Raw genomic sequence first — 1,153,433 nt, forward strand, 5'->3', positions numbered from 1 at the left:
ATTTTTAAAATATTTAAAATTTAAGAATAATCCCTAAAGTATGGCTACAGTGTTAGATGACACATGAAATATGAATTTTTATAAAGATGTGCCATGCAACATTTATTGAAAATCCACAATATGAAAGTTATATGATTTTCAAGTATCTTTCAGTTTTTGCAGGGGAAATAGGGTTGGCAAGCATCCCAACAAGTAATGCAAAAAAAAATATTAAAGCTGGTAAGTCTATAAATAAAGTAAAAATGGCATGAACAGAGACCCTGTCCATGTAATTCATTACATTAACAGAGAAAACAAATTAAATTATATGATAATCTTAATACCTACAGAAAATAGGTGCAGAATAAAAATTATCTGATAAAATTCAACAGCTATTCCTGATTTATAACTCTCAGAAAAATACCAAAATTCCTTCCTAAACTTAAAAGAAGGCAAGTGCCAGGAGCTAAAACAAATGTCATGATAGCATAAGAAACAACCTCAGTTAAATAAGAAGCAAGTTAAAGTTCCCACCGTAATCATTACTATTGTTCAACATCATACTAGAGATCTTATCCAATGATGTAAAACCAAATAAACAAACAAATCTATTGATTAGGGAAAGGAAGTGAAAAACTCTCATTATTTGCAGATCAGCTATCAAGAAAATCCATGAGAATCAACTAACAAAATAATGAAAAGAGTTCAGGAAGATGGCTACATTCAAGATCAATAGCTCTCCTAAACATTACCAATAACCTATCAGAAAATATAATATAAAATAAAAATCCCAATCACATTAGCAACCAAAACTATAAAATTGCTAAAAATTCAAGAACTTTATGATTTTACCATAATACATAAGCATCTGAAAATAATGGAGAGATAAACAGTGTCCCTGGAAGGGAAGTCTCGTTGTAAATAACCAGTTCTGTGTAACAGGAGAACAAGGCAGCTATGTGCATGCCGATACACAAGGATCTTCAGGACATTTTGTTTAATGAATAAAAAGTTGCAGAATAATAAGAAAGGAAAATATTCATTTTTTTTAAACAAATGCATGTATTTCTTTGTGTGCATATATGCAAGCAAACACCTACAAAAATGAGTGGGACTGGCAAATACCATTATTACATGGAAACTTGAATAGGGGATGAGATCTGGTTGGTTTGTACAGGCTAGTGTGAAGCCCCCAATACATCCCAGAGTAGTTTGGGCAGATAATAAAAAAGTATTTGCAAAGTCCCCTTGAGGGACTGGGGAAAATGTGGAAATATTAAACTTCCTCACCTGGGGAATTACTGATATTCTCACAAGCATTGGGAACCACCAATTTAGAAGGCCGAGCCCTCTATCATGGGGTTTGCCCTTATGAAGCTTGTTACTGCAAAGGAGAGGCTAAGCCTACTTATAATTATGCCTGAATGTCACCCCCAGAGAACCTCTTTCTTTGGTCAGATGTGGCTTCTATCTCTAAGCCAACTCTGCAGGTAAACTCACTGCCCTCCCCACTACGTGGGACATGACTGCCAGGGGTGTAAATCTCCCTGGCAACATGGGACATGACTCCTGGGAATGAGCCTGCACCAGGCATTGTGGGATTGAGAAAGTCTGCTTGACCAAAAGAGAGAAGAGAAATGAAACAAAGTAAAGTTTCAGTGGCTGAGAGATTTCAAATGGAGTCAAGAGGTCATTTTGGGGGTTATTCTTATGCATTATATAGATATCCATTTTTAGTTTTTAGTGTATTATAATAGCTAGAAGGAAATACCTGAAACTGTTTGTGCTGGTTTGGATATATTTTGTCCCCCAAAAAGCCATGTTCTTTAATGCAGTCTTGTGGGGGGCAGATTTATTAGTCTTTTGATTAGGGTGGAAACTTTCAATTGAGTGTTTCCATGGAGATATGACTCACCCAACTGTGGGTGATATTTTTGATTAGATTATTTCCATGGAGGTGTCAACCCCACCCATTCAGGGTAGGTCTTGATTAGTTCACTGGAGTATTTAAGAGAGAAGCTAAGAGCAGACACAGACCCAGATGCTTGCTGACATTTAGAGAAGCTTGGAGATGCAGACAGAAGGATGTTTGGAGATGCAAAGCTGAGAGATGAAGCCCAGAGTTTGTCCTAGAGAAGCTAAGAGAGGACTCCCAGACACTTAGAGAGAAACATCCTGGGAGAAAGAAGCAAGGACGTAGAGGAGCTGAGAGAGAGGAGCTAAGACATATGCCCAGAGACATATTGGAAAAAGTCATTTTGAAACACAACCCGGGAGCAAAGGACCAGCAGACGCCATCCATATGCCTTCCCAGCTGACAGAGGTGTTCTGGATGCCATCAGCCGTTCTTCAGTGAAGGTATCCTCTTGTTGATGCTTTAGTTTGGACACTTTTATTTGCCCTAGAACTGTAAATTTGTAACCAAATAAACCCCCTTTATAAAAGCCAATCCATTTCTGGTATTTTGCATTCTGGCAGCACTGACAAACCAGAACACTGTTGAAGTGCAATCCAGTAGCCTTGATTCTTGGAGACAATTGTATAACTGTGTAGCTGATACAGTGTGATGGTGTGATTGTGAAAACCTTGTGGCTCACACTCTTTATATCTAGTTTATGGACAGGTGAGTAGAAAAATGGGAACTAAAAGTAAATGAATAATGGAGGTTATGGGGGGAATGGGATGTTTGGGGTGTTCTTTTTACTTTTATTTTTATTTTCATTCTTTTTTTTGGAGTAATGAAAATGTTCAAAAATTGATTGTGTGATGAATACACAACTATATGATGATACTGTAAACAATTAATTGGATACTGTGGATGATTCTATGGTATCTGAATATATCTCAATAAAATTGCATACAAAAATAATGGGACTGGGGCTAGGACTGGGCACAGGAAGGGAAGGTTGAGCTTATTTTTATCCTTCGTATTTCTCTTAACAATATATATTCGTGTACCACTTGTGAGAACTGTGACTACTAATGAGGAAAACAAAAGAAGCATGGGAGAGGAGTATTTCTTGGAGCAACCTTTTGAAAAACAAGGATGAGAATGAAGCAGCAAAACATTTCAGGAGTGGGGAAACACATGAGGAAAGGCACGGAGACATAAACATGAAAGAAACAAACATTGTTCCAAGTCCCAGTTCGCACTGTGCTTTATAGTTTACAAAGCATGTTTCATGCATGAGGGAAAACTTAAAGCGCAGGTGCCCACATAAGACGTTCTCACCTAAAATTCTGGATAATTTCTTCCTGCATATGAAAATATGAAAACATCATATTTGCCCATTTTCTATCTTAGGAATGATCATTATTTTTATCTGAATAATATCTTTACTGACCCCTTTCCCCAAGATGCCATGTAATGAATTTTCACTAGACAAACATACACGTTGCATTCCTCTAATGCACAGGAGACAGGTCAAGGAAGCTCATTATGAAGAAGCCTCTGCAGCATCTCTCTTCTTTTCAATTTGCTATAGATTGGGCCTTTCCTCTCCTAAGTAGGAGGGAAAAAAAAAAAAAAAAAAAAAACAGGCAAAAGGATAAATGAGAACTCATAAGGCAAGCCAGCTTCCAAAGAGAAAATCATTCACAGATAAGAAGGCAGAATTTCTCCCAGTGTGGCTACAGGTGAAACCAAAGTCAGTAACTGTATTTAATATTTTAACAAGGATGTGGACATAAATAATATCATTACAAATACATGATTCCATAAACCAGAGAGGTGTGCCTGTGAGTTTTTGCATGATTAGGCTTTTGGAGAATGGAGAAGGAAGGGGATAGAAATGCACTCAGATTGTTATTTTATCATCTCAGAATTACAGGAAAGAAATGGTGAGCCAGTAGAGCACAGGAATTAGTGTTCACTATACCAAGTGAATTCTATATGTATAGAAAAACCCTCATATAGATTGTATACAATTAAGAAAATATCTTTCCTAAATTATGCATATAGGAATAGGATCTTCCAAAATCTAAAAGGGAGAGTCACTGATTTCTAAGAACTTGAGTTACATTAATGCGTTACCATCCACTTATTTTTCCCGTGGCTATTCTCTTATAATCTGCAACATCTATTCATCAGTTCCGGCAAAAAGTCAACGTTATCAGCAGCTCCCAGTTAACTTTAAAATCTGTTTAAGGATCTCACCTAGCCCATAAAATAGATAAGTTGATTAATTTTCAAGAATATTGAAAAAATATTAGATGAAAAACTTCATGAGTTTACTTCTGTGCTCAACCATCCTTCCCAATACAGTTTATTATCTTTGACACAATCCTTCCTTGTTGAAAATTTCATGTTAAGCTCTTATGAAAAAATAGCATATTATGCGCTAGAGCAATAGAGGATGTGTAATCAACACGCTCCTGCCTGGCAACATTTTCTCTCAATTCCACTGCCCCTGCATGGACAAACCCACGAGGGTTTTTAATAGCCTTAAGGTCCTCTGAGATACCAGATTCCAAGAAAGGCTGGAGAAATTTTTCAGCCTGCATCTCATTAGCATCCCTGACTCCTGGCTTCACCTGTCACAAGGCCCTCTGTGGATGCCAGGGCCAACCCTGAGGGCCCCTAGAGCACTGGCCACATTATACATTACACTCAGTAGCTAATAAGTCATCCCATTGTCATCAAAGGCATTTTTCAGCATCTTCTGGGAGGGGGGGGGTTGTTTTTATTTATTTCTTTATTTCATTAGAGAAGTTATAGGTTTACAGAAAAATCATGCATAAAAGACAGAGTTCCCAGTACTGCCCTATTATTTACACCTTGCATTGGTGTGGTGCATTTTTTACAATTCATGAAAGAACATTTTTATAATAATACTATTAACTATAGTCCAGAGGCAATATATAACACAGAGTTCTTGCTCTCTGGGTCTGTGTTTCAGTGGCAGGCCTGGGAAATTTTACTGGAGCAGTAGGGTCCTTAAAGGAATTGTAGGGTTAATAGTTTGACACAGGTTGGGTATCACCAGGTTGCCCTGTGATCAATCCTCAATCAGGCCATATTGTGCAGTGCTTGAGGTTGGACCTAGCAGACTCCAGAACTAGTATGACTGAGGCCAGATTTTATCCCATTGGAGTAAGAAAACACTGCACAGACTCAGCCATGCACAGTAACCCCTCATCCAGCCAGTCCTTTATAGCTGCCTTTTCTTGTTTGTGATGGCATAACCGAGAGCATATGAATGGCTTCACAGGGCCTCTCATCACTCCTGGGGACAAAAGCAAACAAACTCACAGAACATCTTCTAACAAAGATGAGAAAGGAACCCTGGGCTTGGAGAGAACAGACTTTATTTGTTGGAGTTGAGACTCCCTATTCACCTGCATATATCTTGAGCAAAACCCTTAATCATGATGAACTTCAGTTGCTTCCACTGTAAAATGAGAGAATGGCAACTAACTACCTCACAAGGTTATATGTGAAAGCTCAAATTTGGTAATGATTGTGAACATGCTTTGTAAATTACAAAAAAAGTTACACACACACTTATACATATATTTGAAATTACTTGTATCATATTACCATTATTGTCATTGGTGAGTGTACTGGATCAACCAACCAACATTGCTTAGTAAAGTCCTCCTAGTATTTTAATGTATATAAAATCTAATGTATAGAAGAACAACCTGAGGATTTTTTTCAAATGCAGTTGCTATTCAGTAGGTCAGGAGTGGGACCCAAGAGCCGGTAGTTCTAACAAGCTCCCAGGCGATGTCTGATGCACACACTGGGTAGCAAGGACACAGTAGAACTTTGGACTCTCAAAGGTGATGAATGTATAAAACATTTCCATACAGGACTCTGGGAGCAAGAATCTGAACATCTTAGCTTATTTATTCCATGTTGAACAGAAACGCTGTCTTTGCTTTGCCTTGATTGCCCGTACCGGGGGCACAGGGGTCTGTTGCATAACTTTGGCTGCGTGGACATTGGTTTATGCTGCTGTAAACCATAAACTCCATCCTGGAACATTGATGAATGTCTTCTATACATTTTTTTTTTTCCTTTAGAGGTTTTGTTTTGCTAAATACTCAGCTACCCTTTCAAGAAAATTCAATTTGGCAGCTTGTTCTTGGCAGTCCTAAGAAATCACTTCCAGGAGAGAAGAGTTATGACTGAATGGCCTGAGAGGGGCCTTTTCCTTACAAGTGTCCGCCAGCCCAGCAGCCTCTCTGAAGCTGTGCTCACTGTAAAATTCATCTTTGTCACAAATAGCAAATCACAGGCTATGGAATATCACAATCTCATTATGGGATGTCATCTTACAGCACAAATACATATTTTCACCAGATTTACGGACGGTGCAGCCCACATCACTGCGAGCATGTGATGGATGGGCTTTATCTGGATATAGTGGGAGCATGATTTACACATAGCAGGACCCTGACAGACGTGGACTGCAGCCAGCCCCAGAAGGGCTGGGAAGGTTTCTCCTTCACGGTCTCTTAAACACAAAACCCAGTGGCTGGAAAATGTTATGTCACCTACTTTAAGGGAAAGAATAGATCACAACACCAATAGCCTCACTGTTACACTTTTCTTTGCTTTTCATATATTAAAATTTAGACTTCACTGCAATGAGAACTTAGGTGGAATTCACATGCAATTTCTTTGGGTGGGCTCACAAGGAAACATTGGGTATTAAATTCTATCTATGGAGAACTGTCATGGAACAAAGAATTCAATCTTACACAAGAAGAAGTATAGTGCAATAGTGTTTAGGACTTTCTATGACAAGCAAATAGTCTTACCAAGAGAATAAGACCAATTACATGTAATCTTTTACTTGTGGCCATCTTATCTCCTTAAAAAGAGAGAAACAAATCTTGAGGGGAAGCAGAGCAGTGTAAATCTCATAATTAGAGAAGTGCCATTTAAAAGGGATGTAAAAATCCTCAAATCCTCTACTCAATGCTTTAATCTCTTCCCTGTATTGTGGTTACCTAATCTCTGCTTGAATACTTGAGGTATTGGGGAGATTCTCCTCTCCAGAAAAATTTATTTTTATTTCTGAAATAGTTTGGAACATAGGAAAGTTCTGAGACATATTGAGTCTATGTCTCTAATTCTCACCCACTGGTCCTAGCTCCAAATCTTATGGGTTCACAGAAGAAATTTAACTCATCAACTTCCTAGCTCTTCACTTATGTAGAGTCTCTGACATTTCTCCTGAATCTTCCAGTACCCAATCCAGCCAGACAGTTGCTTGGAGTAAATGTTCATAATGGCTGCCAAATATGGAATAATTGAATATTTCAGAAAATGGAATAATTCAGAATATGGTGCCAGTTAATGCAAGCTTCCATACAAAACTGACAAAATGTACATTGATCCCACTACTGTATAATGCATATAATAAATCCTTGATATTGAATTAACTATGTGACAGAAAAAATTATACATGCACACTGAAGAGGTAAACTATGAAGACTAGAAGAGTCTTCTTTTTTTCAGACTGCAAACAAAATTTTATTTTGATCTTATGACATACTTAAGAACTGTATTAAGTAGCAGTAAGGTACAGAAGCTCAAAGACAGATATTGAAAGACACCAAATTTCTATGCATAAGAAAGCGGAAAGACCTGAAGGAGGAGGCAGGGACTTTTTAAGAAGACAATGAAATTTTGTGTAGCACACAATGTACTAATTCCCTTAAAAGTCTTTGGTAAATTTTATATTTCTCTGTGTTTTTTGCACACAGAAGGTTTTGTTTTTGGTAAACTTGAAGAAAAAGAGAAAAGGTTGGAAAGAAAGAAAGCAACATACAACTTTTATTAATGGCAAATAAGTTTCTCTTCACCTCCTATAAACACTTGGTGAAAACAATATTTAAAGAGTATAACTTTGATGTGTCACAAATTTATTAGCCTCCTGTGAATGCCGACAGACTTCAGCCAACCCTAGTGCTAATGCTTTCTCAACCCCATAATAGCTACACCTATTATGACAAGATTTTGATTCCCCTAGGTATTTCAGCTGATCCCCTCTGAACACACTTCAGTTACCTATTTCAAAGTCTTTTGACCTTTTCTCACTTCTTACCCCAAGTCTCACCAATCATTAAATCATTCTTTAATATAACATCCCCCCCCCATCCCTCCACCAAATCATTCTTCCTAAGACACTGCTTTTTATCAGTGCTGGACCTTGATTTATTTCACTACTGATACATGCCCAGCTATCCATTGCCCACACTCAGCTCCATCTCTCTAAACCTTACCCTCCACCAAAAATAATTCCAATGCCATATTGGCAAACAAGATTTTGCAGGTCACAGTGGTGAACCTAATTTTTTGAAGGTGTAGCATCACATATTTAATTTTTAAAAAATTCAAATTCAACTGCATGTTGATGAGAGAGAGAGAGAGAGAGAACAGTAAGCAAGGAAAAGAGCAAATAACACCCTAACTAATAAATAATGCTGGTGATTCTGCCTACCATTTGCCCCAGCCTAACACTTACCCTGGGATAAGATGAGAATCTATTTCCTACATTGGCTTAGTTCCCAGACATCTATCACAGGATAGGCAACTCACCAAACTGGGTGCTTTCGGTAATTAAGATGCATGTTTTCTGTGTGTTTAGTTTTGTTTTGTTTTGTTTTTGGCATAACATCTCACTTAAACCATGAGCCAATTACTTCATTTGGCTCTCAACTGAAAAACAGAAATCAGTTCCAATTCTGGAGAAAAATCAGGATGCATTGGGCCTGTTGAGAGATGTATGCTGGTCTCCAACATGAAGCCCTCCCTAAGAAATTAGCAAGGGAAATTTTGGCTATGCATGAGTTTTGTCTTACTAAACTGAATTTAGAATCTATGCCCTCATTTGTTTTCCCACATGCATGAAAATTATTTCAGGTTATCAATTAAGAGCTAATCTCTCAATTTTGCTTTTTTAGGAGGAAATAAACAGGTCTCCCTCATCTTAAACTGCCACCCTTGTGGTCTTAGTAATTTGTATGGCTTGGCAAGAAAGCAGGTACAATTCAAGCCTATGTGGCCTTATGCCATGACCCAAGAAAAGCAATATTGACACCTCCAATTCCTTAAAAAGGGCACCTTGATGGAGAACAGATCCGCTAGTAAATACGTACGTTAAGATGCTACTTGTATTTCTGGTGCAAAGGATAATAATTATGGTATTATTTTTTTATGTCAAGGTGTCATCTTAGTCACTCCAGTTAGAGATGTTTCATCAGATTAAACAAGTATTAATTTTGAATTAACTAACCGTATTCATTTTCTATCACTGCTGTAACAAATTACCGAAAACCTTAGAAGCTCAAACAGCATGAGTATAGTATCTTACAGTACTAGAGGTCAGAAATTCAAAAATGGATCATACAGGCTGCAAGCAAGATGTTCTCAGGGCTGCATTCTTTCTGGAGGTTCTCCAGGAGGATCCGCTCCTTGCCTTTTCCAGATTGTGGAGGCCACCTGCATCCCTTAGCTTGCGGTCCCTTCCAGCTCTGGCTTCACTCCGACCTCTGCTACTGCTGCAGCATCTCCTTTTCTGCCTCTGCCTTTCCTGCCTCTCTCTTATAAGAACCTTTGTAGATGTGTTAGGCCCACCTAGATAGGACAGAGTAGTTTCCCCACCTCAAGATTCTTAATTTAATCACATCTGCAAAGCCCCTTTTGTCTTAAATTCACAGGTTTCGAGGATAGGATTTGGATATGGACTTCTTTGGGAGGCCAATATTCAGCCTACTGCACTAAGTGAATGCAGATGCAGGTCTGTATTTTCCAAGGTTGAGCCTCTATTTTCTGACCTATAAGGAGAGTAGAGAGAGAAAAGCACAAGGGCCCCAGATTCTGATCTTAGCATCCCTCCCCTGACTTCTTAACTATCTGATTTAGGATAACTCATTTGTAGAGCCAGGAATAGGTGAGGCAAGTGAGGCACCTAGGGCACAAAATTTAAGGTGGCACTCAAACTCTGGTGTCAACCTGCACTTGCACAACCCCAACAGTAAGTGCCTCTTTCAAGCTCTAGGCACCCTGCTAGCCTCATCCTCAGCCCTGTATCATTTTTTCTGTCTATGCCTCTGTTTTTTCATCTGTAAATTTGGGGTATAGAGCTAATAACTATTGCTCTTTTTGTTTTGCTTTTTCTGGTTTGCTTTGCTTCATAAGAAACAAATGAACTAATGGGCATGAAAGCACTTTGGCCATAGTAAAATGCTATGTATTTTGACAGCTGATTTATGACAATTAAGTTGTTTTTTTGTTTGTTTGTTTTTGTTTTTTGTTTTTACAGCATGAGGGTAGAATAAGTGATACTTCTCAGTTTTTGCCCAATTATTATAATGGTTAATTCATGTAAACAAAAATTATTAGCATATCTGTTTATAAAGATAAATTAGGAACATCCAAAAGGAACTGTATTAATTTAGGGCAATGGTTCTTCACCCTTGGCTGCACAATGGAATCACCCACGGAGATTTACAAAGGGCTGGTGCTTGGGTTCCATCCCAAAAGAATCTGATTTAAATGGTGTGGGATGCAGCACAGGCATTGGGATTTTATAAACTCCCCAGGTGACTCTAAAGTGCAGCCAAGGTTGAGAATCATAGGGTTAATGACTACTTTAGATGCCTCAGAAATGTGTTTTGAATTGATTTAAATTTTATGGTGAGCAGAGAAAATGTTTTCCCATTAGCAGAATGTATTCCACAGTATCAAAAGTGACAGGCAAAATTCACATAATCATACCCTGATTCATACACAAAACCTTCCTGTTAACATATAGGAAGCATCTAAACATCAAAGTCCAAGTGCTTATTTTTGAGGAAAAAGTATTGTGAGCAGGTTAAAAAAGAAAAGAACAACTAATAAAGTGCCTCCTATAGATTAAATCCCATCTAATGCGGTGATTCTGGATTTGGACAACACATTGAGTTGTAGATCTTGGCCACATATAAGAACCACCCAGGGAGCTTTTAAGGTACCCAACTGCACTTCAGATCAAGTATGTTAGAATCTCTGGGGGTGAGACCCAGGCGTCACTATAGTTTTAAACCACCCTAGATGATTTCTATGTGCAGACAAAGTCAGAGCCCCTAACCTAATTCCCTTAAAATCAAAATCAGAACAACCAGCACTTACTGAGTACAGGCCGTTTATTGCCAGGCATTGCAGAAAAGACGATTCCTACCCTCAAAAGGCAGCCAGTCTAATATTATGTACAGTCAACAGAGATAAGAACACAATGCCAAGGGAGCAAGCATGCAATGACTCCTTTGAACACAATGCCAAGGAAGGCAAGCATGCAATGACTCCTTTGACAGGGCATATAAGAGAGGAATAAAGCAGACAACAAGGTTCAGCAAGGAGTTTTGTGACAATGAGATCTGAACTGAGGTCGTTGTAAGACGGACACTTCTACAAGAGCAGCTAGCATGTGCAAAGGATCAGAGGCCTAAATGAAAGTAACTATGTCATGTAGCATTCCTAATTTTCTCAGAAACAGAAAAGAATTAATTATCTAAACAATGCCTTATTGACTAAAGAGCATTTAGCATTCATCAGCATATTTAGACATAATTGTTGGGACACTACTCAGCAGTAAAAAGGCCAACTACTGATACACTCAACCAGGACAAAGCTCAAGGGAATATGTTGACAGGGGAAAAAAAGCCAATCTCAAGATACTGCATACTGTATGATTCTATTTATATGACATTCTTGAAATGACACAATTACAGAGATGGAGAACAGATTAGTGATTGCAGGGGTTAAGGGGGAAGAGGGCAGAGGGGTGGGTGTGAATATAAAGGGTAGCGAGAGGATCATTGTGGTCATGAAATAATTGGGTACCTAATTGACAGGTACCAATGTCATTTTCCTCACTGTGATATACTTAAGTAAGCGGTAACCAATGGGGCAAACTGGGTAAAGCGTGCACAGGACCACTCTGTTCCACATTTGCAACTTCCTGTGAATCAACAGTAATTTCAAAATAAGGTTTTTTAAAAAGTGAATTAATAAAATGGATTGATGCAAAAAATAACCTACAATTCTAATATTACTATGCTTCAAAAGGCAATTTAGGACCAAGCAAAGAGGAACAAAAAATTTCTTCCTTTTCCTTATATTCCTCTCTCCCCCATTCTCTTTTCCTCTCCTTCCTGCCTTCCTTTCATCCCACCTTCCTTTCTCTTACTTTGTCTTCATTTCTCCTCCCATCCTAATCTTTCCAAAACTATAGCTGGAAGGAATACATTTTAAGATTATTCCAAACCATAGAAAGAAGGTAAAAATAAATAAATAAAGGGGCTAAGATAGAGAAAAGGTAGTGATGTTCCAATAAGTTTCAGTTGTTACTAGGCTACAAGCCCGTTCTGAAAATTTAGCTTACAATTTACACAGCAGGACACTCATATGATGTTTTATTAATATGCTAACTTAAGGCTAAAATAAGAACCAAATAACATCTCAATTATAACCACTTTACCTCCTTTAATCTAATGGTGACATATTAACAACAATGAACAAACTATTAGGAAGAGCATGAAAAACGCAGCTTAGATTATAGAATTTAGAAAGTTTATGTATTTATAAAGGTGACTACAGAATAACATTTTAAATTGTTTTGTTTAAAATGTGTTTATATAGCAAAAATAAAATGGTCATGTATGGAGAGAATTCCTATGCTAACCTCTCTAATACATCAGCTAAGTGCTTCTGAGAAATTATCTATAAAGCAAAACACATTTTTTTTTTTTTGATTTCCATTTTATAGCAAAAATAAGTTCTTCTAATAGTTCTTGCCAGACTCCAGCGCATAGCGAGACGGAGGGTGATTAAAAGGCCCCCCAAGAAACAGCAGCCTCAGGCCTTGGTCTACACCCAGGGAGATGGAGGCTTTCCCTCTTCCCATTTGATGATTGATGTTCTTGACAATAGAGATATGCCGAAACTCAGCACCTTCTCAATGAGATATCAGCACTGTAAGTAGATCGATTCCTTGATCTTTGAAGTTACAATTTCTATTTTCATGTTTTCAAGTAAGCAAGAAACATGAACCTAAAAATATTGAAAGGGATAAGTAGGCTTTGTTCAAACTACAATAAAGTGGAGCTTCTTCTTTTACAAAGGAAATGACATAGTTCAGATAATCTAAAAATACCTTCAGTTGACGAGAATATGAATATTCCTTAAGGAAATAGAGATAGTTAATTGCACTGAGAAATTTAATGAGATTATCACATACTTTAATGGTTCTAGAATCACTGTGGAGTTTCTTTTTAATTGTTGGAGAAATCTGCACCTTTGCTGACTTAGAGAAAATGGATAATGAACCACTAGGTGATTGGGAAGCTACTTTATTAAGTTCTTCCAATAAATGTCCCCCTCTTCCCTAGGAAACAGTTTCCTCGCAGTCCGGGGCACTGCACTGCATGTCCTACAGCCAGCAATCCCTTGCTCCAGGCAGCCATTTGACTGCTATCCCACAGCACGCTGTAGGAGAGCTCTGCCAGCTTCCTTCTCCAGGCAGGGCAGGTTCTGGGATGGCAAGGCCCTTGGGCCAATGCCAGACGCAATGAGGCAAACATACCTGATCCCAGTATGTGCACAAGGGCTGCTCTGTTCCCTCTAGAATCAGGCCACGGTAGCTGCACATGGAATGTGGGCCAGTTTGGCCCCAAGCCAGTGAAGAGTATATAGTAGCGGCCAGCCAGGGTGACACAAGATCCTACTGCTTTTCAGTTGCTTTTTTCTTGATTGAGTGCTTGCTCTGTGACTGCAGTCCCTTAACTCCTTTCTGGGACTTTGAGAAAGATGTTTCTGCCAGTTCTTGGTTGTTCAAAGCTTCTATGAGGGGATGGAGTCCTCAGGTTTGTCACTCTGACTGCTACACTGGGGCAGGGGCCCCCCAGTTACATTTTGAAGGTAAACCAGTGACTCTTGTGGATGGATTGGACTTGAAAGATAAAAGAAAGAAGTAGAGAATAACTTGGTATTTGGGGACTTGAGAACTATGATAGTGGCACAAAGGGGAAGACTGGAGAAGAAACGGATCTGGGGTGGAAAACAGGATTTGTATTTTGGACGTTGATTTGAAATATCAGTGGAATATCCAAATATGAAGTGTAAAGCATTATGTGAGTTGAAATCACCACTGCTGAAATCCTACCCATTCATTTATCTATCTACATTTAAATAAGTACCCTTGGAGCAAAAAATTCCAGTTCATGGTCTACGTCTTCTAGGAAATACTGGCATATATGCACAAAGAATTATGTATATGATATATTTTTTTTAATCTTCATTTTATTGAGATATATTCACATACCACGCAGTTATACAAAACAAATCGTACATTCAATTGTTCACAGTACCATTACATAGTTGTACATTCATCACCTAAATCAATCCCTGACACCTTCATTAGCACACACACAAAAATAACAAGAATAATAATTAAAACGAAAACAATTAAAGTAAAAAAGAACACTGGGTACCTTTGTCTGTTTGCTTCCTTCCCCTATTTTTCTACTCATCCATCCCTAAACTAGACAAAGTGGAGTGTGGTCCTTATGGCTTTCCCAAACCGATTGTCACCCCTCATAAGCTACATTTTTATACAATTGTCTTCGAGATTCATGGGTTCTGGGTTGTAGTTTGATAGTTTCAGGTATCCACCACCAGCTACCCCAATTCTTTAGAACCTAAAAAGGGTTGTCTAAAGTGTGCATAAGAGTGCCCACCAGAGTGACCTCTCGGCTCCTTTTGGAATCTCTCTGCCACTCAAGCTTATTTCATTTCCTTTCACGTCCCCCTTTTGGTCAAGAAGATGTTCTCCGTCCCACGATGCCGGGTCTACATTCCTCCCCGGGAGTCATATTCCACGTTGCCAGGGAGATTCACTCCCCTGGGTGTCTGATCCCACGTAGGGGGGAGGGCAGTGATTTCACCTTTCGAGTTGGCTTAGCTAGAGAGAGAGGGCCACATCTGAGCAACAAAGAGGCATTCGGGAGGAGGCTCTTAGGCACAATTATAGGGAGGCCTAGCCTCTCCTTTAAAGCAACTGTCTTCCCAAGGGTAAAACCTATGGTAGAGGGCTCAACCCATCAAACCACCAGTCCCCTATGTCTCTGGTTATGTTAGCAACCATCGAGGTGGGGTAGGTGAATACCCCTGCATTCTCCACAGACTCCTCAAGGGGGCACTACATATTTTTTTTTCCATTTTTTTTTTTCCTTTTTTTTTTCTTTTTTAAATCAACTGTAAGAAAAAAAAAAAAAAAAACAACAATAAAAGAACATTTCAAAGAGACCATAACAAGGGAGTAAGAAAAAGACAACTAACCTAAGATAACTGCTTTACTTCCAACCTGTTCCTACTTTACCCCAAGAAAGTTACATAATATAGCAACATTTCTGTGAACTTGTTCCTACTATATCCATCAGAAATTAACAGACCATAGTCATTCCTGGGCATCCCCAGAATGTTAAATAGCTTATCTGTTCTTCTTGGATTATTGTTCCCCCTTCCTTAATTGCTCTCTATCGCTAGTTCCCCTACATTCTACATTATAAACCATTTGTTTTACATTTTTCAAAGTTCACATTAGTGGTAGCATATAATACTTCTCTTTTTGTGCCTGGCTTATTTCACTCAGCATTATGTCCTCAAGGTTCATCCATGTTGTCATATGTTTCACGAGATCGTTCCTTCTTACTGCCGTGTAGTATTCCATTGTGTGTATATACCACATTTTATTTATCCACTCATCTGTTGAAGGACATTTGGGTTGTTTCCATCTCTTGGCAATTGTGAATAATGCTGCTATGAACATTGGCGTGCAGATATCTGTTCGTGTCACTGCTTTCCAATCTTCCGGGTATATACCGAGAAGTGCAATCGCTGGATCGAATGGTAATTCTATATCTAGTTTTCTAAGGAACTGCCAGACTGACTTCCAGAGTGGCTGAACCATTATACAGTCCCACCAACAATGAATAAGAGTTCCAATTTCTCCACATCCTCTCCAGCATTTGTAGTTTCCTGTTTGTTTAATGGCAGCCACTCTAATCGGTGTGAGATGGTATCTCATTGTGGTCTTAATTTGCATCTCTCTAATAGCTAGTGAAGCTGAACATTTTTTCATGTGTTTCTTGGCCATTTGTATTTCCTCTTCAGAGAACTGTCTTTTCATATCTTTTGCCCATTTTATAATTGGGCTGTCTGTACTATTGACATTGAGTTGTAGGATTTCTTTATATATGCAAGATATCAGTCTTTTGTCAGATACATGGTTTCCAAAATTTTTTTCCCATTGAGTTGGCTACTCTTTACCTTTTTGAGAAATTCCTTTGAGGTGCAGAAACTTCTAAGCTTGAGGAGTTCCCATTTATCTATTTTCTCTTTTGTTGCTTGTGCTTTGGGTGTAAAGTCTAGGAAGTGGCCGCCTAATACAAGGTCTTGAAGATGTTTTCCTACATTATCTTCCAGGAGTTTTATGGTACTTTCTTTTATATTGAGATCTTTTATCCATTTTGAGTTAATTTTTGTGTAGGGTGTGAGGTAGGCACCTCTTTCATTCTTTTGGATATGGATATCCAACTCTCCCAGCCCCATTTGTTGAAAAGACCATTATGACTCAGTTCAGTGACTTTGGGGGCCTTATCAAAGCTCAGTCGGCCATAGATCTGAGGGTCTATCTCTGGATTCTCAATTCGATTCCATTGATCTATATGTCTATCTTTGTGCCAGTACCATGCTGTTTTGACACCTGTGGGTTTATAATAATCTTCAAAGTCAGGGAGTGTAAGTCCTCCCACTTCGTTTTTCTTTTTTAGAGTGTCTTTAGCAATTCGAGGCATCTTCCCTTTCCAAATAAATTTGATAACTAGCTTTTCCAAGTCTGCAAAGTAGGTTGTTGGAATTTTGATTGGGATTGCATTGAATCTGTAGATGAGTTTGGGTAGAATTGACATCTTAATGACATTTAGTCTTCCTATCCATGAACAAGGAATATTTTTCCATCTTTTAAGGTCCCCTTCTATTTCTTTTAGTAGAGTTACGTAGTTTTCTTTGTATAGGTCTTTTACATCTTTGGTTAAGTTTATTCCTAGGTACTTGATTTTTTTAGTTGCTATTGAAAATGGTATCTTTTTCTTGAGTGTCTCTTCAGTTTGTTCATTTCTAGCATATAGAAACATTACTGACTTATGTGCATTAATCTTGTATCCTGCTACTTTGCTAAATTTGTTTATTAGCTCTAGTAGCTGTATCGTCGATTTCTCAGGGTTTTCCAGATATAAGATCATATCATCTGCAAACAATAACAGTTTTACTTCTTCTTTTCCAATTTGGATTCCTTTTATTTCTTTGTCTTGCCAGATTGCCCTGGCTAGCACTTCCAGCACAATGTTGAATAACAGTGGTGACAGCGGGCATCCTTGTCTTGTTCCTGATCTTAGAGGGAAGGCTTTCAGTCTCTCACCATTGAGTACTATGCTGGCTGTGGGTTTTTCATATATGCTCTTTACCATATTGAGGAAGTTGCCTTCAATTCCTACCTTATGAAGTGTTTTTATCAAAAACGGATGTTGGATTTTGACAAATGCTTTTTCAGCATCTATTGAGATGATCAACTGATTTTTCCCTTTCGAGTTTTTAATGTGTTGTAATACATTGATTCTTTTTCTTAAGTTGAACCATCCTTGCATGCCTGGAATGAACCCCACTTGGTCATGGTGTATGATTTTTTTAATGTGTCTTTGGATTCGATTTGCAAGTATTTTGTTGAGGATTTTTGCATCTATATTCATTAGGGAGACTGACCGGTAGTTTTCCTTTTTTGTAGCATCTTTGCCTGGTTTTGGTATTAGATTGATGTTAGCTTCATAAAATGAGTTAGGTAGTATTCCATTTTCTTCAATGTTTTGAAAGAGTTTGAGTAAGATTGGTGTCAGTTCTTTCTGGAAAGTTTGGTAGAATTCCCCTGTGAAGCCATCTGGCCCTGGACATTTATTTGTGGGAAGATTTTTGATGACTGATTGGATCTCTTTGCTTGTGATGGGTTGATTGAGGTCTTCTATTTCTTCTCTGGTCAGTCTAGGTTGTTCATTTGTTTCCAGGAAATTGTCCATTTCCTCTATATTATCCAGTTTGTTGCCATACAGTTGTTCATAGTATCCTCTTATAATTTTTTTAATTTCTTCAGGATCTGCAGTTATGTCACCTTTTTCATTCATTATTTTGTTTATATGGGTCTTCTCTCTTTTGGATTTTGTCAGTCTAGCTAGGGGCTTGTCAATCTTGTTGATCTTCTCAAAGAACCAACTTTTGGTGATATTTATCCTCTCTATTGTTTTTTTGTTCTCTATGTCATTTATTTCTGCTTTAATCCTTGTTATTTCTTTTCTTCTTCTTGGTTTAGGATTGATTTGCTGTTCATTTTCTAGCTTCTGCAGTTGATCCATTAGTTCTTTGATTTTGGCTCTTTCTTCCTTTTTAACATATGCGCTTAGTGCTATAACTTTCCCCCTCAGTACTGCTTTTGCTGCATCCCATAGGTTTTGGTATGTTGTGTTCTCATTTTCATTCATCTCTATATATTTAGCAATTTCTCTTGCTATTTCTTCTTTAACCCACTGATTGTTTAGGAGTGTGTTGTTTAACCTCCAGGTATTTGTGAATTTTCTAAGTCTCTGATGGTTATTGACTTCTAATTCTATTCCATTGTGGTCAGAGAATGTGCGTTGAATAATTTCCATCTTTTTAAATTTATTGAGGCTTGTTTTATGTCCTAACATATGATCTATTCTGGAGAAAGTTCCGTGAGCACTAGAGAAGTATGTGTATCCTGGTGATTTGGGATGTAATGTCCTGTATATGTCTGTTAAATCTAATTCATTTATCAGATTGTTTAGGTTTTCAATTTCCTTATTGGCCTTCTGTCTGGTTGATCTATCTATAGGAGAGAGTGATGTGTTGAAGTCTCCCACAATTATTGTGGAAACATCAATTGCTTCCTTTAGTTTTGCCAGTGTTTCTCTCATGTATTTTGTGGCACCTTGACTGGGGATGCCCAGGAATGACTATGGGCTGTTAATTTCTGATGGATATAGTAGGAGCAAGTTCACAGAAATGTTGCTGTATTATGTAACTTTCTTGGGGTAAAGTAGGAACATGTTGGAAGTTAAGCAGTTATCTTAGGTTAGTTGTCTTTTTCTTACTCCCTTGTTATGGTCTCTTTGAAATGTTCTTTTATTGTATGTTTGTTTTCTTTTTAACTTTTTTTTTCATACAGTTGATTTAAAAAAGAAGGGAAAGTTAAAAAAAAAAAAAAAAAAAGAAAAACAAGGAAAAAAAAAGATGTAGTGCCCCCTTGAGGAGCCTGTGGAGAATGCAGGGGTATTCGCCTACCCCACCTCCATGGTTGCTAACATGACCACAGACATAGGGGACTGGTGGTTTGATGGGTTGAGCCCTCTACCACAGGTTTTACCCTTGGGAAGACGGTTGCTGCAAAGGAGAAGCTAGGCCTCCCTATGGTTGTGCCTAAGAGCCTCCTCCCGAATGCCTCTTTGTTGCTCAGATGTGGCCCTGTCTCTCTAGCTAAGCCAACTTGAAAGGTGAAATCACTGCCCTCCCCACTACGTGGGATCAGACACCCAGGGGAGTGAATCTCCCTGGCAACGTGTAATACGACTCCCGGGGAGGAATGTAGACCTGGCATCGTGGGACGGAGAACATCTTCTTGACCAAAAGGGGGATGTGAAAGGAAATGAAATAAGCTTCAGTGGCAGAGAGATTCCAAAAGGAGCCGAGAGGTCACTCTGGTGGGCACTCTTATGCACACTTTAGACAACCCTTTTTAGGTTCTAAAGAATTGGGGTAGCTGGTGGTGGATACCTGAAACTATCAAACTACAACCCAGAACCCATGAATCTCGAAGACAGTTGTATAAAAATGTAGCTTATGAAGGGTGACAATGGGATTGGGAAAGCCATAAGGACCACACTCCACTTTGTCTAGTTTAGGGATGGATGAGTAGAAAAATAGGGGAAGGAAACAAACAGACAAAGGTACCCAGTGTTCTTTTTTACTTCAATTGCCCTTTTGCACTCTAATTATTATTCTTGTTATTTTTGTGTGTGTGCTAATGAAGGTGTCAGGGATTGATTTAGGTGATGAATGTACCACTATGTAATGGTACTGTAAACAATCGAAAGTACGATTTGTTTTGTATGACTGCGTGGTATGTGAATATATCTCAATAAAATGAAGATTAAAAAAAAAAAAAAAAAACAGGTAGGGGTATGATGGGATCCTCATGGAGGCTGAGGAAACTGCCTCATTTCCCTACACCACATCACTCTTTGTTAATTGAGTTCAAAAATGGATGTTTCATTCATTGTCTCCTGGAGAACTTTAATAAAATGGTTTTGTAGCTTCTGTCTAAAGTTCCATCCTTCCTCTTCATCCCTTCTTCTCTCTCACCTCAGCTGTGTCCCCAAAGCACTTAATCTAGAACCCTTGCTACATCAGCAATTTATTGCTGCGGGCCCTGGTTTATCCTACACTGACTGGCTAAAGAAGCAGTGTGGAGGCTCAAAATGGCCCCTGAGAAGTCATCTCAAATTAACTGTAACAGTGCAGCTCTGAGCCTAAGAGGTGAGAACTTGCCACTTCCTGTCATATCTCAGTGCTCACATAGGCAAGTCTTTGCCCAACTCTGCAGCTCAGTCTCAGCTCCAGTGGAGTGGGACCTGCTGAATGAGTGTGATGAGTGGAGTACTGGAGAGAGCCCAGCGGTGAATGTGAACTCCTTGGTCCCTCCCTCTAGTCCCAGCTCTGCTGCTATCTCCACATTGAAAAACCAAGTAACTTTCTCAGCTTGTTCCTCTGTTTTCCCATCTGTAAATAAGATGGTTGGACCTGGTGACCATTTTGACATGCTAATAAACGACAGCTTATGTAATAGAAATACTGAATATTAATTATTTTGGCCCTACTTTAGTCTTGTTTGATCATTCAGATAGGCCCTGTATAATTCCATGTTCATTCGTGCATTCAAAGCTTGAGTCCATTTAACATTACACAATCTGAGCCATACTAATATCAGACGTCCTATTCATATGCTTTCAAGATAAAAAAGGGCTTCCTGAATGCTCACCTACCACAGTAAGACAAAGCCAGGGACTGAGAATGAACTAAGTAGAAGCAACATTCATTGTTCCTGGTGGAACATCCAGACCTGTAGCGGAAATTCAGTAACCAAGGAACTATTTCTGTTTTGAGCCATGATCTTCTCCTTGGCTGAGGAAATACACTGAAGCACTGGATTTTATCTGACTCTCAGGGAAAATCAGGCTGCCAAAGGAGTAATAGAAGAACTGGTTTTTGCATTGCAAAGTAACAGAAATCAATCTGACTTGAGCTGCAGGAGGCCTATCCATTGCATATTTCGCATGTGATAAATTGCACCCCTTCTTCTCTCAGTGAGAAGCTGGGTTTAAGTTCATTGCATTAATTTTATTGATTTACAGTCTGTGGAAGATAAAAGCCATGGGATTGCATGACTAACTCTGCTGGTAATACTCCCTGTTCCTTAACAGATTTCTGGTAGGTCTAAGAGTTATGTTTTCCCCCAGGCCACATCTTGAATAGCCAAACTCAGCATTTTCACAGGATCTCAGTGATGGAAGGTATCTCATGGTCTACCCATGGTAACTCTCCTCCTGCAGTATAAGGATTCAAACTTCCTTAAAACTTCTCTACGTACCATCCAACTTTGGGTAACACACCCAGTGACAGGGAACTCATGACCTCTTGAGTCAATCCCCTTCATTGTTTAGATTACTCTAATGGTTAGAAAGTTCTTAAGAATTGTAAGTCACAAATCCATCTTCCTACCTAGATCCCAAAATGTTACCTTAATTTATTAACTCTCCTTGCACATAGCAAGTATTTAACAAATAACAAGCTTACACTGGTATTACACTGAGGTAATTCACTGTAGTGTAGTAAGATCACACATGTTGGAGGCAGGCAGGGCTGAACTGCAGTGTAACTTTGCACACAGTATTCTCTAAGCCTCAAATTCCTCATTCGTAAAATGTAGATGATAATAGCTCCTACCTTACAGTTTTGTGAACATTACAGGAGGCAATGCAAGACAAGCACTTAGTATAGTGCTTGACAGTAAGCACTCAAAATATTTAGTTATTATGAATATTACCATCGATAATTATTTCCAGCAATGGTCTCAGAAATTGAAAAACCATCAGACACATACGCTGAAAGAAGACGAATGAAATAACCCATTGAGGGAGTTAACAGTAGAAAAACTCTGATTGATGGCAGGAATTCTGTCTGTCTTAGTTCATCTCTGAATCTCTTGTGCATAACACAGCACACAGCATGTGCATAACATGATGGTGTTATACAAATATACTAAATATTATAAAATATACTAAATATATTATAAAAATATATAATATAAATATTATAAAATATACTAAATACCAAAAATTGAATTGAACCAAACTTTCTTTTAATGAGGGCTTACCAAGTGTTAAAATAAAATATATTTTTAAACACATTAATGTTCTCCCATTAATGCAAATGCACTGGTGATTGTTAAAACCTTTTTGTATCAATCCATTGTTATCCCTCTTGTCTTAATTTCCATATCCTCTCGGGTATTGACCTATTTTTTACTTTTGTTTATGTAGATGGATATCACTGTCTATCAGCTCTACCAGCTCAGTGGTCGCAGAGTTGAAAAGGGCCTTGAAGATCTTTAAGTTCATCCTCTATATTTTACATATATTGAAACTAAGACCTAGAGAGGGGAAGTGACTTGTCCACAGTTATCCAGATTTTTAGTAGAACTAGAACCAGAAAATGACTTCTGACTCCCAGACTAGAATTCCTTTTATTCTATCATGCTGTTAATAGATACCAAGAGATTAATTAATGTATGGCATCTTTGGTACTTCCGAACTCTCTGTTCTGTGAACAATGCTAGGTGTGCAGCCCCCCTTTATGTTTGTTAGAGGCATTTAGAGATAATGGCTATCCTCTCTCTCTCTCTCTCTCACACACACACACACACTCACACACACACACAATTTCCACAGATTTCAAACTAATCATCCAATTAAATCATATCATTCTAGAACAGACCTCTTTGGATACAGGTGACAGAAAACCAACTCAGATTAACATAGGCAAAAGGACATTTCTTGGTAAAGACTTCAATGTGTCTTCTAGACTGAAGGAAGTGTTGACTTTGGAAAGGAAAGAAACTTCTGGAGTTCATGGACTTCTGCCCAGAGCACTGCCATTCATGCAATGTGACTCCAATGGCATCCAGTCTCTCTCTTTCATTGTTAGTTTTAACAAAAGAGGGAGAGAGAAAGTGGGGTGGGGATGGGGTGATAGATTGGCCAGGTTGGATCTGATATTTGCCCTTGGACCAGAGCTAACTGGTTACCCACATAGTGTAAATCCACTAGAGACCCTCCTCTGTGTGATAGGAGCTATATCTAGAGAAGAAGGAATCACTGTAGACAGAGCAAGTTCCCCAAAGCTGTGTACTACATTCCTCTGTGTCTTCCCATTCTTGCCTTGTGTGTAGTCAACACCCAATGAGCTTCTGTGGATTTGAATTTTATTGTATCTGCAGTTTCCCTTGGTCCAAGCATAATGAACCAAGCTGAGAATGCTATAGTGTACAACTAGTAAATAAGAAAGAGGCCTCTGCAATGATTTTGGTCACATGGAAAACCTGAAACACAAGTAAAACACCCAAATCCAAGGAAAAATATCCTCACCATGCCCCATCCCCACCTTCCTATAAGGGAAAATAGAGCCTGTGCTGTTTTGGAACTGTTATGTACCCCAGAAAATGCCATGTTCTTTTAATCCATTCTTCTGGGTGCAGACCTATTGGGGAAGGGGGCGGGGCTTGGATTCAGTTATTTCCATGGAGATGTCACCCAGCCCATTAATCCTTTACTGGATTTCTTTAAGAGAGCTCAAGGAAAGGAGAGTTTAAAAAGAAAATGCTCCAGGAGAAGCAAGAAGGACCCACAAACTGAGAGAGCAATTTTGAAACCAGGGCCCAGGAGAGAAGGACCAGCAGATGCTGCCATGTGCCTTCCCATGAGACAGAGGAACCCTGGATGCCAGCAGCCTTTCCTCACAGAAGGTATCTTCCTCATGATGCCTTAATCTGGACATTTTTATGACCTTAGAACTATAAATTTGTAACCTAATAAAACCCCACTGTAAAAGCCAACCCAGTTCTGGTATCTTGCATTCCGGCAGCTTTGGCAAACCAAAAATGCCCCCAAGAGAAGCCAAAAGGACCACAGAAACTGAAAGAGCCATTTTGAAACCAGATCCTGGAAGAGAAGGATCAGCAGAAGCCAGCCATGTGACAGAGGAACCCCAGATGCCATCGGTCTTTCTTCAAAGAAGGTATCCTCTTGTTGATGCCTTAATTGGGTCATTTTCATGGCCTTAGAATTGTAACTTGTAAATAAATCCCCATTGTTAAAAGCCAACCCATATCTGGTATATTGCATTCTGGCAGCTTTAGCAAACTGAAACAGGGCCTCTCTTCCTCAGGAATCTTCTGGTTGGAACCATCTCTCTCTGACATCCTGGCATTTCCCCACAGCTGAGTCTTCTGTGTTTGAAATAGGGCTCTGCTGTGCTAGGGCCATTAGGATCCCCATCTTCCCTCTTCATCTGATAGTCATCAAGAGGATATATTCTCTTCTCCTGAGAAAAACCCTCAATTAAGTATGCTCATTATAGCCCTGTGATTCTCCTGCTTTCTATGAATGCACAACAAAAATGAATCATTTTCTGTTGACCTGAAACCTGGCCAGGGAGTGCTTGGCCCAAGCTGAGGTGTGGGCTGAGAGCCAGAATCTTGTGGGATGTACTAGGCAGTTTTCACTGTCAAATGCCAGACTTTCACTACTGCCCCGCCAGCTGGTTCTTGGATGCTGGCAAGAAAGTTGCGCAGAGAACCCTGAACAAAATATCACAGTTTACCCAGAATCAGAAGGGTGATAATGAATTAAGGTGAAATTGAATTCAAATATGCCCAACCCAGCCCCTAATTGGTTTCATTCACCCATCCCTGTCTTTTTAAGTCTAGGCTATCCTGTGGTATGGTAGGAAAGGCACGGGAAGGAAGTCATTACACCTGAGTTTGCTCACAGGCCCTGCCACCAGCTATTGTAGACATTCTCAGCCCCAACCTTTTTGTGTGATAAAAGCATACTGGACTTGATGATCACTAAGATCTTGCAGTTCACAATTAGCTAATCTTTATAGGATATAACTATAACTCTGACATAAATTAATATTATTTTTCTTCCTATTTTACAGATGAAGAAAATGAGGTTTAGAGAGTTACCTCACTCAGGGCTACACCAGCTGGTAAATGATGGTGCTTCATCACTCACGTACTTCTCTTCTTTGGTGCACTGCCTCCCTAATAATATATCAGTCACCAAAACCAATATGGTGATGTTAGGCTTCCATTCTGGCCCCGCTCTGCTGTAGATGCTTGAATTCTGGTCCTAAGTACATGATTTTATCTCCTTCAAATTGATTCACTCTTTTTGTACTAACAGACCACTTTGGAGGTCTTATCCATTTAAAAACTAGCCTTCTCAAATCCATCAAGGTGTGGCTAGTCTGTATTTACCATAAAATCACCACCATAAATTCACCATCTACAATCATCCTTTGACAATGAATGTGCTGTCTCATTAAATCACTTCTTTTATTATTGTCATTTATCTCTTGATCATCTTTTGCTATTTATGCCCTATCTCTCCAAATCAGATTTGAACACCTGAGGATCAGGACATGGATCAATCATACTTCTTTGAACGCCTCTTCGCCGCTGGCACAATGCCCAGTACCAATCACTAAATGTTAATTGGATTTGTTGTAGCTAATTCCTGGTTTCAGCCTGAACTATTTTCCCCATTCGTCAGTGTCTTTATGGCTATATGTGTCTTCTTTGGAAGCTATGGGATTAGAATTGTCAGCTAAAATCCTGGTGGCCCCCTCTGGGAGATATTCAGCTTTCATTTATGCAGGTAGAACTGGGCAAGGGCACCCTGACCTTCACCCAAGCTCCTATGCCAGTTTCGGTGCATTACCTGTGTCAAAGTCTCATCAGTTCTGCATGCTAGGCAGGATAAACAGCTGGCAAATGTAGAAAGGATGGTACAGGTATCTGGTCAATTTAGATTGGCTTTCTGTGCCAGCTTCATATTTTGCATCAGGCCCCATGGTTAAGGTAGGAAATGACTGTATCTTCTCTTGTCTCCAAAGCTTGTCTGTTGGGGCCAGGTTCAAAATGGTCATCTGTTAGGCTGTCTGTCCACAACACCTGCAGCTCAAACAGCCAGATCCAGATGCTGCCAAGATCTTGGCACTCCCGGGGTATAATGGCAATGCCAAGAACAGAGATAAGTGTACAAATTATCGCGTTACCTCCTCTTAGAGAATCCAATTGCAAAGTGCTTAAGGAAAGCTAAAAGTTTTTCCAGTTGCATTGTATTTTACAAACATCATGTATTTCAGCAAACAGCAGATACAAAAAATGATTCATAAAATTGTGAGGAGCTCAGTGATTTTTTAGGAGGGATGATGTCCTTTTATTGCTTCCACAATTCTGGGTTATTAATGACTCTCGATGTGCTTTTAATAACCAGCTGTTCCCCCCGTTTCAACAGCAAGGCAAGATAAACCAACTCTAGCTGCAGCAAGACAGGAAAGCTCCAGCCGTAGTTTTAAAGTGTGCTCCTTCTGAGGCTTCTTGAGGGAGGGGTTATAAGCAGAGTGCTCTCAACACTAGAAATGATAACACCTGGTGAAAATATAAAAACATTTTTATTATTATGTATATCTCTGTAAAAGGTAGTCAACTTTTTAAAACAAAAATAAATAACAATGTGTTGTGGGGTTTATACCATATGTAGAAGTTAAATATATGACAATGATAGTATAAAGCCCAGGAGGAGAGATATGGAAGTATAGTTTTGTAATGTTTGTATATTTCACATAAAGTGTTATATCATTTGAAGATAGACTGGATAAGTTTAAGATGAATACAATAAACCCTAAAACAGCCACTAAAACAACACAACAAAGAGTTACAGCTAATTTTCCAACAAAATTAAACCATTACGCAAAATACCATAAACGGATTGGCTTTTATAAAAGGGGTTTATTTGGTTACAAATTTACAGTCTGAAGGCCATGAAAATGTCTGAATTAAGGCATCAACATGTGTATACCTTCACTGAAGGATGGATGATGGTGTCCAGAAAACCTCTGTCAGCTGGAAGGCATGTGGATGGCATCTGCTGATCTCAGGTTGTGTTCCAGCTCCTCTCTCAGCTTCTGTGCATTCTTGGTTCTTTCTCCCAGGACGTTTCTCTCTAAGCACCTAGGGGTCCTGTCTTAGCATATCCCAGGGCAAACTCTGGGTTTCAACACTTAGCTAAACATCTCCAACATCTTTCCATCCAAATCTCCAAGCATTTCTACATGTCAGCAAGCATCAGCAGAAGTCTGCTTTAAACAGCTGTCTCCAAAATGTCTCTCTCAGCTGCAGCACTGAGCTCCTTCTGTCTGAGCTCTTATAGTGCCCCAGTGATTTAATTAAGACCCACACTGAATGGATGGGGTAATACATCCATGGAAATAATCTAATCAAAGGTATTACCTACAGTTGGATGAGTTACATCTCCATGGAAACAATCAAGAAGTCACACCCTAATAAAAAGGATTAATCAATCGATACCCACAAGATTGCATTAAAGAATATGGCCTTTTCTGGGGACATAAAATACACAAACCAGCAGAGGTTATAAAATAGACCCTTAAAAAACACTCATGTAATCCAAAAGAAGGCAGAATAAGAGGAAAGCAGGAACAAAGAACAGATTGAACGAACAAAGAGCAGATTTAAAACCAATCATACTTTGATTGTATTCTTTGGATGGATTATATGGTTTGTGAATATATCTTAATAAAATTGCATTTAAAAAATAAAAAAAAAAAAATAAAGCCAATATACCAATAATAGCATTAAATATAAATGGTCTAAATACCCCAATTAGAAGGCAGAAATTGTCCACTTGTATTTAAAAAGCAAGAAACCAGTTTAAATATATAAACATAAACAAGTTAAAAGTAAAAGTATGGAAAGATAAATGATGTTAATATTAATTGGAAAAAACCTGGAGCAGCTTAATTAATAGCTAATAATGAATATTTCAAAGTGAAGAATATTACCAGGGATAAAGAGGATCATTTTTTGGGTCAATTCATCAGAGGATATAACAATATATCCTGGTTCTGGCCAGTGGAATAAGAAAGGAAAAATAAATAAAATACATCAGATTGAAAAGTAAGAGTAAAGCTGTTTTTATTAAGATGATATGCCTGTCTGTGTAGAAATCTTATGGACTACATCAAAAAGTTCCTAGGACTAATAAGAGACATTAGCAAGGTTTCAGGATACAAGATAAAGATATAAAAATAAATTGCACATCTATATGCTAGATATAAACAATAGAAAATTGAAATTTAAAATAATAATGCCACGTGCAATAACATCAATCTATTTGAAATACTTAGAGATGTCCAACATCTAATATCCAAAAGAATACAAAATATGACTGAAAAAAAAATAAAGAAGACATAAGTAAATGGAGACATACACTATGTTTATGGATTGAAAGTCTCAGTACTATTAAGATATCAATTCCCCTTTAAATTGATCCACGAATTCTAAGCAATCTCAGTCAAAATTCCAAAAAGCATTTTTTTTTGTAGAAATTGACAAGATGTTTCATATGGAAATGCAAAGGACCCGAATAGTCAAAACAACTTTGAAGAAAAAGAGAGTCGCAGGACTTAAATTACCTGACTTTAAAATTTATTATAAAGTTGCACTAATAACTTTACATTATATTGGCATCAAGATAGATAAATAGGACAATAGAATCCAAAAATAGACCCAAACATATAAAATCAATTGATTTTTATAAGAGAAAAGGTAATTCACAGGAGAAAGGAGAGTCTCTTAAGCAAACGGTGCAGAAAAATTGGATATCCATAAGCAAAAAAGTGAACTTCAATCCATACCTCACAACATAAACTAAAACTAACTCAAAATGGATCATAGACTAAATGTAAAACCTAAAGCTATAAAAGTTCTAAAAGAAAGCATATGAGAAAATCTTCAAGGCCTTGTTGTAGGCAAAAATTTCTTAGCTATGACACCAGAAGTAGGATCCATAAAATAAAAATTTTATAAATTATACTTCATTAAGATTGAGAGCTTGTGCTCTTCAAAAGACACTTAAGAAAATGGAAAGATAAACCATAGACTAGGATAAAGAATTTTCAGATCATATGTCTGACAGCAGATTTGTGTCCAGAATATTTAAAGAACATTCAAAACACAAAAATAAAAATAACAAACAACACTTTTTAAAAAATGGGCAAATTAACTAGAATAGACACTTTCACCAGTGAGATATATGGATGACAAATAAGCACAAGAAAAGACATTTGACATCGTTAATCATTAGGGAATTGAAAATTAAAACCATAATGAGATACCAACTACACACCTCTTAAAATGGCTAATAAAGAGATTAAACATAACAAATTTTGGCAAGGATATGGAGCAATTTGAACTTTCATACACTGCTGGTGGGAATGTGAAATGGTATGTCAACTTCGGAAAACAGCTTGGTGGTTCTTTAACACATTAAATATACCCTTACCATATGGCCCAGGTGAGGCATTCCACTCGAAGGTATTTACCCAAAATAAAAACATATGTCCATATAAATATTTGCACACAAACTTTCATAGCAGCTTTATTTGCAATAGATCAAAACTGGGAAGAACCCAAATGTCCATAAACAGTGAAGGGATACTCAGTGGTGTATCTTCCACACAATGGAATATGCTATTCAGCAATAAAAAGAATGAACTGTTGATGCACACAACAACGTGCATGAATTTCAAAATAAATATATTGAGTGAAATAAGCCAGACCAAATAGAGTACTGTATGATTTCATTTGCATAGCATTCTAGAAAATATAGCCTAATCCATAGACAGAAATCAAATTACTGGTTGACTGGGGTTAAGGAAGGGGACAGGGAAGGGTAAGGATGGATTACAAAGAGACATGAGGAAAATTGAGGGAATGATGAAGTTTCATTTTCTTGAGTGTGTTGATATTTTCACAGGTGTATATACATGTCAAAACTTACCAAATTATTTCCTTTAAATCTGTGCAATTTATTGTATGTCATGTATACCTCAATATAGCTGTTACACATACATACATACACACATACATACACACACACACACACACACATATACATACTGGAGAAAGCCAAAAAGTCATTAAATAGATCAGCTGAAAATCAGGTATGTCACAGGTAAGGGCTAACAGAAGTAGAACACACAGTGTTTCAATTTTCCTTTTCCAGCTCAGCAAACTTGTTTCTGTTGCTCTCAAGTCACCTGTTTGAATCTGTAACATTTAAATCAATGCTACTCATTACTAGTGGTAATGGTACCTGATTTAGTTATGGTAGTGACAGACTGAAATAAGAGGAAAACATCTCTCAAATTTTCTGAAAAGAGTATGAAATAAATTCTAAGGGTGCTTTTCCAGTTCTCCCTATGCATGAACTGCTGTGAACACTAACCTGAGAATAAGATCTGAAGCTGCTGAGCCAGTCCCATCCACGGCAGCTAAAAGGGCTGCACAAGATTCAGGGCTTCTCTGGTTAATCTGAAATACTGGCAAGTAAATGGACGCTGAATTTATTAGTTGGTTTTGAGGACTGTGAATAAAGGAGTCCATAGAAATCATTTAACATCCCTGAAGTCACCTTACATTCAGTGAGCTCTGAATTCATAACCCCAATTAATTAGCCAAATCACTTGACTGTAATTATTAGCCATAGACTTCACTAGTCACTGCTATAGGGAAAAGAAAGGAAATGCAAGTCAGGTGTGCTTACTTTAAGGCATCTCACATCTAGCAGGGAGATAAGGCCAATACGATCCCAGTGACAGTAGACCAAATAGAAAGAACATGTCCTTCCCAAGGGACGTAAACTAGGCAAGTCATCTGACCTCCTTGTGGCCTCAGTTTCCTCTGTATCCTTGTGTCCCTCACTCACTATGCTTCAGCCACAGTGGCCTCTTGTTTCTCCAATGTGTCAAGCTCTTTCTTGCCTCAGTGCTCTTAAATGTGCAGTTTCCTCTGCCTGGAACAACTTACCCTTCACATGACTGACCTTTCTCTTTCAGGTCACCTCAGAGAAGCCTTCCTTGACTCTCCTAGGTAAAGTTATTCCCCGTTCCACCCCATCTCACCCCCAACCCTAATTACTCAATTGTATACTCTGATTTTTGCTTTCATAATAGCTCATCAAACTCTGTAATTAATATTTTCTTTATTTTACTTGCTTATTGTCTGCATCTCCATGTGAACTTTTTGAGGGCAGGAAATTTATCAGTATCTGTACCCAAGTGCTGAGATGAGTGTGTGGCAAGTAATAAGCCTATTTGTTGAGTTAATGAATGGAACTTTAAAAGGAGGATACTTCCTACCCTGCCTAAATCACGGGAGAAAAATGGCTCTGAAACACTACTCATTCAGAAATATAAGAGTATTGATATTTTTATTACCAAAGAGAAATGTGATGCAGCTCAGAAGTAAATGCTGATTGGGTAATGAGTACAGTTTAAATTGTGCTGTAATGATTAGGGACAGCTTCCTGGAGTTAGGATAGAGTCTAAATAGCTGAAAGGAATTGTACCTCGCTTGCCTGGACATGTCTAGATCTAACCTTGAGACCTTTCCCCTTTTGTATTCACAGGCAATAATTTCACTTGCTCTCTTTTATTAAGGATGCATTTTCCCTTTCCCTCAGAAGTCAAAGAGCATATGGGGTTGACATTTCTGAGGGAACAGCCAAGAAGCATAACACCCAGCGCATTTGAAGAAAATCTTCTCCTCTGCCATTTGAAAAATTATAGCATTGAGGCCAAGCCAGCAATAAACTCTGCAGAAGGAGAAACATTCAGTGTCGCTAAGAATATGGAAACTCATTGTAAGATCTCTTCAAGATTCCATTTCAATTCAGATGTGGCCTAACTAAATCAGGTTGGGTTTTAATCCAGATTACTGGAGACCTTCGTAAACAGGGTAAAACTCAGACTAAGAGAGAAACCGCAGGAAGCATCCAGAAGTGGAAGCCAATGGAACCAGAAGAGAAAGGAGAAGACATTACCATATGCATTGTCAGGTGACAGAAACGCCAAGAAACCCCCAAAATTTCCAGTCAGCCAGAAGATACTGACCCCAAGAGGAAGCAAGCCTTCTAGCCTCTAAAACCGTGAGCCAATAAATTCCTGTTGCTAAACCAATCCGTTGTATGATATTTGTTTTAACAGCTAAGAAACTAAAACACCCTCCTTGCATCCTTGAGGCTTGCTGGAGGACCCTGGCTTTGTCTTGAAATTTAAAGGTTAAGCCTAGGTAAATGCCATTTAGATATAGGAATATTGGGATGGGGGTAAGAGATAAGTAAGAATCCTGAGTTAGTGGGTACAAAAGGGGACTCAATTTAAAGAAAGAAAAATTTGAACAAATAATGTAGATTCTGCAGACTGACTAGAGGCAGAATTTTTGGGTAGTAACAAAAATCCTGAAAGTGTGTTATGGAGTCATGAGTTCTAGACCCACCTCTGGATCTGACTGTACGACTATGCAAGCTATTTCCTCTAATAACTGGGTTTGATCTTCTGAAAAAATGAGAAACTTGGATTACATTATCGCTCAGGTCCTCTCTAGTTCTGTCATTTCTGTGAAACTCATCTATCCTTCCTATGAAAGTGGTAGAGATTCAACAGTAATAGGGAGACTTTAACCACATATGTTTAATCTCTTCATTGACTCCAGGGAGGAAGTAATTTTAGGACTTTCATGCCCTAGTTTAACCTGGTTTTTTGAATCAGAGTTCTTATTTGCAGGAGGGTGAAAAACTCTGACAAATCTAAACAAAAAAGGAGCTCTTTGAAAGGATATTGGGTTGCTCACGGAATCACTAAGAAGATTGAAGAAGCAGGAGCAAACATGGGACCTGGGGTCCAGCCTGGAGAATGCCACAGATCTAGTGCAGGGAGGACCCACCCCTCTCTCCACAGAACACTGGGTGCCAAGCGGATGCACTGCACCTTTAGCCTTGGACACATGAGATCACAACTGGCAGCACAGGATGCTGCTGCAGCAGCTGCCACCACCACCTGCCACCGCCACCTGCCTCCGGAATGGAGTCTCAGCTGCCCCTCTTCTCGAGTCACAAGCTCCTGTTTCAGTCTTAGTGACTGAATCTGATTGCCCTAACTTTGATTATGTTACCTGGTTCCAAGCACAAGAAAAATGAGAAAGTGAATATTTGGGTGTTTCAACATTTATAATGGGAGACAAGTTCTATCTCCCACCAAAACTTATGATGTGGAAAATTTTTCCACAAATAAAGGGGATTCCAATACATTGGAACCACAGAAGAGGAAAGGTTTAAAGCTCTATAACATCAGTAACTACAAATTCTAAAAATCTAGATCTGGAAAATGTACTACAGACCACCTAACCCAGTCCCTTTGTTTTACAGCTGGGGAAATGGGTTCAGAAAGGGATGAAAACCAGCCCTAGTTCACAGCTGGACCAGGACCTAGGCTTCCTGTTTTCAGGCCAATAGTCTTTCCATGACAGCTTTACAAGACTTCTTTGTCATATGAGATGAGAAGCCAAATGTTCATAAAACATACTTATTTATGCAACTTAGCTTGGTTTGATTTACTGTGAAGATTTTGAGATTAAACAGATTTAGATATGATCACCTTCCCTCAAGATTCATATGCAATTAATATTTATTAACCACCTACTGTCACTGCAGACATTGCACTGATGTTTTCCTTAATGTGGCTGGAAGTGCAGGGATTTGTTGTGATCTCCATTACAACTGGTAATGGAGATGGGAGTGCCATTGAGTTTCTCTCGCCATCTGTCATATCTGCTTCTCTCTGATCATCATCTTATTCTGCCTTTCTGATAGATACATTTGCATCTGGTTGTCTTGGCTGAAAATAAGACCGGGAACAGCTGTGGAAAGATATGTTACGGTGTTAGTTAATGGCCCAGCTTCCTTAGTCACAGTACCGAAATCCTGAGGAAAAAACAACTGGCCCAAAGTGTCCATCCCTGACCCATCAACCATAGCCAGGGAATCAGAGGCACATTGTACAAATGGCTGCTCCTGGAGTGTTCCAGTTTGCTAATGCTGCCATTATGCAAAACACCAGAAATGGATTGGCTTTTATAAAGGGGGTTTATTTGGTTACAAAGTTACAGTGTTAAGGCCGTAAAGTGTCCAAGGTAAGCCATCAGCAATTGGGTACCTCCCCTGGAGAAAGGCCATTGGCATCTGGAAAGCCTCTGTTAGCTGGGAAGGCACGTGGCTGGCGTCTGCTTGCTCCCAGGTTGTGTTTCAAAATGGCATTCTCCAGAATATCAGTGTTCTAGTTTGCTAATGCTGCCAGAATGCAAAACACCAGAGATGGATTGGCTTTTATAAAGGGGGTTTATTTGGTTACACAGTTACAGTCTTAAGGCCATAAAGTGTCCAAGGTAACACATCAGCAATCAGGTACCTTCACTGGAGGATGGCCAATGGTGTCTGGAAAACCTCTGTTAGCTGGGAAGGCATATGGCTGGCGTCTGCTCCAAAGTTCTGGGTTCAAAATGGCTTTCTCCCAGGATGTTCCTTTCTAGGCTGCAGTTCCTCAAAAATGTCACTCTAGTTGCAGTCAGGGTATTTGTCCTTTCTTAGCTTCTCCAAAGTAAGAGTATGTTTCAATGGCCATCTTCAAACTGTCTCTCACCTGCAGCTCCTGTGCTTTCTTCAAAGTGACCCTCTTGGCTGTAGCAGCTTGCTCCTTCTGTCTGATCTTATATAGTGCTCCAGTAATTTAATTCAGACCCACCCTGAATGGGCGGGCCAATGCCTCCATGGAAATTATCCAATCAGAGTCATCACCCACGGTTGTGTGGGGCACATCTCCATGGAAACACTCAAAGAATTACAATCTAATTAACACTGATAGGCCTGCCCACACAAGATTGCATCAAAGATAATGGCATTTGGGGGGACATAGTACGTTCAAACTGGCACAGTCAGCTTTCAACACTGTCTTCAAAATGTCTCTCTGCTGCAACTCCCCTGAAGTCCTTCTACTTCTGAGCATTTATAGGGCTCCAGTAAACTAATTAAGGCCCATACTGAATGGGTGGGGCCATGCCTCCATGGAAATTATCTAATCAGAATTATCACCTACAGTTGGGTAGGTCACATCTCCATAGAAACAACCTAATCTAAAGGTTCCAACTTAGTCAACACTAGTATGTCTGCCCCCACAAGACTGCATGAAAGAACATGGCATTTTGGGGGACGTAATATGTCCAAACTGGCACACAGAGTAACCACAGAGATGGGGGAGGCAGTTCTAGGAAAAGCTGCAAAATACTCGGACAAAGTATTGATTCCATGTTAATTAATTTAATACATTGACGATAAACAATAATAATAAATAAACATTAATTAGTTTAATACTTACACTAGTGCATTTATTCACCAAGTATTTCTTTTTTTTAAAGTCTGATCTTATTTATTTGTTACTGTTAGAAAATCTTATTTTTGACTGGACTCAAATTTAAAGGTAGAAGCTCTCAGTGAGGACAGCCTCCATCTCTTGGCAATCTTTTCCTAGTATTTTTCTTTGGCCTCCTTCATTCTCTTGGCCAAAAGTTTAGCATATTCTGCAGCCTCTTCCTCATTTTTCTTTGTGCACTGTTTCTTCAGGGCAATACACGAACATTTATTCTGCAGGGCACGTGGAGTAACAAGTCACTGAATCTTGGGAGCTTTGGTCCTGAGTTTCTTACCTTCTTTGTTCAGAGGCTTTCTTACAACATTCTGGCAGACATCATCTTCTTTAGAGAGATTGAAAAGTTCGCGGATTCTACGAGCTTCTTTGAGCCCCAAGCAATGAGGCACGGTAGTATCAGTCAGTCCAGGAATATCCTTCTCTCTTTTTTTTAACAATAACCAGGTTGAGAACACACAGATTAGCATCCACAATGCAGCCCCCAACAGATTTGCCCTTTCTTTCTCCAGTTCTCCTTGGAATATAACAGGAATGCCCCTTACTCAGTAAGAGGTGGACACAGCCACAGGTCAAGACACCCTGTTTCATGGGGAAACCTTGTTTGTCATTTCCACCACTGATTCGGACAACATAATCCTTCCACTCTTCACCCAGAGCATCAGCAGCAACTTCTGTGGCCATATGCTTATAAAATGTATGACGTTTGCATTTATAGTCCACTTCAATGAGCTTCTGGCAGCCAGTGCCTGGGAAGGAGATGTTCAGCTTCATGCTGAAGCAGCCGACTGCCTCCGAGGCACCACGAAAAACAGCCAAATATTTCTTAAATGCTGTTTTGAATACTAGGGATACAGAAGTAAGCAAAATAAATAAAGAAGATAGAAATAAAGATAAACAATGAAGTATACCATGTGTCAGATGGTGATAAATGCCATCGAAAAAATAAAGTGGGGTTAATGAAGAGGGTGGATATATGTATATACATGTACTATTTTATATAGTGTAGACAGAGAAGATATCAATAAGAAGGGGATATCTGAGTTGAAATCTGAAGGTAGTGAGAGAGCAAGTCATGAGGTTACTGGGATAAAAGCACTCCAGGCAGAAAAACAAGTGCAAATATTCTGAGGCTGGAAGGTGTCTTGTATGTTCAAAGCAAAGCAAAGAGATTGAAATGGCTTTAGCAGAGAGTGAGAGCAAAAGTGACAGGAGAACATGCCTGACTTTGGCTTTTAGTCCAGATGAGATGGAAAGTCATTGAAAGGTTTTAAGCAGACACGTAATACAATCTCACTGACATCTACTGTATTGAGAGCAGGTCACAGCTATGCAAGGTGCACACAGGGAGAGTAGTTAGGAGATTACTGTGATCATTTTAACAAGAGATGGTTTTAAACAAGGTGGTAGTGAGAAAGCTATAAAATTCTAGGTTTATTTTGAGGGTGGAGCTGACAGAATGCACTGATTGATTGGATACGGTAAATAAAGCAAAGGGGAAAATGCCACTGAAGAAGTAGAGTTGCTATCTACAATAATTGGGAATATGGGGGAGGGGAGACAGGAGGTAAAGAAGGAGAGTGGGGTGAGGGGAACTGAGAATTCCGTTTGGAGCATGTTAAACTTGAGATGCATTTTAAACATCCAAGTGGATGTTGAGTAGGCAGTTGACTTCATGGATACTGAGCTCAGGCGGGAGACCCTACTGAGATATATTACATACATACATATATATAATGGTGTTGTCAGCACATAGATGGTACTTAAAAACTTGAAACTGAATGCGATCACCTTGGAAGTGATGCCTATAGGAAAGAGAGAAGGGCAGAGTAGTGATCCCTGAGGTACTGTAATACACAGAGACTGGGGGAGATGAGGAGGAACTGCAAGGGATATTAAACAGGAGTGTCCCGTGAGGTAGGAGGAGAACCATGAGAGAGTGCTGTTCCAGAAGCCAGGTGAAAATAGTGTTTAAAGAAGGAGGGAATGAGTAAGTGGGTTAAGAGTTCCTGATACTTCAATGTAGATTAGACCACTGGACTAAACAACATGGAGGCCACTGATAACTTTTATAATTTTTTTTTCAATAAGGTGGTAGGAACAGAGTCCAAGGACAATGAGTACCAGGGAGAAAATGTGAAGAGACTTTTGCAAGGGAAGGGACCTGAGGCAGGTCTTGATGAATTGACAGGACTTATAAAAAGTAGAGTGGGGGTGCTAGGGAAAGAGGGCTTTCCAGTCAGAGGAACAACTTGAGCAAAGGTGTGGAGAAAGGAAAAGAACAAATCACGATGTGGAAGTAGGGAGGAGTCCAGTATGTTTGGATTATAAGGATATATAGTGAGTAAAATAGGAAGGGATGAGTAGTTGGAGTTCTAACTCATTGTACACAGTTACTAAGATGATTGGATGAGATAATGGATATGAAAGTGTTTTGTAAACTATGAAGCGCTTAGCAAACTACAAAGGTTTTTACATAGAAGAACTTTAATCAGAGATAGCTAGTATAGAAAACTGGAAAAAAATTGCTGTAAAAGTGAAAAGAGAAATGGGATTGAAGGTGGGGTCAAGAGAGGTAGTTGGTTCGTTTGTTTTTGTGATGGGAGCATTGAAACATCTTTGTGTGCTTATGTGAATGATCCAGAAGAGAAGAAAAAACTGATTGTATAGGAGATAGAGGGTAGAATTACTGGAGTAGCTGTATTAGGTCCCTGAGTAGGTAAAAAATGACGGGATCTAGCATACTGGTGTAAGAATTGAGATGTTTCAGCCTTAAATAAATGGAAGAAAGTGGATCTTATGGGTACAAATGCAGGTGAGGTAATTGATGTGGTAGTAGAGACATATGGGAGTTCCTTTCTTATCATTTTTCTTCTCCAGGTAAAATAAGAAGCAAGTTCATCAACTGAGAAAGAGGATGGGGGAGGAGATTTGGAGGTTTGAATGAGCCAGGAGAGAGTGAGAAATATAAGCAAATGGGAGATTAGATGGACTTTGGAAATAGGATTGCCAGGCTGAACTACAGACCCTTTCGAGTTTTCGATCATGAATTTAAAGTAAGACAGAAGTCATGGTTATTTATTATTTTCCAGCCATATTCTGTCATATCTGTGCAGGCAATTTATTACTTTCCAGCCACATTCAGTCATATGTGTGCAGGCAGAGTAGGTGGCATGTTGAATTTAATCAGATTTGGGGTCTTAACAAGCAAATTTGATGAAGGCAGGTAAGGAAGGGAATTGAAGGTGTTGCCAAAGGGAGATTATGGAAACTAAACTGAGTAAGGTGGGAAAAGAAGACACAAAGGGGTGCAAAAGAGCAAAAAGGTGGTTGGATTGATGATAGTGGATCCCAGTGGGGTTGAAAATTTTTAAGAGATGGTGTACAAGGACTATGTGCAAATCTAGGAGGTTGAATAGGGAAGTGAAATGTTTTACACTGAGACAATGGGGAGATTGCAGTTATCAATGATTACCATAATATGACAATTGGTGGTTTGGGTAGGGGGAGGACACAAATATTAGTAAGACTGGAGATCAAGAAACTCAAGGTCAGCATATAGGAAGAATTACCTATTCAGATATTGGAATTAAGACAGTAGCCCATAAGGAATGGGCTAATAGATGTTATGTAATTTACCCAAGAGCTGGTGAGTGGAGGAGCCAGTTTCCATTCCAGGTCTCCCTGATTCCAATGACTTAGCCATCATCCACATTCTCCTGGTGTAACTACAAGTGCTTATAACTCCAAGTGCTTTGGGTGCTAAGCTAAGAGGCTGGAAAATTCCTCTTTTCTCCTAATTTCCTCCCCATAGAACATTTCCTACATGCACAACAGGAAGCTGAGGCTTAGAGAGGGTAAAAAAACAAAAAAAAAACACTGCCTACCATCACACAATTAGAAAATGGAATCATTTGCTAGTCAGAAAGTAGGATGAGACACATGCCAAAGGGTTTAATGCCAGAATCAAGAAGAAAATGCTCCCCGTGAAGGAAACAACAGCAGCAAAGGATTCAGACCAAGGAAGAGCAAGTTTTGTGGCAGTTTCAAATCCTTCGGGTTCCCATTCATTTGCCCCCTAAATGTTGCATGATGAGGGGTTGGCAAAGGTAGGCGTTTTGAAACATTTCATAATTTTGTAAAAATCATTACAAAGTGCTTTGCAATTGTCCAATTTTATCTTTTAATTCCTGTTTTTGAGAAACAGGAAGAAAAATAAACAGGAAAAGTGCATGAAAATCCCCAGTGGTATCTAATTGAATAAAAATAGTACTGACAGGAAACAAACATCTTAAAATTTTAATGGGGGTTGGAGTAGTATAAGGATAGAGAAATCTTGCAGGACTGATTACTTTCAACTGGTATGGAAGTCATCCTTCACTGTTAAACGGAATAGTGACCAACATTTGGGCAACAGCTTATCACCTGCTAGCAACCCCTTTCTGCCATGTTAAAGATTTCCCAAAACTGCTATCTGCCAATATCCTATAAAGGAAAGGGAATCAGACCTGGCAGTGCCTCTGTACTAGTGGCCAAGTTATACTATTTTACCCTTTCCTAATAGGCAGGTGCCTAAAAATAAGAGCTAGCATTTTTTGAGAGTTGGTATGTATTAGACACTGGACCACGGATTTTACATGCAGTACTAGAAAAAACCTGCCGTACCTAAAGATGAGTTCTGCTTTCATTCAAAACATTCCTACTTTATCAATTCTAAGCCTTGGTTGGCTTTTAGTGCCTTGAATGTGAATTAATTCATCAGTTTACCCAGAGTTTGTCATGTGAATATTTGTTGAACACTACTGTATTTGGGGCAGCCAGCTCATCACTGTGAATACAGAACTAAACAAGACAGTTCTCAAGGAGCTGATAATCTAATTAATGTTAAAGTTAGGATTTCTCAAATCTGTATTACATTGCTTCCTGTTATGTGTTTCTTAGTAAAAAGGACACTTGATTGGAAATCAGGAGTCCTTATTCCTAGTTCCTTCTCTGCCACTGTGAGTGAATCATTTCCCTTCGTTGGAACTCTAGTGCAGCTTAAAAGGAGTAATTTGGCCCGAGGTCCCTACAGTCTCTTCCAGGGTTGACAGTATGTCTACTGCTATTTTATTTTTATGTATTCAACAAATCCGTTTGTAGCAGTTTCAACAAATACATATAGCTGACATTGTTGTAGGAACTTTACAAATATAAACCTACTTACTCCTTATAACAATTCCATTATTGTAAATACTATTATAGTCCCAAATAATATAATTATGCTAACACTATTGTAAAGCTATTTTTATCCCATTTTACAGATGATGAAACTGAGGCACAGAGTCATTTGAGACACACCTAAGATCTATTTTACTCTTGAGACACTTATAATTTGTTTACTTTTGCTTTGCTAAGTGATTTACAAGCAGCCTTTGAAATTTCACTATGGGTAGGTTTATGTTATCAGTTTCCTAGAATCTGTTTCCTACTTGGGTAGAACAAAAATCTTGGGGAAGACTGCAATCATCCACCAGAGACAGTGGGGCAGCAAAGAATCTGTCAGTCACAAATACAATCATAACACCCACTCTTGAACAACCAATGGGAATCTGTGGGGACCACTTCATGTCCCTTCTATTCCCCAACACCTATTCTATCTCTATCTTTCTCCTTGGAATGAAAGGAGGTATGTGAAAGTGCCTAACACAGAAAGCAGCTCATTTTGCTTTCTAAAAAATCCTCCCCTTGTTCTCTTTCTTTCTCCTTCCTTCCCTCCATCTGCCCTTCCTTTCTCACTCTCAGCCTTTCAATCCCACCAGTTTTATAATGATATTCTTTTCTGTTTTTCTAACTATTTCCTACCTCTCTTTGTTGTCCAAGGTTTCTGTAATGAATACCACAGACTGACTGGCTTAAACAACAGGAATTTATTGTCCCATAGTTTTTGAGGCTAGAAGTACAAAATTAAGATGTGGGCAGGATCATACTTTCTCTGAAGTCTGTAGAGTTCCGGTGGTGACTTCTCAGCAGTCAAGCTCTGCCTCATTCACATGGGTGTCTGCCTCCTACTAGGTCCAAATTTCCCATCCTTATAAGGACTTCAGTCATATTCATCTAAGGGCCACCCTGATTCATTTTGACCTCAGCCTAACTAATAACATCTTCAGTGATGCCATTTACAGATGAGCGGGCATGCACATGACCAGGGATTAGGAATTGAACATGTCTTTGTGGGGGACATGATTCAATCCATACCACTTCCCAAATCTGATGGCCAATTTCAATCCCTAAACCATCTAATATCTCAGAATATGATTCTAAATTCCTCTCTACTTCCCACTCCATCTACGTTCAGAGTCCATTTGTCTACTGCTAGCATGATCAACTGCAACTGGGTCCCCCATCACAGCCCTGCAATCCTAACCCCAGGGCTCCCCTATCCTGCTACAACCCCCTTGCTCTCTACCACCCATGTCCCTGCAATTCCTTCTTTCTATGTTGCCCCTGTGCTTTGAAATTTCTACATCAAAGGGATCTTGAACTGACCTTAACCTATTTGACGACAAAAAGAGGAATTTTTTAAATCTGAGTTCATTGATATATTATTGAGTGGTTATCAAAAGACACCAGCTTTAGGCACAGCAGTATGTGCAGAGTAACAGTTTTTCAGAAGTCACTTGATACAAAAATTGGAGAAATAGCAAGACGATATCTATGTTAGTGTGACTTTCACTTGCATCATGAGATTGTTCTTGAGTGGGAGGGATAGAGGTGGTGCTGGACTGCTCTCTCTGGCAATTGCATATGACTCTGGCTATGCCCAAGGGAGAGCCTCATTAAAGAGAATATTGTCTATCAGCCATGTCATAGTGGGAAAAAGGTTTTGAATGACTGCAAAAGATGAAAGACTGTGGACTTTGTCAGAAGATCGAGGATTAGACACAAATTCTTCATTCACTTACATTTTAACTTTGGACAAGTTACTATCCCCATTTAAACCTCGGTTTTCTCATCTGCAAAATGAAGAATTTGGTATATTAATCCCTAAGAGGCCTAAGGCTTTCAAGTTCTGAGATTGCATAATCCCAAGCTTATTGTCCAAAATATGAAGATTACATTTTGTGAGATTAGGTATAACAGCAGCAATTTCTAAGTGCCCTCTTAAGTGGTCCTTAATCATGAATACAACTATGCCAGGGTCTGAGAACATAAAGAAATATGTAAGATGTGGTTCCTTGTCTCAAGGGGTCCAATCTATTTGTGGAGAGAAAAAATGATAATGATAAGTAGCATGAGTAAGCAGGAAATTAAGTTCTACTCACTCTAGTTTCTCCTGAAATTTAGAGAATTAATAACGGAGGACTAGGATGATCCTGAGGAAGGATTTCAGCCCCAAGCTGTGTTTTACAGAATGAACTGAAAGTTATTTGTGGATGAAACAAAAGAAAACTTGTGGGTAGAAGGAAAGCAAATAATGAGTATTTGAAAAGATATATGGGAAATACTACTGGATAAAATGGAACTACATCATGGAGGAACTAGAGAGAGCCAAGTAGAAAATTTTTGGATTTATTTCTATGAATGATCAGAAGACATTGAAGTTCTTTTGAACAGATTATAAACGTACAAACAAAATGACAAATTAAAAATATCAAATATATGTCTATCCTGAAAGACTTAAATGAGGCAGTTTCCAGAGTCAAAGGAATTGAGTTTAAAAAAATATAACAAAAGAAAAAACACAAGAATGGAAATCTGCCTCTCATTTTCTGGTACTCTGATCCGGGGCCATTAGCTGGAGCAGTGCAGAGTTTTAATTGCCTTTTATTTGACACTGAGTGGGGAGGGAAGCCATTGCTAAGGTAGCTAGCTCCCAAACCATATGGGGCTTTGCAGAGTCGTTCCAACACCTTGAGTACCCTTGGAAAGAAACAGGCAGTCTTGTTAGGCTGCTCAGTCCACAGAGGAGCACCTGCTTCTAACAATCACCTCAAAGAAGGCAAGACAGCGGTCTGGGACAGCTGACATCTCTGGCTGATTTTAAAAGAGAAGTTTGATACTGAAGTCTCATCAGGAAATGTGAAAAGCTAAACTTCTTTCATCAAGCTCCAATCTCTCTTCCAACTGAAGGTGGCCAAAAACAGTTTTAACTGGGAAATCCCAGAATATTTTCAGCAGAATTTTGAAGCCACAAGTTGGAGTGAAATTGTCCTTAGATGCCAACAATTTTATTTGTCACATGGGAAAACAGGCCCAGAGTGGGGAAGGAAATTCTCCAAGGTCAACGGCAGACCTGGGATTAGACCCCAGGTTTCACAGGTCCCAAGCAATGACTTTTTCCAGTTCACCAAATGGCAGCTCATATTCTTGCTTGTTGAATAAAATATGGAATCCCAAACAATTTTCAAGATAAGTGTAGTAGATAGCAACTGATGGGGTGGGTGGCGGGGGACCTCTCTAGTTCATTAAAAATTCTCATGCATGGTCTGTGAAGAGGACTTTCCAATTCTGCCTATCTACTTAGATACAACTACAAAGTGAGGAATTCCTTAAATTCAGTGATCCTATAATCAAAAGTTAAATCATTCCTTAACAGATCAACTTCTATACCTCTGGATATTGTGATAAGCTGCCCTATTTAAAATTAAAAATTTCAAACCATCTTTTCTGACTCCCTATTCTCCTTTTACTCTGCTCTACCTTTTTTCCCTCATAGCACTTATGACTTTCTAACTTACTGTATTAGTTAGGGTTCTCTAGGGAAACAGAATCAACAAGAGATATCTGTAAATATAAGATTTTAGAAGTGTCTCACTCTACTGTGGGTATGCACAAGTCCAAATTCCGTAGGGGAGGCAACAAACTGGCAACTCCAATGAAGGTGTTCAATGAACTCCTCAGGAAATGCTTCACTGGCTAGCTGAAGAAGAAGTGAAGGTCCTCTTTCTTTCTTGTTTAAAAGCCTTCAACTGATTGGATTAAATCCAGCTGATTGAATTCTCTCATTGCAGAAGACATGCCCTTAGTTGATGTAATCAGTCACAGCTGCATTCAATTGACTGATGATTTAATAAACCAGCCACAATGCCCTTGCATTAATGGCTAGGCTGGTGCTTGCTTGACCAGACACCTGGACACCATCACCTGGCCAAGTTGACACATGAACCTAACCATCACACTTACCATGTAACTTTTATTAAGCTTTTCACACATTATCTGACTCCCCACACTAGAATGTAAGCTCCACCAAGGATCTTTGTTTCATTCACATATGTATCCCAAGGACCTGAAGTGTTCAATAAGCATATTTGAATGAGTGAATGAATAACACCTAGATCTAACCCTACTTTAAGCAATTAACATACTTTAAAACTACAGTTTCTTATCTGCAAAATGGGTAGAATTCCTAGTTAACAAGAATGTTGTGGGAATCAAATGGAGTAATAAGAAAAGTATCTTCCATGATTCTAACTCTGAGGTGACACTCAATAACTACTGACTCTTTCTCCAAACATCCAAACTCATGACCACCATGAGTGCCATCTCATTCCTTTACAGATTCCAACCACACCAGGTTCTGTAGATCTTCCTGCTGGATGACCTGGTATTTCTCATGTGGCTTCAGAGTAATGATGCCACTCGGCGGCATATGGGGCAGGGACAGTGGTGGTAGTGTGGCCTCTGGAGGGAGGCACTGGATTTAGAAACAGGTAGGTCCCATGTCAAATCCTGACTCTGCCACTTTCTAGCTATGTGACCTTGGAAAATTAATTTTTCTGAACCCAGTTTCTTCCTATGAAGAATGGGGCAATTGTGCCTACTTTGCAGAGTCAGTGAGATTTGCAGATAACATAATGTTGGTAAATTACCTACACAGTAGTAGGTTTCAGGGGGGGAAAAGGCAGATGTTATCCCTGGAAAATGGATTGATTTATTAAAAAGTTATCTTTCTGAAAGAAAAGTTATAAATCAGCATTTCTGAATCCCTCCATGATTCTGTATGACATATATCACATCAAGGCTTGCATATTCAGGAATTACAGAATTTTATGGCCAGATTTTACACTCACATTTCTCATTTTGCAAATGATGAAACATTGCAGAGAATGCTCATATTAAAAACTCAGTCTAGCAAGGAACACTTTTTTTAAAATTAAAACCATTCATATTGTTTTAATTTAAAACAATTCATCCTTGTAGTTTGCTAAGTACTTCATAGTTTACAAAACACTTTCATATCCATTATCTCATCTGATCATCTAAGTAACTCTGTACAATGAGTTAGATCTCCAACTATTCCTTCCTAGTCACCCCTTCCTATTTTACTCCCTATATATCCTTATAATCCAAACATATTAGACTCCCCCCCACTCCCATATCATAATTTGTTCTCTTCCTTTCTGACTGGAATGCCTTCTTTTCACTAGCCCCATGTCCCCCAATCTACATTTTAAAATCTATTGATTCATCAAGACCTACATGAGGTCCCAAGCCACCCCAGATCCTTCTAGCAGATGTCTATAGAAGGTATCCATAGTTTTTGCTTGTATATTATCCTTTCTCACTTCTTATGGTATGAATATCTTCTATTCTAAATTGTCCTCTTGGGACCGTCAAATGCAGTGCCCAGTTTTGCCCCTACCTGCCCATCCAAGTTTCCCACCATCACAGAAAGAGGAGTTATGATTAGCATTACTGAATCCCTCCATCAGTGCCTATTGACATCATCACATCAAGGCTTGCTTCTTGAGGGAAGTGCTTGGTTTAGGAACCACCAACTCTACACACACACAAACACACAAGTTGGGCATGTGATCTAAAGCAAAACAAAAAGACTCTCTATTATATTTAAAATAATGATAAATGTTGTACTTCTAATGTATAAAATAGTTTAAGTCTTTCCTGTATATCTCACATATGAAGTGATATGAAAGGCAGACGGGAAAAAACAGTATTTATTTAGTCTTTGATATATGTTATACACTTCTATTTTACAACCACCTTGCATGCAAACGAACCTAGATAACAGAAGCTTTTTTGCCCAATTACTTTTTTTACTAGATTTTTTTTTTTAATCATCAAAATGTTTATGACCAACAGTGAAACAAGGAAGGGAAACTAACTATAGAAACCTTTTTTTTTTGACACAGAAAAAGACATTTTATTATCTTGAATGCTGGTGCATAACGAATAACAAAGCTTTAATAAGAGGAGGAGACAGAGGAAAACATCAGATAATGAAGTAGATTTCTGGACAAGTTTAAAACCTTTAAAGGTTGATGGCAAAATTGTTCATAAAGTCTTTTTTTTTTTTTAGTTCAAGATGTACAGCTTTCCTTTTCCTGACAATTTTCACTAAGAATCTTATAATATGAAGTTCAACTAATCTTTTGCCTGACAAGTTAGATGAAAAATAGAGAAGGAGCAAAACAGAAAATTTCCCTAATATATAAGAGTGCTGGAAATAGTTTATTTCCCTTGTTCTTCCACATACATTTTAGTGTTTACATTTGAAAAATTATTAAGGGCATCTTAATTTTTAATTGGTCTTAATTTTTAAATGGTCATGATAATTGATTCTCTTGAATTATAAATCATGGTAGCTTTATAAACGATCAAGATACATGTACAAACAAAATTTCAGATGCTCTTGGAAACATATTTTAAGATATATCATATGTGGTATATACTTTGGAGGGGTTTGTTCATACTGTTGGGATACTGAAAACTTTATCTTACAGAAACAATGTAGCCTTTGATAACTATAGCTTGAATAAATCACAAAGTTGGAAATTTCAAAGTTTTCTCAATAGGCTTCCAGTCCAAATAACTCAAAGACATCTTGTGTCCTAAGACGGACATTTTGCATTTTTTTTTCCTCAATGCAGTTAACATTAGTGGGTTCTTTGTTGGCTGTTTGTCTTGGTCATGACTTATTCTTGTAAAAGCATTCCTTATTGTGAAGCAGATAGCAAAGATTTTCCCCAATGCAAGGAAAATAATCTGGATCAATAAAAAAATCAAAGGCATAAGTGTTTCAGGACATTCTTGAAAAGAGGGTTGAACAGTCCACAGATCCTTTTTCCTTTTCTTCCAACTGTGCAGTCACTGCCCTATTCTCTTCTATTCTCCATCTGCGGAAGGTCACTCTCGCCATGCATCACATCCATCTGCAGGTCACTGCTCTCTTCATACAACTTGGACATCATGGACTTTTCAGACATCTTACAAGCTGCCCTACCACTAGCAAAGCAAGCTATAGAAACTTGCTATCAACTTGGGAAATGACAGCCAGGTACAGAAGTAAAACTCTGGCACAAAAAAAACACAGGATGGTGCAGCTCCTCACCCTTCCCTGTTTCCCAAAACAAATCTTGAGGAAGGTTTCTGAGTCACAAATGCCTTCTAATTTGGAGGGAAGCAAACTGAAAGGGTGAGGTGTATGTTCTGGGAAAATTCATAGAAATGTTTTCTACAGCTATAGATGTGCCTAACACCACAGACTTCAAAGGCTACCAAGGCTTGTCGTCTTGCAGAGCATTGTACTGAGCTTCAGATGTGAGGTGCTGGTCAACAGGGTGAGATATGCCCATGGCTGGGTGGAGTGGGCCCCCTGCCAGTTAGGAAGAAATGAGTGCAGCAAAGAGAGCTTTCCTCTTGTCAGCTCCCTGCCACTGAACTGTGAGTATTCGAAGTAATGGGATAGAAACTTCATTAATAAATTAGAATATCATCTGTATTCATTAACAAAAGATGAATCTGAATGGGGCTTGTTATCTGGTTTGAGCCAAACTGCCCTGTGTGGATGGATTACAAAATAAATCAACCATGGCCTTAGCTGAGGATCAGATGCAGGCAAAGGAGGCTGATGAGGATGAAACCAAACCTGCCTCATTGCACTGCTCCAAACCCCACAGTCAATTTACCAAATTCTAAGGTTTCAATTTACATTCCCACCAAAAGTATGGACATCTCTACTCTCTTCCACTTCCCACCAACATGGTATATTATCAAACATTTTTTTATCATTGCTGTTTTTTGGTAGTTAAAAAAAAAGTATTTCATTGTGTTTGCAAATAAGATTTCTCTATAAAAGTAGCAGAAAAAACATAATGAACTTTATATAAAAGATAACTTTGAAATGGGGAGGGTTCTTTAACTATAACACAAAACACAGAATCATAAAAAAGTAACAAATTTTATTACATGCAACATGGAATTCCTGCATTTTGAAAAGAACATAAGATCAAAAACAGATGATGAGGAGATGAAAGAAGATGATGGCATAGAGAGAAGTGGGAGCTAGTTTGTCCCCCTGGAACAAATAATAAACATCCAGGAACAACTAGTAAATAATCTGGAATAACTGCAGGGGAACAAATATGACTGTCCACTCATCATACACCAACCTGAATTGGGAGGAATGCCCAAGATCACAGCATAAAATCTGTAAGTAAAAACTGCAGATCCAAACTGCAAAGCCTCATGGTGCTAGAGAGCAGCACTCTCTGAGCAAGGGAATACAACTCAGCTGAGCTCCAACTGGGGTTTTAATTAATAAACATAGACTGCTCAATACAAGATACTAATCCCCAACAAGCATACAGAGGCTTTTGGTGATGACTGACCTTGGACAGCTGGTGGGTGGCTGTGCATTGGCCCTGAAGGGAGCTTTCTGTCCCTTTTTTGGCTCAGTGGAGAAAGTCTTAGCCATTTTCAGTTCCCAGCACTCTGACCCAGACAAGGGTGGAGATACCAGAGTCAGAGAGACTATTCAAATGTAAATGACCTCTCCCTAGGGGTGTATCTTCCCTAAGAGGAAAGCCATGAGGCCTAGCTCTACTACTTGCCTTCCATTCAGAACCAGACCCCAGAGTCTGGGAGAAAACAGCCCCAGGCTACACCTCCTTATGCCAGTATGGAGCTACAGGCTGACAGGTGCCAACTGCTGGGTGAAAAAGCACAGTGACTTGAGGCCTCACAGCGTGTACCAATCTTTTAGGACATCCTCAGGGAAACCAGATACTATTTCCATCTTCCAAGACCTGAGCCGGTTCTAGTCTGGGAAAACCTGATTGGGGTAACCAAGGAAACCAGATGCCTAGACAACAGAAAGCTACAACCTACACTAAGATAAATGAAGTTATGGCCCAGTCAAAAGAACAAACTTACACTGAGATACAGGAATTTAAACAACTAATACTAAATCAATTCAAAAAGTTTAGGGAAGATATGGCAAAAGAGATGACGCATATAATGGAAACATTGGCATACATAAGGTAGAAATTGAAAGTTCAAAAAATCAACTGGCAGAATATATGGAAAAGAAAGGCACAGCACAAAAGATGAAAGGCACAATGGAAACATACAACAGCAGATATCAAGAGGCAGAAGAAAACACTCAGGAACTGGAGAACAAGGCACCTGAAAGCCCACACACAAAGGAACAGATAGAGAAAAGAATGGAAAAGTATGAGCAACATCTCCAGGAACTTAAGGACAAAATGAAATGCAGGAAAGTACATGTCATTGGTGTCCCAGAAGGAGAAGGGAAAAGGGACAGTAGCAATAATAGAGGAAATAATCAATGAAAATTTCCCATCTCTTATGAAAGACATAAAATTATGGATCCAAGAAGCACAGCATACCTCAAACAGAATAGATCTGAATAGCCTACAGCAAGAAACTTAATAATCAGATTATCAAATATCAAAGATAAGCAGAGAATTCTGAAAGCAGCAAGAGAAAAGTGATCCATCACATACAAAGGAAGCTTGAAAAGACTATGTGCAGATTTCTCAATAGAAACCTTGGGGGCAAGAAGGAAGTAGGGTGATATATTTAAGATACTGAAAGAGAAAAACCACCAATCAAGAATCCTATATCCAGCAAAATTGTCCTTCAAATATGAGGGAGAGCTTAAAATATTCTCTGACAGGCAATGACAGTTTGTGAACAAGATAACTGCTCTACAGGAAACACTGAAGGAAGCAATGCAGACAGAAAGGAAAAGACAGGAGTGAGAGGTTTGGAAAACAATTTTGGGAGACAGTAGCACAGCAATGTAAGTAAACTGAACAAAGATGACTGTGAGGATGGTTGAAAGAGGAAGGTTAGGACCACGTGGGACACCATAACGAAAGATGAAAGGTAAAGACTGGGTCTATATAACTCAGGGAAACCTAGGGTGCTCAATGATTGTAATAAAAAGTACAAATATGTTTTTACCTGAGGTGGAACAAATGAATGTTAACATTGCAAGATGTTAAAAGTATGGTGGAATTGGGGGTGGAGGGGTAAAATGAATGCAAACTAGAGACTATAATTAACAGAAACATTGTAGTATGCTTCCTTTAATGTAACAAAGGCAATATACCAAAGCTAAATGCACATGGGGAGAGGGACATAAGGGAAGGGTATGGGACACCGGGTATTGGTGATATTGTCTGATTCTTTATTCTACTTCAGTTTAATGCTGTCTTTCCTTTTGCTGCTTTCTAGCTGTCATGATTTTTTCACTCTCTCTTTCTTTTCTCTTTTTCTTTTGTCCCTCTACTTTTTTTGACTCTTCCTCCTTCTTTGTGGAAGAAATGGAGATGTCCTTATATAGATAGTGATGATGGTACTGAATACATACAAGTGTGACTATATAGGGAATGAACAATTGTTTACTTAGGACAGAATGTATGGTGTGTGAACAAAACTGTCTTTAAAAAAAATGGGTTGATGAAATCTTGAGTACACTATATTGAGTGAGATAAGTCAGACACATAAGGACAAATACTTCAGGGTCTCACTGATATGAACTAATTATAATATGTAAACTCATAGACATGAAATATAAGTTACCAGGATATAGAATGAGGCTAAAGAATGGAGGGCAGTTGCTTATTATGAGCAGAATGTTCAACTAGGGTGAACGTAAACATTTGGAGATGGATGGAAGTGATGGTAGTAGGTTGTGAGAATAACTAACAGTGCTGAATGGTGTGTGAAGGTGGTGGAAAGGGTAGGCTCAGAGTCATGTATGTAACCAGAAGGAAAGTTGGAGGTTAAAAGATGGAAATGTATAAAACAGTGAACCTTGTGGTAGACAATGTCCATGATTAACTATACAAATATTAGAAATCTCTCTCATGAACTAGAACAAATGTATGACACTATGACTAGAAACTAAAAATAGAGGGGCATATAGGAAAAAAATACCTATTGCAAACTATATACTACAATTAGTAGTATTTTAACACTCTTTCATCAACAGTAACAAATGTACTATACCAAAACTATGAATCAATAATGGAAGGGGGTGGTGAGGAGTATGGGAGGATTTGAGTCTTTATTTCTTTTCTGGAATAATGAAAATGTTCTAAAAATTGAAAAAAAAAAATTTAATTGTGGTGATGGATGCAAAGCTGTATGATAGTACCATGGGCAATTGGTTGTACACTTTGGATCTTTGGATAATTGTATGGTATGTGAACAATTTCAATTAAATAAATAAATAAATAAATAAATAACAGATGGTGAGCTAGGAAAAATACTAGCATCACACATAAAACACAAAAAAATAATTTTATTAATTCATAAATCAATAAGTAAGAGTAAATAGAAAAATAGAGGAAAATGAGTGAAATTACTTTCTTTAGTTGAAACTAAGTATGTGTCTCTTCTCTCTTATACTCTTAGTTTTACTCTGTTCTTGGAATAAAAATAAAAATCCTTTGTAGCTGTCCTGGTTTGCTAATGCTGCCATTATGCAAAACACATGAAATGGATTGGCTTTTATAAAGGGGGTATATTTGGTTACAAAGTTACAGTTTTAAGCCATAAAGTGTCCAAGATAAGTCATCAATAAGGTACCATCACTGAAGGATGGCTGTTAGTGTCTGGAACACCTCTGTCAGCTGAGAAGTCACATGGCCGGTGTCTGTTTGCTCCCAGGTTGTGTTTCAAAATGGCATTCCCCAAAATGTTGCTCTTGGGACATTCTGTCCTCTCTTAGCTGCAGCCCCTCTTCAAAATGTCACTATCAGTTGTTCTGCATCTGGGCCTTTGTGGCTCTTCTTAAGGTACTGCAGTGATCCAATAAAGACCCACCCTAAATGGGTGGAGCAGCACCTCCATGGAAATAATCCAATGAAAGATCTCGCTCACAGTTGATTGAGTCACATCTCCATGGAAACACTGAACCAATAGGTTCCAACCTAATCAACACTAATACATCTGCCCCCACAAGATTGCATCAAAGCAAATGGCATTTTCTGCATGACACAATATATACAAACTGGCACAGAAACTTACCACCCCATTCCCCCACCCCTACCCACCTCTCTAATTTCATTCATTGCCGTTCTTCTCTTTGCTTCCTCATTGCAGTGATATTGGCCTTTTTCTAGTTTCTTGACTTCATCATGCATTCTCTCCCCTTGGAATACACTGCCTTCCTTAAAAGTAAAAATAAAGTAAAACTCTTATCTTTTTTAAAAATAAATTTTTATTATTAGAGAAGTAGGTTTGCAGAAAATAAAGAATTCCCATATACCCCACACACATGCAATTTTCCCTATCTTTAACACTTCACATTAGTATGGTCTTTTTGTTGAAATTAATGAAAGAATGTTATGATTGTACTATTAATTATACTTCACACTTTACATTAGGATTCATTGTTTATGCTGTATACTATGTTGTTGTTTTTAATCTGCACTCTAGTAACAGATACAAAACTTTAAACCACATTGAAATATATAATTCAGTGATGTTAATTACATTAACAATGTTGTGCTACCATCACCAACATCCCTTACCAAAACCAAAACTTTTCATCACCCAGAATAGAAATTCTGTACCAGCTAAGCACTAACTCCCTATTCCCAACCCCCACCCTGGCATTCTAGCTTCTGATTCTGAATTTGCTAAGTCAAATTATTTCATATCAAAGAAATCATACAATTGTTGTCCTTTGGTGCCTGGCTTATTTCACTCAACATGATGTCTTCAAAGTTCATCCATGCTGTCACATTTATCAGTACTTCATTGCTTTCTATGGCTGAATAAAATTCCATTGCATGTAAATACCACATTTCATGTATCCATCCATCAATTGATGGACACTTGGGTTGCTTCCATTTTTTGGCAATTGTGAATAATGCTGCTAAGAGTAACGGTGTGCAAATGTCTGTTTAATCCCTGCTTTCAATTATTTTGGATATACACCTAGTAGTGGGATTCCTGGATCATATGGTAGTTCTATACTTACCTTTCTGAGGAACCAGCAAACTGTCTTCTTCCATGGCTGCTCCATTTTACATTCCCACCAGCAATAAATGAGTGTTGTTTCTTTGCAGTCTCTCCAAGACTTCTTGTTTTCCATTTTTCTAATTAATAGTGGCTGTTCTAATGGGTATAAATTGATATCTCTTTGTGTTTTTGATATGCATTTCCCTGATAGCTAATGGTGTTAAGCATCATTTCATGTGCTTTCTTGCCATTGGTATATATTATTTGAAGAGATGTATGTTCAAGTCTTTTGCCCATTTTTTAAATTGGGTTGTTGGCTTTTTGCTGTTAACTTGAAGGATTTCTTTATATATTCTGGATATTAATCCTTTATTGGATATGTGGTTTCCAAATATTTTCTCACATTGTGTAGGTTGTCATTTTATGTTCATGATAAAGATCTTTGAGGAACAAAAGTTTTTAATTTTGATGAGGTCCCATTTATCTATTTTTTCTTTAGTTGCTTGTGCCTTGGGTGTAAAAGTCTAAGAAACCATTGCCTAGTGCAAGGTCCTGAAGATGCTTCCCTACATTTTCTTCTAGGAGTTTGACAGTTCTAATTCTTATATTAAGGCCTTTGATCCATTTTGAGTTGCTTGTTGCATGTGAAGTAGGGGTCCTCCTTCTTTTTTCTGGAAAGGGAGATCTAGTTTTCCTAGCACCATTTGTTGAAGAGATTGTTCTTTGCCAATTGAGTAGCCTCTGCCACCTTGTCAAAAATCAGTTGGCCATAAATGTGAGGATTGACTTCTGAGCTCTCAACTCTATTCCATTGGTCTATATGTCTGTCTTTCTGCCAGTACAATGCTGTTTTGGTTACTGGGGCTTTATGATAAGTTTTAAGATCAGGAAGTGTAAGTTATCCAACTTCCTTCCTTTTCAAGACGGCTTCACCTATTTGGAGCTCCTTTCCCCTCTATATAAATTTGAGGATTGGATTTTCCATTTCTGCAGAGAAGGTTGATGGAACTTTTTTGGGATTACATTGAATCTATAAGTTACTTTGGGTAGTATTGACATCTTAACAATATTTAGTCTTCCAATGCATGAACATGGAATGTCCTTCAATTTATTTAGATCTTCCTTAATTACTTTTATCAATGTTTTGTAGTTTTCAGTGTACAAGTACATTACATCCTTGGTTACTTTTATTCCTAGATAATTGATTCTTATAGTTGCTATTGTAAATGGAAGTTTTTTCTTGATTTCTGTTTTTGTTTTTTTTTTTTTCTTGATTGTTCATTGATTGGGTATAGAAACACTACTGATTTGGGGGTATTGATCTTGTATTCTGCTATTTTTCTGAATACATTTATTAGCTCTGGGAGCTTTAATGTGCGTTTTTCGGTATTTTCTGTATATAGGATCATATAATCTGCAAATAGGGAAAGTTTTATTTCTTCTTTTCCAATTTATATGCCTTTTATTTCTTTTTCTTGCCTAATTGCTCAGGCTAGAACTTCAAATACAATGTTGAATAACAGTGGTGACAGTGAGCATACTTGTCTTGTCCCGGATCTTAAAGGAAAGCTTTCAGTCTTTCACCATCAAGTAGGTTGTTATTTGTAGGCTTTTCTTTTATGCCCTGTATCATATTGAGGAAGTTTCCTTCTATTCCTAGTGTTCTAACTGTTTTTCTCAAGAAGGGGTGTTGGATTTTGTCAAATTCCTTTTCTGCATCATTGAGATGATCATGTAGTTTTTACTCCTTCATTATATTAATGTAGTATATTATATTAATTGATTTTATTATGTTGAACCACCCTTGCATAGCTGGGATAAATCCCACCAGATCATGGTGTAGAATCCTTGTAATGTGCTGTTGGATTCAGTTTGCTACTATTTTCTTTTTTAGGAGTTTTGCAGCTATTTTCAAAAGGGATACTGGTGTGTAATTTTATTTTTTTGTTGTATCTTTACTTGGCTTTTGCATTAGGGTGATGTTGGTCTCATAGAATGAGTTAGGGAATGTTTTCCTCCTCTTCAAATTTTTGGAAATGTTTGAGCAGAATTAGTGTTAACTCTTCTTGGAATGTTTGGTAAAATTCACCAGTGAAGTCATCTGGTCTTGGACTTTTCTTTTTAGGAAAGAGTTTGATTACTGATTCAGTCTCTTTACTTGTTATTGGTCTGTTGTGAATTTCTATTTCTTCTTCAGTTAGCACAGATAGTTTGTGTTTTTCTAGAAATTTGTCTGCTTCATCCAGGTTACCTAATTTGTTGGTGTACAGTTGTTTATAGTATCCTCTTATAATCCTTTTTGTATCCACATGGTAAAGTAGTAATGCCCCCCACCCCCTTTCATTACTGATTTTAGTTATTTGGGTCTGTCTCTCTCTCTCTTTTTTTTTTTTTTTTTTTTTTTTTGTCAGTCTAGCTAAAGATTTGTTGATTTCATTGATCTTTTCAAAGAACCAACTTTTGGTTTGGTTGATTCTCCCTATTTTTTTCTATTCTCTATTTTATTTATCTCTTCTCTAATTTTTGTTATTTCTTTTATTCTGTTCATTGTGGTTTTGTTTGCTCTTCTTTTTCTACCTCTTCCAGATGTGAGGCTGTCTCTGACTTAAGATCTCTCTTCTATTTTAATGCAAACATTCAGAACTATAGATTTCCCTCCCAGCACTATTTTTGCTGCATCACATAAGTTTTGGTATGTTGTGCTTTTATTTTCTTTTACCTCATGATACTTCATAATTTCCTTTGTGATGTCTTCTTTGACCCTTTGATTGGTTAACAGTGTATTGTTTAATTTCCACATAATGGTGATTTTCCAGTTCTCCCACTGTTATTGATTTCTAGCTTCATACCATTGTGGTTGGAGAAGATACATTTTATGATTTAAGTATTTTTAAATTGATTGAGACATCTTTTGTGACCTAACATAGGTCTATCCTGGAGAATGCTCCCTGTGCACTAGAGAAGAACGTGTATTCTGCTGTTGTTTGATGAAGTATTCTATATATGTGTATTAGGTCTAGTCAATTTATAGTATCATTCAAGACTTCTACTTCCTTATTGATCTTCTTTCTAGATGGTCTGCCATTATTAAAAGTAGTATATTTATGTCTCTTACTATTAAAATAGAACTATTTCTCTTTTCAAATCTGTGAATATTTGCTTCATATATTTTGGGGCTCTGCCATTAGTTGTATGTATGTGTGTGTGTGTGTGTGTGTGTGTGTGTGTGTGTGTGTGTGTATAAAATTGCCATATCTTCTTGCTGAATTGACCCTTTTACCAGTATATAACAACCTTTTTTCTTCCTTTCAACAGTTTTTAACATAAATTCTATTCATTTGATAGTAGTAACTTTTGATTACTATTTATGTGGCATATTTTCCACCCTTTCATTTTCAACCTAGTTGTGTCTTTGCATTTAAGATGAGCTTCTTGTAAAGAGCATATGGTTGGATCATGCTTTTTTATCTATGTTGCCAATCTCTGCCTTTTGAGTGGAAAATTTAATCCACTTATATTTAAGGTAACTACTGATAATGTAGGACTTTCTTCTGTGATTTTACCATTTAGTCTCTTTTTAGGTCTTATAGCCTTTTTGTTCCTCAATTCTTCCATTAATGCCTACTTTCATATTCATTTGATTTTTTTCTTATGTTTCATGTTGAGTCACTTCTTATTTATTTCTGTATATATTTTTCATACATTTTCTTTGTAATTACCATGGGACTTAAATTTACCATCCTAAATCTGAAACCATATGTTTGATTTGCTACCAAATTAACTTCAGTACCATATGCATACTGTTCCCATATCCCTCCATCCCCCATCTTTTTGTTGTACTTATTACAAATTATATCTTCATACACAATTTTTTCGAAATCCTTTAGCATTATCATTAGCTTTTATGCCTTTGCATTTTAGAACATGTAAGAAGTAAAAAGTGGAGCTACAGAACAAAAAATACAATACAATAATAATGGCATTTATAATTGCCCATATAGTTACTTTTCAGTTAGCCTTTATTTCTTTATGCCACTTCAATCCACTGCCTGATGTTCTTTCCTTTCAGTCTGAAGGACTTCCTTTAGCGTTGCTTGTAGGGCAGGTCTACTATTGAGGAACTCCCTCAGCTTTTGTTTATCTTGGAATGTCTTAATCTCTTCATTTTTACTCAGTAGATATAAAATTCTTGGTTGGCAATTTCTTTCGGAATTTTAAATATTTCATCTTACGGGCTTCTTGCCTCCATCATTTCAGATGAGAAAGTGACACTCAATCTTACTGGGATTCTCTTGTACATAACTTTTGCTTTTTTTCCTTCAGCTTTCAGAACTGTCTCCTTGTCATTGGCAGTTGACAGATACTATGCGTCTAGGCATGGTTCTCTTTAAGTTTATCCTGTTTGGTGTACATTTAGTTTCTTGGGTGCACATATTCATGTCTTTTGTTAAATTTAGGAAGTTTTCTACCATTATTTGTTTGAATAGTCCTCTGTCCATTTCTCTCTTCTCTTTCTGGCTCTCCCATGTTACCTGTATTGGTATGCTTAATTGTGTTCCACAGGTCTCTTATGACCTGTTCACTTTTTTATTCTTTCTTCTTTCTGTCCCTCAGCCTGAATCCTTTCAATTATATTATCTTTGAGTTCATGGATTCTTTCTTCTACTAGTTTCAATCTGCTGTGGTTTCTCCCACTGCTTTAGCTGCTTCTGCCTGCACGGCAAGTTCTGAAAGGATAAACCCAAGAAGAGTTTCCTGTTCAGTCTTTCAGACTGCCACCTGATAAGATTGGCACTGACATACAGGCACCCCAGTATGCACATAGGAGTTACTTTGCTGCCTCTGGAACAGGTCCCTGGGCCCACAGTGGAAGCACAGGCTGGCTCCATACTGCACAGGAGGGGGGGTAGTAGAGAGGCCAGCAAGGGCACCACAAGTTTCTCCCACTATTTTTAAAGCTGCACATTCTTGATTCAGCACTTCCCAGTCACTGCAATCCTTTAGCTGTTTTCCAGAGTTTTAGGGAGAAGGATCTACCAGTTATTGCTACTTGTTCAAAGACTCCATGGGGGAATGGCACCCTGGAGCATATTATGCTGCCGTCTTGGTAACTGGAAGCTCAGTTACCCCAAACTCTCATCTTTTAATGACAACCATATATTACCTTAAAAACTCTTCCCCTCTGGGAAGTCTTTAGTGAGCACTACCAATCTCTCCAGACTAGTTCTTCTTATTTGGTCTCTGTTATGGTTTGCTAAAGCTGACAGAATGCAATGTACCAGAAATGGGTTGACTTTTTCAGTGGGAATTTATTAGGTTACAAATTTACAGATCTAAGGCTATGAAAATGTCCAAATTAAGGCATCAAGAGGTGGATACCTTCTCTGAGGAAAGACCAATGGCAGCCAGGGTTCCTTTGTCACATGGGAAGACACATGGTGATGTCTGCTTGTCCTTCTTTTCCTCAGCTCTGGTTTCAAAAATGGCTTTCTCCAGGGGCATTTTCTCTTAGCTTCTCTGAGCTCTCTCCAAAAATGTCTCTGCCTTTTATCCTCTCACAGAGGACTCCAACAAAGGGATTAAGATCCACCTTGAATGGCAGGGTCACATCTCCATGAGAACAACCTAATCAAAAGGTTCCAACCATAATTGGTCTGTCCCACAAGACTGGATTGAAAGAACCTGGCCTTTTATGGGGTACATAACAGATTCAAACCAGCACAGTCTCATATCTCCCTAGCCTTTTCCCTCGTTCTACGCTATTGTCTACTATTATATATCTGTGCTGATTAATGAATCTCTCTTCCACTAGAGGGTGGAGAGAACCGACAATTCTATCTCTAGGACGTAGCATAGTGCCTGCCACAAAAAGCAGTTGAACAAATATTTACCAAATTAATGCTTGGCTTACAGCATTCTTACTCCTCAGATCAGATTGGTAAATATTCCTCACTTGACTCCTTTCTGTGTTATTGCATTATCTCAGGCAGTGGTTGCCGAAGTGTGGTCCCTACACTAGCAGCATCAGTAGCATCTGGAAACTGGTTAAAAATGCAAATTATTGGGCCTCACTCCAGACTTACTGAATCAGAAACTCTGGGTTTGTGGCCTAGCAATCTGTTTTAACAAGATCTCAAGTGATTCTGATGCCCACTAATGTTTGAGAACCACTGTTGTAGGGTATCAATAGCTTCAGTGTCCAACAAATCTCAAATATCAAATGGCTTCACCCTCCAAAATTTTACTTCTAACTTGTATAAAGATACAACATGGGTGCTCCACAAAGTCATTCAGGGACCTACGCTGGCAGAGGCTCTTCCATCTTCAATATGTGGCTTCCAAGATTGCCCTGGACTTTGGTATCCAGGAGAAGAAGGAAAATAGAAAGCCTGGAGATGGTGCACTGGATTCTTCAAAACCATGGCCTGAGGGTGACATATAATTCTTCCATTCACATTCTGTTGGCCACAACCAGTCATGTGGCCCCATTTAGATATAAGGAGGCTGGGAAATACAGTTCTCTTCTGGGCAGCTGCTTCTCAGCAACAAGTCTCTACCATGGAGGTGAATACAGCTAAATTTCTGATGGATTGCTGGTCATCTCTGTCACAGTTATATCATGGAAAATGCCACTTTTTAAAGAAATGTTCTAAGGGCATATCAGTAGTTCCCTGCCTCCGCAAAAATCTCTTGGAGGCACACTCTAAGTTTTTCACTCTATTTCCCATGGTGTGACTCACATGGGCTAGAAAGAACCCATGTCTGCTTCTTACCAATTTGGGAGTATGTGCTCCATCTCACACTCTGTCCTAGCTACAGCTTCAGTTCCTAATGCAGTCCTTGTGATAAGACAATCTGATATTGCCATATCCATGCTGCCATTCCATTCTCATGGCCACCATTATGACAGGAGGGCTGGGCCCTTTCAAGCATCCAGTGGTTCCCCTACCCTAGTAGAGGAAAAAAAAATGTTCCATGCTGATCAGGGTGGAGCAACAAGCAAGATACAGATCTTCTTCGCCTTCTCCTGTCCCATCTAACACTACACTCATTGGCCACCAAACAGAAGTGTCTTGGTGTTTAGGTTTATAGTTTCAAAATTTTGTTTATTGTTTTAAGAATCTAGTAATTACCCAAATTCTGACATACATGCCCAAGGCAGTAAGTTGAAAGATAATCTCAATGATCTATCCTTCTGATTTTTAACCATTTTCTTCCAATAAAGCTAATATGCCTCTCCTCTCTTTTCTCAGGGAATTCTTTTTCTCTCTCATGTGTTCTGTAAGCAGCCTGAGAGGTACAAGGGAAGGCCTATTACTCACTGGTGAAGACCAGAATTTGACTCAGGTCTGCTCAGTCTCTGTCTACCTCATAAAGCTCCTTAATCTAAGCCTCATTAAAAGTTCTCCTGTAGGAAAATAAAAAAGTATTTCAAAGTCCCCTTGAGGGTCTAGGGAAAAATGTGGAACTATTAAACTTCCCCACCTGGGGAATTCCTGCTATTCTCTTAAGCAATAGGGGCTCTCAATTTAATAAACCAAGCCCTCTATCTAGAGGCTTGCTCTTATGAAACTTCTCTCTCCGATGGCAAAGGTAAGCCTACTTATGACTGAAAGTCGCCCCTGGAGAACCTCTTTTGTTGCTCAGATGTGGCCCCTCTCTTTAAGCCAACTCTGAAAACTGACTCACTACCCTTCCCCCTATGTGAGACGTGACTCCCAGGGGTGCAAGTCACCCTGGCAACATGGGATGTGATCCCTGGGGATGAGCCTGGCCCTGGGATCATGGGATAGAAAAAGCCTTCTTGACCAAAAAGGGGAAAATAAATGAAACAAAATAAAGTTTCATAGACTGAGAGATTTCAAAAGGAGTTGAGAGGTCATTCTGGAAGGCATTCTTATGCACTATATAGATATTCCTCTAAGTTTCTAGTGTATTATAATAGCTAGAAGAAAATACCTGAACCCATTGAACTGTAATCTGGCAGCTTTGATTTTTGATGATGATTGTATAATTATATAGCTTTAATCATGTGACCATGTGATTGTGAAAACCTTGTGACCGACACTCCCTGAAACCAGTGTATGGGCAGATAAGTAATAAAATAACCACAAAAAATATATATAAATAATAGGGTAAGATAAGGGGTATGGGATGTTTTAGGTATTCTTTTTCATTTTTGTTTTTTTATTTTTGTATTTTATTTTATTTTTAGAGTAATTAATATGTTCTAAAATTGATTGTGGTGATGAATGTACAACTATATGATGATACTGTGAGCCATAGATTGTATTCTTTGGATGGATTATATGGTGTATGACTATATCTCAATAAAATGGCATTTATTAAAAAAAAGTTCCCTTGAAGCACATATGTGTACACAGACCTAAGTTCCTGTGCTGGAACAACTGGATGTCCACATGCAAATTAACTCAAAATATACCAACAACCTAAATGTTAAAGCTAGAACCATAAAACTATTAGAAGAAAGCATATGGGAAAATCTGCATGACTTTCGATTTGGCTATGGATTCCTAAATATGATACCAAAAGCATGAGCAACAAAAGAAAAAAATAGATGTGCCGGTTTGGATGTATTATGTCCCTAAAAGCCATGTTCTTTAATGTAATCTTTTGAGGGCAGACATTAAACTTTTGATTGTTTTTCCATGGAGATGCAACTCACCCAACTGTGGGTGATACTTTTGATTTGATTATTTCCATGGAGATGTGGACCCTGCCCATTCAGGGTGGGTTTAATTAAATCACCGGAGTCCTATAAAAGAGTTCACAGACAGAAGGAGCTAAGAGCAGCTGAGAAACACTTGCTGATGCTTTGAGATGCTAGCCCAGAGTTTGCTCCAGAGAAGCTAAGAAAGGACAAAATGCCCCAAGAGCAGCTGAGAGGAACATTTTGGGGAGAAGCCAAGAGCTGATACTGATGCTGAAACTTGGAGATGCTTGGAGACATTTGGATTTGCTAGCCCAGAGTTTGCTCCAGAGAAACTAAGAGAGGCAAGCCCAGAGACATTTTAGAGAAAGACATTTTGAATTACAACCTGAGTGCAAAGGACCAGCAGATGCCAGTCTCATGCCTTCCCAGCTGACACTGGGATTTTGAATAATGGCAGCATTAACAAACCGGAACAATAGATAAATAAGATTTCATCAAAATTTAAAACTTTGGTGCATCAAAGGATATTATCAAGACAATCTGCAGAAGGGAGAAAATATTTGCAAATCATTTATTGGACAAGGTGTAATATCCAGAATACATAAAGAAATGTCACAATCCAACAACAAAAAGACAAACAACCCAATTAAAAATGGGCTAAGAACTTGAATAGATGTTTCTCCAAAGAAGATACAAATGGCCAAGTACATGAAAAGATGTCCAACATCATTAGTCATTTGGAAAATGCAAATCAATACCACAATAAGATACCACTTTGCACCCTAGGATGGCTATAATTAAAAATCAGAAAATAGCAAATGTTGGTAAGGATGAGAAATTTGAAACGTCATACATTGCTGGTGGGAAAGTAAAATGGTTCAGCTGCTGTGGAAAACAGTTTCACAATTCCTTAAAAAGTTTAAGAATTATCATATGACCCAGCAAATTTACTCCTAGGTATATACTCAAATGAATTGAAAACAGGTACTCAAGCAAATACATGTACATATATGTTCACAGCAGAACTATTTGCAATAACAAAAGATGGAAACAACCCAAATCTCCATCAATGGATGAATGGATAAACAGATTCTGCTGTATATATATATATACACAATGGAATATTGTTCAGCCATAAAAAGGGATAAACTGATACATGCTACAATGTGAAAAAACCTCTAAAACATTATGCTAAGTGAAAGCAGCAAAGCAACGTCACCTATGGTAAGATTCCATTTATATGAAATATCCAGAATATGTAAATCCACAGAGACAGGAAGCAGACCATGGTTTCCAGGGGCTGGGGAGAGTGGAGAATGGGGAGCAACTGTTTAATGGGTATGAGGTTTCTTTCTGGGGTGATGAAAATGTTTTGGAACTGGACAAAGTGGTGGTTGTACAACAATATGAATGTATTTAATGCCACTAAATTGTTCACTTTAAAATGGTTAATTTTATACTTGATGAATTTCACCTCAATTTTTAAAAAATCTAAAACATCTGAGACCCTCGCCCTAATATCCTAACTACATTTTTAAGAGTCTCTAATTAATCATTGATTTTTTTAAAAAAGAAAAATAACAAATCAAAACCAACTGAACAAAAAACATGTCTTTTTAATAAAGGAGCTAGTTAGCTGGTGTGTGATCTGGGCTGTTGTAAATAAAGATCCTGGCACTAAAAATCAGTGAGAAATATTTCCAAGCAAAAACAAATAAAAATACATTAAATATATTTGGATTAAAAAAAGTACAAGCTAAAAAAAAATACTTCCTTTCTTCTTAAAAAATACTGTAAAATGTTTTAAAAATAAGCTTACAACTTATTACAAGATACTGGGATATGCTGAGACCCTATCTCATCATTTTGACATAAAATACTAGAAGACTGAATAACTAAGGAAAATCTGTGACAACAGATGGTGAAGGGCCGTGTTTGGATATCATAAGTCTATTATAAATAAAAGAGATCTGAATTAATTTGGGGGGGGTGTGGTCCTTGGATATCCTGCAAGTATGTCTGAAGGAGACACTACTGGGAGCCAGCAGTTCTGCAGGGATTAGTGACCTGAGCAGCCTAACTGACAAATGTGATGTCTATAGTATCGTAGGCAATGACTTGCTCTTGGCTACACTGGACTAGTGTTTGATCAGACATAATGATGCCCAGTGATTTGAACTCAAAATGATGAAGCTTACTGGAGATTGATATTTTTCCTCAAATCTTTATTGACTCTCAGTAGGGATACAATTCAGTTGATCTCATAAGAAATAGTGATTTATTATAACATTCTCTGCTGCACTTTGCAGCGCATCCTTGCCACCTCCATTTATTTTTGAGCTCAGACTAACAGAATGGTTTTCTCTCTGTCTATGCCTTCTCACTTTCTTTCTCCTTTTTCTCCTCCTTCTCCCATTTGTTTATCAGATGGTTTTGATGCCAAGGTTGGGGGAAGGTGTGTATTGGTTGCTACCAACGATCACAAAATCAAACCTGAGTAGGTAGTCAGGACAAATCATAAGCAAAATGGAAACAGTCCCCCCTACCTGCCCCCCTCCCCTACCCCCCCCCCCACTAAGTTTAAGCCAGCTTTTGGTATTACAAATTGATAAAGAGGGTCACTGATAAAGAAAACTCAAAAGTTACCACCAAAACTCATCTTAGGCTCTCATTTTGATATGCTCAGTCCCAAAATGTTGAAATGGATGAATTTTACAGTTTACCTCTTCTTCAACATCTCTGAGAAATATAAATGAGGGTTGAAATGAAACCAGGAGAAAGGTAAGAGGAAAAAAAAAAAGGTTCTGGACTAACCACAAATAGAATAATCCTCTTCTAAAAGACCCAGAATGAATATTTTGAGCTCCTACGTTGAGCCAGGCAGTGAGCTAGGCACCTAGAGTGGGTGGGACAGGGTATTCCAAAATAAGTAAGGATGCATAAATCATGGACACTGCCCTCCAAGAGCTAGGACTTGAAATCCGTGATTTTGACAGTCAGTACATGAAAAGTGGTTCTGTCACTCAGAAGCAGTAGCAGGCATGTAATACCTAGAACTTCAAAATTTTGAAATTGACTCTTTCTCATTTCAAGGCTGATTACCCAGTCTGTTTATATTCTTTAGTCATCATACAATGTAAGCTTTTTCTTTTGCTGCAACAGATTTTCATCATTCCAGGTTTGTACATATTTTGGAAATCTAGTACAATCTTAAGCACTTGCTGATTACAGCTAAAACTGATTCTCCCAGGCAAAGTAATTCACTCCCTCCTCTGTGTTCCCATAGCTTGCTGTTCACACCTTTATCTAGCATAGATTGCACTGTATATTAATTATCTGTCCCCTGTTCTGGCTCCTTTGCTGGAGTGAGAACTCCTCACAGACAGTGATCATGTCTTGTTGAGAAAGGAAAACACAATGGTTAGGCATTTGGGCTCTCAGCTCATTCTGCCCAAGTTCAAATCCTTCCTCCACCTTTTCCTATCTGACTGTATAACCTTGGACAGTACAAACAAATAGTTGTTAACTTCCTTCTGAATAATAATAAATCTTCCTCATAAGGATGTGTTGTGGTTGTTAGGTTAGATACATAAGGTCAGTGGTTACAATAAATGGATTTTCTTATCCTGTAGCCCATGGCTCTTAGCATACAGTAAGTATTTAATAAAAGTTCATAGAAATATTAAGTGAATGGATAATTTTACAAGAGCTGCCTTGGTTGGGGTATAGTTTTAGCCTGTTTTTCCTGCCCCAAATTTCCTTCAAATAAAAAGGGAAATCCCCTTTCAGACATTCCGTGATGCTGGGATGAATCACTTGTTTCCCTTTGGCTTGGTAGGGAAATGACGATAACTGCTTCTTCCTCATCTTGCCCAGAAACTACTGGACTCAGCTGAGAACTGAAGACAGGGAGGACTCATCAGAGGTACAGCAGAAAAGGAGGCCCTGGTCCTGCAGTTCTCTGAGGGTCACTTTTGATCATCTTCATGGAAAGAACATACTGTTTCTAGTGAAGGTCTTCAGGCTTTCTGCAAGAAAAATGAGATGCCACAAGAGATGGTGTTACTGTGCATCCTGATTTTGTTAACACAATGTAGGTTTTCACGTGCTCCCAAGATGAGATAATGCTCCTCTTTTGTTTTCCCTTAATACCCAAATCACAATTACTAATCTTGATTGAGCACATAGTACATGCTGGTTGCCAAACAAAACACTTCACAAGTATTAACTCATTTAATCCATGCAACAAATCTATGAGGTGAGTATTATAAGCCCCATTCTAGAGATGAGGCGATTACAACACAAAGAGTTGAAGTAAATTACCCCAAATCACCCAACGCATAAATGGCAGCGCTGGGATGTACACAGAGGCAGTCTACCAGAGTTCATGCATGCGAACAGTAGGCAAGACTGCCTCCCCCACTACTTTCATGTCACTCAGTCCACACTTCTGTACAAATCCTGTAATTGTAGGTCTTCCGATCTGCCTTTCCAACCAGAATGTGAGCTTTTGAGGGCATGACCTACATCCTCACTGATTCCCCAGCTTCTGTCACAGTACCTGGTGCATAGTAGGTGTTTAATATACATTGAGTAAATGGATGAACGATTGGATACTCTGAATGGGTAGGGCTTTAGACAGAAGATATTTTGTTGAATTTGAGGAAGATACAGAAAGCCAAGGATTGTGCTGTCAAGCCTCTCTAACTGGTTGAGATCCTCTCAGAAGACTACTCAACTCTCCCAGAGCCAAAGGCTTTCGGATAGTCAGACTGGAGCTCTCCTCCCCACTCCTCATCAAAAACATTTTTTTCAGGAGGCGGGGCAAGATGGCAGACTGGTGAGCTGTATGTTTTAGTTACTCCTCCAGAAAAGTAGGTAAAAAGCCAGGAACTGCGTGGACTGGACACCACAGAGCAATCTGTCTTTGGGCATACTTCATACAACACTCATGAAAACGTGGAACTGCTGAGATCAGCGAAATCTGTAAGTTTTTGCGGCCAGGGGACCCACGCCCCTCCCTGCCAGGCTCAGTCCCGGGGGAGGAGGGGCTGTCAGCTCCAGGAAGGAGAAGGGAGAATTGCAGTGGCTGCTCTTACCGGAAACTCATTCTACTGATTCAAACTCCAACCATAGATAGACTGAGGCCAGACACCAGAGACTCTGAGAGCAGCCAGCCCAGCAGAGAGGAGACAGGCATAGAAAAAAAACAACACGAAAAACTCCAAAATAAAAGCAGAGGATTTTTGGAGTTCTGGTGAACACAGAAAGGGGAAGGGCGGAGATCAGGCCTTGAGGCGCATATGCAAATCCCGAAGCAAGGCTGATCTCTCTGCCCTGGGCACCATTCCTTAATGGCCCTGGTTGCTTTGTCTATTAGCATTTCAATAACCCATTAGATCTCTGAGGAGGGCCGTTTTTTTTTTTTTGTTTTGTTTTGTTTTTTTTGTTTTTTTTTTTTTTTAAATCCTTTTTGCTTTTTCTAAAACAATTACTCTAAGAAGCTCAATACAGAAAGCTTCAAAGAATTGAAATTTGGGCGCGTCAAGTCAAGAGCAGAACTAAGAGAGCTCTGAGACAAAAGGCAATAATCCAGTGGCTGAGAAAATTCACTAAACAACACAACTTCCCAAGAAAAGGGGGGTGTCCGCTCACAGCCACCATCCTGGTGGACAGGAAACACTCCTGCCCATCGCCAGCCCCATAGCCCAGAGCTGCCCCAGACAACCCAGTGTGACGGAAGTGCTTCAAATAACAGGCACACACCACAAAACTGGGCGTGGACATTAGCCTTCCCTGCAACCTCAGCTGAATGTCCCAGAGCTGGGAAGGGGGAGCAGTGTGAATTAACAGAGCCCCATTCAGCCATCATTTGAGCAGACTGGGAGCCTCCCAACACAGCCCAGCAGCCCAGAACTGCCCTGGGGGGACGGCACTCACCTGCGACATAGCACAGTCATCCCTCAACAGAGGACCCGGGGTGCACAGCCTGGAAGAGGGGCCCACTTGCAAGTCTCAGGAGCCATACGCCAATACCAAAGACTTGTGGGTCAGTGGCAGAGACAAACTGTGGCAGGACTGAACTGAAGGATTAGACTATTGCAGTAGCTTTAAAACTCTAGGATCATCAGGGAGATTTGATTGTTAGGGCCACCCCCCCTCCCCGACTGCCCAGAAACACGCCCCACATACAGGGCAGGCAACACCAACTACACACACAAGCTTGGGACACCAATTGGGCCCCACAAGACTCACTCCCCCACTCACCAAAAAGGCTAAGCAGGGGAGATCTGGCTTGTGGAGAACAGGTGGCTCGTGGACGCCACCTGCTGGTTAGTTAGAGAAAGTGTACTCCACGAAGTTGTAGATCTGATAAATTAGAGATAAGGACTTCAACTGGTCTACAAACCCTAAAAGAACCCTATCAAGGTCAGCAAATGCCACGAGGCCAAAAACAACAGAAAATTATAAAGCATATGAAAAAACCAGACGATATGGATAACCCAAGCCCAAGCACCCAAATCAAAAGACCAGAAGAGACACACCTAGAGCAGCTACTCAAAGAACTAAAGATGAACAATGAGACCCTAGTACGGGATATGAAGGAAATCAAGAAGACCCTAGAAGAGCATAAAGAAGACATTGCAAGACTAAATAAAAAAATGGATGATCTTATGGAAATTAAAGAAACTGTTGACCAAATTAAAAAGATTCTGGACACTCATAGTACAAGACTAGAGGAAGTTGAACAACGAATCAGTGACCTGGAAGATGACAGAATGGAAAATGAAAACATAAAAGAAAGAATGGGGAAAAAAATTGAAAAACTCGAAATGGACCTCAGGGATATGATAGATAATATGAAACGTCCGAATATAAGACTCATTGGTGTCCCAGAAGGGGAAGAAAAGGGTAAAGGTCTAGGAAGAGTATTCAAAGAAATTGTTGGGGAAAACTTCCCAAATCTTCTAAACAACATAAATACACAAATCATAAATGCTCAGCGAACTCCAAATAGAATAAATCCAAATAAACCCACTCCGAGACATATACTGATCACACTGTCAAACATAGAAGAGAAGGAGCAAGTTCTGAAAGCAGCAAGAGAAAAGCAATTCACCACATACAAAGGAAACAGCATAAGACTAAGTAGTGACTACTCAGCAGCCACCATGGAGGCGAGAAGGCAGTGGCACGATATATTTAAAATTCTGAGTGAGAGGAATTTCCAGCCAAGAATACTTTATCCAGAAAAGCTCTCCTTCAAATTTGAGGGAGAGCTTAAATTTTTCACAGACAAAGAAATGCTGAGAGAATTTGCTAACAAGAGACCTGCCCTACTGGAGATACTAAAGGGAGCCCTACAGACAGAGAAACAAAGACAGGACAGAGAGGCTTGGAGAAAGGTTCAGTACTAAAGAGATTCGGTATGGGTACAATAAAGGATATTAATAGAGAGAGGGAAAAATATGGCAAACATAATCCAAAGGATAAGATGGCCGATTCAAGAAATGCCTTCACGGTTTTAACGTTGAATGTAAATGGATTAAACTCCCCAATTAAAAGATATAGATTCGCAGAATGGATCAAAAAAATGAACCATCAATATGTTGCATACAAGAGACTCATCTTAGACACAGGGACACAAAGAAACTGAAAGTGAAAGGATGGAAAAAAATATTTCATGCAAGCTACAGCCAAAAGAAAGCAGGTGTAGCAATATTAATCTCAGATAAAATAGACTTCAAATGCAGGGATGTTTTGAGAGACAAAGAAGGCCACTACATACTAATAAAAGGGGCAATTCAGCAAGAAGAAATAACAATCGTAAATGTCTATGCACCCAATCAAGGTGCCACAAAATACATGAGAGAAACATTGGCAAAACTAAAGGAGGCAATTGATGTTTCCACAATAATTGTGGGAGACTTCAACACATCACTCTCTCCTATAGATAGATCAACCAGACAGAAGACCAATAAGGAAATTGAAAACCTAAACAATCTGATAAATGAATTAGATTTAACAGACATCTACAGGACATTACATCCCAAATCAACAGGATACACATACTTTTCTAGTGCTCACGGAACTTTCTCCAGAATAGATCATATGCTGGGACATAAAACAAGCCTCAATAAATTTAAAAAGATTGAAATTATTCAAAGCACATTCTCTGACCACAATGGAATACAATTAGAAGTCAATAACCATCAGAGACTTAGAAAATTCACAAATACCTGGAGGTTAAACAACACACTCCTAAACAATCAGTGGGTTAAAGAAGAAATAGCAAGAGAAATTGCTAAATATATAGAGACGAATGAAAATGAGAACACAACATACCAAAACTTATGGGATGCAGCAAAAGCAGTGCTAAGGGGGAAATTTATAGCACTAAACGCATATATGAAAAAGGAAGAAAGAGCCAAAATCAAAGAACTAATGGATCAACTGAAGAAGCTAGAAAATGAACAGCAAACCAATCCTAAACCAAGTACAAGAAAAGAAATAACAAGGATTAAAGCAGAAATAAATGACATAGAGAACAAAAAAACAATAGAAAGGATAAATATCACCAAAAGTTGGTTCTTTGAGAAGATCAACAAGATTGACAAGCCCCTAGCTAGACTGACAAAATCAAAAAGAGAGAAGACCCATATAAACAAAATAATGAATGAAAAAGGTGACATAACAAAAACATTTTTTTCAAATCATCAAATGGGAGTTATTTAACTTGCCTTTCCCCGCACATGTTTCAGACTTCCTGAGGAAGTGTCATCGTAGGCTTGGAACAGTCCCATGCTCCCTTCAGTTCCTCCTGGTATGGTTCAATTTTCCCAAACTCTGTCTTTATGGTAACTGAGACTCTGCACATCTGCAAAATTTTCTGGCTGGAGATATAGTGTGTCTAAGAATTGGACTTATGAAAGTCTTTCAAAAGAAGCTCTTCAGGCTTTGGTCTTCCTTTTGCTATATATATTTACCCCAAAGCTTGAGCTGTTCCTCTTGCTTCTGGTACATTCTCTGCACACATGTAAGAGGGGAGAACTTGACTCTTCTACTGAGCTACCTGTTGGCTGAAAATTTCATTAATAATTTAATGAGGATTAAAGATCCCAGGGTATTTTCCCAAAGAAAAAGCTTGGTTTGTAGCCAGAAATCTGAGTGCTTGCAAAAGACCAAACCTAGATTTTCTCAACAAACTCTCTCACTTCCGCCTGGGAAATTTTGTCATCCCTGCTCAGGTTGAAGTTCCACTTCTTTCCAACCCTCTATGACCATGTGACTGTTAAAGAGAATTCCTTTCCCAAGACACACACATATACATACACACTCACACTATGACCTGCTCCAAAAGTTGCATCCAGGGCTCACTTGAGTGATTTTCATAAACTTGTAAGTAAAGTGAAATAATCAGGCAATATTTAGTAGTGTATGCATTTTTTAGTAGCTTCATAAAGTATTTTTTATCATCAAACTTCATAAAATTGAGTTAGTTTAATGCAACATTCTCAGAAAATACGTTAGTGTTACTTAATTTGTGAATAAAAAAAGAAAAATTACCAATTCACTTTTTTTTCTTTCAAATTTTCCTTCTCCATGGTGAACTGACAGTAAATAATGAAAATGGCCCTTTTCTTTCAGCCTTCTTTTTCTCATCAAATATTTATTGCCCCCCAATGTGCAGAGCATGGGATACTGTAGTGGTATTACCAATTATTCTGAGCAGCCAACTTAGAGACTGAACTAAAAGTGAATTCATATTAACAAGGAACTAAAACTAATTTATGGGAGAGTACCCTAACAAAGACATTTAGAAAGACTCATGGAGGACAGCTATACCAATTGCTTTCTAAAATTTTCTTTAACTTCTAAAACTCTTCACAGGGTGGTGATGTCAGCAAGATGGCAGAACAAGAAGCTCCAAACACATACCCCCTCCACAGAAACATAAAAAACAGGCAGAAACTGTTGGAAAAAACTTTCCCAAAACAGTCAAAGGTATACAGCAACCAAGTGAACAATGAATCAGGGAAAAGACAGCCTAAAAATGGTAGGAACCTGCATAACACTTTTACTTGCCCTGGCCCTGGCCCCAGCTCTGATGCTGTCTGTGAGATGACAGTGCATGCCCCCAGTGCAGACCACTGGGAGAGAGCAAAGCACACTTAATGCACAAATTTAGCATGTGTGTATGTATGTTCCAGCCCATCTAGTGGCTTCCTAAAAGACTGAATCAAAGTACTCCTCTGTTTCTCCTAATCCAGAACTCACTCAGGATGGAGAAGCAAAGCAGAGAAATGGCATGGAGCCAAGCAAACCACAGATGGCTGTGGTGACAGATTGTGGTTGAGACATACAAAACAATGGGACCTAGGAAGAGAAGCTGGTGAGAGAGATTTTGGGGGAAAATTAGGATATCCAGGAGCATTAGTACATACTGGGAAATTTGAAAGCCACTGTGTATGCCTAGGGCAAGACACATACTCAGAAAGATCTGAAAAGACTCTAAGCATTCCCTTAGGCTAAACTATAGCTCAGTATAAGCTGGGCAAAGCATTGAAAGAGATCCTCAACACAAAGCTAATTTGCAAAGACGGGGAGATTTGTTTATTTGTTTTTGAGTTTTATGGTTATGTTTGCTTCTCTTTTTTTCCTGAGCTGCTGACATTCAAGGAAATGTCTGTTGAAATACTAGCTGAATAACAGCTAAAGGAACATAGACTTTGGTGATCATATATCATATGACAAGGAATACAGACTTTTCAAAAGTCATTTGTAAAAACCATTAAACATTAGAATACCACAGACTTCAATGTTCAAAAAAAATATCAGCAAGACCTGGAGAAGGTAGAAAATCTAATTGCCTGACATAATACATTCAAATTTCCAGATTTCAACATAAAAATATTCACAAGGCATACAAAGAAACAGGAAAGGATGACTCATTAAAAAGAACAAAATAAAGGGACAGAAACCATCACTGAGGAATCCCAGACATTGGAAACACTAAAGAAAGACATCAAGTCAACTCTTGATGTTGGTGTAAACAAAGAAATTAAGAACAAGGAAAATGGTACATGAACAAAAGGAGAATTCAATAAAGAGATAGATATTTTTTAAAGGCACCAAACAGAAATTCTGGGGCTGAAAAGAACAACAACTAAAATAGGACTTCGCTAGATGGGTACAACACAAGATTTGAACAGGCAGAAGAAAGAAAAAAGAACCTGAAAATAGAACAACTGAAATTATTCAGTTTGAGTTACAGAAAGAAAAAATGAAAAAAACAAAAAACAAAAAACAGGAACAGAGCCTAAGGAACCTGTGGGACACCATGAAGCACACCAACATATACATTACGAGTCCCAGGAGGAGAAGAGAAAGAGAAAGGGCAGAAAGAATATTTGAAGAAATAATGACACAAAATGTTCCAAATTTGACAAAAGACATGAATATATACAGCAAGAAGCTCAAAGAACTCCAACTAGGATAAACTCAAAAAGATTCATGCTGAAACACAGTATAGTCAAACTGTCAAAGACCAAAGACAAAGACAGAAGCCTAAAAACAGCCAGAGATGAGTAAGTCTTCATGTTCAAGAGATCCCCAACAAGATTAAGTATGGATTTCGCATCAGCAACCACAATGGCCAGAGGCAGAGGGATAACATATTTAAAGTGCTGAAAGGAAAAATCTGTATCTGGCAAAGCTGTCCTTCAAAAATAAGGGAGTAATCAAGACATTGCCAAAGCAACAAAAGTGAGGGAGTTTGCTACAACTAAAACTGCCCTATAAGAACTGCTAAAGGGAGTCCTTCAGGATGAAAGAAAAGAATGCTAGAACATAATCAAAATGTTTCACTACAGAAGATCAACTAAACACAAAAAGGGGTATAAGACATGCAAAAACAAAAAGCAAAGTCCTGCCTTGCCAGTAATTTCTTTAAATGCAAATGGATTAAATTCTCCAATTCAAAAGTGGAGGCTGGCGGAACAGATAATAAAGCATGATCCTACTTGAAAGTCATTAAAATGGGAAACGCTATGTTATATATATGTTACCACAATAAAAAATTTGCAAAAGCATGATCCAGCTATAAGTCTACAAGAGACTCACTTTAGATCCAAAGACACAAATAAGTTGAAAGTGAAAGGATGGAAAAAATATCCCATGCAAATACTAACAAAAAGAGAGCCAGGGTGCCTGATATATTTCTATATAATTTTATATATTTAACATCAAATAAATAGACTTTAGTCAAAAACTGTCATAAGAGACAAAGAAGGGCATTATATATTGACACAAGTTTCAATTCATCAAGAAGATATAACAATTATAAACATGTAGGAACTTAACAACAGAGTCCTTAAATACAGAAGCCAATACTGGCAGAATTGAAGGGAGAAACAGACAGTGCTACAGTAATTGTCAGAGACTTCATTACACCACTTTCAACAGTGGGTAGAACATCTAGGCAGAAGATCAGTAAGGAAACAGATGACTTGAACAATATTACAAACTAACTAGACTCAATAGGCATATATAGAACACCCACCCAACAATACAGAATATACATTCCTCTCGAGGGCAGATGGATCATTCTCCAGGATAGACCATATGTTAGGTCACAAAAAAAGTCTCAATAAATTTTGAAAGATCATAATCTTACAAAATATCTTCTCTGAACATGATGGAATGAAGTTAGAAATCAATAACACAATGAAAACTGGGAAGTTCACAAATATGTGGAAATGAAACATTACACCCTTAAACAACCAACGGGTCAAGAAGAAATTACAAAGGAAATTAGAAAAGTCTTAGAGACAAATAAAAATGAAAATGCAAAAAATCAAAACTTATGAAATGCAGAAAAGTCAGTGTTCAGAGGGAAATTTATAGCTCTAAATGCCTACAAAGCCTTTAAATATTAATTGAGAGCCCTCTATATCAAATGAGAGTTACTCTCATTGAATTGTCTGTATATGGGGGGGAGGGGTTATGTAAGTTTGAAAAATACAGAGCCCAGACCCTTTGCTTCAAAAGCACCCTAGGAACTCCTTAAACTCTGAGGAACTATATTTATAAATGACTGCTCTATTCCAACTTGGTCATTTTATAGTTAAGGCAGCTGATATCCAGAGAAGAGTTAAGTCTTAGTCAGCACCTCCAAACAAGTTCAGGGAGTGCAATCAGATCTAGATCTCTTATCTGTACCCAAGAGAGGTTTTGCTTTCCTGTTGAGTTACATACTCCCTTGTTGCAATAAGCTGAGTTTTACAACACCATGAATAGTCTATAGACTTTAAATCCTGCATTCTGACTCTTGGTTCTTGCTGCATTTACCAACAAAATACCTAATTAGAATGAGAAGTATCCCTTTCAGGGTTTAGAGAATGTGTCTAGTGCTCAGAATATCTTTGTCAATTTAGTGAAAAATATTTAGATCCTGGAGCATTTCAAATAGGACTAGAGTTAGATAGAGAGGACTGCTCAGTTAGATGGCATTAGGAAGACTGGAATATTATCTGTAGAAATAAAAACTGGTAGCCCTACCTTATACCATCTATGAACATGGGCTCCAGATGGATTAAGGACCTTAATGTTAAAGTAAAACTATAAAGCCATCAGAAGAAAATGTAGGCTATCTTTGTGAAAGATAGGGAAAGTCCTCCTAAAGAAGACCCAAAAGTACAAACTGTCAGTTGAAGAGTTGATGGATTTGAATCCATCAAAATTATGAATACTTACTCAGTAAAATACACAATAGACAGAGTCAGAAGACAGAGAACAGACTGGGAGAAGATATTACAACATCTATAAATCAAGCAATGAAGAAGATATACAAAATTTCTGTAAATCAACAAAAAAGAGATAGGAAACCCAATATGAAAGTGCTCAAAAGACATGGAAAGGTAGTTCTTAGAAAGAAAAACCTTAAATAGGTAATTTATAAAGTACAGGAATGATGCTAATAATCAGAGGAATGCGAATGATACCAATGTGCTTCCATTGTACACTTAACAACAAAATATAAAAGGAAGATGGAGTATTGGCAAGGGTATGAGGAGATGGGAACAATCAGGCACTGCTGGTCTGACATAAAACATACAGCCTTTGTGGAAAGAAATCTAGCAATACTTGGTGACATTAAGAAACTGTATGCCCTACGACCCAACAATACCACTAATGAATATTCCCAGAGAATTTCTTCCATGAATTCACAAGGGGACAATACAAGATGTTAATAGGGCATCATTTGTGGAATCAAGTATAGAAGTTACCTGGTATCCACCAGAGGGGAATCCTAAGGAAAATGTGATACGTGAATACTTTGGAATACTAGGCCATGGTCAGAATTATGAGCTAAATAAACATATAGCCAAATGGATAGACCTAAAATATAGTGTTGAATGAAGATTTAAGCACTATGTATATGTAAATTAAAACACACATACAAACTTGGTGTCTGAGTGATTCCCAGGGCCCAGCAAAGGGACCAAGCTTTCAGAGCCCTGAAGACAAGGGGAAACCCCCCTAACACGGACTCGTCTTCCACTCCTCTTTCATTGGCCAAGCAGCTGCCAGGAAAAAAAGCTGCATCTCCCGACACCTGGCAAACAAATGCACCATTGCCTCACAAACTGATTGCTTCTCTGAAGTACCATAAGTGTATTTGGGGAGAAGCTTTGTGAGCAGGTCAAGGAACAGCTGTCTTTCTGTGAGACAGGAGAGATTCCACGCAAGAATCTGGATGTCATGAAGAAGGCGACGTTTCAGGTCGAGGAAGCTGCTGCAGAGATTGCTAGGAAGCTAGAGAAACAGGAGAAGAAACGCTTGGAGAAGGAAAAGAAGCCACTGGCTGCAATTGCTCTCACATCTTCAGAAAACAGCAGTACTCCAGAAGAGTGTGAGGAGGCAAGTGAGAGACCCAAGAAGAAGAAAAAGCAAAAGCTCCAGGGGGTACCTCAGGGGAATGGAATGGAAGACCTGTCTGTCTCTTACTCCAAACCCAAGAAGAAAAAATGCAAGGAGGAGCTCATTAGTAGTGAGCTTGAAGAGACAGCTGGCAGCACAATAATCCCCAAGAGGAAGAAGTCTTTACTCAAAGAGGAACCAGTTAGCGATCTTGAAGAGGCAACCAAAAGCAGGAGTGCCTCCCAGAAAAAGAAGAAACTCTCCAAGGAGAAGCCCATCAGCAGTGGACTTTAAGAGGCTGTCAGCACTAAGAGCAGCTCCAAGAGAAAGAGAAAGTTGCAAAAAACTATCCCAGGAAGATTAGAATGGACATTCCCTGAGTGGCTAGGCCCCAACCCATCTCCCATACCCCAATAAAAACAAGTTCGCAAAAAAGAACCCCCCCCACACACACACAAAAAGTATTTGCATATTTAAGGACATATTGAATACAGTAATAGAGCAAGTGTCTACTGGGGAAAAAGGATTAGGAATGAAAATTATGAATGAAGGAGAAAAATGTATAATGAAACAAGAAAGAATCTTTGCATGAGCTAATGATGATAGTGTTCTAGGAAAAAATGAGTGTAATTAAATCAACTCTGTGGACATGTGGTTGAAACATAGAAAAGAAAAGAGAAAGAAACAGAACAAAACAGGGAAGGCTACTGTAGTGGCAGTGAGATGATATAAGAGGAGTAACCCGTCCTGTGGGCACACCTGAGTTCCCGTCCTGACTCTGCCTCTCACTTCCAGGTACTTCCTTCTCTAGATTTCCATTTCTCCTTTGATAGAATAAAATTATTAGACTAAAATTTCTAAGCACCTTCCCAACTTTGTACTTTGAGTACTCTGTTTTTCTTTTGCCATCAGCTTCCATGTCATAAGCAACAATAAAACCATATCAGCCATTTCAGAACATTTTTATTCCCATTGAAAATTAATCTAACTTACGAGAAATGTCCTGCTGAAGGTGTGTTTTTTTGTACATCTGGCTGATAGACTGATGTCCTTTCTTAAAATTTGCAGGTTTGCTATCTTAAAGCAATAATTTCCCTCTTCTTTTTGTGGATCCATTAACAAAGGGAAGAAGTGAAAAAAATGGCTTAAAGAAAATTCAGGAAGCCTGGAGGTACTAAGAAACCAAAGAGCCCTTTTTGGATACAAGAGCCTCATTGGAGATGATGATGACAATGATGGCAACAACGACAGCAAACTAGACAAACATAAATCCAGGAAAACTTCTTTTTGTCTCTAGACACCTAACCTGCAGAGGCCACTAGGCCCTTCAAGCAGGACCTATGTTCCTTTGGGTCCCACTTTAATTTACTTTAAAATACACCCCTGAACTGGTGGTTTGATGGGTTGAGCCCTCTACCATAAGTTTTACCCTTGGGAAGACGGTTGCTGCAAAGGAGAGGCTAGGCCTCCCTATATTTGTGCCTAAGAGCCTCCTCCTGAATGCCTCTTTGTTGCTCAGATGTGACCCTCTCTCTCTGGCTAAGCCAACTTGAAAGGTGAAATCACTGCCCTCCCCACTACGTGGGATCAGACACCCAGGGGAGTGAATCTCCCTGGCAACGTGGAATATGACTCCCAGGGAGGAATGTAGACCCGGCATCGTGGGACGGAGAACATCTTCTTGACCAAAAGGGGGATGTGAAAGGAAATGAAATAAGCTTCAGTGGCAGAGAGATTCCAAAAGGAGCTGAGAGGTCACTCTGGTGGGCACTCTTATGCACACTTTAGACAACCCTTTTTAGGTTCTAAAGAATTGGGGTAGCTGGTGGTGGATACCTGAAACTATCAAACTACAACCCAGAACCCATGAATCTCGAAGACAGTTGTATAAAAATGTAGCTTATGAGGGGTGACAATGGGATTGGGAAAGCCATAAGGACCACACTCCACTTTGTCTAGTTTATGGATGGATGAGTAGAAAAATAGGGGAAGGAAACAAACAGACAAAGGTACCCAGGGTTCTTTTTTACTTCAATTGCTCTTTTTCACTCTAATTATTATTCTTGTTATTTTTGTGTGTGTGCTAATGAAGGTGTCAGGGATTGATTTAGGTGATGAATGTACAACTATGTAATGGTACTGTAAACAATCGAAAGTACGATTTGTTTTGTATGACTGTGTGGTATGTGAATATATCTCAATAAAATGAAGATAAAAAAAAAAAGATATAAAGACAGAGAATGCCCTATAGCAACAGGGAAAATAAAATGCATAGGAATAAAAAAAAAAAATCTTAATGATTAAAAGGCAAATTGTGAACAATAAAGATATTTAGCCTTATACTATTTTCATTTCTAATGTAATTACACAAATGTTGCTTATATCAAATGAGGTCTTGATAATGAACTCTGTGATACAGCTGATCCATATCTATACTGTGATCTTTTAAATAAGAAGTTTCAAACATGTTGTTGTATATTATTCCCCTATTTAATTAAGAAAATAAAAGAGTATAAATGTAACTACCATAAAAAAAGAAAAAAAAGAAAAAATAAAAAATAAAAAAATAAAATAAAATAAAATGCACCCCTGAGATGAGAGATGGAAAGCATTATGAAATGAAGAAAACTTTATTGATCTGTGGGCTCCATTTGCAAATTAAAGCAACAAAATGGAAAAATTCACACTATCAGAGAAAATGTATCCTGCACTGTGCTAGGAGGAATCCTTTTGCCCTTTTAAAAGCTCATTAAAATGCAACTGTTCTCATTTCACTGAATTAATATTTTGACTATGAATAGGAAAATATATGTGAATGACCAGTCCAGTACAAACTAAAATATTTGCATAACATCAGCTTTTTCTTTGGTTTCATAATTAATCATTTGGGATTATCATCTTTAAGAATAATTTTTCAGTGTCTGAAGAAATGATTTTTTACTTATTGAAACCTTCTAAATCATAATTACAGCTATCATTTATTGGGCACCCACTAAATGCCAGGCATTATACATATGTTAATTGTTATGCTCACCACAATACTGCGAAGTAAAAGATTATTATCTGGTTTTGGATTAATAAACTGAAGTTCAGAGAGGGCAATTTACTTGCCCAAGATACAAAGTGATTCAAAGGTAAGTCTGACTGACTACGGAGCTCATGTTCTTTTTACCATTACATGCTACCACTTCTGAAAATAGTGACCCTCATTTTAACAACTAATATTTATTGTATGCTCACTATATGTCACCACTCATGCAATTCTATATGCCTTGTCTCATTTACTTTGCCAAACTTCCGTGTGAGATATGGATACTCTTATCTGCATTTTAGGTAATGAGAAAACTGAGATTTAAAGAAATTAGTACTTGATCCAATATCACACAGCTAAAATAATGGAATTGGGATTTACACCCAGGTCTCAGTAATCAGTTCATATTGCTTAAATTTTGTTTTGTAAATGTATATATAATAAAACTGACCTTCATGGTGTGCAGGTCTTTGCATCTTAATACATGTATAGACTTGGGTAATTACCCCCATAATCAGGATGCAAAATGTTCCATCTCCCAAAAAAGCTTCTGCATTTTACCCAACTACAAAAGTTACACCCTCCTCCCACCACATGCCCTGGCACTCACTGATGTGTCCTCCATGGCTATAGTTTTCTCTTTCTTAGAATATCATAGAAGTGAAAATCATGCACTCTTTAACTTTTTGAAACTAGCTTCTTTCACTCAGTATAATGCCTTTGAGCTTCATCCATGTTGTTGCATATAACAATAGTGTGTTCCTTTTTATTGCTGAATAGAATTCCATGTTATGGGCAGATCACATTTATTTATTCATACACTTGTTCAAAGAAATTCAGGTTGTATTCAGTTTTTGGTGATTATGAGTTGAGCTCCTGTAAACATTTGTGTACAGGTTTTTGTGTAAACATGAGTTTTTATTTCTTTAGGGTAAATGCCCAGAGTGGAGTTACTGGGACAAATGATGAGTTTATGTTTTACCTTATCAAACTGTTTTCCAGAATGGTTGCACCATTTTGCATTCTTGTCACCAATATGTGACAGTTACAATTGCTCTACATGCTCCATCATCACATGGAATTGTTAGTTTTCTTTTTTTTTATTCATTGTAATTGGTGTGTGATGGTATCTCACCATGATATTAATGTACATTTTCTTAATGGCTAATCATTTGAGCATCTCTTTATGTGCTTACTTGCCATCTATATTTCATATTTTTTGTCCATTTTTTATTGGGTTGTTTGTTTCTTACTACTGAGTTTTGAGAGTTCTTCATATATTCTAGATAAAAATTCTTTGTTGGAAATAACAGTTAGCTAATATTTTCATCCAGTCTGTAGCTTGTCTTTTCATTATCTTAATACTATCTTTCACAGGGGAAAAGTTTTTTATTTTAATGAAGTCCAGTTTATCATATTTTTATTTTTATGGATTATGCTTTTGGTTTCATGTTTAAGAACTCTGTCTAATCCCAGGTTATAAAGATTTTCTCCTAACTCTTTTCTTCTAAAAGTTTTATAGCTTTATGTTTTACATTTAGGTCTCTGATCCATTTTGAATTATTTTTTGTATAAGGTGTGAGGTTTAATTCAAGATTCATTTGTTTTGCAAGTGGATGTCCAACTGTTCCAACATGAGTTGTCAAAAAAGACAATACTTTCTTCATCGAATTACACTTGGAACCTTGTCAAAAATTGGCTATATTTCTTTGGGTGTATTTCTGGACTCTCTTTTGTGTCCTATTGATCAATGTATCCATCCTATCACCAATACCACATTTTCTTGATTATTGTAGTTTTATTCTTAGTCTTCAAAGATGGTTGCTTGTCATTCTTAACCAACAAACTATATAGCACATGTAGATCTGCCTGAGTGTCCTCTTTTATTGACATCCCTGGAGGGTGTTAATAACAGATTTTTTGGTGTACAAAGGGAAGGAAAAACAAAGTAATTAGCCTACTTTCCAGGTCAAGAGTGAGAAGTGCTGTCATTTGCAGCTTCTCTTCCAGAACCATTTGGAAGCCCCTCAAATTATACTCACTGTGTATTTTCACATTTATTCAGCATATTTGTTCAGTCCTTCTCTGGGTTGGGAATACACAAGAGAATAGGACATACAAAGGTCTCCTTCCTACGCATCATATAACAATTAGTAAACAAGTAACATCTAAACAAAGAATGCAAAATCAGATAGCTATCTTTCAAAGCACTAAAACTGGGGCAAGCCTAAAAGAATATCTCAATGATCTCAGGTTGGGTGGCCAGTGAAGGCTTCTCTGAAGAGGACACATTTACACTGAAATCTGAATGACAAAAAGAAATCAGGGCCCAGATGCTACTGCCGCTGTGAGTGACATTTTGGAGAGCAACTGAGAGTGACATTTTGAAGAGAAGCTGCAGCTGAGAGACACATTTTGAAGACAGCTGTTGAAAGCTGACATTTTGGAGAACACCATTTTGACACACAACCTGGGAGCAAGCAGATGCCAGCCACGTGCCTTCAGAGCTAACAGCGGTTTTCTGGATGCCATTGGCCATCTTTCAACAAAAGTACCCTATTGTTGATGCCTTAGCTTGGACACTTAATGGCCTCAAGACTGTAACTGTGTAACCAAATGAACCCTCTTTATAAAAGCTAAAAAAAGAAAAAAAGAAAGAAACCATGTGGGTTAAAGATCCAGGGGATGACTATTCTGGGCCTTAGGCATGTTTGAGAAACAAACAAAAAATGACTAGTATAGCTGGAAAGCAGTGATCCAGGAAGACAGGTGTGAAACCAGGTCTGAGAGGTAGGCAGGGGCAGGCTGAAAAAGGGCTTTGCAACCCTGATGAGAAGTTGGTTTTAACTCTGAGTGCAATGGGAAGTCATTAGAGAGCTTTAACCAAGGTGGGTCCTCTGACCGAACACAGAACTGGACGCATGGACAAATGAGAGGGAATAGAGAGCAGAGTGAGTCTCCCCAATCCCCATCCTCACAGAAAAGATATTCCCTACCCACATTAAGCTATTCACTCCTCGAGGCGATGGTAATGCAGTTCTAAAGAAGCCAAGATCAGGGCTTCAGTTATCATAATCTGCATACCACTTCTTCCTAGCTTGGACCTCTTGGGTGCTGAACCAGGTTAGCCTCAGTTTAGCTAAACTGGTGATGTGCTGAGGACCCACTGCAAAAGAGGCAGGGCCCTGAGTGTGAGTCAAAGCAGACCCTAAAGGGAGAGCGCATAGTCTCCCAACCCCATCAGTTTGAATTAGTTGTTAGATTTTAAATATAGGTCCAGGTGGAGGTCAAGGACAACACATAGGAGATACAGACAATAATGTATGAGAAAAAAACAGTTTATGACTCACACATTCCAGGGACAGAAGGATGCTAGGAGGAGTCAACGGGAAGCGCTATTGGCCCGAGTGGTTGCTTCTGCTTGTGGGGAGCACACAAGCAGAACAAGAGGGACCCCAGGGACTTGTGCCTTTATTGGAGTCCAGAGGTGGAGGTTAGTTGATTTCCCGTGGGAGTCAAGGATTGGTTAGTTTAAAGCAAGCAAGCCTGGAAAGGGAAAGGGACTGGGGGCTTGAGGGTGATGGGGATGGTTAACTTATCATTTGGGGTTGATGAGCTGACAGCTGTGTGGGTTTGTGGGTGTTGGGTGAGGCATGTGGGTAGTGGCCTCAGAAGTGGGTTTGAGCTCTGGGGAAGTTTATGCCCCAAGGATGGAAAACTGTTTATTAACTAGGCCAAAAGTCAGTGTTGAAGCAAGTGGCTTAGCCGAAGTGAGGTGGATACAGAGGCAGCACACAAAATGTTAATCGTTGGGACCCTCATGAAAAGTAGATGCAAAGATCCCTGTTTGCAGGTAGAGTGAGTCATATCATCACAGCTACTGCTCTATGGTTTCCAAACCTCATAAACAATGAATTAAGGAAATTTGCTTAAAATTATGGTATAAAAAAGAAAAGTCCTGCAGGCAAAGATCTAAAAATGAGAGCTATAAACACCAGATTAGATTTCTGAACAGAGGTATGTACAGTGTCTCCATAAGACTACATTCATTCTGTTAGTTTAAACTTCACTTTTGAGATATAACTGCCTCTGTGGAAACATAAACACAGCACCTCTTCCTCATTAAAGAGTCACGATTTCCAACTCTATGTCATCCCTTCTATCATAAGTGTGTATGTGTAATTTTTATGGAGTTATAGTCCATATGATGCTTTCTTCTTAGTGTTCTACATTTTTTTTCCTTAGCATTATTTCACATATAGTTTTCCATGTAGCAGCACAGTCTAAATATTACCATTTTACAGAGCTACGTAGTGAAATAGTATCATAAGAATAGCTCACACTGATAAAGTAATTGTTATATGTCAGGCACTGTTGTAAGCACTTTACGCATTTTTTTTTAGTTAATGTTTCCTCACTATACCCCTCTGAGGTGGGTACTATTTGTCAGTCTAACTTCAAAAGAAAACAGAGCCTGAAATAAAGAGTTTCTGCGCTCCTACTGCTTTATTCTGGATGTGATCCCAGGGAAGCAGGAGTGAGGGAAAAGTGAAATGAGGCACAGAAGGAAGGAGGGGTCAATTTGAGGGTATGTTATTAAGCTGGTTACCACAAAGTGTGATGGATTGCTCCATGTCTTGAGACCATCCTCCTGCAAGTCCATCCTTCAAAAAAACTGCGTAAACTGCAACACTGTCATAACAGGACAAAAAAGGAGGAAGAGTTTACCTACCAGTTCCTATCTGGCTTTTTATCACCTCCTCACCCTACACACACACACACACTTTTCTGTTGGTACAATATCACACCTCACTATCAACAGGGGATCCTCGGGGTAGGAAACAAAGGACAACCATGAGGCTTGAAGTTAGGGCCGCTGCAGTTTCCCTTGACAAAGTCAGAGTCAGTTAGAGCCCACATAAACTGGTTGTGGCAGCAATGGCAGGAACATATAAAAGATTCTGTTATTACACTTGTTTTACAGATGAAGCACAGTGAGATTGAGTACCCTTGTCCTAACCCACCCACCTAATAACTGAGAGAGCCACAATTTGAACCCAGAAAGCCAGATGCTTAACAATTATACTAAATTTTCTCCTTGATTTGGGGAGATCTAGTTTGTTTTCCGTTATGCTTCAAAGCATAATGGAAAGATCATTGGACAGGAATCTTTGATTGAATCTTTGAATCTTTGATTCCTGTCCTGGCTTGGACCCTGGGAAAACCACATCACTATAGGTCTCCATTTGCCTGTCTGGTTTTGAAGGAGCTCAGACTACATGGTATCAGAGGTTTCAAATTCTGAATAACATTATTCTAAAAATATTTGAATAATACTGTTTCCTTTAAAAAGATCTATCCTTAGGATATAAGTCCAGAAATTAGATTAATAGATCATAAGGTAGGATCCTTTTTATGACTCATGGTTTAAATGAGCAGATTGCCTTTGAAAATAATCATACCAATGAATTTACAATATCTTCCTTGTAGTGGTGTATTGCTTATCTTGCAGACGATCCATTGTTGGGATTAAATAAAATGATATATAAAATATATACTTTGGGGTGACTTTGTAGATATGAAGTAATGTCTCAAAATTGTTTAGTGTTCTATTTTTTTAGTGATGGAATAAGCCAAACATCTCTCCAAGCTTTTCTCATATGATTTTCCTCTTGTGTGAATTTATTTTTGGCAAGTTACTTTCCCTTTCTGGGGGATCTGTTTCATCATACCTAAAATGAAAAGGATCTCTAAGACTGTTCTGAAGGTTTAGGGAGACAACATAGACGTAGTACCTACCAGAGTGCTTAATAGATGAAGTGAGGGGTTTTCTGTCTTCTGCATTTCTATGAGTCTACAAACCAGCAGGCATGTCCCTTAACCAGTGACTCTAAGAAATATCTTCATCAACAAGATCCTCTTCTTTCTGGAATGGTTAATATTTTAGTGCTTTCTTGGGAATGAGAGATGAACTTAAATGACCTGCATTTTCTTTTTCCAATTCAGTTAGTTTGTAATATCACCAAATGGTGAGAAATGTATTAAATGCCCCTCCTAAGGTAGTGTTTATCTAAGCTGGCTAACACTTCTGGTCTTGCTCTAAGGCTGGAGCTTCTGAAACATTGACACATTTGTTCTGAACTTGTTGTGACCTACTTATTCTAAATTTCAGTCTTTTAGCAGAGGAGACTTAAAATGGCCAAAGAACTGATGTCATCATTGTCATTTTTTGGAGATTTAAAATGAAATAGGACAACTTTCTCAGACACTGGGGTGGAGTGAAGGGGCTGGGGAACTGGGGATCTGCAAGCAGATTAGCATGCTTCCATTGTGGGACAAAATTTAAAAGGCAGGGGCTGATCTTCAGGGAGCTCCTATCTCCTCCTCCATTCCATGGCATCCTCTTCACTTTTATTCTCCCTCTGTGAAAATCTGCGTTTGGATAGGTTCAAGTTCAGTTCTGCCACTTTATACCTCTGTGAATTTCAAATGATTCTCAGTTTTTTCACCTTTTCCCATGATAACAGCTTTTTTCATTGATTGCTCTTAGCCTCCATTAATTAATTTGTGAGATTCTTGAATAAGGAGCAATGCCTTATCTCTATGCCCCCCACAAAGGCCCTGTACTGGTTTGAATCTATTAAAAGCCATTTTCTTTTAATCCAATCTTGTGAGGGCAGACATATTAGTCTTTGATTAGGGTGGAATCTTTTGATTGAATATTTCCATGGAAATGTGACCCTGCCCAGTTACGGTGGGTCTTAATTAGATCCCTGGAATCCTTTAAGAGAGTTCACAGAGAGAAGGAGTTCAGAGAAGCAAAGAGAGACATTTTGGAGAGAAGCTAAAATATGTAATCCAGAGTTTGCCCCGGGAGAAGCTAAGAGCTGACACAGACTCAGATGCATGTGTTAGGTCTGGGCCCTGGGCCCCTCCCCCATCTCCCTGTTTTGCAAAACCACACTGCAGATCAGACATTGCTGCCCCCTCCCTTTCCCCATTTTCATGCCACTTTCTTTGTTCTCACCCATCACTGCCCCCCCTCCCTTTCCCTCACAAATTTATTCCCTCCTTCACCTCTCCTGTTCAAATGCAGAAACCAGGCATTGCCAAAGTTACAAGATTAACTATGTGTAACCCCCTATTGGCCAAAGTTCACAAACCTTACACCATGTAATGTCCTGATTGGCAAAAGGCCCTGTAAAAAGAAGTCCTGCCACCCGACTGTACACTTTCTCCTCTGAGCAGCCTTTCCACCGGCGGGGGCTGCCCTGAGGCTTCTCTTAAATAAAACTTTTCTGTATTACCTGCCCATTTAGCTTCATTGCCCTTCTTTTGAACCAAACTACCTTACAGCTTGGAGATGCTAAGCTAAGAGATGAAGCCCAGAGTTTCTCCAGAGAAGCTAAGAGAGGACCCCCAGATGCTTAGAGAGAAATGCCCCAGGAGAACCAAGCAGAGAGCTGAGAGAAGCTGAGAGAGACAGAAGCCCAGAGATGTTTTGGAGAAAGCCATTTTGAAATGCAACATAGGAGCAAAGGACAAGCAGACGACAGCCATGTGCCTTCCCAGCTGACAGAGGAGTTCCAGATGCCACTGGCCTTCCTTCAGTGAAGGTATCCTCTTGTTGATGCCTTAGTTTGGACACTTTCATGGCCTTAAAACTGTAAATTTGTAACCTACTAAATCCCATTTATAAAAGCCATTCCATTTGTGGTATTTTGCATAACAGCAGCTTTAGCAAACTGCAACAGGCCCACCACAGAGTTTATCATACAAATGCCCTCTCTCCTCTTCAGTATACTGCGTTTTTATGAATTCCTCTTTTCCCTGAGAGTGAAAGCTACCATACCCTCTTTCTAAGTTTACAAGGGGAATCTCTATACCCTTACTTCCCCTCCTCCCCCATAGCTCTGGCGCTTGTCTCCTGCTTTTGTCAGGAAGAATCCTTCCCCCAGCAGACCCTCATTGGAGTCATGAAGGTCACTTCATTGTTCTTAAAAATAAATTCTTCATCCTCCAATCCATGTTCCACTGGAGTCTATTGTCAAGCTAATCTTGTAACACAATAGCTAAGATAAATTTACTCTCCTCAAAAGCCTTTTGATGGTCCCAATTACCTATAGCACTTCCTCAGAAAGGCATTCGCAGACCTTTTTATATCATCCCAATTCATCTTTCCCTTACCACTCTTAAGACTCCCATCCATGCATACTTGTGGTTGCCCTTTAGCTCCAACGCCTGCCATTTTCCACCTCCATGTTCATGCTCTTCCCTCTCTGTGGAAAGCCGTTGTCTCTATCACAGCATTTATGAGTCCTGCTGTTTTAAAAGCCACTACTCTTTTGATTAAAATTTGATTAAAATTTGGCCAGGGTCCCTTTATCATTCTCCCAGTTCCTGGTTCTTAGAAGATGTTTGTACATGTTTCTAAGGACAGAAGGAAGGACAGAAGGAAGGAAAGAATGAAGGAAGGAAGGAAAAATAGAAGGGAGGAAGAAAGGAGAGAAGAAAGGAGAGAAGGAAAAAGGAAAGGAGGGAGGAAGTAAAGAAGGAAGCAAGTCAGGAAGGAAGAATTCTATAGCAATAGTTTTCAGAAGGGGCTTCATGGAATATACAAATATTTCGTAGTTCATGAATGGTCAAGATGTGAAGAAATAAAACTGTCATCCTTACTGCTAATTTCAAATTTTCATATTTAAAGAAACAGCTCCTTCCTTTGTAATAAGCAAATGCTATACTTTTGAATTTACCAAATAAATGTATATGAATAAAATGTGTTTCCATCATATCTGTAGGTTCTGGGTAAGATTTTATTTTTCAAATGATTGCATTTAAAAAGTATGAAAACTACTACAGCAATGAGGCCATGTTTTGTCCCTGGCAGATGAAGTATTTGCATTTTGCTTTAGATGCTCTTAATCCTTAGAACCATAATGATGGTTAAGACTTTTTATGTGGTGAGTGAGACTTAAAGGAGAGATATGCTGGAAGGCCAGGTAACACAGCAGAAAGATAATGAGCTTTGGAATCACAAAGACTGTGACAACTCTGCTATTTATTAACTGAGTGATTTGGGAGAAATTACTTAATTTCTCAAAACTTTTTTCTTTTTTTTTTTTTTTTTTGTTAAAAGAGGGATTAGCCCTAATGCATAGGGTGGTTGAGAGGATTAAATAACATCTGAAATGGCTAACAGACGAGACACTTAAAAAATGACAGCTACCTCAATTATAAGGGCTTGTTCTGGTGAGAGGTGCCATATTTTTTTTTTGACCGTGAATTGCAGTGTAATTCTAGTGGAAGCTGAGAAAGTGGATGAGTAGCATCCTAACCTCTAAACTGCCTCCAGGGAGAGTTAGCTAATGAAAAGCCAGAGAGTAAATTATCTGCTGGCTGCACTCCTTTGCAGAGATACAAAATTACTTTTGTATAGATATCCAGTTTGCTAATTATCTTTTAAACTTCAAATGAGAGTGCTTCCTATAGACCTGGGAGTGGCCAAGTAGATGTATTAAAGGAAAAAAGCATCTGATTTCCCCCAAGAATCAAGAAAAGCTCATTTGGAAATAAAGGGCTTGAACACATAGTATTTGATATGACTACAGAGAAGATAAAATATTGTCTTGATTGTGATACCCCTCCCCCAAGATTTGGAGGAAAGAACAAAATTTGAGAGACAGTCCCAGAAAGAAATAGAAAAACTCACTTGTAAATTAATTTAAGATCCTTAAAAGGAAGCTGATGACTGATTTCTTCACTTACCAGTCTGGCTTCGAACAGTCTTTTTCTTCATTCATGAGATTGCCCTTCTCTGTTCTTTTGTGGGCACAAGTGTTCATGGATGTAGGAAGCAAATGAATGAAGGTTCTCTGGCTCATTAGCAACACAGCTTTCATTTCTAGGAGAGTCTGGATTCATGTTCTTACAGCATGTGCTGATTTGAATGTATTAGGTCCACCAGAAAAAGCCATATTAGTGGGGATTAAGTTGGAACCTTTGGATTAGGTTGTTTGCATGGAAATGTGCCCCACCCAACTGTAGGTGATAACTCTGATGAGATATTTCCATGGAGGTGTGGCCCCACCCATTCAGGGTGGGCGTTGATCAGTGGAGCCATATAAATGAGCTGAGGGGCAAAGGGAACTCAGTGCAGCTGGGAGTGACCTTTTGAAAAGAAACTACAGCCAAGAGGGACACTTTGAAGAAAGTACAGGAGCTGCAGATGAGAGACATTTTGAAGAGGGCTGTTGGAAGCAGACTCTTGCTCCAGAGAAGCTAAGACAGGACAAATACCCCAAGTGCAACTAAGAGTGACATTTTTGAGGAACTGCAGCCTAGAGACGAACGTCCTGGGAAAAAACCTTTTTGAAACCAGAAGTTTGGAGCAGATGCTAGCCACGTGCCTTTCCAGATAACAGAGGTTTTCCAGACGCCATTGGCCATCCTCCAGTGAAGGTACCTGATTGCTGATGTGTTACCTTGGACACTTTATGGCCTTAAGACTGTAACTGTGTAACCAGATAAACCCCCTTTATAAAAGCCAGTCCATTTCTGGTGTTTCACATACTGGCAGCATCAGCAAACTAGAACACAGCACTTGCCAGGAAACCACTCCTCCCATGCACCGTTGATTTCCAGGACCATTTCTCAGACCTAGGACCTCTTTATCTTGATTGCCATAGATGTCAAGAACTTAATCCACTCCCTCTCCCCTTCTAAATGTTGCCACCATTTCCCACTCTATCCTTTGGATAAGTACCAGGTCTCTAACTTTAAGGGTTTTACACCAACCAGAATAGGGAAGAGACAGTATCTAACAGAAGTTTCTAGCTTCTTACAAAGTACCTACAACCAGTGGTCAGAGCTGGTATTGATTTCCTCATCTCCTTTTTGAGAGCTTCTACCCTTTGCTTTCATTATTCCAATAAAGCAATACCCAATTTCCAATTTCCACCCATAGGCTGCATGTAGCTTGTATGCACATACTCTGACACACACACATACTTACTTAAACACACTCTGGAAGAAGAAATCAAGATAACCTAGGTATTTCTGGATCTTAAGTGTGTCTGTTTTTTCTCTGTAAACTCCAGATGACGGGGTATCTCTGAACTTTTCATAGGAATGACTGACAGGTCATTCTCAGAACTGTGAAAATGACAAGACTAAAATGACTAGGAGATTAGATTAGTTGGATGGATTTCATTTTGCTCATTCTTTTTTTTTTTTTTTTAATTTTAATTTTAATTTTAATTTATTTTTTTATTGAGATATATTCACATACCACGCAGTCATACAAAACAAATCAAACTTTCGATTGTTCACAGTACCATTACATAGTTGTACATTCATCACCTAAATCAATCCCTGACACCTTCATTAGCACACACACAAAAATAACAAGAATAATAATTAGAGTGAAAAAGAGCAATTGAAGTAAAAAAGAACACTGGGTACCTTTGTCTGTTTGTTTCCTTCCCCTATTTTTCTACTCATCCATCCATAAACTAGACAAAGTGCAGTGTGGTCCTTATGGCTTTCCCAATCCCATTGTCACCCCTCATAAGCTACATTTTTATACAGCTGTCTTCAAGATTCATGGGTTCTGGGTTGTAGTTTGATAGTTTCAGGTATCCACCACCAGCTACCCCAATTCTTTAGAACCTAAAAAGGGTTGTCTAAAGTGTGCGTAAGAGTGCCCACCAGAGTGACCTCTCGGCTCCTTTTGGAATCTCTCTGCTACTGAAGCTTATTTCATTTCCTTTCACATCCCCCTTTTGGTCAAGAAGATGTTCTCCGTCCCACGATGCCAGGTCTACATTCCTCCCCAGGAGTCATATTCCACGTTGCCAGGGAGATTCACTCCCCTGGGTGTCTGATCCCACGTAGCGGGGAGGGCAGTGATTTCACCTTTCAAGTTAGCTTAGCTAGAGAGAGAGGGCCACATCTGAGCAACAAAGAGGCATTCGGGAGGAGGCTCTTAGGCACAATTATAGGGAGGCCTAGTCTCTCCTTTGCAGCATTTTGCTCATTCTTATTTTCCAACTTCTGGTCATCCTACAAATCCCACCATGATGTTTGGTTTTGAATCAAGGCTGCCCCTTCCTGGTGGTTCTTAAGCTTCCTGGCTTCATGTCTCTGAGAGGTTTTTCTCCCACCCTCAAACCATACCTATGGCCAGAGGATACTCAAAATCACAGAATAAACATGACATATCTTCCTGGTCCTAAAATTCTACTCAATGATAAGGAATTTAATTCCTACCTTTATATTAAAATAAACTCATGTATACTGTGAACAGAAAGCACAGTTTTTATGTTAGGTTGAACCATATGAAATTGCTAGTATCCAACCATTTTTGACCTACAAAAATGACAATTTCATACAGTTCAACTTAATATATTTTATAGTAATAAAAATATTTTTCTTTGGGCTTCATCCCCAGACCTAGGAATAAGTCTTCTCTTTCCACTGACATTAGGGATGCCTCAAATAAAGTCTGAGAAGCAACATTTAGTACAGTTTAATTTACTCAGTGAAATTTGAATATTCCCTGATATTGGGGATATTGGCTCTAACTCAGAAGTGGCTCTTCCAAGCTAATTAGCACTAGATTCTGAAAGCAAAGGGAAAGTGACAGGTTTCACTTTCTGAATTCTCCCAAAAGCATCAGCTCCTTCAGAGCCCTTCATTCTCCCACCCTGTGGTGGTTTAGAAATGTATGTACCAGAGAGACAGAGTTGGGGGGGGGGGTGTGCAACTGAAGCAAGAAGCTGAAAGCAGGGAAACCCAGAAGATAAGGGAGAGACCAGCAGATGCCACTGTGTGCCTCGCCATGTGGCAGGAGACCCAAGGATTGCAGAAAGTTGGTCTTCTGGAAGAAAGTGTCATCTTAATGATGTCTTTATTTGGACATTTTCATGGCCTCAAAACTGTATAAGCTTGTAAGCTAATAAATTCCCATTGTTAAAAGCTAACCCATTTCATGGTATGTTGCTTTCAGCAGCCTAACAAACTAAAACACACCCCATACCAAACATTTCCCCTTTACTTTTTCACAGCTCTTATTCATATAGATCTACTCAGCTTTTCTGCTTTTTTTCTTTCCATTACCCACAACCTACAAATTAGTGAAACATAAAAGAATCTACATAATTTCCTACACATGTCTCCAGATAGATATCTTTCTGCTCATTCTCCTGTGAGTGAGGCAAAGACAGAATTTCCTTAGAGGACAGAGGGAGAGGAGAAGCTGTGTTGGTGAAAACAAGGTGTCTTTATTAAAATTAGACAGGGCAGACTGTAGGAAATCTGAAAAACCCTCACATATTAAATTCTGTTGCATTCACATTTGCATTCCATTTTTGGCCATGTGATCAGGAAACTGTTACTCCATTCTCTCAGCCTCTTTTTCCCATGTGTAAAATGTAGGTATTTAACTGTATGGGATAGCCCTTGTGGCTCTGGCATTCTAAGATTCAACTTAAAAGCATTTATCCATGTTAATAAAGCTAAGAACCAAAGGGAAAACACGTCAACTGGAACCGCCATCAAGAGGGAACATCAGCTGTTGTCCTTGGTCATGGGGCCATCATATTTTTTTCATATTCTATCACATGTTTGCTTTGTATGTGTTAGGTTTGAGCTGCTTTGCAAAGATTACTAATCCCTAATATCTATTAAATGCAAAAACAAGAAAATACTGGAATTGCTAATAAAAAGAGGCATATCATAATTATGTAAACAAAAATAAGATATAACTTAAAATGGCATCATTCACTATACAGCAGGAAAATTTCTGAAGACAAAGAGCTATTTCTGAAACAGGTGAAAGGATCTGTCTGTACCTTTGCAATCATCAGCAATCAATAAGAGCCAAAGAAAAGTGACTGAAGAACCAGAATTCTATTCAAGAGAAGGCCAGGAGTTTGTTAAAGAATTTAAAGGCAAATCGTGGTAAACCAGCTAATAAAACTTCTCATGAGCCTTGGATAGTTTGGGGGTTTAATGATCTGAGTAAAGAAGGAATGAGTGCAGGCACAGCAACTGCTGGGGGTTCCCTATGATATTTGGGAAAATTATCAAGGAGGGAGATAACCTTACTTAACAGAACTTCCTCATACAAAATAAACTGATTATTTTTAAAAAAGGTGCTGGAAGAGAGGTATATTTGTAGTAAGGAGAAGAAGTGAATATCTGTGTTTAAAGCTTTGAAGGTCACATGCACAGTCCTACGTGGTGGAAATTAGGGTATGGACTATAAGATAAGGCACTATTTCTCATGGGCTTAATGCAATAAATTTTACTTCTCACTCGTATAAGAAAGAATTCAGTGTGGGTGATGCTGGTTGGGTGATATTTCAGGTGGCCATTCAGAAAGCCAGGAGGCCTCTATCTTGTGGCTCAGCTCCCCTGTAGGTCCTAGGAATCTTTTCCATTCACCTAACAGAAAAAGGGGCTGTGCAAAAGACCCATCCACCTCTTAACCATTCCATCCAGATGTGACAGATCACTTCCTCTCACATTCTATCAGCCAGAAGTAGCCATATGCCTTCTACCCCCTGGCTGGACATCACTTCCTAGCAATAGACCTCCGGAGGTCTTTGGTAGTGAGCTATTCATCTCCGCAACGCCTTTTTAGAGAACATTCAGTTATGAACAAGAGGATTTACAGCTAACTTTTTAAAGCCTAACCTGTTTGCATGTAAAGGAATACAGAAATGTCTGTAGTAGGTCCTCAAAATAGTAGCTATGACTCATAACACGGACTGTCTATAAAGCCAATGAATAGTAACAATTTTTTAAATAAAGAAAGGAAAAAGAGGATCTCTATTTTAGATTGTAAGAATGTTAAAGTCAGGCTTAGGGAATGCACTTTTGTAAGTCTGTGTGTATGTTAGCCCCATATCTCTTCCATTGGAAAACGACTCCAGCTTCATTCTGTAAATATCTTACTCAATTCATGTGGTTACAGGAGATGAGCAGAGGACTGACCAGGTTACCTCTTCACCTAAGGCTTGCAAATCACCCAAACCTGGTCAAATAGTCTCATTCCCCTGGCCAAAGTGAGTTTTTCAGATATAAGCACATGACCTAAGCTGGGTCAATCAGAGCTCCTTCAGATACCTTTTCCAGAGGCTATTTCTCTAGGCCATAATCTCTAAAACCCATGAACCTGCAGCTGTTGGCTGCCATCTTAACCACTACATGGAGGTAGTCTAAGAATGAAGACAATTAGAGATGTGATGACATTATTTTAATGCCTTGAAATCCATGACCATGACCAAAATCTACTATTTGAACTTTCTTGTTGTGTGAACCAATAAATTTCTCCATCTACCTTTTTTTTTCTTAATTTGATTTATTTCTTATACTGAAACCTTCAATGTTAAAAGGGTCCTATCTATGACATTTGGTTTGGGTTTTTCATCTGTTTTCATCCATATCATTACTCTACTCTAAAGCCTTTAATGGGCTAATTAATCACCTACAAAGCCAAATTACAGCTCCTCTGCTTCAATTTCAGAGCCTTGCACAAAAGGGTCCACCTCTCCTAATCCAAGAACATAAACGTTAGAATGCCCAGGTACTTGTATCTTATACTGACATCTGGTTATAGTTCATTTCTGTCTTAACTTGTCTCAACCTCTAAAATCCCACATATGTTAGCCCAGCTTCTGTGAAAATTATTACTGCTATGAGGGTAGGGACCATGTCTTACAGACAATGGTATTTATTTAACATTTCCACACATGTCCCTACCCCTTGTAATAAGCCAATTCTTAGCATGGTACAGAACCCATGAAACACTCAGCAAATGCTTGTTGAGTTACATTTCCACAGTGATATTTCTCTGGGAATCAGACTTTAATTCTGAAGAGTCTGCATTTTTTTTTTTTTCTTTCTGAGAGAGGAAAACTACCTAAATAGACAATTTAGGGAGTGAATTTACAGCTTGCAAAAGATGCTGAATTGACCAAAGCCGCCTTGGAGGCCAGCATTAAGGTCACCTTTTTCTTTATTTCATTTTCAACACAGTTATAACTCAGGATGCAATTCAGACAAGGTTTCCCGGTAACTGGCCTAAGTGGTAATCTCTTTTAAATAGGAAAAAAATCAAATTCTTCACACATCAGCTATCCTGAAGCTGTCAAATACCTGCCTTTCATTATTTCGGGCACACGGGGGTATACAGTATTTGCTGAGTGACTGAATGATCCCTTCCTTCCCTCTGGTTCTTCCCCCCAACCCCAGACCACATCAATTCCTGAGTAATAAGGGAAAATACAAAGTTAGGGTATAAAAATTTCTCATATTTCTCACATCTACATGGCATTTTTATAATTTTTCTTCATATTCCATTTTTCTATATTCCTCCCATACTACTTTGTAACCAGGAGGGCAAAGTAATATCTATTTTGCAGAGGAGAAAACTGAGGTTCTGAGGGGCCAGGGAACCTAAAGTTCACACAGCAGGCAAATGACAGATCTAAGGTGTCTGGCTTCCTAACTCAGCTGTTTCATTCCCCACCCACTGTCTCAGCACATCCTCTGGGAGGTGACCAGGAAGGCAGCATAGTGTGGCGATCAAGACCAGAGACTTAGACTCAAGCAGACTCTGCTTTCTGTCCAAAGGGATGTGACCTTATCTTGAGTCTAGAGTGAAAAACAGTAAACTAAACTACATTACAATAAATACCCACTCTTGGAGAGGGGATTTTCTTTAAGGAAAACCCTTAGTTTGTGTGATGACCACTTTTATCTTCACCGATAGCTCCATCCATGTCTAACTCTCCACTCATGTCCTTCTGAGGTACACACTGGTCACACTCTAAACACACTCCTATCCAGGTGCTGTCGACATGCTGCGGAGGGTTGAACTTTGCCCTCCAAAACGTGATCCAATAGTCTGTGGCTGTATGGTTTGTCTGTCCTACAGGTTTGTTGTGGGAATTAACATTAAAATGAGACAGTATACAATAAATCTAAACCATTAAGTAAAGTATTATTATGATTCTAAAGCTCTAGACATCTTCTAGATCTTTCCATCTTTGGAAAATAAAAGAAGAATGTCACCACAAGACAAATGTTCAGTTACTCACTGAGGAAGTTGAACTTGGATCACCCTGGGGCATTCTACTGCTAACATACACTCCCCTGGTATGTCCATTTATTTAATACCTCTGATCAATAACCTCATCCCCTACCCCACTCCAGGAATCCCTGTGACTAGTCCCTTTGACAGATTTAAATAGAGTAATGCACTTTATGGGGATATGAAACCAGGCACTTGATGATGTCACTTCCTGATTTGGGTTCCCAGCTTCCCTTTTATAAAGTGAAAGTAGGATTCGCAGTAGTATACCTCTGAATAAAGACTGGTCTGGAAAGTGTCTGTAATCCTGTAATTCCTTCAATTTTTAAAAATGTTTAAAATTAGCCTCAAGGCCAGCACGTTGTTTTGAGTGTCATAAAACCGTCAATTTTGGAAACAAACCCATGAGTGGTTAGTTCATTGGTAGAAAGTATGAATTCCTATATAGGCAAAAGGATGATTGCATTTAATGCAAGCATCGGAGAGGCCAGCAGTGGAGTAAGGCAGGGCCATGTCTATTCAATAGTGATTTCTAAATCAACAGCTATTCTTTGAAATTAGGGAGTGGCCTGGGGCATGGAAACTTGAGAAGAATTCACAAGACTGTGACAAAACAGGAGTCTTAGATGACTTGTACTTTCGTGTGAACCCTGTGGCTGCTATATGTATTCTCTCTGTGCACACCATTCCCCTCACCAAAGCAGTTTAATTATGGCGCAAAAACCAAGAAAATACCCTGGGGTGAGTGATGAGAGCAATAACATTTTAATTTTATGATATAAAAATCCCTGAGCATGTTGTTTGGGGCATCGGCATCTATATTTTCATTGAAAGTTAGGACCTAATAAATTTCTTCTTTTTATAGAAGAATAATGTGACTTTTTCAAAGATAGTTAAACTGAAACAACAGATATAAAGCACAGTGTTCCTTCTTCAGAGATGGTAAAACTCATTTTGAACAGTTAATCAGTATCTAGCTTCTGGAAGCAAATGGCATTGGCTTGAGTTGTGTATAGTGCCCTGAAGGCTTTCTGCGTAACTTTGGAGGGGCCTCTTGATCTCTCTGATTCATCTGTAAATGTGTTCATATCTTTGGAATGAACACTTGAACAAGCGCTGAGTAATCACTGGCTAAATAAAAGAAGTTTTAATGAATGCTCTGATATTTCCAGCCAAACTGAAACAGTCAGTGATTCTATATACTTCACACATTTCCCTGACTCCACACTTTCGCTTATGCCATTTCTTCCACTAGGAATGCCTCTCTCCTGTTTTCCTATGTTCTCCTTTTACCCATTCTGCAAGGACAAGGTCTTTTGTGTTTTGAGCTTTTCCTGATTTCTTTACCTGGATGTACTGCTGCTTTTTCCAAACCCACCAGGAGAGCACTGATCTTTACATATTTTTATGCCTTTATTTAAGTAAATACACCCTTTCTTTAGAGGGCAGAGACTGGGCAGAGACTGCATGATCTATCTCTGAACTTGGCACATGACAAGCACTTAATAAATGTTTTTTGGGTAGACGGAGAGGTTAATTTATGTATTTATAATATATTCAGTTTATCATTCAAATTAAGAGGCTTACTTGAAATATAAGCTCCAGGAAGACAAGGACTTTTGCTCTGTTCACTGCTGTATCCCCAGTGCCTAGAACAGACCCTGACACATAATAGGGGCTCAATAAACATTTGTTGAATGAATGAAGAAATAAAAAGACAGCTTTAGAGAAAACACCACTTTTGGCTATTTACTAGGTTTACAACATTTAGTTATTGATTGATCACTGATGCACATGCCCTCATATGTTTTGGCTCTTGTGTTGATAACTATAGTGCATTCTTTCCACTGTCACTGTCACTCTGTGTGGTCCCATAGGCAAGTCATTTCCTTTCTCTGCACCTTGTCATCCTCATCTGTATGATTAAGATGTTGAACTAATAGAATTCTGAACTCCTGCCACCCTTCTCTAATATCTGTGATTTTTTATGCATGGCTATAATACCTAATTTTGTGTCTATTTTCATCATACACACTTGAATATGATTTATTGCATAATGATAGTTATTTCTTTCATTACTATTCATTCTCTCATCAGTTGCCACCTGAGATATACAAAGTTACTCTTCTCCAAAATACTTAAAACTGCAACTCAGATTTCTTGGACTAGACATCTTCCATATTTTTGTTGTGAGGAAATGAAAAGACTCCTTAAGACATTTTCACCCAAACCACAACCCCCTTGTCCTCAAGTGATTTATAAGCCTGGCTGCCCCCATATATACAATCATCCTGCACCTGGGCTTCAGAACATCACACCCTTGCTTCTAATTTTATAACTATTTTGCAGCCTCTTGTAAATACTTCCTAGGGTTTTTTCTTTAGGTACTTTTCGTTTCCTCTCATCCTGTAGGGAGAAAGATTCAGAACACCCCTGCTGGTCTCTGTTTGGTCTGTAAGGATGAAGAGGTCTGCAGAGGTCACCTATCCATGCCCCAGGATGAACTGCTGAGTGAATTTCAGCAGCCAGTTTTGCTTCATCCCCTACCAGCTGAGAATAAGAGGCTATTAGCCAAGATGTGCCAAGGAGGGGGTCTAAATGCACTTGAAGATTCTCTTCTCTTTTGATTTCAGCCTAAAGCAATATAGAGTAAAGGTCCCCCCAAATTTCTAGAATGTTCAACTGTGGAAAATCAAGCTGTGCAAGGATAGACTGGGGAAAAAATAAACAAATAAATATAATGTATGTTAAGAATTTGTACCAATCATAAGATTGCTTTATTTGTCTTTACACATCAGAGTTGCTGTCTCAAAATGTCATGCCTCTATGACAGTTTCTTCTATTCATTTATACACAAGAAAGAAAAGGAGGTTTGGAGAAGATGAGAGGATTTTCCTCTGGTCACGGAACTAACTGATGCCCAAAGCAGGGCTAGGACAGAAAGTGTCCTGACTTTCTGGTCACTGCTTTTATCCGCATTTATTTATTCATAATGTACATCCTGTATGCCCCTGACCCCACCCCACCCACAAATTTCCGAGACAGTTCACAATAAAATACACATACTCATACTCATTGGGTAATTTAAATGGACATGAATCGTCAGACATTAATACAGTAAGGAACTGTGTCTTTCCTTCTGTCCTTTCTTTCTCTCCTCCACCCCCCTTCCTTTCTTGTTTTTCACTAGACTGTGTGGTAGTACCAGGGAATATAAGGGGTTTGAGGTTAATTTTTTTTCTGCCTAGAAACTACTAATAGAGGAAACGGAATTAAAAGGCATGGCCCAGGAAGTATATTTATGGCTGTATGTGATAATGTTGTCAGAGCTGAAGGAACATCAGCACTTTCCTCAAATGCCCTCTCTCCAGGTTTTGCAACTTGGAATTTAAAATGAGCTTTGGACCACAACTCAACACAGTAGGTCATGGATCAGGGGAAACAACTGCTTCTATAAATGTACTGCACTGGGCATGGTTGGAAAAAACAATAACAAAAAGCTGAGTTTTTCAATAAACTTGTTATAGGGCAGGCTTGAGAGAAATCATTCTTTGACAAGTTTCAGAAAACAAAACAGGCATCCTTACAATTCCCTTATCAATTTTATAGGTCTGCTCAGAGACCCAGCTTCTCTGATTATAAAATGAGGGTGTAAATTAATGGACAATGCTGTTAAAGGAGGAGACTTTCTTTTCTTTACCCAAGAGCATCTCTAAATGTGGATTTGGGGTGTGGAATATGTGCGTGGTGATTGTGGTATGCACCCCTACCCCAGAACTTCTTTTTTACTAGGTGAAATGAAATAGCCTGCTAGAGGAGGGCAGCAGGAAAATCAGAAACAATGAAATACATATTTTTAAGCCTAGAAAGAGAAAAGACACAGTCCTTGATCTTGGGCATTTATGTGAAAAAGGATATAAAACACACTGTGTTTAGAGTGCAGAAAATAGTTCTGTCACAAGGTGTGCCTTTACAGGAAACTAGTTCTCAGTTATTATGTTAACTGAAAAAGCTTCGTGGAGTTGTAGCTTCTCAGAGCGGAAGGACACCTCAGGGGTCATCTAGTCTAAGCCCTTACCAACTCAGGACCTCCTCCAGCACAACCCTGACAGATGGGTTACATGTCTCTGAGCATTTCCCATGATGGGGAGTTTACTAATTCATAAGGCAACTTAGTCTGTGCAGAGCAGTGCTGATTGTGAGAAAATGCTTCTCTATACTGACCTGAAGCCTTTCTTTCTGTAACTGCCAGGATCTCTTCTGATTCTACCCTCTGCACCCTCCTCCACCCCCAAAATAAATCATTTTTTTATGCCCTTCCTTTAACTGAATACAACAAGGCAAGCCAGACATTTCCAGTCTTCGCATGACACGTCATCAAGCCCTATCCTCTGCACACAGTCCAGTCCCCAAGCTACATACAGGGTAGGATATGGATTGCTGTGGAGGACCTAGAGCTGGGTTTTTCGAGAAGTTCAAGGGTTACAGGGGGGTGTAACAGTATCAAGGGATTGGTCATGGGGGCCCCATAGTTTCCCCAGAACAGCTGATGGGGATAAGGCATTCATAGAGAAAGAGGGTTAAGGCAATTTCTTGCCCTATGTGGAGAAATCAAGTAGACTGGGTTTCCCCTAAAGATGGAAGTGTCGTCAATTTAGAATTAATTTTTTTAAAGTCATTTTGTCATAAGGTTTATTCAGCAAATGATCTGAGCTTAGATTTTAAGGTAGAGAGAAGAGGAACAAAAGGCTTTGTTTGTAGTGATGGAACTTGAATCAAGTTTTGGGTTCAGATTATGAATGTGAAATGCTGGGTAAAGTGTAAAGCTCTCTATAAATGTAAGAGATTGTTGGGGCTATTATGGATGCCCAATGGTTGCTCACAACAGTTAGTGAGGTCTGATGGAGAGACTTGGGTCTGGAGCCTGAGTCATTCATTTAACCTTTCATTTATCAAACATTTACTGAATATCTACTGTGTTTTCGGCCCACTGTTAGGCAGTGGGGATATATCTGGGATCAAGATAGACACAGTGGCTGCCCACACAGAGTTTACATTTTTGTAAGGGAGACAGATAAGTTATCAAAGAGCTACAATGCAGTGCGAGAAAGCATATGATAGTCTTCCAAAAGCAACAGAGAGTCATTTAGTAGTCTATCTGACCTAGATTTGGGTGTGTGGGGGTGGAGGAGATTCAGGAAAAGCCATTTGCAGGAAATGGCATCTAAATAGAAAGCTGGGCAAAGGAGAGGCTAGGCCTCCCTATGGTTGTGCCTAAGAGCCTCCTCCCGAATGCCTCTTTGTTGCTCAGATGTGGCCCTCTCTCTCTGGCTAAGCCAACTTGAAAGGTGAAATCACTGCCCTCCCCCCTACGTGGGATCAGACACCCAGGGGAGTGAATCTCCCTGGCAACGTGGAATATGACTCCCGGGGAGGAATGTAGACCTGGCATCGTGGGACGGAGAACATCTTCTTGACCAAAAGGGGGATGTGAAAGGAAATGAAATAAGCTTCAGTAGCAGAGAGATTCCAAAAGGAGCCGAGAGGTCACTCTGGTGGGCACTCTTACGCACACTTTAGACAACCCTTTTTAGGTTCTAAAGAATTGGGGTAGCTGGTGGTGGATACATGAAACTATCAAACTACAACCCAGAACCCATGAATCTCGAAGACAGTTGTATAAAAATGTAGCTTATGAGGGGTGACAATGGGATTGGGAAAGCCATAAGGACCACACTGCACTTTGTCTAGTTTATGGATGGATGAGTAGAAAAATAGGGGAAGGAAACAAACAGACAAAGGTACCCAGTGTTCTTTTTTACTTCAATTGCTCTTTTTCACTCTAATTATTATTTTTGTTATTTTTGTGTGTGTGCTAATGAAGGTGTCAGGGATTGATTTGGGTGATGAATGTACCACTATGTAATGGTACTGTAAACAAGCGAAAATACGATTTGTTTTGTATGACTGCGTGGTATGTGAATATATCTCAATAAAATGAAGATTAAAAAAAATAAAAATAAATAGAAAGCTGAGGGACGACAATTACTAGCTGGTGACATCACAAAATCACCATCTCTTTGAACCTTAGTTTGTTTGCGTCTAAAACGGGATTATAAGGGTCTTGACTAAAGTACTTTAGTCAGAGGTTGTGAGGGTGCAATAAGCTTATTTTTATGATAAGTGGCTTTATTGAACTGTTAAGTGCTCTATCATTGTAAGGACTTATTTATAATTATTATTATCTCCATTCCTAGATTTTTTTTTCTTCTTACCACATGTACCCCTGACTACTGCAGGTACAGAGAATTTAATGACAGATTTGGATGGAAAGGTTTATATTGCTACAGTTTAATGAATGGCTAGACCACTAGGGACCTTGGCTTTATGGGGGAAGATGCGGGGAGATCATTGGCAGAAAGGGTGTGAAAAAGGCTCTCTGAACTGCATGGATGTAACAGAAAAGGAGGTCTGCACTTGGGGCCCACTGTGTGAGAACTGAATCCTCTCAGTGAAGAGGGTTATCCTTATTGCTCTGGGGTCCTCACTAACATTTCAATTGTCTGTTGTCACCAAAGTCAGAATTGCCCAACTTGCCACAAGCAGGAGTTTGTGAACCTGAACCGCTTTGTCTGTGAAGTTCCAAGGAGGTTCAACTGCAGTCCTACTGTCCACCTACTGTCATGAAAAAGCAGTAGCCAAGTAATTCCGAATGTCAGCAATTCTTGGTTTATTGAGATTTAACTTTCAAGTGCAGTGCATGCATTTTGCCCAAAGGCTACTCTCTTCTTTTTGTTTTACCCTGATTCTGGTCGAATTTGATGGCATTTTCCATGGCCCTCCTGAGGGTCTGGAATCGATGACCATTTGTTGCAGATTGAATAAGCCAAGGTTATGGGAAGTTAACTATGACAGTAATGAAATTCTCATGGAAATAAGATGCTACCATCTCTGCTATTGTTATTATGATTTTCCTATTCAATTATTATAATTTTAAATATTATCAAAAGAAATATAAAGAAAAAGCATGTTTTCTGCTTTACCTAGTAACATCAAATTGCAGTTCTGGAAACAATGAATACTTACTAAATTTGAAGTTGGTGTGAAAGATAGAAATAGCACCATGTCTACTACTTAGAAAGTCTCTTTGCCCATTCTGTATGCCACTTCTATCTGTAAAATAAGAGAGGTGAATGGGCTTTAACTCCCACATCTCTACCTTCAACATTCCAACGTCTCTGACATTGGCCTCTTTTTCCTGCCTACATTTTCAAATCATAAGAAACCTGGGCCAATTTCATATGCTAGACTTCTCTTGAAAGTCCATCTGCCCAGGAAGCCCAGATTTTATAACCTGGGCTGCTATTTAAATCTTGGCCAGAGCAGAGAATCTGTTTAAAATTATATTTGTTATTCCATCATGCGGATGTGGTGCTTGCTATTTTTAATACATGCTCTGTACAGTCCAGTTATTCATGGCTGAGACTTTGCCACAGAAACTTCAGAGCTGTATTTAAAAACCAGCACCTCAAGAGAAGCAATAGGAACTTTCCTTTCACAAGTTGATAAAATTTGGTGGTGGAAGCTAGGGAGCAAATTCTACCTTTAAGTGGGACAGCAGTTTGGAAACGTGGGGAATTTTTCTGGTCTGTTGGATACTGCAGGAGCAGGTGAAGGAAGGGCCTGTGTTAGTGCTTATTTTGATGGTAGGCTCCATTGCCTTTGCTTAAGTCATTTGTCAAAATTCTAGAAATATGTACTTTTATTACAAGGCTCAGACACTCTTTACATTTTCTGATAATTATTCTCTTTTCTCTCCACCTTTCTTCTCATCTCATAGAAATTATACCCAAAGAAAAAGTATGAAAATAGAAGCATTTGGTTAAACCCAAGCAGAAATATCCTCATTTATAACAATTCCTGAGTGATAGTTGGGAAACCAAGGAAAGCTTTGTGAGGACCCAGGGCCAAAAGCCCCGCCCCCTCAGCTGCATGCACCGCCTACATGACCAGGAAAGACATTGAAGGTCAACAGGCCCCTCCCCACTGTATTAAAACTTCCCTCCCTTAATCGCTATTAGTTACCAAATCTCAGGAGACTATGTTGTAACCAAATCTCACAAGAACCTGTTGTAACCAGTCTCCTGAGATCCTGTTGTAACCAAATCTCGGGAGAAACTCCATTGTTACAAAACTTTGTGAGCGCCCCCTCCTTGGCAGTCTGCTCTCTCTCTCCCTGCTGAATGCTGAATTTACTTTCCTGATCTGCCGCCATCGGCAAGGATCACCTCCTGTTTTTTAAGTCCCTAATTAAACTCATGTGTAACTCAATGCCAGGCCATGTTCTTTGGTCTTGGGGCTAATCTGGGTTGAACAAGTTTACACTGAGATATTTAATTGCAGCAAAAATCGCTTAAATGCTGCCTTCCTGGACTTTGGGGGATGACATTAATTCATTCATTTACACATGTTAATTAAGGTCATACAATGAGCAAGGAATTATACCAAAGGCAGAGATTATAAAAGTGAAAAGACACAGCTTTTGCCCTTGAGGAGCCCATAGTCTAATTGGGCCCAGAGTTTAAAAAGGCTCCCAAGAGAACAATCCAGGGAATTATGGTTTCTGACCCACTTTCCAATTTTGCCAATTCAATGAGGGATATTTATACCATCTTATCAGAGTTCTATAAGATCCTATAAAATGTACTTATTTTTTACTATTCAGCTAAATTCTCTAAATATAGTTTCACTGAACGCCAATGATTCACAGTTCTGATGTGTCTGATGGAAAGTGGAACACACAGTGTAGAACAGAGAGACTGTTCTTCAACACTCACTCAAAACACCACAGGCCCAGAGCTAAGGCCTAATCAGAGCAATTCTTGTTAATTACCTGTTTTCTCTCCATGAATGTAAGCATTACAAGGAAAGGTAGAAGCAAGGGAAGAGCAATAGCTCTTTCATGCTTTTGGAAATTATGAAAAAAAGTGTTTTGACTTTTTGTCCAAAGTATTTCTAACTGTACTATGGAGGTTGGAGGTTGTTGCCTGCATGGGTGAACTAGTATCCTTCTGATCCAATGGATTACTCTGCTCCAGCCAGCTGTCTCTCAGATGCTTGCTGTTGAATAGCAGAGAAGCATTGACAGACAGGAATGGATCAGTTTGTGCTGGAGGGCCGACCACTTGCACAGTTTATACCACTGCCCAGGTAATGGTGAAGCCCTTTTAGGATGAGGCAGCGCATCACAGCAGAACTGTAAAAGCCAAAAGTTTTAAGTTGCTTCCTCATTGGTCCACCAGCACTTTTTGAGCATGTAACCTCCCTTTTTAATATTGAGTGGATGAGAAAACTTGTTTCACAAAGTAGGAAACCGAAGTAAGAGAAATTAACCGGCCTTGCCAAGGTTCTTCACTCATTACTTGATTCAATAAACAGAGGACCCTCATGCCAGGCAGTGGGAAATACAGAAACGAATAAGATGTAATCTTTGCCCTCAAGGATCTCATAGTCTGAAATTTGTATAAGCAATGATAAGGCAAGGTCAAAATGGATCAATGCCTTATGAAAGGCTCTGAAAGGTACAATGGAGAGGATCACAGCTGAAGTTTCTGGAAAAACAGGTACAAAATTGGCCTTGGGTTAAGGTTGGGGGAGAAAATGAAGAGGACAGGAAATCCAGGGAGGAGTTAATGACCAGAACTATGTTTTGTAAAGATCACTGTGGCAAAAATGTGGAAATAGATTGGAAAAGAGAAAGAATTAGGCTGATAACAACAATAGCAGCAGCTGATAATAATTAACGTTTATCAAGGACTTATTATGCTAGGCATTGTACTCTGTGCTTTAATCTGTTTTACCACATAATCCTTAAAGATAGGAATAATTATAACAGTTTTACAGGGGAAGACATGGAAGAACCTGGACTTTCTTCCAGGCCTAACAAAAGTTTGTATTCTTGGCCTTGAGACCCAGATAAAAATGCAAAAGACCCGATCTAAACCAGGGACTGTAGGTTAGAGAAGAGATGGTTTTGGAGAATTAAAGTAAGAAGTTAACCTTTGTTTCTAAGAGTTGGTGGGTTGCCTAAGTGTTTGAGTCAAATACTTTATAACCACTAAAAACACCCCTGAGATCCTATTCTGTCTAAACATCTGTGATTTAGATGGAATCTGCCATGTCATGTGAGTGTACCTCCACTGCAGGAACTCTTCCCTTTGGCTTTTCATTATCTACTAGATTCTGGCACTGTGCCTGGCAAATAGTGGGTGCTCAAACGATTTGCTGAATGAGAGAATTTTCACCTCAGCATTCAACACTCATTGGAACTTGAGGCAATTCATACTGCCTACCCCTCCCCCCATACCCCGTCCAGGCTTACTCTTCTGTTTCCCTATTTTTATACAAGGGTAGGTTGGAATTCATTAATTCATTATATGTTCAAGTTGAATAGGTTGTTATCTAGGAAAATTAATCATCTGGAGTAAAGGTAAGGCTACTTTAGTGGCTAATGGGAGCGTCTACCCGTGTCAGGGGGGCACTCTCTTTTTTGATACGCTTAATCCCATAATGCTTGGCAATCTATGCAAAAAAAGGGCAGAAGATAGGCTTCATATTCCTTGACGCGGGTTCCTTCACCATCTAAGGGCAGTGGAGTTCTTGGGATAGCGATGGAAACGCTCAATATCTTCGCCCAGGACACCGCCCTTAAAATCAGACCTAGGGAGACTCCCTTCTCTTTGAATGCATTTAACAATTCCTGCCCCAAAGGGGTGTAGGTGGAGAAAGAGTACGCCCCACACCTCGCGCATCTGCCAGAGTACAGATTGGCAAGTGGCAGAGACGCACAGACCTCTGTCATTTATTTATTTTTCTTTCCACTAGGTGCGCTGTCCCTTTAAATGGGGACGCTGGTGCTGGCTCCGTAGCACGGGAGCCGGCAGCTTGTTGATTTCAGAGCTGGTGAATTTCACATTGTTTCCACTTCACTTTCCTCGCCCGGGGAGAGGCTCCGGTTGGCGCTACCCACAGCTGTCGCTGCTGCCAGCTAGGGCCAGGGGAGAGCAGGGACCCGCAGTATCGCGGCGGGCGTGAGGCCGGAGGAAAGGGTGTCGGGGCCACACACGCACCCTCGCTGCAGTCCAGCTCCTCCCGAAGCTCGGACGCCTGGAGCGCCCCGAGCCAGGGACCGCCCGCCTAGACGCCCGCCCGCCAGCCCGCCCACGGGCCGGGGCCCCAGCCAGGGAGCCTACGAGGGGAGGAGGCCCAGGGGGGCGGGGTAGGGGGCGCGGGTGGGTGCTGCCGCCGCCGCGGAGCTGCTACTCGGCGCGTTTTGCATGAAGATGGCGGCTCCTACCGCCAGCAAGACAGCCTCCCTGGGCTGTAACAACAAGCCTTCGTTCCCGGAGCTGGATTTCAGGTCGGGAGCTCGGGTGGAGGAATTGAACAAACTCATCCAAGAATTCACGAAACATGACCAGCGGGAATACGACGATCAGAGAGCGCTGGAGATTCACACAGCCAAGGATTTCATCTTTTCCATGCTGGGTAAGGAGGAGAAAGGGGGAGAGGTGTGGGTATGTGGTGGGAAAAGGGTAGAAAACCTATTCCCCTTTCTCGCGCCCTCTTTCCTCCGTGGTTTCTTTCCTGGAGCCTGTGCCTGGGGTATAACGTCTCTGTTCCGCCCCTTCCCTTCTTCGTCGCGGGCTGAGCTGCCTTCTCTCCCTCGTTACTATACTTTGCGCTCGGTCCCTTTTTTTCCTCGTTCGCTGGCTCTTTTGTTAATTTCTCACCCGCCGGGGTCTCGTGAGCAGGTGAGGTGTTGGTAGTGAAATGACTCAACGTTGAGCGCAGTCCAGGTGAGACCACAAGGCGCCTATAGGGATTTGACTCCCTGAGGCTCTGACGTGCGCCTTCCCGTTGCCAGCTCTCGGGTCCTCTCCAGAGCCTGAGGCGCGGAAGACAGCTTGGGGCTCTGGCTCCGAGCCCGAGCGACAAGTTGCTTCTTTAATCATGCGGCGCGGCTCTGTCATGCCGAGCCCCCGGTGGCCAAACTTGTTGGGTGTTCCAGAGTAAACCGCTGAAGTAGGCTGGGCGCCCGGAGTTCCTGCAACTTTGATTTACAAATCGATTTCCCTTTGAAGCGATCGGAAGCGTTTCCGCTGCTTCTCCCGGGTTCTTGCTGAAGTCGGCATTCTTAATTCCCTCTTCGAAAATGTCCACTCTCAGAGCTCTGACCCTAAAGGAGCGCCGGGCGCCTTCCCTTTGTGTATTTATTCCAAGCGCTGGCCGAGAGAGGTTCCCTGAGTTTCGAACCCGGCAGACATCGGTGGGAAGAAAATATGCCCGTCACCCAGACTCCCCCGCCGGGCAACTACGGATCCTTAAACTGATTGTTGAATTGTGTGTAAAGGAAAATAATTAAGTTAGTCCTGCGAGATCGAACCCCTCCCCAGGTGTCCTGTTGGGATTATTGGTATTGCGGTGTAGTGCGAGTGCCCGCTGTGGCAGCCTCGGGTGCAGTTTGCGGGTTCCGCCAGTGGCCCCGTGGCTGTCATGTAGTACGTGGCCGGGTCGTTAACATCCAGCAGAACCGGAACTCGAGTGTAGCGCTGCCCGAACGCGCGTGCCTCTGCGCGCTCCGTAAATACCTCTTCAGCTAATTTTCCAGATAGTGGACAATTTGATTGGAAGGGTTCTTTTTGACCACAGAGGAAGCAGCTTTTGCTTTCCTTCTGCCAACTACTTCTATTCAGCTGGTTGTTGCTGGCTCTGTCCTGGGTTGCATTCTTCTCTCTAGACTTTTGTCTCCCCCACAGCTCAGGTGGGGGTGACACAAACTGAAATGGGAGGCCAACTGTAGTAGTTAAGCTTTGGGAAGTTGTGTGAAACATATTAAGGCTTGGGGCTGATTTACCTTTTGCTCTATGCTCCCCAAGAATATCCTAGGCTGTGTATGGGGTTGACAAGTTCTCTATTGAGATTTTTGATCATTCAACTATTTAGATAATGAAATGTCCTTTTTAAAAAAAATCCCTAACCTGGTGGAAGGGAGCTCCTTGGGGGAACTTACCAAGGTTACAAGTCTTCTAGATCTGAAGACCAGCACAATTATTGTCAGGAAGGTGGGGACACACAGAGAAGGCTCACTGGCAGTTATTTAAGTTGCTTAATCATGGCCTTTCTCTTTACCATAAATAATGGAAGTCTGACAGTATATTATTTTAGCCTGTATATCAGTTTTCATGTCTCCTTTCCTAAGTCATTCACTAGAAAAGGCACTGGGTCATGAACAGTCAGGATAGTCATGGATCAGAAAATGGGAGGATGGAGGAGGAGTACATTTAAATGCCTGGCTCATTAAAAACTATGCTAAACGCACAGCTGACACACTGAATTAGAAAACCTTTATTCCGATATGAAGGATAAATTATTCCAGGGTGCTTAGTTTATACATGTGTTTAATGTCATTGGTGGTGGCATTGTGTTGACAAGTAAACTAAATTTGCTTCTAATCCTTTGTACCCATTTGACCTTGCCACAGAAGTCTTCCTTGCTCCCTGGGAATTTGGTAGTTCCAACTGCAGGAGAAAAAATTCAGGAGTGTGTCATTTAAACCTCTTGCCCCTCTGGACACTAGAAGGCAGATGGTGAAATGAGCTTGCCTGTGTGTGGTGCTGCATTCATTTGTGAGTTCCTTGCTTTTCTTTAATGAGGTCCTGGCTGCTTTAGATGAGTGAGGGTTTGGCAACAGCAAGGGTCCCTGTGTGGGTTTATTTTTTCTAAAGCAGACTTTCCCTTGTTTTAAAAAACGAAATCTCTTTCCTGTGCACTTTGTTTCACTTGCCACAGCCTTGGGTCTTTCATGAATATGCGAATGAGGTGTCTTAATGAACCCTGCCATGTTAAGGTGTCATTGAGTGGCAGCAGGCTTTCATTTCTGGGCATTGTGGGGGGCGAGTCCTCTGGGCTTTGTTCTACCTCTGCTTGATCTGCACCTGAGGATAGTCAGCAGCTTAAAAACATTATCCTCTAACACAGAATAAAATAGCAGAAGAAACACTGCCTCCGTTTTCAGGCAGTTGGTGAGGTGGGGAGAGCAATCACTTTTTCTGTACAAGATTGTTAGCCTGGGCAAAGCCCCCAGCTTCCGAGGGCGTTGGGATTTGTCTAGTATGGAGGCAACTTTACGCAGAAGAGTAAAGTGGTGGTAGACAGATGTCATAATCAGTGACCTCTCGCCAGCAAGAAACCCCACTGTCCTACCAGAGCAGGGTTCTGCATAGACCGTGGTCTCCACGGTTTGTCCTGACATTGTCTTTTGTACAGTGATTCTGATTCCTTTGGAGGCAGGTGTTAGCTGGAATCACCTGGACTCACACTTGTTTCTCTACACCTTGGTCTTTAGGAGAATGATTGTGCTTATTATCTAGTTAATATTTGAGAACCCAGATTGTGTGAGAGGCTGGCAGTGCATAATAAACACTATTTATCAAAATTCAGGGAAATTGCCAGAGTTCATTAATGTTTTAATAATATTTGATATTTGCATAATGTCTCTGCCAGCTCTTTTGTTATCTTCATTCCCTGGTGAGGTCGGCTGGAGATTGGTTGTGTCCCCATTGAGCAGATGCAGAACGGGGTATTCAGAACCTAGAAGAGGCAGGAAGGAGATGAGCAGTTGTTTAATCTACAGACCAACTGGTCTGCACCACAGCATGTTTATTAGAGTAGCTATCATTTACTGATCCCTTTGCAATGTCACTAACTAATCTTCACACAGCTTTAGGGTTCGGCATTGCTTTCCCATTACTCAGATGAGGACGTTGAAATTTGGAGTTAATAATATTCAGGGTTACATGGTGAATAAAAGGTATTGATGTTGCTAAAACTCATGGCTGCCTGACTGTATAACCTGTTCCTTTTCTCTTATTTGAGACTATTAAAAGTAGAGGCATGAAATCCAGAGAAGGTGCTTTGCTTTAAGAAACATGAAATTATTCCCTGTTCTTCCAAGATTTGTTTCTGATTTCAGCTGTAAGTATTAGTGTAGTATGGGTAGCATCAGAGGTAGCTTCTGGAGCAGTCTGAGTTCAAGTATTTTGTTCCGTAATAAGATCACTGTGCCCCTTTGAATATATTGTGTCCCCCAAACGCCATTATCTTTGATGTAATCTTGTGTGGGCAGACGTTATCAGTGTTGATTAGATTGTAGTTCTTTGAGTGTTTCTTTGGAGATGTACCCCACCCAGCTGTGGGTGATGACTCTGGATAATTTCCATGGAGGTGTTGCTCTGCCCATTCAGGGTGGGTCTAAGTTGAGTCACTGGAGCCATATAAAGGAGCTGATGGACAGAGGGAACTCAGTGCAGCTGAGAGTGAACTTTTGAAGAGGAGCTACAGCAAAGAGGGACACTTTGAAGAAAGTACAGGAGCTGCAGATGGACACATTTTGAAGATGGCCATTGGAAGCAGACTCTTGCTCTGGAGAAGCTAAGAGAGGACAAATACCCCAAGTGCAACTAAGAGTGACATTTTTGAGGAACTGCAGCCTAGAGAGGAACATCCTGGGAGAAAGCCATTTTGAAACCAGAACTTTGGAGCAGACGCCAGCCATGTGCCTTCCCAGCTAACAGAGGTTTTCCAGACGCCATTGGCCATCCTCCAGTGAAGGTACCCGATTGCTGATGTGTTACCTTGGACACTTTATGGCCTTAAGACTGTAACTGTGTAACCAAATAAACCCCCTTTATAAAAGCTACTTCATCTCTGGTGTTTTGCATTACGGCAGCATTAGCAAACTAGAACAATCACCTATTCCAATTTTTGATTGAAAAAAATGCCACCTTTTGCTGACTGTGATCTTAGTTTTCCCGTCTAGTAAACATGAATCAACAGTAATATCACATGTCAGAATTGTTGTGTGAAGTTACTTTGTAAATGGAAAAGGAATGTATACATGATTTTATTATTTATCCAAGGAAATGTGCTTTATTAGAAACTCTGGTGGATTAAAGCTGAACTTGTTTCTTCAGCTTGGCATCAGAAAGAACTGTGGAATACAATTAGGGATATTGGGTCTGTCTGTAGAGGGTATGATTAATTCCTATATGCATTGCCATTTGTTAAGCACATACTGTCTACTGACCATTGTGTTAGTGACTTTGCAAGGATAAGTATCATTATGTCTATTTTGGAGGTGAAGTAGGTATGTTATTATCCCCTTTTAGAGATGAAACACTGAGGCTCAAAGAGGTAAAGTGTTTGTGCCAAGATCACACAGGTAAGTGACAGAGCTTGAGTTTGAACCCATGTATATCTGACTCAAAAGCTCATGTTCCTTCCATTGTTCCATTGTTTGTGAATCCTTACCAGTATTCACAAATGCATTAGATTTCCTCTTGGCAGTCAGTTTACATAACTCTTGTGTCAAACAACCCAAAGGCCCCATTCCCTTGGGAATGCTACACTCAGTAGCCTGCTTAGCCTGTAAGAGCAGGCTAGGTTTATCATTGTCTGTCTTTCTCTCTCTTTCATGTATTCAACAAGTATTTACCGAATATTTACTCTTTGCCAGGCAGTGTGCAGGGTTCTGAGGATAAAATAGTGAGCAAAAACTTGGAGAAATTCATAAGAGCTTTTGGAGACCCTTTACCGATATCCTTTGCCCACTAACTCCAGGAGAATAGTTTGTTGACTATTGTCTCCTCCCAGCCAATAAATACCATGGGGCCACTTCTAAGTTCTAAACTTCTGGTGTGGTGCTTCTGAATGCTGCTGAACCTACTGTATTTTTAGGCACTTTGTATCCTCATTGTAAGTCATTTTGAAGCCTTGGCCTTTCCAGTGTTTGAAGGCTGCTTTTCTCTTAATGAATTAACCCAACAGTGTTTACTGAGGGAATTTATTGTGAATTGGTCCTTTGTGGGCCTCCAAGTACTTGGTAAGTTCCTTGGAGTTCTTGTCACTAATGTGCTGTGTCTATATAAAGGACAAGATAATCTCTGAAATCTGTTCCAGTTCTGAAAAAAGTCATGTATCTAGGGTGGGGAAATCCCTCTGAATATTTATTTTTGTTGCTAGTTTGGGTCAGTTTCCATTCTTCCTACATGGTTCTGGGCAGTTGTCAGAAGAACCCTAGAACTTGATGATCCTGGGTCTTCCCATGAATGCTTGTTGTGCTACCCATTGGATAATGCACAGTTTGAGATTAGGCTGGGCCCATTAGATTTCCTCTTGTCTTGTCAAACGGAGAACTTGTCCTTGAATGTTAGTCCTTCAGACTCTTCTGGGGAGCATTTTAACAATTCAGAATTTCAGGTCCCATTTCAGACCTATTGAATGAAAATCCTTAGAGATCCCCAAACTGACTGCTCAGCACTTCTACATCCAGTCCTGTGTTAGTCTTAATACTGTCCATTCTTCATTTAATAGAGCTGCTCCAAAGCACAATGAACATGATCCCGGTTCACTTTTGAGACTAGAACTAAGCTGTCGAACCTCATGATTAGACATGTCTGCTGGATGTTGGAAGGAAATACTGGAATTTCTACCTTGGAAAGAGAAGGGAGGCATAGTGAATTCGCATGGTGATGGTATTTGTTACCATTTGTTGAGTGTTCACTCCATGGCAGATGTAGTAATGGCTTTACTTCACTGGATCATTTCATCCTTGCCAGTACTACAGGGAGCCCCAGGATTGGGTAAATTCAGAAATTTGTCCAAGTTTACCAGCAAGTAAGTGGCAGATCTGGGACTTAATCAAGGGCAGGCTGATGCCTGAGCCTTTGCTTTAAACAATGGCAGTGTTCTGACCCCAGGAGGGCAGGTTACCCCAAGTCTCACCCTTACTTCTCCAGTTACTTGCTGTGTGACTTTGGACAAGTCACTTAATGAACTCTGAGCCTCAGTTTCTGAATATGTAAGATGAGATTAATAATTAGACCTACCTCATGGGTTCAGGTGCATTTAATACTGAATCTGAAATTTTTTGTGTAGTACAGTACAAGGAAATTTCTGAGTTCTAGTACCCACTCTGCTCTGTACTGTGTATTACCCTGAATAAGTCTCCTAACCTATTTTGGTTCTTTTTTTGTCCATTTTGCAATTATGTAAAATATAAAGATGAAAGCAAAATCACCCCAAATTCTAATCACTATTAATACTTTGATTTGTGTTTTTTCTAGACATCTTTGTTTATACATATGTTCACACCCACACATGTTTACATGTATACAGTTTTACATAGGGGAAAAATTTTCTGTTTAAAAATTTAACGATATGCTGTCATCTATCATATTTTAAAAGAGGAGCTATAACCTGAAACCTGTGGAATGGTCTCCCAGCTTTTTTCATTCATTTCCTTTTATTCCAAAAGAAGTTATCATTCTGGATCTAGGAGCACCTTCTGTGATTTAATAATTGTGGGTGATGAACACTCAGGTGGGTTTCTAAGGGTTTTACCTGCCTTTCAATGCCATCTCCTTGCATGTTCTAACATAACTCAGCCTATATTTCTCACCTTCTTTCTTTGCTTAGGCTGTTTTCTCCACCAGAGGTTTGTAACCTGCGTCCATGCAAATGATAAGGTGGAGTCTGTGGACTTAAGTGGAAAAAAAGTTCTTTATTTTTGTTAACCTCTAACTGAAATGTAGCATTTCCTTCAGTTATAAATGTAGGTTACAAATCATAGTAGTATTAGCAATATCTTCATTTTTGTTGACAGTAGAGATCACAGATATTTTCATTTCGGTATTATAGTTGTAAATATCTCAAAATATCATTTGCTGCTTTGAAATTATGATGGATATTAAACTAGCTCCTAGATTTTCTTAATACATTATTTTATCAAATTTATTTTTAAAACACATTTTGTATAATTGGTTTTCTTTGAAATCCAGTGTATTTTATTATATTCATTTAAATATACTGTTCTGTGCAAGACTTTTCCAGCCTGCCGAGAGGATCCATGGCATAGAAACAGTTAAGAACCCCAGCTTTTACAGCTGCCTTCTGACATCTTATCTCTGCAAGAACCCCAGCTTTTACAGCTGCCTTCTGACATCTTATCTCTGCTTCCCCTTCCTCTCCCAGCTGGAATGCCACTTGACTCATGAAGCATTCCTACATCTCTGCAAGGAGAAAAAAAAGTTTACCTTTCCTCTGTGTTCTCCTAACTCTAGGTCCCCTTTTATAACCCTTAGCACATTCTTTCCCATGCTGTAGATTAGAGAGTGCCTGGCTTGTATGGAGTCATGTACACTGAAGATGCTCACTAAGTGTTAAGTGACTTGATTCGCTCTTTGAAAGAGTTTTCTGGATGAAGCTTCTTATTTCAGGCATTATTTAAGGAATAGGCACTTTGTAACACTGTCTTATTCAGATTTTCCTATTCCATTAAGCTCTGTTATATCATCCTTTCAGGAGTCAAGAAAATCTTGATCTCACTTCCTTTTGTGGCAGAGAGGTGTAGGGGGCAGTTTTTTCCACTTTTCATGAATAATACTCTTGAAACGATCCTAGGTCAATTAAAGAAATGTCCAAAGTGATTGCTGTAGCTTGTTGACAGGGAGCAGCCAGCAGTGACTCCTGGGAGTGTTCCCTTTCTCGTGGACACCACTTTTCTTCCGCGGCCATCCAGGGCACTTGTGGCCCTCTGTCCCTCATGCCCACACTCCGGGCTTTACAGAATGCAGAGAAAGGGCATGGTGATCTTTCCCATTAAGGCATTTGATGTGCTTGCAGTCAACTGCCAAGTGTTCAGATGTCTGCTCTGGATTCCAAAGTGTAGCAATTCTTTATTATTACAAACTACTGTTATTTGCAATCAGTGATTTACTTTTTGCACAGTGCTTTATAAATTATAATACATATTCACATCTGTATGGTATTATTCTTGGGACAGGGCTTTGAGAAAGGTTGTGTAGGAAATATTAGTCCTCATTTACAGGTGACAGTACTGAGACCCTTGTAGGTGATGTGGCCTAGGCTGAGGTCATAGAGTAAGTTGTAGAACAGGACAACCTAGGTGTAGAGTGTCCTCAACTGCTCTGCACTGCCTGTGAAAAGCTTATAGGGTATTCTGCTCCCAGAGATCTTGTTTTGGGTTGCTGTGGTGGTGCTAGATTCTTGGACAAGGCAAGGGGGTAGCAGCTTTCTAACCATCCCCTCCTCCTCAGGCTTTTCTGCTCTCCCCCTGAGCTGATGTTAAATAGTGGGTGAGGATGGCTGTGCGCAGAATGGCTAAGTATGTGCCCTGTATATGCATTTTCCAGGTCTTCATTGTAAGGCCTTGCCTGACTGTTTCTTAGGGTCTGCAACAGTGTTTACAATGGACCAGGGTAAGTACTTGCCAGCTTGAGTGATCTCTTAAGGATGTTCATAATTATGGCATTATGTGAGGCCCTGTCTCTAGGAAACAGCTGTCTGTTTTTTGTCCATTTAAGTGCTTTTTCATGAATTCCCTCTGCACGAGATAAAGAGACAGATAACTAGGGACCTGACTACCATGAATATAGCTAGCATAGAGACCTGTTGTTCAATTTGTGTTTTTATTTTTTATATTTCCTCCCCCAACAACACAAGACTTGATTACTATTTATGAGTTGAGTCCAGTCAGTAGTGAGAATTGGTATAAAGTCTTGTTCAGGGTTTTGTTTCTTCCAACCGTATTTGAATATCTACAGTGTTCATAGCATCGTGATAAGCATTCATTCATTCATTTATAAATTCACAAAACATACTGGAGTGCCTGTTGTGTGCCAGGCACTGGGGTAGTTACTGTGTAAATGCACTGTGGCGGACAAGAGGAGCAGGGTCGCTACCTCTATAGGACTTCTGTTCTCTGGGGGATTCAACAAGATTTAAGCAGACAAATCAATCAGGATATGTGCTATAAAAGAGCATTATCAATGACTGGGTAGAATGAAGTAAAGAGTGATAGAAAATGCCTCTGAGAAATTTGACATGGAGAAATAAGAAGGAGTTTACCATCTGAAGACTTAAGAGTGGTGCAAGTAGACACAACAGCAAGTGCAAAGGCACTAAGGCGTGTGTGTGTGGGGTGGGGGGTAAACTTGGCAGGTTTGAAGCACAAAGAAAAGGCCAGTGATACTGGAGTGGAGTAAGACAAGGCATGATTTGTAAGAGACAGATCAGATAGGTAGATTGAGCAGCTTGCTTATTTGGCCCTTATAGACCATTGTGGGGATCCAAAAGGTTTGAAACACAGCCTCTGAATTGAAGGAGCTTGTGTTCTGGCTGTGGGGCAAATGGGGATAAATACACCACCAAATCATATCTGATTGGATGCCATGTGGAGGGGTCTGGGCGGTAAGTGTTTCAGGAATTCAGAGTAGGGAGGGAAGCATCGTGATCGGAGAAGAGTGACATCAGACAGTAGCTTAATCTGAGATTTTTTTTTTTTTTTTAATTCTTTCCAAGGTTCTGTGATCAAGGAAAGTTTGAATGGAAGAAGTAGAAAGGTAGAAAGAGATAGGGAGTTCAGCTTGAGCAAAGGTTTCTCTATATGGCAGAGTCCCAGAGCTGAGATGTGTAAACAACACAAGGGACAAAAGACCCAGTTAATAAATCTAGGGAGAATCTGGCAGGAGGGCAAAGGTGATCAGTTTAAAATGAGTTGAACTGAGCATTTTAAGGGTAGCCATGTTGCCTTGGACATTTGGGGTTTTGTTTGAAATTCGTGAGTCTGAGTGAGTGTCTTCAAATTCCCCAAGCCGTTAATTTGCCTGTCGGGAAATAGAAGTTAACATCCAGAGAGAAATTCTGATCTTGCTTTCAAGGCTGCTTAAATTACAGCAAGTCTGATTTGGCCTCCGTTAGGAGGGAATGGTCTCATGTTCAGATTAGATTTAACCTGGAATGGGCTGCTGCCTTGGATTGTAGTGAACTTCCTGCCTGTGGAGGCTTTCCAGGTGGGATGACCTTTTGGCTAAGTCTTTTCAATAACATTCAGGGTCTGGAGGAGGTAGGAGTAGAGAAAGGTCAGGTTACAGGTTCTCTAAAGGCCCTTTGTAGTCAGGTGATTCTCTGATTTTCCCTCTTGATAGCCCTAGACTAGAAATAGTGAGTATTACCTTAGATGATTTTGGGGTCCAACTGCAGCTTTCATGGGATGATAATAAGCCTTTATATTTATTTAATCTGTCACATAAAATGCTTTCATATGCATGATCTCATTTTGATTTACTTGGCAGAACAAGCCGGTGAAGCAGGTATTATTATCTCTATTTTAACAGAGGGAGAAATGGATGATCAGAGAGGTTAACTAACTCATCCGAGGTTGCTAATTGGTTGAGCTGGAAAGTCCTTTGAAGCTAACTCCCAATTCTTTGTATCAAGCTAATTCGAAAAACATTCTTCCTGACCCAACCCTATCACAAGATGTGGAAGGAGGAGGATTTCTGGTTTGGAGGATCAGTAGAACAACCAAGCTAATAAGTCACAAGTCTGCACGTGCCTGTTTATGAGTATTCAACTTGTAAGCATTTTTCCAGGCTGCTTCAAGATCACCCTTTTAGCAGCTGCAGCTGTTCTTAATAGAGCTGGTTGTGTGGATTGTGTTGTGATTAATAAAGAAAACTCAACAGTTTGTTCTTTCAGCTATGCCCTTGGTGTGCACAGCCTGCTTCCATACAGGTTATGTCTGTGATTTGGAACAACACAATTCTACCAGCATACAGTGCCCAATGGCCATGATCCTGTTGTGAGAAGGAGGTGGTGCAGCTGATCAGAGCTGGTGAGCCAGAGGCCCCCCAGGGATGAGGCGGTAAGGATGGTGTTTTAGTTTCCAAGGTTGCTCAGGCAGATACCATGAAATGTGTCAGGTTAAACAACAGGGATTGATTTGCTCACGATTTTGAGGTTTAAGAGAAATCCAAATCAAGGTATCATCTAGGCGATACTTTCTTCCCAAAGACTGGTGTTCTTAGGCTGGCTGCTGGCGATTCTTGGTCCTTAGCTTGTCACATGGCAATGCACATGGCAGTGTCTTCTGGTCTCTCCCTTCTCTTCAAGGTTCCTTTGTACTCAGCTTCTTAATTTTGCTAGTAAAGGTCTCCAGTAACAGAAGTAAGACCCATCCTGACTGAGGTGGGCCACACCTTAACTGAAGTAACCTCATCAAAAGGTCCTACTTACAGTGAGTTCATATCCACAGGAATGGATTAGGTTTAAGAATGTATTTTTATGGGGTGCATACAGCTCCAAACCACCACAGATGGGTCCTGCTGGCTGCTTGGTAAATGCCAACTGGTCCTCAGTGTCGGAGACAGGATGCAGGAGAGTGGAGCAGTACAGTGCTGAGCAGATCACCGCTCACCTCTTATCTAAAGGGCGCCCTGCAGCCTGACACCTGCCGATTGATCCTCCACTGCATTGGTTCTTGGATGTCCTTCAGTGTGTGTAGACTCTCCTGCAGGGCTTCTTAAAACACAGATTGCTGGACCCCATTCCCAGAGTCTCTGATTCAGTAGGTCTGGGATAGAGGCTGAGAATTTGCATTTCTAACACCTTCTCAGGTGCTGCTGCTGCTGATGGAGGAATCACACCTGGAGAACCACTGTCAAGGGTTCAGGGTTGATAGAGGTTTGAATTTTTATGTGAAATCTCCAGGTTTTTAACTATTGAGAACAAAATCAAATTTAAAAGAAATACCATGTGGTCCAAAACTGCAGGCTGAACTTAACACAGTGTGACTGTAAGTTTTTCACCTCTGACTTGAATCCTTGTGCTGTCTTGCCTGGAAACTGAAGCCCAGAGAGGGGTGGTGGTTCATCTGTAATCTTACAGCTGGTTTTTGTTCAACTCATACTAGAACCCAGGTTTCCTGCCTCCTAGCCAAGTGTGTGCCTGTGGGTGTTTGTCTCTTTTAGCCTTAACATGCTGTCTCTTGAATATATTGTCTCTTTGAGTAGAAAAACTAGCTGTGCAACTTTGAAGAAAATAATAACCACACTACAGTGTTTCCTCTGTGCCAGGCACAGTTCTAAGTGCATCATTCCTTATTTACATATATTAACTAATTAATCCTGACAACACTCCTATGAGGAAGGTACTATTATCCTTATTTTATAGATGAGAAATCTGAAGCATAGAGAATTGAAGTAATTTGCCCAAAGTCAGAGTTAATGGTAGAATGAGGATTTGAACACAGCTCTCTAGTTTCAGGCTGAAAACAGCAGATAGCTATGAAGTTTATTTTTAACCTCATTAGAAAAACAAACAAAAAACTTGTCCCCTGCAAAGTAGAAATTGTAGATGGAATCCTGTAATTTGAATGCTGCTAGAAGACTTGGAGATTAGGTGGCTTGACTTCTTCCCTCTCCCATTTTACAGAAGTGGAAACTGAAGCCCGGAAAGGAAAGAGGATTTGATCCTGAACACTAATTTTACTTGTGGACATAGTGGAGGTTAGGTAAACATTGGGGAAGCTACTGCTTCCTGAGAAAGGTGCTTGGCATCTGAAGCAGTTAACTCCATAGCATTTGCTCCCATGGGGTGGGCCTGCCTGGCTTTGAAGAGGAAGTGGGGTCACTGGGAGAGGGCTGTGCTTCAAGGTAGGGAACATTTTCCCTGCTTCAAAGCTGCCTGTGGTTCGAAGTTTTCTTAATTGCTGTTAGATGGAGGACGCGAAATCATAACCTCATGGGCAGAGTGTGTTTCTGGTCTGTTGTGTTTGCTTTGGTCTTTTGATTGTTCCTTGCCTTCCCTTCTCTGGTTTCTTTCCTCTGAAGTGTGTCTTTCGCACACCTGTGCTGTTTCCACAGCTTTGAGTATTGTGATGAATATTTTGAGTCTGAACAATCCATCTCTGTAATAAGGAAGGGGGCTGGCTGGGTGGACCACTGGACTTGGGATCCAGCTTGAGATTGGGAGGAGTTGAAGCTGTGTGAAGTAATGTACCTTCCTTCCTTGCTGCTGGTCATATAGCTCAGAGTCAGAGAGAAGATTTAGAGGGTTGGAAAAGGATTCAAAGAATTATTGAGGAGTTACACCAGTGGGGATCTTCCTAAGATTAGTTCATTCAACCCATCATTTTATTAATGGGGAAAACTTAACACATAGTGGACAGTGACTTGCCAAAGTTCAAACAGAAGTGGTGGTGATGATAATGGTAATATGGGGGGGCCCTTATAGAATACACTCCCCCACCCTTGCTCCCTGCCTCCCCCACTGCTTGCCAGGCCTTGTGGCAAGCACTTTATGATCATTAACCCACTGAGTCCTTGCAACAGTCTTTCTGTTACCACCCTCATTTTACAGATGAGGAAATGAAAGCAGTTAGGTAACTTGCTCAAGCTAGTGTTAGAGGGTGGATTCAACCCTAGCTAGGCACTCTGGCTCTTTCCCTCCTACCTTTCCAAAACATGTCCTGAGCACCCTCACTATGCCAGGCTCTGTATTTGTTGCTGGTGTACACACAGTGGTTGGTACTAAACCTGGAGTGTGGAAGTGAGAGGATGGTGGGCAGAGTGGAGACGATAGTGGTTTTGCTCTCTTGGAAGGAAGCCAGTTGCTTGTATGGTTCTTCTGGCTCCTGATGCAGAGTCTTTTCATTCTATCACCAGCCTTCCTTGGCAGCCCTCAGGGCAAACATTCTTTTGATGCTTGTGGTTTACGGTTATTGAAAAGTCCTTTGTATGAAATCTCATTTAACTCACAGCCTCCTCATTTTGAAAGTAAGAAGGTGTGTCTCAGCTCATTGATTGATAGAAGGCCACATAAAGGTCAACTGGGCCCTTGATGCTAAGTAAATTTAGGGCAGAATTAGGAAGGCATGCTTCTCCCTCTCTTCCCCACAATAGGTTTCATTCCTTATTTAGGACATTTAATTAGGGCATAGTTAATGCAGTCTGTCATTGTGGAGAATGGGGAGCAGATCTTTTAAAATTTTCCATAAAAGGCAGATGCCAAGTGCATTTTTAAGATAGTTACTTTGAGATCAAAATGTATAGATTGCATTGGGTTTTATGTAATCTTAAGGATGGATCTGCCTCTTTAGTGCTTTGACTCTTTTTGAAAAGTATTTCTTGAAGTAAAGAACCCTGTCAGTTTCTCTGCTTTGTAAGGGCGAACGTCTGTACATTGCCTTGTTTTCAGGCACTGAAGCATGCTGCTACAAACTCAGTCATTGGGAAGAAATAACTTCTTGAGCTCCTGGGTGCCCATGATGCAGACTGTTGGAATTGGAATCCTGAGAGAAGCCTCATTCACAACCTACTTACTCATGGATTTTCTGCAATAAGATCATAATGAGAATGGGAACATCCTGGATTAGGGAACCCAAATGTGCAATATAGAAACTCCATCCAGTCTCTTCCCTTTCTTTAAAGCTTTTAGACCGGAAGCATCCCTGAGGAGTCAGCCCTTACCCTCAGTTTGCATAACTATTGCCAAAGTCATGTCTCAAGCAGAGGGCAATTTTGACCCCAATTTCATACTTTGAAAGGAAGCTGTTAATGGGAGAGAATTTTATAATTTCTGGTTCTTGGGGAGGAGGGTTGAAGGGAAATGATCCCGCTTAGAATCTTTGTGTCATCCCAGAGCAACCAACCCCTCTTCCTGTCTTTTGGATCCCATTTTCTGTGCTGTCTTAGCCTTCTCTCCTGGTGTTATTCCTGTCCCCCCTTCATCTGCAACATTTCCTTTATTACTGGTTCCTTCCCAAAGCATCATGCATCATTCTTCATACATTCCATCAACAGATACCTTGGAGAGCCTTTAAGCAACAGGCTCTGCCAAGCCATAGGCATACAATGGAGAACACATCTTCATGCTGTTTCCCCAATCTTAGGAGAAGATAAACAATGAAAAGAAAATTTTAAAGAAAGCAAACTTTACTGACCATTCTTTAAACACTTTCCTCCCTTGGCTTCCATGACCACAATCTCTTTTTGATTTTTTTCCTTTTTCTCAATTTCCTTGTAAGTGGTGGACTTTTATTCCTTTGCCTGACCTTTGATGACTGCTCTGTCTCTTCTCCCTTCACACTTTCTCTGGTCTATCTTAAGCATCAGTTTCTGTCTCTCTGCTGCTATCTCCCAAGGCTGTGTCCCAGCCCTGACCTGTCCATTGCCTCTTAGACATTTCCACCAACATGACCCAAAGGTGCCACAAATTGAAGGTCCAAAGTGAATTTGTGCTCCAAACCTGCTCCTCCTATCTCAGTTGTCCACACGGTGATTCACCACGGTGCCCAAGACAGGAACTTGGTAACCATCCTGGGCTCCCCCTCACTTCTCCACCCCAAAGCTAAAAAGGAACTGAGGCCCTCTCAATTCTGTTTCCTAAGTACCTTCAGACTCCGTTGTCTTCTCCATTACCACTCTCTCAACCTTGTCCAGGTGAGTGCTTCCCGGGTTGCTGCAGTAATCTCTTCACCAGGTTTTCTGTCTCCAATCTTACATCCTTTCAGTCCATTCTCCATGTTGTCAACTTTAAAATCTCCCTAAAGCCCTTCAGTGGCCTCCCACCATTCTTCATATGAAGTTCAAACTCCTTAGTGCATTTTACAAGGCCCTGGGAATCCTAGCTCCTGTCCACATCTCTAGCTTCATCTCCTGCCACCACTTCAAATATTTCTTAAATATGTGCTTTGTGACAGACGTCCCTAACATGATTAGAAGGCCTCAGTGCCCTGTCTCCCACCTCTTCAGCCTCATATCAAACCTCAGATACCCTCACTCTTGGTTTCACCCACACTGGCCTTGCAATTCTTTGAAAATACCACGTCCCTGCCCACTGCATACCGGAATGCCCCATCCCACTTATCACACACCCTTAAAAATCTTGGTTCAATCAAATCGTTACTTCTTGAGGAAGACTTCCAGGCTAGCTCGGAAAAGGTTAAAATTCTCTAAAATGCCATTATAGCCGCACAGATTTCCTAGTTAATCTGATTGCGGTTAAATTATGACTTGGCAATTATTTGTGATTAAGGTCTGACTTTTCCTACTGTGGTAAAGCTCAATGAGGAGCTATCCTGTATCTGTTTTTGTTTGTTTGTTTTTACTTGCCTGAAACACAGTTGTTTGATAAATATTTGGGAGGTGTGCAGTAAATATTGGTAGTGGTGTTGGCTAGTTTGCTTTCATTCTTGAAATTGGATGTGTGTGTGGTGCACAGTTCACATGAGACATTGAGAGGGCGGTGGGTGAATTGAGTTTTAAGTATATACCTTGGTGGGTATAGGGTGGGCCTTCTCTTCCTTTCCCAGTCTTCCACTTCTCTGCAGCATATAATTATGGAATTATAGGAATGTGGACTTTAGAAATTATTTAGTCCAGTCATTCCCAACCTTTTCCACATATGAAGATCTTTTTTTTTTTTTTTTAACCCCTAAGCCAGTGAGGCCTCCCATCAATCTCTGCAACACTACAGAAGCTTGTGAGCAGAAAGAGCCCTGGGCCAAGCATCAGGAAACCTGGGTCCTTGTCTATCCACTGTTACTGACTAGCTTGGTGACGTTGAACAAGCTGTGCAACCTCTCTGAGCCCCAGTTTTGTCTTCTGTCACCAACCTATAATAAATACCTCCTGAACCCTACAGAGTTGATCTACTGAGGAAAAGTCATTTAGTATAATGGAGTATGCTTGTTGTTAACTCTCCTATCTTCTCTTTCGTTGTCTTGTCTCCCTCTTTCTCATGAAGGAATTTATCATTTATTGTTGTACCTTGATGGTTCATTTAGAAATATGAGAAGGAAGCTATTGCTTCTCCCTCCCTTTCTCTCCCCCACCATTTCTTCTTACCTGGTCACGTCTGGAGGCGAGTACAGCCCTTCTCCTTTCCTCCTACAGCCATAAACGCATGCTCCCGGAGTGACCCCCAAAGCACCCCAAAGTTGGCACTTTTCTCCGAATACCATAGAGTGGTAGCTGTGATATTGTCTGTTGAGAAACTCAGTAACTAGCCAATTGTAATTACTGTGGTGTAGCTAATATCCATGAAATGCTAACAGGATATCAGGCTAGCATGGAGGATTTAGTTTTCAGTTACAGTATCCTTGTAGGCAAAATTTGTGGTGCTTTTGTACTTTGGGATCTGAAAGGAGGGTAGGTGGCAGTGTCACAAAAGAGGAAACAGGAGTGTCATTGTCTGAGATAACAAAAATCAGGATGTTGTGGTAGAGAGGCAGAATGTGGACTTTAGGTTCCGAGCTGAGTCTGCCTCCTGGTGGCTGTGTGCCCTTGGGCAAACTCTTTATCCTTCCTGCGACTTCGTTTCCCCATCCATGAGATGGGGACAAAACTGTTTCGTCTCTTAATTTTATAACTTGCTTTATTTTTTAAAGCCTTTGAAGAAAATGCCAACTTTAGAGGCTTGTTGTAAGGATTAAATTGGTACATATGCAGGATGTTACATGAGCAGCAAAAGGCTGGGCATTTCAGGGCATGGTACTGCCCTTCCCTTCCATGTTTTTGCTGAAAATCCTTGTTTTACTTCCTGTCTAAATAGGATTAGTGGATGCCCTGTGGACAGAGGAGCAGCATAAAGTCATCTGAATAAGGTCTAGCAGTGATTCTTTGTGCCAACATTTTGGCTCAACTATTTCTTGAGTAGAATGGAGCTCCTAATGATTTAAGTGTTGTAACTGGACAAAAGCTAGGTTTTCCTGGAAACTAAAAGAAATTTCTCCTGCCTTCAGTATAGTTTCCTGTAGACTTAGGAAAGTGTCGAGTTGACCCAGTAGGAAGCTTATTGCAGCCCAAGCCGCCTTCCGCCTTTGGGAGAGAACGGAGTCCTTCCACTCAACCGTGATGGGCGTATGGACAGAAAAGTTCTTACCTGGCTGGGTTAGAGTAATTGAAATAAAGAAGAGGTTTTACAATCTGATGTGTATACTAATAATTTTTACTTAGAAAAGAAGAGAGAGATAATTTAGAGGGGACGTGACGGGGAGATGTTTGGGACATTTCAGTTTAGGAAAATGTGAGAACTTCCACTCTAAGTCTGCATATGGAGTTTAAGGTTAAACAGTAATCCTCTTGAGGATTTAGGAGTGGGCTTGGAGGTTGGGTACCTGTTGGTAAAATGAGGAAGGTCGACTCTGGACCAGAAGTAAGAAAACTCTTCTCCCCCAGTTCCTAGAGAAGTGGAGACCATGGAGAAGTTCCCTAGCAGGTCACCCTTTCCCCCCCACCAGCCAGTTCCCTTAGTTCCCTGCTTCTGTAGAAGGACACCATGATTGGTTGTATGGAGAAGGCTGATGAACAAGCGTTGATGATGAGTTGGATACCAAAAAGAGCCTTTTTAAAGAGACTGAAAAGAGCAAGGGAATGGGCTTTGAGATTTCAAACAAAGAGGAGGCTTCTTATCGATGCTGATCTTTCCTATCAGTTCTTACCTTTTGTGCTGTGATTAGGTGAGGAAAAGCCTGAATCCAGTCTTTCCCAGGAGGGTCAGCTTTCTTGTGAAATAGGTGCACTGTTCCTTAGAAGCCAGAATGCATGTTCCTATTGTTCAGGCGGGAGATAGAGGGATGGGGTGGCAGGTAGGAACAGAAAAAGGCTTCTTAAAGAATGGAGCAGAGTAGAGAGCTGGGGGTTCATCTTCAGTTTCAAGAGAAGTGGAAACTCTGAATACTTTCTTAGAAAGAAAACTATTCAGTACGCACTATGGCAAAAGTTTGTAAGATTCTGGGCACTTTAAAATTTTTTTCGGGGTTGTTGCTTCAGTTGCCTCTTGCCTCCCTGTCATGATGAGTCTAAAGACCTCTGAGATGAAAAGGCCCGTGTGCTTGTCTTCAGGGGAAAGCCAGGTGGGTGGCTGGGCAAAAACCATGCTCTACTCAAAAACTAGGCTGAGAAAAAAAATCCTAGACAGGGGATAGAATGGGAAGAAGATGGTAGTGGCAGGTTTGAAGAAGAGAGGAAGTCAAGCCATGCATGGGGCAAATGCTTGGACTGGACCATGAGAAGGCTGCCTCCACAAAGCCAAGAATTGTTAAGGACGTTTCCCAGTTATTTCAGGAAATAGAGTGTTTTCCCATAATCTCATAAGGTGCTTGAGACCTTGCTCTATTACTGATTGTGTCATCTTCAGTAAGTGATTTCCTCTCTCTAGCCCTCACTTTTCCTTATCTATAAAATGAGGAAATTGGGCTCTTCTTTGCAGTCTGTGATTTTGGAATTTCCTTATTTATATCAGAACTTGTGCCATATAGCTAATACTTTTGAAATTTCTGGGATAGATTGGGAGATTTGCTGGGGTGGTTGGTTTGGGGCAGTGATTTTACTTTTCAAGGGAATGTCTGGAGAGCAGTTTCTGTTCCCCTTTGAGGAAGTCAGGGTGTCATGTCACATGGCCCAGAGGAAGCCCGGAAGGCCTCCCATAGCTCTCAGAAGGGAGGCCCACTAAACTCCAGGGGAGCCTAGCCACCTGTTGGAGGGTCCCTAACTCTCCCGCACTGCTGCTGGTGGTATGAAAGCTCAGGGCTGCCAAATCAGCATATTCAAAGGACCAAGAAGGCCCTGTGCAGTTTATACTGAAGGTGACAGCCACATATGTGCAAATGAAGCAGTACACCAAATGGGAAATTCATCTTAATCTGCTTTAAGTACTTACTGTTCATTTGCCAAGGTTCTAAGTAATACAATTTTTGAAGGTCCAGAGGTGCCTCATTCATTCCCCCCCACCCCCTTGTACATAATTCTGTGTCCATTGTGTAACTGTTAGAAACATTAGGGTAATTAGTGAGCTACTTTCTGTTTTGCAGTTGCTGTAATGTTAGCCCTGAGTCTGTCTTTACTGACCATATTAAGACCACATTAATAAGCAATGACAGAATATTAAAAAGAGTTGAGCAGGTTCTTCAATTAAGGCTTTCCTGAGCCTTTCTCCCTACCATTTATGTGTTACACCAGGCAGGCAAGGTGGTACATGAGAATGGGCTTTGGGTTAAGAGTTCAGAAACCTAGTTTCTAAAGCCTCATCTGTAAAATGGGGATGAAATTGTGTGAACTCTGTTCACTGGTGGTTATGAGGACCAGTGAGCCTGTTGGGTGCAAAAGCTCTTTGGAAGCTGCTCATGGACTGTACACGTGTTCTTCGCACAGTTCTCGAAGATTGGACAACCACTTCCAGATGGGATTCTGGGCAGTCTTAATGTTTGTGTTTCTTGTGTTTCATGGAATAGAAATGTGCTACTATAATTGGGCTAATTATTGTTACATTTGTTTGACATGTTGTAATATGCAAAGTGCTTTTATCCCCAAGCCCCATGATTTTAATGGTTTTCTACAACCAAGCAATTAAAGAGTAATATGCCTAAAATGAAACTGTTTGAAAATAATTAGGCTTGTGGTTCACAACTTTTGGAACTTTTGTTTTCTCATTTATCACATTTCACTTGGGAAGAGCCTCCATCACCTCAGTAACAATAATAGCTGACATTTATTGAACCATGGTCCGTACCAGCACATTTTACAGATGAGAAAACTGAGGCACAGAGACTTTAAGTAGCTTGATGAAGGTTACACAGCTGTTGTTGCAAGTCCATTGGAGCTTTTCCTACCCTGATAATAATAAAGCATTAATATTTCTTGACTGTATACTAAGTGCCAGGTGCTGTATTAGGCAATGCCCATTCAGAATCCCTTTGAGGGGAGTGTGGTACCTTGTGAAAATGTTCTGCAGATGGCGAACTCACTTTAAATCCCATCTACCATAGTGGATATGCAGATATCCCCATCTTGCTTTTCTCGTACCCATGGGAGACAGCAAAAGTCAGTACTTCTTATGATACTTTTTTTTACTCTCCTATTATATTCATTTATTGTAATCAAGATATTATAAATCAGCTGTCTGCAGCCTGGATTTGGCTAGCAGTCCTATCTTGTTTGGCCCTCACTGTATTAAGTACAAATAAGCAATCAAATTAGATGGCAACATCTAAAAATTTAGGTGATTTTATATGAATCTGGATTTATGTTTTTTTATGAAAAATTGTAGCAATACTGGGTTTACTCACCTGCATAGCAGCACCAAGTTGCTTCCTTTAGACTGGAAATGATCTTCATTTTTTTCTCTCCCTCTCCTTTCTCCATCCCCCATCCACCTACCAGACTGAGGTCCTTGGGAGTGTGTACTTTGTCTTAGATAGAAAAATAAATAATTATTAGAGAGGAAATTCAATGACCTATGCTAAATTGAATCAAAGTTGGCAGCTTAAGAAATATACTTAGTATGGTAACAGAATATTTGCTATTTGTGCAGTGGCTTGTTCTCATGGTACTTTTTGCACAGATATTAGGCTTAGTCTGTTATGCAAGGAAAGAAGGTCCTGTCCCTCTAATCTGAAGGTCTGTGACTCACTGAAAGTTAAAAGGTTGCATACATCTACTATCGACAAAATTATTTTTACTATACTATCCAGCATTTGCAGATATGAGGAACAATATTTTCTTTGAGCAAGCCGTAGAATTGATGAGTTAATGAGATAATGTATGTGAAAACATTTTGTATTGAACCAATAAGTTATTAGACATGTTTTGAGGGCAGTATCACCTCATCACCACATCAAGATTAAGAGAGGCTTTTTGGATCTTTGATCTCTTGCCATTTTGTACCTGGCTGCAAAAGCCACTTAACCTCTCAGAGCTTTTTCCTTACATATAAATTGGCTAATGTTATATCCCAGCACTGAGTACAGTGCCTGGCATAGAGAAGGTGCTCAAAATTTATGTTGGATAAAGGAATAAATAAATAAATATGAGGATTTTTGAGAGTCTACTGATATAATGAACATAAAACATCAAACAGAGTATCAGTACATAATAGTTTGCAGTTTTTAGTAATAGGCTTTTTTGTAAAACTTTCTCCTGGATTCAGGCTGGGGGATGATCTCTATTGTTAGATGAAGGGAACTAAAGGCTGGTAGGTATGCCTGCAGGCAGGTAACAGGAGGCCACAGTGTTCCAGCTATGTGTGAGACACTGGATGGTTGGAATATTTATTCAGGTGCCAGAGCTACCCCATGATGTTGCTCTCTTTCCTCAGTTTCTGATCCCTGCCCTTGCTGGTCCAGGCAGGCCATAGGCAAAAGATTCGGCAGGGGCAAGATGGGTATGACTATAGAATTCTGAAACCTGGAGATGGGAACTATTAGAAATAATAAAATGTTAGCCCTAGAAAGGCCTTTAGCAATCATTAGGCTCAACACTTTCTTTTTACTAATGACTGTGTAGAGATGTGGAAAGAGCAAAGAGCAAAGAGCAAGGACTCTGGAGTTGACCTGTCCTTAGTCTGAATCCCTGCACTGCCTTTTCCTGTCTGTCTAACTGTTGACTTAAGTCTTTTACTTCCCTGACCCTCGTGGCAAATCACTGGGTATTTATAAGGCTTAAGTTAAGTGCAAAACATTTTAGCACAATGCTCCACACATTGTGAGTACTAAGAAAAATGGCATCCATTGTTGTTACAGAAAGGAAATGGAAGCCCAGAGAGATGGGGGTAGTTGATTGAAACTACCAGGTGATAGAGTGTAGAGCTGGGGCTGACAAGGAGGGCTCCTGACAGGGGTGGGTGCAGGGAGGCAAGCTGAGGGCTGAGAGAGATGTGTATTTGTGTCCATGTCTGGGATGGAATTGTCTCTTTTGGGGCTTGAGCTAAGAGGGTAAGTTTAGGAATATAAAGGCAGGACCTTACTCACCTGTTTGAGGTAAGACGGTTAACCTAATTAATTTGAGCAGGAAACTTACAGAGGAACGGAACTTTGTACAAGTCGGAAGATGATGTATATTTTGTATAGTAAATAAATCTTTGCTTTCTTCTTTCCCTGGAGTAGTGGTGTTGTTCCTAGGGATATGCTATTAAGAAATGATGAAAATGACCTCTAAAAAGATAACTTTAGACTTGGATACAGCATGTCACCATTTTTCCCCCACTCAAGAAAATTTTTGACTTTTTGTGATATTTTAAAATCATTCCCCATTGCTCTCTTGGACCTGCTATTTAGGGACTGCTGATAGGCATGTACAACCTCTATCAGTACCACCTGCCATGGTGGATAGGAGGGTGGCTATTATGACATAATGCCATATCCTCATAGCATATATCATTTTTGCAGAAACTCACTTATTTCAAAGGTTTTTTTTACAAGATAGCACAATCACTTGGCTTCATGGTGTTCAGAATTTATGGGTTTATACCTGTGCAGTCAGGAAGAGGCATGCCATGCCAACTGTTAACTTTATAGCTTAGGTTTTTTTCCTTTAGTCATCTCTTACAGAACAGATTGCATCAGACTTTTTTTAATACCTAGAAAATTGTCATGCAGGAGGCTCAGGGTTACATTTTGTCATGATGTTCCCTAAGTCATTAAAAGCTAAGACTGCTATCCTTTAAACCCAGACTTTCTTTTAAGAACACACTTTTGTTTTTCTGATATTGAGTTTCCAAGATTCACCCAAATCATAATAGCCCTAAGTATATTATAGAAAAATCTTCTTAGTCCTGTTATTTCTGATGGGAAATTCCCCTGTGATCTGTGAGAATAAGCTGTTTGTTTGCATACCACTTTACTATTAACAAATTACTTTTATATATTATTTGATCCTCACACTTGTCCTGTGAGGAGGCAGAAACATGTTCCAGTTATTTATTACAAGGAGTTGTTTTTCCAGAAACACTGAAGGATGTAAAGAAAGGACTGCTCTTGAATCTTGTTTCTATGTATTCTGAGACTATATAAAAGTGAAAAGAACTGTTTTTCTGACAAGTTCTAGCTTCAGAAATAGCATTAGACATTTCTTATTTCTTGAAATCCATGCTTCACAGAGAAGACAAGACATTTCTAAAGTCCACCTTGGGATTCTTTTGGGATTCTTACTGACTTAAGCAACATTTTTCGTGGAGAGGTGTTGCTTTGTTTTGGTAACCTGGGCGTTGCTATCTGATTGTGGGTGTTGAGGCCTTTAAGTCTTTACATCTGAGGTCTTTGGGCTGGGCTTATTTTTATGAATGATGGGGTTGTTTTTCATTGTTGATGAAAGCTTCTACTTTTACTGTTCTATTGCAAATTTTGCAAATAAGCCACAAAACACTAGAAGTCCTTCTGTTCTGGATGCATACTTTTTTGCTTCTCCATCAAGTAATTTGGGTGACATTTTTAGCTCAGGCTTGAGGTACCCTGAAACAAGCATCTGGTATGGATGAGTTTCTTTAAAAATGCTCTTAACACCTGTGATCAACTATCAGCCCAGGGAGGGTAGTGGCCTGGCTTGGGCAGATGTCTTTGAGTTTCCTTGGAGGCTGCAGCCTCAAAAAATTGCTTCTGCCACATCTGGGGCTAGGTACACCAAGACTTTTAAAAAAGAATTATTCTTATCAAGTAAAAATTCAGTATTAAGTATAAAATTAGAGACTGAGCCAAGGAACCTCTTGGAATAACCAATCCATTGCTTTCTCTTCTTCCAGGAGTCCCAGCAGTGACTGGTTTCAGTTTTCATGTACTTCAGTACCTTATTTCAGATTTTTCCTTCCACCTAGAATGCCTCCTTTCATCCATTGTAAGTACCTGTCTTTCAAGGCCCAGCCCCCAAATCATCATCTTAGTGGAAAACTTCTTGATCTCCTAGTCAAAGGAGTCTCACCTCTGCCCTGTATGGAATATGTGGTGTGTGTGTGTGTATGTGTCGAGTAAAGAAATAAATATATTTGTTTTTCTGCCTGGTGATTTTTCCACTGGACTACATGCTTGTTGAAAGCAAGGACTTCAACTCTACCCCTTTTAGTGGCTGGCTGTCATGCTTGCATGAATGGAGAGGGGCATGGTCTGGGCCATTCCTCCAGACTTGGGACAGCTGGGGACCTGGAGTTCACAGGGCAGAGGGTGCAACTCCTCCTTTACATAATTTCCTGCAGAGAGAAACAAGAATTAACATTTCAGGGAAAAAAAAAATACACCTTTATAAAGAGGGGAGGGACTTAGACTCTTATTATTTGATTTCAAAGACAGTGAGTGAAGACAAAACATTTTAAGTAAAGTAGTTCATATAAATGACTTAGCACTTGTCTAGCATGTAGCAAGCTCTCAACAAATGGGAACTTTTATGATCATATGGTAATGACTTAATCACATAGAGTATAGGCTAGGCTAAGCTTAGGTACTTGCCAGTTACAATCTTTATTTTCTGGGAACATGTAGTCTAACAGATAAGAGAGCAGTCTTGAGGAAAGAAGACTTTGGTTAAGTCAACCTGGCGAACATAAAACATTGGGGGAAATAAATCTGTATTTTGTGGACAAGATATTTTTATGGGTAGATACTCTTTTTTTTTTTTGGTTCTTTAGAGATGTGATGGTTGTTTAAGAATAAGCATGGTTAACTGAATTTTATTTTATGAGATGGAATTTGCTAGATTGCCCAAGATATTTCCTCTTTTACCTTACTCTTTGTTAATGATATCCAAGTCTTGGCTGGGCCTCTGAACTTTGACTTCTAGACATGAATCTTTGGCTTAGCCATTACTTAATAGATTTGGCAGCAGAATCTATCAGGCTGGTGATTTTTCACTGTAATTTAATGAGTTTAGATATAGAAGGCTGGGCTTGAGAAAACAAACCTGACTGCTAGGATTCCTCTGCTTTTTGTACGCCTGTCATCTTGGTGGTTACCACTAAGTGGATAGTGTACCTGGTGCTGCAGTCCAAAGGGGGTGAGGAGACTCTTCTCCAGAACGGAGCCCTCTGTGTGGTGTCCCTAGGCCCCAGCTAAGCAATCAAAATAAAGCTTTGTTACAGGACAAAGTTAGTGGATGCACTCAAATGATCAATTTCTGAGACACCAGGGTTTCAAAGAGAGAAAGTGTTTATTGCTAGGCATGAAGCAGGAGATCTGAAGGCCTATCAGCCTAAAAAAATCTGTCTCCCTGAGTCTAGGGAGATCAAGGTTTTTATGGATTCTAGCAAAGGGAGATGAAGTCATTACAATTTCAATAGCAAGTATAAGCAGAAAGGAAGAGAGACAAGTATAGGTAGAAAGGAGGGGAGATGGGGTTATTATCATTTTGATAGGAGGTATAGGCAGAAACAATTTACAAATGCAAAGGAGTGAAACTGTGCTGGAACCAAGTTAATGGTTAATTCTGAGCTGATTCAAGTTCTTCCATTAGCATTAGGGGGTTTGCCCTTGTGATTACAAGTTTTTAAAGGGAGTACCATCTTTACAATCACAGGGACTCAAGATAAAGGCTTTTGCAATCATTATTAGAGATCCGGGCAGCCTGAGTACAGTTCAGACATTTTAGATATTTCCCTCTGTCTACTCTAATATACCAGAAAGTAAAAAAGGAATATTTATATAATGATTCAGTAGTCGTATTCATTTGTTAATTCCTAACTGCTCGGTTACAGCTTTGCTGGCTTCTTTCCTTGCAAACGCTTGCTGCATCTAAGTCCTTGATTGCCTTACTACTCAAAGTGAGACCCATGCACCAGTTGCATCACCTACGAACTTGTTAGAAATGCAGCATTTCAGGCTCCACCCCAGACCTACTGAACAGAAACTGCATTTTAATAAGGGCCCAAAGTGATTTATATCCATGATCTAGAACCACCACAGGTGAAGCAGGTCGCAGGACTGTTAGTATATGAAAAATATGCTGCCTTTTTTTTTTTTCCTATTTAACAGCAAAACAAATTGTTAATGAAATAAAAATTTTTTTTGTCATTAAATCATTTTTTAAGACTTGACTTTGGAAAACTTCAAACATATAAAAGTAGAGTGTTAAATAAAATGAACCTCCATTTACCTGTCACCTGGCTTCAACAGTTATTGACTCATAGCTGTTTTTGTTTCATCTATAATGCCTACCCCATCCTGGATTATTTTAAAGCAAATCCAAGATGTATAATTTCTCCTTAAATATATCTTTTTCCTTTTTAACATAACTACAATACCATTATTGCACTTCAAAAAAGTTAACAGTAGTTCCTCAATATCATCAACTATCCAGTTGGTATTCAGATTTCCCAGATTATAGTTTTGCTTAAAGAAATCCAGGCATTTAGTTCAGAGGCCTTGTTTGTACAGGGAAGAATCTAGAGACACTGGTGACAGTGGAGGCTTTTCTCCTTTCCCTCACCTGCTGCCTGGCAGGATTTTGTCTGAAGACTGTGATTTCCAGGCTACTTCTCTTTTTGGAAATAGAAAGGACTAGAAAGCGGGTATTGGAAAGAGCAGGGACTTTGTGTAAGAAGAACTGAGTCTTTTACTTTATCATCATCTCAGTCACAAAATTATTGTGAAACTTGAATAAAAATTGGAATACCATACAGCAATTAGAATGAATGAACTAGAGTTACATTTCCAGCATGGGTGAATCTCAAAACCATATAAAGTTTAGAGAGGCAAGTTGCAGAAATATTTGCACAATGTGGCACCAGTTATTTAATGTTAAATGAAAAGCAATACTGTAAATTATTTCTGAATATGCATATGTAATCAAAGTATGAAAACATGCATGAGAATGACCTCCCCACTACACATACACATATTTCAGGGTAGTAATCACTTCACTAAAGGACAGGAAAATGGGATGGAATAACAGTGATTGGGTACAAGGATATTCATTATATTATTTTTCTTGTTCATGTTTGGAAATACTGCAAAATGAATACTTAAAAACTGGTCAAGTTATGTGAAAATATTTTGTAAAAATGTTAGTTTGTGTGATTTATTGATACCCCTATCCCATTACATACATTTTGAGACGGTGTACAAAAATTATGAAGATGATTCAGCTGGTAGGGTTCCTGGTGGGATTAAAGCTATAAAAAAATAATTCAAAGAAGCCCCTTTTTAGGTATGGACTAGTCTTCTGTTAATCCTCATATGATCTGCCCTTGTTAGTACGGTGAAGATCCAAAGAGTTACAGTGGTAAGGCTGGGCCATTTTTGTTATTATTGGAATTTATCCTCGGAATTTCCAAGGGAGATCTGAGGTGCCAGAGTCCCAGCTCTGCTGTGGCCTGGTGACCTAGAAAGCATCCTACCATCCCAGAGCCTGCACAGACCTCTTGGTGTGATTTGTTCCTGTCCTATCTCTAGACAAAACTACTTCCGAACCATCTGAGATAGACGGTGGTTTTAAAGATCGCTGAGAGGGGGATTCTTCGAGCTTCTTGGAGGACTGTTGAGTCTGTAATCACCTTTCCTGTCACGATGGCCTTTCTCATGTCAGGGCATTCCCCACTGTGCAAGTGCAGGAGGCTGATCAGCGCTCTGTTATAATAGTCTTTCCCTAGGGGATGTGCTGAAGGTCACAAATTTTATATTTATTCATGAGTATAGAACTGCAGCTGGTCAGTGTGGATGCTCTTTCTGACAATGGTATAGCTTTGGAGTTTTAAACCAAAGTGTGTGTGTGCTGAGGTTGGGGAGCAGAAATATTGTTAATTAATCCACGTTGATACAAATGATAGACTGTGTCTTCCTTAGAGTTTAAATAATGTGCTAATTCTTCAGGTTGTCTAGCGTCAGGATCTGTTGGTTGTGGATTTTTGATTGTTCGTAATTAAAGTGAGCCTACAACTGTAGTCGCAGCCGAAACCTGAAGACAGCCCTAAGGTCTGCCTCTGGTCAAATCTAACCTTTGCTACTATGATTTTATTTCCCCCACAGAACTGATTTTTGTCCCCTTAATCATATTTATTGCTCTTATCTCAACTCGCAAGAACCTCTAATCTTCCAGAAACATATATAATTATCTTTTAAGGGTCTGAATTGTGCCAGATGTAGTGGAAGAATTGCCTTCTGGCTCTTGCATGACACTAAATCTTTTTGTATCAGGTTTTACTTCTGTAGAATAGGAATAATACTCTGTTCTTTTCTATCTCAGAATGATCCGTGGATTTGTCCTCTCATTCAAATATTCGTCACCTATGTATTAAGCTCCTCTTATGTGCAGGGTGCTGTGGTGGGTGCTAAAAGGGAGAGAGAGTCATGGGAAGGGGGAAATGTACACGGACACTTCTGAGAAGACATTCCCAATTCAACCTCAGAATTATTGTTTGGCTTTAATCAGGATAGAACTGTTGCTGGTTTTGAAACAAACCAATGTACCACTGTACCTCTACTTACCTCAACTCCTTAACGCTGTAGTGGTTCACTTTAATTTTCTATTGCAAATAGTTAATAGAGAGAGAGAGACAGAGGGTTGCTGCAAAATCAAAGAATGATTTACTATGTTTGAATGCAGGAGGAGTTAAGGAATAACTGGTTTAGAATATAAACAAACAGCAATGAGGAAATGCAATACAATTCAGTCTTAACATCACTGCATAGACACTGGACCCTGACTTTTAAAGGGAAAGGAGTGCCCCATCTACTAGATATTCATGCCAAGGGCTTTGGACTTCGTTTTTCCTGTTTGGGAGCCTGTGTCCCTATAAGTGGTTTTGAGTCATGTCCAGCCTCTTTGCTGTGACAAGAAGTCTCAGATGCCCAGTGACAGAGAAACAGACCAAGCCTGGGAGGGTTGTGAGATTTCATCCAGATTTGATTGTTGCCTTCAGCAGCAGCCTCACCAATGAGGGGACTGATTTTTAGCAAATAAAAGGCTTCCCTGTGTCTTTGAGGGAGCTGCCTCTAAAGGGGAATGAAAGAAGCTGAAATTTAGGTGAATTAATTCTCCCAAGTGAGGCAACCACTCAGCAGTCATATAACCTGGAGAGGAAAGTGGCATTCAGAGAGCAGTGATTCCCCTGTTATTACAAAGGCATCCTTGGGACTGGAATATCAAACTACTAACCCTTCTCACTAAACTATAGCAGAGGTATAACCACTCTCATGTTTCTAGGTACCTCCTAATGGCTTACTTCCCTTCCCCCTTTCTTTTGGGGAATGGTCAAAGAGTTATATTCCTGACAATAAGTACTAAACCTAGCTGTGAACTCAGCTGGGAGCGAACTCTTTAGCTCTTTATATCTTATCTCCTGCACTTTCCCCTTTCTAGCCAGAAATATAAATGTATATGTATGTGTCTTATGCACATGCTAGGCTACAGCCTAGATGAAGTTTTTTCTTGTGTTTCTCTTTTCAGTGTATAATTTTTTAAAAGTTATAAACTTAACTCTCATACAAATATAAAATGAGCATATATCAAAGATGTATTTAGCTCATGAATGAGGGCACCAGTAGGAAGATAAAGCTGGTTCAAAGAGCATTTGAAGAAGTGTGTAGTTATAGGCACTGAAGAATATCAGAATAAGATTGCTAGGTTAGAAATGAAACATTAGTGTCCTATAGGGCAATAAAACAAAAACATTTGGAGTCATCATTTCTACCAGTCAGAAATCATTTCGCATCCCTAATGGATAAAAACCTACAAGTTACCATGTCTGAGACACATCAGAAGTCTAGACCCTAATCAAGCATGAGTACATTTCCTAGAGTATCAGATGTCCTTGGGTGGGCCTATTAGACAGTACTCCAGTATGGCATTGAAAGGACATGCGGCCTTATTTCCAAATGATGCATAATGTTTCTTAATACCCTTAGAGTCATAGCATTTAGCTAAGGAACACATGCATCATTTGTTTGTTTTGTTCAATAATTACTGAATGTCAGTTCTTTGCCAAGTAGGCACTAGAGATATAGTAGTGAATGGGACAGATGGTCCTTGCTGTCATGGAGTTCAGAGGCTACTCTGTTAACATCCAGAAAGAAGGTCTGCACGATTTCTCTTCAGGAATGGAGTTTTATTGTGGGAGAAGCAATGGAAATCATTCTGTTCTGCTCACAGTTCCTTGAAGTCCCAATGCTTATAACGTTTGGGAAAAATGCAGATATCACAGAGAATGACAACTGAAGCCCAATATATTTTGGAACAAGAGCAAGACAAACACTGATTCTACTACTCTTTGTTCACCTGGCATTTATACCTCCCCAGTGGCGAAAGTTCACAGGATCAAGTTTTTGCCATCTGACATGAAGAGTCTCTATTGGCCAGATCTGCCAGGTTTTTCCAGAGGCCTCTGCTGGTTCAGATGTGCTTTTCCTGATTTGGCCAGTTCACGACAAGCTTCAGCAACTTCTGTAGCAAAAACCTGCTAGAGAGACTGCTTTTCCCCAGAATGGTTATGGTAGTTGGCTGACACCTCAAACTTTATAACTGTCAGTACTATTTTCTTATAGCAAATCGATATATTTATTTAGGGTATTTTGTGTGCTTGGCAGTATAAGTTAATTCCTCATCTCAAAAATAATGGCGGAGGTGAGATGGTGACTGACATTTGTCTTAAAGCCATAAACCATTGAGCTGGAAGGACTTGCAGAGATCTTCTAGCACCCCTCTCCCCCGGTTTACATATGGGGAAACTGAGGTGTAGATTGGCCTGAGATTAGCAGCCATTGTCCCTTGACGAGTCACTCACTGCTGGATTCTAGACTGGTGCTTAGTCTTGGTTCCTTCCTCTGTGTCTCACTTGGAGACATGTGAGACTTGGAAGTCATCTAGAGAGGACAAAGGATTCTTTTGTTTTGAGTTACATCTCTGTATCTGTTTACAAAGATAGTTGCTTGAAAATTCAACTAACACTGAAAGATATTAAGAAGAAAACAAAATTCTTGAAATGATGGCACTCAGAGATAATTACACCAATAGTTTTTGGGAACATCCTTCCAGATAATCCTATAAATGTATACATCTTTGTCTATCTATAAATGTATGTATCTCTATATAATATAATTTTCAGTAAATGGGAAGAGCAAAATTTTCTTGCATTTGATTTTTCTTTAACTGAAAAATGATTGTCAACTCATTCTAAGTACAAATGGAAATATTTTCCTTTTAGTTTATATTTTACTCACTAATATAGTCCCAATAATATAACTCAAACTTTTACTGTTCTTAAATGTAATATAAATAATACATGTAAATACAGGTTATGTCTTTGGAGAAGGTGGATGTGGTAGTCACAGAGGCATGCCACTCAGATTCCTTTCCAGGGAGGTCTCCTGGCCAGCTGCTGTGGACAGCCTCCAGCTGTCAGCTCCTTGAGGGGCTGCCTTAGCTGCAGAGAGCTGTTTGCCCTAGGTCATGCCATTTGTCATGACCTTCCTGGGACAGCCGCTGCTGGTGACTGAGTGTGGTTGGAGTTTATATGCCCTGTTGGATTGGCTGAGAGTTGGTCTGCCCTATTTCACAGTTCAACCTCTTCCTCTGCCCAGTCCTGTTTCCTTCCCCTCCCTTTACACGTAAGTGTTCATCCTTAATAAACATTTTGAACCCCACACTCTGTTTCAGCATCTGCTTCTGGAGAACCCAGTTTGCAACAGTGGGTTTTGTTGTTTGTTTGTGAAGTGGTACAGTAGTGATTGGTGTGCAGGAACAACTACTGCAGCCCTTCTTGGGCACCACTGGATTCTTGGGGAGCTCAGGATCTCCTAATCTGCTCCTGCTTTCCCAGTGAGCTCATCCTCTCCTTCTACCCCTTGTCAGAGGTTTGGTATTTGAAGAATTTGGCCTTGGGCAAGGTGGTGAAGCTGACTGCTTTATGGTTTTAAGCTAAAGCTTAAAAGGCTTCCTTGCTATGGGTATACCCTGCAATGAAGACTCACTTTAATCGTCTATGACATTACTCAATTAAAAATTTATTTACTTTGGGAGAATGTCTCTTGAACAGCTGAAAGCTCCTGTCCCCAAGAGTTGGTTGAGGGACTTTCGCCTCCAATAGATACCCCCTTCTCTGCTCCCCCCTATTTGCAACCTGCCACTTGGTGCGTGGTTTCCTCTCCTGGCCCCCTATTTGCACAGCCTCCCTAATCACTCTTTAATTTTCAGCAAAAGTTACAATCTCACTAATGAGCTAGCAAGGGGATTACTATAAAGGGATATAGAGATGGGAGTGTGAAGGAAGCAGTTGAGGCCTTTTTTTTAGTTTAATGGGGACGTGTTCCAGTTCCTGCCTTTGGTCAAGTGCTTTGTCCTCTTGGTTCATGCTGGGAGCATCAAAGGACCCTGACCCTCCCCATCTTCTCAAGGTTTCTCGGGGGACCCTCGCTTCAAGACTATTTGTGGTGCCAACTCTTGTGCTGGTGGCATCTTGTTTAAAGAGTCACATGGGCTCTTTGGTCTCTTGGAATCTCTTTTCATTCCATGCCATTAAAGGGCAGAGTCATTCTTAAGTCATCCCCTCATCCCACCCCCCAAACTCCCATGTCTGGTTTTATTTTGGTGCCTTTACTGCCAGCCTTAACCAGCAACTGCTGTGTGGAGTTTAGAATCTGTGTGAATTTTAGGGAAATAAGGAAGGCCCATGGAAGGGTTTGGCCATTTCTGCTTCAGCTCCTCTTTCTTACTTTTTTTTTTGTTCCCACTTCCCCACTTGGAATTACGCTGACAAGGAATCTTGTTCTTCAGCAGAGTGCCCACCACGTGATCAGCATGTTACCTAGGACTGAGATTTTCACTGTAAATTCTGCAAGTCATAGATCACATAAATGTAGACATTCAAAAGCCTCACTTGCTTAATGGATGTTTTTTAAAGCTATAAAAAGTTAGCTTTTCATGAAAGGGCAGACTGGACCAGAAGATGCTGCTGAATAAGTCTTTGTTCTATAGAAGGTAATAGGCAAAGACCTGATACCAAAGAAGTTGTTAAGCTTTTTATTTTGTGTCTAATTTTCTCTGTAGAGAGAGAAGGGTCTATAAAGGCACTCATCTGTGTTTACCTTCTTAATAACAGTCCTGCCACTGAATTTGCCTTGGGTCAGAAAATGTGTAAGTAGAAAATATGCTGCAGAGTCAAAAATGCTTTTTGAAGTCATTTAGTTCATTCTCTTCACTTGGGGTGTGGGGAGGTGAGAAGAGGGGAAGGGAATGCTTGAAGACCCATTTGGTAGGGGGAGCCCCTACCTATTCCATGTCTTCTCCCCACCATCATACTCCTCTCAGCATTTTTTCCTTTTTTCAACAGCAGGTTCATATTGTTAGAAACAAGCATTATACCTTAAAAATGCTCACCCGGTTGTGTAGGAGAAAAGAATTTATTCATGACCTTGCAAAAACAGACGCACAGCCAGGAGCATGGCAGGTGTGCTGAACAATAGAACACAGCAAAAATTTATATCCTAGGCCTAAACGCAAGTCCCTCCCCTGTTTCTCCATTGGCAGGATACTCCAGAGGTTACAGCCTATCTGAGAGAGCTAACTAGCCTGCCTTTGGGATTTTGAATTGTACAGCCTATCAGAGAACTCATCCAGTTTAAATTTCCTGCTGAGAGTTCCTGCCTTTGACCATACCCCCACATTCTTCTACATTCCACTAACCCTGGTTATCTTTCCCACAAAAGGAACTGGCGCTGATTCTAGACTTAAGTCACGATGCTTTCTCTTTTTCCTTCCCCTCACTATGGGGCTAGTTGAAGCCAGCTCTTCCTCCCAATCTCCTTTTTCTCTATTCCATGTGGTCTTTATGTGAAAACTAAACTTAACCCTTTCTTACAATGTGAACGGAGGTGATAATTTATTTGGGAACCCAAATCCAACATCTTATATCTTTGACTTTCATGTTCTGACAAATGAAGATACTCACCAGAATTTAGGAATAGCAACTTCTGGAGAGAAAGATGTGCAAGACACATGCATCAATCTGGAATACTTGTATGTGAGTTTACCATACCCTCAGCCACACATCTGAGTAGTTTGGTATCACTCAGCTGTTACTGGGGTTTGCAAGTCTCTTAGGTTTGGTAAAATTGTTTCCCCTGCGGTCAGCCTTTGTTCAGGGGGAGCAGACTGCCCTGGGCATATTTCTAAATGGTTACTTCCTCTCCCTCCCCCCTGCTGTAACCTGGCCAGACTCTTGGAGTTGCACATTAAACTCAGGAAAGCTTGGGGACCCCCACAAAACTGGCATCACTGGAGACTTTAACTCTCAAGCCATTTCACACTGAGACTCCAGCAATCCGTCAATTACAGTTCAAGCATTCTTACTGTTTGGGCTCCAGCGGAGAGTTTCAATTCCTAGGTTTCTTATCCAGAAAAGGTAGGGTTTTCTCTATTGTCTCACTCTGGTTTTCTGGCCATGGTTTGCCCTTTTACCTCAGTTAACTGATGGATCTAAGAGGAGTTGTTGTTTTTCAGTTTGTTCCTTTTTTGGGTGGTTGTTGGGAGAGGAGAGATGACTTCAAGCTCCTCGGCTGTTGCTTATATTAATAAAATTGCACTGGATAGGAGTTTGAGCTTGGTTCCTTGAGTTGTGCTGTATGTGTGCAATAGATAGCTACAGGTAAATGATGCATATTTGAGTAACTGTAGATAAATAGTGTGGGCTGTAGGAAGAACTCTTTGAAGTACAATAGGAGCACAGCAACAGGGACTAACCTACCTTTAGTGGAGCTGACACCGCTGGCCAGGGAAGCCTTCGTGGATAAACAAAAATTTGAAATGGGCAGAGCTCACAGCAGAGAAACAAGTTTCAGATGTGAAAATTCACACATGACGTGTTTGAAGGGTACTAGTTTCAGATGGTTCTGAAAACTCTGATTGTTAGATTTCATTAGTGTGAAAGTTGCACTTAAGATTTCTGGATAATTATGGCTGTTCCTTTAAAGATGATCTTAGAATCATCTGGAATGATTTGAGGATAATACTGTTTAAATACAAAATAATAGTTATGGTAATTAGAAAACTAAGAAAATCTAAGTATCCAACCAAGGTCTTTGTGGAATCCTGGGTAACACAGCCGTGTTGTAGTACAAAGTCTTGGCCCTGCTTAAAATTTGGTTGCTTTTCTTTATCCCTTTCCTCTTCCTCCTTCCCTTTCATGCACTCATCCAAATAAGTCATAATTTCTCTCTGTAGGCCGACATGATTCTAGGCCCTGGGAATAAGTAACGGACAAGTCTCTGCCCCCAATTACAATTCTGAGTAATAAGTATCAACTGCAATGGCAGCTCATAGAAAGAGCACGTAGGTTGGAGACCTAAGGAAGGTTTTGGAGAAAGCTGGGGTCTAAAGGCAGGAAGGAAGTAGTAGGAAGTAGCCAGACTAAGGTGGAGGAAAAGAAGTGCATTCTAGCCAGAGGGCTTATCATGCTCAAAGACCAGGAGCTGGAGAACATGGCCACTAGGGAACTGCAAGTAGCTTAGTCTTAACTAGGCCTTGGAGTGAATGGGTGAAGTGGCAAGAAGTGAAGCCAAGAGAGTAAGCAGGGGCATGATGAAGAGCCTCCCATGCCAACTTAAAAATACAGGGCATTATCTTCAGACAATGGTTTCTGTTGAAGGATCTTAAGCAGGGGATGAAATGCACTTTAGGAAGCCCACTATGGCTGCAGCACCAAGAGATTGGACTGAATAGACTGAAGGGAGACCAGTTTGAAGTGTGTTGCAACAGTCCAGGAGAGACATGATGGGAGCCTGAACTGGAATAGGAGCAGCAAAGATGAGAAAACTGGACAGAGTCACAAGAAAATTAGAAGGTAAAATTGATTAGTTTTAGTGTTTTGATGTAGTGTTAAAGGAGGGGCAAAAATCTAAGAAGATGACCAGAGCAGATGGTGGAGTCATTTCAGAAGGAAAAAGGAGTAGAAAGAGCAAAAGGGAGCAACTTTGGGGGTGAGATATACAGTTTGGCATTGGTCCTGTTGAGTTGGCAGTGCCTGGGGGGACAATCAAGAAAATCATTGATATTCTTCCTTTGCCATCGGGGGTCCTAGCACTAGAGGTAGCAAGCATAGAATGCCGGAGCTGTGGGGCCTTGAGGATTTCAACAGGAACCCCTACTTTTACAAATGAGGAAAGTTGAATTCAGAGAAGGGGACAAGGTGCTTAGGGTCACACGGCTACTTACTGATTGATCTGGGGCTGGTATGTAAGTCCCCAGTGTCTCAGCCCAAGATTGTTCCCACTCCTGTTGTTGTTTTAGTAGCCTCAGAAAAACTTGTAGAAATAAGTTTACAAGGCCATGCTGTCCCTTGCTTTGGAAGAATTGCTATCAGTGAAAATGTGGGCCAATAATTCACGTGGGGACTGTGCTCCATTTGCGTCTCATTTGATTCCATTTGCCCTGTCTTAACGTGATTATGGCAACTTTGTTAGGCAAGTAGCTGCTTAACACAGTGGAGAGCGTTAATTACTCTTTAATAGCTATGTACACAGGGAAAGTCAACTTTTAATGCTTAATCATTTAGTTGCCTCTTGAAATAGCTTATTTTAGTATTCTATTTGTGTATCCATAAAATATATAAACCATATTTGTTACTTTTCAATTTTCATTCCAGGTTTCAGTGACACAAAATATTTTCTTTTTAAACTATTATTGCTGTATAAACACAACAAATTCAATGAAAATTTAAAAATCCACCCACATTCTTTCCATAATAAGAACAAAAAATGAAGCTTTATGTTCTTTTACTCCCTTTCTCTACACATCCATAGGATAATCTTAACTTATAGTCACTTTTTTTGTACATTTTTTCCATCAGATATTTTACTGTTCATTTGTTCATTCATTCATTCATTCAACAGCATTTTAAATGAGGTATAACTTACCTTTGATAAAGGACAAAATCTTTGTGGTCAATGAATTTTTGCGCTCGCGCGCACACACACACACACACAAATCTACCTATGTAACCGGTATCCAGATTTAGATATACAAGTTTCTAACGTTCTAGGAGGTTCTTTTTTGCCCTTTCCCATTTACCCCTTCCTCTTCCTCACAGTAGGTATTGTGGGGATCTTTATCAGCATCAGTGAGTTTGCCTGCTCTTAATCTTCATATAAATCCAGTCACATAGTCTACATTCTTTCGTGTCTGGCTCCTTTCCCTCACCAGAGTGGATCTGTAACATTCTTCCATGCTCTTTGCATGTAGCAGTTCTTTTTTTTTTTTTTTCTCCCCTATTGCTAGTGTTTCCATGGGAAGTTCCTGCCTGACATTTTGTTTTTCTGAATCCTGAGAAAAGTCAGTTAAGAATTTGGGAAATGGAAAAAAATATTATAATTGTCCTGTGAGAATTAAAGCTTGACAATTGATATACAGATATTACTGGTAGGAAGGTATCCACTCATGTCCAGTAGAATGCAAGAGCAGCACTTGTGGAGTTGAAGAAAGTTAATAAGTTCAACATCTCAGGGAACTGGGACAGCGGCATGTAGGAGAGAAGTGGTCACAATCTCACCAGTCAGCTTGCTTGTAGCCTAAGTGTGTGCTCCTGGCCCTCCCTGCCTCTAATGGTGAGTCATTTTTGTGAATGAAATAAATATTAATACTTCTATATGCATAGTACACTGTATACAAATCCATGAATGGGGGGTCAAGTAAGTAGCAAGTTTTGGAAGCAATAGAAATCCTTCCGTTGGCAATTTCATGATTCTTTGCAGGGCTGTTAACCTGGCTAGGAGATACTCATGTTATTATTGCCTATTACCCAGTAATATTCACTAGTATTTTCCAGTGTTGGAATATTTGTTATAAGCTAAAGTGCTTGGTAAATGATACTACACTTAATATTTCTTATTTATTAAACAGGTTTTATAGATATCCTAAAAATGAGTAAAGAGTATGAAGAATGTTGTATGTTAAAAATAACTTACGATTTCAGGATTTCTTGAGGATTCCCAGGAATTCCATTTTCTCGCTTCTGATTTCTGAAGATTAATATCTGTCGGGAATTTGGAAACACCGTGGCTGTGTAGCATTACAGTGTATGAATGTACCATTATATTTATTTATCCATTCTGTTGTCGGTGGGCCATTTGCGTTATTTCAGTTTGGGGCTCTTATGAATAATGAACATTTTCGTGCATGTCTTTTGGTGGACATTTTTAAAGTACCTTCTGTGTGTTAGGCAGACATTTTGCTCAGTGCTGAAAATGAAATGAAGGAATATTCTATGTGAGCTTTCTGCCTCCAGAAGTAAAGCTGACAGACTGACAGCAGGTAGAGAAAGTGGTAGAGGAGGTATAATAGGGGAGAAACACAAAAGAGGCTGCTTGATTTCTCTAGCTGTAAAATGGACTGAATGGTGGGGCTGGGAGAAGGGGAATGGAGGGGAAGACTGGATTGAACCTAGTTGTTCCCTCAGGCACATCTTTTCAGTCTTGTGCTATGGATGGATCATAGATGGGGGAGCAGGGAGGCACAGGGAGGCCTGCCGAGACTCATTACTTCTGGCCCTGAGAAACCCGTTCCCCTTCATCCCAGTATCATACAAATATGGTCACAATCTTTTTTTAAAACAGAAACAAAAACTGTTTTTACTGTGAAATATAACATATATACAGAAAAGTGATAAATTTCAAAGTACAATTTAACAAGTAGTTATAGAGCAAATTTCAAAGTGTAGTATGGTTACAGTTACAATTTCAGGTATTTCCTTCTGCTGTTCTAATATACTGGGCACTAGAAAGAAATAGCTATAAATGATTCAGCGGTCATAATCCTTTGTTAAATCCTAACTTCTCAGTTACAACTCCTCCCTCTCATTTAATCTTTTTAAAAAAAATCTTTTTTACAAGTCCTCCCTCTCATTTAATCTTTTTTAAAAACAATCTTTTTTAAAAACAAAAACAAAAACTGTTTTTACTGTGAAATATAACATATATACAGAAAAGTGATAAATTTCAAAGTATAATTTAACAAGTAGTTATAGAGCAAATTTCAAAGTGTAGTATGGTTACAGTTCAACAATTTCAGGTATTTCCTTCTATTGTTGTAATATACTGGGCACTAGAAAGAAATATCTATATAATGATTCAGCGGTCATAATCCTTTGTTAAATCCTAACTTCTCAGTTACAACTCCTCCCTCTCATTTAATCCTTCTCTCAATTTTCAGGGTTATTTGGGCAATGACTCTTCTAAATTCTTCTTGTTGAAAAAGGGGTGTTGACATTACAGGGTAGGGAAATGCAACTGATTGATGTTCTTGGAGAGACCAGTACTTCTGAATTTAAAGGCTTATCTGGCATAGGAACAATTTGGAGGTTTAAGTTTCTGAAAAATTGAACTTAATAAGTAAAACTGTTATAGCATCCTAGATAGAACCCTGGGTATTCTTTAGGATTTTCAGGAAAACTGTTGGTTGGGGCTTGGCATACCATGGCCATTTGCAATATCTGGCTGAAGCCTGCATAAGAGTAACCTCCAGAATGACTTCTCAACTATATTTGAAATCTCTTAGCCACTGAAACTTTATTTTGTTTCATTTCTTTTCCCCCTTTTAGTTAAGAATCATTGTCAATCTCATGATGCCAGGGCCAGGCTCAACCCTGGGAGTCCTGTCCCACGTTGCCAGGGAGAATTACAGTCCTGGGAGTCATGTCCCATGTAGTGGGGAGGGTGATCAGTTTATTTGAAGAGTTTAGCTTAGAGAGAGAGGCCATATCTGAGCAAGAAAAGAAGTTCTCTGGGAGTGACTCTTAGGCATAATTATAGGCAGGTTTAGCTTCGCCATTACAGAAATAAGTTTCATAAGGGCAAGCCTCAAGATCAAGGGCTTGGCTTATTAAATTGGGAGTCCCTAATGCTTGAAAGAATATCAGGAATTTCCCAGGTGGGGAAGTTGAGTAGTTCCATATTTTTTCTCCAGTCCCTCAAGGGACTTTGCAAATACTTTTTTATCTTCTGCCCCAAACATTCTGGAATGTATCAGGGTATTATATTAAGCTATATGGAACAACAAGATCTCATTTCCTATTCTAGGCTCCATGTAATTAGGTTGTTTAAATAAACTGGCCAGACAGGTTAAGTTAGTATGCTACAAAGAATTTAAATTTTGGACCAAGTATACATCTTTTCCTTTGGTCTCACACAGAAGTTGAAGTTTTGAAATATAGACACTATCATCCTTTACCCTGTATTCTGCTTTACCTTAGTCTCAACCAGATCAGCTTCATTCATATCTCTAATTGAAGTCTGATCTCTTTTTCAGCTTCTTTAACAGTTGCTGTATGGAGTAATGCTGACTTTCAGGGCTGCAGAACCCTAAATGAGTCTTAGGTATCACACAGGTACCCAAAGTTCCAGGTTGCTACCAGGTTATACACAAAGAGCTCAGCATCTCAGAATTTAGAAATAATGCTTAAAACTCAGGAATAAATGTGACTGCTGTAAGAGCTTATAGTCTAGGCCCTAATTTTCTTATAAGCATTTTCTAAGTGAGACCCTACAATACTTGTCCTTTTGTTTCTGGCTTATTTCACTCAACATAGTGTCTTCAAGGTTCATTCACATTATAGCGTGCCTCATGACTTCATTCCTTTCTGTAGCTGCACAATATTATGTAGTATGTATACACCATAGTTCACCCTTCCACTCATCAGTCAATAGACCCTTCGGCCACCTCCATCCATTGCAATCGTGAATACTGCCACCATAAACATCAGTGTGCAAATGCCTATTCGTGTCCCTGCTTTCAGTTCTTCAGAGAATTTTCGTACTATGGTATTGCATGATCATATGGCAACCCTATATTTAGCCTCTTTTGGATCTGCCACACTACTGTCCAGAGGGGCTGCGCCATTCTACTTCCCTACCAACAGCGAATAGGTATACCTGTCTCTCCACTCTTCTCCAGCACTTGTGTCTTTTTGTTTATTTATTTTTAATCTGCAGATTTTATTGACATATATTCACATACCATACATTCTATCCAAAGTGTACAATCAATGCCTCACACTATCTTCACTTAGTTGTGCAGTTGTCATCAGGTCACACTCTTTTGTGTGCTATGACATGATGAAGTTGGGAAAGTTCCAGGGGCTTTTCTAGTCATCATTTTTCACCATTCTAGAAATTCTCCCTGTAGGGTCTGAAGCTATACTCTTGAGTACTGTTACAACCATCATTTAACTTATAATCATACCAATAGTAATACTTGGTCTGTACAGTGGCCTTTCCATTGTAATCATTGTAAAGGTGGGGGGAAGCAGATGGGGCAAAGGGTGAGGGATTCCTGTTGGAGAGTGTGTGGGGGGAAGCATACAAGTACCTTTCCCACTGATTGGTGTATAGGACAAGGGGGTAGGGGTGCAGCTTTCTGGACTGCTTACCTGGTGTGTGGTTTGTTTAGCACTGGCAATTTTGGGATCTGTGGGCTTGTACCCATGGGAGCTATTGGATCACTTTTGCTGAGGACCCTAAGGGAATAGGGGGCATGGGTCAGAATCCAGTGGCACCTTTAGTGGCTGTGTGTGTGTGTGTGTCTGTATTTGATCCGATGAATGAAAAACCCTGGCTGTGACCTTTGCTCTCTAAGACGTAGGTTGGGGTCTTTGCTGCTATCAATTTAGTGACTTTCCATTGTTTTGTTCTGTTTTGCTCTCCCAATTGGTAGTGGAGTGGGGGTGAGTTGTTATCCAGGGGTGAACCTAGAAGAAAACTTGGAAGCTGATTCTGTTCCTTAATTTAATGATCCCCTTAGGAGACCTTCCCTCAGCTATGATTCTGTATTGAAATTTTCAGTCATAAAGTCAGAGCTTTGCAACTTTTGATCCTGAGGCCCCAGGGGTAGTGCAGAAGGCCACACAATTAGCTCCCCTTTACCTTGGCCTATATTTTGGCTTGTTTGTATCTCTCCTTACCATTTTTTTTTTTTTTTTTGAAGTGGTAAACTTCCTTAAATCCCTTTTGGAAATAGGTGGGGGTTTAACTAATAAATGAGTGAACTTTCCTTTATCCAATTCCAGACAGCTAGAAAGTCAGACAAAGATTATTTCCAAACCTTGGTTTTATGAGAGACAGAAAAATTGAGATCAGGATTGTTAAAAAAAAAAATACACACACACACATATAAGTGAAACATCTAGAATATGTCACAAGATTTGGGTCAGCTATGCCTCAATCTACCACACTGTTTGACTACTTTTCTTTATATTTCAGCACCATTTGATGTCTTTATCTAGTGCCCAAAGCTATTTTTAGTTACTGAGGTGCCTTTTGAACCATCTAAGAGAATCTAAGTAATTGCTCCCCCCAGACATAGTTGCCACACTACCTCCTCCCCGTCCCCCACCATCACCCCAATCATGTCACTCCTCTCCATATAACCTTCCATAGCTTCCATTACCAGTAAGTTAAAAACCATCCCTGTTAATCTGGCCTCTGCTCACCTCCCCACCCTCATCTTCTGCCACCAACCTCTTCTCTCTCCGCATTCTTGGTTCCTTTAAAGTCCTTTAGCCTGTCTCATTTTCTCTTGACTTCAGGCCTTGCTGCTGTCACTGTCCTTTCTCCTTATTCTTCAGGTCATCTTTGGCCCCATAGGTAAGGATGGGTTTTTCTGGTTTACTCCTACCTCTCTACCTTAGATATATTCATCAGTGTTTCTTCATAGAAGGTAATCTCCAGAAGGATGGATATTTGGTGTTCTTGTTTACTACTGTAACCCTAGCATCTTGCTCAGTGTGTGGCAAACAGTACATGCTTAGGAAAGATTTAATGAAAAAATGAAGTGTGTGCTTTGCAGTAGTCAAGATCTTGACATTAGCAATCCATGTTTGCTAGATCCCATCAATTCCTAGATAACTTGTTTTCTTTAACAAGTTAGTATTCTTCCTTTTTCAATCAGCAAATATTTGTAGCTTTTCATGTGAGGTGGTTGTCATTAGGGTGTGGTGGAAGTGAGTTGCACACAGAACTGACCAACCCTAGCCCCGCCTTCACAAACATACTCACCTTCCACTTAGCTTGATTGCAGCTTTCACTTTCATAATCTCCCTTGATGGCCTCAGAGTAACCTCTGGAACTTGTCAGAACAAAGGTCTTTATTCCCATTTTACAACTAAGAGATGCCCCTTGTTTCAGTTTGCTATAGCTGCTGGAATGCAATATATCAGAGATGGGTTGACTTTTACAATGGTGATTTATTAGCTTAAAATTTGCAGTTCTAAGGCCTTGAAAACATCCAAATTAAGGTATCAATAAGATGATACCTTTTCTGAAGATAGGCTGCTGACACCTGGACACCTCTGCTGTCACATGGGAAGGCACATGGCCAGCATTTGCTGGTCCTTCTCTTCTGGGTTTCATTGCTTTCAGATTCTGCCTTCAGTGGCTTCCTCTCTGTTTCTGTGGTAGTGTCCTTGTCTCTCAGTTTCTCTGACTCTCTGGATTTCATCTCTTAGCTTCTGTATGTGTTTTATCCTCCTAAAAAGGACTCTAGGAAGGTGGTTAAGACCCACCTTGAATGGGGTGGATCACATCTCAATTGAAATAACCTAATCAAAAGGTCCCAACTACAATAGGTCTGTACGCATAGAATGGGTTAAAAGAACATGGCCTTTCTCAAGTCCCGGATCTTGGGGCTTGCCCTTATGAAGCTTGTTACTGCAAAGGAGAGGCTAAGCCTATTCATAATTGTGCCTAAGAATCACCCCCAGAGAACCTCTTTTGTTGCTCAAATGTGGCCTGTTTCTCTCTAAGCCCACTCAGCAGGTAAACTCATTGGCCTACCCTACATGGGACATGACTCCCAGGGGTGTAAATCTCCTTGGCAATATTGGACATGACTCCTGGGGATGAACCTGGACCCAGCATCATGGGATTGAGAAAACCTTCCTGACCAAAAGGGGAAAGACAAATAAAAGAAAATAAAGTTTCAGTGGCTGAGAGATCTCAAATGGAGTTGAGAGGTCATTCTGGAGGTTATTCTTCTGCATTATATAGATATCCCTTTTTAGTTTTTAGTGTTCTAGAAGAGCTAGAAGGAAATGCCTGAAACTGTTGATCTGCATTCCAGTATCCCTGATTCTTAAAGATGATCATATAACTATATAGCTTATATGGTGTGACTGTGTGATTGTGAAAACCTTGTGGCTCACATTCCCTTTATCCAGTGTATGGACAAATGTGTAGAAAAAAGGGGGACGAAAAGTAAATGAATAATGGTGGGGGGGGGGGAGTATAAGATGTTTTGGGTGTTCTGTTTTTACTTTTACTTTTACTTTTTATTTTTATTTTTTGGAGTAATGAAAATGATCAAAAAATCGATTGTGGTGATGAATGCACAGCTATGTGATGATACTGTGAACAATTGATTGTACACTTTGGATGATGGAATGGTATGTGAATATATATGAATAAAATTGAATATTAAAAAAAAAAAAAGGACACAGCCTTTTTGGGGATAATAACAGCTTCAAACTTCCGCACCCCTGAAGATAACAGAAGACCATCTGGTCAAGGGGTTGCATCAAACATTCGCTCTGAGGATGGTGCTGACCAATCAGACCACACTGGTTGGAAGGAGAGAGGTAGAGATTGCAATAGCCACAGGAGGCTGTTCTGTTTGGAAGTACATATTTCAACCTTAATGAGGCATATGGTGAGGAATTATCTTTGGCCATGTTTCAACCTGAGTTTTTTTTTTTAAGTACAGGGGTGAGCATTCAGCAGATCCGGAGCGCTCACTGGGCTCAGGGCTTTAAGTCTCCTAGTTTATTTACCCACTTTATAGATGGGGAAGCTGAGAAGTCAGACAATGCTGTTTACCTGTGTGACTCAACCAGGAAATGGAGCTGGGCTTCAGAACCAGTTTTCCTGACTCATGTTAGGGATTCATGTTAAGGAAGTCCTCTCTATAGACCAAGAGGGAGAGGCAGCCCTGACTAAGTGATTTGGGGGTTGTGTGTCTCAGCAGTTCTCGGCTAAGGTCATCAGTATGTGGTTGTGTAATCTATTTCCTGATGATTATTATTAGCCGCCTTCTTCAGCTTAGCCTTTCTGATAAATCTCAGGACCTTGCTCCACTCTTACAAGCATCATCTATCCAAGTGCTATTGCTGTACAATTTATTTTCCTCTGGGAATTGCTCTGCATGGCTCTAATACAACATGAAGGCTACAGCAGCAGCCTTGTTTCCTGCTGTTAGATTCTCTTTCCTAGCTTGGTTCAGCAGGTTGTAGACTGTGCTGGTGGCTGCCCAGAGAGCAGTGGTCTTCTCCATTATTCATGACGTCAGTGGCATGTTGGCTCCTTTGGCCTGTGCAGGCTGGAAAAGGCTCACTGATGGCAGCAGAGGCAGCTACTCTACTCTTCCTTTCTGTGGAGCGGGCCCCAGCTTCAAGTGGAAGCCAAGGTCAAATGGCTTTTGTGGGTGATGGTGGTGCAGAGCAGAGCCTAGCTGTGTGGTTGGCAGTCTTTGCTCTCCTTTGGCACAGCCGGGAGACCAGACTGTGATCAGAGACTGGTTAGGGTCAACCACCTATTATGTGACTCTGGACAGTTGTGCTGGGGTTTGTTTTTGGTGATGGGGAAGACAGATTGGTTAGAACATCAGAGCTCAGATGGAGCCAGCTTTAAGCTGGTTTGTTTCAATCATCATGCCATTGTCTCCTCCACCACCCAACCCTACAAAATGATTCCTTTTCTTATTTTATTATCAAATACAGTGCATTTATTTCAACAACTAGTCTGTGGCCTATTTAATCACTTAGTGTTTATTTCAGGGACATATTTTCAGTTGGTAGCATCGTCCCCGAAGTTCCCATTACATTAACTACATCATTTCCCACTGTGCTTTGCATCTTAGTTTGCTTAGCTAGCGAGTAATGCTGATCAGCTGCATTGCTTCTGTTTTTTCAGTTTTTCATTATTATATGCAGCAGTAAATAGCATGGAAGAGTCGTATCCACAGAATCCTAGAGGTGTAAGAGTCCGACCCTTCTTGGGCATAGTGGAATCCAACTCTTATTTGATAAATCAGGAGATGGATCCCTGATGTTTTTAAAAAGTTTTCCTGCATGTCCCCTCTCCTTACCTCCTTTAAGATGATTTCTTTCTTTGCAACTGATAACTGATTGTCCAGTATGGTAAACTGAATAGGGTACTCCCCAAAAAGGCATGTTCTTAATGTGTGTTTCTGCAGGTGTGAACCCATTCATAAACAGGACCCTTTGAAAATGTATTAAGGTGTGTACTCACTTGTGAATAGGATTGTCTAAAATCCTATTTAAGTTGGCCAAACTGAATCAGGGTGGGCCTTAATACATAATATGATGGAGGCATTATAGAGAGACTAAATTCAGATGCAGTCAGTCAGAGAAAGCCTCAGGAAGAAGCCAGAGGTCAATGGAAACCAGAAGAGCAGACACAGGAAGAGAGAGGTTGCATGTGATGGGGGGAGAGATGCAAGCCAGGGAACCACAAGGATTGTGGCAAACCAGCACCAGAATGCTGCAGACTTTGGGACGAAAGCATGGCCTTGTCTATGCTTTGATTTTGGACTTCTGGCCTCTGAAACTATGAAACAATAATTGCTGTTGTTAAGGCAACCAGTGTGTAGTAGTTTTCATGGCAGCCATGGCAAACTAGGACAGCTAGGAATGGAAAAAAAAAATCAATGATCAGTGTGCCAGTTTGAAACTGTTATGGACCCCAGAAAAGCCATGATCTTTTAATCCAATCTTGTTGGGTGGAACCTTTTGATTGAGTGTTTCCATGGAGATGTGACTCACCCAACTGTAGATAAGACCCTTTGATTAGATCATTTCCATGGAGGTGTGACCCTGCCCATTCCTGGTGGGTCTTAATTAGATCACTGGAGTCCTTTAAGAGAGCTCATGGAGAGAAGGAGCTCAGAGAACCTGAGAGACATTTTGGAGAGAAGCTAAGGTATTTAATACAGAGTTTGCCCCAAGAGAAGCTAAGAGCTGACACAGACCCAGATGCTCAGAGATGCTTGGAGATTCAGACAGAAGGACGTTTGGAGATGCTAAGCTAAGAGATGAAGCCCAGAGTTCGCCCTGGAGAAGCTAAGAGAGGACTCTCGATGCTTAGAAAGAAACATTCCAGGGGAACCAAGCAGAGAGCTGAGAGAAGCTAAGAGAGACAGAAGCCCAGAGCCATTCTGAAATGCAACCCAGGAGCAAAGGACCAGCAGATGCCTGCCACGTGCTTTCCCAGCTTGAAGATATCCTCTTGTTGATGTCTTAATTTGGACACTTTTGTGGCCTTAGAACTGTAAACTTGTAACTTAATAAATCCCTTTTATAAAATCCAATCCATTTCTGGTATTTTGCATAATGGCAGCTCTAGCAAACCAGAACAGTCAGTGACACCTCTTCAAACCCCATTAACTGGCAGTTAGGTGTTTCATCAGCAGCAAAGTACTAAAAAACTCAACACAAACTTGCTTAGCCAAAATAGCAGCTTATTGACTTGTGTCACTGAAAAGTCCAACAGTAGCGGTGGCTCGATCAAGGAGGTCAAATGATGTAATCAGTCCTTGTTTCTCTCCTTTCCCTGACTCTGTTTCCTACTGCATTGATGAGAGGGATGATCAGGCCAATTGGCTTAGTGGGTGTAATTACTCTTGGAACAATGGAACAATGGGAGGTGAGAACCCCCCTTTTGTGGACTGAGTTTGGGAAAGGGGTTGACCCCCAAATGAGTATGGAAAGATAGATGCTGAAGAATCAAACAGAGAAGGTCCAGTATAATCCTGCACCCAGCTCCTCCAACTTCTGGATTTGGCTGTCCTGGTGAGGATGGGCTGAGTGGTGGAGGACCACTGAGATGCATGAAAATCAGAAAATCATAGAGTTGTTAGAGCGAAAAGAGCCTATGGGTCACTGTTTCAGTTACTGACTGCTGCCTAAAAACGACCCCCAAACCTAGTGGCTTGAAATGATGACTTCTTATTAAATCTGATGATTCTGTGAGTCAGAACTTCAGGCCAAGTTTGTAATTGCTCCATGATTTCTGTGCCTTTTTCTGGGAGCTGACCAAACATCTCTCACCCACTTTAGCCCTTCTATATGACAAATTTGGTTTTCTTCATGGTGTGACAGCCTTAGTCTAGGTGAGATTTCTTACATGGGGCTCCCAAAGAGGCTGCTCGAAAACACAGGAAGTGGAAGCTGCCAGTTTCTTAAGGCCTGGGCCTGAAAGCTGGCACTGCATCACTTCCATGGTATTTTTTAAATTCAATTTTATTGAGATATATTCACATATCTCTGTACAGTCATCCCCAGTGTACAATCAGTTGTTCACAGCACCGTTATATAGTTGTGCATTCATCACCACATTCAATTTTTGAACATTTTCATTAACATACACACAAAAAAATAAGAATAAAAGTTAAAGTGAAAAAAAAAAGCCACCCAAAACATCCCATCCCCCCATCCCTCCCTATTATTCATTTACTTTTTGTTCTCATTTTTCTATTCATCTTTTCATTCACTGTATAGGGAGTGGGAGCCACAAAGTTTTCATAATCACACAGTCACAGAGTGTAAGCTATATAGTTATACAGTTGTCTTCAAGAATCAAGGCTACTAGGTTGCAGTTCAACAGTTTCAGCTATTTCCTTCTAGCTATTCCAATACACTAAACACTACAAAGGGCTATCTATATCCCTCCAGAATAACCTCCAGAATGACTTCTCAAGCTATTTGATATCTTTCAGCCACTGAAACTTTATTTTGTTTAATTTCACCTTCCCCTTTTGGTCCAAGAAGCTTTCTCAATCCCACAATGCCAGGGCCAAGCTCATCCCTGCGAGTCATGTCCCACATTTTCAGGGAGATCCACACCCCTGGGAGTCACGTCCCACATTGGGGGAGGGCAGTGAGTTTACCTGCAGAATTGGCTTAGAGAGAGAGACCACATCTGAGCAACAAAAGAGGTTCTCTGGGGATGACTCTTAGGCACAATTTTTTTTTTTCATTTTTATTGAGATATATTCACATACCATGCAGTCATACAAAGCGTACATTCAGTTGTTCACAGCGCCATTATATAGTTGTGTGTTCATCACCAAAATTAATTTTTAAACGTTTTCATTACCATACACACAAAAATAATAAGAATAAAAATTATAGTGAAAAAGAACAATTAAAGTAAAAAAGAATACTGGGTGCCTTTTTTTTTTTTTTTTTTGCTCCCATTTTTCTAGTCATCCATCCATACACTGGACAAAGGGGAGTGTGGTCCATATGGCTTTCCCAATCACATTGTCACCCCTCATAAGCTACATTTTTATACAATCATCTTCAAGATTCATGGGTTGTGGGTTGTTGTTTGATAGTTCCAGGTATTTACTGCTAGTTATTCTGATTCATTAGAACCTAAAAAGGGTTGTCTATATTGTGCATAAGAGTGCCCACCAGAGTAACCTCTCATCTCCTTTTGGAATCTCTTTGCCACTGAAGCTTATTTCATTTCCTTTCACATCCCCCTTTTGGTTAAGAAGATGGTCTCCATCCCATGATGCCGGGTCTAGATTCCACCTTGGGAGTCATATTCCATGTTGTTAGGCACAATTTTAAGTAGGGTTAGCCTCTTCCTTGTAGTAACAAACTTCATAAGGGAAAGCCAAAGATCAAGGGCTCGGTCTTTAGACTATCATTAATTCCCCAGGTGGGGAAATTTATTATATCTACATTTTTCCCTCAGACCTTCAAGGGGGCTTTGCAAATACATCTTCATTCTCTGCCAGAATTATTCTGGGATATATTGGGGCTTCGTACGAAGCTGCACAAACCAACCCGACCTCACTTCCCAATCAAAGCTCCAGGTAATTTTTTTGTTTGAATAAACTGATGATACAAGTCAAATTATATAATGTGTTACAAAAAATATAGATCTTGCACCTAATAAACATCTCTTCCTTTGGTCCCATACAGAAGCTGAAGCTTCAAAAATGCCATCAATATCATCCTTTACCCTTCCATCTGATTTACCTTAGTCTTAACCAAATCCATTTTGTTCATATCTCTAATTAACATCTCATCTCTTTTTCAGACTCTTTAGCATTTGCTGTATGGGGTAATGCTGACATTCATAGCTGTTGGACTCTGGCTCTGAGTCTCTGGTGTCACACAGATAACCAAAGTTCCAGGGACCGACCAGGTTATACACAAAGAGCTCAACATCTCAGAATTTAGAAATAGCCATTACAACTCAGGAATAGATATAACTGCTGTAAGAGCTTACAATCTAGGAAACTTTACAATAAGTCTTCCCCTGTTAACCTGTGCTTTCAGATTCAATTCTTAGAGCTTGCACATTATAGTTAGTCCATATTAATGAAGCATTATTATGTTTTTCTTTTCCTTTCTGGTTTATTTCATCCAACATACTGTCTTTAATGTCCATTCACCTCACAACTTCCCTTCTTCTTGTAGCAGCTCAATATTCCATTCAGGTTCACCATTCCATTCATCAGTCGATGTACCTTTAAGTCACTTCCATCTATTGCAAAATATGAATACTGACACCATAAACCCCACTGCGCAAATGTCCCTTCATGTCCTTCTTTTCAGTTCTTCCAAATATATACCCAGTAACCAAGTTGTAGGATCATATGGCAACCCCATGCTTAGCTTCCTGTGGAACCACCACACTGCCCTCCAGATGGGCTGCACCATTCTAGTTCCCTACCAATGGTGATAAGGTGTATCCCTTTCTTCACATTTTCTCCAGCACTTCTATCCATCTGTTTATTTTTTAGATGGTTTTATTCACACAGCATACATTCAATCCTAAGTAAACAATCAGTGGTTCCCTGTATAATCACATAGTTATGCATTCACCACCATTATCTATATAAGGACATTTCTGTTTTTTCTACAAAGAAAGAGGAAGAGGTGAAAAAAGTAAAAAGAAAAAAGAAAAAGAAAAAAATTGACAACTAAATAGCAACAGAAGAAAAAATTAAATTAAATTAAAATACAATAAAAAAGTCAGAGAACAACACCAACACCAAGAATCCCCATACCCCTCCCTTATATCCCACTCTCATAGACATTTAGCTTCGGTATATTGCCTTTGTTACAATTAGTGGAAGCATATTATAATGATACTGTTAACTATAAACTCTAGTTTGCATTGATTGTATTTTTTTCTCCAATACATCCCATTTTTAACACCTTGCAAAGTTGACATTCATTTTTCTCCCTCATGTAAAAACATGTTTGTACATTTAATCACAATCGTTGACCACTCTAGGTTTCACTAAGTTATACAGTCCCTGTCTTTATCTTCTATCCTTTCCCCTGTTGTCCCACATGCCCCTAACCTTCCTCCCTCAACCTTACTGAGAGTCATCCTTCTTCAGTGTACTTACATTATTGTGCTACCATCCCCCAATATTGTGCTCCAAACCTCTCTCTCCTTATCACACTTCCCTTGTATGTGATGGATCACTTTTCTCTTGCAGTTTTCAGAATTCTCTTTGTCTTTGACATTTGATAATCTGATTATTATGTGTCTAGGCATAGATCTATTTGGATCTATTCTATTTGGGTTACACTGCTTAACTTGGATCTGTAATTTTATGTCTTTTCATAAGAGATGGGAAATTTTCAGTGATTATTTCCTCCATTATTGTTTCTGCCCCTTTTTCCTTCTCTTCTCCTTCTGGGACATCTGTGACACACATTCATGTGCTTCATGTTGTCATTCAATTCCCCAAGATGCTGTCATATTTTTCCATTCTTTTACCTATCTGTTTTTTAGTGTGTAGGATTTCAGATGTCCTGTCCTCCACTTCATGAGTCTTTGTTTCTGCCTCTTCAAATCTGCTGTTGTATGTCTCCATTGCTTTTTTTATTTCTTGTACTATGCCTTTCATTCCCTTAAGTTCTGCCAATTGTTTTTTTCACATTTTTGAGTTCTTCCTTATGTTCACCCAGTGTCTTCTTTATATCCATATCTTCCCTCAATTTGTTGATTTGAGTTTTGGATTGATTTAGGAGATTTGTTTGATTAGTAATTATTTGTTTCAATAACTGTCTCAGTTGAAGTATAAGTTTATTCCTTTGACTGAGCTATATCTTTGTTTTTCCTAAGGTGACTTGAAATATTTTGTTGTCTAGGCATCTGGTTTCCTTGATAACCCCAGTCAGATTTTCCCAGACCAGATGGGCCCAGGTCTCAGGAGGAAAGTATAATTAGTATCAAGTTTCCCTGAGGAGCAGGTTGTCCCACTTTCCCGTGAGGCCTCTAGACTCGGTGCTTTTCCTATCCTGTCCAGCCAGTGGTGCTTGTCAGCCCACGGCTCCCCACCAGCATAAAGAGGTGTGGTCCCTTAATTCACAGTGGACCCTATCCTGACCAGGGGCTGAGGGTGTCAGAAGCCAAGCTTAAGTTGTTTCTGGTTTGTTTCTTTTCCCCCAGACCCCTGGAATCTGAGTTCTCTGAGGGAGGGTAGCCACTTGAGCTGTGCCCCACCCCCTTTTCTTAGGGAACATACAATCCCCAGGGAATTATCTTCTACACTTAAATTTCTTCTTTGTCTCTCTGACTCTCTTAACTCCACTCCTTGTCTAGGTCAAAGCTGAGAATTGAAAATGCTTGAGGCTTTCTCTAATGAGCTGCTTAGGATGCGAGAAAAAAAAAAGGGGATAAAGAGCAAAAGTACATTTACAGAGCCAGTCCCCAGCCCCTCAGTTTTGCTGGTTGACTGGTGTTTGTACCCAGTTCTTTGTTCCCCTTTTCTTGGGACATAGCCGTTTTCCAGCATTCTGAGCTCAGCTGTCTCCAAAAGCCTCTGTTTTTATTTAGCTACATATTTTTTGTTTTTGTTTTTCAGCCCTGCCTCCTCTCTGCTGAGAGGAACTTCAGGTTCCTGCTTGCTCGGGGCTTATTGTGCTTGTAGCTTGTATTCAATAGTCCAAATTTGTTGAATTAAAACCACAATTGGAGTTTGGTTGAGCTACATTTCCTTGCTCCCGGCTGGGACTGCTTCTTTCTCTTGCAGTGAAGTTTTGCAACTCAGCCTGCTGTACCCGGGGGGAGGTGCACCGGCTCCACAGTTTTACTTACAGTTTTTATGCTGTAATCTCAGCCATTCCACCTATTCCTGACTGGTGTACGATATGTGAACAGTTACAGGTGTCTCCCAGCAGTTGTTCCGGACTATTTACTAGTTGTTCCTTGCTGTTTACCAGTTGCTCCAGAGGACTAACTAAATTGCACACCTCTCTATGCCACCATCTTGCCCTGCCCTCCACTTCCATGGTATTTTGTTGGTCAAAGCGGTCACAGAATCTGCTTAGGTTCAAGGGGAGAGGGCCTGGAAGCCACCTCTTAATGGGTGAGTGTCAAAGAATATGCAGCCACAGTTTAATTTGCCACAGTCGCCTCATCATCTAGTCTTCTATTCCCAGTTGGAAAAAATGGAGGCCATGGGAGGAACAGTGATTGATCCAGTTTCTCAGAAACTTCCTTTCAGAAATAAAATGGAAAATGAACAATAACCAGAACAACAGCCATACCCTGTTCAGTTGGAATACCTGCACTCACCATCTTTTGCTGCCTTCTCCTTCTGCAGTGTATCAGTGAGCCTGGGGGTGGGGGTAGGGGAGCATAACAGAGTGAACCAGGGCATATTGTTTCTTCTTTGCAAATAAGAGGCTGACAAAATGCTGCTTGTCAATTTTTAGGAAGCTGCTTTTGCATCAGCCTCAGGCTGCTTGACTCTGATGAGATTCATCCCTCAGCCAGGAACAGAGGGGGAGAGCCTGATTTGATTGTATGGAGTATTTTTCCCTCTGCTTGTTGCATCTCCCCACCCTAGGAGGGGCATGGAGATTGGGGATGGAAGGGGCTGAGGCTCCTGCCTCTGCTTGTTGTCTGAACTGCCTCTTCTCTCTTTAGCCCAGCCCTCCTCCCATCACTTAGTAGGCTGCTGGTACATTCCTATTTGAAAGTCAGTCATTTCGTAACCTAGTATTACAATATTTTCTGGGTTTATTATCTCCTTCCAACCTGTAGCTTCACACCATCTGGTGTGCCTGCCTGCACACAAGGGAGGGAGATGAGAGGAAAGGGAAATATTTAGCTTTCTCCTTTCCTTCTCCATTCCCTTGCCCTTCTGGGAAGGGAAAATGTACAGCCTTTACTCACTTAGGGTATCTAGGTGTGGGAGGCAGGAGGAAAGAGATAAACAGAGAACATGGCAGTCCATGCAAAGATGGGAACTTTTTTCTCTTTTTTTTTTGGGGGGGATGTTCAATATAGAAGTAAGCTCTTTTTATTTTTATTTTCATTTTTTATTGTGGAATATGCCATATACATAAAAGTGAAAATTTTCTAAGTGTGATTTAACAATTAGGTAGAGAGCAAATTTCAAAGAATGTTATGGGTTATCCTTCTACAGTTTCAGTTATTTCCTTATTATGAAATATAACATATACAGAAAGGTGATAACTTTCCAAGTACAATTTAGCAAGTAGCTATAGAGCAAATTTCAAAGAATTTTATGGGTTACAGTTTCACCATTGCAGTTCTTTCCTTCCAGCTATTCTAATACCCTAGCAACTGAAGAAAAAAAATTTATATATATATATTTATATATATATAAAGATTCGGTATTCATAATCCTTTGTTAAATTCTATCTTATTATCTGTTACTACCCCTTCCTCTAGTTTAATCGTTTTCCCGATCTTCAGGGATGTCTAGGCAGTGACGACCCTAAGTTGTTCAGGTTGATAAGGGGTGTCAAACATTATGGGAAAGGGGGACACATCTGGTTGATGTTCTTAAAGAGGCTGTTGCCTCTTGATTTGGGGAGAGTTATCTTATATCTGCTGTAAAGACAGATTATCTTTTTATATCCTTCAGTTTATGTGGTTACCCCAAATGCCTCAAGAGCAGCACCGATGTCTCCCACGGATAGACAAATCAATTAAGTAAATTTATAATTCATTTATGACCTGGGACACTTGGAACAGAATACATTGCTTTACAATTCAGAATCAAGTGTGTGTGTGTGTGCTCATGCATGCATGCACTGAAACACACTGTCTCTTTAAACATTACAGAGCAGGCAAGAAGAAATCCCTAAACCACATATTGGGTTGGGGGTAGCTTGAGGTGAGGGGATTAGTTAAATGTGAGATTCGTATTTCCTTATATCAGTTTCCTTCTTAATTAGAGAAAGGGAGATCTTATAACCAGGAGAAGCTATCTAATTGATGCTCTTTTTGTTTTTATAATCCTGGAATTTAAAGGGACTTCACCAGTGGTGTTTTCACTTCTTTCAGGAAGAATGTGATTCTTGCTTATGCTTGTACAATGTAATCTTAATATATTTAAAGTTTTCTGTTGCTTTCTTAACCTGAACACTGGAGGGAGTGAAGTAGGGATGGGGGGAGATTCCAAGCCCTGGAGATGAACAGTGATGTATATTCATCAATAGAGTGAATGGTTCTGTTTTCAATTTCTGATGGATTTATTTCATCATGACTTTTGGTGTCAGCTTCTTCTAGGCCCTTGGTTTCTGAGCAGTGCAGGGGTGTCAAGGAGTGGTGGGTGGTCGTGGCTAGTGCTCATTGAGCTCTCTTGCAGCTGCATGTATCCCTCAACCTCAATTCCTTACTCTCCCAACCACTCAATTTCTTTAAGACCCCCAAATTCAGAATGGAGAGACATGGTTATGGGAGTGAAAGGTCTCTTACTTATAAGAAGGAGGAAAGAGGACTTGCTTTTTTTTTTTGCCCTTCCAGTGGAGTCTTCATCCATGTAATCAGAATGATTTTTCACTTGCTCCTGAGTCTGGAAGCCTTTTTACCTGCTTCAAAAGAGAAAACAAGCAAAAATATAAAAAGGGTGACAGTGTCCTGACTTCAGGAGACTGAGTTGAGTCAGCCTGTAATGTGCAGTTTGCCTAACCTGGGCTTCTCCCAGCTTCATCAACAGTGTTCAGCTGTCTTGGTTGCTAGAAGAATAAAACCCAGTGACATTGTGAGAGTGCTCTGGAAGGGTGGAAAGCACTCTGTGCAAGAGGTTATATAATTATGTTTTAAGAATGCTCGCAGCTGTCAAGTGTGACACATTGACATCTCTTATGCTCCTCCACAGTTGGGAAGCAGCTGTTAGTTTCTGCCTCTCCCTTCTCCATATGCCAGAGTGAGGGAAAATGAATGGATTAAATATATATTGGGGGATGGGGAAAACCATGTGAGGTATCTTCTGTCTAGTTTTTCATCATCGAGTATTTTAATTGTGATATCCCCATTGAAACAGCAAAGTGGATATAACCAGTATAGGAGGAGAGGATTGCAGTGCTCTAGCCACCCTAAAAATGAAAAGCGGAAAACAATGACAATAACATGGTGCTCTGGGAGTGGGAGGAGTAATTAATAGGATCCTTAAAAAAATGGGTGTTGGTTGTCTAAGTACCTGTGGAGTTTCCTAGAGTAGCTTGGCTACACACTGAGGTGCTTCTACATAGTTCTTATCCTTCCCTCCTCATAGCCTTTATCCACCCATATCTGACTGTGAGTAGTTATGCCAAGTCCTTGAACATGGTTTGTCATGCCTAGAAAGCATGAAACTTTCCTTGTTCACCAGGAGAATGCTTACTTATTTTAGATTTAGTGCAGATGTAACCTATGCAAAAGGTCTTCCCCAATATCCAGTCTCACAGATGCTCACTTTCTTGTGCTTTACTACTGTTCGCAAATGCTTCAGTTACAGCATCGGTCATGGATATAAAGACATTGGTCGTGTGATGGATACCTTGGTGGATGGTGAGCCCTTGGAGGGCAAGAATCATCTCTCCTTCATCCTTGTGTCCTAAGGGCCAAGCAGAAATCTTTGCACATGTTAAGTGCTCAGTAAATGTTTGATAGTAAATGGATGACTTAGAAGAAAACTAAACTAAACCAGTTTTCCTAACATTCCTTTCGACTCAAGAGTTAATGTTAGTGCCCATCAAAATTCCTGCTTGGAAAATAACTGTCAGTTGCTAGGACATAGAAAGAATGTCACTAAGTTCAGATGTTGTTACAGTGCTCTCTTAGGGACTCTTGACTGCTTACTTCCTCAGCCGCCCTTCCAAGTGGTTGTTCAGCTTCTGCCTCAATGTCTCCAGCTCTGGGTGGTTACTTTTTCTGTAGCCAAATTTTTATATATTTGGGAGTGGTAGCTTTCAAGAATTTGTCTTTTTATTGAGCCCAAATCTACCTCCCTGCTGTTTCCATCATTCTAAAATTAGGGGGAATATGGAAAAATAAGTTTATACCGTTTTTTGGGGTATGGGGAGCTTTCTGTTTTTGAAGATAATACTTCCCCTCTCTAAATATTCCCATTCTTTTAAGTCTTCCTCCAGGGTATAGTTTCATTACCACCTAATGGAACTTCCTGTTTGTCAGCCTGTTCTGTGAAACCTTACACAAACCTTCACCCAGGTGTGTATGAGCACCCCAGGCTAAAGCAGACACACCTCTTTCCAGGGAACTGACTCTCTTCAGGAGGCCTCAGTCACACTAATTACCTTGGAGGTCACAGCACATCTTTGAAACCCATTGAACTTACTCTTGTTTGCATGTGGTGCTCCTAAGTTCTGTTCCTCTCATTTAGCATTTTGACCCTGAGATATAAGTGTACATTTTACCCTGTTGCACTTGGCTTATTGCACTGCCTTGCAGCTCTAGCCTGTGGAAAGCTCTTATCACAGAGTTGTCACTGCACATTGGATCTAATGAGCTGTGATGCGGAGAGAGTGAAGGAGTCCATCACTGTAAATAAACCAGTGTGAGAGGTCCCCATGCTGCTTCTCCATTCCCAGATGGCAGATCAGAACAGGACCCAGGTGTAATAGGGGGAGAGCTGTGGAAAAGGCTTTAGGATATTCTGCTACTCCTGGGCTACTGAGGTGGGTACAGCTCCTTCATATCTTTATTTTTGGGGAGGGGGGGCTCCTCTGCGACTTATATACTAATTCGGTAGTAGACTCCGGTAGTCCCATTTCTTTCTATTTGAATGTATTTACACAGATGATTAAATAAATACCATAGAGTCAGAATTAAGAACATGAGCCCCGAAGTCAGGCAGACCTGGATTTGCAATATGGCTCCACTTTTTGTTTGTGAATTTGGAAATATTACTTTGTAGGATGGGGTTAATAATTGTTTCTACTCAGAGGATTGCTGCAATTAATAGTATCCATTCAATTTTAGCTAAGATGCTGTCAGGAAGGGAGTAGTCGGATGATTTGCCCAAGGATGTTTTGTTGTGTAATACCCCAAATCAGGGATGAGCATCCACTTTTGATTCCTACTTTAATGCTCTTTCCTTTAAACCGCTGGCAGCACTTCAGAACTCATCAGTGTATGTTATTTATCAACCAGTCTGCTTTTGTTTACAGAATAAGGGAAGGAAAATAAATAAAATTGGCTTTTAAAACATGATCACCAGACCACAGTCTGTCTTTATTTAATGGATTTATTTTTAAAGTGTCTGGATTACCTGTGAAAAAATTTTGCTCTCTGAGACAGGAACATAAGTGAAAAAGTTGCCCCAGACCATGGTTTCTCTGAAAACTTTGTCCTGCCTCCTGCTGCTGGCTGCTTTGGCAGGGCCGGCACCCAGGGAGGGCTGGCCTGGCGCAGAGGCTCTCTGTGCATCTTCGGCAGCTGCCTGCATCCTGAGGTCATGCTGTCTCCCTTGAATACGCAGTGTAGTTTATATTTTCTTTCAATGTCCTGTGAATTGGAGGGGTACATTGTGCCGCCTTTCCTAAATTGCCACAGTCAATATTTTACTGCCTTTATTTTTCACACATGCTAATGAATGCTCTCCTTCTTTTAAAATGTACTTGTTTCCCTGATCAGTCTTTGCAACATTAAGAAATAAATAAATTAAATAACTGTAGGTGGCAGGGGGTGGGGTGGGGTAGGGGTAGGGCTCTCCATTAGGGTGAGTTTCTGCCGGGAGTTTTATGGCATGAATTGGAATTGGAGTCTGAAACACTGCCCTGCCTTGCAGGGTGACTGGATGGCTTTTTATGGCTTGTCAGGTGAGGAGGGGGAGGCCGGGCTTTGGCACAGAGAAACACAGGGCTACACCGGGAGGAGTAGTTGGAAGGCCTGTGTTATTCACTGGCTTTCATTTGTCCCCACCAGCTGAACTGCTTTCTAGGAGGGCCCATGTGAGGTTTGGGGGCACCAAGATGTTCTCTTGAGATTGGGTGGTGGCTCTGCACCCCCTGTTTATACAGAATTATGCCCATACATTGACATTTTGGTCAGATATTTTGGCCTCCATTCTACATTGTCTTTGCTTTAGTTTTCTTTATAAATCTTACATTTCAGACTAAGGAATGCTCACTGGTCTCATTCTGGCCCCAAGCATCGCCCTATCTAAATACTTTTCCATATGGTTTCCTCCACCTGTGGTTTCTAACTCTGGTGCCTACTTCACTTCAGTGTCTGCTTTTTCCACATTGCATCCATTATGTAAGGATGAGCTCAAATGCTACCTTCTCCCTGAAGCCTTTTTTGATTTCTATTTTCATTCATTAATTTATTCATTCTTTTCAACAAATATTTTATTGAGTACTTAATATGTGCTAGGCTCTGTGCTTGTTTGGTTCTGTGGATAAAGCACTGAAGAAAAACAGACCATAGCCCATGGACCTTACATTCTACTCAGGGGAGAGAGAGAGAGAAAATTAAAAACGGATGTCAGATGGTAGAGGAAAATAAAGCAAGGGGTGAGAGAGATTGGACATGCTGGGATGGGGATTGTAATTTTAGACAAGATGGTCAGGGAGGGAGGCCTCACTGAGAAGGCAATAATTGAGTTGGTCTGAAGATGGACACGCTGTCTTCTTCCTCTGACCCACATCTGTCTTTCTCGGTTCTGTTGTGGGAAGGGTCTGTGGGGGGGGGGGGGAGGAGGAGAGGGGGAGGGAGAAGGAGGGGTAGAGGGGGAAAGAGAGACAGAGAGAGAGAGAGAGAGAGAGAGACTGAATGTCTGTCTCCATGCACACACACATCCCATGCCACCTAGCATTTGCCTCAGCTGTGCTTAATACATAATTTTAAAAGGACTATTTTGACTATTGTTTACTGCTGTCCTGAGTGAGGCAAAACAATACATGTCCTTTATTCTGTATTGTGCAATATTGCTCACGGATGGATCAGAGGTCCCTCTGGGTCCATGGGTTTTGGAATGATGGGGCTGGTGTCAGCCGACCATGTCTTTGCTGTAGAGTTGCTGTGTGAGCCCAGCACACCGGGCCCCTTCCAAAGTCTTCATTTTCTCGACTTTAAAATAAGGGAGTTGAATAACTCACTAGCAAGAGCTCTCCCAACTCTCAAGTCCCTCCATTCTGTATTCTAAAATCCTGGTTCAAATCTCACCTTGTGTTGGAATCCTTTGCTGATGATTTCAGCCCACAGATGACTCCATTTTTTTGTGATTGTGGTCTGTACCTTGTGAGTAGCACCTATAGGTATATTGTCTTCCTCACTCTGTGTCCTGGAAAGTATCTTTGCCAATTAAATTGTGAGTATTTACCTGATGGGGCTGGGAACATATCTTAGCCTCTTTATAATCTGCAGTAATAGACTCTGTATTTAGGGTTAGTTGGTTCATAGCTTTGTCCATCTGCCTGTCCATTATTTACTGAGTGCATAGAAAATATGATAGGCCCTGGGTTAGATCATGGAAATAAAGAGGGAGGAAAAGTGTGAGCCTGCTCTCAAGAAGTTATCAGCATATCAGATTAATAATAGTATGTGTAAAAGGCTTTGTGGTTTGTACAGTGCTTTCACATCCATTTTAACATATTGATCTTCAAACGAGGCTATGAGTGAAGCGGACTTACAATATGAAGTCACATTATGTGCCCTTTAAATTTCAGGAATGTAATAATATAGCATAGAAAAAAAACTGAGAAAGAGAACCATTTAAAGGTGTCAGTGACTTGGGGTCTGGAGTCCCACCATGAGGCAGTATCCTAAGGGGCAGGAGGTGGCTGACAGATATAAATAAGTCTGTTTTCTCCTTTGGCCTGGGTTCCCATGCACACCACTTATGGCATATGCTTTTAAACAGCTTGACCATACCTCTTAAGTGATCGTTTCATTTTCCATCCCCCTTTTGGTCAAGAAGATGTTCTCAATCTCATGATGCTGGGTCCAGATTCATCCCCGGGAGTCATATCCTGTGTTGCCAGGGAAATTTACACCCCTGGGAGTCAGATCCCACATAGCGGGAAGGGCAGTGAGTTCACCTGCCAAGTTGGCTTTGCTAGAGAGAAAGGGCCACATCTGAGCAACAAAGAGGTACTCAGGGGGAGACTCTCAGGTACAATTATAAGAGAGGTTTAGCTTCTCCTTTGCAGTAATGAGCTTCATAAGGGCAAGTCCTGTGATGGAGGGCTTGGCACATCAAACCACCAGTCCTCAATGTTTGTGAGAACATCAGCAACAATCCAGGTGAGGAAGCCCAACACTTCCGCATTTTCCCCCAGCTCCTCAGGGGGGACCCTGCATATATATTTTTATTCTCTGCCCGAATTACTTTGGGATGTGTAGCTATTTCACACAAACACATGCAAACCTACCAGGTATCACTTCCTATTCAAAGTTCCATGTAATTATGGTGTTTGAACAAACTGCCTGTAGAAGTTATATGGTTTAGAAAATATAGATCCTGCAACAAATAAACATCTTTTCCGTTGGTCTTACATTGGGAGTTGAAGGTTTAAAACACAGTCAGTTTCGACCTTTACCCTTTGGCCCAATTTGCCCTAGTCTTAACCAGATCTGCTTCATTCGTATCTCTAATTGAAGTCTGGGCTCTTTTTCAGCTTTTTTTTTTTTTTTTTTTTTTTTTTTTTTTGACAGTTGCTGTATATACTAATACTGACATTCATATCTGCTGAGCTTTAGTTCTGAATTTCAGGTGTCACACAGATACCCAATGTACGAACAGACGTTTTTCCTTATTAGCCTTATTTTGTTAATTCCATGGTGATTATATGCATTTTTATTAGTAATGCTAGCATTGGAGGAAACACATTCAGCAGCTGGGCGAGATATGTATGCTGGAAGGGTTAATAAAAGAGTGGGTTTCCCTTCGAGTCTCCAGTGGCTTTGGGCTGCTTTGGTTTCTTCTGAACCCAGGTTGGAGTTGCCCATTTGAAAATCTGCTTCTTTTCTGGCATCTAATGAATTCTGCTTGGCTTAGACTGCTCCTTCCAACTCGATTGCAATTCTTTAAAGCCCATTTTCCACATTTTGGCAGGTTCATTTAATTGTTTGGAAGCCAGATAAAAATGCTTTGTTCTTTGTTCCTATATTATGTCTTTTCAAAATATCTCTTCTCCCACATATTGCTGAGACTGTTCAATTTGTACCTTCAGTTAGTTCTCTCTGAGCAGATACTTCAATTTGTACTCCAAAGCCTATTCTTTGTGATTAGACATTTAGGATATCACTTAGGGTTCTTAATCTATTCATTCATATTTCTTTTTGCTTTTCTCTTTTCTCCCTTCAAGTCTATTCCATTGTGAAAAGTAAACGGTCATGGCAGCTGTAATGAAATGCAAGTGCTTCTTTTTCTTGTGTGCCCACAATAGTGAGTGGCCTATTTTTTTTCTTTATATATATTTGTTTAAGTTTTAGGGTAGTAATAATAAATTGTTTTTCTTTTGCAATTAATTACTACTTAAATAGACTGAAGTTTATTAGAGGACGAGAGAAACATCAGAATACCTTGATCCAGACTTCAGAAAATATGCCAAGCACAATGCCAGGTGCTATTGTGAATGGAAAACTGGGTCTCTTTCCTCACAGTGCTTATAGTCTGGTTTTCTCTATGTTTTCTCATTTCTCCTTGTAGCAGTCCTGTGAGACGAGCATTGTAATTCTCGTGAGGAAACTGAGACTCATTGCTGACGTGATCTGCTCAAGGTTGCACAGTTAAAAAGTGTCAGAGCCAGATTTTAAAAACATATGTGGAGACTGCAGGTCTAGTGTTGAAGTCTGTGTGCTAAAGAAAGATATCCCATGTGTTACCACTTCAAACTTGACCTCTAGTAAGATGACCTGGAGGCAGCTCCTCCTTTGCGTGCCGCCATAAATTTCCTGATTGAGTTCATTCTGCACATTGGGAATATTAAAGTATGGAGATGTCTTTGTCTTGCTTTATAACTTCTCTGAAGCTTCATTTTCTAGCCATTAAATGGGGAGGGGAGGATTTGTGGGGAGGGGCACAGGAAAAAGAGCTTAATATTTAACAGAAGGGGTTCTGATGTCGACAGACCTGGCATTGAATCCTGGCACTGCTACTCTGACACTGATGTTGGAGACTTGAACCTCCATTTCCTTGTTTGTAAAATGGAGATGATAGTACCTATTCGAAGGGCCACTGGAGATGTAATTTAAAAAAACAAAACAGAAATGTATGTGAAACATTTAGTATAGCACCTGGCATGTAGCATCATGCCAAAAATATATTAGCGAGTATTATTTTTCTACTGGGGTCATTCATTCATTCATGCATGCACTCAGGTTGCCACTCATGTTGGAACTCTGTTATTATTGTTGTGACCTGATTTTGGCCCATCGCAGGTTCTCAATTAGGCACTGTAGATAAGACATGGTCCAGTCTGTAGTGAAGTGAAACTTTGTAGGTGTGAAATGATGGAAGTCACATTGCCTTAAATGCTACATTAGTGTGAAAAACCACTTGTCACAGATGCACCTTGTAAAGAAAGGAATCTTGAATTCTGACAGGGTCATCATAGAGTAGAGTAACTGCTGTGTGATGTAGGGATATGGAGACAGGTGGCCTGACATGAGAGAAGAACCAGGGAAGGTGATGTGATTGATAGCTATGGTAAACTTTAAAGACCAGGCTGAGGAGATTAGGCTCCATTCATTCATTCATTCATCATTCATTCATCATTCATAATGCTGGGGCTGTGTGGAAGATCAATTAGAGAGTCTATGTTCTGAAGATGAACCAAGTCAAAATCTATTAAATGATGTTTTCAGAGGGAGAGAGATGATGAGGGCTGAATTCAGGGCAGAGGGAGTGGGAAAGGAAGAGAGAGATAAATGAAAGAAGCTGCAGAGATTTGATTTTCTTTTCTTTTTTTTTTAAATTCAGTTTTATTGAGATATAGTCACATACCATACAGTCATCCACAGTGTACAATCAGCTGTTCACAGTACCATCATACAGTTGTGCATTCATCACCACATTCAATTTTTCAATATTTTCCTTACTCCAAAAAAAATAAAAATAAAAATGAGAATAAAAAGAACACCTAGAGCATTCCATCCCCCCCATCTCACCCTATTTTTCATTTAATTTTTGTCCCTATTTTTCTGCTTATCTGTCCATACACTGGATAAAGGAAGTGTGAGCCACAAGGTTTTCACAATCACACAGTCACACCATATAAGCTATATAGTTATACAGTCGTCTTCAAGAATCAAGGATACTGACTGGATTGCAGTTCAACAGCTTCAGCTATTTCCTTCTAACTATTCTAATACACTAGAAACTAAAAAAGGGTATTTATATAATGCATAAGAATGCCCTCCAGGGTGACCTCCCGTCTCCATTTGAAATCTCTCAGCCAGTGAAACTTTATTTTGTTTCATTTCTTTTCCCCCTTTTGGTCAAAATGATTTTCTCAATCTCGCGATGCCGGGTCTGGGCTAATCTCCAGGAGTCATGTCCCATGTTGTCAGGGAGATTTATACCCCTGGGAGTCATGTCCCTCGTAGGGGGGAGGGCAGTGAGTTTACGTGTAGAGTTGGCTTAGAGAGACTGGCCACATCTGAGCAACGAAAGAGGTTCTCTGGGAGAGACTCTTAGGTACAATTATAGTAGGCTTAGCCTCTCTTTTGCAGTAACAAGCTTCATAAGGGCAAGCCCCAAGATGGAGGGCTCAGCCTTCTAAACTAATAGTCTTCCATATTTGTGAGAATATCAGTAATAACCCTGGTGGGGAAGTCCCACATTTCCACATTTTCCCCCAGTTCCTCAGGAGGGCCTGCAGAGATGTTTTAAAAGCACTTTTAAGAATCTGCATTTCAGGGTGGTCATGGAGGGGTAAGCAGGGCAAACCCAGGGTAGTTTGGAAATGCAATAAGAATGCTCCAGAGAAAGGTAATGGTGGCTTGGAAAGGCTGCACAGAGGGTCTATGGTGGGAAGCTACTTCTGAAAATCCTAGGGCACAGTTGGATGATTTGCTAGACAACCAGGCTTCCTTGGTTCCTAGTAGTTGTCCATCTTCTAATTATATGTCCAACCATACTGAAAAATGGACCTTGGCTTTTATTTTGGTCTGATTGTTTTGAATTTCCCAGATTTATAGCCTTTGGATTCTGAAAAATGTGACAAAGAAAGTATTTTTATTTTATTTCTTATTTTATTTTCTTACCTCTTATTTGAGGCTGTATCTCATCCCCATTCTCCCTCCTTTTAAAGTTTTCTGCTAAGAAAATGACCTCTAGAACATGTATGTGGAATAGGTTGCAAAGATGTTTCTGTTGAATGCTGGAATATATTCAAGAATTTTTTTCTGACTGCCAGTTCAAGCAAAGAAACTGTTGCTTTGAAATATGGGTCTAGTTGTTTTCCATGGCATTCTCTCTCCTAACAACCCTCCTTTCCAGTTCATTTATTTTCACAGCCATTAGAGTTATTAGAGAGCCTACATAAATAGGCCTGCATGTTAGAAATTGATGCTGTGCATGATGATTGCTGTCTTTGATTATAAACCTTATTGAAAGGGTGAGGTAGCTCCTGTGCCCCCTTTTTTCTCCCTCAACTGGTTTGCCTAAAGTCTGCTTTTTGATCATTTCTCCTCACGGCCAAACCTGCCTTTGACCATTAGCCACAATGACTCAGGTAAACTGGCACTATGCCAAACGCCTCAGGGATAAAACTTTGTCCAAGTTGGCCAGTCATTCCAGCTGCTAGATGGTCTTAGTTTTTGTTGATATTTCCTAGAAATTTCTGGCTCTGCATTTATGATTATTTAGTTGATTTGACATTTAACTTGCCTTGCGTTGTGTTGGGCACATTAGGGCTTATAGAGATAAACAAGAACTGGGTACTGTCCTGGAGTAACTCATAGAGGAAGAAAAGGAGAAATAAAATCATTTTTAAGGGTGTAGTTTGGTGGTTTTTAGTATATTTTAAGAGTGGCACATCTATCACCAGTATCTAATTCCCGATTATTTTCATTACCCCAAAAGAAACCCTGTATAGTCACTTCCCATTCCTCTCTCCTCCCAGCCACTGGCAACCACCAATCCCATTTTCTGTCTCTATGGACTTGTCTGTTATGGACATTTCATGTAAATGGAAGCATACAATATGTGGCCTTTTGTGTCTGTTTTCACTTAGCATAAAGTTTTCATGGTTCATCTATATTGTAGCATGTATTAGAACGTGATGGATAAAACACATTTTGTTATGTGTTATACATTTGGAGCAATTTTGAATGTTTGCTTACGATGTTTTGTATGTTCATTGTTTCATGAGCTTTACCTTTAAAATTAATTTGTCCTCGCAATACCCTGTACTTGGTGTAGGTATAATGATCATCTCCATTTTCCAGATAAGGAAGTAGTCACAGGGTAGATCACACAGCTAATAAGTGGCAGAACAAGCTTGGTTTAACTAGGGTCCATGCTTGCAACCACCATAGTTTACCCATAAGACATTTTAAAATGGGGATATAAGATGTTTTAAAATGATTGTACAACATGGGAGAAGTGACAAAGGTCTTAAACGTCTGAAATAAACACTGTGGGAATTCATTAAGTCAGGGCTGGTCATGGCTGATCAACCATGGGTGGGGCTGAGCCGGAGGCCAAAGGTTTTCAGACAGTACCTGTACCTGGGTTGGGCCGAGGCAGGCAGGAACTTGATAGCAAGCAGTTCTTTTCAGCTGGAATGCAGACAAATACCTGCAAGGGTAAGCACACAAGTTTAGCCATGGCCTGCACCCACCACACAGGTGATGAATGAAGGAACGAATAAGAGAGAAGGTGGGTGCGTGCCAGGTTTGAGAGCCTTGAACATCAAATTGAGCAGTCCGTGCAGCGGGGTGCCTGGGAAGATGTTGGACCCTGCAGTGGTGCATTACTTGATTTTGGGCTGCATACGTGTTGCACAAGTCCATCCATGTTCCTTTAACTGTGTCTGAACTTTGTATCCAGCACCTGCCAGGTGATACTGCCCAGGACCTTTCCTAAGGCGTTGTAGAGTCTGTCTCCTGGGAGGTGAGGTTCCCCAGGCCTCGTCTGCCTGAGTGGGGCCCCAGGAAGTTGTCCTGTGACTTAACACTTCTGTTTCTGTCAGTTCAGTCATTTGTTCAGTGGAAATCTGAGGGCTCACCATGTGCCAGGAATTGTTCTAGGCACTCGGGACGTATCTGTGAATAAAATGGAAAAAGATCCCTGCTCTCCTGGCACTTAGACATTCTACCAGGGGGAAACAGACGATAAGGAATAGACATAATAAGTAAATTATATCGTATTTTTAAAAATGTGGCATTATGGGAACAAAAAAAGGAAATGTAGAGTAAAGCAGAGTAAAAGGGAATGGGAAGGGACTGAAATTCTAAATAGAATTAAGAAGGTAACATTTAAGCAAAAACTTGAAGATGGTTAAAGAGTTAGCTATGAGAATATTGGCAGGAAGTGTTTTCCAGCCAGAGCAGAATTTTGCAAAGGTGTTTAGGGAACAGCATGGAGGCAAGTGTAGCTAGTGGCGAGAGTGGTGGGGAGCAAGCACCAGGCTTTTCCTATGAGGGAAATGACAGCTATCTCAGGGCTAAGCCAAGGAGCAGTGTAAGGGCACATGTGTCTTAAAATGAACTCTCTGGCGGCAGTGTTGAGAACCTTATAATGATAGTGAATCTTCATTGTGTTCAGTGTACTTCTTAGAGTAGACAGATCAGCTACTCAAGAAATAAAAAGTCACACCTGTGTTGGACCCAGAACCTGTGGAATTCTGGAGTCAGTCTGTCAGGCTTGCCAGGGCACTCCTGGTTTGATTGCTTTTTTTCCTCTTTGGTCAATCAGGGCCGCGGGGGGAAGTGAGTGCTCTCTAGAGCTGAAGGGTAGCCATGGTGGATGAGTTTTCCTGCTGCTGGCTGTCCTTGGATCTTATCCATTCTGGGATATTTAGAAATTAGTACTGAATTATTTGCATACCTCAAGTGTATTCTTTCAGAAATACAAAAATATGTGAATAGCAAGTAGCTCCAGAATGTTTATATACAAAATTGTTACAGGTTTATTCCATTTCACAAGGCTCTCTTTAGGTTAGAAATATGACATCAGAAGCATACTTTCAGCCTGCAAAATACTTGGGTCTATTACACAATCCCAACTTACTCCTTTGGGAGGAGGACATGGGTCAGACAGTACTCACAGACAGTGGCTGCTATATGAATGGGCAGCTCTTGTGGCTTTAATGTGTAACAGTACATGTAAAAGTGCTGGCATCCCTCATTTTATCTGGCTTGATTTGGGACCTTTTCTGGGCCAAAATTATTTGAAAGTTGCCTCCAGAGTTGGAGTTATTTTACTCCCTTTCCTCCTCTCCATTAGAGATTTGTAAGATAGCTCTGGCAAAATGTCAGTGCAAACGTTTATAGAGGTGGGTGAATGTATTAAAAAGCAAAGTAGGCATTTAACTGGCAGGCTGCAAGGAAAATGTCAGTTTCCGTGGGTTAAGCAGGATCTTTGCAACATATTTAGCAATTGACTTCTTCCAAATTTGCCTACATAAAATAACCTCTCTCTGTTTTCACACATGAAATATTTGAATAACTTTAAAATATGTGTGTAATGCTGGATATGTGACCAGATGGAAGAGCACATCTTGGCCGATAAATGTAAACAAGCTGCCATCAGTGTTAATGTTTCAGCTGTAGACATCAAGTATATTTTGGTTTTATTTTTGAGCGTGTACAGTACTTTGAAGTTAAGCCCAAATTGAATTTCCGTTTGAATTTTTTTGATGTTGCTTCCATATGTCTATTTTAGCTGCTCTTATTTGCTAGAAAATGTAAACCCCGTGTGAAATGGACACAGTTGTTTACATTTTTCAGATACTGTCCAAATAATCATTTACTTCTCCAGTTCCCTTGGGAAAAGTGCTATCTAAACAGCCTCGGGATATTGTAGTTAATTCAAAGTAAAGGTCGGCTAGACTGAAGGGTTACTGAGTTTGTAAGGTCTGGGTAGCTGACCTGTTACTGTGTTGAATTGGGCTCTGGTCGTTTTGTCGTGGGTGTCATGCTGAATGGAGATCCAGTTTTTTAACCTTGAAATGAAGGAAGAGAAGGCTCTAACACGATAATGCATTGACCATGTATCAAGAACTGCACTGTGCCGTGCCATCTCACTTAATCTTAACTTTTCATGCAAGTTGCTTTTATTTCCATTTTATAATAAGGAAGATTAGTCTTTGAGAGACACTGTTCTCAAGATCACTGATAGCTTGTGGCAGAGCTAAGATTTGGACCCAGAAAACTCATGCTCTTTTCACCGTTTCTCACTGCCTCTAGGGAGGGAGCAAGGTCATGATGTTTGTCAAGTATGTCCCACATGATTGGGTCTGACAGATCAAATGCTTCCTAATCTATAGATAATTAAATGGAGAACATCTGCCTTGACCTGATTATGAACTTACTTTCAACATTTAATCAGCAAAGTAATATTGTGTCTCTGAGTCCCAATCATTTTGATCTTGTTTTGACAAATGTAATTGTGTTACCGTGTGGAGGACTAATGAAGTCTTAGGTTCCTTCCAGCTCCAGTGACCCTAAGACCACGAACACTCAGGAGTGACTCCTTCCAGTGTATTCTAGAGCATCTGCCTCCAGGTGGCAGCAAGTCTTTCCCAATTCAGGTCTAATTGTCACCTCCAAATTAAGTATTCCGGCAACCCCTGAAACCAGGTCACCTGGAAGATCTTAATTGGCATTTAATCAAAATGTTTGCAGGAATCAGGATGCACTGCACACAGTTGCCTGTGTGTACCCACCCCCTAGCATCTCCACACAGGGATGAGAGGAAAGTGAAGATGAGAAGTTCCAAGAAGATCAGCAGACTAAAATTGATGCTAGGAGGAGCAGGAATGATAGGTTATCCTTGGCTTTGTTTATTCTAGAGAGTTCTTTCCACCAGTGCATGTTCAGAACATGGCTTGGTCAAATAACGGCTGTTTATCTTAATCTAAATGAAACTGCATGTTGAGGGTATTTTTTGGTATGTTTCTGATAGAAAGTGGTTTGTCTGGGATCCGAAATCCCTGAGTTGCATAGAGGAAAGCGATGAGTAAGCTAGGGAGAATTGTGAGAACAGTGTGGTCAGTGATCCCAGGGTGTGCATCATGAGCACATTGATCCAAAGGTGTGGTTTTTGCTATGGGGAGTAGGGAAAAAGGAGCAGTAGACTAGATAATTAGATCAACCATTTTAGAATAGTTTTAGTTTATAAATATAAGTGCTTTAAGCATGGTGCCTGTTAGTTTTGTTTTTCATGTTATTACTATTACTTTTATGACTGTTATTTTATGTATATCAGATACACATGGGAGAACCACATGTATGAATTAATGAGAGATGCTCTTTAGGTGTTATGAAATTTGTAACTGATAGAATTAAATGATGACTGTGATTAGCGTCTAACTAGACAGGTTGGAAAATTGGGTACCCAGTCAGAATTTTGTGATTTGGCTAAAGGCATCATTTTATAGAATAAAATGAATGTGGACTCTTGGTGCCACTCTAACCCTCTGGTGGGGAGAAAAGAGAGTGGGTCAAAGTGAAACAGCGAAATTTGGCACTTCAGTCTCTGCACTGCCATTCCTGTGGGGCCCTTTCACAGTGTTGTGGGGAAAGCAGAGAGTATCAGCTCATCAGGGTGCAGAAACATTAACAGCTGAGGTGAGAATTATGGGAAAGGAGTGGTGGACAAGGATTTCCTCACCTTTGTAACCCTTTTATAGCTTGGTGAAACTTTATAATTAGAGCAAAAAATGAGGATGTTCATCTGAACTCTTTGGTCAGAGAAGCTCAGGAAATAATTACAAGCTCAGCAAGTCAAAGGAAACATTTTCTACATGGTAGTTGTGATTCAGAGTTGCAGGCTGCACCCCTCCCCCCAAAGAAAACAAAAAAAAACAAAAAAAAAAAAAAACACAAACTCACCCTGTCCTGTGAAATGAGAACTTTTTGGATGCCTGAGTTAGGAATGGCACCTTGTTCTTCCTGTGACTGGTAACTGATGAAAGTGTTTGGAGCTACTTTTTCCCTTCATTCTTAATTACAAAGGAATAATAATAATAAAAACCTTAATAAATTATCTCATTTGAAGAATATGTGTGGGCACCCTGTAATCCTTCTTCACAGTTCTCTAGGTTTTTCCATCACGTAGTCCTCAACTTCCGGACTTCCCAAGGGAGTGGGAAAATGAATACGTGTGTTTCTTTTCATTTTAAATCAAATTTACTTAGCAGCCAAATCTACAGTGAGTAGAGGATCACTCTTGTTTAAGAGGCTGTTAATCACCAATTGTAAAAGTTCCAAGTGGGAAAGAAAGGGTAGAGCTTTAATCTTGTTGGCCTTCCCTTGAAGGAAAAAAGAAAAGCGGCTGCCAACCGGCTGCCAACCGCTTGGCTGCGAGATGGGAGGTTCAGAAGTGGACTTTCTCTAGCAGATCAAAGGGGGCTCTTTGCTTATTCGGGTCTCACTTTTTCAGGCAAAATATGGCTGTGTGTGAATGATGTTCTCATGAAGGAAGTGGCTGGAACTGGGCCCTTGGAGGTCACAGCTCCTGTGGGGAGTGGGTCATATTGGGAAGAGGGGGTTTTGAAGCATTTCATTTTCCTCTGGCTTCACCAACTGGTGATAATTTGAGAGCTTTGATGTAGAGATGACTTCAGCCTCTACCTAATCTCTCTGATGGGTTTTGCTATGTCTTTTTGCCAGAAAGAACTGACAGGGGAGGTCTGTTTGTAAACACAAGTGGGTGATGCCGTTTTGTTCAATCCTTCATCTATGTTTTGGGATTGCATTTCAAGCTTTGGCATCATGACAGTGGTATGGCATATCTACTCATCCACCTCTTAGTCCGTGAAAGCGAAGGTAATGAAAAGGTGAGGAGCAGTGCAGCAGGAGAGGAGATTGGAGATTGCCGAAGGTTTGCGGGAAAAGGTACTTAGGCCTCTGAAAGAGCTTCATTAATGTGAGCCTCCAGCTTAGGGCAGTGAAGCTAGAGAGATTAAAATGTGAGCACTAACTAATACTCAGGGGCAACAAAAATGGTTCATTCCCTCCAAAAAGTTTGAAAGTAAAATAAACTGTTGATGGACTTCATATGTTTATGCCCTGTCATCACTGAGGTAGAGACAAGGTAAGTGAGACTCTGGTTGCATTAGATGTTCCCTGGGGCTTGGCTGTGTGGACAAGGCCCCATTCGGGTGGTTTCAGGGTAGGTTTTTGATCAAGGGAGGCAGAACTAGAAAGAACAAAGCTGAGCAGAAACCAAAGTTTGAAGGATTACACCCTATTTCACAATCAGCTGATGAAGTGAGCGTGGTATGGAAAACGGAATGGTGATTTTGGAGCTGAGAGATGGGAGGTAGGATCAGGATCTGTTGCCCAAGTCTAGCAGTTTAGGACTCAGGAGGCGCCTTGTCTGATGTGTGCTTGGAGGATTGCTGTGGCTGTGTACTGGCCTGGGCTGGGGACTGTGTAAGCACTTTTTCTGTTGTCTTCTTGACAGGTGGGCAAAGTAGAGGCTATCTATTTCTGTTTTACAGATGGGGAAGCCAAGGCTCAGAGAAGTGAAATAACTTACAGGTTATATGGCTGGTAAGTGGCAAAGCCAGAATTTAAAGGCAGGTTTTCTGTTACAAAGTCTCGGGTTCTTTCTTCTATCTCCCAGCTGTCTTACTGTTTATACGTACATACTGTACACACTTTGGCAGATTTCAGTCTGTTTCCCAAATAGAGATACACTTTTGTTTCTAATTTTCATATTCAAAAGTCCCTACCTCAATTGCTTTTGAGCTAGAAGGAGGCTTAGTGTCATGTCTCTATGGTTCCAATACAGTATGGTGTTAGCAGAGCTGGCCCTTAAGCTGTGATGACAGTCCCCTTGTCTTATCATAGCAGGTGGAGAAGCCCAGTGTACTAAAGCTGGGTTCTCAGCACCTTTCCCTCCTGGGAAGACCGATCAGCATTCCCCTGGGACACATCAAAGTCAGGAAGGAGCTTGCTTTCAACATTTCTCTCTTGCAGTTCCACTGATAGAGCTAACAGTGGCAGATAATCCTTTAGCAAGTACAGATGTGGATGACTGAGCCTCTCCCTGTCCAGGGTTGAATCATGTTACTCCCTTAGTTAATTGTCTGTAAGGTAAACTTCAAACTTTGTCTGGAATTGAAAGCCTTTGCAATTTGGCTTGAGCCTCCTTTTGCTACTGATCTCCCAGCCATCTCCCTGCCAGGCCTTCTTGGATGCAGCCTTCTTTCCACATCTGCCCTTCTATGTTTGCTGAACCTTTCTAGGCAGGAAAGGCCAAAAATGCTTTTTTCCTCCCACTCCAAAGCCATATTGCTTCTTTTTCTCAAGTCCTTTAAGGCTTCTATTAGTCAAAAACCGCGTGTCAAAAGGCAGGGCCTGTTCATTAGTTTTTCTGCTAAAGTTTCACTAGAATGGCCCTAATAGCACTTAACATGAGCAGTGGATTTGACAGCCTGTGAGTAATTGGGCAGTGTCTCCTTTCCCAGAGTAGAGTACCATTAAACTAGAGAGCCCCAGAGATCCTAGGGTCTAACAGTTCTTTGAATCTCCATGGGCATTTTGATGATTTTTCCTCTGTTACATAGGATGACTTGACAAGATTGATAACACTAATATTGTTTCTCACTGCCTCCTCAGAGCCGTCACAGTTGTGGAGGATTCTTTTTTGAATTCTGTGTATCACTTCCTAGTATGTTCTCTTTTATTATTACTATTTGACTTTATTAAAGAAAAGCGTAATTTGGAGTAAGTTCTTGCAGTTGAGGTGATTTAAGAAGAAACGAAGCTTATGCATTTCCTATAATTTTGTGTCTATAACATCTACAATATTTATGGCATTAATTTTGTAGTGCAATATGTTGTATACCAGAGCAGCATGTTATATACATGAATGGTGGCACTTTGACTGAAAAATGTGTCCCGTGGTAGCTTTGTCCTCAGGCATGTAGCTCAATATGCACACAGATTAAATGACCAAGTGAGTGTTCAGAAACCTCAGGCTCTGGCAGGCAGCCGTGGGAGGCCAGTGTTTGACGTGCTGGACAGTGTTCACGATTTGTCTCTCTTTCATCTCTTCTCTCCATTCTGTCTTCAGCTTCGCTCTATTCTAGTTAACTCCTCATTTCCTCCCCTGGAACATGACAAAAGGCTCGTCTGAGTTTGTTTAACCTCCCTGCCTCTGATCCTTATGCATCTTACCCATCTTCTACATTCCCACCAGCGGGTTATTGTCAATCTTGGTTACTGCCCAGACACCCTCTTGCTCAAGGACCCTGCTTGCTCTCCATTGCCTGAATCAGGTGTAGACACTGGCTCGGCATCCATGTCCCTCCACACACTGTCCGTTTGTTGGGTACTCTCCTGCCCCTATGCTTGGTTCACTCTTTCTCACATTCGAACAAATTATCACTCTCCCACCTCTCACAAATTCATCTTTCGTTCAAAACCCAGTTCCTTGACAGAGAACCCCCAGCCTGCAGGGATCTCTTCTTCTTCTAAACCTTGTAACTCGTAGTGTAGCCTAATGTGTTAGTTGTCTATTGCTGTGTAAATTATTTTACAGCTCAGTGGCATAGAACAACAAACATGTATTATCTCCCATAGTTTCTGAGGGTCAACAATCTGGGAGTGGCTTAGCCAGTGTTTCTGGCTCACAGTCTCTGCTGAGGTTGCAGTCAAGCTGTCAGCAGGGGCTACAGTGATCTGAAAGATTTGCTGGGACTGGAGGACCCACTTCTAGCTCATTCACCAGGCTGTCGGCAGGAGACCTCATTTCTTCACCTTCTGGGCCTGTCGGTCACATAGCCTTTCAATGACATAGCAGCTGGTTACTCCAAAGTAAATGATGAAAGAGACTGAGAGAGAAAGAGATTAAGAGATTGAGAATAAGAATGAGTAAAAAGAGGGAAGCCACAGTGTTCTAGTTTGCTGATGCTGCCTGAAAGCAAAACACCAGAAATGGATTGGCTTTTATAAAAGGGGGGTTATTTTGGTTACACAGTTACAGTCTTAAGGCCATAAAGTGTCCAAGGTAATGCATCAACAATCGGGTACCTTCACTGGAGGATGGACAATGGTGTCCAGAGAACCTCTGTTAGCTGGGAAGGCACGTGACTGGTGTCTGCTCCGGAGTTCTGGTTCCAAAATGGCTTTCTCCCAAGATGTTCCTCTCTAGGCTGCAGTTCCTCAAAAATGTCGCTCTTAGTTGCTCTTGGGGCGTTTTTTTCCTCTCTTAGCTTCTCCGGAGCAAAAGTCTGCTTTTAACGGCCGTCTTCAAACTGTCTCTCATCTGCAGCTACTCTGTCAGCTTCTGTGCATTTTTCAAAGTGTCCCTCTTGGCTATAGCTCCTCTTCAAAATGTCACTCTCAGCTGCACTGAGTTCCTTCTGTTTTGCCCTCATTTATATGGCCCCAGTGATTTAATTTAGACCCTCCCTGAATGGGTGGGGTAACAACTCCACAGAAACTATCCAATCAGAGTCATCACCCACAGTTGGGTGGGGCACATCTCCATGGAAACACTCAAAGAATTACAATCTAATCAACACTGACACATCTGCCCACACAGGATTATATCAAAGATAATGGCGTTTTGGGGGACAGAATATTCAAACTGGCACACACAGTGTCTTTTGTAGCCTAACTTTGGAAGTGCAAGCCACCACACTGACCCACCCTGGTATAATGTGGAAGGTGGCTACTTGAGAGAATGAATGCTAGAAGGTGGGGATCATTGGGAGTACACTGGGGCCTGGCTACCACACCAGCTTTGTCCTTTTGCATGCATATACACTATTTTTTTTTTTTTTTCCAGCTAGCCCGGGAACTGTTTGAGATCAGAGGCTGGTGTCATTCATTGTGTGGCTCTCTCAGCCCTAGCACTTACTTCATACAAAGTGCTTTTCGTGAAGATGCTTAGGGAGCTTTCACAACAACCTGTTGGCCTTAAAAAACAAAACAAAACAAAACAAAAACAGAAGGGGGAGCTGAGGCTCAGAGGGTTTATATCCAAATGAATCAGCTAGTATGTGGTGGAGCTCATGAATTCACTTCTAGATCTAAACCTATGTTCTTTACGTTATGCAAATGGTTTGCTGATAAACTGATTTTGATTTCTCTAAAACATTTTCTACTATCTGCTTCTTTTCTATTAGTTTTGGTGATAATTAGGAAGGACTTCGTACCATCTAATGATTGCAGGGAAGTGTTTGTATATATCAATTCTAAGAAGTTGTCTTAACTAACTGAAATCTCATTTTCCTGGCCTTCATTTACTCAGCAATTACCTCTCCAAGACCCTTGATTTATCTGCACTGTTCTGTTGAACAAGGGAACTTAAGAGGCCCATATGAGTGCCATGTTTCAGCAGGACTTTTTTTTATTGGGTCATTTGGGGAGATCTGGCCTATTACTGCCTACCACAAATGCTTTTCTACCATAGGTAGGCCCTTGCTCATCTGTTTCAAACAGGGAAGTCCCCAAAGAACAGAGTTGGGATTTTCTAGACTTGGTGGAATTGGGCTGTAATTTAAATTGAAACATCTCCTGATAAACTGTCATGCAAAATGTGACTCAGCTTCAGAGGGAGGGTCGGGGGTGGGGCGGTGGGGAGCAGAGAAAGAAAGAAAAGAGGAATGAAAGGAAAGAGAAGCCCTTGCTATATCTCTAATCACAAAGTTATGGTGGTTGAAACGAACAAAGGAGCTTTGATTTCTTTTTTCACTTTGAACAAAATTCTGGCCCCCTTTAGTTGACTTTCAAAATGTGGAATGGGTGTAATTGTTTCTAATTTCAGTCAGTCTTCTTTTATTCTCTGCAAAAAGGGGACCACTGTGGGTGGCTTCCTAAAACTCAGACACCTTGAGGTTTTTGTGTTCCCTCTCATGATTATCTTTTATGTCTGCAGGGGACATTTAGACTTCTCCTTGGAATTTTTAATATTGGCTAAAAGAACTTTTTTCTTTTTTTAAATATTCTTTATTCAGTTGTGTCTTTTAACCTTTACCCTCCATCCCCAATGGTTGGAAAGGTTTTGAGTTTTGTTTTTCAAGTCCTTTTCTTATCTCTGCATGAGTATGTTTTTTATTTTTATATTTTTTCCTGTAGTAGTCATGGGGTGGTTTAATATTAGATGTCTCACCACAATGAGTTTCCCCCAAAATGTGAAATTTCTTGGATCTCTTTAAAGTGTCTGAAAACAGTGGGGAAAAGGAGAAGATAAGAAGAGGGTTTGAAAACGAATTGGAAATGACCTTTCTCAGGTATATTTTGATATTCCATGGTGGTTATATAGTTGTTTTCTGCGTAGACTGGCATTTTCTTTAGTAGCTGTATTGAGTCAAATTCTTTTCCCCAGAGCTCTGAGGAAATTCCCATTTTGGTGGCAGTAGAATTCTGCCTCACTATTTTGATTCCATTTTTGCTTATTATCTATATCTTGATCTATGTAATAATACTTAAATATACATGTATAGACACAAGCATGCAATATTTCCAGAAATGTTCTTATTTACTTGCAGTTCCTTTTCACTCTCATCTTCAATATGAATGGACATTTGAAAATTCAGGGGAGTCATGTAAGTCCTTGAGAAGAGTGCCTGATGAGGTAGCTTTGGGCATTTGCTTAGGAATGTTTTACAGGGCCTGTCCAGTCATAGGGCAAAGGCAGGGCATTTCTACAAGAAAGAAAACACAGTTTGGAGCCTGGAGATGAGTGTCTCTCTGGGTGGAATTTCCTTAGAGAACAGCAAAGAGCTGCTTTGTCCTAGAAGGAAGGTACACAAGTCCAGAGAGGACATATGCAAAGAGAATTACAGTGACCTGAGTACCCTGGCCTCACACTTGTTCCGAACACCTTTGCTTCCGGTAGGTGTGCTAATTATCACAGTTGTTAATGTGTATAGCACTTGGTGGTTTGTCAACACTGGCATGGATTTTATCTTCTTTAACCATCACAAATCTACCTCCCACTCCCTCACTCTGAGGTCATAAATGATTTTTGACTAGCTTGACTTCATAAAAGGAGAATAATATAATAGTCCTCAGTTTCTCTCTTCTACCCTGCTCCCAGATTCCATGAGGCAGGGACACCACCATAATATTTCTGTATCTCTAGTTTCTACTTAATTCTTACCATATGACAGAAACATGGTATATTCTGGTAGTTTAAAATATGTTCACAAATTCTTTGACACTTCCTTCAAAAGATGGATCCTGATTCCCCTTGAACGTGGGTTGGAATTAGTGACTTGCATCTAATGAATAGGAAAAGGCCTAGGTGACTGTACAACTTCAGAGACTAGATCATAAAAAGCACTTCACTCCAGGGAAGTTAGCTGCCGTGTCATGAGGACGCTTAAGACATCCTATGGGGAGGCCCAAAGGCGAGGAGCTGAGACCTTCATCCAGCAGCCAGTGAGGAATTGAGGCCTATGGTCAACAGTTTGGAAGTGGAATCTTTGAGCCCCAGTCGAGCCTTCAGATGACTGCAGTCCCAGCTGATGACTTAACTGCAGCCTCATGAGAGATCCTGAGCCAGAACCACCCAACTATGCCACTCTTGGATTCCCAATGGACAGAAACTGGGGGTGATAAATGTTTGTTGTTTTAAGTCACTAATATGGAAATGGATAGATGGATGGACGGATGGATGGTCCCTCAAGGGGCCCTAGGCTTATAATGTTTCATATCGTCAATGCCATTGACTCTGTGATACTAACTGTGATCTGTAGACAGCGGCTACGTCTCAATTGTTTTCTTTCAACTCTGAAAAATGTATGGCAGCTGTGAATGTTTCCCAAAGTAGATAATACATCATAATCACCCAGGGAGCATTTAAAAACACAGTCTCCAAAGCCTTCCCAGACCCAAGAAATGGAACTTCCTATGGGTGGAATTGTTGAATGTATATTAAAAAAAACAAAACAAACAAAAAAAAACCTCTAGATGATTTGGACATTCTTGAATTTATTCAAGGATTGTCATTTGGCAACTACAGAACCAGAACTTTTTCCTTAGCTCAGTTCTGACAGTCGAAGGTTTGCTGTGGGACCATAACATTTTAGTTCTCTTTCAGGAACTCATTGTACTGCCTTCTTTGGTAGGGGAGCTTGCCATGGAATGATGAACTGCAACAAGTTCTCTTCCTTGATCCCCACCAATGTGCTCTGCATGGAGCCTGTGTCATCCTGAGATCAGGAGACTGCCTCCTCAGGCATTGCGTCTGACCAGGACTGGAGAAGGGGGACAGGTTCCAGTGCTAATGTTGGGTCTGATGCCTGGTATTATTTTCATAAACAGGCATGTTAATATGTGAGTGTCTCTCCATGTACACAGACTTCAGAAAGCCCATTTGGGAAAGAAAAGAGCACAGAAGAGAGTAGGTGGCTATGGAGAACACTCTCTAGAGGAAAGTTGTTGGCCTTTCAGAGTGAAGAGAGAAGGACTGATACCTACTGCATTCAACAGTTCTGGGGACAAACAGCAAATTTTAAGTTTGCATGTTTAGTTTCTCAATAAAATGCCACAATCCAATTTTAAAATTGGTTCTTCAAGCATCATGACTGTATACTGGGCCTGGTTTCTTTGATGTGTCTAGTTTAGATGTTGGTGTTGAGTGTTTCAGTATTTCATAGTATGATCTGTATTTTTGTAAAGGGAAAAAGTCTAGGTGGTTAAGAATACCTATTTCTCTTTTATGAGCTCTGCTCTAGGTCCTCTCCTGGCACTAGAAAGCTGCATGACCTTGGAAAAGTTACTTTCTTGCATTAGGGCTAAAGTCCTATCTTTTCCTCAGAGAAAGAAGAGTATTAGACAGGGTGATTGTTCCAAGTTCTCATCTGTGGGTAAACCTCTTTGCCATCCAGGTTGCCTTTGGGTGTTAGAGGTGCAGCGTGAAGCAGCAGTTGGGGTGGTGGTGGCGCAGGGCACCGTATGTGCAATGCTTTGGGTCTCTATCGCAGAGGTACAATAGTCAGAGTGAGCCCACTAAGCTGCATCTGGTCCTTTTCCTGCTTTCCCAGAAACAAGCCTTGAAGGTATCTCTGTATTTTACATGGGATCATAGCTAGAGTCATAGAATGCTGGTGATGAGGGGGAGCTTTGCATAATGCCCCTAATTTTATATTAGAGGAAGCTGAGGCCCAGGGAAGGTTTGAGCTATGTCTATAACTAGGTCTCTTGATTATAACCCAATTCCTTCCACTCGAAGACAAATAAGAACATACAAACATGTGCTGGCCTCCTCTTGCCTCATCCTAACACCTGGGGACACCCCAATTAATGAGTGATATGCCATTTTTTTCCCAAGCTCCAAGGAGGGGAGGACATGATGGTACTTCCTTGGAATGTGCTGAAAACATTCTAAAAATAGTGGCATCCTATAATCAAAAGCTTTTTGTCTAAGGGAGTGCTTTCTTCAACATTTTCTTATTCTTGGTCTGTTACTTAGCTGAGCCCCTCTTGCTACTCCATAATGGAACATTAATTTCATTATACACACAGGGCCGATATCATTCCCGTTCATTGTGGGCCTTTTGTATGGTAGGTGATTGTGTATGCATTACATATGTATTGTACAAAATTGACACTGATTTGTACATGTTGGCCACCCTTGATTGATAGTCCAAAAATATTCTTTATTCTGGGTCACAGATTTGAACCAGAGAGGAGGAACTTCTATATTTTTCTGCTCATGTTTCTGAGGTGACATTTACTAGATTACTGATTTGAAGGCCCCAGATGGCATTGTGTGTCTGGATGGAAACAGCTCAACTACCAAAGGAGGACAGGTTTCTCACTATGAGCTGTGGGATCAAGGCTAGTAATTCTGTAACTTGCCAGAGTTTTGTTATATTTAAACAGATGAAGAACAGAGACAGACAATAATACAAGCAATCCCTTTTATTTTTAAATTTTATTCCAGAGTTAGGACTGGAAACGATTCCTGATGTCCAGTTTAAATTGTTTTAGATCTGACAGGCTTTTAAAATGTTTTGAGGAATCACATCAAATTGTCATCAAAATTATTTGTTTCTGAAATCCATCAGAAACTTGGGAATCAGAAACGTGACTTGGCCCTTTATCTGGGTTAAATGAAATAAAATTAGTAAATATTGTTGGGTGCTTTTTTAAGATGCTTTCTAAGGATCTGTGGACAAATCAAGTAAGAACAATCCTCAAATATCTGTGTCTGAGGTAGAAAGCAATTGTATACATAATCCAGTGTACCTTTCAGTCCATCCTTGGAAGGAAAATCTGTCAGCAGCATGTTGGTGTTCCCAGTTTTTTTCTTTTATTCACATGATGGAAAAAAGAGCATTTCCTTGTTGTGAACCCACTGAAAGAGAAAGGCTGCCCGGACTTTTGCCAAGAGTCTGAAGCAGAGACAGCTGAGTTTAAGCACCTGTTACATGTTATTTATAAAGTGAATATCTGCATGAAAATAATCAAGGTATCTTGTAATGTTCTACTGTTTTATGAGAATGATTTGCCATTTTTCATTTTATCTCTGCCATTCATGAGACAGAATATTTGTATCACAGACCCATCCTATTTAGGAGAATTCCTACATGATTTATTCATTCACCAAATATTTATCGAGGCCCCCTGTGCTCGGCACTGGGGATATAACAGTGAGCAGCAACAACAAAGACAGGGTTCCTGTTCTCAGAAGCTTACATTTTAGTGGGAACAGTGGTCATTAATAAAATAATTTCACTTTTAAAAGTGTAACTGCAAGTTGGGATACATTTTCCCAAGGAAAGGAACATGATTCTGGAGGATATGGGAGTAGATAATAAAGGATACAGTCCTGGACTGTAGGAGCTAGGGAAGCCTGAGGACCGATTCTGGGCTGAGAAATGAAGTATGAGGAGGGGTTAGCCAAGCTGGGAAGGGCAGGGAGGCCATGGCCAGAGAACATTCAGGCAGAGGAAACATGTTGCACACGCAAAGAGGTGGCATAATGGAATAGCAGAGGGTTGGGGATAAGAGGACTTTGATTTTTGTCTGTTTTGTTGGTTTGTTTTTTTTTTTGTTTTTTTTGGGTTGGGTTGGGGTATAATTCTGGGAAAAATAATTACTTCTTTGGGCCTTGTGATGGTTAGGTTCATGTGTCAACTTAACCAAGTGATAGTACCCAGGTGTCTGGTCAAGCAAGCGCTGGCCTAACCGTTACTACAAGGACATTTGTGGCTGGTTAATAAACCAGAAGGCTGGTTTATTAAATCATCAGTCAGTTGGCTGCAGCTGTGACTGATTACATCAATGAAGGGTGTGTCTTCCACAATGCGAGAATGCAGTCAGCTGGATTTAATCCAATCAGTTGATGACTTTTAACCGAGACAGATAGAAGACCTTCACTTCTTCTTTGGCTGACCAGCGAAGCATTTCCTGAGGAGTTCATCAAACACCTTCACTGGAGTTGCCAGTCTGCTGCCTGCCCTATGGAATTTGGACTCGTGTGTCCCCACAGTTGCATGAGACACTTCTATAAAATCTTATATTTATAGATATCTCTTGTTGATTCTGTTTTCCTAGAGAACCCTAACTAATACAGGCCTCATATCCTTATTTGCATAATTTCAGAATTTTTGAACCACAGACTCTAAGCGACCTCAGAGTGGCTGAACTAGATTCATTAATTCACACAAACTGACTGAGCCCCTCACGTGTACCAGGCAAAGTGCTTGGATCCTGGGATTCCAGTATGAATTAACAGGAATCACTGACCCTGAGGAGCTTGGTCCAGCAGCAGAGACAAATCCATGAGGCAACTAATTGTGGTGATGTGTGATGAGTGTCAGGGGAGCACAAAGAAGGACAGGGTTAGCCCTGATGGAAGGAAAGGGACAGTCTGAAGGGCTTCACAAAGTGAAATACTTTTCATCAAAGGAGAGGAGGATGGAGTCAGTCTGGGCAGCCAGAATGGTATGAAAAAATTCATGGAGATGGGGCTATTCATTGGGGCTGCAGTGAGTAACACTACTCCATACTCTGAAGGATTGATGACTTTCCATGTCCTTTTGAGAATCCACATGCACTCAGATCTCCAGGGTAGATCAGAAGGTTGATTAATGCAGTCCTTGCCCATAGTCTCCTTGCCCTGTAAAGCTCGAGAAGTGTAGAAACTGTTTGTGTGCTCTGGCATACTTTCCCATCTGTCAGAAAATGCCCTTTCCACAGCAGGGTTCTTGTGACTTAATTATTGTTTGTGGGATATTTAGAAGTTCAGGTCAAGGATGAATTTCTGCTGCAAAACTGAAGGCACATGAGTGAGATGTTTAAAATGAAGTGTAAGTTGTGTTGTTTTTTTTGCAGGGAAGGATTTTAATGCCCCGAATGCAGTGCCATAGTAGAGTCAGATTGTCAGAATATTATGTTGTACACCAGAGAGAGACAAGAAGAGCCTTTTGAGAAAGTGCCCTAAGATTATTTTTTGTTTGTCCTCTTAGTTATAGGGTATGAATGGGGCATAAAAATTGCTTTATTCAGATAGGGTTAGCATTCCTATACTGTTTAAAAGCCTGGCCAAAAAATTGGCATTAGAAGGGACAATCCCAAGCAACTTGCAGAATGGCTGCTAGAAATTTGGGTTGTAGTTATTCAGTCTAAATGTGATTAGAAACAAAACCAAACTTAAGTAGCATTATTGATTTTAAAATTCGTTCCCAGCTTTCTTTCACAAGGGTTTGAGGACCTTAAGGGAAAAAAACATGACTATAACATGGCCATTAAAATATTGGGCAAAGCCAAAACCTCACAAGCAGACTTGTGCAGCAGCAAATATGTTTTCTTTGACCTAGTTATGTAGCTATTGTGAAAGTTGTTATTGTTTTGGGCTGAGCATTTTAACTGAGAGATTCCTGGCAGTCTAAGCAAAAAAGGGAAATATAGACAGCAACTTTAATTGACTGATAAAAAGGAAACAGTTCAGCCCTTCAGGAGATATATTCTTTAGTGTATGTATTATGTGGATTTTTATACATATATAGACATTCTATACATGTATATAAATATTGAATAGTATAGTTTGCTGTGTCTTCAGTAAGTTCTCTAGCAGATGGCCCTCTCCTTGAAGATCTTGCATTGACTTTCAGTAAAATCTTAAACCTAGTTGAGCCTTCTTAGTGGGGTCATGGCTAAGGCAGTACAGGTTTGTGGTTTTCTATTACAGTTTGATGCAAGGGAAGATAGTAAGTGGGTAGATAGTATGTTGTTTAGTTCTGTGTTTTAAAACTGGTCTCTTCATGAGAACATCTCCAGGGTCCTTTTCAAAATACAAATTCCAATGCCTGGCCTAAATTTACCGAAACAAAGTCGCTAAGCATGGGGCCTGGGAATCTGTATATTTAGCAAATACAGCAAGGGATTTCTTATACTTAAGCAAGTTTAGGGAACACTGCCTTAAATGGTTTTCCTTGACTACTTTTCACTCTCTGCTGTGCCTTGTAGCAGTCATTTCAAGCATAAATTGTGTTAGGAGTCTGGGGCAATGGTATTAAAAGTGTGGTGATGAAACCCAGCGGAGCCACTTTAATTAGCTGGCCTGGACAGCCATAAGGCAAATTCTCTGATCACTGCTTCAGGATACTGCTGATCAGTTCCTTCCAGTACCTTCTCATCTCTTATTCCAGTGGTCCTTACAACTTCTCAGTGTGGTGGGCCATAGAAGCATAATAACTGTATTTCATTAATTTTAAAATGCACATTTTCCCACAATTTTATATTTTTAAAATTTGTATCCATTTAAGATCGTCGGTATGTGAATTTGATGGAATTTTTTTCCATCTTATGGTTCATCTTATAATCAAAGGTGTTGAAGATTTAATGGACTGTAGTAGCTCCTTTTATAGATGAGACATTTGAGACACTCAAAAGGTGATGTGGCCTTGGGGAGTCACTAGTAGTTGGGGGACCCAGCTCTCATACCCAGCTCTTTGCCCATATTCTAGTTGCCTACTGCCAAATAACTACTCCTGAACTTAGTGGCTTAAAACAGCATTAAACATTTATTATCTTACACAGTTTCTGGGGGCCAGGTATTTAGGAATGACTTAGCTGAGTCTTTCTATCATGGGGTCTCTTGTGAAGTTGCAGTTAAGGTGTTGGTTGGGGATGCATTCATCTGAGGGCTTGACCAGGGCTGGAAGTTCTGCTTACAAGCTGGCTCGCTTACATGACTGGCAAATTGGTGTTGGTCGGTGGCCTCAGTTCTTCCCAATGGGGACCTGTATCATGAAACGTTCTTTGGAGAAACAAAACCATCAGAGTGTGTGTGTGTGTGTGTGTGTGTGTACACACAGAAAGAGATTTATTCTAAGGAATTGGTTCATGTGTTTTTGAGAGCTGACAAGTCCCAATTTTGTAGGGCAGGCCAGAGGCTGGAGATTTTGGTAAGACCTGATGTTGATGTCTGAGGCAGAAGTTCTTCTGACCTCTGGAACCCTCTGTTTTTGCTGTTGAGACTACCACCTATTTGGATGAGGCACTTTATGGAGAGTAATCTGTTATACCTAAGGTCAACTGACTGTAGCTGCTAATACCATCTACGACATACTTCCACAGTAACAACTAGACCACTATTTGACCAAACAACTGGATGTCATAACCTAGCCAAATTGACACATAAAAGTAAGCATCACAGGGCGTCTACACAAAGTTCCTTTGCATGTCCTCACAGCACAGTGTTTGCCTTCCCACCACTGCCCCCCAGTGAGTGATCCAAGGGACAATACCTTTTATCATCTAACTTCAGAAAGTCTTATACCATCACTTCCCCCCAATCTATTTGTCACACAGACCAATCTTGATTCAGTGTGGGAGGGCTCTACACAAGGGCGTGAATACCAGGAGGTGGGGCTCATTGAGGGCTGGCTGTTTCCTTCACACCACACACCTCCAACATAGTATTGTCCTGATCAGCTTGTCCGTCTTAACTTTAGGCCAGGTTCTTAAATTGAATGAATGCTCCCTCTTTGGGGTAACACTTCTGAAACTTACATATGTCTACAAATCCCCGTATCTCCTGTTAAAACACAGATTCTGATTGAGCAGGTCTGGGATGCAGCCTGAGAGTCTGCCTTCCAACAAACTCCCCGGTGCTAATGCCCTGGTTTTCCTGGTCCTTGAATAACTCTTTGAGTAGCAAAATGAACTGAACCCAGCAGGCGTCCTGTAGCACTATCTCTAGGGCTGCTCTGCAACAAAAACTCCTTTCTTCTCCTCAAGGAGTACGTGCCTTCTCTTTTTATTTTGGCAGAAGACAAATGGTTTGAGGGGAAGGAACTGGGAAAAACAGAGCCGTCTACTTGGTGAGGTTGGTTAAGAGAAAGGGAGGTAGCAGATAAGAGCCCATACGTTATTAGGAAGGCAGCTCGCTGTGGCTGTGAACCTCTTCACAAGGTCAGGTTTCAGACAGCAACAGCTGGGTTCTCAGAATGGCGAGGTAATTAACTTTGCAGGGTGTGAGGGTGGGGGTGGGATGGAACACAGTGTTGAAAATGAAAACGTGTCAATGTCTTCAGAGCTCAGATGCCCATGGGTGATCCATCCTTTTCCCACCTCTCTCCTCTCTCCCTCTTACACACACACACACACACACACACACACACACACACACACACACACACACCCACACACACACACCTTCCTGCATTAGCACTCAGGAAAGCTCTAGATCCACAATACATTTCTCTGAATAAAATGAAAATTAGAGCTGAAACAGTTCCCTAAATGCTGCCGCACTTTAAACTGCCTGGCCGAGTCCCAGAATACTGTCACTGGCCCTCTGCCTTTTTTCTTGCCTGCGGCCAAACCTCTGTCCTGTGCTACACATCAGTTAAGGAGAACACATTAGGCTGTGAGCTCAACAAGAGGGGAGCTGTGTCTGTTTTGTTCATCTCTAAATCTCGGTATACATTCATATGTTTGTAAAATCAATGAATTAATACAGGAATGAATAAACCATTGTGATAGGTTGTAAGAGGGAACTTTTGAACCTGATGAATCTGGCAGGAAACATGGTGAGGTTTCTGCAGTGGAATGCAGGGAACTCCATTTTCAAATTCTTGTGGTTGGTGGGAACCTTTGGAAGGGGTTCAAGTTCATTACCTACTGCCTTCTCATTAGCCGTGTCAGTCTATAACTGTAAAAACTGAAAGTTAGTATTTACTGAGCACTTACTATGTGCAAGATGCCTACATTTTTTTCATTTAATCTTCTAATTTAAGAGGAAGGTAATTATCACCCCTAGTTTGCAGAGCCTGTGAGAGATGAAGGCATTTACCTTACCCAGCTGGTATTGCAATACATTCCAGATGGGGTTCAGCCTAATCCAGTACTTAGTGGCCACTGGGTCACAGAATGAGACATTCAGAGTTGAAGATAGGCTGCAAAAACTGGAAGTATTCTTAATGTTTAGTCTACACAAAACATCTGACCTTGGTGCAGTGGGCAGAGGGCTTGTGTGTACAGAGATGCATTTCATGTGCCTTCTGCTCCAGAAGAGTCTACATTTTAATGGGAAATTGATTTGTCAAAGGATCACAGTCATCTGAGGCTACTCATTAAATATCAACCAATCCCTTTCTGGTTGGTGGGAATACAAAATGGTGCAGCCACTTTGGAAAACAGTGCGGCACTTTCATATTAAAGTTAAACACACACCACACACTTACTGAGTGGCACAGCAGCAAATCCAGTCCTAGGTATTTACCTGAGAGAATGGAAATATATGTTCACACAAAGACCCATGGTCAGTTGTTTACAGCAGTTATGTAAATACCTGGAAACAACCCAACTTTCCATCAACTGGTCAACAGATAAACAGTTGTGGCGCATGCATACAGTGGAATACTACTGATCAATAAAAAGGAGCAAGCTACAGATGAATTCAATAATGTGGATAAATCTCAGAAGCTTATGCTAAATCTAAGCAGCCAGCCACATAAGGCCACATACTGTTCCATTTGTGTGCCATTCAGGAAAAGGCAAAGCTGTATGGACAGAAATTGGATTAGAGATTACCTGGAACCTGGGAAGGGGATTGCCTGCAAAAGGATGTGAGAAAACTTTATGGGCTGATGGAGATCCACTATATCTTAATTATGATGGCAGGTATACAACTATATATATTTGTCCAAACTCATGAAATTATATCTTTGAAAAGGGTGTGTTCATTTGTCAAACTCTGCTGGGGATTAAATTGTATCTCCCACAAAAGGCATGCTCAGGTCCTGGCTCCTGGCCCCTGGTCCTGCAGGTGTGAACCCATTTGTAAATAGGACCTTTGAAAATGTTTTTAGTTAAGATGTGCCCAGACTGAATGAGGATGGGTCTTAATCCAATGTAGCTGAAGTCCTTATGAGCAAAGGAAATTGGATACAGAAGGAGAAGCCATGGGAAGCAGCCAGACACTGGAAGTCATTGGAACCCGGCAGAGAGAGCCACGTGCATTGCCATGTAACAGAAAAGCCAAGGAACCCCAAAGATTGCAGCCAGCCAGAAGATGCTGTCTCTGGGAAGAAACAAGCATTTGAAACTGTGCGCCAATAAATTCCTGTTGTTAAGCCAACCCACTCTATGGTATTTGTTTTAGCAGCTGAGAAACTAAAACAAACTCAAAAGGGGTGTATTGTATATAAATTTTACCTCAGTAAAGTTTTAAAAAATATATCAACCAGTCTAAATCCATCATTTTCCAGATGGGGAAACCAGCCCCAGATGAGGAAGTGGCTGGCTGTCGCAGTTGTGAGTTGTGGAGCACAGGTTTCTTGGCCTGCAGGTCTGAGGCAGAAGTGAGCTGGAGCCTGGGCCGCCTGTCTTAATCCAGAGCACATTCCAGAAAGGATTTGAGTGCTGATGCTTAGCTCTCAATTCATCACTCTGTGTGTGGCTTTTTAAAACCCACACTCTATGGTGCTACTCATCAGGCTTTTGACCTGCAAATTGGCTGGAGGGTTTCTAATTAGTAAATAAGATAGATTTGCATTCAGCCACAATCCAAACAATAAAAAGCCCCAGTAATGAACTTGTATGGACATACGCCATTCTACTTTCATGAGATGAGAAAAAGACAAAACTGTATCATTAATTTATTTGGAAGAGTACCTTGTTAGGGCATTGCTACCCTGTCAGTCTAGAATGAATGAGAGATTTACCAGAGATTCCACACCAATACCTTGTAGCAGAAAGCAGATGGGATTTGGAGAAATCCAGACCAGGTTTCCACTCCTGAATCTTTTACTTCCTAATTTCATATCTTTTACTTCCTAATTTCATATCTTTTAAAGCATATAAACCTCTCTTTCTGCAGAATAGTAACCATAATTCCTACCTTGAAGGGGATGCTGTGGGGTTTAAATGAGAGACTGGAAAATAGAGCTAGGTGAAATTTCTCCAGTGTGTGTGCCACCAGGCCACATGCTTTCCACAGGTTCTCTGTATCCTCAGCAGTTGTTATCCCCAGTGTAGGGATGATTCAGCCCAGGGTAAATAATTTGTCAGTGATTGTTTCACCTGATCAGAACTATTGGGCTGCATGTAGAATTCAGTAAATGGTTGTGGACTCTGAATTAAACCTTATTTATAAAATAATTGGTTTGGGAGGCTATCATGGGGTGAGGTTCTGCTTCTTAATTTGAGAGAAAGCCTTATTTTATACTTTTTGTCTTTTACACAAGACTGGGAAAGCAACTGAGGCCAAAGTTTGGACCCTGAGTGAGTGCTAAACCTCTGGTTGAGGAGAAGCTATCCTTCCCAATCTCCTTTCCCCTCAGCCTCCTCAGTCTTCTATATGTCCAGGAAAAAATGTCCCAACAACCCAAAAAGACCTTGTGCTCTTGATTTAGGCCCTAGCTAAATTCAGACAGCCAGGGAGACTCTCTACTTATCCCTCAGCAGAGTGGCTCTCTGGATCATTCTCTGTCATCTCAAACCCTGTCTGCTCTCTAAGATCTAGAGGCTGGTTTAATACTAACTGATACAGCATCAACTAAGTTAAGGGTTGACTTTTGCTGAATTTATTTATTTTTCCTCTTTTGCCATTGCAGTTTTCTACCAAGTATGTTTTCCATTTTTACTTGAAAACACATCTCTCTCACATAGCAACATAAGCGTAGATTTGGAAAACATCAACTAACTGTAACTAGCGTAAGTAAAAGACACCTGGCCAAATAATTCCTATATGAATATGAGTGTAAACGTACCAAGGACAACAGAATTGGTTTATGTGTTATGCATGTTTAAATTTCTTCATGTGCCTTGACTCAACTTTCCTTTCTTAACCATTGTCATCCAGTATTCAATGGTTGTCAGACTTAATAGATCCTAAGGTGCCCTGCCCAACCCAGTGTACCATTTTGTGTCGTGGATTATATCAAAGGACATAATTTGGGCTGAAAATAAGCATCTAGGTTCCAGAATACAAAGATAGTGATAAAGGTGAAAATGCTGTGTGGAAGCAATAAAGCACATGATTATCTAGATGCCAGGGATTTCTCTACTACCCAGGGCAGAATTTTTTTTTTAATTCAATTTTATTGAGATATATTCACATACCATGCAGTCATACAAAGCGTACATTCAGTTGTTAACAGTATCATTATATAGTTCTGTGTTCGTCACCAAAATTAATTTTTGAACATTTTCATTACCACACACACAAAAATAATAAGAATAAAAATTAAAGTGAAAAAAGAACAATTAAAGTAAAAAAGAACACTGGGTGCCTTTTTTTTTTTTTGCCCCCATTTTTCTACTCATCCATCCATACACAGGACAAAGGGGAGTGTGGTCCATATGGCTTTCCCAATCACACTGTCACTCCTTATAAGCTACATTTTTATACTATCGTCTTCAAGATTCAAGGGTTCTGGGTTGTAGTTTGATAGTTTCAGGTATTTACTGCTAGCTATTCCAATTCTCATTAGAACCTAAAAAGGGTCGTCTATATTGTGCATAAGAGTGCCCACCACGGTGACCTCTCGGCTCCTTTTGGAATCTCTCTGCCACTGACGCTTATTTCATTTCCTTTCACATCCCCCTTTTGGTCAAGAAAATGTTCTCCGTCCCACGTTGTTGAGTCTAGATTCCTCCAGGACAGAATTTTTATCCTCTTGGATAGTTTAGGAGAAAAACAGGAGTCAAGTGGTCCAAATGGAAGAAAATAAAGACAGCCTGCCACAGCCTGCCAGCACCAGCCCAGAGCGCTTTCCACTAACCCACATCACATTCCCTTTGTGTAGATTATTTAATAAATTCATTTCACAACCCGTAGAGCACAGTAGGAAACAATGCAATTACTGAACCATAGGAACACAGCTGCCAACATCTTGTTGATTCAGAATTGTCCAAACACTTCCATGTGGGGGCGGGACTGATGCAATTTGCTGGTTCAACAGTTGACATTGATAAATTGGAGTTTCATTTCCTTCACCTTCTGTTGGAGGTGCTAATGAGCATTGAAAGGCTGGAGAAATAGAGAAAGGAGAGGAAGGAGGATCGTAACCTAATCTGCATACTAAGTAATTGAGCCTGGATGATGTAGACTTGACACCATTAGGTAACAGGTGGAGGAGGACACATTTGAAGGCACCAATAAAGGCCACACAAAATTAGCATTGTGAAAATTTTAAATTATTTAAGTTCCACATGTAGATTGTATAAGCTGTTATCTTCATTTATTAGAAGAAAATGTTGGCTTTTCCTAATATTCTTTTATATGTTCCCTTGAAATGTTCTTTTATATTTCATGGGGCAAAATGCCAGAATTTCTTGACTTCTGTTAAATGAGGAGGCTGGACCAGATGATCTCTTGAGATCTCGTCCATGCTTCATTTTTTGACTTGTTCCGGCAGGAGAATTTGCCTAGAGTGAATTGAATTGCTTTACACACACACTTATCCAGGCCCCTGTTTTCACCACTCATTTTCTCATTCATTCAAGCATTTCGGATGCTTACTATGTGCCAGTTACTGTCCCAGGAAATGAAAAGAAAGTAGGGAATAGGCTAGACACCACCAGACCCCTATACAATACAAGAGTTTATGTTCTAATAAGGAGACAGGCCAGTATCTAGTAGAGTGCCACAGGGATATGAGAGGGGGAGTGCAGAGCTGTATGAAAGCACATATGAGCACCCAAAATCTAGACGTAATCAAGGAAAGCTACTTGACAAGGTAATATCTTAGGCTGACCTTGAAATAAAAAGGTGAAGATTGGGAGGGAGAAAAAGAGTTTGAATAGGCTTTGTTCTGCATACCCTCAGGGATGTCCCACCTCATCCCTGTCCCTGGCTTTGCCACATTTTGAGCACCTGCTCTGTGTGAGAGCATCATAAAACACAGGCTCTGCCTGGTGTGGGAGCACAGCATAGAAAGAAGAGTAAATACTTTTTTGAGAATGGGTGGCAAAGGGTTAACGCTCAGGGAGCTGACATTATAAAAACAGCTGGCATGACACAATTTTTGAACTAAAATATTTTTAAATATATATTTTATAATTCCCACCTTAAATACAACTGTGAGCCACAGCTGAACTCAGCACATCTTTATGAATATCAGCTATTTTAGTCAAGTTGTTAAGAGTTGGAAAGTATGTAAAAGTTGTCCCATACTTATTTCATATATGAGGCAACTAATGCCCAGAAAAGTTCATTATTTTTTTTTCCAAAAAAAAGGATGGTGGATCCAGTTCTAGAATCACACTCCTTCCCTCCACACTAACTTCTTCTTTGAAGGGTTGACTCAAGATATTCCCTCCTCCTGGAAGTACTCAACTCCACTCTTTCTCCTTCAAACCCCAAGTGTTTTTCCTCATTTAAATTTAAAAAAAAAAAAAAAAAAGGGAATTTTTGCTAAATTATTCAGGGGCTTATTATTTCCTGCCCCCAGCATACTTTATTCATTTATTTTTTCTTTTTTTATCCAAAAAGTGTACATTGAACATTTATATACAGGGACTTAGGTTCTGGGGAGCACTGTTCTTGCTTCCAAAGAGCTTGCGGTCCAGGAGAGCAAATGGATAATATGGTTTTAAAGGATGAAATCGTAAATTTTTCTAGAACTTAAGTCCCTCAATGATCTAAGGCTATTCTTACTGTCCAGGGTTCTGGTAAACCAGATGGATATGTTACCAGTACAAAGGTTGCTGCTTTTACTTTGCAGACTCACAAAAACAAATTTCTTCCAAAATATGCTGCAGAGACAGGAAATATAGTGAAATGTAGTGTTTTTTAATTGTCTTTTTGCCCCAAAGGTCATTAGACTCACTGCAGGTTATTCTCAGAAGTATTTCTATTATGTTTAACATGTTTTGGCCAATTGTTATTTCTTTTGGCTTTTGTAGTTACTCATCCTTTTAATCTGTGAATTTTATTCAAAAAGAGAAATGCATTTAATGAAAATTATGACTAAAAAAAAAAGATGCATTTGGCTATAACAGGTTGGCCTGAGTATCAAACTTTTAAAATTAACTTTTTAAATATATGAATATGTGTCTCTAGGTTAAGTCAGTCATGAGTGCTCCTTTTCCTGACTATTCATCTCTCAGCCAGGTGAGTAGACTTGTCTAGGGAGATGCATTTTGTGCAGCCGTGAATAAATACAGTTAGGAATTCTATAGCTATAAGTTGTTTTAGAGATTATCAGACACTTATTTTACTCAAAATATGTTTAAAGCAAATTGAATCTGTTTTTGAATGGCATTAATTAAAATTGATACCTGTTCATCCTAAACAGAATTTCTTTGCAGGTAATCTTCCTATTATTTTTAACATTTTAAAAATCTTCATATTACTTTAACATTTTAAAGCCACCTATAAATAAACTAGAATTCAGGATATTTGTTTAAAAATGAATGACTACTGGCCTTAAATGTGTATCAGATGATAATAGTGTATGAAAATGAATTTTCACCGGGCAAGGTCAAATGTGACATATTTTATATTCTCATATTCTGTTGTCTAATGTGTGCTTAATAGAAATGCCGTTTGGGCTGACTGTTGACATTAGTGTGATGGTCAGAATTAGTGTGATGGTAAGAATTTAGGTTTATAAATTTATATCTTATCCCACCCCCTCTCTTGTGGCCATGTCCTCGGAGCACTGGTTTAAGACTTAGGAGACCTTGATCTGGTCTTGGCTCAGGCACTAACTAGCTATGTGGCTTTTAATTACTAGCAGTACCCCTCTGGGATTGGGGGTTCCTACAAGTGGTTAGCTTTGGTGTCCCAAGGGCCCGTGCAGCTTTGAGATGGATGAGAATGAGCAATAGAATGGTTTCTTCCATTTTCACCCAGTAAAGATAAAGCTATAAAAGATAAAGTGACCCACTCATGGCCACAGTGATAGCCATCAGCTCAACAGAAATACGTCAGGTTTTTTCAAATGTTTGGTTCTCTCCAGCTCTTTGGCCCTTATGCCCTCTTCTGGCCACCCTGATAGCACCTACTAGGTATAGGACTATTGTTTACGAGGCCTGATCATTTGCATTTGCTTTTGTGTCTGCCTCCTCCATGCCTGTGAAGATTGGTGTCTGAGATGAATTTATATTATCTTCTCTATTGATTCTTATTTTGGGGTAACCAGTAATTAAAGTGAAACAGTATAAACCACCCTCCTGGGTATCATGGGCTCGCCTCTTCTACTGAATTTAAAAACAACTCTTATTAGGAAAGGGGGTTTGCAGATTCCCCACTCATGCCCATACCTTTTTCCATTGGACTAATACCATTAAGGTTGGTTTAAGCACAGATAGTTAGCTTCTACGTTATTTGCCGTGAATAATGTCTCCTGGTAGCCTCATATTTAAGAATGTGATAGGTACAAATTCATTTGTTTAGAATCTGATCATGTGTCCATGTAAAATGTTGCAAAGAATGCACAGGTTCACAAGTGCCATTTTAACTAAATTTGCAGCTGAACTGTAAGACCTCATCTCATTAGCTTGGGTTTGGGGAGTTGGAGGCAGGCCAGGGTAGAGGAGGAGAGGAGCTGAGCAGTTTTAGAATTGATGATGTCTTTCCCTATCACTTCCTCTTGTCCCTTCTCTTCCTGAACTTCTGTCCTCAAGGGCCTTCCAGCATCCTGAGGTCCCACCATGATACTTTGTTCATTTCCAGATCATTCAGTCCGTTCTGTGAGTCAGAGCTCCCAGACTGACAGGGCAGGTGAACTCAGTTGAGGTGAGACTGGCACACTTGACTGAACGTATTTTACTAAGGAGCAAACAGTGATTAGTGCCTTAACTTCCAAGAAGCAATTAACATTTTCTTTTTTTTTTTTTTTAATTATGAAAATGAATCTAATTGGTGGAATTTGAGGCAAGATGACAGGGACAGGACAGAAAATGCAAGCCTGAAAATCTGCCTCTAGGTTCAATTCCCCATGTCTGTCCCTGGATTTCCCGGCTTCTTTCATATCTGGGTCCCCTAGTGTTTTTTTTGTTTGTTTGTTTGTTTGTTTTTTGTTGTTTTGTTTTGTTTTGTTTTGCTTTATAAAGGGGATTTATTAGGTTACAAATGTATAGTTCTAAGGCCATTGAAGTGTCCAAACTAAGGCATCAACAAAAGGATACCTTCACTGAAGAAAGACCGATGGCATCTGGAACACCTGTATCAGTGGGAAGGCACGTGACTGCAATCTGCTGGTTCTTTGCTCCAGGGTTGCATTGTTTTCAGCTTCTGATTCCAGTGGCTTTCTCTTTAAGCATCTGCAGGTTCTCACTTAGCTTCTCCAGGGGCAGACTCTGGGCTTCATCTCTTAGCTTACATTTCCAAATGTCTTTCTCTCTGCATTTCCAAGTGTTTCAGTGTGTGTCGGCTCTGAGCTCTGTCTGTCTCTCTGAGCAATTTTTTTTTTTTAATTCAGTTTTATTGAGATATATTCACATACCATACAATCATCTATAGTGTACAATCAGCTGTTCACAGTACCATCATATAGTTGTGCATACATCACCTCAATCTATTTTTTGAACATTTTCCTTATACCAGAAAAAGTAAAAATAAGAATAAAAAATAACAGTAAAAAAGAACACCCAAATCATCCCCCCCCACCCTATTTTTCATTTAGTTTTGTCCCCATTTTTCTACTCATCCATCCATCCATGGATAAAGGGAGTGTGATCTACAAGGTTTTCACAATCACACCGTCACCCATTGTAAGCTACATTGTTATACAATCGTCTTCAAGAGTCAAGGCTACTGAGTTGCAGTTTGATAGTTTCAGGTATTTACTTCTAGCTATCCCAATACCTTAAAACCTAAAAAGGGTTATCTATATAGTGCGTAAGAATGCCCACCAGAGTGACCTCTCGACTCCATTTGGAATCTCTCAGCCACTGCAACTATTTTGTTTCATTTCTCATCCCCCTTTTGGTCAAGAAGATGTTCTCAATCTCATGATGCTGGGTCCAGATTCATCCCTGGGAGTCATATCCTGCATTGCCAGGGAGATCTACATCTATGGGAGTCAGGTCCCACGTAGTGGGGAGGTCAGTGAGTTCACCTGCTGAGTCGGATTAGCTAGAGAGAGAGGGCCAAATCTGAGCAGCAAAGAGGTACTCAGGGGGAGACTCTGAGGCACAATAATAAGTAGGTTTAGCCTCTCTTTTGCAGTAATGAGTTCCATAAGGGCAAGCACCAAGATAGAAGGCTCGGTATATGAAACTGTCAGTCCTCAATGTTTGTGAGAACATCAGCAACAATCCAGGTGAGCAAGTCCAACACTTCCGCATCCCCCCCCCACCCCGGCTCCTCGGGGTGGACCCCCTAGTGTTTTTGAAAGTTTCAGTTTGCCATCACCTGGGCCAGTAGCAGAGTAGCAGCGATGTGGGTTAGGAACGGGGGGAAGAAGGTGTGGGTGGTAGCCACCGTTTACCTGGATGAGATGCTTGTAGGTCAACTCTGTCTTTGGAGTCAGACCCCTGGTGCAAATACCAGATCCACTAACTATTTGACTTTGGGCCATTGCTATCCTCAGAGCCTCCATTTCTTCATGCTGCCCAAGGGTATCATCAAGATAAAGATAATTTATAAAAAGCCCTTGGCCGAAAGTGGATATTTAGTAAATGGATTATGTTGGTAAGAGGCCTGGGGTGGTTGGACAGTGACATTAGCCACATCTGTAAGACAGCAGCATCACTGAAAATTTTCATATAAATTATTTGTACATTGTTATGTGAGGGGACCATAACATCAGGAACTATTCTGTTTGCCTTAAATAGATTTCTGAGTATGGAAAACAGGCAGCTGAGCAGTGATGTGGGTACCACTGAGGTACACCCAGATGTGTGCTCAGGGGCTGTGAGAGCTGCCCTGGAAGGTGGGGGCCTTCGCAGGGCGGACCTGGGGCACAATGCAGGAAGAGCGTTGCAGGCCGCGGCCTGAGCCGTCACTGAGACGTGTGCACTGTCATCGGCTGTCATCTGTCGTCTGTTGAGAGGAGACTCAATACCAGAAGGAGAGGGTGGCAAGTGATTTCATTGCTAGGAGACTGGCTGTAAATCCAGTGCCCATGATTTTCTTTCTAACCACTTTAAACAAACTTCCACATAAGTCATTTCCCTGTAACAATGAGCTGTATCCTTGGACTTGAAGAGCTCTTCGAGAGATCTGAAATTACTTTTTGGGTTATCAGGAGTTGCTATCTCAGTGAGATTAAAGCTGTTTCATACTGTTTAAGTTACATTGGCATTCATAACTGTTTTGGGGTGTGTGTGTGTGTTTAAATCCTCGTTACTTACAAATTTTAAAGGAGTAATCTCTGAGGGGTCTGTATTTGCCTCTGTGTGGGTCTGTGGGACATGTATTTTTTTTTTTTAATCTTCATTTTATTGAGATATATTCACATACCACGCAGTCATACAAAACAAATCGTACTTTCGATTGTTCACAGTACCATTACATAGTTGGACATTCATCACCCAAATCAATCCCTGACACCTTCATTAGCACACACACAAGAATAACAAGAATAATAATTAGAGTGAAAAAGAGCAATTGAAGTAAAAAAGAACACTGGGTACCTTTGTCTGTTTGTTTCCTTCCCCTATTTTTCTACTCATCCATCCATAAACTAGACAAAGCGGAGTGTGGTCCTTATGGCTTTCCCAATCCCCTTGTCACCCCTCATAAGCTACATTTTTATACAACTGTCTTCGAGATTCATGGGTTCTGGGTTGTAGTTTGATAGTTTCACGTATCCACCACCAGCTACCCCAATTCTTTAGAACCTAAAAAGGGTTGTCTAAAGTGTGCGTAAGAGTGCCCACCAGAGTGACCTCTCGGCACCTTTTGGATTCTCTCTGCCACTGAACCTTATTTCATTTCCTTTCACATCCCCCTTTTGGTCAAGAAGATGTTCTCCGTCCCACGATGCCGGGTCTACATTCCTCCCCGGGAGTCATATTCCACGTTGCCAGGGAGATTCACTCCCCTGGGTGTCTGATCCCACGTAGGGGGGAGGGCAGTGATTTCACCTTTCAAGTTGGCTTAGCTAGAGAGACAGGGCCACATCTGAGCAACAAAGAGGCATTCGGGAGGAGGCTCTTAGGCACAACCATAGGGAGGCCTAGCCTCTCCTTTGCAGCAACCGTCTTCCCAAGGGTAAAACCTGTGGTAGAGAGCTCAGCCCATCAAACCACCAGTCCCCTATGTCTGTGGTCATGTTCGCAACCATGGAGGTGGGGTAGGCGAATACCCCTGCATTCTCCACAGGCTCCTCAAGGGGGCACTGCATCTTTTTTTTTTTCCTTGTTTTTCTTTTTTTTTTTTTTTAACTTTCCCTTCTTTTTTAAATCAACTGTATGAAAAAAAAGTTAAAAAGAAAACAAACATACAATAAAAGAACATTTTAAAGAGACCGTAACAAGGGAGTAACAAAAAGACAACTAACCTAAGATAACTGCTTAACTTCCAACATGTTCCTACTTTACCCCAAGAAAGTTACCTAATATAGCAACATTTCTGTGAACTTGCTCCTACTATATCCATCAGAAATTAACAGACCATAGTCATTTCCGGGCATCCCCAGAACGTTAAATAGCTTATCTGTTCTTCTTGGATTATTGTTCCCCCTTCCTTAATTGCTCTCTATTGCTAGTTCCCCTACATTCTACATTATAAGCCATTTGTTTTATATTTTTCAAAGTTCACATTAGTGGTAGCATATAATATTTCTCTTTTTGTGCCTGGTTTATTTCGCTTAGCATTATGTCTTCAAGGTTCATCCATGTTGTCATATGTTTCACGAGATCGTTCCTTCTTACTGCCGCGTAGTATTCCATCATGTGTATATACCACATTTTATTTATCCACTCATCTGTTGAAGGACATTTGGGTTGTTTCCATCTTTTGGCAATTGTGAATAATGCTGCTATGAACATTGGTGTGCAGATATCTGTTCGTGTCACTGCTTTCCGATCTTCCGGGTATATACCGAGAAGTGCAATCGCTGGGTCGAATGGTAACTCTATATCTAGTTTTCTAAGGAACTGCCAGACTGACTTCCAGAGTGGCTGAACCATTATACAGTCCCACCAACAGTGAATAAGAGTTCCAATTTCTCCACATCCCCTCCAGCATTTGTAGTTTCCTGTTTGTTTAATGGCAGCCATTCTAACCGGTGTTAGATGGTATCTCATTGTGGTCTTAATTTGCATCTCTCTAATAGCTAGTGAAGCTGAACATTTTTTCATGTGTTTCTTGGCCATTTGTATTTCCTCTTCAGAGAACTGTCTTTTCATATCTTTTGCCCATTTTATAATTGGGCCGACTGTACTATTGTCATTGAGTTGTAGGATTTCTTTATATATGCAAGATATCAGTCTTTTGTCAGATACATGGTTTCCAAAAATTTTTTCCCATTGAGTTGGCTGCCTCTTTACCTTTTTGAGAAATTCCTTTGAGGTGCAGAAACTTCTAAGCTTGAGGAGTTCCCATTTATCTATTTTCTCTTTTGTTGCTTGTGCTTTAGGTGTAAAGTCTAGGAAGTGGCCGCCTAATACAAGGTCTTGAAGATGTTTTCCTACCTTATCTTCTAGGAGTTTTATGGTACTTTCTTTTATATTGAGATCTTTGGTCCATTTTGAGTTAATTTTTGTGTAGAGGGTGAGGTAGGGGTCCTCTTTCATTCTTTTGGATATGGATATCCAACTCTCCCAGCCCCATTTGTTGAAAAGACCATTATGACTCAGTTCAGTGACTTTGGGGGCCTTATCAAAGATCAGTCGGCCATAGATCTGAGGGTCTATCTCCGAATTCTCAATTCGATTCCATTGATCTGTATGTCTGTCTTTGTGCCAGTACCATGCTGTTTTGGCAACTGTGGCTTTATAATAAGCTTCAAAGTCAGGGAGTGTAAGTCCTCCCACTTCGTTTTTCTTTTTTAGAGTGTCTTTAGCAATTCGAGGCATCTTCCCTTTCCAGATAAATTTGATAACTAGCTTTTCCAAGTCTGCAAAGTAGGTTGTTGGAATTTTGATTGGGATTGCATTGAATCTGTAGATGAGTTTGGGTAGAATTGACATCTTAATGACATTTAGTCTTCCTATCCATGAACATGGAATATTTTTCCATCTTTTAAGGTCTCCTTCTATTTCTTTTAGTAGAGTTATGTAGTTTTCTTTGTATAGGTCTTTTACATCTTTGGTTAAGTTTATTCCTAGGTACTTGATTTTTTTAGTTGCTATTGAAAATGGTATCTTTTTCTTGAGTGTCTCTTCAGTTTGTTCATTTCTAGCATATAGAAACATTACTGACTTATGTGCATTAACCTTGTATCCCGCTACTTTGCTAAATTTGTTTATTAGCTCTAGTAGCTGTATCGTCGATTTCTCAGGGTTTTCTAGATATAAGATCATATCATCTGCAAACAATGACAGTTTTACTTCTTCTTTTCCAATTTGGATGCCTTTTATTTCTTTGTCTTGCCGGATTGCCCTGGCTAGCACTTCCAGCACAATGTTGAATAACAGTGGTGATAGCGGGCATCCTTGTCTTGTTCCTGATCTTAGAGGGAAGGCTTTCAGTCTCTCACCATTGAGTACTATGCTGGCTGTGGGTTTTTCATATATGCTCTTTATCATGTTGAGGAAGTTTCCTTCAATTCCTACCTTTTGAAGTGTTTTTATCAAAAAGGGATGTTGGATTTTGTCAAATGCTTTTTCAGCATCTATTGAGATGATCAATTGATTTTTCCCTTTTGACTTGTTAATGTGTTGTAATACATTGATTGATTTTCTTATGTTGAACCATCCTTGCATGCCTGGAATAAACCCCACTTGGTCATGGTGTATGATTTTTTTAATGTGTCTTTGGATTCGATTTGCAAGTATTTTGTTGAGGATTTTTGCATCTATATTCATTAGGGAGATTGGCTGGTAGTTTTCCTTTTTTGTAACATCTTTGCCTGGTTTTGGTATTAGATTGATGTTAGCTTCATAAAATGAGTTAGGTAGTGTTCCATTTTCTTCAATGTTTTGAAAGAGTTTGAGTAAGATTGGTGTCAGTTCTTTCTGGAAAGTTTGGTAGAATTCCCCTGTGAAGCCATCTGGCCCTGGGCATTTATTTGTGGGAAGCTTTTTGATGACTGATTGGATCTCTTTGCTTGTGATGGGTTGGTTGAGGTCTTCTATTTCTTCTCTGGTCAGTCTAGGTTGTTCATATGTTTCCAGGAAATTGTCCATTTCCTCTACATTATCCAGTTTGTTGCCATACAGTTGTTCATAGTATCCTCTTATAATTTTTTTAATTTCTTCAGGATCTGCAGTTATGTCACCTTTTTCATTCATTATTTTGTTTATATGGGTCTTGTCTCTTTTTGATTTTGTCAGTCTATCTAGGGGCTTGTCAATCTTGTTGATCTTCTCAAAGAACCAACTTTTGGTGATAATTATCCTCTCTATTGTTTTTTTTTTCTCTATGTCATTTATTTCTGCTTTAATCCTTGTTATTTCTTTTCTTCTACTTGGTTTAGGATTGGTTTGCTGTTCATTTTCTAGCTTCTTCAGTTGATCCATTAGTTCTTTGATTTTGGCTCTTTCTTCCTTTTTAATATATGCGTTTAGTGCTATAAATTTCCCCCTTAGCACTGCTTTTGCTGCATCCCATAGGTTTTGGTATGTTGTGTTCTCATTTTCATTCGTCTCTATATATTTAGCAATTTCTCTTGCTATTTCTTCTTTAACCCACTGATTGTTTAGGAGTGTGTTGTTTAACCTCCAGGTATTTGTGAATTTTCTAAGTCTCTGATGGTTATTGACTTCTAATTGTATTCCATTGTGGTCAGAGAATGTGCTTTGAATAATTTCAATCTTTTTAAATTTATTGAGGCTCGTTTTATGTCCCAGCATATGATCTATTCTGGAGAAAGTTCCATGAGCACTAGAAAAGTATGTGTATCCTGGTGATTTGGGATGTAATGTCCTGTATATGTCTGTTAAATCTAATTCATTTAACAGATTGTTTAGGTTTTCAGTTTCCTTATTGGTCTTCTGTCTGATTGATCTATCTATAGGAGAGAGTGATGTGTTGAAGTCTCCCACAATTATTGTGGAAACATCAATTGCTTCCTTCAGTTTTGCCAGTGTTTCTCTCATGTATTTTGTGGCACCTTGATTGGGTGCATAGACATTTACGATTGTTATTTCTTCTTGCTGAATTGCCCCTTTTATTAGTATGTAGTGGCCTTCTTTGTCTCTCAAAACATCCCTGCATTTGAAGTCTATTTTATCTGAGATTAATATTGCTACACCTGCTTTCTTTTGGCTGTAGCTTACATGAAATATTTTTTTCCATCCTTTCACTTTCAGTTTCTTTGTGTCCCTGTGTCTAAGATGAGTCTCTTGTATGCAACATATTGATGGTTTATTTTTTTTGATCCATTCTGCGAATCTATATCTTTTAATTGGGGAGTTTAATCCATTTACATTCAACGTTGTAACCGTGAAGGCATTTCTTGAATCAGCCATCTTATCCTTTGGTTTATGTTTGTCATATTTTTCCCCTCTGTCTATTAATATCCTTTATTGTACCCATACCGAATCTCTTTAGTACTGAACCTTTCTCCAAGTCTCTCTGTCCTTTCTTTGTTTCTCTGTCTGTAGGGCTCCCTTGAGTATCTCCAGTAGGGCAGGTCTCTTGTTAGCAAATTCCCTCAGCATTTGTTTGTCTGTGAAAAATTTAAGCTCTCCCTCAAATTTGAAGGAGAGCTTTGCTGGATAAAGTATTCTTGGCTGGAAATTTTACTCACTCAGAATTTTAAATATATCGTGCCACTGCCTTCTTGCCTCCATGGTGGCTGCTGAGTAGTCACTACTTAGTCTTATGCTGTTTCCTTTGTATGTGGTGAATTGCTTTTCTCTTGCTGCTTTCAGAACTTGCTCCTTCTCTTCTGTGTTTGATAGTGTGATCAGTATATGTCTCGGAGTGGGTTTATTTGGATTTATTCTATTTGGAGTTCGCTGAGCATTTATGATTTGTGTATTTATGTTGTTTAGAAGATTTGGGAAGTTTTCCCCAACAATTTCTTTGAATACTCTTCCTAGACCTTTACCCTTTTCTTCCCCTTCTGGGACACCAATGAGTCTTATATTTGGACGTTTCATATTATCTATCATGTCCCTGAGGTCCATTTCGATTTTTTCAATTTTTTTCCCCATTCTTTCTTTTATGCTTTCATTTTCCATTCTGTCATCTTCGAGGTCACTGATTCGTTGTTCAACTTCCTGTAGTCTTGTACTATGAGTGTCCAGAATCTTTTTAATTTGGTCAACAGTTTCTTTAATTTCCATAAGATCATCCATTTTTTTATTTAGTCTTGCAATGTCTTCTTTATGCTCTTCTAGGGTCTTCTTGATTTCCTTTATCTCCCATACTATGGTCTCATTTTTCATCTTTAGTTCTTTGAGTAGCTGCTCTAGGTGCTGTGTCTCTTCTGGTCTTTTGATTTGGGTGCTTGGGCTTGGGTTATCCATATCGTCTGGTTTTTTCATATGCTTTATAATTTTCTGTTGTTTTTGGCCTCGTGGCATTTGCTGCACTTGATAGGGTTCTTTTAGGATTTGTAGACCAATTGAAGTCCTTATCTCTAATTTATCAGATCTACAGCTTCGTGGAGTACACTTTCTCTAACTAACCAGCAGGTGGCGTCCACGAGCCACCTGTTCTCCACAAGCCAGTTCTCCCCTGCTTAGCCTTTTTGGTGAGTGGGGGAGTGAGTCTTGTGGGGTCCAATTGGTGTACCAAGCTTGCGTGTGTAATTGGTGTTGCCTGCCCTGTATATGGGGCGTGTTTCTGGGCAGTCAGGGAGCGGGGGGTGGCTCTAACAATCAAATCTCCCTGGTGATCCTAGAGTTTTAAAGCTGCTGCAATAGTCTAATCCTTCAGTTCAGTCCTGCCACAGTTTGTCTCTGCCACTGACCCACAAGTCCTTGGTACTGGAGTATGGCTCCTGAGACTTGCAAGTGGGTCCCTCTTCCAGGCCGTGCACCCCCTGGTCCTCTGTTGACGGATGACTGTGCTATGTCACAGGTGAGTGCCATCCCGCCAGGGTGGTTCTGGGCTCCTGGGCTGTGTAGGGAGGCTCCCAGTCTGCTGAACTTATGGCTGAATGGGGCTTTGTTAATTCACACTGCTCCACCTTCCCAACTCTGGGACAATCAGTGAGGTTGCAGGGAAGGCTAATGTCCACGCCCAGTTTTGTGGTGTGTACCTGTTATTTGAAGCACTTCCGTCACACTGGGTTGTCTGGGGCAGCTCTGGGCTGTGGGGCTGGCGATGGGCAGGAGTGTTTCCTGTCCACCAGGATGGTGGCTGTGAGCGGACACCCCCCTTTTCTTGGGAAGTTTTGGTGTTTATTGAATTTTCTCAGCCACTGGATTATTGCGTTTTGTCTCAGAGCTCTCCTAGTTCTGCTCTTGACTTGACCTGCCCAAATAGCAAGTCTTTGAAGCTTTCTGTATTGGGCTTCTTAGAGTAATTGTTTTAGAAAAAGAAAAAAGGATTAAAAAACAAAACAAAACAAAACAAAACAAAAAAAAACGGGCCCTCCTCAGAGATCTAATGGGTTCTTGAAATGCTAAGAGACAAAGCAACCAGGGCCATGAAGGAAAGGTCCACAGGGCAGAGAGATCAGCTTTTCTTCGGGATTTGCATATGCGCCTCAGGGCCCTTCCCCTTTCTATGTTCAGCAGACCTCCAAAAATCCTCCACTTTTATTTTGGAGTTTTTCGTGTTGTTTTTTTTCTATGCCTGTCTCCTCTCTGCTGGGCTGGCTGCTCTCAGATTCTCTGGTGTCTGGTCTCAGTCTATCTATGGTTGGAGTTTGAATCAGTAGAATGAGTTTCCGATAAGGGCTGCCACTGCAGTTCTCCCTTCTCCTTCCCGGAGCTGACAGCCCCTCCTCCCCCCGGGACTGAGCCTGGCAGGGAGGGGCGCGGGTCCCCTGGCCGCAAAAACTTACAGATTTTGCTGATCTCAGCAGTTTGACATTTTCATGAGTGTTGTATGAAGTATGCCCAAAGTCAGATTGCTCTTTGGTGTCCAGTCCACGCAGTTCCTGGCTTTCTACCTACTTTCCTGGAGGAGTAACTAAAACATACAGCTCACCAGTCTGCCATCTTCGGGATATGTATTTTTAAACCTATTAGCTCTGATGTGCTGTGTCTACACCGTCTCCCAAGCACCAGCTGCAGGGAAGGGAGGGTCTGCTTTCCTGTCTGCTTCCACAGGTGCATTTCAGGTGCCTCACAAGCCCCTGAACCACCTTGGAATGTCTAGAAGTGGGTGGAAATGGTCAAATGAGCAAATAAAGTTGGTAAAAAGTGAGCTCTTTTTAGACAGCTTTGGAATGGTCAGAGCGGGGAATTGGGGACCCCCAGCCTCGTTCTGCATAGAGTAGATCTTCTGTAAGCACTGATTTATTTATCCCCTGAGGGCCAGCCTCAGGCAGAAGTGGGAAATAGACAGCTTGGTGTGATGAAGTGATTATCAAACCTTTTTTCCCCCTCTTTAAAACTGTGGGACTCTCTTGCAAAATACCAAGCCCAAGATGTGAAACAGATAAAAGTAGTTCAAGTGGGGTGGGAGGCCTGGGGTTGTGCCCATTTGGCATGCACGTTCTTTTCCTTGCACTTCTGGGCTTTGTGGTTGGTCTGTCGACTGGCCCTTAGCTCAGTTGGGAAACCACCATTGCTGTGAAAAGCCAGAGTGTTTTGGATTAAAACAACAATGTGTTAATCATCTTTGGCAAATCCTTCAACCCCTCTGAGCCTCACTTTCTTTTCTTATTAATTGAGGTTGAGAGCATCAAAGATTTTTGTATGTAAATATTAAGTGAGAGAGCTTATGTAATATTCCTGGTTTATAGCAGATACTCTGTAAGCATCAATTCCCATCTCTCTATCTTTTCTTCCCTCCCTATTTCTATGCCTTTTCCTCCTTCTAATGTCATCTCCCACTTCAGGATCCCAGAGATCTCAGCCTCTGGCCCTCTTCAGAGATCCTCAGGTCTCCAGGAAAACTATGAGTCACTTACTTTGTCCTGTCAGATCAGGTCAGCTCTGTCTTCCTCAAGACAACTTCCGTTGGCAGTTCCAGATTTTAGCAAAGAGCTTAGTCCCTGCCTCTGTGATACTCAGTTAGTTGAGAGCTGGCCTGAACAGTTGATAGATACTCAGGGGAGTTAGGTTGAGGGACCTGTAACCACTCCTTTCTCAAGAAGAGCAGGCTGGCTTCTGTCCTGGTTGAGTGTTAGTCTAGGCACTTATGTAAAAATACAGTGTGCACATTCTTTAAAATTCTCGTGTTCTGAAAAACTGTGCAGCTTGTGGGAAAAATAGGGTCATGAGCAGATCACTCAGAACCTATTTGACTTTGTGATCAGGACATTGACAAAACAACGGTGCAGAAAAATAAAGAAATACCACTCTAATGTAGGACTTTGCCCTTAAAAAAAGGTTGAAACAGCTTGATGAAAAGGGTTGAAAGAAAGGGATAAAGTTGCTGAATTTTGGAGACAAGGACAGAATACATTAAACTCTAAGAAAACCATAAAAACAAAAGGCATTTCCATGACAGACCACATGCCAAACTGAGCAAAGAAGAACACGGGCATCATTCTCTCTGCGGGTTGCTGCATTGCTGCTGTGCTAGAGCATGTTTTGTTTAGCTGCTTGTTCCTGGGTTGTACAAAATATTAACATTCTGGGAAAACTGCATATGAAACCAACACTACTTTTAATCAAAACGCTGGGTAAGGAGAGAAAGAAAACAGTATGTCTGCTTGGGGCGAGGGTAGTGGTGATTAGGAGGCAAAAGCTTTTCAGAGGGGGTAGAATTGGCAGGATTTCGGCAGGCAAGGAGGGGAGGCAGAAAGAAGAGAATGAGCAGTGGCTTGGGACCTGGAAAGCACAGGATATATTTGGGGGGCCAGCATATTTTGGGGATCCACTTTAGGGCTGGAGCCCAGGAGGAGCATAAGGGAGCAGTTAACTCAAGCGTTGAAGTGGAGTGGAGGTTGGCATCAGAAAGTGGGACGCCTTGACTGCGGGAAGTAGTCCGGTAGCCTTTAAACTGGGCAGGGGAAGTGCCTTCCAAGGATTTTGAGCACAGAGTGATGTGATTCGAGCTGTCCCTTAAAAGGCTCTCTGGTCGTTTGTGGTGGGTGATGGTGGTGGGGAGGAGAGTCCAATTAGGAGACTTTGGTTTCTCTGACATGCTGAGGGCCTGAGCTGGACAAGAGATATTTTAGAAACAGTCTCAGGCATTTGCCAACTGAATGAATGTGAAAGAACTCCGGTGGAACTGTCTAATGATGACAAAATTTACTGCTTTCAGTACTGACAGCCAATATGGGGCTCACTTTTAGAATATTTGAGGAGCTCATGCTCAGGGCTGGCAGGGGCTACTGTACACTAGGGTTCTGTGGCTTGTCTGGACTGAAGTGTGGGCAAAGCTTGTGACCCTCAGGCCACTGCCAGATGGTGCATCCAGACCAAAATGAAAGTGCTTGCCTCAGTTCCAAATGGGGAGATGGTGTTCCCTATATGTAGACCTGCCCATATGGCCCAGATCCCAGTCCCAGGGTGACTCTTTGCTCATGTTCTGATCGTAGGGCCGTAGCATTTTTACATATGAAAGACCTCAGGAATCATCTCATCATGCCCCTTGCTTTCTAGATGGAAAATGGTCCCAGAAAGGTTAAATGTCATGTCCAAGGTAAGTCAGCAGCAGAATCCAGATTAGACCTAGGACTTAGTCACTCTCTGATCTTCAGAAAATCTTGATGTGATCGCTATTTTATCAATGCACGTGTGCCATCCCACCATTTCAGTAGTATCGCTGCAGACAGCCCGTGGGCATTCAGGATTCACTAGCAGGAAGCAGTTTCTGAAACCCAAATCCGTTTCTGACTCACTTAGAAAGCCTTCCAGTAAACTCAGGTGTGACTCTTTATATCCAACTTTCAGGTCTTTTTCCTCTCCATACTTTTTGGGTTGAAGTCTGTCCAACAACTGTAAAGAAAACTTAGGAAGTCACAACCTCTAGTGGAAACCTTAAAAACTTCTAATGAATTTGCTGGAGGATTTCCCTCCAAACTACCTCTCTTAAACAGAATTATGGAATATTTCGTCTGAAAGTTACCCTCATAAGAAGCCTTGGGTCTGTTCCCAAATGTCAGTTTTATAAGAATTTCTGCATCTCACAATCACACCACACCTTGGGTTGAGTCCTTTAATAGCCTCTCTCAAGCAGGCACTGTCTTTTAGAAGAATGCATGTACTTTAGTCTTCTCCCACTTAACTATAAAATCTAATCTAACTGGATTTTTGGAAGGGATGCAATATCAGTATGGGTGCCTGTATTTAATCCTTTGTGTCTAAATTCACCCCCGGAGCAATTGATAGCTTTGGAAAGTGTACACCTCAATTCAGACTGGGTGGCTTTGTTTCAAGGACTGAGCTGTAATTGTGTTCACGTCCGAAGGCTCCTTGCTCAGCTGCCGTCAGCCCTACACGCAATCCTCGGTGACCCACATGTGCTCCGGGGTGAGGAGTGGCATGCTGGCCAGTTGTCCTCAAGGAGTCTTGACTGATTACACCATTGCGTTGTCCATGCTTAATATTGAATACAGGACAAAATAAGCCATTATCTAATGGGTGGAGGCAGGGAGGGGGTGTGGAAAAATAACAGGAATCTAGCAAAAAGGTACTTGTTTTTTTCCACTGCAAAATGAATAACTGGGAGAATAGAGACGTAAATGAATTCCCCGGTTGTGAGGAAATGAGAGATGCTGTTATCTTTCCTGAGTCTCAGTTACTGTCAGGTTTCCCAAAGTCACCAAGGTTTGTGTATTTACCGATTTGAAGAGCAGCTAATCTCAGCTCTTCAAGATTTTAGAAAATTATTGGTACAGTAAACTCCTTCCTTTAACTTGGTAGATTTGCCTTTCTTGATTTTGTGCAGTTAAACTTTTTGCCTTGAAATCGATGGAGGGAGCAGACAGTCTTAAATTTTAAAAGCATTTCAGCATTGCTAGTTTAAAGCATACGTGTCTCCTTGGAGATAATGCTTCACTCCTAGAGTGGAATGTAGGGACCTGTATTTTTGTTAGAAATAAACTCTTTGGTTAGAGAACCACAAGTGGAGCAAGAGAGCCCTGGATTAAGAATCAGGGACTTTGGATTCTGTTCCCAGCACCTGCACCAAGTCTCTGTGTCTGTCACTTGTCTTTGAGGCCTCAGTTTTCTGATCTGTACCATGACAGCTGGAGTAAATAAACTTGAAAGTCAGTTCTGACTCTAGTTATCTGTGATTCATTCATTCTTTGTGTGGGGACAAGTACAACTTAGACTTCATCCTCTGGAGTCTAAGGGTTACAGAATTTGCAGCTGATTGGAGCAGCATCCTTCTTCACTATGAAGTAAAATAAAATCTCTTAATTTTTCTTTTAATAGATGCCCTTTTAGTTCATAATCTCTGCTAGGATATTGAATTCACTTTTCATCCCCATACCACTACTGACTTGCTACATATTAGATGTTGGGAGAATATAGGCAAACCTTCTGTCAAAACATAACCTTTTCACTTCAGTATGAAGAGGCTCTCAACACCCACTCTTTGACTTTTACTTCTTTATTGAACCAGGTGTGGATTTAAAAACACTGCAACAATTGTACCCTCTTTCAAATGATCTACTTGAGCTTTTAAGCAGCAAATTTCAACCACCTGATAGGGCTTTGAAAAGTTGTGTTTTAAGTCTGATCTCTTTTGATGTGAACATTTTCAGGCTCAAACAATCAACTAAGTTTTTATCCAGATATTTGAAAGTAATTATCAGGTAGACAATTGTGTCTCAGAAGAATAGTCTGCACTTTATTAGTCTATCAGGTTGTGTATACTTTTTTCTCACATCTGTTTTCTTTGAAAAAAACCTTGTTTGATCCTTAATCCTTCCCTAAAGTAAAGTTGTGGGTGTAGTTGTACGAATTTGAATTTTTGTATGGAATTCTCCAATTTTATAGAACAGAAAAAAGTTTTTAAGACTTATTAATGAGTCATTATTTTTTGAAATAGGTTTTCAGGATATTACTATTTTGTTGTTTGGAAACTAGATTGAGAGGTTATTAGTATTTTGAATAAATTATACTGGTTTTAAATGAAGGTAAAGACAATTTAAGTAAGGGGTCGTTATTAGTATGTTAGGTATTAAAACAAGGAGCTACATGAAAAATTGATTAATAACTTTTAAGTCTATGATTATCTGACACTTGAAGATAAACAAGTTATTTCCAGGAATGATATGTGTTTATTTTGCTGGTATACAGAAGGCAAGGGGCATCTCATAATTTTTATCCAGCATAGGCAAAACCGAGTACTATCTGTATGCCTCTTGATGTACCATCTATAGATTGCCTCCAGTAGTGCAAGCTTTACATTTTATATTTACATTTTCCTTCCTGCCCACCCTGCCACAAAGTAACAACTTGGTAAAGAACCCAAATGACAGGCTACCTTCCTTCAAAATAACTGTGTGTGATCAGATTGTTTCTTCTAATTTAGGCCAGAGAACTATGTGGATATTTTGTGTCCTCTTAGCTAGTTGCTTAGCCACTAAGAGACTCAGCTTCCACAACTGTTCAGTGAGAACTATAATTCCTTGCACAGAATTGTTAGAAGCAAATGAGTAAATGGCTATGGCCATTCTCTGTGAACTGCACAGCATCATATACTGCAAGAGAATGCTTGTTTTGATTCTTTATTGATTGAAACTAGGTAGTTACAAAATCAGTTTCCTTTGTGTATTTATTTGTAGTCAAAATGAAACAGTTTGGAAGAAAGAGTGGTGCCTTAATCAAGGACTAATTCCCCTGCCTCTTATTCTTGGCACCTGTGATAGTTTGAAGCTGTTACATGTCCCAGAAAAGGCCTTGTTCTTTTAGTCCATTCCTGTGGCTGCAGATCTGTTGTAGGTGGGACGTTTTGATTAGGTTTTTTCTATTGAGATGTGACCACTTCATCCAAGGTGAGTCTTAATCCTCTCACTGGAGTTTTTTATAAAAGGATAAAACACATAAAGAAGCTAGGAGATAAAAGTAAGAGAAGCTCACAGAGGCAAAGTGCTCACTTCCGTCTTTCCCGGCCCACTGCCACCGTGGAACAAATCATCTCCACAATGTACCCCCATGGGCTAGCTCTCTATATGAAATCACCTGAAGTAATTTGCCTTCCTCCCTGAACTAGAAGAGCACAGTTTCATTGCCCTTTTCCTTCCATATTGATTGGACATTTTCCTAGAGGCTGTTTTGGACCTTGAGGGAATGGCATATCCAAGAACATGATCTGGAGAAGAGAATCAAGAAAATTCTGGAGCATAAATGCTGGACCTGAAATTCCACTAGATGTAGCAGGAGGCTACTAGGTACCTGAGAAAGGAGAGATTCTTCAAGGATACTGAGGACAAACTGACCATATGAGCTGAGGAAAGGCGGCATTTATGCACTAAAACCTTTCGATCCATCAATTATTCCTCTCTCTCCCATACCTTCAACCTAGCTCTCTCTTCCTGCTTATATTATTTTTAGCCATAGGCCAAGATTCCCCAACAAAGATTACCCAAACTACTGTGGGCTAAGCAGGCTAGGAGTTTATTTCTCTCTCATAGGGGTACAGGCTGGAACTGACAAGAGGCTCTGTTCCATATGTTTTTCCAGCCAGTCAGGTTCTTCTATCTTTTTGCTCCACCGGTGGTTCCTTAGGGTCGGTAGTATATTATTACACATTTAACAACCAGAGTTCCAAGTGTAGTTCCAACATGAATGTTGGTTTTTATTTCCTTTACGTGAAGAAAGACCAAAAAAAAAAAAAAAAAATTAAAAAAAAAAAAATGAAAGCATGAAAACAAATGTCAGAACTTCACTCATTGGTCAATGTCATGAATGACTTCTTTGCTAAATCAGAGAATAGAATTCAAAAACTGCAAGACAATTTCCTAAATTTTTTGTGCTATTCACAATGTAATTAATATTGACAAATTTTAAGTTTAATCTGCATTATTCACATTTTCTCCATTACTTTCTGTGATGGTTTGGAGCTATGTACCCCAGAAAAACATGTTCTTAGACTTGATCCATTCCTGTGGGTGTGAACTCTTGTAAATGGGGCCTTTTGACTTTGGTTCAAGTGTGGCCCAGATGAGTCCAGATGGGTCTTAATCCTATTACTGAAGTAATCCTTATTACTTAATCCTATAACTGAAGTCCCAGAGAGAGAGAAGGCTAGAGGGAACAGCCAGAAGTTAAATGTCAATGGAAACCAGAGAAGAAGGAAGAAGACACTATGTGCATTGCCACATGACAGAAAAGCCAAGGACCAAAGATTGCTGATATCCAGTCCCAGAACCTCACAGTCTTGGGGACTGTCCAGTTTCAGGGGCTCACTTATTATTAGTTCAAGTTTATAAGCCTTGGAGTTTGTGTTAGAGATTGAAAAATAATAGCCTTTTTTCATCAACTGTTTTTCAAATTAGTATTAATATCAACCCTATCACCACAATCAGAAACAGGTAGTATGCAATTGCCTCCTTTTCTCTCGGTTGAAAATAACTGTTGGAACCAGTTCCTAATTGGTCCCCCTAACTATACCTTCTTTTATTTAATTCATTCTCCAAATTATCAGCTGAGATCACTTTCTAAAATCCAAGCCTGGTAATGTTGCTCCTCACCAAAACTTACCAACAGTTGCCCATCATCTGTTGCATAAAGTCCAAATTCATTAGGAAGACACTCAGATTGTCTGCTCCTTGACTCTTCAACAAGCCTACCCCTCCCCAGCTTGTAGCTTGATTTGTACACTACAGATAAAGAAACATATTGGCAATTTTTTAATTTCTTGAATATATATGGTGTTTTTTTTTTTTACATTCTTACATGTTTTCATAAGCAGAAATACTTTGCCTTCCAACTTCCCTATCACTCTCCACATGTTCAGCCTTCAAATCATAGTTCAGAGCAATTAAGGGGAAAAATGCAGTAATAAGCTGCTTTGGAACTTGTTCTAGAATACAAGTTAATCACTTCCAGCTCTGGTTTACAAAAAATATTGCACATATGTTCGGTACTGCTCTTATTATAGGAATTAGTTTTGCCATCTAGATTATAAAATTCTGGAGAACCAACTTCTGTCTTTGGCTTTATATCCCTTACACTTAACATAGCTGACCTGATTTTTGCATCCAAAACATTAGTTGGGGACAGCAAAAAACAGTGGTAAGAACTTGCACCCAATAGTAAGACAAACAATAGTTTGAATCCCAACTGTACCACTACTAGTTCTGTGGCCTTGTATAATTTACTTACCCTTTTCAAGATGTAGTTTCTAAATATATAAAATGGGAATGATGATAGGATTGGTCACAGTTAGGATTTAGTAACATAAATTAGTTCTTTAGGAAGAACTAAGCATAATTCCTGGCATATATTAGTACCTTGTATGAATTGAATTGTAATCTTTTTGTTGACTGAATTAAAGAATTATCATATTGTGATTCAGAATTCTTCATAAACAAGACCATCTTGCATACCACTTAAGGGGTAAGCTTACTTGAAATTACAGGAAGGTCTCATAACTGGTAGAAGTCCCATAATTATTTCTACAGCCATCCTATAAGAAGTGAATTTCTCATACTTAAGACCAGCCATGTTGCTACTGTATTTATTATTGTTGAGCCTGTAATGTCCACAGGGAGACAGGCTTTACAATCCAAGTTGGTAATATTGGTAGGAAACTGTTTTATAATTGGTAGGACGTCAGTAGTGATATGGGAGGGAACTAGTGAGATGTGTTGGGTAGCCATAACCAAAACTTACATTCTAATCTTGAGTTTTCATTTTGTCTCATTTATTTCAAGACATATTCATGAGTAATGAACACCTCATTTTTTTTCCCACAGAAAAACAGATTTTTCAGGGCTGTTACGGGTATTATGAGGGATTATATCTAATGAATAAATCATCACTATGCCCCTTAAAAGTATCTCAAGAAATGGAATGATGCTGCCATCTCTAAAGCCAGGATTTGTAAGGCATAGGGATAAATAATATATTTCCCTTTTATAGTTATCTCACACTAACCTTCAAACATAACTCACTAGAAATGGACAACACCACCATTTCTAATATAAATACAGTGACGCTAACCTATTGTAGAACCCTGGTCAGAGAGCTGCTAACATGACTCTTATTGCTTATTCAGAGCTACCTTTACTCCTCTTACTCTACCAGCTGGCACAAGCTGTTTTAATCCATCAACAATTTAATGGAGCAGGACAGACAATCAAAGCTAACTTGTATTCTAGAACAAGTTCCAAAGTACTGTATTACTGTATTGTTACCCCTTAATTGCTCTAAAAGAGTAACCATGGAATTTAAAGTAGGATCTTTCTTGCTATCCCTGAAGTAGGTACCATAGTTCAAACATGTATTAAACATCAAAAAGAAGGATCCCTGAGCACGCTTGATGGAGCGCATCCCCTATTTTCATATGAACATGACTATCAGACCAGTCCCAACAAACAGATGATGCTCTTGACCAAAAGGGCAGACCCCATTGAAGCTGGGCTAGACTGTTGCAGGCTGTGTTGTTCTTGGTTTGGGAAAGGTGTATCTGAAGTTGAGAACTTTCTTTGAAGTGGCTGGATGATCACGGTAATGGAGAAGAACTGCAATAGCAAGGTTATGGTAATTTTTCTTTTCTGAATCTTTAATGAATGTCTTCACATTTTATGAAAGAGAGAGAGAGAGAGAGAAAGTTCACAGAAAAAGCCCCAGAGAAGCTGTGAGGAAGCCACTGAAGCCAGAAGCTGCGAGCAATGGAACACTGAAGAAGAGGCCAGCAGATGTCATCATGTGCCTTGCTGTCTGACAGAGGAGCCCAAGCTCTCAGTAACTGGTCTTCAGAGGAGGTATCATCCAGTTGATGCCTTACTTTGGTCATTTTGATGGCCTTAGACTGTAAGCTAGTAAATCCCCAGTGTTAAAAACCAGCCCATTTCTGGTCTGTTGCATTCTAGCAGCTTTAACAAACCAAAAACAGCACCTGAAATGTTAATCCTGACGTTTCAGTCACAGCTGCAGCAAATGTGAGCTGCTACAAGGGCTTCAGTGTACATTGGGAATTAATTTTAACCTATTTTGCCTGCCACAAAAAAGGATTTTTCACTCTTGGCTCAACCCAGACTGAGCCTGTCAACTCCTGAATTACCAGGAGGATTTCCCCTGGAGAACCACAGGGCAGAGTTATGAGTCATTGGGTGGTACCTGGGGACAGTAGACCCACAGTGATGCTTTTAATGTAGTTTTACCAAGTTTTAACTTCCTACTAGACCTCCATGCGTTCTAGGATTTTATCCTAGGACTTTGGATCCCAGCTAGAAACCCTTAGTAAATGAGTGGCATGTGGGTGCCATCTACTGGCAATTTTTGAGAATTGGTTAGTATGAAAGAATTCATTTATTTACAGGTTCCGCTCATGCATCAAATGGTAATATTCTTTTTTTTTTAAGGTGCATGGGGTATAGGGTTGGGTGGGCAAGTGTTAGACTTTGAACTCAGACCACACTTTAATTACATAGTAGCTTTTCTCCTGACCCTTCTAAGATTGTTGACTGAAAATTGGTTCTCTGGAGAATGCCCTGAAGCTAAGTTATTCTCAGAGAACAAGAGGAGATGCCTTTAAGTAGCTGGTTAGTTCATGGTCAGCTCATTAAGAGGCTGCTAGCTTCTCCTTTCCACCTCTTCAGTGTTTGTAACAGATTCTTTTGCTTGCATATTGTTCTGGTTTGCTAATGCTGCCGGAATGCAAAACACCAGAGATGGACTGGCTTTTATAAAAGGGGGTTTGTTTGGTTACACAGTTACAGTCTTAAGGCCATAAAGTGTCCAAGGTAACACATCAGCAATCAGGTACCTTCACTGGAGGATGGCCAATGGTGTCTGGAAAACCTCTGTTAGCTTGGAAGGCACGTGACTGGTGTCTGCTCCAAAGTTCTGGTTTCAAAATGGCTTTCTTCCAGGACGTTCCTCTCTGGGCTGCAGTTCCTCAAAATGTCACTCTTAGTTGCACTTGGGGTATTTGTCCTCTCTTAGCATCTCTGGAGCAAGAGTCTGCTTTCAATGGCCATCTTCAAAATGTGTCTCATCTGCAGCTCCTGTGCTTTCTTCAGAGTGTCCCTCTTGGCTGTAGCAAGCTCGCTTCTTCTGTCTGAGCTTATATAGTGCACCAGTAATTTAATTCAGACCCACCCAATGGGCAGGCCAACACCTCCATGGAAATTATTCAGAGCCATCACCCACAGTTGGGTGGGGTGCATCTCCATGGAAACACTCAAAGAATTTCAATCTAACACTGATAGGTCTGCCCACACAAGATTACATCAAAGGTAATGGCATTTGGGGGGCATAATGCATTGAAACTGGCACACATATATAGTGGCTCTGGGGTCTCTCGTAGTTCTGGAAATGACAGTGTCAGATTAACACTGTCAATCTAAATGTATCACTGACAATTTTCCTTCTAGAAGATTCCAGTAAGCTATCTTTAGACCACACCATTTATTTATTCCACTGACATCTTTTGAACCCCATTGTGTTAAGTTAGGAGATACTTGGATTCAGAAGACTGACAGGTAAACAAATAACTGATAGATTGGGATTAGTGCCACCTCAAAGAAAGAATGAACAAAATCAGTGAATGGAGAGAATAAATATATTATTCAAAAAATTTTCTATACAGATTAGAGAGAAAAGACAGAATAATCCCAAACAGAGGCTGAATGTGAAATGTTTTGGCTTTTGAATGTGACTTAAAAGCTTTTGTATATGAATAAGTGGGTCCATTTGAATAAAGCTCTGCTCTGAGGGTTGGGTTCTTACTGTAAACTGGAAATTGGGCTCCCTTTGTTCTCACTTTCCCTCTTCAAACCATATTCCCTGTTGTTCTCTCTGGGATTTGAGGAAGAAATGCCACTTTTTAAAAAGTATATGAATCTTCAGCTCTCCAAAGTTCTCCAGAGCTGGAAGAGAATCTGAAATGCCCTTCAGGAAACAAAGAGAATCAAATATCAACAATGCAATAAATAAATAAAGTACTCACTATAAATGTGCTGGAAAATGCTTGCTGAGCTAGGGAAGCTGATGAACACTTTGAAAATTGTTTTTATAGCTAGTTTCAGAAAATGTTCTGTTACTTAGCAAATTAATTTTGTGGGACCCTCTGTGGGTTTTAGAATTGTCCCACCAACACTCATCTTAAGAGCTATCCCAGCTGGGGAGGCTGGGGCAAGTGTCCACGGATTCCTGTCCTCCACTGGTCGAGGGTGGCTCCCAGCCATGTGTGTTCATTCTCCTGGTTAACTCTCCTGTACTTCTTGGTAGTGCCTGGAGCAGAGCTGGCCCACTGGCAAAGGAATAGATTCTCTGGCTCTTGAGGAAGGAAACTGCCAGCTTTCAGGAAACTGCCTACTTTAGCTCCAAGTGAACTTCGGGGTGGGCTGGGGACATAGGGCAGGACATCCACAGCATCTGCTACACACACACACACACACACACACACTCAATATTTTCATTTAGCAGGTATACACACATTTTAGGAAAAAGGTAAAATTAAATGAAATCTGTTATATAAGGTATTATTAATTTTGTTTTGATGTGAGAATGGTGGTTACATTTTTTAAAAGTTCTTTATCTTTTTAGACATAATAAATTATCTCTTAATATAATTAGAGAAATATTTTAATATTAGATTAATTATTTTAGAGAAATATGTTAATATGTTTATGGTTGAAATTATATGTTGTCTGGGATTTACTTTGAATATTACAGCAAAAAAACTTGAGTGATAAGCGAAGCAAGAGTGGCAAACTAATTGTTAAAGTTTGATGGTGGGCACATAGAGATTCATTATCCTGTTCTTTCTACTGTTGTGTGTCCTTGAAAGTTTCCAAAGTAAATTAGTTTTAAGACAAAGTCTTTGACTAGCCAATGATAGTTTTTAGATTTTTTTTAGAGGAAGCATCTAAATAAATTGGGATCATTTTTAAGCTAACATAGCAAATCTGAGTTTGTAGCACAGACGACACTTACAGTGTCCACTTTTTAATGATAATAAATTTTTTTTTGGCTGGTGGGTCACAAGGAGCATGTCTCTGATCACAGGCTCATGGATACCAGGTTTTTGTTTTGTTTTATTTTTGAAAGAGGTCTCAGAATTTTTCATGTTTCTTTCTCTATGTCTCAGTGTGCCTGAGCTGAGTTTTACACAGAGAAGAAATGTGAAAATACTAGACACTGCTGTATCCACAAAGAACTTCAGAACGCATTAGGATCTTCTGGCTTTGTGATTAATATTTCCTTTAGTAAAAGTAGCATTATGTTCCCCTCCACCCTCTACCCTTCTCCTTAATCTAGTGGTGGAAACTCAGGGGATGTGACCTTAACATTAAAGATCTGCTATTGAGTTAAAATAAGCAAATTAGACTATGCATTTGAATATGTGGGAACATTCCAAGGGTTTCTCTCAGGACACCTGAAAGAATTCCAAGGATGCTATTGTGATTAAAACACTTCTGGAGTGCTCTTTGAGTTTTCCAGGAGGTGAGTATGAAACGCACACACAAATGCACACACACACACACACACACACACACACATACCAGTGTGTCATAGCACTCGACAATAAAATTTTTGTCATTTATAATCATCCCTTTCCTATGACAGTGGCCCTGTCATATACTTACCTATATATACACTTCATTCTCCAGAGATGGCAAAAATTAACTTTTATCTGCTTTAAAAATCATCTGACTCCAAAATGGAAAATGTTTCATTTTTGGATAGGGAAACAAGCTTCATCTTATTGTTTTCTATAGTGTTTCATGTGGTAATTTTAAAGGCCCAAAGATATTAAACTATGTATTCTCCTAGGAGACCTCATTTAATGCTGGAAACCAGCATAGGGGGTGTTCTGGTTTGCTAATGCTGCCGTTTGCACAACACCAGAAATGGACTGGCTCTTCAAAGAGGGTTTAACTGGTTACAAACTTACAGTCTTAAGGCCATAAAAGTGTCCAAGCTATGGCTTCAACAAATATACCATCACTGAAGGAAGGCCAGTGGTGTCCGGAAAACGTCTGTTAGCTGGTAAGGCACGTGGCTGGTGTCTGCTGATCCTAGGTTGTGTTCCAGCTCCTCTCTCAGCTCCTGTGCATTCTTCAAAGTGCTCCTCTTGGCTGTAGCTGTGTCTGTGCCTGTGTGGTTCTTTTTAAAGTACTCAAGTGATCCAATAAAGACCCACCCTGAATGGGTTGGGCAACACCTCCATGGAAATAATCCAATGAAAGGTCTCGCCCACAGTTGGTTGAGTCACATCTCCATGGAAGCACTGAACCAAAAAGTTCCAACCTAATCAACCCTAATACATCTGCCCCCACAAGATTGTATCAAAGAATATGGCTTTTTTCTGGGGGACATAATATATATACAAACCACAGGGGGGTAAAAAGGATATGAAATTAACTTGAATTTGGGTCCCAGCTCAGTTGTTATGACCATGAACAATTTATTGAACTGTTACTTATCTCAACTTCCACATCAGTAAAAGGGGGACAATATCGCCTACTCGAAAGTGAGGATCAAGACAACATAAACAAAGCATTCAGCCTCTTGCATAGTGCATAGATGGGCCAGGAAATGTTGGCATCTCACAGAGCCCGTGAAAAGAGGTGCATGTGCTTTGAAACTATGCCCCATAAATTCAGTGTTTCTTTTGCTGTTATATGTGTCATCGCTAGTCCTATGCCCTCTGCTTTAAAAATTTGCAGAGTCATCCCTGTTGGTTGGAGGATGTTACAGCATCCGGACTGCAGATTAAAAAGGACACAGGATAAACAAGATGCAAGAGAAGAGCAGCCCATCTCCCACATTTGAACCTTCGTGCATCCCACTACCTCAGATTTCTTACTGCCATTGTTAACTACTCTCTTTTACCCACCATCCTAAAAGTATTTGCTTAAACAATAGAGGTGTGAACCCTGAGTTTCTTTTTTTTAAGGTAGAGAATCCAAGAAAACATTAGCGTTTAGGTTGAGATTTTGAGATCTGTCTTACAAACAAAAGGTTGGGTACAACTGTGGTCACATTGGATGGTCATGGGTGGCTGCAGGAGTCTACATTTTAGTCATCTCTCTTTACTTTAGACTCTTGTGATGAAAGATACTGTGCCAGTTTGGATGTTATTATGTCCCCCCAAACGCCATGTTCTTTACTGCAGTCTTGTCGGGCAAACGTATTAGTGTTGATTAGATTGGAATCCTTTGATTGAGTGTTTCGATGGGGATGTGACTGTATCAAGGTGGGCGAGACCTTTGGTTGGATAATTACCATGGAGGTGTTATCCCATCCATTCAAAGTGGGTCTTAATTGAATCACTGGAGTCCTATAAAAAAGTTCACAGACAGAAGGAGGTGCTGCAGCCAAGAGAGACACTTTGAAGAACGTGCAGGAGCTGAGAGTGGAGCTGGAACACAACTTGGGAGCAGCAGATGCCAGCCACGTGCCTTCCCAGCTAACAGAGGTTTTCCGGATGCCATTGACCTTCCTTCAGTGAAGATATACTTGGGTTGATGCTTTCATTTGGACATTTTCATGGCCTTCAGACTGTAACTTAGTAACCAAATTAACCCCCTTTATAAAAGCCAATCCATTTCTGGTATTTTGCATAATGGCAGCATTAGCAAACTGAAACAGACACCTATACAGACTCCATCCCAGGTTTGTATTTTTAGTCTTCATCCCTGCTGAAGATTCTGAGTGATCATCCTTCTCCTGGGACAAGAAATCCACTGCCCCCACAGGCAGCATTGTTTGAAAATTCTACCAGATAGAAGAGTCTTCCATTCACTGCATTAGGCTGAAATTTCCTCTCTATACCTTCTACTTAGTGGAACCAAATAAATGGAGTCCATTTCTTCTTTACCAGGGAAATTCATTTAATATATGAAGATACATGCAGGATAGATCTTTCAGCCTTCTTGAATTTTCTTTTCTCCAGGCTAAACAACTTTCACTCTTCTTGTTCTTCTGCTTTGACTAGGAATGTTACTCATTTCCTTCAGTGTTATTATCTCAGTTAATAATTTTATGTTCACTAGCATGTGATATTTGATTAGTGTGAGAACCGTGTGTGCTGCCTATTGAATATTTCTGGCTTTCCACCTTCCCGGCACATGGAAGAATTACACTTCCTCGTTCTCTGGGGTTGTGTAGGACCATGGGACTATCAGCCGGTGATTTGGAAATGGGAATGATACATGCCACTTCTGAGCCAGAGCATTTAGCTGCTAAGAGTTCCCTGGAGCTGTCTTTTCCCCTAATGGAGTGACTGGCACAGTTCTAGAAAGGGGCTGCTCTACAGCCTGGGTCCTGGAATAAGCAAAGAAGAGCCCACAGCCAACCCTTGATGGACATGTAGCGTGAGTGAAAAATAAAACTGTTGTTTTAAGTCACTGAGATTTTTGGTTTGTTATTCAGCGTAACCTCACCTACCCTGATTGATACAATTAGTGTCTGACTTTTTCACTAATGATAAGCATTATGTGGAAGGGACTGTGTGTGCTTCCCCTCACCTTTGCATTTTCAGTATGTAGCACAGTAGTGGCTCAGACGAGGCACTAATATTTGTATGCATGAATAAAGGAAACTTGAGTTTTCAATCCCCTCTCCATGCTTGTTGCAATTTCCTGGCCCACTTAATTATTCTTTTTAAAAAATGTAGACTCTCAAATCAAACTCAGCTCTCCAGTTTCAAAATAATTCAGTAGTTTGCATATACACATCAAAATGAGAAAGGAATGAAAACTAGGCTCAGCTGGGTCACAGGCAGAGGTGACCGGGGCACAGTTGGAATAATAATTCTGAATGTCTTGCCGTCAGGGAGAGGTATACTCATCGCCACTGAGGCATTTCTCCTTTCTCCGTGTAGTCATTTGATACTTCATTGGCATTGCTCTTGCTTTGGCAATTGTTTTTAACTTTCAAGAATGACCCTTTTAAAGTGAACAGTCCTCTTGTAAATGGACTATCTGTAGCCTTTGTGCTCTGTTCCAATAGCTTAGTAGACTTCAACAAAGTCCACCAATTTTTAGAATTTTAGTTTTAATTTTTAAGAAGGAAGATAGTGAAAGATCAGAGAGGCCTTTTTTTCCTACCTGACTTTTGGATTATTAGGAAATGATTTTATAGACATATGCTGACACATTTCACAATGGGTAGCAAATACCACGATCCCCAGGGTGTGGTTAATAAGGTATTTGGGTTGATTGAAGCAAATATGATACAATCAACAAGCGGTTGCTTTTTTAATGCCAAGATGTATCCTTGCCAGTGCAGTAATGGAAGGTTGACTACAAGGATCTATCTAATAGACTATTGTCTCTGATAGAATCTCTCATTTGCTGAGCTTCTCTTTGCCAGTTTCTGTGCCACCTGCTTTATATTGGTATCTCATCTGGAAAGGAAAGGAAAGTGCTCCATGAATACAGCCCACCAGGACGTTAGATAGAGAGAGAGCTGATGTAAGAGTTCAGATGAACCACACACACCCCCGCCCTGCCTCTGCCAGGGGCGTGCAGGTTCTTCATCTGGGGGAACGTGGACGAGGGAACAAGGAAGGGCCGAGTTCTGGCCTGTCCTCTGCTTGCCAACCCGTGTCCCCTGTCCCGGGATTGTACCCATGCAGAGGAAGCACCCTGGGGGCTAGCAGCTGTCCTGACTCAAGCTGGGAGAGAGAACGTTCCGTTCATTTCTCTTCATCTAACATACTTTGTGTGCCTTGCATGTGCTATAAGCTTTTGATCATCTTATTTAATTAAATCTTCAAACCAGGTCTGTGGAATAGGTGTTGTTTGCTATTCCAGTTTTATAGGTGGTGGAGGAAGGGAAGAACGTGGGGGTGGGGGGGTATTAAATATCCATTTGTGCTAAGGCATTTTATCAGCCATTATAAAGAATGTTTTACCTTTTTTTTTTCTTTCCTATTTTTTAAAAAAATGAGGAATCAGAAACTCAGAGAGGTTAAAAACTCATTGAGCCCACTTAAGTAGCAAATGGCAAGCTCAGGATTCAAACCCAAGACTGCCTTATCCTGAGTCCACTGCTTTTGCCCACATATTATGAAAATGGGGAAAGATCAAGGAGACTCTTTTGAGAAGGCATTTTTAAAATCAGACCTGTATACTGTATTCTGGTTAATAGGACATTACATGCATGAGTTGATCCATTTTCTGAAAGGTTAAATAAAGTTACATGCAATAATCTCTGAAATTATGCCAAGTAAAACTGACTGTTTGACTTATAAAACATATTAATATTGATGTGAATCTCAGTGGTCACTGAGCAGAAGATTATTGAAAAGCTGGTAAATTCCATTTGGAGTCTTCTGTATTTGCACAGTATCTTCTATTTATTTGGGAAGACTAATGGCATCTCGTGAAACAGATCAGGCTTATTCCTCTTTGTGCTAATGTGGCTGGTTAGACACATTCTGCGTCTTGCCCAAGGTCACACTGAATCTTTGATCAGTGAAAGCACAAAGCTGGCATGTTGCCCTAAAACTTCGGCTTCTTCCCTTCCAAACATTCTGGCATTCGTGTCAAATTGGGTCATTGTCACAGGGAGAAGAGTGTGGCATTCTGACCTTCACAGCAAATGTGGGAATGTTGAAAGACTGCTGTTCACCTGTCACTGAGACAGTGTGACCTTGGATAAGTCATTTCTTCTCTCTGAACCTCAGTTTTTTCACCTACAAAGCAAGAGGCTTCATATAGGTGATTTCTAGCCATGAACTAAGAAAAAATGCCAAAGCTTTCCATAAATTGGTGTCATTAAAAATTACACAGATTGGTGACTTTCTAAGAAAAAGGTGGTCATACCCATATCAGAATATTTATTAGAATGTCAAGTAAGCTTGACAAAAATATTTCCTCCTCTGAAGAATACAGCATAATATTTTTTTATTATTGACATTTTTTAAATGTAATTTTATTGTGATATGTTCACATGACATACAAGCCTTCAAAGTGTACAGTCAGTTGTTCATAGTATCACCATATAGTTGTGCATTCATCACTACAGTCAATCTCTGAACATTTTCATTATTCCAAAAAATAAAATTAAAATTAAAATAAAAAAAGAACATCCAAAACATTGTATTCCCCTCCTCCCCCCATTGTTCATTTACTTTTTTTTAACACTCATTCATTGTTTTTGTTTTTTATGTTTTAAATTCAGTTTTACTGAGATATATTCATATACCATACTGTCATCCATGGTGTACAATCAACTGTTCACAGTATCATCATATAGTTGTGCATTCATCACCCCAATGTTTTTGAACATTTTCCTCACCAGAAAGAATCAGAATAAGAATAAAAAATAAAAATAAAAAAGAACACCCAAATCATCCCCCCATTCCACCCTATTTTTCATTTAGTTTTTGTCCCCATTTTTCTACTCATCCATCCATACATAAAGGGAGTGCGATCCACAAGGTTTTCACAGTCACACTGTCACCGTTGTAAGCTGCATTGTTATACAGTCATCTTAGAGTCAAGGTTACTGAGTTGGAGTTTGGTAGTTTCAGGTATTTACTTCTAGCTATTCCAATACAGTAAAACCTAAAAAGTGTTATCTATATAGTGTGTAAGAATGTCCACCAGAGTGACCTCTCAACTCCATTTGAAATCTCCCAGCCACCGAAGCTTCACTACATTTCATCTCGCATCCCCCTTTTGGTCGAGAAGATGTTCTTAATCCTACGACGCTAGGTTCAGATTCATCCCTGGGAGTCATATCCTGTGTTGCCAGGGAGATTTACACCCCTGGGAGTCAGGTCCCACGTAGAGGGGAGGGCAGTGAGATCACCTACTAAGGTGGCTTAGTGAGAGAGAGAGAGGGCCACATCTGAGCAATGAAAAGGCACTCAGGGGGAGACACTCAGGTACAATTATAAGCAGGTTTAGCCTCTCCTTTGCAGTAACAAGCTTCATAGGGGCAAGCCCCAAGACAGAGGGCTCAGCATGTCAAGCTGTCAGACCCCAGTCCATTTTTGAACATTTTCCTTACACTAGAAAGAATCAGTATCAGAATAAAAAATAAGAGTAAAAAAGAATGCCCAAACCATCCCCCCCATCCCACCCTATTTTTCATTTAGTTTTTGTCCCCATTTTTCTACTCATCCATCCATACACTGGATAAAGGGGGTGCTATCCACAAGGTTTTCACAATCACACTGTCACCCCTTGTAAGCTACATTGTTATACAATCGTCTTCAAGAGTTAAGGCTACTGGGTTGGGGTTTGATAGTTTCAGGTATTTACTTCTAGTAAATAGTAGGTATTTACTTCTAGCTATTCCAATATAACGAGTGACCTCTCGACTCCATTTGAAATCTCTCAGCCACCCAAGCTTCACTTCATTTCATCTCCATCCCCCTTTTGGTCAAGAAGGCTTTCTCAATCCTACGATTCCGGGTTCAGACTCATGCCCGGGAGTCATATCCCTGCGTTGCTAGGGAGATTTACACCCCTGGGAGTCAGGTCCCACATAGTGGGGAGAAGCATAATATTTTTATAGGAAGATTTTATATTGGTTGTCAACCAAGGTGACCACTCCCCTCAGGGATGTCTGAGAATCACTGAAGGGCTTTGTCAACATCTTCCCATCTTGTACCTTTACCCTTGGCCCCGGAGTCATCCTAGTGTTGAGAATTACTAACATAATGAGATGCTGTTATTGGTGTTCACCACATGAATTGAGGCCAAAAAGAGGTAACATTTTTATATGAAACAATAATATTAATTGTAGTTAATAATGGTATTTCAATAATATACTCAGGTACCTAGAACTAATCATTTTTATGAACATAGTCAAAGATATAGAGACATAAATAAAATTTATCTAATTCTAAGCTTTAATTACATGACAAAAACTTTACCTCTTTTATGGCTCTTTCTCCTTTCAACATAGGTAAGCTTTTTATAAAGGAATGTATACAAGTAGTGATTTCATCTACTTAGTGTTTATTAAGCCACCTACTTAAGTTGAAAAAGGAGGACATACCTACTGGGATGGGGTTGTGAAGATGGGAGAGGGCAAAAATATGATACTTAGTTCTTGCGCTCTGGAGTTAAAAATCTGATCACATAAATTTGAATGATGTAGATTATGTGATTTGAATTCAGTGAAATGTGATAAAGTTTTATTCACTAGAAGATGAGAAAACCAAGGACAGAGTCACAGTTTTTCCTTGAAATTCTAGAGATAATCAGCACAGAATTGTTTAACATGGAACTTACTCCTTAACTTGAGGTCCCAGTACTTGCATAAAAGAATAATATGGTCTTAAACAGAAACTATGAAATAAACTGAAATCCAAGGAGTGAAAAACTACAGGAAGGGTGGCTGGGAGGCAGCTTTCCTTTAGTGTTTTAAGAACAAACATTTGCCAAAACTTCCATGAAAAGAACAGACCCACTTAAGGAAAACAGTTATTTCTCCATCTCCTGTTTTCTTCACTTCATACAGGCTCAGTGGTGTGTGTACACTTTCCTTTTGTTCCCACTCATGGTTTTGGATAATTTAATTAATATCTAAGCAGCCAGAGCCCGTGATATCTTACCTTCTCATAATTACACAAAAACCAGTGGATCAGTTAAGTGACGGCACTTGTTGGAACTGATGCTCAAGGTCAAAGTGTAGTTGAGTTTTTTTTCCCTTCCTCTGTCTCCCCCCCCCCCCAGCCCCTGGCCAATTCTGTAATTTAGTTGCTTGGCAACCCCTCTGTCATGATAGCTGATGTCTGTTCATTTTCACTTAAACTTAGCCTAGGAAGGTTCTCCGGGAGGACATCTGGGTTTATAGAATGCTGGGGAAGGCTCCAGCATGTGTCAACCAAATCACTTGTAAAACTGCAAACTAATGGGCTCAGGTGGGACAAATGTAAATGTGAATGTCACAAGGGATTAGTTGCTGGAACAATGTGGCCTTAGGGACTTTGTTTCTAACTTCTAGTAGCTTAGCAAATGAGTCCCTGTAATATTCTCTATGCTGCTGAAGTTCTTTGTGCTTTAAAGGAATAAGAAGCTTAAAAAATTCCCCTGACTCCTGAATATTAGAACTTAGCTTATTTTATATGGCCTTTTTGAAACAAGTACCAGCATTTTAACAAGGTGCATAAACAGCAGTTTGGAGGAAAGAGAATATTTTATCATTGGCAAGAAAATTCTAGTGTATAAAATAATAGATTATACCTTCTTTAATCCAGGAGAGGGCAGAAGAGAGTTTTAGCTCATTTCTTGCCTATGACTATCCAAACAAAATCAAGGGAAAATTCAATGGCATGTGTGTAGACTAATTATCCCCAGTCTGTTAATGTACACGTTTCTGTGGTTGTATAGATAGGTCCTAGCTGGTGTGCTCAGAGACAGTTTGCTTTTGTCTAGCCAAAAGGACATATAGAATTTTGAGTTATTTATTCCTAAGAGGGGACTGCAATGTGGTGTCCAAATAATACCACCTCAAATCTAATTGGATCTCATCTGATTTATAAACCACGACACAGCATTTCATGATTTTTCGCATACATGTTTATGGCTCCCCAAATGCTAAAATGAAAGATTATTTGAAACAGTGATGAGATAATTATTTCATTATCAAATGTATCTCTTTGAAAGTAACTTCCTATAGGTGAGTCTATAAAATAATGAAATTGATTTTCACAACCGCTTTGGCATCTGAGACATCAATTGGCTCACACCTGGGATGGGAGTGTTTTTTGTATTGTAAACATGAGGTTAATATTGAAACATTATGACAGTTGAGAAATAGAGGTGGGGTTTTTTTTTGGTGTTTATGATAAATTTCAATCTTGATTGTCATGTCCTGCTTTTTAAAAAGCACTAAAAATGAAAATAAATTGTCTATGCTGAATTTGCTGTGAAGGTTATTTTTGTTTAGTTATCATGTAATACCATAGGTTGGGTTCCTCAGGAAGCAGCCTCTGGAATGGGGTTAGCTGGGATATTTATTAAGGAGCACCCTTAGGATCAACACCTGTGGAAGGGAGAGGAAAGAAGCAGGATCCAGCAGAGGGAGAAATTGAGTTTCCTTGCGGGCCCAATGTCAGCCTTAGTTGACCCCCTGGAGAAATCTGGGTTAGACTGTCCCTTCAGTGTATCCTGAGTTGCGATACTTCTGCAGCCCCACCCCTAACCATGGGGCATGACCTTGGTTGAAGTGGTGGACATTTGCAGCTGAGACATTCCCTGAGGGTTTGGGGCTGTCTCCTGACAGCACTCTTAGCAGCTGGCACAAGCCATTTATCGAAGGGGGATCTGGGTGATGCAACACAGTGTCCAGCACATGTGATCTGAGAAACAGCACAAGAGGCCGTATAAACTGGATTCTCTTTCTGATTGATTATTGACTCTATAACATTGGATAACTTATGGAAGGAAAGGGTACTAAATAGAAGACATTTTCGTGCTTGATATGGTTTGGAAAATGTAATTTTAAAGAATGAAAAGAACATATTTTTATAAATGAATACTAAATTTTGAAATATAATGATAGAACAAACAGTTGATTCATTTATTTGCATTGTGATGGTGCTATAAACAAACTGTTGATAAAAAGTAATTGCAATGGAATGATGGAATAATAGTTTGGTAGTTTTTTGTGATCTTTGGGAAAAAGCTGTTAAATAAATCTCGATAGTGATGCTGGGAGCTTGCCAGACAATGAAAAGCAAGTAAGTATATAATAAAAAGGCAAGAGGCCGGAAGTGTAAATGTGTAAGTTGTTTGTGGAACAGTCATTTAAACTAGCCTCTATAAAGCACTTAGTATTTTAGCCCTGTTAATTCCATCCGTTCCTTCCTTTATCATTCAGTTGTAGCTTCAGTTCTGTGCCTCCTGTGGGAGACTATGCCTGCTTAATACAATTTGAGACCTGGTTCTCACCCTTAAAGAGCCCACAGTCTCATTGAAAATCACATTCATTAATATCACCAGTCTCATCAGTAAAGTCTGGTTTTGGAAGATGTCAAGCTCACAGTGAAGGACATGAGTTTTCCAAAATACAAATTTTCTCCCAGAAGTTCCAATTTTTATCATTGTCATTAAATAATCAAATCTTTTTGTGAAGATGGGCCCATTTTGTTCATTTTTAAAGAAAATGTCTGCCAACTGCCCAAGTCTGGTAACCGTATTTTGTTTAGCAGCCGTCCTTTAAAGTAAAAATGGTGTACTGTGAGCAAGGAGGCTGGTGCAGCTCATGACCCAATCACATAAGTGCACTCTGGTGTGCAGAATTGTTTTATGGTTACTTCCCATGTTACTTCCATGTTGTCACGCAGGGTATTAGAAAGATGTGTGTGCAAGGGTTAGGTTTTAATAAAACGAATCATTTTTCTTCTTCCTCAAGGACTTTAAGTGAAACTGCCTTTTTTTTTTTTTTAAACACTAATGCATAGTGGTAAAGAATACAATGACCCCAAAAATTGGTGCCACTCTTGATTCTGCTGGGGCACCAGCAGTTAACCTTCCTTGCTTGTGTGCTATCAGTGCAAACGTCATCAGAGTGAAAAAGCCAAATAATGCCTTATTGTGATTATGAAAAGTGTTGTGTCCTCACAGCCTCCTGAAAGGGTCCCGAGGAGCATCCGTGGTCTGCAGCCCACATTTTAAGAACTGCTGGTGTAGAGGAAGGTTTAAGCAGGGAGAACCTGAACGAGGGAGACTGCTTAAGGAAGAGAGGAAAAGAGCCTGACCTCATGTGATAGCACCAGAGATGGAGAGCAGAGAAGGAAGCAAAAGACATTGCAGAGTTATAGCAATAAGATTTAACAGTCCAAGAACCAGAAGAGTTGAAGCTTACTGGGATTTTCAGCCTGGGTGACTGGTGTAGGGCAGTGCCTTTAACTGAGGTGATGACTGTGGGAGGAGAACCCTGGTTTATGATTGAATGTGATATTGCTTTGCACTGTAATTTGTACATTCTGCCACTTGGAAAGGGTGGAGGCTAGCACTGGTGAGGGAGAACAAAGCACTGTTAGCCAGGTCTCTGCAGTAGCCTGAGATCCAGTTTTCTACAATAACAAATGAATGAACAGTGGTTCTGGAAGCTCAGAACATTCTGTATAAATGCAAAAGCCTCCTTTGACAGTGCTTCTTATAATGGTGTTTTCTCTTTCTGTTCCCAGGAATGGTGCAAAAGCTGGACCAAAAACTTCCAGTGGCCAATGAGTACCTGTTGCTCTCTGGAGGAGTCCGGGAAGGCGTGGTGGACCTGGACTTGGATGAGCTTAATGTCTATGCTCGGGGGACCGATTACGATATGGACTTTACCCTTCTGGTGCCAGCCCTTAAGCTGCATGACCGTAATCAGCCTGTGACACTGGACATGCGCCACTCGGCCTTGTGCCACTCCTGGCTGAGCCTCCGACTCTTTGATGAGGGAACGATCAGTAAGTGGAAAGACTGCTGCACCATCGTTGATCACATCAATGGTGCTACCAACTACTTCTTCTCCCCAACCAAAGTGGCCGACTGGTTCTACGACTCTATCAGCATTGTCCTGTCAGAGATACAGAAGAAACCCCAGCGAGGGATGCCAAAGGTGGAAAAGGTAGAAAAGAACGGGACCATCATCTCCATCATTTTGGGTGTGGGCAGCAGTCGCATGTTGTACGATATTGTCCCCGTGGTGTCATTCAAAGGCTGGCCTGCAGTGGCCCAGAGCTGGCTCATGGAGAACCACTTTTGGGATGGGAAGATCACCGAAGAAGAGGTCATCAGTGGGTTTTACTTGGTGCCTGCCTGCTCCTACAAGGGTAAGAAGGACAATGAATGGCGGTTGTCCTTTGCCAGGAGTGAGGTGCAGTTGAAGAAGTGCATCTCCAGCAGCCTCATGCAGGCTTACCAGGCATGCAAAGCCATCATCATTAAACTCCTGTCTCGGCCCAAAGCTATCAGCCCCTATCACCTGCGGAGCATGATGCTCTGGGCCTGCGACAGACTTCCTGCCAACTACTTGGCTCAAGAGGACTACGCAGCCCACTTTTTGCTGGGTCTTATCGATGACCTGCAACACTGCCTGGTCAACAAGATGTGCCCCAATTATTTCATCCCTCAGTGCAACATGCTGGAGCACCTGTCGGAGGAGACAGTCATGCTCCACGCCCGGAAGCTCTCCTCTGTGCGCTCAGACCCTGCAGAGCACTTGCGCACTGCCATCGAGCACGTCAAGGCCGCCAACCGGCTGACGCTGGAGCTCCAGAGGCGGGGCAGCACCACCAGCATCCCTTCCCCGCAGTCGGACGGGGGGGACCCCAACCAGCCCGATGACCGTTTGGCCAAAAAACTACAGCAGCTAGTGACTGAGAACCCGGGGAAGTCCATCTCTGTCTTTATTAACCCTGATGATGTCACGAGGCCCCATTTCAGAATTGATGATAAATTTTTCTGAGCTTTTGGCTGACTCCCCTCCCCTCAACCCCGGTTCTAAAACTCTTCATAAGGTGTAGTGTGGTTTGTGATGCTGTCTTTCTGTTTTTTACATATCCATATAATGGATCTGTTAAGAACAAATTTTAAGTTTCCTGGTTCTGCAGGATGGTGCAGGCTCTGAAACAGTATATTACTATTTCATATTCTGCCTCTGATGTTTTTGTTGTCATTATTATTGTTTACTTTTAATGGTTATTGTCATTTGGTATTTTGTTTTTTAAGGAGAACTTGAGCCATAGATGAAAATGCCCATGAATCCTCTTGCATTTTTCTATTTCATACTTTTGGCAAATGTGTTAATGGGGTTAGGGAAACAATCTCTTTCTGACATTTAAGGATTCCATTCTTTTTGTTATTTGTTTTGTTTCGTTCTTTGTTTTTAGTGAGCTTTCATTCACTTTGGATATTTGAGAGAATCGTCTGAACCTGGGGACTGACTACCTGGCACGTTAGCTGGATTTCTTTCTTTTGATCAGTGGCCAGAGTGGTTTCCCCCTTTTCCACCAAACAATGTAGACTTTATGTGTGAATATGCTACAAATGGTGTTTTGGAGCAACTTCACTGAATGTAATTGTCCTCAAATCAGAACTTTGGGTGGTTTGGAGGGTGTGTTTGACAACTTTCCAAACAGAACTAAGGTTTCCAAATGTTAGTTTTAGTGTGTGTAATAATTTGAAGCCTTATTTAAATCCTGTTAAAGAACATACCATTATAATTGTTATTTGCACTAATGAGATCTTTGCCCTTGTCAGAGTTCCCATGTGTGTGTCTCAATCTAAATTAACATCCACTGTTAAAATGCTGTCATTTTTAGTTGTAGCCCATTTCTCTCAATCACTTAGAATGCTTTTTTGCATTGGTTTAGTTCTCCTTTAATTGTAGGGTCCCGTTTTGCCCTTTTTGATTTTCTGGTTCCTTGTCTTGGAGAAATTTTTCAAGCTTTATACCTGCTAATTGACTTTGTCTAAAGCTGGAGGAAATATCTACTTGATAAAATAGGTGTCTTTGTATTTATTACTTTCTTGCCTCTATAGAGGTAAGCTTTTTTTTTTTTAATGTAAAGTCTCTTTACCTTTACTAAGAGTTTTGACAAATACTGGCAGGAAGAATTATAAGCTCCAAATTGAAGATATCATGCCTGTTAGAAAGTAGGCTTTGCTCTAGAGCAGGAACCAGAAATATCTGTGAGTGACAACCTTGGTGTAGGGGTGTCCAGTCTTCATGAATGAAATTACTTGCCAGATTGAGGTGCTGTGAGGCATTGGCTCCCTTATTTGGTGTGGCCTCATGTCAAACTGGTCTTTGAGAGGTCAGAGGCCTGTCAGTCTCTCAAGGACACCCGTGATTTCTACTCTTGAAAAGGTCAAGCAACATTTTGGTTTTGATCTTGATTGTCCAGACTCGTAGGTTGAATTTTGGCTGATTGAAATCAGGCATATGCAGTCTTGGTTTTTGCATGGGAATTAATGTAATGCTTAAAAATGAAAATGAACTCATTCAACCGTCTTAAGTCAAACACACAAAAAGTAAAAATAAAGCATACTGGCCTTGGAATTTGTTGTTGTTGCTAGTTTTGTAATCTGGAAATTATTTGCATACTGGAAATACTGACAATTTTCAATGAATAGAGCCCTGGGTTTGCTATTGTCTGCAAGCCAGATGTCCCTGTATGGTGAACATCCAGCATTCATTTTTTTCTTTCCCTGGATTTTTCCTATTAGTATCTACCCATCTTCCACATAATCTAAGTTCTTCTCAGGAAATGATTCCATCCCCTGCTCCATATATGCATCCTGATTGCATAAACCAAACAACAAAAATCATCTCCCTGGCCACAATTATTAATTGGGATTGAGCATGTGATGTAAATTGCTCCAATCAGGAAGACACTCAGGATTCCAGCTTGGAGTGCTGGGGCAAAATCATGCAGTCTACTTGGATATGAAAGAAGAATGCACTTGGCTTCTTTTGCTTCTGGTAACCATGACTGGAGCCAGCCTTAGGATGAAGTTGACATTGAGTGGTACCATGGAGAGATGGGAAATAACATGAGCCAACAGATCTGCACCACCATCCCTCTAGGCAATTCCCCCCTTCCCACTGGACTTTTAGTTAAGTGAGTAAACAAATCTTCCTTGTTATTTTAAGCCAACTTGAATTTGGCTTGATAATCAAAATACTTAAACTGGTATACCAAGCTATTTCATTACATTTAAACTTTTGCAATTGATGTTTGTCTCTTTTCTTTCTGGGAGTAGATATCAGAGATACCCATATATTTTATCTAAGATTTGGTTTATGCTATCTGATTTGATTAATTCCAAGGAATAGCATAGCCTCTATCACTAGTAGCTATGCACCTGAAATAATCTGTTAAAATTTATTATACATTGGTCTTTAGGTTAAACTTTGTAGTTAATAGAAATTGTTATAAACCATTGAAGTAGTAAGTATATTCCAACAGCTATTGCTTTAAAGTAAAGTATAAATTGCTGTAAATGTGCTTTGATTGGCATCTTGAATACATTTAGCAACATCTACAATATTTTAAATGCTGTGATTTCAGACAAAATTTTAGATGGAAACTTAGCTTCAAAGACCCTTGCACATTTTTCCTTAGTTCCATGGCACCTCCAGTCCTAGTGGAAGACACAACAAATTCTCGGTTAAACTTCAGAAGAAAGTCCAGAGGCCCCTGGGCTCTAGTAATTTTGAAACCTATTTTATTCTTTTTAATTTCTGGAACTTTTTATCAGTACCTTAAACCTAGGATTCCTAGATAAGGTATTATTGGGTGTGGGCAGACATGGGGTATATAGTCTGATATGTTTTCTTGTCTGAAATTTAAGCAAATCATTGAATTACTAACTAGTCTTTCCTTCTGAATCCCAGAAAATTGGTTTAAAAACACTTCTGCTTCAAGTACAATTTAAAACACCTTAAGCCTGGAGTAATAATTTCAACATTATTTATGGCTGAATTTTTTGGGTATGGGAATTTACAAGCTGTAACTCAACAGAGTTTTAATCCTCTGGGAGGACCTATTCTATTTCCAGAATAGGTTATTCTCTGCCCTCTGCTTTTCCATCCTTCTAAAATGGAAGCTGCAACGCTGCAAGTAAAAGTTGGTTCTGAGTAGAGCCAATCAGAACAAGACAATTTGAAAATAAGAATATCTCTGAAATTACTCTATAGAATTATTTCAGGGAAAAAGAGAGGCCGGCTAATTTTGCTTTCAGGAGGAGATAGGAAAGCTGGGAGCAGGCTTCTGGGGCTAGTTTAAGAGCCCCTTAGCACTTCTGCGCCATCCCCCTCCACAAATGCATGCACACACACACTTGCTTTCCCATTACCAGTTCTATGTTAGGCCATTTGGGAATTAAGCCCATTGACTGGTCACAGCCAAATGTTGATTGTTTTGAGTCAGACCTTGCTAACAAAAATTTCCTGACATGGGTTTCGGCTTTTGATGGAACTGCTGGGAAAGAAAAGGAGGCAGCTACTGGACTTCTAGGGTCAGGTGGCTTCCTACTGCTCCAGAGTTCCCCAGTGGTCTTTGGGGAAGGTAACTGAACTTCCTTCCCAATAAAGTTTCTCCAGAACCTCTTCCCTTGAGTTGCCCAAAGGGCTGCTTGTATAACTATTTCACTTCCAATCTGGTTATTTTTGGGATCTTAGAAAGACTTCATTTCACCACTCCCCATATTCTGACCTGGAAGGTAAAAGTGCTTGCCATTAAGGGGAGCAATAACTGCTACATGTACTAAAAGAAGAATGGATATCATTTCCTATTTCCCTTGCTTTATTAATATCTAGTAAATACAAATGTATTTTTTAACAGATTAAATTGATGCAATTAATGCTACCCTGAGAAAAATGGGTGATTTTAAAAGTATACCTCTCATACTGTAATTTCAATAGATAACAAAAGAATGCATGATCTAAACACTTTTTAGAATAAATATTTGCTAATGGAGAATTATTTACAATATGTCTGAAATTTTCTTCTGGTAATTAGCTGGGGAAATGCCTTTTTTATTTTTAAAAAACATTATATATGGTAGGAATCAATTTGTAATAATCTAGCTACACATAATTCTGGTGTTTCTCTTTCCCGCATATATAGTAATATACTATTTGTAAATTCAAAAGCTGCATGTTTCCCGTTACCAATTCTATATTGCTATATTGGTTTGCTATATTGCACTGAACTTTTCTAAAGATAATAGTGTGACCCTGATTTTCTAAGTTTGGGTTGACAGTTTTCAATCCACAATTGGGTCCTGACATTCAGAAGTAGAGAAACCAAAGGGGCTAAGTGTGGGTAGAGGAAAAGACTGCTTTCTTTGACTTTACATCCTTATCTATAAAATGAGGGATTGACGTGGCTGTTCAATAGTTTCCTACTTTTGCAATCTTAGATTGCCTCAGTTTCCAAAATAATCTCAATTTTAGATCTATAAACCCATCTATTTAAATATCTGGAGGATTCCTCTTTAAAATACAAATGCTTATACACAATTTGTTCACTATTTTTGATGCACCAGCATGTACAGTGGGGTACAGTCAACAGATCATCTATTAGTACAGATATTCTTGCTAGCTGCTAGATTCTTTGTACTCTTGAAAAAATTTAAGTCTCACAATAACTCAAATAATTCAAATAATGTTTAAGGAAACCAAGGCTCAGAAGTTAGGCAACTAGTCCAAAGTTGCATAGTAATCAAGAGGTAGGACAGAGGCAGGATTTGAACCTAGTTGTCTGTTTCTGAAATTAAGAACTTTTCTACTATGCTACCCTGCCTCTAGTATTAGAAGCTACTATTTGGGATAAATCCTATTATGTTCATTCTTAGAGGACCTGCATTTAGAAAAGTGGTAAACCACAAATAACATCTGGGAGCAAACTTTCCTTCAGAGCTATTCTTTAGCAGAATAGATAGATTGTTTAGAGGAAACTAATTTTCTATCAGATAATTACTTGTGGAAAATTTTGTTTGGGGTGGGGAAATGGACCAAATGACTACCCTTACTTTGATTGCTGAGTTCAGAGGAGTGGACAGTAGAAGATCTGTTACTGTTAGCAAAATATTACTTTCCTCTTTTTTAAGATGTAGGAAGACTAGTGGTCTCTTGGAAGTGGAAAAATGTATAGTTAGGAGATAATTACATTTTAAAATTAGCTAGTAATGAAGGGTAACCAACATGTTTTATGGACCTTTCATCTGACATTGATGTAAAAATAAAAGATATGCAAACAGACCACTTTGTATTTAAAAAGTTATTTCTTTAGTATTTTCGAATATGATGGGATGTTAAAAATTTCTGGGCATTTGTTAACAACTTTGTAGACTAACCCTACTACAAAATCTTACCATTTGCATTTTATTAATCTATGCATTTACCATTTATGTTTATAAATCTTTTTGTAGGAATCAGAATCTCAAACCAGCTTTTAGAGCCTTTCATCAAGTTAAAAATTATGAGGTGCTTTTCTGATGACCTATGTGATTAGCTCAAGGGACAAGGTGGCATCCCTCGATTATACAACTGTAGCTATCTTAAATAAACAGATGCTTCTTTCTGATCCTTGTTTCTTCCAACCTTGAACAAAGTCTACGTTTGGCGGATTGAAGCAAATATCTGTCATCATGAGCCAAACCCTCTCGTTGATAGAAATAAATAAATGCAAAGAAGTTTCCCATTTCACATGGTAATAGGGTGATTAAAAATAAAATCAAACACATCTAATCTTTTGTTGTGATTGGCAGGTACTTTCTATAATGTTTGTTGAAATTCACCAAATGATTGTCTTCTGAAGAGGACTCTATTGAAGAAAGAACATTCTTTAGCAAGTGGGGAAGATGAGGCTGAGACACCTGGGGGACAATTAGAGAGGACACTAGAGTAGGAGCTGAACCATGTGGATTCAGTCAGTTCTGACATTAGCTTTATGACTTTGAGCAAATCTCTTCTCTGAGTCTTGTTTACTCTTATCATTTGTAAATTCAAGGGTGATCATTGTGACTGCCAATGACCCCCCTCCATGAAGAGTTGGCTGTAGAGGGAGAACAAATACAAAGATGAAAGGTGGACCCAAGGGAAGATGAAACAATTGCTGATGATGATTGGCAAATGATATCTGCAGACCCAGGCAGGGGCCCAGATGAACTGAGATGGATAGGAGTGGCAGGGAGTGCTTTGCTGGGTTAGAATGATAAGGTGACATTGCTTCCACTTACCTTGTTGTTGGTTTTTTTTTTTTTTTTTATTTCACTCTGGTAGCATAGTTCTGAGAGCTCCCCAAGGCCAGTCTCATGGTCATAGGTACAGATCTTGCTGTGCTCTCCTCACAGCTGTGTTTGCAGCATTTTTATAAAGGCATTGCTCACAAAAGGATTTTATTGGAAAATTGAAACTTTTTTTTTTTTTTTTTTTTTGCTGTCAAGTCACTAAATGTAGCTCAAGAATTGACCTTTGCTACCTCACTCATCAGTTTTGTTTTGCCTTTCTCTGTAAGAATTCTGAGAGAAAGTCATTTGGGGGGTTGCGTGACAAGAAGGCATAAGACCAGAATAGGTGTATAAGGATTCTGCCTGTCATGAGTTCACCTCGTGGTGAAAACCTCTGGGGACAATGTCTCTCGTCATAATCCTGTGACTCTGACAAGATAACAGCAGGACTCCGGCCGCCTGAACCCTTCCTTGCTAGCGTATTGACCTTCCAGTCATCTTGATCTTGTGTTTTTCTATGCTAATGATGTGGACAAGAATCATGGTTCTAACAAAGCAACAGATGGTCTAAGAATGACTTTCTCACCTTCACAGTGAAGGTTCTGGACTAAAAGATCTTTGAACTTCAGCATTGGCTGCCTGTTTATTTTTCATGGACACAGTCTTCTTAATATTGTTCTTCACAACAGCTTTTGAGGACATTGAATGGGTGAGGAGACCCCAGGTCATTATGGGAAGTTCCCTGTTTTATACAAGTGTGTTATTTAACCTGATATCTCCCAACCTTCAAATATCCGGTAGTCTTGGATCAACACAATCTCACACTTCAACCTCTCCTCCGGTAAGAGTCTCTTAGACATCCCCACTTACCCCTTCCTATTACTTGCTGGAGAATCACTATCTTCTAAGTAGTCTCACCAACTAGCCAAAAATATTTTGACAAGCTGTCTGAGGTTTGTATTATGAAAATTACAGATATTAGAGGGGTTTAAAAATAAATTTAACATATGCAGAGAGGTGATAACTTTCAAAGTACAATTTACACAAGTAGTTATATAGGTAATTTCACAGAACGTTATGGGTTACAGATACACAGTTTCAGTTCTAACATATAAATATATGTGACATTTCACAATAAGGAAATAACAGAAATGGTGGAACTGTGACCCATAATATTCTTTGAAATTTGCTCTCTACTTGTTAAATCGTACTTTGAAAGTTATCACTGTTATGTATATATATATTAAATTTCACAATAAAAATATATTAAAAATAAATTTATAGACTATGCTTTTCAAACTACACATACTCCTAATACCAAAATACCATTATGCAACCCCCCCATTAAAAATCATTTATTTACATGGAAAGACAAGTGGATACTGAAGGGCTTTTCTAAATTTCTTCTACATAAATTCATCTTACAGAAAAACCTGTCTTATACAAAAGAATGTTTCACAAAAAAAAGTCTCTATAGCTAGTTGATCCACAGATTTTGTTCAAGTTTTGAATGTCCTGTGGTGGCAAGAGAGGGCAGAGGTTCTCACTTTATATATATATTAGCATAGTATATTGTTAGATTCATTTGCAAAACAGGAACCTTTGTTTTTCACCTGTCTTTCATGGTACTTAATGAATAAAAGCAGCTTCAGGTAGTGAGCTAACCATCTACCACTATCTGGCCATGGGACTTTATTCCAGTTACTTTTTCTCTTTACTTTGGGTTTCCCTTTTGTTATATAAGGAGATGATGTATGGTTTGTGGTTTTTGCAGTGCCCACCAGGGGATATCACAACGTTTTGGCAGTTGGACTCCGGATCCCTCAAATTTGACTCAATGGAGAAGCTCTATTTTTAGCTGTCTCACGTGATGGAATTTCACATATGCTATTTGAAGGAAAGGTGTTAATATTTTAACCAATACTAAAAAGCATGTAATGAGATTTGTCTGTCAAGGCCCCTATAAGTTTCTAAAGGGTCAATATTTCTAGAAAGCAAATGTTAAACCCATGTGTTTGTTTGTTGGGGACTGAAGGAAGAGTGGCCAACCCTTCCATACTTAATTATTCATTCAACAAACATCTACTGAGCACCTTGGCAAAGCAAAATTTACTGAGCACCTCAAAGAAAGGGAGGACCAGTTCTGCCTCAGGGAACTTTTAGTCTAGTGGAATGGGGATGAATGTAGGGGAAGAACATCAGTCCTAGAGTGATATATATATGTATAACAGCAGTCATAGGAAAATTTCTGATTTGGAAGAAGAAAACAAATATTGAAAAGTTCTTCACCTATATAAGCCCACATTGGCACAGTAAATCAGGGTTTCTCAATCTCAGCACTATTGACATTCTGGTACTTCTTTGCTATGGAGAGCTCCCTGGTGCAATACGACGGTCAGCAGCCTCCCCGGCATCCTGCATCTCCTGGATGTGACAAACAAAAATGTCTCCAGACATTGCCAAGTGTCCCCCGAGGAGCAAAATCCCCCTCCCCCCCACCCCAGTTGAGCACCACTGCAGTAAATAATTCTACCTTACCTATTATTTCTTAAAGATAGTAACAATTCCAGGTTCATCTCTGACCAGCCAAAAGTAAGTACATGCCTAACAAATGTTGGTTGAATTAAATGTGTTAGAGCTGAAGTGTTAATGAGTATTTCCATGATCCTTTATCCCTTTTACTTTTGTAACCATTAAAATACTTGATCAATCAGTTAATCAACCAAAAGTTTCCAATGTGCCACGTACTGCCAATAGAGGCTGTCAGTTATACTATTCAAGATGTAGCTTTTTTCCTCCAGAAACTTACAAGGTATACTGGAGAGATATTGACTGTGCAGGTAAAAATACAATAAGCTGCGAGGGGAGCATACAGAAAAGATCAAATGAAAAACCGGATAATAGTCATTACAGGAGTTGAGCTTAGAGGGAAATTGTAGGTTGGGATGCTTAGAGATGGCTGGGCAAGAATGAGAGAAGTTTAGAGAAGGAGGCGGGGAGGGGCCGCAAATGGGAATGAAGGACAAGAAAGAATAGGTAGTCCCTTTCTTTCCTACACTGAGATCTGAGAAAAATGCTGCTGGAGCTGTAGTTTGAACTCTGAAAATATATCTGCTGTAAATTTGTGTGAAAATGGAATCTCACTTCTGTTTTTAACTTTTGGCAGCATGGGAAGTGGATAGAGCAGATTGACATTACTTGAGATTCAAACAACAGTATTTGTGACTTTACTGAAGAATAAGTTTCACATATAAAAGTCCTGGTTGGCCCTGTTATTTGTGACTGAATTCATTAAGAGACATGAAGTCTGCAGCAACAGCTAATTTTCAAAGCCTTCAGTGTTCAATAATAGTGGTGGAGGGCGATTCTTCTCATTCAGAAAGATTTCAATCTCAGCCCTGTGCTCAAAAAACTTGCAAAAACATGTTACCAGTGCCAAGCTATTGAGCTGCTCTGTGGTAGGGCAAGCAAGGATATTCAACTTCTATTTCTAAGCAAAAATTCCCAGAACTGCCAAGGGTTAAATCCACAAGAGCAAATGAAGTTCACTGTTGATGCTACTGGTTCAATAACACATGAGTGATTAAAATATTGTCCCCAAAGTACCTAATGATGAATAGTACCATGAATAATAATAGATTTAAGCAGCTTACATTTCCATACTGTAAATCTGTTCAACTAAACTTTGTTCTATGTCACACGTTTTTACCGCCATTAGTTATAATATATCTTAGCAGATTCCACTTCAGGTTGTACAGAATTAGTTTTTTCTCAACTTTGAAAATATTCTCACCTGTGGTGTTTCAGTTAGACTAATAGAGGCTAATTCTTTAGTCATGTCAAACTCAACATTGATTTCTCAAATAAACAGCATCAGCTGAGAAATATCAGTAAGATCTGTGGACTCTTCAAAAGCCAAGGAAAACCTCTCAAAATCATTTGTCTTATTTTTTAATTGACTGTTGATTTGCTCCCAGTGTCATTTTGTCTTTGGCTTTTGCTTGGTGCCCCCCACCGCCACCCCCCCCTTTTTTTTTTCCATTGGCATTAGCATTAAAATACTATATTAGGATATTTTTGGTGTTGACCATTCCTGGAAAATTTTACCAGTACACTGGAGTTTCCCTTCAGTATATATATTCAAGACTTTTTTTCTTAAATTTCAGAAGAGGTTTCTTGAGCTATAGTTTCAAATATTTGTTTTATATTTGACTTTTTCTCTGAGATTCTGTTAATACACATATTGGATTTCCTTTGCCAGGCTTCCATATCTGTTGTCTTAAAATCTGTTTCTTTTTCTTTTTGTTTTCTCTTTTATTTATTTTTTCTTTCATGTCGTTTTTCATTTTCCTTACTGTGCTTTCTATGTGACTATCTATTCTTACCTTCCTTCTAATTTACTCTGCTAAAAAAGAAGTCAAACATACAGAAAATTTGCTAGTATACAATACAAAGACTTTTTTCCTGAATCTTTTGAGAATAAGTTGCAGATATGATGCCAGATCACCACTAAGTACTTATGTGTATTTCCCACAAAAAAGGACATTTTCCTACATAACTGTGATACAACTTTCAAAACTAGGGAATTGGCATCAATACATCTAAACCTCAGATGCCATTCACGTTTAAACAATTGTCCTAATAATGTCCTCTGTAGCAGAATGATCCAGTTCAGATTCGGACACTGCATTTAGTTATCACATTTCTTCAGTCCCCTATTGTCTGGAACCATTTCTCAGTCTTCCCTTAACTTTTAGGGCCTTGAATGTTTTGCAAATGACAAAACTTCTCAAATATACATGACTTGGGGACATGGATGTTTCCCATTTTTGTCTCAGAACAAATTTTTGCAGTTTTTTTCCACTTCTTTTGTTGCTTTCACTTGATTGTTGAAAGCAGTTGAGCAAAGACATCTTTATTCACCATCTTACAACTCTTTAGTTGATTGTTTTTCTTGTGTGTTTTTTTAGATAGAGAAGTATGGAGTACTGATATTTTAAATATAAAATCTACCAATATTTTCATTTATGATACCGTTTTAAAATTTATTTATTTTTAATGCAATTTTATTGAGATATATGCACACACAATAAAAACTGTCTGAAGGATACAAGCACTGGCTTACAGCATCATCACATAGTAAATTTATTTTTAGAAAGGCCTTTGATTATAAGAATATTCACATCTATTTTCTTTTAGTTTTTTATTTTGTACCTTTTAAAAATATTTACTTGCCTAATTCTATTGGAGTTTGTTTCTGTGTAATTTACTTATTTTCTAAATTGTTGGTCTGTTTTCCTTGTACCTTTTGTTTATATCTGCCCTTTCACCACTGTTACATGATGCTACAAAATGTATTAAATCCTAATGTAGACTTTCTGTACCTCAATGTACTATTCTGTTCCAATGATGTCATTCTGTTTCTATTTCACTCGGATTATTTTAAATACCGTATTTTGAATATTTATTTCATTATAAGAAATAACTTTTTTATTTTTCCAAAATTCATCTTAGCTATTCCAGATATTCTTGAGATATTTTGTTAAATTAATTAACTGATATTTTTATACACCTGAGGGCCCCTTTCAGAAACATTAATTGCATTTCCATTATGTCAGTACATCAGTAAAATTTTCTGGTTTTATTGATAGTTCCTGTTTCTGTAGATGTGATTTCCACTCTTGCTCCATTGTATACTTACGCAACAGTTACTTCAGCAAAACAGAAAATTTATTAAGTATAGTATTAAGGTAAAGCTGGCCTTGAAAAATTAACTGGAAAGAGTTCCATATTAAAAAAAATATTTAAAGGGTTTAAATAATATAAGAATTATCTATTTTATGAACATTTGAAGGAACATCCATTAAAACTAAGACTGATGCATTTTTAAAAAGTTTTTAATAGATTTTTATAGGACATAAGAAAGACAAAGCCATCCACTTAATTCAGTCATTTAATAAACATCATATGCCAGATGCTATGCAAACTGTTAGGAATACAGAGATAAGACATGTTCTTTGCTTCCTTGCTTCTTGGGAATTTATTTTAACTGATTAAACTGACAAATGTTCTGATACTGAGTAATGATTAAACTGGCAATCTAAGTCTAAGTTCTTTTGACAAGATATTATTAATATTATCACTACTTAAACGCATTCTGGTAGGTAGACTGCTATACTCTTACAGTGCTTCATTGAGTAGCTTCTATTTGAACTGCCACTATAATTTCTACAGCAGCATTTTCTATCTTATCTCCATCCCAACCAAGCCTACCCAAGATATGTTAAGCAGTACTATTAACAGCAGTGGCTCACTGGGGTCATGAAGCTCCATGTTGTTTCCCCATTACCAACCCAACATTAATGAAATCACTTTTCTGGAGCTTGGAAAACACATACAAATTCCTCACACACATTTTTTTTTAATTCATTTTTATTGAGATATACTCACATACCATGCAGTCATACAATACAAAGCATACATTCAATTGTTTACAGTACCATTATATAGTTGTGCATTCACCAAAATTAATTTTTGACATTTTCATTACCACACACACATAAATAATAAGAATTAAGATTAAAGTGAAAAAGAACAATTAAAGTAAAAAAGAACACTGGTTGCTTTTTTTTTTTTTTCTTCCCCATTTTTCTACTCATCCATCCATAAACTGGACAAAGGGGAGTATGGTCCACACAGGTTTCCCAATCACATTGTCACCCCTCATAAGTTACATTTTTATACAATCATCTTCAAGATTCATGGATTCTGGGTTGTAGTTTGACAGTTTTAGGTATTTACTGCTAGCTATTCCAATTCATTAGAACCTAAAAAGGGGTGTCTCTATTGTGCATAAGAGTGCCCACCACAGTGACCTCTCAGCTCCTTTTGGAATCTCTCTGCCACTGAAGCTTATTTCATTTCCTTTCACATCCCCCTTTTGGTTAAGAAGATGTTCTCCATCCCACGATGCTGGGAGTCATATTCCACGTTGCCAGGGAGATTCACTCCCCTGGGTGTCTCATCCCACGTAGGGGGGAGGGCAGTGATTTCTCCTGCCAAGTTGGCTTAGCTAGAGAGAGAGGGCCACATCTGAGCAACAAAGAGGCAGAGGAGGCTCTTAGGCACAATTATCGTCAGGCCTAGCCTCTCCTTTGCAGCAACAGTCTTCCCAAGGGCAAGTCCTGTGGTAGAGGGCTCAGCCCATCAAACCACCAGTCTGCTATGTCTGTGAGCACATCAGCAACCATCAAGGTGGGGAAGCCCAACACCCCTGCATTCTCCATCAGCTCCTCAAGGGGGCTCTGCATATTTTTTCATTTTTTTTTTAATTAACTCTTTGTTTTCTAAATCAACTATATCAAAAATAAAAAATAAAAAAAAACATTTCAAACAAACCATAACAAGGGAGTAAGAAAAAGACAACTAACCTAAGATAACTACTTTACTTCCAACATGTTCCTACTCTACCCCAAGAAAATAACTTAATAAAGCAACATTTCTGTGAACTTGTTCCTACCATACCCATCAGAAATTAACAGACCATAAGTCATTCCTGGGCAATCCCAGGATGTTAAATTTGCCCACAGTAGCTTATCTTTTCTTATTGAGTTATCATTCCCCCTTCCCTAACTGCTCTCTATCGCTAGTTCCCCTACATTCTACATTATAAAACATTTGTTTTAAATTTTTCAATGTTCACATTAGTGGTAGCATTTCTCTTTTTGTGCTGGCTTATTTCACTCAGCGCTATGTCTTCAACGTTCATCCATGTTGTCATATGTTTCACGACATCGTTCCTTCTTACAGCCGAGTAGTATTCCATTGTGTGTATACCTCATTTTGTTTATCCACTCTTCTGCTGAAGGACATTTGGGTTGTTCCCTTCTCTTGGCAATTGTGAATAATGCTGCTATGAACATTGGCGTCCTCACGCACATTTATCCTTTGTGATCTATAAGATGAATTCACAATTATATTTTCATTTGCCTCAGAACATCCTATAGGATAGTGAGGGCAAAGATTATTTCCTCCATTTTGCAATTGACAAAACTCAGGGTTAACCAGAAATGACTTTTCCAAGGCCACACAGCTAGTGAGTGGTGGGTAAGAGACATGGATTCCAGTCTCCTCACTCTTAAAAGTCAAGTTCTTTCCACTAGATTAAGGGCAGAGCCATTTTGAGTTCCTTTTTAAGAGCTGTGAAGAAGGTGTTTTCAATTCATGTAACTTCTGCTACAGGGTGTGCTCATTTGGTTGTTTGGGTCTAAATTCTATGGTGCCTAAATTACCTTTTGAATTTTCTTGTAACTGGGTGGTTATTTTCTTTGTGTATGCTTGACAGTGGTTTCTATTCTTCCTTCTTAAAGATGAGCCCCAAAGAGCAATGTGTTGCCTTCTGACTCATCATGCGGGTCCTGGTGAAAATTGCAGGAGTTGCTTCTTCGTAAAGACATCATATCTTTTCTTACTAACCTTCTAGCTGTTGCCCAGTTTTAGTGCAGTTTTTCTTTTTTTTAATTCAGAGTCAAATTGTAATTTTGTGTGTGTGTGTGTGTGTGATGAGGAAGAGGATGGGAAGTAGGCTGTGTGAAAATAGTGGCAAAAAAAATTATTGAGATGTAATTTTCTCTTCTATTTTATAGTGAAAGAACTCTAAAAATATTTCCTACCTTTGGGATTATAGTGTAATCTTTAAATGAATGAGATAGCACTTCCAAGAGTAAGCATTGGGCAGATAATGAAAACATAGTTCCTATAGAGTATATTCACACTGTCTTTATTGTGAAGAATAATATCGTTCAGAAAAATGCACATACAGTAAATATACAGCTTAATTTTAACAAATTTTTAAAAAAGTGAACACCCATGTACCCACCCCCTGGTCAAGAAACAGGACATTGCCAGTACCCTTGAAGCCTGTCAGTCTTGTTCCCAATCACAATCTCCTTTCTTCCTAACAAGCCTAACTCTGCTAATTTTTATGATACTGATTTCTTGGCATTTATTTATAGTTTTACCATCTACCTCTGCATTTTTAAGTTCTATAGTTAAGTTTGTTTGGGGGATTTTATATAAATGGAATCATTGTTTTGTGTCTGGCTTCTTTCACCCAACTTTATGTTTGTGAAATTCATCCATGTTGTTGCATTAATCCACCGCTATTTGATTAATTATTCCACTGTAGGTAAATACTTAACTTGTTCCAGTTTTTAGTTATTAAAAATAATACTGTCATAAACGTTACTGTCCATGTTTCCTGGTACTCATATGTATGAACTTCTATTGAACATACACCCAGGAGTGGAATTGTTAGTTATAAATATTTCAAATATCTTTTCCCACTCTGTGACTTGCTTTTCATTTCCTTGATGATGTCCTTTGATAAACAGAAGCTCTTAATTTTATTTTATTGTAGAATTTATCAACTTTTCATTCCATTTAGGACATTTCTTCTGGGCTTGATGTCCCTGTATTGTCTTCTAAAAACATTATGATATCGCTTTTCAAATTTCTGTCCACAATTCACCTGAAAACATCAGGTTTGTTTCTAGTTTTTCCTTGTTTTTAGCAATTTTTTTATGGTAAGGTTTAAAGTTGCTGTGTACATCTTATACTTGTCTTTTTATGTACTCATTCTTCTTGGATATATATATATACAGCAATGGAATTTCTGATTCATAGGATGGTAGATAATTCCAAATATTAATTTAAATTGTTGTACCATTTTACACTTCCACCAGCAATGTGTGAGATTTGCAGTTGTTCCACATCCCCCTGTGGTAATTTCCCTGAAAGATATCTTAATCCTAATCCCTGGCATCCATGAATATTACCTTATATAGAAAAGCAGTCTTTGCAGATGTGCTTAGGTTAAAGATCTTTAAATGTGGAGTTTATCTTGGATTATCAGGTGGGTCCTAAATGCATCACAGGTGTCCTTGCAAGAGAGGCAGAAAAAGACTTGCCCACAGAAAAGGAGAAAGTGATGCAACCACAGAGGAAGAGATGAGACTGATGCAGCCACAAGCCAAGGAATGTCAGCAGACATCAGAAACCAGAAGGGGCAAGAAACAGAGTCTCCCCTAGAGCCCCTGGAGGGAGTGTAGCCCTGCAACATCCTGATTTTAGCCTATGATGTCAGACTTCCAGCCTCTCTGAACTTCTGATTTTGTGATACTCTTCTTTTAGTAGAAGAAAACATAATTTTGGATTTGATCTATGAACTTTGAATATGTATTTCTGTATATATCCTTTACTCTGTGAGTGCTGCCTATTCTAATTCAAAATTTGGATGACATCAAATATAAGAGTAAAAAATTTTCCCATATTTGGGAAATTTTACACATTATACATTACATTTAAACATTAAGCATTACAAAAATATGTGTTACTTCTTTTTCTTCAGGTTTTACTTTAAATCTCTGGTAATATATAAATGTCCTAGTCTATACTCCATTCCTTGTTTCTGTTCTTTCTGTGACAGTTATTGAGATGCAACGATTTGAAGCTCCTAGTCTCCACAATGATAATATAGAAAATGCTTTTGCATTTATATACAGTAGTTCCTTTAATTTGAGACTCTTAAAGTACTTTATAGGCATTGTCTGGTAGAGAGTATTATTAGAAAAGATCCACCACCAATTTAGATTCTTCCCACAGAACTTCATTGTGCCTTTCTTGGCCAACAGGAAAAGAAAAAAGAAACTAAAGTCTCAGGAAAGCTGGAGGTCTATTCTAGTGTTTTATCGTGTATACTTCTTCTGGGCTCAAGAATTTGGAGAAATTATTTGAAAATGTTGACATTACCCAGAAAGGAAATGTCCAGATAGCGAGGAAGCCCAACTGACACAACTTTATTATCCTCTTCGGGGTCTGAGACACTTACAGATAAGCTCCATATTACAGGAAGCAGTTCCAACCCCTGAGGCTTAACCTACTATATAACCATTGTTTTTAATCCCACGATTCTGTTCTGATAGTTCCATCTATTGCTTGGATGCTTCCCTCGATGAAGCCCATTGCGTCACCAATAGCAGAAGTTCACCTATGTTGGCTGAAGTCCCCTAGGGGGCAGCAGAGTAGCAGTTGCCATCTACTTGGCGGTTACTGCAGGAGTCTGAAGGGGCTGTAGGGAAGCCCAGGCTTGAGAGAAAGACCAGAAGACGACCACGAATGGAAAAGTGTCAGGATGTCAGGATCAAATATGAAAATGTGATAGTTAAATACAGAGGGTGATATTTACTCTTTCATCAAATGTTTCCTGAGGATCTGATCTGGGACAGGCCCTGGAGGAGTATAAAAAGGAGTTCTCTAGGCTCCATGTGGTATTAAGACAAAGAAACAAGAAATTAAGCATTAAGTGCGTTGAAGAAATCCACAAAGTGCTGTGGGAATTCTAGAACAGTGACCAGTGGGTTGGGGCTAAGAGGTGGGTGATGGCAGTGGGAGGCTTCATCTGTGGGCCACATTGGTACCAGGTCTTAGAAAATGAGTAGTCAGAGGGAGAGTAGGGCGCGGTTAGAGTCCATGCCGCATGTCTGGGTAATGGTGAGCTGTTCGGCTGCCGTGTCCACGTGAGGGAGTGCCATCAACTTTGCCCCCTATGATCTCCCCTCTAGAGCATGAGGAGCTCTGCTAATGTCCTCTGAGGATAAGATCCATGACCTCCTTAGTCAGTATTCCTGATGGCCATGGCTCTTTGGGATTCTTCCTTAAGAGAATGAAGACTAACACGGTTTGCAGAAATTTGGGAGGTTTTATTAATTAGTTGAAATCAAAACGCTCCAAAGGAGATAGGAAATATGAGCTCTCATGTCTGTTTCAACATTGCAAGGCAAGGACATGTGGGTGGAGAAGAGGGATGTTACCAGCAAAGGTCAAACATGTCAGCTCATCATACAACTTTCATTCATTGTTCCCTTTGTAGCTTCTCTTTGTGAGCTCTAGGCATCTTGTGATTCTCTACATTTAGGTACTAAAGACATTTTGACACTTGGGTTGTTTACCTTCACTTATCATCAATGGATCAGAAAATTATCCAGGAAAACATAGATCTTAGAATCAACTAGGAGAGAAGTGACACGATTTCTGGTAAAAAATGAGTGCAGATTAATACTAGTTAGCTTGTTTGATATTTGATCTAATGCAAGATAAGGATAGTAATATTGTTTTATTACAGAAAGCTAAGACTCCAGACTCCCATTGCCTAAGTGAGGGATTCCAGAATCTCTCCCCTATTCCAGCTGAAACAATTTTAAGGCTAACCTTAGTACCTGGCACAGAATAGAAACATGATCAATGTTTGTCAAATAAATAAATGAATGAAACCATCATCAATCAGTTGGCTTATTTGAAACCAAAGATGTTTGTGAGGGTTCTTAGCCCTGAATTTGCTGCTCTCCAGCTCTTGCAAAAACAAATTTGGTAACATCATACTTATAAAAGACATAGAGACATGCTAAAAGACAAGTTACACAATTCCCTAAAGCAGAAATACCCAACCAGTGTGTTGTGAATGGTTTAATGTATACGCTGTGAGGAACTGATCATATTAACTCTGACCTTGATGTGGTGAGCAAGTTCTGGCACAACTGAGATTCTGAAGCCAGTTGCCTCAGGTTATAAACGGCCTCACCTGAAGCTCCTTAGAGGGCAGCGTGATTGGAGAGGAATAAAAGGGTATGCCCCATGATCCACATAAACTTGAAGAATTTAAGCCAGCATTCTTTGCTCTGACAGGAAATGCTGAGTGGCTAAGGAGGTGAGTTTGGTCCTGGATTTCTACCTCAGCTACTAACTGTGGAGTGTGACTGCCTGTTTTGGACAAGAGGCATGGAAGGTGAAGAAGCTTATGTTCCAACTGGCCAAGGTGCAGCCAGTTGGGGATTGCGAGTTGCTGTGGGACCCTGGTGGTACAGTTCTCTAATCTGTCTTCACTAATATCTGATACCTTTGTTGGTGGCTAGGGGATGGTGGACACCAAGTCAGCTCCAGTGTGACTGCTCTAACAAGGCAAGTACAGTCTGCAAGTTAGAGCATCATCATTATTTTGAAATACTTGATATGAAAAAGTTTTATTGTGTTCAAAACCCACTTACACAATCGCAAGAAAATTCACCATGACGTGTCAATGGAAGTTAAGGAAAAGTTGTTAGATTTTTTAAAACGTAATTTCAACTGTGTAAATATTTAAATGGTTGTGAAAAAAACAGTGGCTTTAAATTTTTTATCATCTACTTTTGCAAAGGGTTTCTCATCAACAATGACTATCAAGAATTTAAAGAGCTCATCAAGAAGTCTTGCCAGAAATGGGTGAACAGAGTTGCAAGCATGAAACCTAAATTAAAAGTTTTATGTCCATTTACAAAACCTCAAATATCTCATCAAATTTTGGGAAAAATTTTATTTGGAAATTTTATCAAATTTAATTTTTAATATCAATTCCTAGTATATGATTTTATTTTTCTTATTTTTATATATTAAAAAGAAAATCTAACAAAGCCTTTTCACCAGGCTCTCTACAGAATCTCCAGAATAGCTTCCAATTTTCTTTAGTGTGCCATACAAATATTATCACTTACTATGATGTGATGGTTTGAAGCTGTATGTACCATAGAAAAGATCATGTTCTTTAAGCTAATCCATTCCCATGGCTAAGGACCCATTGTGAGCAAGAACTTAACTTGAGATGTGACCCACTTCATTCAGGGTGGGTGATAATCCTCTTTCTGGAGTCCTTCATAAGGGGATAAAAGACAGAAGCTGAGAGAGAAAATCCAGAGAGTCTGAGAGAGAAGGACACACAGAAGCAGAAAGAAGCCATAGAAATAGAGAGGAAGCCATTGAAGGCAGAAGGCAGAAGCAACGAAACCCGGGAGAGAATGACCAGCAGCCACCGGCCATGTGCCTTGGCATGTGACAGAGAAGTCCCAGAGTGTCAACAGCCTTTCTTCAGGAAGAAAGTATCATCCAGTTCATACCTTGATTTAGACATTTTCATGGCCCCAGAACTGTAAACTCATAAGCTAATATATCCCCATTGTTAAAAGCCAAACCATTTCTGGTATATTGCATTTTGGCAACTTTAGCAAACTAAAACATATGAGTACCAAGATGTACCCCCTCCTGCCAAAAGGAGGAAAATATTCTCTAAATCTGAGACCAGCTTGACTTCTTTTGCCCCTGATAGAACTGTCTTTAGATCTTATGATTCAATTCTTTGTATTTGGCTTATGTCAAAGATCAGAAAACTGCTAAAACATTTTGAGAGTTTTACACATTGATTATTAAGTTATCCAGGCTGTATGTGATAGGTACATTTTTAAATGTCTTATTCTTTTAATGGACTGGTATGATCTGATATGAATTTCTTTTATCATGCAGTGAGAACTGAGTAATGATTTGATTTCCTTTCAGCATTGGCTTCCAGGACATTAATTTAATTCTCAACCACAGTATTACTGTTAAGACATATTAGAGCTATAGAAGTTTGATATTAGAGTAGAATAGAGTAAATTATGCAGGCAAGCATCAAGAGTTACAATCCCCCAATCATTGCAAAGAACTTGATGTTATCTAAAGATAAAATAGCTTAATCACCCAGATTGATCTGAATACTGATTTTTCTTCTCTTTCTTCTGTTTTTCTCCCTGATTTTAAAAATAATATCTTGCTAATATCCACACATCTTCCTTGCCTGATACAGTCCTAATAGGAATACATACTACTCCCTTATCCCCCAAATGTATAAAAGTCAGTTAGCTTAAGATCTGTAAAAACCAAGCTGCTGATTGTGAAGGTTGAAATGGTCTGAAAAATTGGAATATGACTTAGCACTGATGCTTTCAACAGAAAAAAGAAATAAGATCAGACCCTATAAAGTAAGGACATTGAAATTCATGTCTCCTGCTGCACTTAGGAAAGAATTTTTAAATTTATAAATTTGGGTCAAATTGTGTATATTGGAGACATGCTAAAGATGTCACGTTGTCACACTGTGTCTTTCATGGAGTCCCTCATTATAGGAGCATAACAACATTTCCCAAACAATAGTGAAACAGCTTTGCCTTTTCTAGGTTGACCTTGGAACCACTTGTTTCTCACATCTTTCCCCTCTTCTGTTTTATGTCTAATATATCTGTCCTCCTCTGTGTGTGGTATTTATTTTAAGAGATCTCAAGTTTTGAGAAATTGGTGGGGCATTTATTATTAAATAACTATGTTTCATAGGATTATATTTGCTTTAGATAGTGTACCACTGTTTCCTTCTGTTACTCTAAATAATTTGAAAGGAGCTGCATTTTATTTTCTCTGTCAAGTGTGTCTGCCTGAGTTCTGTTAGATTACAGTTCTGACATCAGTGCTTATGTTTCTTCTTCAAAAAACTAGCAGCCAATGAGTCTTGTATATTTGGACAAAAATAATAGACGTATTCTGCGTAATGGAACATGACTTTAAAAGAAGTTTGGGCATGCCAGGAGTTACAGTTTGGGGAATCCTTCTAGCCCTGGGTTCTCCAGGCAAGCAGCTTTTTGGAAGATTTCCCCATTTTCTGGTTCTGTTTTCCTTACCTGTGAAAACTGAGAGATTCGGAGAGATTTGGACTAGATGTTCTCTAACAAGTCTTTAATCCTATAGTTCTGGGTAAATATATTATTACACATCTCAAATATCTTTGATTAGCACTTTTTAAAGTGGATATTGAAACCTGAGGCTACACTTAAAAAAAAAACAAACTAGGAACCTTGAGCACCTAGTAATTTGTTGACACAAGTGCTTTTGAGAATGAAAGATGGATTAAGCTAAGCAAAGGAAAAGGTTAGTAAATATTTACATACCATCATTTACCACACAATTTAAGTAAATATGTACTTATCTGTGTCTAGTCATTTTTAAATGGCATCTATATCTTAATTAGTTTATTAGAAGGGGGAAATAAAACTTTCCTTAATACTTAACTTTTTCTTTTAATAGTTCCAAGGGTGGTTAGCTTATACCCTTAAGATTAAAAATATTTATTATAATAAAATACATTCGGTAAAAATATTTTCTGTAAAAAAAAACGGTGCTTATTTAAAATTGTGAACTGTTCATTATGGAAGGTTGTGCATGCTCAAAACAAAGTAATAATTAACCTGCTGTGATCCCACTGATTTTGTGTTAATTAACTCAAGTATCAAAACTGTGTAGATTCTCTTAGAATGAGAACACATCTGAAGTACTGTTCCTAGAAAATAGTCATTTTACAAGTAAAATAAATGTCTGTAATGGATTAAAATGCAATGCAGAATATTAATTTCTTAAAATTGATGCTAAAAAATCTGACAGTCATCTCAATGTGTTGTTGAAAATAGAACAACCTAATGTCCTCCTTTTTTTTGACAAAAAGTCTTACACTCAGAATATCTTTGATGAATTTGTTGTATTTCCAGAAAAGAAAAACAAGTTTCATATTTGGTTTATGATAATTCAAAAACAACTGGTAAATATTTATGATACAGACCTCTTTCCTCATCACTCACCCCCTGGGAAAACACTGTTGTTGTGGCTCTTGCTACAAGGGATATAGTGTTAGCCTCCCCTCATCCTCATCACACTATCCCAGCTGCTAGTCAGTGGCTACTGTAAACCATGCAACTAGGAATGTAGTGGAGAGAAGGGGTACTGTTGGGGATTGACTCATGTCCCCTAAAAAGGCATGTTAAGGTTCCAGTTCCTGGTCCTGTGTAAGTCAGGCCTTTGAAGATGTTATTACTTAAGATGTGCCCAAACTGAGTGAGGGTGGGCCTTAATCCAATATCGCTGAAGACCTTATAAGCAAAGGAAATTGGACACGGAAGGAGAAGACACCAGGAGCAGAAGTCAGTGGAACCCGGAAGAGAAAGAAGAAGGCACTACCATGTGTATTGCCTTGTGACAGAAAAGCCAAGGAACCCTAAAGATTGCTGGCCCGTCAGATGGTATTGATCCTCAGAAGAACCATGACTTCTAGCCTCAGAAACCTTGAGCCAATAATTCCTGTTGTTAAGCCAACCCATTGTATGGTATTTGTTTTAGCATCTGGGAAACTAAAACAAGTGCTCTGGTATCAATAACAGGATATTTACTGATACCAGAGCACCCTCCTGTTGTCATGGGCTGCTATTTTAGCTCCAGCTAGGTAGGGGAAAGGAAGTTGAAAAAACGTAGGAGAAAACTTAGATAACCTGTGAGGGAATATAAGAAGTATATAGTTAGTAACCATATTTTTGAGAATATATACAAGAATTTGCTACTTCACTTGAAACAGAAGGTGTTGAAAATGAATTTTTAAAAAAAATCTATTTTTCCTCCATTGTCAATCTTACATGCAAAACAGTTCTTCCAATCCACTGAATTAATGACTACAAATCTGCTTACAGTTGAACTTCCAACCAGACCATTGTTTTTCCCATTGCGCCAATATCCCAAGCTCACTGTTATCTTTAAATTATTCTAAACACTGCAGAAAATAAATAATCTTTCCCTTGATTGCAAATACCAACTGCGTACACATGAAACCAAGAACTTGACTGATTGAATGGAAACCTAGGGATGGTCTTCTAAGGACCCTTTTTCTGTAACTGCCTTTTTCCTCATCTACTTGCATTTCAAGAAAATCATTGTATTAGTGCCACATGACTCTGAACATTGTCTCCAGAGGTGGGCTCACTTAACCCAAACCAGTTCTGAGTCTCTTTCCTCTGAGATTTTTGATCTTCAGGCTAAGAATAGGGTCACCATCCCTCTATAGACCTTAAGGTTAGCACGGAAAAACATCACTGGCATTGGCCGCCATGTTTTCCAAAGTGTGGAGAAAACTGGTCTCTAGTAAGAGAGTGAAGAATGAAACCAGTTCCTAGAAAGAAGTAGAGAAGAGGGGTGGAGGGCATCCTGAAGACTCTCAAGTTCCTGATTCTAGCTGTTCCTGAGGTTTGTTTGCAATCTATCCTAGCTATGGCTTTGCTATTCAGTTATTTCATATTTCTGTATCCTTCTATTATATTTCCATTTTGCTATGCCAGATGGAATGTTGTCAGTTATACCAATCAGAATCTGATACAGCTTACTTTTTTACATAATTGTGTCTGGTTATCAATAGTACCTGGTGGAACTAGACCAAAATAACATGTTATTAGAATGTGATACATGGTCTCTACAGCATGGGCTTCAGTTTGAAGTTGTGGGTTATGAAAACTAATCCACCAATATTTCCCTACTTATCAGTATATTCATAACTTTGAATATTGAGTTAGAGTAGTGGAAATGAGTATTCATGCATAAGAGGAAATATAGATGTGGATGTGAATCTATGTGTGAAACAATCAATTATCTCTTTAGGGGTTAGAAAAATTAAGAAAAATTGCATTAAAGGTGGAAGTGCTGTTAAATATCATCTAATTCTTCTTTTCACTTTTTCAGATGATAAACTGAGGCAATAATAGGGAATTGGCTTATAGTAATTGGTGGCAATTTTACTGTATTTCCTCAATTTTTAGCTCAGTGTTCTCTGTGCATTTCTCTGTAGATGGGAGAATACTAACTTGCTGTGTGACCTTCTCTCTCTGGGTCTCAGTTTGTCCTCTATCAACTGAGTGGGTTATACCAATCACTAAAATCCATTCCAGCTCTAATACACTGAGTGAATGAATTTATGATGCATAAAATTATTATGTAAAGTTTACATAATGTCAGAGAACTTTGATTTTTAAAAAATATCAGTCTAGATTGAAATTCTATTTGAGAGAGAGAGAGAGAGAGAGAGAGGGAGACTGAGCGAGGAGTAAAGCTAGGCCAAAGGGACGAAGAATTCAGAAATGGTACAAATTAAGACTAAATGTTATTGATTTATTTGTTGGCAATTTACAAGTAGAATCATCATAGGCTTTTGAGGAGTCATCCTACCATTTACATCTGGCTTACAAACAGATTTTGCCATTTACTATTTAGCATTTAGTCTAAGTACAATGTTTTACAATTGAAAATACATCAGAATCATGTTCAGGAAATAATTCAGTGAGGAATACTGATAGCCTCATGTCATATCATATTCTAGACGGAGAGAGTGTTTGTGGATATGGGGGAGTAGACACATGATGCTCCCCTCCTCCCCAAGCCAATGTGAATTCTTTCCCTGGAAATTTGGACTCATAAAAGAGAAAGTTAAATACGTCTGTGTCTGAGTATCTGGACTAAAATATGCCCCACTTGGGAGATGATGGTGGTTGCATTCTGCCACTGAGGAGAGGAGAAAGTCTGTCTTAGGTAAGACAGAAAAAGTGGATATTCAAGAAGATGTGAGACTGAAAGAGTCCTGAAGGTAAATTTCTGGTTGTTCTTGAACCCAACTGCATTCTCTCTTGGAATTCCATGACCTACTCCAGTGTTTTTACAATAAATCTCCCTTTTTATGGTTGAACTAATTAGAATCATATTTTTGTTACATACAACAAAGATATGTATTTAATATCAAAATCAAGATTAAAGCCAGGAGGGTGCTGCTTCTATAAGCAAGAAACCAAGATTAATGTTTTCTAAATATAATCTTAGGCTGTTTGCCTAAGGAGATTGGGAAGCTTGTTAAACTTAGGATTCCAGGGCACCATCTTGCAGTGATTCTGATTGAATATGTCTGCAGTTTGCCCTGGAAATCTGTATTTTTAACAAGCTTTTCAAGTGGTTCTGATGCTCAGCTAGAATTGGAAGCCTCCAGCGGAAATACTTTTGTAAATGTTTCGAGGACCATGTCAATGTGACCTAAACATGGTACATTCTGTGCCAATTACCATACATTATATGGCAGCTTGAGTGCAGATTAAATGGTAAAATTAAACATTTCTTCTTAGGGGGAATTATCCCTTTGATCTATTAGGATGAGGAGAAGAGAGCATTGAAGACCTGGGGATAAGGGATTTGGAGGAAAAACAGTGAAAAACTGAAGATCTCAATGAAAGGTGTTATGCAGGAAAGGAGTAAGAATGGGTGGACAGAGGGAATGGAGGGACTCCTCTCTGGAGCTCACAGGAGCAATCGCAGCGTTCAGCATCACTGGCCAGAAGCAAGGGGGAAAGCAAAAGCAGGATAAAATCTCTTTGGCTGGAAGTAGTCATTTCCATAACTTTGTCTCCTTCCAGGTGTCTCCACTGGGAAGGTAGTTCATTGATGTAGAGGATATTTACCTGATCGTTGTCTCCTGATCTCATGGACTATTGTGAGATGGGCATCATGGGAAGAATTACTTCCTACTCCAAAACTGATACATCAGTGATTTTTAGAAGTTGGGGCCATCAGCAATGAATAGAAAAGCTCTAACCACAATCAAGCTGTAAGGACACTTGTGAGAAGCTTTTCCATCTGAGAAGCAAAACAGCTCTATCGATCTTACTAACACCATACAGTAAGTGTGAGAACAATAAAAAGTGTCTTGGGGGAAGAGTGGAGAGAAGGGATGACATAATGATTCTTGAATTGTTTCCTGGCTTTGCCAAAAAGCATTAATGAGAAATGGAAACTGGGTGTGGTTAGAGTCTCAGTATCTTTGAATGCTATTGCAGGAAGGAACCTTAGAGATTATGTAGACCATAGCTCTCTTTTTACAATGAAGGAACTGAGCCTGAGAGAAACAAAGTCACATATCCAGGTTCACATATCTAGTTGATGGCAGAGTCAAGTCCAGAATTTAGATCTCCCAACACCCAGCTTAGTGGCTTAGCATGGCACTGTACTATGCACCCTAAACAAAATTACTATGAGTAAGACCCATGTCTGTGTATAAGGCATGAGATGCAGAGTTGTAACAATGATAATCTTCAGACTATTCCTTATCCTTCTGTCCCTCTGCATATTCCATGTCGCGGTCACACTGATGATTTAGAGGGAGGCAGCTACTTGCACTCACTGCCAGCAACAGAGACCCTGCATTGGAAGCGAAAGAGGAAGCAAAAGGACCTAATGCTTTATGTCTATTTTATTTTCTGTGGTGTTTCTTATGAAGACAAGAAAAGTACACAGGAAAAATCAACTCACTTCAAGTCAATTAACATTGATGACCTTTTTAGATAGACAAATGGAATCATCGTATTGATGTTAGTTGACTCGAACTGAGTGGTACAAACTGTATACAGGTCCAGAATCCCTTATCTGCAATTTGAAAACTGCAAAAGCTCTGAAATCTGGTTATTTTTCCTGTAAATATGAAGCAAACTCACTTAGTGTCAAAACTTGACCTGTCCTGATGTGAGGCTGTTTACCATCTTTATTTATTCCACTTATCGAGAATATTCATATATTTTTCTGAAGAAATGTTAAAACATTTGATTACGGGTCCTACCCTAGACCCTGCTGTGGTGTTATATAACATATTTAGAAAGGCACTGTTTTATCTTTGTAATATCCAAATAAATATAAATTCTTAAAACACATCTGGCCCCAAAGGTTTTAGACAAGAAAATTTGGGTCTGTACTACAGTGGATACTCTGTTCCAAGGATTGAAATTATGCATGATACGATAGGGAAAAGGGCAGGTTTTAGCAAAAGCCATTGTTTGCTCCAAGTTCCCAGGAAATGAGCAGATGCCAAGGCCGACAAAAAGGATGTGGGTGAAAAGGTGACTAAATTGTGCAGAATTGCCAATTCTGTATCTGCCTGATTCCAGTTATTGCTAGTGGCGTCATGGAATTCTTCAAATGAAATTGTCAGATCAAAATATATGGATTAGTATTGTATAGGCTTCTGAGGAGGAAAGTCATCATGATTCAAAATAGCAATAGAAGTCAGTCAGTTCAGGAATTTGATGGTGTCTTGTGAAGCAGGTTCATCTCCAGCGAGAAGCTGACTTTCTGCTGTTTCCTTATTATTCCTTTCTCCTTGTTGGAACTTGGCCAAATCATTTGATCTATGTACCTCCTTTTTTAATTTTAAGTGTAGATGGGGCAATGGCTTTCTTTTACTATGTTCAGGATCAATACATCAAATATAATTTGATAAAAACTTAGGCTCCCACCTAGGTCTCTTTTGGAAGATTACTTGATAGTGCAGCCTTGCATTCTAGAGGGGTGACCTCTGGGCTTAGAGTCCGGAGTCATGGCTTTGGTTTCAGCCTTGATATTACTTTCCAGTGTGACTTTGAGCATGTCACTTCTCCTCTCTAGATCTGTTTCCTTATTTTGAAAGCAAGAGGCCTGTACCTGATGATCTCTAAAAGTCTCTTTTATGGTAATTTCTGAAACTTTATAAAACAAGATGAGTAATGGTAATTATACCAGGACCTCAGATTGTTTAGCAATTTGCAGTTTACAGACAACTTTAATAGCCATTGAGTCACTGGATCCTTAAACTTGTTAAGTGCATGCTAGTCAAGTAGGTATTACTATTGTCTTATAAAGAAGTTCAGACGGAAGGGAGGTTACTTGACTAAGGTCATAGAGCAAACTACTGTCTATTAAAAGGCCAGACTGGATCTCCTGACTCCCTAACTGCCTGCCTTGCTTCACTGCTTCACTGATTTCAGTAACACTTGTTCTACAGCATCATGAAAATGCAAGCAAATTTGTGTATTCACAACAGAAAAAAAGCATGGGTTTTGATGAGTTATAGGCAGGAAAATTACCTATACCATGTTCTGGGCTTCAACAGTTGGTGCCAGGCTCAGAGCAAGAGTTTGGGTAGTTAAAAAGGATATGAAGTGGGACCTAAACGCTACTGCTCCACTGACATGCTCAACCAGAGAGCACCAGTGAAGTGGATGGAAGGAGGTGAGGAAGTTCAGCATGGGGAGGAAGGTCCCATGGCCAAGTGAAAACAGCTTTAAGATATACAAAAGAGCACCCAGGGAGTGGGGGTCTACTTCATAGGGAGCAGATGGGACATTTAGCTTCCTGTAAAAATAGGAATTCCTAAGGCCACAAGCAAGCACAAGCCCAGGACAAGATTCACGTGCAGAAAAGACAGAAAGGACCTTGCACTTCACTTTTGCCTTGGACTGATATTCTTCGAAGGAGGGAAACTCTGAAGAAGAACACCAGCCAAAGCAAAGCCAATTTTCAAAGACAGTGAAAGGTGTTTTGCATTGGTTTGCTTGTTTTTGTCAGCTTCTGGCACTCCAGGAAATCCCTCTCATATCACTAGCTATATACAAACTTGAGGAGTAGACAATTCAGGAACCAAATCCCAGGGTTAACACATTAAAATATCAAATTTACAGTGTGCAACAAAAGATTACAAGGCAAACAAAGAAAAAGGACATGACAGCTAATCCAAAGGAACAAGGTAAAATCTCAAAAACCATCAGTGAAGAAGTCCAGACTTCAGACATACCAGAAATGTGAAAGGAAAACACAGAGAACAAACAAAAGGATATAAAGGAAATGATGAATGAGCAATATGAGAATCTCAATAAAGAGATAAAAATTTTAAGAATGAACCAAATACTGGACTTGAAGTAACTGAAATGAAACATTTCAATAACTGAAATGCAAAATTCCTTGAGTGTTTCAACAGCAGATTAGAGCTGGCAGAAAAAAGTCAGTGAACTCAAGTCAATTGAACTGATTCAGGCTGAGGAGCAGAAAGGACAAAAGAATGAAGAAAGTGAAAAGAGCCTAAGAGACTTGTGGTACCATGAAGGGTACCAATCTTTGTAGGACGGGTGTGCTTACAAGGAGAAGAAAGATGGAAAGGGAAAGAAGGAATATTCAAAGAAATAAGGACAGAAAACTTCCCAAATTTAATAAAAGTTATGAATATACACATTCAAATGAACCCTAAATAAGATATACTGGAAAAGAACAATGCCCATGCACATAGTAGTAAAGCTTTCGAATGACAAGGACAAGGATGAAATTCTGAAAGGCACAAGATAAAAGTGGTGAGTTTTGTGCAAGGGATCCCCGATAAGATTATGTGCCAATTTCTTACCAAAAAACATGTAAACAAGAAGGCAGTGGGATGAAATATTTAATATCTGAAAGAAAAAAATTGTCATCCAAGAATTTTATATCCAGTGAAACTTCCATTATGTGAGAGAGATTAAGATATAGCCACATAAACAAAAGCTGAGGGAGTTCATCACCACTAGACCTGCCCAATAAGCAATGCTAAAGGACTTCTTCAAGCTGAAAGGGAAGGACAGTAGATAGTAGATCAAAAAGGCATGAAGGAATAAACCTGCCAATAAGGGTTAACTGTAGTGACTTACAGCTATGTACCCCAGAACAACATATCCTCAAATTTAATCCATTCCTGTGGTGTGGACCCATTGGAAATAACATCTCTTTAAGATGTTACTTCAGTTAACATGTGGTTCAAATGAATCAGGTTGGGCTTTAATCAGGCTTACTGGAATCCTTTATAAGCAGAGTAAAAGTCAGAGGGAGAAAAGCCGCAGACTGAAAGTCAGAGGAACCTGGGAGAGAAAGGAGAAGCCAAGAGAGGCTACCATGTGCATTGCCATGTGACAGAAAAGCCAAGGACCAAAGATTGTTGTTGTTAGCCAGCCACAGTCTTCTGGCAGAAAGCATCATCCTGACGGTGCCTTGAGTTTGAACCTCTCCCAGCCTCAAAACTATGAGCCAAAATGTTCCCATTATTTAAGCTAACCCATTGCATGGTATTTGTTTTGCCAGTTAGGAAATGAAAACAGTAATGATATGGATAATTGTAAATGCCAGTATCGTTGTATTATATTTTTTGGTATGTAACTCCACTATTTATTTCTTACAACATACCAAATTTATGAGATGCAGCTAAAGTATGACTGAGAAGAAAATTTTTAGCTCTAAATGCTTATATTATAAAAGAATAAAGATCATGAATCAGAGACCTAACCTCATAACTCGAGGATCTATGAAAAGATCAGACTAAACCTAAAGTGAGTAGAAGGAAGGAAATAAATATTAGGGCAGAGATAACTGAAATAGAGAATTAAAAAACAATAGAATTCAACAAAATAAAAATCTGGTTCTTTGAAAAGATCAATAAAATCAACAAACTTTTAGCTAGACTGACAAAGGAGAAGAGAGGGAGGATGTAAATAACTAAAATCAAAAATGAATGGGGGAATATTACTACTGACCCTAAAGAAATAAAAAAGAGCATCAGAGGATATGATGAACAACTATATGTCAACTTATTAGATAACCAAAAGAAATGGACAAATTCCTAAAAACACACAGACTACCTAAACTGATTCAAAAAGATGGAAGAAATTGATAAGTAAAGAGATTGAATCAGTAATCAAAAACCTCCCATCAACAAAAAGGACAGGACCAGATGGTTTACCTGGTGGATTTTGCCAAACATTCCAAGAATTAACACCAATCCAAACTCTTCAAAAAGAAAATTTAAAGATGAGGGAATACTCCCTAACTCTTCTATGAGACCAGCATTATCTAGTATCAAAGCCAGATAAAAATACTACAAGAAAAGAAAATTAAGACCAATATCCCTTATGAATATAGATGCAAAAATCCTCAATAAAATACCAGCAAACCAAATCCAACAGCATATTAAAAGAATTATACACTGTGATCAAGTGGGATTTATCCTGGGTATGCAAGGGTAGTTTAACATTAAAAATCCATGATTGTAAGACACCACATTAATAGAATGAATTTCAGTTGATGCAGAAAGGTGTTGGAAAATTCCACTCCAAATATAGGCTTTCATAAACAGCACATTAGGCTAGCCATTTTGTGCTAAACTTTCTGGTGGCCAGAATAACATACCACAGCCTCTGCATCCTGCCCCAACTCCCCCTTCCCCAGCTATATACATTCCAATCCTTAAAAGGACAACAAACCCACTACTCACTTTTCCATTGGCTCAATGCCATTCCTTCTCAATTCCCACCCAACAGACCCCCGGGTCTAATCATCACTTGACCCATCAGCTAAATCTTTACCAACTGACCATCCCTGAGAGCAAAGCATAGATACAGCTCTCCCTTTGTCTTGGGTGGGCTGAAGATTTACTTCAGGCCCCCACCATGCTGATAGCGCCTTTCCTTCTGACCCCCGCCATGCTGATATGTGAATAAACTTTCCTTCCTGAAGTTGACTGGTCTCTGTGCCCTCTGACTGTGCACCAAAATTTCGAACAAAAGGGCCTTTGACAAAATCCAACACCTTTCTTGATAAAAACACTTAGAAAACTAGTAATAGAAGGAAACGTCCTCAACGTGATAAAGGGCACATATGAAAAACCCATATTTTTTTATTTTTTTAAAGTAAGCTAACATCATATTTAGTGGTAAAAGACTGAAAACTTTCCCTTTAAGATCAGGAAAAATACAGGATGCTCACTGTCATTACTGTTATTCAACATTACTGGAAGTTGTAGCCAAAGCAATTAGGCAAGCAAAAGAAATAAAAAGTGTTCAAATTTGCAGCTGATGTGATCATACATATAGGAAATCCTGAAAAATCAACAACAAAGCTCCTAGAGTTAATAAACAAATTCAGAAAATTGGCAGGGTACAGAGCAATATGCAAAGATCAGTAGTGTTTTTATACACTAGGAATGAACACTTTGAAGAAGAAAGGAAGAAAAAAATTCCATTTACAGGAGCAATGAAAAGAATCACGTAGCTATGAATAAATTTAACTAAGTATGTAAAGGATGTGTACACAGAAAACTACAAAACATGGCAAAGAGACATCAAATAAGACCTAAATAAATGTATGGACATTCCCTGTTCATGGATTGGAAGACTAAATATTGATAAGATGTCAATTCTACCCAAAGCAATTTACACATTCAATGCAATCCCCATTAAAACTCCAACAACCCACTTTGCAGAAATGGAAAAGCCAATAATCGAGTTTATATGGAAGGGTAAGGAGTCCAAATAGCCAAATTATCTTGAAGAAGAAGAATGAAATTGGAGTACTCACACTTCCCAATTTTAAAACTTATTGGAAAGCTACTCTGGTCAAAACAACTTGGGATTGGCACAAGGACAGATAAATAGACCAAGATGGAATCAAATTGAGAGTTCAGAAATAGACCCTTATATCTATGGCTAACTGATTTTTGGCAAAGGTGCCATGTACACCCATTTGGGAAAAATATTCTCTTCAACTGGTACTGGGAAATTGGATAGCCATATGTAAACATATGAAGGTGGATCTCTACTTCACACCATACAAAAATTAACTCAAAATGGGTCAAAGACCTAAATATAAAAGCCAGAACTATAAACCCCAGAAAGAAAACTTAGGAAAGCATCTTCAGGACCTTGTGTTAGGCAATGGTTTCTTAGACTTTACACCAAATGCCTGAGCAACACAAGAAAAAAAATGGGACCTCATCAAAATTAAAAACTTTTGTGCCTCAAAGGACTTTATCATGAAAGTAAAAAGACAACCTACAAAATGGGAGAAAATATTTGGAAACTACATATCCAGTAAGGGTTTACTATCCAAAATATGTAAAGAAAACTTTCACCTCAACAGCAGAAAGTCAAACAACTCAATTACAAAACAGTCATAAGACTTGAATAGGTATTTCTCCAAAGAATATATCCAAATGGCCAAAATCACATGAAGAGGTGCTCGACATCATTATCCATTAGGGAAATTCAAATGAAAACCATGAGATACCATTTCACACCCACTAGGATGACAATTAATAAAAAAATGGAAAATAACAAGTGTTGGAGAGGATGTGGAGAAATAGGAATACTTGTTCCTTTTGGTGGGAATGTAAAATGGTGCAACTGCTGTGGAAAACAGTTTGGTGGTTCCTCAGAAAGTTAAGTATAGAATTACCATTTGACCTGGCAATCTCATTTCTCGGTATATACCCCAAAAACTGAAAGCAGAGACTCAAACAGATAACTGAGTACCCATATTCATTGTGGCAATATCCATAATTGTAAAAAGATGTATGCAATCCAAGCATCCATCAACAGATGAATGGATAAACAAAATGTGGTACACACACACACACACACACACACACACACACACACACAATGGAATATTATTCAGTCATTAAAAAGGAATGAAATTCTATATATGTGACAACATGGGTGAACCTTGTAGACATCATGTTGAGTGAAATATTAGCCAGACAGAAAAGCACAAATACTGTACAATTTTACTGATATGAAATAAATAGTATAAACAAATTTATAGAATCAGAAACTAGAATACAGTTTACCAGGGGCTGGTGTGGAGGTAGTGAACAGGGAGTTAATGATTAATTGGTACAGAGATTTTAAATGGGTGATGGAAAAATTTTTGTAATGGGCAAAATTAATACCATTGAATTATATATTTGAATGTGGTTAAAAGGGGAAAGTTTAAGTTGTATTTTTGTTACTGGAATAAAAATTCCCATACAACAATAGAACCCTATACAACAGTAGAAACGGTGACTTCTATAGTAAACTATTGACAATAGTTAATGTATAATTATAATAATATTGTTTTATCAGTTGTAACAAAGGTACCATACTAGTGCAAATTGTTAACGTGCAAAATTGGATCTATGAAGGTGGTTATATGGGACCTCTGTATTTGCTGTGTGACTTTTCTGTAAGCCTACAACTTGTCTAGTAAAAATAAATAAACAAAATTTTAAAAATCCATTTAAAGGTAGGTGTCAATAGTAAAAGGAATATTGCCCTGGGATTTTTCTGGGGTGAGTTATTTTGAGACCCTGTCCTCTGTTTTAGTAGCTCTATGACTCAAGACAAGTGATGTCACTTTTCTATGAGTTTCTTCAACCAAAAAACAATGATATCTGTTTCACAGGGTTGTTGGGAGAAATGCATGTGCTAATGGATGTGAAAGTGTTTTGCAAACTGAAAAGGACTCCACACATCAAAGGGGTTATTAGTATCATTATTATTTTAGAAATCACTTCCATGGGATATAAATGTAGTCTCTATAGCTCCTTTGGGCCTCTAAGTGTACAGATAGTATTTACGTGCATCAATATCATTTCCAAAATGGGGTTGAACAACAGCCAATGAATGTTAATAGCCATGAGTCCAATTTATAGAGTACCTTTCCTCTGAGACCAAGAGCTGTTAAAACTGCATTAATTATTCCTTAATTTCCATTCAATCACTCATCCAACAAGTTTTTACTGTATGCCTACTATGTGTCAGGTGGTATTTTAGACAGTGGGTGAGTCGTTGATATTACATCCTGGTTACCTTACGGGGAACTGCAGATCCATGGAAGATGACAAACTTTCACAAAAGCAAGATAGGATGGGGTTGGGAAGAACAACTCAGAGCTTAGATGGGTAGCAGCCTATCTTATGCTAAGAATTTGTTTCATGAGCTCAAACTAGGCATCTTTGGTTTGCATTACACATCTTCAGGCACAGCAAACTGGGCCTTGGCTTTATTTGCCCAAAATGAGAAATGATGTCAGTGGCTGACTCCTGAGAGGCACATTGTGTGACTAAGTTACATGGCTTAGGTTTCTGAACTGCTTTGGTCTGCTCAATTTCAGACACTTTGGAAAGGAAAGTTTAAACGTAGCTATTGACTGGGGAGAGATTTGAGTCTGTCCCAGAGCTGACCCCTGCAGAGTCCTGCACCTGGCTGCAGGCACATTTCACAGAGTTGCAATTTCACTTTAATCCTCCAGAGAAAACAGGCTCTTCTTTCAAGTGGAGGATTTTTAAGAAGCTGGGATAAAAGCTCTCTTTCATGTGCAGGTGACTCAGAGAGCAGGGAGTCAGCAAGAACGTGGTGACGCCAGCCCAAGGTGCTAAAGGGGAGCATTAGGCATGTTTTCCATTTTCAGCCTTGTAGCTTCTCAAAGACATTTCCCACCAAAGGGTTGAATGAACTTCCATTGCTTTGGAATATCCTTAGCATTTTTATACAGAGCAGGAAAATAATACAGATAATTTATACCATTCTCAGTGGTACAATTTTTACAGTCAATTTGACACATTTGCTGCAGGATTATGGAACCTAAGGAAGACAGAGGTGATGGGGCCATCTCCTTCCCAAAGCTCACAGTGGGGCTGGTCAAGAGCATATAGAAATAAATAGAATAGAAGGGACCACTCATCAACAAAGAGTTCTTGGCAGAAGTTGTTCACCTAACTCACTCTTTAAAGGATGGAAAGGATTTGTTGGAGCCAGGAAAGGCTTTGTGTTGTTTTGTTTTGCTTCTTTTTTTTTTTTTAATTATGGTATTTGGGATAGTTTTGTAAGTAACAGAGAGAATTTGGGAAGAAAAAAAAAGACAGGATGGGAAGGGATGCATTCCAAAGGTGAGCAAAGACCTAGAGGCAGGTAAGCACAGGCTGTGTCTCGGGACCCAGAGCGTTCCAGTTAGGACAGATTGGAGGGTACAACAGGCAAGTGATTAGAGAATAGGTCCTTACAGGTAGCCTTGATAACCAGCTTAACTTCTGCCTAATTGGATAGGCAATACTGTAAAACTAAGAAAGTGTGATTTGAAGGCATTTAATAACTATCTGTGTTTAACCTAAATCCTCAGTCTAAAGTTACTATTGCACTATTTGCCCAGCTTCCTATACATAAAGATTGCTCTGAAAAACTGAAAATCCTACTTCTTCTCAAATAATAAGTGCCATTGTAATTCCTGATGAATGAAATCTAAGGAAAATCTACCACAATGGTTTTCCAAACATTACTTTATTTGGAATTTGATATGACTACCATGAGTAATTATTTTGCTTTTGGCAAAGTAGTCTGGAAAGTCAGTAACCATAATGGGTCATTGATTTCATTTAGATAAATAATATATTGGTTTGGATGAGACAATTAAAAAAAGAAAAGAAAAGAAAAAGAAAAGAAAAGAAAACTCTTGTCTCTTCCTTTTGATTATTTTTCTTTGAAACACAGAATTGCCTTTCTTCATGGTTTAAATATAGGTAGCCATCCTGATTTTGGAAGTAGTTTCCTCTCGTTCTTCACTTGACTGTTACAATATTCACAGTGATTTAGGAAGTACTGTATTTATCTAGCTGTCTAATTTTTATCAAAATAATATATTCAGTTTTAGGTTTAAATGTTTCTGTTTCTAATTTCTTAAGTTTATCAAATATATACATACATGTTACATAAATGTTGTGTGTGTATATATGTGTGTGTGTGTGCACATACATCCACTCTTTCAAAAATACCCAGAGCCCCAAACTAGCTACAGTCAATACAGTATAGTAAAATAGTTAGGACCCCACCTCAGAACACAGTAATGACTCTGCTACTTAGCAACTCACCTCCCTGCTCTGGGCCTTAATTTTTTCCTCAGAAAAATACCCCACCTCCAGCCCCAACTTTGCTGCCTTCAACTCCTGTCTGTTGACTGTTAAATGTGACATACTGTACTAGCTACTGTGCATACAGTTGGATGATGCATTCCCTCACAGAGCTTAAAGTCTAAAGGGAGAGACCAAAGGTTACCCAGCATTTTAAGTTATGAGAGAGGAATGCTAAGGTTCTAGGAGAGCTGTCCTAGTTTGCTAATGCTACAGAATGCAAAACACCAGAGATGGATAGGCTTTTATAAAATGGGGGTTTATTTTGCTACACAGTTACAGTCTTAAGGCCACAAAGCGTCCAAGGTAACACACCAGCAATCGGGTACCTTCACCGGAGGATGGCCAGTGGTGTCCGGAAAACCTCTGCTAGCTAGGAAGGCAGCTGGCATCTGCTCCAAAGCTCCGGCCTCAAAACGGCTTTCTCCCAGGACATTCCTCTCTAGCAAGCTTGCTCCTCTTCAAAACATCACTCCCAGCTGCACTCACTGAGTTTTCTCTCTCTCAGTCAGTTCATTTACATGGCTCCACTGATCAAGGCCCACCCTGAATGGGCGGGGCCACACCTCCATGGGAACATCTCATCAAAATTATTACGCACAGCTGGGTGGGGCACATTCCAAGCAAATCCAACCAGCACCAAAACGTCTTTCTCCCAAGACCACAAAGATAATGGCATTTGGGGGACACAATACATTCAAACCGGCACAAGAGCCCAGGGTGAGAAGAATGGAATCAAACAGGAAGACAGGAAGATATGAAAAGGCTTACCAGAAGAGCTGGCATTTGTGCTGAATTTTGAGCAAGCTAGAAAGAGAAGGGGCCATGAAGTTTCACAGGCAGAATGGGCATCATAGCTGAATGCACAGAGGCGCAGCACAGCATGATGCACTTGGGGTAACAATGGGAGGCTTGAGGTTGTAGAGAAAGGTAAGGGTGGGGAGAGGTAGGACATGGGGCTGGAATTGCAGTGATGAAGGCTATTTTAGGCTAAGCTGAGAATACTACCACTGCAACAATAGCTACCTTTTATTGAATGAATTGAAAATACAAGTTAAGCACATTTGGAGATCTTAAAACTTGGCAAAACTAGTATTTCAGAATGCCTAGCTTTTCACCAAAAGCCACTGATGATACATAACATACCATTTCTTAGATGTAAACAGGTATTAACCTGGTCTGCTGGGTTAGCTGAGATTGATTAACATTGTCAATGGCTGAGGAAACATGGAAATGTTGATGTCCTTCCACCATATCAAATTTTATGACTGTTCATTTGAATATTCACCAAAGTGCTTTAATAAATTACACTAACCATAGCATATTCTTAAGCACAATTAGAGTTCAACTAAATCGTATTTATACTACTTCAGTTCTCCTGAGCAAAGACACTCAGGATATTTTTCATTTCCTGGCACAATTTTATAGGCATTCACATTAAAACTATTTTTTATTTTAGTAGTAACATTAAAAACTAAACAGAAAACAAAAAGGAAAGAGAAGTTAAGGTTAGAGATTGTAATGGGAGAGATATGTTAAAATGACTATTGAGTCAACCAATGATTACCAAATCCAACCACATGTTAAGTTCAACCACTTTTGTTAGCTCTATTTATTTGGTCTACTTAACTTATGAGCCTTAGTAATCATCATCTGCAAACCTGAAGAGTTGTAAGGATTAGAGATAATACATACAAAGTACATAGTATATAGAACAAGTGGTTAATATATTTTACATATCACTTATCAGGTACAGTTCCAAGCGCTCTCTTGGCCTTGCCTCTGGGCAGGGCAGATGGGAGAAAGAGGGCAATGGAATTCTTATGGGAGCAGAGGCCTTGAAAGAGGTAGAGCTGGAAGTACTCCTATCCTGAAGGTTATTCCTGACCACAACAGTTAAGGAAGAGAGAGAACCGCACAGCTGGAAGAAAGGTGAGGTCAGAAGTTGGGTCTTGAATCCTGCTGAGTTAGCCTCAACTATTTAGAAAGTTAGGGTTAGATCCTCAAAGAAGCAGTCCTGGAGGCAGGTGTTAGAGCAAATATATGTGCAAGATTTGCTTCCTGCAGTGAAGGAGCTGACTGTGTGATAGGACAAGTGAACATGAAAACAATTAAAGCCAAGTCCAAGGGACAGCATGCTAAGGACTCCAAAAGAGGTAAAGTAAATAAGTCACACTATTTACTAGGCAACTCCTCTGACCCACCACTAACAATAACTCAAAATAGTCAAGGCTATCAGGGCAGAATTTAAAATCAGCCCCTTAAACACTGTAATGGCTGTACTTTAATTGGGATCCTGAGTGTTCAGGTCCCTTCCTCAACCCATATCTACCATTTTTCTTCTCATCTTTTCTCCACTCTAGAAACACCAGGCTATTTGCCCTAACTCAAATCCACTGAGCCTTTAAATGTTGAAACCTCTCCACTTTTAATGTTGAAATCTTTCCCTGCTAAGCCTTTAGTGCTAAAACCTCTGACAGAGAGGGCTTTCTCTTTTTCTCTGCTGGAAAGTCCTTTTCATCCTTCATCCTGCTCCTTTCTCAACTGATAAAATAATGCATCCCCTTTCTTGTGCTTCTGTAGCACTAGTTTGTCCAAATATTAGTGGAGGAAGAAGTTTCACCTGCCAAATATATGTCCTTGAGGCATGGTACAAAGGCCAAACATTTAAATTCTGTAAGTTATTGGAATTCTGACTCTACAGCTCACTTATTCTGTTTTTTGGTCAAATGATATATGTTCATTGAGTCTCAGCTCTTTATCAGTGTTATAATGGGAATTTAATAAGATAGTGGGTATATACACCCAGCATAAGGTTAGACAAAAATTAGGATGCTTTGTTACATTCACTTTGTTGAATTCATAGTATAAATGAGCCTAGTTAAGTGCTTTATCCTGGATTTAGGCATTACCCTCAGCTTAATAAATAAATTTGATTTCCTAAATCAACACTGTTCCTTTGATGAATTCTCTGATACCATATAAGGATAAATTATTCTCGTCTCTTGGCAGTTTTACTATAGTGATAAAATGCTGACACATTAATCTTATTGGATATATAAGCCCCAAAGAAAGATGCCCAAGTTAATTTCATAACACTATTTGATTTTCTTAGTGTTGATTTCTCTTCTGAATTCTGATTTTCAGTTTATCTTTATGATGAATGACCTACTCCATTTCTTGGTTTTATTTCCTTCCAGTTTGGGTGCTTTCAGACTCCCATGATCCTTCACTTAAAGACCAGGTGATATCTTTTGCATGATCTCTACCCTTTAAAACAATTTTTAAAAGAACTAAGTGTAAAGAAGTCACCATTTCTGTTGGCAACTCTCCCATCTCCATCTGTGCTGCCCCAAAGTGTCTGCTTCTGTACTTAAAAGACATTAGTCTTTTGGCACTATTAAACAGAGCAAATAATGCTGAATATAATAATAGCAAATGATTTGGCAGGCACATTAATGTGGGAATAGTGTTCACAAATGCACAATAATGTATACTGCAAGGATGCATCATTATTTTAAATGCACTTCTTAAACATACTTATGTTCAGTTGAGAAAACACCACAACCATTATTAGAAAGGTGGAGCTTCTCTTTGGACTCTGGGAGGATTCCTGATAGATGCTTGCTATATTTAGCCATGGAGCTAACATCTCACCTAAGGGGGAAAAACCCCTCTCTGTTCAGGAAGAAAACCAAGAATCAAGACATTTTAAACTCCCTGCTTAAAAGGATAAATAATCACAGGAACAAAACTGTAGGAAATGGGTAAAAGGATCAAAGAATAACATTCAACTACTTTCAGGGCTTGGAAAACTGAAATCTGTGGATCTGTGGAATATCAATCATTCATGCTTTCCTTTACTCAAATCATCTCTTCTGTACTTGACTTGGGTAAGATACTGGCTCAGCTCATGGAGGTCTGTGGGGCCAAGCAGGGGGATTGTTAAAGATGATTGTGAGCATGCATACATTCTCATGCACGTCTGTGTGTGTTGGGGAGGTGGGAAGTGCCTTGACAGAGGGAGAAGAGAGTAAAGAGTCAAGAAAGCTCAAGTCTAAGAAGGCAAATCTCGAGAACTTTGGGTCTCCAACCTGGAGTTTCAGGGAGAAAAAAGCAAGAGTAAAGCAGCTTGAAGGACAAGGGACACTTGTTTAGGAAAACGCTGCTCTTCAAAGCTCACTTTTATTTGCACCTGGGGTAAATGTAAGAATGAATCAGCCGAATTTAAAGATTGTTCCTGTTTGCTAAAGCTGCTGGAATTGCAATATACCAGAAATGGATTGGCTTTACAATGGAGGTTTATTAGTTCACAAATCTGCAGTTCTAAGGCCATGAAAATGCCCCAATTAAAGCATCAACCTGACAATATCTTCTCTGAAGAAAGGCCGATGTTATCTGGGGTTCTTCCGTCACATGAGAAGGCACATGGCCAGAGTCTGCTGGGCCTCTCCCGGGGTTAGCTTTTGGTATCCATTGCTTTCTCCAAAATGTCTCTGGGCTTCTGTCTCTCTTAACTTCTCTCTCTCAACCCCTGTGCATCCTTGCTTGTTCTCCCAGGACATTTCTCTCTGAGCATCTGGGGAGCTTCTCTTAGCTTCTCTGGGGCAAACTCTGGATTTTATCTCCTATTTCTCTCCTGGTTCTGGTTCAATGGCTGTCTCCAAAAAGTCTCTGGGCATTTTCTCTGTAAGCATCTCTGTCTGTGTTGGCTCTGAGCTCTCTTTCTCTGTGAGCTTTCTTAAGGACTACAGTAAACTAATTAAGACACAACTTGAATGGGCTGGGTCACATTTCCATGGAAACAACCTTATTGAAAGATCCTGCCCACAATAGGTCTGCCTCCACAAGACTGGATTCAAAGAACATAGTCTTTTATGGGGTACATAACATATTCAAACCAGCACAGAGATCCAGGAACGGTCTGGATTTCTTAATTAATTTAGTCACTTAATGACTGATTCATTAATGACGTCAGAATATATTTATTCTATATGTTCTGTCTTTTTTTCATTTTTTTATTGTAGAATATAACTATATACATGAAAGTGACAACTTTCCAAGTGCAATTTAACAAGTAGTTAGCAAATTTCAAAGAATATTATAGGTTACAATTCCACAGTTTCAGTTATTTCCTTATTATGAAATATAAGATATATACAAAAAAGTAATATCTTTCAAAGCATGATTTAACAAGCAGATATATAGGAAATTTCCAAAGTTATTATGAGTTATAATACCATAGTTTCGGTTATTTCCTTATTGTGAAATACAACATATATACAAAAAGTTATAGCTTTCAAATGACCATTTAACAAGTAGCTATAGAACAAATTTCAAGGATGCTTTTGGTTACACTTCCACCATTTCAATTTTTTCCTTCTAATTATTCTAATACCCCCAGAAAAGAAAGTTATGTAAATATTCAATATTTATAATCCTTTGTTAAAGTCCATCTTGTCTGTTGCTACCCCTTCCTCTAGTTCAATCACTTTCCTGATATTCAGGGATATCTAGGCAGTGACTACTCTAGCCTGTTCCATGTTGAAACGGGGTGTCAACTTTATAAGCAAATGGGACACATCTGGTTGATGTTCTTGGAGAAGCCATTGCCTCTGGGTTTGGGACTTAACTGGTATAGGAGCACTCTGAAGGATCTAAGTTTCTGATGAATTAACTTAGTGAGTGAAACCTTTATAGAATCTTGGATAGGGATCTGGGCATTTTTTTTAAGGTTTTGGAGACTACTGTTGACTTGGGACTTGGGCTTATGATATTGTGGTCATCTGGAATATCTAGGTGAGGCTTGAATAGGAGTAACCCCCAGGACAACCTCCCACCTCTATTTGAACTCTCTCAGCCACTAAAACCTTATTTTGTTGCCTTTCTTTTTCCCACCCTTGGTCAAAAAGCATTCTCAATCTCCTGATGCCAGGGTCAGGCTCATTCCCAGAATCCATGTCCCACATTGCCAAGAAGGCTCATTCATCTTGGGGGTCCTGTCCCATATTGGGGAGAGAGTGATGAATTTATTTGCTGAGTTAGGCTTAGAGAGAGAGAGAGTCCATATTTGAGCAACAAAAGAGGTTCTCTGGAGGTGATTCCTAGGCATAATTATAGGTGGGCTTAGCCTCCTCTCTACAGCCATTAGTTTCACCCAAGCTAGCCTCAATATTGAGGCTTGACTTATAAAGTAGGGGGTTCCTAAGTTCACATACCATATGTTATATCCATGATAATCTATGTGTTCTGTTATGGGTTGAATTGTGTCCCCCAAAAAGAGACATTGAAGTCCTAATGCCTGGTACCTGTGAATGTGACCTTTTTTGGATATAATCAGGTTAAGATGATGTCAAACTGAATTACAGTGGACCCTAATCCAATAAGACCATTGTTCTTATTAGAAAAAGAGAAAGGATGCAGGCACAGATACACAGGATACAAGACCATGTGCAGGCAGAGGCAGAGGCTGGAGTGATGCAGCTACAAGTCATGAAGTGCCAAGGATTGCCAACTACCACCTGTAACTAGGAGGGGAAAAAGAATTCCTTCCACAGAGCCTTCAGAGACAGCATGGCCCTACTGACATCCTGATACCCTGATTTCAGACTTCTGTCTTCCAGAACTGTGAGAGAATAAATTTCTGTTGTTTGAAGCTACCAAGTGTGTGGTACTTTGTTACAGCATTCCTCAGAAACCAATATGCCTACCATGTGCTGGACATTATGCTATGTGATAGGAATACCCCACCCTTATAGAGAGACAGGCATATAAGTAAATAGACATGAGTGAAAAATACTGAAAATACCATGAAGATTCAGAGAAGGCTTTTCAGGGAATATTTCTGACTGGGTTTTGAAGAGTAAGCGTTTCTTAGGCTAATGAAGACTGAACCCAAAGTTTCTATCCAATCCTATGATTCTATGAGAACAAATTTGTCCTCCCTTCTTTATTACAGCCTTGAATCCTCTGCCAACTTGGGTTACTGGAAAGTATAAGTGGTGAAAAAGAAAAAGGTGAAAAGATAGAAAGGAGAAAGGGGTAGGGAAGCAGGTAAAAGGACACAGTTTTGATGGATTTGTATCTCTTCAATCACTGGTTGATTAGCATTAATGGGGCCTAGTAAACTATTCTTTCTTCCCTTGAATGGACTTTCTATTTTGTATTCATCAATACAGGGAAGGGTCAAGTGGTGAACAATAGCATAAGGTATTGGTAGGAAAGCCAAAATTATTCCCCTCTGTGGGCCTCAGGTTTCTCACATATAAACTGACGGGGTTGGAGTAGAGGTGCTCTAGCCGCTCTGCCAGCACTGCCACTGATACCAAAAGGGACGGGACATTCCTGTGTGGTAACCTAGTGAGGAGTGATGCCGTGGTGCACATTCAGACCCTTCTAGTGCTAGGGCTGAAACGGGCCTTACAGACTGTTCCAAGTCTCTTCTTTTGCAGAGGAAGAAACCAGGATTAAGTCTCAATCCTTCCCAATTTTCTTCTGTTATATTTACATATTAATAGCTTAAGATTCTTCAGAGACAAGAAAAGTGTGTATGAATGAATTTGGGAGTTATTGGATAAGCTGAATAAAAGGTTTGCCAGTCATAACATGTAAGTGTACATTTAAAATCAAATGAAAAGCCTAGGTATTTTAAACTGAGACAGACTTTGGAGTGACTGAGAGAGGGCCTAGGAGCATCAGTAGCTTTATCGTCTTCCAACATCTAGGCTTAGAGATCAGTATAACAAGAGAGACTTGTGCAGAGAAGCAGTCTTGGTTTTGCCTCTACTAACAAACCTCGTCCTGTCCTTGCTTCCTCAGCAGCTAGGCCAGTAGATTTATCTCACTGGGGTAAGATGATACAGAGAAAGACAGACAATATAAGAAGCTCCGGAAAACATTTTATTTTTTATTTTTTAAAGATAACAAATATAAAATCCAATTGTCTTTTTTTGGGGGGGAGCTGCGGAGTGTCAGTAATACTAGTAATTGGGTCATCCACCTCCAAGCCCCGGCTAGTACTGCCCTTGGGTTAATACACCTGAGGGATCCATTATGCTACTGTATTCGTTTGCCATTATTTAATTTCAGTTGGCTGAAATTACTCATTAATCTTTTCCTCCCTTCTTAACAGCAGGTTTTGGGGTACCATAACATGGCTAATTGCTTCATTTCTGCTTTTCACTTTGCCTGGTTAGCTATAGCTGCTATGTGAATTGGGATTTGAATATAAACATAAACCAGAAAGATTTTCACCAAGTAAGAGCACTGGTAATGACAGAAAGCTTTGTTATTATTCATCACACAAATAATACATTTGCGTCACCTCCATTAGGCATCACGTAGAAAGCATTATGGAGGGTCTTTATCACTGGCAGAACATTAAGTATAGTTACCATTTCCCAGCCCTTCAACAAGGTCTTCTGCTTGTGTTTACCAAGTAAAATGAATTGAGTTCTGAAATAACAGTTTACCCTGCAATACAAACAGGACAAGCCCTCCAGACAAAGAATGCACTCAAATGTGAATACAGCTAGGGAGGAGGCAGTAACGAGATGGGGCATCAGCAGACTTAGCTTCTAGTTTTGTTTGTAGCTGGCACTTGACTTGGGAAAAGTTGTTTTTTTCCTCCTGTGTGTCCACTTTTGTCTAATAAGAATTTGGACTACAAGGTTTATGAAGTGTCTTCCTGATGTAAAACCACAGTGCAAACTCTATGAGTTCACAGATTACTGGTATACCTTAACACCACAACTAGTCCCTGTCTCATAGTGAGTTCTCAATAAATATTTGTTGAATGAATGAATGTCAAGCTTTGGTTCTGTTTGCTGAAAATAAGTTTGTTAACGTATTCATGTGCTCCTTTTGCAAGAAAAGTATCAAGCATCCATGTATTTGACATTTTGGGGGTGGGGGGAGGAGGCACAGGATGAGGAAATGGCATTTATTGCAAATGTCTGCATTCCCTTGAGCCAGCATTTTTACAGGGCCTCTTTGGACTGAAACTCGATGTACATTTGGTCTAATTTTAGCACCAGAATTCTAAAATTGGGTTGGTCTTCATAATGATCACAACCAGATTCAAGAAGTTAGTTTTGAATGGCTGTGTTTATTTCTTATCTCCTGAATGAAAGGGGCAATCAGCTGAAAAGTGTTATTTCCCAGTATCATGTCTGGACTGATTATTTTAGTGTATCTACTCAGGACCTAAACATTAATGAGTTCACACATCCCATTTTAAGCAGGCATTATGCCATTGTAACAGATGGGCCTTGAAAGTGCCAGCTGATAGCTTATGTATAAATCTCTAATTCTGTCAAGTGGACAATGCCCTTAAGAAGAATTTCAAAAATGTTTGTCGGTTGGTCTCCAGAAGCTTCACCCATGCATCAATGCTCTGCCATACTTCTCTGCAAGTTTCTTTAAAGCCCCTAGAGAAGTCAGGTAACTCCTTGGCAACATATACCCAGATGACCTGCATCCTCATTCTTTGATAGAATGCTCCTTTACCAACACTCCATACCTGCAACCTGAATCATCTCTATTGAAACCATATTACTTGTCATTTTCTTCTTAGGAAGACTGTTCTATCATTCTCATCCAAGGAACAGAATGAACACCTTGCAACAGTAGGTAATCAAGATAGGTTTTCTCTTTGAGTGACACTACTTAATCTCTACAGCATTGCCACTAACAAGTGGTTTTGCCACAATGTCTCATTGTCTTCTTATCCTTTGAAATTTTTGTCATCTTCCCTATTATTTTATCTTCTATAACTAATTTCTTTCAGCTTCCTGGGTCTTTGTGAAGGCATGGCCTACCTCTTAGCCTAAGAGGAATACCTCAACTCAGGTTCAGAGATACCTGAACTTGGGCTTAATTATTTATGGCCTTTGCCTAGCAGTAAATACTGATCACATTTGTTACCAGACTTCCTGCCTCATTATGACCTTGCTACCTCTTGCAGGTTACTTATGCCCCCCTTTATATGTCAGGATTGCTGATCAAACCTCTCAGTTGCCAGATGAACTGGCTTTGTGGCCATGAATGTAGCTTTATCTCATTAAATTCATACATTTTCTTAATAGGTATTAAATACAACCTTCTAAGTACCATACACTGTTCTAGATACTACAGATACAAGATGAACATGGATCCAAGTGAACAAGATGGACATGGTCCACATTCTGGTGACAGTTTGGAATTAACATCCTCACTGGAGACTGTGAACTGATCATGTGTCCTATCTTAAATGCTTAGTAATGGTGAGTACCCATTTATTGAGTTGAATTGACCTCAGTATCATCACCAAAAAGAGTTCCAAATGGTTAACTGTTATTTTTTATAATAGATCATCCAGTTATAAAAGATTAATAGTAAGAAAATAATTGGGAACAAAGAAAAAGTCACAAATTCCTCTCAACTTATATTCAGCATTTCTGGAAAAGCACGTAAGTATATAAAAAATGTATGTGGGCTGTTCATTGATTTGACATGTTCACAAGGCTCTTTAAATTGTTAATTGCAATGTAATGCATTGCTGATAATTAATTCCAATTATTTATATTGTTTCTGTCCATTTTATTAGGAACTAAAGCTAGAAGAATCTGAATATGCACATGCAGCTGATCAATTGTTAACTAGAAATGGGCTGGAATCTCGGCATTGGTGGTGCTACACTCACTCAATTTTGTAGTATAAATATCATGACCACATAATCTATTGTCCAAAATAGTGGTGACAATGGGAGTGAAACGGGAATATCCTGATCAAACCAGGAAGAAAAGTCATCCAAATACAAAGGACCTATTTACACTTACGTATTGACAGTCTGAAATAGCTAATTGTCAGGCTACTAGTTTATTTATCCTTTTTCCATTTGTTTCATCAAAAGTAGTTCCAGAGGAAAGGATTGTAGGAAGATGGTAGTAGGAAGCTCTACAATTCAGTCCTTCAACCAGAACAACCATTAAACAGGCAGGAACTGTCTGAAACATCTATTTTGAAACTCCAGAGGCCAGTAGAACACTGCACAGCATCCAGGAAAGAATGGGAGGAAGAAACTAATAAATTACAGTAAAGACCAGTAAATTGTTCACTGCCCAGCTGTTACCATGCCCATCTCCTAATCTCGCAGCAGACCCCATGGGCACCAGACCCTTGCTAGCTCACTGGTGACAGAAAGGGATGTAAAAATCCTTTTCCTCAAGACCAGAGGTGAGCATGGCAGATCACTTATCATGGCTTTTGATTAGCAAATTGGATCACTGGGGTCCTGGGTCTGAGGGTGGCCATTGTTCCAACCTGCCTCTGCAAAGGTGGTGATGAAGGAGACTTAAAGATATTATGCTTCCTCAGGGTTGTGGGGGACAGTTAATTGAAGGGCTGCATTTACTGGGCAGGTCAAGAAAGCTCAACTTTGAAGAGCCATGTTAGAAGTTCCTGGCACACTTCTGAATCCCTTCCTCAGGGCACTTTGGAGCCAATCTGTGCCCCTTCATGGCCCTAATTCAGCTGGGAAAGACTGGCTTGGGAAACTCCTCACCTGTGTGCTTCCCTCCTAGAATTTGCCCTCCAGGTGAAAGCAGCTTAAGACCATGAAAAAAGTATAAGAAACTATAGAGGATGACAGTCTGGGGCAAAGGATTGCTTGTTTGAACACACAGGAGAGGGAGGTCTGTCTCCTGGGACATAGAGGGGGCATTCAAACTCCTGTAAATGGGGAACTACAAAACAATAAACAAGTCTAAGCCCAGGACAAGACACAGGCCCAGAAAAGACAAGGAGAGCCCAGCACACTGCATTCGCCTTGGGCAGACCTTCTTGATAGGAGGACTGAAGCTCAAGAAAATTTCTGTCTTATCACGAACAACTTAAAAATCAAGAAGCAGACATTTCAGAGAGTAGATCTCAGAGTTAACATTTTAAAATATTCAAATGTACAGTGTGCAACAAGAGTACAAACCAGACAGAAAACAGGAAATGATAGCCTGACCAAAGGCAGAGGATAAAAATACAGAAAACACCAATGGAAAGACCAGAATGTGGATATATGAAACAAAGACTTTAAAAAAATGATCTTAAAAGTGCTCAAGAAGATGAAAGAAAATACAGAGAAAGAACTAAAGGATATCAGGAAAATGATAAATGAGCAATATGAGACTCTTAGTAAAGAGATAGAAATTTTAAAAAGGAACAAAACAGAACTACTGGAGTTGAAGACCGCAAAAGTGAAATAAAAAATTCCCAGGAGGGTTTCAAGAGAAAATTGGAGTCGTTAGAAGGAAGAACTAGTGAATTTGAAGAAGATAATTGAAATGAGTCAGTATGAAGAGTAGAAAGAAAAAAAAAATTATAAAAAGTGAAAATAGACTAAGACATCTCTGGGACACCATCAAATGTACCAACACATGCATTAAGGGAGTCTCAGAAGGAGAAGAAAGAGAGAAAGGAGCAGAAGGAATATTCAAAAGAAATAATGACAGAAAACTTCTCAAACTTAGCAAAAGATGTGAATATGCCCATTCAAGAAGCCCAGAGAACACTAGGCAGGATAAACATGAAGAAAAACTGTACCCCATCATTTATTGATCACACTATCAAATGCAAAGGACAATTTGAGAGTTCTAAAAGCTGCAAGAAAAAAGCAATGTGGTATATACAATGGCATTCCAATTAGATTGAGTGCTGATTTCTCATAAGAAACCATGGAGGTAAGATAGCAGTGGGTTGACATACTTAAAGTGCTGAAAGGAAGCAACTACCAACCAAGAATTTTCTATCCAATGAGAGCTTTGTTCAAAAATGAGAGATTTAGACATTCACAGACAAACAAAAGCTGAAGGAGTTCATCATCACTAGACCTGCCCTACACGCAATGCTAATGGGAGTTGCTCAGACTGAAAGGAAAGGACCCTAGACTGTGCTTCAAAGCGGCATAAAGAAATAAAGATGTACAGTAAAGGTAACTGTCACAGCCCAAGAGGGCCATGCCAGTCCAAAGGCCAAAGAAGACAATGAGCATTTCCTGATACATGAACCTTTATTCAGGGCTTACTTACAGGGTGATAAGTCGTGGAGTGATCATAACTGCTCTCTCAGGCTGGGCAGGCATCACATTCACAGGAAAGACAACTGAGCAATGCAAAAAGGGCAGAAAGCCTTTTATAAGTGTTTGAGACAAAGGGCTTCCTGAGGGTGGGGGGAGCCTAGATGCAGGAACAGGTTACTTTGACCTGGGGGGTGGTGCAGGAAGGACTAGAATAACATTTGAACAATTACATTTTGCTCTTTTTGTGAGACTAAGAGCCTCTCACTTCCTGCCTGCTTACATAAATTTACATTTTAAGGCCTTACTGGCTTAGAAAGGCGATGGGTTAAACATTTAGCTGCCTAGGTCATGCAGACTGCTGTGCACCAAAGATCTGCAGGCCTGTTTTGCTCAGGCCACGGGCTGCTACAGTAACCATTTGAGTAATTATAAATGCCAGTATCATTTTATTTATTTGGTATGTAACTCCACCTAATTCCTACAAATGCTAAAATGCAAATGCATAAAAAGTAATTATAAATCTATAGTTTTGGACATACAATGTACAAAGATATAACAGGTAACAAGTTCAAAAATGGGTTGGGGGACAGAAGGGTACAGTAAAAGTATATATGTGTGCTGTTGAAGTTAAGTTGGTAGGTATCAAACCAAATCTGATTGGTATATATTAAGGTTATTATATTTTAACCCAATGGTAACCACGAGGAAAATAGATGAAAAATATATCCAGATAGAAAAGAGAAGGCATTCAATATGTTACAACACAAAAAAATCAAATAAATATAAAAGTAGGCATTAATGGAAGAATTGAGGAACAAAACATGTATAAGACTTAAAAAACTAAGTAGCAAAATGGCAGAAGAAAGTCCTGCATTATCAGTATGACTTTAAATGTAAATGGATTAAACTCTCCCATTAAAAGACAGAGATTTGGAGTATGGGTAAAAAAGCATGACCTAACTATATGCTGTCTACAAGAGACTCACCTTAAATTCAAAGATACAAGTAGGTTAGAAAGTGAAAGGATGGAAAGAAATATACCATGCAAGTAGTAACCAAAAGAGAGTTGGGGTAACTATACTAGTATCAGATGGAATAGACTTTAAGTAAAAAACAGTTATGAGGGACAAAGACAGTCAGTATATACTAATAAAGGGATCAATTCAAGAAGAATATGTGACAATTATAAATATGTATGCACCTAACAGCAGAGCCCCAAAATAAATGAAGCAAATACTGACATATTTGAAGGGAGAAATTGACAGTTCTACAGTAATTTTAGGGGACTTTGATATGCCACTTTCAATAATGGATAGAACATCTAGTCAGAAGATCAATAAGGAAAGAGTAGGCAGTAATTTTAGGGGACTTTGATATGCCACTTTCAATAATGGATAGAACATCTAGTCAGAAGATCAATAAGGAAAGAGTAGGCTTCCATGATATTCTAAACCAACTAGACCTAATAGATACATAGAGGACACTTCATCCAACAGCAACAGAATACACATCTTCTCAAGTGCACAAGGATCATTCTCTAGAATAGACCATATATTAGGTCACAAAACAGTACTCAATAAATTAAAAAATATTGAAATCATACAATGTTTCTTCTCCACCCACAACAGAATGAAGCTAGAAATCAATAAAAGAGGGAGAAATGGAAAATTCACAAATATGTGAAAATTAAACAACATGCTTTTAGCAAATGAGTTAAAGAGGAAATTAGAAGCTAAATTAGGAAATATCTTGAGGTGAATGAAAATGAAAATACAACATAACAAAACTTAAGGGATACAGAAAAGGCAGTGCTGAGAGGCAAATTTATAGCTCTAACTGCTTACATTAAAAAAGAAGAAAGATTTAAAATCAGAGACCTGACCTCAAAACTGGAAGAACTAGAAAAAGAAGAGCAAACTAACCCCAAAATGAGCAGAAGGAAGGAGATAAAAGAGATTAGAAATAAATGAAATAGAGAACAACAACAGAAAACAATAGTATCAGCAAAACCAAAAGTTGGTTTTTTAAAAAGATCAATAAAATTGGCAAACCTTTACCTAGACTGACCAAAAAGGGAGAGGATATAAACAATGAAAATCAGAAATGAAAACGGGGACATTACTACCAACTCTGCTGAAATAAAAAGGACCGTAAAAGAATACTATGAACAACTGTATGCCAATCAATTAGATAATCTACATGAAATGGATAAATTCTTAGAAACACATAAACTACCTATGCTTACCTATTAAAAAATAGAAGATCTCAACAAACCAATTACTAGTAAAGAGACTGAGTTGGTAATCAAAAACCTCCCAAAAAAGAAAAGCCCAGGACCAGATGGCTTCACAGGAGTATTTCACTAAACTTTCCAAAAAGATTTAGCTCCAATTCTGCTCAAACTCTTCCAAAAAATCAAACAGGTGAGAACACTCCCTAATTCATTCTACAAGGCTGACATTACTCTCACAACAAAGCCAGATAAAGATACTGTAAGAAAAAAAAAGGTTATAGACAAATATCTCTTATGAATGTAGATGCAAACATCCTCAACAAAATACTAGCAAACTGAATCCACCAGCACATAAAAAAAATTATACATCATGATTAAGTGGGATTTATTCCTGGTATGTAAGGGTGGTTTAACATAAGAAAATCAATCAATATAATACACAACATTAACAGAATGAAGAAAAAAAAAACCCACATGATCATCTCAGTTGATACAGAAAAGGCATTTGACAAAATCCAACACTCTTTCTTGATGAAAACACTTATAAATCTAGGAATAGAAGTCATCCTCAAAATGATAAAGGGCACATATCAAAACCCACAGCTAACATCCTCCTAAATGGAGAAAGATTGAAAGCTTTTCCTCTGATCAGGAACAAAAGAAGGATGCCCACTGTCACCACAGTTGTTCAACATTGTACTAGAATTTCTTGCTACCTCAATTAGGCAAGAAGAAGAAATAAAAGGCATCCAAATTGGGAAAGAAGAAGTAAAAATTCCCGTATTTGCAGATGACATGATACTATACACAGAAAATCCTGAAAAAAAATCCATTTACAATAGCAACAACAACAAAAAATCAAATACCTAGGAATAAGTCTAACAAGGGATATAAAGGACTTGTATACTGAAAACCAGAAAACATTGCTAAAAGAAATAAAAAATGACTAAATAAGTGGAAGGACATTTCCTATTCAAGGTATGGAAGACTAAATATTGTTAAGATGCCAATTCTTCTCAAAGCAATTTACAGATTCAATGAAATTCTAATCAAAATTCCAATAGCCAATAGTGACACATCCCAGAGTAATTTGGGCAGATAATAAAAAACATATTTACAGCCTCCCCCTCCCCAGCCCCGAGGATCTGGGGGAAGGTGCGGATGTGTTGGGAATCCTCACCTGGACTGGTGTTGATGTTGTCACAAACATTGGGACTGGCGGTTTGATGTGCTGAGCCCTCGAGCATGGAACTTGCCCTTATGAAGCTCATTACCACAAAGGAGAGTCTAAACTTGCATGTAATGGTGCCTAAGAGTCTCCCCCTGAGTACCACTTTGTTGCTCAGATGTGGCCCTCCCTCTCTCTAACTGAGCCATCTTGACAGGTGAACTCGCTGCCCTCCCCTCTACGTGGGACCCGACTCCCAGGGGTGTAAATCTCCCTGGCAATGCAGAATATGACTCCCGGGGATGAATGTGGACCTGGCATCGTGGGACTGAGAGTATCTTCTTGACCAAAAGGGGGATGCAAAATGAGATGAAATAGTTTCAGTGGCTGAGGGATTTCAAATGGAGTCGAGAGGTCACTCTGGTGAACATTCTTATGCACTATATAGATAACACCTCTTAGGTTTTAATGTATTGGAATAGCTAGAAGTAAATACCTGTAACTACCAAACTCCAACCCAGCAGTCTGGACTTCTGAAGACAATTATACAATAATGTAGATTACAAGGGGTGACAGTGTGATTGTGAAGACCTTGTGGATCACACCCCCTTTATCTAGTGTATGGATGAGTAGAAAAATGGGGATAAAAACTAAAGGACAAATGGGGTGGGATGGGGGGATGATTTGGGTGTTCTTTTTTCACTTTTATTTTTTATTCTTATTCTGGTTCTTTCTGATGTAAGGAAAATGTTCAGAGATAGATTGTGGTGATGAACGCATAACTACGTTATCATACTGTAGACAGTGGATTGTATACCATGGATAATTGTATGGTGTGTGAATGTATTTCAATAAAACTGAATTAAAAAAAAAATTCCAATAGCCTTCTTTGCAGAAATGGAAAAGCCAATCATCAAATTTCTATGGAAATGCAAAGGAACCCTGAACAGTTAAAGTCATCTTGAAAAAGAAGAATGAAATTGGAGGACTCACACTTCCCAGTCTTAAAACTTATTACAAAGCCACAGTAATCAAAACAGCATGATACTGGCACAAGGAGAGACATATAGATCAACGGAATTGAACTGAGAGCTCAGAAATCAACTCTTACATTTGTGGCCAACCGGTTTTTGACAAGGGGACAAAGACCACTCAATTGGGAAAAAATAGTCTCTTTAACAAATGGTGCTGAGAAAACTGGATCTCTTGCTTGCAAAAAAAGAATAGGGATCCCTACCTCACAACTAATACAAAAATCAACTCAAAATGGGTAATATAAGAGCTAGAACTATCAAACTCCTAGAAGAAAACATATGGAAGCATCTACAGGACCTGCTGTTAGGCCATGGTTTCTTAGACTTTACACCAAAAGCACAAGCAACGAAGGAAAATATAGATAAACAAGACCTCATCAAAATAAAAAAAAAAAACTTTTGTGCATCAAAGGACTTTATCACAAAAGTAAAAAAAAAAGACAATCTACTGTATGGGTGAAAATATTTGGAAACCACATATCTGATATGGGTTTAATATCCAGAATATATAAAGATATCCTACAACTCAGCAACAAAAAGACAGACAGCCCAATTAAAAAATAGTCAAAAACACTTGAATACACATTTCTCCAAAGAAAACACACAAAAGGCCAAAAAGCACATGAAGAGATGACTCAGCAAAACTACAATGAGATACCATTTCACACTCACTAGAATGGCTGCTATTTAAAATCAGAAAATGACAAGTGTTAGGATGCAGAGAAACAGGAACACTCATTCGTTGCTGGTGACAATGTAAAATGTTGCAGCCGCTGTGGAAGATGGTTTGGCGATTCCTCAGAAATTTAAATATAAAGTTACCGTATGACCTAGCAATCCCGCTACCAGGTATATACTCAAAAGACCTGAAAGCAGGGACTTGAACAGATGTTTGCACACCTATGTTCATAGCAACATTATTCACAATTGCCAAAAGACGGAAGCAACCCAAGTGCCTATCAACTAATGAATGGACAAATAAAATGTGGTATATATACATAAAATATACTATTCAGCTGTAAAAAGGAATGAAGTTCTGATATATGCAACAAGATGGATAAACTTTGAAGATGTCATGTTGAGTGAAATAAGCCAGACACAAAAGGACAGATGTTGTATAATTTCACTGATGAACTAATTAGAGTAAGCAAATTCATAGAGTCAAAATCTAGAATATAGGTTACCAGGGAATGGGAAGTTAAGGCTTAAAATGTACAGGGTTTCTATTTGGAATGATGGAAATGTTTGGTAATGGATGGTGGTGATGGTAGCACAACATCGTGAATGTAATTAACAGCACTGAAATATAAATCTGAATATGGTTAAAAGGAGAGATGTTAGGTTGTATATATGGTAACAGAATAAAAGTTTTTTAAAAAAATCAATATCCATGGAACTGCACTACACAAACAGTGAACTGTAAGTCAAACTATGGACTACAGTTAATAATTATAAAGATGTATTTTCATCAATTTTAACAAATGTTCCACACCAATGCAAGGTGTTAATAATAGGGTGGTATATGGGAATCCCATATTTTATGCATGATTGTTCTGTAAACCTATAACTTCTATAAAAAAGAAAAAACAAAATGAAACAACAACAAAAACAATGAAATAGGAAAAAAACTAGGTCCAATAATTTCTTGTTAACATGAAGCAATTCTTCCCTTAAATCATCTCCCACTTTGGGGAGATTAGACTTTTTGTTGTTAGAAGTGTGTTGGGGTGGGGGAGACCCTGAAGGCTCCCAGTCTCTATTCCTTAGCCCAGATGGATCAAGACCCTAAAAATGGTATTAATTATTGAAGGACCAGTGTGTCTTATATCCTTTGTATGTATTACATCAGTCCTTAAAGTAACCCTGCCTACAGGATGATATTACTTCCTTTACCAAATGAAGACACGAGGACTCATGGTGATTAATTAAATTGTTAAGGTCATACAATGAGTAATAATGAGTGAGCTGTATTTGAACAACGTCTACAGGGTTCCAAAACAATGTCTACAGAGTTGTATTTGAACAATGTCTATAGGGTTCTTTTCATCATGCTAGAATATCTCTCTTCCCAAATTTATAGCAGAAAGTAGAGATGAGGTAAGATTTGATCTTTTCAAGTCACTCTGGGATGGGGGTTCTGGTCCCAGACCAATACTCTGCAATCTCTGCCTCTTTCCATGCTCCCCTTACACATCGGAAGTTCATATCTTGTGGAAAAACCTGGACAAGGACAATAACTTTTTATGTTCAAGAGTTCTTTAGGAATCTCATGAGGTCCCTGCCCCTTACCCCACCTAAACCATCTGAACCTCAGGCTTCAGGAATAAACCAATGTGTCTCCTCCAGGAAACTTCTGGCTAACTACCCTCTCTTCTGGGCTCCTACTCTATCTGTGCCCACCTCAACTTCTATCTTATACCTTACCATATCTTTTGAATTTTTTTTATGTTTCTATCATCTTTAATAAGCTGTATGCTTCTGTAAGGCAGAGATCATGTTTTATCCATACTTGAACCTCTCTGAGCCACTGGTTGCTCATCTATAAAATAGACATGATCATAGTACTAACCTCTTAGAATTTTTTTTTCCTTATAGTTTTATGAAAATAAAATTAGTTAAAACAGTTGGAACACCTATAATGGTTCCTGGCACATAGTATCAACTCTCAGTAGTGTTAGTTCAATATTATCATTATCATTATGTGCCTATAGTCAATGTAAATCACATGAAATTCTGTATACTAAATATTACTCATTCACTAAACATTTAATATTGTTTCAGATGTTCAAGACAATGTATGGACTACAAAGATGCCCCAGGATCCCATTTTAAAAATCAGGGTGGGGAATAGGAATGGGATATGTACACAAAAACTATGATACAAGATAGTAAGTTATAAATGTTGTAAGAGAGGTAAAGATATAGTAACACTGGTGTTCCAACAGAGAGAGAACATTTTCAGATTGAGAAAATCAGGAAAGACTTCAGGAGTAGAATGGAATTTTAGTTCTGTCTTAAGGAAAATATAAGATTTGGGGATGTAGAGATTTGTGGTAGTGTTGTGTGTGTTGGGGGGCATATTCCAGGGATAACTATGCAAACAAAGCTGTGAAAAAGAAAAATCTTGTCATTTGTTTAGGATAATGGCAATTATTGGTTTGGAGTTAAGCTTGGAGAAGACTAGAAAGATTAGTAGGATCCAGATCATGGAAAAACCTTGAATGTCAGGCCACAGACTGTGCATTAAATTTGATTTATTTTCCATTTAATAAAGCATCTGGGTTTTAAAAATTAGAATTAAAACAATGAAAATTCATGAATAAGGAGGCTCTCTCTGTTTTCCTTCACCATTGATAATGGAGAGACAGTTAAATAAGAAATCATCATGGAGTAGATGGAGTGCTAGATGCAGTGCCCCTGGCTGCAAGGCAGGACCCCAAGGTTCTGAGCCTGGTTCTGTTTCTCTAGGCAATGCTTATCATTTCAAGTTCCCTCCCTGCCTTTGGTTTCCCCATTGTAAAATAATTAATATTAAGGGTTGGTATAAATAGACTCTAAAGATATGTAACATGAGAGAGTATTAGGAGCAAACATTACTTATCTCAATGAAATAGGCTATTATTCTTAAGGAACAACCCTACTCCCACCTTCAGCCTACTTTCCAAACCTATTTGACATTTAAAAGAAATCATGAGTTTTGTGAGTCTCTCAATATTTACTTGGGCATACAATTGGAGAGCCTAAAGGTTAGTAGAACCTGGGCTGTGGCCCCTATAATCCCATATGTGAGTGTTTTAATTCTTGGGTGCTCAACAGATGCAGGCTTTGCTGAACCACAGCAGTTTGTCAACAGCTCTCCATTAATAAATGTCCATGTATGATGGAACCATCATGATTATATTTGTAATCATGACCCAAAGGCGGAAAATCCCAGGATGCTTTCTGAGTCACTAGAAAAGGATTAAATTATAGTCCGTCTCAGGATTCTTGTTGGGAGTACATTTTATTGTATTAAAATATTTTGAAAAATGGACATAGAAGTATATTGTGTAGGGATTTTTATGTAACCTGGAGTGTGTGACTAATCTACACATCTCTTTCCGTAGCCATTCAGATATCAGTGTTTTCTGGATTTGCTTTTATGCATGTTTGGAGAATCTGGACTATTAAAAAAAATGAGGGTAGTGAACACACATTTTTTTCCTATTAATCATTTTGCAGATGAAATAAATACAGTGTGAGCTTTTAAAATATGCCGATATGAAAGTAACATTTCCAAGGAATTCTGGCTTTGCACCTCTCAGCTCTTCTCTCCACCTTCATAAAAACAATGATGTATTTTGTTTTAAAATAGTGATTATCAGTAAGGTGCCTTCCCACCTTTGGGGACTCTGTTTCTTGGTAAGGTGTTGTTAAGAGGTAAAAAGAGCACTTCAAAATGTCCTCGGTAGTTATTGTTTGGAGAACTTTAGAAGTCCTAGAGCCTGCTCATGAACAGTTCTGAGGTGAGAAGGCAAGGGGATTTCTGAGAAGAAGGAAACCGCGGAATCTAATTGCAAAGAAGCGGGAAATTGTTAACCTTTGGAAGTTCCAGGATTACTGCCACCCTACTCTCGAAAAGCAAAAAACCACAGATACAGGAATGCAAAGAGAAATATGAAGTTAGTGGGGGTCCAAAGGTGGGATGGTGGTGGGAGCAGATACCTGGAAAGTTACTGCAGCAACTAGGAAAAGAACCCCAGATTATGACCGTTAAATATGATTCGTAAATCCCCTTCTCTCCCCTCCTCTCTCCTCTGCCTTCTGAAAAGATTTTATTCAGCTAGTACCCAGCTAGGAGGCACTCATCTCCTCCACGTCTTCCGTAATGCCTCCTGGAAAATCTTATGGGACTGATGCACACACCCAGTGCAATCCATTCTCTAGTTTGCAGAGGAAAATCCGGTCCGGCGTTTATTTTTAGCAGCGCTTCCCTGTGACCGAATGCTACAGCTCTTCAGCTGGGATAACTGAGGACCGTATTGGGGAGAGAAGCAAAGGGAGGCGGGGTGGCGGGAGGTGGAGAAAAGGGGAGGGGGACGCCTTGCGCATGCGTGCCAACGCCCATGCAAATCCATACATCCAGAGAGCAAAGTGGGATGATCCGTCACTACACCTGCAGCACCACTCTCGGAGGACAGCTCCTGCTTGCAGCTTCTAGACCCAGGTAAAAAAATAAAAATAAAAAACATTAAAATCTGAGCGGGCACTGGGCATGCCTTTCTAAACCAGATGCGCATCGCAACCTATCCCCTGTATAGGCAATCTGCTGCTGCTGCTAAGTGTCCTTTGGTGGCTGATTGCAGCTTCAAGGTTTAAGAAATCCCATCTTTCAGGAAGCCTGAAGGGAAGGAAGGAAGTACGGGCGAAATCATCAGATTGGCTTCCTGGCTTTGGGAATCTGAAGCGGGCCCACACCTTCCGGCCAACTTCCATTGAACTTCCCAGCACTCGAAAGGGACCGAAATGGAGAGCAAAGGTATGTGACTGTCCCTATCGGGGGACTTCCCGCTGCATGTGCGTGTGGCCAGGGCAGTCCTCGGCGAGGGGACTGCAGTGCTTGGGGAGCAGGCATCATACTAGGTCGATAGGAGGAGGACATGCTATGTCCGTTGCAGCATCGGGGAAGTGTGGCAGAAAGGAGACTTCTTAACTCCCCCAGCTTGGAAGACAGTGTTTAATATTCCGTCAGTTGCGTAGAGAAGTGTGATGAGTTGGGTTTGGGGTTTTTTTTTTTTTTTTTTTTTCCTTTTGAGGGGGTAATCTTTAGATGGTGGGGGCGGAGAGATATCTTGGTAAAGCAATTTCTTTTCTGTAGAATGAATGGGCTCAAATAAACACATTTCACTTGCTTCAGGTTTGCTGACAGGCACTTTTGTATCTGATGTTCAATAATACATTGCTAAAAAAATGTTTGGAATTTTCCACCCCCACCCCATGAAGATGATGTTTCTGGGTGTGTATGACCACATCCTACTGCATTTTGAATATATATCGGCAGAGAAATTGGGTCTATTTGAAACAGCGTGCGTTAGAACTGACCTCTAAGAAAAACAGTGTATCAGAGTACTGCTTGGCTCCCAATCATGATGCATTTACGAGTTCTGGATATGTATATATTAATATTCTCCTCAGCAAAGCTGCATATGTACGTATACTAACTGGTAAATGAACTGTAAAAATAATCTACCTCTGATAGCATATTTAATGCACATAAACAAAGTGACTGTTAAAACTCTAAGACTGGGTATCCTTTGGATTTAACCCCATCAGTGCAGGTCTCAGTGAGCTTCTCCCCCTCTTCCTCCTTAAAACACCCACTAGGCTTCAAGAGCCTTGAGTGGTATGATCAGATATCCAGTAGGAATATTGGATGTGTTTAATTATGGTGAAACCAGAAGAAATTATGTCAACTTTTATGAAACTATATTCATTATCCAGAACTCAAGAAGCTATATTTGAAACAAGGTTTTATTTTTAAACCAGAGATGTCAGTCATCGTGGTAATGTGCTAGGATCGGGAGTGGTTGTGGGCTATCTATTTCTGGGATGATTAATAAAACTGGAGTGTTGAATGATAGCAGATATATGTTCAACAAAGTACTTTTATCTTTCATCAGTAAGTTTAAAGAATGTGAACCTAGGTAAGCATTTACAGTATGAAAATAACTGAATCAACATGGATCCAGAAAAGCTGGCAATTTTCAGTTTACACAAAGTATTCTTAGGATACACTGATGGGCTTGTCTATATATGACAAAGATATACGTGTTTGAGGAATCCATATGTATAAATAGACCTGAGGCATGTATTTATTACTTTTATTGTAGAATCCATTTTAAAACAAGAAGCCATTCTTTCTTAATTCATAGAGGTCTGTAATATTTCTAATTGATTAGGTCTCTCAGGAACATAAACAAAAGAAAGAGAGAGTGTTATTTACTATGAAGTAGTTTTATTTGTGCTTAGACAGCACCTGCTATTTGGTTATCGAACTTGATTATTTGTCCAGGGTTTCTGGTAACATTTTTGCCTCCAATTTATACACTAATTCCTAGATCATTCTAAAAGGAGGCTGTACCTCTCAGTAATAATCTTTTATTTCCCTAATTTGTCAATAAAATATCCCACATGCCACTCAAAGATCCAGGTGGTTTATATCTCAGATTGATTACAATAGAGTTTTAGCTGTTCTGTCAGCCTTGGGAGTTTGGGAAGAACAAATCTCAGAAATATATCTGAAAAGAATCAGGCCAGAAGTTATATGCCATTCCAGATAGCAGCAATGCAGGCATGAATCACAGCACTGACCCAAAGGCAGTGAAGAGTTTTCCCACAAGCCAATATTGTGGTCATTTTGCAGCGGTCCCATAATTGCCTTGGGAAAAAGACAGGATGGGAGTCCTCAAACATATTCATTCCTGGATTCTCTTTACGAAGAAGCTGTTAGCCAGTTAGAGATCACATTAAGAATGGCTAGTTATTTACTCATTGGTCTCACTTTCTAAGTCGATGCAAATTGCCCAGCTAAGAAATGGTAGCTAACGTGAAAATTTTATTATACAGAGAAGCTGTTTCATTCTCATTGGTATTTCTTTCATACTTTATTCTGCTGTGTACAGTCTTCTTCCCCAACAGATTCAAATCTAATTCTAGGAAGCCATTCTCAAGTATAAATTATTTTTTCTGTTGGAAACTCATTTTAACTCTCTCCTCTTTCTCTTTCTCCCACTCCTGTCTGTAGAGAAACTTTCATTGTCTAGCTAGGTAGCTAAGTTTTCTACCTCATGCTGGCTGCATATTAGAAACACCTGTAGAGTTTTAAACAGTAAAGATGTTTGGGCTGCATACCTTGAGGTTCTGATTTAAGTGATTTTGGGATGGGACCTCAACATTTGTATTTTTAAAAAAAGCTTCCCAAGTGATGATAATGGATAGCTGGAGTTAACCTCTGGTTTACATCCTTGCTACTCAAAATGTGGTCCATAGATCAGCAACAATAGCATCACCTGGGAACTTGATAGAAATGCAGACTATCGGGCTTACTGAATCAGAATCTGCATTTCAACAAGATCTGCTGACAATCCATATGCATATTAAGTTTAAAAAGCACTGATCTAGATCTTAGGGAACTGATCATACCTGAGAATGATACCATTTCAGGCATCTAGTAGAGAAGATTTGATATTATCTAACTAATCAACACAGCGGCTCATGGATATGTGATCACATCTAGGCCTTCTCTTTGCTTTTGGAAAGAAAGGAAAGGAAATGAAAAATGCCTACTTCAGGGTTAGATTAGAAAATTGACTCACTGTTAAATATCCTCTCTCCTGTTCTTCAACTACCAATTACCTTGAACATTTATTCTCTAAGTCCACTTTGAGCTCCAATGTCCTGCTATTAACCCACTATAGTGTGATGATATGAGATTGCTTAAATCAAGGCACTTTTTAACAGAGTGAGTGTAGCATTAGCCTCTTCCCATTCTCATGTGTCTCTTCTCAACTTCTTTGAGATTTGTTGGATGTACTACTTGCTCCATGAAATCTTTCCTGACCTCCTCGATTTCTAATTAATATTTTATTGGCATCCTTTATATGACCTAAGTACTTGTTTGTTCCTAACATAGGGAGGGCATTTCTTACAATCAGCATTGCAATTTTTGTCCTCTTTATTCAGAAAAATATTTATCGAATACCTTGCTATATGTCCAGTGTTCCTAGTTCTGAGAATGTAAAAGAAAATTACTATGCAATCCGTGATATTTAAAATCTCACTCTCCTATCTTAATAGTTAACCTCCTTGTGGGCCTAATCTGAGTCTCAAAGATTCCCACAACCACCATCTGGCTACTTCTGGTAGAGCATTTTAGTTTACATCGTAGGGACTTATCATATGTGTTGAACTCAGTAGCTGTCATGAGTTTATCATGACATTTTCTTCATGCATACAGGAAACTGCAATTGGGAGAGGTGAAAGACGTTTGGCTGCCACAGTTTGATTTGAGGACATAGAAGTCAGAAACCTGACTTTCTCTCTAGAGACCTGTACATGCATTCCCAATGAAGGTTCAACTCCATGTTCATGGTTTTGCACCAGGCCTGAGAGTCCATCCAGGGCATGAGCTAACATATTTAAGGTATAAAATAGTTGTTTCCCTGAAATCACAATAGCTGGCCCTGCAGGGGAGAAAGGGAATGGCTATGCAGTCATCAGTTTAGCAGAACTAGAAAGTGATTTTTAAGAAAACCTACCTCGTGGATAAAAACAAAACAACAGTAGAACTGAGCCAATGTGCTGGAAAACGAAAATACAATGCAGTAAAAACATGTTGTAATAGAATAGGCCTCGGGCATAGGAGATCTGGGTTCTTACTCAGTTCTAATAGTGTAACCTTGGATAAATCACTTCTCCACTTTTGCTCTCAATATTCTTAAACATTAAAAAAGGGAAATAAGTTCATTTTAGTTTGTAGTATTTACTGAGATGCCACATTGTTCTAGGCATCTGGCTAAGTGTTCCGGGTAGAGATATAAATAGAACATTGCCCTGCCCTCCAGGAGCTCACAGTCTGGAGATATGAGCAGGCTGGATGCTTACTCAGGAGCTGTCTATTTCTAACATTCTATGTCTTTTCTTCATTCATTTCCAGAGTTCTAGTAGGTTACTCAGGAGGCTAGAATATAGTCTTAGTGATTAATGACCTCCATAGGGGCACTTAACATTTCACAGCAATAATGTCTGCTTTTGTTTCTCTTTTGGCTTCTTTAAACAAAATTGTTGTGTGGGAGAACATTTGAACTCAAGTTATATCTACTCTATAAGCTGTTAAGACTGGCTAGCTATCTAACTAGTAACCTATTGTGTGACGTAGGTGGTTATTATAAGGCTCGCTAGTATCAGTAATGAGGAGGCAGTGTGTTATCTTCTCCCATTCCCTTATCCCGTTCCTCCTACACTTTTAAGCTTCTGAAATGCTGACCCTATTAGGTTATTAGCCAACCAAGTGACCAATACAACAGTTTATTGGATATGTTTATATTGGGTTACCTGATTTGTCACATTTTAACAACCATAAATAGTATTCATGAGATACCTTATAGTTTTTTTCAAAAGGCTTTTAATGTATGTCATCTCCCTTAAAACCCAGTGACTAGCCATTTTAACTTCATTTTCTAGATAAGAAGACAGAAGCCCAGAAAGACTTAGTAACTTAAGTAACTCATTTTACCTTTGTTTCTCTGCAGAATAAATGTTATTATGCCCATCCCAAGTCCCATACCGTTATCATGATTATGAAATAAAAATCATACCAATAAAGCATTTTGAATTCTTTTGAATCAGTCTGACTTTCATCATTATTAACTGTGTTTATCTTTTCCATTAGACAGTAAGATCCTGGAGGTCAGAAATCGGTCCTTTGCCATCATTGTAGTTTTGGCAGCAAGCAGACAGCTAGACATTCAACAAATCATCTTCATTGACTTCCACAAAGGCTTTAATTTAACGAAAGAGATTTATTTTGTACTTATTCTACATTTTAGAGAGTAACTTCTCTAATACCTGAATTTGTCTCTATGTTGCTGGCATTTAATTTAGAGGCAGTTTTAAAAAATCTGTGGGTTTGGGGATGGAAATACATTGGGTGAAGTATTCTGCATTGGATGGTTTTAAAACATTAACTGTGTAAATTCTGGCCACTAACAGGGATTCTCATTCAGAGGTGCCTATCAGAATCACTGAGCATCCCATTGCATGGGACCCAGATGTTTGATAAGTGCCTCAGGTGATTAGAAAGTACACCCTCAATTATAATCAATGGATAAGCTACAAGATGGTTATTCTGAAACTGGAATGAAGTCCTGTGTACCTTACCAGGAGCACTGGAGGAGTCCACTGCCTGGGACTTATCTTTTATTATCACTGTATTCAGTGTTGAGAGAAAAAGTATATGTATAGGAGACCTGATTCCTGTACTATAGGGTTGGGATAGAAAACAGATGTAAAATAGATGGTGAGTGTCTAAAGCTAAGAAGACATGTTATTGTTCCCAAACTCTTCATCCTTATCTCCTTATTGACATCCTTGCATGCAAAGCATGGTGGAATGTTTTTCAGGATTTGTGTTAATAGTTCTAATTTTAGTGTGCTCTTTTCTCTCACACTGTTTTGACATAGTCTTTGTCCTCTTGTCTTTGGGACTGTGGATCCCACCCAGGGAGGCCATGGTATGTAGCTGCTGTGATGCAAATGATGGTATCTTGGCAGAAATCCCAAAAGACACCTGTGCCGCCCCCACAGTCCTTTTCTTTTTCATTAGCACATACTGTTGCCTGTTTTTTTTTTTTATCTTCATTTTATTGAGATATATTCACATACCACGCAGTTATACAAAACAAATCGTACATTCGATTGTTCACAGTACCATTACATAGTTGTACATTCATCACCTAAATCAATCCCTGACACCTTCATTAGCACACACACAAAAATGAAAAGAATAATAATTAAAATGAAAACAATTAAAGTTAAAAAGAACACTGGGTACCTTTGTCTGTTTGTTTGTTTCCTTCCCCTATTTTTCTACTCATCCATCCATAAACTAGACAAAGGGGAGTGTGGTCGTTATGGCTTTCCCAATCCCATTGTCACCCCTCATAAGCTACATTTTTATACAACTGTCTTCGAGATTCATGGGTTCTGGGTTGTAGTTTGATAGTTTCAGGTATCCACCACCAGCTACCCCAATTCTTTAGAACCTAAAAAGGGTTGTCTAAAGTGTGCATAAGAGTGCCCACCAGAGTGACCTCTTGGCTCCTTTTGGATTCTCTCTGCCACTCAAGCTTATTTCATTTCCTTTCACATCCCCCTTTTGGTCAAGATGTTCTCCGTCCCACGATGCCAGGTCTACATTCCTCCCCGGGAGTCATATTCCACGTTGCCAGGGAGATTCACTCCCCTGGGTGTCTGATCCCACGTAGGGGGTAGGGCAGTGATTTCACCTTTCAAGTTGGCTTAGCTAGAGAGAGAGGGCCACATCAAGCAACAAAGAGGCATTCGGGAGGAGGCTCTTAGACACAAATATAGGGAGGCCTAGCCTCTCCTTTACAGCAACCGTCTTCCCAAGGGTAAAACCTATGGTAGAGTGTTGCCTGGTTTTTACCTGAAACACGCCAGGCCACCAATAAGTCAGAGAGCACAGGTAATTGAAAGTGGGGCTTTAAACTCTGTAAAAGAAGTAAAGGGAAGCTACTATTCTGTGGTTAGATTTTTGTTTCTCTCCTATTTGTGGACTGGACATTAGCCTGGGAAGTAGCCCAAAGGGACTAGACTACAGAAAAAAATTCAGAAGCTTTCTGAGGCCATTCCAGAAGATATGTAAACACATCAAAGATTCCCTTAACAAGAGGGCAAGAGGAACGCCAATCTGCCAAAGATGGCATCCATCTCTCCCTACCCTTTTCACCCCCACAACCATCACTGAAGTGGAACAATTCGGTTTTTCTCAAATCTTCAAATGCTGGTTACATTCAGACAGATTGAACAAACTTCAACATACGGCATTTTGGGAAATTCCTTTTCTGCTATTTGGATACTGAGAATCTAGATATATTTCTGGCTTCAAAAAATGTTGGGGTATTTTTGCCCTTAATCTCATTCACATACTAAATTGTGTTGTGATGCTCTATAAATAAGATAATTATACAGTAACTTATTACATGATCATTCTAATTGTTAAAATCTGGAAAGTTAAAATAAGATTATCGAAATAGTTTTCTCCAAAGACTTGTCTTTCATTTCAAATTTATTTTCAATATTTACAGCACCATTTAAAATTGAATTTGGTTTACTTCTTTCCCTCTCTGTGATTTAAAGGAGAAATATTTGCTATGTGTCAAGAGAAAGGTTGCCATGTAAATCATTTTTTATTTGCAAGCCTACAAATAATTCAAAATAAGATGACATAGGTACTTTTTACCCATGGACTTTGCATCAGCATCAGCATAAAAAGCAAAATGATGATGCAAATATAGCAAAACCCTCCATAAGCTAAAGGAAGAGAGACCAAAGAAATGACATGAACTGATTTTAACAGTAGCAGGCTTTTAAAAAAAGATGATTAGTTGATTGATACTGAAGTATTTCTTCAGTACTTACTATGTTTTAGATGCTCTAAGGTTAAGCTTTCCAAACTGGGGTATGCATACTGGAGGGGTTAGGAGATAGTTTGCTGGGGAGATACACTGAGGCATAAAATAAACATGTTGCACATTCAGATGAAATGAAAGTACTATTAGACTAGATGCTAGAACACTGGATTCAAATTCTATTACCTCTATTTATTCCATGGAGGAAACCTAAAGGAAAAATGTCTTCCTTCTCCTTTCTGGAGCTCAGTGTTCTAAACCATTTTTAAAAAAACTCTGTTTGCCTATTGATTTCTACTTCCTTATTGCAAAGAAATTGCTTTTTCTGCTTGTTTGTATTCTTTCTTCACTAGATCCTCATTAAGCTTGAATTCTATAGAAAATAAAGCAGTGTGGTCATAATTAAACCATTTCAATTTTCAAGGACCCAGTGTAGGTTTCAGCTAACCATTTTTGCTCTGAGTTGTGTGACTGAAATTGTTGGATTCATAACTGGGTTGAGCAATAGACTTTAGTTCTAAGTGAGAAGGCATTTAGATATGGGGAACATTGCCATGTGGCCGGAGATTGTAGATGGCACTATGGTGACTACATATAGACCCATGCATTTGTCTGAATTGATGGGTGGCTGTTGTGGCTTTGTGGGAGAGATCCTGGCTTGGGAGTCTGGAGATATGGATTTGAATCCTGATCCCCACCCTAAGTCATTATGTGAATTTGAGCTGGTCACTTCTTTTTTCTGGCCTTATTTTCTCATCTGTGAAATAAGGATGGATTAGAGGCAAGATTTCTTTCATCTCTGGGATCCTAAGAACTGCATTTATGGAGTGTTTGTGTAGGCACTACACTGTTTGTGTTCCTATTAATGAGTTATGGTTGGCTGCTTTGTTCCTCTTATCTGTTTGCTAATTTGGTGGCATTTTTGTTCAGCAGATTGTACTTTAGGACTTTTTTAAATTTCTTTATTTCACTCTCACATGTCTCTTCTTTACAATTAAGATCATTTATACATCAGTCATATGTGAAGTTGATTTGATGACTATGATTTCCTCATCTCTCCCACCTCTAACCAGCATGCCCCCCTAAAAAGGAAAGATAAAGAATCATGTCAAGCAGTCCAAAGTGCTGAGTATTTTACTGAGATTATGGAAAGTAGATTTGAATTTTTTTGTTTTTAGTTCACAATCATCAGTGATATTTTATTCAAAAATAATTGTTCTCAGTCCTTCATTGTCTTCAAACAATCTAAAAACCAATTATCTACTGCTTCCAATGTTGGATTGGCTAGTGACCATTTTAAATAGAAGAAGAATGTGTTGCTTTCAGATGGAAGTTATCCCAAGTCTTAGAGAGTTTTCTTGTTAATAAGTTTATTTTTTTGATTTTGCAAAGAATAATGGGTAGTGATGGGTTGGAATATTTACAACCATTAACATGTTTATACACATGAATTATAATCAGAAGTACTTGTGATATAATGGTAATTATACAAAAGAGTATATGTAGGAATGTGCACTGATTATAATAATGTAACATTTGTAAGTCCAAGGACAAAGAGTGGATGGTAATATGAAAAATGTGGCAGTATTTGGGTGATGATTGGATTATGAATGGACTTTTTTTCCTTTTTCAAATCTTTAATTGATATTTTATGATAGCTTTTTTCAATAAAATATAGCAATAAAGCATAGGAACTCTAGGCTTTGGTTTCAATTATAAACTGTTAAACAGATCTACTTAAACATAACCCAAGTAAATCTCTTCATTCTTCATGGTTTCATACTTTATTCATGTGCAGCATTGAAAGAGCTTTGAAGAGATAACTGAGTCTTTTGAAATAATACTTATGCAGCTTTTACTATGTACTAGGCACTGTGCTTTACATATATTAGCTCATTTAATCCTCATAATAATCCTGTGAAGGAGGCACTATTTTATCCCTAATGTAGGAAATGGAAAATGGAGGCATAAAGATGGTGCATAACTTAAGAGTCTATGAGCTTAACCACTATGAAACATCTAAGGCATACTTGGCTCTAGTCTGATAAGCCAATCCACCTTCCTTTGTTACTGAAAAGCTAGTCCAGCTGTTTGTGTCCAGGTTTGATTAACCTACAGGATGCCTGATCTTACAGGCACAGTCTCACTCAAGCCCTGAGCAGATGAGACCCAGACTTGGTGAACCATTGGGAGTTCCTGCCTGCCATCAAGTGGGTTCACGAAAGAGCCTGCTGTTCTTGGATGACTTAGGTTGGTTTCCAACTCCAGGGCTTAAGTAAGCATCTGGTTGCAGCTTCCTTTTCTAATCTTCACTTTGAATAGCTGAACTGTTTGTGCAATGACTTTCAAGATTAATGGTACAAATAAGGAAAATACATATAAAATACCAAGCATAAAACAAGTACTCAATAAGGAATAGCTGCCCTTGCTATTGTTGCTATTATCAACCCTTAGGCTTATTACTTCCTCTCCTCCTCTGTGGATCTGGATTCTTGCCTTAAACTCCCCACCATCATGTTAGCCTCTCTTCATCAAAGGATAATTTTGGTATCCTTCATACCACCACATGTGAACCTTGCTGTGATGCATGTCCAGATTCCCAAGTGATCCTGGAAGACACTGCCTTTCTTGATGTGAATATCCATATCCCTTCCTTCCCCACTATTTTCCGTTCTCCTTATTTTGATGGCAACTATGATTGGTCTAGACTGGCTACCTTTTTTCATAGTTTTCTTCAGATTCCTGACCCTTGTTGCTGTCACTGGTTTTCTCTTTCAACCTGCATAGTTCCAGTTCACTCATTTTTCTCTGGTTGGAAACACCAGCATGCCATGCAGCTGAGGTATGCAGTTTAAAACCATAGTTTTTAAGACATACTGGTTCAAGTTATAAAAATTAAAGAGTAGTGACGTGGATTGGATAGTCCACTAATCTTTTTTTTTTGTATCAGAATTTTATGAATTTGTTCTTATTGTCTGACCTAACATGAAGTTCAGATTCCTTAGAAGATAGAACTTGACTCTTATGATAGCAATATTGGCATTGTTGGTTAGGTTCAGGAAACATTCCACTGTTCATGTCAGAATAGTAAGGATGGCTTTCTGCCCAGTTGTCCCTGGCCATGGATTTGCAAATTTGAGTGTGCATCAGAATAAACTGAGGGATTGTTAAAACAGATTGCTAGGCTCCACCCCCATGGTTTCTAATTTAGTAGATTTACAGTGGGCCCAAGAATTTGCATTTTTAACAAGTTCCTAGGTGTTCCAGTTTTCTAATGCTGCTGTTATGCAAAGTACCAGAAATGGATTGACTTTTATAAAGGGGGTTTATTTGATTACAAAGTTGCAGTCTGAAGGCCATGAAAATGTCCTAATTAAGGCATCTACACAAGTATACCTTCTCTGAAGGAAGACCAGTGGCATCTGGAAAACCTCTGTTAGCTGGGAAGGCATGTGGCTAGCATCTGCTAATCCTGAGTTACGTTCCAGCTACTCTCTCAGCTCCTGTGCATTCTTCAAAATGTTGCTCTTGGGGCATTTTGTCCTCTCTTAGCTTCTCCAGAGCAGACTCTGGGCTAGCATCTCCAAAGTGTCAGCAGAAGTCTGCTTTCAGTGACTGTCTCAAAAATGTCTCTCTCAGATACTCTCCAAAACATCACTCACAGCTGCTCTGAGGTCCTTCTGTTTGTGAGTTCTTTTATAGAACTCCAGTGATTAAATCAAGACACACCCTGGATGGGCAGGGTCCACATCTCCATGGAAATTATTCAATCAAATGTTTCACTCACAGTTGATTGAGTCACATCTCCATGGAAACAATCAAAGGATTCCAACCTAATCAGCACTAATACATCCGCCTCGACAAGACTGCATCAAAAAACATGGTTTTTGGGGGGACATAATACATCCAAACTGGCATACCAGGTGAGGCTTATGCTGCTAGTCTCACACTTTGAAAATCACTAGTGTACACAAATGAGTCTAAGCTCCTCTTGTGGTTGGAAATTGTATCGAGAAACAGATATATATTTTGCTGATTATTCAGGAATGACACTGAGGAAGCATGAAGTAGCATCTTCATGAGGGAACCCCGTAGCGTAAAAGACTAACCAAGATCACATCAGGATAATCTGCCCAACATTATCACAGCCACACTTGTTAGTATTTAATACAAGGATCCATTTTTGGACATTTATCTGTGCCATGTGCATTGCTTGACATTGGGAATAGAAATGAAAAAATGACACAGTTTCTGACCTCAATAACCTTACAGACTAGCTTTGAAGATAGTCACAAACAGAAACCTAGGAAGAACTGACAGCTGGCAATAAATGTGAAAATTTAGAATAAATTTTAAATTTACTTTTACCATCATACCTTCTGTGTCAGTTGCTCTGGCTGGGTGTTGTAAGCTAGACTCCAATGAAAAAGACAGGGTTTATACTTTCTACTTTTACACCAGATATAGAAATAGAATCTGTGTGAACAGAGAAGGGAACAGTAAATCTGGAAAGGGGTTGGCATTTGAGCTCGGTCTTGTAGAAAGGATGGGAATGAAACAGTGTAAAATCATTCCAGGCTGGAGGAATACTATAAGCAAGGGTAGAGAGGCATGAATATGTGTATAGTGACCAGTGAAAGATTAATTAGTTAATTCATTCATCTAACAAATATTTGTGGTGTCAGACTCTGTTCTAGAGGTGAATATAGTAGCAACAAGACAAAGTCTCTATCCTCACGAAGCAGATAGGGCTGATGACAAGATATAGTAAATGATAAATTGTGGAGGCTTGTTGCAAGTTATATAATTTAGGGGATGATCATTTAAACTTGAAAAATATAATTAATGCAGTCATCTTTAAAATATTAGACTCCTAGGGCTTTTAGAATGCAACTCTGCTTGCAAAAAGCTTCAAAAATCTCCTAGCTTTTCAAGAATACATCTACTATGCGAAGTAAGCCATGCAGCTTTCTACCTACTTTTCACCATGGAACTCTAACTCTCTCACAGTTTTCTGAATCGCATCTCAAGACATTCAGGTGCATTCTATCAAGTTCATCTTCTTTAAGTAATATATCTCGGAACCTTCTGAGGGCTATCTGTCCTCTTTTCCTTCTATGCCTGGTGCACTGGTTTGATCCTGGGATGTCCCTTTCTGTCACCATGGAAAATCTCTGCGGGTCTCTTTGGTTGAATCTCATTTCCCTGTATCTCTTTAGTATTTTTTCTTAGTTTACTCTTTTATTTTGGTAGAATACATTCTCTAGTAACTTCCTGAAAAAAGGATATCTAGTTGTAAAATTTTCCGAGCCTCTGTGTCTCTGGAAATAACTTTATTCTTTCCTCATATTTGAGCAATAATTTGGGTAGTTGTAGAATCCTAGTTTTAAAATTATTTTCCTTCAGAATTTAAAAGGCACCACTATAATGTCTCCTTTCTTTGTGTTTTGTTGTTCAGGTCTGATGTCACGCTGATTCCTTATTTTTTTCTTCTCTGAAAACGTGTAGATTCTATTCTGTTTTCCCCCAGCCTTCTGAAAATTTGTGATAGTTTGCTTTGTTGTGCTTTCATTTTTACACATTATGCTGGGTACTTAGTAGGATTGCTTAATGTGGAAAGTCATATACTTTAATTCTAGGAGATTTTCTTGAATAATTTTCTTGATGAAATCCTATTCTATTTGTTGTTGTTCTAGATTTCTGGAAATTTTGTTAGTTGGATATTGACATTCTAGATTGGTCATTTATTTTTTATATTTATTTCTTATTTGTCCATCCCTTTTCCCTTTCCTCTATTTTCTGGGAGATTGGTTCAACTATACCTTCCAATCTTTCTATTATGTTTTGCTTTCCATATCTGCTATCAGATATTTCATTTTCAAGAGGTGCATTTGGATTTTATATTATCCTGTCTTTTATCACTGTAGCAATATTTTCTTATACCTTGATAAAAGTATTAATGATATAATTTTAGAGATTTTCATAGCCTCTGTTTCCAGTAAGCTTTTTAAATTGTTTGTTTTTATTTCTATATTTCATGCTAGAGACTTCCTCCAGATTTTTTATATTTGGTTGCCCATTCATTTTTACGAGTGGGTTGTGGGGTTAGTATGGGGCTAAAAACTGACTGGAAGTTCTGTACGCATGGGTGAGGCTTGTTGACAATGATCTTTGTTGTACAGTGATGTCACTGGACTTTTCATTTTAGAGCTCCTAATATTTTTAGGTCTTACCTCTTATATTTTACCAGATTTCTCAAGAAAATTCTCCTGTTCTCCTACCTGAATAGTAAAGACCTGGCTGCCAGCAATCTGACAGTCTCAGTAATATGTGAATAAATGTTATTTAATGTCCCAGTTTTTGGTGGGTCACTCATTCCAATTCACTGTGCAGAGAACTTCTGCTACATCCTCTACAAATTAAAAACCTCCATTCTTCTACTGCGACTGGGGAGGGCAGTTGCCAAGATGCTTAAAGTTTAGGAGAGAGTTTAAAGTTATAGCACCTTCTTAAAAACAATCTTTCCACAGTCCTGCTGATTATTTCCCCTTTCTCTTTATTGGAGATGCTGCAGTGCAAGTTGGCTGCTTTTTGGCTGTCCTCACTGCTGACCTGGGATTCAGTGGCCTCAGAACTGCTAACCTTTTTATAGTGTTGCTTGCTGATTTGATTTCTAAAATTTTGTTACTATCGCAATCATTTTTCTCCCATCTTTATATTTATGCAAACATGCACACACACATACACACACACACACACTTACCTTTATTGAAATTTTAATGGTGGTTGGGGTAGGAATGAAAATAGAAGTCTGTGTTCAATCTTTCATCTTTTTTCAGAAGTCGCTTTACATTAAAGAAAAATACTAAATAACCTTACAGAAAAATAATCTCAGTTCAGAGGTCTGTATACAGCATTTTGTGGAATCCTTGGCAGTACCTTGGCCAGCTTTGTCTGTTCATCTAACTTACTTTACGCTATCAGAAACCAAGGTCATTAAAGTAGCCTTCCCATGGGGAAACACCATGTAAATAGCTTAAAACACCATGCAAATAGATCATTTATAAGACAGTTTTAAAATGTTGCCTTTGACACACACACTCATTCATGCATTCTTCTACAGTTGGCCAGTCACTAGACCCTTACCCTTGGCCATGTACGTGGCTGGGCCTTGGTGAGACAGAATAATGAAAAAGATCATGAATCTTCCACTCTAGTGTGGAATACAGACACTAATGACGATGCTCAAGATACAATATGGTAAATGCTATAACAGAGATACTAAGAAGTCCTAGAGGCCCTAGGACATGAGCCTGAGTGTCTGCCTTCAAAATTCATGTTGGGAAATGGGTCTCAGCTCCTACTATTTTAAGCAATGATTTTGCAGAAAACCCTCTTGCCAATTTGCAACTGGCAAGTTACTGATTTCCAGTACAGTAATAGAATTTTCAGGCCAAAAGGTACTGTGGGAATCATCTTAGCTCCTTCATTTTACCTGGAAAACTTGAGCTCTGAGAAAAAGTGGCTCAATCCTGGTGAAGTCAGGACTGAAACTCAGGTTTCTTGATTCCCATATTAATGTTCTCTCCACTAAATGGTATCGATTCCAAAAGCTCACTTATCTATTAAAGTAATTAAAATTTTTATCAGTTACTCTGAGTATTGAAAAACCCTGAGGATTTCTTTTAAAACAGTATTTTAAATAAAGGATCTGTGCATTGGACACAGGGACAGGACTCCAAAATCTTTCATGTAATGTCATAAAGAGAGAATGGCTTGGAGTTCTCATTACTTCTTTTGAAAGCAGGTTACAAGTCTTCAACTGGAAGAACTGGGGTCTTTTTATTTGCACTGTTTAATATTGGCTGAATTTAAATTCACCCAAAAGCTTTAAGGGAAACTTGGTTATGACATTTTGAAATATATTTTTGAGATCTTTCCATGTTTACATTGTCTTGAAAGCACACAACAGATGTACAAACATAGAATTTAAATATTTTGGAGAGGCGGAGAATGTTGTCTTTAGTGAACACTTAAGAATGTAATGTATTCAGCTAAATTTATAGTTTCATGACTTAATTAACTATTAGCAAATGGTATATTATGGGAAGTTAAGAACTATAAAAAAGCATATTGTTCAATTCAATTGTTCAATTGTCAGTTCTTTATCAGTAATATAATACAAACTATAATTACAATACCCATTGAAAATAAAACAATTTGAAAGAGATCTTACAATGTCTTCCCCAAATACATTAACTTTTTATATTCACAAATGCTTAGATTCTAATTTTCTCCATAAAGTTCTTCTTGATCCTCCTTTGCTGAGAAGTATCTTTCCCCGCTCTGGTCCTCTGAACCTCTCCTCTTGGAGAAAAACCTGTAGTTTCTTGGGTATTGTCAAATCTTCTCTTCTAGGCTGTGAGATTCATAAAGGCAGGGACTAAATTGTTCTTTGTAATCACAGTGACTTGACACTTATTAAACACACAATTCGAAGTTAATTGAATGAATAAAAGTATAAAGTCCCTGATACGAAATGCTATTTATCTTTTGATTTTATAGCACTTTTCATTTATCCTGGGCATAAGTGGCTAGAGACTCATGTATGCCTCCACTTCCCCATTCTTCTCCCCTGAAACAGTGCTCATTTTTCAGCCTGAGCCCAAATACAGCCTTCTAAATCGTGGATCATATTCACTGTGACTTAACTTTCTGTTGCCCATAGAAGAGAATCATCAATCCTCATCCTTGGGAAACCTAATTAGGCATAAAAACTGCCTCCTCTACTTTGTTAGAAGCAATTTCCCTGCTGTTTCTAAAAATGAGAAACAAAATAGTCTCTTCTCTATTCTAATCTGTGTACAATGTGGAGTGGCATAATTTCACGATGTGGCATGATCTTCACTACTTATCTGTGTGTGCTTCTTGTCACCAGTCTTCTGGTTCTTCTCCCTCCTGTCAGAGCCTGGATGTGTTGATCCCTGTCAACTCCCATGAAGCCAGCTCTGAACAAACACGTCCTCATTCTAGGTGCAGTCTTGTCTTTGGTTATATCCCTGAGCAGAGTGACTTGGTGCAGATCGTACTTCTCAGCAACTTTTGTGAGTGCCAACAAAGAGACTTCATTGGTCCAAAGGGATGGCATTTCTGGAGTCAGGACTGTCAACGGCATCTGCTCTTCAAAATAACTCAGATTTCTCTTTTCTGGGAATTGGGAGTGGAGGTGTTTCATTTCCCATCAGCTTGACTGTAGGAGATGAAACAAGTGAGAATTGAAGGCCTTTCTTTTCCTTTATGTCCAAATCACTTTACTGGCCATGCATTTTGGTGGCTGTCCTGACCTTTATCTCAACAACTCATCTTCTATTAGTTTTGCATGGGTAATTCAACTGGTTAGTGTTAATGTTCTCCCACAATCAGCTCTATTATTTGTAAACCTTTCGCAAAGTTACTGGGGCAAGCCCCTCAGAATCTTGGCTTAATAGGATGCAAATGAGGATTATAATGGAGTGATTCTTTCTCTTAGTGATTGTATCTCTGGAACAGAGATTGCTGTGGATTTATGTGCAGAAAACTAGAAGTAGTAAGAGAGTCTGGGTTCAAGTTTAGCTCTGTGACCTTGGACATATCACGTTAGCATTCTAGGCCCTAGTTTAATATAAATGAAGGTAACTTTCCTGCCTCTGAGGCTTTGAGAAAGATTCAAAGAGAGAAAGTATAGGAGAAGTGCTTTGTAAACTACATAGTACTGTATAAAAGCAAGTTGTTATTAATAGATACCTGACTATTCCCAATAGTTTTTGCTTGGCCAGTTAGTTCTGAATGAATAAATCTGAGAGGACAGGAGGGAAGGAAATGGCACTGGGCTGGGAGCTGGGTGATCTGGAGTCCATCCTGGTGCTGGTGGAGCAGCACGTGGTCACTCACTCCACATGACCTTGGCAAAGTCACTTCTCCTCATGTGCTTCTGTTGAGTCATCAGTAATATGAGGTGGGTTAAAGAAAAGATGATCTATAGACTCTCTTTCAGGTAAAAAAAAAAAAAATTACTATTTCTTTAAGGCTACATTATGTTTAGATCATAAAATCAGAAGTCCTATCAATTGTGAACCCAAATAATGTATTTTGAATACATGATTTTTAGGAATTATTTTAAAGAAAATCTTAAAGCTTAATCTTTTTTTTTTTTTTTAAAAGGCACCAAACCAAAGGAATTGTCTATCCGGTAGATTTTTCTTTTGAATATATATATTAAAAGAGGAGACTATAAATAGATGAAACTCTGTATGAAAAATCAATTTTGTTTGCAATACCTAAAACATATTTTATCATGATATATACTTTAGTAACTTTAAATTTATTTCTTTCCACTCATTCAACTAAACAAATTGAGCATTTTGTAAGAATCAGGCACTATGCTAAGAACTGTAGACGTACTAGTGAGTTTAGATGATTCCTGTTATAAGGGATGTTTGTTCTAGCATAGAGAATAACATGTGTTAAAAATTATAAAAGAGGTGAAACAAAGTCTGAAAGTACAGGGTGAGGAGAGATTACTTTTTCTGCGGAGTTGGAGCAAAGGTAAAAAAAAAAGTAGCATCTTTAAAATGCTTTATAGACAATAAGTGTTTTCCCATATACTATCTTGTTTAAATATTACACAGACTCAGACTGGCATACAGCAGGATACTACCTTTTGGAAATCATTTTGAAATCTGAAATTCCTGAAGCCTCAGCAACATAGAGAAAATACTATTAAGACATATTGCTATTTAAAAAAATTAAGATGAGTTGCTATAATGAACTCTTAAACTTTTGAAAGTTTTACCCAAAGTGACTTGGACCATTTTTTATATTTGATTGTGAGTATCATCCTATTTAACCATTCCCCTTTTTAAATGAGAAAGCGATAAGAAACTTCTCGGCTTATATAATGTGGGTATTTAATTCAGAGCTAAAAGAAACCTTATTTCAATTGCCTAACTTTACAGATGAGGAATATGGCATGCCCTTCGTACAATGAATGAATGAATGCATAAGTAAGTTATTTTCTCAAAAAGAATTCAAGTGTCTTATTCAAGCACAAAATCAGTACTCTAATCATGGTGTCCTGGACCAGTTTCTCTGACATCATACTGCAGCTCAACATCTGTTTAAAGATTACAGCAAGTAGATCTTCATTTGATATGGGGGATGCCTAACGTCATCTCAGTTTCCATTCTGCTGTCCATACAGTATTTTTCTATGACTGCTTTTTAAAATAATTAACACTGTGTCCAAATTTACTACTACTGTGCAGTACTAACATTTCAAGAAAGTGAGACTATTTTGTGGCACCAAATGCTTTTAATATTATATCTATTCAAATATGTTAAGTGACCTCCACTCATAACAAGTCATTGATTCACCTCTGCCTCATTTTTAGAGGTAAATCTTTAAAAAATGGAAATAAGGTGTATCTTTTCTGTTATGATGCTACAGGGCTTTATCTGGGTTTGTTTATCTGAGCACATTAAATCTTGAACTTCAATAATTCTGGCTACAATTTTGTTTCATTTAAAGTAGTATGATTTTCTGAATTCATGAATGTGATCTTTGGGTGTTTCTATACTATGTAGACATTTTTAAAGCATTGTGCCCATTTTGGGACTCTGCACTTTAGATGATTCTAGTAAAAATAGAGAGTATGCATGTGAAATGAGCACTTTAATGACAGGTTAAAGGAATCAAGTTACTTAACCTGAAAAAGAAAGAGCTTGGGAAATGTGCTAATTACCACCTTCAGGCATCTGAAATTATTTTGTGAGAAGCACTGTTGGTCTTATCTGGTAGAGAACTTCTGTTTAAGTGGTGGTGGAAGATAACGGAGTTCCAGCTAGGAGGACTGGAGTTCCCACATGTAAAGATCTTTTAAGGAAAGAATTGATGACCAATGGGTTTTTAAGTGATCTTTTCTTGTGTCTGCATAAAATGATCTCTCAGGTTATCTTTCACTTCTTTAGGGCGGAGAGATCCAAACTGTTATCTTTTGCAATGAAAACTATTAGGTATAATGAAACAACTGACTGCAATGGACATGGGAATTGTCTTGCCAGTCTTCCATCCTGCAGATGAGGAACTGGAAGCCGGAGAGAGAATTTGCATCAAGGTCTGCTGACCCTTATGTCAGGGTTTTCCATCCCTCTGCACTGCTTCTGAACACTTTACTGCACGATCTAACATGCAATGGACTTGAATTATCATTAAAGACAATTAATGATTGGGATGGAAGGTCAAGCTCAGGATAAATTGGGAAATGCACCTCTTTCCAGGACACCTCTTTCTGGGAGATGGTTTATCCAGTCTGATCAGTGACTGTCCGCCAGTATGGCTAAGGAAAAATAGATATGTTGATTGTAGGTAATTAGCAGTTTGAAATCATTAATATTTTTATATATCCTTAATCATTGTGCTCTTCTTTAATGAGCTAGAAATAAATGTAGAGGAATGGTTATTTTGTCCCCTGCCCCCACCATGATTGAACAGTTATTACCTGGAGTGGCACTTTTTACACCCAGTAGTTGTGCTAATGTCCCACCAGGTATAGCTTTCAGAGAGCCATGACTATCCACTGACTCATGCCTCTTCTATGATTTCAAATTGTGTAGGAAAGAATAGGGAAGATAGATCCAAACAGATTTACTTGTTGTAGAAAACACTAAGATCTAACAAAATGATAGAGTTGCAAATGGCATGGATATTGCTTTGTTCAGCTCCTCCTCATCTGACAGATGTGAAACCTAAAACCAGAAAAAAAAAAAAAAAAGATGTGGCTGGTACTTGGTGGTAGAATGAGGATTAGAAACAAGAAATGGGAAGAAAAATCATTTGAAAGATACAATTGTGATATGGGATTTCATCAGGAAATAGTGATGGGCGAAGACAAAGTTATCCTACATATCTTTAGACATGATGAGGGAAGACATCTCTCTCCTGTCACATAATTCTGTTTATAGCCAATACCATAGAAAAACTTTTCTAAAAGGGACAAAGGGAGAGACACGTAAAAAGAAAGAGAACAATATACTGAGGGCCCTGAAAGACTCAGTGAAACGACTCTGGTCTTCTCGTTGGTGTTTTGTGCTTTCTCTTTGAAAATTGGAAGTGATCATCACCTTTTGGGAGAAGATGAAAAAAATAATAAGATCTCTTTGGCTATTTGATCATATTTGGCAAGAATGTAACCCTTTCAAATCTCCAGAGAACCAGAGATGAATTACAGAGCTGGCAAGAATATTAGAATTCATCATCCCTGCTCAATGTAGGAATCTATCTTTTAGATTAATATTTAACTTTTCATTAACTTTCGTCTTTTCTATCCATCCAGTTGGTAGTAAGTAAGCTCCAGTGGGAGCAAAGTCTATGTTTAGTCACTTTTATGGCCCTCAAGTCCCTAGAATAGTGTTGGCACTGAGTCAATATTCAGTAAATATATTTTTGTTGTTGTTGCGTATGAAACCACTGTTATTCTTATTTCTAGTATGGCAGAATGTTGATGTATGGTAGAACTTGTGTAAGCCCTGTTTTCCAGTAGGCTAGGAAGGGACATATCCAAGTTTATACAGCTACATAGCTGCAGACCATAAACAGAACTTAGATTTCCCAGCTTTATCTCCTAGTCCAGAACACTAAATTTTTAAGTGAAAGTTTTGTCAGAAGAACTCATATGCACAGTTGTGATGCACAGCTACATTATGACATTCAAGACTTTAGTAGCCTCACTATTAATTAATTAAAAGATTTATTTATTCATTCACCAATTTTTCTTCATAATGATTGTGTACTAAGCACTATTCTTGATAGAGCAGGGAACAAAACCAACAAAACTTTGGGATTTCGTGGAGCTTAACATCTGTGATGGGAAAGCAACTGCCAAATAAAAAAGCAAAATATTTTATATCAGATAGTGAAAAGGGCCATGGGGAAAGGATGTTAGGGAGTGCTAGGAGGCATTGAGGGATAATTTAGAATTTTAATTGGGGAGTCGTGGAAGGTGTTCCAATTCACTAATGCTGCCATTATGCAAAATACCAGAAATAGATTGGCTTTTATAAAGGGGATTTATTAAGTTACAGATTTACAGTTCTAAGTCCATAAAAGTGTCCAAACTAAGGCATCAACAGATGATACCTTCACTGAAGGATGGCCAATGGCATCCGGAAAACCTCTGTTAGCTGGGAAGGCAACTGGATGGCATCTGTTGATCCCGGGTTGTGTTCCAGCTCCTCTCTCAGCTCCTCTGCATTCTTGGTTCTTTATTGTCCCAAGACATTTCACAATGGCTTTCTCCAAAATGTCTCTGGGTCTCTCTTAGCTTCTTCAGCTCCTGTGCATCTAAGCATCAAGGTTCTCTCTTAGCTTCTCCGCCACAAACTCTGGGCTAGCCTCTCCAAACATCTCCAAGCATCTCCAAGTGTCAGTGCCAATGTCATCTCTTAGCTCCTCTCCAAAATGTCCCTCTCAGCTGCTCTGAGCTCCTTCTGTTTGTGAGCTGACTCCAGTGATTAAATTAAGACCCATTCTGAAAGGCTGGGGTCCATATCTCCATGGAAATAACTTAATCAAATGTTTTGCCTACAGTTGATTGAGTCACATCTCCATGGAAACACTCAATCAAAAGATTCCAACCTAATCAACACTAATAGGTCTGCTCCCACAAGATTGCATTAAAGAATATGGCTTTTTCTGGGGGACATAATACATCCAAACCAGCACAGAAGGCCTCACTAAGGAGATTGCATTTGGATAAAGACCAGAATTAGGTAAGGGAGCAAGCAATGAGCAAAGAGGGGACTTTCTCTAGAAAAGGCATTCCAGATGGAGGGAACAGCAAATGCAAGTCATCTGAAGTGAGAGTGTGCCTGGCATGTTCTCCGAACATCAAGAAGGCTAAGGAAGTCAGTGAGGGAAAGTGTGTTGGGAAGGAGGTTTTGTGAGCCCATGGCACAGCTCCTTCCCCATTTCCCATTCCTTCTGACTGGCAGTATCCATGACAGTCCAATCTCAGATGTGCAAGAGGTCACCCCTGGGCCTAGTCAGTCAACTCTTTCCCTATGGGGAATGCTTTTCCCCACATCCAGCTCCTACAGACAACTATTATTACCTCTTCCAGGGTAGGCAATGCTTGCCTCTGAAATTCTGAGCTTGTGCTGGCAGTTGATTTCTGTGAATGCCCTTGCATACCAGAAATTTGGGACAAAACTGATAATTTCCCCTTAGAAAGTGTGAATGTCTCTTCTGATGTTGCTCGAGCCTCCGATTGTTGTTGGGAGAGAGAGAAATGCAAACTAGTTTGCAAGAGATGAAATTCTCTCTATCCTATTTCCAAGAACAATGTGAGTCCAATGGGTACCTCTAAAGAGCTGTTTTAGACAGAACCCTTTTTGTTTTAAGGGAGCTATGTTTTTTTCCACAAGTTTCCTCAGACCCGTTCTTCCCCCCATTAACCTTTGGAAATTCATTGCATTGCTAAATCACTGCATTAGCCTGCTGCCTTTTGGAGAAAGCTAATCCACCACTTCTGAAACAAACCACATTGAAGAGAACAAACTGAGAAGTGGAGGAGGGCAGGGAGGCCCTTATAAACAGATTACTATCTTCAGGGTTACGGAAAGCAATCCTAGGAAATGCTGTATTGAAGTAGACCCAGCAAAAGCCCCTCCTTCTATTATTGCTAATAATAACAATACCTTTATTTACTATATTACAATTCAAAATGCATTTTCCTAACCCTTATCTCATTCAGTCTTCTATATGGCCTTGTTATCAAAACAAGGTCTACAAACCAGCAAATCTACATCACCCAGAAGCTTGTTAGAAATGTCCCACCCAGACTTATTGGGCCAGGATCTGCATTTTAATTAGACCCCAAGCTCTTTAAAATTTAGGAAATACTACCATGAGGTCCACAGGACAATTATTTCCCCAGAATACAGTAAGAAAATGGAGGCTCAGCATGCTTAGGTGACTGACCCAAAGTCACCCACTCAATAAGTAGTGAAGTCAGGACCCACACCCAGGCTTTGTGCCACCTGGTCCAGAAGTCTCACTGCTGCAATCTCTTCCCACCCCACAAGCCCTTTGTGGTATCCATGAGATGTACCAGCTTTTGAAAGAAAAGCAGCCATTCTCTGAAACCAGACTGCTACCTTTTCTCATTCTCTCCACCAGCTGTCCTGAGCCCCTTCCTTTCCCCCTTGTGGGTTTTGAAATACAAACACTGTGAAAAGCATTGCCCATGTGGAGCCCATAATGAGTGAATCTGATAAGAGTTGTTGGCCTCAGACACTTGCTCTGGGTTTCTCTGCAAAAACTTTCAAGCTTCACTGAAAGGATGGGGTGTAAATTCAGAACAAGACAACTGAGGAAACACAGCTAGGGCACTTTCATGGGTACAAATGGGGTTTTTCAATTCTTGCACATGGTTATAGAATGACAGATGACGTCTATCTTAGCACCAGAGAAAAACACATGCATAAAGCCCTCTCGCGTCTGCCGAGTGCTTCCCAGCCTGCTTTTCGTTGTGGCTTACTGCAGTCCTGCAAATATTAGCATTCCCATTTTCAGAATGTAAAACTATGCCTAGATGACACTTAGATGACACTCAGAAAGTGAGTGTCTCGTCCTTGCTGACTAATTGAATGACAAGTAGGTGAAACTGAGTCTGCTGGGTAAACATCCCTTCATCTAGAGCAATCATGCTTTGGGGGAGGGAAAATTCTAACAGAAATTTTTTTTAACTCATTTTATTGAGATATATTCACATACCATGCAGTCATACAAAAGAAAGCATACATTCAATTGTTCACAGTACCACCACATAGTTGTGCATTCATCACCAAAATCAATCCCTGACATCTTCATTACTACACACACATAAATAGCAAGAATAATAATTAAAGTGAAAAAGAGCAATTAAAGTAAAAAAGAACACTGGGTGCCTTTGTTTGTTTGTTTGTCTGTTTGTTTTTTTCCTTCCCCCATTTTTCTACTCATCCATCCATAAACTAGACAAAGGAGAGTGTGGTCCATATGGCTTTCCCCATCACATTGTCACCCCTCATAAGCTACATTGTTATACAATCATCTTCAAGATTCATGGGTTCTGGGTTGTAGTTTGATAGTTTCAGGTATCTACCACCAGCTACCTCAATTCATTAGAACCTAAAAAAAGGTTGTCTATATTGTGCGTAAGAGTGCCCAGCAGAGTGACCTCTTGGCTCCTTTTGGAATCTGTCTGCCACTGAAGCTTATTTCATTTTCTTTCACTTCCTCCTTCTAACAGAATTTTAAAACTGTGATTCATAGATCTCAAGCTTTAATTCTTAAAGTAACTAAAGCCCACTAATCTCAGGTTGAATCTTCATATGTTATTAGTCAGTTCTTTTCACTGAAAAATGATATAAGACATTTTCTGTGAACCTACTATGTGTATAAATGTCAACCTAGTAAGTGGTAGCAATGGGACAGTAATGAATGGGATCCTCTCTGCCAGTCTGAAGTTTACTAGAATACACACATGGATAGGACTAACTTTAATGGGAGACAAACGAGACAACTTCCCTCCCCCTACCCAGCCCCCCCCCCCCAAATGATGAAGGCTTAACCTAGGATGTTTGGGTTCTTTCTGGACAGAAAGGTAGGCTCAGAGTCTCCTCAGAGTCTGGGGTGTGGAGAAAGTCATTGGTGAAGTGGGGTGGGCAGGGAGAGGGAGCAGTGTGACCAAAGACACAGAAGATGAAAAATGCTAGGTTGGCATTTGGAGCAGCAAGCAGAAAATGTATGAAATGGGACTCATAATCTATCCACTCAGAGGCTAAGGAAATATGCTTTTTGTTGTTGTTTAACTTTTTATTTCATAATCATCAACTTAAACTCTGCAATCCAGCTAGTTTTGGAAGAGGGGGATAATGTAGAACCCTAAGATCTGCAGCGAGAGCACAATGTTAGGATACTGTGAGCAGACCAGGGGAGGTGGGACGCTCTCCTGAGCTACAGAAGGAATGGTCTGCTGGTTAAGACAAAACACAAATCAAATTTGTCCACAGTTGGCAGTGGTGATCTTCTTGCTGGCCTTGCCATTCCTGGACCCAAAGCTTCCCATGGTTTCCACAGTATTCATGCCCTCTTTCACCTTGCCAAAGACCACGTGCTCACCATCCAACCACTCAGTCTTAGCAGTGCAGATGAAAAACTGGGAGCCATTTGTGTTGGGTCCAGCATTAGCCATGGACAAGATGCCAGGACCTATTTGCTTCAGGATGAAGTTCTCATCATCAAGCTTCTCCCTGTAGATGGACTTGCCACCAGTGTCGTTATGGCATGTGAAGTCACCACCCTGGCACATAAACCCAGGAATAATTCTGTGAAAGCAGGAATCCTTATAACCAAATCCTTTCTCCCCAGTGCTCAGAGCCTGGAAGTTTTCTGTTGTCTTTGGAACTTGATCTGCAAGCAGCTCAAAGCAGATGTAGCCCATGGGCTCGCCCTCGGTGGCAATGTCGAAGAACACGGTGGGGTTGACCAGGGCTGTGAGTGAAAGAGTGAGGCTGTGGGTGGTGGTGTCTGCAAGGCACAGGAAATATGCTTTTGTTTTCTCTAAAATTAAATCAACCTAAATCTGACTTGATTCCCTATCCCCAGTGGTAAATTCATTGTTTGTCATTATTGGGCCTTATCCCCCCTGCCAGCTTTAGTCCAGGCTGTGCTTGGTTCTTGTTGGCTTCTGAGCACTTAGGGGCATTGGCCACTGTAGTGGAGTATCTGCCATGCATGGAGCATGAAAATCTTTACTGCTATCAACAATTGCTTTTTGCCTGGGTGCAGCAACTCAGGCAAGCCATGCCGCTATTCAGCAACCCAGCCTGCTGCCACTCACCTCCACCCTGCTTCACCTCCTTCCACACCTCCATATATTTTTAATCCTAAGGGAAACATTTACCCCCATCTACATGCTCTCAAGAGACCCTTTTCCCACACATACCCCATCCCTAAAGCCTTACATAGTCTCTTCAATGAGTTCAGTTTTTCCCAAGATATTCAGACAGATTCTATTTTCCTTACTGCAAAAATTCCTGAGTCAAAGAAATATTACCTTGTGACCTACTTCAAACAGCAAAGGAAAAGAAGGACAAATGTTAAGTTAATATTTTAGTAAACCATGCCACATACAGAGCACCTGGGGCATGGGGTAGGGGAAGGAGAATGCTGGGCACTCAGGCCATGTCTTGGTTTTCTTGATGCTAAAACAAATACCATACAGTGGGTTGGCTTAAACAATGGGAATGCATTGGCTCATGGTTTTGAGGCTAGGAGAAGTCCAAAATTGAGGCATTGGCAAGGTGATGCTTTCTCCCCAAAGGCTGTGGCATTCTGGGGCTGGCTGCAGGCCATCCTTGGCCCTTGGTTTTGCCACCATATGGCAACACACATGGCACATCTTCTTGCTCCTCGATCTCTAGCTTCTGGCTGCTCCCCAGGGCTTCTCTCTCAGTGCCCAATTTCCTTTGCTTATGAGGACTTCAGCCATATTAGGTTAAGGCCCACTCTCATTCAGTTTGGGTACACCTTCACTAATAACATCTTCCAAGTTCCTATTTATAAATGAGTCCACACCCAAAGGACCAGGGCTTGGGATCTGACCATGCCTTTGCGGGGTGGGTGGGGTGGCATGATTCAATCCCCGGTCGTCTGGATACCTTGACATTGGGGAAGGGGGATTAGGGAGGGTGACTCCCACTTCACTCCAGTGACTTTCCTGACTGATCATCAGGGCTAGATCCAAATTTCAACTTTATGACTGCTTTCCTCACACATGAACTTGTCTCATCTGTACCCATCTTTCTTCCTTGTTCAGAGAAAGCGTTGGCTCTCCATTCTAAGCTGGTCAACTTTTATCCATGATCCCGTCACCTCCTTGTGGACACTTCTCAGCACTTAATCCTAAAACACTGGAATGTTCATTCTCTCTACTGATTTAGCACATCAACACACTCAAGTCTATCCTATTTAAAAACAAAACCAACAAACAAAAAACCATGCTCTTTACCTTACATCCCTTTTCACCTCCCTCGTGGCTTTTCTTTTCTTCCCAAAAGGCTTGACTGTGCCCCACTGCCCTTGGCTTCATGGCTGAGGAGTGTATGAGAAACAGCTGGTGCAGCTCCACCTTGGAGAAACTTGGGTGATATATTTTCCTTGAGAAATATTCCAGAAGTCTTTCTGAGTCTCAGGCCTCTGATTTCTAAAATGATAACAGTGAGGCCAATCTTAAAGTACTATTGTCAAGATTCAATAAAATACAGGTACATTATTTAGCACAGTCTCTTTATGTAATAGATACTAAAGATATGACATTATTATTATTCACATATTTTGTACCCTTGGCCCAAAACACGTAATCGCTCCCTCTCCCATCCCTCAGCTCTCCTGGAAAACTCCTGTTAATCCTTTACTACTCTAACCTCAGCTGGAACCTGCCTTCATCTCCCTCCTTCCCTTCCCCCTAATCTAATGGGCCCATACAACTCTTCCATTGTGCATAAGAAACTGTCTTATGTCTGTTTAATCTTCTGCATCCCTGTTAATACTACCCTGGGAACTCCTTGAGGAACTTTGGCTTAAATCTCATATTTCCAGGTGCTTGTTGAAGACCTAGCATATTGTGAACATTCAAATGCTTGCTGAATTTAATTTTTATTTCAAACTTTTTAAGAGTGCTTACTCTATTCCAGGAACTTTAGAAATACTAACTTTGCTAATCCTCATAACAACACAATGAGGTGGTTATTCTTACTATCCTCATTGTACAGATGAGGAAACTGAGTCACAGGGAGGTGTAGGTGCCCAAGGCCAATAGCGAGTAAGTAGGGAAGCTGAGAATTGAGCCCAGGCTGCCTCCCTCAAGCCCATGTCTGGGTTTAATACTGTCTGTCCTGAGTTAATATTACTCACCTTGCCTCTTTGAAGGATTGTCACAAGGACTATGATAAATATAAGTGAACTTTGTAAACTGCAAAATATTGAATGAATAAGGGAGGTAAGACCTTAGATTCATGCTAAAAATGCTATCTAAATGTCATGACAGTGACTAAAACGACAGCATTTAAAATACAACATTTACAGAAATTTCATGATGATCATCCAAGATCCTTTTTTCACTCTGATTTTAAATTACTGAAAAGAAAGACTACTATTCATGTTTTCCATCAAAGGAAAGCAAAAATGAGAAAATAATTTAAGATACGTCACCCACAGTCATTTCTCTGCAAGGATCAATTCTACTTGTGAGCAGCTGTTTTGAGCAGATTAAGTTCCTAAAATGACCCTGGTGAATAAAAAGCAAATGGGCAGCTGCTTGACCTTTTTCCAAATGAAAACACAAACCCTTATCAGTTGGTCTTGATTGGCATGTGCAGAGTTGATGAGCTTTTGATCAATTTTTTGTAACAAATTTCCCGTGATGATTACTCACCCTGCACTAACATCAGGGCACGTCTTCTGGTAGCTTTGCTGTCTTTCCACTTTAGCTCCGTTTAGCTCCATAAACTCATCAGATGTGGACAGTGTTTGCTGGTGTGACGGCTTATGGAGAGAAGCAAAGATGTATTTCTCCGTGTTTCTACAGACCACCTGTGTCTGAATAATGCAGGTTTACGGGACCCAGCTCTGACAAACTGAGTCAGAATCTCTGGCAGAGGATTCCAAGATGTGCATCGTAGGCAAGTGCTCCCAGGTGACTGTTAGGAGCCTGGGGTCTGAGGACCTTTGAGGTTGGACAGTGGTCTTTTACAGTGTTGCGGAGGTCGGGAACAGCTCTAGAACTTAATTGCACCTTTCCCAAGAGAATGCCAGATTCTCTCTTTTTCTTGCTGATTGTAATCAATTAATTGACGTTTATAACTGCACAAGGGTTTGGGGACTGAGTATGCATTCCAAAAAAAAAGATGTTCTAAAGTCGGTTTTGGCTTCATTTGTGCTAGTGATTTCAATTCTGTTGCCTGTGCCTGTAGGAAGATTAAAAAGGAATGAATTTTCTGGATGACCAACATTTGAATTCCTTGAGAATGATAAAAACAAGCCCCACAGTGTTGTAGTTAAAGAGATGATATATTAGGCAGAGCTTTAGTCAACACTTGAATGATGGTAGCTGCCCCCCAGAAAATTTTTTTATCAAAATTTGTAACAGCTGCTTAAAGTAGCAGGGAAACATTTCTTTTTTAAGCCCCATTAGGAGGTGCCAGTGCAGATAAGTGTGTCCTCTTTGACGTCCTGGAACAGTTTTCATGTCATTCATCACACCAGCATAACCATGATTAAAATATGATGGCAGCAGCTAATCCCTTATAATCACCTAACACTGTTCTGCTGCCAAACCCCAGAGCACACCACTGACTGTAAGCCAGACAGTGCTTGTAGAAGGGGTTTGGGGTCCATTCATTTGTCTAGGGTCATATGTAAATTATAATTATTGTCCAATAGATCTATCCTTAATTTCTATAAAATTATATTTCAAATAGAATAAATCCTAGCCACTGGAACCTCAAACAATATTAGGGAGGTATGAATCTTTGAAATGACTTAGCCTGAACCCCTCATTTGACAGATGAGGAAACTGAAGCCCAGAGGAGAAGGTCACATAAGGAGTAAACAGCAGACTAGGTGCTGGAATCAGTGAAAGGTTTTAGGTTTTCATGTCTTAGTACCCAGGCTTGGGACCAGGATAAAAGTTCTTATGAGATATATATATATGTATCTCCGTTTGGAAAACAATGGGTATTGGAGGAAGAGGAGAGAGAGAAAACACGTGTTTATGTGCACATGCATGCCTATGTGTAGAGTAGCTTGTAGCAGAGATTCTTGGGCCCCTGCTGTTTACCTTGCTTATACAGCTGCCATATGTTAGTGAAGGGCTCTTTAGACCACTGCTGGGGAAATTACTGAAACATAAAGCCTGGTATCTGTGTGTCACTGTTCCTTCTGGCCTAAGAAAACCTTGTTTAAAAAGAAGTCAAGAGCCTGGTTCCGTCTCTGTTCTGACTCTCAGTCAACTCATGATAGACTAGGGGTAAACAGTCCTACCTCCCACTGTCTTAACTTCTCCGTTTTTATAAAAAGAAGGTGGCAAAGAATAGCATCACCTTCTGGCACTATAGAATGTCTATGAAACATTTGAGGTTTTTTTTTTTTTTAGGCAGAAATAAAAAGAAATGTGAAGAAAACAAATACAGTCATCCTGTGCCCTAGGCAAGTCTCTTCTCTTTTAGATTTAGGGGGTTGGACTGAAGAGATGACACATATGATCCCAACTGCTTTTGTAATGAATATCTGAGTTGTCATCGTTACCCCCTGTATTCCCATCTGTAAGACAAATATATAGATATTTACTCAAAATAAAAGGAGGATTTGTGTAATGCTTGGGTAAGAAACAAATTTTTTTTAAGTGTCTCTCAGCTAGCTGTTGGTTTTCCTCCTTCTAAGTCAAGGAGTGACTTTTTAAAGTAAGTGCCCTCTGCTGCTAGGTCTTGTCTTTTTAAGAGAAGAGAGAAAGGTAGACATAAGCCTCAATCCTCTCTGCCTCTTGAAGATATCATCCACTCGTGATCTTCAGCTGCCTCCTAGATCCCTGTTACATATATCTTCAGTCCAGAACTTTCAGACCTAAAGCACCTCAAACTTTATCCACTCAAACTGAGCTCTTTATCTTGTACCCGATCACTCCCTCTCGCTGTTTTTTTTCAACCTGGCAAATGCCACCACAATCTACCCAGGCATTCAACGCAGAAACCTACAGCCATCCATCAGGCCCTTCTTTTCCTAACTTGCCTCCCCTGGTCTGGAAACCAAGTGCTTTTTGAGTCTGTTTCCTCTTTAGCAGCTCTAGTTTAAATTATCAGGTCCCTCTGCTGTCTAGTTGGGATAATCTTACCTGGTCTGCGATAGACGCCTAATGGGCTCCCTTCTTCTGACATTGCCCCGCCTCCCCTCTCATTTACAATAAAACAAAAGTCTACACTCTATATTGCATTGAGCCAGATGGCGTTCATTCAGAAGCAGTATTTAATGAGTGACATGTTTACAAGTATATTCTTGGACTGGCTACATTATTGAACAACGGAACAACTCAAGGACTTGTTTAGCTGGGCCTAGCACCAGCCCCTTAAAAAATGTCTCCGTGTAAACAAATTGTTTAGCTTAATTTGGGACAGGGCAGGCTCCAATTCTTTCCCATTCTGTGGCCCTGGCAGCTCATAAGCCTGATCCTTAAAGGTAGGAACAGCTGTTTGTCATTGTGGTTTTAGAATCAAACTACCTGGTAAATAATAGGTTCTCAAGTTTTTGTGGACTGTATGTATGTAAGAATGTATGGACCTCAGAAAAAAAATGGTAGAACTTATTCATTTTTGGATGTGGAAGCTGTGTTGAAAAGAAACTCCTAGACCACTGTCATACTGTGCACCAGAGCCAGCCTGGATGGGCTGCCCTGATGCCTCTTGCATCCCCTTTTTGGGTTTCCTTTCCGTGGCTGAGTGTTTTCTTCTGTTTGTACCAGACCTCACTTCACAGTCTGGACCTCCTTGACTCTCACCATGTAATGACCCAAATGACCCCTGCAGTAAATAACTCTTCTTTTTTTCCCCTTCCTAACACCACCTCCCAACCAAAGGCCTCCACATCCTGCCTTCCTGCCTGGGTCCATTTGACCTCCTCACCCTGGACCCCGGACACAGGCTCTTACCTCCTTTGCACCACCTTCTTCTACAGCGGTCACCCTCCTGTTAGTCTTGTTTTGCACCTGGATGTGGCTTGAATCTTCTAACTCTCACTCCCTCCAATTCTTTGTTCAGAGGAAAGTTTGGAGCAGTGATGCTTACTTTCAGATTTTGCAGAAGGTCCAGCAAAATCCTTCCCTTGTCCCTGCTATATCTCTGTTCCTGCCCTTTAAAAACTGCTTTTGTAGCATTGCAGGAACAGGGAACGTGGAATAAGCTATTTTTTTCTAGTGAAGGAAGATGCCTACGGTGTAGAAATCTGTGCCAATACAGGAGTCAGAGAAAAGGTTTGTTTTTGCTATTTCAAAATATGTTTTACTAGCATGCATGCACCTGGTGGCAAAAGGAATGGGAGAGAGTATTTTATGCTCTTCCAGCTCAGGAAGAATTACTCTCTCCTGCCCCCTCCTTTATGAAATGTAACTCTTCAGGCTCCAAATCTGCCTGTTCAGCAGGACCCCACAATATTGCACAGCTGTATCAAGAAGCCACACAAAGAAGCCACAAAGGTTTAGAAGCTTTAGAATAATAAGACTTTTGGCCTTTGGTTCTGATCTTGGGGGATTGGGGGAGAATGGCAGATGGGGCCTCCTTGTAAGAGAAGGTGAACCCTAATCTCTTCATGATCTGAGGATGGAGCTGCTTAATTTCAAGTCCCAATGTTTTGCTTATCTTCCCACACCCCACTTTGAACATCTCATACTGCATCCTTACGAAGCTGCTCATATTATCTACTTGAGTTTTAACTTCCATCCCTTATTCCACCAGGAAGCTTTTTATGTACCTATTTATTATTTCATTCTTACTTAAAATACTTACTATTCTTGAAAGTTGGGATCTAGGGCAGTGATTCTCAAAAGTGAGGTCTCCAATCCTGCAGCATTAATCTCACCTGAGAACTTGTTAAAAATATAAATTTTCAGCCCCTATCCAAGCCCCCTGAATCAGAAACACTGGAGTGGGGACTGGCACTCTGTTTCAGCAGGCCTTCCAGGTGATTCTGATGCCCACTCAAGGCTGAGAACCACTGCTCCAGAGTGCATTCCAAGCTCACCATGACTCTCATAAAGGGATGTTAATGGTCCCACGATAGTGGATATAAGGTAAGGTGGGCCTGGGCTGGCTTTCAGGAAGGCCCTGGCTTCTTTGTCATTCCATGGCACTGATCTTGTTTTCATATATTTCATAAGTATTTATGGAGAAAACCTTACTAAATGCAAGTAAATGTGGTGGGCTTTGGGGAAGCTTTAGATATGAATTAGTTGTGAATTTTGCAAATATATACTGCATGGGGGAAGGAGAGGTTTAAGATATGCAAAAAAACACAAGAAGAAATTGGCAAATGATCTAAGAGAGAAACTGAGAAAGTTGAGAAAAGGGAGAGAATGTTTTGTGGTTAAGACATGGGGACACAAATGAATTTGAGTCATTTAAGAAATAATCATTAGCCAAGAGATGAAAGCAGCCCAAGTGTCCATCAACTGATGAATGGATAAACTAAGTGTGGTATATACTTACAATGGAATATTACTCAGCCATAAAAAGGAATGAAGTTCTGACACATGCAGTGACATGGATGAACCTTGAAAACATGTTGAATGAAATAAGCCAGACAGAAAAGGACAAATATTGTATGATTTCAATGATAGAAATAATTAGAATAAGCAACTTATAGAGTCAGAATCTAGAATATAGGTTACCAGGGGACAGGGTGGGGGTAGGGAATCGGGAGTTAATTCTTAGTTTCTTCTATTTGAGACGATGGAAAAGTTTTGGTAACGGATGGTGGTGGTGGTAGCATAACAGTGAGAATGTAATTAACAGTACTGAATTATATATTTGAAGGTGGTTAAAAGCAGAAATTTTAGGTTGTATATATGCTACTAGAATTAAAATATAAAAGAAATACATGGTACATTACAGCACCAAACAGTGAACCCTAAGGTAAACCATGGACTATAGTTAATTGTACAATTATAAAAATGTGCTGTCATCAGTTTTAACAAATGTACCACGCTAATGCAAGGTGTTAATAGTTAGGGTGGTATAGGGGAGCCCTGTATTTTATGCATGGATTTTGTGTAAACCACTTCTCTAAAAAAAGAAAGAAAGAAACAATCAGTAAATGTAGGTGATGAGGGTACAAAAGCCGAGAGGGGAATAGTCTCTGACTTCAAAAAACTCACAATGGGGGAGAGAGATACGTAAAAACAAATGATGGCCACCAGCATAAGAAGCAGTCTAGGTGGTCATTAGTTGTCTTTCAACTATAGTCTTCTAAAATGCTGTACCTCTTTCTCTTAAGTTCTCCTGCTCTGTCTAGGGAGTCTTGTGTTTGTTAATATAATCATAATTATCCTTTGCAGTGATGTGAGCTAGGCCAGGGGCTCCCCCAATAGAAAATTCCCAGCACTTATCACGAAAGGGGAAGATGAACTGATTTATGCTTTTTTGAACTGTTAAGAAACTCACGTGGCCTTCTGGTCTTGTGTATGTTTCAGAGGGATCACAGATGTGCCCTCATTCTCCTTACTGATAGGATTTGTCAAAGAGTAACCTCTTCAGTCAGGCATTACCCAGGATAGGACAGCTTGAATGATCCTGACCCCCTGAGGTTTGTCTTCAGTTTAGAGCCCTATCAGAGGAGTATGAACACACGTGATTCTCACAAAGTCTTCACTACTGATGCAAATGGCAAACCACACCGTAGAGACCTAAGTTGTTCTCGATGCTCTGCTCAGCCATTCTTATGTGCCTTGTGAAGCACCTTTGGGAAAGGTTGATTTTCAGACATCTCAATAACCTATTCATATATGCACATACGATGTTTTGATTCTGAATTTGCTTTTTAATCATTCATATGTGTATGTGTATTTTATAAGAGCATTATTTTTCAAATGTTTTAAGCTAACTATCTGTATGTTTTGGGCAAGACGTTTTCTCTCTCTGAGGATCATATTCCTCATCTATAAAATGGGCATTAAAACCCCTATTTTGTCCCCTCCTTAGAACTGTCAACATGAATAAGGTAAAATGGTCAATAATTAGTAAAGGCTTTATGGGTAGAGATTGTATGTCCCTGTTTATTATTCTGGGGTAATGATTAATAGCATCATGATTGTACTCTCAAAAATGTCAGATTTCAATAACAAATTATTTGATCACTTTATAAAAGAAAGAATGTAAGTATTCTTGGTTTCATCATTCATGTCACTATATAGACAGCCTTACACTTGGGTTTCCTAAATGTTCTCACTTTTTTAAACTTTTTATTTAAAAAAATGATGTTTTTCCTTGCTCAGTTTGAAGGACAGATTGACCAACTTAATATGAGCTGTACACCCCCATGCTCATTCACGTAACTGACATTCCCAGACCCAGCTCAGGGCTCCCATTTCATTGTGTCTTCAGGCTTCAGTTGCTCAACTGATGTTCCCCTACCACTTACTCTAGTCCTTGGACTGGCTACAGGGTGATACTGGTTTCTGCAATTCCCCTTTTCCTTTATGTCTCTAATAACAAGTGTAAGTACCCTGTCCATTCTGAAGATAAAACTAGTGATCACACTGGAAGATAGATGGTGATAAAAGGAATAAAAACATGGGGAGGCTGCAAAGCTTAAGACAGATACGATGTTTTTACAAAGACCCTGATCTACAGTTCTCTACTCCCTTGCTGTGACAATAACTGCATACTCCACTGGGCTCCTACTCTCTGTATCTGTGTGTGAGACTGGGACTCATCACAGTTCACCTCTTCTTTAGACTCCATTTTCTTGTTCAGGAAGGAGCATGTCTCCATCAGTGTCTTGTCCTCAACTAAGGCTGAGTGATAGGTTATATTCTTTCCTTGAATGAGAAATTTGCATCTCTGAGGACATCCAGACCTGGTAATACTCATTTGACAGAGACTTTTATTCATTTAACTCTATTTTTTAGTACTATGATCATTACAATTTTTAGCAGTGGAAAGGAATTAACGGGTCATGAAATCTCCTGTCACCTCTCAATGTGAAGTTTGAAGAAAAAGATGCTCAAAGAGGCCAGTGACTGTCTTTTCATCACAGAGTAGGGCAGGGAGTCAAGTGGGGTCTCATGCCAAGTTTCCAGCTCAAGATTTTTTTTCTGAAATGCTACTCATAGTCATTATTTATATTTTCTGTTTTTATATAATTTATTGGACATAGTATGTGTCCACCAATGAATAATGAAATTCCGTACGGATTGTGTAGTTTCTAAAGGTGCATCTTAAGAGCTGGGACTCTGGGTGGCATGCGTCTTCTTCTGTGAATTACAATAGCCAGACTTTGACATCTGTACTTTCAATTCATGGTTTTGGCCAACTGCAAAGCAACTGATCAGAGTTTCTGTAATGTTATAATTCGTTGTGAGGATGATAACTAACACATGGGTTGTTCCAGGGATTAAATGAGAGAGGGTATGAAAAACTTTCAGTGTGAATGGGAACCCTTGAGCTGCAAAGTTGCATATAGGACTGATAACTTAGTGAGTCAGTCTAGTTATAAAATGCCCAGCATTGACATTTGAATGAGTTGGATTCAAGGACTGGGTGATTTGGAAAGGCCTGTGCATGCAGGGTTCGTGAAAGAAGATGGTCTATTGTAATACTGAGGAAATGCGTTTCTATATCATCACATCCTTTGCATTTCTCTTGCTAACACTCCAGGCCTCTTTGTGGTTTTCCCTTTCTGGGCATTCCCAGGGCAATGTGTTGGCACTGGCATATTTACCTGCAGAGAATAATAACCCAGTGCTTACAGCACCTCCTGCTCACAAGGCCCAGGGAGGTGGTTCACACAGATTTGTTCATTTTGTGGGCACATACTACCTTTCTAACCCCCAATTTCCTATCAAGGCCTGGCTCACACACCACCTTCTCCCAGCCAGAGCCTTCACCTTGACATGATTGCTCATTCCTCTAAGCCCTTGCAGCACTACCTGGGCTTCTCTTACGATGCCTCTCATTGCCTTTTATATTGCTTGCGAGTCTATGCCCTATTTTTTTCTATATCTCCTAGCATGCCTTGCACAGAGTCTGGCAGATAAAAGGAGCTCATGAAATGTGCACTGGAATTGAGTTGAGCAGGGAAGATAAGGTGAGGAAACTCAATGGATCAAGGCTAGCCCTTATTCCTTGCAGTGGAAAACTTCCAACTGTTCTCATTATTGTCAAGGGCTCAAAACCTCATCTTTGTACCTAGGCTGCATATTTCTATAGCCTTGATGAGAGCAGAGAAACTCAACTACTGAAAAATTTATGGAAATGTAAGTGAATTGTTTAATAAAGGGGACAAAAAGAAGCCCACACAGACTTGTCCTCCCATGCTCTATTTCTTTTGAAGAAGCCTGTTTGTGTTATCACTTCGACAGTTTGGTAAATAACTGTGCCTTCTCACTGATCTGTCCCCTTGTGCTTGCAGTGGTAAAATGTGATGATTAGTCATGGATAAAAGCTTTATGTATCTTTCCAAGCTGCCTGACAATATGCATGCAGGAATTTGAGGTAAATAAAGATGAGTGCTTGGGTATCAGCTTAGAGTGATAATTTTAATATGTATTCACTGGCTTGGAATTTTCAGGTTTGTTCATACCAACCTTTTTAAAAAAAGAACTCTGATACTATAATGATTTTTTGGTTGTTTGATTGACAGCAGCATAACCTTATTTAAAAATACCTTTATAAAAAAATCCAGAATTACCCTTGAAGAAATTGGGCAGTGTGTGTTGGAGGGGTTGTCTCTGTTTATCACCTCCTCCCATACAATCTTAGACCCTTCTCACAGCTGTAGGACTCTATGGAGCAAAGAAGATCTCCAGATTATAACCTGTCATTGTCATACTTGTGCAGTTTTTTGTAGAAGACTCATGGCCTAGAAATCAAGAGAGCTTAGTTCTAGCCCTGGCTTGGCCATTAACTTGCTATAATGTTGACTAAGTCAAATTGTCTCCCTTAGTTTCTTCATTGGTAAAATGAAGGAATTTGACTACATGAGCTCTTAGCTACAGCGGTCTAAGGATTGATAGTTTTATTTTTGTCAAGTTTAGAATCAACAATTATTTATTCTTTCAAACTTAGATTTAAATCACATGATTTTAGCACTGAGCATGGGCTTGGTTGGTTTCAGATTTCTTAAATAATCTTAGAATTTTATTTCTTTCTGCTAGTCAAGAAGCCCACGATGCCTTGCTGCATGCCTTCATTTCACAACAGCCATCAGATTCTCAGCTAACTAGAGGAATATTTCCATTCATCATCTCATGTGATATTTATAGAAAGCATGTGAGTTATCAGGGAGGACATTCTGTATCCATCTTACAGTGGAAGAAAGGGCTGAAATCATCCAGCTGGCCCAAAGACACACAGCTGGCAGGTAGTAATGAGCATTTCTGCCCAATTGTCCTGTCCTTCTCATGGCAAATTGGGCTAACTTTTGACTACTGGGAGGATAGTGGTTAGAGAACATAAGCAATCCGTGGAATTTCCATTGAAAGTTCCCTAACTTTTTGTCTTTAATACTTGGTTGCTACGGATAATGTTTTCTTAATCCAGAAGATACGGCGAGTGGGTCATGTGATCTCTAAGGAGTTTCAATAGTTCACTTGGTCTCCTGATCTCCACTTCTGTCTCTTCTAGCACATCTTCTACTTTAAACCAGAGAGCTTTTTCTAAAACACAAAAATAAGAACATCACTCTCCTTTAATGTTTTCCTAGTGTCATCTTGGAAGCCCTTTAGATAATATAAATTCCTTTACTCAATGTACAAAACCACTCATAATCTGGTCTTTGCCTTCGTCAACAGCCCTCTCTCTTTCCTGCACTTCCTTTATTTGTTCAAAACCTATTTTCATACTCAGGATATTCCACTTTTCATGCTAGGACTGGGGTAAAAGCCCATGAAATAGACTTAGATGGTGCACTATCTGACAGAACCATCTACAACCCAATGAAACCGAATGTCGTATGTTTGACACTGTTCCCTCAGCCCAGGTTGCCGTCCTGTTTCAGCCATCCTCCTCCAACTGCAGTCACCTACTCATCTTCCAGAACTCAACCTCCATCACCTGTGTGGTGCCTTTCCTTGAGTCTCAAGGAGAATCAGATTATGCTATCATTTTTGCCACCACTGATCTATGTATATACCTCCATGATAGCGCCAATAACATTTTAACCATATTCAGTGGTGTATAAGACTGCAGAATCCTTGAAGGTAGGATTCAATAAACATTTATTCAGTTCTTTAACAGTTTGTGATTCAAATACTGCATGATCAATAAACCTCTGCCCAGGAATACAAGTCCATTTACTGTACTTACATTATTTTTAGAAAGGCCGATCTGAATGTAGATAAATTCTGAGGTATTATGCTATGTGTTAGATCATCTACTAGGCAATTTGCTATTTCAGCAAAGTATGCTGGGACTCTTGGCTGATGCTGTTGGCCTGAGGTTAACCACAGAATGTGGCAGCTAATGGATGGGTGAACCAGAGCCTTATATATGCTACAGCCACTTACACTACACATAAACTTCCTATTGCAGACGTATCTATGAGGGACTAGCTAAATAGGTCATGGCTTTGTCCCTAAATTAGGCTCTTTTAGATCATCTGCTATTATCTTGTTTAAAAATAAATGAACATTTACAAGCATTTCATGCAATATTGTTAGAAATGCAGTATTTGTTTATAATTTTTAAAACTGCTGATTTTTAAATAGCATACCTAAATACCAAAGGAGGGGATGAAATGCCAGGAAAAATTCACAGTTTGCTTTTGAACAGAATTCCTTCTAAACTACTTTTGTTACTGCATATTATTTAATGAATCTACATAACCCTGCCTACCTTCCATTCTCCAAAAATAATAGAAGACTTGATAAAAAGTGAAGATATAATTGTTATTAGATATTGAAACCCATGCGGTGGATTCCTGCATTTCTGATTCATGTATTCATGGAAATCAATCCTTATGTAAACCTTTGTGTTTGAGAGATAACCTTTTCCATTATCCTCCAGACATAGGCTGAAAGTCACCTCCTTTAAATGCCGTCCCTAATTAATCCCACCGTCTCTAAGTAAACCTTCCTCTCTTTAGCACGTGTGGAACTTTTTTTGGAATTTTATTCATTTCTGCTACTTTGTATGTTTGATGCATGCTTTCTGCTTTCTTTTGAGGCTTATTCAATAAATTCTTCCCATTCCACCAGAGTGAGATCTAGCATCCATGTGTCTGTCTTCTCTATATTCCTAAAGTAAGCTCTGTCCACCTCCTAGCTATTCCTTCATAATGCACATCAAAATACATGACCTTATATTTAAATATTGAATGTATTTGATTTATTTTTGACTCCTCACTAGACTTTGAGGTCCATGTGAAGGCGTGTGTCATTTTTGTTCACTATTAATAGCCCAGTGCCAACATAGTATTTCTTAAAATAATATTTATTAAATAAGTATACTATAGAAAATTTGGAAAATTGAAATGAAGCCAAAGAGGAAGTTATCACCTAATGGCTAATAAGTATCATATAATCAATGCAGACATATTCAATATGTATATCAATATTTACAAAAATCAGGATTATACACTATAATTTGCTTTTTAAGACATTGCTATTAATATTAAAACAACATTGTTTTTAATGATTATTTGTCAACAGTTCTCAAAATTTTGGTCTCAGGAGATCTACATACTTCAAAATTATTGGGGATTCCACTGAGCTTTCATTTATTTGAGTCGTACCTACTGATATTTATCTTACTAGAAATAAAGTTGAGAAATTTGAAAATATTTCATTAATTTAAAAGTAAATTATCCCTGTTAATGTAAGCAACATATTTTATGAGAAACAAATGTATTTTTGAAAACAAAAATATTAGTGAGAAGAATGTCATTGTTTTACATTTTTTGTAAATCTCTTTTAATGTCTGGCTTGATAGAAGGCAGCTGGATTCTCGTCTGCTTCTGCATTCAGTCTGTGGCCGTGTATTGCTTTGGTCGAAGTATGTAAAAAAAATCCAGCCTCACTCATATATAGTTGGAAAAAAGAATGTTTAGATAGCCTTTTCAAATAGCTATGGATATTCTTCTTTGTTACTTCATCAAAACTCAACAAGTGATGGCTTCTTGAAGATTAATTGCAATAGGGAATTTAAAACCTATCAATTAACTTTTCATACTTTTACATTAAAATCCATTGGTATACCTTGTACTTTGAATGGATCTTTTCCCATGTATTATTTTTAACATCATGCATTAATCATTTGGAAAATATTGGGTCACTGAGTTAAGCAGATCTTCCAAATGTTCACACAATTTATTATAAAATGTCATCACATGTCATATACCCTCTGGAAAACTTCAGTGTACAATTATAAGGTAATGATAAAGAAAAATGGCAAAGAACACCTTCATATTGCAGAAATAGTTCTGACTTTGTAGATTCTCTGGAAAGGTTTTGGGTGCCCCCAGGGTTCTCTAGACCACATGTTAGGGGCTGCTGAAGTCTGTCAGTTATAATATAGCTTATTTTCCATTCTCTCTACTATCAATTTTGGTAATACCTATTAAATATATGTATTTATATGTTTTTCACATTTTGCATTTTTGATTACATAGCATCCAAATCACCAATGTTAAATTCCACTTTAATTCATATACTGTTTTGCTCATCTATTGAGATATTTTTAAAGCAGTTTTATTGTGATATATTCACATACCATTCAATCCATCCAAAGTGCACAATCCATGGCCTGCACTATATTCACACCGTTGTGTATTCATCACTACAATCAATTTTAGAACATTTTCTTTACTCCAAAAAGAAAAGCCCCATGCTCCATATACCCCCTTGTTTTTGACACTTAGCATTGTTGTGGTGCCTTTCTTATAACCAAGGGCAGAATATTAAAACATTACTGTTAGCTGTAGTCCATAGTTTGAATTAGGTATATTTTCCCATAAACCACCGTATTGTTAACACCTTGTAATAGTGATGTACATTTGTTCTAGTTCATGAAAGAACATTCTTGTACTTGTACTATTAGCCACAGTCATAGTCCACAACAGGGTACACTGTGTTATACAGTCCCATGTTTCAGCTTCTAGCTTTCCTTTTAGTGACATACATGACTCTAAACTTCCCCTTTCAACCACAATCACAGAAATAATTCAGCAGTGTTAATTATACTCATGATAATGTACTACCATCACCTCTATCCATTTCCAAACATTTACAATCAACTTAATTTAAAATTCTGCACAAATTAAGCATCAGCTCCCATTCTCTACCCTCATTCTGTCTCCTGGTAATCTATATTCTATATTTTAGTTCTATGAGTTTGCTCATTGTAATTAGATCATATTAGTGAGATCATATAATATTTGTCCTTTTGTGTCTGACTTATTCACTCAGCATAATGTCTTCAAGGTTCATCCATGTTGTCACATGCATCAGGACTTCATTCCTTTTTACAGCTGAATAATATTCCATCATATGTATACACCATATTTTGTTCATCCATTCATCAATTGATGGACACTTTAGATTGCCATCTTTTGGCAATTGTGAATAATGCCACTATGAATATCAGTGCACAAATGTCTGTTCATGTCCCTGCTTTCAGCTCTTCTGGGTATATGTCTAGTAGCAGGATTTCCAGATCATATGGCAATTGTATACCTAGCTTCCTGAGGAACCGCCAAACTGTCTTCCACAGTGGCTGCACCATTTTACATACCCACTAGCAGTCAATGAGTGTTCCTATTTCTCCACATCCTCTCCAACGCTTGTAGTTTTCTATATTTTTAATGGTGGCCATTCTAGTAGGTGTAAAATGATATCTCATTGTGGTTTAGATTTACATTTCCCTAATACCTAGTAATGTTGAGCATCTCTGCATGTGCTTTTTAGCTATTTGTATTTTCTCTCTGGAAAAATGTCTATTCGAGTCTTTTGCCCATTTTTTAAAAAATTGGGTTATCTTTTTATTGTTGAGTTGTAGGATTTCTTTATATATCCTGGATATTGAACCCCCATTGGGTATGCTGTTTCCAAATGTTTTCTCCCATTGAGTAGGTTGCCTTTTCAACTTCTTGACAAAGTCCTTTGATGCACAGAAGTTTTTAATTTTGAGGAGGTTCCATTTATCTATTTTTCCTTTCATTGCTTGTACTTTGGGTATAAAGTCTAAGAAACCACTGCATACCACAAGATCCTGAAGGTATTTACCTACATTTTCTTCTGGGAGTTTTATGGTCCTGGCTCTTATGTTTAGATCTTTGATTCATTTTCAGTTAATTTTTTTAATAAGGTATGATATAGAGATCCTCTTCCATTCTTTCGGATATGGATACCCAGTTCTTCCAGCACTATTTGTTGAAGAGACTGTTCTGTTTCAATTGTTGTGGCTTGCTTCTCTGTTTCTGCCATGTAGACGTTTTTCTTTCTTAGTTTAGATTATGCTGTTTTCAATGATACAGATGTGACTTTGTCATTTAATTTTGTTATATATGTTATAAGTTATTTCTGAAATCAGGGTGGAAGAGGGAATTTTTGATATGTGTGTAATCTGCTATCTTGATCCATTCATCCATTATAAGAATGTGCCAGAATTTATTAAACTGGATTCCCATTATTAGATGTTTAGGTGTTTCTAGTTTCTTGCTATTACAATTATCACACTAATAATTGAAGCTAAATATATGCATGTATCCATTTTTATATCCTTAGATTACATTTTTAGAAGTACAACGATGGAATTTTTTACCTTTTCATTATACGTATCTGACCATGTCCTTTTTCAATCCTTCCTCAACTTTTCATTGCCTTCAGGATAAAACCCTAACAACATAGTGTTATAAATATGTCAGGATCTAACTTCTACTGACTCTGTAGTCTCATATTCTACCACCCGCCTCCATTCGTCCTTGCCACACTTGCAATTCTACAGATGTATTATGCTCTCTCACTCCTCTGTGTCTTTATCTGTGCTGTTCTCTGTATCAGGGATGCCTTCTCCCTATCTCTTTGCACAGTAAACACCTACTCATCCTTTAAAACACTGTTCAGGTGGGTTCTCATCTTTGAAGCCCTCTGTGACCTTTCCAGAAAGCTTTTCTCTCTTCCATGCCATTGTGTTTCCTCTATTATAGCATTTACTGTAATTGTTTACATTTTTGTCTCCACTACTGGGTTGGGAATTCCTCAAAAAGTCATTATTTAAATCCCAGCACTTAGCACAGTGCCTGACACCAAGTAGGTACACCGTCAATATCTCATCAATGAATGAATGATATTCCATGACATTGTGAGTCATATGATGTCGAATCATGTACTTTTTTTCACTTCCCTATCTATGTAATAAACTTATTTTGGATGAAAACTGTATCATGATATTTCATTCATCTCTCTCTCTCCTTCTATCTCCAACCTACTAATGCAGAGTCAATTATATTGTTGGCACACTCTAAATATCTGTTGTTTTGACTGAGTATTAGATAAAATTACAGTATCAGCGAGGCTGAAGAAAATTTATTGCAGAGTTTTGCCACAGGTTACTATATTCTAGAATATCAGGATGTTTGCACTGAATACCCACCTTGGGCAAACCTCTTTCCCTTAGTTTTCTCAGGTGTAAACAAAGACTTGGGCCAGAAGACCTCCAAGGCAGTTTCCAGTTCTAAAAGCTTATCTTCTTACTCAACAATTGCAATCCTGTGTCCAAAACCTAGACTATGGTTCAGAGACTCTGGGAGAATGAGTGTGCTCCATGCTTCATAACAGTACTTTTTTGAGAATATTTTTTAGATTGCTAAAAGAAGAGTCAAAACACTTGTATTTATGTTTCAACTTACTTCTGAAGAAATGATTTATACAATTGCTAGGAGGAAGGCTTGTAAGACCTTGAAATATTCTGACTACAAATGAGCACCCACCTATATTTTTAGTGAATTTGAAAATGATAGCAAAATAAGCTCTTTGCTGCTTTCTAGAGAAAATTCATAGAGTGAAAATAAATTTTTAAATTAAGCAAAGCCAAATAAAATGGAGCAGAAAACAGATGTAGAACTCAAGGCAGCACCCTTAATGGCTTATGGAATGGAAATGTATTATAAAATGACACGACATCATTTTTCTTTATATTTATTTTACTGTTTATTGAGAGCTATTGTTTTATTTATTTCTTAAAATCTTTATCCCTTCCATTTCACAGCCAGCCTATATTGGTTTTGTTCTAATTGCACAGGAGCAAAGGTTATTTCTTAGCGGTATTAAAATTTGATGTATGTGCCCTGGGGGGACGGCACTCACCTGTGACATACCACAGTCATCCCTCAACAGAGGACCCGGGGTGCACAGCCTGGAAGAGGGGCCCACTTGCAAGTCTCAGGAGCCATACGCCAATACCAAAGACTTGTGGGTCAGTGGCAGAGACAAACTGTGGCAGGACTGAACTGAAGGATTAGACTATTGCAGCAGCTTTAAAACTCTAGGATCATCAGGGAGATTTGATTGTTAGGGCCACCCCCCCTCCCCGACTGCCCAGAAAAACGCCCCACATACAGGGCAGGCAACACCAACTACACATGCAAGCTTGGTACACCAATTGGGCCCCACAAGACTCACTCCCCCACTCACCAAAAAGGCTAAGCAGGGGAGATCTGGCTTGTGGAGAACAGGTGGCTCGTGGACGCCACCTGCTGGTTAGTTAGAGAAAGTGTACTCCACGAAGCTGTAGATCTGATAAATTAGAGATAAGGACTTCAACTGGTCTACAAACCCTAAAAGAACCCTATAAAGTTCAGCAAATGCCACGAGGCCAAAAACAACAGAAAATTATAAAGCATATGAAAAAACCAGACGATATGGATAACCCAAGCCCAAGCACCCAAATCAAAAGACCAGAAGAGACACAGCACCTAGAGCAGCTACTCAAAGAACTAAAGATGAACAATGAGACCATAGTACGGGATATGAAGGAAATCAAGAAGACCCTAGAAGAGCATAAAGAAGACATTGCAAGACTAAATAAAAAAATGGATGATCTTATGGAAATTAAAGAAACTGTTGACCAAATTAAAAAGATTCTGGACACTCATAGTACAAGACTAGAGGAAGTTGAACAACGAATCAGTGACCTGGAAGATGACAGAATGGAAAATGAAAGCATAAAAGAAAGAATGGGGAAAAAAATTGAAAAACTCGAAATGGACCTCAGGGATATGATAGATAATATGAAATGTCCGAATATAAGACTCATTGGTGTCCCAGAAGGGGAAGAAAAGGGTAAAGGTCTAGGAAGAGTATTCAAAGAAATTGTTGGGGAAAACTTCCCAAATCTTCTAAACAACATAAATACACAAATCATAAATGCTCAGCGAACTCCAAATAGAATAAATCCAAAAAAAACCCACTCCGAGACATATACTGATCACACTGTCAAACATAGAAGAGAAGGAGCAAGTTCTGAAAGCAGCAAGAGAAAAGCAATTCACCACATACAAAGGAAACAGCATAAGACTAAGTAGTGACTACTCAGCAGCCACCATGGAGGTGAGAAGGCAGTGGCACGATATATTTAAAATTCTGAGTGAGAGGAATTTCCAGCCAAGAATACTTTATCCAGCAAAGCTCTCCTTCAAATTTGAGGGAGAGCTTAAATTTTTCACAGACAAAGAAATGCTGAGAGAATTTGCTAACAAGAGACCTGCCCTACTGGAGATACTAAAGGGAGCCCTACAGACAGAGAAACAAAGACAGGACAGAGAGACCTGGAGAAAGGTTCAGTACTAAAGAGATTCGGTATGGGTACAATAAAGGATATTAATAGAGAGAGGGAAAAATATGGCAAACATAATCCAAAGGATAAGATGGCCGATTCAAGAAATGCCTTCACGGTTTTAACGTTGAATGTAAATGGATTAAACTCCCCAATTAAAAGATATAGATTCGCAGAATGGATCAAAAAAAATGAACCATCAATATGTTGCATACAAGAGACTCATCTTAGACACAGGGACACAAAGAAACTGAAAGTGAAAGGATGGAAAAAAATATTTCATGCAAGCCACAGCCAAAAGAAAGCAGGTGTAGCAATATTAATCTCAGATAAAATAGACTTCAAATGCAGGGATGTTTTGAGAGACAAAGAAGGCCACTACATACTAATAAAAGGGGCAATTCAGCAAGAAGAAATAACAATCGTAAATGTCTATGCACCCAATCAAGGTGCCACAAAATACATGAGAGAAACATTGGCAAAACTAAAGGAAGCAATTGATGTTTCCACAATAATTGTGGGAGACTTCAACACATCACTCTCTCCTATAGATAGATCAACCAGACAGAAGACCAATAAGGAAATTGAAAACCTAAACAATCTGATAAATGAATTAGATTTAACAGACATCTACAGGACATTACATCCTAAATCACCAGGATACACATACTTTTCTAGTGCTCACGGAACTTTCTCCAGAATAGATCATATGCTGGGACATAAAACAAGCCTCAATAAATTTAAAAAGATTGAAATTATTCAAAGCACATTCTCTGACCACAATGGAATACAATTAGAAGTCAATAACCATCAGAGACTTAGAAAATTCACAAATACCTGGAGGTTAAACAACACACTCCTAAACAATCAGTGGGTTAAAGAAGAAATAGCAAGAGAAATTGCTAAATATATACAGACGAATGAAAATGAGACCACAACATACCAAAACCTATGGGATGCAGCAAAAGCAGTGCTAAGGGGGAAATTTATAGCACTAAACGCATATATTTAAAAGGAAGAAAGAGCCAAAATCAAAGAACTAATGGATCAACTGAAGAAGCTAGAAAATGAACAGCAAACCAATCCTAAACCAAGTACAAGAAAAGAAATAACAAGGATTAAAGCAGAAATAAATGACATAGAGAACAAAAAAACAATAGAAAGGATAAATATCACCAAAAGTTGGTTCTTTGAGAAGATCAACAAGATTGACAAGCCCCTAGCTAGACTGACAAAATCAAAAAGAGAGAAGACCCATATAAACAAAATAATGAATGAAAAAGGTGACATAACTGCAGATCCTGAAGAAATTAAAAAAATTATAAGAGGATATTATGAACAACTGTATGGCAACAAACTGGATAATGTAGAAGAAATGGACAATTTCCTGGAAACATATGAACAACCTAGACTGACCAGAGAAGAAATAGAAGACCTCAACCAACCCATCACAAGCAAAGAGATCCAATCAGTCATCAAAAATCTTCCCACAAATAAATGCCCAGGGCCAGATGGCTTCACAGGGGAATTCTACCAAACTTTCCAGAAAGAACTAACACCAATCTTACTCAAACTCTTTCAAAACATTTAAAAAAATGGAACACTACCTAACTCATTTTATGAAGCTAACATCAATCTAATACCAAAACCAGGCAAAGATGCTACAAAAAAGGAAAACAACCGGCCAATCTCCCTAATGAATATAGATGCAAAAATCCTCAACAAAATACTTGCAAATCGAATCCAAAGACACATTAAAAAAATCATACACCATGACCAAGTGGGGTTCATTCCAGGCATGCAAAGATGGTTCAACATAAGAAAAACAATCAATGTATTACAACGCATTAAAAACTCGAAAGGGAAAAATCAATTGATCATCTCAATAGATGCTGAAAAAGCATTTGACAAAATCCAACATCCCTTTTTGATAAAAACACTTCAAAAGGTAGGAATTGAAGGAAACTTCCTCAACATGATAAAGAGCATATATGAAAAACCCACAGCCAGCATAGTACTCAATGGTGAGAGACTGAAAGCCTTCCCTCTAAGATCAGGAACAAGACAAGGATGCCCGCTGTCACCACTGTTATTCAACATTGTGCTGGAAGTGCTAGCCAGGGCAATCCGGCAAGACAAAGAAATAAAAGGCATCCAAATTGGAAAAGAAGAAGTAAAACTGTCATTGTTTGCAGATGATATGATCTTATATCTAGAAAACCCTGAGAAATCAACGATACACCTACTAGAGCTAATAAACAAATTTAGCAAAGTAGCGGGATACAAGATTAATGCACATAAGTCAGTAATGTTTCTATATGCTAGAAATGAACAAACTGAAGAGACACTCAAGAAAAAGATACCATTTTCAATAGCAACTAAAAAAATCAAGTACCTAGGAATAAACTTAACCAAAGATGTAAAAGACCTATACAAAGAAAACTACATAACTCTACTAAAAGAAATAGAAGGGGACCTTAAAAGATGGAAAAATATTCCATGTTCATGGATAGGAAGGCTAAATGTCATTAAGATGTCAATTCTACCCAAACTCATCTACAGATTCAATGCAATCCCAATCAAAATTCCAACAACCTACTTTGCAGACTTGGAAAAGCTAGTTATCAAATTTATTTGGAAAGGGAAGATGCCTCGAATTGCTAAAGACACTCTAAAAAAGAAAAACGAAGTGGGAGGACTTACACTCCCTGACTTTGAAGCTTATTATAAAGCCACAGTTGCCAAAACAGCATGGTACTGGCACAAAGATAGACATATAGATCAATGGAATCGAATTGAGAATTCAGAGATAGACCCTCAGATCTATGGCCGACTGATCTTTGATAAGGCCCCCAAAGTCACCGAACTGAGCCATAATGGTCTTTTCAACAAATGGGGCTGGGAGAGTTGGATATCCATATCCAAAAGAATGAAAGAGGACCCCTACCTCACCCCCTACACAAAAATTAACTCAAAATGGACCAAAGATCTCAATATAAAAGAAAGTACCATAAAACTCCTAGAAGATAATGTAGGAAAACATCTTCAAGACCTTGTATTAGGAGGCCACTTCCTAGACTTTACACCCAAAGCACAAGCAACAAAAGAGAAAATAGATAAATGGGAACTCCTCAAGCTTAGAAGTTTCTGCACCTCAAAGGAATTTCTCAAAAAGGTAAAGAGGCAGCCAACTCAATGGGAAAAAATTTTTGGAAACCATGTATCTGACAAAAGACTGATATCTTGCATATACAAAGAAATCCTACAACTCAATGACAATAGTACAGACAGCCCAATTATAAAATGGGCAAAAGATATGAAAAGACAGTTCTCTGAAGAGGAAATACAAATGGCCAAGAAACACATGAAAAAATGTTCAGCTTCACTAGCTATTAGAGAGATGCAAATTAAGACCACAATGAGATACCATCTAACACCGGTTAGAATGGCTGCCATGAAACAAACAGGAAACTACAAATGCTGGAGGGGATGTGGAGAAATTGGAACTCTTATTCATTGTTGGTGGGACTGTATAATGGTTCAGCCACTCTGGAAGTCAGTCTGGCAGTTCCTTAGAAAACTAGATATAGAGCTACCATTCGATCCAGCGATTGCACTTCTCGGTATATACCCGGAAGATCGGAAAGCAGTGACACGAACAGATATCTGCACGCCAATGTTCATAGCAGCATTATTCACAATTGCCAAGAGATGGAAACAACCCAAATGTCCTTCAACAGATGAGTGGATAAATAAAATGTGGTATATACACACGATGGAATACTACGCGGCAGTAAGAAGGAACGATCTGGTGAAACATATGACAACATGGATGAACCTTGAAGACATAATGCTGAGCGAAATAAGCCAGGCACAAAAAGAGAAATATTATATGCTACCACTAATGTGAACTTTGAAAAATGTAAAACAAATGGTTTATAATGTAGAATGTAGGGGAACTAGCAGTAGAGAGCAATTAAGGAAGGGGGAACAATAATCCAAGAAGAACAGATAAGCTATTTAACGTTCTGGGGATGCCCAGAAATGACTATGGTCTGTTAATTTCTGATGGATGTAGTAGGAACAAGTTCACTGAAATGTTGCTATATTATGTAACTTTCTTGGGGTAAAGTAGGAACATGTTGGAAGTTAAGCAGTTATCTTAGGTTAGTTGTCTTTTTCTTACTCCCTTGTTATGGTCTCTTTGAAATGTTCTTTTATTGTATGTTTGTTTTCTTTTTAACTTTTTTTTTCATACAGTTGATTTAAAAAAGAAGGGAAAGTTAAAAAAAAAAAAAAAAAGAAAAAAGACAAACAAGGAAAAAAAAAAAAAAAGATGTAGTGCCCCCTTGAGGAGCCTGTGGAGAAAGCAGGGGTATTCGCCTACCCCACCTCCATGGTTGCTAACATGACCACAGACATAGGGGACTGGTGGTTTGATGGGTTGAGCCCTCTACCATAAGTTTTACCCTTGGGAAGACGGTTGCTGCAAAGGAGAGGCTAGGCCTCCCTATATTTGTGCCTAAGAGTCTCCTCCTGAATGCCTCTTTGTTGCTCAGATGTGGTCCTCTCTCTCTGGCTAAGCCAACTTGAAAGGTGAAATCACTGCCCTCCCCCCTACGTGGGATCAGACACCCAGGGAAGTGAATCTCCCTGGCAACGTGGAATATGACTCCCGGGGAGGAATGTAGACCCGGCATCGTGGGATGGAGAACATCTTCTTGACCAAAAGGGGGATGTGAAAGGAAATGAAATAAGCTTCAGTGGCAGAGAGATTCCAAAACGAGCCGAGAGGTCACTCTGGTGGGCACTCTTACGCACACTTTAGACAACCCTTTTTAGGTTCTAAAGAATTGGGGTAGCTGGTGGTGGATACCTGAAACTATCAAACTACAACCCGGAACCCATGAATCTCGAAGACAGTTGTATAAAAATGTAGCCTATGAGGGGTGACAAGGGGATTGGGAAAGCCATAAGGACCACACTCCACTTTGTCTAGTTTATGGATGGATGTGTAGAAAAGTAGGGGAAGGAAACAAACAGACAAAGGTACCCAGTGTTCTTTTTTACTTCAATTGCTCTTTTTCACTCTAATTATTATTCTTGTTATTTTTGTGTGTGTGCTAATGAAGGTGTCAGGGATTGATTTAGGTGATGAATGTACAACTATGTAATGGTACTGTAAACAATCGAAAGTACAATTTGTTTTGTATGACTGCGTGGTATGTGAATATATCTCAATAAAATGATGATTAAAAAAAAAAAAAAATTTGATGTATGAACTCCACCAGAGAAAAAGCCAAATCTTTGATAGTGAATTCAGTTTTACAATTACTGATTGTGTCTACTTTATGAAAGGTCTTCCTCCATAATCAATTGACTTGAATATCCTGATCCAGAAGTGAGTCCTAGGAGCTGCTCCCACGTACTTAAGACCTTAGACAGACCATACCCTTGCTCGATTTCAAGTTTTTCATCTACGGTGATGGAACAACACTCTTTTTGGCATATCTCTAATACAGTCATTTCCTTCCATTTTCTTATAAATGTTCCAAGAGCCATGACTTGATTAATGGTTTTTACACATAGTTAACTGAGATCCTATAAAGAAGAACTCTAATTCATTTTTTCACTCTCCTCACTATGGTACTAATATCCCTCAACCATTCAGGAAATGTTTTGGAACTGCCTGGGTTTCAAAAGAAGACCCAAGCTCTCTAAATCCTTAGTTAAACTTATTACCCTGAGATAAACTATGTTTTTCATTTTGCTGAGTATAGGGGGTTAATGTACTGAAAATCTCATTGAACTCTGGGTAGGGGTTCTGGATAACTCATTTTGCTTCTTTATTCTTTTTTGAGTTTTCCAGATCTTCTACACTGGGTTTATATTACATATATATGTACATAGATATATATATATATACACACACACACACATATATATATATACACAAAAAGTAAATGTTTCTAAAATTTTATAAAGTAGACATCACTCAGATTTTTAGTGAATTCTCTAGTCCAGCAGAAGAAATAACAATAAAAAAACTTTTTCATGAAAATGTGGGTGTCTCTGTGTTATTAAGAGCAGGTTGTGTGTTGGCAAAATTAATGAACATACAATGAATAATCCCAAAATACATGAAAAACATTTTGAGGATATGACACATGTTCTGAACTGTATACCCTTGTGGATGAGATTGCCTTTTTGGTGATTTTAAAATCATTTTTATATAAATTAAGAAAGTAATGCTGCCAATAGTTTTCATGCTCTCATCTAAGACAATATCGTTGTCCTCTAACACCTTTGCAGAGTGATTTTAAACACGTGGCAAGTCTGTTGCTCATTTAAAATAGGAAATGCTCACACTCAGTGCTACTCAGTTGCTACTACTTCTCTAGTTTAAACTGCTAATTTTATTGGGTTATAAGATCTCAGTATCTTATTTATAAAGATGTCTTCTTTATATGTCATGACAGATCTATTTGGTTGGCACAAAATGAAATGTGAAGGTATGTTACAATAAGGAGGACATTGAGTTACTTCAGAATTCCAGCCACTTCCTCTTCAGTAGATTCTGAGAAAAGTGGAGGCTGATAGTGTGTTGGAAAGCATTTTAGTCTCCATGTCCATCCACCCAGCATCAGCTCCAGCACTCATTAGTGGTAGGAATTTAGCAAGTCACTTGGCCCCTCTGATTCTTAGGGGCTTCCTATCTAAAGTGGGGGTAGTACTACCTGCTGGTCTATCTAACAGAGTTGTAGCACACAAGTGAAAATGCTAAGCTAATTTCACAGCACTGAACAAATGGTTGTTGTCACCATTACTGTAGGATCTATATGTATGGGCAAAAGTGAAACCCTTGGAAATAAGCTGGATTTTTTTTTCGGTAGCATCTCTTCTGCCAAAAATCTCTGTTGATTGCACCTGGAAGGAAACCATTCCAAGAGGGAAAATAATGTTGAATAGGAGTCAGAGCCTGTTCAATATTCTTATAGCTTGAATACATTTCTTTAAGTTTAATTATAATTTAGCTTCAAAGTGGCTTCTCTGACATGAAAGCCCAATAAATCAGGAAAGCTATAAATTAATGAAAGGGGGAAGACTGGGAAGGGGCAAAGGGATTGGACCAATGTGTTTGACTGAAGGTATTCTGCTGAAGGTTTTATAGGTTCCAAGGTGGTCAGTTCTGTGGCTTTATTGGTTCTTTTATGGACGTCATTTATTGACATCCTCCTATGTGGTAAGCACTTTGATGAAAGTATTACATTTGACCTTTAGAACAACTCTCCAAGATGGTACTATTGTACCATTGATGCATTCAGAAAAACTGAGTCAAAGTGGTGATGTGACATTTCCAAACTATGATTGCACTCAGATCTTCTGATTCTAAATCCAGTACTCTCTTGATTTACAACCCTCCTGCCCATGTATATAACCATATTAGTAACTGAGCATTTATAAAGTACTTCCACACAGATTGCCTTACTTGATTCCTACTTTTCTCCACCCCAGTCTTTCTGAGGCATGCTCCTGTGTTGTTTATTTTAGAGGGCCTGAAAAAACACTGCATGAGAACCAGAACTCTGGTCTGGCCTCCTTCACCCATCAACACAGTTACTTCAAGACTGTTAGTCAGTAGAAGAAGCTGGAGTAGAGTTCAGGTTTTCTGAGAACCAGATCTCCCACATATATTTGGAAATAATAAGTACTGAACAGATAAGTATTTGTGCATTTGTTGAGGTCATTATTTAATTAAGAGCTGTAATTATGGTTTATTCCTTCAGGTAGTAGATAAGATTCTGACTATAAATTGGGATAAGGGAAAACATGGGTAGAAAAAGATTTACCATAAAGGCTTGATCTTAATCTATAATGAAAATGATACTTGGGAACAAAGAAGAATACACTGTGGAAAGTTTGGACAGCTTTAAGCATTGAATTTGTACAAAACTGGAGACACAGTCTGGGCTATCTGTACAGGAAGCTGAGTATGCTCAGTGCTTCTCTCTTTGGAGGAGTCAGGTCAGTCTGCTAATGGGTTGTCTCATAGAGAGTGAGTATGGTGTGCTGGAAACTTACCAGAACCTCAGCTGCTCTCAAGCAAGTCCACAGGAAAGATCACTTTAGAGGTTTAATTAATGTGATGGCTCATGTAGTTATCGAAGTTATTGGAGGCTGCTAATTTGGATTTTGCAGTGATTCAGATTTATGAAAATCCATTTATAATGAAAATGAATGGCAGAAATAAGCTTCCAAGGGAAATGCTTAGCCTACCCAGGCAAACCTACCTTTACAACAAGACAAGAATGTTACCTCTGGAAGATGAAGACAACATGTCTTTTGGGATATTTTATTAAAAGTGAGTTGTGATGCTTTTTTGAGTTTGGCTTTTGCTACTCCAGGGAGGATGTCATAAAGCTGTTTCCTTCCTTTTCCAATTTGTCTCTTATACCACTCCTTCTGGACATGCCCTGGTGAATAAAGGCTGTGGAACATAGAGTGAAGAATGAGGAAACCTTCTCAGACTGAATCAGATGCAGTAGGAGATTTGTGAAAGGGAATTTTCATTGGGGAGTGGGATGTGTTAGAGAGAGGAAACCTCTTGAAGTAGCATTTTCATGGCAAGCTCAATGTTATGTTAGTTGCCCATTATTTATATAGCCTGTAATTAGTAAAGCCAATTACAAGCTGGAATGGTTTGAATGCAGAGGATCCAAAGAATTACTAGATCTGACTTTCATTGGTCTTGGAGTGTGGGGGTGGGGGTGCTGAACCTTCAAATGTCAGTATATTTTATTTGTCTGATTTTGTCTGGAACATGGTGTATTAGTCAGAGTTTTTCTGGGAAACCACCTTTCCCTTTAGGGCTTGAGGAAACCCAGTTAATGGGTAAAGGAGGCAAGACTAGAATTCCAGTTCTCATGCAGTATTCTTTTCAGTCATGCCACAGGCCCTCTAAAAGAAACAACACAGGAACATGCCTTGGAAAGGTTGGGGTGGAGAAAAGTAGCAATCAAGTAAGGCAATCTGTGTAGAAGTACTTTATAAATGCTTGGTTATTAACACAGTTAAATGTGGGGAGGAGGATTATAAATTGAAAGAGTACTGAATTAGGATCAGAAGACCTGAGTACAATCATAGTTTGGAAATGTCACATCACCACTTAGAGTATCAGTTTTCCTAAATATATCAATGGTACAATAGTACCGTCTCAGACAGTTGTTCTGAAGTTCCAGTGCCTACCACATAGAAGAATGTCAGTAAATGAGCTCCAAAGCTGGTTCTCTGGTCTTTCACATGCCATGGAACTGACTTCCTTGAAGCTTATGAAACCTTAGGCAGAGGAATTCCTTCAGGCAAACACATTTGACTCTACTCAGTCTTGAGCTCAGAAAATATTGCTTTTATTTATTTGATTGTTACTCCTATTCCATTGGTTAAGACTTGTTCTTTAGGGATAAAATTATTTGTAAGGATAAATCTCCAGTCTTTGTCTCCTGTGTCTATGTTTTTCTCTTTCATATTTTTTCATCTTTCCTCATTATTGTGAGAATTTCTTCTTCATCTCAATGATTTAATTTTTTAGAGTGCCAATTTTGTTCTCTATTTCCATTGTGGAATTAATTTGGCTCTTGCTACCTTGCTATACTCAGCCAGGTCCCTTAATAATTTCAGACTGCATTTCTGTCAATTATCTTTTTATCTCATCAGTCATCCTTCACCCTAATAAGTCTGCTTATTCATGTATTTTCTTGAGAGAACAGAGCAGATGTTTCCAGATTTTTCTTGTTTTATTTTGATGATATATTTTTTAAAAATGTTAAATCCTTTTTAAAAAAGAATGGTTTTATTCTGCATCTTCAAAGCAATTTTCTCTTACACCTGCTTTGTTTTATTTATTTTATTTTTAACTTCTCATTGAGCATGGATCTAAGGCAGGAATTTCCAAAAGTTAGGCTTCCATTTTGTCCCTTATTCCCCATTGTGTTCCACGTGAATGTGATAGATTTCATCTCTCAGTTGTTAAGTTGGAGGCTTATTTGATGTGCAAAGCCCCTCACTAAGTTTTAGGAAATCAATTACTATGGATCTGCCTGAATAGGGAAATGTCTTCTGCTTCCAATGCCTGGTCATTTGGCTGTAAGAAAGATAATTTTTTTTTTTTTTTTTTACCTAGGTGATATGAAACAATTCTTAGTTATTACCTTTCTGGAAACTGAGTATAAACCTGTCAAGACCCTTTTAATCTCCTCCAATGCCCACCACTAACTTTTCATTCCTACTCTACTTGGCTTTTCTGCACCATTAGGCATTAGAGTCTTCAAATTTTCCCATAAAATGAACCAAATGATGCTGCTTATGAAAGGAGAAAATATCAGGGAAGAGAGAAAATCATCTTGGCTGACTTGGTAAGCCGTACCCTGTGAGTGTGTGTGTGTGGTGTGTGTGTGTGTTTGTGTGTGTAGAATGGATGTCAGGTTTCTGGTTTCTGCCTCTCTGAGATGGATGTACTTAGTGGGAGTTAGTGATCACTTCTGTTGCTTTTCTAGTACTGTGTAGACACATCAGTGGGGGATGGGGCCGCATGCTGGCCCCATACAGGTGGATATTGGTTTCTCTCAGATGCTGAAAATTTGATGCTGGATATTATTATTTTCTATGCTGTTGTGATGTCAGGTCATAGTGTTGGTGTTTGTGTGTGTGTGTGTGTGTGTGTGTGTGTGTGTGTGTGTATTTTAATGGGATATAGAGAGAGAAAATGAAGGGCCATAGCTGTTTGCCATTTAAACCTGGATATATCAACCCTTCATTCCTTATCATTGTGGGTTAATTTTAATTCTCAACACCTCAGATTGTAACTTTATTTGGAATTAGGGTTGCGATTAGTTCAGATAAGGTCATACTGGAGTAGGGTGGACCCTTAATCCAATATGACTGGAGTCCCTATAGGAGGAGGAGAAGCAGCACAGGCACACAGACAGAACACCATGTGAAACTGGCTATGTGAAGATTGAGACTGGGGTTATGCTGTGACAAATCAAGGAACACCTGGGACTATCAGAAGCTGGAAAGAGGCAAGGAAGGATTTTTCTCTAGAACCTTCAAAGAGATTATGGCCCTGCTGACCCCTTGATTTTGGCCTTCTAACCTCCAGTAATGTGAGAGAATAAATTTCTACTGTTTTAAGTCACCAAGTCTAATTACAGCAGCATTTGAAAACTGATACTTGTGATGCCACAGACTTATCTTCTGTAGCTGTATTATCGTGGTGTTCTTTCAGAAGACAAGCTGCCTGTTCTTTGGCTCCTGTTTTCCTGTCAGTGGTTTAAAAGCTAGCATTAGCAGCTGAATCCAAGAGTCTTACGGTAACTTTCAAACCTAATTGTCACATCCTGTGGTCCACCCAAGGCACATGGGGAAGCAGCTCAGTTTCCTGGTTAGACCACTAGTCCCCAAATATAACTTATCATTGCATCCTAGGTACTTTGCAAAGAGCCTCCCACCTGAATTTCTAGAATGTCCTAAATTATGGTTTCTGTAGAGTAAGTGCAAAGGCAGTAAAAATTTCAAGGGAAAATTCAGTTGCCTTTTTAGGCTAAATGGATAACTATTTTGATATATAGCTGATGAGTTTTGTGATCATCTTAACTGCAGTGATAATTTCCTATGAAATCTTCCATTGGAGAAATACATTATTTTCAGTGAAAAACTAAGTCACATAAAACCAAGAATTTTTACCTCCTCTCAAGTTAACACTTTATTTTCCAAAAAAATCAAGTGGTTTCTGGACTAAAGCTTATGCACTTTAACATTTCATTTGCTAGTTAGTACACTCAAGACTCCCATTTGCTCTGCTCTCCATGATGATCTCAGTGCAAAGACTACAGCTTGCTCAGCTTCACAAGTCAGGGCAGAATGTAATGAAACTGCTGTTGGTAGCAGCCAGGTACCCAAGGGAACATTCTCACAAACCAGCAGCTGGTCTTGAGTTGAAAAAGACAAGCCATGAGCCACAGAATCCTTGCAGCGTTCTAATGTGCCCAAGTCTGGGCACCTAACCGCCAGCACTTTCAATACCAGCTTTTAGCCTGCCAAGGCTGGGTTCAGTTTACCACTGGTTTTGCTCACATGAAAGTGTACAGGAAATCTGTTTAAATGTGATGCTTTTAAAAACAATTGACTAATTGATTATTCAGCAGATTTGACATGGTTTTTCTGCAATCTTCAAGAACTACCTACAAAGCATCTCTGTGGGTGTGCCATTTTGCATCTGCAATTGCAAAGTGGTGATAAAGGTCCTTTCCATTCTCCAAAGGGGCAATGATGGCATAAAAAAATCAGAATGGTCTCTTGGGTCTTGTTGCAGAAACAGAGTTTCCCCCAGAGTAAAAAAGCCTTTGAAACTTCATATTATCTTGCCATATTTATTACTTTTTAGAATTTTGTTAGTATTTTGATCCTGTGCAATTTAAAAATGAGCAGCTGTATGCTGAAAAACTAAAGGCATGGTATAAATATGATAGGAAATGAGATTCTATTGATAAATTTGGATTTAAGTGTTGGTAGTCACACAGGGCATGGGGGAAGCATAACATTGCATTCCATGACAATGTAGGATTTTCTAAATTACAATGATTAAAATGTCCATTATTGTAGCACCTCACAAGTCTGAAGCTCATAGATCCAACTAACTCAGCTAGCTGGAACTGAGCTGCAAACCAAGAAATAAAGCCAAAAGGAATTTGGAGCAGGTAAAAAGATAAAATCGATACCCCGAAGTTCACAATTATCTTAGCCCCTCTTCCCTCCTACCTCCTTTCTTCCACCTAACCCCAAACACTATGGAAGATTCTTTCAGGATTTTATTTTACATATAGTTCTAACAGTGCTGGTGATTTCTTGCCCTCTCTCTCTCTCTCTCTCTCTCTCTCATCCTCAGAGGATTAGAAGCATCTGAAGGCAGGCAGAGTGGCTATAGAAAAGGCAGAAGTATGACTCTGCTGAAAAAGGCTGAGAAAGAAAAATGATAAAAATCATACAGAAAAAGTCTAAAAATCATTAGGGCCATCTAGTGAGCCAAGAAGTCCTGCACATTTCATTAGATCCTGAGGACACTGAAGTACAGGACAAAACAGATATTTGTCATAACCATCCTGATATGTTAAGAAAGGTTTAAATTGTGTTCAATATGGTGGGCCTAATAAAGCATGGAAATGTACAGTACTTTTCAGGAAGCATTTTGTGCAAGAAAGTTCAGAACTTAAAGGGGAATAAGGCCTCTCAACCCTAGCTAGAGAACACAGGTATCCAGAATAGCAACCATTTTGTGATTGCACAGTAAGCTTCCTGTGGTTGGTGTGTGCTGGGATCCTCTGTTAGTTGTAGGTTCTATGACCTTGGGCATGGGACTTCGTCTCTCACAGCCTTAGGGTTCTTTTCTGTAAAATGAATATAATAACACCCACCCCTCAGGAGTGTTCTGTAGGTTAAGATTATCTTTGTAAAGTTTTCAGCATTTTGCCTGACAAATAATAGGTATTTAATAATTGTGGTTACTATTCATTTCAAGCCTTTGATGAACTGGGAAATATATTGGAAGCTGAGTAGTACCAAGAATTATAGATCATGCTTCATGTTATTATGACCCTATACCATTAGGTGTTTTTTGATGGATAAACTGATAAATATTACATAAACAAAAAATACCATCAACATTGGAGATATTATGTCATAACTTTGAAGTAGCAGCCTCCGTTATTGTATTTTGAATGGAATAAATCTTTGTTTCGGGTGGGGGCCTGTCCTGTGCTTCCTGTGCTTTGTAGGATGGTTGGTTAGCAATATCCCTGGCTACTAGTCATTAGACACCATTAGCACCCTTCCCACTCCCATCTCCAATTGTAATAACCAAAAATATCTCCAGACATTGCCAAATGTGCCCATGGGGAAGAGGGGGACAAAATCACCCTCTTCTCTGAGAACCACTGTGCTACAGAAGCACAAATGCGTAAATACAGAGTATAGAATTTTAAACAGTAGTCAGTTAATGCTGAGTGTTTTAAGCTCTCATTCTCCTTGTGCTGTGAGGCTTTGTGGCCATGTATCTGCTTATTTCAATTACCTCTATGAGTGTCTTTGTCCTTTGTAATTTAGATGTTCTTTGGTGACAGGGTGAGAAAGGGTTGGAAAGACTGTATGTCTCACTCATGTGGTCTTTTGAGAATAAGGCTTCCCATGTGAGTTTCAGGCACTGATTTTCTGGATGGCTTTAAATGAACCAACATACCTTTATTGAGCATTCTTTTTTTTTTTTTTTTTCTAGTTTAAAGTCCTATGCCAGGTGTTGTAAGAGACGGGAAATTTTTTCTTACTTACCTAGATAGGGGAATTTCTTTTCTGGTCCCATGTATCTAGCCCCTCCAGTTCCAAACAGCTTTCCTTTTGCTCTACAAAATCCTCATGCCTTTATTCACCTCTCTAGCCTACACATCATTATGCAGGGTTCCAAATCCCATCATCTTCTCTCTGGTATGACTCAGATTCCTGATTAAGTTCCATTTCTGGTTCCCTCATTCAGGGAAAAATTGTCTGCCTCTTTTAGCTCACATGAGTGTGGTCTATTACTCAGTTGCTCTCAATTCTAAAAATCAGTCATAATTGAATTTTCTGGCTCTTTATCCTGCTCATATTTTGGGAAATCATCATTAGGATTACATGGATCAACTAGTAACAGAGCTCTGAAATAAAAGTGACTTAAATGAGATAGAATTAATTGTCCTTTAACACAAAAGAAGTCAAGAGTTAGGCAGCCCATGGTAGGCAGAGGAAGTTCATCAGTCACTCTGTTTTCCTGTATCTTTCTCCTTTTCCATTCCTACTGTGTAGCTTCTATCCTCAAGGTCACTTCATGGTCAAAAGATGTCGGTTTATTGGAGTACCAACCATCACAGCTGAATTTCAGGCAGAGAGATGGAGAAAAGGAGATGGGCAAAGGAAGGCCTGTCAACAAAATAATTTCTCTTTCCCCTAAGTCCCTCCAGGAATTGTTTCCTTTAAATTTTACGTAGCTACAAGAGAGGTTAGGATATGTAGTTGGGCACACTGCTGCTGCTGACAATGTAGAGATTGTGTTAATAAGGAGAAAGCAATGATAGATATTGGTCAGGCAGTAGACATCTCTGCCACATGAAAATTTTGAAAGGAATTCGTATCATCGATGTTATATACACTATACATGAAGTAGGACTTCAATATGTTTCCTATTCTATCCAGCAAGTATTTCTTAATTAATATTGTTGTTATTCCTAAAGTGAATTCCTGAGCTTTTTCATAAACTAAAATACAGAGTTGGAATCATTCTTTATTATTGCCATAGGAAATGAGGAGAAAAAGGTAACATTGTTCTGAAAAGTGAGAGATTTAGCCAATCAGCCTAGTCGACTACTTTTTCCCCACTGATTTGTCAGAAACAGCTGATTAGCTATAGGTTTTTATACATGACTTGACTTCATCAGGCAAGCATCATGAGAATGCTCTTTCTCTTGTGTATATGAAAAATGTGAACAGTTTTGACATGCAGAGGAATGAGTGGCAAGCAGGGCTGTCAAACTGTGAGGCAGCATGGTGTGGGAAAAGGAATGGCCCACGTCCAAAAATCCTCTATGCTGCTCCTTCCAACCTGACCATTTCCTGACTCAGTCACTTTTGCTAAATCACTCTAAGACTCTGTTTTCCACTTATAAAATGGGGCTAATAGTCCCTACCCTGTCTCTCTCAAATGTGTATTCAGTGCCCATCTATGGTAGGATACTATAATAGGACAGAACTATTGTGAGCCTCAAATGAAATATCATGTATTCAAGCATATGGAAATTCAAAATTCTATCGTGTTGCTGGTGTTGATGTTATTATGGTTATTTAGATGCAGATCAGATTTTAGACATTCTTGACAACAAAGGTAACACATAAACTCTATTTGTCAAAAAAATCCTAGTCTCAATTAATTATCTCAAAACGAATTCTGCTCTCCTGTCTGATACTGCAACAATTAATACTAATTAGGGAGGACATGGGAAGCACAACCTCAGAATCTAGTTTATCCCAGCCCTCTTACTTGCCCTGAAAACTTCCACAAAGCACTAGGTTCCTTTGTGTCTACTTCCAGGTCTAAAATTCATAAAAAGCATACCTTATTCCTCATCTCTTTAGACAATGGCAAAATCCTGCGGTCCTCCATATATTTGATATGCAACATTCAATGTTTGTAATGTCTAGTTGGCACATCACCTTAACAAGCCTCAAATGAGGAATAGATGTTGAAAGGGAAAGAGTTTTATTTATTTATTTTGGGTTAATGAAAATTTGATCCATTGTCTTTTTCTTAATTAGAAATGATTTACATCAAGGTTTTCTTATGAGGCACACAGGAACTAATTAGAATATTTTTAATAATACAGATCTGTCACGTGTTCCCAGAAGGCCACAGAGCTCTGAAAGAGAGAAATAATTCTTTGGTCTGTGTTGTCTAAGAGGAGATCATATCTGCTCAAGGGAAAAATGGTGGCATTTGAGCCTGGCTTTGACAGATTTTGATGGAAAAAGAAAGTGAGTCTGGGCTAGCATTCCAGAAAGAAACACTGAAAAATGGACCAGGGAAACTCCTGGGATGACTAGGGGAAAGTGAGAGGATTTTTTGAGCACTCCAAAGAAATAGACTATAAATATCTTGAGAACAAGAACTGTGACTTATTACCCATCACCATACCTAGCCTAGCCATGGTGATGACATAGAGAGAGCTTGGTAATTATATATCACATTGAATTGAGGTCAGTCCCAATAGCAAACCAAAAGATTATAGAAAGGTGGGTATGCCCACCCACTCCTCTATAATTGTTACACTTGAATATGGCATGGGTATTCCATAAAGATTATTTCACAGTTCCCCTTTGTGAGCCACTTGAAATGTGGTGTTACAGCATGACTAACAGGGAAGTCCTGTTAACAAAAAGAGTTTTATTTCAGGGAGAGTAGGGCCTTGGATGGCATCTACTCAAATCAACAACAGATGCCTAACTCCCTTTTAAAGATCCTGAAAATTGGTGGTCCTGGACCTTAGCTAAAGCAGACTGAATGCAATATACCAGAAATGGATTGGCTTTTTCAATGGGGTTTTATTAGGTTGCAAATTCACAGTTCTAAGGCCATGAAAATGTCCAAATTAAGGTATCAAGAGGGAGATACCTTCTCTGAGGAAAGCCGATGGCATCTGGCGTTCCTTGGTCACATGGGAAGGCACATGGCTGCTCTGCTGATCCTACTCTCCCAGGTTTAGCTTCTTATTTTTGTGACTTTCTCTGAAGTGTCTCTCAGCTTCTGCCTCTCTTTGCTTCTCTCTAAGCTTCTCCCAGGGGCAAACTCTGGATTACGTATCAGCTTCTCTGAGCTCTCTCCAAAATGAGTCTGCCTTTTATCCTCTCTTAGAGGACTCCAGCAAGGGAACTAAGACCAACCTTGAATGGGTGGGGTCACATTTCCATGGAAACAACCTAATCAAAAGGTCCCACCCACAACAGTTCTGCCTCCTTAAGACTGGATTAAAAGAACATAGTCTTTTCTGGGGTACCTAACAGATCCAAACCAGTACATTTCACCCCCTGAACCCCAAAAAGACATGTTCGTTCCATATGCAAAATATATTCATTCCATCACAAGATCACAGAAGCTTTAAATTATTTCAGTAACAATATTAAGGACGAAGTCTTATCAAAATTAGTTACAGGCATGATTTGTCCTAAGGCACAATTCCCCTCCAGCTGTGGACCTGTGAAACTTAGAACAAGTTATTTGCCTCCAATATGCAAAGGAGGGACAGTAATAGGATAAATGTTCCCATTGCCATAGGGAGAAACCCGAAGGGAAACAGTGGTCACCAGAACCAAACAGTTCCTAAAACCTGCAAGGAAAACTCCATTAGATTTCAAAGTCTGAGAGTCATCTACAGAAAGATGTTTTTCCCTTGGGGCTTGAGAGAGTGGGAGTCCCACCCTTTCCAAGGGCTTTCACAGCAGCCCTGTTGTCTCCAAACACTGGGGTGATTGCTCCAACATATCCAAGTTTTGGGGAGACCACCTTGTTCTTGCCCCACCCTCCTCAAGCATTGGGGAAGCACCCAGACTCTCTGCCATTCTGGGGCACAGGCTCTCCACTCTTTGAACAGTGGGGTGGTGGCCAGTCTCTTCCCAATCCCTGGGGAATATGCTCCATCCTCTTTTGTCTCCTGGGCAAACTCACCCTCTCCACATGCCTGGGTAGGTCCGCTCTCCTACCCCAAGGTTTTTTGACTCCAGACCTCAGCTTCCATGGTTCTGCCTTTGAAGTAATTTTTCTGTCAACCTGTCCCTTATAGTCCAGACTGGCAGTGGTTCCATTTATACTGATCTCAGAAAAAAATTTGTTGGCTTGGCATGCAGCATACAGGGGTCAAAACCATCAGACAATAGGACTTTCCACAAATTCTTCCTGGATAACTCCATCTCCAATCCTGGCTTGTACTGTATTGGCTGACTTGTTCCAGGTTTCATTAAATCCTCATATGGGGCACTATCCTCTAGGGTCCCACTTTCTGGAAGCCCAAAATTTTCCAGAACATCAGTTTCCAATTTCTTTGTACTCAAGAGTTTGGTTCTTAGCTTATCTCTTTCCTCTCACATTTTATTATAAGCTACAAGGAGAAGCCAGGCTGCATTTTCCACATTTAGTTTGGAAATCTCTTCAGCTAAGTATCTCAGCTTATCACTTTCAGATTCTGCCTTCCATAAGACACCAGGACTCACTTTTGCCAAATTCTCTGCCACTTTGAAAGAAGGATCACCTTTCTTCTGGTTTGCAATGACACATGCATCATTTCTGTTTAAGGCATCATCAGAAGTATTATTTCTACCATATTTCTACCAACAGTGTCTTCAAAGATATCGAGGCTTTTTCTATCAAGCTCCTCACAATTCTTCCAGAATCTTCCCCTTATCCATTTTAAAAAGCTGTTCCAACATGTTTGGTATTTGCAGACTCAGCAGCACTCCACTTGTCAGGTACCAAAATCTGTTCCAGTTTGTTCAAGCTGCCAAAATGCAATATACTAGAAAATGGATTGGCTTTTACTATGGGGGTTTATTAGTTCACAAATTTACAGTTGTACAGCCATAAAAATGTCCCACTTAAGGCATCAACAGAATAATACCTTCTCTGAAGAAAGACTGATAGCATCTGGTGTTCCTCTGTCTCATGAGAAGGTATATGGCCAGAGTCTGCTGGTCATCTCCCAGGTTTAGCTTCTAGTTTCTGTAGCTTTCTCCAAAATGTCTCTCAGCTTCTGTCTCTCTTAGCTTCTGCTGGGGACAAAGTCTGGATTACATATCTTAGCTTCTCTCCAAAATGTCTCTCTCGGCTTCTCTGATCTCTCTTTCTTTATGAGGTCTCTTAAAGAACTCTAGTAAAGGATTAAGACCCACCTTGAATGGGTGGGGTCACATCTCCATGGAAACAACCTAATCAAAAGGTCCCACCCACAATAGTTCTGCCCCAAGATTGGATTAAAAGAATATGGCCTTTTATGGTGTACATAACAGAGCCAAACCACCACAGTCAGTCCATTTTACCTTGGTTAGTAGAACCTTACCCTCCTTCAAAAAAAAAGAAAGAAAGAAGGGGGGGAGGTAGGATAGAAGGGAGGGAGGGATGGAAAGAGGGAGGGAGGGAAGGAGGGAGGGAGGAGAGAGAAAGAGAGAGAGAGAGACAGAAAGAAAGAAAGAAAGAAAGAAAGAAAGAAAGAAAGAAAGAAAGAAAGAAAGAAAGAAAGAGAAAGAAAGAAAGAAAAAGGAAGAAAGAAGGAAAAACAATCTGCAGACTCACAGGATGGGTCAGGGAGTCTTGAGCTAGAACTGCTGTCTTACAACATAAGGTTGACATCAAAATTGGCAGAAGAAATCCTTTAAGGCAGTGGTTCTCAAACTTGATTGTGCAATAAGAATTACCTGTAGGACTTATTAAAATGCAGATTGCTAGACCTTACTTTCAGTTTCTTATTGGTAAGTTTGTAATGGGGTCTGAGAATTTGCATTTCTCACAAGTTCCCAAGTGATGCCAATGCTTTGAGAACCATTCCTTAAGAATATTCTGAATATAAGAGCAAGCAAGCATCCTTTCTGCGAAAGTTTAGAGTATGAAAGCATAAGGAGGATGCCTTACTCTATCACCTTGGAGCTGGTCTGGCTTTCTCTGAACAAAGATGGGCCACTCAATCTTCATCTTCCAAAATGGCCAAAGGAGCCAATTCCCCAGGTGAACCTTGCACTCTCACCCATCTGAGCTGTTGCTCATGCTGTTCTTTTTGCCATGGCATGCTTTCCTTCCTATGTCCACCTAGTGAAGTATTTCTAACACTTCAAGGTCCAGCAAAATGCCAGGAGTCTAAGAAACAGAACAAATTGTTCAAAAAAAAAAAAAAAAGTGCTTACATAGCTCCCTGCTTATATCTTATAAGACACTTAAACATTGTCCATGTCATACAATTAATTTTAGCCATTTTAATCTCTCCTGTTAAATGTAAGTGCTAGAAGTCCAGGAGGGCAGAGATAAGGTGGTGTTTGGCTTTCCCTGGCATCTAGCAGAGTGTCTAGCACAGAGTAGGTGCCTGGAAATTTTTCTCAAATGAATAAATGAATCTTTTAATACCCCCTCTTATCACCCAGCATAAATATTGTGACTGAGGAGGGGAGTAAATCTCTGATACAGAATAAAACTGAACTTCAAATCTAGAGACTGACAACTGAACCTTAGTTTCGACATTTATTAGTCACCTGACCTCAAGCAGTACATTTAATCTTTCTGAACTTCAGTTCTCTACTCTGTCTCATGCAAATTAAGAATCCTAACTCTGGAAGATGGCTTGAAGGTTAAATGAGATACTGTATACAAATGCTTTGGCAAACTGTAAATCTTAGATAAATGTGAGTATTATGTTCATTGCTTAAGGTTTCTATGTATAGCAAAAGGATGAACCTCTTCCAGAATGACCCAAATTAACAGTGGCTTCAACATATTTTGTACAATAAATAATAAACCAGAATCAATGCTTTATTGATACATATTAAAGTACATAGTATGTAAGAAAAGTATCTCATTTTCTTCTCTTTTCTTTCTTCCTTTCTTTTTCCTTTTTCTTTCTTTGTCTTCAAAGGTATAAAAAATGGATGAGGGGGTTGAATTGAGAAGCAAACCTATCACTTGGTATCTGGCCATAATTATTACTTAACTTCCTTCATCATTTTCTATAACTTGAAACGGTCCATAGACAGATAGAATGTGAAAGCTGGAAGCCCTTGGTACTGTCATCCAGGCTTCTCATTTTACAGAGGAGGAACTGCAATTCAGAGAGGTCACTTGCCCAGGTTCATACATATGGTACCCAATTGGTTGGTACCCAATTCTCCCTACCTGGAAATCCCACCCCTACTTTTCTTAAAAGCCCAGACTTGAAAGTTGCAACAAATGTCAACTATTATGAGAAGCAGAGTGTTTGTTTTCTCTTCAGCCCTGAGTCTGTGATTTCTTCTAGTCCATTGCCCCCAAGTAATTTAACTATCTTGTGTGTTGTGGGAGTTTACCCAGATTTACCTTTTCACATTCCTTCTATATGTTTGACTCTTTTTCTGGGACCTGACAAGTCTCATAACAGGGATAGCTCCCTATGAGATCTCTGTGTCTTTGAATATAAAGGATAGAGATGTACAGATTTCAGCTGAAAACTCTAATTTTTTTTTATCTGAAATCATCAACATCTTCCATGGCAGCTTGAGACACTGGGAGAGATTAAGTTTAGTTTAATATCATATTAATTGTTTTAGGCTTAAATATAGATCAATGAACCCTGTTTATACTTTTACTATCTATGTTATTCATATTTTCTGAATGAAAAATCAGAGTATATGGTCTGAGGATGGGACAGAATATTTAAAGTCAGTATTGTTCTATTAAACATATGTTATTATGTCATGTATTATTTTAGATTTTTACAGATCATTTCTCTTTAAACTATGTTTTATTCTTTAGGTCATGAATACTTTGGCTTCATCCAGAAACTTTAATGGAACACTTTCTGCATGCCAGGAACTGTGCTAATTGCTAATGATATAGCGTTGAATCCCACACAGGTCTTGTCTGGAAGAAACTTACAGACCGATGAGAAAAAAATGTCCTCAAAAACATCATCACGGTGAAATACAATAAATGCAGTAATGGGGTAAGAATAGGTACAGTGTTAGCACACACAGAAGGGAATGGATTATTGTTTGGGTGGCACAGGAAAGCATATACAGATGGGAAGTTTCTTCAAGAATGAGTGAGAGTTCATCCGAAGTGGGAACTAGAAGAAAGAGCAGCCCAGTAGAGAAAATAGCAGGTGCAAAGGCCTGGAGATGTGAAGCAGTAGGGCAGATTCAGATGCCTGTGTAAGTTGGTTGATATTTCTGGAGTGCAGAAATTGTGTAGAATGGTGGAAGAAACTGAGGATGAAGACAGAGGTATAGGTAAGTTTCTGGAAAGCCTTATAAGGCTTTCCAGAAGGGGTTGAACTTTATTCTGCAGGCAGAGAGAAGGTTCCAGTGTGTGAGTTTTGGGGGACATGTGATATAATTAGAGTTACATGTAAAGAAGATACTTTGCTGTCTTTTTGCTTCCTCCATGACTCTCTTTGGTTTCTCTTCCTTGTAGTCTGTGATAAAGTGACAGAGCGTTTCCTATATCAGTTACGTGAGAGAGGGAACAGGCTTGTATGTTATCAAGTTGTCGAAGAAAAAGCATTTTCTTCCAAACCAACATTTTCTCCCTAAAGCTGCTAGTAAGAAAAATATTTCACAGAATAACCTTAAGCTGTTTTAAAAGGCCATCACTTTTATGAAAAGAATTCATAAGTGAAAACATTAAAATGAAATTTCAGTATAATTTTAATAACACAAAAATTCAGGATACTTATTACAACCCCAAGTTATAGTAAGAGGGAGAAAACTAGATTTCAAGGTAATCTATGAATTAAGAATTAAAACTGTTATTAAGCAGCAGAACTCTTATGGGATGTCAATCAATCATGAGATTTGTTACACTTTGGGAAAGTCAACCTCTCCCTGCCCAGTGACTAGGCATTATCATCTGAGTCACCGTATTTATTACAGTTGCCTACCATAGTGTGGAGTGGCTGAAGTTTTGACTTGGGAGAATAATCCTCTGTTGACTGATGAGAGGTAGACGAGGTCATTTGCTTGGCCACAGAAGTGATTTTTCTGCTGTCTGTTAAATCAGATGGTGGCTACTTATGGGTGTATTGATTTGAGAGCTGAGATAACTGCAATTGAATGGGGAAACTGAAAAGACTTGACACCCTGGTTCTGCTGATTTTCATCTTGATGTAATGATCCCTCAAGACTATGATTCCTTTTCCTCACTACTTCAACATCTATTCTAACCCCCAACGATAATAACAACTTGAAATAATTCCAAAAGTGAGTCCATTAATCAAATGGAGAATCCATTCTGGAGATTGATCAACCTTGGGTTTGTGGAACTTTCTAATTGCCTTCTTGCTCCATACTGTAATTTTAGGTTCATATTTTGAAGTTGCTCATTTGAAAGCCTCATCTCCAGGATAAATTGTTCTACTTTCTGCAAGCATTATTTTCCCCCCAGTATTTTCTCCCTCTCTATTGCTCCCTTCAGAAGCTGTTTCTCATTTTTCAAATTTCTCCTAAATTTTGGAGCACTGAGAAGAATTTATGAATGAAATGGCCTCAATCAAGATAATTGTCATTTCATCATTAATAATAATGGTAAAATAGTGATAGAATACTGTGTCATACCAGAAAGTACTGGGCTTAATATTAGAAGATGAGAGTTGATATAAAACTGGATATGCTACTTACTAGAGGTGAGTCTAGGCAAAGTGGCCTAAACCTGTTGTTTCGGTTTGCCAAAGCTGCCAGAATGCAATATACCAGAAATGGGTTGGCTTTTCCAATGGGAGTTTATTAGTTACAAATTTACAGTTCTAAGGCCATGAAAACGTTCAAATTAAGGCATCAAGAGGAAGATACCTTCTCTGAGGAAAGGCTACTGGCATCTGAGATTCCTCTGTCACATGGGAAGGCACATGGTGACATCTGCTGGTTCTTTTCTCCTGGGTTCTGGTTTCAATGGCTGTCTCCAAAATGTCTCTGGGCTTCTGTGGGCATATCTCTCTCTCTTATCCTTATAAAAGACCCCAGTAAAGGGATTAAGACCCAGCCTGCATGTGCCAAGTCACATCTCAATTGAACCAAAAGGTCCCACCCACAATAGGTCTGCCCCCATAGGGATGAATTAAAAGAACATGGCCTTTTTTGGGGGTACATAGCAGCTCCAAACCTGCACACCTGTTAAGCCTCACTTTGTCCCTTTGTGAAATAGGGCTGTTTTTCAACATCGCTTATTTCATATCCAATGCAAGGTTCAGATGTATTAATGTACTTTGAGACCTATAACATGAACTATTCATATTCTTAAATATTTTCAATCTGCTTCTTCAATATTTGGGTCTCTTCTACTGCATTTGCTTATTTATTTATCTACTTCAATTTAATTTGCTAAGGAATTTGGAAATTTGATGCCATGTCCATCCCATATATACTTGGTATATATGTATGTATATATATATATTTTCTCTAAACATTTATAATAAAAGTATCATGTCATGTTCCCCAGGTTGATGTAACAGTTGATAAGTCTTGTTTCTCAGTACCTCCTGAGTACTTGTCATTATGAGGATTCAGCATCTTGGTAAGTCACTGGGTTTCTTAAATTGGAAATATATTACAATTGCAAATCTTTGCTTTCACTTTTCAAAATCCTGGATGAACTTAAATCCCTATCCATTTTCTTGCCTGAAATAAACTAGTAGGTTAGTGATGGAAGGATAAATTGTGTGCAAAACACATCTTCTGGTTCATTGTTAAATATGTCTTGTGGCATAGAATCCAAGCCTCATTAAAGCCCTGATGTTTTATAACTCCACCTCATCTGCGATCTATCAATCTTACCACTCAGAACAAGGGATGAGACTCCCTAATGGTACTTTTACAGGACGGTAAGTAGCAACATTTCATAAGAAACATGAACTGACTTCTTCAGGTTATATATGTGATGGATTACTGAAAGCTTTTTCAGCATCTTTCTAGGTAAAAAATTAATCTTGTGGAACTGAACTTTCAAAGTCATTGATAAATGCAGACATATCTCATTCAGCCACAGCTTATCAAAATTAATATCAGTTTTTTTTTTTAAGTAACTGGTAAAATCCTGCATAAGCAAGCTATCTAATCTTTTTATCTCTATGGCCTATCACCTGTTGAAATGAGTAGGATGCAGGGAGGTATCCTGTGAGATTTTTTTTTTTTAAATAAAAGCTTGAGATATAATTCACATACCATAAAGTTCATCTTTTTAAAGTGTACAATTCAGTGGTTTTTAGTATAATTGGAAAGTTGTGCATCCATCACCACTAACAAATTCCAGAAAATTTTCATCACCCAAAAAGAAATGCCACACCCATTAGCAGTTATCCCTTATTCCCCCCCTTCCTGCCTGGCAACCCCTGGCAGCCACAAGTCTACATTCTATTTCTATGGATTTGCCTATTCTGGACATTTCATATAAATGGGATCATACACTATGAGACCTTTTGTGTCTGGCTTCTTTCACTTGGCATAATGTTTTCATGGTTCATCCATGTTGAAGCATGAATCAGCACTTCATTCATTTTTATGCTGAATAATATTACATTGTATGGATATACTACATTTTGTTTATCTATTCTGTGAGATCTTTAATCTCACAACTGTCTCATGGATTCTTTCTCCAACCTCACAGAGAAGAAAACTTCTAGTGGAGAAGCTAGCTGTGAATAACAGCCCCTTTACTTATATTAGTAGAGGGGAAAAGACTCAGTAGATAGCATACTGTGCTGGAAATTATAAAAACCTAGGTCTTTTGTAGGAGTTTTTCCTCTGCTCCCCTTCTTAAATGTTTATTTCCTATATTCCACAGTCTGATTTATTGATTTCTGACTGATTGATTTTGGATCTCAAACTACAGACTTTCCCTGGGTGAACAGATTTATTCAAGATCTGCTTCCTACCCCTTCCTGCTTCTTAACCCTGGGATCATACACTATGTTCCAACCACATTGGCTTTCTTTCAGCATGATGAATACAACTTTTTCTGGCCTCTGGCCCTTCACATATGCTGTTCCTGCTTGGAGTGTTCTTCACTTACCTAACCCCTTATCAGACAGTAGGTGTCAGTTTCAACTCCCCATAGCTCAGAAAGGCTTTCCCTGACCATCCCCCCTTCCAGTCTAGATTACAGCTTCCCTGTCATCCTTTCTTATAGCACTCAGCACTCTTCTCTGGCACTTAACACAATTTGTCATTGTGAATTTTTTTGTGTGCTGTAGAATATAGCCTCTGCTAGAGTAGATAGGACTATTTTTGTTTTAACCTGCTTTGTTAACTGCCTTATCCTCAGCATCTAAAATAGCTTCTGGAACACAACAGGTATTCGATAAATATTTGTTGAACAAACAATTGGCTCTAATTACCACGTGTGCCCTGATGACTCCCTAGCCAGCATCTCTTTCCCAGACCTCTCTCACACTCCAGACTGGTGTGGGCGGTGGCTTGACATCTCTGTCTGAATGTTCCTCACATACACCAAAGTCAGCATTTCTAAATCAGAGCTCATTATCTTTCCTCTCTAAATTTGCTTCTTTTCCTTATATTACCTACCCTGTTTAATGGCATTAAAACCCATCGTGTTCCCAAAGCCAGAAACCTGATTCTTTTCTCTCTGTTAACCCCTCAGATCTAATTGGTCAAAACGTCCAGTTGATTCAGTCTCCTAAATATTTCTTTTATGAAGTTCTTTCATTTCCACTTGCCACTACTTGAGTTCAAGTTCTCGTTTTCTCTCAGTTGAGCTATCTTCCTAACTAAATTCTGTTTGAGTGTGTCTGATCTTATTTAATCCATACTCCATACCAGTGAGATCTTTTGAAATCCAAAATTTGACCATGTCACTCCTTTACATCAAAGCCTTTATTTATTTCCTACAGGATAGGTCCCAACTCTGTTACTTGGCCTGCAAGTTCCTGCCTATCTCTTCAGCTTTAACGTGCGCCATTCTCTCACTTATTTCAATTATGCCAGACTGCTTTTAGTTCCCCAAACATGCCATGTTACTTTTTAACAATGTGCCTTTTCTCATAGGGTACCCTTTGTCCACAAAGCCCTTCCTTCTCTTTCCACTTAAAAATTTCTAGTTCTGTAAGATTCTGCCCAAAATGCCAAATATTCTTCACAGACTTGGCTAACTGCTGTCAAAGAGTGTTCCTTCCTCTATGCTCAATGACACCTTATATTCACCTGAGTAATTACATGCACCTCATTGCTTTTAATCATTGTGGTAGATTTCTCTCCCTGACGCTAGATCTGAGCCCTTGAAGGGCAAAAACTGTGCTTTCATAGGGTCCAGGCTTTGGACAATGACAGATTGGTTCAAATCCAGACTCCACTTGCAGTCCTGGAGGTTGGCAGAGCTATTTAAGATTTTAAGTGAGAAGATATGTATAAATCACCTGGTCCAGTTCCGAACGTGCAGCAAGCCTTTATTTAATGGTAATTATTAGTGGTAGTATTTGTGATAGCAGCAGAAGTAACAGTTCTGTTCTAGGGGCAGAATAATGAGTGACATATGGTAACATTTGTTGAATCAAATGTTTTACTTTATTTCTAGTGAATCACAATTAAACAAATAAAATTAAAGGAGGTAAATGTAAGCTTAAAACCAAAGTCTGGAAGGACAACTCCAGATGGAAAAGATACGGCAACAGGGTTTGAGTGGACAGTGGTTAGAGAGAGGTCTGGGGGAACTGAGCTCTGCTTCACAGCGAATCTGCCAAAGGCCAGATTTTAGAGAATTCATACAATACTCCATGATCCCTGAATTGTGCCCTGGCTAAGTTAATTAATGATGTTGTGGTATCTTGAAGAATCGTCTAAAAATGTATTTACACAATAGCAACAGAAGTAAAGCACCTAAAAACATATTTATGTTTTGGAAATAAACATCATCAACCAAAAGAGATAGTTAGGGGAGGCAATATGATTGAATGGGGAATGCATAGGCATAAAGTTCCAGAAGACTCAGATTTTGGTTCTAGGGAAATCACTTCATCTCTTCAGACCTCCACATTTTATGTGTAAGACTAGAGGCTTGCCTGCAGGCCCCATAGTTTCCTTTAAGCTTAAAAGTTCTAAGTTTATTTGTGCTTTTCAAGTAGGGTGACAATGATATCCCTGAACAAGAAAACTTCCAAGCAATCAAGTCCCATTTATTTTGTAAGAATTAATTCATACTTTCTATTACAGTGTAGGAATTCAACTGTTTTTCATCCTGTATTATTTCACCAAAATTCAGGTACCAAAAAAACCTATCTTGTATAATAATCTTTTTTGTATTTTTTAAAAATATGGTTTAGTAACCAATATAAATTGTGTAAATTATTCATAATCCTATCATCAATAAAACAGCGGAAACTAGAAAGAGAAATGAATAAAAATAAGATAATTAGAAATGGCCACTGCTAACGTGCATTGAGAATTTAGAGTAGTAGAGCCTGGAAGGATATAAGTATGAAGAGTGGGAGGAAAGGACACTGGTGCCGTTTAGAAAGAACAAGGAGGAAAAAGCATAAAATGTCTAGTTTGGGGGTTGGGGGTTGAGGGATGGTGAACATAATTTGCATGAATGCAAGCCTGTGGGTGGTAAGATTAGAAATACAGGTTGAAGCCAGATTGCAGATAAATTGAATATGAACATACTCTTTACTTTCAAGACCCATATTAGACAAAATCTAGTTGGTTGGAAATTTCCTCTCTGATTAGAAATGGATTGGACTAGATGATCTGTAATATTCTAAAATATTCTCAACCATTTTCAGAAGATTGAAAGTGTAAAGGAATTGCCATGATAATTATAACTCTAATTCTGAATTATATTTTAAAAATCATGATTGCCGACTGTGTGCAGAAAACTCTTTTGTGCAACATCATTCCTTCAAGAAACATTTATTGATTGTCAACATATTGCAAGGTAAATTGTTACTGGTAAGAAAATATAACTGACAGCTTGTCTTACTGTAAGTCACAGCATTTAGGAGTAAAAAGAAAAAAAAAGGAAAGGGAAAAAGAGCAGCACTCAGTCTGAATTGGTCAGGGCACTCCATACCCTTCACCAGTTGCCTGCCAGGACTGGCACGGTGACAGAGAGCAGTGTTGCTCTCCCTTATTTTCTTTAGGCTACAAGTAAATTTCCCATCAAAATGGACTTTGTGGCAAGTGCTACACTGGTCTCAGATTATCATTTAATTGGAAATTTTCTTTTCCTTGGGGCCATTGGAACCATGTGCAGTTTTTCTTCAGAGAGTTAGTTCTTTCTGGCAGTTATTCAGTGTTAGTTTGGAGATTTAAAAAGCTTACTTTTTTTAGTAAGAAACATATGCACATGGTAGGAAACACATGCACAAAAAATAGGAACACTCCCTCAAGGCTTTCTTTAGCCAACCAAAGACAAAATCCTTCCCAGGGGATAGTCATCCATAGGAAAGAACTTTAAATTATGTTTTCATAATTTTCCTTAATATATTTTTGGCCTCTCTAATCTCAGCTGTGGAGTTGTGATTGTGTTTGATCCTTCGAATGGAGTACTTTTTTCCCAGAAGCTCTTGGGTTCTGGAGTCAGGGCAGGACTCTTTTGCTTAGTGTGCCATGGATTTAGTAAAGTCACTTGGATTCTCTGAGCACCGAATTCCCTTCTATAAATAAGAAATAGCAATTCCTTCCATATGTCTTTTGCATGGCTTTTGTAAGAAATTAATCAAAAAATGGGCAATAGAAAAGTTTTAAGCAGTAAAGAACTATATAAAAATGACTTAAGCAGGGGCTGGTGGTTGCTGAGAAATCAGGAAAAATTCCTGGACACCTGATATCTTTGCGGAAATAGTTTGATAAGCCCATGGATGTGTAAAAAAATGCAGAAGGATATATATCAATTTCTGAATATATCTAGTTTATAAACAAAGGATAATCTATTATAAATTCTGAATATTTTCAATTTATATGCAAAGATAATTATCCATAAAACACAGACACATAGATATGTATCTATGATCTATTAATATATATCTCTAAGATGTATCATTTAGAAGAGAAGTCAACAAATGTTTTCTGTAAAGGGTCAAATAATAAATATCTTAGGCTTTGTGAGCCATACTTTCTCTGTTGCAGTTGCTCATTTCTGTCACTGTGGCACAGAAACAGCCAAAGATAATTCACAAAGAAATGAGTGTAGCTGTGTTCCAATAAAACTTGACATGGACACTGAAATTTGAATTTCATAAATTTTTCACTGATCACAAAATATTATTCTTTTAATTATTTTTTAATGATTTAAAAATGTAAAAACCATCTTTAGCTCTCATCCCATACAAAAACAGGCAGCAGGTCAGATTTGGCCCATAGACCACGGTTTTCCAACCACTAATTTAAAACATTTGTATAAAGAAACATGAATTTTTCCCAACCCAAATTTTGATTTATTTAGTCAAGTTTTCAAGACTTTCTATGCAACATCGACCTGATCAGTCAGGAATATTTACTCTCGAATACCTTGTAGTAAGTCTGTCTGAATGCTCTTAGATACTAATCCACTTCCCAGTGTTATCTGCTTACTCAGACTATGATTTACATCAAAACAAGAGTTATAGACTTAACTAGATTGTAGACGATCTCTCTTATGAAGTCAAATTATTGTTCATAGAATTTTATCTTCAATTTGCATCAAACTGCATATTCTTCATCAGTGATCCCAGCCAGACAGCCATGCAGCTAAGCCAGGAGTTTCCAAATTATTTTGTTCATGTTCCCTTTCAGTTGAAAAATATGCAGATTTTATTTATTCATTCATATATTAAATACCCATACTAATTCATCACTATATGACATACTTTAAAACCTGAACACTATTTATTTTAAAGTATAAAATAAGAGTATGAAAATAAAAGTTTTAATATTCTCTTTCTGTCCTCTAAAAGGACATTTTGCACACCCGCCACCACATAGTGTACTTATTTGATTATCAAAATTACTATTCTAAAATATATTATAATATACATCAGTATGCATTTATACTAAATATTTCATAAATAAAATATCCATGACATATTTCCTTTTTAGAAAATTACTGTTTAAAAACTTAACAATGATTACTTTTGATAGAATCTATTTGGTTTTAACAACAATCTTGTAAAATAAAAAAAGCTAGGTATGGCTATTCCCATTTTACAGATGAAATTTCATAGCTGGAATTAAATAGGGAGCTAATAGGCTAGATGAGGGATTAGAGATAGGAGGAGCTGTTGACCATACAACTCTGTGGACCAGGCTGAGGGATTCGAGGAGCTCTAAAGAGTCGGAGTCTAGGTGGATGTTGACTTTGACTTTGGGAGGTAACAAGGTTCCAATCAGGAAGTCTTGGGTTTAGGGAAAAGGGAGTGATACAGGCAAGCTAGGGCCTGCAAAAGGGGACCGGTCCCAGTGGTCTTGCAGTCTCAGATTAGAGGAGGACCATATGCAAGACTGCATTATTGCTGAGCTGGCAGTAACTCTTGGGTCTTTAACCAACACAAGACCACCACACTCCAATCTTGTGCTTCTACTATGTTTCCAGTCTTGGAAGATGGTCCTCTTACTCCAAAGTACCCAAATCTGGGAGGTATCCTTCACTCTACTGATTTATTTCCTAAATTAACCTCCTAATCCCATTTTCCAAAATATTTTAACACATTCCTCTCCTCTATCCCACTGCCTAGATCTGATTCATAGTCTTCCGTTTTGTTCTGGACTTTTATGGTAGATTCTAGGTTGATTTATCTATTATCTTACCTCCTCAAATCTGGAATCTGCCTTTCACCAAGTCCTATGTCTAAAATGCCAATGTGATCAGGTACTTCCCTTTGTAAAATGTTTTATGGTTTCCCATCATGCACTGGATACATGTTAAATCCTTTTACTAGGCAAGGAGAGTCATTCCCCTTCCAGCCCCTGCCTCATCTCCAGTCTCGTTCCTTCCTTTTCCTCACATGCATCCTATGCTCTAGAAATGGCAAAACACTTTTTCAAACACACAATGCCATTTGTTCCTTTGAGCCTTTGACTACTCTGTTTCTATGTTTGGAGTACTCTTTCTTCTCTGGTTTTTCTGAAAAACATAATTAATTCTTCAAACTTTACTCATATATCTTACCCTCTATGCAACCTCCTCACACTTCCATAGCACTTACTACCTATCTTTAGCTGCATGTACCTCCCTGTATTAAAATTTTTTCTTCACATGTGTATCTTCTCTGAAAACTTGCATACATTAAGTCATTTACAACAAGTAACCAGGTGCCTATTTTGTACCAGAAGCTTGTAGCTCTTTGAGGTCAGGTCTGTTTCTTTCTCATCTTTGAATCTCCAACATCCAGCCCAGGGTCTGGAATGGAGTAGCTGTTGAAAAAATGGCAGATGATCATGTGAACATGGGCAGACCACGTTATCCTCTAAGCCTCATTCTTCTCCTGTAAAATAAGGGAGATACATTTGACAATCTCTTAGGAGCTTTCCTTTTCTAATATTTCGTGGTTTCTGGTTAATCAGGATGGCCTTCTATTGTGGTCAATCTTTACTTATATGTGATATATAAAATGTAACTGTGAAAGCCCTTCTCCTAGTCAGCTTTTGGCTCTGAAATGTTACATGAAGTTACAACTAGAAATCAATTTCTGCATCTTAATGGGTTCAGTTTTCCTTGGTTCTTAAGTTTTTCTTTATTAAAGTAGGTGTTTGCGATGTGCATTAAATTCTTCAAGCCTTCTGGGTATCACTTGGGACATAGCCATGTTACCCTTGCACTGCTGAGAGAATCTAAGGATGTTTTATTTTGGTGGGATTTTTTCCTATCCAATACTCCCACAAAGAACGTGGGCCGTAACTCGTATTAAATGAGCACATCTATAAAACGGAATAATACCTACTTTGTGAGCATGTGGTGAAATTAAATTAGTCAATGTTTCTAAAGAACTTTTAAATCTGTGGATAAAATGTATTATTCAATTGCTAAGAGCTATTATTGTGATTATTTCTTCTAGGTATTTCCCAGTAGTGCTTTGCTATTAGGATATAATGGTAGCAGTTTTTAAACAAGTTGACATTTGAGTTTGTTTGCAAAGTGCATGAAGCTACAGGTCACATTTTAATGGCATCTTCTCCCCCCTACTCCAGAGTCATTAGTGACACTGCGTCAATTCTAAACAGTGTTGCACAGCTACTGCTTTCTTCTCTTACATATTCATACTATTTGTAAGTATCTAATGGTAACATCAAAAGCATTATAAAAAAATCATTAGGAAAAACAATTTTTCTACAAAGATCAAGTGATTCAGTGACACATCTATGTTCATAGTTATATTATTGCTAATATATGTCCAAAGGGAGGAAAAGCAAGAAGTTATATCCAATAATTTACTAATAGTAAATTATCATTGACCTGTTTTGTTGGTCAACATTGTAGTTTGGATAAAAGCTATTGGAGACAACTCTAAGTCACTCTTCCATGATATTAAATGAGTTGTGAAAGGCTCACGATTTTTAGGTGTGTTGCCATTTAATGCCTATTTGCAAAAATGTGAAAGCCAGCATGGTATAATGGAAAGAACACGGGCTGGAGGCCAAGCTACCCCCTTAGAAACTTAGCTCTTTCCCTTTGCAAGTTTCTTCTCTTTCAGGTCTCTGGCTCCTTATCAAATTGGATTATATTATTTATTTTCAAACTGTGCCCTGTGGAATTTTAAGACTCAGAACAGATGCTCTAGAGTTTCTAACAACCGTTAAGTATTCAACAAACACTGAAGATTTATATGCCCAAGGACCCCATTTATTCTTTTTTCATCTTACTTATTGTATTTTCCGATTCCTTTTAAATTTGCATCTGAAATTTTTCCTTGCTTAGGGAAAAAATTAAAAGCCTCTGTGATCCAGAAGATTCCCTGCAGCTCTGGCATCCTATGATCCTTGTGGCAGCCCTAGGGTTGGAACCCCCCTCCCTTAGGGAATAGGGTGGAGCCTTGAGCACACAGAGGCCCGTGTGACCAGAGCTCAGACTTTGAAGGTCTTTGAACCTAATCACCCTTGGTAATCAACTTTCACAAGACTCAGCTAAGGCTCCTTTGTAACCAAATCTCGTGAGGCTCTGCTGCGCCAAGACACTCTTCTTCCTCTTGTTATGTGGATCACTGACTTCCATTTCCCAACCAGACATCATTGGGAAAAAATCCCCCTATAGGTTAGTTCCCAAAGAAAATTCATGGGGGACTTTTTGCATGGCCCATTCTTTCTTCTTGATGTTGAGTTGGGCTGAAGCAATCCTACATCTCAAATGAAGCTAAACACCATACCACACACACACACACACACACACAGAGCTACTGAAACAGTCTTTGAAGATTTCAACCATGGGCTCCGGAACTAAGGGCAAGTATAATTCTCAAGGCTTATGCATTATAGAAGCTCTGTTAAATAAATAGAATCGTTAATAAGTAAATAGCATTCAAAAGGCATCCGTCCTGTGAAACTGCTGCTGGACTTTTGGCAAATTAGCTGCTTTAATTTTTCTCAATAGCTTATCCCTTCCTAAGCCAAATTTTCATCTCCGGGATCTCTGGAATCATTTAAAGACATACAGGTGTGGCTCAGGTGGGAAAAAGCTATAATATGCCTGCTTAGGTGCCTAATGTCCTGGAGGAGTGCCGTAAGGCATGGAAAATGGAGCTCAATTTGTGCTATATTAGCACTTTCTGTTTCACAGAGTAAGAGCTTTTAAAATGCCAGCTCCAATATCTAGTTCTCTTTCCTCCACGGAAACTTTATAGTTCTGACCCACAAAAATCCTTTCGAAGCAACTTTTAAAACCTGGGCTTGCATCTTTTGATTACAACACAGAATAAAATGGTAGGTATTTTTAAATAAATAAATATATATATATATACACACACACACACACACATATGAAATAGGTTCTAATTGTCAGTACAAATATGTTTATCATTAAGTGAATAATTGCAAAAATAAAAAGTAGGTGCTCAGAAATATGTTGAATTGTGTTGATATGGTAGTGCACAATCCTATATCCTCTAATCCAGAAAATGATTCCATCCTTAATCTTTTTCATGACATAAAGTTGTCTATCTGAAAGCCAGGCTTCCCAGGGTGTTGTAGTCTTCTGTCATTTACAAAGATGAATCACTGACAGCATGACAGGGGCATGACCACATCAGCTATTGTTTGTAGGCCTTAAATTTTGATTTGTTTGTAGAGTAAATAGAATTCCTTGGAATGTTCCATCATGCAATGCCTATGGTGTACTCTGCACATTCAAAGGGTCTTAGAGAGGCAGTGTGTGAAATAGTAAATTCGCCACTGAGGAGTCCAGCCTCTGGTTGCTGTTCTGCTGCAGACCCATTCGTGAGCTTAGGTAAGTGCTGTGACCTGTATGCATCTCAGTTTCCTCAGTAGAGGTTGAGTAAGAAGATACTGAAGGTCTCTTCTAGCTCTAAAATCCCTTTTATCAGGCACAGGGCAAAGTCAAGCCAAGTTAATAATAACCAATATTATTATGCTCAACAATAATTATTTTGAACATTTACCTTGGGTTGGACACTGTGCTAAGAGCTTTACTTGCATTACCTCCTTTAAACTTTGCAGTGACTTCATGAGGATACCATTATCTCCATTTAACAAGAGAAAAAGAGGCATAAAGAGAGCAGAGAGTGCTCTCTCTGAAAGGCACAGTTAGCAAGTGGCAGAGATGAAATTTAAGTAAGGCGATCTGATTCCAGAGCCTGCAATGAAATATCAATGCTATAATGTCTCTCAGATGCCCAGGGCACCATGCTAACAACTGCCAGGGGTCACAGAGACCTATATGACACAGTTCCTGTCCTCCCAGAGCTCACAGTCATATTTAAGCTGAAGGGAAATATGAGAGAAAAGGTTAAGAGAAATGCCAGGCAGTCTGTGCCTTGGTAGCCAAAGGAGAGGTGCAGAGCATGGGTATTATGGGTGTCCTGAGAAGAGGGCAATAGAATCTTGGCACCACCAAAGTGTCATTATGAAACCAGCCAAAAGCATCGTCAGCATTTAGCAAGCTTTCCATTCCCTTATCCAAAGAAGTAGGAGCAGGGGGAAGAGACATTGTAAAAAGAAGAATAAAGGAAATATCTTCTTATCAGTTGTATTCTTAGTAATCCATGGCGGGGCATAGTTGACATTCTATGACAATCAGGCCAAACATGGTTTGCCTGGTAATTCTGTGCAACCCAGTGGTGGTTGGCTTTCTCCCACCTCCCTTATCAGGAGCACTCTTTTCATTGCCATTGCCTTTCTCCTCCTTCTGCCTTTCCTAACACCGTGGCCACCCTGAATCTATCCTAGTTTCCATTTGTGCTTTCAGTTTAGGATTATACCACTATAGAATTTTAGAACAGGCCTCTCTGATAACAATTTTGTTGTTCTGGGCATCTGCGTCATCAGGGAGAAAACTCCTGAAGTCACCTCTGCTGACCGGCATGTCTAAATCACCTCATGGTAGAGAAGGACTCAGCAGGGAAAGTAGCCAATGGCTGTCACTCTTCACACCTCCCACCACTAACTCTGACACACCCACATGTTCCCACACTCATTTTCAGGAGATAAGCCACTACCTTATCTCTGACTCATGAAGGAGAAGAGAAATGAAGACATGACATGTCACCTTGGAAGAAATTTATGAACACAGTGGCAAAGGATTGACTTGAGCAACTCCAGCATCATGAAATGATGTTTTATATTGGTTGTTGAAATTTTTGCAGCACTGTCCTATAGAACTTTCTGCAATGATAGAAATGTTCCGTGTCTTTGCTGTCTTTGCTATTAAGTTGGAATGTGGCTCTAGTCAAATGTGGCTATTTTGTGTTTGAAATGTGGCTAGTGAGACTGTGAAAATGAATTTTTAACTTTATTTAATTTCAATTTAAGTAGCTACATGTGACTAGTGGCTACCATAGAAGACAGGGCAACTGCAGATCCAAGTATCCAAATATTCAGAACTGAGAATCTAGGAGAATCTAGTCTGCTAGTACTAATAAGAGTGTGGTGTCTTCTGAGTCACAGAACATATTTTATGAAGTGCTTTGCTGTACGTAATTGGATTTCAGCAGAAAGGTCCTGAGTGCAGCATGGATTTAGATTTTATAAATATTTATTGGAAGCATACATGTTCCAGTTATTGCACAGACTTCATCCTGTGAACTCTGGTGCACTGGAGTGCCAGCACTATTTCTAGACAGGTTGTTAAAACAGAAGTGGGCATCAAAGAGCCACTAGTCTCATCGTGTGTATGTGTGTGTGTGTGTGCGGTTATAGATATGTCAGGGGAGATCCAGGGCCCAGACTCACATCAGAATTAATGAAATATTTGTTTAGTGATGATAAATATTTTCCTTTCTTTCTTCTCTACCTCCCTTCCTCTTTCTTTCCTTTCTTTCTTTATTTATGATTTATGGTTTGTTTATCAAGCACCTAATATGTGTCAGGTATTTAGGTAATGAACAGCTGTCTTTGGAATTGGTCATGTCTACCATTTCCTTTCTTCCAGTAAGTTTTATCCTTCCATTGTATCGAGTGGAGAAATTGTATTCAAGACCATCTCTGCTAACTACAATATAGGGCAAGTAGTTTCATCTTAATTTTCTTATCTATTGAATAGAGATAACATTTACTTTAATATAAAACCTTTGTTTAATAGGCTGCTTGAAATTAATTATGTAATGTTGGCTATGAAATTAAAATTTCAGGCATTTACTATGGTACTTGACAGTAAGAATTTATTATCAGGATGTCAAGTTTTATAAACGAAGGACATTTTCAGTTTTTAAGCAGCTATTTAATCCAGACATTGATTGGAGTGTTATTTATAAGATAATTTACAAAATATTTTACTATAGTTGCATGGTGGGTTTACACTGATTTTACGTGACTTGTGTGGACTTAATTCAATTGAGTAAGGATTTATTAGTATCTGTGTACTGGGAATAGAAACACCAGGGGGTTGTGGCAAATATATGGCCTACACATCACTCACTTTTCCTGTACCTTTAGCAGATACATTACAACTTAATCCAAGAAATCTTGTCCTCTAGATCCCAAGCTCAATTTCAGAACCTTTTTCAATGCAATATTCCAAGCAGCTAATCCGATGGTTGAATTTGTCAAGAAAAATAAAACCTGTTTGTCATTACTGAGGTGCTAGGGAAAAATTGTATAGCATGTATACATCTTCAATTAAGTGTGTCGTGGATATACTTTTAAGGTCATAGCTTACTATATTTAAGTTTATATCTTTTCATGAGACTACATGATTCCATAAACTAAAAGAGAATCAGTTCTACGTCTTGTCCACACTTCTTTATAGAAGTTCAGCAGACAACACCTTCAGCTGTCTGGTATTAAGATGATGGCCTGCTGCTTCCAGTTAAATCCCTCCCCACCTATAGAAAAAAAAGAGCAAAAAGAAAAAAATATATACAGCAAAGTTTTGAAGAATCAATTTATTAGTTTAAATGATAACAAATAACCAATTGTTCTCTTTTGTTTCTGGCTTATTGGACACACACATTCAGACCAAATCATTATCATTATGGCATTTATTGAGGTCAAGCCCTGTTAGGTACAGGTATAACTAAGGGATTCAATACTAGGTTATTAAATTTGAAAAGTGACATGGCAAAATTAACAGGGCTTTACTAGGTTGTACTTAAGTAAATCCAGACTACAAGCAAATTCTATGCAGCAGTTAAATAGCTGTCAGTCCAAACTGCTGAGATACATATATATATATATCCATGGGGGTTTAGCAATTTTTTGACAGTGAGGGTCTTAAGTGCAACCAGGTTTGGCCTAAAGGAAGAACAGTTATGAGTCTGGAGGTATTTGGAAAATTCAAACATTCTAAACACTGAAGCAGAGGCCTAGTGATGTCAACAACTCCTAAAACCATGTAACAGTTCTGATTTGTTACATCATAAGAATATTTTCCAATTATTTTGTGATTGTAGTAATAGATCATGGTATTTTAAAAATGATTCTCATTCCTTATTAATTATGGACATATACTTCTAATCAGTTATTCTTTTAAACCCTCCTGATTCTTTCATCTAAATAAATATATTCATTTATTCATCAGTGATTTATTTGAAATCTTCATGGTACAAAGTATAGTGCTATATCCTCTGACAAAGAGTAATATTTGAGCTTTCCTTTCCAAGAGTTTGCCTTCTGCTTTTGGAGATAGTTGTGTGTGTGTGTGCATTTGTACATGTGTGTATATGTATGCACACATATAAATACACATGCATACACATATGCAAAATATACATATGTGTATATGTATGGATAGATAGGTAGGTAGATAGATAGAGATAGATGATGGATGCATGGATGGATGGATGGATGGATGGATGGATAGATAGGGGCATCGTTCAGAATCATGAGGGTGAAGGCCCTGGGCTTCTGCTTCTGGCTGAAGAGAGATGTAGTTCCATGAAGGACTGTCACATATATATTTAATTCTGGGTTGATTTTAATAGATTAGAATGAGTTGAATGGAGCAGGGCCTCTTTTGGAAGGTGATACAGAGCAACCCCCCACGCTACAGCAGCATGTGATTTGGAGATAGGGTTTATGGACTTTTGTTTGGGTCTTGGCACCACAACTGATTAGCTGTGTGATTTTTGGAAATCACTTACTTCTTCAAACTTTAATTGCCGTCATTGTAAAATGGAGATGATGAGGCTTACAGTCAGGTATTTTGGTGGAAATTAAATGAGCCAGAAGAAAATTAAGAGATTCATCAATTGTAAAGTGCTCTATAAATATTTGCAAATTTAAATATCAAAATTTCTGCAGTTGTGAAATGTATCTAACAAAACTGAGCATTAGCTGTTTATCCAGCAAAGCATTAGGCACCTTAGGCCTTTTATGTCTCAGTGGAATTAGCAATATTTAGTTGTCTGATCTCATGTCCTTTTGCCTTCTTGGCATTGAAACTTAATGGCCACAAAATGTTGCAGGTATTTATTTACCAGTGGGAAAAAAAGTTGAGTCCTTTGATCAAAATGGAGAGGTTAATGTATTTATACTCCTTGACAGTGTTTTTCATTCAGTCAAAATCACTTCTTTTTCCCCATAGATAAGGAAATTTTCTAATAGGTAAAATACATCCATCAGATTAAAATAAAAATTTAAGATGGTGTTTTGAGTTCCATGCTCTGCTTTTCAATCACTGCTCAATTTTTCCTAGAAAACACACCTTATTCTTGAGTGGTATAGATTACAATGGGGTAAAGGAACTCTATGTACCATGTAGTAAATATAATCTGAAGTCCCAAGAGAAAATGTACGTGTGAAGCTATTTAACTCAGTTCATTTTTGGGTGATTTGGTAAATATTGGCTGACTCGTTCTTATTGCCCTCCTGGGAAAACTAGGAGTTGTATTATTTTGTAGCCACAGAAGCTGAAATAGAGCTATTCTGTGATTTATATGGGAATAAAAGGAATAGGTGTTGCTGCTAGAGTTCAATTCTGGCGATTTAAGATTCCAGTTACGAATGAGCTCCCCCCACCACCACAGGAAGATCCCAGGCACCCCGACACTCCTCCTCACCAGGCTTCAAACATTCAAGGAATTTTTCTAGGCTTGCCTTCAATTATTTATTGCAAAACCTTTTGCTGTCTCTTGAGTCTCCATTTCTATTCCACTGCCTTATAGCCAGAAATATGACAACTGTAATGGACTCTGCCCCTGCCTTCGATGTGTATAAGCCAGGAAGGGGCTATGTGCAGCTGCAAGGCAGTATGGGAAGTGGTATGACATTTGTCAGAACTCAAGATTCACTAGACAGAGCCACTTACTTTATCAAGATGTGGCAGAAATGGAAAGACTGAAACATCCTGGTGCTAGACTTGCCAAGTTGTGTGATAGAAGGTATTGGAAAACTCAGTGTCAGCAAGATCTTCAGTTACACTTAAGCAGTTGTCATGGTAAGCCAAGAGTGGTATGCTGGATGAAGTAGTATTATGTCCTGATAGTAGGGCTACATGTAGTGATGCTTTGGGGTTGGCCAGCCTCAAACATCTGGACACTGGACGTCAGAGTTGTAAGACCCAGCCATTGGCCTGAGGCTTAAAAATAGGGCTTTTCTCTATGAAAGGCAAATTGAAAAGCAAATTAGGGTCAGCAAATGGATGGAGGACATTGGAGTATGAGACAGGCTAGAAGAAAAGGAACCCTATTTTGAGAACAAAGGCAAAAAGAATAACCAGGGCTTTGGGACGGGAGAATCAGATAAGGAATGGACTGTTACAAGAATTATATCACAAGACAATATTTGGGGGCAAACAGGGATTGGAGATGAGCCTGCAGGTGTGAAGCGTATTGCTTGACTCAGTTGTGGTTGGAAAAAGAATGCAGAAGTTTGGAACCAGGTTAGGTTCCTTTTAAAAAAAGGAACAGTTTCCTTAAAAAAAAATGTGTTTTTTTGTGTTTTTTTGTGTTTTTTTTTTTTTTTTTTTTTTAGAGAGAGACAGTGTGTCACAAAGGAAAAAGGGCATATGAAGGTTGGCAAGAGTTCTAGTTCAGACTTTGTTACTTGGTTGCATTACTTTGACTTTGGAGTGGGGGTGGGGGATTATATTTCCATACCTTAGTTTATCTATAAAATGACAGTGTTGCTCTGTATTGATGGTTACAAAATGCCAGACCAAGGAAGAGTCTTGCTAGTAAGAATCACTGGGAGCTTGTTAAAAATGCATGTTCTTGGGTTCTAGCATCTAGGCTTGTGCTTGAAATAGTCAGGGTGGGTCCCAGGAATCTGTGCTTTTAATAGGTGTCCCATGTGATTGTAAGGTGGGAATCTGCACAGGCCACATAGCTTCTGGGTTCTCTTCTACATTCTGTTTTGATTATTTTCTCTTCCTATGGTTTGCCTTCTCACCTCTTTGGGTTCATGGACTGGGATGATGCCCAAAGATTCAATAAAAAAGTTCATCGGCACACTAGTTCCAACTGACACTTGAAGTCTATTAGGAATTGATTCAGGGAAGCCAGATTTTATTGCCTTTTCAGCTCCAACAACAACACAAACCATTTGTAAATCTAACTTAGGAATCTGGTCACATCTAACCCCAAAGCCCATTTTTGCAGATGTGGAAGTTTGGCTTTCTTGAAATCTCTGCTGTTCTTTTCCTATATTTATGAGGATTTTCTGAAGCCTAGTTGGTAATCTCTATTTCAAATTCCTTAGAGAAAAAGAAGTCTGCATAAATAAAAGTAGGTGAGTCTACTGCCATGAAGGAAGAAGGGAAGACTTCATTTTAGATGAAGTTAATCAACTTGCTTTGTACAGTGGGATTATTTTGGGGGGAAATATATCATAGAGCCTGCATGTTACCTGGTTCTCTAGAAGTATTATTTCCCACTCAATAAACAAAATAATTGTTTTTCTGTTAGAAGAGATATAATTTACAGACTCTTCCTGGGCTTTAAATCTTCATAATAGTCAAGGAAATCTCTTCATGTCTAGATTTGTAAAAAGTTAAAATTAAGAAGAATATTAGGAATTATCTAGCTTATAGACAGAAAAATCATGGCCAAGACTGGGGAAATGACTTGCCCAAGGTCACATAGCAAATTAGTGACAAGACTGACTCTCAACCTCTGGGTTCTTGGCTCAGAATTCAGTGTTCATTCTTCTTTTCATTTACTTGACTTGGAATGATCTTCTATTTATTTGACTGTTTTTTATTTTTTTACCATTTCCCCACACTCAATTCATTTACAGAGTTACTTCTGTATTTTCTGTTTTTTTTTCCTTTCTCAGCCCAGGTCAATAATTTTTTTTCAGGAATAACACCTCCTACAAAGTGCAGGAAATAGGTTTGAGTCTTAGCAGGATGTGCAATATTCTGCCATATATGTCCAAGGAAGGATCTGAAAGAAGCATAAAACTTTAAAAGTAGAAGAAGGAAAAGGAGGTCTCGAAGGGACAAATGATTTGCCCAAGACCACATGGCTAGTTGGCCTCCAGACCCCTAGGTTAGTCCTTATCCTCTTTATCACACTTGACTCACAGACCTCTGCTCTCTGATGGAAAACATCTGGGCTAAATGTAAAAGTGATTAACTACCGTACTCTGCAATGTAGGGATGTATTTCATGTGTAACTGTAGTGGTTTATTACAACAGTATCCCTTTTCTTTAATGTAAGATTTTAAAGGTTTGCTGCAATATCGAGTATGATTTTTAATGTAGCAGGTATGATTTATGTGCATACATAAATCTAGCCCATTTCTTGACACTGCCTCTACATTTATCAAGCATATGCATTACCACTTGTGTGTGAAAAATAAAGCCCAGTCTGATAGACTCAGTCTAGTCTAAGAATTTGTTAGTGTAGTTTGGTAATTAAAATTGCAGTTATTGTCTGGTTTAAAGTCTCAGCTTAGGGCTTTGCTCTCCTCTTCTACTGCTCATATGTGTAGGCTGCCTGGCAGGAAGAGAAAAAGTCTGCACAGGTGACTGCTCTCATGTCAGTGTTGGAAAGGTTGTATGATCATTTTAACTTGACATCATCTGCCATTGTCCTCACTATTCTGAGGGATGCTGGTGAAGTCTGGCCACTATCTCTATTGAGTCTCATCCAATGATCTTCTGGGCCAGGCACCTAGATGTTCACTCTCTTCAGATAATCTTATAGGGCCAGTGCTACTTCTTTCCCATTACCCCTGACTAACAGCCTCACATTGACACTGGTCACTTAATTCATAGGATATTAAGCCTGCCTTTGCTTATAGTGGCTTTCTTTAGGGTGATGGGAAGTTCTTCAGTCCCAACCATGGTAGTCTTGGTTTTGTGGTGAATGGGGAGATGCAGATGTTCATTGCTGTCTTCTGTATTGCCAAACTAATCAACCATCTCTCTATGGTTCTTCCCTCATTCATCCATGGTCCAAGTGCATGGAATGCTGGTCATTAAACTATAACTGGGGAGGAGGAAATTCAGCATTCCTTGCTTTGAGATAGCCACAAACATTATGGGAGATATGTTCTACTTCCCTTATCCCATGGTGGGGGAGTTGGGGTGAGGGTTCCCCAAATGTTTCTCCATCAAAATTTTGTTTCAATCTCCTGGTGACAAAAGGTAGCAAAGCAGTTTTACCTTGTAACTTTGAAGTGGACTTGGAGAGTCTGTAATCTAGAATAGGTAATGTGAACTAAAGAATGTGATGCCTTATTCTCAGCTGAGGTCTCTGAGGTAATTCAACATTTCTTGTTTAGTCATATGAAGGGGGAAAGGGAAAGTTCATTCCAGTTTTGCATTAGGGTGCCTTAAGCTCAACCTTTTCCAGAGGATTCCACTTCTCCTTTAATATAGTAACAACACTCTGGGACATGAACCAATGCAATATTTCTTTTTTTTCAGTTATGGATAGTGTTTTAGTTCATAGGCTGCTCAAAGCTAATACCCTGAAATGGGTTAGATTAAGCAATGGGAATTTATTCACTCATGGTTTTGAGGGCAGGAAAATGTCCAAATCAAGGCATCATCAAGGTGATGCTTTCTTTCTGCAGACCAGCTGCTTGCAATCCTTTGCTCCTCTGTCACATGGCAAAGCACAAGGCAGTGTCTGCTGCTCTTTCTTTTCTCTTCCAGGTTTCATTGATTTCAGCTCTTTGCTTCTATGGCTTTCTCCCTCTCTGTCTGAATTTTATTCTTTTTTAAAGGACTCCGATAATATGAGTAAGACATCCTGATTGAGGTGGGTCACACCTTCACTGAAGTAGCCTCACCAAAAGATCCTACTTACAAGGGGTTCACACCCACAGGAATGTATTAATTTTAAGAACCATCTTTTTATGAGATATATAGTTCTAAACAATCACAGATAGCATGATAGACAAATGGGCCAAAAACTCAAATAGGTAATGCAAGAAAGAAGAAACACAAATGGCCAATAAATATGATTAAAATATACTCCGCAACTACCAGAATGGCCAAAATAAAAAATAGTAACACCACCAAATATTGGTGAAGATGTGGAAAAAATGAATAACTCATACATATCTGGTGGGAATGAAAAACGGCACAATACTCTTGTAAAGTGAAACATTAAATTGCCATAGAACTCAGGATTTGTACTCTTGATTTTTATCCCAGAGCAATGAAAGCTTATGTTTGCACAAAAACCATTGTTCATAGCAGCTTTATTCATAATAGTCAAAAACTGGAAACAGCCCACATGTCCTTCAGCAGTTGAATGATTTAACAATGTGGTACATTCATACCATGGAGTACTACTCAGCAATAAAAAGGAATGAACTACTGATACATGTAATGACTTGGATGACTCACCAGGGAATTATGCTGAATGAAGAAAGCCAAACCCAAAAGGTTACATAATGTATGGTTCTGTTTATATTACATTTCTAAAGTGATGACATTTTAGAAATGGAGAACAGATTAATGGTTTCCAGGGATTAGGAATGAGGTAGAGCAGAGTGGGCAGAAGGGAGCTGGGTATGGTTATCAAAGGGCAACAGGAGATCCTTATGGTGATAAAAATGTTCAATATCTTTATTGTGGGGGTGGACACATGAACCTATACATGTGATAAAATTGTATGAAACGAAATACCTTCCTCTCCCCCCATCTGAGTATCTAAATAAGATCAGTGGATTGAATAAATGCCAGTGTTCTGGTTATTATAGTATACTACAGTATTTCAAAATATTACCATTGGGGAAAACTGGATAAAGTTTACACAGGATCTCTCCATTATTTCTTACACTGCATGTGAATCTATAATGATATCAATTTCAATTAAATAAGACACTCCAACTAATAAGCAAGTTTAAAAATTGTTAACATTTATCATAAAAAGTCAAATTGAACAAAAGTATATATTTATGCCACTATCCAATGTCATTGATGATACAGTAAAATAGACACTTTCCTAATACTTTACTTGTGGGAGTATAAATTGCTATATTTTTGAAAAGCCATTTGATATACTCAAATCCTTTGCAATAATTTCACAATAATGAAATTTTCTTAGGACGATAATCAGAAATATGAATAAAATTTATATTTAAGTATGTTCACTCTATTATATAGTATAGTATAGAATTATCATAGTGTTAAAACATAAAATAGCCCACATAATAAAAAAATCTTTTTACATGCTTCATTGAAACTGTATTACCCAAAGCTATTTATTAATTGGAGAAAATGCCTGTGACATATTAAGCACAAAATATAAGATAGATATTATTTATTATCACAAACGTTTTATCTGCATATCTAAATATATACCTGACTCCTTACTAGCTGTGTGATCTTGGATAAATTTCTAAAGCTCTCTGTTGACCTCTGTTTTAGTTTCCTGTGACTCCTAAAGCAAATCTCACGCAATGGATTGGAGTTTATTGCTTCATGGTTTTGAAGCTAGGAGAAGTTATTGTCATCAACACAATGCTTTCTCCCAGAAGACTGCAGCATTCTGGAGCTGGCTGCTGGTGATCCTTGTTCTTGGCTTTTTGTCATACGGCAATGCACATGGTGACCTCTCCTGAATTCTCACTTCTCTTCTGCGTTCTGCTGACTTTCTGGCTGCTCCCGTTAACCTTCTCTCTTTCTGTGATCTTCCCTATAGGGCATTCACTAATAGGATTAAGACCCCTTCTGATTCAATTGGGTTACATCTTAACTGAAATAACCTCTTCAAAAGGTCCTATTTACAAGGGTTCACACCCACAGGAATGGATTCAGTTTAGGAACATGTTTTCTCTGGGGTACATAGCTCCAAGCCAATACAACCTTTTATCTGTGCAATGGGGCTATATTAGCACCAACTCATACATTTAATTTTTTATTCAATTTTTTTTGAGACTCACATACCATACAATCATCCAAAGTGTGCATCACCCCAATCTATTTTTGAATATTTTCATTACTCCAAAAAAATAAAAGTAAAAAAGAACACCCAAAATATCTCATACTGCTTTTTCCTCCCTATTATCCATTTACTTTTTGTCCTCCTTTTTTCTACTCATCTGTCCATATACTGGATAAAGGGAATGTGAGCCACAAGGTTTTCACAATCACACAGTTACACCATATAAGCTATATAGTTATACAATCGTCTTCAAGAATCAAGGCTACTGAGTTGCAGTTCGACAGTTTCAGGTATTTCCTTCTAGTTATTCCAATACACTAAAGATTACAAAGGGGTATCTATATAACACATAAGAATAACCTCCAGAATGACCTCTTGACTCCATTTGAAATCTCAGCCACTGAAACTTTGTTTTGTTTCATTTCTCTTTCACTCTTTCAGTCAAGAAGCCTTTCTCAGTCCCACAGTGCTGGTTCCAGGCTCACCCCTGGGAGTCATGTCTCATGTTGCCAGGGAAATTAACACCCCTGGGAGTCATGACTCACGTAGGAGGTAGGGCAGTGAGTTTACTTGCAGAGTTGTCTTAGAGAGAGAGGCCACATCTGAGAAACAAAAGAGGTTCTCTGGGGGTGACTTAGGTACAAGTATGAGTAGGCTTAGCCTCCCCTTTGCGGTTACAAGCTTCATAAGGGCAAGCCCCAAGATCGAGGGCTCAGCCTTCTAAATTGGCAATCCCCAATGCTTGTGAGAATATTAGTAATTCCCCGGGGCAGGGGCCATGGGGGTGGGGGGGGGGAGTTGAATATTTCCACATTTTTCCCCAGTCCCTCAAGGGGTCTTTGCAAATACATTTTTATTCTCTGCCCAAATTACTCTGGGATGTCATACATTTTTTTAAAAATTAAATGATTAAAGCTTTTCTAAGAGTATACTAGCACATAGATTTTAGATGATATTAAATGGTAGTTATTTGGGTAGTAGTGACACTACCCATCTTTACATTCTTCTGTATTTTAAAAATCTTCCACAATGAGCATGTGATACTTTGAATTTAAAAGATATTATATATTTTAGAAAGAAGGTTTAACTTAAGATTACTGTTACTCAAATCATGACTAATTTCTATTGATACTTAATCCACACCCAGAATGCCTGCAGCTAGTCTATTTCTGAGGGAGAAGGTTTTTACTGTTAATTTTGGCAGTAATTAATTATCTTCTTGGGAAATTATTCACTTTGACACAACCATTAAAAAATAACATATGCTGGTTATTTGGGAAAGAGTGATATGATATATTCGTGATTAGAATAGAGAACTCCAATCATTCACTGGATCAGGTTCAAAATAATTTAATCATTTACTTTTTCTTGGTGAATATTTAATATGTTTTAAAAATGGCAACCATTATAGCAAATGGCATAGCAACCATTAGAAAACTTTGTAGACGTTATGCATCCTAGCAGTATCAGAGCAAAGGTTAATCTTGGGAAATAAGAAACTATAAAATGCAAATAAAACAGAGGACTATCTAATATATCTAAAAGAATTGATCTAATCTTAGTCATCTAAGTATTAATATATCACTCTAATTTTAACTTTTTACTCCCAAACCAAAGATCTTGTGAAAAATTGCAATTTGTCTTTAGGTTTCTAAAGTTTAGAAACATATAATATTTGATAACTTTTCCCATGATTCCTTCTTATTTCTTTATGATGCTCCTTTCCCCTTTTAATACGTTTTGAGTTTTTATTTCATTATTTTATAAACTGAAAAATTCTTGGGATAATCTAGACTCCATACCTGGTAACAAAATGCTTGTAAAATGTATTTTTAAAAATAAGTTTTCTGAGAATAGAAATGTTTCCTTCCCATATTCACCCAAGTTTTAAGAAAAAACAGAGTATATATTCCTCTGTAAAAATCATTAGTGCTTGACACTTATGTTTCTTATCAACTTTTAAGTACATATTAAAATAGCTTGAAGTTATTAGCTTCCCATTTTTATATTTATTACAGAAAATTTATAATTTCAAAGAAGGAAAAAGCTAAATGGCTCTTATATGAAAATAGCTCAATCTTGCAACAAGATAATGGCAAATTAAAAATTAAATTTTTGTATTTTTAAAATTAAGCCAGAAGTCAGTCTCAAAAGGCTATCTACTGTATGATTCCAGCTATAGGATATTCTATAAAAGGCAAAAGTATAGATACTATAAAATGACCAATGGTTATCAAGGGTTTAGGGGATGGGGGGAAGGATGAATGGGTGGAGCAGAGGGAATTTTTAGGGCAATGAATCTTTTCTGTATGATACCATAATGGTGGATACATGACATTATACAATTGTTAAAATCTATAGAACTGTACAACATGAAGAGTGAACCCTAATGTAAACTGTAGATTTTAGTTACCAAAAATGTTTTGCTATCGATTCTTCAATTATAACAGATGTATCACAGCAAAGCAAGATGTTAACGACAAGGGAAACTGAGGAGTGGGGGGAAGGAGGTATATGGGAACTCTTTGTACCATCTGTTTAATTTTCTGCACATCTAAAACTTCTCCAGAATATAGTCTATTAATTTTTAAAAAAATTTAAAAGAATACAAATTTATCACAAAATGTGAAAATTATATGAAATTCAGATTCCAGTATCCATAAATGAAGTTTTATTGTAACAGAAAAAAGTTTATAGAGAAGAATTGGACTTTCCAGTACTGAAATCAGTTTATTGTTTCTGTTCAAATGTGAAAAGATATAAATGAACACCTAAATAAATGAAGCCATTCTTTTTTTAATTTATTTACCTTCTCTGTAGAATTGACTGAAGTTAGGAGGTTTCTCAAAATATATTCACCAAAATATGGGTACCTTAACGACCATACTCATATAAATTGAAAGAGGACCTCTCTGTACGTAAAAACTTCATTTTAGTAGATATCTGTTCTTGACTTAGTTTCACATAGGAATACTTTCTTTAAAAAAATAGAGATTGTTCTACATTTGCCACAAGGATGTGTGCCCTATGTTTATTTCTAAAAAGATTATCAGTGCACTTTACTAATTTTTCTAGAGAACACTTAAGAAGATATGGGGGGAAAGGAGGTTAAACCGCTTAACTTCATAAACCTATTCCAATCCATCTCAAGATACCATGCATTTTCACATTTAATTACCCTTCTATCCAATACTGTGATAACCAAATCTTGAAACTGATTATACACTCTTGAACATGCATTTGGACACCCCGTGAAATAATTACGTTTTCAAACATGCAGTTTTGGCAACTAGTGATGGTTGCTTCTCAACCTCTTGTAAGTGGCTGTCAAAGGAGGGTGCAGGAGCTAATGACAGTGGGGAGAGAACAGAGGTTACTGGATTTCAGTGATCTTCTCTGGCCAGTTTTCTTGCAGACTCCTTGTGCTGAGTCTGCACTAGAAGTGACCCATTTATGTTCTTTCTACCCAAGGAAGTCAGCATTCTACTCTGGGCAAACATAGGAAAGAACATAATGGAAATCAGGTTTTTCACATTCATAATGAGTCATGCTCTCTCCATGCAACACCAGCACATCCGGATTAAAAAAAAAAAAAAAAAAGGCAAAGTACACACCAGGCCCTTTTGCACAAAATACTAGAAGAACAACAATTCAAGGGCATGATGTTTAGAGAATTCTGAAGGAATTACATCTACCGTGTGACAACTCACCCAAACTGGTATTAGTAGCACCTAACACTTTCTACTAAATATCAAAACTTATGACTTTAGCCAACATTTTAATCTCCTGAGGAGAAATTTGGTCCAGAACTGTTAATAAAAAGCATATCTGGCTTGTTCTAATTGTTTCTTTATTTTTGTCTTGTTGGAAAGGAGATGATACCTCCCTCTGCCTGCTCACAGTCCAGTTAGTGCTTCTCTCCTCACTACCCACTAGACTGTGAATGATCTGAGGGCAAAGGTTATGTTATTTCTTTCTTTTTTATTAGACAAGCTGTGATTTTACAAAACAGTAATGCATAAAATGACATGATTACCAGATGCCACCCCACAACCAATACCTTGCCTTGGTGTGGAACATTTGTTACTATTGATGATAGCACTTTTCCTATAATTGTACTATTTTTGTTGCAGTTGATGAAAGATTATTAAAATAGTATTATCAACCATTGTTTTGGTATATCTTTTCCCCCATATACCACTATATTAACACCCTATATTAGTATTATACATTGTTTAAAGCCATGAAAGGGCATTCTTATACTTGTACTATTAACTACAGTCCATCATCTACAATAGGGTTCAGTGTGCTGTAAAGTCCTATATCTTATCTTTTAATTTTTATTCCAGTAATATATATATATATCCTTAAGTTTCCTCTTTTAACCACATTCACATAATTCAGGGCTGTTTATTTATATTTACAATAATGTGCTACCATCACTGCCATCCATTTCCAAACCTTTACCATCAGCCTAAACAGAATTTCTGCTACTGGTCAGTATATTCTAGAACATCAGGATGTTTGCACCGAACATGCACCTTGGACAAATTTCTTTCCCTTAGTGAAAGTTTTACTTCATTCTTTTCAATTTGGATGCCTTTTATTTCTTTTTTTTTTGCCTAACTGCTCTAGCTAGAACTTCAAGCACAATGTTGAATAACAGTAGTAACAGTGGACATTCTTGTATTGTTAAAGATCTTAGAGGGAAACTTTCAGTCTTTCATCATTGTGTATGATGTTAGCTGTGGGTGTTTCGCATATGCCCTTAATCTTCTTGAGTAAGTTTCCTTCTATTCCTATTTTTAAAGTGTTTTTTTCAAGAAAGGATGCTGGATTTTGTCAAATGCCTTTTATGCATCAATTGAGATCATCATGTGGTTTTCCCCTTCAATTTGTTAATGCGGTGTATTACATTAATTGATTTTCCTGTGTTGAGCCACCCTTGCATACCTGGGATAAAACCCAATTGATCATGATGGTATAATTCTTTCAGTGTGCTGTTGGATTTAATTTTCAAATATTTTGTTGAGGATTTTTGCATCCATATTCATTAGAGTAATTGGTCTATAATTTTCTAACCTTGTAGTGTCTTTATCTTGCTTTGGTATTAGGGTGATGTTGGACTCATATTGAATTAGGTAGTGTACACACCTCTTCAATTTTTCAGATGAGTTTGAGCAGGATTGGTATTAATTCTTCTTGGAATGTTTGGTAGAACTCACCTGTGAAGCCATCTGGTTCTGGGCTTTTCTTTGTTGGGAGGTTTTTGATGACTGATCCAATCTCTGTAGTTGTAATTGGTCTGTTGAGGTCTTCTAGTTCATCTAGAGTCACTTTAAGTTGTTCATGTGTTTCTAGGAATTTGTCCATTTCATCTAAATTGTCTAATTTGTTGGCATACAATTGTTCATAGTATACTTTTATGATCCTTTTTATTTCTGTGGGGTCAGTAGTAATGCTCCTCTCTCATTTCTGTTTTTATTTATTTGCATCTTCTCTTTCTTTTCTTTGACAGCCTAGCTGTGGTTTGTCAATTTTATTGATCTTTTCAAAGAACCAACTTTTGGTTTTGTTGATTCTCAATATTGCTTTTTATTTTCAGTTTCATTTACTTCTGCTCTAATCTTTCTTGTTTCTTTCCTTCTGCTTGCTTTGGGATTGGTTTGCTGTTCTTTTTCTAGTTCCTCCAAGTGTGCAGTTAGGTCTTTGATTTTAATTCTTTCTTCTTTTTCGTTGTAGGCATTTAGAGCTATAAAATTCCTTCTCAGTACTGCCTTTACTGCATCCTGTAAGTTTTTTTTTAATGCATTTTTTATTGTGAACTTTAACATATATACGTAACAGTGGTAACTTTCAAAGTACAATTTAACAAGTAGAGAGAAAATTTCAAAGAATATCATGGGTCACAGTTCCACAACTTCAGCTATTTTCAGTGTTGTAAAATAAAACATACATACAGAAAGGTGTTAGCTTTCAATGTACAGCTCAACAAGCAGTTATATAGGAAATTTAAAAAATTGTTACAGGTTACAGTTCCACAGTTTCAGTTCTTTCCTTATTATGAAATATAGGTTATATACAGAAAGGCGAAGACTTGCAAAGCACAATTCAATGAGTAGCTATAGAGCACATTTCAAAGAATGTTATAGGTTACAGTTCCACCATGTCATTTACCTCCTTCCAGGTATTCCAACACCCCAGCATCTAAAAGTATATATATAAAGTTTCAGTATTCATAGACCATTGTTAAATCTTATCTTGTTTGTTGCTACCGCTTCCTCTCACTTAATCTCATCTTCAAGGGTGTCTAGGCAGTGACCACCCTAACTTGTTCATATTGAAAGGGGGTGTTGACAGTATGGGGAAAGGGGCTGCATCTGATTGTTTTTCTTAAGGAAGCTGTTGCCTCTGGGTTTTAGGACTTGTCTGGCATAGGAACACTCTGGTGGATTCAAGTTTCTGAGAGATAAAACTTAGTGAGTGAATCTTTTATAGAATCTCAGGTAGGGACCTAGGTATTTGGGGACTACTTTTGGTAAGGGAATGGTGTACTGTGGCCATTCAGGATGTCTGGCTGGAGCTTGCATAAGAGAAAACTCCAAGATAGCCTTCTGACTCTATTTGGGATCTCTCAGCCCCTGTAACCTCAGCTCATTACCTTTCTTTTTCCCCCTTTTGGTCAGGTAGGCATTTTCAGTCCCTCACTGCCAGGGCCAGGCTCATTACTGGAAGTCATGTCCAGTGTCACCAGGGAGATTCATTCCCCTGGGAGTCATGTCCTTCATTGGTGGGGTGGGGTTGGGGGTTAATGAGTTTATTTGCTAAGTTGGGCTTAAAGAGAGCAAGGCCACATCTGAGCAACAACAGAGGTTCCCTGGAGGTGCCTCTTAGGTATAATATAGGAAGGCTCAGCCATCCATTTACAGGCCAAAGTTTCACAAGAGCAAGCCTCAAGTTGAGGGCATGATTTATTAAGTATTGGGTTCCTAATTTCACTTAATATATATTCTTTCCCAAGATAAATGGTCAGTTTCTTACATTATCTTCACTTAGTTGTACAATCATCATCACTCTCAACTTTAAACAATTATTATAACCTAAGACATCCCAGAGCCTCCATGGTGCCTGCTGAGTAGTCAATACTTATTTTTATGTTGTTTCCCTTGTATGTGGTAAATTGCTTCTCTTTTGCTGCTTTCAGAATTTCCTCCTTCTCTTCAGCATTTGACAGTCTGATCAGTGTGTGTCTCAGAGTGGGTTTATTTGGATTTATTCTATTTGGAGTTCATTGGGCATCTTTTATTTGCATATTTATTTCATTTAGAAGGGTTGGGAAGTTTTCCCCAACAATGTCTTCGAATACTCTTCCTAGCTCTTTACCCTTTTTTTCACCTTCTGGAACACCAATGATTCCTATAATGTGTGCTTCATGTTGTCTATCATTTCCCTGAGATCCATTTCAAATTTTTCAATTTTTTCACCATTTGTTCTTTTGTCCTTTCAAATTCCATTTCCCTGTCCTCAAGTTCACTATTTTTTCCTCTGCCTCTTCAAATCTGCTGTTATGGACACATAACATTTTTTATTTTATCAACAGTGTCTTTTATTTCCATAAGATTTGCTATTTTTAATTTACTCTTGCAAATTCTTCTTTATGCTCTTCTTGGGTCTTCTTGATGTCCTTTATAACCTTAGCCATGACATTGATGTTTGTGTATACTTCTTTCATTAATTTCTCAAAGTTCTGTGTCTCCTCTGGCTTTTTAATTTGGATGTTTGTGTTGTCTGTATCTTCTGGTTTCTTCATATGCTTTATAATTTTCTTTTGATTTTGGCCTCTTGGCATTTGCTTATCTTGGTAGGGTTCTTTTAGGATATGTAGGATTATTTTAACATTTGTCTATAATTTGGCAGATCTACACCTTGGTGGAGTGCACTTTCTCTGTCCCACCAGTAGATGGTGCTCTTGAGCCACCTCTTACCCTCAAGCCAGTTCTCCCCCAACTTTGTGCACTGAGTGGGGGCCAAGCCATGTGGAAATCCAATCAGTGCACCAATTTTCCATGTGCAGTGGGGACTTTCAGCTCTGTGGGTGGGGGGCATTCCCTGCACAGTATGGCAGAGAGTCCGTTCCAGGACACAGTGGTGTTGGCCATTCCCAGGGCTGTGGGTGGAGTACTCTGGGGCTGCAGAGCTACGCATCTCACCTTCCAGCTCAAATGCCCCACATTCCCTGTCCACGAGTCCCTTGGATTGGGGGGAGGGCTCCTTGTAGTTCCATGTAGTGCCCTTGCCTCTAAGCTGTGCACAACTTGGGCTTCCATGGAGGAAGAGTAGATGCTGTTAAAAGTCTGCTGAATCCTGAATTCCCTCAGGCTCTTGGCCAAGGGGCTGTGAAGTTTATCCCCCCAGCCAACTGCCAAGATGGCTGCACAGGGTGTGGAAAGCTGCCCCCCTCCTTGCACATCCACCCACTCCAACCACCAGTCCCTGGTACAGGGGCTCTTGGCTGCTGGTCTGTGAAAGGCTGCCATCCCAACCAAGTCCCAAGGAGGTTGCATGGGTTATAGAAGTCTACTTCCCTCCCATCAGCTGGCTCCAACCACCCATTCCCTGGTGGTATTCTGGGCCAAATACTGGTCTTAAATGCAGTCTCTCAGCTTTTCCAGCCATGCATTCACTATGGGGTGTAGAGGTCCCTGCCCAGCCACTGGAACCCTGGAACTGCTATTCTGGAGTGCTTTCAGTCCTTTATCTAGTGTTTGTCATGGGGGAGAATTTGCTCTGTCTCTCCTAATCCACCATCTTCCTGGAGGTCCACATTTTGATATGTTGTGTTCTAGTTTTCATTCATCTTGAGGTATTTACTGATTTCTCTTGCAATTTCTTCTTTGACCCAATGATTGTTTAAGAGTATGTTAACTTCAATGTATTTGTAAATTTTCCAGTTCTCTATCTGTTATTGATTTTTAGCTGCATTCCATTGTGGTCAGAGAAAGTGCTTTGTAGAATTTCAGTCTTTTAAAATATATTGAGACTTGTTTTGTGACCCAACATATGGTCTATCCTGGAGAATTTTCCATGAGCATTTGAAAAGAATGTATATCCTACTGTTTTGTGCAGCAATGTTCTATATATATCTGTTAGGTCTCATTCATTTATCGTATTGATTAAGTGCTCTGTTTCCTTACTGATCCTTTGTCTAGATATTCTATCTATTGGTGAGAATGGTGTATAGAAGTCTCTGACTATTTTTGTAGAGATGTTTATTTCTCCGTTCAGTTTTGTCAGTGTTTGCCTTATATATTTTGCGGCACCATGGCTAGATTTGTGGGTATGTATGATTGTTATTTTTTAATGGTGGATTACCCCTTTTATTCATATATAGTGTCCTTCTTTGTCTCTTATAACAGTTTTGCATTTAAAGTCTATTGTCCAATATTAGTATAGCTACCCCTGCTCTTTTTTGGTTATTGTTTGCATGGAATTTTTTTTCCAACCTTTCAACCTATCTGTGTCTTTGGTTCTAAGATGAGTCTCTTGTAGACAGATATAGTTAGATAGTGCTTTATTTTAATCCCTTCTGCCAACCTTTTTTTTTTATTAAATTCAGTTTTATTGAAATACATTCACACACCATACAATCATCCATGATATACAATCCACTGTCCACAGTATGATAACATAGTTATGCGTTCATCACCACAGTCTATCTCTGAACATTTTCCTTACATCAGAAAGAACCAGAACAAGAATAAAAAATAAAAGTGAAAAAAAACACCCAAATCATCCCCCCATCCCACCCCATTTGTCCTTTAGTTTTTATCCCCATTTTTCTACTCATCCATACACTAGATAAAGGGGGTGTGATCCACAAGGTCTTCACAATCACACTGTCACCCCTTATAATCTACATTATTATATAATTGTCTTCAGGAGTCCAGACTGCTGGGTTGGAGTTTGGTAGTTTCAGGTATTTACTTCTAGCTATTCCAATACATTAAAGCCTAAGAGGTGTTATCTATATAGTGCATAAGAATGTCCACCAGAGTGACCTCTCGACTCCATTTGGAATCTCTCAGCCACTGAAACTATTTCGTCTCATTTTGCATCCCCCTTTTGGTCAAGAAGATACTCTCAGTCCCACGATGCCAGGTCCACATTCATCCCCGGGAGTCATACTCTGCATTGCCAGGGAGATTTACAACCCTGGGAGTTGGGTCCCACGTAGGGGGGAGGGCAGCGAGTTCACCTGTCGAGATTCTGCTAACCTTTTTTGATTGGGGAGTTTAATCCATTATTACTGTAAAGGCAAAACTTACTTCAACCATTTTATCCTTTGGTTTTTATATGTCATATCTTAATTTCTTTTTACCCCTTTATTTACCCTTACTGATAATCTTCATTTATACACTCTACTCCTGTCTTTTTCCTTCACTTACAGAACTCCCTTTAGTATTTCTTGTAAGCCAGGTCTCTTGTTCATGGACTCTCTCAGTTTCTGTTTATCTGTGAATATTTAAATATCTCTCTTATTTTTGAAGGACAGTTTTGCCAGATAAAGAAATCTTGGCTGGCAGTTTTTCTCCTTCAATACCTTAAATATATCACATTACTGTCTTCTTGCCTCCATGGTTTCTGATGAGAAGTCATAATTAGTCTTATTGTAGATCCCTTGTATGTGACAAATCACTTTTATCTTGCTGCCTTCAGTATTCTTTCTTTATCTTTGGCATTTGACATTCTGATTAGTGTCTGTCTCAGAGTAGGTCTATTAGGATATTCTGTTTGGAGTATGTTGTGCTTCTTGGACATGTATATTTATGTCTTTCATAAGGGTTGGGACATTTTTGGCCATTATTTATTGCAATGTTCTTTCTGCCCCTTTTCTCTTCTCTTCTCCTACTGGCAAGCCCATGTCACATATGTTTGGGCAATTTGTGTTGTCATTCAAATCCCTGAGACCCTGCTCAAATTTTTCTATTCTTTTCTCTATCCATTCTTCTGTCTGTAAGATTTTGATTGTCCTGTCTTCTAGTTCACTGTCCAAATCTTCTTTTGTATACCACTAATGTATTTTTATTCTCTTCTTTTGTGTCCTTCATTCCCAAAATTTCTGTTGTGTATCATTTTGTACTTTCAAATTCTTCTTTTGATCACCCAGTGTCTTCTTAATATCCTTTATCTCTTTAGGAATATTTTTCTTCATCTCCTTGAATTGATTTAGGAGACTTGTTTGAACATCTTTACATCTTTGGTTAGTTGTTCCAAATTATGTGTCTCCTCTGAAATTTTAATTGGCTTGGAAGTTTTGTTTTTTTGAAGGGGGCTGTGCTGGTTTGAATGTATTGTGTCCCGAAAAAGCCATATTGTTTGATGCAGTCTTGTGGGGCAGACATTTTAGTGCTAATTAGATTGGAATTCTTTGAGTGTTTCCATGGAGATGTGCCCCACCCAACTGTAGGTGATAACTCTGATGAGATATTTCCATGGAGGTGTGACCCCACCCATTAAGGGTTGGCCTTGATCAGTGGAGCTATATAAATGAGCTGATGGGCAGAGGGAACTCAGTGCAGCTGTGAGTGATGTTTTGAAGAGTAGCAGCAGCCAAGAGGGACACTTTGAAGAAAGCACAGGAGCTGCAGATGAGAGACAGTTTGAAGATGGCCGTTGAAAGCAGACTCATGCTCCGGAGAAGCTGAGAGGACTGCTATCCCAAGTGCAACTAAGAGTGACATTTTTGAGGAACTGCAGCCTAGAGAGGAACATCCTGGGAGAAAGCCATTTTGAAACCATAACTTTGGAGCAGATGCCAGCCATGTGCCTTCCCAGCTAACAGAGGTTTTCTGGACACCATTGGCCATCCTCTAGTGAAGGTACCCAATTGCTGATGTGTTACCTTGGACACTTTATGGCCTTAAGACTGTAACTGTGTAACCAAACAAACCCCCTTTTATAAAAGCCAATCCATCTCTGGTGTTTTGCATTCTGGGAGCATTAGCAAACTAGAACAGGGACCATATCTTCATGTTTCTTATTATGGCTTGTAATTTTTTGCTGATGTTTAGGGATCTGATTATCTTTATGAGTTTACTCTGAAGGTCAGTTTCTCTCTCTTGCCTAGGATTTTATTGTTGATTAGCTTTGTGTTAAGGCTCATCTTTGGCACTTAGTTCAACTTATTCTAGACCTTTAGAATAGCCCATTTTTAACTGATCAGATTTTTTCAGCTTTTCTTCATTTGATTCTTGCCCTGGATATGTGGTACAATTTTTAAGATTGTGCTATTTGTGCAATTGTTTCACCTCCAGGAAAAAGCTTCCTTTCCTCTGTTCCTTTTCCAGGAATCTTGATCTCTTCTGTGTGTTTTTGTTTTTTCCCTGTGGTTTTCTGGTCACTCCTTTCATTGTCTCTATCTGCTTTTGCATGGAGGTCAAATTCCAGGAGGAGGGTCACCCCAGAGAGGACTTTCCTAAGTCATTATTTCCAAGCCCACACAGGGCCAGGGACCCATGGAGAGGGTGCAGACTGGCTCCAAAGTGTCCAGGGGTGAGGGTTAGGAAAGATGTCTAAAGCCTTTTTGACAGCTCCCCAAAGCTGTGCTTTCCTGGCCTGCCCAGCAGATGGCACTCTTCAGCAGACTATTCCCTGCAGCCCTAAATAGGAAGACTATTCCCTTTGTCTTTAAATCACCGTGGCTCCTGCCTCTGAAGGTGGTGGGGTTGAAACAGTGACTGTCGCTGCTTTTGTCTGGGGCAGATTAAAACAGTAGCTCATAGCTGGGACCCAGTGATCTGAATTCATTATCAAAAGCCATGATCAGGGCTCAGCTGTGCGCCCACCTGCTCTTGAGGAAGAGGATTTTTATGTCCCTTTCTGCTAGCAGCAGTTAGTCAGGGGCTGGATCTTGAGGTAGCCCATAGCAAGTGTGGGGGATGGGTGCCAGCAGCTATGGCAGGAGAGAGCTACTCACCGTTCTTTTCTGCCATTTGTCAGCCTCTTCCTCCCGTACCTTCCTGAATGCTGTATAGTGTTCTTCTGGCCTCTAGAGCCCAGAGCAGTTGTTTCAGACAGTCCCTGCCCATTTAGTAGCTATTTTGGAGGAAGGGGTGAGTCCTGAAGTACCCTACTCCATCTTCCCCAGAAATTTCTGGACAGACTTTCTTTCTTTTACCTACATAGCTACTAGCATGGAAACTGGCATATAATTGTTATACAGTAAGTGTTTATTTATTTGAATGGAATTATGAATGACACTGATTATGAAAAGGTAAATAGCTAGAGGGGAAAGGTAGGGAGGGGTAAGCTAGGTTTGAAACATAAATTTGTTTTATTTATAATATATTAAGCTCCATCTACAAGTCTCATAACCCAGATTGTTTCATAGCCCCTTGGTATTTATGAGAGGAGATGTTACTGATTTGTTCATTTGCCAGCCTCTTAGGTTGACTAGGCAGGCCATCCTTGGGAAACAGCAAAGCCTTGACTTCTTCAACTGTGTGTGTGTGTGTGTGTGTGTGTGTGTGAGAGAGAGTGAGAGAGAGAGAGAGAGAGAGAGAGAGAGAGAGGTATTTGGGTCCTCACCTGGTAAAGAAGTGTCATGACTCTGTTTATCTATGGGGCATTTCACAGTTTGCAAATTGCATCTATACTGTTCATAATCACATTTGATTTTCAAAACAATCTGAGAATACTTTCTCTAATTTATGATTAAGTAAACTGAACTTCAGAGCAGTTCTTGACTTGCTGAAGTTCTCCTAGTTAGTAAGGGATGGAACCAAGCCTGGAATCTAGATCTGTTATTCCAAAGGAAGGGGAAGAGAGCCATTTCAGTATGGCCTTGGGGCCTTCTTCAAATTGCACACATATGTCCCCTGAGTGTTGATCCCTGCTCCCTCTTTTTCCTAGTCACTATCTCCATGAAACAGTGTTGTATCTTGAAAACCTCCAACCCAATGATCTGACTTCTAGTTCAGTGCTTTCTGACCAGGGCATTTTCTATCAAATTACTTTCACCTGTTGTCTCACCCTCTAGGCAATAATTCCAAGGTATTGTTCCAGGTGAGGCTGAAAGGAGCACTCAACAGGTGAAATAGTTTCAGTCTGCCCCTTTGCTTCCCTCTGGACTGACCATCGCCGTCCTGTCTCTTGGTTGCTGCATTTTTCTTGGTGACCTTGGGCTGAACGAAGGCTTGCTATATGAAATCATTACATCTATGGGTCAGTTGGCACACAGAAGCTATGCTGTGTGTATTTATTTGTGCCTAGGCCACTGGACAAGAGTAAGATTTAGTATGTGGCTTGCATTAGTAGGGGAATCAGGAAAGAAACCTCTTCCTCTGTGGGCTACTCAATATAATTAAAGATCTGAGTTCTCAACCCTGACTAGCTACATTTTTTTTTTTCATATAAATCTGGCAGTATTTGACTTCTCTGCATAGAATAAATGTTTGGGATGGAAGACACGTGCCTGTTTCCCTTACTGCCCCAAAGCGTCTCTGCAAAGCACATAATTCCCACCAATATTTGCAGGTGAATGCAGGACTGGGCATTTTGCCAATCTTTCCAGCTTTTTTTGAGGTCCTTTCTGGCTCTGAGATCTATGGCTCTTAGGTCTAAAAGCAGATGTTTTGTTGTGTGTGTATGCTGCTTTTTTTGTTTGTTTGTGTTTGATTTTTACCTAAAATCTACTCTGCTTATTCAACTTAACCCTGCTACTTTCCTATCCTGGAGACACAACTTTTCTACCAGTAAGAATAGCTACTCTGTGGCAGGCACCATGCTCCATGACTTATCCATATTTTCTCTGATCCTTAAAATGGCTCTGCAGTGTGGGTGCTAATATGCCTATTTCCCAGTGAGGAAAGTGATGGATTCTGTACTTTCTCTAAGAAAAGACTGTCAGAACTTGAATTCTGACCCTGTTCTTCTCACCTTCAAAGCCCATACTTTTTCTCTGATGCAATGCTGCACTGTTAAACTAAACTGAACTTGATTTTATAAAAGTTAAGGATATCACACAGTATTTCTTACCCAATTCTCTATGCACTGGGGAAAACTCTTATCATTTTGAGAGAAGGAATTACTCTATAAAAATTAATTATCTAAAAGCAGACATGGGGGATTCTGGGAAGATGGTGGCATAGAAAGAAATGGAAGACTTAGTCTCCCCCAGAACAATTCATAAATGAACAAAAAACCAGTAAATAACCTGGAATAACAGTGGGGAGACAAATGTGACTGTACATTCAACATCCACCGACATGAATTGGGAGGAATGCCTGAGATCACAGCATAAAATCTGTAAGTAAAATTGTGGACCCGCATTGAGAGCCGAGAACCTAGAGCCGGGAGCCCCTCCCTCACGGAAGACGCGCCGTGCACTTTCTCAGCCCAGCTCCAAGTGAGGTTTTAGTGGTAACAGCTCAATACAGACAGTGAATCCTCAACAAGCAGACAGAGGCTTTTGGTGACAACTGACCTTGGGAGAATCGGGGAACATATTCTGTTTCTTGTTCTCTGTGGAGAAAACCTCAGCTGCTCTCAGCCCACAAGGCATTGCAGTAAAGACAGCCTCACACATTCTGCATTCTGAAATGAGCTGAGAGCCCCATGGCACAGCCCAGCAGCCCAGGGCTTCCCTTGAGGGACGGCGCACACTGATGATGTAGCACAGCATTCCCTCGGCTGAGGGAGGATCGTGGCTGGGAGGGGGGATCTGCTCAGAAAACCCAGTGGTGCTATGCCAAGTCCGGTGGTTTGTGGGACACCAAGAGAGAACTGCCCTTCCTCCCTGACCACCTGTACACATGCCCCACATTCAGGGCAGACGGCTCCATCAACACACCCAAACTGTGTTCTCCAACTGAACACACAAGAATCATTTCCCCACACTCCGTGGAAAAAAGGTTGAGAACTGACTGGAGGGATATAGGTGGCTCACAGACGCCATCTGCTGGTTAGTTAGAAAGTGTATGTTACCAAACTGTGTCTCTGAAAAATTTGATCGATATCCTTTTTTTTTGATACAACTTGAAAGAACCCTATCAAGCAAAACAAATGCCAAGAGGCCAAAAACAACAGAAAATCTTAATGCATATGATAAAACCAGACGATATAGAGAATCCAGCTCCAAACACACAAATCAAGATTTTGGAAGAAACGTTGTACCTCGCAAAATTAATTAAAGAACTACAATCAAAGAACAAAAACATGGCAAAGGATTTAAAGGACATCAAGAGGACCATGGCCCAGGATATAAGTGCCATAAAGAAGACCCTAGAAGAACATAAAGAAGACATTGCAAGAGTAAATAAAAAAATAGAAGATCTTATGGAAATAAAAGAAACTGTTGGCCAAATTAAAAAGACTCTGGATATTCACAATACAAGACTAGAGGAAGCTGAACAACATCTCAGTGTCCTAGAAATCCACAGAACAGAAAATGAAAGAACAAAAGAAAGAATGGAGAAAAAAAATTGAAAAAATCACAGTGGATCTCAGGGATACGAAAGATAAAATAAAACGTCCAAACTTAAGACTCATTGGTGTCCCAGAAGGGGAAGAGAAGGGTAAAGGTCTAGAAAGAGTATTCAAAGAAATTGTTGGGGAAAACAATATAAACACACAAAGCATAAATGCCCAGTGAAGTCCAAATAGAATAAATCCAAATAAACCCACCCCAAGACATATTCTGATCAGACTCTCAAATACTGAAGAGAAGGAGCAAGTTCTGAAAGCAGCAAGAGAAAAGCAATTCACCACATACAAAGGAAACAATATAAGACTAAGTAGTGACTACTCAGTGGCCACTATGGAGGTGAGAAGGCAGTGGCATGACATATTCAAAATTCTGAGAGAGAAAAACTTCCAACCAAGAATACTTTATCCAGCAAAACTCTCCTTCAAATTTGAGGGAGAGCTTAAATTTTTCACAGACAAACAAATGCTGAGAGACTTTGCCAATAAAAGACCTGCCCTACTTCAGATTCTAAAGGAAGCCCTAACAACAGAGAGACAAAGAAAGGAGAAAGAGATATAGAGAATTTTAACAGACACATATAGAACCTTACATCCCAAATCACCAGGACACTCATTTTTCTCTAGTGATCACAGATCTTTCTCCAGAAGGGACCATAAGCTGGGACATAAAACAAGCCTCAAGAAATTAAAAGCAGACATATAATGTCAAGGAAAAGTGCATCATTGATGGGACAGGGGATGAGTGTAAACAAAAGCTATGCTTGGTTTTAAAGTTAGCAAAGAATTGCTTAAAGAGAATGCAAAATTGGATGGAGGAGATGTTTGAAATTTCTAGTCATGTATGATTGTATTCCTTTAGTTTACCATATCAGAAATATGGAATTAGGATGTTAGAGTCTGAAGGTGCTGGGCATCCATCCCTGAAGCTTACAATGGGGGACTGAGTGGGTGGTAGTCTCAGAACCACATTGGTGTGCAACAGGGGACATGAGCTTCCTGATCTTGAGCCCAGTTCTTTCTTGTGAGCTGAAATTGTGAAATTTTGGTCACCCAAAAAACATAGGGAAGCAGACATCTGAGCTCTTTCAGCTTGCTTCAAAGATGAAGCCAAGCCCACGGCACTGTAGGGCTCAGAGCCAGATACATTGCAATTTAGGCATTTTGAGTCCAAGAACATGTCTGGAGAAAACTCTGGGACCAAATGGGCCTCAAAAATAAAATAAAACAGCAGGGCTCCTAAAGTGACAATTCTTAATGAATGATATGCTCAGGAGGACAGGGCCCACTAGGTTTTGAGTGACAATGTGGTCTTTCCTATCAGCAGCTCATCAGGCGAGGAGTTTAGGCAGCAGGTTGGCAGCATGCTGGCTAGCTTAGTCAGGGTGGCATTTTTCCTACCATATAGTTTTATGCAGAGCTTACACCAAACAAATGATTCTCAGCAGGGAAGGATGCAGATTACTCCTTGTGTATTATAGCCTTTGGAGTGGCTGAAATATGGGTCCTGGAAGCCTTTCTGGCAAACTCTCCAATGACTGCAGGGAGTGCTTATAAAGAAGGAGAATGTGGGTTCTTTTTTAGTCTATTGAAACCTTGAAATGATTTTTGGCTTTGAGTATGTGTGTGTATGTGTGTGTGTGTGAATGTTAAATTAATCTTGTTGAACTGAATCATGAATTTTCTTCTGAATTCAAAGCCAGATTGGATTTCACATCTCCCTCAACTAGAGGGATGAGGATAGGGTGGGCCAAAACGGAGTGGTAGCAGGAAGCAGATGCCAAAGAGAGTTAATGTGGTTGTAAGGGGCCATAATAACAGCTCTATTATGCTCTTCTCACCCACCGATCACAAATGACCACAGAATGTCCAGGTTCTGAAACAATCAATAGTTTTTGATAGGATTTTTTGTCTTCCCAACCCCATCCCTATCACCTCCCGCAAGAGTTAGAGAGAAGCTTTTGTCTTTTTGGGTTGAGGATTGATTATCCTGGGTTATTGATCTCCATTCTGCTCCTGCAGAAAAATTGCCCCATTGGAGGTGGTTTTCTGATCTAGGATACGACAAAAGAAAGCATAGTTCTAAGAAATATCCCTAATCCCTTCTTCAAAATAGGAGTTTATGGTTAAGTAAGTTTCGACTAGAGCAATTTATCTCAAATTTCTCACACTGTAGGAAAATCAAACAAGGTCTACTAAAGGATTTGTCACAAGTGAGTGACAGAATTGGAATTAGTACATGGATTCCACAATCCCATGCCTGGGTTGGAGGGGGAGGTAGTAGTTCTCAAACTATACCATGCCCAAGGTTACCAATAAAACCTTTGAGGTGGATAAAGTCTATGACCTTGACATCAAATGTCTCAAAGATGTCAGCAGGAGGTGCTCAGAGGAACTGGGCAGGAGTGACTGGAAGGGATGTCAGTTAAAGCCCAAACATACTTCCCCAGTCTTAGCTTTCACCTCCCTGGCATACATATTGACCAAATCTACCTTTCCCCATTCCTGACTTGCATTTTCACTCCTCTCTGCTTTTGTACATGCTCTTCCCTCTGCCTGGAATTGTGTGTTCCATCTTTCAGGCCCAGCTCAAATGTCACCGGTTCTGCAAAGTCTCCCCTAGGCCTCCATCCCTGGGGGGAGAAAGAAGGAATAAATTTCTCTGTCATCCGTGATTCAAGATTATATTTGTATCTCTGTTAAGTACTTAGCATCTTATATTATTTTTAAATTAGATATCTACTTTACCTTTATCAGATTGTAAACCAGTTCTTATCTTGTATTTCCAGTCCCCATCAGGTACTTTCCACCTAGTAGGGACTCTGTAAATGTTGGATAACTTGAGGTAAATTTTTGAACTGTTCTCAACCAAGAATAATTATCTTATTTTTTGGTGTTTGGGAGACAATCAAGCTTTGTTTTGTGGAGACAGAAGCAGCATTTATAATTGGACAAGGTTATTACTTTTCTTTTTCTCATCTCTGATTCTGATCTAAAACCATACATTTTTGAATGAGATTGAAACTAAGATTCTTGAAGGCTTAGTTTATGGGCTGGAGCAGTAGAAAGAACCCTTGAGATATCAAGTTCTGGAAAGAAGAGTATTCAAATTTATCATTAACATGCTGCTTCTCTTACATGCTACCCAACTCTTTACATCCTATTGTATGTCACACTCTTTAATTTCTTTTTTTTAACTAAAAATGATAATTCATTTTCAGCAATCCATCTATTTATTATCTTCCCTTAGATCTAACGGCACTTATCAGCTAAGAATTGGATCAAGTAGAGTCTAAGTCATGGGACAAATGTTGAGTTTAGAGACCCCTATTGATTTGAAATCCAATTCCGTTGACAATGTTCTCTACTTTCCTAGCTCACTTTAGCTTTTTTCTTTGAGTTCTTCCAAATGGGTTGTTTCCTTAAAAAAAAAAACAAAAACAAACAAACCAAAAAACCTTATGTGTTCTTTATAGCTTTAGTGATCTTATCATAGAATCAGAAAAGAGCAGAATAACTAAGGTTCTTGGCAATCATCTCATCTGGCATTCTACAAAAACTATGATAACAGGTTGCTTAGCTTCAGTTTGACCACCTCCACTGAAAGCAATTTGTTGTCTTCTAAGTTAGCATATTCCTTTGTAAGTCAACTTTGATTCTTCTTCACCATCTTAGATATATAGACAGGATCATATTTACATCAGTAACCCAGATTTACTTTATTTTCTTTCCCATTTATATGTTCCTAAAAGGCTTAGAATGACTGGAGTATTCCCAGTGTTTCTGAGAGTGTCTGGTTGTGAGAGGAGGGCAGTGCCACTATGTCAGCTTCAGACCCTGTTCTGTAGCATCTCCCGTTCTTCCCCCCTCCAACTCTGGCATCCATTATTAGCTTCTTCTTATCACAAAATCTCTAACAAAGCCTGCTACTCAAAATGTGGTCCCTGGTCAAGCATCAGCAGCATCACCTGACAGGTTAAGATTTAGAATCTGAGTCCCACCTTGGATCCTCTGATTTGGATCAACATTTTAGCAAGATCCCCATGGGGCTTGTATGGACAGTCAAGTTTGAGAAGCATTGCTCTGTCTAGATAGTGCCTGATAGTGCCCGTGGCCTTGCCTGTTCTAACACCAAAGCCAGGGCTGGGAGAGGTGCTACTGGATGATTCCCAAATCAGAATAACTGAGTTGAAATGAGTCTGTGCAGAAAGCGGGAGAATGCCCTTCTTCCCCATTTTATGCCACACATTGTCTCCAGCGCAGGATTCTGTGCAGCCATGTCCTAAAGCCCTCCTCCCCTATGGAGCTTTTCATAAAAACCGCTCCTTCAGTCTTCCACCATTCTCTAATCCTGAAGTGGTCCGAAAGCTAATCTTCACCATCATGTACTTTCCAATGACTTTTTTTCAAACCTCTCTCCAGGTTTCTAATATATCCCTTGCCTTTTCTCTTTAAGCCTAAAAGCAAAAATCCTACCTACAAATCAACTCATGCCAACAGATCCTTATAGACCCACCAATTCCCAGCAATACATCAGACACACATGAACAAATTTGTGTTTCCTTCAGATTTAACTGGGCCACCTCATGTTTATTTATATCTTCCAAAAATTTCCCTATTTCCTAATTTTTGTCTGTTGAAGCCATGAAAAATATACTTTTAATTTCTCTTCTATAATGCCCTTTATGTATTTGAAGAGCATTTTTATGCCCCTACTCCCAAAAATCTCACTTCTAACCCGAACAAGTTCATTTCTTTCTTCCTTTTCTCATGTTTGATTCTTCAGTTATTTTCCCAGAATAGCTTAACACTTGAAGAATGCATTACACAAACTGATCACAAACTAAAAACTGGTGATCATAAGCAGGAGAAAGTGGGAGGCAAAAGGTAATAAATGGTAAATGAGAGTACATGTAATGTGGCAGCAGACTTTTGCCAGTGGCCGAGTGGGAATGTCATTCAGTCACTTTACTGCCTCTCATGTATCAAGCAGATGGGCTTTTTATATTCTCTTCTCAAAATATCAATGTCCATATTACCTTTTTGCTATTTTATCTATCTTCCAGATTTTTATTTCTCAGAGCTCATTCCAGGAACTCTTCAAGCAATAACATTCTGGGAGTCTATGCTACAAAAGCTTAATGTGTCCGTGACTATTCAAGTTACTGAATATTAGAAACAGTAGACTTAGGGATCATAATAAATCTGATATGAGCTTTGTTGTGAGGGATAAAGCTTTTATAAGTTGATGAGGTGCATGTGTAAGTAAACATTAAACTATTTTAGAATCATATACTTTTCTTTTGCTCCACAGATTGTGGACTATAATGCTGTAGATACAACAAAAATTAATTTTATATAAATTTTTTAAAATAAACTAAATAAATCAGCAGTGATTTCAAAGTGAGGCTAAGATGCCTTCTTTTCTTTGCCAATGATGCAAATACTCAAATGAAACCTAAGTTATTCCTTTTAGTAAAACTTGCTCTATAGAATAGATTACACATGGACAACTATAAAATATATATAGGTAGCCACCAAAATAATACATTTGAAGTTATATACATTTTTTTCAAAATATACAGTTTTTTCTACATATAAAATGAATACCTATTATAGAGCATTAAAAATTATAATTGATTATAATTATAAAGAAATTGAAATCATCCATAATCCCGCTACTCATAAACACGTTTAATATTTTGACAATACTTTTTTCTGTTTTTCTAACCATTGAGATAAGAAGATATACATAGATATGATTATTGATCACATGCTTTTTTTTTTGAAATTTTAACTTTCATTTCTACATGTGTAATTAGAATAAGCATAAAAACAATTTTCAGGATAAAGTGTCACTGCCATTTTGTATGCAGAAAGGAGTCAGGAAAGCAACAATGACAACATTCTAAGACAATTCCAAAGTAGCTAGTTTATATAACGGTTAACATAAGGATGCCAAAATATAGTGATTATTTCTCAAAGTGAGATAAGTAAGTTTTAGAAGAAGAATTATGCAATGACTAGAACTAAATAGCTATGCTAGAGGTCCATAAGTACCATGAAATTGTTATGGGTTAGTGTATGTTTCAGTTACATTTTGTGTTTTATAAAGGCAGCAATTAATTATATTTTGACTTTTATTCTAGATGCTAAATTAACATGATTAAGGCGCCAGTCCAAGCATATTCAGTGAAGGTAGTTAATGATAATCACCACAATCTTTTGCAATCTACACACACTGTAAATGGAATGCAACCAGTTTACTTAATTAGTGTCTTATATACACACATACCCACATAAACAGAACTAGGAAAAAAATTATCAAAGGCAATCATTCTAAGTGTAATATGGCAACACAGAAATAAAGTAATAGGATCAGGACTCACTATATAAAGGTGACTGGTTCCAACACAAAGGAAGAGCCTATCATCATCTTAATGGCTTGTACAAAGCATCAAGTTTCCAGTAGATAAAGTACTCTGTGGAAGTCTGTACATCTTTTGAAAGTTTCACATCTGTAAAACCAGGATAAGGCTACAACTATCTTGAAGTATGAACAAGATGTCAGATCTTACAGTAAGATTCCCAGCCATATGTAAGATAGAAAGATCTCCATGAAGCGTATGCTCCTTGGCTCCTGGAAAGCTTTATGTGCATAATACAGAAGTTGCTGAAGAAGTAAACTGCAGTGGAGTAGTTCAGCTAAGTTTCCATTATGACTTGACCTTTAAACTTCAGGAATGGTGTGATCCATCAGATTTTTCATAATGCTTGGTGCCATCCGTTTAATAATATGTTCAAAGATAAAAGCAAGCATGATTGTAATAGTAACTACAGTCCCATATGTTGAAAGTATGTCTACAATTTGAGAGTCCTTCAAACCAATGATGTTCTGTCCATTGATTTCACAGATGTTGTGTTCTGTGAGAAGACCGTCACATACATTTTTGTATTCTGCTTTTATCACCTGCCATATTTGGTTTTAATTACCACATAATATTCTAGCAAATGAATGTACCATGTTTTACCATTCACTTCTAGTAGGATGGTTAGATTGTTTTTATTTTTTGCTATTTTCACTGGGATGAATATCCTTGCATGTAAATTTTGACAACTTCTCTCATTATTTCCTTTGATGGATTCTGTGAATTGGGATTGGTGAGTTAAAAATTATGGACATATCATGCACCTCTTTTAAATGTATATTGTGTTCAGTTTGTCAGTTAATTAAACTGGCATTTAACACATGCCACTCTGGGTGGGGTGGATAGTGGGGTGGGGGCGATAGGGAATTGGAGTTGCCTATTCTTAAGGGGAAAAATAAGAAAATATTTGTTATTGGTTCAAGACTCTAGACGTTAACAAATTCTAAACACTCTAGGAATATGATTTTATAATGGGAAATCTTAGTTCTATAATTATAGAAAAGAGAGAATTTCCAACTTTGTTTTCCAAGGGAAAAGAAAACACCCATTTAAGTGTGTAATTAGTGGTTTATTTTTGCAGAACACTGCAATTATTTATAGAGTGCATATTCTCTTTTAAATTCCCTTAGAGAAGGTTAATATTTTCCTCAACTCACAAAGGAAACTCCGTGAGGGCAGAGATGGTGTTATCTTGTTGAGGTTGGGACTCAGCCCAGGAGAGTTCTTGACACATGGAGGATACATGGAGATATGCAGACAGCATGGGGAATCTCCATTTACCATTGTTTGAGTATAAAACAGATCTGGTCAGGGTAATCTTACTTTCATAAAAAAATTAATTGGGGAGTGAAATAATGGAAGAAAAATTCCCTGCAAACAAATAAAAAATGTATCTAAAAGACCATTCTGAGGTTGAGGTCTTTGGAAGGCATGAAGTGCTCCTCTATCTAGAGTTCCAAGGGAACTAGGGATTAGATGTAATCCCTTTCTAAATCAGGAACGTCCAGGAAGTCACAGAAGACCTTTATCTCTCTCATGTTTCCTGACAGCAAGGGCATGTTACCCGAAACCCTTGTCGGCAGAAGTCCCTCTGTTCCACCCTTGCTTTATACGGCATGGAGAATATATGTTCAGTAACGCCTTTAGGAAAAAAAAGTTTCCTTTTAAAACTTAGTCTAGAAGTACTGTGAAAAAATGTATTTTAGTTCATAAAAATCTAAATCCTGACACCTATAGTAAGACAAAGAAATATATTTTGTAAGTATATTTGAGGTAACGAGCAATTTAAGGAATAGTACAGAAATAGATGAATTAAACTAAATCATGCCTCTTTCTTTCAGGAATTGGCTCAATGTTTTTTCCAACCAACACTGGAGTTTGTAAGAAGTTTAAAAAAATGCATGGGGAACAATGAAAATTTAGAAATAAAATTATCTTTGCTAGAGTTATATAGAGTGCCACGGTGAACACTTCCTTTCTTCCCCCACAGTCCTGGGAGTAGGCTGTATGTCTGGGAGATAGAATGATTCTGGCTTCAGTTGGGAGCAGTAGGGAAGGACAAGAAATGCTAGGATTCCAGGGGATTGCATGTCACTGTGACTTTAATCCAGTAGGTAACTGTGCCGGTTTGAATGTATTGTGTCCCCCAAATGCCATTATCTTTGTGGTCTTGTGGGACAGATGTTTTGGTGCTGGTTAGATTTGCTTGGAATGTGCCCTATCCAGCTGTGGGTGGTGACTTTGGTGGGATACTCCCATGGAGGCGTGACCCCACCCATTCAGGGTGGGCCTTGATCAGTGGAGCCATATAAAACATGCTGACTCAAAGAGACTGAACGGAGTGCAGCTGTGAGTGATGTTTTGAAGAAGAGCAAGCTTGCTAGAGAGGAATGTTCTGGGAGAAAGCCATTTTGAAACCAGAACTTTGGAGAAGACGCCAACCACGTGCCTTCCCAGCTAACAGAGGTTTTCCGGACACCATTGGCCATCCTCCAGTGAAGGTACTTGATTACTGATGTGTTACCTTGGACACTTTATGGCCTTAAGACTGTAACTGTGTAGCCAAATAAACCCCCATTTTATAAAAGCCAGTCCATCTCTGGTGTTTTGCATTCTGCAGCATTAGCAAACTAGAACAGTAACCCATCCATCATTCCAAGGTTGAACATTCTTCCTACTGATAAATGAATTAATTTACATTCCTTCATTTAATGGCTTAATTACAATTGTAAATTTGTAAGTGATGCTTTGGGATTGAATGCATAATTACTGAGAAATAAGTTTGCATTTTTAAGCCTGTATAAGGTGTTGGAATTTTACCAAATATTCCATTTTGGGTGTTCCCAATATGATTATCAGTGGAAATGTGTCTCTGGTTTGTTTAGTCAGTGCCCCTGGCATCATTCTTTCTCTGCTTCCCTGAATTGGAAGATGATTGGGCAATCTGCTCCATATCTGATTTTCCTTTGAACATGTTATGACTTTTATCACTTCTTTGTAAATTTCTGGACATTTGTGTTGAAGGTCTAAAGCCAAAGAGCGTTTGTTCCACAGAAATGTCCTTTATTAGACTGTTAATCTATTGCATATATTTCAAGCCCAAACATGATCACCTGGTCAGATCAGGAGAAAAAGAAGTGGGTCCCATATGCTTTTTATAATTTTTTTTATTTTTTTATTGAGATTTTTCACATACCATACAGTTATCCAAAGATCCAAAGCGTACAATCAGTTGCCCACAGTACCATCATACAGCTGTGCATCCATCACCACAATTAATTTTTTTTCAATTTTTAGAACATTTTCATTACTCCAGAAAAGAAATAAAGACAAAAAAGGAAATTCAAATCCTCCCATACCCCTAACCACCCCCCTCCATTATTGACTCACACTATTAGTATAGTACATTTGTTCCTGTTGAAAGAATGTTAAAATACTACTAGCTGTAGTATATAGTTTGCAATAGGTACATTTTTTTTCTTATATGCCCCTCTATTATTAACTTCTAGTTACAGTGTTATACATTGGTCCTAGTTCATGAAACAGATTTCTAATATTTGTACAGTTAATCACAGACATTGTCCACCACAAGATTCACTGTTTTATACATTCCCATCTTTTAACCTCTAACTTTCCTTCTGGTGACATATGTGACTCTGAGATTACCCTTTCCACCACATTCACAGACCATTCAACACTGTTATTTATTCTCACAACATGCTGTCATCACCTCTGTTCATTTCCAAACATTTCAGTTCACCCTAGCTGAACATTCTGCTTGTAATAAGCAACACTCCCCATTCTTTAGCCTTGTTCTCTATCCTGGTAACTTATATTTCATGTCTATTAGTTTACTTGTTATAATTAGTTCATATCAGTGAGACCCTGCAATATTTGTCCTTATGTATCTGACTTATTTTACTCAATATAGTGTCTTCAGGTTTTCTTTATCAACCCATTTTTTTTAAGATGGTTTTGCTCACACACCATACATTCCGTCGTAATTAAACAATTGATGGTTCCCTGTATAGTCACATGTTTATGTATTCACCATCATCACCACTATCTATATAAAGACATCTCCATTTCTTCCATAAAGGATGAGGAAGAGTCACAGAAGGTAGAGACACAAAAAGAAAAGCAGAAAGAGACAAAAAAACATGACAGCTAGGAAGCAACAAAAGGAATGACAGCATTAAACTAAAGTAGAATAAAGAGTCAGACAACATCACCAATGCCAAGAGTCCCATACCCCTCCCTTATGTGCCTCTCTTATATGCATTTAGCTTTGATATATTGCCTTTGTTACATTAAAGGAAGCATAATGCAATGTTTCTGTTAATTATAGTTTCCAGTTTGCATTGATTCTATTTTTCCCCCAATACCACCCTATTTTTAACACCTTGCAATGTTGACATTCACTTGTTCTCCCTCATGTAAAAACATATTTGTATCTTTTATCACAATTGTTGAGCACTATAGAATTCACAGAGTTATACCATCCCATTCTTTATTGTTCCTCTTTACTTCTGGTGTCCCACATGCTCCTAACCTTCCTCTTTCAACCATACTCACAGTCATCTTTTTTTCAGTGTGCTTACATTGTGCCACTGTCTCCCAAAATTGTGTTCCAAACCTCTCACTCCTGTCTTTTCCTATCTGTCTGTAGTGCTCCCTTCAGTGTTTCCTGTAGAGCAGGTATCTTGTTCACAAACTCTCTCATTGTCTGTTTGTCCGAGAATATTTTAAGCTGTCCCTCATATTTGAAGGACAGTTCTGCCAGATATAGGATTCTTGGTTGGTGGTTTTCTCTTTCAGTGTCTTAAATATATCACACCACTTCCTTCTTGCCTCCATGGTTTCTGCTGAGAGATCTGCACATAGTCTTATTAAGCTTCCTTTGTATGTGATGGATTGCTTTTCTCTTGCTGCTTTCAGGATTCTCTTTTTATCTTTGATGTTTGATAATTTGATTATTAAGTGTCTTGGTGTAGGCCTATTCAGATCTATTGTTTGGGGTACTCTGCGCTTCTTGGATCTGTAATTTTATGTCTTTCATAAGAGATGGGAAATTTTCATTGATTATTTCCTCTATTATTGCTCCTACCCATTTTCCCTTCTCTTCTCCTTCTGGGACACCCATGGCATGCACATTCTTGAGTTTCATGTTGTCATTCAATTCCCTGAGACACTGGTCATATTTTTCCATTCTTTTCTCTGTCTGTTCTTTTGTGTGTAGGCTTTCAGGTGTCTTGTTCTCCGGTTCCTGAGTGTTTTCTTCTGCCTCTTGAGATCTGCTGTTGTATGTCTCCATTGTGTGTTTCATCTCTTGGGTTGTGCCTTTCATTTCCATAGATTCTGCCAGTTGTTTTTTCGAAGTTTCAATTTCTACCTTATGTATGCCCAGTGTTTTCTTTATATGCTTCATCTCTTTTGCCATATCTTCCCTAAACTTTTTAAATTGATGTAGCATTAGTTGTTTCAATTCCTGTATCTCAGATGAAATGTAAGTTTGTTCCTTTGACTGGGCCATAACTTTGTTTTTCTTAGTGTAGGTGGTAATTTTCTCTTGTCTAGGCATCTGGTTTTCTTGGTTACCACAATCAGGTTTTCCCAGACCAGAATGGTTTCAGGTCTCAGAAGGAGGTAATAGTATCTGGTTTCCCTAAGGGTGTGTCTTAGAAGATTGACACATCCTGTGAGGCCTCAAGCTGCTGTGCTTTTCTGCCCAGCAAGTGGTACATGTCACTGCTGATGGTGTAAGGAGGTGTGGCCCATGGCTGTTTTCCCTCACGCTTTTGGGGTCTGGTTCTGAATGGAAGGTCGGTAGTAGATCTTGGCACTGCCTCCTTTCTCTTAGGAGAGATACCTGCTAGGGAGATATCATTTGCATTTGAATAGTCTCTCTGACTCTACTTTCCCCACCCTTGTCTGGGTCAGAATGCTGGGAACTGAAAATGGCTGAGGCTTTCTCCACTGAGCCAAAAAAGGGACCAAAAGCCCCCCTTCAGGGCCAGTCCACAGTCCCCCTCAGTTTCACCTATCGGCTAGAGATAGAACCTAGTCCTCTGGGCTCCCCCTTCCTCCCAGAGAGCTCCTCCGGCTCTCCAAGGTCAGTCATCACCAAAAGCCTCTGTCTGCTTGTTGAAGGTTCATAGCTTGTATGGAACAGTCCACATTTGTTAATTAAAACCCCAGTTGGGGCTGGACTGAGCTATATTTGCTTGATCTGGGAATGCTGCTTTCTGCCACAGTGAGATTTTGCAGTTTTGGCAGCTGTGGGGGGAGGGGGCTCCAGGCTCAGTCTGCAGTTATTACTTCCAGATTTTATGCTGCAATCTCAGGCATTCCTCCCAATCCAGGTTGGTGTACGATGTGTGGACAGTCACGGTTGTCCCCCAGCAGTTATTCCAGATTATTTACTAGTTATTCCTGGTTCTTTATTAGTTGTTCCGGGGGGACTAACTAACTTTCACCCTTCTCATGCTGCCATATTCTTCCTCTCTCTCCCATATGGTTTCACTTTTAGTCTTCAGTGTCATATTTGTACAGAAGCATCTATTCATTACACTGTTTCAGAAAAATAAAACAGAGTAAGGTATTTGTGGCACACCTATGAGGAGGTTATCTATGCTATTTCCTCTACCATCAAAACCATTAATATAAAATGAGAAACACTTTATATTAATAAACAAATGAGAAAACATAAACAAAATGAGAAAAACTTGGGGGCAATCAAGAAGGCACACATTGCACAATAAAATAACTAATCTGTTTTCCGAGAAATTTTTCAGCAAGGAAAGTGTGCAAAGACAGTCTTCAGGGAATAATTGACTTCAACAAGTTTTCTATACTGGTCAGCAAAAATGTTTTTGCTTTGAAGTAAAAAAATAAAACACAAAAAATCAGCAAAAGAGCAGTAAACAGAAATAATGCCTACATCTTCCTAGTAAGAAAAATGAGCAGAGAAAGGTCACCATTTTGTGTTTTCAGTATTGCTTATCTCACAGTTTGTGATTCCAAAGTATTTTGTTAGCATTAATTAGTTCTTCTCTGAAAAAATCTGGGAACATTCAACTAGAATAATTAAGTCAATCTAAATCTCAAAGTAAAATTTGGGCAACAAGTAGCATGTTTCTTGGAGAACGGGTGTAAAGGAAAACTGATTTCTATTTATTCAGTTTTCATTAAAAACATCACAAATTTTTGGCTTTAAATTTTCATATTTTTTCTGTTTTGAAATTAATATATGTTCATGTTAGAAGATTTAGGAAGTATAAACTAAAGTACAAAAAAAGTAAATATATGTAAAGGAGAAAATAAATAGCTCTCAGAATCTTGTTCCCTAAGTATATATAATTTTATGTCTTATTTCATATTATAAATAGCTTTGTATCCACCCAAAATATTTTTTCTTACTATATGGTAAATATTTTTCCATGACATTTCTTCTAGTTCTGCAAAGTAGTCCAGCATATAGATTAACCATGATTTATTTAATGTCTCCTTTTTATTGATTTTTTTTATTTTTTTAAAAGGAAGCATAGTATCAATTGAATAAGACGTTAGACAAGCTAAACACAGCTATGAAATTCAGATGATGTCCCTTACTGATCCTAAGTTAGCATAATAGATCAAAACTTAATTCCTCTCTCTTCCAAATGATTCATTTACTTTAGAAAGACAAAGGAAAACATATATAACCTTGATAAATTAACACATACAAAAATCTGGTGAACAATGTGAGGAAAAGACAAGGAAAACAGGCAGGTGGGAGTATGCAAAGTCTGGGTCACAGAAGGCAAACCAGAGCAGATTTCAACTAGTTGCTTTAGGCGAATATATTTTTTAATGTAGCCATTAGTTGACCTCTCTGGCTGGTTTGTTTTCAAGAAAAAGAAGTGATTCTGGTGGCAACTTCCCTGACAAAGAAAAATGGCTATATATAGAGCTGTGTGGTGGCTTGAAGCCCAAGCATGATTATAACCTAAAGACCCTGCACTGGTGTTGAAGAAGGGCTGAGCAAGAAGGGCTCTTCCTAGAGTCTCTACCTCATCTCCCTCAGCTCATTTGGGTGCAGAGAGATCCCTGGGACACTGAATTTCCAAGAAGGGGAGCGGAGTAAGAATAATTTCTCAAATTTATTTGAATATGGGGCTGTTGTTTTTCTTTAGAAACAACATTCGCCTCTCACATATTACTACTGTTCTTTGGAAGGCAGTAAAGGAATATTGTTCTGGCTAGAAATGTTTACTCTCTTTTCTGTACTCCTCTAGTGCTTTAATCTATTGCTCCTTCAGTATCTATTCCTTTTATAATACAGAACTGCTAAAACCCTGGATGTACATTAGAATCACACTGAGGAGTATTTAAAAATTCCTTTTGCTCTTCAGACTTTCTGGGGCTGGACCACAGGCATTGGTTTATATTAGGTTTCCTGGGTGGTTCTAAAGTGCAGTTAGGTTGAGAGCCACTGCCTGATGGTATACCTTTCCTTTATGTACTTTAGGCAATGTCTAATGTAGCTTTATAACCCCTTACGGCTAATTCAGAGACCTTGCACATAGTGGGTTCTCAATAAATATTTGTTGAATCAGTGAATACAATTCTAAAACATAAAAATGCAAAAGTATTGAAGTGAAATCTAAAATCAAGATAGGGAGACAATGATAGCTGCCTTCTTTTCTTACTTTTAGATATGTAGGTTTTAAAAGCTAGAGATAAATGCTTCCTGAGGAAGCATTTATCTTTGTAGAGTCCTGAAGAGTTTCAAATTTTTTTTCACAGCAAAACAGAAAGCAGACCCCCTAAAACTTCTAGGCACAGCATTACTGTGGAGCCACTTCTCCATTCGTTCTCCTTTCCTTCCTTCCTTCTGTTATTGTTTATTAACTGTTTACTACACAATGGGCACTATTGTGGCTTTGGGAACATAATATGAACAAAACAGACAGAAATCCTTGCCCTCACAGGTAAGGGCTGAAGAGAAAAATAAATCTAGAAAGGTGTCGGGGATTGAATCATGCCCCCCACCAAAGATCTGTTCAAGTCTTAATCTGGTTCCTGTGGGTGTGATCCCATTTGTAAAGAGTGTTCTCACATGTCAAGGTGAGGCAGTATGTGGATGTGAACTCATTTGTGAATAGGATCTTCAAAGATCCTATTTAAAGGAGACCAAATGGAATCAGGTGAGCCTTAATCCATATAACTGCAGTTCTTATAAGAAAAAGAAATTCAAACAGTTCAGTAGAAGCCAGGAGTCAGTAAATATCAGAAGAGCAGACAGAAGGGGAGGGAGAGGTTGCCATGTGATGGAGATATGATTCTGACCTTCGGAGAGCTTTTAATCCATTTTAGAAGACTACACTGTGCACTCAAAACAAATTGTGATTAATGCAACATATGATGTAATAAACATTATTTTACAGGTTCTTGGCCCCCAACCCACCTTGTCCCATCTGAGTAGCTGTGTCCTTACTGAGGCTTCAGATTAGTGTAATGAAAGAAGAAACCAAGCTGATTTGCAAGATTTTAGCAAATGCCATTGACCTCATGATGCCTGCCAGCATCACAGGTGCAGGAAATGCAATGTCTCAAGCCAGCATTCATTACACCAACTCAGACAGCTGGCATGTAGGATAAGATCCGTTTTCCACATTCATTGATCCTCTCCTTGTTTAGGTGCTTTCCAGCACCAAAAGAATCAACAGCTCATCATAAGCCCAAGGATATTTGGGGAGTAGGAAGAAGCAGACCTGCAACTGCACCCTTTTCACACACTTCATCCCCAATTCATGATTGGCTTCAGGAAAAATCTTTATTGTATGGGATCTGCTCAAGTGTGCTCAAGGCCTGGATATGCATCACCCATCCATCCCTTGAAGCAGTTATCTGGATCAAAGTTAATGACTACTGTTTAGAATCAACATGCCAGGTCTATATATCAGATACTGAGAGTTTACAGGATTGTAAACAAATTGACCTATTTATGCCTCAGTCATTAAAAGGAGCCTAGGGGCAAAAGAGAGTGGTAAAAGCTATGCAGAAGGAACACAGAAATTCCAAGGTAAGCTAACTACAATTTCTGTCCCTTAAGCTGGATGCCCATTATAGCTCAGTCAAATGCTTTTTTTTTTTAGTATCCTCCTCTTTAAGTCTGCCTCACTAAGCTGGTTAAGTGCCTGAATATGTGGAAACGACCAAGCTATAATGGAATACTTCTGCATTAAATCTTTCAGAAGTGGTAAATTTAGAACAACCTAAAAAACTTTGTTATGTCTGTACTGCTTATCAAATTGGCATCAGGGTTAAAGACTTAAAACTGGAAGCTCGATTTTCCAGAGGGCTGAATTATTTAATCATCAGCAACTTTGAGGTTCACAGTAAAGTAGGAATAATAGAATTATCTCCTTCTAAATGTAAGAGCTTCTTCCCAGAAGGTCATAAGGAGTTTGCAGCATTTTCTATTTGGGTGATCTGCCTAAAATGGACTATCTGACCATAAATGAAAGAGTTAGCCATAAAAGAGTGGGCTCTGTACTAGTTGAAAAGGCAGGTTCTGTATCTTGCTGATGGCTCCTTATAAGGTGATAAAATATCAAATTTCGTACATGTTCCTCTGCTTCTGGTAAATATTCTTTTACATAGCTATGGAACTATGGAGCATGCCAGCTATATGAGTCCTACTTCTACCACCTACTAGCTGTGTGACTTGGACACGTTACTTAATCCTCAGTGATGCGGTTTCCTCACCCGTAGAACAGAGATGATAATGGCACCTCCCTAACAGGGTTGTTGTGAGGCTGAATTTGGCTTCTTTAGGATGAAGGCTGGCTCAAAGCAAGTGCTCAGGCAATGTTAACTATTCTTATTTGCTGGTTGTTGGGGATTGAATCACGTCCCCCACAAAATGCATGTTCAAGTCCCAAACCCTAGTCCTGTGGTTGTGAACCCATTTGTAAATAGGGTCTTTGAAGATGTTATTAGTAAGGTGTGCCCACACTGAATGAAGGTGGGCCTTAATCCGATGTGGCCGAAGTCAGTGCAAGCAAAGGAAATTGGATACGAGAGAGAGAAGCCACCTGGCAGCAGCCAGAAGCTGAAAGTCAATGGACCCCTCTTAGCAGAACTGCTCCTCCGGTACTGCCCCTGAGTGCCCTCAAAGGCTCTCCCTGGGCACAGGTAGATTTCACAGGACCTGCTACAAGAAGCGGCAGCTTGGCATAGATTTTTGCCAACCTTAGCCAAATAGCAGACCTTTTATGTCCTAAGTCAGTGGCTAATGAATGAGATGACTCACTTCGTGGTCCCACAATAATTAAAACATTTCGAAAGTTGAGAACAAGTTAGAGGATGAACAGTAAAATTGTAGGAAAAATATGTGTGAGTATGTGTGTGTGTGTGTGTGTGGTCTTGAAGCTGTGTTTCTGTGTTCTTATTATGTTCCAGTAAAAAACATTGGTATTCAGATGGTTTACTTAGCCTGCTACTGTGATTGCTCTAACATATATCACGCTGTTTGGAAGAGGGGAACTTGTACCTCTGAGTCAGAGGGGAACTTGTACCTCTGAGCCAAAGCTGAAGTTTGCTGTGGGGGGAGCTTCCTGGATGGAGACTAATGGCAGCCTGGGTTCAAATCCTTGCTATGGTTTTTAGTAATGATATGACCTTGGACAGTTTGCTTAACCTCAAGCCTTGTTTCGCCCCGTATAAAGGGAGAATAACCATACCTGTGTTCTAAGTTTCCTTGGGAGGATGGAACGAGCTAATGGGAGCCAAATGCATGGCATGGAGATTACACAGTGCCAAATGAATGGCAGTTATCAGTAATGTGCACAGATTTAACCAGAAAATCCAGATATGCCTAAGCGCCTGTGTATTTGCCTGGACACACACACAGAATTGTCATCGATCCTCTCCCCAGCATGTACCTATAGAAATTGTGCTCTTAAACAGCTGGGTTGGACATACTCTGGCAGCCACTCATGTTCCCCTCAGGGTGGACACTTTTCATCAGTCTAATTCAATTCTACTCCCAGCTCTGAGAATAGGTGCAAACTTCAACACATCTACAAACCCATCATGAGCTTAAAATATGAGGGAAGCAGTCAGGGATGGGCTCACACAATTGGCTCCTTTTCATCATGAAGAGTTTGCATAAATACCACCTCCTCAGAGGGAACTCCCCTGACCACAATATCTCAAATTCCCTCTACCCTACCTAGCCCCCTACCAGTTGTTCTCATTCTCTTTATTCTGCTTTATTTTTAAAAAGCTTTTGTGACTATATATATATTTATTTGCATGTCTAGTTATGTATTTTTCCTTCCCACTACATGAGGGTTGGGTCATTTTTTGACTTTTTAAATGTGGTGACCTCAGTGTTAGACCATGTATCACTTGGAATAGGCTTCAATAAATATGCCTTCCTTTAACAAATGAATAGACCTTTTCCCCATCAAAATTACTGTCATCCTTCTGCTAATGTTAGAAACTGGAAATTAAAGATACATAAATGGCAATAATAATATTGGCTATTATTTTGACTATCTCCCAGGTGCCACACACTGTGCTATGTATTTTAAGTGCATCACTTAATTTAAACCTCTTAACTACCTTCTGAGGTATCATTTTACCAGTAAAACAGGTAGTATGTAGGTAGTGTAGTATAGGTATAGGTAGTTTGTAGGTAGTCTAGGCATTTTACAGGTAAGAAAATGAGACTCAGAGAAGTTAATTTATCTCAGGTCACATAGTCAGTGTCAAAGTTAGGGCTCAAACTCAGGTCTGAAACTTAGGATTCTAAAGTTAACATTCTTCAACAGTACATTTTGGAATTTAGAGCTAGAGGGAACCTAGTCCATTCCACTTCTTGGAGTTGGAACATGGTTGGTAATTTAATGCTTGTTGTTTACCACAGTCCATTTAACATTTATACAACCATTCACTGTGCCATGTGCTCTGGGGCATCACCTGGGTCTTCTTAGAAATGCAGAGTCTCAGGCTCTACCCCAGACTTACTCATGCATCTTAACAAATACCCAGGAGATTTGAATCTGTGAGATTTGTATGTTTGAGAAGCACTGCTCTGTAAGGAATGTCGAGACCAAACAATGCTATGCCCTAACTAATGAACAAACCAAGGTCTCTGCTTCCACAGCAGCTTGTACTTTTGAGGGAGAAACAGTTATCCATATACATACAAGTGCTTATCACAGTACCCAGCAATGAATAAACACTTAATAAGCATTAGAAATTGTTATTATAAATTACACAAGGAATGAAATAGTAGCCAAAAAGAAGGGCTAAATGCAGCTGAGTGTGAACAAGCCAGCCTCTAGGTTCCAGGCATTATAAAATATTCTTTCAGTAATGCATAAAAAATATAACTTGTTTTTCTCTTGCCATGATTCAGTTGTGGCATTAGTATCTGAGGGGGGTATGTAATGTTAGGCTTTTCTAACAGTAGTTGATTAAATTTCTGTGATAGAGTTTAGACCGTAGCACATCTGCAATCATGCGGTAATAAGCGTTGCCAGGGAGGCTGATTTTTTTTACTACAAATCACAGAAGTGCTACTGCATTTCCACCAGTGAAGTTAAGGGTAGTCAATTTTAGTACAACTTAGGGCTGCTATGTCCTTACAATGGGGAACAAAGTGTTGTGTTTTCTCTAATATCTCTGTTCCAGGCAAACTCAATCTTCATTACCCATTTTACTGGTTATGGGCATATGCTAGGAAAAATGCATTTAGCCACTACAGGGTGGCCGAAAGGTGTGCCATCTCTCCCGACATTGTTTGCATCCAAATGTCAGGTTGCCATCCCATGGAGCCTTTCCTTTTCCTTGCTGTAAATTGTGCTTGTGTCTGAGGATGAATCCGCCACTTGAATCAGTGCATTTGTTTTCTGCTTTGTGATACACGTCACTGGCAAGTCTGGTCAGGGTGCTGTTTGCAGAGGAAATCGTCCTGTGCCTGGAGTACAGAGCAGCCAGTTTCTCGGATTTCTCTTCTCTTTCTCACTCACCACGGCCACCCTTTCCATTTGTTCCCAGTTCTATGCAGACTATAATTATGTATATTTCCTTTCATGCAGTTTATTTCTGCATCTAGGATGAATGCAACTCATCCAATTTCCTCCTTTTTTCTTCCTTGTAACTCAAGCTGTTGCCTTGTTCTTTCTCACTGATTCATGCAGCACAACACAATCAAATGAAAATACAATATGTTGCACCTGACTTATCATTTAAATCAATTGCCATGGTGGTAATAGATGCTGACGATTTCTTAGTGCGGCAGTCAGTGGCAACCACATCAGCACAACAATAATGTGACTGCATTTGTTTTTTCTGGAATATGCTATGGTTTGGTGGTTGAACAATTCAACAAATTTGTGAGGACTCAGTGGAAATGAGCAATAGATTTTAACCCAACAGCTTTCTGATTATTTAAATCTTAACTGTCTCAGCACATTCCTTTGCCCTTCCAATGAATTTGGGGTGGAGTTGGGGACTAGCATTCATTGAGCATGCTCAGTGCTAACAGCCTTGGACTAAGCAGTTTATATATACATTATTGGCTTTACAAGTATCTTTCCTTAATTCTTACAAGAAATTTAGGTTTTAATACATACATATGACTTATTTCCCAGGCAAGGAAATTAAAATTCATAGAGGTAAAATGATTTTTTGAGTCCTCACAGCTGTCCAGTGATAGCCTGGAGATCCATCCATCCCCTCTCCACATATTTTCTTCTCTGTCTGCAAAGTTTTAAACTCCAAAAAGTTCAGCACACTCTTTTGCTGATCAATTAATTAATTAATGCTGATTAATTGGGTGCCATAAAATTTGTTTTTATATTAAGTAGTCATTGCTAAATTATTGTGTGTAAATAAGAAAAACATTTATTTTTGTAAAATAGATGTTTTCTGATATTTGTGAGCAATATATTTTGGTCCCTGTTATGGACTGAATCTTGTCCCTCATCCCGGGCCTGTGGATGAACCCATTTATAACTAGGATCTTGGAAGCTGTTATTAGTTAAGGTGAAGCCAAACTGAATCAGGTGGGCCTTAATCCAATACAATTAGAGTCTTTAAATGCAGAGGAAATTTGGATTCAGTCAAGAGGAAGATACAGTCAACCATGTGATGGAGGCAGAGATTGAAATCAAGTTATGGATTGCTGACAGGCCACCACCAGAACAGTACAGACTGCTGAGAAAGCATAATCCTGCCAACACCTTGATTTAGGGCTTCGAGCCTCCCAAACTATGAGGCACTAAATTCCTCTTATTTAAGCCAATCGGTCTGTGATACTTTATTATAGCAACCCTGGCAAACTAAGACAGGCCAAATTGCATTTTAAGAATCTTTTAGTTTACCATAAATCCTCATAGTAATATCAGTCTGGTCATCATTGTGTGGTCAGTAAAGAATCTTAGGGAGCAAGACAAAAAGATCAAGTTCTAGCCTTGGCTTTGCCACTTATTTGCTGTGTATCTTGGGAAAGCCACACAACCCCTCTGAGACTCAGTTTATACACATGGGTAATACACAGGCTCTATTTACCTCACAGGATTGTTGTGATTATTGAATGAGATTATGACTATGAAAGGCTTTGGAAACCAAAGAATGCATAAAATGTATCACTGTAAGTTATCAGGTATTTGCCAGGCCTGTGCTATGAGCTGATGTTAGGCCCTGCTCCATGAAAGCTACTAGCACTTTCTTGCCCTCAACTAATTTAAAATGAAGATAAACTAGTAATGTAGTAACTGAACTTGGCCTTGACTTTAAAATAGATATTTAACAATTTCTCTTTTTGTTTCATCAGCAATATCAACAGTTGATTCTCAAATGGATTAAGTATCACGTGAAATGCTGTTAATTAGCTGATATTTCATAACTCACATCTTAAGGATTTGTTTTTTTTTAATGGAACTAACTTTGCTGTATCTTGCATTCTACTTGCCAAATTGTTATACTGGAAAATACTTTCTCACCCATCAATACCAAGCTCCAGTCCCACTACACGGTAGAGCAATGATTCTTCAAGTATGGTCTCTGGACCAGCATTGGCATCACCTGGGAACTTGTTAGAAATGCAAATTCTCAAGCCCCATCCAGGACCTACTAAATTAGAAACTGAGTGTGGGACTTAGCAATCCAAGTTTTAATAAGTTCTCCATGTTCAAGTGTAAGAACTACTGCTCTACTAAAACCTTGAAAGCATAAATCAGAAGTTACGAACTCAAAGGCATACAGGGGCCAGGAAATACCTATGAATGGGGGAACGGCCTGGAGATAAGATGGTAAAGAGACAGGAGGAAGGGACTGTGCTGAACTGGAGAAAACTTCTGCTTAATGGGAGCAGCTGCTGATTATTCCACTCACTGGTTGCCATTTAGGGAAGCAGGTCCAAATACAATTTTTCAAAAGTCAAAAACATGACTCTCATACAAATCTGTAGAGAACACATATCAAAAATTAATTTAACTCATTATAAGAAATCAGCAAAAGGATAAACTGCTTCAAAGGATAAAATAAGAGGCCAGTATGGCCTCAATAGAAGAAAGAATACTGAAATAAGATTGTTAGTTACAAAACTGGTTGATACTCTACAGGGCAATAATGTCTTTGGGATTATGTGTTCCACTGAACAAAATGATTTTCAACCAATCAGTGCTCTACAAGTTAATATCTAATTTTACAGAATCCTGGACCTAATCAACATAAACAGTAAGTCAAGAGAGGAGGGGGGACGGGCAAGTCACAGGACTTCACAGGTCAAAACATCTGAACTTTGGATTTTACTCCAAATGAAGTAAAAGCTGATGGACAGTTTTGTACAGCAGAGGAGTGATGTTATGTAACATATTCTAAAGGGGCCATTGTGGCTGCCATTCTGAATATCGATGTAGAGAACCAGGGGAGGGAGCAGAGGGTCCAGTGAGGGGTCTATGGCAGCAACACAGGTGAGGGTTGACGGTGGTTCGAACTCTCATACTAGTGGTGGAAGAGTGAGGAATGAGCTTCTGGATGTATTTTAATGATTGAGTCAGCACCATAAGAAACCAAAGAGACAAGATTGTGACTAATGGGCAGGAAGGAACCTTTTGAAGGAGAGATGAGTTGAGTTCAGATGTACTTAGTCTCCAAGAAATGCCCAGTACCCTTTTCCCTGCGCTTCAGGTCATGCTCTGGAGATCAAGGGAACATGGGGACGCTTGGATCAGTGTGAGGGGGTCTTAGAGCAGAGGGGCTTTTGGTACTGTGGGGCAACTGTGACCCTCATGAAAAAGTGCTGCTTCTTGCTTGATGGAGAGGACCTGGAGAAGAGGGACAAGACGGCCACCTCTCAGACTCTTACCCTGCAAAGTTATAGCCAAAAGTTTCCTGTAACCCTGAGAAGGAAACAATGGCAGGATGAAAGAAAGCTAGCAGTCCAGAAGGGTTGTGGCCAGGACCAGGAGGATCCAGGTGCCTATACCTGTTTTCCAGGGTCCATGGCAGGGCCGGAAATGCTGGTGGCAGCAGATGAAGCAGGATTAGATTCCAACACCCAAGACCCAGTAGTTAGAGCTATGCCCCAGGGGGTACCGGCAAAAACTGGGTCTGTTAACAGAGACAGAACCTCTTCTCCCAAAGAGAACTTGCCCTAAAAGGGCTTTGTAAGCAATGTGAACTCTTCAACACAACACTACTAAAACAACAATTCCAAACAGCACTTCCTGTTCACTCTATCGGGATTGAGTTGAAGGAGAAGCAATCATAATTCTGGAGACTTGGACCAGGGAAGGGTATCCAAGTATCCAGAGTTCTTTGACCTAAAAGAGGTTTCTTCCCCTGCTTAAATCTACTTTTATTGTCTATATAACCTACAGCAAAATAGAGTGAGAAAAGTAGTCTCTTAATTTGTCTTACATTTTTTTCTAGCTAAACCATTGAGATCGGGTACTGTGGCAAGAAAGTGCTAATAACTTCTAATTTCATCTGTAGTGGAAAGTCTTAAATTGGAACTCTGGAGATCTGAGTTCCAGTCCCTGCTTCCTCTCTACCCACCCCCACATACCTATCCTCCCTTAAGTTCTTAAATTCTGCAATCTGTAAAATGAAGGTCTTTTGCAGAAAATCATTATTATTCTTTAAATTCTGAAGCTACAAGACTTTCTGGCTCCTACTTTTCTCTCCCCTACACCATCATCTGGCACAGTGCATTGCTCATATTAGATTCTAAATAACTTTTTATCTTATGAATGAAAGATGCATGAGAAAGCATGATGGAAAACAAGCCCATTGCAGGGCCTTGCTGGAGGTGAAGGGTTTGATTGGTCCTGGCCTGAATACTCACTAGGTGATGGTAATAAGAGAGATTAATCTGGGAACTGTGGCAAGTTTATTTCATAACTCCTTTCTTTCAGGCAGATAACCACCAGCTAGCCACTTCCTGGTTTAGTCCCTTAGAAAATAAAAAAATCTAATTGAACTGTTTTCATCCCTTCTCTCTCTCATTTTTTCACTCTCAGCCATTCAATTAAGACATTAAAACTAGGAACGAAAAATGTCCAGAAGCTAAAGATTCCCTGGTGGTGGCAAATTTATTGTCTGGTTTTTTACTGTATCTGAAAAGGGCTCTAACTGGTCATCAAAAGGGTCAGCTAGAAATTTCCAACCACCAGGATAAATGAGGTGAGAAACAGAAGAGCACCCAGGTAGTGCTTTTCTTAGAGAAATGCTCCTGCATTGGTCTTGTCCTTTCTGTGAAGAAACTGGGTCTGCCTGGTCTCCCTAGACACCGCCTTCCACACTGACCACCTCCCCAAATGAAGCAGAATACTGGGACTCACACTAAGTGTATTCCAATACTGTATAAAAAAGGGGTAAGAATCAAAAAATGGAGAGAGAAGATCCAACTGGGCTGAGAAGGCAAGGGCTCTTGAGAACCCTTATATAGTGTTCTGTTAGGAGGGGATATGGAGGGGAGGGAGTTTGAGATGGAGAAAAAGGTGAAAGCAAGTGTGTGAAAAGTGGCAGGGGGAGGAACAAGGTTTACCTAGGGAATAGCAAGAAACCATATCATCAGTTTGGCTGGAGCTCTCCATCCTTAAAAGGCCAGAACCAGTGCCATTTTTAGGAGGGTTTAGAATCCGAGGGCAAGAAGTCCATTTTTCATAAAATCAATAATTCAAGGCTATGTGGCTAGGTCCATGTGATTAACTGCCGGATGTGTGGTCCAGAAAGTAGTGAAATCTGTAATTGTGAGCCCTACCTCCCTCTATCTTTGGCCTTCAAGCAAAAGGAAATGATTTGTTTTAAAGATGAATGAGGAAGTTATTTCTGACACATTTTGAGCAGTACTTGACTTCTGTGGGCTTTTTGACTTGGAATATATATCTGCACTATTCAATTTCTTTCTACTGCTGGAAGAAATGTTTTCCTGCTGAAAAGAAAAACCTTCAGATTTGTATGAACCTTTCTGAATTCTCTGCAGTTCCTATTGACATACTAATGCAAATTTTGGTTAAGGATAAATGAATTGGGATTGTAGGGATTTAATTTCCTGAGAACTATATGTGTTTTCTGAATGACTTAACTCATCTATAAAGTCCCAACGATGTGCAAGGCAGATTGGGTCTTAAAATTTTTTTATGGTTTCATTCTTTTCTTTTTATCTATATTCTGATTCTATATACCTGCCTGGTTCTGTACATATATTGGTTCCAGAATAAATCACTAGGATGTCTGTACTTTCACATTCATTCCATAATTTAGGCATGAAGAAGGTATCTGTACCTTGAGTTTTAGAATGAGTGCAGTGGTAAGGTGGAGGAGCACTGGCTTTAGAGACAGATGAACCAGGCTCAGAATCTCCACTCTGCCATTTACTTGTTCAGTGGCCTTGGACAGTTTTTAAAAACTCTTCCAAGTTCATTTTTCTCATCTGCATAGTACTAAAAATGATACCGACCTCTGGCCTGTAGAGAAGAGAAATGAGAGGTTATCTCAATGTCCCTGGTATACGGTGGGAGCTGAACACTGTCCCCCTTCCCTCCCTTTTCTTTCTCTCCCCTCCCCTCCCTTCCTATCTGCTACTCTCCTCCCTCTCCCTTCCTCCCTCCCTCTCTTCCTCATTTTCTTTCTCCCCTCTCTCTTTCTCCTTAAAATGTATCGCTCAGCCCTTTTCTTAAAAACTTTCACTTTCTCTGAAAACTCCACCCATTGTGTGACCTTGAGGAAGTAATTTCTGTCCTTTGGGCATCAGCTACTCTTTCTGTAAAATGAGGGAACTAAAGGTGGTTGCTAAGGGATCTTACTTACATCACTGTCATTCATTGAGTTTGGGGAGATCTCACCCACTTATTGGCTCAGGTCCTCCTTCTCAGTCCATTCTCTCCTTTTGCCCCAATTGCAATCCTTCTACCCGATTGCATTTCAGGGAAACTTGCATAACAGATGCTTGTATCAGAAACACCAGGCCTGCAGATAAGACTTACTGTTTATAAATACGCTAATAGAATGTATTGAAACTACCTATGGAGCAATCAGTGCTTTTCCTCTTGGTAGCTAATTTCTTTTTCATTTCAAAATGTTATGATTTGAAAGCCTCTAGGAATTTTATGTCTCCTGACATTTTAGCCCAACCTGCTTGTAGCAAATGGTTTCTTTGTTACTCAGTCCTGTAGCAAATATATTAGCTCCTAACAGTAAACCCAGGGGGCTTTCCATAGCTGATTTGTGTGGTTTAAGCACAACACTTGGAGCATTGAAAATATGCTAATAAAATGAGAAAATAATTACAAAATTCTTGACCCTAGTACGAGGCTGATAGTTTCCACGACCTCTATCATACCCCTTTGCAGCCTCAGCACTTGGATTTGAAAAATTCTAGTTATCGTTTCTCAGGTGGTGATCACAGATACATACAACTGCTAATAAAGTAGAATGATAGGTTTCTTTTTTAATCTCTAGAGCAAACACTTGAATTACTTCCTGACTTTTTGTATAAAGAAAAATCCCCCACAATTCCAGGATGCTTTAATGTAGTGATAAGAGCCCTGAACTGAAATTAGAAGACCTACCTATGACTACTGCCCCCACTTTCTAGCTGTGTAGCCGTGAGCAAGTTACCTTTCTGAGCCTTAATATTCTCATTCATAAAATGGGGATAATAAACCCAAATCCTGAATGTGGCATGGATTAAAAGAGTTGATATATGTAAAATAACACTGTAAAATGTAAAGCACAAAAGTCAGCATTATAATAAAATAACTTTGGTTTTTGTTCATAACACCATTATTATTACTTTAATTTCCATTATGTAATAACAATTGCTGGATTCCTTAATATGTCACTGTTTTTAAAAAGTGCTACAAAAATACAAGGAAATCATAATGCCTAAAGAAAAGCTATAAAAACCGCTGATGAAATAATTAAATTAAATAGCCAAAAGTTAGGGCAAAAATATATTTATTACATGTTTGCTGCCATTACGATGAAAGTGGTATCTGAGGTTTTAAGACTGGAAACTCTTTCTCCTTCCTCACATTTGTAAGGGTATCTTGTTTTGATCTTGAACATGAAGTTATCTTTACATCACTATATATAAATTCAGGGCTAATATTTAGGTCACACCCACCAACACTGCTGTCATGATTGTCATAATATTGAAATACATCCAGATTCTGCCCCTCTGAGTCCCTTCTATCAGTACCTGCCCCACCAATGCCAGGACTTCCTCAGGACCTTCTCCAGCCTTCCATGATCCAGCAACTAAGTGGGGTAACTCCTGGAACAACCAGGGGCCTTCAGGAATTTGCTTGAGCATTAAATACATCTATTCTGATTGACGATGTCCCTGCAGAACTGACTGTTGACCATTTTGAATACCACTCTTACCTAAGTTCTACACTGAACGATGAGTGGGTCCATTACTACCAAAAGGCGACATCTTTTCACTGAGAGAGGGCTAGATGGAAACGATATGAGCAAAACTTTCCCTACAAATGTCTTGCCGGCATTGATCTTAACTAATTAACTCAATTCTGAAATTGATTTAGATTTTGATTTGAGCCTCCTTAAGTTAGGTGAGATATTGAGTGTGTATGTGTGGGGGGGGGGGAGGCTGTAGATGTATACCCATTATTCTGTGGAGACCCCCAAAGGGGATAGTGAATCCAAAAAGTTTAAGAATCATTCCCTAGATTCTTAACAAAATGATAGATTTGTAGATTGACAGAATAGAGACGTGGGGAATGTGTGCAAATAGAAACCGTACTAACGAGAAGAAGAGTTGTCAACATTTTAACAGAGAGACTTCTAACACGACTTCAGAATAATTTAAAAAGAAACAGAAAGGAGATTGGCCTAGCTTACAGCTGGACATATGCACATTTCCAACAAAAACAAATGGATCTCCTCAGAGGTACCCAGACTTGCACTTATATTCACTAAAGTTTCTCCACTTCTGAAATGAGAGGATGAAAATTTACTCTTTGATACCTGTATCGGGAAGAAAACAGAGCCCTGCTCACTGGCTTCTTGCTCCCTATCCAGTTCAGGTTAATTTATATTACAACAGAGAAGTGTGTTTGAGAGAAGAACTCTTTCTAGTGATATCAAAGCCAATTTGGCAAGTACCATTTCCGAATGAATTAATAATAATAGTAATAAGTTCAATAATAGTAGCTAGTTGTATAACTACCATTTATTTAGAATTTACTATGTGCTGAGCCCTACACTGGGTACTTTCTTTACATTATTTTATTTAATCTTCATAACAACCAATGAGGTGAACATTATTATGCTTCATAAATAGATGAGGAAATTGGGGTTCAGAGAAATTAACTTGTCTAAATTTACAAAGCTAGTAAGTAGCAGAGTCAGTTATCCAGTGCAGACACGTCTGTCTGCCTCAATAGCCAGGCAATTCTCTGGATCAGTTTTAGGGGATGTTACATGCTATTTCTCTCTTTGTCTCATCTGGGTTATCTCCTGCTCCCCAAATTGCAAGTGTTTAGGAAGCAATGACTGCAAACCTCTTCATCCCATTTTTGTATAGTGACTTCATGCATGCACTTGACAAATTATTATGATGATAAAGATAATATTTTGCTTTTATAGCCTACTCCCCACTATTCAACATTAAGTTCTTTTCTTTTGGTAATTTAGGCCCAATTCACTATTCTTCTCTTTATATATTGTTACTACTACTATTGTTAGATGCTCTCTTCATTAGCTCTTAGGAATGTTGCTATGTTTCAACCAAATATTTATAGATATAGTCAACTAAATATAGATAATCATCAAGTTTCATCCATGAAGCCAAACTCTTAGATACAATATTATACTTCTAAAAGTACAATTAATCCCCTTCCCCACTTCCATACAAGGCAGTTAGCAATTGGTTCCAGTATTCTACCTTCACTAATTAGTTGACAGGTTGGTAGTGGGATAGGTGAGGGCTCATGGAGGGCAGGACAAGGCTGGACCGGAAATGGCAGACAACCTCTTCTCAGGAAGTGGAGAGGTAGACAGAGTGGAGTTTCCAGCAGTCTACAGGTCAGTCTCCTAGGACCAAGCTTGTGAGACAGACATCAGCACACTGCTGCTGTCTAGAAGTCCCAGCTTGTCACCCAGAATCCCCTATGGACATTTAAGTGGGATCAGGAAAATTGCCTCCAAGTGGTACCAAACCACAGCTGAGAGTTAGATTTTATTGTGTACCTGGATCCCTGAAACCACCATCCCTGCTCTCCCTCCTCCAACCCAGTTACCCAGAGAAGTGCAAAGAGAATTCATGAGGTATTGTAGAAACTACAGGTTTGGATTCAGACAGACCTGGGTTGTATCTTCTTCCTCCCAAGGGTGTTGTGAGGACTGTAATGAGATAGTAGAAGTCAGTGTAAGCAGAGTGTAAGAACAGTGTCCAGCATTCATTAGGCACTCCATAAGCATTATTTGGAACTGACCCAGAAAAACTGCTTGGCCTGCAGTTTGTTCCTTAAATATTGAATTAACTTTTGCTACTTCATTGAAAGCAGGGTGACCTTTTCTCAGTTGATGTTGAACCTGACAGAATAAGCCTGTTTCTAGAAGTAATTTGACCACGTTTTGTCTTTAACTGATCTGGTGGCTTCTAGTTGGGTCCTGACATATGCTGTTGAAAATAGGATGTCGTATCCCAGAGATGTCAGGTGATGGGAATGGCATTCTCTGTGGAGGAGAAGAGTTTTGCTGGCAGCTTTACAAGAATTCATTAATAGAGAAAAAGCAAGCTTGAGTAATGGCCCAAGAGAGACTCAGGTCTTGAGGAGGTGCCCCAGCCAAGCACAGAGAGCACAGAAAGGAAAGAATCTTAGAAGTTGGTAAGAAGATAGCTTGAGAAGATAATGCAATACAGCGTGGCACAACCTAGATGGCTAAGGGGCAGGAGTATCAGATTTTGTCTATACAGTTTGGTAATAAGACTAGGAATGGAGGATGAATAAATATAGAAAATATAGCTGAAATTCTCATTTGCTGCTGAAAGAAGCCAAACCCCTATGTGGAACTTTATGAAAGAACCCAGACAACAGTAAGATAGCCCCTTAGATGCAGAAGACATCGATCTCTGAATGCACAGATTGGAGTCAGCTTCCTGGCACAGAAGTGCCTCTGACTTGGGATGAGGCCTCTGGCTTGTCTCCAGACCCCTCTGGAACTGTTTCCCCCAGGATCTCTAATGCACCTTCTAGACCAAAATTCCTACAACTATGTCTTCAGAGATGGAAAAAATGAGTACAAATAAAACTAAAGTAGAAGAAAACTGACATACAAAAGTCAAACGGTTAAGCTCTTCCATATGTGCATGGAGTCCAAGTCATGCCCTGGGGAGATAACCGTGATCTGAAGGGCTAACAAAGATATCAGAGAAACAATAGTTAATATAGCTAATATTCCAGTAGCTTTTCATTTCTTCTACTCTTTCTGAAAAAGAACATAAGGACATGTCAGAAGAAATATAGATGTGGGATAAAGCTAGTTCCAGATCACTTAAATGGTTTCTTATTTAATTCAGAAACACTTGAATCTTTCAACTCCGTGATTCCATGGCAGATCAGTTTGAAGTTCCTATTATTTCCAAAGATTATGAGATCAGAGATATATATATATATATATTTATTTTAAAAGTCAGCAGAATCTTGTTCTTCAGAGCAGCTCAGCAGGCTTTCTAAAGCTAGTGAGACCAAATTTCCCCAAGGATTTAAATTAACAGAGAAAAAGATAAAATGAGATTTCAGAGACAGATTTTTTAAGGCCTATAAAACAAGCTGAATTGAAATTCTGGGGTATGAGAACACATCTATGTAAAATATCTAGAGAGATGGGGATGCGCAGAGGAATGCCTTCCTCAAACTCCTGCCTTAGCTGGGGACTCCAGGTGGGCAGTTGGGTGCTCAAGGCTGTGGCCTGATACTTCAGTTTTAAGTAAGATGAAGTTAGAGCATTTGAAATTTTTATTTGCTTTTTTTTTTCTGAGCCAATTTAGAAAGAGTCAGATTTGTCATTTGCAAACTCAAAACTGCTTTGTATATATTAATCTATTATTGCTGTTACATGTGGCTTGCTATCCTTCAGTCTTGACTTTTTGAAAATGTTCATACCACTTCTGAAAGACTAAAAACTACAACTAAAATAAATCAAAGGTGTGCTCACTCTCATGGCCCAAATTATCATTTTTGGACCAACAATATTGTCTCTAGACAAGGAGCATGTGCCACCTGGTATCCTGTGTACCTTCTCTATTTTCTTTTTTTTTTTTTATTTTAATCATCATTTTATTGAGATATATTCACATACCACGCAGTCATACAAAACAAATTGTACTTTCGATTGTTTACAGTACCATTACATAGTTGTACATTCATCACCTAAATCAATCCCTGACACCTTCATTAGCACACACACAAAAATAACAAGAATAATAATTAGAGTGAAAAAGAGCAATTGAAGTAAAAAAGAACACTGGGTACCTTTGTCTGTTTGTTTCCTTCCCCTACTTTTCTACACATCCATCCATAAACTAGACAAAGTGGAGTTTGGTCCTTATGGCATTCCCAATCCCATTGTCACCCCTCATAAGCTACATTTTTATACAACTGTCTTTGAGATTCATGGGTTCTGGGTTGTAGTTTAATAGTTTCAGGTATCCACCACCAGCTACCCCAATTCTTTAGAACCTAAAAAAGGTTGTCTAAAGTGTGCGTAAGAGTGCCCACCAGAGTGATCTCTCGGCTCGTTTTGGATTCTCTCTGCCACTGAAGCTTATTTCATTTCCTTTCACATCCCCCTTTTGGTCAAGAAGATGTTCTCCATCCCACGATGCCGGGTCTACATTCCTCCCCGGGAGTCATATTCCACGTTGCCAGGGAGATTCACTTCCCTGGGTGTCTGATCCCACGTAGGGGGGAGGGCAGTGATTTCACCTTTCAAGTTGGCTTAGCCAGAGAGAGAGGGCCACATCTGAGCAACAAAGAGGCATTCGGGAGGAGGCTCTTAGGCACAAATACAGGGAGGCCTAGCCTCTCCTTTGCAGCAACCGTCTTCCCAAGGGTAAAACTTATGGTAGAGGGCTCAACCCATCAAACCACCAGTCCCCTATGTCTGTGGTTATGTTAGCAACCATGGAGGTGGGGTAGGCGAATACCCCTGCATTCTCCACAGGCTCCTCAAGGGGGCACTACATCTTTTTTTTTTTTTTTCCTTGTTTGTCTTTTTTCTTTTTTTTTTTTTTTTTAACTTTCCCTTCTTTTTTAAATCAACTGTATGAAAAAAAAAGTTAAAAAGAAAACAAACATACAATAAAAGAACATTTCAAAGAGACCATAACAAGGGAGTAAGAAAAAGACAACTAACCTAAGATAACTGCTTAACTTCCAACATGTTCCTACTTTACCCCAAGAAAGTTACATAATATAGCAACATTTCAGTGAACTTGTTCCTACTACATCCATCAGAAATTAACAGACCATAGTCATTTCTGGGCATCCCCAGAACGTTAAATAGCTTATCTGTTCTTCTTGGATTATTGTTCCCCCTTCCTTAATTGCTCTCTACTGCTAGTTCCCCTACATTCTACATTATAAACCATTTGTTTTACATTTTTCAAAGTTCACATTAGTGGTAGCATATAATATTTCTCTTTTTGTGCCTGGCTTATTTCGCTCAGCATTATGTCTTCAAGCTTCATCCATGTTGTCATATGTTTCACCAGATCGTTCCTTCTTACTGCCGCGTAGTATTCCATCGTGTGTATATACCACATTTTATTTATCCACTCATCTGTTGAAGGACATTTGGGTTGTTTCCATCTCTTGGCAATTGTGAATAATGCTGCTATGAACATTGGCGTGCAGAGATCTGTTCGTGTCACTGCTTTCCAATCTTCCGGGTATATACCGAGAAGTGCAATCGCTGGATCGAATGGTAGCTCTATATCTAGTTTTCTAAGGAACCACCAGACTGACTTCCAGAGTGGCTGAACCATTATACAGTCCCACCAACAATGAATAAGAGTTCCAATTTCTCCACATCCCCTCCAGCATTTGTAGTTTCCTGTTTGTTTAATGGCAGCCATTCTAACCGGTGTTAGATGGTATCTCATTGTGGTCTTAATTTGCATCTCTCTAATAGCTAGTGAAGCTGAACATTTTTTCATGTGTTTCTTGGCCATTTGTATTTCCTCTTCAGAGAACTGTCTTTTCATATCTTTTGCCCATTTTATAATTGGGCTGTCTGTACTATTGTCATTGAGTTGTAGGATTTCTTTGTATATGCAAGATATCAGTCTTTTGTCAGATACATGGTTTCCAAAAATTTTTTCCCATTGAGTTGGCTGCCTCTTTACCTTTTTGAGAAATTCCTTTGAGGTGCAGAAACTTCTAAGCTTGAGGAGTTCCCATTTATCTATTTTCTCTTTTGTTGCTTGTGCTTTGGGTGTAAAGTCTAGGAAGTGGCCTCCTAATACAAGGTCTTGAAGATGTTTTCCTACATTATCTTCTAGGAGTTTTATGGTACTTTCTTTTATATTGAGATCTTTGGTCCATTTTGAGTTAATTTTTGTGTAGGGGGTGAGGTAGGGGTCCTCTTTCATTCTTTTGGATATGGATATCCAACTCTCCCAGCCCCATTTGTTGAAAAGACCGTTATGGCTCAGTTCGGTGACTTTGGGGGCCTTATCAAAGATCAGTCGGCCATAGATCTGAGGGTCTATCTCTGAATTCTCAATTCGATTCCATTGATCTATATGTCTATCTTTGTGCCAGTACCATGCTGTTTTGGCAACTGTGGCTTTATAATAAGCTTCAAAGTCAGGGAGTGTAAGTCCTCCCACTTCGTTTTTCTTTTTTAGAGTGTCTTTAGCAATTCGAGGCATCTTCCCTTTCCAAATAAATTTGATAACTAGCTTTTCCAAGTCTGCAAAGTAGGTTGTTGGAATTTTGATTGGGATTGCATTGAATCTGTAGATGAGTTTGGGTAGAATTGACATCTTAATGACATTTAGCCTTCCTATCCATGAACATGGAATATTTTTCCATCTTTTAAGGTCCCCTTCTATTTCTTTTAGTAGAGTTATGTAGTTTTCTTTGTATAGGTCTTTTACATCTTTGGTTAAGTTTATTCCTAGGTACTTGATTTTTTTAGTTGCTATTGAAAATGGTATCTTTACCTTCTCTATTTTCTATGCTATAGCAGGACCTATGGAGAATGGAAAATATGTAAGAAGAGGAGAGAAATGAACGATGCACGATCTGAGGCTGTGTATAATCTGATGGCAGAGTATCATTTAACAATGTATAAAATAGAGATTTAGAAATGGGAGAAATTAATGTGAACTAAAGTAGTCAAAGCAACCTCATGGAAGAGATGAGATGTGAGGAGGCCTTGAAGGAAGAGGAAAGTCGGGAAACATCAAGGAACAGATAAAATCACATTTGAGGAGAAGGGTGGAAAGGAGAACAAAAGGAGCAGATTACAGTCAGAAATGCTGAATGTAGAATGTGCATGGTTATGTGGAGGCTGGGGGTGGGAGAGGGGGAAAGACAGTGATGGGGTTGGCTGGTGGCAGGGGTTACCCACCAAGACCTCAGTAGGGTGGGGTCAAAGAAAACTCAGAAGCCAGGTTGAGAACTCTGAACTGATTTCGTTCATCTTCACCTTTATTCTGGTTCACTGCCAACCCTCTCTAAATCCAAGCACCCTGGGACAGCTGCATGAGGATTTTTCTTAAATTAGCTATACTAACTGTGAAAGCATTTCCTGCCCCATCTTCTAATCACCAACCACCAGGTCTGAGATTCTACCTTGCTTCAAACCTATTCAAGCGATCTCAGATCCAGCTCTTGAGGACTGCCTTAACCTTAAAATATTCTTTTTGTTTCTATCTGTGCCAGACCAGGTCTTAGTGCTTAGTAGCTGGAAGGCTTCATCCTTGTCAGGGGTCAGTCCTCTTTTTCAGAGCTTGCTAAACTGTGTATTAAGCTGAGAAATAGTAGTCTAGGAATAAGTGAGCATGATATTGATACAGCCCTAACTTTAAGGAGATAAACCTGATTCTTTTTTATAAGCCATTTACTCCCATTTGTGTTTATGGTATGTGCTTTGGAAGGAGATAAAAAAATAAAACATAAAATTGGTTTTTATTTTAATAGTCTATGTCAGATCTACTAGAAGCCTAAAAATAACTTTATAAAGATTCTAAATACATGACCATAATTATTTTTAAAAGCCTGAAGTTATTTTTAAAGCTGTCACAATTTGAGTAATTCTGAAATAAAATGGCACAGTGTAATGCAAAGGTGAATTATGTTGAACTCAAGTCTAGCATCTGCATAGTTGGTATATGAAGTTCTCTAATAGTCAACGGTTTGGATAGACTCTATTTTACTGAACCTAGCACTATTTTATTTACTCAAAAATCCTGAAAAAGTATATAGATGTCAGAAATATTGCTAATGAGTAAACATTGAGTCCATCAGAGTATTTGAATACCCCAAAGAGAAAAAGGCATTCATAGTTTTAAGTATTTTCATATCTGTTCATAATCTTTGAGCTAATATAACATATGGTATTTTAGAGGTAAATGTATTCATCACATTGATGGATTGAGAATTCACCATGCCATTTAGATTCTGAAAGATGTGGGGAAATTTTGAATTATAGTGTACTTAGGTGGATTAAGAAACCATCACGCCATTTGGAGTCTGAAGGAAGGAAAATTTTGAATTCTTCTAAAATGTCTGTTTTTTCATTTACAACTTAAGGAAGATATTCAAGGGCAAAACAACATTTACAAAATTCATCTTTTTCTACTTACAGAAGAAATACATGTTTATCAAAAAAAAAAACATGTACAATCCAGAAAAGTGATGAGAAGAAAAAAAAAAACTCTTTGTGCTTTCCATAAATGTGTTTTTGAAAATGTACCATATGCCAGCAGTGTGTTAGACATGGATACCACAGATATAAGCAAAGCAGACACACCATAGATTTAAGCTTCAAGGAGATTATTCTTTCTTAAGTAAGTGAACTAGCAATTGATAGAAAGTATATGATAAGTGGTATGACGGACAAGAACGAGGTGCTATGGTGGTCTACAACAGAGCCACCTAACAAGGTGGAGGCTTCGTGGGGTGGTAATGAGATCTCAGTGGACACTTAATGGATAAGAACAGCTTAAGTGAAAGAGTGGTGAGAGCCGAGTGTTTCACCTAAAGTGAACAGAACATTGAAGACCTTGATTAGAGAGACTGTGACAGTCAAGGGATTTTAAAATGTACGATTGCCCAGAGTTAACATTCTTAATGTTTTTGCATAATTGTTCCTGTCTGTTTTTAAAGATGTGCTGAAATACATTTTTAATACATGTAGGATCATAAAAATTTCTAACTACTTTATTTACTTACTAATAAATTCTTTCTGTTGGCTCATATCATTAAAATTCTTCTATATAATTTTTAATGACAGCGTAGTAATCTTTTGTAATAATAATTCCATAATTAAGCAGCAATCCTCTCTCATTGAAAATTTTGTCTCCAATTTTCCTCTGTTATAAAAGTGAACATTGTAATAGACAGTTCTATATTGATTATTATGGATTATTATATAATGATGCCAATTATTTCCCTAGTAAAATATGTACTGGTCAAAAGGTAGGCAAATTTCAAGACTTTTCTTATGTATTTTAAATAGATAATCCAAATTAACCCAAGTTAAACATTCCTCAAACAAGTTAGTGTCATTTAAAAAAAATATTTATTGAAAAGCAGTTTTTGAAGAGCCTCACGTGGGCAGAGACTAATTGCCCTCAGTGAGCATAAACTTACTTGAGATCATATCTTCAGACTCTAGTATTGAATATTATGGTGCATTCCCTTAGCAAAATTCACTCTGTGGTTTAGTGGTCTTTCCTAAAGAATCCCAGAGTTAGACTTTAGGGATATCTTGAAGCAGTTTTAGTCCCTGATCCTATTTTTTTAAAATAAGGGAGGAAGGGAGGGAAAGAAGAACAAGAAAGAAGGAAGAAAGGGAAGAATGAAAGAAAGAAAGAAAGAAAGAAAGAAAGAAAGAAAGAAAGAAAGAAAGAAAAGAAAAAGAAAAGGAAGGAAGGAAGAAAGGGAAGGAGAGAAAGGGTGGTGGTGGGAATAATAAGTCTGAGACTCAGAAGAATAAAATGTGGTTTGCAGCAATGTAGACACTTCTCACATGTCCTTAGCCTGCCCATCCACGAGGGGTGTTTCCATGGAGATAGTGGGGGTGCCCACCCCAACAAGTACCTCCACTCCTTTGCTCAGGGACACATATGTGCAATTTTATTTTTAATCTTTTAAAAATATCTTGAGAGAATTAGCTCTGAATAGGTTGAGGATTTGTCTGCACAATTTTGTGTTTTCTTTTTTGTGTTTATGAGAGATTTTTTTTCCTTCATAGTGTTATTGCAACTAAGGGTTGTACCTTAAGAAGCGATAGAGTATCTTAATTTTATTCCTTGGAAACAGATTTATTACCAGGCTACAAAAAGCCTTTCCTCATGTAGTAAGTCTCTCAAATTGAAGATATATCATGGAATTACTGTTGAAACTGCACTGTACAGATCATTGTCTATAGTAGAAAACCTTAATGATGAACATCAGGTACCTGAAAAGAGAACTAGTGAAAGTCATTAAAAGAAAGGAGAAGAAATTATAGACTCAAAGAGGTGTTGGAATGGAGATTTGGTGACAGACATTTTACAAACCACGGCAGCGTGGGCGGTCTTCAGTTTATATTTTTAAACGTGAACAGATGGGCTGAGCATTCTTGTAGAAAGTGGATGTGTGTCTATGTGATGAAAATGTAGTTCATGAAGGCTGTTCCTTTGCAGGTGGGAATAGCATAAGCTTACTCAGTTTGCAGTTAGAAGAGAGCTAAAATCAAATCCCAAAAATATTTTACATATGGTGACCTAGTTTTTGTTATTTTCTTATTAGCTAGCCAGGAAGTTGTTTTACTTTTCATTTGAAAATTTGAGTGATATAAAAGGTAAAATTTTCAACAGAAATATGAATGTCAAACACATAAAGATTATATATGTCAGAGCAGAACAGCATCTAGTTAGTGTGTGGGTCTAACAGTACTGGACACTATAGGGGTTGAGGCCAGGGACGGGGGTGAAAAGTAAAGACACAATTCCGGCTGACAAGTCTAGTTTCCAAGGCAAAACTACCATGGAATTAAGGAATAAGAGTAATTAGTAAGTAAATTTCTCATCTGTGCTAATGTATAATATTGTTGTTGTGTTTATGGTTTTTGTTTGTTTTGTTTTAACCCTTGAAAGGCAGTATAGGGTTAACAGTGCAGACTCTGAAGGCTTGGTTTCTAGTTCTGACTTAGTTACTTCCTAACTGTGTGACCTTGGGCAAATCACTTAACCTCCCCATGCTTCAGTTGCCCCACCAGTAAATCAGGGGAGATAGGGAAGACAGTAATAGTACCTAATGACAGGGCTGTTTAGGAGAATTAAATTAATGTATATAAAATGTTTAGAGCAGTGCCTGACACATTGTATGGCTATATATAAACATCAGTGATCTGGGATATAGACGTTCACATACATAATGACTGATTATTTTATATATTTCAATCATAACTCCTTAGTCTTAACCTAGCTCCATTTAAAGCTCCAGTTTTCTAGTGAGTCCCTCTATGCCATATGGACAATTTCCTCTTCCTTTCTTCACTGTCTCAGCCTTTCCTAAGTCCATTCCAGCTCCACCTCTCTGCCATTGCCAAAATGCACATGGTATTCCATGTAAATCTGGCAGAATCGTGTTTCTACTTTGTTACAAATACCCCTTGTGAGGATTTTACAGCTGGAATAGAATGCAACAGTACAGTGGGCCACATATTAGGAAATCAAGCACAATGGCTCTCTGACTACTTGTTCTTTTTAAAAAATAATTATCTTTCTTGTACTAAGAACAGGAGCATGCTTTCATAGTTCAAATTGCAGAAAGTATAAGCAAGAATAAAGAAACAAAAATCATTTATAATCTTGATAGCAGAAAGAGCATAGCCACCATTCATATTTTCATGTATTTATCTCCCCTCCGCTGTCACCTAACAGATTTGGGACCAAACTGTTGTTCTTTTTCTGCTTTTCAAATTTGTATTAAAATGTAGGCATTCTTCCCATGCCATGAAATATTCTTCAAAGGATCAATCTGATAGATTTCAATATGATATATTTAACCATTCTCCTTTCATAAGCAGGGGTTATAGTACTCAAATAACATATTGTCTTGGTTTCCCCTCAGTAACTTTATAATAGACATTACTCTTCACTTTGAGCTACATGGTACTTCCATATCTCATGTTCTTTTCCAATCAATCTTTCTTCTTAAACATTTGAGTATTCAGGAAAATGTAAAAGATGTAGTCAGTTACTCTAATGCTAAGCTTGTGTGATATTCAGTCAGTCACTTCATCTGATTTACCTTTGATTCTCTCATCAATAAGATGGGGTAACATTCCTGGCCTTTGTTATAACACACTTCTTGTGCAGATGAAATGAGATGTTGAATGTAAAATTGTTCTACAAAATGTAAAACAAGGGATCATTCTCTCCCTGTGCTTCACTTTTCTAACCCAGAGATAAAACTGACTTTTTTTTTTTTTTTTTTTTTTTTTTTTTGGTAGCAGAGAAAAGATTACATTAAGGAGCCAAAAAAGAGCATGATTCAACCTCCTGGCCTCCCAGAGGATTTATTAATGTTTAACCTCAAATCACCCCTTTTCTACAGTGACCTGGATTGATCTGATGATGCAGAACTAAGGGTGTCTGGATGGTGAAAGTATAATTCTAAAACGTCCATTAAGAGTAACAAATCTATGGAAGAAAGCCTTAGTTATTTCTTTCCAAGTATCTTTTCTCCCCTTATAATAGAGTATAACTTTATATTAGTAACAAAAATATTAACATAATATTAAGTCCCACTAAGACACAGTTAGGTACTTTATATATCAGTTTAAATCTTCTTAACAACTCTACAAGTTATTTGTTGGGGTGAAAAATCTATCATTAGGTCAAACTCATTTAGAAAAGAGGTCCAGAGTAGAATTCAAAAGTCAGTCTTAACCAGGAAGAAACATGGCTTAAAAGGAGATACCAAAGGCAAACCTAATGGCTCAGATGAACCAACAAAAGAGAAAGGAAAAATGAAAAGGAAAAAACCACCAGCATGGAAATCCTCTAGTGAGAGGTGAGGAGGAGGCAACTTCTTGACTTCATGTTGCTTTTAGCCCTTCTCCCAGAGCATGGTGGTCATTGGCTAAGTGAATGTCCTCCATTCCATTCCTAAGGTGAATTCCATTAGACAGAATGGAATTGATCACCTTTTTTCAGAATCTGTGTTTTTTTTACAGCTTTATTGAGGTATAATTGACATAGTGTACAATTTGATATGTTTTGCCATATACATATACCAACATGAAACCCTCACCACAATAAAGTATGAACATAACAATCACACCCTCAAAATTTTCTTGAGCCCCCTTGTATTTCCTCCTTCACCTCTTTGCCTCCTTCCCATCCCTAGGAAATCACTGGTTTGCTTAAGTTTGCCTTTCCCAGAAGTTTTATAAATGGAATCATACAGTAAGCACTCTTTGTTTTTGTCTAGTTTTTTTCATTTAATGAAATTATTTTAAGCTTCAAGCATGTTGTTGTATGTATCAATAGTTCATTCCTTTCTTATTGTTCAGTAGTATTCCATTATATAGCTACACCACATTCTGCTTATCCATTCAGCTGTTGATGGGTGTTATTAGTTATCTATTGTTGAATAACAGATTATCTCAAAACTTAGTGGCTTAAAACCAGAAACGTTTATTATCTCACACTTTCTCTGGGTCAGAGATTTGAGAGTGGCTTAGCTGGGTGGTTCTGGGAGCTCAGGGTCTCTGTGAGGTTGCTGTGAGTACATCAGCCAGGGTTGCAGTCATCTGAAGGCTTGACTGAGGCTGGAAAATCCACTTCCCAGATGCCTCACTCAGTCACCTTTTTATCTATAGTCCCTGCCACTATACCTAGCACATAGTGGGTATTCATTAAATGTGTGTTGCTGGAATAGGATGAGATCTGATTACAGAGGACATTAAATTTCAGGTTAAGTCATTTTAACACCCTTCCCTCTGCCCCCTGCACTGGTAAGCTATGGAGAATCAGAGAGTTATTTGAACATAGAAATGCTGCCACAATCTATGTTTTAAGATTCCTGTTTCAATGACAGGAAGTGGAGGTACCAAAATGGGCAGTGCTAGTCAAAGATGTTTGGGGTTTTACTTTCTGATTTTAACCTTCTTCAGAAAAGGGTCAGAATCATAGTGCCTCCTGCAGAGCAGACCTGGTGGATTTTCATTAGGCACCCAACCATACTGTTTTGTTCTTGAAATTTAAGACATGCTCAAAGTGCAGGCTTCCTTATATATGAGGTTTTACAGAGCTGATGATGATTTGCAGTGCTCTGCAGACATGTCAGTTCCTCTTTGAACCATGCTTTCCTATTGTTTAAAGGATATTGCCCAGCTACCATCTGGACTCCTTTTGAGATTTAAGATTATGTATCATGAGAAGTAGGTAGAATTATTAATTGTAAAGAAGTCACTAAAACATTAGTCCCATATATCTGACTCTCATATAAGACATATATGACCCCTTTCAGAAGAGCTTGATGGAGCCACTAGCTTTAAGCCTAGATGATAATGTTTAGTTTGGACCAACAGACATTATTCCACACTCTGAGAATTCTCCATTTGCTTTGGCTAGGCAGAAACCTTTGCTTCAGGTGCACCTTGGGCTGGAGAGGCTGGGAAAGGAGAGAAGTGGGTTAAATCTGTCCTTGTTTTTGGCTCCTTACTCAAATGAGGACTGAGTGGCATTTACTGAATTGATTAGAGGAGAGGCATAGATATAATAGCAACTAAATGCTGCTTGTACACTAGCAATGTTAATCTTTTTAAATTCAGGCCTGTTTATTTTGTATCTTTTCACAAGTCACAATTTTGGTGAGTTTTCTTTTCTCTAGCGTGTATTACAAAAGTAACAGATATATTAAGTATGCTTTTATTCTTTTAAATTACATAGGCATGAAATCCACCCCTTTTCCCAATCTTCTTTTTCAGGCCAACCCAGGGGAGCGGTCCATAAGCTTTTGAAAACTCATATCCCATAAGAAAGGAACATCTCCTCAAAATCACATTCCTGGATCTGATGAACAGATCTAGAATGGGACTCTTTGGTACCAAATTCTGCTCAGCACTTCAGACTTTGGCTGGCCCGAGTAACACAACCACCTTCTCTAAATGCTATTCCTTCCATCCTGGAGCTATATCATTACCTCTTTTCCTCTCTCTTCCTTCCTTGAAAGTCACTGCATATCTATTCCATGTAAAGTAATTCTAAGGATCAGAAAAAAATACAAAGGTCATTATAAAATGGTTCCTATTTTTTTCTCTGTAAACTTTTATATGTTCTATAAAGCAGCACACTAATGACAGTGTCCCTCTGCATTTTTATTTTATTAAAAAAAAAACAGACATTATGAATGGGCCACGGTGTGCTATTAAACCTCTTATTAAAGTAGTCTAGTAGATACTTTTCAAAATAATCTATTTTTGCAGCTTTATGTTACTACTATGTTTTTGGACCCAATGAATGGTATTCACTGATGCAAACTTAGCAAGGAATCATTGGGTTTAAATAAAGGAGCTAAGATACTGTACATTCCTTTGGTTTTGTTGGTTATTATAAAATGTTTGCTACTCTTATATGACATATTTTCCTCTATTATATCCTTTTGATGAGTTTTATTGACCATTGTTCCCTTCTAAATCACCCGCAAGCACATCAGAATCATTAAATAATGGAAGACACGCGGAGTTGAATATGTGCGTGATCATGGTGGATTTTCCCCCTTCTACAAGAGTTTCTCAAATGGTCCTAAGGAAGAGCAGTTGAAAACATACAGAAGAAAATCTAATTGGGTGCTGAAGACCAAGAATCATTTAGAGAAGGTTGTCAGTTTTATGCTCTGGGAGGACAGAAGGCAAAAAAAAGCTCATTTTCTGCAATTAAAACAAAAATCTAATTTAAGAAGAAATGGAAATTGAAGAAGGAAAATAGGAGTTATTTATTAATAATTCCCATGCATGATCTGGATTACCATACATGAGGCTTCATGATGAATCCTTGTTTCCTAAGTCATCCTCCATATTTTTATTTATTTGTTCAGTAAAGTGCCTACCATATACAAGGCACTGGGAGGTGAATAAGAAGATTATTAAGACAGGTATATTAAAATTATAATATAAAGAAAACAGTGCTAAGGACCACTTGGCCCTGGGAAAGTTAGAGGAGGGGAGTTGACTTATGACTGAGCATCTCCTCCAAGACTTCAATTAGGAGGCGTGGCCGTCACGCTGTCTGGACACATTGAACATCCAGACAGCTAGTGTGGCTGCTGTTGTGGGAGGCTGTGAGTTGGCTTTGGCTGTGGAAAAGGAAGACAGTGATTACATTTCTTTGATGTCTGAGAAACAGATACAGGAATGTGCAGAAGTTAAATTGCCATCTTGGGGAAGCCACCTCAAAAAGGGGGTCAAAAGTAGAATCTGAATGATGGCAGATTTCTTTTAATAAACCCCTGTGAACCCTGTTACGTTGTCTGTCCTCTAATAAAATGGATACCAGAAGCTTTCCCTTTCTTGGACAGGAAGTACGGTCCCAGGTAGCGGAGACCCACACGCGGGCCCGCGGCATCTTCGGCCTGTTGATGCAGCTTTACTCGCGTGCTCCGCTGCCCTGGAAGCGAGCCCGGGACTGCGTGAGTCAGTTTTGCCCTGAACCTCGGCTTAATGGAGGAAGGTGCTATTTTGGGATAACAGGCATATGATCAGCTCTTTTTTGGGCAGATTTCACAGGCTGCTATGTTTGCAGAAAAAGTGACTTTCCAGAATACATTCTCCCTTTCTGCTGGAGCACAGAGAACAATTTCACGAAGTCATTGTTGCCTCTCCAGCAGAAAAGGTTCCACATTTGACATTGACAGTCCATTAATTGTGTTAATAGCAGTAATGGTTTCAGGGCAGTTTAATGGAGGATGTTTATGTGTGGTTAATAAGCTACTCTTTTTTTCAATGGTAGAAATGAAAGCGGAAGCTAATTTGGAAGGTGGGACGAAGCCCTGAAGCATCAGAAGATTAATGGAATCATAGAACCCTAAATGAATAGAACTCCCCGCCTGTTCCCCCTCCCTTTTGCTTGTACGTCATTCTCTGTCCTAGCCTTCCTCGGATAAATGCCAAAAACCGAGCTTCCAGCTTCTAATAGTTGTCAAGAAGGGATGTGATAGGATTACAGGCAGTTTTACTTTTTCTCCTTATGAATATTACTATTACTTACAGTAAACATACTTTGGAAATAATAAAAAAATAGTAATATTTTGTAAAAAGATAAACATGGTATGTGTGTGTCTTGATTTCTAGCATGGGGACGTTGGCAAACCTGTGTCCCACCAGATGTAGGCAATGTAGTCCAATGAATGCAGTGTCTCTAACTCTTATTTCTAGAAGATGTACACTCTGATGTGTTTCCCTGTTTATTCATAAATTCAGCCAGCCATGACAGAGAAAATCTTTTTGGAATCAGCATTGAATTTAGGCAGAGAAATCGAAGGTGACTATGATGAAGTCCCTGCCTTTGGGGACATCTTATATTCTACAGAGTATGTTCCATTGTTCACTGTCTTTTTTTCTCTTCCTTGGCAATTCATCAATCATATAATTGACTACCACTTTTGCATGGTTGTTTCCCAAATAATCTATAACTAAAGCCTTCCTGATAAATTTAAGATACATATGCCTAAATGCTCTACGTGGATTTCCACAGACAATTCTGGAGCTATCTGCTTGGATTTCTACAGATAACTCGAATTAACATGTATAAAATTGAATGACCTGTGCACCTCTTCCATGTTTGTCTTATATTCACTTGTATTCCTCCTTGCTCAAGCTGGGACCCTGCTTTTCATATTCTGTTGGTCCTTCTTTTTCCTTCATCCTCTAAATCCACTTACTTATTAAATCTATGTACTCTGACTCTCAGTTGCCATTGGATCTGTTGTCTCCTTTCAATCCTTACTGGAATTGTCCCAGTTCAGGGCCTTATCATTTCCCTTTCGAACATTGTTTTAGCGTCTTTACTGGTCTCACGCCCTCAGTCTTGTCTCGGCCCAATCATTGTTTTCCCACACATCTTTCTAAAATACAAATTGGTTATGGTCTCTCAAAAGTTCCCTATTACCTGTGGGATAAAGTCAAAATTCCTTTGCATGGCATATGCATCCCTCAGTAAAGAAAAGTGTGGGATCTGGAGTTAGAAAGATCAAGTTCGAATTCTACTTACCGGCTATAAGTAGAATTCTACTTCTTTTTACCAATACCCACTTCTCCTCTAATTCTGAATATACGAGGTATATATTTCCCTGTCCCTTGAAGTTAAGTGTATCCCAATAACTTGCTTGGACAAAGAAACGTAAGCTGAAATGATATATGTTACTCCTATGTGGAAGCATTCAGTTGCTGGTACTGGAATCTCCATGCAACTTTTTCCTTTGATAGATGAGAAAATACATGTTGGTATTACAGAAACATAGAATTAAGTGGACCTCACAAAACTTTAATAAAAGAAATCAAAGATCGAAATAAATTGAGAGTTATTCCATGTTCATGGATAGGGAGACTCAATATTAAGGTGCAAATTCTTCCAAACTCTATCTGATGGGCTCAGTGCAATCCCAATCAAAATTCTAGCAAGTTATTTTGTAGATGTTAACAAACTGATTCCCAAGTTTATACAAACTGGCAAAAGACCCAGAATCACCAAAACAATACTGAAGAACAGCAAAGTTGAGGAACAGACACTACCTGACTTCAAGACTTACTATAAAGCTACAGTTATCAAAACAGTGTGATATTGGTTAAAGAAGAGATAAATAGATCCATGGAACAGAATTAAGTGAATTGAATGCTGAGCAGACATACAAGACAGCTGCTCTGGAGAAAGACCCACAGCAAATTATGTGTGGGTGAGAAATAAATATTAAATGAAGCAACTGAAATTTGGAGGTTATTTATTACTGCAGTACAGCTGAGCCTAAACTGACATTCTACCTCAAAAATTATGAGAACTACATAATATATGAAAGTATTTGGCATGGTGCTTGGTGAAAAGCAGGTCTTCCAGAGGCATCCACCCCCTCCCCAGCTGTTTCACATCTTGGCATCTTTAGACATTGTGATTACTCTGCATGCACTGTCCCCCCACCCCCCCCCCCCATCTTGCTCAACTGGCAAAATATATTCAATCCTTGAGAACTCAATTCAAGTGTGTCCTCTTGGAGGCTTTCCTGATACCTCCACCAACCCATACTCCAAGTTAGCCACTTGGGCTTTTATGTTCGTATGTACAAAGGATCTCATCCTGCTCACTTTTATGCTAGATCTTGTGTCTACTTCGCCTACTGGATTGTGGAACCCCTGAGAAAAGGACTCTGTCTTGCTCATCTCTATGACCTCAGAACCTAGTACAGTGTCTGCCACAAAGTAGATATTTAATAAAATGTGAAAATGAACAAACGTACACCCAGAAATAAGACAAATGATTACACCATAATATGAACAAGTGATTAGTATATGATATAAAACAGTTCCACTATAATATGACAAGTGATTGGTATGTGATATAAATGCCCTTATTTCTCCAAAGCTCCCACTGCTTTCCATCTCCTCTCTGAGCCAGCCTGCTTTGGCTTTGTGACCACTGACTGGGCTAACTTTCTTATTTTTCAGATGAGGAGACTGAGCACCAAGGAAAGGACACAGTGGCACAGCAGGATAGTGTCAGACTCTGGCACAGAAATCAGATGCTGTCGTTCCATAGCAGCTAAACATGCGGAAGGGCCAGCAGGGTCCATAATATGTAGGTTTGTGAAGTCCCCACAGGCAGGTATAGGTGAAGTCATGAGAGAAACATTTTTCTCTATGCTTATTTTGTTCTAGTCAACTTTTTGTAATAGTATCAAAAAAGATTTCAGTCTTTCCTACAAAGAAAATAAGACCCTTTTCCTTTTCCTTCTCTTTTCTTTATTTTTTTCTCCAACTGTGGTAAGGAATTCCTTATTGTTCTTATGTCCTTAAAATATTCCCAGTTCTATCAAATAAATGTCTCATATTTATCTCCTGTGAAGTTGAAGGTATAGTATCCCCATTCACAGTCTTCTCTCAGAGTGCATCTCAATAGAAACATTAACAAAGTTTTGGAATTCGTCTCACTTTGAACTTCTGTGGTGCTTCTGGATCCTGGGATAAAACTACACATCATCTTACAAAAAAGTTATGGTCCTTGCCTTGTGGAATTCACAGAATTGTTGTGAGGATCAGGAGAAAATATTGGGGGAGCTTTGTAAACTCTGAGGTGCTATGTAGAGATGATGTTATTAAAATTACAGCTGTTCAGTAACATGTATGAAATCATATGAAATATATGAGATCTGAGAATACGCAGTACAAGGTGCCAGCTAGAACGCCTACTCAGCCGCCTTTACACTTTACTTTGCTGCCATCTTGTGGCTTTTCGGATACTTGTCAACACAGTGTTTCTGGTGCTCTGTGTTCAATAGTTTTAGCATTCATTTTTATAATTATGAATTTTCAAGATAGAAAAAGTGGGTTTTCTTTTAGAAGAAAGATTGGGAGTACAACTCGAGGAATGAAGACTTGGTGTATCATACCTTCAACTATAGAAGGAAAACTCTAAGATTTTTTGTGGAACTGGGAATATTGTAAGGGACTGAGCACAGTAAGGAATTCCTCATCACAGTTGGAGGAAGAAAAAAAAAAAAAAGAAAGAAACTGTCCAGTGCCTTTCTATGTTTTTATTTGAGGGAAGCTAGGAGAGTAGGCTTTGAAATATCACTTGAAAAATTACAGCACATAAATCTGGAGATTAAAAGACTCAGGCTGGTCAGAGAGAGTGGACAGTGTTGAGGACTTTAGAGAAATGAAAGCTTGCCCTGTTTAAGGGGAAGCCATGAATACTGTCACTGGAATTTCAGTAGGAATTGCCTAAAAAGTAGTGCTTCAAATATCCCTGGACTCCCCACAGACAGGCATTCCCAAGTCTTCTTAGCTCTTTTTCTCCACTATTTCCATTTATTCTAGTCTCTAAATCTTCATGGCTATTGTGTATTTCTGGCCCTTGTTACTTCTTGTCTGGATCATTTCAATACCTCATTTCCCTATCTCCTTAAACTTTCCTCTTCCTTTCATGTTGCACTCATTGCTTGATTGATTTTCATGAAGCATTGTGGAAGCAGTGCAGAATAGTGATAAAGAGTGCAGCCCTGGAGCCAGACTACTTAGGTTGGAATCCCAGCTCCACCAGTTTGACTCTAACCAGATCACTGGGGCAAGTTACTTGAGTGCTCTGTATTTCAGCTTCCCTATTGATATAATAAGGATCATACCAGTGCCTATTTTATATGTTTGTGGAAAAGATTAAGTGGGTTAATCCATACTACAGTGCTTAGCATTTATTTGGTGCTAAATTAATGTTTGTCATTATTAATCCTTCCTACTAAAATGTGAATTCCTTAAATACAGGTGTGTCAGTTTGGATATATTATGTCCCCCAGAAAAAGCCATGTTCTTTAATGCAATCTTGTGGGGGCAGACATATTAGTGTTGATTAGGTTGGAACCTTTGGATTAGGTTGTTTCCATGGAGATATGACCCACCCAACTGTGGATAACACCTTTGATTAGATTATTTCCATGGAGGTATGGCCCCACCCATTCAGTATGCGCCTTTATTAGTTTACTAGAGCCCTATATAAGAGCTCAGACAGAAGGAGCTTGCTGCAGCTTACAGAGACATTTTGAAGACGGCCATTGAAAGCTGACTTTTTGAAACACAACCTGGAAGTAAGCAGATGCCAGTCACATGCCTTCCCAGCTAACAGAAGTTTTCCAGATGCCAATGGCCTTTCTCCAGTGAAGGTACCCTATTGTTGATGCCATAGCTTGGACACTTTTATGGCCTTAAGACTGTAACTTTGTAACCAAATAAACCCCCTTTATAAAAGCCAATCCATTTCTGTTGTTGTACAAAATGGCAACATTAGCAAACTGGAACAATAGGACTGTCTTTGATTTGTCTTAGCATCTTCAATTTCACTCAACACTTTTACATTGTCATCATTTAATAATATTTTTAGATATAAAGCTGAAGAATCAGGAAGCCTTTGATAGGTACATTCAGTTCACTTCTTGAAACTCTCATTATATCATCTAAATAGCATGCCTATGATCACACACAATGATATTTTTGAACTAAAATGTACAGAAAAAAATCAAACTTGCTATATTTACTGTTAATAAAGTGATTAGCATTTACTGAGCATTTACTATGTGATAGGCTCTGTTCAAATGCTATATGTGGATGATCTTATTTAATACAACAGCTTTGGGTATTGATACTGTTATTTCAGCCTCATTTTATAAGAGAGAAAACAGAGGCTTAGAGAAGTCCCACCGTAGGTTTATAGAGATTAGACTTAAACCAATGCAATTTGTCTCGAGAGCTCACATTCTTACGTGACCTCTATGCTAGAAATATATTCTTCTCTAATACCAGTTTCAATTCTGAGATGCCCTTTTTTGAACATCAAAACCAGAAACGTTATTTAAAATTCCCAAACCAGTGAAATCCACAGTGCCACTCTCACTCTATATTCAAGCTTTGACTTGCTGTAGCCTATTTTGAAGAACAGTGTTCCATGTGATAATGAACTGTGATCACTGTTTTCTGTTGTAGTTGGATTGCTCTAAGTGTGAAGATGGTCTGGAGGCCACAAGGACGAAGTATTTTTAAGCTTAGTATATAAGACAATGATTCCATTCCAATCACATATTGTCAGATGCACCACAAACTATGTTCTGCTCAGTTGCTAGCTTGTGTTGAAATCCTTCCTGAGAATCCTGGGTCCCTGACACACAAAGTGGCCCTGGAAAAATGCATTCTCTGAGGTAAGTGGAGCAACTTGAACTTCTAGAAGTCCTAATAAGTCCTTGCATGGCCTAGTTTCATAATCTGCCCAATTGTTCTGATTTTTTAGCCACAGAGTCCCTATTTTATGACACATCCATTCATCTATTCCGCAAATAATTATTAAGTATTCTTTATATTCAAGGAACATAAAAGTGACATAGAGATTGCATCTTCCCAGGGAGCTCCCTAAGGGGAATCTCATCTCCCTAACACACCTGACTGCACATAATAGTTCTCTTGCTTGTTCTTTCATTCAAAGTCCATTCAAAACTACGTGTGAGCCCCTACTCTACAGAAAACTGTGCCAGGTGCCATCAGGAATATTAAATATGTCAAAAAATATAAAAAGAGTAGATATAAATATAGCCTAGGAATCATCTTATCTTTTGAGATGGAAATAAAATGAATAGAATGCTTACCCCTCATTTTTATATTCTTTTCAGTGATATTCTAGGAGAACTGTGATTCTCCTAGGTATCTCGAACTTTTAAGTCACTTCTTCTGCAGAATTAGTGCAGTTTATATACCATTTTTTTCCACCCATTGCTGCTACTTGTTGGATGCCTCACATTCCTTCACTTTAACCTTGCGTCACAGACACAAAACTAAAATGTAGCGAAGTCTTATCAAATATTTGGGGAAATGGGAGGGGTTTATATTTACAAAATCCTTCTGCCAGTGCACCACAGGAAACTTCTTCTTTGCCTCTTTTTCCCTCAGGTTTAGTTGAATGCTCCATGCTGTTCTTTATTTCCATGTCTTCTCTCTTCTTCAGGACCATGTCCTCAGTTGCCTTTGGAAGTGTTGTCCCAATCGAAAAATGTTGTCTTCTTAAAATAAGGATTTTTTTTTTTTTTTTTTTGCTTATTAAACTAACTGATTTTTTTCCCCTGCTATATACAGAAATTTGAACTTTGAAAAATGAAATTACAGTAAGTGGTAATTATCCGTTTGTAACAACAAACACATATATCTTTTTATGCACTATTCTTAACCTTGAGTTAAACTGACTTATTTAATTCTTCTAGCAACTCTGATATTGGTACTCTTACCATTCTCACTTTCTTAAATGAGGAAACTGACGTATAGAGAGGTTAGGATTCCAAACCAGGCAGTCCATGCTTTAACTACTAAGACATACTTCCTATCAGTATATTTTTTGTTGATAAATAGAAGAATAAATGATTGAACTGTTATGTAAAGTTTCTTTGTTTCAAGGCAATAATGATACATACATTGCTGACAAAGCACCACCCATGCACTGGCATTATTGCCCCCAAGATTCCATCCTCTTTCTCTTTGGGTTCAGTTTGCTGTTTCCTTTTCAGGGAGCAATAAAATTGTAAGCACCCTGGCTCTCCTCAATCTCTGGTATCAAACCATTATCAGCAACTGGAAGCAAGTCGGGAGAAAGATGGGATTGTGCCAAGTCTTAATTGTGTGAGTCAATGGCAAATGTATAAGGTGTGAGGTCAGGAGGATCGAGTATGGTGAAACATCTAATCCTAAAATCATATAATCCTGGGCTAAAGGGGAACTTAAAGATTGGATTGTCTCACAATTCATCAGATCCTTGAATTTTGTCTTTATCTGAACATTTCAGTTTGTTTTGCTTAATTGACAGGATCAGATTCAAATGAAAGAAATAGATGATCTCACACTACTTTAGAATTCAAAAGCTAATTTTATTGATATTAGCAAAATTAAGAAAATATTAAAGAAATTAAATGATTAGAATTAAATGGCTAGCTCAAACATTAAAGAAACAGAACAAAAGAGAAAGAATAAGAATACATCACCAGTCCCTGGAGCCCCGGAAGGGAATCATCAGTCATACAAAGTGCGTCCACCTTGCAGGCAAAGCCTTCAGGGAATCCAAGAAGGGCTTTTCCTTTTAAAGCCCAAATACAAATTTGTTATAATTAAGAGTGTTCCCTTGAAGTTGAAGCTGGCCAGACTTCATGTCTCCAAGGCAAGACTCCCCATGACGTTGTTGACGTTATTTAGGATGCTTTGTTCCTAACGATATGGAACACTAAGTTTTATGTATATGTTTCCATGGATGTCTATTATTTAGATGTTATATATTAACCTTTGGGTGAAGCCACAGTGACATGCTCTGCAGCACCCCTGCTCTCAGCACATAAAATTCCCCAAATCCTTCACATATGTAGCTACGCACAGTTTATAACAACTCTTGACATGACCCATTAATCTTTGATAAATCTGACTTTGTAGTTTTGAGCTAAACTCTTTTTAGTTCTAACTTTATCCAGTAGGTCTCAGTTCTAAAACTCTTGGGATCACATAGAACAAGTCCAATCTTTTTCCACATGTCAGGTAAAGGGTACTTATTTGTCCAGTATGGGTCTTCAATTTTTAACATACTTTGTTCTCATGACAAAATTTTGAATGTCCTCATTATCTTGGTCAAGAACTTCTTCATTTAGAGAACACTATGTCTATCAGTATGTAAGCCAAACGATATTGGTTTCAGAGTGAGAACTCTGTGTGAATGTTTGATGCAGAGTGTTTAAAATGAGAACTGACACTGTATGAACAAGAGTGACAGTTCTTTGCAAGACGTTAGTGGTTGGAACATAGTGAGCCTCTTAGAGGTAGGATTGATTTCTTCCAGAATTCATCTTCTATCTCCAAATTTGTGTAGTAGTTGGCATAATGAATGGTACATGTCTTTGATGATGGCAAATATGTTTTATTTCAAATAATATATAATCCAAGCAATTATATATCCCATGTGACAAGATGGCCCATATAAATTTTGTGTTAATAAGTGTCATGTCTAGTACAATTCTAGTTCATTGTGTGTGTGGGGAGGGAGTGGGTAAAATTTTTATGAAGTAAAACCACATGCATTCTTTGTGCTTTTGTTATATAATTGGGTAAATTTTTAATTTAGTAAAATTCATAAATCATGAAAGTACAATTCATTGACTTTTGACATATGTAACCCATGTAACCAACATATCAGTCGAGACATACAACATTTCTGTTACTCTAGAAAATTTCCTCATTCCCTCTTCCTGTCAATCCCCACCCCTACAAACAGACAACCACTCTTCTGATTTTCGTTACCATAGATTAATTTTTCCTGATTGTGAATCTCACATAAGTGGAGTCACACAGTATATACTATTTTGTATATGATTTCTTTTACTCAGCATATTTTTGAGATTCATTCTTGTGTTGTATCTTTAATTTATTCTTTTAAAATTGCTGAGTACTATTCTATTATATAAATATATCACAATTGACATATCCATTTTTATTTTGTTAGATATTTGGGTTATTTCCAGTTTTAAGCTATTTTGAAGAAAGTTGGTAAAACACTCATGTATAAGCATTTTTGTACAATGTTTTCACTTTTCTTGTGTAAAAACCTAGGAATGGAATGGTTGAATCATAGAGCAAGTATATGTTCACTTTATAACAAACTGCCAAACAACTTTCATACAATCCAATGCTATTGTAAATAATATTTTTAGAATTGTTATTTTCCAATTGTTTGTGACATAGTAACTCTCAAAAGTAATGCATAAGAGTTCCAGATGGTCCACATTTTCAGCAATATATGGTGCTTTCAGCTTTTTTAAATCTAGGGGATATGAAGTAGTATCTCATCATCATTTCAATTTGCATTTTCCTGGTAACCAATGATTGAAAACCTTTTCATGTGCATTGGTTATATGTGTATCTTTTTTTTCTTTTTTTGAAGTGCCTATTCAAATCTGTTGCTTATTTTAAAATATGTTGTCTTTTTTTTAAAATTTTATTTTGAAATAAATTCAAACGTACAGGAACAGTTGCAAAAACAGTACAAACCCCATACACAGAACTCCAGCACGTCCCGACCCCCCTCCCCCTATACCCCGATCCACCAATTTTAACATTCTTCCAAACCACCATTTCTTTCTTTCTTTCCCTCCCTCCCTCCCTCCCTGTCATCCATCATCTATTGCTCTGTCTTCTGAACATATGAGAGCAAGCTGCACACATCCTTGAACAAGCAATATAATTCACATATACAATTCCCATGAACAAGAACATTCTTTTATGCAGTCCCATTAAGCACAGCGAAGAAGTTCAAGAAATTCAACATTGATACAAGGCTTACATTCTATATTTCCTTTTTTTTTTCTTGTGTCCCTTTGAGCCTCCTCTCCTCCATCCTCAGATCCCATCCAAGAGCATCCTTGTCATTTAATTGTCATTATCTGTTTAGACTTTTTTTTTTTTTTGATTGTGGAAACATATATACAGTCTAAATCATCCCATTCCAACCCCTCCCTAACATTCCATTAGTGGGATTAATCACATTTAGAGTGTTGCAATGCTATCACCTTCCCACCATCCATTACTAGAAATTTCCCATCACCCCAAACAGAAACCTTACACCCATGCCTTAACTCCCCATTGCCCCTTCCCCTACTTCTCGTAACCCATACTCTGCTTTTCATCTCTATGGTCATATTCTCTTATACTTTCTTTGTGTTTACCGTGGGGCTTAAATCTAACCTCTTAATCTATAACAATCTTGTTTTTCTTTGATACCAACTTAACTTCAATAGGACACGTAAACTATGTTCCTATATACTCCTCCATTCCCCCACCTTTATGTAGTTCTTGTCAAAAATTACATATTTTACATTGAGTCCAAAACCACTGATTTATCACTACAGTTTATGTATTTTAGATCCTGTAGGAAGTAAATAGTGGAGTTACAAATCAAAAATACAGTAGTATTGGTATTTGTATTTACCATGTGATCTTTACTAGAAATCTTTATTTCTTCGTGTGGTTTCAGTCAATTGTTTAGTGTTCCTTCCTTTCTGCCTGCTCAACTCCCTTTAGCATTTCTCATAGGACTGATCTACTGGGGATGAAGTCCCTCTGCTTTTGATTATCCAGGAATGTTTTCATCTCCCCCTCATTTTTACCCTCCAGTTGTTTGTGAATTTTTTAAGTCTCTGATGGTTATTGACTTCTATTTGTATTCCATTGTGGTCAGAGAATGTGCTTTGAATAAATTCATTTTTTTTTAATTTATTGAGGCTTGTTTTATGTCCCAGCATATGGTCTATTCGGGAGAAAGATCCGTGATCACTAGAGAAGAATGTGTATCCTGGTGATTTGGGATGTAATGTTCTATATATGTTTGTTAAATTTCTCTGTGTCTCTCTCTCCTTTCTTTGTTTCTCTGTCGGCAGGGTTCCCTTTAGTATCTGAAGTAGTGCAGGTCTTTTATTAGCAAAATCTCTCAGTGTTTGTTTGTGAAAAATTTAAGCTCTCCCTTAAATTTGAAGGAGAGTTTTGCTGGATAAAGTATTCTTGGTTGGAAATTTTTCTCTCTCAGAATTTTAAATATGTCATGCCACTGCTTTCTCACCTCCATGGTGGCTGCTGAGTAGTCACTACTTAATCTTACGTTGTTTCCTTTGTATGTGGTGAATTGCTTTTCTCTTGCTGCTTTCAGAACTTGCTCCTTCACTTCAGTATTTGACAGTCTGATCAGAATATATTTTGGAGTGGGTTTATTTGAATTTATTCTATTTGGAGTTCACTGGGCATTTATGCTTTGTGTATTTATACTGGGTAGAAGGTTTGGGAAGTTTTCCCCAACAATTTATTTGAATACTCTTTCTAGACCTTTACCCTTCTCCTCCCCTTCTGGGATACCAATGAGTCTTAAATTTGGACTTTTTATTTTATCTATCATATCCCTGAGGTCCATTTCAGTTTTTTTTTTTTTTTTCCCCATTCTTTCTTTTGTTCTTTCATTTTCCATTCTGCGGTCCTTAAGGATGCTGAGTCATTGTTCAACTTCCTCTAATCCTGTATTATGAGTATCCAGAGTCTTTTTTAATTTGGCCAACTGTTTCTTTTATTTCCATAACATCTTCTATTTTTTTATTTACTCTTGCAATTTCTTCTTTATGCTCTTCTAGAGTCTTCTTTATGTCCTTTATGTCCTGTGCCATGCTCTCATTGTTAGTCTTTAGTTCTTTGATTAATTGAGCCAAGTACTGTGTCCCTTCTGATCTTTTGATTTGGGTGTTTGGGTTTGGGTTCTCCATATCATCTGGTTTTATCATATGCTTTAAGATTTTCTGTTGTTTTTGGGCTCTTGGCACTTGCTTTACTTGATAGGGTTCTTTCAGGACATAAAAAATACTGATCTCTAATTTGTCAGATCTACAGCTTGGTGGCATACACTTTCTCTAACTAACCAGCAGATGGCATCCGCGAGTCATCTATTCCCCTCAAGTCAGTTCTCCCCAACTTTGTCTTCATGATGTGTGAGGATCTGATTCTTGTGGGATTCAATTGATGCACTAAGTTTGGGTGTGTTGTTGGCACTGTCTGCCCTGAATGTGGGGCATGTGTCTGGGTGGTTAGGGAGGCAGGGCAGCTTTAATAATCAAACCTCCCAGGTGTTCCTGGAGATTTAAGGCTGTTGCAAGAGTCTAAGCTTTCATTACAGTCTTGCCACAGATTGTCTCTGCCACTGACCCACAAGTCCGTGGTATTGGCGTAGGGTCCCTGGGATTTCTGAGTGGGCCCCCCTTCTCAGCGATGCTCTTCCAGGACCTCTGGTGAGGGAAGGTTGTGCCACATCACAAGTGTGTGCTGGCCCTCCAGGGAAGCCCTGGGCTGCCGGGCCATGCAGGGACGTTCCCAGCCTGCTTTAAAGAAGGTTGAATGGGGTGTGTTAATTCCCCCCTTTTCACACAGCACTGCCTTCCCAGCTCCAGGGCAATTAGCTGTGGATGCACTAAAGGCCACTGTCCACGGCCAATACTGTGACATGTGCCCGGTGCTGTGGGAAACACTCCCCATCACACTGGGACCCTTGGCGAGGCTCTGGGCTATAGCTCCGGCCCCAGGCAGGAGCATCTCCAGTCTGCCGGTGAGATGGCTGCAAGGGGTGCAGTTTCTTTCTCCTTTTGGCTCCCCTCTGCCCCCCTGGCCCTGAGACAATCAGCAGTGAGCTATCCTCCATGCCAGACACCGAGACGTTGGCCCAGCCCACTCCTTCCATGCTTCACTGCACGGTTCTCATCGTCGTAACCACAGCCGCTCCCGGGTTTGTTTGTTTGTTTTTAAAAGGAACTAGTCCATCTCCAAACACCAATCCATGGTTTCCGCACACTGCAGCACAGATGCCAGACTTTCAGCCAGCTCACTCAGTCGTTTCAGAATGCAGACTCCTAGTTTCACCAAATGCACGGTCCCTGTGGATTTAGCAGAACTTGTCTGGCTGGTGCATAGCTGGAACTGGTGTTCTGGGTCACTTTCTGGCTTTTACCTAGTAGTTTTTCATGAAGGTGTTTTTTTGCCCTGTCTCACCTAGCCACCATCTTAGGTTCTCCTGTTTGTCTTTTTTACTGATTTGTTAAACTTCTCTCTCTTTCTCCATATATATATATATGTATATATGTAATTTCTTTATCAAGTATGTATTTACATGTATATATTACAAATATTTTCTTCTGTTCTGTGAAGTGACTCTCCTTTGATTTTCCTTTTTTCCCCTTCCACCACAACTGCTAGGCCTGGGAGCCTGAACACTGTAGGGTTTCACTTGAGTTTTATGTAAGGACATCTATGGATGAACTGTATGTCTGTGTGCATTTCAGGTGTGACTTCCTCTTTTGTTTTGTTTTGTGTTTTTTTTTAACTTTTTATCTTTTGTTTTGAAATTCTTTCAAACTTACAGGACAGTTATGAAATAATACAAATCCTATACAGAGAACCCCAGCATCCCCTGTCCCCTGAGATTCTCAGATCCTCCAATTTTAACATTCTGCCACATTTGCTGTATCGTTCTAGCTATCCATCCATCATTTTATCAGTCCATCTATCCATCTCTCCATCTACCCATCTATCCACCTATCTCTATCAATTCATTTTCTGAATACTTGAGTGTTGGTCCCCATATATCATGCTCCTTGATACCTTAGTACTTTGTACACGTGCATTTACTAAGAATAAGACTATTCACTTATGTAACCACCTTTTCTATTTTGTATGTCCCAATAATGTCCTTCTGAGCCTTCTCTCTTCCCTTGTTAGGTCCCATCCAGGTTCATGTATTGCCTTTAATTGTCATTGTCTCTTTGGCTGTTTTTTTTCATTTAACTGTAGAAATACATACAATGTAAAGTTTCCCATCTTAACCACTCCCAAGAATACCATTCAATGGCATTAATCACATTCCCTATGTTGTGATACCCTCATCACCTTCTGTTACCAAAACTCCACATACGTCTTATCTTAGGCATGCACACGGGGCCCTAGGAATTCCCATGTTTACAGATACAAATGTCCCCTCTTCCTTAGGAAACAGTTTCCTCATGAACTTGAGCACTGCATGTGTGTCCCTTGTCCCAGGCAGCACAACTTGACTGCTCTTTCACAGCATTCTGTAGGAGAGAAGTTCAGTGGACTGCCTTCTACACACAGGGCAAGTTTTGGGATGAGTCACTCAAGTCACCACCAGACAGACTGGGCAAGACATACACGCTCAGTATGTGAAGGAGGGTTACTCTCTGCCTTCAGAAGGAGACCAGGGATCTCACACTAGGCATGGGTTGGTTCATGTGGAGCCAGTGAGATGGTGGGGTGTGGGGGGAGGCAACCAAGACCCCAGGAGATCTATCACTTTCAAGTAGCTTTTTCCTTGATTCAATGCTTGACCTGTTACTGCAGTCCTTCAACTGCCTTCTGGAGTGTTGAGAAAGATGTTTCTGCCAGTTCTTGCTTGTTTTTCAAAGTTTCTGTGGGGTGAAGGAGGCCTTTAGCTTCTTACTTAACCATCTTGATCAGGGAGGACCCTTTTAATTTTTTAAAAAGTGTATTGGAAGAGAAGAAGACTTTACTTTGCGGAGTCCAATTTAGTAATTTTTTTTTCTTTTGTCGTTAGTGCTTTTGTGTCTTCTATAGGAAATGTTTGCTTCCTTGAAGGTTCCAACAATATTCTTATATATTGTTTTCTGATGAGCAGTCAGACAACATTTTTATCATTTCTCTGCATGTAATATTTCTTTATTTTATGGCAACTTTTAAGATTTCCTTTTTATTGTTGGTTTTCAGCAGTGTCACTATGGTGTGTCTTGGTGACTTTTTTTTTTTTATTTATATGGCTTAGAGTTTGCTGAACTTCTTGGATCTGTAGGGTGATTTTTAAAACAAATGTAGAAAATTTTCAGCTATTTTTAACTAATTCTCTCTTCCTCTTCCTCCTCCTCCTCCCCCATTTCCTTTTTCCCTTCTTACTTCTTCTAGGACTTGAGTTATACTAAGTTAAGGTGCCTGATATTGTCCCACAGGTCACTGAAACTCTATTCATTTTATTCCATCTTTTCTTTTTCTGTTTTTCAGATTGCCTACTTTCTCTTCATGTAGCTTCCAATTCATTAACCCTTTAGTAGTGTCCAATCTGTGCTAAGCCTATCAAGAATTTATCATTTCAGATATATTATTTTTCAGTTCTAGAATTTCCATTCAGTTCTTGTATAAAGCTTTCATTTCTTTTCTGAGATTTTCCATCTCAGCATTTTTAAGTTCATTATGTCTATGTTTTCCTTTAAGTTCTGGATCATATATATAATAGGTGTTTAAAGTTCTTCACTCCTAATTTCAATATCTGTGTCATCTTGTGATCTGTTTATTTTGACCTCTTTTTCTTTTGACTGTGGGTCACATTTTCCCTGCTTCTTTGCATGTCTGATAATATTTGACTGTGTGCTTGATGTTACAGGTGGTGTGTTTTAGGAAACCTAGACTATGTTATTTTTCCTTGAAGTGTGTTTATTTATGTTCTGGCAAGTGGTTAAAATACTGGTGGTTCTCTTGATTTTGTTGGAATTGGTTTTATGCTTTACTTCAATTCTTACCTTAGTCCTTTGTCATGGTAATCTTTACTCTATAGTGTGGTCTTCACATCTAAGGCATGGCCTTTCTGGTATCTTAAGTCAATGTCTCAGTCGCTCAGTGAGTGTATTCCACTCTGCCTGGGTTAGAACTTTAATATCTCTGAGAAACCCTTAATTTCTGGTATCTCCATTCAGGTGAACACTAAATGACTTTGCCCAACAGTAGTTGCTCTCTAGAGGGCGTCACAGAGTCTACACCTACATGTGGATAGCCAATCTTTTGGTCAAGGACCTGAGGACAATCTGTATGCAGACTTCTTGCTTCCCCTTCTTTGTGTAGCCCCTTATTCTCCAGTACTCTGCCCCCACAAATTCCAGCCACCTCAGTAGCCCCAAACTCTGATCTCTGCCTCCTTATCTCAGTGAGGCAGCCATTCTTCACTTGGGCTCCACTTTCCATGGTACCTTCTAGAAAGTGGCCCCAGGTAAAAGCTGAAGTTAATGTGGGGCTCACATCATGTCATTCCTTTCTCTCAGGGATCGCTGTTCTGTACTGTCCATTATCAAATGGCTGCAAATAGATTCCTAATAGGGTTTGTCCAGTTTTATAGTTTTTTCAAGGTGTGTAAGTCCAATATTAATTGCTTCACCAGAGGCAGAAGTTCAGAACTTTTATCAATTATGTTTTTGTTCATATGACGTACAAAATCCATTCTTGGATGCTAGGGCTCCTGACCAAGGTAGCCCTCTAAATCTGATGGTTACGTGCATTACGTGCATTCCAGGGAATAGAAGCCAAAATCAGCAAAGAAAATTTTGCCTTTTTTAAAGACAGACAGAGATAGAGATAGTGATAGAGATAGATAGAGATAGAGATAGAGATAGAGATAGAGATAGAGATAGATAGGTAGATATATAGATAGAGATATGTTTATGTTCTTTTAAATATTTGAAATGTTTCAATGCACTTTTTTTTTACATTTCATTTTCATTAAGTCAGTTACACAACCTTCATTGACTCCTATTTTTTCTTGAATTAATTCCAAACTTTTCAACTGTATATCCAAAGTTCTCTATTGTGTTTCTCCAACCTACTTTCTGCCCTTAACTCCTACCCTATTTGACCTAACCTATAGGTGTACTTCACTACTTGCTCTTTCAAAAGAATATACCCTGCTGTTAAATAAATGAGCCCAAAATGGCACCAGTGTATTGACCCTCTGTGTTGTTTATTTCTTCACAGCAGCCTGGGACATTAGCCCACAAAAGCTGACTGGTGCCAAATTCAAATGATCATACATTGAATTAAAAAAAAAAAAAGCACACACAAGCAATTTTAGCCATTTAGAGCCAATTTTCCTTGTGTGCCCCACAAAACTGTGCCTAACATTTGCTAGCCATAGGTACAATAAAAACCCTGTAGTTACAAGACCCTAAGACACTTCTGCACCTTAGAGCTCTATGCCCAGAGATGCCCTGCCAGGCTGACTTTGCCACATCACCCAAATGCATAAGCACACACCCCTTCTCCATGCTCCCTTCTACCCTAGGAGTTTCCTTTGCCCTTGTCCCCCTCTGGTAGTCCCTTGAACCAAAGCCTCTGGAAGATTTTCTGCTGAGAGCGATTGCCCCTCCTGGGCAATCTGTCAAAGTGTCACCCCAATAAATAGCTTGTTTTGCGATACTGCCATCTAGTGGTCCTATCTTTTTCCTTGATCAACCCCCAAATCCCTCAAACTCATTATACTTGCCCTTCTGTTTTTTTCTCTTTGTCTGGAATTACTTTCTCCCTTTCTTTAAGGCCTAGCAAATATGACATACTACATTAGTTACAATTCATTTCCTTATCTTTATTGTCAAATGTGATTTTGCCCTCCTTTGAATTTGTTTCCTATATATGGTATTTCCCACATTCTATCATGACTAGCCATTATTTGGTCATGAACAAAAAATGTCTACAAAAACCTCCTTTTAGATTGCAAGCTTCTTTTCTATTTAGCAGTAACACCAGGAATTTGGACATCGTTGCTTCTTCTTCTCTTTCACTTCCCATATGCAATTACGAAGTTGTGTCAATGACATGTCCTAGGCATATGAATCTGTTCTCTTATCTTTATCCTCACTATAGTGTGTGTGTGTGTGTGTGTGTGTGTGTGTGTGTGAGTGTGTGTGTGTGTATGTGTATATATATAGTGTAGTGTTTGCTATACTTTAAGCTCTTACAGTTTCTTCTCAGGAAAACTTAGTCTACCCTGCCTCCATATTGGTACTAGAGTAAACCTTTTGAAAAACATATTTGATTACACCAAACACTGAATTAAAATCTTTCAATGGGTTTGATGTGATAAAAAGTTCAGGTTTCTTACATTTGCATACTATTAGTATAATTACCTTGCATGGTATAGTTTAAGGAAGCATAACCTACAACATTCAGTTTAATGCCTAGTAAGAAAAGCAGTAGTTTCTAGTAGGAAAGTAATGTAAAGACATAATAGAGGCTATCTTTTTATTTTTATTAAAACATCCCAAATGAAATTTTCTTCAAGTTCTTAATAGATATGTGTTTCAGTTTGTTAAAGCTGCCAGAATACAATATACCAGAAATGGGTTGACTTTTAACAATGGGGATATTACAGTTCTAAGGCTGTAAAAATGTCCAAATTAAGGCATCAACATGAGGATACCTTCTCTGAAGAAAGGCTGCTGGTATTTGGGGTTCCTCTGTTAGAAAGCAAGGCACATGGCTGGAGTCTGCTGGTCCTTTGCTCTCAGGTTTCATGGCTTTCAGCTTCTGATTACAGTGGCTTTCTGTCAGCATCTGTGGGTTTTCTCTTAGCATCTCCGGGACATTTCTCTCTCAGCTCTACTTCTCTCTCTCTCTCTCTCTCTCTCTCTCTCTCTCTCTCTCTCTCTGTGGTATTTCTGTCTTTTTTCCTCTCATAAAGGGCTCCAGTAAAGGATTAAGATGCGACCCATCTTGAATTGGGTGGGTCACATCTCAATTGAAACACCCTAACCAAAACCTAACCCACAGTAGGTCTGCATCCACAAGAATGGATTAAAAGAACATGGCCTTTTCTGGGGAACATAGCAGCTCCAAACTACCACAATGTGATTGTAATTTAATGAGTTATTACCATAGGAACACATTTTGTGATTTTAGGGGTAAAATTAGTTATGGGAATTAGTTTTCCTTTCTCTGATTTTTTAGGTTAATAGTGCCAGTTTTTAAATGTTGTTTACTGCTATTTATGAGTAAGAATAACAGTACATGTGTTGGAATATAACACTAGAATTCAGTAAATTCATGCCTGTCTTTCAATCTATCGGCTTCTGTCACTGAATTGTGACATTATTAGAGAATAGCTATCCATTACTAATAATGCTCAGAATCTGGCTAACACTCAATTTAACAAATTAATTGACTCCTATCCTAGAAAAAGTGAATGAGTCATAGTGTTACCAAGAAATACACAAGTGGTAGCTCTTTAGTTGGGTAACAGATAAGAGGAAATCAAGCTAAATCCTTGGAAAGGAACTTAGAAGTGAACAGGCCTGTGATCTACTCCAATCTGGGTCACTCTATAGTTAGTTATCGTGAATGATTCATTTCCCTTCTCTGGGCCACAATTTTTTCCATCTGTACAATGAAAGCATTGGACTGTGTAATATCAGGGATCTCTATCAATTCTGGTATTCTTACTTGAACTTGAATTTTTAAAGATGTTTCCACCTCATGCTTTATATTTTAAACAAGTGGGTGGATGCTTTGGGAAGGACTTTCTTCTAAATTGCTTAATGTTATCTATTGTCACCAGTTCAGCTGACAAAAGTTGCAAGGCCTCTCTCTATGTATTCCCTAACCTCTCCATTCTTTCAGCTTATTCTGACACCCACAAAATGGAAAATGTATGTATTTTTGGATATCATTCAAAATTACTCATTTAGAAGTCTAGTTAAGGATGTCATGCCAAAATCATGTGATTTGTATCTCAGTTGATTTTTTTACTTCACTTCTGGTTCTAGTCATCCACCTTCTGAACCTACAGATACTGCCAGTAAATTTTCTAGCTTATTCTTGGGATGTATATTCAAAGTAATACTGCATTCTTTCCTAGAATGTGTAAGACTAAGTGGTGACAGAAGCTGTAGAGAAGAAACTAATGATTGGAATTGCAGTGGCCAAGAGATAGCGGGGACCAGTGCTAGGGTCAGAATAGTAGTTCAATGGGATGTGTTATATCATGAATGTAGATTAAGTATTCTGAAAACTATACAAATTGAAGAATATTTCCTATTGGTCCTGGATTCAGTTTCATATTCAGTAAGCTGTTTAGAATCCAATATCACTTCTATGTGGCCAATTTTACTCAATGTAAGCTACAATTTGTATAAATTATATAGGGTTTGTTAACTACAATATACTTTTGCAAAAACTTTAGATTATTACAAAGAACAATCATGAATAATTAGGCACAACTTTCCCTAAATGAATTGGTACATTCAATGTGATGAAAAGAGAGAGATTGGGGGTTTGTTGAGACTCTGGGTTTGCTGAGAGAGCAGGGTTTTGTAGAGAAAACAAATTTGTGTGAGTTGGGAGCTCAGTTTAATATGCTTATTGTGATCAGGCTCAGAAAGAATCATCATGAGGACCGACTCATAAGAAACAAACATCTAATAAAACAGATGCCAAAAAATGCCTTTGCCCAGGAAGAGAGACTACTTCTGCTTTATTGCCAGTTGAAATTGCCAGTCTGTTTTCTATAAAGTGTTCCATATTATGACTAATAAAAAACTAAAATACTCATCACATGCTGTTTGGAATATGTGGAATTAGTACAGACAGAGTTGGACATTTCTAAGGAATATTTTTGGAGGCTGAGATAGAATCTGAGTAGTTACCTTTGCCTTGACACAATGTCCGCAAACCCTCATAATTTTCAAAGGTGGGATGGACAACACCATTAATTTATTCATTCATTTATGAATGCAATGGCTTGAAGCTATGTAGCCTAGAAAAAAAAAAAAAAACATGTTCTTAAACTTAATCCATTCTTGTGGATGTGAACCCATTGTAAATATGATCTTTTGATAAGGTTACTTCAGTTAGGGTATGACCCAACTAACTCAGGGTGGATCTTCATCTTATTACTGAAGGCCTTATAGGGAAGACCACAGAGAGAAAAAACCCAGAAGAATTACCGTGAAACTGGAAGTCAACATAACCAGAAAGACAGGAGAGGCCCCCGTGTGCATTGCTATGTGACATAAAGTCAATGAACAAGTATTGTTGGCAACCAGCCTCAGAATGCTACAGTCTTCTGGGAGAAACCAGTGCCTTGATGAAGCCTTGATTTTGTACTTCTCCTAGCCTCAAAACTGTGATCCAATAATTTCCTGTTGTTTAAGTCAACCCATTGCATGGCATTTGCTTTGGCAGTAAGGAAACTAAAACAGTTTTATTTATACCGGGAGTGAGGTGTTGCTATTGCAAATACCGAAAAAAAATGTGGAAACAACTTTGAAATTGAGTAATGGGTAAAGGCTGGAAGAACTGTGAGGTGCTTGATAGAAAAGCCTAGATTGCTTTGAAGAGACTACTGGTAGAAATATGGATGCTAAAGTTACTTCTGATGAAGCCTTAGAAAGAAATGATGAATGTGTTATTGGAAACTGGAGGAAAGGTGATCCTTGTTTTAAAGTGGCAGAGAACTTGGTGAAATTGAGTTCTGATGTTGGATAGAGAGCAGAACTTGAAAGCGATCAACTTGAATATTCAGCTTAGGAAATTTCCAAGATAAGTGTGGAAAGCACAGCATGGTTTGTCCTTGCAGCTTATAGTAAAATGTGAGAGGAAAGAGATAAGCTGAGAACTGAGCTGTTACACAGAAAGAAACCAGAAATTGATGGTTTGCACAAATTCTGAGCCTAACCAGATGATGTGCTTTGAGACTACAGCCAGGAGTGGCTCTATCAGGGAACTTCCTGAGTTTCCAGAAAGCGAGTCTTGAGAGAATAGGGCTCCATGTGAGATTTAACTGAACATGGACCCAGTCAGCCATTTCAGTGGAAGTCAGGATTGGAAATGCAGTTGTGTAGAAGGGATTGCAGAAGGTTCTATTTTTTGATGGTTCGGACCCCTGTAAACTGCATGTAAAGCTGACAAGGTTTTAGCAAAATTTGTATGAGCAGAACCACTGCTAGACTGAAAGGGACAGAGAAGGGGTGAATTGAAGGAAGAGTGACTTCAAGGTTAGAACCATGGAACCTGAGTTCTGGATCAGAGAGATCTCCTCAGGCAGAGAGAGCTGGCCCATCCTTGTGTGTGGAAAGGGCAGGTTCACCCCTGTGTTTGTGGGGGGTGGGACATCTGCCCCGGTGCTTGGAGTGGTTGGGCCTTGTGACCCATTGTTCAAGGAGAGCGTTGCCACCTCAAAACTTGGACAGGGTGGAGCCTGCGTCCTAGCAATTGTGGAGAGTCTGGCCACCATCCTGATGCTCCAAGAGGATGTAGCCTTCACCCCTGTGCTCAGGGAGAGCATGGCCACTGCACAAGTGCTTAGAAGAGGTGGGGTTGCTGGTCCATCAGGCCCAGAGAACAAAGCATCAAGCCATGTATGACTCTCAGACCTTGAAATCAAATGGTATTTGTCCTGCAGGGTCTTGGAATTGTTTGGGACCTGTGACCCCTGTTTTCCTTCCAATTTCTCCCTTCTGAAATGGGAGTGTGTATCCTATGCCTGTTCCATCATTGAATATTTGAAGGAGATAACTTGTTTTCTAGGTTTTACAGGTCCATAGACAGAGGAATTGTGCCCTAGGACAGACTACATCCATAACTGATTTTGATGAGACTTTGTACTCAGTTTTGTTACTGAAGCAACTTAAGGATTTTAGGATGTTGTGATGGAATAACTGTATTACACTTGTGTAAAGAATATGTCTCTTTGGGGCTGTGGTGGCTTGGAGCTATGTTCCTCAGAAAAACATTTTCTTAAACTTAATCCATTCCTGTGGGTATGAATCCATTTTTAATAGGACATTTTGAGGAGGTTACTTCAGTTAGGGTACGGCCCAACTGATTCAGGGTGGGTTTTAATCATGTTACTGAAGGCCTTATAGGGAAACCCACAGAAAGCAAAAGCACCAGAGGGAGCAGCCAGGAGCTGTAAGTCAATGGAACTGAAAAGCCAGGAGAGGCCGCCATGTGCATTGCCATGTGACAGAAAAGCCAAGGACCAAGGATTGCCAGAAGTCAGTCCCAGAAAGCCACACAGTCTCCTGAGAAAAAGCATTGCCTTGAAGACACATTGATTTTAGACTTCTCCTAGCTTCAAAACCATGAGCCAATAATTCCCATTGTTTAAATCAATCCATTGCATAGTATTTGCTTTGGCAGATAGGAATCTAAAACAATGAACAAATATTTAATGAGTATATATTATATCTCAGATACAGTTCTGGTTTCTGGAAATATATTGGTGAATAATATAGACAAAGTTTTTTTTCTCTATAAAGTTTACATTCAAAGTGGAGGGAGATAAGAGTTGAACCAGATAACTGGTCAAATACTTATTCTCCATTTGTGGTTTTGGTATATTCTCTATCTCTCACAATATGCTCACAGCCTATCTTGTATTTTCCCTTTATTTTTAATGTACTGGAAATTGATTTTTCCTCAGATGATTGCTTTGGCAGATAGGAATCTAAAACAATGAACAAATATTTAATGAGTATATATTATATGTCAGATATGGTTCTGGTTTCTGGAAATATACTAAATATATTTGAAAAGCTGAGCTTGCCATGGTTTATGCTTAATAATGATCATAACTTCAATTTGTATGTTAGTTTCTATTCTAAACCTAGCACTGTGCTGGACACTTTATGTATAATATCTCATAGGCTCCTTAAAACACTCTCAATAAGGCATTCTTATCTCTATTTAGATAAAGCAACTGAGACTTAGAGAGATTACATAAGTTGTCTAAGGTCACACCACTAATAAATGACAGAACCAGGATTTGAATCCAAGTCTGCCACGCTCAAAACTCAAGTTTTTTCCACTGTGCTACTCTGTCTCTCATTCAGTAGGTCTTTCCTTGGGCAATTGCCATGCAAAGCCAATTGCATTCATCCCTGAGTGAGAGAAGTCATGAACTTTTCCCTAGTTTCTTTGGGGAACAGACCCCTATGTCTTCAGTCCTGATTGAACCACTTTTTTTTCTCAGACACTCTGAGACCTAATTTATTTCAGAGAGTGCAGGCATTTGGTCCAACTTCCTTTGCCCAAAGCTTGAATATCCTCTATAAGTGGCAGGGAGTAGTAGGCCCAAGAAAGGTAACTCCAGCCATGGATGGATTTAAGGGATAGAAAGATTTTCTTATATTAAGTTAAGAACAGTCTCCATAAAGTACCACTGTCTTGCCCTAGGTTCTTTGAGGGACTATAACACTGAACAATTGCAATATTTTGTCCATAAAACACCCTCTGGATATTTTGTGGGCAATTTTATTTTACCTTGGTATTTACTTCCTCTACCCTCTACAATACTGGTCTGCATATGGGTCACCTGGTAAAGTCATTCTCCTCTGGACAGGGTCCAGTTGGAACTAAGGGTGGCTCTAGGACAGAATCCACAGCTTAGCTAGAAGGTAAATGTTTCACAAAAGCCATGCACACACTTGTGAAGTGTTTTTGTTAGGAGCAAAAGATAAATAGTCACATGGGAAAAATTTTTTAGAATTTGTTGGATAATTCCTAAAGTTGCATTTGAAGACTGTGTCCTTTATGATGCTCATTGTCCTTTTTATGTGAATGCACATGATAAATGCCTGCTGGAATTCAGTGCCAGGGAAAATGTGTTTGCCATGATAAATCAGTATGCTTTTCTTAGATAATTATACACAATTATACACAAGCAGTTTGGGTACCAGAGTAGGTATCTACCTAATTAGGTTGGTAACCACATGAGGGAGTATCAGGGGGCATTTCATTCCTCAGGCAACTAGAGTTGGCACAGGAATCCTGTTCAATGCTATGCTATAGACTGATGTTTTTATCCTGAGTGTTTCTGATCATTGTGGTTGGGGGTGCAGGATGGGATTTCCCTTGGATGTGCCTCAGTTAATCTTGTGTGAGTCTTTGTGTCTGCTCAAAGAAGATTCCATTTCTCCTCAAGTGATCTCACCTGACTTCTCCAGCCCCCAGGAGAGGAAAATGCAAAGTCTAGACAAGGTGGTTGTGGTGAGGGCCCATGAAATAGATGCCTAGCTCTTATCTAGACATACTGATTCACAGGCTGAAAGCAGCTGTAAGGGTCTGTCAATTTAATATCCCAAACTGTCTCCAGTTCCATGCCCAAGGTCACAATGCCAGTAATTGGGCTGAGATGTGGGTCCCAATAGTGTGGCTCCAGAACCAGTTCTCTTAAACTCTACACTGTATTGCCCCACTAATAATACTTAAAACAATTTTTTTTTTTAATTGTGACATCCACACCTTGCCCCCGTGAAAGGAAAAAAGAACACCTTTAATATTTAAAATTATCTAGGGAGAAGTCTCACAGATGTTGATATGTGTTCAATGTCTTTTTTAGATATTTTTAATTCCCAGATGGTTTAAACTTGTAGTAAAATTCTCAGAAAGAGGAGGCAATTTATGTGTGCAAGTTTTTCAGACACTAGATCTTACTCTTTTTAGTATAGTCTTCTAAAAAATAAAATTAAAGTAAAAACCTTTTTTCTTATAAACCTTGTTTAAAAATGTATTTTAAAGCATCTTATTTCTTAGAAGATTCACAATATTTTACAACTTTTGTTGCTTTCTCAGGATCATTTTTAATTTTAATAATTTTTGATAAAATGCATGATCCCTCTCAGAGACTTGTTAAGGTATTTGACATTGTTTGTCCCTGCACCAAATAGCCCCAATTGTTAGGACTTATGGGGAGGTCTAATATTTATTGTTTTGATTGTTTTCTTTTTCACCTTAAATTATTTCTCACTGTTTTTTATAAGAGTTTCTTTCACTTTCATTTTCTTCCCTTCTAGACCAGGGTTAGCAACTTTTTTCTGTAAAGGGCCAGATTTTAAATATTTAAGCTTTGTGGGCCATATTCTCTATCACAATCACTCAACCCTGAAGTTGTGGCACAAAACAGACACAGCAATAATCAAACAAATGGGCATAGCTGTGTTCCAATAAAACTTTATTTGTGGCTGGCTCATCCACCTTACAACCACGAGTACATCCCTGGCCGCTGTACTTGCATGCATGACTGTGGTGCACCACCCTGCGCTGCCCTGTCCTACTATTAAAAGAGGTCAGTTAAATACCTCTCTTTTTTTCTGATCAAATATATTTTCCATTGACTGTGTACTGAAAGACAGCAACAGTGAAAGCAGGGGAGTTCAACATGGTGGATTAGAAGAGACAGAGCAAAATATTCTCTGTGAAAAACACTAGATAAAACACAAAAAATGCTCCAGAATACCAGTTCCAGGGTTGTACCAGCTAGACAAGGTCTGCTACATCCACAATGACTGTGTACTTGGTGCAACCAAGAGTCTGCATCGGAAACAAATGAGTAAGGCTGCTGGGGAAATGGGAGCCACACCGAGGTGGGGAGAAACTGGGGGTTGGCGTTCGGCGATGGATTAGTTTAAAAACTCCCAAACCAGCTGCGGATCCAGCAGCGAGAGCTGCGCAGTTGAGTGTGGTGGGGAGTGCCTTCCATGCCCCAGGAACCCACCTCAGTATCTGGGGTGGACGATAGCCTGTTGTACATCCACGGCTAATTATCCTAGAGCTAGGAAGATGGAAGTCCAAGGAAGAGGGAAATTACCATGGCCTGTACAATCATATTTTCCGCAGGCTTGGAATGCCCCTGCGCTGTGCCATGGCTGAGGGGATTTCTTTCACCTGTGTCTCTGTGCAGTCCTCCTCCCCAGAGGCCTGTGGGGTGCATGGGTTGGAGGCAGGGTCCCATACAGAAGTACCAAGGGCCCTACACCAATCCCAGGGACTTGTGGGCCTGTGGCAGAAAGAGACTGTGGGGAGTCTGAGCTGAAGGATTGGTCTCATGCAACAGCTTTAAGTCTCCAGGAACAGCTGGGATATTTGAGTCTTAAAGCAGCCTTCCCTTCCTAACTGCACAGGGCACATCCCCCACCTTCGGGGCTGGCTGCACCAATTGCACACAGAAATTTGGTACACTGATTGAACCCCTACAAGATTCAGACCACCACTTAATGCATAGACAAAGTTGGGAGAACTGGCTTGAGGATAATAGGTGGCTCAGGGGCTCCATCTGCTGGTAAGTCAGGGAAAGTGCTCTCCACACCTCTGACAAATTATAGATTATTGTTCAAATAAGCCTGCATATCCTAAAAGAATCCTATCAAGATAAATAAATGCCAGGAGGCCAAAAAATCAGAAATTTTTAAAGCATATGAAGAAAGCAGAAGATATGGATAACCCAAACCCAAACACCCAAATCAAAAAATCAGAGGAGACACAGTACTTGGAGCAATTAATCAAAGAAGTAATCACAAACAACAAGATCATAGCACAGGATACAAAGGACATGAAGAAGACCCTAGAAGAACATAAAGAAGAATTTGCAAGAGTAAATAAAAAAAAAAAAAGATGATCTTATGGAAATAAAGAAACTGTTGATCAAATTAGAAAGATTCTGGATACACACAGGACTACATTAGAGAAAGCTGAGGAAAGAATAAGTGAACTGTAAGAGTGAGGCTTGAAAGTGAAAGTACAAAAGAAAGAATGGAGAAAAAATAAAAAAATTGAAATGGATCTCAGGGATATGATGGACAACATAAAGTACACAAATATAAGAATCACTGGTGTTCCAAAAGGGGAAGAGAAGGGTAAAATCTAGGAAGAGTATTCAAAGAAATTGTTGGGGAAAACTTCCCAGTCCTTCTAAACAACATAAATATCCAAATTGTAGACACCCAATGAACTCCAAACAGAATAAATCCAAATCAACCCACTCCAAGACATATTCTGATCAGATTGTTGAATGCTGAAGAGAAGAGCAAGTTCAGAAAGCAGCAAGAGAGAAGCAATTCACCACATACAAAGGAAACAACATAAGATAAGCAGTGACTACTCAGTGGCCACCATGGAGGCAAGAAAGTAGTGGTATGGCATATCTAAAATTCTGAAAGAGAAAAATTGCCAACCAAGAATTCTTTATCCAGCAAAGCTCCCCTTCAAATTTGAGGGAAAGCTTAAAATCTTCACAGACAAACAAATGCTGAGAGAATTTGCTAACAAGAGATGTGCCATACAAGAAATACTAAAGGGAGCCCTATTGGCAGAGAAACAAAGAAAGGAGAGAGAAGTATGGAGAAGGATTCAGAGCTAAAGAGATTTAGTACGGGTACATTAAAGGAAATAGAGACAGGGAAAAATATATCTGACAAACAAAAACCAAAGGATATGATGGCTGATTCAAGAAATGCCTTCACAGTAATAACATTGAATGTGAATGGATTAAACTCCCCAATTAAAATATATGGATTAAAAATTATGAACCATTAATATGTTGCTTACAAGAGACTCATCTTAGACACAGAGACACAAAGAAATTGAAAGTGAAAGGATGGAAAAAATAGTCCATGCTAGCTACAGCCAAAAGAAAGGAGTAGCAATCTTAATTTCAGATAAAATAGACTTTAAATGCAAGAATGTTATAAGAGACAAAGAAGGTCACTATATACTAATAAAAGGAACAATTCAACAAGAAGAAATAAGAATGCTAAATGTCTATGCACCCAATCAAGATGCCCCAAAATACATGAGACAAACATTGGCAAGACTGAAGGAAGCAACAGATGTTTCCACAATAATTGTGGGAGACTTCAATACATCACTTTCTAGTATAGGCTGATCAACCAGACAGAAGGCCAATAAGGAAATTGAAAACCAAAACAATCTAGTAAATGAATTTGAATTAACAGACATATATAGAGCATTACATCCCAAATCACCAGGATACACATTTTTCTCTAGTTCTCATTTCTGGAACTTTCTCCAGAATAAAATAAAATAAAATAAAATAAAATAAAATAAAATAAATATTCTCCAGAATAGATCATATGCTGGACCATAAAACAACCCTCAATAAATTTGAAAAGATTGAAAATATTCAAAACACATTCTCTAATCACAGTGGAATAAAATTAGAAGTCAATGACCATCAGAGACTTAGAAAAGTCACAAATATCTGGAGGTTAAACAACACACTCCTAAACAATCAGTGAGTTAAAGAAGAAATAGCAAGAGAAATTGCTAAATATATAGAGATGAATGAAAATGAGAACACACCATATCAAAACTTATGGACTGTAGCAAAGATGGTATTGAGGTGGCAATTTGTAGCTCTGAGAAGACCCAAATAAACAAAATAATAATTGAGAGATGCAGCATTATTGTGGATTCCAAAGAAATTTAAAAAATTATAAGAGGATACTATGAACAGCTGTATGCCAACAAACTAGACAATGTAGAGGAAATGGACAATTTCCTGGGAACACATGAACAACCTGGACTGACCAGAGAAGAAATAGAAGACCTCAACCAACCAATCACAGGCAAAGAGATCCAATCAGTCATCAAAAAGCTTCCCACAAATAAATGCCCAGGGCCAGATGGCTTCACAGGGGAATTCTACCAAAATTTACAAAAAGAACTGACACCAATCTTATTTAAACTCTTTCAAAACCTTAAAGAGACTGGAACACTGCCTGACTCATTTTATGATGTTAACATCACTCTAATACAAAAACCAGGCAAAGATGTTACAAGAAAGGAAAACTACAGGCCAATCTCCCTAATGAATACAGATGAAAAAATTCTCAACAAAATACTTGCAAATAGAATCCAAAGGCACATTAAAAAAATCATACACCATGACCAAGTTGGGTTCATTCCAGGCATGCAAGGATGGTTCAACATAAGAAAATCAATGAATGTAATACAACACATTAAATCAAAAAGGAAAAATCAAATGACCATCTCAGTAGATGCTGAAAAAGCATTTGACAAAATCCAGCATCCTCTTTTGATATAAAACACTTCAAAAGGTAGGAATTGAAGGAAACTTCCTCAATGTGATAAAGGGCATATATGAAGAACCCGCAGCCAGCATAGTACTCAATGGTGAGAGACTGAAAGTCTTCCCTCTAAGATCAGGAAGAAGACAAGGATGCCCGCTGTCACCACTGTTATTAAACATTGTGCTAGAAGTGCTAGCTAGAGCAATCCAACAGGACAAAGAAATAAAGGCATCCAATTGGAAAGAAAGTAAAACTGTCATTATTTGCAGATGATATGATCATATATCTGGAAAACCCTGAGAAATCAATGACATAGCTACTTGAGCTAATAAATAAATTTAGCAAAGTAGCAGGATACAAAATTAATGCACATAAGTCAGTAGTGTTCCTATACACTAGAAATGACCTAACTGAAGAGACACTCAAGAAAAAGATACCATTCTCAAGAGCAACTAAAAAAAATCAAGTACCTAAGAATAAACTTAACCAAAGATGTAAAAGACCTATACATAGAAAGCTACATAATTTTACTATATAGAAATAGAAGGGGACCTAAAAAGATGGAAAAATATTCCTTGTTCATGGATAGGAAGGCTAAATGTCATTAAGATGTCAATTCTACCCAAACTCATCTACAGATTCAATGCAATTCCTATCAAAATTCCAACAACCTATTTTGCAGACTGGGGAAAGCTAGTTATCAAATTTATTTGGAAGGGGAAGATGCCTTGAATTGCTAAAATCATTCTAAAAAAGAAAAACGAAGTGGGAGGACTTACACTCCCTGACTTTGAAGCTTATTATAAAGCCACAGTAGTCAAAACAGCATGGTACTGGCACAAAAATAGACATATTGATCAATGGAATTGAAATGAGAATTCAGAGATAGACCCTGTATCTACAGTCAACTGATCTTTGATAAGGCCCCCATAACCACTGAAGTGGGACATAATAGTCTATTCAACAAATGGGGCTTGGAGAGCTTGATGTCCATATCCAAAAGAATGAAAGAGGACCTCTGCCTCACACCCTACACAAAAATCAGCTCAAAATGGATTAAAAACTTCAATATAAGAGACGGTACCATGTATCTCCTAGAAGATAATGTAGGGAAACTTCTTCAAGACCTTGTATTAAGTAGTCACTTCCTAGACCTTTGATCACTTCCTAGACCAAAGCACAAGCAATGAAAGAAAAAATAGATAAATGGGAACTCCTCAAACTTAAAAGCTTCTGTACCTCAAAGGAATTTGTCAAAAAGGTGAAGAGGCAGCCAACTCAATGGGAAAAAATATTTGGAAACCATGTATCTGACAAAATACTGATATCTTGCATATATAAAGAAATCTTACAACTCGATGATAGTACAGACAGCCCAATTATAAAATGGGCAAAAGATAGGAAAAGACAGTTCTCTGAAGAAGAAATACAAATGGCCACGAAAACACATGAAAAAATTTTCAGCTTCCCTAGCTTTTAGGGAGATGTAAATTAAGACCACAATGAGATATCATCTCACACCAATTAGATTTGCTGCCATTAAAGAAACAGGAAACTACAAATGCTGGAGAGGATGTGGAGAAATTGGAATTCTTATTCATTGTTGGTGGGACAGTATAATGGTACAGCCACTCTGGAAGACAGTCTGGCAGTTCCTTAGAAAACTAGATATAGAGTTACCCTTTGATCTAGCAATTGCACTTCTTGATGTATACCCAGAAGATCTGAAAGCAGTGGCATGAACAGATATCTGTATGCCGATGTTCATAGCAGCAATATTCACAATTTTCAAGAGATGGAAACAACCCAAATGTCCTTCAACAGATGAATGGTTAAACAAAATGTGCTATATGCACACGATGGAATACTATGCAGCAGTAAGAAGGAACAATGTCATGAAACATACTACAACAAGGATGAACCTTGAAGACATCATGCTGAGTGAAATAAGCCAGGCACAGAAAGAGAAATATTGTATGTTACCAATAAAGTGAACATGTGAAAAATGTAAAATAAATGGTTTATATTGTAGAATGTAAGGGACCTAGTGATAGACAGCAAATAGTGAAGGGGAAACAATAATCTAATAAGAACAGATAAGTTATGGAGGGTAAACTTAGTGTTCTGGGAATGCTCAGTAACAACTATGGTTTGTTGACTTCTGGGGGGTATGGTAGGAACAAGTTCTCAGAAATGTATTTATTTTAGATTATTTGTTTTTTCTTACTAATTTGTTTTGGTTTTGTTTGAAATGTTTTTTTAGTGTTTGTTTTTTAATTTTTTGATGAAGTTAAATAAATCAAGAAAAAGAAAAAAAAACTTTATTTATAAGAACAGGCAGCAGGTCAGATTTGTTCTGCAGGCAGTAGCTTACCAGTTCTTGTTCTAGACTCTTGAGTGTGGTGAAACAGCTATGTAGAATAATATATAAAATAAAAGTAAATAAAAAATGTTGAGTATAACTTAATACACCCCTACAAACAAAATATATGAAGTTTAGTGCAATGATTTTGTGACAGTGTTTTTGATGCTTAGCTGTCTTTCCTTCCCTCTTCACTTCTTCCTATCTTCTTTCAGGTTTGTGTCTATGTTGCAGTATTTGGGATTATTAGACAAATGAACTCCAGATACAATTGTGTCATATGAATGTGTGCATGTGTGTGTTTATTTATCTCAAATATGCTAAAGTCAGTGTACCCAGTAAGACCCAGATTAGCTTGCTTTGATTCCCATTCTATGACTTTTAGAGAATTCAGTGTCCACCTACTTATCAATTTTTTTGCAAATATCCAGGGTGGGTTTATATTTTCATGGTTGCATCTGGATCTGAATTCTGCATCTGCCAAATTAATTAAGTGTAGAGATTTTTTGGCCATCTTTGTTCTCTAAAACATCTCTTGGCTATTTCTGCACATCAGACTCCAGCCTCCTACCATGTTTCTCAGATTTCCACAGCCTTTCCAGAGGGCCTCTTGGAACTCCAAATTATTCTTATTCTGTTATACAGATTAATTCCATTTCTTCGGCCTTACTCCCAAACTCCTCTCTGGTCCCTCTGTATTTTTGTTAATCCACCAAGATGCTCTGCTGTGCAAAAGGGATCTCTTCTCCCTCAGTTAAACCGTCTTCCTAAAAAGGGAGTCTTAATATTAAATAGAATTTTTTCCCTTATGGATGTATAGGTAAATTGTTGGATGGATGGATGGATGAATACACAGATGTTATTTAGCACTGTAAATTGGAACTAATATTTCATGTGAAGAATAATACCAAATACATTATACACATTTTTGGCTTATTATAGTTGGTTTGGTGATCTGGGAATTATTTAGGGTTGTCCCTCAAACCCCATAGCCAAAATACACTTAATATACCATTTCCATTATTATTCTTATTATAGGAAGTATTTTATTCACTATGCTTGTTTTATTATACTAAACATGATTTTCCTACAAAAGGAATCAGAAACATCATTCCATGAGCCAACTAAATTACAGAAACAGAAAATAAGCTCATAAACAGCAAAAGGTGAAAGTTAGGCTTGAATTCAAAGGAGCTACATTGTATCTACTCAAACCTAAAATAATAAGATGATGTTTCTATTCGTAGATATGTCCCTAGTGTCTGATATTAGAAAAATAGTTCTTCTATTGACCTAAATTTTTATGCAATTTTATTGAGATGTATTCAAATACCATAAATCATCCAAAGTATACAATCATTTGTTCACAGTATCATCAAATAGTTGTGCATTCATTAATTTTTTAAAACATTAGTTTTTCAAACATTTTCAAAAAGATAAAAATAAAAATAAGAATAAGCTTAAAAATAAAAGTAAAAAGGAACACACAAAACATCTTGTACTCCTCATATTTTACTTTTTGTTCTCCTTTTTTCTACTCATCTGTCCATACATTGGATAAAGGGAGTGTAAGCCACAAGGTTTTCACAATCACACAGTCACACCATATAACCTATATACACTCATCTTCAAAAATCAAGGATACTGGATTGCAGTTCAACAGTTTCAGATAGTTTCTTGTAGCTATTCTAATACCCTAAAAACTAAAAAGGGATATATAAATCTCTCTCTCTCTCTCCCTCTCCCTCTCTCTCTCTGTGTGTGTGTGTGTATATATATGTATATATATATACACATATGGTAAGAATAACCTCCAGCATGAACTCTCAACTCCATTTGAGATCTATCAGCCACTGAAACTTTATTTTGTTTCATTTCTCTTCCGCCTATTGGTCAGGAAGGCTTTCTCAATCCCATGATGCCAGGGCCAGGCTCATCCCTGGGAGTCATGCCCTGCATTGCCAGGGAGATTTACACCCCTGGGAGTCATGTCTCACATAGGGGGAGAGCAGTGAGTTTACCTGCTGTGTGGGATTAGAGAGGCCACATCTGAGCAACGAAAAAGGTTCTCTGGGGGTGACTCTAAGGAACAATTATAGGTAGGCTTATCCTCTGCTTTGCAGTAACAAGCTTCATGAGGGCAAACCCTGGATCAAAGGCTTGGCCTACTACAATGGTAGTCCCCAATGCTTGCAAGAATATCAGGAATTCCCCAGATGAGGAAATTTAATATTCCCACATTTTCCCACAGTCCCTCGTGGGGGGCTTTTGCTAATACTTTTTATTCTCTGCCCAAATTGCTCTGGGATGTATTGGGGCTTCACACTAACCTGTACAAACCAACCAGATCTTACCCTCTATTCAAGGTTCCATGTAATGAAGGTGTTTGAATAAACTGACCAAACAATTTAAATTATATAGCATGCTACAGGAAGTATAGATTTTGCACCAAATAAACATCTCTTCCTTCAGTCTCACACAGAACTTAAGTTTTAAAAAACAGTCAATATCATCCTTTTCTCTTTAGTCTGGTTTACCCTAGTTCTAATCAAGTCCATTTTGTTCATTTCTATAATTGAAGTCTGATCTCCTTCTCAGCTTCTTTAACATTTGCTGTAGGGATAATACTGACATTCATAGCTGCCAAACTCTGGCTCTGAGTCTCAGGTGTCACACAGATACCCAAATTTCCAAGGACAGACCAGGTTATACACAAACAACTCAGCATCTCAGATTTTAGAGATTACTGTTAGAACTCATGGATAGATGTGACTGCTGTAAGAGCTTACAATCTAGGAACCTTTACCATAAACCTTTCCATGATAACCAATGCTCTCAGATTCAATTCTTAGAATTTTCACTTTATATTTATTCCAGATTAGTGAGGCATTATAATGTTTGTCTTTTCAAATCTGGCTTGTTTTACTCAACATACTGTCCTCAATGTCCATTATCTATGTGCATACCTCACAACTTCATTTCTTCTTGCCGCCACTCAGTATTCCATTGTATGTATACGCCAAAGTTCACCATTCTGTTTATCAGTCGATGTACACTAAGGCCACCCCCATCCATTGTGAAACATGAATATGGCTGCCATACACACCAGTGTAAAATGTCTGTTCATGTCCCTGTTCTCAGTTCGTACAAGTATATACCCAGTAACGGGGTTGCAGTACTATATGGCAACCCCAAAGTTAAGTTCCTATGGAACCACCCCACTGTCCTCCAGCTGGGCTGCAACATTCTACTTCCCTACCAACATGGAATAGGTTCTCCCTTCCTCCAACACTTGTATCCCTCTTTATTTTTTGAACAGTTTTATTCACACACCATACAATCTAGCCTAAGTAAATAATCAATGATTCCCAGTATAATCACAAAATTATGCATTCACCACCACAATCTAAATGAGGACATATCCTTTTCTTCTGCAAAGAAAGAGGAAAAGGAGAAAACAAAATGGATAAAAATATAAAAGAAGAAAAATAAAAAAAATACAATGAAATGACAGAGCCACCAAGAATCCCATATTGCTCCCTTATATCCCCCTCTTATAGACATTTAGCTTTGGTTTATTGCCTATGTTACGATTAATGGAAGCATCTTACAATGTTACCGTTAATTATAGACTCTAGTTTGCATTGATTGTGTTTTTCCCATATACCATCCAATTTTCAGCACCTTGCAATGCTGACATTCATTTGTTCTCCTTCATTTAAAGACATTCTTATATTTGCTCATTTATTCACGATCATTGACCAACTCTAGGTTTCACTAAGTTATACAATCCCAGTCTTTATCTGCTATCTTTCCTTCTGGTGTCATAAATGCCCCTAGCCTTCCTCTTTCAACCATACTCACATGCATCTTTTTTTAGAGTACTTACAATATTGTGCTACCTTCATACACTATTATGCTATCTATTGCATTTCTGTATCTATAGTCAATCCTGTTGAACATTCTGTACTTCTTCAGTATCAAATGCCTGATCTCTAACCTCTTTCTATCTCCTGATAATCTGTGATATCAATTCCCAAATTTCACTCATAAATATTAATTCATATTAGTGAGACCATACAGTATCTGTCCTTTTATTTATGGCTAATTTCACTCAAAGTAATGTCCACTGTCTACCATTTTGTCTTTTGAATTTTATATGTCATATCTTATTTTATTTTTATTTTTTCCTCTCTCTTTTACCCTTAGTGATATTCATTTCTACACTCTTCTCCAAACCTTTCTCTCCTGTCTTCTCTTATCTGCCTATAGTGCTCCCTTTAGTATTTCTTGTAGAGCAGGTATCTTATTCAAAAACTCTCTCAGTGTCTGTCTGACAATTTTTAAAATTCTCCCTCATTTTTGAAGGACAGTTTTGCTGGATATAGAATTCTTGATTGTCAGTTTTCCTCTTTCCATATTTTAAATATAGCACACCACTGCCTTCTCACCTCCATGGTTTCTACTGAGAAATACGCACAGTCTCTTCAAGCTTCCTTTATATGTGATGGATCACTTTTTTCTTGCTGCTTTCAGAATTCTCTCTTTGTCTTTGACATTTGATAATCTGATTATTAAGTGTCTTGGAGTTGGTCTACTTGGATCTGTTCTGTTTGGGGTATACTGTGCTTCTTGGATCTGTAATTTTATGTCTTTCATAAGAGATGGGAAATTTTCAGTGATTATTTCCTCCAATATTCTTCCTGCCCTCTTTCCCTTCTCTTCTCCTTCTGGGACACTCATGACACATATATTTGTGTGCTTTATGTTGTCATTTAATTCCTGGAGACCCTGCTTATATTTTTCCATTCTTTTCCTTATCTGTTCTTTTGTGTGTAGGATTTCAGATGTCTTGTACTCTAGTTCATGAATACTTTCTTCTGCCTCTTTAAATCTGCTGTAGTATGCCTCCACTGGGTTTTTCATCTCTTCTATTGTGCCTTTCATTCCTGTAAGTTCTGCAAATTGTTTTTTTCAAAATTTCAAGTTCTTCCTTATGTTTGCCCAATGTCTTCTTTATATCCTTCATCCCTTTTGCCATATCTTCCCTGAACTAATTGATTTGATTTTTGAATTGATTTAGCATGTTTGTTTGAAGATCTTTAATTAGTTGTTTCAACTCCTGTATTTCACTTGAAATGTAAGTTTATTCCTTTGACTGTGCATATCTTCATTTTTCCTAGTATGATTCATAATTTTTATGGTCTAGGCATCTGGATTCCTTGATTATCCCAATCAGGTTTTCCCAGACCAGATGGGCCCTGGTCTGAGGAGGATGTACTCTGTATCAGGTTTCCCTGAGGATGAGATCCAGAAGCTTGTCAGACTTTACTATGAGGACTCTAGATTCTGTGCTTTTCCTATCCTGTCCAGCAGATGGCACTTGTCAGCCTACAGCTCCCCTCTGGCTTAAAAAAATGTGGTGCCTTTAATTCTCAGTGGACCTTGTCCCTGGCTGAGTGTATCAGAAGCCAAGCTTAAACTCTTTCTTCCCTCCACCCCAGGCCCTAGGGTCTGAGTTCTCTGAGGGAGGGTCACCACTTGAGCTGGGCCCTGCTTTCCCCCTCCCTTTTTTCTTAAGGAAAATAATCCCTTTAGGGAATTATCTTCTATACTTGAGTTTTTCCTTTGACTGTCTGACTTTCTTAACTCAACCCTTGCATGGGTTAGTGCTGATAATTGAAAATGCCTAGGGCTTTCTCTAATTAGCTACTTAGAATGGAAGAGAAAAAAGGAAAGGAAGAAAGAAATCCTCTTTTCAGAGCCAGTCCCCAGCTCTCCAGTTCACTAGGTAAGAACCAGAGTTCTCCATGTCCCTTTTCTTGGGACACATTCCTTTTCCAGTATTCTGAGCTCAGCTGACTCTAAAAGCCTCTATTTTTATTTATGCATTTTTTTTCCATCAGCCCCACCTCTTCTCTGCCAGGAGAAACCTCCAGGTTCCTTTACTGCTTGCTCCAGGTTTATCTGTGTTCATAGCTTGTATTCAGTAGTCCAAATTTGTTCATTAAAACCACAATTGGAGCTTGGTTGAGCTACATTCCCTTGCTCCTGGCAGGGACTACTTCTTTCTCCCATGCTGAAGTTTTGCTCCTCAGCCTGCCATGCCAGTGAGGGAGGGGTGCTAGCTCTGAAGTTTGGGGAGCTTTAGTTACAGTTCTATGCTGTGATCCCAGCTGTTCCACCCATTCCAGACTTGTGTATGATGTTGTGAGGTCACAGAAGTCCTCCTAACATTTGTTCCAGGTTATTTACTAGTTGTTCCTGGCTATTTGCTGGTTGTTCTAGGGGACTAACTAAATTTCACACTTCCCATCTTGCACTGCCATCTTGCCCTGCCTCTCCCCACCTAAATTTTTAATATAAAAATGAATGATTCTAATCCGTAATTATCTAGTCACATATTAATTCATTCAGCAACCCAATCACCTGCCAAAAGCACCATAAAGGATATTAAAGGATATGCATTTCTAATCTACTAAAGAGCTTAACTCCTGCTTCTTGAAACAATACAAATATAGTTAAACAATTAGAAAAGAATTCACTGCAATATATGAGAAAGTTAGTTTTTTAACTTGCATTTCCTAAGCACAACTCTGACCTCAAACTGCTCTATCTGAAGTCTATTTAGAGTATTGAACTGAATGGAAAGCTCTCTTCTTGTCCTCTTAACTGCCCTGTCTTGCCTGCTTGGGAAGTAACATTACTCCTTATATATTTTCTTAGAATCCCTAGAAAATATTTGACCAGAAATGGTAAATCTTGAATAAAACTAGTTAAAAAAAGAAAGCTGTCATATAAAAATCCGCATTTATAAAGAGGAATGGAGACATGACACTGAATGCTTTGAGTTTGTTTTGAGGATGTTTGTGTTTTCAGTAGGCTCTTTTCATTCAATTCATTCATTCTTTTGTATACAAAGGCAAATCAGACTCAGTGTTGTTCCTTAAGGAGTTTCCAGTCTACAGGGAGAGATTCACATGCAGATGACAGAGGAAGGAGAGGGTATGTCTGACTTCTGGATTTATGGAAAAATTGACATTTGGTCCAGCTGATGATAGAGGTTAATAAACTAGAAGACATAAAGAGGACATCCTTGATGGGGAAAAGAAAATGAACAAAGGCTCAGAAGTCCAGAAGACCACATCTAAATAAAGGAAGTGTAGGCTCACAATCCATTGTCTGTAATATCTAAATTCAAAAAGCTTTGAAAACCAAGTGTTTCCCTTTAGTTTGCAGCAGCAGCAAACTTATTTGGTGTCACAACTTGGCTAGAATTGATATGAGGCTGTTTATAATCTTTCTGTCTTTTTCTTAAGAGAATATTTGTAGATTTTGTGTTTGATTACAGGTGCTGTCCCAGTGCACAAGGATTTTGGTCATATTTTATGTATTAACTGTATAACTGTATTACTTTTTAAAAATGTGCCCCCCCAATCTGAATTACAAAACACACCTAGCCCCAAGGATTTCAGATAAGGGATTGTGGACCAGAAGTAATTATGGGTGATAGGGTATTGTGGAAGGTACAGCCTGAAAACTAGATAAACATTGTGCAGGTACTTGAATGCCAAGTTAAGGATGTTGGAAATTCTGCTTCAGACTGTAAAGAACTATTAGAAGTTCTGAAAAAGGGAGTGAAATAATCAACAATGTTTTATCAAAATTGGTTTGTATTCCTGAGTACATATTATTTTAAACTTATTTCTCCAAACAATTATGAAAACTGGGATAGTTCCTTTGATTAAGATGATGTCAGATGAAATGACTTTTGAAAATAGATATTTACATCCATCATTTGCTACTTTGTGAAGGTGTGTGGGAGAAATTAATTTATAGAAAGCAATTTCAGATTGTGTTTGCAGCTTACTAATCATCATACTATATAAATATAAATATGGTAGGGTTTTGATGTCCCCAAATGACTTTGCTTTGAAAATGGAAGTGCTGCTTCCTGGGGAGACAAATAAAGAAGGAAAACACACAGGAATAGTGTTTTTATCTTATTTTTGTTCAAATTCCCTTGCTAAAGCTACCTGAAGACAAATTTAAGATAAATCAATTCTGATTAGGTTAAGAAATTTAATTGAGAAGTTAATGTGTGTATGTGACTCATAGTAAGTTTTTTTAAATTTAATTTTATTGAGATTGTTCATATACCATACAATTATCCAAAGATCCAAAGTGAACAATCAATTGCCCATGGTACCATCATAGAGCTGTGTATCTATCACCACTATTAATTTTTTTTAATTTTTAGAACACTTTCATAACTCCAGAAAAGAAATAAAGACAAAAAAAAGCAAAAACAAAACAAAACAAAAAACAAAAAACTCAAATCCTCCCATATCCCTCCCCACCACCTCTCCATCATTGACTCATAGTATTGGTATAGTACATTTGTTACTGTTGATGAAAGAATGTTAAAATATTACTAACTGTAGTACATAGTTTGCAATAGGTATATTTTTCCCTATATATCCCCCCATTATTATCTTCTAGTTATAGTGTCATGCATTTGTTCTAGTTCATGGAAGAGATTTCTAATATTTGTACAGTTAATCATGGACATTGTCCACCACAAGATTCACTGTTTTATGAATTCCCATCTTTTAACCTTCAGCTTTCCTTCTGGTGACATATGTGGCTCTAAGCTTCCCCTTTCCACCACATTCACATACTATTCAGTACTGTGAGTTATTCTCACAGTAATGTACTACCATCACCTCTGTCCATTTCCAAACACTTAAGTTCAACCTAGTTGAACATTCTGCTCATAAAAGGTGACTGATCCCCATTATTTAGCCTCATTCTATATCCTGGTAACTTATATTTCAGGTCCGTGAGTTTACATATTATAATAAGTTCATATCAGTGAGACCCTGCAATATTTGTCCTTATGTGTCTGACTTATTTCACTCAATATAGTGCCCTCAAGGTTTCTTCATCAACCCATTTTTTTAAAGATGGTTTTGTTCAACCACCATACATCCCATCCTAAGTAAACAATCGATGTTTTCCTGTATAGTCACATACTTATGTATTCACCGCCATCACCACTATCTATATAAGGACATCTCATTTCTTCCACAAAAAAGGAGGAAGAGTCAAAGAAAGTAGAGGGTCAAAAGAAAAAGAACAAGGAAAGAAAAAACAAGACCACTAAAAAGCAACAAAAAGAAAGATAGAATTAAACTAAAGTAGGATAAAAGTCAGACATCACCAATGGCAAGAATCCCATACCCCTCCCTTATGTCCCCCTCTATAGGCATTTAGTTTTTGTATATTGCCTTTATTACATTAAAGGAAGCATAATACAATGTTTCTGTTAACTATAGTCTCTAGTTTGCACTGATTATATTTTTCCCCAATACCACCCTATTTTTAACACCTTGCAACATTGACATTCGTTTTCTGTTATGTAAAAACATATTTGTACATTTTAGCACAATTGTTGAGCACTACAGAATTCAGAGTTATACAGTCCCAGTCTTTATCTTTCCTCTTTCCTTCTGATGTCCCACATACTCCTAATCTTCCTCTTTCAACCATACTCACAGTCATCTTTGTTCAGCTACCATTACCCAAAATTTTGTTCCAAACCTCTCATTCCTGTCTTTTCCTATCTGTCTGTAGTGCTCCCTTTAGTATTTCCTGTAGCACAGGTATCTTGTTCACAGACTTTCTCATTGTCCTTTTATCAGAGAATATTTTACGCTCTCCCTCATATTTGAAGGACAGTTTTGCCAGATATAGGATTCTTGGTTGGCAGTTTTTCTCTGTCAGTGTCTTAAATATATCACCCTACTTCCTTCTTATCTCAATGGTTTCTATTGAGAAATCCATACATAGTCTTCTGAAGCTTCCTTTGTTTATGATGGATCACTTTTCTCTTGCTGCTTTCAGGATTCTCTCTTTGTCTTTGACATTTGATAGTCTGAGTATTAAGTATCTTGGTGTAGGTCTATTCAGATCTATTCTGTTTGGGGTACCCTGCCCTTCTTGGATCTGTAATTTTATGTCTTTCATAAGAGATGGGAAATTTTCATTGACTATTTCCTCTGTTATTGCTTCTGTCCCTTTTCCCTTCTCTTCTCCTTCTGGGGCATCATGACACATACATTCACGAGCTTCATGTTGTCCTTAAGTTCCCTGAGACATTGCTCATATTTTTCCATTCTTTTCATATGTGTTCTTTTTTGTGTAGGATTTCAGGTGTCTTGTTCTCCAGTTCCTGAGTATTTTCTTCTGCCTCTTGAGATCTGCTGTTGTATGTCTCCACTGTGTTTTCCCTCTCTTGTGTTGTGCCTTTCATTTCCATAGATTCTGCCAGTTGTTTTTTAAAACTTTCAATTTCTACCTTTTGTTCATCCATGTTTTCTTTATAGCCTTCATCTCTTCTGTCATATCTTCCCTGAACTCATTGATTTGGTTTTTTTATTTGATTTAGCATATTTCTTTGAAAATCTTCAGTAGATTGTTTCATTAAAGTGAAACAGTATTTCAACTGTATCTTGATTGAGGTGTAAGTTTGTTTGACTGGACAATATCTTCATTTTTCCTAGTGTAGATTGTAGTTTTCTGTTGTCTAGGCATCTGGTTTCCTTGGTTAACCCAATCAGATTTTCCCAGACCAGAATGGGTTCAGATCTCAGGGGGTTATATTCAGTTTCAAGTCTTCCTGCGTGAGTGTCTTAGAGAATGACAGTCTTTTCTGTGAAGCCTCTAGCCACTGTGCTTTTCTTAACCTGCCCAGCAGGTGGTGCCTGGCAGCCTGTAGCTCCAAACTGGTGTAAGGAAATGTGGCCCCTTTAGTTTCTGTTTCGGCTGTTTTCCCCCAGGCTCTGGGGTCTTGTTATGAGGGGAAGACCAGTAGTAGAGCTTGCTCCATCTCCTTCCTCTTAGGGAAGATACACCACCTAGGGAGTTATCATTTACATTTGAATTGTTGTCTCTCTGACTCTGTTATCTCCACCCCTGTCTGGGTCACAGTGCTGTGAACTGAAAACACCTGAGTCTTTCTCCACTGAAAATGGCTGAGGCTCTCTCCACTGAGCCCCTCAGGTTGAGAGAGGAAATGGGACAGAGAGCCCCCTTTTAGAGCCAGTGCACAGCCCCCCAGTTTCACTCATCAGCCAGAGGTAACACCCGGTCTTCTGGGCTCCCCTTCCTGGGACAGATGAGTCTTGTGGTTCTTTAAGGTCAGTCATCACTAAAAGCCTCTGGTCTGCTTGTTGTCAGTTTGTAGCTTGTGTCCAGTGGTCTACGTTTGTTAATTAAAACTCCAGTTGGAAGTGGGTTAAGCTATATTTGATTGTTTGGAGAGTGCTGCTTTCTACCACAGTGAGGTTTTGCAGCCCAGCCTGCCATGGGGGGAGGGGTTTCCCAGTACAGTTCTGCAGTTTTTACTTACAGATTTTATGCTGTGATCTCAGGCTTTCCCCCCAATCCCATATGATGTGTGGGCAGTCACGGTTGTCCCCCAGCAGTTATTCTAAATTATTTAGTAGTTGTTCCTGGTTGTTTATTCATTTTTCCAGGGAACTAAATTCCACTCCTCTCTATGCTGCCATCTTGCCCCATCCCATAGTACATACTAAACTGTCTTCAGAAACAGGCAGGCAGTTTTGGGATGAGAAAATTGACTCTGAGAATATATCATTCTCGATTTATTTTTCTTAAAATATCTGAATAGTTAGCTGTTCTCACTTCCCTGAGCTTGTAATAATTGATCCTGTGATCCCAGGAATAAAAGTACATTTTATTTTCATTTTCTAAAATGTCATTTGAGGGGCCAGAAGCAGAGGTAGGCAGATATAATAAAACTGTTAATTAGCACATTTTTAAAAGAGTATTCAGTGGCTGCCTTCACGAAATTACTAAATCCACTTCCTAGAATTGGGATTCCAATCTCCAGCAGTCTATGCAGTGAATCAAAATTCCCAGAAAATTTCTACATTTGACTTCAAGAGAACTACCAACAATATTAACATGCTTACAAGCATTCTATGGCTCTCTCTAGAGTCCAGAGACTAAACACATATATTAGACTGGGGTAGAAGTATTTTGATGCTGTAACCTCAAGATTTATATTCTGAATATTTGTCATTATTGTAAGTTTGTAAAAAAAACCTTTTATAAAAATGAAAAGGCTACTGATATTTTTAAAAACAAATAATATTGATTTCTGAGTTTAAAAGTACTCAACATTGTGTAGTTTATCAAAAACTTCTATCAGCTTCTGTAACTACTGACACCAGTCTATGTGTGTTCAAATTAGTTCAATCAGCAACTGCAGAGATGGCAGTAACTGAGTCAATTCAGTCCTGACTCTACCTGGAGTTAGGCCAGACACCACCGGTTAGAGGCAGTCCCCCAGATTGTCCTTCATGTATCCATCAAACGTTTAGGCCCAGGCCACCCACATTTCTAACTGGCTACAAATTTGGGGGTTCCCACCACCCTTTGAGTTTGACAATTTGCTAGAATGACTCAGAAAATTCACTGAAAGTGCTATACTTGCAATTAGAGCTTTATTATAGTATAAGGATACAAATAAGTAGTCAAAAGAAGAGATGCAAAGGGTGCAGACTGAGAAGATCTCAAAAGCAAACTTCTTTGTCCTTTCCATGTGGAGTTAGAGCCTCTCTCTGGCACAGCGATGATTTTTCTCAATCGTGGAAGCTCATTGGAGCCTCTAGAATCCCAAGTTTATATGGGGTTTGATTATGTAGGCATGATCTATAGAATCAATGTCCACATGTTTGAACTCAATCTGTAGTCCCTCCCTTCTGGTCCTAGAGGTTGGGGTGGTGGACTGATACCCATGATGTGGCTTAAAGCCTCACCCCCCTAATTGCATGTTTGGCTTTGCTGGTGGGGGTAGTCCCCACTCTAGGCTGCAGGTGTGGTTGGCCCCACCCCATAATGATCAGGTGTGGTCCTGGGCCCACCCTGAATAAAAGTCACTCCTATCAAGAGAAATTCCAAGGATTCATATCCCTCCCCCAGGAATTGGGAACAAAAATCAGCCAAGATTTTCATTATACTACAGACATTACTGGTAGAAAATTTGAACATACAAAGATGTTGGAATAAGGATTGATGATAATAATGAATGTTTGTTGAGTTTTTTTATATTCCACAGGAACTGTGTTCCTTGTTTTACATACATTGTCTCAGTTAAACCTTACTCTTGTATTCTTCTCATTTTCTGTAAGTAGAAACTGATGGCTAGAAAGGTTAAGTGGTTTCCACAAAATCAATGTGCCCAGGTGGTGTAACTCCAGGATAAGTGGTCTTAAATGCTGCATCTACTGCTTTCCCTTGATTGCCAATAGTCACCCAAATAAACACTGAGAAATAATTGTTGCTATATTTTTGTGTGTGTGCTTTCAGTCCCTCACCATGTAAATATACATTTTAAACATAATTGAAATCATAGTACAGGCTGTTTTGTCACCTGCAAAGCTGTTCTTTTTGGTGGTTGAACCTATGTACATTAATAAAATGGCCAAGGCATGATCTTGGTACATGCTAATCCAGAATATAGGCCTAACGCTGAATGTCTAGGTAATGCCTGGGATTAAAACCAAAAAGCAAAAAGCAAAACAAAACAAAACAAAAACAACAACAAAAACCTCACTGTTTTTTTTTTTAATTTTTCGAATTGAGATTGTTCACATACCATACAATTATCCAAAGATCCGAAGTGTGCAATCAGTTGACCATGGTATCATCATACAGCTGTGCATCCAAAACCACAATTAATTTTTTTTCATTTTTTAGAATATTTTCACTACTCCAGAAAAGAAACAAAGATGTAACAAAAAAAGGAATCTCAAATCCTCCCATACCCCTAACTTCCCCCCACTCCATTATTGATTCATAGTTTTGGTATAGTACCTTTGTTACTGTTGATGAAAGAATGTTAAAATACTGTTAACTGCAGTATATAATTTGCAATAGGTATATTTTTTCCTATATGCCCCTCTATTACTAACTTCTAGTTATATTGTCATACTTTTGTTCTAGCTTGTGAGAGAGATTTCTAATATTTGTGCAGTTAATCATGGACATTGTCCACCACAAGATTCACTGTTTTATACATTCCCATCTCTTAACCTTCAACTTTCCTTCTGGTGACATATATGACTCTGAGCTTACCCTTTCCACTACCTTCACACACCATTCAGTAGTGTTAGTTATTCTCACAACCTGCTACCATCACCTCTGTCTATTTCCAAATGTTTAAGTACACCCTAGTTAAACATTCTGCTCATAATAAGCAACCGCTCCCCATTCTTTAGGCTCGTTCTATATCCTGATAACTTACATTTCATGTCTATGAGTTTACATACTATAATTAGTTCATATCAGTGAGACCCTGCAATATTTGTCCTTATGTGTCTGTCTTATTTCATGCAATATAGTGCCCTCAAGGTTTCTTCATCAACCCATTTTTTTAAGACAGTTTTGTTCACACACCATATATTCCATCCTAAGTATACAATTGATGGTTCCCTGTATAGTCATGTATTTATGTATTCACCACCTTCGCCACTATCTATATAAGGACATCTCCATTTCTTCCACAAAAGAGGTGGAAGAGTCAAAGAAGGTAGAGAGACAAGAGAAAAAGAAAAAAAGAAAGAGAAACAAAACAAAACATGACAGCTAGGAAGCAACAAAAGGAAAGATAGCATTAAACTCAAGTAGAATAGTCAGAGAACATCACCAATGCCAAGAGTCCCATAGCCTTCCCTTAAGTCTCCCCCTCCATATGGATTTTGCTTTGGTATATTGCCTTTGTTATAGTAAAGGAAGCCTAATACACTGTTTCTGTTAACTGTAGTCTCTAGTTTGCATTGATTGTATTTTTTCCCCAATCTCACCCCATTTTTAACACCTTGGAATGTTGACATTCATTTGTTCTACCTCATGTAAAAATGTGTTTGTACCTTGTATCACACTTGTTGAGCACCCTAAGATTCACTGAGTTATACAGTCCCAGTCTTTATCTTCCCTCTTTTCTTCTGTTGTCTCACATACTCCTAACCTTCCTCTTTCAACATATTCACAGTCATCTTTGTTCAGTGTACTTACATTGCTGTGCTACTGTCTCCCAAAATTGTGTTCCAAACCTCTCACTCCTGTCTTTTCCTTTCTGTCTGTAGTGCTCCCTTTAGTGTTTCCTGTAGAGCAGGTATCTTGTTCACAAACTCTGTCACTGTCTGTTTGTTAGAGAATATTTTACGCTCTCCCTCATATTTGAAGGACAATTTTGCCGGATATAGGATTCTTGGTTGGTGGTTTTTCTCTTTCAGTATCTTAAATATATCACCCCACTTCCTTCTTGCCTCCATAGTTTCTATTGAGCGATCTGCACATGGTCTTATCAAGCTTCCTTTTTATGTGATGGATCGCTTTTGTCTTGCTGCTTTCAGGTTTCTCTTTTTATCTCTGACTTTTGATAATCTGATTTTTAAGTATCTCGGCATAGGCTTATTCAGATCTATTCTGTTTGGGGTATGCTGTGCTTCTTGGATCTGTAATTTTATGTCTTTCATAAGAGATGGGAAGTTTTCATTGGTTATTTCCTCTATTATTGTTTCTGCCCCTTTTCCCTTCTCTTCTCCTTCTGGGACACCCATGACACATACATTCCTGCATTTCATGTTGTCATTGAATTCCCAGAGACATTGCTCATATTTGCCCATTCTTTTCTCTATCTGTTCTTTTGTGTGTAGGCTTTCAGATGCCTTGTTCTCCAGTTCCTGAGTGTTTTCTTCTGCCTTTTGAGGTCTGCTGTTGCATGTCTCATTGTGTCTTTCATCTCTTGCGTTGTTTCTTTCATTTCCATAGAGGCTGTCAGTTTGTTTTTTCAAACTTTCGATTTCTACCTTACATATGCCCAGTGTTTTCATTATACGCTTCATGTCTTTTGCCATATCTTCCATAAACTTTTTGAATTGATTTAGTGTTAGTTGTTTAAATTCCTGTGTCTCAGTTGAAGTGTAAGTTTGTTCCTTTGACTGGGCCATAACTTTGTTTTTCTTAGTGTAGGTTTTAGTTTTCTGTTGTCTAGGCATCTGGTTTCCTTGGTTACCCCAATCAGGTTTTCCCAGACCAGAATGGGCTCAGGTCTAGAAGGAAGCAATAGTATCATGGTCTTAGTATCATGAGAGGGTCTTAGATTGATACACCCTGTGAGGCCTCAAGTCACTGTGCTTTTCCACCCAGCAGATGGCACCTGTCAGCCTGTAGCTCCAGATTGGTGTAAAGAGGTGTGGTGCGTGGCTGTTTTCCCCCAGATTCTGGGGTCTGGTTCTGAATGGAAGGCAGGTAGTAGCGCTTGGCATCTCCTCTTTCCTCTTAGGGAAAATACACCCCCTAGGGAGAGGTCATTAGCATTTGAATAGTCTCTGACTCTGCTATGTCTGCCCTTGTCTGGATCTGAGTGCTGGGAATTGAAAATGACTCAGGTTTTCTCCACTGAGCTGAAAAAAAACAGAAAGCCCCCTTCATGGTCAGTGTGCAGACCTCCTCACTTTCACCTGTTGGCCAGAGACAGCACCTGGTCCTTTGGGCTTCCCCTCCCTCCCAGAGAGGTCCTCCAGCTCTCCAAAGTCAGTCATCACCAAATGCCTCTGTCTGCTTGTTGGGGATTCATAGCTTGTATTGAGAAGTCTACGTTTGTTAATTAAAACCCCAGTTGGAGCTCAGCTGAGCTAAACTTGCTTGCTTCAAGAGTGCTGCTCTTTAGCACTGCGAGGCTTTGCAGTTCTGGCTGTGGGGAGAGAGGGCTCCCAGCTTCAATCCAGTTTTTACTTACGGATTTTATGCTGTGATCTCAGGCATTCCTCCCAATTCTGTTTGGTGTATGATGAGTGGACAGTCACGTTTGTCCCCCCACCCCCACCCCCAGTTATTCCAGATCATTTACTACTTGTTTCTGGCTGTTTGTTAGTTGTTCCAGGGGGACTGACTAGCTTCCACTCCTTTCTATGCTGCCATCTTCTTCCACCCCCAAAAACCCCACTCTTAAAACAAGCATCCAACATGCTAACACCTCCTCCTAAGCAAAAGCTACTTATAGTCCTCAGCTCGAGGTGTCAGTGACGGCATTAGGCGTGTGGTAGAAAATGGAAGGGCGTTGGTTTTCCATATATTCTGTGCATGTTCCTTCCTTCCCAAATATAAGAATCCAAAATATTGTTAATGACCTTAAAGTTTTAGAATCCACCTTTAAGAAAGGTAATTCCATTTTCATTTACAAAATTATAAATTTTAAATACAGGGATGACCAGTGGGTGATTTATACCAGGTCATAATTAAAACAAAATAAACTCTATTTTAAATTGGGATAAGGGAGACAAGAAACTCCCATTTATAGGGAGTCTACCAAGTGCTAAACTCTGTGTTAAGCATGTTCTCCTTTTCTTTGTTTATATTTTATTGCAACACCAATACCTTCAAAGCCAGTTGTTAGCCTCATTTTGCAAAGGAGGAAAATGAAGCTCAAAGAATTTGAGAAATGTGTTCAAGAACACAGAGCTATAACCTAGTAACACTGGGATTTGAACCTGGGAGTGTACAGCTTGGAAGTTTTCACATGTTCCCATGATGTCATCTAATAGTTTGACAACCAAATCAATCATAATTGGTAGGACTTAGAGTGAACTTACTTCCAAATAGGAAAGGCAACTGAAATGGAAAGAGAATAAGGGGGAGAAAATCACCACTTAAATGAATTTTGTACTAGTAAGCTATTTTGCTGAGGTCCAGCTATTTCTCTTTAGAAACTTTTAACTTGAAATATAATTCACATACTATAAAATCTGCCCTTATATAGTATATAATTCAGTGACTTTCAGTATATTTGCAAGGTTGTACAACCATCACCACTATGTAATTCAAGAACATTTCCACCATCCTAAAAAGAAAACCCCTTCAGTTCTTAGAGAGTTTTCGTAAAGCAAAAATTCTCAAAACCTTTTTTCAAAAAATTTAATTTTCTTAGATTTTTCCCTCAAGCAAAAGTGGTTCCTAGTTATTTTTATAGATGTTATGAAAATAATCTCAAATAACAGATGATTAATGTTGTTGAATATATCTTTGAGTTTGAAAAAGAATATTAATGAAATAGTTTGCCAAAAGTTTTGAATGTCAATAAACCCCCACTATTACTACTATCATCAGCATCACCATCATTTACTGATTACTTACTATCTGGCAAGACTTTATTCTATCTAATTTTGACAATTCTTAATAATTGTTCATTCTTAACCTTTCTGTTAAGTAGCAATTAATACTCACTACTTTGTGTATATGAGAAACACTGAAGCTTAGAGTAATGAAGTAGTGCCCTAAAGTCATCTAGTAAGTGTCAGAGTTGAGAGGCAAACCCAGGTCCATTTGGATTTGAATGTACAAGCCTAAACCACTGAACACTACCAAATGAGAGGAAATGGATCAAAGATAATATAGATCTCAAAATAAAAATCACATTTAAGTCCAAATGGAAATTTTACACAAGCCCAGGATGCAGAAGAGAGCTGTGTAGTGTTGGCTCCTGGAAGCATTATCCCTGTGACTCACATGTCAGCGTGATTGGGTTCTTAGGGTGTGTGGTTGCATGAGGCTGCAGTAACCAGATCTTCACTGAGGTCCTTCCGTTTTTCATTATTTGATAAATAACCTATAAAGCTGGAAGTGGAAACAATTGCAAAGTCTGCAAGTATGAGAACTTTTAGAATGATAGTATAGAAATTTCTTAACCCAGGTCTTTGTCTGTTGGTCTTCCAGGATCATTATGCTTGACAGATCAGTTGAAGGATTCTAACTGCTGCTTTCCTCCTGGCTTGAGTTTCTCTTTGCTTCTTTCAAGATCTCCTTCATTTTTCCCATATCTGAAAACATCTGGCAGATGTGCCATTGATTTTCAGGAAAGGCAAAATGCATGGCACATGAAGTTTTTGTATATAATTGCATTATACAGTTGTTATAAATTTTATTAGGGCTTTACCTGTGGATGAAATATGGTTAAGTAAACCTGGAAAGAAAAAGAATCATGTGACTATTCTGCAACTCTGGGTGAACTTGAACTTTTAATCCAATTCAGCAGAGATTTATGGACTAGCATAAATCTCAGCAGTTGTATAGGGGAGGTGGTAGTTCTGGTATTACACGATGCATCAACCTCAGATTTTTCATGAAAGGGAACAGAGTCTCTGTGTGTATTAAGATGTGTGTGTGTTTGAGCTCACCTCAAAGAAATGGATATTAAACATATGCCCAATTTTTGTGATACAAGGAATGATATAATAAGTGCCTCAGTCTTTCCTGATTTATCACACTAGATCAAACCCCTCATTATAGACTTTATAGCACCATGTACTTCTCTGATTTTTTTAACTTTTTATTTTGAAATACTTCCAAACATACAGAACAGTTACAAAAATAATACAAACCCCATACAGAGAATTCCAATGTACCCCTAAGCCCCCCACCCTAGATTACCCAGAACCACCAATTTTGGCATTTTGCCACAAATACCATATCATTCTATCATCTATCTATGTATTTATCTTAATCTAATCTATCAATCCATTTTCTGAACACTTGAGTGCGGGTTGTATACAACATGCTCCCTAATACTTACTACTGCCATGTACATTTCCTAAGGATACTCACTTATTTAGCCACATTAAGTGCAGTTATCAAGTTCAAGAAGTTTAACATTGATATTAAGTTTACAGTCTATCCTCCATTTTTTTCATATGTCCAAATAATATCCCTTTGAGCCTTTTCTCCTCCCTTGCTGGATCCCATCCACATCATGTATTGGAATCTCATTTGCTTTGATACCCACTTATCTTCAGTAGTCCTATACCCCTCTATTCCCCTGACTTTTATGTAGATCTTATCACAAAGTACATGTTTATACATTGAATCCAAAACCACTGATTTACCATTACATTTTATGGACTTGCCTTTTAGATCCTGAAAGAAGTAAAAAGTGGGGTTACAAACCAAAAATACAATAGTACTGACATTTATTTTCACCCCTGTCATTACCCTTATGGAGGATCTTTATTTCTTCTTGAGGCTTCAATCTATTGTCCCTTACTTTCAGCCTACAGAACTCTCTCTAGCATCTTTAGTAAGGCTGATCTATGGTGACAAACTCCCTCAGCTTTTGTTTACCTGGGAATATATCCATCTCTCCCTCAGATTTGACAGTTTTTCCAGATATAGAATTCTTGGTTGGCAGTTTTTGCTTTAAGCACTTTAAATATGACATCTCACTGCCTCCTTGCCTCCACAGTTTCTGATGAGAAATTGGCACTTAATCTTATTGAGGCTCCCTTGTACTTAACACATTGTTTCTCTCTCTTGTGGCTTTCAGAATTCTCTCTTTATCTTTGGCATTCAACAGTTTGATTATAATATGCCCCAGCATGGGCTTATTTGGATTTACCTTATCTGAGTTCATTGAGTGCCTTGGATGTGTATAGTCATGTCTATCATTATATTTGGGAAGTTGTCAGCCATTTTTTCTTTGAATATTCTCTCGGGCCCTTTCTTTCTTCTCTTTCTGGGACCCTTACATTGTATATATTGGTACACAGAATGGTGTCCCACAGGTTCGTCAGACTTTGTTCCCTTTTCTTCATTCTTTGTGCTTTCTGCTGCTTAGACTGATGATTTCAATGGTCTTATCTTGAAGTCTCTGATTATTCCTTCTGCCAGCTCCAATCTGCTGTTAAATCCCTCTAGGGAACTGTTAATTTTTGTTACTGTGGTCTTCAGCTCTGTTTGGTTCCTTTTCATAATTTCTGTCTCTGTATTGATAGTTTCTTTGTGTTCATCTATCATTTTCCCTATTTCCTTTAGTTCTTTGTCCAAGTTTTCTTTTACCTCTTTGATCATAAATTAGACCATTTTAAAAAAAATCTGTCTGGTATGTCACAGATTTGGTCCTTCTCAGTGATGGCTTTAATTTTCTCCTTTGTCTGGCTCATCACTTCTTATTCCTTGGCATGTTTTGTAATATTTAGTTGAAACTTGAACATTTTGATATTTTAATAGGTTATTGCTGGAATTTAGACTCTAAGGCATCTGTTCCTTAAGCTTGTATCCAGTTAGTGTTGTGACAGAGTTTTCCTTCATTGGCAGGAGCTAACCCCACAGTCATCCCCCAACCCCCTGAAAAAGAAGAATAAGCAAAAAGAAAACCCTTTCCCAGGCTCTGCAGATTGACCTGTGCAAGTGCTCTCCTTCAGAGTTTATCCATACAAAAAGTTTAGAGGATAGCTCCAGGTCAGAGCATAGGGGCCACCCTGGTCTTTTCTGTGCCCATGTCCTGTTTCGTGTGTGTGTGTGTGTGTGTGTGTGTGTGTGTGTGTGTGTGTAGCCCTAGGAATTCCCCCATTTACACAATTCCAAATGTTCTCTCTTCCTTAAGAAACAGGTTCCTCACTGTCCCGGTCACTGCACTGTATGTCCTACAGGTGACAATCCCTTGCCCCAGGCAGCAGGACTTGACGGCTTTCCCAAAGTGTTCTGTAGGAGGATTCCCTGAGCTGCCTTCTATCTGAAGGGCAAGTTCTTGGATTATGAGTCCTCCAGGTAACTACCAGACAGATTGGGCCAGTATGCATGTTAGGGTTATTGCGCTCCCTCTGGAACCAGACCAGGGATCCATGCACTGGTATCATAAAACAGCTCCACTCTGCACTGGTGAGGGGTAGGAGAAGAGCCATCCAGGGAGCAATGAGATCCTACCACATTTAAGTGGGCTTTTTCTTGGTTTGGCACTTGTGCTGTTACTGCAGTCCTTTAACTGCTTTCTAGAGCTTTGGGAAAGCTGTTTCTGTCAGTTCTTGCTGGTTGTTCAAAGCTTCTGTTGGAGGAGGAAACTCTGAATCATCTTACTCTGCAATCTTGACTGGGGTGAGGCCCTACTTCCTTTTTGCACTTGTCACAGTTGCAGTGGTTCATTAGTTTGTAAGATTATTTGATTAATATTTGTCCCCTACTTCAGTGCAGACTCCTTGAGGGCAGTGGCCATGACTATTTTTGTTTCTCATTGTATCTCCAGTGTTTTCCATGGTTTCTGGGATGCAGTAGACATTTGCTTTATATGTATTGTATGAGTAAATGGACGAATGAGCAAATTATGATAGGGAGTTAAATTGCAAAGGGCAGGGAGGAGAGTAATTCCCATGAATGGAAATGAAGAGCCACTGACACTTGTGATCCTTGAGTTACAAGTGTTATAAGTAGTATGACAAATTACATATATAGTATATAGATACAGTAAATATACTGTAGTATGTAAAATACATGTAATGTACTTGATACATATATAGTATGTGATGGTATTTTGAAACCCAAAAAAGGATTGGTGAAAAAACAAAAATGAAGTCCAGAGTAGTCTTTCAGAATGTTTTGGAGTTATAAGAGTGTGCTCTTGTTGACATCACAAACAGTACTTTGGTTCCCTTCTTACTCTATCAGCCCTAAAAGCTATAAACAAAACAAATGCAAAATTATAGTGTGAAAATTGTATGCTGAGAGATATGCACAAGTGAGCCCCAAAGAGGGGCACCTAATCCAATTAGGGAAGGATATTTGGTGGATGTGACCCTGGACCCAACTTTTGAAGGATCAATTGGTATTCACTGGGTGAAGAAATAAGGCAAGGGAAATAGCTTGCACAAAGTCTTGCAAACCTCTAAGATCATTTAGAGATGGAAGACGATATGGCAGATCATCAAGGGCCTTATATACTGAGTTTAAATTGTTGAACTTTATTTTGAATGCTATGAAAAATTCCTGAAGAACCGAATCCTTCAGGGATTTAAAATTTGGAGTGATTATTTTGTTAGTCTGAATTCTGAATTGAAGATAGTTGGACTGTTTTTCTTAAGGATCGTATAATAATCAGGCAAGAAGTGATGAAGGCCTAAAATAAGGCAGGGACAAAGGGGATGGAATAGAGAGAAGGGATTGAAAGATATTAAGGAAACTGTATCTATAATATTCTCTGATTGAACATGAGTAAGCAAGAAGAGTGAAGAGTGTTTCACAAGTTTCTGAATGTGGAAACTAGATAACTGGTGCGGTTATTTACTAAAATATGAAGTTCATCAGTTTTTGGGGGAAAGAAATGTGTCCAGTTGAAGGTAGGCTGTTTTGCAAGTTGCTATGGGGCATAAAAGTAAACTTTCTAGGAAAGTCTGGAAATATGTGACTAAACCTATGGAGGGAAATTTTCAGCAGACACAGGTCCAGGAGTCATCAAAAGTCCAAGAAATTTAATATGTAAGAGGATGCCCAAGAAAAGTAGAGAGAAAAGTTTAAAGGGTGCAGCTCTGGGACACTTGGGAGAGGGAGAGATGCAGAAAAGTTAATAAAGAAGTGAAAGAAAAACCAAGAGAAAAAGGATGAGTTTCATGAAAGAGAAAGTGGTTGATAATTTTAACACATATTTTAATACCTTTTCTTTGTACAACTAAAACAAAAATGTATCCATTGAATCTGGAATAGCCTAGTTTATGGTGATTTCATAAAAAGACTTACAGTGGGGTCATGGGGACAAAATGCAACATTCAGCAGGTTTAGGAAAGAACAAAATGTGCCAACCTGGTGATAGTCCAAGTAAGGTGTTTGTTTATGCGAGGGAAGAAGAGAGGATAGAAAAACAATGCACAGATGGGTTTTGAAAATTCTATAGGATGTTCTAGCGTGGTACATGGGAGTGGCATTCTTGGCCTTAAACTGTGATCCACAGAGCACAAAGATATGCATCTGTGTGTGTGTGTGTGTGTGTGTGTGTGCATGTGGCATGCACATTAAAAGGCGCCAAATTATGCACTCTCCAAAATACTACATCTCCATCAAGCCTTCAGTTAGCATTTCTACCCCTCCCACCCCACCATAAATCTATGGCCACTTGTATGTGGACAGTTAAAAGCTATCCGTTTGAGACTTAGCCCAAGTCAAAATCTAACATCCTTTCCCATGCCCTATTTTGAAAGTTGACACTAATAAAAATCTCATAGTTTATGGTAAAGGCAATTCTTATTTTTATTGCTGTCAGACCTTTAAATAAATGCCTGCATTTGCATCTAGAAAGCAGACAATTTTCAGGGAGAACATTTAATTTTCAGGAAACCGAAAAATATCCTGAAATTATTTATATGTCTTTTATTGAATAAGTTTTGTTCGGATGCTATCAAAACCAGAGGCAGCAGCCCAGTGTCTGGTAAAGAATACCACACTGGGAGGCAGTGTTCTGAGTTACAGAGTTGCAACTCTCACTAGGAGCCATGTGATTTTAGGAAAGCCACTATCCCCTCTCTTTGTCTTCTTTTCTCTTAAAGGATGTAATAATAAATGCTACTCCTGGTTATACTTTAAGTTGGCATTTTATTCCCTGAAACCCTGAAAGAAGTCATTTCACATACAAATTTCCTTTTCTTACCTGTCTTTTGGAAGAAGTCAGTTCTTGACAAATATAATTACTTTGGCATTTGTTTTTCATCCTTCCCTCCCCTCCTAGGCACATGGAATTGTTCACCTCATCTGTGTTCTCACAGTTGTTTTCACATGTCATTGTTCATACCAGCATTATTTGCATTACTATCTGTTCTTCGCTATCCCAACTAGAAAGTGAGGTCATGGAAGGCAGAGGTTATCTTCACAGTGCAAAGTACAAAGTATGTGCTCAATAAATATGTATGAATAGAAATGAATCTTTTTTTTTTAAACTTAGGTAACAGATGGATTTCATAATATACAAGTTAATATGGTAGTTATTTGGAGAGGATGGATAATGTGAGAGCTAAAAGGGATTGTTGGGTCTTTATCACTGGGGTTGGTGGGATAGTATCTTTGTCACTCAAGCTTATGGGGATTCCATGAGAGAGTGGGGGGATCAAGTACAGCTTATTTAAATCATATGATAGTTAACAACTATGTTACTCAATGTCACCTAAATTTAAGAGCTCACTTTTAAAAATGATTACATCATTTAAAACAGAAGTAATAACAGATTTAGGGCACTTAGGAATTTCCTTATCTTTTCTTTCATGTGCTCCTTTCATCTTAGAGGATGAATCAATACCTAAACTCTTTTTTGGTACTAACAGTCTATTTATTGTTAGGCGTTGAGAAGGTATGATTCTCACTTAAGTCTTCTGACTCTCAGGGCATTAAGAGTATATCCTCTTAGGGACTTAGAAATGGCATTTCTAGTTCTACTGTGCCTCTTCATTTGCCATGCTTTTGTATTTTAATCAGACTTAGTATTAAACACTTTCAAAAGTCAAAGCAAAAACATATTTACGTATTTAACTTTGTTTTAAATGTATTATTTATTTTGAAGCGGAAATATATACACATGGTGCAAAGTTTTAACAGGACAAATTGGAGTGCAGCCCAAAGTAAGTCTCCCTCTTTCTCCTGTCTTCAGTTTCTTAATCCCCTCTCTAAGACTATGCCTGACACAAGTTTCTTACATATCCTTTCAGAAAGAGCTCAATGAATTTATAAACATAAATGTATGCACATTATTTTTGTTCTCTATTACACACAACCTATAGCATACTCTATTCCTTTATATGATTTTTAAATTTAGCAATAAGTCTCAGAGAACTATCCATATCCATAAATCTAGTTACTACAAACAGAGCATTCTTTTGTGGGGATGTGCCAAAATTTAACTAGTTCCCTATTGATGGATGGTTAATTAGTGTCAAGTGTTTTGATATTATCAACAGTGTTGTATTGACTAACTTCGTGCAGCTGTATCTGGAAGTTAGATCTGGGAAAGGAATTGCCTAAGGTAGAAGTAGCTTTTTACATTTTGAAAGATAGAGCCAAAGTGCCAAGTGTAAAGATATAAATATGAGAGTTCCTGTTTCCTTCATATATTATAGTATGGTGGGTCATCAAACATTTTCACCCTTGAAATAAGAATAACAGAGAAAAGGTATCTCGTGAATTTATTTTGTAATTTTCTTTTCTGAGTGAATCAGATGACTTTTCACATGTTTTAAAGTCAATTGTATTTCCTTTATAGCTCATATCCTCACTCTCAATTCCTTTTGGGTTATTTCTTTTTTTCTTATTAATTTACAAAAGCTCTTTCTATAATATGAAAATTAATGTAGAGTTTCAAATATTTTCCACTACTGGATAAATCCACAATAACTGTCTCTATTTAATTCATTTCATCAATATTAAATAAGCATAACTTTAACAAATATATTTATTACATGTTCTAGGTTCTAAGATATAAAAACATGAAGATACAGGTACCTAAATCTTTAGATAAAGGGGTTCATAATCTCTTGAGGAACAGATACATGGACAAGTAGAATAAAGTAAATCCTATGATAGAGGAAGGACAGTGTGCTATGGAAGTTAAGAGGAAGTTATGCTTGATTCCTTGTTTTTTTTTTTTTTCAAATTTTATACTTTTTTTTTTTTTGTCTTGAAATACTTTCAAATATACAGGACAGTTACAAAAATACTACAAACCCCACACAGAGAACTCCCAACATACCTTTATCCCTCCAGATACCCAGATCTACCAATTTTAATATTTTGCCACATTTGCTATATCACCTTATCTATCCATCAGGCTATCTGGGATTGGTTCTTAATTTGGACAAGGAGGGAAGACATCAGGGGAAGTCTCCCAGAGAGAGTACTGTGGCATTTGTGGTAAGCTTTAATCCCACATTTGTGTGTGGGAATTTTTAGGGTAGAAGTATTCAGGTGCTTGGAGAGAGCAGAGGGAGCAGCCATTTGGAACTGTGTTCCTGTTTTGGCAACAAGTTTTGACTAATGAGCAAATGTTATTGCCTTGAAATTCATTAGCATTAACCATCTTGGCTCGATCAACTTTCTTCCTCACAGTAAACAACTCATACTTGGCCATGACAAGGTAAAACCATTTTCCTTCTATTTGATTCAGATAACTCATCTCTAAAGTTTTTTTTAATTCATGACTAGCTCTGTATTTATCCAAAACATGTTGTTAAAGTGCTATTAGAAGGGAATGGAAAACCTACAACTGCAGCAGCAAATCTTGGAAGTATTATCTATTTGAAGATTGGAGGGTGGGGAGAAGGGGAGTTGTAGAGCTAAAATGGTAAGACGCCTTATTCATTAACCTCCCTCAGCAGGTTTTATCAGAAATGAATGGTAAAAATAAGCATTATTCCTTGCATTGTTTTGAGCCTGGCTAAGTGAGATTTATTGATTTGTAGCTAATAATGATGAGACGGAACATAAGACAGGACTGAAGCAAAATATAGAGTTTGAATTCTGGGTGCTGGTTCTTTTCAGAAGCAGAGTTGTTCTTCAGTGGAGGCAGCACATATGAAATGTAACTAGAAAGTAGGGTGATAGCATTTATTACACATTGAACACTGTATATCCAAATGAGGGGTATCTCCTTATGTTCAGCTCAAGATTCTTAACCTATATGAAGCTTTTTCTAACAGGTCAATTCCTACCCCCAAAAGACAGAATGAACCACTCTTTCTGTGCCTCCAATGAATTCTGTAGCATGACCAGTACTGCAGGGCTGTGTTTTACTTACGGTTTACACACCTTTTGTTACTTTACTAGTTTTTAAGGGCAAGGAGTTAGTCTCACTTCTAAATATTTTTGGATGATTGGATGAATAGATTAAAAAGCTACACCATTATTCCAATGACAATGACCTAGTTTTTAATTCCTATATCAAAATTTTATATTTTTAAGTTTAATATATTTTGATTTCATTGCTCTCATTGGTGCAAATATTGGTCTTTTAAAAGTGGGTTTGTTCTGATAGAAAAATGGGGAAATGACAGGAAAAGATAATTTACCAAAAAAAAAAAAATATGAGCTCTTAAACAAAGATGCTCAGATTCACTCACTTCACTCACAGAGACATGAAAATGAAAACAACCTTGACAAACTGACAAAAATGGAAACGTAGGATAATCCATTCTGTTGGTGAGGCTGTTGGGAAGAGGCCCTCTCATATACTGCTGGTAGGAATCCAAGTTCATAAAAGCCTTCTGGAGGGAAATTTGGCAATACCTAACAAAACTATTTTTGTACTTAAATCTTTTGATCCAGCATTCCCACTTCTAGGAATCTTCCCTGAAGAGGCACCTCCAACAATATGAAAATCTACACCCAAGATCATTCATTGCAGTATTGTTTGAATAAATTATGCTACGTCCACATAATGGATTACTTTGTAAAGCAGAATGAGGAAGATCTCTAGTACTAATTCGGAGTGATTTTCCAGATGTAATGTTAAGTGAAAAAAATCAAAGTCAAAAGAGTTTCTATAGTATGTATATGAATCTGCTTGTTTGTGCAAAAGAAAAAAAAAACATAGGCAAGTTAAAACAAAAACTAAAGAGATCAGTCTCCTACAGGAAAGTGGGGGTAGCAAAGGAGTGGAAAGAAGGGGAATGCGAACAACTAGTAGGAATGTTGAAGGAATGACACTCCTCAGAGTATACTATTTTGAAAACTTTGGCTCTTAGAACCATGGTTTACACACCCAAAGAATAAAAATATTTTAATTTAAACAATTAAAATCAACCTGGATGAAATACAAAGAGAAGCAAATGAACCTATCTGTCATTACAAATGAATAAATTAACCACACTGAAGGGGATGGAAAAGAAAACTAACTTAAGTCACTTTGGAAAATAATATTTCAACTTGATACCGTTAAGGCTAAAGACAAAACAATTGTGCAGTAAATACTGTACTCTAGCAGTACACCTGTTTCTCAAAGGAATGGGGTTAGCAATTCTGTAACTGCTCTAAGTGCATACTAGGATTGAATAAATAAAGGAATATATTGTAAATAATAAAAGCTAGTTTTTTCACTGAGAAAGAAGTTATGAATAAGGAAAGGGCAAAGGCTAATATGAAACATGGTGTTGTACTAGAATCAGTGGTATCAGTTTTTAATAGATATATACATACACATATAGAAATAAATAACTATAGAAATAAATATAGATGTATATGTATGTGTGAGTTTGTATAATATGTATATTTTCTTTTTTTTTTTTTTTTTTTTTTTTTTTTGTTGCTACCCTTTCCTCTCACTTAAACTCTTTATCTTCAAGGGTGTCTAGGCAGTGAGCACCTAACTTGTTCATATTGAAAGGGGGTGTCGACAGTATGGGGAAGGGGGCTGCATCTGATTGTTGATCTTAAAGGACTTGTCTGGCATAGGAACACTGGTGGATTTACGTTTCTGGCATGGGAACACTCTGGTGGATTTACGTTTCTGAGAGAGAAAACTTAGTGAGTGAATCTTTTATAGAATCTCAGGTAGGGACATAGGTATTTGGGAGCTACTTTTGGCAAGGGCATGGAATGCTGTGGCCATTTGGGATGTCTAACTGTAGCTTGCGTAAGAGAAACCTCCAGGATATACTCTCAACTCCATTTGGGATCTCTCAGCCACTGTGATCTCAGCTTGTTACCTTTCTTTTTTCTCTCTTTTGATCAAGCAGGCATTTTCAATCCCTTTCTGCCAGGACCAGGTTTGTTCCTGGGAGTCATGCCCCACATCACCAGGGAGATTCATTTCCCTGGGAGTCATGTCCCTCATGGGGGAGGGGGGCGGTTAATGAATTTACTTGCCAAGTTGAGATTAGAGAGAGAAAGGCCACATGTGAGCAACAAAAGAGGTTCCCTGGAGGTGCCTCTTAGTCATAATTATATGAGACCTCAGCTTCCCATTTACAACCCTAAATTTTACAAGAGCAAGCCTCAAATTGAGGGCTTGATTTATTAAGAGGTGGGTTCCTAATTTCACTTAATATATAGTCTATCCCAAGATAAATGGTCAGTTTCTTACATTATTTTCACTTAGTTGTACAATCATCATCACTCTCAACTTTAAACAATTATCATAAGACAATACATCCCAGAGCTCTTATCAGCTGCTAATTATTCATCCCTAGTATTAGTGTAGTTTGGTAAGATATTCCTATTAAATATAGACTTTAATATGTAATGTGTAGTTTTTACATACCACTCTGTTGTTAACCCTCTGTAGCAGTGTAATACCTTATAAGTATATCACGCTAACATTTATTAAGGTTTCTGGTGCTACTCTGTGAATCAGATGCCTTTAAACAACCATTTATGAATACATTCACCTTCAACACATCACTGATACTTACAATCCCATTAACAAACCATGGTCACACCTGACCGTTCCCATATCTTTAAGTGCACCTTCATTATCATATCAGTATGTATTAGATTATCATTCTCCCTTCACTAGCTTCTCAACATCTCTAGGACCTCTATATTCTGCATTGTAAGACACTTATTTTACATTTTTTCACAGAGTTCACATTAGTGGTAGCATATAATATTTCTCTTTTTGTGCCTGGCTTATTTCACTCAGCATTATATCTTCAAGGTTCATCCATGTTGTCATATGTTTCACAACCTCGTTCCTTCTTGCTGCCACATAGTATTCCTTCATGTGTACATACCACATTTTGTTTATCCACTCATCTGTTGAAGGGCATTTGGATCGTTTCCATCTCTTGGTAGTTGTGAACAATGCTGCTATGATCATCCGTGTGCAAATAAATACCTGTTTGTATTACTGCTTTCAGAACTTCTGGGTATATACTGAGAAGTGAAATTGCTGGATCATAGGGTAACTTGATATCTAGTTTTCTGTCTTCCAGAGTGGCTGTACCATTATGTATTCCCACCAGCAATGAAAAAGAGTTCCAATTTCTCACACATACTCTCCAGCATTTCTAGTTTCCCATTCATTTAATGGCAGCCATTCTTATTAGTGTGAGATGATATCCATTGTGGTCTTGATTTGCATCTCCCTAATAGGTAGTGAAGACGAACATTTTTTCATGTGCTTTTTAGCCATTTGTATTTCCTCCTTGGAGAGATGTCTTTTCATATATTTTGCCCATTTTATAATTGGGCTGTTTATACTATTGTCATTGAGCTGTAGGATTACAACTCTGTCTCTCCGGAGCAAAGGCTCTACCCGCTCCGAAGAGTGGAGTGGCAGCCAGGTTCTCTCCAATATCCAGGGAACATGTTCCACCCTCTCTGGGGCCTGGGGTGGCAGCACTCTTCCTGAGCATTAAGGTGGAAGGCCCGTGCTCTGCCTCCAGGGCAAACTCACCCTCTCCACTTGCATGGGCTGCTCCACTCTCCCAACAAAAGACCTCTTGACTCCAGACTTCAATCTCCATGGCTCTTCGATGAAATTTTTCCTTCAGTTTGTTTCTTTTCCATCTCCTTCAGTGTAGACCAGCAATGGTTCCGTTTATATAGATTCACAAAAATTCTGTAGGCTTGGCATGCAGTTTACAGGGGTCAAAGCCATCAGACAATAGGACTTTCCACAAATCCTTTCTGGATAACTCCATCTCTAATCCTGGCTTGTACTGAGATGGTGGTTGGGTTCCAAGTTTGGTTAAATCCTCATGTGTGGCTGTCATCTCTGGGGTCTCACTTGCTGGAAGCCCAGAATCTTTCAAACCATCAGTTTCTGATTTATTTATACCCAAGAGTTCAGTTCTTAGCTTATCTCTTTCCACTCACATTTTACTATAAGCGGCAAGGAGGAGCCGGGCCACACTCTCGATATTTAGTGTCAAGAATCCAGGTTGTCGTTTTCAAATTCTGCCTTCCAACCAAAAGCAGGACTCAATTTTGCCAAATTCTCTGCCACTTTAAAACAAGGATAGCCTTTCTTCCAGTTGGCAATGACACAGTCATCATTTCTGTTCAAGGCCTTGTCAGAAGTATCTTTAGAGGCCGTATTTCTACCAACGGTATCTTCAAAGCAGTCTAGGCCTTTTCTATCAAGCTCCTCCCAATTCCTCCAGAATGTTTTCCTTATCCATGTAAAAAGCCATTCCAACATGTCTGGTATTTGCAAACTCAGCAGCACCTGACTTCCGGTACCAAAATCTGTTCCGGTTTGCTAATGTTGCCAGAATGCAAAACACCAGAAATGGATTGGCTTTTATAAAAGGGGGTTTATTTGGTTACACAGTTACAGTGTTAAGGCCATAAAGTGTCCAAGGTAATGCATCAGCAATCGGGTACCTTCACTGGAGGATGGCCAATGGCATCCAAAAAACCTCTGTTAACAGGGAAGGCATGTGGCTGGCGACTGCTCCAAAGTTCTGGTTTCAAAATGGCTTTCTCCCAGGACGTTTCTCTAGGCTGCAGCTCCTTTTCAACATGTCACTCTCAGATGTTCTCAATATGTATATTTTCTAGTTCTTTCTACTGAGAGGGCCTAGGAGCAGTGACAGCCTAGTAACAATGGGCATATTTAGCACCCACAGCTTGGTTTCTAAATACCATTCTCCAACAGAATCAGGATTCATTGATTCCTGGACTGGGGCAGGGAAAACAAAAGATAAGACTGGAACATCTCATGATGTCAGAAAATAAAGAAATGGTCAAAAAAAGATGGGGGCATGTCAAAAGTCATGGGAGTCAACTGAAGGCCTCCCAGTAGCTAAAGCTGAAACAGTTTGAGCAACAAACTAAATAATGATTGTATTGGATTATAACCCATAAAATAAAAACTCATGAGCCCATATTTTTATAAGTAAATAATTGAGTAAATAATAAATAAGGTGGAAGGTATGACCCTTACTTACAGAAGAATTCCCATGAAATTGGAAGGAATGAGAGAAGTACAAAATCACTATTAGGCAAACAGAATAGTAATAATTGCTGCAAGCATGACCCACTACTGGATGCTAACATGAGTGGGTTAAAGTGTAAGGATAAGCAGTACATTAGCATAGCCTCAAAATATCTTCTTCAAGGTATCTATCAATTACAGTAGAAAAAATTATAACTCTACAGTGCAGAAACCTGGCAGACACCACCTTAACCAGGTAACAAAGGTTAACATCATGAGGAGTAAGTCACACTGACATCATGTACCTCCATCGTATGATGTACTGAGAAGGACACATTACTTCTGTGGCATTCTTGCAAAAAATTATTAATTAAACTAATCATGAGAAAACATCAGACAAACCCAAACTGAAAGACATTCCACAAAATATCTGACCAACACTTATCAGAAAAGTCAGAGTCATGAAAGATAAGGGAAGATGGAGGAGCTGTCACACACTGAACGAGACTAAGCAGACACAATAATTACATGCAAAGAGGGTCCTAGTTGGATCCTGGATCAGGAAAAGGACATTAGAGGAAAAAGTGGTGAAAACTGAATAAAGTCTGTAGTTTATTTGTTAGCATGATACCAGAGTAATTTTTATGGTTTTGATAAGTGTATGCTGGTTATATAAATTTTTAACATTAGGAGAAGTTGGGTGAAGAGTACATAGGAACCTTCTGTATTATTTTTGCAAGTTTTCTATAAGTCTAAAATTATTTCAAAATGAAATCCTTGAAGAAGAATGGGGAAGAAAAGGAGGAGGAGAAAGAGAAAAAAAAAACATGGAGGAAAAAAATGGAGAAAGGGAGGAGAAGGAAGAGCACAGAGGAAAGAAGGAAAAGAACAAGAAGAAAAAGAGAAAATTGAACAAACATGTACTTGCTGTTTTGAACACAATTAAAAGTTATTTGGAGCCATATATCAGCAATAAAGTAAGCTAACTGCTGGTGACTGTGCTTGTCACATTCTATAATGAAATTGATTTTGTGTATCAAAATTGGATTTGAAAGTATTTCTGAGACAGAAAATACAGGCATGGAGTGTGTATCTATGAAGAGTCAATGAAATATACATATAAAAGAACAAAGCTACCATGTTAGATAGCGTACTGACTCTGATCTTTTAGTTTATATGTTGGTTTGGCTTCTTTGTGAAAATAAAGTTGCTTTCCATTCAATAGAAATTTTGCTATTAAAATACTCATTAAAAGTTTTGTGACCTGGCAAAATTCTGAATAGGTTATTACTGATTAAATTTAGGCTTCCAAGCAAATAAATACACTGATTAATTTTATCGCTGATGCCAAGAGTCAACAGATTCCTATGTTTAATATAAATAGAAAATATGACAGATAAGTCACCATTAAAACATCTCAAAACTTTTTCACACAATTATTAATTCCTACAAACTGTGAGCGAATATTTTTTTTAAAAGGAGAAATTTAACTACTAGGAGTTTACACCAGTTCACCCATCATTATGCATCAGACTCCCCAATCCCTCTCAGAAAGGGCTAAATTATTTCATTTTGAAACCTCACTGGTGAGTCACTTTTAGAGTTGACCCAAGTCTCTAAATCAGTTAGAGAACAGAAAGAATGGTTAATTTTAAAAATCTTAGAGGACAGATAACATAATTAAAAATTTAGTAATTAGAACAATAATATATTGAGTTTAAAATTTTAAAATGCAATTGCCACTAAAAAATTCGATTTTGGCTTAAGGACTAATATGCAGAAAGTAGAAAATCTGGAGGTTTTTATTCAAACTAAGGCATGCCACTTTCCTACAAACCATTCTGCCCCTGGCTACAGTGAGTTTTGCTTGTTTGTTTTGTCCGGTTTTTGGATGTCGGGCTTCACGTAAACATGCATTCTCCTTAAGTGCTGGCCAAGATTCTTCACGAAGGCTGCTCTCTGTGCCTCATTGTGAAACTGGATGACAGCTACATGAGGAGCTCCTTTTAGAGCATTATATGTCAGAGTCTTGATAAGTGTAAGAAACCTTTATTTTTTCTTAAACTAAGTCTAAGTAATAAAATTACAGATGACCAATTCCCTTTTTTTTTAATTCAGTTCAGTTTTATTGTGATATATTCACATACCATACAATCATCTATGGTGTACACTCAACTGTTCATATTACCATCATATAATTATGCATTCATCACCCCAATCTATTTTTGAACATTTCCCTTACACCAGAAAGAATAAGAAATAAAATGAAAAAAGAACACCCAAATCATCCCCCCCCAACCTATTTTTCATTTCATTTTTGTCCCAATTTTTCTACTCATCCATCCATACATTGGATAAAGGGAGTGTGATCCACAAGGTTTTCACAATCACATTGCCACCCATTGTAAACTACACTGTTATACAATAGTCTTCAAGAGTCAAGGCTACTGGATTGGAGTTTGATAGTTTCAGGTATTTACTTTTAGCTATTCCAATATATTAAAACCTAAAGAGGATTATCTATATAGTGCATAAGACTGTCCACCAGAGTGACCTCTTGACTCCATTTGGAATCTCTCAGCCACTGAAACTTGATTTCATTTCATTTCGCATCCCTCTTTTGGTTAAGAAGATGTTCTCAATCCCAGGATGCCGGGTCCAGATTCATCCCCAGGAGTCATATCCTGAGTGCCAATTCCCTTTTATACCTTTAATCAGATATCCATAATATTTAATAAGAAAATATTTTGCATTAAAATGTTATATGCTCTCTTTACTTTAATCTGGACTCAACAGACAGTTCAATAACAGCAACAAAAAAAATCTGTAAATGTAATCCCTCAATTTGCTTATTCAAGTACTATGCTGATCCATTTCCTCTGAGATGATACATCTGGCCATGAAAATTGTTGTGAAAGACATTTAAACAGCAGCCACTTGAATATTAATTGTAACTGAATTGGTTTTTCAGTCCTGTCTTTTTTGCATATATAATCCTGTTGAGGACTGTAAAACACTTCCTATAATCAAATAATAAAACTACTGTTAGACCAATAAGAGGCACATAGAACCCAGAGAAGTTGTTAATAGCACCTTAACTTGCAAAGATCATTTGAACTTTCAGAGCACTCTCATATGCTTGACCTCATTGGATCCTTGCAACAACCTTGCCAGGTAGGAGGCAGGCTCATTGTAAATAATGAAAATTAATGCTCAGAAGGTTGTGTGTGTTTTAAAATCACACATGCAGCTACTTATTCTGCTCAAGTTCCCTGGAGGAGGGGAACCAAGGCCCTGTCCTATTCCTTTGCTACTTTTCAAGGAATAGCACTTCTCACAAAATAAATAGCTCTAAGCATTGGGTTCCAGAGCAGGAGAGCTCTACCAGAAAGTTCTCTGCCTTCTGCTGTAGCAGGAAGGACTATTTTTAAATGTTTTCCTTTTGCTAATTGTCTCTCCCCCATGGGAATTTCTATGGGTAGAATCCCCACATGAGTCAACTCTCTCACTAATTCCTGCAAAGACCGGAAAGACAAAGGCCATGGCTCAGGTTGCCTTGGGGCCTTTAGAACCTCCACAAGATCCTCAAAGACTTTGGAACCTAAAGAATTTTGGCGACCCCACTGAGTAATGAAATAATTAGACATATAAAAGAGAGGCCTGGCTATATCTCCTTGAGTTTTGGAACCACCCCAAAGGACTGTGCCTAATGCTAAATTCTGAAAGTAGCTAAGGTTGTGGAGCCAGGGGCAGCTGTGGACTCAAAAGGCCTTCCTGATATTCTGGTTTTCTTCCACCACATTTGAGAGGAAAAAGGAAGAGACTTCTGAAAGTGTATTTCTCCAGGCAACTTCAACCTTGAGCTTCAACCTTTATGGAAGTTCAGAGGAACAGTGCAGGATTAGCTGAGAGGAGAGAAAGAGGAAAGGGGTGAAGATCCATTTTCACTCCTTGGACAGGACCAATTACAGTGGGTAGAAAGAAGATGCAGTCAGCTTTTAGCTCAATATCAGGGTAAAGCTTCCAACAGGTTTTGTGTAATGGACGACTTAGGAGATGGTGAGTTCTCTACTGTCTGGACTAGTCAAGCAAAAACGGGGACAAAGAGGACACTGGCAAATTCATCGCAAAGTGGAAGCGACCCAAAACCCAAAGCTAGGAGGCTAAATAATAATAATAATAATAATAATAATTGCTAACACTTTTATAGCACTTACTTGACCCCTAACAAAGGCTGTATGAGGTAGATGTTATAATTCAGTCTTTTTTAGAGACTCTTAGGCCTAGAAAGATTGAATAATTGGTTCAAGGTCACACAGCTAAGTAGGGAGTTGAACTTAGGCTGCTTGTCTGCATCATCTTTGCTCCTCAGGACTTGCTGCACTGTTAAATCCTCCTAAGTTCCTTTCTTGACCTGAAATTCGGTGTAGGTGGAGTCTGGATCCATCTACCAGCATCCTTTGTATGCCTCACTCACAGTACTTCCGAAAGGGCGTCGATGGCTTTTAGAAATTAGGCAAAAAAAAAAAAAAAAAAAATCAACCAACCAACCAAACAAAAAAATAAAAACAAAAAAACAGCCAAATGGGTTTCCACGTGAAAAATGTAAATCTTGAAACCCATGAGAAAGCCCCTTTGGTCATCTGTGAGACTTACAGCTTCACCTGCTTCTCCCTCTCTACCTCTCGCGTTCCTTTCTAGCCTCCTTTCTCACTGCACTTGCCTTCCCAGTGCACCCATGCTAAGCTTTTCCAGGAGCCTGGAAAGTACCGGGACAAACAAAAACGAATCACATCTCTATTCCACTCCTTCTTCCCCGCCTCCATTTACAGATGGGAAAGAAGACGCCCAGAGTGGTAAGTAACTTACCCAAGGTCACAGAGCCCCGACCAGAAAATCCAGGTGTCCAGACTCCCAGATCAGCGCTCCACGCATGTCCAGGCACCCCTTATTCTCCCATCACCCACACCCAAGAGCTTTCTTTATTCCACACTCCCCCACCCCACCCCATTTCCCTGGAGTCGCTTCTGACGCTCGGCAGCCTCCAGGGTCCAGCTCTTGCAGAGGGCGCTTCCCTTCCGCCGGATTCCCACGCCGGAGTCGCCGTCAGCCCGCGCGCAGCCCGCGGGAGCGCTGCCTGCCTTCCGGGTTGGTTTGGGTCGGCAGCGCTGCCCTGGCTCCGCGGAGCCCCTCTCCGCGCCCCCCAGCCCAGGACCGTGGGGGTTCTGGGACCCGCGGGCGCCCAGGGTTCAGCTCCCGACGCTGAGAGCAGGAGCGGAGGGGGCGCTCCTGTCCCCAAAGTCCAGAAGGCCACAGGGCCAGCGCGGAACCCTGCCCTCGACTCTCCTGGCTCCGGCTCCTGGAGGGAGGCACCGACCCAGGGTGATGTTCTCCGCGTAGCCCGTCCTCTTGCCCTGCCGCCCTCAGCCTGCTGCCTCCTTCGGAAAGTCCAAAGTGGCACGTTCGAGCCCACTGGGGTGTGGCCGCGCCTCTGTCTCCCCAAAGGCTGGCCCCAGCCGAGCGGCACTTCCTCCTTCCCTTCCTGCCGCGGCAGCCGCCGCGCTCCTTCCCCGCGCCCCCGGCTCCTTCCCGATCCATGTGCAAACTACCCCACGCGTGGGACACGCGCACGATGGACTCGGGACCCGGCTGCCGAAGAGAGGCGGCCTTTTGGTTGGACAATTAGCGGAGGCGGGGCGGGGAGTTGACGAACCCCAAACACGCGCTTCTCCATGAAGATTCTTGAGCTTTCTCTGAAGAAAGGAGTGCATATGCTGCAGTGTCTCTGTGGAAGGAGCCTGAGGTCCAGCAACAGCCTAAGTGGTGAGAAAACATTCTTTCCCCAGCCCGAGAACACTGCAAAATGCTCTCCCTTACCTCCTCCCGGCCCCCTCTCCGTCTGCCTCCCCTCCTTTACTCTGCCCTGTAAGTGTGGAAGGAAGGCGTTTCCTTACTGGGGCGAGGCAATGGCCCCGCCGCGGTTTCTGGCTTTGGGTTTTTTGTTTTTTTATTTTTTGTTTTAAACCCCTGCTTTATGCAGCGCGTTAGCCCTCGCGCAGCGCCTGAACTGGAAGCCGCGGGTCTCTTTTCGAGGGGTGCTTAAAGTGACCTGCTTTTTCACTTCCTCGCGGCTCTCCTTGTGATTTTGCGAGGGCGGCGTGCGACTTGCAGTTGTTCAATGTCTCCTCTAAGAAGTTGCTGGTGCGTTCGACAGGAGAGGGGACTGTTATACAGGTGGCTGGCGAGGCAGGTATCTTTTGTTTTTCTTGCTTTGTCTGAAAAGTAGACATCTGGCTGTCCTCGGAGGCTCTCTTTTGCCCTGGAGATCAAGCAATTTCTGTCTTCGGTGCTGAAACCGGAGAGTCCCAGTTAGCTTTGGGCTTACTCCCAGGGTCGTTCGGGAAAGACCCAGGGGTGGAAAGAAAATCAGACCGTTTGAATGACTCCCAATATTAAGATAAATGATTTAAAAATTAACGAAAAAAGTACTAAGTCATCTGATTCTTTCTGCTGAAGCATTGCAAATTGTGTGCTGTTTCACCACATTTTTTTCACATTTTCCGTCTCTTTTTTAGAAAAAGATCTAAGCTCACTTTAAGGTGATTGTATCGATTAATCTCAGAAGTGATAAATCCAATTTCTGTCTCTTTTGGTTTTCTCTTTACAAAATAGGGGTGGAGTGTGAGGAGAGAGGTAAAATGGCCCTATTATGTCTAAACAAGTGTGGGTTTTTTTTTGATAAAAGAATATCTTTTTTTTTTTTTGCCCTTAAAGTCCAAATAATTTTAATTTTCAAAAATTTAGTAACATTTTAATATAGTTTGCATTTAAGACTGCGTAAGTTATTATGGGAGATCTGATTCATTTGGTTGCCTGCTTATTTTCACTCTGTTCTGGAGCTATGGAAATCATATTTGGAAATATTGAATATATATAAGTTTCATTCATCTTTTCTAAAACTTTGATGTTGACTTTCTGGTTATACACCACTCTAGATGAAGAATGAAACTATTTGAAAGGATTAGATAATTTATCTGTGAAATATGATAGGCATTTTTGAAATACAGTCAATCTCATGTTTTTACATTTACAGAAGTTCATTTAGACATTCTTTTTTACTTTTCTGCCACATTTGAAAGTGCTGAAAGATATTATATCACTACATTCTAAACTGAGGCTTTATGTTGAAGTATTATGTTACATATATTTTAGAAACCAGTAGAGATGTAAGTTAATATGATCTAAATTTTTTCTAGCCTACATTAAATAAAACGTGAGTAGATTGTAACTTGGATATATGTTCCCTAAATATGAAAAGTTGAAGGTTTGTGTGATGTGTCATAAAGGCAGGGCACTTCCTTTGTGTATAAGTAGATAAGATGCTCAATTTACATGCAGAGTCAGTTTCCAAAATAGTAACAGATCCAAATAGAAGAAACAGCATATGTTACCAGACAGCATAGGTTGTTGCAAGACCATGGGACTTATAAAGTTAAAAGACCTGGTTATAAGGCAGTCTCAACATTGTAACTAAAAAAAAAATTTGAAATGTTTCTTTCATCTGAAAATGTGGACTAATAACCCTAGCCTGGTTCCTGTATCTGACTTCATCCTAGATTTAACATATGGTTCTATGAAAACAGTTGCACTTTATTTACACACGTATTTTTACTTAATGGGCCAGATATTTTGGTTATCTTTGAAAATTATCACTCCAGTGGAATTCTTATAAAATGGGATATGCCCAAGTAGTGAAGATGAAGGTTCCTTTCCACCCTTTCCAGAGACGGAGGTAATATACAGAGACTGTTTCTGGTAATTACACTGTCTTTGCTTGAATTGTGGCTCTTTCTAGCTTACGGTATTGGGTAACTAACATGATCTTGCTGTTCTTCCATTTGTGCATAAATGTAAGTAGGGATGATAATAGTACGTACCTCATAGGTTGTTGTAAAGATTGCTTGAGTTTACAATAGCTAAAGATTTATCAAACTCTCACTATATGTGCCAGGCACCTGTTCTAAGAACTTTGAGCCTACCATGCAGAGCATGCTGAGTATATTTTAGATATTATTATCATGTTCTATTTTAAAGTGATTTTTTCCATGTGACTGGCACCAATAGCATGACCTCACAGCAATCTGCATATGATGTTGCTATCCCCACTTGCACATTGGGGTAAAGACATCAGAGATCTGTTCATGAAGCAAATTTCTAAAAATAGAGCAGGAATGTACCACCCTGTTTTTTTTTTTTAACTTACCAAAAGAGAAATATAGTAATATTTTGAACGGTGACAGCATGGAGTAATAGTGTTTATGCCATCTACTTCTTCCCCACTATTTTACAGATGAGGGAAGTGAGGGCCAGAGGAGGAATGTGATATAATTTGTAATAATAGGTTAAGAGATTCTTCTATTGGATTGCTGAACTTTTATAATTGTAAACATTTCAATATTTTATTTAAGGTTTATTAAATAAATGGGCTTAAAGAAATACAAAATAACCAGTATCTATTTTTGAATTTCTTAGTATAATTATGTCTTGTCTGTTTTATCCATGATATTCATTTATAAATCCCTTATACTTCAGTAGTATGGAGATAGCCTGAGCTATCAAATGGCAGATGATGTAGATAAGGTTAAGTGGATTATTAAAAGCTACATTCCCAGACTTTTAAAATCCTTTTTTTCTCTTTCGCAAAATGAAATGATTTTTTTATTTTTATTTTTTTTAGCATGTGGAATCTATCCATTAAAAGTCTGAAGTTTAAAATTCTGAACAATATTGCTCAGGGTATATGGCACTTATATTAACCTGATAAAAAGACCAAGTTTTTAGTTCAAAAGAAGGGTAAAGTCAGATCATTTTTCTCTAGAAATGGGACCTTTACAAAGAGGAATAGAATGTTTAGAATTCTGTTCCAGAATAGTAGGGATTAAAACAGTAACTTTAAGGCCTACTCCCATTCCCCTCAAGATCTAGTTAGGGGAAAAGTGGAATTACTCTACCAAAGAGGGATGTTAAGGTTAGGGATTTCTCATAGCTTCAGCAGGAAAGACTACACTAAGTTTGTAGAAGAGGGGTAACTGTCTTAATATCAGGCTCCTGAAGAAGCTGGGTTAGGTGGTTAGATCTCAGCCTGCCAGAGGAGGGCAGCTCTTTGGGGGGCAGGTCACCGCAGTAGTGATAGTGTAAAGGTAATAATGCAGTAATGTAATAGCAGTAATGCAAGTGGGGAGGGGGGCACTATGCTTGCCTTATCATCTTATGCCATTCTGGAAAATCAGCCATTTGGCTTCCCTCCTGTGTATAGTCATGACTCCTACAATGGTCAGTCAGTTGGCATGGAAGGTTATCACATGTTTAGGGACTGAGCTAAGCAATCATATCTAGTGGCTTTGATGTGGGATTGAGACACTCCAGGCAAACATAATTTATCAATCCTATTAAAAATATATAACTAAAATCCAGTCACACACTTACCTTCAAATATAGTATGATATCTAAATGCAAACTGCTTACCTACAGTCAGGTTGCATCAGCCAGTTGTATATCTAAGAGGTATAGGCTTCAACTTCTCTACAGGACAGTCCAGTAATTCAAGAAATAATGTTTGCTTGCACAGTAGATATTGTTTTAATAGCTTATTTCCCAGGAAGGGTATCTTTTACCAAGCAGTATACAGATGTTTTCAGGTCCACTCTACATTTACTTATAAGTATTCATATTGTCTTTTATCTCTTTACTTTTTCTTCTAAGATGTAAGCAACAGATGCCTTCCAAAATTGAGACAGATGAAAATAGCATGTATGATCTGAAGATATTTTGAATTCAAATTCAATCTTCAGAAATCCACCAGATCAAAAATGTATAACAAAATCCACCTTTTAAGCCATGTATTCTATTGTTCACATTGTTTTAATTTTGAAAAGTGGGTGATGTCAGTGTGTAACTTCTTTTAATTATCCCATCTTGGAACACTTTAGTAAAGGGTGATTGTTGACTTATTCGTGATAATTATCTTTGTTGTAGACTCTTTCTTTGAGCTGCTTTTTAAGTCATGAGCTTCACTATTTTTCATTTTTTCAATGAGGTGCCAATGGCAAAAATGAGTATGAGTTCTACAGAATGTAAAATGTCCACTACTTTCTTATTCCTTTCATTTTCAAAGGGACTTCTTTAGCACAAGATCTTCAGTGCTAATTTTGGAAAATTCAGGAAGTTACTGAAAATTTTTAGTTTATTCTGTCTTGTAGTACTTTCAGAAAGCAACTGACTAAGTGCCTATTAATGTGCAAATGTGGAGTCATTAGCATTTTTCATTCAATGTTTTGGAATCTACTCCCAGGCACATTGTAGGATGACATACTCCATTCCCTTGGAGTTAGGTGTGGCCGTGTGACTTGGCATCGGCAATGAAATGTGTCACATTTCACTTCCAGCTGGAAGCTTTAATAGCCAGAGCACGTTTCACCTCAGGCTACTTCCTTCTGCCCTGTTCAAGGTAGTGGCTGACTGGCCAACAGCCTGTGTCCCTGAGAGTCTGTCATGAACAGAGCTCCATGATATAACCCAAAATGGACATAAAAAGGTAAACTTTCTTTTTGTGAGTAACTTAGATTTTAAAGGTAGTTTTTCTCTGGCCTATCATTTCATATAGTAAAGCAATATAGTTTAAGATAATATAATGGAGTGGAAAGTTACTAGGTTATATTCAAGGTTCTTTCTAGTCGGAACACTCCAATTCCTCTATGATCTCATCTGTGGTGTATAAGGAGTTTCCTTTCATTGTCTTGTAATAATTAGTTTAACATACAAGAGGGTAAGTTTTTGTCATCACCCATCTGGTAAGTTCTTGTGTGTCCTGAGGCTTATTGATAAACGGTTTCTTAAATAGTGTTTACTTCTTTCCTAAAGATGTAATGAATTTCCCCTGATGTTTCCAAGAACTTTGAGATTGTTTTTTCAAAGTTGTAATTAATTGCAATGCCCTTAAGGACTCAGTTGCTCCTTTCCACTTATCCTGAAATGTGGAAATTACTTTTTGATACACCTAAGCCTATCTGGGTAAACAGGAATTAGCTACATTGTCTGGAAAGCACTGTCTGAGAGCACTGTGTAGTTCTCATCATTACTGCTGTTTTGCCAAAGGAAAATGCAAACAAACATTGCTTTTCCTCTCCCAGTTTATAAACCGAGAGCTCTGTGCATGGAAAGAAAACTAGGGTGGGACTTTAGGGTGAAGATGTTAGGCTCAATGCCCTTACCTGGGTTATGGACCAGCAATCCATTTGCCTGGCTCTGGGTCAATACAGCAGAAGCGAGGAAGGAATCCAGACTTTTTCTGAAACTCCAGGATACCTGCACCATATCCACAAGCCCTCCAGACTTGTGACTCCTCTCCCTTCTTTCTGCCCTTCTCCATAAGAGGGTAGAAAGTTAAAGAAACATGTCTTTGGCCACAGCTGTTGTCATTTTTCAATCCCCAGAACACTCATCGAGGCCCAATTGCATGATGGGTTCTGTGTTGGGCACTGGATCCAGCAGGGACGTACATGTGTACATACAAAGAGGTATGACACAAGTTATGATTTCATATATGACAAAAGTGAAGTACTTGGGAGCCCCAGGTTGTTTCAGTGTAACAAACTCTTACCTGGTTTAATGTTCTATGGGAAGAATAGCCCCAGGGAAGGAATAATTATACTTCTGCCTAGGATTCGTGGTACTGAAAAGCATTTAGGAATTCAAAAGGTAGTGCTGAAGTGGGACAGATAGAGAGCTGTTATGAAAATGAGTGGTGTCTCTGGATATTTTATGGGAAGGAAGTGTTTGAACAGCAATGAGATACAGATATAAAAAAGCAAGTTTTTAGAAAGACAATTAACCTGCAACTCAATTCAAGCCTACCAATATCTGCTCATTTTCAGAGATCCTGCCTATGTGTCCTCTGCCCCTACTTCAACATAAGTCCTTTTATTTACAGCTAGATATAATACAATAGCTTATAAGAAAGGTGTGAGTTCTATTCTCTAGTATGAGAGTTATCAAGGGACATCCAGGGAGTACTTATAAATCCATTCTCTCAATTTCCATGGAATATCTTAAAACAATAAAACTCCTTTGTTCAACTTACTGTATGCAACTGCTATGTTATTTTCATTGCACAATGCGTTGAATGCCATGTCCAAATATTCCTTCTAATGCTATTAAATGTGGGACATTTGCATTTCCTAGGGTGTCAATCACAAGGATACTGTGAATCCTCCAAGACAATCTCTCTCACTGAAATGATCTCTCTTGTTTATACATAAGTTTCTAGTACTGTCCTACCCCCATCCACTCATTACTGTTTATAGAAACGATAGCATTGCAGTTGGTGTCACTGATTGCCCACGTTGTTGCTTCAATGAAGCCAGCTGGGATGCGATTGCACGGTCTTTAAATAAAACTTAGTGGCACAAAATGAATCTCTTCTTTTTGAGGGGAGGGGGGGTTGTTGTTAGCTGGATCATTCTCTAAGACACTAATTACTTGCTTAACTTGGAGGAATTTGAGAACTAGCAAATCACCATGTTGGCTCAGCATCTGACCTTGGTGCTGAAAAAACTTGTGGGTAGATAGCATAAAGTGTTTATGAAGCCAGTTCAATATGATAATGATGATCTCCTTACCTCCAACCCGTTCCAGCACCCTGTAAGTGACTCATTGACCTTAAATAGTGGATGTGCATGTGGTTCCACCAGAGGCTGAGGCCAGAAGACTGAGAGCTAGAACTCGGGGCTATAACAGGCTGTGCCTGCCTGGTGACAGGGGGGTTGCTTGGAAGTGGTAAGAAACAGAGTAAGAGTTCAGTGTTGCATTTCCTTAAACTGGCCACCCTATGGAGAATGGAGGACATTAATCACTACTTTTGTCCTTCTGGCTTGCAAACCTTATTGTGATATAGGCAGGTCAGCATTCCTCCTTATAGTTCTATATTACAGATTAGGAAATTTAGCCTTATCCAGGGGAAGATTTATGTGTCTATGTTTATTTATTTCCTCCTGAAAATTTAAAATGTAAGTGTATCTATATCTACCTAAAATGCTTGTGTACTTATGTGTGTGTGTTTGTGTGAGTGTATCTTTTTGATTAAATGTGCCAACCATTTTAATGGTTGTTATCTTTAGGGAGTTGGATGGCAGAGATAGAAGACTTGTTTTTACTTTTGATATCATGAAACACCTTAACTTGATCCTTTAAAATATCTAGGCTAGTTATCACTGTCCAAGATTTATTAACATAAAATCCACATTGTTCACGGACAGTTAGGGTCTCTAGAGCCCACCTCTTTTGCAAGATCACTGATTCTGAGCTGTCAACTTCAGCCTGGAGGGGCTGAAGGGCATTTAGGGCAGTATTAAAGGTGTTGCAGAACCTTATATATATTTATAACTGCTTGCTCCAAGTTCCTAGGGAAGATGTGATAGTGTGTGTGAGAGTGAAACCCTGTATTACAGCAAGTCAAGGGATTGGGGTATTATCTCTCTTTTGTCAGTTTGAGACTTGGTGTACAAAAGATCCTAAGTTAGCTTTCTGACTGGCATTTAGGGTAGACAGTATATGCAAGATCACAGGATCAAGTCCAATTTATAAGTAGGTATCTGTAAACAGTTATCTGCACTTTACAATGGGTATACACAATAGCTCAGACAAAGAACAGGAGCAGAACCTGAGAACCCAGAGGAGGGTGCTATAGTTTGTACTGAAATACAGAATTTCTCTATAGTCACCCTCCTTTTGATCAAAGATAATCTCAAAAAGATTACTCTTAAGCATAAAATAAGGCTGGTTTCATTAGATTTGGCCTGATTTTTTTTACATAGGTGCAGCAATAATGGCAATTTACCACACAGGCCTTTTAAAGTTTGCTTTGCTGTTAATTTTCACAAGGAACCTCCAATTGACCTTTAAATGCCTCTTTAGGCTAGGAAGCCAAGCCAAGAACTTGACTCCAGATTTCACCTGTAGGTCCTATAGATTCGGTAAATTTCTCTTTCTTGAGGTCCCCAATGTATCATATGTTTTTTTCACTTGCCAGTTCTTCTTTACTGACCTGTAAGGCTGGGAACCCTGGAGCCAGGTAGCAGACCAGTTTTTCCAAAAGAGTTTTATAAGCCTTGGCTCCATAAGGTTAACCTTAGTTCCTTAAAAGTCCGATCAGGTATGATTAAATGAGCATCATTCTCAAGCATAACATTCCAGTGAAAACTTTGGTTATATAACCAGTATCACCAGTTGTATCCTCTTAAAAAGGAGGACAAATTCTGATTGAACCTATACTAATAATTATTTTGCAATAAAAATAAGAATATTCAATAAGATTGTCCAGATTCTGGAGGGCTGAGGCAGGGAAAAAAAGATGAATGTGTTATCAATTATAGATAGCCTAAAGGAAAAGAGTAAGAAATTCCTTGTATCTGGAAACATTTAACATTAAATAACATTAAAACATCAGCAATAATCCAAACAAAACTATAATCATTCTTTGTCAGTTCATCTAATCCAGGTAATTAGTCCTTGTTCTGCTCAATTTTGTATTAGTAATTTCATGAACCCATAATCTTCACTAGATTCTGGACTCTTGACTCAGTCCGGTAGTATGGTTTCAAAGTTATTTAAGCAATGTCAGTAGAAGCCTGTGCTGCAGAGTACCTGGTCTGGTCCTTTCCACGGGTCTCTGAGATAGCCGTTTTTGTTAAAGACAGAGCACTGTGGCCGGTAGCTGATTGCCAGTGTTCTCAGGGACGTATCAGAATAACAATTGTCTGTAGATGACAGAAGACTTTAAATGGCCATGCTTAACTTATTGCTGTTTTACAGACATGAACGATCTGACAAGAGCTCATTAAACATTGTTTTAATAACAATAATGAATTTAATAATAATGAACTTAGACCAGTGATGTTACTGTTGTCTAATATCAGGCAGAGCAGTACTAGGACATCTTGTGGACAACAAAGACATTGATAAATGTCTCAGGACTTCATAAAACTTCTGAAATGTTTATGTAATAATATTTTTCCCATAGAAATTTAACCAACAGAAGGTCAGAAAGTCCTTTTCAATTTGACAACACTTCCCATGCAACTCACAACATATCAAATAAACCTATTTCTAGCAACTCTGTTTTTATCAGGTGAAAGAATAATTTTTTTGTGATTTTCCAGGGGCTCTCTGGAAAAGCTCAAAGACAATTTGAGATCCGTAACATATCTAGGGTTTGATTTTGGGAAGGCAAAATGTCAAAATTGTCAGGTTTGAACATTGTTAAATAGGATCATGGGTCATTGTGAAACAATAATTGGTTCCCTATTTAAGCAACATGTCAATAAAAGATTTGAAAAGTAAATAAGAGTCAACATGATTATAAAGGATGTTAAGGTCAACATAAAGGAAATTATTCTGATAAGATACAGAATATTTACCTTCCAGGCAGATTACTCAGATGGTTAAGTAAAAACTTTTACAACTTTTCACTAAAAGCAGACCAATAATACCAGAAAATGTTGTCATTTTAACAGAGAGAAAACCAAATTTTAGTTTTACATGAAGATAATGTCTGATAAGAAAACACTTAAAAATCTTATAAATCTATGAACTCTTAGCCAGCCTTGACTAGAATAAATAAAATTCCTTTTTCACAAACCTACAAGTTTCTATATCCAATCAGGTTTTTGTCCTGCACATTCCTCTTTTTCCTTTTACAACAAGTCTTTTTACTTTAATACAAAACTACTCTCTTTTTCCTTGACAAAAACACATCCTTACATATTTAAGTTACCAAAAAGATCCTGGAAACTGTCTTCAAGCCAACATCCTACAAAATACAGTTATTCTGAAAATAAAGTTTGTCAGAATAATAACTCAATTTGGTTAAACACAAACTTATATTTTAATCATCTTAAAGATCTAGTAGATATGGTGCTGGCTTATTTGATCAGTAAACCTGTATACATTTAGGAAGAACATTCAAGGAGAATAAAATTGTATGTTTATATTGTTCTTGACCTTGATAACACAGAAAATACAGCTGTCTTTATTTAACTAACAATATTAAACAGGTCCTGTTGGTCAAAGGTTCATCTGAATTATGTAAACTTGAATTTTTAAAAAACATTTGGATTTAATTCTATGAATACTTCTTTTTTTTCCATTGGGAATACTAGAAGTTTGGTTTCTTTTATTTCTAGGACTTTAGAAGTATTAATTTACATATAAGCACTTAGTTATCTTTAAGCCAATTTGAATAGAGCTCTTTTAAGGAGCTTTGTAAGTGGATTGGTAATACCATCCAGAAGTAGGAGAATATCATACATCAAACATAGAGGCAGACACAAATAGAGAGCTTATAGCTTCAATTTAAAATTTTTCAGCCATGAGTCATACATAAAAACAAAGAAACACAGAAAACACAGAAATACAAAACTCACTAGTTTATATAAACTATTTTAGAGTCTTGCAATTTCTTAGTAGATGCTGAAAACCAGTTAAAATAGACATCCTATTTGTCCTGTTAATTTAGGAGACCTTTTAATTTAGGAGCACTTTTGAGATGAGTGAATTTGTCTGATTAGAATGCACCCCATAATGGCCATTGAAAATTGAAGTTGTCTTTGGTGAAATTTTGCTGTTTTCTTAGATATTTTCTTAGATAATTTCTTTTGATATTTTCTTAGATAGGCACAGCTTCTGGCACCATAATTTTCTAACATGCATTATGCCCTAGTGCCAGAGGGTGGAGAATCACAATTTTTATAGTTTGAGGAGCCCATCTTTATTTTAAACTTCTTACCTTGTGCACAGGATGAAGAAACCATCAGTGTAGTTGTAGTAGTGAAACTACCGACTACACCAAAAGGCTGGGGACTTGGGCTCAAAATTTGAGCCTTCTCTTCAACAGTATTGACCCACTAACCTTTGGACTAAAAGCTAATGAGATCAGAAAGCTCGAACATAAAGAGAGTGGAGCTCAAATCCAAGAGGGACTTGCCCACAACCCGTGGAGACTGTGAGGAGGACAGAGAACTAACTCAAAGGGTTCTAACTGGGCACCTTAAGTAGCAAGTGAGGAAATGTTCTGATTGGCTGACATTGCATTTCTGTTTTACATAGGGGAGTCTTACGAAGTGGGCAGCAGGTATACCTTGATTAGTATGGTATGCTTGTCCATTCTGATAAGCTGTCTCTACTGGACCCAAACTAGTTTTATCACCAGGTGTCGCTTATTAGCAGCCCTGTAGGGTGTGTTCCATTTCCTCAGAAAACCTCTTCCTGGTCAATTGTTTTTGTCCTCTGGAAAAACACTTCTTGGAAAGGGGTCTTCTCCCGACAACACCCAATGTAGGTGGCAATTTTATTTTGTGTAACACTTTATATATGTCTCTACAATTTGAATTTTTATGAAAATGTGTTGCTTTTATAATAAAAAAAAACTAGTGACATATATATTACTTCAAAAAGCAGAGAACTTTGAAAATATAAAGTCTGTGGGTTTTTAAAAATCACTTCGAAAGTCATAATTCCAATATAGTTCCTTGCATTCTGTTTGTGTGAACTTTTTTTTTCATTTTTAAAATAATTATTTATTTTTAGTTGTGCTAAAATATACAAACATAAAAATCATTTTAACCATTTTAAATGAACAATTCTTTGACATTAAGTACATTGACAATACTGAGTGTGTAACTTTCACAATTATCTATTTCCCAGACTATTTCCACCATCCCAAACCAACACTCTTTCTCATTTAGCCATAACTCCCCAATCCTCCTTACCCCCACCCCTGAAAACCACTATTCTGCTTTCTGTCTCTAGGAATTTGTTTATTCTAGGTATTTCATGTAAGAAAAAGTACACAATATTTCTCCTTTTGTGTCTTGCTTATTTCACTCAACATGACATCTTCGAAGTTCATCCGTGTTGTGTCATGTATCAGCACTACACTTCTTTTTACAGCCAAATAATATTCTGTTGTATGGATGTACTACATTTGGTTTATCCATTAATCTGTTGGTTGACACTGGGTTGCTTCCTCCTTTTGGCTACTGTGAGTAGTGCTGCTGTGAGCATCAGTATACAATATATGAATCCTTCCTTTCAGGTCTTTTAGGTCTATACCTAGGAGGGGAATTGCTGGGTCATATAGCAATTCTATGTTTAACTTTCTGAGGAACTGCCAAACTGTTTTCCACAGTGGCTGCACCATCTTACATTGCTACCAACACTGTATGAGGGTTCCTATTTCTCCTCATCCTTGCCAATATTTATTTATTTATTTTATAAGAAATTTTATTTTGAGATAAATTCAAACTTACAGGAACAGTTGCAAAAACAGTACAAACCCCATACACAGAACTCCAGCATACCCCGACCCTCCTCCCCTGATACCCCGATCCACCACCTTTAATATCCTCTCACACCACCATTTCTTTCTTTCTTTCCCTCCCTCCCTCTCTCCTTCTCTCCCTCCCTCTCATCCATCATCTATTGCTCTGTCTTCTGAACATATGAGAGCAAGCTGCACACATCCTTGAAAAAACAATATAATTCAAATATACATTTCCCATAGGCAAGAACATTCTTTTATGCAATCCCATTAAATGCAGCTAAGAAGTTCAAGAAATTCAACCTTGATACAAAGCTTACATTCTATATTTCCTTTTTTTTTTTTCCTTGTGTCCCATCTGTGTCCCTTTGAGCCTCCTCTCCTCCATCCTCAGATCCTATCCAGGATCATCCTTGGCATTTAATTGTCATCTATTTAGACTGTCTTTTTTTTTTTTTTTTCTATTGTGGAAACATACATACAGCCTAAATCTTCCCATACCAACCCCTCCCTAGCATTCCATTAGTGGGATTAATCACATTTAGAATGTTGCAATGCTATCACCTTCCCACCATCCCTTTCTAGAAGTTTCCCTTCACCCCAAACAGAAACCCTACACTCATTTCTTAACTCCCCATTGCCCCTTTCCCCCACTTCTCGGAACCCCTACTCTACTTTTCATCTCTATGGTCATATTCTCTGATACTTTCTTTGTGTTTACCATGGGGCTTAAATTTAACATCTTAAATCTATAACAATCTTGTTTTTCTTTGATACCAACTTAACTTCAATATGACACATAAACTATGCTCCTATACTCCCTCATTCCCCCACTTTCATGTAGTTCCTGTCAAAAATTACATATTTTACATTGAGTCCAAAACCACTGATTTATCATTGCAGTTTATGTATTTTAGATCCTGTAGGAAGTAAATAGTGGAGTTACAAATCAAAAATACAGTAGTATTGGTATTTGTATTTAGCATGTGATCTTTAGTGGTACCCTTTATTTCTTCACCTAGTTTCAGTCAATTGTTTAGTTTCTCTTCCTTTCAGCCTGCGCAACTCCCTCTCTATACTTTTGTCTGCTTTCCTAAGGGTTTAAATAACTCCCCTAAAGATGGAAATAGGTACACATACTGAAATATTTAGAAATTGTTTTCCACAAGGAATTACAAGAAACCAATAGTAGTAGTTACTTAGAGAGATTGGGGCAGTGGAGGAGGCTTTCCTTTTTAGTTTTGAACTGTTTCTGTACATTTTCTGTACATTTCTGTATACTTTCATAAGAAACATTTCTGTCCTGTTTCTTATGATTTGCACGTATTGACTATTTATTAAATATAGCAGGGTTTAGCTGGGTGGGAAATTATGTACCAATTTTGTTTCTTTTTTTACTTGTCTGCATCAAAAATACTAATGGATATGTCATTTTACAAAAGATTCTTCTAAACATGATTTTAAATTACTTTACAGAATGTCATCACAAGTCTATGCTATAATTATTAGTCTACCCACTGTTGGATATCTAGATTGCTTCCATTTTTCTGTACCTTGTTGTTGTGATGAATATCCTTGTCTGGAAATCTTTCAAGTGTGGTGGGCTTGTGGGATTATAATCAATAATAACTCTTTTTTCCCCTCCCCCTTCCCTCTACCTTCCTCCTTAATCCTGATTTCGAAACAATTCAGAAAATAGACAAAGCTGTCAGAAAACTTGCCCCATTTTTTCTTCCATATTTAACCAGATAGTAAATTTTTCCTCTTCCTTGGAAAGAAATAAGAAGGGTGGAAGGGTGGGCAGAAACTCTATTTGCCATATATTGGAAAAGGCAGAAGTGCCTTCTTTGTGGGCTCAGAAACAAATGTGGGAAGAAGGGGCAAATAGTTATCATTACAATGTGTAACTTTAAAAGACGTTAATTTTCTTAAGGGTATTGATATGGCCTCCAGTGATTTACACTTCTAACAGCCATGTAACATTTTCCTTAAACCCTTTCTATCATCTTTTTAATCTTTCCCAAGTAGAGAAACCCCATAGTCATTTTTAGTTTGCATTTCTTTGATAACTGGTGGGGTAAAACTTATCGATCTTCTGTATTTCTTGTTCTCTTTAAGTACTCAAGGAAACATTTAGGAAATTTTTTTTTTTTCTAAGGAGAATCTTCTCTAACCAATTTTTGCTGTTGCTGTTTTTCAGAAGTAAAATGGCTTTACTTTACAACTTTTGTCTGTGATGGAGGCTATGAAAAAATGGTATGGTGTGTTAAACTTCGTATTTGGGTTTGTGCAAGGTGGAGATTATTGATTGCTAATCCCCATCTGTTACCATAGAACCACCATGTAGTCCAGAACAGAAAAAAAAAAAAAAAAAAAAAAGAAAGAAATAAAAAAAGAAAAGAAAAATAAGCACCTGCACCTCTTCTTGGTTTTAGACTGCCAGGCTATCCCAGAAAAAGTTGGTTTTCCCTGAATTGTGCTTCGAGGATTATGCTGTTTTTGCCATAATTTACCCCAACTTCCATGTGTGATAACATTTGATTGATCTGTAATAATATCATATATATCTGTGTTTGTACTTACTTATTTTCTAATTCCAAAAGTAGTACAAACTCATTGTAGTAACCTGAAAAAAGTACAAAAATACAGAAAAGCAAAATGAAAATAAAAATGATCCATGGTTTCACTCACACCAGAGATAACCACTATTTACATCTTAATGTAATCTTTTCTTTTAAAAAATAGGGTTACATCTTGATACTTTTATGTTGTAACCTATTTTTTTTTCACTTAACAGTATATCATCACTGTGTTCCACATCCAGACATTTTTAAAAAAATATTTTTAATAGTTACATAGTATTCTCTTATGTGAGTGCCATAATCAACTTAACAAATGCCCTTTGGTTAGACACACACACACACACATAATCTCAATATCTATTTATAATCTGTCTATCATCTATTTATCTATGCCAGTGATAAAGCTCTTAGAGGGTAGTGCTATTCTTTTTTTTTCACTGTGATATGTAACATTTAGCATGGTGCCTGCTGCTTAAAAGCAGTGCAAAATATTTGCTAAGTTAATGAATTTTCTGTTCATTTTTTAAATTGAAAAATGCATTAAAGTTCCAAGTTCGGATATCGGTGCCTCATTTGTTTGCTCTGTAGTCTTAATAGGAGGATGTGCTCAGTACCAGTCATTGAAGATGAGTAGCTCTCCAGGCATGAGTTAGGAAGAAGGATGGGGAAGTGTGCAGCTACAAACTCATTTAATCTGAACCAACTCTTGAGTTACACCTCTCTTCCTGTCCAGTTCCCAGAATTGGGCAATGTACTACCCCATCCACTGACCACGAGCTGCTGCTCCATGGTGTTCTTCATCTCTCACATTTGTAGAAGGGAAAACAATTATGCTTTGTATTGAAATTGGTAAATAATGCTAATGGTGTAAAGAAAGTCACTGATTTGCTACCCTCTTCTTGTACCCTAAGTTATATAGACCCTGCAGTTAAGGATAGAGCTAGACTATACAGAGGCAACAGAAGGGTCTGCATGGGTGAGAAAGGAAATGAGGGAGCATAGGAAAACCCCAAATAGTGGTGTCTGAAAAATAATTAGAATATCTGATGCAATTTTTAAGGACCAGTAATTGCTGTAAATTGCTGTCAGTTATGGATTCCTGACTGTGTTTAAATGCCAAAATGAATCACACTGGCAAGGAAGGTTTGGGGGTTCAGAGAAGAAAATTGATGTGGGAGAAGAATGAGTAAGAATAAGTGAAACATTTTATGACAGAAACTGAGAGAGAAAGCTGGTTTAATGGAAAGGTGCTTTTTTCTTTTTGACATGCTGAGTTTGAAGTGATGAAGAATGGAAGAGCCTCCTGAGGTCAGGTCATTGGTGCTTGGATAAGAGTTCAAGGCTAAGGGCAAAGATTAAATGCCTTATGCTTGAAATCTGGGAGTTAAATTTTGCCCCTTAAGTAGGTTGTATTGTTTGTTCAAGGCATAAGACCATCATATAGTCCTCAGAGCAGCATTTGGAACACATTGGGAGGCAGAATCTGAAGAGGTTTTGGAGGCTTTGGAGGCAAAGGAATTGTACCCTGGCTTTGGCACTCACTAGCTGTATGTCTCTGGTCTAGTTACTTGGTCTCTCTGTGCCTCATATGTGAAATGGAACTTAATGATAGTGCTTAGCTAATCGGGCTGTTCTGAGGATTAAATGGATTCCTATAAGGTGCTAAGTCTGTGAAATCCAGGGCATGTAGTAAGTCCTTAGTGTTTTCTGCATCTCTTTTTCCGGCCCTTTATCCCTCCTAGTGTCCTATTAAATGCATGCTGTTAGGGTATGATACATTCTGACTTACTCTTTCTCTTAACATGTAGTTAAAATTGTGCACAATACTATATATCTGAAAATATTTTAAATTTTTCATCTATATATTTCACATTTTCTTATTGCTTAAAGCCAGCCTTTATCTCAGTAAAAAGCAATAGAAGTCTGGAGCAAGCCAGTTTCATTTGTGGAGATTCCTATGTGTTTCCACAAAACTAATAATCACCGTAGTGTTCATAGCATTAAGAAAAATACTGGATTTGCTTTCATTGGTAAAAACAAATGTAAATTGCTATTGGGTAATACTTTGGCTGTTACAAATAATTTAAGTGTTACTCTTTTACATGAATTTGGAGAAATGAATATTTTGAATTAAGCACAGTGGTGCTAGTTTTATTCATAATAGTCCGTGATGCTAGATTTTCAACTCTCTCTTATGTTGGTAGATTATTTACAGGATCAGGAAAGGAGGCAACCAAAAGTCAATTTTATCTTAACTTTGTAGATTCGATATAACTGAAAAATTCCTGACCTCATCATCCTGTGACTCAAAAGTGAAGTTACTCACCCATTTTCAAGTACCGATAGCTAACTTCAGTACATTGCTGATTTTCCATTCCATTGTTGTGTTTCCCTCACAGGAAATACTAGGAAATTTCTAGGAAATACTGTGAGGGGTAATTTACCCATTCCACAAATCTGCCCTAGTGTTCGTCATCACTGCTATCCTCCTTCACTCTGAACCACTGAGGTGCAAAAGCTTTGCTAATCTCTTCTTTAAATCTTAAAGAAAACCAGACTGTGGGGGTCATAATAATTTACTGAATTCCTGGAATAAAGACATTTATAGAAATGCAGCAAATGAAGTGTAAAAACTGACACTGGCTATCACTGCTCCTGGAGTCCATAGGTCACGTCCTTCCCCAAGAGACTCTCCTGGTGTCCTGGCCATCTCTCTTTAACCCCTGGCCTCTTGGTAGATTGCACACCTAGTTAGTCTATCTCTGCAAAATGGATATTTTCCTCCCTTTCCCCTCTGAGGGATTAGGCACTATTCCTTCCAGTTCCAGAGAAACAATGAAGTTATTCCTGCTCCCATGTTCTATAGGAGGAACATTCCAACACTCCTTCCTACCACTGAATATGGTCTGACCACTCCTGGTCCAGAAAAGGCCACACTGATAGTGACAGTACATATTTAGACATCTGGGATATTCTAGTTTAAATAATACCAGATGAAGTACATTAAGAGTTCAGCCCAGGAGGACTGCATGTTCTATCATCTTTCTTTCAATGTAGAGTGTAAAGAAGATTAGTCTGGCATGCTCTTCTTCGCATGATCTCTTCTTTCTTTGAGCAAATAAGACAAATCTTCCAAGAACAAATGATTATTTTTAAATGTAGGACAGCCTAAATCCAGGGGAAAATGTCTTTAACTCTGCATGAACTTGGTTCTGCTCAAAATATATCCAATTTAAGTTATTATACAAAATACTTAACATCTCAGACTGACATATCTGTGTCAGTGGTTGAATGGGGGAGGGAAATTTCCAAGAACACAAATAATTTCCAAGAAATTGACTTATATTTTTATGATTAGAAAGACTTGACAAGGTAGTTTCTTTCAAAACAAAGGAATTTTGTATGACAAGGGAAATTTCTAATTTCTACCCTAGTAAGCCAAAATTACTAACACCCCCCCCCCCCCCAAATTGTATCTATCTAGTTATAAGACCTTTAAGGTTCAGCCTCATTGGGTACCCTATTGTCTGATGAGATGGATGTTTTAGGTTTGGAAAAGCAAAGCCATTATGGAACATCACTTCATTTATATGTTCATTCAATCAGCATTTATTGAGAAGCCAACTATGTGCCAAGCAATGGGCCTGAATAACCCCATTCAAAAAAATCATAGTTTGATAAGGGAGATAATATGTGAGCACAGCTAATTCTAACATAAGGTATCAATGTTATCTATAATGTGTCATTCCTAGTCAGCATTGTCAATATTCTAGAAGAGACTGCTATAACTGGAGTGGAGATAAATTCTCTGAGGCATTTTTAGGCTGTTTTCTCTGATAATTACTGTTCTAGTTTGCTAATGCTGCAGAATGCAAAACACCAGAGATGGACTGGCTTTTATAAAAAGGGGGTTTATTTGGCTATACAGTTACAGTCTTAAGGCCATAAAGTGTCCAAGGTAACACATCAGTAATCAGGTACCTTCACTGGAGGATGGCAGATGGCGTCCGGAAAACCTCTGTTAGCTGGGAAGGCACGTGGCTGGCGTTTGCTCCAAAGTTCTGGTTTCAAAATGGCTTTCTCCCAGGACATTCCTCTCTAGCAAGCTTGCTCTTCTTCAAAATGTCACTCACAGCTGCACTCCATTCAGTCTCTTTGAGTCAGCACTTTTATATGGCTCCACTGATCAAGGCCCACCCTGAATGGGTGGGGCCATGCCTCCATGGGAGTATCCCACCAGAGTCACCACCCACAGCTGGGTGGGGCACATCTCCATGCAAACAACCTAATTCAAACGTTCCAACTTAATCCCCACTATTCTGTCTGCCCCACAAGATTGCATCAAAGAATATGGCTTTTTCTGGGGGACATAATACATTCAAACTGGCACAATTACTGTTGGCTGCTTTGATTGTTTGCATGTACTCAGTAGAAGTTCTAGTTGAGTGGGATTAGTTGTCAACTAGTTTATATCACTCTCAGCTGAAAATATTCTAGTTGTAGTTAATATTGACTGAGCCACTCACTGGCCCAGGATAGGTCATCATTATGATTTTATTTTCCAAAATGTAATACTTACTGTTCCGGTTTGCTAATGCTGCTGTCATGCAATCTAGAAATGGATTGGCTTTTATAAAGGGGGTTTATTTGGTTCCACAGTTACAGTCTTAAGGCCATAAAGTGTCCAAGGTAAGGCATCAACAATAGGGTACCTCCACTGAAGGATGGCCAATGGCATCTGGAAAACCTCTGTTAGCTGGGAAGGCACGTGGCTGGCATCTTCTTTCTGTGCTCCCAGGATGTGTTTCAAAATGGCGTTCTCCAAGATGTCTCTTTTAGCTGCAGCTCCTCTTCAAAATGGCATGCTCAGTTGTTCTGAATTCCTTCTGTTTGTCAGCTCTTTTATATGGCTCCAGTGATTTAATTCAGACCCACCCTGAATGGGTGGGGTAACACCTCCGTGGAAATTATCCAATCAAAGGTCTTGCCCACAGTTGATTGAGTCACATCTCCATGGAAAGACTCAATCAATAGGGTTTAACCTAATCAACACTAATACATTTGCCTCCACAAGATTGCATCAAAGAACATGGCATTTGGGGGGACATAATACATCCAAACTGGCACACTTATGGATTCCATGGCCTCAACTGGAAATGGCGCTGATGGCATTGGGACTGGGAGCACACAAAGAGGAATGGGAGATAAAATATATGTATTTATTTTAAGGTTACAATACAGAAATAGAGACTATCATAAACATTGATATACATCTACCACTAAGAATGAATAAACTGTTAATTTTGTGCCATATTTATTTCAGACTCTTTTTAAAATAAAGAAGTCAAACATTATTAATAAAATTAAGACCACATAGAACCATTCCCAAGCTCCTTTCCAGAGTCCCTTCGTCTTCAGATTTAACAACCATAACATATTTGATATATATGTTTATAATATATACCATTGTTTTGAGTATTTCTAAAACTTACATAAATGGTTTTAACTGTACTTATCTCTCAGCATCTTATTTTTTTCGCTCAATTTTATGTTTTTGAAATTCATCCCTGTTAATACAAATTTATCAAGTTCAGATCCTCTGGTGGGGTGTGAGGTGAGGCAGTGCAGTGTAGTGGCTGAGAGTGTGGACCAGGGAGCTGAGCTGCCCTGGCACTGGGGAGGTGCCAGTTATGTGACTTTGGGAAAGTTCCATAACCCCTCAAGTCACCAATTTCCTCAGTTGTAAAATGAGAATAACAATAACACCTTCCATGAAGGGATGTGGTGAGGAGTAAAATGAGTTAACATCTGTGAGGCTGTTAGAATATAAAGCCTGGCACTTACTAAGTGCAATATAGGTATTTATTATCTATGTGTTCAGCTGGGTATGCACAATGAGTCACACGAGGAGGAGCAGACTTGACTGGCTAATATTCCCTGATGTCTTTCACCTGGCACCAGGCTAACTGGAGAAAGCTCTGTGTCCAAGGTTGGATTAGTCTCAGAGGCAATTGGGCATTGAGTAGGGTAGACTGGGATGTAACGTAAACTGGAGGGGGTTAGGAGTCAATAAGAAACAATTGACTTTTGACCTAGGCTGTTGCACAGTAGACTGGCATCAAGGGAATTTGTAGCATTTGTTGAGGAATTCCCTATTTGTGAAGTATGTTATTGTATCAGTTGTGCCCCAGAGACAACTAAAAATGGTCCGAAGTCCAATTTCACTTCCTTTTGATTGTATGCTGTATCTTCTCCTCCCATCTTTCATGGGAATTGTAAATAAGTACACTTAGTCATCTCAATTCTTGAGTGGCTCCTGGTCGAGCTAGAAATGGAGTGAGTGCTTGACACTGAAGTAAATCCCTTTAGGGTTTTAAGAGGACAAATAAGTGAAGGAGAATGGGTGGAGCTGAGGCTGTCCAATGACTTCAGATCTGTGTCAGCTCTACTTTCCAAGCCACCTGGGCCTCCTTAACAGGTTCCTTCTAGCTGAAAATATCCATCTCTCTAAAAAAGATGGAAATGGATTTCTAAAGCAGACATTAAAACTGGGCTAGGGCTTTGTTCCTGCTGATCTCTCACCTCATGATACTAGTTAGCCTGACCAAATTTCAGTAATTCTAATGCACCTTGCTGTCTTATCACAACACGGTTGCTAGGAAGTGAAAATAATGCCTGGGTTGTGATCTTCTAATGAAGAGAGACCAGTTATATTATCCACAGAGCATAAGGGATTCAAAAAGCAGAAACAAAGTATTTAGGTCCTAGCAGCAAGTGCAGGAATTGGTACACCATTTCATTTGGTAGATGAAGAAACTGAAACCCAACAAGCTTCAGACAGTTGTTCAAAATCCCTTGTCTGTGTTAAGTGGCTGGAGTTTTTAATCTAGGACTCTTAACCCTTATTACACTTGGCATTTGGACATGGGTTGGAATTTGGTGCTGCACTGTACTCAGTGCATGAGCTTGGAGGAGTTTCTTAACCTCTGTGAGCCTCAAAGTTCTCATCTATGAAATGGCTTTATAATCCTTGCCTCCATCAAAGCATTTTTGTGAAGTTTAAATGAAATAACATGTGCATAAAGCAGTAAATTACAAAACCATGGTACACATAATAATGTATAATTACTATTATTGCTATATCTGATGCATTTATGACACAAGGCTATATTGGAGGCAAAATAAAACTCCATTTTATATTGTCTTGGGGAAAGCGTTGATGGCAGAAGCAAGTTTTACCAACATGACATTTATTGCTTCATTGAAATAAGAATTATACCTCCCAAAAGCCACCACATCTTTTTGCACACAAATTTTTCTAGTCTAGCCTATTATCATGCTCCTTGAAAAAGATGATACTCCCATCAGCAAAACAGTTTGAATTGTGAAGTGGAACAGCATGACAGAGGCTAGGGCATTTTGTTGATGTAAGCTTACCTTAAACTCTTTCACTTATGACTAGTGACTAGAGTCTTGCAAAGGCTGTGATAATGGATGCCCACATGCAGACTGACTGTATTTTTGAGGGCTTCTATCATTCTAGTACTCAGTCAGTGGTGACTAAATTTATACTGTACCAGGGTTTAATTCCTGGGATCCACAGTAATTTTTGTCTTTGAGGCTGAGTAAACAGATGAGCTGCTTTTAGGTGCAGTGGCCACAGTAATGAACAGTGGCTGCTAATAAAAATAAAGTATGTTCAAAAATTGATTCTGGTGATGAATGCACAACGGTATAATGGTACTGTGAATAATTGATTGTACACTGTGAATGATTGTAGGGTATGTGAATATATCTCAATAAAATATTAAAAAAATAAATTAGCACAGGCAGAAGGAAATAGTAAAAGGGTTTCTAGTATGTGCAGATCTTTGGGCAGGTAAAGGTAAATCAACTCCTGCCCAAAGGAGTTCATAGTATGGCGAGGAATCAAAAATATAAGCAAAAAAACCACATCTTCAAGGATGGGTGCTATGCTAAAGGCAGGAACACTTCACTTCATGTGCGAGAGAAATGAAAGCAACCCCCTCTGCTTGGAGAGTGTGTGTGTGTAGTGGAGTAGTGGAGGCTGCTTATCTAGGGAGGCTTCATGGGAAGAGGCCCCCTGAGTTGCGTTTTAAAGAATAAATAGGCATCACCTGACATAGAAGATTATGAAGAAGGGCATTTTAGGTAAAGGAAAAGATATGTGCAAAGGCATGGGTCCAAGAAAGAGCATGTGTTTTAGGCGAACGAATTTGTTCATTCTTTCATTCATTCCTTTATTCATTTATTGATGGCCTACTCTTTGCCAGCTACTCTTGCAATTGCTGGGGATTCAGTGGTGAGCAATACAATGTCTATTTTGAGAGCTTACTTTTTTGTGCAGAAGTGAAACAACAAATAAACAACTAGCAGGTATATAATAGAATGTCAGGTGGTGGTAAGTGCTATAAAGAGAAATAAACGTGTTAAGGGGATAGGGAATGAAAGAGTTCTTTAGATAAAGCAGTCTTATCCGAGCGAATGGCTTTTTAGTAGAGACCCAAAGAAGTGAGGGAGCAAGACTGCAAATATCTAGGGAAAACTAGCTCTAGCTGGAAGAAACAGCAAGTGCGAAGGTCCCAAGGCAGGAATGGGCTTGGAATAAACAAAGATCAACAAGAAGGGCAGTGTGGCAGGAGCAAAGTGAGGGAGAATGGTAGGAAAGGAGATTATTTTGGTGCTGTAAGCCCTGGCAAATATTTTGGAATTTATTTTGATGATTATGGGTAGTCATTGAAGGGTTTTGATCAGGACTGTGATATCCCACTTACATTTTAAATGGGTCACTCTGGTTGCAGTGTGAAAATAGACTGTATCAGGGAGACCACTTAGGAGGTTATTACACTATATCTGGTGAGAGGCTTGGAATAGAGTGATAACATGTTAGGTGATGAGACATGATCTGAATCTGGAAATATTTTAAAGGTAGAGCCAATGGGATTGGCTGATGGGACTTGAGAGAAAGGGGTCAAAAGTGAATCAAGTAATCAGGCCTCAGCAACTGGTTGAAGAATGATAACCTTTTATTGAGTTGGGAAATAAGAGGGATAGAGCTGCTTTGGGGGGAAAAACTCAAGTGTTCTCAGACTCAAGTGAACATGCTAAATTTAACATAGAATCATTGAATAGAAAGGTGAAGCCCAGCATTCGGGGGAGGCTAGGGCTGGAGAAATGAATGTGTGATTCATCAGCATGTAGTTGGTATTTAGAACCTCAGAACTGTAATCAATCAAGTTGAATGGAAGAGAGGAGATTTAGGGACTATGCCCGTGATACTCCTATATTTAGTCATCAGTAACTAAATCCTACCAAGGACACTCACAAGGAGTAGCTTGAGAAGTAGAGGAAATTCAGGAGAGTGTATAACACAAGAGTAAAGTGAAAACAGTGGCAGAAGGAATAACCAACTGGGTCACATGTTGATGAGAGATCAATAATATGCAGAGTGAGAATGTATCTTTGGATTGGGGAATGCAGAGGTCCTTGGTAACCCTAGTGAGCAGTTTCATTGGAGAGGTAGGTGTGAACATCTGCTTGGAATGGGTTTAAGGGATTAGAAGGTGAGATAATAGAGACAGTGAGTAGAGAAAATCTTTCTAGGAGTTTTCCAGTTGAGTTCTGTGGAGAAATGAGGGGATGTGGGTAGATGGAGAGGGCTGTACTTACTGAGAAATATCATAGCATATTTATATGCTGATGAGAATGATTATCTAGGAGAAGGAAAAATCGATGCTGCAGGAGGGAGAGAGAGAAGAACTATTACAAGAATAAGTGGCCTCCCATGGCTAACAAATGCTGGCTTGGGCCAGCTAAATCAGAGTCACATCTGCTTCTTAATTAAAAAAAAATACATTGCTTTGTCCTATGCCAGACCTACTGTGTGTCAGAAAGGTCTCAGGTATCTATATTTTTAAAAAGCTTCCCTGGTGATTATAATGCTGGGCTAGAATTGAGAACTGTTGTTTTAGGCAACGCACTGTGTTGTTGCAATAGAGGTAAGAGTCCATTGGCTTGGAGTGGCAGAAGATAGGACTTAAATTTGATTTTATGTCTTTAATCTCTTAGCTTTGGCTTTTCTTGATTGTGGATTTCCTTTCCAAAGAATTATTCAGTTTTGGTGACTGGAAGCTGTGAATGGTTTTTGGATCCCATGTGGTTGCTCTGGGAGTATTTATGGAAGTGTCTAGCTCTCACTGTTTGTGAATAGAAAAACTTTGATCAAAATTTTAAGGAAATAGGTATCCATTGAAAAAGTGAGGGTTACATGCTTTCCTCTCATAGGAATACACAGAAATGGTCAAGAAGACTGCCAAATCTAGCTGAAATATGTTCAAGAAATTAGGTTGAAGGGGACCATTGTAATTTATACTTGATATATTGAGTCTTGGAACCAAACCAGGTCCTGAAATGCTTGATTATTTAGAGAAAAAAATGCTACGAAGGAAGATTGGACCTGAAGTCCAAAGGTCTGGGTTACAGTGTTGGCTGTATAATTGTCAAACCACATGAATTTTGGCAAACTTTTTGTGTTCATTAGAAAATGAGCATGCTAATTCTTCCATACTGAAGTTGTTGGGAAGATGAAGAGATGAAGTGAGGGGAAAACAATTCATGATTGGTAAATATATATATATATAGTGTGTATGTGTGTGTGTGTGTGAGAGAGAGAGAGAGAGAGAGAGAGAGAGAGAGAGTTGTATTATTGTTGATTTTAATTGTGAAAACACATTTTGCAAACAGTGTTTAACACTGCATGACATAAATATCTTGGTAAAATGACTGTCTAAGCCCCACTTGGAAAAATTGACTATTTACACCCAACCACTTGTAATGTGAAATAATACCAATTAAAATGTGTCTGCACTAGCCTAGACCCCTGAGTTCTTCCTGCAACTGTTTCAAATATGGCTGTGAGCCCTAGAATTTCCCTGATGCCATCCTCTGCACAGCATCCGCGTCTCAATCCATGTACCACAGGCTGGGGAAGAAATCACAAGTGAGAGAGGGAATAGAATGATACAGTAGACTGAATCATTGTACTCCACACTTGTGCCAATTTGAATGTATTATGTCCCCCCAAATGCCATTATCTTTGATGTAATCTTGTGTGGGCAGACCTATCAGTGTTAATTAGATTGTAATTCTTTGAGTGATTACAAGGAAATGTGCCCTACCCAACTGTAGGTGATAACTCTGACGAGATAATTTCCATGGAGGCATGGCCTTGATCAGTGGAGCCATATAGATGAGCTGACAAACAGAAGGAACTCAGTGCAGCTGAGAGTGGCATTTTGAAGAGGAGCTACAGCCAAGAGGGACACTTTGAAGAAAGCACAGGAGCTGCAGATGAGAGACAGTTTGAAGATGGCTGTTGAAAGCAGACTCTTGCTCTGGAGAAGCTAAGACAGGTCAAATACCCCAAGTGCAACTAAGAGTGACATTTTTGAGAAACTGCAGCCCAGAGAGGAATGTCCTGTGAGAAAGCCGTTTTGAAACCAGAACTTTGGAGCAGACTCCAGCCACATGCCTTCCCAGCTAACAGAGGTTTTCCGGACAGCATTGGCCATCCTCCAGTGAAGGTACCCGATTGCTGATGTGTTAACTTGGACATTTTATGGCCTTAAGACTGTAACTGTGTAACCAAATAAACCCTCTTTTGTAAAAGCCAATCTTTTGCATTTCTGGTGTTTTGCATTCCAGCAGCATTAGCAAACTAGAACAACACTTAACACAAAACTCTTGGAGGTAGAAAAGAGAAGATTTTACCTGATCTTGGATCACACTTTACAAGGGATTTTATCCCAGTGGAGTGCATCTAGGACATGATAACCAGGACATTAGTAGGATTTGATTATAAGGAGTAGGTGAGGACCATAACAGTATTTAACCCAGAGAAGAGAAGATGAAGTTGAACGTGATATCTGGTGATTTCAGTGAAATAGAAGTAAGTTTGATGGGTTGAATTTGAAAGGCAACTCTGGTATCAATAGGAAGTATAATGAATACAATTGTAGAGAATACACAATGGATGTTATGACTGCTTCTGATGTTTCAGTTACTGCTATTTTACAAGCAGATGCCGAATGACGGTAGGGATATTGAAGAGGGATTTGAGCATGTGATATAAGGCAGAAATAGAGAACCTATGTACCCTTTTCCAGCCCTGATATTCTGTGTCAAATCTGAGTTATTGTGTGAGGAAAACCTACTGAATTTTTTGGAGCAAACGGAGATTGGGGGAAGGCAACGGAGGAAGACAGGCACTAGGGATGGTTGGCTATGTTAAGTGGTAGAGAGGGTTTTGAGTCTAGAAGATATCTAGGAATACAAAACTTGCCATTTCAATTCTCAAGGCTTTGGATACATCACTGGTTACATGCTACTCTATCATACTGTTCTGATATAGGAGGTCAGAACAGTGTCACTGGTGTGCAGCTTGATCTCTTCTAAAAGACAGAAGAAATGTCAGCCTCCAAGACCTCTTTATATTCTCTTTCAAGCAGCAAAATTTGCTGTAAAATAATAAAGCCCTTAACACAAAGTTCTGAATAAGTGGATAAATTGGGTGGAAGAAACAACAATTTAATTTATGGGCCACTTAGTGAGTTCACTTCACATACTTAACAGCTAACTGTGCTCCTAATGCAGAGTTAATGTTTCATACATTGGCTCGCAGTTTGATGTTGCTGGAAAGAACCTTAGAGACAATTTAGTCTCTTTGCAGATGAGCAAGCTGAGGCTCAAGAAAGGAATCTGCTAAAAGGCAGAGTCTCAGAACTGAGATTAAGAAGAACCTGGGCTCCTGCCACGATTGTCCAATGCATGCTTGAACTCTCCATACTTTCATTTGTCCCCTAAATTTGTAATTCCCATGATCACATGTTGAGCTGACTATTTTTCAGTTTTCCTGGAAATAATCTTATCTTGCAGCATTACGTCTCATCTCTACCCTCCTGTATGTGATTTAGAACAGTCTTTTTGAACTGACCCAGAGGAGACCCTGCCTAAGGACTTTTCCCATGCTGATGATATATTAGGAGCAACTATCAGCTAGCACAGTGGTGCAAAGCTCTAAGCATTCATGCACCTCCTTCATAATTTTGCTATTTCTGTGTGTTCAGTGTATTGTTAATTTTTTCTTTAAATCAACACACTTTTAAAAAATTCTAATTAGCCCAGTGTTAGCAAAAATATCTGTGAAATCATAAGTTCAACATGCTGTTTTTTCCTAGTACAAAAATAGTGATTTTAATATGACTATTATTTTTAAGTTTCTTTTGATTGCCATCTAAAATCACTTTGCATGCCATGCTTTGGGAGATACTGAAGTAATAAGATTATTTTTAAAAACTCTGTTAAAGTCATGGATAATAGTCATTTCTTCTTCTTCCTCCTCCCCATCCCCCTTTCAAATGTCTCAGTAATGTAATAGAACACCAAACCCAACCCTTGCTAATAAATATTAATAATTTTCTTCTCTTCATGGGAGTGGATGAAGTATGGAGGAGAGAATTGAAACATAATTTGTTAGAAAATGAATGAATCAGGTAACATTCATATGCTAACTAATGCTGAGGATATCCTGACTAGAAAAAGTGATTAAGAAAGTGTGAGAAATAAGTATTTCCTTCCTGCTCAAATATTAATCAGTTTTTACGCATTCTTTCTCATTAGCGATGTAAGATATAAAAGTTGCTTACAGAGTTTTACTTTCTATACTGCCAGGCAGAAGGTCCACACAAACATAAATAAGCACAGCATTCCAAGTTCAGTTTTGGAGATTTACTCTTATGTGGTTGATGATACTCCTATTTGCTTTCAGGTGATGCTTGGAATAGTCTATCTCACAGACTTACCTTTTTGTGTTTGAGCTCAGTTTATGCATGGAGACAGACATAATCTTGAAGAGGAGGCAAAAACCTTGATCCCATCTTAACCTGATTTTTTTTAAAATTCAGTTTTATTGAGAGATATTCACATGCCATGCAGTCATCGCAGACTACAATCAACTGTTCACAGTACCATCATATAGTTGTACATTCATCACCACAACCAATTTTTGAACATTTTCCATACTCCAAATAAATAAATAAATAAATAAATAAATAAATAAAAATGAGAATAAAATTAAAAGTAAAAAAGAACACCCATAGCATTCCTTTCCCCAATCCAACCCTATTTTTCATTTAGTTTTGTCCCCATTTTTCTACTCATCTGTCCATACACTGGATAAAGGGAGTGTGTCAGCACAAGGTAATTGCTGCCCTTAGGGAAGGTAGTGGCTGGAAGGAGGCCCATGGACAGCCACTGGGATGCTGGGAATGTTCTTTTTTCTGATCCATGTGCTGGTTATGTGGCTGTGTTTATTTTGTGAAATTACATCGAGCTATATATTTATGGTTTCTCTGTATATAAATTTCTCTGTATATAAATTTAAAATGTTCAAAATCAAACAAAAATGTTTACCCATGCTAAAAAGAATCATTAATATAATTATATTTCTTCCACAGTCCTTTCTCTGATTCCTTCTTCATGTCAAATTAATCTCTTTCTTTCTTCTTCCTCCATAGCATTTTTTTCTATACACACCTTACAACATATAGCTCAGCCTGCCTTATATTAAGGTGTTTGTATATGTAGCTTTTTACCCTGATAAGACTGTGATCTCCCCGAAGACAAGCAAGGGTCACTTCTGTGTCATCTCATATTGCAAGGCAAAAAATAAGTCAGTAAATGTTTTTGAGTGGAGTTTTAACTCAAAACACCTTCCTGTGAAATATATTCAACAAAAATAGGTTGGTTATATGTGTTTGTGCTTTTGAGTTTTCATGATCTAGTAATATGAAAATTTGAAATTCTGAAGGCAGCTGTGGTATAATAGGGGGTCAAGAAGATTTTATCAGTCCCATGATGCCAGGTCTAGGCTTATCCTCAGGGATCATGTCCCATGTTACCAGGGAGATTTACATCCCTGGGAGTCATGTCCCACATAAGAGGGAGGGCAATGAGTTTAGCTGCCGAGTGGGCTTAGAGAGAGAGAAGGCCACATCTGAGCAACAAAGAGGTTCTCTGGAGGAGACTCTTAGGCACAATTATAAACTGGTTTAGCCTCTCCTTTGCAGTAACAAGCTTCATAAAGGCAAGCCCCAAGACCAAGGGCATCATACAGTATTTCTTCTTTTGTGCCTAGATTTTGTTTCAACTTTACGTTTGTAAGATCGAGCCATATTGTTGCAGATAGCTGTAGTTGTAGTTTGTTCATTATTGTTGCTATAAATATGCCCCACTTTAATTATCCCTTCTACTCTTGATGGCCTTTTGGGTGATTTCCAGTATGTGTTTATTATGAATAGTGCTGCTATGAACAATCTTGTATCTGTCTTTTGGTGAAAATGCTGCATATGCATATCTGTTGGGAATATTCCTAAGTGTGTAATTGCCAAGTCATGGAATATGGCTAGTTAATATGGGAAAACATGTGAGGAGGAAAAATAAAAATGGCAAAGGATTTCACTGATGGTGGAAAAACCACTAGCAAAGACTCGTGATGGCACAGAGGGTGTTCGGGGAGTGACAAGCAATTTGGGATGGCTAGTTTATTCTGTGTTTGTGAGCTGTAGTAGAATTTAGATTTGGAGAGATAGATGAGGAATGAGAAGATTTAGAGAAGCCTTGAGCTGTGTTACAGAAAGTAATTGTGTTAGCCAGAAAAGAATTCAGCAGCAAATCACAGAAGACTTCATTAAATGTCTTAATCAAATAGGGATTGATTTTTCTCAAACACTGAGAAGTCTGCCAGTAGGCATTTTGCTGGCTTTGGCTCAGCAGCTCACAAAGCCATTGGGATCTAGGCTCTATCTTTCCACTGTGGCATCCTTAGTGTGATGCTGTTCATATTCTTACTTGTTACTTTAGAGTTGCAAGATAGTTGATGCAGCTCCAGACATCAAGTCTAAATTCCAGGCAGCAAGTAGGGTGAAAGGGTGATGTCAGTCACATCATTTTTCTCTTGTTAGAGAAGAAAAAGTTTCCCAGACATCCTCCTGAAGACTTCTATCAAGACTCACTACCAAAAATGGGCCACTGCCTGCTGAAAGTGGGGCTGGGAGATTTGGGCACTGTATTGGTAAATTTGGCTTATATGGATTATGATCTGTTGTCTGGGCCTAAGCGCATTGTTGCCCCGAAAACTGGAGTACTTTTAGCAAAGAAGAAAAATGAATGGATATTGGGCAGTTAAATGGGTTAGGGGAAGGAGTTTTATGTCATGTGCAATTTTACAGTCACATAGAGAATTAGAAGAGATGGACATTTGTATAGAGAAAATAAACATATAATTCCATGTGATGTTTTAAAATGCACCAAGCCTTTTTGTTATTACTATTGTTTTTTTTTAATTGCTGCTATTATTAGTGAGATGATTCAGGAACTATCTCTTAGTGAGTTTGCCCCAGCAAATCATCAGTTACCTAAAGTGACTTTTTATCAGCTTTTCCAGAATCAAGCGAAACCAAAGAGCAAGCAGGCTGCTGCAATTACAGGCAGAATGGTGTAAAGAGATTTCTATGATGCATAAATTAAAACATCCCATCATAAGGCTAACAGATCCAAAATAGCTCTGATTTTGTCTTTCATGTGACTTTATTTCTATTGCTAACCTGCAGTTGTTGATTTCTGACAAATTAACTTTGTCATGAAGTCAGTTGAGTTAGTGAAGGAAAGACAATATTGACTCAGGTGTTGTTTCAAAAACTCACATGTATTGCCTTAAATTTAAATAGGGAGAATAGTGCTCATAGAAGGCATTAAGCAAATCTTATTCTAAGTGAGTCTTAGAAATCAGGTCAGTCTATGAAATCAGTTCCCTGACAATTTATTTCCTACAAACGGCACAATAAGGTGCTTTTTTGGTTAAGGTTCATACGACCTATTTCTCCTTCTTTTGGTTGTTTTGCATATTATTTTGTCTGGTGACATGCTGGCAGTTGTAAAGTAGCAAGGGTTAAGGTTTTTGTATTGGCTGGAACTAGAGAGAAAGAACATAATTACAATCTGTGTCATCCTGATGTGGTATTGATAATGGTAGAGCAAACGGACTGAGAGACTTTCAGTTCACACTGAGAGTGATGAACATCTGTTCTGTCCAAGAAGTTTTGCTCAAGGAGAGGAAGATGAGGAGCAAAGGAGGGAAGACACAATTCAGACCTGTGCTCGGCAGTATTTCAATAACTGTATTTTCATATTGTGGTTATTAGTGATGAATGTGATTTTTCCAAATTTGTGAACATTCCTCAGATTGTTTCATATTTCCTTACTTTTGGTGTCCATTGGTCTGTTTGAAAAATACATGTAGACCCAAAAGAGGTAATTAATGGTCAGCCTTCTTTATTCTGAGGGATGTTATGGATTCTGAATATAAATAGGCTTAGGAAAACAACATGAAGGCATGGTTCACAGTTAAGTAATGGGGGAGTGTATTTGGGGATGTAAGCAGTATTTTTGGACTATGATTCCATTATTTGGGGGGTCTTGTCACAAAGTACAGCCCTATTTTTCCATTTTGTGGCCTCGTATGTGAGAAGTACAATTCTGAACTGAGTGTACAGTAGCCTGACATTCATTCACTCGTTCAGCAAATGTTTATTGAGAGGCCTATCATATGCCACTGTTCTAGGTACTGGAGGTAAAGCAACAAATTAGTATCCCTGACTTAGCGCTCTTAAATTCTTGTAGCAGCATATAAGGACTAACACTAGAAACAGGCTTCAATCTAAACCCAGGAGGCTGTACATCTATTCAGTTCTAAAACACTTGATTACACACATACTGCTTGAGCAGTAGATGTAAGCAGTGCAAGGTCCGAGGGAGTATCTTCAGAGAGAAGCATGGCAGAACAGGTAAGCTCAAGACCTGGGGCAATGGCTTGCAGGGCAGAAGCTAAGGATAGGCTATGGATGAGTACTAAGCCAGGATAGATGGTGTTTCATGCCTAGGAGCAATCTTGGAAGGACAAATGAACAAAGCAACCTGGGTTGGTCAATGAGCAAAGAGCGGGTCTAGGAAAAATGGCACATTAGGTGTGATCTGCACCCGGGTTTTGAGGTGTGGTGCTAAGGGGCAGGTCACAAGTGCAGTGACTATTTTTAGTGGTTTGTAGACCTTAAGAGGAGGTGACCAAATAAATACTTCTAGATAGATCAAATGGTGAGAAAATCAAGTGAACTAGGCCAGTTGTCAGGCAATGGGGGATTTAAGGGAACTGTGACAAATAGGAGATTTCTGCACTTTCCAAATGGGAAATGGGGCAGCTGCTTCTTAGCTCCCACTAGCTGTTTCTAGGCTGGATCACAGGCATTGTTGCTGGATCTTGCAGATTAAAAACAAAAAATTCCAGAGATGCAGGGAATCCAGATTTTTTGGGTGAAACCTCGTAATTTTAATAATTTTGACAACTCAAATGAAAACCCAAAACACAGTTATAAAGATTACTTTGGCTTTCGTTACTTTTAAAGTGGCTTTGACCCAGAGTGAAGAGGTTGGTGTCCTTGTCCACCCACAAGTCTCCGGTGTTTGTGTCAGTGCCACATCTGCTGCCTGATATTTGTGAATAACACTTTATATTTTTCAACTGCTTGTGCCCCTTATTGGTTTCCCATTCCACTCAGAATAAAATAGAAACTCCTTAAGTTGGATTTCTAGGCCCCCAGTGATACACCTTTCCTGCTTCAGCAATCTCATTTCTTGACATTCTTCCCCTGTGCACTATTTTCCGGCCACATTCTACTTCTTTTATTTCCTAGGACGTGTTGAGCTTCCCCACCCCCCATATTAGAGCTTTATAGTATTTTGTTCCTTCTTCTAGAATAAATGCCCTGCCTCTGTACCCACTGTTTGCTTAGACGGCTCATTCTTTCAACCAGGTGTCATCTTAACTATGTCGTCCAAGAGGCACCACCCAGTTGCTCTGTTTATCTTAGGACACTATTTATTTCTTTCATACATGTCATTTGAATTTTTTAAAAAATTTATCTGTTCACATATTAATTATCTGTCTCACTCATTTGATGATAGCTTCCTGAGGGTAGGAAATGTGTCTTTCTGGACATATGTAACTTAAGTGTTTAGTACATCGTAGGCATTTAATAAATATGAATAACTGGATATTTCTTTATTCCTATTACTGCATAAAAATACTGTGAAGATTTGTGCCTTTCATATGTTGGTTTGGTGCTGAATTCTTAAGAGTTAGATCTTCTAGAGCAATGTTTCTCAAGTTTAGGTAAATACATACCTCTTTTAATGAAAATTAACATTAATGGCCATACAGTGCCAATTTAAATTATTTTTATTATTTATTATACAAACACATAAATATAGGCACAAACATCTCTTGTTTATACCTTTTATAAAATTATGAAATCAAGATATTTACAAATTAAATGAAAAGTCTGTGCAAAATCAGTTCTATTCAAATTAATAATTTTAATTTTATATCATAGGTGATGTTTTGATGATATAAAATTGTCTCAGTTCAAATGCAGTTTTATATTTATGTTTTTATTTCAGTAATACTTAGAGAATACCCATCCACATAAGTTATGTTGAACAGAATTGTATTAATAATTTCTTGGTTTTGTTTCTTAGTTGAGGATAATTAGACCTTATACTTAACCAAATCTCTGCTTGCTACAAATGCTAAAATGCAAATTTAATTACATGTTGCTCCATAATTGTTTTGTTCACTTGAAGATAGTGTTAAAAAAGCCAGCATTGCTGAAAACTATGTTGAAATGTTACATGATCTAGTTGCTGGAGAGCAGAGAAATTCCATTGCACATTTGCTATTTATTCTTACCATGAATTATTACAACAATGGTATGCACAGAGCTGGGATCTCGGAAAGCATCTGCCTGCAAAGTGAAAAGGCTTCTAACCACTGAGGCACAAGTACCTTTGAGTTTTCAAAAGTCAAATGATTACTCCACTTTTAAAAATTTGAACTACTACACATTACTGTGTATTCAATGCACTGTTATTTCATCTATACTTTACTTTGAGTGGAACAGATTGCAATCAAAACCAGAAACATTCGTTCCCACATTTTGTGATAGTCTTCATTTATAAAGTCATCAGATGCCCCAGAATATGCTTGCCTACAAATATACAGAAAGATATACATACATGTATCTACATATATACATGTACTTACACACATATTTTAATATACAATGTATGGTTGTGTGTATATGTATACACATACCTACAAATACACGTGTTTTTATATGTGTTATAAATGCTGTATGTAAGTGTATGAATATCCCATGGATGCTCCCCACCCCTACCCCTTAGCTAATTTGAGGAATGATGGTGTTTCAGCTCCCAGCAGCCTAGATATTGATTATGGAAAATGGAGTTCTATGTCAGTTTTGATACATTGAGAATTAAAATAAAAATACAAATAAGAATATGAAACTTCATCTAGTAAACACACAGTCTTTGAACTGAACTCTGGTCTGGGGAAGGGCCAACATGTTGCAAAGTTCTGGGAATACCCTTCACATGGTGGCTTTTTGGAGTTGTGTCCAGCAGATGCCTTCACACAAATATAATATGAATAGTGAAACCCTGGAGCTGGACAGTGTGGACCTGTCCGTTCAGCATGGGAGAGTGCATAACCGCTCAGCCACCTCTACAGCAACTGTCCTCTTCTTCCACCCTGAGAAACCTGCCCTTTTCCCAGGCTTGCTCTCATGGCCAGCCATTCACTTTGAGTATCGTTTAAGTGAGATATCCACGTCCTACAAATTAACTCCTAGGTACATGAGGAATATTTCAATCATAGTGGAATGAAGCAATAAAAACAAGGGTCTGTATTTGCATTTTGTTGGGAGGTGTGAAAGTTGTTCAGCATCATTTATATTTTTAACACATGTAAGGCTGGACCGAAGAGTCTGTGTGGTGTTTCATATTCTATATTTATATTAGGTTCTAGAGCAAGTTCTAGATCAGTAAAAACATGTTTTTTTTTTTAGGGGAATGGAATGATCTTCTCTGGATTAAAAGACAGGTGTTCTTTTGCATGGAGAACAGAATGTTTGCACAGAGAACAGAATCTTTGCACTTTAGTGGTGATAATAGAGAGTGCTCTCTCCATGATATACTTGCTCTCATGGAATCATCTCTCCAATTTGACAAGGCTTCTTCAGTTTGACAAGAACAGAATAGAGTTTACCTTCTCATCTACTTAACTGGGCTACCTGTGGCTATTCTTCATTTCTATCAGAGTCTGAAGGGGCTAATCAGTTCCTTAATCTTCTAGGCTCTAATTCTTAGATTTGCCTTTAATATCTCACTTTATTTTTTCTTTGCTTTTGATATATCATTAGGCTTTTTTTCTTTGGAATGTCTGTTATGCTACATGTGACTTGTCAAGAATGCAATGACTTCCTCATGTCTACAATATAAAGGTCAAAATCTTAAGCTTTAGAGTCATTCATGGTTTGTCCTTCTAACCATTCTTTTTTCCTACTGCTAGCCAGCCTTGCCAGTAGGATGGTTAGATGGCTTACTTCTCAGACTTCAGCACATTCGAAATTGATTCTTCCTCTAGACTGTTGCTTATATATATTTTCTACCTGTAATGCCTCTCCGCTTCTTTCAATAATGAATATTGTTGTTCTCTTAAGCTATGCCTCAACCATACTTCTACTTGACAATTGACACTGGAATGCTCATTCCTTGGTTTGACTTCTCATTATTTACATACCTAAGCCTGTAACACTAGTTCATCCCTCTGTTGTAAAAGCTATTCTCTTCTCCTATTTTTGTGCCTATTAAATCAAACTAATATTTACTAAATACTTATTGTGTGAGTTGTCTCATTTTAGCATCTGAAGGAGACAGAACCATGTCAGATATAATCTTGTCTTTAAGGGGTTCACTGTAAAATAAGAGAAATGAGGCATTTTCACATGTGACCATTATATGAGGTGATTAGTTTCTTTTTAGGGGCAAGGATGTTACAACTAAAGGACTGTAGAGATTTAGAGAATGGTAGATTGTAACGAGTGGTGGTATATACATCCTCATTGAGGAGATAACATTTGAACTGGACTTTGAGCCATGGGTAGACTTTAGGTAGGCAAAGAGGGAGTATTCTTAGAGGAAGAATATCATGAACTAAGGTGAGGGATTGTCAAATGTGAGGGATGCAGGGAATGGGGTGTCTAGGAATGCAGGACTGCAGGTTGATGGGCAAGTAGAGTTTGTAAAGACTAGCAGTAGATGAGTCTGGAAACAATTTGAGTCCAGGATGTAGATTATAGAAGACTATGAACTCTATGCTAAAGTTTTTGGACTTCATTCTTTGGGTGATAGAAAGCTGAAAGCTTTGGACAGGGAAATGAATCAATCAGTGTTTTACCATGTACATTTTGGTTTCCCAGCCTAGTTGTATGCTACTGATTTTTGGGAAAGCATGCCATATAGATAATAAAGAACATATTAAGCTCTTTCACATTATCCCTTATCATCCTCTTAACAGCCTTTGAAAATTATATCATTGTTCTCTTTTACTGCTGAGGGGAACGGGTCTAAGAAAGTTTAAGCAAACTGCACAAGGTCACAGCTGAAAGGCACCAAGTCAGAAATTTAAACATTTCTTAAGATTCATACTCCATGCTTTTCTTCTTTTCATTGGTGCCTGCCTTCTTCTCAGTTGAATTTTAGTCCCATAAAAGCTTAGATCCTCATTTAGTAAAATAATTTAAAAAAACATATAATAATATATAAATGTTTATATAATTTATACATATATTTTATGTAAATTATTTTTCTTGCTTACGTTTCACCTAGTTCCTTTCAGATTAAAACACTAAGGATGCAATCTCTTTTATGATTATGGTTCAAGACCCACATTTGGAAGCTCATCTTGATTCCTATAATAGAAATACAGCATTGTTACCACTCTCAGCAGTGATGAGGTTAGTATGTGATAATGACAAAAAATTAAAATCTTGGGTCCAGGAGACCCTCTAAAAATCATCCTACCTTCTTCAGATGGCCTTTTCTTTAACTCTTCGCATTTGAGCACATAAAGATATGCTTGACAATTCAGCAGGATCTAAGATTCAATTTCTCAGTCTCTAATTATAGGCTCTGAGAATAATTAAGCAATACACATGGTTTACCACACATAGTGGTAAAGATGTGTTACATCTTTTCACAATTTACAGAAAATATGACTCAACCTGACTTAAATGGCAGGGTGATTGTCTGGCTTATTTTAACTGAAAAATCCAGTGGTAGATCCTGCTTCAGGGCTTGTCGGTTTTAAGTGTTTCAGCTCTCTCATCAGCCACCTCATTTCCTTTCATCTTTTTATTTGACCATCTGTAGTGTTGTTGGTTCTCAGGCCACTTCAGCCAGTTCCCCCTGTGGCCATGATAGGTTGCTGGTTGAAGCAAACTTGGGACACACCTGGTGAGACGTGTGGGTACCTCTGGACAGAACATTGTGGCGAGGGAAATTTCCTTTATTGAATGGTGTAAAGTTTCATTAAACCTTAAACAAATAAGATTGGTAGATTTACCTTGATAGATTTAAATTAATAAAGACCTACCCCAAGAGCTGGAGACAGTGGTAAATTCTACTAGAGTAAAATGGCTGCTGCTTAGCAGATGCTGAAAAGTAAAAAATGATGTCCACTACACATCAGAATTAATGACATTTTTTAAACCATTTAAGTTATTCCTGTTTTCAATTTCAAATAATTTTTTCAAAAACGTTTTCTGTCAACATACCTTTATATGAATTTATTTTTGGAGACTGCTGATGAAATCATTAGTCAGCAAACCCTAAAAGCCTTTGAATTGAAATTTCTGTTACATACAGTATTCTGAGCAAAACATGCAGTGAATGAAAAATCTCATCTGTCAGCATTATAGTTACTTCACTTTGGGAGAGAGGTTAAATTCAGCATGTTCTTTTATAAAAACAAATTAAGCATATGGAGCATTAACCAGTACTATTTTCTTCCCTGCTTCCGTGATTAGATCTAACCAATTATAATGCAATCTCCTTTGATTTAATTTTTAAGTGGATATTGGAGTAATTAATCTGTGTTAGGTCAGCATGTAGACAAAGAAAACACTTTGATTAATCAATAGCAATGGGCGAATGTCAAACGCTAATGCAATTAAGCTGATTTGGATTCCTTTCTAAGTTTCAAAATGTACTGACCTCTTTTTTAATGTAGAGTACATATATGGCATAAAACTCCTGATAATTTTTGCTGTTTCCCATATTCCTGGTGATTGGAAACTTGGGCAGGAATCTCTTATGTTGGTTCATTTTAAGGAGAGTTGAATGAGATCTTTTAAAGATTTCTCATTGTTAAATACCTGCTTTTTGAATTTAGCAATTACTCCACTCATTGGGCAACTTTATCTTGTAAAATACCTTGTTCTTTTGTTATTTCTATATAAGGCAGTGCCATTTGTGTCAGAGTCTAGGTACCTTGGAGTGAGTACTGTTTTCTCTCCTAATGAGCATATCCTTTACAGCAATATGCATCATATATGACTTCTCCACACTTATGACTTCCTAGAATTAGCCAGGAGGTCTCAGACTGACATCCAGTAATGTAATTGTATCTAGAGAAGAACAGAAGGCATTTAATGTTGAGATTTAAAGTGTGATTATACCAAGAGCAGTTCTAGCATCCCATGGTCCTGCTTTTGTGGGAGAAAGAATGAATTTTATGGGCAAGGGTGAGAAGAGTGGCAAGATTCCTTAGCCAAGTCTCATGGATTATTTCTTTCCTTTTATTCTATCTCTGTCATAATCAGTACATAGCACTGATATTAGTTCATTTGGGTCATCGTTAGATTCTTTGATTCTCTTTCTTTATCCCCATCCCCATGGCAAATAATTCTACTGAATATTCCCAGAACACTGAAAATATCTTTTCATCATCAGCATGACAACCCCCCAAATCCTTCTCCCTTCTCCTTAATCCAGATTCTATGTCTTTAAAATCTAGGCAGACTTATACATCTGCCACAAAACCTTCCCCAATGCTATATTTCATTCCTGAATTTATATGCTATAGTGTTTAGGGTCTTCATCATGCATAATTTTATTCTTTAGCCTATCCCATCTCACCCATTGGTCATTTAGTACAATTAGGTACTTCAGTATTATGGATGAGGGGGTGAAATTTAAAATTTGCCATACCCAGAACTGGATTCATAGGAGATACTCAACTAAAACAGACTGAATGAATCAGACAGCATTATGATGAGAACACAACATATGGTTTTGTTAAACCTGAGCAGGTTAATAGATTTCATCATTCTGTGTTTCTCCTCATCTTGCTCACACCTACCATTGAGGAGCAAGGAATGTGTCTTTATTTATTTTGATTTATTTGTGGGGGACAGAAGAGTTTGTAGATTTTCTTTTTCATTTAACACTTCCTTTGGTGAAAGATAAACTAGGCATTCTTAATATTTTTAAAATTTGGACACCTGAAATAAAGAAGTTGACTAAATCTGTGCTTCTAAGACTCCATGTGACATTTAGTATGTCACATATTGCAATAACATCTGAACCAGGTATGCATCACTGGAGACTGGGGACTTTGGGCAGGTGAGCCTCTGCTTGGGGGCCCATACTGCTGGTCTGTATGTTGAGATAGCAGCTGCCCCCTGCTGGAAGAATGGTGGTGTAAGGCCCAAAACAGGCTGCACTGATGTCTGTTGTGGCCTTGAACAAGACTTGGATGTGGAATAATTCCCTTTAGAAGCTGGTGAGGAGAAAGAGGGAGGCCCAGATATATTATCCGTTCAAAAGGGAATTATTTCCTTATCCAGAAAAAGAGGGAAGAATCAAGGTATAGATGAGAATAAACATCTGCATGATGTTTGACAATGTTTTTCAAACAATGTGCCTCTAGTAGGTTTCCATATTTTTATTAATTTATACAACTGGGAATTTATTCTGATTTAGTAATGTCTGTCCTACAGAAATGTGGACTTAGCGGGTTCTGAGCAGAGAAAACTTGTAGTAAGAAGATACATAGCACAGCATCAAGATGATGTCAAAGAAATGTCGCATGTTTACAGGAAACTAAGAAAATGTTTCCTTCAAGTTTATGCAAGTCAATAGGTATACTGAAGTAGTAACTTAATTCTGAAGAGCAACTGAATAAATACTATAATAGTTGAAAGGATACTTTTTTTTTTCAAGTTTCTAAACTTGCCTTTTCTTTCAGCCAGTGTTCACCTTTTAATTGCTGCAAGTATGCTGTCCCACAATATAGTGTTTGAAAATTTTGCTTCAATCACAGGAAGAATGAAAATCCTTAATAGATGATAAAGATACTTATGTGAAGAGTGAATTAGAATACTCCTTTGAAAGTTGTATTTAGGGAGTGGTGTTGCATGTCAGAATTTCTAAAACAAAAATCAGTATATTTATAGAATAGTTTACCTTTACACAGTGTTTTAACATAATGTTCTTTCATTTGAATCTCAAAAGAATATTATGGAGTAGGGGGATAGTACAGTGTTATAGTAAGAGCACAAGTTTTGGAGTCAGGCCAGTGACTGGGTTCAAATCCTGACTTTATCACTTACTGGCTGCAAGACTGCAGGTAAATTACTTAACCTAAGTTAATAAGACTCAGTGTTCTCCTTTGTAAATGAGGATACAGTATTACCTACTTCTTGGGTTGTTGTGATGAGAAAGGGAGATAACCATGGTTCTTGGAAAATAGTAAGTACTCTATGTATTTTCTATGAGACATTAGGTAGGACAAATAAATTAGCTTAAAAATGTCAAAAGACTTGCCCAAGCTTATAGAGCTGAAATGAGGCTGGATCTCAGACTACTGCCTACCAAGATTACTTTAATTTTTCCAGTTTTGGCAGAGTTAAATATAGAACTTGGGGCCTATACTTTTCAGAAGCCATTGTGCTCATCAGTGGCATGAAAGTGTAGCAAATGGATGCTCATGTGCAAAAGCAATGTCTTAGGAATTGAATCAAGTGTCTAATTAAATGATATAATCAGTTAGCTCCTGATTAGGAAGGGCCAAAATTTCTGTTTATGAGTGCTTACTGTAATATTCCATGCACTTGAAAAATGTAATTGATCAAATAGCATATTAAACTATTAATATCAATATGTGGTTTCGAGTGAAGTTAATTCTTAATTATCCATGCTAAGTTGTCTGCTATGAATAATTCTTAGCTAAATTTTCACACTAGATCCAATTACTTTGTATATACATCTTCCCCTCTCTACTCCCTAATCTCAATAGCTGGTATATTTGTAGGGACTTGAACTACAATCTAAATGAATCTAATATTTAAAAATGAATATAATTATGTTACATAATCATTGGAAGTAAAGTATCTTGTATACTCTTAGCAATGTCAGATATTGTCATTGTTTTCTACTCACATCATCTCTGTTAATACAAATAACTAAAATTGTAAATTATACTGCAATAGAATTTTCTTCATTATTTGAAGGACTGAGTCAGATATCTTCTGCTTGAGCCTCCAGAGCCCTTCTGCACTGTCTTTTGCTCTCTTCTTGGGAGGCTGACCTGTGTGGATTCTTCAGTTGGCTTCTTTGCACTCTGGTTTCCTGTTGAGTTTGTCCAATGAGAAGCCCCAGTAGGAGACTACAGGGAGAGAAGAGGATGAGGTTGGGGTATTTACTCATCTTGTTCCTTTCCTGTAAAGTCTGGCTGGCCAGGTCCCTTGACAGAAAGCCATTCCTCTTTTCCGGATAGCCTGCATTACAAAACTCTCTCCTTGGTTTGGGTAAGCTGTCCCCCTTGTCCCTTTAGGCAAGTATAACTCTGCTGGTTCTAGTCCTGAGTTCTTGAACTCTCCTTGAGTTTTCCCTTTTGTAATTAGTCCTTTTGTAAGTAAATCCTCCTCAAATTATCCTAAGTTAAGAATTCCATCTGTTTCCTTTTGGGATCCAGACTGACACGAAACTCAATCATTCAAAAGCATGATGTGGCTTCCATCATGTTACTTCTCTGGTCAGTAAACTTCAATGGACCCTCATAGCCTTCAGGATAAATATCACTCAGGCCTGTTTACAATTTGTTTAAAATAAGTCTTTCCCTCTTTACTCTCACCAGCCTTCTCCTGATACCCTCTATTCCAGCAAAACTAGATTGCCTGGAGCTTTTCGAGGCATAGTCCTCAGTAAGTCATCTAGGAAAAGTCACCTTTTCTCTCTGACTGCATATTTTATTTAGTTTAGCTTTACAGCCTTACCATCAGTGGGTTGGAACATCTTTTAATTTGTGCTCTCCTCATATTTTCTGCATTTATTTCAGTACTTCTGGAACCAGAATCTGGGAAATGCTGATATTGCAAGTTTTAAGGTTTGCAACCATGTACTTTGTGCTCCCTGTATACTTCATTGACAACTGTGTGGTTGTATGTTTTAGAAGTGCATCATTTACAGATAGAGGGAAAGGGCCTTCTCTGGGTGCAGGTGGAGACTCTGTAAATGTTCAGCAACAACCCATTCTCAATCCTCATGGACTTAGAGCTAGAAGAGACCAATGACTGAGGCTTCTCTGACATGCTCACCCTCATGTTTTGCAAACCAAGTTCTTGGTTTGGATACATTTTATGTTTTGTTCTGTTTTTGTTTGTACAGCTGACAGTTGAAAGTTCCTTTAATTCAAGTTGTATCCAGTAGCATTCCTTGAGTTATAGATGCAGTACCTCAATTTGAAGTTACTTAAGAGGGGATTTTTAGAAGAATTGCTCACAGAAAGATAGAGCTGCATAATTGTAGATAGTATAGAATTTCAGGGACTGGGTGAAGGACTCAAGAGCCTTCAGAACATTCTGTCAACTCCACTGCTTGCTCTCTCTCTCTGGATTGGCTTTGTTCTCTTTTTCTTCATGCTGTTTGAGTGTGGCTGCAGTCTGCTGCAGGCGTGAACCCAGAAAAAAAGATAAGGGTTTCCTCCAACCACTTTGGTATATGAAAGTGCAAGAAAGGGTTCTACTGTCTTAGCTCATGTGCCTATCCTATGCCACAATCACTGTGACAGAGAAAATGGGGTGCTGTGATAGGCCAAATTTGGGTTATTTGCCTGTTACTGTGGCCTGGGCACCCAGGGTCCTGTGATTGGAAGCTTTAAAGAATCACTTGGAATGGAGAAGGAGCAATTGCCCCTAAAAAGGGACTAATGTTGTTACTGGAAGTAGAGGAAGAGATTCTGAGCTGACAAAAACAACAGATGTCTAATGCACAAAGGGTAACTAATTTTTAAAGTTTTAATTTCCACATATTTAAACAAAGCCTGTTTTACCTTATTGCAGAATTTTATTCATTTAAAAATATTTATTCAGTACCTTTTATGTGCCAAATTATAAAAAGACAAATAGGATATGTTCCCTACCCTTAAAAAAAATTCAATAATTTACCCTGTGTATTAGGTATGTTTATTTCTATGTGCTATGTAACAAACAACCACAAAGTTCAGTGACTTGCAACAATAGATATTTAATTCATATTCAAATTTCATGAAGTTGCTGGTCAGCTGGGGTCCACATGGCTCTGCTCCATATGTCTTTTCATTCTGGAACCCCTGCTGAAGGAGTGGCTCTTATCTGAGACACTGTATTCTCATGGAGGAGGGCAAGAGGAAGAAAGCTTGAGCCAAACCACTCAATTACATTTAAAGCTTCTGCTTAATTATGGAAAACATCTGCACACAATTCCACTGGCCAAAGAATGTCACATGGCCAAGCTCAGCGAGGTGGGAATGTGTTTTTTTTCTCCACAGAATGTCTGGCAAGTCACATGACAGAGTGAGTAGAGCTGTATAATCCTATTACAGAGAGGGAGCAAATGATTGAGAACAGTAATCCAAATACTACACCTTACAAAGCAATTGGGTTTTTACTCTTATTCAATTGGTATGTGTTTGAAAAAATGAAATTTTGGTATATAACCAATAATCATTATTATCTTTCATTAAAGTAGACTAGATAAAGTATAGTCAGCCTACCCTATGTCACTTCTGTGTTTAATTTCCTGGATTCCACCATCTATCTTTGCTTCCTAGGGTTGCCATAACAAAGTACCACAAACTGGATGGCTTTTAACAGCAAGTTATTGTCTCAGAGTTTCAGAGGCTAGGAGTCTGAAATCAAGGTGTCAGTAGGGTGGTACTTCCTCTGAGGTCTGTAGGGTTTTCACAGTGGCTTGCCCACAACCTACCACATGACTCAATCTCTGCATCTGTCACATAGTTGTTTTCTTTCTTGACTGTGTCAAATTGCCTCTCAATATAAGGACCCTGGTCATATTAGTTTAGGACCCACTCTAATTCAGTTTGACCTCATTTTAACTAATAACATCTTCAAAGAGCCTTCTTCCAAATAGGATTCCATTCCCTGCACCAGGGGTTAGGACTTGAACATATCTTTTGGGGGACACAATTCAATCCATAACACTATCCATCTGTGCAGGCTTTGATAACCACTATACCTTCGGTTACCCTATAATCATCAACTTAAGATAAGGGACTACAATTAATGCCAGCCGGTCTAGAAAACTTGTTGGAAGTAGACAGGAGAATAAATCAGTAAAAGTTTACATAGACCAGTGTCTAGTTCATTCCTTAGTTTAAGCCAGCCCTCTGAGATTGGAGGGGTGAGAGTTGATTGGGAATTTTTCTCTAATGCCTGGTTTGGCTTCAAAACAGACCTGGTATCTTCAATTTCTTCAGCTCAAACACATATTCGTTTATTGCACATGTACTAAGGGTTAGGTTTACAAAGATGAGTAAACTCATTGGCACTACCCTCAAAGAAATCACAGTAAGTAGTGTGAAAACATGTAAATTTGAGAAGCTTCTTTTAGGTGCGGAAATGGCAGGGAAGAGATAAGAATTAAATCTCTCTGGCAGCTGGCATGAGAGGGCAGGCATGAAAATCAGGAGAGACATCATGGATCAGGTGATATTTGATCAGAATTCTGAACAATGAGTAGGAAATATTTAGGCAGATCATTTAATTTATTGCTTAGTAGTGGGAATATCAAGTACAAACTCAGAATCATAGAGACTTAGTTTTTTGCTTGCTTGCTTTGTTTGTATGACACTCTTGGTAGCAATCAAGGACCTGTGGTGGAAGGCGGTGAGGAAACGGGGACTGAGTAGCCATACAGGTGAGAGCAAGAGAGTTGGAGAAAAAGAGCTCATACTTCTTCCTGGGGTAAAGACAATGTTCATTGTTCTCTCCTGCCTTTTTCTTTCTCCTTGGAACAGCTGCACGTTCTTTCGGAGTTTTGGGTTATTGTCCTTTTGGGAAAAGATTTGGGGAATTTTAAGTCTTCAAACTTGAATTTTGGAGGCCTTTGTGCTCTGGACTTCAGGAACCCTTAGGACATAATTGATGGTAGAAATCAGAGGGAGAAGAAGCCAGGTATCAATGTGGAGCCGTATCCAGATTCTGTGTGAAGGGGAAAGAGTTATCAAGGGGAAATTAAGTTTCGTGCCAAGTGTTTGAGCCTGTGCGATGGTTTACCAAGGGAAGAGTGACGGGAGAGCTCCATCCCAGTGCAGGCAATAAGGGGGTGCAATGCCTATAGAAGATAGAAAAACATTAATAAAATCAAATTTATATCCACATGCTTTTCATTATCACCATGCCCAGGCAATTCTAAACAGGGTGAGGGATAACATTCTCTTCCGCTAGAACATCTGTGCTGTGGTTGTTTGTTGTTGAGTTTTAAGAATATATTTATTTATGTAAACTTGAAATTAGCACATCTTAAACTTACCTTTTCTTTAAAAAACTGTGTTCAGCATGAAAGTTAATTTGGACCTCTGAGTTATACAGTCAGTCCTTTATGTATGCAAATTCAGCTACACATATTCATTTTGAGAATAAATTAATAATGGTTCAGAATTATTCCACCTCACTTTGGGCACACTCTGTGCCTACCAATTCCTGCATTTAAATAGATTTGAAATAAACAATAATAACACACAGTTTGTAGTTATTTCAAATCTGTCATTCTAGGTAGCCACTTAGAGTTTTTGTGTTTAAAATTATAAATTGTGAAACAGAACATGAACCATGGTATGTGTGTGTTCTTACTTCCCTTTTCTAAAAACTTCATTAATGATAAGATACAGAGTTCAATAAAATAAAATTTTCACTCTTTGCTCTTTTCTGGCTACTATTTTTGTTACTAAGAATAATTTTGTCTCATATAGAAGAGAAGTGTTAAAAAAGAATCCACTTTGGAGGTCAAATGCATAGTTATACCACTGCCTGGCTCCTGCAGATAGGAAAAGACACAGGGACTCAGGGCAGGCTTTGTCCTGAGGACAATGACACTAATTCATCCAAAGGAAACATCCCCTATGATGTCTGTGCCAGTTTGAATGTATTATGTCTCCCTAAACGCCATTATCTTTGATGTAATCTTGTGTGGGCAGACCTATCAGTGTTAATTAGATTGTAATTCTTTGAGCGTTTCCATGGAGATGCACCCCACCCAACTGTGGGTGATGACTCTGATTGGATAATTTCCAAGGAGGTGTTGGCCCACCCATTCAGGGTGGGTCTGAATTAAATTACTGGAGCACTATATAAGATCAGACAGAAGGAGCAAGCTGCTACAGCCAAAAGGGACACTTTGAAGGAAGCACAGGGGCTGCAGATGAGAGACAGTTTGAAGATGGCTGTTGAAAGCAGACTCTTGCTCCGGAGAAGCTAAGAGAGGACAAATACCCCAAGTGCAACTAAGAGTGACATTTTTGAGGAACTGCAGCCTAGAGAGGAAAATGCTGGGAGAAAGCCATTTTGAAACCAGAACTTTGGAGCAGACTCCAGCCACATGCCTTCCCAGCTAACAGAGGTTTTCCGGACAGCATTGGCCATCCTCCAGTGAAGGTACCCGATTGCTGATGTGTTAACTTGGACACTTTGTGGCCTTAAGACTGTAACTATGTAACCAAATAAACCCCCTTTTATAAAAGCCAATCCATCTCTGGCGTTTTGCATTCTGGCAGCATTAGCAAACTAGAACAAAGTCCATCTCCTGTAGCTGAGCATGGCGTTGATGGAGCATCTAACACTTGCCAGGCACTATTCTTAGTACTGGCAATATGACAGGGAGCAAGCCTTGAAGAGGAAAACATTGAAGTAGAGGGTGATAGAAAATAATCACAATAAAACCAAATATATTTTAAGGAAAGAAAAGAGAAGAAGACAGCATGAGGGGTAACAAATGATGGGGGAGAACAGAGGTGGTTTAGATGGAAGGTCAGGCAAGGTTTTTGGGGAGGTGTTTGTTGAGGAGCTGGTGATGTGAAGACCTGGAGGAGGAGCGGTCAAGACGGGGGCAGCTGGAGCAAGTCACAAAGATGCTGGGCTGCATCTGTCAAAAAGACAGAGGACAGGCCAGTGTGGCAGGAGTATAATGAACATGGGATAAGGAGGAGAGCAGTTTTTCTTTGTGGGAGGAAATGGACTTTTTAGAGCCTAGAGGAATAATGGATGGACTCTCATGATGATGAGTATTCATGATAGTCATCAAACTCCAAAATCATAATGATATATTTAATAGCTCTAATGTTGGCTTTTCAAGACATTGTAAGGTGTGTATACATTTCTCACCTATGATTTTCATTTAAAATGTCTTCACTACTGAATTAAAGAAAAAATCGCTTACCCTTTTGCTTCCTAAGTCTTTGAATGGCAATGCAATCAATACATCTAAATACATTTTATTTTCAACTTAAATAATTTATTATTGGCTTTTGATTATTTCACTGACTTCTAATGCATTGTCTACTTTTATTTTTATCTCAAGTGAGAAAATTTGAATTAATTATATCCTTCTGTTCATTGGACATTACCATCTGGGTCCAATGCAAATGTGCCTTTTATTTTATCTTAAAATATGTTTTCCCATTATATCCAATTCCCACTCCCATTCCCCTTCCCACCACAATAGGCAAGATCTGATACATACAAAATACACACATATATCTTTATAAAATATATAGTGTTGTTTATATAGGCATGTGCTGTTAATTTACAAAAATATGATTATTTGTCTAGTTTACTGCACAGTTATCAATTTTTTTCATCCATGTCACCTTTTCCCCCCAGTGATGAACATCTAGGTTATCTTCAATTTCTGTGACTACAAACAACAATGCAATGACCATTATTACACATATTCCTTTACAGACCTGGGGTATGTAGCTAGGAATGGATTCTTTGGGTAATATGAGTATGACTACTTAATTTCACTTAGACTAGTTTCCATCCCAGACAATTCTGCATATTTTGCCAAACATACACATTTTTTTCTTGGCTAAGTAGGTAATTAGAGAGGCTAGACTCTGCAGTTGATAGTCTTCTGAGAGCCAAATTTTTCAATTTTGGAGAAGTTACAAATAAATATGGAAGGAAAGTTAAAATGAACCAGTGTGGGATCTGATTAGATTTAGAGAAAACAGTGTGAATCCATGGTATTTAAGATATGTACAGATAGCTAAAGAAGGAAGGTTAAAATGAACCAGTGAGGTATCTGATTAGATTTAGAGAAAACAGTGTGAATCCATGGTATTTAAGATATATACAGATAGATAAAGAAATATAGATGTGTATATATGCATGTATTAGTAAATACTCATATAATTCCTCAGTCTGTTGGCTGAGAGGAACTGGAAGCAATGGCATCCCAGCTGCAAGGAGCACACTTAGCATTCAGATCTTAGATTCTAAATAGCATTCTCCAATAAAAGGAACCAGGATTCTTTAGAGATGTGGTAGGTTCCAGGGCTGGGGCAGGCAAAGTACAAGATGTGCGTGGAACATCCAGTGACATAAAAAAATAAGGAGGTGCTCAGAAAAGCTTGGGGGCTTCTCAGAAGAACACAGCAGCCAACCAGAAAGGGCTTTTAATGGCCAAAGCTGAAAGAATTTGAACAACAAAAATAATGACAGTGTCAGATTTAAACCCATAGGATAGAATAAAAATCCATGAGTCCACACTGATACAAACAATCAAATGAATAATTGGGGATAAGGGATTGCTCTTCCTTACAGAGGAGTTCCGATTAATATAAAAGGAAAGAAGGAAATAGAAAAATCACTTAGGCAAACTGTGCAATAATAATTGCTACAGGCAAGATACCCAATGGATGCTAAAATCAATGAATACATGTTTGAGGAGAGACTGTAGTTGCATAGTCTCAAAGTATCTTCCCCAAGATATTTATTAACTACAATGGAAAGATCCTAACTTTACAGTGAAGAAACCTGAGAGATGTCATTTTAACCAACTGTTCAAAGTTAGTGTCACTGGTTATACAACATATTGAAATCATGAACTCCTTGATCTGATGTGCTGAGAAGGATACAGCATAATTTCTGTGGCCTTCTTTCCAAGAAATGCATAACTTCAGCTGATCATAGGAAAGTCTCAGACAAGCCTAAATTGTGGGACAGTCTGTAAAAAAAAACTGATCAGTAATCCTCAAAAGTGTCATGAACAAGAAAGTCAGGAAAAGACTGAGAAACTTACAGACTGGAAGAGATTAGGGGGAAATAACAATGCAGTTTGAGGTCCTGGAAGGGATTCTGGAATAGAAGAGAGACCTTAGTGGAAAAACTTGTGAAATTCAAATAAGGCCTTTAGTCTAGTTAATCGCATGGTGCCATGTTAATTTCTTGGTTTTGGTAATTGTACTATTGTTGTGAAAGCTTTAACATCAAGGAAAGCTTGGTAAAGAATATAAGGAACTCGCTGTTCTATTTTTCAACTTTTCTTTAAGTCTAAAATTAGTTCAAAATAAAGAGTTAAAAAACTTGTCCTTGAACCCATCAGGCAGGAAACTTTGACCTCTAGTCACAGGACTCCCTGTCTCTTGCATTCTTGTATAAAAAGGGGCTGCTCAAATCTCTCTCTCACGGTTTACCCAGTCTTCAGAGTGGGCTGCTTCCATTTGGTGTCACTAGTGAAACCAAAATTCCAGTAGGCTGAAGGCACAAAACTTCCCCGTGAGCCTTCTCAGTGCAAACACATTTTCTGAGAAAGCTTTACTCTGTAAGTCCAGAATACTAGCCTGGAGTCAGAACACCTGTTTTCTAGTTTGGCTCTGCCATTACCTGGCAATGCAGTATTAGACACACAGCATTTCTTTTTACACATATTTAGATGTATTGATTTTATTATTGTTCAAACTCTCTTTGAAAAGAGAAAGCTGAACTAGATAATCGTCAAAGGCCGTTTCAGCTTCTATGTCTATGAATTTACCATCGTGTAATCCTCTTTTTAAGTAAATACAAGTCACAATAACAACAGAACATGGCTTCTTCTCTGAGGATGTAGCTGTTATTCCTGACATGGTTTGTTGGAGGCAGCAAACGTGAATGTTTCCCCCTTAAATAATGTAATGCAACATAACCTTTTATATTTTTTCCTTTCAGTATGTGCTCTGGGTGTCTTACTCATCCATTCTGCTCCCGTTCAGGCTAAAGCAAAACTCGGAGGCCCTCCTGTGGCCATCTCTAGGTACTAAAAAGAAAAAACGGATCTAAGAATGACAGAATCATAGACTGTTGTTAGATCTCCCAAAATTCACCTAAGCTGGCCGTTTGTTAATAAGGAAACTGGTGCCCAGAGAGAGACAGTGAATTCCCCATGCTACTTAGTTGCAGTGGTAAAGAACCCAGGCCAGTGTGGCTGAAATTAATTTTTTTGTCAGTCATATATGAGGGGCAATAGGAGGAAGAGTATAAATCCAGAATTCCAAGAATTTTAAAATTCACTAGCTGAAAAAAATTCTAAAACTTTTTGAAGCAGGCCTATGTAGATTTGTCATCCATTTACTTTGCTCTGTGAAGATATTACAATTAAGCAAAAATCTAAAAATTCCAAATAGAAACAGCTACTTTCTATTATTCATCCATGTTCTTAACAGAATAGATATTTTAATCCCCAAAGGCTGAACATAGCTAAGAATAAGTGGTCATTTTAAATGTCATATAGGATATGTATATGTATATATGTATATATACACACACACATTTCCAGTTCACTGAGAGCTAATGAAGCTTTGTTGGTATAAATGCTATCTGCAAATCACATTGAAGGGAACTACTTACTGGTATAAAGGAGAAAGCAAGGGGCTGGGGAGTTGAAGAACTTGGTCTGGTTTTGACTCCTTCACTTTCTGTGAATATGAAGTAATGCAACCTTTGATTGAAGCACTTACTTCCTTTCTCTCATCTGTTTCTTCATCTATAAAAGTGAATACCTTCCTCACAGTTTTGTGAAGAATATTTATATATATAATTATGTTGTAAACTATAAAGCACAATAAACATTTATTACTATTATTTTATTGTAATCATGGACCAAATTGAGATGAGGCAAAGAAATTTAGTGACTCTATAAAAAGCCCCAGGGACTCCTATTCCTCTTCTGTTGAGGAAAGTGCCTTTGATAAATTGCAAATAAATTGTCTGACACTACATGGAGGTATATGGCTGTATTGTGCTCTGGTGTTAGACCACTGTACATGTGTGAAAGACTACATACTGAATTCCATCTCTGAGTGTACATATGTGTGTTTAAGTGCCAGTTTCGAGGGTCCTCAAGACCACCTACACATTAAGTGACTTACTAGAAGGTCTCATGGGACTCAGCATATGGTTGTCCTCACCCCTAGGGATTTTTACAGTGAATGGATACATGATAGGATCAGAAAGGCGGAGTCTGCAAAAATACATGCACCCTCACCCTACTGAAGGGGCACACTGAGCGTGTTCCTTTCTCCAGCAGAGAAAAATGCAGTAAGTGTACAATGCTTCTGCCCAGGGAGGCTCAGCACCCAAGGTTTTCATTGGTTACATAGGTACCTCCCACCTAGCAAGTACTAAAATTCCAGACCTCTGGAAGGAAAGCAGGTATTCAACATAGATTGCACTGTTTTTGCAAACAGTCTTGGTACATTGAACTGCCCTGATCAGTTAGGGAATGGAAGGAACATTTCAAGAGCCAAGTTCCCAGACAGCAGCCAACGGCCAAGCCTGTTAGCAGGACCCTCTAGACATAGCAGTGTCAAGCCTACTTTGTTAACTTTTTTCTGTACAGAGCCCAAAACAGAAACACACTAATTAGGATCATTTCTACAGATTCTGAGGGCAGGGTAAGTTTTGGTTTATTTTTATAAATATTGTCATAGAACTTCATGTATTCACGTGATATATGATTGTTAATCTTCATTCTATCTGTATGGTTTGTGTATTTGTACACTGTGTTTTAGAATTTGAGATTTTGGAAAGATATTAAAGTCCTTGACGGTTGCCTTGCTGAGTACTTCTTTGAGAAGTTAAGGTTTTCAGTGGACTTTCATGTTACAGAACTTGGTAATGCCTTCTTAACCATTTAATTTACATTTGCCTTAAGAGAAAGTTGTACAATGTAAAATTTTTCTCATAGCCTTTATTGAATAATTGGGACTTAATTTGTTCAGATATAGATGTTGAAGGGAATTTACATAGATATTCACCCCAAAATATTATTACATTATACTGAATAGAATTTGTGCTTATGGAACTTCATAAACCATTACAATTTTATACATAAAGTTTTTTTTTTCCCTCTTTATCTATAAGACTATTTCCCGTGGACTCAAATATAGGGACATTTGGTACTTAATGTACTCTCAGTGTACTTTCCTATTAGAGAACTTTGGTTAATGCCTTTTTGACCAGCCTATCCATGTCAACAGAATTAATTTATACTCCCACCATTTATCAGCATTATGAATTCTCATTAATTTCAATATTTGTTAATCACATCCTTTTAAATTTGCATTTCTTTAATCACTAATGAGTTTTTAAAATATCTTTTCAATTTCAAAATGAAATAAAGCTGATTTTTGCTTGTATTCATTTCCTTATCTTCCTATCTTCTTAAACAATTGTTTCTTTTGAACATCTCTCTTTTCCTCTCCCCCCCTCTCTCTCTTCCTAGTGGCAAAGAGTTGGAAAGTAAATTTAGTTAATCACAGTTTATATGACTTGTAAGGATGAAAACTTACAATTTCTTTAAGTTAAGAAATTGAAAACCACCTGAGATTAAAAATTCTAACAAAATTTGGTAGTTACCAGCTTGTAATTTCTTTTATAAAGAAAGTACAGTTCCAATCACTATTAATCCTTCACAAGAATTTTCTGTTTTTCTTTTACTTTAGACTATGTTTTAGTTTCCAGGTTACTCCAAGAAATATCATGAAATGGGTTGGCTTAAACAATGAGAATTTATTCTGTTGCATTTGAGATCAGGAAAATGTCCAAATCAAGGCATCATCAAGGTGATGCTTTCTTCTCGAAGACTGGCTGTTGGTGATCCTTGGCTCCTCTGCCACATGGCAAGGCACATGTAGCATCTGCTGGTCTCTGCCTTCTCTTCTGGGTTTCTTTGCTTTCATCTTCTTGCTTTCAAGGCTTTCTCTCTCTCTCTGTCTGCATTTCATTCTCTTTTAAAGGACACCACATCAGAAGGTTCTACTTACAATGGGTTCACACCCACAGGAATAGATTAACTTTAAGAACGTGTTTCTCTGGGGTACATACAGTTCCAAAGCACCACAGGCCATTTAACAGAATTTGAATGTGTTCTAGAGTGCTGATCATTTTTGGTGTCACAATGTCAGTATTTTTAATTGCCATTATAAACTTGGCAAATAAGTTCCAGGAAAATTTACTTTATTATATATTTTTTTTTATGATCACAAGCCTGTATTTTGTGGTTTGGAAAAATGTGTATGGATCCATGCTATGGGAGTACGTATCAGATGTATTCAACTTTTAAAGTGTGTCTCTGCCAATGTAATTCAAGCTGTTATTTGTTAGTCAAAAATACAACAAATGTGATACAGTATTCATTCAAAATATCCCTTGGATTATATGATTGCATTTTCCAAGTGTACTTTTGCCTGTGAAAAAGTGTGTGTGTGATGGTGTGCATTTTATAGTACTGAGTAAATCTTAAGCATCTTGAGGCAGAGATCATAATCTTGATTTTTAAACAAACCCTAAAACACAGCAAGCGATAAATATAAGTACTTTGGTTGAAAAGGAAAGGTAGTGGCAGCCCAGAATGGTGGGAGGTACATATGAAGTAAAATGCCTGGCTTCCTGTTTTAAAACTATTGAAATGACTGTGGGAAATTCATTTCATCTCTCTAAGTCCCATAATCTTTGTCCTAACCCCCTCAAAGTGCTCTTGTAAGAAGTAAGTTAAATATTAAATGGAAAAGAAGTTATCAACTGTACAGCACCATCTAAATGCAAGGGAGATATTTGTAAAGGGTAAGAGAAAATCATACTTTTTCGGATATTTAGGGGAGACCAAAAGAAATTCCTTCCCACCTCCTTTTCCCTCTTAATATTAGATTCAATGAACCTTTATTAAGCATTGTGCTAGTCATTGGTGGTGGGAGAAGGATTATACAAACCTTGAAAGACACATGCCTTAATTCAAAGAGCTCAGAATACAGTGGAAAAGGAATAGATATGCAGTGTGATTAGTGCTAGGGCTACAAATCCAGGACCTTGGAGCACAGCAAAAGAGTAATGGGCAGGTCAGAAGAGCTTCTGCAATCCTGTGTTGCTGGTTGAACTCTATTTTGGGATCTACATGCAGTAGGTTTATGTGACATTTGTGGATTCCTGAAGACTTGATACATGAATCTTATATTCCCCTGTCTTCCCTATGTTGAGTTTTAAGTGGTCACACAAACCATAATGGCACATTTGCCTGTCATTTGTTATTGGGCAAAACCAGCAAAACTTCAGTTTCCTCCAGTTGATGTTTATATCATCTGTTTACAAAGCACTGCCCTCCTCCCAATCCAGCTTCCATGGATGCTGCTTGTTGTCCCAGTCAACTTTGCTGAAAACCTCATGTCCCATGTGGGAAATAGAAAGCGCTGTAAAAAGACTGCAGTGGTTGAAAGGAAAGTGAATGTGTTCTCTCTCCTGAGAGTGGTTTCATTCAGCAAGGGCTCTCATGGTAACCATGCACAACTCGCCAAAGGGAATCCTGACAGCAATGCAAGAATGACAGGATGTGGGGGCCTCACTGAGCTTCAAGAGAGGTAGGGGGATGTTCGTGTAACTGGAAATGCAGAGTTTAGTACAGTCAAGTGTTTTCTGCCTACACATATTTATTCCCAATTGGTTTTCCTTCCAGAATTCTGCATTTTCAGGGCAACCCACCACTAATTTGTGCTTTCTCAGGAAAAGGAATGCATTTCATTGTTAGCCTAAGCAAATATTAAGGCAGGTGTAAGCCTAAAGTAAAGCTTATATCTGCTTTGGGTAAGTCTGTGCTACCATCCCTCCAATTATATGGGTGATAGAAACTTGTTAAGAGCGAGGGTTAAATTCTCCCAGGAACTTGAAGAAAACCCACTCTTTAAGTGGTCTTCTGGTTTAGCATGTAGTTAGATCTGGCCAGTGGAGTTTTAGCTTGTGATGTAAATAAAGATTTCCTAGAAGACCCTAGATATGGCTTAGACCAATTCTTGCATTCTCTCATCCTCCTTTCAACATATGGACTGTTTTACTTCTATATCAAGAGATGAATCCCCTGATAGGTCTCTGGATCCTGCTGCCTGCCAGGTGACCAAGCAGGACCACATGTCTTTCAGTGGACACTCTTGGCTGACATAAGTCAGGCTCAGTTTTGAGAGTGTGGGCAAATCTCATATAGAAAACCCAGGCAGGTTTCTGAATTCCCAAAGACTCCCTCTTCCTGGCCAAACTGGACATGAATAGGAATGATATTTGTATGACACTAGTACAGCTAGATTATTTGGGAAAGGAAGACATTCAAGCAAGGAGGAAAAGGTTAGAGCATGCTTTCTGTTGTCTTTGCTTATGTGTTCAAAGAGCTAATGTTTTCCTTTCTCATTAAGTTCTTAGCAGTCAGCCAAATACTCCCTAACTTTCCCCTCCACATAAGGCAGAGTTGATTACCTTCCCTCCCATCCACTCAGCTGTTCCTTGTGAGTATTTTCATCACCACCATATAGTACATTTCTCCTTAACCTACAAGACTTGAAAGGTGGGATTTGATCCAGTTCATCTTTGTAGCTTAAATGTCCAACATAGCTCCCAGTACATGGAAGGTGTCCAGTGTTTTCTGAATGATGTTGAATCACACACATACACATACCTCTAATTTATGGAAAATAATGTTTTAGGATTATTAAGAATTAAGAATTTATAGTACAAATGTAAACTTGATATTTTAATGAGTCAGAGTAAAGCAGATGCATTTTCAAGATTGTTTTATTTTTCCTTGCGGAAACCATGCAATCATTCTAAAACTGTTCTATTATTAATCCACATCAGCATTTGAATCAATGCACATGGTTTTCCCAAGTGAAAGACTCATGCAGGATGGGCTTTTTTCTTTAAAAAAAAACAGCTTTAAAATATATCTGGTTTCCATGGGAACCAAATCACAGACATAGATGAGATGAAATAAGATTCAGAGTTTTGTGATTATTGCTACTGCATAGCATTTTCCAAATCTGTTTATTTTGAAACTGGCATTGATAATTAGCAGGAGTTAAACAACTGAAGTTGACCAACCTATGTCTCTTACATTTCAGGCAATTACTTTGAAATGGAATAGAACCAGAAACAGAAAATAACAAATTTTGTAGCCTTTCCAATTAGCATTTGCAGCAAAAACTGAAGCTTAGTTTCTAGATCTGATGGGAGAGTGATTAACTTATGTGAGTTAACAGAATTAAGCTGCTACAGTATTTGAAAATTCAATTCTGAATGTCTATGAGATGCTAGGAATTATGGTACAAAAATAAGATGGAGTCCCTGAATGCATGGATTTTACATTTCATAATCTAGAGGAATGTGACTAGAGTTTGCACATATGGGGATCGTACATTCCCACAGTAATATCTCTATTCACTGGAAGATGGTTTAGCTGAGTCCCTGAGATATTTACTAAGTGACCTACAGTGTGCAGATGTTGAGCTCAACACTGCAGTGTGCAATACTTACCTTGCAGTCTTTGCCTGCAAAGAGTTCATAGACTACTTTGGGAGGTAGCTATATAAACCCACGTTAACACAAGCCAGTCTGTAGTAAGTGCCAACACAGATTTAGGAAAATCATGCGATGAGATTTCAAGGAGGGAGGGAGGACTCATTTTGAGTGGGGTGATTAGGTCAGTGCCAGGCATACACTGCTTAGTAAATATTTGCTCAATTAATAAATGTTTTAATTAATCAAAGACATACAAATAAAAAAAGAGGATTATTTTTAGTCTATATTATTAGCCAATTAAAAAAAGAATACCTTACTGATGCTACTAAATCTATATTACTGTTGAAAATATAGATGGATATAATCTTTCTGAAGAGCAAATTAGAAAAATGAATCATCTTAGATTTATCCTATGGAAGGAAACCTTTGTGTACAAAAATATTTATATACAAAGTAGCCAGCAATAGGAAAGAATTTAAATCTATTTGGTACATCAATATTGTGCAGTAATTTTCAGGAAAATTACTAAAAGTAATCTTATGTAACAGTATTAAAGGACATAAATGTTTTCAAATGTTGTTAAGTGAAGCAAGCAGGATATAAACTAACGTAAGTTAACAGTGTGGGTCTAAAGATGTATGTGTGTTTCTGTATATGTGAGTTTGTTCCTGTGGAGGGGGAGAGTGGAGAGACAGAAGGAGACAGGAAGAAGTCAGCGGGTAAACCGAAAGGATATATGTAAAATGTTAAGTGTTAAAACTAACCTCTCCGATTTGGGTGATTTTATTTACTTGTTAAATGTATCCATTAAAATTTTTTAATAATAAGCATATATCACATTTATAATAAGAAAGACTTAATTTTGAAAAGGTTTTTGAAACAAATTATTTAGAACTATTTAAATGTAATGAGACACTATCTGCTAACTCTGCTCAGGATAAGGCTTCTAGTTAAAATATCCCTAAGTATCAGCCAAATTCCTGCCTCCTAATTCCAGGTTTGCTCAGTGGCATACCAAATTTTATTTTCTGGGTCCCTTTATACATAGCCCTGGAAAGCAGAAATGAATTTCTGACAACTGATAGATCTATAACATGAATAGAATACATTTCTAGTTTTAGAACAATTAAATTTCAAATGCTCTATTTCATATTCCCTATAAACTATGAAAATGACATAAATGTTACCATATTTTTAGTACTAATCAGATTTCCTCATATATCCAGAAGCAACTGAAAAGCCTTTGGTCAGACCATGTTTATCATTTTTTGTCTCAGTGTACATGAAGTTATTGCTATTGAATGTATGAATTCCTCTTTCTAGATTTGAGAAATGTGAGTCAGGCAAGTTGACAACATCATATTATGGGCCTGAAAGACGAAACAGACCCTGACTTTTGGTGACCACTCTGCAAGGCCCCACCTCATCAATCACTTGGCTTCTGTCTCTAACATTCCATGAGTGCAAAGTATGCGTCCATCTTCATGATGTTTAATGCACAGATGTTGAATTATGTCTGGGGAACCAGTGGGACTTTTGACATTTAATATCATGGAGGCATGTGGTCTTTCAGAGTATATTCTCAATTCCATTAATAATTCACAAGAGAAAAATGTTGTATGTATGAAAATATTCCTCCCAGAGTTACTTATGGCTATGAGAACTGAAAACAATCTAAGTATGTAAAAGTAGGGTAAAGACTAAGTACAATAGGAGAACAGCTCATTGAAATATTCTTTAGTTATTGATAATGTTATAAAAGTTTATAGCAACATAACATATGGTTATTATATAATGTTTTAGTTTGGTAAAGCTGACAAAATGCAATATACCATTTTCTAATGGGGATTTATTAGCTTATAAGCTTACATTTCTTAGGCCATTAAATACCCAACTCAAGGCTTCAGGGTGATGCTTTCTCCCCAAAGACTGGCTACCAGTGATCCTCAGCAACTTTGTCACCTGGCAACATCTGCTGGTCTCTCCCATCTCTCCTGGGTTTTGTTGCTTCTAGCTTCTGGCTTCAGTGGTTTTTTTTCTGTGTTCTTCTCTGAGTTTCATCTCTTAACTTCTCTGGGGCTTTGTCTATGTGTCCTCTCTGTCTTTTAGTAAGAGGATTAAGACCCACCCTTGGTCAGCCCTCACTCAACTGAAATAACCTGTTCAAAACTCCTACCAGAATAAGTCTACACCACAGGAATGAATTAAAAAAACATGATCTTTTTTGGAGTACATATAGTTTCAAATCATCACAAATGTTAAATAAGAAAGTTATAAAATTTTACCCATGTCATAAACAGAACAGACTGTGTATCCTTCTTAAAAAGAGATCATGCAGGGAGAGGGGCTAATCCTGACCTTCTCTTTGTCTAATATGCTATATTCTGCTGTCAGTACACCTTTTTTTTTTTTTTGATGCAGAAGTTCTCCTCAAGCTGATTTCCTCCTAGAGTTCCAAATAAGATTGGGGCCAAAGCTACCATTTCCTCCTCAATTCGGGTTTCAGCCCTCTTCCCTTCCATCCCCAGCTTGGCCTGAGGCTCAAAAATGGAGTCTGTAGGAGCCTGAGAGTCCCAGAGGGCTTTGACCCCCTTCTAGTCCCCTCCAAGAAACCCTTTATGTCTTCCTCAACAGGTTTCTATGTCCACTTTCTATCTGTAGAAATGTTACAGCATATCTTCCTTCTTTCCACACAAAGGACTTTAATTCTAGGAAGTACTTGACACTCCTTCCCAAGCAATAAATCTCATGGTTTAGCTGGATGTCAGAAGAGATTCAAGAAAAGTAAATTTATTACCAGAAGATAAAATACATTGAAGGTACTTAAAAAAATCCTCCCTATTTTTGCTTGCTAAAGTTGCCAAAATGCAATATACCTGAAATCGGTTGGCTTTTACAATAGGGATTTATTAATTTACAGGCTTACAGTTCTGCGGCCATGAAAGTGTCCAAATCAAGGCATCAACAGGCAATGCTTTCTCCCTGAGGACCAGCTACTGGCCAATGCTCAGCTACAGGAGATGGACTTTGTTCTAGTTTGCTAATGCTGCCAGAATGCAAAACACCAGAAATGGATTGGCTTTTATAAAAGGGGGTTTATTTGGTTATGCAGTTACAGTCTTAAGGCCATAAAGCGTCCAAGGTAATGCACCAACAATCGGGTACCTTCACTGGAGGATGGCCAGTGTTGTTCGGAAAACCTCTGTTAGCTGGGAAGGCACATAGCTGGCATCTGCTCCAAAGTTCTGGGATCAAAATGACTTTCTCCCAGGATGTTCCTCTCTAGGCTTCAGCTTCTCTCCAAAATGTCACTCTCAGTTGCTCTTAGGGCATTTGTCCTCTCTTAGCTTCTCTGGAGCAGAAGTCTGCTTTCAGTGGCTGTCTCCAATCTCTCTCTCATCTGTAGTTCCTCTCTCAGCTCCTGTGTGTGTTCCTCAAAGTGTCCCTCTTGGCTGTAGCCAGCTTGCTCCTTCTGTCTGATCTTATATAGTGCTCCAGTGAACTAATCAAGGCTCACGCTGAATGGGCGGGGCCACACTACCATGAAAATCATCCAGTCAAAGTTATCACCCTCAGTTGGGTGGGTCACATCTCCATGGAAACACTGAAAGAATTACAATCTAATCAACACTAATATGTCCACCCACACAATACTGCTTCAAAGATAATGGTGTTTTGGGGGACATAATACATTCAAACCTGCACACATGTTCATTTTATTGTGTTGATGAGATAGAAACATCTCTGTATTTTGTAAAAACTACAAAATTAGTAAAATGCAAGCTTTTCTTGTTAAGAGAAGTGTGAATATATATACATTATTTGTTTTGCCAAATCTTAATTAGAAATCATAGGCCAAGAATATTGCACACACAGAAAGAAATCTCCTTGGTCCTAAAGGCATATTATTTATACAGATTTAGTCTATTTTTGAAAGTACTTTAAACTGATAATGAAATGGAATTTAAACCTAAATTACTTAAATTTGATCTAAACAAATAGTCTTGGTTAATTAATGAAGGTAAAGCAAAAGTCTCTATGAATATTGAATTGTAGTGTCTTCAGCTTTCTCTCTTAAGTGTAAAATTTCACTAGTTTTGTTTTCCCTTTGTTTATTGTAAGGAGGTATGAACTATTTTGCTGCCAAATTATTTAACTACTGAGATGGTCTTTTATATCCAGAATGTAACCTTTGAATACAATACTGGGTAAAGCCAAAAACACTTGTAAATCTTGTTTGACAGAATTGTGTTGAATCACAAAATATTATCTTGGAAGGAAACAGTCTTAACTAAAATGCACACATGCATCTGCAGCTGACTTTTTCTTATCTCTTCAATAGCATTGGAGAAAATGCCCTCCAATGTGTACTTGACATGTTTTTTTGCTTTGATCTTACTTTTCACAGTTAGCTCCTACTATATATACTCAGCATCATTTATTCTAGATTAGAATGGGGGTCAATGTAGAGATGTCATAATATGTTAAGTATTTAAGGAAGTGTAAAAAGAACATAAACTACTTCAGAAAATATCATTGCTACTGTCTTCTTAATTAGATGAGAAGAAATGACAGAACTATAATAGTCTGAAAGGACTGTAGCATATTTTAGATGGATGGACAAGATACTGAGATGAAATGTAGAAGAGAAGGAAGAATCTTACTTCTCACAGTATGGCAGATTATGTATTCTGAAGGGCCTACTGGTTACAGTGCACATAGATCCTGGCTAACGTGTAACAGGTGTTCTTTTAAGAGCCTTTCAAGAAAACGAGGGACATTTTCAAGGGCAAAAACAAACAAAGAAACAAACCTAGGCAAACAAAAAACAGTACAAGCAGTAACAAAACAGGAGGCAGGGTTTGCCCTGAAGGCAAATGTCATTATGAGTGCAAGATTGGGACACTAAATCCAATGTTAAATATGAAGAAAGACTAATCCTGGGGGCCATTGTGGTGGAGGAACTGATTCCAAGTTCCTGTTTTAAACTGGGACCTGCTCCCCTTCCCCCCTCCCCTCACCAAAAGGACAAAAGTGGACACAGATCAGTAACATCCCTAGCTCCTGACAGAAAAAACAAAAAACAAAAAACATGTAAACCTTCTCTGCAAGAAAGCAACCCCAATTATTTTGAGTAACACTTTAAAATTTAGAGTGCTTTTACTTCTGTTATTAAATTCATCTCCCCAGGAGACATATAGGTCCTCAGAATTCAAAGAATATATAGTCAATTAAATATGAACTTGCAATTAAATACCACCCCCCCAGGTCATTCTTAATAATAGTCAACAAGCACAACAAATGACAGATTCTGACTCTCCAAGAACCAAGAACATCATATATTAGAATTATCAGTTTCAGAATACAAAAGAGCTAGTTATAAAATATTTTAAAAATAAAATTAAAAAATTTTAAATGAAGGTGGAACAAAAGACTTTCAGATGTGATTGGGTTGACTTGCAAAAAAGACTAAATTATAAATCTAAAAATGTAAAATATAATTGAAATTAAAAAGTCAGTGAATGGTTTACAAACATATCAGACATAGCTAAAAAGAGAATTAACGAACTGGATGATATTTATGAAGTGATTCTCCAGAATATAATAATGCAGAGAGATAAGAAGACAGAAAATATGAAATAAAAATTAGATGATATGGAGGACACACTAAATATCCAGGAAGCATCCCATCAGAGTCCTAGAAGGAAAGAATAGAGGTAACAGAGCACAGGAAACAATTGGCTGAAAATTGTCTAGAATTAATGAAAGTCATGTATCATGTAGCATCAAAGGACCATGTATACTAAGTGGGATAATTAAAAGAATACAGACATACCTAGTGAAGTAATGGAACACTGAAGAAATTAACATGAATTTATGAAACACCAAAGAAAAAGAGATCTTAAGAGCATCCAGAGAGAAAAGAATTATCAGCTGTAAAGAACAATAATTAGGAAGCTAGAAGACAGTGAACCAATAGCTTCAATGTTCTTAGAAAATCACAAACAAGACTACTGTATGTAGCTATACAGGTTGTGCACTGAACAATTCCAGAGGGTGCCACTCACATAGACTTCAGTGTGTATAGTGCTCCCTGGATTTTGGGAATGCAGCAGAAAACAGAATGTTAGATCCAACGAAACTATTTTTCAAGAAGGAGTATTAAAAAACTACCAAACTTACACAAAATTTTTCAGGAAATAGAGGAAGGAGCAATTTCAACTCATTTTATGAGGGCAACATAACCCTGTTACTAAAGCCTGATAAAAACATTACAAGTAAAGGAAATTACTACAGACTATAGCATGTAATACATAACCTTAAAAATTCTTAACAAAACACTGACAAATGAAATCCAAAAATATATAAAAATGATAATAAATCATGGCTCAGTAGAGTTCATCACTTGTAAACAAGGGGTTTATTATTCAATAATCATTAATCAATGTAATTCACTATATTAGCATAATGAAAGTTAAAAACTACACAATCATCTCAACAAATAGAAAACATTTGACAAAACTGAACACCTATTTGTGACAAAAGAAGCAAACAAGCAAACAAAAAACTCAGCAAACTAGAAATATAAGGGAACTTTCTCAATTTGGTAAAGGGCATCTAAGAAAAAACTATAGCTTGCCTCAAAATTAATGGTTAAGTATTGAATGCTTTCATACTAACATTGGAAATAGAGGGTCCACTCTCACCACTTCTATTTAACATTGTACAGGAAATCCTTGCCAAAATAGAAAGGCAAGGAAAAGAAGAAATAATCTATTGATGCTGAAAACGTGCATACCATATAATTATCTACTCTTCCACGAGGTAAATCTGCTAGATAAAACTCTTACACATCACCAAAGGTCACGTACAAGAATGTTTATAGCAGCATTGTTTAGACTAGCAAGAGTCTGGAAGCAATACAGTTTTCATCAACAGTGTAATGGATAAATAAATTTTAGTAAATTCACAATATTGGCTGTTATACAGCAATGAAATCAATAAATTACACTACATGCTACTACATGGATGGATCTTAGAAACAGATTGTTGAGTAAAAATCAGATTGCAAAAAATGAGATACAGTGTGCTAAATACATGTAATACCACACCAGATCTTGACATATTCACTATGTGTGGGCTTTAGTAACCTCCTAACTTAACTCCCAACATTACTCATTTTCAGTTCATTAGATACCATAAGGCCTAATGATCATCACAGACATAGCTTTTTATATGGCCCTCCCTGCTCAGTAGTCTTAATGACATCAAATAAATTCCAAGTATTATAAGCTGGTTTCAATTTTCATCATCTGGCCATAACCAGCTGTATTAATTAGGGTTTTCTAGGGAAACAGGATCAATGAGACATATCTATAACTATAAGATTTATAAAAATGTCTCACACAACTGTGGGTATGCATGAGTCCAAATTCCGTAGGGCAGGCAGCAAACTGGCAACTCCAATGAGGATGTTCAATGAACTCCTCAGGAAACGAACTGACAACTTCAATGAACTCCTCAGGAAATGCTTCACTGGGCAGCCAAAGAAGTGAAGGACCTCTATCTGTCTCACTTAAAAGTCTTCAATTGATTGGATTAAATCCAGCTGACTGCATTTTCTCATTGTGGAAGACACGCCCTTTGTTAAAGTCATCAGTCACAGCTGCAGCCAATTGAATGATGATTTAATAAACCAGCCACAAACATCCTTGCAGCAGTGGTTAGGCCAGTGCTTGCTTGACCAGACAGTTGGGTGCCATCACCTGGCCAAGTTGACACATGAACCTGACCATCACACCAGCCTTTTAAAATTTTCCTGTCGTCAAGCACAATACACATTCTGCTGTCAAACTGGCAATTCTCATAGTCCTGTTCTCTCACTTATCCTCTTAAACCTTGGCTCTTGACATAATGCAAAGAGGTTTCTGGCAGTCAAGAGACTTGGATTCTATTCCTGGTCATTCTCTATGCCTGCTGTGTGACCTTGGGAAATTGTCTAAATATTTGTCATTGAGCTCTTTGACAATAGGACATAAGACCAAAAGTTTTCCTGCCCCCAAGTAACTTAGAGCCTCCCAGGGACATCAAGGGAAGTATATATATATATATATATATATATATATATATATATATATATATATCAAGCAGAGCACAGTAGGCACTGTAACAAAAGCACAGATCATTCAATGGGGCTTTCAATGATGGAGGAATCACATCTTGGGTGGTTAGTGGAGTCTAGGAAAAAGCTTCATAATTGAGGCAATATTTAAAATGGGAGCTGGGAACTAGGGGTTGAGTATTGTTGAAAGTGCATCTAAGCAGATGAAAGATCATGCACAAAAGTGCAGGGGTGTGTTGGGTGTATATGGCAAGCGGTAACCAAGGAGAAGTACTTTGGATAAGGGTATTGGGGACTGAAGGAAATACGGGATTGATACCTTGTTTGGTGTTTTTAATTTATCTGAAATTAAGACCATTGGATACTGTTCGCTATCAGAAATTGATATGGGACCTTGGCTAGCTTTGGATGCTTAATGTACTGAACTCTCTTATATTGAGTTTTCTTTAGATTCTAATATTAGAAGGCAGTTTTTCTTTATGTACTAAGAAAATGAGCCTTGACTACTAAGAATAGTCAAGCATCTTTTCCATTTAGTTTGGTTTATACAGATGAGCCATAAAATACACCCTGATTACATTGTGTTCGTTACAATTGTGTACTCATTTCATCAAAAGTTAGGATGTTAACTTACTGGTATCCTATATTGAGTTTACCTGGTTTCTCATGTGGAATTTAATCTGTGTTCAACACAACCTGTGGCTTCTAGAATTCCTTTTGTGGTTAAAATTGTATGTAGTGTCAGTCTCTACATTTTATTTTTTAATAAGATACTGCAAGCTGATACCTGTTTAATTGGTATTCCCAGTATAGCATGTTGTATGGTGTGTGTTTTAGTTTGCTAGGCTGCTGAAAACAGATACCATAAAATAGGTTGGCTTTTAGCAATGAGAATTGTTCTAGTTTGCTAATGCTGCTGGAAGGCAAAACACCAGAAATGGATTGGCTTTTATAAAAAGGGGTTTATTTGGTTACACAGTTACAGTCTTAAGGCCATAAAGTGTCCAAAGTAACGCATCAACAATCGGGTACCTTCACTGGAGGATGGCCAATGTTGTTCGGAAAACCTCTGTTAGCTGGGAAGGCTTTTGGCCAGCGTCTGCTCCAAGTTCTGGTTTCAAAATGGCTTTCTCTGAGGACGTTCCTTTCTAGGCTTCAGCTTCTCAAAAATGTCTCTCTTAGTTGCTCTTGGGGCATTTGTCCTCTCTTAGCTTCTCCAGAGCAAAAGTCTGCTTTCAAAGGCCATCTCCAAAATGTCTCTGTAAGCTGAAGCTCCTCTCTCAGTTCCAGTGCATTCTTCAAAGTGTCCCTCTTGACTGTAGCTCCTCTTCAAAAGGTCACTCTCAGCTACACTGAGTTCCCTCTGCCCATCAGCTCATTTATATGTCTCCAATGATCAAGGCCCACCCAATGGGTGGGCCAACATTCCATGGAAATTATCCAATCAGAGTCATCACCCACAGCTGGGTGGGGCACATCTCCAAAGAAACACTTGAAGAAATCTAATCAAAATTGATAACATCTGCCCACACAAGATTACATCAAAGATAATGGTGTTTGGGGGGACACAATACATTCAAACTGGCACAAGAATTTATTAGCTTTCCGGCTTACAGTTTTGAGACCATGAAAATGTCAAAATCAAGGCATCATCAAGATGATGCTTTCTTTTTGAAGGCCAGCTGCTGATGATCTTGGACTCCTTTGCCACATGACAAGGCACAGGGTGGCATCTGCTGGTCTCTTGCTTCTCTTCCGGTTTCATTGCTTTCAGCTTCTTGCTTTCCTGGCTTTCTCTCTCTTTGTCTGAATTTCATTCTCTTATAAAGGATTCCAGTAAAAGTATTAAGACCCACCATGAATAAGGTGAGTCAATCTTAAGTTCCTACTCATCAAAAGATCCTTTTTATGAAAGGTCCACACCCACCGGAATGGATTAACTTTAAGAACATACTTTTCTGGGGTACATACAGCTTCAAATCACACAGTGGGATACTTTTTTTTTTTTTTTTTTTTTTCATTTTATTGAGATATATTCACATACCACGCAGTCATACAAAACAAATCGTACTTTCGATTGTTTACAGTACCATTACATAGTTGTACATTCATCACCTAAATCAATCCCTGACACCTTCATTAGCACACACACAAAAATAACAAGAATAATAATTAGAGTGAAAAAGAGCAATTGAAGTAAAAAAGAACACTGGGTACCTTTGTCTGTTTGTTTCCTTCCCCTATTTTTCTACTCATCCATCCATAAACTAGACAAAGTGGAGTGTGGTCCTTATGGCTTTCCCAATCCCATTGTCACCCCTCATAAACTACATTTTTATACATCTGTCTTTGAGATTCATGGGTTCTGGGTTGTAGTTTGATAGTTTCAGGTAAGTGGGATACTTTTTTGCCTTGAGTGTTAAAGAGTAAATTGGAAGGGGACTGCTTTAAAATGATATTGAGATTAATCAGTTTGTGAAATTAAGTGCTTCCACCTTTCTGCACCTTTATGCGTTTATTTATGGCAAGAATATTGTGGTGTAGTAGAAAAAACATGGGATTTGTATTAGAAGATCTGGGTTTGGTCTTGGCTTTACTTCTAATTGCCTGACTTGAATTTCTTCATATTATAAGATGATATCAGTTAAGGCCCATCAGGAGACAAAAACCACTCAGTAATTTGAACAAGGAAAGTTCAGTATAAGAATCATTGATTATAATGGGGATTAGAGTAACAGGGGATTGGCTATTGGTATTCTATAGAATACAGCAATAACATGTAAAAACAATCCCTACCCATAGAACTCAGATAGAGTGCTAAGGAAGAGCTGCCCTTTCTCCTCCTAGCCTGAGCTCCAGAGCTTAGATGAAGTCACTCAAGTCTCAGCATTGGGACTTGCTGAAAAACTGTCTTCTGGGATACTGGGGAAGCAATCCACAGGGAAGTGCTGCACCTTAAGACTTGTTGCAGAGTTGCTGGAATCAGTGCTGTGGGAAGCCGCTTACTGCTGGTGACCAGATACTGCAGGAACCAGGAGCTAGAGAAGCCTCTCTCTGCAGAAATGTGACACTGGAAAAACTGCACTCTACAGGAGCCTAATGCTGGAGAAAGCACGCTGCAGGAGCCAAGTGCTGGCTGGTATACGCAGGCAGTTGGGGTGTCCCAAACTTGCTCACCAGCAGGGTGGCAGGAGATCTAGAGTTCATGCTGTCTGCATTGGGAAAGCCATGCAGAGGTGGTCACTGGGCTGTGGCTGTGGCTGAAAGCTTACATAGGGACTGAATGTTCTGGGCATGTGACTAGGGCAGAGTGCAACTGGATGTCTTCTCACATACTAGCTGCTGACTACCATCCAGTAATAACAAGAAGAAAACCAGTACAGCACACACTGGAAGCAAGAAGAAAAACTCCTTGCTCCAGCGCCCTCTTCTGACAAAGCTTAATATCGTGCCTGCTGCAAAGGAGAGATGATTAAAAGATTCAAGTCCATTATCACAGAGTAGGTAACGAAGGGTGGTTTTGGCCTTGATGCAATAAATTGATAACTTGTACAGATGAGGACATATCCCCTAAGTTTATTAGAAGGATTTAATTAGACTTGAATTTAAAATCACTTTGTGCACTCTGATAGAGAATATGAAAATTCATTGTAGCTATAGTTAGGATTTGTTGTAAACATGATACTGACAGAAATCTGCAGAGCTGTAGTTGAATCAGACAGATTGTATTGCAGCAAACCTGCTATTCTAGCGTTTAAAAAATTTTATTAGAGATATAGGTTTACAGAAAAATCATACATAGAATATAGAGCACCTAATTAATAACATCCAGTATGGTACATTTGTTGCAATTGATGAAAGAACATTTTTGTAATTGTATTATTAACTTAACTATAGTCCATGGTTCATTTTAGGATTGGACTGTGTTGCAGAGTACCAGGGATTTTGTTTGTAGTTCCTATTCCAGTAACATCCATGCAACCCCACATTTCCCCTTTTAACCACTTTCAAATATATATTTCAGTGCTGTTAATTATATCCACAATGCTGTGCCACCACCACCACATCCACTACCATAATTTTCCATTATCCCAAGCAGAAACTCTGTATAATTCAAGCATTAACTCCTCATTCCCCACCCCACCTGGCTTCTGGTGCTGTATATTCTAGTTTCTGACTATAAACTTGCTTATTCTAATTATTGATGAGGTCATACTATAATTGTCCTTTTGTGTCTGGATTATTTCACTCAACATGATGTCTTCAGGGTTCATCCATGTTGTCTTATACATCAGAACTTTATTCCTCTTTATGGCTGGATAATATTCCAGCATTGGGTTGCTTCCATCTTTCGGTAATTGTGAATAATGTTGCACTGAACACTGGTGTGTAAATCTGTTCAAATCTCTGCTCTCAGTTCTTTGTATATATACCTAGAAGTGGGATTGCTGAGTCATATGATATAATTCTATATTTTATTTTCTGAGAAACCACAAACCTGTCTTCCACAGTGGCTGCACACCAGCAATGAATTAGTATTCCTGTTTCTCCAACCCTCTCTAACACTCGAAAATTTTTTGCTTTAAAATAGTAGCCATTCTAATGGGTGTGAAATGGTATCTCATTGTGGTTTTGATTTGCATTTCCGAAATGGCTAATGATGGTGAGCATCTTTTCATGTGTTTTTTGGCCATGTGCTTGTCTTCTTTGGAGAAATATCTATTCAAGTCTTTTGCCCATTTTTAAATTGGGTTGTTTGTGTTGTTGAGTTCTAAAATTTCGTTACATATTCTGGATACTAACCTCTTATTGGATATGGTTTCCAAATATTTTTTTCCCATTGGTTAGGTTGTTCTTTAATGCCTAGAAGTTTTAAATTTTTATGAGGTCCTGTTTATATTTTATTTTGTTGCTTATGCTTTGGGAGTAAAGTCTAAGAAATATTGCTAAATCAAGGTCTGGAAGATGCTGCCCTATGTTTTCTTCTAGGATATTTATAGTTCTGGTCCTTATATTTAGATATTTGATCTCTTTTGAGTTGGTTTTTATATATGGTGTGTCCTAGTTTGCTAATGCTGGAATGCAAAACACCAGGATTGGCTTTTTTTTTTTTTTTTAAATCTTCATTTTATTGAGATATATTCACATACCACGCAGTCATACAAAACAAATCGTACTTTCGATTGTTTACAGTACCATTATATAGTTGTACATTCATCACCTAAATCAATCCCTGACACCTTCATTAGCACACACACAAAAATAACAAGAATAATAATTAGAGTGAAAAAGAGCAATTGAAGTAAAAAAGAACACTGGGTACCTTTGTCTGTTTGTTTCCTTCCCCTGTTTTTCTACTCATCCATCCATAAACTAGACTAAGTGGAGTGTGGTCCTTATGGCTTTCCCAATCCCATTGTCACCCCTAATAAGCAACATTTTTATACAACTGTCTTCGAGATTCATGGGTTCTGGGTTGTAGTTTGATAGTTTCAGGTATCCACCACCAGCTACCCCAATTCTTTAGAACCTGGAAAGGGTTGTCTAAAGTGTGCATAAGAGTGCCCACCAGAGTGACCTCTCGGCTCCTTTTGGAATCTCTCTGCCACTGAAGCTTATTTCATTTCCTTTCACATCCCGCTTTTGGTCAAGAAGATGTTCTCCGTCCCACGATGCCGGGTCTACATTTCTCCCCGGGAGTCATATTCCACGTTGCCAGGGAGATTCACTCCCCTGGGTGTCTGATCCCACGTAGGGGGGAGGGCAGTGATTTCACCTTTCAAGTTGGCTTAGCCAGAGAGAGAGGGCCACATCTAAGCAACAAAGAGGCATTCGGGAGGAGGCTCTTAGGCACAACCATAGGGAGGCCTAGCCTCTCCTTTGCAGCAACCGTCTTCCCAAGGGTAAAACTTATGGTAGAGGGCTCAACCCATCAAACCACCAGTCCCCTATGTCTGTGGTCATGTTAGCAACCATGGAGGTGGGGTAGGCGAATACCCTTGCATTCTCCACAGGCTCCTCAAGGGGGCACTACATCTTTTTTTTCCCTTGTTTTTCTTTTTCTTTTTTTTTTTTTTTAACTTTCCCTTCTTTTTTAAATCAACTGTATGAAAAAGAAGTTAAAAAGAAAACAAACATACAATAAAAGAACATTTCAAAGAGACCATAACAAGGGAGTAAGAAAAAGACAACTAGCCTAAGATAACTGCTTTACTTCCAACATGTTCCTACTTTACCCCCAGAAAGTTACATAATATAGCAACATTTCTGTGAACTTGTTCCTAGTATATCCATCAGAAATTAACAGACCATAGTCATTTCTGGGCATCCCCAGAACGTTAAATAGCTTATCTGTTCTTCTTGGATTATTGTTCCCCATTCCTTAATTGCTCTCTACTGCTAGTTCCCCTACATTCTACATTATAAACCATTTGTTTTACATTTTTCAAAGTTCACATCAGTGGTAGCATATAATATTTCCCTTTTTGTGCCTGGCTTATTTCGCTCAGCATTATGTCTTCAAGGTTCATCCATGTTGTCATATGTTTCACGAGATCGTTCCTTCTTACTGCCGCGTAGTATTCCATCGTGTATATATACCACATTTTAGTTATCCACTCATCTGTTGAAGGACATTTGGGTTGTTTCCATCTCTTGGCAATTGTGAATAATGCTGCTATGAGCATTGGTGTGCAGATATCTGTTCGTGTCACTGCTTTCCGATCTTCCAGGTATATACCGAGAAGTGCAATCGCTGGATCGAATGGTAACTCTATATCTAGTTTTCTAAGGAACTGCCAGACTGACTTCCAGAGTGGCTGAACCATTATACAGTCCCACCAACAATGAATAAGAGTTCCAATTTCTCCACATCCCCTCCAGCATTTGTAGTTTCCTGTTTGTTTAATGGCAGCCATTCTAACCGGTGTTAGATGGTATCTCATTGTGTTCTTAATTTGCATCTCTCTAATAGCTAGTGAAGCTGAACATTTTTTCATGTGTTTCTTGGCCATTTGTATTTCCTCTTCAGAGAACTGTCTTTTCATATCTTTTGCCCATTTTATAATTGGGCTGTCTGTACTATTGTCATTGAGTTGTAGGATTTCTTTATATATGCAAGATATCAGTCTTTTGTCAGATACATGGTTTCCAAAAATTTTTTCCCATTGAGTTGGCTGCCTCTTTACTTTTTTGAGAAATTCCTTTGAGGTGCAGAAACTTCTAAGCTTGAGGAGTTCCCATTTATCTATTTTCTCTTTTGTTGCTTGTGCTTTGGGTGTAAAGTCTAGGAAGTGGCCGCCTAATACAAGGTCTTGAAGATGTTTTCCTACATTATCTTCTAGGAGTTTTATGGTACTTTCTTTTATATTGAGATCTTTGGTCCATTTTGAGTTAATTTTTGTGTAGGGGGTGAGGTAGGGGTCCTCTTTCATTCTTTTGCATATGGATATCCAACTCTCCCAGCCCCATTTGTTGAAAAGACCATTATGGCTCAGTTCAGTGACTTTGGGGGCCTTATCAAAGATCAGGCGACCATAGATCTGAGGGTCTATCTCTGAATTCTCAATTCGATTCCATTGATCTATATGTCTATCTTTGTGCCAGTACCATGCTGTTTTGGCAACTGTGGCTTTATAATAAGCTTCAAAGTCAGGGAGTGTAAGTCCTCCCACTTCGTTTTTCTTTTTTAGAGTGTCTTTAGCAATTCGAGGCATCTTCCCTTTCCAAATAAATTTGATAACTAGCTTTTCCAAGTCTGCAAAGTAGGTTGTTGGAATTTTGATTGGGATTGCATTGAATCTGTAGATGAGTTTGGGTAGAATTGACATCTTAATGACATTTAGCCTTCCTATCCATGAACATGGAATATTTTTCCATCTTTTAAGGTCCCCTTCTATTTCTTTTAGTAGAGTGATGTAGTTTTCTTTGTATAGGTCTTTTACATCTTTGGTTAAGTTTATTCCTAGGTACTTGATTTTTTTAGTTGCTATTGAAAATGGTATCTTTTTCTTGAGTGTCTCTTCAGTTTGTTCATTTCTAGCATATAGAAACATGACTGACTTATGTGCATTAATCTTGTATCCCGCTACTTTGCTAAATTTGTTTATTAGCTCTAGTAGCTGTATCGTCGATTTCTCAGGGTTTTCTAGATATAAGATCATATCATCTGCAAACAATGACAGTTTTACTTCTTCTTTTCCAATTTGGATGCCTTTTATTTCTTTGTCTTGCCGGATTGCCCTGGCTAGCACTTCCAGCACAATGTTGAATAACAGTGGTGACAGCGGGCATCCTTGTCTTGTTCCTGATCTTAGAGGGAAGGCTTTCAGTCTCTCACCATTGAGTACTATGCTGGCTGTGGGTTTTTCATATATGCTCTTTATCATGTTGAGGAAGTTTCCTTCAATTCCTACCTTTTGAAGTGTTTTTATCAAAAAGGGATGTTGGATTTTGTCAAATGCTTTTTCAGCATCTATTGAGATGATCAATTGGTTTTTCCCTTTTGACTTATTAATGTGTTGTAATACATTGATTGATTTTCTTATGTTGAACCATCCTTGCATGCCTGGAATGAACCCCACTTGGTCATGGTGTATGATTTTTTTAATGTGTCTTTGGATTCGATTTGCAAGTATTTTGTTGAGGATTTTTGCATCTATATTCATTAGGGAGATTGGCCGGTAGTTTTCCTTTTTTGTAGCATCTTTGCCTGGTTTTGGTATTAGATTGATGTTAGCTTCATAAAATGAGTTAGGTAGTGTTCCATTTTTTTCAATGTTTTGAAAGAGTTTGAGTAAGATTGGTGTCAGTTCTTTCTGGAAAGTTTGATAGAATTCCCCTGTGAAGCCATCTGGCCCTGGGCATTTATTTGTGGGAAGATTTTTGATGACTGATTGGATCTCTTTGCTTGTGATGGGTTGGTTGAGGTCTTCTATTTCTTCTCTGGTCAGTCTAGGTTGTTCATATGTTTCCAGGAAATTGTCCATTTCTTCTACATTATCCAGTTTGTTGCCATACAGTTGTTCATAATATCCTCTTATAATTTTTTTAATTTCTTCAGGATCTGCAGTTATGTCACCTTTTTCATTCATTATTTTGTTTATATGGGTCTTCTTTCTTTTTGATTTTGTCAGTCTAGCTAGGGGCTTGTCAATCTTGTTGATCTTCTCAAAGAACCAACTTTTGGTGATATTTATCCTCTCTATTGTTTTTTTGTTCTCTATGTCATTTATTTCTGCTTTAATCCTTGTTATTTCTTTTCTTGTACTTGGTTTAGGATTGGTTTGCTGTTCATTTTCTAGCTTCTTCAGTTGATCCATTAGTTCTTTGACTTTGGCTCTTTCTTCCTTTTTAATATATGCGTTTAGTGCTATAAATTTCCCCCTTAGCACTGCTTTTGCTGCATCCCATAGGTTTTGGTATGTTGTGTTCTCATTTTCATTCGTCTCTATATATTTAGCAATTTCTCTTGCTATTTCTTCTTTAACCCACTGATTGTTTAGGAGTGTGTTGTTTAACCTCCAGGTATTTGTGAATTTTCTAAGTCTCTGATGGTTATTGACTTCTAATTGTATTCCATTGTGGTCAGAGACTGTGCTTTGAATAATTTCAATCTTTTTAAATTTTTTGAGGCTTGTTTTATGTCCCAGCATATGATCTATTCTGGAGAAAGTTCTGTGAGCACTAGAAAAGTATGTGTATCCTGGTGATTTGGGATGTAATGTCCTGTATATGTCTGTTAAATCTAATTCATTTATCAGATTGTTTAGGTTTTCAATTTCCTTATTGGTCTTCTGTCTGGTTGATCTATCTATAGGAGAGAGTGATGTGTTGAAGTCTCCCACAATTATTGTGGAAACATCAATTGCTTCCTTTAGTTTTGCCAGTGTTTCTCTCATGTATTTTGTGGCACCTTGATTGGGTGCATAGACATTTACGATTGTTATTTCTTCTTGCTGAATTGCCCCTTTTATTAGTACATATTGGCCTTCTTTGTCTCTCAAAACATCCCTGCATTTGAAGTCTATTTTATCTGAGATTAATATTGCTACACCTGCTTTCTTTTGGCTGTAGCTTGCATGAAATATTATTTTCCATCCTTTCATTTTCAGTTTCTTTGTGTCCCTGTGTCTAAGATGAGTCTCTTGTATGCAACATATTGATGGTTCATTTTTTTTGATCCATTCTGCGAATCTATATCTTTTAATTGGGGAGTTTAATCCATTTACATTCAACGTGATAACTGTGAAGGCTTTTCGTGAATCAGCCATCTTATCCTTTGGTTTATGTTTGTCATACTTTTCCCTCTCTCTATTAATATCCTTTATTGTACCGATACCGAACCTTTCTCCAAGTCTCTCTGTCCTTTCTTTGTTTCTCTGTCTGTAGGGCTCCCTTTAGTATCTCCAGTAGGGCAGGTCTCTTGTTAGCAAATTCTCTCAGCATTTGTTTGTCTGTGAAAAATTTAAGCTCTCCCTCAAATTTGAAAGAGAGCTTTGCTGGATAACGTATTCTTGGCTGGAAATTTTTCTCACTCAGAATTTTAAATATATCGTGCCACTGCCTTCTTGCCTCCATGGTGGCTGCTGAGTAGTCACTACTTAGTCTTATGCTGTTTCCTTTGTATGTGGTGAATTGCTTTTCTCTTGCTGCTTTCAGAACTTGCTCCTTCTCTTCTGTGTTTGACAGTGTGATCAGTATATGTCTCGGAGTGGGTTTATTTGGATTTATTCTATTTGGAGTTCGCTGAGCATTTATGATTTGTGTATTTATGTTGTTTTGAAGATTTGGGAAGTTTTCCCCAACAATTTCTTTGAATACTCTTCCTAGACCTTTACCCCTTTCTTCCCCTTCTGGGACACCAATGAGTCTTATATTCGGACGTTTCATATTATCTATCATATCCCTGAGGTCCATTTCGATTTTTTCAATTTTTTTCCCCATTCTTTCTTTTATGCTTTCATTTTCCATTCTGTCATCTTCCAGGTCACTGATTCATTGATCAACTTCCTCTAGTCTTGTACTATGAGTGTCCAGAATCTTTTTAATTTGGTCAACAGTTTCTGTAATTTCCATAAGATCATCCATTTTTTTATTTAGTCTTGCAATGTCTTCTTTATGCTCTTCTAGGGTCTTCTCAATTTCCTTTGTCTCCTGTACTATGGTCTCATTGTTCATCTTTAGTTCTTTGAGTAGCTGCTCTAGGTGCTGTGTCTCTTCGGATCTTTTGATTTGGGTGCTTGGGCTTGGGTTATCCATATCGTCTGGTTTTTTCATATGCTTTATAATTTTCTGTTGTTTTTGGCCTCGTGGCATTTGCTGAACTTGATAGGGTTCTTTTAGGATTTGTAGAGCAATTGAAGTCCTTATCGCTGATTTATCAGATCTACAGCTTCATGGAGTACACTTTCTCTAACTAACCAGCAGGTGGCGTCCACGAGCCACCTGTTCTCCACAAGCCAGTTCTTCCCTGTTTAGCCTTTTTGGTGAGTGGGGGAGTGAGTCTTGTGGGGTCCAATTTGTGTACCAAGCTTGCGTGTGTAGTTGGTGTTGCCTGCCCTGTATATGGGGCATGTTTCTGCGCAGTCAGGGAGGGGGGGTGGCCCTAACAATCAAATCTCCCTGGTGATCCTAGAGTTTTAAAGCTGCTGCAATAGTCTAATCCTTCAGTTCAGTCCTGCCACAGTTTGTCTCTTCCAATGACCCACAAGTCCTTGGTATTGGCGTATGGCTCCTGAGACTTGCAAGTGGGCCCCTCTTCCAGGCCGTGCACCCCGGGTCCTCTGTTGAGGGATGACTGTGCTATGTCACAGGTGAGTGCCGTCCCCCCAGGGCAGTTCTGGGCTGCTGGTCTGTGTAGGGAGGCTCCCAGTCTGCTGAAATGATGGCTGAATGGGGCTTTGTTAATTCACACTGCTCCACCTTCCCAACTCTGGGACAATCAGCTGAGGTTGCAGGGAAGGCTAATGTCCACACCCAGTTTTGTGATGTGTGCGTGTCATTTGAAGCACTTCCGTCACACTGGGTTGTCTGGGGCAGCTCTGGGCTATGGGGCTGACGACGGGCAGGAGTGTTTCCTGTCCACCAGATGATGGCTGTGAACGGACACCCCCCTTTTCTTGGGAAGTTGTGGTGTTTAGTGAATTTTCTCAGCCACTGGATTATTGCCTTTTGTCTCAGAGCTCTCCTAGTTCTGCAGTTGAGTTGACCTGCCCAAATTGCAAGTCTTTGAAGCTTTCTGTATTAGGCTTCTTAGTGTAATTGTTTTAGGAAAAGAAAAAAGGATTAAAAAAAAAAAAAAAAGGGCCCTCCTCAGAGATCTAATGGGTTATTGAAATGCTAAGAGACAAAGCAACCAGGGCCATTAAGAAAAGGTCCACAGGGCAGAGAGATCAGCTTTTCTTCAGGATTTGCATATGCGCCTTGGGGCTTGAGCTCTGTCCTTCCCCTTTCTATGTTCACCAGAACTCCAAAAATCCTCCGCTTTTATTTTGGAGTTTTTCGTGTTGTTTTTTTTCTATGCCTGTCTCCTCTCTGCTGGGCTGGCTGCTCTCAGATTCTCTGGTGTCTGGTCTCAGTCTGTCTATGGTTGGAGTCTGGATCAGTAGAATGAGTTTCCGATAAGGGCTGCCACTGCAGTTCTCCCTTCTCCTTCCCGGAGCTGACAGCCCCTCCTCCCACGGGACTGAGCCTGGCAGGGAGGGGCACGGGTCCCCTGGCTGCAAAAACTTACAGATTTCGCTGATCTCAGCAGTTTGACGTTTTCATGAGTGTTGTGTGAAGTATGCCCAAAGTCAGATTGCTCTATGGTGTCCAGTCCACGCAGTTCCTGGCTTTCTGCCTAGTTTCCTGGAGGAGTAACTAAAACATACAGCTCACCAGTCCGCCATCTTGCCCCGCCTCCGGGATTGGCTTTTATAAAGGGGGTTTATTTGGTTACACAGTTACAGTCATAAGGCTATAAAATGTCCAAGGTAACGCATCAACAGTTAGGTACCTTCACTGGAGGATGGCCAATGGTGTCCGGAAAACCTGTGTTAGCTGGGAAGGCATGTAGCTGGTGCCTGCTCCAAGGTTCTGGTTTCAAAATGGCTTTCTCCCAGGATGTGCCTCTCTAAGCTGCAGTTCCTCAAAAATGTCACTCTTAGTTGCACTTGGGGTATTTGTCCTCTCTTAGCTTCTCTGGAGGAAGAGTCTGCTTTCAATGGCCATCTTCAAAATGTCTCTCATCTGCAGCTCCTGTGCTTTCTTCAAAATGTCTCTCTTGGCTGTGTCAGCTTGCTCCTTCTGTCAGAACTTATAGAGTGCTCTAGTAATTTAATTCAGACCCACCCTGAATGGGTGGGCCAAAACCTCCATGGAATTTATCCAATCAGAGTCATCACCCACAGTTGGGTGGGGCACATCTCCATGGAAACACTCAAAGAATTACAATCTAATTAACACTGATAGGTCTGCCCACACAAGACTACATCAAAGATAATGGCGTTTGGGGGGACACAACACATCCAAACTGGCACAGTGTGTGAGGTAAGGGTTCACATTTATTCCAGTTTTTCTAGCAACATTTTTTTTTTTTTTTTTTTGAAAAGACCATTCTTTCCTAATTTAGTGGACTTGGCATCCTTGTCAAAAATCAGCTGGCCATAGATATGAGGGTTGATCTCTGAACTCTCAATTTGATTCCATTGTTTCATATGTCTGTCATTGATTACTGTGTTGATTACTGTGTCTTTGTCATAAGTTTTAAGATTGGGAAGTGTGAGTCTTCCAACTTCATTCTTTTTTGAAATAACTTTGGCTATCAGGGCCCCTTTCCCTTCCATATAAATTTGATGATTGGCTTTTCCATTTTTGCAAAGAAGGCTGTTGCAGTTTTGACTGGGATTGCACTCAATCTGTAAATCACTTTGGGTAGAATTGATATCTTAATACTTAGTCTTCCAGTCCATGAACATGAAATGTCCTTCCATTTATTTAGGTCTTCTTTGATTTCTTTTAGAAATGTTTTGTAGTTTTCTGTGTACAAGTCCTTTCTTTACATCCTTGCTTAGATTTATTCCTATATATTTGATTATTTTAGTAGTAATTGTAAATGGAATGTTTCTCTTGATTTCTTCTTCAGATCATTCATTACTAGTGTATAGAAACATTACTGATTTTGGGGTGTTGATCTTGTACCCCGCCACTTAGTTGAATTCATTTATTAGTTCTAGTAGCTTTGTTGTGGGTTTATCAAGATTTTCTATATATAGGATCATATATAGATCATATATAGATCTGCAAATAGGGAAAGTTTTACTTTTTCCTTTCCAATTTGGAAGCTTTTTATTTCTTTTGCTTGCCTAATTGCTCTGACTAGAACTTCCAGTACCATGTTGAATAAGAGTGGTGATGGAGGGCATCCTTGTCTCATTCCTGATCTTAGAGGGAAAGCTTTCAGTTTTTCACTGTTAAGTGTGATGTTGGCTGTGGGCTTTTCATATATGCTCTTTATCATGTTGAAGAAATTTCCTTCTCTTCCTGGTTTTCTAAGTGTTTTTTTTTTGTTTTTGTTTTTGTTTTTAAGCAAGAAGAGGTGCTAGATTTTGTCAAACGCCTGTTCTACATCAATTGAAATGATTATGTTTTTTCTTTCATTCTGTTAATTTTATATGTTACATTGATTGATTTTCTAATGTTGAACCACCCTTGCATACCTGAGACAAAAACCACTTGATCATGGTGTGTAATTCTTTTAATGTGCTGTTGGATTCTGTTCACTAGTATTTTATTGAGGATTATTGAATCTATGTTCATAAGAGATATTGGCCTGTAATTTTTTTTCTTATGCTATCTTTATTTGGCTTTGATATGAAGGTGATGTTGGCCTCATAGAGTGAATTAGGGCATTTTCTCTCTTCTTCAATTTTTTTTTTGGAAGAGTTTGAGCAGGATTGGTGTTAATTCTTCTTGGAATGTTTGCTAAAATTCTCTTCTGAGGCTATTTGGTCTGGGATTTTTCTTTGTTGGGAGAGTTTTGATTACTGATGCAATCTCTTTACTAGTTATTGGTTTTTGAGATTGTCTATTTCTTCTTGAGTTAGTGTAGGTTGTGTGTTTCTTATAGCTTGTTCCTTTCATCTCGCTTATCTAATTTGTTGGCATACAGTTGTTCATAGTATACTCTTATAGTCCTTTTTATTTCTGTGGGATCAGTAGTAATTTTCCCCCATTCATTTCTGATTTTAGTTATTTGTGTCTGCTTTCTTATTTCCTTTGTCAGTCTAGCTAAAGGTTTGTCAATGTCATTGACCCTTATGAAGAATCAACATTTGCATTTTGTTGGGTCTCTGTAATTCCCTATTTCTTTTATAGCCACCCTAATTTTTGTTATTTCCTTCCTTCTGTCTGCTTTGAGTTTCTTTCTCTAGATCTTTCAATTGTGAGGTTAGGTCTCTGATTTGAGAGCTTCTTTTATTTTAATGGAAGCATTTAGAGCTATAAATTTCCCTCTCAGTTCTGCCTTTGCGGCATTCCGTAGATTTTGGTATGCTGTGTTTTCATTTTCATTTGCTTCAAGATATTTTCCAATTTCCTGGGTAATTTCTTCTTTGACCCATTTGTTGTTTAAGAGCATGTTTTTAAATTTCCAAATATTTGTAAATTTTCCCTTTGTCCCTCTCTTATTGATTTCTGGTTTCCTTCCCTTGTGGTCATACATTGTATGATTTCAGTATTTCAGAATTCATTGACTTGATTTATAATCTATGAATATGGTCTATCCTGGAGAATGATCCAGTGTGTATCAGAGAAGAATGTGTATTCTGCTGCTGTTGGGTCAAATGTTCTATATCTCTGTTAAGTCTAGTTGGTTTATAGTATCATTTAAGTCTTCTGTTTCCTTACTGATCTCCTATGTAGATATTCTACCCATTATTGAAAGTGGTGTATTGAAATCTCCTACTACTAATGTAGAACCATCTATTTTTCCCTTCAAATCTGGCAGTATTTGCTTCATATATTTTGGGGCTCTGCTGTTAGGTGCATGTATATTTATATTTGTTATGTATTCTTGTTGAATTGACTCCCTTATTAGTATATAATGATCTTCTTTGTTCCTTGTAACAGTTTTTTATTTAAAGTCTATTTTATCTGATATTAATATAGCTTTTGGTTACTACTTGCAGAGTATATATTTTTTCCCATGCTTTCACTGTCCACATATGTAGATATGTCTTTGAATTTAAGGTGGGTCTCTTGTAAACAGCATATAGTTGGGTCATACTTTTTTATCCGTTTTGCCAGTCTCTGTCTTTTGACTGGGGAATTTAAGTCATTACATTTAAAGTAACTACTGATAATACAGGACTTTCTTTTGCCATTTTGCTATTTAGTCTTTGCAAGTTTTATACTTTTTTTGACCCTCCATTCTTTCATTAATACCTACTTTAATATTTCTTTGATTTTTTAATATTGTACCATATTGAGTCCTTTTTCATTTCTTTCTGGATATATTTTTCTTTTATTTTCTTTGTGGTTACCATGGAGTTAAAATTTAACATCCTAAGTATATAGCTATTATTTTTGATTTGACACCAACTTAACTTCAATAGCATACACATACACTACTCCTATACCCTTATGTCTCCCTGCCTTTTTTTGTACTTGTTACAAATTATATCTTTGTGCATTGTATCACCCAAGCAATCAACTTATCATTACCTTTTATGAATTTGCATTTTAGCACCTGCAGGAAGTAAGAATCAGGGTTACATACCAAAAAATAGAATTCAATAATACTGTCATTTATGATTACCCCAAAAGTTATTCTCCTGGAGGTCTTTAGTTCTTTATGCTGCTTTGACCCACTGTTGAGTGTCTTTTCCTTTCTGTCTGAAGAACTCCCTTTAGCATTGCTTGTAGGGAAGACCTTGTAGTAATGTACTCTCTCAATTTTTGTTTATATGGGAATATCTTACTCTTCCCTTAGTTTTGAAAGAAAGTCTTGCCAGCTATAAAATTCTTGGTTGACAGTTGTTTTCTTTCAGCACTTTAAGTCTTTCAACACACTGCCTCCTTACCTTCATGACTTTTGATGCAAAATCAGCACTTCATCTTATTGGGATACCCTTGGACATAGCACATTGTTTTTCTCTTGTAGCTTTCATAACTCTCTCCTTGTCCTTTGGGTTCAACAGTTTGACCACCATATTTCTAGGCATATTTCTCTTCAAGTTTATCTTGTTTGGTGTTCTCTGGGCTTCTTGGAGTGCATATTCATGTCTTTTGTCAAGTTTGGGAAGTTTTCTGCCATTATTTCTTTGAATATTCCTCCTGCTCCTTTCTCTACTCCTTATCTCTCAGATAGTCCCATAATACATATATTGGTATGATTGATTGTGTCCCACTGGTATCTTGGGCTATTTTTTACTTTTTCTCATTCTTTTTTCTTTCAGTTCCTCTGCCTGACTCATTTCAGCTGTCTTATCTGTGAGTTCACTGATTCTTTCTTCTGCCATCTCCGATCTGCTGAAACCTTCCTGGGAATTTTTCATTTCAGTTATTGTGGTCTTCACCTCCAGTAGTTCTGTTTGGTTCCTTTTTAAAATTTCCAGCTCTTTATTGAGATTCTCACAGTAGTAATGTATATTGTTTTCCTGATATCATTTAATTCTTTATCTGTATTTTCTTTCATCACCTTGAGTATATTGCTCTTTGTCTGGTATGTCCACAGTCTGGTCTATTTTTGTTGATTTTTTGTGAATTTATAACCTCTTCCTTTTGATGGGCCATCATTTCCATTTTCTTTGTTTGTCTTGTAATCTTTTTATTTCACACTGTATATGTTAACTCTGGGAATTAGTCCCTGAACTGTTTCTTGAGTTTGTATCCAACTAGTGATACAACAGAGATTTTCTTGAGTGCCAGGAGCTAACAAAACCAAACAAACCAATTCAAAGTTTGATTTTGCATTGGCTGGTGCTCCCCATCAGAGTTCAGCCCTCTTATCAAGAAATTCAGCGCAAGGTGAATGCCAAGCACATGGTCTTCCCTGTCTCTTCTGTGCCTGTGTCTTGTCTTGGGCCTTAGGAGTTCCCCTGTTTTCTGGAATTTTAATATCCCCTTTGTTCCCCAGGAAACAGACCTCCCTCTCCTGTGTGGCTTGCTGGACTTAAAGCAGCTAAATCTTTGCCTGAGGCCACCCCACTCAATTGTTTCTTATACTGCTTTTGCTGTCTCAAGCTGCTTTTGCCTGGAGGGCAAATTCTGAGATGAGGAGCACATGCTGTAAATGAGTTTCCCAGGTCAGTCTTTCCCAGGCTGAACAAGTCCCCCAAAGGATCAAAGGCCAGCTCCAACTGATCTGGGGAAGGGGTAAGGGAGGGTCCAAAAAGGGGCTAAGAACTTTTCCTTTGGCTCTTTGAAGCTGTGTTTTCTTGATTCAGCACTTGCTCAGTAAATGCAGAACTTGAACTGTTTTCTTTCATTTTGAGGAAGCCTACTGTCTTTAAGTCTCCTTTGCTACTTTTGCTGGGGGTGGGTTGGAACAATGGCCACCTCAGAGTTGTGTTCCCAGAGATATGAAGCAGCTAATCAAAAGCAGTGATAAGCAAAGAGACTGCACACCCTGGATCTTGGGGAACTAGGTCTTTATATCCGATACTGGCACCAGCAAACTCTCTGCCAAGGGCTGGGTTTGAGTATGTCTTGCTGCCAGCCATGAGACTGGGGGGTGGGCAATGGTTGTAGCACTGTATAGAGAGTGAAATTCACCTGTATTTACTGCAATCAGCCTCTTCCTTCCATCCTTTTCTGGATGTCGCAGTGTTCTACTAGATTCCAGAGTTTCAAAATAGTTCGTTTAGACAGTTCCTGCCTGTTTAATAGTTGTTCTGTGGAGGGACTGGATTCCTGGGGCTTCCAATTCCATCTTCCCATAGTCCCTCTTCCCACATCATTATTCTTTCTTTAAGAGATTTGTTTCAAGGTTATATTTAGGCAAGTTGAACCTAAACTTAAACTTTTTTGGGACTTCTAAGCTAAAATGTACTGCATGTTGGGGACATTGGTTGATATAAAAATAGTATTTGGTGAAATCTAATTATATGCCAGGCATTACAAATGCTTTTGCTCCTGCAAATATTCCTATTATCAGCCACATGTCAAAAACGAGGAACTGAAATACAAAGTAACTTATCAGGATCATACAGAGAAGGATTTGGACCAGAGGTCAAATTCAGGATTTTCTGTTTCAAGAACCTGTGCACTGAACTCAAAATCAAAGCATAGTGTCTTTCAAGACCAGGATATGGTCATAGTATTATAACTTGGGTAAAACACACATTTGCTTTGAATCTTTAAAATCTGTGTGCTGCTTACCTCTCTGATACGATTTCCTTTTTTTTTTAGTTGAGTGTTTCATTTTGTATTTAGTGGCTCCTTAGAAATGCACAAACCTGGCTGTGAAAGCAAAGCACAGATAAGTAGAAATTAATTTGGAGTGTTGTCTAGGTCAACATCAGAAAATGATTTATTTACAAGCTGCAAAACAACTGAACAAGGCACGTTCTGGAAAAAAAACAGTCATTCTTATGTATCACTGGTAGATTTCTGCAACCCATTTTAATAAGAGACATTTTGGGCTAAAAATCTGACTAGATTAAAACATAGTTAATCATAGGAACTTACTTATGGTAGCCTCAACTTGGAAATAGCCTAAATATCCATCAACAGTGGAATGGATATATCAAGTGTGTTATATTCATTTAATGAAATACTTTAAAGAAATGGACCTTAATGAACTGCTACACATGACAACACAGATGAATCTCACAGACATAATATCGAGTAAAAGAAATCAGACACAAAAGGCTAAGAAGTTCAAAAATAGGCAAAACAAATTTATGTTGCTATAACTCAGAATCATAGTTAGCTTGTGAGAGTATTGCTTGGGAGGTGACATCTATGGAAGGCTTTGGAGGACTGATGATACTAAGTATACTTAATTTGGGTGCTTATTGTATGGAAGTCACCATTTGTAAATTTTATAGAGTGGTATGTTTAAGATTTATGCACTTGATCTACATTATACTTTAATTAAAAATTTAAAAAAAGAGAAAAACTTAGATACTCTATAGATGACTGAATATTGGGTGGTCATTAAATGAAGTTTACAAAAGGTTTTTAAAGGATAAGGAAACAAGGCTTAGGTTATAATGGTGAGAGAAAACAAAATAGGGTCGAAGCCTGAGTGTACTATATTACCTTACCTATATAAAAAAATGTATATCAAATTGCTAGGAAAAATGTCAAATGTTAGCAGTGATTTTTATTCTTATATTTCATGATTTTTTTTTCTAATTTCCTGCAATAAATTTATAAACACTTTTATAATTAGCTGTAATAGTTATTGAGAAAAACTGTTCTTTAGGGAGCATCTTCATCTTTAAAGACCCCAATGTTTTTCTATTACCTAGACAATAAACAAAACTTCCTGATCTGAATGCTTAGGGATTTAAGAAAATCGCTCCAATCTGGCTTTCTCTTCTGAATTCTCCCTGCTGCCCAAGCATTCTCTATGCCTTAGCCAAATTGGATATTTAAAAAATCATTTTATTTATTTAGTCAACAAGTGATTTTTGAGCATCAATTATGCGCCAAACACTCTTGGTGTATTGCAACAGATAAGAATGACAATGGTTTCTGACCTCTTGGTTTCTGTTCCCTCTAGTGGGAAAGTAAATATGTAAGTAACTGTGAATAAGATTGATGAGATTGAAGGTGGGAGAAAATCAGGATGCCATGAAAATATACATAACAGGGAGACCACATCCAGTCTAAAGAGACAGGATAATTGCTGGAAAAACAGTTTTGTTCAAGCAGACTACCAAGATGAATTAGACATTTGCCATTTGTAAAAGGATAGGAAGTGTGATGGTGGATGTGGTGGGGACCATGGATTAGAGTTCTTGATAAGATTGAGGAATTGATGGAAGGACTAGAAGGATTGGAGGAGGTGAGTCAGAGTTGGATGTTTGAGATGAAGATGTCAGAAGTGGTTCAAGTCCATGTGCAACACGGGAGTGGATTGCTTGGTGGGGCAGAGGAAAAGAACCTAGAACCTGAGAAGGCCAGTGATCCACGAGATGGTGCTGGATGGGTTAGACGTGTGGATGTTGACCCTACTGAGAAAAATGTTGGAAGAAGGGTAGAGAGGAAAAATACCTCTGCTTGGTGGCTGCTGTTCATGCTATTTCATGTTCTGTCTCGAATACCTAGACAGTGCATTCTTTAAGGAACACATAAAACATAACTTATTCTGTGAGCCCATTCTTGAATGCTCTATTTTATACCTGATCTCCTTCTTTTGGCTCTATTGGTCCTCATTAGACACTTGCTGAAGTCAGTACTTCCACGAAGCATCATTGTTAGAAATGGACATATTAAGCCAAATGAATGTATGTTTAACCTGAAACTACAGTTATGTTACAATGGTTCAGGTAAATTGATTTGCCTATTTGGAAAGCAGTTTTGTTTAGAGAATGGCAATAATGTTTTTCATTCAGTATTCAGCAACATAGTTAAAAAGAATTTCCATGCATTTGTGCTAAAAAGTTAAAACCATGGCTTTTTAAGTAGTCATTTAATGTTTGCACTTCTGTTCAATGTCTGGCTGTAGTCTCACTTTTCTGTAGATAAACTTGCAACATCAATTGAGATGCACGATTTCCAGACAGATGCCTCCAATGTCTGGAATCAAGACAAATTATATCAGTTGGCTGTCACAAAGAATACCTCTTCTGATGTTATGGTGCAGTTTGTTTAATGACACAATTGCTAGGCTCTTAACAGATGACTGTCTCCTTTGTCGCTCAGAATTTCTGGAGCACTGCAGAGCCAAGTGGTTGCAACATGATTGGTATGTCTGAGTAACTGCAGCTTGATGCCTGAGTGGGGAAAGAGGGGATGGTTCAGTTCCACTGGGGGCAGTTGGCCTGCTACTTTTAGGGTGGGTAGGAGGTTTGCTTTCTAGTGGTTGTGCTGCCAAGTCATTAAGCTTGGTTGATTACTTGAAGCCAGAAATTGCAAGTGCAATTTCATAACACAGTTTGGAATGAATTCTTTAAACCCTTGCTATTTGCAGAATACTGCTGCATGTTGTGTTATGGTAGTCCATAAAGAGATGAGTGAGGGCCCCTACCTCCCAGGATGTCTTAGTGAAGGCACAGATCCCTGATGAGTTAAAATAGAAAGGCCAAATAAAGTGACTACTTGCAACATGCATAAGGATGTTTCTGGGATGAAGAATTCAGAGGAGGCATCTCTTTGGATTTTCTGGAGTAACTCGAGAAAGCTTCCTGGAAAAAGTGCTCTAGGAAGCTGGGCTATGAATCACTAGTAATAGTTTCATAGGCAGGAGCAAAGACAGTTTTCTCCCCAAGTTGCCTAATTTTCTGGCTCCAGTGCAGAGAATAGTGGAATCTATCAGTGGAGCACACAGTATGCAAGGGAATTAACTGGGGCTCTAGCCCCCAATGCCCATTCCTGGGTTCCAGCCCCAGAAATTCTGAATCAGTTAATCTAGGGTGGGGCCCAAGAGGCTGCACTCTAAGAACACATTATAGGTGATTTTAATGTGGATGGTCCATAAACTTTGCAAAATGGGTGGTATTTTCAAGGAGAGAAGAGATTTAATGGAAAGGTTGTAATCAGTGCTGTATTTTAAAGCATGGGTGGAATTTAGTGTTCATACACGTGTAAATTTTAATTTGAATGTGATCTGCTTAATTATTGTGCCTTTTTTTCTTTGAATTCCTGACAAATCCTTTATTTAAAGAAGGGAAACTGGGGTTGTCCTTTACCTTACATTTTATCTAAGGACAGACTCATTTTACAGATATTTCTTGTTGTTTCTCAGAGAAAACCTAGTATGGAGAATTCATAAATTCAGGCTTCGCTTCAGTGACTGGAAGGTGTTCAAGTCATTTTAAAATACAATTCTCTTAAACGTGTTTTGAGAGCTAAACCGACACACAGTTGTGTGCACGGAGTGAAGCATTTTTCATTGTAGCCACAAGGTGGCACTCTCTTACCATTGCTGGCCTCTCATGTCCGGCAAGCGGGACTGTGATAGCAGGTCTAAAAGAGAGAATCCAGGGAGATCCTGTCAGCATTATGGAACGGGCTTGTCTGAATTATTCTTAGAACATTAGGAATGGACTGTATACTCTGCTCATTATCCACTTTTTTTCAGTGTTATCTAAATGCTAAAGATCACATTACCCTGTTCTGGAAACAATATTAGGATCAATGGGTTAAGCAGAGCAAATGAAAACAGACTCATACAAAGGTTAGGGGAAATGAAAGGAAGGAAGGGAGGGTGGGAGGAAGGAAGAGGAGAGGGGGAGTGAAGGAGGAAGGGAGGAAGAAAAAGTAACAAGTTGTGAGAGTCAAAAACATATCATCCTTCTAATAAACACTAAATGGGTAACGTAATCCTTCTGACAAACACTAAATGGGAAACACTTGGGAAGGGTAGTGAGAAGAGGGAAGAGAATCATGGCAGATGATAAATTCAGGTTCGAAGAAACTGAACTCAAATCTTTCTTCCCCTTTTCCTAAGGTCAGGCCTCAGTGTCAGCTTGGAGAGCACTGGGTGGAGGTGGGAGGTATTACAAGCCGTGGCATGTTGGTCCTAGGTTTTAGGGCTTGGCTAAAGAAGCCGGGGCAGCCAGACTAGGCTGATGGATCATTTCATATTTCTTCTCACAGTCATGTCATTAAAACTCTTTTCAAATGCCTATGATTCAGTTAAGCCTTATTACTTTCTAAGGTGCTGCAGGGACTTCTGGAACTCTGGGAATCCATGGTCCTAAATTTGAGGATGAATCTGTGAGTTCCTGGATGAGCCTGGTGTCTGGCATTCTGCCATCCCCATACCTCTCAGTACCAGCAATTCTCAGCCATTGCGGTTGAGCACTCGCTCACTTTCATTGCTGTCGGCTTCACTTGCTGCTCTCCTAACTCCCATAAGTTATAGATCCTGGTGCACACATCACAGAGGGGTGCTTGACCATGAGGGGGAATTCTCAACGAGACTTATTTTGCATGAAGCAAATGCATAAGTGGGAGAACTAAGTGTAAAGAAAAGCCCAACCAAAATAGATTTTGCTGGGCTTGAAAAGATTTTTAAAATTAAAAAAAAAAAAAAAAAAAATTCTGTTTTCCAATCTCATAATGAATAATGGGAGACATTTGGAACTCAGGTCCTAGACAAAATTTATTTAAAAAGTTAGGCCAAAATAAAATCATTAGCTACACTTCCTAAAACAGATTGCTGATTATGTTATACCAGCTATTCAAAATCTTCAATAGCCTGTAAAAGTTCAAAGACTAAACCAAAGTATTCAGTGCTCTCCATTTGACCTTTCTAACCTTATTTCTTATTACTTTCCCATGATATTTCAAGCTGTTTATGGTTTTATAAAATATGTATCTTATGTAGTATCACCTACATTTTTTGAAAATTTTTTTTCAAGAGAAACAAAGAATATTCCATTCTGATCAAATATCTCATTCCACTGTTGATTTAGGAGTCACTGGGATAGAACTGCACGGAGCAGTGAAAACCTCACGTAAGGTATTTCCTGGATAACTATAATGTTTACACATTTTATAAAAAGGATGGACGTCATTGCAAATGTCTGAATTTCTCTGTGATAAATGTCAGCTAAAATCCAATCTTCCTGAATAAAACTCATTCTTTCAGCTTCTTGAAAGACCCCATTAGTAAAGACAGAAAGCATATGGCTTCTGTTTCTGTAGCTGATAATAATAATGGTTTCTTTAGCTAGGGCTCCTCTCAGTTACGTGGCAGCATTATTTTAGCACCAGCTGAATAACAGAACTCATTTGAATACCAAGATTTTGGTTTTACTGAGGGTTTATTCAGTATTCATTACTTTAAACTAGCATGATATTTCATATTTCTTTGTCATCTTGACAAAGAGGAAAATCTGTACATATAATCCTGACCTTTCTTCTCTGTTCCAGATATACAAGACACCTGTAATTGTTTATTGGGCATCTACAGATGATTTTCTCTCTAGCTCCTCAAATTTAGTGCACTCAATTAAACTCACTAACTTCTTTTTTTACCCCATACCTATTCTCTTTTCTTCTATAACATTGCTGATTTCAGTTAATTGCCTCATGTTTTTATTTAATAAATATTAGGCATCCATGCTGTGCCAAGCACAGTGCTAAATTGGAAGCAGCTTTTATCTAGGGACCATATTTATTTGTTTTTCTCTGTGCAATCAGTGTCCAATACAGTGTAGTAAACCATCAATAAATATTAGCCAAATAAATGCATGCGTGGAGATGCAAGGGTTAATAAGAGAGACGTTTCCTGTCCTTGAATTCAGGGACAATGTCATGGACTTTTCTGAATCATCCACCTCTCACATTTCCTTGCACTCTGTAGGACTTCTATATACATTTGTTGATCCTTTAGGCAAAAGAAAGCATCATTCAAAGATATTCTAATTTTGACCTATGTGATATTCTATGTGATATTCTGATATGATATTCTGATATGATATGCAACTGATAGGGTTATTAAAGTATGTCAGCAGCAAAGGCAGTTTTTTTATTGTCTTTCTCAGAGGACCCTAATCTACACTGAGTTACTCGATCCCAGAGAATAAAATTCTGGTACAACTGTGGATTTTTGAACTATGAACAGGGAAATTCTGTGATGTTTGGAATTGTTCAACTGGAAATGCAGAGCCAGTCTTTGTGAGATGATTGGCATCTGCCCTTCCCCGTCACATAGAGTTCTGGCTTTAGAATCACTAAGGACTCACTTGTTAAACAATTGTGTCTCCTAAGTGGAATTTCTCCTGATATCTCTTACACAAGGGGGAAAAGAAGAAAATAATACAGACAGAGGCTTAGGGGTGAATCTAAGCGCTGTCATTTCACTTTTGAAGAGGCCTTATACTGAAAATGAACAAGGAACAATGCTTTCAGTTTGTCGTCCCTCTCTTCATTCTCATTTTGAGTAAAGAGCTTCTTTCTGTGACTCCCTGGAGTGGTGGCCATGACAATAGGGTATCATAAAAAATGTGCAGTGTCATTGGGAAGAAGTTATACAGGGGAGGAAACCACGGTACAGAAGGAGAAGGGAATGAGCCAGCGTCCCAGAGAGTCAGTGACTGAACTGGGGCTAGAACTCTTCCTCATCTTCATTCAGTCAGATTTCCCTTCATTCATGCTTTCATTTATTTGATCTTTACTGAAGAAAGATAAGGAAAGCTATGAAGGTTCTGTGATAAATGCTTATGCTCATTTAATTTAATCTTCAGAGATTTATAATTGAGGCAGCTGAAGCCCAGGTAAGTCAAGTAATTTGCCCACGTTTACAAAGCTAGTTAACTTGCATTACCAGCATTTGAACACAAGTACCAAAGATAGTTCATTTTTTATTAGGCCATATACTATTATATGCTTACCGATGCCCAAAACAGCATTAGGTATTGGGAAATGCAGTATTATTTGATCAAGGTACTTTATCCTGGAGCATTTTCTGCAATGTCTTAGAAATATAGGTGTGGTTCCTGCAATCAGTGGACTTACACTTAATTTGGAGAGAGATGCTATATACATTAAAATTTAAGAAGAACTATAAGTCAAGTGTGGTCATCAGGTTAGTATACTATGTAAGGTATATTATGGGTTAGAGAAATATCAGCTTCACAACAGATGCTCATAGGGACTGATGAGATAGATTGTTAGATAATAGGGCATCAGTTGTTTACTTTCAATTTGTTGAGTGATTAATGTGTATTAGAAGAGTAAATAGAGTTGAGTTTTCAAATGTGACAGATGCTTGAAAACCTCTTACCATCTGTAAAACAGGAGATTTCAAGAAATGTTGTCCTAAGTTTTTGCACATTCTTTCATTTCAATTATAGATTCCAGCAGAGAATTTTTAAAGATCTTTAGAGACTAGAAAAAAAGAAGAGGAGCAAGTGAAGGAAAGTGTTGAAGCTTAATACATCAAAATTCAAACTGATGATTTACCCACACTTCATGATTCACAATGTGTCGGTTGGCAGTATTGCCACGTTCAGGAACTGGTACTCAGCCTATCCCATTATGCACATCAGACACCTGGAGATCACCTTTGACACATCCTGTCATTCTTCCCAACCCCAGAAGATTAATCACTAATTGTTCCACTGTCAACACATTAGTCTTATTTCTCTTACCTGGACTATTGCAAAATAGTCTTAATTTGTCTACCCTCTTCCATTAAATGCCCCCCCTACTTGATAGTTTTCCAGATGGAAGTCGGACTGAATTTTTCAAAATGCAAATGTTTTTTGTTTCATCACACTGACCCTTTAAAACTGTCCAGTGGATTTCCTAATGCTCTACTAACAAAGAAAACTTTTTCAATTGTCTACAAGGCTGTTGTCTTCTACCCATCTTTTTTTTTTTTTTTTTAATTTCCTCATCCTTTAAACTCTTTAAACCAGAGTCTTCCTACATGCTGTTTCTTCTCCCTGAAATAGTATTCACTTAGGTACCTTCATTTGCAGCTCTTCGACCTCAGATCAACATTCACTCTCTCAGTAAAAGCTTCCTTGACTGCCCTGAGTAAAATCTAAATCTCTTTAAAATCACCAATACAACCATGCATCTATCCCTCTCTTTTATAGATGCAGTTTCATATTTAACTAGTGTGATTATATGATTCTCATCTGCCTCTCCCACCACTGGACTGCAAGCTCTGTTGAGTCAAGGACCAGGTCTGGTTTTACTCACCACTGTATCACCATTCCCATCACAATGCCCAACACATAGAGGAAAATCACTAAATATTTGCTGAGTGGATGAGTGAGTGAATGAATTGAGTAAAATGGGAATATTTTAATTCTAGGAAGAAAATAAGATTGTTAAGGCATGTTTTAAAAAGGATCTTATTAAAAGGGATAGTATACATATTAATGTATGGCTTAATAGTTTAGGTATGGTTTAAAAGGGATTGTTATAGGAAACTATTACACTGAGAAAAGTTTGAAGTTCTTTTCAGCCTTCCTGAAAATGGGTAAAGGAGCTCTGCATTTGCTAGACATAAAGAAATATTGGGATGAATTACCAGTAGATGCTTTAAAAATCTCTTAAATAAAACATATTCATAGTGGCAGAATGTTTTTTGACAGGAGAGGATAAAAGCTGAATTGGTAGACCCCTGAAGGGGCTGTTATAGTAAACAAAGTTATGATTTCAAGAAAAATCTTCAGGCAATTTAAAATTCCTGTTTGAGCCTTAGACCTAAACTCAGAATTTGATTGTCCTTTACCATCCTCCATAAGAATGTGATAAAGGTAGACAACTCATGTTGGTGACACTGTATCTTGGATGATTCCTGAAGATCCACTGCAAAGAATGGTCATTATTTGTTACTGGAGCCAGATAATTGGTTTTGCAATTCAGGACAAACTAGCCAGGGAAGGTTACCTATACTTCATGACTCCCAGGTAGAAACTCTCATGTTTTAGATTCAGCCTTGAGGGGGTGCTTCTCTCAGGCCAGTCTCTGAAACCAGAGGGTATTATAAAGCCAAAGAGGCCTACTAGGGGTGGGGGGATGGGGAAGTAGTCTGAAATGGTGAGGCAAAGGCACAAGCAGACTGACTTCTTTGGTAGCACTGCAAATGCCATCACAATTATGGGATTCAGAAGTGCTTCCCTTCTTAGTAATATCTGCCTGATTAAAGTAGCAAACTTGGTCTCTTCTCTAGGTACTCACTCTGGTGTTTACCCTTTTGAGGCTGAGGTGAAGGAGACCTATTAACTGCAGTGGCATCAGGAAATAAAAAAGTTCAGGCATCCCTAGGCCTGCCTCTTGATGGATAAGGAAAGCCAAACCTATTCTCTTGTTTTCCTGAGTATGGCTTATTCTAGATTGGCTGGAAGATCCCAGGAAAGCTTAAAACCAGACCTTTGTAGGGTTTTAAAAAATCTTCTCAAGTTAATTTAACAAATGATAAAATGCAAGCCTTAGGTTGCAGCTAAGGTGAGGTGTCCTCCTTGTCCTCAGTGAGTTTAACATCTGGAAGAGAGGTAAGATGAGAAGGTTGTGGACCATAATTATTATGTTAAGTGCAATGTGATATTATGTCCTGAGAGAGGAATAAAGGAGGTTCAAAGTGGGGAACCACACCCAATTCAGATCAGAGATGCCTTCACAGTATTTTTGAGTTTTTTTTTTTTAAAAGAATGATAGGATCGCGTCGATAAGTGAAATGAGTAAAATAATATCCTCCAATTTGTTGTGCCTATGGAATAACTTGGAAGATACTCCAGAAGGGAATTGGAAAAGGGAGACTAGAGCTTGGTTTACTTGAAGGTGTTTGAGAAAAAGAATAGATTCATCATTACAGAAAGGGTTTTTTTTTAAAAAATACAGTTGAGGGGATATGACTGCCAAAGAAGAAGAGAAGAATTCAGAGATCACATTTACCCAGGAACAAAAGAAGGAAGGAGGGGGCAGGAAATGGAGCTGTATAGAGTGGAAACAGAATAGGAGGCAATTCCTGGAAGCCCAAGGAAGTTGGAAATTAAATTTAAAGAGGAGGGATTATTCACCAATTTTCCAGATTATGGGGAGGCTGAAGAAATCTGTAGATTTGGAACTGTGGTTACTGGAAAATAATTAATATTCTCTTCAAATACCACTGGCTTCTCCTTAAAACTTCTGGGTAGAGAGCAGTGCCACCCAATATGTTCTTTATACAAGTCGCATATTTCTCTGTTGTAACTTTCTATTTCATGGACTCCTTTTAACAATGATGATAGTATTTCTTGTTTCCTAAAGATCTTGAGACTGGGATGGTCAGTGTTTCATTTTAATCTTTGCAGCCATATGAGGCTCTTCTTCTAGTAACTAGCTTCTTTAATAAATTCGATTGTCTCCTCCTTTCCCAGAGAGTTCTACTTCCCCATCTCTGCTTACAACCCTTTCTTCTAGCGTTTCTTGCTCTAAGCTCCTTCTAATGAATCATGGACAACACTGAGATGCAAGTCAGATCATACCACTCTCATCCTTAAAATCTTCCAAAGGCTCCATTGTTTAAAGAATAAAGTCCAAGCTCCTTGGCATAACATAGAGTGAGCACTCATTATAGGGAATGTTTATTAAATGAATGGTTAAGTTAATTAATTTTTATGTTCTTCAGCACCTTTCTGTTTGAAGTGGGTCCCATTTTTGTGTTCTTTAGAACACAGCGCAATGTTGGGAGGGATGGCACCTCGTATGAAGACAGCAATCAAAAAATGTAGGCTGAATGTTAGTCTTTTCTGGGAAATGTCATCTTAAAAATAATTTCACCTAGATATTTCAACCTACCGGCCAAGAAATTGCTAATCAGGCAAGCTACTCAGAAACAGACATAAACTTGAACATAGCTTGTAGGTACAATTATTTTGGGAAAGTAACCTCATCTAATCTAACCTAGTGGCTGTCCCCACTGGCTGCACATTAGAAACACTTGGGGAGCTTTTAAAAACTGTCAATGTCAGAGCCTCATCCAAGACTAATTAGGTCAGTTCATCATCATTCCTTCATAGCAGAGATTCTCTAAGTATAGGCCCTAGAATAGCAGCATTAGCATCATTTGGGAACTTGTTAGAAAGGCAAATTCTAGGGCCACACCCCAGACCTTCTAAATCACAAATCTCGGAATGGCACCCAGCAATCTGTGCTTTAACAGGCCCTCCAGGAGATTCTGAAATGTGTAAAAGTTTGAGAACCACTGATTTACATAAGCACTAAACACTGGCTCTCAGTACTGGGCTCTGATGGACCCAGAAGGTAAAGCTAGGGACAAAAGGGTGAATATTTCCCTTTTATACCCCACTACAACAAAGTCTGTAATTTGGGACCCCGGAGGCTTTTACTCTTTATCAGCTTTGGTGGAATCATCTTCCAGAATGGAAATGAGCTTCTTGAAGACAGGAACTGGGACTAAGTCATCTGGGGTCATATTCTCTTTCCCTCAGAACTTTAGCACCAAGCACAAAACCTGGCATGAAGCTGATGTCCAGTAACAGCGAGAAGAAAACTCTGAGGATTAGCCAGGCTAACGAAAAGAAGTAGATCCATTAGTTGTGATGTGTTGCTTTAAAATATCTCAAAACATTCTTTAAAAATTCCAGAGAATTGTAAAACCCAGTTAAGCAAATGTTATTTATCATTTGTGCTTCTGAAAATGTGATTAGGAGGCTTATCGTGGTAACACATTGAAAATTACCCTGTGCAGGGAAAACAGCAGAAACAGATTGTATCACTGGAGCCAAAACAGAACAAGGAGAAGGAATGCTTATTTTGATTAAGACTTGGTATATTTCATCAGCAAAAGCAATAGCTTTTTCCATTTTTCGGAGCACCTTGCCTTTTAGAAAACGCAGAATGTCTGAGATGGAAAGGCCGGAGGCAGAAACTAGGTCAGCTTCTCTCTTTTACAGATGAGGAAGGTAAAACCCAGAAAAAGGGAGGAGGAGACTGGCCCATGGTCACCCTGGTTGAGCAGTGCTCCTCTGGGACCAGAACTTGGGTCTCCAGTACTTCATCTGTCATACCACATAGCCAAAATGGAGCACCAACTTCCTGAAACTTGCAAGTGAAAGGGGATCCCTGCATCTGGGGGTTACTACAGTGGGAAGCCTTGGGAGCAGTGTGTGGGACAGCCCAGAGCTCTTTCAGCTCTGTTGCTTTTGCTAAGATCTCCTGTTTCCTGTAAGTGACTTCCAATTTCAGAATTGAAATTCTCACTATTTTCCTTCTAAACATAAGTAAACATTCATTCCTTATTCAGTGATCAAAGAGATCAATTTAGTTTTTTTTTACTAGTATTATTCTAAATGTGTAAGAGTTCTGAGATAAATACAGACTATTCCACTGATTTCACAGCCTTGAATGCTTTTTCTTCTGAAGCTTCCAATTTGTGATTTAAAGATAAAAACAGAAATGTTGTGCTCCATGGATCGTAGGATATTAGAGCACTGTCCAATCCCTTGTTGCACAAATGAAGGAACTGAGGCCAAAGAGAGGGGGCAGGAATCGTCTGAAGTGTCATGGGTAGAGTAATCCCCAGAATGGGACTGAGATCCAGTTCTCCTAATTCCTTCTTCAGTGCTCTTTGAATCCTTCAGAGGCTAAGACATCATTGCTGGGAAACTTGCTTATGGGTCTGAGAAGCAGTTGGATGAAAGAGTACTGCTCCCACTAAATGGAGGAGGTGATTTATCCTCCTAGTTTGGATATCCTGATCATGTGGGTTTTAACTAGCATACTGCAGTCTAAGGGAAAAAACCTTTAGATGGGCTTTCCTATCACTACTGAGTCAGACTGGTTTTGGGGTAGCAGTGATGGCTGCTCTCTGTGGTACCTAGTATCAGCTCCACAACCCATTCTCTTTTCCTATCGCTGTAACCATAATCAAGTAGAACAGAACAAATGAACACTCACAAAAGTCAACTAGACTTTAAGAGTGAATCTCAGAACCCTGGCTTCCTTTCCTCTCTGCTGACACACTCACACACACGTGCACCATCACAAGCTCTCTCCTGTGGCAGTACGTGTAACACACTAGCGAAGACTATAAGCTCTGCACCCATTAGTAGCTGTGAGATGTTGGGAAGTTATCCAACTTTTCTATGCCTTCTTTTCCTCATTTATTAAAGAGGCATAATACTAAACTTACCTTGTGGGATTGGTTTGAGGATAAATGTACATTGAAAGTGCTTATCAGTGGCTAGCACGTGGTAACAGTCAATAAATGCTGGCTATTGTGGTGATAAAGATGACTACAATGTACAGTGGCAATGTCCATGCAAAAAACAGCTTGATTTGTCTTTCAGTTTGTCAAGGTAAAACTGACATGCTTTACCTCCTCTGAAAAGAGGCTGAAAGGCTTCAGTTTGACAGTTTCCTCATATGGACGGGTCCTTCCAAGGCTTTGGAAGCAACATGTTCACATGTAAATTTTTTGTAAATTTGCAAAAGTAGTATATTTTTAACCATAATTGGTTGAGAGTACTGTCTGTTTGCACTTAGCCATCCCTTCCATCGTTCTTCCCATCTTTGAAGGAGGGCAGCGTGGCCACTACCAATTTTGCAGTCTGGCCGAGAAGTTGAGTTGGGGATGCATTTTAGTTTGGGTTCAGTCAGATATTATTTATATTTACAGACACTTCTGAGTAAATCATTGCCAACTCTCCTGATGCCAGAATGTCCAGGAATTCTCCAGTGGCTCACTGTGCTGATACACGTGCAGGGCCAGAGATTGTTCTGTGATAGGAACACATCCCAAATGGAGGAGAAATGCACTGAAACTGTTCTTGGAAAACACTTCCAGATTTTACAGCACATGTGTGATAGAAATCGTGGGGTTTTTTTTTTTTGTTTGTTTGTTTGTTTTGCTTTTTCAAAAAAAATCAACTTGACACTAATCCTAAATATATATATGACATTAACAATAATGAGTGGTAAAACTGAATTAAAGCATTTCTTAACTTTTAATAAATGAAAACAAGTCGATCAATAAAGCTAGAGGTAAAATTGAATTATCTTTCTGTTTTCCCTATAGAGATGATTGCAAAATTGTTATAATATGAAGAAACATATTAAAAAAAACAAGAATAAATTATGGGGAAAATTAAAGCTGTGTCAAATGGGTAATTAATACAAATATTATTTTTATGGATGTGATGTTTATGGTATTTTTGATTTTTAAAAAATGAGTAATTTGTTTTGATTTCTTTTCTTAATTTAAATAAATATTTTTATGTAATTTAGTATTTTTAATTTTGAATTAATTTCTTTAAAGAGGGGCCCCCAGATTGTATAAGCTTCAGGTCACACAAAACTTGACTGTGTTCCTGCAATTGACTACTTCTAGATGGTAACAGTGATACTTTATGGGCCTCAGTGTTTCCATCGATAAAAAGGAAGATTTGGGACAGGACTACTCCTAAGTATCCCTGAGGATCCTTCTAGCTCTGAAGTTCTGTAATTCTGGCTTCTTGCAACAATGATTATTGTGGTAGAGTTCCCAGATGCCCTGGAAATAACTAATTTAAGAATGATGAATCAGTGCCCTTTCTGGGAATTCCCTGAGTGGAATATATGGGGCAACTGATGATAGCTGGCTTCTCAGATCAATTGTGTTTGGTGATCAGAAAGGTGCCATTCCCAGAAATTGTGTAAGTGATCAGAGCATTGCTAAAATAATGTCATATCCTAAGGAAGTACACAAACCATTCAGACCATCCTGGCTCATTTCACATAGGGAAGGTGTATTCGTTTTTTTCATGCTGCATAACAAATTTTGCAGCTTAAAACAATATACATTAATTACCTCACAGTTTCTGTGGGTCAGGAGTCTGGTATAGCTTAACTGTGTTTTCTTCTCAGTGTCTCACTAGTCAAGGTGTCAGCTATGCTGCACTTCTCATGTGGAGCTCAGAGTTCTCCTCCACGTTTGTTCAGGTTGCTGGCAGAATTCAGTGGTTGTAGACTGAGGCCTTCATTTTCAAGCTGGTTGTCAACTGGGACCACTCTCAGCTCTTAGAGGCTCCCTTCAGGACCTTTCTACATGGTTGTCTCTGTAGGCAGTTGATCATGGCAGGTTGTTTCTTCAACACCAATAGGAGACTTTGTCTCTCAGATGGCTAAGAAAGAGTCTTGTATAACATAAGCTAATCCAGGGAATGAACCATATTCATAGTCCCGCTCACACTCAAGTGGAGTGGATTAAGCAGGGCGTGATACCAGGGGGTGGAGATCTTGGTGCCATCTTGTAAATCTGCCTATCACAGAAGTGAAGGGTAACATTTATTGAGTATATACCATGTGTTACTTTATTTTTGTTCTTTTGTTTGTTTAACAGAATAACTCTGTGAGATAGTTGTGATTATCCCATTTTTCATGAAAAAGAAACTGAGATTTGAGAAATTGAGTCAGAGGGTCAGAGAAGCAGAGTCTGAATTTGAGTCCCGATGTGTCTGGCTTGACAGCCTGAGGTCTCTGTGTCCTGACATACAGCCACAGAAATTGAATGCCTGTCTCTGTTGAAGGGCTTTTAATGTCCTCTCCAGCCATGTCTGCTCAAAAGGAATATGAGTGGCTCCCAAATAAAATCACCTTGTGAAGTGTCCTGCCTCTCCTAGGGGCTTTGTAAATATATTCTGTAAATTTTAATTATTTAATGCTGAATGAAATGCATAGTTTAATTTTTAAGCACCCACTCCCCAATGTTTCATGTCATCCAACTTTCAGTTTAATTTGGCAAATATTTCTTGAGCCTTTCATGTGAAAAGGCACTGTGGGAAATAAAAAAAGATGTTCTAAATAATAGTTCTTATAAAAGTCATGGTAGAGTGTACAGAGCACCAAATGCCAAGTCAGGAGACCTGGGCTCAAGTGCTTCCTTTTATCAATCACTTCAACCTTCTGGCCCTCGTTTCTTGCATCTGTAAAACTTGTCTTATCAGATGTTTGTAAGGATTGAATGAAATGATTTATGAGACAACATATTATAAACTTATAAATTATTACAGCACAAGTTGTAAAGACTATTACAGGACTTTGCAAGGTGCTATGGAGGTATGAGGGAAGTAAAGATTATTCTTGACTTGAGGGATTAGAGAGGTTTCTTGAAGAAGACTGAGTTTAGGCTGGGCCTCATTTTCAGGTTTCCCAAGACTCAGGAAAGCCGGGATTACGTAGGATGGGGGAAAACGCTTGCCATTTAACTTAACAATATTTATAGAAATAATTGCTGGGTTTGAGTCATCTCCACTGTACTGCAGACCTATGTTTCATATGTAGCTCTGATCTATTTAATTACTTAAAAGTCACTGGACACCTCCCTGTAATTACAGTGATATCACTTAAGTTACTTCCAATATGAGCTCTCCTCCAGCATTTGCAAGAGCTGATTATTTTTCAAAGAAATAGATTTTAAAATCATTTCCTTCTCAATATCCTTCCCTAGAAAAATAAACAAACAAATAAACAAAAGCACTTCGTTGCCCTAAAATACCATAAACGATGATACAATTGGTATCTGTGCCACTTAGAGAATGTATTAGCATGTGAGAAAAATGAAAGAAGCAAGCAAACAAACCAAAAACCAGAATTGGCAGAATTGGCTTTGTTTTGTTTTGTTTAGATAGGGAGAGTTTGGTACGGGTGATGGTAATATAGCATGCCCCTGGAGGTTTTATGTGTATATTTATATGTTTGCCCCTGGAGCTATTAGGAAAGGCTTCTTGGAGGAGGTGAGTTTGGTGAAAGTGGCTAGTAGGATCTCAGTTGGTAGGAAGGGAGGTTGTGCAAGTGGAGGGAGACAAACATAAGTGAAGTTGTCAATTTCTAGCTAGACAAAAAGGATAATGGGTCTTTCCTGAACAGAATATTGTGAGCAAACGATGGCTGAGGGCTTTATAGGTTCTTCAACCATTATCTCATAACAACTCTAGGAAGAAAGGAAGGGACATGTTCTCATCCCCACTTTAGGGGCAAGGCAGCAGAGCCTCCGTAAAGGTAACTTGCCAAATGAAAAAGAGTGAGATGTTCTGGAGCATAAATCTTCTGGTTGTTTGCCTTTTCCCTTCCCATTGCTCTGATTATGGAATGCTGGAAATTATCCAGAAGAAAACTGTAGTTCTTTGCGCCCAATTGTGGCATAACAAAAACAGGGTTTGAGGGATATTTGTCTGGTGGAGAAGGAAGGCTTGTAAACACTATGCAAGCAGGGCTGCTCAGTCTAGTTCAGGTAATCAGAAAATATTTGTTGAATGAATGCGTGAATAAACTTTAAGAAAGAAATGGGGTTGACGAGGCGAAGGAAAAATCTATTGTCATCATGAAAACGTTTATTTTCTGGTGGCAATACTGATCTTTTTGTGATCCTATTGTGGACTACTAAGGCATTGAATTGTCTCCTGGCAATATTTCACCTCTAAAAACATGACTTCACACCTGAGATACCCATAAAGATACGAACTTTGACCATCTTCACATTAATACTACTTTTTGCCATCTTTTGATCAGAAAGTACATTCTCTGAAATTAGTGAAAGAGATATTAGTGTTCTAACCTTAACCAGTTAATGTTAAGATTAATTTACTCTGTGCTTCCACTGTTTTGGACACATGGCAACCCTTCTCATGCCACGTGCTTTCATGCTTGTCATTGAAGTTCTCTTTGTATATAATCCCCTCTCCACCTCCATACTATTTATCTGTTTATCCAAGTCCCATTTCTTCTTTAAAACTAACATATATTGGGGAAGAGGATTTCTGGTTATAATTGTTAAACCTGTTAATTTTAGAAAATGTTGAAAACTTGGTAAAATCTAAAGAAGAAAATGTAAATCATTCATAATCTCACCAAGTAGAGAGAAGCATGATGGCTATTTACTGTTTACATATATTTTATATTTCCCATATATACATCTACACAATAGTATTAACATATATTTCCCATATGGAAACACTCACATATAAATTCTCACTTATGCATATGTATGCTAAATATGTAATTTTAAATAAAATTGAGATGTATGTATTATATAGTTTTGCATTTTTCATTTTCTCTTAATATTATATTGTATTTTCCTGTTTATTTTATTTGATAATACGAATTTAAAATGTTGTTCCATGTTTCTTTGTGTATATAGCATACTTTATAAACTATCTAACTTTTTTTAGGTATTTAGCTTGTTATTGTTTCACTGATTCTTTTACATACTCTAAATCATCCTCTAAAAAGGATGACCCAATCATATTTATTTTCTGCCATGTGTTCCTCACTGTGTCTTGCCAGTTCTGGTCTTGCTTTTGAAAACATGACTAGAGAAGAGCACATTTTAAGTTGTAGTTTAGAATGTCTCTTATTCTTTAAGGCCTGGTTTTAATGTTACACCCTCCTCTGTCTGAATCCAGATTTCCATAACACTTTGAACAAGATCAAACTTCTTTTGTTCTGCACTGCAGTACAATTTTTTTATTAGGGTCCTTTACCTCCATCACACTCTAGGCTACTTGAAGACAAAGAATGTCATTCACTTTTGTATCTGTTAGCCCTTAGGACAGTGCGTGGCACATACGTGATGCCAGTAAACATTGCAAGTTTGTTGTTGAAATAAATCCCTGGGAGAATGGGAACTAGGGGTGAGAGACCACAGGCAGGGAGACTGGACTTTATGGATGTCTAGATTAGAGGATGGTGGTGGCAATAGAAAAGAGGCCATAGAGAGACATTGTGGGGGTAGCATTGATCAAAGTGACATGATGTGCCATGGTGTGTGCTTGTGTGTGTGTACACTGTGGTTGGGGTGTGTGAAGGAGAGGTTAGAGTGAAAGATGACTCACAGCATTTTTCCTGTTTTGTGATCATGTGAAGGTTAATGCTGTTACCTGATAGCTGGTTTGACAAGTTGTATTGTTTCACCATCATTCTAGATAATGAAAAAATTCATCCAAGTTATAATAATGTATTGAAACACGCATATGTAAGTAATTTGTAGCCTTTACTTTGTCAGAATCATAATAGGATTCCATTTTTAAAGTTTTAAGTTTTTTTTTTTTTTAATAATTGGAGCTGAAACTGGACTCAGAGCTAAGCTAGTTAGAGGCGACAGAGATGTTAAAATTAAGGAGTACTGAAAAGCAGAGCTCACTCATGCGGGAGAGGCCAGACTGATTCTGTGAGGAATGGCTGAAGGAATTAAGGATATTTTGTTAACAGAGATAAGAAGAAACAGAAAGGATAAAATTTCTGTCTGTAAAAATCTGGAACACTGTCCTGCAGACGTAGTACTAGAAGGTTCTGAGTATACTCAAAGTGTGGAATTAGGGCTATTGGTGAAACATTTCCTCTGAATAGTATAAGGACATTTTTACAGGCTTAGCTGACCGAAGATGAAGAAGAGGCCTCAGGAAGTTGTGACAAACCATCATTGGAGCTTTTCAAGAAACACTTGTCACTTGATGAAGAGGTGGACAACACAGCCCTTCTAGCCCCAGGATTCTGTGATTCTATCAGAATTGTTTTCTGTACTGCAGGTTTTGTATTTTGAACTGACTTGTCCTTCTTTCTGCCATTTTTGATTATAGGAAGTGGAATAATAGTGTAAAAGGAGCATCTTATTTTTTCATAATATTCTTGCTACCCTGGCAATGAAAATACAGGAATAAGGAGGTACATATACTTTTTAAATTCTTCTTTACACTTTTATATTTCATGCATTTTTATCATCAGGGGATCCAGCTAATTTACTTTTCCCCTTTAGTTAAGATCTAATCAGATCCTTTCTATTCTGACTTTCAAGAACATCAACCTGATACAAACTTTAAACTGAAAGGTTGCACCTCCTGGTGCTTACCGGTGTCACTGAAGTTTCTTTATTTAGACTTTAGTGTCTGTGTAAGTAAAGAGAGCTTATTGCTGAGTTTCATTGAGGGTGGTAAATGTAGTGTTTATTTTGTTACAGTGGATCCAAGTAATTTCTCCATCTGGATCCCCTTTGTGTTGAAGGTCTCAAGATAACTCCAGTCATTCTCTGTTCCTTCATTCCTTTGGTTTACAAGATTTCTTCAAAATAATGTTTGGTGCTTGTGGGAAGCAGTTTGATTCCTTTGTAGCTGCGGCTGACATGCAACCTCAGGTATCCCTTGAAATAGAGAAGTGTTCAGTGAAATTTAGAAATTGTTGATATTGGGCACCACACCAACTGCTTGAAAAACTTAATGTTTCAGAAATTCAGATAATCAGATAACAAATATGCTCCAATATTCGGTTTCTTCAGTATAGATAGGAATCTTGCGTTTCCTCACCCGTGCTCACTAATATTGATCTGGGGCTACCTCCTGATCATGTTTACTATTTAAAAACAGTAGTTGGTGCAAATGTTTTTCTTCTTTCCACCTTTCATCTCAGAGCCAAATATATAACCTTATACATAGCAGGAACTCAATAAATGAGTTGAATACCTTTTAGCCAACTTCCTCATTATTTTGAGAAATATTTGTACTTTGTGAAGTAAATATTTGGAAAGTGGCAATCAAAAACTAAATGGCAGGGGTGGGATGTGAAATTGTTGCAGTATTTTATATCAAAGAAGGCCCAATTCTTATGGTAGCTATGATACCTCTAAAAATGGGCTTAACTTGAAATCACTATTACTATTTAAAATGGAATAGTGGCAGCAAAGATCATAATTTTGTTACCATTGAAACCAACTCTTTGAGGCTCTGAAAGAGGTGTCTGGAAGATCTTTATTTTTGTTTGTTTGCTTGTTACAAAGAATATTTTAGATGCCTTTTTCCTCAAATTATTTCTCTTGGTAGTATTTTCTGGAATGACAGACCAGCAGTATTTTTTTGGAAGAGCAGTAACAGACATCCTCTCTAATCTAGAAATATTCTTGCCCACCTTTAATTCATTTTTTAGGATCAACAAACGTCAAAGTGTAGGCTGTCCCCCACCAAAAGTAATGTTTATTGTGGTTTGAACCAACAAGTGTTCAAAGATTTCCACTTTGTTATTTTTCATGATAACCCTCATTGAACTACATGTAGCTTTTTGAGTAAAGTGCCAGGTTTTAAAGAAGGAGTAATGGATGTAGAAAGCAGGGAGATTTTACAGTCTTTCAAGATACGATTATTAATACCTAGTTTTTATTCAGAGGAGGAGAAGGAGGATCATGAGAAGGAAGAGAATAGGGGGGAGAAGGAGGAGGAAGAACAGAAAAGTGGGGAGTTAAGAGGAGAAGACATTCTTCAAAAGCCTGTCTTTAAGAAGGGGTTGATGTGTTTTATGGTTTAAAGTTATTAATCTGCGAGGGCTGTTATAGACAAGAGTTAGATGTCGTAGTCTTCATGAAGAAGTGAAACTGATGCCAGCCTCTTCCCCATCTCATTTCAGTGAGCTTGGATATTTCAATTTAATATCAATTTGTGAAGGATTTTTTAATTTTAATTTTAGGCATGGATGTTTGGGGGAGGGTAGGCTACACATAGTTCCTTCCTAAAAGAACTCATGGTCTGGTTGGGAAGACTGGCATTTGTTGGCGTGTGAATTAATCTATCTAAATGCAGTCTGGAGGGTTTAAAGGAGGAATAAACTCATGGTAGGAATCAGAGAAGGCTTTAAACGCAGGAAAGGGAATACTAGGCAGAAGGAATACTACGTGCAGTCTCATGGAGGTTTCAAAGCGTATGAAACATTTGAGGGAACAGCCTTAGATTCTTTACTTAAAGTTAAAGGGCTGGAATAATTGATGCCTAAAGTCCCTTGTTATTCTCTCTCTTAGTCTGTAGAATATACAGACATTGGCTAAAATTTTTTCTCTCTCACATTTTATTGTTTCAGACTCTGACACTGTCACCAGATTGGGGAAGTATGGGATTATGCCTGGATTCAGAGTTCCTTTTACCATCTTCTGAAGCAGTTTCAATTATGGGGGCAAAAGAGAGGATTCACTGTCAGTCTTTAAATCCTATATATGTTGATAACATCCCAAGTAGTGTTCCTTCTTTTTTCTTTTCTTTTATCTCTGATACTTTGATTAATTTATAATTTTAAAAGGGAATGCTTTCTGAATTTGGTAACTCAGAAGTGTAAAAATCAACATCATTACCACAGTGGTTGTTTTCAGACATAGTAATTTGTTCCTCTTATTTTCATACATGTGAACTTTTCCCCCTCTCCTCCTTTCTCCCTTACTTTCCTTCCTTCCAAGACACATTTCATGAGAATGCTTGTTTCTAAAATGAGGAAGTTAGAGTCCCTGCTTTCAAGGAAATCATAGTCTGGTAAAGGAGAAAAGACATGTCTAAGACACTTATCAATATAATACAAGGCAGAAAGCAGTCTTTGCTATGAGAAAGCCTTAAAATACAGGTAAAAGGAGGGATTTTAGAAAAGGGAGGGATCCTGTAGGAGTTCATCAGAGAAGTTGCCAGTGGGAGGATCTTGAGAGGCTTGAACAAGGAAAGCACTTCCACATGACCTAACTTTATAAAACATTACCATACTTTTGTTATTGACTAGAAAAGCACAATTGAAGTTATAAGATATTCTGTGCCTGGTTACCTGAGTGCCTTGGGTTTGCCCTCTGATCCAAGCAAATATAAAATCAAAAGAGATATCTTTTCAGATGCCATCACCTGCTGAAGGCATCAGCAAGTGGCATCAGCTGCTCTGTGAGTGGCTGCAGTAAGTAAGCTGCCTCCCTGCTTCTGGGAAATAACAGAGAAGTGTTCTCACTGCTTCTGGGTTAGCTACATTGATGCGCTGTCAGGACTGTACCAGGGAGTGCACTTCAAGAGATGTCCATTAATTCTCTTTTTAAAAAAGTTTTTGCTTAACATGGTTCTTACATTCCCTATCACAGACACACAGTATTGGGGCACTACAGGAATTAATTGATTTGGAAACTCCTCTCCATATTTCTTTCCCAAATGAGGGTTAACTTTGGATTACTCTGTATTATGTGTTTCTTTTTCCATCCAGATATCACTAATTATCTATTGAAATTCCCAGGCTGATTTCAATTTTTATTTGTATTTTTATGCTCATTGAGTACCTGGAATATGCCTGGCATGTTGTTGGATACTACCACATGCATTGCGTGATGATGTTACACTTATTCTCACCTACTTTGATAGCTCTCTACAAATGTTATCGAAAAGTTCCAGGTGACAACATCATAATAAAAATTGCTACCGTTTATTCAGCATGTGCTATGTGACATGGACCATGCTAAGCAATTAATGTATTTTCTCACTTGTTCCTCAAAATTATTATAATCATAAGCATTTTTATTCCCATTTCAAAGATGATCAGCAGACCAAGGGACAATAAATTACATATCCTAAGTTTCCATGGTTTTTTTAGTTTAAAAACTGAAATTTAAAATAAGTATTCTGAGTATGAGTCAAAAACTCTTCCACTCTTGAGACTGATCCTTTGGAATTCTGATGCTTCTTATGTGAGTGTCTCTCTTTCAAACACAGCTAAGGATAAAAGTAAATGTGTGCACTGTCTCTCCAGCTCTTAATATGGTTACTGGGGTGTTACCATCTTTCTTTTGTATTACACTTTTCATCTCATACAATTCTGAAGTAATTTGGGAAGTTAACAAAAAATATTACTATTCATAATAGATGGGATCATCTCTAGAGTAAAGTGGAACATATGTTTGAATGGCAACACAGACTTCCAAATTTGAATCCTAATGTATTTTCGAAAGTAGCATTAAACATAGTGCAGTGCTCCTGAGTTGCTTCTGGACTTATCTTTTACTTTATACTTTTATTTGTTCGTTTTTAGGTGAGCAAAGAAGATTATGTATTATTTTACTCCCAAACATCCTATGGGGCTCATCACTCAACAAAGTATTTCCCAGCTCTCTGCTCTGCTAGGTGTGACCTAGTAGAAACTGATGGAGGCAATGTCTGAGGTTTTAATTCGGCTGCCTCACCAGAATCAGAGACCATCAGAGCTAAAGCAGACCTTAGGGGACACCAGTCCAGCTCCTCCTTTTACAGATGAGGGGACTGAGGCCCAGGCACAGGAACAAAGGCACAGGGTTTTAGAACACATTGATGGTAGAACCAGGACTATCTCCAAATCTTAGACTACTAGTCCTGTGCCCTTTTTTCATGTGTGACCTTGGGAGTTTGTGAATTTTCTATATCTGTTTTTCTACTTTTGGAAACAGACACGTTGAAAACCTGAGACTTTTCAATAACATTTGTAGATAGCTATATGAGTTGGTATGAGTAAGCATAACATCTTAGAACTTAGTTCTTTTGGAGTTTTGTCTTATGTGCTATTTTTCTCCATTTAGAAAAGTTGTAGTAAAATCCTTCCATCTCCATATAATTTTAGCATACTGAATTTTAGTTTAATGTGATTTAATTTTAATGTAATTAATTTAATCTGATTACTATTAACTTAACATAATCACTTTTATTGGAAGATCCAATAGTAAAAGACTTTATTGGTTAAATCGGGTCACAGTCATCTTCAAAAAGTTTCAATAGCTGTCTCCTTCAAAATGGCACAAATGCCATAGGAATACATTCTATGCCCTAGAGATTTGCCACCAAACTTCCTTTCAAAAGTGAGTTCTACCATATGGCTCTATATATGAACTTTCAATACTCTCCAAATGCTGTTCATTCATCTATTAATTCACTGATTTGTTTGATATATTTATTTTTGTTAATCATGAACTTGGTACCTTATATCTAAAAATGAACAAGATGCACAGGGTTCCTGATCTGGAGGACTTCATAGTCTGACATAACCCCGATGTTTGACCACTGCACTTTTCTTCTCCTGTCCCCTTCTGTTTAGAAGGTCTTTCTTAGCCCTTTCTCTGGGAGTTTGCACCCCACTTATCCTTGCGTGGACAGTTGTCATGTCACCCCTAATGAAATCTTGCAAGTCTCTTTCCCATTTATAAGAGTGGCCCTCTCTAATAAACTTCCCAGCACAAAGCCCACCTCTTGTTAGCATGTGTTTCATGCTGACTGTTAGCACATACAATGCCAAGTTCATCCAATAGACACTAAGTTCTTTGAGGGGAGAAAATGTGTTTTATTTTCTTTCTGTCCCCCAAGCACTAAGCAGTTTGGCCTGCAGTAAGTGCCCAGTGACTGAGAGATGGAAGGATTGATGTAGAAGAAAAGGAAAATAAATACTTTTTTAGGAAATTTGGCACTAGAGCACATTTCTTTCACTCTTTGCCAGTCTCCTTACCTTAACATTTAAATACATGTATTGGACCTGAGTTATTGTTGCAGTGAGCAAACATGACTGTTTACAGCCTCTCCTTTCATGATATGTGATTCAAATTACAGATGTTCGAGACAAAGACAAATTCTTTTCTTCACTAAGTACTCCCTTGGGTGAGTTGTTTTTAAAGATCAGTTACAGGCTATGCATATTCTAGCAATGGTTGCAAGTATTGCATTTAATTGGATCTTTGAAGCCAAAGATGCATATAAGGGGTGAGTTCAATAAAGAGATTATTTATGTGACTATCAGATGCTGCTGCATCTAATACATATATTAAAGGCAGTACCTGTCATGTAATTACCTGGTGAAGAGAACATCTTGAGGCAAGGTTAGTATCCCACCTTTCAGCTCGCCTGTATTCTTGGCATGCTGCACCAGATGTTTTGCCAGCAGCACTACCTGGTGAAGAAAATTCTCATTAGCTTCACAAAAAAGTCTGTATTTTGATGATAATTCTGTGGTTACAAAGAGAATTATGGCTCTTTCACCCTAGGCAATAAACCACTGAGAGAAATTCCTGTTGTTCTAAAGAATGCTGTTTTATTTGAAAATAGATGTTGAACAGAGGAAAAGTGGGCAGTGAGGAGAGACTGAAGAAATGGCTATCTTATATGTTAATTGGGGACATTTTAGGGAAAGCATTAATAGTTTTTTTTTTTTTTTCTGAAGATTTTTAAATTCACTTGATCTTACCTGAAACAGGCAGGTCTAAAGAAAAAAAATAAAGAATTTCAAGTTAGAAGATCAGAGTTCAAGTAGCTAATATCACTATTTACCAGGTGTGCAATCTCAGACATACTCCTTCAGCAGTCGGAGCTTCTGTTCATACATCTGCAAATTGTGCGTACTGCAGTATTTATAATGTCTGCCATACTAGGTGGTTGTGAGGACTGAATGGGAAATGTCTTTCATTATAAACTTTGGCATGCTGTACAAATTTGTTTTTATTTCCTTAGTCTTTGTTTTTTTTTTTTTTTTTTTAAAGATCATCTTTTATTGAAAAAGTAAGCCAGAGAGACAACTCATTTTAGAATCAGGAAGCCTGAGCTGTACTTACGCTTAAGCCACTAATGGTTACATCTTTCTGATCTAAGGGATGTCACATCTTTCTGAGTCTGTAATTCTATAATCGTTAAAATGATGGCATTGACCTAAATGATTCTCAGTGTTCCTTCCCTTCCAGTTATTATGTTCAAGGGTTCTATATCTAAATCTTTGTACTGAAAGTGTACTACATTCATTTTCCAAATGATCCTAAGGAAAAAGTTAAGCTGTTTGCCTGGGCTCTCTCAATAAGCTAACAGCAGTTATGCGTTAAAATGCAAAACCCCTGAACTTGGTGACTTTATGCTGTGATAAGTTACTCTTCCAGACACATACTTATACAGTAGTTCCCTAAGATTGAATACTCTGAAAAGAAAATCGAAGTTGGCATTTTATGGGTATTGCCAGTATAATTTTAAAAAGTCTCATACATTTTACTGACTTTAGGAGCATTGAGTAGCAACCTCACTGCCATCACCACCACCACCATCACCAACACCACCATATAACTGGGAGATAACTAATCTGTTAGTAAGAGGCTGGATCCAGACTTCTTGTGTTCAATGTTGGCCATTCTGCTTACTAGCTGTATCACTTAAGGCAAGTTGCATAACTTCTTTGTTTCTCTGTTTTCTCATCTGTAAAATTGATAATAATAATACCTACTTCATAGGATTTTTATGAGATTTAATATAAATAAAGTGCTTAGACCAGTTCCTGATAAATAATAAGCACTCAAAAATATTTTCTTTAATTATTATTGTTATTTGTCTATAGTTAAATAATTGTTCATCATATTATTCATTATTATTTATCCAGAGTTACAGGGAAGCAGTTTGGGATAAAGGATAACAAAGCATGTTTAGTTCTTCTAGAGGCTAAGGGCATCTAGCTAGAGGCCCAGAGGATGAAGGTATACTAATCACTCTTCCTGCTTTAGTTAAATATCTTGAAGTTACTTTGGAAAATGGAAAGTGAATATATCTTAGCCAGTTTTGTAAAGTAATATGACATTGGTGAAATTTGTGGTGAGAGTCATAGAATTTTAAAGGTGGAAAGAGACCATAGCAATCATCTGGTTGACCTCCCATTTTACGAATGAGAAAACAGAGGCCCAGGAAGGAGGAAAAATTTATCCAAGGCTCCTTCTTGAATAAGTATCATCAGAATGAGAATTGAGCCCTTTTGATTATCAGGCTAGAATCAAGTCCATTAGAACATATTGCCTATGATGACTCTTCACTGTATAATTAACTCTTCATTTTATCTGAATTATTACAAAACTGTTCACCAACAAACACCTAAGATCTTCTGATCATATGGATATTTCACGCAGAAAAAAACAAAAAACCAAAGCCTCTGAAGTCCAACTATGATACAAACAGTTCTATTTTGTTTTGTTCCATCTCCACAAATAAACATTTCATCATTTCTTACTGCTCCTTTGCCACCCACTCAGTCAGAGATGGGGGACCCAGTTTAAACCCAAATTGGTAGAATTTAGCAGCTTCAGAGTATATCATTGGGATTAGAGTCATTTTTTTTTCTCATAAATCTTTGCTACAGGTACTGTACCAAGTAAGTGGTCACATTGCAAATGTTTTGAGTACTTTGGAGGATATACTCCTTTTCTTGTTTAGAATCCCTAAATTGAATGTCACTCAAGGTTCTGGTACCCTTCCAAAAGTAACCTTCCAGTAGAAGACTTAAAACTTAAAAGACCATCAGTTATTCTCTTAACAGTTTCCTGTTTTACAATGAGTGAACTGATGTGCACAAAGGTTAAAGGACCTTTCTAAGGTCACAGAACTTGCTTCTCAAAAAATGTCCACTAATGGGATGTGTGCTTAATCTCCACTTTTAAAGGTAATACTGTGTATGCAGTAAGTTAAAATTTGTCAAATTTCAAAATTTTTCAAGTTTGAATGTTTTGCCTTTTAAACCTCCTAACATCATGAGTCAGTTCACTTTCTAATCTTTATCCATCTTCCTCATTGTGCTTTATAACGTTGAGTTGAGAAATCATTTTGCAAGATTCTTCTCAGTTTGTAGTGTAAGTTTTCTTAAACTGGTTTTCAGTTTTTAAGAGTTGTGATTCTCTTTTTTTCTTTCTAAAAAGTGAAATTTTATAATATAATATATTTTATATTACAATATATTAAAATTGTGTGTATGCATTCTATTTAAATATGTTCTGTCTACTATAAATTGAGTCTCCACATTTCTCTATAACCTGTATAGTGTCCAGGAATGTGCTTGTTACATTGTAGGTGCCTAAGAAATCTGTGCCAGCAGTGTTTACAACACCCATTATATATATCATGCTATATAAAAGGTCAAGTCCTTTGCTTTCTTAATATGGTTTTAGTCTTGATATGCTCCTCTTGACCATCTCCTTAAATCTTGGATCTTGCTTCATCCTTCTGTTGTTTTTTCCCTAGAATTCAGCTTCACCATTCATTCATCCTTACCTAATTTTTTAATCTTTTTTACTTAAAAACAGTTTTCTCAAGTATTATTACTTTGGATGAACCTATAATGATTTTGATTCTCCATCCCAGCCATGCTGTCTATAACTGTTATATAGTCTGTCCATCTCAGTTCTTAGGGCCCTCCTCTTGTAGTGTTTTTCCTGGCCTTGACTTGAATGTCTCTGGTGATGGGGAGCTCACTATTTTGAAATAGTCTATTCCACGGTTGGTTTAGCTTCTGTATATATAACTTCTTCCTTGAATCCCAGTTTGCCTTTGAGCCACACAGAGTATCTATTTTTCTTTTCAGTAAAGGCTCTTCAGACATTTGAAGATAGACATCATTTTACTTAATTTCTCTTTCCCTGGCTCTCATTATTAAAATAGTCCTGCAAAATGGGGCCATGATCACCAAGAAACAAATAGTATGGATGCCTTGGGTTTAGATTCTGGGTGATCTTAACTTGTGGGTTATCTTAACTTCTATAATATTTCAGGAATATAAATGGTCCCCTTGTAACCTCATTTTGTGGATTCATTTTCTAAAAAGGAAGATGAAGAGAACTTTGGATTTGGAGTGAGGTAAACTAGATTAGAATTTTAGACCTGACCTGTACTTCAGATAATTAAACTTTCTGACCTATAGCTTCCTCATTGTAACAAGTGGATAACAATAGCTGCCTTATAGGTATATTGTGAAGATTAGGTCAAATAACCTGTATAGTGTCCAGAACTGTGCTTGTTGCATTGTAGGTGCCTAATAAATCTCAGTTTCACCTCTTTTTCCTACCTTATCCTTCCATTTTAGTCCTTGGCTGCTCAAGCAAATATCATGCAATGAATTGGCTTAAACAATGGGAGATTAATGGCTCATGGTTTTGAGGCTAGGAGAAGTCCAAATCAAGGCTTTATCAAGGCACTCTTTCTTCCTGAAGACTGGTGTTTGGGTCTGGCTACCGACGATCTTTGGTCTTGGGTCCCTGCACTCCTTTGGGTCCTGCACTCCATGGCTTATAAAGGACTCTAGTGATAGGATTAAGGCCCATCCTGATTCAGCTGAGTCACACCTTAACTGAGGTAACCTCATCAAAAGGTCCTACTTATAGTGGGTTCACACTCACAGAAATTGATTAAGTTTAAGAACCTGTTATTCTGGGGTACATAGCTCCAAACCACCACATCTTCCTTTCCCTGAAACACATTTAACCTATACTTTGAACACAGAATTTTCGTTTGGTGTTTGTACATGGTTCAAACTAAAAGGCATAAGATTTGCTTGAAATTATAAGGATACTCTCTAAGGAAAACCCAGCGACTTCTTGACTGAAATCAAACTGTGACTCCCCCAAAGCTGGCAATGGAGGAGAAATTTCATAGCGAGGACTAATTCATCCCACAGATGCACCTTGGAGACTCTCACTAATTATGTCTGTTATTTCCATGGTGCCATGGATTAGGTGACTCTTGATCTAAGTCTTGACATAAAACTTTCCCATTAATTATTAGGCTGCACAACAAAGACTGGGCAGGAACATTACTATAAGACTTTACTGAAGGCCAGGATATAATAAAGGAAAGTACAACATGGAGAGTAATTTATAGCTAACATCTAGTTAACTTGGTATGGTTCACTCTCTGGAGTTCATAGCCTCAGGCCCAGCATCTTAGGACCCCTATAAAATGGTTTTCCTGTCTAGTTTCTGGCCTGATTTCTGTTGGGTAAATGTTCTCTTTCCCTGACAGTCAGCACAACCATAAGCATGGATAGACTACTCAAAATCCAGGTCCCATATTTATGTGATGCCTGAAACTGTGACTTTCCACTCCCTTTAGGGAAGAAGGCTCCCCCCTCCCTAGAATAGTGTGAACTTAACCTAGGATTTTATCAGGGTGGCATCATTAGAAAATAGGCGTTCCATCTCCCTGCTAGATGTAGAAAAGGGATAAGGAAAACACCTACCTAGGTTAAAACCATGTATTTTCACCATATTCCCCAGAAATCTCCTCTTTTTACTATAGACATTACTTAAATGACACTATCAGTGACTGAAGTCATTATCAATAAAAGCATGCCTAAGGTTTTGCATAAATTAAAACTTGAGATTGTTCTTAACCTGAACATTTATTACTTTCAAGTGAAAATTAAATCAATACACTTTAGCAGAGTACCTACTAGATTCAAAATATTGTACTAGATCCTAAAACGAACAAAATTTTAGAATTGTCATTCTTGCCTCAAAATGTGTCTCATCTTATACACAGACCATAAGTAAAATGTTATTTTGTTACTTTTCTTACCATGAAGTCAACATTCTTTTCCTGACTTCTATCCTTAGCAAATAATAAAGGCTTCTGGTTACTTATCTATTAAAGGCCAACAATGGCTACTTCCTTGTGTTGCCCCTTTTTAGGAACTAGAGGAAGAACTGCTCAGGTGAAGAGAAAAGTGTATGCCCCTTCTCCACAGCTGTGCTCTTAGAATATTCAACCAACCAGGAGACAGTTTTCTAGTTTACTTTTAAAGAAGTATCTTTTCTCATGTCTCTAGCTTATTACAACATGTATAAATTATCTAGAATGCATTGATAACCTCATGAGATCCCTTCTAAATAATACTACAAGTTTAAATACTAATATCCTGTCCAAAACATTGCAAAAATACTGTTGTTCCTTAATGTTGCAAATACTGTTTAAAGAAATGAAGTTATACAATCATCTTGTCTCTCCCTTTCTGGATATCTGAGCACTACAATACATATTCATTTATATCTATCTCTATCTATCTATATATTTTGGCTTTAGCAATTAAATTTCATAAACACACAGTCATCTACACTAATGTCCCCTTCATTCCAGATTGCACAGGCTGGAGAGCAAAAAGTTGGCATGGAGGAATATAGTTTTCCATGAAAATGACTAAATGAATGACTTGGAATTTTACTAAATGCTTTCTTCTACTGCCCTAGAATTCATGGATGTTTTCTTGTTGTTTTCTCCAGTTTTCTTGAAGGAAGCTCCTTAATTATTTTTTATTTTTGTTTTGAGCTGTTTGCTTAGCCTGACAAAGCTAATTTAGAGATATCGAAATGAAAGATGTTGTATTTCCATTTTTTTATTTGCACATTCATTCATTCATTCATTCATATTTCTCCTGGTTTCAAAAACCAGTACTTTCTTTTCAATATATTATTTTAGCTAATCTACGTCATACATAGCAGACATTTTACAGGAAAATAAACTTAGGTACAGTCAGGTAACTTGTACAAATTGCTTACTATCAATTGAATACTTTTTTGACTGCACAATTTATTTTTATATAATTCTAAAAACTTAGATCTAGAAATGATCTGCTTGATCGTCTTGAACAGATTACCATTTGATCCCATAACAGTTTTCCCTTTGTGTATTTTAGTTACTTTTAATAAAATCGTACTTAATATCACATACCTACAAACACAGGAGCAGTGGGGTCTTGCACTGTCTACTGTTTTCACCCTTTCCAGTGCTATGTACATGCAGAAGACAAAAATATGAATTTATTGTGATTTTAATAATATATTTTGACTTTCAGTCATGTGCTGGGTGCTGTAAGAGACTGCAATTTCAACAAGATCAATTCTCTGAAAATTTGGGATTTAAAATTAGAAATGAGAGCAACTAGAAATGGTCCATGGAGAAAGCAGCTCAATAAAGATGGGTGACAGCAGAATGTTAGGATTATCAAACCATTTAAGATCATTTTAAGCATATTTGGAGGCTTTAAAAATTGGCTACTCATTCTATCTGATGTGTGTGGGTATCTGTTTTCCTTATTATTATATTCCCTTACTTTCATGAATGTATGTGAGAAAGAAACTATGGGAAGGAGGGTAGGGGAAGAGAAAGAGATATCGGATTGAAATCAAAGCTGAAAATACATGTCTAGATATGGGAGATGAGGTGTGGTCAGAGCAGAAATCTAGGAACCATGTAACCTCTCAGGCTATCAGATTTCAATTAGATTAGATTGAATTTAAGCAGTGCATTTTAAGGGGTGTTGATAAAGCAAAATAATCAACTTGGAAATGTGGAGGCTATCCTTGATTTGGTTGTGTTTGTTTCCTGGGGTCAAAGTAAATGTTCCATTCTTCTCTTTAGGATGATCTATGCATCTGTTTGATTCAAAAAGAGGGGTCAGTGAGACATTTCTGCAAAGAAGATAAACAAATGGCCAATAAGCACATGAAAAGATGCACAACATCATTGATCAGCAGGGAAATGCAAATCAAAACCACAATGGGATACCACTTCACACCCTTCATATTACTGGGAAAAAAAAACCAAACAGAAAATAACAAGTGTTGGTGAAGATGCGAAAAAATTGGAACCCTTATCCATTGTTGGTAGCATTGTAAAATAGTGCAGCCACTGTGGATATCACTTTGGTGGTTCCTTAGAAAATTGAACCTAGAACTACCATATGACCTGGCAATCCCCCTTCTAGGTATATACGCAAAAGAATTGAAAGCAGGGTCTCCAGTAGGTATTTGTACACCAGTGTAAATAGCAACCATATTCACAATAACCAAAACGTGGAAGCAACCAAATTTTCCATCAACAGATGAATAGATTAACAAAATGTGGTATGTACACACAATGGAATAGTGCTTAGCTGTAAAAAGGAATGAATGCTACAACATGGATGAACTTGAAGATATCATGTTGTGTAAAATAAATCAGACTCAAAAAGACAAAAGTTGTGTTATCTCACTCATAAGAAATACCTAGAGTAAGCAAATTTCATAGAGACTGATAGTAGATTAAAGGTTACTAGGGGCCAGTGGGAGAGGCATAGGGGAAGTTATTGCTTAATGGGGGCAGAGTTTCTGTTTGAGGTGATGAAAAAGTTAGGGTAATGGATGTGGGTGTTGGTGGCACAGTATTTTGAATGCAATTAATATCACTGAATTGTATACTTGAAAGTGGTAAAGATGGGAAATGTTGAGTTGTATATGTTACTACAATAAAAAGTTAAAAAAAGAGGGATGAATAGATGAATTAATTCATTAGTTCATTTATTCAAGCATTATTGAGTACTTGTTAAGTGCTAAACACTATTTTGGGCACTGGAAATAGAAAAGTAAACAAAATAGATATGTCCCTGTCCTTACGGATTTTATATTCTAAAGGGGGATCTTCTAGCTAAGTTTCTTTTCTAGAAGGAAGGAATGTGATTGATTAGTGACAGAGGAAATTAGAGAAGGGCTAAAAGGATGGAGAGTGTGTTGTGGCAGGTTTTCTAACATTCTTAATCAGCTGGGAAGGAAAATAACCAAGTGCCAATCTTTGAAGTAGTGCTAGCCACATAATATTTTTTTTTTAGGAATGAGAATGGATGGAATGTGAATTCATCCCCTTATACACTTCTTTAATTTCTATTTTTATTTAGTTTTCCTATGAAGCTCAACTTGAATTATTGAATGTAGAGTGTTTCGAGTTCACACTCCAAGAAGAATCTCAGGGAGCAAAGTGTACTTTCATGGCCAAGAGTGGTAAAGCAAGCCACCACCTTAGCTTCCTGGCCCTAAGAGAGGTAGAAGCTACAGAGGGCGAGGGTTTGAGGCAGCTGTGTCCCCCTCCCTTCCAGCTCATATAATTCACAAGACCCTGCTAGGAGAGCACTAGAGGCTAGTGAACTGAAAGAACATTTGACATTCCTATTTTTGTCTTCTTGTGACCTTAGTTAGGACATGAAAGTCAATGAGGTCAAAAAGTCTGGATTAAAGTCCTAGGTCTCCACTCATCTGTTGTTTGACCTTGGGAGATATGTCTATAAAATTGAGTTATTATTATCTTAAACTTTCATTACAAGGTTTTTGTGAGTCTCAATGAGATGATGATTGAGAAGATGACTTCTAAATAGTAAAGTGCTATTTAAATGTAAAATAATTATATTATTTGATTCATTTTATTACATGATTATCATTATTCATGGTGCTACATTTTTATTCACATGAAATAAAACAGGGAAGTTAAAAGGAAGGCTCTGGAAATAAATTACATGGATGTGAATCTGAGCTCCACCAGTTGTTAGCTGGGTGATCTTGGTTACTTAACCACTCTGTGCCCTAGTTTCTTCATTTATAAAATGGAGATAACAACAGAACCTAACTCACAGGGTTATTGTAAGGATTCAGTGTGTCAGTATTACAATGTCCCTAAAACAGTGCAGGGTACTTAGTATTGGCCACACAGTAGTTATAGCTCATATTTCTAATCAAAATAGGCATTCTCCAAAAATTGATACTTTTTTTACTTGGGCAGCAAAGATACCTCTCTTCATCTGTGTTATAAAGTGGCATTAAATCTATTCTCTCTCTTGTTTTAAGAAGTGATCAAAACCAGATAGACATATAGCATGTAGTAACTCCATTGTTGAATAAAGCACCATAAATGAATCTGTTGTATCAAGGAAGTCACAAATTATTTGAAAGTAATTTTTCATTTTACTTTCACTAGCCTATTTTAACTAAGAATTTGGCAGAGAAAAGAAAAGGGAAGAGCAGCTACTACATGGGATGAAAATTCATGAAGACAGTCTTCTGCCCGTCAAGCTTCCTGGCTGTAACGGAGCCCAGTGAGCCCATATTCACCAGGCTTTGAGTCAGGGGCCTGTTCTCAGGGCAGGATGATGTATGAGTTGAACTAGACTCTTTTGTGTTCCCAACAGACAAGGCTATTGACAGTATTCCACTAATGAAAATTCTGTTTGCCATTACAATGTCAAGGTTAATCATTCATTTCAAGTAGGTTTCCAGCCTTCATTAAATATATGATGTCTGGGAGTAAATGATGACGGTATGAATCACAAGGTATGTTTTCCTGTTTTGGGAAACCTGGATTTTATAGCAGGGACCTGAATTAAATGGATGTTTTAATGACAGCATGTTCATTCTCATGCTTTACATTATTATCACATCCTCTTCTTGAGCCTTGCAAGCAGACTAGAGAAGAAGGTACTGCTAGTTTCATTACCATTAATTTATTTTGCAGATGTAGAGCGGATGAATGATTTGCCGAGGAGCATGTAGCTAGTGGATTGTTAGACAAGAGCCAAGTAAGATCATGATAGGATTAACTGTAAGCTTGTAGAAGGCAGGGAGAATGTAAAGACACGTAGAGTTTCTCCAGTAATTAACACATAGCCCTGAATGCAGTCTGTGCTCAATATAAAGTTTAAAGGGAATGAGTGTAGTAGTCCTAATGATTTAATTTGGGAGTTGAAAAACTTGACCTAAAAATAAAGGTAAGACTATTAACTGTGGTTTTTTTTCCTTCTAAAAAATGGAGATGACCAAAACTGCCCATGTTTAATCTGTTTGACTGGAGGTCAGAATGATAAATGTAACAATATAATTAGCCCTTCAATGTATACCTGGCAACTTTCTCCAAAGTAGTTCAAACTGCTTCTACTCATAATGTTTTACAATTGTAAATGGAAGCTCTTAAGTTGTTCAAGAAAAATGGCATAAAATGAAGGTATTGTTATTCCTGAGATATTGTCCTTTCAAATGTCTAGCTGTTTTCCTTACATCACCAGTAGGTTGATAAACTTTCATTTCTAACTCCAAAATGCAAAGATATCGGAGATGTTCTAGTAGCTGGAAATTTATGAGATTTAGTTACCCAGGAAGGAAAACTATGAATTTCTGGATAGCAAAAGATGAACTTTATTGCTTCTAAGCTGAACAGCCATGGACCTAGGTCCTAGATAACTCCTCAAATGTCTCTATATTTGCCTCTTCTTTTTACTGGGAAAATGGAGTAAATGAAGCAGGTGATGACTTAAGGGGTTAAACAGTTAAAAGGAACTAAGAGTAGCTCCAGTGGCAAGGAAAAAATAAAGTCTATATTGTCTTGTCAAATAAAAATCTCCACATTCTTTTAATAGAGAGCTGAAGACAAAAATAATGCCACTCTCAGAAAGCTGGCATTTATTGTTTTTGTTTTGTTCTTCAGCTGCCTAACTTGATGCTGTCATGTCAAGACAGAGGGGAGAACTTCAAATAGCAACTAATGTCTGCTTTTTTTTTTTTTTTCCCAATCTCTGCCCCCATCACCCCTTTCTATCTTCTGCTTTTACACTGGTTACCTTCTCCATCAAAACATCTTCATTTCACATAAACCCACAGAAAAAAAGTCAGCAATGATCAAAAATTAGAGAACACTCATCCCCTTTTCAGGCCTTTTTTTGGGGCACAGGACTGCAATATTGGGGAATTGTTTCAGATTTTGAGATTTTGGGTTTACATCCCCCTTGTAGTATTATCTACATTGTATGTATATGAAACCTGAATAACTTGTTAATAATTCAAATTCCTGGGCTCTACCCAAGAAGCTCTGAGGAACTACTAGGAATTTGCATTTTTAACAAGCACTGCCAGTGAATCTGATGAATTTTCTTTGAAAAAAATAAACACTGTCATCATCTATTTTACTCAATTGGCATTTTCCAGTTTTCAAAGTGCTTACACATACATATTCAGTTCGGTGAGGTAGATGGAAATGATTATCACTATTTTGAGGATAAGAAAACAGACTCAGAGTTTAGCAATGATTTCCTCAAGGCCTCATTATATCCCTCTTGCCCATGTCTTTGGATACCTACCCTTAGCTGACCTTTTTCTGTTTCTTCCTTTTCCTTGAAGAAGGAAGCCCCCAAAGCCAGCCAGTGCTACCTGTGCCTGTCTTGCTCGAGAATGAGACAAGTCTTCTGGTAGCCAAGGAAAATAATTTTATTTGTGAACTGTGGACATTTCCCTAGTTGGTAGTCCTATGTTGTTCACCAATTGGTTCTAAGTAACCCCCCTTCCCTATGTACATGCACTTTAGAAAATGTGTTCTGCTTCACTTTTGAAGAAAAAAAAATGTACCTATCTATTTATATCTATATCTATATATCTTTTTCACCTGTCTTTTTATGTATTGTTAGAAATGCAGAGAATGAGTCCTCTTATCCTCATTCAGCTACACTGAACTACTACAAGGGATGTGTGTGTTCCCCATTGACAGTTGGGATTCCCCCTCTCTCCTGGGGTGCTTTGCCTATTAAATCCTCCTCCCAGCTGTCATCTTCTCTGTGAGCTCCTGTCTGCTAGCCTCTGAGACTGCTTTTTCCAGCTCCCAGCCAGGAGGCTCAGGGCCCTGAGACACTGTACTTGAACCACACAACCTCATATACTTCAATCCTTCTTATTGCCCAAGTGAATCTCAGCTAGGCCTACAGTTTTAGGCCCACATCTATAGACATCCTGAGGCTCCTCTGGATCCCACATTTATTTTCAGTAGCTTCCAGGGCCTGCATTTTTCTTGCCCTCTAGTAGAGTGTATCCAGCCTACACCTGTCTCTGCTTGGAAATCATCCCTTTGCTCCTTTGTCACCCATTTAATTGAACACTATCCTAGATGCTTAGAGACTTGACTGTGAATGAGGAGGGATTAGGGATTTTTGAAGACAATTTATTGCAGGAGATTGTAAATATAACTAAAAATAGCCACTCCCATACCTTAGCATGAATGGAAAGTGGTTATTCCTTTTGTGTTAAGGAAATCCTTCATGCTGCTTCACTTTGATGACCTTATCTTCTCTGCTGAGTTTTTGGTAAGATCCAGCTGTTATTACAAGCACTTCTGGAGACCTAATTGCACTGGAAAGCTGATTGCTGACTGCCCTTGCTCAAGTCACCTCCTCACCCCACCCCGCAGTATTCTCCCCTCTGTGCAGGGCACTCACTTGGTCCTGTTTAGAGACTCAGTGTGCTTTCTTTCCTTCCAGAAAGAACCAAGAAATCTGGGTTCCAACACTTTTCCCTGTTTCAAAATGAGCTGAAGGTGGGCCTCCAACATGAGGGCCTAAGAGGCCACTGCTACTTTGTCCAGTGTCCACTGTCTTCTTTCCAGAGTATTCTACCTTCTCTAGCTTTTGCAGAGAGGGTGGTCGCGTTCTTTCAGCTCCCCACCCCTAATCCATTCTTTGTGCACACAGAGTCGTTTAACCAGCCGGTAATTGTGTTTTCTCTTGGGGGAGGGACGGGACAGAGCGGACCCGAGCTGCAGTTACCTCGTTCTGCCTCTGAGAATTTCTCATCCAAACCTCAATCACGTAGGATTGCGTAGAGAGGAGAAAAGGGGAGAGACAGAAGACAGAAGTGGGGTGGGGAGAGGGGTGACGAGAGGGAGGAAGGAGAGGGAGTCTGCGAACAGAGGGGGCGAGGGAGGGAGTTGGACCCGAGCTCCGGTAGCCCGCCTCCCAGCCCATCTCCACCTGGGTGCTCGCGCGTTCTGCTGAATCGGCGAGCTGTGCTGGAGGAACTCCGGAGACCGCCAGCTCACCGTCCCACCCGCCGTCTCTGTGGCAGTCGCCCCTGCTTGGAGTTTCCTGCGGAGCTAGCGCTCAAGCCCAGCGAGCTGCCGGGCGGCGGCGCCGGGGAGCCGGTGTGGCTCGGCGCGCCCAGAGCCTCAGCCCATGAATGGGACTCAGTCCTAAGCGCCCCCTCCCGGACCTGGGGAAGCGGCGGCGCGCCAGCGGGGGGCGCCCCGCGAGCCCGCGGCTCTAAGCGGCCACCCGCGTTGCAAGTTGGGCGAATTGGCGGCTGCCCCCACCTGCCTCCTGGACCCGGCCCCGAGTCTGTGTCCGGTTTCGAGGACCCGGGCAGCACGCTCAGCCGCCTCTCGCCGTCGTCCGGAGCGGCCTAGGGGCCCGCCTGCGCCCCCCGGGCCAGACCATGGTGGGCAGCTCAGGCCCGGAGCCGCAGCCGCCGCGAACCTACGTCGCCCGCAGCCAGCCCCGGCCCCACCCGAGCAGACGCGCGGGTGTTCGCTGCGCGCGGGTCACTTCCTTTCTCCGCCGGGATGGGCCGAGCGGGACTGAGTGATCGGCCTTGCGTCCGGCGGGTAATCACCATCTGATCTGCTGACTGTGAGCTGCCGACTGCCGGGGCGCGCGAGTCTGGGGGGGCCCTGGCAGCACGGCAATGACCTGATCCCCAGCCCGCCAGGGCGCCCCTTCCCTCCCTCCTTCGCTCCCTCTGAGCCGGTGCCGAGACTGGCTCGGTGCGGCGGCACCTGGCGGACCATGGCGGGGAGATCCAGTTAAAGGCGTGTCGCTGCCGTGCTGGAGAGGACACTTTCGGCATCGCTGCCTTTTGAGGGGGCTTATTTAAACTACTGAGTCATTCCAGATTTAGGATTCCCTAAATAATCACCAACTGTGCTGGTCTCGTGCCGGAAAGCAAACGAAAAGGGAGAAAGAGCGCCGCTCTCGGGACCCCGCGGATCCCCGGTGCTTATCTCTCCCGGGTTTCTCCCCCAGGGGTGCTTGGCCCTCGAGGATCTCCCTCCCTCCATCCCCCCTTCCAACCCTCCTTCCCCCCTTCCATCACTCCTTCCTTCCCCATTCCTTCTCCCCTCCCACCTCCCTTGCCTCTCGCTCTCTTTGCAGCGCTGCTGGCGGGGAGTCGCGCTCACCGCAGCTGGAAACAGCTGCCCCCGCCCGGCGCCCCTTCCCGCCTCTGGCTAACTGCTCCCGCTTTCGCGCTTCTCGGAATTCCAGAATTCGGGCTGCAGGATCCTGGAGAACCGTAGCCGGTGCGATGCATTCCGTAGACCTCGCCCGGCCGGGACCGACCTCCTAATTTCCAGAACTGCGGGCCGCAGGGAGTTAATTTGCTGCCTACCTACCCTTCTCTCTTGCGGTTGGTGGCTTGTTTTCTAAAGGAACGTTTTATTCACTTTTTAGTATTTTCTACCGGGGACACGCTACCAGCCTCGGTTCGGACACTGCTTTGTAAATGGGTTTTATATGTATGTATGTGTAGAAATACTTTGGACACCATACAACGCCTGCGCCTCTCCAGACGGGTACGGCTTGTTATTTTGGACATTCGTCTTCCACTTGGTACCCCGAACGCAGTGTGACCAAACTCCTCACTGCCCCTTGGACGCCGATTGCCTTGGGGTGCAGGCGTCTAGTTTGCAGGAAGGCTTGGGACCGCCCCGCCCCCGGCGCCAGCGGTCAGGGAAGTTTACATCTGGATTTTCACACATTTTGTCGCCACTGCCCAGACTCTGACTAACCTTGTGGGCGCCGGGTTTTCGGTCCTGCGGCCTCTTCAAATATTAGCACTGCCTCTCCCCAGCCTGCCCTGTCTCTTCGGGCCGCCGAGGTTCTGCCCTCGCCCCGACTGAGCGCGTTCCCGAGGGCGCACGGGAGCCGGGGGCCTGGGGCCCGCGCTAAGCAACCATGGCTGCGGCGATAGCCAGCTCGTTGATCCGGCAGAAGCGGCAGGCGAGGGAGTCCAACAGCGACCGGGTGTCGGCCTCCAAGCGCCGCTCCAGCCCCAGCAAAGACGGGCGCTCCCTGTGCGAGAGGCACGTCCTCGGGGTGTTCAGCAAAGTGCGCTTCTGCAGCGGCCGCAAGAGGCCGGTGAGGCGGAGACCAGGTCAGTAGAAGCCGGGACAGTCGGCTCCCCAGAGGCTGACATCCTCTCTTCCCTTCCGCAAAGCACCTGGGCACCCATGGAAGGGAGCCTGGATTCCTCTTTTCCATTCTAACTTCGCTTCACCCCCAATTTCCAAACATCTCTTTCCACCATCCTCTGCCAGTTAATAGCTTCTCATCCCATATTCAGGAAAACACTTTCTACCTTGCTTCCAAGGTGGATTTGGAATTTGATTACGATGAGACTTACATGTCCCTTGTCCCAAATAGCCTGTAGAGTCCTTGAGGGCAGTGATCACCTCTCTTTCTTACTTTCCCATCCATCCATGCATCCGTCCATCCATCCATCATGCTTAGTATTCTGAGGATCTAAAGATAAAACTTCCTCCTTATATCTTGCATAACTCTTAGCATATTTCTTGACATGATAGGCACTTAGCAGACCCAAGATGCACTTAAATTTCTTGTTTTATTAACTCCCTTCAGCAACACTTGGTATTGCATCTTTCGGGCGTCCCAGTCAATTTCTCACCTCCTGTTTTTCCCACATGCCCTTTTCACTTCCTTTTACACATACCTCCTTTTCCCTATTCTATTCTTCCAACTACACTCGTGGTTTCTAAAGGCTCTTCTTAACTTTCTGTCTTACTCCTCTCACTCTGCACACTCACACTTAGTTTTGTGACATTAAGGGAACAACAAAGTATTCACAGTTTGATCTTGGACTGAGTAAAGGTAACTTCAGAATTATTAGCTATTTTAATGGTTTAGCCTTTCTGAAACTGATATTTCCATGGCCCAAAACTCAAATTGTTGGTTTTTGGTATGTCACTATTTACAAAGAAGAATTGAATGCCTTGAGTTTCAGTGTGATTATTCCCAGCTCAAGCCAGGCCAGTGTTCCTGCAAGGATGAAAACAAAATCGCAGAGGCCCCATTTTCCCACCAGGTATTATTGTTCCTTCTGGGTGTGGCTGCAGGGTCATATGCAATCTGCAGGTACTCTGTTCTTCCTGTGGACAACTGAAAGGAAATATTGTCTAGAAAGGCAGCCTGCTCTGGGATTAGTTGATGTTTTAGATGAGCTGCTTTGTAAGTCTGATTTTGGTGTTCTCTGGGGCTCCAGGAGTGAGGCCCATGGGCTGGGTTCATTGGACTAGGGGAAACACTGGGAAAATCTGGATGAGGGGCTCAGATTTAGTTTAGAACTTTGGGATTAAGTCTTGTGAAGAAGGCTTCTTACCTCATTTGTGATTGTTTTTTTCATGACATTATTCACTCCATAGTGGGGTCATTTTTTAAAATTCCTATTCTGTGATGGTGATAAAATAGTAAATTTCAGGGGTAAACAAACAAACAAAAATTATGATCTGGTAATGATTCAAGGCAGGAGCTACTATAGCCTCTGTTGTTTTACACCCAATTAATATAGTCTGCTAATTTCATAAAGATTTATGCAAAGAACTAGAGTTACCTCTGCACAGTAAATAATTAATATTTGGAGAAAATAAAATCCCTTGCTTTGTTGTGTAGGGATCATTTGGAGGCCATCTTCTCTCAGGGCTTATGTGGTCTAAAAGGGACTTCAAGGCTCTGAATTCAATATGACTCTTATTTCCCAGTTTATGAAATGTGTTCTTGCATTCTAGTTGGGATAGTTATAGGATGTTTGTGAGCAGATCCTGCTTAGCCTCCATAGTTAAAAATAGGTAATAAAAATGATGGATTATGTTTGTGAATGGATAAACTCGCCTTTTCTTTATTAAAGTTGATTTGGAGATGAGCAATTTGCATGGCTTAATTTTGCATGGGGGGAAGGACGGTATTAGTTGCTTCCTTAGCAACTCATTAGAAAATAGAGAATTCAAAGCATTGCTGAGTTTTCTTCAGTGTTCATTTAATCTTCTCTTTTTCCTCTACTTAGTGTGCACCTTGGCAGAGAGGATCTTGACTGGTGATTTGCCTTAGCTGAAGTATCACAGTACCAATCCAAACAGACAGATGGCAGGAACTGTCATGCCATTCCCACTGCAAGGGCATCATGTGTGTACCTGTACACCATGGACCTCGGTGTGTTCTGAAGTTTGGTTTAGAAGAATGGGAGTGTGGGGTGCAGAAAAGCTTTTTAGGAAGATGATAGTGTGCTATTATCGTTACTAACAAAGCCAAATAATTAATCTGTTGATTTGCTGTCAGCAACCATGATTCACATAGCATGGGATGAGCCTATTTATAGAGAGATAGCACCTTCCACATCTTAATTCCAAAGAGGATTCTTTATCTGGATTAGGGTAAAGTTGCTAAATGCCTAAAAAAATGTTAAAGAAAACCCATTTGAGGAAATCTGTTTTATAAGCACTTTGATGCTATGTTCCTTTAATATTTGAGTTATTCTTGAAATCACTAGTCCTTCTAAGCCACATCCTTGTGAATTACAAACTGAGTCACAAATGGTGAAGAGGTGAAATGGATTCACTTGTCCTGATAAAGAATTTGCCTTCTGAATTTCTGTTATTAAGACACTTTCCTATGACCAGACTTTCTATGGGAGTGAGGCTGAAGCAGTGAGTCCAAGCTAAGTGTATGAAGGGAACTGCATGGTTGTATTTTTTATTTCAGTGTTGACACATTAAGTGTCTCAAATTTCTTAGTTCACCAAGTTCTAATATGTGCAATGTTGGAACTTTATAAGAACAACAGGAATATTGAAATTATCATGATAAAGGGTTCAGATTTTAAAATCTCAGTTCATGGAATTAAAATATGAATTATGGGCCCCATGCATGTTGGAGGCTTTGTGAACGCCATCCCTGGATCACAAAGTGAGCACAGACTGGGATTATACAGTGAAATCCTTACCTTCATAGACGAGAAACCCTAGAACTACAGCAAGCTTGTGGTTTACACAAGGTTATATAGCTTGGTTGTGGTAAAAGTGGGACTTAAACTAGATTCAGTTGATTCTTCTTGCCTGTGCTCTTCCCAATACAACACAGAAAAATGTAGTATGAAGAACTGGGCGTCCTCTATCAAATGATGGAAATAACTTTGCATTTGTCTTTTCCCATTAGGGAATTACGTTATTATGATCATTTTATAATTAGAACAAGAATAGTGCATAATGTTGGGGGTGACTCCCAGGAGGAAGATAGGCTAAGTCAGGCAATTGGCATTCTAAAGCTACCACCCTATATAAATCCAATAGTCAAGACATAGCAGGTAACAGGAATAGTTAACCCCTTAGGCCCTGTGTGGGCTATCGTTCTTTTTAAATGAAATGTTGGAGACCCAGAACTGGCAAGGTGGCTTTGGTCGCTGAACCATGAGAAAGGTTTTAGAACATTTCTGTTTGTTTGTTTTCTAATAAAGAAAGGAGCGTTCCTGTGGTTATGATTTCAGCCATTATTTTTGTGTGAAATACTTGTAGGGGCAAGCCCTGCTAGAATGTTTGCTTAAATGTTGGTGCCACTGCATTTGCTGTATCAAGCCTGTTCGCACATCCATATGAATTAAATGGCTTCTTCATTTCCAACATTTGCTTTACTTTTGAGTTGAGTAAATAATTAACTCCAAAATTATTTACATTTTGACTCAGAAGTTACTGCAGGTAATTCACCACCAAGAAAGGGGAAAGGTGTTTATAGAATCTCTGAATGTCCGAGCTGCCACCAACCTTGGAATTCAGCTAGTATCTCTCTTTCATTTTTCAGATGAGAGCCTTTCTGGAAAGTGAAGAGAAACTACATAAATCTAATCTATGTATTTTAAGTAACTTTGGAGTTTTTAATTTTTTTAATTTTTCCTATGTAATTAGGACCCTTCTTCAAATCAGAGCATTAAAAAAAAAATAGCAATCGGGAAAATTCCCTCATCTAAGTAACAATAGATAGTTTTCATAGTTTAAATATTTGATTTTATGCCCTTCCTTTTTAAAAAATGATGTAGTGAAATTACCCTGAGTGGATAAAATAAATGAAAGAAATGATTGTAATTTTACCAAATTTTGTTGACTCTTATTTGTCTTATTTTCTGAGTCCTTGTTTCTGCTGTTATAAAAATTGTGATTATTCAAAATATTTCAGTATTCTTCCAACTTGTTTTGGTAGATATACAGTATTCAATAGCATTCAATAGAGTATTCAATATTGTACATTGAATAGATGTACAATATTCAATTCATTCAATATTCTACTGTCCTTTTACATAGAGGAAATACACCACAGAAAGTAGAACTTCAAGAAGAAAAATGGCAGCAAAGAGGAAATAAAGCTTAATCATATCTCTTTGGCATATAAATTAGATTTTTATAAATTGAAATAATTTTGGTCAATATATAAATCAAGAACAGATTTTTATGGCAGGTAGATTTTACATTTATAGCAAATGCTTAATTGTGTTTTCTCTTTTGAAAGTGTGACTCATGTCTCAACCACAAAATCAGCTTAATTACATGATTTTTTTTGATACTTGTTAAAAAAACTAGCTCATCTCTTCAGAAACCCACCCTAGGGTTTAGACTCATATTACTATTATTCTTTTTCATTGTATTTTCTCTACAGCAGTGCATTGTCATCAACAAATTATGTTTTCATTGTAAGAACGTTTTAAAATAGCATCTACTGTGATCTCTTGATTCCTTTCATCCCACAGAGATCTCATCAAGCCATAACTCAGGATTAAATCTTTATAGTTTTAATAAAGTTGATATTCTTGAACAGAATTAGAAAAACAATTTGCAGGAAATGAAGCAGTCTCTGTATTTGAGAAGATAATAGGAATATTTTTAGAAGATCTTTAGAAACTGAAGCTCAGTCTTGTAAAAAACATTTTTTAAAAGTCCTGTGTTTACTAGTATAGAACCACACTGCCTTTATTCTTGGTGACAGCATATTTATGCATGGATAGAACAGGGCTGATTTGGTTTGGGAAATTTATTACTACCAATTAATTTTTTCCTGTCTGTTCCTTGAGTGCTTCATCATAATGCAGATTTGCTATTAACTTTTCCTCCTGGAATCATTATACATTTTATGGGCACTCTCAAAGTCAGCCTTGTTAGACATAGGGCAACCACTTAATATACCACATTTTAGATTTTATATAATGGCTTACCCATTGAAATACAGAGCCTGCCTTGTTGTCCAAAGAAACACATACCACATTCAGAGGGCACTGATTCTGAACCATCTTACAAGCATCTGTGTGAGGGAGGGGCCTTAGATGCAAAATGTCTATAAGTTAATCATATACAATAATAACTTTTAATAATAATAAGTTGACTATATGATTTTAGGATTTACTGAATTTCTTCAAAACTTTTTGCCTCTTTTATTCTTTTTAGGTAGTTAGCCCCAACTTAGAAATAAGAAAATTAAGCCTTAAAGTGTCAGAGTTGTGTTCAGGTCCAGAAAGAGGTTGAACTGTCACATGACCACCAGTGTCCACACTGCAGATCATCTCTGCTCCACAGGTTGAGCCAAGAAGCCCTTGAATCAGAATAACTCAGTTTGATTCAAAGCTAGGAAACAGTGGAGGAAGGAATCTCATTGAGTTCAAGAAAATATGGGGTATGATTGCATGGTTTGCTTTGCTCTTTGTGTGATCTGGAGCCCCTAGGGAGGGTAGTGAGGTGAAGAAGCTGGTGGAGATCACCAGGGCCATAGCTGTGTTGTTATGTATTGGTCCCAGGCTCCTGGCTGGGATGTCCTTCTCTGCATGCCAGGAGCCTCAGAGACAGCAGACGCTGCCGCTTGGGACACCGAAGGGCCCTTTGGGAGACTTGGGTCTAGAGAGGCAGACTTTCTTGACAGTAAACATAAACAGTTGCTTTAGATGTTTTTGAGCATGTAGAGGTTAAAACCAAGTTCAGGAGGGTCCTGCAGGATTTAGCCTTTGTTGTTGTTTTTGCTGCTTTCTAAGTGACAGTGTAGCAGAGTGGTTAAGTACACGGCATTTGAAGTGGGATACAGATTTCAATTTGAATATATTGATTGCTGAGAACATTGGGAAGTTTCTTAATATTTTTGAGCTTTAATTTGCTGATTTGTGAAATGAAGATATTATGTATAGCGTTTGGTGAGGAAAGGTCTTTCTGAGGAAGAGTCCTGAAGTTTTATAAGCCGAGTTCTGAAGGATGAGGCAGGTGGTTCCCCAAATGTGGTGCAGAGGCCTTGGGAGCTCCTCAGATATCTTTCAAGGAGTCCACAAGGTCACAACTGTTTTCACAATAATATTGGATAATAATACTTTACGACATTATTTTTTTTTCACTAATTCTGTCACAAGTGTCCAATGGAGTTTTCCAGAAACTATGATGAATGCACAGTCATTGGAAAAGGCTATTAAAAATTTCCTCCCTTTCCAAGTGCATATCTGTGTGAGGCCAAGTTATCTTTGTATACTTCAACCACAACAATATATTGCAAGAGATTAAATACAGGAGTGGATTTGAGAATCCAGCTAACTTCTATTAAGCCGTTAAAGAGATTTGCAAGCATAGAAGCTGCTCTTTTCACTAACATTTTTGTTTTGAAAAATTATGTTTTAATAAAACATGGTATTTATGTGAACATTTATTGAGTTTATTATTGTTATTTTAATAAATAATTAAATTTTTTTTGTTGTAATTTCTAAATCCAATAACTGTTGATAGATACAAGTCACATGAAGACAGCTCTTTGGGGTACTTTTAGGAGTGCAAAAGGGTCCACAGACCAAATGCTTGAGAACTACTGGTCTATGTCATAGACGATGTTGACACAGAATAAGGTGGTGGCCATGGATATGAAAAGAGTGGATGGAGGTACAATGAACAGGACTTGGTAATAGATAGAATATGAATCAAGAGAGAATCAAGAGATTCAGCCTTGATGGTACTTGGCTGAACAATTTAACAGTGAATGATGGCTTTGCTGAGATGCAGGAAAACTGGGGGAGAAGCAAGGTAGAAATGGGTCAAATAATATAATATACTCTGCAACCTACAAAGTACTATAGAATGCTAATGTGAAGGATAGTTTTAAGGTGTGCTGAAGATGCTGAATACACATCCTTATTAGATATCTACTTTATTCTTGAATCCTTTTTTTCTTGAACCCTTGAAACATTTTAGAATATTTGCCTCTTCCATTGGTCTACCTTGCAAAGACAATCTAGTAAGCAAATATGTTTTAGGCAGGGAAGTATTAAGGAAATTAGATAATCTTAATAATCTTTCTAGTCCTGTTGAATAAAAACATTATTTGGCATCTAACAGACTTTCAAAGGCATTTGACCTGATTTAATCCTGAATATTCTGAAATGGGGTTAATAGGTGACACCCAAATGGATTTCATATGTGAGTTTGGACCAAGTTCACTGGTCTTGCATAGTGAAGTGACTTTAAATAAAGTCCTATTAGTCTGCCTATTGTTAGTGATTTGATTAGTTTGTGGTATTTATATATTTGTTCTTCAGGCTCCCTGTTACTAACCATACTTCTATTAATGCCTTTTAATTGAAGTATAAGTATATAGTCTTTTTTTTTTAAATATAGAAGCTGTAGGTTTACAGAAAAATCATGCAGAAAATACAGAATTCCTATATATCCCCATAACACACAATATTTTCTTTAGTATTAACACTTTACATAGTGTGGTACTTTTGTTACAACTGATGAAAATATAATATTTTAATTATACTATTAACTATAGTCCATAGTTTATGGTAGGTTCACTGTTTGTGTTGTGCAGTTCTATGTTGTTGTTTTTTTTTTTAACTTTTATTCTAGTAACAAATGCAGCCTAAAATTTCCCCTTCTAACCATATTCAAATATACAATTCAGTGGTATTAATTCACAGTGTTGTACTACCATCACCACTGTCTATGATCAAAACTTTTCCATCACCCCAAAGAGAAACTGTATATCAATTAAGCATTAACTCCCTACTCCCTACCTCATCCCAGCCCCTGCTAACCTGCATTCTAGTTTCTGACTCTATGAATTTGCTTATTCTAATTATTTCTTATCAGTGAGATTCCACAATATTTGTGCTTTTGTGTCTGGCTTATTTCACTCAGCATGACGTCTTCAAGGTTCATTCGTGTTGTAGCATGCATCAGAACTTCATACCTCTATTTGACTGAATAATATTCCATTGTATATCTATACCATATTTTGTTTATCCATTCATTGGTTGATGGACACTTGGGTTGCTTCTATTTTTTGGCGATTGTGAATAATGCTTCTGTGAACATCATTGTGCAAATGTATTTGTTTGAGTCCCTGCTTTCAGTTCTTTTGACTATATATCTAGAAGTGGAATTGCTGTGTCATATGATAATTTTATACTAAACTTTCTGAGGAGCTGTGGAACTGTTTTCCCCAGTGGCTGCAGCAGTTTACATTCCCAGTAACAATGGATGGATGTTTCTATTTCTCCACATCTTCTCCAATACTTAAAATTTTCTGTTTTTTTTTTTTTTTTTTTCAAATAGTAGTCATTCTAGTGGGCATGAAATGGTGTCTCATTGTGGTTTTCATTTGCATATCCCTAAAAACTAATGATGTTGAGCATCTTTTCATGCACATTTTGGCCATTTGTGTATATTCTTTGGAGAAATGTCTATTCACATTTCTTGCCTATTTTAAAACTGGGTTCTGACTTTCTTTGTCTTGCCCTCATACCAGTTTTTATCTTGAAGTCTATTTTATCTGATATTGGTAGAGCTTCTTAGCTCCCTTTAGTTACTGTTTTCATGGTATATATTTTTTAATTCTTTCATTTATCAATGATTTAAATCATTTCAATTTAAATCTTCATTTACTTGTGTCTTTGAATTTCAGGTGCATGTCTTATAAATAGCATGTAGTTATGTCATGCTTTTTATTTTTTTATTTTTTTTAAATCCATTCTGCAGTCTTATCTTTTGACTAGAAAGTTTAATCCATTTACATTTAAAGTAAGTACTGATAATGCATGATTTTCATCTGCCACTTTGCTATTTGATTTTTGTATGTTGTATCTTCTGTTAATGGCTACTTTCATATTTATTTGATTTTTTGTTAGTATACCATTTTGAGTCCTCTCTTTTCCTTCTGTATATATTTTTCAGATATTTTCTTTGTTGTTACTGTGGGGCTTAAATTAACATCTTAAATCTGTAACAGTAACAATCATGCTTGTTTTGATACCAACCTAACTTCAATATCATAAACAAAACACTATTCCTATATCTCCCAGCCCCTCACTTTTTTGTTGTCCTTGTTACAAATTACATCTTTTTATGTTGTGTAAGTAAAAGTATAGATTTATCATTACTTTTTGTGCATTTGCATATTAGAACCTGGAAAAAGTAAAAAAAAGTGAAGTTGCATACCAAAAAATACTGTACAGTACTACTGGCATTTATAATTACCCATATGGTTACCTTTACCACAGATCTTTATTTTTTTAACCACTTTAATCCATTGTCTAGTGTCCTTTTAGTCTGAAGAATTCCCATTATTATTGCTTGTAGGGTGGGTAGGTCTAGTGGTGATGAAATCCCTCAGGTTTTGTTTATCTGGGAATGTCTTAATCTTGCCCACATTTCTGAAAGACGGTATCACTGGATAAAAAATTGTTGGTAAGCAATTGTTTTCTTTCAGCACTTTAAATATTTTGACCCATTGCCTTCTTGTCTCTGTGATTTCTGATGAGAAATCAGCACTTTCTCTTGTGGGTGCTCTGTTGTACACAACATGTAGCGTTTCTCTTGTGGCTTTCAGACCTCTCTCCTTTTCCTTGGCTTTTGACAGTTTGAACACTCTATGTCTGGGCTTGGTTCTCTGAGTTAATACTGTTTGGTGGTTTCTGGGCTTCTTGAATGTGCATATCCATGTCTTTCATTAAATTTGGGTACTTTTCTGCCATTATTTCTTTGAATATTTCTTCTGCCCCTTTCTCTTGTTTTTTTTTTTTTTTTTTTTTTTTTTTTTTTTTTTTTTTTTTTTTTTGGCCTGGGACTCTTATAAAGCTTGTATTGGTATGCTTCATGGTGTCCCACAGATCTCCTAGGCTCTGTTTTCTTTCTTTTTCATTCTTTTTTCTCTCTGTTCCTCAGCGTTAATTATTTTGATTGTCTTGTGTTTGAGTTCACTGATTAATTCTGCCATCTCCAGTCTGCTGTTTTAAACCCTCTAGAGAATTTTTCATTTCAGTTATTTTTGTCTTTAACTCCAGTATATCTTCTTAGTTCCTTTTTAAATTTTCTGTCACTTTATCGAGATTCTCATTTTGTTCATTCATTGTTTTCCTGATATCATTAAGTTCTTTTTCCATGGTTTCCTTATCTCCTTGAGTATATTGAAGATCATTGTTTCAGAGTTTTTGTCTGGTATGTCCAAAGTCTTAACTTCTTCTTTGATGGTTTCTGATGTTTTATCCTGTTTCTTTGGATGAGGCATCATTTCCTGTTTCTTTCTTTGTCTGTCTGTCATCTTATAAACAGACTGTACATTTTGATATTTTTATTTGTTAACTCGGGGATTTAGTCCCTGAGTTGTCTGTTCCTTAAGTTTGTATTTAGCACTGATATGACAGAGATTTCCTTGCATGCCAGGAACTAAGAAAAATAAACAATCCTGTGCTAACAACACCTTTCACAATCTTTGCAGATTGGCTCTGTGTTGCTGATGCTCTGCTGTGGGTGTTTAGCACTCCTAGCAAGAAGATCAGTGAAGTGCAGGATCCTCTCTGACTTTTCTGAGTCTGTGTCTTGTCCTGAGCTTGTGCTTATTGGTAGCCTTAGGAATTTCCATGTTTACGAAAATTCGAATGTCTCTTCTACTTCCTATGAAATAGAACCCCCCAATTCTAGGGAGGTTTATTTTATGACTTAAGCAGGTAATCCTTTGCCCCAGGTGGCTTTGGCTTAATTATTTCTTATACTGCTTTAGCTGTCTGCAAGCTGCTTGTCTCAGGGTTGAGAACTACTAACCTTGCTCAGTCTCTTCATTTCATACCTTAGAAGAGTCTTGTGGTCCTTAAACAAAAAAATTTATTTTATTGATTAATGCTTTTAAGAATACATTTATGATACATATAAATTGTGTACACTAACCTTAATTATAATGACGATCCCTTCTCTTTGCATATTGTTGAATCTTTCAAATGTTTAATGGTGTCCAAAGAACTTTGAGCTTTATCATATTGTATGTTCATGTGCCTCATTTTTCTGACTTGACTGTGAGTTCGAAAAAGCAGAACCAGAACCTGTGCTCTGTTCTTCATGGCATTTTCAGCACCGAGCATACTCTCTACATCACTGCAGTTTTTCAATCACATTTAGTGACTAAATGACTTACCGAATCTTTACAGCAAGCCTCTGAGGAAGGAGGGATTTTTAAGTTAATGTCTCCAGTTCCTACATAAGGCTGCTGAGGCTTTGCAAGCCTGGAGCTTCCCAATTTCCCAGAACTAGTTAGAAGTATATTTTGGATTTGAACTCAGATTTTCTTTCCTAGTCAAGTTTCTTTCTGCTTTGTCACCTTTGGAATGGTTTCTACCATCAGTTGGACCTCAGTTTCCTTCTTTCAAAACAAGGTAGTTATATTAAAGGATATTTAAGGGCCTTTCTAGCTTGAAAAGCCATTACATTTATCACTCCTTTACCCCAGGAGAAACGCAAATGACCGGGGACATGAAACATTAAACTGCTCCCTGCTTCTTACTAGAAGGAAGGATAAAAACTATTTCCCAGTATGCTGTTTTGGATGTTCCTAATGGCAGTCCATAGTTTAGTTACTTGTAATGTGGCAATAAACATGTTTTTGCCCAAAATGTCTGTCTTTATTTCTTTTGATCCTAATTTAGTACTATTCTCTCCCTTAAAGGATTAGATATTAAATCCAGTGTGCTGCAGTGTTTTGAACTTCTTAAAACCTAAGGTCAAAAAGGGTATTGAAAGAAGTGTGAGAGAGAAAAATTGTGAGATTGTCTAAGTTATGAAAAAAGAAAAAGAAAATTTCCAGTAGAGATCATTTTTATTGCTGTTGGTGACTTAAAAGTTTTATTTTAATGTTGAGAATTCAAAAGATAACCTTCACAGTGCATTAGAAACAGATAGTACTTTCCGAATAACTGAAACCCAGGGGCAAAATTTAAATAAGTACCAAAAGTAGGGATCCATAATCAAATCACCTGGTTAGAATAGGTGTCAGATTCTGTTTTTGGACAAATATTATTTATCTGTATGTGAAATTAAGTGGGGGAGAAGACCTTAGGAAAACACAGTCACTCAAAATCACCCGAAGAAGCTGGAATGGAAAAGGCCAAGCAGTATCAGAGGAATTAATAAAAAGTGAAGGAAAATGAAGAGAATCTCAAATTTTAAGGAAATTCAAGTCTCTCATTATGAAGGGTGTTAAAGCTGTTTTGGTGTCATACTTTATTGCTTCAAAGGAGGACTGGGGTGGATTTTTGTGACCAGATAGAGTGCAGCCATGAGGAGAGGGGCAAGTGGCATATTAGATGATGGCTCAGAAGCCTAGAATTCTAGGAATGAAAGTTACACTGATAGAATTCCAGGCCTCTTCTGGAGTCCTCTTCCTGGGGGGAATCCCTCTGAGAAATTGGGAAGATTTATTCTCCTGCAGAAAAGTAGACAGGGTTCCTGTTTTTCTCCTTGCATCAACTGTCTTTTCCCTGCTGGTCCTCAGGCCCTTGTCCTCTGCAGCTTTTTTTCCAGGAAATGAGTTGGCAGCACCAAGGCTGGGCCATTCCCACATTCAGCAGCTCTGGTTCCCAAGCTGCCTGCCTATTCTTTCTTCTCCACACAGAAGTCATGAGAAAAGCAATGGCAAGAGGGAAACTTAGCTTCATTTTCTGGGTTACTATGTGGTTTCTTGAGTTAGCTAGTGTTCCATTCATTATGATTCTGCTAATGGGACTACCAACTTGGTTGGAGGGCCTGTCCACTTCTGGGTAATTTTTAGTCTGGTGAAGATGGTGGTTCTTTGACTCTAAATCTTGTTATTTTCACCTAATCTTACCAGAGTTTCCTGCTCTTTATCTTGGTAAGCAGTATATTTAGTGTGAATCTGGTTTTTATTGAGCTGATGGACACACTTGTGGGGTTAGAGAGCTGCAAGTATCACATACTTGGGTTCATTATTTGAATCCAGGCCATTATCTGAAATTCTGATTCAATATCTTGCCGGAACTGGCACTTTGGTTAGGACTTTTGTTGCAGGCCATCATATATCCTGTATCTGAGGATGCATGTCTCCCACCCCTAGTTCTTGGGCTATGGACTTAAAGGGCTAGCAGGTTTGAACTGGATGACTTCACACATCATTACAGTCAGCTCCCCCCAGTTACAGATGAGGAAACTGATACTCAGAGGGGATAAGTTAGGACACAGTTTTGAAAGGTGGAGCCAGGACTGAAACTTGGCATAAGCCTGTGAATTACTACTGCCACAGCTGCCTCCTTGTAGGACATTGCCCAATGCTAGTATCGAGAGCTCTCTAGTTAAGGGTCCCGTTCTGTGTCTCGAGCAATTAAATATTAGTACTTGCATTTAAATATCAGTGGTTAAGTGACATTGCCAGAAACCTATTGCGTATTTGGCATGTGCTTGAGAATGGGCTATAGCAATAATAAGAAATTCTCTGCCCCTTTCCTATAGACAATATATAATTAAGAGTCTGTTAACTTGGGCCAGATTTGTGTCACTCTGTTCAAGTTGTAGTTTCTCCATTCTCTTTTGAACATTTTCTCTTTTTATGTCTATATTTTAAGAAAAAAATAAGAATTCCTTAATTAAAACAAAAATTAGCCTAAATCTGACTTTTGCAAATGCACATGTGGGTTCAAGGCCTGGCCAAGACTATAAACTATTTTATTATTTAAATCATCAATGTGCATAGGCTGCCCAATCAAGTTTCTTTCTCCACCCCTCCTACACATACTGCTCTAGCCATCCTCAACCTTCTTGACATTCATAGAACATTTACTGCTTTTGTTTATTTCAGTTCCTTTAGTTGATAGTTTTCCTCCACCTGGGGTGCCATCAAGCTTTACATCTATCCTTCGCTTACCAAGACATAACCCCTCATTTGTCTACCTTGTTGCTGCCCTGCCCATTATTTATAGAAGCGCAGCTCAACTCTTTTTTTTTTTACTGCGGGAGCTTCTCAGATCCTCCCCGGTAGAATGAGTCACTGTCTGCCCCAGGCTTCATTTGCCTTTGTACCTGTATTATTGTCTGTAAGTCAGACTGCCTTGTCTTGTAATTACTAGTGTACTTACCTGTTTCTGCCTTGGGAGTGTGAATTCCTGGAGCGCGAGAACCCTGTCATTTCAATGCCTTCTACATAGTAGGTGGTCAGAAATAACTCATCAAAATGAAATGACTTACATTGGTGACTAATGAATTCATAGCCTCCAAGGGAATTTCTGCACAAGTGTGAAAATGACAAACAAGAACAGAAAGTAGTATTTTAGACTAATGTAAATTTCACGTCATTTGTTATTAATAATGTAAAAATCCCATTATTTTGTTTTCATTTGATATATAGCTATTAGATAACTGCCTAAAATGCCATGTCTTCCCTTCCTCCCCTACCCAACCTCCAATTCCGCACCCGTTTCACTCAGTATATGCTTTGCCTTGTAGAATTATGTTTTTCCTTTTTCAAAGCAGAGTAACTACTAATGAAGGGGGCAGTTTCCATGGGAATGTTAAAAGAGGGAGTATCTCTATATAAATTTGTGTCTTTGTCCCAGAAAGCAGGAGGATGTGGGTGGTGTAGCTAATTTGGAAAAGTGCCCATTTCCATTTTGACTGGTCTTGGTTTCTTGATGTTGGGTTAATAAGGAATAACCTTTGCCATTGATTTCAAATTCAGTCACTCCTGGTTCTTATTACGGTTGAGACCAACAAGTCATTTTCGTGTTAAATACCCTTGAGGGAACATATTCACTCTGGTTTCACTTTCCTTGGTGAAGCTCTAAGTGTTGGGGGAGTACAATAGTGATTGGGTCGAATGAAAAAGATTTTTTCTGGCAACTTGTTATTACTTCATTGGCTTTTCTTCTTTCCTCTTTTACTCTTAAAGCTATTGATAGCAGCATTAAGTAAGTCTTCTTTGTATGGTGCAATCCTCTGTATTTCTTCTTTTTCACGGTTTGACTTTTAGCCTTTTACTTAAGAAGATATGAGTAAAATTGGCCTCTGTACCATGGTTTCCCAGAGATGACACTGAACTAGGAGACAGAGCCCTTGTGACCTTGAGGAAGTCTCTTTTCTTCTCTTAGATGTAGTTTCCTCATTTTCTGAATAAGGGAGTCATATCAGATGATTTCTGAAGTACCTATCAGTTTTATCATTTTGTTTATATATTTCTGGTGTTAATACTTTTCGAGGATAAGTGGATGGATTCCATGATGCCTTTATGTCAGACATAAGAAAACAGCTTAATGATATGTTTGATATGAAGTTCTAGGAGATTTGACCTGCAAACTAAATGGAATAGCAACAAAATTAACAAATATTTTTGTTTAACTGCTATCTTCTATATTCTTTATTTCTTCTTAAATCTATTAATATAATTAAACACAAATTGTATTTTTAAGTTTTCCTTGTATTATTTTAGTTTTTAGCATTTCATTGGGCATTCGAGATAGACTACTACAGAAGTTTGGATCTCAGCACAGAGAAATTTAATATTATGGTGAACAAGGTGTCTTAAAATGGGAAATGCATTTATTTATTCACTAGTGTAGTCTCAAAGAGAAGATAATAATACAAACAGATAGGAAAAGGAATTATGTGATACTGAGTGAAAGTTCACAACTTATTTCTGACTCAGCTAATGTAGAAGATCAGATTTCAGAAGAGTTTTAAGTTGAACAATGGACGTTTTGTGGTAGGGTATAGGGTGTCATAGGAATTGTAATGGTAGTAGAGAGGAAAATCATGCCTTAAGTGTCAAGTTCTTAGATTTCCTAGATTTTGGGATATACCTTTTACTCACCTTTTCCACCAATACTTCATCAATAAAGGAAGAAACCAGCATTTGCTGGCCATAAGGCTTGATACACTCTTAACAATCATCACATTTAATATTTTGATCAGTTAGTGAAATTTAATTATGTTTATTAGTGGTGATACTAGAAGATTTAGAAAGTAATAATGTTCTGGTTTGCTAATGCTGCCAGAATGCAAAACACCAGAAATGGATTGGATTTTATAAAGGGGGTTTATTTGGTTACACAGTTACAGTCTTAAGGCCATAGAGTGTCCAAGGTAAGGCTTCAACAATCGGATACCTTCACTGGAGGATGGCCAGTGGTGTCCAGAAAACGTCTGTTAGCTGGGAAGTCACATGGCTGGTGTCTGCTTCAGAGTTCTGGTTTCGAAAGGGCTTTCTCCCAGGACATTCCTCTTTAAGCTGCAGCTCCTCTCCAAAATGTCACTTTCAGTTGCTCTGAGTTACTTCTGTCTGTGAACTTCTTTATATGACTCCAGTGACTTAATTCAAACCCACCCTGAATGGACGGGATAACACTCCATGGAAATTATCAAATGAAAGGTCTTGTCCACAGTTGATTGAGTCACATTTCCATGGAAACAATCAATAGGTTCCAACCTAATCAACACTAATATGTCTGCCCCCACAAGATTACATTAAAGAATATGGCTTTTTCTGGGGGACACAATATATACAAACCAGCACAGATGGGTATAATTAAAATATTGCTTAAAATGATATTTTAGAGTTTCTCTGAGTTTCATTTTTATGTATCACCTGTATCTATATATACACTAATACCCATAGATATTATTGGTATTTGACTTTTTACTTCTTCATGTTTCTCTATTTCTTTCTCTGTGATATATGGTTGCAATATGCATAGGAAAATTCAGTTTTTTTCTTTGCAACATTGTTCATATTCCTTCACCAAGGGTAAGCTTGACCTGCTTCCTGAATTGGACATCTAACACAAAGTCAATTTTAACTCTTCCATGAGAAGAGCTCTTTTGTTTCTGAAGTGAATGTCATACCGATCAGTGAGGCCACCCCCCCCCCCCCCATAGTGTTTACCAAGTATTTTGGTTTCCTAGGACTGCCATAGCAAATTACCACCAACTGGGTGGCTGAAAACATCAGACATTTATTTTATTACAGTTCTGGTGTTGGCAGGTGTTGGTGGGGCCGTGCTCCCTTCAAAGCATCAGGGGAGGATCTTCTCTTGCCTCTTCCAGCTTCTGGTGGCCTTGAGTGTTCTTTGGCTTGTGGCAGCACAACTCCAGTCTCTGCCTCTGTTTTCACATGGCTGTCTTCTCCCTGTGAGTCTCCGTCCCCGTGTCCAAATTCCCTTTTTCTTATAAAGATACCGGTCATTTGGACTTTAGATTCACCCTAACCCAGGATGACCTCATCTTCACTTGATTACATCTGCAAAGGCTATATATCCATACAAGGTCACATTCATAGGTGCTGGGGTCAGGACCTGAACATAGCCTTGTAGGGGACACAATTCAACCCACAATACTGAGCATGAGGTATCTTTGGAGAAATAATTTGGAGGATTCTGCTGAGATTATTTCTCTTTATATAGATATGAGCTGAGAGTGAAAAGTAGAATTCTGTCAATCACTGATGGGTTTACTGTTTGATTAGGACATGGTCTAATAAAGTCATTTGTTGAGGTTAGTTTTAGGTAGAACAATTGTTTTTAATCTTTCATGCTGAGAGACAAAGTCTAGCAAAGTGCTTGGCACAAAGATGTCAATAAAACCAGATAAATACAAATTATTAACTCTGAGTGAAGAGGGGGAATGAGGTATACTCAGAGATGCTCTGTGAACACCCATAAGTAGAGCCATTTTCATATATCCTTTCAGAAGTCTTTGCTTGTCGGGTGAAATTTTCTGATTCAGCTCTATCCCACATCTGGGATATAATCAGACATAGATAGAATTAAAAGTAAGACTGTGTACTTTAATATTGTAATCATAGAGACTTGGGCTGTAGAGGACTTTAAAAGTCATCTAACCTACTTGAAATTTGAAACTCTGCATATCCATCATCGTTCATTCATTTGCATGTTCATTCAATAATATGACAAACATTTATTTTCTCCATATAATATATCTAAGCACTGAAGTATAGGGCAACAGAGAAAAGTCACAAGCTCCTCCCATAAGAAGGTTGTGAATTAATGGTACAGAAAACCAAGAACTGCATGTGTAGTCCAGCTTCTACTTGGACAGTTTGAGTCAGGAAATTTACCATCTCCAATAGCTGTCCATTCCATATATTGTCAGCTCTGATTGTTAAATGTTTTTTTTCCCCCTATATCTGTTTCCTCAAAGCTGCACAACTCAAGTCTTTGGGGCAGACAAAACAAAACAAAAACTTGAATTGCTCTTTCTATATAATGGTTCTTTAGGATAGTGCATCTCAAAGTTTCACGTGCATCTGAATCACCATGGGATTTTGTTAAAATACAGATTCTGAATTACCAGGTCTGGGGGTGACATTTTTGTTTTGTTTTTCCATTTACTTTTTTTTTAAATTCAATTTTATTGAGATATATTCATATACCATACAGTCTTCCAAAGTGTATAATCAGTGTTCACAGTACCATCATATAGTTGTGCATTCATCACCCCAATCTGTCTTCTGAACATTTTCCTTGTACCAGAAAAAGTAAAAGTAAGAATAAAAAATAAAAGTAAAAAAAGAATGCCCAAATCACTGCCCCCATTCCCCCCCTATTTTTCATTTAGTTTTTTGTCCCCATTTTTCTACTCATCCGTCCATCCACTGGATAAAGGGAGTGTGATCCACAAGGCTTTCACAATCACATTGTCATCCCTTGTAAGCTACATTGTTATACAATCATCTTGAAGAACCAAGGCTACTGGGTTGCAGTTTGATAGTTTCAGGTAGGTACTTCTAGCTATTCCAATGTATTAAAACCTAAAAAGGGTTATCTGTATAGTGCATAAGAATGCCCACCAGAATGACCTCTTGACTCCATTTGGAATCTCTCAGCTACTGAAACTTTATTTCATTTCATTTTGCATCCCCCTTTTGGTCAAGAAGATGTTCTCAATCCCATAATCTTGGATCCAGATTCATCCCCAGGAGGCATATCCCAGTTTGCCAGGGAGATTTACACCCCTGGGAGTCAGATCCCACGTAGTGGGGAGGGCAGTGAGATCACCTGCCGAGTTGGCTCAGCTAGAGAGAGAGAGGGCCACATCTGAGCAACAAAGAGGTACTCAGGGGGAGACTCTTAGGCACATTTATAAACAGGTTTAGTCTCTCCTTTGCAGTAACCAGCTTCATAAGGGTAAGTCCCATGATAGGGGGCTCAGCACATCAAACCGCCAATCTTCAATGTTTGTGAGAACATCAGCAACAATCCAGGTGAGGATGCCCAACACCTTGCATTTTCCCTGGGGGTGGTTTTGGGATTCACTCCCGAATGACACCAGTGCTTCTGTTCTAGTGACACACATTGAGTAGTAGGACTTTAGACAACTTAAGACTATGATTATGCCACACTCCCTCACTCGCCCTTCCCATTCCATGGCTTATCATCTCCAATCTAAGACTTTCCTAGTTACTCAGCTCTTCCTCATACAACAAGGCATGAAGCCCCTCTATGGAGGTAATGTGATGTTCTGGAAAGTTCACAAACTTAGAAGATGAGAGAGACATGGTCGAGTTATTTAACCTTTCTGATCCTCAGTTTTCTAGTTTGAAAATAAAGGCACCAATACTTACCAAGACTAAATTTGGAAAGAATTAATTGGAGATAAAAGGATTTATAGCACCTAAAATTGGGTAGCATATTGTAGGTGTGATGACCAACCTGATTACCTGCCTTTGGACAAATTTCTCAGTATCACTGTATAGGATGTTGCTTGGAATCAAACATAATAATTCAAGTTAGAGTAAAATATTCTCTGTCTAGGTTAGAATTTCTGTGAGGCCTTGAGGAGGTTAATTTTCCCTCTGCATGGTAATATTTGGTTAACTATCCTTGCCACTGCTGTTTATAATGTGCTTTGAAAAAAGTACTTTATAATTGCAAAGTAGGTTTTTATTATTTTTTAACATTAACCAAACTCTTAGGATTTTCATAAGAGATTTAGCCTGCATTCTAAATAAAGCCTCCAGTTGGTCCAGACCTCATCTGAATTGATTCAGGCACTTTCACAGGTAGATTTCACAGTGTGTAAGCTATATGCTCAAAGATCACATTGTGTTTAGTTTTAAGAGTCAAAGAGTTGTTAAGTGCCTACTATGCATCATAAGTGCCTTCACTGAGACCAGAAACTCAGGATTCAAAGCAGACTGGGATCTGGAGGAAGATAATAATAAATTCAAGATGAGGCAACTTGCATTTGAGATGGAATAACCACTGGAGGTATGTGACATGTCGTGTGTATATATATATATATATATATATATATATATATATATAAAATATACATATGTGATCACCGTTTCACCATTGCAGTCTGGCACTAATGTAATACAAAGACATATATTTGACCAGTTCCAAGATAGTATATTTCCTTGTATCCCTTGTGCTCATGCAAGCTCCCATTCATCATTCAAACCCACTTCCCAGGAAAAATTCTCATTCTCTACCTTCTTGTATACCCATTTACTGTGCTGATACTTTTATTATAATACGTACAAACACTTTATTGAAATTATTCATTTCTAATAGTTTTTGTTCTGCTAGACTCTGAACTTATGGATGCTAGGGTCCATGAAAGCTGGGTCATCTTCATGAACAGTAGTGTTTGCTGAATGATATCCTTAATAGAGTTATTCCCTATTTTTTTTTTTCTTCTTGCTCTGCATTGATTTCCTCTTGGATGAGTTCATCTTTATTAACTTCACCTGTCTCCTCTATATTTATGATTCACAGGTCAACATCTGAGCTCCTCAACCAAATTTCCAGCGACATGTCACATACCTCCAGAGGTTATTCCATCTCAAATGCAACTTGCCTTATCTTGAATTTATTATTACCTTCCTCCAGATCCCAGTCTGCTTTGAATCCTGAGTTTCCAGTCTCAGTGAAGGCACTTATGATACGTAGTAGGCACTTAACAACTCTTTGACTCATCTCCATGTTAACCTCATAGCCACTCACTCACCTCATTGATTTTATCTCTACAATGTTTCTTTCTTACATTTTATTCATTAGGCACTCACTGAAGACTTACTGAGATGTTAGTATAAGGGCTAGTGAATGAATCAGTCATGGTCATTGAAATCAAGTAGCTGACCGTCTATAGTCCAAATTTTCTTTTTTTGCATCCCTCCTGTCATTGCCAAAATATAGGGGCTTGTCATTAGAAACTGGAAAGCTGAAAAATCTTCTGCCTTGTCCCTTGATCTCCTTTTTCTTGAATCCCTGATCATTCTTTATACAGATAGAATTTTTAAGCATAGTTCCTATTACAATACTTCCCCCATAAAAACTTTGCAAACTTTCCCAACTGCTTACAAAAACACTTTTAAATGGCCTTAAAATGACCATGATTCCTGAGATCTTGTTCCATCCAGTCTCTTTATTGTCCTCTCTTAGTGCATTTATCCACAGCCCCCATACTCTGAGTGTGGCATTTGAGGTAGGCCATGGAAGATGAGAAGGATTTCAATAGGCAGTGAATGTGGGCGATAAGCACATGAACAAATGAATAGCTGTATGGCTGAATGTCCCAGCAATTACTGAAACTCAGAAATACACGACACAAAAGGACTTTCCCCCATCCCTCCATTTTGATATTGCTAATGTATTTTGCAATCTAAGCAGCTACTTTGGATGTGTCCTAAGGAAAGAAAAATCATGGGCATTTGAATGTTGTTCATAAACTAAAGTAACTAAGTCAGTGATTATGAGTCAGCCAACAGAAGAACTCTTTTCTTATACACCTGGGTTACCAAAGCACCTTTCTGGTTTTAGCTTAAATACTTAAAAAATGAAATAAGTTCCTTAGATCACGATATTAAAGTATATGGTGTTTCTTTTATTGCCCAGATATTATGGGATGGTGATCTTACTTGAACATACAAAGTTTACCTCACCTTTTGTTCCTTGGGTTGATTTTTATTCCATTATCTAGTCTGATTGCAGTTTGTACTTGACAGCCTGGGTTATAACCTCCCATAGAAATAACGCATTTTGAAAGGTGGGTCTTATACCTAACGCATTCATAGGAGTATGCCTATTTATTAACTGTATGTGTTAAGCAAAGATGCAAAATTGATTTTCGGTAGAATCAAAGTAGAATTCATTTAATGTTTTTCTTTTTGTTTTTAATTTACAAAATCAGTTTAGTGCTAAATGAAAACTCAGTTTCTTTTTTACAATCTAGGATTAAAAAAAGGAAGTGCTCATGCTGAAGGAATAGCATTAAAATGTATGTAAGCAGTTCTCAACCTTCCCCTTGAGAAAATGATTAGTTCAGATGGTCTGAGACTCAAGGGGACAGCTGGGGAATATATGTTGTTAATTTAAGTCTTTTCACATTTGTTAGCCATTCAATTTTGTTGTGTTATAAGAAGTTTATCTTCATTTTTTTCTTGGTTATCTTTGTTTCCTTCTTATTTGTTGACTTTTTTTCAATAATTGGATATCACAGACATCAGCATCAAGAAAATTTTGACATTGCTTTCTATTTCCTAACATATAAGTAAATGTTTTTGCTGACTTTGTTTTCCCTCTTTTTCATGTTTCACCGATTTTTAAAAATTTGAGTATCTGTGCACGTTTTTAATACTTGAATACTTATGTCGGTATTTCACAGTCTGGCATCATGTGGCAGGTTGCTTTCCAATGTGTGAAATATTTTAAAAATATAAAATAAATCTGTGATCCTTTACAAATTAAACAAACAAGATTGGTTTTTAAATTTTTGTTTTACCTTCTATGCTCCCTTTATCCTCAACTCTTAATCCATTGCACTGAAGTAATTTGATTGTAAGTCATGTAACTCCCTTAAAAGACTGAATTATTTTAGAGCATGATCCATGTCTGATTTCTAGTTGCAATCCCCACAACACTTGATTAAATATCTGGCATATCATTATATTTCACTAGATTAAGAAAAAAGCACCTGATATATGCCAATCTCTATAAATTCACAGATTTTAAATAAAATGCAATATAAATCCTGATGCCCTCCAAGACAGCAATGCTTTTTTCAGTAGTTGAGATACTATTACACTGATTTCAACTGTCTTTGTTTATTTTCATATACGATTATGTTTTATGTACCTTCAATTAAATAAAATAATTGAGTTCATCTAATAAAACTTTAAGGTAGTGCCATTTCTATTTTGTTACTCTATTCATTGAAAATAACTAACCTGATTTGTTGACAAAATAAGGCATAAAATGAAATCTATTTTTAAAAACATATTGAAGATTATTTAAGCAGAATGTGGCTTTCTGAATGAGTTTAATAAGCCATTTAAGTTCTTTGAACCACACCCCCCCCAAAAGGAGCCCTCTTTAGATGTATAACCATCTAACTAGTTATGCTTTTGGTTCTTTTGAACCTTAAAATTCTAAGCTTTTGAGTAGTTCCTAACTAGTCTTAGACTTGTCACATCTATTCTGTGAAATCACAAAAGGGCCACCTATGATGTGTCATTCCAATTCTTCCTCTGAGATATCATCATAAAATATTAACCACCTCCTCTGTAGGGTATTCCCATGTGCAAGCATGTCAGGGCATGTTATGATTCACTGATAGTAATGAGATCTGATTATTATCCTTAGATTTGCAGTGGTGATACTACTTGTGAGACAGGATATTTCCCTATACTCTTTTATAGTGCAGATCACTGCTAGCAGCTGCCCTCTTTCATATTCATATGGTTATTACAGAATGCTGTGCTAGTAGCTACTACATTTATTTGCAGGGCTTCCAGATAAAGGAGAACCAGACAGGTTACTGTCAACCCCATGGCCAGTGAGTTGGTGGAAGGGTTGACCCTTTTAACAATAAAGCATATAAAGGCACAAACCCTGTGTCTGGAAACTGGTCAGTGCTCAGTAAATTTTAGTTTCCCTTTTCGCCCACCAGCTTTTGCTCTTTCCATTATATAAGGTTGTCTCTTCCAGTTGTCTCTTTATTGAATAGGTACAGAAATAGTTTTACAAGCTCAGTTAAGCCTTAGAGAATTTGCTCAATTTCGGTTTGTGTTCTTTTACACACTTTTCTGTTTCTGTTCATGCATTCCATTTTGTGTAGAGGGAAAAATAGAAAAAAATAAAAATTATATAAATCACTCTATAATGATTATGTAAGAACCTTCCTTTAACTTTCATATTAATTTTTATTTTCCTGGATTTCATTGGAGTGATAGGACTTTCTATTTAAAATAAATTTAAGAAAATAGAGAACAGTAATTTTTGATGAGATCTGAATGTTGGTTTGGAAAATGAGGTTTATAAGCATTGGATCCCTGAGTCATAAATCAGTCAGAACTTGTGACAGATGTAATTTATGTAGGGAAAATAACAAATAATGAAATGAGACTCAAACAGTAATTGCTGCAAGCCATATTTAAGGTGTGTTTCCAGGATACACCACAGCCTGCATATACTATGTGTGCTCACACACACGTATGCTTACACACATATATAGTCACACACTAACACTGACATAAATGTGCAAGCAAATAAGCTAGCAAGTAGAGTATTAAAAAAATGAATAATCCACATAGTGATGTATATTAAAGTCAGCTTGGAAATATGAAATTAGCTCTAGACAGTGACAGAGACAGTCAGGGAGGGGGTGGTGGGAAGACCTGTGTTCATGTTACTGACTAGGTGTGTCTCATTTATTCTTCATTTATTCAGTGCATGTTGAGGGCTTACTGTGTGCTAGTAATCATGCTAAGCAACAGTTAGTTACTAACCGAGCCTCAGTTACCTTAATGGTAAATACTTTAATAATAATGCTAATGACCCCTTTAATTCTTACCTAGGGGCCTTTGTCGTGGGCTCCACTCTGGCTTTCCTCCAGTCTTATCCCTCTTCACAGGGGAAGGAGTCCAAAGAGCTGAGGGGACGTGTCCACTGCTAGCCCATGCTCCCCACAATTCTGTGCCACATTCTGGGTATATGGATGCTTGGAATTCCCTACCTAAACAACCCTGAGCTCCCTGCCAGGGGCTGTGTGGGCTTCTTCCCAGAGTCTGTCCCTTCAAAGGCAAATTGCATTGCAGGATGTGTACCCCTAGGCTGAAGGGGCACTGAAGAGTGGCGTGGCTATTTATAGGAAGTATGAATGGTGATAGGACATGCACACTGTGGTGTCCACATGAATCCATGGGAGGTTTCTGTCAGTGTTGGCTGGAGCCAGGGCTGGGAACAGAAGGGGTTTGAGCTATGAGCTGGGGTGAGCTCTGTCAGAGCTGCCCTGTTTGGTGTTGGACTTTGAGGAGTTCAAGAAATATAAATTTGAACCTGGGCTTCCAGGTCATTATAATTAAAATTACAATTTTATGTTTCTATTTTTTAATCTATGTCAATTTTACAATTTAATCATGTATTCTTTTTTTAAAAATTGTGGGAATATGTATAGAAGATTTCAACCGTTCCCACACATAGCCTTCAGTAGGATTAATCACATTTACAGTGTTGTGCTGCTCTCTCACCTGAAGGTATAGTTTTCAAGTAGCAATATCAAACACATTTTATTTAACAGTTACCTTGATAGATCAATTTAAATATTAGATATATGGTATGTGGCATCCACTTGTTTTCTTGCCCTGGAGCCCTACAAATATTAGGGGTAGATTTAAATAATGTCTACCTTAAAAGTGTGTTTCATGGAGCAAATAATTTATATGTGATACAATGTTATTTAAATTAAAAAAATTATGTGAATTTGGGATCTTTTATTATGTCCTAATATAAAAAAAATAATAACAGGAGCTCACTGGTAATGAGATATAAGGTACTTTATATACGGCCCCAATACATGGAGCTCAGGACATTGTAGGCATTGACTGCCGCAGCCATGGTCAAATTCATCTGAGCAGGACGACAAGCCCTTTCCCAACTGTGTTTTTGCACCTGCTTCCTGAAGAACCATTTCTTCTCCCTTCTTCCCAGCATTTATCTACTTGTCTACCTATGTATCTTATGTATGTATGTATGTATGTATGTATATATGTATCTATCTATCTATCTATCTATCTGGTCATTTATTGATACCTATACAGATGAGGGCATTCTTAAGTAGAAAAGGTAACTAACCCAAAATGAGAGCGACAGAGTCAAGAATTGGGCCAGGTTTCCCTGACATTTAAAGCAGCCTTTTCACTCTTCTATCTTGTCTGAGGAACTCAGAAGGAAAGTGGCCTTTAAATGTAGATGTGCAGTTTGTGCTCTGCACAATTCTGGTGGGTGTGTTAATCATATGGTCATCTGTGAATGGCACTCCTGGTGCTTGGCAGAGGGAAATCTATGGTAGGATGACGTTACTTGGCAGATGACCAGTGTAGTCTGAGAATATATATATACACACATAGTTTTTTTTTCTTTTTTTTAAAGAATCCTCACATCATATGTATTGGAATTCTTTAGTGAGAATTACTTGCTATAAAGAGAAGCCCTCATATTTGGGAAATCCTCAACACTTTTGCCACTGAATAAGCAAATTGATAACTGTTCCGTCCTTCTCCTGCTAGTTAAAATGGAGAAGGTGTTTTTCCTTTTAGCTGAGACTAGTCTCTTGTATTCTAAAACTCATCCCCTCTCACCTTCATGGGAAGATTATATTATCTTTAACCCTTTCTCTTGGATTCTTTCTCTTTTCAATTCAACATGCTGAAATCTTCTAAAACATCAGTCTCCCACAATCTCCAGTCATTTGTCACGTGCCTAACCTTTGTCCTCTTTCACGTTCAAACTTCCTTTAACAAATCCTCTTTATTACCAATATTTCTTCACTTCTCACTTGTATTCCTTTTATGATCTGACTTCCACCCTCAGCACTAACAAAACTACTTTTGCCACACTTATTAATGATCTCCAATTTACTAAATCTAGTGGTCATTTTCTTAGCCCTCATTTACATGATCTCTTGGTAGCACTCAGTACTGGTGGTCAGTCTCCTGCGTCTTGAAATATTCTTTGCTCTCTTCTTTCTGGTTGCTCCTTGGTATCTTTAATCAGCTTAATCTCGTCTGTTTTATCTTTGGAGATTCTCAAGGCTCAGTCCTGGGTCACAACCACTCACAGTGCACTCTTATGGCTTTATTTTTCCAAAGTCAATCATTGCCACAATTATATCTTCAATCAAGACTTCTCCTGAGCTCTAAAGCTGTATATCCAACTGCTGCTTGGTGCCTCAAACTGAAAATATTTGTCTGAATTTGTAGATTTATCTTCGAATCTGCTCCTCTTCTCATGTTCCCCTTCTCAAATAATGCTACCAGGATCTCCATATTGTTTAAGTGAGAAACTTTAGAAACATCCTTGATGTGTTAAGCTAGGTCTGATCACAAAAACTGATCTGGGTTCAAATGCTGGTGAGACGGATCACTTGAACGTGTTTTAAGATTGCCCTTTTGACCTTACTTTGGTTTGCTATCTCATCAGCATGTGAACAGTGCAAAGGATTTACAAAAATGCAAGGATATGCAGTTCCCCCTTCCTTCTCAAATATTTCACAGGGTATGCCAAGCTCAGTGGTCTATGCAGCTTATAAACACAGAAAGATCTTCATCTGGTCAAAGTAATGTGAACTTCGGGTTTTACCTTTCATGCCATGCTCGGGGGGTGTATGTTTTTTGGGGGAGTGTGTATCATTAAGGATCTACTCTGTTGTCTTGTAAGAAAATTCTGGGTATGCCGTGGTTGTGTACTTCCACTTTCTATTTCTTACTGCCCTCCCACACACCTCCTTTGCCCACATGCAATTAATAACTAAGTCAGGACAAGTCTAGATCCTAAATTGCTTTCTGTCTCCATGAACACTCCCTTAATCCAAGTCACTGTCATTTCTTGATTGGTCTACTGTTATTATTTCCTAATTTATCTCCCTCCCACCCATTCAACTCCCCCTCCTATCTATCCTCTTTCTAGCAGTCTATTACGAGTTTTAAAATATGGGTTAGGTTATATCTAGATTATTTAACCAATGCTTAGAACTCTTGAATTACTTTCTATTACTCCTGAAAAAAACTTAAAAGTTTAAAATACGGGCATTCCTTCTCAAGGGTAATTTTTATAATTCAAATATTTATAAAATGCTTTGGATAATACAATTTTTTACTTAAAGAAAGTAAGTCATATGATTATATAATTAAGAATTATAAATGTTACACAATTATAATTTATTTTAAATTAACCTCTTTTGGTTGATTACTTGCCCTAGATTAGTAATAACAAAGGGATGAGTGTTAAGCTATTACTTGGGTTAACTAGCTACTTTGACTTTGTGTTTTAGCTTTTATAGCAATGTATTTTGCTTTTTCTACAGACAATAGGAAAAAAGACTATGCCAATAAATGCTAAGGAAAGAAAGGCTATTATTCTTGGACAAAATAGAGATAAAATTCAAAGGTTAAAGTAGCACGGTGATATTTAGGTTTTATAAGCTATGTATTTATAGCTAGACCATTGACGTAGTTGGGGACAGGGGTAGCCAGCCTGGGTGTAAATGGACCACTTACCAATGGTTGGTTGATGCACAAGTACAATAACTAGCATTACCCCAGACTGCCCTTTCTTTGTGTCCCATGTGTTTTCTGCTTTTCCAATCCAGTATTTTCCAGATAGCCCTTGTTTTCACACTGCTTTTTCCAGTATGGTCTACAACATTCTGGATGGTCAGGTCTCATCTTGTGCCATGTTCTGCACTCTTAGTCTCTGGAGGCCATGCTGACATCCTTTCAGTTTTTAAAATTCTTCAAATACCTTTATGCTTTTGAACCTTTTTTCTTATTCTGCTGCCCTTGCTTAGCATGTTATTATTCTCCACCCTCAGCCTTTCCTTTCACCTTTGTGCACCAGCTAGCTAATTCTACTCATTCTTTAGGACTCATCTTCAATCTTAACCTTATGGAGGAAGCAATTTGACAAAGTAAGGCCCATCCTCCATAGCACTCAGGAGTTCTCCCTCAGAGTGCTTTTCATCTCCATGATAAATTAACTACAGAATTATATTTATGTTCTCACTTCTCCTCTAGAGGATGAACTTTATATGAGGGCACTAATCATAACTGTCTTATTCACAGTTGAATTTGGCAGAGTACCAAGTCTAAAGTATTGTTGGAAGGAAGGACCAACATAGGGATGGAAGGAAGTAGGAAGGCAGGCAGCAAGTTTAGGATATAATTTTTGTCTTGCATCTTCTTTAGATATATACTTTTCAGAACATATGAAGTCTTTGGTTACTTATACCTTTTTATTCTCATAATATATATTATGGGTCACTGAGGTAATTATTACTTTTTGTAGCATGCTCTTAGTTGCTGCTTGGTGACGTATGTTGCTTGAGATATGCAACCATTTTGGGCTGTACTGCCTAGTATGTCCGATAAGAAGCCACTAGCAAAATGTGGCTTTTAAAATATATATATTTTAATTAGAAAGGTTGTATTTTTGCAGAAAAGTCATACAGAAAATACAGAGTTCCCATTTACCCCATTCAAACATGCAGTATTCTCTATTGCTGACATTTTGCGTTAGTGTGGTGCTTTTGTGGCAGTTGATGGAAGTTTATTATTATAATTGTACTGTTAACTAGAGTACCTAGTTTACATTAGGGTTCACTGTTTGTGTTGCACAGTTCTATAGTTTTTAATAATTTTATTCCGATAATATATATATACACACACACGTATACAACTGAAATTTGTCCCCTTTTAACCACATTCAAACATAAAATTCAGTCACGTTTGGGTAGAATTGACATCTTAATGATATTTTGTCTTCCACAATGTTGTCCTACCATCACCACCATCATTACCAAAACTTTTCCATCACCCCAAACAGAATCTCTGTGCCAATTAAGCATTAACTCCATACTCCTACCCTCTTCCCAGCTCTTGGTAACTTGCATTCTAGTTTCTGACTATGAATTTGCTTATTCTAATTATTTCTTATCAGTGAGATCATATATTTGTCCTTTTGTGTCTGGATTAGTTCACTCAACATGATGTCTTCAGGGTTGATCCATGTTGTCGCAGGTATCAGAACTTCATTCCTTTTTACTCCTGAATAATATTCCATTGCAGGAATTTACCACATTTTGTTTATCCATTCATCTGTTGATGGATACTTGGGTTGCTTCCATCTTTTGGCAATTGTGAATAATGCTGCAGTGAACATAGACATGCAAATATCTGTTTGAATCCCTGCTTTCAGTTCTTTTGGGTACATACTTAGGAGTGGGAATGAGGGGTCGTATGGTAATTCTATACTTAACTTTCTGAGTAACTGCAGAATTGTTTTCCACAGTGGCTGCACCTTTTTACATTCCCACAAACAATGAACAAGTTTTCCTATTTCTCTACTTCCTCTACAACACTTGTTATTTTCTGTTTTATTAATAGCAGCCAATCTAGTGAGTGTGGAATGTTATTTCATTTCCTAATGACTAATGATGTTGAGCATCTTTTCATGTGCTTTTTGGTCATTTGTATATATTTTTTGGAGAAATGTCTATTCAGGTCTTTTGCCATTTTTAATTGGGTTGTTTGTACTTCTGTTGTTAAGTTGTAATATTTCTTTATATATTGTGGATATTAAACCCTTACCAGATTTTCTCCCATTTTCTCCCATTCTGTAGGTTGTCTTTTTACTTTTATGATGAAATCCTTTGTTGAATACAGTTTTTAATTTTGGTGAAGTCTCATTTATTTATTTTTTTCTTTGTTCCTTGTGCTTTTGGTGTAAAGTCAAAGAAACCATTACCTAAGACAAGGTTCAGAAGATGCTGCCCTATGTTTTCTTCTAGGAGTTTTGTAGTTCTGGTTCTTAAATTTAGGTCTTTGATACATTTATAGTTTAATTACTGTAAATGGTGTGCGGTAGGTGGTTAACCTTCATTATTTTGCAATGGATATCTAGTTTTCCCAGCACTATTTGTTGGAGAGACTATTCTTTCCCATTGTGTGCACTTGTCACCCTTGTCAAAAACCAAGTGGCCATAAATATGAGGGTTGATTTCTAAATTCTCAGTTCAATTCCATTGGTCTATATGTCTGTCCTTGTGCCAGTACCATGTTGTTTGATTACTGTAGCTTTGTAATAAGTTTTAAAATCAGCAGGCTTGAGTCCTCCAATTTCATTCTTCTTTTCCAAGATGGTTTGGCTCTTTGGGGTCTCTTACCCTTCCATATAAATTTGATGATTGGCTTTTCCATTTCTGCAAAGAAGGTTGTTGGAATTTTGATTGGGAGTGCAATGAATCTGTAAGTCCTTTTGGGTAGAATTGACATCTTAATGATATTTTGTCTTCCAAACCATCCACATAAAATGTCCTTCCATTTATTCAAGTTTTTTTTTAATTTATTTTAGCAATGACTTGCAGTTTTCCATGTATTCGTCCTTGACAGCTTTGATTAAATTTACTATGAGATATTTGATCCTTTTAGTTGCTATTGTAAACATAATTTTTTTCTTGATTTCCTATTAAGATTGTTCAGTAATAGTGTGTAGAAACACTACTGATATTTGCTTGTTGTTTTTATACCCCGACACATTGTTGAATTCATTAATTAGCTCTAGTAGCTTTGTTGTGCATTTTTCAGAATTTTCTATATGATGATGTCATTTGAAAATAGGGAAAAATTTCCTTCTTCCTTTCCAATTCGAATACTTTTTATTTCTTTTTATTGCCTAATTGCTCTGGCTAGAAATTCTGATACAGTGTTGACTAGCAGTGGTGCCAGTGGGTGAATATCCTTGTCTTGTTCCTTATCTTGGAAGGAACATTTTCAGTCTTTCACTATTGCATATGATATTAGATGTGGGTTTTTCATATATGTCCTTTATCATGTGAGGAAATTTCCTTCTATTCCTAGTTTTCTGTATGTTTATCAAGAAGAGGTGCTAGATTTTGTCAAATGCATTTTCTATATTAAGATTTTTATGTATTTTTCCCCCTTTCTTCTGTTCATGTGGTATATTACATTAATTGGTTTTCTTATGTTGAACCGCCATTGCATACCTGGGATATATCTCACTTGATTCTGTTGTATAAATTCTTTTGATATGCTGTCAGTTTGCTAGTATTTTGTTGAGGATTTTCACATCTATGATCATTAGAGATTTTGATTCATGATTTTCTTTTTTGTGGTGTCTTTTTCTGGCTTTGGTTTTAGGGTGATGTTGGCCTCAAAGAATAAGTTAGGAAGAGTTCCCTCCTATTCAAGTTTTTCAAAGAGTTTGAGCAGGATTGGTGTTAATTCTTATTTGACTGTTTGGTAAAATTCACTAGTTTAATCATCTGGTCCTGGACTTTTCATTTTTGAACAGTTTTGGATTAGTGATTCAATCTCTTTACTTGCTGTTTTTCCTTGGAACGTTTCTTTCTTTTTGAATTAGCGTAGATAGTTTGTGTGTTTCTAGGAATTTGTCCATTTCATCTGAATTATGTAATTTATTGGCATATAGTTGTACATAGTATGCTCTTATAATTATTTTTATTTCTGTGGAGTCAGTAGTATTCACTGCCCCCCCTTAACTTCTGATTTCAGTTATTTGCATGCTCTCCCTTTTTTTCTTGACAGTCTAGCTAAAGGTTTGTCTCTCTCATTGATGTTTCAACAAACCAACTGTTTTGGTTTTAGTGCTTCTTTCTATTGTTTTTTATTATCTATTTTATTTGCATCCACTCTAATTCTTTGTTGTTTCCTCCCTTCTGCTCACTTTGGGTTTAGTTGACTTTTCTTTTTCTGTATCCAGTTATGAGGTTAGGGCTCTAATTTCAGAACTTTCTTGATTTTTTAATGTAGGGCCATTTATAGCTATAAATTTCTCTCTCTGCAGTGCCTTTGCTACATCCCATAGGTTTTGGTATACTAGGGTTTTGTTTTCATTTGCCTCAAGATATTTCCTATTTTCCTTTGTGATTTCTTCTTTGACTCATTGGTTTTTCGTGTTGCTTTTAACAGTCCAGAAGCTGCTTCTGCCTGCAGGGCAGGTTCTGGGAGGGTGAGCTGGAGATGAGGTTTCCTGGTTCAGCCTTTCACATTGCTACCAGACATGCAGGCACCCCACTGTGTGCATTGGGGTTACCCTGCTCCCTTTGGTATGGGGCCAGGGACACACAATGGTAGCCTAGGCTGGCTTCACACAGTGCTAGGGAGGGAGCAGGGCATGGCCAGCAAGGGCACCATGTGCTTCTCCTGTGTGTTTTAAAGCTGCCTTTTCTTGATTAGGCACTTGGTCAGTTACTGCAACCCTTTAACTGTTTTGCCAGTTTTTGCTAGTTGTTCAAAGATTCGCTAGGGGAGCAACACTGTGGAGTGTCTTACACAGACCTCTTTGTTGCCTGGAAGCCTCACATGTGGCTTTTGAGCACTTGAAATGTGGCTAGTTCACACTGAGATGTGCTGGAATTATAAAATACACAGTGGATTTTGAAGACTTAGTATGAAGAAAAAATATGTAAAAATTGTCCTTAATAATTATTTATCAATTACGTATTTTGATATATAAGCTTAAATGAAATATTTAAATAATTTCATTTTAAATAAAATGAAATATTAAAATAATTTCATGTTTATTTTACTTTTTAAAATATAACTACTAGAAAATTTAAAATTACTTATGTGGCTTGCGTTATATGTTATTTGATAGCAGTGACCCAGGTATAGGATGTAGCATTCTTTCCCTGCTACTAGACCCTGAGGGATAAAGAAATCATTCTGGTGAAATGAGGTACTCGTTATAAACTATGTTGTGCTAAATAATCTAAGTTCTTCTGTGCTTCTTACTAGAAAAAGGGACTAGACTTCCCTGAGTTATTTTCACTGTCAGTATCATAAATAGAATTCTGGACATTACCATAATTTTTGAAATAACTTCATTGTTATCTTTTCATGGTGTTTTTATAGCTTTGCTTATTTGTTTTCACTTGTGAATTTCTGCTCTGAAAGCTGCCATCTGTATTTCTTCTGCCAGAGTCTAGAATGTAGTTTGGTCTTTTTCCAATTAAGCAAATGAATGCTGATAAAGTTGAAGGCTTTGAAATAGACTGAGAGTTCTCCTCATGTGAAAGAAGTTGTTAAAGTCAACCATAAATTATCTCACAATCAATATTAAGATCCAGAACTCTGAATTCCAAGAAGATGCCAGTCCGTTAAGCAAACAGATGAAATATGCTTTGCCCAAAGGTTTATCTGCAGCACAGTCAATTGCAATTCTTAATAATGAGACAAAAAGAGAAGTGTGGGCACCTGTAACTGAGTCCACATATCACACACTTAATTATTAATGGATATTAAATATTATTGCTTAAAGTTGGAACTGGTTTAGTGTTCTTAGAAATTTCTGGCACAGCCTTTAAGTTAAATCTTTTGAAAGTTAATTTCCTGTTATTTTTTTTTCCCAAGCACTGATGTGTAGAAGGTCTCATTATATGTCACAATGGTATTTTAATGTATTCAAATCTGGGTATTTTATGGTACCCAGTAACTAAAAGATAATAAAAGCATTAGTCAGAAGCCTTATCAGTACCACCATTGTACTGTTTTAAAAACACAGAATAAGCAATCAAAAAAAAAAAAAAGATCCAACTCCTTTACTCTTACATGAGAAGACTGAGGAATGAGTGGATTGCCTAAGGTGTGCAGATATTAGTGGCAGAGCTGGAATTAGAACTTAAGCCTTCTGATTCCTAGTCCAGTGTGCTTTCTATTAAATTCTGAGAGGATCTTGATGCCAAAATGTAGTGACTAGAAATTACCAATGTTAACTGCATATATAAGGACAGCATCCATAGGTATGTGAAATTTAAGAAAATTCACAATAATTTATTGAGTGTGTGTATGTGTGTGTGTATGTCTCTGTGTGTGTTTATGCATGTGACATTTGCATGGCATTCTAGGAAGGAGGCACTTGTAAATATCATTGCTTTGTTGAAGATTTCCAAAAGGACTGAGACCTATTTTAGTGTGCTCCATGTCCTTATATTTTCTTTCCTCTTTTATTGCAGCTATCAGGGTACAAAGGGACATTTTTTATATTTTACTTAGGTTCTCTACAGAGATTTTGATTATCCCCATGTATTTATTAAATAGCCATAGGGGAAAGATGTAAAGTGTGGAAGCCAGAGAGGAAGTGCTTCTGATCCTGTGCAGTTGGAGTAAAGAAGGGTGGATTAAAAATAAAACAAGAAATAACAAATGTGTTATTTTAAAAAAATCAGAATGTATTTTTTTTTTTTTTTTTTTTTTGCCACACGGAGCATGTTCTTAGGGAAATATTTTGCTAAAATGCAAAAAAATGAGTCTCTGCTCTGTTCCTTTTTGAAATCTTCAAATTAAGTTTACTAAAATTATGTTTATCAATAATCTGGGATATATCCATTTAGATTTCTAATTGCAAAAGTATTTATTTCTGTATCTTTCCTTTTTAAAGGAAAAGGAGACAGGGGATCTGGTCTGAATTTGATAAATGTGTATTATCAATAAAGTCATTTTTCCTGTACCGGGACTCCATTCTCTCAATTATAAAATAAAGAGGGTGAATGAGAACAGCTTTCCCAACTGGTGGTTTGCAATCTTCTGGGGAAAATATCTGTTTAAATGTATGATTCTTCTTAAAGGAAACAAATTATTTAAAGATCATTTTTTTTTCCGTAAGACATAAAGTTTGGGAACACATAACTAGTGAGCTGCCTATATATCCCAGGTTCCTTGCATAGTGCCTGCCCTGGTTGGCTCTCAGGTCACACGTGCTGATTGAATGGCTGCTGGACACTTAGACAGTGTACTAGTTTCCTAGGGCTGCCGGAACAAATTATCACAAACTAGGTGGCTTAAAACAATGGAAATTTATTCTCTCACAGTTCTGGAGGGCTTAGAAGTCCTAGATCAAGGGATTGGCAGGAACATGCCCCCTCTGAAGGCTGCAGGGAAGGATCTGTCCCATGCCTTCCTCCTAGCTTCTAGTGTTGTAGACAATCCTTGATGTTCCTTGGCTTAGATGCATCACTCCAATCTCTGCTTCCAGTTTCCTATGACACTCTCCTCTCTGTGCCTCCTCTCCTCTTATAGCGACACTAGTCATGTTGTTATAGGGCCCATCCTAATGCAGTATGACCTCATTTTAATTTGATCACATCTGCACAGATCCTGTTTCTAATCAGGTCATATTCACAGGTACCAGGGGTTGGGACTTTCAATCTATAATACCCCAATGTTGTACCATTTGTCAAACAGTGATTTTGAAATCATAGGCACTGTTACAAAATTTGATCTATTTCAAAAGTTCTCTGCCTCCCACTTAAAATTGGTGCATCTGCTGGAGGAATATAACAGTCAAAAAATTAAAATGTGAAATTGAGCTCAAAACCACAGAGGGGAAATCCCCAGGTGCTAGACATGAGGATGAGCAGGAATTGAGTTTATATGCTTCAAGGGGGGTTATCAGAACCAGACATAGACATCAACAGTTGGTCACTAGGTTTATCTTAAACCTCGCACTGTAACAGAGATGAGGCTTAGGTCTGTATTAGATAGGCAAGGACCTGTAACAGAGTTATGGCTCCACCTGAGAAATGGTGATAGGAAAACTTCCCATCTGCTAGGGTAATGGGTGGAAAGTGTTACCTCTGAGGAATTAGGAACTCAAACCTGGACCAGTTACTGAGTGAGATCAGTATTAAACTCTCCTTGTTAAGCAGTAATTCCAATCTAAGAAGTTAACATAAAAATTCTTCAGCTGAGGCAATCCACAAAGTATCACTAGTGGCCAATGTTTTCACAGTTCAGAGCAGCACAAAACAACTCCCACTGAAGGAAATCTCATAGTCCAATAATTGAAACCACATGAGGATACAAGCCATCTAAAATGAAAGTAAAATGCAACAAATAGAAAAATTTGTACCCTAGAATCTAGAATTCTAGATCCTACGTCAGTCTTAAATAAATTAAATATTTTAAATATTCATTAAAACAGAAACCATAAGGCAGGAACAGGACAGTATGGGTTAAAAAGTCAGATTACAAAATCTAAGAATAACTATATAGTAATTGCCATATTACTAATGAAAATCTATGCATGTATTCAAAAGATTATATACAATAGAAGAGAAAACTGTTGGCAATGAAATCAGATAAATCATTCAGAATGCCTCTCTGAGACATTAAGAGATGAAAACAATGAAAATTTAAGGGAGATGGAGTACAGAAGAAGCAGCTCCAACATGCATTTGATAGGAGTTCTGGAAAAGGAGAAGAGAGACAATGCCAATCATCTAAAATCAAAGAGATAAGGCCAGAAAACTTCACAAAACTGGAAAAGTAATGTGACCTCATTTCACCAAGTACTTAAGCAAATCCACACCTGGAAATATAGTAAAACTGTGTTATAATGAAGGTAAAATGTCTTAAAAGCAGCCAGAGACAAAAGATGGATTAGGTATACATGAAAGACAGATTAACTGCAGATTTGTTATCAGCAATAATAGTTGCTAGAAGACAATGAGATAATATTTTCAGAATGCCAAGGGAAAAATAATCATCATTTTGATCTTGTATATCCAGTTAACTATAATTCAAGAAAAAGATAAATAAACAAATGTTATGGCAAAGACTGAGATTTTACCATTTCATACTGTCCTTATTGGTTCACAAAAAGGGGTTGAACTAGAGGAGAGGAGGGGTTGAAAGATGGTATCGTGAGCCAAAAATAGACTGTAAAAGTTGGTAAATTTAATGAGTAATGATCGAAAAAGATCTTATGACAAACTATTCATGGGCTTAAAAAGAAGATAGAACTAAAATACTGGAGTGATTGGAGCGGGTGGGGTGAATTTCAGAGTTTTAGGTGCTTACATTGTTTGGTAGGAGCTTGTATTTCACTAAATTCAAATTTATGATAAATATTTCAGGGTAACCGCTAAAGTAAAAGAAATAGACCTGTGATTTTCGAACTGAGAGAAGAGGGGAAATTGGAGGGAGAAGAAGGAAAACTAATTCAATCCAGTTGAAGGAAGATAAGGACAAGATAAAGATAAGGATAAGCAAAGACATACATAAAAAGAGAAAGCACAAACTAGGATGCTGAAAATAAAAACAACTAAATCAGACATTACAAATGAATGCAATAGGATTATAGTTATCTATTAGGGGAATTTCTGGTCAGATGAAAATACAAAACCCAGCCTTACGATGTTAATATTATGTTGAACGAGATAAGAAAATTTTTGATGAGATGTATAGCATGATACTGTTTATATAAAAATGTAGAATACACAAATTAGCACTACCAAATTTTTTGTGAATGCATACACAGAGAGTAAAAGGAACCAAAATATAAAAAGAAAGGCTATATCCCAAGTTCAGCAATATGGTTGGGTCTGGTTAGGAGAGTAAGGAAATGGAATTAAAGAGAGGTATATTCAAGAAAGGTTTTAATTCTGTGAAAAGATTTGGATCAATTATAAAAAATGTTAATATTTTTTAATTTGGGTGGTGCATACATGGATATTTGAGAGGCAGTAGAGAACAGTAGTCTGGGGCATGGGTTCTAGAGCCAGATTGCCTGGGCTCAAATCCTGGCCCTCCTACTTCTTAAATGTGGACTTTGGGTAGTTACCTAACTTATTTGTGCCTCAGTTTCCTCTTCTGTCAAGCAAAAAAATAAGAATTCTGACTTCATAGAACTGTTGCAAATATTGAGTAAGTGCTTATTCACTTAACAGCCCCTGGTTCATGGTAAGTGCCTATTGTGAGTTATTGTTATATCTACATTTTCTGTATGTTTGAAATATTTCATATTAATAAGAGAATTCAAAGAAATGAAACAGTTAATGAATAGATGAAATTATAATAAAGCCTCAAATTGGAATCAAGATAATCTACAGCAAAACTTAAGTTAAATGGCACATGAAGAAGCTTTTAGAGCTTCACTATCAAAGTCAAAAGAAAATGTCTCACAAACATTCTATAAAATTTGATTTTCCATTTATGACAATAAAGACAATTCACATGCAGAATGAGTTATCTGTGGATACATGCTTGCAAAGAGCTTCAAGTCTATTTTCTTATCGTGTCACAAACGAAACACAGGTCCTAAAATTAAAACTTGATTTTTTTTAATGAAACAAAGTGCAAGATTTTGAAACATCAAATAAAACTTAGTTTTCTTTTCTAATTTTGGTTCTGTAATATGTAGTTAAAATTCAGTGTATTCTTTAATTTTTGGTCATTCTTCCAAACAAACATACCATTGAAAAAATTTACTGTTAATAAATCTTGCCTTTGCTTTGCATAGTAATGAGAAACTGTTGACATTAAACAAATTATAGATTATGGATGCCATTAAAATCTGGTTGGGCTAATCATTAGCTATGGGTAGATGAGTCCCTGTTGTACTGAACCCCAGACTGTATTTGGAGTTGGTGAGAGAAGTAGTTTTTTGGTACATGAATGTCTACTATTGGAGCACCCCTGAGAGTATTGCCATGGCACTTAGATCTGAGAACACTGGATCATTTCTTTGTCCATGGGCTCTTAGCATCTGTTCCTGACTCTTGATTATCACTCACAGTGGCAGTTGCTTATACCTCTGTTTCAGTTGGTCTCGTGATGTACCTGAGGGCCTTCTAAACTGAATTTGGGGTATAACACACAATTCATACCTACATCCCGAGCATATTATCCATGTTTGATAAAAATATGTCCAGTTTTCTTTCGTGCCATGCAGTATCAGGTTAAATTAATTTCATTGATATAGTTTGTATAGATTATATTTTTAAATGAAATTTTAAAAAATCCTTTTTAAAATACATTGGTGATGATATAATCTTTTAAAAATACTTTATTTTCAATTCTAAAATATTGAAAAAAGCTTGTATCTAATTCTGTCTTTGAATCCCCTAGGTTTCTGGGGATCATAGCTTTTTCACCCTGGAACAGTTCCAATACTGGAAGCTCAGAGAGAAGAACCAGTTCATTGAATAAATAAATATGTATTTGCTTCTTGCATTGTGTTTGTAGGCAGTATGCCAAGCATATAAACTTGATATATAAAACTAACATGGCCTCTGCCGTCACAGATGTTATAGTATGGAGGGGAAATCAATATTAAGCAAATGAACAGCAATATATATCTAATTACAAATCGAGATAAGTGCTATGAAGGGGAAAAAGAAATTTAGCATGCTGACAGAGGATTAATATGGAGGCAGATTTTAGATTGGGGTGGGGACTGGGCAAGACCTCTATGAAGAAGCGATGTTTAAATTGAGACTTGAATTTACTTTGGGAGCGAATCAATCCAGAAAGAAGGAAATGCATGTGCACAAAGTGTTAGGTTGGAACAGAAAGAAGGCACATGTGCCTAGAGCTTAGTGAGCCAGGGAGAGAATAAATTGAGATGATGATGGAATGGTAAGCAGGAGCCAGATGGTGCAAAAGCTCTCCAGGCCATGTTAAGGGTTTGATGTTTTATTGTAAATGAAATAAGAAGCTATTAAAGGGTTTAAGCATGAGAGTAACATGCTCCAATTTATATTTTAAAATATTACCTTAACAGTTGTGAGGCTTGAAGGGAAAAGGGGTAAGAGTGATAGTGAAGAGGCTGTTAGAGGAATCTAGCCAGGAGCTGTTGATGCCCTGGACAACAGTGATGGCACTGGGGTGGAAAGAAGTAAATCATGGGATCAGACCCCAGATATCTGTGTCTCCTTGGCTGGCACACCCCAGTGGGCCACATGCTTGGCCTGAACTTGCCCCTGAGTCAAGGCTGATTGATATTGCTCTTGGAATTCCAATGCTCTTTTCCAGAAAGTGTTATTACCAGTTGAGCTCATTTTGGTTGACTCTGCAGATTTTTCTTGGTATATGCTATAGACAGAAATCCCATTTTACCTACAGATAATTTGGATTTGTGGTATATGAGGGGATTCCCCAGACTTACCAACCCGGGATGAACGGATCTCCTATGAGATGTGGGGCCATTTTAGAACAGGTGCAACATTTGTGCAGCTACTCTGATGTCTGGGAACTGTCATGCCTGTGTTCTCCAAATAACGTAGCCTGTCCATTTATTTCTTGTGCCAAAGATGTGTGTGTTGAAAAAAGAGGCTTTAAGAGTAGATAAGAAAGTTTTCCTCTGCCAAGTGAGAAAGCTTTTATTAGAGAGGACTTTCGGTGTGCACGTAATTTTCTATACTCCCCTTCTCCCTTTTTTTGTACCAGGAGACCAAAAGCCAAATCTTCAACTACAGTTTAATGTTTGCTGTTTATTTCTGGCCCCTTGCTTCATGGATTTCCACAGTTCTTGTGGGTTGATTGCAGCTAAAGAAGAGAGATATATGAACATGTTAGACTTCTTCAAAAGACAATTGGTGGTTAGTAATGAGAATGTGTAGAGGAGGAGGATTTGGCTTCAAATCCTTAGCTCTGGCATTTAGTAGCTCTGTGGTTTAGAGCAAGTGACTTAACCTCTGTAAGCCTCAGTTTCTTGACGATAGAGTCAGCCTCAAATCGTTCCTGTGAGAATTCTGAGAGATTATCCACATAAAGTGCCTGATATATGCCTTAAGTACTTAGAAGTTATTATCTGTGACTGAAACTCAGGAGAATTTGCCCATTTCTGTTGTTCCTAACCGTTGGTCTGTCTTCCACGGTATTTCTGTCTGAAAGCTAAATCTACCATAAAAGTGTGGCCATTTCCTAATCATATAGAACACTATAATGCGTATTCTTTATACCTTAGAACGGCCTTCAGAAATAGATCTTAGTCACTCAAACAATTTCCCAAGATGCTGAGTTTGCATGAAGAAATGAAATAGCTTTCTGGATACCATGCAGCTAATTTGGGACAAGGCCAGATACTCACTGGGAAGTATGAAAAATGGTTTTCATTTTGAGGGACACAAAACAAAGTGCAAAGTATGTTAAAGAGCCCCGTCTCCAGAGATTGGGAGATGTGCTGCCACTGGGGTTTCCCTATCGCGTGGTGTTCTGCTTCTTCATCTGTGAAATGAGCCTTGAATTAGATCATCTTGAATGGCTTTTCTGGATCTCAGATCTTCAGATTCTAGTAGTATCTGCTTGTTTGAGACATCTTGCTGTCTTAATTTTCCAGAGCTCATTCTTGAGCTGTCTGAAATACCTTGTTTATTCAGGTCTACTTCTCTGGGTGGTGACAGTCTGAGAAAGACCAATGAGTTGTGACTCAGAGAGGCTGACCGGAATGAAACTCTCTTACATAAGCAGAAATCCTTAGAAATACAAAGAAATAATACGGCTTCCTGAGAATGCTCCACATGAATTTTCCTTCACCCACACCTTCCATGGTTTCCTATACTTAAATGAGGCTCCCTTGGGCCCTAATGTTGGATTTGGACTTAGGGAGGGAGATTGCAAATCTCTTCACTAAGTGTCTGAAATATTAGCATACCAAGCACAGTCCTTAGACTGACAGCTCTGATCCGCACTGTCACTGCCTACCTAAGGCCCTTATTATATGTACTCATTCCCTAAGTGATTTCCATGACCACAGTATCACCCCATTCTAATTCCTCCTTCTTTATCTTTCCCCAGTTTGGCTTTGTAAAGTTCTGCCCTGAAAATTTCATCCCCTAACTTAAAATACTTCAGTATCTCCATTTCCTTATTATGTAATGGTCTCTGCAGTATGTGGGGCAGGACAGTCCTTTGGTGTGTGGAAAGAAAATATTATAACTTCTGTTTATGTTTAGTATTGATATCCTTTTAAAATCTCTACTTTGATTTATAATGTATACATAATTAACAGAGCAGTATATACATGTAATTTATAAATAATAAACGTATATGGAGGCTGTATATTTAAAATTTTTTTTATAGAAAGGGATGTATAATCAAAAAAAGTTTTATGGTCATTGGTTTAAAGGATAAAGTATAGCTTATTAGCTTTGTTTAAGGCCCCTCAAGTGTTCTGGACCCACTTTTCCTTTCTACTGGCCTCCCCTTCTTTTCCCAGGCTCTGGCTGCACCCATCTGCTTTCCGGGCCCCTGACCATGCTCAGCTCCTGTGCCCATCTGTGCTGTTGCTCTTGCTGATGTTTCTCAAAACAAAATCCTCCTGCCTGTGCAAGGCGAAGTTTAGAACGTTGCTTATCTCTGAAGCCTTTCTTAACTGCTTCTTGTCCCAGAACTCAGCATTTCAGATAAAATTAACATCCCGCTCTGTGATGCCATGGCATTTGGTTTGTTCCTGTATGACAGTCCTTTTCATGTTCACTTCTGTAATGATAAGTTTTGTATGTGCCTCCCTGATTAGGCCGTGGGTGCTTTCAAGGCAGGAATTGCATCTTACTCATCTTTGTACCCAGCACCTAGTGCGTGCTGGAAGTCAGTAAATGGTGTCTGAGTTATTTTAAATTTTCACAAGCATATTGTAGGGGATTTTGGTAGAGAGGGGGCCAATGGTATGAGGAATAAAACTGGCTCAGTACAAAAAGCCCATCACTATTGGATATGAAATCTTAGCTCAATTTCCCTGCCCTCCTTCTTGTGTCTTCCCCAGATCAGACTGCTTCAGTGAAGAAGTGGAAAAGCTTTGAGGCAGCTTGAAGGTTAAGGACTGTCCATCTCAAGGTCACTTGATTCTTGTTGAAGTGTGAGGCAATTCAGGGATTTGGAGACTCTGCAGCTTATGGAGGATGCTGCTATGCTTGTCAGACTGTATACAGAGGGGAGGGTCTGAGACTGAAACAGAAAGAAATGACTGAAACCTGGAGGCATTGTATTAAAACAGGTCATTCTTACAAATGAGAAACTCCTCTGAAAGTCACAGGTGACAATGGAAAATGCCAGATATACCTCTTTCCTTCTTTCCTTCAAATATGAGCACCTTACCTGCCCTGTGTCCGGCACTGTGCAAGGTGCTGCCAGAGAGTGATGAATAATTCAAGTCCTTGCCCTTGAGATGCTCATAGTTCAGTAGCCGAGACAGCTGTGTAATTGAGTGTGGTGAATCCTCCCCTAACCTGTGCACAAGGGACCTCTGAAGAGAGAGGGATTAATTTTCCCTCAGGGTGTCAGAGAAAGCCCTGGGGAAGAAAATTGAGCATAGAAGGCTGAGGAGGCATTTCAGACGGAGGAGGAAGGTAGGGGTTGTGTGTTTTAGGCAGAGGGACCTGAATAAGCAAACGTCTAGAGCAAGGATCAGCAAACATTTTCTGTAAAGGGCCTGCTAGTAAATATTTTAGGCTTTAAAGGTCATTGAGTTTGTCCCAACTACTCATCTGCTGTTGTAACATGGAAGTAGCCAAGGGCACTGTGCAAATGAGTGGGCATAGCTGTGTTCCAATAAAACTTTATTTGTAAAACTAGGCAGTCACAGGATTGTAGTTTGCTGATTCCTGATCTCGAAGAAGGACCTTTCGAGGGCATCTAATATAACAGTTTTTTCATCTTTTCAATGTTAGGATTACTTTGTACTTGCTGATCCCTGTGCCTGGAATTTTCTTTGCGATATCCTCGTGGTTTGCTCCTTCTCTTCATTCTTGTCTCTGTAATGCTGTCTTCTAACCATATTATCCACTATGGCACATCCATCCACTGTACAGTCTGTTGTCTTTCATTGCTTTAGTTTTCATCATAGCACTTATACCAATATCAGTATAACTAATAATTTTATTTAATTGCTTATCTGTTTGTTTTCTGTCTTTTTACCACAATGTAAGCTTTCTGTTTTATTGACTGCTGCCTCCAGTGGTGTGCTCTGCTGGAACCTATTAAGCTCATCTCTTCCTGGCTCCAAATTCTGCATTCATGGATGTCAAGTGGTAGTTTTAAACCGGCCATGGTGGGGATACTTACACCATGGAAATCTGGAAATTAGCACCAAGAAAATAAGTTGTTTTCCTATTTGTTTGTTTGTTTGTTAAAGATCTGGTTTACCAGCACACCCATTGATTATATACTGTATACCTAGAAGAATAAACTGCCACAGAGTCAGGTGCTCAATAAATATTTGTTGTTAAAATGAAAAGTACCATTAGTATCTATTGATTTAAAAAATAGATGTGCTGTTAGAGATAGGGAGTCCTCTTGCAAATATTAACACCTAGTGGGGAGATCCATTCTCCTCAGGTAGGTAACTGCTGATGTCTTCCACACCTTTGTTTAATGTTTGGATGGACTGAGGACACAGGGAAGCACGTGATTCTCCTTACTCCACTCATCAGATTCTGCCAGGCCACGATAACATGTTTGTGGCCTTATGCTTTCAGTTTTCCACATGGTGTTCCTTTATGTCTGTTCACTGCAGTCTGTTGAGTGAACAAAGGGGTCAGACTGCGTTCTCTTTTCCTAAACAACATGTATTTATAATGAATTTCCATATATCAATGTGGTTATATGTTTTAGATTATGTTCAAAACCCATATAAGTTCTATTTCCTTTCAAATATCTTACAGTATCCCATTTCTAATTTGTCTGTGTCTTTGATTTATGGTATGTGAATATGCCCTAGTGTTATACTCTTTAGCTATGATTGGTTAGAAAGGTATCTGTTCATTGACACCCTCCAATCCTAATAGTCTGAGGGCTTAGAAGTACTTGACAAGAATCACATTTAACAGTGTCTTCAATCTTAGTTCAAGGGGGCAACATTGAACTTTAATACTGAGGGGCCATTTGTAAATCTACAGAGACTGATTAAAAACCCCATCAAATGTGCTCCACAATCAATGCTTAATATTTACAAAGAACTTTGCATTTTCAGAATGGCTGGTAAACAGTATTTTCAATTCCCTGTCTTAGGTGCAAACTAAGGAAACAGAAGTTAAATTGTATTTACTGGGCCATCTGGACGTGTACCAAATCTGGGACATCAGGTTGGAGAGGACCTTGCACTGACACTCAGAAGGCCTCAGCTTTTGCAGACATCCGTGTGTTTCACAGCTGCTCTGACCTGTGCTTTTCTTTTCTCCCCAGTAGCTAGCTATGTCTGTGACAGAAAACTCACTCTTTCCTTTAGCCACCTGGCCTCTCCTCGAATACAGTTTGCACAAAGTTCTTTCTTATTTGCCTCCCTTTAACTTCCACCCATTGGCCTTATTTCTATCCCCATGAGTCAATCAGGACAAATTGACTCCTTCTTATTCCTGGTAGCCCTCAAGAATGTAAAGATAGCCCTTGCATCCCCCCTGGTTCCTCCCTTCTCTAGGCTGCATAGCAACTGCTCATCCAGCCATTCTTCATCTGACAGTCCCTTGTGCCCTCTGTATTTGACTCTGTTTCCTGTGGATATGTTCCAGTTTGCTGATGTTGCTCTTACGTGACTGGACATAGTACAGGAGGATAGCTAGGACCACACACTCTCTAGCTTGACCTGCCTCTTTATTTACTAGCTTTGTAACCTCAGACAAGTGATGCAGTTTTGTTGAATCTCAATCTCATCTGAAACATCAGAAAAGATTACCTTACACTTTCAGCTATTGTGAATAGTAAATAAAGTTGTAGTAAAATCTCTAGGAGCATGCAGGTACAAAGTAGATTGATTCAAAATAAGACCATTGTTGTTATAATGAGTACTATTAATTTGGATAACTCATAATCAGATTTTGGATAACAAATTTTTGAAAACTGTTATATATTTTATTTTAGATTATAGCCTACATGAGCAAACTTTCTCCAAGTTGGGTACAAATCCTAAATAGGCTGGCCCTAGATAAACATTTTAATTTAATATCACAGGTACATAGATAATAATTCTTGCAAAATTATCTATAATCCTTTTTCTTCATCACCCTGCTCTCTAATAACTGATGCCACAAATAGGAGCTAATACCCCACCTTCTTCTTTCTTCTCTACCTTCTTGATCCCCCAGCCCCCTAGCTTGCATGAGATAAGAACTGTGTCTTGCATACTCTTTGGAAAGAAAACAATTATTTCTACTCAGTATATAGGAGACAAAGTTCTTGTCCTAACTCATCCGCTTGCTGGTTCGGTGAATTTGGCTAAGACGTTTTCTCTCTCTAAGCCTCAGTTTCCTCATCTTTGCAATTGATGAAGGAATGTGTTAGATTCCAAGATTCCTTCCAGTTCTAAAATTCATTTTATTTTCTGTAATCTGGTATTCATCCCGAGATGTGTGATCTGGCCCCCTTGCCTCTGTCTGGTTTCTGGGTTTCTATTGTGTACCTAGGTAACTGTTCTACAGCACTGTACTTCAAGCCAGCATAAATGTCTAGAAAGCTCCTTAAGGTCTCAGCTTTTCTCTGTGGTTTTGAATTTAAACCTGCTTTTCAAATTGCCAAGTCATCCTAAAGGAAGCAGTGTTGAACATGAGTTCACATCGTTTACCTTCTATCCCACCCAACCCCTTTGAGGGTAAAACATCTTACTTGCTTTTTTGCCTGTAATTATTAATTTTTAATAAATTTTTAATTTTAGAGTAGTCTTACATTTACAGAAGAGTTGTGAGGATAGTACAGATATGCCCCACACCCAGTTTTCTCTGTTGTTAACATCTCTCATTAGTATGGTACATTTATCACAATTAATGAGCCAATATCGATGCATTATGATTAACTAAAAGACCACCAAGTCATATTTTCTTAGTTTTTACCTAATGTCCCATTTCAGTTCTGGATCGCATCCAGAATACCACATTGCATGTAGTCATAATATCTCCTTCAGCTCCTTTTCACTGTGAGATTTTCTGAGACTTTTCTTGTTTTTGATGACAGTTTTGAGGCCAGGTATTTTGTAGAATGTCCTTCACTGGGTTTTGTCTGATGTTTTTCTCATGATTAGACTGGGCTGTGGTAAGACCACAGAGTGCCATTCTCATTTCATTATTTCAAATGTACATACTGTCAATATGATTTATCATAATTGACATTAACCCTGATCATCTGGCTGAGGTTGTGTTTGTCAGGTTTCACCACTATAAAATTACACCCCCATCCCCACCCCCCAGTTTCAGTACTGTGCTCTTTGGAATGAAGTCTGCATGCACAGCTCACACTGAAGGAATAGGGAGTTATGTTCTACCTCCTTGACAGTGAAGTACCTACAGAAATTATTTGGCTATTTCCCCCCATTTACTTATTTATTCTATCATTTATTTGTATCAGAGAGTGGACTCATTGATATTTGTTTTATACTTTAGGCTATAATCCAATACTTTATTTATTTGTTTATTTTTGCTAAAAATTTTCCAGCTTTGGCTGTTGGGGGCTTTCAGTTGGCCTCTGGGTTGCTTTGCCGTATTCCTATCATTTTGTGTGTGTGGTTCTGTTTTTAATACTTCTGTGCTTTCTGGCACTACTGGATGCTCCAAGCTCATCTTGTATATTTCCTGCCCCATTTCTCCAAGGAATCCTGATTTTTGTGTGTGTTAGAAACCAAGATTTAGGTGGTAGGTGTGCTTGTTGCTACTGGAATATTGTTGTTTCTAAGTCTACACAACTGAGAAAGGAAGGAAATGTCTGCACATATACTAACCAGTGTGTATATACCTACCTACAAATATTTCTGTATGTAACCATCTGTATCTATTTTAACTGGACATGAGTTCGTACTGATGTCTCCAACTCTAATCCAGTACCACATGGATTATTCTAGTTGCTTCCCCTTGCTTTTCTGTAACTTCCCCATCCAACATTGAGACATCTGTCTCCCGCCATTTATATTCATGTACTTAATTGTTCAATTCCTGTACACACACACACACACACACACACACATACATATAGTGATATTAGAATTGTTAATCTATATCCTCTTGGAAAACAATTTTGTCAATGAGACTACAGTACTTATGCATATTTCCTTTTGTCTTTGGTTTTACAGACTCCGCTTAGGTCAGCACCTTTTCTTTTCACTCCGGTCAGTGAAGTTATTACATAATTTTAATACAGTTAGATTCTATTCCATCTTGGGATCCCCAACCTCCCCAAAGACATTTTGTTTTTTTTTTCTAATTTGCATACATTAAGGTTTACACTTTGTGCTGTAAAGTTTTGACCAATGCATAGTGTTTTGGTTTGCTAAAGCTGCCGGAATGCAATATACCAGAAATGGATTGGCTTTTACAATGGGGATTTATTATTTATTTAATAAATAAATAATTTATTTATTAAATAAATAATTTATTAAATAAATAAATAAATATTTATTAAATTTATTAATAAATATTAAATTTATTAAAATTTACAGTTTTAAGGCCATGAAAATATTCCAATTAAGGCATTAATAGGATGATACCTTTACTCTGAAAACAGGCCACAGGCAGCCAGGACACTTCTGTCACATGGGAAGGCACATGACGATGTCTGCTGCTCCTTCTGGGTTTTGTTGCTTTCAGCTTCTGGTTCCAGTGGCCTCCTCTCTGAGCTTCTGTGGGTCCTCTCAGCATCTCTGGGGATTTTCTCTATGCTCCTCTGGAGGCTATTTCTCTAAGCTCTCTCCAAACTTCTGTTTCTCTCTCTGAGCTCTTTCAAGTTTTTCTGCCTTTTATCCTCTCAAAAAGGACTCTAGTAAAGGATTAAGACCCATCTTGAACTGGGTGGGTCACATCTCAATTGAAGCAATCTAATCAAAAGGTCTTGCCCACAATAGTCTTCACCCTCAGGAATGAATGAAAAGAACGTGACCTTTTCTGGGGTACATAGCAGCTTCAAACCAGCACATATAAGTGTCTTTTATCCACCATTACAGTATTATACAGATTAATTTCACTGCCCTTAAAAATCCTCAGTGCCTTACATAGTCCACCTTTCCTCTCCCTAAATCCCTAGCAACCACTGATCTCTTTACCAACTCTATAGTTTTGCTTTTTCTAAAATGTCATATGAATGGAATCGTACAGTATATAGCCTTTCAGGCTGATTTCTTTCACTTTGCAGTATGCTTTTAAGATTCATCTACATTTATGCATGGCTTGATAGCTCACTCCTTTTTATCGCTAATTATTTTATTAAATGTTTAAAAATTCTTAGATGTCTTTGCAGGAATTAAATTTTTTATTTTATAAAATACTTGAGCTCTGGTTCATATAAGGCATGCATACTGTAAAAATACATTCAAGCATCCTTCAAATGTCTGTAAATCAAATGAGAAACAAAAGCATCATGATTGGCGTTGATGCAGTTTCTGTTTCAGTATTCTGATGATGAAGTTGTAGTAATCTTATAGTTAAAATTTTGATCCTGGTAACATTTCACTCTCCACTCAGTGTTCTTTGACAAGCTCTTCTTTCTCTCCTTCACTCAAAATGCCACTGATCCTGTTGATTTGATTTTCCATTTATAGGCAATCCTTTTTCTCCTTTTATGTCCATTCTACACTACCCTTCTTCCTTACTGGTCTTTCTACCAGATCCACCTAACTAGTTTCCTTGCCCTCTGTCTCTCTTCTATCAAGTCACCCTCCACGAAGACACCAGAAAGGTATTTCTAAAATACAGATCCCAACATGGCCTACCGAGGAAACACTAAAGTTCTGAATATTACAGTCAGGACTCTAACTGGAGTCATATCAGACTTCTGCAGAGTTTATCTTATCTCCATTTCCCCATGTAACTTGCATCCAGGCTATGGAATGTCACACACCAATAATAATAATTGTAATAGGGAATTAACATAAGGTTGCCAAATTTTTAATTTGCCAGCTATTAAAATAAAATAAGTTGCTGTAGCAAATTGACCCAGAAATTGTACAATGACTGAAAAGCAATAGAAGTTCATTTCTTATTCATGCAACTGTCCAAGGTGGGTATTTCTGATGGCTTCTGGCTTTTCTCCACTAGTTATTTAGAGACCCAACATTCTTCCATTTTGTTGTTCTGACATCCCGTAGAGCTTTGTCATCTAAATCCAGCCAGTGTAAAGGAAAAGAGAATGTGGAGGGAGAGCATTTACTTTTAAAAGCTTTGGGCTGAAAATGGTACACCTCACTTCCACTTACATTCCATATGACACTCCTTCATGTGCCAAACCTACTGCCAGGGAGGCTAGGACATATGGTATAGCTGGGTGCCTAGGAAAAACAAGAAATTGATTTTGTTTGATTTGGGTGAAAAGCTAGCAGTATTTGTGATAACACTTTGGAACACTAAAGGTAACAAAACGAAACCCCTCACCATCTAATAATATGGCCACTATTTAATTTAAAGAGTAATGGAAGAACATATACTTAGAATCAAGAAGAGTCATAGAAATTGAATGAATTTAACATCATAAAAAATTTATGCCATTGACCCCATTTTTCTAAATTTCATTATCAACCTGTGAACATTTGGTGAGAACGCTCACTTACCTGCACTTCAGCATTTGAGAACTTCTACCCTATATTCCGTCTATAGCAGACACTGTATCATTTCCAGAGTCTGCCATTGTGTTTTGTGCCTCCATCCGTGGGCTTCTCTGTCTGGAAATGCCTTTCCTCTGGTTTCTTTGCATGTGAAAATCTTACCAAATTTCCAGAAAGAATCAGTCCCTTGCTCCTTGGAGCCATCATGCCATTCTGCTTCTCTCCCTCATTTATCAGTTATCTCACACTAGTATTATATATAATTACGTTTCATGCATTAGGCTGGGTGCTTCCTGACGATAGTACAGATTTTATTAATCTCTTAGAACCCAGGCCTAATCTCTGGGCTCTAAGAGATTAAATTGTATTTGACAAATAACATTTGTGTGTGTTGATTTTACCCAGGATGCCAGATGTGCCAAAAAGGGGTGTTACTTTTTAGCCTCATTCTTTAAAATACAACAAAATGTGTTCCTTTTTACCGATTGTAAAAGTGATCTTGATTTATCATAGCCAAGCCTTCGTGGAGAAGATGACTCTTGAACTGAACCTAGAAAAGTTGGTAATGTTTGATGGGTGGTAATAGGGGCTCAGGCATGCCAGGCAGGCTATCAGTTTTCTCTGACACATCCTAGGCTCAGGGCATTTGATCAATAAATACATGGTCAGGTGTCCTTGGACATTTCTGTAGTGTGGGATATTCACTTTCATGGATCATCACATAATTTAAACCGAGTCTCTGAGGTTGATCTGGCACTGATCTCAAGTGGGATGGGGGTTGAAGCCTAATGCTCATTATCGTTAACAGGAGTCTCCAACCTGAATTCCCAGGGCCCCGACTTGGAGATAGCTTCACCATGGCAAACGAAGGGTTTAATTACAGCTACAGAAAGAGGAGCATAAAGAAAACAATCATTTGCAGGCATTAATGGCTCAGCTGCCATGCATCTCATTACCAGTGAAAACGTAACTTCTTAAAGTGATCTTCTCAAGCTTATAAGAAATAAACTGTGAATTATAAAACAGTTGTCTCTTACCTCCCTTCTTTTCTAATTTCCTATTCCTAGCCCACAGTACTCCTTTAGTTTAGTGACTATGCAAGCTCAATTAATATTTTACTAAAATAGAAATCAGGAGACATAGACTCTGCTCTCATAGTGCTCCCTTTCCTGACTTACACATATTTGAAAAATTAGACCTTAATTAGGTTTTTCATTTTTTATGGGAGTTTTCCAATTCATACTGTCACAACTACTTATTCATTTGAAATTCTCAGTGATTATAGATAGGATAAGAATTATTTTTCCCCTTATACAGATAGGGAAACAGACTTAGATGTTAAATAACTTGCTCTGGACCCCACAGCAATTGTGGTTCAAAGCTGGGTCTTCTGGCTTCAAATCCGGAACTGAGTGAGCCCTATCAGGAGCTGCCTGTCAGCCAGTTAGCTTCATGGCAGAGGCACACGGAGATGTGTTTGCAAGGACATTAGTTGGCTAGGTATGCGCACCTTCAAGATGTCCTTAGTATGTTGGGTGGGGTGGGCCCATGAAGGAGACACATTAAGGGTGAACCCATTGTTTGATTTCTGCCCTGCTCTGAGTATTCTAATGTGCTCAAAGCAAATAGAAAGTCACAGAAGGGACCTAAAGGTCACTTGGTTTAACTTCCAAATTTTATTGGTAAGGCTATTGAGGCCCAGAGAAGTGAACTGAATTTATTTAACCCACACATTTTATACACAGTTTTAAATCAGAATGCCTAATTTCCAGTTCAGTTCATTTTTCATTACCCAGCTTTTTCATTCCCAACTTTTCTTGGATTCTCTGTTGCTTTATAGGACTGCTTTGGACAAGATATCTTTATACATTGCCCTGTATTCCTGAATATGTATGATCAAATCATATGTGCAAAGTCTAACCATAGACATATGTTGTAGGGGACAGGTTCATTCCCAAGAATTAAGGACATCAAATTATTAATTACAGTTCCCTTTTAGATCTAAACATAAAGAAATGTGTTCAGTGCCTATCATATTGCCTGACAAAAAAAAAAAAAAAAAAAAAAAGAGGATTTTAGGAAGTATTAATTGAATAAATGGGTGAAGGAAGCTAACTAGCATAAATTTGGTGATTGTTCTTTTGAGGATAACATGTTGTACTTTGATCAATCATATGATTTCCATCTTTGCCTCATTTTTTATTACCAGAAACAGCATTTTAATTTTTCTACTTATTTAAAAAAAATAATGAGGGCTATAGGTGGACTAGAATAGTCTTATTTTTGCCCAACACTGTAGTAGAGATGAAGGTAGTGATGCTACAGAAGCTGAATTATTGCTTGTAGTCAGCACCACAATGAGAAGTTTTCAAATATTTATTTGTTAGCTGAGGTACAAAAACCCAAATATTATGTACAAAAGTCAGTTTGGTGGTATCAGTGTAGTAGAGAGCTTTGAAAGTTGAGGATCACTTCTTGTTTGAATTGCTTAGAGAAATATTCATGACTTGATTTTTTTTTTTTTTTTAAACTGAAGAATGACTTTTGTAGTACTCTTCTGGAAGAGGTATTTGGTGAAGGTGGAGTCTGTGTTGCCATGTACTTTCCAGTGGCATCTTACGACCACAAGGGGTTTTGCTTTTGCCTGTGGTTCTTATCCAAGCCATGCTTTTCTGCCTGAACATGATGAAAACTTCAAAATCCTGGAGTTTCTGATGGATAGCGGACATCCAGCAGAAACAGAATTTTTCCAGAGCCTGATTTTGACTGCTGGAAGCTTGGGAACTCCAGTGGCATTTTGGCCCAAACAGTGATTCTGGAATGGGACCATAAACTCAGTGGCATCTTGCAGTCAGACACCAGATGCTTGAGGGAGAGAGATGATTCACTTTTTAGCACGCCTCTGTATTTTCCCACTCATAGTTAGCTTTTATTTATTTACATTTGGTTTACTGCTGCAAAGTATTATGGCTCTGCTTTTAGAAAGGGATATAAAAGTTAAAAGATAAGTGACCGAAATGCCCCTTTTCCAAATGTGTATTTCAGTATTCAAGCCATTGGTACTTATGCCTTTACTGAATCTTTTTGACAGTTTGCAAGGGTGCATTTTTGTAAACAAAATGAAATTTGAGTATTCATTTAATTTTGTTTTGCAGAACCCCAACTGAAAGGAATTGTGACAAGGTTATTCAGCCAGCAAGGATATTTCCTGCAGATGCACCCAGATGGTACCATTGATGGGACCAAGGACGAAAACAGTGACTACAGTAAGGATCATTAGCTTCCTGCAACCCAATTACAAATCAAATGTATGGCCCAGTGCTTCTTAGACTTAAAGATACACTGATCAGGCTACCTTTTGCATTGCTTAATTACGAGTAAGCTGGTGTTTTTCTTTTGCCTTTGCCCTTCTTGTTGTCATTCCCTACAGCATAGAGATGGTGTGGAAGAGAAGTTACGTATGAAATGAGAAGGCAGGAGGCTTGAAGGAGTGTGCAGTGCAGTCACTGGATAAGAATTACCTCTCATCCTAGTGGGTGGTTATGATGATGATAAGTACTCATAGAAACAGTGCAGACCTGCCAGCACAAGAGGCCATTTATATCCAGGAATCAAATAATAAAAATATTATAATAATTCTCAGAACATAGTTTCTGGTAGACAAAAATTACTTAGGTAAACATTGTATAGTATATGTTATTTTATTTTGATTAAGGGCAAAATTTAAATATTGTGATAATGTTTCACACTGAGTATAATAATAACATGATAATAAAGACTGTTGGACCTGAACTGGAATTTTGTTTATAATTTTGGTCTCAAATTTTAAAGGTAAATCATAAATAATTTTTAACTAATTTATTGAATTTTTTTAGTTTAATAGCTAAACACTTCACAGTATGATGGAGTGTATTTGCATTTTTGGAAAAATGTAAAATACCAGCTCCAGATCCAGGAGTGATCATGCTTGTATCTTTCAATTTCTGCATAATCATATACAAATACACGGGGGTAAATTTGTGTTACTCTAGAATTACGCAGTGTGCCATATTGTCTCCTAAAGTTTGTCTGTATTCACTGATAGCCCTTTTGTGCCTGGTACACAGTAAGTGCTCATCAAATATCTGCCCAGTTGAGTTCTATTTTGATGGATGTGCTTTTCTGGTCAGATTTACAACTAGCAAACTGCATGTGCTATATGCTATTCCAACAAGCCTGATATTTTATAGTGAAATATCTTTTAAATTCTTGTTATAGATTTGAGATAAGATTCACAATCCCTAGTGTGAAAATGCTCTTGTCCACCCCCTTCTAAATTATTCTTTGTTCGCTTAATATTTCCCATCACAAAAAATGCATTACAATAAAGAAAAGGTGTTATTATGAATAATTTCATCCAGTTTTCTTGCCGTCATTTTATTTTTTTGCAGAGTACTTGATCAGCCTTTTGTAGTTTGTATTGTTGGTTTGTGTTTGTGTGAATGCATTCTTTAAATGCTTCAAGTTTTCAACCCAAGAGGTATCTCTTGATCTCAGTTTGTTTTTCTATAAAATCATCTGGGGCAGATGATAATATTAACATCCCCTTTCAGCACCATCCACTCAATTTAAGAAAAAAGATTGAAAAAGTGTAAACTGATGAAGATAGTTTAATCCCTAGGTAAGTCAAATAGCTGTACCCAGTTCCACAGGATGCAGCCTTAACCCAGCCAGTTGTCCTACAGGTGCTTGCCTTTTATCATGGGGCAGGGTGGAGAGATGGGGGTGCAAACAGGGGGGTTAAATTAACACAAACCCTTCCTGCAGTTTCTATAAAAAAAAAACTGAAAGTGCTTGCTCTGCTGATGATGGGCCAATGGAGAGTGTGCATCCATGTCCACAAATATTATTTATACATGTATGTTATTTATAAATGAACAATAACCATATCTATATAAGCCTAACGACAATATTCATAGCACACTCTCTCTCTTACATACACTGAGGATGATATATTTTGTCAAATAATTTTTAGAAACTATTCAAATACACAAATTTAAGCTATTTCATGTTTTAGGATAAACTCCAGTACACATATATTGATAAATTGATATTAAAAATAGCATAGATATGCAAAATATTAAGATTAATGTAAGTTCCTCTGGATACCTACCACCTGGCTGAAAAGCTCATTAAAGATATCAATACATTTAAATCCCTTGTGTCCTCTCCCTGTATAGTCCTGTTTTCCTTCAGTACCAGACATAATTACTAAGGCGAATTTGGCATTTCTTATTTCATGCATTTTTTTTTTTTAATCATCATTTTATTGAGATATATTCACATACCACGCAGTCATACAAAACAAATTGTACTTTCGATTGTTTACAGTACCATTACATAGTTGTACATTCATCACCTAAATCAATCCCTGACACCTTCATTAGCACACACACAAAAATAACAAGAATAATAATTAGAGTGAAAAAGAGCAATTGAAGTAAAAAAGAACACTGGGTACCTTTGTCTGTTTGTTTGCTTCCCCTACTTTTCTACACATCCATCCATAAACTAGACAAAGTGGAGTTTGGTCCTTATGGCATTCCCAATCCCACTGTCACCCCTCATAAGCTACATTTTTATACAACTGTCTTCGAGATTCATGGGTTCTGGGTTGTAGTTTAATAGTTTCAGGTATCCACCACCAGCTACCCCAATTCTTTAGAACCTAAAAAAGGTTGTCTAAAGTGTGTGTAAGAGTGCCCACCAGAGTGATCTCTCGGCTCGTTTTGGAATCTCTCTGCCACTGAGGCTTATTTCATTTCCTTTCACATCCCCCTTTTGGTCAAGAAGATGTTCTCCATCCCACGATGCCGGGTCTACATTCCTCCCCGGGAGTCATATTCCACGTTGCCAGGGAGATTCACTTCCCTGGGTGTCTGATCCCACGTAGGGGGGAGGGCAGTGATTTCACCTTTCAAGTTGGCTTAGCCAGAGAGAGAGGGCCACATCTGAGCAACAAAGAGGCATTCAGGAGGAGACTCTTAGGCACAAATACAGGGAGGCCTAGCCTCTCCTTTGCAGCAACCGTCTTCCCAAGGGTAAAACTTATGGTAGAGGGCTCAACCCATCAAACCACCAGTCCCCTATGTCTGTGGTCATGTTAGCAACCATGGAGGTGGGGTAGGCGAATACCCCTGCATTCTCCACAGGCTCCTCAAGGGGGCACTACATCTTTTTTTTTTTTTTTTTCCTTGTTTGTCTTTTTTCTTTTTTTTTTTTTTTAACTTTCCCTTCTTTTTTAAATCAACTGTATGAAAAAAAAAAAAGTTAAAAAGAAAACAAACATACAATAAAAGAACATTTCAAAGAGACCATAACAAGGGAGTAAGAAAAAGACAACTAACCTAAGATAACTGCTTAACTTCCAACATGTTCCTACTTTACCCCAAGAAAGTTACATAATATAGCAACATTTCAGTGAACTTGTTCCTACTACATCTATCAGAAATTAACAGACCATAGTCATTTCTGGGCATCCCCAGAACGTTAAATAGCTTATCTGTTCTTCTTGGATTATTGTTCCCCCTTCCTTAATTGCTCTCTACTGCTAGTTCCCCTACATTCTACATTATAAACCATTTGTTTTACATTTTTCAAAGTTCACATTAGTGGTAGCATATAATATTTCTCTTTTTGTGCCTGGCTTATTTCGCTCAGCATTATGTCTTCAAGGTTCATCCATGTTGTCATATGTTTCACCAGATCGTTCCTTCTTACTGCCGCGTAGTATTCCATCGTGTGTATATACCACATTTTATTTATCCACTCATCTGTTGAAGGACATTTGGGTTGTTTCCATCTCTTGGCAATTGTGAATAATGCTGCTATGAACATTGGCGTGCAGATATCTGTTCGTGTCACTGCTTTCCGATCTTCCGGGTATATACCGAGAAGTGCAATCGCTGGATCGAATGGTAGCTCTATATCTAGTTTTCTAAGGAACTGCCAGACTGACTTCCAGAGTGGCTGAACCATTATACAGTCCCACCAACAATGAATAAGAGTTCCGATTTCTCCACATCCCCTCCAGCATTTGTAGTTTCCTGTTTGTTTAATGGCAGCCATTCTAACCGGTGTTAGATGGTATCTCATTGTGGTCTTAATTTGCATCTCTCTAATAGCTAGTGAAGCTGAACATTTTTTCATGTGTTTCTTGGCCATTTGTATTTCCTCTTCAGAGAACTGTCTTTTCATATCTTTTGCCCATTTTATAATTGGGCTGTCTGTACTATTGTCATTGAGTTGTAGGATTTCTTTGTATATGCAAGATATCAGTCTTTTGTCAGATGCATGGTTTCCAAAAATTTTTTCCCATTGAGTTGGCTGCCTCTTTACCTTTTTGAGAAATTCCTTTGAGGTGCAGAAACTTCTAAGCTTGAGGAGTTCCCATTTATCTATTTTCTCTTTTGTTGCTTGTGCTTTGGGTGTAAAGTCTAGGAAGTGGCCTCCTAATACAAGGTCTTGAAGATGTTTTCCTACATTATCTTCTAGGAGTTTTATGGTACTTTCTTTTATATTGAGATCTTTGGTCCATTTTGAGTTAATTTTTGTGTAGGGGGTGAGGTAGGGTTCCTCTTTCATTCTTTTGGATATGGATATCCAACTCTCCCAGCCCCATTTGTTGAAAAGACCATTATGGCTCAGTTCGGTGACTTTGGGGGCCTTATCAAAGATCAGTCGGCCATAGATCTGAGGGTCTATCTCTGAATTCTCAATTCGATTCCATTGATCTATATGTCTATCTTTGTGCCAGTACCATGCTGTTTTGGCAACTGTGGCTTTATAATAAGCTTCAAAGTCAGGGAGTGTAAGTCCTCCCACTTCATTTTTCTTTTTTACAGTGTCTTTAGCAATTCGAGGCATCTTCCCTTTCCAAATAAATTTGATAACTAGCTTTTCCAAGTCTGCAAAGTAGGTTGTTGGAATTTTGATTGGGATTGCATTGAATCTGTAGATGAGTTTGGGTAGAATTGACATCTTAATGACATTTAGCCTTCCTATCCATGAACATGGAATATTTTTCCATCTTTTAAGGTCCCCTTCTATTTCTTTTAGTAGATTTATGTAGTTTTCTTTGTATAGGTCTTTTACATCTTTGGTTAAGTTGATTCCTAGGTACTTGATTTTTTTAGTTGCTATTGAAAATGGTATCTTTTTCTTGAGTGTCTCTTCAGTTTGTTCATTTCTAGCATATAGAAACATTACTGACTTATGTGCATTAATCTTGTATCCCGCTACTTTGCTAAATTTGTTTATTAGCTCTAGTAGGTGTATCGTTGATTTCTCAGGGTTTTCTAGATATAAGATCATATCATCTGCAAACAATGACAGTTTTACTTCTTCTTTTCCAATTCGGATGCCTTTTATTTCTTTGTCTTGCCGGATTGCCCTGGCTAGCACTTCCAGCACAATGTTGAATAACAGTGGTGACAGCGGGCATCCTTGTCTTGTTCCTGATCTTAGAGGGAAGGCTTTCAGTCTCTCACCATTGAGTACTATGCTGGCTGTGGGTTTTTCATATATGCTCTTTATCATGTTGAGGAAGTTTCCTTCAATTCCTACCTTTTGAAGTGTTTTTATCAAAAAGGGATGTTGGATTTTGTCAAATGCTTTTTCAGCATCTATTGAGATGATCAATTGATTTTTCCCTTTCGAGTTTTTAATGTGTTGTAATACATTGATTGTTTTTCTTATGTTGAACCATCCTTGCATGCCTGGAATGAACCCCACTTGGTCATGGTGTATGATTTTTTTAATGTGTCTTTGGATTCGATTTGCAAGTATTTTGTTGAGGATTTTTGCATCTATATTCATTAGGGAGATTGGCCGGTAGTTTTCCTTTTTTGTAGCATCTTTGTCTGGTTTTGGTATTAGATTGATGTTAGCTTCATAAAATGAGTTAGGTAGTGTTCCATTTTTTTCAATGTTTTGAAAGAGTTTGAGTAAGATTGGTGTCAGTTCTTTCTGGAAAGTTTGGTAGAATTCCCCTGTGAAGCCATCTGGCCCTGGGCATTTATTTGTGGGAAGATTTTTGATGACTGATTGGATCTCTTTGCTTGTGATTTGTTGGTTGAGGTCTTCTATTTCTTCTCTTGTCAGTCTAGGTTGTTCATATGTTCCCAGGAAATTGTCCATTTCTTCTACATTATCCAGTTTGTTGCCATACAGTTGTTCATAATATCCTCTTATAATTTTTTTAATTTCTTCAGGATCTGCAGTTATGTCACCTTTTTCCTTCATTATTTTGTTTATATGGGTCTTCTCTCTTTTTGATTTTGTCAGTCTAGCTAGGGGCTTGTCAATCTTGTTGATCTTCTCAAAGAACCAACTTTTGGTGATATTTATCCTTTCTATTGTTTTTTTGTTCTCTATGTCATTTATTTCTGCTTTAATCCTTGTTATTTCTTTTCTTGTACTTGGTTTAGGATTGGTTTGCTGTTCATTTTCTAGCTTCTTCAGTTGATCCATTAGTTCTTTGATTTTGGCTCTTTCTTCCTTTTTAATATACGCGTTTAGTGCTATAAATTTCCCCCTTAGCACTGCTTTTGCTGCATCCCATAGGTTTTGGTATGTTGTGTTCTCATTTTCATTCGTCTCTATATATTTAGCAATTTATCTTGCTATTTCTTCTTTAACCCACTGATTGTTTAGGAGTGCGTTGTTTAACCTCCAGGTATTTGTGAATTTTCTAAGTCTCTGATGGTTATTGACTTCTAATTGTATTCCATTGTGGTCAGAGAATGTGCTTTGAATAATTTCAATCTTTTTAAATTTATTGAGGCTTGTTTTATGTCCCAGCATATGATCTATTCTGGAGAAAGTTCCGTGAGCACTAGAAAAGTATGTGTATCCTGGTGATTTGGGATGTAATGTCCTGTAGATGTCTGTTAAATCTAATTCATTTTTTAGATTGTTTAGGTTTTCAATTTCCTTATTGGTCTTCTGTCTGGTTGATCTATCTATAGGAGAGAGTGATGTGTTGAAGTCTCCCACAATTATTGTGGAAACATCAATTGCTTCCTTTAGTTTTGCCAATGTTTCTCTCATGTATTTTGTGGCACCTTGATTGGGTGCATAGACATTTACAATTGTTATTTCTTCTTGCTGAATTGCCCCTTTTATTAGTATGTAGTGGCCTTCTTTGTCTCTCAAAACATCCCTGCATTTGAAGTCTATTTTATCTGAGATTAATATTGCTACACCTGCTTTCTTTTGGCTGTAGCTTGCATGAAATATTTTTTTCCATCCTTTCACTTTCAGTTTCTTTGTGTCCCTGTGTCTAAGATGAGTCTCTTGTATGCAACATATTGATGGTTCATTTTTTTTGATCCATTCTGCGAATCTATATCTTTTAATTGGGGAGTTTAATCCATTTACATTCAACGTTAAAACCGTGAAGGCATTTCTTGAATCGGCCATCTTATCCTTTGGATTATGTTTGCCATATTTTTCCCTCTCTCTATTAATATCGTTTATTGTACCCATACCGAATCTCTTTAGTACTGAACCTTTCTCCAAGTCTCTCTGTCCTGTCTTTGTTTCTCTGTCTGTAGGGCTCCCTTTAGTATCTCCAGTAGGGCAGGTCTCTTGTTAGCAAATTCTCTCAGCATTTCTTTGTCTGTGAAAAATTTAAGCTCTCCCTCAAATTTGAAGGAGAGCTTTGCTGGATAAAGTATTCTTGGCTGGAAATTCCTCTCACTCAGAATTTTAAATATATCGTGCCACTGCCTTCTCGCCTCCATGGTGGCTGCTGAGTAGTCACTACTTAGTCTTATGCTGTTTCCTTTGTATGTGGTGAATTGCTTTTCTCTTGCTGCTTTCAGAACTTGCTCCTTCTCTTCTATGTTTGACAGTGTGATCAGTATATGTCTCGGAGTGGGTTTTTTTGGATTTATTCTATTTGGAGTTCGCTGAGCATTTATGATTTGTGTATTTATGTTGTTTAGAAGATTTGGGAAGTTTTTCCCAACAATTTCTTTGAATACTCTTCCTAGACCTTTACCCTTTTCTTCCCCTTCTGGGACACCAATGAGTCTTATATTTGGACGTTTCATATTATCTATCATATCCCTGAGGTCCATTTCGAGTTTTTCAATTTTTTTCCCCATTCTTTCTTTTATGCTTTCATTTTCCATTCTGTCATCTTCCAGGTCACTGATTCGTTGTTCAACTTCCTCTAGTCTTGTACTATGAGTGTCCAGAATCTTTTTAATTTGGTCAACAGTTTCTTTAATTTCCATAAGATCATCCATTTTTTTTATTTAGTCTTGCAATGTCTTCTTTATGCTCTTCTAGGGTCTTCTTGATTTCCTTCATATCCCGTACTATGGTCTCATTGTTCATCTTTAGTTCTTTGAGTAGCTGCTCTAGGTGCTGTATCTCTTCTGGTCTTTTGATTTGGGTGCTTGGGCTTGGGTTATCCATATCGTCTGGTTTTTTCATATGCTTTATAATTTTCTGTTGTTTTTGGCCTCGTGGCATTTGCTGAACTTGATAGGGTTCTTTTAGGGTTTGTAGACCAGTTGAAGTCCTTATCTCTAATTTATCAGATCTACAGCTTCGTGGAGTACACTTTCTCTAACTAACCAGCAGGTGGCGTCCACGAGCCACCTGTTCTCCACAAGCCAGATCTCCCCTGCTTAGCCTTTTTGGTGAGTGGGGGAGTGAGTCTTGTGGGGCCCAATTGGTGTACCAAGCTTGCGTGTGTAGTTGGTGCTGCCTGCCCTGTATGTGGGGCGTGTTTCTGGGCAGTCGGGGAGGGGGGGTGGCCCTAACAATCAAATCTCCCTGATGATCCTAGAGTTTTAAAGCTGCTGCAATAGTCTAATCCTTCAGTTCAGTCCTGCCACAGTTTGTCTCTGCCACTGACCCACAAGTCTTTGGTATTGGCGTATGGCTCCTGAGACTTGCAAGTGGGCCCCTCTTCCAGGCTGTGCACCCCGGGTCCTCTGTTGAGGGATGACTGTGCTATGTCACAGGTGAGTGCCGTCCCCCCAGGGCAGTTCTGGGCTGCTGGGCTGTGTAGGGAGGCTCCCAGTCTGCTCAAATGATGGCTGAATGGGGCTCTGTTAATTCACACTGCTCCCCTTTCCCAGCTCTGGGACATTCAGCTGAGGTTGCAGGGAAGGCTAATGTCCACGCCCAGTTTTGTGGTGTGTGCCTGTTATTTGAAGCACTTCCGTCACACTGGGTTGTCTGGGGCAGCTCTGGGCTATGGGGCTGGCGATGGGCAGGAGTGTTTCCTGTCCACCAGGATGGTGGCTGTGAGCGGACACCCCCCTTTTCTTGGGAAGTTGTGTTGTTTAGTGAATTTTCTCAGCCACTGGATTATTGCCTTTTGTCTCAGAGCTCTCTTAGTTCTGCTCTTGACTTGACGTGCCCAAATTTCAATTCTTTGAAGCTTTCTGTATTGAGCTTCTTAGAGTAATTGTTTTAGAAAAAGCAAAAAGGATTTTAAAAAAAAAAAAAAAACAAAACAAAAAAAAACGGCCCTCCTCAGAGATCTAATGGGTTATTGAAATGCTAATAGACAAAGCAACCAGGGCCATTAAAGAAAGGTGCACAGGGCAGAGAGATCAGCTTTGCTTCGGGATTTGCTTCGGGATTTGCATATGCGCCTCAAGGCCTGATCTCTGCCCTTCCCCTTTCTGTGTTCACCAGAACTCCAAAAATCCTCTGCTTTTATTTTGGAGTTTTTCGTGTTGTTTTTTTTCTATGCCTGTCTCCTCTCTGCTGGGCTGGCTGCTCTCAGAGTCTCTGGTGTCTGGTCTCAGTCTATCTATGGTTGGAGTTTGAATCAGTAGAATGAGTTTCCGATAAGAGCAGCCACTGCAATTCTCCCTTCTCCTTCCCGGAGCTGACAGCCCCTCCTCCCCCGGGACTGAGCCTGGCAGAGAGGGGTGCGGGTCCCCTGGCCGCAAAAACTTACAGATTTCGCTGATCTCAGCAGTTCCACGTTTTCATGAGTGTTGTATGAAGTATGCCCAAAGACAGATTGCTCTGTGGTGTCCAGTCCACGCAGTTCCTGGCTTTTTACCTACTTTCCTGGAGGAGTAATTAATGACTTCAAAGAGATGAATTTCCGATTCACAGATGCAGTAAAACTCTGTATAACAGATTTTTCTTTTTGTCCAGATAAGAGTGTGTATTTGCTTAAGATACGTGAGTTAAATATTTGTACATAAGCAAAATAATTTCCATCTTAATCACTTCTCCGTCAGTGAGAACAGTTTCAATTTTCTGCTGGGGCTCTGCAAGCAAGGCCTCTAGACCACGGATGGCACCTGCTTTGAATAGCACTAGTGGTTCGGTTCCTTGTATTGAATGTATCCTGTGCACTTCAGTTGACAACTTATCATCATGAACAACAACATACTCTCCGGTTTGAAAGTTGCATACAGCTGGACATGTTATAATTTGACCTTGCTTCACTGACCAGCTGCCCAAGGGTTTCTGATCAGAAACCTTATAGAGGATGACGGTCCTACCGCCCTCCGTCACCAGAAACTGGTCTGTTTTGGCGCCCGGCTCCACGCCTAGGAGTCCGTCAGGCCCGGCGCCCAAGGATAACCCAGCCAACGTCTCATGCATTTTTAAAAATATATTTTTTGAATATACTTGTATACTTAAGTCATTCATAAAATTGCTTTTCATGTCTTTAAAGTCTTGATAAGTGAGAGCATATAATATTTGCCTTATTTCATTCATTTTCATTTTTGGAATATATTCCGCCCTATGAGTATACCCCGTAATACTTATCTGTGCTCTTTTTGATGGATAATTAAAGTTTCTATTTTAAGGCAATTACGAACAGGGCTGCTAAGAGCATTCTGATGGAAGTTGGAGAGAGAGGCCTTCCCCGACCATCCTTTATCAAATTATGCATCTTACCTTGGCACTCTCTATTCTGATATACCCTGCTTTTTTCTGTCCATACCTCCTGACATATATAGTGTTGCTATTTGTTTGTTTATTATTGATCTCCCTCAGGAGAATTTACATTCTATGAGTAAAGGGATTTTGTTTTCATCTCTGATGTGTCTTTAGAACCTAGAATGATCTCTAATGCATAATAAGCCCTCAATAATAATTGAATGAATGAATGAATGGCTGTGCAAATGTGCAAAAGTTTCTCTAGGTCATTGGCCAAATAGTACTACCATCACCACAGCATGTTTTTTTAAACTTTTTCTTTTGAAATAATATTAGTCTTAAGAAAAATTATAAAATTATATACAGAGTTCCCATATACTCACCACCCGGCTTCCCCTAATGGTACCGGGTTACATAACAATAGGGCAGTTTTCAAAATCAGGAAATTAATACTGGTACAATACTGTTAACTAGCTATAGACTTTATTCAGATTTCACCAGTTTTATGACTGATGGAATTTTTCTGATTCTCTCTACATATTTTAATTGAAAGTTTTCAGTGAAAGTGAATAATTTTTATTTACACTTTTTTTGAGTGGGAGTTAGAGGTAAGAATAGCAGAGAGGGATTTAAATTCTAGTCTTTATTGAGGTTACATATATATATAACATAAAATTTGCCATTTAAAAATTTCTAAGTGTACAAATCAGTGGCATTAATTATTTTTACAGTGTTGTGCTACCATCACCACATTCCATTACCAAAACATTTTCATCACCCAAAACAGAAAGTCTTTTCTTCATTAAGCAGTGATTCCCTAAGACCCCTCCCCTCATCCCCTGGTAACCTCTAATCTACTATCTGTCTTTATGAATTTTATTATTTTCGATATCTGCTCATGCTTTTTAATAGAAAAAGCATACGCCTCCAAGATGTTAAAATGACTTTTCTTTCTCCATTTTGTCTTTGTGTGTAGGAGTAAAAGCAGTTGATTGAAAAAAACAATTTCTTGTTACATTGGGTATGTGTCAGAAATGTGTTGTTTGGTTCACTAGGCTTCATTAGGGCCACCCAACCTTACCATGGTATTTTGAATAGAATTGATAAAGACACCTGTTCTTTTGTTCATGAAGAAAAGACTACTTACGTGTAGTTGAGTACAAACGCAAAAGGGTTTGTCAGCAGTGACAGATAAAAATCTCTGCAAATGTAGTGATAAAAATGCAAAACTGTATTGGAACGCTGGTACAAGAAAAACAATTGCAGTTTGGAGGGTAGCAATAGGAATCATTTTACATAAAATTAGAAAGGTAATTATTCTGCTCTTCGCTTGTTACTATAGGAGAAGATACATTTGAAGAGGTCAGACATGCTGGGTGAAAGCAATTAAGATATTATAACCACATGCATTGTTCTCTTTTTCTCTGAACAAAAGCTATTAAGAACCATTTGAATATGGAATGAGCTGCCTGATAAATTAGTACAATGGTGAAACTGGAGCTATTAATGTAGATACTGTGCAGTGCTGGAAGGGGCTTTTATAACAAAACCCCTGTGGTGTTGTGTGTGTGGGGGGTGCTGGATTAGGGCTCTTGGTTGGTGCCTCAATTTCCTAGGGCTGCTGTAACAAAGCACACAGACTGGGTGACAAAACAACAGAAATTTATTGCCTCACTGCTCTGGAGTCTAGAAGTCCAAATTCACGGTGTCGGCCGCGCCATGCTTCCTCTGAGGTATGTAGGAAAGAATCTGTTTCATGCCTCTCTCTTGGCTTCTGGCAGTGGCTGGTATTTCTTGGCGTTTTCTGCCTCAGGGGTCATGTGGTGTTCTCCCTTCTGTCTGTGTCCAGATTTCCTCTTCTTATAAGGACACCAGTCATATTGGATTAAGGGCCTACCCTACTCTAATATGACTCTTTTAATTTGCCTAATTCCATTTGTAATGACCCTATTTCCAAACAAGGGTCACATTCCCTGGTACTGGCAATCAGGACTCCAACAGCGACACACTTCATTGGGCAAAGCCATTCAAACCGTAACAGTTGGGATAGTCTCAGGAATAAATTCCAGTCCTGAGATTCTTTTATAAATTGAGCATGTAAGATAAATAAATGCTGTCAAATGATAATGGCTCAAAAAGGTATACAGTTGGGAAAGAGCAAATTAGTCCCTGATAGCGAGGAGATGACTTGCACTCACAGTTTGGCCTCAGGGTTCTTCTTTTGAACGTGAACACTTCCTCAGAGCACGGAGTCAGACAAAGCCACTGCAAATGTGATGGATCAAGAGAAAAACAAGACTACTCTGCAGTTAAGTCTTAACACAGACAAAAACCAGAACACTGTCCAAACCACAAAAAGGATCAAAATACTTCCCTCTCCAAATACTTCCCTATCCCTATCCTACCAATCCCTGCTTTAACCTTGCTCTGTTCTTTTGCCTATAGATAAGAATTATTAAGATACCAAGCATAGACTCATGCCAGCTTCCTTAGAGCATCCAGTCCAGAGAAAATCCCTATTTCTTTGAACTCCCCCCTAAAATCATCTAATAGAAGCCCAAATCCTATAATAAGTCATTTCTTACACCCTCCTGCTGAGACAACCCATGGTTTCCCCATGGTGGGCATTTTTCTTCCTTGCTGTGAGTCATTAAACCCAACTCTGTTCAATCACAGGTGTGTTTCTGATATTCTTTGGCTGGAGGGCATTGGCACATTCTAAAGTAATTTTTTGTCCCTTCCTTTTCTGCCCCTGGCCATATTCTTGGCATTCTTCCATATGCAGTCTATGTATTGAGCAACATATACAATAATATATTTCTATATATATTTTCAGCATCTTGGTTTTTTTTTTATCAAAATGTGTATCTGCCAGATCTTTCCATATTAGTATGTATTTAAACAGAAAAATTTATTTAAGCTAATTTCCTATTGATGGGCATTATACTTTGTTCAATCTTTTGCTAATACAAACAATGTTGTAAGAAATATTCTTGTACATAAGTAATTCCACATGTGTGCAAGTGGATTTATAGAATGGATACTTAGAAGTGGAATTGCTGGGTCCAGGATTTGTGCTTCTTTTATTGTTAAAGATGTCTAATTTCTCTCCATTGTACAATATTACACTAAGTGTGTATCTGTTTCTTTATGCTTTTGTTTCTTAGTTCTACCTAAAAACATGTTTTAATTTTCCTTGTTATGAGTTAGGTTGAGCACTTGTTAATGTGTTTTAAGATTCATCTCCACTTCTTTTTCTATGAAATTTCTGTTTATATCATTTGCATGTTTTGTGGGGGTGCCAATCATTTTTCCCTTCATTTGGAGGAAATCTTTTTACAGTAAAAAATCAGCTATTTGTTATAGGAGTGGCAAATGTTTTTGCTCATTTTGTTATTTGCCTTTGAAATTTTTGCCATGCTTTATTCTTTTAAATTTTATTCTATTTTAATTATGCCTTTATGGCCTCAACTTTTCTTTCTTATTTAGAAAGCTTTTTCTAATTTCTAGATTATAAAAAAATCCTCCCATGTTTCATTTTAGTAATGTTATGGTTTCATTTTCCACATTTAATATTTAATTAATCTGGAATTTATTTCTTGAGATCCTTTGAATCTAGACTTCTAATATTTGGTTTTTCTAACAAGTACTTTTCCAGTTTCTTCAAGCTTTATGAATGTATTAAATTTACTATTAGTTCAGTATAAAGAAATACATTTCAAAATCATCTGTCTGATTTTCAGAAATCCAGTTGGAAATTTAAAAAATTAGCCATCTAGTTATGGTTTCTATACAGTACCAAACATGACATTTTGACACCATCAGTCGCAAGTGTACTGACACAGCCAAGGCCAACAGAATCTATTTGTGGCTAAATTATGAAAAGAAGTATGATACAAATGGTTGGTTGGGGGCAATCATAAAGGAAACCCTGTATATTTTACATAGGGTAAAAGGGATGCTGTAAAGAAGTATGCAGATGCTCTCTTACCTAAGAAGTGGCCTTTAATATCAATGAGTTCCTCTCTTTCACTGATGTGATATTATACTCATGGCATGTAATATATAATACTCATTATAATACTCATGATATTATACTCATGGTATATGTGGCATATGTGTTATAATGCTCATGGGAGAGTGAGGGCTATGCTGTATCCTAGGGATATTATCTTCTTCTTGTGTCGTCTATACTTTAATAATAATACATCATGAATTTGTATGTGTGAAATCACACCTACAACTTATATGAAAAGAAAAAAATGTATGTGTTATCCTTCTGATTTACTTTAAACAAGTTTGTTTACATAATTTTGAGCAACAATTTGGTATGCTTAATGTTATCTTATAGTGATTCATCTTTTCAAGAGCAAAATTAATCTTCAGTCTCAGCTTATGGGTATAGTTAATTCACCTGATTTTTTTTTCAAATAGAAGAAAATGTTGCATTTTGATTTTGATAGCTGGAAGAAGTGCAATGGGGATTTGTCTCAGGCATTGTTCAAGCTGTAATGGAAAGCTTGAACAAAAAACAATTAGTATTTCCTTGAATAGCTATCCACTCACACAGTTACAATTGTTAATCATAACTGAATAATCCCCCAAACTTTTTTTAGCCTTGGCCTCTCACCTTCTTCTTGGCCTTATATTTCTTTTTGATCATAAGACTTCTTCCCTTGTCCCTTTAGTTATTAAAGTAAAACCTTCGTCTTTTGAAATTCTACTTCTTCCCAGTTGCTCCATAACTGTTTATGGGCATGTGCTCAGGCATTACACAGGGTCTTATGCATGGTAATTAGCCCAGTGTTTTCCTAGCAGAAACTGAGGGCTTGAGGTTGTCCTTAATTTGTTCTTGGCTCTGTGAAGTAACCAGTGCTTTGGCCTTGGGCAAGTCACATAAACTTTCCCAGATTTATACAATCTCACGTTGTATAAAATGATAGTAGTAGATCCAGGGCAAGATGGCGGCATAGAGAGGAGTGGAAGCTAAGTAGTCCCCCTGGAACAACTACAAAAAAACAGAAACAACTAGTAAATAATCCAGAATAACTGCGGGGGGACAAACGAGACCATCCATTCATCATACACCCACCTGAATTGGGAGGAATGCCCGAGAACACAGCATAAAATCTGTAAGTAAAACCTGAGGAACCAGGTCGGGAGACCCCCTCCCCCATAGCCCGAGCTGCGGAGCCTCGTGGTGCCACAGAGAAGCTCTCTCCCAGCAAGCGAATACAGCTCAGCTGAGCTCCAACTGGGGTTTTAAGGAGCGAGTGTGAACTGCTCACTACAGGTACGCAGCCCCAAAAAACAGACAGAGGCTTTGGGTGACGACTGACCTGGGAGAGCCGGAGGGTTGCCTTGGACTGGGTCTGAAGGGGACTATCTGTTTCTTTTTTGGCTCAGTGGAGAAAGCCCCAGTCATATTCAGTTTCCAGGGCTGTGACTCGGGGAAGGGCGGAGACAGCACAAGCAGAGAGTGAGACCATTGAAATGCTAATGACCTCCACCTGGGGCTCTGTCTTCTCTAGGAGGAAAGGGGTGGGGCCCTTTCCATTCAGAACCAGACCCCAAAGCCTGGGGGAACATGGCCACACCTCCTCACACCAGTCAAGAATTATAGGCTAACAGGCATCACCTGCTGGGCAGAAAAGCACAGTGACCCGAGGCATCACAGGGTGGAGCAATGTTCTATGACACACCCACAGGGAAACCAGATACTGAATATTTCTTCCTTCTGGGACCTGAGCCTGTTCTGGTCTGGGAAAACCTGATTTGGATAACCAAGGAAACCATGCCTAGACAACAGAAAATTACAACCTACACTAAGAAAAACAAAGTTATGGCCCAGTCAAAGGAACAAACGTACACTTCAACTGAGATACAGGAATTTAAACAACTAATGCTAAATCAATTCCAAAAGTTTAGAGAAGATATTGCAAAAGAGATAGAGGCTGTAAAGGAAGCACTGGACATGTATACGGCAGAAATCAAAAGTTCAAAAAACCTACTAGTAGAATCTATGGAAATGAAAGGCACAACACAAGAGATGAAAGACACAATGGAAACATACAACAGCAGATCTCAAGAGGCAGAAGAAAACACTCAGGAACTGGAGAACAAAACACCTGAAAGCCTACACGCAAAGGAGCAGACGGAGAAAAGAATGAAAAAATATCAGCAACGTCTCCGGGAACTCAAGGATGAAACAAAGTACAATAATGCACGTATCATTGGTGTCCCAGAAGGAGAAGAGAAGGGAAAGGGGACAGAAGCAATAATAGAGGAAATAATTAATGAAAATTTCCCATCTCTTATGAAAGACATAAAATTACAGATCCAAGAAGTGCAGCGTACTCCAAACAGAAGAGATATGAAGAGGCCTACCCCAAGACACTTAATAATCAGATTATCAGATGTCAAAGACAAAGAGAGAATCCTGAAAGCAGCAAGAGAAAAGCAATCCATTACATACAAAGGAAGCTTAATAATACTATGTGTGGATCTCTCAGCAGAAACCATGGAGGCAAGAAGGAAGTGGTGTGATATATTTAAGATACTGAAAGAGAAAAACTGCCAACCAAGAATCCTGTATCCAGCAAAGCTGTCCTTCAAATATGAGAGAGAGCTCAAAATATTTTCTGACAAACAGACAATGAGAGACTTTGTGAACAAGATACCTGCCCTACAGGAAATACTAAAGGGAGCACTACAGGGTGATAGAAGACAGGAGTGTGTGGTTTGGAACACAGTTTTGGGTGATGGTAGCACAACAATGTAAGTACACTGAACAAAGGTAACTATTAATATGGTTGAAAGAGAAAGATGGGGAGCATGTGAGACACCACAAGAAAGGAGGAAAGATAACAACTGGGACTGTGTAACTTGGTGAAATCTAGAGTATTCAACAATTGTGATAAAATGTACAAATATGTTCTTTTACAAGGGAGAACAAGCAAATGTCAACCCTACAAGGTGTTAAAAATGGGGAGGCATTGGGGGAGGGATGCAATCAGCATAAACTAGAGACTGTAACTAATAGAATCATTGTATTATGCTTCCTTTAATGTAACAAAGGTGATATACCAAGGTGAATGCAGATAAGGGGGAGATAGGGGAGGCATGTTAGACACTTGACATTGGTGATATTGTCTGATTCTTTATTCTACTTTGATTTAAGGTTATTTTTCCTTTTGTTGCTTCCTAGCTGTCATTTTTTTTGTTTCCTCTTTCTTTTGCCTCTCTACCTTCTTTGACTCTCCCTCCTGCCTTGTGGAAGAAATGTAGATGCTCTTGCTTAGTATGAGCAGAATGTTCAATTAGGATGAACTTAAATGTTTGGAAATGAACAGGGGTGTTGGTAGCAAGATGTGAGAATAACTAACAGCGCCGCATGGTGTGTGAATGAGGTGGAAAGGGGAAGCTCAGAGTCATGTATGTCACGAGAAGGAAAGTTGGAGGTCAAAAGATGGGAATGTATAAAACTGAATCCTATGGTGGGCAATGTCCATGATCAACTGTAGAAATATTAGAAATTACTTCCATGAACCAGAACAAATGTATGACAATACAATTAGAAGTTAATAATAGAGGGGCATATAGGGAAGAACTATATACCTATTGCAAACTATATACTACAGATAGTAGTATTTCAACATTTTTTCATAAACAATAACAAACGTACTATATCAATACTAGGAGTCAACAATTGAGGGGGGTTGGTTAGGGATAGGGGAGGTTTAGAGTTTCCTTTTCTTTTTTCCTTTTTTCATCTTTCACTTTATTTCTTGTCTGGAGTAATGAAAAGTTTTTAAAAATTGAACAAAAATTAAGTGTGATGGATGCACAGCTGTATGAGGGTACCCAGGGGCAAGTGATTGTACACTTTGGATCTTTGGATAATTGTATGGTATCTGAACAATCTCAATAAAAATAAAAAAAAAATGATAGTAGTAGAGAATCTCTACGATTTTGATAATCTTTCCTTTCCTTTTCATATAGAAGTAAATGTGTGCTCAGAAAACTGTTTGATTGACAACTTCCATTTCCCTAAATACTATTTGTTCTGAAAGATATGTTGCCAGCAGGAAATCTTCTACCCACAAATCCCTGTGTAATATTCTCAAAGTGTGTATGAAGATTCTGAGAGATAGGCAGCAATGGTAGGGCCAGAATTTGAACTCAAACTGATTTGAGAGTCTGTGCCTTCAAGCCAGTTATTTAACCTCTCTGTCTCCATTCACTTGTTAAATGCGAATAATAATGATACTGAATCATAGGGTTGTTGTATAGATTAAATGGGCTATTCATGAAAAGTGCTTAAAACTGTGCCTAGAACATTCTTAATACATGTTATCATCATTATTGTTATTATCATCCTCTATAGGTGTGAGAGTCCTTGTTTGCAAGGAGCTCATAGCAGTGGCCATTTTAACAGAAGGAGAATCCTTAGTGGGGGAAACTTCTGTTATATAAAGGAATTCAAAGGTGCTTAAGATGGAGTGTGTGAAAGAGTACTCTAGGTCATTGCTTCTCAAGGTGGGTAGTTTCTGGACCATCAGCATCAGCATCATCTGGGAACTTGGTAGAAATATACATTCTTGGGCCCTACACCAGACCTGCAGAATCAGAAACTCTGGGGCTGGGGCCCAGCCGTCTGTGTCTTAATACGCCCTCCAGATGATTCCACAGCACAGCGCCAGGTAGAATGAGTAACTCTCCTCTGATCCCAGAATTTGGAGTGTTCACATTTGGTAAAGCAGACCATCTCTGTCCTGGGACTTTCTCACTTAGCTCTGTTGCTACATGAAGTCTAATATAATAGGGAAAGCAGATGTCTGCAGGTACCAAAATTCAGACTTTCTGTTGTCTCAAACATGTGTGGAATCTGTTCCACTTCAGTTTATTCACTGCAGAGAACCAGGGCTCACTTTCAGACAGATATGTTATTAAACATAGGTTTGGGAAATTAATTTAAAAATGTATATAATGATAGAGATAAGCCTATCCTACATAGTTTATGTCTTAGAGCTTTTATATATGCTACTTCTTTTTGCTTGCAATTTCTTCACCAATCTTCTCCACCTGGTAAGCTACTCTGAAGAAGGCTTGTGCCTTCAGAACCCATGTTAACCCTCATCCTCTTTGCCTGTGTGAGAACCTCCTTTAAGTATACTCAACTGCTTCCCCTCCACAAAACCTTACATTAATCACTCACTTTGCTATACTGTATCTGAACGTTGTGCATATTTCTAACAGCTGCACAAGTCACATTATATTGCAATTCTTTATATGCATTTGCATTTTTCCTTCTTCAAGTGTAGCTTATTTGCACTTCTGCCTACACAGCAATGGGCACTTTCCAAAGTACCCAACTGGAGACCCACTGATGTTTTCTTTTAGCTGGCATTCTTGAAAACAAAAACAAACAAACAAACAAACGAATGAATGAGTGTATTCAAGCAGTGCATACATGTGCTTTTCCCCACATTGTCCCCCTACCTGCAAAGGCCCTAATATCTTTGAGTTTTGGAATAACTGCAACTCTCACTACGTGTTTGTGATATAAAAATAATTGATCACAACTTTAAGGGAAGAATATAAATCACTTAAATGTCACCAATTATAAGGCACAGTAGCTTGCCACGTAGCCTGGTTCCTGGTCCAGGTTGTGTCCCTAACTGGCTGTGTGATCTTAAGTCACACAACCTTTCTGTTTGGTTTTCTACTCTGCAAAATGAGGTATTTGGAGAAGACCATCTCCAGTGCCTGACAGATCTGAAATTTTACAAGCTTATGCATTACAAATGCTTTTTGTTTTTACTCTTTTGCATTTTACAAACAAATGCTTTTGTTTTTACAGAATTCAAACACTTCAGAATATACCTACTACCCAGTCCAGGCCACTTCCATCTTTTATCTGGACCTTTGCAATATCCTTCCAACTGGTCTCTTTCCTTAAGGCTTTCAACATTCAGCTATTTTCTACACAGCAGGCAGAGTGATTCTTTGTGAAAACTTACATCTAATAAACTCACTCTGCCCAATGCCTTTCATCATACACCACTAAGGCTAAAAGCCAAATTTCATAATGTGACTAATAGGTTTTACGTAATCCCTGCCCATTACAGCCTGACTTCATCCCTCCCTTTCTTTTCTTCTACTGGCCTCCTTGCAGTTCCTCTGACACCCAAGCTTGCTCCTGCTTCAAGGCACTGGTACCGGCTAGTCCCCTTCTGCCTGGAATGATCTTCCTCCAAATATTTAAATTGCTCACTCCCTCATCTTCTTCACACCCTTACTCAGAGAAAAAATAACATTAGAAGTATGGGATAAGAAAAATTTGGGGTGTATATGGGTAACTTTAAAGTTGAGGAGAGATATAATAAAGTAATAAAATAAGTAAGTATATTAGATAATGGTAAAGGAAAAATATATTAACTATCAAAGAAACGTATATAGATTAACCAGAAAAGACCTCCCTGAGAAGTCAACTTCTGAGAAACTGTCAAATAGGTTGTATGATTCACCCATATTCTCACACTTAATGTATGGGAATTGTTACATGTGTCTGGCTCCGTTAGACATTTATTCTATAGCTACCAACTTACAATAAATCATATGTTTATGCTCATGCAGACCAGTGTTTTCCTGGTCAGTCTCTCATTTAGTATGAAAGAAGACCTATACATTATCAGTGAGGGATCTGAAAAGTAAAATGGTCACCTATGTGCCAAGCATCATTTCTTAAGCATATCAGAAAAAATAGCTGATGTTTACTAAGCACTAGGTGTGTTTAGTACAGGTTTGAAAATTTTATAAATTTTTACTTACATTTAAGTGTCATAAAACCCTATAGTATAGGTACAGTAGTCATTTCTACTTTCAGATGAGTAAACCTAGGCAAGGGAAGGTTAAGTCATTGGCCCAAGGTTACACAGATACTAAGTGGTGGACCTAGGATTTGAACTCTGGGTGTTTGGTTCCAGAGTCAATGCCTTTACTCTCTGCCAAATCCACGATTTCTCTTTCCTGGTTAATATCTCCAAGCATAATAAGCATTCCATCATTCCATTAAACATAAACCTGCATTCTTCTGACAACTCTTTCAAAATGCATTTAAAAAGGAACATGTTGTTCTTATAAAAATATTATGGTGGTTTACTTTAGATAGGCAAAACATTGAAGTTGAGAGAACTTTCTTCAATATGTTTGATGTTATTCAAACTGTAAATTACAGCTATTTTTGAAAATAGTAAACTATTATACAAGAATTTTAAAGATCTTAAATAATCTGGTTGCCTCTTTGCCTGTTTCATATATCCTACTTGGGAAATTTGAGGTATGTAGGATGTGTGTGTTTGTGTGTATACATATATTTTCATGTATTATTCAGTACTCTAGATACAGTGGTACTGAGCAGGCATCCAGCCAAGATCTAGTGAAGTTGCACTTAGTACATCTGCTTCCCCTGACACGGAGACAGAATGTGGAACACATATCCATGTCAAAATATGTCTGTATAGCATTACTAAGATCACTCCATAGTATTATAATTGAATTTTAAAAAATGTCCTAAAGAAATTTTCTCCTTACCCCTTGTTACATTGGTATTGGCATAAGATGTCATTTTATCACCTCTAGTAGCCCACAGGATTGTAGAGGCAGTCATGGATGTTAATATGTCTTTATCCACTTAACAACTCTATCACCTTGGGCAGTTTGTTTAGCATCTTGATGCTTTAGTTTCTCACCTGCAAAATGGGAATTGTATGTAAAGGCTTGAAGTATGTAATATCAGATTTACCCTCTTGGAAGTCTAAGAAGTGTTATCAAGAGAAATTTCAGGGAAAATGCAGACTTTAAGCAGAACTTAAAAGAATTATGTAAGAGGCCTTTGTTTTTTTATTAACCTTCTGAAATGCATCTGCAGTTTCAGCAGTCTTCTAGGCCCTTGACCCAGTCTTCTCATCTTTCAAGAAAGGAAATCTGATCCACAACTGATTTGGAAGGATTAAATCCCACTGCACCTGGGCTTTCCCTCTGTAGGATGTATGCCTGGTCTGTTCTCAGTCCTTTGACACTCCTCAAAATCTCAGCAGAGACAGTCCTACCAAGGTGCAAGGGAAGACAGTCCACCTCTTTTAACACATACGTTCTCTAGAAAAGTGACTTTCAAAATTTTTTGCACTTTAGAATCAACTGGGTAACTTTTAAAAATCTTGATGCCCATGTGTTAGCCCAGACTAATAGAGTCAGAGTCTCTCAGAATTTTACCTTGACATCAGTATTCTTTTAAATCATGCCCGACGAGTCCAAATTTCAGTCAAGTGTAAGAATGGTGATTTATTAAGAGCATTGCTTCTCATACTGTAGTGTACATCAGAATCACCTGAGGGGTTGTGATGCTACTGATTGTTGAGCGCCGTCCCAGAGCTACTGATTCAAGTTCATAGGACCACACTTTGAGAACCATTGTTTTAGAAAAGTGCTTCTCAAACTTTTTAAGTGTACACTAGCTGGGGCTGAGGGCTGGGGGTGCTTGTTAAAGCACAAATTTTTATTCAGTAAGTTTTAGATGGGGTCTGAGATTTTGCCTTTCCAACGAGCTCCAGGGTGATGCATGTGCTATCTACACTTTGAGTAACCAAGTTGGGCCTACTGACTGGTAAGACTTACTGAATATGAAATTTTCAGTAAGCTTTTTAACAGTGCTGCACATTGGAATCATCTGAGCAGGTTTAAAAATTTTGATACCCAGTTTCAGTACCAAGAGGTACTGATTGAATTGGTATGGGTGTGGCCTGGGCATCAGAATTTTTAAAAACTCCCTAGAAGATTGTAATATGCAGCAAAGTTTGTGAACTGAACTAAATTATCTTTGGAGTTTTTATTCAATTTTTTAAAGTTTGAAGTCCAAATCTGTGTTCTTAAAACTCTGAGATGGAGTTATAAAAAAAGACATTTGTTTTAAAAGGCAGTAAAAAACATTGCCATTCTTTTATGAAATGTTTCTTGATATTTTACTGTAAAAGGAAGCCCTTGAGCTGGAGATGGCAAATAAATGACACAAGTGCCCCAACCTGTGTCCATGGCAGTCATCTCTAAATTCTTACAACATTCTTTGCTGGCTCACCTCAAATGTCTTAAGACACCGAATGGAGTTGCACATATGCCTGCCATATATATGCTTCATTTTTCTTTAACACCAACACATTGAGGGCCAACTGCATTCCAGTTACTGGATGACAAAGATGAATCTGAACAATTTCTGACTTCTAGCTCTTCCTAGAGCAGTGGCAGAAGTTGGAGATATATGTAAAACAAAACATAACAATGCAAGGTAGCACTATATGACCAGATTTCAGAGATGAGAGTGATTCCTCCAAGCTGTGGTGTTCGGTTAGTGTAGGTTTTAAACTTGAAGAATAGGAGTAAAATAACTAAGCCAAGGGTAGAGGAATTGCATTTCAGATAAGGAGACACAAAATCATGGAGTGGAGAAAGCTGCTGCCATGGAGGGGAAAAATGAAATGACTAGTTTGGATGAAGAAAAGAGATTGTGTGGAAGTGTCATGGATTCTTTTTTCAGTGTGCCTTGACTGACTCATAGCAGAGTTTAAACTTGAAATTGTAGAAAAGGGGAACCAATGAAAGTTATTAAGCAATTGCAATTGAGTGATGGGTGAAATGTGCTTTGGAAAAGTTTTCTAACTGGAGATTATAGTAGAGATGGGCTGAGGAAGAGATTTTAAGGTAGAGAGAATAGTAAGAGTGAAATCATCATTTTATTTTTTAAATCTTTTCCTTCCACTACGTTAAAAAAAAACTTTACCACACTATATTTATTTCTATAGATCAACTTAATAATTTCTGAATGAGGTAGGTTTTAACATTTAAAAAATATCATGAGCAGTAGATACCACCTTTGGACCACAACTCAAGAGTGGAATCATGAATATTCTCTTTGTGGGGTTTTCAGTGAGGTTCTGCTATTTACATATAATTGCTCATAAGTATTGTGCAAATTTTCAAAAGTGCTTTCTTGCTTTGATAATGAATAAGTATGAAGCTTTGGTTGAACATATATAAACAGACTCAGTTAGGTTTGCTCTGCTTGTGTGTGCGGATACATATGTGTAATTTTAACTAATAACCAAAGGTTTTGTGACTTCTGGGTGGGACATTTCTACTTGGCCTAAAAAGTCCTTTTAAGTCCTCCACATTTCTTTATTATATTTACCTTTTTTTTAATTTTCTTCACAACTACTTGGATTGTGATTACTAGAGTTTCTCCTTTATTTTTTTAGGAGCAACAACGTTGTATAGTCTTGTAGTCACAGAACCAGGGTTCACATCTTAGCTCTTCCACTGGCTGGCTGTATGACCCTGGGAAAACCACATGCCTGCTTCAGTTCCCTCGTCTATGAAGATGAAAGCATCTGCATGTGTGGGGTGATTTTGTCAGTTTTAGACATTGACCACCATGATGCCTGCTACCATGTCTGTCTTTTTCACTACTGCATTGCAAGTGCCTAGCATAATGCTTGGCATATATGTGATGATGAATTAATGAATATATTTCAAAAGCCTTAGTACCAAGTTTGGCAACATAATGTTTGATGGAAGACTTGTGAAGATACAAATCTAAAAGCTTAAAAACATGAAGGGATTTCTTAAGAGAATGTTTCTGCCTATTGATCTTATGGATTGACACCTGTGCTGTTCACTGAATTCTTCAAATATTCTGGAAGACAAGTCTTCTGTGTGAGACAAATTGGCTAGAGAGGATGAGTGATGACAGGCATTTGGTTTCATTATTGATAGTGATATGCTTCATTTTTCATCTTCTAGAAAAAAAAGTCACATTGAAATGACTTGTTAATTTGGCCAATTTTTGAATGTCTCTGAAGTATCATAGGAAAAGTTGTATGATATTTTCAGGATTAAAAGCCAATGGCAGGACTTTCATCGGAGCTAAGGTAAACATTTTTACTAGCTCTTTTTTAAGGAAAGGGATCATGATACTGCTTATTTTCGCTATGTGAACATCCACAATGTTTGCTGTCAGCCAATGCATACAAGACAATTTTTAGTCTCTAAGCCCCAAACCACCAATCAGTTTCATAAGTTAGTTAATTCAGTGGGGACAATACATCAGTCATTTGGGTTACTTGATCATTGGTTTACGAAATAGAGCATCAGACTGAAAGCACTGAAGCAATACATTCTCAAGTGTACAGATTTTTACATTCTTTTATTTTAAAGAAACAGTTGTTTTTGCTTCTGGATCTTCAGTATATCTGATGAAATAATTTATTTTTTTCCCCATGACATTTTAAGAAATTTAAGTTGAAAATATGGCAAGAGGGTCACCCAGGCCCATCCCTCCATTGTGAAAGCTCTAAATTTGGAGATATAACAACAACAGTGGCAACAACACTAATGATGATAGTTTGTATTTCACTTTTTTCAGTTCAAGAAATTTGTTTTTTTTAACATTTATTTTCTTAATTGACTTTCATAACAACTCAAGGATGCATTCAGAACAAAGAAACTGAGACACAGAGAGATTAAATTACATTGCATCACCAACCTCACAAAGCTGTTAAAGTTTAGAATGAGGGCCCATAGCCTAAAGCTATGTCTTGTGAACTAAGTTCAGTCCTTATCCTAGTCTTGTTTCCTTGACTTAAAAGATAAAAAAATAGGGAAAAGCACACCTTTCCCTAAATTCTGTAAGAGATATTACTTTACAGAGTTACATTCAACAGCCATAGTTGTTCTCTGTACTTCTACTGTGCAGTGTACTCTGGGTGCAAGAAAAAACGTATTTCAAACTCCTGCAAGACAGGGAGACTGAGTCAAACATACAAATATGAAAAAAACAATGTGAAAAGTGCTACATACGGAATGCTATCAAATTAGAATGAGGGAATAATATATTTGCCTAGGTGAATATATTCCATTGTACCGTGATGTATATAACCACTTCTGTATTGGAGGACTTAAGAGCCCAGATCATCTCCTAGTTAATACTCAGTAATAGCATTTTCCTCATGAGAATGGAGAGGGGGTAGAATTGACCTTAGCAAATGATAAAAATTGCCAGAAATAAATATTAATTTCATGAATAAGGAAAAACAAATTGAGTGCTCTGCATATATTATTACACATATTACAATTACAATTGTAATTGCAAGAGTCCATAGAAGTATAAGGGAAGATAAACTGGTACCAACTTATTTTTTAGGTTAGATTTTAAAAAGAATGATGTTATTAACATTCAAACTGAGTAGCTTTTCCGTAAACATTTTGAAGTGATCTCTGATATTATGGGAAGTGATATTAGATTTTCAAAAGCACCTGACATTGACAGTGCACAGTTTATAAACATAAATTTCTACATTCCCTATTAGTTTTCCACTATAAATTTACCTGGTTTTTTAATGGATCATAAAATGCATTTTCTCATTACTCAGTCTACAAAATCAACCTAGAATCCTTAGAAGTTACTTGAATTCACATGGTCCAAAATTGAATTTGTTGTAAGCTTTTCACTTTCATTTTCCTTCTGTCCCTCCCTTTCTGTCTTCTCTCCTGTCTTCCTCTTTTCCTCTCTCATTTTCTTCTTCACAGCTTCATTTGATTGTCACATTTAGTGCTTTTTGATGTGCTTTGGATTGACTGTTACCGTTTGTCCCTGGAATAATCTGGTGTGGATAATAAACAAGTAGCAAATAAATTGAATAAGAATACAGAACTTTTACAAAATACTTTTTTCTGACCCATTACCATTATTCAAGATGTCTAAATTGTAACAGATTCCCCAAACTCTTCCCTTCCTCATTCCCTCCAGCCTGACCCCCTCTTACACAGACACATACCCATATACATACACACACACACACACAGTCTCATGCATTCTATGCTTTTGTCATCTCAAACGTTCTACCATGTACTTCTCTGGTTTTCTTTTTTGATTCGATATTTGAACTATATTCTTTGCTGATTATGTGTGATAAATATTACCTTCAATTTTTCTTATACACTTAATTATGGAAATATGACCTAGAAAAGCTATGAATAAGCAAGTTTAAAGAGAAACCGTTGCTTATTCATTTATTCAGAAAATATCAAGTAGCTGCTTGTGAGACCGGATGCCAGGGTAGGTAGTGGAGATAAAAATGGAAGTGTCCTGTGCCTTCAACTTGCCACAAAATAGCAGGGGATTCTCAGAAAGATTAACAGATGAACGGTGTTCTGGTTTGCTAATACTGCCGTTATACAAAATACCAGAAATGGATTGGCTTTAATACAGGGGGTTTATTTGATTACAAATTTACAGTCTGAAAGCAATAAAAGTGTCCAAATTAAGGCATCAGCACAAGTATACCTTCACCGAAGGAAGGCCAATGGTGTCCAGAAAAACTGTTAGCTGGGAAGGCATGGGGCTGGCATCTGCTGATCCCAGGTTGTGTTCCAGCTCCTCTCTGAGCTCCTGTTGTTCTTCAAAATGTTGCTCTTGGGGCGTTTATCCTCTTAGCTTCTCCAGAGCAAAATGTCAGCAAAAATCTGCTTTCAAAGGCCATCTCCAAAATATCTCTCTATGCTGCAGCAAACCTGAGCTCCTTCTGTCTGAGCTTTTATAGGGCTCTGGTAAACTAATCAAGACCCTACTGAATAGGTGGGGCCACACCTCCATGGAAATAATCTAATGAAAGGTGTTACCCACAGTTGGGTGGGTCACATCTCCATGGAAACAACCTAATCCAAAGATTCCAATTTTCAAGACTGATACGTCTGCCCCCACAAGATTGCATTAAAGAACATGGCATTTTGGGGACATAATACATCCAAACCGGCACAAGGGGGTATTTGCCAGGGACCTTGTCTGTTGGGTTCATCACTATTTCCTCAGCCTCAGCATGAGATCTGGCAAATAGTGAGTGCAAATGAAATATTTATGGAAAGAATAAATAACTGCTGAATCAGGGAAATTATAGATGTATTTACAAGGTGCTGGATGAGTGTTCAACTAACTCAGGCCACAGAGTCATAACCCAGAGTTTTGTATGGCATTTTTCATTCATTTCCTTTATTCACTTTCTCCCAAAGGAGAAGTTTGGGCCTTTTTATACCCTGAATTAAAGCCAATTTGTTAGATATTTAATTTAAGATAAAATGACATTCCGCACATCAGAATGCTTAGCATGATGCCTGAAGAGAAAGTAGGCATTCAATGAATATAATCTCTTTACTTTTTCCTTTCTCCCTTGTTACTTTCTTTTATTCTCTCCTTTCACCTTATATTAAACCTGAGACAGAATTACATTTTGTAGGGACTACCTAAACCTTACATGATTTTGGGGTGCCCCCTTTGAAAAATGAATATAAAATGATGAATTGAAAACTAGGTACAAAAGTGAATATTTAGAGTCAGAAAATAAATCACAAAAAGTAAATTTTTAAAAAGTTGAAAATTAAAATAAAGATAAAATCTAGGAAAATAATAAAGAATTTTAATTAACTGATGGATGCTAGTCTAAAGCTCTTTTCCGTTATTTTTGGCTGTATAATCTTTGACTATTTCTTCATATGACAACTTTACATTTTCTACAGAAAAAATAAATAATGCCATCTTTCTTGTAGCATAAATAAAAATTGATCATTTATTTTTTATAATTTATAGAAGTTTCTTTTAGCTTCAAAACTCATAATTGGAAAATGCATGTAAATATTTAGGATTGTTATCAAATTTGGAAGTTTTCTTTCAAATATGAGTTGTAAGATTTTAGGACCTTTGAAGCTTACTCCCCCACCTCTCTTAGTGAACACATTTTGATCTTATGCTAGTCATTAATCACATTGCACACTGCAAAGGCTCTTCCCAGGGCATTGGGTGGAATCCAAGTAATTTAGGGACCTTGAAGTAATTAAGCTTCATTAGTTTCATAGTAAACCACCTCAACTTTCAAGGTCTTTTTACATCTACTTTCTTTCTTCCACCTACTCACATTTCTATTGCTACAATAATGCTATCTATCCATCAGCCACAAAGCCTTAGTTGTGTACAACAATAAGCATTTATGTCTCATGAATCTGCCTAGGGTGATTAGGTATGTGGCTCTTCTGATTGTCTGGCGCACATATCTGGGGGTCAGCTGGCTTTCAGTTAATATAGAATGGCCTTCGCTGGGATGGCTGAGGCCACTCAATTCTACTCTAGGTGTCTTCCGTTCTCTTCCTGGAACCAGTGGCTTAGCCTAGGGATATCCTTATGGGCAATGCAGTGGCAGAGGGGAAAAGCACAAGTGAGTGTACAGGAACCTTCTCAAGCTTCAGCTTGCATTTGCTGGCATCCCATTGTAGAAAGCAAGTCAGATGGCTGAGCCCAGCATCAAGGGGTGGAGAGAATACCCCCTCCAGAGCGAGGAAGCACTATCAATTTATATGGCAAAGTGCCAAGATACAGGTGGTGGAGAACTTGGGGGTATCAGTGAAATCAATCTAGTTTTCTACTGTTTTTCCTTCATTCCCTTTCTCCATGCCATTTTTCCCCCATGTGTTCAGTGATTGAGTTTAGTTTGTAGATCCCAAGAACACTCGCTATAGAATTTCACTTTTCAAAGTATTAGAAAATCAGCTTTACCAAGTGGTTTACTGTGAGATACTACTTTTGGAAAGAACAAAGGCCGTGGCTTTGAGGGTGGAGAAGACGACTGGAGATTCAGGAGGAGCTCTTCCTGCACAGTGAAGGGCTCTTGTGAGATGGACTTCTAGTTAGCTACACTAAAGATAAATAATAGAATATTTATCATAGATGTTCTAGTTTGCTAATGCTGCCAGGACACAAAACACCAGAAATGGATTGGCTTTTATAAAGGGAATTTATTTGGTTACACAGTTAGTCTTAAGGCCATAAAATGTCCAAGGTAACACATCAGCAATCAGGCACCTTCACTGGAGGATGACCAATGGTGTCCGGAAAACCTGTTAGCTGGGAAGGCACATGGCTGGCAACTGCTCCAAAGTTCTGGTTTCAAAATGGCTTTCTCCCAGGATGTTCCTTTCTAGGCTGCAGTTCCTCAAAAATGTCACTCTTACTTGCACTTGGGATATTTGTCCTCTCTCGGCTTCTCCGGAGCAAGAGTCTGCTTTCAACGGCTGTTTTCAAACTGTCTCTCATCTGCAGCTCGTGTGCTTTCTTCAAAGTGTCCCTCTTGGCTGTAGCAAGCTCACTCCTCCTGTCTGATCTTATATAGTGCGCCAGTAATTTAATTCAGACCCACCCAATGGGCAGGCCAACACCTCCATGGAAATCGTCCAATCAGAGTCATCACTCACAGTTGGGTGGGGCGCATCTCCATGGAAACACTCAAAGAATTACAATCTAGTTAACACTGATAGGTCTGCCCACACAAGATTACATCAAAGATAATGGCATTTGGGGGACATAATACATTCAAATTGGAACAATAAGGTAAGTCATTTGACTCTGGGGGATTTTAGGAGGCAGGCGAGGAACCTCCCAAAGAGAATAATTTTTAGCTTTTACCACTAAAAAGTCCCTTTCCAAATTTTTTACTGTTTTTCTTTTATGGACTTTTTAAGTCTCCCAAAATATACCACCTAAAATCCATTATCACCTAATGGTCCGTATAAACTTTTCATAACAAGTTTCTTGCCTTTGCGTCTATCTAGCTTTAGCAGTTTTCTCATGCTCTTCACATAGGAAAGGTTTTATATTGTTTTTTATTTCCTATTTCAGCTAAATGAAGTGATATCCTTAGCATTTGTCTTGGGAAATCTTTACTTTAGAAAGATATTAGGTATGATTTTGAATTTCATTACTCTTTCTCACAAGAATTGTCATGAAACGTAATATTTTCCAGTAGCTGCTCTTATTTACAGTGTATAAGTAAAGTATCTTACATATTAGTTTGTGCTTTACATATGAATTCTGCATTCATTAGCAATATGCATCAGTTAGGATTAGGTTTGGCTGCCATGTTGTACAGACTGAAATAACAAAGACTCATTCTCTCACATAAAAGCCAGAAGTAGGTAACTGAATGCTGGACTGGTGCCACTGTTTCACAAAGTCCTCAGGGTCCCCCTCCTTCTGGCTCTCCCTACTTCCACTCTTCTGGGGGTAGCCCTTGTTTTCATAGTCTGAGATGATCAGCCACCATTCTCTATCAAACAGCAATAAGACAAAGAGTTGGGAATAGGGGAAAAGGGCACCCATAGGCTGTCTTTAAGGAAGGACCCCGTAACCTTCTAAAGATGCTTCTGCCTACATCCACTGGCCAGAACTTAGTCCAAATTTAGTATTAACTGCAGGTTATGTAGGGATATGTAGCCAAATAGTCTTATTTGGGAGAAGACAAGAACAGATCTTAGAGGAAATTAAACTTCATAGAGAAGAAGAAGGACATATGATATTTTGAACAGATAACCACATAGAGAACCAGAAAACCTTTTTAAGATGCTGTTTCACTAGGGTTACTTCTCTGAATCTATTTGTTCATCTCTTCCAGAAATTAGGATAATCATTCTGTCCTCACTTCTTCATAGTGTTTGAGACCAAATACAGTGATGAATTTCTAGCATTTTGAAAAATAACTATTTCAAAGTATTAAGAAAGCTGCAACACATAAATTCAGAAAATATTACTGAGGTATTATGTCAGTTTTTGCCTCTGTCCTTTGGTAACCTAATTTGATAAACAGAAGAATCAAACATTAATGGAGAATAAGTCTTATATAGAGAGAACACATTCTCTTTTCAAGAACATGATAATGCATTTGATTCTTCTATCAATTCTGTGCTATAAGGACTATTATGCCTGTATTACAGGTGAGAAATCTATGGTAGAGAGGCTGAATGAATAGCTCAAAGCCATGCAGCTTATGTTGTCAGCAAATCTCTCAGACTTTCCTGTACCTTGCATTGCTGCTTGAATATTTACATGCCACCCTTCTTATTGCCCATTCGGTAAACTCTAGATCTCTAAGATTATAGTGACAGATTCTCAGTTATTTATCCCCACTTTAATGACATGGTGCTCTTTCCATTTCTCCCCAGTAGGAATCAAGTCCCTTCTTGCACACACACAACACCCCACAGAACCACCGAACTTCCTGTCCCACTGAAATGTCCTTCTATTCCTGACTTACTCACCTTCTGCCTATTCTTTAAGAGTGACAACTCACATCCCACCTCTGTGTAGGGCATTTCCTGAATACTTCAGGCCACAAAGATCTCCCATTTTCCCAAACTTCTGTAGCATGAAGAATATGTATTTATATTTATAGAATGCATATATTATGTCTAATTATAGATGCAAATTATACACTGTTTCAGATTATTCCATATGTCTTAACTTTCTCTCCTTAACTAGACTTTAAGGTCTTGTACTTCGTAGGTTATTTCAGTAGTACCAGGACAGTGCTGAGAACACAGGAAGAACTAAAACTAGTGCAGATTCAAATAGAGCCAGCAGTTCTTAAGTATCTTCTAAGATCCAGCCTGACGTTTTATGACAAATGAGGAAGGGCCTTAAGGAGGCAAAGAGACTGGTCCCATGTCAATAGCTATGTTGAACATTTAACTGAAAGCCAAATACCAATAGCTTTGTTTTCTTTAATTTGGGGTGTGTGTATGTGTGTGTGTGTGTGTGTTAGTTTAGCTTACTATTCCAAATTGAAAATAGCCCAGAACAATAGGCTTTCCTGATTAATGATAACCCTTTGAGTTAATTTATGTACATCTTATATTTGATATTGAGTAGATGACCAGAACTGGCAAAAATTTTGTCAGCAGAGATGAGCTTCTAATAGTCAGGATGTTAAAGTGGACTACAGTGATATTTTCTGATGCTCGCAGTCATGAGATATTTAGTTCATATCCGTGTTACCATCTACGGAGCCTAACTATATGGTTGCTTTCCTCCCATATGTAATGTAAATTCTTTCCAGGTAGGGGCAATGTTTTATACTTATGAACATTTTGTAGTCCCAATAGTAACTGGAATAGTGTCAGAGATATTGAGACATCCATTGTTAGGATAAAAATAGAACATTATTTAGTTAACTTTTTTTTTTTTTTTCCTAATGCATCACTTCCTTATTCCAGTGGAAATCTAGACTGCTGAATATTTCAGTGATGGGCAAGCCAAATATGTAAAGAGTACAGGCATGTCCCCATGTCATCTTAGGATATTGAATTGAATTTACCAAGTTAAATTTTAAAGATTTATACCCATTATAGCTTAAGCTATCTATCAGTCATCTATCTATCTATCTATCTATATTTGCATGTAAACAATTGAAATATTATGAGAAGAGTTTTCTTGCCACTATATTGCTAACGGCAAGTCAGTGATTTTTGCATTGATTTTCTGTGTTTAAGACAATGTTTGGGACCACAGAGAAAAGACAGAAAATGGGAGTTCTGGCATGTGTTATAAATATCACTTTTTTTTCTTATTTATGACTACAAGTACATTTTCTACTGTTAAGAATTTTTTGGTTCAACTTATTCATAGGTTAGAAAAAGTCATTTTCTGTTACACACTTGGAATGTGGGTTCATTTTGTGGAGCAGGACCCTGAGATTCTCAGATTCAGGTGGGGTGCTCAGAGACCCTTTATTACAGATGATAAAATAGAAGCCGTGAATTTAACTTACTTGAAATCACATAGGTAACTAATGGTGGTGCAGAGAAAAGAAGCCAGTTCTCATTATTAGAACTTCTCCCCCCTCTTTATCCCTACCAATGTCAATTCTTAGGTTTTAACTCACCAAAAGACTCATCTTAAGAAGCAAGATGTTTTATTTAAAAAGTTGCTGATCCTTTCTGCTCTTTCTTCTTTTTTGCCCCTCTAGCCCTCTTCAATCTGATCCCTGTGGGCCTGCGTGTGGTGGCCATCCAAGGGGTGAAGGCTGGCCTCTATGTGGCCATGAATGGTGAAGGCTATCTCTACAGCTCAGTAAGTTCCTTCTAATGCATGCTGTCTGTGTGTGCGCGTGTGTGCGCGTGAAAACTGGCACTGAGAGCTAATGATGAACTATTATTTGGAACAAAATCGAAAGTTGACATCATTTTACATTTTCCAACCTAATAAAACTTGGTCTTCAGATTTACCCCCTAGTTTGTCAGGATTATTAAAGTATCTTATAATTTAGATGTTAAAGATCATGCCCTGTTGAGTGAGAAAGAGCCAGTTACACTTCATGTGGTATAAATTACCTTTGTCTGCCATCTACTTCTAGAACTCTCTCTTTTGAATTTTATCTTTCTGTTTAATTCAAGGAGTGTCACATTTTCCCTTTCTCCTTTTGCCTCTCCTTCAAGCACTGAGGATGGTTTGGGAAAGGAAATAAATTATTCAGGGAGCCTTCTCTGTTGCACTGTAGAGAAAGAACATTCAGAAAAGATTTTCTTTTCAGTTGTATTTATTAAAACCGTGTAGTACCTAATACATCAGATTCTTGGGGTAACTGGTTACTTCAAAGACATTGTGAATTTATGGAATGAGTTCTGGGTTAGAGGCTGGGATATTTGGGTTTTATTTGCATTTCACTTTCTATCTAGATGCCCCTTTGTGCAAATCACCTCCCCTCTTTGACTTAATTTCTGGACCTTTAAAATGTTGTCTAATGTCTCTTTCAGATCTAAAACTGACAAAAGCTGCATTATCAAAAATGGGCATATTCTGAAGTAGTTAATGATATTCTGATGCCTGTATCACTCTCCAAATCATAATTTAGATATTGAAAGAATGTGGCTGCACTGATGTCGTGTACGTATGTAATATGTCTGCTCACTCTCATAAGGAAGTTGTCTATTTATAGTTCATGAAAAAAATTATTGGAAATCATGATTACAGATTTCCATTCTTAATTTCTACTATCTTAATAAATAACATGAGATTATTTAGGAAACTCAGGTATGTGAACTGAATTTAATTTATTATGAATATCTTTTATTAGACCTTTTCAATGGTCACTTAAAAGAATAACTAGTGCATTCTACTGGCTTATTAGTAATAACATCCATCATTCATATAATTATGATTCTAATGTTACTATTTTATTCTTGAACATATTCAAATCTGAATATACATTTACGTACTATAAACATTTTCAACAGTTTCCTATCAAAATAATACTTAGGATAAATACACTTTTGTCAGAACAGTGAACTTTCATTCTCCATGTGTCCTAGTTAGAATAATTCTTAATGTTCAGTTATTATGAGTCCATTTTTTAAATGTAAGAATTAAAATATGAAAAACAAACATAACAGGCTATTTTGAATAATTACAGTTAAATGTTTAAAAAAAAGTCTTGAATGCAGTAAAAACTAAAGCATTGAGGTGATTTAAGAATTTAATCAGTTATCAAGTAAGAAGCTGACAGTAGACTATATTACATATATTACATTTAAAAGGTCGGAATTCAGACTATAATTCTACACAGCTGTAGAATTCAGATCACTGGATTAGAGTTGATATCCCAAGGTCCGGGAAAAAGAAAAATGTAGAAAATTTGACAACGGTATTGCAGGCAGGAGACGCTTGGGAAGGAGCCCCTATATGTGGGGGGTGGGGTGAGGGAGACATCCCAAAGTGCCTGGAGAGGAGCCTGGCTGTTCAGCATGAGATAACGGAACTTCATCCTCTGCAGCTTTTTGGAGATGCATCCCTTCTATCCTTCTTGCTTAGACCCAGGGTTAAGACACAAGGGGCGTAATGTCAAAGAGAGGCATTTTAAGAAATTATCGACTATAGAATTTTGCTAAAGGAGCTGACACGTTTGTTAAGCCAATAATCACCTGTTCAGTTATCTGTTTTGTGGACCTGGATTTTCAGTTCTCCTCTTCACTTAAATCAAACTTGCCTGATGCCAGGAATCGCAATGCTTTTCCCTATTGATGGTACTGTGAGGCTGCTTTAATTATCGGTGTAGCATCACTGCTACTTTGAAGATCACCCTCTTTCAGGATAGAACTGATAGGAGTAAATGCTGGCTTTTAATTTTAAACAGGGAGCTCCGGCCTGAAGATTTAGTAAAGGTCTAAAGAGACCAATATTGGGGGTAGGCGGAACTGAAAGAGAATTTGGAATAAAGGCATTATCGCACATTGTCCTGCTGTTTTCCAAGGGTATGCCTCAGCAGGAGTGCACTGTCACAGCCGGGGGCATCGTGCTGAGGTAAAAACAGGCTGTTAGCATTGGATTTCCTGAGGTGTTTTGGGGATCCATTAATGCTTGGAGTCGTTTGAAAAGCAATTTATTTCCTGTGAAACAGTGCAGTTGAGCTCATCAAAGAGGGCCATAACTGGAATGTGGGGGTGTGGGCGTCAGAGGAGTGGCTGGGAGTATTGGGGCAGACTGAGGAGGTCCTAAAGAAGCTAATTTAGAAAGCATGTGTGGTTCACAAATGGCATCATTTATCTAGTGTCATTTACCTGGTTTCTATTCATATTTAAGCAAGGAATTAATTTCCCTTGTTACTTCTGATTCTCCCTCCCTTATCTGAGACAGGAGGAGAAAGTGGCGAAGACAGAGAGAATGACTCCTCATATATGGAGTAGAGCTAGAGTTTTAAGATCCATTCTGTATTTTAATAGGTGAGTGTGATCCATATGTGTGTAAAGAGATTATTGATGTGCCTAGATTTATTTTTTACCATTGTAGTTTGCGTTTTGTTGTTTTACCTTTCTAGCTTCTCCTTTTAATTTCGGTTGCACTGTTAATTTTTTTCCTATTTTTTTTTTCTTCTGGCTAGTTTGTAAACTTAGATTATGTTAGCATATTTTCTACTAGTTTGATTAGTTACACGTTAAAAAAAATCATATGCATAGTCATTATTTTACAACTAGTAATTAAATTTGTCAACATTTAAAATAACTTCTATGTTTATAATTTTTGATAATTTTCTGTATGTATCAAACTTGGTACCTCTGAGTTTACTTTTCTTCTAAACTACATCTTTAATTTTTTTTTTTTTTCTTTTGCTCAGGGTCTGTGGATAGTGAATTTGCTTAGTCTTGGTATCCATGAAAATGCCTTCCTTTCACTTTAACTCTTGAGTTACAGTTCTGAGTGAGAATTATAAAATTCTGAGCTGACCAATATTTTCCCCAGCTCCTGATAACAATTCATTGTCTTCTGGCATCTTTTCTTTATAGGCAATCTTCTCCATAGAAACTTAAGATTTTTTTCTCTTTATCCTTCATGTTTTGCATCTCCACTATAATGTCTAGGTGAGAATCTAAACTAAATATCTTGGCTAGGAATTTGGAATGCACTGTTGACGCAAAGAAACATTTTTCTTCAATTCTGGAAATTTTAACTCTGTATTTTATTTCTCTATTGTGCCTTCCAGTCTCTCTTGCTTGAAAATACTATACGACTTATGTTAGGAATTTTCAGATTCATCTAGTCTATAATTTATGCCATCTATTTTGTTTTATTTCAAGTACTATTTTTCATTTTTGAAATGTCTAATGGTTTCTGTTTAATATCTACCTGTTTTTGATACATTTCATCCTGATTTTACCACTAGCTTGTTATTTCCTTTTGCAGAAAGTCATTCATTCATCTCTCTGAGCATTCTTAACACACATTGTCAGACTGTTCCATAGAGTTAATTTCTTTTGTAATAAATTCATGTTTCAATTTTTGGCTTAGTTAGCTGTCATTCTTAGAATTAGAATTAGATTAATGTGCTTTAAACTTTGGTTAACAGGTACATTTCTCACCCTGCCCCTACAGCTCCCTTTCCCCTGAGGTCTGACCCCAGTTTAGAATAAGATTTTAAGGATTGTTTCAAGGCTCCTGGCTTAAGGTAACATACCTTCATCTTGCTTAAAGTTAGCAGCAATATTTTCATTTTCAACCTTTTTGTAGTTGGAGCAGGAAAATCCTACCCCAGCCCCTGCTATGAGCGTGTAGCTTGGCTCTGGCTCCCCACCTTATACTGGGCACTTCTATCCCCTGGACCAGATCAGAGTAGAACTCTGGTCACACTGCCTCCCTCAGGACTGGAAGCTCGGCCGGTGTCAGCCTCAGCCTGCCCGGGGCTTTGTGTGTGTCTGTTCCATGGAGATGCTTAGCCTACTTTAATCCTGACTGTATCATTTAGGCCTATATTTCTCTATTTTATTCATCATGGCTCTCTGTTCGGAGCAGAGTGGGAGCATTATAGTCTGAGTGTGGCCCTTAAAAGGAACCCCACTGTGTCTTTTTAGAAAGGAAATCCAAAATAATTTTTAATACTATTAACTAATACTTTTTGTAAGTAGAGTAAATTCAAGTTCTAGAAGGCATTGCTCTCCAAAACAAAACATGCTCGTGGGTGTTAGAAACTTCTGTTCCTGAAACACCTTCTCAGTAGTTTGGGAAATGCTGCTGTGGTGTCACAATCTGTTCAGACAGATTTTCCTACTAGTTTTACCTTATAAAAACAGTACCTTTAATTTTTTTTTGCATGTTATTTAACCAGTTAGAACTTGAAATTCAGTATCCTTTGACGTTTCATTCTTTTTTCAGTTGCATGAGAAAGAGCTTGTAAAACTTTTCGCAAATTATCAAAGTGTTCAAAGGCTGTTAAAGATGCTTTTTTTGTTTTTTTTTTTAGAGGGACCCAGTCTTTTCATCATATACAGAGACAAGAAACCTAAACAAATCGCTTTCCACTCTCCTGTATAAACTAACTCACATCCTCTTTTATTGAAGTTGTTTGAACTGAACCTTGTATACATAAAACAATCACAGATATGCATCTTTTGGTATAAAGTTATAAAGCCAGAGTATTTTCAAACTGTGGTTAGAAAATTAGTGATAGAGTCTGTTCTAGTTTGCTAATGCTGGAATTTGGTGCAAAACACCAAAGGTGGATTGGCTTTTATAAAAGGGGGTTTATTTGGTTACACAGTTACAGTCTTAAGACCATAAAGTGCCCAAGGTAACACATCAGCAATCGGGTACCTTCACTGGAGGATGGCCAATGGTGTCCAGAAAACCTCGGTTAGCTGGGAAGGCACGTGGCTGGTGTCTGCTCCAAAGTTCTGGTTTCAAAATGGCTTTCTCCCAGGACGTTCCTCTCTAGGCTGCAGTTCCTCAAAAATGTCACTCTTAGTTGCACTTGGGATATTTGTCCTCTCTCAGCTTCTCCAGAGCAAGAGTCTGCTTTCAATGGCCATCTTCAAACTGTCTCTCATCTGCAGCTCCTGTGCTTTCTTCAAAGTGTCCCTATTGGCTGTAGCTCCTCTTCAAAATGTCACTCACAGCTGCACGGAGTTCCTTGTGTTTGTCAGCTCATTATATGACTCCACTAATCAAGGCCCACCCTGAACGGCTGGGGCCATGCCTCCATGGAAATTATCTCATCAGAGTTATCACCTACAGTTGGGTGGGGCGCATTTCCATGCAAATCTAATCAGCACCAAAACTCTCGATGTACAGCTCAACAAGCAGTTATATAGGTAATTTCAAAAATTGTTATGGGTTACAGTTCCACAGTTTCAGTTCTTCCCTTATTATGAAATACAGAGTACATACAGAAAGGTGAAGACATTCGAAGCACAATTCAATGAGTAGCTATAGAGCAAATTTCAAAGGATATTATAGGTTACAGCTCCACCATGTCATTTACCTCCTTCCAGCTATTCCAACACCCCAGCATCTATATATAGATATATATATATATATATATATATATATATAAATATAATGTTTCAGTATTCATAGACCTTTGTCAAATCTTATCTTGTTTGTTGCTACCCCTTCCTCTCATTTAATCTCTTTTTCCATCTTCAGAGGTGTCTAGGCAATGAGCACCCTAACTTGTTCATATTGAAAGGGGGTGTTGACCGTATGGGAAAGGGGGCTGCATCTGATTATTGTTCTTAAAGAGAAGAATTTTAAAGAATTACCTAATCCAAGCATAGATGGAACAAATTCCATAAAACAGCTTGATAATTAACTGTGATTCCACTAGTCAAAGCTTTATTGGTGGCCTAACAAACTGCTACACAAATACTGCTTTGTCCTCAAAGTCGGTTTCAGTAAAACCATGTAATTCATTCAACATATTTTTATTCAAAATCTACCACATGCCAGGCACTATACTATACACTGTGCATAAAAAGTTGTGTGAAACAGACATCTTCATCTTCCTAGAGATTCAACTTATAGTTGCTTCTTTAATTGGAGTAAATGGCATATACTATTAATATACTCCTCTCCCTTTGCCTCTATTCTCACTCACCCCCTTCCTACCTACCATCTTTTTTTTTTTTTCCCTCTAACTTGGATGAAGGAAATGATGAAAGAAAAGAAAGATTTGAGAGTAACATCTGGTCATTGTTCAGGAAGTGAAACTGTAATTCATTGGTTTAGGCGACTTGGGAGCCTTGGTATTTGAATCTGAAAAAAAAAATTGCAGAGCACAGGATTTAGAAAAATAATTTGAAACATGTCTAGAACTTGTGACCAGGCTAAAAACTCTTGGATAAAATGGACATTGAGAAGTCTTTTTAAATGAATAGTTTGATACACAGCACACCTCACTGGTACCTCATGGTAAATAATAATCAAAATGATTAAAATTTTTTTTTCCTGACTACAACCATTGTTTATTTGTCTTTTAAATTTAAAACAGTTGTATTAACTGTGCTCTGGCCATGTGGAAATTATATCCCCAATCTGAATTAGATCACTTAAAAACTACTGTGAAGTTTTTTTCAACTGAGGGAAGAACTGAAGTCAAGTTATATGAATACAAGTTTTTGTTGCTTAACACTGCCTTAACCCATACCAATTATATGTTAAGCAAAATGAGTGATAAAGTGACTCCTATAGGTCAATCTATGTTTGAATGAACAGGTCCTGGTCTTATTATGGGTTATCATGAGCATAGCTAGAACAGTGAGAGTCAGAGCAGCAGAATGCATGGCCATCTGGTAAGAATAATATAATTTGCTTAGTGTTTGTTGTTTCTAAAGAGATTTTAGATTTGTATGTAATTTTCAAATCAACTCTGTGAGGAAGGACAAGAATACACTCTTGGATACAGAAGAACTGAGGCTTAGAGAGATTGGTTGACTTAAATAAACCCATTCTAGAGAGTAACAGAACCAGAACTTAAATCTAGGTCTTAACTTCGGAAGCCATATGCTTTTCGTAACCCTAAACTGCTCTTGGCCTTATGTGTAATAAAACCTTTCCCCTTAGAGTGTTTCCTATTCCCCCCTGCACTTTCATATAAACTGTTTCATTTGAGCCTTGCAATATCTCCCATATAATTATTGCCAAGTGACAGAAGTTGCACCTGGAAATACAGAAGTTAAGTGTCTAAGATGAGGTCACTCAGAGTAGGTGAGGTCAGTCAAGGAAAAGAAACTTCTAGTTCAATGTTCATTTCTTTAATCAACCCTGTTTCTCCTACTTGATCTTGCAATTAAGGATATGTCACTCTATGTCGTTATTTATGTAATGTCAAAAAATGAGTCTTTTGGAAACCAGGGCAGTGTTTCACCTTGTTTATGATTGCTTTATTTAAGGATAGCAACAACAAGATTAAGGGATTGATTGCTTGATTGATTACATCTTCTTGAACAATTTAGATTTCCATACCTAAATCTGGTGCTTCAGTCAGAGAAGACAGTGTTAGGTTTGTGAGAAGGTCCTCCTTTTATATTTAAAAACTGACTCAAGAGTTATTGAGAAACATGTAGGGGTCTTTGAGGAAGGAGAAAAGAGAATGCCACTACTGAGAGCTATAAGGAAAACATTAATTTATGGCCACAGTGAGGGCAAAGGGAATACTTTTTATTTTGCTCCTCTAATTTCTTTTACTTCCCCACTATTGTGGTTATCCAAATTGTCCCATCATTCAAGACCCAATAAAATTTTTCCTGATTTCCGCCTCTAAAATAACTTACACATTTCGCACTTTGGTAAGACATTTCCCTGTAAATCTCCATTCTTCCTTTTGTTAGAATTATTTGTTTTCATGCCATATCTTTCCTATCAGATGCGAGCTCCCTGAAATTAGGGATCACATTTTATAGAGATTCACATCTTTCACTACACTGAAAAGCACAATTCTCATGTAAAGGCATCTATGAAAATCTTGTTGAATCATCTGATGGATGCATCTCCTGCAGTTTAATTCTGGAGATAATTCATTGACCATCTAATTCATTGGCCGCCTGGTCTTTACTCTATGGTCTTTGCTAATAATTTTCCTGATTTTGGTGCTCAATGCACTTTCTAGTTCATTTAGCTGGTTCAGGTTTGAACAGGCCTGTGACTGACCTTTGGTGTCATGGTTGAAACTTTAAAGTTTGCTAGAAGCAGCTTACTGCTCAAGCTTTTGTTGTAGTTTTAAAGAGTTAACATTGCCATGTTTTCCCTTCCATACTAAATACTGCTTGTGAAAGGGTGGAGAAGCAAAACTTGGCCAGGACTTCTTCCCCGGGATCCCCCTGGTCATTGCAGGTCACTCCCGAATGAAAGACTTATCTTTCATCTTCAAAACAAATGCAGATTTCTTCTGGCTGTCTTTCTTCGTTCTTCGGTTCTTTATGTTGTCTTTCGGGCGGTCTTGGCGTTGTGCTGTCTTGCGGGAGGCCATTGTGAGCGGATGAGCGGCAGATTCGTTCCTTCTTCTTCTCTTTTTTCTCTTTCTCCCTTCTTCCCTTCCCTTCCCTTCCCTTCCCTTCCTTTCCCTTCCCTGTCTCTTTCTCTCTCTGTCTCTCTCTCTCTCTCTCTCCCCCTTCCTTTCCTTTTTTTAAAAAATATCTATAATGGAAGTACTAAGCAGTTACCCATTCTGGTTTTAGAGTTTTCTCATCAACTTTCTTCCTTATAGAATGTTCTGTAATCTGAGGCATATTCAGAGTTGCTTCTTGGGACAAGAGCTGGTGTCCCTGAAAAGCCCCTAACATTGAGGGAAAGAAAGAGAGAGAAAGGTAGGGAGAGAGAAAAAAACACCTTGGCCATTTATGTCAAGTGACTCATAGAGTTTTGAAGTTAATAGCCCCTGAACAGAGAGAAGTGAAAGGCCAGGTCATAGAAGATTTTTCAGAAATTAGATTATTATATTCATGTAGCCCATTTACATTTTTTCTTCTTATATGTGCAGTTTCCTTGAATTTTATAATATTTCTTTTTCATCGTATGGTAATTTTTGACCTTAGTATCAAGAAAGGAGTTATTTGTTTTGTCTATTTCTTTTTTCTCCCCTTACGTGATAACTAATTGAGTTGCATTATTTTTTTTTTTCAACTTAAAAAAAATGAAATTCTGCCAGCTCAGGAATCTGGCAGTTGTTGCAAATGTGTGGCATGGACTTTTTTTGTTGGGTTTAGGTTGCCCTTCTTTAGAGAGAATCAACAGGTTGTTAATGACACTTTTAGTAGGGACTGAATAACGGTTAAGCATCCATTTTTACCTTCTGTTTTCAATAGTAAGTGGTATTAGTTTTATTCCAAGATTTTATAACTTCTAGAAAATATTAATACTTTAGCTCCAGGGCTAGTCTTAATTGTGAAATAAGCATATGTGGTTCTAATAACATTTTCCATTGAAAAATAAAAGGACGATAAACAGGATAAAGCTTCCAAGAACAGCACTAATGAGGACCTTTGATGGAAAATGGAATCATTTGGAATGTGATGACAAATTTTATGTTGTTCCTTTCCATCTTGCCATTAGGCACATTAGGCCAACCTGTAATCATATTTCTAAAATGTCTGGATTGTGTTCCTTTAGTCATTCATGAATCAGCAGCATTAAGTAGTATTTAAGAAAGTGAACTTGGAGATAAAATTGGATTTGAATCCTAGCTCAGTAACATATTTCCTTTGTTATATAGGAAACTATTGAAAAAGTTTCTTGATCTAGGTTCAGTTTTCTTATATGCAAAACGGGATGATAGTGATAATGCCTCCTTTATAGGATTATGGTAAGGATTAAACAAAATGATGCATGTAAAGCACTAGCACAGTGTCTCATACATAGTCCGTGCTCAGTGGTAGACATAAGTAGTGGTAGTAGTAGAAGTGGTAATGGCAATAGTAGTTGTTTTAGTTTCCTTGGCTGCTGAAGTAAATACCATGCAATGGGAATTTAACAAGCTCATGGTTTTGAGGTTAAGAAAAAGTCCAAATCAAAGCATCATCAAGGCGATGCTTTCTGCCCAAAAACTGTGGTGTTCTGGAGCTGGCTGCTGGTGATCCTTTGTCCTTGGCTCCTCTGTCACATGGCAGTGCACATGGTGGCCTCTTTTGGTCTTACCCCTTTTTTCTGGATTCAGCTGATGCTCAGTTTCTGGCTGCTCCTTTGTTGGTTTTCTCTCTTTGTCTGAATTTCATTCCTCTTATAAAGGACTTCAGTAATAGGATTAAGATCCATCCTGATTGGGCTGGGCCACACATTAACTGAAGTAACCTCATCAAAAAGGCCTACTTACAATGGGTTCACACTCAAAGAATGGATTACGTTTAAGAACATGTCTTTCTGAAGTACAAACGGCTCCAAGCCACCACACTTCACCCTCTGATTCCCCAAAAAACATGTTCTTTCTGCATGCAAAACACATTCATCCAATCACAGCATCCCAACAGCCTTAAGTAATCTCAGTAACAATGATAAATACAATTTCATCAAAATGAATTATGGATGTGTTCTCTACTGGGCCACAATTCCCCTGTCTGTGGACCTGTGAAATGTAGAAAACAAGTTTTCTGCTTCCAAAAGACGAGGGAATGCAGGCATAGGCTAGAAATTCCCATGCCAGTAAGGACAAATTGGAAGGAAAACAGGGGTCATGTTTCCCAAGCAATTCCAAAACCCATCAGGGCAAACTCCACTAGATTTCAAGGCCTGAGAGTCATCAATTGATCAATATTTTGTCCCCCAGAATTAATGGAGAAGCAGCCCATCCCTTCCAAGCTTTTGTCCAGTGGTCATGCTGTCTCCTAGTAATGAGGTGAAAGCTTCATTCTCTCTGGGCATCAGGATGGTGGCCAGGCTCTCTGCAAACCCCAGGGCATAGGTCCCACCCTCTCCAAGCATTGGAGTGGTGGCCAGGCTCTCTGCAAGTGCTGGGGCTCATGCCCCACCATCTCTGAACACTGGGGTGGCAGCACTTTCCCTGAACAATGGGGTGGAAGGCCTGTCCCCTCCAAGCACTGCAGCTGATGACCTGCACCCTCCAAGTGCAGGGGTGAACCTGCCCTTTCCATACATATGGATGGGCCAGCTTTCTTGGCCTGAGGAGATCTCTATGGCCCAGACCTCAGCTTCCATGGTTATGCTTTTGAAGTCATTCTTCCTTCAGTTTGTCACTTCTCTGTCTCTTTTAGTCCTGGCTGGCAATGGTTCCACTGAAACAAATCTCACAAAAAATTTGTTGGCTTTGCTTGTAGCTCACATGGATCCAAATCATCAGACAAAAGGACTTTCTAAAGATCCTTCCTGCATAACTTCATTTCCATTCCTTATTTCCACTGAAGGTTCAGGATAAACCTTCACATAGAACCCTATTCTCTGGGGACTTGCTTTCTGGAAGCTCAGGAAAGTCCCTGATAGAGCTTCTTTTGGCCCTAATCTCAGAGAACACAATCTGGAGAGGCTCAGAATTGTTCACACCATCAGTTTCTGAATTCTTTATACCCAAGAGTTCATTTCTCAACTTATCCCTTTCCTCTCTCATTTCACTATAAGCTACAAGGAGAAACTAGTCTGCACTTTCCACATTTGGCTTAGAAATCTCCTCAGCCAAATATCCATCTGACATCAGAACTCAATTTTGCCAAGTTCTCTGCCACTTTAAAACAAAAGATTGCCTTTTTCTAGGTTGCAGTAACACATTCATCTTTTCCTTCTAATGCCTTATCAGAATTATCTTTAGCATCCATATTTCTACCAGCAGCCTCTTCAAAGCAATCTAGGCTTTTTCTATGAAGCACCTCACAGTTCTTCCAGTCTCCACCCATTACCCTTTCTAAAACGATTTCCACATTTTTTGGGGGTATTTGCAATAGCAGTACCCCACTCTTCTGTTACCAAAATTTGTTTTAGTTTCCTTGACTGTTAAAGTAAATACCTTGCAATGGGCTGGCTTAAACAATGGAAATTTAATGGCTTACAGTTTTGAGGTTAGGAAAAAGTCCAAATCAAGGCATTATCAAGGCAATGCTATCTTCCTGAAGATTCTGGGGTTCTAGGTTGGCTACTGGTCCTTGATTCTGGGCTCCTCTGTCATATGGCAATGCAGATTTTGTGTTTCTCTATCATATGGCGGTGCACTTGGTGGCTTCTCCTGGCCTCTTCTTTCTCTTCTGGATTCAGTTGATATTCAGCTTCTGTATGCTCCTTCTGTAGCTTTCTCTCCTTGTCTGAATTTCATTCTACTTATAAAGGACTCTAGTAGTAGGATTAAGATCCATCCTGATTGACGTGGGCCACACTTTAACTGAAGTACCCTCATTAAAAAGTCCTACTTACAATGGGTTCACACTCACGGGAATGGATTAAGTTTGGGAACATGTTTTTCTGGAGATACATATAGTTATCAGCCAGCACAGTTGTAGTAGTAGCTGTCATATTAGTTGGATGCATAAAAGAAGATGCTCAGTGTATATCCAATTAATTCCTTACCATCAACCCTTGAGGTTAATGTATGGTTAATCCCACCCTTAGATTTAATGGTGGTTCTTGGTTCAACTAATTCAATTAGTATCTCTAGCCACCCTGGCTATGGGGATTCGTTGCAGAGTAATTCTCACCTAATTTTGGCCAATGAGCTTCAGGTCCAAGATTTGACTTGATCTTTTGAAACAGAGTTGCATTAAACTGGAGTTGGAGCTTAGAGGATAGAAGGACTACAAGACCTCCTCTTGAAACCACAAGAGGAGGTCTTGTCTGAGAATTAAGCCAACATTCAGAGGACAGGAGGTCTAAGTCAAATGATGGAGAAATCAGGTCTTTTTCACATCCTTTAAAGCATCAAGAGACACCTGAAGCATGCCCTACCTCTGAACTTTTCAGTTACATAAGCCAACAATTGCTCTTCTTTCTTAAACCAGTTTAGGTTGAATTTTTTAAACTGATATATTGATAAAGAGATGAACCAATTTTCAGGGTATTAGAGTCTCAGAGAAAGCTGAAACTCCATTTACTTCATGTTCCCCTTGTTGCTCCTGCTGGAAGATTACCCCATGGTCTGCTTCTGAAGAGTGATGACCTTAGTTTGGCTTCCTGGTTGGGCCTGATTTTCAAGAGATTCACAGTCACTAGATTATTGTGTCTTCCCTTGCCTTCCCCCTCCCAAACCATTTTAAGATTTAGTAGTTTTCATATATGAATGTTTCTTGGGTGTGTAACAATTCCATCAAAAGATGTTGATCCATTTTTTTTTTTTTCCTTTTTTTAAAATGTTCTCCCAACAGTAGTCAGTCTTTCAACTTTTGGAGATCCTCCTTCTTAGAAATATCTCCTTTTATAATTCACTTGAGGTGAAATATACTATATAGCATAAGTCTATAGACCACAACTTTCATAGAAAAGGACAAGGAGAAGGAAAACATGAGTGCTAAGTGCAAAGGTAAGATCAGTGTGTTTTCAATTGAAATTTAAATGAAATAGAGATTTGATGATACAGGGAAATAGAAGCAGGTTGTTCCTGTGGCCAAGTCTGGAGAGGAGTTGGTTCTTTGAACAGACTGCACTGAGAAAAAGAACATTGAAAAGCCTCTGAGAGGGGTCAAATCAGAAGCGATGGTAGACAGAGACAGGCAACAGAGCGTGAACATCTCAAGCCAGCCTCCTGCTGCATTCATGGAGCAACTAAAGTTTGTTTCTGCAAAAGAAAAATGTAAGATGTAAGAGGTAAGTTGGGGAAATGGATTAGAGATATAAAAATGTAAGTGGCAGACATATTGCAGCCAGCTCCAACTGGAAATGAAGGACTTTATTTTGACCCCACTCCCATGGGGTAACCACATGTCCTGGTTGGTCTGGAACAGTTGCTGTTTATGCATCATCATGTAATTATTGATCATTACTTGATGTAATTATTGATCATGCCCTCTTCACCCTTAAAAGAATCTTGAGTTTGGATTTGGGCAATAACTATGCAGTCACCATACACATGATCCTTCGTATGCTCAGTGGGTAATCAAAGTGTTAGTATATGCACAAAATCTCACTGTCTAATTTGAAAATTCCCTCTTCTGGTTTTAGAAGTTTAAGATCAACTCTTAATGACATTTTCCTTAGGTTCACTTTCCTTATATCAGCTAGAAGTTGAATTTAAGAGGCTAAAAGAGACCCCATAATAGTGGCTTCAAGAAACTCAGAGTTTAAGTTTCCTCACATAACCAAAAGTCTACAGATAGTTACTGGTATTAGTTCATTGGCTCAACAAGCTCATTAGAGCCAAGGCCTTTACATTTATTTGGCCTTTTCTTCATTGTACAAGATGGTTCCTGCATCTCCAGCTATAAGGTGTACATGCTAAGCAATAGAAAGGGGCACAGAGGAAGGAATGGTGCTTTTATCAGGAAAACATGGTTTCCCAGAAATTCCAGTAGATGTCCACTTTGTGGCTCATTGGATAAAACTGTGTGACATGATCACCCCTCGGTGGAAAGAGAGCTCTGAAATGTCTGTCTTTTTATTTTAAGTGGGCACATCACCATGCCCGTCACAACCAGGGTTCTGAGAATAAGAAGGGGAGAATAGATACTGGGTAGTCACCTGGCAACTGCCATATTTCTCCAGACAAAAACTTTAAATGTACATAGAATAAGACTTCAGGATGAGAGAGAAAGGGGGGGGTGGGGAGAGAGGGAGAGAGAGAGAGAGTGCGCGCACGTGCTCAGGAGCACAGAGAGAAGCGTGGATATGCATGTATATTGTCTTTATTAGGTAGCATAAGATCTTTTGAATCACCCTAAATATTCACTGATGAGTTTGTTAACATCCACTATGAAGAAAAAGATTAAATTCTTGAAACTAGGGAGGAGAGAGATCAATTTTATTCATGTTCAACTAGATTAGAACTCACCTGGAATTTTAAGACAGAAGCTTTCCAGTTGTTGAGTTTTCATTGGTATATCACTGGGTATTTCCTCTGAAATTTCTTTCTATAGCTAGGGTGAGGATGAATAAACATTACTGCTTCTACTTTCCTTCCCCTGTTTCACTAGAGGGGAAAATGTTCTCTCTTCAGAGAACTATAAGAGGTGTTGGCTGAATTGAAAGCCACCATGGATGAGGTCCTAGTGATTTTGTATGGGTATGTTTGTTGGTGGTTTCAGTTTAGCTGCTCCTGAAAAATCCAGGGATCAGCAGGTTTTCCATGATCCCACTTATTTACCACCTTTTTATTTAGTATTGACAATGTATCACATATTGTCTTAGGCACTGGAAATAAAAGGAAGAATGCCTGCACTCTAGTGAGAAAGTCAGACAACATGTGAACAAATTAATATGAACATTTACAAGTTGGGATTAATGCTATGAGGATAGCATTAATAGAAAATAATAGGGAAAACTAATTTAGAGTGGACTGCCATGAAAGTTCTTTAAAGAGATGTTATTTAAGCCTGAAGGATGTAAAGGAGAGACAGCCATGTACCAAATCAAAGAAAGTGATACTAATAGGGAAGAGCAAGTGCAAAACATCCATACTTATAGGATGGTTGCAAATCTTATTGTTTTATTCCTCCTACTCTCAGATTCCCTACATCTGAGATGCCAGTTCTAAAATTCATTTTTTATTGTTCATTTATTCAATTTCAGGTATTTAGGCTTACCATGTGCAGATTACTACTATAGATGCTCTGATCTTTGGAAATGAAAAAGGCATACACTGTGCTTTCATACCCTAATACAAGATTGAAATTGTTAAATGCCATTAAATAGGGAATACAGGGTTACAGAAACAAGATAAATTTTATGTTTTGGTGTTTTCTTTCCATTTTAAAAATTGTATTAGCTGTTTGCCAATTTATTTCTCTTTGTATTATCTTTGTATTTTGATTCTTTTTACCCAGGATTCTGGGATAAGTTATATATTTTTAAAATTTTGTAATGAAAATGCTGCTTTGTTCATTATTAATATTCTTAAAGACTTCCCAGGTACTTGCTTAGTTATATCAAGAAAAAACTTATTTATAATTATCTTAAGACCCCTTAAGTCTGATAGGTGACATGTGCCAGAAAAAAGCATCTTATTTTCAGAGCTGATTTTTAAAACATATACAAAAATTAACTCAAAATGGATCCTAGACCATAAATGTAAGAGTTAAAACTATAAAACTCTTAGCAAAAAACATAGGAATAAATCTTTGTGTTCTTGGATTAAGCAGTGGTTTCTTAAATATGATACCAGTATCACAAGCAACCAAAGAAAACTATCAGTAACTTGGATTTCATCATAATTATTTTTGTGCTTCAAAGGATACTATCAAGAAAAAAAAAATCCACAGAATGAGAGAAAGCATTTATAAATCATATATATGATAAATAATTTGTATCTGGAATATATAAAGAACACTTACAACTCAGTGATAAAAAGACAAAATAATTTGTATCTGGAATATATAAAGAACACTTACAACTCAGTGATAAAAAGACAAATAACCCAATTAAGAAATGGGCAAAGGATATAAATAAATATTTCTCCAAAGAATATACACAAATGACCAATAAACACATGAAAAAATATTCAAAATCATTGGCCATCAGAAATATGTAAATCGAAGCCATAATGCAATATCACTTTACCCTGCTAGGATGGGTATATAAAAAAAAAGACATATTAGTAAGTGTTGGCAAAAATGTGGAGAAATTAGAACAATCATACACTGCTGGTAGGAAAGTAAAGTGAGTGGTGCAGCTACTTTGAAAACAGTCTGGTAGTTCCTCAAAAGGTTAAACATAGAGTTATCATATGATCCAGCAGTTCCACTCCTAGATATGAAAACATATGTTCATACAAAAACTTGTACAAACATGTTCATAGCAGCATTATTAATAATAATGAAAATGTGGAAACAACCCGTAAGTACGTCAACTGTTGCGTGGATAAAGTGTGGTATATCTACTCAATGGAATATTATTTGGCAGTAAAAAGGAATGAGGCAGTGATAACATGCTACTACGTGGATGAACCTTGAAAACATCACGCTAAGTGAATGAAACCAGTCACGAGGGACCACATATTATATTTTTCCATTCATTTGAAATGTCCAGGCAAATCTATAGAGACAGAAAGCAGATTAGTGGTTGCATAAGCTGGAAAGGGATGGGGATATAGGGGGGGGTCACTGCAAAAGGATGTGGGATTTTTGGGTGGTAGATGATGAAAATATTTTAAAATTGATTGTGGTGATGGTCTCACTACTCTGTGAATATATTAAAACCACTGAATTGTACCCTTTAAATGGGTGAACTCTATGGTATGTGAATTATATCTCAATGAAACTGTTATAAAAAAAACTAGCTTATTTAAAATATCAATTTAATACTGATTTAATACAGATTAAAAGGTAAATAAAATCATTTTTCTTTAAAGTATTCAATACTCTTTATTTGAATTGTATTTTGTGTTTGTTTAAAGTAACACAATGGTGTGAATTTCCTCACAAAGGGGGAGGTGTGACAAAATTTTAACACTCTGGTATTGGAGCACACAGTGGTTAAAAAGGAGTAAAAACAGAATAGAATCCATGTTCTAATTGAGAATCTGTGTCCTACAACTGTAAACACAATTATTTTGACCACAAAATGTTATTTATGAGAGAAGTATTCTAATAAGTAATATTTGCTAAGACTTGTTTTACTTCACTTTCTGAGCTTGGGCTTCTAAATTATTGTTATTGTCAGGGCTTTAAAATTTATACATATCTGCTAATGAGGTGGTACATTGGATAGGTGTATCTTTAAACCACAGGATATATTTTTGCTTTTTCTCTCTTTGGCACAATTTGAAAATGTCTTGTGAGGTATTCTTGAATATTTTTCCCTTAAAATTGCATCCCAGGGCTCTTTAATGACTAACAGATATAAAAATGTGTGTACTGTATCAGAAACACACAATTTTGTGCCTTGCAGACAGAGCATATTACCTTCTACTACAAGTTTGGAAATTTCAAATTATGGTGCAGTTTTAAATATAAATATTTTAAAGAGGCTTTAAATAAAATTTGAAGCCCATTGAAATATTTATAGGAAAATACAGAAAGGCTTACTTTCTATAATTATATATTTATTTTATTTGATGCATCTTATTGTAGAATCACTTGAAGATCGTCTCCAAGAAACAGAAATAGCACACAGTCCTGGGACAGGTGTCTTCCATTCTCAGTTTATTTTGTTTCACCTTTTTCATCAGACATAATAAGCATGTCTCAAGTCACAATAGGAGCCCATTTGGTGAAGTGTGGATATTAATCTGGCTTTTATCTCATGACATTGTCACAATTATTTTGCCATCATTCCTTTGCGTTCATTACAGCATTCATTATGTCTGTTGCTCAAGGCCAGGGCCTGGGTCAATCAATATTACTTTCTCTCAGGGAATTGGATGAAATATCATTTTCAAAAGGTTTGTCATTTTAAATATTCTATTCCTAGTTAACCCTGCATACTTTAATTCTGGTCTTATAAAAAAAAAAGAGAGAGAGTTAAAAATAGGGGAGAGGGATGCTCTAAAACAAATGCTGGTGTCTGGGTTTGCTAATGTTGCCACTATGCAAAACACCAGAAGTGGATTGGCTTTTATAAAGGGGGTTTATTTGGTTACAAAGTTACAGTCTGAAGGCCATAAAAGTGTCCAAGCTAAGGCCTCAACAATAGGGTGCCTTCACAGGAGAATGGCCAATGGCGTTTGGAACAGCTCTGTTGTTGGGAAGGCATGTGGCTGGCATCTTCTTTCTTTGCTCCCAGGACCTTTCTCTCTAGGTGTCTGGGGGTATTCTCTTAGTTTCTCCCAGGCAAAGTCTGGAGTAGCACAAGTCTACTTTCAATGGCCATTTTTAAAATGTCTCTCTCAGTTGCTCTCCAAAATGTCACTCTTAACTGCTCTGAAACCCTTCTGTCTGTGAACTCCTTTATACGACTTCAGTGATCCAATTAACACCCACTCTCAGTGGGTGGGGTAACACCTCCATGAAAATAATCCAATGAAAGTTCTCACCCACAATTGATTGAGTCACATCTCTATGGAAACACTGAACCAATAGGTTCCAGCCTAATCAACACTAATACATCTGTCCCCACAAGATTGTATCAAAGAACCTGGCATTTTGGGGGACATAATACATCCAAACTGGCACAGCTGGTAAGAAGTATAGAGTTTCAAGAGCAATTAAAGCTTTTCAGTAAAATTTAGTCTAAAATAACATTTGAAGATTTAGTCCCTCTAAAGCCAGTCAGTTCCTGTTTAACACCTCATATTCTATAGCGGTGCTCCACCCCCAACAGCCTGGTGTAGTGTAAAGATCAGTGTTTGGAATGGGTCATACTTGAGCTGTAATTTCCCTCTGCTGGTTGTTGAGTTTGGATGGTTTACTTAATGTGTTTGCATTTCTCTTCATCATTTTTAAATTGGATGCATTTCATCTACTTTATATGCTTCCCATTATGCCAATTTTTTTTAAAGTCATTTGAAATGTCCTAATTTCTTATGCATTGGTCCTAATGCCTTTTTCTGTCGTCTTTACTTATCAATATCCCATTCCTCCTGTCAGCAGTATATTCACCATGAAGTCATCACTATATTCCCCACTGAAATTAAAGGAATCAATCCTGGCTTTCCTTCCTTAGTATTTTGCCTGTTTCTCTCCCACAGCTCTTTGTTTTCCTTTGGGTTCAGTTTGCACTTTTGTCTCCACAATTACATTATTGACATCTTGAAGGCAAAACCTGCATCTGATTTATCCTTTAATTTCTGTCCTACCAATTTTTTGCAACCCCTGTCCCCCAGTCACCACCTAACAATGCCACCACAGCTAATGGGATTGTCTGCTACAACAGTTGCATTAGCTTCCATTGCTCTTCAGCCCTGACTGAAGCCACTCTTGAAACTGCATCAGATTGAACACTTGGTACTGTAATCTTAAAGACGGGGCCAGAAACTATAGTTCCTATTTTGTTTTCTTCAGTGTGGTCTAAATTATGAAGACAGCCATTCTTGCCATTAGCAGCTCTATTGTGCTCTTTATTTTATTGCTTTCCTTTGCCCTCTGCATTTTATTTTTATGATCTATTTCATATATTTATGATTACCCCCTTGCTTTAAATGATGTGATACCTGGAAATGGAGTTGATTGTGCATGAGAAATTGCAGGTGAATCTTTAATTTACAAACAGCAAGTAATGTTTCTATAAGTGAAATAAAATATTTCCATTGCATTTTGCAGTTTACAAAGCATGTTTGCATCCATCATTTCATCTGATTCCTACCTATGTTGAGTAGTCAAAGGCAATGGTTATTGTCCCTATTTTATGGATTAGAAAGTAGAGGCTGTGGGAGTTATGGGATTTACTTACTGTCATAAGCTAGTGCCAGACCTTGAACTAATTTGCCAATGCCCATTCTAAGGCACTTTCCAATTTTTAATGCTGGTATAATTAAAGTTCACATGGTTTGATTCCTTAAAATGATTTACCTACTGCTGTTCCCTTAGTACTCCATTGGATAAAATGAATTGCTGTAGGTCTATCAGTTTAAAGACCTTTATCATTTAATTTGAACTCTTTTTGATATGCGAAGTTGTCTGTTTTGCCATTAGATCTGCCAGTTTCACCCTCCAACTTGGTTTCACTTCATACTCGTTTAGAGTACTTGGTATGTGAGGTTTATGTGATTGGGAAAGTTACAAATTGGTTTCTGTATTTTATCTCAGAGTTTCCTTGATGGATTTTTTTAAAGACTGATTTTTATTGTGAATTTTTTCAGGGTGCATTTTTTAATCTTAAAAGATTTTAGTGTTTATCTGTTCATTCTTCATCCCAGTAATAATTTTGCACTAATATTGTAAGCTGAAACATAGATATTGATTATAAAGCAGTAGTTTATCATAAGAAAGGATCCTCATTCTTCAATCTGTATTTATAAATAGGCTATGTTTTTGGTGTCTTATCCTGTACAAAATGAATAGACTCAGACAAAGTCCCCTAATCCAAGATTCATTGTGTAAAAATGGAGTTGTACAGCCTATCTTTAGATGAAAATGTAGAGGGAAATAATTGGCCAGATTCCAAACTCTTTTGAACGACTGATCCAGGAGTCCAAAATGGAAAATGAAGTTTCAGGAAAACATTCCCCAAAGAGGCATGATTCATCTTGTGTGGCATTAAATGTAATTCTTTGAGTACTATTGTTTGCTAGTCCAAGTATGCCTATCTCTGTAAATCAGCTTCTTAGCAAATGCTTAAAGCACGGCCCAAATGCTTCCCCTGATGATCAGTTTTTATTCTCTAACTCCCTTTGGATTTTACATGCTTGAGTTCTAACTGCTAGTCTTACGCAAACTAGCAGTTCTCTCTCTTCTGTCCAGCACCAAGCCTGCTCTGGCTTCATTTTTATGGATCTAGCTAATAAAAATGATTGTAGAGGTCAAATAGGCTAAATCAGTACCTCCTTTTCTAATATTCACCAAAGTAGAATTCAGTCTTCGCCGAAACAGCTCTAATATTGAGGGTTCATTATCTGAAGTGTACCTTGGTGATAATTTTGAGGATGTTCTTCTCTGTATTGTGACTTTTTTGGTCTTAGTTCTGCAATCTGGAGTCAAAGAGAACATATATTAATTGCTCAGCACAGCAGTTGGCAAATGATTAGTGCTCTAAAGCTGTTGGCTGTTGTTAAGATGAAATGAATTTTTCTATCTATCTCAGTCACTATCCATATCCATATCCATATCTGTCTACTTATCGCCTGGCACATAGTAAGGGCTTTGAAAATGTTTGCTTCAATTATTGTTATTTCTTTCTCATGTGACATATTTTCAACTAAATGTTGAAGATTTTTAGATAGTGTGTGAAGTGATCATGGTTTTCCATGAGAGGGTTAACCAGTTTTTTCATACTTAACCATTCCTAATTTAAGTTGATAATTTTTTTAAATAAATAAATGAACAAGCTATCAGTAGAATCATTAAATTTTGGAAATTGAAAGAAATTTATAGATCATTTGATTTGCACCCCCTACCCACCCCCATCTTTTCAGATTAGGAAATAGAAATCTAGAGCATGGACTTTTCTTTTCCTTTCATCATCCAGAGATCACTCTTTTCTTTGTATTTGTCTCTCTTCAAAGGTGGTATTAAAAGTGCATGTGATATTTTCTTGGTTCTTGCCCTGGGTTAGCCCTTGCTGGATACTAGTTGAGTCAGGACTGCCTGTAGATAATGTTTCTGTTTGTGTATTCTTTTTCATGTACATTGTTTTTACTTATGTTCAATGACTTAACATGTTTGTACTCACAGTGGATCCACATAAAAACCCCAGAGAAGTTAGTCACTGCATTAAAAATATTACAAGTTACTCAAAGGTGATAGAAATCACCAATACCAGTGTGTGATCTCATGAGTAGACCTCCCAACACCTGATCCCAGAGTCTTTTCATACTGTCCTTGGATTTTCATATTTTATACTTAAGCCTCCTTTCTATCCCTTATTTGCAAAACAGATGTTCTATTGCCCACAGCACTTTACAATTTTTATTTAAGAATTTTATTTATTTATTTATTTTTCACTTGAGGCCAGAATATTAGCTAGGTTGTTTTTCTGGAAAAGTGAATACTGTGCCTTGAAGATGTAAGAGCTGGAAAATAGAGCAGACTGACCTGTGGAGTCTGAGTCAGAAGTGGAGTTTGAGTCAGAAGTAGGCAGAGAAAGGGTAAGTCCACCTGTGTTTCTGGGAGGGAAAGGAAAAACAAAAGAAATTAGATTTCTGCCCAAAAGTTGTTTTACGTATTTTAGCTTTTTAAGCTTGTGAGAGAATTAAATACGTTAACGTTCTATTTTTCTTTGGTACCCTGTAGTGATTCCTGTCATCCTAAGAAGCAAGAGATGGATGATACAGAAGAGTAGCAACAAGAATGTTATTTTCTGCATGAAAAGTGATTTGAGGATTCTATTTAAAATAGTCAGGCGTCACTGAGATATTTGCCCATGTGTTTTTACCCTTCTTGTTTTCTTTCTTCCATTTCCATCTTCTCTTCTTTCCTTCTCTTTCCTACCCACTTCCCTCCCTCCCTTCTTTCCCTCTTTTCTTTATTTCTGTTTTTTCTCCCTTCCTCCCTCTTTCTCCCTTTTTTTCTCCCTTCCTTCTCTCTCTCACTCCATTGCTTCCTTCCTTTCTTTCTCTCTCTAATAATTTTTTTAATAGACATTCATTGAGCACTTGCTATGTGCAAAGTATAGAGCTAGATGCTTTGGATGCATGGAATTCAAAGACTGATATAAAACTTCTGCTCTCAAAGGAGCTTATAGTCCAGTGGGGTAAGTAGGCAGTAAAAAATCAAGAGAGCCAGGGCAGGGTAGGATCTGCCAAAATTTTAAGTATGGAATAATCCATATCTCAAGTATTTAAGATGGAATCCTAGGGTTATAGAATGAGAGGATATTTTAAAATCATGGCTTAGAAGTGTGGTTGATTTTAGTAAACCTTACTGATTTGGGTTCAGGAAAATGCTGGCCATTATAACCTGTTCTAAATGATATAAAAGATTCTCTTAACATACCATATAGTATATAGTATACATGATAATATATAACAACATTTTTTAATATTAAAAATTACCACCAACGAATGGAGTTGAGTGTGAAATGAGAAACTGGGTACTCGAGGTTCCTTAATAAAAATCTCTTTTCTACTCCTTTCCCTGCAGGAGAACCAGTTGATACTAAGATAAAAAGCAGATATTCTGTTTAGAAAGACCTATGAGGATCTATGTTCTTGGTAGGGCTGCTTATTAAAACATACAAGGACTATCTCATATTTATATTTACGTGTGTGTGGTGAGGGTGAGTGGTATTTTCAGGGAATAGTGGAGAGAAAACATGGGGAGGAGACAAATGACAGCAAAGTCAATGCCTAATGTCCAACAGGGAATATAGAAAGCTTGAGGATAACCCTTAATATGGATGACATATGAAATATGTCAAAAACTGTGGAGGGTTAAGAGAGTGCTGGGCAAGATCCCTTGGATACGTGTTTCAAGTTCTACAGCCATTTACTTGGAATAATAGCTGTATCAGGTTTAGCACCCCTTCCCCCATATTCTGACAGTATTAAGTAATAAAATGATGATGCTGACGGTAATTAGGTTTGTTAGCGTTTTTGAGTGATTACTACATGTTTGGACTTTATAAATTTATTCATTCACTCTTCACAGCAACTCCCTAAATTATGTCCTTGTGTCATCTTCCTTTGACAGGTGAGGGAAAAAAGATGAAGGGACTTACCCAAGATTGACCAGATGGGAGCTGAAGCTTTTACCTGTATAAAATATTGCTCCCCAATAGCAAGAAAATGTCAGTTAATATTTATTTACATTGTGCTTGACAGTTTCAAAGGGCTTTGACATACCCTATTTTTATGGTTCAAACAACATCCCAGATGGATGGATATACTTATCACTTTTTAAGAGATGAGAAAATTAAGTCCCGGGAAAACTATCACACCTAAAGAACACATTGGCAGTAAGTGATGAAAGTAACAACTTCAAGTCTATTTACTCCAAAACCTAAGTACAGTCCACTGCCCTTGGATGTCTATTCATAATTTAAATACAATTGGACAAGTCTAAATTTAGGGAAATCTCCCATCAAAATGACTAGAATCTAATAGTTTCTGGTGCTTGGGAATGTAAATCTCATTCTCTTAGTAATTATCTTATGCATTATATAGTCTTCACTGGAGTTGCCAGATAAATGAGATGTCACTACACTCTACAGCAGGGATCACTGCTGCTGGCTTTTGATTGGCTCCATCTGTTGCTAGGATGAGTTGCTGTCTCTCAGCAGCTGCCAGCCAGGCAGGCATTCTGAGTGGAGCTGAGCCCAGGTTGACAGTAGCTGGAAAAGAAGTGTGTCCTAACCTGGCAAGGACATCCTCCAAGTCGATGTTTTTGTCAACTAGGCAGACAGAATTCCTGATATTGGTACATTTCATTACTCTTCATGAAGCCCATTTTTGGCCTTTTTCCTCTTTTTCTCTGCTTAAATTTTTTTATTTTGCTGACAGATCACATTCATGCACCTTTTAAAAGAATAAGTAAATTCCAATTAACATCTGAAATGCAGAAAAATATGGTTCCAACTCTAGTGGGAAAGTGATATATTGTTTGATTAAAAGAAGTAAGGGCTATTTTTTCTAAATAAGGACACTGGGCACACATTCTTTTCCTGGCAGTTATAAAAGAGAGTTTAAAGTGTTCCTTTTAGGATTTTGATGAAAGAATCAGAATTGTTTGATTTGGCTGGCTTCCCATATTTAAAATCCTGATTATCTGCAATGCAACAGAATAGATGCTAGGGAAGGAAAAGCATTCTGTTTATTCTTCCACTTCTTGTTTTACATATCATGTTCTGTTTCCCTGGAACATTCTTCACCCTGTTTGGTTAACTCCTCTTCACTCCTTAAGACCGGACTCAAATGCAAGACTTGTGGCAGAACTTTCCAGATGTACCCTTGCCATCAGCACTTAGTCACTCCCTTCTTTGTGTCCTCAAAATACTTCATTTATATGTTTATTTTGGGGCTTAAGATAGTAAACTGTCTTTATGGTCATTATTTTCTACAAGACCATTTCCTTCCTAAGATGTTGTTCTGGTTTGTAATGCTGCTGGAATGCAAAACACCAGAAATAGATTGGCTTTTATAAAAGGGGGTTTATTTGGTTACACAGTTACAGTCTTTAAGACCATAAAGTGTCCAGGGTAATGCATCGACAATTGGGTACCTTCACTGGAGGATGGCCATTGGCATCTGGAAATCCTCTGTTAGCTGGGAAGGCACGTGGCTGGTGTCTGCTCCAGAGTTCTGGTTTCAAAATGGCTTTCTCCCAGGATGTTCCTCCCTAGGCTTCAGCTCCTCAAAAATGTCACTCTTAGTTGCTTCTGGGGCATTTGTCCTCTCTTTGCTTCTCCAGAGCAAAAGTCTGCTTTCAAAGGCCATCTCCAAAATGTCTCTGTAAACTGTAGCTCCTCTCTCAGCTCATTTGTGTTCTTCAAAGTGTCCCTCTTGGCTGTAGCAAGCTTGCTCCTTCTGTCTGAGCTTATATAGTGCTCTAGTAAACTAATCAAGGCCCATGCTGAATGGGCGGGCCACAACTCCATGGAAATTATCCAGTCAGTGTTATCACCTACAGTTGGATGGGTCACATCTCCATGGAAACACAAAGAATTACAATCTAATCAACACTAATATGTCTGCCCACACAAGATTGCATCAAAGATAATGGCGTTTGGGGGTACATAATACATTCAAACTGGCACAGATGTTGAATGTCTGAAGTTCAAGGACCATATTTTATACACTTTTGAATTCTTAGCACCTTGTACAGAGCCTGGCCCTGGTAGGCACCTGTCCCTAATCTCCTCCCCAGCCCTAAGACATTTAGTGAATTGGCAAATACACATTATAGTGTACCATTCTCCTTAATTTTCAAGTAGCTGAATTCCAGTTTCCGAGGCTCAAAAGCCAGGCTTAAAAGTGGAAAAAAAAAAAAAAAGCATATCTTTATCTCTGGCCCTTGAGATGTATTAACTGCCTCCAATCACACCCACATGGGAGGTGTTCTGGCATATTCTCGTTACAGAGTCTAAGACAATGGAGCACAGCCTTATTTAACCCGAAAGGGGTGTTAGAAAGTCAGCTTGACAGATATGGATAAGAGGGCTGGCAGTGGGGACCTGCCCTGTCTAAGGCCACCAAGGGCTGGTGTCTGAGCTCAACTTCAACCTCTAGTGGGCATTCTGTTAGATTGTTTCTCTTTCTCACTGAATTGTTTGTTCTGCAAAGCAAGTGATGCACTTGACTCACTTTCGTATTCTCCATACCACTTTCTGCTTTGTCCGTTTTGGTTTCTCAGTAAATGAGAAATAACAGTTTAGCAATCTCTTCATCACAAATGGTATGCAAGAGGAAAGATAGCCCTGATTTGGAGGCTAAATGAAAGAAAAGTCTACTCAGCCTCCAATCAAAGGATCAGGAAGCAAAATTTTGCCTCTTCATCTTTGTTTCTTTCTTGCCCTCTTCCTTGGCTATCACCCATTTCCTTGTTCCCTTTCCCTCTTCTCAAGGTGGAGGATCTACCCCATTTATCTGTTGAGTTGAAAAGTATAATAATTCAAAATCATAAGCATCAGTAGCTCTTTCTTTTCCCTCATGCTCTTCCCCTTGTCCAGAACACTCCTTCTACTCTACTTGGCCTATTCTTGCTCATCTTACAGGTAAAAGCTTCAATTACATTGACCACCAGGATGTATCATGTCCTCTTTGTCAGAATGCTCTTTTTTTATCATGATCTGTAATTTAAAATTTTGTGTGTGTACGTATTCATTTAATGTCTATCTCCCCAACTGTACTGTAAGTCCCACAAGTTCAGAGACACCATTTGCTGTGGTTATAACCATTGGGTATCCATCATCGAGGACATGGTACCTGATACAATAGGTACTTGATAAATGTTTAATATGCTAATTAGTCAATTAAGCAATAATTAGTAACTTGTCTATCTTTGCCAAGTGACTATTGGTGGGACCCTGTTCCTTTAAGACCTTACCTGCAAGATAAGGACAGTGCTCACATTCCTGTGGTGTAACTCTATACCTGGGGGTTATTTTATCTGTTCCTAGTCCTAATCTGCTCCCTTGCTGAGATCTCAAACTCTTTCCTATTATCCTTCATTTTGTTTCCCCAGTACAAGTTTAAGTCCCTGTTTCTCTGGACTTCCAGTTCCTCATCTTATTTTCCTTATGGATATTGATTGCTGTCCTCTTTTTGGTTGAGTGTGTTTGGCATGCTCTCATATAAACTGAGTTCTGGAAAACTTTTAGAATTTCTTAACCTCTTTATGCAGTGGACCCCTTTGGAAATCTTGTGAAACCTAAGGATTCTTGTTTCAGAATAATTTTTTTAATGCATGTAATAAAAATACATGAGTACAAACAAAGTCAATTTTATTGAAATATAGCTATCCAGGACCCTCACTTCTCATGATTGCCCTTGGAAATACCTGGTTTGTCCAAAATTGGCTCCTCCTATCCCCACTCCTAGGCTCTGGCCCCAAGCAATTGGAAGATGGGTAGGTTGGTTGATCAAGATTGGAATCCTAGGCAAACCTATTTGAACTTCTGTGTTTAAGCTAAAAATCAAGGTAAACTATAAGATCCCTTCCAAACAACGTGATTCTTAAACTTTAAATATCAACATCAATTTCAGATACATTCCATCAAATATCCAAATTGTCTTTAAAGGCGGTTATACCTAATTTATTGATGTGAAAAGTGGATCATTATAATTCAATAAGTACCTCTTATGTCAGGTACTGAGAGGAGAGCTGCCATGTGATAGAGTAAATAAGAATTTCCAACCCAGGGCACTCAATCTGCAGATGCTAATAGCAGTTGTACCAGGTGCTTTCCTCTGCGGTCCTGGGGTGGGCAGAGAGGATTGCCTGTGCTCCCCAGGGCTTTGCTGGAGTTTCCATCGGCTTTTGTGGGAGATGAACACAGATGATAGAGAAAATGGGCCCCAGTGGGACAAGTGGAGCAATGAGAACATGGAAGAAAAAGAGCATAAACACTTAGAGCAGCTTTGTGATTCCGATCCTAATAAGTAGAGGTCCATTGGAAAGAATCTTAGTCTTGGAGTTGGAAGATTTTAGTCCGAATACTGGCTCAGGGCTCTGTGCCTTGCACATTGCACGAAAGGCACCATCTAAAATTTCATGGGACATTCTAGTCATTCTCATTGTCTGAAGTCATTCCATTCCCCTCTGATTATAAGCTCATCAAGAAATGCTTAATTTAATAAGCATTTATTGAGCATTTACAGCATTGCAGCACTGTTAAGACTTGTTTTAGGTACTACACCACATCTCACATACTGCCTTAATAAAATTGAACACATATTGTATATTTGAGGAGTTTCTGTAGACATATGACATGTTTCCACATAAGTAATTATGGTGTGCCACCCCTATTCTTTCAGCTGTATATTCAAAAGAGACAAATTCCCCCATTTTTTCATATAATATACATTAGGATGGGAAACAATTTTAAGAATATTTAAAATACATGAAAGAATAAGCTGTATTCTCAAGCACCACAGAAGCACACATTTACATACAACCAATTTGTATGGTAATTGCAAGCCATTCTCATCCAGAATTTCTCAGCAACATGAATCCGGTTTGAATTTACAGGGTGTATACAAAAGTAATATAATTTTAGCTACAAATTTCCCCAAGTTGGTGGGAGCAGGAAAGCTGTTCCTTTTTCTCAGCCTTCCCAAGTCTTGAATATCTTGTCCCAATTTCTTCTATGTATCAAAAACATACTCATCTAAAATCCAAGTAAAACTGCCTCTTATGTGAAGCCATTTTTTGAATCCTTGTCAAATAGAAGTATTTGTTCCTTCTGTTGTGTTCCCTTCCCTCTACTTTAGTCCTTAATAATCTTCATTTTTCATTTACGTGTCTGTCTCTGGTTAATTATAAACTCATGACATCAAGGGACAGATGCTTTCTCTCTTCTTGCTAGATATCTAATCCATTACCTTGCAGAAAGCAGTGCTTAAAAAAATAATGATTGAATAAATAAACGAAAGAATGAGTCAATGAAGCAGAGAGAACATTACTTCTTTATTCAATAAATATTTTTTTGAATGACTGCTAGGCTACTGAGTGCATGCACTCTTAAATCTTAGATATAGAATGATGAACTTGTACTTACTGTCACAGCACTGCCTAATGTTACAGTAACAGAAATGTCCTCTCAAAGTTAAGAATATTTCCATCCCTAGAAGTGTAGGGATTCTACCACATTTGAAGATGTGTGGAAAAATCTGTGGCTCTTAAAAAATTAATTCTCCTTCAATTACAGAGCTGAGCCTTTGAAAAATACAGTGGTTATAAAGAAAATATGTGACTCTGCTGCCTAAAAATATTAGCCGTGAATCAAATCAAACAGGACTGCTGATTTTGGGGACACTAGCGATTTTAAGATTCAAAACAGTAACTCTTTTATGGTCTTATCCAAACTATTTCTTACTTGAAATCCTCATTTTTATAAGCTGTTATCCTTCACCCCCTCAAATGAATATTCTGAGGATTAATTATTGTAAAGCACTTCGCAGATGAACGATCTATATAAACTCTAAGTGATGTTATGTTGTGAGTAATGTGCAATGAAATATGGACAAAAGTACCCATTTACTAAAGCCTGCATTGATGTAGTAAACACCTGCTGTACAACAGTAACTCTGGAAAGCCTTATACATTCTTTCTTTCAGATATTTGAATTGGCAATTAAAAATAATTATATTGCAGTAGTCCTTGTGATGCCAGTCAAGAATTCTGCATTCAGCAACATGGGATGTGGCCTTTGAGTTTCAATTACCGGAAGTACACTTTTCTCTTTCCTCTTCAAACTAAATATTGCATCTGAACCAGTCGAACAATCTAAAAGACTGCTTTTTTTTCCTTTAAACATTTTTTGCTTTATGGTATATTTTCAAGAAATGTGAATGAAACATTTCTGTGTGTGGGCTATGACTCAGATAGAGTCATTTTTGGAAGCAGGCATACCCATCTATGCATTAAGTCTAGTACTTACTTTAATTTTGCTTGATAATGTGTGGGTAGAAGGGATAGTGAGATGTTAACAATATCTTTGCCATGTGAAAAAGAGACCTACGTAAAGAAACTTGTACAAAGCAATTTGAAAGAACTTAAGCTACCTTATAACCAGCTATTCTGGTGACCGCCTGGATTTTATTCCATTTGTAAACCTGTATGAAAGGCTGTATTCTATGGGTTTGGACTGAAAGGTCTTCAGGAATAATATCAGCACCAATGGAATAAAAGGATTAGATATAAAACCCCAATACTCTTTCATCTTGTTCTCTTCTGAAATGTAAGGTTTGAACTTTAAAGATGTCTTCTTTTGTTTTCAAATTTCACAGTATCAGAGAAATTTCCATGAAATGCTCATAAGGAAGGTAAAAATTTCATACAAAATTATACATTACTTATGTGCACCAGATCTGTAAAGTATAATTATTTCATTCATTATGAAGGCATAATGCTCAATACAAATAAAGTATCTATAAAACTAAAGAAGATAAATGTTAATCTCTTATATTTTGATATTTCACATTTCCTTACTAAATCATGACAAATTTTGAAGATTTATTTTTAAAATATTATGAAGTATCTGTGTTGCAGTGTTTTGTTTTGATTTGTTCCTGAGATTTATTTTTTTAATTCAATTTTATTGAGATATATTCACATACCATACAGTTATCCAAAGTGTACACTCAGTTGTTCACAGTACTATCATACAGTTGTGCATTCACCACCCCAATCTATTTTTTGAACATTTTCCTTGTACCAGAAAAAGTGAAAATAAGAATAGAAAGTAAAAGTAAAAAAGAACACCCAAATCATCCCCCCTCTCCCACCCTATTTTTCATTTAGTTTTTTGCCCCCATTTTTCTACTAATCCATCCATACATTGGATAAAGGGAGTGTGATCCACAAGGCTTTCACAATCACACTGTCACTTCTTGTAAACTACATTGCTATACAATCATCTTCAAGAGTCAAGGCTACTGGGTTGCAGTTTGACAGTTTCAGATATTTACTTCTAGCTATCCCAATGCATTAAAACCTGAAAAAGGGTTATCTTGTGTTGCAGTGGTTTTTAATCAGACTTGTATTGGAATGGCTATGCAAATATGGGAGTGTTTCTGATAAAAATAGTCTATACAAACTTCTAAATTTGACAAATATTTTAGGAAAGATTTTTGTTATTTCATTTAAGATTAACTGTTTCTTAAAGAGCAAATCTATATTCACCTTTAAAAATATCCCATCAAACCAACCATTCTAGGCTGCCATAATTGCAGTAGTTTCCCGTTGAAACACCTCATTAGCACCCAATCAATAGTTTCCCTTCTGTAATTATATTCAGCTGCTATTAGTTGCACAGAAAATTTGGAAGAAATGTAGATAATTAATCTGATGCATCTACACTTGTATATTCTGTCTTTAAATTCTTCTTAAGTTTAATACATTTTCTTTTTTTTTAAGGTCTTTTTGAGGTTGACCGTTTGTATAGGAGAAAGGGCATCTAAAGTCCATACAACCGTAAGGCATTGGTTATAGCTGGTAGAGGCCTGAGAAGATGCGTGGCATACAAGAAGTGGCACTGGTTATACCATGTTATGATGACCTAGTAGTATTGATATTGACCAAAGGACAGTGCTGTTTTGTAGTAAACACAGAGAGAGAAAATCCAATTTCTAGTTTTATCCCTATCAGTGATCCAAGTTAAAGAGTGCAATTCATTGCCAAAAGTCTCAGCACAAGGTTCTCTTGGGTGAAGTGTGCCTTTGTGAGCCAGAGAGAGTGTGGAGGAGTGAGTGAGAGCTAGCAAGAGAGCAAGGAAGCTGGGCAGGGTTCATGCCTTCCTTCTGGATCTCTCAGAGCCTTAAAGCCCCATTGTTTATATAACTTGAAACAGTGGACTCAATTCTGAAATGACCTGATCAAAAGTTCCCACCTACAATAGGTCTGCACCCATAGGAATGGACGAAAAGGAAATGGCCTCTTCTGGGGTCCATAATAGCTTCAAACCACCACTGCCCAAAGGAGACAAGAAGCTACACATAAAAAGGAGAAAGAGGAAAGGAGTGACAGCAGTGACAGGCAGTGAGAGTTAGGAGATGCAAACCCCGAAAAAACAGGAAAGGCAGAGACTGTTAAATGTATTAGAAAAAACTTCCACATGAAAAAGAGAAATGCTTGAAAGGTGATAAAAATTCCAAATCATTAATTAATCATAAACAGCAATCCAATGTGTTGCATTTCTGAGAAATTCCATTTACTGAGATTTTACTCAACTGAATTGTTCTCTTCAAATCTGATAAAATTTGCCAGTTCTTTTTGATATAGAAGATCTCAAACTGATAGCAAATCAAAGCAGTAGAATAACTCCTAAATCAAATTGACACTCACAGTGTTGAGATGTAGTGATGAAAAGGTATGTATGTGAGGTTTTATTTTAGAAAACCCTTGTTAAAATTAGGCTAGAATTTAACACTGTAGAGAGCACCAGAAATCCCAAGACATTTACACTTCATTTTCTCTTCTGCTCAAAAATTGTAACAAGTAATTTTTCATATAGTTTTCTTTTATTTCCCAAGAGAAAGTGTTTTTTCCTCCCCCACATCGTGCCTTTTTTTTTCCTTTAGAAAACATCACAAGGGCACAGAATTAGATTAACCAGAGAAAGCCTTGATTGACTTAAATGAAATCTCTCCCTGACTTTCATCTCTCCATGGAAGAGATTTAAATTAAATTCTGAGAGAACATTTGATCAAAATCACCTCTCAAGAAATCAGTGGTTCAAGTGGCTTATGTAGATACAGTATATATTTATACACACACACACGTACATATACAAATATATATTTTATATGTTTTTAGATAGATGGAGAGAGGGAGACTGACTTTACAAACTAGAAAATTGTGTAGATCTTTAAAGTATTTCCCCCGTATTTATCTCAATTCTTTAGACGTTAAGGGGATTGTATAAATGCATGAATGAACAAAGGATATTTTCCTTTAATATCTGATTATTTCATTTATTCTGTAAGTGAAAACAGTGTAGAAAGAGGGACCCAAATGTTTCCATTTTCATTTATTAAGGCAAATTATTATCACTGATTAAAGACATTTTAAAAGCAACCAGATTCAACTTATATAGCTTCACTATCCTAAACCAAATTGCCTTTAATTTCTTTTATAAAAATTGAAAAAGAAGGATGCTGACTCTATGGAACACATTGTTTTATGGCTGTGACTGTATGAAGCCAGACAATTCTGTGAACACTGAAAAAATTTTGGTTGAGTTTCTCAATACTTCGTCCTATATAAAGCTCCTACATATTTGAAAAGAGCCTGTATGGTTTGGCATTAGCCTGTTGGGTCAATGTGTGAGCAAAGCAAGCCCTTAGAAAGTCATGTGTATCATCTGAACAAACTACTGATTCTGAGCAATGATAATGAGTGATTTTAAACTTAGTGTAGGATTAACTACATTTCATATGAATTTTAGCCATTTTCATATTTTGGGTAGGTGCCACTGCACATATTTTGAGTCTTGACTGTGAAATCGTAATCCATTGACTCCTTATTTCTGCTTAAATGGTATTTTGAATTGGTTTAGGTGCACGGTTCCAAAGCTAATTTTATGCAAATATTTTCAACTATAGGACTTTGGGGAAAGACATTTTTTTCCCTTTTAATTAAGATTCACAATCTGTTCCTCCAGGAGTTTAATGTCACAGGTTACATATTTTCAGTATTTTGTTTTAAAATTTGGAAAGGATGTACTTCTATGGCTAATTTATTTCCATGTATTTATTTTCACCTACTTATTTCCATCGATTTCTCTCATTTATACTTATTAATATATACCTTTTGATTTGTGTTAGTAAGGCCAGTTTTTCCCAGGTCATTTGTTTGAGGGAAAAGTCAGATTTTAAGGGAAATATGCTGGAATATTCCTCTGACTGTAGTGCTTATTAGAAAAGTAACATCCACAAGATTCCCAAACTCTTATGTCCATGAAATAATTAATAATTTAAGATTGCTTCATAGAAAATCTCCTCAGAGAAGAATTTTATAGAAAAAAATTATCTATCTATCTATCTAGCTAGCTATCTAGTTATCTATATCTATCTATCTAGTTATCTATATCTATCTATCTAGTTTTTAAACTTCCTAAAAGTCCTCCTAGTCAATGGTATCAAATCATCAGATGACCATGGAAAAATTTATTTTCATGTACAAATAATATACAGTCAGTGAAGACTGATGTATCTTTTCTTTTGAGGAATATTTCCTTAAGCTAAGGAAATGATAATTTAATGCTATTTAACAAACAAGGGATAATGATAGTGTATATGGAGATAGATACATGTAAACACATACATACATGTATATACATATTTGTGTATATATGTATGTGTGTATACATGCTTATTATATATATTATATTACATATGTAGATATTTTAAAATAAATAACTTTTCAGCTTACCAAGGCAGAACCAAGTCTCAGACCCCCAAATTATTAATAAGAACACAACCTATGCATAATTATGTGGGTTTTTTTTAAAGGGTCACTTTAATAAAACACAGCATGTGAACCTGTTTGTTCTGCATAGCAAGTGAAATTTTCCAGCTATCACACAATAAATATCATGATGTGATGGAGATCACAGAGGTCAGTTCCTGGCCCTGCCACTAATAGTTGCCACCACTGCAACTTGGGCAAATCAATTCTCCTCTGTAAAGTCCCTGTTTCCTATTTTAAAAAATAGGAATCCTGTCTATGCTGTTACCCCATTGGAAGGTCATGAGGATCAAATGAGGTAATGACTGTGAAAGGATTCTGGAAGCCTTAAAATTCTACTCAAAGGTAAGTGGTGATATGGTTATTGGTTGGTCAAGTGCTCAGTAAGTTACCGAGTGAGTTTAAGGATAAAGGACACATAATTTTTGCAGCCTACTCAGAACTTAAGTCAGAACCTTAGCTACAAAGTGCCTGTTCTGCCAAGGTCCTGCATATTATTAAGAGATATTCACTTACAAGGAGATTTGTAACAATTCTGAAGAGGACCATGATTAATATAGTGTGGACCCTATTACATCACATTAACCTCATCATCTCCGAAGATAGGCATCATCCAGCAGGTGCAGTGGTATGTTTTATACACCATCATCTATATAGTAAGTCTCCGGTGTACAAGTCATTGTCTTCCAACCTATATGGTCTTTGACTCCTTGTATATGTTATGTAGACTAGTAAGTCTTAATGCAAATAAAAAAATATTAGGGCACATTTCTTATTTAGAATATGTATACCTCCTTCATAAAGATACTATTACTGTATCAAAATGAGAAATAATGATTTGGTAATATACTGAAAAGACATTCTTTTTAAAAATTGCCAATGAATTGGTGAAATCTTTTAGCAGATGAGAAGTGATGTACCAATAAGTGAGCACTTAATTTATGCCAGGTACTGAGCTAGATGTTTTACCTGTATTACCTCATTTAATCATCAGCACATTTTGGTGCTGTAAGTAACAGATGAATCTCAGAGAAGAATAGAATTTATCTAAGGTTGCGCAACTAATAAATGCTATACTGCAAAGCTGGGCTTATCAGACTTCAAAAGGCTTGTCCTTAATCGTTGTACCTAACAATTGCCCTCTATAGATATATGTAACTCACACAACTTCCCCTTCATTCACTATTGGACGAAAAGCACTTAATCTCCCAATCCAAAGCCTTATTAATGGTTGATTTAATATAGAGGTTGATTAGTAGGCATTGTAGTGTAACAGGAATGTCTTTGGATGAGTTAGAAGACCTGTGTCCAAGTCCAAGCTCCTATATGAGCAAAGCCATCTTGCAAATATCACTTAATCTCTTTGAGCTTCCTTTCTCATCCAGAAAGGAAGGTAATAAAACCTTTCTCATCCAAAAAGGAAGGCTGGATGAGGCACTGTGCTATAAAATAATAAATGTATTTGGAATTGATTTCTCTTTTTATACCCTGTTGGTTAAACTCTACTTATTCCCCTAGTGGGGAAAGAACTGGTATTTACTGAACATCTAATATGTGCCAAGTGCTTTATTTACATTAATTAATTAATATTATCAACCATCTTAGGAATTAGATATTCTTACCTCAATTTTGTAGTGAGTAAACAGAGGTTTTAAAGTGGGTAACTATCTCACATAATGTAAATCATAAGAATGGAGTCAGAAATCCCACTCCAGACTTGGCTATTTTCTTCTGCAGGCTGGAGCCAGGTTTCTGCAGTACCTAGCAAGATTCTGGGTTGCTCCTCACAACAGCTGACTTTGAATGATCTTTGTATTCTTACCCTGTTTGAATCTTCCAGCATGTTTTTTTTTTTTTTTTTTTTCCCTTCATATCTTCCAGTGGCTGCTCCTTTTTGTCATTTGCTTCTTACCTTTCTTTATATAAGCTGGAAGGTGCTGTCTTGCCTTACCTAATCACCAGTCACATTGCCAATCCTGTTTTCTTTATAACACTTGTCACTGTCTGTAATTATTTATACGTTTACCTAGGTATTATTTGGCTCTTCCACTAGAATATACACTCCATGAGACTTTAGGGACCTTGTCTATCTTGTTTGCTGCTGCATCACACAGCACTTAGTACAGGGCCTGGCACAGTAGATGCACCTTCAATAATTGTTGAATGAATGAATGAATGATATTCCACTGTCTCTCAAAATCTATTTTCTGTGTAGGCTGATCAAATCATTTTGAATGTAACCTTCATTTTCCTGAATGATTTTCAGTGTTTTCCCTAAATGTCACCTAATTTGCTGCAAAGGTTTTTGGCACTAAGAGGCTTGAGTATCAGTGAGGAATTTAAATCTGTGCTGCGACAGAGGCAAGAGTGCACTGACAGGGGGTCTCTTTTGGCATTGTGATTGGTGATTCTTAGCCTTGATAGAAAGCGAAGCATTGAAGACATGGTACATATGTAAACTCATGAGGAACTTTTGAAGTTATTTAAAATGCAAAGACAATGCTTATATCTAGAGCATAATTTGTAGCCAATCATTAAGTGTAGTTCTAAATAGAAAAGTGAATCTATAAAAATGACCTATTGCTTGGTAACCAACACAAACTAGTGACAGGATAGAATGGCTAACAAAGTTTTTTTGTCTACTTTTTAATTTAAAACTCATTACTAAAAGGATTGGTTTGAGCTATACTTGTTTGAGTGTCTCTGTCGTAGTCAAAATCCTAATTATAAAAGATTTATAATTGATGATTCAAGAAATAGGATGGCCATGAGTGAACTTTCAGGCTTTTAGTTGAAAATGTGGAATCATCAATTAAGAGAAGCATCACTTGGGTTTTAAACAAAAATGTCATTTGACTGAATATCATCTGTACCAAAAGATGATTCTATAATTTAGTGAAGATTTTTTAAAAAATTAATCATAGGCATAAATCTCATTCTTGAAGGAAGACTCATGTATCCCTTGGGAGAGTAGAATCCTGTCTGTTTTATATTCCTCTTAAACAATACCCAGATGGTTTATGTAATTGTACCACAGCTTTGATAATATTGCTTGATAACTAGGTGTAATCTGCATTAATTGCTATAAATTGCTCTGATTCCTTGCTGTGAAATATTTTTCTTCTGCTAGGTAGTTGTTTGCATTTTGTGAATGATGGATTATTGTCACACAGAGTAGTATTGCAATTCATGGACTTATTTTTCAGTGCCCATGTTTTGCTGGAAAACTCGTCACTTCCACACAAAATTGTTTCTATACCGAACACTCCAAACCCTGAGGCAGTTGTGGCATGATTTTCATTTTAATGTCATTCTTTAACTTATTTATAGAGATAATAATGCTTTATTAAACAGTGCCTGGCAATAACTTGACATTTTCTTGGTGACTGGGGCCATCAGGGAAAGTTACTTCACCAGGAAACACTTTTTAGCTCAAGCTGGGTTCTGGAGGTACCATATGGTCTTATAGGGTGCTTATATCCTATCATAGCATTTACCACTTGTTTTAGAAACTATATAATGTTTCTGTTTCCATTAATAGACAGTGAGATTCTCAAAAGCAGGTGATCTAGCTGCTGTATCAATTTTTGTAAACTCAGGTTTTAGTAAGGTTCTTGGCACATAGTAGGTGCTAAATAAATACTTGTTGAGCTTCAAATTTAGATGAATACTCTAAGTTTTTCAGTTATGTTCTCAGAAGCATTTAAGGTTTTGCAGCTATTTGGCCCTCTACTGAATGACTTCAGTCTGTTTGGGGGTTAGTGGTTTTAGTGCTTCTGCTAGCTTTTCCCTTGTTATCTATTCTCACTTGTGTTAGCTTTCAGCCGCCTTTTCTGTGGTTGCCGCTTCTAATCTGCTTTGATGCAACAGACCGAATAACAAAGCACATTAAAACAATAAGCTAAATTTTACAGACGGTTAACTTCTGAACAACTTCTGAACAAAGGTATATGCTTAGCATTGCGCTGAGCATCACTGTGGTTCAAAGGAAATACAAGAAACGGTTCCTTCTCAATTTATTTGGAAAGGCAATGCATAAAAAGAGAGCACAAATGGACAATGAGATAATACATAATTCAGAACTGAATTGTGTAGTGCAGATGAGGAGAAAGGAAATAAAACTAAGGAAATCAGGAAATCAAGGAGGTTTTAAATTATCCTGATAGGCTATATGATTAGATCTAAACCTTGAAGGTTGAGCAAAGAGAAACAGATTGGGTGATTGACTGATTTGAAGGCATTTGGAAGAAAATGTCTAGTATAGCCAAATTTTAGATTTTTCTTATTTTTAGGCCTGGGTGTCTCTAATTTCTTCTGGATCATTCAGGAAATTCCTGTCCTTTTGGATTGTTCATTTTCTAATTCAGTATTATTTTTAGTTGTAAATTGCCTCATCATCTTAAAGTTGGATGGAATGTAAATTCTGAAGAAAATATTTTTAAAATTTAGTATGATTAAAGAGTATGGTTATGTTTTGCACATCAGAATCTACTCACAGATCCTAAGGTTTACATCTCTGCAATAGGCAGTATTGCTTTCATACATTAAGGTGTGTGTTCTGTGGCTCAGCAGCAGATGTATAATGCCTTAATGTTCTCCATAAATGGCCAAAACTTCCAGAGAAGGTGATACCCCTCCTCTTCTTTCCTCCATGGATAGTTTGATCATTTGCTGATAGGATGAAAAACAGAATTTGATAAAAATTCAATCTCAGGAACATACTCAAAATAAGAATAAAACACTACCCCAAGAGTTTTGTAAATATTAACTATTACCAATAATAATTCTTCATTCCACTTTATGAGTCTGTCCTATCTTCTCATGTGTGCTTCTGAAGATTGTTGAAACATTTCTTGATGAAAACCTCTATATCTGCCTTTAGTATGCTTACATAAAACAGCCAAAAACTCTGGTCATGATTCCAGAAAGCAACTGATTCAGTCAAACTGTAGATTACTCTAACTGAAAAAAGAACAGAGGTCTGGGTGCCTTAAATTCTCCAGAAGTCAGTAACACCACACTGTTCAGCACTAGTAATTGTAAGTGGAAACTCTTCCAACCTGAGTCTACCATTAGTACTTATTTGACCTGGAGGGTTTTTTGATTAGGCAGGATCCTTAGGGAGGTGAACATATTGAAGAGAGGAAAAGAATTCTGATAATTCCATTAGAAAATTCACTTCTTTCTGATGGGTGTCAGCAACACCTGTGAGGGAAAACCCAGCTAGACATCTGATGGCATAACATTCAGAGCAATAAGGCTAATCCTTTTCCTTCCCAGCTCCTTTAAGTTCATATTGTAGCACAATTGTCTCATTCTTCAAGATATGGTTCAATTATGACCTCCTTTTTGAAATCTTCACTTGCTTAAAGAAGTAACAATTCTCCCCTGTCTGACCCTTATATTTAGTGATATAAACCATTCTATGTTTTTGTCACTAAATAGGATATATATTGGTTTAAGTGAATTTATATTCATCTTACCTAAACTGTGATCTCCCCAGGGACAGGCATGAATTGGGATCATTTTTGTATCTCCAACACATAGTAGGTACTCAAGCATTTATTGTCATAGTAAATGAGCATGTTCAATTATTAGTTGGTGTGCTGGTTTGAATCTGTTATGTATCCCAAAAAAGACTATGTTCTTTTAATCTACTCTTGTGGGGGCAGACCTGTTGTGGGTGGGATCTTTTTATTAGGTTGTTTTCATGGAGATGTGACCCCACCCATTCATAGTGGGTCTTCATTAATTTACTGGAGCCCTTAAGAGAGAAGCTAAGATATGCAATCAAGAGTTTGCCCCTGGGAAAATCAAGGAGGACCCACAGGATCCCAGAGAAGCTAAGAGAGATGCTTAGACAGAAATGCCCTGGGAGAAACAAGCAGAGAACTGAATCTAAGACAGAAGGCCTAGAGACACTTTGGAGAAAGCCATTTTAAAACCAGAACCCAGGAGAAGAAGGACCAGCAGACGTTGCCATGTGCCTCTCCATGTGACAGAGGAACCCCAGATGCCATCAACCTTTCTTCAGAGAAGGTATCATCCTATCAGTGCCTTAACTGGGACATGTTCATGACCTTAGAACTGTAAATTCGTGAACTAATAAACCCCTATTGTAAAAGCTAACCCCCCCCCCAAAAAAAAAAAAAGCCAATCCATTTCTGGTATATTGCATTTTGGCAGCTTTAGCAAACTGAAGCAGTTGGCTTGATTGTCTCTGGTTATTTCTACCAAAAACAAGATAATCTTGAAATCATCCAGAATCTTACTTTAATGTTCTCACAAAAGGATATGTTTGCAAAGAGGTGGCATTTATTTACTTCATGCAAGAAGTTTTAATTACTAAGGGCATCCATGAAAATAATTGTAAGTTAGTCTGACCTAAAAGGTGGTTCACAGCATGAATGCTGAAAATAAAAGTATAATTAGGTTCTAGTACATTTCAGTTTTATTAGAGGCAGGTAGAAAATAACGCAAAGAGCTTCAGAATCTAAAAGGAGAAAATGATGCTAACAAAACTACATTGGCACAATAGATAATTAGAAGAAATGCTTATTTATTTATGTACGCCCTTTTTCAAAAACAGAAGCAAATTACATCAGATGGTATTTCATTTACTCATGTTGCTTATTCTCTACAATAAGTTGATATTCTTCATACCTCACTGATCTAGAAAATAAGTTCTTGACAAAAAGAAATTTGTTTCAGACTGTAGTGCAAAGAGTACTAGATTAAGAGTCAGGAGATTTGAATTTTTAGTCCTGGCTTTTCCCATTAGGAATTATACAGTCATGGGGAAATTCCTCAATATCTTTGAAGTTCAGATACTTCATCTGTAAAATGAAGACAGTAATTCTGATCTCATAGGAATTAATTGCTTACCCATCACTTAAGGGTTGTAGAGATTATGTGGAGTGATTTATTTTATACTTGATGTCACAGAGCACCGATGTATAAATCAAAGCTGGGACAGCTCCTTCATTTGCAGGGTTCAAATACGTAGTGTACTGGAACAGCATGTTATGCATCACTGTAAAGTATCTTTGAAGATAGGTTACTTTCCCCACCTGCAGATTGGTATAGCCTACCTGGAGTAGTTCCTGGGCAGTCTGTTCAGCTTGTTGAGTTTAAATACCCATTGTATATATAACTTCAGTGTCACCATATTCTGGTAAAAACCCAGCACTTTCTGCATAACATCAGGGCCAGTGAGTCAAATGCCCAACTTTCCCAGTAGTTTTCTGAGTAGCTTTAGGAACTCATTTTAAAGCTTCCAGCCAATGATTCTGTGATTCCATGAAAACTAGTACATTACAATAGAGTCTTTCCAGAGTTCAATGTTTTCTGAATTATTGGGAATTTGAAATTTGGAGTTTTGTTCTTTTTACTCCCTAACTGTATTGATCTACCTTGAGAGTCAAGACAAATATCACTCTCTCCCTGTGGAATGGTAGATAAAAGGCAGCTCTGCAGTGTGATCCACTTCTCAAAAATCCAAATAGATCAGTACATTTTGTTCTTCCTCTTTTTACCTCCTCCCCCTTCTGTTCCCATCTCCTTCAGACAGAGCTTCATGTCATTCATGTCATTGGTAAGCCAAATTGCATAGTGAATATTCTGTTTTTTAATAATTAAGTTGGAAATTCCTGATGTAAACATGATTTGAAGGAAGGGTAGGGGATAATTGTAATTGGAGAATGTTCACATAGGTGTATATATGCATTATTTCAGGTCTGTTCTCAAAGGGTTTGATTAACCAGATGTCCATTTACAGTATTAATTGAGCATCCGTTATGGGCATGGTGCCCTTTGGTCATTAAGGTAGCATCAAGGGTAAAAGTGAGTATTCCATGATTGTTGCTTTCAAGAAATGTCTGTTATAAAAGTTTTTGTTGAAGTTTGGGCTATTGATTAGTGACTCCTCTTTTCCAGGTTCTATTCCATAGAAAAAAGGGACAAGCATGCAAATGGGGATTATCAGTTTTATTATTGGTGACAAGTTCCTAATAGTTAGAAAAGCTGCAGTGCAAAATTCAGTGTTGACCTGAGCCCAAAGTGTGGGATAACTTCTGGGTTTCTGATTGTAGAGCTTAGAGCTTACCTGTGGGGAAAGCTGTGTCTGTCAAGTGGCCCCAGTGCTCTTACCCATCCTGCTACATAGAGGCTCCCTGGAAGAACAGGGGTACTGCAGAGAATGGCAGGCTTCTATACTTGCCCTCAGACAGAGAACCTGGGCTTTGTTTCCGGGGTGCTGAATACATGGGGATAGGAAGGAGGAGCCTTTGTCTCCATGAAGCAGGCAGTGAAATAGGCAGGATATTGCTATTTATCCCTCTTTTGATCCTACAAAGCCCCATCCATTTTTTTTTAAATTCCATTTTATTGAGATATATTCACATACCATACAGTCATCCGTGGTGTACAATCAGCTGTTCACAGTGCCATCATATAGTTGTGCATTCATCACCCCAGTCTATTTCTGAACATTTTCCTTATACTGGAAAGAATCAGAATAAGAATAAAAAATAAAAATAAAAAAGAACACCCAAATCATTCCCCCCATCCTTCCCTGTTTTTCATTTAGTTTTTGTCCCCCTTTTTCTACTCATCCATCCATACACTGGATAAAGGGAGTGTGATCCACAAGGCCTATCTGTTTTTCACATGTCCCAGTTTTGACCAATAAGATTGTCCACTCATCATATGGAAAAAAAAAAAGAAGTCAACACAGCAACTGAAAGTCCAACATTTCTCTTTTGTGATAAAGGAAGAAAGGAAGGTGATAGTAAAAGCTCACTCTTCTATGAGAAAATGAGATTCTCACCTAACAAGGTGCATATACAAATATGGCTACTCTAATTCAAGTCCTGTAAAATTCAAATCTATAGCTATTTAATTATGTTTGTTTCTGGAAATTAATTGTTTTTTAAATGAAGCTGGATATAAATAATCATATAGGATAAAACTTCTACTCATCCTAAAAAGGGTTCAATCTATACTGTCTCTAGGACTCTCTGATGTCTTTCTTTGAATTCCTCAAAAATATTTTTTTTATTTGTGAAGGAAATAAGTCACAAGATTCTACTGAGACACAATCACAACTGAAATAGAACATTCCGTACTTTAATTAATATTACAAATAATATAAACAATACTAATAGTATTTGTCATGTACTGAGGCCTCTTGTGTGCTAGGCCCTGTACCAGGTGGTTTATGGTAGTTACATTTATCCTTTTTTGTTTGTTTGTTTTTGTTTTTTGCTGTTCTTGTTTTTTGTATAACATTTCTACACCATTCCTGTTACGAAAAATTCTCTCATACTTCTGTTGTACCTTTAAATTAATCTTTTCAAGGGCCAGTTCAAGAGGTACCTCTTTTGGGAAGTCTTCCACAGCTTCCTCTAACCTATATTTATTTCTGAGTCCTGGGAAATTCTGTGGGTACTCCTGCAAAATATAGTTAGCCCTTATACACCAGTACTTTTATGTGTATATGCCTCATGCCCACCTACCTCGTGGGCACAAATTAAGCTCTATATGTCTCTGTACTCTCCGCCCCCAATATTCCCATCTCACCTAGTGCCTTATATACAAAATGTGCTCAATAATAATTAATTTTTAAATAATTTCTTGAAATTAGGAGGGCTTAGTCCTTATAATTTGAATTTTTATTTGCTTAAGTATGTTGTTAATGAAATCTAATTATATGAAATATAAATGTATTTCATTCTCATGCACAGCAAAATCACTTTTTTCTGACAACAATTTAATATTTTAGACTTTCCATACTGGATATTGTGCAATCCATGATAAATAAACTTTGCTATGTGGCTTAATCCTAAACTGAGAAACACTGGTTTCCAGTTTGGACAGTTTTATTGTCTAGTACCTCTACTTTCCAAAATATAGAATAATCATAGATAGAATTTTCTGGGAAGAAGTATCCTATGGTTGAAAGAATGCTTGTTTGGGGATCAGGAGCCTTGCTCTGTTTCTGCTTTTACTTCCAATTCACAGTGGAACCTTGAAAAGTCCTTTCATTCATAGTCACCTGACATTTATGGAGCACTCCTTGTGTATCAGTCAGTGTCCTAGACTCGGTGATATTGTAGTGAGTAAAATATACAAATATTTCTGCTTTTCTGGAGCATAAATTCTGATTTCCCTTTATGGGCATCTGTATGCTTCCCTGTAAATAAGTAACTCCTCCCATGATAATATCAGGGGTTTGAATCTGAAAATCTCTTAGGATGCTTCCATGTTTAACACACAGAATATGTCTCTGATATATAATGGCTGTGGCAGTTACGCACTGAAAGTCACGGTTGCCAATAGGAAACTTTGTGCTTTTCCAAGATATTACAGTTTAATTACATATATACTATGCTTGATATAGGAGGAAGCATCTTACTCTCACCACCATCGAGGTGGCTGGTGTCAGATGGAGGGTATCTGTTTCATACCCAAGCTAGACAAGCTTGAGCTTAGAACACTTGATATGGTTTCTCATTGATTTACTATGTTAATCTATATTAATGAGGCAGCAGGGTTTGGGATCATCTGCAAACTCTTTTTAACCTTACCAGGGAAATTAATGAACACTGGGCAGGGACAATCAGTCCTCAGAATCTCAGGAGTCTTTGGCACCAATTTGCATTATTCTCTGGATCCATCTTACTAACTTTTTATGGCCTTCACATAAGAAATAAGACTGGTACCATCACAACATTGTGAATGTAATTACACCACTGAATTATATATTTTAAAGTGGTTAAATGAGGAACTTTTAGGTGGTATATGTTTTACTAGAATAAAAATTTAGAAAAAAATAATGTAGGGCTGTATAACCTAAACAGTGAACCCTAATGCAAACTAGGGGCTGTAGTTAATAGTATAAGTGTAATAATATTCTTTCATCAATTCTAACAAAGGTGTCACACCAATGGAGGGGTATTTATGGGAACTCTGTATTTTTTGAATGATTTTTCTGTAAACCTACAACTTCTCTAATTAACAAACAAAAAAGAAAGAATGAAGACTGGAACCACAAGGTTTCCATTGTAAGCTTGAAAAGTATTATCTCAGAAACTGTTTCATCTAGCTCAGTGCTGAAAGGAAGTGTCAGATGAATCAAAGCCAGACCTGAGAAAACAACCTGGAATCAATAAACAGGTAAAGTTTTTATTCATGTTCAATTATGAGTGCATTATAACTTAGAGTCATTGCCCACAACATGTGTCTCTAACACATACGTTGTAAATAATATAACCATAGTATAATGGGGTAAGTGATGTCATCTTGTGTATATGGTGGTATGAGAGCACATAGTTAAGGAGTGAGTAAATCTCCTTCGTGTGGACTTCGAGAGGAAGTAATGTATGAACTGGGTGATGAAACATGATGAGGCTCATACTGTTTTTGTAAAGAGGAAGAGTATTCTGGGCAGAAGGAAAAGCACATGTGAAGGGAAAAAAATGTGCAAGTGTGCGGGATGTCCAAGGAAAAGTGAGCTGCTCACTATGGGAGATAAGAGTGAAAAACTAATTTGGGGTTATCTTTTAAAGGGCTATATGAGACATACTAAAGGGTTTGGTTCTTTTTAAAATGCTTTGCCTTAGTCCACAATAGATTTGAGATAGCACGTGGAAATGGACAATAGAAAATAACGTATTAATCATCAGTGGAAAAAAAAAATCACACAATAGAATATAAAGCTTAAAATTTGTTATTATGTATATATAAAAATCAATCACAGATATACAGGACCTGTAGGCATAAAGGGCCTATGGAGTTATTTGCCTTAAAGAATTGACCCAGAGCTACTGGGAAGCCACAGAAAAACAAGTATAGACATTTACATGGTTCTTATTGTTTATTTTCAGGGGATATTTAGCTAGTCCTTAAGGAGAATTTTCAAACATTTCATAGGTGAAATAGTGAAGGACAGCACTCAGGAGAAAAGAATCCACAAAAGAATAAGTCACTAGTATAAATTATTTTGACTCCTTATAACAGAAAATGGGAACACATTTTATTTTGTACTCTCTTCTCTATTCTGAAAATTCAGTCCATTCATTCATTCATTCATTCATTCATTCAATATGTATTGAGCACCTACTAGAAACCAGGCATTTACCTAAATGTTTGAGAAACATTTGAAAACAAATGGAGCTTACGTTCTAATGAATTAATTGTACAATTATTCAGAAATATTTAGCAGTGATAGGTTGGAGGATAAATGTTGAAATTAAAAACTCCATAGTAATTTAAAATGCACATCTCATTCATTTAGTCTCTATTACAAACACTACATTATCACTCACTCATCAGTGTTCTTAAGGAAGAGGAGGAAGAGACATCGCAAATGAATAAGTAGTTAGAAGTTTGATTTATCTGTCCTGTCATCCAGATGAGTTTAGGTTAGTTCTTGTTTCTAATTATTTTTTCAGTGCTACTATTGGAGATTTATGGAAACAGCTCTGCATGAAAGCTCCAAGTTGACAGCATTCACTTATCAGCATCTGCAGTGTAATCAGGAGGCTATTGCAGAAAGTAAGAGGACTCAAAATGTTGAAACCTTTCCACCCCAGGATTGCATAAGGACTATAGGGAATAAATTTGGAAGGGCTGAGGCCACATATTTGTTATGTTTTAGGTGAGCCCTGGGTGTATTCCACCCAGAGGACTGCCTGCCCCTAATCCCTCCACTCCAGTCTTGTGGGATCTCTGAACTCTGTTTTCACCAGGTGTTGCTAAGTACCCAGACTGAGGTTAAAGTGCTACGTTTAGCAAGCAGGAGAACCTCTGTGAACCTCTGTTACACGATGGATGCCATGTATCAGTATAGGAAATTCCAAAGGTACAACTCAGGGACAACTTATTGCCAGGGAACAGACACTTTGTAGTGGGTTAAGTAGTGACCCCTACCCCCGCCAAAATTCGCCTCCAGCTAGAACCTTGGGTATGACCTTATTTGGAAATAGGGTCTTTGTAGATGTAATCACTTAAGTATCTTGAGAAGAAGAGAGAACACAGACACACACAAAGGGAAGACAGGTGGGGGAAGATTGGAGTGATGCAGCTACAAGCTAAGGAATGCCAAGGCTTGCTGGGAGCTCCCAGAAGCCAGGAAAAGACAGGAAACGATTCTTTCTTCCAGTCCTTAGAGAGTGTAGGCCCTGCTGATACCTTGATTTTGGACTTTTAGCCTTCAAAACTGGGAGAGAATAAATTTCTGTTGTTTGTAGCCACCCAGTTTGTGGTAATTTATAATAGCAGCCCTAGAAAACCAATTACCCCCTCATGTTGAATGTGAACAACTATAGAAAATGCAAGGAAAACAGGTTACCTAATTCTGAGGCCTCATCATTCAGTGAGATAAATAAAAATCCGAAATCAAAACTTCTTTTCCAGAAGGGTCTTCCCAAATCCTTTTTGTAATGAGACAGAATCTAAAGAAATAAGTAAAACTTCACCAAAGGAATAAATTTTACATTTTTAAGACAGGCTTTGAGTGAAATTCATCTGATGAGTCACTTCTAGGGATAAAACATTTTGACTAGGAATTAGAATATATCAGCATATATTATTATTAGTTTTATTGTTTTGTTGTTGAGTTTTTATTCTGTACCTATCAACAGTGTGAGGTCAGATCCCAGCTCTCCTATTCACTGATTAACTTCAGGCAAGTTACTTTCTCTGCCTTAGTGTCCTAATTTGTAAAATGGGATAATAATAGTTCCTACTTATAAGATTGTTGTGAGGAATAAATAAATCAATAAATGTAAAGCATCTGGGGCAGTACTTGGTACATAGTAAGTGCCTGAAGCATGCTAGGTGTATGTTGCTGGTTAGCTACTTAAGATTTGTTAGTAGTATCCTAACTATTGATTTTTTTTAATTTTTTTTAATTTTTTATTTTTTTATTAAACTCAGTTTTATTGAAATACATTCACACATCATACAATCATCCATGGTGTACAATCCACTGTCCAGAGTATGATAACATAGTTATGTGTTCATCACCACAATCTATCTCTGAACATTTTCCTTACATCAGAAAGAACCAGAACAAGAATAAAAAATAAAAGTGAAAAAAGAACGCCCAAATCATTCCCCCATTCCACCCCATTTGTCCTTTAGTTTTTATCCCCATTTTTCTACTCATCCATACACTAGATAAAGGGGGTGTGATCCACAAGGTCTTCACAATCACACTGTCACCCCTTGTAATCTACATTATTATATAATTGTCTTCAGGAGTCCAGACTGCTGGCTTGGAATTTGGTAGTTTCAGGTATTTACTTCTAGCTATTCCAATACATTAAAACCTAAGAGGTGTTATCTATATAGTGCATAAGAATGTCCACCAGAATGACCTCTTGACTCCATTTGAAATCTCTCAGCCACTGAAACTATTTCATCTCATTTTGCATCCCCCTTTTGGTCAAGAAGATACTCTCAGTCCCACGATGCCGGGTCCACATTCATCCCCGGGAGTCATATTCTGCATTGCCAGGGAGATTTACACCCCTGGGAGTCGGGTCCCACGTAGGGGGGAGGGCAGCGAGTTCACCTATCGAGATGGCTCACTAACTATTGATTTTTAAATGCTGGAAGACTTACATGATAGGAAATGAAATTCTGAACAACAACATAATTTAATCATATGTAGTGACATTAGTATAGATGGAGAAAAGTTAAAATGTTGAGTTAATTTTTAATACTACAACTAGCAAGAAAACACGGCACATACCATATTTCAGATTTTAAACTCTGCATTTGTTTTACATTTCTTATTTAATGCTAAGCTATGACAAGAAAATGAATGTGTTATCTGTTCCATTAACTAAAATTTGTTAAAATCTCATTACATTTGCAAAGTAGGATTCACAAAACAAGCTGCCAAAACAGCTGTGCAGTTCTAAATATAATAATAATGAATCTAAGTATAACCCCGTCACACTCTCTTTAGAAAAAAATTTCATTTAGGCTCCTTAGATCTTTGAAATTGTCTTATATTGTTCACCCAGTGGACATACTATTAAAAAAAATTAATGGCATGTTACGTTAAGATAGCGTTTTTCAGAGGAAGATCTCTTATGTAAATGCAAATGTTAAAAGTGTCTCAGCAGCCATATCAGTCAGATGCTAAGCAAGATTGTTTGCATGGTTTAATATGCATTACCTGCTGACCACACACATATTCTGTGTCAGGGCTGGATCACATCTAAAGCTGGATGGGACCCTAGAAGCACTCCATTCCATTCGCCTAAACTGATATGTGTGAAAGCTAAAGCCCAGAGAAGGAGTTATTTACCTAATACCACACAGCAACGTAGTAACAGATCAGCTGCGTCCCCTTCTCCACCTTTTATCTTTTATTTTCTTCTTTATGATACAACTGAGTTCTCACAAACTGATACAGGGGAAAGCCCATTCAGGACGGCTGATTCAGATGATGACTTTGCTGCTTACTCTCTGTCTCACTCCGCGTGGTTTCAGCTGTTGGTTCTGGAGCCAGGTGGCTCACTGTGGACTTTAATCTCTCCAAGCTTCAGTTTCCTTAGCTATAAAATAAGGAATATAATAGTGGCTACCTTTTAGAGTTATTATAAGAATTAAATGAGGTAAATACATAAAATGTGTAGAAGAGTGTCTGGCACAAAGTCATTCAATTAAGGTGAATGGTTCATGGACTCTCAGACTCAGTTTCCTCAGCTATAGAATAAGAGACTCATTTACTTCATGGAGCAGCTGCCAGGATTAAATAAAATTTTCTATGGGAATGTACATGATACATACATTGAAATACATGTGACATAAATAAGCATGACTCAAAAGATGAAATCAAAATACAACTTGATTTTTTTCTTTGACTGTCCTTTAAAAATTTATACACTGGGGGAGATTCTTCATGTTCCTTGATGAAACCAATCACTTTCCTTAGGGTTGTAAAAACACTTATTAATTTAATAAATTTAGGTTGCTTAGACCCATATATTATAAACACTTCTTTTTTGATTCAAAGCTTATATATTCCCATCAAGGCCATGCTTGCAGGGAGGCTTCCCAACTTAAAGGAAGGGGGTACGTAAATTTCACCTGCCTTTTTCACTTCCCTCCTTTCCTCACACTCGAAACACTATTACTGACTGTTTAGGGGTAGGAAGAGAGAGAAGCAAAAGGGGAGGCAGAGAATTGTAACTTTATTGATACTGCTATAAGATGGACTTACACTCTCTGGGCCTTGAAGATACTTGGGGTGACTCCTCTTTCGGGGTTTTTCTTGGATTCTTCAGAAACTTCTCTTGCTAGTCCCTCTAACTGCAACTCTGTTGGGATAGTGCTTGTTTCTTATCTTCAAGCCCCTAGTTTTCCAGTTTGCACTCCACCTAGACTCTGTGTTGGAGACCCATCACCCACATGTCTTGTCCTTGGGTGGGAGTTACAGTGGCTCTGGGCCATCATCTTCTCCAGCGTGGCTCATACCTGGTTCAGGAGGAGCATTCAGTCCCCTTTACCTTATCTAACTTTGGGAATACAGGCCAGCCAAAATACAGCCCCCAAATCAGCAACTCTCCCTTGCTTTCTACCTTTTTCAGGGAATCTATTTTGACACTAGTCAAATATGCTTCTCATTATGGTGGGAAGAAGATCAACATCTGAATAATCGTACTGAAGCCTTTTCTCTATGTTTGAGATGAAGGGATTATCAAAGTTCTACCTTTAAACTTTTTATATCCTCCATATGGAATTTAGAGCAGTATAGCCAATTTTCACTTTACTTATTTTCAAATTTCTGCATGTTGTTTTGGCATCATACTTTGGAAATCATATCTATTGTGTCCTGGTGCACCAGTCAAAATTTGCCATTTAAAAAAAATCCTGTTATATATACAATACCCATTAAATAAATGTGTTAACAAATTGATGGTTTTTAGTTTTCCAAGAAGTGGATAAGGTGAGTGTCTTGAATACAGTTACATATAAGCACTGAAGTGTTTATTACAATTTCATACCTCTAAAAGGGAAATGTGTGTGTGAGGAATTGGGGAGTGTGGGGACTGTGACAGCCGGATCCCCACACAGGTGCTGGGCTGTGGGCTTTGCTGCTCTGAACACATGCATGGAGGGAAGAAAGTTCCGTTTGAAGACCCATGGAAACAGCATTGAGCACTGCAGCACAGTCATAGCTTCTGAAATCAACACTCTTATTTATCCAATCACAATCAATAATAGATGTGTCTCTCTTGAACCAAAAGTTTCAAGTGAAGTCCTCAGAGGCATTGGTCAAATAGTTGCCCCTGCTGCAGACCAAGCATCATTCTATTCACTCTTGGAAGCCTTTTTTGGCTCCTGTTGATTTTGCAGTCACAGTTATGCACATGGATGGAGATATCCACAAAGTGCTTTCTCATTGAGCCAAAGAAGCAGTAAACAGGTTATGACTACCCTTCAGATTTGGCTGTCTCTGCCAGCTTGTGGCTTTTCCCTCTGGCCCAGGCTTATTTGTTACATATGGATAAACTGGAGGCAAAGCATCCATTTAGAATTAACCTCTATAAAATAAAGCAATTTTTTGATAGGAACAGCAATGAACCATTTTATCAATGAATTGAGAGCAGTAAAATATGAATCACTTTCCCATAAGGTACTATGTTTTTCTGTGAGTTTATATGAAACCATAAATTTAAAAATAAGCTGGAACAAAATATTTAGTGAATCTACAACCAAAAGCCTTGTCAGACCGCACACAGAATATTGTGATGTGTTCTGGGTGACAGTTTAAACAGGCTTGTTAATTTTACTCAGCACTAGATTTCTAGAACTCATCTATGCTGCTTCATAAGCTTGGGGTCCATTCATTTTCTCCACATATTTCCTCTGAGAGGTGTAATATTGTGAGGGGAGGGAGACTTCAGTGCTTGTATATGAACTATATTCCATAGATTGAATATACCATAACTGATGAATCAGTTCTTCTGTCAGTTGGCATTTTGGCTGTTTTCAGGTATTTGCTTTTTTAATAGTGCGTATATGAGCCTCTCTTAACTCTCAGATTTAGTGACTTAATGAATTCCTGACTTTTAATGCTGATAATCTAGAAAAGTAAGAAACTGTTGTTATATCTCTCAACAGTGGGTGCTAAGTTTAGTATATATTGAGTGGTTTTTTGTATCCAAGATGTTCTTGGTAATATCAAATCTGTTTCAGATTCCGAGGAAACGGGGATTCCATTCTGGCCCAAGGGGGTGACAGTGAGGACACATCCTTAGCTAGGAGGTTGGGATGTGGAATTATACAGAGAATGCGATCAACCCAATCTCATCACCAATAACGTCCAGTGATTTCCATTCATTCTATTCATGAAGTCCAAATTCTTTGACCTGACATTGATATCCCTCTACATTTTGTCTCCAGAGTACATTTCCAATTACTTTTCTCACCCTAAGCTTTAGTTAAATTTTATCTAACTGAAAAGGACATCTTAGCATTCCTTAAGCAAACTTTCTCTGTTCTTTTTCTATTGTATTTTGTATATTGTTTCTACCAATCTTTCAAGATCCTATTTAGAAAACACCACCTTCAAGAGACTTTTCTATTTCCCACAGGTAGATAGAATTCAACTTTCACATATATATCTATAAAACAATGTGTACATCTTTCTTATAGCTCTGGTGCCAGGCACTGAACAAAGGAAATAATACACACTAATCCACTAATCATTTTAAATCCCAAACATTAATACCCACCCTCATCACCTATTGTCTTAGTTTGCCAAGGCTGCTCTAAAGATACCACAGACTGGCTGGCTTAAACAACAGGAATTTATTGTCTCACAGTTTGGGAGGCTAGAGGTGCAAAATCAAGGTATTGGCAGACTATGCTTTCTCTGAAATCTGTAGTGTTCTGGTGGTGGCTTGCTTGCGATCAGTAACTCAATCTCTGCCTCCGTTAGATGATATCTGTCTCCTTCTGTCTCCTCCTCACTCCCTTGCTTATAAGGACTCCAGTCATATTGGATTAGGGCCCACCGTGATTCAGTCTGGCCTTATCTTAATAGGGTTTTTGAAGATTTTGTTTACAAATGAGTTCACATCCACAGGACTTGAAATATCTTTGTGCAGGACATGATTCAATCCGTAACATCCATGTTATTCAACAGATCTGTTTTTACTTTCTAAGGATGTCTTTTCCCAGTAGCAATGGTGAAAGGAACATGCCTTAGGTTCTCTTTTTTTTTTAAATTCAATTTTATTGAGATATATTCACATACCATATAATTATCCACAGTGTATAATCAGTTGTTCACAGCATCATCAGGTAGGTGTGCTTTCATCACCACAATCAAGCTTTGAACATTTTCATTACTCCAAAAAATAAAATAAAAATAAAAAAGAACATCCAAAACATCCTACACCCCTCCTCCCCACATTGTTCATTTACTTTTTTAAATACAGTTTTATTGAGATCATTCACACACCCTACAGTCATCCACAGTGTACAATTGATTATTCACTGCACCATCATACATCATCATACATTTGTGCATTCATCACCAGAATCAATCTCCAAACCTTTTCCTTACTCCAAAATAAAAATAAAAGCAAAAAAGAACACCTAGTTCTTTCCATCCCCTCCATCCCACCCTATCCTTCATCTAATTTTTGTCCCCATTTTTCCACTCATCTGTCCAAACACTGGACAAAGGGAGTGCAAGCCACAAGGTTTTCACAATCACACAGTCACACTGTGCAAGCTACAAAGCTATATTAAATTGTCTTCAAGAGTCAAGGTCAGCAGTTTCAGGTGTTTCCCTCTAGCCACTCCAACACACTGAAAACTGAAAGGTGATATCTATATAGCGCACAAGAATACACCCCCAGAGTGACCTGTAGACTCCACTTGAAGCCCCTCTGCCACCGGTACCTTATTTTGTTTCATCTCTCTTCCCCCTCTGGTCAAGAAGATCCCCTCAGTTCCACAGTTCCGGGTCCAGGCTCATCCCCAGGAGTCATTTCCTGCATTGCCAGGGGAATTTACACCCCTGGGTGTCATGTCCCACGTAGCGGGGGCGTGCCCTAGGTTCCTAAGAGTGTCATTGGAAAGAAAGAATGTGAAGACTTTAAGGTGACTAATTTGAAAGGAACAATATTTATTTAGAAAAGGTCAGTATTGTAAGCAACCTCATTTCTTGAGGGTCACAGTGCATCTACTTTATGTCCCTAAGTGGGTATTAGCTATACGAATGAGAGCAAATACTTAAATCTGCTTAAAAGTATTCACATATTGTGGACCTAGACTTGTGAAAAGCTAGATATTCAGATACCAGCTGTATGTTGAAAACAGTTCTTCATTTTTCTTTCTTATTTGCTCTCTCTCATTCATTCTTTCACTCTTTCTCATCGCAGTCATATTCTTAAATTCTGACTATCTTAAAACTGCTACCAAAACTGTCATCATTATGATGCTGATGACAGGCATTTTTCATTGTTTTCAGTTCTACTTTTTTTTAGTCCCTTACTTGACATCATGCTTACCACCAGTGAAAGCACTTTCCTATTTGTATTAATAAATAGCTTCTCTCAAATGAGTCAACAGGTATACTTTAAAAATTATGAAGTGTATAAATAGTTGACATATATGGTGAAATATTTTATATGTTTTGCTATACCATTTATTTTTGGTATAGCTTACTGTACATATTCCATATACATATATATATATATAATTGTCATTGAATTCCTTACTATAATATCTCAGTGGATCTGTTTACTGGTTTAATATGTATATGTTTATACACAAATACTGTATGTTATTTTACAGAGGCTGTTGTATTAGGGTATGGGTTTTTTGCCCTGCTCTGCCTAGCTAGGTAAGAATTTATGAGCAACATTTATCCTATAATTTCATTTCAGTAAACTTCAATATTTCTTTAGATATGGGAAATAATCCTTATTAACTCCATTTCTCTTTTTTTTTGTCCAGACTTACCATTAAAAATAGAGTGTAGTTATGTTTGTAGGAAGTCACAAAAGGTAATTAGGATGCGTTAACCTTGAGGCATCTATTTTAGGTTTTATGTTTGTAACAAACTTCTTCAACCTGTATAATTATCTGGATGGTGGTGATCAATCATTATGATGCTGATGACAGGCATTTTTCATTGTTTTCAGTTCTACTTCTTTTTAGTCACTTACTTGACATCCTCAAGACTGTGAAAACCTTGAATCAATCCACCAGGCAGGAAGGGCACAGGCAGCAAGCAGACAAAGCAGTCTCCCAGCGTGCTGTCTCAAGGTTGTGCTCAGAGACTGAATGCCTTCATCTCTTCTTCTCGTCAGCATGTTTTAAAAGAAAAAGTTTATAGAAGTGGAAGTAAGTTTTTCAAAGTTTTGACATTTCTAGCATCAGAAATGCATTCATTCACTTAAGATCTACCAAGGGTCTAGCATGTGCTAAGCACTGGGCAAGAGCACTCACTGCTTTGATAAAGGTTTGCAGTCCAGCAACAAACATGGAAATGCAAACAACCAATATTGCCAGAAGATTCCAATGGACTCCTGAAGCTTAAATCTGAGCTCAACATGAACTATCAGTGAAGTATGACCGTAAATAGAGCCCAGCCTGACAGACTTTCTGAGAACCCACCCTTTTATAGCTCCAAGGGAAGCCTCATCCTTTTTTCTTTTTTCTTTTTCTTTAAAACAAGTTGGTATTTTGTGAAAATGGCAAAAGTAGTCAAAGTGTTTTCATGTCTTTTATTCTGGTCATGTCTAAGGAAACAGCATATTAGAAGTACATTTTTCTATGAAGTTTTCTTTGTTCTCCTCATGTCACAGTATGTTATGCATGTTTGTTTTTTCCCTCTAGAATCGATGCTCTTTAATGGCAGTGTCTCACAACCTTACCCTTATCTGTTACCTCAGAGTGCGTAGTGCAAATGTTTGACTAGATCCCCCACCCCCCTCCAATATTAACTCACGTAACAGCGTGAATGTTTGATAGCCTTTGTTGGAAGAGGAAACTGATATTCCCATGGAGGGGGATGTCCCTTCTCAGGAAACCTATCTTTGCTCTGCATAACAGTGATAAAACTAACCTGCTCTTAAATCTCTGGGAAGCGTGAGTTTGTGTACTTCTCCCACCCTCTTCCTGCTCTGAATCCAATGCAGCAAAACCTGCTATTAAAATGAAATGATCACTGTTCTCTGATTGTCTATGAGGGGTTTAAAACAGAGCTGGGGATTGAGAGAGATGGTATTTTTCTCCTGAAACTGGACAAGAGCTTGTCTGTAAAACAGGGTATTGAAGTGATGACTTGTCAAGTTCAGTATATCAAAAGTCAGAGGACGTTTGACTCGGAAAGGGCCCTTCATTCTCAAGCATGATATGTTTATGATGGCTGTGATCAGTCAGATTCTACATAGACTCTTCTAGTGATGGAGAACACACTCTCTTTCAGTGTGTGTATTCTCTAGCACACAGGGGAAAATGAAGCATATTTGGAATTTTATAGGCCATAAGTATCTTGCCTCATCTATCTGTAATTTCTTCTTTATTTTACTCAAACAAGGAAAACATATCATATACTCACATAGCTATTTAGTTTTGCGTTTCATAACTTTCTGATAATTAGGTTCACGTTTCTCTGCCTATAATCATGAAGCAGTACTTCATGGATTATAGTTTGACATAGCAATTTCACAGAATCAGATCATGAGTACACATAAACCTTTCCCCCTCTCTGCTTTCCCTGTCTGCAGGGGTACAAAGGTAGGCTTGAAACACAAAGAGCCCTCAGTGAAGCTTAGCTGCCACAAAAAAGCAGTAACAGTTATTGAAAATTCCTGGAGTAAATTGTGTTTGTATGAAATGTTTTCTCATTTTGGATTTGTCCCTGAGTGACTATTTCATTTTCAGATGGCTCCAAGGAAATTGGGCCATTTATTTTTTTTATATGGCACTCTGAATTTTCCAGAACCTCACTATCAATTTTCTTAGTTATTGCTGATAACATCACTGTGAGGAAAGTCAAAATTCCTCCCTCTCCTGTTCACCTAGATAACCCTAGACATAGAAAGGAGAAATGAATGGGATCAGGTCAGAATTATTCCAGGACAGAATCACTCTCAGAAGAACAATTTTTAAAAGTCATTGTAAGAGGTCTGAATACACCTAGTGATTGGTTCAGATAGCCTGGGAAACTCGGATTCTTTGGGGAAGCCCCTAGCGCCAGCAAAGCTGATAGCCTCCGACTCGTCCATGGGATTCACATGAAGTCTTTCAGTCCCCCACATTAAATTGTGTTTCTGTTTGTTTTTAAAACATGTAAAACATGACATATGAGGGCAGGCTGACCTAATTTGGGACAGAGATTTGGAATGATTTTCCTGAAGTAGCAGTGTTTGAGTTGATAGCTAAAGGAAAAGATAGAAATAAATTTGGTGAAGTTTGGAAAGCACCATTAGCAGAGATAAGGGAGACAGACAAAAGACATACAGGGCTGGCTAGGGCTGGGGAGGCATGGAAAATGGTTAAGTTAGCTTTTGTAAGTTGGATTTCACATACTTTGGTGGATGTTTAAGTCTGGAACTCAGGACCAAATCAAGCTTTTTATCAGCCATGCTTTTGTAACTTCCAGTAAATGGACTGAGAATCAGAGTCACAATAGTTCTGGTTGATAAAGTGGTGATAGCATGCAACAGTGCAGATAATTGATAAAGGCTCAGGAAAAGTTTAATGTGTGAATGATACAGGATACAGAGGAAAGACTTGGAAGAGAGTTTTCACCTTTAAATTTGTATAAAACCCGCAACTCTATTGCATGTCAGCAAATATATTGACACGAAGAAGGCCCTTTAGTATCTAACTTAAAACTACAATACATTCTTCTTTGGTAATCTGGAATGATGTTGGGTCTCTTATAAAATGTTCATCATGTATTTTGCTCAGTGTTATTGACTTACAGATGACACTTGTGAGATTTGTGGCAATGTCTAATTCATTGATCATGGTCTAGTTTTCTGAAGAACCGTTCCCATGGAATGGGCTAACCAGCCAATAACCTTGCCAAGAAACTTAGAATGGCAAGAGGAACCTATTGATTAATTCAATTTGAACTGAATTCTGTTTAGTGAAATTCAAACATGCCGTCAACACCTAGTTTATCTCCCTGTTATTCTTCCCACTGTTTTTTTTTTAATTTTGTTCCTAGCCTAACATTGTACTTTTCTATAATTTGGAAAAGTATACATATTATATAAATATGGACACTTATTTCTCACTTCAGTTTATCTTTGCTGAAAGTGTGAAGGGTATGTAAAATGTAAGATATATTGATTCTTATAAAGTTTTTTTTGGATTTGGTTCATCCAGAATTAGTTAACTACTGTAATGCACTCTTTATTTCTCTCCTAGTAACCTTCAGGAGACCTGCTATGGTTCATAATAACTTAGAGTCAGGCTTTTTTCTTCTTTTTTTAAAACTCACTTCACCAAATGACAGAAGGCAAAAAAGGGAATTTTATGAAATGTTGATATAATTATATAGCATAAGTGGAGAATTTGTAGAAAGTCCAGTTCTTTGCGTAGGAGTTGATTTAACAGTTGCCAACTAAGGTGCAGGAAATTAAGTGCCACATTACATGCAGCCTGAGGCTCCTCGGAAGGAAGAAAAATGCGTTCACTTTTCAATGAGCTGTGGGAAATTATTCCAAGACATCAGGAAAAGCTTTATTTCTGTGAAAAAGAGCAGTGTGGTCATCAGAGCAGAAGGGCCTTGAGTTTTGCATTCTGAAAGGTTTCTGCCGAACAAACCTCTAGAGTCTTGACTCCATTGACCTTGGGAGGGGGGAAAGTATGGAGCACAGAATTGGAATTGTAACCCCATGAAAGTTATTCTCTTTCAGTAATATTGCAGGAATACAGATAGTCTATGTTTCATCTAAATGAATGAAACACCAGCCACTAATCTGAATGAATGCCATTTCTGTTCGTAACGTAGGACTCAGTACTCGGCTGTAATGTTCAAACCCTTTGACTCTTTTATTCAACTCATGGAAATTTTTCTTAATAAAAAATTTCAAGTAAGAAAATAAATGCTATATGCCTGAATATATTCTTTGTAGTATTAACTATAATAGTAAAAGATGGAGACAATTTAAAATACCTAACAGTATAGAAATTATTAGATAAATTCAGGTACACAGAGGTAAATAAATACTATGCAACTATTAAAAGTTATTAGGTAGACTATTTATAGTTTCCATGTAACTATAGAAAATTGATCTAATCTTATGTTATATAGGGAAAATTTAAAACTAGTAATCATAAGTATAGCTAACATTTATTGGACCCTTTTTACGAGCCAAGCACTATTGAAACACTTTACTTTGATCCATTGTTACAATAATGCTGTGAGGTAGGTACTATTATTATTCCCATTTTACACATGAAGAAACTGAGCAAGGTTGCAGAAGTAATAATTGTTGGGTCTAGGACAAACCCAGGGAGCCTGACTCTAGGACTCACACTTAATCATTACTCAGTATAAGATCAGCAAACAAATGGGTGTATTCAGATTTATCACAAGCTGATAACACTCTGAGTGCATAAGAAAGCTGAAAGAGAATATACAGAAATAAAGTTAGTGTTGAAATTTGGAAAACACACAGTTTTTAAATTTCATTTAGTATCCTAATGTATGTTTTTTGCTATTTAAAATTTGACTTACTTACATGTAACATTTGAGTACAAAGTTCAAACTCTATTAAAGTAAAGCATTCCTATATTGTCAAAGAGGGGAGATCTCTATCCCACACAGCTCCTTATTCCATTTGAAAACTCACTCCCAGAGGTCTAGTGTTAGGTAAAAGCTATCAGAGTGAGCCCAAATCATGAAATAGTGGATTTATAAAGGAATGAACCCTATGAAGCAGCAGGATTTGCTAATATCTAGGGCAAAGAGGGGCAGCCTGTGTAACCTGGTTACAAGCCTCTAGCCTGTGATGCAAAGGTGACAAGGATAATAGGTATAACTGGCATAGGAAAATTTAAAGATAAACATTAGGAAGAACACCAAGCTTTAATAGTATTGGGTTGTGTATTCATGTTTTAAAATAAAAGCTTTATTTGCAAACATAGTGTTACCTACCCTTGGGATAAGCAGAAGTACTTATATATAGAAGGAAAAAATAAATACAGATGAAGGTGGGAGGTGAAGTACCTTGTAGAATACAGGATACATGATTGAGAGGGAGAAACGTGACTTATGTTGAATTTATTAAATATACATTGTGGGAAAAATATTTGCAATGGTTTGCTCTACCTTGTAGGTACAAAAAGATGCATCGGGGCCTCGGGATAATGTCCTCGGTCCCCTCCTGTGGTTACCTTGCTGCCAGGTGGTCAAGCTTAGATACCTGAGGTGCATTCTTCAGCAGTACAACCTGTGATACCACCTCAGATGATGTCACTTCTGCAAAGACAAGGGCTCAATTAAACCTCCCTTACTTACCTTGATGGCATCTGTTCTTTGTATAGTTGGGAAATTTGTTATTGTTTAGAACGCAATCTTTCATGTTTCATGTAATCTAAACCTACAAGTACCAAAAAGTTAAATAAACATGAGACATCTTTTGATTCCTCAAGACCATGGTCTCTTGAAGCAAATAACCAATGAGAAGAGATTTATTTTTATTTTACAGCTCAGGTTTTATAGTTTATACATTTTTTAACTTCTTATTTTGAAATATTTTCAAACTTGCAGGACAGTTACAGAAGTAATACAAACCCTATACAGAGATCTCCAAAAGACCCTTATCACCCCAGATACCCAGAGCCACCAATTTTAACATTTTGCCACATTTGCTGTATAATTCTAGCTATCCATCGGTCTATCAATACATTTATCAACCCAGCTATCCATCCATCCATCTATCTATCTGCTACCTATCAATCCATTTTCTGAACACTTGAGTATAGATTAGATAGATCATGTTCTTCGAACACTTAATACCAATAGGTACATTTCCTAAGAACAAGGATATTCACTTGTGTAACCACCTTAAGTGCCATTATCAAGTACCAGAAATTTAACATTGCTGTTAAAGTTTATATTCTATATTCCATTTTTTTTCATACGTACCAATAGTGTCCTTCTGAACCTTCTCCTTCCTTGTTAGATCCCATCCAGGCGTTCGGGATCATGTAGTGCCTTTAATTGTCATTGTTTCATTAGTTGCTCAATATTTCTTTCTACTTCTCATTCTTTTTTTTTTAATAGTTGTGAGAACATAAATACAACATAAACTTTCCCATCTTAACCACTCCCAAATATACCATTCAGTAAGATAAATCACTTTCAATATTTGCAGTCCCTTTATCACCTTCCATTTGTAAAACTTTATTCCCATCTCCCCAACCAGAAACCCTACACCAAATTGGCATTAATTCTTCTGTCCCTTCCCCCTGCTCTCTGCCCCCACCAACCAGTATTCTAGTTTCTATCTCAATTATCTTGCATAATCTCCGATATTTTCTTTTGGTTACCATGGGGTTTAAATTTAACATCCAAAATCTGTAACAATCTTGTTTGCTTTGATACCAATTTAACTTCAATAGAATACCAAAAAAAAAAAAAAAAAAAAAAAATGTCCCTATGCCCCTCCATCCCTCCTTTCCCCCTTTATTCAATTTTTGTCATAAATTATATGTTTATTCATTATGATTCCCAAACCACTAATTTCTCATTACACTTTGTGCATTTGTCTTTTAGATCCTGTAGGAAGTAAAAAGAGGAGTTAAAAATTAAAAATGCAATAATACTGACATTTATATTTACCCTAGTCATTAGGGTAAATACACTTTGTGCATTTGTCTTTTAGATCCTGTAGGAAGTAAAAAGAGGAGTTAAAAATTAAAAATGCAATAATACTGACATTTATATTTACCCTAGTCAGTGTTCTTTATTTCTTCTTGCAGCTTTGACCTATTGATTTGTCCTTTCCTTTCAACCTGCAAAATTCTTTTATCTTCTCTTATAAGGCTGGTCTAGTGGTGATGAAATCCCTCAGCTTTTGTTTACCTGGAAATATCTGAATCTCTCCCTGTTTTTTTGAAAGACAGCTTTGCCACATATAGATTTCTTGGTTGGCAGCTAATTTGTCATCCCACTCCCTCCCTGCCTCCTCTTATTGAGGCTTCCTTGCATGTAATGTTGATTCTCTCTTGTGGCTTTCAGAATTCTCTCTTTGGCATTTGACAGTTTGATTATAATATGCCAAGGTTTTGATCTATTTGGGTTTATTTGTGTTTGGAGTTTGTTGAGCGTCTTGGATGTCTTTCATTAAATTTGGGGAGCTATCAGCCATTATTTATTTGAAGATCTCTGTCCCTTTCTCTCTTTCTTCTTCTTCTGGGACTCTAACAATGTGCATGTTGGTACTCTTGATTGTATCCCACGCGTTCCTCAGGCACTGCTCGCTTTTCTCCGTTCTTTCTTCCTTCTGCTTCTCAGAGTGGATGGTTTCAGCTTTCTTATCTTCAAGTTCACTGATTTTTTCTTCTGCCATCTCCAATCTACTGTTGAATCTCTTTAGGGAATTTAAAATTTCTTTTCCTGTGGTCTTCAGTGCTGTTTGGTTCCTTTCCATAATTTCCATCTCTCTATTGATTCTCTCTTTGTGCTCATGTATAGTTTTCCTGATTTCCTTTAATTCTTTGCCCATATTTTCCCTTAGCTCTTTGAGCATAATTAGGACCGTTTTAAAAAACCATCGTTCCCAGTCTGGTCCTCTTCAATGATGGTTTCTAATGTGTCAATGCTTTAATTTTATCCTTTGCCTGGGCCATCACTTCCTTTTCCTTTGTATATTTTGTAATCATTTGTTGAAACCTGGGCATTTTGATATTTTAATATTATCGCTGGAATTTAGACTTAGGTTTTTCTCCCTTAAGCTTGTGTATAGCCAGTGTTATACAGAGCTTTTCTTGAATGCCAGGAACTAACCAAAAAGAAAAGAAAAGAAAAGAAAAACACCTTTTCCCAGTCTCTGCAGATTAATCTGTGCAAGTGCAGTTCTTCAGGATTTAATCATACAAAGAATTTAGAGAATAGCTCCAGGCAAAAGTGTAGCGGCCTGCCTGACCCTTTCTATGCAAGCTTCTTATTTTAGGCATACAAATGTGGCCCTAGAAATTTCCCTGCTCACAGGGATACAAATGTCCTCCTTCCCTAGGAAGCGGTCTCCTCACAGTCCTGGCACTGCACTGTTTGTCCTACAGCTAGCAATCCCTTGCCCCAGGCAGCAGCACTTAACTGCTCTACCACAGTGTTCTAGGAGAAATCTGTGAGCTGCTTTCTATGTGCAGGGCAAGTTCTGGGACAGTGAGTCCCTCAGGCCAGTACCAGACAAATTGGGCCAGACATACATGTACATGACTGTCAACTTCACTCCTTCTGGAACCAGGACCAGGGATTTTCATGCTAGGAGCTCCCTGGCTCTTGAGAAGTTAAGGGGTGGGTAAGGGGCTAGCCAGGAAGCCAGGAGATCCTACTGCTTTCAAGTAGTCTTTTTCTTGATTTAGCACTTGCCCTCTTCCTGCTGTCCTCTAACTGTTTTCTGGAGCTTTGGGAAAGATGTTTCTGCCAGTTCTTACTGGTTGTTCAAAGATTCTGTGGGCATCTCACTCCGTGGTTTTGATAGGTATGGGGCTATTGTTTTCACTTCAGCCTTATTGAGATACAATTCAGTTATTACTTTTCTTCTGAGTTTCTTTTCCTTTTATCAGCTTTAAAATAGTGTGTGTCTGTATGTGTGTTGTGATATGTATGTGTGTGTGTGTTTGGTGTTGAAAGATAGAGCACAATTGAGTTTTGAGAACATGATTGATAGAGCAGTTTGTGTTTGTAATAGAAGGTGGAATAAGATTGACTGTATATTGCAGAAAAAATGGAATGCATTGAAAGTTTCTAGTTAGCATATTCTTTTTATGCTAATAAAAAGCTAATAATTTTATGCTTTTTCCCTCTGTTTCCATTTACTCTGACAACTACTATTGTCATGACATTTTATAGTTTAGCAAAGAAAATACAGCGACTTTATAAACTAGTCAGAGTATAGTATTTAATACTGATGGGAGACAGCCTTTCTCCTGAGGTTCATTTGACTGATAGTCTTAGTTTATTATCTATTATCTATTATTTGGTCAGTAAATACATTTAGATACCCCCACATAGTGTCCTTTTATGTATCCATTTAGTTTTTCATTTGTTCAACAAAGTTTTACTGGCTGTCTTCTATGTATAATGCCTTCTCTGTGCTTGATAGTACAGAGATTATAAAATTAATAAGAAATGATCCTTGTTTTTAAGGAGGGACTTATGTATATCCAATGTGTAGGGCAGATTGAAGATCATAATGTAAGTGTGGTAAATAGAATGCTTTGGGAACACAGAGGGAGCAAGTAATTTAAATTGAGTGGTCATAGAAAGCTGCATGCAAAGGTGACATTTCCTCATGCCTTTGAAGGGCAGGGAGGCATTTGGTAGGTGGAGAAAGGGATAGGGTACTAGGACTTCCAACTTGAGGCGGACAGTAATTTATTGAATTTTTTCCATGTGCCAAGATGCTGTGCTAAATGAATCCTTTCCATAATCCTATGAGCCAAGTTCTATTCTTATCTTCATAGTTCAGAGAAGGAAATAGAATCTGGTAGAGGTTCAGTTTGTTTTTAGGCCAAAAGGGAAAGTGGCAGAACCCCTGTAATCTCTGCTAAGTTAAAAGAAAAAGTTTCTTTTGTTTGTGATCATGGCTAGCACAGGGGTCAACAGACTCTTTCTTAAAGAACAATTCTATCACAACTACTCAATTCTGCCACTGTAGCTCAAAAGCAGCCATATACGATAAGTAAATGAATATGTATGGCTGTGTTCTTCTAAAACTTTATTTAGAGACACTGAAATTTGACTTTTATACAATGTTTACATTTTATGGTATATTATTTTTATTTTTTCAACCATTTAAAAATCTTAAAACCATTCTTAGCTTACAGACTATACACAGTTAGGCAGCAGGCTAGATTTGGCCTGTTGGACATAGAGTGCTGATCCACTGGTGGCAATTAACAGGTTTTTGATAAATATTTTTCATGAGAAATAATTAATGGATAAAAATGCCCACACCATTTTCCAAGGCCACTGCATTGTACATCTCCAGGGGCCTCCATTTGGTTGGTGGTCTATGTGAATGGCACTGCCTGCAATTGTGGACTCTTAAGCCTCGGCAGCCAGTTACCCTGTACTCCAACACCAAGGGATGTATCATCAGCTATTACTAAATTTTATACAGATGTAGCCAATGAAAAGTTATAGGTCAGGAAATCAGCTGAGGTAAAATTTTGATTCTGTTATTGAACCAAAAGATATTTCTAGGCTTTCTCTTGAAATGACCAAAGATAGGTCATACTTTGTCACCTTGTTTGTCCATCCTTAAAGAGCAGGAGGTATTTGTGTTGTCTCTTTTAACATCTGTTATCTTCAGTGGTTCCCCTTTTGATTAAAATGAGTCAATACTGAAGGCTGACTTGTTTATAAAATGCCATGATGCAAGTTTGAGAGGGCCTTTAGAAAGCTTTGATGATACCCAATGTACTTGAATATACCTGGTGAGATCCAATTGTTCTTATAGAGACTGAGACAAAGATGTTGGCAGCAGTCAGTGGATCCCGGAAACACATCAAGGTTCCCTAGACTTCTTGCTGTGAGTTCCTAGGGCTAGAGTTGTGGAATTTCACTCTGTCAGCTCAGATGTGAAGTCTCGATAGCCCCTAGTATATTAGAGCCTTTGTCGCAGGTCTTTCTGACTTCAAAGTCTGTACAAGTTGAATTATGATGACGATTCCACTTAATAAAATATACAGTGTGACCTTGGCAATATATCTGTCCTCTCTGTGCATCAGTTTCTTTCTGTGGAAAGTGGGTTGATTCAAGTAATAAATTATATAATGAATTATTTAAAATCTTTTAATTTCTCTCTTGTTAAGATTTTTCTTTTCCTTTTTATTTATACAGAATTAAGAGTATAATTCAAGTTTTCCAGTTCTTTGCTATGTTTACTGTGAACCCAATTTTTTCTTAGGAACTCTGGATTCCACACGGAATATGATCAAATCATCTCTTATCTTTGTTCTGCTAACACTTGTCAAAAAAAGTGTGATGTACTCATCCAACTGCACTCTTTGGCTTTTAAGAAAAGGCTTCCTTTTTGAAAGTCATTTTGTTGATGGGTGAATTAACACAGAAGATTGGATCATTTTATTTACTGTGTGCTAGAAGATTACACTTTCTCCTGATTTCTGGATATGCTATATAGTTATGGTGATTTATGAAAAAAAAAATCAGAATGTCCTATGCCAAATTCTTAATGAGAGTCTAACTCACATTGAAATAATAGTTTATGTGATGGGAGTCATTTGATTTTCCCCAGTGGAAAGCAGTGCTTCGGTCTTTAAAAATGAAATACGGTACATTAGCTCCTTTTTATTCCCAGTAAGGAGACTTTGCTTTAATTCTAGAGAACATTGCTCTAAACTCACTTCCACATACTGATGCTTGCTGTTTAAATGATTTTGAAGAATAGGAGTAGAATGCTTTGTTGGACTGCATTTAATGATTGTCAGAGGGCATCTTTATACTAACCTGTTTCTCCTTTTGACCCTATAATCAGTAAGCTATTAGGAAAGGTCTTACTTATATTTTTATATATTAGAGGTTTCTTTCCTCTGCTTTGAATTTTAAAACTCAATTTCTTTGACTTTAATTCAGAGAATTCCATGACATAACCAGCACTGCATCTTATTGTTTTGTTTAGATCAGTGCCTCTCAACTTGGCTGCATCTGAGAACCACCTGGGGAGTTAAAAGGGGAGGAAAAAAAAAAAAAAAACCAAACAAACAAAAAACAAAAACAAGACCTAAATGCATCTCTGGACTCAACTTCTAGAAATACATGTTTAATCAGTTTGTAGAGTGGCCCAGGCATTAGTATTTCTTTTCTTTTTTCCTTTTTCTGTTTTTTAAAACAACGTCAGATGACTTTAACATGTAGTCTTGGTTAAAAACCGGGGTCATTAATTAGTGCTTCTCAAATTTTAATATGTGTATAAACCTCCTGGGGATTTTGTTAAAAATGCAGATTCTGATTCTGTAGGTTCGGTGGGTATAGTACTGCCTTTCCAAGGACGAAGGACCACATTTTCAGTAAGAAAGTTCTAAATTAAGGCCCAATTTAGTTAGAAAATATTTTATCCACAAGTGCCTTGACAAAACTGTCTATGATATAATTAACTTTTGTTTAGTTACTCAAAATGGTCTCATATCTTACTTTTAAAAATTACCATATTTACTGTCACTTTACTTAATTCAATCCTATGTTTATTGAGCACCTATTATATGTCCATTATTTTTTCCAGGCTTACAGGGGATGCACAGAGTAGAAAAATACAAACTTTATGCTTAAGTTGTTGAAAGAGGAGTAGAAGGTTAATGCTAATGACCATGTATCGAAGTGTAAAGCATTATAAGGGGAGAATTTTGATTGTTTATTTAATTTTGAGGAATTATGCTTTTAGTTAGAGATAGTTTTTAGGTTTTAGAAATGCTTGAAGTCTAAAGTATTTTGGGTTCTTCTCCCTGAAGGGGATTTTTTGTGGATATGTGTGTATGAATTTGTAGTTCTTAGGGATTTTTATCTATTTTGTTGATGGGCCTATCCCAAGTACCCAGAACAGTGCTTGATTGAACAAAAACTTGAAAAATATGTATGGAGTACATGATTGCTAACAGACATCTGTCACCTAGGACTAGGGTACAGTGACTTTCGAAACAGGCAATGTGACAGGAAGTCAATAGTAAAGGTAAAGAAACCAAAGATGTCATGTCATACCTCGGGCAATTATACCATGGGAAAAGTAGAGAGGGAATGAAAGGAGAAGGATATTTGCAGAGTACCCACTGTATATCAGGCATTTCAAAACCATACAAAGGAGTGTAGAAGGGGCACTTCCCAAATACGGATTCGTTGCTCGGCGCAGCCAATAGAAGTCACACCGAACCAGGCTGAAGAGGGAAAGAGGGTTTATTTATGTGCAGGTGAGAGGACAGGGGAAGCTTTCCCAAATCAGCCTCCCCAAAGTGTTTCTTCAATTGGTTTTTATACCCGTTGGAGACATCGAGTTAATTATTTAATTAACATGCAACAAGAGTGATAGAGGAAAGGCTTATCTATATCTGGGAGATTTGGGGTAATCTCCCTGAAGTGATGCTTTAATTGGCGAAACCCATTAGAGACAAAGAGCATTAAACATTTTAGTTAATATGTAATAGAGGTTTGGAGAATTTCAGTAGTTTAGTTATTTCCTATTTCCTTCAGGAACAACTAGGTGACACCTGTGAAAGGTGTCTCCGAGTGTCTAGGGAGATAGATGAAAAGGCTTTATTCGTATCTGGGAGGTCTGGGGACCATAGATGAAAGATTATTCAAATCAGAAAATGACTTGAACATTTACATATTGCTCCTTTGTGAGAATAAGAGCTTCCATTATAGTGTGCTTCCAGCTTTGAAGGTTACATTTTAAGGCTACTTTACAATATCCTGCTTGCTTACATTTTTAAGATTATATTTAAAAAGTCACTGTTACAAGAGTAGGTATCACGCTGCCCATTTTTTGGATCAGGTAATCAAGTCTCCAAAATTCACTGGAAAATGTGATTAAGGGGATGGTTTTTTTAAATAATTCTAGGTTACATGACTGGAGCACTTGGTCTTCTTATTCGAAACTTTTGTAATCTACAGATGAATACAGAGACATGGGACTTTGCCTAAGCAATTTATAAATATTCAGTTGGTCATTGATGAGAAAGTTCTGTAAATGTAAGTTCCTTCCTTTCAACTTATCACCTTAATTTTTATGTCAACTATTTCTCTGTTTCAGCTTTTTCAATGATTGAAAACAAATAGTAATACTCACTTGCTAGTGTACTTTTAGGATTTAGTAGGATAATAAATTATAATATACAAGATTTTTATTACTTCCTAAATAGATAAATATAAATTATTTCATATGTTATGATTATGATATTACAGTATCTATTTTAGTGTCCCCAGCCAGACTTGAAAAGTGCTATGGAAACTTCTTATAATAATATAACTTCCAATGATTAAAATATATGAAATTGAAAGCATTGTGTTAATCACTTTTTTTTTCCTGTCTTCAAAAAAGAGTTTTTTAATATCTTTCAGGAAATTAACAAAGTGATCAGCAGCTCAGTTGCCAAGGGAATTAAAAACAAAGTTTATGCCTCCCCACTGCCAGCTTACTTGTACAAAACAAATGTCAGAGGTAGCATGTGGGGAACTTGTAATGGTTTAATTTACATGTATAGAGTCAGCACAAAATTAATAGCAGTCTGTCACCAAGGTTTGTTAGCTAATTGCTGGGTTTTAATGTTAAGCAAATGAGTGTGAATTTTAACAACACTGTTTAAGAGTCTCTTTGGGAGCCTGCTTTCCTCCTTCCTCCTGGCACTCGTCAGGTTTCAAGTCATTTTCTGAATACAATTTCCAATTTTTCAAGTATTAAGGTGGCAGCCTTTGTCTTTGGCAGTGGACCCCCTCCCTAATAAAACCAGCTAGCATCATTTCAGGAAAACAAGTGATAAGGCAGAATTTCCACACGCCACTTATCCTATTTTCTCCTTCACACACCTCTTTCCCTGTAAAGGACAAACAATTCATATTATCTCACAGGCTGCTGGAGAAATGACTTACTGAGTTTTTTGTAGAATGACCCTATGTAAGGTCAGCAGTAAGGTGGGGCAAATTCATTTTACCAACTTAAAGCCTAACCTATTTTCCACCAGTGTGTTAAAAACGTTTCTTATGATGTAAACAAATCAGACCTTTATCTTTATTTCCCACTGCCCTCTTTACACTTTTATTCTTTGGGAATAACTAACATTCATTTGTTTCTGAATGAAACCTCTGGTAGTCCCATGACGTTCCACAGCCTTACAGACATTTTAAGTTACAAATCCATTGACAATTCAGTAATTAGAATATTGAGTCCTACATATTAATCCACATCTCTGAACTTGATTTATTGGTAGTTAAATCCTTCTTGTTCAGATTTGCTTTAGTATGGAAGCCTTCAGTTCAAAAGGGAAGCACAGGATTGGCTTCTTCTTAGAGTCTCTTGCTTACTCCCCCCTTACTATTCAGCTGCTGTACTGGTTCCACCAGGGCCATGGGGTTGTGTGGAGGGAGGGGAGACCTGAAAATAGGACAGTTTTTGTTTGTCTAGGTGGCTTCATAAACTCTAGGCTTTGGCAGATGTTTAAAGTTGGGGCCCTTGGATAGAGACCATTATCAAAGCTTTCTTTTTTCATGATGCTTTCATGGAGTTTTTAAAGATTCTCCACTGGATTCTTTCAGCTGCAGTTCCCTTATCTCATATTTCTAATGCAGGTGATCCCTTTGTACCTCCTTCCTCAGACCCTAAACACCCTGTAGTACACATACAGTCTCTTTGTGATGAGGTCTCCATTCCTCTGTATCCCAATCTTAACACATCCGAGGTGACTAAACCATTCTCTCCCTCTCTCCCTCTCCCCTGCTATTCCTGCCCACATCTGGTCCAGAGGAAACCCTATGCATCCTTTGCCCTAATAACCTCTGAGGGTGTTACCTTTCTCAACACAGTGGCTCTCTCCTATGTGTCATTAAAATACTCATTCATCTTTTCCCTCTCTATATATTTCTCTGGCACCAGTTAGATCCTAGTCAAATTATCTTTCTTAGATGTGAATTCAATCCCTGTCCTCTGTGTCTTTCAACTTCAGAGAAGATTTTCCAAAGCTTTCCAAGTGCCCACTTGAAGCCCACTTCACTGAGTTGGAGTTAGAAGGTAGCACCCCTCAACCCGTCCTCCAAAGTAGTGGGGGAAGAGGGATTTACAACACAGTAATAACTTTGTCCCAAGAGATCTAACAACCAATTTTCTCTAAAATCCTCTTTCTGACCCCTAGACTTTGGTTTGTCTCTTATTCTAGGTGAGGGATCCAAGACTAATACAACATGTTCTCTTTCATCAGCTGTGTAAATTATGCTTATGTAGATTTACATATTGAAAGCCATTGTATGGGTTCCTCAATCAAATCTGAGGCAAGAAGAATCCCAGTCCTAAGGATCTGTTACATATTTAAGCAAGTCAAGGATAAGAAAATTCAATTCAATGCTATTTCTTAAACACTGATTAAGCACTGTTAATAAGGTACAATAAGATTTTGTGGGAGATACAAAGATGTACAAAATATAGTGTTTGTCTTACATGCAGACAAACTAATGGGGTGTGATTAAGAACTCTGGCTTTAGACCCAAAGTCTTGAGTTTGATCATGAAATGCCCAACACCTGGTTTATTTTCATTGTTGTCTCCTATGTTTAAGGAAAAATTTCCTTTAACCATTAACTAAAGTTAAACTGTTTCCATTATTTTTTGGCAAAGAAACATTCACCTTATTCTTATATTTTATATCTTGTTCTCATAGGAAAAGAAGGAACACCTGATTTTGTTTTTCCTTTGAGGAAATAGTTTTAAACTACTCTCAATTTATAGGTTTTCTTAGAGAAGAAAACATAAATCACCATCCCCTTCCCTTAGAAACATTTACTTGAAGTCTTTTTCTTTTTTTCTCTTATTCATAAACTTTGCTTATTCATACATGGCATGTCAGGGATTTATTGCATTTTGCTCATGTACTTAGAATTTCTTGTTTCAACCTAATGCTTTTGGGGTTTTGTAATAACAGGATTGTGTTCAACTCACTCAATTCTTTTTTTCCTCTACATTATGGATATATTGGCAGTTGCATTTTACACATAGAAAGTTGCTTTGAAATCATTCATCCATAGCCTCCACATCTATTTTTATTGTAGTTCTTATTCAACATCCAAAAATAATAAAAAAGGAAAAAAATACAATGCAATTGTTAGTATATTATGTAATATTTTCATTTATGAAGATCTCCCCTTTCCAATTTCTTAACATTGCCTTCTCTGATAGTAGCCAATATTTTCAACTTCTGATTATGTTTTTCAGCTATATTAATCAAGTTCAACTTCAAGACCTTGAAAAAAGAGCAAAATAGAGTAATTGCCCTTGAGTATAATGAATTGACACAAGAAAAACCACTGTGGTTGGATTTTAAATTCAACAAAGTAATTTGCTTGGATTCTTGAGAGAGTGATTTTGTATACTGTATTAGGATGTATTTAGCAGAATAACTGCAGTCACATAAGTAATACTGATGGCACTGCAGCTGAGGGGTATAAATATACATACAATATCCACATGTCCCTCATATATATATATATATACACACACACACACACATATATATACATATATATAATAAAATCTGATTCATCACTGACACTGATATTTCTTAACTTGCTAAGCATTTTTAACAACGTACAACATTAAAAAATTTTAGAGAAACAAGAGTTTTCTTATGTTTTCTTGTTCACTGCTTTTCTTCTCCATTTGTGGAGCAAGGATTTTGTTCATATATCATTGCCAGAATAACTTTCCACCAGCAATCTGCCAAATTTTGCTATTCTGCTTTTGAGTCACACAAATATTTAAATATTTTCTTTAATGGCATAAAATTAAAATACTTCCATATCATTTTAATCTTCATGTGGATTACAACAGAGATAAAGACTAAGGTACCCAATATTTATATTTTCCAGACCTTTTTATAAAAATGAATCAACCCCAAACTTCTCATGGCTGAAATACATTTTTAGTATAAACAAACTGTATTGATTAAACCGGTGAACTCAATCACCATTATTTCTTTTTCCATTATATTTATGATCATATATTGCATTTTTCCCCATGTGAAGTTTTTTTGTTTGTTTGTTTTAAAGGAACATTTTCATATTGTTAATTTGTAATGTTTCTGCTCATTCTGTTATTATTTTACCACCGTCTTACCAATAGGGAAACTTCAAGGATCTTGAATCACAGAAGAGAGTGAGGATTACAGTTCAGGAGTGTGATACCAAAACATTTGTTACAGTGTCAGTCCCTCTCAGAAGTCAAACCCAAATTTAAAAGTATCCATTTGTAGTTCTTGTTATGAAATGTGATGAAAGGTCACCTTTAACATGACCACAAGAATACTGTTTTAAGGGATAGTACTGACAAGATAATATTTTCTTGCTTAATAATTGAAAAAAATCCCCTCTCAAGTGACTAGAATGTTTGGTTAAACTAACCAGCCAGCAAAATCAGTACTAGAAATTTTATCATTATGAAGCCAATATGACTCTGATGCAGAGGGCATCAAGAAAGCCATTCTTTGAGAAGGAAACTTTAAAAATCAAACCCCCAGTGTAATGTTGGATAAGGATTTAAAAGAAGTTACTAATGTCAGGGATCCACATGAGGACAGGAAATATGTGTGCAACTGATAGTGGGATCCAAGCAGTGGCCTCTTTCTGTGATCAAGGGAGAGATCATTTAGGTGATTGTTAAGCTGTGTTTTGATTGCTATTAAATGGGAAGTCAAGTCTAAATAATACAGTTGAAAAAACTGAGACATAAATTGAAAACTCTGTTTCTATAGCAGAAATGCTAATGCCAAGACTCTGACAGGACGTTTAATAACAATAAGATCTCCCTAAAGGAGATGTGATAGCACTTGTTTAATCCAATAAATTCCAGGAAAATTAGGAAAGACATGTAGCAATAATGGTACTGATTTAATATTTTGAAGAATAGCTGTTACATAATATTACCTTTATATAGGGCCTTATATTTTAATAAGGACTAAAGACTAGTAAGTTCTTATGTTTAATCTGTCAGGCCATAATTATGGTTTATGGGTTTATGGAAATAGCTATTGAATTGTGAGATTTTCTGAGAGGCACATTGTTTCAAATCCAGACCTGAGAGTTAGAGTTGATGAAAACTAGTAACTTCCATATAGTACCTGACCACATCCAAGCTAATAAGATGAAAGTCCAAAAGTTCAAGGTACCTCACATCAAATTGCCTGAGCTCAGGAATATACAGTGTTCATATATTCTGCTATTCATTTGTGTTCATATTTATAATCAAATATATCAAAGAAAAGCATAAAGGAAATTATTCTCAAAGAAGATTGTTTAGAACCTACTTTACTATTCTATACTGTAGTACAAGAGATCTATTTCATTTTGTTCCAATTAAAATGGTTCAGAAACAGAGTTTAAAAAATGGTTTGGCATTAAATGCATTAACTATGTGGCATATGCAATACCAAATGGCATTTAAGTTAGTATACATCTTTTTTAAAGTAAAGAAATAAGGATGTACCTACATACCCAGGTTCCCATGCTTTAAAAATACATAAATGTATAATATATTTGTAAATGTTTATTTCGAGAGAAATATAAAATATGTAAATACCTGTATATTAATAAGCTCATCAACGATAGGTTTATGTATGTGTGTGTATGAGTAATGCATCACTAGATTTGAATAAAGGGTAGAAATCACAAGAGGATACATTGTTGCAACAATCTCAATTTGTCCTTCTTATATATAAATTCCCTTTAAAGGATAAAGAACAATGTTTATTTGGTCAGATTATTGAAAGTTTCAATAATTTAGTTACTATAAAATTATGCAAACTTTATAAATCAAAAGCTGAGGAAAGTGACATGGGAAATAAGACCTTGGTCTCATTGTACCTAGTGGGATACAATTATGGCAAAAGATGCAGACAGGGGAGAGCCAGCTAACTGGGTTCACTATTCTCCAGCCTGAACCTGAAATTTATGACAATGAATTTATCATCTGGAATAGCACAACAAGACAAGCCATAACATAAGTGACTTGTAGTTTCCCTCCCATGAGAAATGGGGCTCACAATGCTCTATAAATCTCATTTTAATGAGTTGTTTTATCTCCTTGCTGTGGAATACCAACCTGAGTCCTGCCAGGTGGATATACTCATTAGATGCCATACAACCCCAGGGAGGACAGTGATGGCTACACACAAGCTTAAGACACACCTCTCTAGGAAAATATATGTGCTTGGTTATGTATGTTGTAAATGTCACAGTCATTTCTCTTTTACATTTAAAAACTGTCTGGGAGTCAAACATAGGAAATATAAAAATTTAGTCTTTGATAAATACAATTTTCAAAGATTGCTTTTAAACAGCCGCATTATGTTTACCTTTGATAACTCATCAGAGGTTGCAAGTAAAAAGTTAGAATTAATAGTAAAGGATCGAGTTCTGCTTATATTTGATGTATAAAACAGAATATGACTTGATTCTAAGTTTTTATTACATCAAATGTGCATTTTAATTCACAGTAAAAATTTGTGCTGTGATATGCACACCACAGTACCTATGGTGCATTGATAACTGAAAATTTCCTGGATACCAAATACACTTTTTTCCCCCTATAAATCAACATACTCACAATGCAGTAAAACTGAAATGCTTTCTCCCCCAGATTGATTCTAATTTCCATATATATATATATCACTCAGGCAAATTTATTGGCCTTTACTGGAAAGATTGTAAATTTTCTCAGTTTATAACATTAATAATTTTAACTTTTCCACTACTTTAATGATTATAGCTACCACATATTGAGGTCTTAAAATGTGATCAGCAGTTTGATAAATGCTCTGTCTGAAGTGTTTCTTTTAATCCTCACCAGAGCTTTATATGGGAGAAATGTGTTATTAACTCCCATTTTACAGATGAGGAAACTGAGATTTTGGTAGATAAAGTATTTTTCCCAAGGTCTCACAGATGGTAAAAGGTGGAATCACAATCCAAACCCTAATCAGTGTGCCTCCTGAATTCAAGCTCTTCTTGCAAGTCATATCAATGCTTCTCAACTATTTTGGGCCATGGCATGATGTACATTTCAGTCAAATGTCATCGTGACCCTTAGCAAAAATTGTGCAATGTTACCTAATATAACATAATTTGGAGGAGTTTTATATGTGTTCAATATAAACCAAATCATAAGAAAGTATATCCTTGTTACATAATTAGACTTTTGAACGTTTTATAATTTCTTGATTTAATTATTAAACTTCTCCTAGTTGCAAACATTAGAGAAGCTTGACTCATTTTAATATAAACATTTAATATCTTCCAATATGATCCTTTCTTAATACAGTTTTATTGAGATATATTCACATACCCTACAATCATCCACAGTGTACAATTAGCTATTCACAGTACCATCATATAGTTGTGCATTGATCACCAGAATGAACTTTTGAACATTTTTCTTAAAAAAAATAAAAAAAATAAGAGTAAAAAAAACACCCAAAACATTTCAATCCCCCATCCCACCCTATTTTCATTTAGTTTTTGTCCCCACTTTTTTACTATCTGTCCATACACTGGACAAAGGGAGTGTGAGCCATGAGGTTTTCACAATCACACAGTCACACCCTGTAAGCTGCATAGTTATGCAATTGTCTTCAAGAATCAAAGCTACTGGGTTGCAGTTCAACAGTTTCAGGTATTTCCTTCTAGCTATTCCAATACACTAAAAACTAAGAAGGGATATTGATATAGTACATAAGAATACCCTCCGGAGTGACCTCTTGACTCCATTTGAAATCTCTCAGCCACTAAAACTTTGTTTCATTTTACTTCCCCCTTTTAGTCAAGAAGATTTTCTCAATCCCATGATGCTGTGTCCAGGCCCATCCCAGGATCCATGTCCCATGTTCCCAGAGAGATTTATACCCCTAGGAGTCAAGTCCCACGTGTGTGTGTGTGTTGGGGGGCAGTGAGTTCACATGTCGCGTGGGCTTGGGGGAGGCACATCTGAGCAACAAAGAGGTTCTCTGGGGTAGACTCTTAGGCACAATTATAAGTATGCTCAGCCTCTCCTTTGCAGCAACAAGCTTTGCAAGGGCACACCCCAAGATCGAGGGCTCATCCTACCAATCTATCAGTCCTCAACATTTGCAAGAACACCAGTAACAGCCCAGGTGAGAAGTCCAACATTTCTGCATTCTTCCCCAGTTCCCCAGAGGTCCCTGCGAATATATCCTCATTCTCTGTCCATGTTACTTTGGGATGTATTGGAATTTCACACTAACCTGTACAAACCTACAAGATCTCACTTCCTATTCAAAGTTCCATTTAATTATGGTGTTTGACTAAACTGATCATACAAGCTAAATTATTTAGTGTGCTACAGAAAATATAGGTCCTGCACTGAATAAACATCTCTTCCCTTGGACTCACATAGAAGTTGAAGTTTTAAAACACAGTCAGTAACATCCTTTACCCTTTGGCCTGATTTGCCTTAGTCCTAACCAGATTGGCTTCATTCATATCTCTAATTGATGTCTGAACTCTTTCTCAGCTTTTTAAACAGTTGTTGTATGAGGTAATGCTGACATTCATAGCTGCCAAGCTGTAGCTCTGAGTTTCAGGTGTCATACAGATACCCAAAGTTCCAGAAACACACCAGGTTATACACAAAGAACTCAGCATCTCAGAGTTTAGAGATAACCATTACAATTCAAGAATAGATGTGACTGCTGTAAGAGCTTAGCATCTAGGGACCATTACAATAAGCCTTCCCATGAAGATTCAATTCTCAGAGTTCACACATTGTAGTTAGTCCATGTTAGTGAGCCATTATATTGTTTGTCCTTTTTGTTTCTGGTGTACTTCACTCAAAATGCTGTCTTCAAGATCCATTCACCTAGTTGGGTGTCTCACAGTTTCATTTTCATTCCTTCTCGCAGCTGTGCAATATTCTATTGTATGCGTATACCACAGTTCACCATTCTGTTCATCAGTCAATCTACCCTTAGGCCACCTCTTCCATTGCAAATCATGAGTACTTCTGCCATGAACACCAGTGTGTAAATGTCCATTCGTGTCCCTGCTCTCAGATCTTCCAAGTATATACCCGATAATGAGGCTGCAGGACCTTATGGCACCCATATACTTAGCTTCTTGTGGAACCACCACACTGCCCTCTAGATAGGCTACTCCATTCTGTTTCCCCACCAACAATGAATAGGTACATCCCTCTCCATGTTTTCTTCAGCACTTATACCCCTCTGTTTATATTTTTCCCTGCCACTTTATACAGATATATTCACATCCCATCCAATCATCCACACTATACAATCAGTTGTTCACAGTATCATCATATAATGTTGTACATTCATCACCACAATCAGCACTTGGACGTATTCATTACTTCAAAAAATATTTTCCAACTTGATCTTGGCCTTGGCCCATTCTCAAAATCAGATATTTTGAGTTGAAAGGTACATTGCTGATTATTACTAGTCCAGTATGACATCTAATGCAGTTGTTCTCTGTACATATTTCCTAAATAGCCTCTGGGATTATTAGAAGTGATTAAGTGTATCATATACCATATACTGTCTGTCACTATGCTGAAAAGAGCTGTAATAGTGTTTTAGTTTCATAGGCTGCTGTAGCAAATTCCATGAAATGATTCAGCTTAAACAACGGGAATGTTTTAGCTCATGGTTTTGAGGCTGGGAAAATGTTGGAATCAAGGCAATGCTTTTTCCCCAAAGACTGTGGTCTTCTGGGGGCTGCTGCTGACAATCCTTGGTCCTTAGCTCCTCTGTCACTCCTGGCCTCTCCATTATCTTCTGGGTTCCATTGAATTTCAGATTCTGGCTGCTCCCTGTGGCTTTCTCTACTTGTCTGAATTTCATTCCACTTATAAAAGACTCCAGTGATAGGATTAAGACCCATCCCTTATTGGGCTGGGCCACACCTTAAGTGAAGTAACCTCATCAAAATGTTTTAAGTTTAATGGTTTCATACCCACAGGAATGGATTAGATGTAAGAACATGGGTTTTGGGGTTACATACAGCTTCAAACCACCACACATGCACATGAAAGTGAATACATATTTCTTTTGCAAAAATGCATTGCCCCCCTAAGTACATGAATGAGAAAAGGATGCCCATTTTTACCACTGCTATTCAGAATGGTACTAGAGTTCTAGCCAGAGCAATTATGTAAGAAAACAAAATAAAAGGTATCCAGATTGGAAAGAAAGAAGTAACACTAGCTCTATTTGCAGATGGTATATTCTTACATATAGAAAAAACAAAGAAATCCACAAGAAAGCTATTAGAGCTGATAAACAAGTTCTTTAAAGTGGTAGTGTACACACAAAAATCAAGTGTGTTCCAGTACACTACCTATGAACAATCTAAGAGGAAATTAAGAAAAGAATTCCATATACAATAGCATCTAAAAGAACAAAACATCTGGTAATAAATTTAATCAAGGACATAAAATCCTTGTACCCTGATAAATACAAAACTGCTGAAAGAAATTAAAGAAAGCCAAAATAAATAAAAAAATAAAATAAAAAAATAAAAAAATTCATGGTTTTGAAGAGTTAATATTGTTAAGATGTTAATATTACAGATTCAATGCAATGTCTTTCAGAATTCCAGCAACCTGTTTTGTAGAAATGGAAAATCCACTCCTCAAGTTCATATGGAACTGCAAAGAGCCCCAAATAGTTGAAACAATTTTGAAACAAAATAATGTAGGGGGACTAACCTTTCCAAAGCTCAAATTGTATTACAAAGCTACAGTAATCAAAACAGTATGGTACTGGCATAAAGAAAGGCAATAGACCAATTGAACAGAATTGAAAGATCCATACATTGATGGCCAATTTATTTCCGAAAGGGGTGCTAAGTATAAGCAATAAGGAAAGACTAGTCTCTTCAACAAATGGTGCTGGGAAAACTGGATATTCACATTCAAAAGAATGACTGTAGATCGCTACCTAACTCCATATACAATAAACAATTCAACATGGATCAAGGACCTGAATATAAGAGCTAAAACTATAAAATTTATAGACGATGACATAGGGGCAAATCTTGATGGTCTGGGATTCAGCAATGGATTCTCAGATATGACACCAATAGCATGAGTAAAAAAAGAAACAATAGAAGTTTCACTTGACCAAAATTAAAAACTTCTGTGCATTGACTGAAATTATCAAGTGAAAACAACCTACAAATGGGAGAAAATAGTTGCAAACCATATATTGGATAAGAGCTAATATCCTGAATATTTAAAGAATATTTACAATGCAACAACAAAAAGACAATCCATTTAAAAATTGGCAGAGGACTTGAATAGACTTTTCTCTGAAGAAGATATACAAATGACCAAGAATCATATGAAAAGATGCTCAATATTATTAGCCATTAGGGAAATGCAAATCAAAATGGAAATGAGATGCCACTTCACCCTCACAAGGAGGACTATTATTTAAAAAATGGAAAGTAATTGTTGAAGAGTATGTAAAAAATTTAGAATTCTGGTGCACTGTTGGTGGGAATGTGAAATTGTGCATCCACCTTGGAAAGCAATATAGCAGTTCTTCAAAAAGTTATATATAGAATTACAATATGATCTGGCAATTCCACGTGTAGGTATATACCCCAAAGAAAGTCAAAGAGGGTCTCAAATAAGTACTTGTGCAGCAATATTTATAACAACATTATTCACAAAAGCCAAAAGGTAGAAACAACCCAAGCATTTGTCAAAAATGAATGGATAAAAAAAAGAATGGATAAACAAAACATGGTTGTTCTAGTTTGCTAATGCTGCAGAATGCAAAACACCAGAGATGGGCTGGCTTTTGTAAAAAGGGGGTTTATTTAGCTACACAGTTACAGTCTTAAGGCCATAAAGTGTCCAAGGTAACACATCAGTAATCGGGTACCTTCACTGGAGGATGGCCAATGGCTTCCGGAAAACTTCTGTTAGCTGGGAAGGCACGTGGCTGGCATCTGCTCCTAAGTTCTGGTTTCAAAATGGCTTTCTCCCAGGACGTTCCTCTCTAGCAAGCTTGCTTCTCTTCAAAATGTCACTCACAGCTGCCCTCCGTTCAGTCTCTCTGAGTCAGCACGTTTATATGGCTCCCCTGATCAAGGCCCGCCCTGAATGCGCAGGGCCACACCTCCATGGGACCATCCCACCAGAGTGACCACCCACAGCTGGGTGGGGCACATTCCAAGCAAATCTAATCAGCACCAAAAGTCTGTCCCACAAGACTACATCAAAGACAATGGCATTTGGGGGACACAATACATTCAAACCGGCACATTCCATCCCCTGGACCCCAAAATGACATTATCTTTCCAAATACAAAATACATTCATTTCATCACAGTATCACAAAAACTTGAATCATTTCAGTAACAAAAGTTAAGTACAAAATCCCATCAAAATCAAATATAGGCATGGTCAGTCGTAAGGCATACTTTTCCTTTAGCTTTGGATCTGTGGACTTAGAACAAGTTATATGCTTCCAATATATAAAGGAGGGACATTCACAGGATAAACATTCCCATTGCCATAAGGAGAAAGAGTAAGGAAAACAGGGTTAACAGGACCAAAACAGTTCCTAAAACCTGCAGGACAAACTCCATTAGATTTCAAAGTCTGAGAGTCATTTATAGAACAACGTTGCATCCTTGGGGCTTGAGAGAGCGGGAGCCTAACCCTTCCTAAGGGCCTTTTCGGCAGCCCTTTCCTCTCCAAATGCTTAGGTGAGTGCTCCAACATACCCACACATTGGGGAGACCACCTTCTCGGCCCCACCCTCCTCAAACATCGGGGCAGCTCCCGGATTCCCTTCCATCTCCGGGGCACACGCTCAACCCCTTCAGAACAGTGGGGTGGCAGCCAGGCTCTCCCCAATTCCCTGGGAATGTGCTCCAACCTCTTTGGGACCTGAGGTGGCAAAACTCTTCCAGAGCATCGAGGCAGAAAGCCCACCCTCGACCTCCAGGGCAAACTCACCCTTTCCATGCGTGTGGGCTGTTCCGCTCTCCCAGCCCAAGACCTCCTGACTCCAGACCTCAACCTCCATGGCTCTGTCTTTGAAGAGCTTTTTCCTTTAATTTGTTCCTTGTCTTTCTCCTGCAGTCCAGACTGGCAATGGCTCTGTCTATAAAGATCTCGCAAAAATTCTGTCGGCTTTGCATGAAGCATGCAGGGGCCAAAGCCATCAGACAATAGGACTTTCCACAAATCCTTTCTGCTTAACTTCTTTTCCAATCTTGGCTTGTACTGAAATGGCAGCTGGGTTCCATGTTTGGTTACATCCTCATGTTGGGCTGTAACTTCTGGGATTCTAACCCCTGGACGCTCGTAATTTCCCAAGCCATCAGCTTCTGGTTTCTTTGAACCCAAGAGTTCAATTCTAAGTTTATCTCTCTCCGCTCGCATTTTACTATAAGCTGCAAGAAGCCAGGTTACGTCCTCCACACGTAGTCTGGAGATCTCCTCAGCTAAGTACTCCAGGTTGTCACTTTTAAATTCTTCCTTCCATCTGACACCAGGACTCAATTTTGCCAAATTCTCTGCCACTTTAAAACAAGGATCGCCTTTCTTCCAGTTTACAACAACACATTCATCATTTCTGCTCAAGGCCTCATCAGAAGTATCTTTAGAGTCCATATTTCCACAAACAGTCTCTTTAAAGCAGTTTTGGCCTTTTCTATCAAGCTCCTCACAATTCTTCCAGAAACTTCCCCTTATCCATTTAAAAAGCCGTTCCAACATGTTTGGTGTTCGCAAACTCAGCAGCAAAATCACCCCACTTCTCTGGTACCAAAATCTGTTCTAGTTTGCTAATGCTGCAGAATGCAAAACACCAGAGATGGGTTGGCTTTTATAAAAAGGGGGTTTATTTAGCTACACAGTTACAGTCTTAAGGCTATAAAGTGTCCAAGGTAACACATCAGTAATCGGGTACCTTCACTGGAGGATGGCCAATGGCGTCCGGAAAACTTCTGTTAGCTGGGAAGGCACGTGGCTGGCATCTGCTCCTAAGTTCTGGTTTCAAAATGGCTTTCTCCCAGGACGTTCCTCTCTAGCAAGCTTGCTTCTCTTCAAAATGTCACTCACAGCTGCCCTCCGTTCAGTCTCTCTGAGTCAGCACGTTTATATGGCTCCCCTGATCAAGGCCCGCCCTGAATGCGCAGGGCCACACCTCCATGGGACCATCCCACCAGAGTGACCACCCACAGCTGGGTGGGGCACATTCCAAGCAAATCTAATCAGCACCAAAAGTCTGTCCCACAAGACTACATCAAAGACAATGGCATTTGGGGGACACAATACATTCAAACCGGCACATATATATAAAAAAGAATGGATAAACAAAACATGGTATATATACGCAATGAAATAGGCTTTAAAACAAATGAAATTATGAGACATACTGCACCATCAAAGAACCTTGAAAACAATCCTTAGTGAAATAAGTAAGGCACATAAGGACAAATATTGTAAGATATCACTTATAAGAGATGACTAGAAATAACAAATTTGCAGAGATAGAAAGATTAGAGGTTACAGAGGATAGAGGGAAGGGGGCTTGTTTATATGGAAAAATATATGCATAATACTGAGATTTCACATAGCTGTTCTGAATCAGTTGTAAATGAATGACAAAATTATGCTAATGATAGCAAATAATTCATTCCATTTCTAAATAAATGAATAATTTTCACCACCAAAATCATTTCTTGGGAAAAATTTCCCCCAGTTTATGTATTGGGAGTCTCAGGAATATTTTCTGTGGGTCAACATAAGAAGGCAGGGCTCAAAACTTAATTTAAACACTAGATTCCATTTCAAACCCCAGGCTTTTGCCACACTCAGGCTTTTTTTCCATCTCTTTTATTAATTCCTGTATTGATTTTAATTTGTATTTCTGGGCACACTTTACAGGAAATCAATACAACTTGCTAATTTCCTTAAAGCCTTGGTTTCTTATCATTAATCAAAGCTAAATTAATGAGTTCCTTTTCTTTTCCCATCTTTCCTTCCTTTTCTCTTTCTCTCTTCCTTTCTTCCCTGACTTTCCTCCTGCTGCCACTTTTTTTATTAAGTATTTATATAATATACATTGCTCTTGCCAGGATTCTTGATTTCTCAGTATTGCCTTATTTCTTCTTTCCCTTTGCCCATTCTTCAATAGAATTAGTTCCATGTCTACAAACAAAAGTCCAAGATTAATAAAATGGTTTCTCTGTGTTATCTTCTAGATTTTGAGAGTAGGTGATTGAGCACTTTCATAAATACTTGAGAGGGAGATTTCAGGTCCCAGGGGCCCTGGGAAATCAGACCATCTGTCTTTATCCAGAGATAGGGGATATTTCTCCCTCAATGTACTAGTAGGGAGATAAGGTGATTTTTTTGATATGTTTTATAGGTCAGTGGTCAGAAATGATCTCTGAATTCATTATCAGTACTGTATGTGTCCAAGGAAATAAATTTCATATTAGTAAAGTTACTTACTAACCAACTTGTCAATTGATTTTAGTCTCCCCCTCCTTTTTTTTGCTTTCCTTATTATTAACAACAAATCAGTTACTCATGGATATAATAAGATAAATGTTTAAAAAGGCAAAAATATGAAAATCACACTTGAGTTAATGCTTTTAATTAGTGCTAATCATTCTTGGATTCTTTTTTATTTTCCCAATTTCTTTGAGATATGTGTCTCATATGAATTAAGTAGTATTTTTCAGAATATGTTTCCTGACTATCCATCACAATTTCTTACCATACTGACATTGATCAAAATAAAGGTGATCATTGTATTTCTTGAAGATAAGTGAATATTTCTGAAATAGTTGGCAGTAGAAAGCACAGTGAAAGAGCCACTGATTCTAGTTGGATGCAGCCAACCGAGGCACATATATTTTTATTTTCTCTGTACCATCAGTGTTGGAGATACCATATCCCTTCTTAAAAGCCTGAATGTTTTATTATCCAGTAAGTGAAGAAATTCTTTCGTGGCTCCATTTATCTCTGGTGTGCTTGTTTTTGAACATGGGGTATATCTGGTCAGAGTTCTGTTTATGAAACAATTTCATGCTTTTGAAGATAGACTTTTTTTTAGCTGTTTCTTATTCAGATTCAACTTTATTTCTTTTAAGCATTATATCATAGGGGCATTTCATTGCCATGTGTTAAGCTCTTTTCACATTTTTCACTTAGAAGGTAATGTAAGTGTAAGAGGTTTTTATCTGGTGTAGTCACCAAAATCCAATTTTACATAATTCCCAATCTATGTAAAAAAAAAAAAAAAAAACCTCTCAAAACTAAACAATTAAACATGCAATTGTTCACCATTGTATTGCCAGTTCTTATGTGAATATTTAATACAAATTAGGTCCTAAATAATTATAAATGCTTTTTTTAAGGCATAATTTATAGGCAATAAAGTGCTCAAATCTTAAGTGTAAAACTCCTGTGTAACCGCCACCCAGATAAAGATATGAAATACTTCCATCGCCCACAAAAGTTTTCCTAGTACCCTGTGCTGGTTTGGATGCACTATGTCCCCCAAAATGCCAATATCTTTGATGCAGTCTTGTGTGGGCAAGAAATGTATTGGTGTTGATTGGGTTGGAGACTTTTGATTGGATGTTTCCATGGAGATGCAATCACTCAACTGTGAGTGAGATCTTTCATTGGATAATTTCCATGGAGGTGTGGCTCCGCCCATTCAGGGTTGGTCTGAATTAAATTACTGGAGCACTATATAAGCTCAGACAGACGGAGCAAGCTTGCTACAGCCAAGAGGGACACTTTGAAGAATGCACAGAAGCTGAGAGAGAAGCTGCAGCTGAGAGACAGTTCGAAGACGGCTGTTGAAAGCAGACTCTTCCTCCGGAGAAGCTAAGAGAGGACAAACACCCCAAGAGCAACTGAGAGTGACATTTTGAAGAGGAGCTGTGGCCTAGAGAGGAACATCCTGGGAGAAAGACATTTTGAAACCAGAACTTTGGAGCAGATGCCAGCCACGTGCCTTCCCAGCTAACAGAGGTTTTCCGGATGCCATTGGCCGTCCTCCAGTGAAGGTACCCAGTTGATGATGACTTACCTTGGACAATTTATGGCCTTTAGACTGTAACTGTGTAGCCAAATAAACCCCCCTTATAAAAGGCAATCCATTTCTGGTATTTTGCATTCTGGCAGCATTAGCTTACTAGAACATGCCCCTTCACAGACAAACCTTCCACCCACAATTAACTGCTGTTCCAATTTTTATCACACAAATTCATGTTAGTCCGTTCTTGAGTTTTAGTCTGTTCTTGAGTTTTATATAAATGGAATTCTGTATGTCTGTATACACTTGTCTCTGGCTGTTTTTTCTTTTTCTTTTCATTCAACTTAATGCTTCTGAGATTCAACCATGTTATTTTATGTATTTGTAATTCATTCCTTTTTTTGTGTGTTAGAGAAGTTGTAGGTTTACAGATATTATGTAGTTCATTCCTTTCTATTGATTTGTGTATTCCTTTGTAGAATTAACCATAACTTGTTTATACATTCTTCTGAGGATGGACATGGCACATTTTCAGTTTAGGTCTGTGTGGTGGTTTGAAGCTGTATTTACCCCAGAAAAACTTGTTCTTAAAATTAATCCATTCCCTTAGTTGTAAAACCATTGTGAGTAGAACCTTTTAATAAGGTTACTTCAGTTAAATTGTGTCCCATCTCAATCAGGACGGATCTTAATCCTATTATTGCCATCCTTTATAAGAGAATGAAATCCAGACAAAGTCACAAGAAGTAGGAAGCTGAAATGGAACCCAGAGAGAAGGAAGAGACCAGGAGACACTGCTATGGGCCTTGTCATGTACCGAGGAACCAAGGATCACTGGCAGCCGGCCCCAGAATGCCACAGACTATGGAGAGAAAGTATCTCCTTGATGATGCCTTGAATTGAATATTTTCTTGGCCTCAAAACCGTGAGCAAATAGTTGCCATTGTTTAAGCCAAACATTTCATGGTATTTGCTTGAGCAGCCTAGGAAACTAAAACAGACTTTCATTAATAGATCTGCTAAGAACATTCTAGTAATTGTCTTTTGGTGGACATGTACCATTACTTCTCTTGGGAATTGGCATAGAAATGGAATTGCTGGGTTATCGGCTAAGCATGTGTTTAGCTTTAGTAGATATTTCCAATGTTGTTGAATAAATTGATACTCCTGTGTTATAGGCATATTAAGGAATGTAATAGTATAGTAGATTTATGGGAAATACACAGTGTGACCATGACAATAAAAGCACAGTTTACTCTCTTGGTGCAATCAGGATGGGTACTCATCACTGACGGCATTGACACAGACACTCGTAAGAAAGACAAAGAAAAAGATGAGTAGATCTTTCTAGGAGCCTCTTGTACTAAGTTGTATGAGCTAGAAGGACCTGGAAATAGGATCAACTTCCAAAAGTGTGTTTGTGGTGAGAATAGAGTTTACCAAGAGAATGACAAAGTATGTTAATTTTGGGTCCTAATAGCTGCCATTATTGACTCTTATTCAGTTTAATTTAAAACCTTTAGTTTCCTTTATCCAAAGCCAGCTATCATAGGCAAGAAAATAGTTTCTCTCAGAAGAAATAGTATGTCCTGCCTTTGCTTTTTCTCTATACCAATATCTAGACTCCAATAAATGATTTCTGTATCTGGGAGAACTCTGCTTTTGCTCTGTGACAATAAGTGGTCTGCAGCTCTTGTGCATCTAATCTTCACTATTTGACTTAAAAATGTTATGGTAGTAATATATATATATATATATATAAATATAACATAAAACTTGCCATTTAAACCTTTTTACAGTGTACAAGTGACATTGATTACATTCACGATGTCATACTGTCATACAAGTAAAACTGCTATCGATTTCCGAAAGTTGTTCATCACCATAAATAGAAACTGTACCCATTAAGCAAAAACTCTTCATTCTCCCCTTTGCCCCAGGACCCTACTAACCTCTAATCTACTGTCTGTCTCTATGAATATTTCAATTCTAGATATTTCATATAAGTGAAATCAAAATATTTGCCCTGTTTTGACTGGCTTATTTCACTTAATATAATGTTTTCAAGGTTCATCCATGTTGAAACATGTATCAGAACTTCATTCCTTTTCATGAATGAATAAAATATTTTGTTTAGCCATTCATTGGTTGATGGATATTCTGATTGTTTCAAATGATTGACTATTGTGAATGATGCTGCTATGAACACTAGTGTACAAGTAGCTGTTTTAGTCCCTATTTTCAGTTCTTTTGGGTAAATACCTAGGAGTGGAATCACTGGATCATATGGTAATTCCATACTTAACTTCTTGAGGCTCTACCAGTTTGTTTCCAGCATGGCTATACCATTTTACATTCCCACCAGCAATGCATGAAAGTTCCAGTTTCTCCACATCCTAATAAACACTTGCTTTTTTTTTTTTTTTTTAATAGCCATCCTAATGGGTGTGAAGTGGTATGTCTTTGTTTTGATTGGCATTCTTAAATGGCTAATGAAGTTGAGCATTTTTTCATGTGCTTATTGGCATTTGCATGTCTTTTTTGGAGAAATGTCATTCAATTCCTATGCTTGTTTTTATATTGGATAATTTATATTTTTGTTGTTGAGTTGTAGGAGTTGTTGTATATTCAAGATATTAAGCACTTATCAGATATATGATTTACAAATATTTTCTCCCATTCCATGGACTCTGTTTTCATTTCCTTGGTATTGCCATTTAATTTTGATGAAGTCTAATTTATCTATTTTTTTCTTTTGTTGCTCATGCTTTTAGTGTCATATACATTGCAAAATCCAAGTTCAAGAAGATTTACCCTTTTGCTTTCTTCTATGGTTTTTTTTTGCATGTGGTGTGGGTAGAGGTCTGACTTCATTCTTTTGCTTGTTGAAATACAGTTGTCTGAGCACCATTTGTGGAAATGACTGTTCTTTCCCCATTGGATGGACTTGGTACCCTTGTTGAAAATCAATTGGCCATAGATGTATGGCATTTGTTTCTTGACTCTCTATTCCATTCCATTAGCCTACATGTCTATCCTTACGCCAGCTCTGTTTGACTAAAAAAAAAAAAAAAAAAATCATCCAAGTTGGAGTTGGATCCTTTCTTTGTAGTCTACCATAATTAATAAATCTTCAAAATAGACTTGTCCCATAAATTATTTAATTCTTTACAATGTGGAAAAAGCTTCCATTATACATTCTGTATAGATAGTCCAGAAAATAAGGGTAAAGGCAGCATCCCTTATTTTTTGTTTGATAAATTCTTTAGAAAGCAATTTTCTAGATGTATTACAATTATCATTGAATTAGTATTAGCAGCAAATGAACATTCTTATTAAATACATATACAGCAAGTGATCAGAATTTTAAGGCTGAAATAGATTTTAAATATGATTTAATTTTACTAAGTCCTTAATATTATTTCTTCACCAAAAATCATTTATGCTGGTAATTATGGCATTATATTCTCTCAAGTTGTATACTATTAAGCAGTTTATAGAACACAGCATATTCTCTGGTGACCAAGTATGCAGGTGCCCTGTTTTCTTGTCCTGACCAAAATGTATCAAAATTAGGACATTTTTTCTGATTCTCCAGTTAACTAGCAAATGTTTAATGCTAGGGTATATCCCATACCCAAAATCATGTTTCTTGGCATGTTTCTCTTCAGTCAAATGTGATATGTTCAGCATCTGAAAAGTAAAATTAAAATTATATCAGAATAATATAAAAATAGTCAAATTTTGGCCTCTCCTAAAAAGTTAGGTGATATATCTGATTTAATGTAAGTCCTGATTTATCCAAATATTATCCCATGTTAAACAAATATTCAATGTTTTAGATTATCCACATGAGTGCACACTTAAAATACTAAGAAGAATGGAGACCTTTTTGTATATATAAATCAATAATGATGTTGTTTTTGAAATATGTTGTTAAATACCAGAGCAATGGCATACGTGTCTAAAACAGTCTGGTGTTCTGTCTAGACTACAACCCCTCTAAATGGTTGGTTCTCCTCTGTAGAAAAGCAGCGGTGATGATGTCATTCATTGTCTTTTGATGAATATTTCTTCATAGGAACCAAAAATTGCCTTTTGTCACTGTCATAAAAATTGATAGAATATGAGTTGCAATTATTGCCTCATTGTTCAGACAGTATTCAGAAAAAGTCACCTCACACACTTCTATTTTTGCAGTTTGACAGTAGACAAAGTGATGCCAAGGAAGAGAGGGGTTTTTGCTTTCCATTCCAAAGATGCTATGTGAATTGACTCAACAAAAGAATCAGAGCAAATAACGTGTTTTGAGCACCACATAAAATAATTTATGTTTCCTAGCAATAAAAGCTGGAATTTTCACAAAGTCATTCATAAGACCCAGATACCATGTGTTGAAAAAAAAAAACTCTCCCTCTCTTCACAAGGTATCTGTATTGCATATCTAAAGATAGTATTCCAGACCTTACCCACTGTTCAGAAGTGGTAGAGAAATCATTTTAGTGTATTACCATACTTCAAATATCTGGAAGGGCTGAGTGCTGAGTCAGGAAATTGTACCACAAATTTGACATGGAACAGTCGTTTGCTTGGAGCTTAATGTTTTACACATGTTCGACCTGCTTCATACAGTGTTGTATATAAGTATAAATATAGGCAATTTTTTAAACAAAATATTTGATTCTCACCTGAGTTTTCTATAACAGTATTTTATAGAATAGTATAGTATTTTATTAACTCAATTGGTATTTAATGAATACACACTTTGTGAAAGACACTCTGCTTGAAGGCCTTGAGAGTTATCTCACCCTGCTGCAAAGATCTTATGTTTATTATTACAATAGCACAGTGTGTTGCATTTATATAGCCTTTACAATAAAAAATACCATTAAGTTTCTTATTTGGTAATCATAACAGTTCCATTTTAGTCATGGCTGACTAATTATCATGACTCTTGTGGATTTGAGAACTGAGTACTAAACCAGCTGCTAAAACTACAGTATCCAAAACCCTTGGCTAACCAATGAATAACCACTGATTTTAAATGGTAGAGAAATAGTGGCAATAGTTAATATGTCTCATCAGCCAAGTAGAATTTGGCGATGGACCAAATTAATTTTGTTATGCCAAAATACAGTACCCTTTAAAGAATTAGCTTCTTAAAGGTTTATAATTATTATTAGTCCAGAAACTTCAAAGATGTTTAAAAAAAAAAAAGTAAAGGGAAACTTTGGGATCATTACGAAAACCCTAACTAAAAGACACAGGATAGCTTAAAGCTACATTCTGGAGAATGTGATAAGTGTATTCAGTGTTAGTATCTGTGCAACATGAATAGTGATACTTCCTATATACAGATAACTCAAAGATGTCAGGATAGGTGAAAGCAGTCACATGAAGAATATGAAAAATGCCATATTGGGCCACATCTGTCCCTCTGAAAATAGCATTAAAGAACATATTTGAGAATTGTCAATTCTCAATTCTCCCTGATAACAACCTTTCAAGGTCATTGTATACCTTGAACATGTGCATGTTGTTTAATGGATATTAATTTCCCATTTGTGATTTTTATCACAACTCCTTTTGAACCTGTATGTCACATATGATGGTTGGTGGATTTATCCTTGGGGGGTACATGTTGCTAGTATAGATAGAAGTTTGCAACAGAAAAAAGATAATTTATTGTTAAGCCATTTATAACCTCCTAAGAACTCCCATGACTGATCATAGACTATTAAAGGAGGAAGAGACTCTTGAAGGGTCAGACAGTTCAATTTATTATGCAGAGTATGGGTCCCGATAAAAACTGTGTTTACATGTTTATCCATCCTCTCTGTTTGAACCCATATAGCAGTGAGGAGCGCTTACCTGCAGGAGCTGACCATTTTTCATTTTGAACTTTCCTCATTATTTGTGAGGTCTTATTGAGAGTCAAAATCTACCTCACTCTGTTTTGGTATTAATCTCTCCTTTAAGTCACACAGAAGTTGTTGACTGTATTCCTTAAGTCCTTTCCAGGTTTAAAGTCTTCTGTTTTCCACACTTTCTTCATTAAGTATTGTAGAATCAGCAAATATATAATGAAAGAATTAATTAAATTCTTGACCCTAACCTTTCATGCTTCCACCACTGATCTCTAGGCATGGATTTCATAAAGCTTTCAACACAATATACACCATGCAGATGCACATCACTGAAATTCTCTTATATTGTTTTTATAGAGTGAAGGTTGGCTGACTTTTAAATAGGATTGTATGCATGCTTGTGAGATAAGCAGAGTCGACTGAGACAAATCTGATTGCATGCATGGGTAACTGCAAAGTACAGTGACCTTTCAGCTAATAGACTCTGAATGCATGCTTTTATATCCAGGTAGAAAGACAAAATTACTTACCAATTTATTATTTTATCATGAAGAAATAATTCGTCAGTGCTGAAGTCTTTTGGGGATGCCGAATTAGTAAATCTGCTTGTTGAGTATTTAGGATTAGACTAGGAATGTGCCTCCAGGATTGGGTTTGTGCTAGGCAAGCAACCCTTGTCAGGGAGTCCAGCACTAACATCATCTAGCCTCTATCCTCAACATTTGTTTCTTGGAAGTTGCTTTAGGTTTGCCTCTCACATTATTTACATCAAGTAGAACCAGGGCCTATGTGGAAAAGCATGTCAGAATACTTGAAAAATAAGTCCTTAATAACTTCAGTCAAGAAGAGTATTCATCTATGAAGTATCAGGACTCTCAGAACTCCACGGGGAGCACTGCAGGATTTGGGATAACTTGTTTTTGCAATGATTCTGCTTGGTGATGAGTCCTTGAAGAACAATTATATGAAGGGATTCTTTTATGCATTTGCTCCATTTATAGCTATATTTGCTTCATTTATGTTCAAGAATAATCATTTCCCTTTTATTGTTTTGAGTGGTTATTGATGTCAGCTATAGCACAATGATAGCTTTTGTTTTCCTTTTAACGTTTATAAACTCATACTAGCACACATTTAATTAATATTCTAAGAAGAAGAAATTCATATTTTTAGTTCATGAGGATTTGCCTTGAACTGGATTTCTTTTTTTTTTTTTTTTTTTGGCTTAAATGACAGGAATTTATTGACTTGCAGTTTGGGGCTAGGAGAAGTTCAAAACTGAGGCATCGGCAAGTCAATGCTTTCTCCACAAAAACTGGTGTCCTTGGGCAGCCTACTAGAGATTCTTAGGTCCTTGGCTTTTCTATCACATGGCAATGCACAGAGCAGTGTCTTCTCCTTTCTCTTCTGATTCCAGTTCCTTTGACTTCCAGCTTCCCCTTCTCCATGTAGTTTTCTCCTCATAAAGCCTCCAGTAACAGGATCAGGGCCTAGCCTCATTCAGTTGGGCCATGCCCTAACTAAAAATAACATCTTCAAAAGGTCCTGTTTTCAATGGGCTCACACCCAGGAATGTATTACAATTTAGAACATTTTTTTTCTTCTGGGGTGCATAATTCAACCTAACACAATCCATTATTGACAAAGTCTCTGCATGCTAGAAAAGAATGTATATTCATTAATTGCTGGCTACAGGGTTCAGTATATGTATACAATATCAATCTTGTTAGTTGTGTTGTTCAAATCATCTGTATCAATAACTTTTTTAAATTCAGCTTTGAGATTTTTCACACACCATACACTCATCCATAGTGTGCAATCAGTTGTTCACAGTACCATCATATAGTTGTGCATTCATCACCACAATAAGTTTTTGAATGGTGCATGTTTTTTGAGAAACCATTTGTAAACTAAAGCTATTATTTTGGTAGATGTTTTGAGACTAGATTTATGTTCTGAAGATATTAAACACCATGAAATTTTGTAATAAGATGAAATCACAAGGAACTTAGAATTCCAGACACTAGGATACGAATTCTCCCAACATAATGTGACCTTGGCGGCTACAGACGCAGTCACAACACTTTCCCAAGCCAACTTAGTGGAAGTCATATCAGCAAAATGGATATCAAGTGGAATCTCCAACTGTGAAGTCAAAATGTCAATCATCCCACTAATCACAATTTCTTTTTACTATTATATTTATTCAGTCTTGTAGTAGTCAAGTACCAAGAAGCAAGGACTTTGTTGTCACTCTTAACCTGTAGGACATCTGGCAGAGGCAGACTGTCCTCTGGTTTGTGAAGCTTTCTCTGAGTCCCCGTGCATTGCTTCTGCCTCCCTCTTCTAGTTTGCCATTACACTTTGTTGTTCACAGCTGTTCTCTCATTAAGCTATAATTCTCTCTTCCTACCCTATCTCCCCCTGCCCTACAAACCTATATCCCACCATCTGTCTCTGTGAAGTTTGCTTCTTCTGGGTATTTCATATAAGCAAGATCACACAGTATTTGTCTTTTTGTGTCTGGCTTATTTCACTCAGTATGATGTCTTCAGAGTACATTCATGTTGTCAGATGCACCAGAACGTCATTCCTCTTTATGGCTGAATAATATTCCACTGTATGTATATATCACATTTTGTTTATCCATTCATCTGTTGATGGACACTTGCATTGCTTCCACCTTTTGGCTACTGTGACTAATGTTGCTGTAAACTTTGGTGTACAGATATCTGTTCAAGTCCCTGATTTCAATTCTTTGAGGTATGTACTAAGAAATGGGGTTGCTGAATCACATGGTAATTCTATTTTCACTTTTGGAGGAACCGCCAAACTGATTTCCACAGTGACTGCACCATTCCACAGTGGCACCAAGAACGTATAAGGCTTCCTATTTCTCTGCTTTCTTGCCAGTGCTTATTATTTTCTGTTTTTTAAACAATTGCCATTTTTGTTGGTATGAAATGGTATCTCCTTGGGGTTTTGATTTGCATTTCCCTGATGTCCAATGATGTTGATTATAGTTTCCTAGGCTTATTGGCCATTTATATATCTTCTTTAGAGAAATGCTTATTCAAGTTCTTTTCCCATGTTTAAATTGGGTTATTAATCTTTTTATTGTTGAGTTGTAGTTCTTTATATATTCTGGATATCCAAACCTTTTTCAGATGTATGGTTCACAATTATTTTCTCCCATTCAATAGGTTCTTTTCATTTCCGTGTGTCCTTTGATGTACAAAAGTTTTTTTTTTTTTGACAAAGTCCATTTTATTTACTTCTTTTATTCTGTTGTTTGTTTTTTTATGTTTATATTTATTTCCTTTTGATCAGGCTATACGTTCACATGACTTAAAAACATAAGACAGAAAAATCTCCATTTTACCCCTTGACTCCAACCATTCTTTCCTATATGCTACCAATGCTATAAGTTTTTTTATATATCCACTAGAGTTACTTTTTGCATATACAAGCAGAAATGTATATTTACCCTTCTTATTACAAATGGTAGCCACTATTCACATTATCCTCCACCTTGCTCTTTCCACTTAACTATATTTCTTGGAGGTTATTCCATCAGTCCAAAGGGAGCTTCTGTACTTTTTTTAAGCCATGTGGTATTGCATTATAGAATGATGATTACATGATCTTAACAGTCCCATATTAGTGAAAATTTAGGTTTCAATCTTTTGCTGTTATAAACAATACTTTAAATAATGCCATTAAACATAAATTTGCACAATTTAATGTATGTCTGTGGAGTACATTCCTAGAAATGGAATGGAGAGTAAAACATTTGTAAATTTGCTAGATATTGCTAAATTGACCTCCATATAGTACAGATTTATATTCCCTAAAGATGATGAGATATGTGACTTTTAAAATTTCATGTATATTTAATGTAGCACCTAAAATCAATGAGGAAAAGACAAATTATTTAAGAAATTGTATTGAAATAGGTAGGTAGGAAACAATGATGCCAATTTTATCTCCTTCAATGCTTTTCCGAAGGGTTTTTCCTCCTAATTTTGAGTGGGCTGGTTCGGTGGTTCTCAACCAGAGCAATTTTGTTCCTCCCTGAGGAGACAATTGGCAATGTCTGTATAAGAACATTGCAGAACATCCTGCAATGCACAGGACAGCTCCTCTCCTCTCTGCAACAAAAAATTATTCAATAGTACCAAAGTTAAGAAATCCTGGTAGCTAAAAATTTATCAATTTTATTTTAATTTTGAAAAACCTGTTTTTGGAGTTATTGATCTTATCATTTTGTTTTTAACTCATTAATTTCTATTTTAATCATTCCAATACTCTTCCTTCTACTTCTCTTAAGTTTCCTTGACATTTTAACTAATTTCTGGAGATAGGGATTTAATTTATTTTCCTTCTTACTTGTTTCATTATATAAATATATAATGCTATGATTTGTTTCTTTGAACACTGCCTTAGCTATTTCCCATAAGCTCTGGTGCAGTGTATTTTCATTATATTCTAGATACCCAGTAGTTTTGGTATTGATTTCCTTTTTAACTGAGGATATATTTACTGATATTTTAAAATCTTGGATTTTATTTTGTTTTAATTATTCATTTCTAGGTTTATCACCTTATGATCTGAAAATATTATCAAATACTGAAACAACAGTATTTGTTTCTCCACTAAAGCAATAATGAAATTAGTATATTTCCTCTTTTTCATCCCTCCCCTCCTTCTCCAACCTGATTTTAGTTGATGACATAATTTTCCTTAGAGTTTTACTTTGAACTATTAAATATACTCACATTATTTATTTTGAAGTATTATAAATATCTTTTAGTCCCTGGTATTAGAGGTGAGAAAACGACCGTACTTATTCACCCTCCCAACTATAATCAGGACATATAAAATTTATATTCTCTTCTGTAACCTTAATTTTCCTATACGTTTAAGTCTTTGATCTACAGAGAAATAAATCCAATTTTTAATATTAACCATTTTATGTAGTCTTCCAAAACATCTGTTTGCTGGGTGAAATTCTTCCTTGACAAATGCTTATGGGAATAATAGACCCTGAATTCCTGCATATTCAGGATTATTTTTGGTTGTCATTGTACTTGAACAACCTTGTGGCTGGATATTGGATTATATCCAGTACTTGGATTATACTTTTCTTTTCTTGAAGGTTTTTGGGCATTGCTCCACTGCCTTCTAGAATTGAATATTGCCATGCAGATATCTTTGTCAGCTTTATTTTTTCCCTCCTTGTAATTGATTTATTGTTTCCTGAGGGCTCAAAGAATTCTTTCTCTATTCTCGAAGTTAGTTCCTTTAAAAAGGTGTATCTTAAAAAATTAAAACTGTGCCCTTTGGTGACCCAGAGCACAATGATAACATCATAAAGTAAGAAATTATAAGTAATATAAAAGTAGAGATAAGGTACTTTGAGAAATTGGAGGGAGAATTTTTTTTTCTGATGAAATAGCAGGCAAAGGTCTTCATAGGATTTAAACTAAGCCTTGAAGGATTAGGATATAGGAAACTAGGAGGGAACAGAATTCAGGTGGATGGAAATAGTGTTTTACTAGATTAAGAGCAGCTTGAAGTCAGCAAGTACTTCTGATATGTCTTTTTACCCCTTGAAACTCCTTGTACAATCTTTTGCATACAGTGGAAGCTAAATTAATATTTATTGCAGCATATTATCATCCCTGTAGCAGATAAACATGTTTAAACTAGTTTTGAGAGTAAGAAATGATTTTATTAGAAAATCATCTTAAATTAAGTGAAAAATCAGTATTCTTCAGTAGATATCTATATCAGGGGGAATCAGACAAGTCATCATAGCCTGATTCTAGCATTGGTTTCTCTTATCCTTTTTAAATGATGATTATTTTCACTGCTGGGTCAGAAAAATCCAAAAAGCTCCCCAACGTATAGTAATTAGATATAGAATTCATCACCCTTTGTACTTCTATTGAATAACAAACATATGGAAAAATCGAGCATGAATGCATCTGTTTTTCCCTACCTCCTCTGAACCTTCAGCATACTAGTGGATTTCTGTAAGGGTAGGGATTTAACTTGCACAAGGACTGTGAAAAAATTACGATGTTTTCTGTTGAGTTCTGCTCTACCAGCAAGGCCAGATACTGAACTTCCACTTAAAGAGTCTGTTATATCTGAGATCTCTACCCCATACACCCACTACCTAATGCACTCTCTCACCTTCCATTTTTACCCATTCCCACTAAGCACTTAGGTATTCCGTGGGGCTTCTAAACTTTAAACTTGATTGTGACTTAGCTCACACCATCAGCAGAGTTAACAGTCATCTAGCACACACTTAGAGAGTTGTTGCTAGAATAAGCTTCAAATAATTAATGTTTTTGTCCCAAATCGGTCTTAAGAGAGCTGGCTGAGTTGCAATAACTCTTCCATCATCATTCTCTGCACTGTAATTTCAATATAGGAGATCAAGATTTTTCCTTAGTTCCTTAGATGGAAGAACAAGTCTATTGATAGCTATAGAATTGTCAATGAAAAGAAAATTAACCTATTTGCATTTTTTTACTTGTCATTAAACTTGAATAATGCTATAAAGTGCGAGTGCTATTTTTATGTAAGCCAAAGCGAGAATAGAAAGGAACTAGCATTTTATTCATCTCACAGATATTCATTGGGCCCTATATTTTCGGACATGCACACTTTTAGGTACACTTCCAGGTGTTGTATATGACATTATGTCACATCACAGGTATGAAGACTGGGCAAAGTTCTGTAGGGAGCTTCTGCTTTCCCAGATGCTGGCAGCCTTCCCAAATGAGTACCGATTGTGGGGACTTTACTTCTCATCACATTTGGGAGAATTAGGAGATTGGCATAGGCTTTCGTCAACATGAGCACCAACCATCCTAGATTCCCTTGATAAACCCAGAAAGTTGCTGCGGCTAATGTTTTCTGGGAGCTTTAGATAGGGAATGACCAAAGGAATTCACTGACAGTAAACGTTGAACCTGAAAGGAACTTTTGAAGCTCCTATAGCATGATGGAAAGAGCAATGTACTTGAAAGAGAAAGACCTGGGATCTATATTCACCTGGCTCTGCTCTCCTTCAGAGATAACTCACTTCATTCCCTGAGTCTCCAGTTATGTACGGTCCCTCGAGTGGCAGGGCTGTTTTACCCATCAAAAGAGATAATTAATATAAGTGAAGTCTTTCAGTGAAATAAAACTACTTTGTTCTAGTGCAGCCATCTTATTCTCAGTAACAAGACTGAGCCCTGGAGCTAGAAAACAACTGATCTCAGAGAAGCAACAAGGCCTAAAAGATTAATAAACCCATTCCCCATCCATTGCCTTTCATCATAGAGAAATGACCTTGTGAATGGAAGTCACTAGAAAGAAAAAAAGAGAGATGCATTTGTTTGCCTACTGAACTCTAGAGAGATGATGGTGCACTTGTCAGGATTTATTGAGACTTAATTATAGCTTAGTCACTGAGAAATGAATTGAATCTCTAGGGTCCATCAGAGGAATTAGCTCAGCAAGTCACGTATTGCTGAAGTTGGTCTCTGTTTTCTCATGGTCAGTAATTCATCTTGTATGGGCTGGTTAACCTAACCTTGCATCCACCTTCTCTCGTTATACCCACCCCAATTTAAGTACCTTAAAGTACAAATTTAAGATGTTTATTTGGAGTGTTACAGAGTACCTGGGGACTCAAGCTCTTATCTTCTCCCATTGTTGTTATCAATGCTTGATTCATAAATATTAGCTTAGCAAAAGAGGGTCTATCCACTGTCTAATAACCATTTACTGCTTTTCCATGCATTTCATGGTTTATTCAGTACTACTGGAAGGTGCACCAAAAATATCAACGCCATTTAAAATAAAGAGAAGAATTCGGGACTTTTTCAGAGATCATTGTAAAGACCAGAGAGAATGGCATAGGTTTTCCCTTCACGGATAAAATAAATCAAAGATGTTATTCCAGGTGTACTTTCAGTTTTTCACATTTAATCAAATTTAGCAATGTCTAGAGACTATAAATCTAAACTATTTAATTCAGGTGCTTAAAGATTAGAAAGGTAAATGATTTTCTTAGATTAGAAAGGTAAATGAGTCTCTTAAGTAGGTCATCCTTATCTTAGCATGTTTAGTTTTATTTAAGCTTTCATTTCTCTTTTTGAAAATTCTGAGACCATATCTACTATTTATGTATTTTCAACTCTGCTTCCACAACCTGAGAGAGCATCTTCTCTGCTATACTGAATAAATTTGATTTGTTATTCCTTCCATTTCAAGGCTTCCTTCTGTTCTTTTAAAAATATACATTGAGACTTTTACCCTTATGACAGTAAAAATTAAAGGGATGCAAAGGAAGAATGTTTTTTCACCTGCCTATTCTAATTATTTCATATCAGTGAGATGGTACAATATTTATCCTTTTGTATCTGGCTTAGTGGTGATGGTAACACAACATTGTTAATGTAACTAACACCACTGAATTATATATCTGAATGTAGTTAAAAGGGGAAATTTTAGGTGGTATATAGGTTGCTATAGAATAAAAATTAACAAACAGACAACAACAAAAAAAACTACAGTATAGGACTATACAACACAATCAGTGAACCCTAATATAAACCCTGGACTGTAGTTAATAGTACAATAATAATAATATTTTCTCAACAGTTGTAACAAAGCTACCACACTAATGCAAAATGGGGTGGGTATATGGGAACTTGGTTTTTTGGCATGATTTTTTTGTAAATCTACAAATTCTCTAACTAAAAAAAGCAAACAAGTATGAGGAATTCTCTACTCACAATTGACAAGAGCGGTCATTTTTCTTTTCTCACCAATCCTTATTTTGTACAGTAAATAAACATTGTAACAACATGACTTATTAAGATGGAAAACTATTTTGTAGTTCCCATCTCAATTCTGTCATCTATTAGTTCTATGTGCTTAAGCTTCCCTGGATCATTTTCTGTAATTTCATTCATTTAGATCAATATTTATTGTGCATCAGCCATGTGCAGAATGCTAGACTACTTATGCTTGGTATAGAAATATCCTTACTCTACAAGTCAGTTGGGGTGGGAATCTCACAACATGATAAACTCTATATAGCCTGAAATTATTTGCTCAACAATAAAATGAGGATCTTGCTACCTATGTGTGTGTCTCACAAAATTATTGTGAGGAATGAATAGATTAACCCAAGAAACATGATTGAGCTCTGTGACTGGAATCCTATAGGTTCTGATAATGCCTCGTTCCCCTGCTTTCCTTTCTCTCAGATACAGTATTAGACAGTTGTACTAAATAAATACTTGGATCCTGTTACAAAAGCTGGAATGTAAATCAGTGGAGCAAGTGATACTCTTTTATATCAGTCTTGCTCTGTATAGCGCTCTAAACAAACATGGATCATGGATCTTGTTTCCTTAGAATATGACATATGACTTTTAGTGTAATTTCTTTTCAAAAATAGTGACCATGATTCTGCTTTTACCTCTAATATCACAAGAATGTATCGTTTCTTGTTCTGAGGAAAAAAAAAACCCAAGGGTATCATGATTGTGATCAAGTTCCCATATTTTTCAAAATCTTGTCTGTGTATGCTGTACAAAGGTGATGACCCTTCACAGGTTGACTTGGAAGCCTTGCTGAATCGATGAAATACACTTGTGGTGACAGCAGAGTTAGTTATGTTTAGCCTATTTCAATCTCTATGTGTTGTTGATATCTGTAATGCAGTTAGCATGACTAACTATAATAGGCTTAGCAGAATGTTGACATCAGGACTAAGAGAATAGATTTTTGTTAACCTGGTAGTGAGGAATCTATGCTTGATTATCTTTTCTAATCATTATTTCTCATTTCCTATAAACAAACAAATGTTTTAAAGTAATTTGTTCTCTTGTAAAAAAATATTAAAAGTACAAAGAAGAAACTAAAAGCTTGTGCATTTTGTGTGTTTTAAAAAGATTTTCCCCCTTGCTTAAATTCTTTTTATAATGCTTCTCAATTCTAATTTTTGCTGAAGTTGCATTCATTTTAAATACAAATTGAAAAAGATGACTACGTATCATATACTTCGATAAGAAGTAATTGACTTGTATTTTTCAATGATGAATAGTTGGGAATGACTCTCCATTCTTAGACTTTGCCTTGACTTTCAGTCAATTCTTCCTTCAATTTCATATGCTTATTATCTCTCTCCTGTTCACTTATGGTGGTATGACAGGCTTTTAACAGAAACTAAATGGAATTTTAGCCTTACCTTGTAGAATGCAACATTTTCTCCCTAGTTAAACATAGCTTCCAGTATTCCAATAATCACATAAAGGGCAATGCAAGGAAGCAATCAATATACATTTCAGATATTGACTCTGTTTAATAGTCTACTTCAGGAGACAGAGAAGATTGAACTGGCATTCTTATACGAACAGAGGAAAGAGTTCCTAATAAACTAAGGACAGAAGCAAAAGACATGAGGTTAAGGTTCTACATGTCTGTGTGTAAGTACAGGGATTCCTGGATTTTATTTCTCTTTCTAAAATTTCTACTAGCATAGTTGTTTTTCTGAATGTAGTAAGCAGAAACTGGGCAGTTAACAGGATTTTATAAGATCTGATTATCCATTCCTTTATTGCATATGAGCATTTATACATGCATATAAATGTATACATGTATGTATAAATGTGTGCTGGTTTGTTTGTTTATCTGCATATGGACATTTTATGTAATCTTTTGCAAAGAACAGACTCTTGCTTTATTCCTAATTTCAAAACCTTGGCATGTTCTTGTTTCAAATGGAGATTGTTGCATATAAAATTTAAGGAATGATGTGTTTTTGAAGAGAAGTTTGCTCTTTTGCTCAGCCTTCAGTATAGAGTACTGCCATTGTATGAGGCGTTAAGTAATCAAATGTGAAACAAAGATAAGCAAAATATAGTTTCTGCTTCAGACCAGGGGAAAATGCATGCCATTATTTGGAAAGAGCAATGGTTCATTTAGGCTGGGGTGTGGGGCATATGAAGAGGGGATGCAGAATGAGCATATGCCAGGTAAGGAGTTTTAGAATTTTCTTGCAGACGGTGAGGAGCCACTGGAGACTTTTTTTTAAAAACTGAAAAATAATTCATAAAATGAAATTCACCATTTCAAACTGTATAATTCAGTGGTTTTAACATATTCACAAGGTTGTACAACCTTCACCACTATTTAATTCCAGAACATCTTCATCCCCCCAAAAGAAACCTCCTACCCACTAACAGTCTCACCCCATTTCCTCCCTCTCGCTGGCTCCTAGCAACCAATAAGCTTTCTGTCTCTGTGGATTTGCCTCTTCTGGACATTTCATATCAGTGTAATTATACAATATGTGACCCTTTTCTGACTTCATTTTCTCTATTGTGGTCTGTGGTAATGGGTGGGCGGCTGACAGTAAAAAGTGCAAAATCCTGGCACCTCTCCCAGGAATATTAAATCAGAATTCAGTGTGTGGGACCAGGAATTTGTATTTTAACATGTACTTCGGCTGATTCTTTTACATCCTAAAGTTTTAAAACTGGTCTAACCTACTAGCATGAGAAAGGGTTATGGCAAGAACCTCAATGAAAATGGTAACCATGACTACATTGAGGATTATGCATGGTTCATTGGCATTCATTTTCAACTTTGACTGACATCATGCCAGACACTTTACACTTTTTTTCTGTTTAATTCTAACACATTTTTTGAGGTGGCTCTATTAAAATCCCTATCATAAAGATGAGAAAACTGAGCCTTGCAGGGTTAAGCACACAGAATTGAGATTTGAACCCCAGAAATGGCTATTACCTTAACAAGTCACTCAAGTATAATTTTTATTTACCACATAAAACAAGGGTTGGTGAAAAAAGGAAGAAAAACATCCCCGTTTAATTTAAGTAAGAGATTCTTCTCATTTGTTTTGAACTGACTAGAGCAGAGATGGAGTTTTAAAAGAAATGGAAATCTATATCATCATCATCATCATCATCACCATCACCACCATCATCCAGAAGCACCTCCCAGCCTCTTTTTTGCTGAGCTATGTGTGCAATGCACCTTGAAAATATAAAAATGCTATTATCCGTTTGCCTGGTAGTAAAATGAACTTGGTAATTGGATTTCAGAAAAAAGCTGTAACAACTCACAGGATATCTTACAAAAAGCTCAACCCTCAGGTGGTCTTTCAGTGGTTGATTTAGGATTGGGCATTAGCCAAGGTGACCTTGATTTTGTTGCTAACCATCCTGCTGTGGGCTTACAAAATCGTAACAACCTACTCTGTACTTATTTTTTCTTTCTTCATTTTATGGGCTATGAGGAAATGTCTTCTTGACACAATTTATTACAGTAGATAGAAGGATTTGGGGAAAAATATTTTGCCACTTCAGTAACAGTGAATAATATAATAATATCATTGTATTGTTCATATTAGTAAATAATATGAATGACAGCAGTATAACACTTTTTATATTTTTTCAATTAGATTGTTTTTAGTTCCTCAAGGGCACTGGTCATCATAATCCAATGTGATATTCCTCAGAACATTTTGCATATAATAGATGCTTAATTAAGGTATTCCTATAATTTATCACCCAAGCATGAACAATTTTCAGAGTAAAATGGGGCACTACTAATAATTTTGCCAGGACCACCAGGAAAAACTATGAATGTACAAGATAAACTGTACAGCTGGTCACCCTACATTAGTGAACATTTGCTAAAAGGGCATAAAAATAAATTCCCATATCATCTAAGGCACCACTGAGTCAGATTTCATGAATGGATCATAACTGATACTGGAAACCAGGGCCCCTCTTGATGCATTATTATTTTCTTTATTCCTTCTTTCAAGAGCAACTTGAATAGCACAAATAGAACAAACCTAGAGAATAATGGAGAGAAGAAAAACCCAAATAGAACGGTAGCTATATGCTGTTATTTACCTATTAACCCCTTCTTTTACTATTCCCAGAATAGAATATTCAAAATTGGCATTTTGCTTCAGTTAGAGGGCTTTGTGTTGCTTTTAAGTGTAGTCACTGTAAGTTTCCTAGGTAACCAGTAACATTCAATGTTCAGATTTCTTTGATAAGTAAAATGTGTTGAGAGTGCATTAAGAAACTGCTTTTATTCTAGACAATCCCAGAATTCCTTTAATATGATTGATTCTATTTGATTTGAAAATATTAATGATCTCACATTCACTCTACGAAGCTACCTCTAGAGTAAAGTATGGGTAGCACAGCACATATTTGGAGGAGGTGAAGACGATACATTCACCTGAACAGAGAAGCAATGAAGTGTCTGTGGGAGAGTCTCAGCAGCATCATAATGGAAATACTGAGTTTAAATTCAACACATTCATTTTCCTAAATTCCAATGACTAGCTCTTTCTGAAGAAAAGGACATGAAAGTGTGCTGACTTTCAGCCTATGTTTACAAAGAGCCAGAATGAGTGGTCAGTTTGGTGAAAATAGTGGCCAAACTGGTTGATTGAATAGATTTTTTCCATTTACCAGCCTATTGTATTGTGGTGACTTAAAAGGCATCAGCCAGTGTATTCATAACAATCCACTTAAATTTTTGCCTGTTCCATATACAAAACATCTTGTATTGATATAGACTCTTTCTAGGATACTTATATTTTGTGAGTGTAGAGGAAAGAAAAGAAAAGGAAAGGTGTTTTCACAACTCAATTGGTATCCGCCAATTCTACCTCTGAGGGAACATCACACTAGAGCGAGGTAAAATCTAACGTGCTAGAACAAACACTAAACATTATTCTTTCTCTTTGGGTCTCCAGTTGCTGACATTTCTGTTTTGAAAAATATAAATGTGGAATCCAAGAATAGCCATGCCCTAGTGGTTTACAGAATTCTTCAGAATACTTGCAAAAGGGTCTGAAATGGACGCTGTTCTCCTCTGGACATGTTCATGAGATTATTTCAGCTAAAAATCCTCAGCTGAATCCCTCCACTGGAGTTGACTATCACGAATATTGTTTCTCAGAATTCTTTGTTTAGCGTAAGAGAACTGGAAATCTGGCTTTGATTGGTTTTCCTTCATCTACCCAGTTAGTACCAAGTTCTCATTCATATATTCATGGCCTTATCAGTATTGCCCCATGTAGTTTTCCAGTCCCATCTCCCTCTTCTTTCTCCATTTACTTGTTTTCCCTTTTGGATTATGGTTAGTCCTTGAGTCATACTTGGCATAGTCACTCTCTTTGCTCCTACGGTTTCCTCTTTTTGCTATCCCCTTTTCTGGTCAAAATTGAGTTTGAATTATGAAACATCACAAATGACAAATGCTATCTAACTTCTTTACAAGACGTTTTTCTTACTTTTTTTTCCTTCAAATCCTCATACTATATAGCCTTAGCCTTTATGGTAATTAAATTATAATTGTTGTTTTATACTTGTTCTGTCCCACCTTTACTATGTCAGTTGCTAGTGAGGGACAAAGATTGCATGTAAAATATATCTGTGATGTTCTAACACTTTGACATTATTTCTTTATTTATTCCATCCATGCTCAATATTATCCTGATTTACTCCATCTTTCAGTCTTCCTTAATTCTAAATTTAGTTATTTGAAGGACTGTTTTTGATAATTCTAAATATCCACACAGTTGGTCACTGTGCCTTTGGTATCTCTTCCTATCTACAATACTTCTGGTGTTTGTAGAGGGGCCAAATACCTCTCTGAGCTATCTTGGTGTCTGCAGGCATACTAGTATCTCTCATAGAAAGACCTTCTAATGTACTTGTGGTGAAAACATATACAGAGGATTTCATTGTATTTTTTGTCACCTGATAAACATAGTGAGAAGAACCACCTTGAAGATGGAAATGAGAGGATTGCCAAATTATCCTCTTCAATAAACCACTGGAAAATTGAAAATCATGTTTCCACTTACTTATTACTCTTTTAATTCTTTAAAGCAAATTTTTGAAAAAAAAAATATTTCTGTCTACAGATTTTTAAGACATTGTTTATTCAATGAGCCAATATTTACCATTCATCTAGGGTTTAGCAAAGATCTTAGTTCATAGAAGGCAATTATTAATTTTTTGTTAACTGTCTAGATGAATGAGAACAACTGGTTGACTATGAAAATGTTGCTGTTATATACATAGCCCAGTATGTCAAATGACATGTGAAAGGTGGATGTAAAAACCTAAGGTTCTTTAGATTTGGTAGATCAGGAAAGTCTTCAGGGGGAAACTGTGTTCAAGACTATTACTGTAATGTGAGAAGTATTTGGAGTAGATGGTAACAAAAGACAAAATTTGGGCAATCCAAGTAGAAAGAAAGAATACGCTGAAGCAATAAGGTTAAAAATAAATACGGAGTAGGAACGTTTGGGGGATGGTAACTCATCTGGAGTTTAAGGCTGGAAGGGAAGTGAAGTGGTGAGAGAGAAGTGCCAGACTTATTCAATGGTGAGTCACTGAAGAATTCTGAGCTGAGGGAGTTTTATGACCTGGCTTCCCCTTTAGGAAGATTAAACTGTCTGTGATATGTATATATGAGGGATTGGATTTGGTAGATACTAGAAGAAGGAAGCTAATTAGGAAAAAAAATTCAGTAGGCAAGACAGGAAGTAATGAGAGCTAGAACAGTGACAGTGGCAGTGGAACTGTAAGAAAAAGTGAGCGTGAAGGTAGAATCAGAATCCAAAAAGGAGAGGAATCAATGATACCTAAAGTTTTTTTGGTGGTGTTTTGTCATAATCTGAAACAGAAAGCTCAAGAGAAAAATGACGTTTAGGTAAATTGTAATAAACTCTGATAGGGGTCTTCAAATGCAAAATAAAAGAATAAGTAGGTAACTTAATCAGGGAAAGCAGGATTCATAACTAATAGATATGCGGGGTCTATGCTGTAGTGCAGTGGTTCTCAAACTTGAGTGTGAATCACAATCACCTGGGAGGCTTATGAAAACACAGATTCCTGGGTCCCACCTCCAGAGTTTCTGATTCTGTAGGCCTGAGTGGGGCCCAGTAATTTGCATTTCTAACAGATTCCTGGGTGATGTTGATGTTGCTAGTCAACAATTATGAGAATCTCTACTCCAGCTGATTGTACAATGAGGCACAGGAGTATCTTCTAAGGAATACTAAAAACATACAATACCTGGGCTCAAACCACACCTATTAAAACAGAACTGTGGGGATGGCTTTAAAAAATTTTTTGTTTCTCAAGTGATCCCAGTGGGCAGCCAGGTTGAAAACCACTAGCCAGGACTTACGATATTTTGAGAAGTTTAAAGTCTTATTTTTCATATAAATATTCTAATGTTTACAACACTCTACAGTGCAAATTAAACAAATATGTGGGCTTTTAAGTTAGCCAGCCCAGCTACATGGCTAGAGATGACAATGTAGCTTAAAATGCACAATAGACAGCTGAAATGTAGTGCCAGGACCTAGAACATAAATTTAGATTGTGATCATAGATCTGGATATATATTTATAACTGTTTAAAGTAAAACAAAGCAATTTAGAAAGACATCTTCAAATTTGGTTTTACATCTCTATCTTATTAAAAAGTATAAGGCTTAATTATATTTTATTCATAAAACTATTTTAAAACTATGGTAAAAATGGATTTGGTAGTAATTAAGGGATGCCCACCAATCTTTAATAACTCCATGTGTTTTGTTTGATTTCTATGTTTGTTTTTTCACTAATAGGGAGTATTTACTCAGAGTAATAGAGTCAACTTCTGTGCCTATTTATTCTGCCAGTTTCCTTTTTTTTTTGTTTTTTGGCTTGCTGTTCATGACTGATATCAAGTGAAAAGAGTGACGGTTAAAACTTAATTTAAGCAGAGTAGGGAAGAATAATTCTTGAGTCTAGAAATAATGATAACAACAATAAAAACAACAGCAAACACTCATATAGTGTTTGCCATGTGCCTGGTATTGTTTTATGTGCTTTAAATACATGAATTCATTTTCCCCTCCAAATAAGCCTATGAAGAAGGTATTTCTGTTATCCCATTTTAGAAATAAGGAAACTGAGCCTGAGAATGGTTAGATCAGTGTCAGGAAGCTAGTAAGTAGCAGTTCAGGGATTTGATCCCAAGTCTGATTCAAAGTATATGTTCATAACCACTGTCCTACTGTATTCCTAATGTATATAGCAAGTCTCACTCAGGAAGCATGCTTTCCTTGCCATACAGATTATAAAACAAAACAAACACAATAGAAATATCAAAGCATCTGCTTCAGTGAATTCATCTAATCACACCTGAAATATTCAATTATAAAAACATTTATCACTCAGTGCAGTCGAAGAAAAAATTATTGTGAAATGAAGTGATGGGATTGAAAATCAGAGTTTTAAGTACAGCTCTGCCACACACGTCTGTAGTAGATTAAACAAGTATTGTGTTTCTCTGGGCCTCAGTTTTCTCACCTCTAAAAGGAAAGTTTTGAAGATTTCTTGCCAATCCAAATACTATGAATCAAACTTTATTTCTAAGATAAAATGAAAAAGGGACAAGAGCATTATCTGGGAATTTTTTCCAACCCAGACTGCTATTGTCTAGAAAAAGTTGATAATTTCTTTAATATGAAAGTTTTTGTGGGAGAAGTTTCTGATTATTTGGCATTTAAAAAATATTGCTTATTCTAGAGTATGAAGACATTTTTATTTAAAGGAAAAGCAAGATTTTTTGTGTGTAATTCTACAATACATACTACATTTTATAGAACAATGTGGTATATTCATTTACTTTCCATGCAAGTGTAATCTTGTTTTACATTTCAGACTAAGAGCTGGGAAAATAATTTGCTTCTTATTGTTAAGGACAATAGATATATAAAACAGGGAGGACCAAGGTTGAAATAACCTCTATTACCTATGTGGGGAGATAACAAATGGCTTGATGTGGCAATATCCAGTTGATAAGATGTTCAGGTTAACAGTAATTTTGGGAATAGTTCTTTTAGTCTGGGAAGAAAAGAAATAGTCATTTGGAGGAATGTAAATTGAAGAAGATAAATTACAGATTTTATATAGGAAAAAGTAGGATTTTTATGTCACAGAATGTAAAAATACACTGCACTTTCTTAGTAACAATGGTTTAGAAATTGGTTTCAGGAAGGCAAGTAAATTTAGGAATAAACTTACTTGTGGAATCTGAGCTCCTGGCAGACTGCATATTCCTAATGTCTAGCACATTGCCTTGTACATAGTAGAAACTCAAATGCTTGGCATGAATAAAACATGATTATATATTTAACATTCAATATTAAGGAAGTGGGATGCAAGGATGGGAGGGCAGCAAGGATGGAATGAAGGGGACTTAAAATTAAGTCCTTTGAAGAAAGGTTGAATAATCCAAGGCCTATTAGATGAGGAACACCTAGGGGAAATAAAAAGCCGCTTTGTATAGCCAAAGAATTATAATATACCAAGTAAATGGATGTGTTTTATATGACTCTAAAGGTAGAAAAGAAAAAAAAAATGGCAGAATCTATGGAGAAAGAGATTTTGGAGGAAATAGGGGATGGCCCCTGGGCTGTTTAGGGAGTGTGCCAGTTTGAATGTATTATGTCCCCCAAAACGCCATTATCTTTGATGTAATCTTGTGTGGGCAGACACATCAGTGTTGATTAGATTGTAATTCTTTGAGTGTTTCCGTAGAGATGTGCGCCACCCAACTGTGGGTGATGACTCTGATTGGATAATTTCCATGGAGATGTTACTCCACCCATTCAGGGTGGGTCTAAATTAAATCACTAGAGCACTGTATAAGATCAGACAGAAGGAGCAAGCAAACAGAAGGAACTCAGTACAGCTGAGAGTGACATTTTGAAGAGGAGCTGCAGCCAAGAGGGACACTTTGAAGAATGCACAGAAGCTGAGAGAGTAGCTGCAGATGAGAGACAGTTTGAAGATGGCTGTTGAAAGCAGACTTTTGCTCCAGAGAAACTAAGAGAGGACAAACACCCCTAGAGCAACTAAGAGCGACATTTTTGAGAAACTGCAGCCTAGAGAGGAATGTCCTGGGAGAAAGCCATTTTGAAACCAGAGCTTTGGTTGCCACGTGCCTTCCCAGCTAACAGAGGTTTTCTGGACTCCATTGGCCATCCTCCAGTGAAGGTACCTGATTGTTGATATGTTACCTTGGATACTTTATGGCCTTAAGACTGTATAACCAAATGAGCCCCTTCTGTAAAAGCCAATCCATCTCTGGTGTTTGCATTCTGGCAGCATTGGCAAACTAGAACAGGGAAGCAGTGAGACCCTCATAATTGGAGGCCTCCTAAGAGAGTAGATACGTTGTCAACAAGAGTATCATGAAAGGAATCTCAGCATTAAATAGCCTTGTTTGTTTTTTGTTTTTTGTCTTTACTGCCCTTTTGACTGTGTGTCAGACACTTAGTTTAGGGATTTGAGTTAGCAACTTGCGGAGTGTGAGTGGGAAAGGACTTCTTATCAAATATCCTTTTCCTCTACTTTTGTTGTTGGTTTAAGAGGCAGACTCTGAGATGGAGATTAGAGTGCAGGGGGTTTATTAGAGAATGAAAGTGGTATCAACATTGTAAAAGGGAAGCCAAGAAGCAACATTGAGCATACGGAGCACTTCTGATGAAGTTTCAGTGCACCTCAGGAGGCCTCAGCCAATCCCTTCAGGAGCTCTGAAGCTACATTAATTCATAATCCTTGTGAATGGGAAGGAGGATGATCAGTGTGTTGATCTACGCTAATCGGTCCTTGGTTACTAAAGACGGTAATCTTTGGCAGACCCTTAGGGAGCCGAGAGCATGAGAACTGCTGAAGAATAAATTCTCCATTCCTGAAGGGTGATCTAGGTTACACATGACAGTGTCCAAAACAACTTTCTTCATATAACTAAATTGAAATTGGGCAAATATTATTGTTTATAGAATGAAAGATCCTAAAGTCATTCTTTTCCAACCTTTCTTACATGGTCACAGCTATCCAGGCTATTTAGCTTTGTCCTAATATTTGATATTTAAAACAGCTGTTGGCCATTGACACAGCCTCAAGCTGGATAATCCAAGGATGCTTATGATTTGACAATTATAACAAGTTTCAACAAGCCAATTACCAATTCTCTTTCTCTGTGTTGGTTTTCACTATTATGGAAGGTGCTTAAAACTATTTTGAACATATGACAACTGGGAACAAGCCTAGGATCCAAAAGCAAGCTCTGACTCCTTTTTCTACTGTTCTTAGAAACCTATGCATAGTAATACATGATGCTGATAACCTTGTGCAGTCTCCTCCCCTCATTCCGTATCTTCCTTTAGCAAAAATATTTGACTGCACCATCACCCTCCCCAAAGAAGAGCAGTTATAAAAAAGTAAAACATGCCAAGATTTGTTGAAGAAAAGTTATTGTGTTTACTCAAAGCTTCACTATCTTTTTTTAGAATTCAGTTTTATTGAGATATTTTCACATACCCTACAATCATCCACAGTGTACACTCAGTTTTTCACAGCACCATCATACAGTTGTGTATTCATCACCCAAATCAATTTTTGAACATTTTTATTACTGATATCTCTCTTTGTCTTCAGTTCAGCATCTGTAGGGTCCTTCTCCTGTCCAAATCCTCCTCCAGAGTTCTGAATAAGTCAGGGTTATCTCCCTTTTTTTTTGCTGAATATCTGGGGAGAAGTTTTTGGCAGTTGTTTACATCCTTCACTGTTATCTTAAATGATCATTTAGCTTTGATTGTGGGCTCTCTCACATATTATAAATATGAAATCTTAGGCAAATGTCTTGGCTTTTCTAACCCCTAGTTTCCTCACCAGTAAAATGAATATAACACTGAGCTCACCTGGTTGTTGAGAAGAATAAATGAAAGTGAATTAGTAAGTGTTTGTGAAGCATGATGCACGATTGTGTAGATGCTTGATAAATGTTATAGTCCCTGTCTACATTGAAGAAATGGCAAGTTGAGGATTGAAAAATAGCCTGAGAGTTTGGCAGTCTAGTAGCATGCATCAATTAATGATAATATTTGTAAATTATATTGAAACAGATAGAGGAAGGTAACTATTAAGGAAATATGCCACCCTTTTCCTTGACTTGGGTTTGTCTTGCACAGGCACCCCAGGTTTCATTGGTGGAGGCTGGGCTTAGCTCACTCCCAGTCACTATAAGCTGTTATCGGAATTGGCAGTTGCATTGGGACAAATGGACCATGAGGATCCAGTCTATTGAAAATACCGTAGTCACATTAAATAGGAGATAGTGTAGATCATTATTAGGCCCCTGGTAGTCTGAGCTGTGTTCTATTTATCTGTTGGTCCACAGAGAGAGAGACACAGTTCTTGTCATCCTCAATACTTTGGAGATAAAATCATGTACTAGTAGATGCTATCAATTCCTTAGATGAGACAATTAAAATGTAGTAAAACGAGAGGTAGACTGAACTTAAATCCTGGCCCTGTCTCTTCCAAACTGGGTGATATTGGGTAAGTCACTTGATTTATTGAAACAATTTTCATCATCCCTAAAGTGACATAATGATACTAGCTTTAAAAACTGTTGTACAGATGAATATTTATAAATGAGGAAATAAAATGAGATGAGCATTTGTAAATTACAAGAGCTTTCTTCACGTTGGGAGGATATTCTTATTGGATGTGAAATTCCAAACACATGGCAGGCATTCTCTTTTTAAAGGGTGATCCCTGAATTGATTTATCCAGAGCTCACCACTGGCTACAAATGCAGCTTTCACAAAGAGTAGGAGACACACTTACAGATAACCAGGGCCTAAAAATAGGCAAATGCTGTCCCTTACCTTGAGTTCCTCAGGCTCTGACTTGGTGGGAAAGTTGTGTTTTTAAAGAAGGGAGAGTGGAAGTAGCTGCATTTCCTTGCCTAGTGTGGGTAACAATGTCCTACATGGAACTTCTCTGGAGAACTTGCCATACTGATTAAGGATTGGCACATACTGAAAATTTACACTGGAGGAGGAACATGGGGCAGCGACTGTTGGCATCATTACACTTCCGGAACTGGTGCAGAGCAGACAGCTGACAAGAAAAGTTGCCACTGCAGACAGAACATTTGTTTCTGTGTTTGTTTCTCCTCATACTACATCATTAATGCTAACCATTTTATCCCCATTAAAGCCCAGCTACCCTTACTAGTTTTCACAACCATTACAGAAATTGCCAAGTTACCTTTTTCATTTTTTTTCTTTTGCAAACCCTTCATTTCTGTGAATTTTTGTGCTGAGAAGAAAATATGAAAGAAGAGATTAGTCTTCAGGATGCCATAAAAAGCACACATTATTTATGACTTTTAAATGACAAACCCTGAATCTGCTTTGAGCCCAGGCAAGATGAAAAGTTGATACTAAATGTGACCTTTGATTTTAGCGTTCTTGAGCAGAAACCTTCATTTTAGCTGTGCAAATTGTGTTGTAAATTATTGGCCCAGTTTACTGCATTTTCATGCAGCGAGGGAAGGGGGCCAGACAGAAGTAAAATAACTATTTCTTGTGACCTGCAGCCTTCAAAATAACAAGTTGCTTGAAGGTAACCATTTTCTACCCACACCGTTTTAACATAACACAATGAAATACAATTTTTTTTTTTTTCCTGAAAGCCAGTGACTGAACTACATCAGGCCTTGACAATTTATTTCCAGTCCCTTCCCTGGGCCTCAGTTTTCACGTCTCTAAAATGACAGTGTTGTTCTACGTAATTAATATATTTGTTTCCAGCTCTAAGTCTTATGATTGTATAATCTTCCTATTTTTATTGTCTATGAAAGGATAACTTAATCATGACAACATCTCAGCACCTTGCAACCAAATAAATGATGCAAATGCATCAACTTGCCCGAGATTTCAGTTTTTAAAGGTAGGCCGTGCTCAGGTCTGTATAATTGACAGTGTTACAAAAAGGAGAGGATTCATTTACAAAAGAAGTTAAACAAAACAAGATAAATTGCAAATGCATGTTGCTCAACTCAAACAATGGGCTATTTAGGGGAACACTGTAGGCTGATTAATGTTCCCCTGTGTAATGTGGGATATTTCACTTTGTGGCAAGAGTCTAAACTTTTGTGTTTTCCTATTTTTTAAAAAAACACACAGTTATTTAAGGTTTATTATGTTCTTTGGAAGGAAAAATATTCTTGTGACTTTTTAAAAAGCATTGAGAAATTACCATGTCACTAATTTTAGATTTTACCTAGAACTTCTTATTAAAATAGATCTTGTCTCATCACTAACTTTGCCACCGTTGATTTAGCGTGTCCAGGATTAATCTTTTGCCCCACATGTGCTCTATCCACTGTCTTCTTTTCAGTTAAGGGCAACTCTGTCCTTCCAGCTGCTTAAAAAACAAGCCAACCAGAACAAAAAACAAAAAGTCCTAAAATCATCCACTTTCATACCTCAACATATAGTCTGTTAGGAATTCTTGTGCCTCTTTTTTTCTGTTTGTTTTATTTTTTCATTCTTTTTAATATCTGCATCATCTGACCACAACTCACCTTTGTCCACAGTTTTCAGCATCATCCAAACCATCATCCTTTCCCCTCTGGAGGATGATAACAGCCAACTAACCAGTGCTCCCGCTTCCACCATTGGTTGCCCCCTCAGAGCCTAATCCAAACAGCAGCCAGAGTATCATTTTAAAATACGTGAGACACCGTGTCATATCTCTGCTTTAAACCCTGCAATGTCTCCCCTTTTCACTAAGAATACAAGGCAGAACCCTTATAATGGCCTTGGAGGACCTGATCCATGCCATGTTTCTGACTTCATCTCTTTATTGCTCTGGCTACCCTGGCTGTTCTTTGGTGTTCCCTTCCTTGATGAATTGATGAACCTATTTAAAATTGCAACACACTCCCTCCCCCCCCCCTTCAATATCCCACCTATATTTTTTCATGGCTCTTACTTCCTCTAGTATAGTATTTATTTATTTACATTTTATGTTTCCCCTCCACTCTGCTAGAATATAAACTGCATGAGAGGGAATTTGATCTCTTTGTCCCTCGTTGTATCCCATTATCTACAGTGCCTGATTCAGAAATAGTGACCAGAAATTACTTGTTGATTCTGTGATGGATGTCAAGGTCAAGCAGAAGTACTGCAATTATTACTTATTTTTAACTTCATAAAATTCCAAGTGACCGTGCAACTCCTCACTCTTCCATCTGGATTTTGCCATGTAGTTTTGACTTTTCCAGAATTTCATTAACATAATATCCTGCTAGGGCAATGCCTTCTCAGGGCTGTGTCCAAAGCCTCAGGTGTTACCAGGTCTTTCCACTCTGGTTTGTTGAGACACAAACTATTTCCAACTCTGAGTGAGCTCTCAGAATTGTTTGGCCATCTGTTTTCTGGTTATTCTTTTCCCAGCCTCCCTGTCACACATGTGCAAGTCAGTACTCATCCAAATACTTAGGGGACACTGCCCAAATTTAGAGTTTTCTCCCTCCTCTCTGGTATTCTGCCCCAGAAATTCTAGCTACCTTGGCTCTCTGAACCCCAATTTCTGTTTCCTCAACTCGGTGGGTCTGGTGTTGTGTCTGGATTCCTCCTTTTTGTTCTGTTGCCTAGAAACTTCCTCTAGGGAGTAAACTGGGGCAATTGTAATGCTCACCACATTTGTTTCTCTTCTCTCTGGGATTACAGTCATTCACTGAATGTTTTCCAATGTCTGAAAACCATTGTTTCATATATACTGTTTGGGTTTCCAGTTGTTTAAGGTGGGAAGGTAAATCTAGTTCCTGTTACTCCTGTGTGACCAAAGTAGAAGCTCAGTGGAAAATTATTGAAGCCAAATCTTTTTTTTTTTTTTCCTTAAACAAAGGGGCATCAACTTGCCTTGTAAGTGAATTCACTTGTAAGTGAATCGGGTAATGAGGAACACATAACAATATGACTAATTTTCATGTGTAGAACCTGTAAGTTATTCACATAAAAGCAATATATTTTAAGTCAAAAGGATTTGATTTCTGGCTCCACCAATTGTACTTGTTTGACTTTGGGCAGGTCACTCTATCACTCTGAGCCTCATTTTCATCATCTCTGCATATGAGAAATAGATGTCCTTATCACAGAGTTACATCAAGGCTTAAATGTGATCATGGACATAAAAATTCCTATCTCTAAAATTCTATACCCATATGAGGGGACATTTTAATTCACATCATCATTATCTGCCATGCTAGAAAATTCTGTGTTTAAAGCATTTCTCCTTAATTCATTTGTACGTGATTATCCTGAAAGCTTATATAGACAAGAATATATTATCTTTTGATATGATCTGTGTCAGTTAGGATTAATTTTTACTTTCACCCAACAACAAAAGCTCATTATGAATGGTTTAAGAAAGAAAGAGTTTCATGTCTATTACATAAACAAAGTCTGAAGGTATACTGTCTATAGCTGGTGGAAGATTTCCATAGGGCACTGGGGACTAAGGTTCTATTTTTCTGCCTTTCCATACTCAGGGGTAGCTTTCATTATCTTGTGAATCAAAATGGCTGCTGGAATTCTAGCCATTGCATCCACCTTCCACGATAGCAGCAGGAAGAAGCAGGAGGGAACAAATTGTGTTCTTCCAAGCTACACCAGCTCATTTTAATCAGCTTTTCCAAAATTTCCATGCTATGCTTTTGTTTACATTGTATTAGCTCAAATTGAGTCAGGTGACCCTATATAGCTACAAGGAAGGTAGGAAATGTTGTCATTTGTATTTTCAGTAATATACCTACCTATTTAAAAATATGTGTTTTGTTACCAGGGAAGAAAATAAGAATGAAAGTTGAAAGGCAAAATTTCAGTTTCAGCCATATAACTTTTCTTTACCAAAGGAAACTCTGTGAACTAGCTTAATACAAAGTATTTTATAAGGCATACCATATACTTTATGCATGTGCAATGAGATACTAATAGACAAATAGTTAAATTAGACCATCTTTCATTTGGAAACGATAAGCATTTAGCCCAAAATGAAATTTCTCTATTTCCAAAAAGTAAGTTCACTACACATGATAAGATTTGCTACCAGTGAGTATAGTTCAAAGAATGTACTGAAGACATTCCTCAAAGAAATTTCCCAGTAGTATTTTGAAGCTGTCATGATTGAAATTTATGGAATGGTCTCTGCTTTCTATAGAATATCATCACATCCATTCTCTTCATTGTGGGAAATACATGTTTCTGTAAATTACAAACTATACAATTTGTAAGTAAAATCCATTTTTCCACCGATAACTATAAATTCAAAAATATTTTATTTTTATTCCATCAGGATTCTTAATAAGAACTCTTGAAACTGTATCTTCAAGTTTTTCTTGACTTTCTCCACCTCTATCAAGTAGCTAATGAGCTGTAAAGGGATGCCTAAGTGCACTAAGAAATTTGCTATTTAAGGGAACTCTGGGATCCTGAAGTGAATCCTTCTGTAAAGCAAAGAATGCTTTTGCAGTGGAAATAAGTACCCTGTAATTTTTCTGGCCTTAAGTGGGATTTTCCTATGTTTAGATTTGTGAGCATGATCAGTACTGGATGCCCCACAGGCACCTCAACTTTAGCATGTCTAAAGTGGTGGCAGGGAGCCCAGATGGGAGGCTGTTGCTGTAACTCCTGACACCAGTTTTTCTCTACCCTATTGCACCAGCCATTCTGATGCCAGAGAAATATTTCCTAAAAAACAAATCCACTCATTTCACTGCACTGCTAGAAACCTCTGCCAAATACCCTTGCCTACTGGGAAATGCCAAGCCCTTTAGCAGAGCACTGATGGGCCCTTCACATTTTGGCTACAACTGCTTTTTCAGCAACATCTCCTGCCATTCCTCTGTGTGGCATATGCTCCAGCCACACTTCGCTTCTCCCCACTCTCCAAACATACCAAACATTTCATACATCTCTGCATTAGCTTTTGTCTATGCCTAGGTTCCTCTGTGCCCAACACCTCTTCTACCTAAAGAATGCCCCCTATTGCAAGCCTCAGCTCAAATCTCACCTCTCTAGCTCCCCAAGGAAGGGCAGTTATCTGTTTCTTTATCCCCATAGCAATGTGCTCATATCTGAGAGTGCTCATTACATTCTACTGTTTATCTTTATATGTCTGTCTCCCCAACTAGACATTAAGTTTAGGAGCCATGACATAATACTATTTCTGTATTAGGTGTGTATAACATTTGGATGTCTACTAAATCCCAGGTATTGTATGTTTTCCAAATAAAATCTCATCAAATCCTTTAAATAAAATTATGAAGCAATATTTCCATTCCACTGATGAATAAACTGAGGTTCAAAGATGTTAAGAAACTTTCTCAAAACCACATTGCCAATAAAATCTGCAGCCTGGATGTGAACCATGTCTGATTCCAGAGCCTAGATATTTTAAACCCAATGTAACATGCTTCCTACCCAGTACTTAGCATCATCGTTGATGTATATCACATGAAAAAAATGTATGAAATTGAATGCAGATTTTCTCCAAAACTCATATTCATCCTCAGAAGATAAGATTTCCCACAACTAGGATTAAAGGATGATCCAGAAGAAATTTCCAAAGGGAGCCTTTCAGAAGGGTTTAAAGCCAGGACAGTGCTTTAGAGTTGGGTGTGGCTACCCTTTCAATAAGCATTAAACTGTTTTTTCATTTTCTGCCAAAAGTGTTTTTTTATTGATATTGTTCATTTACCATACAATTATCCAAAAATCCAAAGTGCACAATCAGTTACACATGGTACCATCATATAGGTGTGCCTCCATCACCACAATGCATTTTTTTTGGATTTTTAGAACATTTTCATTATTCCAGAAAAGAAATAAAGACAAAAAAAAAAAAAAGAAACTCAAATCTTCCCATACCTCTAACCACGCCCCTCCATTATTGACTCGTAGTATTGGTATAGTACATTTGTTACTGGTGATGAAAGAATGTTAAAATACTACTAACTGTACTTATATAGTTTGTAATAGTATATTTTTGCCCTATATGCCCCTCTATTATTAATTTCTAGTTATAGGGTCATGCATTTGTTCTAGTCCATGAAAGAGATTTCTAATATTTGTACAGTTAAATCATGGACATTGTGCACCATAAGATTCACTGTTTTGTACATTCCCATCTTTTAACCTCCAACTTTCTTTCTGGTGACATTTGTGACTCTGAGTTTCGCCTTTCCACCACATTCACACACCATTCAGCACTGTTAATTATTCTCATAACGTGCTACCATCACCTCTGTCCAATTCTAAACATTTAAATTCAACCTAGTTGAATATTCTGCTCATAATAAGCAACTGCTCCTCATTCTTTAGCCTCATTCTATATCTTGGTAACTTATATTTCATGTCTATGAGTTTACATATTATAATTAGTTCATATCAGTGAGAGTCTGCAATATTTGCCTTTATTCATCTGTCTTATTTCACTCAATATAGTGCCCTCAAGTTTTCTTCATCAACCCATTTCTTTTAAGATGGTTTTGTTCGCACACCATACATTCTGTCCTAAGTAAGCAATGAAGGGTTCCCTGGATAGTCACGTATTTATGTATTTAGCACCATTGCCACTATCAATATAAGGACATCTCCATTTCTTCCACAAAGAAGGAGGAAGAGTCAAAGAAGGCAGAGAGACAAAAGAAAAAGAAAAGAGAAAGAGAGAGAGAAAGAGAGAAAAAGCAAAAACCAAAACAAAAACAAAACAAAGCAAAACAAAATGAAACTTGACAGCTAGAAAGCAACAAAAGGAAAGGTATCATTAACCTAAACTAGAATAAAAAGTCAGACAACATCACCAATGCCAGGAGTCCCATACCTTTCCCCTATCCCACCCCCACCATATGCATTTAGCTTTGGTATATTGCCTTTGCTATATCAAAGGACGCATAATACAATGCTTCCATAAATTATAGTCTCTAGTTTGCATTGATGTATTCTCCCCTAATCCCACCCTATTTTTAATACCTTGCAATGTTGGCATTCATTTGTTCTACCTCATGTAAAAACATATTTGTATCTTTTATTACAATCGTTGAGCACCCTAGGTTTCCCTGAGTTACACAGTCCCAGTCTTCTTTATCCTTTGTCTTTTGTTCTGGTGTCCCATATAGTCCTAACCTTCCTCTTTCAACCATACTCACAGTCATCTTTGTTCAGTGTACTTACACTGCTGTCCTACTATGTCCCAAAATCGTGTTCCAAACCTTTCACTCCTGTCTTTTCCTTTCTGTCTGCATTGCTTCCTTTAGTGTTTCCTATAGAGCAGGTATCTTGTTCACAAACTCTGTCAATGTCTGTTTGTCAGAGAATATTTTAAGCTCTCCCTCATATTTGAAGGATAGTTTTGCTGGATATAGGATTCTTAGTTCGTGGTTTTTCTCTTTCAGAATCTTAAATATATCACCCCACTTCCTTCTTGCCTCCATGGTTTCTATTGAGAAATCTGCACATAGTCTTATCAAACTTCCTTTGTATGTGATGAATTGCTTTTCTCTTGCTGCTTTCAGGATTCTCTTTATCTTTAACATTTGATAATCTGATTATTAAGTGTCTTGGCATAGGCCTATTCAGATCTATTCTGTTTTGGGTACACTGCACTTCTTGGATCTGTAGTTTTATGTCTTTCATAAGAGATGGGAAATTTTCATTGATCATTTCCTCTATTATTGCTTCTGCTCCTTTTCCCTTCTTTTCCTTCTGGGACACCAATGACATGTACATTCTTGCTTTTCATTTTGTCCTTAAGTTCCTGGAGACATTGCTCATATTTTTCCATTCTTTTCTCCATCTGTTCATTTGTGTGTAGGCTTTCAGGTGCCTTGTTCACCAGTTCCCGAGTGTTTTCTTCTGCCTCTTGAGATCTGCTGGTGTATGTTTACATTGTTTCTTTCATTTCTTATGTTGTGGCTTTCATTTCCACAGATTCTGCTGTTTGGTTTTTTGAACTTTCAACTTCTACCTCATGTATACCCAGTGTTTTCATTATATGGTTCATTGCTTTCGCCATATCTTTTTGAATTGACTTATTAGTTATTTCAACTCCTGTATCTCAATTGAAGTGTAAGTCTGTTCCTTTGACTGGGCCATAACTTCGTTTTTCTTAGTGTAGGTTGTAGTTTTTTGTTGTCCAGGCATGGTTTCCTTGGTTACCCCAATCAGGTTTTCCCAGACCAGAACAGACTCAGGTCCCAGAAGTAAGAAATATTCAATATCCAGTTTCCTTGATGGTGTCTCTTAGAAAATTGATACACCCTTTGATGCCTCAGGTTACTGTGCTTTTCTGCCCAGCAGGTGGTGCCTGTCAGCCTGTAACTCCAGACTGCTGTAAGGAGGTGTAGCCCATGGCTGTTTTCCCCCAGGTTTGGGGGTCTGGTTCTGAATGGAAGGCAGGTAGTAGAGCTAGGACCCACCCCTTTCCTCTTAGGGAAGATAAACCTCCCTGGGGAGAGGTCATCAGCATTTGAATAGACTTTGCCTGTGCTGTCTCCACTCTTGTCTGGGTCAGAGCACTGGGAACTGAAAATGGCTGAGGCTTTCTCCACTGAGCCAAAACAGGTACAGAGAGACCCCTTCAGGGCCACTCCATGGCCACCCTCTGGCTCTCCAAGGTCAGTTTTCACCCAAAGCCTCTGTCTGCTTGTTGGGGATTCGTATCAAGCACTCCATGCTTGTTAATTAAAACCCCAGTTGGAGCTCAGCTGAGCTGTATTCACTTGCTCAGAGAGAGCTGCTCTCTGGCACCATGAGGCTTTGCAGCTTGGGCTGTTGGGGGAGGGGGCTCCTGGCTTGGATCTGCAGTTTTATTTACAACTTTTATGCTGCAATCTTGGGCATTCCTCCCAGTTCAGATTGGTGTCTGAGTGGATGGTCACATTTGTCCCCCCACAGTTATTTGGATTATTTACTAGTTGTTCCTGGTTGTTTAATTGTTCCAGGGGGAATAACTAGTTTCCACTCCTCTATGCTGCCATCTTAGATCTCTGCAGTTTTTACTTACAGATTTTATGCTGTAATCTCAGGCATTACTTCCAATCCAGGTTGGTATACAATGTGTGGAAAGCCATGGTTGTCACCCAGCAGTTTTCCAGATTGTTTACTAGTTTTTCCTGGTTGTTTATTAGTTTTTCCAGGGGGACCAACTAACTTCCACTCCTCTCTACGCCACCATCTTCTTGATATCCTCCAAAAGTCTTTGACAGTAATGAGGCAGATTTCTCCAAATGAAGAAATAAAACTTACTGAAAAAAAACTTTTTCCTTTTTTTCGATAAAGTGTACAATTAAACCTACAATTTCTCTAAGAATTAAAAAAAAGGCTAGTGGATTCTGTTTTAAAAGTTGTGATATGGTTTGGAAACATTTACTGACTAATGCAGATCCAGATTGAGTAATGATAAAGATGGGCCAAAAAACATAAACAAAGAAAAGTATATCCATATTTGTTATATAACTGAGTAATCTCAACTTGATGGAATATAAACATGAACATATTTAAGTTTTCTTTAGTTCTTTCTATCACGACTTTTGATTTACTTTCTCAAATCCCCGTCTCCTGCTTCTTAATGACATGTTGGCAGATTCTATGATTCTCCAGAACATGGTCCACTTTAGCATGAAACTCTAATTTTACATCTGATTTCAGAATCTCTCTCTTCCCCTTTGGAGACTACAAATATGATCCTTGGCTGCATGCTGTGGAAGGGAAAAGGGTTCTCTAAGGTACTTCTTCCTGCTCCCTATTCCAGGCCTAGAGCCTTCATTTTTCCAGGGCCAGGGAAAGGATAAAGAAGGCAGTTATGTGACTATACCCCTGAAGATAGTGGAGTGGTGCCTGTGGCATTCTTCTGGATTGGCCTACTTCTGTCTTCTGCTAATGCTTCAACTGATGTGATGATCCCCATATAGGCAATGCACATGGTTTTCTTGGGATAGTGTTCAACTTTTTCCTAGGACCCTCTTTTGGAGAGGATCCTCTCAGAGGGGAAGTTATGTCTCCTTTTGGCCCAATCAGTAGTATACAACACCATTCCATTCTTCACCCATGGCCAACTGGGCCTTCGGCAAAGGATAGAGACTGGAATGGAGTGGACATCACTCTTGACACATATCACACCAGCCTTAAGCCCACCTGGCATGATCTGTTCTAACAGGCAATGTGATTTCCCAGTCTCTATACATCAAGTGACACAAGTCACATTTTCCCAAGAACTACCTAATCACTCCCTACTCTAACTATTACACCAAACTGGGCTACAGATTTGTTCAGTTTAGCAAGCATCCACTCAGAGTAAGATGCCAGTCTCTCCTGGTAAGAATCCCCAAGCGTTATGCCTGATTCTCTTGGAACCTCCCTCACTTGGCTTCAGGGAGGGGACTTGTTCTGCCTTTCCCTTATCCTCCAAGAGGGAAGGGAATAGACTGTCTTCAGGAACACTGCATTCCCCAAAAAACTTAGTGCCAAGAAAACTCTCTCTCCTAGTCCTTTTACTATATCGACTTGGGAAGAATGGGTAGAATGGTTGTTGATGATAGTAGTTTGTGGTAGTTCTATCTTCTCTCAGTAAGTGGCTACAAGGAAGTATATGACTCTTAATTCTGAGAAGCTAATTTATAATGTGGGATGTTTATTGCTAAATACGTTAACCTTGGGTTTAGCCACAATTTGGGGGCCACACAGATGTCCACTCAACAACCTATTACTATGAGAGTTTTTCTAAATTAAGGTACATTAATTATTTTTCTAATGGCTGTCATAATTAGTTCTGCCAAAAGATAATATAGGCTATCCCCTCCACCACCCACTCTTGGGTTGCATATGTATCAGGAGCAAGGAGGAATCCTAACTTAGGATTCTAAAATGCCAAAAGTTACCAAGTCTAGCCAAGGGGCATGAGGGGTTACTGAAGAAAGGTATACACTTCTTCCTAAGAATGATGGGCAGTTTCTGTGCAAATATGAGAAAAGGATAACCCCTAATATTCTGGACCTTGGGTAAAAGACAACAGCCTGATTTCACAGGCTACTCAAAAGGGAATATATTTATCTGGTTGGGACATGGTATGTCACAGTTCTAGCTGCAGGAAAGTTTGACTAATTTCTAATACTGAAAAACTGTTCCGTCCAATATGGTAGCCACTAGACACATGCGGCTATTTAAATTTAAATATTAATTAAGTGATATTAAGTAATATTAAAGGTTTAATTCCTTCATCATAATAACCACATTTCAAGTGTAGCTGTAGACCATTTTCATCATCACAGAAAGTTCTATAAAGTAGTATTGCGTATTGAGACTCTGACTTGTTTTGTGATAAGGACAATGGAATTTTCCTTTATCTGTGTGCTCAGAAATGCTGATGTGGGATTAAAAGACAAGCAAAGGATGGCATATACTAGGTAGATACCTTTTGAAGTTTTTCCCAACTCAGTTTTTAGGTGATCTTTGACAGACATCCTAACTAATTGAAAAGTGAAAATTTCCATGTATCACTGGTTGATAATGTAGATCAAATAAATAAATAATCCGTTTGACAGATTTACATTATTTCCTGATTTGATGAATTGTTCAAATCAATTGACTGACACAACTGATTCTTTCTGGTCACATGGAGTCCCAGCCTTTATTTCTAGATGTGCAGTCAGCTCTTCAGGGAGGTCCCAGAACCTAAGATTGAAATAATAAAAACAAAACTGACTCATTTCCTATAATTATTTAAGCTATCTCAAATGCAGCATGTTTTCACATTCTTACACATATAGACATGATACTGAGAGAAGTGTTTAACTTGGGCTTCAAGTCTTAATTTTGTTGACATTTTTCAGTAAAGCAGTGTGCAAATGATTGAAGATGAAGTTGTACCTCGTTAGCAATTTCACATCTTTCTAATTACTTTTCACTAGAGAAGACCTTGTTTGGAAAGATAATTAAGCTTGGTCAAGGTTATAGGACGGGTTATAGGACAAATGCATTAAAAAGTTATAATTTGTTAGGGGAGAAAATCCCAATTAATTCTACCAGTTTTCTAGACTAGAGAAAAGCATTATTTTTTACCTAGTGCACATGTGCACACACACACACACATATAAATATGTATATGTAATTTTATTAAAGACTTTTGGCTTTTTAAAAGATTCCAAACTACTATCTTGACTGATCTTTTTCCTCCTAATACATGGACTGATTTTAAAAACATCTGAATCAATGAAATGTTTTGGCATTGTGTATAGTCACTGTATCACGGTTCTCCAGAGAAACAGAACCAATTTATTTTAAGGGATTGGCTTATGCAGTCATGGGAGCTGGCAAGTCCAAAATCTGTAGGGCAAAGTTGACCTTGCAGTCTTGATACAGAATTTTGCCTTCCCTGGGGAACCTCAATTTTTTCTCTTAAGGCCTTCAACTGATTGGATAGACCCACCCTCATCAAGGGTAACCTTTACTTAGAGTCAAATGACAGAAGATGTTTATCACATCCACAAAATACCTTCACAGCAACATCTAGTGTTTGACCATGCAACTGGCCACCATTGCCTAGCAAAGCTGACATAAAATTAACCATGACAGTCACCATTAAGCATCATTTACCAGACTGTCATTCCCACTTTCATTCAATGATTGAACAAGGGCTAGAAATACAGAAGGTAAAGATAAAATAAATTGTTCACCTTACATTTTTTTTCAGTCCTTGTTTATCAGCTCCACACAGATAACTGCTCACCATATTATGGCACTCTAACTTTTAAAGCCTTACCATATACATCATCACTTGTATTCCTTTAACCTTGAGAGGTGGTAATTACTCATTTTCCCAACATTTGGTCACAGGACCCATGGCTCAGACAGCCTAAGGCTCCAAGCTCATATAGGTAGAGAGAGATGTGACTCTCATCACTGTATTCCATCTAATGTCTTCTTTATGCTACTTTCCAGATATGAAACTAAATATTTTCTTGATTTGTCTTTCCAAACTAATGGACATCAACAAAAATAAAATTCTAAAAATGCACATTTTCCTTAAGGGTTGTATGAAAAAGCAAGATACTAAATACGTATTTCAATAAAGGCAAGGTCTTTGCCCACAATTAGTGAGAACAGGCACATGCATGGTAAATCTGTGTCTAAGACCAAGCAAAAAAGGAGAAAATTTTTTCAAACAATTTTGTATGGCTTCAAGTATTTGGATGTTTACTATCGTGTATATAGACAAAGTACCCATGACCCTTCAGTGGCAGACATCAAAATTCTCTAGGTCTTTCTTCTAAGGCTTTAAAACATACTATGTGGCACAGCCACAGGACCAATCACTGTTCTTGGGAACTGTGCCACCTTTTCAATCTCTGTGTGTTTTTTCTTATTTCCTCCATCTTGCATCCCCTCTACATGTCATCTTCCTATTGGAAATCTTTTCCTTCAGGATCCCAGTTCAAATGTCACCTCCACTTTAGACATTCTTATATATCCCCAATGAGCAATGAATTAATGTCTCCTAAATTGGATAATTTGTATTTTATTAGTGTCTACAATGTACTAGACATTATTTTATTTATTGTAGGGGATGCAGAGCTGACTAAAACATGGCTAGCAAAATGACTGTATATATGATGCATTTTATGGGGGGGGTTGTTTATTTATTTAGAGTTCTTTTTTTTTTTAGAATTTATTTTGTTGGGATGTAAAAGAAAGGAGAATTGAATGTTCAATCCAATTTTCATACCGTATTTTGTATAAGAATTTATAAGAAATCATTTTACGATTCTTCTACACTATTAAGGTGTAGAAGTTTCAGACTTTCAAAATTTGTTCAAAATAGTCAATGACAACTGCAAATGGGAGATTTTGTGATGTTATATATTTAAATTTCCTCTGATTTTAACACTATGTATTAAAAACTCAGGTGCCTACTAAACAGGAACCTCAGGCATAAAGCTTTTTACGCACAGGAAGTACCTTTGGCATATCTACTTTTACAATCTGAATGAGGGAAATGCAAAAACTTGGCAACAGAAATAATACAGAATCAATTGAGTAATAAACATTGAAGGAAAGTTCATATGTAATGGTTATTAGGCATAGGAAAGACTTTTTTTAGATATAGTCCACAGATAGCTGTGCTTTATGTCAACATCTGCATAAATATGAGTTAATGTGGAACAATAACTGGTTTCTCTGAAGTGTTACAATTTGTTTATTCAACAATAAAACTTGGTCCTACCCTTCAGTTTGTCTCTGAATTAAGTTGACCGACACATTATTAGCAGTAGTCCTCTATCAGTAATCATTTTTACCATACACAAAATCTCAAATCCTTGGGAAGCACTTCTCATTTCTCTGGAAATCTTTTATACTGTTTCCAATTACAATATGGCAAGGTTTTTATCTGCTCACATTCACTCCGTTGGTGGCACAAACATCCCTCAATTCTCTTGTTTAAATTTGCAAACATGTAATACAGAAATATAGAACTTAATGTTAACACACAATAAAATTCTAATCTCTGTATGTTCAGATAACCTAGGTTTTAAGTTTTTTTCATTAAAAATTATTTCTATTATCTGTCCACAAAGAGTTATAAAAAATTCCAAAGTAAAAATTATTACACATCTTGATTTACAAATAAGAATAAAATGTTAAATTCCACAGGTTAGAATTGCTGAATAACATTGAGAGGAACTTACTGAGATGAACTTGAATATCAAACCTTAAATTTTTCTAGTTAAATCCTAATTAAGTTTTTGAAATGCTATAAATTTGTTGACAGGTACACTCCACCCAATAACCTGATATCACCACTAAAGATGAGATTAATCTGGTAGATGGAGATTTGCATGCTAGACATGCTGGACCCTTCCATGCAACTGATTGAAGTAGTTATCTCAATTTTTTGCCCTATATTTTAAATAAAATTAAATATACACATAGTAAAAGTTGTAAGCAGTACAGTAAGGTCTAAAACAACAAGTAAATGTTCTTTTCTCCATTAACCAGCAAATTTGATGTTCAAAAATCATTAAAACTGAAGTTAACCCTGGAGTCTTTATCTGAAAATAATTCTGAGGTCTTTGGAATTGTGCTGATTGTTTCATATATTACTTCTGTTGCAGAGGCAAGCCATGCAATTTTCAATCTTCTCCTTTTTTAAAAAAATAAATAAGTAAATAAAAAAGAGCAAAGCAACATGACAATATGCACATGGTGCCGAGAGACAGCCAACTCCAGGCAGCACTCCATGGATCTGATTAGGGTTTTAGGGAACGTCCCTGGTATCATCCTTGAAATTTTATTAACATTTACTTGCAAGGCATTTTCACAAGAAAGATTTCTCTTAATCAAAATGAGGTCATCTGGTCCCTATAATATGAAAAAGCTTAACTCTCTCAGAGACTCAGGTCATCTGGTCATTAGTTGGTAGAAAAATATCTTTATTTAACATTGTATGAAAGGCCTAAGCCATTGTGTCCCAAGCATAAAGTTAAAAACAGATCCAGCCTTTTCTAAAGAACAAAGGGAAGGTGAGACAACAAAAGACTAAGGATGGAGAAGGGAAATTCCTTAGGAGAAACTCCAGAGATGAGAGGCTAGGTGTTTTTTCTCCAAAATACACTTTCTCTCTGGGTGAGCCGGAAAGCCTTACAAAGACACCGGCAGCAGGAGCTCAGCCTGGTCCCTCGTGAGTGGCTTGGATCCTCCTGGCTAATTGCACATCCTTCCGGGAAAACTGATGCGGCCAGCATGTAAAGAGAGGAGATAGGCGTCCTCAAAGGGATGAACTGGAAATGTTTCTGCTGCCTCTTATAGGGCCAACAGGGCCTGAGCTTGCCCACTGAAGTCCATACCGCGAGTGAACTTGGCACATATTTCTCTTATCTGGAGGCTGAAGGGCAGCTGCCTCATCAATAGATCTCTGCTCTTCTGAAGCGTTCGGATTTCCTTCAGAATCGGATGTCTTAGCAGTCCGCGATGACAGAAGGAAGTCCGGAGGAGGCGCCCCGCCGCGAGGTGCCTGGGGTCGCGCTCGCTCTGCGCCCCTCGGCGGCTGCCGGCTTGTGTCTTCTGCGGCCCCTGCCCGTGGCGGGGCGCTGAGGGATCGCGACTTCGGGACCCGCGCCAGGCGGGGGGAGTCCCGCTCGCTCTTGGATTTTGCGGGCTAAGGAAGGCGTCTAGGGGAAGTCCGGAGAGCGCCCCCGGCCTTATGCTCCACAGGAGCTGGAGCTCGTGGGCTGTCAGCGCCGAGTTCCCGGTTCCAGCACCCAGCCGGAAAGAGTTTTTAAAACACTGTATTTTGAATAACAATTAATAAACTGTTTCTTAGTAAAGAGAGGTGAAGAATATTGTCCCCTAGAGGTTCTAATGTATATTCCATATCTGAAAATCAATGGCAGGAACATGGGTCTGTGATTAGCAAAGTCATTAATTATAGTCCTGCTTGTTCTTCGGTTGTGCAGGATAGTCATTCATTTGCTCTCTTGGACTGACAGGCAGTAATGACTCCAATAACCTAATGAATCAAGTTAAATAAATATGATTTTAAGTTAATAAAAGTGTAAACTTGAGTTTAATGAGTTCCGATGCTCATTGGGTGTCCCTGTTCATGGGCGGATGGTGGTGGTATGCACAGAGGGTTGAGTTTAAGACCAGGATCTAGGTCTAGCTCTGCGCTTACTGTATGTGTGATCTGAGTTGAGCTATTTCAGCTCCTTTTAGTCTCTGTGCTTACCTCATGGAGTTGTGGTGAGGATCAAATGGAATAACGGACATCACAATGTATTTTTAAAAGGCAAGTGTTATTTAAATGCATAGAAATAAATAATTTTTAAAAAAATCTGTGGCGTAGGTATTATTTGATGTCTCACATTTTCCTTTCTAGCATTGTTTTTCACCTTTTCACCAGGTCACCAGGTCACCATTTCAGTTGTGGCTTTCTGTTTCCCCTCGCTCATTTATACAACAAACATTTATTGGCCACCTATTATGTGTCAGACCTTATGCTGACTTTGAATCCTATGTACTCTGTATTTCATTCCCTCAAGGTACAAAATGTTAACAAGTTAACTTCTTGATAAACAAATATCTACCAAGGGCCTTCTGTAGAAGACCTGACAGGATATCCACAGTCTTCTGGGACAGTGGCCCTTGTTACAGATCTTTGTATGATTTTATTAGCTTTATCATCCTGCTGTGGAAAATAAGATATCTCATCATCCCCTAAAATACCTACTCATTTTATATATACAAGAACCTGGTTCTATTAGAAGTCTGTGACTGCTTTTCTGATGGTAATATGAAACAGAGCCTTTCTGTGACATCAAGAAACTTAAAGAGCACGGGCCTTGCAAAAGACACCTAAATTCATGGTGCAATAAAGAATCTGATATAATCTTGTGTCCCCCCCCCCCCCCATTTTAATAGCCAAGAGAGAGGGGAAGTCTGTCTTTGCCCAAGCCACATAGCATATTACTGGCAGAACTGGAAGAATAGCCAGTGGCTCTGACTCCCAGTTTTGTGTTATGACCACTTAACCAAGCTGTCAGTGACACTGTAATATACATTTGTGAGGCTTTGTTAATTGCTGCCATGTGAATATTCTACAAGAATTAGTGCTCACGTAAAAGGAAAATAGTTTATTTGGCCTCCTATTCTGAAGTTTCTTTCTTGAATAATGTCTAAGCTGTATATTTCTTGGGCCTAAATTAAACTGGAGAAAAAAAAATATAGTAAATAGCAAGTGTAAAAAATAGTAGATAGCAAGTGTATTCATTTCTGCTTGATTGGCGTTCTCATTTCCATGATGACTTCTAATATTCTTATGTTCTAAAACATGAGTGATTTCCATTCTTTTCGTGATTGATCTCTTTAGCACTGGTATGTTTCCTAGAAACAGGAAACAAAGCTTTCATCTCTAGGAAATTGATTTGCTAATCCCTCAGCTAGCACATGGATACGTTGCCCCTTGACATATGAATCATTCAGATTGTCAACTAAGAAAATATCCTTCATTTTATTTGGATTGTGATGGTTTTATTCTTGAGCTTCCCTAGCCTATGAGTACATTACACAATTACTTTCATCTTCATTGTTTTCAGAGACAGAGGAAAAGGGAGCAGTTACATCTTATCAACAGCTAGATTGTCTTTTATCTTGACCTTTCCAAATTGACAAGGAATATTGTTTATTGTGTCTTTTAATAGCCACTTGCAAGATTTAGCTTTTCTTGGATGGTCAAATAATTCTCCTTTATTCCTAAACTTCTTGAACTGAGTTTCAAAGCAGTCAGTGATTATTTGGGTTGCCTGGATTTCTTGGCATGCTTCTGAAGGAAGACAGTCTATATATCTGACTTCTGTCTATCTGTTGTCTTCAGAAAACTACTTTTATATGTAGACAGTGCTATTCCTTTGTCCTAACTGCTCTACGCCACCGAAAAAAAAAAAAAATGTAAGAAATCTCAAATACAGAAGACGTAATATATGGTATGGTATGATTTGATATGATATACCTGAAATGAAATGTTATCCTTGGATGAAAGTTAAGATGGCATGAGTAGAAGATTGGGCGGGGGTGCACTTAACACTCAGCTTTCCTATCCAACCCGACATGCAGATTCAGTGTCCAAGAGAGGAATGGAGTAAAAGTGGCAGCGGAGTGTCTAGGGCATAGGAGTTAGTTAAAGTCCTTCTTTTCTCAGATCAGACTATATCTAAAGTTGAAATTCATTTATGGGAACCATATTTTAACAGAGACATTGACGATCCAGAATATATGGATGGCAAGAAGTACCTACCATGAGGTAAGTCAGAACTGTGTCACTGGAAATGGTTGAAATATTTAGAATATTTAAGAATAGATGTGGCACTTATGAAACCTTTTATGATCTGAAAGATCTGAGCCATGGGAACCTAGAGCATCAAAACCAAATTTCTGATTTACCAGGATCAAATCATGTCTGCGCTACATCTTCCCCACTTACCAACAAGACAATTACAAAGATAAAATTTAATATGACTCTATTCATCGTATGCTAAAGCATTCTTGACATTGCTATTTAAATTATTACAGTGTTGTCATTAATTCCATTTTTTATTGGCAGTTCCATGTTTCAAAATGTTTCCTACTTAAAATGACAAATATTCCAATGCTGTATTTACACAGTAATGTATTATATACACACTGATGTATTATTATATGGATTAAAAAATAACTGTAGGTGTTCATAAATACCTACTGAATCTGCACTTAATACAGCAATATAAAATTAAATATGCTTCTTTCATTTTGAAAATGAACCTCAAGGAAATAGTTTCCCCATTTAGTGTCTTCATAAAGTGAAAAGGTACAATCAAATATTCTCCTCTTTACATTGTAAAACACTATGATTCTATAGTTCCATGAAAAAATGCATGGCAAGTGTGGAGAGTGAAAAAATCATTGCTTGTTATATTAAACACTCCTTTTGAGTGAGAAGACTATTCTTGTTGCCTTTTTTTTTTTTTTTTTTCCATTTCAATTTTGGTTTGGAAAGTGTGTGTGTGTGTCTGTATGTCTGTGTGTGCCTGGAGGGGGGGAGGAAGAGAGGGAAATACTTAAAGAAAGGAGTTAGAAGAATGTACATAACTGGGCTAAATTCTGAATTTTGTTTGCCAAATATTGGTTCAAAGTAAGCTTAGCTTTGGAAGCTGTCTGTACTAGAGAGAGAGAGAGTGAGAGAGGGAGAATGAGAGCAAATGTGACAGTAAGAAAGAAGAAAAGAGAAAGAATTTTCTTTCCTACTGAAACACCCATAATCAGTAGTTCTGCTTTGGTCAGCTTGTAAGAAATTATGAAACCAGTAATTGTCTAATTCTCTCCCCACTAAGTAAAAGTTGTGGACCAAGACTTCCAGCTCCAACAAGGATACGTCCTCTTTTGGCATATACAGGTGTTTTTTTTGTTTTTTGTTTTTTTTTTAATCAGATGAGATTGAAGCATGCTTTCACCAGAGGATTTGTCTTAAAAGTTTATAGCAGAGCACAGCGATTATTACTACTATCATGTACTCAGTGTGCTGAAAGACACACAATTTCATCCTGCTTCCATGTAACAAAAGATAATAAGAAAAGAATATAGAAATGTTGTGCATAAAGTCTTCTTATTTTCTTGGAACCTTTTCCCCAACCCATTTGTGTGTTTCTCTATATCCCTGCTGTATCTTTAGGGCTTCATTTTATTTATTCAAATACCCAGTATTATGTCATGGTAGTCACCAATGCTAGAAGTATTAATGGGGAAGATGTGCATTTAGATCAGACTGCTGGAGTGTCACTCTCATGATCTTGTCTAATTTCACAAGATCTATTATTGCCAGGTCCTGGGCTCACTCTTATGAAGGCCTGAACAAGATGGAAATAAATAATGAATAATGAGTGTGCTTTTGAAGAGACCTTCATAATAAGGGGATAAATGATAATTCCTTGCACATATATGGTACTTTATCATTTACAAGACCTCTTCACTAACATTATCACATTTGTATTCTAATGCTTTTCATGGGGAGATACTGACCTACTGGGATATATGGAAAGTATTTGAAAAAGAGTTGGCTTATGTGAAAAGCAAATTATAACTCTGTTAAAAAAATTAATTTTATTCTAAAATGCTACAGTTTTAAAAACATTTTTAGTGAATGAATCACTTGCTCCTTCAAATAGTTTTTAGTACTTATGGACATTTTTGACGCATGAAATTTCATATCAGATGCAACTTGTAAATGGTATTTTTATTTGCTTGTTATTGAGACATGTAGTATTTGTATAATAATTATAAGGCTTAACCACCATGTTTAACCCTGGAGAAGTGATATGGATAAAAAAGGAAAGTCTTTCATAAGAAGTTAGAAATCATATTTTTGTGTGAAATTTTAGGGACTTGAAAAACATTGGGGGTTAAATCAGGTATATCTGTGGGACATATCTGGATGTATTAACCTTGTTCTTCCCAAATCACTTTGCACTACATTGCTTTATCTTCTAACAAACTTACAAAATCAGTATGATGATTTGAGTTTCACATATAAAGAAACTGAGGCTCTTAGAAAGTAGGACTTGCTGGTTTTCACCCAACTAATAGATGGCAGAGGCAAGACAGAAATCCACTGTCTGATATTAAAGCCCTGAGTTTTCCTTTGCTTCATTCTGCCTCTCAGAAAATGTGTTTTAATACAGGTATCCTATTACACAATTATTTCTAAACATTAATTCTCGAAGCATATTTTTTAGCTATGTTTGAAAGAAAAATAAAAAGAATAGAAATGGGAATCATGAAACACATAACCTTCGATTCCTCAGTCATGCCAATGACAAGTCTGTTTGAACCAAGTCACCACCATCCACCTAGTGGCAGTATTCTCCAGTTGGGGACTAAGCACCACCTCACAAAAACAGCTTAAAGTTGAAAGACAAAAACTAACCTTTGGAAAGGCCAGAATAATGTACTGTTAAATGGTTGGTTTGTGATGGTGGAGCATGGATCTTGAAAGACCTATGCTGAGTCTTTCAGACCACCTAACTAGTTACTCTTTGAACTCCAAATATCATTCAGTAGACGTGCATGATTATTAGATTACTAGAATATTATAATTTGCTTATTTGATTATAAAACATTGCATTAGATGACCATAACCCTCCTCAGGGACCTTCTGTGGCTCTATGTTTCACAAGGACTTCTCCAAAACTCTTAGGACTAGAATTGGAATGCCTCTTCCTTGTAAGCCTCATTTGCCTTCCCATTCTCACCTCCTAATACATAACATGTCTCTGGTCCTCTCCATTTCCTTGACACAGTAACTATAGCCAACTCTTCATTGTAGATGAATATTTCCTGTCTTTTTTCTTGCTTTCTTTTATTTTTCTCATTCTCTACCTACTAAATTCCTATCCATTTTTCAAGTCTCAAGGATAGCCTCTTCCAAAATGCTCTCCTTGATCCTCATCCGTATCAAGATTTTATCACTTAACCTTCTGCCTCACAATATCCCTTTAAGATAAAGCAGCATTCCATAAAATGAAATTTAATCTTTTATTTGTGACTGTTATATCTGTGTTCATCAATGTCTATACCATTGACTGACTAGAACACGAATAGAATTTAAATGTTAGCTGAAAGAATGCATGAATTATATAATTATTTCAGTGGCTATCCATTAATTAAACACCAAGTCATGCTATTTTGTCAACTTCACATTGACTTTCACTTTCTCCTCTGAGTTAGCTGTCCCATCTCTAGCTGATTTACACATAAATCTATATATTGATTTGAGAATACAGGTAAGCATATGTGTACAGTTTTAGTGTCCGTTATGAGAAATTATAAATAAGATATACTTTATAAATTTTTGTCTTTATTCAAAGGAAAACTATATGTGTGTGTGTGTGTGTGTGTGTGTGTGTGTGTTTCAGAGACTACAACTTATCAAGTCTAGCACAATATCTCCTTCACATATTGTTCTGTTCTCCCACACAGTAGTTTTAAATACTACATTTCAAAAGCTGAATGCTAGAAATTTGCATGCTGATTCTATTAGGGAAAATGGTCAGGTTCTATTCATACCGAATAAAAGCTAAATTGGTGAGGTGCTGTGACACTTTGCCACTTGGCTTCAAGTTAAGAGACAGCATCAGTTTTCAGGTTGACTTCCAATTCTAGATCTTACGCTTTTGTAAAATGATGGAGATTGGTTTAGAAAAATATCAAGTTCTTTTCAGCTGCATTGCTAATAACCCAGGATTCTACTGGATTAAGGAAAAAGAAATTTAAAATGCCAAACTGCAAAATATCCAAAAAGAGCAAAAACCATGTTTGAGCATATTGTGCTTATCAACAATCAAAACCCAAACTTTGAAACTGAAGTTGTAGGCAGGTAAAAAATTTTGCCTTTAACACAAAAGATGTGACTCATATTAGACAACAGCTTTTCAATTGTTTTTGAAATTGCCAGGCCAATTTTTCTTTTTTACAAGGGGCACGAAAATCAAAACAGGAAATGAATCCAAATTATTTCCCTTTAGGATAAAGCAGCATTCCATAAAATAAAATTTAAGAAAATTGAACTGATGGTTTCTATAGTCAGTGATCTGAAAATGAAATGTTTATTCATTTGATATTTCCTAAAATGATTTTAATAGAATGAACTCATAAAAAGGAAGTGGATACCTTAATAGTCCATATAATATTTGCAGAACTATATATATGAATAAATCATGCATGAGTTCATTAAGTAGTCATCAAAAAAGCATTTTATATAGGACTTTGTACCAGCTGGTATGGAGAATGTAGATAGGAACAGCGACATTTTGGAGTATATCAAAAGAAGGAATTTATTCTTAAATGATTCACATGTAATTCTGAAAATTATCCACCTCAGAAAAGAAGCATTAGCATTCTATTGATAGTCTTTAAGGCCCAGACAACCATTTGTTTGCCTTAAGTAATGCATGTTAATAGCCTATATCAAGTTAAAATATATTTGAATTTCTATATAATTGGCTTTCAATTCAAGAAAGGACTATAGACATCCAACATGAAATCATTATCTTACATAAGCTAACACAGAATGTGAAAAGGACCCTGATTCGTAACTGTATTTATTCTGTGTATTATAGGCTCTTTGAAGGTTTACGCCCCCTTTTTAAAATTGTTTCTCTGCTTTTCACCAGTGATTAAATATTTTCAGAAAGAGTAAATAGTTCTTTTCTTTCAGGACATCAATCTGTTGATTGTTAGCTATAATTTTTGAAAGTCAATTTTGAAATACTTAAAGAAAGAAATTAGAAGAATGTACGTAACTGGGCTAAATTCTGAATTTTGTTTGCCAAATATTGGTTCAAAGTAAGCTTAGCTTTGGAAGTTTCCTGTACTAGTACAGTACAAAGGATACTGCACCAACAGTTCCAGGCATTTGGAATGTGCTAGAATCATCCTATTCATTCACTCATTCACAAACATTTATAAAGGAGCTACTAGGAGCCAGGTGCTATGCAAGATTCAAGGAAGAATGAGAAATAGACTGATTTCAAATAATTTGTACTTAATACGATCATAGATAAAAATGAGATACAATATAAAATAGAAAGTACTAATTACATTAAGAGATTCACAGATAAATTTATGTGGAGGGGAGCAGAAGAGATGATTTCAATGAAAGGATCACAGAAGATTTCATGAAGAGAGTTAAATTTAAAATTGTCTTTTAAGAATAGGTGAGGGTTGTATATGTAGATATAGGGGGGAGGGTTTGCCACATATGAAAGTACAGCAGCAACAACAAATTAAACATAGGTTTTAAGTGTCACTGAATCTGTGAGGTGAAAAGATATGTATCAGATAACATACTAAGATGGATGCATATGTATGAGGTGATTTAGGAAGCTGATGGTAAAAAGAACATGAACTATCCACAGGTCTGAAGTTTTTCTTTGTATGGATTTGTTTTTTTTTTTTTTTTTCAAATGGCCACTGGATTTTTTTTTTTTTATCATCATTTTATTGAGATATATTCACATACCACGCAGTCATACAAAACAAATCGTACTTTCGATTGTTTACAGTACCATTACATAGTTGTACATTCATCACCTAACTCAATCCCTGACACCTTCATTAGCACACACACAAAAATAACAAGAATAATAATTAGAGTGAAAAAGAGCAATTGAAGTAAAAAAGAACACTGGGTACCTTTGTCTGTTTGTTTCCTTCCCCTATTTTTCTACTCATCCATCCATAAACGAGACAAAGTGGAGTGTGGTCCTTATGGCTTTCCCAATCCCATTGACACCCCTCATAAGCTACATTTTTATACAACTCTCTTCGAGATTCATGGGTTCTGGGTTGTAGTTTGATAGTTTCAGGTATCCACCACCAGCTACCCCAATTCTTTAGAACCTAAAAAGGGTTGTCTAAAGTGTGCGTAAGAGTGCCCACCAGAGTGACCTCTCTGCTCGTTTTGGAATCTCTCTGCCACTGAAGCTTATTTCATTTCCTTTCACATCGCCCTTTTGGTCAAGAAGATGTTCTCCGTCCCACGATGCCGGGTCTACATTCCTCCCCGGGAGTCATATTCCACGTTGCCAGGGAGATTCACTGCCCTGGGTGTCTGATCCCACGTAGGGGGGAGGGCAGTGATTTCACCTTTCAAGTTGGCTTAGCCAGAGAGAGAGGGCCACATCTGAGCAACAAAGAGGCATTCAGGAGGAGACTCTTAGGCACAAATCTAGGGAGGCCTAGCCTCTCCTTTGCAGCAACCGTCTTCCCAAGGGTAAAACTTATGGTAGAGGGCTCAACCCATCAAACCACCAGTCCCCTATGTCTGTGGTCATGTTAGCAACCATGGAGGTGGGGTAGGAGAATACCCCTGCATTCTCCACAGGCTCCTCAAGGGGGCACTACATCTTTTTTTTCCCTTGTTTTTCTTTTTTTTTTTTTTTTTAACTTTCCCTTCTTTTTTAAATCAACTGTATGAAAAAAAAGTTAAAAAGAAAACAAACATACAATAAAAGAACATTTCAAAGAGACCATAACAAGGGAGTAAGAAAACGACGACTAACCTAAGATAACCGCTTAACTTCCACCATGTTCCTACTTTACCCCAAGAAAGTTACATAATATAGCAACCTTTCTGTGAACTTGTTCCTACTATATCCATCAGAAATTAACAGATCATAGTCATTTCTGGGCATCCCCAGAACGTTAAATAGCTTATCTGTTCTTCTTGGAATATTGTTCCCCCTTCCTTAATTGCTCTCTACTGCTAGTTCCCCTACATTCTACATTATAAACCATTTGTTTTACATTTTTCAAAGTTCACATTAGTGGTAGCATATAATATTTCTCTTTCTGTGCCTGGCTTATTTCACTCAGCATTATGTCTTCAAGGTTCATCCATGTTGTCATATGTTTCACGAGATCGTTCCTTCTTACTGCCGCGTAGTATTCCATCGTGTGTATATACCACATTTTATTTATCCACTCATCTGTTGAAGGACATTTGGGTTGTTTCCATCTCTTGGCAATTGTGAATAATGCTGCTATGAACACTGGCGTGCAGATATCTGTTCGTGTCACTGCTTTCCGATCTTCCGGGTATATACCGAGAAGTGCAATCGCTGGATCGAATGGTAGCTCTATATCTAGTTTTCTAAGGAACTGCCAGACTGACTTCCAGAGTGGCTGAACCATTATACAGTCCCACCAACAATGAATAAGAGTTCCAATTTCTCCACATCCCCTCCAGCATTTGTAGTTTCCTGTTTGTTTAATGGCAGCCATTCTAACCGGTGTTAGATGGTATCTCATTGTGGTTTTAATTTGCATCTCTCTAATAGCTAGTGAAGCTGAACATTTTTTCATGTATTTCTTGGCCATTTGTATTTCCTCTTCAGAGAACTGTCTTTTCATATCTTTTGCCCATTTTATAATTGGGCTTTCTGTACTATTGTCATTGAGTTGTAGGATTTCTTTGTATATGCAAGATATCAGTCTTTTGTCAGATACATGGTTTCCAAAAATTTTTTCCCATTGAGTTGGCTGCCTCTTTACCTTTTTGAGAAATTCCTTTGAGGTGCAGAAACTTCTAAGCTTGAGGAGTTCCCATTTATCTATTTTCTCTTTTGTTGCTTGTGCTTTGGGTGTAAAGTCTAGGAAGTGGCCGCCTAATACAAGGTCTTGAAGATGTTTTCCTACATTATCTTCTAGGAGTTTTATGGTACTTTCTTTTATATTGAGATCTTTGGTCCATTTTGAGTTAATTTTTGTGTAGGGGGTGAGGTAGGGGTCCTCTTTCATTCTTTTGGATATGGATATCCAACTCTCCCAGCCCCATTTGTTGAAAAGACCATTATGACTCAGTTCAGTGACTTTGGGGGCCTTATCAAAGATCAGTCGGCCATAGATCTGAGGGTCTATCTCTGAATTCTCAATTCGATTCCATTGATCTATATGTCTATCTTTGTGCCAGTACCATGCTGTTTTGGCAACTGTGGCTTTATAATATGCTTCAAAGTCAGGGAGTGTAAGTCCTCCCACTTCGTTTTTCTTTTTTAGAGTGTCTTTAGCAATTCGAGGCATCTTACCTTTCCAAATAAATTTGATAACTAGCTTTTCCAAGTCTGCAAAGTAGGTTGTTGGAATTTTGATTGGGATTGCATTGAATCTGTAGATGAGTTTGGGTAGAATTGACATCTTAATGACATTTAGCCTTCCTATCCATGAACATGGAATATTTTTCCATCTTTTAAGGTCCCCTTCTATTTCTTTTAGTAGAGTTATGTAGTTTTCTTTGTATAGGTCTTTTACATCTTTGGTTAAGTTTATTCCTAGGTACTTGATTTTTTTAGTTGCTATTGAAAATGGTATCTTTTCCTTGAGTGTCTCTTCAGTTTGTTCATTTCTAGCATATAGAAACATTACTGACTTATGTGCATTAATCTTGTATCCCGCTACTTTGCTAAATTTGTTTATTAGCTCTAGTAGCTGTATCGTCGATTTCTCAGGGTTTTCTAGATATAAGATCATATCGTCTGCAAACAATGACAGTTTTACTTCTTCTTTTCCAATTTGGATGCCTTTTATTTCTTTGTCTTGCTGGATTGCCCTGGCTAGCACTTCCAGCACAATGTTGAATAACAGTGGTGACAGCGGGCATCCTTGTCTTGTTCCTGATCTTAGAGGGAAGGCTTTCAGTCTCTCACCATTGAGTACTATGCTGGCTGTGGGTTTTTCATATATGCTCTTTATCATGTTGAGGAAGTTTCCTTCAATTCCTAAGTTTTGAAGTGTTTTTATCAAAAAGGGATGTTGGATTTTGTCAAATGCTTTTTCAGCATCTATTGAGATGATCAATTGATTTTTCCCTTTCAAGTTTTTAATGTGTTGTAATACATTGATTGTTTTTCTTATGTTGAACCATCCTTGCATGCCTGGAATGAACCCCACTTGGTCATGGTGTATGATATTTTTAATGTGTCTTTGGATTCTATTTGCAAGTATTTTGTTGAGGATTTTTGCATCTATATTCATTAGGGAGATTGGCCGGTAGTTTTCCTTTTTTGTAGCATCTTTGCCTGGTTTTGGTATTAGATTGATGTTAGCTTCATAAAATGAGTTAGGTAGTGTTCCCTTTTCTTCAATGTTTTGAAAGAGTTTGAGTAAGATTGGTGTCAGTTCTTTCTGGAAAGTTTGGTAGAATTCCCCTGTGAAGCCATCTGGCCCTGGGCATTTATTTGTGGGAAGATTTTTGATGACTGATTGGATCTCTTTGCTTGTGATGGGTTGGTTGAGGTCTTCTATTTCTTCTCTGGTCAGTCTAGGTTGTTCATATGTTTCCAGGAAATTGTCCATTTCTTCTACATTGTCCAGTTTGTTGCCATACAGTTGTTCATAGTATCCTCTTATAATTTTTTTAATTTCTTCAGGATCTGCAGTTATGTCACCTTTTTCATTCATTATTTTGTTTATATGGGTCTTCTCTCTTTTTGATTTTGTCAGTCTAGCTAGGGGCTTGTCAATCTTGTTGATCTTCTCAAAGAACCAACTTTTGGTGATATTTATCCTCTCTATTGTTTTTTTGTTCTCTATGTCATTTATTTCTGCTTTAATCCTTGTTATTTCTTTTCTTCTACTTGGTTTAGGATTGGTTTGCTGTTCAATTTCTAGCTTCTTCAGTTGATCCATTAGTTCTTTGACTTTGGCTCTTTCTTCCTTTTTAATATATGCGTTTAGTGCTATAAATTTCCCCCTTAGCACTGCTTTTGCTGCATCCCATAGGTTTTGGTATGTTGTGTTCTCATTTTCATTCGTCTCTATATATTTAGCAATTTCTCTTGCTATTTCTTCTTTAACCCACTGATTGTTTAGGAGTGTGTTGTTTAACCTCCAGGTATTTGTGAATTTTCTAAGTCTCTGATGGTTATTGACTTCTAATTGTATTCCATTGTGGTCAGAGAATGTGCTTTGAATAATTTCAATCTTTTTAAATTTATTGAGGCTTGTTTTATGTCCCAGCATATGATCTATTCTGGAGAAAGTTCCGTGAGCACTAGAAAAGTATGTGTATCCTGGTGATTTGGGATGTAATGTCCTGTAGATGTCTGTTAAATCTAATTCATTTATCAGATTGTTTAGGTTTTCAATTTCCTTATTGGTCTTCTGTCTGGTTGATCTATCTATAGGAGAGAGTGATGTGTTGAAGTCTCCCACAATTATTGTGGAAACATCAATTGCTTCCTTTAGTTTTGCCAGTGTTTCTCTCATGTATTTTGTGGCACCTTGATTGGGTGCATAGACATTTACGATTGTTATTTCTTCTTGCTGAATTGCCCCTTTTATTAGTATGTAGTGGCCTTCTTTGTCTCTCAAAACATCCCTGCATTTGAAGTCTATTTTATCTGAGATTAATATTGCTACACCTGCTTTCTTTTGGCTGTAGCTTGCATGAAATATTTTTTTCCATCCTTTTACTTTCAGTTTCTTTGTGTCCCTGTGTCTAAGATGAGTCTCTTGTATGCAACATATTGATGGTTCATTTTTTTTGATCCATTCTGCGAATCTATATCTTTTAATTGGGGAGTTTAATCCATTTACATTCAACGTTATAACCGTGAAGGCATTTCTTGAATCGGCCATCTTATCCTTTGGTTTATGTTTGCCATATTTTTCCCCTCTCTCTATTAATATCCTTTATTGTACCCATGCTGAACCTCTTTAGTACTGAACCTTTCTCCAAGTCTCTCTGTCCTGTCTTTGTTTCTCTGTCTGTAGGGCTCCCTTTAGTATCTCCAGTAGGGCAGGTCTCTTGTTAGCAAATTCTCTCAGCATTTGTTTGTCTGTGAAAAATTTAAGCTCTCCCTCAAATTTGAAGGAGAGCTTTGCTGGATAAAGTATTCTTGGCTGGAAATTTTTCTCACTCAGAATTTTAAATATATCATGCCACTGCCTTCTTGCCTCCATGGTGGCTGCTGAGTAGTGACTACTTAGTCTTATGCTGTTTCCTTTGTATGTGGTGAATTGCTTTTCTCTTGCTGCTTTCAGAACTTGCTCCTTCTCTTCTGTGTTTGACAGTGTGATCAGTATATGTCTCGGAGTGGGTTTATTTGGATTTATTCTATTTGGGGTTCGCTGAGCATTTATGATTTGTGTATTTATGTTGTTTTCCCCAACAATTTCTTTGAATACTCTTCCTAGACCTTTACCCTTTTCTTCCCCTTCTGGGACACCAATGAGTCTTATATTTGGACGTTTCATATTATCTATCATATCCCTGAGGTCCATTTCGATTTTTTCAATTTTTTTCCCCATTCTTTCTTTTATGCTTTCATTTTCCATTCTGTCATCTTCCAGGTCACTGATTCGTTGTTCAACTTCCTCGAGTCTTGTACTATGAGTGTCCAGAATCTTTTTAATTTGGTCAACAGTTTCTTTAATTTCCATAAGATCATCCATTTTTTTATTTAGTCTTGCAATGTCTTCTTTATGCTCTTCTAGAGTCTTCTTGATTTCCTTTATATCCCGTACTATGGTCTCATTGTTCATCTTTAGTTCTTTGAGTAGCTGCTCTAGGTGCTGTGTCTCTTCTGGTTTTTTGATTTGGGTGCTTGGGCTTGGGTTATCCATATCGTCTGGTTTTTTCATATGCTTTATAATTTTCTGTTGTTTTTGGCCTCGTGGCATTTGCTGAACTTTATAGGGTTCTTTTAGGGTTTGTAGACCTATTGAAGTCCTTATCTCTAATTTATCAGATCTGCAGCTTCGTGGAGTACACTTTCTCTAACTAACCAGTGGGTGGCGTCCACGAGCCACCTGTTCTCCACAAGCCAGTTCTCCCCTGCTTAGCCTTTCTGGTGAGTGGGGGAGTGAGTCTTGTGGGGCCCAATTGGTGTACCAAGCTTGCGTGTGTAGTTGGTGTTGCCTGCCCTGTATGTGGGACGTGTTTCTGGGCAGTCGTGGAGGGGGGGTGGCCCTAACAATCAAATCTCCCTGGTGATCCTAGAGTTTTAAAGCTGCTGCAATAGTCTAATCCTTCAGTTGAGTCCTGCCACAGTTTGTCTCTGCCACTGACCCACAAGTCCTTGGTATTGGCGTATGGCTCCTGAGACATGCAAGTGGGCCCCTCTTCCAGGCTGTGCACCCTGGGTCCTCTGTTGAGGGATGACTGTGCTATGTCACAGGTGAGTGCCGTCCCCCCAGGGCAGTTCTGGGCTGCTGGGCTGTGTAGGGAGGCTCCCAGTCTGCTCAAATGATGGCTGAATGGGGCTTTGTTAATTCACACTGCTCCACCTTCCCAACTCTGGGACAATCAGCTGAGGTTGCAGGGAAGGCTAATGTCCACGCCCAGTTTTGTGGTGTGTGCCTGTTATTTGAAGCACTTCCGTCACACTGGGTTGTCTGGGGCAGCTCTGGGCTATGGGGCTGGCGATGGGCAGGAGTGTTTCCTGTCCACCAGGATGGTGGCTGTGAGCGGACACCCCCCTTTTCTTGGGAAGTTGTGGTGTTTAGTGAATTTTTTCAGCCACTGCACTGAATTATTGCCTTTTGTCTCAGAGCTCTCTTAGTTCTGCTCTTGACTTGACGTGCCCAAATTGAAAGCCTTTGAAGCTTTCTGTATTGGGCTTCTTAGAGTAATTGTTTTAGAAAAAGAAAAAAGGATTAAAAAAAAAAAAAAGGGCCCTCCTCAGAGATCTAATGGGTTATTGAAATGCTAAGAGACAAAGCAACCAGGGCCATTAGGGAAAGGTCCACAGGGCAGAGAGATTGGCTTTTCTTCGGGATTTGCATATGCACCTTAGGGCCTGAGCTCCGCCCTTCCCCTTTCTGTGTTCACCAGAACTCCAAAAATCCTCTGCTTTTATTTTGGAGTTTTTCGTGTTGTTTTTTTTTTTTTCTATGCCTGTCTCCTCTCTGCTGGGCTGGCTGCTCTCAGATTCTCTGGTGTCTGGTCTCAGTCTATCTATGGTTGGAGTCTGGATCAGTAGAATAAGTTTCCGATAAGAGCAGCCACTGCAGTTCTCCCTTCTCCTTCCCGGAGCTGACAGCCCCTCCTCCCACGGGACTGAGCCTGGCAGGGAGGGGCGCGGGTCCCCTGGCCGCAAAAACTTACAGATTTCGCTGATCTCAGCAGTTCCACGTTTTCATGAGTGTTGTATGAAGTATGCCCAAAGACAGATTGTTCTGTGGTGTCCAGTCCACGCAGTTCCTGGCTTTCTACCTACTTTCCTGGAGGAGTAACTAAACCATACAGCTCACCAGTCTGCCATCTTGCCCCCACCACTCCTTTGTATGGATTTGTAATCAAACACTATACAAATGGGAAAATAGGTGGATAAAACTTTCATGTTTATAGAAACATTTCATTGGCTGACCATTTTTATAGAGTCCAGTGGGCTTCTTTAAGTAAGAGACTTGCCACCTTTTAGTTTGTGAAAGAAAATTACTCTAGGATCAAGCCACTTAAGGTGTAAAAACCAGTACTGAGTTCCAGTTCACAAATGAATCAACTCAAAGTGTGCATCAATAAGAAGACCTTTAGGTAGTAGATAGCTAATGAGTTTCAGAGTTGGATGGGTCTGCCTGTCTTTTCACCCAGTGTTGTCCTTGTGCAGAAAGCAAATCCTGCTTTAAAGGATACAACCTCTTCTCTAGTCATCATCCCTAGTTAAGACCATCAGTCAAACTTACTTTGTTTTCCTTGTTTATATAAAAAGGATCACCCCCATTTTCCTCTTCCTTCTGTTATATTACTAATGCCTGCTTTATGGAATCATGAGTAAGCCACTCAGTACCTACAGCTAAAATGGCTAAAAGCAAAGTGTGTTCACTGTAACAAGTAAGCAAAGTACTAACAACCATTCTTGGTCAAAGTCATTTGATTAATGAGAAATATGCAGAATTATAAGGAAAGGCAAAGCCCCTATTTCAGCCGGCATCGTGAGAGAAGGCTCCCGGACTGGGGACTGGGTTGTATTCCTGATTGCTGTTTTCTAACTGTAGCATCTTGATAGAGTCGTTTTCTCTTCCTTCTAGGCCTTGCTTTCTTCATCTGTAAAATGGAGAGCAGCCTACATATATCCAGCTCTAATTTCAAGCATTCTATGCTCATCATAAAGCACTTCCTGGTTTTTAGTACCGTTTTGGAAATCAAACAAGATGTGCTTTTGATCTCTTTGTTAAATGGCAAGATGTTCAAAATTCGTTAGAGATAAATTATATACAATAACCCAGGACTTCAGGAGAAAACATAAAGCAAACCAGGCCTATATTTCTTCACTCCTGTGTAATGGTGAATGTGTTTACTTTAAATTCTCATTCTGAGAACTCATTATCACAGCAAGAAGCACTGCAGCAAAGATGTGTTTAAAAAAACACAACTCTCCAGCTTTTCATTTCTCTCAGAACTGTTTGTCTAGCAGATTACTCTTTAGGCTGCAACAGTGAGAATGACTGGTGTGACTTAATGGTTCAGGCAGGCTCGATGGAGAATAAGTGAAACACACCTGTGAGATGTGGGTTTCTATCACTGCCAGGGATGTAATGTCAGAGCTCTGTCTACTCACACGTGCTGGGTGCCTGCAGGATACCAGGACTCCTTTGCTTTGCTTTGCTTTGCTTTTTTTAATCTTACTTTCCTCAGGATTCATAAAAGGGTTTGTGGTATCTGCTCTTCTTCTTATCAACATCATAGTGATCTTGCATACCAGTGCTCTGTAGTCAGAGTGCATCCTAACCCATATTTCTCATTCATTGACCAGTATAGTCATTCCTCAGTGAGAAACGTTTCAGTCGCTGAGCATTATAATCACTCCCAGGAAGACTGTGTTTAAATGAAAGTGTTATTTAAACCCCGTGAGCAAGCATTCCACACTAGCACATTCTGGACTATTCCGCCTCAGTGGCAGTGGAGACAGTATATGTCATGCCCACTGTGACACGTTGCCCCCAGTAAAATCCCTTTACTGCATACTCACAGGTGAAATGTCCTCGTCTTCTGGAAAGTCCACTATGTTCATGTCAGCTTAGATTAGACTTTTAGGTAGTGTTGGAATAGAAATTTTTGGCCCCCTGATGTTGGCATTGATCCAAATCATATAAAGGCTGAAAAATAAAGCAAGTAGAGTTCAAATATGGATGAGTTTGTTTTTTTTTTTAATATATTTGTTATACCGAGCACCATGTTATTCTGGTGGTCTCATCACCAGAACATAAAAGATGCTAGCATGTGCACCTGGGGAGAGAGTATTAGTAACTAAGTTTATTTTCATTCCCTCCTTCACCTGTCTAGTCTTATTTTGGGTTGGTTATTTCATCAAGTCATCACTGATCTGCACCCTTAAATAATTTTATCACAAGAAAGTGCCATTCCTTCGTATGAGATCAGACAACCTTATGGTATAGCTTTGTAGTTGTGAGGCTTTTGCTTGGTCTGTGACCCTGGGTAAGTAAATTTGCATCTCAGAGTCTAAGTTTTATCGTATGTAAAATAGAATTATTTCAGCAATTGTCCTCTACTAAAGGTCTGAAGACCACATTTAGTGATGAGGTTAGTTTTGCTTGATTCACACAGAACCGTCCCCCTTAATTTAATTTATTATTTGAAGAGGTGATACATGCCTATAGTACAAAATTCAAAAGATACAAGTAGTAAAGAGAGAAAAATAAGTCTGTTTCTTACAGCTCTGTTCTCTAACAACCCACCTTTCCAGGAGGCAAACACTATTACCAGCTTCTGTGACTCTTTCAAGAGTTTTTGTAAACATAATAGAAGCAAATAAGTGTTTGTATGTATCTGCATGTATGTATATATTTAACACAAATGGTAGTATGTGCAAATACATACACACTTACAGATTGCTTTTTTTACTAACAATATGTCTTGGAGATCTTTCTATAATAATAAATAATGAACTGCTTTATTGTTTTCAGCAGTTATATAGTAGTCCATTGTAAGCTCATACCAGAATTTATTTAACCAGTTCCCTATTTGAAGGACATTTAGATTGTTTTACATATTTTGACATTACAACATTACCATGATTTTAATATTGAGCATAGTCTATTTTGCACATTTGCAAATATATCTGTAGGTCAAATTCCTAGAAGTGGGTCAAAGGGTATGTGTTTAGCAATATGAATTATTTATTCCCATTTACCAGTAGCAGTCCTTTAGCTGCATCCCACAATTTTGATATTTTGTGTTTTCATTAATATTCATTTAGAACTTTTTAAAATATCCTTTGTGATTTCTTCCTTGACCCATAGATTATATAGAAGTCTGTTGTTCAATTCCCAAATATTCAAGGATTTTCAAGATATCTTATTTTTATTCATTTCTACTTTAATTTTGTTGTTGCCAGAGAACATACTCCATAAGATTTCAGTCTATTGACTTTTTCTATGGGCCACATTGCATCTTGGCAAATGTTTCATACATACTCAAAAAGAATGTGTATTCTGCAGTTGTTTTGTGTAACGTCATTTTCTATATCCTCCAATTTTTGCTATGTGTTCTATCAATTGTTGAAAGAGGAGTATTAAAATCTCTAATTACGACTGTAGATGTATTATATTCTCCCTTCAGTTTGTCACTTTTTGTTTCATGTATTTTGAAGCACTGTTATTAGGCACATGTACAATTTAGGATTCTTACGTCTAGGTCTTGAATTGACTCTTGATCATTATGAAATGTTCCCTTTCACTTCTGGTAATACTACTTTTCTTGAAGTATCCTTTGTCTGATATGAGTATAAATTTCTGCCATAATGAGTCACTACAGTTGGGTGGCTCAACACAGTGTCAGTTTATTCGCTCACAGTTCAGCAGGCCAGAAGTCCGGCAGGAGGGTGGTGGCAGGGCTGGCTCCTTCTGGAGGCTCAGGGAGAAACCGCCCCATGCCTCTCTCCCAGCCTCTGGTGGTTGCTGGCACTCCGTGGCACTTCTTGGCACTCCTTGGCGTGAGATGCATCGATCTGATCTCTGACTCCATCTTCACAACATGTTCTTTTCTGTGTCCTTTCCTCTTCTTGTAAGGACACCAGTCATTGGATTTAGGGACCACCCTAAATCCAGGATGATTTCATCTCAAAATCCTTAACTAATTACATCTGCTAAGACTTCCCAGTAAGGTCACATTCTAAGGTTCTAAGTGGACATGAATTTTGAGGGCACACTATTCAACCCACTAAAGTGTTTATATTATTTTATTCTCTGATATATGGTGGTGTATTTTGCTCTATTTTGGTTCTGTCTTCAGCCCTTGGGTGGAGGGAAGGCTTAATTAGGTTATGGTCATTAATCCTAAAATCTGGTATTTTGGGGGTATGCATTGAATGCCCAGTGTACTCATTGAGATCTCTCTCTTCCATCTTGGCTGGAACATATCCCAGCCCTGAGCAACCTCTAACATGTTCATTCATCCCTCATTCCTTCAGCAGCTGTTCTCTGCAGGCTTTAATATTCTCACCTAGAGCTTGTATAATCTATCCATCAGCCCAGCACCCTCAGAAACCTTTCCACAGTCTTCTGCCCCTTCCCCAGGTCCCTTTGCCTGGTACCATGCTCCACAAATTCTAGTTTCTTTACCAGTCACAAAACTCCAATTTCTGCCTCCTCAGCACAATGCTATACTTCAGCTTTACCTCTCTATTTCAGGTTTGGGAAATGACTTTTGTCAAAAGCCAGGATTAACATTTACCTTGTGTGCTTTCCTTCTCTCAGAGATCAAAGATTGAACAGTTGCAGTTAACAAATGGCAGAAATGGTTGCCTCACACATTTTTTTCTAGTTTTATAATTGTTTTCATCAGGAAATTAATTTTGTTGCCAGTTATTTCAACTTCATGGAGGTTGGCACATAAGAATTTTAAAAATTGAGAAATTTCATGTAAAAAACATATATTATAGCCTAAGTTAATTATTTCTGGAGTCCTTTAGTGTCTCCAAAGTGACTCTCCATAAGGTTGAACAGTGTTTATATTGAGAAATGGGAATTTGGCAACACTCCAACTTTCCACCATATTCCCAGGAAAGAAAGGAGAAGCTGAGGCACCAGAGTCACACATCCTTTCTCATGAACATGTAGAGGGTGTCTGTTGTGGACTGAATTGTACCCACCCCCCGAAAGTCCTAACTTGACTAGTACCATGGCTGTGATACTGTTTGGAAATATAGTCGTTGAAGATGTTATTAGTTAAGAAGAGACCAAATCGGATTAAGGTGGGCCCTAATCCATTATGACTGTGCTTCTTATAAGAAGAGGAAATTGGACACAGTCAGAGAGAGAGAAGACGGCCATTTGGTGGGAGCAGAGTGCCATGGATTTCTGGCAAGCTACTGCTAGAACCCTATAGACCTCAGACGAACCATGGCCCGCTGGCACCTTGATTTTGGATTTCTAGCCTCCAGAACTGTGATACAATGAATTTCTGTTGTTTGAAGCTATCCAGCTTGTTGCACTTTGTTACAGCAGCCCTTGGAAACTGAGACAGTAATCAAGCTACTTGCCTTGAATTTCAAACTCAGTTGTAGTGGTTGAGGATGCACTTGGTTACATACTGTACACATGATCACTTCAAAAGAGTCAAGGGAGAACTTCACTGTTCCCCTCAATATCTGTTCTCTGCCTCTAAAACACTGAGACTTATGGAAATAATTTTGATGATAACAGTGAATTGTAATATGGCACATCCTTTCAACCTCTGGTCTTCTCCTACTTTGGACACCCACCCCACTTTGCTTGCAGGCTTCTGGATAAAGGCTAAGTCAAATGGCCATGTGGTTTTATGCCTGACAATTACCTGAAAATCACCACATCATTTATCTCAGATCAGTGTCAACAACATCATGGTAAATTGAACCTTAAGCAATGCAGTCTTGATTAGCCTGTCACGGGAAGAGCTACTCAGGAAAACATTACCTAGATTCCACAAGTTAAATTACCATTTTTCAACTTACTGCTCAGGCTAACCCATTTTCATTTGTGATACCAGAGTATAATACTTCACCTCTAAAACTGTATCCAGGAATAAAGTAAGTGAATTATGTGCCAAGTAGTATGTTAAGTACACCTTCTTTATAGTGAAGGTATGATTAGTCTTAACTTGAAGATGATTGTTTCGGTTTGCTAAAGTGGCCACATGCAATATACCAGAAGTGGGTTGGCTTTTACAATGGGAATTTATTAACTTACAATATGCAATTCTTAGGCTATGAAAATGTCCGAATTATGGCATTAACAAGATGATACCCAGGCTCTGAAGAAAGGCTGCTGGCATCTGGGGCAACTCTGTCACGTGGGAAGGCACATGGCTGGTGTCTGCTGGTCCTTTACTCCTGGGTTTCGTTGCATTCAGCTCTGGTTCCAATGGCTTCCTCTGTGGGTCCTCTCTTAGCTCCTCTGGAGCTTTTCTCTCTCTAAGCTCTCTCAGCCTTTTCTATCCTTTATCCTCTCATAAAGTACTCCAGTAAAAAGGATTAAGACCCACCTTGAATGAGGTGGGTCCCATCTCAATTGAAATAACCTAACCAAAAGGTCCCACCCACAATAGGTCTGTACCCACAAGAATGGGTTAAAAGAATATGTCATTTTCTGGGGTACATAACAGCTTCAAACTAGCACAATGATGAAACTCACCTTCAGAGAAACTAAGTAACTTGTCCAAATTAAAAAATTAGGAATTTCAATTTTTGTGTCTGTCCATTTCTAATATACCACAGGTTGAATTATTTTATTGTGCTATAAATTTACCTTCTTGCCTTGTCAGATATGGCAAAAATATGTTAACAATGAACCTTTAGTTTTAGAGAAATTATCTCAGTAGATTTCCCAGTAGAAATTATCTCAAAAGTATAAGGCAAAGGTTTGCATATCCATAGAGGTTTTTTTCAAGTTATAAAATTAGACTTGTTCTAGTCAAAGCAAATCCAGTCTTTAAAAAGTGCTTCATTAGAGATAATGTAATTTAACATTTTCTTTGCCTCTTGTCAAGAAGGAAAACAGTAGTTCTCTTGCTTGATTTAATATCATGTCTGACAATGCAGTTGACAAAACAGCTGCTAGTATGCTAAGAATTTTTGAGGTCTGTATATCTAAAGGCCATCAATGAAATTAGCAAACCAGGAGCTTCACATCCAAATATTCAAGGGTTATAACTAAGAGGAACTATCTATAAATAGAGTTGTCAAAGGAAAATTTGTGTTACAAGAATCATCAATATTCTTGATTCCTTTCTTCCTAATACACCAACCCTATAAAGAAATTTGCACAGCAAACAGGAAACATGGTTTTGTGTACTTTAAAAAGTTTAGATTTTGGTTTTGCTTAGAGAGGAAAAATATCAAAACCAGAAGACCCCTCATAATTGGCATATATTTGAAAATCAGCAATTTTTATATGTCAGAGAGAGAATCATTAGTCACAACTGCTTATAGCAAACTCCATTTTCTCTGTTTATGTTTATTTCTCTTTATTTGCTTTTTTAAAAAGAATATATTACCCCATTTATTTGGCCTGTAAACAGTATTTCCTAAATAACAGTATTTTATATGGATTTCCTAATTTAAAGGAATTATTTAACTGTTTAATTTGAATCAGAAAACTGTAGAATGTTTAAGTCAAAAGAGACATTTTTAGATTGCCTAGTTCAACAAACACTTTTCTTTTACACTTAGGGCAACTGAGAACTTGGAAAGGAAAGTGACCTTTTCAATTTGCACATAACCTAGAGAGTCACAGGAATAAAAATTCAGGTCTCATGATTCCTCCTACCAAATCACTTTATTGCAGTAGGTGTTTTTTTTTTTTTTTTTCTTCAATTCCAAGAAGTGTTGATAACATGAGGAAAATACAACAGTTGTGGTCCCTGCCTTCATATGTAAAAGTAGTGTCAAGTTATGAAGAAACAAAAGCAAAATAAAGGATTAGAAAGTGACTGGAGGAGATGCTAAATTATTCAAGGTTGTCAGGGAAGGTCTTTCTGAGGTGGTCAAATTTAGACAGTCATCTGAATGAGATGAAGGATTAAGTCATGTGAATATGCTACTGAAGAAGTTTTCAAGATAAGGGAATATCAGTTGTGAAGGACTTGAAATAGGAATGTGTTTATTATGTTTGAACATCAAGGAAGCTAGTGGCTAGAGTGCACAAAGCTACACAAGTCATGTGTTTCATTTGGGTTGGAAAGCATATATTTTTCAAATAAAGCTAGAAGGAGTAAGAATGTGAATGAAACACACAGCATTTTGCTTATCAAAAGACTTATTTCAACTTAATCAATGGGTTAAAGAGGAAATCAGAGGTGAAATTAGGAAATATCTTGAGGTGAATGAAAATGAGAACATGATATACCAAAACTGTGGGATGCAATAAAAGCAATGCTGAAAGGGAAATTTATAGCTACACATGCTTACATTAAAATAGAAGAAAGGCTTCAAGTCAGAGACCTAGCCTCAAACTGGAAGAACTAGAAAAATAAGAGCAAACTAAACCCGAAGCAGGCAGAAGGAAGGAAATAACAAAGATCAGGGAAGAGATAAATGAAATAGAAAAAAAAGAAAGAAAAAATAGAAACAACAGAACCAAAAGTTGGTTCTTTGAAAGGATCAATTAAATTGACAAATCTTTAGCTAGACTTACAAAGAAAAAAAGAGAAAGGATACAAATAACAAAAAATCAGAAATGAAAAAGGGTAATTGCTACTGAACCTGCTGAAATAAAAAGGACAATTAGTAGACACTATGAACAAGTGTTTGCCAATAAACTAGGTAACGGAGATGAAATGAACAAATTCTTAGAAACACACAAACTACCTACATTGACTCAAGAAGAAATAGAAGCTCTCAACAAACTAGTTACTATCAAAGGGATTGAAGAAGTAATCAAATGCCCCAGATGAGATAGTTTCACAGGGAATTATACCAAACATTCCAAAAAGAGTTAACTCCAATTCTATTCAAACTCTTCCAAAAATTGAGGAAGAGGGAATATTCCTAACTCCTTCTAAGACAACAACATCACCTTCATACCAAAGCTGGACAAAGATACCATAAGAAAAGAAAACTATAGATCAATATCTCTTCTGAATATAGACAAAAATCTTTAACAAAATACTAGCAAACCAAATCCAAGAGCATATTAAAAGAGTTATACACCAAGATAAATGGGATTAATCCTTGTTATGCAAGGTTGGTTCAAGAAAATCAATTAATGTAATGTACCACATTAACAGAATGAAGGACAAAAAAAAATGATCATCTCACTCAATATAGAAAAGGATCTTGACAAAATAACAGCACCCTTTCTTTACAAAAACACTTTAAACACTAGGAATATAAGGAAAATTCCTCAACATGATAAAGGGCATATATGAAAATCCCACAGCTAACATCCTGCTTAATGGTGAAAGAGTGAAAACTTTCCCTGTAAGATCAGGAAGAAGACAAGTGTGCCCAATATCACCACTGTTGTACAATATTGTACTGGAAGTTCTTGCCAGAGCAATAAGGCAACAAAAAGAAATAAAAGGCATCCAAATTTGAAAGAAATAAGTAAAATTTCCTTATTTACAGATGATATGATCCTATATAGAGAAAATCCTGAAAAATCCACAACAAAGCTCCTAGAGATAATAAATGAATTTAGCAAAGTGGCAGGGCACAAGATCAGCACCCCAAAATCAGTAGTGTTTCTATATATAAGCAATGAACAATTGGAATGAGAAATCAAGGACAAAAAATTCATTAACAATAGCAACTAAAAGAATCAAATATCTAGGAATAAATCTAACCAAGGATGTAAAGGACTTATACACTCCAAACTACAAAACATTGCTAAAAGAAATTAAAGTCCTAAATATATGGCAGGATACTCCATGTTCACAGATTGGAAGACTAAATATCACTAAGATGCCAATACTACCCAAATCAATTTATAAATTCAATGCAATCCCAATCAAACTTCCAACAACCTTCTTTGCTGAAATGGAAAAGTCAATCATCAAATTTATATTAAATGGTAAGAAGCCCCAAATAGCTAAGGCCATCCTGAAAAAGAGGAATGAAGTTGGAAGATTCACACTTCCCAATCTTAAAACTTGTTACAAAGCCACAGTAATCAAAACATCATGGTACGGGCACAAGGAGAGACATATAGATCAATGGAATTGAACTAAGAGCTCAGAAATCAACCCTCACATTTATGGCCAACTGATTTTTGGCAAGGTGGCAAAGACCACTCAATTGGTAAATAATGGTCTCTTCAACAAATTGTGGTGGGAAGACTGGCTCTCAATTTGGAAAAAAAAAAGAAAAAGAAAAGGAGGACCCCTAACTCACACCATGTACAAAATTCAACTCAAAATGGATCAAAGACCAAAATTAAGAGCTAGAACTCTCAAGCTCCTAGAAGAAAACATAGGTAAGCATCTTCAGGACCTTGTGTTACGCAATGGTTTCTTAGTCTTTAGACCCAAAGCAAAAGCAACAAAATAAAAAGTAGATAAATGGGAACTCATCAAAATCAAAAACTTTTGTCCCTCAGAGGATTTTATCATGAAAATAAAAACAACCTACACAATGGGAGAAACTATTTGGAAACCACATATCTGATAAAAGATTAAGATCCAGTGCATATAAAGAAATCCTTCAACTTAACAACAAAAAGACAAACAATCCAATTAGAAAATGGGGAAAAGACTTGAACAGACATCTCTCCAAAAAAGATATTCAGATGGCCAGAAAGCACATGAAAAGATGCTCAACATCATTAGCCATCAGGGAATGCAAATCAAAACCACAAAACCGTTTCACAGCCATTAGAATGGGCTGCTATTAACAAAATAGAAAAATAGCAAGTGTTGGAGAGGATGTGGAGAAATAGGAACACTCATTCATTGGTGGTGGGAATGCAAAATGGTGCAGCTTCTGTGGAAGTCAGTTTGGTGGTTCCTCAAAAAGGTAAGTATAGAATTACATATGACCCAGCAATCCCGCTACTAGGTATATACTCAAAAGAATTGAAAGCAGGGGCTCAAACAGACATTTACACACTGATGTTCATAGCAGAATTGTTCACAGTTGCCAAAAGATGGAAGCAAACTAACTGTCCATCGACCAAGGAATGGATAAATGAAATGTGGCTTATATGTACAATAGAATGTTACTCAGCCATAGAAAGGAATGAAGTCCTGATAACATGCAACAACATGGATAAATCATGTAGATATGTTGAGTGAAATAAGTCAGACACAAAAGGACAAATATTGTATGGTCTCACTGATTTGAAACAATTAGAACAAGCAAACTCGATGTGTTGTCATTGATTGTGGCAGATGTTTTACACAAATGCAAGATGTTGGTGGTAGGGTGGTATATGGGAATCCTGTATTTTATATCCTTCTGTAAACCCACTTCTATAACAAAAGAAATAAAAGATATATTTCAAGCAGATACCACACTATAAAATTTAGAATCTTTTAAAATTAAGATGTCAAGGCCTTCTATGTAAAAGAAATAATCTCACATATTTGTATAGGTCTTTGTAGGTATCACAGAGTTTGCACATGTGTTAAACAATATGATTTTTACAACCTCATGAGTCTGCAGTAAACGTTTTCAGCTTCTTGTGAAGAAGTTGAAGTTCAGAAAGATTAACTGATTTGCCAAAGGTCAGGTGGAAAATTGTCAATGGATAATAAAACAGACATTTAGAGAATCCAAACAATTTTCCAAAAATATTTAATGTGCATTTTTCTGTGTGTTTTAAATAATTTTCTTTTTATAGTCTTAGGTCCTGATATAACTATTATTATAGGAAAATGAAAACAGTTAGTTTTAACCTGGGTAGGTTTACTAAATAAAATGTGGGCATTTGTGTTATATGATGGCCTGAAATAGAAAATAAGAAGTGGAATGTATGTGTTAGAGAGAATGGAAAATATGTTGTTTCTTGAATAGACTATGTGATCCATAAGTATTATATTTTCATCTTGAACTGAACTTGTCAGCAACCTATGAACAAATGAATGATTGTTACTAGTATTAAAATTACCTTACATCATCTGTTAGCAGATTATGTAGGTAAGTTTTGATTTTGAAAGAAAGTTAAAGGTTTGGGGAAGTAATATCTTTCAGTTTATGTAATCTTCACAACATTTTGTCATGTGAGCATTATTGTCCTCACTTTATAGATGAGAAAAGAAATTATCAACATTAGATAACGTGCCAAGGATTATTCAGCTAAAGAAACAGAGTCAGTAATGACATTCCAGTTTATCTGGTTACATAGTCTTTTATGTTTTCCTGACTTAGAATATTCTTGTTACTATTCACTTCAACAAGAATAAATTGAAAGCTGAAGGTGCTGGGCATCATAGTGCATGCTGATGAGGAATATGTCTCTGAGAGCCAGAGCTCACAGTGTTTAGAAAGGAAGAAAGACAAACCATTATGATACATGGCAGGGTGCATTAAATATTAAAAGAAATAGCGAATAGTATGAGTGGCTTAGGGAGGGAAAGTTCAGTATAACCTCAGGGGACAGGAAGGGAATTTATCACAGTCCTTTTGTCTAGAGAAGTAGGGAGATGTTGAGCAAGTACAATTTGAGGGTTAGGAAGCGTGAGCAGTCCAGGAATTACTACGTGATGATGTTACTGTTGCCAGTGATAGTCAACCATGAAAAGAATATAACATTTTATCATCAAAATTCATAAATTTCTGTTTCTATGTCCTTCATGAGATTTATCTTTAAAGGAGAATGTCATTCAAATGGGGGTGGTTAGGAGCAAGGCTGGCAAAATTAAGACCAGCCTAGGAGGAATATGCTTATCCAGGGCAATAGGAGACCCTGGGACGGGAGGGGTGAAGCCAGAAACTGTATCGAGTGTCAGTGGTTACATGCAGAGGAACGAGGAAATGCAATACAGGAGAAGGAGCAATCCTATGAAGCTGACAATCAGAGAGAATTCAAGAGAAAATAGTATTTCCATATAAAATATTGGTGTGGGGTGTTTCTATTTTTTTATCAACAAACATTTCTGTATGTCTTTCTATGAACCTACATTGAACTGAGAGCTCAGGATTATGGAGATACACAAATAAAATTCATGAGTTGCAACATCACTACTGGTTAAACTTTCAAAAACAAACCTTCAATAATACTAGTTATTCACTCTGCTTTCATTATATTCACTGGATCAAGGCTAGGATTTTATCTTCTTTGGCTCCAAGCCTGCCTGTCTGTATTACACATTATATTTACTGTCATTCTGAGCACATTTTCTATAACCTCAGAACCCCTGCTGAATATATGTGATGGCCCAAGTCTTTGCCAAAAGCTTTAGATGAATAGGTTTTTGTGTGTATGAGTAAATTATACAGAGGGTACAATTTATGGAGGATAAGCCTTAACTTATGGCAAGGGGTCTTGAATCCTGGAGCAGATTTAAACATGTGTGACAAGAACATAGTACTATCTCGTTATATAATTGCATGACATTTTTCTTGCTATAAAAAGAAAACTTAGAAATAATGAAGAGTTGGAGTTTTTGTAAACTCAGCAAGTTTACAACATGCTTCCATACCATTATCTAATTTTCCCCAAAACAACTCAATTTAAAGCTAAAAAATGAAAATTCAAAAAAACTTTACCACTTACCTGAAGTCCTACAGCTAGTATATGGAGTCAGAAATGAAACCCTGAATTTCTTTCTACCACTCTAGGGCTCTGATTTCTCATTGCCCACAAAAAGTGATAATAGAAAATATTTTGTGGACTTCTTTGATGCACAACTCCATATTGAAATTGAAGTGGCAAGTATTTTGCTAAGGTTGCAATTAGAATGATTGCCCAAGCTGGCTCAGTGCCCTTAAAGTTTTCCTGCCTCTTTCCACAGGAGGCAGCTTGGTACCCCACGAAAGTGCCTGCACTAAAACTCCTACCATTTTTCTCCCTAGTCAAGTATTAAGAGTCACCTCATTTCTGAATTCTGACTCATGACATAGTTGTAATCCCTTTGGAGTGATATGTAGATGGGATAGTCCACTTGACTTTTTATTTCTGATTATGACCCAGATACTGTTGCTGGAATCGCCCATTTGCTAAAAGAATAGTTCAAGGGTGAGTCCTTACTTAATACTGTTCCTGGCTTAGGCCCCCAAGATTTCACTCCCTGCTCAATATCCTGTATTTTTGCTGTTCCAGGAGGGGAGTTTAAACCATTGTGAAACTAAACGGAAACCTGGGAGTTCATTATCTATTAAATGAAAATGTTATTTTTCACATGTATAAACAACAATGTAGTAAACAGGACTGATGTTTTTATGATAAGGACTAAGGCTTGTCTTGAATCAGCAGCTTGGCATCAAAAGCAGTTTTGACGATTCAGTAGGAAAAGCAATGTATGGCATTGGAAGAAGTACTGAATCGGGAGTCAGAAACCCATGGTTTTAGCTCAGGGTCAGGATCTGCCTCTATCCTCCTATGAAACACAGAAGCTATCACTTCACTATCATGGGCTACAGTTGCTGCATTAAATAAAGGCATCAGGCTGAACTATCACCAAGCAGCCTTGTATCTCCAAATGTCATGATTCTGTGACATATAAGAAAAATAGTTTGTATCACTGTTTACATATATGACTATATACATTTATACATAATTCCTTACCTCATGTGTTTTCCCTAACTCCTATGATAAAGACTGAAATCTTATATTTAGGAGTTAATCCTTGAACTTTCAAGAGTCTCTTAGCATCTATGGACATGCTCATTAGTATTAAGCTAGATATAGAACCAAAAGCTTTTTAGGATTATTTTGGTTAGTTTTTAAAAGAAAACTGGTAAAACATGTACTAAATTAAGCATTTTCTAAATCTTTTAACCTAGTCCCTAGAAGAATACCAGAACTTAAAATTGCCCTGAAAATTTTATCTGAATCATTTTGATTCCTGTGCTTGGCAATGATTAAACTCTATTCAAGTGATTCTGAAACAGGGTCATAGAAGAACCCATTTTCCAGTGGCCAAAGAAAATGCAATAGTTTCATTCTTTTTCCTTACTATCATTAATTACTTTTTTTCTCTGATTCCTTCTTATTAAGATATAATTCATATGTCATAAAATCCACCTTTTAAAAGCATACAGGTCAGTGATTTTTAGTACATTCACAAAGTTGTTCATATACCCATCGCCACTGTCTAATTATAGAACATTTTCAGCTCCCTTAAAAGAAACCCTGTATCCATTAGCAGTCTCCCCCCATTTACTTGTGCCTCCAGCCCTTGGCAACCACTAATCTACTTTCTGTTTCTATGAATTTGCCTATTGTGAGATTTCATATAAATGGAATCACACAACATGTGGCCTTTTGTGCCTTGTTTCCAAGGTTGTAGCATGTATCAGTACTTCATGCTTTTCTACTGCTGGGTAATATTCCATTGTATGGCTATTTCACAATTAGTTTGTCCATGATGCATGTTTGAGTTGTTTCCATATTATGAATAATGCTGCTATGAACATGATGCACAAGTTTTTGTGCAGACATATGTTTTCATTTCTCTTGGGTATATACCTGGGAGAAGAATTGCTAGATCTTATGGTAACTGTATTGTTTAACTTTTTGAGAAACTGCCAAACTTTCCCACAGCTGCTGCATCACTTTACATTCCACCAGCAATGTACAAGGGTTTCAGTTTCTCCACATCCTCACCAACACTTACTGTCCTTTTTGTTACTCTTACCATCCTAGTGAGTGTGAAGCAGTACCCCATTGTCATTTTTTTCTCTGATTCTTAAGCCAGTTAGTTTACTTAGAACTGAAGGCACATTAAGAAATCATATTTTAATACTAATATAATGACAGTTTATCACAATTATCATTTTAATGTCTATTGCCCCCTTTACACTCCCATTCCCATTTTGTTAGTCTAAAATATTAGTCCATAATTTTGAAACTATTTAAAATCAGCAGAACTCTTTACACAGTGTCTTTTATCAGTGAAGGCTTTCATCTGTTCCCTCTGTAGGCATCACTGCATCTCTTTGCAAATACGGCCAGAGAACTAGTCTGGGAGTATCACCTACAGGGACATGGTTTCAACCAGCTCTAACCCCACGTATTTATCAGTAACTTAATTCCAGGTGTAATTACAGGGTCTGCATTAAATCATGGGGACCTCTCATTGGCAGGGTTACAGGGAAGGGATTCTTCTAGAACATAGTGAAAATAGTGATTCCTGAGAATATGTTTGATATGTAGGATTCTTGTTTACTTGTAGCTGAGGTGTGTGCTATCGCATTTTTCTTCTGCTTATCTCAAAAGGGCGTGAATTTCTTCTTTCCGTGAAATATGTTTTGTTCATTTGACATGTTAGGATTTGATTTTATTGTATTGATTATAAAATCTCATCATAAGTCACTCTAGCAGAAAAGGAAAGGCACTGATTGTGGAGCAATAAAGGTGTGCTCTAGCACTGAAGCAGTCATTTTTTGCCTGTAACTGAATTAATCATATAGCCTTTTGGTTCTCTCACTTACCAATGATGGGGGTGTAACTAAAGCATCTTTAGGGGTTCTTCTTGAACTGCAACTCTCATTCTATGTTCCACTGAGAATTATGCAATGTAAGTGTAAATTTTTTCTTCCACTACTTACTCCTGGTAAGTATACTGGTGATTTTGCAGAACAAGCTTCATCTGCATAATAGGTTTATGTACAAATAGGGTAATCCATTCAAAAACATCTGGTAAGCCTGTGTTTTCTGTGGTTGTGTTTGATTTTAGTTCTCAGGGATCAATTCTAGAGCCCTACTTACATGGTAAGGGCCACTAACATGTGTGAGGGCCATCATTTAAATTTACAAAATAATTATGCTGGGATCAGTTTGGACCTAGTCACCGTCAAAATGGCAGTCATTACTGAACAATATTATACAATATAACTCATGACCAAGCAGTTATGTTCTGTGAGTAAAGGCTGATTAGAAAAGAAATCTTTTCTCTTGATTTTATATGTCATGCTAATGTAGATTATGCACAGTTGCCTCTCATTTGTTCTTAACAGAGGACATGTATTTCAGGCCCATTGGGTGTAAACATTTGCTGATTAATTTTTAAATCCTTTTTATTTTTCTGTCTTCTTTTTTCCTGCAGGATGTTTTCACTCCAGAATGCAAATTTAAAGAATCTGTGTTTGAAAACTACTATGTGATCTATTCTTCCACACTGTACCGTCAGCAAGAATCAGGCCGAGCTTGGTTTCTGGGACTCAATAAAGAAGGGCAAATTATGAAGGGAAACAGAGTGAAGAAAACCAAGCCCTCATCACATTTTGTACCAAAACCTATTGAAGGTATGAAACCAACTTCTTTTCTTCTTGTGACTCCATCTGCGTGCTGATGCCAATTTTGTTCTTATCCCTTCACTCAGTAGGGTTTGCAGTAGTGTTTGTTCATGCTTGTACCCACCACATATTTTATTCAAGGACTTTGTCAGAATTCCCTTTCCATAATTCTGCTTTCAGATATAAAAAGATTTGGAAAACATTAAAGTAGTTCTCCCTCCAGAAAATAAGAAAATCCAATTATAAATACTTGGCACTCAGAAAAAATATTTGAAAATAGAAGCTAGAACACTCCTGAAAGAGGAAAAATCATAGTAGTTACCATTTGACATGGAATTTCCTTCTTTGTTGACAATGATAATTTAGTTTCTCTGGCTACACCTTTGAGAAAACCAACGTTATTATCACAGTGTTTTTAAGTTTGCATAGGCTTTCAGAAGTATGTTCATATCGTAACCTCTACATCTTTGCGAACAAATCTGACAACAGAATGTATTGATTTTTCTTTGTATTTTCTAAAGAAAGAAAACAGTATGCTATTTTCTGTGATCAATATATATTTACAGAATTAAATTGTATTCTTCTCTGTTGGGCCTATAACCTTCTCCTCTCTTGACTGTTTAATGTAGTGTACACTTTATTCAAATCAAGGAGTGAAAAAAACAAATTTATGAGAAGGAAATCCATTTTAGGCAACAGGGATGTGTTTCCTCAAAAGTTTCTTAACTAGGAGGAGAATAGATGATTGGCATGACCACATTTATTGTATTCAGTCAAACTTTTTAATCCAGGCTAGGAAAATAGTAGTCTCAAAATTTATCAACATAATGTTCTACTCCTCTAAAACTCACATCTAGTGATTTAAAATATCTCATATCCTTGTCTGAGGATAAGAGAAAATTGAGGCAGTGATTTACAACTCTGTGACTTGGCCAAGTTTGCTGTCCTCTAAATATCTAACATGGTGTGGTCAGCACAACCAGTGCAGCAAAACAATGCCTGTTGTATTGCACATTAGACTGCAACAGTGAACAGACGTTTATTAAATTAACACTGTGCTTAAACCACTGGGAGGATATGTGACATTCAAAGCTCCTGGTCTCTCTCAAGCCTCCCCCGTACCCTGTGCTTTCAGCCCATGTAACTGACTTTCCTTTCCTGCCGTACGTTTTCACTGTTTGGGGCCTCCTGTTGTTTTTTCTGCCCACCTTCCTCCCCTCAACCCCACAATTTCCATCCACTCATCTGCCTGAAAAATCCCTATTAATCCTTGTAAGGATTTAATTCAAGAGTCAGACTTCCATGAGGGCCTCTCTGACTTTTTTCAAGGAACAATAATCATTCAGTTACCTTGTCACTGTATACATCTCTCCCACAGAAATTACCATGTTGTAATATATTTACCTACTTACCACTCTGTCTCCTATTATCCATGATATCCATGATTAGCTCACTCTTTGAATGAACAGAACATGTTTTATTTTCCCTAACTCCCTGTGTTTTGCACAGTATCTGGCATATAGTAGAGAGATATTCAGTAATCAATTGACTGAATAATTGAACACATGAATGAATAAATGAATGAGGAGACAGATGACTTACATGCTCCAGAGGACTTCCTAATATACTTGGATATAAAAAAAACATGTTTTCTAATAGTAAAAGTAAAATGCAGAAAGTGGTGTATTGCACATTGCAGAAAATTATACTGGGATTTAAGGAAAGAGTTATTACTTCCACCAAAAGGGAGATATCACTTGAAAAATTGTTATTTAAATTTACTTTCAGGGCTAGGCCAGATTCAGACCATTTGAGATGAGCATGTTATTTGGGAGATAAAAGCATTCCAGGCACACTGTGAGTAAAGGTTGGAAAGTGCTTGCTTTGTAAGGTTAAACAAAGGGTATGGAAGGAATAGATAATATTTTCCTAGGGAAAATATGTTGATACTCAAAAATTAGGTTTTTGACAAACTGCTTGCAACCACTGTATCATTTTTATTTATGCATTTAAGTTGATTTATTTTTTGTTATAAAGTAGTACATGCTATTGACAAATTTTGGAGTGTTCAAAAAATTAAAAATGAAAAGTGGATAAAGCATCATATATTTTATTTACTTTTTAATGGATAATGCCTTTCAAATTAATAAGGAAAAAGAAACAGCTATAACCCATGCTCCTAATCATAACTCCTCTGTGCAGTTTGGTTAGTCAAGCTTTCTCTTAGCTCTGCATTACCATGTATGCATTTCCAAGAGAAATGTATATACAATGACCATGTTCCTAGTCCAAGTGCTTCTTTAATTCTACAATTATTTCTGTATTTTGGTAGAACAGTGGCTTAATCATATGTGGTTTTATTCTCTCATATAACATATCTAGAGACCAGCTATTCCAGGGTTGCTATTGTGGCTTCCCAGTTGTTAGGGGCCTTGGCTGTGTCCAGCTTTTAGTGCTTCACTGCTTCACTTGTTGCCTTGACCTGTGTACAACTGTGCACTGCACAACTTGCACAACCATATTGTGTCGTCATCCTCATGGTCCAAGTCTGCATCTGTATGACAGAGAATAGAGTAAGGGATGAAGATGGAAATAAAAGCCCATGGTAATTTTTTCTACAGGATGGTCCCCAATACTTCTACTTCTGTCTCATTGACCATAACCCAGTCACATAGTTGCACTTAAGTGCGGGGAAGACTAAAAACAATGCAGTTGTTTTTTCCTGGATGGTTACATGCCAAACACATGTTCTATTGTTTGAGGAGAATGACAGAATGGGTATTTGGGGCACCTAGCAGCCTGTGATTCAAACTTCCGTCATCTTAACTTCAGAATACCTCTGATTTATTGATTTTAATTGTGACATTTTAGTTGATTGTTTTACTTTTGTTTATGTGTGTTATTTATTGATGCTTTGGAATGATTTTCCTGTTTTCAGGGAAAAACAAGTCCGGTCTAAACCAGATTCACTAATACTTGTATTTACTTTCAAGGCTCTTTTTCTCTTTAGTTCGTGGGAAAGAAAAATTAGGTGGAAAGAGTAGAGAATATGATGAGAATCACTTCCAAGGATGAAAACAAGGACTTAAATGGTTTCATACCAAAGACCTTTTTAATTCCCTATAAATCTCTGTGCCTTTTGTCTTAGAGAAAATGGTTCACTTTTCAGAACAATGTTAGCTAATGGTTTTTAAAATGCTTACTTTATTCAGTTACTGTTCTAAGCATGTTTCAGTGATTGCCTTTTTAAATTTTTACTCCACTCCTACAGAGTAGGTGCTAGTATTATCCCCATTTTACAAATAGGGAAAAATGGAGCACAGTAACTTTCCCCAAATCATGCAGCAAGTAAGTGACAATCAATATTCAAACCAGGGCAGTCTGATTCAAGAGATCAGGTGCTTCACTTCTGTGAAGATTGGTGAGACGATCTGAGAAGCATTTTAGAAGTAGTATAATAGGGACTTAGTCAGTGTTTCTGCCATAAATGTCTCCTAATTACTTCTCTTCTTGTTGTAACCTGTAATCCTTTTCAGATCCATGCAGACCTTCATGCTTTTATATTGTGACTTACCTTATGCATACAAATTGAGTCAGTTCCCTTGAGTCATTTGTACTTTGATGTCATCCTTATAGTACCACAAATGCAAACAATTACCCAAAGATTCCCCATGCAGTTATATTTTATATCATTACATCATTTTTACAAATTACCATTATTATCTAAAATATGTCCACCTGAAATTGTGTTAGAAAGCTTCCTTCCTGCTAGGATCCCCAAACTGCCCTTGCTACCAGTATTATTACTACTATTGCTAGTCTTATTATTTCTACATACAGTTTATCAGCTTACTGTTTCTCTTAATTAAACCTCACAACAGCCTTAAATTACTATCCTCATTTTATAGACAATGAAATTAATATTTAAAGTAATTAAGTAACCCGTCCAAGAATACAGGGCTAAATAAATACAAAAGTGGGATTGCTATACCTATGCCTAACTCCAGTGCTAATGCACTTAACCCCATACATTATACCAACTTTCAATCTGAGATCAGGCAACATATAGAAAATACCCAGAAAAGTCAGTGATAACAAAGCAGAAATATTATACCCTGTTAACAACCTTAATAGTAAGTTGATTTGAAACTCTGCAAAATTCAGACATGTATACATGATATGATTAGGTAAATGCATATTGGTAGATGATCAGATAGGATATTTACAGTAATTCCATGTTCAAACTAGGCAAAAAAAGAAGGACTGAGTGTTATCTAGTACCAAACCATGCAAGAACTGAGGCATAAATTCCTGATATGATGAATGCATACTGGTAGAAGCTCAGAAGGAATAGTTATTTGTATGCCATGTTCAAACTAGGCAAGAAAGAGAAAGAAGGATATATCACATCTTTTCTGATGAATTCTGACAGGCTTCATGGCTTCCATCTTCTCCTCTATAAGAGTTTAGACCAGATGACTCTTAATGTCCTTTATGGCACTAGCATTCTGTGGCAGTCTTTATAAATACTTGAGTGTAAAATCATGCTCCTGAGTAAAACCTAGCATAGGATTTACATGTGGAAAGATTCTTAAACCCATTTCCCTTATTGAATTTTGAATGAATAAATAGCATTTTATGAGTTATTTCAATAATCGGTGATTTGCGAATATTGAGGGGAAGTAACTGGAAGCACTTTTAGAGCAGAAATAGAAAATGACAACTACCTAAGAAATTAAGCATATTGCTATTTAACAAAAAGGTTTGACAATTCATTTTGGTTTTAAAGGAATTTTTGTAAGCCCATAAGCCCACCGCTATTACCAGTTACCACCCCAGCAGACTCTAGTTCTGCAGTCAGAAAATGCCCCCTCCCCTTGTGAAGGGGATTGGCCTGTTTTGGAGGAAAAGCCAAAATAGGTTTTGTTTTGTTTTCCTTTGCTTTTTAATAGCTTTGCTTTTTTCCATTCCTGCTGCAATGTCCTGTTGAATGTCAGGATTCCCAAAATTAAGCTCTGACAGTTGGAAAATGTTTTAAGTCCTGCACTGATTGCAAGATAATAATCCACCAGCCCCTTTCCCTCACTCCTTCACCCTCCATCCTATGCTTAGAACATTGGAGGTGTTAATGAGAGGTTGCAGGGAGATCTATGCAGACAGATGGATGGACTTGATATTTAAACCCATTACTACGTACATTGCACAATAGCCTCTACTTACATGGGTCCCCTCCCCTGGAATTTAAGACAAAAGTGCAGGCTTCATGATTCCAAATTCTGCCCTTTCAGAGCATTGTTCACACCACTGATAAGTAATTCCCCCAGATTTAAATTGTCTTGATGGTGCCCTCCCCTTTAGCATCAGATACAGCAGAAAAATATCCTTTAACAAAGAACAAGACACAAGGCTCCTCCTTTTCTCCTCCCTCCTCTTTCTATAAGCTCATTACTCAGTTCCTACAGGTGGTGGGGTATTCAGAATCTAGTTCTTCCCCCTTGAAAAGAATGTGGGCACGTTCTAAAGATTCAAGCTTCAAGGATTCAGTGCTAGAGGGAGACAGATGTTTCCAAAATAGGATCAGTAAGTGTCAACTGAGAACCATCAATCACAGAACTATAAAACTTGGAATAAAGGAAATAGTGCACATTTACCCATTGCCACTAATTTATTTTCTAGGTGGGGAGACAGGACACACACACACACACACATACACACACACACACACCCCTATAAGGCAGGTCAAGTTATCCATTTTCCCTGTGGGCACTGTCACTTTAAGCTAATAGAACCTGAGTTACCCAAAACACCTAGCATATTTTAAAAAAAAAACAAAAATTCTCATACCAAATTTCCAAAGCATTCTGATTTATTAAGTTCTGGGGTATAATCTAGGAATCACAGGTTTAAAATAGTGTCCAAGTGATTCTGATGACAACGAGGTTTGAGACTTAGTCTTCTAGACTGAACCTGGTGTTTCTAGCCCCATTTTGGTAAAATCTGGCATAGGCAATGATTTAAGTGTATTTGAATTATTGTGATCAATGTACTGGATTAAACCTAAACTAATATGGAGTAAACTGACTCTGTGGAATTAAGTATGTAAACTTGTTACATTTTAGTAGTTCCTACTGCTGTAAGATGAGTATTTTTAGTGCTGGGATAAACTACTATATGAAGTTAGTAGGGGAATACCAAATAATTTGCCAAATTTATCACTGAGAAAGAAGAACCTAATAGAAATCAATTAACCTAATGATAAACAAATGTCTAATTCCTTTGATCAAATGGTGACCAGTGTTAAGCTTAGTAATTTTGAGACAAAAATTTACCTTTTTCAACATCAGTCATATCTGAAGATTAAGTTAATTATGAATTCTATTTGTTTCATAGGAATAACATGAAGATTATACATTGTAAGAAAGTTGAATTTCTCAAGAGAAATCTGTCAGATCAATGTGAAGTGTCGTTATTCATTTCCTTGAAAAATGAACATTTTGTTATTGTGTTATATATTGGTGAAATGCTGTGAGGTATGGCATTGAATGAGAGATTAAAAGCGATGAAAATTGAATTTGGGAGACAAAACAATAATCCCTTCAACAATCATTTAATAAGACACTAAAGAACAGAATAAATAAAGACTCATGATGTCATATAGCTCCAATTGGGAGGACACTAACAGCAAAATAGTTTTGTTATTTTTATTTCAAAAAATGGAGAAACTGTAAATGGTTTGTTTTTCAAAATCCTCTTTTGGACCCAACCATACTAAAAGACAAAAACAACAATAAAGATGGAGGCAAATAGTACCTGTGATGCCTCTGATTGTTTTAATTACAGAAATGATAATAGACACAACTCTCTATCTCTCTCTTTTGCATTTTGGATTTCTGCCAGCCTGTGACACCTGCCTCCCCCAAACCATTGTAACTCATTCAAAGCAGCCTTTTCCTGGCTTCTGAATTTAGTGCTTAATAAAACCCTCCCACCTCTCTCCCACACATTTTTCTTCCATATCTATCTCTCTCTTACACTCAAATATTGCTTCCACTCTCTTTCTAAATGAAGGTATAGATTATTTTGTTCACAATGCCTCTTAACTCTTTATAATAAATATTTATGATATACTAGGTGCTTTCCTTTGGCAATACATTCCATCCAAACCAGCACTTAAAATTCTCCTATAGTTCCAAAGGGATTCCATGTGATGTTAATTAAGGTGTGAAATTGCTTCATGTTAATTGCCCACACACTTCCATGATCTGCTATTAACACAATTAAGCATCTTTAATGGAACATTAACTAACAGCAATCTAGCCTTTCTACTTCTTGGAAATTAAGGAGGGCCAAGGAAAATTCAACTAAATTGGTAGTAATAAAAGATTAGTCATATTTCATTTTTCTTTGATGGAAACTGATAAAGGATGACCATTCTTTATAGAGTATTTGTAAGTTTTCTCAGACACTGAAGTTGTATTACTTCCATTTGGAAAACAAAATTTGTTAATAACAACTATATGACAACTCTCCATTACAGAGCAATGTTAACACTCAAAGATTTACAGCTAGTCCTCCCCATAAACTACCAGAACTCCGAATTTTTAAGTTATCTGTCAAGAATCTAGCAGCAATATAAAAATAATAATTGGTAGCAGCTGTACTATTTTGCATGGCACATTTTTATTTTCAACAGGCTTCCCTAAACAGTGACATATGATCATAGTCACTAAAACACTGGGGATATACAGGTTAAGATTTATTATCTGTATTTTAAATAACTTATTCAGGTTCATACAACTAGAAAGAGGCAAAACAATGACCAGAGCTGTTATTTTTTAACTTCAAATTTCATGCTTTTCCTATTAGAAATGTGTGTGTATGAGTGAATTAATGGTTTTGCCATTCTTTAAAGCTATACAGTTATTCCATCAGTTATTGTGGGGTTTTTTGTCTCTCCTCTGGATTAGGGTCTTCAGAAATAAGGTGTAAAAATGTGTATTTTTTAGAAAGTTTATCCAGGCAATTCTTACACAGATGATAAGGATAGTGGATCTACAAGTTAAGTGTGCTTCTGAATCACCTGGAAGGCTTGTTAAAAAACAGATTGTTGGGCCCCACCCTCTGAGTTTTAATTCATTAGGTCTGGGGTTGGTCCAAGAATCTGCATTTCTCAAAGTTCCATGTGCTGCTGCTGCTTCTAGTTTGGGGACCACAGTTTGAGAACCATTAAATTAGGGAATTGTTAGATACACTGATCCTAGAACCTCTTTTCTTTTCCTAGACTCTGTAATTTACCATATGTACATGGGGGGACAGGGAAGGGTGAGGATTAACATTCCTAGATTTTTTTTTTTTTTGGTTGATTATTCTTATTTCTGTGAAGATAAGGATAAATCTTAATTGTTTATCCAAAGATCAGTAAACTAGAGAAGCTTGATAATCATGGCCACTACCTAGAATTCATTCCATTCTTTCAAAGTCGTTCTTTCCAGCTACATAATGATATATTTTAGGGTACTTAACACAAGTTTAAGATTTTAGAGAAAGTTAAGACACATTGACTTTAAAGGTGAAGAGAAAGGTCCAGCTTTACACCAACTACAGACTTTTGAAGTTAGACAATATAGCATAGTAGATAGAAATGTTCATTTGAAATTAATTATAGAACACCTTCTCAGTGTCCTTTACTGTCCTAAACAATGGGTATGCAGTCATACTCAAGAAAAAAATTTTGATATCACGGCACTTAGTTCTAGAAATGGATACTGACAATAAATAAAGAACCAAATATTCTGTAGTATCAACAGAGATTTGTTCCAAGAACAAAAATAGGCAATTTCACCAAGGGTGATCAGGATAAATCTCTTAGGGAAGCTGACATAAATGGCATTTGAAATATCAGTAGAATTTAGTAGTAAACTAAACAATGATGTGAAGTAAGATTTTTTTTTAGGCTAAAGTAACAGTGAGTTCAAAGGCCCTAATGTGGTACAAATATGTCCAGTGATGAGTAAGAAGGCCAGTGTGGCTGGAATGTATTGATTAAAGGAAAACATAGTAGGAGATGAAGTTAGAGGGATAGGTAAAAGCCAAATAATTTGAAACCTTGTAGCCACCTTCATTTTGAATTTTATTTAGTGGGATGGGAAGTCATTATAGATTTTGAGCAAATATTGCAGGGAAGATGATGATAGCATGGCCTGGGGTTTTAGAACTGGATTTATTTTGGAGTTACCCCTGATGGAGCATGCTGATAGATTGGATGTAGGCTGTTAGAGAAGAAGAGAAATCAAGGATGACTCTTAGGTGTTTGGCATGAGCAACTGGGTGAATGATGTTGCTATTTACTAAAATGGGGAGAGTACTGAGTTTTGCTGCAAGGAATGCAGTGGCAAGAGTCATATATGATAGGTTTGAGATGCTTATTAGAAATCTAAGTGGAGATTGTCATATGGACAGTTTTATGTACAAGTGTGGTGTTCAAAGACATTGAGCAGGAATCAAAGTCTTTAGATGGCATTTGAAAAGCAGATATTATCCCCTAGATCAGAGTACCTCAACCTCAACACTACTGATATTTTAGGGTGGATAATTTTTTGTTGTGGGTGTCTTCCCTGTGCATTGTAGGAGATTTAGCAACATTCTTAGCCTCTGCCTTCTAGATGCCATTAGCAGCCCTCCCCTCCAGTTGTGATAAACAAAAATGTCCCCAGTGTCTTAGTTTCCTAGGGTGGCTGAAACAAAATATTGTATATTTGGCAGCTTAAAATAACAGAAAATGTGTTGTCGCACAGGTTTAGAAGCTAGGAGTCCTAAATTCAGGGGCCAGTAGGACCATGCTCCCTCTGAAACATGTAAGGGAGAATTCTTCCTTGCCTCTTCCTTGCTTCTGGAAGTTTGTCAGTAATCTTGGCATTCCCTGGTTTACAGCTGCAGCATTTAAGTCTCTGACTCCACTGTCACGTGTTATTCTCCCTTCATGTGTCTGTGTCTATTCTCCCCTTCTTATAAGGACACCGGTCATATTGGATTAAGGACCCACCCTACTCCAGTATAACCTCATCTTAACTAATTCCGTCTGTAATGACTCTATTCTGAATAAGGTCACATTCTGAGGTACTGGGGATTAGGACCTCACCATATTTTTGGGGGAGACATAACTCAACCCATGATACCTACACATTGCCAAATGTCTGTTGGGGGCCCAAATCACCCCAGCTTGAAAACCAGTGCCCCAGGCTCAATGCACCAATTCACAGAGGGAAACGATTGAAATTTTGGGTGGGAAAAATTTTCTCATGTGTGGAACTATCTCATATCACAAACACTTAGTAAAACTATGCTGACCCCCAACCCAGTCCTTGTGACAAGGGATGGGGAAAATCTGCCTTGGTTGAGAATCACTAAGAAAGTGAATGTAGTTGATGACGTAGCCCCGGGCAACCCTAGCATTTATTGGATAAGGAGGATCTTGCAAAGGAGGATAAGATATAGTAGTCAGTGATTTCACAAGAAAGTAGGGTATTATGAGTGATGTTCAGGAAGCTAAATAAAAACATTTTGTCAAAAAGGAGGAAATAATCAACTCTTTCAAACACTGCTGGGATATCCAGTAAGCTGATCAGTAAGAACTGACCATTGATTTTGTAACACGTGGTCAATGGTGTCTCGAGGAGTGATTTCAGTGGAGTTGTAGGGAAGAAGCCTGATTAGAGTGGATTCAAGTTATAACAGGAGGCAAAACAAGAAGAAAGTAATAATAAATGACACTTTTGAGCGTTCTATAAGATAAGGGATGTTAAGAAGTGGAGAAGGAACTCGAGAGAATAGAGAGGAACTTACATGGCAATTTTGTTAGTTTTTGGTAAAAGTTATGGCATATTTGTCTGCTGGTGGAAACAATTCTGTGAGAGGTAAATACTGGTGTTTCAGGACAGGGTCAGGTACACGAGTGCAGGGCTAGATTGAGGAACAGGTTGAGTTCAAGCATTGTAACAATAGGGAAGGCAGAGCATGTGGGAACAGATCCACATAGGTTGATGATTTTTGTGGTAGAAGTATGAAACATTTCTATTTCTCTTTTGTAAGTGAAATGCAAAGTAAAACAGTTTATTGATAAGAAAGGAAGAAAGAGAAGGAGGAGGGAGAATGAAAGCCCAAGAAGGAAACCCTATTTCCTGAGTCTGAGAAGGAGTTGGGGCAGATAGTGTTGGAAATTTGAGAAGAAAGGAAAAGTGTGGAATAGTTACTTGGGAAGAATGGGAGAAGGAACTGACTAAGGACTCCAGGTAGGGCTGAGCACTTAACATTTGGGATGAAGATTTTAGCTTCAGACCAGTTGTTCTGGTCTGCTGATGATTCTGCCATTTTGCAAAATACCAGAAACAGACTGGCTTTTATAAAAGGGTGTTTATTGGATTACAGAGTTACAGTCTTAAGGCCATAAAGTATCCAAGGTAAGGCATCAACAATTGGGTACCTTCACTGGAGGATGGCCATTGGCATCAAGAGAACCTTTGTTAGCTGGAAAGGCACATGGCTGGCATCTGCTCCAGAGCTGAGTTCTGGTTTCAGAAGGGCTTTCTCCCAGGATGTTTCTCTCTAGGCTGCAGCAGCTCTCCCAAATGTCACTCTTAGCTGCTCTCAAGTTGTGTTCTAGTACGGCATTCTCCAAAATGTCTCTGTGTCAGCTTCTCAGGGCAAACTCTGGTCTAGTACCTCAAAAGCATCAGCAAAACTCTGCTTTCAATGGCCATCTTCAAAATGTCTCTGTAAGTTGCAGCTCCTCTTCAAAATGTCACTCTCAGTTGCTCTGAGGTCCTTCTGTCTGTGAACTCCTTTATACAACTCCAGTGATCCAATTAACATCCACTCTGAATGGGTGGGGTAACATCTCCATGGAAATTATCCAGTCAAACGCTTCACTCACAGTTGATTGAGTCACATCCCCATGGAAACACTCAATCAGAAGGTTCCAACCTGATCAACATTAATACATCTGCCCCCACAAAATTGCATTAAAGAATGTGGCTTTTTCTGGGGGACATAATGTATACAAATCAGCACACCAGTGAACACAGTTTTATATTTTTCTCCAATCACATACACCTGCTTGGCTCTACATTAGAACAGGGAGTCTGGACTTAATTTCACATGGATTGAATGCTGGCTCTGTCCTGAATCAGTGCATGAATTTGAGCAAATTACTCTCTCTGTTCCTTAATTTTCTCAACTGCAACCAATAAAATTATCTATCTTTTAGGGTCATTTTGAAAAATGCTAGTGTATGTAAAGTATAGTTAAGTGCTCAATAAATATTATCTATGATTACGATAACTACTGCTACTTCACAGGGAAGTACCATGGGATGGTACCTGGTATCTGGTTTATTATAGCTGCTTACTTTATAAATAACAGCAGCTCCTGAGATTTTACTTTTTTCACACTTTTAGAAAAGACATTATTTTAGTCTAAGTTTCCCCAGAGAAATTTATGGTAACTAAAATAAAAGTGATTGTTAAATGTTAAAAGTAGCAAATGGAATCTGAGCTATCATAATGGCAAGGAAAGCTTGTGTATTCTGATAACTGCATTTGCAACAGAGGCACCGCTGGAGAGAATGTAATAGGGAATATTAAATGGAAAGCCTGCCCTGACAAAATCCATGTGTAATTCTGCAAAGAGAAGATAGATTTATAGAGTTTGACAAGGCTTCAAAGCCTAGTGATATTTACTCAGTCTTCCTCTTTTCTAAGGAAATAATTTTCCATTTAGAAATAAAGTAGAAAAAATATATAAATGAGGGAAATACCCTATTTGTCACAAAATTAGTGGCTTAGGGTCTTGTGACCAAAGGCAGCATTTCTGTGATAACTGCTACACCCAGGGACTGCAGGGGTTTTCTACAGATAAATAGTGCATCCTCAGGCAGCTGTGAAAATGACGACCTTCACTATGCCAAGTCACGAGCGAACTTGAGTCCTCCATGCCAACACATTCTGCTCACGGTAAAGAGTTAAACTGGGGACACCGGGCGAATGCTACAGCATAAAGTAGGACACGGCGTGGGCTGTGTTATTAGAAACCTCTACTTGTCCTTGCTCCTAGAATGAGGTAGAGAACTCTCATCAAATCTCTCTACCTCACTTAAATTCAGAAAGCTGGGCTAAATACTGTAGATGTAGAAAAATCAAAAAACATGAATAGGAAGAAACATCAAAAAAAAAAAAAAAGAGGAGAAATTGAAACATTAGAAAAGAAGAAAAATAGGAAGAAAAGAACTGAAAGAAGACCATGCTTTGAAGAAACGGTATTATAAGAGCCAAACAAATGCTTTTTTCCTTTTAGAAAATTATATTTTTGCCATTTATCCAAAACTATTATGATGCCATATGTATTAGGAGAACAGGAATATTTATTTCCTGTAGTGAAAAAAGAGCCAGGATTTCCGTTCCTACTTTATGTACCTGACAAATAAACAGGCATAGGGCAAGCAACTTGATCAAAGACAACCCAGAAGAGCCAGATGAAAAGGAAGTAACTGTTAATCATTCAGGTATTGCACAGTCAGACAATTGAAATTTGGATATTGCAACTTTGTTGGCAAAACAGTATAAAGTAAAATGAGAAAGAAGCACAATTATAAATCAATTCCATACCAAGGGTTATCCATCAAATCATGCCTGCTGAAAAGGAAATGTGCTTCACAAGGGTAGCATAAAAGGTTCTGGATGAGACATGGTTAAATAGCAACATCCCACAGTTGCGTAAGTCAGAGGATTTGTTTTAAATTGTTATATGGGAAGCACCACTGAGTCTGGGTTTCTGTGAAACAGAATTGGGGAGGTAGAAGGACAAAGAAGATAGGAAGAAATTTTGTTAACCTTATTCTCAGTATGGAAATTACTCCTCACCAAGAGAAGTAGAATATTAACTTTGCTCTCATAGCTGAAGTGAGCCAGAATGCATAACACAGAGGGTACAGGAAGAGAACACTCAGGAAAAAGATATTAAAAAATAAAACAAAGCAATTCTAGAACCACCTAAAGCAAAATAAATCTATTCCTGATGATATAATAGCTCATTGTAACAGAAAGCAATGGAAAAGTCCCCTCCTTAAATATCACTGTACTTTGATCTGCAAATCAGGAGACTGGGGAACTTTGCAATTGCTAATAAGGACCTGATTCTTAGAAAGAAAAAAAATTAATGTGGTATGAGACAGGAATAATTTGAGAACTGCAGTTTAGGAGCTGTAGAATTTGTACAACTATTGAAGTTCAGAGCCAAGACAGTTCCCTAGACATATTTGTAAAGGTTTTCTCTAATTGCTTTGTAGAATGTTATTGGAAATTAATTAAAAGAACTCTATATTCTAATACTGATAGTTGCATAAAATTGTGATTAACTTTTATTGTACAGTAAAGTAGATGTAATTCTCATTTTTTAATGTGTGGGACTCATAATTTCTGATTTGTCATTTGTTGTTTGTTTGGTCTTCTTACATGCTAATATAAGCACCCCTCCTCCCCCACCAAATATGACGGTGCTTCTCAACATGTTAGCTTGACTAAGTGAACCACTATCTCCTTAACTACAGTCAAAATTATGGTATTTGGAGCTGGTATATTAGCTAAGCATCAGGCCTCACACATATGACAGTGCCTCAACCAGGTATGAACAGCCTCAGAAACTAAGAAATCAAGATTGTTTTCAAGGTGCCAGAACAACTCTTAAAAGTTTCAAATACTGTCAACCACTTCTTACAGAATCCATGCAGTAAGATTCAGTTTGACTGATTTTTCTTGAATAAATTGACTACTTGCACATGACACTAGCTGTTTCATGTAAACACAGACATTTTTCTAGATAAAGTGATTGAATTAACAGATTTTCCCTATATAATCATATGTTTGTTGATCATATTATTAACTTTTCATACACTATCAAATTGAGGCTGATATATATCATGATCACAATTGAAAATTTCTGGCTTAAAATTCAACAAGGCCTGATACACGTTAAAACTGTCAGTCTTGCCCTTCACCATCTCTATTTTTCCCCCACACTTCAACCAGATTTATTTAGTCACTGTTTTCCCATACTTTGTCTCTTCACCCTTGTGAGCCTATCTCCTTCCCTCTAAATCCCCTGTACCCTTCAAGGCTAAATTAACATTTAGTACATATTTTAATGTACTTATTTCCATTGAGTTCTCTACTATGGCACTTTCTACCCTGTGATTTGTGTGCCCTTCTGTGCTCTCTTTCTTAGCCTTGAGCTCCTTGAGGGCAGGAGTTTAGCATTCATTTCTTGTATTTACCATGGAACCGCAGAATACCTGGCACTCTTTAGAATAAAATTAATACCTGGGCACATATGAATCTTTGAATATTAGTTGGCAAAAGAGAAACTGAAGTTTGAGTAGAGAAAAGGGAACATCAATAATAGAATAAACGTAATGCAATATTAGATAAACCAGGCCAGAGGAGTAATAAATGTCTTATGAACCTGTTCTTTTATCAGAAGAATCCAAAATATTCTTCCTCCCCTAAGCCTATATGTGGATGAATCCTTCATTCAGGTCAGGAAGTTTCCTTAACTGTTAACCCCAAACATACAGTAATGTATAGCTTTAGCCTTAATCGAGACACTTCTCTTCCAGAGAGCAGCAAACTCTTCTAATCCGGGACTGCCTAATAGAAATATAAGCTACATAAGTAATTTTAAATTTTCTTGTAATCACATTTTAAAAAGTTAAAACAAACATGATATAAATTTGAATAACATACTTAACTCACTGTATCTAAAATATTATCATTTTCATGTGTAATCAATATAAAACATAATTGAGATATTTTATTCTTTATTTCTGTACGAAGTATTTGAAATCTAGTGTGTATTTTACACTTACAGCACATCTCAATTGTATCTAGCTACTTTTTAAACACTCAGTGACTATTTTTGAAATCCCAGATTCTGTAATTAACAATGAAAATTAAAGCCCAGAAAGTTAAAATTAATACATTGGTTTGACAGAAACTTTGCTCCCCTCCTTTATTTTCATTTCTATACAATTCCTAGGATGACCTTAGTTTGCTTTCTACCAACATCCAGTTCTTAATGTAAACAGGAATACAGAAATTCAGATTCCAGTCTGATTTATTGGTTGGAGGGAGAACATTCCCTTTCAGTGAACTGGGAAACCTACCTATTACTCTTCATTTTCCACCTAAGATATGAACCACAATTTTTCAAAATCCTGAATTTTATTATTCCATTTATTGAAGAATATCTGGAAATAAGTGATTGAGTTGTCCTAGGAGAGGAGCAAGTTGCACACCTTGCTATGGCAATTGTGAGTTATGTTCTTTTTGGAACACTGCAAATTTTCATATGTCAAGTTGAAAACCTCTCTGGGGACTTGATACCTGGTTTCCCAGAGTTTGTCAGCTGGGGTAAAGTTATTTGAAAAAAGTTCTCTGCAGCAGTAATTATAATGGTAACATTTTGTGTTGTCACAGCTATTTTACATACAGATGAGAAATAGCAAAAAAGATAAAGGTAAAAACTAGTGTATTCAGTAGAATCTGTGCCATAAGAAAATATAAAAAGAAAATGCAACTCTATGAAACTCAGTCACGTTGTAAAAAGTGTATTCTTTAATGGAAATTAGAAAGTCACAATTTTTCAATTACCACGAAGGTGAAGTGTAAGAAATTTGGGGGTCAAAATATATTCTGTATTTTAAAAAGATTCTTTTGTTGATCCTTTGAGATTCTGATTTAGTAGTCTGCGGTGGGGTCTATAAACGAATGGGTTTGCATAAGAGACTAGGTGACAGAGCTGGGCAAAACTGTTTTATAGCATCATGTGAATAACTTTCCAGCTGAATCACTCAATCATTTCTTCTGAGTTTCCCCTGTGTATTAACCAATAATACATAACACATGTAAGAATATGCTTATACTTTGACGATTTTTATACTTTGTACTAACAGAAATATAGGAAAGAGCCATTAGACTCTTGGAACATCTAAATTCCAATAGGGTCTTCCAGAACGATCTTCTGGGATCTTCTGTCTTTTGTAAAAAAGAGAAACTTGAATTAGCTATTGGAACCATCTGAAAGTTACAGGATCACTTTATTTGAGCAGGTTTCTTCTGAATGCTCGGCTGTTTAGGTCAAAAGCATTTCATCTTTTAGGAGCCATGAACTATAATAATTGAAATGTCTTAAAATCTCATTTAAAAATATATAATGATTTTGCATAATGCTCTTAACATGCATATTTTGTATGTATATTTTGTGCTACACAAAGTGTGATCTGGGTTTCTGCAGGATCAGCATCACCTGGGAGCGTATTAAAAATGCAGAATCTCAGGCCCACTACAGACCTTCTGAATTAGAATATGCATTTTAACAATATGCCTAGGCAATTCAATGCACATTAACACTTAACAAGCTCTACTACTGAGTAAGTTGGGAAAGAAACCTGACTCCTCATCCCCTGAGTTAGTCTGAGAAGAATCTTAACTCTCTGTTAGTTTAGTTTTGGATTTAGAATACCTTCAGCCAAAACAATTAATCACTATTTTCCTGAAATTGTTATCCAAAATTTCTCACAAAGAGATCAGCTCCTTCATATTCATAACATCTTTGGGTGCTTATTGTACACCAAGAATTTAATCCTTATAAAAATGCCATTTTTCAGTAATGGAAATGTGTCCTATGGTCCAGACATTGTGGTTGCCAAATTGGTGCCCTTAGCTACCACTCAGAATCTGCTCAGCTCTCCAATACCAGGGCAAAGCATAAGGGAAGGAAGGTATTTGTTGTTGGAAACAACACTCAGATTATCAAACCCTTATACTGGTGATTCAACAGATAAGAGGTACTTAACTGTATGTTCCTAAATCAAAGATGAAAATACCTCCTGATATTTAACTGAAATATTTCATATGTTCTTATACGGGTATCCATGTCTATCTCACAATAGTGTAACGAAGTTGTATTAATGTATACAATATGCTGATAGATCCTATCTTAAAATAAGAAATGTGAATGAGAAACATTGTTCTTTCCAAGCAATAGTGCAGCAACAGTCATGATCATTCACAGATGACTGAGCTTTAAAGCCAGACAGAACAATAGAGGAGAAAAAGAACTGTTTATATAGATGTGAACTGGAATCTCATGGTTGCGTAATCACATTCCCCAATGACAAATATCTGAGAAACTGTGTTTGTTACTTGAGCTGAGGGAAATCTGGGAAAGTAATTGGGAATTCCTTTGTCTTTTTTTCTCCCTTCTCTCTTCCCTCTCTCCCATTATCATTTCTTACATAGGATGCCATGGAAATTGACAATAAATATTTCAATGTGACCCAACAACATCATATTTCTTATAGTGGAATAAAATTTAGGAACATGTAAATAAAGATTATTTTTTTTCTACTCAGACTAGATTTCAGATTAAGAACTGAAAGCCCAAATAGTTATTTTTCTCCCTTAAATGTTATATCTCCACTGTATTCTCTAACTATGGATGAAAATCCTATTATATAGGTTAGGAGGCTGCAAAAAACAAGCCTTATCTATATGAGAACAGAAAGCACTCACATGTCTGCAGTTCAAGAAGACATAAAAGGTTGTGACTGATAGATCTGTAAGAGAACCACATGTATCCAATGAATATATTATCACGTTAGAACCATTTTACAGTAGGGAAAAAAGCTAGGGCTGAGAGTGAGGAATGTTGTAAAATCAAATTTGAGAAATGTATTGAGGTCAAATCATATGCACTATCATAATAAGTAATTGTTGTGATTTTGCTTTCCAGTGTGTATGTACAGAGAGCCATCATTACATGAAATTGGAGAAAAACAAGGGCGTTCAAGGAAAAGTTCTGGAACACCAACCATGAATGGAGGCAAAGTCGTGAATCAAGATTCTACATAGCTGAGAATGCTTCTCTACTACCTTCTCTCATCCCTTTCCTTTCTCTTCCCTCCCCTTTACCCATTCCCTTCCAATAAATCCACCCAAAGAGAGGAAAATAAAATGGCAACGCAGGACCTAGTGGCTAAGATTTGGCACTCAAAATCTTCCTATGTGTAGGACAAGAAAGTTGAACCAAAGGTTGCCTGTTGCAATGTGGTATAAAATGCACATGCACAAAAATTAGCACACATAAAAACAAAGGTAAAATAAACCAGGATTCCACAAACATTATAAGGTAAACTGCTGTGTTATTAATAGAGGGCTAATTGTAACAAAGACATTATATAATAAAGATGAATTACAGTTATTACCTTAAAGAAAAGGGTTTGAGAATTAAACTTAAAAATTGATGTAATATCCTAAATAGCTTGAATTCTGGATAATGCTGTGATATGTGGCTTTGTATTGATTTTGCAATTTCTTTCAGTATCTACAAATTGACACATAATTACATCTATTTCCAGGATTTGTCTTTAACCATGAAATTGAACATGTATGAATTACGGACTCTTCTAATGCCTCTAAGGTATATAGCCAGGAACCATTTAATACCAAGAAAAGTTTTAAAAATTATTCTTGACACCATTATTTAAAATTGTTTTACACAAAAGAATATTCTTGTATTGAATCTAATGGTATTAGCTGATGCCATTCATTCATAAAAAGAGTTTCAGATCCTCCTAGGAGAATATATTTTTATCAAAAGTTTTAATCCAGGATCTCATATTTTTTAGTCATTTAGAAAAAAGTTCTTGCTCTAAAGCTGAAGAAACTTTGGGGAATTATTTGTCATTACCATGTCCAGGCAGTAAGATAGAAGTTACTTACTCTTACCATTTGGTCAGATTTTTTGCTTGTGGACATCATTGAGAGTGTAGGTGCATGTTATTTGTCTTAGGGAGTTTTGTACCATCCCTTGCAGCAGGAAAGAAGGAAGAGGGGTTTTATATAAGGTAATAAATCCTAGCAAATTGATGAAAGTAAACTGCATTTGCCTTTGTACCTTACCAGAGGTTTATGTATATAGCATTTTCCAAACTCTGCCAAGAAATTGGGAGTCATTGCTGTGAAATTCCTAACTTACTCTCTTATGAAGTCAGTGGCTTTTTTTTTTCTGTATATCCTCATTGATAAATCTGGTTAACAGTAAGTCTGTCTCCTAGAACACAGAATTTTACTAGAAATGCTGAATTTTTTAGGGGTGTAGAGAAGCAATATGGAATTAACAGCTATGGCTCCAATAGACAGGACTGTGTGATTGACTTAAAACAGTGAAAAAGAACTCAGTGTAAGAGCAGGCAAATGAACAGTTAGGAATACTAATGTGCTGAAAAAAAAATTGAGGAAGAAACGAATGTTTTACAAATGGCTTGGAAAAATTGATTAACTTAGTCATACAAATTAGGAATGGTGTAAAGACACCCAAATTTTAAAAAAACAAAACAAATCAAAACAGAATGTTAGAAAAAAATGTATGCAGATTTATGGATATTATCAATGAGAAGACTTAGCATGTAACTTCTCCTATAGTTCTCCTGTCCAGCATGTACTGTTCCAAATATGACTCCCTAAAATATATACACTTTGCAGAAGCTCTAGGTCCTCACCTCAGTGACCTTGTCATTGGTTGCTGTATTTTTTCAAGGTCAACATAGTTTCCCTTACTCTACACAATCATTATTCTTCAACAGTGGTTCGTGTCCTTCACCAAATATCCTACTTATGTTATCAGAGGTTAGCTGAAAGTGAAAGGGAGGAATTTGCCTAATTAGTTGCCACAAACAAAAATTATGCATCTAGGCAAGGATTCTGAACAGAGTTGCAAGAGATATACTAGGAAACTAAAAAATAAAGATATTATTATTTTTTTAAAAGGAATGTTGCCCTTCTAGGAAAAGAATACCCTTAAAATAAAAACAAATCTGGCTATATTTCTCCTTGTCACTCTTGATTCAACTAGATTATAAATGCACCTGTTATTTCCAAGTACCAAACAAATTTCAAGAATAAAACTTTATTTTCTATGAAAGAATAAAAAATGAGGCTTCTACCAAATGGATCACAGGCTCTTTTAGCAGGAAATGACTTGAAGTTTTGTGGTGATACACATGTGCACACACATACACCCCACACATTCAACAGGAACACAATAGACAGTTTCACAGAATGATTATCAACTACACTGATGAATTCATGACAGAACATATTTAATCCAGTTAATTATGAAAACTATGATACAGATACAAATCTCCAACCAAATTTCTCTCTATTTTCAATGGCTGTCCGTCATGTATCATCTAGACTCGTGTTTGTCTCCTTTCTGGTAGTAGATGAGAAGCAGAATTTTAACCACCCAATTTGTATATTTTTTCTCCAAATCATGGTAAATAAATGCTCATCACAGTAAATGCTTTGGAAATCAGCTCTATCTTATTTCCATTTCATTTTACAGAATGAATTAGATACCTCATATTTCTTTTACACATTGATCTGACAAAAATTGTGATTCAGAGTACAGGGTAAACATTTGCTTAACCACTGCTTACTTTTTAAGTCATAAAACCTTTAATAGAAAAAGTCAGTATTCACTTCTAGGTTTTTTAAAATGTTAATATAAATATCTAATCCCATTTTCTGCAAAAATATGAACCAGTTTAAATGTTTTGTTTCCCAGTTTTCTTCCTGGTAAAATAATTCTCTAATTTTTGTCATTCCCATTTCTGGGTCTCCAATTCATCCATTGCTTATTATCCTATAAGTCAAATATGCATTTTTAATGCATGGGGGTATTCTGAGGAAAAAATACGGCCTTTAGTAAAGCTTTGTAATTGGCTGTGTAGATGTGAGTTAAGATGTGTTTATTCTAAGAGTCCTTATTACAACTTGTTTCAAAATCAGTAGGCTTAAGAATGAAAACAAAACTTTTGAGAGTCTCACAGAATAGTTTTCTGGTCAATAGACCTTGAATTTTAAGCTAGAAGTTTGAAGTTTAAAAACAAAATGGTGCTGAAGTTCCAATTGCTAATTCAAAGACGTTTGTGCTTTAGGAAACTGGAGGACAGCAAGCCAACCAACTCCTGGTCACAATAACAGTTTGGGCTTTGAATTTCACATATCAATTTCATAGCACATTTTAGCCACTATGGATTGGCATAATAAAGAGAAAAGTTGATGCAATGTGATGCTTTATGGCGCCTCATTCTAATCCAATAGCTTGTTTAGAAAAACTCATCTATTTAAAAAAATAGCAACATTTTAGATCGGTGGTCCTGTGGGGCCACTAGTGAGAGATGCGAGTTTTAAGACGAGTCAAGAATGAAGAATAGCTTAATGTTCGTGTTTTGAAAGTCTGAAGGGCCTAATTTGAGATCACTGATTTCTTAGTGAAGAAGTATGACTATATCAACAGTAAGTTTAAAAAAAAAAAAAAAAAAAAAAAAAAATGGACCCAGAAACAGCAAATCTATTCCATCCTCATGGCTTAGTCTACAAGGCCTTGCACTGAGAAGGTTTTCCATGATGCTTAATTTCATCTGCACAAGGTGAAATGCATTCAAACATAAAAATTCCCTGATCATTTTAATACCATAAAAGGCTGAGGTTATTTCTCTGTCAGAAAATTGTAAATAGCATTTTTTAAAGCAGAATCACATTTAAAACAGTGGGTTGTTCTACGAATATATATGTGTATATATACATATGCTTCTGAATTAAGGATATATTATATAGAGTTTTTATTTGATTTGTGGTCTTTAGTCATAGGTAATAAAAAATAAAGAGATTTGAATGCAAAACTTTATATATAAATGTATATTTCTAGTGATGGTACAAAATGTCACTTTATAATAAAAAGAAACAGGTGAGAACAAAAATTGAAGCACATGCTCCTTCAGAACTTCAGTGATTCTAAACCCCCTCTATGATGCAGAGATTATTTTTTTATTTTTTATTTCTAAAAGTTATCTTAAAAAGCTATACTTCCTGATACAGATTCCAGGACAAGTCATATCAGATGGCAAATCTATAGTTGAGGGTAGGAAAAAGATGCCAAATGCCTGTTCTTATTTTTCAGGATTCTTTTCCTAGAGCTCAAGTTAAAAATTCAATATTTAAAGTTTAATTATTTAAAATATTTAAATTAATTGAAAAATGATGTTCAGGGATAATATATTGAGTTCAGTAACAAATAGAAGCAAAACATTTACCATTACAATAATAGCATTAAAATAATGTTATGAAAAAGATTGCATCATTAGATGTGTTATTAGTTTAAAAGAATGAGCTGATGTCTTTGCTCCAAGCACAATCCAAGGACAGTGGCGTTTATTTTCCTCAAAACTGTTTAAAAAGTCCAAAATATACTCCCATGAATAGAATTGGTGTTAGCTACATACAAGGTTCAATGTTACAATCTTAAGAAATTGACACTAAAATGTTTAATAAACATGTTGTATGAGAAACTGAACAAAGTAATGTTTCATTTTTGCATTAAAGCAAAGATTATTCAAATCATTGTTTTTTTGAGATCATATTTGTAAAATGTTTATACATCACAACCTTCCTGAAGTGAAAAGAAATTAAAATCTTGAAATGCTCATGCATGTAGACAAAATACTGGCACTTTTTTTTTTTTTTTACATTAAACGTCTTTGGGAAGTCTCTTTTTTAGTGTGTCTATCCTATTATATGTCACTGGAAAAAGTGCTGTATCTTATAAAAAAGACCAAAGATGGGTTTATGGATGGGGAATAAGTCAAATTTTTTATTGAACACTGTAAGTCAAAGGTAAAATTTGCTTTTTAATCATGAAGCTGCTAGAACAAGATAAATATCTCATTTGCAGTAAACCTGGTATCTTTTTCTAGGATTAAGAAATAGAGCATACTCATCCATTCTTTTATTCATAACTTATTAACTAGAGAGTGAGTTTAGTTTATGATTCATAAACTAAGCCACAGTCTTTAAAAATCCAAGACAGATACATGAATAAATAGCATCATACCTGAGAGAGTATATTACAATAGGTGGGTATAGGTGGGTAACTAAGATTTTCTATAGCACTGATGATGAAGACTAGGGAAGAAGGAATTGAAAGAATAGATATTTACTGAATCAAAAGAGAGATAACAAAGGATCCCTCAAAAAGAAGAAATAATTTGAATAAAAGGTATACAGACATGCAAAACACTACTTATTTGGGAAAAGCATGTTAAATGAAACAAAGAATACCAGATGAGGAGGTGGAGGAAAAAAACTGAGTTCAGACTAATAAAAATGTAAAGTTATTCAAAGTGTTGCCAATTCACCCTTCAGATTTGTCTGAGTCTCTACCTGTTAGGTTGCTTCTGGTTGCTCGTAACAGAATTTCCAACCCAAAATAGCATTTCACCTAGAGGTTCATAATATCCCCCATTTCAGGCTTAATTTGTCTGTGGCTCTCTTAGCACAGCCACTTCCATGAGTGGCAACTTCTCTTTTGGAATCAGAAATTCCTCAGAAGTTGCAGACACTGTGTCTTTATTCTCTCTTAGACGTCCCCAGAAAACATCTTATTGACCAGTTTGGGTCATGTGTTCATGCTTTAATGTATCATTGTCAGGAATTTGAGATGTGTTGACTAGTTTAAGTCAAACAGGGCCTTTTCCTAGACTCTAGATTGGATGTTCTTCCCCAAATATACAGGTCTGCATGGGTGAGGAGTGAATATCTGAAAGAAATTCAGAGTACTGTTTTTCAAGAGGAAATGGAAATGAATATTGAGTAGCAAAAAGAAAAAAAAAGAAAAAAAAATTGAGAGCTAAGACCTATTACCTGTTAATAAAACTATTTCCTATTAGAGCTCATCAAATCTAAAACCAGCAGAGAAATGTAAATATTAATGGATTAAAGCTACTGACATAAACCATGGGGGGACAAATAAAGGCACTGAAAATTCAATTCTCTAAAAAGCAATAACTAAATGCCTGCTATGTACAAGGCACTATGTGGGTCACTGAGGAAGGGATAAATACCTGCAATTATAAAGAAGAATGGCTCATTAACAAACAACTCATTGTATCCTGTATGTCCAGTGCTTTTAGATGACTTATTACAAAAGAGGCTAGAAAATACAGCTTGGCCATTCTAGATAAGAATTGTATACCATATCCACTTTTTAATACTCATAAAAGGTCTGCTAGGATTAGGCCATTCCAGAATGCTTCTCTGAATGTCATCCAAGCAGTCACTCCAGGGATAAACTCAGTTCTGTACAGGATTTCAAAAGCACATGGGACAGCTGTACCTGCTATTCTTAAATCTACTCGATTACAGCATATATTTGAACACTTTGGATGATAATAAATATATTACCTCTCAAAACAGCATGTTCCACTTGTGAGCAGCACCGATTTTATAAAATTCTTCCTTATATGAAATAACTTGTTCTGTAACTTCTAACTACTGTTTAGATTTTACTCCTGAGGGTGATTCAATGTCAACTTAATTCTCCACCTACAGGAAAGGCATACAGGTATTTGAAGATCATTGTCATTTCTTTCTCACTCTTCTCATCAAGTCTACTCTACTCATGCAAGACATTTTTGGATCTTTTAAATATTTTGTGTTTATTCATCATCCTATTTATTTTACACTGAACAAATTCTAATTTTGTAATGCAGAAAGCAACATGATATTTCAGATATAATCTAAGCGTTCCAAAGAATTGCTACCATTCTGGACATTGTAACTATATTATATTAAGATTACATTCACTTTTTTGTCAACCTCATCAAATATTTTTAAATATACAAGTTAATTTCCATTTCTAAATTTTTTTATTATTTCTATTCTATCTAAATATTTTTACACCTTTTAATCTCTATGACAATCCTCTCCCCACCAATTACATTAACTGGACTTATCAAATATTTCATTACCTAATTAAAAATTTTTACTTATTATTTCACAAGTTTCAAAATTGTTGATCTCCTCAAATTCCTATTCGAAGTTTTCTTCTCTGAATCAACTGAAGTGTTCTGGTGCACACTCTCAAAAATTCTTAAGCTGGTAAAATTTCTGGGGCTTTAAAGACCTGAGTCTGCTTTCTTTTGCGTTTGCCTGTGCATGACAACTGGGTGAGCATCAAATTCTTGGCCACCTCCTCCTTCATTGTAATTCTTTTGAAATAGTCCACTGACTTCCAGCTTTGATTTTAGTAAAGGAGATAACATATTTATTTACAAGTTATATGTATTCTCTGAGCATAAGCATTCAAAATTGTTTTTCTCAGCCGTTTAAAATATTTTTTAATGTTATTTTCTAACCCTTTTTGGCAAGCTTACCTAAAAGGAAGTATATCTTATTTACCATGTTCTGTCTCTTATGTACATACTAATGTATTAGCTCTATCAATTGCAATTTGTTGCCTTAAAAATATATCTGCAGCACAGAGAAGCACACAAAACCATACACGAGGAAGTTAATATATGAATTGCATATCAGCCTATGCTTGACTTAGCTAGTCTCTATCAATACTGTTTTCATCCCTTGCTTCATCTTTTTGCTTCTTTTGCTTCTCTGCTTCTTCATCTTTTTGCTTTTCCAGATTGTTATACCACTTGGTTGACTGATGTAGCTCTGAACTAGTTCACATTTTTTTTCTTAATTTTTGAGTAGTTATTTTCCTTGCTGGTAAGCATCACTTCAGAAATATATCTCCATAATAGATTTGTTGGGCACATCACCTTCATCACTATGAAAAAGAGTGACTTAGATAAATCAGGGGGCTTTTTGCCATGTAACGACATCCCTGGATGCAGATGTTGCTGGCATTATTTAGACCACTCACAGTTGTCAGAGCCGAAGACTGTTATTCTCTGTACATTTCCTTCAAAGTACCTTTCCTTCATAGTTCCAAAATGACTGATCCAGTTCTAAGCATTATGTCCACATCTTAGGACAGAAGAAGAAAAACAAGGAAATAGGATGAAGTGGTACACAGACTAACGAAGTACCTCTCTCCAAAACTCTCAGCTTATGCCTCATTGGCCAAAACTGGGGTTTCATTAACAAGGAAGAAAGAGACATTTTATTTTGGTTAAGCAATTAGAAGCCCCTGTAACAAAATATGAACTGCCCTTGAAGTTTGCACTGGTCATAACCAAAGCCCCTCCCATTGAGTACCTCCTGCTACTATAGGTACTGTCTTCTCTGCTAATAACACTACCAGGCTGTAAGGTACAGCTTAAGAATTGTACTGCTCTCCCAGACTGTATGTTTTTCTGACAAGTTGAACCACTATCATCTCTGATCTCCTGTACAACAAGGAAAGCAAACTAACCAATTATAAACCATATGCTGTCTGGGTGCCCCCTGTAGGAAAACAATGACAGGCACACAAATGTATGAAGAGATGTGTCTCTTTCAGCCACTATAGATTAGAATGATGCAGCTCTGTGAAGCATGTACTGAGAAATCCTGGCCAGATCACCTGAATTGAATTAGCTACAGACTCAGTTGGCTCAGCATAACAGGTTAAACAGGAGAATGGTCACCACATACCACCAAATATTGGTACCTCTGAGGTACAGCTCTACCCACTCTATTAGCAGTCAGCTTGTGCTGGCACATCCCAGCAGACATACAAGCTCACCCTGGAATTGTGGACAAGAGTGACACTGACCTGCTGACTAGCCCACACTCCATCTTAAATGCTGGCACTGTTTCTGACTTGGCTCAAACCAAATTACTATGATCTGCTAGAATGCAGCCAACATAATCGTGAACTTTGCTAGTGTTATTCACTTCTCTGATGCAGAACATGTAGTTGTCTGTAACTTTTTCTAAAAGCAGAAATTGGAGAGATAGCTCTCCCTCTTCCTCATGGCTTCCCCCACCCTGAACCATCACCATATCATTGTCTCTACAATTAGGGCCTAGGATCTGGTTCAAGGGTACGTATCCTTCTTCTAGTTGCAGTGTTCCAAGAAATAAATCATCAGTAAGAATGTATAAACTGATTTCACTTTCAGGCCTTTTCTACTTCTTTAAGAAAACAAAAAGTGATTGAATATTTCATCCTGAATATAGTTGCCATATATAGTTATTATGTAGGTGTAATTCCTATTCTTACTTAGGACCTATTCAATAGTTCTTACTGCTGACTGCATATTAGAAATACCTGAGAGAGAATTTCTATAAAATATACCCAAGCTCAGGCCCTTACCCCTAGAAATCCTGATGTAATTAGTTTGGAATGAAGCCAGATAATTCTCATTTGCAGGGGTGGAGAACTATTCAACTAAATGAACTCATAAGAAACCATAGCTAACATTTATTAAATGCTGATTCAGGGCTGGATGAAACCTGCTTTCCAGAGAACTTGTAAGTTGTAAATGCCCATGAGGATTATGAGTCAAATACCTCCCTTCTGATAAGGCTTAGACAATTTGAATAGCAGGTGATATTAGATGCTAAGGCTGTGCAATGTCCCTGTCATATTACAGCATCTTGTCTAATCTCCTAGAGATGGTATAATGACATATTTAGAGATTTCTTGATAAGGAACTTGGCCTTACATTAAATTCTTGCCTGGATATTAGGAATTGCCTCTAGGACAATTACTTCCATCTGGATCCAGAGAGGCGTTTGCTTAAGCAGTCCCATTATGTGGGTGCTTACTTTCTGCATAAGATATTTAGATCTGGGCAATGTTAATAAGTGTGGCTGCTGTCTTGGAAAAATAGCCCCCAAAGTCATCAAGGACATCTACAAAGTATCCAGACCTTTATAGAAAACTAGCTTTATTTCTTGCCTCTTCTGTTGTGGTTCACAAAGCCATTTTGTTTAGGTTGAACATGCTAAGACGGCCCTCTCTTTATTACTTGTAAGGAAGTTCACTTGTCCCCTGACAGTACACTTTTGGCTATGAGAGTTCTCTCAACTCCACTGTCTGTTTCCTTAATACTTTTGGAACAGACCACCCACTCCAATGACAGAATTAACTTACAAGAGCTTTCTTCTCACTTTAACACAGATCACACTGTCCCCTGCAACCATAATTTTTACCCCTAATATTGTGTTCTCTGCCCAGTACTATGCTCTAGAAACCAAGTAAGAGGCAGCATATGTCTCTTCCTCTCTCACACATACACTGACTGACCCTGTCACAAGCAGGAAAAGAGAATCCTGGGTCTGTTCTAAAAATCTAGATCCTTCAATGGTGTTTAATTCTGAATTTAACCCTTGAAGCCCACTTACCCTGTATTTCTCCAATTCTTGCCCTTATCTTTTCCAGCAAAAACACAGCTTGCCATAAGCCCCTTGACTTGCCATAAAAACCAGGGAGGGGTGTTTAGAAATGTAGTGCAGGCTGTCCTGAGTTCCAGTGCTTAGAACCTGGTGAATGTAAGGACTATGTACCAAAAGAAATACCTTAGAACAAGTACATCTCTTCCTCTATTGGAACACAAGCCAACTCCACACAACAAAAGCATGGGAAAACTGGCCCTTATCCAATAGGAGGACACTGGTAATTGGGTCAAACCTAGTATGATCAATAGAGAGCCAAATCTCTGGCACAGAAAAACTGGGTGTGTCACATAACACATGATCAAGCTATGGCCATGATCCTTATATAGGACTTTGTCCAGCTTTGACTCCCTCCTTGTATACTTAGTGGCTTCCTCACTGGATCTCCAAGTTACATGCTTCCCTGACTTAGACTCAAAATTCCTATGCCAGTGAATCCTGAATTCAGCCCTGACAAGATACAACCTAGCTCTCCTCACTCTCTTATTCTTTCTTTATCTGAGCAATACCCAAGAAGGTGGGAACAGAGTTCTTGATAAAGTGGTTGGTGATAACTAGGAGGTCGGAAAAACTCTTATTTAGATCTGGTTGCTGTTATAAAATGAAGGTAGTTTGCAGAGCAGAGATTAATGTTGATCGTATAATGTACTTTATCCATCCTAAAAATCTGTCTTTTAATAGATATATTTAGACCATTTGCATTTAATACAATTATTATTACACTTGAATTAGGCTTGGCATTTTATTATTTATTTTATGTCTGTTCTCTCTGTTTTGCAATTCTCTGTTTCTCCCTTCCTGACTTCTTTTGGGTTATTTGAACATTTTTTGACCCATTTTATCTAGTGTGTGTATGTTTGTGTGTGTGTGTGTGTGTGTGTGTGTGTGTGTGTGTGTATGCATTTTTTGGTTTCTTGCAGGATTATAATATACATTCTTTACTTTTCACAGTCTACTTAAAATTAATATTTTACTACTTTAGGTGGAATGTAGAAACCTTGCCTCCATATAGGTCATCTTAACCTCTCTCTTTATGTTATGGTTGTTCACATATATTGAAAACCCTATCAGACACTGTTATAATTTCTGCTTTCAACTCTCAAACATATTTTGAAGAACTCAAGAAGAATAATCTATTACACTTTCCCAGATGTTTACCATTTCTGTCATTTTTCCTTTATTCCTTATGTTCCAAGTTTCTTTCTGATATAATTTCCCTTAGTCTGAAGGCCTTCCCTTAGCAATTCCTTTAGAGCAGGACTGTGGGCAATGTATTCCCTTCAATTGCTTTTATCTGAAGGTGTTATTTCACCATCATTCCTGAAAGATATGTTTGTTGGATACAAAATTCTGGGTTGAAAATTCTTCTATTTCAACGCTTTAAAAATCTTCCACCTCCTTCTGGTCTCCATCTTTTCTGACAAGAAATTCACATGTTCATATGTCATTTATCTCTGACCATGTTTAGGAATTTTTTTCTTTGTCTTTAGTTTTCAGCAGTTTATGATGTATCTGAGTATGGGTTTCTTTGGTTTATCCTGGTTGGACTTGACTGAGTTTCTTGAATCTGTAGGTGTAGTCCTTTTACCAAACTTGGGACACTTTCAGCAATTATTTATTCAAATACTTTTTGGCACTGCACTTTTTCTGCTCTCTTTCTGGGGCCCTGATGACAGAAATGCTAGTGTTCTTTGTTTTTATCCCACTGGCTATATTCATTTTTTAAAAATATTTTTTTCTCTCTGTTGTTCAGATTGGATAATTTTTTATTAAGATTTATTCATATACCATACAATCATCCAAAGTATACAATCCATTGATCACATTACCATCATATAGTTACTCATTCATCACCCGATCAATTTTTTTTAACATTTTCCTTGTACCAGAGAAAGTGAAAGCAAGAGTAAAAAAAGCAAGAGTAAAAGCAGAACACCCAAATCATAACCCCCTCCATTCTTCCTTTAGTTATTTATTCATTTTTTTTTTGCCCCCATTTTTCTACTCATCCATCCATACACTGGACAAAGGGGAGTGTGATCCACATGACTTTCCCAATCACACTGTCACCCTTCATAAGCTACATTTTTATGCAATCGTCTTCAAGATTCAAGGGTTCTGGGTTGTAGTTTGATAGTTTCAGGCATTTACTGCTAGCTATTCCAAGTCATTAGAACCTAAAAATGGTTGTCTGTATTGTGCGTAAGAGTGCCTTCAAGTTCACTAATTCTCTCTCATCCCTATTCAATGATTAAGCCCATCGAGGAGTTTTTCGAATTTTGGTTATTGTGTTTTCAGTTTCAAAATTTCCATTTGATTATTCTTTTTATCTTCTGTTTATTTGCTGAGACTTTCACTTTTTCCATTAGTTTCAAGAGTCAGATAATCCAAGCATCTTTGCCATCTCACCATTGTTGTTTGTTGCTTGTGGTTTCCCATGCAAGAGGAGCTTTTTGTATGCAAAGTAATTTTTTTATTGTATCCTGGATTGCAGTCGCAGCTAGGGGCGGGCAGCCACGGAACCCTCTGCGCTCAGCGTTGCTTGAGGGGTACCGGCGGCAGCTCTTCCCGGAGGCGAAGGTGAGGCGGGGGACTTGGCCGAGTCCCCGGCAGAGGCGTGCAAGGTGTGGAGGGCGGAGAGAGAGGGCGCCGTGCAAGGTGTGGAGGGCGGAGAGAGAGGGACGCGAGACACTCTTCTTTCGAGGTAGTAGAACAAAAAGCCTTTATTCAGGGGTGAGCACACATTATATAGGGTGGCATAGAGGGCGGGGTCGGTGTTAGGGGTGTGGGGTCCTTACATGGCAATGCTGAGGGGATAAAGGCTAGGATTGGTTCTGAGAGGGCACGGAGGTCGTTTGAAAAAGGGCGGGAGTTGCTCTGGCAACGGTGCATGCGCACTGGCGGTGGCGGGAGTTGCTCTGGCAACAGGAGTGGCGGGAGTTGCTCTGGCAACGGGGAGTGTGCGGGCAAGATAAGGGGGGCGGTTTTCTCTGGCAAGCTTCCCTTAACGGTTGTATTTTGGGTGGGGGAGATGGGGCCTGTGGCCGGCTCCACTTTCTCAGGCCCGGGGGGCTGTGGAGGGTATTACTGCCCATGCCCACTACCCTCTCCAGGGGCTGGCCAGGTTCCCTGGGGGGGGGCTGTGGAGGGCGCTACTGCCCATGCCCATCGCCTCCCCCAGGGGCTGACCAGGTTCCCTGGTCCCGGCCCGCCAAGTTGGAACTCAGCACCAGCAACCCACACTGGATATTTTGAATATTATATTATGAGGCTCTGGATCCAGTTTAAATCCAGTGGAGACTACTGATATATTTTTTTTCATAGGCAGTCAATCTGGTTAGGTTCAGGCCTTAAGTTTCAACCTCCCTTCTGTGAGCTGTGGTGGAAGAAGGAAGACATGGGTAGGAATCCAGGCCAATGTAAACAAATCTCTTGGCAAAGCCCAGGCTCTTTCATAAAGAGAAGCCAAAATCCAATGGCAATTATATTAATTTTCTCATTTTCTCTTTCTTCTCTTTCTCATATCATCAATTTACTATAACATGCTCCAATGTCAGTTTAGTTTTCAAAGCCTTCAGAGTGCTATTTGGATCTGCCCAGTGTATGAGCCACCTAGTGGCCAGGCTGGGAAGTGGGCCGTGGTATATCCCTTTTGGTTCAGTGCTCAAGGTCTTTCCCAGGCTGTATAAGATCAGATCCACATCTGCACAGCTTGGGAAAAAGACAGGAGGTTATAAATGATTTGGGATTGATTTCCTGAGTTTCTTCCTCTCCACTACCTCCCCCAACCTTCTGGTTCTCAGGGATCTTCTATTCGTCTCCAGGATAGAAAGTTGGTGCTTTAGTTATCCCACTGTGCAGTGCACTTCTGGAAGTGTGCCCACATCTTGGCCAAACAATGGAAAATCAGAGAGACAAAAAGCATGGGGGAGGCACACTCTTGGAACAGCGATTTCACTGAATGTACAGGAAGGTTGTCCCCCACCCCCGGGAGAGTTTTGTTTCCTATAGGCTCCCAGTAAGATCCGCTGTCCCGGAAACGGCAGGATTGCTTGGAAGCTGAGCCATTGGAAAAGGGAGAAAAGAAAGGAGAATAAACAGGGAATTCTGCCCTCTCTCTGAACAGTTAGAATTCTCTTTCTTTCTCCTTGAGCCAGAACTCACGGCTTCTCCTGAGCTGTATCTCTTCCCTTGTGCCCCATGTTAGTTGGAGAATACTGGAAGGGAAAAAAAACGGTGAAGTCCCCACCAATTCACTACTAATTGAATTCTGGGTCTCTTCACCAATCATCAGCCTGCTACTTTTCAGAGTCCTCCAAGAGCTGATGTATGCATTCCATCGAATTCGTATTCATTTCGAGTAACATAGTGAAGTGTACTTTGTCTTATCCAGATGGAACCCCTGATATTCTTTAAAACTCCAAAATGTAACGATGTTTATTTATATTTTGGTTATCCAATCTAGTCAGTTTTCTGAATGACTGTCTCATCTTTCATTTTCAAAGTCCTGTTAGCAAATGAGAAATATAAATAAAGTACCAAATAATACAATACTCTATCAGTCTTGTGTGATTTGGAGAAAAGGGGAATGTCCCCATCACGCCAGCAGTGACCAGAATATAAAATGTGATATTGTGTGGCTTTCAAAGTATGGTTTTTGAAGTAATATTTTTAAAAGTTAAGAAGATAGGAATAGATAATTTCAGCTTTTCTGTTTAGTCCACTTAGATTTAGAAATTTGGCAGAGAAATGGGCCTTGATTGGAAATGTTTAAAGATAAGGTCATCCTATTAAGCCATAGTTACAGCTCAGTGCTGCAAAAGAAATATAAAAGCAGGCCATCTGCAGAAAATGAATAGTCAAAACACTCCACCTTCTTTGCCCCAGCAAATTCTATAGCATGATTTAGAGTAAGTGACACACTGAGGGGAAGGTCTACTGTGACTGCCATTCATTGTGCATTTATTTTGTAAATCAATAATCATCTTTAAACATGGTCATGCCAGAGCCACACTGACTAAGTAAGTCTGCAAAAATCTTTCTGCAAAAGACTCAAAGAGATTGGGGAGAAAAATATTTCTCTGACACCTACATAGTAGCAATTATGAAATGTAAAATGTCAGTAAAAACACATATGCACTGTTTCATTTTTGACAGATCCTCAAAAGAAAAGATTAATTTATTCAAATCAAGGGTCAGTTCCCATATTTAAGTCTGATGTGAGACAGTTCTAAGAAAATAGCTGAAAGTTTTCTGGACTGAATATTATAGTCATCTGATTTTAAAAACTAAAAATAAACAAAATGGTTAATAAAAGTTTAATACATCCTCTGAAACAGAATCAACACTGCCTTTTCCATATTATATTTGGACCTTTAGATGTAATTTGATTCTTCAACTTTTACACTGTTTTATTTCTTTGTGCACCAGTTTATTTGGTTGGACTATGAGGTCTTTGAAGGGCAGAAATGAAGTTTGTTCAACTAGGTTGGCACAAAGCAAAATTTAATAAGTGTTCATCAACTTCAAATATGCATAAGACCAATCATAAAATTGCAATGAGAAGTAAGGGGTTTCTTTAGCTGACCACATCAAGGAAAAGAAAAATCCTGGCAAGACAATTTTTAGAGAACACTCATGAAAAATTCATTTTCTGCCAAACAATCCTTGCCATTTAACTATAGTATGTGGCATTCACTATACTACTGCTGGGTTTTTTTTTTCCCTCCCTTATTCAAAGCTATTTTGCTTGTGGAAAAATTTAAGCCAGTGTTCTAAGTGATGTGTGGGAGTCTTCTCTAAGCACATATCTTGTTAATATATAATGAGATATGTGCATATATTTTAACTCCCACATAATCTTCTAAACTGCTCTCCTGAAGTCTGTACAGCATATAATCTAGTTAGATGGCTTCTTGCCCAGGATTCTAATTGAAATTATCTCAGGGCTGAATGTAATTTGCTATATATGGTTCATATTTAAATCGAAGAAAATTCCCATTTTGGTCATCAAAATCTTCACTTTAGATAAATCTTCAGCCTTCTATGTTTGCCCAGGAAGCAAGTGATTTAGAATAGTATTGTCCAATAGATTTATAATAAGAGCCATATATGTAATTTAAATTTTTTAGTAGCCAAATTAAAACGATAAAAACAATAGGGTAGAATATGGGAACTCTGTATTTTATGTAATTTATGCATGACTTTTCTTTAAACCTATAACTTCTATAATTAAAAAAATGGCAAAAAAGGGATAAGAAAGAGGTGAAAATAATTTTTTCATAATATAATACATTTAATCCATCATATCCAAAGTATTAACATTCAACATAAAACCAATGTAAAAATTATTAATAATATGTTTTGCATTCTTTTTTTCCTACAATGTCCTTGGACTTGAAATCTGGTGTGTATTTTGTACCTGTGGCACATCTCAGTCAGACTAGCCACATTATAAATATTCAGTAACTGCATAAGGCTAGTTCCTGTCTTTCTGCACGGATTTAGGAGAAACACAGAAAGAAAGAGCTAAAAAGAATCCTAAATCCTGACCCTACCTCTTATATATTTGAATACTCCCTTACCTTAATCCAAATTTCTTTCCAAGTTTTGCAATCCCCTTCAGAGTCAGCCACCACCTGCCTCCTCTCTAAGCTTCCTGCTATGCTGCCGTCTCTCTATTTGCCCTTCTAGCTTATGACACCTCTTTCCATCACTGAATCTGGTCTTGGGGAGGGTTTTTCCCCAGGTCTGTTGCATTCATGGTTTCCTCCATGCATGGTGCTCTTCATTTTTGCTACCCTCAACCCAACAGTTCTCTCCCCTCCTTGCTTTTTTGACTAAACCATTTCTTTCATTCTCAAATTAAATTTTTTATTTCTTAGGGAAGACTTCCCTGACTCTCCAAGAATTCTCTGAGACCAAGGACCATCCATCATGTTAATTGTAGTCATCACACTACTTGTTATGGAAGTTCCTACTCTAGAAAGTTACATATAAAGCAGGTAGTACAGGCATAAACTAAGTACATAGTAGGTGCTCAATTAATATTGCTTCAATAAGGACATGACTGATTGAAAGAATATATAGATCTGAAAGAGAAAGTGGCTTGCTAAAGAGCACACAGTTAGTAAGGGGTAAGTCCCAGACAATAGTCTCTTTGCGCTCATGTAGTTCAAACATTTAAAGAGTTTACAACTAAAAAGAAATGCAGTCCTCACAGTACAGTCAGCAGAGTTACAAATACCCATGCATTCTGGAATTTTTATTCATGGTATATTTCCCATTTTTAAAGACAGCACAATATATGCACTGCTGATGGGAGTACAGACTGGTGCAGTTATTCTGGAAAACAATGTGTCAGTACCTAGAAAATACCTATGACCCAGTCAATCCACTTTGGGGTGTGTATCTCAAATACTAATCCAGGTTCATAAGGGGAAAGTTACAAGGTTGTCCATCTTTATGTTGGCAAAAAATTACAGGCAATCTGGGTGCCATTCATTGGGGGAATGAATGGGCAAAATATGGGGGATGCATACCACTGAGTACTACACAAAAATTAGAAGAAACAGACTAGCTGCACACACAGTGACAACGATGGATCTTAAAACATAGCACTAACAAGCAAGAAACAGAACGAGATATTTACATAATGCTCCTTTCATATAATCTAATACATATATTCATACAAAGCAAATAAACACATTTTAAAAGAAAATATAACTCTAAGGATACATATAAAGCATATCAAAATTGTTGTCTATTAGGGGAGGATAATGGCAATGGGGAAAATAATAAATGAGTAAGTATCAAAGAAAATAAAACAAGTGCTTTACACAGTCATTGATAATCTAAGGACAGATCTTGGAAGGACATTAATGTCAGGGTGGACAGCATGGATCTGTGATAGACTTAAAATATGCATAGTTTTATTAACAGTAACAGATAAATAAAAATGTTGCTTCGTTTATAGCTGATTGACACACTTCATCAAAGCACTGGAACAAAAGAGAAGCTGGAAAACATGACTGTGAAAAAACATTTAATCATTATATTAAACAGCATTTTGGTCCTGACCAAAGCCTCCTTTAGATAATATTATATAGATGAGGTTTGTGCCATACTCTCTTTTCCCTTTCCATAAGGAGGATCAATGATTAGTGCCCTTCTTTCATGTCAGTCAAGCTGCCTGAAGCTCCCCTTTGGTAGTATCCTGCCCAGTTCACTGTTCTTGAGAGTTTTTGATCATTTTCTTGAATCAAACTGTTCATTGAGTGTTTTTATCTTCACTGTCCTGAAAATTGGCTTACAGAGCATTTACATTTGTTTACATTAAGATCTTCATGAATAAAAATGGCCCAGTATGCTGTATTCATCCAGAGAAACTGATGTTGCCATTTAGTGCCCTTGAATGTTTTACCTTGCAATTCTGGCTATTTTAGGAAGCATTTGTTTCTGGTTTTCATGCTGGAAATTCGGAAACCTGCTTCCTGGTGAAGGCTGTCCAAATACCACAAACTGAGATGGTCAATACATTATATTATTTTAAAAATTGTGTTTCTATAGCTATGATTTCTGACTGTGGAATCTTGTTATTTTGATATAAATATAAAATGTTGGTATCAGTCTTGCTCTCTGTTTACTAAATGTTGTCAAGTTTATTCAATGTCTAATTAAAAATTTCCTCACCGTAAGTAGAGATTACATTCCAAATATTTTAGAACCAGAATCTCTCTAAAACATAAACTCTTTTCACATTGGTACATTGGTGATTCAAGCTCAAATACTTTGTGGCCTTTCTTTCTGAGTCAAACTTGGCTAAGCTAGAACTGTATTTTCTAGGATTCTTTCCATGTATGGTTTCAAGTGATAGTTGGCCAAAAGAGAAATTTGCATGAGATGTAGGAGGCAGAAGTGAAGCAGGAGTCACTCCTGTCTTGAAGGTGATAACAGTTAGATGCTTTGAGAGATGGGCCTAGAGGTGTTGGTAGTTTCAGTACGTCCTCACTTTTACCTGCTTCATGTCCAGTTATTCTTCCTGATTATTGACCTTGCTGACCAACTGCAAGTTCAGGCTCACTACAAGACACAGAAGCAACAGCCTTCCATTTACTTCCCACTAGCTCCTCTTCTTTGTGGATGGATGTGCCTGGCTTTCCACATTCCCATATAAGCCCCAACTTGTCCCTCAGTGCCAGTGTTTCAGGAAGACAACTTAGCAAGTTTACTCTGATCCTTCAACTACTCCTTTCTAAATCGTAATCCCCACCTCCTTCCATAGATGTGTAACATTCAACTCCTATAATAAATCCCTTATTCCATAATCCTCATAGTGTTCCTACTTCCTTGATTGAACCATGACTGATACAGTCCTTATGGGTAATTTCATTTTCACTTTTAGTGAAAAAGCCATAGATTTTATTCTAAGCACTTTTGTTTTAGCCAATGGTGTCTCCACCTGACTCACGATCCTTGTTCCTGTTTGGTAAAACTGCTGGAATGCAATATACCAGACATGGGTTGGCTTTTATAAAGGGGATTTATTAGGTTATGAATTTACAGTTCTAAGGCCATATAAGTGTCCAAACTAAGGCATCAACAAGAAGGTATCTGCACTGAAGAAAGGCCTATGGCATCTGGAACACCTCTGTCACATAAGAAGGCACATGGCTGGTGTCTGCTGGTCCTTTGCTCCTAGGTTGCACTGCTCTCAGCTCTGATTCTAGTGGCTTTCTCCTTAAGTTTTTGTGGATTCTCACTTAGCTTCTCCAGGGCAAACTCTGGGCTTCATCTCTTGGCTTGGCATCTCCAAACGTTTTTCTGTCTGCTTCTCCAAGGGTTTTGCTCTCTGTCAGCTCTGGGCTCTCTCTCTTTCCCTGAGCTCTCTTAAGGACTCCAGTAAACCAATTAAGACCCACCTTGAATGGGCATGGTCACATCTCCATGGAAATAATCTAATCAAAAGTCCCAATCACAATAGGTCTGCTCCCAAAAGATTAGATTAAAAGAACATGCCTTTTATGGGGTACCTAACAGATCCAAACCAGCACAATCCCCTTTATACTTTTGTCTTAGAAGAAACTAATTCAGTTCCATGAAAATTTACTTCATCTATGTGCTTCTCTGAGAAGCAAAGTAGGAAAAAACCCACAAAGAAATAAATGCACATACTCTTTGAGATAGTCTAGAAATTTTAATCACTAGCTTTGAAATTAAAAAGTGGATGCTAATATATATCAAGGGCTTAGAATTAATTTTTAGTTGCCAAAACAATTTTGTAGTTCATATCTAAATCTGTTTATTAAAGGAGATTTGTATACATGTGTGTGTTTGAAATATGTACCTAAAGAGAATAATTCTGAAACAGCTATTTTCCTCTAGTGAATTGTATGAATGTTCAGACAAAGGGAAAAAGTGATGGGAGAAGATCTTTATAAATAGAGGGACTCCCTCACCCATGTGTAACACTGGGTTATGTCTCGATACAATATTTGATCTGAAATAGAGTTATGACTTGTAAGCTAAAGAGAGTAGCTTAAAAATTGAAAAACCATCTAAAAAGAAGGAAGAAAAGCACTGTCTTCTGCACTTTTCATTTGTAATTTCATGTGGAATAAGGGAATAGTGGTGATGATGATGATAATATCTATCTCGTAAGTTGTATGCATATGGATAAAATGAGCCAGAGGGGAAGAAAGTGTATGGAAATGGTAAAACTTTGTACAAATGATCATCATAGTGGTAATGATTTCTATCTTTTCTGTTTTCTTTATTTTCCTATCCCATACTCACAGGGGTTTCTTGCTGATATGAGCTAATTTGATAAGATAATCCATGAAACTCTATAAGGGGAACTTGCTCTGTTTCCAGGCAACAGATGCTTATTTTGAATATGGTCTATAAGAAGCAGTGATTCATAATTGCTATCTAAGTTTAAAGTGACATTTAACACTGTAGACCTCGAGGAAGTTGAATTGTTCAGTGGCCTAATCAGTTTGGTTCAATTCGTCAAATAATAACTAAACACTTAATTGTACTTTCATATTCATTCACTTTTTGAGAAACATGATCCGGGACCTCTACTCTAAACAGAAAGTCAGAGACACATGCAAAACAAGCCCTCCTCTCATGCAGTTCCAAGCACCACAGGGAGGGCAATACTTTTAATACATGGTAGAATACATGTTAAGTGTAATAATAAAGATAGATACTAAATGTCAGAAGAGGAGTGATAATTGGTTGGAGAAAACCAGCATTCCAGACGGAAGAAATGACCTGAGCAAAAACACAACTTACGAAAATGCAATATATGTTCAGGGTTACTGGGTTACTTGGTATTGCTGAATGGTAAATTACCTAGGAATGTTTATTAGGATGGTGTTTTATAAGCTTCAGTGATTTAATAATGATATTCACATTTTTTCCCTATCCAAACTTTTTTGCCAAATATACCAACATACTATTAATTACTTATTGTTTTCTCTTAATTAACTTTACATTGATTATCTTTAGTTAAAATCATTCTAACTATGTTGGCTTGGTATACTAGTCACTTTTTTTCCTAATGAACATGAAATATATCTAAAATTGTTAATATTAGAAATGTCTAGCCATCTGAAATAATCTTGAGCATCAACAGTGATGTGTTTTTTTTACTTTGGGAAACTCCTCAGAGGAAGAGTAGACAGGAACAAAAGGACAGATACATACCAAAAAGGACTTCGATTTCAATAGTATGGAATGGACTTTATTCTTAGATACTAAAGAGATTTGTATGAATTTTTGCAATGATAAGACAACTATGCCTTGGGAATTTAATACTGGAAGCATTTGTGTTAAGAAATGAAGAGAAAGAAGACTAAATAAGGCAAGACTGAACATCATTTCCAACTACATTCTTTACGAATCAGTTCAAATGTTACCTCTTTATGAAACTTCCCCTAACTCCCCCAGGGGCTGAGTGGATTGTAAGTGATACTTAATCTATCCTGCATTGTACGTATAGTTACCTGTACTACACTGAATCTTATTCTTTAAACATATCTCCTGTTCCTCTGTGAATTTCTTGAAGATTTGTCTCTTTCATCACAGAATCCCCAGAGCCTTGTTGTAAATGAAAGTCACAGAAGCTAGAGTTTTGTAAATTGAAGGAAAGATAGATCATAGGGATACTAGATAAAACTTTTCATGACAATACAGAAATTAACTAATGAGGGATCTAAAATAGGAAGGCATGAATTCCAGGGATTAAGAAGTAGGATTATAATTATAATGACCAGGTGACTAGAGATATGATAGAGTCAAAGATGATTCTGACTTTATGGAATCCCTAAGTGGAGGAACATAAGAGGAGAAAGAATATTTCAAGTACAGATTCATACACTGTGAACTGGCAGTCTCTGAGAAAATGAAACTGTGTAGCTTCACCCCTCCAAGATAAAACCATAAGACATGCTTATATCTTTTTTGACATCAATTATGAACACAGGGTTTAATGCACAGGATGACGGGTGGAAGGTATGCATGGCTGCCTACTGAATGCAGCTGTGTTGCAGTGGAAAAACAATATACTGCTGTCTAGTTTCAGATCTTTAACTTGTCGGTATGTGTCCATAAAGCTGCACATTCACTTCATCTCATCAAGTTTCAGTTCCTTCATCAAGCCTATGGGTGTAATAATAACCTCCCTGCTTTCTTCACTTGTTCCAGTGAGGTAAGAGCAGTTTTGGAATTGCTTCCACTCTTGCACCCATCATGTACAGAACACTCAAAGTGTGATCTTTTTACAACATAAGCCAAATTGTGTTACTCTCTTGCTGAAAACTTCTAATAATTTCCTGTATCATTTGGGTTAAAATTCTAACAGCTTACTAGAACTATAGTCAGAGCCATTTCACATAATGTAGCTTCTATTCATTTACCATTGTATTTTAGCACCTATTGCAGTGTCTGGTATCTAATAAATGCTCAGTAAGCATTTATTGAATATATGGATATATAATAGAATGAATAAGGAAATGAAAGAATTAACTGTGAAGGCCTCCTGACTGACTAGCTGTCTGAGTCAAGTCTGGAAGACTGGTCTCCTGATTTCAAGGCCCCTTATTTCCATTGTTCCAGAAATTTTCTAATTCATCATATTCTCTTCTTCAACCTCACTGGTACCTATAGATATTTGCCTTAAGTTAAATATGTGGTCTCTGGCTAAGGAGCAAGCTATAACACAGATTTTACTGTGCAGTTGAACTTGCAACCACAGTTTTTTGGCCTGCTGTGTTTACCAACTAATTTATGTAGTACACCCGAGGCTGTTCACATATTTTCATTTCATGATGTGCCAATGTGCATTTATCTCCTTATTCATGTGTTTTGCAAGATACCACCATTCCAAATTTATTTTGAGAAAGTGTGATCCCATTCCAGAATTTTACAAATGATAAAGGGGGATTGGATTCATCATGTAAAGGTTAAATAATTCTGATTTTAAGCAGTGAATATTGATTGCTCTTTTAAGATGTATTTGAAGATATCTTTCATTGAGGAAAACGTTTTTCTTGAAATCCATTCAAGTGCATAGAGAGAAATGAAGAAAGTATTGTAAACAGATGACTGTTTTGCATATTAAGTTGTTTTGAAATGCACTATTCTTGAGAACAGTATAGTATCTCTGAGAAATCAGTTATTCTTGTAAAACTGTAGGATAGTCTTATGTTAGCTTGCAACATGCAGAAAAATAATTCTTGAAAATGGAAAGGGAGTCCGGGGAAAAAACCTTCCTAATTCCTTGGTACTTTTAGGTTATTTGAATGAAATATTTTCCATGTTATTGAAGTAATTTCCAATCTTCTATGCTTTTGATCTTCTAAAAAGAGCAACGCTACACCAAAAACATAGTTTATCATTTTCTTAACCTGGCTTTTTCATAAAATGAGTTGAATGATTTTAGGTAAATAACTTTACATTTTGCATATTAGTTTCCTTGCCTGCAAACTGAAAGAGTTAGGCTAGAAGAACTTTAGACTTCTTAAACTTTATATATGAATTTTTAAGAAAGAGATAAATTAAGTATTAACCAAGATGGTTTAGTTTGTAATTTCTAGATAGACATAGATAAATAGATTGCAACAGAAAATGAAAATTAATAAATGATAAAATGGATCTACATATTGCTGGAAAATATGTATATGTGCTTAAGCAGTCAAACAGAAAAACACTAAATAAAATCATAGTGGGGATGGTTGGGATGGAAGGCCACAAAGAGTGAACTGAGAATATGATAATAATGGAATTTATGTTGGCACTGACAATATAGCTTTCTTCCTAGGAAAAAGAAACCATAAATACTATAAAACACATTTTATTATTATTGTTATCATTACTTTGTTTCATCATCATTATTATCATCATCATTATTATATTGGTAGCAGGGGTAGGGAAGAAGACAGAATGACTTCAGTGTGGAGAAACTGATGGCTCCTGGGAAGTAAAAAAGAAGCTTCCCTCACTAGGGCATGCATCATAATCACCAAGGGATTAATAATGTACCCATTCTAGGTAGCCCAGTTGCACATAGCCCAGAAATCTAATTTACAAGAGGAATAACCTTTCCTGGCCTCTACTTTTCTCTTTTTTCAATGGATAATAAAAGTATGTATACACAATGAATAGGGGATTTTTCTAAGATGCATAAGCTTGATATATAATTTTCAAATTTGCTGTTTTTATGGGCCTTTCTCTTTCAGTGTAACCTCTTTCTGTTGCTGTTTCCATAGGATATTCTCCTTAGTCTGTCCTGTCTCACTGAAATGTAAGTTCCTTTAAGGTTAGAGTCAAGTTTCTGTTCACTTTATCATCATACTTCCAAACTTGGTTTCTGGCACAGAAGAGGTGCTTAGTGAATTGGCTGAGTGAGTCACAATATGCAAATTCTGATCAAATTCCCAGTTCTGATGTTGTACACCTAAATTCTGTTTACAACATATTTTATTGTGGTAATTTGTACATAGACAGGTTTTGCAAGGTCATAATCTCCTGCCTAAACTCTCAACATAGTAACTTAAAAACTGTACCAGAGGAGGAAAAAGATGGTGGCATAGAAAGGAGTAGAAGTTAGTCCTGCTGGAATAACTAGTAAATAATCTGGAGTATCCGCTGGGGGACAACCTGTGACTGTCCACACATCATACACCAACCTGGACTGGAAGTAATGCCGGAGTTTGCAGCATAAAATCTGTAAGTAAAAACTACAGACCCAAGCCGGGAATCCCCTCCCTCCATGGAAGCCCGAACTGCAAAATCTCGCTGTGGCAGAAAGCAGCATTCCTGGAGCAAGTGAATATAGCTCAGTCCAGCCCCAACTAGGGTTTCAATTAATATATGTGGACTGCTTAACACAAGCTATGAATCCCCAAGAAGCGGACAGAGGCTTTTGGTGATGACAGACCTTGGAGGGCCAGAGGACCTCTCTGGGTGGGAGGGGAGGCCCAGAGGACCAGGTGCTATCTCTGGTCGATGGGTGAAACTGAGGGGGGTGGAGCACAGACTGGCCCTGAAGGGGGACTTTCTGTCCCTTTTTTGTTTCAGTGTAGAAAGTCTCAGCCATTTTTTGTTCCCAGCACTCTGACCCAGACAGTGGTGGAGATAGCAGAGTCAGAGAGACTATTCAAATGCAAATGATATCTCCCTAGAGGTTGTATCTTCCTTAAGAGGAAGGAGGTGGTGCCAAGCTCTACTACCCACCTTCCATTCAGAACCAGACCCAGAGCCTGGGGGAAAGCAGCCACAGGCCACACCTCTTTACACCAGTCTGGAGTGACAGGCTGACAGGCGCCACTTGCTGGGCAGAGAAGCACAGCAGCTTGAGGCCTCACAGGGTGTGTCAGTCTTCCAAGACACACCCTCAGGGAAACCTGATACTATTTTTTCCTTCTGAGACCTGAGGCCATTCTGGTCTGGGAAAACCTGATTGGGGTAACCAAGGAAACCAGATGCCTAGAAAACAGAAAAATACAACCAACACTAAGAAAACTAAGTTATGGCCCAATCAAAGGAACAAAATTACACTTCACTTGAGATACAAGAATTTAAACAATGAATGCTGAATCAATTAAAAAAGTTTAGGGAAGATATGGCAAAAGAGATGATGTGTATAATGAAAACGCTGGGCATACGTAAGGTAGAAACAAAGTTTGAAAACACAGCTGGCAGAGTCTATGGAAATGAAAGGCACAACACAGAGGTGAAAGACACAATGGAGACATACAACAGCAGATCTCAAGAGGCAGAAGAACTGGAGAACAAGACACCTGAAAGCCTACACACAAAAGAACAGATAGGGAAAAGAATGGAAAAATATGAGCAATGTCTCTGGGAATTGAATGACAACATGAAACACATGAATGTACATATCATGGGTGTCACAGAAGAAGAAGAGAAGGGAAAATGAGGCAGAAGTAATAATAGAGGAAATAATCATGAAAATTTCCCATCTCTTATGAAAGACATAAAACTACAGATCCAAGAAGCACAACATACCCCAAACAGAATAGATCTGAATAGGCCTATGCCAAGACACTTAATAAGCAGTTTATCAAACGTCAAAGATAAAGAGAGAATCCTGAAAACAGCAAGAGAAAAGTGATCCATCACATACAAAGGAAGCTTGATAAGACTATGTGTGGATTTCTCAAAAGAAACCATAGAGGCAAGAAGGAAGTGGTGTGATATATTTGAGATACTGAAAGAGAAAACCACCAACCAAGAATCCTATATCTGGCAAAACTGTCCTTCAAATATGAGGGAGAGCTTAAAATATTCTCTGACAAATAGACAATGACAGAGTTTGTGAACGAGATACCTGCTCTACAGGAAATACTAAAGGGAGCACTACAGACAGATAGGAAAAGACAGGAGTGAGAGGTTTGGAAAACAATTTTGGAAGATAGTAGCACAGCAATGTAAGTACACTGAACAAAGATGACTGTGAGTATGGTTGAAAGAGGAAAGTTAGGAGCATGTGGGACACCAGAAGGAAAAAAGGAAAGATAAAGACTGGGACTGTATAGCTCAGTGAGACCTAGAGGGCTCAACAATTGTGGTAAAGGTACAAATATGTTTTTACATAAGGGAGAACAAATGAATGTCAGCATTGTAAGGTGTTAAAAATAGGGAGATATTGGGAGAAAATACAATCAATGCAAACTAGAGACCGTAATTAACAGAAACATTGTATTATGCTTCCTTTAATGTAACAAAGGCAATATACTAAAGCTAAATGCATATAAGAGGGGGACATATGGGAGGGGTATGGGACTCTTGGCATTGGTGATGTTGTCTGACTCTTTATTCTACTTTAGCTTAATGCTATCTTTCCTTTTGTTGCTTCCTAGCTGTCATGTTATTTTTTTCTTTTTTCTCTTTCTTTTTTTTTTTCTTTTGTCACTCTACCTTCTTTGACTCTTCCTCCTTCTTTGTTGAAGAAATGGAGATGTTCTTATACAGATAGTGGTGAGGATGGTGAATACATAAATATGTGAGTATACAGGGAACCATTGATTGTTTACTTAGGACAGAATGTGTGATGTGTGAACAAAACTGCCTTAACAAATGGGTTGATGAAGAAACCTTGAGGGAACTATGTTGAGTGAAATAAGACAGACACTTAAGGACAAATATTGCAGGGTCTCACTGATAAGAACTAATTATAACATGTAAACTAATAGACATGAAATATAAGTTACCAGGATATATAACAATGCTAAAGAATGGGGAGCGGTTGCTTATTATGAGCAGAATATTCAACTAGGGTGAACTTAAATGTTTGGAAACGGACAGGGTAGCACTTTGTGAGAATAACTAACAGTGCTGAATGGTGTGTGAATGTGGTGGAAAGGGTAAGCTCAGAGTCACGCATGTCACCAGAAGGAAAGTTGGAGTTTAAAAGATGGAAATGTATAAAACAGTGAATCTTGTGGTGTAAATGTCTGTGATTAACTGTACAAATATTAGAATTTTTTTTTCACAGCCTAGAACAAATGTATGACACTATAACTAGAAGTTAATAATAGAGGGGCATATAGGAAAAAATATGTCTATTGCAAACTACATACTACAGTTAGTAGTATTTAAACATTCTTTCATCACCAGTAACACATGTACTATACCAATACTATGAATCAGTAATGGAGGGGGCATGGTTAGGGGTATGGGAGGATTTGCATTTCCTTTTTTTTGTCTTTATTTCTTTTCTGGAATAATGAAAATGTTCTAAAAATTGAAAAAAAAATAATAGCGGTGATGGATGCACAACTGTATGATGGTACCAAGGGCAATTGATTGTGCACTTTGGATCTTTGGATAATTGTATGGTATGTGAACAATTGCAATAAAACAAAAACAAAAACAGAACTGTACCACATTTTAGAAAGTGTCCTCAAGATCACTGATATATGCAGGTACAGTACAGGGGTATCACATAATTCTGTACCAAGAGAACTTCAAATTCTCTACCAAACGGACTTCGTAAGGAACTTATGATTGTGAACACATTTATGTAAAAGGATATGCACTCATATGAGTATCATTTCATTCAATAAATATTTAAAGAGCACCTGTTATATGAAGTCATTTTTTCCATTTACATGGGATACATACCTGCCTTTATGAAGCTTACCTTCTAGTGAGGAGAGACAGACAATAAATAATAAAAATAACAGATTGGTCAATTGTCAAGTATGTTAGAAGGTGATAAGTGGGAAAAATACAGTGGGAACAGTGGGAGCTGGTATATGGGTGAGAAGAAAGTTTTAGAGGCAATTTGGGATTTTAAATAAGGGTGGTTATTGTAGACATCATTGGTTGGATTCTGGATATATTTTGAAAGTAGATCCAAAAGAATTTGTTTATGAATTAGAAGTGGGATGTTTGAAAGAGCGAAGTCAAGGATACATGTTGCCACTTGAAAAATATTAAGCACTTTCTATGAGTTATAGTGGATTTTGATAAAATGCAGCTTGACTCATGTTATATGTAACTTTAATACTTGATAGATGTCTGTTTTTGAAAAATATACACCTTCATGTTCCAAACTCAGGAGAAATAGACTTTATCAGCCATAATATGGGATAAAGGGCTGGGCCAAAAGTAAATCCTCCATAAACACTTGGGCCCTGCTTATACATTGATGACACATCTAATAAACCAGCTTCACCGTTTTGATCTCTTCCATATATGTCATTCTTTGTTAAAATCACATTTAGTTGTCCCTGAGGAGTCTTTACCTGTGTGGGCCCTTCTATGCAATCCAACAACTTTGTATATGTGCTCTATTATAGCATTTACTATAATATGTTGTATTTGCCTATTTATTCATATTTCTGTCCTAGCAGACTGTAAGATCCATGAGGGGAGGAACTGTATTTTGTTTACTACAGTATTGCAAATATCCAGCATAGTGCCTTGGACATAAGAGGTACATAAATATTTGTGTTAAATTTTTAAAAATGGATAAGTAAATGAATAAATGAATCCATCAGTCCCTTGCCCCCTTGAATTTCTGCCATGTCAATTCCCAAACTTGGATATTTCCCACTCCATGTTTTAATATCTTTCACAATGTTTGTTTATTCTCCAGTTGACTCAGTTCCATAGAAAAGTTTTTATCACTTTCTTAAGAGTCTTATTATTACCCTTACACTTTTGTGCAGATGATTATCTCCTGTATTAGAGGAGGCTCAAGGCAATTTGAACTTAATCTAGTTACCTCTTCTTTTCATTATTTTTACACAGCCATGAAATGGTGTTGTTTTTGTTTTTTGTTTGTTTGTTTGTTTTTTCTACTTGAAAAGAGAAACATGACTCCACTTTAGGATCTCCCCCCATTATTTTTTATTTTCTTTGTATTTGTATTCCCTTCTGGCCTTATAGCCTATTGACAGGCTTGGGTATCTGATAGTCTTCAACAAACAAATGCACAAGGAACCTTCATCCTTTTTGAGGCTCACACTATTTTAGCATCTCTTTCTTTTCACCACTAAACAAATTGAAAGGACTTTGAAGATTTCCTATCCCCATCTTTAAAAAAAAATTTTTTTTAGCTCAATTCAGGACTTCTTGCATACTGTCTTCATCACTTGTTGCTCTATATTCATAGAATAGATTTTGGAAATCAGGTAATATGATCCCTCTCAGTATGTCTCTATTCCTCCAAAACACTCCTGTCAGATAATTGGAGATTACTACTTAACTTGTTCTTGCCAAGAACACTAATGTGCAGTTAAATTAATATGCAGTTAAATTAACCAGTTTTTATTTCTTCAATCTTCATTCTCTTTTTCCCTTGTAATGTTTCCCAGTTGACTGTCATGCATTTTTCAGTTTTTAACTATTCCATTGTCCTTTGGCTTCCATGACCCCTCCTTGTGTTGTTCCTTCTCCTCCCCCTATAATAATTGCTCTATTCTTCTCCACTGACTCCTTTTACCCCTGCTGCCCATGTAAATAAGGATATATACCAAGAATCTGCTCATGGTCTCCTTATATTTCTCCTCATACTTATGATCGTATCTACTCCTGTATTATCAGTCACCTCTATAGACATGAATTATTCCATCTAATGGTGACAATTTTCCATTCAGTTTCTTGGGTATATTTTCACATGATTTAGGTATGTTTTCAACTTCTTGGATATTTTCTCATAAATTTTTTTTTGAAATGTCTCTGTCTGAAATGGTAGCCACAGGCCACGTGTAGCTTTTGAGCATTTGAAATGTAGCTAGCCTAACTTGAGATGTGTTGTAATTGTTGAATACAAATCAGATTCCAAAGACTTAGTACCAAACCTAATGTAAAATATCTCATTAATAAGTTCCTTATATTGATTACATGTTGAAATAATATATTGAATATGTTAAGTTACATAAAATATGTGATTAAATTTGACTATTTCTTTTTACTTTTTAAAAGGTGGCTACCGGAAAATTTTAAATTAATGTGGGCTCACGTTTTATATTGATTGTACAATGCTGTTTGAAATAACTCAAAATACAATGGATTTCATTTTCCTTATTCCCTCCCAAACTAGTGCCTCCACTTGATTTTGATTTTGAATGAGGGCATCAGGTCTTTTCATGTTACCTGTACTTTTGTTCTGGTCTCCTTTGACATTTCTTCCTCACAGCCCTTCTTCACCTCATCTTCTTATTCCAATCTTGACTCCATTTAATCAATCATCAAGACATATTTTTTTTCTTAGGCTTATATTGACTCCACCTTTGTTTTGATTTCTATTTTCACTGTCCTACCCTAGAAGATTTCAGTAGCTGGATCTCTCAGCCTCAGGCTTCTTTCTCCTTCAAACTATCCTCTACACCATCAATAAATAAAGTTAATTAAACATGATCCTTCTCTATTCAAAACATTGTAATCATTCTTTATTGCTTAGTAAGTAAAGGTAAAACCCTTTAATCACATGTTGAAAACTACTGATCTTTCCAGTTTTGTCTTTGATTACTCCAGAATAGCTGCTTTTCCTTCCATTTGCTTTGAATTATCGTCAGTCTTCATAGGTTTTCAGGTACTGCCACATCTTCCTATTATTTCATCTCCTCTTACTGAAAGTAACCTGGTATTCAAGTTCTATCTTAAATGTCATTTTTTTCCATAAAACAGCAACATTTTTATCTTTTTATGACACCTCTTTTTAACTTGTTTAGCATTTTCCCACTCACTATTCTTTTCCTATTTGATAGGTTCGTTAAGAGCAGGAATCATAGCTTGTGTTTGTGCCCTTCCCTGAGTGGCTAGCATGGTGCCTACCATCAAGGAGGCTCAAAAATATTTATTTGATAAATAAATGTGTGAATGAATTGAGTAATTATAGATTCATGACTCTCTAAAATTAAGGATATTTTCTGGAAAATTTCCTCCTTAGAGCAGTAATGACCCAAGTTTTTAGTCATTGCCTTATGCTTCTTTCTCACAACTTAATATGCAATTCTTTAACTTTAGCAAAACAAGTATTTCATTTGCTGATGAAAATGCTTAAGACAACAAAAAAGGAGCATATTAAGAGTCAATAGAAGCTGCTACATCTGTATCTTTTTAACACCATCTGTCTCCCAAATTGTTAGATGAATCCAAATCCCATACAAGTTTTGCTGGTCTGCAACAGTAAAATGCTCCAATGGCAATTTTAGACAGATTGTGCATATTTCAATTAGACTATATAGTTGCAAAAGCATAGCTAGGTAGATAGCCCTCCAGGGATTATCATGAATACAGCTTAATTGTTTCATTAAGTAAAATTTAAAAAAGACGGGAACTTTAATTTGAAAAACTTTGAGACATCAATGAGGTATGCTTTGCATGTGATAAATATGGTGAGGTATGTTTTGTATGTGATAAATATGGTTCTACGTGTTAAATGACTATCATAGCTGAGAAGTATTACCTATAACATAAACATATTTTTAAAATAATTGAGACACAATAACTAAACACATAACACTAAAGCTGAAAGGTAAGCCTCACTATGACTAACCGAGAGATCCTGACCTGAGAATTCCTAGATTCTGGGCCTGAATGCCCAATTTATAAATATAGTTAAATTTATTTAGTTATTCAGCAAGACCATAAGTATAAATATCAATATAATTACACAGTCCTGAAAAATTAGGACATTTACCTCTTTGTACATTGTATGTCCCGAATGATAGATTTATCATTACTTTCTATACATTTGCATTTTAGCACCTGTAATAAATGAGAAGTAGAGTTACATACCAAAAAGTACAATAGTACTGGCATTGATAATTACCATATCATTACCTTTAATGGAGGTTTTTATTTCTTTATGCAACTTTGAACCACTACCTAGTGTCATCTCCTATCATTCTGAAACACTCCCTTTACCATTTCTTATAGGGCAGGTTTAGTGCTAATGAACTCCCTCAACTTTTGTTTATCTGGGAATGTCCTAACCTCTCCCTCTTTTTTAAAATACAATTTTATTGAGATATATTCACATACCATACAGTCATCCAAAGTGTACAGTCACTTGTTCACAGTCATCATATAGTTGTGCATTCACCACAATGTTTTGAACATTTTCATTTCTCCAAAAAATAAAACTAAAAATAAGAATAAAAGTAAAAGTAAAAAAGAACACCCAAAACATTTCATACTCCTTTTTCGCCCATATTAGTCATTTGCTTTTTGTCACCCATTTTTCTACTCATCTGTCCATACACTGGATAAAGGGTGTGTGACCCACAAGGTTTCACAATCACAGTCATCCCGAAGAAGCTTTATAGTTAGATGATTGTCTTCAAGAATCAAGGATATTGGATTTCAGTTCAACAGTTTCAGGTATTTCCTTCTAGCTATTTCAATATATTAAAAACTAAAAAGGAATATCTATATAACGCATAAGAATAACTTGCAGAATGACCTCTTGACTCCATTTGAAATCTCTCAGTCACTGAAACTTTATTTTGTTTCATTTCTCTTCCTTCTTTTGGTGAGGAAGACTTTCTCAATCTCACAATTCCAGGTTCAGGCTCATCCCTGGGAGTCATGTCCCACATTGTCAGGGAGATTTATACCCCTGGGAGTCATGTCCCACATAGTTTCTCCTGCATTTTTGAAAGTCTTGCTGGATATAAAAATATTTGTTGGAAATTGTTTTTTCTCTCTTTGTGTATCTCAATCCACTGCCTTCTTATCTCCATTGTTTCTGATGGTAAATGAGCATTTAATCTAATTACTATTCCCTTGTATGTAGCATGTTGTTTTTTTCTCTTGCAGTTTTCAGAACTCCTTGTTTGTCCTTTGCATTCAACAGCTTGACCAGTTTGTGGCAGAGTGTGCTTCTGATTAAGTTCATCCTGTGTGGTGCTCTGTAGGCTTCCTGGATGTGCATAACCATGTCTTTTGCTAAATTGGGGAAGTTTTCTATCATTATTTCTTTGGATATTCCTTCTGCTCCTTTCTCTCTTTCTTCTCCTTCTGCAACTCCCATAATATGTCTATATTTGTATGCGTGATGGTGTCCCACAGTTCTCTTAGGCTCTGTTTGTTCTTTTTTATTCTTTTTCCTTTCTGTTCCTCACCCTGTTTCATTTCAATTGTCTGGTGTTTGAGTTCATTGATTCTTTCTTCTGCTGGCTCCAGTCTGCTGTTGAAACTCTCCTGAGCATTTTTGTTTTAGTTATTTTGGTCTTCAACTCAGTAGCTCTGTTCAGTCTCTTTTTAAAATTTCTGTCTCTTTATTGAGATCCTCATATTGTTCATTCATTGTTTTCCTGATAACCTTTCCTTCCTGTATTTTTCTTCATTTTCTTGAACATACTGATTACTTTCCTGATATTCTTTACTTCATTCTCTGCATTTCTCTTCATCTCCTTGAGCATATTGAAGATCATTTTTTAAAGTGTTTGCCTGGTATGTCCACTGTCTAGTCTTCTTCATTGATGTCTTCTGGATTTTTATCCTTTTTTCCTTTGGGTGGGCCACCATTTCCTGTTTCTTTGTTTGTCTTGTAATCTTCTGTTGCATATTGTACATGTTGATATTATAAAATGTTAATTCTGGTATTTATTCCCTAAATTGTCTGTTTCTTGAGTTTGTGTCCAGGTAGTGTTGTGTTAGAGATTTTCTTGAGTGTCAGAAGCACGTAAAACCAAGCACACCTAATTAAAAAAAACCACCTTTCACAGTTTTTGCAGATGGGCTTTGCATTGGCTGGTGTTCTCCTTCAGAGCTCAGCTTTCCATCAGGAAGGTCAGCCCAAGACAAATGCAAAGTGCAGAATCCTCCTTGTTTTTCCTGGGCCTGAGTTTGTCCTGGGCTTGTGCTTGGTAATGGCCTTATGAGTTCCCCTGTTTATAGGGATTTGAATGCTCCCTCTACCCCCCAAGGAAACAGACCTTCATGGGAGATATTTTAACATCATCATCTACTTCCTTTTTAAATACTTATAACTACTCACATTTATTGTGTTTACCATGTTCCAGACACTCAGAGCCTTACATAAATTAAATTTGAACAACAATCCTTTGCAGATGAGGAAACAAATTTAGGATTGTAAAGTAACTTCTCAGGCTCTTTTTGATTATATTTTGTAAGCCAGTTGAGAGAAAATAATAATCCATCACTGAATGAATGAGGAGTTAGATTAAATGATATAGAATATTTCTTATTGGGAAAGAATGTCTCTCCCTATCTTTATGCCTTATGAATTCCGTCACCAGCAAGAGGACCTTTTATTTTCTTTTCTGATGATGTCATGTGGATGTTATATAGATCAGAATCTAAACAGATATATAAATGAATGTGAGGTATTATCACCAATATTTTGCCGCTACTTTCTGTTGTTTGCTTACTGCTTACGTACATTTTATTGTATTTTCCAACTTCCTTCTGTCTTTAAGCCAAATTCTACATGGTAATATTTCTCCTTACTTTATTTGCTTTCCTATTATGATTCAAGTGTGAAAGTGTTAATACACTTTACATTTTCTAGGTAGTAGATGTTTTACTGCCCCCAAAATGGTGATCATTTGAAAGTTTGCATATCTTTAGATCTTTTTCCTTTATTTCTTCCTTTGAAACAAAATATACATTCTCTTGAACTGCAGGAGGTGGTGACATGGAGGGAATAAATTGTCCCAGCAAAAGAGAAAGTTGTTTAGCACAGCTGGTTATGCCTCAGTATCAATAATCATCTAGGGCATTATTGAACTAAGGCTTCTCCCACTGATCTTCAAAATAGTACCTTTAAACTGAGGATGGAGAATATCAGCATCTGTCAGTATATTCACTCATTAAAATAAGGGTATCTACACTGGGTTAAAACTACATTATTTTTCAAAAACTTTAATATCATTCTAATGAAAAAAATAATTTATAAATTCTTTTCATAAATAAAAATGAAGCAATTACTCCATTTTTTAACCCTCCTAAGTCATCCTGGAAATTTATTCCTTTTCCATCTCTTCCTTTCCAGAAGCTTTTGTGCTCTGAAGTCTCAGCCAGAAAACAAATGCCAAGAGGTCCAAGAATGATGATTCCTATGGAATCACTGACTAGAGGGGCATTCAGTGTTCTTATGACAGGTGCCTGAGAAAATGAGACTTGCCCTAAAGGTCTTGTAGGTAATGGTCAGGATTTCTATCACCTAACTCTGTGAACACATTGTATTCAACCGGAAAAATGAAATACGTCTTTGCTCCTTGCTTTGCAGGAATTTATTGTGGAGCACATGTCCTCCTGAATCTCCCAGAAATCTTCAAGTTAGAAAGTTATGTGTATAGCTTCATATTCTTTGCTCATGAAGACTTCAATTAAGATGACAGAATAAGAAATTCTTGCTAAAGGTGCACAGCAGATATACCTGCTTTGGTCAGGGAGAATGACTTGAGGATACTAAAGTCATTGTAGGTATAATACAGATTGTAGATATAATATGCTTTCTGTGTGTTGTTGGTTATTTGGGAATGACATTCAAGGGTTCAGCTTTGCTCTTGCCATTTGAAAGACTGAAGCAAAAAACTAAATATTGTTTATAAATCCAATATGTGTAGTCCCAAATCTACCAAATATTTGCCACATCAAGGAGTCCCAGCTGCTGTGAGGATTTCATTATATGGAAAGGGTTATATTGGAGGTGCATGAAGAAAGTCAATATAATGAGCATTAATTTTGGTATGAAGTCTAAAAGGGCTTTTATTCCTTAACAACTAAAATCTGCTAATACTAGATGCTGTGGATTGAATTGTGTCCCTCAAGAAGACATGTTCAAGTCTTAACCCCCAATCCTGTGAAAGTGAACTTATTTGTGAGTAGGATTGTATTAGTCAGCATTTTCTAGGAAAACAGATGCCTTATTTGGACAATTTCATGGCCTCATAATTATACGCTTATAAGCTATAAATCTCCATTGTTAAAAGTCAGCCCATTCCTGGTATATTGCATTTTGGCAGCCTAGCAACCCGAACAGATTTTGGTACCAGAAGTGGGGTTCTGAGATGGCAAATACCAAAATGATGAAATGGCTTTATAAATGGGTAGGGGGAATATTTGGGAAGAATTATGAGGTGTTTGATAAAAAAGGCCTAAATCATTTTGAAGAGACTGTTGGTAGAAATATGGATACTAAAGATAATTCCAATGAGACCTTACACATAAATGATGAATGTGTCATTGCCAACTGGAAGAAAAGCAATTCTTGGTGGATGGCAGAGAATTTGGTAAAATTGAATCCTGATATGGGCTGGAAGGCAGAATTTGAAAGTGATGAGCTTAGATATTTAGCTGAGATTTCCTAACTAAATGTGGAAAGTGCACCCTGGCCTCTCCTTGCAGCTTATAGTAAAACAGAAGAGGAAAGGGATAAGCTGAGAACGGAACTCCTCAGTAAAAAGAAACCAGAAACTGATGGTTTGACAAATTCTCAGCTTCTGGAAAATGAGTCACCAGAGAATAGTGCCCCATGGGAGGATTTATCTGAACATAGAACCAATCAGCCACTTCAGTGCTAGTGAGGATTAAAAATACAGTTATCCAGGAAAGACCTGTGGCATTCCCACTGAAACCAACCGGTTTTTTATGAGATATGTATGAACAGAACCACTGCCAGCCTGGACTGAAAGGGACAGAAAAGGCACAGATTGAAGGAAAATTGACTTCAAAGGCAAAACCATGGAAGCTGAGGTCTTGAGCGAAGACAACTTGGGCCAAGACAGTGAACCCACCCATGTATGTGGAAAGGGTGAGTATATCCTGGAGTTTGCAGAGGGTGGGCCTTCTGCCCCTTTCTTCCCCAGTGTTCTCAGATGTGTGAGGAATTGTGGATTGAGGAGAGTGAAGCCTAGAACATGCCAATGGTCACTGCTCAAGCACTTGCAAAGGGTGTGGCTGCTGCTCCATCAGGTCTCAAGGATAAGATATCATACTATAGATGACTTTTAGACCATGAAAAATCTAATGAAGTATGTACTGCAGGGTTTTGGAACTGTTTGGGACCTGTGGCCCCTGTTTTTATTCCAATTTCTCCTTATGGCAAAGGGAGTGTTTATTCTATGACTCTCCCTCCTTTGTATATTGGAAGAAGATAACTTGTTCTAAGTTTCACATGTCCAAAGCCAGAGGGGGATTGTCCACAGGACATAACCAATTTTGATGAGAATTTGTACTTAATGCTGTTACTGGAATGATTTAAAGCTTTAGGATTTTGTTATGGAATGAATGTATTTTGCATATGGAAAGCAAATGTATTTTTGCAAATGTCTTTTGGGAGTCCAGAGGATAAAGTGTGATGGTTTGAAGGTTTGTTGGACCCCAGAAAATTATGTTCTTAAAGTTAATCCATCCCTGTGGATATGAACCTACCGTAGGTGGGAATTTTGATTAGGTTACTTCCAGTTGCGGTGTGGCCCAGGGTGGGTCTTAATCCTCTTACTAGAGTCCTTTGTAAGTGGATGAATGGGATGAATGCAGAGAGAAAACCACAGAAGCTGAGTGAGAAAGCCATGGAGTCAGGAAGCTGAAAGTGAGGAGACCCAGGGGAGAAAGGAGAGACCAGAAAACTGCCATGTGCCTGGCCATGTGACAGAGGAGTTCAGGATCATTGGCAGCTGGTCTCCTGGGAGAAAGCATCTCCTGATGATGCCTTGATTTAGACATTTTCACAGCCTCAGGACTGTAAGCTTGTAGCCAATAAAACCCCATTTTTTAAAAAGCCAGCCCATTTCTGGTATATTGTATTTTGGCAGCCCTGCATTCTAAAACAAGGCTCTATGAAGACGTTACTAGTTAAGATGGAGGCCGACCTGAGGACCTAAACCCAATATGGCTGGTGTCCTTATAGAGAGAGGAAATTTGGACACAGAGAAACAGAGAAGGAGAGAGAGATGGTTATGTGATGGGGGCAGAGATTGACTTATGCTACCACAAGCCAAGAAACACTGTGGGTTGTTGGCTATTAACTAGAAGCCAGGGTAGAAGCATGGAATAGATTCCCCCCCTTTAAAAGAAAGAATGGCCGACTTCACCATGACTTAATTTTGACCTTCATAAGACAATAAATTTCTGTTGTTTAAGCCAGCTTGTCAGTGGTTCTTTGCTACAGCAAGCCTGGAAAACTAAGACACTAGACTTACTCAAAACTTTTATAGCTAATATTTAAATGAAATTTCCCAGTTCTTTAAAAGTCTAAAACTTTCAACACTGACTGACCACTTACTTTGAGGCCTCATGCTATGCAATTTGGGGAAATAAAGAAATAAATAAGACAAGAGTCATGCTCTCATGAAGCTATTATCTGTTTGAATTAGCAGCCTCTTTGCCAAAGCACCCTGCCTCTGCAGGACTGCTGGAAGGACTCCATGCTGTTACTTCTCAGATAACATTAAAGTTAATTAAATGTAATTTGTCTTGATTCTGTTTTTCAGAATGTCACAATGATCTTTGGAATAACTGGAAATATCAGTTATTGTAACTGGATGGCAATAAACAAGACTTAAATAAGTCATAAACATCTTTTACGTGTAAATATATCTCTTGATGTTTATTTTTGCACATTTAAAAGACAATGGCCAGTGCTTTGGATATTGTCCCTGTGGCACTGAGAAATATTAAAATAGCTTCTAATGGACAAAGATTATGCAAAGTCAGTTTATAATCATAAGGAAACATCTTGATTTGAAAAATGGGCAACCTAGCTCTATTATATACAGTACTTCCAAATAACCAGAATACTTTGTCAGACTTCATATTGAATTCTTGGAATATGCCTAAAGGCAGTTTAATGTTTTTGTGTACTTTATATGTAGATGTGTTTGCATTTTTTCCTAAATAGTCCATTGTTGGTACTTATCTCCGCATGGATTCTGTTCAAATTACCAAAGTGAAGCTTTGGGTTGAACTTTCCATTATTCCAGTGTCAAAAGTAGAGCATTGCAGCCAGAGAGAAGAGAAGTGACACCACCTCACTTAATTACAGATTCAGATCATGTAGTCTACTTCTTTTCTGTGTCTATCTCCTAGTACTCTTCATAAACTCTCAGATAATCTCACAATTATTCACACAGTTCTGGTTCCACACATAGAGCGCAATAAAGACTAGCATACCATGCTTCAGCAGTTCCACAGTCATTTATTATTAAGATTAGAGATTCCAAAGAAAATCATGTTTTAACTAATTTTACTTTGAGGATTCAGTAGGGAGGGGAGGAAGAGATGGAACAAGGCAAATTACATTTTTAAAAAATCTTGCACTTTTCACTATTCAAGTAAGAGCAAGGAAGGTATTGCATAAGAAACGAATATGCAGTTTAGTTATTTTACATGCAAACAAACATAATTAAATCTTAGCTCTACTTATAGCTGAATATAAGGCTTTTTCTACTTGTAGTTTCCATGAGGCTGCCAAAAAAGGTGTATGGAATGTAATATAATAGAGAACACATTGACTAATAGTGATATAACAAAATAAGTATGATTCCATTAATAATCTTGGATATTAAACTCAGTTTTAACATTATTGTGGTAAGCACATGGCATCTTCTTCTCTATTCAGCCATGATGTTAAACCACCAAATGAGTTTGCTTTCAGGAGATTTTGAAATCAATTTTATTTTCCCTCAAACAGTCTTGCTTCCTCAGCAAATGTTGTTAAATATCTGGATACTTTTCCAGAGCAAAGCTGTCAGTGAGATGCAGTTGGAAGAGCCCAAGATTTGGACATAAATATTCTGAGTTCAAATTTTAGGTCTCTTACTTAACAACAGCACCTGAAGCAAGTATTAATTTCTTTAGCATTAGGCTTATTATCTCTAACACAGGTATATTATCTCTGTCTTACAGTCCTACAAGTATACATTAGACCCAAATCACCTTGCATTGCTCATTATTACACAGTCCTAAGCAGCTCATGTGTGTATGTGTGTCGAGTCAGTAAAATTCCATAGACAGAAAAACTCACAGCTAAACCAACTGTCACAAATCTACCTTTTGTTCCCTGTTTCTGTTCAGTGCTGACATCCAAAACTATAATGTGTAAAAATTTAAATATATAATTAATGACAGGCAAATGTTTAATTAAATAACAAAAAGACAAGGAACTGTGGCAATGAGTTGTTTTTTTTCTGAGTTCTCTTATGATGATAAATTTATCCAGGCTTTATCCTTTGATTTAGGTAAATAAAGTACAGCATAAGGGACATACACAATGTTGACAAATTCCTTTAGGTATTGTGGCCAGGAATGTCACATGTCTCTGGACAGCTTAATTTTGGGGGGTCCTTGTTCTGTAGTTCTGTAGGCAGAGGTATTTGACCTTCCTGATCCTTTCTTCAATGGCCTCGCATTCTGACTACATGACTGAACACAGAGTCACATTGACAATATGCTTAATATGTCAGGGCTATTCTCTGACCATGTTTAAATGTTGAAGCTTAACAGTATTCTCTGCTAGAGCCAATGATTTGGACACTCAGTGATTTAGTGAATTATGAGGACCAGAGTTTAAATTCCAGTGATTCAAAATACTGAGAAAATGATAAATAGCAATCATGGCAATTTTGTTTGTTTAATGTCTTACAGTTATAAAGCACTACCAAACATATTAATTTACTTGCTTTTTATAGCAACCTGGTAAATTTAGTAAGCTTTGTCCTCATTTTAAGACACTAAAATAGGCACAGAGAGATTATTGTGACATGAAAATCTGTACAAAGGGTAAGAGTTAAAGCTAGGTCTAGAAGTCTGTTCTGCAAGTTAGCAGAAACAGCCTCTGGTAATAGCCAAAGTACAAGCTTAGAAACAGACTAGACCTTGAGTTCAAATGCCTGGCTCACTAAATGGTTTTATGTAAATTAACATATGTCATGCAAACATCTATATTTGAAGTGCTGATCTGTGGGATACATGCCTTTAAACAACCCCTTTCAGTCCTGTTCACCTTCAATGCAGCTTTGATACTTATAATCCCATTAACAAATAATCATCACTCCTAGCCATTCCATACCTTTAAATTCACCCTTGCTAACATATCTGAACATATTAGGTTATCATTCCCCCTTCACCAGCTTCTGTCTATCTCTTGGTACCCAATGTAATACATTATAAAATATTGATTTTACATTGTTCAAAGAGTTCATAGTAGTGGTAATATACAATATCTCTCCTTTTGTGTTTGACTTATTTCACTCAGCATTATGTCTTCAAGGTTCATCCATGTTGCTATATGCTTCAGTACCTTGTTCCTTCTTACTGTTGCATAATATTCCATTGTCTGTATATACCACATTTTAATTGGGCAGGCAGTGCTTCCATACAGATCTCACAAAAATTTGTTGGTTTCACATGCAATACACAGGGGTCCCAACTCTCAGACAGTAGGACGTCCACAGATCCTTCCTGGATAACTGCATTTCTAATCCTGACTAGCACTGAAATTGCTGACTGGTTTTATGTTCCGTTAAATCCTCACTTGGGGCACTATTCTCTGAGGATTCGCTTTCTGGAAGCTCAGAATTTTCCAAACTGTCAGTTTCTGTTCTTTGTACTGATGAGTTCAGTTCTCAGCTTATCCCTTTCCTCTTGCATTTTACTATAAGCTGTGAGAAACCAGGCTGCTCTTTCCACATTTAGTTGGGAAATCTCAGCTAACTATCCAAGCTCTTCTCTTTCAAATTCTACCTTTCATCTGTCATCAGTACTCAATTTTGCCAAATTCTCTGCCGCTTTAAAACAAGTATCTCCTTTCTTTCAGTTTGCAATGACGCATTCATCGTCTCTGTCTAAGGCCTCATTGGAAGAACCTTAAGCATCCAATTTCTACCAACAGTCTCTTCAAAGCAGTCCAGGCCTTTTCTATCAAGCACCTCAAAATTCTTCCAGAATCTTCCCTTACTCATTTATAGAGCTGTTCCAGCATTTTTGGTATTTGCAATCTCAGCACCCCATTCTTGTACCAAAATCTGTTTTAGTTTGCTAAAGCTGACAAAATGCAATATACCAGAAACGGGTTTGCTTTTACAGTTAGGCATTTACTAATTTAAAAGTTTACAATTCTGAGACTGTGAAAATGTCCAAATCAAGGCATCGTCAGGCATGATATGTTCTTCCTGAAGAAATATGCTGGCGACCAGGGACACTTCTGTCACATGTGAAGGCACATGGTGATGTCTGCTGGTCTCTCCCATCTCTCTCAGGTGTCATTGCCTCCAGCTTCTGTCTTCAGAGGTTTCTTCTGTTTTATGTGTATTCTCTCTATTAGCTTCTGTCTCTCTTAGTTTCTCCGGGGCCCTTTTCCTGTGTCTTCTTTCTGTCTTTTATTCTCTTATAAAAGACTCCAGTAAGAGGGATTAAGACCCACCTTGAATGAGGTCAGTAACATTTCAACTGAAATATAATCAAAAATTCCCACCTACAATAGGTCTACACCCACAGGAATGCATTCAAAGAACATGATCTCTCCTGGCATACATACAACTTCAAACCATCATAATTGGTATTCAGAAAAATTGTCAAGGGATTCCTTAAGCAAATTTCTGCATCTCTTTGTGTATCTCCTTTCTCTCAGGTATTCTTACCTGAATATTTAACTTCTTTTACCTCCAATGAATTCTGATCACAGATTGCCATCCTCTGTTTTGTGTTTGCTCTCCTTGCACTGCATTCCAGGAATTAGTTTCAGGCACAAACTCTAGCTAATTGCAGTGCTCACCTCAGTTGTTTTCCTTTTCTTAAGGGTCACAGCCCAATGCTTCCTATTCTCTAATGTCTTAAAATAGTTTTCCCCTATATTTTGTCCCATCTCAAATGGGCCTGATTTTCAGTTAAGTCGTTCACCTTATCTGAGGAGCAATATCATTCCAGAAATTGTAGGACAAGCCTTTCTTTGACCTACCTTCAGTAACAGAAATCCAACTGTAGTCCTGGAGTGAACTTTTCCACTAGATTTGCTGTCATGAAGCAGGAAAGAAATAATTCAAGCTGATTCAATGTTCTCTTAAATTAAAAAGCAATATTTTAAGTGATTATTATGAATAGTAATGATATTTATTCTAGTTTTTCAGCCTTCATGCTTCTTTGGAGTCAGAAAGATTTGTTTTTGAATCTTAGCTTCTAGTCCTATAAGTTTATACAAATACCTAAAATTTTTGAAACACAATTTCCTATCAATAAATATATTAATATTATTTACTTCAAAGTGTGTTTATGAGGACTAATTGGTCTTATATTAGGTGCTCCATAAATGTTAATTTTTCTCTCTTCCAAATGCATGTCACATGCCTAAGTTATTGTTTCTGCTGTCAGTCTTCTTACTGTTATTATTATTAAGTTATTTACAAAATCACTTACAATATATGTTTGTCATGGCATTAATCATAGAAAGGTAATTTTCTCATAATGCAAGTTAGTACACTAGTTTTGGAGAGCAATTTGGCAATACTTTAAAAAAATTGAAGATGCTAATATCTTAAGTCTCTTTAATTCAACATTTTCCCTAGGTACTTAAGGGGAAATGAACAGTGATGTCCATTGCTACCTTATTTGAATAGCCAAAAATAAAACAACCTAACTATCTCAATAGGGGATTGGATAAACAAAATTTGATTTGATTTATTCATATAATGTAGTACTACATCTGCTTTAAATTAAACTAGATTTACATGTATCAAAAACTATAGATTTCAAAAACAAAATTTTGAGTTAAAATGAAGTTATAAATATATGTCTTAAGTTAGAGACCAAACATGTGAAATGTAAAACCTACAAAACTCTACTACATATTGATTAAACCTGCATGAATATGTAGCAAGAGTATAAAGTATGCATGAGAATGATAAATACAAATGAGGTAAACCGATGCTTTTTGAGGATGAAAGGAAAGAAGGGATGGAGAACTAGGACTTCAGCTATATCTATATTATGTAACTTCCTTTAGAGAAGTATAGTATTCTGAAGCAGACATGAAATATGTAAGGTGGGTTCCTGAGTGACTGTCATTTTAAATATTTCCTTAAATATATATACACACACAAAATTTGAAAATCCTACTGGCCATTTAATATCATTTAGGCCTGGACTTGGAATAAGTTATTAGGTACTTTTATTCATTTCTCTTGCCATGGGTCCATGGCCAGGTGAAACCAGGAAGATAGAAACCAATAAACATGTAGAAACTATACACATAATACAAGTTATTTCATTCAGTTCTTCTTTTGTTGGTTTTAAGTCACATTTAATATCATTATACATTTAAAATTCCCTATACTTGAAATTGTGCTTTTCAGTAATTTAGTGGATAGCCTTCAGCAGGATCTAAAAGAGGGACAAGTGCATTATTCTAGGGAATTGAAAATCAGGAGAACAAAAGAATGAAGTGAAAAAATGAAAAAGAATATTTTCTTGTATTTCAAAATAACTATTTTTTCTTTATATTTAACACTCAGTATGTAGAGATTTGTATTCAATCTGAAGCTCAGTCTTGTCTTCTACAATAAGTTATTCCCACATTTACTCCCAAATATCCCTTTTTTTTAAATACTGATATAAGATTTAGAGTATTATAGCTCAATCCTGCACCAGAATTTGCCAAAGTCATGCATAGTAAATGTTAAAAGCAGGACTAGAATTCAGGTTTCCTAACATCTAGTCTAGTGCCTGCCCTCATTGTCACACTGATTCTCACTGGAGATTACTAAAAACAATGTTTTAGCGGAGTGGTTTGGGTTGGAACATATCTCATAGTAATTAAGGAGACATGGTAGTGTAAAGGTATAGAGTAAAGTACTAGATGTTGGTTATTTGAAAAATCTGATTATGTAATAAAGGAGAGAAAAACCGGAACTTACATTGGTAGTTGATAAATCTGTGTGTGTGTGTGTGTGCGTGTTTTCTTTATCATCAAGAGAGTGGTAGAGGGGAATAGGTCAGTGAAGCAGAAAGAAGAAGGGTGATAGTTGCTTGAGGAAGAATACATTGAGGGGTAAGGAGCTGAAACAAAGAGTTTGAGATGGAATAGTCAGTACAAGGAGAAACAGAAACCTATTATTTGAAGCTGGAGGACAACTTTCATAGTTCAAGAAGTCATATACTTCAACTCTGTCTCTTAAGAACATCTGATACAATCATTGATTAGGTCAGCAAAATACTTATTAAAATACCATGCTGGTAAGTCCCTTTTCAGGGTATTAAAATTGAGGATGGTGGGCAAGATAGCTCACTGTTGTGATCCATCCCATTGAACTTCACAAATGATTGGTCAAGTCTCAGCACACCAAGCTGCATACGTAGTTAGAACTGAATCAGTGGAGTAACTTAATCCTTTAAAATGCTGACAATTTTTTCTCATCCTATTTGTAAATAAATGCTCACATGGCCTACTCTCCTCTATCAGTTCCATAAATTCAGATGGGAGCTGAATAATGAAAAAGAAAAGAAAGGAACGTCTCTTCTGCTAGCAAAAATGTCCATTTAGATATACCAGAGACATCTCAAATTTAATATATTAAAAATTAAACTTATTCTGACCTCAGCTCTGATGTGTAAAGAGCTTTCTTGCAAGAAGAAAAAGCTGGAAAAACTGAAAATCAGTGACTTTCCTTGAACATATCAGAAACCTGAGGTTGCAGGGCAAACTGCCACCTTGAAATCTAGGAAGACAAGATAATCCAGAGAGTAACAGCTGATATCTGCTTACATGGAGGAGCCAGCTGGGGCTGTGAACTGGTAAGAATACTTAAATGTTAATTTTGATAAATGGGTGTAGACTTAGTGTGGAATAACTTAAGAACAAGACCATCCTTGGGGAGGACCTGTTTTCATGTTTTTCATTTTCTAGGAACCCGCAAGATTCTTAAGGTTAATTTCTAAGTAGGGTACCCTGGTTGCTCTGGCAGGGGGGGAAGGAAGAGTTGTCATTGTGAAATAGGTCCAGAGCATTTTCTATAACATAGGGGGTAAAGATTTTAGCACAGTCTTCACAGACCTGGGATAAGGACATCTCTCCTACTCCAGCACCACATAGCCCTATTTTTTCATCTAAGGGAGGGTTATACCAATGGGTTGAGGTTTGTGAATGTCACAGCCCCAAGAACAGACCCAGTAAAGGTCTAAGATTTAATCCAAAGATTTTAGGATCCCTGCCTTGGCATCTTACCACCAAACCAACAGAAGACTAGTATAACAACAGCGAATTACATCTGAAAGAGTTTCAAAATGCAGACTTTCTTTGAGAGTAAGCAGGGAAGCCCAAGAAGGAAGACAAAAACAAGGGCATTAGAAGAATTTGAAACCTCTGGCACCTACAGCTTCAGCAAACATTAAACACCACCCAACTTCTATTCATATTAACACAAATCCTCACACTAAAGTTCTATTTAACTCAGTTTTTATTACTTAATACAACATATCCAACTTTCAACAAAATATTACAAAGCATGACAAAAGGCAAGGAAAATCAGTCATCAGAGACAAAACAGTCATTAAAACCAGACTCAGGTATGACAGAAGTATTGGAATTATCAGAAAAGGAATGCAAAATAACTATGATTAATATGCCACCTGCTGGTTAGTTAGAGAAAGCGTATGCCATGAAGTTGTAGATCTGATAAATTAGAGATAAGGACTTCAATTGGTCTACAAATCTTAAAAGAACCCTAACAAGTTAAGCAAATGCCAAGAGGCCAAAAACAACAGAAAATTCTAAAGCATATGAAAAAACCAGATGATATGGATAACCCAAGCCCAAGCACCCAAATAAAAAGATCAGAAGAGACACAGCACCTAGAGCAACCACTCAAAGAACTAAAGATGAACAATGACCATAGTACGGGATACAAAGGATATCAAGAAGAGCCTAGAAGAGCGTAAAGAAGACATTGCAAGACTAAATAAAAAAAAGATGATCTTATGGAAATTAAAGAAACTATTGACCAAATCAAAAAGGTTCTGGATACTCATAGTACAAGACTAGAGGAAGTTGAACAACAAATCAGTGACCTGGAAGAAGACAGAATGGAAAATGAAAGCACAAAAGAAAGAATGGGGAAAAAAATCAAAAAAATCAAAACGGACCTCAGGGATATGATAGATAATATAAAATGTCCAAATATAAGACTCATTGGTGTTCCAGAAGGGGAAGAAAAGGGTAAAGGTCTAGGAAAAATATTCAAAGAAATTGTTGGGGAAAACTTCCCAAATCTTCTAAACACCATAAATGCACAAATCATAAATGCCCAGCAAACTCCAAATAGAATAAATCCAAATAAACCCACTCCAAGACATATTCTGATCACACTGTCAAATATGGAAGATAAGGAGCAAGTTTGGAAAGCAGCAAGAGGAAAGCAATTCACCACATACAAAGGAAACAGCATAAGACTAAGTAGTCACTACTCAGCAGCCACCATGGAGGTGAGAAGGCAGTGGCATGATATATTTAAAATTCTGAGTGAAAAAAATTTCCAACCAAGAATTCTTTATCCAGCAAAGCTCTCCTTCAAATTTGAGGGAGAGCTTAAATTTTTCACAGACAAACAAATGCTGAGAGAATTTGCTAACAAGAGACCTGCCCTACTGGACCTACTAAAGGGAGCCCTACAGACAGAGAAACAAAGAAAGGAGAGAGAGACTTGGAGAAAGGTTCAGTACTAAAGAGATTCGGTATGGGTACATTAAAGGATATTAATAGAGAGAGGGGAAAAATATATATGACAAACATAAACCAAAGGATAAGATGGCTGAGTCAAGAAATGCCTTCACAGTTATAATGTTGAATGCAAATGGATTAAAATCCCCAATTAAAAGATATAGATTCGCAGAATGGATTAAAAAAAATGAACCATCAATATGTTGCATACAAGAGACTCATCTTAGACACAGGGACACAAAGAAATTGAAAGTGAAAGGATGGAAAAAAATATTTCATGCAAGCTACAGCCAAAAGAAAGCAGGTGTAGCAATATTAATTGCAGATAAAATAGACTTTAAATGCAGGGATGTTTTGAGAGACAAAGAAGGCCACTACATACTAATAAAAGGGGCAATTCAACAAGAAGAAATAACAATCATAAATGTTTATGCACCCAATCAAGGTGCCACAAAATACATGAGAGAAACACTGGCAAAACTAAAGGAAGCAATTGATGTTTCCACAATAATTGTGGGAGACTTCAACACCAGACAGAAGACCAATAAGGAAATTGAAAACCTAAACAATCTGATAAATGCATTAGATTTAACAGACATATATAGAATATTACATCCCAAATCACCAGGATACACATAATTCTCTAGTGCTCATGGAACTTTCTCCAGAATAGATCATATGCTGGGACATAAAACAAGGATCAATAAATTTAAAAAGATTGAAATTACTCAAAGGACATTCTCTGACCACAACGGAATACAATTAGAAGTCAATAACGATCAGAGACTTAGAAAATTCACAAATACTTGGAGGTTAAACAACACACTCCTAAACAATCAGTGGGTTAAAGAAGAAATAGCAAGAGAAATTGCTAAATATATAGAGACAAATGAAAATGAGAACACAACATACTAAAACCTATGGGATGCAGCAAAAGCAGTACTGAGGGGGAAATTTATAGCACTAAATGCATATATTAAAAAGGAAGAAAGAGCCAAAATCAAAGAACTAATGGATCAACTGAAGAAGCTAGAAAATGAACAGCAAACCAATCCTAAACCAAGTAGAAGAAAAGAAATAACAAGGATTAAAGCCGAAATAAATGACATAGAGAACAAAAAAACAATAGGATAAATATCACCAAAAGTTGGTTCTTTGAGATCAACAAGATTGAGAAGCACCTAGCTAGACTGACAAAATCAAAAAGAGAGAAAACCCATATAAACAAAATAATGAATGAAAAAGGTGACATAACTGCAGATCCCGAAGAAATTAAAAAAATTATAAGAGGATACTATGAACAACTGTATGGCAACAAACTGGATAATGTAGAGGAAATGGACAATTTCCTGGAAACACATGAACAACCTAGACTGACCAGAGAAGAAATAGAAGACCTCAACCAACCCATCACAAGCAAAGAGAGCCAATCAGTCATCAAAAATCTTCCCACAAATAAATGCCCAGGGCCAGATGGCTTCACAGGGGAATTCTACCAAATTTTCCAAAAAGAACTGATACCAATCTTACTTAAACTCTTTCAAAACATTGAAGAAAATGGAACACTACCTAATTCCTTTTATGAAGCTAACATTAATCTAATACCAAAACCAGGCAAAGATGCTACAAGAACGGAAAACTACTGGCCAATCTCCCTAATGAATATAGATGCAAAAATCCTCAACAAAATACTTGCAAATCGAATCCAAAGACACATTAAACAAATCATACACCATGACCAAGTGGGGTTCATTCCAGGCATGCAAGGATGGTTCAACATAAGAAAATGAATCAATGTATTACAACACATTAACAAATCAAAAGGGAAAAATCAAATGATCATCTCAGTAGATGCTGAAAAAGCATTTGACAAAATCCAACATCCGTTTTTGATAAAAACACTTCAAAAGGTAGGAATTGAAAGAAACTTCCTCAATATGATAAAGAGCATATATGAAATACCCACAGCCAACATAGTACTCAATGGTGAGAGACTGAAAGCCTTCCCTCTAAGGTCAGGAACAAGACAAGGATGCCCCCATCACCACTGTTATTCAACATTGTGCTGGAAGTGCTAGCCAGGGCAATCTGGCAAGACAAAGACATAAAAGGCATCCAAATTGGAAAAGAAGAAGTAAAACTGTCATTGTTTGCAGATGATATGATCTTATATCTGGAAAACCCTGAGAAATCAACGATACAGCTACTAGAGCTAATAAACAAATTTAGGAAAGTAGCAGGATACAAGATTAATGCACATAAGTCAGGAATGTTTTTATATGCTAGAAATGAACAAACTGAAGAGACACTCAAGAAAAAGATACCATTTTCAATAGCAACTAAAAAAAATCAAGTACCTAGGAATAAAGATAACCAAAGATGTAAAAGACCTATACAAAGAAAACTACATAACTCTACTAAAAGAAATAGAAGGGGACCTTAAAAGATGGAAAAATATTCCATGTTCATGGATAGGAAGGCTAAATGTCATTAAGATGTCAATTCTACCCAAACTCATATACAGATTCAATGCAATCCCAATCAAAATTCCAACAACCTACTTTGCAGACTTGGAAAAGCTAGTTATCAAATTTATCTGGAAAGGGAAGATGGCTTGAATTGCTAAAGACACTCTAAAAAAGAAAAACGAAGTGGGAGGACTTACACTCCCTGACTTTGAAGATTATTATAAAGCCACAGTTGTCAAAACAGCATGGTACTGGCACAAAGATACACATATAGATCAATGGAATCAAATTGAGAATTCAGAGATAGACCCCCAGATCTATGGCTGACTGATCTTTGATAAGGCCCCCAAAGTCACTGAACTGGGTCATAAAGGTCTTTTCAACAAATGGGGCTGGGAGAATTGGATATCCATATCCAAAAGAATGAAAGAGGATCCCTACCTCACACCCTACACAAAGATTAACTCGAAATGGACCAAAGATCTCAATATAAAAGAAAGTACCATAAAACTCCTAGAAGATAATGTAGGAAAACATCTTCAATACCTTGTATTAGGCGGACACTTCCTAGACTTTACACCCAAAGCACAAGCAACAAAAGAAAAAGTAGATAAATGGGAACTCCTCAAGCTTAGAAGTTTCTGCACCTCAAAGGAATTTCTCAAAAAGGTAAAGAGGCAGCCAACTCAATGGGAAAAATTTTTGGAAACCATGTATCTGACAAAAGACTGATATCTTGCATATATAAAGAAATCCTACAACTCAATGACAATAGTACAGACAGCCCAATTATAAAATGGGCAAAAGATATGAAAAGACAGTTCTCTGAAGAGGAAATACAAATGGCCAAGAAACACATGAAAAAATGTTCAGCTTCACTAGCTATTAGAGAGATGCAAGTTAAGACCACAATGAGATACCATCTCACACCGATTAGAATGGCTGCCATTAAACAAACAGGAAACTACAAATACTGGAGGGGATGTGGAGAAATTGGAACTCTTATTCATTGTTGGTGGGACTGTATAATGGTTCAGCCACTCTGGAAGTCAGTCTGGCAGTTCCTTAGAAAACTATATATAGAGTTACCATTCGATCCAGTGATTGCACTTCTCGGTATATACCCAGAAGATCGGAAAGCGGTGACACGAACAGATATCTGCACACCAATGTTCATAGCAGCATTATTCACAATTGCCAAGAGATGGAAACAACCTAAATGTCCTTCAACAGATGAGTGGATAAAGAAAATGTGGTATATATACACGATGGAATACTACACGGCAGTAAGAAGGAACGATCTCGTGAAACATATGACAACATGGATGAACCTTGAAGACATAATGCCGAGCGAAATAAGTCAGGCACAAAAAGAGAAATATTATATGCTACCACTAATGTGAACTTTGAAAAATGTAAAACAAATGGTTTATAATGTAGAACGTAGGGGAAATAGTGATAGAGAGCAATTAAGGAAGGGGGAACAATAATCCAAGAAGAACAGATAAGCTATCGTGGGTAAATTTAATGTTCTGGGAATACCCAGAAATGACTACGGTCTGTTAATTTCTGATGGGTATAGTAGGGACAAGTTCACAGAAATGTTGCTACATTAGGTAACTTTCTTGGGGTAGATTAGGAACATGTTGGAAGTAAAGTAGTTATCTTAGGTTGGTTGTCTTTTTCTTACTCCCTTGTTATGGTCTCTTTGAAATGTTCTTTTATTGTATGTTTTTTTCTAAATTTATTTTTTTATTTTTTTTATTTTTCATACAGTTGATTTAAAAAAAAGAAAAAAAACAAGGAAAAAAAATATGTAGAGCCCCCTTGAGGAGCCTGTGGAGAATGCAGGGGTATTGGCCTACCCCACCTCGATGGTTGCTAACATGACCACAGACATAGGGGACTGGTGGTTTGATGGGTTGAGCTCTTTACCACAGGATTTACCCTTGGGAAGACTGTTGCGGCAAAGGAGAGGCTAGGCCTCCCTATAATTGTGCCTAAGCGCCTCCTCCCGAATGCCTCTTTGTTGCTCAGATGTGGCTCTCTCTCTCTAGCTAAGCCAACTTGAAAGGTGAAATCACTGCCCTCCCCCCTACATGGGATCAGACACTCAGAGGAGTGAATCTCCCTGGCAACGTGGAATATGACTCCCGGGGAGGAACGTAGATCCGGCATTGTGGGACGGAGAACATCTTCTTGACCAAAAGGGGGATGTGAAAGGAAATGAAATAAGCTTCAGTGGTAGAGAGATTCCAAAAGTAGCTGAGAGGTCACTCTGGTGGGCACTCTTACGCACAATTTAGACAACCCTTTTTAGGTTCTAATGAATTGGGGTAGCTGGTGGTGGATACCTGAAACTATCAAACTACAACCCAGAACCCATGAATCTTGCAGACAATTGCATAAAAATGTAGCTAATGAGGGGTGTCAATGGCATTGGGAAAGCTGTAGGGACCGCACTCCCCTTTGTCTAGTTTATGGATGTATGAGTAGAAAGATAGGGGAACGAAACAAACAAACAAACAGACAAAGGCACCCGGTGTTCTTTTTTACTTTAATTTGCTCTTTTTCACTTTAATTATTATTCTTGTTATTTTTTGTGTGTGTGCTAATGAAGGTGTCAGGGATTGGTTTAGGTGATGAATGTACAACTATGTAAGGGTACTGTGAACAATCAAATGTACGATTTGTTTTGTATGACTGCATGGTATGTGAATATATCTCAATAAAATGAAGGGAAAAAAAAGAGTAAAGGAGAAATAAAGATTATCCCTGGCAAAGAAAAACTAAGGAAATTCATTTCCAGTGGACCTGTCATGCAAGAAATGTTAAAAGAAGTTCTTCAGGGCCATTAACTTGGCTCTCCACAAAGAAAAGGAGAGCATCAGAGAAGGAGAAAATGAAGGTAAAACAAAATATTTTACTTTTCTCATAGCTAATTGTTCTAAAAGATAACTGTTTCAAACAATAATAATAATATATTGGGTGACTCCACATATGGATAAGTGAAATGGATGGCACTATTGCTGTAAGGAGTGGAAGGGAGGAACTGGTAATACTCTGTGATAAGGAACCAACACTACATGCTAAGTGATGACAGACTTAGATTAATTGTATCTATTCATTATATATAATTTTATGTATATGAAACTCTAAGACAACCAAAGAAACTTTGGAAAGAGCTATCACTGATATACTAAGAAAGAAGATAAAACTGAATCATATAAAATGCTCAATTAAAACCACAGAAGGCAGACAAAGGGGAATAAAGAAATAAAGTACAAGTGCAACAAATGGAAACTAATTACAGATATGGTAAATATTAATCCAACTATACCAGTAACCACTTTAAAGGTGAATGGGCCAAACACACCAATTAATAGCCAGAGATGATCAGACTGGATAAAACAACAAACAAGACCCAACTCTTACGTGATCTACAACTATATGTGGTCTACTCACCTTAAATATAAAGACATTGATAGGTTAAAATTTGAGGAATGAAGAAAAATATGCCATGCTAATACTAATCAAAAGAAAATTGGAATCACAATATTAATTTCAGACAAATCAGGCTTCAGAATAAGGAAACTGATCAGAACTAATGAAGAGAATCATATGATGATAAAGGGGTCAGTTCTCCAAGAAGATATAATAATCCTAAATGTGTATCCTTCTAGTATCATGGTGTCAAAATACGTGAGTCAAATGGAAAGAATTGCAGGACGCAATAGTCAAATTCACTATTACATTTGGAAACTTCACTACTACTCTTTCAGAAAATGACAGAACAAGCCAAAAATCAGCAAAATATAGTCAACCTGAATAGCAAAATCAAGTTGATCTAATTGACATTTATAGAATAATTCATTCAACCACAGAAGAATACACATTCTTATTAAGCTCCTATGGAACATTCACCAAGATAGATAAAACAAACTTTAACAAAGTTAAAATAACATAAATCTATGAAGTAAATTATCAGATGAACGAAGAAATTAAACTAGAAATCAAAAGCAGAAAGGTAGCTGGAAAATCTCCAAATATTTGGAAATTAAACAACATATTTCTCAATAACTCATGTATTAAAGATAACCTAAGTTTCTATCTTAGGAAACTAGAGAAAGAAGAACAAGTTAAGCCTAAGTCAAGCAGAAGAAAAGAAATAACAAAAAAAAATAGAGTAGAAACCAGTGAAATTCATGACACGGAAACAGTAGAGAATATCAACAAATCCCAAAGCTGGTTCTTTGAAAAGATCAATAATATTGATAAAACTCTAGCCAGACTAACCAAGAAATAGAAAAAGACACAAATTACAAGTATTGAAAGTGAAATAGAAGTCATCATTACTGATCCCATGGATGTTACAAGGATAATGAATAATATTCCCACACATTTGATAACTTAGATGAAATTGAACAATTCTTTGAAAGACACAAAGTACCAAAACTGTCTCACATAGGGGAAATAGATAACCTGAATAGGCCTATAACTATTAAAGATATTAAATTAATAATGAATAACTTTTCAAAGAGAAAGCACCAGGACCAGATGGTTTCACTGGTGAATTCTATCAAACATTTATGGAAGAAATGATACCAATTCTCCACAATCCATTCCAGAAAATAAAAGCAGAGGAAACCCCTTCTAACTTATTTTCTGAGGCGAGCATTACCCAGATACCTAAACAAAATATTAATATTACAAGAAAACAAAATTATAGAACAATATCTCTCATGAACATAGACATAAAAATCATCACTTAAATTTTAGCAGATCAAATTCAAAATGTATAAAAAATTATAAGCATGATCAACTGGGAGTTATTCTAGGTAAACAGGCAGGTTTAATATTTGCAAACCAATCAATGTAATCCACTACATCAACAGCCTAAAGAAGAAAAATCATTAAATCATATCAATAGCTGCAGAAAAAGAATTTGACAAAATCCAACACCCAGTCATGATAAAAGCTCTAAAATAAAAACCAAGCAAACAAACTAGGACTCGAGGGGGACTTCTTCAACTTAACATAGAATGTTTACAAAAATCTACATCTAACATAATACTTAATGGTAAGATACTGAATGCTTTCCCTCTAAGATTAGGAACAGGATAAGGATGTCCTCTCTCATCGCTAATCCCATTCAGTATCATACTGGAAGGCCTAGCTACTGCAATAAGACATGAAAAGAAAATAAAATTTACACTCATCGGAAAATAAGATACAAAACTGTCTTTTTTCATATATCTGTTTAGAAAATCCCAAGAAATGACAAGAAAGGAAGGAATGTTGAGGGAAGGAAGGAATGGAAAGAAGGAAGGAAGGATACAAAGTTAATATACAAAAGTCAATTGCTGTCCTATATACCAACAATTAACAACTGGAATTTGAAATAAAAAAATATCATTTACAATAGCATCATGTTAAATTAAATACATAGGTATAAGTCTAACACAATATGTAAAGGATTGAGGTGCATAAAGCTACAAAACTCAGCTGAAGAAAACAAACAAGTTATAAATAAATGGAAAGATATTCCATTTTCATGGATTGAGAGATTCACTATTGTTAAGATGTCAGTTCTTCCCAACTTGATCTATAGATTCAATGCAATATTAATCAAAACCTCAGCAAACTGTTTTCTAGAGATCAACAAACTGATTCTAAAGTTTAAGTGGAAAGGCAAAATACTCAGAGGAGTCAACACAATACTGAAGAAAAAAAGAGGAGAATTCTACCTGTTTCAAAACTTACTATAAAATTACAGTAATCAAGGTAGCATAGCATTGAAAAAAGAACAGACATATAGTTAAATGAAACAGAATAGAGAACCTAGATATTTACCCATGAAAATAGAGTAAAAGAATGATCTTACACCTTTCACAAAAACTAAATCAAAATATAAACTGCAAAACTTTAAAACTTCTTGAAGAAAACAGGAGAAAATCTATATAACTTTTGATTTGGTGATGTGTTTTTAGATACAACACCAAAAGTGCAAGCAATGAAAGAAAAAAACAATGTTAGATTTTATTAAAATTAAACCATCTGTACTGTAAAAGACACTATTAAGAGACTGAAAAGTCAAGCCTCAGACTGGTGGAAAATATTGGCAAAAATAATATCTGATAAAAGACTTATGTCCAAAATATATAAAGATCTCTTAAAATTCAATAATAAGTAAACAAGTAACCCATTTGTGATGGCTAAGTTCATGTGTCAACTTGGCCATGTTTTGGGGTCCAGTTTGGTCAAGCAAGCACCAGCCTGATACTGTGAGGTCATTCTGTGGACTTAAATAATCAGTAATTTACCGCATCTATGGCTGATTACATCTACAATCAACTGAGGAGATTGCCTTCAGCAATGAGAAAAGTTTCATCCAATCAGTTGAAGGCTTTAAAAGGAGAAGTGATTTCAGCAGTCAGAAGAGCAAACTTCCATCTCTACTTCAGCCAGCCAACTTCTCCTGGGGAATTCACTGAAAACTTTCATTGGAGTTCCCAACTTGCAGCCTGCCCTATGGAATTTGGACTTGTGAATCCCACAGTCATGTGCACCAATTCCTATTAAAAAGTCATAATAATTACAGAACACACACACACATACACACACATCTCCTGTCACTTCTGTTTCCCTAAAGAACCCTGACTAATACAATAACTAAAAAATGGGTAAAAACTCTTAGAAAACACCTCAGTAAACAAGATATACAGATGGAAAATAAGCTTATGAAAAGATGCTCAACTTTAATTAATATGGGGTAAAAGCAAATTAAAACAACAATGAAGTCCACTACCCACTTATCAAAATGGCTAAAATTTTAGAAACTGACAATATCACTTGCTGGTGGGCATGTGGAGCAGCAGGACTCCCATTCGTTGCTCCTGGGAGTGCAAATGTGTGGATTGAATTATGTACCCTGATTTAGTCATATTCTTAGTCTTGATCTGCATTTCTGTGGCTGTGAACCATTGTAAATAGGATCTCCTGAAGATGTTATTTTAGTTAAGGTATGGCCCAACTGAACAAGGTTGGGCCTTAATCTGGATTACTGGTGTCCTTTGTAAGCAGAAGAAATTCAGACATAGATAGAAGCCAAAGTCATGGAACCTAGAAGAGAAAGGAGAAGATGTTGCCATGTGATGGGAAAGGGAAGGAACCCAAGGACTGCCAGCCAGCCAGAATGTTACTGACCCTGGGAGGAAGCGAGCCTTCCAGCCAATGCCTTGATTTGATCTTCTGGCTTCTCAAACCATGAGCCAATAATTGACATTCTGGAAAAGATAAAAATAAAGAGGTAGTATAAAAATCTGTTTCATGTTTATTTGAAAAAATTTAGAAAATCTAAGAAAGTTAAAAACTAAATAAATAAAAATAAAACTTATCAATACACCTCCCACTCCACCCCCACTCCAAAATAAAGAGATGGTAGAAAGACCAGTGGTTGCCAGGGATTTGGGGTGGGGGGTGGGGTGGGAAATGGTTGAATAAGTGAAGCACAGGGCATCTCTTAGGGTGGTGAATCTATTCTGTATGATACTATAATGGTTGATACATAACACTTTGCATTTGTCCAAAGCCACAGAAATTTATAGCACAAAGAATGAACCTTAATGTATGCAAATTTTAAAAATTCATATAGGAGGTTAGGGAATCCTAGGATAGAATATACAAGATGACAAAACAATCTAATTTTATTACAAATTAAAATACAATCTCGTTGAAGGGGATGAAGAGAAAAGGTGCTGACCTAACTAACTTTGGAAATTAGTGTAGCCTATAAGACTACAGGCAAAATAAATGGAACATAAGCATTGTACTCTAGTTGATGAAATTTCTTCTTACGCTGGTTTGAGTTAATTCTGAAATGGCTATAGATGTATACTGAAATGAGCAAATATATAAATGGGTGATGGATGGTGAGAGCCAGAGTTTTCACCGTTGGCATGGGAGGTTAAAGATAAGCAATGGAAAGAGACTAGAGTCATCCATGTGGTAATGGATTAGAGTAGGGACTTCAGTATGAACTCAGGCTTAATTTAATGTAGATGCAGATGGTTACACATAGAAATATTTATAGATATGTGTGTATATAAGTTTAAAGTACACACATATAACTCCTTGCTCTATCAGCTGAGATGTCTAGAAGTGATGTCCTTCTCAGTAACAATGAGTATACCTAGTGTCCAGATCTTGTTTTCTAATACAATTTTCCAACACAAGGAACCAGTGCTCCTTGGAGAACTGACTGATTCCAGGACTGTGGCAGAAAAAAATATAAGAAGAGTCTGAGCATCTTGTACTGCCAAAAAGTAAGAACGTGCTCAAAAACAAACAAACAATAAAAGAAAGGAAAACAAAACAAAACGCAAGGATGATAGTCTGTCAAAGGGGCACAGGAACCAACTGAATGCACTTCCATAGCCAAAACTGGAAGAATATGAGCCACACAATAAATAAAGCAGTGTTATAACTCGAGATATAAAATTAATATCCATGAGTCTATACTAACGTAAATAAATGATTGAATAAAGAAATGCATGGAGCAGACAAAGATCTGTGCAGAAGAGTTATAAGTAATTAATGTAGATACTCCACCCTTAATGAGTGGAGCACAACTTTCACTCCTTAAGCATGGTCTGCACATGACTTCCTTCTGAAGAGTAAAATTTGGAAGGAGGGAAAACAGTAGCATTAGAAGTGGAGAAATCTGACAAACACTACCTCAGCCAGATGTTCAAGTTTAATGTAAACAGTGATAAATCATGTTGATAGTATGTGCTCTTTATATAATGTGAAGTAAATGGCAGTTTACTTCAGTAGTTTTTCTCTCAAAATCCCATAACCCAAGTCTAATCATGGAAAAAGCATCAGGCAAATCCCAGCTGAGGGACATTCCACAAAACACCTGAGCACAGTATGTCTCAAAACTTTCAAGGTCATTAAAAACAAGGGAAGTCTGATAAACTGCCATTGCTAAGGAGATAGGACAACTAAGTGTATTGTTGTTTTCTGAATGAGGTCCTGGGACAGAAAAAAGGCATTATGTTAAAAAATATGGAAATATGAATAGAATATGGACATTAATAATGTATCGATATTGGTTCAGTAATTGTATCCAATAACAATACTAACTTAAGATGTTAGTAAAATGGGTATCTGGAGATGGGAAACACAGGAACACTCTGTGCTATCTTCATAATTTTTCTGTAAGTCTAAAACTGTTCTAAAATTAAAAGTTAGTTAAAAAAATAAACTTATCACCTCTCCCAAACTGTCACTCATCTGAGCATCTAAATTAAAATTTGAGGAGTTTCTCTCTTCTTTTTCATCATCCTCATCTCACACATATATCATCAAGTTCTAATTCTACTTAAATTTCTATTTATTTTTTCTCTTTCTCATATTTTCTCTGACCCTTATCTTCTCATCATCTCTTCCTGCACTATTTAAAAACCTCCTAACCAGTTCCATTCTTAACTGTCTCAAAGCAATAAGTGAATGAATTAGAAAAAAATGAAATGTGAAAGATATTAACAATTTTTTTAAGTGAAGATTCTTGATATAATAGGTTTTGGTGGTTCTGAGGTCATATTGAGGTCATTGAGAATAAAAGATTCATTAAGATGCATGCTTCCTGCTTTGGTTCTGTTGCTACAGTTAAGTTACATTCTCGCCACTTTCCTAGAAATATTATTTCCCAAAGTTCTTTGTCAGGATATAATTTACATGATCATGTTACAATCCCTTGTTAGAACTTCCACCTGAAGTTAAAATATTTAGGTGATTGGATTTACCAAGTCATGGCCTTGGTGTTCTATGTGCTGACAAGAAAATAAAGTATAATATTCATATTATATATTTGACAGTCTGTTGAACTTCCTGGAATTAAGTTATCCTTGTTTCTTGAAGTCAGAATGAATTCTTGATAAAGTAGCAAGTAAAAGAATGCCTTATTTCAATACGTATCTTTTAATAAATGTCCAAAGATAATGTAGTTTGTCTATGATTATATTGCGTGGGCTTTCACATGACAGAAATAAATATACATTGTTTGCAAATTATTGAAGGCAGGTTGCTTCTTAAATTGCATGCCATGACATTTAAATTTGGTCTGTAATCTTTTCACTTTTGTAATGCAGTTCCGTAGTTGCAATGCAACCCTACAACAAAATATGGTCCACTCTATAAATATTCATGCTTATTAATCTTTTTCAGGAGCACACAATGCATAAAGTGAAGTCAAGCTACATGGGCTATGGTGGTGGCTCAACACCAAAAACCACACCTGTTGTCCAGGTAAGACGTTCATCGATCCTTCTATGTTTAAAAGATTTTGTTTTACGATGTGAAGTTTGGTGTTTTCAGTCAGTCAGAGGGCTTGAGAAGGGAACCTGAGGAAACAGTGAGGCAATATTCGATTTTGAGGTTGAGGCTTTTTTTACCTGCAGGGGAGTTAAAATGGCATCTTCAGGAGCTGCACTAGCAGACTTGAAAGCTACATGGAAGAAAAAGCAGCCTTTGATTTCTCTTATCCTCCTATAAGCCATGCTTATCAGAAAAGATAAGGAGTGAAGAGTTAGTGCTACAACAGGACTGCTGTCCCTGAAGCTTACTTTAGCCAGCCTCAACAATCTCTTCTTTCACAGTTGTGAAACAATTGGAAATGTGGTTTTGTATCTGTAAATTTACCTGGCATTTGTGAACATTCACTTTGGATACAAAAACAAAGCCACGAAGAGCAAATACGAGCTTAAAGAAAAATATATTCTTTAAATAAATTCTAAAGAAAAATAAGTGCAGAACTAAGACATCTATAAATAAGATAATGGAAGGGGGAGGGTTGAATGGAGGGAGGTGTACCTGGAAAGAAGAAACGAATTATCTTGGACAACAAAAATTTAAAAAATGAAAAATAAATGTAAACAAAGGGAAGAATGGAGGTCAAGTAAGGAAGTAGTCAGAGAACAAATAGCTTGAGGGGGAGAAAGAGAACAATATGAGAGACGATGGCAGGTAGAGAACAAGAGGACCAGCTGTTTGCCTGTTGTTTGTGGTGTTCCAAAAGACATATCCCAAGGGTAGTGGTGACCCACAGAGCCTGAAAGTTAAGGAGAACCAGCTGTGCTTCCCTTTACCTGTGCCTTGCTCTTTCCTGGCTTTTATTCCTGGAGCAGTTCTGCTGCCTCACGTTCCTAACCAGGAGAGTACACAGCATGTGGGGCCAGGCCATTTTACTACAACTGGGCACACTATACACTTGCCTCCACATCCAGGCTAACCAGTGTGTTGGTATAAGCAATTTTCAATTAGTTACCATATGTGGGGGGAGCGAAGGAGGGGAGATAGGTAGAGGGAAAAAACATCAGGTCACCATGAGCAACCTTCAGTCAGGGGTATAATGGATATAGACAGATTGGGGCTGGGTAATGTTACCGGGCAACCTATTTTGGCATTCCCTTCCTTTTCTCCTTAAGATGTTCAGATTCTATGCATATTGTTTTTATATTATTATTGTTGTTATTATTATTATTTAGCAGCAACCAAGCAAACCTTATTCTTTCCTTCCTCCTTGCCTTCCCCTGAGCAGTAGAGACTTTTCCTAACTTAAGGGCAAGATTAACAGGCCCAATGAAATTCACCAGACTCTTCCCATATGTTCAGTCTGCTTCCACCTATTCAAATAGGAAAACATTCTAAAGGAGCATTCTAGTATTCTATACCAGGGGAACGTAGGCCAGAGGTCAGAATGACCTTTCCTTTTTTCTCTCTTGGAAACTTTTGAAGGAAAGGTACAGCTATTGAGTCACGATTCAGCAGGGGCTGTCATTAGTGCAGACCAAACAGCCAGGCACCACAGTTTGCCACTGGCATCCAGCCTCCTGTTCCAGCTGCCAGGAGGTGGAGGGGCTGGTAGAGTGGGTTGGCTGCCAGAGCAGAACCAAGGGGAGTGAGAGGCTGATAGGCATCTCTCCACTGTGAAGTGTCAGGCTGCAGCTGGGCCCATCAAACAACTCCACGGAGCACCCGCAGTGTCATAGGAGTAAGAGAAGTGTTGACCAGGCCTGGTTTTTAGGAAACTGAAATGCATTTTTCAAGGTGGCAGATACTCTAGGGCCTCTCAAGGAATAGCATGGCATGATGGGTTATGATCACTTAATTTTATTACTGGCATTTGAGAAAGGAACTACCAGGCCTGTAAGCTGAAAATGAAATATTAATAGACAGAGATGATGAAATAATATGTGTTAATCATGCTCAGCACACTGCAATGTGAAGCAAACAATGTATTGCCAAACTATGGAGCATTTGCCATTAAAAATCAGTCAAATTTTCCTTTTCTTAAACTTTATGAATTAAAAACACTATCTTATCCATGTCAATACAGCCCTGTGAGGTTGGCAAGGCAGAGATTATTAGCTCTTTAATGGAAATAAAGGATCTGGGGTCAACAGAGCATGTAAAACTGCAGTTTTCCTTTGACCACCAGTCCATCCATTGCTGTTTCTGCCTTACCATGCAATCTTGTGGTTAATCTTCTAAATGCACTTGGATATGGAAGGGAAGAATTAGGTTTCAAGCTGTGGCATTTTCTAAAGGACTCTCAGCAAGATCTGGGCTGAAGGCTGAAGTTACTTGAGATTGTGATGGCACACGGGTCACTATTTTCCCGAGCCCTCTCATTTTCTAATATGATCACTGAGTTTCTTTAAGATCTCAGACTTTAGATTTCTTCTCCCAAAAGTGAAATGTTAAGAAATTTTCCTTTCCACATCCCGTATCTTCCTCCTCCAGTGGCCAAGTCAGTAGGAGGAAACATGAGGAAGGGTCACGAGAAGTAGTGTTTTAGACACCCCCCTCCCAAGTCAGCCCTTTTTCATCTGTTAATAGGAGGATTTTCTGAGTAAAAGTTTGTTTAAAGAAAGGGCACTTCCCTTCTGTATTAGTCAGGGTTCTCTAGGGAGCAGAACTGATAGGAGATAGCTATAAATATTGAGATTTTTCTAAGAATGTCTCATGTGACTGTGGGATTTACAAGTCCAGATTCCATAGGGCAGGCTGTAAGCTGGAAACTCCAACGAAGGTTTTCGATGAATTCCCCAGGAGAGGCTGGCTGCCTGAAGTAGAGATGGAAATCAGCTCTTCTGACTGCTGAAATCAACATTCTCCTTTTAAAGCCTTCAACTGATTGGATGAGACTTCTTTCATTGTTGAAGACTATCTCCTTAGTTGGTTGTGGATGTAATCAGTCATAGATGCAATCAACTTACTGATGATTTAAATACACAGACTGTTGTCACAGTAACAATCCAACCAAACAACTGGACACCAAAACCTCACCAAACTGATACACGACTTTACCCATCACACCTTCCAAACATAAATTGGAAATGACGAATCAACGTGATTTCTAAATTCTTTCCTGCTTTGATGTCCTATGATTACAAGTCCCCTACTAACACTTTAGGTTTAGTTTGCAGTGTGCAAATTCTTTCAGGATACAAGGATCCTGCTTGGTATTCTGATAAGATACAACAAATTAGAGATCAAAACATCCTAACTCATATAATAGGGATATATAACAGGAGAGTGTAATAGCATGTGTCAACTTAAGGCATTCTGACTCAGAAGTGATTTGATTCCCCATTTTTCTCCATTGAATCCTTTCCAGTGGTCAAATCTGTGGCTGATAAAGTAGGACATGTGCTCTCTCCTCTCTAGGACTTAGTTTTCTTATCTGTAAAGTGGTGTTGATAATATTGATGTATAATGTCATTGCAAATAGTAAATGGAATAACGTGCTTAATACAATCTCTAGCAAATCTTGGTGCTCAAAGATTGTTAGCTCTCTCCTCACTCACTCCTCTGACCTAATCCATCCTAAAATATTTACTGGCAAGGTAATTATCCTAACCTTTTTGAGATATCATTTTCATTACCTAGCAATGTTCACTCCTGAAGATGTAGTCAGGTTTTACAAACTCATATAGTTGTAGAGACCAGGAAAGCAATGCAAATTGGTAAAATACCCCTAATGCAAGGTAATAGGCAGTAATTTACACTGTGGCCAACTACTTGTTTTATCTGGCCAAGATGCTGTTTCGGCTCCAGCTGGGTTCAGAGAGGCTGGAGACCTGCATTTTTATTAGAGATTACCCATTTTTAAAAGTTGGCTCATTTTCTTTAAAATGCCTGAGGCTAATCAGAAAATCTCTATGGTTTAGAGATTTATGGTTTAGCAAGACTAAAAAGTGTTCATTTACTAATTTGGGACATGGGATGGTAGATGGGAAGATCCTGAATTTATTTTATAAGTTTCTAATTTATATTTCAATATAATTGTACTTGAGGTCTGTATTAGGGTTCTCTAGGCAAACAGAATCAACAAGAGATATCTATAAATATAGGATTTATAAAAGTGTCTCACGCAACTGTGGGTACCCATGAGTCCAAATTCCTTAGAGCAGGCAGCAAACTGGCAATTTCAATGAAGATGTTCAATGAACTCCTCGGGCAACAAACTGGCAACTTCAATGAACATGTTCAGGGAACTCCTCAGAAAACGAACTGGCAACTTTGATGAACTCCTTAGGAAACACTTCGCTGGTCAGCCAAGGAAGAAATGAAGGTCTTCTATCTGTCTCACTTAAAAGTGTTCAACTGATTGGATTAAATCCAGCTGACTGCATTCTCTCATTGTGGAAGACACACCCTTTGTTGATGTCATCAGTCACAGCTGCAGCCAATTGACTGATGATTTAATAAACCAGCCTGTTGGTTTATTAAACAGCCACAAAGGTCCTCACAGCAACAATTAGGCCAGTGCTTGCTTGACCAGACAGCTGGGTACCATCACCTGGCCAATTTGACACATGAACCTAACCATCACAAGGTCCTTGGTGGCTGAATCAACAGAAGAACCAAGGACTGACCCTGAAAGTTTTCTCTCATTCACTCTTGCTTTTCATTCTCCAAGTGACAGCTAATTAAATAGAGATGTTTTAAGGCCTGATTCAAATAGATAGGAATAAAGAGAAGACATCTTCAAGAGTCATGGTATTGGTTTGGCTTGGGTAGTTACCCAATAAATATGCAGTCCAAAAGTGAAGCAACTTGCTTAAAGAGGTCCCCTTCTAGGAAGGATTGAAGGAGACTCTATATTCTTCAGAACTCAGACAGAGGCTGGGATTATTTCACTTCTTCAGGTCTCCATGTACTGTACAGCAATATGATCCTGCCATTCAAATGACCTGTGAAGTAACTGCTCTAGGGCAGAAGTTCTCAGAACTTAAAGTTCGTAAGAATCACTTTGATGGATCTGTCTTTTTGTGGGTCTTTTTATTTATTTATTTTTCTGGTTATAAACTTAGCAATTCTAGATCTGTTTTTGAAAAAGATTAAAAATATAAATGAAGTATAAATAAAATTTCTGAAGTTACTACTCTGATCATTAATTTTTGACTATTATTATTATTTCTAATTTCTCCTGATTCTTTTACTCCATTTGAGCAGTGTTCTTAACCCTGACTGATATTAGAATCACCAGGGGAGCTTTAGAAATAATATTGATGCCCAGGTCTAACATCGGACCAATTACAACAGGTGGGTAAAAGAGAGGATTTAAAAAAATGTGTTTTTTATTTTAAAATAATTTTAGACTTATAGAAGAGTTACAAAAATAAAATAGGGAGTTCCCATTTCTCTTCATCCAATTTCTCCTAATGTTGACATTTTATATAATCATAATTAAGAAATTAATATTGTTTCCATACTAATAATAAAATTATAGATTTTATTTAAATTTCACCAGTTTTCCCACTAACGTCTGTTTTTCTGTTCCAAGATCCAACCAGGATCACACATTGCATTTAGTTGCCAGACCTACCGTTAGTCTCAGCCAATCTGTGACACTTCCTGTTTTCTTTGTCTTTCATGACTATTTCTTTTGAAGAGTTCTGGTCAGATATTTTGGAGAACGCCCCTCAATTTGAGAGTATCAGTTTTTTCAAGATTAAAATGAGTGGAGAATAATACCACAAGTACATAAACCCTCACATCAGCCATAGAATATTTCCATCATCCTAAATAGTTTCTTGAGCTTCTTCTTTACATCACACCCCACCCCACCAACCCCTAGCAACCCTCATCTTCATAACCTGCCCATATTTTTTACTTTTCTATAATGCCATATAAATGGATCATTCCATATAAGGCCTTTTGGGCCGGGCTTCTCTCACTTAGCAAAATACATTTAGTTTATACATGTTGTTGTGTGACTCAATATATCTTTCCTTTTTTAGTGATGAGTGATATGCCATTGTATGGATGTATCCCAGTTTATCATGTTGAAGGACACTTGAGTTGACCAGCTTTTGGAGTTGTGAATAAAGATGGTATAAGCATCTGTGTGCAGGTTTTTGTGAAAATATAAATCTCCATTTCACTTGGGTAAATACCTAGGAGTGGGATCACTGGGTCATATGGTAAGTGTACATTTAACTTCAAAAAAGAAAACAGAACTACCAAACTGTTTTCCAAATTGGCTATACCATTTTGTATCCCCACCAGCAATATATGAGAGCTCCATTTTTCTGCATCCTGGTCAGCACATGGTATTGTCAGGTTTTTTTTTTTCTTTTTTTTTTTAGCCTTTGTAATAAGTGTATAGTGTTATTTCATTGTGGTTTTAATTTGTATTTTTCCAATAAGTAGTGATATTGAGCATCTTTCAATATGTTTATTTTCTATCTGTATATCTTTTTTTGGTGTAGTGTCTGTTCAGACCTTTTGCCCTTGTCCCCTTTGTATTTTGGGGTTGTTCTCTTAAATTTCTTTATATATATTGGAATAAGATCCTTTATCAGATATGTGATTTGTGAATTTTTTTTTCTGTCTATGACCATCTTTTCATTCTCTTAATAATATCTTCTGTAGTGCAAAGATTTTTAATTTTGAAGAGTCCAATTTATTCTCTTCTTTTTTGGATCATATTTTTGGTGCTCTATCTAAAAAAATTGCCAAACCTAGTTGAGGCAGATTTTATCCTGTTTTATTCTGGAAATTTTATGGTTTTGTGTTTTACATTTATATCTATGATTCATTTTAAGTTAACTTTTGTAAAAGGTGGGAATTGTGTATTGAAGTTTTTTTTTTTTTTTCATGTGGTCATGTATCTGCTTATAGTTCTATCAATTTTTATTTTGTGTATTTTAAACACTGTTTTTAGAGCAACCACATTTGGTATTGTTATGTCTTCTTGGAAACTGACACCTTTATTACCAAGTAATGTCCCAGTTTAACCCAAAGGTAATCTTTGTTCTGAAATCTAAAATATTTTTTAATAATATAGCTATCCCAGTTTCTTTCTGTTTAGTGTAAGCATTGCATGTCTTTCTCCAACCCTTTATTTTTAACCTATCTATTATGTCTTTAAACTAAAATGGTTTTATTTTATACAGTAAGCAATTTGTTTTTTTAATTCATTCTGATAATCTCTGACTTTTAACCGGTTGCTTAGATGATTCCCCTTTAATGTGATTATTAATATGATTGGATTAAAATATACTCTCTTGCTAGGTATATTCTATTTGTTTCATCTTTCCTTTACATCTTTTTTCTCTTTCTTCCCCTTTTCAGGTATTACTCGAGTAGGATAGTCCATTTTATTTCCCCTATTGACTATTTATCTTTTTTTTTATAAACTTTTTTTTTTAGTGTAGTTGCACTAGGAGTTACAATATGTATTTAATAAATCATAGTTGATCTTCAAATAATATTATACTGGTTCATGTGTTTTGTAATTATATTTTCTCATTTTCTCTCTCCTGTCCTTTGTGCTATTTTTGTTATGCCTTTTACTTTCACATATGCTATACAAATAAATTGATTGTTACAATTTTTGCTCTAAAATAGCCACTTATATTTTAAAGTAATAAAAAATAAAATTTTACATTACCTTCTTTTATTTTATTTTTATTTCTCTTTATCTCTGTGTAGATCCAAGTTTCTATCTGGTATCATACTCCTTCTTTCTGGGGTCTTTTGTGTTTTTGTTTTTTAAGGAAACATTTCTTCATTTTTGAAAAAAATTGTTTGGTATGGAATTCTGGTTTGATGATTTTTTTTTTTCTTTTTTAGCACTTCAGAGGTATCACTCTATTGTTAACTAGTTTCCATGATTTCTGAAAAAGTCTGCTGTAATTTTAATCTTTGTCCTCTATGTAACGTATCTTTTTTCCCTCTGTCTGCCTTTGAGATTTGCTCTATTTTGTTTGTTTGTTTGTTTCATCCATTTAAGCACAATATGCTAGGAGTGTGTGTGTGTGTGTGTGTGTGTGTGTGTGTGTGTGTGTGTGTATGTTGCTCCTTCTCTTTTTACTCTGCCTCACAGGGGTCTCTCTCTGGCAAGCTACTTGTTATGTGATGTGTGCAAGCCTAGAGGAGGGAAAGATTTGGGGATGTTCTCTGTCATTCTGATTAAACCTCATTCTTAGGTTCTGCATCCCTGGTATTTAGATGTGTGGACTTCTCAGTGTCCCTGCCCCTCTCCCTGCATGGTTCTCAGCCCAGCATGCATCTAATCCTCATTAAAGCCATACATGTTAATTACAATGGTTGTGAGTAATTTCTTCTTGGCAGCATTCTCAATTGTTTAATATTAATGAGATACAGGACTCTATGATAATACCTGTAAAGTGCCAGGCACATAGTAGGGGCTCAGCAGGTGAGGCTACTTTTCCTCTTGCTTGTACTTATAGATGTGGCAGTCTTTGGAGATGCTATCAGGTATGCTAATATATTGTCTTCAACCTAGGCAGAAGAGGAATCCTTTGCTTTTTGAATACAGTAATTACTTATTTACAGACTCAGCAATCAGCAAGGTTATTCTGACCTTCCTTGAGACAAACTGTCCTTTTAGAAAGCCTACTGAGCCCTAGCTGTTTGGCTAATGTGGTTTCTGTGGTTTGTGGGAATCCTGCCACAAATGTAAGATTATTCATGTGCCCTTTGCAATCAGGTACAAATAAATACACAGCTAGCATTATTCACATGTATATTCCATAAGCATTTACTCCAAAGAGTGAGACAAGATATTCTTTTCTGAATAAACGGCATTAATTCTTTTTTTGAGTGAAAGTGGATTGTTAAAGCAGATTTAAAAAAAAAATGACTTTTATAATAATGACATTTTCAATGCCCATTTCTATATTCTGTGGAATTCTGTGAAGAATATTAATTAAATGGTTTTAGTGATGCATTTATTTGAAGATTTTCCCCTCTATTATTTCCATGTTGATCAAGTTGACCCCCCCACTCTGATTGAACATTGAAGGTTAATAGAAATGAATGTAATTACCTAATTAGAAAACAAAGGCTTCTCATGTAGTCAGTTAATTCTCATCTGAGTATGTCAGAATAATTTTATTCCAGTTATTATATTGGACAGTGGAAACTTCCCTTTGAGACCTAGACTTAGAGTTGAAGGGCATTATAAAAAATCAGAGATGGAAAGCTGATGAATCATATAAATTCTTGTATTAATTTTTAAGGATACGTTTTATGAGAAATTGTTCTTTTGAAAATTATGTGTCTGCTTCAAAACACTGAGCAAGGGAATATTTTTCTGGGAAGTTATGGAAAATGAGGTTCTATTCATTGTTGATATTTTGATCTCAATTGTTCTTTCAGAATCTCTCTGCTACAAGGTCCAGCAATGTGAGCCCAGTGATTAGAGTCCTCAGACTATATCCCTGCCTTTCGTTTGCAATACCAGGCTCCTTTAACCTTTTGCATAACTGCTTCAAGTTCTTTCCATAACTGTAGCCACTTAGTGTCAGATTTTTTAACTTGCTTTCTCTGCTTTTCTTTTACTTTATTTTTTATCTTTCACAAAGGGGTAAGATTTTGGAGGGTGGTTTGATTTCCCCAAGAATTCTTGAGCCACTGATCCTTTAATTATCCCCTCTACTGTAGCTTCATTCTCTTCATCTCTATTGGTTACTGTCTCACAGTCTCTGATATTAACACATTTTGGCTATAACCCCCACAGTATCCCCCTCACACTCTTCTTTGTTCCACCTCCCACATCAATATGTTGCCTTTTGTATATACTTCCCTATTTACATCAAATCTAGTGGAAGAATAAATTCTACTGACTACATCTACTTCTTCACTACTTATCCACTTTTTAAGTTTTAATCTTTATAAGTTAAACTTGCAATCAGTTCAAAGTCACTTATTCTACCAGATTTAAGACAGTTATCCCCAGCCCCAGCTTCCCCATTTCCTTTCTCCAGAGATAATCACTTTTGACTAATTCAGCTATTTCTCTTTGTATGTATCTTCATATCTCTAAATACAATAGATGTATCATTATTTCCTGATTATTTTTTCAGATTTGAGAATTATCTGTTGACTTCCTATATTAAAAGATGAGAATTATCTCTCTCTCTCCACCACAAAGACATGTGCAAATTTTCTTCTCCCAGTAGTTTTATTGTAATTCTGGTTAGATCAATATTTAGTCTTGAAATTTTGTCTCATATGATTTCTCTGTTTTTGTTTGTTTTTTGGAAAAAAATTTTTTTTTTTTTTGGGTAATTTTTTTGTTCATCTTTTTTGGCTACCATTTTGACATTTCTTTGGCTTTATCTTACAAGTCTCTATTGAGTTTTACATTTTTCTTCTCATTTTAATTTTTGTTGGATAGCCTTGTTGTTTTCTGAATAGTTATTTTCAGAGTATCCTAGTGTTTGTTCAGTGAAAACAAATACGATGTCATCTTTGTGAAAATATCAGTTACACTTCTTTAAATGTTCCTTCCTCCTCTCTGCATAGTCTCAGCTTTCATTAAGTTATTTTATTTCCTTCTATTATTTTTGGCTCTCTATTCTACTCCTTCTTTGTTGTTAGAGGCTTTCCTTGGATATCTTGTGATCCTTGGTTGTCTGATCATATTCTAAAGTACTGTGGACTAAAAGACTGATAGGCAGTTCTGAGCATGTGGAGGAGTCTTGCTGACTGGCAATTTCACTGTAGTGTGACTGGGTTAAGTCATTTGTCAGGGAATACCTAGCGTTGTAAACTGGCTCTGGCTTCCCACCGTACTGTTGTTTCTTTGCTTATGAACATCCTTCTCAGGAATAACTTAGTTGTCAACTCAATGTCCTCTCTTTCAGTCCTTGTTACCTTTATTTATTTATTTATTTTTTGCTGTATTTGACACTAATGATCACCTGCTCCTGTTGCCTATCAATTCTTTATTTTCCTGTCCTCCTTTATTCCCTCCCTTACTCCCTCTCTCCCTCCCTGTCTTCTTCCCTCCCTTCCTTTCTTCTCTATAGTCTTTGCCAGTTATTTAGTTAGCATTGCCCTTTCCCTTCAGAGGATTTAGGAAACTGAAATTAAAAGACTGGATGCTTTAAATTATATTGTGCCTTCACTGATAACATGTGAAGAATTCCTCCCACTCAGCGAGGAAATGACAGGTTGTAAATTGCCTCGTGCTACTAGGGTTTAAAGCAGACAGCCAATCAGTCAGCATAAATGTGTCATTCTAAAGGGGCCTGGCTGTCCATTATTTCAGAGTTTCCAATTCTCTGCAGAACATCTGGTTAATAGCATGTGGGCATCGGTTCTGCTAGGCTAAACACTGAACAGGAAAATCCAGTGAGGATATGGAGAAATATACTGGAGGCAAGTCCCCAGTCTGAGGGAGGAAATGGTCTTCTGTTTTCATCATGAATATTGAGCTGAAGGACAAAAAGAACGACAGTCACCAAATGAATAACCACTATGTATTTTTACTGTGTGGAACTTATAAAGGGAAAGGAAATACTTTTTTGCAGGTAAAAATCCTGCTCTGATTTTCTTAGTTTCATGTTACCTTTTTATAGGGGCAATAAAGACTATTTCTTTCAGATTCACTTTAATTAAAAGAAAAAAAGCAACAACTTAACTATCGAATCAAAAGGTATTTCTCAAAGGAGCTTATAGCAAAGAGAGAAGAATTGTTGATGTGTTAAAAGAAAACGAAGGCACTTTTCTGTGAGGAAAATCAAGCAGCAGCACCATTTTAATAGCAAATGTCAGTGCAGCAACTGATTCAAAGTCCTCTATGCAGTGGTGGAACAGCAACTAATCTCTTGGTTCATATGTACTAATTTTTATTCCTTTCTTGATTCTTTCTGCTTTGGTTTGGATAATCTCCACAAGAAACATCTGACCTTCACAGAAAAACATAGGGCAAAATATACTTTTACCAAATTGGAAAACTCGACTTGCTAAGAGAGAAGACAAGCCCATTATCCACTTCTCTGCTGGATACTCCAAAACTAGAGTCAATATATACACAAAGGGAGGGAGGTCAGGAAACTAATTTGAAGTTCTGGTAATTATCCCTTCTGCATTTTACGTCCTCCTAGTCACTGAACTATGTTTGTTCACATATCAATTTGTTCTTCAGGCAAATGCATCTTCTTTTCTATCCTTTCATGTCTCCTTTATAGCAATCTTTTATTTTTCTCCATATTTTGCCCACGACTGACTTCACCCCTTATTCCATCTCTCTTTTTCAAGGTTGGCAAAGACTTTACATCAGAGCTAATGTTTCATTCAATCTTGAGCAGAATCTGGAGGTGGCTCCCCTGAAGTTCAGGCGCTCTGTAATACCAGGGATTATATATTGCTTATTTTTTTTGTCTGTTGTATCTCAAGTTTCCAGTAGAATAATTGGCACAAAGGTGACTGTGATAATAATTAATAACTGTTTTCCCTGTCTTAAAAATGGAACTCCAGAGCTTTAGGTAAGTATCTGAGCACTCCACTACTGACTCTTTTTTTTAATTGCAATTAGGCTTGCCCATGTAACTAAGTTTGTTTCAGTGCTATGTAAATAGAAGTGATGTGCACAACTTACTGGATTTCCTTTTCAAGATGCTTATCCTGGAGTCTATGTTTTCCTCTGTGCTAGCTGGAAAATGGTAATGACAGTGCAAATTGGAAACCTCCCTATTAGTCTTGGATTGCTCACTTCTAAACTACTATATTAAAGATAAAAACATTTTTGTTTTAAAAGTCACTGCCTTTGGAGATATTTTTCTTAGATCTCAAATTGTTAACATTTTCCTGAAAAGAAAATGATATCTGGAATTAGGATATTTTTATGAAAACAATTTATTATATGTGACATGAACTTAGTGATGGATAGCAAATTCACAAACATTGTCAGTTGGGAAACTGGAAAATGTTATTATGCTATGGCAAAACATTCGGTAACGTTGCTGCTATAGTTTGGAGCAGACTATGTGCCCCTGAGACTGTAGCTCTAAGGAAATTAGCTGACAAAATTCAGAATGATTGTGTGCATTGGCTGTTCCTTAATCCTTTAGCAAGTGACTACAAGAAGGAAATGAACACAAACAATTGGCCAGGCTTCATGTGGAGATGGAGGTCAGAAGAACACTGCTAAAGGAAAATCTCTCTGTGACTAGAAAGTTAAAGTGATGGAAAATCCAAAAATTTGAGGCTTTTCAAATTTAAAAAATCTAACCATATCCATGTCTCAAACAGCAAGAGATAAGAGGTTTGCTCATGATTACCTACATGTAAAGATCAGATCAAGGACATCCATTGCCTTTCTGCTCAAATTTACTGATTTCAGTTGCTTTCCTCAGGGCCACTTTTTATTTTGGGCCCCAAGAAGGTGGGCCTAGCACAAAAGCCAGTAAATATAGGAAAATATTACAGTTTTAGCCATGATGACTTGTTGAGATGTTTGAGTCTGCTACCTTTCTCATGTACTGACTGGAAGCAAATAGACTTGAAGTCTACTAAACCTTTCTGGGAATTCTATTGCCAATTAAACTACAAGTGTTTCCTACAACAAAGCTTCTGTTTGATCCCCAGAGCAACCCTTGGACCTCCAAACCTTCAGTGGTAGAAATTTGGCTGTGAAAACTGCCCATTCTCCAAAAAGGGAATGCTCTCTAACTCATCCTACTTCAGATTTAGTCTCACAAGATAAAGGACAAGGCTGAATGTCCCAGAGGCAGAGCAGGAACCATGTAGAACAATGGATAAAGGAGTTATTTACAGAAAGGAGAAACCAGGGAGGAGCCAGACAGGTGAACCAGTAAATTTACCCCACATCAAGGGGAGGGAGGAGTTTATGTGATTTCTGTCTTTTATTTCTGGCTTTTATAACAGCTTTGGAACACTGACTACTGTGTTTCCCATTCTTTCACTTTTTTGAATTTTTTTTTTATTATGGTTAGACTGTTCTGCTCCACAAATATGTATTAGGTGAAAGGGAAGCAGATACCTTGTCATTTAGTTAATAAGTTGCTGGATTTTGAGTAGTCACATCCAGAGGTGATGAAGAGGACTGTACATAATGAAATCCTGAATTTTGAGCTAGATGCAGTAATTCCATGGATACTTAGGTGGCCAGGATGATGAACTGTGGGGAATTCTAACTGCCCCTGTAAATATTTTTCCATGATTTTTTTTAGAAACAGATACTCATATTTAGCTAGACTTATTACCATCCACCAGACTGTTTGCTAGTTTCCTTTGCAGCTAGATGTGTCATGTGACCAAATATTGGTCAGTGAGATATTAGTGCAATTGATGTGTGGAATTTTCATGTCACCTTAGTGATGCTTTTGTTAGACTTTAACCCCTCCTCATTAGCTGTGGAATAGCAAAGCTGGAGCTACCATGGAGGCTTTACAGTGAAGATGGCATAACTTCCCTGTCATCCCTTCATCACTGAACCCTGGAATGGATCACTCTGGATGCTGTGTTAAGAATAAACTATAAATTGACAGTAAATGGAAGCAAGGCAGGTAGGAGGCTATTCTAGGAATTTGAGCAAAAGATTAAGATAATAGTTTGGATACAAGTGGTAGTAGTCTTTATGGATTCAGAATATATTTTGATTTTAGAGCCAACAGAATTTCCTAACATATTGGATATGGAGTGTGAGAGATGAAGAGCTATCAACGATATTTTCTAAGATTTTGACCTGAGTGACTGGAGCGTAGAGTGTCCATTAACTGAGATGTGCAAAATGGCAAGTAGATATTGTCAAATAAAAGCCAAGTTATAGAAAAGAGATTGTTCGTTTATCAAAAGGAGACACTTTACAAATTGAAGAATGCTCCATGGTGAGACTAAAGAGTTCTGTTTCTCCCAAGAAAGAGGTAGCTTATGTAGTAAATACAATGGTGTTATACGAATAAAAATATGATTGGAAGCAAAAAAAAAAAATAAGAAAAGCAAGCTTTATAAGGGGATGGAATGCTAACAAGATGTATTTACGCCTGACAAAAAGGAAATCAAGGGATATCCAGGGAAATCAAGACCTGGACATTCAACATCAGAATGCCTAGCAGTTGTGCAAGGTCAGAGTATCAGAAAACTTGTCTCTCAGATAAATGTCTTAAGTATGTGTGGACGATTTCAATATATACAGATAAGTTGACCTTTGCTTTAGACATATGTGGACAAGTTGCCTTCCAGCCCTAGCCAATTCAAAATGTCCTCCCTTTGATATGTTTTGAAAGGAAATATAAGGTGTTCCTGTTTGGCCATGGAAAACAGGAGATGTCTATTTGCTATCAAAAAGGAGATTTCAAAAGGCAGTTTGACAATATACATCTGAAATTCAGAGAGCAATCTGGACTGGGCATATGATTTAGGAAATGTTAGCAGTTACTCAACATTTATTTTTCCAAATTTTTATTACAAAAAATTTTTCAATATACAGAAGTCATTGTAGACTTGACAACAGTTTACCCCTAAGTACTTCAACATGTATATAAAATACATGTTTATATAACATAAAAGAACATTCTACTACAAAAAATCACAATGCTATTATTATATCTAAGACAATTAACATTTCCCCTAAAATTATTCAATACTCAGATCATATTCAGATTTTCCAATTATACCAAATATGTCTTCTTTATCTTTTCTTTCTCCAAACCATAATATAGTAAAGGTTCAAACACTGCCATTGGTTCTTCTGTGTCTTTTAATCAAGAAGATTCCCTTCACATTTTTCCCCATAACATTTTTTTTTAAAGACCACACCAATTTTCTTGTAGAGTAGCTCACATTTCGGATTGTCTAATTGTTTCTTCATTATGTCATTAACTTGTTTTTCTATACCCTGTATTTTCAGTAAACTAAAATTTAAGTCTAATGTCTTAATCATGTTTTGCTTAAACACATTTGGCAAGAAAACTTTATTGATGATGCCATGAATTTCATATTGCATCATAATTAGAAAGTGCATAATTTCAGTTTGTCTCTCTATTAGTGGTGCTAAATTGGATAACTTGTCTAAGGGATGACAAACAGATATTTCCCATATATGTATTTCTGAGTTTCTTCCAGTTTCTCTCCTGCCCCCTACCCCTGCATGTGTATGTGTTTCGTTGTGAAGGAGGGATGATTTTTTGCATTGTGTGAATATCCTTTCTCCAACATTTATCCTAATGGCTGTAGCAATTGTGGTTTCTTACCTGAATCAATTTTTTCACTGCAAACTGCAAAATTTTGATTTTTCAATTGTAACATTATATATAATATATTTGCTGGCATTCTTCTGTAAAGAGCTTTTCCTCCTCAAAGAGAAGAACTCTTTTTTTTTTTTTTTTCATATAAAGATGAGGTAAATGCTTTTACCATAATTACCAAGATGCAGAGTAAAATCTTGGTGAAATAGCCAACTCCAATAAGGGCAAGTTAGTTCCCTTTCTCCCTCTCTTTTAATGTATCTCTTACATTTTTACTTATTCAATATTTTACAATAAATTAGAGTTATTTTTTGATATTCAAATTTTCCAGACTTTGCCCAGCAAGAAACACCTTCAAGCTAGCTTCTGGATCCTTTTGATACACCCCAATTAATCTTGAGGACTCTCCTGTTTCTGACAAAAGTCCCAGCTTCACCTTGTACATTCTCTGACTGTAATCCAAAAATAGATGTGGGTCTATTGATTTTTTTCAAGAATCCCTGTTTCTTTACATGAAGAATGGTATTTAGAAACTAAGATCTGGCTCTTGATATGCTCATTGCTACCAATTTCTTTGTTTCCAGGTACTTTCAGTGGAAGAACTAAAAATATATTTTAAGAAATCATGAGTTTGAAATTTATATTTACAGTTCTAGTTCGATATTATTGGACTTCTTTTAACTGATAGAAAGCTGTTGTTGAGTGTCCATTAAACTTCTTATAACCTACAATAATCTGTGGAAATAGTGTCTACCCCCAAGTGACATTTACACCAACACTGAGCTATCGTGACTCTCCCACACCAAATTTGGCACTGCTCTATTATTTTGGAAGGTTGATGGCTGGAAGAGGGAGGAGAAAAAGAATCTGAAAGATTGCAATGTATTGAAGTGTTGATAACTAAAAATGAATTTCTGCCAGAAGAATAGGATAGAAGTAGAGTGAAATAGGAACAATAATTATTTCCTTTTTTATTTTTTGGCTACTGTAATTTTAGAAATTAGCATTTTAACCATATATGTATAAACATGTGCATTATATAAATGGATATATATTCTTTTGAAACTTTTCAAGATTCTATATTTATTAATCAAAACCTTCCTTCCTTTTCATTTCCAACAAAAATTGCTCTAATTAAGGTCACTAGAAACCTTCACATTTCTATATCTAACAGACCCTTTTAAATCTTTAATCTCACTTGACTCCTTTGTAACAGTGATCATGCCCACCTTTATAAAACAAACTATGCTCTTTTTGTTCTTTGGCTTCTGTGACACTCTCCTTCCTTGGACTTCTTTCTACCCCACTCGTCTGTTTTTCCTTAGTTCCTGTATACCTCGCTGGTTCTGTCATCCCTTTAAAACCACCAGTTCCCAAAGTTCATCCACAGGCCCAATGTTTGTCTCAATGTATGGTACCTCACTTTATCAGTACTCTTTAATTTACTATTCACATGACCTGGTATAAGGCAATTACAATTTATTGCTTGTCTGTCTAATAAAAACAAATAATCGAACAAATAAAAGGAAAACTGTCTGGGCATTTAAAAAATCTTCTATTTTTCTAAGGCCTATTTTCTGCTTTGTAGTGGATTACTGGTTGTTATAATAAAGGTAACCTAGAATACCTGGGGTCAGTAATAAAGAAGAAAGAATATTTTAATTGCACTTCAATAGGATGAAATTTTATAATATTTTCAAATGACTTAAAACACTTTAAATGTGGTGGAATCATCTTTGCTGCACTTATTTTGTGAATAAAAGATATATTTATTAAAATCTAATTTTCCAAATGAAAATGGAACTTGAAAGCTTATTTTTAAAACCAGCAGTTATAAGTTATCCTTTAAGAATAATTGTCCTTTAAATGTGTTTAGAATAAATGCAGAGAGGAGACAGACATGGTACTTAGATGAATCACTGTACATAATATGAATAATGATAATTGTGGCTCCACATTTTCACAGATGAGATAAATGTAATTGACAAATGGGCTGCCATGGAAATGACTTTCAAACTCACCTCTCATTTATCCAAGGTTATAACTATGATTTGATTGCAACCTTAATTTTTTTCATACAATCTTAATTTCTTGTTTCACCTGTAATGCCATTACATTTCTTTACAATTCATACTGAAATATTATGTAGTTATTAAAATATTATCACCAAAATGTGGTGTTTTCTGTGGTGGGGGACATTTTATAGTTTAAGTAACTAAGTGAAAAACAGAAATATACTAAGCAGGTAAGAATAACATAAGCTGATTATAATGAGCCTTTATATCATTATGAAATATATATATATAGCTATATTCCAACTGGTAGAGTTTCAAAAGATCAGAAGACTAAGGGATTTGTTAAAATTCTCACATCTTTTAATATTCCCATTATGCAGTTAACAGATTTATTTCACCTGTTTGCACTAGTGTCCAATTTATTTTTTTGTCATATATGCAACAGAGTACATTATTAAAGTCAATGCAAAGTTTTTGCCAAGATGAACAAAACCATCCTTTATTCCTTCAGACACATTATTCTAATCCCACAGAGGTTTGTTTAGCCCAGGAAAGAAAAATAATACCATATCCAATGAAGCAAAATAAAAGATGAAGAGATTGAAAAGCCATGCTTTATAAACACTTTCAAAGTATATTAGACTTTATAATTGCCATGGCAGTCATATCACTGAAAACACTAGAAGGTTACTTTTGTGATTTTAATACATGTGAAAAATGCCCATATAAATACCATAAACTAGCACACATTTATATATTATATATGAGCTCATTTATTTAATAACATTTACCAAGAATCTACAGTATCTCATTTAGAGTTTGATTATGAGTTTATGGGACTTCTAAATGTTGTGGAGTTGTATAAATTTTTGTGCTATGTGGAAATGTCTATATATGTGCTGAATACAGTAGAAAAATAATGCTAATCACATATTTAACTTAAATTTTCTAGAAGTCATATTAAAAAAGTAAAAAGAAGCACCTTAACAACAGAGTAAAACAAATGAGGTGAAACTCATCTCAGTAATCTATTTTATTTAATTCATTCTATTCAAAATATTATCATTTCAACCTATAATCATTATAAAAGTATTAATGAGATATTTTACATTAGCTTTTCATACTAAGTTTTAAAAGATACACTATTTATTTTACACTTTCAGCCCATCTCAGGTAGGACTAGTCACATTTCAAGTGCTCAATAGCCACATGTTGTTAGTGGCTACTGAATTGGGCAGCACAGCTTTCTATTGTTGAGTTATCTGAATTGTGGAGATGCATGACCTTACCAATATTATCCACTAAAAAATAGCTTTGCAATTAACTTACCTTTATCCCTTCATTCAGTTTGTTCTAGGTCCCTGTATCAGATTCCTGTTGCCATTGTAATAAATTAGCACAAATTGAGTGGCTAAAAACAACAGAAATATATCATCTTACCGTTCTGGAGGTTGGAAGTCTAAATTGCTGGAGACTCTAGAGGAGAGGCCGCTCCTTGCCTTTTCTAGCTTCCAGAGGCTGCCTGCTTCCTTGGCTTCTGGCTACATCACTCCCACCCCTGCTTCTGTTGTCTCATCTTCTTTTCTGACTCTGACCCTGCTATCTTCCTCTTAGAAATACCACTGTAATTACATTGTGCTCACCCAGATAATCTGGAATGATATTCCTATCTCAAAATCCTTAATTTAACATCATAAGTCTCAATATATATGAAATATTTTCTGAAAAATAAAGATCCTTAATGACATCTGCAGAATCTCTTTTGCCATTAAGGAAGCATATTCACAGGTTTGGGGGATTAGGGACTGCACCATCTTTGGAGGTGGGGTGGGGGAGCACTCTACCTGCCACAGTACACAATCTTTCCACGGCAAGATTAAGTCTGTTAAATTGTCCAGGAACTGTGCATAGTATTGGACCTATCTCAAAGGTCTGGAGTCTGAGTTCAAACAATGACAATGAATGAATGTAATCCTTTGCAATTGATGTGTCAAAATAATAGCAATAAGATGATTTTTTACACTGGGAAATGCAGTAAACAATCAAAAAGCCTTTAGTATATAACCACGGACAAATGTGTCATTTGCCAAATTTTGATCACTCTGTGCAACTCTGCTTATTTTAGCTCTTTGTATGCATGGTCTCACATTTTGTCTACTTCCAGCTTCTTCGTTTCGTATCTGTCTCATTCATCTTCCTCTGCACTGGGCCTCTTGATTCTTCAAATGTGGCCTCCCTCCTCCTACCGCAAAACTTTTGCATATGCTTCCTTTCTGCCTGAACACTACTTCCCTCTTTAGTAATTGTCTTAAGACAGAGATAGAATGATCCAACCACACTTCTCCCCTCCTTGTCTTTTCCTTCCTTTGTGTTACCGAGTGAATTGATCATTCCCGTGTGTGTGTGTGTGTGTGTGTGTGTGTGTGTGTGTGTGTGTGTGTGTGTGTGTGTTTCCTTTCAAGCAAGCACAAGGCACAAGCCTCTGGTTACAAAAGGGTATTTTTCCTCACTCAGGGCAGTGCAGCTTCAATTCACTAGTTCACTGCTTTGGTATTTAGTTGTCCCTGAATTTTGTATCAGGTGGGGATTTCACTTTCTTCCTTACAGACTCAGCTATGTGTGCATATAAAAGGATGTTTGTTGTATTTTATATTTTATAACATATATCTAAATTGTTTGTGGAGCATTTCTTGTTTCTTTTTTCTTTTTCTTGTTTCCTTTTTTTCTTTTTTTCCCTTTTGTCTTCCACATTCCTAGAACCAGAAGTCTTTGGACTCATATATTTTTACTCATATTATGAGACTTAATTCAGAAAATCCCATTGTTATCCACACCCAAAGGAAAAAAATGTGTCTATGAAAAAGCAACAAGAAGGAAAGTAACATAAAATAGTGTTTGTGGAAAGGTTTTATATTTCTTTCTGCTAGGTAAATCCAACAGAGATTCTATTCCACTGCTGTTACTACGCATTTTGTGCTTTAGCGGTTACGTCACTCAACAAAAATCACCTACCTCTCTTGATCTGATGCCTACCAGGACTGGAAAGTGAGGAGGAATTGAAATGCTACTTTAGCTGAGTTTGGATGGAAGAGGAGTTCATGTCAGCTTCTAAGACTTAGTGAACACAGTGGAACCCAAAGACAAAGTAGGAGGCTGATCACAGAAGCTGCCATGCTTGGAGCTCCTGAAGACCACCTAAAAAAATTGTTTCCAGATGTGTTGTACGAGGTTGCCCAGAAACTTTCACTGTGTACTTGTACTAGATACACTTATTAACTAATAAATGTGTTATAAAGTACTGAGCCCCTTACATACTTTTGCATCAATTGTACTCATCTTTTATTTTAGATATTCTCTGGAGTGCTGGAAAAGAGGAATGTAATTCTTAGAAATCATATTTAAAATGCACAGAGTATGACATCAGTTAACTTCTATTTTTACAAGGACATCAGGGAAGGAAATATATAATTTGACTTCATATTTGCATATTTATTTGCATTTAAAAATCAAGTTGTATGTTCTGACTTTCATTCCTACTCCTCCTTCCCTAGCCCCTTTCTCTTCTTTCTCTCTCTCCCTATTTCTGATTTTCTCTCGCTTATCCTTTTTCTCTTCTCTCACCTGTTTTTCCTTGCTTCTTTCTTCTTTTCTCACTGAGAATGTAAATTATTAACTAATTACACAAATGCTTTTTGAGGGCCTGTCATATATCAGGCATTGTTCTAGGTGTCTTACACAAAACAGCAAATAAACAAGACACAAAGTCTGGGTCTCACTGTTTTTAGCAGTGCTGTATAAAGAGTCAACATAAGAAATAGTCAAAATGTGTAGTATGTCAGATGATAATAAATGTTCTAGATCAAAAGCAAAGCAGAGAGGGGAATATGAAGTGTGGGGAGCAATTTTAAACTTAATTGCCAAGGACAGCCTCACTTTATATAAAGGATGAAGGAGCAAGGCACTCTTGAACGCTCAGGCAGCAGGCACAAGTAAAAAGACACTGAGGCAGGAGTGTGCCTGGTGTGTTAGAGAAGCAGAACTGAGGGCAATGGGCTAGAGTGGAGCAAGAGGGGAAATGAGGTCAGACAGGTCAGGGGTAGGCAGGGGTCTTTAAGCCTGTGGAGGACTCTGCCTTTTACTCAGAGAATTGGACATCCTTTGGATGATTTTGGATTGTGAGAGATCATAAAGGATGTTTGGCTCTGTGCTGAGAATAGTTGTGGGGGAAGGAGTGGTCCTCAGGGAGACCACTGAAATGGTTGATGCAGTCATTCTGGGATTAGGAGATTCTGCATTTCTAACAAGATCCCAGGAGATGCAGAGGCTGCAAGTTCAAGCACTGGAGTTTGAATAGCAACGACCTGCTAACTGCAAGGGTTCCAACTATTAGATACACATTCCCACATATAGTCTCTGTCAAACAAACCAACATAATTATTATGACCCAAAGTGTTATTTCAAAGATTAAGTTTAAATGTTTTCCGGATAACATCAAATTAAACCAGATAATTTAGATCACTCACAATCTGAAATTATTTAGGTTAATTTCTGTTAGCCATCTGAATACTCTATATGCATTCATAATTAAACAGTTTTAATTGTAATTACTTTTCATAGCACTAACTGGGCATTTTTTGTAACTAATTGTTTTGGTCTCCTGTCAATAGAATATAAATATGATGCAATGTCTCAGCTTGCCTCTTCCTTCTCCTCACACAAAGACCCCAAGGTGCCAAGTTTGCTCTTTAGAAAGTAATCATAATGATGCAGCTGGGACAAACCACTGTATGGAAAGGCCCAGTGCAGGTGCTATGGGATTCACTTCCAATTTCCATTCAAATTTCTCTTTCATCTCAGCCTAATTTAAGTCAGTTCCTGGACTTATGAATCTCATTAATTTGGACAGCTGCTCCCTGCCTCAGAGCGAAAGAGCTGGAAGGTGTTTTTTCACACCCCCAAACTTCCAGCACACACATTGATTTCCCTCAGAAACAATCAAAATCAATCTGCAAAGGCAACATATTGCTAAATGCATTAATTAATGGATTGCTTCTGGGAGGGGTTTTTACATTTTCACATTGGCAATTATGCTCTATTCTTGAAAACGAAAACTTTCTGAACACAAGCAATGAACATTGTCAAACCTTTCCTAGTGACTCTAACTACGTAAGTAGCTCCCCAACTCAGACTCATTAGTAAATGCTGAGTCGTTGAGTTCACAAGTTAGATTCTCTTCCTAATGAGGAGCCGAGAGCTTAGGAAAAGCCAGGTTCTAGAACTATTGTTTTTGTTATTGTTATTGTTATTACTGCTCTGATGATGGTAGACAGATCCCAGAGGTTCTGATGGAGCTAGAGAGAGGAACTGGGCTTTTCTGTGAGATGGGGTTGTGAAGGAAAAGCATTGGCTGGGGAACTTGTCTGAAATGCAGTTCTCGGTTCTTGTAATGCTTCCATCTCAAGCCCCTCATCCCTGACATTACCATTCATTAGGTCTGGGTAGGATCTTCAAAACTCAAATTTTAACAAGCATCCTATGTGCTTCTGACACAGGTGTGTATGGGACCACACCTTGATAATCACTTCTCTACTCTAAACTGCTGTTCTTGAATCAAATATCAAAATCAACATCTGAAAATGTTTCTACTTAGAGTAGCAAAGACTCCTACTTATGTAGAGTACCTCTATAAGGAGCCAAACTTTAGATGTAAACAAGTTAAGACAAACTTGAATTTAGATTGTACCCAGATACACACCTTCTTTCAAAAGGTGAAAATGAAGCCTACAATGTGCACTGAGATGACTTATTGGTGGCAAAAGACTGAAGGATATGTAAAGAATTTTGTTTTAAATCTAGTTGTCATCTGAATCCAAAATAAACGTTGACCCAATTTACTCTGAACATTTAAAACCATGCTCCAGATGTTTGACACACACACATGATGACTCACACACAATGGCTCTTGAGTGAAGAATGTCTTTTCTGCTGCACGTGTGAAAGATACTTAAAATCATAAATCTTGACCACTCATGTTGTTAAAGGTTTCCTTTACATTTTCAAGGAGCAAGGAACTTTCATTTCAGCATGTGCTACTGCTTAAATTCTGCTGGAGGCTTTGAATTTAATGGCAAAACAAAAATATTGCAATCTGAACATATGCAGTCTACCTGCTTGGAATTCCTGGGATAAGGAAAATAGTTTCTGAGTATAGTATATATTTTCAGACTATGGAACATGTAAGGATCCTTTGGAAACTAAAATGCTATATCAATTTAAGTTCCAACCTCTCTGATGAAATGCAATGCTGTGGAAAGAAACTAGGCAGTAATCAAACTAAAGTCCCTAGAATTAATTTATTTAATGAAACAATACATGCCTATATGAATAACTGTAAAGTGATTTAAAAATAATTATAATAAAAATATTAATAAATAGTGTCCTTCTGTAGAGTTTTCAATGACTGAAAGTCTGGAGTAGAGGAAGACTTTGAAAGCATAAATTGAAATTTAGAGCTGAATAGGGTCTTTGAGAGTAGAATGAGTAGATATGGGTTCTAGCTGCAAGTTATCAAGTGACTCAGTGAACATAGGTAAGTTATGTCTCCTTTGTATAACTATTTTCTTTTTCCTTAAGTAAAAGATCAAAGCCAGGTAATCTCTAATGCACTTCTCTCAATATGACTTCTGAATGGGATTATTCAGTTCAGTGGTTTTCATCTTCGGTTCCACAAACCAGTCTGAAATCAGAAGGTAGTTTCAATATTTGAAAAATACTCGTCTATAAAAATTCAAAAAGCATATGATGCACACACACTCACAGAGAAAGAAATGAGAGAGAGTGAGAGAAGGCATAGAGAGAGAATATAAACTCAGAATAAGAATGCACAGGAATATTAAAATGGCAGTTTCTTAATCTAGATTTGTATTAAAATTACTTAGTGGGACAATTTAAGTACCTTACACAGATCAGAAAATTTGTTTATGAATACATGAGAATTTATGGACTAGAAAGGTAGTCATGGGACTTTTAATAGTGTCACAGATCATAGAATTCAAATTGAAAAACAGAAGAAATAATAAGAAAACATTTTGTAGGGAACCACTGAACTAGCTCAACTGCTTTATTTTAGATATTAGGAAAAAAATGTTTATTGATGAGAGACTTCCTAGTTATTGCCAAAGACAAAACCATAACTAAGTCTCTGGAATATCATCACAGGGATCTATGAGTACAACTGGTATCCCTAGCTTTTTTTTTTTTTTTTTTTAATCATCATTTTATTGAGATATATTCACATACCACGCAGTCATACAAAACAAATTGTACTTTCGATTGTTTACAGTACCATTACATAGTTGTACATTCATCACCTAAATCAATCCCTGACACCTTCATTAGCACACACACAAAAATAACAAGAATAATAATTAGAGTGAAAAAGAGCAATTGAAGTAAAAAAGAACACTGGGTACCTTTGTCTGTTTGTTTCCTTCCCCTATTTTTCTACACATCCATCCATAAACTAGACAAAGTGGAGTGTGGTCCTTATGGATTTCCCAATCCCATTGTCACCCCTCATAAGCTACATTTTTATACAACTGTCTTCGAGATTCATGGGTTCTGGGTTGTAGTTTGATAGTTTCAGGTATCCACCACCAGCTACCCCAATTCTTTAGAACCTAAAAAGGGTTGTCTAAAGTGTGCGTAAGAGTGCCCACCAGAGTGATCTCTCGGCTCGTTTTGGAATCTCTCTGCCACTGAAGCTTATTTAATTTCCTTTCACATCCCCCTTTTGGTCAAGAAGATGTTCTCCGTCCCACGATGCCGGGTCTACATTCCTCCCCGGGAGTCATATTCCACGTTGCCAGGGAGATTCACTCCCCTGGGTGTCTGATCCCACGTAGGGGGGAGGGCAGTGATTTCACCTTTCAAGTTGGCTTAGCCAGAGAGAGAGGGCCACATCTGAGCAACAAAGAGGCATTCAGTAGGAGACTCTTAGGCACAAATATAGGGAGGCCTAGACTCTCCTTTGCAGCAACCGTCTTCCCAAGGGTAAAACTTATGGTAGAGGGCTCAACCCATCAAACCACCAGTCCCCTATGTCTGTGGTCACGTTAGCAACCATGGAGGTGGGGTAGGTGAATACCCCTGCATTCTCCACAGGCTCCTCAAGGGGGCACTACATCTTTTTTTTTTTCCTTCTTTTTCTTTCTTTTTTTTTTTTTAACTTTCCCTTCTTTTTTAAATCAACTGTATGAAAAAAAAAGTTAAGAAGAAAACAAACATACAATAAAAGAACATTTCAAAGAGACCACAACAAGGGAGTAAGAAAAAGACAACTAACCTAAGATAACTGCTTAACTTCCAACATGTTCCTACTTTACCCCAAGAAAGTTACATAATATAGCAACATTTCTGTGAACTTGTTCCTACTATATCCATCAGAAATTAACAGACCATAGTCATTCCTGGGCATCCCCAGAACGTTAAATAGCTTATCTGTTCTTCTTGGATTATTGTTCCCCCTTCCTTAATTGCTCTCTACTGCTAGTTCCCCTACATTCTACATTATAAACCATTTGTTTTACATTTTTCAAAGTTCACATTAGTGGTAGCATATAATATTTCTCTTTTTGTGCCTGGCTTATTTCGCTCAGCATTATGTCTTCAAGGTTCATCCATGTTGTCATATGTTTCACGAGATCGTTCCTTCTTACTGCCGCGTAGTATTCCATCATGTGTATATACCACATTTTATTTATCCACTCATCTGTTGAAGGACATTTGGGTTGTTTCCATCTCTTGGCAATTGTGAATAATGCTGCTATGAACATTGGTGTGCAGATATCTGTTCGTGTCACTGCTTTCCGATCTTCCGGGTATATACCGAGAATTGCAATCGCTGGATCGAATGGTAGCTCTATATCTAGTTTTCTAAGGAACTGCCAGACTGACTTCCAGAGTGGCTGAACCATTATACAGTCCCACCAACAATGAATAAGAGTTCCGATTTCTCCACATCCCCTCCAGCATTTGTAGTTTCCCGTTTGTTTAATGGCAGCCATTCTAACCGGTGTTAGATGGTATCTCATTGTGGTCTTAATTTGCATCTCTCTAATAGCTAGTGAAGCTGAACATTTTTTCATGTGTTTCTTGGCCATTTGTATCTCCTCTTCAGAGAACTGTCTTTTCATATCTTTTGCCCATTTTATAATTGGGCTGTCTGTACTATTGTCATTGAGTTGTAGGATTTCTTTGTATATGCAAGATATCAGTCTTTTGTCAGATACATGGTTTCCAAAAATTTTTTCCCATTGAGTTGGCTGCCTCTTTACCTTTTTGAGAAATTCCTTTGAGGTGCAGAAACTTCTAAGCTTGAGGAGTTCCCATTTATCTATTTTCTCTTTTGTTGCTTGTGCTTTGGGTGTAAAGTCTAGGAAGTGGCCGCCTAATACAAGGTCTTGAAGATGTTTTCCTACATTATCTTCTAGGAGTTTTATGGTACTTTCTTTTATATTGAGATCTTTGGTCCATTTTGAGTTAATTTTTGTGTAGGGGGTGAGGTAGGGGTCCTCTTTCATTCTTTTGGATATGGATATCCAACTCTCCCAGCCCCATTTGTTGAAAAGACCATTATGGCTCAGTTCAGTGACTTTGGGGGCCTTATCAAAGATCAGTCAGCCATATATCTGAGGGTCTATCTCTGAATTCTCAATTCGATTCCATTGATCTATATGTCTATCTTTGTGCCAGTACCATGCTGTTTTGGCAACTGTGGCTTTATAATAAGCTTCAAAGTCAGGGAGTGTAAGTCCTCCCACTTCGTTTTTCTTTTTTAGAGTGTCTTTAGCAATTCGAGGCATCTTCCCTTTCCAAATAAATTTGATAACTAGCTTTTCCAAGTCTGCAAAGTAGGTTGTTGGAATTTTGATTGGGATTGCATTGAATCTGTAGATGAGTTTGGGTAGAATTGACATCTTAATGACATTTAGCCTTCCTATCCATGAACATGGAATATTTTTCCATCTTTTAAGGTCCCCTTCTATTTCTTTTAGTAGAGTTATGTTTCTTTGTATAGGTCTTTTAGTAGAGTTATGTTTCTTTGTATAGGTCTTTTACATCTTTGGTTAAGTTGATTCCTAGGTACTTGATTTTTTTAGTTGCTATTGAAAATGGTATCTTTTTCTTGAGTGTCTCTTCAGTTTGTTCATTTCTAGCATATAGAAACATTACTGACTTATGTGCATTAATCTTGTATCCCGCTACTTTGCTAAATTTGTTTATTAGCTCTAGTAGCTGTATCATCGATTTCTCAGGGTTTTCTAGATATAAGATCATATCATCTGCAAACAATGACAGTTTTACTTCTTCTTTTCCAATTTGGATGTCTTTTATTTCTTTGTCTTGCCGGATTGCCCTGGCTAGCACTTCCAGCACAATGTTGAATAACAGTGGTGACAGCGGGCATCCTTGTCTTGTTCCTGATCTTAGATGGAAGGCTTTCAGTCTCTCACCATTGAGTACTATGCTGGCTGTGGGTTTTTCATATATGCTCTTTATCATGTTGAGGAAGTTTCCTTCAATTCCTACCTTTTGAAGTGTTTTTTATCAAAAACGGATGTTGGATTTTGTCAAATGCTTTTTCAGCATCTATTGAGATGATCAATTGATTTTTCTCTTTCGAGTTTTTAATGTGTTGTAATACATTGATTGTTTTTCTTATGTTGAACCATCCTTGCATGCCTGGAATGAACCCCACTTGGTCATGGTGTATGATTTTTTTAATGTGTCTTTGGATTCGATTTGCAAGTATTTTGTTGAGGATTTTTGCATCTATATTCATTAGGGAGATTGGCCGGTAGTTTTCCTTTTTTGTAGCATCTTTGCCTGGTTTTGGTATTAGATTGATGTTAGCTTCATAAAATGAGTTAGGTAGTGTTCCCATTTCTTCAATGTTTTGAAAGAGTTTGAGTAAGATTGGTGTCAGTTCTTTCTGGAAAGTTTGGTAGAATTCCCCTGTGAAGCCATCTGGCCCTGGGCATTTATTTGTGGGAAGATTTTTGATGACTGATTGGATCTCTTTGCTTGTGATGGGTTGGTTGAGGTCTTCTATTTCTTCTCTGGTCAGTCTAGGTTGTTCATATGTTTCCAGGAAATTGTCCATTTCTTCTACATTGTCCAGTTTGTTGCCATACAGTTGTTCATAATATCCTCTTATAATTTTTTTAATTTCTTCAGGATCTGCATTTATGTCACCTTTTTCATTCATTATTTTGTTTATATGGGTCTTCTCTCTTTTTGATTTTGTCAGTCTAGCTAGGGGCTTGTCAATCTTGTTGATCTTCTCAAAGAACCAACTTTTGGTGATATTTATCCTCTCTATTGTTTTTTTGTTCTCTATGTCATTTATTTCTGCTTTAATCCTTGTTATTTCTTTTCTTCTACTTGGTTTAGGATTGGTTTAGTGTTCATTTTCTAGCTTCTTCAGTTGATCCATTAGTTCTTTGATTTTGGCTCTTTCTTCCTTTTTAATATATGCGTTTAGTGCTATAAATTTCCCCCTTAGCACTGCTTTTGCTGCATCCCATAGGTTTTGGTATGTTGTGTTCTCATTTTCATTCGTCTCTATATATTTAGCAATTTCTCTTGCTGTTTCTTCTTTAACCCACTGATTGTTTAGGAGTGTGTTGTTTAACCTCCAGGTATTTGTGAATTTTCTAAGTCTCTGATGGTTATTGACTTCTAATTGTATTCCATTGTGGTCAGAGAATGTGCTTTGAATAATTTCAATCTTTTTAAATTTATTGAGGCTTGTTTTATGTCCCAGCATATGATCTATTCTGAAGAAAGTTCCATGAGCAGTAGAAAAGTATGTGTATCTGGGTGATTTGGGATGTAATGTCCTGTATATGTCTGTTAAATCTAATTCATTTATCAGATTGTTTAGGTTTTCAATTTCCTTATTGGTCTTCTGTCTGGTTGATCTATCTATAGGAGAGAGTGATGTGTTGAAGTCTCCCACAATTATTGTGGAAACATCAATTGCTTCGTTTAGTTTTGCTAGTGTTTCTCTCATGTATTTTGTGGCACCTTGATTGGGTGCATAGACATTTACGATTGTTATTTCTTCTTGCTGAATTGCCCCTTTTATTAGTACGTAGTGGCCTTCTTTGTCTCTCAAAACATCCCTGCATTTGAAGTCTATTTTATCTGAGATTAATATTGCTACACCTGCTTTCTTTTGGCTGTAGCTTGCATGAAATATTTTTTTCCATCCTTTCACTTTCAGTTTCTTTGTGTCCCTGTGTCTAAGATGAGTCTCTTGTATGCAACATATTGATGGTTCATTTTTTTTGATCCATTCTGCGAATCTATATCTTTTAATTGGGGAGTTTAATCCATTTACATTCAACGTTAAAACCGTGAAGGCATTTCTTGAATCGGCCATCTTATCCTTTGGTTTATGTTTGCCATATTTTTCCCTCTCTCTATTAATATCCTTTATTGTACCCATACCAAATCTCTTTAGTACTGAACCTTTCTCCAAGTCTCTCTGTCCTGTCTTTGTTTCTCTGTCTGTAGGGCTCCCTTTAGTATCTCCAGTAGGGCAGGTCTCTTGTTAGCAAATTCTCTCAGCATTTCTTTGTCTGTGAAAAATTTAAGCTCTCCCTCAAATTTGAAGGAGAGCTTTGCTGGATAAAGTATTCTTGGCTGGAAATTTTTCTCACTCAGAATTTTAAATATATCGTGCCACTGCCTTCTCGCCTCCATGGTGGCTGCTGAGTAGTCACTACTTAGTCTTATGCTGTTTCCTTTGTATGTGTTGAATTGCTTTTCTCTTGCTGCTTTCAGAACTTTTTCCTTCTCTTCTGTGTTTGACAGTGTGATCAGTATATGTCTCGGAGTGGGTTTATTTGGATTTATTCTATTTGGAGTTCACTGAGCATTTATGATTTGTGTATTTATGTTGTTTAGAAGATTTGGGAAATTTTCCCCAACAATTTCTTTGAATACTCTTCCTAGACCTTTACCCTTTTCTTCCCCTTCTGGGACACCAATGAGTCTTATATTTGGACGTTTCATATTATCTATCATATCCCTGAGGTCCATTTCAATTTTTTCAATTTTTTTCCCCATTCTTTCTTTTATGCTTTCATTTTCCATTCTGTCATCTTCCAGGTCACTGATTCGTTGTTCAACTTCCTCTAGTCTTGTACTATGAGTGTCCAGAATCTTTTTAATTTGGTCAACAGTTTCTTTAATTTCCATAAGATCATCCATTTTTTTATTTAGTCTTGCAATGTCTTCTTTATGCTCTTCTAGAGTCTTCTTGATTTCCTTTATATCCCGTACTATGGTCTCATTGTTCATCTTTAGTTCTTTGAGTAGCTGCTCTAGGTGCTGTGTCTCTTCTGGTCTTTTGATTTGGGTGCTTGGGCTTGGGTTATCCATATCGTCTGGTTTTTTCATATGCTTTATAATTTTCTGTTGTTTTTGGCCTCATGGCATTTGCTGAACTTGATAGGGTTCTTTTAGGGTTTGTAGACCTATTGAAGTCCTTATCTCTAATTTATCAGATCTACAGCTTCGTGGAGTACACTTTCTCTAACTAACCAGCAGGTGGCGTCCACGAGCCACCTGTTCTCCACAAGCCAGTTCTCCCCTGCTTAGCCTTTTTGGTGAGTGGGGGAGTGAGTCTTGTGGGGCCCAATTGGTGTACCAAGCTTGCGTGTGTAGTTGGTGTTGCCTGCCCTGTATGTGGGGCGTGTTTCTGGGCAGTCGGGGAGGGGGGGTGGCCCTAACAATCAAATCTCCCTGATGATCCTAGAGTTTTAAAGCTGCTGCAATAGTCTAATGCTTCAGTTCAGTCCTGCCACAGTTTGTCTCTGCCACTGACCCACAAGTCCTTGGTATTGGCGTATGGCTCCTGAGACTTGCAAGTGGGCCCCTCTACCAGGCTGTGCACCCCGGGTCCTCTGTTGAGGGATGACTGTGCTATGTTACAGGTGATTGCTGTCCCCCCAGGGCAGTTCTGGGCTGCTGGGCTGTGTAGGGAGGCTCCCAGTCTGCTCAAATGATGGCTGAATGGGGCTTTGTTAATTCACACTGCTCCACCTTCCCAACTCTGGGACAATCAGCTGAGGTTGCAGGGAAGGCTAATGTCCACGCCCAGTTTTGTGGTGTGTGCCTGTTATTTGAAGCACTTCCGTCACACTGGGTTGTCTGGGGCAGCTCTGGGCTATGGGGCTGGCGATGGGCAGGAGTGTTTCCTGTCCACCAGGATGGTGGCTGTGAGCGGACACCCCCCTTTTCTTGGGAAGTTGTGGTGTTTAGTGAATTTTCTCAGCCACTGGATTATTGCCTTTTGTCTCAGAGCTCTCTTAGTTCTGCTCTTGACTTGACGTGCCCAAATTGCAATTCTTTGAAGCTTTCTGTATTGGGCTTAGATTTCGCTGATCTCAGCAGTTCGACATTTTCATGAGTGTTGTATGAAGTATGCCCAAAGTCAGATTGCTCTGTGGTGTCCAGTCCACGAAGTTCCTGGCTTTCTACCTACTTTCCTGGAGGAGTAACTAAAACTTGCAGCTCACCAGTCTGCCATCTTGCCCCACCTCCCCCTAGCTTTTTAATAGAAAATATATTGTGTAGCTAGCTATATTTTTTTCAATTTTAATTTCTTAAAAGGTACCTAAAAGTTTCTAAAAATGCTTAGAAATGAATGGTATAAAATGCATGGGTATCATTAACACCAAATTTATGATTCCTTTGATTGAGATGGAGAGTGACATAATCATCCAGAGCAACAGGGTTGTGGGTGGCCTTCAACTGTGTTAGTAATATTTTATTTCTTAATCTGCATGTTCCTATTCATTTCTTAATACCATAAGGAATTACTATGCAGATTTTTGAAAAGTAATCATGTCCTGTGAATACAAAATTAGTGTGGATTTTTATCTGTACAGTGCATCTCTTTGCTACTAACAAGGAGGTCAGTTATAGGCTGTAAGTATATGAAATATATTCCAGATTTTCCTTTGGAGCCCATATTTTGACTGCTGTTCCTTGTGGGTCTAAGAAAATGTGAGACTGTCCTAAAAATTTGATATTTGGACTAAAAATGTGATTGCCTGAATTTTCTTTTGCTATTAGAAATGGCATAAAATTGATAAACTTGCTTGCATACTTTTGAAAGGAATGGATTTATTCACAAAACTGAAAATTTTACTGGACTGACTGATCAGCCTTGATTTCCAGTGGTCTGTGCAGTTGTCAATCCATTGTGGCCCAATGTGATCACTAGTTACTGGGTATACAATTTTTGTGCAAAGTGGTACTTAGTAAGCATTCTGAACAACAGAAAGTACTATGGATTGCTTAGATGCATCAGGCAAAGACAGGAGAGAGCTTGAAACTGGAGAGGCCCATTTAAAAGAGGGCAGTTGAACAGAATGTTTCTCTTTCATTCAAAAATTTCAAAAATTTTATTTTTTATTTTCACAAACCCTCCATGCTCCCCTCCCCTGTTCACCTCTAATCTACTTTCTACCTCTGTGATTATTCTATTTCTGATCATCTCTTATAAGTGATACCACGCAATTTTTTTTTCTAATTTCACTGAGCATAATGTTTTCAAGGTTCTTCCATGTTGTAGCATGTCTCATACCTTCATTTTTTTCTTATGTCCAAATGATACACCATTATGTGTATGTACTGCATTTTGTTTACCCATTAATTTGTTGATGCACATTTGGGTTGTTTCCAACTTTCAGCTATTGTGAATAATGCTGTTATAAACATTGGTGTACAAATATCTTTTGGCAGCCCTGTGCTTGCTCTCTTTGGGTATGTATCTAGAAGAGGGATTGCCAGGTCAAATGTGAAGTCTATATTTAACTTTTTGGGGAACCACCATATTACTTTCCACAGTGGCATAACTTTACATTCTTTCTAATAATGCACTAGAGTACCAATTTCTCTGCATCTTCTCCAACACTTATTATTTTCCATTCTTTTAATAATAGACATGTTTGTGAGTATGAAGTGGTTTCCCATTCTGGTTTTGATTTGCATTTCCCTAATGGCTACTGCTGTTATGCATCTTTTCATGTGTTTATTGACCATTTCTTTATCTTCTTTGGAGAAATGTCTATTCAAGTCCTTTGCCCATTTTTTAATTGGGTTGTTTATCTTTTTGTTTTTGAAGTTCCTTGTATATTCTGGATATTAAACCCTTATCCAATATATGGCTTGAAACTATTTTCTTCAATTCATAGACTGTCTTTTAACTTTCTTGATAATTTCCTTTGGTGTACAAAAATTTTAAATTTTGATGAAATCAAATTTTATCTCTTGTTTCTTTTGCTGTTTGTGCTTTTGGCTTCATATCTAAGTATCCATTGCTGAATCTCAGGTCATGAAGATTTGTCTCTATGTTATAGCTTTAGCTCTTATATTTATCTCCTTTGTCCATTCGAGTTGATTTTTGCATATGGTGTGAGGTAGGGGTGTAATTTCCTTCATCTGCATGTTGACATACAGTTTTCCCAACATTATTTGTTGAATTCACTCTTCTTCCCCCCTGCATATTCTTAACACCTGTGTCAAAAATCAATTGGCTAGAGATGTGTGGATCTATTTCTGGACTTTCAATTCTGTTCTGCTGACCTATTTATCTATCTTTGTACCAGTAGCATGCTGTTTTGATTACTGTTGCTTTGTAATACAATCTGAAATTGGGAAGTGTGAGTCATTCAACCCTGTTCTTCTCTTTCAACACTTTTTTGGCTATTGGGGCCCCTTGTAGTTCCATATAAATTTGAGGATCAGTTTTTCCATTTCTGCAAAACAGTCTGCTGGAATTTTAATAGGAATTTTTTTAACTCTTCTAATCCATAACAGGGGATATTTTGCCATTTATTAAGGTGTTCTTAAATTTCTTTCAGCAGTGTTTGTAGTTTTTAATATAGAAGTCTTTTGTATCCTCAGTTAAGTTTATTCCTAGATATTTTATTCTTTTAGATGCTATTGTAAATGGCATTTTTCCCTTAATTTCCTCTTTGGATTGCTCATTGTAAGTATATAGAAATACAATTGGTAATCTTGTACCAATTCAGTTTGCTAAATTCCTTTATTAGCTCAAATGGTTTTCTTGTGGATTCCTTTGAGTTTTCTTTATAAAAGATCATGTCTTCTGCAAATAGACATGGTTTTACTTCCTTCTTTCTAAGTTGGATACATTTTAGTTTTATTTCTTGCCTAATTGCTTTGGCAAAAACTTCTAGAACAATATTGAATAGCAGTGGTGAAAGTAAGCAACATTGTCTCATTCCTGTTCTTAGGAGAAAAGCTTTAAGTCTTTCACCGTTAAGTATGATTTTAGCTGTGGATTTTTCATAAATGGCTTTTACCATGCTGAGAAAGTTCCTTTCTATTCCTACTTCTCTGAGAATTTTTATCAAGAAAGTTGCTGATTTTGGTTGAATGCCTTTTCTGCATCAATTGAGATAATCTTTTGTTTTTTCTCTTCATTCTATTTATATGGTGTATCACATTGGTTGATTTTTGTATGTTGAAACACCCTTGCATTCCTGGTATGAATCCCACTTGGTTATAGTGTATAATCTTTTTAATATGCTGTTGGAGAGAGCAGTGTGTGGAAGGTGCATGGCTATGCAGTAGGTCTTGGCCACAGTGGGTAATTCCCATAAGTGTGGTTTACCAGCATCCTTTGAATTAAGCAGTGGTCCTTTAATGTACAGACGTGCAAATGCCTGGGAGTCCTGCCAGTGGGTAACACTGCTTTTGCCTCATCCCATAAGTTTTGACATGTTGTGTTCTTGTTGTTATTCATCTCAAGATACTTACTGATTTTTCTTGCAATTTCTTCTTCAACACACTGATTGTTCAAGATCTTGTGGTAGGCCATGGTTTCTTAGACATTATACCCAAAGCAGAAGCAACAAAAGAAAAAATAGATAAATGGGACCTCCTCGAAATTAAAAACTTTTGAACTTCAAAGGACTTTGTCAAGAATGTATAAAGGCAGTCTTCTCAATGGGAGAAAATATTTGGAAATGGGATATCTGATAATGGTTTGAGATCCAGAATAGATAAAGAAATCCTACAATTCAATAATAAAAGGACAAAAATAATTAAAAATGGGCAAAAGACTTGAAATAGACGTTTTTCCGAAAGGGAAAAATAAATAGCTAAAAAGCACATGATATGATGCTCAATATCACTAGCTTTTTGGGAAAGGCAAATAAAAACCACAATGAGATATAATTGCACACCTAATAGAATGGCCACTATTAACAAAAGCAAAAAACTAGCAGTGTTGGGAAGGATGTAGTCCATTAGGTGTTACTTTTCCCCATTTACCACTGTATTATTAATACCTTGTGATAGTGATTTACATTTGTTCTAGTTCATGAAAGAACATTCTTATATCTATACGATTAACCACAGTCATTGTCCACAACAGGGTTCGCTGTGATATACAGTCCCATGTTTTATCATCTAGCTTTTCTTTGATGGACCTGTCATCTAGTTCACTGATTCTTATGTCTTCCTGTTCAAACCTGCTGTTTCTTAGTATTGCTTGTAATTTTTTTGCTGATGTCTAGGCATCTGGTTACCTTGAGGAGTTTACTCTGAAGGTCAGTCTCTCTCTTTTGTTTAGGATTTTGTTGTTGATTTGCTTTGTATTAAGGCTCTTTTTAAAATACTTGGTTCAACTTATCTCAGACCTATAAAATTGCCCATGTTTAATTAAACAGATTTATTCAATTCATCTACATCTGAATCTTGCCTGGGTACATGGTACAATTTTTAAGATTGCTCCATTTGTGAAATTGTTGCACCCCCAGGAGAAAGTTTCCTTCTTCTGTTCCTTCTCCTGAAATCTTGTTTTGTTCTTTTCTGTTTGGTTTTGTTTTGCCTCTGTAGATTTTCTTTCTTTTTGTTTTTGTTTCTTTGTTTTTTTTACTCTCCTTTCATTGCCTTTAGTTATTTTTGCCTGGAAGGCAAATTCTGGGGGGAGGGCCATAATAGAGACTACTTTCCCGAGTCAGTATTTCTCATCCCCCAAAAAAGGAACAGGGACCCATGAAGGGGGCAAAGACCAGTTCTGAAGGGTCCTGGGGAGAGGAGGGTCAGGAAACACACCAGAAAGCCTTTTTCTAGGCTCCCCGAGGCTGTGCTTTCCTGACCTGCCCAGCAGATGGTGCTCTTTGGCAGCCTGTAGTAGGCAGTGTGTCTTTGTATCTCCTTTGGCTCTGCCCTTGTTGGGGTCAGGGTTGAGACGATGGTCACAGTGGCTCCTGTTCAGGTGGGTTAAACCATGCTTCAGAGTAGGTACCCAGAGATCTATATTCATCTATCAAAAGCCATGATCAGTACCCAACATGTCTTGGGTGGAGGGCTTCCACGTCCCTCTCCATCTGCCACAGCCAGTCAGAGACTGGGCCGAAGGTAAGCTTGCCTTGAGGTTGGGGAATGGACACAGACCATTGCTATGGAGTGAGTTACTCAGTTGTTTACTGCAGTTTCTTGGTCTCTTTGTCCTACTCTTCCCTGGATGCTGTGCAGTGCTCCCGGCCTCTGAAGCCTCAGAACAGTTGTTTCAGATAGTTTCTGTTTGTCAGCTAGCTGTTTTGGAGAAGGAGTGAGTCCTGTATCTCCCTACTCCTCAATCTTCACCAGAAGTGTTTCCTGCATTTTTGAAGGATAATTTCACTGGATAGATAATTTAAGAATGGTAGTTTTATTTTTCTTTCAACATTTTCTATATTTCATTCTACCCTCTTCTAGCATCTATGCTTTCTGATAAGAAGTCCACTGTAATACTTATCCTTGTTCTTTTATAAGTTTTATTCCCCTCTAGCTTCTTTCAAGATTTTCTCCTTGTATTTGGTTTTCTGAAGTATAATATGATATTCATAAGTGTTTTTGTTTTTGTTGTTGTTTTTTCCTTTCTTTCTTTAGTTGGTTGGCTTTTTTTTTGTGATATTTATCCTTCTTACTATTCTCTGAGCTTTTTGGATCTGTGATTTACTGTCTGCAATTAATTTTGGAAAGTCTTTGTTCATCATTACTTCCAATATGTCTTCTGCCCCATTTCTCTTTCTTCTCCTTTTGGAATTCTGATTATGCATGTGTTACCCCTATATTTCTTGGATATTCTGTTTATAACATTTTTCTCTTTGAATTTCAGTTTTGGAAGTTTCTATTCATATTTCTTAAAGCTAACTGACTTTTTCCTTGGCCATGCCCAGTCTACTAATGAGCTTATGAAACACATTCTACATTTAAAAAAAAAACGTTTTTGATTTGTAACACTTCCTTTTGATACATTCTTGGTATTACATCTTCTTGCTTACATTACCTATATGTATGTTGTCTTGCATGTTTTTTCATTACCACCCTTAACATATTAACTATAGGTATTTTAAATTCCCTGTCAGGTAATTCCAAAATCTGCGTCATATTTGGATACGATTTTTATGTGGTGCTTTTTCCTTCCTTTTGGTATGCCTCATAATTTTTTGTTGAAAGCTGGGCATGATATATGGGTAATAAGAAGTGAGGCAAATAGGCCTTTTGTATGATGTTTTATGCTAATTGGGGTAGGAGCTGAGTTGTGTTTAATGTTTGTTATAGTTAGAGGTGCCTGAAGTTTCAACTTCCTCTAATGTCCTTGTTTTGGTCTCCCCTGTTGTCTTTGGGTTTCCCCAAGAACTTCTTAAATGGAGTTTGCACCTTACAGCTCTTTTAGCTCTATTTCACTGTTATTACACCAGAGTCTTGTTGATTTGGCAGTAAGGTGGGGAAGGTAGGGGAGAGGAAGTGTTTTATTAAATTTAAGTTTCATTGTTTTGGTTAGCCTTTGTCTCTGGGCTGTGGTCTTTATAAGAGTTTCTTAGCTGTCTTCCACACATTAGATAAGACAGGAAGGGTAGAAGCAGGTAGGGTTGGGTAATTGCCCTTCTATCATGTCGATAGGTTCTGGTAAAGTCTTTTCCACTGGAGTGTAGGCCTTTTTTATGGAAAATGCTTTGGATGTATTTCAAGATGGTACTTTCCCTCTCCCTAGCCAACAACACAAGGGAATTTTTCTTGGTCCTTCACTGTGAGCTCCAGGTAGGGTTCCTAGAGGCAAAACCCATGAAAATGTTGGCCCTCCACCCCTAGCATCTAAAGTTAGTCCACACCGGGCTTCCAGCAGTTCACCAAAATTGCCATTTAAATTCTCATACCAATGTATGGCCCCAGCTGCTTTTGTTCCACATAAGCATATCTCATTTGTGTCTTCTGGCTTTGTCTTTCCAGATTTTATGGTGGTAAAATCAGGGCCTCAATCCTCTGATAGGCCCAAGGAAAGTCATTAGTTTTCAGTGTGCTTAACTTTTTTCAGTGTGCACACTTTTTTCAGTGTGCTTAACTTTGTCTTATTGTAAAGGTGGGAGTAACAACTTTCAAGCATTTTACATGTTGGAGCTGAAATTGAAAGCCCAGATTTCCTTCTCTATTGCTGAAATGAAACCCTAATTTTGTACCAAGCTGTAGTGTAGCTATGGTATATGGCAGAAAATATATTGGCTCAGAGTAAGGAGACCTAATTGAAACCACAGGTCTATGCACTACCAGTGTAATCCATTAATAAGTCATATAAACCCTCTCTAAGTTCCAGTTTTCTTATCTAAAAATTCGCTTCCCCTTGCCTAGATTGGTTGTTGCCTTTGAGAAATCTTAGAAGACCAACTCACTTTTGGTTAAAAACAAAACAAAACTCTAGAAAAAGTATAAAATAATATTATCAGATCTTTATTTATTCAATGTAGTAGCTGAAGTTCTGTGATAACTTTAACCTTTAGAGATTTAAAAACATTCTTAGTTTTTTTTAAAAAAAAAATTTAATGCAATTTTATTGAGATATATTCACATACCAGATAATCATCCAAAGTGTACAATAAGTGGTTCGCATTATCATTATATAGTTGTGCACTCATCACCCCAATCTATTTTTGAACATTTCTATTACTCCAAAAAAATGAATAAAAATAACAACAAAAAACACCCCAAACACCCCATATCCCTTATTCCCCCCCTATTTATTTATTTTTTTACTTATTTACTTACTCATCTGCCTGTACACTGGATAAAGGTAGTGTCTGTCTCAAGGTTTTCACGATTACAGTTACACATTAAAATCTAAGCAGTTATACAATTATCATCAAGAACTAAATCTACTTGATTACAGTTTAACAGATTCAGGTATTTCCTTCTAGCTATTCTAATACACTAGAAACTAAAAAGGAATATCTATATAATGGGTAAAAATAATCTCCAGAATGACCTCTTGACTCTATTTGAAATAACTTAGCCACTGAAACTTTATTTTGTTTCATTTATTTTTCCCTTTTTGGTACAAGAAGGCTTTCTCAATCCCATGATGCCAAGGCCAGGTACATCCCTGGGAGTCATGTTCCACCTTGCCAGTAAGACTTACATCCCTGGTAGCCAGGTGCCATTGTAGTGGGGAGGGCTGTAAGTTTATCTGCAGAGTCGGCTTTGAAAGAATGGCCGCATCTGAGAAACAGAAGAGGTACTCTGGGGCTGAGTCCTAGGCATGATTATAAGTAGACTTAGCTTCTCATTTGCAGGAATAAGTTTCATAAGGACAAGCCCCAAGACTGAGGGCTTGGCCTATTATATTGGTAGTCCCCAATACTTAAGAGACCGTCAGGAATTCCTCGGGTGGGGAAGTTTAATATTTTCATATTTTACTCCAGTCCCTCAGTGAGGTTTTGCAGATACTTTTTTATTCTCTGCCCAAATTATTCTGGGACATATCAGGGAATCACATTAATACAAACCAACAAGATCGCACTCCCTATTCAAGGTTCCAAGAAACATAATTTTATAGAATAGAATAATGTGGACTTTATCATAGTATTTATGTATTTCTAAAAAATTTTAAGTGCACCTGGTCTTGGAAAGAGTTCAAGATTCTCTCATAGAGTCATGCATTTCTCCATATAAATTAATGATTAATGTGTTGTGACACCTTTCATATTCAAAATAATTTTCAACTATAAATAAATCTTAACAGCCTTATGGTATAATTAAATATTAAGGAGTATAATTAAGAAAGCTCATGAATCACATAGTTTCTGAGAACTTGCCAGAATTTACCATTACAAAAAAATGAAGCTGCACTATCAGTGAAAAAAAAGATATTGAATGATGTAATTACTTCCAATGCATATAATACTGAAAATGCAAAGACATTTATCAGGCTTGTTTTGTTATCATGTTCATTAGTGAAAGTTGAAAGTATAGATCTGATATTTTTGTGAGTTGTATGTATTTCATGCTTGTAACTTTTCAAGCTCTGAATTGAGTTGGGAGCAGAACTGTAAGATTTTTGAGAATATAGATGAATGAATTGTTAGTGTATCTCTTGCCATAGATCTCTGGACTATCAATAATTTCTGTAGAAGTCTGCACAGGACCTGATATGTCTTCTCTTTCTTCAATTTGGCATTTGCATGGTCCTCCTCCATTCTATATCCTCCTCCAGAGTTCCAAACAATTCAGTATTGTCCTCTTTTCTCATTGCATCTCTGGAGAGAAATTTTCAGTTGCTGTTTACGTTACCATTTTGATGACATCTAGAATGTTTCATTTTGAGTACATTGCATCCTTATATCCCTTATGTTGCCAAACCATCAATATTTTTCACTGATCTCTACTTCACTTCCTTGTGATGTTATACTCTGAACGAGGCAGTGATAAAAAGCCACTTGGGGAAATCCACTTCTGAAATGGCCATATTTGTTCTGCAGAACTGCTCCTCAGTAAAACAACCATAAGTAGTCAAAATTATGAATAAAATAGCCATTTGACTATTTAATGTATCTGGAAATTGTCATAAGGACATACAGCAAATAAAAAAACATTTAAGAAAATCTACTAAATCTCAGTAAAACAAAAGAACCTGAGACACTTGAGCAAGTCAGCTGCATCCCATGTCCTCCCACCCCACTTAGGCTGAGAGAAGTTCTTCCATAGTCTCGCATGGCCAAGAAAATGGGACTCCTCCCCCAGTTTCCATTTAAGGACTACAGTATTGTGTTACTTTTCTATAGCTGCTGTAATAAATTGCCACAATCTCAATGGCTTAAAAAAAATAAAACACACAGACATTTATTCTCTCAGAATTCTAGAGGTCAGAAGTTTGGATCCCCCTTCCAAAGGCTTCAGAGTAGAATCTGTTCCTTGTCTCTAGCAGCTTCCTGTGGCTTCAGGCACTTGCCACGTCACTCAATCTCTGCTTCTGTGGTCACATTGCCTCTTCCTCTTTTTTCTCCCTTAGTTCTTTATACGTCAAAGAATACTGGGCTCTGGAGTCCTATACATTCAATAAGAAGATCATATTAATGGTGTTTTAAAATTGATGTTTGCATAAGACATTCCCCTGTGCATCTTCCAATTCTTGGTCGTTTTTAATATTACCACGGATAAAAATATTACCCAGGATTAAAAAATGTAATTGATTTTTCCTTCTAAAACCTTTCACAGTTATAATTAATACATGCATAGTAAGAATGTTTTCTCTAGGTATTTCATGTCATGTTGAAGATAATTACTATAATTTTAATTATGGAATACTTTTAATCATTTAATGTTAATTGCTGTGTTCTATCTATCTATCCATCTGTCTTCTGTCCATCTATCTATCAGAAAGGAGAGAACTCAAAATTTTGCTCCTTCTTAAATGTCCGTTAACATGGTATCAGACCCAATTTTACATAGTTTAGAGAAATTTGGATAATATTGAAAATTGGAAGAATGTTGATATACAAAATTAAAAACAATAATTCTTTATCTCCATAACTGAAAGGTACACAATTCATGTGTAATTGAGCCAATATTATTTAAGATAAATGATTTGCCAGATATTAATGAGGCAAAAGAAAATAAGATCTGATTCTTAACCTGTTGGTGATAAGACCAAATTTGGGAGAACTATCTGTTCCAGGTATATGGAAAATTTACTCTGGCAATGATTTAGGCAAAGAGGATTGAAGTGGGGTTAGGGGAGCCTCATAAGGGAGGAAACATATCTTGAAGAACAATGTAAATTTTCCATATTGAGAGAATAAAGATGGTACTATCAGTTACCATCATATACAACAACAGAAAGCTAGTTCGAAATTTAATGGTTGATGGAAAACTAGGGTAGTGGGAGATAAGGCTGGAAATATAGGCAGGGGCCAAATAATAATTAGCTTTATATATTATGTGGATAAAAGTCTATTGCACCAAAGCACCATCAAATATTTAAAGCAGAAGTTTAGGAAAAAATGGTAGATATGGTACACTGTATGTCTTCAGATTGGTTTTCTTTACGGCATTTGTTTTTTCTTCTAGCCTTAATGGGCTATTACCTTATTTCAGTTTTAAGAAGTTAATTCTTTAACTGAGGTATAAATTAACAGTGAAAATAAATTTCTATGCTTCAAGGTATTTTAGAAAGGAAAGGAACTACAAAAACAATTTTGAACTGTCTTTTCCCCAAGAATTTTGGCCCTAGGAGAATCTCCTCTTCTGTTGGAAATGCTAAAGCCTCCTTAAAAGGGAGGCTGACTACAGACAGGTTCATGAACGCAGCTAGTGAATGACCTTACTGAGTCCTCCAACAGCACATTTCAGTGATTCTATGATTTGCAGAGATATGCAAACAAGCTTTGCAAGTTCATGATAAAGTTTGCAAAACAGCTTATGGTTTGCAGGGATTACCAGGGCTCTGTGAGAACACGGATTAGACTTTATGTTTTAATATGCCTGCCCTCACAGACTGAAATGACACTGCTCCTTCAACTTCAATAGACTAAGCACTGCCAATTATTTTTCCAGTTCTGGAAATGCTAAACTCTTTATACCCCTTAGCCAGGCTATTGTGGTCAAGGTCATACTCTTTTTTTGTTTTCTTGAAAATGTAGAAAAAAGTGAAGTTAATTGAGCTTGCAGGAGATGATTAAGATGAAGTTCATAAAGGCAAAGCATCTCTGAGTGGGAAGCAGCTTTAAAGTTACTTAATTAAATCTCCAGTCAGATTGAAAAAATTTGCTCAGGGTCTCATCTGATCTGATCTTTGGGAAAATGAAATAGTACGGAGAGTCCTCATAGGGAATTCCTTAGGACAATCTTTGTGCCTGCTGAAATACCTAGCAGTGTTATTTCAGGACATCCTTTGTAACCAAGTGCTTAGATATTCCCAAAGGTGGAAAACAGCAGACAAAGGAAAGAAACACTGAGAAAGAGAAGGATGGCAATGGAAGAAGAAAACAAAGGATGATGCATGTTCAGTTACTGACCCTCAAGCGCACCAGTATCAAACAGTTTCCAGTGCCTATCAGAGCTACAGGCATCCAGGGAATTACAAGTGATTCCAGAACTGCTCAGATTGGTTCATGGATGTTCAATACAGAAAGAACATTGGATCTCCAGGTTGAGTCTTCCACCACTTCAAAGACCCAACGGAGAAGGAAAGGAGCCCTGCTACAGGCACGTTTAAGAGGTTAGCAGGTCTGTGAAGCAAAAGTTCTAATCAAAGTATTGCAAGGAGCCCCAAAGTCCTTCTCCACCCCTTATTACTAACATGTATCATGAAACTGTCAGTGAGGATGAGTCAGAATAGCACTTTGTTCCTAGAACAGTCTTGAGTGAGTGTGAGAAGCTGTTGATTCCCAGGGAAGCATTGTTTGGTAATTAACATAATAGAAATGTTCTCTGTGATGGCAGACTCTCCCCATCCTTGCTAAAAATGGCTCATGAACTTCCTACAAGAATCTGTAATGATATGTACAGCTTGTCCATAGTGATGCCTCATTGCTCTAGTGCTTCCCCTGTCCAATTTCCCCCTTTTATTTGAAGAGGCTATTGGGGCCTAGGACCCAAGTACCATTTGTACTTCTTTTGTTATCAGTCAAATGAAAATAGTATGAATTCTGATTGGTTGCTCTTATGGTATAAAGACTATTTCCAACTGCTGAGTGGTTATAAATTGTATTCCTATGTTTAAATAGCACTAAAATGCAAACACACTGTATAGGCTTACAATACTCTCCATCCTCCAGCCTTTATCATACAGTCTGGATCTCATATTTAGTCTATTTGAAAATACATGCCTGCAGAGTTTTCACATTCTGGATTTTTGGAGGATTTTGATTTTCTTATCAATCTGAGTGAGCTATAGAAAATATAAAGATAATAGTTAATATTTGCAGCAATCTTTTTTATTTGCTAGTTTGCTTTTCTGTCTTTAAATTTTTTTTTAAAGATCAGGACAATTTTCATCTAATATACTTCCACTTTATTTTTCCTTGTGTTCCATTTGGATGATTGAAATGCCTGCTTTATCTTGTATTGTGCTGCAAAATGAACAGAATGTCATCTGCTGAATTTTCACAGAAAAGAAAAATTTTAGTAGTATGCCAATTGCAGAACAAACTTTGGTGGCATAATAGTGGTACTCATTAGCCTTTTTGTGATATATATATATTTGATTACAGGTAAGCAAAGTCTGCCTGTCCTGCCCATAATAAATAAATGTCAATCAAGGCAAAAAGAAAAAAAAAATGAGCTAATCTGATAGAAAAGGCCACTGATCCTTGAAGAGAGAGATCAGAAGTAGAGATGGAATTCAGGAGTGTTTCAAAATTTCTTACTTTTCCCCTGCTGCCTCATCTTAGATGAAAAGTCTGTGTGTGAGTACCAGAAAAATCTCAGGATCTTATATTTAGAGTTTGAATTCAGAGGGATGTGAAAAAAATTGAGAAAAGTGAGGAATTGCAGAGCTATGGAAATTAACTCTGAGTATCTTTTATTTGAGATTCTTATAAACTTTATCAAACCATTGACCTCTACTTTTGAAATGAAAAATTTGCACCAATAATTTGGGACAGTTTTATGGTGGAATTTGTTTGATAAGGTTACCTTCCCTAAATAACTCTTTCTGTGATACTGTTTGGATGTGAATTATTTTGACCTCCGCTGAACACACTACAGTCTGCAAAGTACTGTTTGGAGGATCTGTACAGAAGGATTTGTCAAGGTAATTGCTGAAGGAGGAACCTACATTGCTGGAAGCTGATTCATTAATTTCCAGACAGATTCATGGTTTGTGAATCAACAGCTGAGAATTCAGGTCCTCTTGGCTCAGAATAGGAGCTGATGCAATATGTCCATTGACAGGCATCTCTTATGTCTGCCAGAGAGTAGTGTGGCTCAGTGTTTAGTGTTTTTATCCTTCACGTATTTTTAGAATTGAATGCAACTTTAACATGGGTTGAGATAGAGGAATTTTTAACAATAGCCATGACCTTATCACCTTGTCTCAATACTGCTGATATAGTGTCATCACACCAAAACAGTATTGATAATCTAATAGTTAATTTGTGTTGTACCTACATGACTACTCTTCTAACTAAATCAGTTATATATAAATTATAGATTGATAGCTATATCTGCTAGATAATTTAGTTGTAAGAAACGGAAACATACTATAGTTAACTTAAGCTAAAAAAGAATTTATTGGAAATATGTATGGTCAGCTTTCAAAGATTCAAAGGAAATATTGAATAACCGATACTCAGACAAAAACCTGAGTAGTCCTTAGGAATAGCTGATTGATCAAGCTGTCAGGTGTCCCCATCCCCTCAATGAAGGAATGCATTTGTTGACATTGCCTCCAAGATCACATGGTAGAAGTTATTTCCTAAATGAAAATCAAGGTACTTTTATCAAAAGAAAAAGGAATAGATGCTGGCAGTCAAAAACAACAGATGCCTACTACATAAACCTGTAACCACAGTTTCTCAGTCAACTTCTATGAGGAAGGGTTGGCATTAATCCCATTAACATACCATTCATCCATTCATTTAAGAAATATTTGAATGTCTACTTTTTTTTTTTTTTTTTGCCAGATCCGTAAGTAGGTTCTGAACTACAGTTCTGAAAAAGATAGATGTGGTCCCTACTCTAATAGGCTATGTGGTGCTGTACCCTAGAGAGGTCTATACTTTCTTTACCAAATATGGCAACTGACTAGCATCAAGTAAGACTTTATTAGGTGGAATGACCTAGCATCTTCAAATAGCATATTTATTGTCAGTTAATTCTAGTTGATGGGTGGTGAGTTACCACTAAAAGTTTTGGAAAGAGGAGATAATATGAATGAAATGTCTTGAAGTAATATTAATCTGATGTTTACTCTTTATAATAACTGTTCACGGGAGGTATAGGAAAAGTAATTGATAGAGAAGTATTTGCCTTAAGTTGCTCATAGGGTAGGTGGAAGAGACAGGTTAAATATAGGCAATCTACTAGCATTTGGATTCTTTAACATTATAGTATTGGTAGGTGGAGATTAAAAGTGTATGTTATGCAGAAAGTAGAAATAAAAGGCAGTAAACATCATGGTTTTGACTGGGACTGGATATGGAAGATGATAGTTATGATTTCCTGTCTTAATTAAAGCTAAGATCTCAATAGGGAATATTCTTGTTCTGGAAATTTTGTGATACAGAAAAATTTTAATGTGCATTTTATCAGTCTGTTCTAATAGATTTATGTGAAGAAATGGAATTAACTATTTTTAACAATGGATCAAATGACATCTATGATAAAGATCAGACAAAACAGATCAGATAGTCTGTCACGTCTACTGACTTATTCTTTGGAGAAACATGTGCCCATAAAGTTTGAAGTATATTTCTTAATATACCTTGTTTTTCTAATGAACAAAGGAGGGTTTCTATTTACTGGTCTTCTCTGCATTTAAAGTGCCTAATTTGAAAAACATTGATTGATCTGTTTTCCTTATTTGGAAGGACACTGCAAAGTTTCTTTATCACCTTTCCTTTTTCCATTTCCTGTTTCCCTGAAAGTCACACTCATTTTTAAGTGTGGCAAGCAAGGAACCATTTAGCCGCATTTCCACAGTTTTAAAAGTCAAACACTGTGGTTCCCTGAATAAAGTTGATTATTTTTTAGATTGATAACCTAGTGTGCCATGTAATGAAGAAAAACAAAATAAATGAATGGGACATATTTATAAAACAGTATTTTTATACACCCATAACTGAATATTATAAATATAATTACTCTTTTTCAGTTTTGCAATGGTGCAATGTGTAAGAAATATTCCAGTCATTCTGTTCTCCTAGTTTCCCCTTAAAAACAGTGATTGAATAGGAAATTATAGACTCCATAGTAAGATTTAATAAAAACTAAACTAAACAAAACAAAAACCCAAAACAATTCGACAATCTTGATTGTTAAGGTAAAAAAACCAACTAATCTTTAGTCTTTCCCCAAAATATTAAATACTGATGGACTACTCACATAATCCTTTTCTCTTGGGAGATAAAATAAAGACAATCAATTAATTTTCTCTATTCCATTGCAAATACAAGAAAAATCAATCCTCAAAAAATTGTGAGTTCTTATTTTTTTTAATATTGATCAATCTATAAGATTGGGAATTTATCATGAGGGAAGACCATATGCAAAAGGAAAAATCATTACCTTTGAGAAAAAATGAAAATGGTGAAGGGAGTATTTAACAAGGACTGAGAGGATGGTATAGAAAAAAGGTGGAGTTTTGAGATAGGAGAGTAAAATGATTTTTTTTATTTTGCCTATTTGTTTTGTGATGTTAGTTTCAGTGACTGCACCTTTGAGGTTCTACTAGACTTGGCACGTATTTGTAAGCAATTACAGTGACTATTATACATGCCATCATTTCTTTAAAGTCTCACATTGAAATTCCACAAAACTCTTCTGACTCTCAGAAACCAAATGTTAGCGAGAAGTAAATATATTTCTATTAATTAATGTGACAATATGATTTACTAATTAGTTAAGGTCACTCCATGGTCAACAAGCTCTAACCACATATTGACAGAAACTCATTCATTATAGGTACCCTCCTCTTGTGTCAGTAAGGGAAAATAAATGAAACTGGGTTTTAAGGATGTAGACTATGTAAGTCAACAGTCAAATGTGGAGGATAAATAATTTCAAGGACAGGAAAAAGACTTAGGTCTTCCTAGTCATATTTTTTTTTTTCTGCAATTGGGACTTCTTTTATTTTCCATGTTCAGGTTACTTTGCCATCTAAAAACACATTTTGGAGTTTAAAAATAAGGTATTCTTTTTGTATGGAGGCGAAAATCTCAACACCCTCCCACATTTCTATTTTATTCCTTAATAAATCAGAATGTTGACATACTGAATTGTGTACAGAGAAGGATAATTGGTATGACGAAGGGTCTTTAAACTATCATATGTAGAGAACAGATGAAGGAACAGAGAATGTTTAGCTTAAAGAAGAGGGGAATATATTACAGACCCTCTACATTCACTAGGCTGGCCAAGGAAAACTGGTGAATGCTTGTTCTGGGTAGTTTTAGAAGATAAAGCTAAACTCAGTAAGTGCAGGTTACAGGGTCATATATTTCAGTTCAATATAAAAGAGGTATCTAAACAAACTGTATTGTTATTGTGCCTTCCATTCATTTAATTATTCCTTCATTAACTAACATTTGTTCAGTCCTGATTATGAAAAGTAATAAAACCTGGACTGTCATGAAATGTATACTGCATCTAGAGGAAAATAACAGTGTCAAATGTGTAATAGAGTATGATTAGGGCCGAAATAGAGACAAGTACCAAGTGGTCCGTTGGCCCTCTGGGGAAGGTCATGGACTTTGCCTCAGCTTTGTATTCAGATGTTCTGACTTGCTAATGCTGCCGGAATGCAAAACACCAGAAATGGATTGGCTTTTATAAAGGGGGTTTATTTGGTTATACAGTTACAGTCTTAAGGCCATAAAGTGTCCTTCAACAAAGGGTACCTTCACTGGAGAAAGGCCATTGGCGTCTGGAAAACCTCTGTTAGCTGGGAAGGCATGTGGCTGGCGTCTGCTTGCTCTCAGACACCAGAAATGGCATTCTCCAAAATGTCTGCATCAGCTTCTAACAGCCGTCTTCAAAATGTCTGTCTCAGCTCCAGCTTGCTATGAGCTCCTTTTGTCTGAGCTTATATAGTGCTGCAGTAAACTAAACAAGGCCCACGCTGCATGGGCAGGGCCACGCCTCCATGGAAATTATCCAATCAGAGTTATCACCTACATTTGGGAGGGTCACATCTCCATGGACACTGAACCAGTAGGTTCCAACCCAGTCCACACTAATATGTCTGCCCCCACAAGAATGCATTAAAGAATATGGCTTTTTCTGGGGGACATAAATATACAAACTGGCATATCGGAGATGCTCAATATTTGAATGAACAAATTAGATCTGTCAATCAAAGAGAAGAGAAACTTTGACATACTCCATCCCAGGAACTGTTCAGACACCCACACATGGACCTAGTCTGCAATGCCTTTGAAGGTATTTCACTATTGAGAAGAAATTTGAAATAGATGAATAACCATTAAGAACTCCCCCAGCTTCAGGTCTGTGCCTGCAACAGGAAAGGAGAAGTGCATTCATCACTTGCCTATTTTTCCCAGCTCTTTCTATGGAGAGCTCAAAAGATAATCTGTTCTTAAGACATCCCCATACTGTCAACTCATGGTAACAATTTGAACATAAATTAGATAATATAAAAATAATTCCATGTTGGTAAAGCCAAGTTATTTTTTATTATTATTAATATTGAAAACATTTTTCCAAATAATATAATACCCCTATGAAAATAAGGGTTGGCCACAAAAGCAGCCAAGTATTCCCTTAACATTGATTATGTTTGTGAAAGCCACTTTGTGAAATATAATCTTCTTAAAATTCAGAATCCCAACAGAAGAAGGCTAGAATAGTAAGGGCATTGAAATGACTTATGCTGACAGTGATCAATTATGATACATTAAAGCAGCATAGACCTTCCGGGAACCTGCTTCATTGGGAAGTCTACTTACAGGAGAGCTCTTCATTTTAAATAATTGCTTTGTCTGTGTTTATGGCTGTCATCTTATAGGTTTAGATGGCTCACCCAAATTCCTCAGCAAGGAAAGAGAGGGAGAGAAAGAGCGAGAGACTGAAACTGCTCTTTGCAGAAAAATTCCATTTATTCATACTCAAATGTAGAATTATGGTGGCTGTTTACAAAAAAAGGGAGTATTTGACCAAAATTTAGACACTTGGGGAGTGATAAAGTTTTAAGAGTATTGGACAAAGGAGTCCTAGAAGGAAAATAATTTTAAAAGAAAATACTTTATATGACTTTTCAGTGTTTTAACAACAAATGTGGTTGTTCTCATTAATCCTGCAAGATCTTGACAGTAAAACTTTTTGAATGAGGAAACTAAGGCTCAGAGAAGTGAAGCAAACTGCCTAAATGTACCTTACTAGAAAGTGTCCCTGCATCTGGCTCCAAATTCTCTGTTCTCTCCATCATCCTACATTGATGAGAATTTCACCTTGGATTTACAGTAGGCAAATTATCGTTAGAGAAATGACTCTTTCTGACATTTGTTTGCCACCACTACTGCATCCAGAGGATGACATGAAATGCTTTGAATACATTTTGCATATTGTAGACAAAAATCTCTTTTTTTGAAGGTCATATGAGCTAATGAAGAAAGTGGAAAAATGATAATGATCTATAAGGAAAATTATAAAAGAAACAAATGAAATATTTCTCAATTTTGTTTTTATTTCATAAGGGTTTCTATTTATTTTTCTGATTATAAAAGTACATGGAAGTCTGAAATAAATTATGCATAATCCTACTATGCAGAGACAATCACTATTAACCTTTTGACATTTTGTTGTTTGTAGTTTTTGGTTAGTTCCTTTTTATATAGGTGAAATCATGTCCTACTTACATTATCCTTATTTGTTCACATAGTATTGTCATCATCATTTTTCAGGTCTCTTGAATTCTTCTTCTTCTTCTTTTTTTTTTTTTTTTGGATAGAGGCAGGTTCCTACTCCTTTAATAATTCAGTGTTCTTTTGGATTTCAAATGTTTACCAATTAGAATTTAAAACAATTTTAAGAGTTCAGTAATTGTCTTGGATAATGTATTACAGTGATATCAGAAAAATCTTTCATAAAAAAGAAAAAAGAAAGAAAATGTCAACCTTATATGCAATTATACCAATCTAAAATTTCTCTAGTTTTTTCCAAGTACTTTTAATGTATTTTAATGCATGTGTTAATACACCTGCCATTTAAAGGATATACAAGAATTCACTTTAATGCTGCCTTAGTATTATGTTGCAATGTTACAGGTTATTTTCAATTTGTCACTTTTAAATAAACTGGTGAAATTGTTGTTCTTATTTTAAAAGTAAAAGTCCATTCTCTATACTGTATTATGTTATGTTATAGTAGAAGAGTGACTGCTGGAAAGATTAGGGTAAGTAGAAGTTATGGAGGTAGCCTAAGGTGCTAGTTTGAATGTATTATGTCTCCCAGAAAAAGCCATATTCTTTGATGCAAACTTGTGGGGCATACATATTAGTGGGGATTAAGTTGGAACATTTAGATTAGGTTGTTTGCATGGAAATGCGCCCCACCCAACTGTAGGTGATAAATCTGATGAGATATTTCCATGGAGGTGTGGCCCCACCCATTGAGGGTGGGCCTTGATCAGTGGAGCCATATAAATGAGCTGACAGGCAGAGGGAACTCAGTGCAGCTGTGAGTGACATTTTAAAGAGGAGCTACAGCCAAGAGGCACACTTTGAAGAAAGCACAGGAGCTGCAGATGAGAGACATGTTGAAGATGGCCATTGAAAGCAGACTCTTGCTCCAGAGAAGCTAAAAGAGGAAAAATACCCCAAGTGCAACTAAGAGTGACATCTTTGAGGAACTGCAGCCTAGAGAGGAACATCCTGGGAGAAAGCCATTTTGAAACCAGTACTTTGGAGCATACACAAGCCACATGCCTTCCCAGCTAACAGAGGTTTTCCGGACACCATTGTCCATCCTCCAGTGAAGGTACTTGATTGTTGATGTGTTACCTTGGACACTTTACGGCCTTAAGACTATAACTGTGTAACCAAATAACCCCCCTTTTATAAAAGCCAATCCATCTCTGGTGTTTTGCATTTTGGCAGCATTAGCAAACTAGAACACCTAGGAATGCTTTAAGTGATAAACAATAGACAAATAGATAAAAAGAAGGAAAGAAAAAAAAAAAGAAAAACAGGAAGTAGAGGAGGAAGGAAGGGAGGAAGGAAAACAGATAAGCGATTGATAGATAATGGTAGTTTAAGCAAGGGAATATTTTTTTTCCTGGAGGGCAAGGAGCATTGTAGGTAAAGGAAGAATGAGAAGGCTGAGAACTGTTAGGGGTGGGCTAGATTGTGTTGGCATGTATTTAATATTTAAACACATTAGCAAGAGGCAAATGAAATCTTTTTTAGAAATTTGATTAGTAGGGGAATCTTAGGAAAACTGTGTGTTAGTTTCCAGGCAGAAGAACGAGACCACTTCAGAAATTTGAAAGAGAGGATTTAATATAAAGATTTTAAATTAGGTATAAAGTCTTTAAGTAGTAAAAAGGTAAAAGAACTCTTGAGGTGTGAGACAGGTAAAAACTGCAGGAAGCTGCTGTCACTCCTATAGCTGAGGGAGCACAGGGAACAAAATGGGGGTCCCATGGAGCTGCAACTTGGACTGCCAAGGTGGGGGCTCCGTTCCTCAGCAACTGAGGTCTCTGAGCCGAGAGAAACACCCAGATCTCTAAGGAGAGGCTGCCTGTGACACAGAAACTGCTGCTGCCATCGTGGGAACAAGGCTTTGCTGAGGTGCTATTTACAGGAAAAACAAGCTGACAGAGAGCTCTCAGGAAAGCAGAAAAGAAGGGAGAAAGTCCAGTCTTCCTCTTCCAACCTTGAAGTTTTCTGCTATTTGCCCTCTATTAACACAGCCTAACAGGGAGAAGCTGACAAAGTCCCAGACCCAGCAACCTGAAGGAGAATATAGAATAGTGGGGTTGGAGCTGAGAACTTGGTAACTGGCACAGCTCATACTTGCTGACATGGATTGAATAGAAGAATCATTGTAGGCTGTGAGTTTATTGAGGATGAGCCACTTGAGACTAAGAGCTTCATTCTTTCTTCTTAGAAAATTGTGGAAATGGAAAAGCTCAATACTGTGATCCTCTTTATGTACTTTTAAAGAGAGAGAGCTGGACTGAAAGTCAGGATACATGGTCAAAGTTCCTACTCTGCCACTAGATTAAATGTTATAAACCTGAGTTAACTATTTACATCCCTTAGGCTCAACTTAATCTCTATTATTATTATTTAAACTATGTTCTTTTTATCTTATAAAGTTTTTGTGGGGACAAAATGAGATAATAATTTCATGCAAGAACTTGGTATGTCACCAAATAATTGTTTTCCTTTCTAAATCCAGGTAATTTCTAAGTATGATAGATTCAACTTCTGCCACATCTCTTAATCTATTTTATGTTTTTTTTATTATTATTATAACCACCTTAGTCTATCTACATATTATGTAAATTTTTTCTGTGGATTTTAATCTCTGGCTTTAATTTATTTTTCTCTCTGGCTTTAATTTATTTTTCTCTTCAATGTGTATTGCAAATATTGATAGATTTTATGGCTTAATGTTATGGAATATTGCTTGGAATGTATCAGTCTCTTATTTTTCTATTGGTCAGTGATTTCATTTTGTACTGCCCACATTGTGGTTCCGCTACTATTTCAGCAACATCTTATTACCTTGCCACCCCCACCTACATCTGCTAAAGTCTTTCTCCATAACGTATTCTAGTATAATTGCAAATAGACGCAGCCTTCTTTGAGCTTCTACAACAGAATAGTTTATTCTGTTTGAGCACATTGTGCATGTATGTCTCTGTGAAAATCCATTTATTCAATGGCATATTAGTCATTTATGAGTTCTCCCTATGGTATTGTAAGTGCCTTGATATTAGAGGTCATTTTTGTAAAAGTGCCTAGTACAGTGCCTTGCAGGACTAAATACACAATAAATACTTCTTGCATAATATACTTGCAGAAGAAGATTTAGCAGAACTTTATGTTCAATTTGATATAAGGGTTGAAGGAGACAAGGAAACCAAAGATGACTCATAGGAATGACGTAGCCTTTTTATTTAATACAGAAATTTGAAATGGATGATGTATTAGAGGGAGGTTATGAACTCCCTTTGTTAACATGCTCAGGTTTGGTTGTTGGGAGAATGCTTACGAGAAGTATTTCATTCCATTAAGGAACAGTTCTGAGAGATTTGGCAAAGGAGAATGAGCAAGGTTACAATTACAGATTTATAACTTTGAGATTGAAACTGAAGCCAAAAGTGGGTACATTTCCTGAGGGAGGAAGAATAGAAAGGGCTAGGAAAGTGTCATTCATCTAATGAAATTTTTTGTACATGTACTGTGTGCCAGGATACATTGGTGGGTACAATAGACAAGGTCTCCAGCTATTGTGAAGCTTAGAGATTTTCTGATGTAAATGGGTAGAAGCAAAATAGAACAGGAATGGTCATATGGTTTTAAAAAATAAAACCCAGAAGATTTCATTGTTTCGTATTCACTCATTCAATCTATATTTGTTGAACACTACGTGCTAGTGTTGGGCAATGTATTAGTTAGGGTTCTCTAGGGAAACAGAAGCAATGAGAGATTATCTATAAATATAAGATTTATAAAAGTGTCTCATGCAACTGTGGGTATGAACGAGTCCAAATTCCATAGCGCAAGCAGCAAACTAGCAACTCCAATGAAGATGTTTGATGAACTCCTCAGGAAACGAACTAGCAACTTCGACGAACTCCTCAGGAAACGCTTCGCTGGTCAGCCGAAGAAGTGAAAGTCCTCTATTTGTCTTGCTTAAAAGTGTTCAGATTAAATCCAGCTGACTGCATTCTCTCATTGTGGAAGACACACCCTTCATTGATGTCATCAGTCACAGCTGCAGCCAATTGACTGATGATTTAATAAACCAGCCTTCTGGTTTAATAACCAGCCACAAATGTCCTCGCAGCAACGGTTAGGCCGTGCTTGCTTGACCAGACAGCTGGGTACCATCACCTGGCCAAGTTGACACATGAACTTAACCACCACAGGCAATATTCTTGGGGATATAACAATAGATAAGTAAGAATGCTTACAGTCTAGAAGAGGAAACAGATAATAAAACAGGAAAAAATACATCTGATGAGTGTTGTGGTGGTAGAATGGGGCAGTGTGCTCTGGGAGCACTTGTCGAAAGTCCTGCACCTAGAGTAGCTGTTAAGAAAGGACTCCTGGTGGAATGAGGAGTAAGAATTCATCTGGTGAAGCAGAGAAAGTTGAATATTTCATTCAAAGGGAATGTCAGGTTTGTAGGACCAGGGGCGAGAAACAGTATGCCAGGCTTAGGAGTTTAAAAAGCGGAGTATCAAAGCACAGTAGGGATGCATTGTAGTGCATCTGAAGGTTGAAAGGCTAGCAACACAGACTGGATCAGATAATGGGAACTCTGGAAACTATGTTATGAAGTAAGAACTTTATTCTAAGCATATTGTGAAGCCACTTGCAGCTATAACTAATTTATAGAACAGTTTGAACTATAAGAGTGTCAAAAGAATATGCCTTTATTTTTTCTCTTGGCTTCCCATAATTAAATAATGTCTAATTTTTTTTTTCTCTTCTTTGATAGCATCCTGGGTAGATCACACAGATTTTCAGTGTCCCCTATGCTTTAAAAATTGCTTTATTGATTGTAATTGAATTTTTAAATATCTGTACCAATTTAAGGATTTTATTTTAGGAAACTTTGACATATATATATATATGTACATATATCATGAAACTGTCATCACATCAATATAATGAGCATATCCATCACCCTAAAATTTCCTTAGACCTCTTTGTAATTCTTCCTTCCTTCCGTTCCTTGCCCAACCCCAGCAATCACTGATCTGCTTTCTGTCACTATGTATTAGCCTGTGCTTTCCAGTTAAGTATATAAATGGAATTAGACAGTAGGTGTTCTTCTTGTCTCTCTTCTTTCACTCAGCATTTTTATTTTTAGATTTATCCATGTTGTAGCATGTATCAATGGTTCGTTCCTTGTTAATTCCTGAGCAGTATGCCTTTGTATGGACATGCAATATTTTATTTATCCATTTACCTGCTGCTGAACATTTGCTTCTTTTGGGTGGTTCTTTCCCCAGCATCAGCGAGTTTCCTCACATACATGTGTTATCAGTTCTCAGATGAAGACTTGGGGGAATTCTCCAGATACCCTGAGCTCTCTCCTTATTCAACAACCCTACCCACCCCCAGGTGACCACATGACCAGGACATTCTCTTTAGACAATAAGCTGGAGACAACTGTAGAGCTCTCCTCATTTGTTTTCTTTTCTCTCAGGAATCACAGCCCTGTGCTGCCCAAGTCCAGCATCTGAAAGCTGTTGTTTCAGATATTTTGAGTGTTTATCTTATTGTTTCACTCTGGTCCTTCATTCACAATTTTGGCTGAAAGTGGTATTCTCCTTTCAGTAACATTCAGTTATGAAAATTTCATTTTTATAACTATGATAAATTTTAAGATATGAAACAATATATTCCACTCCAAAGACAAAATGTCACTGTCTTTTCCATTTCTAAGCTCCTCTCCTCTTCCTAGCTGAGGGTCAATTTATGGCTCAGGGACCTACAGTAGGAAAGAAATCATGGTCTGTTTTTTTATTCTTCCTCTGGATCTTTCCATTTTCTTAACCTCTTTAGCTATTGACTCTTCTGAGGCTGAGGCAGGGGGATGGCGGTTAGAAGAAAAGGGTAAAACCTTATGTGACTTGCGCTGTTTGCTTTGTACTCTTTGTTTCTAATGTCCTTGGTATTTGCAGAGGTACTCTTGTGGGTGCATTTTTGGGTTCTCTGTGGCCCCAGAGAAACTTCCAGAGGATAGTTTTCACACATGTGGGGAATGTACTCTCTGATAGAACTTTTATAAATGCTTCCTCCCCCAGCTGCCGCTTGGATGTTTCACCTCGTTCAGACTCTGAGGCTCCACCCAGATGGGATCTATTCAAAATAGCTACTTTCCATGGTATCCAATGGAAAACTCATCGTTCTCACCACAGCGCCAAATGGAAATACAGGTTTGCCCTCTTTCCTTGCCCTATTCCCAAGAGCTTCTCTAGATAGCCTCCAACTTTCAGAATCCTCCATTTAAAAAGAAGGCACCAGTCTCCTCAGCCCTAAAGGGACATATCTCAAGCTCTCCCCAAATGTCTTCACCTTTCCTTGTTCTGGTGATGTGCCTTTGAGTGTCTGTGATTTAATAAACCTTCAGAAGTAGAGTCCCCTCTTTTTGCAAGCAATTCAAACTCCCAGGTGTTTTCTTTCTCTTTGTATCCCCTTCATTTGACTTGAAGAGGTTGATGAACCCCCTGCCTTGCTGTTCCTTTGGGGAAAAGTAGGGTTAATACTGATATGTGATTTCTCTCCCTATGGAACTTACTCCCTTGCTTAGATAGGTTGAGTGCTATGTAGTTTTACTGCCTTTGCTAATTTTCAGTACATCCTTGCATGGATGTATATAGAATCTTTCTTTAACATTTGATTATACTTGTTAATTCCCAGCCTAAATTCTAAGGCAACAAGGATAGTCTCATTCCACATCCTGTTATACATGGTTCTAAGCATAGAAGAGGCAGGGTAGGATTTTTCTTTTGGAATAATCACTATGGCTACAGTGTGGGGAACAGAACAGAAGGAGGGCAGGAAGAATATTTAAAAATTGTGAATACATAATAATATGAGGCATCAAACTGTAGTTCCTCCTGAAAGATATGGAGAACATCCTTACTGAGGATTCATAAAAGCCACAGAGATACCACAATTGGGATTAGAAACCCTGGGGAGCCATCAGATAAGGGTGTTGAGACTGATAGTGATAGAGGGAATGACAGCTAGAGGTCTCAGTTAATTGTTTCTGAGCAGGAGGGGAGTTTCTTCTCTTTATCCTGGGCCTCTTGTGGCAATAACCCAGATCTTCCTAGCCTCAGATATATTTGACCAAATCCTCAACTTTGGGAAGAGAATAAGGAAATTATTTAGAAAACTATTGCTGGCTAAACAAGGACAGTATCCAAGATCAAGGGAATTTTGGTCTTAGTACAAATTTTTCACCCTCCGAGGTGGAGGACATCTGGACCCATCTTGAACAGTTCTTGTGGCATGGCTTAGCTATGTTTGTCCCCATGGTTCAGCCCTGTGTCTAGAGCTTAGCAAAAAAAGAGACAAATTTGGATCAATCAAATTTCTGTTCAAATGTCATTTTATCAGTATCTTTTTATCTATCCCCTTACTCTGCTTTCTTTATAGCTCATTTTATCCCCTGACATTATTCTCTGTATCTATCTCTATAACTATTTTTGTTTTTCAACCTCATTTGAATGTAGGTTTCACAAGGACTTAGACTTAATCTCTTTTGTTACTACTATATCCTGAGAGACTACAACAATGCTTGACGTATAGGGGTTCAATAAATATTTGTCAAGTTACTATATTGAACAAATAGTTATATTTCAGTTTAAGTTCTTTGCCAAAACAATATAACTTTCATTATTTTCTTTGTAAGAACTTGGTGCTGAGGATTTTTCTTCACAGGGTTATCTAGCCTTGGACACTGACTTTTTAGATAGGTAGCAGTCACTGTACATGGTCCAAACCCCTAAAGTGGTGTTTGGAAATGAGGCAGTTTATCACAGGGACCCAGACAGAGGGAAGGAGATTAAGGATGTAGTTACCTAATTTGGTGTTCTTGAACCAGGAAAGGGCTCTTGTACTAGATTTGGGGCATATGAAGCAACAGTCAAAACTGCTTGATAATGAGCTCCCTTTGTACTAATCCAAAGCTCCTTACATTGCTTTAGGCAAAAGTCTGGATTGTTAACCGAGTTGAGAGAACTAGTCCTGAAGTGGAGGGTGAAGTGGCTCCAGATGAGAGGAAATACATGATTAAGTACGAGGAAGGACACGGGTTTCTCAATGGCTGTGGCTCATGAATCCAAAACAACCAGATGACTTACTGAGACAGTCAAATTGATGGTTGTCTTAATGGTCACAAGGACTTGTTGGACTAAACTGACAATAAACTTCTGTCAAAATTATCAATTGGGAAACACTTTTTAAACATAAGGCAATAGATTAATTGGCCAAGGACCACGAGACAATTTGTTTAATGAAGTTCCAGGGATGATTTCTTTCTGGTATTTAGCATCTAGCATCCAAGGAGCTACAGGTACTTTTCTGGCAGTGATATATTTGGAATTAAAAGCCCATTAAGTCTCAATTTATGCACATCTGATGTTTCCCTAATGCTTTAAAGTTTCATTCCACTTCTCGGTAAATACTTAGAAATAGAGAAATGATGAGGTGAGGACCCAAATTACTAATGTTTCAATATAAATGCCAAATGCATTAGGGCACATAAACAAATGTTTCATGCAGAGTCATTAATAAAACTGAATTAATCTGGAGCATGTGGTCTCCTGGAATATCCTTAATGTCAGGGAGGGTACCAGGAGGGACGCCCCCTCCCTGGTGAAGGTGTACTTATTTGTATTTGGCCTTCTTCATTTTTGCTAATTCAAGCAGAATGGGGATCCTTATTTTATTTTATGTTTTTGAAAAGCCTAGACGAGATTATCTCTAAGATTCCTTTTAGTCTCACATTTCTTGGGCAAATTATGCATTGGAGTCTTTGGTGGTCTTTAGTGCACTGTCAGGGCCCTGCATGGGGACTGTGGATAGGTTTCTTTTTAGGCAGGCACTTCAACCAGACACACTCTACTGTTACCTCTTTTAATGTGCTGGGATTTGCAGTACATTTACATTTGAAGAAAGTGTTTCATGTATAAAACAAAGCCTTTTGGGGGCAGAGAATACACTGAGCCTGGGCACATGACACTGAATTTCTAGATAAAATACTGACTGTTGTTAATTATTGATCTTTTCATTTGATTTTTGTTATTCTGAAGATCTTTAATAACAAATGTAGTCAGCTTTATTACCTCTATTACTTTATTTATATTTAAATATGGTTAGTTTTATCACTCAATTACCAATACATGAGACCACAGTAGTAACTCATGTTCTGAGAAAAAATTTGCACTAATAAATAGCTTCCATGGAAATGGTAATTTTCTGATGAAAGGAATATTGATGTATCTGGGCATGCTACTTAAGTGGGATAATTAATGTATCCCTGGAATTAGCTTTGCATGGTAGACCCTGATGTCTGTCAGCAAAGCATAACTAAAGTCACTGTTAGGAATAAATTAAATGTTTAAAAAACATTTTATGAAGACTAATTAATTTAGTGGGAAAATTTGTTTCTTTCATAATGACAATATATTTAATTATGACAATGAGAGTGCAAGAAAAAAATGGTATGTGAAGAGGGAGTTGATGGGGTCAGAGAGATTTAGAATCCAGAAGAATAACAACCTGAGCTCAAATAAGGTAAAGCTTTTGAGGGTGTTATATTTTAGCAACTATTTGATATAAAACTTTTTAACACATTAGTGTTTAACTTGGTGTGAATTATTGGGCTTCGGTTTGTGCCTTTGAGAAAATATGGATTATGATGTGAGATAGATAATTGGGAATTCTAGAGCAACGAGTATGGAGACAGGGGCCTCTGACTTGACGGGGCCAGTGAAAAGTCATTGCAATAGAAATCTAGCAATTGTAATTTTGATCTAAGCTTTACCAAACGTGCTTTACCTTCGATGCTTCACATTCCTTCTCTAGGGCTCAGTATTCATATAATTGAAGGAAACTGAATTAGTGATCTCTAAGGCTCTTTCCAGCTATATCATTTTATGAATAAAAACAAAATAAAAAGCATATGTAGTATGCCAAAGAATTCATTAATGAAAAAATCTAGTTGAGATACAATGAAATTTGATTTTCTTCTATATCAACTTGTATATGAGGAAGTGGAGGGAGATGAAAGTTAGCAGATAAATAAAGGGAATGATACTCAGATGATATAAGCAAAAACTGAAAGAGCATATCTGTCCATTCATGAGGAAGTGAACATTTCATCCCCAAGAGAGTGGCCTTTTGTCCTTCACCCCTTTTTTTTAATTTTAAATTTTTATAGAGAAGTTTTAGGTTTATGGAAAAGTCATGCATAAAATACAGAACTCCCATATGCCACCCTATTATTAACACCTTGCATTAGTGTGATACATTTGTTACAATTCACAAAAGAATATTTTTATAATTGTACCATTAGCTATACTCCATCACTTAAATAGGGTTCATTGTGTTACCCAGTCCTATGTTTTGTTAAAAATGTTTATTGTAGTAATATATATACTATCTAAAATTGCCCTTTTTAACCACATTTGCATATATAATTCAGTGCTGTTAATTACATTCACAATGTTGTGCTACCATCACCATCATTCATTACCAAAACACTACGATCAATTCAAATAGAAACTCTACAATCAATTCAAATAGAAACTTTGTATAATTTAAGCATTAAATCCTCATTACATACCCCCACCCCATCCCCTGGTAATCTATATCTAGATTCTGACTCTAAGAGTTTGCTTATTCTAATTATTTCATATCAGTGACATCATATAATATTTGTCGTTTTGTGTGTGGCTTATTTCACTCAATATGTTGTCTTCAAGTTTCATCCATGTTGTCACATGCATCAGGACTTCATTCCTTTTTATTCCTGAATAAATTCCATTGTATGTATATACAAAATTTTGTTTATCCATTTGTCAGTTGACGGACACTTGGGTTGCTTCCATCTTGTGGCAATTGTGAATAATGCTGCTATGAACATTGCTGTGCAAATACCTATTTGAGTCCCTGCTTCCAATTCTTTTGTGTATAAATCTATTAAAGCATTTGCAAGTCATATGGTAATTCTGTATTTAGCTTTTGGAGGAACTGCCAAACTGCCTTCCACAGGAGCTGCACCATTTTACATTTCTACCAGCAATGAATGACTGCTTCTATTTGTCCACATCCTCTCCAACACTCGTAATGTTCTGTTGTTTTTTTCTTTTTAATAGTAGACATTCTAGTGGGTGTGAAATGGTATCTCATTATGGTTTTGACGTCACAAGTAGCTAGTGATGTTAAGCATCTTTTCAAATTTTTGGAAGAGTTTGAGCAAGATTGGTATTAATTTTTCTTGGAATGATGGGTAGAATTCACTTATGAAGCCATCTGGTTCTGAGGTTTTCTTTTTTTGAAGATTTTTAATGACTGATTTGACCTCTTTAATTGTAATTTGTGTGTTGAGAGCTTCTATTTCTTCTAGACTCAGTGTAGGTTGTTCATGAGTTTCTAGGAATTTGTCCATTTCATCTAGATTGTCTAATGTATTGGCATACTGTTTTTCATAGTATCATCTCATGATCCATTTTTATTTATGTGGGGTCAGTAGTAATGTCCCACCTCTGATTTCTGATTTTATTCATTTGTGTCTTCACTCTTTTGTATTCAAGTCTTTTGCCTATTTTTAAAATAAGTTGTTTTTCTTTTTATAGTTGACCTGCAGGATTTTAAAAATATTTTCTAGATATTAAACCCTTATCAGAGATGTAGCTTCCAAATATTTTCTCCCATTGATTAGGTTGTCTTTTTACTTTCATGATAAAGTCCTTTCGTGTACAAAAGTTTTTAATTTTGATAAGGTACCATTTATCTATTTTTTCTTTGTTTGCCTGTGCTTTGGTTGTAAATTCTAAAAAATTGTTGCCTGGCACAAAGTCCTTAAGATATTTCCCTAGGTTTTCTTTTAGGTGTTTTGTAGTTCTAGTTCTTATATTTAGGTATATCGTCCATTTTGAGTTGATTTTTGTATATGGTGAGGTAGGGGCTCACCTTTATTCTTTTGCACATGGACATCTGGTTTTCCCTATACTATTTCTTAAAGAGACTATTCCTTGGTTAGATTTTTTCCTGGATACTTCATTCTTTTAGTTGCTATTGCAAATGGAAATTTTTCTCGATTTCTTCTTCAGATTGTTCATGACTAGTATATAGAAAGAGACTGATTTTTGCATGTTGATCTTGTACCCCCTTTTTATTGACTGTAATAATTGGGATTTAAGTTCTACCAAATTTGAATTTGATTTAAACATTTATAGAAAATGCCATGGCTCGAAAATACCTCTTTCCTTAATCACACTATGTATGATATTTCATCATTTGAAACATGTATCATCCAGGGTTCTTAGTTATAGACAATGTAATTCATCCATTAGTTAGCAGAAAGAGATTTATTTGAATCCTATTAAGTAGCACACATACACACAGACAAACGGTATAGGCCAAGGACCAGTCTTAAATGCTAAATATCTTGGAGCAATGTGCTCAGGAAACACATATCCTGGAGAAATAACAAAACAATTTTTACATACCAAGGGAATATTGTTGCAAAGTGCCATTTTTATGGCTTGGTGATTACATAAGATCTTGCTCAGTACTTCAGGAGAGCCACCTAAGAAGAAACAGATGCCCCATTTTCCATAAAAGAGGAAGATCTGATTGGTTCATGTATGTTCCCACATCAGGGCTGAAGTATTTAAGTGTGAGGTTCACAGTCTTCCACATCCTCATGCTTTTCATCTGTCTGCCCTTTAGATGAGGACAGGGTGACCTTGAAGACACTAAATGGTAGAGCCTCAGGAAGGAAGCAACATGAATTCTTGAATCTTTGTCTGGGGAAAAGCCATCAAATTGGAGAGCTCCCTGACCAAGAACATACTATCCAACTATGTGAATAAAGAAAAGAATTTTATTGTGTGAAATTTGTTAACTTTTATTGTTTTAATTCATTGAGATTTATGGATTATTAGTTAAAAGAGCAAATATAAATTACTGTGATTAATATATGTGAGAAAATGGCAGTATTCGTTAATATATATGCAACAGAAGAAAATAATTTGATTAGTTTCTAGTCATGTTTTCTGTCACTGCTCACAATATTGTGGCTGGTTTTTCACAATTTATGGCTGGGTTTTCCCCTATTGTACCATTCCCTATTGTTTTTCTCCCAGTCAGCATCTCATCTTTATTTAATAGGATGTTTAACCTAGGGAGGTTTCCTTAACCTTTATTTTAAGTGTTTTAATGGTATTAATTTATTTTAATCTACACTATTTCCAGTCTAGTCAAATATAGATTTTAATTTAGTAGGTAATGTTTTTATAACCTTCTTTATTGAAAAAAAAAGCACAATCCTTGTGCCTTCTTGAGATTATGCCAGGACTCTTGCCTCTAGCCTTCTCTCTGTTACTGGAAGGGGTAGGGAATGCAGCTGTGGTCAGCCTAGAATGGAATAAAAGTTAGCTTTGTGTTAACAGCTGTTCTAAGAGCTTCTGCTGATTCCCTGGGACTGTTGCAAAGGAGAAATACCACTGACCCTGGAAAGTGATTACAGGGTTAACAATATAAAAGTTTGGGGTTGGCTGAGATTAGTAAAATGTCTAGGGTGCTCCATGATCTGTCACCAACTCATCCTTTTGTTTACCACTATCATTTTAATCTGCCATTTCATCATCCTTGACAAGACATTCATCACACAGGAGTATTCACCATTTCTACAGGAAGCTGTACTTTTACTAACTTTGGGCATCCTGGCTCATACTACTTAATCATTCTGAAACTCCACTGCTCTCCCACCTTTCTTTTTTGGGTACTAAAGTTCTAATCCTTCAAGGCTTTGGGCCTTCAACTAATAAGAAGATATTTCACATATTGAATAACAATTTATAATATTCAGAGCCTTTCATATCTATTATCTCAGTTTGTTCTTACAAGAACTTATTCAGAATTTTAGATTATAAACAAATTGGTTTAAAGTATACTTTTTCAGATGGAGAAAATAGAAATCAGAGATGTTTTTTGACCTGCTAAAGATCACACAACTACTTGATGATGAAGAATTTGAACTCAAGTAATTTGTCTTAAAGCACAGGTTATTTTTTTCTTAACACCATATGTGCCCCCATATAACACCTTTTATTTCACAAAATAATGTGATCTAAGATTTGTAACAACCCTTGAAAATATAGTTTAGTTAGCAGTGACTTTCTTGTTTTCAGTTATTTCTTTTTTCTGATAAGCTTCCTTGAAAGAAGAAATGGCTTGATGCTATAGCCAGCAAATTAGAATTCAAGATAGTATTCCTGGTTGAATATATACCAACTCTGCACTTTCTGCCATTGAGAACTCCAGCTTTGTGGTTGATTTTGTCACATGGTAAACATGTAAAGAGAAAAACAAACTTCATGAAGTTCTGGCTTTATTGCTACAGACTGGTTTTTGAAATGCTATTTTGCTGTTTCCATGTGGTAGAACAATATTTTATTTAACCAGGAATGTTAAAACCAACTGCAATTCCAAAGAATTTTAAATTATAATGTAGTGTTTGAATGACTTGTCAAAAGGGCTAAGCTCCAGATTTAGGGTTTCATGAAAATCTTTGATTTTTTCCAAAAAGATACTATGAGCCTTTGATACACCTTTGATCTGTTCAGTCATCTGATTTCCCTGTGAAGAATACAGGTTTTATGGTATTTTGATCCTTTGGGAAATGCCAAGCCAGCACAAATCATAAAGCTTAAAAATGCCTGTATCATCTTTACTACTTGTGTGTGTCTTGTTTAAGTTTCTGTTCCTTTATATAAATGAATCAGAAAATTGTAGACAGGGGTGATGGAAAATAGGAAGAGGGATTACATTTCATCATTCCTTTTATTCTTGAGCTCTAGTTTCTAGGCTTTTGGACACTAAAGTGAGATGAAGGGTGGTACCTGCTGTCATGTCGAAAGACAGAGTCATGGTTCCTGGTGCTCAGGTACAAGCCCTGAGCTGAATACTTTGCAGTAAAATGTTTGAATGACTTAGTTCTCTGCTGGCAGATAGAATGCAGCTTTTTATTCATGCCAGTGGGACAGGAGAAGAAAAAACAGAAATGAGTTGAGGCTTATTGTTGCCACAAACTGGTTTTCGAGGGCAACTGAAAGTCTGAAGACATTACTGGATTGTTGTCACTCTTGTTGCCATGTGTATTTTGGGACTTGTTGAGCTATCCTTCACTGTATGTTGAGAGAAGAATATTGAACCAGAAATTTGTAGATCTGGGTTTCAGTTATTGCTTCAATTCTCTAATCATGTAACTTTGGCCAAATCACTTCATTTCTCTATTTTCTCTTTTCCTTTTCAATAGACTGGATTTGACACTCTCAATCTTTTATACCTCACAGGGTTATTTTGAGGCACAGATAAGATAGTGGATGATGAAGGCCTTGATGAATTACAGTGCTAAAGAAATGTAAGCAATTATTGTGATTACATAAAAGATGGACCCAGAAAATCTTTGGTATTTCTTCCAACATGTATGTAAACACTGCCTCACAATGTCTTTGCTTAATAAGATTTCGGTTTTCAACAGAGACACTCAGAATTTAGAATCTGGGACTAGGGCAGTAGCCTGGCCTGAAAATTTCCCTGGTGGCATGAGATTTCAACAATTAGTGTTTAAATTTCAGGCATGCTACCTTGTTTACATTTTGGGTTAGACACTATGTGCCAAAGGAAGGTGCCCATGCCCTTGCAGACTCCTATCATCTGCTAGAAGGCACTGCCTCAGGAGCCAACTACAGAGCAGTACTACAATGGAGGTATATAGCACTTTTCTCACCTTCCTTCTTTCTTTCTTGCCACAAACTGTTATGTACTTAAAATACATATATCTATATATATATTTGAATAAAGGAAATATTTATTCTAGTGCACAAACTTTTTTGTAGAAGGCAGAAGTTTGCTATCATGGGTTTCTTTTAAGTCTTAAAAAATAGTGCATCTGATAATCCATTTAATTTTTCAGTTTATCCATTTCATTGAAGAAAGACAGTACGTTTAATAGAAGAAACACTAGAATATGAATGAAGTTTGGATGCACTGATTTTTAATTTGGCCAATTTGCCCACTCATTGAAGCAGGAAAAATAATCTGTAAAGAGGTTGAGGGATCTGTTTAGAATGAACTAGAAGTTGCAGAATGGGAAACCTTTTTGTTTTGGCATTGGGAGTGGATGGGAAAAGGACCTGGCCTATTTGTGTACATCATACCACCATCAAGTGAAGATGCCATTTAATCCTACCCTTATCCCTCACAAAGTTCTTATAGTCAAGATTCTCACCCAGAGTAGATAATAAAAGAAAGAATAAACCATTTCCAACTACCTAAACAATTTAATCCAATCTTTCATTTAAAAATATGAATGAACAAACATGGATCTTTGGACATATATTTGAGAAAATCCAGCAAGACAAATGAAAATGAGTGAAATGAAAATAAAAATAAAAATTAAAAAGCTGACCTAGAAGGACAAGTAATTCATGAAAGAAAAGATAACTAAGCATCTATGTAGTTGAAATCATTAGAGAAATCCAAGAAGGTATTTCATTCATAAAACAAACAAATGGGGTCCTTTTAAAAAGGAGCAACCAGAAAACAAGAAAGAGTTCATGCAAATTAAAAATATTGGCCAACTGAAAAAAAAAAAAAAAACAAAATAAAAAATGCAGAATTGGAAGAAAGTTCAAGTAAATCTCCCAGAATATTACTGAAACAAAGAAACAAAGATGAAAATTTTGACAGAAAAGATCAGAGTCATAGAGAACCAACATCTAAAATGGAGTTTTAAAAGAGAAGAGTGAAAATAGATGGGAGGAAATTTTAAAGAATTCACAGAAGAAATGTATCCAGTGTTGAGCAAGATTTATAAAGAAAGAGAGAGACACAATGTGGTGAAATTTCATAACATTAAGTAAAAAGGGAAGATCTAAAAACATCCATAGAGGAAAACAAATAAATAATGTATCTATAAGTTAGCAAAAATCAGATTAACATCAGTTTTCTCTAGCAAATGAACTCTTGGAAGATAATATCTTTAAAATTTCTATGAAAGGAAAAAATTATACTTAGAAATTTCTACACAGAAATTAGCAGTCAAGTGTGTGCCAAATAAAGATTTTTTTCCAGACATTCAAGGACTCAGAAAGTTCATGTGTAAAATAACATGAGATGAAAATGTTCTCAAATTGATTGTGGTGATGAATGAGCAACTATGTGATGATACTGTGAGCCACAGGTTGTATACTTTGGATGGATTATATGGTGTGTAACTATATCTCAATAAAATTGCATTAAAAAAGAGAAAAAAAGTGCTCATTTTCTGCAACCTCTCTAGCTTAGGATATTACCACTTTTTAAATTTTTGCTGATCTGATGAATAAATCACTTTGCAAAAATAAAAAAAGAGAAAAAGAAAATTAATAATATGAGGATATAGTATGGCAAAATGAAAATAAAATCCAAGAAAGAGAAACAAAGGAGGAACTATCTGGGAAATGTTATTCAAGGCCTATTGCTTATGCTAAAAACATGCATACACACATATACACAAACAAAATTTCACCATATAACATTGAATATGCTTAGTATGACACTTCTGCCTTAGTAATTAGTAATCAAGAAAAAGACTTGGATTCTCTCAGAGTAGACCAAAGAAATATCATGTAAATGACTCAGCATAGACTTTTTACCTTTCCTCTATAAATCCTGTATTTCTTGGTATATTTAACTCTTTGACTTTTATGTCCACATCTGATGCCAATTGGTGCTGCAAATAGTAAGAGCCAGTCCTTGCTGGATGAAAACCAGCAGAGAGCATATTTCACCACTGTTCTTCAATTGGTTGTTAAAATTTGAAGAAACCAACATATAAACTTGGGCTGATAAATGAGTAAATGACTTAGGGATATTCTGAGTGACAACTTTCCCATTTTGAAGAAAGTATTAATCTAAGGGGGAAAAAACCCAATTGAAATTATTATCGTGAGAAATAATATGCCATCTCACTACCAGAGCACCAGCTTCTGAACTCCTTTCTTTGGCTACATCTTCAAAATTGTGTGTTCTGTCTGTTGACATTTTTGCATGCAAAAATGGAGGTGAAAGAAGGCATGAGTTGGTGTGTTGCTGGTCTGAAGCCACTGTATCAGAGATCTGATTTTGGAAACATATATGTTTGTCTTATTTTAATGAATATTCTTTGGTTGGAAGGAATGCATGTTTTTTGTCTAAATGGCCAAATTTGGGGGGTTTGCTTTAGTTTTTGCCAAACTCAAATGGTAAAAATATTACCCACAGTATCTGGGGGAAGGCAATTTGTGTTTAGCACCTTATAACCTCTGGTAAATGAACTAAGACATGAATGCAAATCCTTTAATTAACAACTATTTATTTAGCACTGCCTATGTTCCAGGCACTCACATCATCCTGTAGATACAAGTAGAGAGCAAAGCAGATAACATTTTCTGCCCTAATGGAGTTTAAATTCCAGTAGCAGAATACAGAAAAACACTGTAAAAAGGAAAGTTTGAAGGCAGGTGGTGGGTAAAATGGGACCTCATAGTTCTATGATTTCAATATGGTAGCCACTAGCTGCATGTGGCTATAGAGCACTTGAGTGCTGGTCTGAACTGAGATATGCTGTAAGTTTAAAACACCCACTAGATTTTGAAGACTTAGAACCCAAAAAAGAATGTAAAATATCTCATTCACAATTTTTATGTTGCTTACATGTTATATGATAATATATTGGATATATTGAGCTAAATAGAATATATTTTTAAATTAATTGACTTGTTTCTCTTTACTTTTGTGAAGGTAGTTACCAGAAAATTTGTGGCTAATTTTATGTTTCTATTGGCAAGTATTGGTTTAGACCATTGCGAGGATTTCAATTTCTGTTTATAGGGAATCAGGGGGCCATTGGAATTTCTCACGTCAAAGAGTGACATGATTTAACCTACCTCTTAACAGGATTACTTTGCCTGCTGCCCTGAGAATAGAGTAGAGAGAGAGAACAGGCAAGATGACTACTTAAGGAAACGATTTCAGTAACCCAGGCAAGAGGAAATGTAGCTTGGACCACAGTGGATGCAGTGGAGGTTTACTCTTCGAAGGTATGCCAAACAACATTTGGTGATAACCTGGATGTGGATTTTGGAAGGAGTCAACAGCAAGGGCAAGGTTTCTGACTTAAGGAGATTAAGACCTGGAGTTACTGAGTTAACTAAGTTGGGATAAACTTCAGGAGGACAGATTTTCAAGGGAAGATCAGAAGGTCAGCTTTAGACCTAAGTTTGATAATGCCTAGGTTTTCCTAATAACATTAATGAATTATTTATGCTCTAATGATTAATTTATTTAATCATACCCTTATTGTTGCTCATCTAGATCATTTGTTATTATATGTATTGCAGCAATTAACATACTTTTGCATTAATTTTCCATACTTAGAATTATTCTATTTAGTTTAATCTCCCAGCTGGTAAATACTGGGCTGAAATATAAGAACAAATTTAAAGTTCTTGATACATATTGATAAACTGCATTCCAAAAAGATTATATAACTGAATACTGCCACCCATAATGCATAAATAAGTATGACAATTTTCCACATCACCAGCAGTAGATAAAATACTTTCAATAAAACTGCTAATTTTACAGACAATTTTGGTAACCTTTAAAAAAAATAACTCTGAGATTGAAATTTGTTTCATATGTTAGGGTAACCACTCTTCTTACACATTTTTACTACATTATATTTATGGAATTTCATTGGGTTTACATATTCCACCCTTCATCTTCAGCTCTCCTGGGACTATTGATACATTAGCCTATTGAGAACAGTAATAAGCTTAAGATCAAAAAACATATTTAGTTGTTTATGTATTAAGCTGATAATAGCCAATTCACCCATTTCACTAACTTTATAACTTGAGGAGCCTGGTAGCCAAGGTGAATATATTTTTGTTTTCCTTTGTATTAGCACTGAAGCATGATTACCTTCGGCTGTAGTTTTTCTCTCTAGCCTTGTGGAAATCAGAGGATCCATAATAGACCCTATTGTTATTGCTGCTTTACCTCTCCTGAAGCTGGAAACTCACATAATCCTGAATGGTTCTTAAGTTATAAGGCCGAGGAGCAACAATGCTCTTACATTTGGGATATTCATTTACTCTTTTCTTACTTCATGTAGCATGCTCTTCCCCCACCCCTCTTTAGTAGTTTTCTTATTTCACTTCTCTCCCATGCCCCCATCCCTCCCATTTGTGGCTCCCTATTCCTGACACAGTGGCCAAGTCCTTGTGTTTCTGTTAGAGGACACATGTTTTCAGGTCTTAATAGGAAAGAAATATTTCCAAAGAGAAGCTTTTTCTTGGAATCTTCAAGGCAAAATTCTTTTTCCCTTGTGCTTCAAAATATTTGCTATGTCCTTAATGAATCTCATATATATGAAAATATGGGTTCTCCAATCCACAAATAAAGATAATGCTATCTGGACCTGGTATTTGTCAATAAACAGCATTTGTGGAATGTTTTTAGGGCCCTTCTATGTTATTAGGATGCTACTAATTTTTCTTTGCTGTATGTAAACCTGAAGGACCATGGATGTATCTGCCCCAGCTCATTTAGGACCATATAGGCAATATAACTCCCAAGTTAGATGACCTGGTCAATCCACGATTTCCCCATTACTTTTATGGGTGATTTGGGGCATGTCACTGGAATTCTAATTTTTAAAAAGGGGAACTATAATGGTACCTAATTTATAAGAGTTTTGTGAAGATTAAAAAGATACTTCATATCAAGTGTATAACACTTGGCTGAATATATTTTAAACAATCTATAATGGTAGATGACTTAATCTAGTAGATTATTTAATTTGTTAATTAGAATGGTTATTAATTTAGCGAAGGTCATGTTAACTGAGATTAAGCTACCCATTGCTGAAATTTCTGTGTTCTTTAAGCTAATCATGAGATATTCTTAACTTTCTCTGAATAGTGTAGAATGTGAAATGCTATATTCAACTTCCCCAAGCACTTTACTGAGATATAATTTACATACCATAAAATTCACCCTTTTTAAAATGTTCTATTCAGCAGTTCCTTTTTTTTCCTTTTTAATAGAGAAGTTGTAGGTTTACAGAAAATCATGCAGAAAATACAGACTTCCCATATAACACCCCTATTATTAACGCCTTGCATTAGTGTGGTACATTTGTTACACTTGATGAAAGAATATTATTATAATTGCAGTACTATAATTAATAGACTATAGTTTATGGTTTACATTAGAGTTCATTGTATTGTACAGCCTTATTTTTTTTAAATTTTGTTCTAGTAACATTTATACAATCTAAAATTTCCCCTTTTAGCCACATTCAAATATATAATTCAGTGCTGTTAATTATGATTTCAATGTTGTGCTACAATAACCGCCATCCATTAATGAAACTTTTCCATCACCTCAAATAGAACTATGCACAACTTAAACAATAAATCTCCCTTCCCTACCCCCACTCTGGCCCCTGGTAACCTGTATTCTAGTTTCTGACTCTGTGAATTTGCTTATTTTGATTATTTTATATCAGCAAGATCATACAATATTTGTCCTTTTGTTTCTGGCATTTTTCACTCAACATGATGTCCTCAAGGTTTTTAAGTTTACATTTCAGGAAAAACTGAGATTCTAAGGGGGAAGTGACTTCCCCAAGATCACACATTCTGTTGGTTTTGGAATCAAAAAGTCTTCAACCAAGATTCTTTGATTCTACATGCCTCCCATTAACAACTGCCTCTAATAAGTTAATATACCTGCTAAAAGGTTTTTATCAGACTCTCCTGCAATTTATTTCCTAAAAGTGCAGACTATTTAATTCTTTGGATATTTCTAATTTTGTCTCCATAGTGACCTATAGTTCCAACAGCTTCCAAAATATTGAGGCTCTTTATTCTGAACTGACAAAGCTGTAGAAAAGACTCCTTGGATAACTGTTTTATTAGAACTGACAACTCATGCCTTCCAAAAAGCACTCTTTTTTCTTTGCTCTCTAGTCTGATTTGTTTAATCTACTCAGTGGCAACGGAGAGAAGAAGAAAGCAGGGCAAGACATCACAAAAGGGTGCAGGATAAAAGAGGAACATAGAATCTGCTGACTGTAGTATTAAACACTTAATTTTAGAAAAAAAAAACATCAGAAATATGATGTTTCAAATAACCTGGCAGATGCTATTTTAAGTGATGCTATGAAATCTTTAGTATTTCATATGAACATTTATAAGCAATGTATAAAACAGTGGCAGTGGGTATAAATATGCTCAAAATGAATTTGCACAATCAAAATTGCAGCATGTTGGTTGACTAGGACCTCAGAGAGCTTTAGAGCTATAATTAATACATGCATTTCAAATATCATTTTACATTGTAAGTTAATAGCCACTAGAGGTTGATGGGATCAAACAAATTTGTACAGTAATAAATGCATGTGAATGTCTTGGAAATAATCAATATGGTCATACCACAGAAATGCCATTTATTCTGTAGCTCCTTAGAAACCGTATCTTCCAAATCAGCCATAAGGTTTTATAATGGGGGTAGATATAAACTATAATAGAGTTAACATTTCCAGGCACTCATTCTTAAAGTTATTAGGTGTCATCTTTGGCTTCCTCTCCTTACAGTCTGACATCTACTCAGTTGCCAAATCCTGTATTTGGTAATAGTAGTAGAAATGGAGAACAAGAGATATTTATCACTTGTTCTTCATTTCCTCAGCTATTTCCTTAAAGGAGGGAACCTATTGCTTCCTGAACAATTGCCAGAGCTCCATCAGATTTCCATTTCTCCTGGCTTTCCTTAATTTAATCCATTTTATGCTGAATGGCTAATTTTTCAACAACACTGACAGAATTATGTTTTGGCTTTGTTCAAAAGCCCCCAGTGGTTCCCATTTTATTTAGACAATATAATCCAAGTGCTTTAGCCTGAGATTCAAGTTCTCACATGATTTAGCTGAAGCCCTTCTTTTCAAACTTTGTTGGGTTGTTTATTTGTTCGGTTGGTTATTTTTTCCATCATTCTCTTCATAAACTTTACATTCAGCTCTCTCAAGTCTATAAAGATTTCGTATTATATACCACTGTTTATTAAATCTTTAATCAGAATGCTTTTAATCTAACCACCTTGAAAACAACCTTGAGAAACAACATGTCTAAATATTAGAACTCTTTGTGCAAAGGATACTAGACATTTTTTTATAAACACACACATGTACACATATACACTGCCTACCAGGCCCCAACAGAGATTATTTCAGTTCTGACAATGTTAGAATAAAGCGAACTCTGTAGTAATGTGTCAATTTATTTCTGGTGGTATTAACCAACTTTTAATTTCTTTCCAAGATACGTCTTCTTTAAGCTAGAGTAATTTTCCTAGCCAAGGAAGTAACTGTCACTACATACATCAAATAAAAGTGAAAAAGCCCAAATTAACCAAAATGAAAAATAGGCAGAACCGGCTCATTTCTCCATTTACATCTGCCTTTTCACTCACCTAGTCCTTAACATCTGTCCATGCGTTTACCTTTATCTGGCATAAGGAAACAATTACTCCCTATCAAGGAAAGACAGTATTAAAAAGTATATATTCTGGGGATACAATAGCGGCGCCCATGCTGCACTGTGGCTGTGCTGGAAGGCGTTGAGCTTCAGCCTGCGTTGACCTAGGTTCCTGCCACGGAAGAGGGGCTCCGCCAAGGTCCACGCCCAGTGGGATGAGGGGACAGAGCTGTGTGGCTCAGCAGCCCCTTATCATGGCCCAGAAGTCGAGGAAAGGGTGTACTATTTCGTGCCATTACAGCCCACCTAAGCGTGAGGTGTTTGTTAACTGCGGGACTGGGGAGTTGGTGGATTGCAACTGACTCTGGTGTAGACATTTTGGTGACAGTTAGATGTTGAGCTATATCTTGCGGCCCTGAAACCTAAGGGAAAACAGACAACAGACCCTCTATCTGCCCCGTTCTTACACGTGAATCATTATCTTCACCTAGACAGGCATATTTGAATGACCCACTAGTGTTAAAAAAAAAAAAAGTGTATATTCCCTAAATTATTCCCTCATAATCATTTCAGTGAGATTCTGTTTTCTTCTGTTATTTTTTTTTAAAGGTAGCTTATTATTAAGGACTCGATTCAATGAGATCTCATTTATTCGAAAGCTTTGTGAATGAGATATTCTGTATAAATGAATTTTTCAGGTAACTCAAATTTATCCTCAATTTCTTTTCATAAAATCTTTTTGCAAAAGCATAACTGAATTAATTGTTTTCTACAGTACAGGGAAGTGGCCCTTTTGTTGTTGACATGGAAGGTTATCATTGTGAATACCCATTATGTTATTATAGAGCAGTAGTCTAGCTATACTGGCTTTAATATATTCTCTTCCAATGTTAGATGGTCAGCTAGAATTTTTTTTTGTAATAATTTTGCCTTCCACTAAGAATATTTCTCTTGTTCTCATTTCCTTCTTGTTTCTTGTTTTCACATTTTGTGAGCTGAACACAGACGGCTAAGTAAATCAAGAATTTTATACTATGTAAGAAGTGCAAAATATATTTGTATGGTAGTTCACAATTTATAAAACACCTTATTATACATTATTTTGTTTAACCATCACAACAAATCTGAGTGAATATGCTTTACAGATAAGTAAATGGGAGCTCAGAGAGGTACGTTTCTTTTCTAAGTCAGTAAGTTATAACTGAAGAACTTGAAAGTAAACCTCTTTACTCCATATGCAAAATAATAAATATAAAATATAATGCAAACAAAATATAGTTTGCATTATAATACAGTTGCAAGTATTTGATTGGCTCTGAGTAAAAGCTTAAGGAGTAGTAGGCAAGACTTTGTAGTAGCAATTTCTGATTCTCAGTGGTCTTTTTTTTTTTTTTTAACATGAGTTCAAAGCTGTTTTGAAGAGGGATAAAGTCTTCAGAAATAAGATCACTGACTGACTAGCTGGGTGGTTACTGGCCTGTTTTTATTTAGCAAGTTATAATTTGGCTCAAGTAGCCAAAAAACATAATTATGGACATCCTGAATATCAGACACAGTAAATTCCTAAAATAGATGGCTTCTTAAATGGACTTAGAATCCACCAGTGTCATGTTCATGGGGACACTTAAGAAATTATTTTTGATTAAAAAAATGGAAAACAATAAGAACTTCAATATCAGAGATTCCTGGCTGAGTCCAAAATTAGTTAATACACAGCAGGGATTTGGGTTTTGAGGACTAAAATCTGAAAGGGGAGCAGCTTCCACCTTCTCCTCCCTCATTTGACCTTGAGGCAGAGCAAAAGAAGAGAGAAATGAGGATAATGGGACGGTTGGCATAAGTTCTGACTCCCCATCCAGAATGGATTTAAGGTCCTTGAAAGAAAAAGGTTAGTTCTGAAGATGAAGAATCTACTTTAATAAAGTAGATTTTTTAAGTCTCTGAATATGAGGATTATTTCCTAATCCAGATGACAAAATGTGGCTCCTGTTTAAAGGAAGCAGTCTCTATACTTCTGCATGGGGCCCAATGTAATGGTGGTGATAAGAATACGAGGAGTTCTCTCCTAGAACACTTGTTCTCATGGTGGCTTCATGGAGAGCAAAGATTGATGTAAAAATGGGGTACGTGAAGCAAGAGAGTAAGAATGTGGGGACTGTCTCATGATGGTTATAGCTGGCATTCATTTATGAAGCACCCATTTAGGATTCCCCAAAAGACAAAGGAACGAGGTTCCTTTTTTGTTTGTTTTGTTTTCTTGATGAACTTAAGATAGCACATGAGAGCATCACTATGTTTGGGAGCTGGGGGAAGCAGAAGTTAGGATGTGAGGGAGAGGGTGTATATGTGAGATGAACTGAAATTTTGGTCTAATACTGATACGGGATTTCATTACTATCCACAGGCTGGAGATGCCTGGCAGTATTGTTTAACATGGAAACACATGAGAAACAGACATGCATGTGGGTAAACTGGATATGGTGAAATTTCCATATTACATTAGAATGCAGAGAATTTTTCATACTGCTAAAGGTTAAACAAAAAGTGAATTAATTAACTTTGATTTCCTATTTGAGGAAGATACCAGCCAAAATAAGAGGTGTTCATACTATTCAATTCCTAAATATATATTTTCTTCTCTGACAAGGAGATTGATCCTCAAACAAGACAGAATAGAACAATTTTAAAGAGGCATTTTGCCTAAGATATGCATAATAATAATAGCTACTTTTAATGAATTTAGGTCCCTGCTCTCATAAAATTATTGAATAATTTATCATTGTAGTATAGAGAATCATGTGGCGTCCTGAAGCCAGGTTTGTCAAGAATGGATTAAGGTTAAATGCACTAAAGACAGAGTAGTCTCCTATAAATCATAGAGTGCTCAAGCAGAAAAGGACCCTCCCTAAATATCAGGTATGACTTCATTTTAGGGATGGAGAAACTGAAACAGAGGGAAACCAATTTGGCAAAAGTGCATTCTAAGCAAAAGTTTCAGGCTCTTTTGACTCTTTGCTCATACTTTTTTTTCTCTTTGCTACATTCTCATTCTTAGGGAGGAACCATAAAGACAATTATTAGAAGGTAAAATATACTAACCCCCAAAACTAAAGCAAATATATAGCTGCTCTGTTAGAACAACTCATTAATGGAGAGAATTTTGATTGGGTTTATCTGCTAATTACCATCTCTGATGCTTTTTATTTTGATACAGAGAGCAACTAATATGTATTCATCTCTAAAGAGTATTACCTGCTCTTCTTCTACTAAACCAAATAGTAAGGCTAACTGATCATTGTATTAAATAGAAGGACCTGGAGACAGAAAATCAGACGACTTTTGAACTTTATAATACAAAGTAAGAAATAGCAAAACAGGATTTTAGATGTTTTTAATACTATGAAAGGCCAAAATAAAGGGGAAACAAGTTTTCTAAAGAGCTGTTAACTGGTTAAACAGCTTTAACACTAGGAGCAAAAAGGATGCAGTTAGGATAGCACAATTTTCCTTTTCTCAAGTGATATATTTCCTTACTGATTTAATAATAATTTTGCAGTATCTATATTTCCCTTAGAATGTTTTATGCAAAAGATGTTGCTCAGTATGAATGCCTGTTAATAGGCTATAGCTCATAAAGCAATAACTTATCTGGGTACATTAACAAAGGGAGTATAAAATTGTATAGTAAAACCTTCTGGTTGGACCAACTATCAAAGAATACAGTTTATGGCTTTAGAAATGGAAAATTAATTTATAGTTTGAAGTACTAAAAAGATAAGCTTGTACCTGAATATTTTGTCCCCAATTAACTGATAGCATGTTTTCTGTTTCTGGCAAGACTCCAGAATAAAGCTTAATGTATATTATAAAAAGGCTTACAAGTACAAAAAAAATCAAATTATTATAGAGGCCTGATTTCTGCTTTGAAAATTTTAGTAAACATATTCCATAGTTTAAATTCTATTAACAAAATGTTTATTGTGCATTTATTATGTACCAGACATAGTCCTAGAGACAATAGAAACTCCAAACATAGATAAGGTGGTGACAGCCCCCTGAAGAGTTTACTGTCTATGGGAAAACACATGCTAACTGTGCCATAAAGCTGGCAGTGATCTGCACAAATGGTATTAGCAAAAGACTAAGAAAGATTAATCCCAGCTTGGGTGGCTTGGAAGGGCTTCAAATAATTGGAAGGTAACTCTGAGGCAGGACGTGAGCAGAGCACTCCAGGAGGGCTAACAAATTGTGTCCAGAAGCAGGAAAGTTCAGAGGAAGCTTGGAGACAGAGAAAATAATTGGCTGAGACTGCAGAACAGAGAGAAATGGAAAGAATGCAAACTGAAGTGAGAATTTCATAGGACCTTTCATTTCCTGTGAACCGATTGACTTTATTATGTAACTGTTGTAGGAGACTGCAGAAATGAAAGCTCCAGGGTCAGCTCCTGGGCCTGGAGACTGGATTTGGAAGCACTGAGCCTGTCCTGTCCTTCGGTCTCACAGCTGATTAGAAATAGAGACTTCCCTGTACCAAAGGTATCCTCCTTTCCACTTCTCTACATTATTCAGGAGACAGTTATATTTAGTCTTTGGGATTCATAAGCTCTTTGCTACAACTTCTTAACTCTGCCCTTGCAATGTGAAAGCAGACATGAACAACATTAACCAAACAGATATGACTGTGTTCCAGTAAAACTTTATTTACAAAAACAGATGATGGGCTGGATTTGGCTGGCAGGCTCTAGTATGCCAACCACTGCCTTAGAATGTCACTTTACTCCTGTGACCTCAAGATGGCTGCTGTGACTCCAAAAATCACATCACATTCCAGTTAGAAAGAAAGCAGAAATTTAAGGGAGTGGAATGCAGAAGGGGCATGCTAGTAAGTCTTTTCCTCCTAAAATATTTTCTTGGTAAATCATTCCTCGGTGACTCTGGCTCAACCTGCCTACATTCTCCCTCATTCAAATACCCTTCATCTTTGGCTTGGGCAGCTACTACTCATTTTTCAAGATTCATCTCAAATGACATTTTGCTGTGAAGGATTTTTATGTACAAGACATAAAAAATGTTCTGAGAGCATGTGGGTATAATAAGTCTCTAAGTCCACCCAAAGCTTTTAGGACATTCTTTATCACATACCTCTAAAACCATCTGCAGCATGTAACTCTAATACATGACAGATTGTGGTTATTAATTTATATGTCTATGTGTACTTCTTAACTACATGGTGAACTGTAGGAGAGCATGGGGTTATACATCGCTCTATTGTTAGGACCTCAACTAGTTTAGCCTGCCTATGTATTGGCTAAATAAATGACTGAAAAAAAAAGCCTGTGGATCATTCTTATTCGGTTCCTTATTATATTCAGGAAGATTTTCTCCTCACAAAGAGTCCATTAAACTGCAAACTTAAATTAAAAAAAAAAACTTCTCATTATATAATATCCAAGGATCATACTGTCATAAGAACTTGCACAGAGAACATTTCTTTAATCTCTTGCACTTCTGTACAAACAACCACATGCAGTAATATTTATGTGATTTATGTGAAAGCATTACCTTTGAATCAGTCATTCAATTATCTCAGTAATCTACCAAAGAAACAGAGCCAATAGAATCTATATATCTTTAACATATATATTATAAATATGGATGTGTATACATATATTTATATATACACATATATCCATATGTATGGGTATATACATAGATCCAAACATGCATAAATATATGTGTATATACACATATAAATATATATTATTATATATTTATAATATAAAAGATTTATTATATATTACTAAATATATATTATATGTGCATATATATAACATTATTTATATATTAATAATGTATATTAACATTTATTAAGAGATTTTTTGCAAGGAATTTTTGTGTGTGTGATTTGGGGGCCTGTCAACAGTAATAAACTATATGGCAGGCTAGTTTATTACTGCCAGGAAGGGCAGGCTGGAAACTGTCAGGCAGGAACTGACACTTCAGTCCACAGGTGGAATTTCTTCTTTTGCAAAGAAACCCCAGTTCTGTTCTTAAGGCCTTTTAACTGATGAGAGGACGCCCATACAAATTATCAAGGATACTCTCCTTTACTTATAATCAACTGATTATAGATTAATCACATCTACAAAATACCTTTATGGCAACACTTAAATTAGTATTTGATTATAGTCTAGCCAAATTGACACATAAAACTGACCATCACACCAGTGAAGGATGTTGTTCTTAATCACTTTTTGTCACAAATAATACAACACTTTCTGCACACACTCAAATACACTTGAAGCAGAGTTATGTTCTACCTATCAGCTACCAGCTTGGGAAGGAAAACAGAGAATAGACAGCTTTCATTAGTAAAGACTAGAGGTTCTCTAATGATTTATTATATTGCTACATTGGGTAAGAAGTTAACTGCTATTATAAGTTTAAAATATTTACTTTCCTGCAACAGATTGCTTATTTCTTCAGAAATGGTTCACAAATAAAATGTGTTTTAAATTTTGAGAGTTTTGTTGAAAGCTGATTTTTTTTTTTTCTGATGTGTGGAAAATCCCATTATTATCCAATTACCTTTGTATGGGAAAGGGGTCAGATTATAAGATTTAGGAATGGAAGGTGTGGAGAACAAGTCTCATACTCTATTATAATTCTAAGTTCTTTGGTATACAACTAAAAGTTTCCCCACAGCATGGGACTATAACTGTGACTGATGAAGGATCTAAAAATGGAATATAGCTACAGCTTTAGATAATAGACCAGTGAGCTGTTGAACACATTTATTTACTGTTACCTCATCCAACTTTTTTTCCCCCACAACAGAGTGTGCTTCTGTTGCCAGAGTCATCTCTTTCTTCAATGCCTACTTTGTGGATGAAGGTCATGGAAGAGAGAGCTTTCCTTTCTCACACATTTCCTTTGCTTTTCCTTTTTCTGATTCTTCCATTTTTTTCCCTAAATATTCCCTGACAATATATTTCAGGATCATATAGGTGACTTAGGAAATAGAATCAGTGCTCACTAAGAAAGACTTTTTATACCACTTACCTCATTTTTTCATAAGGGTGCACTTGGGCTCAGAGAGGCTTACTGATGTTCCCAGTGTCATCAGGTGTTAGTGGAAGACCTGCGATGGGAGTCAGGACTCATCTGCCTCACCCCAGTGTTCTTTTTGCTATTCCATGCTAAATGTAGATACAGATTCTCTTCTCCCTCTCCACAATAGATTTGCAATAGAGAAGAGATCAAATGCTACAGAGCAAGGAAAGGAACGGATTGTGAATGTGAGGAAAATCCCATATTATGATGCCCTCTGATAGCTGCTAGTAGCTTAGTAGGCATTGTGTGCTGTGCTAAGCACTTTACAGCCATGATATTTTAATCCTCAAAACAACCCTTCAATTATCTCCATTTAGCAGATGAAGAAACTGAGGTTCATGGAATTTAACTTTCCCCAAGAAACAAAGATAAATCAGAGAGCTAGAGTATTGAGGAGGTAATACAGAATGTTAATAGAACAGATTATGGAGGCAGCCAACCTTGGTTTCGTATACTATCTTTATCTAAATTTTGAGATATCTTACAATTCACCTTTTGATTCTTACTACAGAGAAATATCAGATTTGAAATCCAAGGGATTTTTTTAAAAAGTACACAGATGCAATGCAGTGTCTTCCACTTTATTTTTTAATGCTTATGTTTAAGAAATAAAATATTAGAATACACAATTTACATGAGATTTTTGTCCTGTCAAATGTGGGAAGTTTTTAACATGAATTATCAAGGAAGTAACATCCTATTCAAAATGAAAACTTGGACTGAAAGCTTTGTGCCCTTGAGCAAATTCCTTAACCAATCAAAGACTCAGCTTTCTCTTCCTGTTAAAAGGGAGATAATAATGGCACTTTTTTCATGAAGCTGCTACAAGATATAACGTCCTTAGCACAGTGCACGGCACATACCAAGCACATGACAATAATTCTTCTTCTTGTTAGAGTTTGCACTGTAAGTAATTATTACTCATAAATAACTGTTTAGCCAGTCTACTATTATTGCTTAGCCAAATACACATACTTCGGATGTGTATCCTTGTTTGGTAGAAGAAAGAATAGTGAAAACAGAATCAAATGAGATAAGATTTAGCATAATGCTAAATTAACTGGTGCCAAACTAGTCATGTGTCTTAAAAAATGCAATTCTCTGAGGGTGTGAGTGCCAGCTCAGATAAGAAGGTATATCTGAGCTAAATCCTTAAGTCGTATGTCTCATAGAACATGTTAACATCATCAAATTGATTTAAATGAATCACCCAGCATTCATCTATGTAACTTTAGAGATACAGGTTTAAATAAAGCACACACAACTCATATGTGTAGCTTTGGTGATATAGAAAATATCCTATTAACTTCACTAATATATGTAATAAATTTATCAGATTTGAATTTAAAATAATCTTAGATTGAAAGAGAATGCAAATTTGAGGCAGTAAAAACAAGTGAAGGTAATATCATTAAGCACAGCAAAAGAGGCATACTGCAAAATTAAAGTTACAAGGGAAAACCAAGGAGCAGGATAGCTCCTCACTAAGGCCCTGATCTTCGCTGTGCTCCCACTTTACTCAATTCCTTCTGGCATCTACACTGTCATGATTAAGTAGGATAAATGTTTCACACTGAGCTTTCGCATGTGCTCTGGGAAAACAAGGCTGATTACCAGGAATAACAAAGAGCCACTCAATTACTTTGTTTCTCAAGGACACAAATCTGCGTGCAGAGGTGAAAAGCAAATAAAAGAAAAACACACTACTCACACAGCAATCATAAGTTGTGAAGGTTAACTTTTCTCAGTCAATGGAAAGCTAAAAAGAAGACTTACCCATTGCTATTAAATAGCTTAATGTCTTTCTTCTTTTAAGGATATGTGTAAGTTCTAGGTTTTCATTTATTTATAAAAGCCACAAAGCTATTAGCAGCATAATGTGGAAAATAAACATTTTTAAATGAGATTACATGCCATGAATTAGAAAATTTATTCGATAGCCAGGTGGTTCAATGAGTCAGTTTATGGTTAATTCAGAGAAAATAATACTGTCATTTAAAATATGGATACATTTGAGGGCAATATAAAAAACACATTATTAATCCTGAATTTAATGTGTCAGAACTTGTTTCAAAATAGACTATAGCTGTAAAGAGTAGCTTTCTTACTTCTGGTATAAGATGACAGTAAGATGACACGACTAAGTACCATGTCACAACGTTTCACTAAAATATCTGTGAAGACCAAAAAAAAAAGAAAGAAATCCAGGGCAATATTAAAAACTATGAAAACTAAAACTAATGAAAAACTAAGGGTACAATTATGAGGCAGATGTAAATGAATTAAAAGTAATAACTGAATTTCAGTTTATGACGTATCTGCTTTCCTCCTTAAAATACATTGTTCACCAAAATGTAAGTTGATTCATATTTGCTTATCTAGGCAGAGAATGCATAGCTCAGAATTTAACTGGATAGTGTGTATTGGAATCTGCAACTTGCGGGACACTGATTACGTGCTTCAACTTGGCGGGCCTGGGCTGGGGGACCGGATCCACCCCTGGGGAGGGTAGTGGGCACGGGCGACAGCGCCCTCTACAGCCCCCCGGGCCTGGGAAAGTGAGGCCGGAGGCTGGCCCCATTTCCTCACCCAAAATACACCACTGTTAGGGGAGGCTTGCCGGAGGGAACCGCCTTTTCCCCACCCCCTTATCTTGCCCGGACACTCCCCGTTGCCAGTGCAACTCCCATCACCACCAGTGCGCATACATTGTTGCCAGACACCGTTACCGGAGCAACTCTCGCCCCTTTTCAATCAACCTCCGCGCCCTCTCAGAACCAATCCAAGCCTTTAACCTCTACAGCTACCCCGCCCTCTAAACCGCCCGATATAAGCTTGTACTCTCCCCTAATAAACTCTCTTGGTTTTCTTCATCCTAAAAGAAACGTGTCCCGCCTGTTCCTTTCTCGCCGCCCTCCATACTTTGCACGCCTCCCGCCGGGGACCTGGCCAAGTCCCCCGCCTCGCCCTCGCCTCCGGGAAAGAGCCCCCGCCGCCGGTACCCTCGGAGCAATCCTGGGAGCCTAGGATTTAGCAACCGGCCGCCACCCTCCCCCAGACGAGTCAACTGCGACCGCAGCAACTAATGTGATGCAATTGGGAAAAGCACCACAGAAAAATAAGTATCATAGAAACTGATAAAAATGGGCAAGTCCCAAGTAGCAGTGCTTACTACCAATGGTGCTTATCATGTGTTACATTGATTTAGATTAATGAAGAGCAAGCCAGAAGGAGGAGGAAAAAGATTCTTCCTCAGTAGTGCAGCGATACCTTGGGTGAAAGTCAACCTTGCATTAGATGTGCATCACTCTGCACCTTAGCAAAGGATCTGAGGAGAATTACACCGCCTAAGTGGACTGAGAGCAACATCAAGGATCAACATGTACTTTTAGGGAAAATTCTTTAGACTAATAGAGCAAAAACACCACCCAAGAGATTCATAGGAATAGCATGACTGCTGGAAATGTGCAATGGCAGGATTCAAAAGAAAACTTCAGGAATTTAAGATCTTCATCAGAATCTGAGAGGATATGGCATTATGGATTCAAACTGTGTCTCCCTAAAAGATATGTCCTGGTCTGGTGAATATGACCCTATTTGGAACTAGGATCTTCGAGGATGCTGTGGGTAAAGATGCAGCCAAACTTGATTGGGTTGGGCCTTTAATCCAATATAACTGGTGTCCTAACAATAAGAAGATGAGATAAGAGGAGGGAACGCCATGTGACAACCGAGGCAGAGAACACCTCACACTGCCCGCAGGCACTCACCGGAAGCCAGGAGGGAGGCATTTTGACTTCTTGACTGCTGACACCTTGATTTTGGACTTCTGGCCCCCAGAACTGTGAGACAGTAATTTTCTATTGTTTTAGCCACTCAGTTTGTGGTACATTGTTACAGCAGCCCTAGGGAACTATTACAGACGGTTTCTATTAATGTGGATCTGAAAGGCACTGGGGAAATTATTCTTCAACCAAAGTGGGGATGGAAGAGATGAGCAAAGATTTGAAACAAAACTAAAATAAAAATAGTAGGATATTAATCATCATTGAAAGTACAGAATCAATGATATAGCACATAAATAGATAAAAAAAGGCAAATTGATGGAAAAGATGAAAAATATGATTGTTATGGCCAGGGAATGAACCAATAACATACAGATAATTGATATTTCTGAGGGAGAGACAGAAACAAAAAAGAATGCTACCAAATAATAGTGATAGTCATAATAATAATATGAAATAGTTAGACCTAACATTTATTAAATGCCTATTATATCTCAAGTTACGTGCTTTATTTGAATTGTCAAATTTAATATAAGTAATGCCCTTATGAGTACTTTTATATCATCCCTATGTCATTGAGAAAACTGAGCTCAAAAAGGCATAAGAAAATTTCTGTAAGTTAAGTAAAATCTTCTTCATTGAATGTTATTTTTCAAAATCAATAAAAAACATGGACTGCTAGACATATCCTTCCAAAATTTTTTTACTGTTTATAAAGGAAATATGGAATTGTTTGCTGTCTCTCTTTCCCCTTCTCTTACCAAACAGTTTTAACTTGATTTTTCCCATCACACCAACAAAATAGTCCTTACAGAAGAATTCTATAGTTCTCTATGGCATCTATTTTCACTTGCTAGTTTGCTTGACCTGTTGGCTATAGTTGCCAACTATTTACCCATCCTTCTCAAAACTCTTTGGATTCTATGATGCCACACATTTCTGCCTTTCTCCTGCTCTCATCTCTTTTTTTTAGTCTCTTTTTCCTTTCTGCTAGTGGTGGGGATTGTTTTCTTTTCTATGCTTAGGAGAGCCTCTTCTATTTTTACTCCCCAGCTCTCCCATTGGGATGTTATTTGGCTTTTGCCATCTATATGCTAATGACTTTCTCCTCTGAGCTCTTCACTGTCTGTCCTTCTGGATATTTAATATGCATCTCACACTTGGGTTCAAAATAGCATTCTTGATTCCTGCCATATTTCCCCATGCAAAGCATGCTTCTCTTCAAGGGTTTCCTGACCCAGGAAAATGGCAATTGCTCAGGCGAAACACTTGAATCCTCCTTGACAACTCTGGTTCTCTCATGCTGACCTTTCAGCTATCATGAAATTCTGTCATCCCTGTGTTCAAAGAACAACTCAATCACAGTTGTGTCTCCTCCTCTTCCACTGCTTCCATCTCTCCAACATTTCTAAACTGGATTAGGGCAATAATCTCTCAACTGTTCTACCTACATCTACACTTGCAGGATTCTCCCTCATTCCACCCCCCATCATCAGACTATCCTATACTCAGTAACTGGAGCAATCCTTTGAAACCTCCTGATCTCAAGCTTCGTATGCCTTCTCATCACTCTTAAATAAAATCCCAAATCCTTGATCTTTCTCCTGACTATTTCTCTGTCTCGTCTCCTAGATTCTTCTCCTTTTTTGGCCCTTTCTAGTCTCCTTGGCTTTGCTGATCCACAAAGTTTCCACCAGTGTCCTCATACTTGCTATTCCTCTGCCTAGAATGCTCGCTCCTCAGATATTTGCATAGCTCATTCCTATTGCATTTAAGTCTCTGTTCGAATAACACCTCTTCAAACATATTTTCTCCCTAGTATATACTATATATAGCAATACTGTCTCTTTCATTCACTGGCATATGGGCTGGAACTTAGTATATGCTCAATAAATATATATTTTTCAATGCTTAATGACTCAATCTCAAACTCAACATTTCCACCATCAGGCCACCATTATCTTTTATCCAGAATGTAAAGCTCAGTCTCTATTCTATCACAATGTGTAGGTAGCAGACTAAAATTTACCACCTCAACCAAGCCTACTATAATGTATTTTTGCATCATTTCCTTCCTGGTTGATTTATTCATTGTGGGTTTATTGAGTGTCTACTCTTGGCCTAACATCCAGCACCTCCTCTTAAAATGCAGATGCTCTAGATTAGTAACGAAGTAGGTTATGGTGAGTCCTTCCTTTCTGAGAAACGTTTTATGGGCAAGAGTTTCATTCAGCTGAGACCTCAGAGGAAGTAGGAGCAGTAGCTATCTGGCCTGAATAAAATGCCTTGAGCGCGTGTTTTTCAAACTTGAGTCTGGCAAAATCACCAATGCCTTGTTACAACACAGATTGCTGTGGCCAGACCCCCAGAGATTCTGATACTGTGAGTCTGGGGATGGGCCCAAGAATTTGCATTTCTTACAAGCTCCTGGTGATATTCATGCAGACGATTAGGGAACCACATTTGGAGAATCATTGCCTCAGGGAGACTATGCTTAGGAAAAAGCATGTAGCTATTAAGAGGAGAGACTAGAAGAAAAGTGAAGCATCCACCAAAGACAAAGTTCACCTAAATGATATCCACCTTGTTTTCCAACATAAACTTGAAGAAAAAATGAAGAAAAATATAACCTATTAGTCAAAAGACTGGACCTTGAACCTAAGCTTCACTCTTAATTAGTTGTGTGACCTTGAAAAGTCTTTACAATTTCCAGATCTTCAGTTTGTTGAATGTCTCCCTCATAGTTAAATATTAATTAAATAAACTTAAAATCCTGGCACAAAATAAACCTTGATACATATTTCCTTCATTCCCATTGATAAATTTCCCTTATCTTGTGCTTTTCCATATCTACATCTTTATACTTTGATCTTATGCAGTCAGCCAGAATTAATAATTGGTGTATTCGCATCTGTTTATATTTATTTTATCTCTTCCAAACTTGTTATCATCTTGATAATTTTCTTTGTTTTTATGTATAACTAGTCCAGCATGATGATGTATTTCCAAAGACTTTATTCTGACATCCAAAATGCTTGTAGGGAGATGTATTGATTACGAATGATTTCAGCTGTAATAGAAAATCCTACATGGCTTAAACAGGTATGAGTTTATGTTTATCTTGCATATAAAAAAAAGTCTAAAACAGGAAGTCCAGAGTAGTATACGTACTTAAGGATGCTATCATGGGCCTAAGTTTCCTTTATTTTTGTGTCCTGGAATCCTTAGAACAGAAGTCCAGAAATGTTTTTTCTGCAAAGGGCCAGATAGTAAATAATTTAGCTTTTGCAGACCATGCAGTCTCTGTTGCAACTAAATGCTATCCTTATAATGTGAAAGCAGCTGTAGACAACATGTAATCGAATGGGCATGACTGTGTCTCCATAAAACTTTATTTACACAAGCATGCAATGGCATTTACAAAACCCAGGCAATGAGCCACAGACTCTAGTCTGTCTACCCCTTGCCTTAGAATGTCATTTTATTCCTGTGACCTCAAGATGGCTGCTGCATCTCCAGAAATCACATCCACATTCTAGTTAGAAAGCAAGTGGAAATTGAAGAGGGTGAACTATAGAAGGAGCAGGACAAACAAGTTTATTCATCTTAAAAATTTTTCTTGGAGGCACCCATCCAGTGACTTCCAATCAGATATTATCAGACAAAACTACATCTGCAGTGGCCATTATAGATGTTCATTAATTTTCAGGTTCATCTTCCAAGAACATGGCAGTATTGTACTTCCCAACCCCTTAGAAGTGTCAAGTCACTTGCATTGGTCAATGAAATGTAAATGAGATAAGATGTTATTTCTGAGCTGTACTGCTTAAGAGCCTAGTGTACAAGTTGTCATCATTTCCCCCGTCACTGTCTCTAGCAACATTCCAGATAACAGCTGTATTTCTCCTGGGTCCCAGAGTAACAACACTTAGAGCAGAGTTTACAATGGGCATTATCTGAGTTAAGTTAATATATCTTTGTTCTTTCAAGTCACTTGGATTTGGCTGTTTATTACTGTAGCATAACCTAGCTCCTCTTGAGAAATATGGGGTCACATAGATGCGCAGGAAGGTAAATTATTTGGCCTTTCATTCTCTGCTGTAGAGCAGTGTTTCTCAATGTGTGGTCCTTGGACCAGCAGCATCGGCATCATTGGGATCTTGTTAGAAATGGAAATTCTCAGCCCCTCCCTAGACCCACTGAATCAGGATTAACAAGCTTTCCGGGTGATTCTAATGTGTGCATTACTACCACTGTAGTAATTAAAGGAAGGAAGGGGGAAGGTGATTGTATGACTTTTAGTTAGTCAATATACAGTGTGTGCAACAGGAGAATTAAGGAAAAAAGTAAAGGAAACCAAAATGTCACCAATGTATGTCATTTACTACTGTACGTATTACTATACCCAAGGGAAAGAGTACAGACGGAAGTAGATGCCAAACATTTTATATCACCTGGTTCAAAACTGTCATTATAATCTTTCACTTTTTAACTGTACATTTCATTTACAATTATATACATATTTTAGAAAACTACATTATCCTGTTTATATAAATACAGAATATATAGACGATATCAGACATATACTTTCAAAATAATGAAAAATTGATCTTAATAGTTGATGTGAAAATGCTAATTTTGTAATGCCAACTAGAAAGCCTCTAGTTGATTATGCTCTGTAGTTCAATAGATAACATTTGCTGATATAAATTGTCTAATTGAGTCCAAAATAACTTCACTGTTTTATTTTTAATTCTATGAAATGACAGAAAGTCATACTTTGAAGTTAAACATACCTGATAATCCGACCTTTAATAGTTACCTTTATGGGAGTGGAGAGAATTGGTGAGTAGCTTTGAATTGTGAATGACCATTATAGCTTGAATGTTCTTTCTCTTCTTGGGAAATTATTGTGGTTATGTGGAAATAAAAGTGAGAGTACTAAAATAGTCTCTTCTGCATGCTAGCCACACTTTCACCATCTGAAAAATGGAGTGGTTTAATATATCACAGCAGCCATTGTTATAAAAGTATATAGAAAAATGAATTTTCATATTAAATCATTTCATGAATTTATTCATTTATCCAGCAAATATAAATATAATTACTATGTGGCAAGCACTTTGAAAAGCACCACAAATATATCATGCTTAAAGAGTTTGTGTTCTGATGGGGAAGATGAGCAGGAAAACCAGCTATCTTAGAACAATTTAATAATTACTGTAAAAGAGACATGGACAAGGTATTTTCAGGTGTCACCTAAAATCACACTGAAAACTCATAGAAGGCTTTATGGAGGATATTTGAGCTGAGTTTTAAAGAACTAGTTTGTCAAATAAACAAGAGAGAGTTTGGCATTCCATTTAGAAGGGAAGAGTCTGAGTGAAGTGTGCGAAATAACCTGCCAGGCTTGAAAAACCACAATTAGTTCAATGAAACTGGAACTAAGTAAGTTTGCAGAGTGAAGGGAAATGAGATTAGTGAGGTATACAGAGGCCAAACCAGGAGAGCGTACTAAGCTAAGGAGCTTGGAATTTATCTTGCTGACATTGGGGAACCATTGAAGGATTTGTAGGCAAGGGAATAAGTAGTCAGATTTGCATTTGCTACAATCATCTTTCAGGTGGAGGATATATTGTAGGTGAGACATGTTAGCACCTGAGAGAGAAGTAAGGGGCAACTATGCTAATCTGTTTAAGAAATTGTAAAGACCATATCTTACCATCCTACCATCTTACTTGACAGTGTGTTTGGAAAAGTTGAAGGAAGAGAGGAAAAAATATAAAGGATTTGATGACTTGGACAGGGACTATGAGGGAAAAGAAGGAGTACAGGATGACTCTTGTATTTTAACTCTGGGGATTGAGCACATGCAAGTGCCATTTGTCCAGGTTGGGCAGAGAGGATGAAGATGATGGAGTTTTATATTAGACCAGTCAACACTGAACTGTTAGGCATGATTCAAGAAGAAATGCCATTAGAGTGTTTAGCATACAGGACTGACACAGATTAGATTTTTGATTTGATTACAGAGATCTCAGATTGATACATATAATGTGATACATGAAGCTCCAGATATGGATGAATCCCAGAAAGAGAGCTACCCTAGGTGTACTAATAAGAAGTGGTAAGGTAAATGATCTTGCAGAGGTGACTGAAAAGGCCTGGTTATAGAGGGAGAGACAGAGAAAGACAAAGAAATAGAGAGACAGAGAGAGAAAGTTAGTGAGAGAGAGAAGCAACATAGAAGCTAAAGGAGGAAAGTCTGTATTTCTAGGGCAATAATGATTTAACCTCAGAAGGAAGTGCATCATCCTCTATTGCTTCCAAACTTGTCTTTCTGCTTTTACTCTCAGCCCTTTATAATACGTTTTCTACAAAGTGGCCAGAGGGACATTTAAAAAATGTAAATCATATTATGGCATGCTCTTCTTAGAAATCTTAGACTATTTTTCATTGTACCTCGAATAACTCCCAGACACCTTTCTGTGGCTTACACGGCCCTAGATGAGCTGAACCCTACCGACTACAGCAATCTCTCACCATTTAACACTTCATCCCAACTCTAGCCTTGAGGGTCTCCTTTCTCAAACACTGCACTGTCTTGTGCACCATCACTGTTCCTTCTCCTGGAAACTCTCTAGACTCTTCACATGACTAATGCATGGTTTCACATGATTTCAGCTTAAATATTAACTTTTCAGAGAGGCGTTCTTGACGACTCTGCCTAAAGTAAACCTGCTCCCACATACTCCCTAGCTCCCCTCTATCACATCACCCTGTCATTGTCTTCTTGCTTCTTTCCTTGTGCAATGTTAGTCTCCCATTAGAAATTCATCCTTCTAAGGGGGATTTTGATCATCTCTTACACTGTTTTATCCCTAGAGCTTAGTACTGTTTCTGTTACATAAACTCTGTTTAATAAATATGGGTCGAATGAATGAAGTAAACTCACCCATACAGCAAATTGGTTCATGGGCTCATTCTGCTTTTATATAACTCCTCTTCAATGTGGAAAGGAAATAAAGGGGGAGAGAGGGTATTTGACCTCAGTCCAAAATGCAATTTTCCAGGAAAATAATTATGCCCTAGCAGGATATGATGATAGTTTAAATTGAAACAGGAATCCTCCCAAATCACAAAATACACTCCCTCATTTTTCACATTTGACCTATACTCATGCACACATATGCTATGTTTCCTGGGCTAAGGCTCTTGATTTCTTGATTTACATTCCCACCTCAGGTTAATCTTTAAAATACTAGTCCTGCTTGTTTTGTTTGTCTGTAGCAGTCTGTCCTATGCATCTTCAAATTAATGTGGTGCTCTCTCTGTGACAAGCATGTGATTAGAAAGTCCAAAAATATGACCTGTTCAATACTTATAAATCTTTATTTTGGTACTTGTGCTGGTTTGAATCTATTATGCACCCCAGAAAAATCCATGTTCTTTTAACCCAATCTTGTGGGTACAGACTTATTGTGGCTAGGACCTTTTGATTAGGTTGGCTCCATGGAGATGTCACCCACCCAATTGAGGCTGTGATCTTTTAATTAGATTATTTCCATGGAGGTGTGATCCCACCCATTTAGGGTGGGTTTTGATTAGTTTACTTAAGTCCTTAAGAGAGCTCACAGAAGCAGATACTCAGAGAAGCTGTGAGAGACATTTTGGAGAGAAGCTAAGATGTGTAACCCAGAGTTTGCCCCTGGGAGAAGCAAGGAGGACCCACAAGAGCCGACACAGACTCAGACATTTGGAGATGCTAAGTTAAGAGATGAAACCCAAAGTTTGCTCCAGAGAAGCTGAGAACCCACAGACACTGGAACCAGCAGCTGAAAGCACTGCAACCTGAGAGCAAAGGACCAGCAGATGCCAGCCACGTGCCTTCCCAGCTGACAGAGGTGTTCCGGACACCATCAGCTTTTTCCTCAAAGAAGGAATCTACCTCTTGATGCCTTAATTTGGACATTTTCCTGGCCTTAGAACTGTTAAATTTGTGAACTAATAAACCCCCGTTGTAAAAGCCAATCCATTTCTTGTATACTGCATTTCTAGTAGCTTTGGCAAACTGGAACAGTAAAGTTTACATGGCATGTGATTCATACATTTATTCGATCATCCAATAGATATTTACTCGAAAGGTATTCTTTGCAAGGCACTGTGGGAGGCACTGAGAAGATAGTCTCTTCCTTCTCTAAAAATGCTTGGAATAAAATGGGGGAGATAAACATGATTAAACATAAATGTAATAGACAACAATATTCCATGTAAAGAACCCCAGATGTGACTACAGGAGGGATACCTGAATTCTCCTTCTTAGCTTGGACATTAAATGACTGTGTGACATTTGGCAATTAACTTTGCTTTTCTGAGTCTTGTTTTTTATTTATAAAATAAGGGATTTGAATTATATAACTGCTAAATTAACTTTCCAATATGTAAAAATCTCTGTGAATTTAGGAAATTAAAATTTAAGCCAGAAAATGTTTTCATCTACCTATTTGTCAAAAATTAAATGGATAATAACTCTCAGTTGGCAAGTTTTTTTGTTTGTTTTGAAATGGACTTTCTGGTAAACTGCTAGTGAATTTGTAAATTGGTATAATCTATTTGTAAGGCTTAAAAATGTCACTTGGCCATGTGATTCTAATTTTACAAGGATTTTCTTTATAGCAGATTTTTTTTTAAGTAAGAATTGCATAAATAGCCAAAATTATGAAAGAGGATTAAAAATATACGGTCCATTCAAACTAACAGATCTATTTTTGGAAGCTGTTTAAAGTCCTTACAATGTGTCAGCCTCTGGTATGGTGATATACGTGTATAACCTAATTTAATTCATATCACGCATGTGTGGAGTAGGCACTACAGATGAGGTTATGGGCTAAATGACTACTGTAATGACTGGTTAAAAAATAATTGCTTACAATTTGAACCCAAACAGCCTAACTCTACAGCCCAAGCTATTAAGCACTGCCATGACCTGAAGCAATACATAGACTATAAAATTAAGGTAAACTATAGTTGGAAAAATTCAAAGATAGTAAGTGAGAATTAAGATGGATGTGTTAACAGTGGAAATAGAAAAGAAGGATGGATAGCCTGGGATATACATGTGGCAAGCATAGTGAAGAAGCAATTAGTTGAAGGTAAGGAAATATTATAAATTAAAGTGTTAATTAGTCATAAAATATTAACAATTATGTTAATAATTCAATTACTATTTATTAAGAACCCACTAAATTTCAAACTGTGCTAGTCATTTAATACACCATCTTACAAATTAGCAGGATTTGATTAGTAGAGATAATTAGGTTGAATTTAATTTTAAACTCATGAGATTTGAAATGCCCAAGAGACATCCTGACTGCTGAGGTATCTATAGAGAATGCTAATGAGAGTGAATGATGCAAAATGAAACGGAGAGGAATCTAGGGGGAAGTTCCTGCTCCTCATGAGAAGCAGAGGTCTCAGAAAGCACATGGCTTTAATATTTCTATATATTAGCTTATATATTGATTTTAAGTATCAGAATTTCAGAACTTGTACTACACCCAAAGGATATCATTTTCTTCAGTCTTTATCTTACTGATCTGATTTTTCTCATGAACCCTTACTCATTAGATGGTGACAAAACAAACAAACAAACAAAAACAAAGACACACATAAACTAAACCATTCCTATAATTTGAACAGTCTCTGTATATTTTTGGTCTTTTGGTATGAAAACCTCAAAGTCATTAAAGAAGGAGAAATAAATGTCATCATCCCCAATTACTTATAACATACATTTAATAATTATTAGCATTTTACCATGTTTGCTTTATCTTTTTTTCTTGTTATATACTTTAAAAGTTAACTGCAAGCATCATTATATTTCACCTCTAAATATTTTGTATGTGTATCTAAAATCAGGACTTTTCCTCTCCATATCTTTTTCTAACCATTATACCTTAAAAAAATTTGATATTTTCATACCATTTAATAAACAGGCTATCTTTTAATTTCCTAATTGTCTCCAATGTATGTTAATATCAATTTATTCAAACTAGGATCAAATCAAAGACAATCAATTGCATTTTGTTGTGCCTTTAAGGTCTTTATAAATCTAGATAGATTCCCTTGCCCTCCCACATTTTTTTTTTTAATTCCATTGACTTCTTGAATACACCATTCCAGTTGCCCCATAGAATGATCTCAAATTTAGGTCAGACCTTTTTAATGAGAGTTTTTGTAGGTGATGCTGTGAGTTTCATGCTGCATTTTGTCAGAAGGTGCATGACTTCTGGTTGTACCAATATTAGAGATGCTGAAATTGATTAGTGTGCTAAATAATTTGTTAAGTTACACTTTCCTCTTGCAACCAGATACTCTGTGGGCTGATACTTTGTATACATGAACATATCCAGTCCAACATTTCACTTAGTACTTTCAGTGTTCATTGATGATCCTTGCCTGAATTAATAATTTTATTAGAGTTTCAAGACCTCCAATCCCTTTTGGATAAATACTCAGTCTTTCAAGTATCTCTCCCTTCACACACGCATACATACACTCCCCTGTCTCCCCCCAAAATGATATTTAGATGCATGGTAAGGCTTAATGTATCCTTAAGGAAAAAAAGAACAAAGAATAATGTAATAATGGCTCTCAAATCCATATATAATTGGCTGTATTCTCTTGACTTGGGGCATTATTCATCAGTGAGCTTACAGCTGTCTGTTGGTTGCTAAAAGGTCTCTGGTACAAACTTTGATTGATTCTCTTTCATCTACAACAGGACCTGGTGCTGCTGTCTAGCTGTCTGTCTCTTCTGGGCTCTTACTGGTGCTACATCACTTCTATTTATCTGCCATAACCCCCATCTTGCTCTGTCCTCGGCTGTCCACTCCAAAAGTTTTCCTTGAGGTTTCCTCACTCTGCACTATTTTGGTCTATCTCATGGAGGGACAAATGCTATTAAAATAGCTATAATCTGTGCACCAGCTCCCCATGGGAAGATGAGAATCTTGGCTCCTTTTCACATAGAGAAATGAGAGTGGCTTTGGAAAGAAAATGACCAACTGTCCTGGTTGTAGAGCTGAGGGGTTTCTCAGGCAGTGAAAATTTTAGTGATAAAACTGAGATAGTTCTGGGAGGCAGCACAGTTGGTCACTCTATTAGAAAAGCCAAGCAGAAGCTCTCCCTCTGCTTAACAGTGCCCGGCCCATTAGGCTGGAGTGTCTCCCAATTGGCATAGAACCATCAGGCACAGTGGTCTTCTCTCAGAGTCCCCTCTGCCTTCAATATTCTATTCTACTCAGTGTCTCCAACACATCTCTCTCCTTGGCACTTTGGCCTGGAGATGGAAGATGGGCAGGCATGCCTTATCCTCTGCTTTCCTGGCTCAATGGAATCCTTTCTTTTCTTACAATCTCTCAGGCAGAAGGGATGCATTACTTTTTTTCTATTGCTGCATTTCAGGGCTTTACCTAGTCCGCTAGGGAGACAGGCTAGGTATTTCCTTCTTCCAGGTTATATCCTGATGATTGTAGTCTCACAGCTAAGCCTTAGTAGAGAACGGGGTGCGAGGGAAAGAGATTACTTTCATAATAAGAGACCTGGATTGGAAGGTGTTTCAAAATTATTTTATAGCAAATATTTTACATTCATCCTTGTAGGAAACAACACATCATATGCTTTAGAATATAAATGTAACATGGCTTTAAAAATCATGTTATATAAAAGGAGAAAAGGCCTCTGAGAAAATGGTACCGGAAGATTCTGCCCTTGCTATTATTATTACATAAGATGCTTGGTAATGTATCCAATGGAATTTGAAAGTATCTAGAGACTATTCTAATAATGATACTACTGAAATCATTGTGAAGGTTTTTCTCAGTCAGGCTTCTATCAGCAGTTTGCCTGATGTGCATTTATATCATGGATGCTATGTAGCCAGTAAAATTCCCTAATGTTCTTTAAGCCATATGGTATCTGCCTATTTTAAATTACCTCAATTGTATGACTACTGGAAGGATAGGAAGCACAGGAAATCTACCCAGGAAGTAGAATGATTTACACTATATATTTGGTAGAAATGGGGCATAAAGCCAGTTTTTCTAAATTTCTGTTTGACATTGTTTCCTGTTATAACAAATTATCTTTTATACTCACACTGGATTGAATGCTTTTGGAAGACACTGTGTCTCTTGGATGAGAAGGAACATGGAAAGATAAATAGGTCTTGTTCATCCCTTTCTCTAAGGAAGGTAGTAGACAAAGGGATGGGGCTTGGATTAGGGTCACAAAATCTAAGGATGCCACAAAAGTAATGAACATAAATAGTACTTCAGTGCAACATTTAAAAAAATAAGAAATGCAAAAAATCCATGATGAAACACATATCCACATTTTAAATAAAGACACAAACAATATTACTGATTTTTCCTTCTGCCGCAGGCTCTAATGTAGCTCTGCATGGCACTGGGGAGAGGACGAGTCCTTAAGGGAAGACTTGTTGCCCAGCAGAGGGAGTAAGAGATGGGGCTTTGTGGCCTCAGCCTCAGTGCCCTGCCTTACCCGAGGTCCTGCCCTTCTGAGTCTCCCACATGTGGGATTGAGCAAGGCAGGGGAAGAACGGTCTGGTCATGTTGGCCTGATCAAAGTCAATTCTAAGGCAACACCCTCTCCACAACTTCCAGCCGAGTTGCCCAGGCTTTATTGTGCGTCCATCACAGTACGACTTCCTCTTCTGCTTAATTCTGCTTTCTCTGATTTCCTTCACAGGTAATGATCCTTGAAAAGCATCTTGCATCCCAAATTCTGATTCAGCAACTTTTTTCAGAGAACCCAAGCTGTAACTCCTAAGACCTGCCCCACGTAGGTACCATGATTTTGATTAAAAATTGGACTTTGCTTGTTCCAGTTTCTTTCCTGAAAATGTTAAAGTTGTTACGTCATGAGAACAAGAAGGGACTGTAGAAGATTTTGAAGCAAATGAATGCACACATATGCAACTATTACAGATAAAATTATAACTAATACAAGACTATACCTACAGTGTGGTTTTATTTCTAATGATCAGTCCAGCTTCAGGGTATGATTAAAGTCCGACGTTCAGAGATGTTAGAGTTTTGATTTCTCATGATGTTCAAATTCTCCTTTTTTGCTTTACATTTCATTTTTGCTTCATTTATCACATAATCCCATATTACACTGTTTACATCCTTATATGATGCACTAGTTCCACAGCATTCCCAAGGCTTTAGTCAGAATGTACTAAAAATTCTTTAACAAAAAAGTCTTTTGGTCTCAACTATACGACCTTGTCAGCTGTATTTCTATTAATCCAACTATTTCTTCTTTTTACTCTTGCACAGATCTGTAAAAATTCTGGTAACATTAGATATTTTTCCCTCAAATGTAATGTTTAGCTAGGCAAGAAGCATCACTCTTCTTACGAGTGCCTTAAAAGGTGTGACACAAGCTTCTGAGGAAATTGAAATGTTCTCTCTAAGGTTTGAAGGAGGAAACAATATGGTTTGGGTTGAGTATTACCAGAAAGGTTTTCTCCCATTCTCCCATGATGTAAAAAACTTTCCATCTATGTTTTTTTGCCCTTTCTCCTTTTTTTTTTAAAGGAAACTCTCCATTCTCCATTATACCTTGCAGCCTCATTGAGGTTTCACTTTTATTGTTTTTTAATCACTATATGTATGTTATATCTATATCTAAGTACAACATATTTTTTTTCCCTGTCAAAATGGCAAAAATCACAGGCCTGGGTTCAGAATGCTTTGGTTTTAATATTTGTCCTGTTGCAAACTTGTTATTTGATACTGACTGGTTACTTGACTTCTCGAGATTTCAATGCTTCCCTCTGGTATATGGAGACATTTGCTGAAATATTGTTGAAAAACTTTCATTTTCAAAGTTACAAAGATGAATTGAAACTTTGGGCACATTCCAGGGATAGCTTTGGCAAACTGTGTATGTAATCTTACAAGGTTAGCAGGACTATGGACACTGTGAGGGCTATGGAATAAAATATAGATATGAATTCTAGGATTACTATTTAGTAACCAGAATAGTTTACACATACTGTACAACCTTTCAGATTCTTAGTTCCTTCATCTGTGAATGGAGATAATGGGAATAATGATGACTGACTTTCATGGGTATTATGACTATTTGAGAACCCCCAAAATAATAATAAAGGTAATGAACATAATAGGACATAAAAGTAATAGAACATAATAGTTTATAATTATTAGCAATTACCACTGAAGTATTTGCAATCTCTCATGCCACTTTTCCTTTAACACTTTTGCTTGATTGTGTTTTGTTTCTGAGTTTATGCATAAGTATTAATTTATACAGTTTTGTAATATATGAAGTGCTTTGAGAAGAAAGCATTATGCAAATAGAGGACATTGTTATTCACTGTGCTGATGTGGGAATGCTCAAGGCTCCCAGACACATTCATCTTAAAGGAAGTTTTAACATCAAATCCACATGAACCTGATAGATGCACACTTAATAAACACTGAAAATTTATAATTTTTCACTTTTCTGTTAAAAGTAAAAGCAAAGACAAAATGTTAATGTAACATAAATTTGATGAGATGCTCATAAGATGTTAGAATTCAAATTTTAGTTAGTATTAACTTCCTGCAAGTTAAATGTAGGAAATTATAATTAAGATCTTGGCATTCATTGACAATTAAAGTCAAAGTCTTGTCTATATATATTTGGGGTATGTAATTTCCTTATTCTTATATTAACATCTGATATGACATTTTACATGACAGGGCATGTTCCTATGTTTTAATCCCCATAATTATCTTGAGAAGTAAAACCAGGGTTTACTAGTCCTTTATTATAAATGAGAAAATAGAGAGTTTAACTCACTTGCCTAAAGTCACAGAAAGGTGTCTAAGTCTACACTATTTTCACTTTGCTGTTGCACACGAGTAGTGCATGTAAGGGGAGTCATGAGTGTTTCAATTGGATTGGAGCATGGATTTGAGGTGCAGGTTATGGAAAGTTGAAAGGGTACTTGAATTCAGTGCTAAGAAATTTGGGCATTTTTATGGATAGAATTGGAGGACCTAATGACGGACATTGAACAAGAGATTCTGCTATTCAAAACTATACTATGAGAAAGTTAATCTGGTGAAAACATTGGAATGTCTTAAGATAAACAGGAATTGAGGCAGAAACTAACTAGGTGCTCTGGTTTGCCAATGCTGCCATTATGCAAAACACCAGAAATGGATTGGCTTTTATAAAGGGGGTTTATTTGGTTACACAGTTACAGTTTTAAGGCCATGAAGTACCCAAGGTAAGGCATCAGCACAGGGTACCTTCACTGAAGGATGGCCGATGGCATCCAAAAACCTCTGTTAGCTGGGAAGGCACGTGGCTGGCATCTGCTCCGGAGTTTTGGTCTCAAAATGTCCTTCTCCCAGAACGTTCCTCTCTAGGCTGCCACTCTGAGTTGCTCTTAGTGTGTTTGTCCTCTCTTAGCTTCTCAGGAGCAAAACACTACTTTCAAAGGCCATCAGCAAAACGTCTCTGTAAGCTGAAGCTCCTCTCTCAGCTCCTGTGTGTTTTTCAAAGTGTTCCTCTTGGCTGTAGCAAGCTCCCTCCTTCTGTCTGAGCTTATATAGTGCTCCAGTAAACCAGTCAAGGCCCACATTGAAATGGGCAGGGCCACACCTCCATGGAAATTATCTAGAGTTATCACCTACAGTTGGGTGGGTCTCATCTCCATGGAAACACTCAAGCAAAGAATTACAATCTAATCAACACTAATACATCTGCCTACACAAGATTGCATCAAAGATAATGGTGTTTTGGGGGGACATAATGCATTCAAACCGGCACACTAGGCAACTGGAATCGTCCAGGAAAAAAAAAAAAAAGGTAATGATGAGCAAAACCTTTAAAGAAGCAGTAGGAATCTAGAGAAGGGGACTTGGAGAAATTGGGATTGTAGAGATTAGAGAGGATACAATGATTAACTCCTCTTCTTTACCTGGATTCTGAGCCAGCTGTAAAATAAGATGTAGGAGTCAAGGAGATGTAGGTAAATAAATCTACTTAGTAACTGGAGTTTGTGATTTAACCAGACTATGGCAAATCAGTTTGTTCTACCTGAATTAAATAATCTTACTCATTAGGTTCTGGAAAATCATAGGCCTCCTTGGTGTGGGCTGCCTTGGAGAAGCAGGGAATGCCAAGAATACATGCTTTTATGGGCAATCTTTTTTGAAAAAGAAGGGAAAGAGGAACTGAAATAAGCATGCTTGGTTTCTTCTTCCAACTTTGCTAATCAGAAAATCACTCCTCCTTCTGGGAGGAATGGAGAATAAGGGGAAGGAAAGAGACTAACAGTTGACCAAGGGATCATTCTCGAGAAGTTCCTACACATGGAAACATGACTCAGGAATAAATTAAAGACCATAACAAAAATCATTGTTGAGGGGCTTCTATTTAACTTTTGTCTGAAGGAATGACCAGGGATAACCTCAGCCTAATGCAGGCTTCTCAATCTCAGCACTAATGGCATTTTGGGGGGGTAATTCTTTGTTGTAGGGGGCTGTCCTGTTCATTGTAGGATGTTGAGCAACATCTTTGATCTCTACCTACTAGATGCCAATATCAATGCTCCCACCCAGTCGTCCCCCCCCCACTCCCAGTTTTGACAACCCCAAATTTCTCCACACATTGCCAAATTTCCCCTGGGGAACAAAATCGCCCTCCTCCACTCATTGAGATTTATTGGCCTAGATGGGGAAGACTATGAAGCATGGCTCCTTGGTCCTCTAGTCATTCCTGGCATCCTGCTTATCAGTTTTCCCTCTCAAGGATCTGATATCAGTTTTCATCGTTCTAAATTAATGATGAATGAATCTCCACAAATATATTGCCTCATTCTTTTTTTAAATTTAATTCAAAAACCTTGTCTCTCGTTCTTGGGGAAATATAATTTACACCGGACCTGAAATTTTGGAAAATACATTAATAGCTGGAGAAAGCTGGGAGAGTGCTAGTGGGAATTCATTATAAAATACTTTTCTGTTTTGGAAAGATATCTACAGTTTTTAAAATGTTTCTAAAGCCCTCTTTGTCAGGGATAGAAGAAAATACTTATTAGTCAAGGCAGTGTGTAGAAAAAAACGCATTCAGGTGCCACTATGATTAATAACACCCTTGTCATTATTGCCATTCTTTCACAGGCACCCAATTATGTGTTCTCTCAATATATTATTTAAGCATTGAGCCATACTTAGCTCAATCTGGAACAGAAGGGGATGGCATTGTAGGAGATATGAAACATACAATAATTAAAATAAAATAAAATAAAATAGCCATACAGTATTCTACAACTTTCCACAATTTGGGTTAGTGCAATCAGCATTAGGATTAAACTAGCACTTGCTTTCATTAACTTAAAAAAGCCATTTCCCCTTTCTAGGACTAAGGAAATTCAGGGGAGTCCAAGAAACCCTGTAGAGTACTGTGCAGCTGGATAAATGGGTTGGGCTTTCTGCTGATTCGTATATGTTACTTAGGATATCTTATTAGACTTCCTAACTTTGATAGAACTTGGGCTTTTGACCTCTGTCCTTTACACTCCAAAAGTCAGTCTCCCATAAGTTATGTAAATTCCTTCAATGCAAAAGCAGCTTCTGGCCTCAGTCTACAACTTTTCTCTTACATTTTAGCCTAATAATTCTTTTCCGTATTTTCTGCTCTTTGTGTCTTTCACAAAACTTGTTGTTTTTAATGAAAGACTGGTTGTCATTGTTATAAACTGAAAATCTAATTTACCCAATACAGTATAAATAATTGCAAAACTGAACTGTCATAGAACAATGAAAATCACTATAATACAGCTACCATGAGCAATTCCTTGAAAGTTTTAGACTATATCTTTTCTGTTTTTAACAGGGAGTTTACAAATATTCATATTTTTATCATACTGAATATACAGTTTTTATTAAATTTCTTGTTAAGCTGTTTTGTAGAATATTTCATTAATAGAAATGTCTACAACATAGGTAAAAAGTGTGAATAATAATAATGAAAAAAATAACCTATACTCACTGTTCAACTTAAATCAAAGATTATAAATTCCCTTCTAACCTCAGTATATAGCAATTATCTTGAATTTTATTTTCATTATTCCCTTGCTTTCTTGCATTATTTTTATTCTCGATTTTGTCATATGTTTACCATAAAAATTTTCCATAGTATTGAATATTTCTATTAATATACATTAATGATGGAATATTTCATAAAATGTATATAACATAATTTATTTAACTATCTTCTAATATTAGATATTTGATTTGTTTCCACTTTTTAAATAAATAATGCTGCATTATTTATCTCTATATATGCCTTTTGTTATCTTTTTGAATATTTGGATATAAGTCTAGAAATTAAATTAAGGAGTTAAATGTGTATTTATTTTACAAGTGTGCTAAAATCACTTTTCAGAAATGTTTGAATTGATCTACTACATAGGACAATGGAATTTTTAATCAGACCACCTGAGTTATAAACCACAAATTACCTCTAGCTAACTGTGTGCTTAATTTTTCTGTGCCTCATTTTTATTTAAAATAGCACTATTAAGTATGTGCTACATATGGATATTGTGAACATTTAATGAAAGAATACAAGTACTATAAATGAGTTTAATATGCAATATTTAATATAATAACTTCCTGATAAGTATCCATAACAACATGAGTGTGCTCTATTACTAAAAACCCTTGTGAACATTAGTATATACAGTTTATGAAATGTTTGCTAATATCCTAAATAAAAATTATATGTTTATTTCAATTTTCATTGCTTTAATTGCTATTTGTTTTTACATATGTTAACATGCCTTTTTTAAAAAACATTTTATACCATAAATATAAAGGAATATTTGTATTCCTATGAATTTGTGTTAACTCCCTAATTACCAAGGAATTTAAACCTTTTATGCAATAAATTTTGAAATTGTTCCCCCCATTTTATAATTTGTAATTTTGTTTTATTATGGAGATTTTCAAAAAAACTAATGTAACAAAATATTTGAATCATATCCTTGGTGATTTTTCCCATTCAATTTATGTTTAGAATATCTTTCCACATCTTGGGAAAAATTAATCTACATTTTCTTTCAGTTAAGCAGTTTTATTTTCAAAGTTAACTCAAATGCACCAGGGATACTTTTTGATCTAAGTTAGCACATTATTTATGTTCCTCATTAATTCTAAGACGGTCTCAGCAGAATTTCTAAGGTTTTAAAGAGAAAGAAAGTGTTATTGGAAAATAATGGTGTGTCTTATTTTCCAATAGCTATACATCTTATTTATTTATCTTTCACATAAGCCATAACTTCTCAAACAATGTTAAATTCCAGGATATTACTATCTTGTTTCAAACTTAAAAAGTGCTACCAGTCTTTCTCTCTGAAGTGTAATACTGGCTACTGGTTTTCAGAATGACAGGATTTCTTCATCACATAAGAAAATATCCTTCTATTTTCAATCTACTCTGCATTTTAATGAGTAATGGCTGTTATCATTTATTAATTTCTTTATAGCATTGCTAGCTGTATCATCTTGGAGGAGAGATCTGGAACTATGAACTATTATGGTAAATTTCTGAGAAATACATACAAATGGTCTAGGTAGTTGCACATTCCATATTATCTAGGACTTTGAACCCAATGCCCTATTTTTTTTGGTTTGATCATGGTGCTTCTCTTACTAAGCTAAGTTCTTGCTATGAATTTTTCCTATAAACAATGAAAAAGAAATGATGGTGGTGATGACAATGTCTATAATTAACCCTTACTGAAGGTTTACTAAATACCATCTATTGTGCTAGACTTTTTACCTGCTCTATTTCATTTAATTTTCTTAATAAATGAGAAAATAGTGACCCATAAGAGTTAAGAATTATCAGAAACCCATCCTGTAAATGGAGTTGGGATGTAAGAGCAGGAACTAGGACTCAAGACCCTGACTTCACTTCTCAGTATGCCTTGCTTCTATAATTCTTCCTATCAGTGACCCATTTTACAGGATTTAGTTTTTCTCTGAGTTCTGTGTCTCAAGACACAATGTATCACCTTACATATTCTTCCATGTTCAGCATCCTTTTGGATAGTTTTAATCCCTACTGGGATTTTGGAAGAGAATGATAATGGGATAAAGGGGAAATAGGTGAATGAGATGTCCTAGTTAGCTTATTAAAGAGCTTTGTGATACTAGAAAACTGCAGCCTTTTTCTCGTTAGTGAAACTTCTCCATCCCAGAATTATGAGGATAATAGAGACAATGAGTGTAGATTTGGAACTTCTTTGATGCTGTCCATATTATTCTCTATCAGAAGATACAGCATATGGTTAGTAGTTTATGACTGTGTTTCTAAACTTTTCCTCATAATTGATGTAATTAGGGTAAAGTGTTCCAGGATTTTGGCATATGTTTTCTTCCATATATAGTTCATAGTTCTGTTGCTATTTTCTTTCTTTTATTTCTCTTCTATTCATTTTGATAGGATCAAGGGAAGAGTTCTACCAAATTCCCTTGCCATATAACCTAGAAATCTCTGTGAAGCTGGTTTGCTATTTACCTATAAAATCATATTGGATTTGTTGAGTTTAAATCTAGGATTATTTGGACAAATATGATTACTTTGTGAAGGTATTAAAATTCAGTTAAGGCAAATATCCTTCCAATACAATGTCCCAAAATCAGGGTTGATTGAAAATTAACTTTCCTCAGGAATAATTCTAGTGTTCCTGGTACCAGGTAAGTCCATAGGTCACCTTTATAGGGTTATAATTTTTATTTTCAAATTGAAATAAAGAGATTATTAATTGATTTATGGTCATGAAAATGTTAGCATATCTCCAAGGATGAAGCTCGGGCAAACTGAAAATTAAACTTAACTGAAATACTTACAGATATGAGAAAATGGATATAGTCAATCCTCTCCATAAGGAATGAAAAGAGATATAAACTAAAGAATCAGTGAGGTCAAAGACCAAGCATTATTTTTTTATGTAGAACAGCCTCATCAATTTAAAAAACAAGGAAAGGTGACTTCTTCCAGCCAAGAAAGAGTAACAGGAAGCAGATTTACTTTTGTAACTGAAATATTCAAAAAGAGCAGACATATGAAACAACAGTTTTCAAGACATTGGAATCACACAGTAAAGGAGAGATAGAAAACAAAGGCAGTCCCATTATTTCTCCCAGCTTACTGCCTTGAGAAAATGTCTAGGCTGCAGCACAAGGAAGTGAGCTCACAGAATATCTGAGTTTAGGAGACAGAGCTGAGAGTCCTGGGGGAATGAGGAACACTAAAGTGTTCAGGGTTGAGTAAGGGAAGAAAAGAGAACTGTGTAGAGACAGATCTTTCAGATCTGCAATGGATCCCCTTCAAGAATTCAGGAGAGTACTGATCACCTCATGTACGTTAGAAAACTACCTGAGGCTGGGCAAAGACCTAACTGAAAAGAGTTAGAGGGAACAGTGCCCAAGCTCAAACAGGGCCAGAAGTCGTGTCTGTTTTCATCACCCAAACTGGAAAAACTCGTAAATGATGGGGCATGAGTATTCAGGAATGTCTTGTCTCAGTGGTGGAGAATACATAACCCTAGACTGAGCCCTGCTTAGCACCCAAGTAACAAATCAAAAGAACAAGACCCAAAAGGATTTAACTGTTTCTGCATAACTTAACTATACCTTAGGAAAAAGTTCAAGAATATTTGTAGGAACACAAAAATATCTAACACATAACAAGGTAAAATTCACAGTGTCTGGCCTCTAATAAAAATTATCAGGCATACAAAGAAGCAGAAAAACATAATCCATATTGAGGGGGAAAATATTCAATAAAACTGAACCAAGACTGACACAAATATTAGAATTAGCAATAAAGGAAATTAATAGACTCTCTACCAAAAAATGTATATAGATGGCAGATAAGTCCATGAAAAGATGCACAACATCATTAGTCATTAGGAAAATGCAAATCAAAACTACAATAAGATATCACTACATACTTATTAGAAGGGCTAAAATTAGAATTACTGACCAAACAAAATGTTAGTGAGGATACAGAGGAACTGGTATTCTCATACACTGCTGGTGGAATGTAAAGTGGTATAACTACTTTGGAAAACAGTTCAGCGGTTTCTTAAAAATTTAAATATACACCTACCATATGATCCGGTCATTCAACTTCTTTTAATAGATAATAAGGTTGTTCCCAGTTTGGGGCTATTGCAAATAAAGCTGCTATGAACATTTGTATGGACATATCCTTTTATCTCTGTTGAGTAAAACAATCTCTACAAGGGCAGGAAACTTGTCTGTCTTGTCTACTATGCCACTTGGTGCCTTGCCCTGTGTCTTGATACAGTATGAGTTCAAATATTGGTTGACTCAAATAATATGATTCCCTAGGGACCTTGTCTATTAACATGTAAATGGATAAAGAAATTATGGTGTATCAATACCATGGACTATTACTGAGCAATAAAAACCAACACGCTGTTGACACATATTAACAACATGGATGAATCCAAAATAAATATTTTGAATAAAAGAAGCGAAGCAATAAAGAGTATACTGTATGATTCTACTCATATAAAACTCTAGAAAATACAAACCAGTCTAGAGTGACAGAACACAGATTAGTACTGACCTGGGGAGTTGTAGGTTCAGGAGAAATGGGAGGCAGAAGTTAGAAAGAGACATGAGGAACTCTTTGGGTATGATATATATGTACACTACCTTGAATGCAGTGATGATTTTGCAGGTGTAGACATACATCAAAGCAGATAAAATTGTGCAGTTTATTGCATGTCAATTATACCTCAGTATAGCTGTTTAACCCTCTCACCATCACCTGCCCTCCAAGAAAAAAATACTGAGATATGGGTCATATCTTATTATCTTGTTCTAGAAACCAGTATGCATTGGAAAAAATACTCCCATCTGTTTTCACGCTTTCCTGTTTTTTGTTGCCTTATCTTTTTGTGCTTGTCTTTTAAATATTCATCTCTCCTAGGGTTCTCTGTCTCCTTTGTTCTCTGACATCTTTGCTCCATATGCCCTCCCTGTGTAATTTCCTAATACCACAATATCCTCAATCCACCTATTTGTTTATGACTCCAAAGTCTATTTCTAATTCAGATCCATTTCATTACCTCCTGAGCTCAATGTCCAAAACCACATACATATTGGCCATACTCACCTAAATGCCCACAAGCACCTCATATTCAACCTGTCTAAAAAAAAACTGTCTAAAAACACTAAACAGAACACAAGAAAACAAAATATGGCCTTCCCAAGTGCTTCTTATGTGATTCCGTATGAATTACACACTGCCACCTATGAGTGTGTCTTTTCCCCTAATTTTTAACTTGAATATATTCAAATTTTTTGCTCTAACTTTCAGTGTACAGGAAATATAAGTTACAGCAGAAGAAGAAACAATCAGATATTCTAGAGACAATTGGTCCACTTTCTTCAACAAGTCAGTATCATCCAAGAAAAAGATCAGGAAGATTGAAAGTATTTTAGATTAACAAGGACTAATGAAATATGGAAATCAAATGCAATACATGGCCCTTTATTGGGCCCTTGTTTGAACAAGCCAGCTGTAAGATGCTCTTTGGGAATAATTAGGGTAATTTTTAATACTGTATATTAGATATTTGGAGAAATTTTTAATTTTTTAGAAGTGAAAATGTCATTGTCACAATGAAAGACCTGGGAATTTTAGGTTAGTTTGTTTTTTAAGAGATAATGTAAGTAAGGATGTTTGCTACTTTTCTTGCCTAGCCTTGCCCAGGTAGGCCATTTATCATTCTGGGACCCATTTTCCTCAGGAGAGACTTCAGTCATTTGCTCTTTGCTGTAGTCATGACAGAATCAAGCAGACTGAAAGAAAAAAAAAAAACAAAACAAAACTGTGCATCCTCTCTGAGAGGAAATCTTGCTCTTGGTCCAGCATACTGAGCAACAAAATAATAAAACTGTTATCTTGACTGATTTCAGTGGTTCATCCTTCTCAACCAAAGCAACATCTTGTTCCTAGAAAAGATACACCTTTAGATTGTAAAATGAAATCAACTGGGAGCCATCCCAGAACATTGCAGGAACTTCTTTGTGTGGTGAGGAATTCAGTTCAAATCAAGATGATCATTAGAAATTAGAGGAAATACCTTCCTTCCTTCCTTCTTTCCTTTCTTTCTCCCTTCCTTCCTTCCTTCCTTCCTTTTTTTCTTTCTTTCTCTTCTTTCTAACACATGTAATAGCTTTGGGTATTGAGTATATTTAATTTACTTCCTTACAAACAGTATTTATATTAACAACAAAATTGCTTGCCTATTATCACATTTTATCCTTCTGGAAACCCTAGGAGCTCTAGAGGGCTATTATTTTGATCACTCTTTTCATATTTTAGGGAACCAAGATTTAAAGTTTTTCACATCTACCCATTTCTAGAGGAAAGACTGCATAGAGATATTTGGATTATAAATTCAATTCCCCTTCAACAACGCTTGCAAATATTTGATCTGTTCAATTTCACACTGGCTAATTTTGAATAACTCTAAATGTTTCCACGCCTTAGGAAGAATATACATTGTTGCATGTTCCTTAGGTTATTTTGATACATATTAAAATTTGAGAGCTTCTGCCATAGTTGGTAATAATCTGAATATAAATTAATACAAATATTCTCTAATGTTTTAAGTGGTGTTATTTCAATAAACACAAAAGGCAATTTATTCTTAAGCAGAAGACAAAGGCTGTAAAAGACAGACATTTTTCTCTTGAATGAAAGATTACATCTGTGTCCATTTGTAGCAGCTACATCGGCTACCTTTCTGTCATTTGCAAGGTGAGATAGCATCCATATATTAAGATGACAAGCCATTACTCTCATCCTCACAACAAGAAAAAAAAAAAGCTGAACAAACTGAAAAGTAATGGCTTCTCTTTGATTCTTCAGGGAATCAAGGTCACAAGGCAAACTATCATCTCAAATCTGGGGAGAGAGGAAAGAACAGATAATCCCAATCAAAATCAACTTACCTGAATCTGAAGTCACTGAAGTCAGTAACTGGTAGGAACACTTCAATGGCAATTTTCAAAAATTTCTGGAGGCTGAGTATGTACTAATGTGAGAGTTACAATCTCCTGGGGGCCCATTTTGGAAAAGGCACATTTTAATGGGAAAACCACAAGGTTATTTCATTTTTTTTTTTTTGGTAACAGCTTTGAGATTTAATTCACATACTATACAATGCACTCATTTAAGGGTACAATTCAATGATTTTTGGTATAGTCACAGAGTTGTACTGAAACCAATTTTAGAACATCTGAAAAGAAACCCTGTACCTAATAAAGGCACTCCCCTTTTCCCTTCAAGCGCTCCTTCCCGCTCCCCCAGCCCTAGGCAACAATCTACTTTATTTTTGTGTGGATTTGCCTATTCGGAACATTTCCAGAATATAGATATAGAAATGGTATCATACAATATGTGGTCTTTTGTGACTGGCCTTTTTCACTTAACATATTTTCAAGGCTTATCCATGTTTTAGCATGTATCAGTACTTCATTCCTTTTTTATTGCCAAATAATATTGTATCATATGAATATATCACAGAAATTCAGCCATTTATAATTTATCAACCTAAACTCTTCTAGTAGATGATGAGGTATGTTTGAATTCATCTGCAATTAGTGACTGGATCCAAGGACCATGAACTAGACCCTTAGAGGTATGGAAAAAATAAGCTATTTAGTGTCATTAGAATTTTTTTTTTTTTTTTTTTTTTTTTTGCAATTGCAAACCATGTTTCCTTATTTGGGTGATGGTTACTTGAATACTGTTGATGTTTAACTATACTCATGCATTTATAAACTCTTCTGTATGTACAAATATTTACAATTATTAAATAATGAAATAAAAGACAATGCCAGGGTTAAATCAACCCCTATATTTATCATTTATGTTATCAGACCCTTCTTAACCGAACTTTCCATCTTTAAATTTAAGCACTTTTGTTGAAGTTCATTTTTCTTGATGTTTCAATTAAAAAAAAAAACCAAACAAATCAAAACCAGATCTCTTCTTCCTAGCTAGCAACAGAGAACATACGATCCAAAAACACATTTGGGGTCCCCCTTGGATGATCTCTGTCTGATTTGAGTTGTCTGTGCAAGTAAACATCTTAGATCAAGTGAAAGGGTGATGGAAACACAGAAATTTTAAGAGAACAGAGAAGAGGAATGGAGCAGGGCAGTGACTACATTCCTTCCATAGAGCAACCTGCCTTCTTCTCTTTCTGCAAATTGCTAATGTTTCCCACAGCTCTTTCTCCTTTCTGAACCTTGAGTGCTTAGCTTTTCAAATGACTGATGGGGTGCTTTTTTGCAAGGCAGATGTGAGACATGAATGTGGTTGCCCTGTTTAGCAATCACCAGCTGCTTTCTTCTGTTATGACTCTTGTCTTCACTCTTTAGGCTGAGTGATACATGTAAACAACAGACAAAAGGGTCTCATTATATAGTTCTTTAGATTCCTTCCTATGAGCCAAAACCCCCAGTCAACCACTCTCAGTAGATTTTAGAACTGCAGGTTAGTTTAAGGACACTCAAATGCAAATGGAAAAGAGAAGCAGGAGGGTCTAGCTCGTGTCTAATGATCTACCATCTCAGCATGGCTCGATAACATGTGATTCTTGATGTTGACATCTTATTTCTCAGTATAGACCACAAGCATTCAAAGGATGGGAAATTCATGCTGTGGGTGGGAAACTCTTCTCTCTTGCCAGTCTTCTGAGTAGGATAGTATTACCCCAGTATTATTTCTAATCTCATCTCTTCCTATTCCTGCCTGGTGACAAGGACCTTAGCCACCAGCCTGAAGCTCCAGGAAGGACAGAAGGCTGGTCTGGTCTGTATGGCTTGCAACAATCTTCAGAGGCATCACTTGGGGCTGACTATACATAGGAGCTGCCACTGTAGCAACCATAACACCTGTAGCTCCCTGTAAAGCTGGAGATCACAGGGCCCAGTATGAAGGTAGCCTTGTGCCCCCATTTTGATGCTGTGGCAGGTCAGCTCCTCCCTCCTTGGTGAGTGAAAATTTATCAAATGGATGTGTGCTGAAACACAATGGAGGGAAATATTCTTTTCCAGCATCTCAACAAGGTTCTGATAAGCTGAGAGGGAGGTTTGGTCATGAAAGCCATTGATTATTTCTCACAGCATGGGTCCCTGAAGTGTGCCAGTATCTTTTCTGGCTGTCTCTTCTTCCATTTGTTGTGATATTTGATGGTGTTGAGTATAGTTCTACCCTGAACTTTGGATATCTTTGTAATAGCTGAGAGTCAGAGTTAGAATTCTGCAGCTCTGATAACCAGCATTACTCCATGCAACAACTGTTAAAGAAGCTGGAGCTTTGGGTATCTGTGTGACACCTGAGACTCAGAGTTAGAGTTCTGCAGCTCTGATAACCAGCATTACTCTATGCAACATCTGTTAAAGAATTGGTGTCTCTGGGGCCTGGTTACTCCCCACCACCATTTCCACAGCCTAGGGGCCTTTGCCCATGCTAGTGTCATAGAATTTTAAAGAATCTTGTGAGAGATTGAAAATGTGACCTAGGAGATGTCCTTAATGAGATGTTATTTGGGAATGCAGATGTTCTACTTATAGAATCTTTTATTTTGAAGGACTTGTATAAATAAAACTTTATAATAGTTTCATAGTAGTAAACATATTTGTAACATTTAGAGAATTAATAACTAATTTATTATTTTCACCACCATCCATTACCAAAACATTTCCATCATTCAAAATAGTAACTATGTACATTTTAAGCCTTAACTTCCTACTCCTTATCCCCTCACTCTAGTCCTTGGGAAACCTTTATTTTAGATTCTGACTTTATGGATTTGCTTATAGTAATTTTTCCAAATCAGTGAGATCATGCAGTATTTGTCCTTTAGTGTTGGCTTATTCCACTCAACATGATATTTTCAATATTTATCTATGTTGTTCCTTGCTTCAGGACTGTATTCCTTTTTATGGCTGAATAAATATATCTATCACATTTTGTTTATCCATTCTTTGGTTGATGTTCACTTGGTTTGGTTCCATCTTTTGGCAACTGTAAATAATGCTGCAATGAACATCGGTGTGAAAATTATTCGAGCCCCTGCATTCAATTCTTTGGGGATTATATCTAGTAGTAGGATTGCCAGGTCATTTGGTAGCTCTATACTTAGCTTTCTCAGGAACTGCCAAACTGTCTTCCACAATGGCTGCATCATTTTACATTGCCACCAGCAATGAGTTAGTGTTCCTACTTCTCCACATCCTCTCCAACACTTGTTATTTTCCATTTTTTAAATAGCAGCCATTCTAATGGGTGTGAAATGGTATCTCATTGTGGTTTTGTCTTGCATTTCCCTAATAGCTAATGATGCTGAGCATCTTTTCATGTGCTTTCTAGCCATTTGTATATCTTCTTTGGATAGATGTCTGTTCAAGTATTTTACCCATTTTTAAAACTGGGTTGTTAGGCTTTTTGTTGTTAAGTTGAAGGATTTCTGTATATATACTAAATCCTTTATTGGATATGTGTTTTCCAAATATTTTCTCCCATAGTGTGGGTTGTTGTTTTACTTTCAAGATAATGTCATTTTTTTTTTTTTTTATTTTGATGAGTTCCCATTTACCCATTTTTTCATTTGTTGCTTGTGCTTTGGGTGTAAAGTCTAAGAAACCATTGCCTAACACAAAATCCTGAAGATGCTTCTATACATTTTCCTCCAGGAATTTGATAGATATAGCTCTTATATTTAGGTCTTTGATCCATTTTGAGTTGATTCTTGTATATGGTGTAAGGTAAGGGTCCTTCTTTTTTTGCAAATGGAGATCCAGTTTCCTCAGCACCATTTGTTGAAGAGACCACTCTTTCACAATTGAGTCATATTTGCCCCCTTGTCAAAAACCAGTTGGCCAAAAACATCTTGAAAAAGAGGAATGAAATGGGAGGACTCACACTTCCTGGTTTTAAAGCATATTCTAAAGCCACAGTGATCAAAACAGCTTGGTGCTGGCAAAAAGACAGGCATATTAATCAATCAAATTAATTTGAGAGTTCAGAAATAGATGCTCAGATCTATAGTGCATTGATTTTTGATAAGGGTCCAAATATGCTCAACTGGAACAGAACAATCTCTTCAAAAAATGATACTAGAGAACTGGATATCCATATCCAAAAGAATGAAAGAGGACCTTTATCTCACTCCCTATACAAAAATTAACTGAAAATGGATTAAATACTTAAATATAAGACCCAGTAGCATAAAACTCCTAGAAGAAAATGTAGGGGAGATCTCCAAGACCTAGTGATAAGCAGTAGTTTCCTAGACCTTACACTCAAAACACAAGCAATGAAAAGAAGAAAAAAAAAAATAGATAAATGGGGCTTCTCCAAAACTGAATACATCTTTGCTTCAAAGGACTTTGTCAAAAGGGTGAAAAAGCAGTTGACTCAATGGGAGAAAATATTTGGAAACCACATATCTGATAAGGGTTTGGTATCCAAATTATACAAAAATATCCTACAACTCAACATTAAAACACAAACAACCCAATTAAAAACTGGGCAATTCCCTGGCAACACAGGATATGACTCCCATGGATGAATCTGGACCCGGCATCGTGGGATTGAGAACATCTTCTTGACCAAAAGGGGGATGCAAAATGAAACAAAATAAAGGTTCAGTGGCTGAGAGATTTCAAATGGAGTTGAGAGGTCACTCTGCTGGACATTCTTATGAACTATATAGATAACACTTTTTAGGTTTTAATGTATTGGAATAGCTAGAAGTAAATACCTGAAACTACAAACTGCAACCCAGTAGCCTTGATTCTTGAAGACGACTGTATAACTATGTAGCTTATAAGGGGTGGCACTGTGATTGTGAAAACCTTGTGGATCGCACTCCCTTTATCTGGTGTATGGATGGATGAGTAGAAAAATGGGGATGAAAACTAAATAAAAAATAGGGTGGGATGGGGAGATGATTTGGTGTTCTTTTTTACTTTTATTTTTTATTCTCATTCTGATTCTTTTTGGTGTAAGGAAAATGTTCAAAAATGGATTGGGATGATGAATGCACAACTATACAGTGGTACTGTGAACAGTTGATTGTACACTATGGATGATTGTATGGCATGTGAATATATCTCAATAAAACTGAATTTAAAAAAAAAAACTAGAAAGGGACTATAAAATGAAACCCAAATGAAGTAGAAAGGAAGAAACAATAAAGAGCAGAAATCAATGACAAAAAGAATAAAAGAAAAAAGAAAGAAAATTAACAAACTAAAAAAAAAAAAACTGGACAAAATACATGAATAGACAATTTTCCAAAGAGGCAATACAAATGGCTATAAAGCACCTGGAAAGATACTCATTTACACTAGTTATTAGGAAAATGCAAATCAAAACCACAATGAGATATCATTTCTCACCTATTAGAACGGTCACTGTTAAACAAAAAGGAAAAGTGTTGGAGAGGATGTGAGAAATAGGAAAACTTATTCACTGCTGGTGGGAAGTTAAAATGGTACAGCCCCTGTGGAAGATGGTTTGGCACTTCCTCAGGAAACTAAGTATCAAGTTGGACTACAATCCTGCAATCCTGTTATTCATTATATACCAAGAGAACTCAAAGCAGGGACACAAAAAGACATTTGTACACTAATGTTCATAAAAGCATTATCTACAATTGCCAAAAGATGGAAACAATACAAGTGTCCATTGACTGATGAATCGGTAAAAATGTGGTATATATATATGAGATGGAATATTATTCCACAGTAAGAAGGAATGAAGTCCTGCAGTATGCAACAACATAGATGAATCTTGACACAAAACAACATATATTGTATAATCTCACTAAAATGAACTAATTATAATATGTTAACTCATAGTCATATAATCTAGAATGTAGGATACCAGGAGATAGAATGAGGCTAGAGAACAGTGAGTAGTTCCTTAAAATGTACAGAATTTTTAACTAGGTAGAATTTAAATGACTGGAAATGGATAGAGGTGATGTTACCACATTATTGTGAGTATAATTAACAGTGCTGAATTGCATAAGAATGTGGTTGATAGGGAAAGTTTAGAGTCATGTATGTCATCAGAAGGAAAGCCAGATGTTAAAACTTGGGACTGTATAATTCATTAAATCTTGCGGTGGACAATTACTGTGATTAACAATACAACCAGAAAAAATTTCTTCCATGAACTAGAACAAATGTACAAAACTATTACAAGGAGTTAATAAAAGAGTGGTATATGGGAAAAATGCATCTATTGCTAACTATGAGCTGTAGTTAGCAGTAATTAATATCTTGATATTCTTTCATCAACGGTAACAAATGTACCACACCAATGCTAAGAATCAATGATGGGGGTATAAGGGGTAAGGGATGTTTTGAGTTTTCTTTTTTTTTTTTTTTTGGATTAATGAAAATGTTCTAAAACTGATTGTGGTGATGAACACACAACTATATGATGATACTTGTGAGCCACTGACGTATACTTTGGATGGATTGTAAGGTGTGTGAATATATCTTAATAAAATTGCATTAAAAAAAAGAAAAAAATTGGTGGCAGTGGCACTGGTGGCTGGATCCACAGGTAAGCTTCTCTGCCAGCGGAAGCCACCTTGCCATGGTCAGCCACAACAGCAGCATGCTGTTGATGATGCCTCCAAGAATATGCAGCCCTCAACTCTGGAAACAGAGTTTCTGCCCCTCCTGAGTATATCGTTTATCTTTGAGAATAGTGTCATAGTTGCTGCCCACAACTGCTGCCCATTGCTCTTTAACTACAATGACCACAGCTTCTTGACCTTTGTCTCCAAACCAGATCTTCCAAAACAGAGCATCCAGTGCAACATGTCAGCCATGTAATGCTTCCACAACATGGACAAGAGTGCCACAGCCGAGGACCACAACACTGCCTTGGAAACATTGCACCAGAATAGCATCCCTAAAGTATCTATTTAGGAGATGAACAAGCAAAATGCTATAAATTTTGCACTACTGATGTTGACTGTTTTGTTTCTTTTGTCTCATTCATTCTTGACCAAAGTTTCTCTTAAAATAGTTTTTTTTTAATGGAAAATTGTCACACTAGCTTAAAGGAAGAGGTGGGGAGGTATGTAAATTGCCTGCTATAAAAATTTGGAATTTCAAGACTTTAGTCTTCTATCCAGGGCCTTCAAATAATGTGAACCTGAGTGAAACTGAGATCTAGCATGACAAACTGTGACTGACCACAGCTCTCCCATTTGCATGATAGGGGGGAAAGCCAGCCACCAAGAAACACTGAGAATATGATGCACAAATATTGTTTGTATATGTTTGTTTGAATATAATTGGTGAGTGTGTTGATGCAGGTTTTTCAAAGCAGTTTTTGTTGTTGTTTTGTTTTGTTTTTTCCTGTGTCATTCCATTTTTGACCAAAGGTTCTCTTTAAATAGTTTTTTTTTTTTTTTTGGAAAATTGTGACACTAGCTTAAAGGAAGGGGTGGGGAGGTATGTAAATTGTCTGCTATAAAATTAAATAAAAATACTGAATCTGAAAAAATATCAGGAAAATAAAAAAGGCATAATCAAATAAATTAAAAATATCAGTTGGCAGTAAATGTGAGGGTTGGTTTCTGAGCTCTCGATTCTATTCCATTGGTCTCTATGTCTGTCCTTGTGCCAGTATCATGCTGTTTTGCTTACTGTGGCTTTGTAATATGTTTTAAGATCTGGAAGTGTGAGTCCTTCAACTTCATTCTTCTTTTTCAAGATTGCTTGAAAAGGGTGAGGGGCTCACCTCATCAGATTTTTATGAAAGGGTGAGGAGCCTTTCATATAAATTTGATGATTGGCTTTTCTATTCTGCAAAGAAGGTTGTTGGAATTTTGAATGGGATTGCTTTGAATCTATAGACTGCTCTGGATAATACTGACATCTTAATGATATTTAATCTTCCAATCAATGAACATGGAATATCTTTCCACTTACTTTGGTCTTCTTTTATTTCTTTTAGTAATGTTTTGTGGTTTTCTGTGTACAAGTCCTTTATATCCTTGGTTAGATTTATTCCTAGATATTTGATTCTTTCAGTTACTATTTTGAATGGAATTTTTCTCCCGATTTCTTGTTCTAATTGTTTCATTGCTTGTGTATAGAAACTACTGATTTTTGGATGTTGATCTTGTAACCTGCCACTTTACTGAATTCATTTACTAGCTCTAGGAGCTTTGTTGTGAAAGTTTTCAGGATTTTCTCTATATAAGATCATATCATACACAAATAGGGAATGTTTTACTTCTTCCTTTCCAATTTGGATGCCTTTTCTTTATTTTTCTTGCCTAGCTGCTTGGGCTAAAACTTCCATAACAATGTTCAATAGTAGTGATGACAGTTGGCATCCTTGTCTTGCTCCAGATCTCAGAGGGAAAGCTTTCACCATTGAGTATGATGTTAGCTGAATTTTTCATATATGTCCTTTATCATGTTGAGGAAATTTCCTTCTATTCCTGTATTTTGAAGTGTTTTTATCAAGAAAGGGTATTTTGTCAAATATCTCTTGCTTCAATTGAGATGATCATGTTTTCTCCCCCCTTCATTCTGTTAATGTGGTGTATTTCATTAATTTATTTTGCTGTGTTGAACCACCCTTGCATACTAGGGGTAAATCCCACTTGGTCATGGTGTGTAATTCTTTTAGTATGCTGTTGGATTCTAGTATGCTGTTCTTTTCTAGTATTTTGTTGAAGATTTTTGCATCTATATGCATAAGAAATATTGATCTGTAGTTTTCTTTCCTTGTAGTATATTTATCCAGTTTTGGCATGATGTTGGCCTCATAGAATGAATTAGGGAGTGTTTCCTTCTCTTCAATTTTTGGGAAGAGTTTGAGCAGAATTAGAGTTAAGTCTTCTTGGAATGTTTGGTAGAATTTTTCCTTTGAATCCAGGGCTTTTCTTTGTGAGGAGGTTTTTGATTACTGATTCAATCTCTTTACTAGTAGTTGGTTTGTTAAGATCTTCGGTTTCTTCTTGAGTCAATGTATATAGTTTGTGTGTTTCTAAGAATTTGTCCATTTCATCTAGGTTATCAAATTCATTGGCATAGAGTTCTTCACAGTATCACTTATACTCCTTTATAATTCAGTGGTGTTGGTAGTAATGTCCCCCTTTCATTTCTGATTTTTGTTATTTGTTTCCTCTCTCTTTTTTTCTTTGTTAGTCTAGCTAAAGGTCCATTGACTATGCTGATTTTTTCAAAGAACCAATTTTTTTGTTTTATTGATTCCCTCTTTTGTTTTTTTTTTTGTTGTTGTTTTTTTGTTAATCTCATTTATCTCCACTCTAATCTTTGTTATTTCCTTACTTGTGTTTGCTTTGCTCTTCTTTTTCTAGTTCTTCCAGTTTTGAGGTTAGGTCTCTGATTTGAAGTCTTTCTTCATTTTAATGTAAGCATTTAGATCTATAAATTCACCTTTCAGCACTGCCTTTGTTGCATCCCATTAGTTTTTTTTTCCAGATTTTTATTTTTTATTATTTAAAAAATTTGTATTAACTTTTTTATCAAAAAATAAATTTAAATTTAAAAAAATTGTCAAATAAGGCATAGCAAAGGAAAAAGAAGACAAATATCCTAAAATAACTTTGTTGCTTCCAGTATGCCTCTACCATACCATAAGAAAATTAACGAACCATAGTCATTCCTGAGCATTTCCATATCATTAAGATTACCCTCAATATCTTATCTGTTCTCATTAGATTATAGTTCCTCCTTCACTAGCTGCTGTCTATCTCATAAGTTTTAGTATGTTGTATTTTCATTTTCATTTGCCTCATGATATTTCCTCATTTTGCTTCTGATTTCCTTTTTAACCCAATGGCTATTTAAGAGTTATGTTGTTTAATTTCCACATATTTGTGAATTTTACTTATCTCCCTCTGTTATTGATTTCTAGAGTCATTCTATTGTGGTGGGAGAATAGACTTTGCAAAATTTCAAGATTTTTGAATTTATTTTGACTTGTTTTGTACTCTAACATATAGTCTATCCTGGAGAATGATCTATGTGCACTTGAGAAGAATGCGTAGTCTTATTATGTTGCCCTCAGTATTTTATATGTGTTTTATGTCTAGTTGGTTTAGTGAATTATTCAAATCCTATATTTCCTTATTGGTTTTTTGACTTGATGTTCCATCTATTATTGAGAGTGGTGTGTTAAAGACTCCAACTATTGAGAAAACCTAAAATGGCAGCTAGGAGAGACAGGGCAAAAAAATACCTCCATGAAAAATATTATATAAAAGCCAGAAAGTCACCCAGAACACCAGTTCCAGCGATGCACCAGCTGGAAAAGTTCTGCTAAATCCACAGGAACTGTGCACTTGGTGAAACCGGGAGTCTGCATTCTGAAATGAGTCAGTAAGCCTGCTGAATATCCAGCAGCCACGCTACGGTGTGGGGAAACTGTCAGTTGGTGTTTGGAGACAGACTAGTTCTTTTTTAAAAAACCCAAAAGCGACTGCAGATACAGCAGCGAGAACCACACAGTGAAGCATGGCAGGAACAGGCTGTGTGAATGCCTCAATATCTGGTGTGGAATACAGTCTTTTGCACACCCGCTGCTAATTATCTCAGAGCAAGGAAGGCAGAGGTGAGCCAAAAGGGGAAAATAACCATGCCCCTTACAGCCATCTTCCTGGCTGGCTGGGAATGCTCCTGCCCAGCGCTGGTGCCACAGCCTAGAACCACACCAAAAATCTCAGTGTGATAGGAAGTGTTTCCAGCAACACGTGCACATGCCACAATATCAGGCATGGACAATAGCCTTTCATGCACTCACAGCTAATTGTCCCAGAGCTAGGAAGGCAGAGCTGTGCGAAAAGAGGGAAATTAACACGCCCCATACAGCCATCCTTACAGCAGGCTGGGAATGCACCTACATGGCCTAGCAGGACTGGAACTTCCCTTGAGAGATGGCATGCACTTGTGATGTAGCACAGCCTTCCCTCAGCAGAGGCCCTAGAAGGGCACGGCTTGGAAGAGAGACCCACTCGGAAATCCCAGGGACCATAGGCCAATACCATAGACTTGTGGGTCAGTGGCAGAGACAGTCTGTGGTGAGACTGAAATGAAGGTTTAGACTCTTGCAACAGCCTTAAATCTCCAGGAACACCTAGGAGGTTTGATTATTAAAGCTTCCCTCCCTCCCTAACCACTCAGTCACCTACCCCACACTCATGGCGGACAGCACCAACAACACACCCAAACTTGGTGCACCAATTGGACCCCGTAAGAATCAGACCCCCACACACCACAGAGACAAAGTTGGGGAGAACTGACTTGAGGGGAATAGGTGACTCACAGATGCCATCTGCTGGTTAGTTAGTGTACAACACCAAGCTATAGATCAAAGAAATCAGAGATTAGTCTTTGAATATTCCTACATATCTTAAAAGAACCCTATCAAGTAAAGCAAATGCTAAGAGGCAAAAAACAACACAAAAGTTTAAAGCATATGAAAAAAACAGACAATACGGATAACCCAAACCAAGCGCCCAAATCAAAAGATCAAAGGAGACACAATACTTGGAACAATTAATCAAAGAACTAAAGACAAACAATGAGAGCATGTCACAGGATATAAAGGACATGAAGAAGAGCATGGCACAGGATATAAAGGGCATGAAGAAGACTCTAGAAGAGCATAAAGAAGAAATTGCAAGAGTAAATAAAAAAATAGATGATCTTATGGAAATAAAAGAAACTGTTGACCAAATTAAAAAGATTCTGGATACTCATAGTACAAGACCAGAGGAAGGTGAACAATGAATCAGTGACCTCAAGGACCACAGAATGGAAAATGAAAGAACAAAAGAAAGAAGGGGGAAAAAAATTGAAAAAATCGAAATGGATCTCAGGAATATGATAGATAAAATAAAATGTCCAAATATAAGACTCATTGGTGTCCCAGAAGGGGAAGAGAAGGGCAGAAGTCTAGAAAGACTATTCAAAGAAATTGTTGGGGAAAGCTTCCCAAACCTTCTAAACGATATAAATAAACAAAGCATAAATGCCCACCCAGTGAACTCCAAATAGAATAAACCCAAATAAACCCACTCCAAGACATATTCTGATCAGATTGTCAAATACTGAAGAGAAAGAGCAAGTTCTGAAAGCAGCAAGAGAAAAGCAATTCACCACATACAAGGGAAACAACATAAGACTAAGTAGTGACTACTCAGAGACCACCATGGAGGCGAGAAGGCAGTGGCATGACATATTTAAAATTCTGAGAGAGAAAAATTTCCAACCAAGAATACTTTATCCAGCAAAGCTCTCCTTCAAATTTGAGGGAGAGCTTAAATTTTTCACAGACAAACAAATGCTGAGAGATTTTGCTAATAAAAGACCTGCCCTACTTCAGATACTAAAGGAAGCCCTACCCACAGAGAAACAAAGAAAGGAGAGAGCAATATAGAGAAAGGTTCATTACTAAAGAGACTCAGTATTGGATCATTAAAGGACAATAAGAGAGAGAGAGGTAAAAAATATATCTGACAAACATAAACCAAGGGATAGGATGGCTGATTCAAGAAATGCCTTCACAGTAATAACGCTGAATGTAAATGGATTAAACTCCCCAATTAAAAGATATAGATTGGCAGAATGGATCAAAAAATATGAACCATCAATATGTTGCATGCAAGAGACACACTGAAAGTGAAAGGATGGGAAAATATATTTCATGCAAGCTACAGCTAAAAGAAAGCAGGAGTAGCAATATTAATCTCAGATAAAATAGACTTTAAATGCAAGGATATTATGAGAGACAAAGAAGACCACATACTAATAAAAGGGGCACTTCAACAAGAAATAGCAATCATAAATGTTTATGTAGCCAATCATGGTGCCACAAAATACATGCGACAAACACTGGCAAAACTAAAGGAAGCAATGTATGTTTCCACAATAATTGTGGGAGACTTCAACACATCACTCTCTCCTATAGATAGATCAGCCAGACAGAAGACCAATAAGGAAATTGAAAACCTAAACAATCTGATAAATGAATTTGATTTAACAGACATATATAGAACATTACATCCCAAATCACCAGGATACACATTCTTCTCTAGTGATCATGGAACTTTCTCCAGAATAGACCATATGCTGGGGCAAAAAACAAGCCTCAATAAACTAAAAAAAAAAAAAAAATTGAAATTATTCAAAGCACATTCTCTGACCACAGTGGAATACAATTAGAAGTCAGTAACCATCAGAGACTTAGAAAATTCAGAAACACCTGGAGGTTAAACAACACACTCCAAAAATAAATGGTTTTTAATGTAGAATGTAGGGGAACTAGCGATAGAGAGCAATTAATGAAGGGGGGAACGATAGCCCAATAAGGACAGGTAAGCTATCGTGGGTAAATTTAATGTTCTGGGAATGCCCAGGAATGACTATGGTTTGTTAATTTCTGATGGGTGTGGTAGGAACAAGTTCATAGAACTGTTGCTATATTAGGTTATTTTCTTGGGGTAGAGTAGGGACATGTTGGAAGTAAAGTAGTTATTTTTGGTTAGTTGTCTTTTTCTTATTCCCTTGTTATGGTTTGGTTGAAATGTTTTTTAATTGTATACCTTTTTAAAAAAATTTTTATATAGTTAATTAAAAAAAAGAATTAATTAAAAAAAAACAATGAAAAAATATGCAGATCCCCCTTGTGGAGCTGCTGAAGAAAGCAGGGGTGTTGGGCTTCCCCACATCAATAGTTGCTGATGTGCTCACAGACATAGGGGACGGTGGTTTGCTGGACTGAGCCCTCTACCATGGGACTTGCCCTTGGCAAGACTGTTGCTGCAAAGGAGAGGCTATAATTGTGCCTGAGAGCCTCCTCCCGAATGCCTCTTTGTTGCTCAGATATGGCCCTCTCTCTCTAGCTAAGCCAACTTGGCAGGTGAAATCACTGCCCTCCTCCCTACATGGAATCTGACAGCCAGGGGAGTGAATCTCCCTGGCAACATGGAATATGACTCGCAGGGAGGAACCTAGACCCAACATTGTTGGATGGAGAACATCTTGACCAAAAGGGGGATATAAAAGGAAATGAAATAAGCATCAGTGGCAGAGAGATTCCAAAAGGAGCTGAGAGGTCACTCTGCTGGGCACTCTTACACACAAAATAGACAACCCTTTTTAGGTTCTAATGAATTGGAATAGCTAGCAGTAAATACCTGAAACTATCAAACTGCAACCCAGAACCCATGAACCTTGTAGACGATTGTATAAAAATGTAGTATATGAGGGGTGACAATGTGATTGTAGACAGCATATAGATGGGTCCTGTTTTTTAATCCATTCTGCCAGTCTGTGTCTTTTTATTGGGGAGTTTAATCCATTTACATTTAGTGTTATTACTGTAAGGGCAGTACTTTCTACTACCATTTTGTTTTTTGGAATTTATATGTCATATCTTATTTTTTCCTCTCCTTTTACCTTTCCTGATAATCTTCATTTCCGCACTCTTCTCCAACTCTCTCTCTCCTGTCTTTTCCTATCAGCCGGTAGCACTCCCTTTAGTATTTCTTGTAGTGCCGGTCTCTTGTTCGCAAACTCTCTCAGTGTCTGTTTGTCTGAAAATGTTTTAATCTCTCCCTCATTTTTGAAGGAAAGTTTTGCTGGATATAGAATTCTTGGTTGGCAGTTTTTCTCTTTCAGTATCTTAAATATATCATGCCACTGTCTTCTTGCCTCCATGGTTTCTGCAGAGAAATCTGTACATAGTCTTATTGACCTTCCCTTGTATGTGATGGATTGCTTTTCTCTTGCTGCTTTCAGAATCCTCTCTTTGTCTTTGACATTGGACAATCTGACCAGCAAGTGTCTTGGAGTAGGTCTATTGGGATCTATTCTATTTGGGGTACGTTGTACTTCTTGAATCTCTAATTTTCTGTCTTTTATAAGAGTTGGGAAATTTTCAGTGAATATGTCTTCTATTACTCTTTCTGCCCCTTTTCCCCTCTCTTCTCCTTCTGGGATACCCATAACACGTATATTTGTGTGTTTCATGTTGTCACTCAGCTCCCTAAGACCCTGCTCATATTTTTCCATTTTTTTCACCATCTGTTCTTTTGTGTGTATGAATTCGAATGACCTGTCTTCCAGTTCACTGATCCTTTGTTCTGCCTGTTCAAATCTACTGTTGTGTCCCTCCATTGTGTTTTTCATCTCCTCCATTGTGGCCTTCATTCCCATGAGTTCTGCCATTTGATTTTTAAGTTTATGAATTCTTCTTTATGGTCAGCCAGTGTCTTCTTTATATCCTTCAGCTCTTTTGCTATATCTTCCTTCATTTCATCAAATTTATTTAGCATTAGTTGCCTCCACTCCTGTGTCTCAGCTGAGCTATTAGATTGTTCCTTTGGCTGGTCCATGTTTTCATGTTTCCTGGTATGACTTGTTATCTTAAGTTGTCTTGGCATCTGATTTTCTTGATTAGTTTATTTTGGAGCTTGTTTTCTGTCTTTTACCTAGTGGTTTTCTTGTTGGTTGGCTTTGTTCTCTGGCCTCTGTTATTCAGTTCAACTTATTCTAGACCTCTAACTTAGGTTCTATTTAGTTGATCAGAATTTTTCCCCTCTTGTTTTTTCTGTTTCTTGCTCTGCCTCTATGTAACCTTTTTTGTGAGTGGGTCTCCTCAGATATGGTCGACTCTAGTCAGATTTTCCCAGTCTAGTGAGGCCCAGGTCTCATTGGGAGGGTATGGAGTTTTCCTGAGAATGAGACCCTCCTATGAGGCCTTTAGAATTGGTGCTTGTCCTCTCCTGTCCAGCAGGTGGCGGTGGCCAGCCCGCAGCTCCCCCACCAGTGTAAGGAGGTATGGAGCCTTTAGTTCTCCTGGTGACTCTGATCTTGTCAGGGATGTGGCTGACTGAAGCTGGAATCTGAACTCCAGTCCCTGGGGTCCGAGTTCCCAGAAGGAGGACCGCCAGCCGAGCTGGACCTCCCTCCACTCTCCCAATCCTCAGAACTCCAGTTGTCTCCCAGGGGCACTATTCCCCCCCTCCCCTCTCCCCTTTGGGGCCTCTCCAGGTAGGCTCCTTGGTCAGCCTGAGTTGCCAATTAAAGACGGGGGTGGAGGCCTTCAGTAGTGAATACGGAATTCAAAGACACTGTGGGTACTCTGTCTCCCCCAAGCCCAGCCCAGTCCCTCAACCTGGGCCTCCTGACAGAAAATAACCACATATATTACTTTTAGATTAAAAAAAAAAAATAGAAAAGAAATCAAGAAAAAGAAAAAAGGAAAATAAAAAAAAAAAAAAAGAGTCTCTTTTAAAAGTCTTTCCAAAGCCTGGAAGTTTTGTCAGTGTCAGAATAGAGCATTTAAAGATATGCTTTGGGCTATTGTCTGATAGTTACTCTCTAACCCCTTCAGTTCCATCCCTGCCAGGGGCTACTGAAATGCAAAAAGATAAGGGATCAGTGAGAAGCCAGAAGGGACAAAATGTAGGGGAAAAAAATGGCTTTTTTGGAATCTGGGAATGGGTGCCCACTCTTACGTGCCCCCACTTCTCAGAGCCCAGCCCTTCTTTAGCACCCCAGCTCCCAAAATTAGTTAATTAATTTGTTAATTAATTCTGCAGTTGAGGCTGGGTTGAGCCTCCCTTCTTGCCCTCAGCAGATTGCTGTTTTTTGTTTTTTTTTCCCCCCCTTTCAGGGAGCTGGCAGCAAGACAGTCTGTGAGGTCTGGGTGGGGAGGGGCGCCAGACCCCTGGTCCGGGGAACTTACAATGTTCACTGCGATCTCAGCTTTTCCTCCAATTCCAAACTTGTGTCCAATGTGTGACTGGTTACTGGAGACCCCGAAAACACTGTTTCATATAGTTCTTGGGTAATTGCCAGCTGCTCTAGGGAAGAGACGAAATTCTGCTCCTCACCACTCTGCCATCTTGCCCCCCAAATCCGACAATGTGATTGGGAAAGCCATATGGATCACACTCCCCTTTGTCCAGTTTATGGATGGCGGAGTAGAAAAATGGGGGGAAAGAAAAAAAAAATAGGAAAGCACCCAGTGTTCTTTTTTACTTTGGTTGTTCTTTATCACTTTGGTTTTTATTCTTATTGCTTTTGTGTGTATGGTAATGAAAATGTCAAAAATTAATTTTGGTGATGAATGCAGATAGTAGTGATACTGTAAACAATTGAATGTATGCTTTGTTTTGTATGACTGCATGGTATGTGAATATATCTCAATAAAAATGAATTGGAAAAAAGCCTCCTACTATTAATGTAGAACTGTCCATTTCTCCCTTCAAAGCTGTCAGTATTTTCTTCATATACTTTGGGGCTCTGTTGTTAGGTACATATATTTACAATTGTTACATTTTCCTTTTGAATTGTTCCCTTTATTTGTATGTAATGACTATCTTTGTCCCTTGTAACTTTGTCCCTTGTTTTTTTTTTTTTTTACTCAAAGTCTATTTTATCCATTATTAGTACAGCCACCCCACCTCTCTTTTGGTTACTACTTGCATGCCATATATTTTTTCTTCCTTTAACTGTAAACCTACTTGTTTCTTTGACTTTAAGATAAAGTTCTTGCACACAGCATATAGTTGGGTCATGCTATTTTATCCATTCTGCCAATCTCTGCTCTTTGACTGGAGAGTTTAATCCATTTACATTTAGAGTCACTACTGATAATACAGGTCTTTCTTCTGCCATTTTGCTATTTAGCTTTTAGAGTCTTAAATCCTTTTTGTCTCTCACTTCTGTAAAAGACTACTTTTATAATTATTTGCTTTCTGGTGTTATACCATATTAAGTAATTTCTCATTTCTATTTGGATATATTTTCATCTGTTTTCCTTGTGATTATCATAGGGTTAAAATTTAACATCCTGAATGTATAATACTTATATTTGGTTTGGTATTGACTTAACTTCAATAGTATGCACATTATTTTTCCTACACTTCCTTTCCCCCCACCATTTTTTGTTACCATTTGTATCTTAGTACATTGTATGCCCCCTAACCTAGACTTGCCATTACTTTGTATGCTTTTACATTTTAGCACTTGTAGGAAGTAAGAAGTGGAGTTACATACCATATAATGCAATACAATAATACTGGTGTTAATAATTACCCAAATGGTTACTTTTACCACAGGTTGTTTTTCCTTTGTGCTGCTTTGAACCACTGTCTAGTGTCCTTTCATTTCAGTCTGAAGAATTTTCTTTAGCATTGCTTGTAGGGCAGGTCTAATGGTGATGTATTCCTTTAGCTTTTGTTTATCTAAGAATATCTTAATCTGCCCTCAGTTTTGAAAGAAAGCCTTTCTGGATATAAAATTCTTGGTGACAGTTGTTTTCCTTCAGTACTTTAAGTATTTCAACCCACTGCCTTCTTGCCTCCATGGTTTCTGATAAGAAATAGGCACTCAGTCTTACCAGGATTTTCTTGTATGTAACACATTGATTCTCTTATAGCTTTCAGCTCTCTCTCCTTCTCTTTTGCATTTGATAGTGAATCAATATATAATGGGGTATATTTTTCTTCAGGTTTTTACTCTTTTGTGTTCTCTGAGCTTCTTGGATGTGCATATTCCTGTCTTTTGCTAAGTTTGGGAAGTTTTTGGTCACTATTTCTTTGACTATTCCTTCTGCATCTTTTTTCTACTTCTGGAACTCTCATAAATGTATATTGGTGCACTTTTGTGTTCCATAGCTATCTTAGGCTATTTTCATTTTAATATTTCTTTCTTCTTTCTCTTCTTCAGCATAACTCATTTTGAGAGTCTTGTCTTAAAGTTCACTGATTCTTTCTTCTGCCATCTCCATTCTGTTCTATAAACCCTCTTGGGCATTTCTTCATTTCAGTTATTGTGGTCTTCAACTCCAGTGGCTCTGTTTGGTTCTTTTTTAAAATTTCCATCTGCTTACTTAGACTGTCATGTTGTGCACTCATTGTTTTTCTGATATCCTGTGGTTCTTTTTCTGTACTTTCCTTCAGCTCCTTAAGCATTTTAAGATCACTTTTTTTTAAAGCTTTGGTATGCTCACATGTTCATGTTCTTCTTTGGTGTTTTCTGTATTTTTGTCTTCTTACTTTGGATGGGCCATCATGTCCTGTTTCTTTGTCTTTGTATTCTAGTTGCATACTGTACCTTTTTATATTTTAAAATGTTAACTCTGGGATTTACTCCCTGGGTTGTTGGTTTCCTGGTTTTGTAACCAGCTGTTTATTAGACAGAGATTTTCTTGAGCTTCAGCCCTACTATCTGGAAGGTCTGCCCAAGGCAAATGCAGTGTGCAGGGCTTTTCCTGTCTTACTGGGCCTCTGTCTTGTCCTGGGCTTTTGTTTGTTAGTTGATTTGGTGTTCCCCTTTTTACAGGATTTTGGATATCTGCTCTATTCCCCAGGGGATAAACCTCCCTCTCCTGGGTATCTGAAGCCAACAGACCTTTGTCCAAGACTGTCCATATCCAAAGATTTTGACACTCCTTTCATTGTCTCAAGCTGCTTTTGCCTATAGGGAAAATTCTGGGAGGAGGGTCACCCCAGGGAGGACTTCCCAAGTTGGTGTTTCTCAGCTAAAACAGGGCCAGGAACCTATGAAGGGGGCACAGACTGGCTCCAAAGTGTCTTGTGGAGAGGGGTCATGAAGGGTGCCAAAACTTTCTCCAATGTCTCCCCAAAGCTGGGCTTTCTTGGCCTGCCCAGCAAATGAGGAAACCCTGCATCTTTAAATCTCCACACCTCCACCCCTGTCCAGGGAGGGTTGAAAAAATGACTTCTGCTGACTTTGTCCAGGACAGGTTGAAACTATAGCTGCCCTCAGAGCTGGGACCCAATGATCTGACTTTGCTAACTGAACACCTTGATCAGTGATCAGCTATACACACCTGGGGAAGAGGATTTTTATTTCCCTTTCTTACCTGCCACAAGAGTGGGGGATGTGTGCTGGTAGTTGTCATGTGGAGAGAGCAATTTACTGTTCTTTACTGTAAGTTATCAACCTCTTCCTCTTGCTTCTGCCTGTATGCTGTTACAGTGCTTTGGCCTCTGGAATTTTAAAATCATTGTTTCTGACAGTTCTCTCCTGTTTAATAGTTGTTTGGGTGGAGGACTGAGTCTTGGAGCTCCCTACTCTGCCATCTTTCCTTGAAGTTCCCACAAAGTTCTTATGGAGGTGATTGGAGAAAAATCCTTATGTTTTGGGCTGAGGAAGAGAAAAAGTTACTATTTTGAAACACATCTAGAGGAAAAGGAACCAATTTGAAATACACCCATAGCATTTCCCAGAACATATGCCTACCCTCCAAAGGAAACTATTTTATTAGAGTCTTACCTGACCTGGGGCAAGGGCAATTAGTCAACTGTAGCCACTTCTAGCCTTCCTGTCTCATGTAACATAAGAAATAAAAAGACTAAGAGATGCTTCTGAATGTCACAGCACAGAAACTTAGGCTTAATAAAAATCCGATATTTTATCATGAGTTTATAGAAGCTACCCTTACCCAACAACTCACAACCACATCAGTAATACTCCATTATCATAAGCGTAGGTTACAATAGAGAAAGCTGCAAGACACAGACTCTATTTAAAAAGGGCTTCTTAGGGGAACCTGAAAACAACAGAGCAGACAAAAAATAGAAAGTAAAGGACACTGAAGCCTCTTTAATCTACAGTTACAGCAAACATTTAAAAAAAAAAAACAACCCAGCTCTTAGCTAGATAAACATAAAACCTCACAAACCTAAGTACCTCAGTTTCTATTAGATACATCATCAGGCTTTCAACAAAAAAATTACAAGGAAAACTAAAAAGCAAGAAAAAAACATTCTGATGAGACAAAGCAATCATCAGAACTAGACTCAGATGTGACACTGATTTGGGAATTATCAGAAAGAGAATTTTTTTTAAAAAACTATGATTAATATATTAATGGCTATACAAGAAAAGGTAGCCAACTTGCAAGAACAGATGGGAAATTTAAGTGGAGAAGGGAAAAATCCAAAAAAAATCTCAAAAGGAAATTTCTGTAACAGAAATAAAGAATGCTTTGATGGACTTATCAATAGACTGGACATGATCAAGAAAGAAATGCAAAGAGAAATAGAATGGAAAAAGGAACAGAAAACCAATGACTATGGGATGAATATAAAAGGTATAACACACATAATGGGAATACCAGAAGGAGAAGAAAGAAAATAAGGAGAAAAATTTTGAAATAATAATGCCTGGTATTTTCCAAAATTAATGTCAAACACCCAGAGCCACAGATCTAGAAAGATCAAGCAGGATTAATACTAAAAATGTATGTATCTACATTTAGGAATATTATATTCAAACTGCGGAAAACCAAGACCAAAATCTTGAAAGAAGCCAGAATTAAAAAAAAACACCTTACCTATAGAGGAATGAGATTAAGAATTATATCAGAAGAACACTCACCACAAGTCATGCAAACAAGTGGAGAGTGGAGGGAAATATTCAGAGTGTTGGTGAAAGAAAAAACCATGAACCGAGATTCTGTAATCAATGAAATTAATTTTCAAAGACTAAAGAGAAAGACTTTCTCAGGCAAACATGAGAGAATTTGCTGCCATTAGATCTGCCTAGAAGAAAGGTTAAAAGATGTTCTTCAAAGACAAAAAAAAAAATTATATATGTCAGAAACATGGATATACATAAAGAAATAACAGCATCAGAGAATAAACAAATGAGGTTAAAATAAAATTCTTTCATTTTCCTTTTCTTAATTGGTCCAATAGATGTGTTCATTCAAAATAATAATAGCAACAATGCATTGGTAATTATAGCATACAGATGAATGAAATGAATGAGAACAATGTTACTGGGAAAAAGAGGGAAGAATTGGGAGTACTCTGGAATACAGTACCTGAACTACCCATGAAATAGTATACTGCAATTTGAAAGTGAACTTTCATTATTTGTAAATGTATATTGCAAACTCTAAGACAACCACTTTAATTTTAAATATGTATATATATAATTGGTACTCTATGGGATGAGAAGAAGTAGAACTATATAAAGTGCATAATTAAAACCAGAGAAGGCAAAAAAAGAGGAGAAGAAATAAGAAAAAAGAATAAGTGCAATGAATAGAAAACAGTTGCAATCATGGTGTATATTAATCCAGATATATTAATAATCACTTCAAATATGAATTGGCTAAATACACCAATTAAAAGACAGAGATTATCAGAAAGGTTAGAAAACAAGGCCAACTATATGTTGTCTACAAGAAACACATTTTATATATAAAGACAAATAGATTTAAGTAAATGGATGGAGAAAAACCATTCTAACACTAATCAAAAGAAAGCTGGGCTATCTATATTAATTTCAGAAAAAACAGACTTCAGCACAAGGAGAATTTTCAAGGATCAAAAGAAGCATGACATAAGGATAAAGACTTCTATATCTTCGAGGCTTCTATGTACAAGATATAGAATTATGTCTATGCCCCTTGTGATGGTTAATTTCATGTGTCAAGTTGTCTAGGTTGTATCGTCCAGTTGTTTGTTCAAGCAAGCACTGGCCTGATTGTTACTGTAAAGGTATTTTTTATAGTTAAATCATTAGTCAATTGATTATATCTATGGCTGATTATGTCTACATTCAAAAAGGAGATTGCCTTCAGCAATGAGAGAAGGGTAATCCAATCAGTTGACAGCCTTAAAGAAAGAATAGATGATATAAGCAGAGAGCAGTATTTATATCTATATTTAAGCCAGCCAGCTTCTCCTAGGGATTTCATCAAGACCTTCACTGATGTTCCCAACCTGCAGTATGCCCTGTGGAAATCAGACTTGCCAAGCTCCACAGTTGTGCGAGCCAATTCTTAAAATAAATCTGATAATGTTTACATATGTGTCCTGCAGTTCTGTTTCTCTGGATAACCTTGACTAATGCAACATTTTTTCAGTAATTGATAAATCCAGTAGGCGAAATATCAGTAAGGATATTTTTGGCTTGAACAGCACAATCAATCAACTGGATTTAATTGACATTTATAGAATATATCGTTCAACAACAGAATACACATTCTTCTCACATGCAACATTCACCAAGATTGACTACATACTGGGACATAAAGCATGCATTAACATCATTTAAAAGAAAACAAATCATGTAAAGTATGCTCTTAGACAATAATGAAATTAAACTATAAATTAATAACAGAAACATAGCTGGAAAATCCCAAACTATTTGGAGATTAAAACACAATTTTAAATAACACATGGGTCAAAAAAGAAGTCTCAGGGGAAATTTAAAAAATATTTTGAACTAAAATGTACACAACTTATCAAAATTTGTGGGATGAAGTGAAAACAGTATGTAGATGGAAATTTAGAGCATTGAATGAATAGATTAGATGATAAGAATGTCCTAAAAACCAATATTCTAAACTTCCATTTTAGGAAACTAGAGGAAGAAGAGCAATTTCAGCCTGAAACAAACAGAATAAAATAAACAATAAACATTAGAGCAGAAATCAGTGAACTTGCAAACAGGAAATCAATAAAGAAAATTAACAAAACAATATAAAAAATCAATAAAAAGACAAATTACCAATATAATAAATAGAGTTCATCACTGCTTATCTCACAGACACTGAAAGGATAATAAAGGCATATTATAAACAAATCTATGTTTGCAGGGCTATAATTTAGATTAAATGAACCAAATCCTTGAAAGACATAAAGCACCAAAACTATCACAAGGAGAAAATGATAATCTGTATAGACCTGATATCTATTAAAGAAATTAAATCAATAATTAGTCATCTTTCAGAGAAGAAAGCCGCAGGCCCAGATGATGCTTTTGGTGAATTCTACCAAAATTTAAGAAAGAAATGATACCAATTGTCAACAATTTCTTCAAGAGAAAAGCAACAGGCCAGTGTGATGGTTAGGTTCATGTGTCAACTTGGCCAGGTGATGGTGTCCAGGTGACAGGTAAAGCAAGCACTGGGCTAACCATTACTGCAAGGACATTTGTGGCTGGTTAATAAACCAGAAGCTGGTTTATTAAATCATCAGTCAATTGGCTGCAACTGTGACTGATTACATCCATGAAGGGCATGTCTTCCACAATGAAAGAATTCAATCAGCTGGATTTAATCCAATCAGTTGAAGACTTTTAAGTGGACAGATAGAGGACCTCCACTTCTTTGACTAACCAGTGAAGAGCTTCCTGAGTTCATCAAAGTTGCCATCTTTCATTGGAGTTGCCAGTTTGCTACCTACCCTATGGAATTTGGACTCTTGCATACCCACAGATGAGTGAGACACTTATAAAATCTTATATTTACAGTTATATCTTGTTGATTCTGTTTCCCTAGAGAACCCTAACTAATACAGCCAGTATTGCTCTAAAACTAGGGCATTAAAACCAGGTAAACACATTATTAAAAGACAATCTACAAAGCAATATCTTCTTGAACATAGATGCTGATATCAACAAAATATTAAGAAACTGAATCCAACAATATATGAAAAGAATTATACACCGTGACCAAATGAGATTTATTCCAGTTATGTGAGCCTGGTTCAACATCAGAAAATCACTTAATGTAATCCATGACTTCAACAGGCTAAAAACAAAAAATCATCTAGTAATATCAATAGACACAGATAAAGCATTTGACAAAATCTAACACCCATACATGATAAAATCTCTAAGCAAACTAGGAATAGAGTATAAGTTTCTCAGCATCATAAAGATCATTTACAAATATCCTACATTGAACATTATACTTAAAATTTAGATACAGAATTATTTCCTGATAAGATTAGGAGTAAGGAGAGAATTGTGAATAATGCAAATAAGATCATCAGTGTGCAATTATCTGTTTGCATCCCTCCTTTCAATTCTTGTGGGTGCATACCTAGTAGAGGGATTGCCAGGTCATGTGATAATTCTATACTTAGCTTTCTGAGGAACTGCCAAACTGTTTTCCACAGTGGCTGCACTATTTTATTCCTGATAGCAATGAATGAGTGTCCCTATTTTCCCATATCCTCTCCCAAATTTTTAATTTTATGTTTTTTTTTTTTTTTTTTCAAATAGTAGCCATTCTAGTAGGTGTGAAATGGTTTCTCATTGTGGTTTTCATTTGTATTTCCGTAATAGTTAGCGAGGTTGAGCATCTTTTCATGTGCTTTTAGCCATTTGTATATCCCCTTTGTAGAAATGCCTATTAAGGACATCTGCCTAATTTTAATTGGGTTGTTTGCATTTTTATTGTTTAGTTGTAGTATTTCTCTCTATATTCTGGATATTAAATCCTTATTGGATATGTGGTTTCCAATTATTTTCTCCCATTGAGTAGGTTGTCTTTTTACTTTCACAATAAAGTTCTTCAATGCACAAAAGTTTTTAATTTTGATGAAGTCCCATTTATCTGTATTTTTTTCTTTTGTTGCTTGTGCTTTGTGTATAAAGTCTAAGAAACCATTGACTAGCACAAGATCCAAAAGATGCTTCCCTACATCTTCTTCTAGGAGTTTTATGGTACTGTCTCTTATATTTAGGTGATTTATCCATTTTGAGTTAACTTTTGTATATGGTGTGAGATAGGGGTCACCTTCATTCTTTTGCATATGGATATCCAGTTGTCCTAGCACTATATGTTGAAGAGAATATTATTTCCCAATTGAGTGGACTTGGCAGCCTTGTCAAAAATCAATTTGACAATAGATTTGAGGTTTTATTTCTGAACTCTAAATTCTATTGCATTGGTCTATAGTGCTCTCCTTGTGCCAGTATTATGCTGTTTTAACAACTGTAGCTTTATAATAAGCTTGAAAGTCAGTACGTGTGAGTCCCCCAACTTGTTCTTCTTTTTCAAGATGATTTTGGCTATTTGGGGCCCCTTACCCTTCCCAATAAATTTGATAATTGGCTTTTCCATTTCTGCAAAGTAGGCTGTTGGAATTTTGATTGGGATTGTGGTGAATCTGTAAGTCATTTAGGGTAGAACTGACTTCTTAACAATATCTAGTCTTATGATCCATCAGCTTGAATGGCCTTCCATTTATTTATATCTTTCTTGATATTTTTTAGCAAAGTTTTGTAGTTTCCAAGTGTAAGTCTTTACATCCTTGATTAAATTTATTCCTAGATATTTGATTCTTTCAGTTGCTACCATAAATGAAATTTTTTCTTGATTTCCTCCTAACATTCCCTTATTACTCGTGTATAGAAACTCTATGGATTTTCACATGTTGAACTTGTAACCTGCCACTCTGCTGAATTCATTTATTAGCTGCAGTAGCTTTGTTGTTGATTTTTTGGGATGTTCTATATATAGGATCATGTCATCTGCAAACAGTGAAAGTTTTACTTTTTCCTTTCCAATTTGAATTCCTTTTATTTCTTTTTCTTGCCTAAGTTCTCTGGCTAAACTTCTAGTACAATGCTGAATAATAGTGATGACAGTGGACATCCTTATCTTGTTCCAAATCTTAGTGGAAAGCTTTCAGTTTTTCACCCTGTATGATGTTAGGTCTGGGCTTTTCATATACACCCTTCATCATGTTAAGGAATTTTCCTTCTATTCCTGGTGTTCTCAGTGTTTTTATCAAGAAAGGGTCCTGTATTTTGTCAAATGCCTTTCTGCACCAATTGAGATGATTATGTATCTTTATCCTTTCATTTTGTTAATGTGGTGTATTTCATTAATGGATTTTGTTATTTTGAACCACCCTTGCATACCTAGGATAAAACCTACTTAATCATGGTGTATAATTATTTTAATGTGCCGTTGGATTCTATTTGCAAGTATTTCGTTGAGGATTTTTGCTTCTATAGTCTATATTCATAAGAGAAATCAGTTTGCAATTTTCTTTTCTTGTGTTATCTTTATCTGGCTTTGTGGAGTCCTTTTCCATTCTCTATAATCCTCCAGAGTTCCAAGCAAGTGGAACTTTTATTAGCTGATTTGAGGAGAGACTTTTCTAGGCAATGTCTTACTTTGCCATGTTAATGATATCCATTTCTACTGTTACTTCAATTTAATAGCTATGTTTTTGATCAGCTAAGAATAAGGAGCATAAAAGATGTTATTTTACTTTTATTCTTACTCTGACATTCTTCCATTCTTCATGTAGATCCAAGTTTCTAATCAATATAGTTTTTCTTCTGCCTGAAAAACTTCTTTTAGCATTTCTTGCAGGGCAGCTCTGCTGGCAATAAATCCCCTCAATTGTTGTTTCTCTGAGAAAGTTTTTATTTCTTCTTCACTTTTGTAGGATAAGCTCAATGGATAAAAGTTGGTGGTTTTTTTTTCTTTCAAGACATTAAATATGCTCTTGCTTGCATTGCTTATGATGTAATTCTTATCCATGTTCCTCTACAGTTAAGTTGTCTATTTTCTTGTGCTTCTTTCATGATTTTTCTCTTTGTCTCTTGTTTTTGACAATTTGAATATGGTATTCTTAGGTTTGTTTTTTGTTTGTTTCTTTGGTTGTTTTTTTTTAAGCTTTATATTTATTTTGTTTAGGTTTTATGATCTTTCTGGATCTGTGATTTTCTGTCTGTCATTAATTTTGGAAATTTTTTGGCTGTTTTACTTAAAATATTCCTCTTACTCTGTTCTCTCCTTTTCTTTCAAGTTTTCCACTTATTTTATTCCTTTTAATATTGTCCACACAGGTATTATAAATTCTTTTTTACTTGTTCATATTTTTCTCTTTGCATTTTGGTTTCAGAAGTTTCTATTGACCTATCTCCAAGTTTATTGACTCTTTACCTAACTGTGTGAAATCTACTGCTGAGCCCACTGAAGACATTCTTAATGTCTGTTATAGTGCTTTTGATTTCTAGCATATCTTTTAAATTTATTTCCAAGAGTTTCCATCTCTCTGTTTACATTACCAATCTGTTCCTGCATGTAGTCTACTTTTTCCATTAGAGGTCTTAACATATAAATCATAGTTATTTTAGATTATCTGTGATAATTCCAACATCTGCATCATATCTGAGTCTGGTTCTAATGATTGCTTTTTCTCATCACTGTATTTTTTCTTAACTTTTGGCAAGGTTTGTAATTTTTATTGAAAGCCAATTATATTGTATCAGATAATAAAACTGAGGTATATAGGCCTTTGTTTGAGGATTTATTTTAATCTTATTAAAGGTTGGGCTGTATTTAATATTTGTTGTAGATTTAGGTACCAGAAGCTTCAAAATCCTCTAGTGTCATTTTTGTTTTGTTTCTCCTGTTGACTTTGGATTTACCTAAGTACTTATTTTCAGAGAATCTGTTTGTTACAGCTCTTTTTCTATCTGCTGTTATTATACCAGATCTCTGCTGTTAGAATGCTAAGGTGTGGGGGAAGCAGAGATTTCTATAATATTCTAATTACATCTCAGTCTTAGAGTGGGGCTGTGACTCAGGGCTGTCACCTTTACAATTCTTTCTCCAGTGGTATAACATCTCCCACTTTGTCCTACTTTCTTTGCCAGCTGCACTGTTCTCAAACTATTTCTTTTAAGCTTTCACTCTTATTGATATCTTTTTTTCCCTTAAGTGAGATAAAATGCTGGAGGAGGCTGGAATGTAGAGGAATTCTCTTGCTCTAGCTGTGGTAAGTTTTCAAAATTGAGCTCTAGAAAATTCCCTCCTCTTAGAGAGTAAACATTTGTCATGGAGAAGGCTTCGAAAGCATTTCATAACTGTTAGTCTTCCTTTCCTCCTGCCAGAGCCATAGGAGGATCCTTCTCAGAGCCTCGCTATGGGAACCTGTTGAAGTTCCTGGAAGTAAAGCCCATGAAAGTGTGCCTTTCCCCAACACTTAGCCCCTAGTAATTTCTAACTCAAATGCTAGCTCATAGCCTCCACTATTTAAATGTTCCTACCAATGAAACCAAATTTAGAGTTCATAAATACACTCTCACATCTATAGCCAGTTGACTTTCCACTCAGTGGGGAAAGGAATAGTCTCTTCCACAAATTGAGTTGGGAAAACTGAATATCCATATGCAAAAGAATGAAAGTGGACCCCTACATCACAACATACACAAAAATTAACCCAAAATGGATGAAAAACCTAAGTATCAGAACCAAAACTAGAATTTGTAGCTGAAAACAGGAAAGCATCTTCAAGACCTTGTACTAAGCAATGGTTTCTTAGACTTTACTCCAAAAGCATGAGCAACAAAAGGAAAAAATAGATAAAAGAGATAAAAGGGATTTCATCTATTTTTTTTTTTTAATTATGCATCAGAGGACTTTGTCATGAAAGTAAAAAGACAACCTACAGAATGGGAGAACATATTTGGATACTACATATCCAATAATGGTCTTATATCCAGAATACATAAAGAAATGCTACAACTCAACACCAAAAACATAAACAACCTAATTAAAAAGTGGAAAAAAGACTGGAATAAACATTTCTCCAAAGAAAATATACAAATGGCCAATAAGCACATGCAAAGATACTCAACATCATTAGCCATTAGGGAAATGCAAATCAAAACCATAATGAAATGCTATTTCATACCCACAAGAAGGGCTACTGTTAAATAAACAGAAAATAACAAATGTTGGAGAGGATGTGGAGAAATAGGAACATTTGTTCATTGTTGATGGGAATGTAAAATGCTGTAGCCATTGTGAAAATGTTGGTGGTTTCTCAGAAAGTCAAGTATAGAATTACCATATGGCCCATAAATCCAACTTTTAGGTATATACCCAAAGAATTTAAAGCAGAGACTTGAACAGATATTTCCATGTGGATGTTTATAGTGGTACTATTCACAATTGCCAAAAGATAGAAGCAACCCAAGGGTGCATGATGAATGGATAAACAAAATGTAGTATATACATATAATAAAATATTATTCTTTTGTAAAAAGCAATGAAGTTCTGATACATGTGACAACATGGATGAACCTGGAAGACATCATGTTGAGTGGAATAAGCCAGACACAAAAAAGACAAATATTGCATGATATCACTGATATGAAATAATTAAAGTAAGAAAATTCATAAAGTCAGAAGTAAAATACAGGTTACCATGGTGCAGCATGGTATTAGGGAATGGGAATTCATGCTTAATTAGTTCAGAGTTTCCATTTGAGGTGACAGAAAAGTTTTGGTAATGGATGGTAGCAATGGAAGCATAAAATTGCAAATGTGATTAAGACCACCGAATTATAAATATGAATGTGGTTAAAAGGGAAAATTTTAAGTTGTAGATTTGTTATTAAAATACCAATTTTCAAAAGAACCAAAGGACTATACAGCACATACCACGTATTCTAATGTAAACTACAGACTATAGTGAACAGTAAAATTATGATAATATTGTTTCATCAATTTTAACAAAGGCACCACACTAATGCAAAATGTTAATAATAGAGAAAATTGCCTGTGTGAGGGGTTATTTGAGAACGCTGCATTTTCTGCATGATTTTTCTGAAAACCTAGAACTTTTCTAATAAAATTAAATTTAAAAAAATCTCAATACTACAAATTTTAAGAACCCAGTTAAAAAAAGTGCAAAATATTTTAGCAGACACATATAGAAGATTCACAAAGATGTTGTTTGAATACTGATAAGCATATGAAAATATGCTTTTCATGGTCTTTAGGGAAATGCAAATTGACAACCACACAGCTATTAGAATGACTAAAATTAAAAAGAGCAACTTTACCAAGTCACATTGGCCTGAATGTGGAGGAACTTGAATTCTCATGCTCTGCTTGTGGCAATGTAAAATGGTACATGTAAATTGGAAAATGGGGCAGAAGTTTTTTAAGTATTAGACATGCCTATCATATGATCTCACCTTTCCAATTCTAGGTAATTACACAAAAGAGATGAAAATTTATGTCCATACAAAGATATGCACATAGCAGTTTTGTTTTTAATAGCCTCAACCTTGAAACCACCCAAATGTCCATAACTGATTAATGAATTAATAAATTGTAACATATTCATACAATGGAATACTACTTAAATATAAAAGGAGGGGACTACTGACACATGCAACGATATGGATCAATCCCAGAATAATTGAGCCTAGTTAAAAGATGCTAACAAAAACAGACTACCTAATATATTATTTCATTTATATAAAATTCTAGAAAATGCAAACGAATTTATAGTACCTAACAGCAGATCACTGGTTGCTTGGGAAAGGGGCCTGGGAGGGAGAGAAGAGAGGCTCCATAAAGGGTTACAAGGAATCATTTGGGGGTGAGGGATATGTTCATTATCTTCATCATGGTGTTAGTTTCATATATGTATTCATGTCAATATTTATCAAATTTTATACTTTAAAAATGTGCAGTTATTATATATGAATTACATACCTTTAAAATCTGTTTTAAAAACACCAAGCATAAACTTCTGTAATAAATTTGAAAATATCAGTGAAATGAAAAAATCCTTAGAATGAAATCAACTTGCCTAAACTGACTTAAGAAAATACAGGAAGCCCATTTTTGTCCTTTCCTAAAACAATTGAAAAAATGTTAAAAACTCTTATACAGAGGTCATATACAGACAATTTTCACATGGATTTCACAGATCTGATCATTTTGATTCTATATAAATTATTTCAGAGACTGTCAAAAGAGGCGATTCTTATACTGTGAGGCTTTTGACCTAAGTCACCTTCTTCCTCTCCCTCTCCCTGTCCTTCTCCTTTTTTTTCCTCCTTTCTCCTCTCTTTTCTCCATTCTTTTTTGTTTGCGTGTTTTGCTTCTTTCAGATGCCTCTATGTTCTGGCATAAGTATTCTAATCCATTGTTTAATTTTTTATTTCCCAACTTCATTTTTTCATTTATTGTTAGATTAAATATTCATTAATGCCATGCTTGTTCATTTCTGATATTCCTCATCTTTGAATGGGAGCAGCTTATCTAGACCAGCATTCTTGCACCAATTCCACATTGTCTTTCTCAATGTATCAGTATTCAGCACTCCCACCTTTCAGTTAAGTGGGAGTATTTTCTTATAAGATGGATATATCAGTTTTTTTTTTTTTAATGTGTTTTACTATGTATTTCTCTTGAGCTGACTGTCATTAGCAGCAGCAAAGCTGATCCCAGTCTTTTAAACTCCATTCTGCCACAATTAAATCTGGTATTCTGCAAAGATTGTTTGTCAGATTTAGATTATAGTTTATGGATCCTCATCATTGCCAGTTAGCAATGTAAAATGTGGCACTTGGGATTTTACCACTCCATGCTTGCCCCCAGACCCTGTGGTTTCACAATTAAAGCAGCATTAGTTGGGCTTTCAGAGCTATAGCACACATTGTTGAATGTGCTCTGTGCAGTCCACAAAATATGCCCGTTCTTTATATCCTCCTTTGAATTAGTCCAACATTTACTGTGTTTAGAAATTAACCATCACCATTTGTAGTAGGAGTAAATATTTTTTAATTTCCTTGAAAATGCTTTTTTCTCCCTCTGTGTATTGAACTTTTTGTCAATTCAGTTGTTTCAGGGAGGAAAGCATGGAAAATTTTTTATAATGCTTTTTTGGTTTCCATTATCTGGGAGAATATTTATACAATTTTGGAGTTGGGAAAATCTCCTTATAAAAGAAATGAAACTCAGAAATCATAGGCTAAGTTTTGTAGATTTCTATTTCTATTTGTGATTATTCTATCTTTTACTTCCATAGAGTAAAAGATAGAATAATCAAATTTGAAAGACAAAAGACAGCCAGGGAGAAGATATTTACAATGCATACAGCACACAAAGGCTTCATAAAATTATAATAAAATCAATGATGACAAAACAAATAGCTGATGTGATAGAAAAATTTGCACAGGATATGAATCAATTTTTAAAAAAGTGTTAACAAATGCAAAAGAAAATATTCAACTTCACAGTTAATTGGGAGAGTAAAATTAAATAATAAACCATTTTCATCTTTCATAATGTCAAATATTTAAAAGATTGTTATTGCCAATGTGTAAAAAGAGGCATTTTGGCATTTTGGTGGAATTGTAAATAATATATATACTTCTATGGAATGCATTTTGCATGATCTGTTAAATTCAACCTGCAATAAACTTTGATTCTAAAATTCCACATCTAGGACTCTCTCCTACAGAAAGATTAATACAAGTACAAAGATGTATAGATAGAAATACCTATATACATATAAATTGATATTGCAGCATTTTAGTAACAGTGGAAAATTAGAACTATCCTGAAAGGTCTATTAATAGGAAATAAATTATTATGCATCTATAATATAAAATGCTATAAAACTATGAAAAGAACATGTGATTATAATATAAAGAGATTTCTATGACACTTTAATAAAAGCAAGTGGAAAAAATACTTATATAATATATTCACAACTGCTTTTAACAAACCAAGGAAAAAAGGCTCTTATACAGATACCATGTATTTATATGTACCTAGAAAAGTTCTGGTATTAAATATATTAAATTGGCAACAGTGGTTACTTCTGAGGAGAATGGGTGGGTGAAATGGGAGCTCAATTTTCACATTATATATACTTGTGTTTGAATTTTTAATTGACTTATAATTAAAATAAATAAAGAAAAATGTGCATATGGCAGCTTATATCCTGTAACAGGCAGACTAACAAGCATGCAGTGCACTCCCCTTCCATCCGTGGTCTGTCTGCCCTGACCTGTGAACCGCCCCGGTGGCTCTTCATTCTAGCGCTCTATTCTGGAGGTCCTGAAGCAGTCCTCTAAATGCCCTTTCAACATTAACTTGTAACAAGTTTTTCTTTGTTCTTGGATGCTGGGTCTCTACCCTCCCTTCCACAGATATACACAAATAAGCCCCACTGTCTTGTAAACTCCTAATCATTTTAAGCAGCTTAGATATAATTGAGTATAAAACTTTTACTGATCCAGGTAGGGTTTTTTTTTAATTCTGTTTCTAATCCCAAAGCACTTTGTACATAAGTTTGTTATAGTAGTTATTTCCTAACTTGCCTTTCATTTTGTCTCCACTGACAAACTGTATGCTGTTTGAGGACATTAAAAGAAGAAAGACCAAAAATAACTTACATTTAAGTACTAGAAGTTTTAAATTGATTATATCAATACATCCTGACAATACAAGATTGTTATTGTTTACAACTCCCACCACAGGCTGAAACAGGGAAACCTAATACAAATCCCTTGTAAGAAGCAGAATCTGGATTTGAGTCCATGCTTGTCTGATCTCAGAGCCCTGCAATTCTTCTCACTTAGGCTATCTGCCCTTATTCTGTGTTGTAAATGTTTATATTCCCATGGCCTAGCAGAGTACCTGACTCAAAGGGTTCTTAACACAACTTTAACAAATAAATACATACATAAATAAACACTACACTTCAGTGTATTGCATTTTATACAAAAAGACAGATCTCTGTCCTCCAGAACTTGATGCAAATAACCACAACACAAAATATGCCGCATAGCATGAGAGGACTAAAACTAACATATTATGTGATATAAAGTGAAAAAATATATAACATAGGTCATGAGGGATGGGGACGCATCTAAAAAGGTTTCATAAAGGTGACACTTGACTCATCATTTGATGATTGCATAGTATTTCACCAAATAAATATGAATTGATTGGGACAATAAGGGAGACAGAAAGCATTTCTAATTAAGGAAAGGCACAAAAATGCATGAGTAAAGATGTTTGTGAAATTCTGAATAGTCCTGTCTGTTGGCAATAAAGCAGGAGCTTTAAAATCAGGCCAGGGAGATTGAACCTTGCTCTACTGGCAAACGCGAGAGATTGAAATCATTTGTACCAGGGAGGATATGACCTGAGGCCTGTGCTTTGGGAAGATTATTCTAGCAGGAGAATATGGAGACAGAGAATCTACTTAGGAATTAGTCTCAACCATTGACATGGAAGCAATAGAAGTCTGAACCAGAGAATGGGTGGTAAAAGTTGTAGGTGGGGGAACCCAGGTTAATTAGGGAGAGATAATGGAAAATCTCACTTTAACATCTTCATTTCAAATTTTATGTTAAAGTTTGGAGTGGTGTGGTGTTTTACTAGCCATTATATAAACTGTGGTTTCTGATCAAGAATACAGAAATCCAGGTTCAGGTCAAAATAATTAGATATTCCTGATCTAATCATACCAAAACATGAACTTCTTTTCAGAAATATTCTATATCTTAAGAGTGAAGTTTTTCTAATGCCTAACAAAAAATCTTACAAAACAGAGACAGACAAATCAAGATGTTGCTTGTATCTATAAATAATACATTGTCATTTTTAATTAACTACAAAGACAATTGAAGCCATTAATTTCTATATCATGTGTTTTTTTAATATCAAATGTGCTAATTTCAGATAGACAGTCAGCTTGTGATAAATTTTATAGAAAATTGTGGTCAATAACAACTGAGTAGAAACAGATGGGCTGGAAGTTTTCCAATGGTCTTCCATGAAATAGTTGCTATAAAACCGTGAAGAAAATTTTCCCAGAACGCTGCTTTAAAATTTACTGCTTTGTTTATGCTAAAAAATGGAAGATTTTGGAACTGAAATTTCTTTGCATATTCTATTTTCCATATATTTACCAGATTTAATATGAAAAAAGTTGAATTAGTGATTAATCTTTAGGACAAAAAGTACTAATTTTGACACACTTGTTACGAAGAACAGGCAAGGTAGAATAGGAACAAATAAGTCTATTCTTTCAGTGCTAAAATATCAGATGACATTGTGCATTTTACCTTATTTTTAAGTTATTGGATCCAAAAGAACAGATATATACTAACAAGTCCTTGCAGACATGGAAAAGAAAGAATAATATGTTTTGAACCCTTACTGAGCAATTTGACTCGTTTTGAGAACACTTTCCTATATCCAGTGATGTGATGGGAATTTGGTGAAATCTTTTGGTGGACTATTTTAGCATGGAAGAGAGCTGCATCACATGGCAGCCCAGAAAACCTTGTTCTCAGGGAAATTTTGCTTCAGTCAATCCTGGTTGCTATATATAGAAGAAATTTACAGTGAATCTGTAATGACAAGTTCATTAAATCACTTTGGTCACTAAAGACCCATTTGTTGTCTCTTCCTCCCACCTCTTCCTCCTCTCCCACCCTAACCCTTATGAGTCAAAAAGTGCTCTGTAGACAGTTATCTCAATGGGGTTCACTTCCGTGACATGGAGAAAAAAGTACAGAAGCCTAGAAAAGTGAAAAATGAAAAGAAGAGCTGAAGGGAATGTGGAGAGCTCTAAAAAGAAAGAAAAAAATTAAGCTGAATAGGAAATGCAGAGAGAAGAGAGGCAAATCTTGTGCCTTGTGTGTCTCATCCTGTGAACACTGCCATTATCACCAAATTATCACCTTAAATTGTTATCTCAATCCTTAATTTATATTAATGGGGCATTTTTATTTGTGAAAGTGCATTCCATGAAGCCAGATACCAACTATTAAATGTTTAGGAATTTTGTCAGTTGGTTGTTCAAACTTCAGTGGCTTGAAACTGTCCTTTCTAGAGGTATTTACATCATAGAAATTGGCAAACAGTACAAATAAGGACTTTTGTTTTTGGAGAGCTGATTTACCAGCATGCCACCACATTATTCCTCTAATATCTTTCTCCTTAGCCCAAACTTGCTTTTTATTCTATCCTCCTTTGCCCCCAGTGCACTCCTATCCAATCCTGTACAGCTCTATGTCTTTTCATAAGGGCTAATTAGTGCATGAAAGCATAAATGAGTGAATGGGTGAATAAATGAACGTATGGAAAATGAATGGATTAAACAAAATATACAAAGTGCTTAGAACAGTGTTTAGAGTATAATAAGCATACTTTTAGATGTTTATTAAATCATTCAGCCCAATGCATTTTTAGCAGGAAAAAATATACATAGGAAATGAATAAAAGTTCAAAATAATACCTAGCTCAATGGTTGTAATACTTTATTGGCAGTAAGAACCATCAGAGAAATATAATAAAAATGAAAATTCCTGAGGCATTTCCCACAGGGAATCTAACTCATTTGGTCTAGAGTAAATCCCAGAAATCTGCTTTAGACAAAAATACTCCACGTGATTCTGATCCAAATAACATGACCAATATTGTGAAAACTGTTCTAGTTTATTAGATCATCTCAATCAACATTTCCTTGTTGTATACACACTAAGATAATTTAATTATTTAACAGATACTTAATTATTTAACCACTTACTATGTGCCCAGCAATTCATTTTCTAATTTATATAATCCTTACATCAACCCAAAAGGAGAAGATCATCATTATTAGCCCTATTTTACAGTTGAGGAAACTGAAGCACAGGGAATTTAAGAAACTTTCCCAAATCACACAAGTATGCTGTCTTTTTTTTTTCTAGAAGAAACCTTCAAAGTTATACAGATGACTATGTTTAAATACCAGAATGTAATTATTCATTCTTGCAGTTGACACTTTGCAAATTACACTACATCCTTTATTTTGTTTGACTCTTACCACATCCTTTGAAATAGGTAGGCCAGGAATTATTATCTCTATTTGAAAGATGAGGATAGCAAATCCCAGAGAACTCACTGATTTGTTCAAAGTCGTATAGCCAGTGATGGACCTGTTATTGAAACGTAAGTTTAAGTTGTAATTCAAATTTTTTTCATCCCAAGTCCAGTGCTCTTTCCACTATATTCACAGTAACAGAATGAAGTTTGCAACTGACAATTACCTATCTGCAGGTATTGCACTATCTCCCTATGCTTTGCAATAAGGCACACCCCATCTAATGTTACTCTTTCACATGTGGAAATAGTAGACACCCAGGCCACTTCAGGCTGTCTGTGGTAAACCAGAAGCCAGTCAGGTTTGACATTATCATATCCTAGGTACAGAATTTCTCTGATATATCTGCTCTGTGGAAGTCAACTTGAAATCTTCTCTTTGATGCCAAGGACTTGCCTGCCCCTGTAGCACACATCCTCAGCTCTGTCACTTCCCATAGGTCTTCTGGGAGATTCCTGAGCTCCACATAATGACAATTTGTACTTAATGTTTTGATTGATAATAACATAAAGTGTTGCTCTACTTTTGCTGGAGAAAGTCTTGAAAACCTAAACATGAAAAACAATAGATTGTATTTTCTATCAAGAATATCATTAAAAACAAGAGGAAAGTAAAATCTATTATAATGGCCGTCTGTCTCAGTTTCAGAGGGCTGCTGCTACAAAGTACAACAAACTAGACAGCTTAAAACAACAGAAACTTATTGCCTCTCAACTCTGGAGGCTGAGAGCCTAAAACGAGGGTGTTGGCAGGGCCCTGTTCCCTCTGAAGTCTGCAGGAAAGAATCTGTCCCATGTCTCATGGCTTCTGGCAGTGGCCAGCAGTCCGTAGCCTTTTTGGGTCATGGCATACATCATTCTCTTCCTCCATCACTAAATGGCTGTCTCTCTGTCTGGCTGCATTTCCTCTCCCTTCTTTTAATGACAACAGCCATGTTGGAGTAGGGCCCACCCTAATCTAGTTTGGTATCATCTTAACTAATAACATCTCTGAAGACCCTAGTTCCACATAAGGTCACATTCACAGAAGTGGGGATTAGGATTTGAGTATGTCCTTTTGGGGACACAATTCAACCCATAACACCTTCTTATGTTCAAATGGGTCAGAGGCTTTATTTCTTAAAAAACTGAGGACCAGAATTTGAAATACAGAAGAGAAATAACATTCATTACCTTATCAGAGTGACATAGAGAAATTTCCCTTTCTGGCCCAATTTTCCACCATTCCCTACTAAGCATCACTCTCTACCCCAAACCTGAGGACATGTATTACCTCTACAAACTGCATTTTTCCAATTCTGTAGATTTTTCATGCTTCACTTCTATCTACAAAGCATTTTCTATTCTCTTTTCCCTTTTAGATGTTTGAAACTTAGCTATCTTTAATGAACCCCTAGAGGCAAGCCATCATCTCTGAACTCTCAAAATGTTTACAGAACCATTTTGTGGTCTTTATCATTTTTTGTCTTGTGTTATAGTTATTTTACACAGGCCTTCACTCTCTAATACATTCAGAGCTCTTTAAGGACAGGTCTGTATATGTGTCTCCCTTTATGCCCCCCCACCCAGTGCTTTGCACAAGGCCCAATTCAATCTGTTAAATCCAAGTGGAACAGAAAGTCAGGCATCTGCTGACCTTGGTTCAACTAGTCTACAAACAAACAAAGAAAACATTAATTTCTAAATTATTGAGAAGATTATTTCATTAACATCATGTATCCATTGTCTGAAGAGTAGTTGGTTACCATGGCTATATAATTTTATTTTTATTAGAGGACTTATAGGTTTACAGAAAAATCATGAAGAAAGTACAGTGTTCCCCTATACCCCCTCACACACAATTTTTCCCTATTATTAATACTTTGCATTAGGACAGTACTTTTGCTACAATTGATGAAATGAGATTATTACAATTATACTGTTAGCTATAGTGCATACTTTACATTTATGGTTCATTGTGTTGTACACTCCTGTGATTATTTTTAAATTTTACTCTGGTAACATATATACCATCTAAAATTTCACACTTTTAAATATACAATTAATTGGTGTTAATTACATTCACAATGATGTGATAACAATGTATGCAAATATCCATTCTAGTCCCTGCTTTCAATTCTTTGGGGTATATACCTAGAAGTGGAATTGCCAAGTCATCTGGAAATTCTATTCAGTAGGACCTCATTTTAAGTCAACAATACATTTCAAGACCCTTTGCATAAATTGAAAATCACGCATAACAGTGAACCCCATTTTTAAATAAGTATTTTTCATATAAGCATATCTAGCACACATTTTATTTAAATAAAGCAAAAAAAAACACCCATTCTTGTAACAATAAGTAAACAAAATTAATATAAAATAATTTTTAGAAATTTTATTCTCTCTCCTGGGTGCACCCCAGCAGTCTTCACCACTCCAAAGTCTCTCTGACCTCTCCCCCTGAGGAAAAAAGTTGGTGGTGGCCAATGGGAGGCCAGGAAGTCACCTGGCATTGGTGATGTGAGGGGTGATGTTGCCTGGAGACCCTGGCTGGGTTTGCGTTCTCCCCACCAACACCATGTGCCACCTGGCAGGTGCCACACCCCCTGGCTTTATAAAGTGAGTGTGTAATAGGGATCCCCATTATTTAACAGGTATTTCTTTATGAACAAACCTGTTCCAGTTTGCTAATGTTGCCTGTTATGCAAAACACCAGAAATGGATTGACTTTTATAAAGGGGGTTTATTTGGTTACACAGTTACAATCTTAAGGCCATAAAGTGTCCAAGGTAACACATCAACAATTGGGTACCTTCACTGGAGGATGGCCAATGGTGTCCAGAAAACCTCTATTAGCTGGGAAGGCACATGGCTAGTGTCTGCTCCAAGTTCTGGTTTCAAAATGGCTTTCTCCCAGGATGTTCCTCTCTAGGCTGCAGCACCTCTTCAAAATATCACTCTTAGTTGCTCTGAGTCCCTCCATCTGTGAATTCCTATATATGACTCCAGTGGTCCAATTAATACTACCCTGAATGGGTGGGGTAACACCTCCAAGGAAATTATCCAATCAAACATTTCACTCATGTTTGATTGAGTCACATCTCCATGGAAACACTGAATCAAAGGATTCCAATATAATCAACACTAATACATCTGCTCCCACAAGATTGCACCAATGATAACGGCGTTTTGGGAGACAGAATATATCCAAACTGGCACAATACCTGTCACACATTTTTGAATGAATAAGGCAAATAAACACTTCAGTAACAATAAGTAAACAAATTAATCATAGAAATAATTTAAAAAATCTTAATTCTCTTTTTATTGCTGCCTTTTTTAAATTGCTACTTGCATATACCTGAATTTTCATATAGGTGAATTCAAGTTAAGTGAGGTCCTACTGTACTTAACTTTCTGAGGAACTGCCAAACTATTTTCCAGAGGCTGCACTATTTTACATTCCCACCAATAATGAATGAACGGTCCTATGTCTCCACATCCTCTCCAACACCTGTTATTTTTCTATTTCTAATGGTAGCCATTTTTGGGTGGGTGTGAAATGCCATCTCATTGTGGTTTTGATTTACATTTCCCTAATGGCTTGTGATGTTGTGCATCTTTTAATGTGTTATTGGCTATTTGTATATCATCTTTGGCAAAATGTCTATTCAAGACTTTAATTCATTTTTTAATTGAGTTGTTTGTCTATTTGTTGTTGAATTGTAGCTTTCTTTACATATTCTGGATAGCAAACATTTATCAGATATGTGGTTTCCAAATATGTTCTCCCATTCTGTAGGTTGGCTGTTTATTTTCATGACGAAAACCTTTGATGCACAAAAGCTTTTAATTTAAGTGAATTCTCCTTTATCTATTTTTTTTTCTTTTGTTGCTTATACTTTGGAGTAAAGTCTGAGAAATGACTGCATAGCATAAGGTCCTGATGATGCTCCTACAAATTTTATAATTTTGGTTCTTATACTTAGATCTTTGATCCATCTCAAGTTGGTTTTTGTATGTGATGTGAGGTAGGGGTCCACCTTAATTCTTTTGCATATGGACATTCAGTTTTCCCAGCATCATTGTTGAAGAGAATTTTCTTTCCAAATTGTGTGGTCTTTGCCACCGTGTCAAAAATCAGTTGGTCATGAGCATTGATTTTTGTCCTCTCAGTTTGATTACATTGGTTTGTATGTTTGTCCATGTGACAAAACCATGCTATTTTGATTACTGTAGCTTTGTAATAAGCTTTAAAATAGTAAAGTGTGAACCCTCCAATACTCTTCTTCTCAAGATGTTTTTGACTATATGAAGCCCCTCACAGTTCAAAATAAATTTGATGATTGGCTTTTCCATTTCTGCAAAGAAGGCAGTTGGAATTTTGATTGGGATTGCACTGTATCTCTATTATCACTTTAGGTAAGATCAATATCTTAACAATATTTTAGTCTTCTAGTCCATGAATGTGAAATGTCTTTTAATTTATTTAGGTCTTCTTTAATTTTTTTCAGCAATGTTTTGTAGTTTTCTATGTACAAGTCTTTTACATCTGTGGTTAAATTTATTGCTAGATATGTGATTTTTAGGTTTCTATGGTAGATGGAATATTTTTCTTGAATTCCTCCTCAAATTTTTCATGACTAGTATCTGGAAACACTGCTTATTTTTTAATTGATCTTGTACCCCACCATTTGCTGAATTTGTTTATTAGTTCTAGTCACTTTGTTGTATATTTTCTCTCTATGTAGGATCCTGTCATCTGCAAATCAAGGCAAAAAGTGCAGACTTCTCTCCATATTTCCTTAGCCTGTGTCCTGTCCTAGGCATGTCTTCATGACCTAGAAATTCTCCTTTTATAGGAATTTGAATGCCCCCTCTATTCCTTATGAAATATACTCCTCACCTCAAATCCTGTGTGCTCCTTTGTATGACTTGAAACCAGTAATTCTTGACCCCAGGCCTTTCCAGTTGGATTGTTTCTTATACTACTTTAGCTGTTCACAAGCTGCTTCTGCTGGCAGGACAAGTTCTGGGAGGGTGAGCTGGAGACGGGTGATCTAGTTCAGTTCTTCGGGCAGCTGCTATCCAATAGATTAGCACTGACATACTGGCATTTCAGTATGTGCATAGGGGTTGCTCTGCTCCCTCAGGAAAAGGTCCAGCCCAGCTTCATACCATGCTAGGGAGGGAGAATCAGAGGGGCCAGGAAGGGCCCAGCAGCTTCTCCTACCAGTTTTTACTCACATTTCCTTGATTCAGCATTTGCCCAATCACTACAATCCCTTAACTCTTTTCCAGACTTTTAAGGAAAATAGCCCTGCTAGCTTTTGCTAGTAGTTCTTAGATTTTGTGAGGAAACACAATCTTATCTTATTGCCACCATCTTCATCAACTAGAAGTCAAGAAATGTTGGCTACAGAATTTTAATATATGTTTTATTATTGTTTCTTTTTGGATTCAAGAAATAAACATTTAACTAAGAAGTGACAGATACAACACATACATCAATTTAAGTACAATCAAAGATTTCTTTCCTTTCACATCAGTTTAACTGACCTTTTTCACTTCTCACAAAGTATAGGCAAGTGTCCTTTAGAGTATAAAATTGAAGATGTGATGTGTATGTTGAGAACAAGTCAGATTTGTGCAATTACTGGGGGCTGGAAATTACTTTATCTTCCTTTCACATTGAGAAATAAGGAACCATATGGCAGAAAAAGAATTGCTATGGAGTTTAGTATTGATTTTTCTAACTCAGTGGAGCATTCCTCTAAATATTCTGTTAGGATAAGTTTTTCACAGGTCGAATTTTTCTCAATACGTCTGAAAGTCAATACACTTCTAAGTGGTAATTTCCACAAATTTTTCTACTGCAAGTCTCTTTCTCTCAAGGTGGCCAGGTATCCAATGGAAATTTTTATCATATTTTATCTGGTTAGGAAGAAAAAATCATTAATTGGTAAAAAAAGAGAATATTTAGGGAATATCCTTAAATATATAAGACTATCTTCAGATGATCGACATAGTTCAGCATTTACATAGTACTTTGCAAACATGAATTACTTTCCAATTTTTACACATTGTTCCAAACAAGCCCCATGGTATTCCAATTCCCAGTTTAAAGAGGCAGATTAGTCATTTATCTTAGGGGACACAAATAACTGGCATTGAAATTTAAGTCTCTGAACTGCAGTTTGCTTACTTATGCTGTCTCTTATTTACATTTTCACATTCTGGAAATTAATTTTTTTCTTCTGAAACAACAAATTTGACCCAGATAGGATTCTTTTCTTCACTTCAAGCATAAAATAGTTTGGTTGTGTGTGTGTGTGTGTGTGTGTGTGTGTGTGTGTGTGTGTGTGATGTCATGTTACAGGATTGTAGGGGGAGCAGATGGGAGGGACATATAAATACATGAATTAGTTTGCAGCCACAGATAGAAATTTAGAAATATTCTGATGAGTTTTTCCCAACTGGGGAACCAACTTTAAAAGAGTAACATCTTCTCCCATTAAAGTAAATGTCAAGGTACCTTTGCATTTTTGCTAATTAGAGCAAGTTTCTTTAAAGCTAATTATGACACATTTGGGCCTTTTGAAATTTACTTTGATGTTTTCACTTTCTTGAGGAATGGAAATATATCATTAAAGAAACTCAGACTACCAAATTTCAATAAATCAAAATATGCACATGCTTGGCACCAACCACTCTACCGATGGAAAACAGAGAAGGAAAAATCCTCTCTATGCCTGCAGTGCTCAGGACCTATGTGGAGAAATAAGACATGCATGCTTGGAATAGTAAATAAGTGTAAAAATTTAAAATTGTTGCTCTATGAAAAGAACTGTAGAGTTCCCTTAATCTATAAGAGCCTACATTTCAACACCTTGGAAAGTTAAAAATTCATAGTAGAGTTAATGGTTAATTATGAAATCACAGACTTTTCAAGTGGGAGGGTGCCCCAAGTTGGCATAGGAATTATTAGGGACAAATGTGTGTGTGTGTGTGTGTACATGTGTTATACCTATATATAAACTCACAGTTACTGGGAGTCAAGAGAAATATTTGATTTGGAAGAAGATGCACACACACACACACACACACACACACACACACACACACACACATACACAACCATTTCTAAATATAGGGACCACCACATAAACTTTTGTTGTTGTTGTTGTTGTTGCTTTTTTTTTTAATCTTCATCTTATTGAGATATATTCACATACCACGCAGTCATACAAAACAAATCATACATTCGATTGTTCACAGTACCATTACATAGTTGTACATTCATCACCTAAATCAATCCCTGACACCTTCATTAGCACACACACAAAAATAATAAGAATAATAATTAAAGTGAAAAAGAGCAATTGAAGTAAAAAAGAACACTGGGTACCTTTGTCTGTTTGTTTGTTTGTTTCCTTCCCCTATTTTTCTATTCATCCATCCATAAACTAAACAATGGGGAGTGTGATCCTTATGGCTTTCCCAATCCCATTGTCACCCCTCATAAGCTACATTTTTATACAATTGTCTTCGAGATTCATGGGTTCTGGGTTGTAGTTTGATAGTTTCAGGTATCCACCACCAGCTACCCCAATTCTTTGGAACCTAAAAGGGGTTGTCTAAATTGTGCCTAAGAGTGCCCACCAGAGTGACCTCTCGGCTCCTTTTGGAATCTCTCTGCCACTGAAGCTTATTTCATTTCCTTTCACATCCCCCTTTTGGTCAAGAAGATGTTCTCTGTCCCACGATGCCAGGTCTACATTCCTTCCCGGGAGTCATATTCCATGTTGCCAGGGAGATTCACTCCCCTGGGTGTCTGATCCCACGTAGTGGGGAGGGCAGTGATTTCACCTTTCAAGTTGGCTTAGCTAGAGAGAGAGGGCCACGTCTGAGCAACAAAGAGGCATTCAGGAGGAGGCTCTTAGGCACAATTATAGAGAGGCCTAGCCTCTCCTTTGCAGCAACCATCTTCCCAAGGGTAAAACCTATGGTAGAGGGGCTCAACTCATCAAACCACCAGTCCCCTATGTCACCACATAAACTTTTGACGATGAGTCATCACATCACTCTAGAAAATGCTAAACTCATCAAATAAATATGAATGGTATTCTCTGCTGTTGTACAATAAACAAAAGGCATGACATGACACAGTAGCATTACATTCTTTTTAAGCATACACTGAAAATTTGTTAAATTAAATCATATCCTTTACCATTTCCTTGCTGTCCAATTGATTACAAAGGATAGCCAAAACTAAGACCCTGGGTTAGAGGATTACTGTCTTAAGTTTTTTTTTTTCAGAATGAGCATCATGTCTAATTCATAATTGATTATCATTGCTTGAAGCAGGAAATTGGATATATTTATATGGAAATAGTAAATGAAGATCATTGCTATTTGTAGTCTACATTTTAAATTTAAATATATCTGCATGAATAATAACAATTAGGTTTTTAATTTGGCATTTAAATTTAGAATTTTAGGAATTTAGATATGAATGTGGTGATATGCAAGAGACCATTTACCACAGAGAGCCTACAAAGCCAAGCTCAGAAGTCAGCTTAACTATATATATATATAAGAGCAAATAAATTTTTCTGGCAGAGAATTAGTACATATAAAGTGATATTTTAGGAAATCTATGATGAGTTAGCTTGAGAAGAAACTGGAGGAAAAGTAAATCATTAAGGAGGCAATTACAATGTGTGTGTGCATGTAGCTAGTTTCTGCTTTTCTCTAGTCTGGCTTGAATAAGTAAAAATTGTCCCCATGTGTCCCTGGGGAAAATTTTAACGTTACCATTCTATTGTAAAGAAAAGAGTCAAACTCAGTTATTGGGAGTAAAAAGAAATACTTAGTTTGGAAGAAGACATAAATCATCGTAAGACACTCAGTCCATTGAGAATGCATGGGTTCAATCTGGGAAGAAAGAGAGCACATCTTCCTGGTGAAACAGCCCACTCTGCCCTGAAGAGAGAACAGTCTCAAAAAAGATGATCTAACTCTCTAGAACATTCCAAATGTGGAAATCTCAGAAGGTGGTTAAATGTCTCTTGTGTACTCTAATTTTTCCCAGAACAAAACCAATGTTTGTATTAGAGTCAAAGCAGTATATTGTCTCAAAGAAGTATTTAAGGTGTTAATTAAAGCTATACATTCCTTTCTAAGGAATGACTAAGGAAATAAAATGAATAATGCTCCTTTGTATATTATATTGAGTTTAAAATAATGGAGTAATTAAGAGCAAGAATTTTCATGTATATTGTAAAAAACAGTATACTTTTTTGGGAAAATAACTTCTTGGGACAGCTCCTTTTATAATGCTTTTATTAAATTGCATCCACTACTTTTTTTAAAAAAAGTATTTTTATACAGTTATAAATAATAGCCCCAAATTAAAACTCTTAAATACTTTATGGGAAGTTAAGACTCTTACACAGCTTATGAGAAATGTGATATTTGTATATTACCTGAGTTTTTTATTAAAAAATATTAGTTAGAAATTGTTAATTCTAGCTAATGCAAAATAAGTCTTCCATATTATGAAGGATAGCTATAAACATCTAGAGGAGAAGCATTGAACTACAACTTAGTGAACTAGATTCTAATTCTGACCAGTAGTGTGACCTTGAACAAAACACCTTTAACCCCTTTTTTTCATCAAAAAGGGGATTCAACAAGAATTCAGTGTATATAATGCCAAACCGTTTTATACATTCATATCACCCTTTCATTAAATGTACTTATTTCATGTGGATGCAGTGCCATTCACTGACAACTATATCATATTTACTGTTGGGTCTCCTGTTTTTCCTTGGCTGAAAAGATCTAAAACTTCCTGATTAAATTGGTTGGTGATCTGTGAAAAGAGAAATCTGAATTTTCTAGTTAGAAAATACAAAAATTAGGGTACTGGTTAGCTGTGTTATTTGGGGCTCAAATGAGCGTCAGAAAAAGAGGCAAGATGAAGTTTGCTTTTCCTTTCCCCATAAGAACAAACTGGTCAAAGCATTTTGGCGGGTGTCTCTCCAACCTGCCACTTTCCCCTGGGGAGTATCTATGTGTGATCTGTCCTCTTCAGATAGTTTACTAGTATTGGACCAGCTCTCTGTGGATGGACATTTTGCACTTTTTATCAGAGACTCCTGTTGTTGTTTAGTTTTCTGCTTTTGAATGAATTATTTCCTCTTTTGAAAAACTTAGATAAGATTTGTAGTTAGTCAGTGTATATACAGAGAATACCTACTGTAGTGTTTTATGAGTAAAAATGTATGACACATTTCTTTTCATTAAAAAGCTCAAAAGCTAAATGGCAGTGTTATACACAAGTGCTCTACTAAAGGAATTCACAGTATGCTCCGGGAACAATCATGAAGGAAGGACTAACTCTGCCTGGGGATATGCGGAAGGCATCGCACAGGTGGTGACAATTGGGCTCGTTCTTCATGAGTGGGTAGGAGATTGACAAGTGAAGTGGGAATGGGAATGAAAGACTTTGAAAGAAAGAACACTGTGTTCAGAAGTACCAGGTTGTGAAAAGACCTGGTACATTAGGAGAACAGTGGAGAAGAGTGGTGTTTTGTTTGTTTTGTTTTTTAGAAAAGGAATGAGAGAATGTGACATCATCAGTGTGCGGGACATTTTGGAAAAGAGAAAGACTACAGGCCAAAAGAACAAATCAGAGATAAATGCAGATGAAATACTCTAAGGGCTTGGAATGGGGCAGAGACACTAAATTAATAAGAGAGGAAAGTTATAAAAATATTTATGAAGTTTGATTGAAAGAGTTTTTTTAATGGTCAAAAGAAGTGATTTTGGCATAGATTATGAGTGCTTTAGGACAGGGACTCTATTTTCTTTATGTTTTAGCTGGCTGTAGTATTGGCAATGGGGCTAATGGGAGAAGCGACTGCTCCCCACAGTTACAGTCTCCAAAAGTGACACATTTTCCATATTTTAAAAACCAGATATTGATGTATAGGGGTTAAGTCTGATGAAGACACAGTAGAGGAAGCATTTTGAAAATCAGTCTCCTTAGTATGCAATTGAAACACAAGTTGTCAGACCATGAACTACACAGCACATGTGAGCATGGGTGGTGCCATATTATGGGTTTTGCCACCTCCAACCCATTAACAGGATCAATTTCCCAGCCTGGTCCTACCCTTTGATTTATTCCCCCTAATCTCAAAAATGTCTGATTAATTGGTGCTTAATAAATGCCTGTCAAATGAGTGGGTTTTAAAGTAATGAATGATGGCAAAAGCCCAACTCACTGCATAGAATACAGTGTAGAGATCTTATCAATTTCAACAGGTGAAGACAAAAGTAGTTTGCCATTTGACATAACACAGTGCTGAGCATTACAACAAAGTGTGGAATAATTGTATGGTCTACAAGAGGAAAAAGAAAAATGAATGTACACTGTGTGTCAAAGAGACACAAAGGAAGAGACTGAACCTGGGAAGTTGAGCAGGAGCCAGATCATATAGCACTCTACAACCACATGAAGGTTTGTCTTTTATCCTAAAAGCAATGGAAAAATATCTAATTACTTTAAGAATAAGGATAAGAGGATAAGATTTGTGATTCAAAATTAACACAGTGAGGAGAATTCACTAAATGAGGACCAGAGTGAATGACAGATAAACCAATCCGAAATTTTTTTGCAGAGATTTGAGTGCCTTAGGTTAGAATTGTGGC

The 1,153,433-nt window shown here is 37.8% G+C and overlaps 4 protein-coding genes, 1 long non-coding RNA gene and 1 pseudogene across 9 annotated transcripts; 3 read left to right on the forward strand and 3 right to left on the reverse strand.

Moving 5' to 3' along the window:
- Positions 1–35,805: 35,805 nt before the first annotated feature.
- Positions 35,806–36,553, reverse strand: LOC119539835 (annotated as a pseudogene).
- Positions 36,554–77,438: 40,885 nt separating this feature from the next.
- LOC119529419 (nucleolar protein 56-like) lies at positions 77,439–77,891 on the forward strand. The gene has a single exon (XM_037829828.1). The coding sequence runs from the start codon at positions 77,439–77,441 to the stop codon at positions 77,889–77,891; it is 453 nt and encodes a 150-aa protein (XP_037685756.1).
- A 31,116-nt stretch (positions 77,892–109,007) lies between these two features.
- MB21D2 (Mab-21 domain containing 2) lies at positions 109,008–244,406 on the forward strand. Of its 2 annotated transcripts, XM_037838229.1 has the most exons (3): positions 109,215–109,273; positions 134,162–134,253; positions 241,546–244,406. In XM_037838229.1, the coding sequence occupies exon 3, from the start codon at positions 241,548–241,550 to the stop codon at positions 242,808–242,810; it is 1,263 nt and encodes a 420-aa protein (XP_037694157.1). In that variant the 5' UTR covers positions 109,215–109,273; positions 134,162–134,253; positions 241,546–241,547; the 3' UTR covers positions 242,811–244,406. The 2 variants fall into 2 exon arrangements, with proteins under 2 accessions (XP_037694147.1, XP_037694157.1); XM_037838219.1 differs by lacking the exon at positions 134,162–134,253 and having other exon boundaries at positions 109,008–109,273.
- A 58,553-nt stretch (positions 244,407–302,959) lies between these two features.
- On the forward strand, positions 302,960–934,100 carry FGF12 (fibroblast growth factor 12). 4 transcript variants are annotated; one of them, XM_037838256.1, is made up of 6 exons: positions 302,960–303,050; positions 303,220–303,362; positions 712,230–712,340; positions 746,880–746,983; positions 911,435–911,633; positions 930,465–934,100. In XM_037838256.1, the coding sequence occupies exons 2-6, from the start codon at positions 303,350–303,352 to the stop codon at positions 930,581–930,583; spliced, it is 546 nt and encodes a 181-aa protein (XP_037694184.1). In that variant the 5' UTR covers positions 302,960–303,050; positions 303,220–303,349; the 3' UTR covers positions 930,584–934,100. The 4 variants fall into 4 exon arrangements, with proteins under 4 accessions (XP_037694184.1, XP_037694192.1, XP_037694174.1 ...); XM_037838264.1 differs by having other exon boundaries at positions 302,981–303,050; positions 303,145–303,362; XM_037838246.1 differs by lacking the exons at positions 302,960–303,050; positions 303,220–303,362 and adding an exon at positions 529,588–530,340.
- LOC119509844 (peptidyl-prolyl cis-trans isomerase A-like) lies at positions 329,107–335,044 on the reverse strand. The gene is made up of 2 exons (XM_037803880.1): positions 335,002–335,044; positions 329,107–329,639 (listed from the first exon to the last, which is right to left on the reverse strand). The coding sequence occupies exons 1-2, from the start codon at positions 335,042–335,044 to the stop codon at positions 329,107–329,109; spliced, it is 576 nt and encodes a 191-aa protein (XP_037659808.1).
- LOC119535838 lies at positions 802,171–809,773 on the reverse strand. The gene is made up of 4 exons (XR_005217305.1): positions 809,561–809,773; positions 808,742–808,891; positions 803,613–803,745; positions 802,171–802,501 (listed from the first exon to the last, which is right to left on the reverse strand). It is a non-coding gene; the product is annotated as an uncharacterized LOC119535838 (long non-coding RNA).
- Positions 934,101–1,153,433: the final 219,333 nt, after the last annotated feature.

The sequence above is a fragment of the Choloepus didactylus genome, chromosome 1 (genome assembly GCF_015220235.1).
Source record: "Choloepus didactylus isolate mChoDid1 chromosome 1, mChoDid1.pri, whole genome shotgun sequence".
Lineage (NCBI taxonomy): Eukaryota > Metazoa > Chordata > Mammalia > Pilosa > Megalonychidae > Choloepus > Choloepus didactylus.

Excerpts from the sequence above, each read along its gene's own strand:
- MB21D2 (XM_037838219.1), top strand. The coding sequence starts at position 109,063 with ATGAAGATGGCGGCTCCTACCGCCAGCAAGACAGCCTCCCTGGGCTGT. Across the intron at positions 109,274-241,545 it reads TTTCATCTTTTCCATGCTGG|GAATGGTGCAAAAGCTGGAC; the intron begins GTAAGGAGGAGA and ends TTCTGTTCCCAG.
- LOC119509844 (XM_037803880.1), bottom strand. The coding sequence starts at position 335,044 with ATGTCAGAAGAAGGGAGCCCATTAGGCGTCTATCGCAGACCAG. Across the intron at positions 329,640-335,001 it reads AGGCGTCTATCGCAGACCAG|ACACCACCACCCACAGCCTC; the intron begins GTAAGATTATCC and ends TGTGCCTTGCAG.
- FGF12 (XM_037838239.1), top strand. The coding sequence starts at position 657,403 with ATGGCTGCGGCGATAGCCAGCTCGTTGATCCGGCAGAAGCGGCAGGCG. Across the intron at positions 712,341-746,879 it reads GGACGAAAACAGTGACTACA|CCCTCTTCAATCTGATCCCT; the intron begins GTAAGGATCATT and ends TTGCCCCTCTAG. Across the intron at positions 911,634-930,464 it reads TGTACCAAAACCTATTGAAG|TGTGTATGTACAGAGAGCCA; the intron begins GTATGAAACCAA and ends TTTGCTTTCCAG.
- LOC119529419 (XM_037829828.1), top strand. The coding sequence starts at position 77,439 with ATGAAGAAGGCGACGTTTCAGGTCGAGGAAGCTGCTGCAGAGATTGCT.